Below are 1,153,433 nucleotides of genomic sequence, written 5' to 3'. Positions count from 1 at the left end.
TGTAGTGTATAAATAGTAGATTTTGGAATGGAACATCCCTATTTTAATCTGAGAAATGTTGGAGGGTTTGCTATATATCACTCGGCAGAGGCATTCAAAAAAGTCCTCCTCTAGTGATGATGATAATGATGATGAAATATGTAACTAAGCACCAAGATCAGATCACCATTATGTTCAGTGTGGCTTACTCCTGGGTAAGTGGGATTGTGCACTAAATGGGTGAATCCATGTGGGTTGAGTTGCATGTTGTGCGCATGGCAGAGTAACCACATGATTCCTTTGCCATAAGAAAGATGCACAGATGCTTGTTCTCTGCATGCCAATTTGATCCTGGGCATTGGGGGTTTATTCTGGCAGTTCTGCTTTTTGAGGTCATTTCTTGTTTCTCTGTCCTTTCTTCCTTCTCCTAGAGTTAAGAGCTGAGATATGAAAAGACAATCTCCCTCTCTCTCTCCCTCAAAAAAGCCTTTAATATCAGGTCCATGTAATTTCTTTAGAAACATAAAGGTCTATTCTCTCATTGATGAAACAGGAGAATTACACACATAACTTCCATTAACATTAATGGGTCTCACCTACATAAAACCAAAGGCACATCAAAGGGAGAATGGACTTTGTGTAACTATTGGTATGGAACCATTCTTTGTTTATTTAAAGGCACTATATGTCTTGGTATAGACTCTAAATTAGGACTGAGTGAGTGAGGGAAAGCTCTTCCTTACTCACTTCATTGTCATTTGCCTCTTTAAAAGCAATTTTCAAGAAATTATCAGGTAGTGGCATCTTAATATCATGCTCTCCTGCCGTCTACTTATTTTCTGACAAAGACAGAAGCTGATACGATGTGAAATATTTTTATGTTGGATTTTAAAAATATATATTATGGTGCTACTATTTCTTTGTAGCCAATAGCATCTCAGACACACAGAGAGAAATATACTTACAATGCTTGCAGTGCTAGCATCAATTACCTGCCAATAAGTCTGCAATTCTACACCTACTTTCCTGGGAGTAAGCCCCATTGAACTCAGTGGGGTTTTCCTCTGAATAGACATGCCTAGGATTGCCCTGAAAGACAGGTGCATAACTAAATCACAGTGCTGATACTATATTCTCTCAGACAATGCTGTCCTGTACATGTCTACTCAGAAGTAAGTCCCCTTGCAATTCCATGAGGCTAACTTACAAGGAAGTTGACATAAAATTATAGGCACTTTTTGTTATTTCCAATTTGTTCTTTGAAATAGAATTGTATGATAAAATGCAAAGAATAGTGATATCTCAGGGTGCTCTGTAGTTTTCAGGAGCTGGTTGCACTGAACAAAACCAAGCTCTGACAAAGACTCAGGCAGCAGGTTCTACCTAAAGTGTTTTGCTTCCTGAAGTAGGACGGCAAATGATCCCCATTTGTCCCAGTCACACACACCTAGTCAAAATGCATAATACCCAGAACCAGTTATTTTGGCACCTGGGACAGAAACCTTACAAGCACCTATTCTTCCTCCCTGCAATTACAATTTGTTGCCACCCAAAATTAGCTGCCTGAGGCAGCCACCTCACTCTATCTAATGGTAGGGTCAGACCTGTGGGGCAACTTTGTTCCTAGTGTCTGGGGGTGAAATGAGCAGGTGTCCAAACATAAGGGTGGGGAAATGCAATTTTTCCTTCCATTTGCAGCAACACTTGTTTCAATTTACAAAACAACAACTGACGGGATATGAATTTATGAATTTATCTCCCTACTGGATTTCTCTACAGATATTTTGGGGGGATGGCATAACTTTTCCCCTACCTTGTGCCCATCTCCACGTTCCACTACCATATCAATATTTTTTGGAATGAAAAATCTGCCCAGATTTTTTATGCTTGAAACTCGCAAAGACAAGGTAAAAACTGCCTTAACCAACACCTCTCAGTCAACTGAGTCTGTGCTGCCCGTTGCTAGTCTTAAATATAATTAGAGTACCATTTTCCCCCTTTTGAAGCACACAATTGCCTAATTCATTATAGACATGCTATATGTACTAACCTAATTTTAGCAGGATAATCTCATAATGGACATCAATGAATAGAGAATTAGTGGAAAAGCTATTAATAAAGCGATATAACAAAACCTCAGATCTTTTCATTTGCAGGGCACACAGTCAGCTTCATATTTTATTTCTGGTGCCCAGCCTGAGCAGCTGGAGATGAGTCTTAGGCATCTCCACAGGAGACAGAAAGAATTAGCTACCATCAAACTTTTCATTAGAAGAAAATGCACTTTGCCATTACGACTCTCACTTTATGGCAGCATTAGCTTAACAGCGAAGAAAAGGACATTCCAAGACATGAAAAGCAGGTAAATTCTAGGCTGAGAAATTGAGTTTCATCCAGTGCTGGTTATCCTTATAGCTTGTATTTTGTCTAGCACTTACATTGTACAACATGCTTTGAATTCTTATCCAATCCTTAGCAGTGGTATATGCAAGGATTTGGCCAAACGCTGCTGTTAAAGCTGCATCTAACCATTGGACCAGGTGCTGCTGCTCTGTTTGCCATTATAATACTAGATCACCCCATCATACACAAATGGAGGACCTGTGAGCATGCAGAAGCCGTTGGAATAAACCTCCCATCATCCCAGACCATTGACCACTCTGGCTGATGCTGATGGCATCGGAGTCCAATAACATCTGGAAGGGGATGCAGAGGTTCCCACCCCTGCTTACCTCTCTCTTCTCCTCTCTGCCCCTGTTCCTCTAGGATGATCTAAATAGTATGCTTGCAGGTCTCACATATGCCGCAAACCAGGGCAAAATGGAAATTAAGCTTTGCACGTGTTTTAAGTTAGACAAATATCCAGTGCTGAATTTTGAGCACTTTCAAATTTTGCTTCGAAATTAATTTTTGAAGAATTTTGTTCCTATTAAATTTTAAATCTTGCTATCAAAATGGGTGGTATAAATGGATATGCAACATAAGAAAGACCAAGTAGTGGGTGGATGGGGAAGTCTGGAGAAATGAGATGAATGAAGAGAATTTAAAGATGTATGTATTAAATTTTGGAAAATAATATTTTTTAAAAAAAAAGTCTTGGTGATGAATTTTATCAACAACACCAGCTTTCCAGATTTGATACTTTTGCATACCTTCTCAGCAGAACTGGTGCCAGAATGGGGGCGCAGATACATGGCCGAGCGGCAAGGGTGGGGAGAAGGCGCCTCCTACTCTGTGCTGCTGGCCAGTTGAAGGCTGCCTTCCCTCCTTCGCACAGGGAAGCTTCAAGCAACTTCCAGGCAGCAGCCCTGAGTGAGAGAAGGCCAATGTGTTTCACAGCGACCCGTGTAAACATGGTTGCGTGCAAATGGGATGCGTGTAAGGGTGCGTGTGCACGTATATCTCAATGCCATTTTTTTAAAAAAAGTTGGACTATCTGCTGTCCAAGAAAAGATGGCAGAACAATGACCATATAGGAGGACAATTACTGGATGACAGTGTCATGTGGATGCATCATAAAAGTGAGCGAATGAAGCATGGCAATTCCACACTAAACGCTAGTGAGGAATCTCTCTTAGCCCAGTGGGGGGAATGCTTCATGTACAAATGCCCAACAAGCAACAACTAACTTTTGACAGCGCCATCCTATACACGTCTACTCAGAGCTAAACTTCAGAGTAATCCTACCCTTCGAGCAAAACAACAAAGGTCCCAATGCATCTGGAAGCCCTACTGGGAGCTGGGCCAGGGCAGGATCTAGCCGCTATGCCCCTGGCCCTGAAACGTTTCATCTCAGGACGCCGTGTTAGCTACCCCTGTCAGGAGGACCACTTGTGATAGCCTCCCACATGTTCAGGCAGAGGTCAGTTCTCTGCTGTGGTGATGCCTGCCTCCTTTCAGCAGTGGAGAAGGGTCCATACTTCGCCATAGCTTTCTCCTGGGTAGGACCTTGGCCATACTCCTAGCTAAGTAGATAGGACTGCAGGCTAAGATGGTGGTTGCATGGTACTTGCGGGGGAACAATTAGGCTGCCAAAGCTTGTCACCAAAGGTTGCACTGAGACAAGCAATTGATATGGTCAAGTTATTGTACTACCACCAGCCATACAGCAAGGAAAGGGAGATGGAAAATGAGGGATACTATAAACTTAGAAGGTCATTCTAGACATACCTCCCCCCGCAATAACCACTTTCTGGGAACAGAATAAGACCGTGTGTATGTGTGTGTGTGTTATTTCTTTTGAGTTATGATTCGCTGCTTGGATGTGCTCAGAACTTAGGAAAAGAATGTACAAACAAAATTAATGTACAAAGATTTCCTGCAATCACAGGCAAAACATCAGCAGAGAATAAAACTCCTTCGTTTTCCAATTGAAGATGCTTCGTAACCACTATTACTGTCCAAACAATTTAATGTGCAATAGATAGAATAATTTACTGTTTGCACACCTCAAAATGAGCATTCACCTTTGAGCAAGACAGTTCTACCTTCAATATTAAAAGTGAAGTGGGGATTGATTTATTTTTAATGTCCGAGTTTTCAAATGAATAGCTACTCTTTTCTTCTTTATCTGGTGTGTAGAAAGTGGCGCAGTATCTGCTGCTCCAGGACAGATGTGCTCTGGATATTCCACAAAGTCAATTTCTATATGCTGTCTGCAGGGAAAGGGTCTGTGCCACCACGTCAAAGGTTCAATTCCTTTATTAGAATCACACCAGCCGCCCCTACGTACCAGGTACAGTTACTGTTCTCTGGTTTCTGTCCTTGGAAAATCCACTGGGTGGTATTCAACCCAGCCCTACTCAGAGTAGACGCACTGCTGTTGGACATGGCTAACTTAGGCTCATTGATTTCAGTGGATCTCCTCTGAGTAGGATTTAGTTGAATACAGCCCAATGTCTCTCATTTGCCGTGATTTTTGTGCTTTGGGGATACATTAATATTTTGCTATGGCGAGTTGCTAGTGTTTGCCTTCTTTGGGGCGCCATGTCCAACCCCAGGTATTTTGAGTGGGGAAAGGATGAGTCTTGTCTCTAAGGCATATGTAGGTAAATATATAAGCACTTGATCTAGACCTTGGTTTATGGTGTTGTGTGGTTTCAGGAGTGCTGGATTAGCTCCCCTGCTACTCACTGCCTATCCCAAGCTCCACCCCTTCCCCCTCTTTGTAAGTAGCAGCGACCCATGGTGTTGGGAAACTGGGAAAGCTATGAAGCCCCACCTGCCCCATCTCACCAACTGCTTCCAGGTTCACCTTGTAAAACACACTGAGCTTTAACAAAATATCTTCAGGCAGCTGAGATTCAACCTTTAGTTTTAAATTAGAAGCGTAAACCATCTTGCAAAGAAATGTTACCATTTAAACTGCTAGCATGAAGTAGGGACTCCCAATGAAGGAAAGAAGTATTCAGATTCAGCCCCCCCCCCCCGGATTATTTTATCCCTTCTCTGACTTACTCTAGGCCAATTGGCTCCAACAAACTTGAAAGCCTCATTATCACCAGGAGAAAAGTTCCAGCAGATGACATCATCACCCTGCTCCAAAAAGAAAAAAGGGAAAAATAAGCTGAAGTGCTGCACTTGCCCGTGTTCTACCTCCAGTACAGAGGTACCTCGGGTTACAGACACTTCAGGTTACAGATGCTTCAGGTTACAGACGCTTCAGGTTACAGATGCTTCAGGTTACAGACTCCGCTAACTCAGAAATAGTACCTCGGGTTAAGAACTTTGCTTCAGGATGAGAACAGAAATTGTGCTCTGGTGGCGGGGTGGCAGCAGGGGGCCCAATTAGCTAAAGTGGTGCTTCAGGTTAAGAACAGTTTCAGGTTAAGAACAGACCTCCGGAACGAATTAAGTACCGGTATGTAACCAGAGGTACCACTGTACCTGATCAGAGTCGGATGTGTGTGTGTCACCAGAGCCAAGGGTCAGTATTTTCACAGCTTAGTGGCTTGAACAGTGGGTCTGGGGAAAGATTTCTAGTCATCAAAACTGTACAGTTGTTTTAAATGGTTGGGAGTAGGGGAGAAAGGAAGGCTGTTTATTTCTGATTGGTTGGCAGCCCTACCTGCAAATAAACCACAGGTAGAAGTCTGCCAGCCTACAGTAAATCCCAGTGGGAGTGCACTATAAATTTCAAAACAAACCCAACAGTGCATTAGCAAGGAGATCATTATTAATAGTCATAAATATCAAGAGCTTTGGTAAGCCAACCTTCTTTGCAGAGGAAATAGAAGACTAGAGTTCTGGAGAATATTCTTGTTGAAATACAACAATCAATGGGATCCATAAAATAGTAGCATGCACTACGCACCATCATCCTCCTGAGACAAAACAATTTCACTCCAGCAACAGACTACAGTGTTCAAATATGTAGACAGACATCTCTCTATATATATATTTAAAAGAATAATGTGTAAAGATTCAGTAAGTTCTAAATTTCTGCAGATTATTACCCACTGCATTAAGTACATGACTAAGTGCAGTGATGCAAAGGAAAATATGCAGAAAGCATAGTTCATGACTCCGGAGGACAAAAAGGATTGATGAATTAAATCCTCAGCTCATCAGGAAGGCCTCTTAGGCAAGCCCTATTGGAATGAATGTGGGCTGCAAAGGAACACAGTGGTTTTGTGCAGCTTCCTATTTATTTTAACAGGATTTGAGCAAGAAGATTTCTATGAGGATTGGGCCTCTAAGGCATGTTCACTTGTGTTGCTGTAGACACAAAGTAATCATCTTTTCCATCGCTTTCAATATTTAGCTGATCATCCAGTCCTAAACCACCTTCTTTGTGTACCTGCTTGGATGGATGTCGCAGTGGTGCACCTCTGTCGGCACATCCCTTTTCTGAACATGTGTAATGGCACAAGACACAGGACTGAGCTCAAAGCCATTGCTAATGGAGAAAAAAGGGGGGAGGGGGAGTCCCACTGATGGGATTGCAAACTTTCATTTTCAAAAATCCCAAACTGAAATAGTTGGTGTTTGGTGTGTGCAATGGTTTAGCAACGCAACGAATTTATCTTGATTTGCTGCCATAACATCTAAGTGTTATTTTTTTATGTTCACCATGTTCAATCACTGTTTACATCCATGAAAGTCTGCTCCAGAGTGTTTTTCTCCTGGCTATGCTAGTGCTTAATGAAAAAATACAGTTTTTGCTATGATTAAATGCAGATATGAAAATATGCAAGAAACCCTCTTGCTGAGCACTTGAGTACAGTGATAACACACATACCTGTATCTTTTTGTTTACACCATGGGAGGCAAACTTCTTTGACCTATGAAGCTGATCTGTGAACTTGGTCAAAAAATTCAGAACCACACAGCTAAGGTTTGTGCATCCTATTAGCATAATTTGCCACCCAAGATGTAAATGCATGCTGCACAATGACACACCAAGAGAAAAAATGCACATTGGAACTTGTTAGAAGAGAGTACTTATATTAGATTGTCCTTGCTGGTTTTGATTATAAATTGCCCAAAGTTTATATTCTACTAGCTGCTCTGAGATAATCTAGGGACGACATTTATGCTGAACTTTGAGGAGCGGGGGAGGGAGGGAGGGGCAGCAGAAAAGGCACATCAAATAAACATCAAATCATTTGCTGGTTTTGCAGAACAGAAGGATTATGTATGAGATGCTTTTGTTTTTTGTGCCTCTTGGCAAACCTCTATGTTGCGGTAAGGGGAATGGTTTAATTGGATATACACGTTTGAAGATATTTGAGAATCAGATTCTAAAACTGCTATAACAGGAATATAATGCGGATCACACACACACATAACACACAACCCCCGTATTATTTTCTGTCCAGAGAATGTGTGTAGGACCTCACTGTTACTAGAGCTTGCGTTTTTTCTGAAATACAGTTTATTTAGAGAAGGAACGGTGATGTTTCGCTCTCTTTTTCCCTACCCCAGCCCTCCCCTTTTTAATTCTTGAAATTAAAATGTGTTGGAATGCTCAGTGCAGCTTTTCACTCTCTCCTGAATGGGCCCTTTAGTTTTTCACACCAAGGTGTCCTTCGGGGTGCCAGGTCAGGCTACCAAAACAGCTTCTTGGAGGGGATTAGGACCAATTAACATCTCTGTACACAAAAGCCACTGGCAGCTGAACAGGCGGCCTGGTGGCCTGTTCGGGAGCTGCATTTTAAATAAGGGCCTTCTGTACTTGAGCTCAAGTGGGAAGAGGCGGAGAAAGTTTTTATTTATAATTGAAAACGCTGCTCTTGGATAATGTGCAATGAAAGGCAAAGTGGTGTTCAAAAGTATCAAAGAAATATCATTTGAATATTGTCCTTTATTGTTTCAGTGCTCATCAAGGATACTGTAACAGTGTAGTGACTCCACACTACACATTGAGAATTATTATTCCCCCATCCTATTGGAGGAAAAACAAATTAATCCACAGATTACGCCATACTCTCTGCATTTTGTTTTAAAGTGATGGGGATCTGCATTTTGTGTTAGTGATGGGGAACTGCTATAGCAACGTGATTAAAAACAGGCACCTCCTTTTAAAAATAAAAAGTACCCATTATAAATTGCTGTCACAGGGATTACTGTTTTGCAGAATGCCTTTTAGTTTCTTTATGGCAAAGACATATTTTTAGGAGACAGCAATAGTATTGTTTAATAGACTGAATTTATCCATATTTTTACCCTTTGAGTGGAAAAAGCACGAGGTGGGGGCAGGGAGTGGAAAGACTGGTCAGGTGGTAAGGAAGCAGCACTTATTTTCTCCCATTTCTCCACTCAAACTTGCAGCTTCATACGGATGCTTTTAATTGAAAAAGGGGGTGGGGTGGAATTCTTACATGGATCTTCTGTGTAAGGTCTAGTCTAACCCTCCCCATCCCTGGAGTGAGTTTTTAAAAATATTCTATTGATTAGAATGTTTATTTCAGGGGGCGGGGGGAACTCAGACGGAATAAACTACCACTGATTGCTTTTTCACGGAAATGTGCTGATTTATACTCCAGTAATGAAATCTTTACAGCATTAATGGACTTTCTAAATTATGGCCCTCCAATATAACCCCTCTTCGTAATATAACAGGATGTTGAAACAAATGGTAAAGGTAACAAATAGATCTGTATGTTATTGCTTAAAAAGAACCCTGCTGATTTGCTGAGGTTTACAATTTGTACCATGTTATGCAGGCTATGATGAAAACTATATCTGCATATTTGCAGCGAGCATCCTTCAAATCTAGCAGATTTAAAGCATTTTCTTCCAGTTAGCAATAATGCTGAAGATACTAGAACAGCAGCATCAACAATAACAACAACTGCAATGCTGTTTCATAGATAGAAAAATTATTTCTATCCCACTATTAAACCAGGCTTTAAAAGAAGATATGAATGTGAATATATTATTATCATCAGAGGAACCAGATCCTATTGCCTATGTCTCTTTTTTAAAAAAAGAAAGAAAGAAAGGTAATGAAAAATGGTGCTAAGAGAAAGTTTTAAAGACACCAGGAATCAATGGAAGGGAAAAGGCATAAAAGAATGAAAATAGGCTGTGATTTCAATGGGTGACAATTAGCTTGGCTCCATTGATGCCATGGAACTTAGCCAGTTTATATCAGCTGAGGAGCTGGCCCAGTATAAGTGTGTGAGCCCGGATCAAAACATTCTTAGCGGTATTTAGTCATTTGTTTTAAGGATGTGAGAATTTCTAACTGCCGAGGCAAACGGGAAACCCCGTAATTATGATCGTTTCCAACCTCGGGATTTTTATAAATAACTACAAACTCCACTCCAGTGAGATATTTTAGAGCAAACACGAAATGTTCTCAATGCATGGCTTCCCACCACCACCAGCACCACACACAACTCCCTCGCTCGGTTGCCCCCCTCCCGTCCCTCACTTTAGTTTCAGATACTGTATTGTGTTCCTTCCGACATGTTGATTCTACCTCATGTTTAACGGTAATTGGCAGTGGTCTAGGTGGGGATAGAAACATTGTTATGTTTTGTTCATTTTTCACACTTCAGCGGTTCTCCCTTTCTTTCCATCAATGTATGCTTATTAGTGTATGAAATGCAGGTGTGTGGGAAATAGCAAGCACGCATTGACAGGTTACTTTGTTGGCCACTGCCTAATTAGTAGCATAGTGGATGCACCCTGCTAAGCTTTAGTGTGATGCTGGTCTGTTCTAATTTCCTCACAGCTTTGATATTCGCCAAGAGATTGACGGTTAGCACAAAAAGCCAAAGCGCGACAGCGGCCTGCAGAAACAATGGCCGCTCTTGCTTGTAGACACCACAGATGTGAGAGAAAGCTGACTAAAAACAATTGGCTGACACTGTCTAATTGTCTCCAATGTCAGCATCATTAATGTTTTCCCATGTAAAAAGTAAAAGGCCAAGGTTGTATCCTCCTTTTCTTCTGAGTCACATGATTATGTAACTTACTGAGTTCAGATTAAGTGTTAATTGTATTTGTGTATTTTTATTGTATTTGCAATAAAAGAAACCGAAGCTACCTTGAATTTAATGAATATGTACTTAATTAATTTGACAGCCTTTATCCTTATTACCTATTCAGATAATCACAATCAGAATTAATAACATTTATAAGCAATTAAAATTACAGCCTATTGAATGATAATATATGTTTACATTTCTTTCCCTCTTTTTATTGCTGATATGCAAATTATGAATACTTAGTAGCTGAGATGCTGTTTGCCTGCCAGGATGGTTCTTGCCTGGGTGTTAACAGCAACAAACAACAGCAATCACTTCAATGTGTAATAGTGCCTTTCACAATCAGACAATTTCCTAAAGCGCAACACAGGAGCGGGTCAAGACAGTGTTTGAGGAACGTATAGATAATTGCTAAATTGCAAGAATAACAGTTTACCTGGAAAAACAAAACACCCCATAAATCTTTCAAATCACATGTAACAGGAAACTAAAACAAACCACTCTAGGGTTTGGGGGGGGGGAGTTATAGCAGTTTTGCTATTTCCAAGCATTATTTCCATAGGATAAAAAACAAATACCTATTCCATTCCCTGACTGAACTCTCTCTGAATTTCAGACTGGACCCCTGAGAGGCATGTCATTCTGTTAGGTCCCCTCCGGTTCAAATCAGCTGAGGAGAGCAGACATTGACTACATACCATACTTCTCAGATGTATGAAGGCACTGAGTTATTGTTACACTTAGCACTTAAGTCGTTGAATAGTAAAACCGCTTACATCCAGGATTTACTCCTGGGTGGGGATACCGATCTGGCCTGAGTTACATCCAATCTAGGTTGGCCTAGGAGGATGGGGTGGCCTCTCCCAGCTTTGCCTGCTGGGTCTCCAGGTGCAGCATCAGTTCCAGCTTGCTTAAAATGGTTTCTTGACATTCCATCTTACTGACCAGGTGCCACCAGCTATTAGCATCTGCATGTAGAATAAGATTTCCAAGATTTTGCTAGTGTACTTGTCCACCCCACTGACTGGCACTTTCCTTTTCTGAACTGATGAAGGTAGTCTTATAATCTTGGTGGGGAGAGGATTAAAACATTCATGCTTAAGCTTCCCTGTTGGGAGAAGCTCTGGACTTCTTGGCCTCCATAAGAACCATGGGCCCATCTTAAATTATATAAGGCCAAACTCTTATCTGGGCATATACAGTGGTACCTCGGGTTACATACGCTTCAGGTTACAGACTCCGCTAAACCAGAAATAGTACCTCGGGTTAAGAACTTTGCTTCAGGATGAGAACAGAAATTGTGCTCCGGTGACGTGGCAGCAGCAGGAGGCCCCATTAGCTAAAGTGGTGCTTCAGGTTAAGAACAGTTTCAGGTTAAGAACGGACCTCCGGAACGAATTAAGTACTTAACCCGAGGTACCACTGTACTAGTTTGGACGTTCTACTCAGGTAAGAATGATGTTGAGCTGTAGGACCAGGAGCAGTGTTAGGGGGGTGGTCCAGAGAGTCCATGCCCCAGGTATTTGTCCCTCCCCCACATTTTTTAAACTTAGATTATTATCTCTCTATTAGCATATGCAAACTTTATGTAGATTGTGTCATGGGCCCCTCCCCTGACTTAATTGGCTAGTTAGTTGTCTCCAATGATCATGAACAGATTATTATCTGTTCTGATTTGAGTTCTTGGTGACATCTGATATCATCCATGCGGGTTGGGGACCCATTAATTCCGACTGTCCCTGGAAGCTTATGAATCCAAACATTTCCGCTGCCTCAAATATTTCTGATGTCACACAGTGTGATGGGGCCCCATCAGACCCTCCTGCGGCTGCGATGAGCCCTGCCAGGCCTCAGTGTGCCATGTGATGTCACGCCTGTGACACATTGGGTCACTCCCCCTGGTACCCCCAGTGAAAATTTTGTGGGTGCTTCGGCAACCAGCCCCCTCCCCCAGAGATGGCGCCTATGCATCAGATATAATCCATGTGGGTGGTGGACCCATTAATTCAATCTGTCCCTGAAAGCTTATGAATCCAAATATTTCTGCTGTCTCTTGATTTTCCTACTAATAAGTCTGGCAGCTCTGTCAGAGCCCTAGTTGACTTCTAGAGTAGGTAAATGACCTGGGCTAGTGACACAGTCTCTCATAAATATCCTTGCCCTATCCACAGACACCAGCTGCCTCCTTGGTTTTATAAGGAGCTAGAGAGAATGAAATGAAAGTGAAGATTCCTAGAGCAGCAACAGCTGAAGACTTGTGATGAATCTGACCAAACACAGACTAGAAACCATGTGAGGGCCTACTATGTGGTGGCAATGATGGCTAAAAAGTTTCTTCTTTACCACCATTGCAACTGCTTAGTGCAATCTAGCAGAGGCTTTCCAGGTGATGAAAGGCACTGTACAATCTGCCTAAGGCAATTGGTGGCCTGCTGTGACCATTTTGTATATCTTGCAGAAAACCAACTGCACCCATTCTTAATGGAGTTCCATTCTTGAAACAGAATCTGATCAGAGATGGATACCTTTCATATTGTCCCTCAAGGATGTGGGCAGATTTATTGCAGAAGTAACACCATCTACATGTATGCTTGATTCTTGCTCATCTTGGCTGCTCTCTAATTGGATCTCAGAGATAGTCAATGGCTCATTTAGAGAAGCAGCGATTCCCTCACAGGAGCCCTCTAAAGGAGCCTGCTTTGAGGGAAAATCTGTTCTTGAACCTGGTAACAATCATGTTACTCTGGTGGCTCATAGAGCCTCTTGAGATGGCACCCAACTGATTCTGACCCAGCTTAAGTATGCTGCTACATTAGATTTCTTAGGATAGAATTTGGTAGGCCAGCAAGCTGTTTTCTTTTATCACACATTTTCACTGGTTTCTTTTTATCATACCTTCTACATTTTCCTTTAACTTTCTATGTAGAGCTGAGAGCAAATGTAGCCTCACAATACTGGAGAAGGTGGGTGCATGGGTGAAATATACTCAGAGTCGAGAGTGGATTTCATGCTCTTTATTCAGATCATAGTGGTGAGGAGGAATGGAAGTTCCCCCATAATATCTGCTTTATATACATTATTTACACAATGGGCTGCATGTGATTGGCTAATTCTGGGATTCTCCTGTAGGCCAATCAGGTTGTGGATTCACTTCCACCTGGAGCTGGATTGGGTGGCTCCTGCGGACCAACAATACTGCTGCATTGTTCTAGGACCAATCAGACTGCTGCATTCTGAATCCTATTCATAGTATCATAAAATCATAGAGTTGGAATAGACCATAAGGGCCATCGAGTCCAACCCCCTGCCAAGCAGGAAACACCATCCTATTGTTCTAGGACCAATCAGACTGCTGTATTTTGGATCCTATTCAACTCAGTACCTAACACTGGGTAACAAAACTTTTATGTCAGTCATCTGCAACTCCAACATCCAGGTATTTCATAATGGTGTGTTAGGGCCTCACCTCCTAAATCTAGTGAAAATTTGATGTTTTAGGTACATATTTTTGGAATCAATTCTAGCACCATTGCAGTGGGGCTATTATTATAATATGATTATATCCTGCCTTTTCCCTGACACCTTAGGTGTCAGTAACCCTACAAAATGCCATTTAATTTATTCATTAGTCTTCATATCTACAGCTACTTAACCAAAATGTTGTTCTTTCAATTTCCTGCTACAAGTTGAGCACCAAAGATGAAAAAACAGTATTTTGTCAGTTTCTTAACATCACTACAAATGTAATAGTAGTGAAAAATACCCCACAGGTTTATAAAGCACTTTATGAACCTTAAACTTTTTTTTGTTTTTTTGTTAGAACCTTTCTTGTGATGCAGCAAAACTATTTTGTTTTTTCTGATGCTTATTTGCAAGGTTAACGTTAAGCAAAACTTACTGTTTCTGCTTTTGGGGTTGTTTTGGCTTCAATTGCAAAAAAATTGCAAGCAACCTGCAGCTTCACCTCAGCAGATGGTCAGTTGTAACAGAAACTATCAACTGATGACATTTAGATAATACTTTCCTCTGTTTACAGGAAGACCTTTGCAAATTCTGTTGTTGAGAATTGCCTCTGGCATCTTTGATAGCAGCCAGCCTCAACTCAAACCTATGCTGGACTGTGACTGAACAACTTAACAATACATTTACAGCATTCTGGATGAAACAAAAGAATTGTTCCACCAGTGTGCCCACTAGTCAGGGGATTAGGTAAGAAAAATCTGAAATTGATTTGCACATGGGGGGGGGGGGACACACACACACCCAGAACTTTCCCCAGAACCCCTTGCATAGAAATCTAGAAGTGCAAACAGCAGTATTTTTTAAAAGAAAATTCTTTATCATAACAAAATTGAAGGTGGCATGGACACCATGTTCACTTTCAAATGCTTTTAAAAATGTAGTAGACTTTTCTTTCTTAAGTTCATAGTTTCTTTGGAAACTGAATGAGCCACAGCAGAGTGAGCATCACAAAAGCAGTTCTCCCTGGAAGACATGGGTCTAAGGTTGATTCAAGCCCAACCTGAGTCTAAAAACACAGCCAACTTTCCTGAGATGTCAAGAGAGGAAGCCTTAGTACAGGGGTAGGCAACCTAAGGCCTGTGGGCCAGATGTGGCCCAATCGCCTTCTCAATCCGGCCTGTGGACAGTACAGGAATCAGTGTGTTTTTACATGAGTAGAATGTATCCTTTTATTTTAAATGCATCTCTGGGTTATTTGTGGGGTATAGAAATTTGTTCATTTTTTTCTTCAAAATATAGTCTGCCCCACCACATGGTCTGAGGGACGGTGGACCGGCCCACAGCTGAAAAAGGTTGCTGACCCCTGCCTTAGTACTTTCACCACTTTGGAACCAAAATACATTTTACTGTCTATGCAACTTTGCTGACTAATGTATGGAAAAGCACATAAACATGACATTTGGAGAGTTTGTAAGTAAACCATTTTATCTTCCAATGCTGGAGGAAGAAGGGACTATTTTGGAGCTCACTTGAAAGGATATGTTTTAAAGCTCTAATAGCCTATATTTCCATGCTTCACTTTACTGCATATATTGTGACTTTAAATTTCTATTGGGGTTCTTTCACCAAAGAGTACTTGCCCCAAACTTGATATTGGCACCCAATAATTATCCTTTTCATATACCTGTTTTTCCTTTAATCAACACTAATCATCCTCTTAGTGGCCTTTGCCAGGGCTTCCTGCCTTGCCTTGTAATGATCACCAACTTATTTACATCTGCTGCCTGTTCTTCCAAGAGTCCTTTTCCTCCTTCCTGCTGCTCCTGAACTGATCTGCAGGCCATTCTAACCTGTGGCTCAAACTCGATATATGCCCTTGTGCAAACCTTTATCCAGGATTTCACCTGCTGACCAAGAGGTAAATTCTGCAGTATTATCCAAGCCAGGCAACTCAGGTTGCCAACCACTGGTATAAAAGCCACCTTGGCAATGAAACAGGTAACAGCAGCAGCAGCAGCAGCAGCACTCATCCTCAGCCACTTTCTGATTGGATGTTCTGCAGCTGAATCAGCATTGACCCTTGTAGCTGCTGATCAAAAAGTTGGCCTCAAGTCCTTCCTTCAAGATTGCTTTAAGGACACTTCTAAGCTGTATTTGAGAAGTCTCAATGCTTGCTTTAACATTTTCTGTTTGCAGCTGGTATTATCAGCAGGTTTCTAGGAGATCTGCTATGTGCTCCATTCTGGCTCAGTCATTCCCACACATTTCTCCACGAGGAGAAAATGCCCCATCTCTGCCTTTAGGTAGAAGAGACTATATTGCTCAGTTGTAGAGCACATGCTTTGAGTAAAGAAGGCCCAAGGCTCCATCTCCATTATCTTCTGTTAGAATAAAGGTAAAGGTAAAGGTACCCCTGACCGTTAGGTCCTGTCGCAGATGATTCTGGGGTTGTGGCACTCATCTCGCTCTATAAGCCGAGGGAGCCGGTGTACAGCTTCCGGGTCATGTGGCCAGCATGACTAAGCCGCTTCTGGTGAACCAGAGCAGCACACGGAAACACCATTTACCTTCCCGCTGGAGCGGTACCTATTTATCTACTTGCACTTTGACGTGCTTTCGAACTGCTAGGTTGGCAGGAGCAGGGACCGAACAACAGGAGCTCACCCCATTGCAGGGATTCGAACCGCCGACCTTCTGATCGGCAAGCCCTAGGCTCTGTGGTTTAGACCACAGCGCCACTGTCAGGTGGCAAATGACCTTAAAGACTTCTACCTGAGACCCTGGAGAGCCTTTGAAGGTCAAAGTAGATAATACTGGACGGGATGGACAAGACAGTTTCCCCTCAGCTTCAGCAACAGGAGAATGTTGTTCAGGGTGTTTGATTCAATTTCTCCAACTGACCACATAGTGGATCACCAGTCAACTATATGTTTTGGCAATTTTATCCCTTTGCTATGCATTTGGGCACCGCTTAATGACAGTGTATCCAGATTTTGCATGATAGTTTCTGACTGGGTTTTCATCTGTTTTGATACAACTGGACACCATTTTGAATCAAGATTGTAGCCTAAATCTTTCAAAATTGCATAACCAATGATTTAAAAACTGCACTGATTCTATGGTTTCTTTGAGTCCCTGAGCAACACTGGATATTAGTGTAGTATTCCATATGCTGCTAGTATCCCATATTCCATTACAACTCCAGTTTCTTTCTAATTTGTTGTTTTTGGCACAATATATTTGCAAACTGGTATGCACCAAAATAAACCTACGCCCCTCTTAAGTTCCATTCAAATCAACAGGATTGAAATGCATTCAAACAAAATTGAGAGGATTGTGCCCAAATCTTATTTCTCCTCCCATGCAAAAGGCAAATAAAGCCAGTGGCACTGCTGTTTATCCTTCTGTTACATAGAGCTAGCACAGACAAATAAATTAAATAATGGAGCAAGCCTGGTTGAAAAAAGAGCATGCTAGAAAGTAAATGAGCTGAAGGCATAGAGTACTGTGGACTCTGATAATGGTAGTCTGCAGTAATGTAACTAAGAACAACAGTATTGACTTGCAGTCCATTATGAATCAAGGTGTTAGCCTTATTTCAAGATTTTACAGTAGCTTTTAGTCTTTTTAAAAAATCTTCATTAAGGATTTTGAACGCAAAGGTCTTTGCTTACATTTAAAATACTTTCCCTGAGCTCTGAAGCATCATAGCCCCTTGCTAATGGATTTCTGAATGCCATTTTCATCATTCTGTTTTTATAGGTCTTTTCACTTACTTCATTACTACTACTAATATTATTATTACTGTTATTAGTATACATTTTGCTTTTGTGCACACTGTAAATCCTTTAATATTTACCCCTTTTTTGTTTCCATTAATGGAGGGTGGAAGTGATTTACCTATATAAAAACAAATAAAAGCCTAACCCAGCTTATTAGACAACCAACTATATTGTACTGTGACTACACAGACTCTGTAAGCTGAATTGATAGCACAGAAGAGTGGTGCATTTATTACATTTGAGAACTACTATGAAAGGAATGATGCTTTGCTAGAACGATATTATATTGAAGCAAAACTAGATGATACATTAAATGTGTGTGCATTTAATGTATTTTTTCTCATTATCACTGTAGCAGCACCAGCTCTCTCTGTGTGTAGGAGGAAGGTCAGAATCAGGACCGTGGAGTGAGCCATTTTCCTTGTGCTCGGTGAAAATCACCGTAAATGCATTGAAATGCACTGAAGTAGTGTTCAAGAACAGTATCCCATCAGTGCAAAGATTTCCACTTGCAGTTTCCCCTTCCTTCCCCTGCAGGTGCCCCACACATTCCCTAAATCAGCTCCAGAGGGCTAGAACAGATTTAGAGAGTGCAAGTGAGCAGGCAAGAAGAGGGGAAGAGTATTCCATTGTTCATGCAGAAATCCTAGCAGTGAGGAAATGTTTATGTCACAGTACAAACTCATGTCTTTTAGTTGGCTTAGCAGGGGTGGACTTGAGTAATATGGTACCCTAATTATTTATTTGGCGCGCTTGCCCCTCTCACCTTCCTTTCTACGCATGCTCTCAAGTGCACTACGTCATAGTTGTGGCAACTCCATCGCCCATCTTACCTACCGTAACTGCACTGGGAACTCAAACTTTTTTTCTCGCTCTGTTCCTTTCAGCTGTTCTGGACACACTAGTTTTAGCTCCTCCTCTTTTCCCAGCAGGAAAATGTCACCAGCATTTATTTCAGGAACATCAATTGACCATCAAAGACCATTAAGTAAGTATGATGATCAAGGTGCACACAAATTTTTGTGTGTGTTCATTCCCTTAGCACAATAGAACAGCTGGTCCCATAGCTATAGTTTGAACTCTCTTTGTTTCATGTGCTGTAGGCAAGTCATGATGACTATACTGTTATGTTCAACCTTGGAATATGAATCACAAGGACACGGGGAGTGAAAGCTACTGACCTCACTTAACCCTGACCCTGAAGAAGATTGATCTCTATTTGGTCATTGCCTCTCTAATGAGCCTGTCATCAGGGTGCCATTCAGCGCCTAACGGAATGTAGACATTCCACCAAACACAACGGACTGTCATTACTAATATGGCATTTATTTAATAAATACTACTGTTGTTGTCTAGTCTCGATCTATCCCAATGCACTACTTTAAACCATATGCTAATTACATTCCACTGCCACTCATATCCATCGATAATTCATGCTTTGTAATTGTTGTATTTCAGTAACTATTGGTATAACAACCTTGCTCTTTACAGATACTGTACTGCAACTTTGCCTGTTGGAAGCTGAAATGTGCCAATGGACAAGCGTAAGCTATCACTTAACAATCCTTTTCTGATTAGTTTTTGCAATTCATTTGGTTGTGGAAGGTTATGAAAATTGCTCATGTAGCACCTGCATCCCTGTGCTGTCAACCACTTCTTTATTTAAATATTTGGAAAGATGGTGTGCAGCCGAAAACCATAAAACAACAATAACACCACTGGTTTTAAAAAAAACACACAAGACCAGTAACATGTCAATAAAGCTGGTTGGTAAAAAATTTCAAATTCTAAAGGTGTGCCTGAACAATACAATTTCAAAAATATGTCAAAAAGAAAGCTGGGGTGATTGCAGCTGAACTTCTGTTGGCAAGCAGTTCCACAGGGTAGCCTACCACACTAAAAGTCTGGTCTAAAGGCCTGAACTGAATCTCAGAGGCATGGAAACAACCCAAAGAGTTTCATCAAGTACTGAAATTACCAATGCATGGATCACTGTAGTCAGGCTATCCTCGTGCTGGAACAGCCAAAGATGAAACTGGAAGAAGGGACTCCTAGCCACAGGAGTCACTTGTGCCTCTAGTGTCAAAAACTGATCAAGGAGTACCCCAAATTGCAAAGCTGTTACTTCATGATGATGCACACATTTAATTTAATTGAAGATACCATTTGGGGGGACATGCTCATTACAAATGCCTACACAAGTCTAGGACCTCCTCCATACACAACAAATTAATCAAATCAGGCAGTAGTTCTGTCTCCACATATAGACTTGTCCTGTTTTGCAATTCTTGGCAACATTGCAGAGCAAATACCATTTCCCCCACAAAAGTACTTCTCCTTCAGGCACTTTGAGCCATCTCTGATTAAAATCATCAGAAAGTATATACAATATTACAATAAAACGCTGTGTGCACAATATCCATTTCAACAAACCACTGAGCAGACTATGGACTTGTCCACACTTTCCGTGCCTAGAAAACACGTGACTGAATGGTTTTTCCATTTGCCCTGCTACTTTCCCCATGGAAAAACTGATGGACGTTTGCTCTGATTCAGAGGTAAAGAGTGAGTTTTCCAGGGGGAAGGTGGCAGAACAAGCAGAAATGTGGATGAGCCCTAAAACGGATGACTAAGCGAGAGTGGAAGCATGATCTGCCTTCTTTATCAGAGGCAATAACAAACTGTTATTAAGGTCTATCTAAAAACAAGGAAGGACCAATTGTATTTCCTGGGGAAGAAATTACACAATTTTGGGACCATCACCTAAAAGGACCTGCCTTTCATGGCCACCAATCTAACCTTCCTTCCTGGAAGGCACATGAGCATCAACTCTGTAGTTGCCCATAATAGCCTGGCAGCTTTTTATGGGTGCCAGCACAAGGAGTCTGGACCCTTAAAAACCTGCCAAGGCTTTAAATTGCCAGCACTTTGAATTGGGCCTGGAAGTGAATAGGTGGGTGATATGGTATGGATGTTTAGACCCTATAAACACTGAGACTACTGAGACTTCAGCCCCAGCTGAAGCTTCCAAACCATTTTCAAAGGCAGCGCCACACAGAATGTGATGCAGTAGTTTGATCTGGATGAATGGACTCCTATTAACTACTGCCACTTGTATTACCACAGATAGCAAAGGATCCAGGAAGAACCCCCCCCCCAAGCTGTCTTAGTCTTTCAGAGGGAGTACAGCCGTATCTAGAAGCATTCTGGTGAAAGTATTGTTATGAGTTTTGGGGAGAGGAAGTAGGCTATATGTGAAATCCTTCTAACCCGTGGATCCAACAGGTATTAAAATAAGCCAAGCTAGCTTCCTGTGTTGAGATGATAGTCTGATGGGCAATTAAGGGAAACAAAGGAAAGGACGTCTGTCTGAGATGGCAAATGGGTGTGGCCTTCACAATTAGTTGAAAGGATGAAGCCAGAGTTTAGAGTTGAGCTGCAATGATGTGCATCAGAAGCAAAGTAGCAAGCTGGAGAGAGAGTTTGAGCAATATTTGATTTCTGTTTGAATCCAAAACTGCAGCTATGGAGAAACATGACCTTTTTCAGGTGTTAATGTTACAAACACCTCCATTGTAGGCTCATGTTATATATATGTGTAAATAAAACATAAAACATAAAGACACCATAGTCTCCTCTGTGCCTCATTCCTAAATTAAACACGAACCCTGGGTAAGCATATGGATCCCCTGGAATCTTGCTCAGAGATTGGGGTGGCATTCAACAGTATGCTAACTGAGCTAGTCAAACTCTGAAACTAGAGACACATTGGAAGCTTTCCCAAGTTATTGTCATAGACTGGCTGGATGCAGAGGAGTGTTGGGAAGCACCACCAGCTGGGGAACCTCCATGGGAAGAAGACTCAGAGCCATGGGATTGGTGGTGGGACAGTGAGTGGTCAGGGGGAGAAGAGGGAGCAGACTGGGTAGAAGAGGTGTTGGAAGCTGAAGAGGTAACAGGATTTAGTGAGCAGGAAGAAGCTGTAACTGAGAGCAGTCCAGAATCAGAGGCAGAAGCAGAGGCTGAAAAGGAGGCAAGAGACAAAGATGAGGTAAGCAACTGAAGAAGCCCTCCTGATGTGACCGGCTTCTCTCCTCTCTGGTCTCCCAGAACCCACAGAGCTATGAAGAGGGTGAAGCAGAAACAGATGTGTTGACAGAGTCTCAGATTGCTTGGGAAGGACTCAGGGACGGAGGACACTTAGAGAGTTGTGGGAAGGCAAGGACCTTCAGTTCTCACAACTGCCTCATTGGGGCAAGATCTACCAAGAAGAGTTGCTGTGCTCGGGGGGGCCACTAGGTGGCGCGTTGGAAGATGGCCGACAATAACATCTCTCTGACCCATACGAGGTATTAAGGGGCTGCTATGGGAAGTAGGCAGCCTTCCTAAACCCCCCCAAGGGTATGGGGGGGGCTGCCCTGCCAGCGGTGTTCATAATGCACCCCCTGATCCGAGAGACGGGGGTGTGGAACACTTGGCAAAAGCCCTCGATGGATTCAGATCTTCCCGACGCCGATTCCAATCAGCGCGTGCTGGTTGCTTCAGCCTGGAATTATAATTGGACTAATTGGCAATAACGGATCGGAAGAAAGGCTGAAGCACATATATCAAGTAAGGCTCGAGATAAGGACTGCTGACCAATGCATCTCTGTGATCGGGAGTGACGGATGGATAAGTAAATCTCTTGATGAATTACCACCATGAGAACGTAAGGCTGGAACGAAGGGGGGGGGGGTGGAGGAAAAAACCCTCTTAAATTCCTTTGCATGATATGACTACAATAATCCTCAACCCTAGAAAGAAATAAGATCGTCGCGTTTTAAAAAAACATAAACAGAATTTTAAAACTGTGTGGGGGAAATGACTACAATACGAGAAGATTGAAAGGCGAGAAGGAGGAAAATTCCTATGACGCAGTTAAAAAAACATGGCGTCTCGCAAAGACAGGCTGGCAGGAGAACAGACGAGGGGGAGGAGATTCAGGAATTTGAAAAAGAAAGAAGGCTGGAATGCAAGTTTGACCTGACAGAGCCCCTGATAATGTCTGATTTATGGCTAGCCTGAGGAAAAATAATGGACCGACCGAAGACTAACAGAGGTCGCTCCTGAATAATATGAGTTTGGCAGAGTATAAAACCCACACAGAGACGCCAAATCTTCAATCTGTTTGTGAAAACCATCAGAGATCGCAAAGAAAGGAATAAATGATAACAACAAGAAGAGAAAGAAGGTAATAAAGATCTATCCGAATCGAACTGGATGGAACTGTTTAATAAAAGCAGCAAATAAGTGATGTCTGGAGTCATCTGGAATTTTGGACTCGTGCTGAGCTTGATGTATGGGTACCCCCCAAAAATTTTAAAATTTGGCTGTATAATTTGGAATTAATGTGATTTGAACAATGTGATGTGATTGGCCTGTTAATAAAAATTATTTCAAAAAAAAAAAAGAAGAGTTGCTGTGCTCACAAGGCCTGTCCTCCTAAGCTGTTTGTTTCTTTGAATATAGAGTTAACTTCACTGACACTGTGTGAGTTATTACTGACCTGCTTCTGGCAACTGCCCCTGACATACATACATTCAGTCATTCATTCATTCATTTATTTTATTGTGTGTGAGGTCATGGTATTATATTTAGCAATTTTACAGGGTGAAGGTTGTGCAGCAGAAGTCATTCATTTTCAATATTATTACAAAATTTGTAATTCGAAAGAGTGGTGGTGGCAAGAAATGTGTGAAACTTGCATGTTTCATTCCAGGTGGCCTAATTCTATATTAAAAGCAGCCACACAAATAAATTTCCCATTGTCTCTGACACAAAGGGAGTAAGAGTAGTAAGCACTGCAAGGCAATATGCAAAGGTCATGAAAGTCATAAATATTCAAAAGAAAGCTGCCATTGTAGAGTATTTATTTTGAAGGCAGGCCAGTGGCTTTGCTTAGAATTTCTTTTTTAAAAAACAACAGCAAATTAATATAGTGGGATAATCTAGAATTCTTATGGAAACTACACAATGAGCAGGAACAAATGTTAACAAGCTGCATCATAAAGATCAAGACGAAGTACTGGCATAATGGATGGTATATGGCAAAACAGTAAAGAATACCAAACAGACCTTGACCAATGTGCAAATCTGTATCTGCCTCTGTGGAGTTGAATTTACTATATAGTTTTAATTAACTACAAAGACCCTGATGTTGGGAAAGATGGAGGGCACAAGGAGAAGGGGATGACAGAGGATGAGATGGTTGGACAGTGTTCTTGAAGCTACCAGCATGAGTTTGACCAAACTGCGGGAGGCAATGGAAGACAGGGGTGCCTGGCGTACGCTGGTCCATGGGATCACAAAGAGTCGGACACAACTAAAAGACTAAACAACAACAGCAGCTCATCACAACATAATAAGTGAATCCTTATTCTATCCATGTATGCTTTGAAGTAGGGATGCATTAGGCATTCAGTTTTCTTTGAATTCCAGTGGAAATGGACATTATTCACACTTCATCCTAATGTACAGATCAGAACATAATTAGTCTTCAGATTTCACACTCCTCTTAATTTTGTACTACCATTCTCAGCTCAAAAATGCACCAGAAGAGGTTAGAAATGTCCATTTTGGGACAAAATACATTTAAAAATACATACAATGAGATACAATATGTAAGAAAACATATATTTTATGATAAAATATATCATTAAATAGATCTTTAATGGTGCATTAAAATTACAAATTTTCATACAGTTAAAAAAATATATTAAGCAGATAAATGCAGAAATGGAATGGAACAAACTTACAAATGAACAATTGTGAAACTGACATGAGCCAGAAATGTACAGTACTGAGTCATCCAATGATTCACTCATTGAATTCCAGAAGACCTGCTGTGCAGCTGAATTCAATTAGGCCTACAACACAATCCCAGGTGGGGCCAGGGAGTATGAAAAGTGGTGGATCTACCCCACTTCCAATATCCTACCAGCTTTCCCCAGGCCAGGCAGGAAGTGGGGCAGACTTACTCAGACTTACTTTTCTTTCCTGCATCATTTCTCACTCCCAGATTTCCTGTTGTTGTTGTTTAGTCGTTCAGTCGTGTCCGACTCTTCGTGACCCCATGGACCAGAGCACGCCAGGCACTCCTGTCTTCCACTGCCACCCGCAGTTTGGTCAGATTCATGTTTGTAGCTTCGAGAACACTAACCATCTCGTCCTCTGTCGTCCCCTTCTCCTTGTGCCCTCCATCTTTCCCAACATCAGGGTCTTTTCCAGTGAGTCTTCTCTTCTCATGAGGTGGCCAAAGTATTGGAGCCTCAGCTTCACGATCTGTCCTAGGGAGCTATTATTCACACCAAGTCTGGGAGTGCACGCTTAAAATTGTGTTTATTTATTTGCGAACTTTTTATACCGTACCATCAGCAAAATAAAAGTACAATCCAATGAGAAGATATATATATTAAACAATGTACATACAATCAGCACGAAATCATAAGATATACTGTATCTTATAGGATGTCTTCCATAGTTCCTTATGATATATAAATGACATGCACACATACCTTGTATATATCTGATTCAGACAAACAGGAGCCACACTCTAGCTCAGCCTTTCTCAACGTTAGTTCCCCATATGTTGTTGGACTACAAGTTACATCATCCCTAGCTAGCATGACCAGTGGCTGGGGGATGATGGGAGTTCTAGTCCAACAACGTCTGGGGACCTAAGGTTGAGAAAGGCTGCTCTAATTGCTTTAATGCTTATCACGTGCCATAAGTAGACAGTCACCTATATTTTCTGGCTGTGTGTTTAGTACCACCCCTTTGTCTTCCCCTATATCCATGACTGTAATCCAATACACACTTGATGGGGAATAAGACTCAATTTAACTCTGTGTCATTCACAGGCCTATGCTCTAAGAGGAGGAGTGGTGATGCTGGACGTAATCACATGGATACCTTCTCAAGCAGCTACAGGTACCACCACATAGTATGCTTTTAAAGTTCCTGATTACAAACCCTAATTGCCGAACAGTGTAATTCAATGAATGTTTACTCAAAATCCCAAATGTCTTCAACTGGGCTTATTTCCTGGCAAAAGGGCACAAACTGAATACACTAAATCTATCTGGCATAACTGTAAAAAGGGGCAAATTTAGAATATGTTACATGCCCTACCTTTTCAACAATGAATTTCCCAGGAATGGAGAATTTGTCATTATTTCCCAGGGATGGAGGCTTTTGCTCAGACTTATAGTCTGCATCTTTGTATTTCTATTAATGACTATGACATCATCATAATCATCACCATCACCATCACCATCATTATTATTATTTTGCCAGTATAGCTTTAAGACTCCTATCACCATTCAACAATGTTCAACAGAGAGCATGAACACAAAGGGGTTCACAAATTATGGCACAGGTCGGCAGCTCAGTGAAGGAATGTAGTTGCCAGGATGGATACAAAAGAGACAGTGTAAGGAAGGCACCCAGCAAGTCACCATATTTAATAGGCTGGATAGCTTCCAAAGAACAAGAGAATTCCTGTTTTAGATTGAGATTCAAAGTGCATGCTCTTATGTCTTATGTTCTTAAACGGCTCAGGACCGCAAAACCTAAAGGACGGCCTCTTTCCATATGAACCTGAGATTATCTTCTGAGGCCCTCCTTCGTGTGCCTCCTCCTCAAGAGCTCCAGAGGGTGGCAACATGAGAACGGGGCTTCTCTGCAGTGGATCCCTGCCTGTGGAATGCTCTCCCCAGGGAAGTTCGCCTGGCGCCTTCATTATACACCTTTAGGCGCCATGCAAAAACGTTCCTTTTCAACCAGGTCTTTGGTTGACCTAATCAACATCCCATACCCTTTTAAAATGTGGCTCTTTTTGGGGGGGGGTGTATTATAGGGTTATTGCATTTATTCTTATTTTATATACTGTGATTTTTTTGTGAACTGCCCTGAGACCTCCAGGTATAGGGCGGAATATAAATTATAAATAAATAAATAAATAAATAAATAAAATAAAATAAAATAAAATAAAATAAAATAAAATAAAATAAAATAAACAAATAAAGTCATATAGTTGACTCAAAATTGCCTGGCAGAAGACTGACACTTCCAAAAGTAGAGGCTGTCATATGTCAATGTCTTCCCGCACATATCCAGGATTCATCTGCTGGAAATAGCGTCCGGGTGGAATTTCTGAAAATCATCACCCCCCAAAAGTCCAGGAAAACCCAGACATATGGCAACTCATGTAGGGTGTCTTGATTTTTTTGCAAATTTCCTTAAAAATAGTTCCCAGACTTCATAAACTTCATTTTTTTTGGAGATTTTGCAAAAAAGAAATGAATATACATTCACTGAATGAAGGGTACATTGATTCCTCCTTTACTGTATAAATGAAACATTTTTCCGTCATCCCCCCCCCCCGCCTGAAAGTTTCCGGGGGAAATTTCAGTTTACAGGCTGCAAATTTCTTTTAGCAAGATGGTGTTTAAATTTTTGTGCCTGCAAAAAACATCCTTGTTTAGGCAAGCCTACCCAGATGCCTAGAAGTGATGATGTGAATTTTAATGTTTTAGTGTTACAAATTTCTGTATGTTTTAAAGTATTGTAATTTTTCCTTGATTTTATTGGTTTATCTGTTTGTAAACCATTTTGAGGTGTTGTGGATTTTTTTTACAACCAAGTGGTATATAAATTTTATGGAATAAATAAATAAATTTAGGAAGATGGTCTTCTTTCCAGGATTTTGAGGCAGATTTTTTTCCCCAAGGGGCACATATGACCAGTGAGGTTTCTGAGAAGGATAGCCATGTTCGGCCTCCACAATTGGAGGCAGTAATAGCTGGACCATAAAGAAGGCTGATCGCCGAAGAATTGATGCTTTTGAATTATGGTGATGGAGGAGACTCTTGAGAGTCCCATGGATTGCAAGAAGATCAAACCTATCCATTCTGAAGGAAATCAGCCCTGAGTGCTCACTGGAAGGACAGATCGTGAAGCTGAGGCTCCAATACTTTGGCCACCTCATGAGAAGAGAAGACTCCCTGAAAAGACCCTGATGTTGGGAAAGATGGAGGGCACAAGGAGAAGGGGACGACAGAGGACGAAATGGTTGGACAGTGTTCTCGAAGCTACCTGCATGAGTTTGACCAAACTGCGGGAGGCAGTGGAAGACAGGAGTGCCTGGCGTGCTCTAGTCTATGGGCTCATGAAGAGTCTGTCACGACTAAACGACTAAACAGCAACAATGCTTTGGAATACCAGTTACTGAAAACCAGAGGAGGGGAGACTGTTCTTGTGCTCAGGTCCTGCTTGTGAGTATCCCACAGGTATCTGGCTGGCCATTGTGAAAGCAGGATGTTGAACTAGATGGGCTTTTGGCCTGATCTAGCAAGATTTTCTTACATTCTCATGATATCAGAATATCAGAACTAGCCTCATACTTCCTGTGTAATGCTAATGTGAAGAAGGAAATACTGTTTAGGTGAGAATTAGCAGGCAGCCTGCTCCAACACTGAAGCAGAAGAATTCAGTCTTGCTGGCAGCATATGGACATGTTTATTGTGTTTTATTGGTTTTGGCTTTGAAAAGGACTATATGTTACTGTATTTTTGTACCATTCTAGGAAAGAAAATCTGTAAAGCCACCGCAGTGCTTGAAAATGTGGAGTCCAACTTGCTAGCCTTTATCTTGGTACAAAGGCTGAACATGGGCACTGGCTCTTCTGTTGCAGAGATGTAGTGTTTAAAATGCTGTCATTCAGAAATAGATCAGCTTTGCCAAGGTTATTGTAATAAAAGGCTTCTTGTGCTGTTCTGTTATTTCCTTGGCACTTCCATCACCTAGTATTATAGAAATGCTGGTGACACACATAGATGAATTTATATTGCTGCATGCTCATGGTCCCACAAATCTTTAGAAGAAAGGTTGGGTACAAATCAATAAGCAAGCCACCACCTTCAAATTTCTTATGTAACTTCTAGGAGAAGCAGCTATTCTAGAAGTGTCTTGTGACACCCACCATTCATAGCTGTACATTTCACAGACGGTATCGTTAATTGCATCGGAACAATGTGTTTTAAAACATTACATTATGTGTTTATTCTGGGCTTTCCCCCCTAATTTATCTTCTCATCAAGGTTGTAATTTCTTTGCCTAGACAGGCAAAATCCGCCAGAGTGGGAGTGGCCGGCTTGCGAAAAATCATGTTAATGCTGCTAATCAAATAGTAAAGTTTAAAAGGGATTCATCGTCATTAGATTCTGCTACTTTAATCATAGAAGGTATTTGGTTATGAATGTGTTTTGATTAGTTAGTTTTCGCTGTGGATAGATATACAGCTGACACTTATTCTCATATATTATGCTAGAGCTATTATTTGGTCCTGGCTGATTTGATAGGAAATTTGCATCCGTTAGCAACTCTGTAATAATATATGAGAGCAAATATGGGCTGCATTTTAAAGTTATTCATGATGTTAATTATAGACTCAATGGTTTATTGCCATTAATTCTTTATGGCATTTTGCATGAAGGTTTGTTTGTCTCTGCAATTATATTTCCTTACACCTACATAGATGCCTATGGGATTGACCTGCTATACAAATGATAAATGCTCTGCACTCGTCCAGTTTGTTGTGCAATGTCTCAAGTCCTGCACTTGGACCACCCCATGGACTGAATTAATAAATGATACAGTTTGATCCTTTCCTGAACTTGAAGCCATTGGTTCAGGTCCCACCCTTCAAAGCAGGAGAAAACAAGCTTGCTCCCAGGGGCGGAGGAAGGGGGGTGCGGTGGGTGCAGGCTGCCCCGGGTGTCACCACTGAGGGGGGGGGGTGACAAAATGCCGGTCGGCACTCACTACGGGGCCTGCAGTGCACCTGAGCCACGTGTCTCTCCTGGGAGAGATACGGTGGCTTGGGAGCGCAGGCTGGCTCTGCGCTGCCCAAACGGTCCGCCTGCTGCCTCCCCCCCAGCTGTAAGGCGGCTGAATGTGAGGAGGCAGGCTGACTCCAGAGGCTCCACGGTAAGCCCCACCCCATGGGCAGATCGCCCTGCCCTCGCCCCACCCCTATGGGCAGCTTGCCCTGCCCTGGGCACCCGAGCTGCTTCCTCCACCGCTGCTTGCTCAATTTCCCATGTTTCAGTCCTTTAGATATTTGAAGATGACTATTGCATCTTCTCTCAGTCTCCTCTTTACCAGGCTAAACATAACCAGTTCTCTCAACTGTTCTTCATAAGGCTTGGTTTCCAGATCCTTGATCATCTTGTTGTTGTGTTATATATTTTGTGTTTTTATACTGTAAACTGCCCTGTGTTCTTCAGATGAAGGGCAGTATATAAAATTTAATAATAATAATAATAATAATTCAAACTACAGTGGTACCTCCGGTTATGTACTTAATTCGTTCCGGAGGTCCGTTCTTAACCTTAAACTGTTCTTAACCTGAAGCATCACTTTAGCTAATGGGGCCTCCTGCTGCTGCCGCGCCGCCGCTGTGAGATTTCTGTTCTCATCCTGAAGCAAAGTTCTTAACCTGAGGTAATATTTCTGGGTTAGCGGAGTCTTGTAACCTGAAGCATATGTAAACTGAAGCGTATGTAACCCGAAGTACCACTGTACTCACATGACACATACAGTGTCAGTCCAGGGCATTATTGGGAAATAAAAACAGGTGGACCCGGCTGCTCAGAGTGCTGCCCACCACTGCCACCACCAGAAGGGCTCCACCCTCAAAGGTGGAAACTGTGGAAAGAAAAGGCAGCCTGAACCTTGCTTGTTGTCTCTCTCTTTGGTAATTTGGCTATGAAAACAAGTCCACTCAGGAAATCTAATGATTCTTGTACAAGGGTGTGGGGGTGTGGGTGGGTGTTTGTGTAAGGGACACACAAATACCCATTTACATATAAATATATATTATGCTTCCTTCAACGGCCCGGAAGATATGTACATGTTATACTAATTCTGACATGGTAGAAACACAAGATCTGTGCTTATGCTGTGTAGAAGTATACATGAGCATCGCAAGTTGTGATTCATTTCAGAAATAATCTAGTTTTTTAACAAACAGGCAAGGGGGTGGCCTCTCTTCTGCATTTCTGAACCACAGTTCTCTCCACCACAGTAGTAAAATGAATATGTTAAAATGCAGATTATGCACTACTATTCAAAAATTACCAGTCATAGAATAAATATGTTTTTAGGTAAGAACATATTTTAAAGCTGCAATCCTATATGCAGTTATGTGGGAATAAGCTCCATTGGATTCAGTAGAACTTACTTCTGAGTAGACATGCATAAGCTTGTGCTTGGAAACACCTCATAGATTGAATCACAGCCCTGTAATGCCTCTGAATGAAAAGAGATAGATACCATGCTGCTACATATTGATTCTTCAACAGACAGTGTTGTTTAAACATCATCAATTCAGTTTGTCTCCAGTGCTGAAGATCAATACATCAGACAACTCAGTAAAATGTGCTGCAAATTACTTTAACTCCTGTATATGAAGCTTGCCTTTTCTTGCTGTTTGTTCCTCAATGTTTATTTTTTAAATGATTTTCTCCCTTAACTAGCGCAGTTTAGTGTATTCTCAGCTGCAGAATTACAGGCCTGAGAGGATTGTTTGTACAATCTTTTCCAGTCCCTATTTGTTCTATATATGTGATCCATAGTGCAATGAGCACGTTTACTCAGATGCCACTTTTTTTTAATAGGGCTTATTTCCCATGTAAGTGTGAAATATTGCAACATGATAGTGTAATTCTATGCATGATTACCAAGAAGTAATCCTACTATGTTCAGTGGGCCTTACTCCCAGGTCTGAAAGTAAGCCTAAGTGCCTTTATGGACACCTACCTGGGAATAAGCCTCACTGAACACGATGAGACTTACAGATGTGAAAATCAGTATATGCCCCATTAGGAAGAGAGCTGGATCACTGAATCCTTGGCATATGTCCCTTCATTTCCCTCTAAACCCCCTCCCGCTCTGTTAAATGGGGGTATTTCCCTAAATCAGAGGTTTGCAATGAATACAAGAAAGATAGTAAAACATTTTGCAAACTTGAAAAGATTGCTACACAAATGTGCAGCAGTGACAGCCTCTCCCCCAAGATGTTCTGCTCAATTAGTCACTGCTAAAATAATACTTAAATGGACAGACCTGAAAAAGTTCAGATGCCTTTGTGCCAGAACACGTAACAATTTGATGCTGTTGCCTAGTAGATTTTTTTAAAAAAAATCTTTATTAGTATTTGTAATGCTAGCTCTGTGGGTTGCTTTCATGTTGACTAATTGGTAGTCTGCCATTTCATCCTGAAGTTGTAAGATGTCATGCCACGAGCTGAATAGGTCATGACAAGTCATGATTTGACCTTCTGATGAGTCAGCCACTCAGTAATCTTGAATGGCTGTGCCTCTTATATGTGCCATATAGTATTTAACTTACTACCACCCCCTTCTTTTTAAAAAATGCTGTATCTCACTAGTACATCTTAGAGTCTATCGGTAAACATCATCCCACCTTTACAACCCCCACCTATGATCCCCCTGAAGCAAGCGCACACTGTTTGTCCCATTAAGGCTACTTAAATCCCACTGAAGTCCTGAACAGCCCCAGTCAACCCTGCCCACCCCCATTTTTATGTTTGAGTAAAAATGCTCTGGATCAGACTTGGGCCTAAAACTTGCCAAAGTCCCATATTAAATTCCCCCACAACTGGGAACATGGTGGCAGCTTCTTTTCCTGTGATAACGGGTGAGGAGGAAAAGATTTCTCTGAGCATATTGTCTGCATAGAGAAGGGCTGGTTAATATATATAGCCTTTAATCTATGTCTGGTAGACCTGTAGATGGTATTTAGTGAAAAAGGTTTGCAATGAAATATGTCAGTTCATTTGTGTAAATCTACCATTTAAAATTCTTTTTTGGGGGAGGGTTGTTGCATTCCATACCTACAATATACATTACCATGATCTTATTTATGTCCTGTAATCAGTGCTTTTTTTCTTTAAAAATGTTTAGGGGTACTCTCATTTTTACTCAAGAAAATCACCATTTTATGGTTCAAATCGAGAAAAATACAGTAAATGGGAAAAAAGTACAAAGATTCACAAAATGCTTAGGGGTATGCGACCGTACCCGTGTCCCCCTAGAAAAAAGCACTGCCTATAATACACTACAAATTTTCACATACAGCCAAGACGTTTGCAGTTTATTTCAGGGTTATTAATATTTAGTATTAAATGATGGATATAAAAACCGGCCCACTACATGCTCTTTTGACCCTCGCCCACCATGGCTTATTTGTGCCAGCTGGGAGTGGGGAGTTAACTGCGTGTGTCCAGGGAGTGGTAGTGCGATCATTTTCTGCTTGTTTGATATCTCAATGGCTTTTGATACTGTTGACCATGGTATCCTCCCTTTCATTTGTTTTCCAGTGGTTCCATTCCTATGTATGGGGCCAGGTTCAACACATTGGGTGGGGCTATGTGCACATCTCCTGTATGCTGGCCATCGTTTGAAGGGAGGTGGGATGAGGTATCATGTTTGTGACAACCAGGTCTGCTTCTCTGTTATATCTAAATGGGTAGAGGCCATGGCTCTTTTGATCTGATGCTTGGATGCAATGGTGTGCTGGATGGAACCCACAGGTGAGATGGAATCCTGATAAGATCAAGACTTTGTAGGTGAGTGGTTCCCAGGTTTGAGGAGTGCCTGTTATCAACTTAGATTGATACTCCAACTATATGCTTTCCTGATCAGGGATAGCTTGGCTACTGTGACTCGTGTTGATAACAATCTCATGAAAAACTTATGCACTTAATGTGGGGCTTCCCTTGAGGTTGCCTGGAAGCTGTAGCTAGTGCAGAACACACCTGCTGCTAGTTAGTTGAGTAGAGTACCTTGGCGTGCACATACAGTCATATCTCTTCTTGCGAACGCTTCATGTGGCATTTTTTCAGGTTAAAAACGCGGCAAACACACCACTCTGATTATGGACTTTTTTGTATGCGAACAGCACCCTGGAACGGATCCTGTCTTTTCCTTCAAAATGATAGTAAGATTTCACCGCACACTGTGTCCATGAACTCCCTGCCCTTCCTTTGTTTAACTGGGCCCATCCAATTTAATTCCACTGGGACCTTGCAACCACCACTGGGAACAGTGTGTGGCAAATATTTTGCAAGAGATGTAAAAGATGAAAGCTCACTCATTCCCAAAACAGGAGTAATGGCGAGAATAGAGCCATAACAGAAATGGTCTGGGCATGATCACTACATGTCCATGACATGTTTGTTGTTTTGGGGGAACCAAACTTTCTCTCTCGCTTCCTTAAAAAACAAACAAAAACAAAACCTGGCTTCCCTCCTGCCCTATACGAACAGGGCGAAAGCGGCCGCCAGAAGGCCGGGCATCTGCAAAAGCGGCAGCAGTGGCGCGGCGGCCGCTCGAGGGCTCTGCCCGAGCGCACGCGGCCAGCCTCTCCGCCCCTCTCGGCGCTCGCAGGTGAAAGCGGCGCCTGCCTGACGCGCTCGGGCGGCGTTTCCGGGTGCCGAGCCAGACGCTCTCGGGCGGCCCGGCAGCATGAGCGGCTCCGAGGCGGCGAGGCAGCTGGAGCTGCTCGGCGGCCTCAAAGACCAAGGTAAGCCGCGCAGGACGAGGGCGAGGACCGGGGGGCCCAATGCACCGACCGGCCGCTCCTCCTGCAGCGCCCGGGCGGGAAACCGCAAGAGGCTCGGGGAGCGGCTGGCGCGCCGCTGCCGAAACAAAAAGCACCCGGGCGACCTGAGCGGCGCTTGGCCGCCCGCCTAGCGAGGACCCCCTCTGTGGGCGGGAGGTCGTGCCGCGCTGCGCTGCCCTGGACCAGGGACGCCCCGCCGCCCAGTGTCAAAGGCAGCAGCCAGACGGCGAGACGCAGGGTGGCGGGGGCGAGGGGAGGGGACGCCGCGCGCGCGCGCTCCTCGCTCGTGAGCTCCGGCAACCGAATCTACCCCGCATTGGAGCTGGTAGGGAGATGGGTTCCCCTCCCCGGGGAAGCGCTTGCTAATAGGGCTGGCGTTTCTGAACCCCGAGGCCTGGAGGCAGCTCTTCCACCCGCTCCACACACCCAACCGGATTCGGAAGATTTCCCGTTTGCCTCCTTGTTTCTCCCTGCAGGAAAATGTTGGCAATCCCCTCTCCTCGGTTGCCGGGTAAATCGGGCTGGTTTGATTATTTAATCGGCTTGCGCCACCTCCTCCCATCGGCTGCAAAGGCTTATTGTTTTCTTATCCACCTGGCGCTGGAAGAGGAAAAGACGATTTGTGGGTTTGGGCGCAAGGGGTGATGAAATCCGTGGCACGTGCCTGGCTTTGTACGTCCCCTCCCCCTTACGAAAGAGCCTTATTCCCCAAAGTGAAACAATCCCTTTTTCCCAGTTGGAAGGGTTCCAAGAAAACAACGTTCGCCTGGTGTTTTTACCTTCCCCGCAGCAAAGCGCAAAATGATTCAGACTAGGGAGTCTCCCCACTAATTGAGCAGAGAGCTGATGCTCATATAGGGAGGCAACTTTTAAATACATGCCTGCTGCTGGTTAAAATTTAACTAAAGGAAGCATGGAGTAGTGGTTATAGTACTAGGCTAGGATTAGGGAATCCCAGATTTCTAAATCCCCATTCAGTGAGGAAACTCATGGGGTGGCTAACTGCCAGCTAATGCTCTTGCTGCAAGAGCTACCTCACAGGGTTGTTGTGAGGATAAAAGAAGGGAACTGTACATGGGTGTAGGCAGGATTTTTGTTGAGGGGGGCAGGCCTTTTTTTAGCGGGGCCAGAACCTCAGTTTGCTATGTATTTTTATTGATTTAGGGGAGCAGCTGCCCCTCCTTGCCCCCCTTGGCTATGCCCATGGAACTATATGAGGTCCTTGGAGAAAGGGGAAGCTTTAAAATATATATTATCTAGTAGAATTGGGTGGTGGTCAGCATGCATCCCTGCTTCTTCCATCTATTCTTCCATTGCCTATTCAGGCAGTGTCAGCTCTAGTTTTCAGCTTGTTTTAAAGTTCAAGCCATGTTACCAGCCTCCTGTCAGTTCTGTGCATGCTGATAGGACACCCTGGGCAGCTTGTGGCATCTGAAGGTTTTCGGTGTTGGCATTTGACCTCATAGGGAGTCAGACTGTTGGCCCATCTAGTTCAGTATTGACTACTGTGGTTGACAGCAGCTCTCCAAGGTTGCAGACATTCAAAATCACACAATTTTATATTTTGTGGAGAGCAGGATCTTACCTACGGTCACATTCCCTACTGCCCTCCTCCTTCTGCTGTCCATGCATTTGGGGAAAGTTTGAAAAGGGAAGCCATGCATGTCTACAGAATGGTCATTCAGAACATGGTTGGAAATCATGAGGTGAAAGAGCAGGCTTGCCTTTTCAGGCATTCCCCCAGTGTACGGATACACAAGGTAGGGCTCGCAGGGGATATTTGGGTGCCTGCTCTCCCACTCAATGCAGTGATCATAGAATGTCTGAACAGAGTTACTGTTCTAGGCCAAATTGACGTCATAGGTTTGAAATACAGTGGTACCTCTGGTTACAAACTTAATTCGTTCCGGAGGTCCGTTCTTAACCCGAAACCGTTCTTAACCTGAGGTACCACTTTAGCGAATGGGGCTTCCTGCTGCTGCTGTGCGGCCATGCAATTTCTGTTCTCATCCTGAGGTAAAGTTCTTAACCCCAGGTACTACTTCCGGGTTAGCGGAGTCTGTAACCCAAAGTGTTTGTAACCTGAGGTACCACTGTACTATGATGCCACTTTGAACAGTCATGATTTCCCGCAACGAGTTATGGGAGCTACAGTTTGTTAGGGAGAGCCCTCTTCCCGTCATGGAACAACCATTCTCAGAATTCCATGGGAATAAGGATTGTTAAACTACTCTGGAAGGTTCTGGGAGGGTTGTAGGAGCCTGCTAACAGCAGCTCTCAGAATTCTTTGAGGGAAGCCATGAATGTTTAAGGTGGTATCATAATGTGTCAAATGAATAGTGTGAATGTGGCCCTAAGGTACGGTGGTGCCTCTGGTTATGAACTTAATTCGTTCTGGAGGGCTATTCTTAACCTGAAACCATTCTTAATCTGAGGTACCACTTTAGCTAATGGGGCCTCCCGCCACCGCCGTGCTGCCACAGCACGATTTCTGTTCTTATCCTGGGGCAAAGTTCTTAACCCGAAGTACTACTTCCAGGTTAGCAGAGTCTGTAACCCGAAGTGTTTGTAACCCGAGGTACCACTGTATAGGGAGTGGCAGGAAAACAACATCAAACACTTGCTGTATTACAGTATTTTACACTTACCAGAGAATCTCAGTGGAGGAAATCATAACCAGGATAGAATGTTGAAAACCTACCCTCCCTTTAAACTTTGGAGTCATCCAATGTCCCCTCAGCTGCAGTCATTATCACATATTTCTACATGTTCACACATCAGCTGCCCACATTTACTGCTGACGTGCATCCCCTGAATGTTCGTTTTTCCATTTTTATTTTTTTTAAAAACAGTTGTGAATATAGAAGTAGCCAAGTATCTAGCCTTCTTTTGTGTGCTGGATACTTCTGACTGTTGACTGGATACTTCTGACTATTAGAGTTTAGTTCCCAGTTTTGATTTCAGGGAGATGGAGGATGCGATTCATAAATTCACAGAGAATAAATTAATGGTTCATAGAAGATAAACCACAGGCTATTTGTCTCAATGACTATTTGGAACGTTCATGTTCAGAGACAGTATGTCACTGGCATACCATGAATGAGCAGCACGCTGGTGGTAAATAAATCAGGAAACCTTGACTTTATATTGCGTATGAACCATGGTTTATTGCTTCCTATCTATACCCTAAACTGTGGTTTGCTGCAGGCTTATGGAAGTTTGTGTTTTAGGGAGCAACAAACCACAATCTGTGATTTTGACATAATTATGAACACAGAGCTTCCTGATTTGTGCACACTGCTTTTACTAGGAGGAGCAAAGTGAGAGCACTTGAGCAGTTAGTGTCAGCATGCTGCCTGTTCAGGCAAATCAAAGCCAGACTGCTGATTTGGGAATACCTAAATGGCATGGACACTAGTAGCTGCCTTTGCTAGCATTATAGGCCAGTGTAGGCCAAGCCTACCCAGATGCTTAGAAAGTTGATGCTGTTTTAGTATTATAACTTTTGTATGCTTTTAAGTGTGGTTATATTTTTGTTTTGCTTTATCTTTTTGTAAACCATTTGACTTTTTTGTTTTGTTTTTTACAATAAAGCAGTGTATACATGTATGTAAGTAAGTAAATAAATAAATAAGATTAGCCCTTGTTTCCCCCCGTAAAGAAATGTCTTGTTTCTGGTGGGCCTCCTAGTACTTATTTGGTTGCTGGGATTCTTACAAAGAATGTTGGACTAGTTAAACCTGAATCTAACTGTGCGTGGCAACTTATTGTGTAAATAGCAGTATATTCTTTGGATCAGTTAACCCAGATTACTTTGTGCGTGCCCCAGCAGATCCTGTGTAGGCACTTAATACTTTATAAATTTAAAACACAGATGAATGAGACCTTGTGGCTTCTAGGCCTCACAAGGCTGAAGCTACCTCATTCCTTTTTTAAAAAAACAAAGACCTAAGAGGCTATTTGTACTTAGCCACAGAGACTCCTAGGCATGTCTTCTCAGAAGTCAACCCCATTGAATTCAAGGGGATTTAACGCGGGTGGCGCTGTGGTCTAAACCACAGAGCCTTTTGTTCTTGTTTAGTTGTTTAGTACTGTCCGACTCGGGCTTGCCAATCAGAAAGTCGGCGGTTCAAATCCCTGTGACGGGGTGATCTCCCGTTGCTCGGTCCCTGCTCCTGCCAACCTAGCAGTTTGAAAGCATGTCAAAGTGCAAGTAGATAAATAGGTACCACTCCGGCGGGAAGGTAAACGCCGTTTCTGTGTGCTGCTCTGGTTCGCCAGAAGCGGCTTAGTCATGCTGGCCACATGACCCGGAAGCTGTACGCCGGCTCCTTCGGCCAATAAAGCGAGATGAGCGTCGCAACCCCAGAGTCATCTGTGACTGGACCTAATGGTCAGGGGTCCCTGTACCTTTTTAATTCTAAGAATCTGCATAGGCTTGCAGCCTGAGTCCGTGAAGTCTAGCACTTCTGTTAGCCTTTTATACTTCCAGAACTTCTGACTTTTCGCCTCACACTAAGGTTACCTTTATAAATACTTTAGAAAGTGCATCAATAATTAATAGATGTTCTGAATGTGTTGCAGACGAGACATTGTCAGAAGGAACAGTTTAAAGCTGGGCAGAAGACATGGTACAGGAATCATCTTGGGCTCCGTGACAACTGGTTAATCTTTCATGGAAAATGTCTCCACATAATTTGCTAAGCAGCAGGTTAAAGTCTGACTCACTTTTTTATATAAAAGCAGATCACAGAGTGATACCCAGTTGTGTGTCGTGATCGGAGTAGACCCACAGAAATCAATTGACAAGTCCAAGTCGGGCATCACTCATTGGGTTCATAGTGCCTCTATAGTGCTAGAATTACACATGCCTGGCAAAGACTTTTCTATTCTTTAAACATCTTTTTAAAACGTAATCTCAATATTATTTAATTTAGGCTCTTCTAAACTGATAGGGATTACCTGGTTTTAGGTTGTGTCTCGGTGTTTTTGCTCCTTTTGTATGATTAAATTGTTCAATATTTTCCCCTTGACTTGAATATTGGCTGAATTGTTTGTATTTTTTATGGTTTTACTTCTGGTTTTAGATATTAGCATTGTATGTTGCCCAGAGACCTCTTGTATGAGATAACAAATAAATATAATAACTAAATAAATAGATACCTGCAATTTCTATGCAAGATTGCTTTTAAATGCTGCTTTTATTTGTTATTAGTTTTAGTGTTTCTGTAATTTTGTTGTTGATGTAAAGCTCTCCTGGGATCATTTTAAAGGGCAGCTTATAAATGTTATAATAAATAAGCACATGACTTGCAGCTGGACGTGTGAACTGAACCTGCTAAAAAGCATTTTGTTTGTGGTAACAATATCAAAGTTATATGTATATTGTCATAACTGTGACTGTGTGTGTGGTTGTGTGAACCATCCTACAGTTATGCACCGCTATGCACACCTTGTGGGGAAAATTAGAAATCGGTAATTAAAATTAAGTTTAGGCTATAAAGTCAAAACACCATTAGTGTTGCAGTTACTGAAGATCTAACTTCACTCATGATGTGATTATACCAGCTAGTTTGATTGTGAGAGAACATGAGTTCAGTAATGCAAAATTTCTAAATAAAGGGTACATTCTGCACGAGTAACAAAATGACTGGATATATAGCATCCTAAATGTCTTTTAATTGCTCAGATAATGTCTGTGATGATTCTATGATACTACCTGAACACTCTTTTAAAGTCCTGTATAAATGCTATGTGTTATTTCAGTAAGCAAAGTGATCTTTATTATAGACTTGCAACATGATGTTTGCAGCTGTAAAATTTATGGATGTGTGAAAGTTAATGAGATTTCTATGAAGAGCACCACCGAGATAACTTTTTATGTATCTTGTTTTTGTAGCTATTGGTGAATATGAAGATCTAAGAGCAGAAAATAAGAAAACAAAAGAAGAGGTTTGTACTTGTTTTCATGTGATATAAAATATTGTCTAACTATTGATTTTGATGGACCTTGGCACAATTGGCATTTCCCCTTACAAATATTTTATCCATATGAGGAAGTATTTGCAGCAACTTCCATAACTTTGGTACCACTGTGATGGTAGAAATTACTGGTATGTATATCTGTGTATCACCAATTTGCTTAGTAATTTTGTCCTTTATTTACTTATTTGATTTATACCTGCTTTCCACAAAAGGAGGCCAGAGCAGCAGCACTAAAACAGTACTATTTAAAAAGTTCTAAAAACAGTTTAAAAATACTATTTTAAAGCATTCACATTCTCTCAGTCAATGATTTCCTTTTGCCAGATTCAGTGTTGTTCAGCCATCAAATACCTGGCTAAACAGGAATGCTTTTAAATTCCTCTTAAAAGTCAGTAATGAGGGAGACAGATGTACCTGTTCAGGGAGCCACCACTTAGAAGGCCCTATCATGAGCCAATGCCAACCAGCAGCTCCCAGCAGTGGCACAGTGTATAGTCATACTGTATATGTATGTCCCAATGGATAACAAGGCCATAAACGTCTACTTAGAAGTAAGCCCCATTAAGTTCAGTGGGACTTTCTCCCAGGTAAGTGTATCTTGGATTGCAGCCATAGAATGAGAACTGCCAAACTTGATATGTTGATATAAGAGAATTCTCGTTGTAGTTAGCTATAGTTGACATTGCCCGTATTTAGTTCAGATAAGAAAATTTCTCATGCAAGTTTTCAGCAGAAACCAGTAACAAAACTACTTCCTTATTTACACAGTAATTTCAGACTGTCACCATCACCACAATGTGCCTCTTAGATCATGATTCCTATCCTAATCCTGGCCTGAATGCAGTTTGCAAGCCAGAACACACACTGCAATCATTTTCTTCTCCTGCTTGTTGGAGGTGCAAAGCAAAAACAAATATCAGGTTTCTTGCAAACTCCTCCCTACCCTCACACACAAAGAAATGGGTAGAAACCTAGTGCTCATGGTGGTTACTACAGCAAGTGAAACAGTGAACTATGTGGAATGACTCCCATCACCATTCCTCCCCTCCATCTGAACCCAGTGCCCTGGTCTAATTTAGTGGGAAGGTCTGTAGCTCATTGGGAGAACATCTCCTTTGTATGCAGAAGATCCCCAGCATCTACAGGTAGGCTGGGAAAGACTCCAGTCTTGAAATGTTGCAGAACAACCTTCAGTCAATGTAGACAGTACTGAACTGGATGAGCCATTGGTCTGAATGAGTATAAGGCAGCCTCCAACATTCCATTCCTAAAAGACGGTCTAAAGTTGCTTGTGGATTGGATGACTGTGAATAAATAGAAGCTTAATTTGGACAGGATGAAGAAATAGCTCATGGTGAGTGGTCCCAACACTTGGGGAGTGATGGAAATGCCCGTCCTAAATAGGATCACACTCACCCAGAAGGGGCAGCTTGGGAGTGCTCCTAGTAGATGTCCATGCCAAGACGATGTCCACAATCACATTTTATCATATTCTCTTGATTCGTCAACCACATCCCTTCTTAGACGAGAGGGATTTGGCCACTTGTTGAGCATCCTTGGTTTGTAGTCTAAATGTGAGGTGCTGTTTCTTTTAAGCTGTGATCCTATACCCACTTTACTGGTAATGATCTTTGTTGAGCTTAATGGGACTTAAGTGAGTAGATATGTCAAGGATGGCACTGGTTTAGTTCTGGCACCCTTGAGGAAGCATCTTCTCCCATACGTACTCTATTGCCTTTCGAGATCCAGTACTTGATGGGCCATCAGAATATTAACACCCATAAAGCAAGTTTCCCCTGTGGTCTCCCAAAGTTCTGATAGCTGAGGACAGAATTTGAGAGCTCGTCTTATTTAGATCAGTTTAAATATTTTTCTTTCTTTTTAAACAGGCTTTAAGTTAATGTGACTTGATAGTATTGAGGCTTTTATTGCTTTTATTGCTGCTGTTGGGTTTTTCCATTTACTGTTTTTGTGATTGCCTTTATTGTGTTGTGAAACTTGTACTGAAAGGTGGGCAATTAATCTTCTAAATGAACAATTGTTTGACCAACAATGTCAGTAGGTGAATCTTGCTGTGCTCCCCCTTGCCTTTACTGATGCATTGTGGCTGGGGCTTTCCAGGGTTGTGGGTTTGTCATTGCAACTTCCTAATTCATAATAATTATGTGTCCTGTACTCTGTTTACATGCCATGATAAGCCATAAACCTTGGCTTACCACCAACAAGCACTTTGCTCAAGCACACTGTTGAATTGTTCCTGTGTCACTCCACCCTTCATGGAGCTGGGAGCAACAAACCACAAGCCTTGGTATACTGCAGGGTTTGAAGGGCTGTCAGGAGACATTCTTCTCTTTGAAGGGGGCCATCATCTGAAGGGTCATCCAGTCCTGGTCCAGTTTAAGATAAGCTCTACAAGAAGGGAGAGGGCCTTGAAGTTGTCCATTATCAGTTGGCACCTGGACAGAATGCACTATATTTCTGTTTGAATTACAAATTTGCACCTGTAAATATAAATTAGCATATGCAAAGGCCTTTTGTGTGATGAATTCTTTTGGCAGTAAGGGGCTACCCTAGACTAGTGTACTAATTCCATCAGTAATGTCGCAGATAAAACTATGAGAAGAGGCTACAGTGTTGTGTAGTCCTCTTCCCACTTTCCAGCTCGAAACAACTTCTTGTAGACTGCAGTACACCCCTACACCATCAAGACTTAATGATCGTCAACACTAACCAGAATTGCTATCTGAATCAGGTTTTGAAATTGATGCAGATTTGCACTCCCTAGCTGAGACGGAACCTGATACGAGTCATTGATGTAATGCTTTGCCATGGTTAAGGCTGACAAGGGAATGTTGGAGGAAATTCATGTTGCAGGCGTTGGGAAGTGAATGGACATGATTGTGACTAGCTCCTGATATTTTAACAACAGTTAAGAAAACAGTGGCGTTAACATCTGCACTGAGACAAATTTTAAGAGAGTCAGAATAATAAGTCATTGGTTATCTCTAATCCATATTTCTGAACTTTTTTTTTTTTTTTTTTTTTTTTTGCACATTGCATGTTTTTGTTCATGGAAATAACCAGTTTCTGTTGCTAGAAAGCTATACATTTGCACTGGTTCCTTTTCTTTATTTCCACTCACAGTCTTCTTCCCCTAAAGTAAATACAACATGCTATTGATTTACAACAAAACTATCCATATATTCAAGCCTCTGAGTCTGATCAATGTGAACCACTGACATGAATATTTCGTCTTCTCTTCCATACCCTAAGAGGGTTTGTCTTTTTGTGGATGTTTTCTTGTGTTAAGGTTAGAGAAAAGAATACTACTTTGGAGGCAGGGGCAGCTGGTACCTCCAGAATTGCTGTCCTTGACCATTCATTTGCATTCTAAGACGTAAAGGGCTTCTTTTTTAATATATTAAAAAACATGGTAGGCAACTCCATTGTTGTGGCAGGCATATCTGGTTTTTCAATGAGACATTTTAATTCTATCTTCTACCACAGTTGCTTATCATTTCGCTTTATTTCAATGAATGGATATGCAGGCTGCAGTCCTGAAATTTCAGTAGAATTTGGATTTTGCTAGGTTGAAATAACAGCTAACGTTTCCCAAACTCAAGTCTTTCTTTGACAGTTACCTTTGTATAACAATGCCTTGAAAAGCTGCAGAGCACAAATTAGATGTGATATGGGAGATCTGTGATTTTTCCAGGTTGTCTTTCCCTGGCCTGCCAGTAAGAACTATGAGGCTTCTGGGTGCTAGGGGCAGGGCCTTTTCAGTAGTGGCCCCACACTTTTGGAACCCCCACCCCCCACCCAGGGAAATTTGTATGGCTTCATCATTGCTTGTTATTATTCCCTAAAATGTGCATAGTTGATGGCATGTGTCAAAAAAATGGCTACTGATGTCTACTAACTGATTTTTAGTTGAATTAGTGTGTGTGTTTAAAATTGTAAGCTTCCCAGATAACCTGTTTAACAGAGAAGGGGAGGAACTTCAGAAAGTTGTTTGCCAAACTGCTCTCTGAAGTGCCTGCCCCTTCCATTAAAGACAGCTGCAGTGAGGTTTAATGGAAGGGGAGGAGGTGCTTCAAATAACAGTTTGACAAACTTCTCTCTGAAGCCCCTCCCTTTCCTTTGGAGGGGATAGGGAGGTTTGTGAGAGTGGTGAGGGGGTGAATGTTGTGTAAAGGGAGGAGGGGTTTGCCAGGTGATAGGAAAGGGCACTGGCAAAGGAGATGGTGAGTTGGCAGACTTGGTGAGCAGAGCAAGCAGGGTCAGGAATCATTTGTTAATAAACAAACAAATAAAGGTAAAAGGAGATATGAGCATGGTTCAATCAAATTTGGAAGTTGCATGGTGGAGAGAGGATAGACATTTCCCCACACTAGTATTCCAGTCAACTTCTCCCACCACCCACACCAAAAAAAGGCTGATGTTTTTCTGGTGCATCCCCCCCCCTCCCCCGGTAAGGCAAGTATCAATCAGTATAAGTGGTGTGATTTATATTGTGGAAACTTGCACATGGCAACATGTTTTGCCTGCAGAATGGCCTTGATCCAGTTCAGCCCCCTTCCCCTATAGCTGCTTATAACTTAAAAGAAATAAAAGAGGCTGGTCACAGATCTCCTGCATCACATCTTGCTTGATTTTTAACCCTTAGTGTCTCCTGTTTGTGCACATACCATATATGTGTAGGGGAAGCAGATCATGTTGCTGGTCCTGCCCCTGTCCTCTTTGCATTTGTCAGAAGGTGAGCATGGGACTTCTGACACATGTAGAAGTCAGGAGTAGGGCCTAGTAGGCTGGTCCCCTTCCTCTTTCACTTGATCAGTATATATGCACATAGAAGGTGAGGATAGGTCTCTACTGCCTGATTTGTTTACCCATTCAAGGGATTAGTTGAACTTTGGAAGAAAAGGGGAGATACCCTAGGACAATTAGTCATTCTTGAATAGCTTATAACTGACTGAATAGATGTCATTCAAATAAAGTACGGTCATGGCATGCTAAGGTGGGTGTAATACTTTGTGATTACAAGTAATGGGTGTAGAGGGAGGAGGACTGAATCACCCAAGAATTTGTCTCTGTGGGCAAGGAAGGCTTGTAACAGCAATTCTTAACCATCCAAGTTTGATGAGTCTGAGCACCTGTGATTGTATAAACAAGCCCTAGAGCAGTGGAAGAATATGCTTTTTAAGGGCTGTACAAGAATCTTATGAATCTTGTCATTTGAACCTTGAAGCTTTTTGTAAAAAGGTAAAGGTAAAGGTACCCCTGCCCGTACGGGCCAGTCGTGACCAACTCTGGGGTTGCGTGCTCATCTCGCTTAAGAGGCCGGAATCCAGCGCTGTCCGAAGACACTTCCGGGTCACGTGGCCAGCATGACGAAGCTGCTCTGGCGAGCCAGCGCAGCGCACAGAAACGCTGTTACCTTCCCGCTATAAAGCGGTACCTATTTATCTACTTGCACTTAGGGGTGCTTTCGAACTGCTAGGTGGGCAGGAGCTGGGACCGAACGACAGGAGCTCACCCCGCCGCGGGGATTCGAACCGCCGACCAGAAGATCGGCAAGTCCTACGCACTGAGGTTTTACCCACAGCGCCACCTGCGTCCCATAGCTTTTTGTACTGGAGTTTAAAAACCAAAAGCAGGAATTGACTCCAAATTACCATTTGCCTTTCTTTAAAATTTGGTTTACCGTATTCTTCGCACCATAGGACGCACTTTTTCCCCTTCAAAAATGAAGTGTGCGTCCTATGGAGCGAAGACAGCATAGCCCTGCGACCCTCTGCCGGCTGGAGAGGTGACGCGTGGCTATGGCAGGAGCCTCTATAGCCGCACGCCACCTTTCCAGCCGGGAGAGCGCGCTCGGGGCTAAAGAAGCCCCGCTTACCCTCTCCCAGCTGGAGAGGTGACACGCAGCAATTGCAGCAGCCTCTTTAGCCGTATGTCATCTCTCCAGCTGGGAGAGCGCGTGGGGCTAAAGAAGCCCCCCGCGACCCTCTCCCGGCTGGAGAGGTGACATGCGGCTATGGCAGGAGCCTCTATAGCCGCACGCCTTTGCGCTACTGCCCGACCTGCTCTTTGGGGCTGGTGGTGGGCTTCCCCCCGCCAGTCCCAAAGAGCAGGTCGAAAGGAACCTGAAGCCTGGAGAGTGAGAGGGGTCAGTTCGCACCGACCCCTCTCGCTCTCCAGGCTTCCAAGGTAGCCGCCTGAAGGCGTCTGAACGCACCTTAAACGGCACCTTGTTTTAGAGGGGGAAAACAAGAGGGGGGGAATTCTCCCCCTCTCTGCGCAGCGCCTCCTGCCGCTTCGCTGAAGGGGCGCTGGGCAGAGAGGGAGAGAATTTTTTTTCTTGTTCTCCCCCCTCTAAAACAAGGTGCGTCCTATTGTCCGGTGCGTCCTATGGTGCGAAAAATACGGTAAAGTTAAATCTGCTCTTTTAGCTTTACCCTAATTCCTGATCGTTGTTTTGCTTTCTGTTGATTATGTGGAAGTTGATTTAATTATTTAATTTCTGAAAATGCCATTTTATCTTCCGGCAGTGTGACAAAATCAAGCAGCAGAGAGATGAAGCAGTCAAGCAGTTGGAAGAGATTCAGAAAAGTAAGTAGTGTTTTCCAAAGGAATAAGGGTTCTTTGCTAACAGATCAAATGGGCAAACACCAGTTAGCTATTTCTGAGTACCTTTTGTGTTGTGACTCAGATCTAACTTTTGGAAATCTGTACAGTAATTCAGTTACTCTGGGGTTTTACCCTCACAGGTTTTTAAAAATTATTTTTTCATTTTCAGATTTAGCAAGGAAAGAAAAAAAAGAGAAAAAGAAAAAAAGATTAATTTATATTTAAAAAGAGAGAGAAGATTAATAATAATGTACAAAAATACTACTAATAACAGTAGTCCAATTAAACAGAGTAAAATACATTACACAGAGTGATTATTAAAATCAGACATTCTGTCAGATAAGAGTTTGCTCCCCTGAGGAATTCAACTTACCATCCCCGCAAACTTTTCTCCTTAACATTCTCCAAACTTGTCCCCTAATAAAAAGTTAATCAGGTACCCAATCGATCTCTCAACTGGGAGATTTAAATCTTTGAACAAGGCTGCTCTTAAGTCCTTGTGGATTGGACAAACCAGTAAGTAGTGTGGTACTGACTAGGTGCGATATGCTTGGCCCAGGAGTGCCAACTTAAAATACATTTTGGGAGGGGGGGGAGGTGGTAAGCCCTGCTGCACATAATTGATCACATGACACAATGCACACACACCATTTGAATGGCAATGCCCATCAAACAGAAGGGGGGGGGGACCCCTCAAATATTTTACTGAGCGGGCCGAAGTGACCTTGGCCCCTAGGAGTTGGCTCCTATGGCTTGGCCCCACAAAGAAACGGGTAACTTGGAGGAGGTGATCTTTGTTTTTGGTTTGCATTACCATCTCTGCTTCTTTAAGGTCATGCTCAGGAATGGGCAATGCTAATATTCTCATTGCCTTGGGCCGGGTTTTAGTGAGGGGTAGCAACAGTGGGATAGACTTGCCCACTTCTGCCTTCTCTGAAGCCTATTGTAAGACCCCTTTGTGTCCCACAATTCCTTTGGCACATACAGAAACCTCGAGAAAGAGGGTCACTTTTTCCCCACTTTGCATCATATTCTTTCCCTCCTCAAAATACAACATGAAGTAGTCCTAATAGTCCTCTTGTGGGATTTCCATTTCCCTGTTGTAGCTGGTAAAATCTTCCAGATGTTGAACTGCCATGAAAATGTGTAGGAATGAAAGCAAAAGTTGAGACAGGTTGAGAGGCAGTTTTATGGCAGTCCCTTGAAATTATCCTTTCTCTCTACCCACAAAAAATGCGGAAGATAAAGCTTGACAAGGATGACCTTTTCTGGCACATTAGGCACAAAGTTTTTCCTAGCAGGGATTCTGCCACCCCCTCTGCCACCCCTCCCCTGCTTAAATGCCTCATGAGAAGCATAAGTTGATGGAACTGCAGTTATGAGAAAGAATTTATCGTCTAAGTTTTAAAGGTAATTGTAGAGCTTTGAAAGCATCATTTACTTCTTTCTAAATAAATCGGAAGCAAGCTGCATATTGTTTTTTCAAAAAAGTTATTGTATTCCTCTTTCTTTCTTTCTTTCTTTCTTTCTTATCTGTATAGGGGAATGAAATATTCCTTTAAATACTTCCATTTGGATAGCATTACTTGGGTTGAAAAGTGGCAGGAGTATTTGTTCTCCAAAAGACTTATTCTTTTATAAGTAAAATTACTTGAAACGAATACACTAAATGCCAGCTTTTGCCTCCTTACTTTCAACATTTGTCAACTGCTGAAGTATTGTTATTTTTCAATTTTTGGAATACCCAGAATGCTAGCCCAGGGGCTGATAGACAGAGAACATCTTCTTTAGTTCAAAGAATTGCAAGGAAAGGAAATCTCTGCCCTTGCCTTCTTTTATTTACATTTTACGTTTATTCATGTGTGCTTTTGCTATTCTTGCCCACATATGGAGGGTTCTAATTGGAACTGGCTGTGACGGCTGTGTGGAACTCTTCCTTTGAATATCTCTGTGGTGGGAAATGGGGTGGGGACCCAAATTCAATATATTGGAGAAGGCTTGTTTGCTTTACTGTCTAAGGCTCAGGCTGCTAACTTCTTTATGAAGGATCAAGCACATCTATATAACCAAATTTAAAGTGGGTATGATGATGTCTCCCACTGGCGCAAGGAATAAATATGCTAACAACTCTCCCCACCCCCCACCCCCTCCACCAAATATCCAGTTTTCCCTCTTGTGTGATAATGGTTCTATTGATGCCATGTGGTGTCTGGAGGTAACAAAGCACAGCTAATGGGAGTGGAAAGCCCTCCCGTGAATAGCTTCTCAAGAGAGGAGATGACAACAGTATTGCAGCCTGTTATGTTAGGTCTCTGTCACCATAGTATGTTTTGTTGCAGTATTAGGCATTAGCAATAGAGGGTTAAAAGAAAGAACCTGCACCTCATACATAGATGACAAAGAAATTTACACGGCTGGGGTTTGCATTGGTTCATAAATGCAGTAGAAAAACCTCCAGTGAAATAGTCCTAAACTTTAAACTATTTTGAAATAATCTGGTGGAGTGGCTATATGTTGAAGGGGGGAAAAGGCCTAAGAAGTCAAATTCCTGTGAAAAGAAGTGGAAGGAATAGGGCAGGCACACACAGACACCTTGTGACTTGTTAATATGTGCTAGTGATACTGGGAATTCAAGAGCCTGGCAGAAAATGTCAAGGAGTGGAGTCTTAAAAATTGAAAGTAATATTTGCTCTTGTAAAATGCCGTGGGTTTTCCTTTATCTTCTTTTTCATGTGCTTCACCCCCTCCCTTTTTTAAAAAAAGAAAGGGGGGAAAAAGACATACCTTGTAAACATAGCGATAAAATGCCAGGAATATTAGGATTTTACAGCAATAATGGAGCCCATTATTTAAACGACAATATAAAAGGCAATTATATTGATGAAGAGCTACACGGGCTTTGTGTCTGTGAATAAACTTGGCCTGCGCTCAGCTTCTATTTGTTCTCCCGGCATAAACACATATTGTGCGTGATTCCTGTTTAATGGGGCCCAGTCTGTATGCCAAGCAGCTGCATTTTAGGCCCTATAGCGTGATTTCATAGCTCTCTGAAAATTGGTTCTATTCAGCAGAAGAGATAGGAGGTGGTGGTAGGGGGGGAAGCTTCAACACACAATCATTTCTTTTCAATTGGAGCCAGAAAGGTTGATGACAACATGACCATTGTGTGATAATGATAAGACCACTAAGGATCTGTACTTCTCATCAAGGCTTTCACACAACAGCAGATACAATTTAATTCACTGCTCTGTCAGCAGTGCTGATACCATTATGCCGTCTGTCTCCACAGTTATAATCACTGTCCTCCGAGAAATGCAGTTGAAATGATCTTGAGCAGTCAAAGAAACTCTCAATTAAGGCTGCCACTTCCAATGTGTCAGATTGTGTCTTATGCACTTGGTACAATTTTCACTTCCAATCCTGTTTATTTACAATGTCGGCCAGTAATTACGCTTAACGTGTCATTTAGTGAGGGTGCCCCTGCCAAGGAGATTGTTGGGTGCTGCAGTGCCATTGAGGGGGAGTTTCTTGCAGTCAATGCCATCAGCGGCTTTTAGTCCCTGATGGGATGCGGTAGTAATGTTGATAATGCAAGTATCACGCTCATCAAGTCATAATTAGATGCCACTCAAATGTGCCACTTGTAATAACAGTGTTGATTCATGTTTTCTCGGCGACTGCAACTACTAATTAGTTAAGTGGTTTTTGGTTGGCCTGCATTTGCTGCATATTATTATTACCCCTGAAAAAATGTTGAGGTTGGAGAGGTTTTTGGCCACTTAGTGTTGCTTTATGAATTTTAATATCAGCATAATAAGAACTTTGGACAGTCTTAGGAAGGGGGGTGTATGTATGTGTGTATATATATGTGTGTGTGTGTGTTCAGATACATTTTACCTTTGGAATTTAATCATAATTGCAGGTTAACTAATCTTTAAATGAACCATGAGGTCTTAAAAAAAGAACCCTTTATATTTTACATGAAAAATCTAGTTAATTTTCACCTCCTACCATTAATGTAAAGTGACTCTTTTTTTTAATGCACTACTCCTACCATTTAATGTAAAAGGAATCAGAACTTTCTTGGCTAACTTTATGAAACAACAAAGCTTTTTGGACAAATGCCATGTAATCACTTTTTCTTTTCTTTTGACAGTGGATTAGACAGATGTCACAACTCGGTGACACATTAGCAATAGCTTATTTTTTCTGTTTGTTGTGATTCTTCAGGTTGGAATGCATTCTACGCTACCATACATCCGGGTACCAAACCTGAACTACCTGGTCTGTGTATCTGCATAATACACGCTGGGTGAAATTCAGTGGCGTCTATGTATGGACAAAACGGACATCTGCTTGCACAATGGGACTTCCCTTTCCTCTTCTCCCCAGTGTAGCTCCCTGAAGCTGGGGGTGCAGAAGCCAGCTCACACAATGTTGAATTTTCCCCACATTTCCAAATGTACATTTTACGCATTGAATTATACATGTCAAACCTGTTTTGTGTACACTTAGAAAATTGTAATGTGCCAGGTTGATGTGGTAGAAGACTGCAAAATACCTTCTTTAGCAGGATCCAACCTATGTTCTTTGCTTTCTTGGCTCAACATCTTTAGATTTCTAGGACATTGAAGTTGGTTTTCCATGCAGCCTGATCCTATATGTGTTCTGAATAAACACATATAGGATCAGGCTGCGTGGAAAACCAACTTCAATGTCCTAGAAATCTAAAGATGTTGAGCCAAGAAAGTGATTTGCACTGAGCTCAGAGGAGCTTCCTCCCAAGTATGTAGGATTGTGGCCTAAGAGAGGTTGGCTGATGACCATTTGTTTTATTATTCTTGCCTTCCACTGCAGCATGGGGCAGAGATTATTTACGGCATTTCCCCACGCTTTGCTCAACTCATTCCATTTTCTGACAGTATGTCTGCAGCGCATGCAGTGCTTACTCCTGTTCTTGGCTTATGACATGCTGCCAAATAGGTAGCCTGGGTTGACCTAATAGAAGATAAACCTCTTAAAGTACAGGGCTTCTGTGTTCTTTTGATTATTGGTTCCCAGGGCTGAGTATTTCCCTTGGTGTCTCTGTGTTTCTACCTCATCTACATGGGAAACTACTGCCATGTGTTGGTTTTCTAGGCCCAGCTATAACAACACATCTAGGCTCTTGCGGTGTGTCTATGTATATCTCCTTCGGTTAAGGCTGTTTTCTTTCATCTCTCTGGTGGTACAGTGCCAGATGCTGACAGAACACGAAACATAAATAACAATTATAGCAAACAAGAGGGAGAAAGCCATTGGCTTCTTATTCATTTTCGAGCCATCGCTCACAGCACTGTTTCCCCACCACCACCAATAAAGCCCCAAAAGGCTTGGATTCATGTGTGAAAGAATCATAAAACTGCGCTTCTTAAATTATGGTGCCCAGAATTGGACACACTACTCCAGGTGTGGTCTGACCATGGCGGAATAGAGTGGGAAGAAAACACATCAACTCTAGTATCCCATAATGATAGACAGTACACATAAGAAGAGCACTGCAGGATCAGGCTGGTGACCCTGTGGGAAACCCGTAAGCAAGACATGAAAGCAGGACTTGTGATTCCCAGCAACAGATATTCACAACTTCATAACAATATCATTTATATGCAATTGGGTAACTGTCCTACAACTGGAGGCTGCTTTTATTCTGAAGTTTTCTCATTTGGTTTGGAAGATGAGACAGTGAGACTTCTGTATTCAAGGCGGAGATGTCGAGGTTATAGCTCTGCCCTTGGGCATATACAAGGGCAATCTAATGCATTCCTACTTGGGAATAGTTCCTACTAAATGCAGTGAGTTGCATTCAACCTAGTGCATGCCCCCTAAATCTGTTCTGCGGGGTTTCCACAACCTTCCCAAGCGGATTTGGGGATGCCGCAGGACAAGGAGAGGGTGAAAGCTCTAGTACATAAACTGTTCTGCTTGCACATTTTTAAAGTTAAATACCGTATTTTTCCATGTATAAGATGCACCCGTGTATAAGACAACCCCTATTTTTTAAACCCAAAATTAAGAAATTAACTTGTTTAGCTTTTTGGGGGGTTGAGGGAGGTCACTATCGCCAATCGCTCACCCGCCTTCCCGCCACTGCCAATCGCTTGCCACAGCCACTGCCTATCACACACCTCACCACAGCCACCAATTGTCCGCCCAGTTGCCACCACCAACAGCCCACCCACCCACTTTCCGCAACCGCCAATCGCCTGCCCAATCTCCTGCTTGCTGCTGCCATTAATGGCACATCCCCCCCCCCCTGCATTCATTATCTGTGTATAAGCCGACAGCCAATTTTTGTCAATTTTTATTTTTATTTTTTTAGCAAAAAGCATCGTGGAACTCCTTATTGCGATGTAAATTGGATGGCGGTGACGGCAGTTGTTTCTTTAAATATTTATACCCAACTTTCCATTTAAAAAATGCTCATGGCAGCTTGCAATAAATTTGGAAACAAAATTTCACCGAAGAGTTAAAGAATTCTTAAAGGCCCTTAGAAAGGTTATCTTTAATGCCTCAAAATAACTTAAGCAATTTTATCAAATATGTGTAAAATATCATAGATAGTAATGGGAAGTCAGGTTACAGATCCAGCAGTCTGGCCAGAAATATGGGTGCTTTTGAAGAATAGTCATGTGTGACCTTCTATGCCAAAGCTTCAATCTCCAAAGTAAGGCTGGAAGAGAACCAGAAGCAGCTGTCTTTCCATTGCTTTCCTGGCATCCCAACACTGTCGCTGCCACTTATGGACGGAGTGAGGGGTGGGGAGCTCAGTGTGGTGCAGTGCTTAGTGACAGGAGTTTTGGTTGGCTGCATAGCAGCCACACCTCACCCCCCCCCCAATCTCTCTTGGTAACACAGCCCACCCGCTCTGTGCCACTGGCCACTCCTAGAGAGAACCCTGCCTGAAACCTCAGCAGGCTCAATGTAAACATTACTGTGCTAGATGGGCCAATGGTTTGACTCAGTGTAAGGCAGCCTCCTATGTTATGTTCTTATGAAGGAAGAGAGTCCACTCTCACCAGTGTCACCTTGAAAATTCTGTTGCACCTTTCAGCCAGCTTGGGGGACTGGAATTAAGCCGTTTGGGACAGAGTTTAGGCTTTAGGAAATATTAAGCTTTGAAAAAATATATAGAAAGCTAAAAATGTATTTAAAAACCTTTATTTATCCTGTATACCTGAAGGAGCGTCTCCACCCCCATCGTTCAGCCTGGACACTGAGATCCAGCGCTGAGGGCCTTCTGCTGGTTCCCTCATTGCGAGAAGTGAGGCTACAGGGAACCAGACAGAGGGCCTTCTCGGTAGTGGCGCCCGCCCTGTGGAACGCCCTCCCATCAGATGTCAAAGAGATAAAAAACTACCTGACATTCAGAAGACATGTTAAGGCAGCCCTGTTCAGGGAAGTTTTTAATATGTAACGCTGTACTGCTTGGGCAAGTGAAACCGACTTGATTTTTAACACTTGATTGGGAGCCGCCCAGAGTGGCTGGGGAAACTCAGCCAGATGGGCAGGGTATAAATAATAAATTATTATTATAAATTATTATTATTATTATTTATAGAAAATAATTGTTTTTCCCGCCCTTCCAATTCCTACTGCGGTGTAGTGGTTCGACAGGGACCCGGGAGACACGGGTTCAAATCCCAACTCGGCCATGTAGCTTGGGCATCGTCACTGTCTCTCCGCCTAATCGACCTCGCAGGGTGGTTGTGATGATAAAATTGGGGTGGGGGAGAACCATGTGTGCCAGTTTTGAGTGCTTGGAGGAAAGTTGGGATATAAATGTAATCATAACAACAACAATTAGGATGATAAAAGTTAGTTTGAAATTATTTTTGTGTTTGCTGTAATATAAGCTATAGGAAGTGGGAAGAGGTAAGTAAGAAAATGTGATTGTTATAAGAATGGAAGGCATGAGTTTTGAAGGGGTGGTGATTTTGGGCAGGGAGGATGAAGGCAAGCATGCAGAAGTAGAGGTAAAGTAGAAGGACTAGAAATAATGCAGGATGCACTTTGGGGAGAGGTGAAGCGCTGGGAAAGAAGAGTTAATGTTTAGTAGGTTCTGTTAGGAATTTCAGACTGCAATCCAGTGCTCTCTCTTTTGGTAATAAGTCCCATTAAAACAGTGGGCCTTCCTTCCGAGCCAGTCTGATCAAACAGCCATAGGATGGGAATCCTGTTTCTCCTTGTATTCAAAACTTTGGAAATACTATGTATTATTTTTGACCTTAATGTTTAGTTCTTTTTTAAAAGCATTCATAAACATCTGGTCCTTTTATATATATGTTTTGCTTAATATGGATAAAGTGTTAGCTTTAAAGAAGTAGTTGATGTGGAAGTTGAATTGGATTTTCATAATCATAGGATGAATGATCTGAGTAAAATAAAAATTAGAGTGAGGGAAGGCTTGACTCATTAAACACTGTGTGAATCAAATATTTTCCCCTTATGCTTTAGTTTCTCACATGGTCATTGAGGAAGTGAGCTGCATACAGAGCCACCTTGAAATTGAGAAGACATGCCGTGAAAGTGCAGAAGCTCTGGCTACTAAGGTAAGAATATATATTTTATTTTTCCTCTGTGTGGAACACCTAATCTGAGGGTTTATGAAACAATGATTCATCTTGGCTGGTAAGCTTAGGTCGCATAACAATGATGCTGATCCTTTGTAGTCCACTTGGAAGGCCCGAGAAGCTGTAAGGTCAGCAGAGGAGACTGAAGCCACAATCCTTTACACACTTACTTAGGAACAGAATGATTCCTGACCCCCCCCCCCCCAGTAAATACGCAAAGGATTGCTCTCTAGTGTTGAGATCCTGTGTACTGCTTCTTGGCACTGAGGCTCATGAAGAGTGAGGTTTAATATCTGAGTTAATATGCATTGTGGGCATATTCAAATGTGTAAGTTATTGTGTTAGATCCCCTGACTAAAGTGCTACTGCTTCTGTCCATTTCCTTTCCTTTCCTTTCCCTTCCTTTTAAAAATATACTGTTAAAAATTATTATTTTTTGCATAGTACTTAGGAGAGGATGCAGTTATGAAAACAACCTAACAGTGTACATCAATTGCCCAAAGAGGTGTAAGAAGCCATTTCCAGACAAGCACATTCAGACATATGTTTTCCTTTCACACTGCAGTACCTATAGCATTATGGAACTGTGGCTTTTTAACCAAGACACCAGGATGTTGTGCTAAATTTCATTCTGTCTCACTACTCCCCAACCCTTTCTGCGCATGTATGTGTCTGTTCCTGCACAATTCCCCCATGAGACCAACAGGAAAGAACTGTATGCCAATATACCACCCCAAATTATGTCACCTGACTCCCTCAATTTTCTGGGTTTCTGGCTGCAAATGATTTGTGTTTTCCCCCCTGGAACCAAGTAACACAGAATCAAGCACTAAATAGGTGCCATTAGTTTTCCAGTAGTGGCTTTTACATTGTGTGAAGGCTCAATTGTAATATGGAAATTAACAGTTAGGGAAATGTCAGGGAAATGGAATAAACAGGTGTGTGGATGCAGCCAGTATGTCTTGCACCCAGGAAGGGTGTGCCCAGCCCCTCCCAACCTGACACCCCAGTATATATGTGCAATCAGTTCCATACTTGTCAGTGCTGAAGGATGTGCCCTCAGACAGATTCAGTGCATGACAAAATTCCTACATGGAAAGCACTCCAATGTAGAATGTGGCCCGCAACGTAATGAAAAATAGTCATATTATGATTATAGATGCTTCTGTTTTGTCGCATATACATATGCAGGGGAGTTGTCAGGGTCCAAATACGTGCATGCAGTCATGATATGTGACAATCTTGAGTTTTATGTTATTTCTGATAAAAAAGAGCTTTATGAAACAGCCCTGAATTTGTTTGCTTGAGCCAGGAAGCGGGGAGAGGATGGGAAGTTGTCTGTTTACTTTTGGACGTAATAAAGGATTTTTTGCTTTCTTTCTTTCAAGCAATGCAATATGTGTCTTAGTATTTTATTTGCTCAATATGTGCAGTCCGCTAAAGATAGATTTGCTTGACTGGGTTTTCAAGCTTTTAAAAAAACAAAGCAAAAAAAGGATAATCCATTGAATGTTTACTTTTTTATTCTGCCTCCCTTCACCACTACCTCCCACATACCATTTTATGCATCTGGGTTAACTGATAAACAAGTTTAGAAATGTCCTGAGTGTCTGCGACATGAAAGAATAATGAGCATTTCAGTGTGTGAATCAAATGGAAAAGTCAGCCAGAGTATTACATTTCAGGTGATTGTTTATGAAAGCAAACCGTGGAGCAAGCAAAAGGTGACCTGTACTGCTCTGTTGATTGCATCTAGGTTGATGAATTTACCAAGTATATAATTTTCTATATTCCATCTCATCAGAAGTGCATTATTATTATTACAGAATGTTTTTATCTCTTCATGGATACACACACACACACACACACACACACACACAGTTGTGAATAACACATCTGAGCCACTTCATAATCAGAAAATGGATTGTGGCAATTTTGAGCCAAATTTCATTAGCAATGCTGGCTAGTCTGTGTGCATTTGTGCAGCCCACCCACCCCCGTAAAATTTCAAAGTACTTCTTCAGATGTAGCAGAAATCCCACCAGTAGGAAATCTTTTTTAATTCAGATTCATTAGCAATGTACTTTCTGGATATATTAACTTAATTGTTTGCATAATGATACTACATTAGTATTCATAATATAGCCAATCAACATATAACTAAGAAAATGAATTTATGACTGTAACTATCCTTTCTTTCCATTCTTTGCATGGAGTGACACACTCTGACAGCTAAGAGACTAGCACCTTCCTCTTTGGTTTGCTATGTCAAAGCTGACTCACTCTTCGACCAACCCTGGAAGGGTTTCTCACATTTTCTGTCTAGATCTTTAGGAGTGAAACACACTTAGAGAAACTAGCAGTGCAGGGTGACTGGGAAGATCTCCCTCTTTCAAACATCTAGGTTGAGGATTTGTGATTGAGGACAAGAGTGGTCTTACTATGTGGCGTCCCTTACCAGGAAAAGAAGATCTTGTGTCTTAGGGCTCATTCATGCTTCCAATTTCCCCCGTGCCTAGAAAGAATGGGTCCAAGTGGTTTTCTGCTTGTCCTCTGCTTTCCTCTGCTCTTTAGTGCTGAATCAGAGCAAATGTCAATCTGCAGAAAACCAGATTGACATTTCAGCAGTAAAGACAGCTAGCTTCCTGAGGGGAAAGCAGCAGGACAAGTGGAGTCTGGATGACTTTTTGCTATTATAAATGTTGGACAGGGGAGGTTATGAGAAAGCACAAGTGCCTTGTGTCCCCTTGGTGATTCTTGATATAATTCAAAATAAAAGTTGGATATCTCCCATGGTCAGATCTACAAGCTGTCCTTGCATTGTGACCTTGTGCATCTCCCAATGGGGGTGGTTCCATTTTTTGACCATACAGACAGAACAAACACAAGGAATGGGGAATGCCACCTGTTATGGATCATGTGGTCCATAACTTTGTAAGATAGATTCATTTTCTTTTAGTTGATTGCCTGTATAGCTTTACATTGCTTGGCTGCCTTGCTTTGATGGGCTTAAAAGAGATTTAGACAAATCCATGAAGGATAAGGCTGTCAGTGGCTACTGACCCTGATGGCCATGTTCTAGACCAGAGCTTTCCAAACTCTGTGTTGGCTGGAGTGTGTAGGTGTTTTGTACTAACACTCCTTCACTCCTCCCAGGGCTGGAAATAGGTTGGCTTAACCCCTGGTTTGCTAGTAAAACTGAATTACTGTGTCACGAAATGATATGTGTATAAAAAGTGTGTCAACAACAGGAAAAGTTTGGAAAGCGCTGGAGTTTGCTTCTGAATACCATTTGCTTGTAGCAGCAGGAGGAAAAGTGCTGTTGTAATAATTTATTATTACGGTCAGAGACCAGTAAAGAGTGCTGTTGCACTCAGGTCCTGTTTGCAGGCTTTGCATTGGCAACTCGTTGCCCCCTAAGAACGGGATGTAGTATTAGATGGGGCACTGGCCTGTTCCAGAAGGACTCTTCTTATGCTTGAATAGAGGATATAATTGTTGGGAAAATGCTCCTCTGAGCGTCTCCCGGTAGGCACGTCTCTGGAATGGCATGTCCCTTCATCTCCAGAGTGCCTCTCTGTGACACTTTTCATATGAAAAGTGCACACAAGTCTTGTAGCATCATACAGCAAGAAGAAAGAAACATCCGTAGATCTAAACTACATTTTATTTACATTCTATACAGACAATCCATAATCACGTCTGTGTTCTCCAAGCTCTGGCAGAACAACTGTTGCATACTGCAAAAGTGAAACCACAGTTACAATAACACGCTCAGACGGAAGAGATAAGACAGTCTTCCATTCCCACACTCTTCTCAGACATCTCATGTGACTTATACTAATCACACTAGCAGCATCGGCTGCATAAAATATCCTAACAATAATTGCACTTCTTCAGCTATCTATTTTATATATCCTCTACACTATACTACAGAGACAGGCAAGCTTTTTTCCCTGCCAAGGGCTGCATTCCCTTGTGGGACAGCAGTAAGGGACCACATACAGCAATGAGCGAAACATGGGTAGGGATTGAGCAAAAGGTGGGCTAGGCCACTCATCTATGATGATGATGATGATGATGCCACGTGACTGGGTTGCCCCAGCCACTCTGGGCAGTTTCCAGCAAAATATAAAAACTCAATAAAACATCAAACATTACATGTCAAACCGAGAAGGCCCTCTGCCGGGAAGGCCCCTGTAACTTCACTACTCACAATAAGGGAACCACCACAAGGCCCTCAGAGCTGGACCTCAGTGTCTGGGCTTAACGATGGGGGGTGGAGGCGCTTCTTCAGGTATACAAGACTGAGGCTGTTTAGGGATTTAAAGGTCATCACCAACATTTTTGTTTTCTGTCATCTCTTTTTCTCTCTTTCTGCAGCTCCTTTCTCTTTTTGCTGCCACTCTTTCCCTTGTCTCCCCATCACCTTCCAACCTGAATGAAACTGATTCACCCAGCCCTAGCTGCAAAACCAGATCCAGCTATATACTGTGTTTGAAGAAACCGGAGGCTGCCAGTCTCTCCCCCACCCTAATCAATCACTATTATGTGAGGACCTGTCCAAGAAATCAAAACTAATGTAACCCCTGCCTGCTACAGACAGAGATCATGCAAGTTTGGGAGAGTTTACCAATCAATTGGGGCAAGGCCATGCTTGCTGCTATAACACTGTCCATGTGTGTGGCAGAAATTGTGCCTACATTTCACAATTCAAGGGTTTCCAGTATCACATGGGGTACAGCTCGGAGCAGGGTAGTTGCTATGTCTTCAGGAATGCATTGAAACTTTTCAGATTTTTCAGAAGTGGATGGGGAGGGACCTGTCCATCAGCCTATTCTCTGCACCTGCACTGATTTTTATTATGCATGCTTTCTGCATTATTAGGTCTATGGCAGCCTCTTATACATCTTGTAATACAGAATAATTTATGGGGGGGGGGAGCTATGCAAGCCACTGAGCCCCCTCCACACCAAGTTGCAGGATTATGATACTTGTCTCTATCTTGCATAGATCATGGAGACTGCCTGCTATGATTTTAGCAGGTGTTTTCAGGGTTGCCCTAAGTGAACAATGTCCTCATTTGTAAGGCTTGGCCATGCTAGTATGTAGTGTTTTAGTGCAGTGCATATTTCAGAATATGACAAGAGCTTGGCATATTATAAGGGCTCCCAATGTGCAAATGAGTAGGATAACCTTGTCAATTTCTGCTCTTTTGGTTTTATTAGACATTGGAACTTGACTCCATATTTATAAAACCTCTTCCATTGCTGATCTGGAATAATCATGGCTGCTGTGAACACTTTCCTTCTGTTAATGAAAATGTACATTCAGGGGCAAAAACAGTAGAAATGAAAGGAATGGAGAGTGCTAAAATAAGCATAGTGATTGTCTAGCATAGTCTTTCTGTTCTCTCTCTTGTTCTGCTGACCTCCTTTCAAAATTGATTTTTCAGACTCTATATGAAAACCTTTCTTTTTCTCCTAACCCCCACCCCACCTCCATTTCTGCAAAACTTTTCTTTGAAATTCAGAGAATCAGTGCAGCTTTCTGTGGTTTAAGTCAGGTAAGCCATTTAATCTTGAATCAAGATGCTTACTAGACAACCACACTTAAAAACAATGCAGAGGCAGGGCAGCCCTACCATTAGATATGATGGGGCAGTTGCCTCTGGTGCTGTGAGGTGGGGAGAGCAGCATTATGAATGTAGAGGTGTGTTCCATGTGGCCTGCCTCTGCCCCTCTGATCTTACCTGCTGGGTGGAGGACATTGTCCATTCCCCAAAATGGCCCACTCCAGAATTTAAGAAAAGCTAGGTAGCATCTAGAGCAGGGCTGGGCAACCTTTGGCCCTCCACACATTGCTGAACTACAAATTCCTGACCATGGCCACGGTAGGTGGGATTGATGGGAGTTGGAGTGCAGCAACATCTGGTGGGCACCAGGTTCCCCAGCCCTGACCTAGAGGTTCACTTCCTCTGGAGTAACTCTTTCTGTTGGACAAAGGGAACTGCTGGATACAACCCATTGCTCTGCTTCTGAAGTCTGAACATCCCACTCTACTCCAGCCACCAGAAGCTGTTTTTTTCTTTCTTTCTGAAACGCTTGCTTGACACAGTCCCATCTCAGCGAGTGTTTCAGATTCGTATCATTTATGCTTGGTGGCCTTGGAATGGCTGACATGTTCTGTTTCACTTAAGAAAGGAAAGAGAAAGGGCTTTTTTGTTTTAAGCAACAGTGTATGTGCTTGGAATTTTGTAGCTGAACAAAGAAAACAAGACTCTGAAAAGAATCAGCATGTTGTACATGGCAAAACTGGGGCCGGATATAATCACTGAAGAAATAAACATTGATGATGAAGAGTCGTCCACAGATACGGAAGGTAGTCCAGGGGCATGTGACTCAGTGCTTTGTCAGCAGATGATAAAAGGTGGGTGCTTCTGAATTAGGGCGGGGTGCCTTTTCAAAAAGCGAGCATGAATCAAGTTGAGTTGTACTGTAATGAGTAAATGTTTGTCAAGTTGTATAAGAGATTTTAGATGCAGCTAATGGGCTTCCAGTAGGATTTGAAACCAACCAATAGGGCCCAGACAGAGATGAAATTTTCATCATTCATGGGCTCTTATTTTGGACTGGGTCCAAAGCTGGCTTTTACTGAGTCAGCCAGTGATCCATTTATTATTATTATTATTATTATTATTATTATTATTATTATTATTATTTTCAAGTATTTTGTGTTTTTATACTGTAAACCACCCTGTGATCGTCAGATGAAGGACTGTATAATAATATATAATAATACTCTGGCAGCAGCTTTTTGAGTTTTCAGACAGGAATCTTTTGCAGCTATACCTGAACACGCCAGGGATTGAACCTATGACCTTTTGCCTTGAAAGCATGGGCTTTATCACTTTATCTAAGGGATGCCTGGTCTCTAAGGCAGGCTGAGAGATGCATTGTGCACTGCAGAACTGAACTCAAAACAGTTGCGAGCCTGCTGCATCAGGCCAATGGCCAATTAGTTTAGCATCCTCTTCTCTCAGAGGCCAGCCAGAAGCCTGTGGGAACCCTGCAAGCAGGATCCGGGCTCAACAGCACTCTCCCCTCCTGTGGTTCCCAGCAACTGGTATTCAGAAGCATTACAGCCTCTGAATTTCTGGCTTTTCAGGCTATGATGTCTCTGCAATGAAAATCAAACTAAGACAAAGGACCAGACAAGGCAAACTTGTAATGGTATCTGCATGTAAGGCACCTGCCTTCTTAATAATTTAAGAACCTATTGATGACCGATTCTTCAGCTTTTCCTGCCGGTGTCTGTCTTTGTGTGCTTATTGTGTGTGTTTTTGTCTCAAATGAAAAACGAACTCTTCCCACCACCGCTCTTGAAAATGTAGATCTGCGGGATCAAATTATATCTCTTCAGGAGGAAAAGAAGGCCTTAGCCATTGAGCTGGAAAACCTGAGGAGCAAATTAGCAGAAGAAATTGTGGATGTAAGTATTGTGTCAGGAAAGCAGAGAGTTGGTGAATGTGACGTTGACTTTTTGTGCCTAGTTTTTGGTTTATGACTGTCCACTGTGAAGTTAATTGGATAATACCTAATCCCACAGGTTCATCAGGATTGTTTTAAGGGTGGGAGACTTTCCGTTGTCTGCTTCCGCTATCAAATATCTATTTTCCTTTCGATGAATCATTATCTGTTGGATCCTAGAAAAAGGAATGTGGTAAATAATAATTTGTATCAGCATCTGAGTGTTTGTGCACTCAGGTGGATTGCCCCTGATATTACAAACTAACCAGACTCCACTGCAGTCCCATACGAGCGCTGAACACTGGGGCTTTTATGGTAGTTTGGGAGGGTTAACCTCTCCCAACCAGCTTTTTGTCAGGTCCAGTGTCAGGATTTTGGAGCTTTGTATCACAACCATCAGCTGGCCTCCAAAATCTGTGAGAGGAGATGAAGGCAGAAAGTATGACTCAGAAGCACTCTTAACTTCACCAAAGTGGAGATCAGCAACCCCCTCATTGCTGTTTGATGCTATTGTATTACCCTGTACAAATCTGCAGCCAGAGAGAGACTTAGTTGTGTGTCTATTAGCCTCCAGCCCCCTCCATCTCCCACAAGCGATCTTGCTAGCTAAGATTGTACATCCTTGTATACAAGGGCTTTAAAATCTCCTTGCTGTGTATGAAGTACTTATTGCTACTTCTCAGCTCTCGGTTATTATTCAGTAAAGCATTTTAAGGTATTCCAGCTGTTTCTGTGCAGCTTTGGTTGGTATGCTGAGCAAACATATTAAAAAGTAAATTCCTTTGAAACCAAGGCGTGTGTCAGAGTAACTTAAGATTTCTCGGTTAGCTAGAAAAATTATGAGCAAAAACTTCTTACAGGCACATCAGCAAGAGCAGATAAGAACATGGAAGAACTCTGTACAGGCCAATACCTAAATGAGATACCAGTGTTAGCATATTGGTTGAGTTACAGCCAAGTCTCATACCATGTAAATCATTGAGTGTTTTTGTTTTCCTGATGATCTCTGTTATGTTTCATGCTCAGTCAGTAGAGCATGAGACTCTTAATCTCAGGGTTGTGGGTTCAAGCTCCACGTTAGGCAAAAGATTTCCTGTAATGTAGGGGGTTGAGTTAGATGACCCCTGTGGTGCCTCTCAACATTTTAGTTCTATGATTCTATGTCTCCCCCTACTATGCAGGCAAATAAAGTCAAAGAAGAAAATGCAGTCTTGACAGCCGAAGTTCAGAAGCAGCAGAAAGTGTTTGAAAAATGTAACCGAAGTACGTACGTTTGCTTCATAGTCATCTTCTCCTCCAGTTTGCTTTCTCAGCACTGCCATTTGGAGAGCCTTGTTACTGCAGTTCTTCTCCTATATAGATGCAGCAAGGCCCAAGTCAGAAAACATATCATCTAGTTTTGTGTACTCTTTTTAAAAAATCTTCTTGGTTTTATTTGAATATTATTTATAATTGTTGTATATTCTTTTTATGTACACTACTTAGGATTTTTTTAAAAAGTAATTAGTTTATAAATTATTGTAAGTAAATAAAATAAAAGCCAGAATCAGGGGAGCAAGGCTGATCCAACAGACTCTTCTTACGTTCTTACCTATAGAACAGGTTTCTCCATTACTAAACATTATCAATACATAGCTCCAAGCCCCACAAGTTGATTGCAAAACACTGGTTCATGAAATTGGGGCCAAGCCTGCTGGCTAAAATTACCCAGAATGTGCACAGATATTGTGCTGGCTCTTTCGTATTGTTCTGCCCACACAGCTCAACCGGGACTTGAAAGTAGTAACAATCAACTCTTCAAAATCTCTTAATGACTGCTCACAAGCCCTGATTTTGCAGCATACTTCAGCTCTAAGAGTCAGTTTTCAGAATAATGGCATAGAATTTCAAAATCTATATACTCAGTAAATCCACTGTGTGCCTGGAAGCACTCCCTCGCCAGAGCCAAAACAGTCAAAGCACCATGAAAAGGCCCTTTGCAATATGAATTAGAAACTGCCAAGAGGCAACCAATTTTCAACTTGCATTTCATAAGGAAAGCTGCGACAGTGAGGAAGATTTAAAAGAGATTTGCTGGGCACCGCCAGAATTTTGTACCTGATCTGCACTGCCAGAATATTGCAAACCAAGAATCAGGCCTAGTTGCAAAACTCAGTCCTAATGACCTGCAGTGGGTCAAAGCTGGAACTGGTTAGGACACCCTCTCCTTATTCTCTCACTGCCTTTTTGCCCCTCCCCATCTACCTTCCAATAAGCAGCAGTGATGCTACCAATCAGGTGAGCGAGGCCAGCCCACAATGCTGTTTTAGATTTTGTTTAGATTGGGCTTAGATTGTGTATATCTGGCTTCGGTGAAAGGCAGATTATAAATACTTCTAATAAATAACAACAACAAATCTTTGTTCTGGGAAAAACGCAATACATGTTTCCTTCCCCCCAGCGAAGCTATTTGCACAGAAGCCAGTCTTCCACCCCACTGCACCACAGTTCTGGGATTATTTATCCACTAATGCAGTATTGCAGCTAAAGCTTTTATGGTGGCATGCAACCATAAATCTTGTGTAATCTTGTTTCATGGCATGATACAACATGTCATTTTGAAGTTTATATATTTGATGCGCTTTGTATGTGAATTGCAATGGCTTGCAGCTGATGGTCACTTTTATTTTGCTTCCTAATTTGTTGTTCATCTTTGTGTGTTGTTATGTGTTGTGGTGTGTTTGGATTTGTTTTGTCTTTTTTGTGCTTTAAATAGTGTCTGTACTGGCAGTAGAAGAATATGAAGAGCTGCAAGTAAACTTTGAATTGGAGAAAGATCTGCGACAGAGAGCAGAATCCTTTGCACAGGAGGTATGTAAGCCAACAGAATCTACAGATCAAATCAGGTTTTGAAACATGGATTTTAAAAAATTACCTAAGTAAGGAATGAAGGTTATATATGCCACAGACATTAAATATGTGCAGCACACAAACAGTCTAGAATAAGGTGGGGGAGGGATGTATTCATAAGTAAACAAAAGCCAAGACACAATGGTCATCAGTTGGGGGAATGTTTGTTGTTATTATTTGTCCTTTGCAATAATGGTCAATATTTTACAGAATAATTTTTTTTAATGTAAGAATACAACATTAAAATCAGTTAAGACCATTTGTATGTATGTGTCCAGTCAATCTGTCAAGGTTCATATATATGCCACAACTGTAATAAGACTCTAGTATTTGGTATGTCTACCCAGTTGTATATTTTAGCTTGATACAGGTTTTCTGAAGTAAAGGGCCATTTACTCCATAGCGGCTTCTGTTTATTTATAAATAAATACTGTCTTCTTTCCACTCTGCAGAAGTGTGTACATTCATCATGCTCGTTTTAAGAGTGTCTAGTCCCAGAATCGGACTAGAGTGCATCTGTGGCCTTGACCATATTTCTCTGACACTTTGGTGTCCTTTTGTGTAGTGCATGCTTTTAGGTATGCACAGGGGCTTGCAGGAAACAAATTATTGTGTTAAATTGGAGGCCAGTTATGAAGTTTGCCATGTGGCTTATCTATCAGCATTGAATGTGGCTTATCTGTAAAGCTGGGGCTTCATATGGTATATACTATATGCTCTCTGGGTTGTGGGTTGGGGTCCTAATCTGTAAAATGCACTCAGCTTTTGCTTCAGGGAGGGGCCATAACTCTGTGGTAGAGCACATGGCTTACATGCAGCAGGTCTCAGGTTTGATTCTGCATGTGGGGTTGGAAAAAACCCCGGGGAGGTTCTTAAACGAGCAATGCAAAGAAATAGAGGAAAGATCAGCTACTTGTTTTAAACAAGAAAAACTTGCAAAAGCACCACGGTTTCATTTTGAAAACATGAGTATCTTGGTTCAGTAGGCATAGCTTGATTTTCAGAAACACTGAACTTCCGCATCACAAAATAGATTTTGGTGAAATGTAATCATCATGTGCAAGAAATAGCTCAGGGCTTCAGAATACAGCCATATGCTTATGACATGTTGGATTTCACATTTCATTGCCTTGGGAAATTGGCGTTAGACAACAAGTTCAGGAAAATTTTTGTTTCATTTTGTTTCATTCAAGTTAGCGTCTTGCTAGTATTTGAAAGCTTGTCTCTTATAAATTTAATGCAGGCAAACAGATGCTACAAAATGTACCGAATTCTTTCATAAAAAGTATCTCTTGTCCATTGCAATGCTAACTTTAGAAACCCACCAGTCTCGCATTCAAATGAAGTTGAACTTCTTCAAGTCGGGATAGAGGTGCTCATCTTACCACACCTGTTGCAAAATCACTTGCTAATGTTGAATTGAATGACACTATCAGATTAGATTTAAAGCACAGATATTATCCCATAAAGGTATGGAGGTGCTCTTGAGAATATGTGGGTGATATCTGGCAGCAGCGGAGCTAGCCGATCGGGTGCCTGGGGCGGGGCCAGCTGCCCGTGGGGCCTCCAAGGCGTCTGCCTTCCTCCTCCCACTCAGCCGCCCTACAACTGAGGGGGAGGCAGCAGGCGGACCATTTGGGGCAGTGTGGAGCCTGCGGGCGCCCACGCCACCGCATCACTCCCAGGAGAGATGCGTGGCTTAAGCGTGCTGCAGGCTCCGTGGTGATTGCCACCTGGCATTTTGTCACCCCCCTCAATGATGACACCTGGGGCAGACCACCCCTCCTGCACCCCCTTCTCCTCTGCCCTTGATATCTGGTGCAGCCTGACACTGAGGGTGTATGTGGGTTGGGAGCTAGGAAAGTTCCATTGACCTGCCTATCATTTTGCTCAATTTGACTGCCTATGTGTAAGTAATAAAGGTTCCATACACAATTTAATATGTGCATAATACAGTTATTTTTAAAGTGCAATGCCTTTACTTATCTTGGTTACTTAGGATGCCCTTGTCATTGTGCAACACTTGGCAGACATTGTATTTAAAATCCAGTATTGAACATTTGCATACAAAAGGTCAAATGCTGTTATCTGCTTCCTCCACCCCCCTCAACAGTAGAGGAAAACGCTTATAATTTCCGACAGCCATGACCTCCTTGTATAAGAATGTTGCTCCTCTCATGAGATTGCATGCTATTGATTCAGAGATATCAATGGGCTTTTTTAGTGACGAGCTCCACAATAACTCTCATTTAGATGCATTAATGGCCTTTGGGTTATTTTGTAATAACTCTTCCATTAATATGTGACGTGTCTCTAAATGGATTGAAAAACCTGCACTTATGAAAAGATTCTTATGTATAGCCTAGTTCGCAAAGGGTGGGAGCAAGGGGCTTGCTATGTGACTATAATTAATGTAACACCCCATAGCTTCAGTTGTCATATACAGGAATTGGGTGAGGTCAGGGGACAAATACATTAGCCTTAGAATCTGAAACCTGTCACCTGCAGAGTATAATGGAAGATTCAGCTTATTGGAGGGAGAGTGCCAAGGAATTCCATTGTAAAGGAATCTAATATTTGTCATACTATGGGGCCAATCATATGGCAAGATCTGCTGGGTTGAGAAGCTTAGAGTACAGTTGATCTCCTGCTCAATCAGCTGATTTTAATCTCAGCTGTCATTAAGTCCCCAGTTGTGACTCAGCCGAAAATACATCGGTGTAACTTGCTCATTCTGGCTTAGCCAGGTAAGCCACAGCTGCCTGACTTGAAGCCATTGTAAGTTCCAAAAAAGGGGTGTTCTTGGGGGCGGGACCAGAAAAGAGGAACTTAGGCTGCATCCTAAGCCCGTTCAGCTTGGTCACATGACCTGGTGACCTGGCATACAACACTGTTCTTTCTGTGTTTATTTCTTTCACTACATTTTCCACATGAACTCGTTGCAGTGTAGGTCCTTGTCTATGGAACTGTGATCAGCACTATCCATCATGACAGTGTTGAAACACCTGTTAGGTTGAAGGGCGTAAGCCAATAAATGCCAAAATCTACCACTCGGTCATATTTTACCTCATTTGCAAACAGGTGATTGACCAAGTTAAGAGCAGAGAGCCCTGGTCATATTTCAGTAGATTTGGAAATATAGTCAGATCAAGTGGTGCATGGACTATTTATAAAAACGAGCAACTGTCCAGATATCTGATTTTGTTTCCGTTTTTGTTTAATGACGTGTTAATAAGTCATATAAGGGATAGTAAGAATCTATCAGCCACCATGCTGTGGTTATTTACTGTGCTGGTAAACAAACAGCATGGAATTTGGACAAGAAATAATGTGGCATTCTGTTTCTAATACAGCAATCCTAAAACACATTTCTGCTTTTGCTGCACTACAAATGAATTTCTTAGTCATTTTTAAATAATTACTTTACTTTTTCTTTCCATAAACAGAAGAGCCTACCTTGTGCACAAATAGGCAATATTGTCTTTCATATAGATTTTTTTTAAAAATCCCTCACCTTCTCATACCAGGCTTAGTCTTAACATCTGTTGTTCATTAAGAAGGAGTCTTAATGAAGTAGGAAAGCAACTTCAGCATAAGGAACAAAAGGAAATTGTTAAGGATTTTGTTATGAGTGCTCAAATAGAGAGACACCATCTTTTAAATGTAAAAGATTAATTTGAAATAATATTTCAGTACAGCACATGCCCCAACTACCGTAGATTCTGGTGTATTAGGCGACTGGGTTTATAAGACGACCCCCCAACTTTTGCTGTTAAATTATAGTGTTTGGCCGCCCGCCAAGTGCTGCCAGGGGCAGAGTGCGCATCACTCCGCTGCCTCTGCCGTCGCAGCAGCAGCCTGAGGTGAGGTGTTTGGTGGGTGGAACTCCCTCCCTCCCGGCTCCCTCCCTCCGGGAATCCGGCGGTCCCCATGGTGGCAGGGCGGGCGAGCCCCAGCCAAAGCTGCGCACCACCTCGCCGCGGGAAGGGGAGGCTGCCGCAGTTGCTGCTGCTTCGGGAGGCAGCCAGGGATGGAGGTGGGGGGCGGCTTCTACCACCCTTCTGCCCGTCGCCATTCCAAGCCAGCCGCCGCCAGATCTGAAATTAGACAGTTCCATAAAGATTCCTAAGAGGAATAGGAAGCTTCTTTTCCAGCTTTTCCACCATTGTAAAATAATGCCTTTTTCCTTTGGAGCGAATCTAATAGAAGACTAGGCAGACTTTAGGGTACAGTCCAGTCATTTGCTCTTAGCATTGACCTGCTGAGATCCTGAACGTTTCCTAGATAGAGGAGGTGACAAGATTCTGGTGTGTGCTTGTAGATTTTCCTGATGCTTGCTCCATCTGGATGCTAGATAACCAATTTCCCATATACCCAGGTTTGAATAAATGCTGGGCAAATGATCTAATTTGCAATTTGGTCATGTTTGGTAGATGTTTATTGAACAAAAAACACTGAAGCGGCAAAGTCAGCTTCTCCTGCAAAATGCTGGCCCCGACGAACAGCTTTTGAAAGCTCTGGATGAAAATGCCAAGCTGAATCAATTACTGGAGGAAGAGAGGCTGCAACACCAGCAAAAGGTAAGTACTGTACTTTTCAGAGACACTGGTGTGGCTTTGTTTCTGACACCTGTCTTCCCAAACTGAAGAATATATAGTAAGCAGAAGTAGCTCACTGAGTGGGAAGGAGCTTTGGGCCACTGTTGCTTAATGGGAGGGAGAAGGGGAGAGGTGAGGCAGTGGGGAGGTCAGTGCAGTGCAAACACACCAACTAAGCCAGGCATCCCCAAACTCAGCCCTCGAGATGTTTTGGGACTACAACTCCCATTATCCCTAGCTAACAGGACCAGTGGTCAGGGATGATGGGAACTGTAGTCCCAAATCATCTGGAGGGCCGAGTTTGGGGATGCCTGAACTAAGGCAATCCAGCACCCCTGCTAGTGTGTTTGCACCATGGTTCCCTTTCCCCAGTTTCTTCCTCCCAGTAAGCAACAGTTACCCACCCGCCAGAAAGCTAGGGTAGTGGCACTGACCCGCCTTGCTAGCCACTTCTGATTGTAAGTTATCAAGTTGGTTTAATTTAGTTTAGGTTATCCCATTGACATACCACTTCACACATCCAGAGGGGTCCTGAAGCAATTTACAATAATAAAATTTCAAATGCATTAAAAAGCCAATAAGAGATTACAAATATGAAACACTAAAAGTGGTCGTCCAACTAAAAAGTTGTCTAAACCAGTGTGAAATATCCATCCCCTTCTGCACCAAGACATTGTTAGTGAGATTCTGGACTGCACAATGAAGCTTTGACAGTGTAACAGCATCACAAATAATTGGAGGGAGGTTCTGACCATCCTCCCAAAGTGGGTGCTGAAGGGGCTAAGCCAGAGGGGCAACATAGCCAGCCGTTCTGGGGCCGGAAGATCAGGACTGTGATTCCTGTGATGCAGGGGGTTGGACTAGATGACATTTGGGTCCCTTCCAAATCTACAATTCTTTGGCTTAATGAGAATGCCTGGGTCTCCAGAGAGGAGCTTGTAATTGTTTTGTAAACTCCCTGGTCCCCCCCTTTTTTTTGCTGCTGCTGCTGCCGCAAACTAAGGACCCATCCACACTACCACTTGTACTGTAATTTCAAGTCATGGGTCCAAGTGCTTTTATTTGTCCCATTGCTTTCCCCAGGGAAATCCATTTTTTCCTGCTGATTCAGAACAATCCACAAAAAGCTCAGCTGACATTTGTTCCGATTTAGCAGTAAACAGCGGGTTCTCCCAAGGAAAGTGGCTGCTAAAAAGAGGAATGTATTGGACCTATGACTTGAAATCATGGGACAAGTATGGACGGACCATAAGTCAAATATTTTCCTTAGTATGTACTCCAAATCCAGAGTCATAGTTAAGCTCTCTCCAGACGAATCAGGTGTTGTAAGTAAGAACAAATTTTGATACAGGTTGGCACAGTGCAGTAGTAAAACGAACTGGGCCATGAGCTCTTCTCCAGAAGCCCCACATGCTCAGACAGTTGTCTAAGGCAGAGATTGGCTGAGCATAACAAGTAAAGCAGGCCACTGAGACACCACACTCTGGCCTTTAAAAGGAGGAGGGAGCTTCTGGGTATCTCTTCAAATAAACAGGAAGTGTGTTCCCTTGTCTTTTAAGTCCTGAAGAAAGAAAGCAGGCTAACAAGCTACATATGCAAAGTAGGTGATACACACATGAACAAATGGCACCGGAAGTATTTGGAATATTCTGGAGATGAATTATTTGCATTTCTATTGGTTTGAATTTGGTGGAGATTTTAGCAATCTACAGTACTGGAAGCAATTACTAAGTTGTTTGGACAATAGTTAAAATTGAAGCCATGTTATTTCCCCCAATTTTTAGGAATAGTAAAAAGAAAGCAGCGATTGCTTCAAAAGCATAATGCACACATGTTTGTGTATTTATACATTGGGAGTAATTCCCAGATTCTGGGAAAGGATTGTTTTCCAAATTTGTTCAAATTGTGTACAGGGGTAGAGAGGTCTTTATTTTACTGTGTCTCAGCCCTTCAACTTGACTATTCTATAATTCACCCATTGCAAACAGCAGGGGTTAAAGAAAGAGTGTTCAAATAATAACATTTAACAAAGGCAACCGTTTAATAACTTACATTAGTGTTTTATTGCTTGAGATAAAAAAAACATGTAAGAAGGTGTACTCTCCCCTCTTTTAAATCCTCTTTAAAACATTTAGGCACTCCAGAATTGAAGTGTTTTGTAAAATAATAATTGACAAAACAACATTCTAGTTGAATACAAACCAAATTATGAGATCTTCATGGCTCTCCAAGGGGGAGATTTTTGTCCTGTTCTTCATATATTTTGATTAACTGCTTGTGCCAACATTGGGCTAGATGAATGGATTTTCTGATTTTAAGCAACTGTCAGGCATCTCAGGAAATTAACCATGCTGCAGGTATAAAATCTGGCTTGTGAAATGTGTAGTCCATGGTTTTCAGTAGTAGTTAGAGTGGAGTGGAGTATACAATAGTTCAGACTGTAGCTTCAAAACAGAGTAATATCCAACTAAGTCATACTAAGAGCAGACCTGCTAAAATCAATGAACTTGAGTTTCTCAAGTCCAGGCATCCCCAAACTCAGCCCTCCAGATGTTTTGGGACTAGGGATGATGGGAGTTGTAGTTCCAAAACATCTGGAGGGCTGAGTTTGGGGGTACCTGCTTAAGTCTATTGAGTTCCATGTGTCTACTCCATGATTAATGATTACTCTAAGCCTGGAGCTGGTGTGAAATGGAAGAAAAGAATGTCAGTTCTCTTCCTCTGTTGATCTGCCCTCGGAAGACTTAGGATGCAGTCATGGATCCCACTCTCCCCTAACCACTCTGAGGATTGCATTATAAAATTGCATTATAAAACTTGGAAATTCTGGAGTAGAACAGATTTTTAAAAACAAACAAACAAACAAACAACCCAATACCTCCATAAATGCTACAAATGCTTCCTCATTTCGAGCATGTTTTTTAAACCTTGAACTATTAAGCACTGGGTTTGAATAACAACATTTAGAGTATGGTGGTACCTCAGAAGTCGAATGGAATCTGTTCCAGAAGTCTGTTCAACTTCCAGAACATTCAGAAAGCAAAGCACAGCTTCTGATTGGCTGCAGGAAGCTCCTGCAGCCAATCGGAAGCCTCGTCAGACGTGCATGTTCCAAAGAACGTTAGCAAAACGGAACATTCACTTCCAGGTTTGTGGCGTTCAGGAGCCAAAACGTCTGAATACCAAGGCATTTGGGTTCCAAGGTTCGGCTGTATTCCTGTTGAATATTGTCAGGATCCCAGTTTTTCTACTGCCAGATAATTTTTTGTGTTCTGGGGAATCATTAGCTTGACTTGGTTGGGTGTGCTTCTTTGTTAAGTTGGTGGGTGGGACAAAACAAAATGTTGATTTTCATTGCAATTTTATATTTGTCCATAACAGGTTGAAGAACTGGAGGAACAATTAGCTAACGAAGTCTTGAATAAGGAAATCAAATCCCTTAAACAGCAGCTAGAACTTTTAGAAGAAGATAAAAAGGAATTAGAGGAAAAATACCAGATTGCTGAAGAAAAAGTTAAAAACCTAAAGCTTTCAGGTAAAATATTGAATAAATTTGATACCATATTCAATCTTAGTATGATGGCTGTAAAACAGATAGAATTAAATGTGAACTCCAGTTAAGACATAACCATGTTGTTTCCTGATAATCAGTGCTCGGAATTTTCAGGGTTTATTCGTGACTAGAACTTCATAATGTTTTGTAATGTATGTTTACAAAAGAAAGCAATCCAACTGCCCCATACACCAGGCTGTCTCTCTGTGTGTGTTTTGGATTGAGTGGAAGCATCCCACTGCTCATTTCACCTGGCTGAGGGGCAGAGAGGCCTGTTGGTGGTATCCCCACCATTGGAAAGTCCCCAAACAGGGTGTTCTAAGGGCAGTGAGGAGCTGAGCCAGCCCAGGATTGACTGGATCTTGATCCAGTCCTCCAGTCCTTGTGGCCACACTGGACTTGATCTGCACCCTGTCAGTGCATCAGCCTGGAGCTTGTGCAGTGCTTGGTTGCCCTCCCACCACTGTCTCTGTGGCCACCGTGAATGACTGGCTTGTGGATGTAGTTGCTCCACAGGCAGGGGTGAGTGAGTTTGGATTGCAGCCTTAGCTAGGTGCACTTATTCTCCATTCAAACCAGCAGGACGCAAGTTGCATCACGACCACCTTGTCTAACCCTTTTGTATTCACTCAGTTGGTATTCTTTCTTCCAAATGCAAAAGTCACATAGAGATTAAAAAAAATATCCTCACAACATTCTAGTTGCAGAAGTTATTAGTATATTCCAAGAAATGATTTAGCGCTTTGCAGTGAGAGTTGGGAAGCAACAACACGTTATGTGCCCTTGTGCGACTGACATTTTAAAAAGTAAATGCTGTGTCAAAGGCTATGCAGAAGGAATTAGCTTTGCAACTCCCATGGGTGTTAATGGCTAAAATCCATGGGAGCTGTGTGGCTAATTCCCTGCACATCAGGCAAAACATTTACCCCTCACTATCTGACTGTAGAAACTGTCTGACTTGCTGGCTATTATTTGTCCAGTTTATAGGCTAAAGCAAGACATCAGGAGCACTGACAAAACCACTTAGAATGCATACAGTATGGATAAACTACTGTAATTTAGTTGTTACCAAAGACTTATTTGCCAGGATGGTGCCTGACCAGCTTACAGCATCGTACCTATTAAATGCTAAAAACTGTAATTTACTACTCTTTATCTAAGATTGCCATTTCTTAATAAATTCAAAATACAGTTACCAGCAGGGGAAGTACTGTTTAACTATCCTAAAGCAGCTGGATTACGTGGATGGAAAATGTCAAAAGAAAAACATACTAATGCCTTTGTGCAAGGTCCTAAAACTGTTTTACAGTGTTGTGTGTTAAATTAATCACAGCCTTGTAAAGTGACTAGAAAACCTATGGAAATTACCAAGGGAACCCACTCAGGGACCACTATAGGACACGAAATAAATTACCTGAGTATATGTATTGACTACATTTCAACTTGATGGCGTCCTTTAATGGCTGCCACATTCAGCTATTATCTGAACGATAAAAATAATGGTTGTTTACTATATCAAAAAGTGAGAAGGAAGAAGCCACTAATGATTCTTCAGGGATTTCAAAGTGGTAGCATGCCCACCAGAGCTACGTATTATGAAATGCGAGTAAAGAAAACCAGTTATCAGTACAAAAACATTTAGTTTTAAGAGCCAAAGCTGGTTGCTTTTCCCAGCATGCAATTGTGTGTCCTAGATTTATCTTCCAAGTTTAGCAACAGAGACCAGCTGAAAAGGACACTATTAAGTTGGACCCATGAACTCAGAAAAAAGAGAGAAATGATGCTTCTATGGAATCCATACAGTTTCATTTGACTTCAGTGATCCTTTATTTGCAAAGGGCCTGGATCTAGATCTTTTCATCCCTCCTAATTGTTACTCCAACACTCCATAAACATTGAACATGCAAAAAGGAAACCATAGACTATATATTTAGGGAGTGCTATGGTCAGAGAGGTGTTTTCTCCCCGAAAACTAAGCAGACAGCTTCTTTACTTTTAGGAGCAAAAGTCTGGCACATGACGGCGACAGCCATTACATTTCCTCTCATACTTGAATAAAAAGATTCTTGCTTCCTCATTAGGATAGCACTAGGAACTGCTGTCCCTGCTTGTGTTGCTCGCTAAGCCCACCTACAGGAGGAAGTGGGTGGCAGTGCAGGGCAAAGAAGGGAAAGACTTTGTCCTCCTCATTCCCCTCTCCAGTGCAAATGGCAGTGGGCTCTTAGATTTGGGGACAAGCTGTGAGGGGGCAGTTTGGGGTGAACTGTGGTGTGTGTGTGTGTGTGACAAGGACAGGCAGCGTGTGAAAGCCTGCCTGGACCCAGCCACTTGGCTGCAGGTGGCAGTGGTAAAACAGGGAATGTGGGAAGACTTGCCTGGGCCACCTGGCTGCCTGCTCACTCATCGACTTGCTCTGCCATCCTGCTCAGTCGAGTCGCCTGCTTGCTTTTCTTGCTATCGGTCCACTTGCTATCATGCTATATATAGTTTGCATGGTCGCCTGTTGACAACCGCACGAATGGCAGTGTGATGACATTTCCTCCTTACAAAAATACTAATATAAGAAAACAGACAGTGATAGAAGAGAGAGGCAGTGATATCTTCATCCTAGTTATTTTAATAAAATCTCCAAAATGCAGGTTTCTCAGGTTTTGATTTTTGTTCTTGTTTTTTTTTACAATGTGAAATTATTTCTGTATAGGGTACTAACTTACTGACTCTCAGTACCTAATTGATTCTGACAAGCTGTATCCGGGGTTTCACATAGTCCATTGGGCTGTTAATCCTTTTGCATTTTAAAGGATTTGCTTTTTATTTTGCCAACCCCCTGCTTGCATCATTTAAATACACACACGGGTAGAGGAGCATTTTAGCTGAGGACTTGATTCTGTCTCTGTGCAGTGGAAGAGCTTCAAAAAAGAATACACCAATCAGAAAATGTTATACCACCACCACCACCACCTCCTCCTCCTCCTCCTCTTCCTCCTCCACCTCCTCCACCTCCAAATCCAATAAGGTAAGTAAAATTATATACTTACTGATTCTTTACACTGTTTGCTTAGACAGAAGCATGAGTGGCCAGGATGAAGGGGCTGCATTACAGCCCTGGCCTCCTGATAGTGACATTGCAACCACTTACTCAGGTGGCAGGGAGGTCAGAGCTGTGCAGGTGAGTGGTGGGGGAACTGGATTGTCTCCACAGCTGTGCCCTCACAGTGCCATGCTCCTCACCACCTCTTTCCTCTCCCTTTCCCTTCTGCATTGCTGTGATCCTCTCTGCCCACTGCTGCTGGTCAGAAGTATATGATATTAGGACAGGAGTCGGCAACGTGTAGCTCATGGGCCGGAAGCAGCCCATGGAAGCTGTTTAACCAGCCCACAAGCCACCCCAGAACCGAGCCACCCACTCAGCGAGTCCTGGCGCACTGCGGTAACCCGGCACAAGTCTCTTCCACGGCTTCAGAAATCGCTTTTGTGTATGCGCAGATGCCAAAAATCGCTTCTTCAAAGGCATGATTTTTGGCATCTGGGCATGCGCAGAAGTGATTTCTGGCATCGCAGACATGCACAGACGCGATTTCCGGCGCTGCGCCAGTCTGACCCACGATCTCCACGGGAGTGATCCGGCCCAGGTAAGGTAAACCTTGCCGACCCCTGTTTTAGGAGTTAATCATAAGCATATTGAGGCTAAACATGCACTTTTGCCTCCTAGGAAGAAAAACAGGTTGGGTGACTGGATGAAACCAAATTCAAATACATATACTCAGTTCATATGTAATTTCTACAAATTTAACCTGTTGCATAACCCATTCTGCAGGACAATCAGGCTGTTAATACCTGCCTGCTTTGGGAGTTGGTGAGCTCTTTGCTGGAGGTGTTTGGTCAGAGGCTGGGCAACCATCTTTCAAGGATCCTGCATTATAACAGGAAGCTGGATTAAATGACCACCAAGGTCCCTTCTAACTCTAAAATTCTATAATTATATTAATTATCCCATCTACTAGCAGTATATCCCGCTGCCTATATGCAGGTGATCTCAGGAACCAGCCATGCACTGCCATTAAGAAGTTTGGAGATATTCTCTTTGTCTCAAAGCAAAATTATGGCAGATGGTTTACAGGAGTCCTGGGACATTGCCTGAATCCAAACCCATTAAAATATAGTAATTGTTAGCTGTGTGTGCTTAGCGTTCAGCAAGAACAGACATTATAACATAGGGGGGAAATTGAAAGGATGAATGCTTCATTGCAATTTATTGTTCCAAACTTTCTGAACAAGAGTGGTTTTCAATACATGTATCAATGTGTAACTTAAATATGTGCAGTTTTAATGGAAACCTAGCCTGCCATAAAGCATCCAATTCAGTCACATGAATTCCCAAATAGCCCTGTTTTGTAAGCCTCCTGTTTCCACCTTCCTTTTGCCTCATGTGATTTGCTTAATCTTTTTACTCAGCCCAACTGCTTTATTTACTTCCAGTGCAATTTAGGTCTATTTGAAGAGAACAGCTACTCCGTTGATTCTTTGCATGCCATGCTCCCAGTGTGCTCAGTACTGTATCTCTTAAAAGCCTTTCTGTGGTATTCCAAAACCAGGCAGGAGTATAATCCGTTTTAAATCTATGAAGTGCTTAATGCAGAATAATATTCACACATGATCTAAAGCCTGGATGAAGGCACACTGTAGGTTCGCGTTTTCAACAACTGAATGAATGATATCTTAAATCATTATAAAGCTATTTATTGTCTGTTTAAGATATTCTGTTTTTTAATGTTTGATGTTTTATTGTGGTTTTATATATGCTGTAAGGAAACCAAGCCAGACAGGTGGGATATAAATAATAAAATTGTTGTTGTTGTTGTTTATATGCTGCCCATCTGACTGGGTTGCCCCAGCCTCTCTGGGCGGCTTCCAGAAAAATATAAAACACAATAAAACATCAAACATTAAAATGTCCCTCCGCCTTCAGATGTCTTCTAAAAGTCATATAGTTGTTTATCTTTTGGACATATGATGGGAGGGTGTTTCAAAGGGTGGACGCCACCACCGAGAAGGCCCTCTGCCTGGTCCCCTGTAACTTCACTTTTCACAATGAGGGAACCGCCAGAAGGCGCTTGGTGCTGGACCTCAGTGTCCAGGCAGAATGATGGGGTTATTATTAGTTATTTTTATTATTTTTTGTGTAACCTAAAGTATTCCAGATCTAAAATTGATAACAGATTATGGAAGATTTTTTGCATGCTTTCTTACATTTGATGAGCACAGTTACTAATATCTCAGAATAGTAGCTATATTTCCATCAGATAGTCTGCTGGACACACTGATTAAACTATTAACGTAAAACTTAATTAACCCTTAACTCTTGTCTGGTTCCTGGTAGTGAGATTGAAGTTGGAAAGGGCTTTGATTCTAGCTTTATATACTTTGATTCTAGTATATATACTTTGATTCTAGTATTACATACTAATAAAGAAGATATTAAGTGTTTAATGGGAAAAATATTTTCTCTTTTACTCCCTCCCCACACCCTAGACTTAGTCTTGTGTTCCTCCAACCATCTACCTTATTTAGCAATTCTTTTATATGCATCTTCATGCTGGTCTTTTAAATCATTCTGAACTTTCATGTAGTTGATATACAAGCCATCTCATTTCTACACAAAACAATGTCCTTTAATTCTTTTGAGGTTAACACTGGCGTTTGTGTTTTCATTTTTAGTCTCTAATAAGTCTCTATTCACAGGTCAAGTGGCTGTCTTTATGGGGGTGGGGGTAAGCTGAAAGGAATTTTGTTTATTCTTTCTCCTTCCATAAAGTTTTGGGTCAGCTAAGTCTTATTAATAAGTCCAATATATTAAAAAAAAAAATCACACCAATTACACCATTTCAGGGTGTTAAGTTCACAAATTGTAAATTTGTTTTTGTAAAGGTGTTAAATTAGGAGATTGTAAAATTGTTTACTCACAATAAAGGAATTTTTTTAAAGTGATCCATTAAACAAATTGAGTTATGTCGTGTTGTCAATGCAACACCCCATCATTTGCTCTCACTTGCTATGATAACATGATTGGCCAAAGAAACAGGAGTTATCCAGTTAATTGCAGTTGTTTCTTTACATGATAGAAAGTTTTAGGTGGCGAAGCCCTCCTGCAGACCAAACAGCCTTTTGCTCATGTACCTCTTCTCTTCTGTTGCCTTGTCAATGTGTTAAAGTTTTGGTTAGGTTGCTTTTGTTTTTGTTTCTGTGGGATCAGTGGCGGAGCTTCATGCTCCTGCACCAGGGGGCGGAGAGCAGGCAGGGGCGGGGCTTGCGTGCAACCTGGGGGCGTGGTGTGCCGCCCGTAGGGTTGTGCTGCCCAGCGCGGGCAGGGGGCAGCCGCGATGGGACCCCACCAGGATCGCTCTGCCAGGGACGGGGCGCTCCCCCTGCACGCCTCTTCCTCCACCAGTGTGTGGGACAGGCTTACTTAAAAAGAATAAAAAGAGGCCATATGCATGTACGTATATGTTTGGAACCACGGTACTTGAAGAACCAACTTGTTTTGTACAATCCTGCCCAAGAATTGAGATCTTCCAACTGCCTCTTCAGTGATTCATACGCTGATAGTGTGTGAAAGGACTTTTTCTGTGGCGGCCCCACCACTTCATGTCCTCACTCTTTTCTCAATTTGTTCATATTTTATAGTGTGTGTGTGTTTGTTGTTATACCGTCAACTTCTCTGATCTCATGGAGGGAGAATGGAAAATAAATAAATTAAAATAGATAAATAAATGCATCTAGATTCCTTTTAAGAGAGACAGGGATAGGCATCCTTTCTGCCCATTATACTTGTAATAGACATTGCACTATTGTCACTGGCATACTTCACAAAGGATAAAATATGGTTGGGGCACACTTTGATCCTTTTTAACACAGAGAATGAAAATTGGTCAATTTCAATTTAATCAGCATGCAACCTGTCATGCAGGTTAGCCTTTATGCTTTGGAAGTGTTCTTGCCGTTCTCAAATGTGCTTATCCTCCAAACATGGCAGGCAATTGTGGTGGCTGTTTCAAAGATCACTGGATTGATTTATTCATTTGCCTGCCATTTAGCATTTTAAAAGGTGCTCAAGACATCCAGGTACAGACACATAATAATAATAACAACAGCTCCCCCTATTCCCCCCTTTAAGGCATGTTGAAAGCTTTTTGTATTAAAGTAAAAGGAAAGGAGGAAGGAATGACAGCAAACCTCTCATATTTGGTCAAATATTGACTTGGCAGTGCCTGTTTAAGATTAATATCATGCCTTGCAGATTGAACCAAAAGCATAGATAATGCGAGGGTTTTTATTTTCTGTTCTCATTTTGTTTGTTTACCAGTAGCCCTATTCCAGCAAATACATACTGTCGAAACGAGGGGACAATATAGAGGCTCCCTGCTGGGTGGCATTGTTCTCTGGAGTGTAATGCGTTATGTTAACGTTCCTAACCCTTCAATTTTTTATTGTGTGAGAAGGCTTTATTTTGTCACACATGTCACGGTGCCATGTTACCTTTTAATATTCAGATCTTGAGTGTTTTGCACTATGCCTTGTCAACAGCAATCGTATAACAAATAATACGTTCTGTGTATTTTTTAAATCTTTTTTTTAAAGGAGGTGTGGCATTTCTGCCTCTGCCTGGAAGTGTTTGAACACTCATGTCAATTAGAAAGCTTAGCTGTTTGTCGCTTAATGCCAGCTCTTTCCACAATGCATGTCATAGGAACAGGCCCCGATCCTACATGTGTTTGTTATGCCTTCTCGTCAAATGGGACTACGGGCAACGAAGCGTACTAAGTTGGTTCTGAAAGTGCAGGTGTCAGGTTCAAGAGAAAGCTTGAGTGACTCTCTTCCATCTTTACTTTGTGAAAGGTCGCTGATGTCAATGATTCGTAAGAAGTCTCATGCAAATAGCAGCATGGCGAAGAAAGAAAAGGCATCTCATCAAGGCTCAGGTACAGCACATTTTCTTCCCAGCAAAATGAACCTTGTTCCTAGTTCAATAAGGTGATATCTGAGCTTTTCATTTCACTTCACACAGTGCATCATCGGAACTATGGAACCTTTTTGCGTTAGAGGTAGTGATGGCCACCATCTTGGATGGGTATAAAACAGGACTGGGCAAATTCATGGAGGATAAGGTTATCAATGGCTGCTAGCCATGATGACTATGCTCTGTCTACATGATCCAAGGTAGTAATGCTTCTGCATACCAGTTGCTGCAAACCAACCTTTTAAGTCATTCAAGCAATGAGGAGGAGATCAGGGTTGTATACACTAGCTCCATCCATATCCCAGTGCCCATCTCCTGTGGCCTTTTGCGTGTTGGAGGGCAAATGTGTGCAGCAGGGAGCCAATTTAGGACTGTAGCTGTGTGTCTTCAGGTTCTGAACCACCATCTCCACAGTCTTCACTGTGGCAGCCCCTAATCTGTAGAACTCCCTCCCCACAGAGGTGTATCTGACACCTTCATTATACAGCTTACAGTAAATGCTGAAGATGGCACCTGTTCACCTTGGCATTTGACACTTGAGATGTATATTTTTTGGACCCACCTTATTTTTGTAAATCAAAAACTGCTAGTAGAATTCCAGGTTAACTTGGTAGCAAGTCAAAGCATTGAGTGAGTAGTAGCATGAGCACCTAATATGAGCTGGCAAAGTGGCAAAGTAATATGAAATATATTAAAATAATAATAAAAAAATAACCATTTCCCTTCCAAATCCCATCCTTAATTCTAGCCTTATAACTTCTGTAGTACGGTTTGCAAATCAATATTCTTAAGCAGGGTGAGTCAGGAAGGCTCTTTCTGGCTCTTTGTTTTCCTCAATTTACAATGAAAGGAAGGAACCTCCTGAAAGAAAGTAATTTGACTTTTTTTGTTGTTTTGCAACAGGAGAAGTATCGGATCTGAAGAGACAAGCTGTTGAAGAAATGATGGATAGAATTAAAAAGGGGGTTCACCTTAGACCTGTTAATCAGACCAACCGTTCTAAGACAAAGGTTTGTTAACAACTTGCGTGTAAAACATGCCGGGGGGAGAACTGTGTTATTATAAAACACATGCTCTGCTCCAGGAGAATAGAAGGGTCCTGAAGCTCCTCTAGTGCCGTGTGCTTCAACCTTAAGTCCCCAAATATTGTTGGACTACAACTCTCATCATCCCTGCCTATTGATAGATAAACTGTAGGTTGCTAAAAAGTAATCAGAGGGGGAAGCTCACTCTTCCAACTATCTCTTCAAACTGACCCCTAGCTAACGCCTGTGAAAGCAAGAGCTTGCCATAATCTGTCAGAAGGAATGGGGTTGATTATTATGTTGGGCAGGAGGAAAGGAGGGTAACAGCCGGTGAGGCACTCCAACCTGGATTGCAGAGTTAATGCAGCATTATATGACTAAGTTATAAGACCACACTCATTTATTTTCCCTTTCAATGGGAGATGACCCAGGCAGATAGCAAAATAATAACTTTTTTGAAAGTTTCCCAAACCATTTTCTACTCTTAAGGTTCATCTGATTTCTATTACTTCATTCAGAAGCAGTCACTGGGTGAGATCAAATTTCTGCGCTAGCTTCCTGCAAGGTAGGTCACTGCTGCTTACTGAGGTGGGGGGAGGTCAGTGTTGTGCAAACACACCAGCAGAGCCAGTTCAGTGCTCCTGGTCAGCATGTTTGCACCACACCGACCTCCCTTCCGCCCCCACCCCACTCCCTCCTAGTAGGCAACAGGAACCCACCTACGGGGAAGCTAGCATAGTCTAGCGTATTTCTTTGTGGTGAAAACCCTCTTCCAATAGCCTTGCCTCCAGTTTTGCTCTTTTGCATGCCTTGAGTGCTTTAGTCAGCGTCTGCAAAATCACATTACCTAGATGGGTGTTTTGTTTTCATTTACAGCCAGAAGTACCCAAACCCTCTGAGAGTGCAATGAAAGAGTTAAAGGGAATTCTGGTAAGAAAAAGAGAGAAAACAACAACTTTGCATTACACTTTGTGTCCTTGTGTCATTGCTGAAAAGTGCCCCAAGGGAAAGAAGATGGACGGATGTAGACAGATGTTCAGAATTATGTTTTCTTTTTCTTAATTATGCGAGCTCATTGCCATTCCAAAGATTTCACCTAGGGATGGGGAAGAAATTCGGCTCAGATCACATTTAATGGTGAACCTACCTAATTCTCCCTTCCTGAAACAATTCAGGAACTGAAACATGCCCGTCCTTCAAATTTTGTGCTTCTCCAAATTTTACAGTGCAGTTATCCAGCCAAGCTATGGGTATCAAAATTAATATACTAGGGTGAAATGTGTATATAATGCATACATGTGTGAAAATAGCATTAAAAATGCACTATATCAGGGGAAATTGTATGCAAAAATTTGTACATTAGGAGAAATCGGCACTTACATGCCGAGGAGACCTTTTTGAAAAATCACAAAGAAATATGGAAATGTGGAGAAACCTAATTTAAGATTGGGAAAATTAGAAACTGAAATTGACAGATTTACGCCTGCCTAATTTCAGCTGAATCTTAGTACCCGATCGAATAGATCTAACTGGTTCCATGCAAATCTCTTCACTATGAAAAGTAAAAGGAACACTCGATAGAACCAACTTCTAATGCATTTGCCAGGCTAGTCATTAGCACAGTGAGACAGGAAAAATAAGGTTGGGAGGTGTAAAGCTAAATCCTTATATGCATATTGTTACTGTGCTAATTATGCATTTTGTGTAGGTCTCCGTATAATTGTTGTAAACAAAGTGATATTAATTTGTTCCATTTCAAGCTTGATGTAAAACACCTTAGTTTATTTCATTTGCTACTAGATCTGTAGCATGAGCACAATACCAAGGACTTACGTGTTAATAATATGCCTCCTCTGTTAAATTCAGAATACTAACAAAATGCAGGATTTAAGTTAATTGAAGGAAACATTGGGAATTAAGTGCTGTTTTGCTGAAAACTTGAAAGATGTGCCAATTTTAAGAATTAATGTGCTGCATTTTCCATTTTCTTCCCAATAGTCAAGAGAAGCATGAGCACAATTGAGGTTTTACATGTGCAGGCTAGGAAATGCAGTTTAGTATTGGCCGCGCACCAGTTCCATGGGGAAGGAGACTAACTCTTCCCTTTGAAGAATTTGCAGTTGTGTGGCTTAATACATGCTCTCAACACATGCCCATTGGCTGGTTTGTGCCTGCCATGGAAGGTTAACTGGGTAGACCACACTTCATTGTGTGATAGGGTGGTCCCTACTTCCTTAAAGGAAGCAGTGATATGGCCATTCCTGAGAAAACCAACCCTGGACTCAGAGGTTTATTCCAGCTGCTGCCCAATTACCAATAGACCTTTGTTAGGCAAGGTGATTGAGATGGTGGTAGGGATTCAGTTACAGATGCTCATGGATGAAGCTGATTATCTTGACCCATTCCAACCCTGGGCTCAGACCAGAATTAGCCTTTGTATTCCTGATAGAGGACCTTCTTCAGGAGAGGAACAACGGTGTGTAACCCTGATGATTCTGCTGAATCTGTTGGTGGCTTCTGATGCCATTGATCATTGTAACATCTTGGACTGTCTCTATGAGTCAGCAGCTGAGGGCACTGTTTTATGGTGCTTTCAGTTCTGCTTACAGGGTCAGTTCCAGAAAGTAGCATTAAGTGAGTGTGCCTTAACAATCTGTTAGGTGATCTCTTGCCTCTAGTGTTATTTGATGTCTATATGAAGCTGCTGGCGGTGGTCATGAGGAGAATTGGGGCAAAGTGTCACCAGTATGCAACAGTATATCCTGGTGCCAAGCCATTCATAGGTTGAAAGCATCATCTTGAATTGTACATAGAAACAAACAGGGAGTCAGTGAATTTATTATTATTATTATTATTATTATTATTATTATTATTATTATTAATGCTGTTGAGATAAGTTCCAAGTGACCAGTTCCAGTCAATAATCAGGCTACTATATTCTGAGCCAACTGGACTTTTTATGTAGTCTTCAAGGGCAGCCCCATGTATGAAGAATTTTTGGTAATCAAGTCAGGATTACATGCTTTCCAGCAAATTTTGATGTATGGTTATGGCATCTTCTACTGACTGTCACATGGCTGACCATTTTACTGATTTATTTTAGGAAACGATGAATACATCTGCAAGTTCAAGAAGCCTAAAATCCCTTGAGGCAGATAGTAATGAAACAGAATTAGAAAGAATTTTGCGGCTCAGGAAGGTGACAACCGATCAAGATAATAGCAGTAAGTTACCAAGATATTTTCTGATCCTGCAGCTGACTTATGTTATCTCTTCAATGCTGTTCCAAAGGTCTAATTGCCTTCCTTTTGAAACCTTTAACATTTCAGTCCTCATTAATTGAGTGAGCTCTGATTGCTTTCCTGGCTGATCTATGGTCTCATAAGAGCTGCACTCTAACATCCCCAGCATTGTTCAGTAAAGCCATTCTAGGCAACCTTCTGCTCTGAAGTTCAGACACTGACACTAAAGCCATTGTGATCCTTTCCACCGATATGCTTTCTTTCCAATAGGTTCATAAATTAACACCTGTGTATCATAGGAACAATAACTGATAGTTATCATACAAGCTTGTACATCAGGAATATGATTTCAGACTCATAGGAAATAAGAAAACCTTATTCATTGTTCCAAGAGCAGTTGTACGTACAAATAAAATGCTAATTATTTTCCAAAGTGAGCACATCCAGATAATACATCAGGGAAGAAAACCTTGAAAAAGTGTGTGTGTGTGTGTGTGTGTGTGTGTGTGTGTGTGTGTGTGTCTTAAGTGGCACAGTCTTCAATAGAAAGTGGTGCATATAGTGATCAAAATTGATCTGGACTAATTAATGCTTTGGCACAATGCCACTCTATAAGTGTATAATAATGTAATTTAATAATGCAGATGCTGTATTCTTTGGGTTTTAGATCCAATTGGAATATTGGCTTCTTCTGAATCCAAATCTATGCCAGTGTTGGGTTCCATTGAAACACAGTCTGGATTGAACAAGAAAACTCTGGCAGCAGAACTTGGTCCCAGTTCTTTGGGGTCAGATGAAAAGTGTCACAAAATGGTTGAAAGCACAAGTTCCGACATTCAGTAAGTAGTTTATGTTTGTTGTTGATTCCCCTTGCAATGAGATCAAAAGTCATTAGGTCTTTCAAAACCCCTCCATTCAAAAAATAGGGGTTGACATTGCAAGAAGATCTAGCTGTGTATGACACAGCAGGTATAAAACTATGACTTCCTTTCCTGCTGGCACTTTGTTTTTAAATCCTTCTCAGTGGAAAACACCAAGCACAGTGCAGAAAATAACATTTGCATTTTTAAAAAAGATTGTGATTACTGCTCATATTCACTTGCATGATTTCTGTTCCTGACCTTGTACAAAGATGAGAAGTGCAGCAGTATTCTCTCTCTCTCTCTCTCTCTCTCTCTCTCTCTCTCTCTCCCCCCTCCCTTATCTCTTTTATACACCTTAACTAGGAGTGTCACTTCCAAACTCAGATCTCCTCCCCCCCCAAAAAAAATCTTCTAAAATATATATTCCATTGTTGAGACTATTAAACAGCAACCTGCCAACAAACAAATTGACAGATGGAAGCAGATAAAGACCATTGGGAGACACTTCCCTAATTTGGCCATTAGCCTTATGGACAAACAAGGTACCAAAGTAGACTGAAGCACTTTCATATCTCAGCTGTGGAAACTGGAAGCATGAAAAATTATTCCAGTGCTGGATCTTAGAGCCTTCTATTTAATGCCCTAAGTTTAATCTAGTTGAGGTAACAAAGGCTTTGGGCAATACTCTCTGTGAAGATAGAAAACTGAAATATCGCTCTTTATATCATTAAATGTCATAATATGCCGTCTCTTATTTATATTTCATTTTTCAGTGTTTGGGATGTATACATGTTCCCATTTAAATGTCAGCTGCAGTTCTTGGGTTGCCACAGTCCTGAATAACTGAATTATACTACTGCAAATTAGCCATTAACTAATTAGACAATATATCTCAGCAGCAGCAGCAGCAACGTATATTCAATTTTGCCAGGAATATGTGTATTTTCTTAGCCTAAGATGCAGCTGGCGATGCAACTTTTAATCAGCGGTAAACAGAATGCTGAGCTACCTGGAGGTGTTGTGATCAAGAGCTTTGAAGCTTCCATCTGTTTGGCTGAATAAATCCGCAGTTTGGTTTGCCCAAGGTATTACCTGACTGTACATTTTCTTTCAAAGTGCTGTTTAATCATCAAAGAGTTAATCCTGCTTCAGAAATGCACACTTCAGACAGATCCGGTCGAGGGTCAGTTTGTTTTATAACAATCCCCAGCTTTCTATAAACTTCTCTGATGCTTTCCGTTTGGTCCTCTTTCCAGGATGTTAGGCAGTTTATTACTTAAAGAGGAAAAAAGGAAATAGGTGAGACAAATCAGATCAGCAAAATGTTATAATCATGGTTAATTAAACCTCTGATTTCCTGTTCTATCAGTTGAAAAAGGAACACCTATTCTCAAACAACTGCATCTCATAGTTCAAAGGGGTAAATCTCAGCAAATGAAGTGGAAATTCAATTCACGCCTATTTTTGTGTGCTTCCTTTATCATTCGTAAAAACAGGCTAAAAACCTTATTTTTATTTCACTTGCTTTTATGGTTTTCATTTCATTCTGTTTTAAATGTGTGTTTTTTAAAGTATGTTTTGAAAGGAAATAGCTCTCTCCAGTTGTATTTTGTTTCTTCTCATTCACACATCCCTGATAAAAGATTACCGAGTTTCTATCTTTCTGATTAAATGTGTTTAATTTGACATCATTATTGTTGCATTTGTGAGCCACTAGTGAAACACAAAGGCAATTTAGTTCAGGGATGAGTTGTTGTTTTTCTGTGAACTACGGCTTTGTTCATCTGTGGATTTCCACTGCTTTGGATGGATAATGTTAATCAGAAGATTCTACTTACTCTTGCTACCTTTTTTGTCTACCTTTTATTCTAGTAAACTAAGTGGAAATTGCATTTGCAAGGAAGGAAATGAAATAATTGCGGGGCCCAAGGTCTCCCAGAATGCGTGATGAATTGACCATGAAAAGGATCTTGTATCGACTGTCATAGTTGTTAGGAGCTGTAAAAGCATACGTGAAACTCTGTGGATTATGCAGCTTGCCTATTCAGCAACAACCAAAAAGGACACCTTCTTATTTAAAATTATATGCTTAAAAAGTAAAACAAGTGTCACTGACTTTGTAGGGGAAATGTAGTCTTGGTGTGACCTAATCATGCAGCCAGTAGACAATGGCCATTTTATGAAACTGCTGAATTGTGGGTCCATTTGGCAGTGCTTACCTAGGGCAATCTGACGAGCCTTTCAGAATCTACTGCTAACTAGGGGAGTACCCCTCTGTGGGGGGTACAAAGAGCAACTGCTACAGGGGCCACTTAGGTGTTGCCAGAACAAGAGGACACTGATCAGTATTTTTAAGAATTGCATAGTCTAATTTATATTTATAGATACACATTAGAAATAGTCTGTTGCAGAGGCGCTAACGTTGCTGGACAGTTTCAAGACCGGATTGGCTTTCAGCTGAATGTCCTTAGACGGCCCCTTTAGGCTAAAGTAGCTGCCATACATGGGAATTTTGGGGTTAGGGCTTGCTTTCTTGTGGAACCTTTGCCAATTTAAACCCTCTTGGGTTTGCTCAAATGCCTTATAGTCACATTATCTTGTTTTGTGCTTGGCTGCCCTGTTTATATGAGCATTCCCAGCATCTGTGTTTGCATGAGTCACTGTTTACATATTGTAGGCGTGTATAATTGTACAAAACTCTGTGCCACTTTTTAAAGAGTGGCAAAGAGAGATTGTTGACATCCATCTACCTTGCAAGACGATGGATTATGCCTCTGGGGATGAAGTCAAACCGCTGCATTAGCAGCACCAAAGTTACTTCCTCAGGATGCAAGCCTGGGCAGTGTGTATGGAAGTGCTGGGCTGTCTAGTCGACAAGACCCCCGCTTGGCCTCACTGATGTGGTCCAAAGGAAAGCAGAGGAGTATGTTTGGCACCACCTTGGCTGCAGGAGTTGCTGGAAGGAAGTGTACAAGGCGTCATCCACTCAATCTGCAGAGCTTGTCATTGCAACCAGAAGTCCCTAACCCACCAAGGGTTTGAGACCCATCAGCTACTCTCACCTGGTTTAGCTGGGCAGTCGAAGCCTTTCCCAGGATGTGGCCACTTTCACATGCTGACAGCTTCTAGGAGCCACAGGTGAGAGCTGTGTACAGGGTGGGGACCAAAGGTGGAAAGACTTCCCCAAAAGGAGAACAACATGTCCCCCACCAGAGGTACTACCGCTCCCCTAAGACCCCCCCCATACATCCCAGGGAGAGAGAGAGATAGAGAGAGCGCACAATGATAATATATGAGTAGCAAATAAGCACTGTAGTAGGATGACAGATCCATGAGTCAAGCTTTGTGACGTGAGGACAAGGGACAGATTCCACATTACACTTGAACACATAGTTTGGTGTTCCATGATTCTTCAAATAGCAGTGGTGTGGGGGCAGTGGCGTAGCAACAGACCATTGTTGTTCAGGTTTTTTTTAGGGTAGCCGCTGGTTTCAGGGATTGGAAGTGGCTCTGCTGCCCTCAAGCTCCCTTGCTGCCCAGAATCCCAACCCCCAACGCACAGTAGCCACCGACCCAGTGGCACCCAGTGGGAAACCCCCCCCCCCCCCAGCTAGCTACACTACTGTGTGAGGGTGCTCAGACTGTAGTGAGATGGGACAGATTTTATTTTCACCCTTCCTCCTTGGACTGTGATCCTGATAAAAATTTGAACCAGTGGCTGTTTCCCTCCTGTACGTGTGTTTCCCTGTCTCCACAGTCCTGATTGTTATCAGATTGCACTGCAGCTGCTTTTTAAAAATAATTTTAAATTTTAAATTTAAAAAAACACACAACTATGGCCTGGTTTGAGAAAATAATTTCCTTGGTTTATGAAGCTGACCAGTTTAAACAGGCCAGGCCATAACATATAGTTTGGCTGTTAGATATAAACTTCAGAAGGCTTATTTCTAATTCATTGTGACTAAAATATACAAAGGAGAAGCAAAGGCTAAAGGAACTACCATGTTTAATGGCAAATTTGTGCCCACTTATGTATACTTAAGCCAAAGAAGAGCAGTTGGATTAATATGTTACAGCATGGAATTGCAGCATGGAGTTGATTAAAGAGCAGCATGCTGTAATTTCAGAAAGGCTGTTGTGAAGTCAAACAACTCCTTTTATTACTACTACTTCTGTGGGAAGGACAGTGGGTTAAAGTTGCACCAGAACAGTAAATTGCATATTTTGAGGGGAGAACAAAGTTGATTGATGGAGGATGCAAAAGGAGGAGGCATGACTTGAGGGAGTTGGCACTGGAACATGTACCTGTTTCATATCAAAGCGACATGCAAGTCAATAAAGGAAGAGATCTGTTCAACCACACATACTAGTTTGCAACAGGTTGGCACTATTTCAAAATAAATGAATTCAATTTTTAGAATTTAAAAGTAAAGTCAGTCTGCTAGTCTTATATGTTCAGATATCCAATATCATTTATTTGCAGTTCACTGTCCACTAACTCAAAGTCACAGAAAGTGAAATACTTTTAAAAAGAAAGAAAGAAAGAAATCAGAAAACAGTCACAGAACGTCTTAGAGAGAATTGTATTGGCTTGAATAGTTACTTAGCTATTTTTTCATTCATACACAAGATTGAATTTTGCAGCTTAAAATAAGCTTTGCATGAGGTTTGCTGTCAGTATTAAGAATTTATCATTAAAGTCTGCTGTACATTTGAACCCAGCTCCCATGCTCAACCCAAGTTGCAGAGGAAGTGGTTTAGGGATGAAAGACCAAGAGAAAATGGGGGCCACTAGGTGGCGCGTTGGAAGATGGCTGACAATAACATCTCTCTGACCCATACGAGGTATTAAGGGGCTGCTATGGGAAGTAGGCAGCCTTCCCCCCCCCCAAGGGTATGGGGGGGTCTGCCTCTGCCAGCGGTGTTTACAATGCACCCCCTGATTTGAGAGATGGGGGTGCGGAACACTTGGCACAAGCCCTCGGTGGAGTCAGATCTTCCCGACGCCGATTCCAATCAGCGCGTGCTGGTTGCTTCAGCTTGGAATTATAATTGGAACTAATTGGAGAATAATAGATTTGGAAAAAAGCTGAGGCACATATATCAAGTGAAACTCGAAGATAAGGACTGCTGACTAATGGATCTCTGTGACCGGGAGTGACGGATGGATAAGTAAATCTTTTGCTGAATTACTACCAAGAGAATGTATGGCTGGAACGAAGGGGGGGTGGAGGGAAAAACCTTTCCGATTTCCCTTACATGATGTGATAATAATACCCTCCACCCCAGGAAGAAATAAGATCGTCACGTTCTAACAACACATAAACAGAACTTTAAGATTTGTGTGGGAGGAAATACAATACAACAAGAGAAGATCAAACGGTGAGAAGGAGGAATTTCTATGACGCAGTTAAAAAGAAATGGCGTCTCGCCAAGACAGGCCGGCCGGAGAAAAAGATGAGGGGGAGGAGTATCAGGACGGTGTGAATGCTGGAATGCAAGTTTGACCTGACAGAGCCCCCTAATTAATTTATTTGATTTACCGGCCAGCCTGGGAATAATAATGGACAGACCGAAGATTAATTTTGTTTATGGAAGTATCTAACAGAGGCTGTTCCTGAATAATATGAGTTTGGAAGACTACAAAACCCACACAGTGACACCAAATCTTTCAATCTGTTTGTGAAAATTATCAGAGATCCTAAAGAAAGGAATAAATGATAACAACAAGAAGAGAAAGAAGGTAATAAACGTCTATCCGAATCGAACTGGATGGAACTGTCGAACAAAAGCAGCAAATAAGTGATGTCTGGAGTCATCTGGAATTTGGACTCGTGCGGAGCTTGATATATGGGTACCCCCCAAAAAAAATTTAAAATTTGGCTGTATAATCTGGAATTAATGTGATTTGAACAATGTGATATGATTGGCCTGTTAATAAAAATTATTTCAAAAAAAAAGAAAGACCAAGAGAAAATACCAGTGGATGGAGGCTAGGTTGTGTGTAATACGTGAGACCTAATCCAATTGTTCTCTGCAAAATTAACCACAGCAGGAGTTTCATTTAGGCAGTTTCTTCAGAGAAACTAGGTGCTAATTTTCTTCAGTGTGGAACAGTTCCTGACGTTCCTGGGGTGTACATACACGGACGGGAAAGTTGCTGTATCTTACTCTTCCAACCTTCCCCCTACCCCCTTCCTTTTACTTAGTACGTTCTCTGCACTTAGTAAACATTTCCATGTAGTAGAGGACTCGGTTAACAGAAGAAGCCACATATTGGGTAAGGTTTAATCTGATGATTTTATACAATTAAAGGATTTTCTCTTTCCCTCAGCTGTAATCTTAGCACCACTGAATTGTCTACTGGCACTGCAGGAAACAGCTCAGCCTTAGAGAGAGTCAACTACAAAGGTTTTCTGTGTGCAGTTTGTGCATGGGCAATTAAGCTTTAACAACAAATTGGAAAGAACAACAGGATGTGCTGGAAGTTGAGAATCTTCTTCCTTAAAAGATTGATGCCTTGTGGATGGCGAAAGAAGGGTGCATAGATACATCAGAAACATGCTTGAAAACTGAGCAGTTTCAGCAGCTTCTCGCTGCTCTTTATTGCATGCCATACAATGGCTAGAAGAAATCCTAAGAATATTTCCTAAAAATGAGATCTAGCACAAGGTCTCCAATGTCGTGTCCCAATTCATATCCACCTTTCTATGCTGCAGGAGCCCTTAGCATTTCTGCTCAGTATTTTCTTTATGTATCTAATGTGTTGTATAAGTACTGCTCAATGAGATTACTCCCGGGTAACCCAGGAGCCTGTTACTTCAAAAAGTAATACCCTGATGGTTTGTAATCAGTACTAAGCATAGAACTCTATGGGTCTGACCCAGGGGGTCTAGCTGGTGCAAAATGTTGTGGCTAGACTGCTGGTGGGGACAGACTATGACCAGCACATAGTTCCAGTACTCAAAAGTCTGCACTGGTTGCCAGTATGCTACCAGGCCAGGTTACAAGGCCATTAACAATTTGAGTCCAGGGTGCCTCAAGGACTTCCTGATCCTCAATGCCCCTGTCCAATCATGGAGGCCTTTTGGGGAGGTCTTTGGGGGAGTCACTGATAGTGGTTTTCCGTGGCTCAGATGCATGATTCATATTCACCAGGAGCTATGTGTTTTAATAATTCCAAGGTGACAAATTAGTTTCTAGTTCCCTTTGTAGAATTGGAATTAATGCAGTCTGGAGGCTTTACATTCAATGGAGATATCTCATAAACTTCAGATAGAGAACGTTGCTCTAGACTCTAGAGCAAGATATGACAGTGTTTCTATTACTTCTACAAATTATAAAGGCCATTTGTCAGACTGGCATGTATTTTGGAGAATCGTTTCATATTTTTTTAAGGTTTCAGTTTCAGATTGATGCAAATGCTGCATCAAAACCAAGAGGATTTGAGTATGATGGGATGCCACATGAAAGGCTGTATCAAAATACCTAAATAAATCAAGTTTCAATGGGAGATCAAAAAATCTAAGGCACACATATTCCTTAGCTTATGCTGTTGTGTTTGCTGTTTGGATTAATACTTTTTGTTTGCATGAAAATGGTGGACAGGTGACCTATAACCCTGATGCTCATGCGGAGTACTGTCTTATCACTTTTCCTTTCCACGTTTAATGAATGGTGTTATCTTTTGTGATGTATAAGTCCTTGCATTGTGAGTGGCAGCAGGTGTTTGAAATTCTTGACTGATAGCAGTTATTATTAGAATGTTTGTGTGAGCTTACACAATAAAACCCCAAGCTGCTACTGTTTATCTTGTTAATTATGTCTTTAGTTCTTAATTAAAAGGTTAATAGCATTTAGCTGATGTTTAAAATCTGGACTGAGTGCTGCTGCCATTACATAAACAGGAGACTATATCCAACCTTTCTTCAAAAAAAAATTGCTTTCTTCTTCCTGCACAACTATTAATTTGCATATTGACTTTCAGAACCGTGTTATCAATAGGGTATGCACAGAGCTAGAAGTTAAGACTCTCCGTCACTTCATATCTGCCTTTACAAGTACTAGTTAAGCACTATGCCATACAAACTGGTTTATAGGTCAAAAAACGCCTGAGTGATCCTTCATGGCAATACAGCGCAGACTTATTTTTTCTCCTCCCAACTGCCCTCCCCACAAAAATAGTCTGTACAGATAGCATTTTTAAAAATCTTACAGCTGAAACTTATTCCAGAGCAGAAGAGCAAAGTTTCACCAGTGCCGCTGAGATTTTTCTGGTCTGAAGTAAGGGCTGAGTGCAATCCCACTATGATCTGCTCCTGTACAAATTGTGTTCAGAACAATAAAGTACCACTGACAGTTACAATAAAGCTGAGCGGATTGTACTCTTTTATACAGAATTCAAAAATCTGTTTTGCACTGTGTCGTTAAGCTGTGCCAAATTTCAGCTCAGGATACAGTGTGGTAAGTCAGCAGTAAACACTTGAGAGAGATTTTATGGTTTTTAACAATAATATTGCACCGTAAATAACAGCAGTTGTGTAAAAAGGGGACTTGGGGGCGGAGATGCACCAAAGGAACCCTGAGCGGCAATTTCTTATTTTGTGCTAGTACATAATCACCGGGTTTTGCCATTAAACTGTGTTATAGTGACAGACTTTAATCTCCCATTTTTCTGTCCTCAAAGGTGATAAATATGATTGCTCTGTTATCCTTTTTTATTATTGTAAATGACACAGGCTTCACACTCTTTGGCAGTGCATCAGCCGTTGGATTGCTGCCATCCACTAATGCAGGCCCCCTGTGGAGATCCCAATGAAGAATTATACTCTGATTCACCAGATTGTGTTAAATAGTCCAGCTGTTGAGATTTTGAAAGATGGTTACCTCTAAAGTGATTTATTTTTTTTAAAGACCTTGGCATTTATGGCTTGGACCATTTTGATAGTGTTGGGGCAATCAGCTTTTCAGAGGTAGCATTTTCTAAAATAACTCTTCTTGTTGTTTATGTCACTTCCAAAGTTTCATTCACGGTGATGTTAAGGGGGGGGGGCCTGCTCCACTTTCAGCAAAAAACCAAAATAAGCACCAGTCAGAATCTGCATAAAATAAGACTTTGGGATTTGAATAATGACCAAATGGACTTGCCAAATGGATCGGCTAGAGCCAGGTTCTGAATTAGTTAGTCTCAAGTTCCAGTGTTTGGTGTGATTGTGGTGTATATAATTTGAACCATGAAGATCACAGAGGAAGAACAAGGTTTTGCTGTTCTAAAGTAGCAATTTATTGCTGAAGAAATCTGGCACCTGAACATAAAATTCTGCAAGGATGACAATTTGTTATTTCTGTGATCTGTCTTTCTTTCTTTAAAACTGTAGGGCTTTACGGCTTTCCCGTCAAATCAAATACAAAACAGTTGAAATGGCAGCATTTCTATTTCACCTTGCCCTTGCTGAGTTACCTTCCTTCCTGAACAATTGCCCAAACTGCTCCAATAATAATTGCACCAATCACATCAATTTCGTTCTCCCCAAAGGATTCTTCTTGTTCTTTCCAATACTTATAGCTTCTTGGCAGCTACCATATTCTGCCTTCAAAATAGCCAAATAATCTGTACTTAGTGCTTTTGAAGTTGGGATGCAAGCCAGTTAGTATGTTAATGATTTGTTCCTATATTTACATGTTGCTTTGTGCTTCCAGGTCATCAACCAACATGGGGCTTAAAAATAAGGCTGCTGGTACAGAAAAGGAAGCAGAATCCATGGTACTACTGAATCCTGAGAAAACCAAAGAGCACACGCCTGGACATCTGAATCAAGACAAGGGGACTGAAGAAAAAGGTCAACAGCTTCATAAAGATGCTAGCATTGGGAAAACAAAGGAGACAGACAGCTCTCATTGCTAATTGATCTGCTAAAAGGCATTAACTTCTGGAAGTTCCTTTCAGTGAGCGTCAGTTGTTTCATTTGTGTGTACTGGGAAGGGCTTAATTCTGTAGGGTTGTATCCAATTTAGTTGTACTCAGAGTAGATCCTTTGGGTTGGATTCAGCTAAGTTGCTGCAGTAGCAAAAACCAATGCAATAAGTCTTGCTAGCACAACAAGGACTTCTCCCGCTGTGTGCCCCCAGCTACCTCCCCAAATCTGCTCAGGTCAGGAAACCCCCCAGAACAGTACAAGGGGAGATCATTCCATCTGGCAAGCAAAAATGCTTGCACTGGAACAATTTCCATAGTGTAGCCTGGAATTCTACACATTGAAATTAATGGGTATAAGTAACTTACGTCTATTAATTTCAATGGGACTACTTTGAGTAGTGCTTAACTGAATGCAACTCCTCCTAGTTTCTAATCATGTAACCATAATTGAATGACCTTAAGTTATATACAATTTAAAGTCTCACATTGGACTTTCTCCTGTAGCAGCAGGGAAGTTTTTACTGAATTATTGTATTGGGTTTCTTTCTTAAATTATGCAGTACATCAAAATTTATTTTGATACTATTTTATATTGATGCCTTGTTTAGGACTGAAAGCTCACCAAAACTGATAGATTGAGCCTTATTTAGGTAATCACAGAAATGCACTTCTACTGATAGATGCAGCCACAAATCAGTTTTAGAAAAGGAAAGATGAACATAACTCACCTTAATAAGCCAAGATATAAGTGAGCCTTTTGGCCATCCATGTAGTCTCTTCACACAAGCAATCCAACCAACCAGGAAGTCTTTCCTTAATTAACAGATTTGGAACAAGCCAGGATGTTGAGCCACATTTTGTTGTTGTTCATTGAGGATGTATGTGCAGCCAAAAGGCTTGTCCCAGATGTACTGGGGACTTCTCTGCAAGACTTATGAAATTTTGAGGTACCACCTGATTAAAAGGGTCTTCAGCTACAGTCTTGTGCATTCACTAGGCTGTAAGTCCCATTAAAAATAGTAGAACTGAGCACAAATGTTTAGAACTCCACTGTTAGTCAGTTAATTGTATTGCTTCTAATAGATCACTGTTTGCATATATCTGCATATGGCGAAGAGGCACAATTTTTAAAAGAAAAGGTAGATTCTCTTGGTTATTAGGTTATATACAAATATGTTGTAGGAGATATCATCATAAAAGACACATTCCTCCTTCTGTTTCATGGGGAATGCCAATGGTGCTTTTTAAAAGTTCTGTACTAAAATTAGTTATTTTTTAAGCTGTTCCCTAATAAGGGCACCATTTTCAGTCATTCAACAATGCAATTCTGTGCATGTCTACTCATAAGTTTTTCCATTGATTCATTGGGCTTTACTCCTAGGTAGGTGGCTACAGAATAACAGCCTTAAAAAAATGCACAAGAGTTTATGCAATTTCCATTCGTTTCAAAGAGGCTTCTACAGGAAAAGTCCTCAATGGATTCATACCTACATAGCTATACCTCAGTAGCCCAAACGAATTTTATATAAGGACTATTTTATCCATCTTACCCATAACAGCTGTACTTAGATACTTTTGAAAAGCAAAAACTCAGTAGTTCTGCCTTATAACAGGATCTTATCAGCAGTGTCCCCTTGAGTATTGTTTTGCTGTTGGCAGGATCAGTCAGAGAAGTTGGCAATAGCAAGCTGATGCTTCCAAGGCATGGCTTTCAATGCGACTGAATTCCTTATGGAAAAAAAGTAAATGAGGCCTGTTTCCTTTAAAATAATCTACCTGTTCAGACATCATACAATCCAGCTAGGTTTTGCACTGCTATCTATATAAATGGCTTAATTTCTCACCTAATTTCCTTTCAACTGATATTTAATAAATAATAATAATTTTATTATTTATACCCTGCCGACCTGGCTGGGTTTCCCCAGCCACTCTTTCTTCATGCTTCTGCAAGCTTCATACTTAGCACCAAACCTGTCATTAATCCTGGTTCCATTTTCACTGCAGAGGGAACCTGGAATTCATTTTTATGCCTTAACATAAAATGGTCTGATTTTGCTTGGAAGCTGCTCCACGCAGAGGGCTCTTAATGTGTGGTGGTTCACCACGTGGACCGTAATTTCTACAAGAACCATCTGCCAGGGATGTTTTGTGCCATTTTAAGACAGGCAGCATAGTGAGCTGGCTCATGCAAAGAACTGACCATACGGATGCTGTTTCATATGGATGCAGTTTCATGCAACTTCTGCTTGGTTGCCATTTTGTTGCTTAATTCTGTCCCCACCTGGCTTCATCGGTCTTCCTGGATGAAATAAAATAAATACTTGCTCAGGGAGGCAGACTAAAGCAGCACCCCAGTTCTAAGACAAGGAAGGCAAATCTGACCTTCCACCATGGTTTCACCAGTGGTACTATACTACGTAAGGCACTTTTCGGCCATGAGCAGAAGCTGGCTAAAATCCTGAGTGTCATAGTTTTCACTTATGAATCAAAATCATGGTTAACAGATGGACATTGAACATTGTTAAGAAACCCAGATTCATTGCATTTTTCAGTTCTTAGAATCATAGAATCATAGAGTTGGAAGAGACCACAAGGGCCATCGAGTCCAACCCCCTGCCAAGCAGGAAACACTTATAGTTCCTATATCCATAATGTTCAAAATCTTACTCCTATTATAGGTTTGTAGTTTCCTGCATACAAATATTGTAGAATTAAGTGCATTGCATCTACCAGAAGTAGTTTGCCAGTTATCTTATACCTGGAAATGAGAGGCAAATTGTATTAAACAAAAGCATCTAAAATACATACAGTAGCTGCTAAACTGCTCTAAACCCCCAAGCAAATATTTTTGTCTGTACACTCAATAAAAACAAACCAGTCATCTCTCTGGATAAGACAGCTGTTGTTGTCCAACTAGGCCTTGTGGCACACCAGGCAAGGTGTTAATGGAGTTAGATAAACTTAGGAAACTAAAAACCTTTCTATAGTCAGAGTATCATTTCACCACCCAGAAAATTCATGGTCCTTCCTGAGAGTTTAGACCATGTTGTGTCTCCACACAACTTACGTTAACCAGTACTTAGCTCTCATTATGCAGCCATGGCCTCTTCCCTGGAAAGCTGTGGGCATCATAGTAAGTGTGCCAGTTTATGTGGCATTTTAAAGTAGCTGTGATCTTCACTAACACCTCTGTGCTGCATAGGAGAAAAGTGGTGGTCATGGTTTTGCTGCCTGTGGCAAGAGGATAGCCTACAGTTTCTTGCAGTCTTAGCCATGAGTGCTGCCTCAAACGTTCTGCTCTTTCAAATAAGGGCTCAGCATTTCTGTTATTTCTGTTGCCTGCATGCACTTCACTGAAATGTCTACTTCCGTGCATGTTTCTAATTTACTGTCAACCATGTGCAGCTGTGACACACTTCATCAACTTCTTTGTTTATCAATAACCGAGGAAGAATGTTGTGTGTAGGCACATCTAGAACATGCCTCCAGCTCTCGGTGGTGCTCCTTTAATGGGACTTTGGTTGCTAATTGCTAAGACTTCCATTATTGTTTTTATCAGCACTTTGCACATTTTGGGTTTCTACAGCGATCAGAAATTAGTATATTTGACCATTTTGAGGCATCTCTTGAGGAAAGAAACCTTTCCCCAACTGTTTTTTCAACTAAACATTCAGTCTACCAGTATGTCATTCTTGATTGTTCTGCCAGGCTGTGCAAACCCTGTGCGCATGTGACTCACGTTAGAGAATGCATGCATATGGACCAGAGCATTTTTTTAAAAGCCAGCTTTATTTTTAACAACCACACATAAAGTGTGGTTGTTGGTAAAAGAAGGCCAATGCCCAAGCACCTCCTCAGGTGTAGGGCCTCCATGCAGTTAGGACACCCAAACAGCCAAGTGTCCAAAATACACAAAGCCTTACAGACAAGGGGGTGTGTTGCTCTTCCTGTGCAGACTGTGGCTGGGGTGCTGTTTGGGGGGTTTTGTTGGGGAGAGTTGTTGTTGTGGTCCTATTTTAGATCCTGTGATTTATGTGAAAATTGTTTGTCCTGCTTGTACATTTTAATATTTTCTTTATTGTTTATTACTCCTTTTGTTACATTTTTTCATGTTGTAAGGCGCCTTGAGTATGGTCAGAACTGTGGAAAGGCAGCATACAAATAATATTATGTATGTTTGTACTGACAACCACACTCAATGCACAGTTCTTAAAAATGCTCTGGTCTGTACTAGAGTATGCCTTACGCATGAGTAACATGTACATGGAGCTGCAGGCAGCTGAATCATTTCACAAGACCAAGTCTATAGAAATCTTGTATTGAGCTGACCTTCTCTTGTGGCTCTATATTTAATAAATGTAGGTATAGTATCTAGGATCAAGTATAGGTAGCAGCTTCTGTCTGTTTTAAAAGGCTTAAGAGCAGAGTAATAGAATCTGGCTGTAGATCCCTGGCTGATCCTGGTAGATTGCGAGATCATCCCCAAAAGCTCAACAGCTCTGCAGTCCTCCCCCCCCCCCCCAAAAAAAAAGCTCAACAACTTTGGGCAACCCACCCACCCCACACACACTCCTCCTCCTTCCAATGACAATGGGTAGATCACTACCAGTTTTTTTTTCATACTAGGAGTATATCGCAGACTCTTGGGAGTTGGACGTGCCTGCTATATATGTTGCAGTTCTTCAGTGAATCAGCATCAGGCTTCTTTTATTCTACTGTAAAATGACACCTGAAAACAATAACCTGTCAAAACATCATGGGGTTGTTGTTGTTGGAGGTTTTTTTTTAACTAGGTGAAATAGCTTACATAGCACAATTATGGCATCACTCATTTCCCAGTGAAGACAGTGACAAATGCGTTTTTTACACAGTTTTCACGTTTCCAAAATCAACATACTTTTTACACTACAGTTAATGGGTGCAGTCAGGACTTTCTCCTTTAAAAAACAAAAAACACTTGAGCAATTTAATGTTAGTTTGAAATTGGGTAGTAATGTTCTTGAATGCACTGTGAGATTTTAACGATAGGAGACAATGATCAGTAATTAGGATTAAATGATGAATGTGTTTGGTTTGTTAGCTTGGCTTTATAGTAGTTGTTCAATGCTTATCTCCTGAAAAGCAAAATCATTAAAAGCTATAATCCTTACACACTTCCCTGGGAGAAAGCCCCACTGTCCGAGTCAGGGCCAGCCCTGCCATTAGGCACAGTGAAGCAGCAGTCTCTGGCAGATTTTGGAAGCCATGAGAGGACAGCAAATAATTATTTAATTTATTATTGTGTTTTTACTCCCAGGAAGAGGTGGTTGTGGGATTTTCTGCCTCAGATGTCAAAGTAACTTGACCAGCCTAAGGTACATATGCACCATGACCAAAGGTGCACAATTTGTTTGCACTGCCTCAGGCAGCAAAATGTATTGGTCGAGACCTGCCCTAAGTAGATACATTTAGGATTGCATTGTTAGTGTGGTAACAGTGTGCGTAATTTTTATTTTTATTTTGCATGTTTGTTAAGCAAATAATGGGATTGATCTAATCAGTTAACTGTTTCATAAATATGGGGAAACATGTCCATTTGCTTTCCATGAACTTGCCCTTCAGTAGGTTTTGTTTCCTACTAATTGCTTTTGCACTTAGATATCAGTTTGATTACAATGAATTTCATATGACAATTTCTAAATGTATTTTTCCTTGAATTCTTACAGGAGAATATGCAAAAAATTGAAAAATGTATTTCTTTCTAGTTAAATTATTTGTTATACTATGATATAAATTATTTATCTTTTTAATGCTGCTTATTAAAAAAGGTTTTTGACTTTTTTCCCAGATATTGTGGCCGTTTGTTGTTCTTTTCAGCTTTAAGACAGGGGTGGCCTGTTACATCAGTTTTTAGTCTGTCATGTAGCAAAACTGGTGACTGGCCGTAAGATACAGGAACCAAAGACGGGTCATTATGACAGACAGAGCCCCAGAAAAAGCACGGGGCTTGCAGACAGTAATGAAAGCCAGCCCAGTCAACGTCATATGTATGTATGTATGTATGAAACTCTATTGTATACAGGTTATATCATACCAATTAATATCCATGGAAGGAGTCAAATCAAAATATGCATTCTTTGTGTGCAAAGATAGAGGTCTTCTGTCGAATGCGAAGCATTTGCTGAGAAGGTTACTCATTGCATTTGGTTGCACAGCTGCATTTGAAAATGACCACTGTAGACTCCAGGGCTGGGACATGTTTTTCAGACAATGGGCAGTGGTGGTGGGTGGGGTTAGAGCCAAAAATGAGCAGAGTAATGGATGTGACTTTTGCCTTGTACAACAGGGTATATTCCTGCCACATCAGGCATGCAAAAGGCATTATAGTTCAAGCATATATAGTCAAGCCAGGCAAAAGCACTTGAGGGAGAGTACAGAGCAGGACTGGTGAGGAATGTGGCCTGGAAAGAGTCTCAAAGGCCAAATAAAGAGGCTTGAGTGGCCACATTCAGCTCTGAGTTAGTTTCCTCACCCCTGATCTATTCAAACTTTCAGAGAATTTTACTTCAGAGATATATAAACCTGAATTGTACTTTGACTGCTGACACTGTTAATGGAAAGGAAAATCAGCTTGGCAAAGTGATTTTTAAAATTGTGTGTGAAAATTAATGTCCTAAAACAAAATTATGGCAAACATTTTAAATTTTATTATTATTATTATTATTATGATGGTGATGATGATGATGCTGCTTTGGAAAAAAGGACTCAAAAGTGAACACTGCATTAAAAAAACACATTCATAAATGGATTAACAGACTAGTAAAGCATGCATTACTCATGGATTCTGTGGTCCTTCTGTCCTACACTGTTTCCCCAATTCAAACAGAGTGCTGTCATATCTTTATAGAACAAACAACTGTTATTCCATATGGTAAATTCCCATTAAGCTGTGTTAAAGGATGCATAGCAGAAATATAAACATTTTAAAGGAAAATAAAACCAAAGGACTGACTGTGTCATGCCAACTGTTGCCCCATTGTGGTAGTCCTGTAGGAACATGTTGTTGGCCTCAAAATGAAGAATTCAGGGGTCAGTTCTGGGCCAAAAAATGCCAAACCTGAAACATCACTTTCTATGTAGCAGAGCGCTCTGTCCTTGCAGTAATATCAGTAGACTCAAGTTCTTCCTCCTCCTCTTCTTCTTCCTCTTCAGTATAATCAACAAATTCATGATCCTCTCTGTCACCTGAAATGGAATATTTGTATCCTGAGTATTTTTTTTAAAAAAGCATATATTTACAAAAGTCTTTCAGCAAAAGCAATGTGATTTAAAAGTGCTTAACTTTAGCAGGCATGTACCTATGGAGATTCAACTGGTATGGCTGGGATCCTGGACATACTTAACTAGGAGTACAGATGTAGAATTGCGCTGTTAAGTCACGTGCAGTGTAATGCCAGGCCTTCTTGCCTCACAGCTCACACTCGTAGCAAATACACAGTGGTACCTCGCAAGACGAATGCCTCGGAAGACGAAAAACTCGCAAGACAAAACAGTTTTTCGTTTTCTGAGTTGCTTCGCAAGACGGATTTCCCTATGGGCTTGCTTCACAAGATGAAAACGTCTTGCGCCTTTTTTTAACAACCGCCAATGCATTCCTATGGGAAACCGTCAATACACAGTGGTGCTTCGCAAGACGAAAAAATTCACAAGACGAAAAAACTCGCAGAACGAATTAATTATGTCTTGCGAGGCACCACTGTAGAAGCATGGACTGTTATTCCATTCGTAAACTATTCTACTACATCTGTGAATCTGTGAATACAGCATAGTTCTTTGCATACGTGCATTTAAACAGGCGACATCCAAGTTGTTTCAGGTCAATCTAGGAGGTGGGAAGCATATGTACTCCTTGTTTATTCATCCAGCCCTCCTCACTCTGCTGAAGGAATGTGAACTTCAAACTCATGTTCCTTAGCTTATAAGAGAGGCTATGGAGTTATGCGCACATACACTCATTCCCTGTAATGGCTTGGCACAGTGCCTGTATCTGTGTGTATGCACGAAGAAAGAAAGCGGGAAAACCAGGCCTCGGCTATGCCATTTGGGGATTCCTGCATAGGGATTGTGCCCATAGATTTTGCACAGCCTAGGGAACAGCTGACAAGTATAAAATTTCAATGGCATGCCATGGGAAATATACAAGGAAATACTGTTTTCATTTGGGTTGATGCCACTGGCAGAATGAATGGAACATAGGAAGCTGTCGTACACCGTGCCCGATCACTTGTCCATGCAACTGCTCTTTCCAGGGTCTCAGGAAAAGACCTTTCCCATTACAGTGGTACCTCGGGATGCGAATGGGATCTGTTCCGGAGCCCCGTTCGCATCCTGAATGGAACGTAAGACACGATGGCGCATCTGCGAGTCAAATTTTGCCGCTTCTGTGCATGTGCGTGACGTCATTTTGAGCGTCTGCACATGCACAAGAGGCAAAACCCGGAAGTAACGTGCTCCGTTACTTCCGGGTTGCCGTGGAGCGCAACCCGAAAGCGCTCAACCTGAAGTACATTCAACCCGAGGTATGACTTAGTCAGACATGCCACACATTGAACCTGGAACCTCTGGGTGCAAAGCCTTTGGCGAATCTCCAAGCAGGTCCCTTACCAGGACTGCTACCACATCTGATATTCAATATGAAGTTGCCATGTAGCTTTTTCACACAGCTATATTTCTGCATCTTTATATGGAATGCTACAGAACAATTTTCAAAGCATCATCTGCAACATGCCTGCCTCCAGCTAAAATTCTGTTCTCCATTGGCCTTGAAGATTCCAACCAATTAATTCTGCTCATGAAAAGCTTGTTGTAGGCTGTGCCTAAAAGATGTCTTATTTTAACGTTCAGGTAAACAGACAACTCATTATAAGGACAATGTACTTTGTGGCAAATGTCATCCTGTTTTCTGCAAGTGCTTATTTATAGTCTTTTGATTCTCCTTCCCTCCTGCAGAGTGTTTTCAATCACTCCTTTTCCAATCTTTGTATTCTTATTCATTAAACACCGAAAACAATGTAAGAAAGGGTGTTTTTTTTTACCAAGTCTTCCATTCTTGCCGAGTTCTTCCTCTATTGCAAGAAGACGGTTGTATTTGGCGACCCTCTCGCCACGTGAAAGACCTCCCAACTTGATGAACCTAGTTCTCAGTCCAACAGCCTTAAACAAAAAAATTACCATTTTAAACCTCCAGTGTTGAGGGGGAAAATGAATCCCCTTTCCTGCTATTTACATAACTTGGGTGCCTTAGAAGCAGACTTCGATTATGTAACATTCATATTTCCCATCTCTATGTGGAGGCCTACAATTCAGCATTTATGCATGTGTTTGTAACACTGCCATATGCATGGCCGGAGCATTTATTCCACAGGACAGTGAGTGTGTACTGAAAATGTCCTTTGCTTTGTAATGCTGTGCTAAAATTTGGCTTCTGGTTAATTTTTTGCTTCCTACATGTAAACCCCATGACCTTCATGTAAACAGGTCATTGACTGGACTGCTGTAAGGTCATAGAGTAAGAGTCAGGCATGGCATTTTAACAAATACCTTGGCTACGATGAGTTAAAGGAAAAACTCTGCTAGGAGGGAATTTCATGCAAGCTCTAGCATTGATGGGATAGGTAGGGAGAAAGAGCTATCCAAGCCAGAGAAGAGGAAAGGGAAACCACATTGAGCTGAGAGGCAAGAAAACAGTATAGTGCTGAAAGGAAGGGAATTGGAAGCTCAGGAGACAGCAGGAGGCAGGGTAGGGTGACTGGAAGGGGGGTGGACTAAAATTCACACATTAATTTTAAATAAGTGGCCAATTTTTAGTGACATCCTCTATGCAATTATGCTTTAACACAAAGAGACTAGCCTGAGTCCATTAAGACCTGTTATTCAAGAAATACTGTCAGTGCTCTATGTTTTGAATAATTTGCTTAACTTTTCCTTAAAATGTCAGCAAGAGACAATACATATTTTCACTGTGCTACCATTGCCCACTGTTGTGCATCTCCCCCCCCCCCCCCATAGTTCAAAGATTAACTCTCTTTAAAAGGCGACTCTCTCAAAAAAGCCAATTTTCTAAAAGGTTACCTGTGTTTCAACTACAGACAACATTTCTACTGTGGGCCACGTCAAGATAAAAAGCAGTATTTGAGCAATTGAACAGCTTTCGCTACTTTACTTGCCAGGTCTACAAGACTGTCATCAGAAGTCTCTCCATCTGGACTGCCTAAAATGGAAATGCGCTTTCGACCTGTATAGGATGGAAATGAAAAGTGCTTTTTGTTTCTTCATTTCTCTATCTGGCCAAAAGACTATCTGTTTTCCATTGTTTGCCTTTGGCTATTACAATAGTTTTTTTCTTCTTTTTTTCTATGTCTTCTCTTGTTCTGTTAAATCCATGGTTCATAATCCATTTGAGTTTTGAGAATTTAAGCTCACTTATTTAAAAGGGCTTGAACTCATTTAACTCAGTGTTGGATTGTGGGCATTCTGTATAACAGCTGAAATACTTGCTCTGTCACTTTCTACAACTACTAATGACTGAACATATCATTTTGGTAGCATATTCAAGACAAAAGTGAGGCACTGAGGCATTTAATTTAATCTAAACCTATACAAAATATAGCTGCAGATTAAAGAAGAAAGGGGGGAAACCACTTCTCTAGCTAGTATAAATTAAATTCTGAAGCTTAGAGTTCATTTATTTCAGCAGCTTTGTTACATTTTGAAAACTTGTAAAATGTCCATAGAAATATACAACAGAAACGATTCATATGAGAGATACGCCCTGTTACCCTGGCTCTATACAGCACTTTGAGCGGAACTGTATTCCAAGAATTCATTTAATATATTTTGAACATGAGCCCACAACTCTATTGTTGTGCCATGATGAGAGCCAATTATGTCTAATAAGCATTTCTAACACTGTCAATTACTGTATTTAAGTATAACATGTTACATCCTTTTACAGATCGTATAGGCAAACCTATAGTGTATACTTCATTTTAATTCTGTTCTTTCCTCACCATCTAAAAGCTGAGTTATTTTACAGAGGTCAGAAATTTTAGCTTCATTGGTATATTTTAGGACAAGACCACTGCATTTTGGTGTGTTGTGATTCTCCATAAGTTTAGATACACTCTTGCACAATTCTTCTGCAAAAATATAGCATTTAGATCCCAACGTGTTGCGTAATGTGATCCACTGCTGGCAGTCCTATACAAATAGCAAAATAACGGATTAAGAATTTCAGAAGTTAATGCCAGAAACCAGATGGATACTCTGAATTTTCAGTATAAACTTCAGTTTGTGCTGTTTTAGAGAAGGCAAATGGGCCCCCACAACTAATACCTGCAACCCTACAGAAGTGCTTCTGCCCAAGGCTCTAACCTGCTTGGAATAGGAACCCAAAATATGCTTTTTTGGGTTCTCATTCTTCCCTCGCTACTTCATATAGCTGGGACAGCCAACAAGGGACCCTCCAGATGTTGCTGGAGTTCAATTCCCATCAGCACCAGCCAATTGGTGAACGGTCAACCCTTCTAATCAGATATTTATCCCAGTTGGTAGTGGGTTTGAATTGAGTATGTGCTGTTTTTGTTTTAAACTATAAATATATATACTTGGGGGGGGGGTATCTTAAACATGATTTTACACATGTAACTGTTTTCTCTATGTTTTTATTATATTGCAAATCACTTCGTGAATGAAATAATTATAACAACCGCCATATATTTGATTGCTATACAGGAAGGTGGGGTGAGAGGGTTCTCCAAAAGTCACACACCCTCTTTACAGGCCAGACCCTGCCCCCCACTGGCCCTACTCTGTGCCCTTGAGGGATCTTGTTTTGCTGAAATGTATTCTTTAACTCTGATGTTTCTTGCAGGTCTGAGGATGGAAAGTGTGTATATTTGTGCTGTGCATATAAACCGCTGAATTTTGTCAGACTGATACGGACCCAACCATACAAATGTTAAGTCATTGCTTCCCCCACTTTTGGCCCTGTTCACCCTTGGCACACAGTCCCTGGAAGGTTGCCCACGGGGACATGCAGCTCTCGGGCTGAAAAGCGGTCCCCATTTCTGCGTTGGACCTTTTCTTTTCCCTTTCCCACTTGGCTGGAAGGTGTATGGGAAGCTGCCTACAGACTTTAGCATAGCTATTACTGAGCAACAGCGTGTTCCCATCCAACAAAGCTAGCAGCAAAGGCAGTCTCTGGCATTCAATGTAAACTCTGAATTCCCTCTTCAGACAATAAGAAAGGTAGTTTATCTCTAAGCCATCAACATTCTTTGTGGTACTGGAAGCTCACAGGACTATATTGTGCTATTTATTTAGCTATTTATTTTCCTTTCCTTTTCAATACCCAGAGAGGCATCAAGTAAACAGATGAATGTGGTAAAGCCATAGTCATCTTTGTTCCTAATAGGAAAAAAAAACCCCTGCCAACTTCCCTATATTTAAATTTGTTCTTGTTACATTTTTTTATACACAAAAGAGAACAATTTATTTTACAACAATGCATTTTTATATGACAGTAAAGCAGAATTAATAGTTATATATTTAACCATATGTAATGTTTCCTGTTTCACATTTCCCCCCAATGTACTTCACAACACTTTATCCTTTTTTTTAAAAAAAGTAAATGTGTTTATATTTATGTGTAACAGTTTTATTCCTATTGCAGTTTGCAACAGAAGGCTGATTTTTTAAAAGAAATCAATAGAGTGAATTTTCCCGTCTCATTTAGGTCTAAAGGAAATCAATGTTATCCATTATGCTTTGTCTGCCAACATTTCCTTACCCATACCTCTACAACGGAAACTAGTATATTTTACCAATATTTTGCTAGTAATTCTAAAGCAGCAAGATATGTATTTCCATCCTCTCTCGTATGTCTCCACTATGATTTCTGAGAAAGACTGACAAAACATTTTCTCAGTATACAATCTGTATGCCATGGGCATGTACCGCTTCTTAATGGCTGCTCCACAATTACAGAATTCTCTCCTTTTGGAGACTTGCCAAAATCACAGCCTGATTGTCTTCCCAGAACTATTGTAAGACCTCTTAGTTTTGTCTGGATTTTAATGGCCTGCATTAAGAGGGGACTGGAGGCAGTTATATTGGGGAGTTCAGTCTTGCTCAGATATGAAAGCATTTATCCTATTTTATAGCAGTTAGCTGGCAACTAGACTGTCTGACAGTCCAATCGAGGATCAATATCACAAATTTAAAACTTTGAGGCTCTAAACTACTTGCCTATTCTTTGGCCATTTGGGCTCTGATGGCAATCTATGTTGTCATGTGACCTGGGATAGCTCAGCTGGTAGAGAATGTGACTTGTATCTATAAGCATATATCTATTAAATGTCTTAAGTCTACTGAGGTAGACTTAATTCAAGGTAATGGCATTGCCACTGATTTTTACTTTAATGTATTTATTTATTATAGTCACTTATAGCCCTCTTTTCAGGATACAAAACCTTCTAAGGTAGTTTACAACAAAACACAAGTCAACAATATATAGAGTTAAAATATCAAATAGTTGAACACAGAAATGTGGCAAATATTCTCGTCCTAGTTAATTGTGCTGCTGTATTTTGCAATCCTTCTCTGAAAATGAGACTAATATGATGCATGCATCTCATACATTTCATACAAACAGGCCCTCAGCCATCTAAAGTTTGATATCAATGGGAATTAAGCATTATAATGGAGCTTAAGTTACAACAAAATCCTATTCTTGTCTACTCAGACATATTCCGATACAGGATTGTCATCTTAGTCAAAATTCTGTCACACTGATTTCAGTAGGACTGAAGTGTGTCTAACTTTAATTGGATTGGGGCCACAATGCTGAGGAATGAAGCTCAGTGAAATTTTCTTTCCTCTATGACTTCCTCTTTTCTATAAAACGTACCCCTCCCAAAGTTTAAGCACATTTTATGTGTTTCTTTTATTGTTGGGTTCTCCTCAAGGACAGTGATAAAAATACCAAAACAAAGAGAGAAAAAGCTCCTACCTCTTTCCTCAGTGGATCTATTAATGTCATAATAGATGGGAATTTACGAATTAGGTCCACATACACATCCACCATTTCATCAGGGCTCTTGAACGTTCCAAGTATCACTTCATATTTTCCCTTAGACTAAAATTAAAAATACTGAAAGGTAAAAATCACTATCAGAGTTGAAGGTGCTCACTTTTCTTTTTAATAGATAATGATAGGAATAAAGTACGATAATTAGAAACATTGAGGTGCCGCAAAGGAGCCACCGGTCTTTTGCATGAATAAAATCTGTTGATAGACTTCCTTCCCTTTACAGAGCCCACCCCCTTGATAGATCCCTTCTGAGGAGAGAGGAAGAGGTACTGAAAAAGACAAAAGAACGTTGAAAATAAAGATACAAAAAAATTAATGCTTACACAGTCGATTAGTTCATGAGCAGCACAATTTATTCCCAAGTATACATCTATTCCTAGTTCCAAGGAAAGGTGTGTACAAGCAGACTGGATCAAAGCCAGAGGTTGTTCAAGACTTTCAAACCCTGTTACCAGGCAGCCTAAGTGAGACATCTTTTTAAGAACAGGAGACTGTAAATGAATTTAAAAACACTGGTATTAATTTCATATAGCCATGTACAAGAAGTGTTCTGCCAATCTCCGAATAAGACCCCCAAGCCCATCCCCTGCTGCATTATATAGGTACCATACTGTCCTACAACCTAACCAGATAGGATATTCTCTCCCTGTATAGCTATTTTATAATTCATTTTATGACTGGATTATTATTTTGTATGTGCATCAACTGTATATAAATTATCAGCATCTACATGAAGGCAACCAGTTTCTTGCAGATGGCCTGGCTACTGTTCCCAGTTTCTATGAACAGAGGACACACAGAGACAACAATACTATTTCCAAGCATGCTGTTTCATACATTCAGATTTGACATACTTCCACAAAGTTGAAAAGGGAGAAAATAGAAATATATTGTAGTCCTTAGGCAATTAAACAAAAGAAACAAGATGAAACAACTCTGTTGCTTCCAAATGATGCAATATTCCTATGAAGTTTAATAAAATATGAAACAAAAGTAATGGACATGATTCACTTAAAATGAAGCATAATTAATCTGATTCAGTTGGAGAGATTTAACCATGTGCCGAACTCTTCCACTGAAGTCAATTTAAAAGTGGGCAATTTGTGCCAATGACAATAGAAACAGAAGCCATCTTGGCCCTAGAATGCAAACAATGTAACACTGAAGGTGTTGGCAGAATCCAACACCAAGTGTTGTAAAATCCTACCCATATCAACCCAAAAGGCTGCAATTATATGCATGCTTATTTGTCTCATCCCCCAATCCTACTAAATCAGTTCTACGTGGGGCTGCCCTTGAAGCTGACCCAGAAACTCCAGCAGGTGCAGAATGCTGCAGCGAGACTCCTTACGGGGTCCTTGCCACAGGATCACATTCATCCAGTGGTTTACCAGCTGCATTGGCTCCCGGTGGAGTACAGGGTCAGGTTTAAGGTGCTCGTTTTTACCTTTAAAGCCCTATGTGGCCTAGGACCCTCGTACCCACGGGACCGCCTCTCCTGGTATGCCCCGCGGAGAACCTTAAGGTCCACAAATAACAACACTCTGGAGGTTCCGACCCGCAAGGTGGTTAGATTGGTCTCAACTAGGGCCAGGGCCTTTTCAGTACTGGCCCCGACTTGATGGAATGCTCTGTCACAAGAGACCAGGGCCCTGCGGGACTTGACACCTTTCCTCAGGGCCTGAAACGCAGAGCTGTTCCACCTGGCCTTTGGTTTGGACTCAGTCTGACCCTTATGTTTCCCTCCTCTTATGGTTTTGATTTATGGGCTACTACTAAAATGAGGCTGCATTTTAAATTGTATTTTAACCCGTATTTTAATTATTTTTGTTGTTGTTGTTGTTTTCTTTCCTATTACGTTTTATAGTCATTTTATTAGTGTTAGCTGCCCTGAGCCCGGTTCTGGCCAGGGAGGGCGGGGTATAAATTAAAATTTTATTGTTGTTGTTGTAAGAAAAGTCTATGTAATTATCAGTTATGTGCAAGTAAGTGCTACTTAGAGTAGACCCACTGGAATTACTAGTGCTAAGTTAGTCATGTTCATTCATTTCAGTGGGTCTAACTCAGAGCAGAACCAATGTTAAATATGATCCTGTATATTTTTATTTTTCACACTACATTTTTCACACAATATTTATTTAGTTTCCTCTCTTACCTTATAAAAATGGTTTTTAGCAACGGTTTAAATAAAAATACATCCATTTAATGTAATCATTTATTAAACATTAAATCTAAGAGTATTACAGAGGAAACATTTTTAAAATGCAATTGTACACGTAAAAATTTCCACTTAAATTTACCTGCTCTTCTCTCCCTATCCTGGAGAGCATCCGCTCCTCACCATCCAACCTACATAACCCATATTTGTTCATACATACATCCTCACAGGGGCATTGCTAACTCCCAGTCTAATTAATAAAATACAATAAACATGTTCTACATTTTATGCTTTTTATAATTTTATGATGTTTTAATTATTGTAGTGTGCATCACTATGATATTTTTATTGAATTGGTTGTTTTAGGAATGCTCTTATGAGAAATAATTTTTAAAAAATCATTCCTATCCAAATTGGGCTTCCAATTTGGCTATCAATAATAAGTAACTCTTACCGGTACTGGATGGTTTCATATTCTGCTTTTGAACACATGACTGAACCTAGCTCATAGGCAGTGGATGCACCACATTTTGAGTGACTAGAATACCTAGGAAATCGCAACCCGTGGACTGATACAGATCCAAGTAACAGGATCTAGAGACAAAACCAGCATGACTCATTTGAGCACTATGCTGCCATCATCACAGGAGTAACATTGGTTCCAGGTTTAAGAGGCAGTGTGTGCCTCCATTTCCTTCTTCAATCAGTGTGAAGTGCAGTAGGAATTCCTACAAACCTGAGCTTCTAATGGCTGATATAATTATGTCAGAAAGGCTGATTGATGGAAAGCAATCTTCTGTTCTATTCACAATGTAGTATAATATAAATCCCTCCCAACAAATAATGGTACACAAGTCTCAATACATCAAGGGCCATCACACTTGCTAATAAACCTATCACCTTATGATTCTAACAACTGTTTTCTGCAATAATCCACTCCTCAAGTTGAAAACTGTATTGTTATTTTTTCTTACCGGAGCTTTTTTTGCAGCATCCCGCGAAGTCTTTTTACCTTCTCCCACTGAACTAGGCTGTTACAAAGGTTACAAAGGTTTAGAAACACCAACATTATATATTCAGGAAAAATAGTAACCAAAAAATTAGTCATCTTTTAAATACTGTAATAGCTTCAAAGATACTATCCAAGATAAAGGTTGGGTATAGTACAGAACACAGAGTTTGAAACAGAATGTATTTATTGCAAACTGACAACAGATATCCAAAACATCACTATGAATAAACCTCCCTGGTTTTGAACAGATTATTTGCAGCAAACAAAATGAAGCACATTAATGACTTTTTTCAGAATTTAGGCACATGAAATATAAATGACATATAAAATAGTACACCACATCCTAAGGGCATCTGGAGAGGTTGTATTTGTCAAAGCAAGTAACAGATATGTGTCAATAAATAAACGTGAACCGTAAGCCAATGCAAAAGCAGCTAATCATTCATTCTATTGAAAAAAATTTGCACCTGCATAGAAATGTGAAAAACAGACACAATAGTAACTTGAGTCCCTAATTAAATGGGTCTCTCCATGAGTTTGAGGTGGCTTTCTTGTTTGGTCTTCCTGGTGCATAAATGAAATAAATGATTGCCATACTGTATAAGAAGATAATGGGTTTGATTTACTTCTGGTGGCTTTTACTTGAAAAGTTAACTTGTCAACCAGAGCAACAGACTGGACTTGTGTATACCTTCTGCAAAGCAAGGTATACATGCACACAAACATACACATAAACATATACATAAACACACACAAACTCCTGAAAATACAAAAATGATTAATTTATAACTTATCTTACCATGTTAGTAGTTTGACTCAGCAACTTCATTACTTCTCTCTGAATATCCACACATCTTTCTACACCCTGCAAAATAAAAATAAAAAATCCCACAGAACCACAATTTTTTCCCCTATTAAAAGTAATTGCCCTGGCTCCCATCCCAAACTCAGTGACAGTATGTGTGTAAGTAAGCTTTATTCAAGGCTTACAGCAATTTAGGCCACACTACAGCTGCAGATCACCAAAGACAGTCCTAAAAGTTCATGAGTGAATGAAAGCTAAGAAGTCTTTAAAAGACTCTACCAGTTTCTAAAAGTGAGACATGGTGACTTGCGACACAAGCCTGTCTCCCAATGAGACTGGTGGCACACACTTCTCCAAATGGGGCATGGGCCTGTTCCCAGTGGTGCAGGCAGCACTGAGTTCTCTGTGAGAGGTCAGAGGTCAGACCCTCTGACTCCTCCAGCTGGGGTTGCGGGGCCCCTCCTGACTGGTTGATGCCTTCCCCCATTGCTAGGGAATTCCTTCCCTGTTTGTACGGGCTTGACAGGGAGCCAGGGGCAATGGAGCTCGCGGCATCACGCCCCTTGGTCCACTCCATGCAGTTGACATGCTTGCACTCTCCTCTTCCTCTGACAGCAACTGCCACCCGTCCCAAAGTAGCCAGGCTCACAACAATTACATTCTGAAAACAAGTGACCTTTTCCAAAAGTTACTAGGTAAAGGTAAAGGGACCCCTGACTGTTAGGTTCAGTCGTGACCAACTCTGGGGTTGGGGGGCTCATCTCACTTCAATGGCCGAGGGAGCCGGCGTACAGCTTCCGGGTCACATGGCCAGCATGACTAAGCCGCTTCTGGTGAACCAGAGCAGCGCATGGAAATGCTGTTTACCTTCCCACCGGAGTAGTACCTATTTATCTACTTGCACTTTGACGTGCTTTCGAACTGCTAGGTTGGCAGGAACAGGGACCGAGCAACGGGAGCTCACTCCATCACAGGGATTCGAACTGCCGCCCTTCTGATCAGTTACTAGTATGCTCATTAAACTGCAGATATTCACTTTAATAGATATGTTCCAAGTTGAATGAGAAGTTTTGGAGAAACCGCAACACTAGTGGCAATGTTCTGAGTGGATTAAGAGTATCTTAAATCCTGCCAAGTAGGTAAATCCAGGTATTAGCAGGAGGGAAAGCAAGTATGAGCATAAAGAACACCTTGCATGGTAGGCAGGGTACCAGGACTACAACCAGCGAAAAGTACTAGCCAGGCACCTACTAACTTCTGAAATAATACTGCTTTATTCAGGTATTATCATTCAAGCTCCATGCCCTTGAAAAAATGGTATTGTCTTTCACTTTATTATTATTGTTGTTGTTGTTGTTGATGATGATTAGATTTATATACCACCCTTCATCAAAAGATCTCAGTGTGGTTCACAAGACATTGAGTTGTGCCTTGATTTTGAAGAGGATACAAGATTATCATCAGCTGTGCCAACATGCAATTATACCTGAGTTAATTTTGTTCACACACATGATGTGAAATGGAATGAAACATTTGCTTTAACCATTTTTTCCCCATTTAGGAACTGGTAATTGGGGATCTCTGCCAATTCCCACCTGATTCAAAAGAAGATTACCATCTCTAATTAAATCTCTTTCCCATCTCACCCACTTCATTGCTCTCAGTTGTTCTATCCATGAGTGTACCATTATACATCCTTAATCTGAGAGGAGTGAGGTGGGATTGAACAAAAGTTGCCTGGGAAGGTGATTTGACAAAAACATTAATATATGAAAGTGAAATTTTAAAACTTATCTTCAAGGTATTTGGAGTCATCATAATAATGACCTTTCAGGAGAATAACTCATTCGTTCTATATGAATGTGATATCTCATTTTGTGAAAATGAAATGCCTACTATAACACAGAACGCTGCTATATCTTTCCATTGTCAATATTACTCACAAGAGACACATCCACGGGCAACTTCTCAGATGTAAATGAATGGGTCTTATGCATTAAAAGCACAGCCATTTATTACACACTTCCATATGCATGTTTCCTCCATATACTTATAACCAACTCAGAAATGTTTAGATTCAGTGAGGTAGCCGTGTTGGTCTGATGCAGTCGAAATCAATAAAAAAGTATTTGTCCAGTAGCACCTTAGAGACCAACTACCGTATTTTTCGCCCTATAGGACGCACTTTTTCCCCTCCAAAAAGGAAGGGGAAATGTGTGTGCGTCCTATGGGGTGAATGCAGGCTTTCGCTGAAGCCTGGAGAGTGAGAGGCGTCGGTGCGCACCGACCCCTCTCACTCTCCAGGCTTCAGGAAGCTATCCGCAAGCCTTGCAAGCCTGGCGGGAGTTCCCGTGGGCTCGCAAAGCTTGCGGGCGGCAGCCTGCAGCCCGAAACACGGGGCACCCTCTGGAGGGCGCCCCGTGCTTCGCGCAGGTGTCCGCAAGCCTTGCAAGCCCGGCGGGAGTTGCCGCTGGGCTCGCAAGGCTTGCGGATAGCAGCCTGTTCTGGGGGCTGGGGTCGGGGGAAGCTCGGGCTTCCCCTGCCTCAGCCCCGCGGCTGGGGGGGGATTTTTTTTTTAATTCACCCCCCCCCCAAAAAAAAAAAACCAACCCCGAGGTGCGTCCCATGGGCCAGTGCGCCCTATAGAGCGAAAAATACGGTAAGTTTATTCTGGGCATAAGCTTTTGTGTACATGCACATGAGGTATCTGAAGAAGTGTGCACGCACACGAAAGCTTATACCCAGAACAAACTTAGTTGGTCTCTAAGGTGCTACTGCACAATTTTTATTTATTGATTCAGAAATGTTTTGTTATGTTTAAGGGCCTAATAACATGTTACATTAATGATGTGTTTAGCAATCATATAAATAATAATAATAATAATAATAATAATAATAATAATACCACCAAGCACAGAGACACCAATGAGACTTTTTCCTTGTGCTAATTGCCACATGGAGTGGATGATTTTCACCTTTATCACAACTGGAGAGAGTAGACTGAAACCACATACTTTATTCCTGAGGACAATGCCCTCTTCCCACCTAATGCCTGGTATTTAATATGTGTAACCCCACATCATCAGAAATTATGCCACGATTGTAACAAGTAGTGAGGCAGTAAGGCTTCAATCCTACACCCTGTTCACTCTTACTCCAATTGAAGACAGCAGGTACAAGCGTAGAGAACAGGAAGTTGGATTATGCCATAAAAAAGCAATTAACTTTTTACAGGTTGATTAAAATATGGCCAAGTGCTTATTAATATTGTGTTTTATTATAAACAAAAGGGAAAACAGTTGCACATGGTACCTGTTTAACTGGTAACCAGTGTGGAGGTATAACCATCACTTCTTTCAATAGATTCAGTTTTCCAGGTGATGATTTTCCACAACTCAAAACTGTTGCCATTGGAAGTGGCAAAGCCAGTTCTTTAGGCGATTCCTAAAGTGGAAAAAGTCATGTGGGAACTATTTTAGGCTTCACTTTGAAAATTATCCGGAACAGAAAAATGATTACATATGCCCCCAAATACTATGGACTGCTGGAACTGTAGATGCAGCTTGATTGCTCCATATTATTTATTTACTTAATTTCGGCATTTACATGCCATCCCATCCCATGCAGTTCCCTGGGGGGCTTACTTGCTGGTCAACAGCACCCCCCCCCCCCAATTAAGTAAGAGCACACTAAGCATGGGGCAGCATCGACTACCTGGACGCCTTTAGAATTAAAACAAAAGGAATTAATTGCTATGTCACAAAACATGACACTTGCATGTTAGTGACCAAGGGCACAAATTTGCACAGCAATACACCAGGTGATGACTAAGCCCTGGCTCTAGCACAGAGATATCTGCCAGATTCATTATGGCCATTACTATGGATTCTGGTGGAAGAAAGAGCACAGAGCTAAGCCATACTTGTATAATAAATGTACTAGAATATGGTTGCGATACAAACCACATCAACATTGAGCAAAAGGTTCCGCAGAACTTAGGCTGCACGTATGTCTGGATTACTTCTTATTCCTATCTTGAGTGAGAATTCTGGATGCTAAAATCCAGACAAGTACCTGATCGTGTTTCAGCAAAGCGATATGTAAGTACAAAGGCATGTCACGAAGAGTCGCAGCAGTCTTTGCAAAAGCAAGAGATGTACACCCAATAGCCATGCTACCCATAACTACAGGTTCCGTGGGTTCTGCAGGAGGGATTGGCTTCTCCAGCACAGACATCTTCTTTGCTGAGAAAACAAAAACATGTTTATAGTTTTCTATTGACAATATCAACATCATAGGGTTAAGTAAAATATGGCTATGAAGTCAATTAAAACAAAGAATCTGGACTTCTTATTCTAGATCAATTCTATTGGTGTCAAAGACACTGCTCCAGAGATAGGTGTTTTGAGGACTGCCATCTTAACCCCTTATATTAAGACACTTCTTCTAACGAACTTTCTAACACTAATCTCCTGTTGTGATGGAACAGGACTTTGAAGCATTTTGTTTGTAACTAGGCTGTAAAATGGTTGCCCTTTATGTTGAAAACTCGTGTATATAGGGTTCAAAAAATTGCAGGAAGGTGAAACGTGCAAGGGATACTAGTTCGGGAAGTTTTGCACAGAAACCTGGCAATTAAGGAGAAACAGAAACCTAACCAAGACTCTTGTCCTCAATGGGAGGGGGTAGTTAAAATATTCCATATAAAAGTTGAAGAGTTGCAAGAAAGAAAAGGGGCTTGAATTAAACTGTAAAATTAACTTTTTCTCTAAAATAATTTCCCCAAAAAGTGTTTAACTTGATACCTTTAATAAAAGCATAGCTTATTTGGGAGCAGGGAATTTGGTCTGAGACCTTGTTATTCAACTCACCCCTGCCAATTTGCTACCAAGCTAGATTCACGACTTTGCTACTGGTATAAGCCGCCCTATACAGGTGGCGACCATTTACGCATGTCCAATTAGCACTCAACTGCCGACGCACAGGTCTTTTGCACCCAGAAGAGGGAGGAATGGGGGCAGAACAGGGCAGGCTTATGTGTGCTCCGCAGACACATGCTTTGAACCAGAATACAACAGCTGTGGAAACGGTAATTGCCAGTGCAGTTCTGCATCTAAGAAACCATCTCTCCCCCCTACATCCCATGCTGGTCACTTAGATCTGGGAATTGAAATCTGTTGGTGTTTATAGCAAAGCATGTAAACCATGCTGTGACTTAGGCACATGCTCTGAGAACTGTGGCACCAGTTGTCTGGAATTCATCTTCCACAGATGGGAAACAAGCCTCCATGTTATCATGTCAAAAACCTTTCGCCCAGCCCATCCCAAATAAGTATATGTCTGCAGTTTTCAATAAATAAAAGTTATGTTTTTTTATCTGTTTTATATTTATTTCTCTACACCATTTCCACACTACTGAATATAGGAGCAGTTTATCAACCAATTAATTAAATATCACTCCTCCCAATATAGACAGGAGCTGGACCGCTTAAAGTGGCCCAACAGAAAGTTGAAGCTGTTGTTTAGTCAGGGAGTCAGAGAAGAATAAACGTCATCCACGGTGGCAATGGTGAGAGGAAGGTGGGGTTGGTTTGGCTGGTTGGCTTGCTTCCTTCCCCTCTCATGATGCAGCCTATAACCCATGCTGTCACACCTAACCTTTAGGCTTAAATCACATCTGTTCTTACGACACAATAATCTGATATTTTGATCTCTGCAATAAAGCCTTGTTTCAGTCTCGGATAGAACACTTCTCTTTTATTTCCTTTTCTCTTCCACTGCTTATTATTATGCCCTTCATCTTCCAAGCACCCTTAGATCCAGGCTTTCTAAAGAGCGTTTTATATGCACAAAACTTAAGAATCCAGAGTAGATTTTGAAAATTACTTGGCTCTCACTTGGACACCTTAATAATGGCTGGATTTTTGAAGCATAGAGCTTAGCAACCATAAACTCCCACTGTGACATTTATGTCCTCAAGTCCTCAAATTCTTATCATCCAATGGCTTGCTTTGACTCTAAAATAGGAGCTGGCATTTTTTGAAAATCCAGCACTAGTTGTGGGTGCTGAGTGCCTTTGAAAACCTGACCTTTTAATCCAAGCACTTAACAGAACTTTCGAACAGCAGAACAGGAAAGCTATCAACTGCAACTATGGAACTCTATGCAGACACCCAACTAAAGTGTTTGAAGCACATCATATATTTGAAGCACATCATATATTTGATCTTCCTTAGGTCTGGAATGCATTATGAGTGAGGTGTCAGGCATGAAGCAACAGGCTATTCTCCAAAGTTTCTCAAAAATCACCTTTATTCTCCATAAAATGACAAATTCTACTCTTCAGAAGTTCAACTTCTCTATAACGGCTTCTATTGAGACTGCTGAAATTCCAGTAATTAAATATTTTCCCCCAGAAAAGTAAAAATGATTTTGTTATATTTGCTAAGAAATCAAGAATGGTAATTAAAATGATCAGTGACGCAAATGCAGCAATACAAACTTCTGCTACAGTTGTACTTTTAAGCAAATTTAACTCTGAGCAGTGTTTTTAGTACAAAATGGGGTGCCAGTACTCATAATCTTCATAAAAATGCCATGGGTGCTGGCATAAAATGGCTGTCATGAGCTGCTACAAAAGGGGTGATGGTACTCCATACTGGTGAGTACTGTCAGACAAAAAAGCACTGTGACAATCATGAAAGATACGAAATGTTAAAGAGTATACGAATAAGAACACTTTCTTCTTATCATGAACAGGTCACTGCAATTATGTAAAAAGCCAATAAGAGGAGAAACATTCAACACATTTCCCTCAAGTTAAACAGTCAATGGGTGTTGCATCCTTAAGACTCTTGCTCTCAAGGGTCAATATGATCTGGATGTTGTTTCCATTAGTGAAACGTTACTGAATGTTACAGATAACAAGTGGCATGGCCCTGGCTGGCAACTAGATCAGCTAGCAGTTCAATTTAAAGCCAAAAGGTGTGGCTAGGGGACACCCTCAGCCCCCTTCCACTGTGCTGTTTTCCTGCCAGATCCCATCAAATAAACATAAACTACACAGCAGGTGTGCTGTTCTATGTCCCTCTATTAAACTGATTCCTAATAAAATGAACTAAATCAACATGAGACAACGGAGTGCATATTCACGCGTCAAGACAAAGAATGCAGTCTGGGGATCATATCTGATACTCAGATAAGGCATTGCCCAAGAAAAGAGAGCTAGGTATCCAGATCAAGTGTTTCCCAATCTTTTTCTTTTGTTTTGCCTGTGTGATTCCCATTTTGAAGCATTACATAGCAATAAAGGCAAGCAAGCCACCCACCCACACCTCATTCTACAACTGCCATGACTTTACTTGGGATCATTAAGTCCAGAAGGCAGAGTGATATGGGGACACAAAACATGTTGAAGGGTGGAGAATCCAGGAAAGCATAACGGGTTATGTGCAAAAGTTTCATTCATTCATTCATTTATTCATTTATTTATTTATTTATAACATTTTATACCCCTTCCTATAATAATAAGTGGCTTACTCAAAAACAATAAAAATGCAACATTGATAACATTTCAATAACATTTCATAAAAATGTGATAAAACAAAACAAAGCTAACAGAAGCATGCTTTGAACTACCCTTCCCTTCCACAAGCTTAGGTAAGAAGGTCAATGTGGGGATTGATCCCAGAAAGGACTCCTACTTGCAGAATAGAACTTCCCCATGCTCTCCTCCCCAGGTGGCCTCCCAAATCTGTTCTGGGAGTTCTGCCAACCCTCCAGAGAAAGATTTGGGTGGGTGGGTGGGTGTGCAAGGGGCATGAAGGAAAAGAAGACGAAGGGGAAGTTCCATTACACAACCAGAAGTTGTAAGATTGGGACAACTTCATTGGATACAAGCCTGAGAGCCATGATACCCATTTGCTAAATGGAACGGGATGCTATCTACTTTATAGATACAAGGTCTATTCTATAACCTGCTTTGTTTGGCTTTTTTTTCCCAGAAGGAGCTGGAGCAGCTGAAGCACCAGAAGCCTCTGCTTCCTGGATTTCTTTCTCTTTCTCCTTTTCAGCTTCCCTTCTTTCTTCATCTGCTTCTGCTTTCTTTGCAAAATATTCACTGTAATAAAAGAAAGCGCAGTAACTGCTGGTTGCTTTAGTACTTAAAGAAACTTCTTGACAAATGCAAGTCTACTTTAGGGTGACAGGTTACACTGAAATTTGTTACCTTCACTTCTATAAATAGTACTACATTTCTGATAAAACACATAACACAAAATCAGAGAGGTATTTTGTATTTGCCCGGGGTGGGGGCCGTTAACCTCCCCACTCGCACTTACTGTGTAGTTATATTTGCAGAAAATAACTTCTAGGGAGTACATGAACTCTGAGAAACCCACCACAGGGGAAATGTTTCCTGGTTGCTAGGTAAAAAGAAAGGGCAAACTATGGAGATTCTAAGGACTACTAGAAAATAAGGCAGAAGCAGATAAAGTACATAAAAGGGAAGCCAGCAACTCTTTAGGACCCAAGGGATTTCCATTGCCTGGTGTCCAAGCAACTCATCTATCACAGCTCTGATTTTAGGCCTATCTATCAGTGGTTTTAGCCCATGAGTGATCATTTCACTAAACTTGCATAGAAGGGTACCTGCACATTTTGCTTAACTTTCTAGGAGGGCTTAGAGACTTACTTTTTTATTTAAAATAAAATGGCAGCAGGCTCTGATGGCAACAGTAAAGTTTTCCATGGGTTCCAGGTTGGTATCCCCCAAGGTAGATGATAATTTTATTTACAGACTAAGCTTAAACTCAATCATAATCCGCCTCCAGACCACCAGACTGTTATGGTTGAAGCACAGCCATTTCAAATCCTCAAGTATGCCACATGCTGGTAAGCACAAGTACAATCCAATACAAGTCTGCTCAAAAGTAAGTCCCACTGAGTCCAAAAGGGCTTACTCTCAAGTATAGAATTGCAGCCTGAATTACAGTCTCGTAAGTGCAACATAATGGATTTTCAAAAGAAATGAATTGCTATATAACATGCAGAATAAATATGTGAAACTTACCCTAGAAGTTCATCAGCTTTATGCTGGTCAGTAGGTTGAAGGCCTATGAACATTTCATTCAGTGATTCATTTATCCATTCAATTGCTATCTTTATAGATTCCTCTCTTTCCCTTTCATCAGCATCAATTGCTTCTGGTGAAGCATTTTCAAGAATTTCAGCATGAGAAGAGATCATGCTGGAACAAATCCTCTGCAGAACAGTATTTAAAAATAGATTCACCATTGAAATTTCACATAATAAACACTACATTGAAATCATTTTGTGCTAAAGGTTTGTTTAAGCTTTATTTTTGATGTATGGAGAGGGTTATCACTTTCACTGTCGAATGTTATAAACTCCACATGTCAAATCTTTTGACAAGGTATTTAAAAGAATTTTATTGCTAGAGTAGAATTCTTCACAGCTCCTTTCATTTCAATTTTGTTTAGTCCATATGCTTCTTTGACCATGTAAACTACACTGTTTATATGAACTTCTGAATAATGCAAATGCCTCTAGGTTATATTATTAGAAAATCGTAGAGTTGGAAGGGACCCCAATGGTCATCTAGTCCAACCCCTGCAATACAGGAATCTCAACTAAAGCATCCATAGACATCCAACCTCTGCTTAGAAACCTCCAATGAAGGAGAGTTCACTACCTCCCAAGGGAGACTGCTCCACTGTCAAACAGCTCCTACTGTCAAACAGCTCTTCCTGATGTTAAGTTGGAATCTCCTTTATTGTAATTTGAAGCCATTGGTTCGAGTCCTACAATCCAGAGCATGAGAAAACAAGCTTGCTCAATCTTCCATGTGACAGCTCTTTAGATATTTGAAGATGGCTATCATATCTTCTCTCACTCTCCTCTTTTCCAGCTAAACATACCCAGCTCCTTCAACCATTCCTCATAAGGCTTGGTTTCCAGGCACTTGATCATATTAGTTACCTTCCTCTGCACATGTTCCAGCTTGTCAATATCCCTTGTGGTGCCCAGAATTCTAGGTGTGGTGTGACCAAGGCAGAAGAGAATAGTACTATTACTTCCCTTGATCTGGATACTATACTTCTATTGCTGCATCACATTATTGGTGGTGGTCCACTAAGACCCCAAGATCCTTTTCACATGTACTACTAGTAAGCCAAGTGTCCCCCATCTTATATTTGTGCATTGGTTCTTTCTGGCTAAGTGCAGACCCTTACATTTGTCCCTACTAAAATTCATTTTGTTAGTTTAGACCCAGTTCTCCAATCTGTTAAAGTCATTTTGAATCCTGATTCTGTCTTCTGTGGCATTAGCTACCCCTCCCGGTTTGGTGTCATCTGCAGACTTGATTAGCATCCCCCTCATGGGCGTAGCCACGTTTTTTGTTATGCGGGTCCCAAAAAGTTGTTGAGCTTTTTTGGTGAGATCACGGCTAAAATTCCCCCCTAAAAGAGGGCATTACAGGGGGCAAGCTTTTGTTAGGGGGCAGTTAATTGAGTATTTTTTAATGCTTTTCAATAATTTTTGAGGATTATAAGGGGCAGCTGCCCCCCTTGGCTATGGCTATGATTCTTCCCCCCACCCAATTTCTTCATCAGTTGTTTATAAGGACGCTGAACAACAGCGGGCCCAAGACAGAACCCTGCGGCACCCCACTTGTCACTTTTTTCCAGGGTGACGAGGAACCATTAATGAGTACTCTTTGGGTTCGGTCAATCAACCAGCTACAAATCCATCTAACAGTTATTTATCCTTTGATTCTCTATTGAATATACCTTAATATTGAATACACCTTAATATACATTTTTGAAGAGCAAATACACAGAAACACTGGGTGTCTTCTGTCCTTCCACTCATGCCATTTCTGTTACCCAAGTGAGGGATATGTACTCATGGAAGTGTAAACTTGGGGCTACCCCTCCCATGATCTCAAGTGGAACTCTGTGAGGGGTGGCAAATTTGCATCTAGGTACAGTCCACACCTCCCTGCTTCCTCCATGGAGCAATTTCTTCAGGAATGCAGAAACGTCCCCCACCCTACCCCCGCACTTTCATTCTCCAGATCATACTTGTTTTCTGGCTTCTTTACTTTCCCTCTCCTTCCCTGCGCTTTCCTTCTCTAGTTCACCCTCACTTGTTTCGGCATTCCTGTTTCTCTCTCCTCCCACCCCTGTTATCCATCTGCATTTAGTCCCCCTTGCTTCACCACAGCACTTCTGCTCCCCACATCGTCCTTTCCATAAATCTATCAAGCCTCTAACCCACAGAGTCCTGCTCAAGTGGCACGCTGCATGCGCAGCTGCCTCCTGATGGACAAGCTCCCAGCTTTGCAAGAGAGCAGCCACGGTTTCCAGTAAGCCATGGTTCAAAGGCAAGACAGAGGTCAGCCAGCAGAATGGAAAGAGGCAGTGGGTTTTGAGGGTACAGTACCTTCTCTCCATCCAAAAAGACATTTCAGTTAACAACAACAACAAAAAACCAAACCTCAAAGAGGATGCAAAGCAGGACTGAAGAGGACTGGCCTGGACCTCAACAGAAAGGCCTAGAGGGCTGCATTTGGTCTCTGAGCCTAATATTCCCTGCCCATGCCCTAACCCAGCACTCTTAACAAACCACAATTACCAGGGGGGGGTGTGCCATTTTCTGGTTCACCTCAGGCAGCAAAATGCCTTGGGCCAGCCCTATGTAGACTTCACTGTTGGGTGTCTCATCCTTATCCTTATTCCTCAACCCTATAAAAAGTCACAGCAGACAAGACCCTTCCAAATTTCAAAAGGGTGATAGTATGATGTCTAATTTGCCCCTAAACTTTTTTTACACTCAGGATCATGGTGCACAGGCAAAGGAAACATTACCACTTTCTACCATGCAGTGGTCCTGAAGAAACGCTCCACCAAAATTGCTACCAGCCCTAGGACACATTAATTAGATTCTGTTCACATTAATAGCATGAGGGGGGATTTTCATCAAGGGAAAAAAGAAGTATTGGAAACCCTTCTCCAAGCACCATGGTCCCAATCCTGACACACACATAACACACAGCAGCTAGTTAAGGGGGGGAAACACCTAGATATGTTAAATGCCTTGACACATTTTAACATCAAACCTACTTTGGGCCTTTTGGTTTCATCATATTGAGACAAAAATTGGCAGGGGTTGACCAGTGTCCATATAAGCTCACGGACAATGTTATTTGCAGGCAGCCCTCAGTCTGGCAGTCAGATATCTCTGGATCAAGTAGAGAATTAAGCACATAACAGTTCATACCTTGACACAGTTCCTAACTCGGCATGACACTTCCACTTCTAACGTTGGCCGACCAATCCCATCAAGCACCTTTTTCCCAACTAATTTGGTTATCACTGGAGGCTTTGATAATTCAGAGAAGTAGTTTGCCTGGAAGATAACAATTATAGCAATTATTTCCCATATATTTAAAATGAGATTTCTATTCTCCTACTACACAGTTGTCTGCAGTGAACCTTTTCCCTGACATTTATCAGACTGCTCATTTAGTAGTTCCTGCACCCATGGCTTGGGATCATACCTATTACCAACAATATTATCTCCTTTCTTTTTAAAATCCTAATGGTACCCTCTTTGCTTTCACTAAATCTTCTCAAGTATGGTAAACTGTAATGATACCAGTTCATCTGCGATGAAGTCAAGGATGGATCACAATAAATTCTTGGATTGTGCCACTGACATTGATTCTGCAGGATCCTAGCCTGCCCTTTGGACTAGCAGGAATTAATACAGGGACCAGCATTTTCCCTGACACACGCTAGTATAGGGCATGCTGCCTGGCAATCAGGAGAAATGATCGATCAGGAAGCACTCCAAAAGGCACTATGATGTTTTGTACTGATGGTTGAATTTCAGAGGTAGAGGTCCACAAATTTTGGCAGGTCTTGGTAGCCTGCCCAAATGTGAGCTTGCTATGACATATAATACTATTTCTGCTTCCGATGACATAAGGTATCATAAAAAGTATGTTCGCATTTTCTAATTCCCTCTTTTATTACCAATCATTTAAATCACAATTTCTAGTGGGCTTAGTGCATTATAACCCTTGTTTTATTAATATCCGAATTAACACTGAGATTATGTCATAAGATTACCATTTTACCAATGGGAAACAAAGGCAGATCATGACATTTACTGTATATGCTACAGTATATTGTTCAGAGGAAATTCATAAGATTATACACCATGTAAGTATACTCTGCCAACCTACAACATACAGTCATGTGGCATGAATCTCATGAACGTCCTCTTTACAATAGACTTGCAAATTGTACAGGATGAGAACCCTTCTACCTCCTAAGTGTGCCTTGCTCCTCATAATGCAGGTGACAGTACAAACTATACTGATATGTAGCAATGTTAGCATTGTAACCATTCCCTGCCCAATTTACTTCTATGTTGACCTGCACAGGATTGCTCTGCAAACAAATTTATTATGGCACGGGTTTTCATGTACCAGAGTGCACTCTTCACATATGATGCAGATTTCAACCCATAAAATAAATATTTTGGTGTTTAAGGTGCTGTCAAGGCTCTCGATTGTTGTTTACTTAAGCAGTAAATTTGCAGCCACTATATACCCACTTAGCTAGGAGTAACTCTCGTTGGATTGAATGGGGACACACAGGAGCTCAGTGGGACTTGCCTCGGAAATATCATGGAGAAGCTCGCCCTGTAAAGGGCCAAAATACTACTATGCAGATGCACACACCAGGAACACACGACCTGCATTAAGGTCACTGGGAGTTCTGCACTCCCACCCAGCTGGTCCCACACCTAAGGCGTCTCCCGCCGCCCCCCCTACTCCCGGTGCGCGTGCGCACCAGGCACACATCGCACCATCCTCCGGTTTGGACCAAAGGCGCATGCGCAAACGGGGGTGCCGTTACACAGGGGTCCGGCTTACCAGGTGCCCGTAGAAGTCCTCTGGGCGCTGGTAGAACATGGCGTTGAGCACCTCCTCCAGGCGCTGCGGCACTTCGTTGCTGCGGTAATACTCCGCAGCCTGGTGTTTGAGATCAGTAATGGTGAACCGCCGCGGCGGCTGCTGCTGCTGCTCGCCCGCAGCCCGGTTCCCGCAATACTCCATGTCTCCTCGGAGAAGCGCCGGGACTCCGTTGCTAGGAGACGGAGCACGCGCGCCTCCCGCCCCGAGATTACCGTGTTCTCGCGGGATCGCGTTCCTCCCGTTTCTCCTCCTCTCCTCAAGTTCTTTCCTTCGGGCTTCGGTCGAATAGTTGTGCCGAATAGTTTAGCAGAGCCCATTCGGAATCCGTCAGCCCCGACTTCTGAGGGAGGACCAAGACGAGGAGGTTCCTGCTGAGCCCTGTTAACGTCTCCGGCGCGGCGCCGGCTGATTATGTTCCTCCGGAGATTGAATAAACTTGGGACACGGCGGGTTGTAGCGCCACCTGGTGCCCAAAGGCAGTCGAGTCTTTGTCAGCTCAGCCGGTTCCCTGCCTTCACCTGGGACAGACGCCTCTGTGCGCATGTGTGTGTGTGTGAGAGAGAGAGAGAACGTATGAGAGAGAGAGAGAGAGAGACACCCTCCTGTCATTCAGCTCAGGCTTGTGATTGCATTTTGGTCCGTCCCCGCAACCAATTCTGTGACCTTTTGACCATTTTTTCAACTGCTGTTTTTTGCCTCCGATTCTGTTTTTGTATGTGCGTCGCTTTTCCATTTGCTTGCTCCCTGTGTTGTTTTTCCTAACTTTTAAAAACAAAAAACACTTATTTCCCTTATTTAGCCCTGTTTTCTCTCCCTTGTCTCGGTACTTATTTGTCTGGGACTCATGCCTTCTTTCATCAGTGCTTGCAGCCCAAGCCTTCCCCCTTTCATGTCAGGCAGGGAGCAGCCAGAATTTTTTTCTTTCAACTCCACACTACAGGGAAATCATCAGGAAGTGCCCCCAAACCGCACTGCCAGGCATTGCTGTACCAATGGAGCCCCACTTGGACTTGGGGGCGATGGGGGAGCAGCAGACAAAATGGCAGTTAAGAGCTCTGCACCCAGCTCTGGACATTCTTTGGCTTTTCTGCTACCACAGCACACAAGTGTGTCCTTGCCTGTTGAAATCTTTTCCAGCATTGCAGAGGGCACATTATATGGGAGAGCTTCCTGATATCCTTTCAAGGACAAGTAGGACTCCTTTCAGAGGAGGATACTGCATCCCAAGTGCAAGGGGCCTTGTAGACATGACATCATCTTCCACCCATGAATTTTCTAGTTTTACAGCATCCCCTCTAGCTATTACCTTGCTTGCTTCTGCTGCTGGCCAGCCTAACATACCTGGTATTGGGCAGCCTCGTTTATTACCAGCAGCTCAGACACTGCAGTTTTCAACCTGAATAAGGGAATCCTTAATGGGGGGAATTTCCCAGTACCTGCATGTGCTACCCATGCCAGCTGCTCAGCCAGTGATACAGCCACCTGCAGCTGCTGTCACACAAGCTGTTTTATCATTCCTCACCATTAGCCATGCAGCCTGAGGCTCATGGGAATTGGACTCCCCACTGATATCTGCAAGACCACAGGCTCCCTGTCACTCATTTAGAGACACTGAGCAAGCCAGACAGGTGCCAGCTGGTCCTGCAAGGCTTCTTACCTGCTCTGTTGCTTTGGGTGACACAGCCAGCCAGAGGAGGCTCAGTGAGCCCCATGGTCCTTGCTGCAGTTTCCACAAGGAAAGGTGGTCCAAGACAGGAGCAGCCTCAGCATGACCTCTCTTTGTCTCCTGTGCTTTCCCTTTGGGTGGTGAAACAGCCTTGATTAGGCCCAGTGGGCTTAATTCTCCATGCTGCTGAGACTAAAGTAAAAACCAGCATAGGCAGTGGCTTTTACTGCCATTAACTCAGCAGTGCCATTGTATCCAGCCTTGTAGCTAGCAGAGGCTCTCTCTCTTGTTTGTTCCTCTTGTCTTTGCACAGCACCACAAGCCACATGTTTCCCCACTAGGCCATCCAGAGGGTGAGAGAGAAGCAGAAGCAAACCCCTCCTGTTCCGGTTGAGTCACTCACATGTGCTAAGCAGCAGCCAACCATACCTGCCTTCATGAAACTCCATTCCATTTCACTTCTGCTGGTTTTCCATTCCCCTGCCCTCCGGTCAGCATCCCATAGCCACTGAATGTGTTCTGGTTTTTTTTTGGTATTTTGGAGGTTTCTCACCTTTGGCTTTTTCCTAAATATTTGTTGTCCTTCTGCAAAACCTTTGGGTTTCCTCAGACCTCCTAATATGCCATTTTATGCAGGGATGGTGTTTTGTCTAAAAAAAAAGTTTGAAAACAGAGGAAGTGGTTCACCTGTATCATGAAAGCCCTCCTGCAGCTCAGCTTCCAAAAATGATAAGCGGCCCATTCCAATTTTCCAAAGAAAGGATCAGATTAACAATAATAACAACAATATTTTTTTATTTATATCCCGTCCTCCCCAGCTCCGGGCGGCTAACACCAAATATAAATCACAATAAAACGTAATGGGGAAAAAGTTAATTAAAATACGGCTTAAAATACAGCCTCATTTTAGTAGTAGCCCCTAAATCAAGACCATAAAGGGAGAAAACACCAGGTATTCACCTGAGACAGCTATCTGTGCTGGACCTACATGGGCCACCAAAAAAGCCAAAGGAAAATTTATATACCAAATCCCATATAAGGTGTCAGAGTGAGTCTAAGCCGAAGGCCAGGCGGAACAGCTCCGTCTTGCAGGCCCTGCAGAAAGATGTCAAATCCCGCAGGGCCCTGGTCTCTTGTGACAGTGTTCCACCAAGTCGGGGCCAGTGCTGAAAAGGCCCTGGCGCTAGTTGAGACCAATCTAACCTCCTTGAGGCTCGGTACCTCCAAAGTGTTTTTTATGGACCTTAAGGTCCTCTGCGGGACATACCAGGAGAGGTATGATGGTCCTAGGCTGCATAGGGCTTTAAAGAAGAAGAAGAAGAGAAGAAGAGTTTGGATTTGATATCCTGCCTTTCACTCCCTTTAAGGACTCTCAAAGCGGCTAACATTCTCCTTTCCCTTCCTCCCCCACAACAAACACTCTGTGAGGTGAGTGGGGCTGAGAGACTTCAAGGAAGTGTGACTGGCCCAAGGTCACCCAGGAGCTGCATGTGGAGGAGCGGAGACGCGAACCCGGTTCCCCAGATTACAAGACTACCACTCTCAACCACTACACCACACTGGCTCTCAAAACCAGTGCCCTAAACCTGACCCTGTACTCCACCGGGAGCCAGTGCAGCTGGTAAAGTACTGGATGAATGTGATCCCATGGCAAGGACCCCATAAGGAGCCGCACTGCAGCATTCTGCACCCACTAGAGTTTCTGGGTCAGCTTCAAGGGCAGCCCCACATAGAGTGAGTTACAATAATCAAGCCTGGAGGTGCCTGTCGCATGGATCACTGTGGCCAGATCAGGGCGAGAGAAATAAGGGACCAACTGCTTAATACGGCAGAGATGGAAAAATGCCATCTTTGCCGTGGCTGCAACCTGTGCCTCCATAGAAAGGGAGGCATCAAAGGTTACACTCAAACTCTTGACAGAAGGTGCTGGCACTAATTGAGCCCCTGCAAGAGATGGGAGTTGGATTAGTTGGACAGATTAAGAAAGAAAGTTTCCCACATTGCTATAGGATCTGGCTTCATTCACACATCATGACAAACCATGGTTTATTATACAAACTGCTGTGAGTCTTGGACTCATTTGCTCTTCGCTCTCCTCTAGCAGAGCCACAAAAAGATCAGAAGCTTTCACTTCCAGTTTTGATTGACAAGCTCACTTCATAATTCATGGTTTGAATTTGGCCTATTTTAAACAAACCATAGTTAATAAGGGAAGTTGGGGGAGGTGGGGACACACTGTGCTCCTTCTGGAGTAGTTTGTCTACCTTTGATCTCCATCCTGCACTCAGCTCTCACCTGTGGCTCCTAGAAGCTGTCAGCATGCGACAGTGGCCACATCAGGAATAGCTTTGACTGGCTGGCTAAACAAGGTGAGAGTAGCCAATGGGTCTCAAACCTTCAATGAACTTCCCTTGAATGTGAAGACAAGCTCTGGCAGATTGGGTGGAAGAGACCAATAGTGGGTCCAACAGTCAAGAAGGCAGTTTCTGCAAGTGCTGTAGGAGCTAGTCAACCTGAGAAAGCAGCACATCTAGGAGAAGGAAAACTGTGATCCTAAACCTCCACTGCCTTGCAGTCTCTTTGGGAGAAGAAAAGGCCAAGAAGTAAACCCTACACAAATCTGAAGTGAAGTCCCTCAGAGGGTTGGGTAGTGCCTTGTACGTCTCCTTCTGGCAATTCCTGCAGCCAGTTTGCTCCAAACACACTGCACTGCTTTCCTTTGAGCCACATCAATGAGGCTGAGAGGGTGTTCTTGTCATCTGGGCAACCCAGGACCTCCATCACACTGCCCAAGCTTGTACCCTGGGGAGGTCACTTCAGTGCTGCAAGTTAAGAATAAACAGATTTATTTGTTTGTCAGGTTGAGATGAAATGATGAACTGCAGTTAATCAAAAACAGAACTATTTGCAGATACCCACAGAGGGATAAGGAAGGGAATACACTTAAACCCAAGGCTCTCTGTGGTTCATTCTCATCATGATAAGTCATGGTTTACTACAATGTTCAAACACAGCCATAACATGTCATTTGCTTTACTATGTCCCTTTCTACATTTGCTCTTTGGTTCAACTGTGCAAAGAGGTATGCTATAACTGCATTTCAACATTTGAAGCTGTTTATACACATCACAATAAATTAGGCACTGTAATGTTTTCATATGAAAATGATTAGTTCTTTCTTCTGTGTTGTCATTGAACCTTGATGCATTGCCTTCCTTAGACCATTTACTTGAACTTCTGCTATCTTAAGCATTTCCATCTATAAAATGGGAATAACTTCGTAAGGACTATTTATTGTTGCATACAAGAAGGGCTACAGAAAAATCCAGGGTTATGCTTAGTTATTTATGAAGCTTGACAATATTCATAAAGCAAGCTTTAAACTGCTCTTTTTTGTATAAACTGCTTATTGCAGAAAGCTTTAGGCATAGTTTGGTTAGAGATGTGTTCGGCCTTTTTTATTTTTGAACACAAAGTGTACTGTTTCTCAAGACTTCTCAAAGGTTGGTTATGATCTTTATTGCTATAAATTTTCTAGCAAGTACCTCTTAGGATCAAAAAAAGACTCTTTGAGCAACAAAATTGCTGAAGATTACCATCCTGAAAGGGACACAGATTACAGCTTGCAAAATGTCTAGGAAGGATAAAGCAAGCAAAAGCCCCACCTGACTTTACTTCTGTATTTAAAAACCCTTTACTTTTCATGAAAAGAAACATTTCACAATCTAAATGATCACTTTTAGCCTGCAATTTCCCATAAAAACTTTCACTTTGTTTCTTTTTTCATTCGTAATGTTGTTGAACTAACTGAAAATTGATACACTTAAAATGCTGTTAGCTGTATACTTCCTCAGATCTAAAATCAATGTTTGTGAACCTCCCTCATTGTGTGCTCACTTTGGTGGGCTGGGAAGTAATGAAGAAAAATCTTCACTGAATCATTTTCTTTTCCTTTCACATCCTTTCTGAAATATCACAGTATCTCTCCAGGGAGTTAATCTCTCCTCGTGTCTCTGTATTCACCAAAGAAGTTTCTAAATTGAAAAGACATTCCTTAAAGGAGGTGTGATTGTGATTGCAGTGTATTTCTACATCCCATGAGATCTGGCTAAATTGTGGAAAAGTCTCCTGCGACATCACTTTCAGTTCCATATGTGTCCAGATAAAGTGACTGTCTCAAACTTTGGTTAGTTTCATTTCCTCTAAATTGGGTTATCCTTAAATTCCTGCTAGATCCCCAATTCCAATTATGTGGAATTCACATTGAATTGCAGTTTGGAAGGAACTGTTATGCTTCCCATTGGAAATTTCATTTCAAAGTTACATTTTTGATAATGGGGGCAGCCAAGCAATCTGAGACTGCACATGTGTGACAATAATTTCTCCTCTGCCCTCTTCATGCCTTTCCTGGTTCTGGGAGACCAGGGTAGCTTGTCACTGCAGGAGAGGAAAACATCTGTGCCTCTTCACTCATCTCTGCCTCTTGACTTCCCTCATCCCACTCTCCTGCTTCTTCTTCTTCTTCTTCTAGACTTCTCTCTGCCACAGACTCTCCCTGCTCACTAATCCCTGTTACCTCTTCAGCTTCCAACACCTTCTATTTCCAGTCTTCTCCCTCGGACCACTCATTGTCATCCCACCACCATTCCCCGGGCTCTGAGCCTTCTTCCCTTTAGTATTCCCCAGCTGGTCCCATCCCCCCCCCCATCATTCTTCTGTGTCCAACCAGTCCCTGACACCATTTGATGTTCTCTAGTCAGTTCCGTTTCTTCCCTTCCAGCCAAACTGGTCTGCAAACTCCAATAATTTGCAGGCTGGGGGACTGCACTACTGCTGTCTTCTCCTTTGATGCCTGCATGTGTTTGAGGAAAAGGTGTAACTTCTTACTGTATGACTAGTACCTAGACAGCAGCATTTTGATTCGTTTTCTCAAGAAAATGAAGTTGCACTTAAACTGCACAGAAACAACTCAAGGCTCACCAGCTACAGAGTAGTCATACCTGTGCTGTTGCATTTACTGTTCTTTTTAAAAATGATGACTACATAAAATTTATAACATGGGGGTGGTTTTAACTTTGCATTAACATAGCATTTCTCCATAAAATGTTATCAGGAGTAAGGGGTATTTAAAGAATATTTTCCCCTGCCAGTTAGTATGAGATGGCCTTCCAGCTTGATTAATGCTCTGGGATACAAAAAAACAACTCAGACATAATTGCTTAGTGTTCAGTACAACTCCCATCACTAACTTCTTAGCTTATGGGAAACAAGCAGCAATTTCCCCCTAATCCATTTGGAGACTGTAGTGTGTACATTTGTATGTGCTGTACAATATAGGTTATTTACAAAGTAAGAGAATGATCTCAAGTCTCACTAGGATTCTATTGTACTGACATTATGAAGGAGCTGTTGTAAGCTATCATGTCAAGGCTTACTTAAAGACTTATTAGTTCAAGGATCATTGACACAATAGACTATAATGACTCTCTTGGCAATGTTGTCATTTGTTGCGTTAATGGGCTTGCAGACTATAAGCACAAAATTTACATTTTGTGCATGTGTGTAGGTTTCTATATCAACTATTGCTATGCCTATGCAAAACTCATAATTTAATCACAATTTCAAAATGGAAGATCAAGTTTAGCTTAATAGAATGACAAAACTTTTTGACAATGCTATGATGAAATATTAAGATACAAGCAGTAACAAATTTGGATGTTTGGCAAAATCCACGCTGGTTTTTTCAGGTGAACTCATGCTACGTTAAGTTAAAGACCATAAAATATTTTGCATCCTGAATTATTCGTACTGTGGTTTTTGAACCAGATGATGTTAATATATATTCTAAAGGTTTGAATAGCCATTTAAAATAATTGTAGGCTGCAATCAGTCATTCACTTACCTGGGACCAAGCCCCATAGAACTCAGCAGAGCTTGCTTCTGAGAAGACACACCTAGGATTACAGTTGTGCTTATTGTAACCTAACTATGATAATATTGAAATTGGTGACTGGAATGAGACTTGATACAAGTCTTAAGATCTCCAATAGACTATTACTTCTGCTGGGAGATGTGGGTTTTTGGGAACATTTTGAATCTAAAGATATTCTGATATCCTAACTCAGTTGAGATATGATTTAGCATATTTGACTCAGTGAACAAAACTTTTAAAAGAAGCATATAATGTTAATTTTGCATGGTGTTAATGTCTCAGTGTTTTCCTTATTCCCCAAATAACTGAAGTTTTTAATAAGGGGAAAAAAATAAATGTTTCATTTAAACAAATTGAGAAGTTTACTGGGAAGTTATCTGTATTGGCATCCTTATAGTAAATATTTTAAAATATGACAGTTAAATAATAATAATAATAATAATAATATGGTAATAATAATAATTTATTTATACCCCGCCCATCTGGAGTATAATATTCTCTTATTTTCTTTAACTTTTAAGGAAAATAAAGACTGTATTTTTTAATATAAAAAAGCTGAGATAGATATTGTGTTCTCCGATTACTACAACTATGACATGTGTTGTTTAATTCAATATTTATAGCTGAGGTACCAAAGGTATATTTAGCTTAAGTGACTATAACAATTGTATTAGTAACTAGCCTCGCTCTCTATAGCTGCAATCAAAACATGGCAGAACCAATTTGTTTTGAATGTGTTGTCCATTAGTAGTTTTGGTGTTGCAACTATCACTAACTGAAGAGGTACTTAAAAATGCACCTTGAATCTTCTGTAGTTGAAAATTCCAGAGAGGAAAGAAAACAGACGCACTGCTGATTTATTATATTGTATAATAATTGTATACTTTATATAGAGGAAATTTGGCAAAGGAACAATAACTTCACTATTGTAGGTCATTAGGTAACATGGGACAAAAAAATAGGTATCTACTTCAATTTTAGCAGTGTGATAGGAGTGAAAACGACTAGGGCTCTGGAGAGACATTTTACATGAAAGGTAGAAAGAACAAAAACAACCCCCAAACCTAACACATCTGAAGAGAAGGAGCTGGTGTCAATAAGCTGCCACTCCTGTCTATTTTTGGAACAAACTGGCCTTTGCTTGAACTCCCAATACACAGAGAGTTCATGTGAAAAGTTTAAGCAACATTTTATGCAATTCTAGGAAATGGTTACAGACAAGAAGGGGAGAAAAGAACATGACAAGTGAATATATTGCTATAGTAAAAAAAAACTAAAAAACAAACAAAAAACTCCCAACACTAAATATCAAAGGAATTTAACTTGTCTTTGCCCTTTATTCCCCCTCTTGGCATATGCCAAAATTGACACACAACAAAGAATGATGGAAAATGAGCAACTAGCAGGAGATGCTATCCATTGTTAGTCATCCTCAGAGTAGGCCCACTTAAGTCCTTAAACTAACAGGGCAACTTCATTGGATATAACCTTTAGTATAGTTCTTTCCTCATGCCAGATTCTTACCTGATTTGGTTTGAAATTACCAGTGTCTGCTGAGATAGTGGTCCCATTAAGATGGTCCATTCCAGAAGATTGATGAATCCAGATGGTTTCATGATGAATCTTGGGATTTTTTTCTGTCACTCAATTTACAACCCTGTTGAAGCCCTGGTTGACCTCTGGAATAAGGAAACAACTCAAGCAGTTGATAGAATCGCTCCTGAACATCCTTTCCCTGCTCATGCTATGCTAGCTCTTTGGTGGTCCAAGGGTGTGGCAGCAACAATATGGCAAGGATGACAACTAGACTGTGGCAGAAAGTCTAGTGATGAATTCAATCAAACACAGGCCGCTGAACATCTTAAAACATTATTCTGTGGTAACAGTGATGATGTTTTATTTTCTGCCACCATTGTACCTGCTCTGAGTTGTCCAACAGAGTTGTTCCAAGTGGTCAGAGAGGTTTTGTATCTTAATCCTTAGGTTCAAGAGGAGAACAGCAGTGAAGTGTCTTTATTGCGGGGGGGGGGGGAGTCTCCTTGTTGTAACAGTGGCTTTGTATCTTTTTGCATTCTGCTGCTTTTTAGTGCTTTTGTTTTTGTTTTAACGTATTGTTAGCCACTTTGAGCTTTTTAAAGGAAAGGATCAAGGAGACACAAATTCAAAATTCTCAGTCAACCAAAATGCTTACCTTAGGCCACTTTCTCTCTGCCTAACCTACATCACAGATAACATCACAGAACGTCCTGACAGTAAGAGCTGTTCGACAGTGGAATTTGCTGCCAAGGAGTGTGGTGGAGTCTCCTTCTTTGGAGGTCTTTAAGCAGAGGCTTGACAACCATATGTCAGGAGTGCTCTGATGGTGTTTCCTGCTTGGCAGGGGGTTGGACTCGATGGCCCTTGTGGTCTCTTCCAACTCTATGATTCTATGATTCTATTCTATGAAGTGGGGACAAGCATGTACACTGCCGTACATGAAATAATTTGCTTAGCCAATTCCATGGAGCCAACATGAACATTGCAATGAGGATGTTTATGCGACTTTTCTTTTCTAGAGCAGGTCACGCATCTCTGAGGTGAAGACTGCAAGAGCAGGAAGGCTTATAATTAATTATACATTGATTTAAAAAAAAAAAAATCCCAAGTTACCAAAAGTAAAAACCATAAAACCAAAATCCACGTGCATAAACGAGTTCATAATGCAAACTGGGGTGAAGGAGACTCCTCGCCCCCAGTTGCAATCTACATTCCCTCAGGAGGAATTGTTTGGGGTTGTATCTCTGTGGTGGGCAGAGTAAAAAGACACAGACAGAGCCAAAGATGAGTATAATTTTCAGCATTATGCAATTTCTTAGTGCTGGCATCTCTCTCTCTCTCCCTCCCCCTTTCTCTTCCCGACTCCCCACCTCTTTAAACATTTTAGCTCTCCCCCTTTTTGCCCCCTTCATTAACACAGATTGGAACTGATCGCTTGCAGTGAGTTCCCCTCCCCCTGCCACAATTTTCCTTATGTTTTGGTTCTGCCCGTTTCTGATTTTCCCCCTCCCACCACTCTATTTCTTCCTTGAACCCCTTCTCCTTTTTGGGGGACATTGGCAGCCGCATCTCTAACCATCTTTGAAACACAGTGCAGAAAAGGAAGCTATTCTCAGGGGGAAAGAGTGGGTGTCTGGACGTCTGGATGGAGTTGGTCTGCATAGGACTTCTGGGCCGCTGATTCTCCACTCGTGATCTAAACCTATTAGCAAGCCAGCTGCACACACAAAAATCAAGCTAATCCCAATGCCATTCATGTTTCCTCTGTTGCAAAGCTCTTGTGCCCTCCGAACCCAGCTGTCAAAAGTAAGAAGTCAGAGCTAAATATATGAAATATTAAAAATCCCAGCAGGGAATCAACCATTATTCTGAATGCTCAGACATTTCTGAGGATATTCTAGCATTTCCCCTCTGTTAAAAGAACAACCCCTCTTTGTAGAGTAAATGTTACTGCTATTGTATAATGTTTTTCATTTTTAAATAAACAAATATTGAGCTGGGAATCCTGTTTAAAATTGCAACAGCTAAGTTGGTGTTTTGTTTCAGTTTTTGGGTTGTTGTTTTTTTGCAAAATCTCTTCAGTCTGAAGAAAGGTTAGGCATGAAATGGTAGCTCTCGCCAATTCTGTTCTTTTTCACACCTGTGGTGTAATAATTAGCTATTAACAAGATGAAATTTGATTTGAATAACTTGTTGGCTCACATAATATTCCTCAGGAAATGGTGGTTGCCTATAGCTACTGAGCAAATCTCTGTAAAACTGGAGATTTGCTGTGGGATTTTGGCGTCTTGTGTGTCAGTGCTGCCACCAAGTGACGGGCAGGGAGGACTTCATAGGATCTTGATAGTGCAGAGCAGCAAGCAGTATCTGAAATTTCTGTTTGCTCTTTTCCAAGTTTTTCTCTGTTGTATCCCAGGGCTTGCTCAAGCTTTAAGGTGACCCTGAGCAAAGTGCCCTCTTATGCCTCTGCTCACACTAATGAGCACTATGTGGATAATGCCATCATACAGCTTAGTCACTAGGTGGTGCTGTGCGTAGGTGTATCTGAGTGAGATCAAGAGTTTCCTGTTGCTGTTCTGTCTTGCTTAAGAGAGTGAAGTCCCTGTCCAGATTACCCACTGGCGTGGCCTCTTAACCTACCATTAAAGGTCACTTCATTTTTACCTGACACTGGCAGAAGGGCGCCCAGGATGGCTGGGAGCGGCTATTTTCATTTCCCACAATGCTGCAGAGTGCTCAGTGTAACATAACTCCTGGGCACTGGAAAAATGAAAGTAGAACCTTGCAGACCCAAATGTTTGATATGGAGGCAGGGGATGGTGTTGACAGACTCTGGTTGTCTTTGGATGTCAGGTACAGGCACCAGACAGGATACTTCCTATATATGCATGATATTTCATATATATATATATCCAGTATTCCCCATCCCTAGGACAGAGGTCCATAAGCGAGGCCCCAATACCAAAACTCTCCTTGACTGTGTATGCATGTTAAATCTTGAAATTGAAGGGAATAGCTAATTCAGCGGCTAGGATTGCAGCCTAAATCACACAATCCTGGTTAGGATGCTTTGTTTATTTTTATATATATATTGCATTTGTATCCCTCTTTTTCTCCAAGGAGCTCAAGGCAACATACATACTTCTCCCCCTCCTCATTCAATCCCCACAACAACCCTGTAAGGTAGGTTAGGCTGAGAGTGAATGGCTGGCCCAAGGCAACCCAACAAGCTTCATATATGAATGGGGACTTGAACCCTGGTCTCCTGGTTCCTAGTCCAACACTTTAACTTTTCAACTACACTGGTTGCTTCCATTCCTGAATCTGGCAATGTAACTTCAATCCTACGTGTGTATACTCCAAAGTCCCACTGAGTGCAATGAGACTTACTCCCCAGTAAATATGCACAAGATTGCAGCCATGGTCTTCTTCCAGGATTCATGTACCCTGAATTAAGCGGCATTAATGTACATTAACAGTTTGATTCTACACGTTTTCTCATAAGCAAGTCCCACTGTGTTTAGTAGGACTTATTTCCAGGTAGCAGAATAATGATGATGATGATGATTTCCCCTTCCTTAAATTCTTTCCTTAAAATTCTTGTCTTTATATCCTATGGAAATTCCTGATTTGCGGAGGGAATGCTCAGGGAAAGCTGAAAACAACTTCACTGTTATTCCCGGCAAATGCACGAAGGAGACATATCATCCATATGCAGAAACATCTTTTTTTTAGCAACCTTGCTCTTGAACTGCCCTAAGAGCTTCCCAATCACTGCGACATTTCCAGGAACAGTTGTTGCACAGCAATGTTTCCCAGGGAATTGCTTTATCTGGTCATTGGAGCAGCCCTGTCTCCCTTCCCCTTTATCTGCAGCAGTGAAAGGAAGGAAAGCCGATCAGGCTAAATCATTACACAAAGACAAGATATGCCCACCGTGTGGGGAAGATGAGGGAGCTTCATCTTGTTAGCAGGTGCCTGAGCCACAGTGCTTAGGGTTGCGTTTAACAAGGCTGGCCCTTTAAGACAATGCTGCAGGCTTACCTCCTGCAGCTGTTGACAGGTTTGATTCATCTCTCCCAGAGCCCATTGTGGCCACAGTGGGAGGCTCTTGCGCAAATGTGCTAAAGCAAGGCAGGGAGCCAGAGCTTTTCAATGAGCTTCCCAGCTGGAGGGCTGCCCCCTAAATGGCTGGGTTGGGACGGGTCTGTGATGGGAAAGGGGTTAGGCACCTGAGCACCATTGACTTCCCAAGTACTCTGTGCTTAAGGTTACTGGCTTCCCTTCACTGTTTTTTCTTCTTTGCTTTAAATGCTTGAGGTATTTAGCTTTAAAGCACTAAATGCTCCTTTATGATGGGCTTCTTATATTCTCCATGGTTACCCCACCCCCCAATCATCACCCCTAAGTGTATCTTGCAGAATTTCTGTTGACAATTCCGCCCTGGGAAGGCCAATGAGAATGTTATCTCTGTCAGCCTGTCATTTGCATGCAGAGTCAAAATAAGGCATCCCTTTTATTTACCCAGTTTGCAAAGCACAGACACAACAAGCATCCTTTGGATTATCTTGAAAGCAGGGATTTGCAGGCATTATCTTTTTAAGACCCATCTATATATGCACGTGCTACTGAATACTTTGGTTAATGGCTGGAAAAATGAAGATTCTGGTGTGAGTGACATGCCAAGACATTTTTAAAAGTATTTTCCTTAGGACTGAAATATTTAGCAAGTTCATCAATTATATCAAAAAACATCCAATTTCTGTAAAAGAATGGCAGATGAAGATGATGGACTTTTTGGAGCTAGCCGCCCTGACCGGAAGAGTCTGCGATCAAAATGAGGAGGAGTATCAGCAAGAATGGAAGAAATTTAATGACTATTTAGCTAAATACATAAAGTTAAAATGATTGGAAAAAGCTTGCAATTACCAACTAGGCCTAGGATTTAAATAAGCAATGTGAGGAATTATTATGTTTAATGCTGAAATGGGAAGATTGACTGATGTTAAGGGATTAAGTTAAGATTTTAAGAACTTTGATTTGGAAAACCGTTAAAATGATTTGCATTGAAACGAAACTAGGGGGACACGAGGAAGTCAGTTAACAATGTTAAGAAGATTAGTTTTAATAAGGATATGATTTATGTTTGTTTGTTTATTTGTTTGTGTGTTTCTTAATTTTGTGAAAACCCAATAACAAATTTTGAAAAACAAAAAACACCCAATTTCCTAAGTGGTGGATATTATTTTTTTAGGACAAGTACTTACCAACTGTATTAAAAGCAGCTCCTCCCCTGAACTGATGAAGACATGGCTCTTATATGACAAAGTTTGCTGTAGCACAACATCATTTGAAAACAAAGAAACCACATTTTTCTCTAGAAGTGTTGAATTTATAGTCTTATTATGCAAACTTATGCAGATTTGATCAATTGGCTAATGAATTAATCAACTAATAGGTTGTGGACTCTCCTCCTTTGGGGGGTTTTAAGCAGAGGTTGGACGGCCATCTGTCATGGATGCTTTAGCTGAAGACTTCTGCATTGCAGGGGGTTGGACTAGATGACCCTTAGGGTCCCTTCAAACTCTGCAATTCTATGATTAATCAACTAAAATTTCTTGAATCAGCCAGTAACCCTATTTTTAGATCATTGCCCCATTAGGTTACAATTTTGTGTGGAGCATTACTGATAATCCCATGGGATGGGGACACAATCAACACTACATTCTGAATTTGCATGAGGAGAGGACACAATTCCCCCTTAGGCTAGTCAGGGGCTCTCTCACCCTCCATTACCTCAGCTCTGCTCCCAAGGCACAGCGAGGAAGACACTTCAGTTGTCTTTTGGTTCCTAGAAAACAAGTTGCACCTCTTCCCCTTCTTTACAAATTAGCATTGCCTGCAATGACAGTCTCTTTTGCCAGATCATCCCCAGGAATGTTCAGTGTCACACCTCCAGTCACACAGAGGATTCTAGCCCCCCACAGCCCCACTTCTTCCGTCCTGGAAGGCTGTAGCCCATTGTCATGGAGGGACCTTCTCATAAGTGGTCCAAAGGCTGTGGGAGATGTTCTGGTCCATCTCTGTTGGACACTTATGGAACTGCTGTTGTTTCCCAAAACACTTTCTGAGACACTTCAGTTTCTGGGTGATAGACCAGGTTTGTTAGGTTTCGTTGTTCAGTTAGTTATGATGGTGATGTTTTGTTTGAGAGGATTGTTTGTTGTTTTTAATACAACTGTTTCCCATATGTTAGTTGTTAGTTGCACTGGGGGTTTTTTGTAGTTGCACCGGGGATTTTTAATTGAAGATTAAATGCCTGTTTGAATGAATGATGTTCCCTTGAAGATCTGTCCAAACAATCCAAGGGACCTGGAGAGAAAATGAATATATTGGGTGCTCACTTTTTTGAAGGGAAGTGAATAGAGATGATCAAGAGAGCCCTCTTGGATCAGGCCAAAGGCCTATCCAGTCTATCATCCTGTTCTCACAGTGACCAACTAGATGCCCATGGAAAACCTGCAAGTGGGACCAGAGTACATGTGGTAATCTCCCTGCATGTGCTTCCCAGCAGCTGATATTCAGAGGTTACTACCTCCAAAAATGAAGACAGAATATAGCCATCATGACTAGCAGAATGCAGACTGCGCCAGCTGTTACTGGGATATATCATAGGCATAGCAAGCATGAGCGTAGTTGTTAGATGTGTAAGGACTAGAAATGGTGCAGGGTAATTTTCTGGTTGTACCTTGCAGGCTCATTTCTACACATTTCCACACTGCAAATATGTACACATCCTGACATGTCTTCTGCATGACTCATCAAAATACCTGCAGGGGAAAAGTAGAATTATAAGATTCTCCCCTTTGGATCCAAATGAGACAAGTTAAGAAACAGATACTGACATGAACCTGTGCATGAACTACATAAACAGTAGTTCAAGTGCAGCCTTGGCCATCTATTTTGGAGGCACATGTGCAGTGCTTTTTTCTGGGGGTACGCAGGGGTACACATACCCCTAAAAATTTTGTGAATCTTTGTACTTTTGTCCACTTACTGTATTTATTTTCCCTGATTTGAACTATAAAACGGTGATTTTCTTGAGTTAAAATGAGAGTAGCACAAAACATTTTTTTTAGAAAAAAAAAAGCACTGCATATGTATAACATGTTTACACAGCTGCAGAGTTCAATATGTTTACTTCATGGTCATCCTTCAAGTATTTACACATGCTACAGCAGATACTGACGTAAAAACTGCACTAACTCCTATTCTCCCTCCCTGTCCCTCCACATGTAATTCCGTGTGTGATGAACAGACTTAACTCTTGGGAAAACACTGGTGTTGACTTCGCAGAAGGAGTGGTGCTATCTTTTAAGTTACTGTTGATTCCCACCCCTCTCCTTTCATCTCCAAAGGGCAGGAAGGTTATCATGTCTGGCCTTGCTTTTGCTCTGCATGTGTCTGGATCGGCTGGTGGATCCCTCTCTGCCTCACACACATCCCGCTGTCCCTGCTCCCCCAACTTTTGTGAGTACAAGCAAACTATTCATGAAAAAAATATGCCTGTGTGAGGTGGTTTGGGGGACGATGCCACTGACATTCCCTATTGAAATACTCTGGCTGTTCATTTACATTCACACTTTTAAAAAAAGAAAAAAGAAAAAAAATGTTAACTAATGATGTTAAATGCTTTGCCAAAGGTCTTAGCAGGTCAGTTGCAGAAGGACTATTTCGGCCTAATTAGAGCTCTCGGGGTAGCCTGGGGGCCTCCAGATACAGCGGGTGACAAGCTGGGAGATGACAGCTTCAATTGGCTGCAAGGGGAAGGTTGGACCGGTCATGTTTTCTAACTGAGCCAGGTGTTAGCTGAATGGGGGGTGAGGGGATGTGGCCAGCCTCAAGCTCTTGTTTGATCTCCCTTTCTTTTATTTGCTCTATTTTGAGTCCTTCCCCTTGCCTGTCCCATCTTGTGTCAAGGTCAAGAATGGCCTTCGCTAAATCAGGAGTTTCCCTCCCCCCCCCCCCCCGGGAGGTCATTAGCAGCAATCCTCCTCCTTTGCCAATAAACCCAGAGGCGTTGGGGCAGAAACAATGCAGAGGCTCCAGAAAGCCACCCACTTCACATTGTGAATCTGAAGCCAGATGAGATGAATGAACATGGAAGGTGGCAGAGCCCAGCCACCCCATGAGCTGTGTTTAAGCCACATTAGAAACCAAAGCTAATATTGTTAGTCATGCCTGCACTTATCAAATACCCTCTACCAGACCAGCCCTCCATCTTTCAAAAGGAAACTGTATATAAAAATAAAGGCCCGGTTTGTCCTATAACTTTGCATTTCACAAGCACCTGGACAGAGTGACAATACTGACTGCCACACTGACTTTTAGGCCCCCATCCAGCAATGCCATCTGAGCAGCAAAAGTCCGTGGAGTGTTCAGAGTTTCCTTGGCTGCAAAGCCTGCCCCAGCCATGCTCACTAGTTGGCATATTCGGTGTGGAAGATTCTCACTGAGGCTCAGAGCAGCTATGCTGAAGAATAGCAGAGTCTAATCAAGTGTAACAGATGGCTCGATATAACTATAATGTTCAAATGGTTAATTTTGTCATGAGCCAGGTTCCGACACTGGAGGGGGAGGGAGAATTATGGGAAGGAACAGGGATCACCATTTTCCAACCTGACATCAGCAGCTTTGGAAGGGGGAGCAGGGGTGCTGCCTCCCTCCCTCCCTTCTTGCGGAGCAGAGATCCTCAGTGGAGGGCCATGGAGGTGGGAACAAGAGGCAGTAGTGACTGAACAGGAGCCTGAACAGGAGGGTGCAGTCTTGTTGCCTTGAATCAAGCAATGCCTTCACAGGTGAGCAATGACCCACCCATCCTGACTGAGTTTGCATCAGCAATCCTGACATTCCCACAAACCTCATGAGTCAGCAGGTCACTTCTCACCTTTAACAGCTTGGTGAGTGGGGCATGGAAACCTGTTGGGATATCTTCATTGCTTCCATCTGGTTCTGAACTTCTTGCCCTGCTCTTGAACTCCTGAACTAAGGCTCCTGAGCCCTGTGTTTTCTGCTGGGCCCATACTGTTACCTGTCTGAAGAAGGATCTCTTTCTTACTTACAAGTAAGAGCCTCTGCTAGCTCATTTTGGGGCGGGGGCCAGGACAGATTTCAATGAAACATTTTTTTACCTGACATGTACATTTTGCAAGATGATCCTATGAGAATGCAGCATACCTGTATTTGTTGTATACACACGGTGTTCACTTACAAAAACATACGAACAAGTGTAAGAAGAGTGGAAATACGTTGGGTCACAGCACAGCATTAACTAGACCATGTTCACCTCCCCCATCTCCATAGATTTTTATCCTCAGAAAGATTTACATCATTCTGCAGGAATGTATTTCTTTTCTATTCAATTATTCCCAGCTAAAGATGCACAATATTTCCAAACAGTTTCGAAAGATTGCAGAGAAAATAAAATGATTCAGCGCAAGGGGGAAAATCACTGAATGCTTTTAAAAAAAACAACCTCACAACCACCACATACTGTATGTATGTGAGAACTAAAGCTGCCTTTAAACTCCCTGCTGGTTTAATGAGAGCACCCATTAAATGTTCCGGGTTTAGAAGGATAATTTGCCAAGCAGAATCCTCACTGCAATGCATTGGCTGCTTTGTAGGGTCTCCCCCTCCCCTCTTTCTACAAAATCCAGCTTCAGTTTAAATGAACAATTGATCTGTATGGTCACGGGAAGGTAGGAAATTGTCTTATCTGTCACTTGTTCAACATTGGCTTCTTTAAAGGGAAAACAACAATCACAGTCAAAGATGCTTCACTGCCAGGAAGAAAATAGAGGCTGTAAGTGGGCAGATGAATTATGCTTTTCCAGTGGGTTTTTTTTCCTCTCTCCAAAAGGAAGCATTTACTGAGGGTGAAAATTGTGGTGGTTTTTTTTTTATCTTATAACAACTGAAGAGTAGAGCTTGTAAAAACATGGAACACCTACACAGACACTTAATTTTTGTTGCATAGGAACACACATCAAATAGCTTTCAGCAAAACTAGGTGGGCAATGGGCTTTTCTCATTGTTTACCTCTTACGTCAAGATCCTTAACAAATCCCTGTCAATCATCTGCGAGACCTAAATGCACCAGAGTTTAAGCCATTGCAGTCATAAGAAAAGAAAAGAAAAAAGCACAGTACTTGTAGAATACCCCGTAAAATAGGAATAACAAATCTAAACGGCAGGTGGATGGAGTTTAAATTTTGCTTCACTGCTCTTGAAAATGGTAGCCTAAAATCAGATTTCCGAGGCAACTGCCATTTACAATTCAATCAGGAGTGCTTTAGCTTTGTATACACAGCAGACTTCCCTTTGGGGGGCCAGAGATAGCTAGGAAACATAACCACATTTGTTGCCACTTATAGCTTCCGGCTGAAACCACTCCAATGTATTTTCTATGATCTACCACCCATGGGCGTAGCCAGGGGGGCAACTGCCCCCCCCGATCAAGTAAAGCAATAGAAATACTTAACTAACTGACCAATCACATTGCTTCTGCTCCCCCAACCAAGTCCCCCCCCTAACAAAAATACTGGCTACACACATGCTACCACCCATCTTGGTCATGGACAATGTGCCCTTCCCTCTTGGATGGTAGGCCGTACTGGATGAAAGCATCTGTGGTGGTGGTGCCTCTTCAATTAGATGCCACAAAAGCATTAAAAAAAATAATCATCCCACACTTTTAAATATAGATATACTGTATACCACATGTGCCACATTCAAGGCCCTTGAGCAGAGGCAGAGAACCTGTAGCCTTCCAGAAGTTGCTGCACTACAGTTCCCATCATCTCTTACCATTGTCCAAGCTGACTGGAACTCATGGGAGCTGGAGTCAAATAATGGCTGGGGGGCCACAGGCTCAAATCACTGCTCTAGAGGATTGTATTTGTGGCATATCCGCCCCGTCCCTTCATCCTCAGTGTGGCACACTTTCTCACACTATTGCTCCCTCCCTCCCTCTTAAATAGTTATGCAGTTTTAAATGGCTAAGAACAATTCAGTTCCCTCCTCCATCAATATGTGATAGGCTCATAAGGCTGACCCACCTACGTGCAAAAGAAAACGCAGAAGTGGAGAAATGAACACGCAGTTTCACCGAGGAGACACAATGAAAGAAAGATCAGCAGGCTAACAGAGGGAAAGTATGAAGTGATTAACAATGTTGTACTATGTGAAATGTGTCTCTTTCATCATAAAGTCATTTTATTATTTTCTCTTCTCTTTTTCCTGTTTTCTAAACCGCAATCCTTTATTAATTAATTTTTTTAGTACTTGGTGCAGATATAATATGGAATAAAAGCCATTTTCTAAATGAATTTAGATCTACAAAGATTGAGCTGAAAGGGCAATCACAAGCAGGGAAAAAACACACTGGTATCACAATATTCAGGACATTAAAGTCTAGGCTGAGCTACAGCTTGCAGATGAATCAGAATCCAGACCTTTGAATGCTATGCCTTGAGTGGAATGCCCCACAACTATCTAAATCCCACTGAAAAATGATGTTCTTGCACATAACATAATGCACATATCTCTGGCCATTTACTTTGGATTAGTGCAAGGCACAAAGAGCAACATATGCAAATTCAGTTACTACATCAGCCTAGGTAGGAAACAGCCTACAACTCATTTATTCTGCTTGAAGGAGGGTTGTTAAGTGCTCCGAGTTTGAGTCAATATAGAATATTCTCAAAAGCTTCATGTTTTGACAGCCCATCACCTCTGTGTGTGTATATAGAAATGTTCTTCGTGTGCCTGTAAAGCAGAGGTGCAAATTACACAGAGAAAATTATGGATCAGGAAGTGCTCTTCTTAAACGATACGACTGTGCACAGTCCACTGCAGGACGGCCTGAGCTGACACATGCACATTTCCATACAAATTACAGTATACTGCTGCCAAAAGATCAATTAGAATGTCTGAGACCACAGCCTGCCACTCAAGCAAAGGGTGGTGGGATGCATGCATTGGGGATAAAGAACCAGACTTTTCCCAGGCTCAGGGTAGAAACAGATGGGTGGTAGTGTTCCCTGCAGGGTGAGGCTTGCAGAATCACTGAGAGCAGCAGAGCAGAGGGCTTTTTTTGGAGGGTGGGGTCCAAGCAGTTAACACTTGGTTTCCAGCTGAGAGAAGAAATTACATCCTTTTAGCAGGGTCTTGTGCTGAGAGCCCAATTCCACCCCCACACCCCCACTCTGAGTCCAGGCACTAACCTTGATGAACACAAAGCTGCCTTCTGCTTCAGAATACACAGTAGCTTGGGCTGCAAGATCATTTTGTTTTGTCTCACCTTTACTTTTTTATATAGCAATGGCTTTTATAGCAGTGGCTTAGGAGAAATGGCCATGTTAAAACAATGTTACTGTGAGTAGGTGTAGAAAATATTTCTCTACGCCTCCCATTAGTTAGCATAAAAGAAAGGCTGTAGGAGCCAGATATTTCGTTTTGGTTTGATAAAACCAATCCTTGTAATGAAGAGCCTGTACCGTATTTTTCCGTGTATAAGACCAAAAATAATGTCCAAAATTTGGGGGCGTCTTGTACACGGGGGCCATATCCCCCCATTTTCTTAAATCAGAGTCCCCCCAAAATAGGGGGTGTCTTATACATGGGGGCGTCCTATAGACGAAATAATACGGTAATTAAAAACACAGCACTGATGTAAAGAGAAGATTCCTTTTTCGTAATTAATTATTCATAAAAAGATCCAACTAAAGGTCAGCTTAGAAAAATCTGTTTCATAATTTCTTCTTAAAACTTTTGGGAGGATGTGAACATTGAAGCGTTGGAGTTCTAAATGTTTCACCCTTTCCTGGATGCTAGCTGAAGAACTGATCTTAATTAAAGTATTGAGGCTGGAAGATATCTCTTCACCTGTTCTGATGAAGACAAGCTAATGGTTTTATCATTTCATTTGTCCCTTAAGCAGCGCTTTTTTCCCCAGCCAGAACTTGCCAGAAGTCAATTCCAGCATCTTTCAAGTGGGTACCATTGCCATTATGAGAGAGCAAGGAAGGCGTTCATGGTGAGTTCCAGCACCTCTGTTTCAAGAAAAATAGTACTGCCCTTAAGGAGGAGTCATTGCTCATGAACTGTGCTAAAATTTCATAACTCAGTCGTGATATGAAGTACAGTCCTAACAGTGCAATCCTGTACACTTTTACACAGAAGTTAGTTCCAGTGAGTTCAATAAAGGTGACACTTATGTTAGGTGGGTATTGGATTGCAGCCTATAACAACTGAAGGATATCTGTGGATTTATTTGAATTGGAGATGCAATTCATCTAAAAAGGTAAAGGATCCCTGGACAGTTAAGTCCAGTCAAACTTGACTATGGGGTGTGGTGCTCATCTCGCTTTTCAAGCTGAGGGAGCTGGTGTTTGTCCACAGACAGCTTTCTGGGTCATGTGGCCAGCATGACTAAACCACTTCTGGAGCATGGAACACTGTGAAGAGTGCCAGAGGGCACGGAAACACTTTTTACCTTCCTGCCACAGCAGTACCTATTTATCTACTTGCACTGCTATGCTTTCAAACTGCTAGGTTGGCAGGAGCTGAGACAAAGCAACTGGAGCTCACCCCATTTTGGGTATTCAAACCACCGACCTTCTGATTGGCAAGCCCAAGAGGCTCAGACAACAGCGCCACCGGCTCCCTAATTCATCTACGTGTATATGAGGGTGCTATGCACATAGTTCCTTTCTAAATTCAGACGCTAGGGATCAGCTGTTCAGGATGCAAAAGATGTGCGGGAATGTAGTGGGATGGCCCCTATTGTGCTCTGTGAGTGCAGTCATTCCTAAATTCAACCGCAAGATGGCAGTGCATTGTAGAATATATAACAGCTGGCTGCTTTCGTTATGTGTAAGAGGTTGAGACATCTCCATGTCTAATTTTAGGAAAGGGTGACTTTAATAATTCCTGGGATGAATGGAAGCCTGGGTTTTTGGATTTTGGCATTTGGCATTTGTGTAAGGTTAAACAAACTACAGACAAAAACAGAGAAAGAAAATTAATAGGCTAGCCAAGTAAGTCAGCACATAAAACCTCTTCAGAAGGATGTTTAGCTACTGGATGTTCAAGACTCCATTAGAAATATTTCTCAGGGGAGTTTTAGAAGATCTCTGACATAAAACTGAATGTCTGATTCTGTGCTTCCTGTTTCCTAGCCAATTCTCACCCCACACTTCGTTTTTGGATACCCAAATACAAACTCTATGAACCTCTCAAGTGTGAAGACCACACACATCAAATCCCTTTAACATACTTGGAACAGATGCTTGATCATTCCAGTACATTGCCTTTCAAGAAGAGTTGGGAATACACGACAAATTTCTCTCGTATGGACAACTGGCCTATTTTGCTTTGTTTTCCTTGGGTAACTATAGTTGCATACAACAAGCAGAGTGAGCATTATGTCCTCTAGCATTTATGTACTTTTGATACATTGATTTATTAGGCTCTAATAAATTCACTTATTTGCGGGAAGTGTCCCTGAGATAATAAAGTTATAAAGAAATTGTGCAGTGCAAACCCATGTATGTTTATTCAAAAGTATATTTAAAAAACCCCACTGTCTTCAACAGAGCTTACTCCTATGTAAGCCTTAGGATTGTAGCTGTACAAAGATGAGAATCCTTTCAAGGAAGTCTTTGGGTACCATTGATCATTAGATGTGCTTTTAACCTGTCTGGAGATGGGATTTCCAAATACAAATATTATGCCATATTTGGCATCCATTTGATGGAGTGCTATAGCAAGAAGAAAGCTCAGCTGTGAAAAATAAGTGTCACTTGTTACATGGTGCTATTACGAACTGGAAATTAAGTGATAGCTGCCTCCAAGATAAGGGGCATCTGGCAGGCAGTGGGGCATAAAGCTTTGCAAAAAGAGCTTAGCACTCAAGAAAAGATAAATTGCTGTTAGAAGCAGAAGAGGGTTAGAAAAGGAACCTATGAGCGCTCAGAACCTTAAAAGCATCAAGTAATAATATAACCATGGGGGAGATCATTTCCTGACAGTTAATGTCTAAACGATGACCTTTTGTCCTCTGCACCAGCTGCCAGGAAGTGCATTCCCTTCTGGTTACTAAACTTGGAAATGCAATGTAAATATTTTAAGGGGAAAAGTGAAGTAGACTAGTAAACATGAAAATAGGATGTCTTGCAAAGAGATGCTGATTTACACCTCTTTACTAATCCATTCCTTCCCATCCCAGATTTGAGTAAATGTTTATTGTATCGATCATTAAGCCTTCCCCTGAGCTTAGCTTATTGCTTCATTATGGAACGAGGTTCATCTTTCCTTTCAAGGGATTTTGCTGGGTGTTGTGGCTTCCCTCCAAAGGCCTGTGTTTTTCTCCATAGAACTTGATAATAGTGCTAAAAGCCACGGGAACTTAACTTCTCATTTTCCATTACAAAAGGATGAAACTGCTTTGGGTATCAATATGAGGGGAAACAACAACATCTGAAATTGTGCAGTATGAATGGCCACACATTTATAGATTAACCTCTTTGGAGAGCAACAAATTCATGCAACCTAAATGAGAGCTACATGTCTAAATGTCAGTTTCCTGACAAATAGAACCCAAGGAAGGACAGTGTAGATAGGCAGTGACTTGTTTCTTGATAAAAGGTAAAGGTAAAGGGACCAGTGACTGTTAGGTCCAGTCGTGGATGACTCTGGGGTTGCGGCGCTCATCTCGCTTTACTGGCCGAGGGAGCTGGCATACAGCTTCCAGGTCATGTGGCCAGCATGACTAAGCCGCTTCTGGCGAACCAGAGCAGCGCACGGAAATGCCGTTTACCTTCCCACCAGAGCGGTACCTATTTATCTTCTTGCACTTTGACGTGCTTTTGAACTGCTAAGTTGGCAGGAGCAGGGGCTGAGCAACGGGAGCTCACCCCGTCACAGGGATTGAAACTGCCGACCTTCCAATCAGCAAGCCCTAGGCTCTGTGGTTTAACCAACAGTGCCACCCGTGTCCTGATGTCATGGGACAATATAGTGCTTTACCCAAGGTACTGGCCTTATTGTTGGGACAAGGGCACTGGAATTTGACACACCATAAAATCATAGGATTGTAGAGTCTGAAGGGACCCTGAGGTTCATCTAGTCCAACCCCCTGCAAAGCATCCCTAGCAAATGGCCACCCAACCTCTGCTTGATAGACTTTCTCCCTCCCATAAAACATGATGGCATTCTAACTGGTACAAACATCATTCCAGACCTATTTGGGAAAGACTGGCAACTCACAAAAGGGACCAAGACAGGAAATCACCACCACCACCATCAACATGCTGACTCAGGTCCTGAGATATTTTATCTCTCATTCCTACCACTTCTAGATCAGTGTATTGGCTTCCGCTGGATGGTTCCTCACAACTAAGCAGCTCACATTGACAGCAGTATCCTCTGCTTCCTTTCCAGTAATTGCAGCTAGTTAAGCAAAAACTACCTCTAGACAGAAACAGTTCAGCTTACTCTTTCCTAAGTGCCTTGCATTGTACTTGTTTGCGCAAAGTATTGATCAGGCATCTTATTGCAGTTTGTGCTAGGCTGGTGTAAAGCTATCCCTCAGACAGCAGCAGTGCCTGCTACTTACGGTATGGTATATTTTAAGGAAATGCCAAGTAGAAGACAAAGAGGCAGACATGAACGGTTTCTCCTAGATGTCCTCTGCAAAGTTGTATGTACTTGTTGGCTTTCTGTCTTTCGTTGACAATTGTGATACAGCAACACCAAATGTTTAAACTAGTTTTAGTGGGAGGTAATTTTGATTTCAGTATTTTATATATACATTTGATGAGGTACACTTGTGGTTGAATTTCTTAAACAGGTGATCACTATGAAACTCAGGAAGGGGTAGAATGAAGATACACACAGACACAAGCCATCTTGTCTGTACTGCTAGATATTTCAGAATTTCTGTGTAAAATCACGGGTACATCTGCCAAGTATTCTTGTTCAGCCTTGGAGTAATCATACATTGTAAATTTGTCAGCTTATCTTTGCTTATATTTCCTGTGTCATTAATCACATCTGGTCACATTTATGTAGAACCATACAGGTGGAGGGGACCCTGAATGTCACCTAGTCCAACTTCCTGGAATATAGGAATCACAATTAAATAATCCCTGACAGATGGCTCTCCAACCTCTAGTTAAAAACCTCCAATGAAGGTGCAGACCTCCATGGCAGCTATACCCTGGAATAAAGAAGAGAGACTCAGTTAACTGGGTGTTAAAAAGCAACCTGTTTAAGGGCACCACCCTCAGATTTACTCATGATGACTCAGGGCAAGAGAGGAGGTGCTGCTTAAAGCTGGCACATTGCATAAAAGAAGCATCCACATCCCAAGTAAGAAATAGGAAGTTAGCGGGCAGCACCTTAAACAGAGGCAAGGGTTTGGAGAGGGACTAGAGAGGGATATTCCTGTCCTTCCCCATTAAGTATTTTCTGCTTCTACCTAGTCTCTTTATTATTATTACCTTGCCTTTTCCCCTGATGAGACTCAGAGCTTAGAGATAAATGTTGAGAATATAACTTGCTGCCCCCTCTGCACATGATGCTTCGCTCCTCAGTTGGCCATTTGCCTCTTCCCTTTCAGCGCTGGCTGCAAAAGCACCACCTCAGGGAAAGGGAACCTGCTCTTTTCCATCCTTTCTTTCCTGTTGTTTGTTTCTGCCTTGAGTCTTGATTGAAGCTTTCACACTGTTTTCTTCTCTCTCATCAAAAGCCATTCATCTCGATGCCGCTATAACCATATTTGACGGCGGTTTGTTTGAGATCATGAAAGCAGGCAAATTGGAAACAGACATTGTGGTGCTCTAAGCATTGGGATCCACATGAAAACACTCAAGACCAGGTGTATTAGAAACTGAAGAAACACCCAAACCACACAGCCAGAATGGAAACCCACGGTTCATTTCATCCATGCTGAAGTGTTCTTACATGACATCTGTCCCCAGATCCATCCCATAAATGTGTGGGGAGTCAGAGCATACTTTCCATTCTCACTGATCTGCTGTACATGCCCCACCTCCAGGGATCACATCCACACCATATATTTAAATTAGATTGCTTCCCTCAAATAACCCTGAGAACTGTTGTTTGTTATGGGTGCTGGGAATTGTAGTTCTGTGTGAGGTGAACTATAATTCCCACAATTCTTTGGGGGAAGTCATGTGGTTTAATTGTGTCTTGAATGTATAGTGTGGATGTTCATGTAGGGGGTATAGCATTAAATAAGCCCCATTTTTTTCCCCATCCAGGACCATTTTTTCAAATGGACAAAGGGGGGCAGTTGCTGAGCTTCCCACTTCTATCAGGGCTGACCCAGGCTAAGAGTCAAAGCTTGTGTGTGTGTGGGTGTGTGTACATACAGAGTATATATATAACAAGTCTCTAGTCCTTGTAAATTCAGAGATATCGATCAAAATACGCACACATTATCATCTAATTGTTTAGCAAGAAGAAACTAGGTGTTGATGTAGTTGATTTGAGAGAAGTCACAGCTAGGATTTACATGTAAGAAGAACAGTGGTGTTCATAGTGACAGGAAAGTCTAGAGTCACAATTCAATTCTCTGGAAATAAAATTGCTTGTTCATTTCTCTACTATTTGAGTTACCCCTCCCCAAGCAACAATAAGAGCTGTCCATTTAAAAAAAAAACCCATGGATTACCAAGCAGCAACATGTCGACCCAGAAATAAAAGATAGGGAAAACAGTTATTCATGCTCTGAGTCAGGTTTTATTTTGTGCAGGGAAAAGTTTTGAAGGTCATTTATGGGTGGGTGTGTTTTTAAAAAGTTTTTAAGCATTTAAGAACTTGGGAAGGGCCCTGCTGGGTCAGACCACAGACACATCTAGTCCAGCACAAGACTCACACAAAGGAGGTGGAGGAAGTAGCAGCAGCAGCAGCAGCAGCAGCAATGTCCTCTTGCACAAAAAGACTCACTCTAACTTTTCTGGATCTACAGTAAGTCTGTGTCTTTTTCCCTAGTAATAGTTATCATCTGAAAATCTCAGAAAACTCCATTTATGGTTGCTGATTTTCATCTCTCACACAAGCTAAGCCCCAAAGGTAATAATATTTCCCTTGATTTTCAGTCAGCTGAATGGACTCCATTAAATGCTTGAGCAAATTGCTCATTTTTATTTTTCTGTTTTAAACATTTGTCCCTCGTATTATCTTTACGAACCGTTCAAGGCCGCTATGAAAAAACACTTGCATGCCTGCTGTGAAATAACAATAAAACCACAGCATAAGCAAACGAACCAAATTACACAGCAGCAAAAGTGTACGCAAGGCAAACCATATAAAGAACCATCCAATAGCCACAGTGTAGGACTTTGATGCTACAGTATGCATTTGATGTGAACATGGCCATTAGCTGCTGGTGCTGCAGGTGTGGGGTGCAGAAAAGCCACAACAATGTGATGTTAGGATGTCAGCTGCACTTGATACAAAGAGAGGACAGACTAAGCAAGCAAACTGCTGTTTACAGTAGCCATTGGTTACAGGGCCGTCTTTAGCATATGCACCGCCGGGGTGCAAAGATCCGTCCAGCGCCCCCAAATTTAATTTAGCTGCCCCCAAATTAGCTTTTATTGAGCTTTTTTGGGGAGGGGGGAAGCCAAAGTTGTTGAACTTTTTTAGGGGGGAAATAGCTCATCTGTAATGATGCATCGGAAAAAACTGCTTTTGTTTCCTGACTCGTCGGGAATATTTGACACTATGGAATAACAGAGCAATGGGGGGGGGGGGGTTCGCTCCATTGCTTTTCACTGCCTCCAGTTGAGAGGAACCAATATACAGTAGGTATACATTTGTTGCCCCCCCCCCCAATTCAGCGCTCAGGTGCCCCACACCCCTTGCATCCCTGGGTAAAGACGGCCCTGATTGGTTATCTAGGATCCTTGAGACTGGATCACCAACCTAGACAAGAAAGACACACAGTTTCCTGAACAAACTGGGCTCTGACAGCTATCTAGAAGGAAAATGCTGTATTGGGATTCAGGAAGAAAACAAAACATAGCTAGGCCTTCAACATACTTTATTCCAAATATTTTCCTATTGTTAGGAGACCTCTGTTCCCTTCACAGAACTACAATTCCCTGGGAAGAGAGATTGACTGATAAACCACACTGGAAATTGTAGCTCTGTGAGGGGAATAGAGGTCTTTGAGCAACTCTTAACAACTTTTCCCAAGGTTCTTTTTGAGAAAGCCAGGACTGTAAAAGTGGTGTAATAAATAGTGCTTTTAAAAATCAATGGTGTGTGTTTCTCTAACTTCCATTGAACTCAATGGGGACTATTTCTGGGCAGACATACTCTGTACATTTTCCTCGGCAAATGTCTACTCAGAACTTGGTTAGCATTTTGAAAAGTCAAAGCAAGCACCCACCACCTTTCCCTCTGGTCCCATGTCTTTGTTTTTCCATCTATGATGAATCTGATAAGCTTTGACAGCAAAGCACCTTGGTGAGGCAGAAACTGACAGAGAAATTCTACTTTTGCCAGCTCAATCCTTTTGGCTCCATTGGATATGAAAGGATACAAACCTAGCCTGGAATCTGAAACCTTGCCTGCAGTGACCTTGTTTTAGCAAATTCTATTCTTATCTTCTAGTACTCCTTCTTGTCTGTGCTGCCATTCTTCGCTGTTTCTCAGCATGTATGATTTCTACTTTTAGAAAGGCCTTTTCTACTTCTCTTCACTAGATGTTTGCATTTGATTTCTAAGGAATGGGATATGGCCATTGTTCACTCGTCTTCCCCATTAGCATACATCATTACTACTCTTTTTATCCTACCTTCCTCATAGGAATTCTGGGTATTCCTGTCTTTTATCCTGATAGCAATTACAGTGGTACCTCAGGTTACATACGCTTCAGGTTACAGACTCTGCTAACCCAGAAATATGGTAGTACCTTGGGTGAAGAACTTTGCTTCAGGATGAGAACAGAAATCGCGCAGCAGCGGCGGGGCAGCGGCAGGAGGCCCCATTAGCTAAAGTGGTGCTTCAGGTTAAGAACAGTTTCAGGTTAAGAACAGACCTCCGGAACGAATTAAGTACGTAACCAGAGGTACCACTGTATAGGATGTAGGAAAGACTGGGAGAGACAGCGTACCTAGAGTGCAAGGTCACCCCAGTGCCGGATTTATGTATAGGCTAAGTAGGCTGAAGCCTTGGGCCTCTAAATCTAGGAGGCCTCACCAGCCTGCCCGCTCCCCAGTGCCGCAGCCTCCCCTCTCCCAAAATTGCAAACCCAAGACTTCATGCAAAGGCAGGGCAACTTGGGCATCTAAGTCTAGGGGGCCTCACCAGCCTGCCCGCTCTCCAGGGCTGCAGTCTCCCCTCTCCCAAAATTGTAAACCCAAGACTTCATGCAAGGGCAGGGCAACTCAGGCACAGCAACTATTAGACTCAGGGCTAGCCAGTGGGGCCCAATTTGAAGCAGTGGGGCACAACTTTATTTTATTTTAATTTTTTGTGGGGCTGCAGTTCACAGCCTAAGTCTGCAAAATCTTATAGATATAACTAAAATCCATCTAGATTGTCCTGGTGCAGGGGCCCCCTTAGGAGCAGCACGTGGGGCCCAATTTGGCCCAGTTGCCTTAAGGTCAGCCCTAATGAGACTGTGCAGGGGTTGGACTGACAAGCCCTGCAGCTTCTAGGTCCCTGGTGTCACCATTCAGAGTACAGACTCAAGGACTTGTTATGGAAATAAAGGGGGGCACTTATTGGAAATCAGTTTTGTCATCTCTTCTCCCCAAACCCTGAGACAATGAGCCCAGCCAGCTTTTATTCACAATCGCATAAGCACTACACTACAGCATGGCCATACACTTGTATGTTCAACCTCTGAAATATACACCCAATATATAGCAATGGAGATTTATGTTACTGCTTTATGAATGAACACTGTGTTTTATGAATGGACTCTGTATTTTGTGAATTACATAACAGCCACCAATAGGGAGCTCTAGAATCTGACAGCTAACCAATTGGGTACTACCAAACAGTGACCCCTGTTGTTGAAAGCAGGTAACCAGCAGGGAATGCTTCAGCTCAGCCTTTGCATTGTTGACTGAACACCCCCTGCTGTGCAGATAATGGAGAAAGCTCATAAATTGTATCCCTTCTGGCATCCTGGCCGACTCTATTACGCTGGTGTAAACCCTGGTGCACCAGAAGCCCAGAATAACAGCAAATAAAATCTGCAAAATCCACAAAAATAAAATCCACTCATACATCAGCGACTGATAAGACTTGTCAACCAGTTCTTCCAAAATCTTCCAAAATTATAAAGCTCCAAAATACAGGTCAAAAGAGAGCACGTCTAGGAACAGTGAGGCATACAATGGGCACCACCAGTGAAAAGGCCCTGCTCCATGTAACTCCTGCCCTGCCATTTGATAGAGTGCCCACTTGCCCTCCTTCTTGACATGGGATGCTCTCTATTAGAGTCTCCAGGTCCAGTACAAAGATCATAAGAAGGGAGAGCAGGGATCTTGAAGTTCCCAACAACTGTTAAGCAAGCAAGCAAGCAAGCAAGCAAGCACACAGATCACCTTTGTCACAGTCAGGATGCCTATGTCCTGGCCAGACCTGCACCCAAACTTGTTTTTGTACAATCTTGTGTGTCCTCTGTAACAAAAATTATATTAGCAACATATACAAGCAGAAAAGTTGTTTTCCTTCATTTGCAAGGAATCATATAAAACCAAGTGGCACTAATAAATAAATGTTCCAGGGTGGCAACAGAAAGCAAACTAAAAATGCTTTTGCAGTTCATCAAAACTATTCAGCAATATCAAGTTACAGTATAGGAAAACTTGTGCTATTAACAGTAATCCTTCTAGTTGGTTAATTGGTTCGGCAACTTCCATGCACATGACGTGTGATGCTAATTATTTCCCCCGAGAGTTAAATGATAACTATCAGAGGCAGCTACAGGAGAGCTATGAGATTCAGTTGAGGGTCAGATGCCTTGTCAATCCCACCAGGTATATAAGAGGCCTGCGGCCTGCCCAGGGACTTCTCTGTGGCAGCCCCCAAGTTGTTGGATTCCCTCCCCACAGAAGTGTGTCTGGGTTATTCATTATGCAGCAAATGCTGAAGGTGCACCTCTTTTCCCAGACCTTTGACACATGGGATGTAAGTTTCCAGGACCCACCCTGTTCCTATGATCTTGAATTTTAAATTGTTGCATGCTTGGGATCGCTTGGAATCATCCTCCAGAACATCTGTGGGCTGCCCCCTCACTCCTTATGTTCAAATCTCTCTGTGAAAATGTTCTTCTGAGGCCTTTGGGTCTGTTTAGCTACTCTTATTATACCCAATGCAATGGTTTGTGAATTTTAATTCTTTTAAAATAGCATTTTAAACTATTGGTTTTTATTGCATTGTTTATATTTGTTGTTTTAGACCGCATGGCTCTTTGGGGTAGAATTTCTTATTTTAAGTGTGTACAGAACCATGTACATTGATGATACTATATAAACAAACAAACAACAAACATAATAATTGTAACCCACTCTGGGACCTGTTGGTGATGGGCGGGTCATACATTTAACTACAACACTGACAGCAGACTCCAAGCTTCGCAAAGAAAGCAGGCAGACAGCGCATTGTGGTAGTCACCGATGTAGATACTGCTGAGGGGGTGTAAAGGCAGCTGTGCCATGTGTGGGTGTGGGTGTGTGGGTGTGTGGGAGAGAGAGTCCCCTGCCCACAACAGCAGAGGTGACATCAACCACTGGAAAAAACAAAATGTGTGCAGACTTCCTACTTCCAGCTGGCTTAGTAGTTCCTGAGGCTTAAACTCACAGCTTCCAGAGGCTGCTTTTAGGTTTAGGATTGAAGAAAAGTTACAAGAGGCTGTGGGCAACTTTGAATTGGTCTCCCAGTTTTCCAAACCAACTGCAATGGGTCTAAATGGTGGGCCATTAACCTCAATAAATATAGCAGTAATATTAAATTGGCTCTTCCTTCTTTTTAAAATGTTTCTCACCCACTGCTCTCCCCTCACTTTAAAACTGTGAAATATTATTACCAGTAGCAATCTATGTAGTAGCCAGAAACAAGTGACATCCCTACTGAGACAAGGAGCAAACTGAAATAATGCCTTATAATCAGTATGGTCAAGGGTAATGCATGGGATATAAATACTGGTTGCTAATAACTCTTTATTTCAGTTTACTTATGCTGTAGAAACAGGGATTTTTCTTGCCGGGAAGTACTGTAATCTGTTTTCTGTACATTCACCCTATCCAAATATTGATTCTCTCCCTCTCCTTTTGCATTCTGCAGACAATTTCAGGAAGCAAAGATTTATGCTCACATCAGAAAACATCTATTTTGAAAACTATGGGAACCTTGGATCAGCAACAGTAGTTTGAGAAGCTCTGAGATGAGGCGCTGTGCTTTCAGGTTGTTTGGGTTTCCAAGTGTCCTTGCTGAGATCAGCAGCCACTGCAGGGTTATGAAGTCAATCTTGTCTTCTTTTTCAGCTCACTTCCTCCCTTAAAAACAAAACTAAACTCTCTGAATGGAGTCCCATTTCACATCAAAGTGTATAGTGGAAAGTTGAGGGAAATCCACTCTTCTGCTCTTGCTTAAGCAATGCGCTTAATCCACATTAAATGAACCTGAGGATGCATGCGGAAAGTACTTGTTACCTTGTATGATACAGTTTGCCTACCCCTATAGCTGAAATCCACCACATTACATTTATACCCTTTCTCTGCTCTATGAACTTCTTGTCTGACTGGTGATTTGAGCCTTATTGGCTGTGAGTCCTGGAAGACCTACCTGCCTTGCAGACCTTTTCCACCTTGACTGAGTCTGGGGCTGATGAGCAGAATTTTGGGCTGGGGTATTGTTCAGGGGCTCTTGTTTAGGGGGGTGTTGTTGCTGCTGCTGTTGTTGCTGTTATTTTTTTGTATCTTTATCCTGAAGCTGAGGCTCCAATACTTTGGCCACCTCATGAGAAGAGAAGACTCCCTGGAAAAGACCCTGATGTTGGGAAAGATGGAGGGCACAAGGAGAAGGGGACGACAGAGGACGAGATGGTTGGACAGTGTTCTCGAAGCTACCAGCATGAGTTTGACCAAACTGCGGGAGGCAGTGGAAGACAGGAGTGCCTGGCGCGCTCTAGTCTATGGGCTCATGAAGAGTCTGTCATGACTAAACGACTAAACAGCAACAATACTTTGGAATACCAGTGCTGGAAACCATAGGAGGGGAGACTGTTCTGGCTGGCCATTGTGAAAGCAGGATGTTGAACTAAACAACAACATAGCTGAGTAAGATTGTCTTCCATAAACACGGTTTTAACCATGAGTCCGTAAGTGACTGCGGAGGCCAATTCTGGGTCCACACGTCCTTCCACAGTGGGGACATTGGTTTCCGGGCGGGAGTTGATCACAGTGTGGATTTGCCAAGCCTGCCTTCCTCTTAGCATGTTTCTCCCTTGCATCTTGAGTTCGAGTTCTTCAAAGCCCATGACACCTTTGGTAAAGGCCATTCAACAACTGGAGTGCTCACAGGCCAGTGTTTCCCACTTGTCAGTGGTTATACTACATTTTTTTAGATTTGCCTTGAGACAGTCTTTAAACCTCTTTCGTTGACTACCAGCATTACGCTTTCCATTTTTAAGTTCGGAATAGAGTAGTTGCTTTGGAAGATGATCATCAGGCATCCACACAATACAACCAGTCCAACGAACTTGATGTTGAAGAATCATTGCTTCAACAGTGGAGATCTTTACTTTTTCCAGTACACTGATATTAGTTCGCCTGTCTTCCCAAGTGATGTGTAAAATTTTTTGGAGACACTGTTGATGGAATCTTTCGAGGAGCTGGAGATTGCATTTATAAGTCGTCCATGTTTCACAAGCATACAGTAAGGTTGGTAGTACAATAGCTTTGTAAACAAGCATTTTATACCCCAATCTGGATCAGGACCAGAGTGAGAGCAAAGCTTAAAGCGCCGCTACCACCCACACTATGGTCCCAGTGCAGATCAGGCTTCCAGAAACTGCCATTTGCATTGCCAAATAAAGCTCCATTAAAGGATGAAATCTTTTTTTTTTTTTTTGGCAGCACGTAATATATTATGTCAAAAGCTCATCTAGATAGGAGGAGGGTGTGTGTCGAGTGTGTGTTTGTGTGTTAAGGGTGTATGATTTTGTGCATGTCCAGCTCTGTCCACTTTTGGGTCTAGCCCCACCCACTGCTGAAATATGCAGCAGAAAACTTCCCACTGAGGTAATGCAGCCAAAAAGGCTTTCAGAGCAGCTTACAAGAATCATTACTAAGGCTCATAATCTTTTAAATTCACCTCTCCTTAAGCCCTACTGAGTCCCACTGATAGCTCCTCCTTGTGCATGTCTGGTGCCATGTAGTCTACAGGAGAAGCCAGACTTGGAAAATTAGTATGCTGCTCATATAGTCTGGCGTGACCTGCAACAAAATGTTGCAGTCTGCATTGTTCCAGTTCAGGGTTCCAGCCAGCTATGCTCTTTTCCAGAATATTCCATTCAGTTTCATTCCCCCCCATTTTCAGTTTTCTGTACCCCCTTCCCAATAGTCAGCCAGCACTTTGTTGACATTAAGTATGCTTGATTCTTTTAAGACTTTTTTTTGGGGGGGGTTCCACCCCTAGGGTTCTCTCCCCGCCCTCGCCCCCACTTTTACCAGCCTTGGGATTTCCTCAAGACTGTGAAGATCTCCCTTTTGTGTGTTGTTGGTGCTATTTTGATTACATAAGGATGCACACTCTGAAAATGAGTTCACTTTTGTCATACAAGATGATGACGACATCCACACAAATCAGAAGACTTGAAATATGAGCTCTAACATTTCAACAAATCAGAAAGTGATAATAAGAAACTCTTTGATATGAAGTACCCCTTGTTGAAACAGAAACAAATCGAGTAGACATCTACTATCGATAATTTCTGCTACATGCAGGCACACATGTCTGTACAAAGCCTTTTTTAAAAAAGCCATTCTTATTTTTTATTTTTTTAAATTAAACTTGTTTGTCAGGCCTTCCTGGTGTGATACACCTTGCTTGTTCCTTTCTCCCCCTGCACACACAATAATTTTAACAAGGGCTTTTGATGCTTCACTTCTATTTAGAAGTGCCTATATATTTAGAGAAGGAATATCTCTCTACTTCATTTTAAATTGGACCCTGATGGCCAGTGTACATTAGCCCTCACTCCATCATGTGGAGGCTGCTTTAAACAGCTGTGTGTGGCAGCTGTCTCCCCCTAATGTATTGTTTCTGTGCCTGTCTTGACAAGCAGTTTGGTTGATTTTCCCCACTGAGCTGCATGATGAGCCAATGCCCACCAGCAGTCAGCACATGGGGGGAAATGACACAGGGAGCAATTTAATGCAGCCTGCATGTGGTGGTCACATCATCATCCCTTGCATCCTTTTAATTTGCACGCTGCCCTGAGTACTGCTGTGGAAGGGTGGCATTAAATGCTAGAAATCTGTGTAGTTTAAGAATGCTGAACTGAGGTGGTTTAGTTACTATATGCCCTGTTCTGACCACAAGCTATGGGGCCTGATGGATACCTGAGGGAGGCTTATCAGCCAGATAGCATCAGGCTAGAATTGCAGGACCTTGGATAGCTCCAGGCAGAGCACCTGTTCAGATAATGTTTAGAGCTCAACTAAGCTCTAAATGCAGGTGGGGCTGTGGTCTAAACCATAGAACCTAGGGCTTGCTGATCAGAAGGTTGGCGGTTCGAATCACTCCTGTTCGGTCCCAGCTCCTGACAACCTAGCAGTTCGAAAGCACGTCAAAGTGCAAGTAGATAAATAGGTACCGCTCCGGCAGGAAGGTAAACGGTGTGTCGTGTGCTGCTCTGGTTTGCCAGAAGCAGCTTAGTCATGCTGGCCACATGACCCGGAAGCTGTACGCCAGCTCCCTCGGCCAGTAAAGCGAGATGAGCGCCGCAAACCCGGAGTCGTTTGCCGGGTTTGTGACTGGACCTAACCGTCAGGGGTCCCTTTACCTTTACCTAAGCTCTTCTGGGCTTCTCATGGAACCTCTCCTAGGCTCAACTCCATCCCCAAGGCGTGGAGGACCTTAAAGTGGTAGGTCTCTGGCTTGGAGTCTATAATTCACACACTACTCCATTCATTCCCACATAGAGCTCTGGCTCTCAGATACTGTGACCAGCGATCCCAGGTCAGGGGTCTATGACTTGGGAGGCTCATCACTGGCAGACTCAGTCTCAGTGTCCTGGCCTATGATTGGTGTCTCTGTACCTTCCAGAGCAGCAAAGCTCCTCTTCCTCTCTGTCCCCTGAGTCCTGGCTGTCTCTTAAGGTGAGGGTCACGCCTCTACAAATATCATAACTACTTGACAGGTTAAAACATGATGGCACAGGTGATGCTGATAGATTTCTGGGGCTCTATCTTCTTGTTTCTGGACACACCAGGACAAAACTGGTAGTACTCCAAGAAAGATTGCTTACAGGGACTGTGCTCAAAACACAGAGGTAGGTACAATATTGCTATACTACAATATATCTATCAAGTCAGCATAATGTCTTGTCTGAGAGCTTCTCTCAGTCCCTGAAAGGCTATGTCATTAAGCGCTGATGCCAGAGGAGAAAATTTCTGGAGCCAACGACTTGTCTGTATTTTCTCCAAAATTTTCAACTTAACTTCCTGAGTTTTATTTGATTGCCCTTTCCCCATATTTGCAAACTCAACCAAATCCAATCAATGTTAGTTTCATAAATACCTTCTTTAAAAAAGTAAGTTGCTAAGCTTCCAAGAAAAACCTTTTATTTCTGTACCCACTTGCAACACACTTGCAACCATACTCCTTTTGCCTTATTCACAACACCTACAATCAGGCTTGTAACTTAGGAAACCTGATTGAAACAGATTAATGCTTTTGTGTGCTTGACATTCAGAAAGATGGCTCTATCCAACAAATTCCATTTTAATGTGGCTATTTGGGTTGTTTCAAGTGGGGGGAGGGGGGAAGGATGCCTGTCTCTGTGTTGTACTTCCTATTACATTTATTGTTGGTGTTCTCAAATATCTAATTTTAAAGCCAACAACGTAATACGTATCCAGGGGTCTGTTAATTTTTTTATTTTTGCTGTTAGGAAACTCTAACATGAAATGAAAGTTGTCTGGTTTCCTGTTTCCTATGAGTTTGCCATCAGATTCTAAATATATAACTGTGGCAGGCTAAAGGCCAGATGTTATTCCCTGCTGTGTGGTATCGAAGGGGGGGGAGAAGGGAACCCAGAGCTCCACAGCCTGCTGTCCTTATCTCCCTGGGAATTTCTCTCATAATGATGAATTGCAGGGTCTCCATTGCCAGAGCAGCTGATGCCTAATTTAAATGCTGAGGCTGAAATCCTTTATGACCACTGATGTTCAACACATAAATATTTCCAAAGCTTTTTTTATATATATAAACAATCTGTGCAGACATTTCACAATTCTGCCTCCTGTCCTATAAATTTGTCTCTTCAGCCTTTTGTGCTATGGTTGTTCCCAGGGCTTAACTTGACCCAAGGCCATGTTTTCAGCGGCAGGGTTCACTGAAGGAGAGGGGGAGGTAGATCTTTTCTGGACTCAAACTCCCATCAGCCTCTGCCAGCATAACCAATTGTGAGGGGTGATGGGAGCTGTAGTCTGAAGACACAACACTGGCTTCAATGGACTCCCCAAGGTGCTATGCAACTTTCAGTTTACACCTAGGGATGCTGTGATAATCTTCAGTTTTTGGAAATATAAAACCTAGCAGTTATATCTGAGGTTAACTCAGAGAGAATCTCTTTCTGAGCATTTGCAGATACCCCTCGCCAACAGTCGGCCCCCTTTCAAAATGCTGTTTTTTGTGGAGTTTTTGTGTGTTTTTTTTAAGGACAGAGCTTTCAGTTTTCCAACAATTTTGTCTGCTCCAAGCAAGCACTGTGAGCTTCTGTCCCACTGGTTGTCCCCTGATGCCGATTATGAAAAGGACAAGCAGATAAAACAAATGTATCTTTCTTTTGTTATGTAAAGATCATATGCTAGGTTCTAGTAAAGCATTTTATGGCCCTCTGAGAGATTTTTCATTGTCTAAAATAAAAATAAAAATGCCAGTTTGGCACAGTTGGGACTCATTTTCCCCAATGCTGTTTTCAGCAAACATACAGATCCCCCCCCCCCGAGATGTAACCTCCTATCCATGAAACCATCTTTTCTGAATGCAAACATTTATGACAAATGAACAGCTTTGCTCACCAAGCATGTACTGGATCCCAATATCTTTCCCCTCAGTGATTCCTTGTCTACTGTATTTGATCATACAGTATACCTCTGTGAAAAGCAGTATTCTTTATATAAAAACAACAACATGATCACAAGACATTGTAAGATGCACAAACCCTGTCATTTGCCCCTTAACTGTGGGGAGTTCTCCTTCTAAGAGTTGTGTTAAGCGGTTAGCAAGACACCTTTTTCCATTGCAAGGATGTGCTGTATTGGCTTTTAACACGAAGTATTTTTTTAGCCTAGGAAATGATACATGAGAGCACATCCACCGCTGTTCCACTATGCGGAATGCAAAGTCTTCAGGACATAACTCATAACCAGCAACGCTACACCCGAAACCAAGACGGTCACCACTCTGTATCCATTTATGTTTTATTTGTTCTTAATTCTCTCAACCCTGCACACCCCTTCAGTGCGTATAACTGCATAGGAGTGCACATCCAGCCAGTTTCCATTTAATGAATGGCAGCAAGCAGATTTTTTGCTGCTTCTCCATCCACATGACAAGCCTATATCTCATCCCTAGTGGGCCGATGGGACATCTCGCCATGGTCACTGCGTCCCCTCTTATGTTAATTTTCCGCAGTGGCTCCAAGACACTTTCTGATGCACCTTCCATGATCATGTGAGGAAGCCCGCAGACTGGAACCGGTTCACGTCTGGCAGACGCATGGAGATACCAATGTGTCTGAAAGATGCCTTAAGTGGTCAGATGCATTAGGTACAGGGATCCTAATTGTAGCTGCGATTTAAGTAAATAAAAGCCCAAGGGACAACCTTTGGAATTAAGAATTGTTACTTATTTTTTATTCTTTTAAGGCAACGACAGCATTCTGGTTTGGGCTCGTCCAAGCCTATTCCTTGGAGATCTCTTTTGTCACTTGCTGCCACGATTCCCTCCCGCGCCGGTGCGTGAGGTGGGGTGGCAAAGGGGAGGGGGGACAGGCCGCTCACTTCCAAGGGGAGGGGCTCTGCAGAAATCCGAGCAGCCAGAGCCTTGCAGCAGGGAAGAAAAGGCTGGTGAACACACACGCAGAGAAAGAGACATAGACACAGGGGTCAAACGCTAAGCCCGTCCCTTTGGCTGTCTACACAGCCAGCGGTGGGTGGAGAAGGAGGAGGAGGAGGAAGGCGAAGACGCGAGCAGAAAGAAGCCTCGCCTGCAGAACTGGGAAGGGAGCGACTGCAGCACAGCCACCTCGCCCGCGCTCCCAATGGCTCCGGCTGCCGAGTGAAGCGAGCGACGAGCTCGGTCCCTGGCGGCTGAACACGCCTGGCGAGGCTGAAGGACGGAGCCGAGGGCGCAGTGAACGCCTCCAGCCATGGCGGGGACGGAAGGCGTCACGGCAGGTAATGGGGCTTGCGGGGAGGGTGGGCAGGCGGGGGCAGCGCGCCTCGCGTGGAGGGGGCTTGCCTTCGGGAAAAGCGCACCTCTCCAAAATGCGCGTCGTAGGCGATGCGGGGGGGGGGGAGCCCCAGCTGGGAAGGCGCTGCGGGTCTGGGCTCGTGGGGTACGAGGGAGCGGGGCCGGAGGCGGGGGGGGGGGTGCTGAGGGCCGCGATCGACCCCCGGCTACATCGTGGGAGCCGGATGCCGGCGTCGCGGTTTCTCTCCGCCCCATCAAGGAAACTATCAATAGGGCTGGATCTTGGGTGGTTCTTGCAGGAGACCGTCTAGATTCAGAAATGAAGCCGAGTCTCTGGGTGATGGATGCGCAGTCCCTCCCAGAGGCAGGTATTGCTTGGACGCCGCTGTGTCAGCAGCCTGAGCTGCATATCTGGAGGGTATGTGCAGAAAACGCAATGCACCCACATGCATGCATGCATGAGTTTATGCACACGTGGGATGTGGCAACGTTTTGTGTACGAGTCATATGGCGGCAGGAAGGGGCATACTACAGGGGTCGACGTGTAAATGTTGCTTTAGGATTTGCTTTTGCGCAAAAGGCATCCTTAAGGCAGGACTTCCCTTCATTCGTGAACAGACCTTGCACAGTAATCAACACCTACCTATGAATTTACAACGCGGCGCACGTAGGGCAGAGGATGGTCGCAAGCAGCCTTTTATATTTGCGCGGCTGCTGCGCGGACGTCTGGAGACGCCTCGGTGTGCAAGTCCAGTTAACAGCCCATGACTTGACTCCACTATCCTGAGCCTCCGGGACCGTCTAGCCAGTAGGAAGTGGGCGGGGGCAAGATCCTTGAGGAGGTGATCTGGGGGGGGGGGATGCCCTGAGGCTAATAATGATTTTTTGGAGAGGTGCTTTTTCTCCCTACTCCCACGCTTAGTTCCCCCACCCAGCCCACTTCTCTTCCTTGCAAGTTGCGCTCCAGAAGACAGCAGGAGTTACCATACTTGCAAAGTGCCTCCGCCCCGTTTCTGCCAAAGCCGGCCTGCCGTCACGTGGGGCTTCGGGGGGAACCGACTGCGCCAGATGGGGAGGCGAAGCGGCCGGCTATAGTATCCAGGTGAAAAAACAATGCGGAGGAATCCGAGGCGGGCACGTCCCCCGCCTCCGCGGCGTTTCTCTCTCTCTCTCTCTCTCTCTCTCTCTCTCTCTCTCTCCGGCCAGGCTGCAGGGAGGGGGTGCGCCCCATCTCTCCGCATGTGCTCTGCGGCTGGGCGGGCACTGAGCCAGAGATCGCCCAGGCTGGCAGTGCAGCGAAAATTTCCCAGAAGCTGCGATGGCCAGCTCCCTTCCTTGCTCCTCTGCCTCTTGCGGATCTTTTCCAGGAAGAAAAAAAAAAAAAAGCGGGAGGGGCTTCTAATTCTCAGGATTCAGGAAGGATATGTGAGGGAGCAGACAGAAGCGACTGAGATCATGGCGAACAGGGATTGGAAGCGGATGGGTGGGAAACCTCATTCTTCCAGCGGTTCCTTTTGCAGGCTTTTTTTCCTCTTTGGGAATCGGACACTAGAGTCGCACCACCCAAATCGCCGACAGCCTCGCTTAGCTGCAGTGGCCGGTTCTTTCTCCTTCACTGCCGGGCCCTGCTTTCCCCCTATTCCTCACTTATTCCTTACTTATAAGAGGGCATGCCATTCAGCACAGTGACACTGCACTTTGCGCAGCCTCTGTGAGGTTGCAAAGAGCTGGTCCGCAAGGGGACTCTTAGGATGGCTTCATTGGGTGCTCTGCCTTGCATTTCCACAGTATGGGTGGCCGGAAGCTGTGACCCACCTGATGTTGTAGATAGCTCAGTGGGTAGAGCGTGAGACTCTTAATCTCAGGGTCATGTTGGGCAATAGTTTCCTGCATTGCAGGGGGTTGAACTAGATGACCACTGGGGTCCCTTCCAACTGTACAATTCCAAGATTGCAGCTCCCTTCAGCCCCAGCCTGCATGGCCAACGGCCTGCATCCCGAGGGCCACAGGTTTTCCCGATGTAAACCTAAACCAAGTAGAAAGTAGAGCATACACCCCCACTTAGTATTATTTCAGCTCCATTTTTTTCAACACTGGTCCAAACGGCAATTGGGCTAGTATAATTTCTGGGTGGAAATGTCACTGCCCCCACTTTGCAACTTGCATATGCTTGGGGGTGTGCATTCCTTTCTAAGGGGTTATCCGTATTGCGCCCCCTTTCCCTTGCTCTATCTGCCAACCTGGCCCCTCATGTCCCTGCCCCATCACTGAAGGAGGCTCTGTTAATGGTCCCCCATGGCTCAGATGCGCAGCTTGTAACTGCTTGGAAGCAGGGCATTCAGTGTCGTGGTCCCCAGTTTGTGGAGCTCCCTTCAAACCGAGATTAGACAGACCTCTTCGTTGTCAAATTTCAGGTGCATGACTAAGACTTTCTTGTTCCAGCAGGCATTTTACAATAAAGGTTTATTGTTTTAATTGTCCCATTTCCCATGGGCTGTACACCACTGAGAAGTGCAAATAATTAAGTAGTATATGCATGTATATTATTTAATAGATCAAGGAGAAGAGACTAAAATGGGGGTGGGCATAATGGGCAATTGGACAACCCTAGGCCTGGCCCTGTCTTCTCAAGATTCTGTGGTGTAGGTGTGGCTGGTGAAGAATTGTGGGCTGCTTGAGGGTATCTGATGTATCTGATGGGCTGGCTGGACTGATAAAACACAAGCAGGTAATAGTGACGCTTTAACCTGTGTAATTTGCTTCGTGGTTGTGAGTTTCATAGAAAATGGGAAATCCTTTGTCTTTGAGTCCTTAGATTTGTACCCGTTTACATTGTGGTGACAGTGTAAAGAGAGACTTAAATCTCAAAGCCGCTTCATCTGTATGCAGCCTGCAAGGAAGTGGTGCATAATCAAGTTATTTAAATGCAGGGCACCTGAAACAGGGAGGAAAGGACATCATTTACGGAAAGTGGAATTGTGAAAAGTGGGGGGGGGGGGACACAATCTTAAGATAGTTGGTTTTTATTTGCTGATAGTGAAGAGTGCTGGAAGCTAATAATATCTATTTATTTCCCGCAAATTAAAAAGAGTGTTGCTCTTTGAAATCTGTTTCCCAAATATCAATTTGGAAATTGCTCTTTTTTGGCTGAACATGTTCAAAGCATTAGAGAGAAATGGCACTGGAGAAATGAGAAAAGTGGAAAAGCTGGTTTACTCAGCTGTCATATGATGGATGTCACATATTTCTCCCCACATGATTGTTGAATCTGGTATAAACTGATGCTAAAAGAAAGCCAAGTAGGAAGGCTTCTATGGTATTCAAGAACTTGATTCAGTAGAGTACCCATTTGTCATATATGCAATGCTGACATCTGGTTTATTCACTGATATACGTAGTGAACAACAGTGTTGTTGTTTAAAAAAAATGTAAATAATGATGTTGCATTCTGAAACTGTTACATGGCAGAACTAATGGTGATGAAATTTGATTGTAGTAAAAACTTTGCTACGAAGACAAAACTGCCTAAATCAAACTCAAGCAGTAAAAGATTGCAGCAGGCATCTGCTATTAATTATTTTTATGGTTACAGGTCCTACAGCACTGCGGTCTTTTGAGCATAAGCCTCAGACAGACAGCAGAGTTGATCCCCTGAAGCTTTAGATACCACCAACCCAAAGAAGTGCAATGCATTTGGTTTGAATGGTGTCTGTTTAGCAGATCTTTTAGGTGAAACATAGCGCTTACAAACTCAGAGGTCCAGACTGTAAAAAAGAAAAAGACAAGCAAACCAAAGAAACCTAGGGAAAACCTGTTTGGTCTACCCTCTCCAGAAACACTGGAAAGTGTTGTGCGATGCTTATTGGGTGGTCTTCTGTGGGAGTGAGATTCAAGGACATCAGCTGCAGTGGATCTCTGAAGTCGCAGCACAGAAAAGGAGTTTGCCTTGTACAAGTGAAAAAAAGCAATTAGTAGCTTGCAGAAACTTTGAATTGTTTTTTTGTAAAGGCAGAGTTGGGGAACTTGTTGCCCAGCAGCTGTTGTTAGATTCAAGTGCCCATGTTCCCTGATCGTTGTGTCTACTGGCAGGGGCTGATGGGAGTTGGAGTCTAACAACATTTGGAGGGCCACAGTTTCCCCTTTCCTGCTTCCAAGCACAGGAGCCCTGCTGGGTGATGGGAGAAGATGCTCTCCTGCTGGAACAAAGTGGCAGAACTTCCTGTGAGAAGTAGCACCTCTGTTCCAATATAGTGTCAGTTCCATTGATATTAACTGTGGTGTCAAAGACTGAGGGGCAGGATCTCATCCACAGATAAAGCTCCCTTCCCATTATTTCCCCAGAGTCTAAATAGAAGCTTGAATTACTGCTTGTGGGCCACTCTGGGGGCACCCCTTTCCACTGGGAACTAGGATAGAAGGCTCTGGTGAGATCCTATCAGAACTCACAGTAGGCCAGCAGGACTAAGAGCAACCTTTGGCCCTCCTGACGTTGCTGAACTACAACTCCCATCAGCCCCAGCAACTACGGCCAATGGGCAGGGGTAATAGGAGCTGGAGTTCAGCAACAGATTAAGGGGTGGAAGTGGCATGATGAATTGGTATTATGAAACAGTAGTGGGTGGGTTGGTTGGTTGGTAGGATGCTGCTGTCACCTGACACCTGGTGGCATTGCTGTTGCTTACTGCCTGGGAGAGGGGAAAGGTTGGTGTCCTAACGCACCTGGGGATCCAATCAGGAGCTCCTGCCAGTGAATTTGCACTGTGTTCACTTTGCCCCCCCCCCCCATGGTAAACAGCAGCTGTGACGGACCAGGTGACGGTGATGGCCCAGTACAATGTCCACCACTGGAAGCAAGTGAGGCACCGCTGGAAGAGATGCTGTATTCTAGTATTCAAGCACAGACCTTGTATTTGCGCATCAAGTCTCATAATGCATATCTGTATGTTCCAAATATGAAATTGGCACTGTAGGAAGTGAATCATTGTTTATTACATTTAATTAAATGCTTTTACAAAGAAAGGTTTTAAAGGAACCGAAATCTTTTCATTTAAGACCCAGTAGAACTACAGTGCTTTATTAACAAAGCTTTATTTCTTATTTGGTCTGTGTACATCTAATCAATCCTATTCGAATCTCCAGTAGTTAAGTACTACATAATTTGGTGGGGCTTACTTTCAAGAGCAGGGACGCGGGTGGCGCTGTGGGTAAAACCTCAGTGCCTAGGGCTTGCTGATCACATGGTCGGCGGTTCGAATCCCCGTGGCGGGGTGAGCTCCCGTCTTTCGGTCCCAGCTCCTGCCCACCTAGCAGTTCGAAAGCACCCTTAAGTGCAAGTAGATAAATAGGTACCGCGTTATAGCGGGAAGGTAAACGGTGTTTCCATGTGCTGCACTGGTGCCGGCTCACCAGAGCAGCTTCGTCACGCTGGCCACGTGACCCGGAAGTGTCTCCGGACAGCGCTGGCCCCCGGCCTCTTATGTGAGATGGGCGCACAACCCTAGAGTCGGACACGACTGGCCCGTACGGGCAGGGGTACCTTTACGTTTACCTTACTTTCAAGAGCATGCTAGATAATAACAATTGATAATAACTGGTGCAATGGGCAGAAAGGAAATATGGGGCCACCACTGCTTAGGAGCATCTAAAGGGAGAAATGCCCATGTTCTTGCTGTGAGAGTGTTGCAAGGGAGGCCGAGGCAGCTGTGGCAGCATAGGTTGATGGCATCAATGCACCCCGTGCCTGCGATGGGTGCTTCTAGTGCAGGGGTGAGGAACTGGATCTGACTGGTGGGTTGGATCCAGACCCCTCCCAAGCCCAGCAGACCACTTTGACAGGGGGTTGAGGTCGCCCGCCTCTCAATTACTGAAGGGGAAAGACTCCCCGGACTAGGAACCTGATCCACCCACAGTACCTCCATCTCTTCAGGACATTATATGGCACTTGTAAAAGTGCAGGTCCTGCAGATTGAAGCGGTCAGGTTCTGAACTGGGGTAATCCAATTAAGAGAGTAGAGATGCCCATTCTTTATGCAAGGAATCTCCCGAATCACTATGAAGACAGTCCAAAAAAGGCTGATTCAAGTTGCATTGGTATGGAAAGCACATTTCACCCCAGGGGCATCTAAATCTAGGGCGGCGGTTACAGCAATTACCATTAGGAAGCATTGTAACACTTTTGCAGGCTGACCCTTTGCATGCTTACTCAGAAGGAACTCTCAGTGTGTTCCGTGGGGCTTATTCCCAGGGAACTATGCATAGCATTGCATCTTTAAAGCCGCCATCTCTTCTTTGAAGTTGTAATCCTGTATTGTATACACTTACTGGGAGAAAGCCTGATTGAACTCAGTGGGTCATATTTCTCAGTAGACATATGTATACAGTGGTACCTCAGGTTACAAACACCTCAGGTTACAAACAGTTCGGATTACAGACTCCACTAACCCGGAAATAGTACCTCGGGTTAAGAACTTTACCTCAGGATGAGAACAGAAATTGTGGCGGCGGCAGCAGGAGGCCCCATTAGCTAAAGTGGTACCTCAGGTTAAGAACGGTTTCAGGTTAAGAACAGACCTCCAGAACAAATTAAGTTCATAACCAGAGGTACCACTGTATAGGATTGTGCTGTAAAGTGTCTATATTGACCTCTGTTTTCAAGTGTGACTATTTTTCCGAAGCTTTCATCAAATTGGAGTTTGTGGTTTTGAGCTATTTCTCTGGGTAAGATCTGTTCATGCAGTTTTTCTGACAAAGATGGTCTGCTCATAACATTGACTATTCCCAACAGTATGTAGAAGCATTTCCTCCTCTCATTTTGGAATGACACAAGCAAATGGTTCTGCCATTGTTCATGATGCAGCAGTTCTGATGATACAGGTAGTGCTATAAAAATTAGGAGGAAAGAGGGATTAAAGACCAAGAACAAACCCAATGCAAGTTGCTTTAGCAGCAATTTGTGACTTTTAAATCCCTAAAATGAAAGAGCACTGCCGGTGCCAGCAGCTGCAGAGGAGCTCCAGCTTCTGAGCTTGCATCTGTAAGAGAGTAGGATGGATCATTCATGTCCTGGAGGGCAACATCAGCCTTCACTTCTTGCAGGATGATGGAATAGCCACAAAGAGTGGGCAGTTCTTATAGCAGGGATGGGGTGCCAGTGGTCTTTCAGATGTTTCTGGATTATAGCTCCCATCATCCCAGAGCAGTGGCCCATGGTGGCTGGGGCTAATGTGAGTTGGAGTTCAACAACACCAACATTCCCTGTTCTTGTCTTAGAAGATGGTGGAATATCTGAGGAGGCTTTCAGCCATGGGCTGAAGCGGTCCTTTCTGCTTTGTGTTCACATTACTGTGCGCCATCATCTTTGCACAGAAGGAGCAGGAGATTTAACCATGTGAACCTATACAGGGTGATTCTAACCCCCACATTTATTCAGTGGGACTTGCTTTTTTCCAACTGTACATTGGATCTCCAACCTGGATGACAACAATCCTGAGATTGCTTCTAGGAAGCAAGTTTCAAAGCTCTGCAAATGAAGAATGCCATAAAAATAAGATGAAGAAATAAGGTTTTGTTAAGATCAGCCTGACTGCATTGATGCACTGGAAGAAACTAAATGCTTTTTGACCATATATGAAAACTCCCAAATAAATAATGACCTTTAGATTTCACTGTCCAGGCTACTGAGGACTTGATGAGGCAAAAGCAGGGAAATGCTGTCCTGGCTGCTTGTTTCTTGGATGCAAAAGCCTCTTACGGCAGTGCAAGCTTTAAGCAGTACCCCCCACTGTTTTGATTACAGGATGTGTGCTCCACTGTGGTGTCCATGGAAACCCCAGAGAAAAAAGGTGCAATATTAGCTAAATTAAGCTACACTGGAATTCAAATCAACCTCTTCCTTCTTGAGAGGTGTTAAAAATATAGTAGTAACAGGCACATGGCAAACATCATGTTTTTCACACAGGTTTCAATATTTGTGAAATTGTCATAGTCAGAGCATCAATGCATCATAGTCCATGAACTGAGTCATGTTCAATCGCGTGTGGCTTTGCAATGTGTGATATGTGCCAAAAGAAATACAGGATTGCCACGTTGTTGCCTATCTGGGTGTTGTTGTTTTTCTTTTAGAAATAACAGCTGTGTCACTTCTCACAATCCAGATCAGGACCATGTCATGCAGGGAGAGGGGACTGATGCTTTCCTCTCAAGCCATTCCCCCCTGCCCCATTCCTTCCCAGAATTACTGTTTCCCTGGAGATGCCACTGCAGGAAATAACATCTTTTCAGGGCAATTAGCAGCATGGTCAGCAGGTAAATGGACGCTCCCTATGCACTGCTATTTCAGCCTGATTCTGATCTCTGCTGCCCCAGCTTGTATTTCTGAAAGTAAAAGAAACCTGGGATCTGTAACCATGTGGCAAACATATCCATCTAATCCCGTCATACGCTCCATGTTTAGATCCAAATATTAGGAGAGAGGTCTTGTAAGAAACCAATGCAGTTCTTTTCAAAAAGGTAATAATGCATTAGACCCATCTTTCTGCATCTCAAAGCAGAGTTAATTCCCGTCATTGTGTCCAGATCAAGCTTTCTGCCTTCAGTGTTCTTTGGTACCGTGCTAAGCATGGATGTGTCAGTTTCCCTGTTAGCTGTCATGATGGGATTCCAAGCTTCAAAATGGTTCCTCAGATCTCTTCCTTGCAAGTTGGGATCCCCAAGTCATAGCCAATATACTTCATTTAAAGTCAGGACTTTTTTTCAAGGTGAAACAGTGTTGATTTTTGCCATTTGTTTGTCAGGGTTTGGGGAGAGAAGAAATTGAACTGCCATCTTGGTTGCATGACATCACCATTCGCCAACCAGTACAGTTCTTAAATTACCTACAAAAATATTACAATATCCTGAAGACGGTTCTTCGCAGTTATAAAAGATCATTCAGATAACCTGTGATCCAACTCCACAATTTCTCCACTTAACTCCCTATGAGCTGGAAAAGAGGGATGAGGCATGCAAGGCATTCCAAAACAGACAAGTGTCAGGTCAAGGTAAAGTCCGAATCCGGGACTCTAACCACTACACCGCACTGGTGCAGCATGCAACATTTGCACTAAGAAGGTTCCAGAAAGAGCTTCCATCTCTGCTGCCATTTGCATTACACTCTGCGAATCATTGGGCATATGCTTAGCTGCCTTTGAAGACCAGTCAAAATGAATTAGTTTCAGCTCATTTGTTATTAGAAGAATGTAATTTAATTGTCAAATTTAAATAATTATGTCATTAATAACAGAGACAAGTAACATAGCACTGATGTCTTTATTTCTGTGACTGTTTTTGTCACATTTGACAAAGTTGGTGTCATGAACTAACATGCGTCTTTTCACTTGTTTATCTGCTCTGAAGAACATTCAGCTGACTAAAAGGCTCCTCATATTTTTTTCCAGATGTCGCTTCAACAGCTGCCTATGCATCTCCAGCTAGAAGTCTGGGAGACCCAGGGATAACACCTCTGTCCCCATCCCACATTGCGGTGAGAAATGTTGCCTGTATATTACTGGTATTATTTTCTCCCCATCCATGGCTAAGAGTTTATTTTATTTCTTTAAAAAAATAAATAAATCTATAAACCACACTTTCATATAAAAAAATCACAAGGTGGGTTACAGACTAAAATGATAGCATTATAGTAACTGGGTTACCTTGGGCCAGTCAATCTCTCAGTCTAGCCTCCCTTGCAGGGTTGTTGTAAGGGGAAAAATTGGGAGGGAAAGAATAGTGTAAATGTACAAAATGTATAAATAAACAAAGGTTGAGTTTGCTGCAGGCAGAGGATAACTTTTGGGATGGATCCTTTTTGCTACTGTCCTGAAGCTGAGGATGAAAATAGTTTGTGTCAGCAGCACTGAGCTTCAGTCTATCAAGGCCTGGAATAGCAGACCAATGTGGTAATGTACTAGACTGAGTGATTGCGTTGCATGACAAGGCCAAGAATGTTCTGAGCTTGCAAAATTTCACAAAGTCAGGCTTAATCTTCCACAGAGAGCCCTATTTTGACATTTTGTGTGGCTTAGTTAACGATCATTTGCAGTTTTTATTGTGATGGTGAGTGAGAAGTATGCTTCATGCTTTGTATATAACTTCACAATTATTTCAATGCCCTTTTTTCTCTATGAAAGTTCATTTCTCAAATGAAATTTCATTCCAGCTAGAGACTCCATAAGAACAGATGTTTCTTCAGCAGCAACCAACCCCAGACTGAGCCTTTAGTAGAAGTCTTATATGAGAGACTAAATTCATCTTGCCTAGGAGGAGCCCTTTGTATTTAAATGGACCCAGTCTGCTTTAGTAGTTGGTGGCTCTGACAGAACAGGGGCACCTCTAGGGCACCTGAGGTGGAGACAGAGAAAGGCATCACAGTCTCTGTAAGCCAGAGAAGTACAGGCACATCTGGGACTGGTCCTGAAGGCAATTCCTTCTCCCATTCAAAATCCCCTAAAGACTGATCCCAAGGTCCTTCTCTCTGAATAGTGTCTACAGGCTCTTAGGAGGAGGTAAAGAAGATAAACATTTCCCCCACTCATGGCAGGCTCTGATTTGAAGGGAGTTACCTTATTTGACATGCTACCATTTAGGCTTAGGTGACATATACGTTAAAAGTACATTGATTTAATAACTACATGCCATTGGAAAGCTGGAGCTTGCTGTTGTGTTTTTCTCACCCTTTTCTGAAATCAGTGACTGACCCATTTAGTTTGCAGAACGTACAAAGAATTTTGAATGCAGCCATCATTCTTCTGAGGCAGCATCACAGTCACAAAAATTAAGTATTGGCTTAGTGATGTGCTAAATTCCCGTTCCAGCTAGCATCTGGGGCCTGCTGGTATTTGGAGATTGCCAATTTCGGTCACTCCAGAGGAGATTATTAGTGTCGTGTTTGGCATTTAAATAGAGCTAGTAACGCTTGCAGCCCTTTCTTGAAATCACATAACAGCAAATACATTTCTGTTCTTTTGACAGAAGGACTCTGATGCAAATGAGGCAGAGGAGCAGTCCTATCCTGTTGTTGTGGCTATAGATTTCGGCACGACATCCAGCGGCTACGCCTACAGCTTCACCAAGGAACCAGAATGCATTCATGTAATGAGGTAAATGTCACCAGTGCAGCCTTATGTGCATAGTGAGTGCAGGGCCTGTGAGTATACACCAAGGGTGAGGAGCTCTTTTCTGTGCAAGGGCTGCGTTCCTCCCAGGGACCTCTTTCCAGTGTGGGGCAGGGCCAGAAGGAACGGTGTGCAGGGCAAGAGAGGCTACTCTTACCTTTTATGCAGGAGGCAGCATTCTAGCCAAAAGCAGAGGATTCTACACTGACACACACCTCTCCATCCTCCATTCAGATAAGCAAGAGGAGTTACCATAGTTTAAGGACACATTCTAGCCAGAAAACCACATTTGCCCAGGGCATAGGTGTGTGGTTTAGAAGGGTCCATGGCCTGTGGATCAGATAGAGAATCCTGTAGGGCAGCATTTGACCCTAGGGTCTGAGGTGCCTTGCCTGAGCAGCGTTTTCGCCACTTCAAAACATTAGCTTAAGAAAACCCTGTGGGAAGGTCATCAAATGGTTGGCAGTGGAACTGCTGGGAGGTTGGGGTGGTGAATGTAATATCCAGGCTAACTCAAGGATTGTGATGTGAGTGCCAGGCAAAGAAAGAATTCCATGACTGGGCCTTGGAAATATGAAATGTATTTCACTGAAGAAAGAGTTCAGAATAGCTGGGTAGTTTGGGGCAACGGGCATTTTATTGTCTTGCACTACCATAGTGCCTTGCCTTCCAAATGCTGTACTGCAAACTGATAGTTGCAGGCTCAGGAAGTTAGTAAAATGCAATCTGTCTGATCCAGTCAGCAGATCCAGCGGCTTCTTCTCTTTCAGCTTTGTAACAAGAACATTTGGGGGAGACAATCTCATGAGCGTGTTAAACCTTCACATCTTTATCAAATGTGAAGCTTCACATTTAAACTGTAACATACAAGCTGCGTGATGACTGGTAGTGTAGAGGGTATTTTAAAGACAATATTGACATTATTAGAATCATTAGCAATATAATATTTATGTACAGGAAATGACATTTCTATCTGCAGTGCTCTTGAGAAATCTCAAAGTTATAGCCCTGCTCTTTTCAGTTTAATAATGGGCTGCTTTTCCTCCTGGTGTATATCGATCCTTTTTCTGATATTTCCTTTCCAAATCTTTTTTTTGTAAATTAAAAAATGCTTCCTTGTCTTCAGTTGTTAATACAGCAACAGCATAAATCAATGAAGTGAGTCACGCAGACAGATAATCGAGTGTGAAGCTTACTGTGCACTGACAGTAGGCAAATGAGAAATCGCGAAGCCAACCAAAATCATGGAATCATAAAGCTGGAGGGAAATTCAAGGGTCAGTAATCCATTCCACTGCACTAGCCCGATTTGTTAGACCTAAATAATTCCTGACAGATGCACACTCACTCTCCCGTTCCAAAAAAAAAAGGGGGGGGGGGATATACCTTCAGGGAAGATTTTATGACTTTCCCAGACAACTTGTTTCATTGCCCAGACATTCTGCCATAGCACCAATTGGCAATGCAAGGGCGAAGATTGGACAGCAGGGTCGCACTCTGTTTCCACCAGGGTCAAAAAGTTTTCTCCTGTCCTCTGGATTCACCAGCTGCTGCTGGTCCTGCAGGGAGGGGTGGGGGTGGGGTAGGAGTGTGCTGCGTTGTCGTACCAGATGTGCTGCCGTTCATGCAACCAGCAATTGTGGGAATGACTTTTTAAAAGTAAATTGCAGGCATGGGACCTTGAGTCCAAATTAAGGCCCTGGCATGGGGAATTTTAACCCTTTGCCCTCCACCCCCGACTGCGACCACATTCTGGATTGGCGGGTCCACACCTGATATTTTGTGTGAGGGAAAGCCTCCCTTTAAGAAAGCTATGCACACAGTCCTCTCGTCCAGTTGAGCCTGACCTTGCAAAGAACCAGAAGAGAAAGCGGAATCCTTCTTCTGTTGCTTAACATTTCTTTATTACTAGCAGAATAGTCTGCAGAGAACAGAAGAAGTCCCTATCCAGAGTTCTCCTAGTCTACATTAAGGATGAGGCGGTGATGCTCAGGGTTGGTAAATGGGCAGTGGGGAAGAGAATCAGGAAAGTACAGAGGTGCAGAGATGGTGAGGGATAGCTGTAGCTCAGTAGTAGAGCACATGGTTTGCATGGAAAAGATTGCAGGTTCAATACTTGGTCTCTCTAGGTAGGGCTGGAAATGACTCCTGACTGAAACTGCAGAGTCACTGCCCATCAGCGTAGACCAGGGGGTTGTCAACCTGGTCCCTACTGCCCACTAGTGGGCTTTTCAGGATTCTAGGTTGGCGGTAGGGGGTTCTACAGCACAAGCTGAATCCTCCTTCCATCGAGCACTGGTGGGTGGTAAGGAAATTTTACCATCAAGAAAGATGCATTAGTGGGCGGTAGGTGTAAAAAGGTTGACTACTCTTGGTGTAGATCAGGCATAGGCAAACTTGGCCCTCCAGATGTTTTGGGACTACAACTCCCATTATCCCTAGCTGACAGGACCGGTGGTCAGGGATGATGGGAGTTGTAGTCCCAAAACATCTGGAGGGCTGAGTTTGCCTATGCCTGGTGTAGACAGCCCTGAGCTAGATGGACCACGTGGTCTGTCTTGGCATAAGGTCCCAGAAAGGTTTTACTGAAAAGGTGGGTACAGTGGTACCTCGTGTTACAAACACCTCAGGTTACAAACACTTTGGGTTACAGACTCCGCTAACCTGGAAATAGTACCTCGGGTTAAGAACTTTGCCCCAGGATGAGAACAGAAATCGTGAGCTGGCGACGCGGTGGCAGCAGGAGGCCCCATTTGCTAAAGTGGTACCTCAGGTTACGAATGGTTTCAGGTTACGAATGGACCTCCGGAACGAATTAAGTTCGTAACCAGAGGTACCACTGTATGTGACAAGCTAGCTTGATAAAGAGAGGAACAATTCTACTGTCGGAAGCACCGTGGCCTAAAACATGCCCTTTAGGTTCTCCTTCCTTGCTATAATTAAGTCCAAAAGTTCTGCTAACTAACGTAAACAGGCATTGCTATGCTATTAATTTTGACCAGTGGAATCCTTTCTGGAAGAATTTTCTTCGCTTTTAACCTTTGCACGTCATCATATAATGAGATCTGTATGGATGGCTCACTGCAGCTTTTGGTGAGCTCACAGATATGTATTCACTGGGGATCACAGACATTTAAAGCCCTATTTCCCAGGAGGGTTATCTTCGTCTACATAAACATCACTATGAGTTAGAGGCTAGGTCTACCAGAACATGGCTTGGAAGGAAATATTCCTGTAATAACAAAACAGTAGCATTAGATACATTTTTTTAAAAAATGAAACATGGCCCTAAAGGCACAAGACACCTTCAGTTGATAATCCTAGCCCAGGGCTTCTGTTCCATGCCAACAATAATATTCTGTAAGAAATGGGCATATTAAGAATATTTACGCACAATTTGTTCTTCTTTTCCTTATCATACTGTGGTGTAAAGGACTGAAGTCTAAACCCTGGTCTACCCCCAAATCCCCCTCAGCCCCTTCCCTCTCCTCTTTAAGATGTCATGGTAAAGGTAAAGGTACCCCTGCCCGTATGGGCCAGTCTTGCCAGACTCTAGGGTTGTGCGCTCATCTCACTCTAGAGGCCCGGATCCAGCACTGTCTGCAGACACTTCCGGGTCATGTGGCCAGCGTGACAAGCTGCATCTAGCGAGCCAGTGCAGCACACGGAACGCCGTTTACCTTCCCGCTAGTAAGCGGTCCCTATTTATCTACTTGCACCCGAAGGTGCTTTCGAACTGCTAGGTTGGCAGGCGCTGGGACCGAGCAACGGGAGCGCCCCCCGCCGCGGGGATTCGAACCGCCGACCTTTCAATCGGCAAGTCCTAGGCGCTGAGGCTTTAACCCACAGCGCCACCTGCGTCCCTTAAGATGTCATGAGGCATTGCATATTTTCACCCTCATCTATGTATCCTGCTATATTGTATAAAGGGGGGGGGGGAGAGATTATCTGGTAGCTGAATTGTATGTCTGTGTACTGGTTTGTATAGTGTCCAGTGCAATCACTGAATGCACACAGCCTTGCTGTAGCATCAGATTTTGGGCATCCAATGTATACTACAAATTAAAGGAATTGTGTTTTCCAAAGACTAAATCTTTGCAAATATTAGGCATGATACCAGTGAGATTACTGATGCTGATAGAACTAAAGTTCAAAGATGTTAATCCCAGAAAGGGGTCTAATGCAGTTTCTATTTAGGAAGGAATAGATGGCTGTCACAGTTATTCAACTCGTAAGTGCACTTTCTATTAACATAACACTCCATGAATGAGTCAAAATTACAGTCATTAAGGACTCTCAATCAAAACAGTATATTTCTTCTTGCGTTGAATGTGCAGCTGGTGCGTAGGATTTAACAAGCAGCAGTTTTGGTTCTGTCTCTGAACAATCCAGTTTAGAATAGATGCCCTCTTACCTGGGTTCTTCCCTTCTCTCTCTCCCCCCCCCCCCCCGAATATCAGAAGCTCATTAAAATCTAATTAAAGTTTGAAATCGGCCATCTTAAGGTAATGTCATTTACCTTTTGAGCAATAGGATTTTTGTACATTCTGGTGACTACAAACAAACTCACTCAATATACTTGTATCCCTAAAAAAGGAATTAAACATGGAATTGTCTCTAACATGGAATCAGCAGTTTATAGAAATGTCTATAACAATAACTTTATAGCATCAAAAAGAAGAAGAATGTAAGAGTTTTGAAAATCAGGAATTTTTGAAAATCAGATGGTACAAAGTGAATTCCTCATGTGAGTGGGATCTACAACAGTTAAATTTTATGTATTTATATTATTTTTGTTAACTGCCTTCACTATTTTTCAGAAAGATGAAATACAGATTGAATAAATGTCTAAATCACTGCAAGGCAGGTTTTTCATACATATAGCAAACAAGGGAGAAGTGAATACCGTATTTTTCGCACCATAGGGCGCACCGGACCATAGGGCGCACCCAGTTTTTAGGGGGGGAAATCAAGGAAAAAAATATTCCCCCCCCCCAGCCCCAAAGAGCAGCGTACAGGCTGCGCACAACCTCTCCCTGCCGGAGGGGTTGCGCGCGGCTATGGAGGAAGCCAAGGCAGAGAGCGGGATGGATCCCGCTCGGTGTTTTGGCTTCCTCTTTAGCCCAGCGCAACCTCTCCTTGCCAGGAGACGCTGCCCAGGGCTAAAGAATCCATAGCCCCGTGCAGCCTCTCCTTGCCGGAGGGGTTGCGCGCAGCTATGGAGGAAGCCAAGGCAGAGAGCGGGATGGATCCCGCTCGCTGTTTTGGCTTCCCCTTTAGCCCCGTGCAGCCTCTCCTTGCCGGGAGACGCTGCGCAGGGCTTTCCTGGCTTTACTGGGTGGTGGGGGGATTCCCTCACCTCTCCCAAAAGCCTGCAGAAGCCACGCAACCCCTTTAAAGAGATCACGGCTTCTCCTGGCTTTCCTGGGAAGTGGGGGAATTCCCCCACCTCCCGCAAAACCGGCAGAAGCTGCGCACACTTTAAAAGGGCTGCACGGCTTCCCTTGGCTTTCCTGGGAGGTGGGGGAATTCCCTCACCTCTCGCAAAAGCCCGCTTTAGCCCCGCGCGCGCTCTCCCGACTGGAGAGGTGACGCGCGGCTATAGAGGCTCCTGCCATAGGCGCACGTCACCTCTCCAGCCGGGAGAGGGTCGCGGGGGGGGGGGCTGCTTTAGCCCTGCAAGCGCTCTCCCGGCTGAAGAGGTGGCGCACGGCTAAAGAGGCTCCTGCCATAGGCGCGTGTCACCTCTCCAGCCGGGAGAGGGTCGCGGGGCTATAGCGTCTTCGCTCCATAGGACGCACACACATTTCCCCTTCATTTTTGAAGGGGGAAAAGTGCGTCCTATAGAGCGAAAAATACGGTAAGTTTTAGTAAAAAAACCACAGAAATAAATAAATAATAATGAAATAAATAAAAATAGAGATGACTTGGGCCACATTCTGTACTCATAGCATTCCATTTGTATAAGCAGATTGCCCAGACGCTGTAGCTTATGACTCCTAGTTAGAGCCATTTTGAGATGCTCCAAAATATAGCCAGTGGACCTGGTCTGAGATCTGTAGCCCCATATAATAGGAAGAGAAATCAGGAACTTGCCTTCATAGAGATAGTTCTCAAGAATTGGATGTAATCATTCAGCAAAGCTGATCTTTGCAAGCATGGAGACTTCATTCCTTTGCAAGACTGAATGCACATTTGTAAAAGGGGAATTCAGAGGCTGGGGACGGATGATACTGTATATACCTGGGGAACTTCTTGTACTTCTTGTGGTGCTGAGAGTGATGAAGCTCTGGTGTGTTAGAGTGCTTTTCCTATTAATGATTTCACTAACTAAACCAAATTTAAAGGCTGTGATATCTAGCTCTCTGGTGCTAGTACATTAATGATGAGTGAAAAGTGACAGTGAAAGCAGCTGGAAGACAATCTGTGCTGGATGTTGCAGAAGTGGCTCTGTGCACACTGCCAGGATTTTCTTCAGGCCCCTTAACATCTACCCATCTAAATCTCATTCACTTTCTCTCTGAAGCTCATTAACAGTGTCACTGCTTGGTGTATTCATATGCTTCCAGCCAGATTCATGAGTGCTGAGGAAAAGTCAGGCTTCTGCAGCCTGCTTCATCCCTTACATACTTCTCCAGCAAACCTGAATAGAAAAGCCCTGTCAGTCATGCCAAAGGTCTTCTGGTCCAGCATCCCTTTTCTCCCACTGTGTCTAGAAAAACCAGATGACGCTCCATTAAAAAGGGAGATGGAAAGCTCAAAGAGTGCACAAAAATAAAGACTTCAGTGTCCCAGTACATTTTAAAATGCATTTCTTCTTCCATGGCACCTCAAATAATAATAATTGTACACAAATACAAATTATATAATACAATACTATTAAAACAAAGAATCACTAGTTATATTATCTGTTGTAGAATTGTTTTAATAGTAATATATTGCATCAAATACTCAATTGATGATGATTCTCCAAATTAGAAATAAGCAACAATTTAACAGTGTTATAACGTTGATTTGTACTGAGTACAACATTCATTGTTCTTATTTGTCGTGCCCTTGAAGATTAATATTTTGAAATATGTTGGGCCAGTAACATATAGATTTTTGTGCACCCTTGAGATTTCCTCCCCCGCCCCCATTTTCTCTTCTCCAGGCTTGTTTGCATGGAATGCTAACCATGGTTTATGAACCACGGTTTAGTTAACCATACTAAACCATGGTTTAATTGATCATCTGAGCAGTTTAACCATGGTTAAACCACACATGTCCATGAAGGTTTGTTAGTTTATAAATCTTGGCTATCATTAAATATGGAAACCTGAATCATATCCTTAGCCATGGTTACGGAGCTGTCACCACCCTAAAGCTATGCTTTGAGTGATCATCTGCAACATGCATTTCATAATTTTTCTGAACTCCCCCTTTTTACCTGTACATACCTGATTTTATAAAGCTGTTTTACTAATTTGATGAGCCTGTTTTATTGTTTTTTTTGTATACAACTTAGGGATGTATCACTTAGGGATTTTTATAAAAACTATTAAGTGATTTAGAAATACTTTTAAATAAATGCATACACTCCAAACAGCTGTTGTACTCTCTGGGCTGCATGTTAAAATATCATAAAATTTCATTGATTTTAAGTCTTTTGTATTTTAGGCGATGGGAAGGAGGAGATCCTGGTGTGTCGAATCAGAAAACACCAACCACTATCCTTTTAACTCCAGAAAGAAAATTCCACAGTTTTGGTTACGCAGCCAGGGATTTCTATCATGACCTAGATCCTAATGAATCAAAGCACTGGTTGTATTTTGAGAAATTTAAGATGAAGCTTCACACAACTGGTGTAAGTAGCAAATGAATTCTATACTTTTCCCTAGGGATAGGGGAGATGTTTGATTCAGCTCACATTTAAAGGCAAACCTACGTAATTTGCACCTTCCAAAAGAATATGGCTGTTCTTCAAAGCTTTCATAAACATGGCTTATTGGGAGAATGTCACAATAAAATGCCAAGGAATTTTCAGGAGGACTGCTTTGTGGGGGCGGAATGCAAACTGGTATGGAAGTGTGGAGAAGTGAACTTAAGAGTAGGAAATTGAGAGAAACTGAAGCTGACAGATTTGCTCATTTCTGCTTCTGCATAAATATTTCTTTTTCCTGGTGCTAGGCAGATGTTATCATAATGCACGCAACATTCTAGCTAAGCTTTGTTTAATATGTGAAACTGGTAACTTAATACTTTTCTGCAGTATTTTTCTTTTCCCACTATCTGAAAGGTTATTTAGCCTTTTAAAATTAATACCATTCATGTCACCACCAGTTAAATTCTGTTTCGCTTCACAAGCCATCAACACATCATGTCATGCCTGGAGGTGGAATTTCCTTTAATACAGGCAGGTTGCAGGAATTCTCACTGATATATGTAGGGCTGGTTCAGACTTTCTGTGGCAGATGTGTCTCCCAGTGAACATCATCAAGTATGAAGGAGACATAATGTCTTGGCAGAAAAACAGGGGCAGGTAGGGGCCATGGATGGCAGTCAGCTAGGTTTTACTCAGAGTAGACCATTGAAATTAATGGACCTAACTTCATCATGTTCATTAATTTCAGTGGGTCTACTGTTACTAAAGTTTAGTTGAATTCCACTCCATATCCTCGTCTACTACCACATTTAGGCACATCTTATATCTTGCAGCATTCACTGTGTCAAACACTGGCATATGCAGAGCTAGTGTATCTGCTGTATGAATAATAATTTTGCATTTAGTGGGCATTTATATAGGACACTTCAATCATGTTTATCCTGTGAGAATGTTAAGGATAATAGGGAAGGATATATTGAATAAGTATTATCCTTCCCTCACACACGCTAGTGAGTGATGGAGCAGAGCAAATTCCCCTCAATATAGCTGGAAGCTATTTTGCAGATTTGTTTGAATCTCTTAGTTATTTCCTGGTGTCCCCTTTAATCCCTCTTAAAAGAATAAAGACACAAGAGTCTTTTTTGGTAAAGTAACAAAAAGTTTACTCACATTTCAGCTCACGATATGATCCCTGAAAGGAAGGCTTTACTTAGTGGTTACACAACAAAGTGTGAGTTCATTTCCTATGGAGACTGAACTCATGTGCTGCTGGCTGAGAGCCTGCAGACAGCAAACTTAAATTAATATAACAAAATGGCTGCAGGAGAACAGCATGGCAGCAAAAGTTAAGCAAGCAAGACAAGACATAAGAAGACTGAGAAAAATGGTTGCGTGACTTGGCTCTTTTGCCCATCTCCCTGGTCACATCCAGGGGGAGGAAGCCCCAGACCAGTGGAACAGGAAGTTACACTGACTGGATGTCCCCCTGCCTGTGCCAGCTCTAGGAAAAAGAAGGAATGTTGCATTTGACTGCACTAATGAATTATATCCCAGTAATCACTGTGTGGCTGCATGTATAGGGATCATCCTAGAGTTATTAAAAAATACAGATGTAATTTCACCCATAAGCAGAGTGAGAGTTAAGTTCACAAGTAGAAACTGACCATTCAGACACATAACATCTTTTAGCTTGGTTCACTGAGTTCCAGACACCAATTCTCTAATCTTTGGGGAGAAAGTGACAACTGTTTAGAGCAGAGTAATGCAGAGATAGCTGAAAAAATGGTAAAAGTAGACAAGGGGGGGGTGTTACAGGCAGACTTCACAGTAAGCTTTGAACAAATGAGTCTTGGCTTTCAAACCAAAGGAAGAAACATTGGGAGATGTTGGCAACTTCCTTTCCTGACAGTCATATTATTAGCTCTGAAGTTCTAATGTATAACAGAGCCTCTTTGACATGTTAATTCTACCCTCATCCAAAAGAACTCACACTGTGCTTTAAACAGATCCAGGCAGAGGAAAGCATTTTGATAAGGAAAGTAGCCAGAGTTGAGCCCTATGGCTTTTCTGACACTTCTCTTTCCAATACACTTTCCTGTGTTTTATAACTAAGGAAAGCCAAAAGATCTGTAGGTTCTGGTTTCATAATATTGTGCATTCTGATCCTAAGCCTTTGGCATACTTGTTGGTTCTTGTGCTCACATTTTCGCCAGTTGCATGTCATCTCAGACACTTACAAGAGCACCTCACCCTACATGTGCCCACTTGACCTCTTTGATTGGCGGAATTGGCACCACCACAGGTGCCATATAACACCTGTTCTGCCTTTGTAAGAACTTGATCATTTGGTGTGGCAGCGCCTTAACTTTGGAACTCTCTGCCTATTGAGTTCAAGCAGGTGCCTTCCCTGAGCTCATTTTGGTGCCTGCTAAAAACATGCCTACCTAGATGCTTAGAAAGTTGAAGTAATTCTACGCTGTTTTAGTACATTTGTATGTTTTAAAGTAGGGTTGTATTTCCCCACCTTAATTTTACTGGTTTATCTTTTGTAAAGTGCTTTGAGGGTTTTTTTTTGGGGGGGTGTTACAATCAACCAGTGTATCCATTTTAGGAATTAAAATAATATTTAATAGCTGCTGGGCACACAGAAAGCAGCATAGGGGGTTAAATCTGCCCTACTTTGAAACCACAACCAACAAGCAAAAAGCTTGATCCTTTATGAAAATGAAAAATGTCACAGCTAGACACTGCCAGCCTGGTGGCCTTCGGATGTTTTTTGATGAGAACTCCCATGATGCCTGGCCATTGACCATTGGGGCTGAATAGGGTTGTAGTTGAAAACATCTGGAGGGCACCAGGTTGGGAAAGGCTGAATGGTGAACTTCACTGTCAAAAGGAAAAGGTGCAATGCTTGGGAGTAACATTTTTACCTAAGTGATGGAGCTCAGCAATAGCAAATTCCATTCTCTCCACCTCAGAGGAATGGATTTTGACACTTACCACTTCCTTTTAAACATGTTCTAAACATTTCCTTCCCCCCTAGAATCTCAATCTGGAAACAGACCTGACAGCTGCAAATGGCAAGAAAGTCAAGGCACTTGAACTATTTTCTTACGCTCTGCAGTACTTCAAGGAACAAGCATTAAAGGTAAAGGAACACTTTCTGTCCCCAGCTCTTTGTATTTATAACTGCGACAAATGCTTGCCCAACAAATTTAACCTTGCCACACTTCAGCCTGCAGCAGTACTTGATGTAAACAAAGTGGAGCAGCTGCAGGAGATGCAGAAACGGTGATGGTGATGAGGTGTCCTAGATACTTAGATACAACCTTCTTGCTCACCAGCAAGACATTTCTGCAGAACTCCATAATTCATATGCTGTTGGTTGTACTCTAGCTCTGTAGGAATTAATGAAAGCCGTTTCCGATATAATTTTAAAGTACCATAACCAGAATATTTTGGCTACCCCTCAAAGGTCCTCCTACCTGCTCCACTCTGGCTGTATCCTAGGAGCTCCTTCTAATAGTCACAGTTACTCAGTGTTCGGAGCCAGTATACCACTGCGTACCAGCTGCTAGAGGTAAACTGTTGGTCTTGCTTGCAAGCTTTCTAGACGTATTTGACTGACTACTGCTGGAAAAACGCGAGTCCAGGACAGAGATGAGCTCACTGCTCAAAACCAGGGGGGGGGGGGGGAATGACCTCCCAAATTAAATCCCAACTTTTGTTGCTATGCTGTGGTATACTTTGTGCTATAATGTTCCTCTCTTCCTGCCCCCCAGACTTCCCAGTCTTTGCAAAAATGAGCAGACAAACAAATTCAGGCAGCCTCACAATGCAATACATTTGTTCTTCCAAACGTACATATAATTAAGCTATGGAACTCCCTGCCACAAGAAGTGGCAATGGGGTTGATAAAGATAGCCTTAATAGTTCTGTATTTAAATACCTCTGTTTTTTCGATTATTCTGGGGATAAAACAGGGTAAGGCCATCACCTTCGTGTCCTGTTTGTGAGCTTGCTGAAGGTGTATGAATGCCCCAAATTTCCCTTGTTCCTTCCTAGATTCTCTTCAATTAGCTGTTTCCTCTGCTGCCCCACCCACCACCCATTTTCCTCGTTCACCAGGCAGGTCTGGCCTCACCATTGGGCAGCACAGGCTGGCTATCTCAGGTGGCGGATGGTTCAGGGAGATGGTGCAGCGAGGTGTTGTCAGACAGAGCTGTCTGTGCCCTGTGGCATCTGCCTCCCAAGTTAGCCTGCTGTCCTCAGCTGGAGGATGCTGTCCCCTCCACAGTGCTGAAGTTAGGTTCTGCTGCCAGCTTGGCTGTCTTCTATTTGTGTTAGGAGGGCATCATCTTGTCTTTCACACTAGGCAGCACAGTGTCTTTGGCTGGCCCATGTCTGCCCAGCATATGATTACTTAGCCCACAAAGCCCAAACACCATTTTCCCCATTAGTTAGAGAATCAGGTGCCAGGAGAAGTGCTCCCCTTCAGCCTTTTCCTGCATAGGTAGTGAAATACCTGCTAGCTCTGTTCTCTCTGCTCTTTCTCCAGATGGGAGAGATAAGGTGTGCAGTTTTAAATGGGCCAGCCATGGTTCCAATTCTTTGTCACAGAGCAGGCGCTCATGTGGTGTTCAAGGCTAGTCTGCAGCAGAGCCAGCTCTACATTATAGAATCGTAGAGTTGGAAGGGATCCTGATGGTCATCTAGTCCAACCCCCTGCAATGCAGCAATCCTTTGCCCATTTTGGGGCTCCAACCCACAACCCTGATATTAAGAGTCTCATGTTTGCCAAGCTTAAATAAGCAGATTGCTAGAAAATTAACCTACTCTGCTTTTGTGTGTGCTTTGAGTAGGCTTAATTTATTCTGTTACATCTTTCCCCCACCCACAACTACAGCAAGAAAGATAGGAAAAAATATGCTACCCGAAGTCAGGAATACCAAACTCGGGATATGATTTGCTTGTACAACATCCCTGGTACTTTCTTTTCAAATAAAATAATTTTCTTATTTACACCAAAACAGCCAGCACACCATACAATTACAAATACATATACAAATAGTGACGAGTATCCCGAATAGCACATAACCCAAATGAAAGTCATGATGCAAGGATTTCTACAAAGGATTGCCATAGCAACGTATCACATTCATTTTGACAGCATTATGATTCATTGGAATGGTTGCCAGCATAAAGTGAGCCCACCCATGTTCGTTATTGGCTTGTGTTTCAGCAGAAACTGTGTTTTATAACAAGATAGCTCTATTGGCAAGTACTATCAGGATGAGAGAGAAACACGAGGGAGCTTGTATAAAACCAAGAACAAAATAATATGTAACTGAGGAGGTTCACCACTGCAACAGTTCCACAAATGCAGGGTCTTCCTAAGCATCATTGATACATGCAGGGTCTCTATCAACGCCATAGACATACCAAACTTCAATATGTATGACAACACATTTTATTATATAGCCGCAGACAAATAACCAAAACCGAAAACAAATAACCAAAACCATACAATTTCTAACATACATAGAATTAAAATGTATGGCACTTGCTTAAATAAAGGGCAGAAGCAAACCAAGATACAGTAAAATCGATGAAATCTCTTGACAGGTCTTGGCAGCAGATTGAAGAATCCGTTAACTGTTTCTGTTATTATTGGGACCATGGGGAGAGGGGAGGACTTTTCTCCCAGTACCCTTTCCTCACTTAAAAACACCATTTGGCGCCGCCTTTTGCTCTAGAAACATTTTTAAACATGCTGGACCTAAGGCCATTTTTAGTAGATTGGTTTGAAATGTGGCACATTCATAGACCTCATCAAGTAGATCATGGGTACCAAAGTACTAAGTTACAAAAGCTAAGCAGATGCCATTTTTAATAAACTATAGAGGCTTATAGTGGCAGAGCCTTTTTCGCGTGCATGTCTAAACTAAGGGAACACTCCCATGCCTCTTCAACACACCAAATATTTCTCAGCCTGATTAATGCTTAGGAGCATCAATTTAGAGGAACCTACCGCTTTCACTACAAAGGCATAAGGTACACCCTTGTATTTGCCTGATTTTGTTTGTGTAAGATGAAGAACTTGCCCTTCATCATGGTATGTTTTCCTATGGACCTCCTTGAAGGTGTAACTGAAACCCAGGTTTCGACATTCTATGCATTTTTGGCATGTCAGCCAGTTATTTAAACAGCCTGACATAGACATAGCAACAGAAACCATGAAAAGTGTCAAATTATTTTCACAGGAGCCACTGGGAAACAACATCACTTCTAGAAACAGCTGGTGTCAATTTTGCCTCTCACCACAAGTTTGCTTTCTTTTATTCCAGGAGCTGAGCGATCAGGACTCCGGGTTTGAAAACTCAGAAGTGCGCTGGGTCATCACAGTGCCAGCTATCTGGAAGCAGCCGGCAAAGCAGTTTATGAGGCAAGCTGCGTACAAGGTAAGTATTGAAGGTGACCATCAGCCAAAAGGGCAGGCAGAGGGAAGCTTTTATAGCCTCTGAACTGTGCATCCTCAGTCAGTTCCCTTGTTAAATGTTTCTTTCAAAAGTCATGAAAAGTAGGTTTATTGTTAGGGAGTTGTTTCATTTGGAATCCAAAATGCAGAAGGAAACAAGATGTTTCTAAACAGTTCCCTACTCTGATGGGCACAAACTTGCAGACTTTTGGGAATTAAAATCATGTTTCCAAGCCACACCCACAGACTTGGAAGCAGAAAACTTTAAAAGCAGTTGTTCTCTAGAATAAAACCAGACAGGAACATTTACAGCAGTCTGGACCCAGAAAAAAAAGGCCATCTGAATTTCATGACCATCAAAGTGCTGCCTGTATTCTACCTACCCCATTGGAACATGAACCAGTCACTGAAATATATGATTACAAGAGGTAGGGCTTATGAAAAGCCAATTGGGAGCTGGCTTAGAAAAATGACATCATGCATCATTGGCAGGACAACCTCTGCCTTCAAGCAAGGCGGATTAGCATTTAAATTGAGATTTAATGGTTCATGCAGACAAATGATACCCAAAACACTTCCGGGAAGGACCTGATTAGGGTGAAAGGTGTGTGACAGGCAGGAGAACACAAAGGGAATTAAACAACCATGCATTCTAGTTAGGACTGGTTAGTTTGCATTCTTTTCTGACTCCCCAAATTGGAGTGTTGTCCCTTTTAAAATGAAAGTTAGTTAAAGCAGGCTGATAAAAGCCTAGGTCATTATGAGTGTGATGGAGAGGGAAGAATACTTGGTCTTGTGTAGATTCCATTCATGTTAGTAGAGGGGAGTGTTCAAATGGTAGGAGCATTCATTTAAACCCCATAGAAAGTCTCAGATTCTTCATGATGCTTTTGATCAAGTAATCAAAGAAGAAGTGACATAGCTCAGTGGCAAAGTGTTTGCAAGCATGAGGTCTCAGGCTTAATCCATGGCATCTCCAGGTAGGTCTGGGAATATTCCCTGATTGAAACCCCATCTTATTGTTGATGTAGGGAATAGTTAGAAGGGGCAATACTTGGGTGCAAAGTCTGTGTTCCTAACCAGTGTCTAGTGAGCAGAAAAGGTCTAAATTTCTACTCCACCCAGAATTTCTAGCTGCCCAGAGTGGTTGGGCGGGGTATACCCCAGCCAGATGGGCGGGGTATAAATAATAAACTATTATTACTCAGAAATACCAAATTCTCAAACCAGAAAGAATAATTTTGTAGTCAAACCAAATTAGTCATGATTGCCTACATTGACTTTCCTCTTTATTCCAGCGGGGGGGGGGGGGGGGTTGTGCAAAATTTGGTGTTATTGATGGGGATTCAGATAATAGACATTATTGGGTGGGGGACTTTGAAGGTAACACAGTGGCTGAAACAAATTGTGGTGTCTGAGGGAGCTGTTTAATTTGCAAAATTCCTGCTCACTGATAGTTGGGAATGCAACACCACAGGGATTATATTTTGGTTTCTGAAACCAAAATACAGAAGAGAATAGGAAGCTGTATCTGCATGCACAAGCACCTGTTTCATGGTCATATTTCATATGGTCTCATTACCCACCTGAATTTATTTCAGGGCCTTAGCTCAGTAGTGTTCTGCTACTTTGCATGTCCAATCCCTGGCATCCCCAGATAGGAATAGAAGAGATGCCTGTCTGAAACCTTGGACATCTGCTGCCAGCCAGCACTGAAAATAAACTGAGGTGGCTGGAATAATATTTGACTCAGCATAAGGCAGCTTCCTATGCTGATAAGATGGCAGTAAATGGCAAAAGGTGTGATGTAGAATTGAGGGGAAAGAAAGGTGGTGCTCACTTTGTAGCTTAAAGAAGCACATGCCAACCCTCTCACCTTTTGATCACTTCCTTCTTCAATGTTTAGTAAATCCAGAGAGAGGAAATTGATGATCCTTTGTTGAGTCCAATCCTGTTTCAGTTAAGTGATTTTATTCAGACATAAATGTGCCCCGGTCCTTTATTTTAGACATGTTTGTCTTTGCCATATCTGCCTACCATTTTCCCACTTGGATTTCGCGTATTTGATTGTGTGCAGCTAGGAAGAATTACACAATCCACCGGCAGTAGGGTGGTCAGGTGTAAAAGAGGGCAGGATCCATGCATCCTTTGTGAAGGCAAAATTCCCTCCTCAGCACATGTATTGAAGAGGAAATTCCCTATTATATGGGGCAGAATCCGTGTCCTCTTTTTGCACTTGGCCACCCTAAGGGGCAGTACAACTATGCAATGCATGTTTTCTAAATGTTTGTTTGGGTATTTTGAGTAACCTCCTAAAATGCTGTTTAGACCCCCACAATCACTTTGAATATCTTGTACTTGTCTCTAATGTTGAGCAACATTTTTCTCAACAGTCTGTAGTGTGGGATTGCTAATGCTAGTGCCAGAAGCAAATCACTTAAAGGTTCTCATGGAAGGACACGGTTGTAGGTAAAGCTGAAACATTAGAGACTCGTGTATTATCTTTGTCTGTTGTCGCTTGCCTGTTGTTTGTGTGCATGTGTACCTGTGGAATGGTATCTCATAGCCGCAGGGAGAAAAATAGACTAATGTTCTTGCAGCATTTCCCATCTGTGGCGCAATGGAATGTTGTTGACTAATGTCCGCATCTGTGGTAATTTTTTTTGTCTGTGACTGTGTGTTTACCAAACAGATCAATAAATAGTGATGAAAGAGAGCTTAGGAAGAAATCACAGGGAGGTGACTCCACAAACGTCGTATCAGTTCATATCTACAATTGTGTTGTGTATTGTTGTAAGCTACTTTCTGTAACTTTTGAGGATGAAAAGTAGAATAGAAATGGATGGGAAGGAGGAACTAAAATAAGAAATTCTGATACTGGGCAGATAGGACTAAAAGAAGGAAGGAGATGCTGTGGACTAGCAGTCGGCAGTACAGTGATTTATGATCCCAAAGGACAGATATAGGTCACACTGAGCACTCTGAAACGTATTTTTAAACTACTCCAGACTAATAGTATTCTACATTCAAATAAGCACATTTAAGAAAAACAAGTCTTCTTATGTCTGAAAAATATATTTGGCAGAAGGTGCAGCTGGAAGAGAAGGGAGTATATTTTGCATGACGTCCATAGCAATGTATTAGTTATAGTGAGCCATAATGGCACTTGTCGGTTTGTGGAAGTTGTCCATGCACATACCCCACACTAAACAAAAAAGCCATCCTGTTTACTACTAATAAAATGGTGTTTTGCTACCCAGGATGTGTTTGCCTCTAGGCAAATAGTCTACAATATGACAAAGTCCTATAGAAGTGGGCTACACAAGCAATTACATCCCCCATGTCCTTAAAGATAATGGCATCTTCCACAGATACTTTCCAGAGCAGTAATGCTGTGTAGCATCATGTTGCCTTTCATACTTGTGACTGCTGGCATACAAAGATATATCTTAGTGCATCTTTAAGAAAGGATGGGCAATAAGAAGATTATTCATGTGAAAAGGCTAATGAAAGGGGTCATAATGGACACACATGCAAATTATATCTGAATATATTTGCTTGAGAAATTTTGGCAAGTTTACATTTTTTCATTAGGAGCTAGCCAGAATATTCTTGTATCCTGTTGTGATTGCTTGCTTCATCTTTTCTCCCTGAAGAAGGGATGCCAAAATGTAGTTCACCAAATATTGTTGGCCTATAACTCCCAGGAAGCATGGCCAACGGTCAGAGGTGATGGGAGTTTGATGGGATATTGTTGGCCTATAACTCCCATCATCCCTGACGGTTGGCCATGCTCCCTGGGGCTGATGGGAGCTGGAGTCTAGCAACAGCTGGAGGAACACAGGTTCCCCTTTCCTGCCCTACATTCAAAACCCTTCAGGAAACATTGTAATAAAAAACATTCAGCACCCCTAAGAAATGGTTGGCTTTTTGTTTATTTTGATCTCTTGCTATGAAAGTTTTTTAAAAGGCTCCAGACTTCTTGTCAAATATCCACTATAAAATGATGGATGGTCTTTGACTTCTCTGGTGTTGCCTCTTCCTTGAACTGAGCTTCAGGTGCTTAACCTTGATTGTAGAAAAAGGGAATGAATGCTCTTGGTCAGAAGGGTTTTCCTTCAGCTTGACAATTTTATTTTTTTATTTTTGGAAGGGAGACATTCTTTCAGCTCCCATTTCACTACAAATACTTCAACCACAGCATGTGCACTGCCTGGAATTTCTGTCACATGCCAGTAGAAATCACAATATTGCGGAAGGGGCTGTAATGTTTTTTTGAAGGGACGAAGTTCAACCCTGTTAATCAAGAAACAGCTAGAGGAGGTAAGAAATCTGATGAAAATTATCCTGTCCAGTAATTTCTGCAAGTCTCGTTTTGAGGAAATGCTCTTGACAGGTATTGAGGGATTACATATTTATCTGTTTTCCTGCCTTAACTGTATTATCTAGCTTTTACCATTCAGTCTATACAGTATGGGAGGGGGGGACAATGAAGAAAGCTTGAAGAATGCTGTTTACTACACACTTAAGTTATAATTAGTAGGAACCCCTCAGAACAAAACAAACACAGATGATCCGACCAAAAAGGTGTATGTATAGGTCATTAGCAAGTTAAAGACCAAATTGGATTTCAGTTTTTGAATTTACCCAGCAGTCTTGTTTGTGCAAGACTACAATCCCTTCAGACCAATCCTGTAATCCCATTCTCCTCAGATTACAAACCCAATCCTGAAAAGTAGTGCACTGTCCCTTGTTTTCAACATGTCCGGTGTGCCTGACCATATAGTTTCGACTAAGCGGCAACATTTTTCCTTTGCCTCATGACAGTTTCCTCTCTTACATCACAAATAAGAAGTTTTATATGCATGAGCAGAATGGCATCCTCAACTTGAGACGAAGGAAGGCATGGCGTTAAAGATAAACTTTTGGTTTGCGTTATTGCTGAAAGCAGATAGCTCAACACTCTGCCCATTAGAAAGTATCTCATTTCTTTTTAAATTTGTGCGTGTGTGTAATTTGAATGTTATTTAAAATTGGATATATTTAGCAACATACTAGCCACATACAGCATCAAACACCAGTGCTATCTGCACTAGATATTTAAAGCAGGACAATGCCACTTTAAACAGTTGTGGCTTCCCCCACATAATCCCAGGGACTAGTTCCTTAAGGATGTAGAGAGTTGTTAGGAGATCCCTATTCCCTTCAAAAGAGCTGCAGTTTCCAGAGTTCCCTGGCTAGATTGTTGAACTGCTCTGGGATTTGTAACTCTTTGAGGGGAATAGGAGTCTCCTAACAACTCTCAGCACCCTGAACAAACTACAGACCCCGACTCCCATTGGACCCAGCCAGCAGGGCCAGTGGTTAGGGATGATGAGAGCTGTGGTTGAACAACATCTGGAGGGCCACAGGTTCTGCACCCCTGCCCTGGTACCACTGCTCCAGGAATCCCCACCCCCATTTCATGGCAAGATATGATGGAATTCTGAAGCTGTAACTATGTTTGCATTTCCTTTAGCTTGTATACATAAACATTTTTGTGATTGGTCTTTGCAGATGCAGCTTTCCTTTTTGAAGGAACTGGAATGTTTCAATGCAGGATTCCTAGGGTGTCCCCCCCCCCCCGAATATCTGATTTAGTGTTTTCTATTAGTAGAAACTAAAGAAGTATTTTGGAGGGTAGCTAATGTATTTGATATTTGCAACAGGCATATTATAGTTGTTATCAGTTCATTGCTAATTCCTGCATCTGGTGTAGAAAGGCAAAAAGATATTAGGGAACAAAGGCAAGTGATGATTTAAAGCTGCAATCCCTCACTGCTGCCTTCATTTTCTGCCTGCAGAATATCAAAAGCAGTGCAAATTAGACACATTAGCAGTATTAGGGGAAATGGAGAAATCCACTTAATTGTCACTTGTTGGTAGAGACAGATTGTTGTCAGAGAATGGATTGGTGTTATTACTGCAAGTTCCTGTGGATGTGATTCTTCTGGTTGATACTTACAAATTATCTTTTCTGCATAAGCACTAATGTTTGTTATGAAGCTATAATATGCTATAAGATTGCAGCATTTTTGAAGCCATAATTAATTAAGGAAGCTTAATTGATCATGGTGTTAAAATGCATAGAGCAAGAAGCACGTGCTAACAAATTTCAATTTACATTTGCTAATTGCTGTGGTTAGGTTTGCACAAATATACGTTCCAGGCTAATGGAATACGCCCCCGGTCCTTCATTTTTACATGTAGCGCAGCAAACTGCTAATAGCTTAGGTACTCAAGCAGCAAAGGACCTGTAAATGACCAGAAACATTTTAGAGCATTCGTGCAAAAATATGACCTCTGAAACTGAAAGGCTTATACAGACTAAATGAGCTATCAAGTGTTAGGGCTATCTATAAAAGCTGTTTGACTGAGTCTCGACGCTTCATGGAATAAAATAAAATGCATCACTGATTACGCCCTTAGTACTATGACTTCATCCATTGCACCAATGCATCTTGTCTGCGTTTCTACAGCAGCTGTGGTTTGCAAGGAGTAAAAGCCACACTGCTGCAGTGGAACAGAATTCTTGCCGGGTAGAGCAATGGCTCTTTCCAGCTTTGGAGGGGGGGGGGGGACCTGACAGGATCAGAATCTACTGATCTGGTCATTAAGAGGTTTTCCTTAAAGGATTTGTATACCTGAGGTCAAAACAAAATAGGACAAAGTGTTGTAAACAGTGATTTCTACATCATCCCGGTACAGGAAAAGCACAGGCTGCCTCATTTTTGGGCTGGGGTGCTTGGTATATCAGCTTGTCACGTTCACAACAACCACCCCCAGAAGCATAATAAATCCCATAGGTGCAGTGGCAAAGCAATCTCAAGGCTTCTGTATTTGTGTAATAAGTGGTTGGCGTCCCACATTGGGCTAATAACACAGTGAACGTGATTTGTTGATACTCCAGGTCAATTTTCATGCCCGTTTTTTCCATGTACTGATTTCCTCAAAGCCATTTCCTGTGGAAGCTCCCAGCCTGCTCAGATTTCACTACATTCTTCAACAACTCCCAAAACCAAAGCTTTAAAGCAGTTTTTTTTTTGAGAAGAGTCTTATGTCCTAAGATACACCGGGGTTGGGGCAGGTATATGTTTTTATCGTCACTAGCAACATGGCATGGGGAGGAAGAGTTGTACACCTTAATGTAGTTTTTTTCCTATAGGCTTTGTCCCTTCACTCTGGTTCAGATATATGGGCTCCAGTCCTTTCCTACTGGGCCCCACCTGGAAGTGCATCCCCTTGTTGCAGTTTAGGGTTCCAGGTCTGAGCTCAGGACAAGACCTCCAATTTAAATGGATCCAGGAGACTAAGTTCAGGCATACTTCCCTCTCTTACACACATGAGCAGAAATAAGTGTCAGAGAAAAACTGGTTCAACTGCCTTCACTGGTTGAATTTATTTTCAGCTTAGCCCTGATGAGCTGTCAAATCAATATTCATGTTGACATGAAAATAATTGGTAGCAGAAGGGCTAAATGCCACTGCTGCCATATATTAGGCATAATTCAGTGAGCATTATTTGATTTTCTGTTGAAATAGTTCATTCCAAAAGTATGACTGCTGCAAAATACCACAAATCCCTGATCCCTCTGATCCTACAAAATTTAACATAAAAATATTATTCAACTTGGTGATCATTACAAAAGCACTCAAATAACTACAGAATTTTCAACAACAAGGCACCACCTCTCTTACTCTCTTGGATGCAATTTCGGTGAATCTCTCCTGATACAGAAGACAAGAGTGAGGACTGCATTTGCTTTTTGGCTTTCCAAAAATAAAAATTCTCCCTCTGAGGCATCAGGAAAGGCAGGAGCTAGAGATGAAACAAATTTAAGAGGGGATGTCACATGCATGTTTGGTATGTTCTGAGTGCATTTGCCACAGAAGCTTCAGTCAAGTGGTTAAGCTCAGCACATGCAGCAGTTAACTTTTACTTTGCATGCAAAAGCACATACTACGACATAAACACACTCTGTAAAGTTGTTACAAGTAGGAATCTCTGATCCCAGAGAGGGTACTTTGCTTCAACGTTCTTGCTGTTTCAAAGTCCCCAGCAAGTCTGGAGTTCAGCTGCTTCCAAAGTTCTTCACAAAGTATTCAATTTTCTTCCGTGTTTCCAATCAGTCTCCATTGCTCAGATCTCCCCAATACTTTAACACTATAACTTGAGCTGAGCTAATTTGACTGTCTTTCCTTTGCTGGTTATTGCTTCCTGTACTTCAGGACAGGAATGGGGAACCTGTGGCCCTTCACTTGTTGTAAGACTCCTCACATCAGCCTCAGTCAGTATTTCTAATTGTCAAGGATGATGGGAGTTGTAGTCCAGCAACATCTGCAGGGCTGCAGGTTCCCCATCCCTGCTTTAGGGGTTAGTGCTAAAATGCTGAGAGTTCCCATGTTAAATATGCAGACCTGTCTCTTTGCTGTTGCCGTAGATTCTCTCCATACACACACTTAATACTGTGGTATGTTACATAGCATACATACAGTACATAACACAACCTTCAAGCTGTTCCCCACAAAGACTGTGCGTGCGTGTTTACACGCACTCCGTCGTGATGCTTCTTTTTGTTTCTCTGTGCTTGTGACACATTGTGATGAAGGCTATTAGGTAGAGCCTCTGGTAAGTATTGCAACTGACAGCCATGACATGACAGTGCAATGCCCCCCAGCCTTGTGTGGGACTAGGAAGCAAGTGTAACTATGGCAGCAAGCAAATTTATACAACCATACACATCTTTTGATTTAAGCCATATTATGCCTCTTCTGCTGAAAGAGAAATACGGAATCTTTAATGCTGCTGTTTCAAAATGTTTGCAAATAGTGTTTTATAAGATTATTCCCAGCTCAAATACTATCTTATGTGCCGGGAAATAATGTGTACGGTTATGTGCACTGTACAGTGCTTACAGTACAACCTTACTGATGGATTAGAGGAGAACTAATACCCAAAGCACTCCTGGGGACATGGCCAGAGAGCGTTGTGGTTTTTTCCTACCTAGGGGATTCCTTTTCAGGTTCTATGATCACTCTCCATGGCTTCCAGTGGAAATGCATACATCAGCTCCAGGGCTTGTGTATGTTTCTTACTGTTTCAGGGTGGGGGTGGGGTCCAAACCTTCTCCAAGCCCACCTTGGCCTCTACCACTGGTGGTAGGTCAAGGGCTGCTGAGGGTTTCAGTGGTGGGAAGGGCCTTACGAGGTCAGACCATGGGTATCCATGGAAAGAGCATGGGGCAGTTGGGTCTCCAGCTCCCAGTGAACCATGATCTCCATATCCCCAGCTTTCTTTTAAAATTAAGTGTCAATTACCTGTAGAACCTGAGTTATGAAGCAAAATGTAGAGGCATGATTATTCTATGAATATTTTACGCTCTCTTGAAAAAAGAATAGCGATAGAAGTTGCAGTATTTCAGATGCCAAGTCTTCCTTCAGTTCCGTCCTGTATATCTGCACAGAAGTGAGCCTCATTGACTTCAGTAAGGCTTACTCCTGAGTAAGTGGGTATATGATTGCAACCCTAGATACATAGAATCTTCAGCATTCAGGGATTAGGTCTGTGAATTCAGTGTGCATAACTCTGGCAGGAAAGTGTCTAGCATTCACAAGTGCATGGTTATGTTTTTGAAAGTATTATTGGCTAGCACAAAATCTAGAAAATTAAGATATTCAGGAATATAGCAGGTATTTTAGACTGCAATCCTGTACCTGCTTATCTGGGAATAAGCCCTAATAAACTATATAATAAGACGCATATAGGATTGTTATGTTAGCAGCCCAGGTATTTCCATCGCACTAGGCAACCTGCAGAAAAGATTAGGTTACTTTACATGATTTGGCATTTTATATTCCTTACAATTAGGAAGAGTGTGAGAGCAATGTAATTGTGTTTTAATGCTGATGAGGCAGAGAAGCCAAAGCTAGTTGTCTGTTTCTTTTGGGGAAACTGTTTCATGAAATTGAACTAGATGCTTGAAAAGGAGATGAATTTACTCTTTTTAACATACCTTTTGTTTATCTTGCTATATCATATGCAGCTATGTCATTCTATTTAGTAGGGGAAGTGCATGCATCTCTCCTAGCTATGAATCCTTGAAATGAACTAGATGTTCTTCCCCCCCAACCATGATATTTAGCATATGAAAATATGAGAAGTGAAAAGAAAGAAGCATAGGTGAATGAATGAAAGCCTCAGGATTCACAAAGCTACTTCACTGTGAAGGCAGCTGATCATTTCCTCTCCCCTCCTTGTTTGATTCCTTTATTCACAGGCAGGAATGGCATCCCCAGAAAACCCTGAGCAGCTCATAATTGCCCTGGAGCCAGAGGCTGCATCCATCTACTGCAGGAAGCTCCGCCTTCATCAGATGATAGACTTAAGCAGCAAAGGGCCTGTTAATGGTTATAACCCAAGTGAGACCATTGCCACTGGCTTTACACCAGGTAGGGCTGATTTAATTGAGCTATGATTAGTGCTCAACCTAATTTTCTACTCACCCTTTCTTGCCAAAATCTTTCATAGCAAGATGTCTTCCAAATTTCCTGGCCAACTCTTGATTTTCACACTGGGAGAACCTGGATAGGTAATTGCCAGCCCTAATAATAGAAACTACCCGGTCAGGTTCATTAAAGTGTGAACGTTTCAGCTGTTCCACAGTTTTAAGTGTTTCGGAACAGTGTTATCATATGTGAGCCTGTGCCAAAGGTGGAATAAAAATTCTGAGAGCGTTTTCCAGACAGATAGGGGAATTCTATACCCGTGCTGATTTTATGAATGGAAGAGAATGGAAACATGCTTAGCTTAATTGATCTGTGTCAGGTTGGGTGGGGAGGAGCAGCCAACCCAACACCTGTATTGCTGTAGCTTACCTGGACAGGGGTGGGGCAGGTTGCATGCCAGGTCAAGGCTGCTTGGACATACCAGCAGGAGCACCATGACTCTACCTTTGTGCCTTGCCATCATCTCACCCCAGCCCTGTAAGCTGTAGTGACACCAGTCTTGAGTGGGTGGCTCTGTTCCAGCACACAGGCCACTTGCTTAAAAGGGATTCAAAGTGCAGCATAACATCTCTGTTGACGAGTGTGAGCATAAAATTAGAATACTATTTCTTCCAGATTACCTGTTCCAGGCACTGGGGAAACAAATGTTTTGAACATCCGTTGAGACATTCTCATGGGAAAATTCCATCAAAACAACCAGGAATTGTGCAAGACTGCAATTCTGGGGACAGCTGTACATTAAGCAAGGGACTAGAGTAGATGACCTTCCGATTCTGTGGTTATATGCTACTCCTAGCATGATATTTAAAAAGTAACTTCCAACCTGTTGTTTTCCTTGATCTAAAGAAAACTATGATGCCGCATTCATTCATAGTACAAAGAGTGCTTGCAATTAAAACAGTTATTCTTTCTTTTTTAGTGATAGTAACAAACAATGTGCATATCTTGAGTCCCCAATTCACAGTTGGTTTGTTTAACGTATGCAACTCTCTTATGGGCCACCAAAATAGAAGACGGGAGTTTGCCTTTATGCTACCATGACTCTTGAGTGTCTTAAAATCAGCAAGCAGTTTTGCAGAGAACACAGTGTCTATGGCGCTGTGCATATTTGAAAAATTGGTAACACACCTGATCCTCTCTAAATATATATATTTTCATATCACAAGTACTATCCCTTAATACAGATTTAATTTAGTCAGACTTCAAATTCTGTGTTGATGCGCCCTCTGCTGGCAGAATTGTGATTTATTCAGAACCAACAAAGATCCTAACAGAGATTGTGATTTGTTCAGTTAAAAGCCTTTAGCTGCTGCCACTCCTGTTTAGAACCAATTTGTTGTAGGAATTAAAGGAATGTCTGTGAATTGGGGTCATGGCTTTTATCCCCAAAACATTAGGACAAGTGCTTAACAATATGATGACTATCCAGCTTTCAGTGTTCTTCCATTTTGCGGTCTGCAGGGTACACATCCAACTTGTTCATGCTTTCTTACAATTAGTGTTTTGTCTCTGTCATCCTCTAGCTAAAGAACACATTCGGCGTAACCGTCAAAGCCGCACCTTTATGGTTGAAAATGTCATAGGAGAGATCTGGTCCGAGTTGGAAGAAGGTAGTGTCCTTTCCTGAGTCACCTTGGCCCTTGCTGCCTTTTGGTTAGACCTGTCAGCAGCAGCATCTGTGCAAAAATGTAGTTATATCATTTGACTCTAATACATGGCTTGTGATTCCTCTTGTATTAACAGGCGACCGTTACATAGTTGTTGATAGTGGAGGAGGGACAGTTGACGTTACAGTCCACCAGATAAGGTTACCTGAAGGACACTTAAAGGAACTCTACAAGGCAACAGGTGAAGCTGCTTTCTTCACTCCTACTCATTGTAGAACATCTGCATTTAACCAGTAGAGGGCAGCACAGCGGGGCAGTGCTGCTCACTTGTGCTCTGGTGGTCACATAGCTGCTGCTTATCAAACAGACCAACAGGAGTGCCAGATTGGCTCTGCTGGTGTGTTTGCACCGTGTTGAACTCGCCACTGCCTCGCCTCTCTACCTCCTGATAAGCAACCAACCGGAGGTTAGGTGAGTGGTGGTTCTGTATCATGCAGCCCACCACTGAATTTCATTGTTATTAAATGAAGCGATGGCAATGTTCACAGACATATGTATGCTCTGTGCCAAGGGAATTCTGATTCTGTACCAAGACAAGCAGATTACGTTGTTGTTGTTGTTGTTGTTGTTACCATCACCGCCACCCACCCTTTACCAGCAGATTATGAAGCAGGGTACAGTAATATAAAAATCAATATTAAAAATAGTTAAAACAAATCACAGTCACAGGAATAGGGTCGGTCCTGAAAACACACATCTCAGGTGTCCAAAGCTAGCTGAAAACTGCATAGGGAAGGTGTCTGAGGGGAGGGACGTTCATAACTTAGGGGCTGCCACAAAGAATGCCCTTTCCCAGACCGTACACATCAAACTACTGAGGTTGGAAGAATGACCAAGCGGGCTTCCGCTGCTGATCTTAATACCAGAGATGTCTTTTATGGAAGGAGCCAGTCTTTCAGGTGTTAAGTAAATTTACATTGGTTTCTTTTTATTTAACATGCTTCCACCATCAGTTTTTCAGGAAAGGCAAAGAGCATTGGCAATCAAAGAGAGGAGGGAGGTTTTGAAGTTTTAGGAGGAGTTGAAGCCAGAAGACAAGAAATGGGAACTTCAGGAAAGGGGGAAGAGATTATAAATAGTACGTTAAAATTGTGTGCCTGGACCAGACTACATAGTACATTAGTTACATATTTGTGTCTTTAAGTGCGTACTCCATAGGAAGCTTCTCCGCTTCGGAAGTACATGGATTCCAAACAAACGCATAGGGTGTTTGAAATGATTGAATATGGCTGAGTTAGGTCTATTAATTTCAGTAGGTCTCCTCTGAGCAACAGTTAGTTGAATTCCACCCATGTATCTGAATTCTGCTTATGACATGCTCCTCCTGCGGTTGCTTACTCAATAATCACCTCCCTGAATTCAGGAGTTAATCCCTACTAAGTGTATTTAAGATTGCAGCTCCAAGTTTGCCTCAACTGAGCACAGTATGTTTTTCTATGGCTTGATTTTCGAGTCCATATCACAATGCCCATGCAATATTTAAAATATGTTGGTTGCATCATTCCTTAAGTGATATGTTTGATTAATGGTTCTAATTGTCTCTGATGCAGGTGGGCCGCATGGTTCCTTAGGGGTAGACTATGAATTTGAAAGACTCCTGTGTAAAATATTTGGAGAAGATTTTATTGAACAATTTAAGATCAAGCGGCCTGCTGCCTGGGTTGATCTGATGATCGCGTTTGAATCACGCAAAAGGGCGGCAGCACCAGATCGGACTAATCCACTCAACATCACCCTGCCTTTCTCGTTCATTGACTACTACAAGAAATTTCGAGGACACAGTGTGGAACACGCCTTAAGGAAAAGCAAGTAAGTATTTTTAAGTTAACAGAATCCAAAGAGATTTTTGTGTTCATTGCCACACAAAAGGAATAATCAGTCCAAGTAAGACTGAAGAAAATTCCTGGCAATATGTGAAGGAGATGGCATTCTGTTGTATGAAATATACAAACTGCTTCATGGCCTGAGGCATCAAAGATAAAAATACAAAACAAACAAACAAACCCCCAAACAAATTCTAAAACAAATTCTACAATATCTCAGGGGTCAACTTTCTTAAAACAAAAGCATCTTTGGTTGGCACCTGAACATCATGGTAGAAATAAAAAAACTGACAGAAGGCAAACCAAAGCAGCTTTTTCTTCAGCATGGGTGCTCTCCCACTTACTCTCCCATTGCGTGAAGGTGTTCTATTTATCATGGCCTTAGCTAATGTAAAAAAAAATCTCATTGGTTACATAGTGAATCCTTTCATTTCCAGCTGTTTGAAACATCTTGAGTTAGTAACATGATTTTTGCTAATTGAGCAGCATTTCATGAAAAAGCATTTCTTTTAAAAGCAAACTTTCTTATCATGTCCTGTTTACAGTGTAGATTTTGTGAAGTGGTCATCACAAGGAATGCTGAGGATGAGTCCTGATGCAATGAATGCTCTCTTCAAGCCTACCATTGATGAAATCATACAACATCTCAGTAAGTATCAAGGGTGTGTTCGAATGTCTTAAGGACTTTTAAAAGACCCACCGACATGAACAGACCTAACTTAGTCAATGGGGTTACTCTGAGGAGAACTAACATTGGTGGGAAAGAATGGCAAGTGATTAGAACTTAGTTGGATACAACATTCTAGATCTGTAGAGCACCTAGCCTACTTTGATGCCTTCACAATGTCATTCTGTGAATCATATTGGATTCCTCTCATTCCATTTAGTGAGTTTTCCTGTCATTTGTCATTCTGTTCTCTTAACACCTGCAAAGGTATTACTGTTATTCTGACCATGTGGATTTCCCTCTCCACCAAGGTGATTTGTTTGAAAAGCCAGAAGTAACTAATGTGAAGTTCCTCTTCCTGGTGGGCGGATTTGCTGAAGCTCCGCTACTACAGCAAGCTATCCAGAATGCTTTCGGCTCCAAATGCCGAATCATTATTCCTCAGGATGTGGGGCTCACAATCCTCAAAGGAGCAGTCTTATTTGGTCTGGATCCTGCTGTCATTAAAGTGCGCCGCTCTCCCCTGACCTACGGGGTAGGAGTCCTGAATCGTTACGTGGAGGGCAAGCACCCTGCAGAAAAGCTGCTAGTGAAAGATGGCACCCGCTGGTGCACGGATGTCTTTGACAAATTTATTTCTGCTGACCAGTCGGTGGCTCTTGGGGAGACTGTGTCGCGCAGCTATACACCTGCCAAGCCTTCGCAGCTGGTCATCGTGATCAACATCTACAGCTCGGAACATGACCACGTCAGTTTCATTACTGAGCCAGGGGTGAAGAAGTGTGGCACTCTGCGCCTGGATCTCACAGGAACTGATACGTCCGCGCCAAGCAGGAGGGAGATCAAAACACTCATGCAATTTGGGGACACTGAGATCAAAGCCATGGCAATTGACGTTGCCACTTCTAAAAGTGTCAAAGCTGGTATTGATTTCCTAAACTACTAATGCTCCTCCCCTGCCCCCCCCCCCGTTAGTTCAACACTCTGTTCTCTCATTTTTCATGCGTCACCAAAACGGACTTGCATTTCAGCCAGACAGAAAAAGGAGAGAACCATTAGAAGGGAAACGTCAGGTATTTTTGTTGTCGTCGTTCTCAAAATTACCTGTTCAGGAATCCAAAATTTACATGGTTATCAGGTGCTAAACATGAAACGGAATAATCCAAAATGGCTAAATGCATTGTGAGAATTAGTCGTTGAAATATCACTGCCCTCTTGATTGGGAAAACAAATCGTTTTACTGGAAGTATTCCACATGTGCTGTATTTGGGGCCCAAAATGTCAAAGCTCATATTCATGGTCCTACATTGAAGACCCTAATACAGCAAATGGCAAGCTGTCTCACTGACACCAACAAGTGCTTCGGACAGCAGGAGGTCATCACTGCAGCCCTAAGTTAAAGTGGTCCTCTCAAGTGCTGCTGTTAATTGTCAGTGGAGACTTATAGGTCTTTAGCAGTTTTAAAACCAGACCTCTCTTATTTATATGCTTTAATACAAGTGCTAGAGGTGAAGTATCTAGCCTTTCTTTGTAAAATATGAAAAAACAGCACTTACCATCCAGGCACATTTACTTGTTGGGGATATATGATGACTGCTTCTGGTGGCTTTTGCTTTTGTTTTAGCAAACTTCCAAGCCACAAAGCAGATTTGTTAAGGCTGCAGCCCATTTAAAGGAATCAATTAAATTTGCAAAACATTCACTAAGTATTGCAAGGAGCATACATTTCAAATTAGCAGATATGATACACAATCTCATCTTAGGACAGGCACACCCTTTTTAGGTGAAGGGGAAAAGGATGATGTTTGCCACCTGCAGTTTGTATAAGTAGTTTGTATAAATACACATTGTATTTAAAACAATATGTTGGATCCAGACTTTGTGATATCTAGAGCAGACCCGCTGGAATCAATAGCACAGGCTAGTTGATCAAGTGAAATGATTCCAGTGGATCTACCCGAAGTGTTAATCTAACCTGATTAATCCAGGAATAGGGGAACCTGTAGCCCTCCAATTTCCACCAGTCCCAGTCAGATCACCAATGGTCAGAGATGATGAGAGTTACACACCAACAACATCTGAACGGCTCTCCCTGGATTAGCCATTAACATTGCAGCCCAAGTATTTGAGTATTTCTTCTTTTTTGTTCATTGGAAAGAGAGGTTTTTTAAAAGTCTCCCTTCTCAACAGTTTTTACAAATTGAAGAGCTCCCACCTCACATTTTACTTTGGGACTTTATGTGGTAAGTAGGGATTTTTTTTAATTTTTTTTTAAAAAAACATACTTCCAGCTAGCTGTTGGGCAGACCTCATGCAAAAGAAATGAAGGGGTATGGCGGCAGTAGCTGCCCAGAAAGCACCTCTATTCTGAGGTTGGAGAAAGCAAGGAGCCATTTTCATTACCTCTCTCATACTTGTTAAGAAACAGGAAATATATACTGTGTTGGTCCTAGAAAGTGAGATCCAGTAAAAGAAAAGGGATACCTTTATACAGGGCCAGCTTATTTCACCTGTTCATGAAAGAACTATATAAAATGCTTATTGTTATTTAGAATGATTCATCAGGAAAAAAGAAAACAGGTTGTTATATTCACAACTCTATAGAGAGTAGTTACTGTACCTGTCATTCATTTGCGTCCAAAATACTTGCTTTCCCATTCTCTTCCATTGATGTAACTGTGTATACCCAGCCCTGCATACATAAGTCATGAAGTGGGCAATTTCCAGCTTTCCTCCTCACCAGCTTCTGTGATGAAGTACATCCGGAAGAAGCTTAAAATCTATATCCAGGAGATACACTGTACATATAGGCAGGACAGGAAGTTCAGCTGTATTGCATTTGGCCTGCAGAGGGAGCATGAACACTTTCTCCAAGAAATGAGAGACTCGGCTGCCCCTGCTCCCACACCACATAAGAAAGGAACATGGCACATGTCTTGAGCACTGCCAGCTTCAAAACTCTCAAAAGCTTTAGGCAACAAACTAGATCCCTTCCCGGTGTGAATTAGAGCAGCTGAACATAAGAAATTCCCCCAACACAGAAGTTGCTTTAAACTGTGGTGTGATGTGGCTGCGTCCGCCTAACAATTTCCTGGATTCGCACATGGCCTGCAGTTCTGCATTACTACAGACCAAATGTGATTAGAGGTGGCTTGGGGAAAAGATGTTTCTCTGTGCTGCAGGTCCTTCAAGACTGCCAATTTGCAGCGTGGAGGCAGCTTCCATGCCATGCAGTCTAAAGCCACAATGCAGGGCTTTTGATATGTGGTCATTTCCAGATTGGATTTGCAGCCAGACACCCTCAACACCGATGGAGAAGGTCAGCCATGTTTCCCCGCCCACAACATTTTGAAAACGCATTGTGATCCACTGAATCCCAGTCATGCATCCAGCGCACCAGAACGTTACCGTAATCGTGTAGTTACACCCTTTTCCAGTTAGCTATGCATGAGTGAAAAGCCATAGACCCTTTTTACTTTTAAAAACGTAAGATTATTGATCAGGCACTTATATTTTAGGGGCCATTGTGCAAATGCTTAAAAATTCAGTGATGAATTTTAAAGGGGCCCCATTTGCATTATATCCATTATATAATTCCCTGATAGAATGTGAATAAGCTTTGCTGAATTAGCTATCACAGGGATGGGCTGGATAATTCTAGTCACAGTATCTAGCTTGCTGTTCCTTAAATAATTATTCTACTGAATAATTAGAAAGTGTGCATGCTGGCTTTCCTTTGTTTTCCTCCTGTCTGCTGTGTTTTAAAGGCAAACGGTTTGTTTTTCTGTATGTGTAAGTGTGTGTGGCCTTCCATGGTTTACAAATAAGCAACTCCTTTGGGTGAGCTATGAACAATATTACGTGATGTATATACAATATTTAAATATTGTACAGATGCTTTCTTTCTAAAGTGCTATTTTCTTGTACAGAGTGCTCTTTACCTCTGTTGATTTGCATTCAGTGGTTAATTTTAAATAACATAGTTTCACAGTCTGCTTCAGTAATTATAGGCTTTTAAAGATGGTGAGATATGAAATGCACAATGATGATCTTGTAATAACAGGAGGGGAGCATGAAGAGTGTCAGACAATCCCACACTCTTCTTGCTATGCAAAGAATAGCATACAGAAACACCTTTGGGTTTTGAATTCTTTTTAACAGCCCCAGTTCCATTTGAAGTACCGTAATGCATAGGAATGACAGTGGTTAAAGTCCTTTTGTACATCAGGTCTTCTTCTCCTACCTGAAAACTAGATGATCATTTGGGGCATTTATTACCCCAAATGATTTCCAGTTTCAAACCGTATGTTTTATTTCATGTTTTATGTTTTATTTCAATGATATCTCTTTATTACTAGAGTCAGGCTAAATACAGACCACCGGCTACATATGGAGAGTGCAGCTTGCTGCCTGCCAGGTACTCTAAAAAAATTAGAGGGATTCTCAAGTACCAGAATGGCCACAAAACATGGCCGGTTCATTGTGATTTGCCAGCCGTGCAGGCCCCTACTAGAGTAGAACGGAATGCATATGTCATCCTAAGCTAGAACACCAGGGGTGGCAAGCTAGAATGGCAAAAGATTGCTTGATATTAATTGTGTTGGACTCCTTTCGGTCTGCTACATCTTCTGATAGGCAATTGCTGCCTGGAAGATACAACACAAGATCATCTTGCATGACTGCTTCCTTGCTTTGTGACATGGCTCTTCCCAGAATCCCAGTTGTCTTGGAAAAGCATTGTTTCAAGTTGTTGCATCTTCATCATACATGCAGTCAAAGGAGCAGGGGCCTGGTATAACCGAGCGCCTGCCAGGGCCAAGGATCCCACCACCAGTCTTCCTAGCCCTGCTGCACTGCTTCCTTTTGCAGCTTGTCCCTGTTCACCTGCCTTCTCTGAGTGAGCAATAAGCAAAAGAGCAGTAACCCAACACCTTATTGTGTCCAGCTGGGAGGTGCTGCACTGGGAAGAGATTTCACTCCGCAGGGACTCCTGCAAAATCCTTACCAAACGCTATTAAGTCCCCACTGCTGGAAACTGCCAAGGTGGCAAGGAGGATCCAAAAAGGACATAGATAAATTGATCTCTGGTAGTGAGAATCTCCTAAGACACTATCCAGCCATTATTTCTGTAACTGTCAGTCATTTCTGATCCTTTACAGCAGCAGAATGCTATCTTTATATTCTTGCTCATTTTCTCCTTTCCATAACTGAGATAGTCTCATTTGCTTCTTTTCTCCCAGTCACAAAACATGATTAGATGGCCAGTCCTCAGATTACATTATATATTCAAGTTGACAAATCAGCTCTTAAAATGTTAAACTCCCTTTTCATCACACAGACAAATTTTAAATGTGGAATTCTTCAGTTTCCTAGCATACGTTCAAGAAAATGTTCTCACGAAATTGTCTTTAGCCATTGCATCTATATATTTTTAAATATGGGATGTTTCCCTAATACATTGTTATTAGAAGCATGATTCCACTTTCTGTATGGAAGAACACTACAAAGTGTACTATGAAACCTCTTACGCTTTCTCTTCTGTGAACAAAAGTATGTACAAAAATTATGTGTATTAGCATATCTGCATTAGTAGCACATTTGAATGTCTTATCAAAATAGCTGTTATTCCAGGTTAAAAGTGCTATAAACCTGCAATCCTGAGATTTCGGTCTATAAATTATCCACAAAATTATCATACCAAACTTTTTAAGTTTTCCATCCTGTTCCCTAAACTTCTACAGGGATATTATTTCACTTGGATAGTAAGATAATTATATTAATCTAGGTGAGCTAAATTTTGCATAGCAATACAGCGGTTTACAAGAAAGAACTTCTTTCGGATGGAGGTATGTGAGTTATCTGATTAATTCCCCTGATGTAATTTGCTCAGTGTGCTTGCAGCCAATGAAGGGAGGTAACTCGTGGATGGCAGCAGCTCCTTAGAAATACACCATGCAGCAAACCAACCTCTTAAGGCTATATTCTTGCCCATCTGAATCCCTCTGAAGTACATGAAACTAAGGCAACTGCAAATATGTTGGCTGAAGTACTGTTTGGGCTACTGAACTGGCTGTTATGTGTACTGAATATTTAAATATAATCAGACTTCAGTAACTAGTTTTTAAAACCCTGCTATAAGCACTGTTGCTATTATTGTGAGATTTATAATTTTTTAAAAAGCTTATTTCCCCCACCCCATCTTCATCAGCCCCCCAAAAGCAGTATAATTTTGCTGGGCATGCTCTCTGCCACTTAGAATCCACCCCTATTCTCCCAAATAATAGCAAATTAGGTTTGGTGTCTAAGGGAACCTTTTAGAAATAGAATGTGATGCTATACGTACAGGCTTTTGTATGAGCCCTATGCTAAATTTAAAGGAAGTGGCACATGAATTTTCACTTGTAAGTACCGTAGAAACTGGTAAAGTGATAGATGTTTGCCAGATGAGAGTAAGAAACACAATTTTCCATGTGTTTTCTGCTGCAGGGTTGGTTGATTGTTGTTTACAGATCTTGATCAATAGAAATTTAAGGGAAAGGTTCTGCTCTGTGCCATATTAGAGAGACCCAAACTTTTACCCTGACAGCAAAACTTGCTTTGCTTTCTGTGGAAGTTTCCATCTGAACCCAATCATGGAAAACCAAAGCAACTTATCATAAACCTGGAAATTAAAAATGATGGCAGAGTTTATAAAATACTGTGAGCTGGATGCGGATTAAGTTGAATTTAGTTCCCATTGAAATAAGCGACATGATTTAAGTCATGACAAATGTTTCATATTGATTTCAAAAGGAACTAAATTCAACTAAGTGCAATACTATACATGTTTACTCAGAAGTAGGCCCTGTTGAGTTGCCAGGTAAGTTGGTATAGGATTGTAGTCTTAAACTGGATCCATCCCAGTGCTATTAAAGAAACCTCAACCAATGCTCTAAGCACCTTGCAGTAATCCAAATAAACAAGCATTGAAATATATTATTAAAAGATGTAATTTTATTGCAGTGATGTAACTGCAGTAGCAAAACTGCATTATTTACACTCTTTAAAATCCACAGCACATTGTGTAAAGGTTGTTGGGCATAATGCTACAATATTCATCTCTGCTTTGATAATTCATCAAATATATTGTAAAAAAATAAATAAACATCTGATCATTGTAATCTCATTCAATTTCTTCCCTGTGCAAGACTACAAACCTCACTTAAAGTCCTGGAGCAGATCACAGCTTTTCACTGTTGCATCTCCTGAGTACTGTGCTCTTCAAAAAGTGTCAAATAAAACACAGTAAACTGTGAGGGAAGATGTCTTCTGCTGATTATTTATGGCTCCTGTGTTAAAAGTTATTTCTAACAAGATGCACCATCCAGCAGAAAGGAAGGCCTCTTGTACAGATGATTCTAGTCCTGTGCATCGCAGCTACGCTCCGGAAGCCTTTCTATTCCCTGTGCGTGTTGTAAAGGTCGTGTGGATGAGGTCACAATGCCATGGGAGGGATGGGGCACCTAGCTTGAGCTCTTGTAAAGGGCCGCAAGGAAGCAGCCAGCTTGGGGGATGGTATTGTTCGCAGAGCTTGTCATGGTAAAAGGCCCAGTCCCAGCTTCCTGAGCGAATTGTTCGTTTGGGGGATCTCCTGTACGGGTCAGCCTTTCCAGGACTGCTGCATTTTCTTCTCTTTCTTGTCAGTAGCTGACCACTGTTTGCTGCCTCTCTCTCTACACCCTTTGTCTTTAGCCCTCATGAGTCTGCATTTGTTATTGCCAATCTCAATACTGTTATTTTCGTTGTCGCCCCGTCCCCCCTATCTCTTTTGTGCTCTAAGGACATGAAACATTGCAGCAGCAGAAGCCAATGCTGCTAGTAAGGTAATGCAAGGCTGCTGGATCCTTTCCGCAGGATGTGTGCCTGTGGCAGCCAGGAACATAAATAGCTTTTTAAAGGATTACACAATTTCATTGCTGTCGCTATCAACTGCATAGGAACAGCCTATCAAATCCCCAAATGAAATCTTCATGTTCAGAGGCACTGTATCCCTGAGCACCAAATACTGGGGAGAAACCAGAAGGCAAGCTTGGGTCTAACTCGCAGCTTGTGAGCTTCCCAGAGGCTGGCTGCTGTTTGGAACAGAATAATAGGCCCTTGTTCTCATTTGGAGGGGTTTTGTTCCTCCATTAAATTTTCAGGCTTTCCTGACCGAGCAATGCAGCAATCTCAACAAGCCCCATTGAACTTCGTATTCTTACTGATTGGGCAAGTGCAGGATAACTAGAGTTGCACTGGAAATGAAGTCTAAAGAGTTTTGAGTCTGCTTGGATGACTTGCTGGCTATAGTTTGTTCGTATGCAGAGGCGATGGGTCTTTCCTAATGGGAAATGGATGACACAGGGAAATGGATGACTGCTCATAGCAGGGGTGGCTCCCTTGTGGTCCTCTAGCTGCTGCCAAGTTATAGTTTCCATCAGCCCCAGGCAGCATGTCTGATGGGTAGGTCTGGGAACTGTACTTCTGCAACCTCTGACTTAAAGGTTCTGACAGCCTGAAACACCAATATGTTTTGATTGGGATAATTCTTGAACAACAGGCTTAGTAATATTAGAGTCTAGATTCAGTTGAAAGTCTTAACTTTCTTTCATCAGAGTTTGAAAAAGCATGGAACCATTTCAGCGACAAGTAGATGAGTGCAACCCTTTGATACCAGGATATACAGGTAAAAAAACTGAGAGTCTTGGCCTGAGCTTTGTTCCCATTTCTCAGCTGATAAGTTGGCAGAGAGCAAAATAACATGCAAAAAGGGGCAGCCAAATAATCACAGCTTTTCACATCGGCTCCCACTTTGTACTCAATATAGCAGTAATAAACAGGATTATGATTCATAAGGCCTGTTAAAGCTATCTATTTGCTATTGTATGCTGTGAGGCAGGCAGAGGCAACCTTCGGCCCTCCAGATGTTTTGGACTACAATTCCCATCATGCCTGACCACTGGTCCTGTTAGCTAGGGATCATGGGAGTTGTAGGCCAAAACATCTGGAGGGCCAAACATTGCCTAATGCCTGCTGTGAGGATTGACCCAGCACCCTAGTCTTGTCTGATGAATGAGGGAAAACACCTTTCTCTCAGGCTCTCTCCCAAGGGGTGGGAAGCTTATGCGCCTCACGTCTACAAGTTGCTGGGCTACAACTCCCATCATCCCTGACCACTGACTGACATCACTAGCAGAGTGATAGGATGAGCCCCAAATGCAGAACAACAGTATTACTGGTGAAGAGTAATACTGTACAGTACACAATACTATCTAAATAGGTCCCTTCACAAGGCTGCTAAGTCTAGAGTCTACAACTACCTAACTGCACCACATATTTCATGCTCCACTCCTTACACTGTACTGAGACACCAAAACACAAGCACATACCTAGCTCTCTTTCTGAAGATCTGGGTAGCAATTTTATACTGGCAAATTAGGCTCTCTTCTGCACTCGGTATTTTTAGAGTGTGTTACCTGCAGGGTGGGTGGGTGGGTGGGTGGGTGTGTATATACCTTAAATACCTTAAATAAAAAAAAACAGAAAGCATAACTAAATAAAATAGGCAGCTGCAGTGGGCACACCTGCAAACTCTTGCTAATACATGCTCTATTCTAACATTTTTTATTAATTATCTACAAATGACACTGGCTGTTTCGGCAAAGTAAATGTTGAGACTCAGACATCTGCTAAATTTCTAGTTGCTTGGGTATAAATCTCAGTGGTTGGTAGTGTGACAGTAGGCTTTAAAATGCTAGGAAGGTGACGGAAAGCTGATGTTCACTTTCTTGTGAAGAATTCCAACACTCATACCTACCCTCTGACTAGAAGCCTGGGAATCAACAGCACCCAGTTTTGCAGGCATCAGACACTAAATCAGTACACACGGCAGCTGCAAAACTTTGTGTCCGGAAACACCAAATTTCATGTTGTGCAAATTAATCAAATGGCAACAAATGTCACAGTGACAAGTTGATGATGGGCAGGTAAATATGATCACTCTGAAAAGGGCTGGAGCTGAAAGCCCATGTATATGACCCGCCAGATCATCCTTTTGATGCATTTACTATGAATGCAACAGAATATTAAGTTGGCTCCCACCATGGACTGTACGAAGCCTGTATACACAAATAATGAGTAAACAGTGGGATTATCCTTATGATAGTCCTGGGGCTGCAGACACACACAAGACGTTTTGTTGAAGGAAAGCCTAGACTAGTCCTTCATGATGGTTGTGAACTTCTGTTGCCCTTTCCAGGCTACATCCCTTATAGATTCTACCGAATTGGAACTAGCTTTGGAAACGATTCTGTGTGGTGTGTGAATGCGTTTCGCGAGGCTACTCAGAGAAAATGTGACCAAATGGAAGAACTGAGGCTCACAGCGGCTACAGCACCCCAGCTGCCACCTCTTTGCTCGAATGAAGAAGTAATAAACGTACTTGATGACTATAATAGCAAACACCATCCAAATGTGCTGGGTATAGTATGCCTCATTTCTAATTAATTTGGGCTTAGGATTCCTAAAATACCTTCTCCCCCTTCATGTCCCCAGCTGATCTGTGTTCTCTGCAGGAGAGGGCATCCTGCAGGTATTATCTTACCAGGAGGCCTGTTCCACTATGATACAGTTATGGGAGATGCAGCTCTTGATCCCAAGTTTCTGCAGAGTAGCAGAGTCCATGTTGTTTTCACATCCACCCCATACCTTTAAAGAACATCAAGGCTTTCCCCCAAAGAATCCTCAAAACTGTAGTTGACCTGTTACAGCTACAATTCCCAGTGCCCTTAACAAACTACAGTTCCTAGGATTCTTTGAAGGGGAGCCATGTACTTTGAATGTGCTGTAAGCATATGGTGTGGAGAGGAGGTGGGTCAGAGACAAGCTACCACTCTAGAAAACTCATTGCACGTAGCATCCTTAGAGTCACCGTCATATGTGGCAGGCTTGAATATTTAAGGTCAGGCTCAGGGGGGCAGGGGGTGGTTGCTGCAAGCTTGGTGGCTGGTTTGCTAGACTGAGTTAAAGTGTATGGTTCCCATTCAAGAGGAAGCCTCCTTTCTTCATGATGCTTGCCCTCTGAGGAGATACAGGGTTACAAAGGGAGCAGATGTCATGTTAGCAGTGAGCTAGCTTAGGGCATGCAACTTAAAGGAAGAAAAAAAGGAAGAAAAAAGAAGCTTGGCTTGGCTTGGCATGTTATATACACTTTGCTGATCTACAGGTGAAATTTAGTTCCAAATGAAACCTTCCACCCACCCTGATAAGCATATTTATCCACCATGTTTGCCTGCTTCAACATTTTCATGAACAGGCTCTGTTCAAGGTGCTATACAAGGCGCTGTGCAGTTTGGGACCAGGACTCCTAAAATACCTTATCCCCCTTCATATTCCCAGCTGATCTGTGTTCTCTGCAGCAGAGGGCATCCTGCAGGTATTGTCTTGCCAGGAGGCCTATGCCATACAAAGTTGGTCTGTTCCACACCTGCCTTTTGGAAGTCTCACTGGCTACATATGAGACAGGCGCCATCTCTTCCATCTTCTTGTTGCCTGTTGAAGACTTTCACCTTTAACAAGCCTTCTAAGTTGAGATCTTTTTTATCCTAGTCTGTATCTGTATTGGATTTGAAATTGTATATATTTAACTTTAAAAACCCCCACAAATACACACATACACAGAGTCTTGTGAAATTGCTTCACAATGCTTCATAAGAAATGCTTCATGACTGAAATTAATTAATTAATAACAACAGACCCAGGGCATCATTTTAACCCTAAGCATGAGCACCACCTTTAATGCTTTAGCGATTCCATCTCTGTCTCTTAAAAGAAACCCGCAAATTGGTGGTTGTGCCACTGATGTAACCTGACCTTAGATCAGGGCATGTTCCACTTGTGGCTATACCACTATGCAGTGGTGCCCCGCGAGACGAATGCCTCGCAAGATGGAAAACCCGCTAGACGAAAGGGTTTTACGTTTTGGAGGTGCTTCGCAAAACGAATTTCCTATGGGCTTGCTTCGCAAGACGAAAATGTCTTGCGAGTTCCTGCTTTTTTCCCCCGCTCCCCACCCCCTTTTTCTAAGGCACTAAGCTGCTAATAGCCTTTTAGCAGCTAATCCGCTAATCCCTTAAGCCTTTAATAGCCGCTAATAGCCGCTAAACCGCTAATAGCGCTAATCCGCTAATAGGGTTGCTTTGCAAGACGAAAAAACTGCTAGACAAAGAGACTCGCAGAACGGATTCTTTTCGTCTTGTGAGGCACCACTGTACTTTTTTGTTCCTGTGCCTGACTAGCCCACATCCAGGTCTTGACACAAACTTTCCTTCTTGACTCTGTTTCCTAACTCTCTCCAACGTGGTGTAACAGAGATAATTCTGAGCTTTCAGCTTTCTGCCATCTTCATTCCTGTAACTTTGTAAGCAGTTTCAGTCGATTGAGCAGTGGAGTAAAAGTTCTGTTGGATGTGAGTCATTGCACACACAAAAAGCTATCTGTGAATGTTTTCTCTTTTATTCTTTTTAACAGAATGTGGAAACTTTTAGGCAGTTTTTCATTTTCTTTTAAAGCAAAACACTGACCTTTGTTCCTCTGCTGTCGTGCACAGATGACAAATTCTAGTAGCAAAAGCATTTTTGCTTTGCCATAGGGGGAGCTCCCGGCAGTGATCCACATGTGGCCTGAACGTTGCATCGGAAGGCAGAGGAGATCTTAAGTCTGTTTTGATGAATTGTGGTGGTTAAGGGGGTAATGATGGTTCCCTCTTTGAGAAAAGTACCAGTCACTTTCTCCAGGTCTTTCTCTATCTTTGCAACTAGCAGCACTAAACCATGACAAAGGGCTCTAATAGCTTTGTTATTACAGATGAAGAGCAACAGAAATTGCTTTCTGTCTTGAGTTTTTTATCTACAGCTACATGGACCTGCCCCATGACCTCTAAAGCTCAGCTGGAGAAATAGAAAGGAAGCAACGTGCATTTTGAGTTATTTCTTCCAAAAGGGAGGCTTCAGACTTGTAGAAACCTAATATGCAAGTACCATAAGACTTGCAACAAAATATTGCAGTGTGATTTACTCCCATTCAGGATGTTCCATTCCATTCATCTTCTCACCTGCTTTTCTGTCCCCCCACATCCACCACAGCAGTTGGTCAGCTGTCCATGGCCACTGAGCATGGTCAGTCTTGGGCGGTTTGGGGTCCCCCCCAAATTATGTTTGTACTTTTGCCAAATTTGGTCCTTCAAAGCCTCCTGATACCTTCCTGTTGTACATGGGTCATGGTATTTTGGCTGTGCTTGAATAATTTAGATTGCTATTAGTATATATGATTATCTAGCAAATTTGCCATAACACAGACTGATACCCATGGTTTTGCTTACTACCTAGCACAGTGGAATTTGCTTTAGGTTCTACTCTTGCTGGAGTGCAGCCAGTACTGGGTGCCTCTAAATACTGTAATTGGAGAACTAGCAGTGCTTCCAACCTCTAGCTCTGAACCTTCCTTAGGACTTCTTCAGTGGTCTTCTCTCAGGATATTCGGATTCTTGATCCAACCCATGAGCTATATAGAACTGTTATTTCTCTTTCTCACTGATGGGAATTGTATACAACTCTTTTCCACTTAGACCCTTTCTCTTGAAACTGGAATGTTTTAAAGAGCACCTGTCTTTCTTCCTGTAGTAAATTCTTTGCAATGGTTGGCTAATGGTGGAGTAATACAAGGTTTCACAGATTACAGGCTTGTCAGATCTACTTCATGTTTTCATAGAACCCCAAGATCTACCAACCAGATTCAGGCAGAAAATACATGGTGCAAGTTATTTGTGTCGTTCTCCTCACTCTATGTAGGGTTATTTTTAGCCTCAGTAAGCTTTCAAGTAATGCCCCATTTCATCGCTTTATATTTGGTCTTTGGTAATTTCTACATAATTGCATACAGAGTTGTGTGAGCTTGTGCTTCTTTATTTATCTGTATTCCTTTGTGTTGTGTTTTGCCCATTTCATCACTTTGCAGGGCCTGTGGAAACCAAAAGGAGTCTACTTGAGCCACCTATTCCAGGCTGGACTGGCTTTGTGCCCAGGTCTAAGGTTACAGAGTTTGGTCACGGAGCTCGCTACCATGTGATGGCAGAAAATTGCTATCGAGATTTTCAGAACTCCTTGGACAGAGCCAAACAGGATACTGCTACCAAGGAATCCATGTATGTTGGCACTGGGCTGTGCTGCAGCCGAGAAATCATGTGGATATAATGTTACATAATGTTACTCATTCATCTATTCTCAACCATTGTGTTATTTTTATATCTTTTCCTCCTGTGATTTTATATTATTATTAAACACCTTGATCATTTTGCATGAGCAGCTGTTAGCATGATAAGACAAGATCTTTGTCGCTGTGAATCCTACAAGACCTGTCTCTCAGGATGATGAGAAAATATCAGGGTGGAAATTGTTTAGGGGCTTTTGTTGGAGATGCTTAATTTGTGGTTATATTTTTGTAATTATGTATAACTTTTGATGCTGTGAGTCACAACCTAGGCCATGTGGTGAGTGGCAGGACTGGGGGCCCCAGGCGCTCAGCAGGGGAGTCCTCCTGGGTAGCAGCAGCAACAGCAGCAGCAGTTCTTATATGGCCCAAAGTGGGACATTCCAGGATCAAATCAGAAACCAGGATGGCTTCTCTAAATCAGGGATGCCCCTGGAAAATAGGGACACTTGGAGGGTCTGGACTTGTCTTAGCCATATGAAAACCAGAGACATTCTGCCTTGCCAGAAGCATTTGATAAGACTATCACATGCACTGTTTCAGTCATATGCAAAGCTGCACATAATATGTTGTTACAGTCAAGAAAGTTGGAGAATGGCAAGCACCAAAACATCATTTATTTTATTTATTTTGTAGGAAAGAGATCCCTGCAACCAAACTCAAAGAATCACGCCCATACCAGAGATTCTACAGGCCAGAAGGGATGATGCCGAAGTATACTGGGCATATTCCACGTAAGGCTTTAGGATTGCATTATTTGAAACTGGCCACTTGCTATTGGCCTGTTCACAAGACCACGTTCACCTGTCTCAACTCTTGGACTGGAGAAGAAGAGAGTCAGCTTGGTGATGAGAGGGGTATTGCTCGATTTGTTTTGGTCCTCAGACGAAAAGGGTCTTTATGTGCCTTGCTTGTGCATGTGAGTTAAAATAACTCAGTCAAAGGTTATCATGCTTTCTACTATATCTTCATTGAGTTGATTGAGCAGGTGTTCTGAAGCAGGGCACACAAGAGCCCCTTTGCCTCCAAAGAAGACCTTGTTAGTCTTGTAGAAGTCAGTTGGCCCATATCCTGTTATACTGGGCTCACCATCTGTTGCTGATACTACATCACACTTTGACCACTATGATCAGCAGGGTATGCACAGCTCCAGCAAAGCCATCTAGCAGAACATTGGTGTTTTCCTGTTTTCCTGGTTAAGAAAACTCCTTTCCCACACAGTTCAGTTCAAAGTATAAAGAGTTTATTGCCTCATGATCCCTGTGTGTGTGCACATGGGTTGTGCCCCCTCAAAATTGTGCACCCACGCTTATGGGCCCTGCTGCCTCCCACATTATCTCCCTGCAAGTACTCGCCCTATGGATGGGAGCCCACCAATCTGAGCCTCCCCATAAACTGCAATGAACATTTAGACCCCTTGACTGTACTTGTCACAAGGCTTTAAGCATTGAAATAGGCCTTTTTGTCTTGTAGATGAACGTTCTGGCATCGGAAAGACCTTTGGTAATGTGAGCAGAAGCTGTTCTGTCTGCAATCACCCGGAAGTGAGCTATGGCATTTATCTTGATAAGAAACGGAAGGCTGTAAAGTTTCAAGAACCGATCAAGGAAGAAAAGATCCCCTTAACTGCAGCAAACAATTAAAAATATACAGAAATACCTGAGATCATATGAGAATAATCCTATCATGTTGTTTGTTTAACCACTTGGTATGAAATAATATTATTTACATTTTAAAATATCAAGTTGTTAGACAGATGATTATGGTTTTGAAACTGACCCTAAAAAAATGTATTTCTGCCTAGAGCACATCTGGATCACAGCTGCAGCATCAGTTACTGCTCTAGCTGTTGACTTCACACCCTATATCTTATATATTTGAGCTGGCACAGAGATCTTGAGTCTGTGTGGAAGGTCATTCAGATGCTAAGATGCATAGTTTAAAAACTCTTTGAACTAAAGCATAGTAAGACGTTCAACTAGTTTCCTATCCTGGTATTGCCATGCAGCTGTCAGCTTTCCATAGTATGATAGCCTGTCCAGATGTGGGTATGACTCAAGCCATTAACTGCACATCTGGCTCAGTGCCACCATGGAGTTTGCCTGGTTTGACCTTTGCATCTGGAAGTGACATCAGTCACAGCTGTAGGTGGACTGCAGACTGAGCCAGAAAAGGAGCAGACAGTTTGCATTGAGTAGGGTTACTGCTTACTGCTGCCTACAAAAGCAACTGAAAGGATCATAAGGCAGAGGACTGAGTGAGTGACAGGATGCATCCTTCACAGGTTGACAGAAGTGGTGATTCAGGCCAGTTCAGTGGCCTGAACTTTACATACAAATATGTAAAGGGAGGGCTGTAGTTTATTTAGAGCATTTGTACCCCACTCTTCAGCCAAAAAGTCACCCAGAGTGGCTAACATACAATCAGTTAGAACAAAACAATCCATGCCTGCAGATTTATAATCTCTATATAAAGAAAAGTGACACACAAGGAGAAAAGAACAGGGAAGGAAGATGAAAAAATAAAACTCAGGCACCAATTCTTTTAATGACCAGCTGGCACAGTTCAGGCGTAGATGTGCCTGATACAGCTGGTGTGGTAGATCACTTGTTTTGAATGCAGGAGAGTTTCTGGTTCAGTCTCCAGTATCTCCAGCACCTTCAGATAAGGCTGACAAATGCTCCTGCCTGAAATTATGGAGAGCTGCTACCAGTCAGTGCTTGGGAAATGCTGCTTTCTAACAACAGAAGGGGCCGCTGGTGACATTTGGGTTCCCTGCAACAATGGTACAAAGAAACAGGCATCTGAAAGAGTTGTTTCTGAGGCACGTTTAGAATGTAGATTTGCTTTCAGTGAATTTTTCAAAATTACCTTGGGGGAGTTTTTCAGATTTCCTATCGCAACTGAGGTACATTTATTTTCACCTCCTTTTTCGCTAGAGTATTCCTTTGCTTGCATCTGTTTAGTTAATGTAGAAGCCCCCCATTTATTTTATCTAAAATCTGACGGAAACGTTTTGAGTTCAGCTCTCTTTAATCTGTCCCGTAATATCTGAAGGGTTTGTGTGTATCTGCAGTACTTGATTTTGTGGGAGGTGGGTTTTCTTTTTTTAAAGAAATGTGTTAATTTAATTACACTGATTGTTGGTGTAGCAGTGTGTGTGAGGGTGTTGTATAGTACCTTGTTGAGCATTTAAGTTCTAAATCTTTGACTTAATCTCCTAACCTTTAGACTTTGATTTTCTTCCTCAGCCTATAATTTGTACAGCCTGCCATCAGAAGAGGGAGGCAAATTAGACGGCATCTGCTATATTACAAATTATAATCATTAACATTACTTCCATTAGAAGCTACTTCTTAAAATTCCTTCTTGGTGGAATAGTGCTACTCCAGTAAAGCCATGTATGGGGAAATGGCATAGGCCACCAAAGGAGCTGAACTAATAGGTAGAAATTGTTCAGATACACAGAAATAGCAATGGAATACCCCATCCTGGACTTTACCTCTTGAGGCTAAAAGCTTGGGGTTTTCAACATACGAACCTGCCCATTTGGTGGGGGCACTTGAGAGGGCCTCCCCAGCAGTGGCGTAGCGTGGGGGGTGCAGGGGGGCGACCGCACCGGGCGCAACATCTGGGGGGGGCGCTCGCACTAACTAATCTAGTGGAAGAGACTCGAGTGCTAAAATCCACAGGTTAGGGGGTGCAAATTACTTGCCTTGCCCCGGGTGCTGACAACCCACGCTACGCCACTGCTCCCCAGTGGCTGCTCCCAAACTTTGGAACTCTCTAGTGCGGCTCAATTGGCTCCCTCTTTGTTTTCCTTCCACTGGCAGGAAGTTTTATTCTGGCAGGCCTTTGGGAACTGACTGCTTTTGAGGAAAGGGCTTTAAATGGTGCTGCTTTTAGTGCTTTTACTATCTGTAGTTTAATAGATTTGGTTGTTGTTGTTGTTTACATTGTTTTAATTCAATTATAGCTTAGTTACTTTTAAACAATTATCTTCTGTATTTTTTTTTAGCTTTCTGTGATTGTTTTAATTTTTGTAAGCTGCCTTGAGTCCTGGTTCTGGGGGAAAAGTGGAGTGTAAATAAATAAAATAATGATAATACTTCTGAATATTTTTTATTTTTTTAAGAGCGAGAGAGATTGAAAGATTACAGATTTAGGGTTGCCTAGCTATCAGAAGGTAGGAACATATCAGACATTGGCTTTTGTAGCTTTGGATAGAGAAGGGCTGTACCTCAGTGGTAGAGAAGAAAATAACCTTATACTGCAAACAGCCCATTCAGATTTAAGTCTTTTGTGTGTGCCTTCAGCAAAGTAGCTTCCACATTTTCCCATTCCCCTAGTCCTGATATTCATTGCTATTCCACCACTTCCCATCTGCACTGGTGGGCAGAGCCTGAGTGCAGGTATTTGAGCTGTGTTTGTCTCCCCAGTCACCCCTTTACTCGGCTCTCCACTATATTTTTTCATGCTGGGCATTTCTATACCCGTGCACCTACACCTTTGAAAAAAATGAAAACACCACCAGCCACCAAAATGTCTCCACAAATTGCCCACCCTCCCCGAAAAATACCTTACAATACAATGTAAATGAAATAAAGTTTAGTTGCATAGGAATACTTACAACATACCAGATTATCAATCTATACTAGGATGTTATCACACTGTTCCTTCTGTAACCACAGTGGCAATGTTTTCAGATGTTAATAGTGAAAGCTACATTTTGAAGTCTGAACTGTACTAATAAGCCTCGCCAGCTTTTGAAATCAAATGCCTCTTAATTGATACGATGCTGATCAAATCTTGGAACATGTTCCCTTTTAGCCTTCAGATCAAAAACTTTGCTGTGAATAACACAATATTAAAATGAAGAAAGACCAATCTGCCTGGTACATATTTTGAACATGTTTTGTTGCAAATAGCATTCTAACAGATAGGGCTGATTATATGGCAAAGAGCATAATTTATATATCACAAGCAGTGGGGGCTTTTGTCACTGACATAGCTAAGGAATTTGACACCTTTACAAGAGAACAATACATGTCAACCAAAATATATACCAATTAGTCCTCAATGAGACACTGAAATGAATGATGCAGGAACATGTTGTATTTACAAATAATATATGGTTAACAGCCACTTGCATTTTCAAACAACAAATCTTTTTGTGTTATTTGGGGGGTGGGTGGGAATAAGCATTTGGAAATGGTCACAAAAATATCTCCATTAGCACTGAAAGCTGCGGAAATGGACAGTAATTTGATGTTCATTTAACTTTGCATTTTATGTGATAGCTTTCCAAAGTGTTTGTTTAAACACTACTCAACAAAGTGAATGCTGTTGCACTTCATTATTAAAAGAGGACGTTTGGTAACCCATAGTTAACGGTGAATACATTGATGTTAGGAGCAATTGCACCAGAGGACTTAAATATGGGGCGGGAAGAGGAGGTTTTCTATGAAGGATCTGGAAATAGAGAGGAGAAGAGAACACACTTTTGACCCCACTCTGCTCCCAGTGCTACCCATGTCCAAGAAATGTTTGTAAAATTATACACTTTGCAAAAGTGGTTACACCAAAGGTGAGACTGACGCTTGAAATCCACATAATGTCACCAGGTGTGTTTTTCTTTTTCTCCCAGGTGCTCCTGTGTTATCAAGTTACAATATAACCCTATACAGTGGTACCTCGGGTTAAGAACTTACTTTGTTCTGGAGGTCTGTTCTTAACCTGAAACTGTTCTTAACCTGAGGTACCACTTTAGCTAATGGGGCCTCTTGCTGCTGCCGCACCCCACCGCGTGATTTCTGTTCTCATCCTGAAGCAAAGTTCTTAACCCGAGGTACTATTTCTGGGTTAGCGGAGTCTGTAACCTGAAGTGTCTGTAACCTGAAGCGTCTGTAACCCAGGGCACCACTGTACAGTACATGTCTACTCAGAAATCTGCAAGACTTATTTCCAGGCAAATCTGTGGGATTGCAGTCTTAATGAGAAGCACAAATTTAGCTTTTTCCAGGCATGAAAATGTTATAGTGGGGAAAGAAAGATCACCTATCAAATTTCTTCTTACTACAAAGGTAAAATAAAGGCATAGGAGCCAAATTCAGGAAAACTAGCAGCCCGAATAACGCTGAGTGTTTTCTAAAAATGAAATCCATTTCACTATTACAGTATAGGCAAATGTAATGCTTGCTTGAGTTTAAATGAATTAGCAAAGGCAAAAGATGTTTCAACTTCCTTAGGAGGAGTAAAAATGTATGCTAAGGGCACGTAATCAATCTAAAGTTTATGCACTGCAGCAAATATGCATTTGAAATCACAGGGAAAGGAGCACAAAACATGGCTCTTAGGGTTTTCTCTTAAATTATATTTCCTTGGTTACTTCCTATTGTGATGTGATATATGAGAACTTTGGTTCCCAATCCATCTTTCTCTAATAGAGTCAGCAATCTTTGTAGACCAGAATGTGATGCAGATTTCCCAGAGGTGGAAATGTGGGCTTAAATATTTTCTAAGGCTTGTTCACCCATTTCACTAACTGCCTCTACTACACATGTACATATATGTTTGTGTGTATATGTGTGTACACTTGATTTGTGCAGCTCAACTATTATTCCTACTGTACAGTGTGGTTTTTGTTTTCAAAGTGGATGTGCTCTACAAGAGCCCCATTTAGCTACCGCCTATGTATCACATTGCACGCACTTTCTTTGTTGTTCTTTGGGAGCATGTACTCTTAAGGCATAAAGGAAGTAATCTACACAAAGTGAGACAGCCTGGAAGTGCCTGGGGAACTCCCATAGGCAAATCTATAATTTGGCAGATCAGGTGGATTAACCTATTAAACCAGATAATCACATGAAGAAGAGCATTTGTCATCGCACTGGTATATTAATTGAACCAGAGTGTACTTGCCTGAAGCACCAAAACTCCTCTCTGATGTAACAGTGGAATCCTATGTATTACTGAGACTTTCAGATATACTGCTGAACTCAGCGGGAGCTATTCCCAGTTAAGTGTGTGTAGAATGGCAGCCTAAAATACATGCATTTGTAGCTTGCCTTGCTCTGCTTACAGGTGTGAATTAGCTACTTTTGCATTTTTTGACTGGTGTTATATTGTATATCTCAAAACCTTGTCTAAACCTATCATGAGTTCTTTGTTCTCACCAGACCCATTTTATACATCTTTGTTTCTATAAAACAACAATTGTCTGTATCAAACTCTGTGGGGAAGATGATTTTCTAAATTAAGTGGCTTTCTCCTGTGTGAATAATCGACTCTTCTTGGGGTATTAAAAGTCCATTTTCAAGGCATACACAGATAATTACATCCCAATCAAAGGAGCTCTTGCTAACACTTTATGCTTAGCTGAGATGTGTGTGTGAGAGAGAAAACAATGAACAGTTTAACAGAGTCTTTCATGGGGTCTTTTGCATATTCATAATTGAACCACTATATTCTGCAACTAAATTGTTAAACACAACGAAATAGCTTCCTCACATACTCATGAACAGCTATTCTATAGCTCTATAGGTACATAATGAGGACTGGCCTGGAAAGCTAAAAATGACAAGAACCTTGCATTGGATGAAAACAGTCACAAAATTCCCAAAAACATTTTTGAGGGGGACAGAAAATTTGTTTTTTTAAAAATAGCCCTGGGGTTCTCTTCCTCTCAATCAATTTTTGGCTTTGTGACTGAATATCCCTCTTGGCTGTCTTAAAAGCTTTGCAGTCCAATCCAGTCCTTCCCCAATCCTTAGCTTGGGTGGAGGGAGAGTCCTGTATGCGAAGGGGAGATGGACAGCAAGAGACTGTTTTATGCCATTGATTTGGTGCCATCTGCAGCTTTGATTAACATACTCTTTCATTCAAGCCATTTATAAAGATATTGAGCAATGCGGTACCCAAGACCAAACCCCAAGGCACCCTCCTTGCTACTTCTCTCCAGGTTGACAATTTGCTGTTGATGAACGCCCTTTAGGTACAGTCCATCAACCTGCTTGTCCATTTCCACTGCATTTCCTCCAATGGGATGTGTATTTGGATGCAAGTAGTTAAGCTTAACTGGTGCTTTTCTTCTGGGTGTACTCAAGGCTATGCAGTACTGGTACTTTGATTTTCTAGAAGAAAAGCACTGGTTAAAAGTGTGACGATTACTGTAACAACTTCATGGTGAGTACTGGAACCCTTTTTCCTTGAAGAAAAGCACTGAGCTGAACTATATACTGTAGCATGCTGGATTAAAGGCCGGTAACCAGTGCATATACAGTTCCTCAACCTGCAAAGGATGCTCAATTCATATTGATAGGGATAACACACATATATTTGCATTTTATGCAAAGGGATCTGTGCCATCCATTACAATTAATTTGGCAGTTCATATATTCAAGAGCGCATGAGGCTGGAATGTGCCTCCACTAGGCAAACATTCCCCTGCAGTTTTGCTGCTGTGGACTATTGCAGCTTAGTATGCCTATGTTTGGGTCTTTTAAATGGAAAAGGCAACATTTTCTTTTTTATAAATTAGTCATCTCTTTCACATTCTAGTACAGAAAAATTATCACATAAAATAATACAAAAGCAGTTAACAGCCAAAAGTCCTAGAAAGTGGACTGCGGAGCATTATGACTTTTTATTAAGATTTGCATAAAAGCTTTTTCTGTTTTTTCTTGTTATTCAGCACGGTGTAAGTGTTTGCAGAACATCTTCTCTCACTGTGTCACTACCACAGAAATTGTATCTGAGGATTAAAAAACACATATATATTCATTAGTTTAAAAGTGTTAATGTTTCATTTTTATTGCAAGTCCATTTTAGTAGGATGTTTTAATTTTGCATCATACGCTCCCAGAAAATGTAATAAATACAGAGTGTGCATTTATTTAATTTTGTATCAGCATTTTTTTATAATTGTGTTGATTTTATCTTCATCTATTGAATATCTCTAATGCTACAAAAATGCTGGTTATTTAAAGAACATTCTAAAAGAATCTTTTGGGGGGGTGGATTTAAGGCCCAGGGTTTTTGCAAAAGGAATATTATGCATCACCACATTGTATCCCATTCCAGGGCCTTCTTATGTCACTGGGACCAATACTAAAGTACTTATTTCCTGCAAGGAACTACCCATGTTCATTCATTCTTATACTTTGATCATATTTGCAACGTCCATGCAAACATCTTACAAAATTCCCAGCAGTGCACTAAGGCAGGTGTTAGGAACCATTAGCCCTCCAGAGGTTGCTGAACCACGATTCTCATCATCAATAGTCATTAGCTGCTGGGGCTGATGGGAACTGTAGCTCAGCAACATCTGGAGAACCAAAAATTTCCTACATTTGCACTAAGGGAAGGTTTTAGGGGCACACTCAGCAGAAATAATTGGAAGGTTCCCAAACACAGTAGGGCTGCTTGAAGGTGAAATTAGACACCTTACAATCTAACCAAGGGAGGCCCATAAGATCACAAAGTCCAGAGGGAAGGGCCATAAGGCAATTCACTTCAGCAGCTAACATTGCCTAACTGAATGAATAATGATAACTGAAAAACTTACATTTAAATGTCCATTCCTAAAGATACTTATCTGGGAACAACCTTTGCTAAACTTAATGGAGCTTATTTCTGAGTATACATGCGGGGGTGGTCCTAAAGATTCTTACTTGAGAATATATTTATGTGTCACATGGTTGCTATTCATATAATTTATTGTTATAAAATTAAATTAATTAATTTTAAATGACACATTGGACACACGAGAGTTTCTGTGTAAGAATGTATAAATCTGCCCTGCACAACTATCAGTTTTAAATGCAACACCCTAACAATAGCTAAATCAAAAGCACAAGAGTCAAATTATGTACAACATACACACTCTTTCCAATACTATTTTTAAACATGTACCCAAACAATGCCAAGGCTAAGAGAGATGTGAGACCATGACTGGCCCAAGGTCACCCAGTGAGCTTCATGGCCGAGTGGGGATTTGAACCCTGGTTTCTCAGGTAGGTCCTAATCCGATGCTAAGCACTACACCACTGGTTGTGTAGCATGAATGGCTAGCCTGTGGCCTTCCAGACATTGCTGGACTCCAAATCCCATCATCCTTGACCATTTACTACATGGGTCAGGATTGCTGGGAACTGCAGTCCAGCAACTATGGAAAGACCACAGGTTTAGTCACCCCTAAATTTGTCTTTAAAGTATTCAAAATATACTAAAAACAGGCTACTGATTAGCATCTTTCTCCCCAAAACTCTCCTGCAACAGTGTTGAGCCTCTGGTATGTTTTGAAGATAATTGTATATCTTTAATAAATATTTATGGGTTTGTGCTTTTTTTGTATAAAACAGCAAATGGATACATACACTGTCCCATCTTCTCCATCCTGTACTGTAATCTTTGCTGCTCCCAGTTTGGGCAAAGTTGGGTTTATGATATTGTTGTTCCACAGAAATTTAACCTTAGTAACTGATCCAACATTAAGTTGTACATCAATTAGGTGGGTATAAGTTTCATCAGGTTGGAGTTTCCCCCTTGGAGAGAAAAAAATATGATACATATACACAAATAGGTTCTTTTTTTAAAACACTTATACATACATATGTCCATCTTCTCCATCTTGCACCTGAATCTTTGAGGCTCCCAATTTGGGAAAGGTTGGGTTTATGATATCATTGTTCCAAAGGAATTTAACTTTAGCTACTGCTCCAATATTGACGTCTATGTCGGTGAAGTTGGTATGTATAGTGCCAGGCTTCAACATTCCCCTTGAAAAATAAAAACAGGTAAGTGATTTCCTTCATTATTGACTGATCATGCTGTGTCATGGTGAAGGCTAATTGACACAAGAGGATGTGTTGGCCATTGGTCCAGCCACTGTGGTTTCTAGGATGTTGTGTTCACAAGTGCATCATGTACTATTCAGTACCTACACTGTAAGAGGTAACACACACAATCAGATTTGAACATCTCATTGGTATTGTCACATCTGAAGATACCAACACATAGATCTAGCTTCTTTTCCATCAGCTCCTGAGAATTTCACTTGCAATGCAGACAACCACTAACTGAGAAGAAGGAATGCCATAGTTTACTGCAAGAGTGGTCTGCAGCTCTTGCCCACATGGTAAGCCTAGGGTTCCCATCCTCCGTCGACTGTTTTGAAAAATTGGGATTACTCAAGTAGGATGATGAAGCTGGGTTTAGTGATTATGGACAAGTACCTCTTAAGCTAGCACAGTAAGGTGAAAAATAGGGAACAAGGCACACAATAGGGTTCGAGCAAAAGATGCAAGGATTATTATTGCAATATGTACATAAGAATAGAATTCAACTTTAAACTTTCAAAAATATGGAGAAATGTAATAAGATAACAAGTAGCCAGCAAGAATCCCGAGAACCAAAAATCATGTGACCAGCAACAATACCAAGACCCAGATGCATTTCAATACACTAGTGGTCTTGCTCAGCAATTAGCTTTGTTGTTGTAATATATATATATATATGCCACCCTTCACCTGAAGATCACAGAGCAGTTTACCACAAAACACAAAAATTACCACAAAAACAAACAAAAACAATACCTCACCCACCCCAGTTTAAAAGGCCATAGACTTTGAAATGCCTCATAAATTGGAAACTGCTTTTTACAATGTCAGATAGTCCATTTGGGTCAGTATATACAAATCTCAATGTTGAATGTTACTTGAGGTGAATCATTTGACTGATCTTTATAGATATCGTGAGCTGACCTGTAAGGTATACAAGTCTGACTAGACCTGACTTTACCAGACTAAGGTAAAAACCCTAGTCTGATGAAAAATTATTGACAGGAAAGTATCTTATCCAAATATTTTTGTGTGCACATATGGTAACTCTGAAGATCTATAGGTTGATATGTGTTCCTCTGAGGTGCATTCCAATGCCCGCATTGATTCTAGGCAAGTTTATTTCAAGAGGAGGCAACCTACCACATCTCCACATGGTTAGAATCACCACAGCCAACTAGCACCTTTAAAGGGTGTAAATTATACAAGATGGGGAGAGGAGAAGGGGATCGGGGGGGGGGGCACCCCCTCCCCTGACCTGCTTTTGAAGATTGGAATGGAACAGTAAACACAAAGGCTCTTTGAAAAAAACAAAGATCCTAAAAACTATGACAGCTTTATCCATGTAGATCTCAAAAGGTCCCTCAACTCTATGCATCCATGGAAGACATGACATGGGCAGCATATATAGTTGGATAAGCATAGGCTCATTTAAGAAAGCCTACAGTCCTTCAAGTGATTTGGAGCAGATTATTATAGAGTATTGCCTGGGGAGGTGCGAAACCTGCCAAAGGAATGCTATAATCCCAGTAGATAATGTATTGCCTAGACCACAATGGAGAAGAATGAGGGCCAAATGCATGAAAGGGATACAAAAAATGTGCACTATATATATGTGGGTTTGTTTACTACTGTGTGCCAGAGTTTCTTTCCCCTCCACCATCCTTATATTGCATGACAGACAGGTGATATTTGGCTTAGATTAAAATGATTTATTGTAGAAATCATTTAAAATGTCCCTGCTATTAAATCTACTTTTCAGCACTAAAACACGTTGCTGCTGGCTAAACTAAAATAAATAGCAGGCTGAAAAGTGACATTTTTGAATAGCTATAATGTACCAGGGCTTTTAGCTCAGACAGTCACAGCAAACAAAAAGCGGAAGCTTAAAATCACATTTCGGAAAATACCAGAGGGGCGTTTTCTCCCTCTTAACGCAGATGACATTTGAAAATAGAGTGACTAATGTGGAAAAATGTGGGTGGTATGTGTTCTAAATAATTTATGAGACCAGGACAGTATTCGACAAACAAAATTCTACAGCATTGGAAACTTTGGGACTCCCTGCCTATTGACATCAATTAGGCACCGTTGTTTTATTTCTTTCAGCACCTGCTTAAAATATTTTCACTTGGATAAGCCTATCCAGACACATAAATGTTGGTGTGCTCTAATTTCTTTTTTAGTTTACTGCTGATTTTAATTGTTTTTAAAATGTTTCTAATTACTTGTCTTTAACTATTTATATAGATAATTGTAATATTTCTTGTAAATTGCTTAGAAACGAGATTCAATCAAGCAGTATATACATTTTGTTAACGAAACTAAAATGCCCAGAAAAATCCATGTCAATAAACTTGATATCACGAAATTAGATATCACTTTAAAGTAGAACCCTGACCCATTTCTAGTTTTGTTGCTAGGAATTTCTTTCTGTCTTTTCAGCCATTTATATATCACTTAGCACCATCATCTTTAAGAGCTGTGCAGTATGATTAACACGATGCAATAAAGATAAAATGACTTAAAACTAACCATGAAATGAGAAAGCTGACTTAAAATGCCCGCTGAAATAAAATTTTAAAAGGGCCTCATTAGTTTCTGGAATTTCAACTGGAAGGGGATCCTTCTGATATCAGTTGGGAGGGAGCTCCACAAAACTGAACCATGGTTCAGTTTTTGCATCCAAAATTGTTGGTGGGTTCTCAGGGCCGGCTCTATCATTAGGAGGAGTGAAGCAATGGCCTCAGGGTGGCAGAATCTGCTCTCCCCCCTTCCCCCTGTGTGTAGGGGGTAATATATTGCCTTCTCCTGGGCACCTTATAAAACGAGCTGTGAGAAAATAAAACAGGAGTCAATTAAGGAAGGGCTTTTGGTTAAGGAGGGGAAACAGAAGAGTTGTGCGAAAGTTGAAGGGAGAGCCCTAACAAAGAAGGGAATGAAGCTGGCAGTGAAGAAAACAGAAAGGCAAACTCTGATAAACAAATATCAAAGGGAGAAACTACCACCCACATGGCAATGGTTAACTGACATTATTGATCAGTTTCTGCTAGAAAGAGTGAGGCAAGTGCCTCAGGTGGCAGACACTGGAGGGCTGGCTGTTCCTCCTGAATCCCTGGGTCATTCTCCTCCGTTGGAAGACAGAACTGGGTCTGCCACATGGCCTCTCCCAAATCCATTAAACTAGGCCGCTGCCCTTGGATACTGTGGGGGATGGCTGTCCTATTGCCAGAGCTGAGGTAAATTTCAACTGCCACACCAGTTGGCTTATGGAGGGTTCTTGTCATTTGCATCAGGGGCAAAATGTATAGGGCTGGCCATATCACTGATGATCTTTTTCAAGAAATTTGTGTTGCCAGCTAACCAGCAGTGGTTTGAGGCTAGGCCACGGAGGGCCATTGTCAGGGATGGGTCACTGTTGGCTGTTGCCAAGCAACCAACTGTGGCAGGGAGCTGGGTCATTTATTCCGCCCTTTCCTCAGTCACCTGAAGAACTGTATTTAAGTTTTATAAAGCTATACTTAAGTTTTATACTGATTATAAATAATTCCAAGCCAGGGACTCACAGGGAAATGTGCAACTTTGCCCATGATGTTAAACTGGGGGGCAAAAAAGTGTAAAAGAGGGCAGGACACCTGCAACTTTACAGCTGAGCTGAAGTGGGAATTTCAGCAGGTGTACCCTGCATGACTTCTACACAACTATTAAAAAAAGGTGCATAAGCCCCGTGCTCTTTTGGACCCACCCATCTTAAATTATTTCATTTGAGTTGCTAAAACTGCAAATGTACTGTGAAAACCACCACAACAGGGTGACTGGGCAGCAAAATGTCCGAAAAGAGTTACTGTAATACTGTGGATTAGGAAAACAAACACCCTGGTTTCATATATATGATCCCTAAAGTGTCAGTAATTAGTAATTTTTGTAACCTTTAGTGTGCAATCCGAATTCCTGGCACAAAGGTTGGAGAGCTGGTTTAGGCTTATCAGCTACTATACCTTGACTGAGTTAGGATCTAGTGGATCCTTGGCTAACCCAGCTCTGTCCCTTTCTGCCCCCACAAATGTCTTCTTTCAGGGGCTTTTGCTTGCATCTGCCAGCCCACATTTTGGCAGGCATAAGCGGGCTTTTCATACTGGAGGGGTGCACCTCACACTGGTAGAGCCTGGCAGAGTAGAGCTGAGCAGAGCACACTTGAGAAGCAAACTGGGTTTTTGCTGCTCTGTTATTTGTGTTTATTTTTTCATTTGTATCTGCATTTTTGTTAACTACCTCAGAGGCTTTATTGCAGAAAGGTGGGTCATAAATTCATTAAACAAGTAGGATAACCAAAGAGAAAAGAGCCCTTGAGGTTAATGTAGAAAACTCCAGTTGCTAGAAAATTGTTAGAAGATGAAATAGAATGTATTGTAATGGAATATAAATCTGTTGTTTAGCTTTATTTGCATTTCTGTTCACCCCATATGAAAAGAAAAATATATCAAATCATCTTGGAGTGCCTTACAAGTAGAAAAAGAGAAACAGAAAAGCAGGTGTCAAGTAGGAACACATATTTTAAAATCTAATTTTCTACCCACTGTACTTACTTGAAAATCTGATATTGCTTTGTGTTCCCTCCACTTCCGTATAGGGCAATATTTATGTATCCACGGACACTGCTTCTTCCAGACAGAGTGACTGATATTTTGTACCTCCAACCTGAACAACACAAATAGCAAGATTTTGATTTTCATCAGGCAAGTTCCTATGATTCTTGACATTTAACTTTTCTTACTTTGTCTTAATTTTGTGTGTTGATATCAGATATTTCTTTTATGTGAAGGATTCAGACCAGAGGAACTTTAGACATCATTTGCAAAACCAAATGTATTATGCAATATCCTCTTTCACTTCAAGTTGTGGAATTAATTGAATATTTGTCTAGGCAAAGAGTATGGCTCCAGGCTATAGTTCCTGGCTAGGGCAACTGCTCTGCATGCGGAAGGTCCCAGTTTCAATCCCTGGAATCTCAGCTGGGAACAGCTGGAAAAAACTCTTGACTGAATCAAGAGTGCTGGATAGCTATCATTGCTGGATAGCTCAGTTGGTTAGAGCTTGGTGCTGATAATGGCAAGGTTGCAGGTTTGATCCCCGTATGGGACAACTGCATATTCCTGCATTGCAGGGGGTTGGACTAGATGATCCTCAGGGTCCCTTCCAACTCTACAGTTCTATGATTCTATGATTCTATGAATCCCTGGAGAGCTGCTGACTGTGTAGACAATACTGAGCTAGATAGACCACTGTGAATCAGAACACAGGTGCTCTGAATTATGGCACATTTGATGTACATCTGTTTCTGATCTCTGTGCACAAAAGCTTGCTTTGTGTGTGGCTCTTGCTTGCTGAAACACTACACCTGTCTAGGCACAATTTAGCAGCATCTGAAGTGTTGTCTTGGCTTTTGGGAAAGATGCTGCCAGTTATCTAGGATCTTTTTTGCTCCACATACAAGATGGAAATCCAGACCAATAGAGCAAACTGTAATCTTTGTAACAAACTATTGTTTCATACAGTTCTCTGAGCTGCCAATATAGGATGAAGGTCAGCCTTCAGAGTTTACTCCAAAAGTGAACTTACGGGCAAAATCCTTGGCATCTCCAGTGTTCAGATAAAGCTTTGTAAATGAAGAGGTGAATCTGCCTTTAGATTCAATTGCATAGTGACCCATTTTAGGGCATCCACCATTTGGACATGGGAAGCAGCCATCCTAATGAAAACAGGAAAACTCATTTTATTCATATTGCAACAATTATTTCTCTCACTTGTTGCACTGTTGGGAAGCCATACCTAATAACTGTTCAACACCTCTTTCATTGTCCTGCCCTGGACAATTGACTTCTTGTTGTGGCTCAAAGATCAACTTGGAGGTCACGTGCCGGGGTACTGCCGCCCAAGACACAGACCCATGACACAAAGTTGCATATGCTATTTTTTATGTACAGATTCCCTTTGGCAAATTAAGCTCTGCACTATGGAGTGTGCCAAGTTGTCCTGTAGGCGAAGTAGTGCTTTTTAAAAGGTTTTGCAAAGGCAGGACACCCAGGGCTGGTGCAAAAGTCCTCCTGGCCTACTCACTAATGCCACACCTGACCCATGCCATATTCTCAAGACATTTCAGAAGCAAATTAGTACATAGAAGAGAATTAAGGCAGCCTGCTGTCCTTAAACCTATTATAAAAGTCAAAACGCAGTATCATTATAGAGCCTTTGTTAACTAAGCCTTGATTCTACAGTGCGCCTAATCTGCAAGCACTAATTGTGTGTGTCCCTTGAAGTTGTTCTCAGTGGTCTACATTATAAGAATGTTTGCATGGTTGATAACCCTTTAAGTTTAAGATGACAGAAGTTACATTGTACATGTCTTTCCCTTTGCATGGGAAAATAGCACCCTAGAGTTTATTTTACCACTTTTACATTTGAAGAAGTTGACAGTTCCTATTCAGAAAACAATGACAATAGTAATATGAATCTAGATACAGGTAGGGAGCTGTGTTGGTCTGATGCAGTCGAAATAAATAAAAAAGAATTTAAAATTGTCCAGTAGCACCTTGGAGACCAACTAAGTACTTCTGGGTATAAGCTTTCGTGTGCATGCACACTGAAGAAGTGTGCATGCACACAAAAGCTTATACGCAGAACTACTACTATTTATTTCAATAGTAATATGAAATTAATGTTAATCAGTCTTCAATTCTCACTGTGACTGCCTTGCATCATTCTGCTACTAGTCCATTAACCTATTCCCAAGATTCCAATTATTCTTTTATGGACCTTGACCTGTTGTACTGGTACAACTGCCTCAGAGTGAGTTGGTTCCCATGGCTTGGCATTACATGGTTAAGTCTCCACTTCATGTGCTTCCTCCTCCTCTCATTCATTGTGTTTAATTGGTTACTTTCTGGTTTGTGACAAACTACAACTTACAGTTGCAACCCAGCTGGCAAACTATGGTTCGCACTTGCCCTCCAAACCAGGAATGAAACTCATGATTTGCAACTGGTTTGCGGTCCCAGCATGGAGGGTAGTTGAAAACCAGTTTTCTTATTTGGATATGCCGGTAATTGCAAACAATGATTTGAAGCAAATTAAATGGCATATGAGAGGGAAGAAGGAGGATGAGGAAGACTACGTGAGCACAGGTCTTGTTCCCGTTCTCCTAAGGCATGGTTTGGCATTACAAATGACCAGTCTTTTTCTTCACACATAACCTAGTGTCAAGGGATCTTAGCAAACTGGAAAACTGCATTCTACTGCATGTGCATGATGAAGCAATAACATGAGGTGTTGCTCCTGAGATACACAAATAACATACCGTTTCAAATAAGTTGTATGCTGCGCAGGGGTAACCCAAAAATCCATCTGGGAAGACAATGCTATCTGAATAATACTTGTAGCTTCGCAAGTGGTTACAGGCCACAAAGTCACGGGTTCCTGCGCAAAAGAAACTGCTGTTATGTGCTATAGTTTACTTTTTGATTCTTCTTTGTATCATGTGCTTTGACCAAGGCTATATGCACAGCTTCTGCTTTTATCCCCCTTTCTGGATTTAACTACATTCTCTCTAACTGTTCACAACCACATTTCAAGCAATGGTAGATTCCAAAATACCCCCTTAAGAATACATCAGCATTGGTGGGATAAGGGAAGGCAAAAGATTGGTTACACTGGGTTACTTTAGCTCATGTTTGTTTTGCTGCAAAACAGCAACAGTTAGTTGCCTCTAAGGTTTGTTCTCAGCTTGTTGCTTGTGGTTTGTTTGGGGAAGATAAACCATGAGCCTAAGTTCAGACATAATACTAAGCCCAACCATGGCTCAGGTTCCAGTAGCATGAAAACTACTGCAAAGCATCCATAGTTTTCAAAAACTGCACTAGCACACTTCTTCATTCATACTTAGCCATGGTTTGGCTTAGCATTATGTTTAAATCTCAAATCTGAGATTTGACTTCTAGTAGTATCCCAGGTTTCATATCCTGTATGTAAATAGTCAATACCTGTTGCTAATATAATCCTTGATTCTTTTTTAACTTTGATAGTCAGTGTTTGTAACAAAATTGGTATTGAACAGTTCTTCAGTCTGCAATTGGTCCCTGTATCTTTCTGAGTGGCCTGTGCTTCATTAATAGTAAACAAACAGCATTGGGTACTATGACCAAAATTAATGTTGAGGTGTGAAATCTCATTCTTAACATTCAAAATTCCCCTTGAGTGATGTGTGAAATCGGAAGCATGGAAAACTGATCTGCTTCATCCCTAGCTCATTGTATCTGTTAGTAGAATCCCTTGTTCCTTTTCAATTCCATTTTGAATAGAAAAAGACATGATAGAATTTGATTATTTTCACTGCCAAAAGCAATAATCACAAATGCAGCAGCATACCCAAATATCAAGGTCATTCCTCATATGCTAACACCATTGTCTAGCACTGCTGCCAAGAAACTAAGTAAGAGAGATTAATTATGTTCTGTCCTCAATCTTCAAATCATTGGAATAGTTTAAGCGGTATTTACTTCTTTCATAGGCAGCTTTTCTCAACTGAATTAATTCCTGTTTGTTTCTATTCTGTATGCTAATTAGGGAAAATATTGGATGCAACAGAACTGTAATTAAGTAGGTGTCTTTTTTATATCTGCCATCATATTGACAGATTTTATGCCTGTTGAATCAGTGTAATGGAACAAGTTTTTCATAAATGAATCAGACAGGAGGTTTGGGGACATATAAGGATGACAAGATTTGGGATATTTTACTAAGGAAGATTCATTAACACTTGCTATGCTTCTATAATGCAATCTTGATTTGTGGGGTTGACAAGAAAACACACTGTTTTTATTGCTGTATGTCATGATTTCTAGCCCTGGACTATATTTCATTTTCTTAAATTATCAAAGATTGAAAATTAATAGTAAATTCAAAAAATTCAGAAATAATCACACATGATTACACACTTATATACATATTTGCTAATTATCAAAATAGGTACACAAAATATGTACACAAATTATCTTCCTATCTACTATATATTTTGGAAAGTTGCTTATCTCTTCAGTACGGGTTGTATCCAATGCTAGTCAGAATTGATCAACTGAGATTAATAGACACGGCTAACGTAGGTTTATTCATTTTAATAGGTCTGCTCTGAGTAAAAATCAGGCTGTGTATACATTACCATTAATTCTGGCTTCAGTGCACTCCAATACAACATGTTTCCTGCATCAAGAGTACATTGAAAAGTCTCCTTTCCTCTCCTTCTGCCCACCCACCAAATTTGCTCCAAAGGGCCCCCTTAATCCTCAGGATCAGATTTCTAGGGGGCACAGTGGGCTGAGGGTTCCACCACACAAGTCAAAGTCTGATGCATGAACATAACAGCAGTGTTGGAAACAACCCATTCATCTACACAGATTTAAGCATACTAAATTCCTATTAATTTCAGCAGAAGAGATTTGAGTATGTATTTTATTCTCTCATGGAAGTCGGTGGGATTTAAAAGGCTAAATGAATCTACTGTTGTAGGTATTTTGGTGGCATAACATAAAAAACTAAAGAAGGTATTGAACTGTAACCTCGAGACAGTCTTTGGTGCCAAACCTTCTGTAGCACCAGTGCTCTGGAGCTTAGTCAGCCAATCAGATAGAGGGCACCCCTATAGGCTGCAGTGCTGGTCTTAGTGCTGTCAGCTGACCCTACAGCAGTGGTATCCAAACTTTTTCCAAAGAGGGCCAGATTTGATGAAATGAAGGGCGGTGAGGGCCGACCAAATGGCCAACCAAAGTTGTTGACCTTTTTTAGGATTGAAGCTGTTGAGCACCTTTAAGGGTTGGAGTTGTTGAGCTTTTAGGATTGAAGTTGTTGAGGTTTTTTTTAGGATTTTATGCCAGGAAATAAACTGCCACAGGGGCTAGATTAGGCCCCCGAAACAGACTTTGGACATGCCTGCCCTACAACAGCCTAAAGCTGGTCAACTCACCATGCAAAGCAATCATAAGATCATAAGAAGAGCCCTGTAGGATTAGGCCAAAGGCAGCATCCTATTCTCATGGAGGCCAACCAGATGTCAGTGGGAAGCCTGCAAGCAGCACCTGGGTGCAATAGTGCTCTCCCCACTTGTAATTCCCAGCCACTGGTATTCCTCTGACAGTGGATGTATAGCACAGCCACCATGGCTAATAACCATTGATAGCTTTCTCCTCCATGAATTCTCTTTTAAAGACATTCAAGTAGGTGACCATCACTGAATCTTGCAGTTGCAATCAAGAGGAAACAGACATTATAAAGCTCTTCCTTATAGGCTGGTCTAGCAGTCAGCAACTGATTGAAGTAACTGTGCAATCCCTCCCCCGTCTCTATCTTTAATTCAGCCTTTGGACTCCAGTCTATTCATGACCACACATCCCACCTCTGTCCCTCTGTCCCTGTTTCCCTGATCTGATACATACCTTCCCAGATTCCATCAATGTCAACTATTTGTGAAATAGGATTCTTCTTACATCCCGGCATATATTCTCCTCCATTTGGATAAAAATCAAGGTGTCCTATAGCTTGACTTATACCAAACCCTGGAAAGTTCATAGCAGATAAGTATATGTTAAATTGGAAAGATCGCATGCATATTATTGCACATGTTGTATACTGCAGTCAACTTACCCATGTATGGAATGGTTGGGGCTGAATCAGTATGAATAATGTCAACAAAATCAGCGTGACTTTTATCCAGTCTGACCTCAGTTGGTGTGCCTTGAAAATAGGGTTGAGCAGGATCCAGTCCTATAAATATTTAAATGTTTGTTTCAAGAGATGAAAATTTACAGAATATGTTGAACCACAGTTAACTGAAGTAACAACTAACAACATATTAATGGAAATGGGAGCGGAGCTGGGAAAATTCTGATTCCCATCAGAACAACTTTGCATTCAGTTATTTGCCAGGAAATCCCCTCAGACAAATTATCTGAACCTGTGCAGGATTGTAAAACACCTGTAGCTGCTCTGATCCTGAAATATGCCCTATCCTTGCATCTCCAAGGCAGTGTTATATTGCTGGGCTTTCAAATGCCATTCTACAGTAGACTAGGCTACACCCAACAGCAACACATGCCAAAGTATATTCACACTTTCCCATTCATTAAACACTTTCCCCCCAATATAATGAGCTACTATAATTACATAAGTACAACATGGCAGATAAGATTCAAAGTCCATATTGATTGTCTTGATACCAATTTGAATGCACCAACCTACCAGTTATTCTTCCAATTCCTGGTATTCTTCTTCCCATCTCACCACCTGCATGTGCCCCAAGGCTGTGGCCAATGAAATGAACCATGGATGGAGAGTATCCATACTTTGACTAAAGAAAGAGCAATTGTAAAGAAAACAGCTTACACACTGGTAGATGTGTGTTATGGTTCATTCAGTTTGTAACTCAATCTACACAAACCTTTATCCTTACAAGCTGAATTCAGCTTGGAGCCACTCCATGTGTGAGAAAGGGGGAGGGGGAGGGGGGGAGACTGACTTTACGGGTAGCTTAAAGGTGCTGAAGGACATTGCAAAATGACAGAGTTGAAGAAAGACATAGCATATTTTTGGATTTCATATCTTTTAAATAAGATGCCAGCTAGGTTAGATCAAATTTCCTCCATATGGTGCCCTCCAGCTGTTTTTGATCACAACTCTCATCAATCCTAGCCAGTACATTGACTGGGGATGATAGGAGTTGTAGTCCAAAACAGCAGGACACCACAACATTGGTGAAGGCAGCATCAGCTCTTAACTGGTGCTTGTTACTTAGCACAAATAATATATATTGAGATGGTCTGTAGCTCAGTGGATATAATACCTTTTGGATTTTGACACAGGAGTTCTGAATTTTGTTCTTAGCTGTGGACTTCTGCTTGGTGGCATTGGGAAAGTCACTATGGTTATTTTGTTTCATTTCTAAACCATTTGTATGTTATCTATGTATTTATTTTATATTAAGGGTTCTATTTTTGTCTGACTGCTTCACATATTGCTGCATTAAATTTGAATCAAGTGCATAATTAATATATGGCTTTGCAAATCTTGCCCTAGTGCTTGCGGTAGTCACGAATGCATATTTAAAACTGAATACTAGGATTATACTTCCTTGCTAAAATTTCAATATTGGCTTAGCTACAAGTGACAACCTTTTCCTCTCCCCAACAAAACATCTTCCCGGAATATGGTAACTGAATTTTGACACTAAACTCACTCTGTCCACCAGATGATATAATAAATTGTTTCTTGTATAAAATAATGCTTGGGAAAGTATTTGGGTGGGGTTTTTTGCCCAGGTTTTATCAAATGATTTAATCTTTCTTGTCATGGATGCCTTCCAGTAACTGCAGGATTCATAACTATGGCATAGTGAATAGAACTGCTCTTACCTGAAGGACCTTTACAAAGTAGGCCACTTCAGCTCCCACCACACGGATATTGTTCGATGCTTGGGTGTATGGACACCTGGAACCACTACTCCAGTCTATGCAGATGCAGTTCACATCTTCCACTTGAAACATCCTCTGATGCAAACAGAGTAAAAACAAACTTGAGGGACAGCGTTCTGGCTCCACAAATCCTGAATGTTCTCTTTGTGCTAAAGCACCACTTATCCTATTATTCACAGAATTGTGCTACTGTAGCCACCTTGGCTGGCAGCTGCCTTAGGCCATTTTACCTTTGTCATGTTTCATCGTTCATTTCCTTGTGTTATCTATTTTCACTATACTAGCAAAGTTTGGAGGCAAGTGCTACTCCTAAGTAGCCACAGTGGCACCACACACAAACACACACACTAGGGAGAGGTATTAACATACTTGTAGAAACCCCAAGGTTTCCAGCAATACAAAAAAGATGCAACATACAACCCTGATTTTCAAACCCTCCGAGTCCAATGATCACCGAATGATGAGTGTTGAGGAGGTGGAAACTGGAGAAGAGAGGGGAAATGAAACGGAGTATCCTAGAAAATGGCAGGGTTGGCTGGCTGGAACCCTGAACAAGAGCACTCCACACTGCAGCATTTCTAGGCCCCACATGGCCTAACTGTTTTGCAAGTGAGTCAAGTAAGAGGAAAATCACTTCATATTTTAAGTATCAAAGCCTCAGAAGCATCTGAGTACGACAGATCTGGCTTCATTTTAGGGTACTGGATGACATGATCTTTAAATCCCTCCAAGAAAATACTTTAGTTAATCCTGACAAATGAAAATCTGAACTCACAATTAAGTGCAAGCTCATAATTCTTATGGTTGTTGTTGTTGTTGTTGTTGTTGCATGTTCCCTATGGCAAATTGGTAACAGGCAAAGAGCTATGATAATTGTGAGGGCTATATGTCTGGATATGAATGTATTTCAGAGCTATTTCATGAACATTACATTGTACTGTACCTTGCACATGTCTGACAGCCAGTTTTCTTCACCTTGATCTACAAATCCATGGGTAATGAAGCGAGTTATCTTGCTGGCATTAAAGTTTGAATAATCAATCGTTTCTGGATTAATTGCAGTGATTTCCTGTGAAAGGTATGAAAGAATATAAACTTTAACTGCTTCTCCCAACCCACCTAAAACTGAGTGAAAGCACCAAACACCATCCATAATGATTGAGATGTGTTTTAATTCACCCACACTATCTGTGAATTTCTATATGTTTCACAGAGGTGTTTCTCTGAGGCCACCTCCAGATGACCTGCTTTTTGAGCACTCATCCTGATTTGTTTGCAGTGAGATTAGATGGTGTTGGCCATCTAACAGGCATTCATTAAGATCTGAATGTAGGGATGTTAGACAACATTGTTCAACACTTTCCAGTTCATTTTTCTGCCACTTTCCTTATTGCAAAAAAATCTGATACTTTGGGAGAAGTGGGTCTGCAGGGCAAGACCTCCCAGTCAACTATAATTGTGCCACCTGAATTTGCCCATATGTGATTGAATCCTACCTGAAAATAGCAAGCCTGGAAGTGCCCTCAGAGTATTATCCCCTTTTATTCTGTGTATGGGGAAATCTTGAAATTTTGCATGGTTGTGGGCCTTACTTGGAAGTTATTAGGGTTCTGCTTTGTGTAGAGAAGGAAGCGAGTGTTTATTCTTGTTGGGGACCAAGGTAACTTTGCGATTGGTCGTTGTACAGTTCCAGCCCATGGTATATCATCTGAAAAGCAGCCCAGTCGGTCATAGCAGACTTCTTTTCCTGTTATATGGGGAGCAAATAACCAAAGCGTGAGTGACCAAAGTACTAAAAGAATTCACAGTCTGTCCTTTTTTGATGTTCAGGCAAGCTCATGTGAAATAAGACAGTTATTTAAGACTGCTTCCAGCAATTGTCTCATGTTCAGAATAGTGGCACAATATAATGCAGAAGGACTTGTATGTGTTAACGGAGCAATTGGTTTGTGAATAAAATGTTTAGATAGGTTCATCTTTCCATTTTGGTTTCTTTCTGTTTTCATTTTTTCAATCTTAAATTTCAATCTTTAAAATTAAAATTCATCAGCATTTAGCATAAATTTCTCCAAAAATACACACTTTTATGTAATTTCGCCAATGCAAACATTTTTGTAAAGCCGTTTCCCTTAATATACTGCACTTTGATGTGTTAATTTCAATAACAAATGCCTTTTATACTTTACCCTAGTATATGCATTTTTGTACACATCACTTAGCTGAACAACTGCATTTCAAAATTTGGAGACGTGAATTTTGAAGGATGATTGTGTTACAGTTTAATAACAACAACAACAACAACAACAACAATTTTTATTTATACTCCGCCCTCCCCGGCGGCTAACATCAGGTATAAAAACAATTGATTAAAATGCAGCTTAAAAACAGGATTAAAATACAACTTAAAATGCAGCCTCATTTCAATGTTGAAAAGGCCCTGGCCCTGGTTGAGGCTAATCTGAATTCCTTAGGGCCCGGAACCTCTAGAGTGTTGCTATTTATGGATCTTAAGGTCCTCCGCGGCGCATACCAGGAGAGGCAGTCCCATAGGTATGAGGGTCCTAGGCCACAAGGGGCTTTAAAGGTCAAAACCAGCACCTTAAACCGGACCCTGTCCTGCACCGGGAGCCAGTGCAGCTGAAAAATCACTGGGTGAATGTGGTCCCGCGTCAAGGACCCTGTGAGGAGCCTCACCACGACATTCTGCACCCACTGGAGTTTCTGGGACAACTTCAAGGGCAGCCCCGTGTAGAGCGAGTTACAGTAATCAAGCCTGGAGGTAACCTTAATCAGAAATACACGTCAGTTTCTATCTTCGTACACTTTTTTGCTTTCAATAATAGCCCCCAAGGATATGACACTTTATAAAAAGACCATGTGTAGGTAGGGAGGCAAGTGGTGGAGCTTCCAGCTCGGAGGAATCTGTCCATATCAGCAGGGAGTATCCAGTCGAAATGGTCCAATACTGGACCCAAGGACAGTCGAGGGGCCTCCAGTTCTATTGCTGTATCCAAATTGGCAGAGAGGTCATGGCGGAGCAGCAGGACCTTCTCCACAAAAAAGCTCGCGAATGCCTCACAGCTATGGGTCAAATTCGTATTTAAATTTGGCTGTCCCACTGGGGGCGTTAAAGACCTAATTATTCTGAAAAGTTGTGCCGGGTGAGAGCTAGCAGATGAAATGGAAGCTGAGAAATAAGACTTCTTAACAGCATTCACAGCCATCTCATAGGCTCTCAGTTTGCGTATTGTTTCAGAAAATCCAGATTAGGGAGGTTCACCTTTAAATGTGAACTAAATCAAATTTCTCTCCCATTCCTAATAATACATAATTAGGCTCTAAATCCCAACACTAACTTGCACCTTAATTTCCCTCTCACCATCTCTCCATCTGCAGTAAGGAAGAACTCAGTCTCTCTTACTACAGTATTACTTCACTTTGGCATCCTTCAGCAGACTTACTGGGATGTGTATCACACTGCTCAGCTCCCTTTCCCTGACGCACCGTATCTCTGAGGCACATTGCTGCAAACCAACATTAGTTTGGGGATCATGCAATGCCACATTCAAAGTAACAATTGGATCTCACCTGCTGTTGCATCGAGCAGTAAAAGTGCCAAGCTCCAAAAGGCAAACATCTGAAATGGATTTTTAAAAGAGTAAAAAGGTAGGGCCAAAGAAGGAAAGAATCAGTATTAATTTTGTCAGAGTCTCAATGGCATATTGAAGACAAATACATGCATATATATATATTGAGAAGACTGATACCAGTGATAATTACATAAAGGAAAAGGGTTACAGTGACAATTAATAATGCATTGCACTTGACAATTAATAATGGTATTGCACTTGACAATTAATAATGGTATTGCACTTAGTCTTTAAGAACAGACCAACAGGCCCTTTGCCTGTTTTTGCTGCAGCAGACTAGCACAGCTACCCCTCTGGAAATTATTGATTTTGTTCTCACTGTTACAATAGCGTTAGTGCACAGTGAAAATGCATCAGTTGCAGCGCTGACTTGATGAGATAAGATGTGACTTACCGCACCGTCTTTGGATGACTCCTTCCAGCAAAGTCTTCACTACCTACACATGGTCTTTTTATAAAGTGTCATATCCTTGGGGGCTATTATTGAAAGCAAAAAAATGTACGAAGATAGAAACTGACGTGTATTTCTGATTAAGGTTATCATAAATACACAAAGCACGGCAAGCATATCACAGATAAAATGAACTGAGTGACCAGGCAACATTCCTGAATTACATATAAATGTAAGAGCAAAGATCCTGGTTTGCTAGGGAAAGTGATATTGTCCACTCACCTGGGGCTCTGGGGGGGGGGGGGTTTGCTGCACGGCGTGGCTGAAGGTGGTCCAGGGAGGCCAACATAATCCTGTGCAACCAGGAAGGGGATGGCCACCCGGTGCTGCCCAACTGGACCTTCCAGGTGGGTTGGCCTGACCCTCTAGGCCAATTGGGGCAGGGGCATGCTGGCTGCAATATGCCCACCCCTGGCATATTTAAGAGAGCAGCTTCTATTTTTGTATGTGATTTTCTTAAAAGGGAATTAAGTTCCTTTCATTGCACTCCCATAGTCAAAATATCAAGAATGTAAATGGCAATCAGCAGGACTGCCTTTGGGAAGGAGTATTCAAGGCGTCATATATTGTGGAAAAATATCAAGCCCTCACACTCCTGATTAAAGGCCTGATTAAAACTGTATATAAAGACAAGGCAATGGCATTGGAGAAGACCACAAGCAGTCAGAATCTCTTCTCAACTGATCAATGTGGTGTTCTGATTGTATAGTGAGCTAACAGCATTTTTATTGTGATCACAAATTTATCCCAACCCAGTTAATAAGAAAGCACAAGAAACTAGCTTTACAGGGAAAACATAGGAATAGCAGCATTACTGAAGTCAAAACTTCCATAATTCTTCATTCTTTCACGTTCTCTCTCACCTTCATGCCAACTCTATACATTCTGCTTCCACAATGTGTATGGAAGAAAGCAGAAAGTAACCTTTTAAAAACGTGGATTGCATGTTTTGCAGCAACTCCCTTAATAGGTGCTGAAATGTTCTACTGGAAAAAATACTTGACTGTTCTTCACAGCTTTCACTTCTGAAGCTTCTAAAACTTGGAGGGGTCAGTTTTAAGCCTGTGCTTGCAAACCATCAGTCTCACATCCTACCATAGTAATAGGGGACCTGCATTCATCTGGAAAAAAAACCTAACATGTACAGGATTTCTGAAGTATTTAAAGAGGATTTTCCCAGTTGCTTTATTTTAGAATTAAGGAAGAATAAAGTTTTTTTTAAAAAATAACTGAAGCTGCAATTCTCTATACACTTACCTGGGAGTAATAATAGAACTTACATCCTGAGTAGCCATGTGTAGGATTGTGCTGTAAGAATACACTCGTATTGCATGTTTATCTAGACATCAATCCTATTAAGTTCAACTGAGTAAACATGGATAAGATCAGGCCGTACAGATGACAGAATTGTGATTTGATGACAACGAATTAATATCCTGTACAGAGGCACTATGCAGTAAACATGTATTCTCACACCCCACTGATATGCTTGGGATTAGGTGCTACATACACCCTTTCTCTTTTTCAGGCAATTCCATTTCACCTGTGGTCTTATAGCCAGAAGCAGTATTCCTAGAACTGCATTTTATTGCAGGCTTTGGTAGCTCCAGTCACTAGATGTGTGAAGGAATAAAAGGACACCACCTGTGTACACAAATACGAAGCTGCCAAATTATATAAGAAAAGTTCCATTAAAACCAGCCGGCTGTTTTTGATTTGGATTCAGGGACTTATTCCACCTGTTGCTTAGCAAGTATGGAAGGACCTTCACCTTATTTTCTCAAAATAGACTTTTGTTGTTGCTAAGATTATTGCAAATATTTTAAGACTGCTTTTCTGGTCAAACGTCCATCAAAAGCAACTTATGGTTCAAAACAATGACACATAAAAAGAACACAAATCTGAAAACCACAACTCAGCAACATTTTGTTTGTTTGATTGTTTTTGTGTGTGTGTGTGTGTGTGTGTGTGTGTGTGTATAAAAACATAATTCAACCAAACTGCCACCTAATTAATAAACATAATACCTGGAAAGCCAACTGAAAAACATAAGTCTTCAGCATCTTCCAAAAATACTCCCACCTGGGTGGCTTTAAAAGAGGATTGGACAAATTCATGGAGGATAAGGCTATCAATGGCTCTGTCTTCAAGGAGCAGAAAGAACCGTATGTTCATAAATGTTGCTACAGCTTGTTTTGTTTTGTTTTTCCTGATGAGGAGCAAATCAAAATCTGTAAAGGTAATAGGGGACTTTGCATTTTGACAGACTGAGCTCACCCTCTGAAGCCCCCCATGATTTTTAGCATTGATTATTTGTAGCATATGCTCTGCCCACAGTGCTCTGCCCCATTACTTACACAATGATACAATGTGATGGGGGCTAAATGGTTTGGAACAACTGCAAGTCATTGATCTCTGGGCTTTTGTATGTGCTGAAGAGACAAAACTCACCTGCTGCAAAATATTTGAACTTATGTGCACAGGGTATCATTTAATATATATGAAATATATGTTCATTTGTCAGCTGTTGTCAGATGATGGAAGCAAGTAAACCATTAGCGTGTATTGGACTTCTGCTATGTACAGAAGCAGCTTATCTGTTGCTCTCTCTTTTAAAAAACCCTGAAACCCTCACCCACCCGCTTGATTTGTAGGAGTTTTAGTTCAACAGTTCATACTGTAACCTGCAGAGTGAGCAGATAACTCTGAAGATGTGGCATGTTTCCAAGTTGCTAAAGTACTAGAATAAAGAGGGTGAAATCAGTGAACATATTTTAAGCTACAGTGCCCTCCAAGTTACTTAATCTTGAGGTCCCACAGGACCTTCAGTTTATGGAACTAGTCTTCAAAGAACCATGTTGGAAGGAAGGTAATGGACTATTGAAACTCAGGAGTTGAAACTCAAATATGGCAGGACTGTAGTTATTGTGTTGTGTTGTGAAGATTTTGTTGTTGGCATCCATCTGTCTCGAGAGATAATGAAGTGCATCTCTGGGGGTGAAGTCAAACGCTGCATCTGCAGCACCAAAGTGTTCTCCCCTGGGCACACGTGTGGGTAGTGTGTATGGAAATAATCAGGCAAAAAATGATAAAAAGAATAACTGTCTCATGCGTTTTAGGCATGTGTAATCAGATATGTAGACCAATTTCTTTCTTTATGAGGAATTAGTTTATAAATTTACTGGATGGATAGATAGATAGATAGATAGATAGATAGATAGATGATAGATAGATAGATGGCATTCTCTCACCATTTATAGACTTTTGTAGAGAGAGTTTGGGATTCTATCACGGGTACTAAAATAAGAAAGCAAGCAACATTTTTACTCAGTTGTTGCAATTTCTTTATTGTGGGGTTTTTTTTGCAGCCACTCATTAATTAGTCTGACAAAAAATGCATACATACCCCTGCTCTTCAGCTAAAAGGCACACAGCTATTGTAACAGAAAATAATATACCATCTCTACGAAGCACTAAATACAATATTTTGTATGAGGGTTCAATATAGTCTGGAGCAGCTATTGTTAGGTACATATCATGCTTTGCTACTTGATGCTCAAAATGTGAGGTGGGATGTCTCTGTAGAAATGTGAGCAACAGATTCCTATTAAACATACACATATAAATACACACACGCACACACATTTCACCATTTGGACATATCAATTCAATCAATTCAGTTCTGGATCTGGAATGAACTCCCAGCATACATCAAAACATCCATTTTTTATGTCTACAGTACTTTCATGTATTTAGAAGCAGATAGAAATTATAATAATGACTTCTTGTTTTAAAAACAAACCATGATTTTGCACAGAGCAGACTAAGAAAGAAGCACAACTATGTTTCAAACCTTCAAGCTCTTTCAGTGGCCAAGTGAAAAAAGCAGTTCTATGTTCTTGTAGTTTGCATATACATAATCTGCTTCCTTTTAATGCTCAGCAAGGTGTAAGTATTTGAGGAACTCCATGTGTTGCTGTCCCACTGCCACAAAAGAAGGATCTGGGAGAGAAAAGGCAGAAACCACTATGTCAATAAATCTCTCACTTCCAATAAGTTTTTCTTGCCCCTCCTCAATATATTTTGCTGAATGTTGAAAAGAAGCAGAGATAGCCAAGTGTGAGCATAAGACTGGTAAGTTAAGGAATGTACATGATTTTATCAACTGGAAAGTTGTGGTTTGTTCCAACAGAATTGTTAATCATTCAAGTAGTCTTTAAAGCAGGAATGGGGAGCTCTGGCCTTGACTACTGAAGAATCTCAGTGGATGCTGTGACTGCAGGGACTGGTAACTTGTAATTTCTGCCTCCTGCATTGTTTTTGCTGCATTCACAGCACCAAAGTGACCTCTCTAGGGCACAAGCCAGGGCAGTTTGCATGGAGGTCCTGGGCTGCCCAGATTACAACACCTCCTGCCCCTGATGGTATAAATCATGAAATCAAAACATTCAGAATAACCATACTTACTCATGCCCATCCTTTCCACGGACTAGGCGCACTCTTTCAGCTCCCAGTTTAGCCCAGAATGCAGTGAAGATCTTCTTATGCCAAATAAATTCAACTCTTGAAGCTTTTACAGGATTAATTTCGACACTGATGAGCTTTGAGTAGGTTTGCCCTTGGTTAAGGCTGCCACTGAAAATGGGCAAGCAATGAAAGCCATTAGAGAGCATCAATATAACAGTTGTGCTTTGCAATTGTCAATTTAATAGTCAGGTAATCTGCGGAATTATTGTTGCTCATTCACATTTCGTGTCACTCACGTACATATATTTCAAGATGGATGAGCAGGTGAGGCTGAAAGCCTGACTTGTTAAAGATCACCCAATAAATCCATGACATTGTTGCACATTATTATTACATACCAACTTCTAAAAGAGGGCATCAAGGTGTTATAAAATCTGCTCTGAACTTTTACAGTGCTGTCCGTTCTCCATTGTAAGGACTGGTTGATCATTTAATTGTTTTAGTTTGTGTTATTTAGGCATCATATGATAAGTTTAAATTGAAACAGCTTCCTCTCTAATCTGACAACTTTCTGTTTTTGTTTAGGATTTCTTTTAAGAGAAGCAGGGGTGGCAAAAGACACATACAGAGAAAGAGAGAGGCACAGTCAAAAGAGTAAAAGTAGGTTCCATATTTAAGGTTAAAAATTGTTGGTGTCCATAGCAGCCCTATACATTCCTCAGAGCACCAGCAGGCTGTGGACTGTCATACCTGCAATTATTTAACTGTGTCAGGCAGGGCCGTCTTACCCATAGGCAGTAGGGGTGTGGGGCACCCGAGCGCTGAGCTCTCAGGGGTGCCAGGCCGAGAGTCTGGGGACCAAGAGTAGAATCTGGGGAAGAGCCCGCCCGTCGGTCAGAGCACCGCGGCGGACTCTTCTGCTGCAGGCGGCTCTGCACCACGAATTCAGGGGCAACTGAGCCAGTGAGATGCTGAGGCGGCCAGCCGGCTCTGCCCTCCTGCGCGCCTGGGACTGGGCAACCTGGGGAGGGGCACTGGGCGGATCTTTGCACCCCGGCGCCGCATATGCTTAAGACAGCCCTGGAGACAGGCAACCGAAACTATGTGTACATTAACATCACAGCATATAAACAGATCAGCTGACTTGTGAAATATCTGCACACAACTTATAAACATGTTTAACAATGATTAATTGAACCATGTATGAGCAAAACTGCAAAACCTGCTATTTCACTATATCATAAAACATACCTCCCAATTTGGTATTCTTTTGTCTTTCCATCTTTCATTTGGAAAGCTATGTCCATTTCTCCCTTCACGCCTGTCATTCCAGATAGCTTGACCGATATATTATATAGCCAGCCTACACAATAAATATATAATGAATCAAGATATGAAAGTAGGAAGAGCAAGAACTGCAAATAGAGAGGAAGAATTCTATGCATTTAGCATTCATGCCTGAGGCAAATGAAAAAGCAACCGTGGTTACTTTAATAGCTTTTAATTTAAGAAATTTGGGAAGAGGTGAGTTGCACAAGACTTTCATTACTTGAAATTTGGATCCAGGCCACTGTTGCTGTGTTGGTTCGAAGCTTAGATTATTAAAATAAATTTAAAGGTGTATGATTTTAAATCCACTGCAGTGTGGGAAGAGCTTGATTTCTTTAATTGTTAAGAAGCTGGTGCTATATTTGGCCCAGTTACCCCCCCCCCCTTGAATTATAAAACTAGCAAGAAGAAAGGGAAAAAAGAAAATTGTGCAGTGCCCAAATGTGTGAAGTATTTCATTGCCTTTCCCCATGTATTTTGCCCATGAAAAACAGCATTTATTTGTACCTCGATCATCAACATTGCCCAATTAGACGATCCTAATTAGGAATGGGAATTTTATGTTTAAGAAATGAATCTCAATGAGGTCAGAGAGATATGCTTCCTGGTTATGCATAATTAGGATTGCAGCATGAAGGTGTGTGAATATTATCCATGCATATGTGATTGCTTCCTGTGCTTGTTGATATGTGATCTTTAATCATATCACACATTGGGGATGGGCTGTAGCTCAGTGGAAGAACAAGTGCTTTGCATGCAGGAGGTCCTAGGTTCTATCCATGGCATCTCCAGGTAGGATTTCTGTCTGAAACCCCGAAGAGCAACAGCTAGTTAGTGAAGACTGTACTGAGTTAGATGGACCAATGGTCTAACTCAGCATAAAGCAGCTTTCTATGTTTCCTACTGAAGGCTTCACACTTGGAGAGAGAGAAAACTGACCAGGAACTTTGTAATCTGTTCCTTGCAACTTCAAACACATTCTTGGGGCTTGTACAAGGTCACCTGGGATAAGAAAATCCACAACAATCCTCCCTGCACTGTGTTGGCACTTGGAAATGATTCCAGTTGAAAACGTGTTCATTTCTCTGCATGGAAAACAATGGGGAAGTCACAGCTATGTGTCCTGTTTTGATTCCCAAAACTGTGATCACTGCATGGACTGCTGAAAAGAGTCTTGTATATCAACAGATTTCACGGCAATGACACCCATGTGTGTCTGTACTGAACTGACTTTAATTTGTGCACTTACTGGTAAATGGCTTCTTAGGCGCTGTATCTAAAAAGTACTTTGGGTTGTTATTCCTCAGTTTATTATGGAACCGATCAGCATAGTGGCCCATCATTGGACAGCCTTCTCTGGGGCATGGAAAGCAATTTCCCTAGGAGAAAATAATGCATTGGTCAAGAGAGCATTTGCTTTTTTCCATTCAAACATTTGTTATGGTGTCAGTTCAAGTATCCTTTGTTGCTGTTCCGCCTCATTGTCTCAAACTATGAGGGGTATGAATTATTATTTTTGTTCTGCAATTTTCCCCATACTAACCTGGAGTACTCAATACCTGCAATCCTAACCCTGAGTATTCAAAAGCAAGTCTGGTTGAAGTCAATGGAACTTAATCCCTGGTAAACAAGGTTTGGAGTGTAGCTGATTCATGGGATTGTAACCAACATACTTCTAACTTTCTTGTTCCATCAACACAAGGTTTCTGCTTACACAATGGATCATTCTCCCCTCGCGGCCACCTGCCGGGGGAGGGGGAAGTCCTGTTGTGCAATCTGTTCTAGTGGTTCCCCCAACTCTCCAGGAAAGATCTGGGGAGGGCTTGGGACATGCCTGAGGACGGGGGAGGGGGAAGTCCTGTTGTGCAAGCAGAAATCCTTGCACTGATGGGATGTGGTAGTTGAATTGCCCTTAATTTCTACAGTGAGAGGTCTTGGTATTCAAGGCTGCCTGGCACTCACATTCTGCTCTGAAAGTCTTTGTGCCTAACCCTTGATGTGTACGGAGTCTGTGCAAGTTTATGTTTAATATTACATAAAATGTTGGATATTTTAAATGCATTGTATTCAAGTTACTGTAAAGAATGTTTAAGCACATGGCCAGTATTTTTCCATGGAACTGGTGTTTTTTCCACTCAAGGTGAGGCAGCTTGAGGTTGTGACTGAATCACAAGGTTTGAATACTATTACAAATGTTTATATATGCTAATGAAATTGCTTGTGTGTGCAAAAACTATGTGTAGTCTCTCTCTCTGGGCGTTGGCTCAGCATGTAGCAGGAAGGAGAAAGAGAGACAGAGTGTTTTGTATTCCTAACTACATTTTAGTAAAATCTGTTCTCAAGTCTCACACTGGGCTCAGTCAGTCTGTGAGAAAGAAGTTTTGTAAGATTAACATTTGAAACTTGAGTTCTGCTAGTAAAGCTTTGAAAATGCAATTCTTTTATGGAATAAAATTTAGATGCAGAATATTTATTGATTTCATAGATCTGTAGTACATGCTAGGCCCTGCCCTAGTTGCAGAGTGGGGGTGGAAGGCCCCTCATTGGCACTGTGCCAAGTCCTGTGTCCCTTGCCAAGTCTGGTATTGGCCCTGCTATGCTGATATAATCTAATCAAACTAGACCACCATGCTTACCTCTTGGAAGGATTCATATGATTCACATGGGTAAGCAACAAATCCTCCAGGAAAGAGAATGCTGTACCTATAGTACTCATGGCTTCTTGAGTGGTGACAGTTTCCAACACCCTCCATTTCTGCCAAAAAGAAAAAAGAAAAGCTGCAAGCCTCAGTGAAGAGCTTTACAACCCCATCCAACATCACTTATGGTACAACAAACACCAACTTATGCAATTCAGGACAAATATGGATGCAACATTTAAGTGTGGTGGATGGTCTTTGTACTCTATCTATCAAATCTTGTCTACTAAATTCAAGGCTCTATGTAAGAATAGCACCTGCATATTTTGCATGCTACAGCACCATCCTAGAGCTCAGGTCCTATAAACCACAGAGTATGGCAGATAGCACAAGCAAAGTAAATTACAAATATACATTAGAAGCCACACGTGGAATGGAGCTAGTTGCTCCCTTTCTGGTTTAAGCTTGCTATATAAGCAGACTCTGCATGTATATGCTATAAACCAGGGCTCACCAGGGCACATGGTACCCACAAACACCTTCATTGGTTCCTTTGCCTTGGACTCTGACCTTTCTTTCTTTCTTTCAAATCTCTAGCCCTCCTAGAAAAAAGTTATGGTGCAAAATGTGCAAGTACTTTCTAAGCGATTTCTGTGAAATCAGAATGTGTGTGATGTGACCACCTTCCTGGTGTTGTTATTACCTCTGTGTGTAATCATTATTATGTGATCTCCACAGTTAGAACCAGTAGGACACAGCTGACTTCCCAAGGTAAACATAAAGTTGTCAGGATAGTTGTCTCTCTAATTTTATGATATGGCACTCTCCCCATAGCAGCCATACTTGTGACTGGTGTCCCCAGCACACTTTCAAAACTTGAACTATGCCCACTGGTCCAAAAAGTTTTACAACCCCTGCTATAAACAATGCAGACAGGCTTACCTCTATCAAAGTCAGTTTCAACTAGTGTTGTATTCTTATCATCACATCCTGGCATAACTCTTCCACCATTGGGGTAAAAGTCAAGATCACCAGTGGCATTGAACATACCAAATCCTGAAACAGATTCATAGGGCAATAAATGGTTTGGTCCATGCTTCAACTTTCAGCACAAAATTCATGTGTGTTTGGCAGTTACCTATTGTGGGAAACTTTCCAGCATTGGTATGTATGACATCCACAAATTGAGCATCGGAAGGATCCAGCCTGATCATATCAGGGAAACCTTCAAAACCTATCCCAGCTGGATCCAAGCCTAAAAAAACATAAAATAATCCCGTTAGGAATTAGCAAACCTGTTTTGTTGTTTTTTTTTGGGTCCAAGAATACAACCCATCAAATCCCTGACCATTAGCCTTGCTGCTTGGAGCTGATGGAGGTTGTAGTCCAACAACATTTGAGATCCCAAACTTGGGAGACACTTCTGCATCCTGATTAGGAATGGTAATGAAGGAGATTTTTCTGTCTCCCTTTATCTCTGTGTTAGGACTCTATTTGGTTTGTTAGAGCTCCATATTTGCTGTGTGCCAAGGCTCTGTGACCCACACTTCCCTAGTGGTTAATAAACACATGGACATAAGTATTTAGGTTTATGGGTTCAAATAGGCCACAACTTTATTGGTTACAGATGTGAGTGGTTTGGCTTAGGCATTGGGTATAGCCAGGCTATATCTCTACTCCTGCTGGGAGTCCATCTAAGGGTAAACCACCAATAGGGGGAGCCCTATGACTTACAAATATGGACACCCTGAGGGGTCCCCATTGGGGTCATGGCATGGCCCTAGCCCACATCCAGGCATCAGAAAGAATCCACACCCCTGGATACCCTTAATGAGGAGGGGCAGGTAGAGGCTACAACCTCCCCTCCATCCAAACAAAGGCTTACCGAATGCCTAAGCTCACAAAGTTGTGACGATTGCTACAAGGTAGGCGAAAACCAAATGGCTGGTGCCAATTTGCCAAGTGGAAAAAATTCCTACCCAATCCCAACAGTATTGCAGACAACATTTGTCCATAGCAGGGTTGTGTCATTGCAAAGCATAAAAAAGAGGGTGGGTAGGGAGATTCGGCAAAGGGCGAGAGAGGAGAGGCCCCTGGCTGCACTGTGGTTTATGTTTCCCACGGCCACACCCCTACCAGTGCTGATTGGACAGCAGGGCCACCCCTGGGTGTGGCCCCACCCAGTGCCCATGATGTGGTTGGGATGGCACAAAGGGGGTGTCAATCTCTGCCCCCCACCAGATCACTGCAGCAGCCTGGATGCCTGGCTGCAACCCCACCCACTAGAAAAGGTGAGCGGACATATTAGCAGTGCTCTTCAGCAATCCATATATGGACCCTCACCAACTCCTCCTAGTAGGAAAAAAAAAACCAGATTGTTTTAAGTGGAGATTAAGAAAATTCTGTATTCGAATATGAAAGGATAGAAATTGAGAATACATGAAAGGAGACTAGCTAGGTGGAACAGTATCATTTAATTTTAAGTTAACATAGAGAAAGGATATATTAATAATAAATTATTAATAACAGTTGTTTGTAGAAAGGTAAGGAATAGTTTAATTAATTGAAAATTAATTAAATTAGTTCTTGAAGGATGGCAGTGTTTAATGACATAATATTATAATGAGAAGGTTGGGGTAGGTTAGCTAAGGATCTCAGATTGATTTCAAATGATGACTATGGGTTGTAATTGCTATGGGAAAGTTGTTCTAATCCTTTGATTGGTTGTTTGTAATCACAGGCTAGCATAGAAGTGTATAAGAGTTCATGCTCCTGTATGTCACCTCATAGCCTCTTTATTTTTTGGGCTGTCCCTGTGAACATTTTTATTTCAATGAAGGCCTATAGTTTTACATGCAGCCTGCATCCTTTTCTTTGGGTTTCTGGAAGTGCTACCTCCGGTCTAGGAACCCCTTTTAAATTTCTTCAACAGTAACATCTACACCAGGCCTTTATGCTGACACAGTAAATAAGGCTCAAAATGGTGGTCTGCTATCACATGAAACTATAGAAACCTCCTTGCCCACCCAGTATCTTTTGTCCTAAAAATCAGGATAAAGCACATCTACTCCCTGTTGCTAGCTCCTTTCTTTTCACTCCCACCTTCTTTTGCCAATCTTCTGCATGGCTGGAATGTGGCGAGAAAGATGAAATGCAGAATGTATGACACCTTTTTCAGTCAGCTATACTGATATGATGTAAAGCTTTGCCTTGCAATTGTGTTACTGTGCATTTTTATCAATGGTCCTTATACTTCCAGCATTTCCTAGTGATGTTGCAGCTGAACGAGCTTGGTAAGCATCTGGTTTGCCTTTATCAATCAGATGAGATCCCACATTTTCCCACTGAATATCTTTCACCAATCGAGCTTTCTCATGTGGCATTCACACCATCCATTTAAAGCACATCTCTTGTCCCCCAAACAGAATCCTGGGATTTGGAGTTTGCTATGGGTGCTTGGAACTGTAGCTCTGTGGGATTAAAATACAGTTCCTAGGATTCTTTGGGGAAAATGTGCTTTAAATGTATGGTGTATACACAACACAGAATGCAGTTTCATAGGAATTCATACCAGTTATTCTGCCAATGCCTGAAAATTGTCTGCCAATGCCTCGAAGTCGTCTTCCTACTTCTCCAGCAGTGTGAGCACCAAGACTATGACCAATGAGGTGGATCTCAGATGGACAATAGTGATACACTTCCTAGTGATTCAAGAATGGGGGTGGGGAATATATAAGCTCAAATGATTAGTAAAGGAGACATCATTCTTACAATATGCAGCAGATAGTTTTGCAGAAGCGCTGTAATGCAATTGACATGGACTCAGGGCTTATATTCACACTGGCTGCATTGAGTGAACTGGATAAGTTAAGGATTCTTCAGCAGGGGCAGCAGAAGCAAGGTGGGGGGCACTTCCTGTTTTTCCTCAAGCAGTGAAACGAGACATACCGCCCTTGCTTCAAAAGATGAATAAAACTGTACAGTATGTGCAACTTGTTGGCAGTGCAATAAAAACAGAATGTGAAAAAATGAATGCAAAAATTACATAAAAGGGAATAAACTGGGAACAGAATGAAATCTAGGACGCTACATACAAAGTTGGTATCCATTTATAGCATGCAGTAATACCTCATCTCAAGTACATTTGACTTGCACAATTTCGGCTATACACAGCTGAAGGTGGACTGGTAGGGTTGTTCTCTTGAGACTCCATGGAACAATTCGACTTCCTGCAAGATCTAGCAAAAGTATCCCTAACACTTCTAGAGTCAGCACAGTGAGCAGGCCTTCCCCAAGAGACAAGGCCAAGAGCTTCAAAGCACTTTTCACAGTGGGTAACTCCAAGTGGTCCTTGTGTGAAAAGAGCTCTGAAGCTCTTAGCCTTGCTTGTGGGGCAATGCCCACTTAGCGCACTGGCTGTGGGAATGCTGAGGGTCCTCTCTTTCCCTCCCCCCTTATAGAAGGCAGGCTGACTAGTTGTGGGGTGGATCCAAGGGTTTGGCAAGATGCAATTTCCACATTTATGCATAATCCCTGGAGCTGAACTCTTACGTAAGATGAGGTGCACCTGCATTTGACCTGGCTGAATTCATATGGGGAAGTTGGTGCTACTATAACAAAATAGATTTGGGATTTTATTTGAATATACTTGGGTCTGCTATCTGCTTAGAATCTTCTTGCATGTATAATGTTTCTATTATATGCATTTTTATTTTCTATACCTATAGAGAAAAACATAAAATATTTTTTTAAAAAAGAGCTGATTTGGTAGGATATAGTATCTGGCTCTGAAACATAACATCATACTTACCGCTAAAGTGTCGATAAGATAAGCTGTTACAGCCCCTAAAACACGAATGTTGCTTGCGGCTGTGAAGTAGGTACATTTGGCACCATCTTCCCAATCTACAGCAATGCAGTTTATGTTCTCCACCTTCACCAGCAGCTGCATCACATGTATGTTTCAGAAAAAGTAATGTTAGTAAAAGTAATATGTTAGAGGTTGCTAATGCAATCAGATCTGACCAAACTGCGGGTGGCAGTGGAAGACAGGAGTGCCTGGCGTGCTCTGGTCCCTGGGGTCATGAAGAGTCGGACACGACTGAACGACTAAACAACAACAATGCAATCAGAAACACTGGAGGTTCTTTCAAATGTACTTGATCACCAGTTTCAAAGGATCCCAAAACTAGGTAGTCCAATCTCATCCCCAGAAGCAGAGCTAGCCTTCTGCCCACCTTCCACAGTTTAGCCTACACAATCCAGGTCACAGTGCACAACAAGTAGACAGCAACTGTACAGTAAGGTGTGATTTTAGAGCAAGACACCAAAGACTCTTGCAAACCAATGCATCCCCCGAGTTTGAAGAAGGCAAAATGACCTACTGATTCCCATTGTTATTATTGTGAGCCTGTGTGTTTGCATAATGTTCACCTGTTCCCCATGTCCTAGATTCTGTAACTGAAGAAGGAAACTAGTCAAGATAAATCTCATACCAAGCACATCTCCACAACCCAGCCATATTTTCCAGTACTGGTAAATCCATGGATAACAAAGCGAGTTTTCCTCAATGGAGAGAAATAAGAATTTTGAACAGTTGATTTTTCGGTGTATAACAGCTTCTGTTGGGATTTAAAAATATAAAATTAATTTATTTTAAGGATCTTCAAAGCAAAGAATGTTTTCTCACTTATTCTCAGGTACCAACATCCTCATAAAGTTCTACTGGCTAGAATTGTGCTTGATTTTTCAACTGTTGGCACTAATGTCTTGTGAAAAGATCCTAGAATCTGAGGTTTTCCAAATCCTCAAGTGACTCATATACTCCTTGGCAATACAGATTTCAATGCTAGCTCATCTCTAGCCTGCTTTACAAGCGTATATATCTCAATTCCTATACAGTGGTACCTCGGGTTACAGACGCTTCAGGTTACATACGCTTCAGGTTACAGACTCCACTAACCCAGAAATAGTACCTCGGGTTAAGAACTTTGCTTCAGGATGAGAACAGAAATCGTGCGGCGGTGGTGCAGCAGGAGTGGGAGGCCCCATTAGCTAAAGTGGTACCTCAGGTTAAGAACAGTTTCAGGTTAAAAATGGACCTCCAGAATGAATTAAGTTCTTAACCCAAGCTACCACTGTAATGAATATCCTGATGGAGTTATCCATCAGGATGAGTGAATATGTCTGTATCAGTTTCTCTCAGTTTCTCATTTTCCCAATCTTCAGCTCTCCATATTTCCACATTTGCAAGCTATTTTTTTAATATAAAAAAGTTATCATGAAACTTCTTCAGCATTTTACTGCCAATTTCTCCCAATAGGCACATTTTTGTATGCAATTTGCCCAAAGTACACATTTTTCCAAAGCATTTTCTTCTGTTATGATGCATTTTCTATGTTATTTTCAGTAATATATGCAATTATGTGCACACTTTACATGAGTAGATGCACTTCTGTGCACATTCTTGGCTGGAGAACTGCATTGCAAAATTCAGAGGAGTGTGAATTTCAAAGCATGGCTGCATTTCAGTTTGTGATTTGTTTTGGAAAGCGTGACAGGTGAGTTAGCTTTCAAATGAGAACTGAATTGACTTTCTCTCCCATCCCTCATTAGCAATTAGATACCACAGGCATAGGCAAACTCAGCCCTCCAGATGTTTTGGGACTACAACTCCCATAATCCCTAGCTAACAGGACCAGTGGTCAGTGATGATGGGAATTGTAGTCCCAAAACATCTGGAGGGCCGGGTTTGCCTATGCCTGAGATACCATTTTCAATGTGGAAAGAGCTTCATAGTTTCTGTCATTCACAGGCATGGCAACCCTGTCAGATGGTTGCTGTTATACAAATGGTGAGAAAAGGAGGCTGAGAACCTCTGTCTTAGCAAATGCCATTGTCTGATTAGACAGGATCAAGCCTAGCACATACAGGCATACACAGATATTGCCAACAGTTCTTAAATAAACAATTAAAAAAGGTTGTCTCACCTGTGAAAAATTCCCAGTCTCTCTAGTGAAAAGCAAAAAAGATATATTCATGCTTTCAGGAGATGCTGGTAAGCCAAACAACTTTCTCCCAGGTATTCCTGACCAAGGGGGCTTATCAGAAAAGCAACCTAGATCTTTATAGCAGACTTCATTGGCTAGAGAACATGCAAGGCAAATTGTTAAGTACATGGCATTCACCAGACATTGTATCACCTATTACAAATGTCTCATATTATTATAGTGAGTTTGATCTGCACTTACAGGTAAATGTGGTTAGGACTACTGTCTAACTTTTAGTGGTATAAATTAGCCTCATATATCCAACATGCTTAGCTCTAGTTAATGCATGAAGGGGTTAAGACCATAGTTCAAGCTATTCTGCTAGACTTAACTAGGTCACGTCCGCTTAACTTGGAAAGAAGGAAGTCAAGTTTCTCTATTCACTCCCTTCCACCATGTGAATCTGACCAGAGAAGATGTATGGGCTAATCACTCCAAGCCCAGACCACATGTTTAGAACCATTTTACCACCAATTTTGAAGCTAAGCTTTACTGCCTCTCTTCTCTTGCTGCCGTATGGAAAAGCACATGAATCTGACCTTTGAAAGTGTTTGTAAGTAAAAAACATTTTTAAACTTTCCAATCTGCATGGTCTTTTCTGTGCTAAAGGGGAATGCAGGGGGAACCTTGTAAGTAACTTAAAAAGGGATATTTTAAAAGTCTAGTTGCCTACATTCCCATGCTTTACTTTGCTGGAAGTTTTGTGATTTTAAATCTCTGCTGTAGCTCCCTTACCAGACAGGGATTCAGGAAATTATTCTTTTATTAACCAAAACCAATCATAATCAACAGTTTTATGCACCAAGTTTCTTGTGAGCCACTTAAAGACAATTGTAATTAAGCAATATAGAAACTGTTGAATTGAAATAAATTAAAAAGAAGTTAACCATATCTTAATTCCCATTAAAATCAATGGGATAGGCTAGACATTACTTAAGTAGCATAGTCTGCATTTGACCCATTGCTCTTGTAAGAATGCATATGTTTAAATGTGTGTCCACAGATCATTTTACGGATGTCTCTGGTTGGATGCTGTAAATGTGTACATGCATAGGTTCTATGCAGAAACCTAATAAATGTGTAGAGGTTGACAATAAAAGCCTATTCTTCCTCCATATGTTTACTATCCTGGAATAAAGGTTGTCCACACAGAACTGTAACAAAAGAGCCTGGTTGTCACTAAATTTCAGTCAAACATCTCGGAAGTATTGCCACTAGTCCATCTAGTTTACTACACTGACTGGCAGTGGCTCTCCAGGTTTTCAGGAAGGGACTCTTTTCCAGTCCTGCTTTAGCAATTTTGTGAATTGAATCTGGAAACTTCCACATGAAAAGCAGATGTTCTACCACTGAGCCGTGGCGCATCCCCTAAATGTCACATTGTCATGCCACAAATTGCAAAGCGAATTTCTAGAATGTTTCAGTCTTTGGTTCTCTGCCAGTCAAAAGGATGTTGATGCCATTTGGTGGCAAACTGGGAGAGGCTTTAGCTTAGTTTGTCTAGTCATGAAATTGTTCTCTTGAAATACATAATGTGTAAAGTATTGCCTCACCTTCTGCTGTGCCAAGGAGGAGGAAAGCACCAATCCAAACTATAGGAATCTGCAATAAATTTAAATATACATGTTATACAATGTTAAATATACATGTTATGCAATAGATGTTATACATCTATGCTGTGGCAGTTTTACTATTCCAGAACCACTCATTTGCTGAAACAAGTTACTTAAAAGTGCAGCCAATATCAGCACAGTACAATGTCCCCTTCCCCCATGACCTTATATCCTTTCCAGCTAGACATGAAATACTGTGGGTGCTGTTTATTCTCTTCTCTGTAGCAAACATAACTGGGATGCTTTGGGGCTTAGATATGTGACACACAAAAACAAAGCCTGTCTCGATGGGAGACTTGAGCTTTTAAGGCGGAGACTGTAAGCCCCTAAGGTGGCGAGTGAGTTGTTAATAATACCAAGAATACTTAGTACAACAAATGCACTGTTGGACTGTTTGCATCATGCGGCGATTACTGGACAAGATGGTGAATGAAAATGGACCAGAAAAGATGAGGTTAAAGAAGACACAGATCCTTTGGAGAATAATATTGATAAAGGACTGCCAGAACAGGAGAGTGGAACGCTAAAGCTAGAGGCAATAGATGGTGAAATGGAGAGGACCTTCACACAGGTGCCTAGAGGAGTGAACCAATCAAGGGGTGGAGTTACGATGTTAAAGGAGTGCAATGAAACCACGGATGGAGAGATTAAGAAATATTCTGAGCTGGTAGAGAAAGAGCTGAGAGAGAAAGCATTGTGTGCTCAATTTGGAGTGAATTTAGAGGGAAAAGCTACCAAGCCTCTGGCAACATTCCTGAAAAAAGAATGAAAGAAGCAGTAATGGAAGGAGTTAAAAAAACAAAAACAGTTCAGCTATGGATCACTGTTTTAATAAAAGACCACAGCAGAGAGACTTCTGCGTGACTAAAGATGAAGGATATATTACTTTTCAACATGGAGGAATGGTTCTTGAAGTTTTTGGAGGTATAGTTGTTATGCTGGACTGGGGAAGACTTTTTGACACTTATCAATAATAATAATTGGAAAAGCCCTTTAAGACTTTTTGTTTGAAAGGGGAAATGAATGAACTTGAGATGTCTGGATCTGGAGACTGGGAAAATATCACCTAGCAGAATGAGGAACAGCTGCATTTCATTCTGGAATGAATACTTTGAATAACCTTTATATGTATATAACTGACAGAGAATTGGAAGCCCTTTTTATTTCTCCCTTTTCCCCTTTTTCTTCTTTAAGAAGAATTGTGCTGCCCGGACACTGAGGCCCAGCGCCAAGGGCCTTCTGGCGGTTCCTTCGCTGTGAGAACCCAAGTTACAGGGAACCAGGCAGAGGGCCTTCTCAGTAGTGGCATCCGCCCTGTGGAACGTCCCCCCACCAGATGTCAAAGAGAGAAATAACTACCAAACTTTTAGAAGACATCTGAAAGCAGCCCTGTTAAGGGAAGCTTTTAATGTTTAATAGGTTATTGTATTTTAGTGTTTTGTTGGAAGCCAACCAGAGTGGCTGGGGAAACCCAGCCAGATGGGTGGGGTATAAATTATTATTATTATTATTATTATTATTATTATTATTATTATTATTATTTTATTAATTTCTTTTATTATTTTTATATTCCTGCTTCTTTTTCTTCTTTTTTCCTTGTTTTGGTGTCCTCTACTCTGGATCATTGAGGGGATTGTACACACACGAAGGTAAAGGACCATGTGTGAGAGGCAGGGAAGGGAAGATATCTCAGACTGGGAAGTTGGAAGAAGAAAGGGAAGCTCCCAGGTGTGAGCTGGGAGAGTTCTGAGTGGGATAAGAGTTAAGATTCACCTGTGAGAAGGGAGGACTTTTTATTTTCTTTGCTCTTTACTTTTTTATATTTAATTTATTTTTTATTGTATTGTATTGTATGATGGAAAGGAACCCTCCTCTTGTGTGGCAAAAGTCTTTGGGCTTGTAAAACCCATCAAAGCACTTGTAAACCAAGGCAGGCAGTAGTATCAAATGCAGTACATGAAATACCTAATCCTCATTCCGGGCCTCCTACACTATGGCAGTGCTTCTTGGAATTGAACCAAGATAGCAATTAAGAAGCATAGTATGGGGTGGGTGTGAGAATCATACTGCAAAATATTTGATATGAATCAGAAGGCACATGAATGTGGAGATGTCATTAGTTCACCACCACATAGCCTTAGTCTTCCACATAGTCTTCCACATAACCTTCAAATGCTAGGAATTCTGGTATTTCCTTTTGGATCAGTTTACAGCAGTAAACTGCTGTCATACCTCGTATTACGTTAGGTTCATGTTGCATCTTTTCCGCTTGTGAACGCGGCAAACCCAGAAGTGTATACTTCCGGGTTTCACCATGTGTGCTCATGCATAAACGTTCTGTGCGCTTTGCACATGTGCAGAAGTGTTCTATTGTGCCGCACACTTAGAAGCGCTGCTCTAGTTGCGGACTTTTCAGGGTGCAAATGGCACCCCGGAACAGATTGAGTCCGTAACTAGAGGTACCACTGTATTTATTAAAATATCATTAGTTGTCTTACCATATTAAGACTGGATAATAAAACCTAGTTTCCCAGTTGCATTTCCATTCTCTTTACAGAAAATAGTCTTTTCCACATCAAATAAATTACCCTGAACATCAGTATGTATAACCATTCACTTACCATTCTAAAGCCTGAAGTTCAAAAATGCTGCGAAATCCCCTTTCAGATGGTTCTCTCCTGCTGCTGTGCTACTCCATCCTCTCCCTCCTGTGCACATAAGAATCACAGAGAGAGGGAAGTGACAAAGAATATTCTTCTGGAAATGATATGTCTGGAGAAGATCCAAGTTGGTAGGAGTGTATTTTCCTTCTATGGATGCTAATCATGCAGTTTTATATGCATGAAACAGCCAGGCAGCTTGTAATATTTGGGCTTCTGCTATTCCTTCCTGCTTGCTTCATCCTCCTGCTTCTGTCATCTTTGACTCATTGTTTGTGGACCGACTCCCTCTGAAGTTTCACCATTTACTTCAACAATAGGAGGAGCTAATATTTTGTATGTTACTTCCTGAAGTCACATGTGTATTTAAATTGATGAATGAGACTGTGGGGACAAGAAATATGGAGTTACCTAATGCTTCTTCATCTATGAGTAAAGAGTTACTCATCCAGTTAGGACCCAGGGCCTGTGCTACTTTTGAAACTTTAAAGGGGAAGGGCTGTAGCTCAGTGGTATAAGCATCTGTTTTATAATAATATAATAATAATAATCTATTATTTATACCCCGCCCATCTGCCTGGGCTTCCCCAGCCACTCTGGGCGGCTTCCAACGAAATATTAAAATATTGCAATACATCAAACATTGAAAGCTTCCCTGAACAGGGCTGCCTTCAGATGTCTTCTAAAAGTCTGGTAGTTGTTGTTCTCTTTGACATCTGGTGGGAGGGCGTTCCACAGGGAGGGCGCCACTACCGAGAAGGCCCTCTGCCTGGTTCCCTGTAACTTGGCCTCTCGCAGTGAGGGAACCGCCAGAAGGCCCTCGGTGCTGGACCTCAGTGTCCGGGTTGCATGCAGAAGGCAACAGGTTCAATCCCCAGCCTCTCCAGGTAAGGCCTGTCTCAAATCCTGGACAGCCACTGCCACGCAGTGTAGACCATCCTGGGTTGGGTGGGCCAACAGTTTGACAGTATAAGACACTGTCCTGCTAGCACTCCAATTGGAGAACAGGCTTTACCAAATGTGTCATGGACTTTGAAGATGAACAAGCTCAGGGCGAAAAGGAGAAATAAGCTAATAGGAAGGCACATTTGGCAGACCCTCACAATGATCAACTCTGCCCAGAAACCTTTATCCTCACTGTGGAAAGACGTGTGGATCTGAAACTGGCCTCCACAGTCACTTGCAGACTCACTGTTAAGACTGTTTTCATGGAAGACAACCTTATTCAGCTACAAGCGATCACCAAAGAAGATAAGACAGCTTTCTATGTTTCTAGATGTGGTTGCATTATTTTCCTAGTCCTTTAAAAATAATTTCGTCTGTGAATAGCCCTTGCAGAGAAAATAACTCATGGTGTAGCAATACTGAAGGGGGGAAAGAAACCAGATGCTTTCTCTGTGAGTTGGTGGCCATTTATTACATACTGTATGTTAATATTTCAAAAATGGAGAATATTGTGCCTGCTGCATCAGTACAGCTCTGGACTTCCTGATTGCTTTCTGTTTCTAAAATTATGTTTGTTTGTTTGTGCCTTATCTCCTTTGGGTTATGAAGACTACTATGATATGGTTTGGGACGCGGGTGGCGCTGTGGATTAAACCACAGAGCCTAGGACTTGCCGATCAGAAGGTTGGCGGTTTGAATCCCCGTGACGGGGTGAGCTCCCATTGCTCAGTCCCTGCTCCTGCCAACCTAGCAGTTCGAAAGCATGTCAAAGTGCAAGTAGATAAATAGGTATCACTCTGGCGGGAAGGTAAATGGCGTTTCCGTGCACTGCTCTGGTTCGCCAGAAACGGCTTAGTTATGCTGGCCACATGACCCGGAAGCTGTACGCCGGCTCCCTTGGCCAATAAAGCGAGATTAGCGCCGCAACCCCAGAGCCGGTCACGTCTGGACCTAATGGTCAGGGGTCCCGTTACCTTTATGATATTGTTATGGGTTTGCAGAGATCACCACTAAAATTCCTGGGTGCCAAGTTCTCCCCATAATTTCTGAAATTGTAACCTGAGGTACCACTGTACTAGACGCTTCAGATTTCCCATTTTCAGGTTGCACACCACGCCGAACTTGGAAGTACTGGAATGGGTTACTTCCAGGTTTTGGTGCTCACGCATGCGCAGAAGCACTAAATCACACTTTGAGCATGCACAGAAGCACCAAATCGTGACCCACGCATGTGCAGATGCGGCGCTGTGGGTTGCGAACACTGCGGGTTGCGAACATGCCTCCCGCACGGATCACATTCGCAACCCGAGGTTCCATTGTAAATGCGGGGCTTGAAGTCAAGGCAGCTTCCTCAGGAGCTGGTTTAGAGAGGTGCTATCTAAGAAAGCCTCTCCTCCTACCAGAAGGGAGGAGTTGTGAGCGGGAGCATCAGTTTCCCGGCTGCCGCACCACACCCATCAGCCCGCCAATAGGGCTGGCTTGGGGGCGGGGTTTAGCCACATTCAAGCAGCCGCAGCAGCACCCTGCCCTCATGCTGCTGCCTGGAGTCGTCTGATCACCCGCCCACCCTCCCTTTAGGTCATATTTATGCTTTTGACCTTGCTATGGACTTTGGTTGGTTGCCCTGGTTGCCCAGGGGGCCTGGTAGCAATTTTTATCCATTTGGCAAACTGGCAAATTGGTTTTTCACCTACCTCGTAGCAAATCGTCACAACTTTTCGGATATTGGCAGTTAGGCATTGGAATATCTGTTGTGTGTTGAAGGGCAGGTTGTGGCCATCACCTACCCCTCCCTTTGTTGGGTATTCTGTTAAAGGAATCCAGCAGTCATGGATCCTGTCCGATGCCCTGCTAGTGGCTAAGGCCATGGCATGATCTCCGGAGACATCAGGGGTAGCTTCCAGTTGTATTTGCATCAACAAGCTCCTACCACTGGTTGTTAACCTTCGGATAACTCCCTGCTGAGTAGGGTGGAGTCATATATAGATTGTTTGATCCATTGCCTAAGCCAATACCACTCACATGCTGTAACCAATAAAGTTGTGGCCTCCTTTAGCCCATTAACCTAAAATACGTGTGTCCTTGTGTCTTATTTATCCCTATGCGGGTGGTGGGTCCTCGACTCACAACAAAGGCAAGTGATAGCAGAGCCATTACCCTGACAAAAGGTGAGACAAGAAAGGGGAGGCTACCAGGGGACATGATGTCTCCACAGGAAAAAGTGCCCTTTGTAGGAGTCTTTTGAAATGGAGGTCACAGAGAGATGGTGGGATGCTGGAAACAGAACAGGATGAGGGGTTTTTTCTGCAAAGACTTCTTAGAATAAGTAGGAGGAAGTAGGCAGAACTCCATGCAGTGCTGGCTGGAGATGGCTGCACTGAGAGACTGGGAGCCATGACTGCCTTGCACTTAAGTTTGCTGAAGCTATGAGAGGACCAATGAGACCAATACATTATACCTCTTGGGGTATAATGTATAATGAGCATCTGGAACCCCTGGAATCTCATACAGTTGCTCAGTGGAGATTGAGGTGCTGTGTAACAATATGATACAGAAGATCCCTGGTGAAGGAATGAGAAATTGGCTAAGTGGTCACTGCCCACCCTTACAAGGGGGCCCAACGCAGCTGGAGGTTGGCAGTGTCAGCTATCTCCTGCTGGAAGATGGCAGCCTTCCTGGACCCACTACGGCGGAACTATGCAGAAACAGCCATCCACACTGGAATCCCCAGTTAGCAGATAATAGTGAAGAAAGTTGAGTGAGGATCATACAATATAATATGAATAAGAATACTTACTTGACATCTGGCAAGTGGAAGGGGGAGATGATGTTCATATTTTTCTTTGTATGGAGGTTATTGTGTTTCATTTATGTGTAGTATTGTAATTTGAAATTACTGGTTTGCTTGGGGCATTATATGACATCCATCCAGTCTAGGAGAGTGTGGGTGGCGGAGGTTACATCTCCTGTCTCACAGCTGATAGATAGTAAACAACTGTATGAATGTCCTAAGTGCCATTTAAAATACCCAGGGCTGGCCTCACCATTAGACAAAGTGGAGTGTCTTCCTCAGGCAGCAGACACTGGGGAGCAGTGAGTGATACTAAGATGTTGTGGTACAGAGCTATGTGTACTACATGTGGGCTGTCCTAAGTTTACCTCACACTGCCCACAGATATGGTGGAGAATGCTTTCGTCAGTCTTGAAGGAAGACTCAGCTGCCAGTCTGACTGGCTTCTGTATGTGGAACTGGGAGGGGATGCCATCTTGCCTTTCACCTTGGGTCAGCCCTAAAACTTACAAACATCTGATGCATATGGTCTCCTAAGGTTTTGCAACTGTTCCCATGGTTAATGAGGCCTTTGCTTCTTTGCAGTACTTTGTAATCCTCAGGATGTCACTCACGCCCTTCTGATTGTCATGCAGATAGAAACCTAATAACCTCACCCATGCAACACTGATATGACAACAGTCACAGTATGGGGCTCCTTGTTAAACGCATCATCTGCCTTGCTAGGGATACCTGTTTCGACCAACAGATAATTAAGTCTTATCATTTTCATCAAGGGAGAAATGAACCTGGGGAATGAGAAATAAGTACAGTGCACAAAATAACTACAAACAAGCACAACTCATCTGCCCCCAAAAGGTAAGGCTCCATCCATCTAGAGAAGGGTCACAGAAGCCTACCATTTCTAAAATGGCAACAAACTCAAGACGAATGCATATTTCTCTCGAGTGTGTGGCTGCTGTTTTAATTCCTGTCCAGCCATTGTGCCTTTGATGGAATGCTCAAATGACCATTTCATAGTGTATATGAATGCCATTTCAACACGTAACCCCACCCCTCAGATCACTCAACTTGTCACAGAGAGTTCAGGTAGCCAGGCGTGTACAATGAGCTCAGACACAAAATGTCAGTCAGGGCTTATAAAACTTTATTTGCATTTTGAGTGTGGCAGCTCTTTCATAAATGGATGAGTTACCGCCTTCGGGTTCATTAGCCCCACAATTATCTTTCAGGCAGTTTCACCTGAAGTACTCTCTTCCTCAGTGTATTGTAGATTTTGCCTTGTAAAGAGCTGAATTCAAAACATGTAGAATGCTTACTGACTAAACAAACAAACAAACAAACAAACAAACAAACACTGTGGCTTTATTCTTCTGTGGCGTTCATTGCAATAAAACATGTGCCACACTGAGGGACAGGCAGTTGAATTAATTCCCTGTGATTTGGCTTATATTTAAAGTTTAACAAAAGTGTTGCTAAAGTAAAAGTAGGGCCCAGAACTGAAACAGGGGCATGTCGCAGACCCTGCTTTTGTTCCCTGGTCTCCCTGCTTGAGTGAACCGTTTCTGATGGCAAGGAGCTGTTTCAGTATGTAAGCAAGTACAGACTTTCCCCTATGTCTGCTCTGAAGAGCTGTCATTTCTCAGGATTATCTTTAAGGTACTTAGGGAAATGGAGACTTTATGCAGCTGTGCAATTTCAAATAGTACACATATCTGTAAACTCCTGGTGGATGTATGGTGGGGGAGACGCCAGGGATTTTTTTTTCAGCTGGAACTTGCCAGGCAGTTCTGGGAACTCAACTGGGTGACATTGCCATTACAGTGGTACCTCGGGTTAAGTACTTAATTCGTTCCGGAGGTCCGTACTTAACCTGAAACTGTTCTTAACCTGAAGCACCACTTTAGCTAATGGGGCCTCCCGCTGCTGCCGCGCCGCCAGAGCACAATTTCTATTCTCATCCTGAAGCAAAGTTCTTAACCTGAAGCACTATTTCAGGGTTAGCGGAGTCTGTAACCTGAAGCGTATGTAACCTGAAGCGTATGTAACCTGAGGTACCACTGTATAAGAGAACAACGGAGGGGTTCATGGTGAGTTCTGGCACCTTTTTTCTAGAAAAAATGCACTGGGGAGGGGGGAAACATGGCCCACTACAGCTCCATGATATCCTTTCTAGTATTTATAGTTATGCCTTTCCCTGTCAAACATTATGAAGCATTCCTTCATCTAGTATACAGAGATACACAATGGAGAAACAGAAAAACAGGTGTCTATTGCATACACATAGTCTAAGCCAAGCCTCAGATATCACAAATGCATTAGCTAAAAATGTGGGGTCTTTTGGAGCTGTTCTAATATTAATGGACATGCAATCCGTATGAGAAATGGGCATGCAATCTGTATGAGGAGACAGCCTGAAATGATTACTTGTTGAAATGAAAAACTTGCATTTTACTAGTTTATAAATGAAATACTTGGAGAAGGGCCCCTCTAGTGGTGAAAGTGATGCATTTAACTGACAAGAATATTTTTGTAAAAACCTACAATAGCAAAACAACAAAAATCCCAGCGGCGTAGCTATCCGCTTGGGTGTCCAGTGTGGCGCATCTGCTGCGCAAAAGGGGGGGTGAGACACCCATGCAAGGCAGGGCGTGCTGGAATCTCAGTGCCCCAGCTGCATTCTGCTTTAGCGCCCTGCAAGCCCGTGTTGCTTTTTCAAGCAGCACAGAGACTGAGGGAGTCCGCCCGCCCCCTCAGCTGTAGAGTGGCTGAGGGGGAGGCAGCAGGCAGACACAAGCCCCACACGGCTCGAAAAAGCTTTGCGCCCCACTCCCCCCCCCCATACCCAGTGCTTTTTCTGGGGGGACACAGGGGGATGCATACCCCATAACATTTTGTGAATCCAAGTTTGGCCTCATTGAGGGGCAGTATTTGAATATGAGTAGGAAAATTAGAGTACCCTTAAACATTTTTTTTAAAGAAAAAAAGGACTGACTGCTGCTACGCCTCTGAAAAAATCTAAACCAAAAACCCTTTAAAAACCCTGCATGATTAGTAAGAATATTATGGTGGCGTAAGGTTTTGTGGTTGTTAAGGCTGGACCTTTCTCGAGCAATGGGCCATCTAAGGCCCTCTTGTTCTGAAAGTTAGAACTCTAGTGATGATGATAACAAAACATTTAAGGGAACCCATTTTTTGAAGAACTGACCAATGACACTTATAAAGGAAAAATAGTTTATTCTGCATTCTCAGTTACAGCTGGCAAAATGTGTGTTTCATGCAAAGTGCAATTTTTTCCTAAATTTCAGCGTAGTCAAAACACAAAATTTCAGCCTGATCAAAATGCAAAATACAAGATCTAGAAATAAAAACAACAACTATTGAGTTAATATTTTTCAGGATAAATAAATGGTCCCCCCCTTTAAAAAAAAATTCGAAAGTATACTTCAATAAAATGGAAAACTTGTCTTCTCCCTTTCATCAACTCGTCTTAAGACCTTCAGGTTGCACTGGTAGTGCTATTAGAGAGAATGATAAACGCTGTACCCAAAATGCAAAATCATGCTTTTAGTCCTTGGGCTACAATCACAAAAGGCAATTCAACTTCAATCTTCACACAGATTAGTGGTTTAATGTTCTATTAAACCTAAAGAAGCTACACCATATGGAATTATCTCCATGTATTTAAATATAATTGCCTGTAGGCAGATGATGTTAATCTCATAAGCACAGCATATTCTTTTTAAAGACTCTATGCATTTATGCAAAGACATTTCATCCATTGTGATTCATGTGCAGTACAAAAAAACTTGCCCACATCAGAGGTTAGGAAGCCTGTAGAGTCAAGATTTGCTGGGGTGCATTAAGATAATCCTAAATAATACAATTAATGCCTTAATAAAGGTAAAGGTAAAGGTACCCCTGCCCGTACGGGCCAGTCTTGCCAGACTCTAGGGTTGTGCGCTCATCTCACTCTATAGGCCGGGAGCCAGCGCTGTCCGCAGACACTTCCGGGTCATGTGGCCAGCATGACTAAGCCGCTTCTGGCGAGCCAGCGCAGCACACGGAACGCCGTTTACCTTCCCGCTGGTAAGCGGGCCCTATTTATCTACTTGCACCCGAAGGTGCTTTCGAACTGCTAGGTTGGCAGGCACTGGGACCGAACGACGGGAGCGTACCCCGCCACGGGGATTCGAACCGCCGACCTTTCGATCAGCAAGTCCTAGACGCTGAGGCTTTAACCCACAGCGCCATCCGCGTCCCTTAATGCCTTAATACAGTATCACAAATCTGGTACCCCAAAGGTATTCCAAAATGTACACAGAGTCCCCAGCAGACTGCATTCATTTGAAGAGCTTTATATGCACAGAGCTGCCCTATCCACTGAAATGTATACAGCAGCTGCCTTGTACAGTGGTACCTCGGGTTAAGAACTTAATTCGTTCTGGAGGTCTGTTCTTAACCTGAAACTGTTCTTAACCTGAAGCACCACTTTAGCTAATGGGGCCTCCCGCTCCCGCTGCTGCACAATTTCTGTTCTCATCCTGAAGCAATGTTCTTAACCTGAGGTACTATTTCTGGGTTAGCAGAGTCTGTAACCTGAAGCTTATGTAACCTGAAGCGTATGTAACCCGAGGTACCACTGTATAAGGCCTCTTTATGTCTATACACAGTACTGGTAAAACAATGGTTAGATTCAAATGCACAAAGATGAGCCACAGTGAGTCTTGCCTTAAGTTCACAGACCCTACTCTCTCCTCCTACAACAAGGCCATGAAGACCATTATGTTACTTCTTCCATTTTAGATAAACCATAACTTCCTCACTGGGAGGAATTACCTAGGTGAGCTCTAAGAGGCAACGGGGTGGCAAGAGGTCTACATGACTATCAGACTTTGAAAAGCTAGAATCACTGGATGAAGTTCATCAGTTTTGTTGAGTTAATTAAACTAAATAGTTTTAATAGGATTTTGAAGGAATGTGCAATTAATTGTTAGTGTTTTGAATTTGAATTTCTTATCTTCCTTAGTGAGTTGTGCAAACCACTATTCTGAATAATGCTTTTTATTGTGTAGGGGGGACTGGGGGTGAGTGTATGGAACCATGCAGGCAGTTTGCCAAAAGTTTGTTGCTGAGTTATGTATGTTGATATCCTGCAGAGCTGCTGCCAATCAGTGTAGACAATATTGAGTGAGATGGATCAATGGTCTGACTCAATATAAGGCAGTTGCTATGTTCCTGTCTGTGAGAAGAAAAATCTGCTTGCTTATTAGCACCAAATAAACTCAAGTACTCCTAAATTCCAAAGAAAACTTAACATTCTGAAACACAACTATATTCACACTTGCCACAACAATGGGCAACTGTTTTAATTAATAATTAAGACTGCAACCCAAACACAGATACCCAGGAATAAGTCCTACTGAGCATAAGTACTTCTGAGTAAAAATGCAGAGGCTAGTGCTACAAACATATTTGTACCCTGCCTAATGAGCAATGCTCCAAAAACAAACAGGCCCAGTGCCATATACCTGTCACTGTTATCTATGCATAAGGCCTGCAGAGAGCAATCCCATGAAACAAAGGTTGTGCCAGTACCCACCATTCCCAAGCAGTCCGCCATTTTTAGTCTTGCCTTTAGTTATTAGGTTTGTCTCCGATCTCTCTCTCTCTCATGTGAGCACAAGGTTCCACACTTCCATCAAATCTCACTGATCTGTATTAATATATTTTAAAGGATACACTCAACAGGTCCAGACCAGCTTCCACAAGACTCAACCCACATAAATAACTACACTGTTAATCATAATTATGACATTCAAAGCACACAGGTGCGCAGGTTGTTTTCCTTATTAATTATAATGCACTCCTCAAAATATGAATTGAATTTGTTCATCACAGCCCAATCTTTTCCACAGATTTCTCCAGCAATCATTTCCCTGGAGGATGAGGACCTAGTTTCAGACGAGCTGACTTACTCTGCAGAACAGGGATGAGGAACCTATAGCCCTACAACTGCTGTTGGACTCCAGCTATCATCATGCCTGACCATTGGCCATGATAGCTAGGGCTGAGTGGAGTTGTAGTCCAACAACATCTGGAAAACCACACTTCCCAACCTCTGCTCCAAAACAGCCTTCCCCAACCTCCTGCTGTCCAGATGTTTTGTCCAGCTTTTCTCAATCTGCTACAGTTCCTATTGTCTCTTATCAGTCAGTGGCCATGTTAGCTGGGGTTGATGGAAACTGTAGTCCAAAACAGCTGGAAGTCACAAAGCTAGTTTTCAAACAGTTGGGGGGGGGGGGGAGCCCTCAGTGTAATCAACAAGATCTATCCCACCCACCTCCTCCCACTTTTGCCCTAATCTCTCTCCCTCTCCTCCGTCTTACCCCTTCTTTAAATATTTCTGAAGGGGAGAATTGTCTTAAAAAGTAACGTTTCCATTTCCCCCATTTGCCCTGGCTGCACATGAAGGTTTCAAGACCCTGCATACCACTCACCCCACTGTAGAGTAAATATTACAACTCTATAAGCATCTCAGTAAGAGAAAGCTCCTTGAACTCCATGAGGCTTATTTCTCCAAGTAGACATGTACGTGGACTGCACTGTAACTCAGGAAGCAGCACTACAAGGCACAGAAGGCAACTATACAAAAACAGAGGGAGTACTTGCCTATGGCGAGGGAGAGGCATATTTGACAACCAGCTGCCTGCCTGTAATCAAGTTCTGATTTGTATCTTCAAAGTCGTTGATAACGTGTTGTGTACACAAAGAGCAACAACATGGGCACAGGGAAACTATAGCAGGATCTCCTTGCCCACAGTGCACCAAATCATCTGAATAGTAGATGCTGGGAATCGTGGGGGTGGGTGGGTAGAGCACTGTTGCACTTACATCCATCTTGCAGACTTCCTGTGAGCACCTGAGTCACCAGGGTTGAAACTGGGCTTTATTTCACCCGGGTCAAAGACCCAGTTTGGCAGCCCTCCCCCAAATGCATTTGTGTACACACACAGAGAGCCGGGGCTGGAAGCCTCAATGGCACCCCTCTAGAGGCATCACCTGGGGCAAAAAACTTGACTAGCCCCCCCCCCCCCGCCACTATGATTCTGTGAGTAGCCACTCTGAGCACAGGATGCTGGACTCAATGGGCCATTAGCCCATCCAGCAAGATCACCTTATGCTCTTATCTAAAAGAGGAGAGAAACTTACTATAAAAACTCAATATGCATTGGTTTTATTCTATTGCCCTTAAGATGTCAGTTGCCAAAGCCTCTGGACCCATTGTTAGGGGACATTCGGCACAGAAACATGTGTGTATACCTTTAAGAAGTTTCTGGGATTAATTGGCTGCAGCTGGCCGTGACTATAAAAGGGGAAAAGCTGAGTTTTGTAGCCTGCCTGCAGGAATAACACCCACCAGAGGTTGTGTTTATTATTTAGTAATAAAGTCTTCGTTTCAGTTTTGGGTTTTTACACCTATGTCTCCTGGAGTCACTCTGTCCTCTGCCACCAGCTGGAAATCCCCCTCCAATACCCATTGCCCTACAGACGAGACTTTCATACTGCATGGGCACTTACACAAGAGTTGGGGAGAGATTTGGATCAATTCCTCTTTCAGTGGGGACATACCCTAATTTGCACCTCCTGAAAAAAGGGAAAACTTGAACACAGTTATCCTGCATTGCAGGGAGAGGACTAGATGACACTTGGGAATCCCTTCCAGCCCTACAATTCTATGAGCTTCCAAAAATTCATGATTCACATTTCTCTGAATTTTGTAGTGTAATCCACCAGGGAAATATGTGTACAAAAAGGGGGGAGTGTCCATAAAAATAAATGAAAACAACATACAAAAATGCAGGAATAGAGATGAGCTACGCAAACTGCAGAATACGGAGCGGAGCTGAATGTTCAGTGAGAACATTTTTGCTACCCCCAAAAAAACCCCACAAATATTTAGGTAAGATGAGAACCCCTCTCCCTCTCCTCCCGCCTCCAAAAGCCTACTGTTTACATGGTGGTTCTCTGCTGTTGGCTTCTCCAATTGCCTGTAGATGTGGTACTGCAACATCAGTGAAGGCCAATAAGGTTGTGAAGAGCTTATTCTGGAGATCCATCACTGCCTGAATGCCCTAGATTTGGGAAGTCATAGTGTAGGAGAACTAGGTTGGGCGAGGAGTGGTATGTGAATGTTCTTGATTGATTGAAGCACCCCCACCCTAAGCAACAAAAAGGAAATAATGTTTTGGGGAGTGTTCCCCAACATTTTTGTACCCCTTTGTGCCCATAAATTTTTTGAAATTGGGGGACCATTTTTAGGCAGCTGTACCAAAATCAGAGACACCAGTTCAGAAACTTTCTACCTATTAGGTCTTCTCAGAGTTGAGCAATCTTCCCGGTCAGAATTTGCAAAGCTCTTACATTTTGCTAATGCAGAAAATTCTCTCTAGATACATGTCTGTACTGCCACCTGGTGGGTCTTATGCCACACTGCAGTTTATAGTATCTTCAGTAAAGTGCTAACATTAAAAAATATTGGCAAATTATATCTGAAAAGTGGAGAATTGTGGGAAGTCCAATTTAGGGACACACATACACACAGGTGTTTCAGACAACATATGATGAGTCTTCAGAACTATTTGTTGTTGTTTAATCGTTTAGTCGTGTCCGACTCTTTGTGACCCCATGGACCAGAGCACGCCAGGCACCCCTGTCTTCCACTGCCTCCCGCAGTTTGGTCAAACTTCAGAACTATACATAGATTCAATTATAACATTAGGTCTTGCTTGTTTTTGTTTTTGAAATGGCATTCAATTATGTTATTGGTTTTAAAATGTCAAAGCTTTTGGGTCATCTCGAGTTATTGTTTGACACTTGATACGTCACTTAAAAACAGGACAAAAGAGGAAACAGATTTGTATAAAATGTACATATGCTAATACATGTGTATAGATACACATTTACTATAATTTAAATATTTACCTATTTATTACTTATAAGATTATTTCTAAACTGCCAACTCTTAAAAAAATCATTTCAGTGTACAATAAAAGCAATACAAATAGAAATACATCTCACCATCATGGGGGAAACTGTAACTTTGGTGACTTGTGTGCCTGCCTATTCAGTTTGCTTTCCAGGTGCTCACTGATGATGGGCAACCTCAGAGTCTCTCCCACTCTCCCTTTTTAGGGTTCTTCATCATTAAGTTGGACAGGGATTGGACAAATAGAAGACTCTGTAAAGTAGGACATATGGCCACCCATATCCCGTGAGTTTTGAAAAGGTCTTCACTGTGTGAGGAAACCTTGCCTAATACCAAGAAGCATCAGGAGTCTGAGCTTCAGTAGTTGTGTTTATCCATGAGCATCATAAGCAGCTCAGCACAGCAGCGAGGACTTGTTCCACAGGCAAGATTCCGGTTCTAACAAGTTCTTTGGAGGGAACCACATGTAGGGAAGGGAGTTTGTATTGAACAGTCTGTAAAATGAGACCGGTCTCACTCGCTACACTGCCCTCCACGACCTTTCACAGATCATAGATACTTTTGCATATATATATTTGAAGGGCATCATGTTGTGGCCTCTTTTCATCAGTGGAATACACATCAACAGAAATACAGTTGCCACCTGCATCAGTGTGCCTTCCTCTCCTCAACAACCATTATCTAGGGGTGGAAGAAGTTTGAGATACTGCAGCATAATTTTAGTCCTACTGGTATAGATATATAGACTATAGATTGTAGATAATATAGATATATAACCTGGAAAGGGCTTGGTCTTCCAGCCACGGTGCTTAGTCCCCTCTAGTTAGCTATTGATTTTCAACCATGCATGATCTTCCGGAGAACATGAGGGAAGTGGGACAAGTGAAGAGCAGGTGGGTGCTTTATGCTCTGGAGAAATCTTAGCAGTCTAACTGTGGGGGGAGGGGGGATTACAGCCTTAGCTCTGATCTCCACTAATGCTCAACATATTTTGCCACCCTTTCCATGCCTAGAGCCATCACCACCTGATTCCACTGCTGTGTTTCTTCTATTTCTTGGTACTGTACTAGGAGAGGATTCCAATGCCTGTGGATAGGAGCCGTAAAGCACCCTATGCTGTTGTGATCAATTGCTGGAAGGAACATGGCAGCAAGGTTGGATGGTACAGCTGGTTTGACAAGGCCAAGACAGCTGAGACTGAGATTTGCACACGCAAATATCCACATAATGCACACACTGAATTACATTTTGCATCTGACTTTATATTCTGCTTTTCCCCACTAGGTGGACTCATGTCAGCTCACAGTATCTTTTAAAAACGCATTAACAGTGTGCAAAGAAATATAAGTACTGTATTTTTCTGTGTGTAACATGCCCCCGTGTATAAGACGACCCCAATTTGGGACCCCAAATTTAGGAAATGGGGGAACATTGCCCAGAGTTGTTAAGCTTTTTTTGGGAGGGGGGATGCAGCCAACCACCAACAGGCCTTGACGCAGCCACCAATCACCTGCCCAACAATAAAGAAATAACAATAAGGTGGGGAATTCTAATAATAAGTAAGAACTAAGGTAAAAAGGTCCCATTCTAAGTTTCTATGTCTCTCAAGCCCTTTGCAGCTAGGTGTTACTTGGCAAAGAGTTCTAATTTAGGGGATAGAAGATTAAATAAAATAATCCTTCTCATATCCTATTGAAGGGGGGGAGTAATTAATTTACCTAAGGATAAAATGAATAAATCCTAAAAGCTTCTACTTTGTTATCCAAGGGTAAATTGCTGCAGAATAGTAAACAGTCCTATGTATTGAATGCATGTTGTAATGTATCAGAAAGGATTATCCACACACCACACCCCTTGCCAGTGAAGCATTCAGAAATGACACTCTTCACTCAACAAGTTTGTATGTCTGCCAGAGATAAGAAAATTGGCAGCCTCCTGTAGGCATGAGTCAGTACTATTATGTTTCCAATTAAATAGTGTCATTTAGACTTTGATTGCTAAGTATCACATTTAGTTTAGTGCGTAACTTGCAGGAGGTTGGTTTTCAGTTCTGTTTTCCTATCCCTGAGGGGTGGATTTATGTAGAAAGTCCTTTGACAAATTACATTTTTAGCCTGTTCTGTTTGCACTTCCATTCTGTCAAAGCTTTATCATTCACAAGCCCTGGGATAGTTTAGTGTGCAAAATCTCACTTGTAAGTGTAATGTATAAAGTTGTGTATGAGTCCTGCTCACATATATTTAACTTCAGATCACACTGTCTCCTGGGGTTTATAGTCCCTAAGCTGCAAAAACCCTTTCTTGTTCTCTTACATGCATATTTTCCCCAAGACAATGCAGATTTGATGACATTACAGCAGATGACTTGGCATTAAAATGGTGATAATATCAGGAGAATTGCATTTGGGACATGTAAAATGTGGTGATATGTAATAGCAGTGAATGTAAATGCAGCATTTACATTAATTCTGACCCTCTCATCCTTTTCTGTGTTGTTGGACATCAAGGTGTTGTTGGACAGTTACTGGAAGAAGCGGATGGTGGAGGGGGAATTCACCTGACTTCCAGTCACCTGCTTTGCTGCTGCTGCATACCCTGGCAGAGAGGGAGAGGGGCAAGGCAGTGGTGAGGTCAGCATGGCGGAAATGCATTGGCAGGGCTGATTTGGTGCTCCTGCTGGTGCATTTGCACCATGCTGGCTGTGCTAGTGCTCCCCCCCCCCCCACTTACCATCCTTGTATTGGAGGTTTGTTGGTGGCTGCCACCCTACTCTGCCACTCACTTTTGACAATTGTATCAGCTAATGGGTTAGGTTACCTCTAATCATGTAAGTCGGGTATTCAGAACCTCAGGCCTAGAGGCCAAATGCAGCTATCCCTCTCTATCTGGCCCCCAAAGCTCTCTTCAGAACATACCCACTTGACAGCTACACACCCTCTCCCCAGGTCACAACCCTCACTGGTTTTGTTCTCCAACCTCCTCAAGAGTTTTGCTGGGCTGGGCTATGGCCTTGAACTCTGATAATACTTGCCTGGATGTATTGCAGGCAAGGTCTATACCTTGCAGAGAGGTATAGGAGTGTGCAGAAACTATCCTACTGTAAGAAGGTGAGTGTTCCACCCAGTTTTGTCTCTGCCCCCACCCACTCCTGGCACACAGCCCCCAGAATGTTCCCCAGAATAGAATGCAGCCCTGAGGCTGAAGAAGGTTGCCTACTTCTGATGGTAAGCTTATGGACAAAGGGTTCAGCGATTTATGTTGTGGGTATAACCTCCCTTTTATATGAGAATTCTAGCCATGGCCCAGAAGGGTGGAAGCATCAGAGCAGTGTTTCCCAAACTTGGGTCTCCAGCTGTTTTTGGACTACAACTCCCATCAACCCTAGCTAGCAGGACTAGTGGTCAGGGATCATGGGAACTGTAGTCCAAAAACAGTTTGGGAAACACTGTATTAGACTTCCCTTAAAGGTAAAGGGACCCCTGACCATTAGGTCCAGTCGTGACTGACTCTGGGGTTGCGAAGCTCATCTCGCTTTATTTGCTGAGGGAGCCGGCGTACAGCTTCCGGGTCATGTGGCCAGCATTACTAAGCCACTTCTGGCAAACCAGAGCAGCGCATGGAAACGCCGTTTACCTTCCCGCCGGAGCAGTACCTATTTATCTACTTGCCCTTTGACGTGCTTTCGAACTGCTAGGTTGGCAGGAGCAGGAACCGAGCAACGGGAGCCCACCCGTTTCGAGGATTCAAACCGCCAACCTTCTGATCGGCTCTGTGGTTTAACCCACAGTGCCACCCGTGTCCCTTATATAGTGGCAAACATTCTGAAGCAGAGTGTTGCACATCTACAAGGAAATGCAAGTGGTTTCCACGTCATTGCTCCTAATATATACTTAAGGTGAAATTGGGTGCCCTAGCTTGACACAGTTGTTGCTCCCTTCATAAAAGTTTGCAATGTATTAGTAGGAACTGACTGACAGCTGCTGAATAGGTTTAGCTAATAACAAGAACAAGCAGGGACAGATGCAACAGTCATGCCTTCTGTCAAAGAGCATTAATTTCAGCCTTAGTAGCAAAGACAAGTTGCTTGTCAATTTCCATCAGAGACCCCAGACAGTACACCTACATATACTTATTCTAAGTGTTCTCTGTCATTAGGGAAAGTGAGGCATTTCATTTGGGATGCAGAGAGTGCTGGAGCTGAGGTTCACTCAATATCTTGAATGCTATGATAAATTTATATCCCTTTAGATGGAGATTACGCTAACAGCATTGTGCTGCTGCTTATCTTGAAGTATATGTCATCCATCTTGACTGATTACACGGACAGTACATTGCTGACACTTTAAGATGGTAACGTTCTGCAAGCTGACAGCAAAACGTTATCTCTCAACTTCTCCACAGTACTCCTACCTCAGTTAGAGAGAGAGAGAAAATCACACTGAATGCACTATGGGCAGAGTGATGCACCCTAAGGTCATTGATCTGGACAAACCTAAAGGGAGGACGGAATGCGACTGCAATAACTAGGGCTTCCCATTTCCTTTCCAAGCAATCTATCAGAAGCAGTGGCTAAGACCTTTTGAATCTATTGGGGTTTACTAGCTGCAGTCCTATGTATACTTAGCTGGGAATAACCCCCCCATTAATTCAGTGTGGTTTACTTTTGAGTGGACATATATAGGATTGCACTGTGAGCTGTGCATTATAACCAGTCTGGTTCAGATCTTGCCTCTGCTATGACTTGCTAGATGGCTTTAGGCCAGGCAGCCTCTCAGCCTCAGATCACAATTTGGGGGTGGTAATACCAATCAGCTTTACCAGGTGTTGTGACGATTACAAGAGCCATGCTGCAGCAGCAAAAACAACAAAGCTCTGGTTTGTGGCAACAAACAGACACAGCTACATCTTTATAAGATAATGTGTATGAGCCCTTTGGACATGTTTGGGGAACTTTTTAAGCTGATGAGAATTCCCCTCCCAAAGCAAGTAACCATTTTGGTGAATCTATTTTGGGTGGCAGTCAGGGGTACAATAGGGAGTGAAAGAGTGAAACTCCCCCTCTCCACCAGCTGCAAGCAGGGCTGTAGCTGGGGGGGGGGGGTGAGTTGGGCCCCCACCAGGGGCGCAGGCAGGAGGTTGCAAAACCCACTAAAAATATGTCCATAAATATGTCTATAAATAAAAATATTGATTATTTCCTCATAAGAAAAGGTTTTAAATAGAGGGTGAATTGAAGGGGGGCATTGGAAGGAGAGGTGGAAAGAACGGCTAATTTGTCAGTGGCTAGGGGGCTCAATCTGGACAGTTCTGCCATGGCTCTCACTGCAAGTCCAGTAATCATCATTCTCCCTCCAGTGGTTGTTCTTGCATTTTTGCAAATAAGCATTACAAATGCAAATCTACATTTGCCCTTAGCCAAACTTGCATTGATGCAGGGATTTGGGGTAGTGGCTTATGAGCTTCCCCGAGGTGATAGGATGATTCTGCTGAGAACTCCTACTTGCTGCTACATTGCCTTTTGAGATTCATCCCCAACTAATGTGTTTTCTTCTTTGTTCTGGAAACCTTCAGCACAATCCTATACATCTCTCCTTAGAAGTAAGTCCAACTGAGTTCAATGTGGTTTACTCCCAGATAAGTGGGTATAGGATTGCAGCCTTAGAAAACATAAAACATATCAACTATTAGACATAAACCACAGAGTCATTTTATTTCATCAGCAAGACCGTCTTCAGTAAATGGTTCAATTATTTTTACTGAGTAGTGTTGCTCAGCGCAATCTTGAATAAAGCACTTGAATACAATTGCAACTTTTTGTTGTTGTATAGAATATAACTTCTGGTTTCAAATTCATCCTTTGCTTCTGTCAGTTTCCTAGGAGCTTTGGATGCCTGCCTTCTGTTTTATTGTTTCTTTGCCTGTTGCCTTTTACTACCGTAATGAGCTTTCATGGATAAGTGGATTCTTGAAGGGAGGGGGTTAAACAATGAAGCTTTGAATTGCTTCCATCTCTTTCAGGATAGTTTGCACCACAATTTAGTCTCAAAACTGTTGTTGGCCTACTTTTAAGAAAGCTTTTTTATATCTTAAGCCAGAGGAAGCTGCAGCATCCTTTCATGAACTTTGTTTATTATCTTTCCTATAGCGCAAGAGATGGGTGACATGCAGCCCATGGCCTCATTTCATATGGGTGGCAAGAAGGGGTGAAGGGGGGTTGAGAGAAAAGGGGGTGGACCCACCCACTGCTTGTTTTTTGACTCCAACCCTACTCACTGCTGCTCTGCAGCCCTTGGCAGATTAGCCCTAAGGAGATAAAGCCCCCAACATAAAATGTTTGCCAGCTCTGCTGTAGAAGATCAAAATGGGGAAGATATTGGGGGGGGGGGTACTGTTTCACTCATGTCCTGGTTATGGGTTTCCCATGGTGCCACTGTGTATAAAGATTGCAAGATTAGATGGGCCTTTGGCCTGATCCAGCAGGCTCTTAGGTTCTTATGTGTAACTGAATTATGATATTTTTTGTTGTGTTTCTTCTCCTGCATAGAATACATGTAGCAGATTTAGGGAAGTGCGACTGGTTTGGTTGCAGTGGGCACGGAGCCTTGAGGGTGCCACAACTATGATTTACAATGGAGTGTGAGAGGCAGAGGGGCATCAAATCTTGGTGTTGCACAGGATGCTACTGAAATTTGAGACCGCAAGATCTGCTACTGCAAGATCCACTACAGCCAATGTGGTGCCCTCCTGATGCTGTTGGACCAAATGGCCCAGCATCCCTGGCCATTGGCTGCGCTGGCTGGGGCGGATTGTAGTTGGAGTCCGACAACCTCTGGGGTGCACCATGTTGACTGCCCCTGGAATACTGAGTTCTATGGCTCTCTGCCAAAGACCCATGGTGGGGTGTGTGTGTTTAATTTTGCTTGCCATTTTGGCCTTCTTTGAAAGGAAAGGTGGGATAAATATGGGCAAAGAAAGAAATTGTCCTTTGGGAAATTAGTTACTCGCAGTGGCCAGGAAGCAAATGTCTTCGTCCTAAAGAAAGAGTATGATGAACACCAAAGGCCCATCCATTGCCCTCTTCAGAATCTCTTCTCCATCAGATGGAAATTAGCAAAGCATGAATATACACCAGCCAACATCTAAGATGAAGCTGTGGTGTTATATCTCTCAGAAAGGGGAATGGCAGCTTGATTCTACCTTTCTCTTCCTTTTCTTGCAAAATCTTAAACAGCCTGTCTTAAAATAATTTTAAAATAAAACATCATATAAAAATGCAAACCTGCAAATATACTATTTTTTGTTGCCAACACATTATAGATCAGAGTTAGAATCATAGACTTGGAAGGGACCACGAGGGTCATCTAGTTCAACCCCCTGCAATGCAGGAATCTTTTGCTCAACATGGGGCTCAAACCCATGATCCTGAGATTAAGAGTCTCATGCTCTACCAACTGAGCTATCCCAGCTGCACCTCCTCCCATCCCTTAAAAAACAGGACATAGAACGGGGTAGTTTTAGACCCAGATGCCCAAGTATCATCAGTAGCCTGAAGCACCTTTTACCAGCAGAGACTAGTACATCAGCTACAGCCTTTCCTTAACAGAAATAACTTGGATATAATGATGATGGATATTCTAGTAACATCTAAAATTGACTGGTGTAACATAGAGCTGCCTTTGAAGATGGTTTGGAAATATCAGTTGGTTCAGAATATGGCTGGTTCAGAGTATCCTGGTCTTGTTTCTCGTACCAGATGGAGGATACTATATTGGGGATTTAGTGTTTACATAGCAGTTCAAGCCACTAGATGGTGTAGAAGGACTCCTTTCTCTTTGACAGAGAACCATGCTTATTGAAATATTTCTGATTTCAGATGTTGCATTTAGCTAACTAAATGCAGTTGTTATCCCTGTGTTGTGCACTGTCCATATACCAACCCTCAAGGTTGTGCTGCTGTTGTGGGCATACTGTATTTTCTCAGCATTGTTGTTGTTGTTTAGTCGTTTCGGACTCTTCATAACCCCATGGACCAGAGCATGCCAGGCAGTCCTGTCTTCCATTGCCTCCTGCAGTTTGGTCAAACTCACGTTGGTAGCTTTGAGAACACTGTCCAACCATCTCGTCCTCTGTTGTCCCCTTCTCCTTGTGCCCTCCATCTTTCCCAACATCAGGGTCTTTTCCAGGGAGTCTTCTCTTCTCATGAAGTGACCAAAGTATTGGAGCCTCAGCTTCAGGATCTGTCCTTCCAGTGAGCACTCAGGGCTGATTTCCTTAAGAATGGATAGGTTTGATCTTCTTGCAGTCCATGGGACTCTCAAGAATCTCCTCCAGCACCATAATTCAAAAGCATCAATTCTTCAGTGATCAGCTTTCTTTATGGTCCAGCTCTCACTTCCATACATCACTACTGGGAAAACCATAGTTTTAACTATATGGACCCCTGTCGGCAAGGTGATGTCTCTGCTTTTTAAGATGCTGTCTAAGTTTGTCATTGCTTTTCTCCCAAGAAGCAGGTGTCTTTTAATTTTGTGACTGCTGTCACCATCTGCAGTGATCATGGAACCCAAGAAAGTAAAACCTCTCACTGCCTCCATTTCTCAGCATTGTTGTTGTTTAGTCGTTCAGTCGTGTCCGACTCTTCGTGACCCCATGGACCAGAGCACGCCAGGCATTAGGCAAGCATTAGGCAAGCTATATTTTGTAGTTGTATTTTTAAGTGCGTCCACAGAGTCTGGTTGGTTTTTTTTTTTAGAAAACACTTACAGGATTGTCATTGGCACCTATAAGATATCACATGTGATGTCAAGGGTGACAAGTGAAATAATCCAATAATGAAAAAGTGAACTGCCAAAGTAGACAATGGCCCCCAATACATTCCCAGAAGCTTGAACCACCTGTGAGTTTAACTCATCATCACAATCAACATCATTTTTCAAGGCTGGGTACTCCTCCACTGTACCAGTCTTGCTGGGAAATAGTTAGCTTGTTGGGGTTATTTTTAAGTGAATACCAGTAAAGCAACCCCTGCAAACTCTCAGGTGTCCTGACCTTACCAAGAGGATCCTCTTGGTAGTTCCACCGCCCTCAGAAGTTCAGGGTGGTGGTGGACTGAAAGAGGGCATTCTCTGTGGCAGCTACTAGGTTGTGGAATTTCCTCCCCACAGAAGTGCATCTGGCAGCTTCATTATATAGTTTGCATCATATGCTGAAAACATACCTCTTGACCTTGGACATCTGACATTTACCGGTAAGTTAGTTTTAAACTGTTTTTAATACTGAATCTCCAAATTGTTCTGACCTGAGCCCTGATGGTGAAAGGCACACAATAAATTGAATAGCAATCATAATAATGCTGCTGCTGCTGTTGTTGTTCTTGTTGTTTTAGTGCTCTGAAAGACACGCACTTTCTTTTCAGGCACAATAATGAGCATATAACATCAAATAACATCATATAACACCCCACGCTTCCATTCTTTGAAATGGGATATTATGCATTTTTAAAATGAGGACTTGTTGTTAAAAGACTGTAACGGAATAGAGGAACACAATCATTGATGGCTTGGCTGATCCCTCACAAGTATCAGCCAAAATATGAAATACGGTACTAATCTATGATACTGTAGATGCATTTTGTTCATTGTCTAAGCCAGTCTTCCCAAACATGGGGCTCTCCCAGTATTTTGGACTACAACTCCCATAAGCTATGTTGAGTTGCAGCTGGGGGAAGGCTGATCTGAGCTGATACTGAACTGAAACAGTATTACTTATCTAAAGATGGATGCACACTCTGACTTGTCTTTGAATCCTGTGTTTATGGAAGGCAATCAAAGCAGCAACATAACATATCTAGGTGGAATATGTTTGCTTCAGCCACGTTTCCCCTCTTTGAAGCTGAAGAATTACACAAAACTAACACAGGGATGACAGATGTGCATGCTTAGGACCTGTGTCACATGTTAGGACACACAAGTGGGAGGTCAGGTCCCAATGCCTTACCAGTTAGGATTCGTGGTTATGAGTGTCTCTGTACTCCAACTCAGTTTAAGTCAAGGGATATTATTTAGACATTGACACAGAACAGGTCTGGAAGCATATGAGGACAATCATAACTTTTTTGCCTTTCTTTGCTAGCCAAAGTAAACTTTCCCGACATTTTCTTCATTTGCAAAGATTTGTTTAGATGATTGATGTTCTTAATCTTTTTTTGAAATCAAATCTACTGAGTTTCATTTATGAGCATTTTTCTTTACTCAGAATATCCGGTGTATTGCTAATAATCCCATGTATCCTTAGCAATTTGGAAATGTTCTGTTCCCTAGCATTCTAATTAAAAATGACATAAGATCCATCTTTTCTTTCCTCATTATTTCAAGAATTACTCATCTTTGATTTAAGAATCATAGACGTTCATACACACACTTTGTGCAAGAATAGATTAAATGAGCCCCAGACTGTTCTATGCGTAAGACAATGGTGACTAATTTGAACATTTTCATATACAATATGTCACCATAAACTAAACTCACCCTGCATAAATGTTTCTTTTAACCATAACTGTATTTTATTCCAGTGCTGCTGAGTGATTTGTTCAGACCGTACTGATTTATATTGATCACAATTTTATATGAGAAGGCTTTATTCCACTTTGTCGTTACACTGATTTTAAACCTCCTATTCATTTTTGTTGGTATAATGCCACTTGTTCTTTTAAACTGAAACACATGCAAAATGAACACACTGTAGGAGTGTGTTCTCCTACACAGAACTGTAGGAGCTGTGAAAACCACATTTGGTTGGATAGCGTTTACTAGTAGAAAATGGGTAGTCTACTGCAAAGTCACTATTGGAAGTCCATTGTTGAGAAAATGAACAATGAAATTCCCTAGCACACTTACTGCATGCCCAGGCCCAGTAAGTACATAGTGAGGTCTGCAGGTGCCAAGTAAATACTGGGACACATGGGTTGGATTCAAATTAGAAACAGCTCTATTGATTACAGACAAAAAGGTTCGGCTTAGACATTGGGCATGTATCCAGTGATCAACCAGCCCACCTTCTGGTTGATGAATATAGATATAGGAGTTCCCCTGCAGTATGAACTGCATCCAGTGAACCCAATTGGTCAGGGAGGGGGGCCTTTGGCCTACCAGCCCCTGAGTTGGTTGTCTGGACATGAAACACTGCCCTCCAAGATCCCATGTCCCTAAGGTTGTGATGATTGCTATGAGGAAGGCAAAACCTGCAGACCCAGCCTGAACATTTTGCAGGGAAAATTACTCTCTGGCCCTGAAAACAGCAACTTATCAATATCCATAGCAAGGTCTGAAAATCAGGCTGTCACCCTTATGACAGCCATGAAACCATAGCAAGGGTGGAACAGACAGCCACGTGGGAACTTCAGTGCCAAGTACAGCAGAGCCCACATTCTGTTCCCTTTGAGCTGACCTAGATGGGTGAAGTCTTCCCCCAGGTCTGCTCCAGTGGCCCTGCCCACTAGGAACCCAGGTTGGTGCTGATTGGCCCCCAATGTCTTGCAGGATCTCCCTGACCCCAATGTGGCCACACAGGGTGGGAAACCAGTCTGCCTGTCAGGCCAAAGCTAGGAGCTAGCTCACACACACACCCTGTTATAACACTGAGCCTACAATGCCGCTTCTGGTAAGAAGGCAGGTGGGCAGGACAAATCAGCCCGAGTCATGTGGCTATGCTTCACATTGATTGCAAATTGCATGGAGAGGTACCCACCCATCTGCAAAGTATACTGCTAGGGTATCATTGGAGGTCTTACCTTCTTATCACACTGTATGACACTCATATCTTTCAGTATAAAGTTACTGCCTTAGGAAGCAGGGGTGATTATAGAGCTTAGAAATGAAATGATTAATCTGACTTAGGAAGTATCTCAGAACTTGAAATTTCTAATTGTTACTGGGACTGGTATAATTTACTGTGGGTAGAACGGTGGACAGTGTTAATAGCTCTGGCCTGCTTTTTATACCCGGGGAGTGGACCTGAGTGGAGACTGTAACACTCAGGTCCTCTGCTTAAGCCCTGCCCCCCCCAGGCAGCCATGGATTGGCTGAATTTGAACTGAGGTCCTGGCAGTGCCCAGAATACTCTGCGGTGGCCGCGAAGGAGCGGCAATGATTGTGAAAACATGGCGAGGCTCAGTGGGCATGGGGTGGCACTGTGGCAGGCCACAACCACCACTCACCACTGAATTGGGTAAGCAGCCATTCCCTTTTTTATTTTAAACAGCACATGAAGTTCAATTCCGTGGATCCTGTGGTATCCCACTATCTGTAATCTGTTTATAAATGAATGTCCACAGGCTCATTATTCCATATACAGTATTGTAATATATATCTGGAATACAAAGCTTACTCTAAAATCAAGAGTTGTACTTGTATTCTTCCTATAATGAGGTGCTCTGCGAAAGAAGATTCAGATGTGCAGCTACAAAGGAAAATGTGTTCTGCATAACTTCCCATATTGACCTTTTTGGCTCCTCTCAACATTTTGCAGTAAAAAAAAACCCCATGTTGATACCAGAGTTGGATCACTGGTATGTTTTTATATACAACTTGTTCTTCCCACCCATTTGCTCATAAACAAACTCAGCTCCAGGCCAAGTCTGCATCTGCCAGTCCTATCTGTATGCTACTGTTGTATATTTCCTCATGCTCCTTCAAACACATCACACTAGTGCCTCTTTACACTGTAGAAAAATGAAATAATGTTCCTTAGTTGTCTCTTCTATTCCCAGTGTGATTTGTGGCTGGTGAAGAAGGCAGAGAAGGTAGAATATAGTACAATAAAAACTAAACTGAAACCTAAACTGTTAGATGCCAGACTTCCCATTGTGACCTGAGCACTCCATTACGTAGCCCACAATTACCAGGGCGAATTCCTCCCTCCCCACATTTTAAAAACCATAATCATATGTCAACTCATGAAAATATGTCTAGAGCGTGAAAATCTAAACCGGTGAGAAAAACTGAGGTACCAATCACATGCACAAGTGAAGAACTTGTGTGAAATAATTTTTATATCACAGAATAGTAGGCACTTAAGTGAAGCAATCAGTTTAAAAATAATGATTAAGTCAGATTAATAGACAATATTCATATATGACATGTTAGCTCTAAAATGACCTTTAGAGAAAGTTAGACTAAGTTCTACCTGAGCAAGACAATAAGAAATAGCAAGCATCCAAACCTCTGCTGAAACTTATTAAAAAGGGATCCTAGGCTGAAATAAATCTACATTAAACACTAAAAGAGAATGTGGCTAAATATTCATAGAAAATTTCCTTCTGGTAGCACTGACTCAGAGGGAGCACCATTGTTTCCTTTTCCTGGTTTAAAAGGGGTCGGGGAAGCACACAAGGAACCTAACAGCTCTGGGAAATTGCACAGACAAGCACAGAATTGAGATAATAGTGACAAGGCCCACGTTATGTTGAATTGTGTGCTTCTGCCAGAGCTGGTGAAGATAGAATGCAGGCAGGCTTTTAATGTTGAATATGGGAATGGGAACACTGCCAAAAAAAAAAAATCTCAGCAAAAAGAAAATGATTTGTTTACAGTTGCTAGACACCCTTGCTAATGAACAGACGAAAGAAAAGATACAATATGTGTTGCAAAAAGCAGGTTCCATGTTTTACTAGCAGGAAATGCAGAGGATGATAAATTTAACAACAAAGGCTTACAAAAGCAGCATTTACTCAAATGCTACAAAGACTTGTTTCTCTGACATTTGAATCAATCCACCATATGTTATTTATTTGACTGGAGATTTTTTTTTGTATAACAGTTTCTGCAACAATAAAAAAAGAGACAGTGGTAAATAGCTAATTGTTCCGAGCATTATCTGTTCTTTACTGTAAAAGGTAAAATAACTAAAGATTTTTAAAACATTCTTTGGTATTTGCTCACACAAGTCTATATCCATGCAAAATCTGTGGAGAGGCAACGTGAATTGTGAGACAGAGGAAGGCCCCCACTCCACAACTACAGCGTGATTATTTTGGGATGAAGGAGAGAACAAAAGAATAAGTTTTGGTTCTCTGTTTCTAGAAATGGGGAAGGATTAGGTTCACTCCACAATTTGGAAAGCTTCTCCCTAGTCTGCATCTGACGATCAGGCTCGGATCAGAACGTAGACATGTGGCTTAGATCACACATCTACAAACCTTTTGAACAGCATGGTTTGATTCAACATATATTTCTTTGTATGAGGTGATCTGAGGGGCTTCCTGGTTCATTCGTTCTTTTAAACGGCTCGCAGCTGCTTGCAGCTGCTAGAAAGCACAAGGATTGCTGCACTTGTTGAAAATGTTTTAAGTAAAAAGCCCCTGGAAGCAGCAGTACATTGTGATGTTCCAACTGTTCTTTGGTAATTGTATGGAGAAAAAGATCACTAACCCAAGGTACTTATAGGGACATTCTACATGGGGGCAGCCATCTTTTCCTCCATAAACAGGATTTGTATGCAGCTACAAACAGTTTAAAAGAAAGAACCAGGGGAACCCTTGCCCCACATCATAAGTACTGTACTTACAAAACAATTTCCATCAGTTGAAAGCATGGGATTATTTAAAAGGGTTTTCCCTAAAAACTTGCATGGATTTGGGACAAGTGGTCTATTCAAATGCATAGACTGGATTGTGACTTTTTCGTCTATCTCAATACAGACACTTCAGGTTACAGACTCCGCTAACCCAGAAATAGTACCTTGGCTTAAGAACTTTGCTTCAGGATGAGAACAGAAATCACATGGCGGCAGTGGGAGGCCCCATTAGCTAAAGTGGTACCTCAGCTTAAGAACAGTTCCAGGTTAAGAACGGACCTCCAGAACGAATTAAGTTCTTAACCCGAGGTACCACTGTACTGAAAGACCCAGATCCCTCCCATTTTATATAACTACGGCCTCCTATTGTCCCAACAGCAGCTGTTAGGTTTAGGTTCAGCAATAGCACATGAAGGCAAGTTAAGTTCTTTTTCTGTTTCAATTCCAGGGATCACCATGGATGAGAAGGCGGGACTCACCCAGAAGCAACTGTCACAGCAAAGAAGGGAAATATGCATGTGACAGAAATGGTTGGAGCTGTTTTGCAGAGGAGGCAGCATTTTATCTCAAATCCCTAATACTTTCCACTAAGGTAGGGAATCATTATCTACCAGTTCTCCCAAGCAGTGCCTCTCTTGAAACAAATAAAGTCATGGAAGTCATGGGAAATAAAGGGAGTGGCATGGTTATAATGGGAACTAAATTTCTTCTTACTAGTAAATCACTATCCGAAAGGCAAAGAACTTCCACCTGTCTGCTAGTATATTGTTTATTCAGAAGTGTTGTATGTGCAGAAAAATAGAATCTCCCCAACTAAAATGATCAAACATGATAAATGTTAAGTTTAAAGGGCATACCATCTGCAGAAATTCAATTTCCGTTTGAAGAGCCTCACAGGCATTTTCCATTTCATCTTCTCTGTAACTCTCCAATTTCTTTTTAAGCCTGTGCCAACATTTAAAAACAAAACACCTGATATGGTGAGGCTGTCAGCTGAATCTTTCTCTTCTTCACAGCAGTCCTAGTTCTTAATTCAACCTTGATCATCCTAGCTGTCTCCCATTAAAGGTCCTGTAAGCTCCCCAACAATGTGTGGATCACATGTCACTATCCAGTTATAAATCAGAGAGACTAAAGTTTGCTAGATTGCTTGATGTGATTTAAACTGCATTACCCAAGACTGTATAAATCACTGCACAGTACTGGCAATTGTTTAGTGATGTGAAGAAATTAGACAATCTCCAGGAAGAATATATATCTCCAGAATAAGTGCTGTAAGACAAGCTTAAGTTAAAAGACTGTATTTTTTTCCTCTGTGGGTTGTGTGCATATTATAACCTATGACGAAATTATATCCTATTCATTCAAAAACTTCATGATTTGAATCTTTGATCCTTGCCTTTTATAAGTTCTTATAAATCTTGTTCCCAGAGTTGGTGATGTTGTCTGCCTATTGCTTACCTTCTCCAAGGGTTTCAATAGTCTCTTTCCCACTGCCAAAAGATCAGGTCATTCTTTAACATTTCGTGGAGCATATTTTAAGTCAGGAGTAGCCAATATGGTGCCCTCCAGACACTGTTGTGTTACAAGTCCCATCAGCCTCAGCCAGCATAGCCAGTAGCAAGGAATGATGGAAGCTGTAGTCCAAAACATCTGAATACCATCATGTTGGTCACCATGTGTTAAATAATGGAATGCTGGTGGTGCACCTCTCCTCCAATTTACTTTAATGAAATCTATGACATGCATTCAAGGTTCTCAACTGCTGAAAAGGGAAAAAGACATCTAGTGTCTAATATTATAGTTACATGGATCTTCTGTACCGTCTGGATCATGAAACTATCAAATCTCATTGCTTCTCATAAATTACTATGCTTTTGTGTTATTTTACAGCATAAAATTTTAGAATCTCATGAAAAGATACTGTGTAGCAACATGCATTGCCTCATGACACAGAAAATGTATTCCAGATGCTCAAAGATTTCTTGCTGCAAATGTGTCAGCACCACAATGCACAAAGGTTATGTCCCACTGTTGTCCCGTTTTCCAGAAAAGGGAGAAAAATGCAGGCAAAATATGAGGAGCTGACCAATATCTTCCATACCAGGAGACAGACCAATGTCATTTTAATGTTGATTGCTGGAAGAAAATGCTTTTAAATTCACAAAAACACAAAACCCCCCAGAAATATAGAGGCATCCCTCCCACTTGCGCATCGCATGATCAACTTGCATGTGATCATGTATATGTGCAACATCAGGAAATGGTGAATTAAAGATCATTTAATTCATACCAGGAAATGGAGGGAAAGAGCTGGAGAGTCCCCGTGGCTTGCAAGGAGACCCTTCCTGGAGCCCAGAGGACTTCAGTGAGGGAGGAGAAGATACTGGAGCAGCAGCAGGGCTTTTTTAAGGCTGCTCAGCCTCCCCACTGAACAGCTGGTGTGTAGGGTACTGCAACAGCAGCCACTTTCCTGAGCATCCTTCTGCCAGCCCTAGCTTCAATTTCAGTTGTGGATATGTTTGGTACAGTGTTTTTGATTTTTGGAGAGAAGATGGCAGAGAGGGCATTTAAAGAGTGTTCCCTGGTTATGCAATGTTCAGTTATGCGTGCAGGGCCCTGAAACGTAACCCCCACATATGTGGGAAGTCGTCTGTAATGTGAACGGGAGAATAGGATATAAGAGACAATCTCCTTTTCCAAAGGTTACCATGTGTTTACCCCAATCCCTCTGCCAAGAAACCCCTCTACGTTGTAGAGAATGTATAGGCATTTTCTAAGGTGCACACTCTCAGTTCATGTGGCACACACAAATTGTTTTACCTAGAACAGTGTTCTCCTACAACTGCATTTTAAAGTTGATTATTAGTAGTGACAGGCAAGCGGACTTCACCAATCATCACCTTGAGAAGCCTTCCTCAATGTGGTGCCCTCCAGATGTTTGCGACTCCCATCATCATTGTTTGTCATCAGGAGGGCATGAAGTTGAGGGAAGTTGTTCTTCAGGAATACCTGGTAAACTTCTGAAAACCTTAGGTTCCCTGGAACATAGCTTCCACATAATGTAGGAAATTCTGCCCTTTGAGACTACATTGGATTCTTACAGAAACATTAGTAAGAGCTTTCCTTGAAGAGAGGAATTATAGTTACAGAGAGCAGCAAAAGATTCACTTTCCTGTTGGACACCAAAAATGTTTTGCAGAGCAATAATCAATACTGCATGTTAGTCAGTTTTAGACTGAGGCTTCTTTAAAATGGAAATAAGTTTGAATTTAACAGTATGTTCCACATGGGAATGTTGTGAGCATGGTATGAAGTATATGAAGTGTTCCACTAGCACAGAAAGAAGTTCCTATTTTAACACCTGCATAACATTTCATCAATGGCAAAGAAAGAAATTAACACAGAAACTTCCAATAAATAGGCTATATTTTGGTGGCAGAAGACTAAAGAAATCTACTGATGTTTGGGGATTACAGCCTTTTTATTCTGGCTTGTTCAATGCAGCATCTGGATTGAAGAACAGGCAGGCAGCTCACTGAGTGTCAGCAGCAATAACAAAAGCAGAGCAGAAATGGTGACTAATATGGGAATGGAAGCTTCTTTATATGGGATGTCTTCTACTTGGGAATGGAAAAGCTCTGAAACCAAGGAGTCCATATACTGAGTACTACCCATTATATTTGCTTAAGTGGATACTTGCTGGACCAAGAAAAAGCTATTTCAGCTCTTTTAATGGTCCACAGTATATGCAGCAATAAACTTATACTGCAGTCCTTGTCATACCTGCCAGAAGATAGTAAAATGGAAGATAAGTATAAAGTTGTGTTAAACCCATTCATGATAATAGAGGAGCAATTTCTGGGGTCACCGTGGTTATTTTGGGATTGTGAAATGAGCCCATATAGGGAAAGGATTATATTCTGGTGGTAGTAAATATATCACAGTGTGGGACCTCGACTGAGATTTTATATATATTGAATGCTAAGAAGATTCAGAAGCTTACCTTGTATTTAAACATTTCATTGCTTAAATATTACTTGGTAATATCTCTTCCACACAAAAGGGTTATGCTGAACATAATGGCAACATGTAACCTTGAATTAAAAGGAGTAGAAGGAGTACTAATCCAAAACCCAGCTCCATAGTTCCACTTTTTGTCTGCTTTTATTTGTATATGGTGGTCCCTATCACTTGTAAAATTGTCTTTTTCTTTCTTTCTTTCTTTCTTTCTTTCTTTCTTTCTTTCTTACAATTACATTTCTTTGTTAACTAGAACAGGTGTATTTTCTAAATGAGCATGTACAATACCCTTGATCTTCAATCACATCATGCATTTTTGCTTTTAAAAAAAGGCACAGGCACAAAGCCCTTGAGCCTGGTGTTGTTTCTGCTATGCACTGCAAACAATAAGATCTGCCAACAAATTCATTTACCTTATGGAAATATAGTTTCAAGGATGGCAATACTGTGTTTGTGTCCTGATTTAGCTTAAGCATTTGAGATGGCCACAATACAATTAATGTATCATACACGTCTATGATTTGGTGTACTTTTGCACCTGATCTATTGAGCCAGATAGCGCACAGCAGTATAGCATAAGGCAGTCCAACAGCTGTGTAGGACTTGTTCTTTGCTATGGCCAGGCCCAAGGGCCCACACACATCCTTACTAAGAACACAGGACCCCTCCTGGGTCAGAACCTGTTTACTAACAGCCATTCCCTCTTGTCTGTCCCTTGTGTCTGGTGCTCACAGGAATGCCGCAATTTTGCAGAGTCTGTTCCAGTTGTAGTGTAGCTCAGACGCACATGCAGGAACATGATTGATGTTGAAGAGGCCAGGAACCACCTTGGCTGTGAATCCTGGAACACCTGCTCCCTGCCTTGCAGGCCTTTTTCCACCCAAGTGGAGCCCTGACTGGCCCTGACTACAAAAGCTGAGGCTGCTGAACAGACTCTTCGGTGTTGTTGTTGTTGCTGCTGCTGCTGTTGTAGTAGTAGTAAGGTGTTGCTGCAGATTTTTTGCATCTTTGTTTTAGATCTTCTTGTGATTTATGTGGAATGTCTTCTGTTAGGTTGTGTATTTTTTTAATGTTTTACTGATTGTTTAGGACTGCTTTTGTTGTAGTTAAGTATTTTTTTAATGTTGCAAGTCACCTTGAGCATGGTTTGAACAGTGGAAAGGCGGCAAACAAATAAAAATATGGATGTATGTATGTTGCTTTTGCTTGAGCTGCTAAGAGAAATGTCTAATTGCTACTTGCAAAGTGCTCTGAAGCTGTAAGGCACTAGATAAACAATTATGCATTTGGTAGAAACATTTGCTTTTCTCGCTGAGTTTTGCGAAAGGCAGTAAAAGATGTTTTTGTTGCTTCATGCTCCCATTCGGCTGCTTGATTTATATGGTTAATTCTTTATTTTGTTTTGTTTTGTTTTAAATAAAAAGCTAGGTAATTTCAATATACCCCAGACCTATCCCTTCAAGAAACAGGGAATGTATCTGAAGTTACAGGCTGCACAATCAATGTTGTGGAGACACTTAAGTAATGAATAAATAATGGAAATTTATCATTAAGTCTGGAGTGAATGAAAATATTTAAAGTTATACTTAACCAGAAATTTGTGAAAGTGTAACACTAAAGTAATAACAAGAATATTAACTATATATAAGGTTCACTATTTGATGCACTTTAAATGCAAATTTTAAATGGGATGAAAACATACTATGAATATTTAGCTACTTGTCTGAACAGGACAAAATACATCTCTGAGGAAAGTTATTAAATGCCAAAGACCTTACTGAGCTAATGTGTGCATACTGTGTTTCAACAGTTTGATCAATTAGCAACATTATATTATGTATATTTGTTTAATAGTTCCGTGGGTTTTAGGTCTGTTTTACCTAAATTTTTATTAAGTACACAACTTAGAGAGCTCTTTGACTCAGTGGTTTATAATTATTTCTAAATAAATTAAATAAATAAACAAATCAGCATGAAATAGCTGGACTTGAAACTAAGGATATTCAATCCAAATACCAGTTAAATGAATGTAGCCTGATACAATCGAAAGAGTATTGTATAACAATGTGAGAGAAAGTGACTTTCAGAGCAGCCCTTAACTCCTGGCAACATGGATGTTTCTGTACTGTTCTTTCTATCCTTTTAAAGGAAGAAGTAAGGATTCATTTTAGATTCTTAAAGGGTATAGTTACATTTTAACTGCCTTTCTCCCACCTTGCTTTTCTCTCGGCCTGTTAGTCTCAGCAATCAGCCTAAACATTCAGTAAGACTGGTTTTATTTTTGCTCTGAAAATCTATGCTTCAATAATTACTGTGAGATTTTGGAAGCTTGAAATGAGTTGATCCAATAAAAGATTATTTCCCATACTATATGCATCTCAACCAGCAGAACCATCACTTTTCTGAAAAGTCTCCACAGCAGGAGTGGAAGATATACATCTAGAGGAGGACTGTTCTGGCCTAACACATTTAAAAAAGGGTTACAAGCTAATTCTCAGAAACCATTTGCCTTTTTAAAAGACCTGAAGCTTGTGCCTGCTGATCAAAGGGCTTGAAGGGCTGCAGGGGAGAACTCATGAGCAATTGGTATTCTATCTCCAAAGCCATGGGTAGGCAAACTAAGGCCTGGGGGCCGGATCCGGCCCAATCGCCTTCTAAATCCGGCCCGCGGATGGTCCAGGTCTTTTTACATGAGTAGAATGTGTGCTTTTATTTAAAATGCATCTCTGAGTTATTTGTGGGGCATAGGAATTTGTTCATTATTATTTTCAAAATATAGTCCGGCCCCCCACAAGGTCTGAGAGACAGTGGACCGGCCCCCTGCTGAAAACGTTTGCTGACCCCTATGGACCAAAGCTAACTACATATCTGGTAGTTGTAACAAAGGTCATGAATTGGAAGTGCTCTTCCAGGCACCTTCATCAGTAGTATGAGGGAATTGTGCACTAATACATAAATATCAACACAACCCACTATAAATTAATATTCCTTAATCCAGCATATAGGCAGCAGGAAGAATTTCCAAAATATTCTATTTGTGAGACATAAAAACTGGAGACAGAGGACGAGATGGTTGGACAGTGTTCCCGAAGCTACAAACATGAGTCTGATCAAACTGCGGGAGGCAGTGGAAGACAGTAGTGCCTGGCGTGCTCTGGTCCATGGGGTCACGAAGAATCGGACACGACTAAACGACTAAACAACAACAACAAAATCTGGAGTAATGTTTATAGATAACATTACCAAACTGGCAATACAAGGGCATTCTCATGAAGTCAGAAGTTTGGGAACCTGAACCCTGTTGGTTCAGCCTCTTGTCAGAAGTACACTTTTTTGTAAGTAAGTAGTACTCTACCTAACAAGCCTGATATCACTCGTAGACAGAATGCTTTCTAAATGAAGATTTTTTTGTAAGGTAAAAAACATTAACCAAGTGACTAAAGATGCAAGCATCAAACTTCAAAGCTGGAGACAATTAACACTTGTGTTCATACCTACTAAAACTTACATAAATTGACAGATGAACCGCTCTCCCAAACAAAGTTTCCTGTATATGCATTTGTGTAAGGAAAATTACTCCCAAGCAAATTTCCAATGACAGACTTTACCCCAGAGCACGTTTTTATTGTTGGATTATAAACCTTGAAATTGGGGTTCATAATAGAAACCCTGACACAATTCTAACTATAATAACCCCACTGGGCATTGGTATGAAAAGTTTTAAGAAATCAGTTAGCACATTGTCATTACAGAAACTCATTCTGCACCCCAGAGATTACTCCAGAGATGGGCATTTCTTGCTTATAAAATTTAACATAAAATTAAATTGAACATATTTGTTCAAAACCAACAGAATCATGGCCCTCGGCAATGCACTGTTAATATGAAGGATTTGTTCAGCTCTAGTGGACATATTTCCTGGATGATTTATGTGAATGCAGTGTCATTTGTTCTTTCATGGTTTCAATAATGAGCTTTCTTAGGCTATAATAAGAAATGTAAGAAGCAATCCTAGTTCTTTCAGATTAGTCAAGTAAACAAACGCCTTAACTATTAAATAACACAAAGCAACTTCAAACTATTTCAATATTTCCAGGCTTCTGAAAAGAGTGCAGAAGTTCACACTCTAAAAAAAGAAAACCCTTCTCTAAAATTTCCCTCTGAAATGGACTAACAGAAGAAAAAATGGGGAAAAGAAGAATGCCATTCAAACTTCTAACTGTAAATGAATCCAGTCGCCTCATTTTATCTATGAATGAAAATATGGCTTTAACCTGTTCCTACTGGGGGACAGGACATGAAAGGCAAATATAAACCGAGGTTCTGCTTTTTTAGTATTCGTGCTTTCCCACTAATCTACAATAAATTAATTTTGCATATTTTGATTCGCTCCTCTTTTCACTCTGTTTTTTGTGACTTGCAGTTAATAATAATTACATTTTGGTTCTCCTTAAATAGGTGGTATACACTGATAAGATAAAATACATTTCCTCTTCTAGGCAATATACTCAAATGCTTTTAAGGATTGTATGTTAGTAGCTGCAACACTGATATACAGAAGTTGAACACAGTATGATCTACTACACAATAAGCTTTTAAGGAATGGGAAACTCCAGGTGTTGTTGAACCCTAAATCACATCAACTGTAGCCATGATTAGGGATTATGCAGGGCAGCTGTAGTGAAGCAACATCTGGAGGATCACAGATTCCCCAATACTATGTTAAGCATTAACTCTCCCCACATGCAGTTAGCATCAATGTGAGTAGAGGGTTTCCTGCAGGGTGTCTAAATTGGCCCTGATTCCAATATGTAAGAAGTAATCCTAGTTCTTTGAGATTTGTCAAGTAAACAAACCCCGCAAGTGACATATAGGTTTATGCATGTGAAGGACCTCCAGTACTAGGGCCATGTGTAGGAAATAATTTATGAACCAGAGAGTCCATGCCAACACCCAGCAAAGAGGTCCCACAAATACAAATCAGAATTCTCTCCATTCTTTTTCAAGGAGGGAAACTGTGTGAGGTTTGGATGTCAGTGTGGATGCCTGGCCCATATGTTACTTCTGCATATGGCTGTGAAAATGGGGCTGCTTTGCATGGGATAGTTATAAACATATTGTGGTGTTGTCTTCACAAATCATATGCCCACTGTAGGACAGACAAAGCAAATCAGATCATATTATAGGTGTCTCAAACTGACACCATACGTCATATGGCTGGAAAGTTAGGCCTGAGTGGTGCATTCTGAAATACCAATTTGCCCCAGAAAATAAATGTATCACAATAGTACTAAAAGCTTTAGGCAGTAGGTAACTCAAACGGATGATCAAAATAATCATCTTTATGCTAAACCTTTTACCGTCCCACAAATAAGCTTTCTTCTAAAGAATGCACTGCTTTATGACACGATTTCATTTGGCTTTTACACTTAACATCTTAAAGCTCTGTATGTTGTTAAAGCTGTTTTGAAGTTGGTGGCTAGCATGCTGAGAATACAGTGAGATTCTGCAATTGATTTTCATGGAAGGAAATGGCAGTATTTTGTCCTGACACATGATCATATAATCCAGTAGGATAATGGGCCTTCTTCAAAGCATGCTACATTCTAGTTTGATGGCTTGGTGGATCTTTGCTGTCAGTGGAGTGCATTTTGTTACTGTAATATTTCTTTCAAACTAGCAGGACACTTCAAAGCATCTGAATCCTCTGCTGTGACACCTAACCTGCCACAACTGGTGTGAAAATGAAAGCATCTTTGTGAAAATGTCTGCTAATATTGAAACCCTTTTACTACTGTAGGCACTTTTCTGAACAAGGCTTTTTTTTTAAAGGACCAATTCTTCTTACATCATTAATAAAAAAGATGTCCGTCATGAATATAAATGAGGAAAGGGGAAAACAAAACGCAGGTTTGGCTCCAGAAAATTTGTGAAGAGCAAATTCAAGTTGGTGTGAGCTTGCTTCCGGTTATACCCTGGTAACAATGATTTTAATGGAACTGTGGCACAGGATTGTAGCTTAACAGTCCACATGAAAAATGGCGAGCATTTTTCAGGCAGTCATTCTGCTTCTAATGACTATGCCTGTCTCAAGGTCTAGCTTGCATCTTAGTTCTATAATACAGGAAAAGTAGCTGGAGTGCAAAGACCTCAGTCTGCACAGTCAGATCCTGGAAAGACTCTTGACAGCAAAGATGGCTGAGTCACTGTTAATTCAAAGGCTCCTCAAGCTGCCAGCTCTTCAATAAACATCATTCTCTCTCTTCAAGATGATACAACATTTTTGCTTTCTTTATTTAGTTACAGAATTAGTAAAAGAAGGGGTTTCAGCTCAGACGTAGATCACATGTACTGCATATGTTCAAGTCCTATTATTATCTTTGTCCTAGACCACTCTTACCTCACTTGACAACCTTTTATTGAATGCTTTGCAGACTAGACGGCTAGGAATAAGCATGGTACCTGACCTGCTTGTTTCTTATCTTTGTTACAGCTACCACCTACAGACTATGTATGCTGGTGAGCACTGGCTCTGATGCGCCAGAGAGGTTTGTCAGTAGAGGTGTCACAGCCTTCTCCTACTGGGACAGCTGCAGGAAAGTTTCTTCCCATCACCTAACATCGTATGATGCCATGCATGAGACAGGTAAACCCACATGTTAAACTGAAAAAGAACAACTGGGAGTACAATCTTAAGTCCAGCTGATGGTAGAATTTGGTGCTTTTTTCTGTCGCCTTCTCCCAGGATGGAGAAGGCTAAAACATCTCTACTGGTGACAAACATCACTGGTCTTGAGGCAACAGAAAAAACTGCCTAATTGAAAAAAAGGGGTGAATTATAGATGAAAAGAATCAAGAGCGTACTTAAGACAGCTATCCTAATTTTTTTGTTGCAGCCACAGCCTGAATTGGTATGATGTCCAAGAAACCTGTGAGAGGTGGGGGACTTCTGAATCTGGCCCACTGGCCAGATCAAGTTCCACAGCCCTTCTTGAGACAAAGCTAAGTTGTGGGCGCTGCTCTAAACAGTGGCTTGGCTGTGTTCAGCAGCCTGGCTGGCCCTCATTTTCCAAGGGCTTAGCAGACTGCCCAATGGAACAACACAAAATGGTAACATAATTCCCAGAGGAATTTCTATAGTTAAAAAAAGAAAAAAACTACATTAAATTGGAAGTACTCCCACCTGAAAGGTGTGGTATTTGACCAGCCTCAAAGACTGTACAATCCTGTGAAATTACTAAATAATAATAATAATAATAATAGGGATGCGGGTGGCGCTGTGGGTAAAACCTCAGCGCCTAGGGCTTGCCGATCGCATGGTCGGTGGTTCGAATCCCCGCGGCGGGGTGAGCTCCCGTCTTTCGGTCCCAGCTCCTGCCCAGCTAGCAGTTCGAAAGCACCCTTAAGTGAAAGTAGATAAATAGGTATCGCTTTATAGTGGGAAGGTAAACGGCATTTCCGTGTGCTGTGCTGGTGCTGGCTCGCCAGAGCAGCTTCGTCACACTGGCCACGTGACCTGGAAGTGTCTCCGGACAGCGCTGGCCCCCGGCCTCTTAAGTGAGATGAGCGCACAACCCTAGAGTCGGACACGACTGGCCCGTACGGGCAGGGGTACCTTTACCTTTAAATAATAATAATAATAATAATAATTCATCTGGTCTTGGCTGCACAGCAGTCATGTTAGTGAGGCAGTTTCATTAGCCACACTTTGAAACTAAACTAAGCTGTTCTATATTTAATTAGTTCTGTCTCCAACAAGATTCCAAAGTCTGTATTGTCCTCAAAAAAGAAACAATTAAAAAAAATCGAACAATTTAATCAGTCAACCAACTCCTATGGAAGTGTGTTATTTTCCTGCTGAATTGTCTTCTTGTCAGGTCTATTGATGTTATGCCTCTTTCATTCAATGTTAAGAGATACATAATGCAAAACAGCTTATCATTTTGAAAGACCAACCGAAATCCTTTTCCTTCTGGAAACTACCTCTATGCATCAAAAAGTAATCAAAGCTAACTAAAGTAATAGCAACTCTTGGTGCATGTTAGGAGGTATTATCTGTAAGATTACTTTCTTAATCTAGAGATGTTGCATGAAACACACCAGGCTCAGTTCTTCAACTAGTTGTTATACTTGCCTCCTGAATTAAAATTCAAGCCACAGAAGAATTACCAGCATAGCCCACTCCACAAGTGCCAACAGGCCAACATCCATCCAAACTTCATCTTAGGTAAAGGTAAAGGGACCCCTGACCATTAGGTCCAGTCACAGGGTTGTGGCGCTCATCTCGCTTTACTGGCTGCAGGAGCCGGCATTTGTCTGTAGACAGCTTCTCAGTCATGTGGCCAGCATGACTAAGCCGTTTCTGGCAAACCAGAGCAGCACATGGAAACGCTGTTTACCTTCCCGCCAGAGCGGTACCTATTTATCTACTTGCACTTTGATGTGCTTTCGAACTGCTAGGTTGGCAGGAGCAGGGACCAAGCAACGGGAGCTCACCCCGTCACGGGGATTCGAACTGCTGGCCTTCTGATCGGTAAGCCCTAGGCTCTGTGGTTTAGACCACAGCGCCACACGTGCTTTTCCTTTAACCTCAATTTATCCAGTCAGGTCACTGGTAGCAAGAGTAGCATACCAGTCCCACAGCTACTGGAAAAAGAAAGGTTTCTCCTCCACCACCTTGCATGCCATACCTTGGCATGCAGTGTACAGGATAAAAGGCCTTCCTAGTATGTTTATTTTAGGAGGGATTTCAAGACAACCCCCTTCCTAATTCAGAAAGGGGTCTGCATTAAACTGTGGCCAAAACAAAGTCATCGTCCCCCACCCAACCCCCTGTTTCAGCTGGCAATTGGGGATTAAATCCTGCTGTATGGGCCAGTGCACAAATAAACCCTACCTCCTGTCCATTAATGGATGTCACCAACTGATGTCAGCTGATTTGACAAGTGGGTGTGGTTTTGGGGAAATCATCTTGTGAACCACATTGGAACCTCTGGTGGGTCTACACTGGCTTGTGGGGTGGAGGTAGCCTACCCCTGCACTAGTCTATGCCCCTTGCAGATGCTTGAATGCTCTTCTTTCTCAAACTGAGTTTACAAGAAACCCGATGCTTTGCACAGCAGCTAGAGGATCAGAGCAGAACACAACACTCACTGGCTGATCCTTATGTCAATCATGCAGTCACACACACCTCCTTCTCTAAGTAGATTTTCAAGTGCCAAAAAATGTCTGGGTTTTAAAATGCTTAACAATTCACTTTAAATCCAGGTAAGTATGTAAGGGACTTTGTAAAAGACCCAAAGTGGACAGTTTTCCTGAAGCTCAGGGGAAGGTGCAAAGAGGAAGAGGTAATCATTATTTGATTTCTAGTCTGCATGTGCAGTTTGAAAAGGCAGGAAGAAGCACAGTTCACTCCTGTATACAGCTCTTGCATGCAGGTCAGGAACACCACAATTGCCCAGAAAATAAGGTTTAATCCCTAAGCCCTTAATGGCGATGAAAAGCGAATGTCAAAACATTCTTATTAATAACAGGCTATCCCACAGTTACATGGATATCTTCCCACTGCTCTATGAACTGTTGAGTAAGCATCTATCTTTTTGAGTTAAGGGTACTTCCTGTTTGAATACAGAAAGAGGCCTTTGCAGGTGCATGGGAAGAGGTGGAACGGCTAAGGGAGCTGGGCATGTTTAGCCTGGAGAAGAGGAGGTTAAGGGGTGATATGATAGCCATGTTCAAATATATAAAAGGATGTCACATAGAGGAGGGAGAAAGGTTGTTTTCTGCTGCTCCAGAGAAGCGGACACGGAGCAATGGATCCAAACTACAAGAAAGAAGATTCCACCTAAACATTAGGAAGAACTTCCTGACAGTAAGAGCTGTTCGACAGTGGAATTTGCTGCCAAGGAGTGTGGTGGAGTCTCCTTCTTTGGAGGTCTTTAAGCAGAGGCTTGACAACCATATGTCAGGAGTGCTCTGATGGTGTTTCCTGCTTGGCAGGGGGTTGGACTCGATGGCCCTTGTGGTCTCTTCCAACTCTATGATTCTATGATTCTAGGTATCAAGATTTAAGTAATACTGCCATAGGGGACCAAGTTCAGTGGGGAATATGGGGAACCCAGAAATAATAAACTGGTATGGTGTTTATCTTTGTTGTGATATGTTATCTACAATTATTAATGCTGTTCCTTTATTCAATCCCTACAAAATAAAATGTGAGCAGTCATAGTCTAACTGAATTTTGTTGAGTTGGACAATCATTGCCGACTTGCCTTTATGCTATTCAGTAGCAGGGCAGGAGCATTTTAATTGAAATCAATAGGGCTTAAATTAAACACCTTCACAGACCTTTGAAGGGCTTGGGTAAGGAGGCGCATACTGATGCTTCAATCTTAGATTAAGGAAATACAATATACATGTGTAAAATCTTGAATAATGGTGCACTCATCCAGTTCTGCCTCTGAAGTAAGCCCAAGGTGTAAAATGGCAGATTTCCCAAAAGTGCAATCTTTGACGTGGTAGTAGCACTTTGTCTTCTGGTGTTCATCATATGATTTGCAAAATAAGTAACTATATTTATCGATAAATCTTGACAATTCTTTATAATTGCTTTGCATCATATTCAGCAAATTGCAGAACTGCATTGCATTACTTTTCATATAAACATCAACACTTTTTTCAATTATTAAAAAACAAACATACCTTGCACTATTTAAATATCTTACTGATTCAAATAAGATTATAACTCTGCACCCACTTACCTTAGGAATACAGGAAGGTGTCTTAAGCTGAGTCAGTCCATTGGTTCATCTAGCTGATTGGCTGAGGCTCTCCAGGATTTCAGTCAAGAGTTTCCCCCAGCTCTACCTGGATATGCTGGAACTGAACATGGGATCTCTTGCATGCAAGGCTCATGCTCTACCATTGAGTTATTGCCCTTCCCTAAAGGGAACTTACTTCGAGTAGACATGCAAAGGATTGTGCTGTAAGTCATTTGCAAGCCCATGGACATTAACTAACCTTGATCTTCAGCACGTTTATATTCATAGTAAACACCCCTTTCCTAATCATGCTGTATTGAATGTTAAATGACACTGCAATAGCAAGATACTCCAGGAGAAGTGTATTATTCAGAAGGAAGATGACAACCTCATACATCAGAAAAGCTAATGTACCATAATAGAATAAATAATGCAAAAGCAAGCTGTAGTGTGCTGTACCACATCAGCTTATGGATCTGCACCTAGTATTATCATTTAAAGTCCCCTTTTGATGTATGTTCCATACATACGGTTTTGCTCCTACACACAAATTCTGAAGCAAAACATTTCATTTAGAAGATTTTGTTCATGCTTCAACTCCACTTGAAGAGAAGGAAAGGGGCTTGGCAGATCTCCTTTGCTTTACCCCTTTAAAATTCTTCATTCCCTATGGAAAAGGTGTCAGGTTTAGGGAATGACTGAGCCTCCTTTTGCTCTCCATGATGCTTCCTCCCATACAGTCACTTACATAAACACACATGGCATATCAACCAGATTCATGTTGTTATTTTGCTTCATTATGAATGCATGTTAGCTAAAAGAAAATTCATCTCAGATCTATGCATTTTGGCAGGATACCTTTACCTTGCACATTCTGGATCGGTCTGCGGTTTTTCAGAAATTTTATTTTTTTCTGTTTCTAAACACTTTGTGGTGTTTTTAGCTTCTCTTATTTCTTCTTCAAGATCTGAAAAAGAAACAATACCTTTCTATTATGATTTTATAATACAGTACTTTATTATATAATGGAAACTGTAAGGAAAGGCTGTAGTTGAGTGTGTATGTAGCTGAGCACATACTGAAGGTCCTGCTTTCAGTCCTTGGTATCTCCAGCTAAGGATGGGAGAGAACCCTGTCCAAAACCCTGAGGAGGAACTGCCAGTCAACTCAGTCAATACTGAGCCAGATGGACCAATGGTCTGCCTTAGTCTAAGGCAACTTTCTATGTTTCTCAGTTGTTTTGCTGCACATTAAAAGAACCTATTATTAGAATGAAAAATTTGGTTTATAGTTTTATGACATAAAAAACCTTCAGCTGTATTTAAGTCATTCCCATTCTTACAAGAATATGAGATCATATATCGAAAGCACGTGAATACTAAAGGTTGGAATATAAAAAATGATATGCAGGTGCATGGGAGAAATGCATGAAAGCCAAAGCTTCAATAGTGGGACTTGGTGTAGCAGGTCCTATTGCACAAGATACAGTATAGGATGTGGAATGATTCCTGCATTACAGGCAGTTGGACTAGATGACCCTTGGGGGTCCTTCCAATGCTACAATTCTATGACTGTATTATTTTTAAACAAAGCCTTGGATCCAATGCAGTCTGAATTGCTAAAGCTGCAAAGAAGGGCAGAAAATGTTTTAAATCCATATTCTTTAAATTATTTGTTCATTAATGCCTTGATTAATATTAACTTAAAAACTATTAAGTCCATGATATAGATATAAACATTCATCTGTTGTTGAATGTTTTTTGATCAGAATCATTTATCAAATGTACTCACACTATGTCTGAACATCAAATCAGGTGGTGATCAAGTGAACAATATACCTTTGAGTTTTCTCTGAAAAGTACACAAATCCTTCTTCAGTTCATTCTTCTGCAGCTGAAACATTTTTAACTGAGAATTTTCATGTTTCATTGACTCTATTTCTAAGAAAGTGATAATTTTAAAATTAGGTTAAAGATTTAAGTTTCACCACATAACCAAAAAACTCTGTTGCAACTCTTCTCTAGATGTTTTGAAAAAATAATTACATATGTAACCATATATATATAGGCTATGTGCATTTGATAATCCCTTATGTAATAATACCTCTTATGTAGTGACTGACATATGTAAGTTTTACCTATTGCACTTTTGGTAATTCTGGATGACATCCAATGTCATGCAAATTTCTGGATGAAATTTTGGTAATTCTGGATGACATCCAATGTCATGCAAGTGGAATTCTCCTCCTCCCTACTGTAGCCCTCTGCCCAGCAACAAAAAATTCTTCTCCAGAGAGCCCCCTAACTCTCTGGAGATTTTGGAAATATACTGGGTGGGGCATGGTAGCTTCAGGGGGAAAAAGGGGAAATCATTCTGCCAATGGTGTTCATTCCAGTGGTGGACAGATACCATTAGACTTCTGTTGGTGTTGGTGTTGCCAGCTGGCTTGGGCTCTATTTGTGTGGAAAGGCAGAATATAATGTATAAATTTAATTTGGTCCTAAGTGTGAACATGTCTTTTTTAGTTTATTAGAAACTTGGGTATTTATTATCATCAACAACAAAATTACTCAACATACTGTTTGTCAAAAGTAAGAGCTGCAAATGCAAGCAAAGCTAACAAAATTTATTTGTATGATGGCAACAGCTGTGCAGTATACAATCACTGTAGTTTATGTGTTTTGTTGGAGAGCTAACAGCTTTCTATTTGTTCAGGAGCTAATAGCACAGTTTGAACTCTGTTCAATGTTGTATTAACTACTGCTGGTTCTCATTCTTTCCTTCTAAAGCTTCTTGAATTCTTGAGTACCTTGTACTAAGAAGGCAAGATAAAATCATCAGGTGAACTGTGTTACCATAATCCAATAAACTGTCCATGAGAGCCTGGCAAATTGTGATACATTGTTCTACATTGGCACAATCCAACAGGGGGGAAATGTTTTACTGTTGGAGAACAATGGCGAGTGATTCAACAATTTTTTTGTATAATAGCACAATGATCCTGTGAGTGTCTAAGCATCTTAAATAAAGATTATGACTCTGAATGGGTGAGAATTACAGTGTTTGTATTGTACCTAGTACTGCTGGGAAAGGGTAGTTCTTTAGGAGCATCTATGCAATGCATTAATGGGCTGAACCAACTGCTACTTGCATTTTTTGTTAAATCATTACATTAAAAATACATTTAAAAAAAAGGCAAAGTTGATAGCAGTGTCAAAACAGAACCATAATAATTATTGTAATGTAGATTCTTTCCAATAATACGTATGGTTGAATATTTTCTTGAGTTCTGTTACACCAATACATAACAACGCTGCTCCAATTCTCAGTAAATAATTTATCAAGTTGTCTGCCTGCCCTCACTCTTACAACATTAGCTAATTTTATCAGATGAGTCAGTTCCCAAACTCTTACTAGCTAGTCTTCTAACACAGAGATAAGTGTCCTCCCTCCCACCCATTATAACATATCTATATGAGCAACGGTTAACAAATGTGTTACCAATTCTGTATCCACGGGAAAAATTCATAGCCTTAACATATCCAGACAATACAACCAATGGGTCTACCATCAAACCATACCCTGCTATGAGTTTAATTTCATCTATTATAGTCTTCCTGAATATCACATTTCAGTTCTCGAATATCATTATGAAGCATAACAGTGTTTGATGCTCCACACCTTCAACATATATTAACTGCCCCACTGCATATACTGCTAAGTGCTGCAGGTGTTAAAAACAGGGAAATGCTAATTTATATTTTTTTAACCCATATCTTATAAATTTGTTCACATTTTTGTGAAATGTGTTGTCAAATCCTTTCCCATACTTCTGGAGTGTTTTGTCTTTGCTCTTAGCCTCAGTTAATTTTATATGTGTTTCTAATTATATCCAGTTATGTATGACGTTGCAGCTTGTTAGTGTAGGGGGGAAACATGTTGTGTTTGTCAGCTGAAATACAACTTTACTTGGTTTACAACAAGTAAGTGGGGCTGGCATAGCAGTAGAATGTGGCGTATTTTCCATCAGTCTTTGTTGTTGGAATGCTGGTTGCCATCAGTCAGTTGTGAAGCAACTAATATATGTTGGCCATCATTAGACCTTGATGTGGTGCAAACCAGGTATCTGGGGGCCCCTGGGCAAATGAGGGGCGGGACTGATGCAAGGCCTGGCCCCTGCAAGCTAGGGATCTAATTGGGCCATAATGCAGTGTGTGCATGTTCCATATTTCATTGCCTTGAGCAATGTGACATGTAATATAATTTCCAAAGTAGTATCTTACTGGCTGCATACTGTCACATACTCTTGCTTAAGGAAGCAATGGTCAGCTACAGGGGGCTAAGCAGTTACAGTGGCTTTTGAATTGCAGGAATAGATTTGGCAGCAGATCCCAAAGCAACAACAGTGGCAGATTCTACAACTGTATTTTTGTGATTGTTTGCTGCCTTGGACTCGTATGTGAGGACAGACAGAGTATTATAATGTAGAAGGAGAAGACGTAGTCTTGGGGGGGACACAGTATTTTGTGCATTTGTTAGAAAAGATAAACTATAGAAGTTAAGCTTTTGATTTGCTAGCAACACATGTAATTACAGTTCATGGATGAATAATGCAAAGGCATTTTTAATTCAGTGTTATCTATGCTAGCTAAAGCTCAAACTGGCTTGCAATAAATATTTGCAACGTCTGATGTTTATTAGTGAAAAACAGATAACTGTATACAGCAACTATTCTCTTCAATCTTTAGCAGTGACTCATGGATGGGATTGCGACTGGGGCAAGGGCAGGTAAGAGTCTTATCTCTGACCTCCTGTCGTGTTCAGCAATCTTAATATGTTAGAGTACCATGCAGTTAATGTTCCCTGCAACAAGGAACATGCTTGGTGCTCCAAGTATAGCATGCTGTTCTTCACTCTAGGAAAATCATTACCTTACAATTTAATAGGACTTTTCAGCTTGGAAGAAAATTGTGAAATTGTAGTGTCATGGAATTGCAACATAGCCATTTATATTCTTAGATAGTCCAAGATAAAATAATTAAATTCAAGACATACCATTTCTCAAAACATTTTCTTTTTCCTCTAATTCACATATTTCAGCCTTGACTCTTTTTTTAATTAAAAGCTCCCTTTTGGATGTTAACCCATATTCACTGTTGAACTCTGTAATTTCCTTCAAAAATCTCTCATCTTCTATGGCAATTTTTTTCTTTGTACCCATCTAATGATAACATAAAATAAAGTAACACAAAAAAGAAAGAAATAAAAAGAAAGAAAGAAGACTTTGTTAAAATACAATAGAAAACTATATATGAAAACTATATATGAAAATTATATATGAATATATGTTTAGAGTCATGTAAAAGACTACCTGTTATTTATTCTAAGTATTTAGAATCAACCCAGGGTGCAAATATGCAAAATGTAAACCACATTAAACAATAAAATCAAAACAATATAAAATAAAGCACAGATTTCAATTACAAACAAAACCACCAATAGCAACAAAAATTCAAATGCCCAATGTATGTTTGATTAAAGACATATGTTTGATGTTCGATTTGACTACAGGAAATACAGGAACTTCTTCATTCACAAAGATTTTTTTGTGAACACAGACGTTGTATATATTCACTCTGAACGCGCTATGGAAATGAATGAAACATGCATTTTCCTAATATCTACTATAACGTGTTCGCTTACGCAGGGCTTGAAGACTCTGAAGTCTCCCTCCAATAATGCCTTTATCTGAATATTTCAGTGTCATGTTCCTGTCTGTGAACTTTTTCTATAATTAAGCATACTTAATGTAAGGTATTTGTCTTGCCTTCCACCAACATGGTCTGAAAAGCTCATTCTGTTATGATCTCAGCTGCTCCTGCCAATCAGGTGGTGTTATGAGGTGTTCTGTAGACTCTTGCAAGAAGCACATGACTAATCAAAACATGAATTTGTGGATTCCCTTCTTATTTTTTTTTGTAACATATATGGCATGAAGACAGTGCATTGATTTCTGTGCAGTGCTTGGGTGTTCTTTTTGACACAGCCATACTGGCCCTGAAAGTTGCCAGAGAGCAAAGAGCTGCTAGAAGCTTCATTTTACAGACTGCAAATGGAGGTTTTGGCCTCTTGTGATGAAGAAGGGCCGAAAAGGTGTAAAGCAAGGTGCTTTCTGATTGAAAAGAAATAGATGTTTAATGTTAAGAAGATATTTGAAATTTAACAGTGGAAACTTATACATATCTACTCACTGAGTAAGTCTCATTGGGCTGCATTGGGCTTAGTCCTGCTTGGACCAAATCCTTAGTTAGTAAATATTAATAACTCTTGACAAATCTTAAGAAATTGAAAAAGGTGAGTTCTTTGGGGTCATCTGCGTTCCTAGTATCACTTTGTGTGCATGGATCTCCTCATTCTGCCCACCGAAAAGGCTGTCAGGCAGGACTCCTACTAACAGTAGCCGTTTGGAAAGCCACCATTCCAGAGGTATGGTGGAGCTGAGCCAGCCTGGGGTCTGCTAGATCTTGATCCAGCACCAGTGCTGTCAGTTGGCAGCACCAGTGTGGGCCCAATCAGTACACCAGCTGCAGGCTGACTCAGCTCAGAGAACATTTTTGCCTGCTGTTTGCCTTCTGCCCCAGAGGGCCTAAGGAATGAGGCTGTGAATGTATATGGTTGGGCCACTACAGAGATTTGGATTGTTCAGCTAGTTATCGCCAAAACCCACTGAAAGCTATGGGAGAACTTTGTTACAATGAACTTGTTCCGCTGCTTTCAACAGGTCATATTCAAAACAAACAAACCCTCAGCTGGACTGGGGACAAAGATCCTGGGCCTTTTGTGTTCAAATATCAGCTCATGTACAATTTAGCTAATGCTGGGTATCAAAAGGTTGAAGATTTCTGATCTAGAACAGTCTCACTGAGAACATACAAATGTTTCAAGCAAAATACTCTTCTGATTAAGAAGTTCAGCTTTCTGGCTTTCTAAGCCCTCTTCTCTTTTCTTCAAAAGCTCCAAGTCTAATAGCTTTCCAGATAGCAACTGAGCCTGTAAAAAAAAACAAATTTTAAAAAGAGTCGTTAAAAACACCCTGAGTGCATTTGTAGTTATACAAAGTTATTTTACATATGCAAGGCCTTTTGCATCAGAACTCTAGCAATATGAGGTCTTCAGAAACTGTATTCCTTATACTGTTCTGCGATTTAATTAACCATACATAAGCAGTAGTGGCTGGTTTCAAGGAGCAGCACCATGGAGTCACTCTCACCAAAGACAGCACTGGGATAGGGCAGGGTGGCAAAGAGGTTAGGGTTGTGCAGACACCCTTGTAGGCTCACCAGGTTCTGTCTGGACAGCTATGACCTAACCACTACATAGGTTTTGTTTCTAAAATTGTTTCTAAATTTAGAATTTGTTTCTAAATCAGGTTGTGGGTGCTCAGTTTTACTTGACCAAAGGGTTCCCTCACTACTGATACAAACTTGGCATTATTGCTGCCACCATCAGAAGCCAAAGCAATGGAGAACAACAGGGAATCTAAATTAAAAGTTTCCAATATTTTAACCTCTAGAAGAATACAGTGCCCCCAAATGTCCCTTAGGATATCCTCCTCATGTGACTGTAACCAAGGACTAAACTCTCAGAAGCACCTCCATCCTAAAAGAATTGCAACACAGGAGAGTTTTCTTCTCCCTTTCCTTCATTTATTCTTTACAGCAGCATAGTAATTAGGCTTGTTCAAATAGCAGAAAACAAAAACCCAAGCTGGGTCTTTTAAAAAAGGATTAAAGTTTGCTGAGTACATGTTTATATAACTACAAATTAACAAATGGAAAGTTCACAAGTTAATGGCAAGCTCTCCTCTTTCCTGCATTTGACATTCCCCCTCCCCTTCCCACCAACCTCTCCATTCTTACAAAGAGTCTGCTTATTTACCTTAGTAACTGAGAATTTACTTCCCCAGGCCACACTGAAGGATTTGGGGGTTGGGCACCTTAGTTATTCCCAATATCTGAGTCCTCAGGAGGGTAACCCAGATCAGCGATGTCGTGAGTATGACTAGGCAAACACTCCTGTTTGCATCTTATAGTTGCAAGTACAACCAATGCAGGCATGCACGCATGAGCCTTGAATAGGCTTGTCCTTACTTGCACCTCTCTCTTCTTCTACTAAGCACAGAATGGAGTATGTCACTCCTCCATATTGTGCAAAAGATAAAATTAACACCACTGCCTGAGGAGTACCCTGGATAATGTAGTTGCTCTTTTGCTGCTTTGCATGGGCATCCTCCATTCTCTGCTGAGCAGCAGAAGTGAGCCCACTTAAAACAATACAGGAGACCCTCTGCACCCAAGAAGAGTCATTGAAGACACATATCTACACAGTGATCTGTGCCTTCTAAGGCTCCTGCAATCAACTGTTCATGAAGTGGCTACCCCTTTCTGCAGGAATATTGGAAATAAAGAGTAAGCTGGTAGAGAAGAGATAGTGATCTCTCCTTCAGCCATCACATCCCACTGCAATACTGGCTGCTGAGAAAGGAGTTTTCTGGCTGGCCAGCCAGACCATTCAGTGGATCTTCAGTATGGGACTGCTCCCTAAACTACCTATTCAATATAGTCTTTAGAACAGCATTTTTGAAAAGGAAGCATTGAACCTTGAAAGGCAAAATGCTATAATTCAAGTTCTAATTACATGCTACCTAGTTTTTCAGAACACACCAAAAATTTATATTTCCTGGGAGCATTTCCTTGACCACAAGCAGTCTCTGTGAAATAGATGTCAAAACATCTTTGAACTCTGAGGTTCAGCTACATGAGGTTTTTTTGTTTTTTTGCTGTGCCCCTATATTTACAGATATGAGACTGTGCAAATTCCTAGACATATAAAAATGTGGAATAAAACTTATAGGAATTTGGAAAAGGAACTTATGTGAGTATCATTGCTCAGTGCTTAATATATATTACACTAGAAATCTCCAGAGAGACTGGCATAAGGTTACGTTTCTGTACTGGGGGGGAGATAAGTCATGCCAATTTTAATAGCGTTCAGTATTTATTTCATCCAGTGAAGGCAATGCATATTGGCTTTTCCTACACTTATAAGGTGTAGTCTTAAAAAAAACCTGATACTAACTAAACATGCAAGTTAATAGGCATTGACCTTCATGTAATTAATTCTATGGGTTTAAAGCTTTAATTGCTTTAGGAACGCTTTTCCAGTTTTCCTCATTAGTAATTCACAGTAATTGTTCCCTCACTTTCACAACCCTCTGTATCTACCATGGAAACCATAACTGTAAATTAGAATGAGTCAATAGCAAATTAGTGACATGAAAATAGAATTATGATTGTCATAAATTAGTTTTACAAGCAGCAACACAATGACTGTCATTGTGTAATCTGGCAGAAAGGACAATGGGGCTCCTGTTTTGTGACCTGGGTTTACTGCTGAGGCAGAGGTCACATAAAATACTCTATGTGATGTCAACCTAATACATACTTCTGCACAGCTCTGTAAATTCTGTCTTTCCATATTATATCTATTTGGCTTTTCCTACAAATTTGTGGTGTTCAGCAAAAAAGGCCTACTGGACAAGGTAGAAACATTGTGGGCTTTTTTCAAGTGGGAACTCCAGACAGTCCTAGAAACCAGGCAGCTGCTAGATTTGGTTTGAATTGCCCTCAAAATGTTATTCACTAAAATGACATAGTATTATTAAATAAATAAATTTCAATACCACCTTTCATCCGGGGATCACAGGACTGTTTACAATATAAACAAAACAAACAAAAGCAATACCCCCGAAAGTTTAAAAAGCAATAGATGGCCAATTTTCTTTAATCTATCATTCTAATTGCTATCCTCTGTACCTCTGATTCCAACTTTCTTTTTTCTCCATCCAGTTGTTCTGTGAGTTGTTTAGCTCTTTCATTAGCTAGGGTTATTTCCTGTTTAACTGCAACACAAAATGAACTTTTAGACACAAAGAAGATGTTTGTGCAAGCAGTATTATAAAATTTGCTGCAAAAGTAAAAAATAGGGCTGCAAAAGTTTCATTAGTGAGGGGCATTTTACAGTGGGAAATTCACTATTAAGTTGGAAGGTTGCATGTTTCTTTTATGTATTATGTATACCGCCTGAGAGTTAATTTTATTGTGTACTATTGTATATTCTAATTGATTACTAAATATTTGATTATTTGATTCAAGTTGTTTATTTTAAAGTCATATTTTATTATGACTTATTTGTATGGGATCAGACTGTTATAAGGTGAGCGATGTTTGCTGTATATTTTGTTGTTTTGTCAGCTTTTAATTGCCTTGTGCATATACAGAAAGGTGGTATACAAAGTAAAAGTGGAATGAAATAAGTCTGAAGTCAATGCCAAGAAGCCTCATATGAACTCAGTAAGCTGTTCTAGTTAGAAGTTATTTGTCGCTAGCCATAAAAAAGCTCATTTCCCAGAGTTTTGCTTCACTCAACTTCACTCAGTAAGAGTCTCACACAACTTTTCTAAAATCAAAAGAAGATAATCAGAGAAGGGGACACAATCCAAAGTTGTTTATACTTACTCAGAAGTGAGCCCCATAGTGTTTTGCACACCATTTAAATTGCCTATTTTGCATTTTTACTGTAACTCATGAATGCCCCAGGATGGGGTGAGAGGACAGCCCCTCCCCCCAAAAAACCCCATAATTCACTGGTTCTCAGTTTTCATTTAAAAAGCTCAAGTCTAGGATTCATAGAACTGGAGCTGTGAGAGAAAATGTCCAGGCGCTATTCCCGTTTTCGGGTGCTGTGAACACTTACTACGCAGAGTAACCCAGGATTGAGGTAGGCATTTAAAACAAAACAAAAAAACACAAGCACATTAGGTGGGTCGAGGGGATTAATTTGGTCCATTTAACGTGTGCCCAGATGGCAAGCGCTTGCTTCAAATTCCACAAGGATGGTGTGGCCACCAACCTTGGTGCATGAGACGTTGCATGCCCTCTACTTTTTGCTCCGTCAGGAAGATATACTGGAACAAGGAGCCTAGGTTCATTTTAGCTGTGTCTGCTGGAAAGGGAAAACGAGAGGTGCCCTTTTCAGCCAGAGCGCTGAGCTCAAATGTGAGGGAGCTTGCTTGAACGTGGCGCCTTGGCAACTACTATTTTGTTCCTTTGCTCCTCGCCCACACAGAACCACCCAGCTGCCTCCTCTTTCTTCCTGTGAGGCGGCTCTTTCCATAACAAGGGCTAAGCTGCTAGAAGTCTGGACAGAGCCACTTCACACTTCTGGCGGGGGTTACCTTTTATATTCCCTTCACCAAACCCCTCCCCCCAACAAATGCCCTGCATGAACTGAACTAGCACACGATGGAGAAAGTTTTATCATAGTTTCACACCTTGGTGTGTTAATTTATTTACATCCAGGAATTATTTTTTATGACGGGGGAGTATTCAAAAACATGGCCTTACATCTGCTGCTTTGAAGTGGTACAGTCAGCAATTCTCCCTGCTCTATTTACATTCTTATTTGCGAGGTTAGGTCTGTAGTGTATTTACAAAGTGTCGTAACCTTTTTTCTTTCTGAGGCTTCCGCTCATCTCAAGGTGGCTTACTTAAATTTAAGTCACAATAAAGATACAACAAAATACCAGGTTGTAGTTAAAAAAAGAAGTACTTTTTAAATAATTACTGATAGAAACGGTAGATGGCAAGCACTATCGAGGAATAGGCGTCCTATCTTATGTACAGCATATATTATCTCAAGAAGTACGGTTTTAATTTATTCTTTGCTTCCAATTGTCTGTTTTGCTCATATACAAATTAAACTGAGTAGTCAGCTGATAGGACTGCAGCCCTACATCCACTTACCTGGAAACAGGCATACTGTATATGGGATTGTAACTAAGGATGGGAGTGGCCCTATGCCCACTTGCTCAGAAGTTAGCACCATTGAGATCAATGGGATTTGCTTTTCAGTGCACTTGTATAGAGTTGCCCTGTAAGGCAGGAATTCTTTACACATTTAATTCAGAGTGAATGGCATAGAACAAAATGGAACTTATTTGTGAATAGACATAGGTTTGTGCTGCATAAATTATATGATCAATTTTAATTGAGTGAAAACACTAGTTAGAATAGTGCTTCAATTTAAAGAAAAGTGTGAGAAAAGGAATATGAACATGGGATTAATTCATGGTGGAGAGCACTTTTGTCTTTTTTTTTTTTCACCTGCTACCTACCTGCCTATCTTACTTGGAAGCAAAGCTTTCTCTTCTTTTTCTTTTTAAAATGTAGAACAAGCAAGGTAAGGGAAGGGTTTTGAAGGTGAACTTGTAGGATTTGTAGGAAACTATATATATATTTTAAAAAAACAGCAGTGAAGCTTTTCACCCTTAAAGGTCAAATGAAGAATATAGGCAAAAATGGAGCTTTAGGATGTCTTGATATACTTGAAAAAGATTGGCGTAAAATTAGGAGAGAGCATAATGGTACGCCTGGCTCAAGATGGAGGAGACATTTTCCAACATTTTCAAGATGATATTGCTAAGGGATCAACTGGTGCCTTGATCAAGCTGTGAAAAAGTTGCTCCTGCTGGGCTTGGTAGACACAGGAACAGCTTGTCAGTAAAATAAGATAGTTAAATATCTTTGGACTGCTTTAGACATTATTTTCACAGCACGATTGCTGTCAGAATGAAGCACCACATGGATCCCTTGTGTGTTGGAAGCAATGGTTTGTATTCAATGTACATCCTACTCAGAGTAGACCCATTCAAGTTAATAAACATAACTAAATGACATTCTTTTCAGTTGGAATAATAATAATAATACGCCGCTCATCTGACTGGGCCACTCTGGGCGACTTTCAAAAAATTAAAACATCAAACACAGTAAAACATCAGAAACTTCCCTGTACTGTACAGGGCTGCCATCAGATGTCTAATGAACCAGTCAGCAGAAGTCCTGTACAAAGATTACCTCTTGTACTTTCCCTCTGCTCACCCCAAAAATGGCTCTGGGGGGTGGGTGGTCCAGAGAACCCCTAGAATAGCATGCAGCAGGAGGAGAGGGAGGATTGTTTCATCTGACAAACTGAAATGCTTGTGCTTTGCGTAGTGCATCATTGAATTCCTCCCTCTACTTAGACCTTAGCTGAATAGAACCCCATATGTCCCCAGTACTGTGGTTCACACAGTTTCAACTACAGCAGCTAGTCACTCTATTTTCAGAGGAGGTAACTTTCTGGCATGCAAGAAACTGTTTAAGCCATGTGGGGAGTCACTTCACACAATAAACTGCCTGTGTTGAGCAGCATCTGTCTCATGGATGGGGAACCTATGCACTTCCAAATATTGTTTGACTCCAATCCTCATCAACCCCAGACAGCATAGTCCAGTGTGATGGGACCTATAGTATAACAACATTTGAAAGTCCTGTGTACTTCACTTCTTCAGTGGCTACCCAAACCACAAAATGAACTTTTAGACACAAAGAGGAAATATGTGCAAGCAGTGTTATAAAATGTGCTGCTTGTAGAAAGGTAGACTACATTTGAATCAGGGATCTCCTGATTCATGATTCCATATATATCTACAGTTTTAAGTTATGCATATCTTTGTTTTTAGTTCAGCAGGAATAATTATATATATATATAATGAAAAATATACGTAAAGGGTTGCAAATTGGTGGCCAAATAGTTTGGAAAACAGCATAGCTCAGGCTGTTAATGACAATTTTATTGTACAACTCAAAAATAAACAGCAAGATTTTTGTAAACATTTGCCTTGCCCAAAGAATGATTCAGTTTTATCTTGTAGGTTGCAAAAGTACCTCCATGCTACCATCTACATCTGAATCTGAATCAAAGAGCTGTAATCAGGTCATGTTTTTTCCTAATGTACTTTAGAACTCATAATTTACTTTTGCAGTCAGCCAATGTAAGCTTATGTTGTGTAACATCCTGTTTTCAGATAAACAATTAAAGCAGGTCAATGTGTAGATTATTACTAGGATAGTAATGGATTATTTCAAGGGCAATGTTTGATACTCATAGCGCCAAGTTCTAATGCAAACAAGCCCTTAAATCTTAATGTTTGAGAAGATAATGCATATCTCTCAGAAATGCTAAGTATAGTAATATTATTACAGTAACATTTGCTTCCTTTCATATTCTTTCACATCACCTAGTTTTGTTATATAATTCTTGCAAATGTTATTACTTAAAACTTACGCATTAGGCCTTTTTACCAATCCAGTCCAATAAATAAATGCCATTTCCCCCTTTGTTCATTGGAGCAAATGCCTCTCTTCCCATATTTCTGTTTCGTGGAACTCCTACTCAGATCCAGTGTACCTGCCAAAACAGATTTCTAAACTGAAATGGATTCATAAATATTTGCAGAGTGTGTATATTGCTTTAGGACTAGGCTTATGTACTCAGCACAATTGTATGAGTGATCCCTGTAGACGATTGAGAATTATTACATGCCCAGTGTCTGATAGTTCCAGCATTTATTATATTTCATCTATGAGTTTGGCCTCATCATCAGCCTAACAAAGACCAACATCCTGGGTCAGTATGTTGTTGGCACTCCACACACCAGCATTGGTGACCATGTGCTTGAGTTGGTAGATGATTTTGTCAACCTGGATTCCATCATAATCAGCAACCTCTCCATTGACATTGAGCTGGACAAACGTATTCGCAAGGTGGCTACGAAAATGGCTCACTTCACCAAAATGCTAATGTCTAATATAAAGATGAAGGTTTACCAGGCTTGTATCTTGAGCATGCTGCTTTATGGAAGTGAGTCATGGGCAACTTACACATGACAGGAGCAATGCATCAATGCCTTCCATATGTGCTGTGTCAGGAAGATTTTGGGCATCACATGGCAGGACAGAGTCTCAAACAAAGATGCGCTCTCCCAAGCCCATATTCCCAGCATGTTTGCACTTCTATCTTAGAGATGTCCATGCTGGCTTGGAAGATGGCAGGATCCCCAAGGACATGCTTTATGGAGGCCTGGTCTCAGGTGCTAGGTCTGTTGGCAGACCAGCTCTGTGTTACAAAGATGTCTGCAAACGTAACATGAAGGCTGGCAACATTAACCCTGCCATATGGGAATCCCTTGCAGACGATTGCAGTACCTGGATACAGACAGTCAGGTTGTGTATCCACAGCAGTGACCAGAGGAGGAATGACTGCTGGGAGGAGCACAGAGAGAAGAGATGCCATGGTGCACTTGTAGTAGTAGCAAAACTGGACGCTGTCATCTGCCCCACCTGCAATAAAGCCTATCTGTCCCATATCAGTCTCTACAGCCACAACAGGTGTTGTAACTTTCCAGTGGTTTGGCTTTACCCCCAAAGGGGCATTGTTCCATTGTCTCCCGAGACAGGCATGTGCCAAGAACAACAACAAGGGGGTCAGAGCTTCCATTCAGCCATTGTCAGCCATGCTTGAAAACTGCTCAGCCAACTATGGGTAACTGCTCTAGAAATCTGCAGCTTGCCAATACGTAAGAACAGTAGCATCTGAACAACTGCCCACTGCTGCATAGTGTTATCTTTAGAAGGCCCATGTGTGTCAAAGATATCCTAAACACTTGGCACATTTGAAAAGTACACAGCCAAACACAGAAAGGACCAAAATATGGATAAATTTAAAAAAGGAAGGGAGTGGCTTTATCTACACATAATGCTAAATAAATCTATGGCTTTAGCCTTAGAGTGTATGAGAAAGTGAGAAATGAGTGGTGCACACAGAGAAAAATCAAAGGTGCTTTGTTCCTCTCCCATTTTTGTCCTGCTACCGCAGATATGCAGATGACACAACCTTGATGGCAGAAAGTGAGGAGGAATTAAAGAACGTTTTAATGAGGGTGAAAGAGGAGAGTGCAAAATATGGTTTGAAGCTCAACATCAAAAAAAGATGATCATGGCCACTGGTCCCATCACCTCCTGGCAAATAGAAGGGGAGGAAATGGAGGCAGTGAGAGATTTTACTTTCTTGGGCTCCATGATCAATGCAGATGGTGACAGCAGCCACGAAATTAAAAGATGCCTGCTTCTTGGGAGAAAAGCAATGACAAAACTAGACAGCATCTTAAAAAGTAGAAACATCACCTTGCCGACAAAAGTTCGTATAGTTAAAGCTATGGTTTTCTCAGTAGTGATGTATGGAAGTGAGAGCTGGACCATAAAGAAGGCTGATCACCGAAGAATTGATGCTTTTGAATTATGGTGCTGGAGGAGACGAAGAGTCGGACACGACTAAACAACAACAACTGGAACTTAACTGTGGTTAGGCTTCAAGTTACTTTTGAACCTTTGCTTGTGGTTTGTCTTCCCCAAAGAACAAAACTTGAATGCTGGTCATGGTTTCTTTGGATTAAGGCAAACACTGAAGCCAGCTTCAGTGTTCATTGTTCAGTGTTCAGGTTAAACACTAAACCAAACCATGACTTAGCTCCTAGTAGCATGGCAGCAGGAATGGGGGAAAAGCAAAGTGGCTGTGCTTTGCTCACTGTGCACTAGCATGCATTCTCATCCACACTAAGCCATATTTTGGTTTAGCATTACATGTGAACCAGGTCCCTGTCATCAATGATGTCTGGATTAGATTGGACAGTTCTAAACTTGGTTTATTGGGAGTTTGTTATGGGCAATTTCAGAAACAGATTAATTCGATGTACTGCAATATCCTACTACTCCCAGAATCAATGGTGCATTGCCAATGAATTTGATTGGCTGAAACCACAACTTAGTCCTTTGTTAGTAAATTTGTTTGTACTACAACATGCCACTGAATCAACTTGTTCCTTTGGACTGGAAATGAATTACTTTAAATTGCATTTTTTAGCTTCCCAGAAACTGCTGAACTCAGACAATTACAGCTGAGCTATATCCACTTTACTATAAGCTAGTGGGTTCCAAGTCCTTTAAATCTAAGGGTGCTTCCCACAAGAAGTAAATCTTTTTTTAAAGTCACTAGTCTCTGTGTTAATAACATCCTCACTGATATTGCAAGTGTCCAAAAATTAAGTCTTTTTTCATTTCTTAGTACAGAAGAGTCTCATTTCTTTATGACATGAACAAGGTAGTGATTGGCAACCAATAATTTTCGTCTTTAATTTAAATTATTGCTTTCTATTACTCTTCATTTCTGGAAAACTATCATTTGGATTTTTAAAAAAGCTTCCTATATTTCATGCTGTATTAACCATTTTTCATAAGGTTTTTTTAAAAGTTATTAGCAATAAAAAGGCATGCTTACATCCCTATTTTTACTTTATTTACTTAAAAGTAAAGCAGAATAATTTCAATAGAAGGAAGATCTAGGTCAGGGTTAGCTTACATGGTGTCCTCCAGATGTTTTGACTACTATCAGGTCCAGCCAGAATGGCCAATGGTAAGAGATTATGGAAGTCCAAATTATTTGGAAGACACCATCTTTGCTACCCCTGGTCTAGGTGAATGTGCTGAGTCTCACAACTTCATGACAGAACAACATGCTCTGTCTCTACCTTATATCTTCTCTTTGCAAATGAGGACAAGAAAGTGAATTTGTGAGGAAATTTGTGGGTGAGGGGAGAGCTTTTGGTCCTTCCTTTTGGCCATCACTTCTTCCTTCAACTCCCCTGGCAGAAAAGTCCTCCACCCACACATGGAAGGGTTTTAGATCCATGCTTCATTTACTTGCCACAGCACTCTCAGGTGTATTTAGGATCACTGCCTTTTTGGAATTAATCAGCATGGAAATTAATGGTACTTATTTCTAAGCAAATTGAAGGGCTCACAGGTAATATTAAACCATGCTTAACATTATGAGGATGAGTCACAGTACTTGTGTACTTCCCCATTCCCTTACCTCCTCCGCTGTGGCCATGAAGAGAGATCAGAAACTTGCAATACCATTTTAGATTAACAACAGTTTAGCATTATGGCTGAGCTCTAAACTGTGGTAAAGCTTGTTTCAGAAAACCATAGTTATAAATAAGCACAGTTTGTCCAAATTCAGATGATATATGGAACTGTGTTTGATTTAAACAGAGACGAAAGCTTCTAAACTAGCGTCCATGCTTGGACGGCAGGCAGTGGAGTGTGTGATCTTAGGGCCCCTTCGCTTCATTCTTGTAGAATTAAATTATGCTTTGTCTAAACTATGGCTTAGCATTACATCTGAACCAGCCTAGTGTATTTACTATCAGAACACCAGATTGTTTAAAATAGCACAACCAAACAAGGTACAAAATAATGTATTGTTGCAAGTGAATATTTTATTCAGCTTGGCTAAAATGGAAAATTGTATTTATACTTCTAGAAGCTGTGATATGGCTTTGTAATAATTGTGTCAGATTATATGGAAATTTATGTCTGTTGCAATTCGAGTGATTGATGTGAAATGTCAGTGAATAACTTGTCTCATTGTGCTTTTCCATATTAAGAGGCTGTTCAGTGTTTCAAGATTAAGGGAAATGGAATGACTTTGTTAAGTAGTAAACTGATATTTTTTGACATTTAAAAAAATCTATATGGTTTCAAAACATTTAACACTTGAATAACTTGATGAATGTCTCTGAAAATCACTGGGAAGTGCACCTACCATTTTAGTTTTGCTTCAGAATGAATTAGACTCCTTAGCATTTCTCTAGGAGGTAAACAACTTTTCAGCAGATGTTTTTTGTTAAGGGAAGCAGCTCTTTGTATTTTGATATCTCAATTTCTGTCTTGCATCCAGGATTTTATATAATTCCATCTGTGGGAAAATACGTTGGCTCTCTTCCTCTGTAGGTTATTATAAAAGTGAGGATTTTTGAAAACCCTTGAGTTTTCTGTCTATTGTGTTTGTTCGTAATCACACTAACACCTGTTTTATTACTGTTTGGCAACTGTGCTAAAAATGAATAGACACCCACGAATATAACTACAGTATGTTCACAATAAGCCCCTTGATATTTGACTCATTTTCCCCTGTTGATGCGTTGAATAGCTGGGCTGTGCCATAATTGGCCAGGTTAAAAGGTGGCAACCCTATTGTGTATGCGTGTGTGAGAAATGAGCACTGTGTGTGTCTGAAATATTTTGCAGCTTCTCCTCTGTTTAAATTAACAATGTACCTTTCTAATACGTTGCCCTATTTTGTTTACCACCTACTACCTCGGGTATCAGCCCTTTTCACACAGCTTGAAGTGAGTGCATGGAAAGGAGGGTGTTGGGATTGCACCCGCCAGCCCCACCCTTAAGTACCATGTATTTTGTCTGTACAAGGGCTTGTGCACCTGAAATCAGTAAGTTTTGTATGTGAGAGATCTCTACTTGTCATTTTTGCAGGGTGCAGTTTTTACCTTGCAGTCTACACTCATTAAGATGAATATGCACAGTAGTGTTGGATTGGTGGGGAAGTGGTTGCAGGGGAGACAAAAGGGGGCACATGCCCTAGGTGGCAGGTTTGGGTGGAGCAGCAAAATCAGAGGCTATTATTTGGATCTGTCCAATAGCCTTCCCTTTTGGGTGTGCCTTTGCGCCGAATTAACAACACTGCTAAGGAGTCCCATTAAATGGGGTTTTGACTATGTACAAGACCACTCCAAGGGTGAGGAAAGAAAAGCAAGATGCCCAGTGGGTGACCTGTTCTGAAATATGTTCCCCACTTTAAAACAATAAGGCTGGCCCTTAAAGCCTCCAGGTGGTACATTTGTTGTCCTGCTGTCTGTGAGGTGTGGTGGTTCCCCCAGACTGCCAGATCTGCTGGGGACTTGTGGATAAAGTCTCTGCAATCCCAAGGAGAGATAAGAAACCATTGTAGTCACCAGTGCTGTCTAGATGTCTGATCTCACAGAACCCAACCAAGGGCTATTTGAATTAGCCTTGGCAATATTTAGAACCAGATCCACCAACTGCTCATTTGCTCCTGCCTCTGAAGGCCTGTGTGGGTCCTGGATGGAGACAGAGAGATGATTGCACAGTGTCTGGAATATCACAGTTCTTCCTCCCCTGTCTCTCCCACCCCCTTGTGTCCACCCAAATGAGCAGTGGTGCTGTCAAGGCAGGATTTTGGGGCAGATGTCCAGGGTTCCATTGAACAGGATGAACAGGACGCCCCCCAACACAGCAGGACTGCCTTACCAATGTTTTAAAGTAAACAAAGGAATATACTGTAGTTAAGAGCAGTAGACTCGTAATCTGGTGAACTGGGTTCGCGTCTCCACTCCTCCACATGCAGCTGCTGGGTGACCTTGGGCTAGTCACACTTCTCTGAAGTCTCTCAGCCCCACTCACCTCACAGAGTGTTTGTTGGGGGGGGGGGAGGAAAGGAGAATGTTAGCCACTTTGAGACTCCTTCAGGTAGTGATAAAGCGGGATATCAAATCCAAACTCTTCTTCTTCAAACTCTTCTAAAAGGTGTCAAGGGTGAAGGAGTAGGCAGATGTATAAGGTGACATGACTGGGGGTCTCCCGAGAGCAGGAGGCCTGCCTTGCCACATTCTGAAGTGAAATAATACACATTACTTTCCAAAGAACTCCCACACACCTCACAAAGCTATGAAGTCCAAGTCACCTAAATGCACATTTTTAGGAACGAGGGGAAAAATTCAAAATCCCCATCTAGCATTACATTTAAAATGACACACTGCCAGCTGCTGCTAGTAAACCAAGGTACCATAAGCACAAATTCTGTTTGTGACCTATTTTTGGAAGGGCCCCCTTAGAAATTCCTTGGACAGCACACCACTTATCTTTTGGAATGAATGAGAAGGTCACCAGTGGTGAAATCATACAAATTCAAAACCCCACCTGGGTGAGGATGGCCCAGGAGTGTAAGGCTGCCAACCAAAAATAGATCTTACACTCTCTTGCCCTTGTATTTTCTTCTTCCTTCATGTGAATCAACCTCATAGAAAGCAGGAACAAGGCCATAACTTTTAAGCAGCTTTAAAAAACCCCACATATAATCCTGCTCCGATTTCAGATGAAAATGAGGGCACCACTAGCAAGCAGAGGAATTTTCAGTGAGACCACAGTGCACAGGAGCAGAGGTTTAATTATTCCCTCCCCAGCTACAATTCCAACAAAAATCACAGCTCTTTTCTAGGGCTGATGACAGAGGAAGGGGGATCATCACTGGGAAATGGTCAAATTTCCCCAGCACACTGCAGACCAGATGAAATCAGCGCATTCTGTACCTGGAATCTAACAAAAGAAAAGAAAACACCTTGCTGTGCTTCCTGGTGATGCTTTTAGCATTTCATCTTGGTGGTTTCTGGACTAGCCATCAAACCGATTCAATTCATGTTTAGAATCTGGGATATAGTTATCATAAGGCTTTGGTATGTACATATGGCGTCGACATGGCTTCGGCATTCTGTTGGTGGGACTGCCCCGAACATAACTCAAGAACAACGTTTTAATGCCTTTTGGTTTCAATACTAATTTCTGCTTTATTTTGAACAAGAAACAAATATTCTGAGATAGCAATGAATGCAATGTGACACTTCTTTGGGGGTTTTTTTTTTGCTGAATATCCTGAAATATGTGTCTGACTATTGTAATTTCCTTTTGCTGAATTGAACTATTGATACTGGAAGCATGACCTCTTTTGTGACAGTAGATCTTGACTGAAGAATGCTCCATTACCTCATTTGCACAGCATGGAAAGAAGAAAAATTGGACTATTCATTGGCAGTCATGGTGAATGAGAACAGGAACTAAATACATCTGGGCATTGAATGAAGCTGAAATGTATGGTTTATGGGTTCAGACCAGGTCAACTCCCAAAAAGAGCAATATTTTCTCTGGAGAAGACAGGCATCCCAATCCACAAATGGTGTAAGCTTTCAATGCAAGGGGACTGTAGGGCAGGGAGCCAAGAGGAAAGTGAAGCCATTGAAGAGGACTGGGTGAGGAGCCATGGATGACAAAAGATGATTTAGTGCTACTGGATTCTGGCCTAACCAGTTTGTGAGTTGCAATCTAATAGAGAGGTTTCCCTGAGCCAGGCTACAAAAAATATATATTGGGGGTTCATTAAAACCTGACTCAAAGGAGAGCTGATCTTTATAAGTCCCAGCTGGATCAAAACTTGAGCCAGAGAAGAATGGTTGACTTTCTCAACCCATCAGTTTACCCCTGTGGTACGTAATGGAGCAGTACTGCTTTCCAGCTCTTTAGCTACATGCAGGTAGAATGGGCCTCTTGCTACCTCTGAGAAGGTCATTTTTTCAAGCCCTCAGTTTGACAAGGAAAAATCACCAGAGCTCTTCCATATCTTTTTCAGAAGAATTTGTGTAAATTCTGAATCAATGTAAGGAGAGCTTTGGAAAGCACACCATCTTTAAAGTCTTCTTCTTGTGCTTTAATTCAATTTGACATTTGAATCCCTCCTAGAAATGTGTCCAGAAGGCAAGCCTTTCAAAAATCTGTTCAGCTCAAGGGTCTTTAAAAAATAATTTGTAAGTTCATACATTAGTATAGCTCTTTTCAAACAGTAAAAAAAGAAGACTCATCACCATATCACATGTTTAATATCATGTTAGTTAGAATTGTTATAAAATTAGATATTCAATTATAACATAGAGAAAAAAGCATAAGGTTTGATATGACCATGGCATTTTTTTTAATCCAAAAATGAATGAACAGGATTATTTCTTTATGCATTTATCACTTTGTGGGCTTTAATGACCTCCAGGTCCAGCTATTAGTGACTACCAGTGGCAGGGTAGTGGTGCTTTCCTGGCCTCCCATTGTTGACATTACTGCGGCTAATAACAGGACCTCAATCTTTGATTCTTACATACAAGCGTGGGTGACTGTGTCTTCATGGCTGAATTTCAGTAGTTTCTTTCAAATACAGGTCTCTGTTGGCACACATCATCACGCTCTATGCATAGGTGAAGCATCAGTTATGAGAAAAACATCACAGATAAAAACAAACAAGTATTATTTATCAGAATAAGCACTCTCACTATGGCCATTTGAGTCCATTTGATTGTCTGTTCTGCTTACTTATGTGAGACACATAGAAATAAATCTTGTTTTATCTCACTGGAAATACTTTATTTTGGTAGGGAGGAGGAATAGGAAAAGGAAACAAAATTGTAATGAACAACAAATGCTGTTTTCTTGTCCAATCATAGCACATCCTCATTCAGATTTCTGTACATAAAAATTACCTGTGTGTGACCTTCTCTTTAAATACAGTAATGTAGAAGATGGCACTATGCGATTAAAGTTTAAAATGTATATGTATTTATATTGGCTTTTGCCATACATCTGTATGAATGATTTTCTTTATCTGATAATAGCTACATTACCCATCTAATTACATCTCCCTCTCCCTCTTGTTTTTGATAAAAGAAGGCAGTTCTTAGACATTTCCATAACTGGATATTTAAAATTGAGGTTAGTGTTGTTTTTCATTGATATTGTCAAGTCGTTCAGGGTATTACAAAGAATAAAAGGAATGGTGTCCTTTTATTAAAGAACAAAGGCACCTTCACGTAACACCCACAAACCTGATCTCCACTATTATTCCACAGTGGCATACGTGAGCTGGCATTCTGTGGAAATTACTTCACCCTATAAAAGGAAAGCCATCTTGGATTTTGGGATGGTGAAGAGACAAATAGTATGTTTGACAGTCAGTTCTTATGTAGTGGGAAATCTTGGTACAGAGGTCCTCCAGGCCACCAGCAGCACGTACGCGTTGGAAGCTGCGTAAGCAATGCCATCCAGCCTGCACTCTTCTGCTGGCTGCTACTAATTTACCGTAATCCATAGGAAGTGCAGTGAGGGAAGAAGGGATTCCCAGGACCACTGCTTGAGTAGCACATTTAATGGCTGCAGCTCAATGGAGATAACAAATTGGGTGCACTTGTCCATCATTACAATTTCTTCTTCACAGAACTCCTTAGACTACTTTGCAGAACAGGGGGACTGTGACGAAAATGGACTCTGTTTATTTGGATTCTGCTTTGATAGGAACTGTTGTTTATTATAAGGGAATGCATCTCCTACTTGGCTGTAGGGGAATTATAGGTTTAATGTGCTATACCTGACCTACCCTGAGGCTCAGTTCAGAAGGCAGTAGAACTTCATGGTGGATGTGAGAGATGGCACCTCTCTTGTCTGAGGGTGGTAAAATTAAAAGGCTCCTAGGCTTCTCGTCATCTGTAACCGCCAATTCTTTTCCTAGAATACTCTTTGAGAAATGCTGCTTTAGTTACTGATCCATAATGGAACCTTTCCTCTTATCTGATAACTGCAAAGTTTATCCAGGAGTCTGTGGCGAGGGATTTTATCGAAAGCTTTTTGAAAGTCTAAGTACACAATGTAGACTGGATTAGAGCTATCATATGCTTGTTGATGCTCTGCAAAGAATTCTAAAAGGTTATTGAGGTAGGACTTACCCTTGTAGAAGCCAAGCTGGTTCTGTTTTAGCAAGACTACTTTTTTCAAAAAAAGAAAATACGACAGATATAAAGCTGTAAAGTAAATCAACGAATACTCCTCCTAAACAATTCAGTCACAACTGGAAAAGTAAACAAACAGAAACATAGGTAAAGTAGAATCCGAACATGCACTGAACTAACACATGAATGAATAAATGAAAGATCCATCTCATTTAAAGCACTTCCAATGAACATTTAAAGCACATGACATATCCCAAAGAATCCTGGGTATCAGACGTGCTGCCTTGCCCCCATGACAGTGAGTGCCCGGGGCTTGCTGACATCACCATGGTGTGTGCATATGCTGACATGACGTTGGCACACCCTGCAGCGTGCTGACATCACACATGTGGCGGGAATGTGCGCACGCCGCCAAATCGAACCTTTGAGGTCCTGGCCCCTTCATAAAAAAATTGTGGGTGCCCAGACACCCAGGGCCCTGCATAGTTGGCGCCTTTGCTGGGAATTGTAGTTTTCTCCTGACAGAGCTGCAGTCTCCAGCATCCTTCACAAACTACAGTCCCCAGGGTTCTTTGGGGGACGTCATGTGCTTTAAATGTGATTTGGACATGCGTTAAATGTGTGGTGTAGACCTGCCGTTAATCATAATTAAAAATTGGATTAACCATAAATCTTGCAGTAAAGCAGGCATGGGGAATCCCTGGCCCACAGACCCAATTAGGCCTTGTCGGGGCCCAGTTGTGGCCTGCAAGGCCATTTCCACAAGGCTACACCCACCTTCTCCACACCTCGCAGCATATAGTCTCTTGAATCCTTCATCCTGCCATTTCTTCCTATCTTTCAGAGTAATCAGGGCTTGTTCTTCATTATGCCTGACAATTCCATCTTTAACAATGCTTTCCACAAGTTTCCCAAGAACAGATGTTAACCTAACAGCCATGTAATTTCCCAGATCCTCCCAGGGTCCCTTTTTGAGAAAAATTGTGTTGCATTGGCCACATTCCTGTCCTCAGGAATGGTTGATTGAGTAGTTATTAGCAGCTCCACAGGACTTGAAATACTGGATAATATTGCGTGTGTGATCCCATTTCCTCAAACACATATGCAGCAGAAAGGAAACAGATGTCATCCGTTTACAAATGCCAAATTGTGCAACACCACATGTATCCATAATGCAAGAGGTTTTGAAATAGCATGAATACACTGCTAAAGCAAGCTGATCATATGAAAACTCAAGTTTTAAACTCTATAATGAGATTGGCCAACCTTTTTCCCTGACAGGGGGAATATATATTGGTGCCTATATTGCCCGGAGCCAGAGCTTAAGTCAAAAGTGTTCTGGATTGCTCCTTTTGTGGTGGAATTACACTGAAAGGAGAGAGGGACAAAACTCTTGGACATAAAAAGCCCTGGAAAATGCTATAATACAAGAAAGCTTCCCCCTCCTCATGGACCATCTAGGCCTTATGGATCACTGCAACTCATGAGGCTGTCTCCATGTAAGGCATCTTCACAAAGATTAAAGCAGCTCTCTGAGTCACTTGAGAATGCAAACGTTAAACTTACATTGTCCAGAAATGCTCATGTAAATTTAAAAATGTCCCTCACATTCTGTCAAACGATAACAATCAGATGATAACATAAATAACAAAAGAAAAGCTTCATGTATGAAACCATGTACAGTCCCACATCACCAGTGGTGTCTGTGGGATATTCCCTTCTACATAATGAGGACTTCCTCACTCAAGTAGGTAGATAAGTTGATTTTTTGTAGAAATGTAAGACTGTTTTTTAAAAATAGTTTTTGTTTTTTATTCTTTTGGGTGGGCATATTTCAGTCAACCAGATGTCAATGCAAAAGAGGTTCTCTTCGAATTTAAAGAATCTGAGCCCAGGAATTTCTGTTTTAAGTACCAGAATGGAACATCTGCATAACAATCGACTCCGGGTCGTCATCGCCCCCCCCCCCCGGACTACTTTCTTCATTTCAGCAGTATAATTTTGGGGTAGGGTGGGAGTGGGGTAGTTGTTGGGATTGTTTAAAAAAACTGAGAGTCGGAAATCCTTGTTGATCTACTTCAAATCACCCCAAGATCTACCAGTAGATACTGAGCTACCTTCTGGCCACCCTTGCATCAAGAGGGCAAAGTATAACAATACTGAACACATTTCATTAGTAATATATCTGACCTCTAGCAGTCTCTGAAGCTGAGCTCCTTCCTGAAGTGCAGATTTATTGCTATGCGCTTCTTCAGGGCCTGGCCCAAGGAGTATTTTCCCACACACTTTACATAGCAAAATAAATTATGAAAAACATATACCGTTTATCATTTCTTGAAATTTCATTCTGAATATAAGCCACATTTTTTCCTCCCCCCAAATTTGGGCCGTGAAAAGTTAAAGTGTGGCTTATATTCGCAACCTTACCATGCCCTCCCCCCCAAGGAAGCAGCCCGGGAGCACATGGCCATAGTGTGCAGCCTGCCCAGCACTCCCAAGCCTCCCCCGGCGCTGGCTTGGTGAGGTAGTGCCAGGAGTGCCATAATGCTGGGAGGTGGGCTGCACCCACAAATAAGCCTTGAATTTTAAAGACGTGGCTTATTTGCAGGTGTGTCTTATATTTGGGGCAATACGGTAGATTCAGAAATTGTGTCAGATCTCATCTGTGGCGGATTTCTTTAGCACTGTCTTTATGCAGCAATATAAAGGTTACATGAAGAGAACACAATCATTCGTGCAGGATATGTCATCTGTCTCCAAACTTGGCAACCCTCAAATAAAAAATATGGAGTGTTATGGTGAGATTAACAATGATGATGATACAAATATTGTTCTTGCCCTATTATATGTCACTAGAGTTGTGCAGTTTTCAAAAGGCAGTTGTTGACAGTTGGTTTGCATATATAAATACAATTGTATGGAAGCCTTGACTCTTATATAAATAGCACTGGTAATTGCACTGCTCGGTGAAGAGACTAAAAGAAGGGGAACTGGGATACTTTGTTAGCAAATTTGATTATTTACTCTGGTGTTATATCTACAGTTCACCCTGGAAGGTCCAAAACTTCAACCAGTATAAACATTGTACAAAGCACTTGCATGAATTTTAAGAGCTAGGTTTGGTTGCTTTACCCCTCCAGCCTCACTTTGTTCAAACCTCTGTCGTTGTTTAATACTGCCACTTTCCTGTGCCCTCCATCCCCTCCCCCACCCTGACTTCATGCAAATCCAGGATTGTGATGCAGCAGCACAAATCCTCCAACAGCAGCTGTGCAAAGACAGCCTTACAAGTTTATGTATATAGGTATGTGTGTGTGTGTGTGTATCCTAGATCCCTAGGTTACTTAGCACCAAACACAGCAATTATATCAGTAATGAATTTGTCCATCCATGTCAAATAATAAATACGTTTTAGTGATATAGGTATGTATGTATCAGGCTCAGAGTACCTATTTAGCATTCAACAGACTGACTTGCCTTCCAAGGTTTTGGCACGCTTTTCCCTTTCAAATTAATTTGTGTGTTAATCCCTTGCAAGAAATCAATTTGAGTCCAAAAGCTCATTAGTTTGAATATATATTTTTAATTAAAGTATGGTTAGCTTTGCTTTTTTAACTCCACCAATTTTCCCCCCCAAAGTGAGCAAGCATCTGGGCAGTAGAATAACAATGGGTTTGGGTTTGTTGTTCTTTGCTGCCACTCCCTTTTCTTCCAGTTGCCCCTCTGGTTTCTTAGTGGCAGTCGGAGATTGGAAGTGTTATCTCTAAGTGGGTGTGCTTGAATAATCCACATTCGGCTCCAGAATATGGCATGGATCCTAAGATGACTGTATAGAAGGAAATCACAGAAGGAAAGTGTCCCATCCCTCCATCCCACTGCAATCACTGGCACTCCCTGAAAAGCCTCTCCAGAGGGCGATGGGGACCACCCTGAAAAATATGGAGTGGGAGAAAGGAGCTAATAGGGGAGGGGGAATCAACCAAAATCAAGCAGAGATTCTCCAAATTTTGGCTGATTCTCCTCTCCCACTGTACTCCCGCCCCATTATTATTCAGAAGGGCCACAATCCTCTGGAGAGGCTTTTCGGGGACTCAGGCAGGTGCCTTTTGTTCACTTATCTTAGAATCGGAGCCTATGAGAGCAATCTTGTGCACACTTACGTAAATTTCACTGGACCCAGTGGGACATAAAAAGGTAAAGGACCCCTGACAGTTAAGTCCAGTCACGAATGACTCTGGGGTTACAGCGCTCATTTTGCTTTACTGCTGAGGTAGCCGACGTTTGTCTGCAGACAGTTTTTCCAGGTCAAGTGGCCAGCATGACTAAGCCGCCTCTGGCGAAACCAGAGCAGTGCACGGAAATGCCGTTTACCTTCCCACTGGAGCGGTACCTATTTATCTACTTGCACTTTGATGTGCTTTCGAATTGCTAGGTTGGCAGGAGCGGGGACCGAGCAACAGGAGCTCACCCTATCGCGGGGATTCGAACCGCTGACCTTCCGATCGGCAAACCCAAGGCTCAGTGGTTTACACCACAGCACCACCCGCGTCCCTATATAGTGGGACATACTTCTGAGTAAATATGCATTGGATGCTGCTGCATAGCAACCAGTTGTGCTTCAATGGAACCTGAACAATTCACATTTTTGGAAGAACCCAGTGAACTGCGGTTGGTGGAAACTTAGTTGAACAAACCTTGCAAGAGGATAGAAGTGGAGTAGGTTTCTTTGAAGACAAGCGACTCAAAGAGCAAATTGATGAGTGAAGCAACCCAGGATGTTTTAGTAAAACTGAGGAGACTTGCTTGCAAGCAGTAGCTTGGGAGGAACAGAAGGGAAGAACTGAATTCCTCCTATTAAGTTATTTCCAGTTATCCTTTCAAGTGTCTCTTGCTGTGAGTCATCCTCGATTTTGCAAAAGTCCTGGCTTCTTTTCTTGTGTTAAGAATGAGATTGTCAAGGAGGTAAGAGGAGGACATGAGGCTTTGTAAAGAGAAACAGCTTTTTAAAAAACAAAAACAGTTCGAGATTTCTTGTAAAAGGATATTGAAAATGTGTGTGGCCAGCCCAAATGGTCTTTTTTTGCTATTCCTTCCCACTACATATAATGCCACATTGCCCAAAAAGCTTTTCTTTTAAAACAGAAGCAGATTTGGGAAATGGAGGAGCATCTGGCAAGTAGCATTTAACTATAAGAAAATAAAAAAGTTCAGCTGGATCCAAAGGCCGCCTGGTCCAACATTCTGTTCTCACAGTAGCCAACCAGATACCTATAGGAAGTCTAACAAACGACCTTAGTTACCACAGCATTGTTCCCAGTTATGATTCTGAGAAACTGGAATTCAGAGGTATACAGTGGTACCTCTGGTTAAGAACTTAATTCGTTCCGGAGGTCCGTTCTTAACCTGAAACTGTTCTTAACCTGAGGTATCACTTTAGCTAATGGGGCCTCCCGCTGTCGCCACGCGATTTCTGTTCTCATCCTGAAGCAAAGTTCTTAACCTGAGGTACTGTTTCTGGGTTAGCGGAGTCTGTAACCTGAAGCGTCTGTAACCTGAAGCGTCTGTAACCCGAGGTACCACTGTACTGCCTCCTGCAGTAGAACATAGCCGTTGTAGCTGCTATTCACTGATAGCCTTCTCCTCCATGAATTTGTCTAATCCCTTTTTAAAGCCATCCAAACTGATGGCCCTCACTGCATCTTGTGGGAGCAAATTATATAGTTTAACTATGTGCTCTGTGAAGAAGCACTTTCTTTTCTCTGTCTTGAACCTTCCAACATTCCGCGTCAGTTGATGGCCCCAGGTTCCAGTATTATGAGAGAGGGAGAAAAAGCTGTTTCTATCCTCTTTCTGCACACATGCATTTTGGACCTCTTGCAGGAGAAAAGCAGCTAATTTGGAGTAGAAAAAATGACCAGTAGAGAGAGATAAGCGCTGTGCTTTCCTTTGAAAGAGGTTCCTGTTTTTCTGCCTCATTCACTGGGTGTTTCTTTACAATTTTGGTGGGTGCAGGGTTGCGCTTACCATATAATTTCAAAGTAGACAACATGTGTGAGTGTGTTGCTCTCTGTGTCTGTTTCTTTCCATTCAACAGTCCTCCAGTGCTCTGCAGCTTCTCTGGCTATCTGTGTTTCCTGGGCTTGTTTGTTCATACAACTCCAACTACCTGCATGACACTTCCAAAAGTATTAGAGGAGAAGTCCCTGCACTGAGGAACATCCAATTGATAATTCATCACGGGGGAAACAACAGAGAAATCAGGAAAATGGAAGCAGGTAATGTGGCCTACGTTTTATAGAGTCTGCAGACTTCTGAAAATGGCAAACATATGTTTTTCCTTGTGTCAGCTTGAGATTTGGAGTCCATTTATTCTGAGTGCTTCCAAATGGGACCTTAATGTTCAAACAAATCAGAGGTATCATAAAATAGTCATTGACAATAAGGTTTTGTTTTGTACTAATAATATTTTAAGATGTATTGGATTGCTCCCCAATAGGGTAAATTCTGATTAAATGCAGGGGAAGGATACTAGGTGACATTTAAATGCCAACAATGTTGTTTTGGCCATGCAAGAAACTTGCATGCATGAGGCACACCGATCCCACATTAAGCACCAGTTTGGAAGTACCTTCAGTCTCTGTTCTGTTTTCTTTCTGTCATATTCTCTATTTCTTTGAGTATTAGATTATTTTCTGAAAAACGAGAGTTGTTATTCGCTTGGATCAATAAGAAAAAAGAAATTAAAGGAAGCCTGTATTTGTTGAAGCTGAATTCAAATACTGAGAGTTGTATTTTATAGAAAACAAATCTTTTGTGTTCAATTTGAAATTTCCTTTCTCTTTTTTAAAAAAAGTCATTGCTCTAGAACAATATTTTGTCAGTAATCAAGTCAGAATAATATATCCATTATTTTAATACTTTGATCACAAGCCACAAAGCAGAGATTTGGAGTTATTGACTGTTTTGCTTACTTTGGTGTTTCAAAAACTATCTCTAAAGGAGGAGCAGGATTTAATTCTCTGCCAATTGGATCATCAGCATCTGCATTCAGATGGCTAACAGGTTTGTTTGGGCCTTTCATAGTATAAAAATGGATGTGCTGCATGCTGAATTTTGATTATGAAAACATTTTGACAGATGTTTCCAGACAGACATGAAAGAATTAGACCCTTTTATCACCGCAAAAAAATAACAACAAAACCCTGAGGTGGTTTCAGTTCACATGCTCAAGATTCTTTTATCAAATCTATTACCCATTTTCTTGCCTGGGTGTGCAAAATTTGCTTATGATGATCACCAGCTGAAATGAATTCTTAAGTATTAGTGTGTATAGTTGAGAATTTAAGTTCTGTATTGTCCAGTGGTTAGAGTTCTGAGAATAAAATGGGGTGAGAGCTTGCTTCCTAAAAAGGCTTTTACAGTATATTATTACACTGTAAGGAAAGTATGGTATTTTCAGTCACAAACCTACAGTTCCAAGTGCTGCACACACTGTTTAAATCACATGGGAGCCAATGGGATTTAAGCCTCATAACTATGTTCAAGATTACTCCCTAACATAATATATGCCTCATAAATTAGTCTACCAGTACATACTCTTTCTTGAAAGTAAGTGCCACAGAGCTCAATGGGGCTTGCTCCCAGGTAGATAGCACAGAATTGCTGTCTTAATTAGCTTTCCTTTTTGACCCATAAAAAATCAGAATAAGGGTGATTTAAAAAGGACATTGACTTGTCAGGAGTCACCACATTTTCAACTTTTATTTAATAGATCTTGTCTACATTGAAGTGAGCTATTACAGCTGCCCGAAAAGAAAGCACTGTTTGATGTCTGTAAGCATAGTCAGCAATCAATAATTTGAAATTTGTGCCATTTGTACCTTTAAAAACTGGCACGTCGTTTTTTATTCCATTTAATCTGCTTACTGTAGATGAAAGTGGGGGTTGAACTGATGCCACAAAGAACATTTACTCATGAAATGGTGCTCGTTTATCCAGCAGTAAGTATATCATTTTGACATTTATTTGCAATATTAATTGTACTTATTGATTAAATTTTTGCACATATTGTAAATTGATTCAAAATACCGCAGAAGGTGACATTATTCTGGTAGCTGTGTGCTGCTATGGTAAATAATCACAATAAAAAGCATATTGTCCGTTAAATAATATTTTTTAAAAGAAACTGTAAAACATAGAGCTAATAAATTAAAATCTTCTACATATTTCATTCCTGGCAAATTGGAAATGGAATGATGAAACATTAAATTAAGACCTCTAGAGGGGATCACATTGCAAAGCATGCTTATATTGACCCCATCTGCACTACACTTTTAAAGCAGTATCATACCATTTTAAGCAGTCAGAGCTCCCCCCCCCCAATTATGTGGAAGGTAGTTTGTTAAGGGTGCTGAGAGTTGTTAGGAGATCCCTATTCCCCTTCACAGAGCTACAGTTCCTAAAATTCCCCGAGAAGAGGGATTGACTGTTAAACCACTGTGGAAATTGTAGCTCTGTGTGGGGAGTAGGAGGTCTCCTAAAACCTCTCAGCACCTTTAAAGAACTACAGTCCCCAGGATTCTTTGGAGGAAGTCATGACTGTTAACAGTAGTATGATGCTGCTTTAGATACATAGTACAGATCTCTATCCTGCCCCACCACCGTGATTGCTTTGATAACAGACTTTGAGCCCTGAACCCAGAGATCAGCCCATATAGCGGTGGGACACATGCTTGGTGCTCCTTGTGTGACTCTGGTTTCCCACTCCAATCCAGCAGTCAGATGATGGGCTCTGTTGCTGGATCAAGGAGGCTGTCTGAAGACCACAACAAATCTTAGGTTAGCAGAAGCGGGTGATAGAATCCCATGAGGTACACTCACCATAGCAGTATCAATTCTCAGTAGTTTTATGGCTTATGCATCCAAACATGGCATCACCTGAATAAAATAAGGAGGTATTGGCTGACTCAGAGGAATTTCCAAGTTTGCTTGCAGAAATACTATGTTAAAATTTTTAGTAAAAAACCTAAAGCTCTGAGGGCTCTACCCCATTTCCTTCTCAATGTAAGCCAGTTGAGACTGAGCATTCTTTGTGGCCAAGGAATGCTAGCTGACTGTTGGGGAGGCAGGGGAAACTCAAAGTCAAGTGGGACAGGGAATATAATGGAGTGGAGTATCTAGAATCCTGAATGGGAAGCACTTCATGCTGCAGTATATTGTGGCAGGTCCAACCTTGTTTATTTACCCTAATGAGTCTTAGGACTTTAAACCCTTAAGGATCTAAGCCACAAGAATAATTAGTGTAGCTACAGGACAGCATTTAGTAACCATGCAGAGATTTGGGTGATTGCTGCTAATCATTAGCAGGCAGATGTCCCCCAATTCTCCCTTGACCTGCTTTCCTGCTGACTGACTCTCCTGCTCTGTGCCACATTCACGAATACTCCAGGCCCAGTGCTGCTAGCTTCAGCTGGTTGTATTTTTTACTGCTAGCCTTTGTATCCTTATTCTGCCACTAGAGAAGAAGAATCTCCAAAGCAATGGAAAGTATGTGTCATGTGATATGAGTTATAACATCTAACTATTACATTCCGCCACAGTCTGCCTGGAAATAAGAAATGGGCAGTCCACAGGTTAACTTAAACAATAAAACGTCTGGGAGAGGAATGGCATGAACTCGTCTTTGGGGCTACTCAGACATAACACGGAATTAAACCAAGGTTTATCTGCTAAATGTTAGCATTACGACCATAATCAGGCTTGAGCCTTGGGTTCACACATTCCTTCCTAGTTCCCCTTTCTCCTTCCTTGGCACGGAGATTAGAAACTTCCAGTCACAAGCAAGTAGCAAACTACGGTTTGCTATTTGGCCATACCCAATTAACTGTGGTTGACACAAACCATTACTTGCTTGCAAATCAGGATTTCAAACCATAGTTTAATCCTAGTGCTGAGGCAAATCATAGTTCCTCAGGTTTGGTTGGAATAGCAAATTATGGTTTCCTTTGCTAAACCAGTAATGGAAGGTAAGATGGAAGGGGAAAGGAAAGAGTTTACAAGCTTTGGCTCATTTGTTTGTTCTCATACCATTAAATCATAATTTAGCCTTATGTCTGAATACAATTCTTATGCCTCAGATACAATATATGTATGCCCACATAAATATACACATACATATATATTACCTGACATGTGAAAAGCCCACCTTCTGTAGACTAGTGAGAGCCACTGTGTGCTGCCTGGGAGCTCTATGCCTTGGAAATGAAATGTGACATTTTCCACTGAGTTATTATAGCCACTAAAATAAATGACACTAGATAGAGAAAGCCATGTCAAAAATAAAATTAAACATACAGGAAATTAATCCGTGCAGAACCAAAAGCAAAAATTATGGTTCTCTTTCAAAGATGGTGTGGTCTGCTACACTCACTCACAATTATGGCTATGATTGGCTTTGCAAAGCTTCCTCTCCTCCCCCCCCCCCATGCCAATTCTCTCCCTCCAAGTGCAATTCTGGCTCAACCACTTAAACTGTGAATAAACAGCATTTTCTCCAGACACATCATCTTTCCTGCTGACTCCTCCTTTTCGTTTCGATTTTAATACAATGAAGAGTTGCTGGAACTCTCATCTTATGCCTTATGTAAGATTTTCTTCAGTGTAATTTCACTGAATGTCCAGATGGAGAATAAAAATAGTACTTTATTAAAAGGGCAGGGGGCTTTGATGGATAGGCATTGCCCACTCATCAGACTGCTCTGGTAGTTGTGGAAATTAAAAATGGTTCTCCCACTTGTACCCAGACCTGCGCTGAAAATTGTATTACAAAAGATCTACTTGCTAGGCTGTTTTAGTCCATGCTACAAAAACTTCAGATATTGATAACATTGGGGATTACATAGGATATGCTTTTAAGAGCATTCACAAAATAAAGCCGATCACAGTCATTAGCTGAAAACTACATATTATGCAGCTAATAATTCCCGCTCCCCAAAAATGTGCATTTGAAACAAAATGCTGATTTTATAAAAAGATACCTGCAGATGACAAGCACCTAAAGAGACACCCTCTCTCCTTTCACACCCAGGTCTTCTATGATAGACGTGTGCATTGTCTAAAAAGAAATTGCATTGCCTAAAAACAAAGAAAACGTGTGTCTTGGTTCAGAACCATTGTTTCCAGCCCTGTGCAAATATTATTCAATAGACTGATAAAAAAAACCTAATATGAATAATTAGGTAAACGTGTCTTTAATCAGAGTCCTAACCGTTGTGGATTAGTGGTTTTCAATCTTCCTACACCCAGGGGTCCCCTTGACTTTGTGTTGAAGATGCTGCTGGAGTCTCCTCTAGAATGCATGCTCTGTTCATACAGAGTGCTCCCCATGCTACTGAGACTTCACTGATGCCTCTTTGGTACTGAGAGAGCACCCTAAGCATACTCTGCATGATGCAGGGGAAGATGGCCAGTGATGGGGGTCTTTCAGGGAAGCTTGTCCACCATGACTGATCTTCTTATTGGGGAATCTTGCTATCCCTATAAGGAACCACAGGATTCCCTGCAACACTGCAGACAGCAAAGATCCTCTCAAAATATCACTTGCATTATCCACTTGCATGTTTCCCCTCTTTATGCAAGCCATAGATTCTTTAAGCTACAGCTAGGGGGCTCTGCTTGTCCATCTTTCAGCTAACAAGGCCCTACTGGGCAAAAGGGATACGAACAGGTCACCTGAAAAGTAACTTCTTTCTCTAGGTCTTAAAGAAAGTCCTAAAGTCTTAAATAACAACCCGATCTCATTAATTACACCATTTTAATAAATGACTTGGTATTTCTCTATATATTTAATTCATGTATGTGTTTTTATTTAATGAAAGATTTAGGAGTTCCTTCGTTATTAAGGTTATTCTGTATTAGAATCTTTAATGGAATTTAGAAACTAGCACTGTAATTCTATGCATATTTCATCAGAAGTAAGTTCTAGGTGAATTTCCTCCCAAGTACACTGTAGGTATATATAGAATTGCAGTCCAAACCATATTTGGAAACAAATGTGTCAAGTGTAAGAGAATCTGTTTTTAAAGAACATATTACCATATTTTTCCGTCTATAAGACGTCCCCATTTATAGGATGCCCACTATTTTGGGGGACTTCAAGAAAATGGGGAAGATGTATCCGTGTATAAGACGCCCCCTAATTTTTTACATTATTTTTTAGGGGAAAAAACCCTAGTCTTATACATGGAAAAATACGGTATTTAATTAATTGTGTATAAAGCTTGGAAGTTTAGAGAAACAATTATTTTTGCAAGTTATATAACTGCATAGGTCTAACTACAATCCACTGGTGGAACATTACAAATGCAAACATTTGCTAGATAGTGGGATCAGCACATCACATAGAACAATGTCTGAACCATGCTACCATGCCTGCAAACAAACACACAACTTCTCATCTGTCTCCAGGCTTGCTAAAAAAGAAGCCTCCCAAACCTCTTTCCAAAGGCATATAAGTGTATGACACTATTTATATCCTGTCATATTTGAACCAGTGAGTCTGAAAGGCAGGTAACAGACTTGAATAGAACAAGAACAAAATACCCATTAAAACAATAATTTTAAAAAAAACCCCAAAACCCCCACCGAAAACCAGCCAGCAACTAATTAGGCAGCAGTAAACAAACATCAAAATCCCAGATGAAGAAAACAAAACAAAGCAGTAGAGTATCCAGAGAAAGCAGGATGTTTAAAACAATACAGTCTAAACCTCTTGATGCTAAAAAGCTAACAGAAGAGAACAAGCTTCACAAGGAAGAGATCTCCAAATCATCTGTTGTACTGCAACAACCCTGTGTCTTTCTCTAGTTGACCAATGGTAGAGGGATCTAGAGTAAGGCCTCTGTGGAAGAACTTAAAAATGTTAGTGGGTGTGTATGGGAGAAGGTGGTCCTTTCAGTATCCTGGAGCCAGATCATTTAGGATTGTGACTGGATGGTCTTTCAGACGTTGTTGGACTCCAGCTTCCACCAGCTCCATTCAACAAGGCAATGGTCAGGGATAATAGGAGTTGCAGTCTAATAAAAGCTGGAAAGTCAGGGGTTCTCTGTCCCTAATTTAGAACTTTAAAAGTCAAAACCAGCACTTTAAGTTAGGCTTGAAATCTATCTGGGAGCTAATTAAGCTTTTTCAAGACTGGCCATCTGTGTTCCCTGTGGCCTGCCCACCTAACCATCTAGTGACTGTGTACACCATCTTTTATGGCATGGCTAGGTCACTTTTGCCTAGGAAAGGGTGCTACAATTGTGGTATCAGCCTAACCTGGTAAAAAGCACCCTTGCCGCCACTACCACATGGGCATCCAGGAGCAACGCTGGATCCAACCCCCCACCCCCCCAATGCAAACCTGAGTATACATGGAGACTGCAACACCATCTAAAGTGAATTCCATACCTACTCCAGAATCAACAATGTACTCCATACTTTTGTCTTGTCTGGATTAAATCTCAGTTTGTTCACTCTATCCAGTCCATCACTAATCCAACAAATGTATTACAACTTACACTGCCTCCTCCCTGGGGTCAGCTGGCAAAGAGGAGTAGAGCTGGGTGTCATCTACCTGCTAATGATTAGCAGCAATCACCCAAATCTCTGCATGTCACATGGCTTCATGTTGATGTGAAATAGCATGGGAGACAAGATAGGCCCTCTTGGTGTTCTGCAAGTCAACAGCTATAGGGTAGATTATCAGCCTCCTAGCATCACCACCCAGCCTAAAGCAAGGACTTTAAACACAGAAAACCAGTCTTCACCATCCCAGCAAGGAGACCCAAAGTGATACCATGATCAATGGTGTCAAAATCTGTTAAGAGAGCCACAAGATTCATCAGGCCATGGGAGCATCCAGCCGGTTTATCTTCCAGCAAAGTTCAATGACTACAGCAACCAAGGCATTTCTGTCCCAAACCCAGCTTGAAATGGATCTCAATAATGAGATTATCATAAACTCCAGACACCAAAGTTGAGGCAAAAGCTAATGTCAGGGACTGGTTGGACACAGAGGAATGGAGGGAGGAACCAGCTGGAGAACCCCCAAGGGGAGAAGGATTAGAGCCAGGGGCTTGGTGGTGGGATAACGATGAGTGGTCAGAGGGAGAAGACTGGAAGGAGGAGGTATCAGAAGCTGAAGAGGTAACAGGGTTTAGTGAGCAAGAAGACTCTGTGGCAGAGAGAAGTCCAGAATCAGAAGCAGGAGATGAGGGAGACCAAGAAGCAGAGAGGATACAGGCTGGTGAAGAGGCACGGGTGTCTCCCCCTTCTGCTGCGAGGCATGAAGCAGGAGAAGCAAAGACACAGGTGCAGTCTCTGATTGCTTGGGGAAAGCCCTGGGGAGGAGGAGACTTTGACAGCTGTGGGAAGACAGGGATCTTCAGTCGCTACAACTGCTTCATAGGGGCAAACCCTACCAAAGAAGAGTTGCTATGCTCATTAGACCTGACACTCCTGTGCAGATCCTGATTCTTCTAATCAAGAGTTAACTCTGCTTACTTTGTGTGATTTACTGCTGGCTCGCCTCCGACAGCTGTTGAGCATCTTATTGGTGAAAGAAGGAAAAAGCTGTCTTCTAACCTACTTCCTCATAGCTGCATTAATATGAAGTGCCTAAAACTTTTAATTGGAATTCTTTTGGGAGGAAGCAAGTGAAATGAGAGATGCTGTCAGCAAATGCAGTTGCATGGGCTGTGATATTTAGAGCAAGCAAAGCAAACAGGCATCAGTCTCTGGTGATTTTGATATCTTGGCTCTCTGTCACTAATGAAAGGAAAGCTTTCAACGGTGTCATTTTACATAGGCCTTGGACTGCCTGATATGATATTACATCAGTAATTTAGCCTCGGCTTTAATTTGTGCTTAGGCTGAGCCCCAGAACATAAGGGAGTAAGACAACAATAATGCATTTATTAGCAAACTCAGGCGGTGAGCGGTGACAGGATGGTAGCCCAAACAGGGCCACTGAATTACAAGAGAAGGTTAACAGCATGTTCTTGGGATCCTGGGGTTTGTAGAAGTAACAAAAATAACAACAACAAAATGTAAGCACCCATGGAAGGCAGCCCCTGCCCAACAACAACAACAAAGGTCCAATGAAAATTGAGCATGTACCATGGAGTGTAGAGTCCCAATTGGAAAAGAAAAATGAAATGGGGATGGGTAATGGATTGTCCAACTTGGAGATACTGGCTGACTGCAGCCCTGAACAGGAACACTCTTTTTAGGAAGTGGGATACACTGAAACATTTTACTTCAGGTCCCACTTGTCTCCTGCTAAAGGGCAGTCTTCAAGGCATTGCCAGCATCGGTCAAAGGGCAGGCCTTTCTCCAAGTGACTTGGCAACTTCAAGGCAGTCTTTTGCCCTCAATCTCGCTTCACTCACCCCTCTGCCCTCTCCTCAATATGTTCCTGCAGTTTCTGGCTTCTCTCGCTAAAAGGAAAATATTATCTGTGCCTTTTCGTTTATTTCACTGAGACTGAGTCTATGCAAAGAGTCCCAACAAGGTCTGGCAAATATGTATCATGTTCTCTGGATGTGGTCCAGCCACTGTAATAATTTAGCCTACCTGTCAATTTAACCTTACGTTGACTTTCACGGTGTCCAGCAGGAAAAGACTTAATAAGAAAAGAATCTACACATGGAGAAGCTTGCAAAGCAAACCCTAACTGTGGATGAATATACTAATTATTGTGCATTGCCATTTTTTGTTTGTTTGTTTATGTATTATGTTTGTTTGTTTATCTGTTTTATAAGCTTGTTACCTGGAAGTAGAGATCCCCAGAAAGAAAGAAAATCCAAATTGTTCCATCTTAATTGTAGCTCCTTTAAGAAAAAACTAAATGAGACTTGCATAGTTGGACATAGAACAAGCTTCACTTTTCTATTTTAGGGTAAATAGCAAGGGTTCAAATGAAAATGATTGCACATTTTCTGTTTCCATTTCAGTCTCTCCCTTTCCTCTTCCATCATTCCACTCTCAAGTGTTGGCAGCAATTAATAAATTCATTTTTCAGGGTAAAAGGTATTGCTTGGCATTAAAAGTCTTATACAACAGATTTGGTGGAGGGGGACTGTTGAATGTTGCTTTATACTACAAGGCATTTCAGATCTGCCAAATGCCACTTATGCTATTGAAGTTAGATATCGTAGAACTGACAGGATCTCATTTATCCTATGTGTTCCCTACTGCCCCTGTTACATTATCATCATTCTGTTCTGGATTCAACTATAAGGAACATTCTCTCAGAATGGGAAATGAAAGGCTACTTTAGGAAGCATGATTTATTTATTTTTAAAATAAATTATAGACCTATTATTCAGAAACAGCTTCCTCTGCCCCTTGGTGACTTGTACGAAGGACGGTTGCTTCTCCTTCAGCTAAATAATCTTTGGTCAGATTCACACATCCACACCCAGGACACCAGGCCTCTTTACAAAGTCATACTTGCAGAACTGTGTAAAGAACTGGTATCTATTCTATGGGATAATTTGATGGACTAAAGTCTGCACAGGAAGGTGACAGTGGGAGTATTCTGGAACCTAAATAGTGGGATAAAATATGGACAGAGAAATCAGTGTAATCTACGGTATCTCAGCCCATATGAGGGAGACCACATTATATCAGCAAGAATATCTGACTCCAAATTGTTTAACAATAGAAACAACAACATCCTCTAAATTAAACTACTAAAATGAAGAAAGCTTGGGGGTAATTGGTGTGTGTTGAAGAACTATGCTGTATACTTGATGGCCTCCAATGGTCTTGAGAATGGTCTTGAGAATCAGAAATAATTCTGTGCAGCTCCCAATTCCTTTGCAAAGTCACAGTTTATTAATATGCTGCATTTTTTTTTGCTCAAAGCAATTTACAAAAATTAAACATACAATGGTAGCACTACAGCTGTAACCATAATGCATAATAAGAATCACAATGTGGCTACAATGTAACAGTGGCAATTCAACAATTAACAATTCATTTAAAATATATCAAAATTAAGTAATCATACAGATTACAGTATCTCAAGGTAGTTCAAAAGGTGATAGTGTTGGTACCTTGCAACCCCACCAGTGTTTATAAAGGTAAAGGGACCCCTGACCATTAGGTCCAGTCGTGGCTGACTCTGGGGTTGTGGCGCTCATCTCGCTTTATTGGCTGAGGGAGCTGGCGTACAGCTTCCGGGTCATGTGGCCAGCATGACTAAGCCGCTTCTGGCGTACCAGAGCAGTGCACGGAAACGCCGTTTACCTACCACCGGAGCGGTACCTATTGATCTACTTGCACTTTGACGTGCTTTCGAGCTGCTAGGTTGGCAGGAGCAGGGACTGAGCAATGGGAGTTCATCCCGTCGCGGGGATTCGAACCGCCGACCTTCTGATCGGCAAGTCCTAGGCTCTGTGGTTATACCTAGACTCAAAAAGTCAGAAGAGTTCTTCTGTCAGCAGCTCCTTCGTGAAGAAGACTCTCAGGTCAGGAGTGAGGAGCATCAGAGATGGAAGAAACTACCTTGATGTCCAGCATAATAGCCCCCACCTCTCTCTCTCCCACGTCTACTTCTATATGCACAGAGTGCTTCTCCCTTTCTCCTACTCCTATTTTACTCTGTCCATATTCAAGATATTCCTTCCCCAGTTCTAAAGCAAACGTGAAATCATTTCCAAATTCTATCAATATTAGCAAGCAGAATGCTAGTTAAGCACATTGACCATTAAGTGAATCTATGTAAGTATGTCCAGTTTACATAATTGATCTCACTTTTAAAATTGGAGTTTTCCTTCCGGTTATTGGCCCTACTCCACCCTTCTACTAGTGTTTATGATTGCACTTGATAATTGCTTACCGGTGATGTGGTCCTCTTAGGAATCAAAGCAAAAATGTTTGAATGAAACTAGGCAATCTTCTGAGCATAGTGGTATTTTGAAGGCATCTCTTTGACAGCTATCACTGCAAAGACTTTTCTTTTTCTTTTAACAAACAATTGACCTGCCAGTGTGCTGAGTTTTAAGCTCTCTGGTATATTATTCTGAACCATGCTCATATGATTTTTTTTTGCATTTTAAAATAATTTTATATGTTTATATGTTTGTTTAATTTGTGATCTTGTCTTTTTATGTTGTAAATTGCCTTGAACAATTTTAATGGAGACAAGTTAACAACATTTTTAAAAAATAAATGAATACCAAAATGGTACTGGTATAAATTATTTCATTTCATTTTAATGTCTTAAGAATTGTCCAAAATGTAGCTCATGGATTCAGCGGCCTTTCCCAGTGTTTGTTCCATAGCTGTGTATTGGCAAATTGTCAGTAGCCAGATATGTGGTATAGACTTTTATTTCCCTCTGCTTATTTTAAACCTGTTCTATATAGTACAAAAAGGGACAATATAAGTTTGTAGGGAGTATATTTAAGGAATGACGGCACTGTATTAAAGGAAGTCTGCATACCTTGAGTGCACTTTGTGGCATGAATCCAAAGTGAAAAAGGCTGTAAAAAAATATAATCGTCTTCTATAAATATACTATTGCACCTGTATTGTATCAAAAAATGGGCATGCTGATCCTATAGTCCTTCTACATCAGCAGCTGCTATGTCAGGGCTAATGATGGTGTAAGTAGTCATTATGCTATATGCACACTCAGCAGCAGAGTCAGAAGGAAACTGGAAAGCAGTCATAAACGTTTCCTGGAGAAAGCAGATCTGGCCACATGCCTGGTTGTACACACACATACCTCTGAAAAGACGCAAAACTGCAGTTAATGCAAAATGCTGCAGCCAGAGTGCTGCCAACAGCCATTGTTCAGAAAATGAGGCTTCCTTATTGTTTGATCTGCACTGGCTCTTTGTAGTTTCAGAGCACAAATGTTGGTCATTCAATACCTTTAATGTCCTAAATGGTCTGGGACCAGGATATTTAAAGAATTATCTTCTTTCTTATGAATTTGCCTGCATGTGGAAGGAATCAACGCAGGTCCTGCTCTGGTTACCACCACCCACAGAGGTGTGGTGGGTAAAGACATAACAGGGCCTTTTCAGTTGCTGCTCAAATACTCTGGAACTCCCTCCCCTATGAGACCTATCTGGCTCCCTCTTTGTTGGCATTTGCACAATCATGTCTGTCATATTATGCTTTGGAATAGCTTTGTTTTTCTTTTTTGCTTTGATATTTTGTTATTTTGTGCAGCTGGAGGTTTTTATTGCTGCTGAGGTTTATGGCTTGTTACTATTTCTGTTAATGTTATTAAAAATTGGGGGGGGGGCAGAAAAGTGGTGGGTCAATATCAGCAAACAGAGAGAGAGAGCTACAGAAACAAGTGCCAGAATAACAATGCTCACAGGCACTTATAACTTGTAAATTGCATGGTTAATTGGTGAAGACAACAAGGACACCAGACAAGGCATGGTGGTGGCCAAATGACCCAATGATACCATCTATCCCAGTATGCACCCCAATGCACTACCAGGTAATCAGAAAGAAGACACAGCATCTTTCTTCTACAGAACAAGCCACCATAGGACAAGAATAAACACATAGTGCTCTAATCTCCAGGACTCTCTACATGCAGGAATATAGTCCCTTGTCAGCACTGATTCAGACAGCCTTCAAACTGCTACACTTTTACCAGAAAAAACAACTAGATGCAAACAGGGAAGGGCTGTTCCAGTTGCATGCATAGTAGGTAGTGTTTGGTCCAAGTCTGGTTTGAAGATAAAGAACCATAAGGGAACATAACAGGGGCATTGAAGTTGTCCATCAATAGTTAGCGCATAAACAGCAGACTTAGCAAGAACAAAGGTCGCCTGGTCATTGTCTTCTCCACTATGGTGAGATGTACTGTGTGTCTGCTTTAAAATGGCAGTAATTATAGCTAAATTTGCATCTACACACAAATTAGCCTATGCAAATTTTAGGTATATCTGTGTCCTCTTTCTTGCAATAAGTGGCCACCTTAATGCACAGAGAATCCTAGGGCACAGCGGAAGGAATCAATTCCTGCTGTCAGAATAATGGTCCCACATCGGCAATTATCAGTACACTGCCAACATCACCACCATATATATTGTGTTTTTGTGAGGGGGCAAAGCACTTATATGTGAGAGAGGGCCACATGCACAAGGAAGAAGAGCAGAAATAGGAAGCACCAGGAGTTGCCTGCTAGCTCAGAGAGAAACAGCAGTATATGGAAAACAGGAGGCGGGGATTTTAGCCATGCCAGGAGGAGATGGTGGAGTGACCACTGCCAGGTAAAGTGTACCTCCTGGGTGTCCTGCTGCCAGCAACAAAGATTTTGGGTGTAAGGAGGGGTGAGCAGTACAGCTAACACTCAACCAGCCACACTATAGACAGATTCCCAAGTCACACAGCTACAGAAGCAGATAGAAGGTAGACTCGTCACTGGTTTTTCTAGTCTCCAGCTCATGGCATGCCCCTTTCTTTCTCCTCATCCCATTCATGGCACCCAGGCAGAGCACCTGTATAGACTAGAACAAAAGAGGGGCAGTATGGGTCTGTAAACTAGTGGAAACAGTGCAGACATGTGGTCCCGTCTTAATCCTTGATCATGTTCTCACAGAGAAATGGGAAAAGCCATCCAGATACACTGAAGGGACTGCTATAATATAGGGGGGGAAGGAGGATGGTACAAGGATCAATTCAGGTACATATTTGGACTCTAGCAATGTCTTTCTTTTTTCAGTCACACCTCCCCATGATCTCTCTGTTGATTTCCAGTGCTCTGGCTATTTATCCCAGCTAACCTTACTGCCAATTCCCACATCACTTACATGCAGACCTCTGCACAGCTTAGCACACCAGCAATAGTAATCAAGGTGGGTGCATTGCTCTGGCCAGTATGCAGATTGCGGCTTCTGATGGAGTACCATGGCAGAGAACCCACTGTTAAGTTATAAGTTCAATATACATAAAATGCTTTGCTTGGATGCATTGTATTTTAAATGCTGTAATGGGAAGTTTACCTTAGGCAAAAAGGTTCCACTTTGGTAGAAGTGTCAGAGAAGGTTGGTCTTTTTACATTAGAGTGAGATAAGCTACCTGATGATTCGCCTCCGAAAACAAGAGCTGCAGAGCTCTCACAGCAGGAAGCTGAAACTTGAGAAGCTTGTGTGTGTGTTTGTTGGAGATGGCCAATAGCAGCAGCAGCAGCAATGGTTGTGCATAAGTTCTGCAGTGATGAACAAGCTTCATATCTCCCTCTGGGACCAGAGAGAGGAATGTTTACTGAACTACATAAAGAACTGAACCTCATTGCTTGTTTGCAATGTGTTACTTTTTTATTTTGTATCATTTACCTTATAATCACTAGTATTTAAGACTGTTCTGCAGTAAAGCTTTGGAGAGCATTCTTGTGGTAGAGAGATTTGTTTCTATACAAGATTCAGATCAGCGATTCCGCTGAACAACTCGTAACACCCACTGCTTCCAACCCCAGTGTGTGCCCCATTAAAGGACAGACGAGGTGAGTAACAAGTGAGGGTATCCTTTCTGCTCACCATCACAAAGAGCAGAGGCACAGCTGAAACCAGGTTTATTGAACAAGATCAGTGGTAGAATGCAAGCAATGCACAGACACTTTCTCAGTGGGGTGGTTGAGAAGCAGTACATACAATAGGCCAGTTCTGCTAATTTATTGATATGGTTTACATAGATTTCATATTATAGCTAGTGAGTCATAATTCAGATGTGTTTTATCGAGGATAAACACACACACGTTATCAAAAGCAACGGTCAACAAAGCAGAAATAAGGATGAGGTGATCCCAGTTCTGGCACTGGTTTCTCGGTGAGTGTTCAGGTTTATGCTGTTCTCACTACAATTACTAGAGCTGTAAAGAGGGATTGATTCTTAAAATGACTACTACAGAAATTGTAGCTCTCTGAGGGGGACCCTTAACAAACTACAGTTCCCAAGATCCTTTGCAGAAAGCCACAACTGTTATAGTGCTTCAAATGTATAGTGTGGATGTGACCGAAGTCTTGGACATGGAGGATAAGGCTATCGATGGCGACCGTATATTCTGCTTCCATTGTCAGAGGCAATACACCTCTGAATACCAATTACTGGGCACTGGAGGTTGGGAGAGTGGTATTGCAATCAGTTACTGCTAGTGGGCTCCCCTTGGGCATATGGTTGACCACTGTGAGAATAGTATGATGGACTAGATGAGCCTTTAGCCTGATCCAGGTGAATCTTGTGTTCTTATGATTCCCTTCCACTGTATCTTAGCTCTGTTCACTTTTTGCCCTTTCTGCTGGATCTGCTCCTCCAGCAGACTGGAGGAGTCAGACTGATGTATGTCTTTGAGCAGTGGTATCCTCCTGCCAGTGCAGCAGTATATATGCAGTGTATATATATACACACGTGTATATGATTCCTGCTCAAGTTATTGTGTTCCTCTGGTGTTGAGGTGTTCATGTTAAGAATGATCCTATATAACTTGAGGACTGGATTGTTCTACAAAGTTGATTGAAACATGAGGTGGAAAATATGTAGTTATATACAAAAACATATTGAGACTTGAGTCAACAGACAAAATTCAAGTTATACAAATCAACCAATATACTAAGGATAACGCAAATTTCTTGATCTTTGCAGGAAACTGTTTAGATTTAATGTTCTGCTCATCTGTGAGTGTAGATTATATTAATTATATATGTAACGAAGCTTCTAATTCTTAGCCTGCGTCCTGACTTGGGTTTAGTCCAAATAAAAATAAAAAAACACTGTTGGCTTGTTAGGTCTGTTTGGATATTAGTTGTTTATTTTGCCATTAATATGGAGCTGAGTATCAGTTTTCAGGCCTTCTTAGCATATGCTTTATATTGTTATGTTATTTAACATTTCTGTTGATGTTTTTGCAAATGGTAATTCCTCATACACAGCTGCCATACCTCAGAGGAGTTATTGCTGATTTATAGTAGTGATAGAAATGGCTATTTATACCGTGTCTATGAAACCTATTATATTATATTTTCAAAAAATAAGATAGCCAGATCACATCATCCAGATTGTACTTGAAGACATCTGCAAGGTCAATTTGTGGCTATATTTAATTAGCATTTCAGAAGACATGATCACACTTATCTGCTTGGAAAACTACTTAAAATAGCTCAAGTTATGCAGCATTTAACACCCCTGTATTGATATTACAAGGAATTAAGTTCTATTTACATAAGATATTTAAAATTGAAGTGCAAGTCCCACTCTAGGTTGTGGGCTTAACCACAAATGTTCCAAAGTCATTTAGTTTAATGGCAAAATAATTACTAGATGCCGCCTATGGTCACAATCCAGAGAAATGAAGGAATCCTATACAACCTTGCCTGGGATAACATTTCATTGAACTCAGTGGGTCTTACATCAGAGTAGACATGCATGGGATGGCTGTTAAGATCCCATTGCACCCTAAGGCAGTGTAATATAATAGGCCGAGTGCTGGATTTGGAACAGGGAGTACAGCAATCTCTGATTAGCCATGAATCTCAGAAGCAGCTTTGATCAGATCACAAACCCTCACCTGATGTAATGTCATGGGCTTTGTTGTGAGAACGATGAAATGGGATATCTCTATGATGGAAGAATGGGATGCAGTATGATCAGTAAATTGTTCTGCACACTTCCGGCTTCCCACAACACAGTGCTCTTCAGATGATGTTGGACTCCATCTCCCATCAGCCGTAGCGAGTACAGCCCATGGTCAAATGTGATGGAAGCTATAATCTAAAATATCCGAAGGATCCAGGCTTGGGGAGGCTCATCAGTTCTAAGGGCTCTGGAAGTATAATTAACTACTATAACAATTTGGCATTTGTATTAGCTCATCAGCTATTTTGAGCCACCAGCGTATGTACTGTGTAACATCTCCTTGGTTTGGTTCTTTCGCTTATGGGACTGTTTGGCTATCCATAGGTTTCAATGTTCCAAAGTCATTTAGTTGAATAGGATTTTCTATATGGATCCTCATATAAACAGTGCCGTGGTTCATGATCTTTTTTCCTAGGGCAGATTCGTCATGAGCTGACCAGTCATTTAGCATGTGGCAAAGCAGACCAGCAATCATTTCAGTTCACCTTCAAAGCCCTCCATAACACCTAATTACATTCCCTGCAGTGTGTGAATAGCATTGCATGCATTCTTCCTCTGAACATGATGTGTTTCCCACACTTAACATATTAACAACTTGTAAGAATGCTGGGTATGATCCATAAACCTGCTGTGCCGCTAAGCGCAAACATAAGAAAGTGGCTTACAGTATACCATCCCATCTAGTGATTTCTACACTGGCAGGCAGTTTCAACTGGGTGTCTTTTTCAGCCTAACTTGGAGATGCCAGGGATCAAATGTTCTACAATCAAAGCATGTGTTCTAACACTGAGCATTGCCGTTCCCCCTGTGCTGTGCTGTGTCCTAAGCTACATTGAAACCCCCCAGGCCTTCCAGCCTGAGAAACTACACAGAAATCTGGGGTCTTGATACCACATGACTTTACCACTTGCGCAATAATCTCTAAGGCTATTAGGAACAGTCATAACAGCTGCTACCCCAAAGTTGCCCTTTTGAGACCTGTTGCAATAGCAAAGACCAGTCACAAGCTGCATCATAATCTGTGTATGGGCCATCTAGTACCCTCACAGCATATATGGGGTGGGGTGGCATTCAACTATCCGCACCGCTGCTGGAAGAGGTTGCACCACTACAGGCCAGCAATACTGTGATCCTATCCTTAGGCTGTAGGACAAAGTAAGGTTACTTTTTAAAGTTAAGCTCCACTGAAGTCACTGTTAAGACTTCAGTTGACAACATGTGGCTAATGATATGGTCATCTTGTTCCATTCAAAAGTCTATTAAGAAATAATTTGTGGCCTGCATTTGTGAGTTTTTAAAAATAATGTCAAAGGTTCTCTCCTTTGCCATTTAGTCATAATTTACCTTTCCCACTGATCAGTTTAGGCTGCAGTTCCAGGCACAGTTTCCTGGGATTAAGCCCCATTGGATTGACTTAACTGATGAGTAAACCTATACAGTAGTAACTCAGGTTACATACGCTTCAGGTTACAGACTCTGCTAACCCAGAAATAGTACCTCAGGTTAAGAACTTTGCTTCAGGACGAGAACAAAAATTGTGCAGCAGCTGCATGGCAGCAGCGGGAGGATCCATTAGCTAAAGTGGTGCTTCAGGTTAAGAATGGACCTCCGGAACGAATTAAGTATGTACCTATAGGTACCACTGTACAGTTAGGATTGTGCTGTTACCTTTATGCATATGAATAGACACTATTCACCATGATATGAACTCCGTTCTTTAAGTAAATGAGAGACAGTTTTTGTTCTACTGCCCAGGATCTTTGTGAAACTTTTGACTCTTCATTCCTGCTTCTTTGCAAACGCCACATCTGTAAATATTAAGCTGACTTGAGTTTTGCTATAAGTGCAAAGGGGAAAAAATCTGGAATTTTAGCCTAATTTGCATTTTTGTTAGACTTTTTGGGGATCTCTATATAAGTAGCAATTGTGTGAAAACAACGAACAGCTCTCTGCTTGAACCATCTGTCATGAAGTTGTGACATATGTTAGCTTTGTCTATTCAGCAGCCAAGTGAAAATTGATACACCGAACTAGTATTTGGCTCAAATTATTGCATATCTGAATATATATCATAACTGCATGCTTGCGCATACATCTCTAAGCCTCATGAAATTTGCAAGAGATCTGTCATTCATGGAAAATTCAGCATATTTTATGTGTAGTTCTGCATATAAGCCAAATGCACACAATAGCTTGCAGTACTATTCTCTGGGCTCCTTGTACTCTTCAGGCCAGGCTGGCTATTGTGCAGCCCTTGATAGGTTGTGGACCACAACTTCTATCAGCCCCAACCAGCATGACCAATAGTCTAGGATGATGGGAGCTGTAGTGCAGCAACATCTGGAGTACACCATGTTGGCTGACTTTGTCTTGATTTGACTGTCAAATCTTATGCATGTTCACTCAAAAAGAAGTTTCACTGTATTCAGTGAGGCTCAGTCCCTAGGAATGGTGATTAGCAAGGGTGCCAACTTGAATAAAATATTGGGGGGGGGGGTAGGAAAGCCCTGCCCCACATAATCAATCACAAGACATGGAGCATGCACAACTTTTGAATAGCAGTGCCCATCAACTGGGGTGGGGCACCTTACAGTGAATGTCTAGTAAGAGGTCCCATTGAATTCAGCGGGCCTACTCTCAGATAAGTGGATACAGAATTGCTGCCTTTGTAGGTAATAACAAAGCTCTTCTGAATAGTCACTTTTCCTCTAAAAGGGGTATGTGTGTTGTCTAACACGCCCAGGGCCGGATTTAGAACTAGAAGAAAATGGAAGAGTGTTATAAACAAAATTGAGTGAAGCCAAGGATGATGCCGGGTATTTAAAATTCTGCAATTCACAATTTCTCCTCTAAAGAACATAAGCTATTATTGTTAAATACCATGGTGATTTTTAAAAATGCATAAAATTAACACTGAAAAACTTTTGCAATAACTGAACTTTGGGTAGGCCGGGTCTTCCTATTATATACCTGCTGGGATTGACAAGACATCTGACCCTCACCTGAATCTCATAGCTCTCCTGACGAGTGCTTTGGTCTGCAGCCACAGTGTGGAAATAAAGGATGAGATTGCCCACCAGATACCAGGCACTCTACTATTCAAATTAGGCCCCAGTGTTTTTGTTACAATCCCCTTCTCAATTAAGTAATCAATTTAAACTAGAATTTAAATTCTCAAAACTTTCTTATTGTTAATTCGAGCAAGTAAACTACTGCTCTCAGTTCATTACAAACAGTATTTCTACATGTAACACACTTGCAATTAACCAACTAGAAGGATTACTGTTAATAGCAACAGTTTTCCTATAACTTGATATTATTGCTGGATAGGTTTGATGAACTACAAAAGCATTTTTAGTTTGCTTTCTGTTGCCACCCTGGAATTTTTCTTTATTAGTGCCACTTTGTTTTGTATGGTTCCTTGCAAATGAAGGAAAACAACTTTTCTGCTTGTATATATTGATAATATAATCTTGGTTACTGAGGACAAACAAGATTGTACAAAAACAAGATTGGGTGCAGGCCTGGCCAGGACATAGGCGTCCTGACTGTGACAAAGGTAACCTGTGTGCTTGCTTGCTTAACAGCTGTTGGGAACTTCAAGGTCCCTGCTCTCCCTTTTTATGGTCTTTGTACTGGACCTGGAGACTCCAATAGTGAGCATTCCATGTCAAGAAGGAGGGCAAGTGGCACTCTATCAAATGACAGGGTGCAGCTACATGGAGCAGGGCCTTTTCACTTGTGCTGCCCATTGTATGCCTTGCTCTTCCAAGACCTGCCGTCTTTTGGCCTGTATTTTGGAGCTTTATAATTTAGGAATACTTTGGAAGAACTGGTTGACAAGTCATCAGTTGCTGATGTATGAGCGGATTTTATTTGCTGCTATTCTGGGCTTCTGGTGCACCAGGGTTTACACCAGTGTAATATAGTTGGCCAGGATGCCAGAAGGGATACAATTTAGAGCTTTCTCCATTATCTGCACAGCATGGGGTGTTTAGTCCACAGTGCAAAGGCTGAGCTGAAGCATTCCTTGCTGGTTAACCTGCTTTCAGCAATAGGGGTCTCTGTTTGGTAGTACCCAATTGGTTAGCTGTTAGATTCTAGAGCTCCTTATTGGTGGCTCTTAGGTAATTCACAAAATACAGAGTCCATTCATAAAACACAGTGTTCATTCATAAAGCAGTAACATAAATCTCCATTGCTACATATTGGGTGTTTATTTCAGCGGTTAAACGTACAGGTTTATGGCCATGCTGTAGTGTAGTGCTTGTGTGACTGTGAATAAAAGCTGGCTGGGCTCATTGTCTCAGGGCTTGCGGGGGCGGGGGGAGAGGTGACAAAACTGATTTCCAATAAGTGCCCTCCCTTTATTTCCATAACAAGTCTTTTAGTCTGTACTCTAAATAGTAACACCAGGGGCCTAGAAGGTGCAGGGCTTGTCAGTCCAACCCCTGCACAGTCTCATCAGGGCTGATCTTAAGGCAATTGGAGCAATTTGGCCAAATTGGGCCCCGCGTGCTGCTCCTAAGGGGGCCCCTGCACCAGGGCAATCTAGATGGATTTTATTTATAAGATTTTGCAGACTTTGGCTGTGAACTGGGGCCCTACAAAAAAATAATAATGAAGTTGCTCCTCACTGCTTCAAATGGGCCCCACTGGCTAGCCCTGAGTCTCATAGTTGCTGGGCCTGAGTTGTCCTGCCCTTGCATGAAGTTTTGGGTTTACAATTTTGGAAGAGGGAAGACTGCGACATTGGGGAGCAGGCAGGCTGGTGAGGCCCCCTAGACTTAGAGGCCCGAGTTGTCCTGCCTTTGCATGAAGTTTTGGGTTTGCAATTTTGGGTGAGGGGAGACTGCCCACTGGGGAGGGGGTGGGTGGGTGGGTTTGTGAGGCCCCCTAGATTTAGAGGCCCTAGGCTTCAGCCTACTTAGCCTATGCATAAATATGACACTGATCATGCCTTTATAAATGACATTTGCTTGCTTTCTCTAATCGCTTGCACTGGGTGCTATAACTAGATTTTAAAAACCCCTAGTGCTTTTAATATGATAAAATCTTCGATAATAAAAAACGTGTTAGTGCTTTGCTGTTTAACGGGTAGCTTTAACTGTGTGGCATTAACCAAACATTTGGTATCAGCAGCCGCAGTAAATTGAAGCTAGTGGGAGTTTTATCCTTGAAAAGAGGGAAAGGTAATGTTGCAAAACCTTCACTAGAGCATTTCTTTTTGGCGAATCCCCTGCGTGATTTCCTCATAGCCCAGGGCTGAGAGCAATTGCCACTTCTTTGAAGTCTTCCTATCAGTAACAATGATCGAGGCTTCTGAGGCGCGCGAGGAGTTGAGAGACGCCCCTCCCTCATGCGGCGTCGATCCAGACCACTGCTCCTTCCCCGGCGCGAAGCCGAAAGGCGGCGTGTTTCTGTGCGCCTGAGCGCGTCCCCCCAAGCACGAGGACCCTCGAAAGGCGAGGCGACCTAAAAGTTTCTATCCGAGGCAAGTTGAGGAAGAGAAGCGAAGAGGCAGGAGCTGCTGCTGGGCAGTACTTTGAAAACTGCAGGCGGCCCGGCGAAACTTAAGTCACCTTTCCAAAATGGACACCCACCATCTTGGTTTGTTACGAAAGGGCACATAGATTCCTTCAGGTTTTGCTTGCGGAAGAGTTCCCGCATATTCCGAGACGACATTGCTAAAGAGCTACCCTAGTTGGGTCGTTTTTTTCAAAAAAAATCCCTCCCACTTCCACGTGCGAAGGAAAGCCTGCATTTTGGCGCTTTCCTTTGGCCATAAAGAGCGCCAAATGCGTCGTTGAACCCAGATTTGGGAGCTTGCTGTGAGGGCGAGAGAGGGGGGAAAAACTTTGGGGAAGGCAGGTTGGGTGAAGTTGCCCGCCGCGTTTGCGTTGGAAAGAGTGCGACCCTATGGACATATATACGTCTCCAGAGAAGCAAGTCCCATTGAGCTCATTGGGTTTACACGCAGGTGAGCGACGCCAGGACTGCAGCGCTGCCTTAAGCTGGGCGAACGGCGACACCCGGGCGCGCGGCTGCACCTGCTGGAAGAGCCTCCTCCGCCGTCCCCTTCCGCGGGATCAATAGCTCCGTCTGCTCGCTGCGTGCGCCTCGTTCTCCAACAGAGGGGGCAACGTGAGCTCAGAAGAAAACCCCGGCAGCGATACAAAAGGCGTCTCGGAGGGTTTACCAGGCGCAGGCTCTCCCGCTCTTCTGTGTCTCCCCCCTCCATGCCGCCGCTCAACGAGGTGATGGGCAAAGCTAACTAGAAACATTTCTAAAAGCGCCTGCGGACTCGAGGAGGTGTAAACTCCGTCAGGAAGGAGACGGGAAGGGGTGGTGGTGGAGGAGGAGAGGAGGAGGCGCAATCGGGCCAGCCCGGAGCCGCACAGACACCATGATGAGTTGGAGTCGTCTGTAAAGGAGAAGGAAAAGCGGATTTGGCGGAGTGATCGTGTGTGGCCGCGGGACTGGGGACAAGCGGCTGGATATTGATTCCTTTCTACCCCCTCTCTTCTGGTTTTTTTGTGTGTGCCTCTTTCTTGGAGTCGCTCCCCGGGGGCGAAAAAGTGCCTCCCCTCCCTAAGAGGCAGGCGAAAGCTGCTCTTGTGTGTCGCACTCGCGCGCTCCCCCGGCGTGAGTCCCCCTTTCTCCCCCTCCCTCCCTCCCTCTTGCTCTTTCCCCTCATTGAGAAAAACACACTCCTGTTTTCCAAGATGCTGGGATGTAAGATCTGAGAGGAGAGCCTTCGTCTTTTTCTTCTCCCTTTCCTCTTTTTCTTCTTGCAGAGCAGCCGCTCTTGCTGGTACTGGTGCTGTTGGACGGAGAGGACAGAGGCGGGCGGGGTGGGGGATTTTTCTCGGGAATTCCGTGGATATGAACTTGGGGGCTTTGGAACCGCGCTGGTTTGGAATATCGACGTGCTGATCGCCTCTTGGAGTGGCAGAAACCGAGCGCACTTGGGGAGGACGACCGGCAAAAGAGCAAGATGTCTCTGGCCACCTTATACTTCGTTTTGCCCTTAATGGGTAAGTGTCTGGTGTTTTCATGCTCGGGCGGGGAGAAGGGGCTCTGTAAAGTCCAAGGCTTTGCTTTTGTAGGGATCTGAGATGTGTGTGGACCGTCGTCTGCCAGGCTGCTCTTTAAAGAGGGATCCCTGAAGTTTTCTGTAGTTTTTTAATCACCGCTTTGGCAAACATCCTTTGACAGGGACAGAGTGCTCATCAAAAGATCAGAGGAGATCTCAACTATCTGTTAGCAAGTTGGAAGGGAAACTTTCAAACCATCTCAACCTTGGCAACTTGCTGAGAAGGGAAGTGGGGACGTTTATGCATAAGATGGATGGTTGCATCTTCTGTTGGGGAAAATGGTTTATGCCACAAATCTGCTCTGTTTTGACAATAGGCATGATGTACAAATGTGTGTGTGCATGCCTGTGTTTCCATAAGGGAGAAAAGAAATGCGGTAAGGAAGGAACTGGGGTGGCTACGATCTGCTTTGACTGCTTCAGTGAAAAGTCCTGGATGGAGAGCAATACCAGAACAAAACCCTTGTCAATTTGTACCTTTCCTGTAGAAAGTATAGTAATCACAGCCTTTTAAAGAGATCTCTCTCGCCTAGCTGTTCACGACTGTCATTAAAATCACAGCAAACCCTTTGTGAAAACTGAGAGCAAGCACTTAACCCACTGTTGCTGCTCTCAGCAGCGCATGAAGGAGAAGAGTGTTGAATTGAGAGAGGGAGTAGATCTTTTACTCCACAAGTGAACCCCTGTGGTTTGTCTTGTAAATTGAAGTAAACTGAGAATTCCTGGTCTGGCTGTAGTTAATCCAATAAAATTAAACAAACACTTTTCTGGGAATAACATAAAGTCCAGGATCCAGGTGTAGCTAAAATTCAGTTGTGTTCCCAAACTCTTTTGATGCTGGAGAAACTGGCTGTGTAATAGGGAGGGAGAACCTCTCTGTATGTTCTATTGGGGCATTCATTTTGTAGGGATGCAGTTTTAAGTACTTGATTTGTTGGGGGGGGGCGGGTAGGGAAGGAAGCTGGATTTTCTGTTGGGAAGCTCTGTTTCCCTCCTCCTCTACTATGCTTGATGGGGGAGGAAAGGGAGCTCGAGTAAAGCATTCACTCCCTTGCTTTCCCCAGTACAATTATTTATGTCCTTTTAGAGTCCCTCCTAAGTTGGCATCTCTGTCTACACACAGCCTCAAATGTGTTTTCTTCTCCTCCTTCTCTTTGAATGTAGAAGTCCTCTTGTCCGCAGAAGTGAGCGGGCTGCTTGGAGGGGAACGCCTGGATTGTGTGAAAGCCAGCGACCAGTGCCTCAGGGAGCAGAGCTGCAGCACGAAATACAGGACACTGAGGCAGTGCGTGGCAGGCAAAGAGAGCAACTTCAGTCGGGCGACAGGCCTGGAGGCAAAGGACGAGTGCAAGAGCGCCATGGAGGCTCTCAAGCAGAAATCTCTCTACAATTGCCGCTGCAAGAGAGGCATGAAGAAGGAGAAAAATTGCCTACGTATTTACTGGAGCATGTACCAAAGCTTACAGGGTACGTTACAAAACACTGAACCATTCCACACTCCCCCCCCCCCCCACTTTCTGATTAGCATGGGGTTCCCCACCTCTGCCCCTCTGATCTACCATGAACCGACCTTGTAATTCTTGTTGTGTTCTAAGGACCTTTTCCAGCCACCCAGGCAGAGCAGCTGTTGCTGCTGCAGTCGCCTGTTGTTGGGAAATGCAGGATAAAAGATTTCCTCCAGGGGGACTCAGCTGACCTTTGTAAACTGAAGTCAAAAGATTAGGGCATTAGGTACTTTACTTCTCTACCCCAAAGGTTCCTCAGCACTTGTTAATGAGATCAAACTTCACAGGGTTGAGGGGTCACTCCTCACCCACTGTGTCAAACTGTAATTAATTGTTTCCTAACTGACCCGAAAAGTTACACAGGGTCTTCATTTTAAAAGCGGCCTCCTTTCCGCTTGTATACTTACGTAAGCATATGGCTTGTAGGATTGTAGATACTTTAGGGAAAAGGGTGCAGATGAAGAGAACCTACTAATTGTTCACTGTTTAGAGTATTGAACTTGACAAAATGTTCATTGATTCCTGATGCAGCAAGACAATACAGTATTGGAATCTGACTCTGTTGATTTGGGAATTTAAAACCCAGTTCTGTTGTCCTTGATATTTTATAATATCTCTTCTAAAGCTTCCACACCTGTGGCACCTAATTGAAATCAATATTTTTAGTCAATGACAACACTGAATAATTTAATGACTTTGGATTTATTGGTTTTAGCTTTCACACTAAATTATACCTATTACTGGCTAGTCTCTACTGGATATTACATCCTCTCACTTTTAAAAGAGAGTGGCTGCTTTTACTGGGCACATCTGTACTGATGTAAGTCCCAGTGAGTTCAGTGGGGCTTACTCCCAGGTAATTATGTGTCAGATTGTAGCATTTGATTCAGTTCCCCTTGTCCCAAGTAAGGGAAGATAATCTCTAAATGCAAAATAAGTCACAACTCTGGATATATGGGAATTTACTTAATAGTCTTATACCCACACCACACCACAAACTTCCCTCCTCTTGTATCTCTTGAAATCAGGATTATTTCAGGTAACCACCTGTTCCATAATCATTCCATGTCATGGTGGAAGAGGAAGAGGAGCTATTGGCAAAATACTTCTCTCCTGAAGCTTCTGTAATGTAAAAAACCCCCCAGATTTTAACACTAGCTTCTTAAGAATAAGTGATATAGGATGGGAATGAAAAAAGACCTTCCCTCATTATTTTAGACTATATGCTGGAGTGATGCAGCATGATGCTATTTAGCATTTGTCTTCACTACAGCCACAGGAGGGAGGAGATAGTTCTGCAGAAGCTGTCTTTCTATGGTAGAATCACTAACCCTACATCAAAAGGTACAAGAAGATGGGGCAGGCCTAGGTTTTGGAGAAAGGGCCTGGGGAAGAAGTGGTGACCCAGTTGGGGCAAATAAGTAGTGGCTGGTTGGATTTGTATGTTGAGATTTATAGGCTGGAACTCCTGGTTGTATTGAGGTTTCAGAAGGCAATAAACATGGGAGAAAAACCAAGCATTTTTTTTCATTGTCCTTAGGGAATGACTTGCTTGAAGAGTCGCCTTATGAACCAGTTAACAGCAGATTATCAGACATATTCAGGCTAGCACCAATTGTATCAGGTAAATGGATTTATGTTTCTTTTTCTGAACTGTGGGCTACTAGCTAACTTTCAAAATTGCTTGTGAGGTTGTTTAATAATGTATTTCCTTCCATTTCAAAATGAGCGCAACTGGTTCCGTAGTAAATGTAAGTTATAGTCTGGGTACCTATGGAAAAACCATATGGGCCTACTGTACCACGAATTCTACTTTCATGCATGGTACAGTCCTACACAGGTTTCATTGGATGTTCAACTCGATTGTGTATAATGAGGGTTGATTGCTAGTAAGTGTGTTTAGGATTATAGCCCAAGATTGCAATCCTAAATGCATTTAGTTGTGTGTGAGCCCCACTGAAAGCATTGGGACTTATGTCCAAGTAGAAATGTATAGGATTGCAAATATATTGATGGGAGCTCAATCACTGTTTGTCCATTATAAATGCCTGACTCTTTAATAGACAGACTGGGTGAGATTGCATATGCCTATATCATCTCTGGATGACTGCAGCATCAAGTGATCACATCAGTTTGTGAAACAGTCATCCCAGACAAAATACCACATACAGAGCATTCAGATCAGCTGACATCAACTCAAATACAGTCCATACATTAATTTGTGAATCACCAAGTAGTGATGAACACGTATTGTGTATGAATAAGATATGTGTCACTGGTATTTATTGGAAATTATGTTTTACGTTTTGTTCAGCATAAGTAGCTATTGTTAGACTGCTGCATGCAGTGTATAAATGATCAATACTTCGTGTAACATTGCATTTTTTACTTCTTATATTGTGTTATTGGGGAAAAGAAGTAGGGGGGGGGAGGCTAAGTACACCTGCAGGTGGCAATCTAATTCTCTGCCTCCAGAATTTACAGTGCAACACCTGGTGGTTAACGTGGCCTGTGTAGATTACCTCGTTTGACACTTAAGCACTTAAGGCAAATGAAATAATTCCCTATCACTTCTGGGAGAGGAAGAAATGAGTGTCTCCTTTATAATGATTTTTTAAAACAGCTTGCATAAATGATTCGTTTTCTCATTGTTCTTTCAGCAGTTTTGCTTTCAAAAGTCTCTCCTTGTATGATAATCCTTAGCAAGTCTAGTACTTTCTCCTTTATGGAATGGGACTTGATGCATTTGTGCTTCCAAATTTAAATTACATTTCTTGTGGATAAGAAATATTTACTGACACCATATATTTTAAGCATTGCCACAATCTTCCAGTCTGTTACATTCAACTGTAGAATTCACTTTATCCACAATATAGGACATTTCTGTTGAAAACTGGTAATACAGTACCTGAAATACCAGCCAATATAACATTTGCATGTTTGCACTTAAACTCACTGCTCAGTTCCTTGGTGAAGACAGGAACTGTGTTGGCTAGACTGTGAAATGGTGGGGAGGGAGGAGAGACCTAAAATATTAGAGTAGCAGAGTGCCAGGATAAATGGTGTAGAGAGGAAATGGTTTCTTGAAGGCTTTCCAAATAAGTAATATATGACAATTTCATCTGAATAGGCCAATGCAAACTTTGCAAAGTGAGCTCTTAATGTTCCTTTAAATCAATTTAAGATCAATGTTTATCTGCCTTTTAAAATTAATTTGATCAGAACATAAGCTTCTTTTCTGCCTCAGTTCTGATTTCTTTTTCTTTTTTAGCAAAATGGGAAGGAGTGGGTTGGAGGTGTTTTATTTAGGTGTTAGATTCCTGGAACTTGGTGCAACAGTGATTATAACTGATAAGTATGATCTACTTAGGCAAATTGGATCTGTTCAGTATTCCTCAGTCTGGTATTTCCACACATTCAGTAGAAGTTAGAGATGTGCAGGATTAGTTTTGGAAAGAATCACGAAGAAGTTTCATTAGCTTAAGCTTTTTGACGAATGTGGACAATTGTATATGTATATGTGTGTGTCGTGTTTTGTTTGTGTGTGTGTGTGTGTGTGTGTGTGAGAGAGAGAGAGAGAGAGAGAGAGAGAGAGAGGTGTGTTCATTTTCTCAAAATCGAAGGCATAAATAATATTACTTGAAGAATGTGGTTGATTTTTCCAGTAATAAATATGTATTTATCAGTTTGGAATAAAATTATTGTAAGTCTGCTTCCTTTCTTGTGCACATATATGATTAGTTCATGCAGTGTATTTTCTACTTCACATAATTTAGTTATTGTTGACAACTTCCAGTATCTGGTGCACCATATCTTTGCTCTAGCCATGATATTTCATATTAACTCTTGGTTTGCCAAAGGCACAGTTTTTGTTGAAGGTCAATAAAAGCACCAAAGGAGCTAAATGAAGTTTAATATCTGTTATTTTTTCACTTTTTATAACAATAATTTTCCAAAATTTCTGTGTTAATTCACTTGACCACAACATATGAAGATAAGTGTCTTTTTATACTTCCAACTATAACCTGGTTATAAAGCTATTCTAACAGATTGGTAGCATTGAACAGCAGTAGATACCTCTTAATTATACTTTACTGTGCAGCTAAGGTTAAATTATCAAACCCTTGCATGTACTGTACTCTTTCCACTTCACTGCCTACTTAACCAGGGTACCAGAATTTTTTGCTGTATTCTCTGATTTTGATTTTTGCTGATCTGATTAGCAAACTTGCTTAAGGCAGGGCTTATATCTGCTCTTCTGCCAAACCTGGTCAGTGTTTACATATTAAGCATACTTCAGACAATGCTTTCTCTTGTTTGGTTTATATATAAGTATAACTGAGGTCGGATGTTGGCCCTTTTATAAGACAACAATTTTGTGTGCCTTCTGTGTAGCTTTTCTTTACTGTGCTCAGAACAAGCTTCTTAATAATTTATTTGATGCAATTTGGGAACTATCCATAACTGTCTTTTGCAACAATTGTGGAGTGAACAGTAGACTGATGAAAATGAATTGTTCACTCTTCTTACTTAGTGCATGCTTCTTTAATAAATGCAAGTTATGATTTTCCGGTGTCAGATATATGATGAGCTTAGCAATTCTCATACTTGTGTGTGTGTATATTGTTTTTTACTGACTGCGTGGTTGCTTTAGCTGTAGTCGTAAGTGTATGCTGCTGCAGTTGAAAGGCACATTGTGCTAAGCAAATAGGGCACAGTGAAGGAGGCTGGGCTGTGCAGACTTCTCTTATATCAATGTGGAAGGGGACATCAGCATTTACACCAGTCCTCCCCAACCTAGTTCCCTCCAGATGTTTGGAACTACAACTCCCATAATCCCTGACCATTGATCCAAATCATCTAGGCTGTGGAAACATCTAGAATGGGGAAGGTTGTGTAAAGCAGGGGTGTTGAGGTATTTGTGGACTACAGCTTCTGTCATCCTTGACCATTTGTTGTGCTGGCTAGGGCTGATGGGAATTGTAGCAAACAACATCTGGAGGAACTTTGAATTAGTTCTGAGACTTTAGAGTCAAGTCCTAAAATCTGTGGTAAAGTTGTTGTTTTTAAACCTGAACAGTCTTTCAAATAATAGAATTCTAGAATTTTGTGTTTGAATAGACATGTTGTGGAAGGAAGTGGGGTAAATGTCCTCATGTAATATGTCCCCTCATAACTTTTATTCTGCATCTGCCTGAAATACAAGGCCAATGCTTGAAACAAGACTTGCCTGGCATCCTTTCCATCATCCTGTCTCCGAACCACATGTCCTCTGAATTGAGGATTTTCAAGCTTTGCAGAACTAGACCTCAGCTTACTTAATTCTTGTCTTCACAATTTGGATATGCAGCAGTAAAGTACCAGGAGCTATCTTCCAAGTATACTTCAAATTAGATAGAATATTTCTCCTTTCTACCAGGAAAACCACACACTGACTGTCCTCCTTTATTATTACTTATTATTTATTGAATTTATATGCCGCCCTATACCCAGAGGTCTCAGGGCAGTTCTCAGTAGCTGCAGTAGGTCTGTTTCCTTTGGTGTGATCATGATACTTCTGTGAATGGAGAAGGCACATGAGTCTTGCAAATAATTATTATGATTATTTATTAAATTTCTATACCACTCTATACCTGCAGGTGTCATGTGTTGGTCTTTCCCACCTGATCACCACTGGGCCAGAAGGGATAGCTGTGTGGGAAAAAGCCGTGTGATCTGTCCTATTCTTTCTACACATACAATCCCCAGTGGCAAAAAATAGCGCCAAGTGGCTTCATGCTGCTGTGGATGTGAGAGGAGAGGGATTTTAAATTCACCCCATTTTATTATGATGCATTAATTTCAATACCTACTGCCAACAATCTGGCAGTCCTGCTGAAGACTTCTAGTAATGAAAACAAACCAATAAGTAATGTCAGCAAGGGATATCCAGGTAGACTTCCACTTAGGTATGGGTATCTTAGATAGCTCGATCAGCTCAAACTGTAAAGGTAAAGGTAAAGGTAAAGGTACCCCTGCCCGTACGGGCCAGTCGTGTCCGACTCTAGGGTTGTGCGCCCATCTCACTTAAGAGGCCGGGAGCCAGCGCTGTCCGCAGACACCTCTGGGTCACGTGGCCAGCGTGACGAAGCTGCTCTGGCGAGCCAGCACCAGCACAGCACACGGAAACGCCGTTTACCTTCCCGCTATAAAGCGGTACCTATTTATCTACTTGCACTTAGGGGTGCTTTCGAACTGCTAGGTGGGCAGGAGCTGGGACCGAAAGACGGGAGCTCACCCCGCCGCGGGGATTCGAACCGCCGACCATGCGATCGGCAAGCCCTAGCGATCGGCGTCCCCTAGCTCAAACTGTACTTGCATGTAAATTTGGCAATGGCTGCTTGGTATCCTAACCAGTTTTGCTTGGACCCAGTTGACAGGCATGGCAAAAACATAGGCAGAAATGCACATGACGTGCCCGCTTTTGCTGCATGAATGAACTGTCAGTCTGAATCTTTATAGCAGGATGTTGTAGGACTGCAACTACCATCATCTGTTACCATTGGTCAAATTTGGGCATCAAACTTCACCTCGAAGGCGACAGATTAGCGCCTGCAAGGCAGCAACCCTGCTTTATTGGCACTAATTGCTTACTGTGGTGGTCCTTGACTATTTAACTCTAGTGATGAAAATAATGGCAATTAGGTATAAGTTTGGGTTTTTCTGTCCTACTGAATGTTGGATGGCAGCTGCAAGACTCATTTGGGAAGGATTTTTTTATGCATGGTGACCAGAGTCTTTTGAGTATCGTTTGCAGTGGCTGATGCAGCATGAAATTGAACAGGCCCACTGAGTGGGTGCACACACCTGTACACATTTCTAGATCAGAGGCAGCGTCTAGTGGATAAACTTCTGATGCAAGTGTGAAATGAAATAATTAGAAATACAGAGGTGGGTTGTAGATTGTGCTGTGAATTAAAAATGAAGATATATTCATCTACTTTCGTATTGCTTTTATACAATTGAGCTGGGATATTGTGTGATAACAGTTGGGGGTGGGTGGTTTAGAATGCAGGAGTCAGAGCTGGAAGGGGGCTGTGCATATGTATTTTCATTGTCAAAAATTTATTCTGGAAACTTGATATGGTGGGGAGCTTGCTCTTTCAATGCTACTGCATTGGCACACAGGCAAAACATAGCTTTTAATAGTAGCATTATTGTGCCATTATATGCCTTTCTAAAAATAAATACAACTCAAGATGTACAGAACATAAGAATTCTTACCGAAGTCTTTTCAGTAGCAAAGCATATAAAGTTTACATTTTTGATTGCCATTACGAATGAGAAACCGGTTACTCGCTGGTGATGGCAGACCTTGATACCTAACGTACAGTGGTACCTCGGGTTAAGTTCCGGAGGTCTGTACTTAACCTGAAACTGTTCTTAACCTGAAGCACCACTTTAGCTAATGGGGCCTCCCCCTGCTTCCACGCCGCCGGAGCACAATTTCTGTTCTCATCCTGAAGCAAAGTTCTTAACCTGAAACACTATTTCTGGGTTAGCGGAGTCTGTAACCTGAAGCGTATGTAACCCGAGGTACCACTGTATTAGGAAGCAACAGATAATTAAAGATGTGTGAAATTCAAATACGTTAGAAATGCGTACTAGAGAGTAAATTGATGTATAAATTTCACTTGCCTGAATATGCAAGGGTTAAAAGTCGGGAGAGTGGTGGAGCCATGCACACAAGCCCCACCCCAGTGTCCCCTTCACACACTGGCTCCTCTCATAATTTCATGTGTTGAGTGTGAAGGTGCTTAGAAGCCACTGTGCTGTCATGAATCGTGTTGAAGCAGGTTTCCCTATCCCTTGAGGGCTCTGAAACACATTCAGCCAAACAAACAAACATAGAAGCCTCCTGCAGACCTCCACTCCCAGTGTGCAAAAATCTGAAAGAGAGTCTACTTTTTGAGAATATTAGCATGTGTTCAATATGTTACTACTTTGCTGTAAAGTGTATCTGTGCTAACCGTTAATTTTTTATGTTTATACCTTTTCAGAAGCATTTTCATATTGTGTTGGTACTTTTCAGCCAAAGCATTTGTATTTTTGACTTACCTTGAAGGATGAGAGTGGATATGAGCTATGTTGTGGCATTGAGGATGGGCAAACCTAGTAAGGAGAGACTTGGGGGCGCTGGCCTCTTTTGGACCATCCTTCAGCCACCAATATTTGGGTTATCATTTCAACCAGCCTTCCATCCTGTCCAGTGCTACCATTGCCAGATACCAAACAAGCTCATCATAAAATAACTCCCATCCGTAATTTGATGCTGAACACCTTACTATACCTTTCACCTTCATCTGGCTCTTGTCATATTTGTTTACCCTCCAGTTCTCCATCTCCAGTGGTAAGTGTTGTGCTACGGCTCTATGGCTGTTGGAGAAATGGGAGATTTGCAGGGGATTGATATTTAAGAAGGGAATTCTCATGGGATGACACAATTAGAACTCCTTATGCCTGATGATTTCTCACAGTTGCTTCAATCTCACTTGTCACATACTTCAAATCTAAGGTAGGCAGAGCGAGTGGGGGAATCCTTTACCTGCAGATCTTCCCTGGGAATTCTTCATGATGGGAAAGTGGAAGGGGCTAATATAAGTAGAGGACAAAACTAGAAGGTGTCTGTGATGAATCAGCTCAGTGGTGCGATTTTGAGAAAGGCGAAATCTTCGATAATAAATATGTTGTGGGCAATGACTGAGAAGGGGAACAGCATAGGACATTTCTCTGTCTGGATCAGAAAAGGGGAAGTTTTATACTGCTTTCACTTTTTATATATTTATGAGTTGTTATAAAACTCATAACACTGAAAAAACAACAACTCCAAAGCAGTGCACAAGAATTTAAAAAATACAATGTAAACACCCAACAGGAATAGGATAAAATACAGTTTTACAGTGCCATAATAAGTAAAATACAGGGCACGTGTCCTTACTCTAGGAAGGCTTTTGTAAACAAAAAGGCATTGGTTCATGTCTTGTGTCAGCAGAGAAAATATTCCAGAGTGCGTGCCACTATGTGAAAGGTCCTGCTCTGTGTAACTACAGAATCGGGATGATGTGGGAAATGATTATTCCCCTTTCCCAGCTTATGGACTTCCACTTCTTTTTACCAGAATATTGGACAAAATGTTGGGGCATTAAGTAGACTAGGACCTGGAAGATCGGGGTTAAAATCAGCAATGAAACTCACTGTTTGACCTTGGGCAAGTACTGTTTCTCAGCTTAACCTACCTCAAAAGGTTGTTGTGAGGATAACGTGGGGAAAAGGAGACCCATTAACGTGGGGAAAAGGAGACCCACTTTGAGCTCCTTAGAGGAAAGGGGTCATGTAATACTCATAAATAAGATTTGGAATCCAGAAAAAAGCTCAGCCTAAAAAAGAATCTTGGATACAACTAGGATATTCAGACTGTCAGGCTGATGGTGAAACAGGCTACAATGAACATGGTCAGGGACTGGAATAGCCCAGCCTGGCTCACCACAAACCCTGTGACTTTCTCTGCTCCCCTATGTGGGAGGGGGAACCTTCACAATGGGGGCTGGAAAGCGGTAAGTCCTAATACTGAAATGTCAGTCACATTGTTTTTCTGCTCAGTGACACATGGGAGGAGCATTTTTGCAATAGGTGTGTGTTTGGATTAGGATTGACAGAATGGTGCAGACACCTGATTGACTAGAGAGCAGGAGATTGACAGAAATGTCTCTGTAAATTCCCTGAGGTAAATAATATGTGTGGGACAGGCAGGTGTGTGTGGCTTTGAGATTTGGGTGGGGTGTTGTTTTTTATCTTGGCATTCTTATGGGAGAGCTGTGCTCTGGTAACCCTAATACAGAGCTGTCAAAACTGTGTTGCGACATGTTATTGGGTCAGCTGTGGTGTGTAGGTGTGTTGCGTGAACGCTCCCTGTGCTCTTCCTGGGGCTGGAAATGGGCTATTTTAACCACTGGTTTGTTAGTAAAACTGAATTACTGTGTCGCAAAATGATGCATGTCTAAAAAGTGTGTAACTAACATGGAAAGTTTGGAAAGCTCTGCCCTAATAGAAGAGCTTCCAATGCTTCCCACACACAGTGTTGATGGTGGGGCTGCTCAGTGTGACTGATCCCTTTTTATGTGTTTATCTTGCTTGTGCGTAGCATGTATGAATAGGACTCTTGTGTCACTATTAATAGCAGAAGTTCTGCTGGTCTGAATGCAGCTATAATGTTGGAAATGGTGTTGGTATCGTAGCTGCATTGTTTAGAACAGTCCTGTCTGTCTTGTAGTAACAACAACCAGAATATGCTTTTGACCTTGATGGCACCTTTTTGTCATACAAGTCAGGCGTCCATTTTCAAGTAGTTTTACATAAGAAGCTGATATGAATATGTGGAAGTGTTTTGTGCCCACTGACATTTCTGACTGTAGATTCTGGTAGCAGAGGCAGCCAACTTTGCTTCCAGGCAGACAGCAATTATCAGCGTTGTGCATGGATGCTAGTAGCTGATGCCTTTTTGTGTGTGTGTATTTTGTGTGTGTGTGTGTGTAATCAGATTGATCCTTGCAGAGAAGGAAATCTTGTTGCTTGACCGCTCCAGCAACTTGCTGTTTGCATACTTTGGGTTTACATAAGTTTCTTGGTTCTTATCTGAATATTTTATGTAATGTTGTGAGTTTCTTGGCCTTTTTTTAAAAATGCAGTTACTCATGGAACATTTCCAGTGTCCAGTCTTCCTTTTCTGCTAACGCAGTTGCCTCTCCCCATGAGGAAAGGGATGCTGTTGTGTTAATGACATGTCAAGCCTAAATTCCCCAGCTGAATGACCTCCAGATTATGAGGTGTGGGAGACTTTTGGATGGGTTACCCCTGGCTGCTTGGTTGTGTATTCATTGAATTTTGCAGAACAGAATATTGCTTCGGAAAGAGAGTGGGTGAAGGAAGACAATAAGACAATCCAGAAAAAAGGTCATTTCACTGTTGTTAAAACTTTGTAAATCGTGACTTGTAGATTGCGATGTGTTTACACTTTATAGAGTTTGGCTTTTCCTGATACTCAAATATCTGGTTTTCCCCTGTCTTTTTTATTATACTATTTACAATTTACTGCCTTGAATTACTCTGGCATCAGTTAAAGAGTTTGCAGCATACATCAACTGTTGATGGTTTGTTAGGAACACAAACACAAAGTGTGTGTGTTTTAATAAAAACAAATAAGATTTCTTGTATTTTAAGAGGCAGTGTAAACAGGCTATTCTGGGATTAATCTTGCTTAAGCTTTGGGAAAGAATATTGTTCTAGTATATAAATTTTAGAAGCATGATTTCATGAACAGTTTTTGCTTTGCTGCAGAGCAGTTTTTCCACAGTAAACTTGACAATTGTTTGTGCGTGTGTGTGTGTTTTCATATTAGCATTTTGCTAACATTGTAAAATGAGCAACATGGCAGTTTTCTGTAGCTAAAACTCATGCAGTTACTTGGAATCATTGCTATTGAAATAAGTCATTAACACAATTTCAGTTATTTACTTGCTCAGAAGCACTTAAATGGCAGAGTCGAGTGAATGAAAGGCAATTTTTGCAAATGTCAAGTTATTGTCCTATGTAGACTGCTCTCCTGCTACAAATGCAATGTAAGAGATATGCAGCACAGCACAAAAAAACTAATGGCAGAAAAATAGCCCATTTTGGCTTTAGAAATGTGTAGAAGTGACAGGTTTTTTAAAAGAGCTGATGATATCAGACAATTTGAGCAGCAGAGATGCATCCTTGCCCTCAAAATCTACATGAATCCTATTACTCTCTAGTATCCAAAAATTACATTTTTCCATTAAAGTTTTGACACCAGCAACTGAGGTGCAGAAGATGTTTCTGATTACTTTTTTTTTAAAAACACACCTTGTCTGTAATGCCTAGTGCTCAGGCTTGGGTATGTCAGCATAGAATTCTCCATGCTTTCTTAATCAAGTGTCCATCTTCATTGCCCTAATGGATAATTCCATTGATTTCACTTGACATTATTTTTCCCCTTCTGCTGTTCATTCCTTTCTCTTTTAAATCCAGGCTTAGTGAACTCCCATCAGTTCTTTGGGAAATATCTCTATCTAATTACTCCAGATCCATAGTTCCTTATGCCTTTGGTTATGTATTGTCATTGATTGTAGCTGCCACAGATAGAGCTCTCCGTTTTGGCCTTCTTCCATTTTGAGTTCGTCTGCTATCATCTCTTGGGCTTCCATTTCGCCTGCAGAGGTTAACTGGCAAAGTCTAAGAAATTAGGCTAGAATGCCTTTGCAGTACTGACACTCTCTGTTGCAGCCTTTCCCTTCAGAGTTGGACTCGCAGCTCTCCATCAGTTCCGGCCAGCAGGGCCAGTAGGCAAGGATGATGAGAGATGTAGTCCAAAACATCTAGAAGGTACTAGTTGGGGAAGGCTGTTTGACTGAAATAGAAAAGAGAGTGCCCTAGCCAATATACTGCCCTGGGAACTCTTTGAGGATACATAAGTCAAATCTCTTCCATTTCCTATTCCAGTTAATGTAACACTCCGCCACTCATTAATTATATGAGCTATGGAACTCCTGGGCACAAGAGAAATGCTACGGCAAAGAATTTAGGAATTTCCAAAGATGGATTAAGATAGTTATAGAAACAGTATTTGCAGCTGATTGTGCCAAGCTCTACCTCCATCTGCCCACCATTTTATGACTAGTTTAGCCTTCACCACAATTTTGTGACTGGTGGGCCTCAGTAAAGAGTTTAAACTTGGGTAGTCTCTTGCTTGCTGTCTCTTGTATCAATGCTCAGAGCAAGATGATTTGCAGATCTGCATGGTTTACTTCGTGTTTAGATAAACATATTCCAACTAAAATTTCTGTTGTGCCCTAACAACATTAAAGCTATTCACATATCAATAATTTAAGTATGGATATTTTATGATAAAATACTGACCCTTTTTTTAGATCAGTAGGGAACTGATCTAATTTTGGGGATGAGAGAAGACATTTGGAGTGTTGTTATGGGAGAAGTAATGCTTTTCAACGACAAAGTCACAAAAGGTGCTACCTGCCCATTGGCTATCAAAGTTAAAAATATTATTGCATAGATATATAGAGTTTAACAGAGATGAACACTTAGCAGATTTACACTAGTGATACCTAAAGTGGCAGATTAAAATTATCTCAAGCGTTCTGCAGAAATGCTAATCAAGCCCATTGATAATTATTAATAATTATGGATTCTGCTTGAATGAGCAGAAGAAAAGCTATTCAATTTCTCACCTTTTAAAGCTTTCGGAATGAAGTTCTGATCAGGAAAGCAATCCTACATGCTTATTTACATTGAATTGGTGTTCATGTGCATAACTGCACATGTGCATAACTGGATGTGGACCCATTTGGGTCTGTGGAATCCTTGTTAAGTGTCATTGATTGGTGCACAAAAGATGGCGAGTTTGCAAACTCTCCATGAATGTACCACAGATGCTGTGCAAAATTGTGTGAAAGGGTGTGTTGGAGTAAAGAGAGAACCCTGAGGGCAGAATAGTTGTAGCTCAGTGGCAGAACCCATGCTTTGCATGCAGAAATCACACAGTTCTATCTTCTAGCAGGGCTGTTACAGATCCTGAAGGGCCACTGCCAGTCAGGGTAAACCTGACTGGGAATTTCCCCCCCCCCTATAAAGGACTGTGTACCCACAGGAAAAATGAGCTGCCAGAGTCAAAATTTGGGTGCAGCCAGGAATGGGATCTAAGAAGCAGCTACGTAGAAGACAGATATAAAATGGTCTTCTGTTTTTGTGATTTATAACAACATTCCGATAGGAGTCCTAGATGTGCTCCTGCTTATGACAAGCTTCATTTAGAAAAAAGGACCTTTTTGCCTCTTTCCCTCTTACTGCAGCCTTTCTCTCTTCCCCCATCTCTCGTGTTTGTGTGTGTGTGTGTGTGTGTGTGTGTGCGCGCACACACACACACACAATTCTAAGCTTAGGTATGCAACCAGGGTGCACAGTGCAGAAGGTTTCTTGGGCATGCTAATGGGTGCAGTACTGCACACAATGGAATCCATCGATCCCCTGGCCCAACCAAGAAGATATTGATACAGATGCTGATGCTATACTTATGCCCATCTCATTCTCCAGCAGGCTAGGCAAGGGAGACAGGCACTTTGAAAAGCCCAAGCACATTACCAATCTGAGAGCTCTGTCGCATGCACTTCTCCCTGGACATCTGCTGATTGCTCTCCCTTGTTTCCCCTCAATCAGAAAAATAAGAGAGAGTAGTGCAGATGCAGCCAAGAGGTACAGAAGAATCACTGCAGGAGCTAGATTTTGGAGGGGTGGGGCTGGCCTATCAAGTCTCTTGTGAAACCTCTTCATGATGGGGATGAGGGACAGCAAGCACTGCAGCCACCTCATGGTGGAAGGAGGAAAACCTTCCGCCTTCTCCAGTGGAAGGAGGAGAACCACCAGAACAGGCTTTCTTGGGGTACTAGATGTCATTTAGCTGTGGGCCAGATTTGGCACAGGAGCCGGGTGCTTCCCACCCCAGGCATAGATACCAATGGATCTGTGGTCTGACTTGGTATAAAGCCGTTTCCTGTATCCCCAGCTTATAATAAACCTTTCAATAAAGACTTACATCCCAACATTCTGTCACGTAGTCAAAGTGAGGGGTCAAAGCTGACATCTTTCCCCCTGCAAATTAATAAAAAGATTTTAAGGGACAGCAAAGGTATTTCCTCTTATAGAAAGTCATGAAAATGATGTGTGCTCTTATATTAATTGAAGGAGACAGAGAAAATGTGGCATTATTTTATTTGGCTGACAGCCATCTCACTTAATTTTAGTTTTCTTAAACGTGAAATGGAGACTGCAAAACATGAAATGTTCAGATAGCTGATGAAGTAAATGGCTTTGATGCTTGGAGAGGTCAAATTGTATGTGTTTCTAAGCAAGCATTCCCCAAGGCAGACGATGTGCAAGATGTCTCTTCCTGTTGTTAATGCCCCACCTTCACAGAAGAAAATTAAAGAGGATACTATGAGGAAGATGACTATGGCTTTAATCTTATCTGTAATTTTGGTGTTGAAATCGTTGGCAGTTTGGAGAAGTGGGGTTTATTTGACAGCTTTGTAGTGCCTACTGTCAGAGGGGCAGGGGGAAGACTTGAGTTGATCTATAGTTGTGCTCTAGGGGAGATGTGGGAAAGAAAGCAATGATTTCATAATGTTTGCTGTGACTAAGTGGAAAGTTTATTGTTTTTATTTTAGTTCATGCAGTTTTAGGTTCCCTTTCAAGCAAAAATCGTAACGTTTCCATTCCAACAGCTGCAAACCTGAGTAAAATTATTTTTAAAAAGAGAGATATTAAATAGAATAATTCATTACATTGGTTCTTCATTTAAGAAAAAGCCATTGAGCAACCTGGCTGCTGAATTCCACACCAGCTGAAATTTCTGAACTGTCTTCAGAGGCAGCCCCACATATAACATGTTGCAGTAATCTAACTTAGATGATACCTTGATTGCAGACTGAGTTCTTCATGGTATATGGCACATCCTTCCAAGAAGAGGAAACTCTTATACTGGTGGCACTGGTATTTCATTATGTTTCCCTTCTGTCTTCTTGTATGGATATAGACCAGACACGGTCCAGTTTAAGATGTTTATTCCAAATGATCTTGATATCCCTTGAGCTTTCCTCAAGGGCAATAGTGACTTGGTAAGTTTTGCACAGACTATATATGGTCCATTTTAAAGTGCTGTTTCTCATCCTTTTTATTGATACATTTCATACAATTTATATATACCCCTTGAATGTAAAAAACCTCGGGCCTACAAGGAAGGTGGAAGACTACCAGGCAGAGGAGATGCAGCTGGGTGGGAATAGATTCAGTCGTCTCAAACAAATTCATTTACTGTGAATTTGTTTTCATTGTGCCCCGATAAACTTATGTTAGTTTTGTATAATTATCAGTGAAATGCACATTTAAAGAGCCTGAACATCTTCTCCAATATGTACAGTACATCCACACAGTGTTGTTGGCACAATAAGACTGTGACAGAAACATTTACTCTGGAGCACACTGATGAAAATTGGAAGGTACTACATTGACTTTTGGGAGCTTTGGTGTTTCTGGACCACAGACAAAACCCTGCACAGCAGGGTTTTTTATTTGTTATTAGCCTTTTTAATAACACTATAATTATGCTTTCCAGAGTTAACTGGTGCATAATTTAAATATGCTTACATTTCTGCAAAATGTCAGGTTTCTTCTTTCGTTTTTTAAAAAAATGATCAGTTAAGTTACACTGGTAATTGTGTGTGTTCCCTTTAAAGAGTTTTAATTAGGCATTTCAGAGTTAATTTATAGCAGGCCAGGAATGGTCACAGTTGGCTGGCTAACTTTGGTTTATGTCCTTCAGTGCCTCTGTCACAGCTTCACAGTATGTAGGTAACTTTCATTAATGCTAATGGAGCTTAAGCTTGTAAATTCTTCATGGTATCAATAGGAGAGTAGATTGCTTTTTATTTCATTTATAGAAAACTCTAAAAGTAATGGGCTGTGGAACTACTTTTATAAATCAATCCCTTTTCAAAGCCTACAAAACAGTAATACACTATTGTTCCATTTTGCCTTATTCCAAAATTAAGACTGCAGTCCCAAGCATATTTACTGACTTCCAAGTCCCACTGGCATCAAAGAGCCTTCCAATTAATATGCTTGGGATCAGGGTGCAAATCTGCAGAACCCCAGCACAAACAAGAGATTACTATTCATTGCTTTAAATGAGCAGGAGATTTAAATATGTGCATGTAATCCCATAGATGAAAGAAAACTAAACAAAAGGCATATCAAGAAGCTAATCAATAAGTAACTATACCCAGGACAGTGACTTGAGGCAAAAGAAATTGATTTGGTAAATAGCAATTTTTCCTCTCAAGCTAAACTCAGTGGGATTTTTAGAAAACAATTGCAAAAGACTGTAATGCAGGCTATAATCAGTGTCTTGGCCAAAGTACTGTAAACAGAAGGAAATTAAGATGCTGTCATTTAAAAGAAGGCTTTGATTTACAAGTTGCTGAAATTATTTTCCACAGGCCAAAGAGGACAAATGTTTTCCCCCACTCCTTCAAACAGTAAAGTGCACTAATTTAATAGCTTGGGATTTTGTTGTGGGAATTAATATTGAAGTAAAGTGTTTCTGGGCACTTGATTTACTCTGAAATCAGAGTGACAACAGAATCCGGAAGATAACTGCAGGACGGTTTGGTGCTATGTGAATTCATGGTGGCCAGAGAGGCCACAGCTCTGCTCCAGTAAGCCACATTTCCATCTTACTGCGGACCTGGGCACAGTGTTTCTCCCATGGATAAAAGATGGATGTATTGACAGGATAACAAACTGACACTACAACTTTATGGGATTAAAAATTGGCCAAAACTTTATTGATTACAGATGTCAGTAGGCTTTGAGTATGAATTTGCCTTAAGATTGAGAGCAGAGATTTTGGTCAAGGTCATGTCTGGGTTAAGGACCATCTCGAGTTGCAGGTCGACACTCCCCAAGCTGCAGTTGGAATTTCTAAGATTCATTTGCCCTCTGATTGGCTTCAGGGCAGAAACTTCTGTCCTTTACTTATAGACCCTTTTTACCGAGCTACACTGTGGCATCTGCATAGGGTTGGGGTGATGCACCAAATCAGCCCCACATCCAGTATTAGACTCCATCTAATGCCTTATCCACTGAAAGTTGTGATGATTGCTATGAGGAAGGCAAAACCCTCAAGTGGGCCCAGTTTGAGTGGAGGCAAATTCCTTCCCAGCCCTGAATATGGTGACCATTTAGAACAACAGGTAGGTCTTGGAACCATAGAACCAAAAGAGCAGTATATAGGGTGGGCGGGAGGGTTGCCATTCTGCCAGCTGCACTGGTTCAAATGTTTCCACAGTGGACTGGAGTGAAGACTTCACTCTGATCTGCTGCTCAAGCTCCACCCCCCCCCCTCAGGCCATGATTGGCCAATTCAAATGAAGATTTTGGTGGGCAATCCCACAAGCCCTCAGAGCCAGCCAAGGAGAATTCCAATGGCCAGCTGCAAGGGGAGAATGTTTTCTTTGTGCCCTGGGAAAGCTGCGCCAGGCCCCAACTGTTGTCCACCCAGAATTGGGGTAAGACTGAGGAAGGAGCAAAAGAGAAACATGCCTGTAGTTCATACTTCACCATAGTTTGGCTTAGTGTTACATGCAAACTGGCCCCTAAAGAACATGAGCCATGCTGGATTAGACCAAAGGCCCATGTACTTCAGCATTTTGCTCTCCAAATAGCCATGGGATACCTATGGGAAGCCCACAACCAGGATATGTTTGAAATAGCTCTTTCCTGCTCACAATCCCCAGAGACTGGTATTCAGTGACATGCTGCCTCTGATACTGGAGGTAATATATCACCATCATGAGTAGGAGCCATTGATTAGTCCATGATGACCGTCCATGAATTTTACAGCTGCCGAAGTTGGCTATTATTGTCTTGTGACAGTGAATTCCAAGTTAAACTATGTGTTGCTTTTATCTCTTAAATCTCCCACTTGGTTGATCTCAGGTTTTAGTATTATAAGAGTGGGGGCAGGGGGAGGGAAGGACACCCTCTCCTTATCCACTTTCTGCACACCATGCATAATTTTATATACCTTTATCCTCTCCTCTCCCCAGCTCACCTTTTTTCTTTTCTAAACTAAAAATCCCCAAATCTTTTAATCTTTTATCGTTGGGGAGTTCTTCCAAATCGTTGATCACCTTTTTGCCCTTTTTCCAGTTCTATAATACCCTTTTTGATAGGTGGTGATCAGAACTGCACATGTATTCCAGTTATGATTGCACCATAAATTTGTATGAAGGCATTATGACATTGACAGTATTATTTTCAATACCTTGCCTAATTACCCTTAGCATAGAAATCATTTCCCCCCACAGCTGCCACACACTGATATTTTTATCAAGTTTTTGATCATGACTCCAATATCATTTTTTTCTGGCTAATCACCAGTTCAGACCCCATTACTAGATTTAGGGTTTGTTTGTTTGTTTGTTTGTTTGTTTTTGTTCCAGTGTGTATCACTTTATGCTTGCTTACATTGAATTGCATTTGATATTTTAATGGCTGTTCACATAATTTGGAGGGACCCTTTTGAAGCTGCTTACAGTCCCTGTTCATTTTACCACCATGAACAAACTTTGCTGCTCATCCCTAACTATTTATGAACAAGTTAAAAAAAAGCACATAGTCTTGGAGAGCCCAACTTCTTATATATCTATATTTTGAGAACTATGTTTATTCCTATTTTCTGCTCCCTAATCTGTAACCAATAACTGATTCATAAGAGGACATGTTCTGACTCAAGAGTCTCTGGTAAGGAAGCTTTTTGAAAGCTCACCATGAAATGGCTACTGGAGTGTCTATTCACCTGCTTGGGTTCAGACAATACTGTCTGTGGTTAGGATGCAGGCTTTTCAGGGCAATGCAAGCCTGAGTACAACCGATGAAGCATGCCTACTTCTAGAATATTTAAGACAGAAAGGCCAGGGGCTTATTTTCAAAATGTAAACTTTGTAAACATATGCAGAGATGCAGAACAGGTGGTAAGCAAATCATTTTTTTGCACGCAGTTGTGCCATCTGCCTACAACCTGATCGTAATCACTTTTTTAAAAAAATGTGTATGTGACAAAATTGGGCATGGGCCCATGTTTGATTTTTAAAATGCAATTGTTAAATCCCATTTAAGTTGTTCTAGGAACAAAGACCAAATAGAAACTTAGAACAAATAAAGATTTGAGCTGTCAGCTTTGTATTGACGAATTATTGCTTGACCACATGGGGATGTAAGAGGCTTGACTGCAATCATTTATAGTGCAGTCCCATGCATGTCTCCTCAGAAGCCAGTCTCCTTGAACTTAATGAGATTTACTCTCAGACAAGTGCGTAAAGGGCTACAGCCTCAATTTGAAAATTTGGAGGGTTTAGACATTTGACTGTAACAAAGTTGTCTGCATATACAGGATAATAAAATAGTATATGGAAATAGTAGTGTACGTGTTGACAAACAAGACTTCTGTGCACTGCTCCTGCATGAACTCGTTCCACCCCACTCATTCCCATGGAAAAGGAAGCCGCACCCCAACATCATTTAGGAAGAAAAAGTCATGCTTGTAGTTTCTAGCAAGAAACATTCAGCCATTCTTCATTTTTTGATTGTGTGCAACCTCTGCTTCCTAGCAGAAGCCTTGCTTGTCAAGTAGCAAGGGGCTGAAAAATTCAGCTGGAACAAGTTACTAGACAAGCTGTCAGGTAACAACTGTTGCGTGTTGAAGTCAAGTCAAAAGAGGTAGCTTCTAGTTCACCAGCATTCAGTGAAAGCTGCCAAGGTAGCTCTGTCAATTGCATTTTTGACTTTATTGTTTGGAGCTATGATATTAGTGCTTTTAGATGTAATACTGTTGGCTGATGGTCAAGGCAAGCAAGATGGGACCATTTCACGGGCGGGGAGAAGGTTGTAAATTCATTTGTAACCTGACTTTTTCTTAAGGGCATAGATTTCTCCTTATTTCAGAAAACACTTCTAGCAGTTTTTACCCAAATTTCTAATAGTGGAAGAAAAGTTGTTCCTTCTGACCTATTCTGTTCTTTTCTACTGCTCGGTGTCTTTTGTCATCGTGGAGAAACTCATTGGGGCTAAATGTTTTATCTCCTCATTTCCAAAATAAATGTTGAAAGGGTAGAGGAAGGCCACCTCTATAAATAAAATATCCCGTCTATCAACAACATATAGAAGGATTTGATTTGGAGGTGGTGGTGGTAAGGGTTTTGCTTTTCAAAAAAAGTGCCTGTGATTTAAGCATTCAATGGGCTGCCTTCTAGCTGTGACTCCCAGGTGCGTGCTTATAAAACCGTAGCAGCATGTTAGAGGTGTCACTTCTTGTGCTTTTATGTTAGGCATGTTTTAGTTATAAAGCAATATTAGCTTGCGTTCAGCAAAGAGAGTATTCTGTTATGAGAATGTTCACACTGGTGGACTGCACATACTCTCTTGCTTTCACTTTGAAACCATTCTCCAAACAGGAAAGATGTGTGCCTTGGGGAAACCTTGCACTGACAGTATTCATGCACTGATGAGAACTCTGCTCCCTGCACTGATACAATCATGTATAATTTGTATTTAATGCATTTTTATCAAGAGACGTAATGTAGTGCCACTGCTAAGACAATAAGGACCCAGCTGCACTCAACATTAAAAGCAGTACCAAAGGGGGGGGGGGAAGCAGTACCGAATCAATTTAAATAGTTATGACTTCCCCTAAAGAACCCTGGGAACCATAGCTAGTTAGAGGTGCTAAGCATTGTTATGAGACTTCCAGGCCAGGCATGGGTGGGGTGTCATTGCTCACTTGGCTTCCTAAAGCTGTACATCACCATCAGTTACAAAGTGGAGGAGGGGCAAGGTGGCAGGGAGCTGCATGGGGGGGAGGGGAGCACACAGCTGGTTGGCTTTGCTGTTGCATTCACACTCCCCCTTTTGGTAACTTGAAATGACTCACTGTATTGAAAAGCCAGGTGATCAAGACCATTCTACCCTCGCTGTCCTGAGTGCTACTGATCCAGGCACAGAAATGTGAGGACTCTATGAAGCTAGCTCAGTTAACTATTTTGTGTTACATATTTCTGGATGGCTGCTTGCAGTTTGGGAAAAGTTAAATGCTTTTGAACTTGAATGTTGGTAGTCAACACTTGGCTCCTCCATCAGAAGGTTAAGAAATTTCCCATGTAAGAGGAGCCCTGTTAGCCAGAGGTCCATCTGGGCAAGGATTCTTTTCTCACAGTGGCCAACCAGATGCCTATGGAAAGGCCACAAGCAGAATATGTGTGCAGCAGCATTCTCCCCACTTGTTATTGCCAGCGACTGATATATGGAGGCACATTGCCTCCAACAGCAACGGTAGAATATAGCCATAGTCATCTTTTTGCTGTTTCATTGTACATTATATCTCAAAAAGATACGTGAGCCTGTTGGTGCTTTGTTCCATTGTCCTTTGGTGATGTCATATCTTTTGAAATGCTTATGGGAAGTAGATAGGATTCCTAGGCCAGGAGTGCTCTGTTTCATTCTTTTGGTGGCTGTTGATCAGGAAGCCCCAAGTATTCTAGAAAGTGTTACAAAGTCAGTTCAAGTCATCACTGAAATACTGGCATCATCATCACAGTCCACAGCAAACCACTCCTAATTATCAATTGCTCCAAAGAACATGGCTCAGCAGAATTCTGCCATTCAATGAACCAAAGTTATCTCCGTCAGCAACCTTTACTTAAATCTTCCAAGAGACATTTTATTCAAAGAGTACTATCTCTCATTGCAGTTCTGAAATGTATCCTAGGATGTCTGTCATGCTTCATTACATTTTATACTATAGTTAAAATTTAAACAAGCATATTTTCAGCATTTTTTCCTTGACTGGAGATTAGAAAATGTGGAGATCAATCCAAGTAAATATGAAAGGTGTCATTTTTATGTTTTGGATGGGTGGGTGACAGAATAGAAGAAGGTGACATTTTATAGTTTACATAAATAACTTTTTTTGATGCTGGGAAAGAAGAAGCTTTGCCCTGGTTGTTATTCCCTGCATCATATAAAAAAAACCCCACAGCATTTAATACCGTGCTATACAGTTTGGCAAGATTTCTTTTCTATGAGAAGAAGGTGCAGCATTTGAGTCTTACTCTAAAGCAAGTGGGACATAGCTTTTCTCATAAATGTATTTTATTGTGGCTAAACTATTAATCAGTGATATATAACTTAAGTTTGTATAACTTCGCATTGAACTATTAATTATGTTTTCCAAATGACGAAAAAACAGAATTGATTCAGAGCTAAGTAAATGATTTAAATCTATTGATACATAGAGAATATGGAAGCTATTTCAGAGACAACGTACATGGGATTTGTGTGTTTCTTTTATATCTTGTATGTACAGTATTGCCGGAACTTAAGCATGTTGTAAACCAAAATCCCCTTTGTGCAAGTAAAATTAACAACCGGCATTTTTTTTTTTAATGTGTCCTGCTCATCCATGTATGTTCATTACCTAAGCACTGCAGTATCCAGTGATATCTTGCATATGTTTCATGAGCAAACAGCACAGGTAGAATTTTATTATTTCATCAAGCACAATGCTTTTTAGTGTAGGCATTTCACACGTTTAGTCACAAGCTATAGATTCTTTGTTCCCTTCATGAGGTTGAGGCTGCTACTCTCTCTGGCTTGCTCTGCACATCATGTTATCCAAACCAAAGCTTAGCGCAAAAACACAGACTCCGGGACGGGAGATTGCCGCCACTTATTTTATTTTGCCATGTTCATTTTGCTGCTGCATGGCACTGAGTGAAGTGATAGTTTGCCTTAGATTGTGGCAGTACCTGAACTTGTGATTTAAGTCTCCCAGACAGACAGCAAATAGGCACCCCTTAGAGCTGGTGCCTATGCTATCTCTCCTCTGAGGCTGAGCCTGCAGACTGACCAGTAAGAGAGCATAGACTCAAAACAAATGTCTCTCAAGCCACACCCATCAACCTCAGTCCTCTTGACACAGAAACAGACAGTGCTTGTACACCTGCTACACAATGAAAATACTGAGGATCTGTTTTGAATATTTCACGTAAGTCAGGTTTCCCCCCCTCCAGTACAAGAATAACAAGGATGCTGTGTTGGCAGCATGCCCCAAAAAGGGGAAAAAACAACAACTCTACTACTATAAATAGTAAGCACAGAAAGGCCCAAGGTAGCATTACTTTGCTAGCAGACATATCTCTTAGGTTTAAACAATGCCCTAAACTATTAAAGGTTTGAATAGGACAATTTAGTGTTCTAGATTTTATACGTTTAATCATTTTTTAAAGATAATTGTAGTAAAAATTGTTCATTTTCCAAATATTCGTTTTAAATTATGTAATTCCGTATTCTTTCTGAACCAAGCTGATCTGGAAAAATGTGTGCCTTCTAAATACCCCGTGCAAGGCCATGTGTCATTTGGGAAAATTTGTGCAGAGAATTGGCATCCCTAACCACAGGAATTAATAAACGTAATACTGGAAACAAGGGACCTTTTGAACCTCTTTATTCAGAGCAGCATGAATTTTATAACTGCTGAGTGTACTTCTAAGATAATTAACATTTTAAGTCTATACAAGATAATTCTCCCTAGTAAAGAGGGAAATGAAAGAGATTCTAGTGGTTGACAGCCTTCTCTTTTGTTATTTATCAACATAGAACTGAAATAATACTTGGTAGCCATCTTTGACTCATAGGTAGAAAAGTTTATTCCAAATGATGTAGAATAAGCATTGTATGACAGCGAGGGTAACTTGCCTGTGCCACATCTTTAAGACATTTTGCCCATCGTAGCGACATTAGAATTGATGCCATCTTTTGCACCTTGCAATTTAGTTAAGATTGCAATTCACAGGAATCGGAGAGTAGATATCTCGTACTTGGCACTTAGGGAATGGCTTCGTAGCTCTGCTGTCAACCATTCTTTGTGCTATCATAGCTACACATAGCTTCAGGATTGTGGTTATATTTCCCCCCCGAGAATGATGATTATGATTTATTGAGGCTGATAGCAGCTAAGTTATCTAACAGAAAATTGCTTCAATTCAGACATCAATGTAAACCATGGTTTGTACAAATACAGCATAGCAAATCACGGTTTAGAACTGCTTTCTTGTTTTTATTTGCATCTACTCAGCTCTCACTCAAAAGTTTGTTTCTACCTATGGAGCTTCAGCACCTGGAGGCATTGTGATGGCCGTAACTATGGTGTGTTAGTTCAGCCCTCGTGCCAAGCTAAATACTTAGCACAAATCATGGTTTGCAAAGCCACTTCCTACTATGTTTTCTGATTTTGGCCTGTCAGTTGATCATGAACCTTGATTTGTCAATTTGGGCATCACAACAAAGCCTAGGGCAGGCTGGTGGTTAAATTGAGACTGTGTGGATGTACCAGCGGGAGTGCCAGATTGGATCCAGCAATGCACCTGTCCAGCCTTCATCTTACCACTGCTCTGCATCAGCACCATCCAGGTAAGCTGCTGTGCCACAGTGTTGGGATCGTAGCTCCATCATACCAGCTTCTATTTTGCATATGGAGTTGCCCCTCCATGGAAGTCAGTAGGAAATACTTTGTGGAGGTGCTTTGTTCACATCAGAATGTATACAAAGAATTGCTGGTTTGGTGCAAATGCCTTGGTCTAGCTCTATAGAAGATTATACACCCCCATATTCAGAGATTGTAGTGTACAATACCTTCAGCACCTTTGCTGACAAAACACTGCGCTCGGTTAGTTTCTGATATGTTGTTGCATTTTATTCTATTTTATTGACTTGTATGTTTGTATACTACTCAAAGGATTTGGTTGATGTGCGGTATAGAAATGCCACTGACAAACAGTCATTGGACTAACAAAGGATGGCTGTGTTTCTATTACTGTAGGATAAAACCCAAATTCCTGGAGGATGCTCTGTGTCTTATTTTGTATTCATGTACATGGAGTGCCTTCTGATTTGAGTCAGATTTTCAGTTTTCTCATTTAGTTCCCCCTTTTCTTTTATGTTCCCAAATATATGTTAGAGAAATGAAAATATTGACCCAGTTAGGAAATGATGAGCTGCTTTCTGTCTTTTTTCCTGGTTTTTGTGTGTGTGTATGAACTTCAAAAGTATTTTGTTTCTTTCATGGGAGTGGGGTTGTTCTTAGAGCTTTTACTTGGGAAAGACCACACTTCCTCACCCCATTTTCAAATGGTTGACATAATTTTTAGGTCAACCAATACATCATGTTTCTTACCCTTTGAAGTCATAAAATTAGATTAAAGGTAGTGTTCAGAGCATTTTTAAAACCGTAGCTCCTTAAAAGGTAAAGGTACCCCTGCTCGTACGGGCCAGTCTTGACAGACTCTAGGGTTGTGCGCCCATCTCACTCAAGAGACTGGGGGCCAGCACTGTCCGGAGACTCTTCCAGGTCACGTGGCCAGCGTGACGAAGCTGCTCTGGCAAGCCAGAGCCGCACACGGAAACACCGTTTACCTTCCCGCTAGTAAGCAGTCCCTATTTATCTACTTGCACCCGGGAGTGCTTTCGAACTGCTAGGTTGGCTCCTTAACAGGTGACAATTGACTATATAACGTTCTCAAGAAAAATGAATATTCAGTTGTGTAAATTGCAATGCTTGCATCAGGAAATTTTTTCTTCTGTCTGGAGAATAGGTATCAGTTTCCTAAAATTAATTATAGAGGTGTGTATAATTGTGTGTATGTTAACTGTGTATATGTTGAGCTTAAATATCATTTGACAGAAGGAAATTGCCCTCACAGAGTTTCTTGGGTAGAGTGATTGTCTGTTAAGCATGTCTGCGAGGGGAATAGCATTCTCCTAACAACTCTTAGAGCCTATAACAAACTACGGTTTCCAGAATCCTTTAGGGGAAGCCATAACTGTTTAAAGTAGTGTGATACTGCTTTAAGTCAGGCATAGGCAAACTGGGCCCTCCAGATGTTTTGGGACTACAACTCCCATCATCCCTAACAGGACCAGTGGCATTTCTTATCCTGATTTTATCTATTCTTCTGTGCAAGTCAGATCACACTCTGCCACTTTCCCAAGCCCTCTCTGCTTTCTGACAGGCTTGAACGAGAGGCAGAGTTGTCTCATAAGTTACACAGGTGAGGGTGTTTTAAAAAACAAAAACAAAAAAACCAGAATAAATTGCTTCTTTTTCTTAGCTTCTCTGCACCACAACACAAATTAGAGAATTGGCTGTTCCAGAAGCCTTCTGCACATCCCAGAGGTGGGGATGGATTTGGTAGTGAGGATGGATAGAGTCTAGCCTTGTAAGCCAAACAGATAACTGTAGACTTACGGATGTTAATAGTTGTTACACATTAGGGGAGATGAGTCCTCTCACAATGTCTTCATGCAGCCCATCTTTAATTTTTCTGATAGTGACACTAGGTTGGCAGTTTTCCTATGAACCTGCCCACTTGCTGCATTCACCATCAGAAGCCTTCATCCAAGTGTTGCTACTGGAAAAACTGCATTTGACTGGGTGGCACAACAGGGCCTTTTTTGTTGTGGTACCCTGTCTCAGGAATTCTCTCCCTAGAGAATTCTTGATTGGCTCACTCAGTGATTTTTTTTTGGGGGGGGCTCTCAATTTCCCCCCCAAAAATAAATAAATTGGTCTTTTAACCTGCCAAATGGATATTTATTTCTTTTCTCTGTATAAATGTTATCTGTTCTGAGTAGCATGCTTTTAATGTTGCAAACTGCCTCAGGGCCCTTTTGAGGTCTGAGAGGCAGGATACATATAATTTTTATACATAAATAAGTAAGTGCTTGCATTGATTCAGAGTTCCCTTTAAAAAAAGAAACAAAGGGGGAAAGTGGCAACAGAAAGAAACAGCAGACGTTTCTCTCACTTTCTATGTCCTTCCTGCCAGTCAGGCAAGGCATTCACTAACATTATTACGGCATCTTTCTCCAGGCAGCTAATCTTGATGCTCTGGCAAAAATCCAATTTTGTTTATTTACTCCTGTGCTTCAAAGGTTTTCTTTTTAATTTTAATAGCTTTGGGTATCCTTCGCTTCCTTTCCTAAACTTGTAATGTAACATCACTGCTTCATTCCTCCCACCTGAGTTGCTGTGGTTCACAGCAACAGACTTGCACTTGAGTGAAGTGTAATTGTAAAATGGCAATAATAGATTGTTTTTGCTAAAGGATTTTGGGTGGAAGAAGTCACCTTGTATAAAGTGTATGTGTGTATACTTGAAACCATAAATTGCGGTTCATCTTTTTTTTTTTTTTTTTAAATACAAGTTTTTAAGACACTTAGGAATGCTCAAAAGAATTTGTTAGGAATCAGTCCAGTCAGCAATATGGACCCAAAAAACCCTGTCTCAGAGCATAAGCTTTAATTACTGCAGACACGCAGAGGCTCTCTGGCTAGACAATGCTTTGGAACCAAGCTCTCTGTGTAATGGCTATTGACATCCCTTTATATATTATTTTAAAATTTGCAAGTTGAAATAAAAGCCTTACCAGAGAGTTATGTCTTATACAGTCAGGTTCAGCAGATGTTTGCATTTGAGTTTACTAGCTGTTAGCATTCAATAAGACCTGTCATATACCCTATGAGCTCTCCATGGGGAGTATGTATGTTTATGATTAAATTAGCCAGTGGACTCATAAATACAACTCAAAGAGCATTTATCTAGAGAAGTCTGAAAATATTGATTTGCAAAGTAGGAGACATGACTTTAAAAGCAGTTTGAGACACATCTGCTTATACAAAGGAGAGGAGGGAATGCTTCTATAAACTTAGGATAAAAATATATAGACTCGTTAATTATAACCTTAAAAAATGATAAAAAGAAAAGAAATTAACTGAGTGTGGCTTTGCTCCCATAACGTTGAAATAGGTCTTTGTTTTGATAGCAGTGCTCATGTACTTAAGGGATGCCCAGGATGCCAGTCCTGTGATCTCCCTAATGACTCAGTAGCTCGCTAGAACTTGCTGTCTTGTGCCAAGGACCATGTGTGTTAATAATAATATGAATAAATAAATAAATAAATAACTTTTATTTATATCCCGCCCTCCCCGGCCAAACTCGGGCTCAGGGCGGCTAACATCAAATATGTAACATTAGTATAAAATCAAAGAATAATTAAATTACCTCCTAAAAACTCTTTCTGGTACTCGTGGATGGTCTGGTACTGTGACTGGGATGGGGAAAGGAATAGGACAACCTCTTATGGGCCCATAGAATATGCAGAGCCAAGCACAGAGCTGGGTTAACTATAACTTGAGCCCAGTACTGGCTTGTGTTTTGGGGAAGAGCTGTGGCATTGCCTTCGCATTGCAGGCGGTACTGCAGCTTTCCATGATGTAGCTGGGGCAGAGCAGCAATGAGGTTGGGGCTGAAGGCTGCAACAGCAATAACCCTGGATTGGCTCTGCCATCCTGCTTCAGCCCCACCTAGGTAAGTTGCAGCAACGATGCTTCTGCTTGAGCCCAGTTAAGGTTAACTTTTGTGATGTGGTTGCTGGCTGTGTTAGGCTCCAACATTGCAGACCTCAGTTTCACGTGATTTGTTTGATTTGAATTCCTCCGCACTCCTCCCCATCTAACATAAAAGGTATCTATCTATGCCAGGATACCATGATGATGGGCACTTTGGGGCGTTACCCATCATATGGGGGAGCCAGCTATGCGGGAGTAGAAGCCTGGCTGCATAGCTAGTGTTGGAGTAAGGCAGTTGGGGGGCTTGGGGAAGTTAGAGGTATTGTAGGAAGATGAGTAGAGCCCGATAAAGTATTGTGTTGTTCTTGCAGCAGTTCCATTAATACTATAGGTGCAGGTGATCACAGGATTAGAGTGTTGGGCTACAATTTAGAACTGATCTCTTCCAGGTAACTGTGATAAGTGGCATTATTTAAGGATGTGCACTTTAAATACACATGGATGTAGTGGAGTGCACTGTCTGCCTGATCAGCATACCACTGAGCTAGAGTACTTGGGTTTAAGCCAGTTGAGTCCCATAAATCCAAGTTTATGGATTGGACTCTTTAATAGTTAATAACTAATTGGTCAAGTTGCATAAGTTTCTCCTAATCTGACCTGGTGAAGGCCGGGGGGGGGGGGGACATCTAGACTTATCCCTTCCATACAGATTTGCATCATTCATTTTGCATTTTTCTGTTGTGTTCATTTGTTGTTTTTCCAACATTTCTTTAAACTTAGCTGTTATGGGAACATTGCACTTCAGAAAGCACTTGAAGGAGAAAATCACTGATATTTAGTAAACTGGCTGCCCATTTTGCATCATTCCAAAAATGATGATTAAGGCTGACTATTTGAAATGGATAGATATGATGTGAAGAGAGCTGTAAAATCACTCGGAACAATAGTATCAGATTTGGGTGCAGAAAACATCTGCAATTTCATATCCTTCTCAAAGGCAGAAATAAATACTGGGGGAGAATGGCAAGTCAAGACTTGCCTAATACTAATAAGGGAAAGGAGGCCAACAACTAAAGAAATAGCAAAACAGTTCAAAACACGTTTCACAAAGGGATTTTGAGCAGCAAAAGTGGAACAATACTGTCATAATTGATCTATAAGACTTGCAAAGAATAGACATGAGGATCTAAAAAAGCTGTTCTTTTCTGTCCACAGTCTTCAGTGTCACCAAGTTTCGGGAGGTTGTCTTCAGGAAAAAAATTACCTTGGAAAACATGGAACATTGGCATTGAGAAAAATGCTATAAAACAATTTGACTGGTTCACACATTTAGAAGTCAATTCTCATTCTTCTCTGTGTCTCTTTGTCCTTGTAGTTTCTTTCTCTCCTAGTGCAAGCCTGTATCTTCACTTCCTTAGCTCTTGTCTCTGTTCTTCCCCAGCTCCTGACTGAAAGCTGAGGCAAAAGTTTCCAAATTTTGTTTTAAAAAGTTGTCAATTCTGCAACAAACCAAGGTTGTAAGTGAATTAAAATGTATAGCACTTACACAGTTTATAGCACTTACACAATTTATTCTAGGCAGTTTTAGAAAAAAATCTCACAGGATTCTAACAGTTTTCTTTTTTTACGTCTGTACCAATTGAGTTTGGATAGCATGCATGCATGACAATTAATTGTCCATTGTTCTTATTCAAAGTCATTTCCCTCCCAATTAGCTTCAGGAACTCTCATTTAAGCAGGCTAGCTCCCATTTCTGTTTGCAACAGAAATTAGTTTCCTTTGTTTCATATGTTTTCAGGTTTTTATTTATGTATTCTTTATTAAATGTATTTCCCAGTTTTCAGTAGTTTTGGAAGTTACTGTCTACTGCAGTCTAGACCACTTTTGTTAAAATGTAGCTCCTAGTAGCCGTTGGCAGGGCAGGATCGCTCTGTTTACCTGAATCCCATCACCGCTAATGCTGTGGCGTAACTGGAAGGGTGAGAAGGAGGCTTGAGGTGGCAGCAAGGTCAGTGCAGTGCAAACACACTTGCGGGAGGGATAGCTAGGCTTTCCCAGTGCACAGTTATTTGGAAACAATCAGTTTTTATTTATGGCTGCTCCTGTCAGACATAGTAAAAACTGACCATTAATAAAACAGTAAATGTTTCAGAGAACATTCAGAACAATCAGATTCTGTAAACTTGCTGTTTGCAAGAATTCCATCCATTGATAGCTTTTTCCTTCTTGTAGTGCCAGAACTCTTAAAACTTTTTAAGAATATGCACAGGTTGGTGGTATACAAGACCTGCCAACAAGTAAAAAGCCACCATGAATCCACAGGTCCAGAGTGTAAACATTAGAGGGTTCGCCTGTGTTTCAAAGGCCATAGAAATCACTTTAGCACTTGGGGACCCCTTTTGTGACAAGTTATATGAGATTGACAATATTGTGACCAAGGTGGTGGTACCAGGAAATATTAAAACTGGCAGTCTTAATTGGGCCAAAGCTACGTGAATCATATATATATATATATATATATATATATATATATATATATATGAGTCTTCAAAGTACGTCAGTCAGTCCTCAATGAAGAAGTTCCTTTGAAACAATTTAAAGGATCCTCCGACTGCCACAGAAGCAATGTCAGCTTTAAGGAGAGAGTAATTGTCTGGTGGATTCATCACTGTAATGAGAAGTTGGCTACACGTTGACCTCAGACACACTTGTAAAGTGCAAGTCTAAAGCTATGCATCCCCTAGCCTAGAAGTAGCATGTGAAATCTACACATCAGAAGTTCAACATCTGACCACCTACCTCACAACTATATTAGTGGGTGTAAAAAAAAAACACCTTAAAAAAATGCCAAACCTATTTATTCTCTGCAAAATAACCTACCATTCAACAAGAAATCAATAGTTTAATTTTAGCATCTCATGTGCGCAGGATTGCCTCTCAGCAACCATACAGGTTAACAAATGTTTACTTCATTTGATTACTAGGTCAGAATGGGGGGAAATAGAAATCAACCCCATACACTTTCCTCTAAAGAATGAATGCAGCACATTCCTGCAGTAAAAGCAATTTCAACATTCTGTGCACATGGGGCCAACGAATATGGACGAAACAGCCCCCACTACTGCAGTTATTCAGTAATCTAAAGTTTGCATACAGGCGAGTAACTGATCCAAGAATTTTCTGCTGACAGTTTGTTTTATAATCCATGTGTGATTAAAGAAGAGCACTGCACAAGATGTAGGGTTGATTTCTAAACTAAAATAACTCATCTAGATCAATTATTTGAAAATTAACTGACTGAATTAAGCATAGCAGAATTATGTTTTCTGTTGTGGATTATAAAGTAAATTTTAAATATGAATTGAACTATATTAATAAAGTGCTTATTTCATTTATTTTGCTTTTGGACGAGTTAGTAATTTCATTCCACATTTCCCACATCTTAGTTTTGCATTATGTTCAGAATCATTTAGAAAAAGGGTGTAGAAAGGTGAGCAATGTCTTGAAATAATAATAATAATAATAATAATAATTAATAATAATAATAAATTTTATTTATATCCCGCCCTCCCCAGCCGAAGCCGGGCTCAGGGCGGCTAACAACAATTAAATAATCAAACAATCAAATAATCAAACATTCTAAAAACATTCCATTATAAAAATTAATTAAAGTCAAATTAATGGCAACCGTTAAGCAAAATTCTGTGCAGGTTGCCAGAGGAGGGAATCAGGCTGGGCCCTGACCAAAGGCCTGGTGGAACAACTCTGTCTTGCAGGCTCTGCGGAAAGATGTCAGGTCCCGCAGGGCCCTAGTCTCTTGTGACAGAGCGTTCCACCAGATTGGAGCCGCAGCCGAGAAAGCCCTGGCTCTAGTTGAGGCCAGCCTAACCTCTCTGAGGCCTGGGACCTTCAGGATGTTTTTATTTGACGAGCGTAGGTTTCTCTGTGGGGCATACCAGGAGAGGCGGTCCCGTAGGTACGAGGGTCCTAGGCCGTATAGGGCTTTAAAGGTTAAAACCAGCACCTTAAACCTGATCCTGTACTCCACCGGGAGCCAGTGCAGCTGGTATAGCACCGGATGAATGTGATCTCGCAGTGAAGACCCTGTAAGGAGTCTCACTGCGGCATTCTGCACCCTCTGGAGTTTCTGGGTCAGTCTCAAGGGCAGCCCCACGTAGAGCGAGTTACAATAATCCAGTCTGGAGGTGACCGTCGCATGGATCACAGTGGCTAGGTCAGGGCGAGAGAGGTAAGGAGCCAACTGCTTAGCTTGGCGGAGATGAAAAAATGCCGCCTTTGTTATAGCTGCAATCTGCGCCTCCATGGAGAGGGAGGTGTCGAAGATTACACCCAAACTCTTAACGGACGGTGCTGGCACTAATTGCACCCCCGCTAGAGATGGGAGTTGCCCCCTCAATCCCATATCGTCCCGTCCCAGCCAGAGGACCTCTGTCTTCGAAGGATTTAACTTCAACCGGCTCCCACGTAACCATCCAGCCACAGCTTCCAAGCATCTGATCAGTGTGTCTGGGGCCGAGTCAGGATGGCCATCCATCAACAGATAGAGTTGGGTGTCATCAGCATACTGATGGCAGCCCAGCCCAAAACTCCGGACAAGCTGGGCGAGGGGGCGCATAAAGATGTTAAAAAGCATCGGGGAGAGTATCGCACCCTGGGGCACTCCACACACCAAGGAGTGGCGGGATGACAATTCCCCCCCAAGCGCCACCCTCTGTCCCCGACTGGAGAGAAACGAGCGCAGCCATTGAAGGACTGTGCCCTGGATCCCCACGTCGGCAAGGCGGTGGTCCAGGAGTTCGTGATCGACCATGTCGAAGGCTGCTGACAGGTCTAGAAGAATCAGCAGCCCCGACCCGCCTTGATCCAGCTGCCTGCGGAGATCATCTGTTAGGGCGACCAGAGCCGTCTCGGTCCCATGACCAGCGCGGAAGCCGGACTGGAATGGATCCAGAGCCGATGTTTCATCCAGAAACCTACCAAGCTGTTCAGCAACCGCTCTCTCAATCACCTTACCCAGGAATGGAAGATTCGAAACCGGGCGGTAATTGGATAGATCTAAGGGATCTAATGATGTTTTCTTTAAGAGCGGGCGCACCACTGCCTCCTTCAGTTCCCCTGGGAATGTCCCGGTGCCAAGGGACAAATTGATGATATCCCCCAGGGGGGCCCGCACCTCGTCTGGACACGCTCTAATCAGCCAGGATGGGCACGGGTCGAGAGGACAAGTGGTGGGCTTTCCAGCTCGGAGGAGTCTGTCCACATCGGCTGGGGATATCCGGTCAAAGTGGTCCAATACTGGACCCGAGGACAGTCGAGGGGCCTCCAGTTCCTTTATTGTATCCAAATTGGCAGGGAGGTCATGGCGGAGCAACAGGACCTTCTCCGCAAAGAAGCTCGCAAATGCCTCACAGCTGTGTGTCAAATTGTTATTTAAATTTGGCTGTCCTTCAAGGGATATTAAAGACCGAATTATACTAAATAATTGCGCCGGGCGAGAGCTAGTGGATGCAATGGAGGCCGAGAAGTAGGACTTCTTAGCGGCCTTCACTGCCATCTCATAGGTTTTCATAAAAACCCTATAAGATGTTCTTGAAGCTCCGTCACGGGCACCCCGCCATACTCGCTCTAGCCGTCTGAGGTCCCGCTTCATTTTCCGGAGCTAAATCAACGTTTAAATATTTTTGGATCAAATTTGGAGTGAGATATAGTACCAAAGAGAGGATCATTGGCAGTAACAGTGAAGTGAGCATTATTTGATCAAACTGCTCCAGAAGTGGATATGCTTTTGCAACTGCCTGTGCTTGTCCTAGAAATCACTCTTGAGATGGCAAGAAGTTGACAGGGGGAAAATATACTAGCAGTTGTTGCTCACATCTAAAAAACAGCATCTCCCCTTTTCCTTATTTCCTCTGAGAGCTTCCAGATCACTAGATGGAAATTGGTGGTTTTCTTACTAGCAAGTGTTTCGAAGATTTGGAGTAGATGCCTAGCACATGGTTTTCTATTAGTTTTGAATGTTGGGTGGCAAGGCAAGTAAGCAGAAGGGGCTATGTTGTTGACATTGCAGTTGAGACCATACATAGTACTATTTATGAGAGTATCAGACACGAGGAATGTCTCTGTGTTGGTGTATTACTTAGAAGGCCTATATCCACCTTTCATTCTGCTTAATGTTCTCTTTGAGGTTGCAAGTCTGTCGTGGGTGCTAACCTTTTGAACTTTCCTCAAACATGATGCGTAGAAACTTGTGAGCTCACAGGAGAAAAAAAAGAATAGAAATTCTAAGGTCACAGGAAGGAGAACAAAAGGGAAGACCCGTCCATAGAGGAGGGTATAGTACTAGCTAGCATCAGTGAATGGTTGGTCTTCATATGCCCTGAGATACCTTTATTTTGTTTTATTACATAAACCGTATACTGCTTGGTTGTAAAACAAAACGAAACGAAACCCTCAAAGCATTGTACAAAAGTGGTGCTGACTAGGGGTGAGTGAATATTTCGGTTTAGATTTCTCTCATTTTCTCATTTTTCCAATTTTCAGTTCTTCACATTTCCACATTAGTTTGCAATTCTTAAATTCTCTTGAACATTTGTCAGTATTTAATGTGAATTTCATCTAATATATTCATTCTGCAGAGCATTTTTGTATGTTATTGCATCTATACACATCATTTACCCTTATGTATGGATTTTGGTGCACATTACTTGGCTGAACAACTGCTTTGCAAAATTTGGAGAAGTGTGAATTTGCAAGGATGGCTGTTTTGGTTTCTGGGATGCCCCACCTATCAAAAAGAAAAAGAAAAAGTGAATTAAGTAGGTTTGCCTTTAAATGCAAACAATCACATTTCTTTCCCATCCATAGTACTGCCTGTTAAAGAAAAAGAAAGCTGTCAGATTAAAAGCAACAACAACCTTGACTGGTGAGTGCGTTTGATTGCATTATCATTCCAAAGACTGGATGCATTAAAAAAAAAAAAAGTACAGCACATATGATAAATGGGAACATATCTTATGTTGCCATTTTTAGACAATATCTCAGTCCTTCACCACATGGTAACTTTATTTTCCGAGATGCTGTGGAAGAGTCAAAAGTAGTTTAGACCTGTCATCAACCTCAACGCCACTTTCTCTAATGGTGCTGAATCTCTGCAAGTTATTTCCAAGAAGAGTTGATGGTGCCTAAGGGGCGCCTCAGTGATTGACAGCCATTGTCAGCAAAATGTCATTTGCCCGTGTCAATAGGATTGGGTTCCTGTTCTTTCTCATGGGGAACCAGTTAGAAATACCCCCACTACACAGTGCTTGCTGAAATCATATAAAACACAGAATCCTGATTAATTTCTACCCCACTTGAGCAAAAGTGGAAACTCATTTTGATCTCAAAAACAAAATTGTTCCATTTGCAATAATCCTGGCCATGGCTGATGTAAGTAATCTTAACTTACTACTTAAAAAGTCTTCATATGTTTTTGTGCTATTCAGCAGGCAGTTCATTTTACAGCTGTGACTTCATAGTGACATGTAAAGCTTGTGTGTGTGTGTCTTGTGTGTTAACATCGTGGCTTAACCTTTGCTAAATGACAAATGTGCACCCCACTGTCCCCATATCCAGTAAATATTTCTGGCAGCCTGTGGATGAACATGAAATCTAATCATACGCCTAGTAAAACTGACAAAATGTTAATATGGTAAATGAAAATGTGCCTCTTATGTGTGCAAAACTCTCTTTTTCATGTAGCATCATCTGCATCTTGTGTATTACATGGGTTCTGTTTGCATCCTAACTGGAGACAAGATGTCACTTGAAAAAATTGCTTACTACTTCATGGGAGACCAGTATGAATACAAGAAATGTTATGCTGAACTAGAGTAATTTCCCTAAAATGTTCCTTAAACTGAAAATACAGGGCACAATCCAGTTGACAACCTTTAGTGGGAGTTTTAAGTATGTCTTTATGTTGCTCCCTTAAAATTCATAGGACTTTCAAGTGCTTAGCTTTGGCTGGATGATGTCCATAAGTTCTGCTCCCCTTTAAAACGTTAAGCTAGACAGGCATGTGTTATTCTTTGATTGTTGTAATTTCTCTCTCTCCCCCTTTCCTCCCTTCCAATGCAAGAGGGAAAATGTTGGTGTTCTATAACCATCAGCAGAAAATGGCATTTGCCAAGGTTTAAATCACCTGGCGAGGCTCCGCTCTCAACTGACAGACTTACACAAAGACTTTCTGTTTGTGTGAGATCCATCAATGAGAAGATAATATGGTCAGCCAGCAGAGAAGACATCAGAGCTTGAAGAAACTTTAAATGCAGAAAGAAAAGTAAACCAATATTTTTTAAAGCCTTCCTCCACATACTTCCATCATAGCACCACATCTTTTTGTTCAGCCTCAGTCTGTTCTTCCAGTGACCATTTTGGATTTGACATGGTGTTCAGTGCAGAAAATGCACTGTGTACATCATTACTGTGTAATGAAGAACACCCACTCTAGCACACTCCCCGGTATCTGACATTGACATGCTCTCCTGTGCTTAAATTGGCTTTGACTATTTCAGCCACAGTATTGCAATGTGTTACTCTATATTCCATCACAGAATTACCCCCTACCACTTTATAGGACTATACCTGTATCTACCCTTTCACTTCCAAGCCTCTAGTTGCTGCTTTATATTGCTGAAGGAATCAGCAATACTGAGAGCCAAATATGACCACCTACTCTAGATAAACCTACTGTTGACCCCAATAAGCTTCTGCTTATAAGGGAAAGCTGTGTCATAGCAACTGGAATTGCATTCACAAGATCAGGAGGAATGCCGTGTTTTATCACAAATAGATAACTCAGGTGTGTGTAATGAGTTAACCTGGAAAACAAAAGCAGCACCAAGACAGAACAGAGATGATTGATTCAACCTCAGTACTGTGATTCAAAGAGCAATCTGCTTTGAAAACACTTGCCTCCAGATATATGTGATTATGAAGCATGCATCTCATGTGTGCAAATTTTGCACATCATGTGTGGAAACATCCCATGGAGACCAGTATGAATACAATAAATTTTGGAGGGGTGGTTCTCTTGCAGCAAAAATGGCCAAAAGTCATGTGGCAACTTGAAGGCAAACAGATTTAATCAGTTCTTTAAATCATTTTTATACAAGAAATGCCATTCTAATTCAGAATTTACCTAATATATGATGAATAATGTTTGAACCCATGTCTCCAATAAGCCACACAATAAAATTAGAAAACACAGTAAAGGGGCGAAGCAAAACAAATGTTGAGATGCATTGCTTAAGCTTCATGATCACTAAGAATTGACTGCAAGGGATTTGGAGGGGAGAATTAAATCTATTGTATGTGCCAAGTTTATGCCGGGTGAAGAACATGTCATTGAGAAGGCTGCTTGGAACCAACATGGCCACTAACATTTCAAAATGGTGCATAAATTATGGCTTTGCGACTGCATGCCTCAACATTTTCTAATTGCCCTTGTCTCTGCGAGTCTAAATAACTATTTTGTGTGTTGGTGTTTTGTCACTGGTGGTTAAATACTTTTTCCACACTAGCTTTGCTGTAGCTAGATTATTGGCTTCTGGGAACAAGATGCAATACTCCAGGAAACATTCAGTGCTGTTTTTGATGGATTATTCTGCAGTGATTATTCTTGACGTTATGTAAGTGTGAGTGTGTTTATCTGTTTTGGCTGGGGAAAGCCTTCCTATGTGCTTTTTATTTCCTACACACCACCCCTTTCCCAGCTGCTGCTGCCAGCACAGTTTTCACCTCCTGGCCAGTGTGCGTAATGTTCAGCTTCTGTAGCTGCTAGCAGTATCTGTCAGTTACTCAGCCAAGAGATAGGGCACACATACAGAGATGTTTGGCATATTCCCTTCTGTTCCCTGGTTACCAGGCACATGCCACCTGCTACCCATTGGCCCAAATTCTTCTATCTGATCTTTGGTGTGTGGCAGTGGGCTCAAGAAATTCCACTGGGCTGGATTTTATGGTGGCACAGCGGTATTGGCTTGAGTACTATTGGGTATCAGTTCGTTTAGAAAAGCACAACACCGTGCAATATTGTTTTGCCACTTCATGTAAAACTCCAAGTAGATTTTTGTGCTTATGTGCAAAGCCTGTGGTTTGATGGATTTTAAGCCCCCCCCCCCCCGATGACAGGAGCAGCATTCATGCAGGGAGGTAGCACCACAGATTTCTTTGCTCTGTCCCCTTTCCAGAGAGTTGCACACATCCTCTAGAATGTATGGGCTGTACTCCCAGCTCAGAAAAGGAAGCAGATGTATATCAAAGAGCCACCAACTTCTTGGAGCTTCTTTTGTAATTGAGAGACTGCCCAATTTGGTACAGGGGATGAGGGAGCATGTGCTTCTGAAGTGTAGTCATGCTTTTAAAAGAAGAGTGGATTTTGCATGGGACATCCTTTTCCACCAGATAGTACCAGTCAGATCGTTTAATGTCTCCACCTCTCTATCCACTCAGATACAGTTAGTTAATAATGGAAATTTGATGTGAATTTGAATTTGATTACTTTCTAGATTAGGGCTATAGAGTTTGAAGAAAACCTATATGTCATCTGGTCCAGAACTAGGTGCCCTTCTATAAGACATGGTACCATCAATCTGGATGCATCCCCAACAGTTGGTCTTTCAGACTTCCTTTGAAGAATAATAGTAATAATAATTTATTATTTATACCCCGCCCATCTGGCTGAGTTTCCCCAGCCACTCTAGGCGGCTTCCAACAAATTATTAAAATACAATAGTCTGTCAGAAGTTAAAAGCTTCCCTAAACAGGGCTGCCTTCAGATGTCTTCTAATAGTTTGGTAGTTGTTTTTCTCTTTGACATCTGGTGAGAGGGCATTCCACAGGGTGGGTGCCACTGCCGAGAAGGCCCTCTGCCTGGTTCTCTGTAATTTGGCTTCTCTCAGTGAGGGAACCACCAGAAGGCCCTCGGCACTGGACCTCAGTGTCCAGGCAGAATGATGGGGGTGGAGACGCTCCTACAGGTATACTGGACCGAGGCCGTTAGGGCTTTAAAGGTCAGCACCAACACTTTGAATTGTGCTCGGAATCGTACTGGGAGCCAATGTAGGTCTTTCAAGATGGGTGTTATGTGGTCTCGGCTGCCACTCCCAGTCACCAGTCTAACTGCTGCATTCTGGATTAGTTGTAGTTTCTGGGTCACCTCCAAAGGTAGCCCCACGTAGAGCGCATTTCAGTAGTCCAAGCGAGAGATAACTTTGAAAACTCTCAAGAAAGGAAATGCTGCCATCTCTATAGGATGACTGTTCCAGTACTGAATAGTCAGGGAGTCCTTCCTAATATTTAATTTCAGCCCTTAAAATAAACCAAAAAAACTCCAGTGTATACAGTTAAACATGGGTTTTCCTCTTCATTTTCTTCTATTATGCTATTACAGTGAGAGCTCACAATCAGCATTTCCAGATATAAATACTTCAATCTGAGTTCTAAATTTGCTCTCTGTTATATGTAAGCTTAAATCCTTTAATTGTACAAGCCGCAACAGTCAACAACATATAAAATGTATGTCACTCAAGAGATTGATTTTTCTGAGTCTATTTAATGTTCCCTCCAAACCAATAAAAGGGGGGTGCATCTAGAGGTTTTATTGACAAGTATACTTTGTTTGACAGGGAATGTAAGCACTATTTCAGCTTTTGTACCATCACTGCTACAACTCGCATGCTGCCTTCCGCAGGGCTATGGATGTTTCTTTATCATGTGAGGGAATTACTGTGTGGTCCATAGGACCTCCCAGGAACTTTTACGTGCAATTACAATGCTTCTTGTCATCATGGCCTGTGATCCCACCCCTCCTGCAGCCACTAGTGCCACCACAGTCTGCTCTGGAGGACTAGAGGGCTCTCCTAAGTGTGTGAGGTGACATGGAAGGCTAAAGGGGATGGAGGAATGCCTCCCCAGGACCACAGCTCCTTCATTGAGAGAACAGGAGGCTGGACTAGATGGATCATTGGCCTGATCCAGCAGGCTCTTCTTATCTTCTCAAGGGCCCCTCTGGATCTAGCCCTGAGCATTTAGAGCAGGAGTTGGCAACTTAAGGGCCATGGGCCACAAGCAGCCCATGGGGGGTTGTTTAACCAGCCCATGGACCCCCCCACCCGCTCGGGGATCCCCGCCACCCGCTCGATCGGTTCCCGTGCGCTGCGGAGCAGAGCAGGGACCACCTTCCGTGATGCTGGCTGGCTTCCCAGTGGCTGCAGGAGCTTCCTGCAGCCAAAGGGACACTGCACACACCTCCGTGCCCAAAGGAGCACCGGAAATGGCGTTTGTGCATGAGCTCGCACAATGCGCACTCCAGCCACCGCGGCGTCTGCGGGACCATGAACCGGCCCAAGCCACAAAAACTTTGCCGACCCATGATTTAGAGCAAAGCACAAAGGTAGCTAAGTGGGTGATGGATAATTTCACCATTTGAACAGTTTCATTTGAGTTGGGCCTCCATCCCGTTGTGGAAAGAAAAAATAAAATTGCTAGAATTTGAGGTGCTATTATTACCACAGTTCCATTATTGACTTCATATAGAATTCAACCATGACCTGGTTTATCCTGCCATTCTTTGAAAACTAGGAAGACCCTGGGGGAGGGTGGTGAATATGAATAGATAGAAAGGTTAATTCTGCAAGATTTAAAATCTAGAAGTGCTGTTAAAACTAAACTAAATCCTGTTTCCTTTATATTTTGTATTACTTAATAGAACTCACCTGGATGGACCCTCTTAAATGGGCATTTGAGTTTTAAAAGACTTTTAAGATCAGATGATAAATAGGAGGATCACAAGGAGAGTGCAGAGTAGCACCATAGTGCTGTGTAATAAAGACAATACTATAACTTTTCCTGTATCAGGTCATGATCCTTACGTTTTGTGGATATATTCACATGTAGCAATAATGAAATATATGTTTGGAATAATGAGACATCCATTGGGCCTGCTTATTATAATACAGCGAATCAATTGGTGTTGTTACACATCCCAAAACCAGTTATCAGGTATTGAACAAGTGACCTTCAGGACTTTGAACGGATGTCACAAGGAAACATCCACAAAGGCTGGATCTAGACACATCAAAGAAGCGTTCAGTTTAAAGTGTTGTGAATTAAAACAGGGAAAACAGGTAGAGAAAAACGGGACTCCACATCGCCATCTGGTAGCACAATGTTATACTGCATATACAACACATATAAATCGCTTTTTCTTTACCAGTCTAGGTGAGTCCAAAGACAGCATTGAAAAATGAATGGTGGGTCCTTACCAATTGCTTCAAAATGTTTCCATTAATTTAAGGGACAGGTGTATGTATAATGCAGTTAAAATGCTGCAATTTAGCACTTGTAATGCATGTTGCCATTTCCTACAGAGTTAAAGGGCATAGTTAGAACTGTGCCAGTTTAGTTGATGCTGCTGGATATATGAGGCCTCTCCTCATTCACATTGTAATGGCTGAAAACTTTATTACCTGTTGTCAACAAATGTCATTTAAATTTAATTTTTGAAACCAGAATTTAAATCTTAGGCGTGTACTTCCGTTATAATTATATGTACTCATTTGAGCAACATATGGTGAAAATGTATAAAGCTTATCAGAGTTAAGAATAAGAACAAGAAAATGAGGCTTTTATGATGATTGCACCTGTATGGGGGCTTTAGAAGCTTGTGATCTGAATCATTTATAGATGCACACTCAACACGGCTCGAACATAACTAGTACTGTGTGCTTTTATGCTGACTAAATGATAGGCAAAGCAGTTTTCAACAAATGTCTCCCAGTAGGCTGTCATCACAGAAGCCTTGTAATATTGCTTTTTAACCTTCGCGCTGGCAGCTATCCAGAAATTATTACATTGATACCAAAGCGCTTTGCACCAGCCTTGTGCCCTTTGGGCTGTATGGGAACAAATGAATTTTTAAGTTTATCTCTCCCTGCACCTCTTGTGTTTTATGTGATAAGAACATCTTTCAACCTCTTTTTTTGCTCCATGCTTGCTAGAACGTAGGGAGCCAACATAATGCTCGTTCTAAGGGTGGCTCATATGAATTTAATTTCTTTGATAGAGTTAGGGTTTTGCTAACAAAGGATAAGCTCTGCTTGATAATATTCAGCTTGAATGTTGTTCGTTGTAATTGATTTAATTGGTTTAAAAGCCTTGGCTTAAATTGTAGTGTGGGTAATTCAAATAGCGCTGCAGTGACTTCTGTACTTGTAAACCTTTTTATTTGTTACTATATGTTTATGAATATATTCAGTTAATATTCATTAAAGCATTATATCACTGGAGGGTATGGAACTTCTGAAGCTATTTAGTTGAAATGATACAAGGAGACAAGCTTTGGATCCGGTTTATGTATCTAAGCTATGTTTTAGGGTCAAGCTATCAGGAAGTGTGTACGGTCTATTTCTTAGGAAGCAGAAGTGTCCACTAGACAGCTTTCTAAATTGGGATTAAGACATTTTTAGGTTCTGTTCCAGCTCTGACACTCTCCTGTGTAGTGACCTTGGGTAAAACAGTAGTGGACTTTCAAAGCCCATTTCGCCCCCAGCACCCTTTGCATTTTCTGGATGATTGATTCTAAAACAGCCTCTTTGAAAATCTAGTCTTCAAAGATTTGTTGGCTGTTTTCTCACTGTATAAGAGAGCAGTGAAAGCGACCAGTGTGCCAAGTGGTCAGAATTTATGTCACAAGTTTGCTTGGTCATATGCATGATTGCAAATGGGGTGAGATTTTTGTTTCCTTGCAATGTATTCCAGCACAGCAGTGGCTAATATGGTGCCCTCAATATTTTTGTTGAACTCCAGTTTCCCTAACCAGTGTTGCTAATAGCTAGGGATGATGGGAGTTGGAGTCCAAGAGTTGTCCTAATCTGGTTCTAAATGGTGGTAAAAGTTGGGGACCTTATCAGGTGATAAACTTCCTTATATATTAACCACTTGGCAATCTGTAGTCTGTATATTTAATCTGTGGCAGAGGCTATTGAGTGGGGAAGGTATACCCCAAAAGACCTGCTGCTCTCCAGACTCCAAACTTCCATCATCCTGTGCTAGCATGACCAGTGATCAGGGTTGATGGGAGTTATAGTTCAATTTCTCTGGAGAGCACCATTTTGGGGAAGGTTGCAAGCTATAATGGCTAAAGTTGTATTTTAAAGAACAGCATGCCTTCTCTATTTTTTCTCTGTAGTTTTCATATCTTAAGATTGCTTTTCCAGCTGTCGGTTATGTACGTTGAAAGACTGAAAGATTTGCAGTATTTGCGAGGAATTGAAAATACTAACTTCTCATGTGTTTTGACAGAAACACCTTTTAATATATAAATAAAACACGTTATTGCAGCCTAAGAAAATTGTTTATTGTTGGAATACACGAGGCAGAAACTGAAAGAAACTTCACTTTCTTTCTGAAAGAAGCTTGAGTGCTACAGGTGGGATCTTGCTCTAGCCCAGAAAAGTAAAAGATCCTGAATGTAAATTTAAATTTTCAAATTACTGTAATGTGTTTAAGGGTGTTTCTTTCTTTTAAAAAAACTGTCTGAAATGTGCTTCAATGAGTGCTGTGTGATGAGTGGACTGGGGTGTGTTGGGGTGTGTATGTGTGATTAATGTTATTTTGATGTTTTCACAGTTTTAATAGAAGCACAATATTCAGTTAGAAAGCCGGGGGGGGGGGGAATCCTAAGAGAAAATTGTTGAAAGGGAGAGGAACATGTTTTATTGATTTCTGTTGTGGGGGGGTGGTGGTTTGCACCAGTTTGACTAAGCTTAGCCTGAACAATAAGCGTAAAAGAGTAACCAGCATAAGGGAAAGAACAACATAAAAGCTACTGCAGCAATGCATGGAGGGATAGGTCTTCATTCCATAGCACAGTGATGGGAAACCAGGAATCTTCCAGATACATTTTTGGATGACAGATCCCATCATCAAAAATGTCTGGCAGAGAGGACACTGACATCGCTGCAGCATTCTGGGGCAGAGCAGGGCAGATGTGAGGACGGGGCGCAGGAGTCCTGCTCAAGCACAGTCACAGGAAATAGCAGTGATGTTGGTGCTGGGAGGCCAGGTCTGTAATTATGAACCCTTCCCACTGCCTACTCCTGTCCATCATCCTTGGTTATTTGCCATTCCTGCTGTGGTTGATGTGATGTCTGGAGCAGTGGTTCCCAAACTTGGGTCTGCAGCTATTTTTGGACTACAATTCACATCACCCCAGACCTCAGAGTTCTGCTAGCTAGGGGTGATGGGAGTTGTAGTCCATAAACAGCTGTAGACCCATATCTGGGAAACCCTGGTCTGTAGGATAACAGGCTCTCCATCCTTGCCATAGCAACAGAAGAAGTCAGCAATGTAGGGTGGAGCAGTAACAGCTGCAGAATGCTACAAAGCCAGCCGTGGTACTCTGCATTGCTGTACTTTGCCATTCTTTTGCCAGTTTTGGGCTTATTGTTCTTCACAGGAAAACCTCAGTGCCTTCAACTTTCACTCTATGATGTTTATCTCAGGAAACACATAACCTTCTCCCGATTGGTCCCAGTTGGTATTGTATTTCCTTCTGTAAACAGGCTGCATAGGCTTGGATGTTCTCCTTGGAAATATCCTCTTTCTCTCTATGGCTCAGCAGACAGCCATCTCTTCTCTTCACTGCCTCCTCTCAGTGCAGCTGTTCCCAGCTGGCTTCTCTCCTAAACTCCCTGGGAGCTTGGCTTGCAGAGTTCTTCAGTAAGGTTTCCTCACATGATAGTACTGACGTGCTTTCAGGCAAACTTGAGAAGCATTGCATAAGAGTGTAGCACTTATCTCCTGCAATAAGTAATAGTGAGTGCTTCCCCACCCACCAGCCCTTTCCATTAGTCAGTTACTGTGGTGGGGAGGGGCAGTCCTATGGTCACACTGAGTCCTCTATGGAGTCATCTGAGTCTGAAAATGGCAGTGTCATGTCCTCTGGCTGGGGGGGAGGGTGTGCCCGCTGGTCCTCCAGGATCATCAGGTGTCAGTGCTTTTGGAGAATGGCCTGCATGCCTTTCCTCTTCTGTTTTGGAGTCCTCTGCTTCATCTTCTGAAGAGGACTCAGACTGTTGGTCCCTGACATTAGCTACCAAGTGAAGTTCTTTTCATTGATTTGTAAAGCCCCAAACGATTGTGTACCCATGAGGGTGGTAGATAGTTGGTGGAGGTCCCTGGGTGGGAGATGGGGTAATGTCTGTTTTCCAGGGTGAGAGGCTGGGAGGAAAAAGGAAGGATCCAGGTGAGAGATGGGAGGGGCTGCTACTTTCTGTGGGTGGTGGGGACTGAGAATTGCCATCAGGAGAGGGCTGCACATTTTACTGTTTCTGTTGTGTTTTTGTAGCCATTATCTTATTGTATTGTGAAAAACTTTAATTAAAAAAAATCTTACTTAAAATAATAATAATAATAATAATAAATAAATAAAGCACCCAAACAACTTTGGGACCAGGATAGCTAGTGGACTGCTTCCCTTGGTACTGACCAAGCCAATCTTTAAGATCTCTCAAGGAGACTCTGTTGGTCATTCTGTGACTGGTGAATTGCCATTTGGCAACAACACAGAACTGGGCCTTCTCAGTGATTGTCCTCCACCCTCTGAAATAGCTTGTGAGGTGGAGACAGCAGTGGCCTATGCCTTTGATATGTTTGCCCAAGTTTTCCTTGTATCTGACTCGATGATAGCACCAGCCCTTTGGTAATTTGTGAGGCAAAGGCACTAATGACCTTCAAGTACTGTTTAAGATCTAAATGCTTACTGAAGTTTTGACTCTTAATTTATTTTTGTTTTTCTGCATGGCTCAGTTTTGATTGTGATACGCGGCTGTGTTCTGTTTTTATCTTGTTGATTTTTGTTGCGTTTGTTTTCATGTAAACAGCTTACCGTAGCTTTTTTATTTATTGAGCAGTATAAAATGTTTATAATAAATAAATAAATATTGGTAATAATGGTACTTGCAAGATTCTAACCTATGAACGTGGGTGTGGGTGTCCCTGCTTTTCTTTCATGCTGTGGGATTCTTGTCCACCAGCCAGACATAATCCACAGTATAAAGATGTCAGCCAGATTCCATTAATATATTTATTGGAGTCTCACGAAGCCAAATGCTCCCAACCCTCTTTCACTTGCGGGAAGAACAATTGAGCTCATGAATAAGTAGACTGTCAGACCTGGAGGTTTATAGCCAATCTCCATTAAAAAAAAAAGAAGAAGCTACTTGAGCTGTTGCTGGGCTTTTACAGGTCATGAATACCTGTGCCATTTCAAGTCACTGAAGACGGGCCAAAACGCACCCTTTAATATAACAGATTTCAATCTTTCTGTCAGGTGCTGTGTCTCTGGGCCTTGACAGGAGCAGACTTCAGCAATTATAGAAGACTAAGGTAGATGGGGGCAAGCTGTTATGAAGGCTATGGTCAGGGGAGATATCAAAATGGTCCTATTAGAATGCAAGGCAAGGTAGGTCAAGGCAGAATAAGCCAGGCAGGTACACAGGCATAGATGCCAGCCAAGTGAGGGTGGGTGAAGATTGTCTGACAGGTGTAGAGGAGCTATGAAGTGCTTTCTGGGGGTGTGCAAACTATATTCATTTAGTTGCATGCAGTTTTCTGCGTTGCCTCCCCTTGGTCCCTGAGACTTCCAGAAAATTAACAGAACATTTCAGATATGCTTGTTTTTCCTGTGGATCTCTGTATTATGAAGGAGGTCCCCCCTGAAAATAGCACTTACACAAGTGGTTAGGTACATGTTTAGATTTAGCATTCACAAAAGCATGCAAAATCTTGCTGACTGTGCCACAGTTTCCATTACACCTTGCTACTTTGTGCATGTGCGTGTGCACCAAGACAATCTGAGAAGAGCAAAGGAGTATGTGCAGGCATGTGCATTCAGACCATACTAGAAAGTGCCACCTGCAGGGTCAAAAATGTTTTCTCCTGTTTATGTTGTGCATTGGGTTTTGCCCATATTTCTCTAGCTGTCATCACATATGCTGAACTTAAATATGGAAATGCACATTTGGATGCACATCCCAATGCATATTGAAATGTGTGCTCAGCTTCTCTCACTTGATATCCTGCCTCCCAGCCTTCCATGGCAGAAAGTAAATTGGATAGATTTGGCCATCAAGAAACTTCAGGATATTTGTCCATACTGATGGGGGGGGGGATATCTATGTCAGATTTTGAACCGGCAGGTTGCCATGACATTCTTGTGCTTTCCCTTGACCCCAGGTTACTCAGGTAAGCATAACAGACAGTCCTGGAGGTTATATACAGTCATACCTTGGTTCTCGTACATTTTGGCTCCCGAACACCACAAACCCAGAAGTAAGTGTTTCAGTTTGTGAACGTTTTTTGGAAGCCAGACGTCTGATGTGTCTTCCGATTGAGTGCAGGAAGCTCCTGCAGCCAATCGGAAGCCATGCCTTGGTTTTCGAACATTTTTGGACTCCCCACCCCAAAAAACTTGCTTGAGAGGCCTTTCTGTCTGCACCATCTTTCAGTCAGATAGAAGAGCAGTGGGCCTTTCCAGGTAATAGGAGTCATCTGCATGCCATCCATATTCCCATGCAGGTGTCCTCTCAAGCAGATTTGTCAAACTCAAAAAACTTGGCCAGTTAGAAGAGGGAAGACATAATGGGGATTTCTCATTCTCCATAATGGGTCTATTATGCTGCCTGTTCTTTTGCAAAGAGAGTTCAGGCATAATGCTCACACATGGTTTGTTTTAATGTCTGAACAAGTCTGAAACTGGTTTGTAGATCAGAGTAATTGCTAACAGTGGTTTGCAGTTATGTCGCATTTCATACCAGCCAGGCTTTTGCCAACCCATGGTTAGGGCCTTATTTTGCCTCAAGAAGGCGTTGAACCACAGACATGGGAGTTGATGTGCCTCAACAGCCTGCTTGCTGTATCATGGGGATGGGAGTAAACCTATGAAGCTGAGCCCTGAGCAGATGGGAGACAAAAGAAAACAAGTAGCACAATACCAAAATTTCCTTTTTTTACACCTGGAAGTCTAAACCATGGTGTGGGTCAGCCCAGACTATGGCTTCATGCCACATGTGCACGCAGCTTTTGTGTGTGTGTTTGGGGGGGGTGTTATGTTGTTTTTATATGGTTTTTATTGAGTAGGTTATTTCATTCTCTTGTATTTAAACTTTATTGTTACTTGTGTTTTAATGCTGTACTGTGTTCTGAATCCTTTAGTTAATAACTGTATTTAATAAGTGCTAATAATAAATAAAGGCACAGCTTGAGGAACATCAGCTTAGAACTCAGTAATATAAGCAGAACCAAATTGTCTGAAGCTCTGTTGCTGCTGGTTGCAGGTGCTTATGGTACTGTGCTTATTTGATTTAGTTTGCAAGAAAACGTGTTTCTTATAGGGCTCTTCCTTTGTTAAAAACATGTTACTTCCTGTATGGTTTGTGTGGCACTGAAGTGCTACGGGAGCTGTTCTTACAATTAATGATGATCATGATAGATAGCACCTTAATATGAGCATTCAGCATCTTTTCATTTGCATGGAGAATTCAAAAGATAATTGGAAGGGAAACAGTATGGCTTTTAATGCCACTATTTTTTTTTCTAAAGTGGCACATGCCCCCTCCCAGAGATAAAGAGACATCAGTCTCCTAGAATTATATAATATCATAACATACAAGTAAAGCTAATCAGATATGCCACATGCCCTCATTTTGTAAGTGCAATAACTCATTTGGCTGTTAGCAAAGCTTTGCTTAGTGATGCATCAATAATTAGAAACTGTCACAGTCTATATATGAAATAACACTTTTTCTCCCTTTGCTGTTTTGTCCCTTATTAATAAAACGTGTATATCACATTTTATCTATACAAACATATTTTCACATATTAATATAACTCTGGACTACTTTTAATTCTGTGGCATTTTTAGAAATGTAATTAAAAAAGTCAAGCTAATAAAATTTGTTATGAAGCAGGCAAAGAGGACAGGTTGTTTTCCTAATTTCCTGTGTGCATGCATGTGAGTATGTGTGTAGCTTAATAGTTTGCAGTTTGTGGTGTGTAAGTAAAGCAGATATAAATGGACATTTAAGAAGCCTCTTAAATATAGTATATTATAAGCAGCTATACGCCTATACAGTCATACCTCCGTTTACGTAACCCTCTGGTTACATAAATTTTGGGATGCGCATGTGGCAAACCAGGTTTTGCCGTATGCGCATGCACAGAAGCGGTCCTCAGGTTGTGGAAACCTTGGGATCCAACCGGACCTCTGGAATGGATCCCGTCTGCAACCGGAGGTACCACTGTACTGTTTGCCACTGTTTTTAGCAAGCCTTGCCTGATGGACAGACTTTTTCTGCTGTTGATCTAGCAAAAGAAGACCCAGATAACTGTGATTGTGGTGCAGGTCTCTATGCCAGTACCCTTTAGTGAGGATCTAGAAAGCCTTAATGTGGTCAAGTGATGGCACACCTGTGATGAGTATAACATGCAAATCAATCCCCACATCTGGTTCATATGCACATGCTTGTCACATGAGCACTGCAGCATTAATTGGCGAATTACCGGTACATGTGCAAATAATCCATGACAGATTTAACTTTCACATTAGCTCACATTGTTCTGTATTTCAAGATTAAATTAATTGTTTGGCAGAAAATCCAGGTCTGATCAACCTAGTTACTGTCAAACTGCTGAAAAAATGGCATGGCAAGGGTGCAGTTTGGTGTATGGAAGGAACAGAAAGGGGGCAAGGTGCTTCACCTTCATGCTGCCCCTCCACTGTGGCAGTCTGGGCACTGATTGAGCACCTTCTCCTCTCCTACAGTCACTGTTCTCCAAACCTTACTGTCTTTTGGTATTTTTCAACTATTTAATGATGGTTCATTTTAAACTCTAGTGTGCCATTAAACATCTAGTTTGGTTCTCAACAGAAAAAGTTCACACTGACCCAGCTGAAGCAAAATGAAAAACAAAAACATGCATAAGTGGCCTATGGTGAGCCTTGATCTCAGGTATCCCCTCCCCTCACTTCTGTTTTTTAAACAAACATAGTGTACCCTGTGTACGCTGAAGAATTGTTGCTTTTGAATTATGGTGCTGGAGGAGACTCTTGAGAGTCCCATGGACTGAAAGAAGATCAAACCTATCCATTCTTAAGGAAATCAGCCCTGAGTGCTCACTGGAAGGACAGATTGTGAAGCTGAGGCTCCAATACTTTGGCCACCTCATGAGAAGAGAAGACTCCCTGGAAAAGACCCTGATGTTGGGAAAGATGGAGGGCACAAGGAGAAGGGGACAACAGAGGACGAGATGGCTGGATAGCGTTCTCGAAGCTACCAGCATGGGTTTGACCAAACTGCGGGAGGCAGTGGAAGACAGGAGTGCCTGGTGTGCTCTGGTCCATGGGGTCACGAAGAGTCGGACACGACTAAACAACAACAACAGTGTACCCTGAGACACCTGAACTCATGGAACTGTGGTTTGTTTAAATTACAGCTAGTAAGAACAAGGAGTGCATGCCCAGGAGGCACAACCTAGCTCAGTTGCATACTGGAAAAACATTGTTTCCTGTTACATCTGTGTCATCACATGATGAGACAAAATCACGTGAAGCTCTAATTCTGTGGAGTGCAGGGTGTTTGACCGTATATTGTTTTGTTGGTATTGTTTAGATGGTTGTGTAATAGATTTAAGAAATAAGCCCTATTCAGCCACTTACTGGCACCTGCCTGTCTTGGGAGACAATGGAAGAGTGTACCTTTGGGGGTAAAGTCTCACTGTTGGGGATTTACAGTCCTTGCTGTGACTGTAGACTGTAGACACTGATATGGGAAAGACAATGTTATACTTCAGGTGGGGCAGATGAAGACGTCTGGCTGTGCTGCTACCGGTGCACCATGGCGTTTCTTCTCTTTGTGTTCCTCCCAGACACTATCTGGGTTAAAATCAACTCACGTAGAGGACACAAGGACACCCACATTGTCCCCACTCCAATGTCCCTGTCTGTTCCATTTCCAATCTTATGAAAGCCCAAAGGGGGCTTTTGAAACCTTCCCCACAATTGGGGACTCTGTTAATCCAAAGGTGGGAAGTGAAGGTGAGTGACAGGGATGTTTGGGGGCAGGTGACATGTGTACTGCCACATCACCCCTACTAAGGTTTACAGATAACCCCAGGCCTGAATAGGTGTATATGATATCCCAAAATACAACTATACAAAGTATTTATTTATTTTTGCTGTTTCATATCATTGAAAAGTCTCCTTTTTACAAAAAAATTGTAGAGATTCTGCTCTATCAGCTATGCTACCGGTATAAATTAACCTGCATTTCACTACAATGATCTGAATAATCTGTGGAATTCAGAAAAGCCACATTAATTAGTTTAATACCATGTTGAGACTACAAATTTATTCCATTGTTATTTTTTTAACAACAAAAAATCAAAGCATTGGGTGACGTTCTCACTGTAACCTTAAAAAATATTGTACCAACCATTCTTTGCTATTGTTTGGAGGTGCTGTTCCTGAAATAACCCGTTTTGTCGGAACCAAAAGTGAGCAGCTTTAAGTGACACCATCAACGGGGGGGGGGGGAGGATCACACTTCTGCCTGAAAATGTGTTACTAATGCTACTTCTAACACCTAAGATAACTATAATTGAAAGTGATCTAAGGCAAAACAATTTCTCTGCTTTATCCAGTTTGTTTGCTTTGTATGTGTTGAAGGCACTCAGTACACAGCCATTTCCACCATTTCCTGAGCCATTCAACCTTCCACCAGGCAATAAGTGGAAAACACATATTATTGCGGGAAAGGTAACATGATCGTAAAACAACAACCAAATTTTATCCAGGGACAAGAGTGATACCTGTAAGTGTTGGTAGCCATATAAACTATCTTACAAGTGACTGGCTTTTTGACCAGGTTTTGGTCAGATAAGACTTTAGACTGCCATCTAATCGTAACACTCTCAATTATACAAGCTAGGCATGTGGGAAAGCAAAATGGGAGAGTTTTACACACTGCCTTTGGTGGCTTTCTATGGCTGGGTGCAGATCTAAAGTTTTTTTATCTCTTAAACCCCACAAGTGTCTCTCTTGCTCCTTGGCAGTAAAAATGCAAGAATAATAAATGCTGTTACTAATCTTTCATGATACCAAACCAGCTCCCTGAGGCAAATGCTGCATTTTGACTAATGGTAAAGCCAGCTTGGTGTTTGTTTGTTTTTTTGCACTGATGCCAGTTCTAACTGTGGTTAACTTTAAACCAGAGTCTGAAATCAGGGTTTCAATTTGGTTGCAAACTTAAGATGAAAGGAGAACTGAAAGGGGAAGGGTAGGGAAAATTTACACAAGGAGGAGGAAACTGTTAAGAGATCAGGAAGAGTCAACAGTTTGCACTGGACATCTGTGCATAGAAACAAAGAAGGAGCTAAGGGCACTCTTTGAGGATGTATGCCCTCCAGGTGAGCCATTCTCCCTCCCTCCCTCTTCTTCCTCCTCATGAAAATAACCATTTTATTACCATCTCATGTGTATGGGGTATTAAGGGAGGGGTAGTACCTCTGGTGGGGGACATGTCATGCTCTTTCTGGGGTAGTTTGTCCACTTTGGTCCCCACCCTGTATTCATCAGCTGTGGCTCCTAGAAGCTGTTAGCATGCAACAGTGGCCACAGCATGGAAAATGACTTTGGCTGGCTGGCTAAGCCAGGTGAGGGTAGCCAATGAGCCTCAAACCCTCAGTGAGTTAGGAACTTCCCCTGCATGCAAAGGCAGGCTCTGGTGAATTGAGCTGACAAGATCAAAAGTGGTTCCAACAGTCAAGAAGACGATTTCTGCACATGCTGTAGAGAGAAGCAAGGGGCAGATGGGGCTCTTCAAGATGGGAATGCAGCCCATCTAGAAGAGGGGAAGCTCTGGTCTTGAATCTCTGCAGAAAAGGCTAAGGAGTAAACTCTACACAAATCCAGAGTGGAGTCCCTAAGGCAGTTGGATGGCACCTTGTACGCCTCCTTCCAGCAACTCCTGCAGCCAAGCTGGTGCCAAACGTATTGCTTCACTTTCCTTTGGACCTCATCAGCAAGGTCTGTTCAGCTCAGGACCTTCATATACAATTCCCAGCCTTGTGCCTCAGGAAGGTCACTTCGGTGCTGCTAACACAGCAGTTTGACTTCACCCTTGGAGGCGAACTCCACTGTCTCTCGAGACAGACAAGTACCAACAGCCATTTCATGTGACATGTGACATTCGGTTAATTTTTTATTTTCAGGTGACATAGTGCTCTAGTAGACATCATCAAAATCAAATATGTTCTCTTGCTTGTCTGGACAACATCAGAGCATGAGTGCTAAATACGTTATTGGTATAGTTGGCAGAGGGGATTGCTGCTTACTGGAGAGATGTTACAGAGTCTATACAAATGCATCAAAATTCTTCATGGTGATTGAAAGACATGCAGGTAATTGAAAGAGGATTTTAAGAATCATGATTGTGTGTGGTCTTAATAGGCAACAGTTGTCCAAAGCTTCCAATTGTTTCCTTTCTTGTAACATTGTGGCTGGAACTCTTTTGATGTGAATTGTTCTTACCAGTGTGACTGTATTTGTGGCAGTCCATTTTTACATAGGGTGATCCTTAAATGGCAATTTGAAGCTACATGTAGTAGGAAAAGGTAGTGTAGCTGCCAGCTTGTTCAGGAAGTATATTATACCATTTCTCCAAGGAATTCATGGTTTGTCTGGCTCATTTGTTGTGCCGTTCAAGATGTTGCCATCATCCCACTATGGAAGTTTGCTTTCCACCTGGAGCATTACTGCTTGTCACATCTAGAATGAGATGTCTGGAGACTGTACAATTTGCAGACAGTTAGACACGAACACTAAAATATTTATTATATGTGTGCTTTATGTAAATTAACTTGCATATGAACTACTCACAATGCTGCTGCAGTAATATGGTGTCACAGACTAGAACAACCAGTTCAGCACAGTGGGAAACGTTGAAATGTTTAAAGCATGAATGGCTAGCCCCCAAGGGCCTGATCTGACCCTCAAGGGGGAAAAACTCAGGCAGGCAGGCAGTTGGGTTCCAAAAGCCAGCAATAAAGGAAAACATAAGCATAGAAACCCATAGATGGGCAGGGTACAAATAATAAATTGCAATTACAATTACATAGATTCCTCATGGGTGGCACCTTCTCCAGTAGAATGAATAGTTCAGACTAAGGAGTAGGTTCTGAGGCTGGGACTTTAATAGAAGTTAGTGGACAGGGGTTGGCAATTGCAGGTAAGCTCAGTGAGTTCTCAACCAGGTGACAGGGTTGGTATTGCAGTTTGAAGCACCAAGCTTGGTCTACCAGCATTGTGAATGATGCAGAGCACCAGGTTGGTTCATGCAGGCCCTATGTTGAACCCCCACAGCATCTTATTCACGGTCAATCCGAAACATACTTTGTTGGGTCAGACAGGCAAGTGGTCTGACTCAGTTTAAAGCAATTCCGTCGGAGGTTTTTTAAAATAAAAATCCACCTTAGTGCAGGAATTGACTTTCCTATGAAATACAGCATCACAAAGAGCCTTCTATCTAGCCATTTCTCATCAGCTGCTTCTAACAGTATAAATCCTTTTCACTACTGCAAACCCTACATATAAAAATCTAAAACTCTGGATTCTGGCCATTATGTGTTTCTAAATATGCATTGATGTGGCCTAATAATTCAGAATGCACAGAGAGAATCTGCTGGCTCCATGGAACTAAGGGAACAATGATACTAAAGGTCATGGTGCATAACTAGCACAATCTATTCGTTGTGCGGTTTCTTTTTTCTTTTTTTAAAGGCTATTATTCTACTTCAGTGCTTAAAAGGAAGGGCTGTTGACTTGTAACAAAGTCTTTGGACCAAAACACTTAATACTGGAACATCTGAGGTTGTACCTAGGAATACATGAATATCTTTTGGAGGTGGGGGGGTGAATGCATACTATAGAAGGTCAGTAGAAATGTATGAGCGGTATTTATTTCCTTGCCTTTTGTTTCACAAATTGCTTTCTTGTCATATGCACCAAATTTATGGTGAAATGTGTCTGATTACAAAAGAAGTAACATGAATGGTAAGCCTTTCCTTTAGTAAATGCTGTGGCCTTTCCTGAATTCTCACACCCCTCTCTCAGCTGGAAAGGCTTTGGGTCAGGATGCTGTTGTCTGACTAGATTAGATGTTTGATTAGAAAGAATTACCGAGTAGACAAAATGGATTACAATAAATGAGCATGCATTGCCTCCCATCCAACACAAGGAAGCTCTGAATGCACCATCATAACAACTAATAGTTTATAAGAGATGAAGTGGTCACCTTCTGCCCCATTTTCCCCTTAGGCATTTGGTGTCAGCAGTTGTGGAAATGCGATGGGGGAGAAAAAGTAAATTGTGGCTGGAGGATAACATTGGGACTAAATTTCTTCGTATTCAGTCATGGATGTGACATGTCCATCAGGAACACGAACTGGAAAACCTGCTATCATTAGCAGGAATCCAGAAACCCACTTGCTGAGCACAACTGTCCCTGAAAGGCACCCAGTAGCTCCCCACAGGCTCTCATTTGTGCTTTGGTCCAAAGAAAATGAGAAGCAGCAATTATGTCTCTTCCTGTTCCTTATTGTATCAAACTTCAGTGCAGGTGAAATGAAATCCTGTCTTTCTCCTGGTCTTCTTGTTGTCTGGCAGAGGGATATTTTCAGTTGTGATGAAAATTGGAGGAGTGTTAAAAATGAAGAAGACAGGAGCTGATGATTGATTCTAAGATTTTCAAAACTGAAGCAAAAACGAGAGAAATGCTGCTACTTGTTTAAACCTTTAGCACATCCTAAAGGACTTTGTCAGTGGAAGCAGTTGGTGGCAAGGAGTTGGAAAACAGGAGTTTCCTCTCAGTTGTGCTGAGGTGTGGGGAAGATACAAAACAACAGGAGTCTTTCCCACTCTTTCCTTCTTCCTCCATACTCCAGTGCAAAAATGAGAAATCCCTGCATTTCCCCAGCCCAACTGCATGTGTTAAGAAGACTGGCTGGGGCAGTGAGAGTTAGTGGCCAAGCCATGGTTTGTGGATCCCTGATCCTCAGTCTTAGTTTAGAAATAGAAGCAGAATGAGAGAAAAGGATACAGCCATATAGGGAGATGTCTTATTAGTCGATCACACGTTGAATTAAATTAAAAGCAACCATCAAATGCATTAAAATAATAAGTTTAGTGATATACATCAAAGTAGTTGACTGAGTGAACTACATCCTACACTGGTCATGTGTGACCTTCTGAATTACAAAGGGGGAAATATATAGGCTGTCCAATAAATTTTACGTATTCATTGAGTATGCAAGAATGATGGCTGATATTACATCTATAGTAATGATGCCGATACATTCATATATGCATTATTTTTGTTTGATTGACAGAATAATTAAATCTTAAGTCAATATGCCAATGATTAGTTTTTTTCTGAATTCTAAAATCAACCTGCCTGGAGATTTTCAAAAAGTGAGATAAACCCACAACTCTTCCAATTCTTAACATTATTTTTAGTTTTAAATATTTGCAGATAAATCATTTTTTAAAGCTTATTAAAATGTAACATGAATATTTTTCAACTATAATTTATGTTATCACTGGTGCATAACCTTTCAAATGAATAATTTACAGCTCTGAGTAGTCAGTTTTGATAATCTATCATAGTATATTATGTTGGCATTCTACTGAAAGATCATTGGTCAAGTAATAGAAGTTGGGGTGGGGAATTGAATCCATTTGTTTGCCTATCCTCAGCCACAGACATTCCTTTCAATTAAAACCTATTAGTTTGATTTCTGAATGCTAAAACTAAATCTGTTTTGACTCATTTTGGAGTCTTTTAAAAGAAGAAAATGGAGCATAATATATTGCAGACCCAAGAGTGAGACACTGAAAAATGTTTCTCAAAAAATTAAAATGCATAGTATATTAAGCTGAAGAATGTTTTGAAAAGGTTGGTTGGATGATGCAAGGAATTAATTTGCTCTTGCCTTTTAGTAAATTGGATGTTGCATTTAGAAAAGCTGTGGAATTAACAGTGGTTCTGTTGAAAGGAACCGGGTTTAGCTTATTAAATGTGGGGGAAATCAAGAGTGTCCTATTTATTTGTTTGTTTTTATTTATTTTAAAATATTATGTGTCTGTTTTTTGGGAGGGTGAAGTCCATTCGAAGCTGCTTACAACAATAAAAAAGAGAAGTTATTACCAAAACCAAGAATAAAACAGATTCAAAAGAATAAAACACACTCAGAAGTACAGCAGCATAATAATACTCCAGCCTCCATCCAGCAATTTAGACACAAAAATTAGCCTTCTAAAAAACCTGAATGGAAGTCACACACTGCAGTTCTGCTGGGAGGGAGGTCTAAAAGTGTGGAGCCACCATAGAAAAAACCCTCTGTTGTGGTCGCCTACATCCATAGAAGCCAAGGTCCCTTCAGGCCCTCCAATAAAATATTTGAGGGGACTGCTCCCCCCCCCCAGTTGATGGGCATTGCCATTGAAGTGGTGTGTGTGTGTGTGCCGTGTCTTGTGATTGTTTGTGCAGGGCGGGGCTTACCAGGGCCCCCAAATATTTTATTCAAATTGGCACTCCTGCCTACATCACAGACCCAGGAGGTGGAGACACCAGAGGACCTCCAATTGAGTTTTCAGTGTGCAGGCAGGATGGTATGAGAGTAGCTCTAGCCAAAACAGTTCAAGGCTTTAATTGTTAAAACCGGCACTTTAAATTGGGGCTGGAAATGTTTTGGCAACTGGTTTGGCTGGTATAATACAGATATTGTTGAAGCTGACTGCTGCACACCACATGGAGTGCTTTACAGTAGTCTAGTTTTGTAAAGATCACTGTGGCTGGGTCTGCCCCTCTCAAGAGGGGTGTGGTTGGTGTAGCAGCCAAAGTGGATAAAACCCTTGACTACCAATGTTATCTAGGCTTCTTAGTCGCTTCCAAACTTCAGGTTAGGTCTTTTAGGGGAGGTACTGCCCTATCGTATGCCAGTTGTAGTCCTCGTTCAAGAACTGGCACTCTTCCTACCCACAGCACCTCCATCTCCCCTTGATTTAACCTCGCTGTTTGTCCTTGTCCAGTTCAGTGCCTCCAGCACTCTTTCCCAGATTCAGTAGCCTATTTGATATCTGAAGATGGAAAAGAAAGGTAGAGCTGCATGCTATCAACTTGCTGCTGGTGTTTTAGCCCAAGCATCCACATGGCTTCATACAGAGGTTTCCTGTAGCATGGGGGCAGAAGTGACAGTCATAGCTGTCAATGTTTCCCTTTTTTAAAATGGAAATTCCCTTATTCCAAATAGGATTCCTCGCAAGAAAAGGGAAAAGTTGACAGCTATGGTGACAGTACAACAAACTCCCTGCTAGTAATTGATCAATGCCAGCGCCCCCTTAAAGTTCTCAGGAACCACTCTTTTGTACAGGAGACATAATACATCAAAATTTAGAGTCCAGCTAGACTTACCAGTTATTCACTAGATCCTGGCAATAATCTTTTTTACATCAATTTATGTGTCAATTACATGTTAGGTCGAATTTTGATATTATTCCCTTACTGTTATTGTCCACTTTCCATTCGGACTATGATGGCAGTAATAATCTTTCCCAAACTCTGTAGTCCAAATTGATAAAGCAAATCTTTATTATAAATCTTTATTATAAATCTTTCTTCAAAAATCATTTACTCCTCTCATTTCATTGATGTAAGCTGCTTTAGGATCCTATCCAATCTTTGTAAACTATTAAAAACCAGTGGTTTGATGTTGAAGCACTATACTTCTATTCATTTCCTCCAGTATGCAGTACCCTTGATGTACAAGACTCTTTATAGAGCGAAGAGCCAGTCTTGCTCTAAAAGAGCGTACAGTCTAAATATCTGGTTTTATGGTTTGTTGAGCAAGCACACAGGTGGTTGTTGCTGGAAAATTACTTCCATACCATTGTAACATTGCAGCCTATGGTGCTGTCCTGATGAAACAAGCAGATTCAGAAAATTGTATCGGCACTTCCAATTACATTGCTGGAAGCAGTACTGTAGCCATGTTCAAAGCTGTTGCACAGAGCAAAGATAGGGTAGAGCAGGAGCACAGCTATACACATGATGCATAATAGGGCTAACCTATCCTCCTTTTCTCGCACAGAACTAACAGCTTTAGGTCCTCATCTCTTTTGGATTTATATTTAACAAAATTTATATACCACTTCATTGTAGTAAAATGGCTAAGCCATTTACAAGTAATATTAAAATTATCACTACAAAACAGTTAATCTTAATTGTTTTTAATTGTTTTAAACAGTAGGATAGGTTAAAATGCATTAGGCATCCATGTGTCTGGATGGGCTTGCCTAAACAAAAATATTTTAAGCAGGTGCTGAGAAGGGTATGGAGAAGGCAAGTGCCTGATGCCAATAGGCAGGGAGTTTCAGAATGCAGGTCCAACCACACTAAAATATTGATTTCTTAAAACTGTGAAATGGGTATTATGTGGCACTTGTATCAGTGGCTGAGTGCGCATATATGACAATCCTGCAAGTAAACTGGTCCCAAACAATTAAATGCTTCATAAACCAATAGCAACGTCTTGAACTTGGTCTAGTAACGAATGGGCAACTAGTACAGCTCTCTGGGACATCATATGCTGTCGCAACTGTGCTACAACTTTCTGCGCTAACAGCAGTTTCCGGGACAAGTGCAAGGGGTCTGAGATTTTTTGTGTTTAAAATTCAACCTTACTTGTGAGCTTAATTGCCTGTCCATGTAAGTGCAGAAATGAACATAATAGGATGTAAATATGTACTTCATAGATATACGCTATGTTCACAGAATACCTTTCCACTAAAGTCAGGACACCCACCCTGTTCTGTGGTACAGAGTGGTAGCCTCAATTAGGTTCTGCCCCAGTTGTCAGGATAAGATGCTGCTTTTGTTGCCTTGCTTTGGCAGTAGAAATGGTTTAGGGTCAGGCCATTAGACTATGCCGAGTGCCTCACTTTGCAATAAATGTTCAATAATGGTTTTTGCAAAACAAAACAACAATGCAAAACAATTCATGATACTCAATAAAATTACAACCATTTGTCATCAGCTAATTTTTGCAAATCATTCAAAGCGTGAGCTGTGTGCCATTTCCCTTTAAGACAGCTAGATCTTTTAATTTAATTTCTGTAACATATTTAAGAAGAGAACAATGTTTTATTGTGCAAGTTATTACTTTAATAATAAGGAACCAAAGAAAAGCCAATATCTTGGATCAGGCTTGGCAGCTGCACAAATATTGAAACTATTGTTTGAGAAAGTGGAAGAAAAATAGTTACTTCAAGGTTTATAGTAAAAAGAGAAAAAGCAGGGGGGGAGAAGAAGCAAAAGATGTTTAAATTGTACCGTAAGTTAAGTTAAATTAAGATAATCATTGTTACTTCTCATTATGCAGTCTCTTTCCCCCAAGAGCTGTTATTTCTTAGTAAATATTGTTTGATCGAATGCTTAAGGTGCAACCTTTAACATATTCTTTGAAGAAATAAATTCAGCTGGGTGTTCCCCCCACAAAAAAGTAGGCTAATATGGCTGAATCAGAAATAAATGTATAATTAACCCCTTTTCATGAGAAATTAACATTCATTTTCTTGGGATTAGCAGGAAAGAGCATAATACAGGGCAGGTTTAGCATTCTCAGTAACCGTCTCAGGGGACCTTTAACACTCTTACAGGATTAGTGCCGCCAGTGATTCATCTGGTTACCATGCATACAGAAATAGTGCACAGCTTCTGACCATCAAAGAGGCTTTCCTAATTATCAGCTTTTACAAGTGAACATAGAAAGATTAGAATATAAATATTGTAGAAAGATGGCTTTAGGGTTCTTGAGGGAACAAGATAAAATGTGCTCTTCCCTCCAGGGAATAGTAAGATTGTTGAATGAAACTTTGCTGTATTGTTTGTGACATACCAGCATTTGGAAGATAAATCAGAAAGTGTGTGTCCCTTTCTACAAGGGCATTGCATACACATCTCCTCTAACTTGGATTCATATTTTCTCTAAGGAGGTGGCGCAGAAGAGGGCATTCTCTGGGGCAGCCCTAAAGCTGTGAATTTCCCTACTCGCAGTGGTGTGTATTTTATATACAGCTTTCAGCAAATGCTGACGATGTACAGTGGTACCTCAGGTTAAGTACTTAATTCGTTTCGGAGGTCCGTTCTTAACCTGAAACTGTTCTTAACCTGAAGCACCACTTTAGCTAATGGGGCCTCCCGCTGCTGCCGCGCCGCCATAACACGATTTCTGTTCTTATCCTGAAGCAAAGTTCTTAACCTGAAGCACTATTTCTGGGTTAGCAGAGTCTGTAACCTGAAGCGTATGTAACCCGAGGGACCACTGTACTTCTTAACCCTGGCCTCTGACACCTAAAATGTGTGTTTTCAGGGCCCACCCTATTCTTGCACCTGCACTCTGTTTTAACTGTTTTTCATTCTGAATTCGAAATAGTTTTAACCCTGGTGAAAGGCGGATAGTTTAATGATGATGGTGGCGGCAGCAGTGATGGCTGTATAACACAATGATGAGTTAATGGACACTCTAGGACTTCTAACTTTGGAAATTAAACATGGCAGGTGACTGACCTGGATTTTAACTCAGCAGGCATTTACATACTGAAAAGTGAGCCAGTCATTATCAAATTTCTTCAAACATTGTGGTGTCAGTTGCAACCCATTTGATCATTACAAGGAATTTGAGAGAATATGAGTGATGCATGAACATGGTGATAAATTGGTTAATGGCTTAAAATTGCCCCCCTCCTACCTCTTACTGAAATCATTTAATGCAGTGCTGCGGCCTGCTGTTTTTCATTTCTCTACTCATGTTTCATCAATTAACTTCAGTGACTATATTTTGGTACAGTTACTCTAAAAGCTGCCTCATATGCTACCTCTCCCTGCTCGTATTTCAAAATCAATGAACTGGACTGGCAAAATGGATCAAGATGCACATCCTTGAAATGTGGGTCTAGTAAGAAAACAAAGTTTGCTAAATACTCCTTACAGAGAAGGTACACTAAAGTCCCACTGGGCAAAGTGAGTGAAATGGGGATTCCGTGCTAGGTTACATTTTAAGAATGAAGAGTAGGAACAAGTATGAATGGAAGCAGCTACAAATAGCCAAAGCACAACTGTGTCCCCAACGCAGATATTTATAGGAATGTAATGTTCTTTTTGGCAAAAAGATGTTCAGACTGAAGCTTTCTCCATCATTGCACCTGCAGTCTCTCAAGTTGCTAGTTGCATCCTGGAGATGCTGTGTTTATCTTGGCAGTTCTTCTTCACGAGTTCCGTGCAGTCCCCCATATGGGGTCCTGTGTAAAATAAGTAAAATCAAGGGGTACAGATTCATCACTGAAGACTGTAGTAGGCTTAAGATCATGCAAATGCATCTTCCTAGTAAATTCAATATTAGCCTTATGTTGTGAAAGGTTGGGCAATGGTGACCTAAAAAGGTTGTAGACTGTAGTGAAGTGGGACGCTCCAAATCCTGCTGTTAAAGAGATTCATCAGCTGTATGCTGTGAGAGGACAGTATCTGTGAAGTAGCATCATGCTTCAACTTTGGTCAGTTAGTCAGGCAACCAGGGGAGGGTTGGAATTCTGGGATTTAGAAGATTCCAACACCATCAAGTCACAAGCCAAGAACTTATATATAGCAGACAGGGATCTGGATTTTGAGGAATTTGAATTGGCTGATTTAGACATCACAAGTAACTAACACAATCTCCTCATATTATTCCAGGAAGAACGAATCAAGTTGGTTCACTTAAAAATACAGGTGGGACAAAGTCCTTGAGCATTGCTAGACAAGACTCATGGATTTATGACTTGGGGCTCTTATTTCCACAGTGACAACAGGGCTTTTTGCTGTAATGTGAACAAGAATGTAGGTAGCAAATACGAAGGATCTTTAAAAGAAGGGAAAATACTGAGAGAAAATAAAGTGAGACAACACATGACTCTCTAGGGGGAAAGGTCTGTTCACCTGGTGCTTTCTGTGTGGTCAGAAAGGAACTCTTTGGGAAGGCATTGGCTATCATGCCATGCGTGGAATGTTGCTGAACATGAGTAAGCATGAATAAACTTCCACAGCTTTTTAGAGGGTCCCATTTGTGGTCCGCATATGTGCTTTCCTACAACAGTTATAGGAAAGGAACTCAGTTTTCAGCTGTAATGAAAAAGGATGCACCATGACTTTTCCTTCCTGTAACCCTTCAGCCACCATCTGCTCCCACCTCTGAAGAAAGAAGCACTTCTATTTGATCCAGAGAACTGGGGGAAGAAGAGGGGGTGGGAGGTGAGGGAATAATGGATTCCCTTTGGTACCATTTAACGGTTTAGGTGTCTTTCAAGAAAAAGTTGGTAGCTGTACAGCACGGCTCTGTGCATGTTTACTCAGAAGCATGGATGGAGGAGAATTTTGATTCAGTTATGGGTGAACTTACTAAATTTGTTCTTTCTGGAATGATATATGAGTTGAAACACAACCTTCTTTTGAAATTCTCACATTTCCAAATTTTGCAGTGCAGTTATTTGGTCAAGTAATGCACATAAAAATGCATGTACTAGGTTAAGCAGGCATGGAAATGACTATATTAGTTAAATAATACACAAAATGCATTATATTAGGGAGTATTGCTTTGCAAAAATATGTACAAGGCAAAACTGCATACAAAAATGTATATATTTGGAAGAATTCATAATAAAATCCTGAACATTTTCATGAGAACTTTTTAACAACAATTCACAAAGTGATGTGAAAATGTGGAGAACTGAACTTAAGAATGAAAAAATGAGAAGCTGAGGGTGACTAAAATGGACATATTCAGGGCCCCATCTCTACTCAGGAGTAAATCCTACTGTGTTCGATGGCTCTTACTTCTTATGTTTAGTTTTCAGCCAAACTGTTTTTATGAATATCAAGCTTCCATTTGTAAATACCGTGATTTTCCTGAATGCATTTTGGTGATATACCGGTACATGACATATCCTTAAACTTCCTTTTCTCACTATTGCAAAATGCAATATACACAACAGTGTAGGAAGCAGAGTAGCTCCAGTGAACAGTTTGTGAGCGAAAGACAAAGATGCATATAGTACTGTGATTCTAAAGATACTCAGTGGCTCTACCTTTGTCTTCAGTGAGTCTCTTTCCACTAATCTTTAAGATTGCAGCTCTGCAATAGAAGGGGTCATTCAAATAGCTCTAAGGATCCCCCCATGGTTTTTTTTATATATTTCTAATTATTAAGTAATAACAATTTTATGTTGCATGGGAAAATATTAACTTCTGATAAGTAATAGTAGTCCACCACTCTATTGTGGCTTTGCATATGGGATGTGATCGTGGTTCCCCAGCAGAACAAAATGCAAAGGAACAAAATGCTTGATGCACACAAAACAGGATTTGGGGAATTGAAGTGAGAGATTAAGTAGCTCAATTTAATCACTGAGCGTGAAGAAATTAAATATTAAGCAATATGATGATTAGAAAAAGTTAAATTAGCTAATCTTACTATTTTCCTGAAGTGGTTCAGCTTTTGCTTTCCTGTGCTTTTAATACATTATGGCATATGCTCCCTCAGTGCCATTCTTCTATGTTAATATCCTCCAGTAGTGATTACATATTCTGATGCACTGGAGACAAGCATACATTTACCCAGCTGTGGCCCAAATGAGTCCTACAGAACCTATAAAATGTTTTAGTAGGCTGGTTATAACTTATTGGACTTGGATGATGATGATTATATTTTAGTAACTGTATGTGGAGTTGTACAGATCATCCAAGTGGGGAGTCAAATGGATGCCCCTGGTATCTCAACCTTACGACATCTCTAGTCTCTGGAGCCACTAGGAGTACACCAAAATAAATATAATTCAGTAATAATTGACTTCTCCATTTATCTGTGCTCTTTTACATTAAAACAAAAAACAAAAAGAAACTCAGCCCTATATTCACTAGGCCTGATAGATGTTCATGACTGAGTTTTATGAGATTATATAAATGCATTTTATCATGTTTGTATGGCATTCAGAATTCTTTTAAAAACCAGATTATGCTTTAAAAAGAGACACTGGACCTGGCTCTAGATTTAGTAATGCTTAGAGTAGATCAATTGAAATTAATGTGAATTAAGTTAGTTATTAGCAGCTTAACACTATTAATAGGTCTTACTCTAAACACGACTAAGCGTGGATCTTTGTATAATGAATATTTTTAAATGCATATATATTATTTTATCCATCTTTTTAGTGATGCTCATCTGGTGTCTACAGCCATGTTTGATTCTTCACAGTTCTTGGCTCTTTTTGGGTTAGGGTCAAAGGGTCTATGTGGCAATATGAGGAAATCAATCTTAGTGACATATGAGAGAAATCTTCTGCTTTAGAAGGTCTCCTTTGTGCACATTTCGGTTATATATGACATAACTAGCCAAGAAACAACTTCTTTTACCCTTCATGTCTGTTTTTCACTTCCTCTTACATCCCTCTCCTTTCTCTTTACACCTGAACTTCTGTAATTACCCAGATCAAACTCTAACATAAAGAAATATGTAGTTACTTGGAAGTAACAGCCAAAGCATAAGTCCATCTGTTCTATAGTGTTATAGCACAGGGACCATGTTCAGATATTAGCTTATGCATGGAATCTGTTGAAACATGCTGTGATAAGCCGTAGCACAAATGATTTTAAAGGTTGTGACAGGAACCATGCCACCTGTGGCCTAAGTTACTCAGTTGGAAATAAACCTACGGGAACTTTAAGCCCTTGCGTGCCCACCCAAGGGAGAAGCATGTGAGTTACACTGCTGCCACCTCCCTAGGTCTCTCGGGTAGCCAAAGATCCATCTGAGAGGAAAATGGAATCTCGGAAGCAGTCTTATAAACATCTCCAAGATTGGAGAGGATAAATAAATACCGATGACGGAATAAATCCCCTCTGCAGTATTGCACTCCTGGGAAAGATTGCTTGAGAGTTTGTGCCAGACTGTCTGTGCTCTAGGGACAGCGTGTCACAACTGAAAAGGCCCTGTTTCCAGTCACAACACTCCTTCCTTCAGATGGCAGCTTGAATTGTGCCTGGAAATGGACCATCCAGAAATAGACAATCCATCCTATGTAGAGTAACCCTTGAACATACAGTTTGGAAACTAGCTAGTGCAGAATGCTGTAGCTAGGTAGTACTTCTCTGTGCAGTTATACAGGCGGAGACCGTTTTGCGTGCGTCCAGTTGACCTGTAACCTCTGATGCACGCATACTTTTGGACCTGGAAGAGGGCAGAAGGGGAGGTGGAAGGGGAACAGGGTGGAATGGGAATATGCACACTCTGCTGGAATTTGCAGGGGCCAGGAACAGAACCCCTGCACAAAATGGTCTCTGCCTGTAGAACACCTACCTGATGAGATCTGCACTTGCTGCCTGTATGTTACAGGGCCCAATTTAAGGTGTTGCTGTTTACTATACAGAGCCCAGAATGACTGGGGACCTAGGTATTCCACCTGTCTCCACTCACACTAGCCATCCCAGGTGCCAAGATCCTTGGAGGGGGCCTTTCTCATGGTTCCACTGGTGAGTGTTGCTTGCTGCTTAGGGATGCAAGAGGTTCTTGTTTATAGCTGCACCCTGACAATGGAGCTCCCTTTCCCTAGAAACATGGATGGTTAGTTCTTGGATGAGTTTTTGTCGCCTTCTTAAAACAAATTTGTTCCTCCAGGCTTATGGTGGATCTGGTTAAGCTTGCTCTGGATCACAGAGGATTCTTGCTATTGTCAAATCTTTGATACTTTACTTACATTGCAGTGTTTTAAATTTGTTACTTTAATTATTGTGTTGGAAATGGATTTGTCACCACACAGTCTGCCAATACTGGAAATTAATAAATAGCTGTCCAGGTGTGCAAGGGTTGAGCTTAGTAACGAAAACTTATCCATCGACCACCTGTTTGCTTCATGGATATGTTCCAGTTTTACAAGTCCATATAAAATATTTTCCCACTCTCCCCAGTCACTCAGAAGTTCTATATATGAAATTAACTAGGGAAAAAGATAGATACCAGTAAGCTGAAATCTGCATAAATGCATATATTTTTCTGATTGCAGAAACTGGGGTTTTGGAGTACAAATTTTACAATATTTGGCATAACTGTAAGACAGGTGTTCAGAAAACTAGAATGTACTACTGGACAGATATAAACTAACATCAATAGCACTGAATATGATCAGAGAAGCGTGGGTCTGTTTGCGCATGAAAATTCAGTCTTGTGAAATTGTATTTTCCCTTTGAGTAGAAACTGTTCATGTTTACCACACGGATGGATCATTAGTGTTGTGCTAGATTGGCATCTCATTTTGGACATGATGTACCTGATTGTTTGAGTAAACCGCAGCAACGTGTATCAATGACTGTAATTATCGTATTTGTCACTGTTTTCTGCAACAAGTAACGATACATAATTCAAGCTGACAAGTACAAAGATTTTATTGGAATGACCCTCGAAACCCTAACTCCTCATTAATATACAGACGAATGCACAATATCAATTAAGTGTAAGATATAGCCTCAGGGCTTCTTGCCATTAGAAGCAGTTAACAATTAATAGTGTGACTGCAAGTTGTTTTTGTTGCATGTTTCCCATCACGACATTGATTAAAAAAAAGAAAAACTTTTACATTTTAAAACTCCGTTTAAAAATTAGCATGTGTGTGTGTTCCATGTTTTGAATTATTATTTCCCTTTGTGGTTTTTTGACTCTACCTCGGAATGGAGTAAAAGTGAATAGCCTTTAAAATGAAGCTATTGTTTATTCACAAATCAAATAAGCTAGCGACAGCTGCCCTAGTGGCTTCCTCATTCAGTTAAATTAATGCCTTAGGCCTCAGGGTGAATAGTCTTCTGGGGAGAATGTGGGCATTTATTTTCGATTCCCATTCAGTGTAGGGTCTTTTAATGCCAAATCCTATTTAATGTGCTCATGTTGTGTTGAACTGTGTGCAAATGTATACTGTGGGCCACTTGATAGAATTCATACTGTTAAAGTCACATACAATTTATGCTTGAAAAGTAAGGCCTTCTGTGTGGAACAAGCAGCACACATGCTTTTGTTTTTACTTTAAGGCTCCAGAGAAGCTGGTGAACATTTTATGTGACAGATTACTATGCTCTTTTTTTAAAAAAAGTTTATAAAACTTAGCTAATTAACCAGGACTTCATGGGCAATTTACATATTTAGTTGTTACATTTCTGCCTCCAAGGAGCTCAGGCAGCATACATTGTTCCCCTCTTCCCCTCAGTCTTATCCTGACCGCAACCCAGTGAGGTAGGCTAGGCTTAGGAGAGAGCAACTGCCGATAAAGTTCATTAAAATTCTGGCAAATATTCATGAGGATTCTTTTTTAAAAATTGCTGCAGAAATATGGAGAGCTCAAGTTTTAAGACTGGAAAAACGAGAAACTTAGGAGACTTGAAGTGGACAGATTTGGCCATCCCTAGTGTGAAAGGTGCAAGTATGGCGGGGGGAGGCAGCAGCAGGGCTGTGTATTTAGACCAACCCTCAAAGTTGTATGGCTCGTCCAGCTTCCTAATAAGCCGGAACTATAATGTCTGAAGAAGGGAGACTGCTCTGCACAGTGTCTCTCTGTCTGATTTAGAACAGGGTTCAAAATTGCATGGAGAAGCTCCATGCAGCCAATGGCAGGAGGAGCTGCACAACTTTGGGGGATGCAGCTGGATACATGGGCTTTCCGCCACAATTGGCCTCTTCCACGTGGTAATTTGCATTGGTTGTCAGATTCTCAAAACAGATAAAATGGGATAGACTGCAGAAGCATTGTCCCGGCCCATATAAATCAAGCTGCTCTCCCGTTATAGTGAAGGAGCGTGCATGCCCTCTTCCCCAGCATATTATGTACCTTTTGGTGCTCCATACCAATGCCTAAGGGACGCGGGTGGCGCTGTGGGTAAAACCTCAGCGCCTAGGACTTGCCGATCGTATGGTCGGCGGTTCGAATCCCTGCGGCGGGTGCGCTCCCGCTGCTCGGTCCCAGCAGCTGCCAACCTAGCAGTTTGAAAGCACCCTCGGGTGCAAGTAGATAAATAGGGACCGCTTACTAGCAGGAAGGTAAACGGCGTTTCCGTGTGCGGCTCTGGCTCGCCAGAGTAACTTCCTCACACTGGCCACGTGACCCGGAAGTGTCTGCGGACAGCGCTGGCTCATGGCCTCTAGGGTGAGATGAGCGCACAACCCTAGAGTCTGTCAGGACTGGCCCGTACGGGCAGGGGTACCTTTACCTTTACCTTTTTGCCAATGCCTGATCGCTTGGAGGATCTTCTTCCTGTTTTGTTTTGTTTCTTGAGTGACAGAAATAATACTAGCATAAACTGAGCTCAGTATACCTTGCCAGGGTCTATTCATGCTAAGCTGTCACGCTCTGATCAAAATATGCACTGTGAAGTTAATTCCCCCCTTCCCACCAGGCCTATATCCTCCATTGTAGCCCCATTGATTTCCTTGAGCTGGCTGCACTTTTTGCAGATAGCAGAAACCGTGCAAAAGCCCCATGTGAAATGGAATGAAACCCAGACTGTTCTCCTCTTGGTGGCGACCACAAATGCTAGTGAGAACTTTTATCCTATGTGTAGAGAATCATTTGCCCATTTTGGCAAAACCTGCTTAAATATACAAAAGCTTGAGTATGATGCCTGCTATCTTTTTCTTTTTACATTGCTATTTACTTACCTATTTCTTTGCTTTGTCTTTCTTACCCACCTGTTCAAATATGACACTAGGAACTGCTTTCCTTTCACACACAAGTAAAAAAACCCAAAACCCTTTCATATTTTTAATTAACCCCCTCTAGCAGGCTAGAACAGAACTCTTCTTGCATATATTTTCACTAACTAGCTTTTTTGTCATTGTCAAAGATCTAAGCAATGCTATGCTTGGGCATAAATTCAATTAGCATTTCAATCTTTGCTTCACTTGAATAGTTCAGCCGTGTGCTTAAAGAAGGACAATTCTGCGACTATAGATAAATAGAGAATTTAATTTTTCTTTCTTTAAAAGAAATATGGCCTAACCATGTCAAGTGAAATTGAAATGGGAAGAGATTAGCCATAGCAGTTACATTTACATTTGTTTTTCCTGCAAGCCTTCGAGATCTCCTTCCGCTTCTTACAGGCTGGAAATTAGTAGCTTATATAAACTTGCTGTATACGCTGCCTAGGAATGGGCTAAATCCCATTTGCGTGTATTGTATTAAAAACATGCCATTCTGCATGCACATACAGAAGTATAATTTTTGCTGCCAGTTGAGGCAAATCACCTAAATGCTTGGATAGTTTCAGTCTTTCTGGGGGCGTGGGGGGGGGAGCGCTAAGTCTTGGAGTTCAATGTTACAGTAAATAATTTACACATAAAGGCGGCCTTTTGCTGGCTAAATGTTTTTCACTCATCATATTATTTCTTTCTATTCACTCCCCTTTGGAGATGCATTCCAGGGGCAAGATTCACCACTCGCCACTACAGTAGGGCATGGTTAGCCAGAGAAGGAGACTGTGAAAGGAATACTTTGAAATGTTAACAAGCAACTCTTTGGCAATTGTTTTACTGACAGCTCTGGAACTGGGTACTGAATCTTTCATGTGCACTGCCTGATGTAAGGCGGCTTTGTTCTTGTGAACATCCCTTCTGTCTGAGGCAAGGGATCCTCCAAGCCATCCAATATGCAGTTTATCTGCATACCAGATTTTCTTTCAAAGCTTAAAAAAAAAACCCACTCTTCTACCTCTCTACTGTGTAAACAATCTTCTTGTGATTTCAGAGTACTTCAGTTTATATCCTCTCTTTGAAAACAAACCCCCTTAATGATATTTGAACATGAGTTCCAGATGTGACAGTTTCGAAGACTCTTCCCATGGGACTTTGCTAGTAGTTTCATTTGCCCAGGACGCTTTATTAGAACAGCCTTTTGCCTTCCCCATTAATTTATTTCTCTTTTCCCCTCTGTACATTGCTCATTCCTAGCAACCATTACCAGATCATATTCGTAGCCTAATGAAGTAATGGGAAGAGCAACATTATACAGGCGACAAGCCCTTAAAGTGCCTCTCTCTATATATGTGTGTGCGTGTGCACACACACAAACGTGTCACAGTTTTGTCTTTCTGTAGAAATATATTTTTAAAGGATCTGAGGATATACACTAGCCCAAATCATAAAACTTTTCTCAAGTGAGAGAAATCAGGTTGGCATTGAGTACCAGCCAATATGATGTCTCCAAAAGTTAAATACAACACAGCACAAAAAGATAGAATTGTTACAGAGTACATCACACCAAAGAACCCTGGGAACTTTAGTTTGTATGGGGTGCTGAGAGTTATTAGGAGATCCCATTCTCCTCACAAAGCTACGATTGCCAGCGGGATTGGTTGTATAACAACTCTTAGTGCCCTTAACAAACTACAGTTCCCAGGATTCTTTGGAGGGAAACCATGACTGTCTAAAGTGCTATGATACTGCTTTAAAAGTGCAGTGCAGATGGGACCAAAGAATTTGAGTGTGCTTAATAAAATGACACACACATATCACTGATCAGGAAATGCTACTCAACTATAGCATCCTGCACAGTGTTCGCTTTGTGGTAAACCTTGATTTTCTGTTGTGCAATGTGCAAAATAACCTTAGCAAACAAGTTTGAGCACACAAAAGGAAATGTTCTATAAGTGAGGTAATGGGCAACAAATAACTTGGTTAAAAAAGAATCCACTGAATGTTCTTGGAAGAAAAGGCTCTTCCATTAATTAAAATGGTCAGAGTTGTGTACCCTTTCTGACAGTTTGTTCAATATGAAATTGCTAATAGCCATTGATAGAATGAGATTTAGTGCTCTGGGCATTTGCATACATGCACTACTACTTAGCATTTATAGATAACATTCCTAAGTATTCGCAGCACTTCACATATATAATATAAATAATCTTTTAAAAATATGCCTGAATAGGCTAGTATTAGTATTCCTATATTGCCGCTGGGGAGCTGAAGCTGAGAAAATACATCTGGATATCTTTGAGGTAAGATTTGAACCAACTGTCAGCTCACCAGAGGTGGGTAACTCCAAAAATTCAGGCCCCTAAGCACTTTTTCTGTCCTGCAAGACACCACCACTACTTTTAAACCTCTCTGCCAAACCCTGGGCCCTATTTTAATCTGTGGCTTCCCCCAAAGACTCTTGGGAGCTGTTGTTTGTTAAGGGTGCTGATAATTGTTAGGAAGCCCCTAGGCCCCTCACTGAACTACTATTCCAAGAATTCCATGGGAAGAGGCTGATACAGGAGAGGCCTGTTTTGTTGTAGCTGAGCCAGACGAAGGGGTCCGGTTGTGCTGATGCAGGTGGACCATGGTGTTTCTTCTCTATGCTCCTCCTAGCTCCTCCTCTGGTCGCCGCTCTGGATACACAATCTGTCCATCTTCAGGCACTGCATTGGTCTGTAAGGGATTCCCAAACGGGGTTGGTGTTGCCAGCCTTCATGTCACATTTGCAGACATCTTTGTAATGCAGAGTTGGTCTGTCAATGGGCCTTGTGCCTGAAGCCAGCTCCCCATAGAGCATAGTTTGATTAATATACCAATCAATCTGGGTTTGAAGATAATAATGTTCCACCTTATAGGTCTGTTTCACAGAGAATGTATGTAATGTGGTTGAATTCCCTGAAGTGCCGTTTGGCCAGTATTGTAGGAAAGCAGCCACAAGTAGGGCTGCATGTATCTCCTGTTCCAAGTGCAGGTGTCAGTTGGAAAGAAGCTTTCACAGGTTACACCAAAAATGACTTTGTTTTCAAGTTGTGTTTGCGGTTGATAGGCTGCATAACGTAGTCAGTTTAAAACTGGAACAGAAATCCACCCCAGTGTGGCTGTTTAGTATGAATGATCTAACCAATCTGGTGCTCTCCAGATGCTACAACTCCCACCAGCCCCAGACAGTATAGCCAATTGTAAGGGATGGTGGGATTCCAGAGTTTTGGTGAGTACCAGATTGGAGAATGCTTCAGTAGGCCATACTTGTGGTAATAGTGGCTGATAATAGTTGTGTGGAGCAGCTGCAATCCTATAGATGCTCAGCTTAACATTTGGACTCTCTTCTTATGGATGTGCTTCTTCTAATGCTAGGGGGCAGTGTTTCTTACAAGTTTGGTATATTGGCATTTGAACATACAGACCTGTGTGAAAGAAAAACATTTTTAAGTTTCGGTATTAAGAGTGGCTTTTGACATGCATCTGGCAAATCTTGGAAAGGCTTAATTGCTACTCACACCAGTGAAATTTGCACTTGACCTTTGACATATGGGCCCTGTATAAACATGGAATTGCTCATATTTTAGAATATCTAGCTGAAACATCCAGTGCACTGACTGGTCAGATTCTTTGGTGTCAGCTTTTGAGGCTTGATAATGTGGACAAGATGCTTGGAATGGTAAGGCCAACTGCATGCCTTCTTGATCCCTGTTTGTCACGACACAAAAATCTAGCCAGATGGGACAGACTGGGTGGGTCCAAGGACTAGTCAGTTCACCGCTGCATGAGGGGTGGCTTCCCACTCCCTTGAAGGAGACAGCTGTGTGCCTGCCTCTAAAAGGCCCTCCCTGGATCTGGATGATCTTAATCGCCCAGCTGCGAAAGTTCCGTTTTGGGATGGGGATTGAGCCCCATGTAGATTGGATTGTAGTAATCCAATCTGAAAGTTAACAGAGCATGGAGTATAGTGGCCAAGCCATCTCTGTTCAAAGGGGTCATAACTGGTGAACCAGATCCTAGTCACTGAGGCCACCTGAGCCTCCAGTGACAGTGTTGAACCCAGCAGCTCCCCCAAATTGTGAACATGTTCCTTCCAGGGGAGTGCAGCCTCCTTGGTTAGCATAGTTAATGTGATGGTAATTTCATGGCTGGATCATTGCAGTTCGCTCTGTGTAGGCCTGCCCTTGAACCTGTTTGGAAATACATAGTTAGTGCAAACTGCTGTAGCGAGACTGCGTCTGGCATCACCTTACCATCATTATATAACATTGGTGTTGAAATCTCTGCATTGACTACCGATACATTACTAAGCCAGATTTAAAGTGTTTGTTTAGAGCCCTAGAATGCTCAGGACTGAGATAGCAGAAAGACTGCCTGCTCCCTTATACACCTGCCTGGACTTTGAGGGCATCAGAGGATGCCCTTCTCATACCACCACAGTGCTTTGAGATATGCTATGTGATGGCTCTTCAGAAGGTTTTCTCATTGGTGCCGCTCTGACTCTGGAATGTCTTCCCCTCTCAGGTGTGGGCAGCAGCAATGCTAATGAATTCTTTAACACAAGGTAAAGAATTTGACTCTACATGTAAACATTTTACTGAAGTGGTGGCTTTCATTGTTAGTACAGGGGTAGCCAATGTGGTAACCTCTGGTATTGTCGGACTACAACTCCCATCATCCCCTCCATTGTTCATGCTGGCTTGGGCTGATGAGAGCTAGAGTCCAGCAACATCCAAAGGGCACTATGGGTGGCATTCAGTGTCAGTTCTGCTCAGAATAGACCCATCGAAATAAATGGGCATGGCTAACTCAGGATTTCAGTGGGTCTGTCCTGAGTAGGACTTCTACAATCCCATGTCAGACATCACTACCACCCCATATTGGTATATTGTATGTTTTAAGTTGCATTTAAATGAAATATTGCTTTATTGTCATTCATTTATTTCAAGTATTTATATACCTTTTTTTTTTTTAAAAAAAGCACAAAGTGGTTCACAAAGCACTTTACAAAACTTAATGTTTCTCACTCTCATATTGTATGAACAATGAAGAGCAGGCTATAAATGGTTTAAACAAACAAACAAACAAACAAACAAACAAACAAGGGTGCCCTTATCTGTCTCCTTCCATCCTTTCCTTTTCAACACATGTGGAGAAAAGAATGCAGTGGAAATGGTCCTCATTCACATTCATTCTGCAGCACCTTCCATAAATGTGCCCAACTATTTATCTGTGCCATTTTGTGTTTTCTTTGTTCTTCCCAACCATTTTGTTCTGTTGCTTATTTTGTTTCATTCTGCTAGTCTTCCTGTTTGTCTTTTTCCGTGTCTGGAATAGCTGCCTTGGCTTCAGCCAGATGTCCTCTTTTCTTCCGGCTTTTCCTTAAAACCCAATTCCCCTACCCCCCCCAGCAAACCTTCCTTCCTTTGTCTTTGAATAATCCGTTCGGCTTTTCTAGTCTGAATTTGTAGTGACATGCCATGCATTTGTTTTTGTGTAACGATTTATTTGATGCATGGATTGCATATTCCTAATGTTGAGAAAACTTGAAGAGCTAAACAATTCCTTCTGAATGATTATTATTATTATTATTATTATTATTATTAAAATGATGAAAGCAATAGCAATTACAGTTGCCTTTATACAAGTTCACATTTTCTTTCTTATCAGAGGTTTAAAGACTGACGGAACATGCTTTGTTTATGTCAGCTAAAACATTATTCAACTCTGAAGCAAGAAGAATGCTTTGAATTGTAAAGTGAAAGATTTAGGAAAAAAATATGAAACAAAATAACTAATCCTTTAGAAAAGGAAGGAAATCATTCAAACCCATAACACAATTTGAATTTACTGTTAATGACTTGTAATTTACTTTTTTTTCTCCCTGAAATGTGCTTCTGTTGCATTAATCAATTTGGCATAGTTGTGATATATTACATTTATGTTACATTTAGCATTTTCATATCCAGACAATCCTTACCAGTGATGATGCCTTATAGCTAACGCAGTTTAGTTAGGACAAGCCAAGAATAAGGCTTTAAATAGAATTTGCATCAACAACCAAACAGAATGTACACAAGAAAAAGATAAGCTGTAACCTAATATGTCTTTTTTTATTGAACAGGAACTAGTTGAATCCATTTGCTTTTTTCCCCTCATGATGGTTTTACAGCTGTAAAACTGGAAGGAGATGTGGGTGGAAATGGTGGATTTGTTTGTGTGGGCCAAATCATAACCGAAAGCCGATCTTTATGACCAATTGTTTTTACCAAGTCGATAAAGCTCGATAGATCTGGCCCAGAACACAACTGAACTGTGTTTCCAGATGATGATTATGTTGTTGCATGTTAGCAGTGCCATTTTATCAGGCAGCTAAGCTTTAAATATTTTACAAGGCATTAGAAGGAGTGCTGTTGTATCCAAAGATTTAAATCACATATAGTCTGTGGAGTTTGTTGTCTAAAAATGGTCCTGCATTTTTCATTTATGACCAAAGCAACATTCTTGTAGAAATCATTAGGGCACTATATCTGGGAGACTAACCAAAGATTAGTCAGTCTCCTTGGGGTCGGGCTTAATGTTCATATAGTTTTTCGTTTTGATTCATGAAACATGAATCCTATAGCTCACAGGATTACTATTGTTAAATTATGGAAGTTCTTTTAACCTATTACAATGCTTCCATAGTATTTGTTTCAGCATTGTTACCACACTTGCTGTGGGCAGTGGATGACTGGGGAATTTCGTCTGGTTCTAGGGGAACATCTTGCCTCCGCAGTGCCTGGCTCTATGCTATCACATCAGTAGAACTGGCCCACTCACTGGCACAATTTGCAACATTAATATGAGCACAGTGTGGCTCTCATCAGTGGTTCTCCTTCTTTCTCAACTCAAAAAACATTGACTTCCACTGAGAAAGGAAAGCAAAGGCTACCTGTCTTGGATCTTCTTGTGCTCAAGGTTTAGGGGGGATATCGGTGCTTCTCTCATTCCTGCTAATATTTCCTCCAGTTGCAGCCATTCTCCTTTGATCATATGGTTCCTTTTTGCTCCTTTTCTTTCCACCTCTCTCTTCCACATCTGCATCTGTGCCTTGGTGACCATTTTGGAACATCTGTGATCTTTCTGTAACTTTTGCTTGCTTGGTCCCAATCATTCTTGTCATGAACAACTTAGTGAAACATCTTTCATGTGCTGACTTTTCAAGAGACTTTTAGCCAAGCTTTGTGACCAGTGCAGATGAGCTGTGTTTGCATGTGACAGAAAAAAATTCTAAGGAAAAGCAGTTTAAGGAGAGGGTAAATGGTCTGGGGAGGTGATATTAGTTCCTTTCCTATCATTTCTATCATTCAGGAGTAAGGAACCTGTGCCACTCCAGATGCTGCTGGACTACAACTCCAACCATCCCTGGTCATTTGCCATGCTGGCCAACCCCCTCCAGCTGCTTTCCCTATATATGGATTCAGCTGTGCATGTTTTCAACCAAATAAGTATTTTGAAACTCATGGGCGGTGGTGGGGGGTGGGAGCCATTTGGAAGGATCAATTTGGAGCAAGAAATAACAGGTGGGGAAACAAGCACCCCTTTCCTTTGTCATTTCTTCCCTCAAAATCGACTTTTCCAAAACTGATTTCCTTTAGGAAAACTGAACGTTAGGTTACATCCTTATATAAACAACATATAGTACTGTCAGCTGAGTAGATCTGTACTATGTTGTACAGTACGCCATAGAACAGTAGCACACTGGAATAGGCAACTGGCTGGAGGCGAATCAGTTTGGAAGAGAGAATATCTGTGGTGAAAGAGAAGTCCAGTTAGGCTCTTTTCCTTCAGTCAAGTGACTCTGACATTGCCTTGTGCCTCGAGGAACCAGGGGATGGAACTACAAATTCCATGATCCCTGGTGGTAAAAGATGCAGCTCACATCACTTATCTGAAGGAGATTCCTCATCTTTAGTACTCTTTGCTGACTGCTATCCTGGTTTCCTTCTCTGTGGTGAATTTGTTTCCTTTTGGACAGGGGGACAGGACTGTAGCCAGTGGAGATTTTTTGGGGGGGGGTGTTATTAAAATGGAGGGTGGGAGGTTACTTGAGGTGGGCTAAACTCAGCTGAATTATGCTTGCAGTAATTTGAGCAAAACTGATGAAAGTTGCCGTATCTCAGATTACACCACTGGGCCATCTAACTTACTATTGGCTACACTGACTGGCAGCCGCTCTTAAGGATTTCGGTGAGGAATCTTTTCCATCCCTACATGAAGGTGTTGAGCCTGGGGCCCCTGGCGTACAAGGTGTGTGCTGCAGCACTGAACTATGGCCCCTCTCCCAAAGTTAAGTCTCCTTTTTCTCACCCTGTAGAATGTTCTTTCTAGGTTCTGTGTTCAGTTTTTGGCATCCCAGGTTAAGGGATCTCTGGTTGCACAAAGTTGAGATTCAGTCCATGTTGCTTTCATATGTTCAGTTCAAAGTCTGTGCCTTCCAGATGTGTCTGAACTCTAGCTCTCATCAACATCATCTAGTATAGTTGATGGCCAGGGATGATGGGAGTTGTATCCAGCAGCATCTGGAGGGTTCTGGATTGGGAAAGACTAGGCTAGCTGCTTCAAGTGGCTATTATCTGTTCATGAAAACTTTTTTTAAAAGCAGCCATCAGACCAATTCATGGAACTATACTCCAGGCAGTCTACACATTGGTCCAGGAGGTGCAGATCAGGTGAGCCCACTTGAAACCATCAAATTAATCAGGCACCTCTAGAAGCCTAGGGAAGACTTCATAGTAAAACTCAGGAGAGCTGCTGTTAGTAAGAGACTTCGGCACTAAGTATTTGGTATCTCTGTACAAGTCTTGAGAACATATTTCCATCATTAATGTTGTTATATACAGTGGCATTTCTCATAATACTAAATTAAACATTATTTTCTACTGCTGTTCTGCCGAGAGAGAAGAGATTGAAATAGTTCTCACGTTATTGGAAAGTTTACTGTAGTTGTTAAATAGAAAAGCAAATATGTTTAATCAAGAAAAATGTGTGTGGGATGAGAAGACGAGCATAGCTGATGTTGATAGATATCTTATTTGGGAAAATCATTCTTGAACAGCTCATCCGTGTGAAAATAAGATCCTTGTAAGACTGCCAAGGTCAGTGAGGCCTGCAGTGATCTGATGAGTAAGTGCTGGTTATGCCTGGAGGTAGAATTAGCTTCTGAACCCAATTCCTCACGATATTTTTAAAATATTTGTACAGAGAGAAATACTTGTCATTCTTACTCATTTGACTGCCTCCGCCTGCTCTAGTTTTCAGACTGTGAGGTGCTCCTGCAATATATAAGACTTATTACTGCTATTTTACCTGGTCTTTAATGCCAACAATGTGGTGGCTGATGGAGAGAGTGCAGAAGTGACATGGTGCCTGCCCAAGGAAATGGTAATCTAATTTAGATGGGAGGAATGAGGTGTGTGATGATGAAACATAGCTAGTGTAACTTGTAACAGAAAGTGTAGTGGCCTTCCATAAAGAAAAAAAAAAAAAAACAAATAAACAAGAGGAGACCTTGTAGGACTTTGCAGAATTTCTCTCTTTGTGAATTGCCCGGGATGTATCTGTATGAAGTGTGGTATACAAATACCTTAAAATATCTTTCTTTCTTTCTTTTTTTCTTTTTGGAAAATAAAAATTGTCAGATGTGATGATGTGCAGTCACCCAAGGTTAACGTCTGTTACTTCCTTGCCAGGAACAAGCAGAGGCACTCAAGAATAGCTCCACAACACTTGCCATGTCCCAGTGTGAAGCCATCAACAAACACCTCATGGGCACTATTACAGAAGTTTATTAAAAGGTGCAGTATGACCTATAGGACATAATTCGCTTGTCAATCCACAGGCATAGTCCATCAAACATAGCCAGAACTGCAGTTTTAATAACATATGTAGGCGAGACTTTAAGCTGTCCAGGGTAAAAGCTGTAAAGGCTAGGCAACTACTGTATTCAACAGCCTTCACTGTAAAGTGAAGGTTGGGTAGAGGACAGTAGCAGGCAAATTGAAAACATTGGCTTCTGAAGCAGAAGATGGGCAACCACAGAATTAAGGACACTCTGTTTTATTTTACTTATTGTTACATTTCCCCACTACCTTTCCTCTAAGAAGCTCAAGGTGGCATGTTTTCTCCCCTTCCCATCTCATATGGTGCAATGTATAGGTTCTGATCGTATAAACACGAAACTGGAAACTTACCCTTGTCTCGTGGTTTTAGTGTATTTATCTTCCCTCTTGGTTTTAATGCATCTCTGTGGGGATTATTGTATGTGTGTGTTGTTATTGTTGTAAGTTGCTTTGAGTTGCCCTGGCCAAGATAAAACAACTGACAAATTTAATTAATTAATAAAAATAATATTAATGTACCAATTTTCCAGGCCAACAAATGGTACTAACACCACGCAGTAAAGGAGTACAGTGGTACCTCGGGTTACATACACTTCAGGTTACAAACGCTTCAAGTTACAGACTCCGCTAACCCAGAAATAGTACGTCAGGTTAAGAACTTTGCTTCAGGATGAGAACAGAAATTGTGCTCCGGTGGTGCGGCGGCAGCGGGAGGCCTCATTAGCTAAAATGGTGCTTCAGGTTAAGAATAGTTTCAGGTTAAGAACGGACCTCCGGAACGAATTAAGTACTTAACCTGAGGTACCACTGTACATTGGAGTCTGTAATATTTTGCAGCCTGTGTTTCATAGGGTGGGTGGAACTACCAAAAAGGCCTTCTGCCTGTTTCCCTGTAATTTCACTTCTTGCAGTGAGGGAACTACCAGAAGGCCCTCAGTGTCCTGGCTGAATAATGGGATTGGAGACGCTCCTTCAGGTATACTGGGCCAAAGCTGTTTAGGGCTTTAAAGATCAACACCAACACTTTGAATTGTGCTCAGAAAAGTATTGGGAGCCAATGTAGATATTCTAGGACTGGTGTGATGTGGTCCCAGCAGCTGCTCCCAGTCCCCAGTCTAGCAACTGCATTCTGGATGAATTTTAGTTTCCAAGTCACCTTCAAAGATAGCCCCACGTAGTGCCATTGCAGTAGTCCGATCAGAAGATAACCAGAGCATGTATCACTCTGGCAAGATGTGACTAGGAAGGTAGGATCTCAACTGGTGTACCAGATGGAGTAGGGAAACAGTTGCCCTGGGAACAAAGTTGACCTGTGTCTCCATGGACAGCTGTGAGTACAAAATCACCCCCAGACTGCACATCTGGTCATTTAGGGACAGAGTTATTCCATTCAAGACCAGGGAGTCCTCCACACCCACCTGCCTTCTGTCCCCCAGAAATGTTACTTCTGTCTTGTTGGGATTCAATTTCAATCCATCAACCAACATGCACCACCATCACTGGTTCTGATTTAAACGAGAGAGAGAGAGAGAGAGAGCGCTGAGTACATGCTTATGAACACTCAGTCCAGACCCCCTGATGATCTCTCCCAACAGTTTCATATAGATGTTAAAAAGCATCACCTCTTCGACCCAAGTCAGTGTGAAAGTTTAGTTTGCAGCAAGCGTGGACAGCAGTTACTATACTAGCAGTTCCAAATTAATCTTCAAAAGAAGATTAATATGTGTAACCCTTGAGCTGCTTCCCAGCCATTCTCCGCATCTTTTGAGAGGGTTGTCCTTAATCACAGAGAACATGGGTGAAACTGTAAGTGCATATAAATTATGTCAATTCCTGTGCCAAATATACTGTTTGGAATAATTCAGCGTGTTATTGTCTTGCTTGTCTGCACAAATTACAGATGCAAACTAAAAGGGGTCAGGCAGCAGGGCTATTGCTGCTATATATATTTAATGTCAGGAATACATGTTAAATAGTACTGAGCATGAAAGTGGTATAGCTCCTGTCTAGAGAGTTTACACTCCATGGTGGATGTACAAATCAGAGATGGAGAAAGAGGTTTGGGACTGGTCATGAAAATCCCTTACTAAACGAACCTCTATCTCTTCCTAAACCAACAGCTGCTCCTTACTAAACAAACTAATACACACACACACAAATAAGGTACATGTTTAACAAATGTTATCTTCAGGGAGAATTCAGCATTCTTTTAACCCTCCCGCAAGTGACCATTCTCACCAACAAATCTGATGCAACAGAGAGACTGGCTTTCCTGTTTCCTTGAGCTACACTTCCCTTACCCCATGTCAGACAGGTTGAAACAACTACCACCATCAGGAGAACTGTGAGTTAAAGTTCAGATTGACCCCACTTGCCTGTTCTAAACTTAGGCTAGCTAAGTTTGGCACTAGCCCAGGCTATGCACACAAGGTCAGGACCATGGTCAGCTCAGCATGAAGTTGGCAGGAAAGGACATCCAAGACCAAGACCAACAAGAATAGGAATGCATCTCCAGACAGCTTGGAGTCAACTGGGAGTTTTTGTGGAACGCCCTCCCATCAGATGTCAAGGAAATAAACATTTATCGGACTTTTAGAAGACATCTGAAGGCAGCCTTGTATAGGGAAGTTTTTAATCTTCGTTGTTTTACTGTGCTTTTATAAATTGTTGGAAGCCTCTCAGAGTGGCTGGGGCGGCATATAAATTATGATGATGATTACTAGTTATTTACTTATTATACCCCGCCCATCTGGCTAGGTTTCCCCAGCCACTCTGGGTGAATTACAGCAAATATAAAAAATATAGTATTGGTGTCTGGAGATCCCTCCATTCTTAGAAAGGCTTTTGGGACTTGAAGGGGTGGTATCCTGTTCCTTGACTGTTGGCTTCAGCATTCCTGGGGAGCAGTTTTCAGCAAGGCATTCCCCACTGTACTTCCAAGAGTTCTGATGAGGAACCCTCAGAATTAGAGAAGGGGTTCAGAATGACGTCCCCATGCAGCCCTGACTCTTGGGACTCTCCTACCATGGGAATCTCTGGCAAACATTTGAGGCACTCTCAGGGGGCTGTTCCTGCCCCCTTGTCTTTCTCATCATCTGTGTCATCCAACTCCTCTAATAGCAGGGAGCCTGTGTCCTGGGCCAGGACTCCAATTTAGGGAGATGGTGGGAGGAAAAGAATTGGGGGGGGGGAGGTTGCTAAACTTTCTCCCTCCTTGTACCTCATCTCCTTGCCCACCATCTCCTGATGTTGTGATCCCCTCAGTTGGATTCTTAAACTGGAATTGAGCATGACTGAGAGAAAAAAGTGCCTGGGGGGAAAAGGCTGGTAGGAGGTTCATGGTGGGGCGGGGGGTGGGGGAGAGGTCCACGCTTCTCAACCACATACATACATACTTTCTGTGAGATTGGAGTGTGCTAATTTGAGCCTCGGTATCAACACATAAATAGCAAGCTCTCCAATAATGCCAGTCTTGTTATAGTACAATTGCATGTCTCAATCCTTACTATGCCATGAAGTCTGAATTTGCAGCGCAGTGTTGCACCCCTTCAGCGTTCCAGTTCTTTGATCCCCTTGCTTATTAAAAAATGCAAATCTAAATTGTATCTTATTAATGTGTTTCTTTGTGTTAAAGCTATGGGGGGTTAAAATCCCAGCTCTCCCAGTGCATTTGGATTTTTAATGTGCAAAGTGCAACGAGAGCTAGACTTTCTGCAGGCTGTATTTACTAATCAAGTGTTATGAAAAGTTTTTATTATGCTTCTACTTCTTGCTTTCACAGAACACATGGATATTAAAAGAGAAATGAACCTCATTGTTATACAAAAGCTGCATCTTGCCATAAGTAAGATGGAGTAGTTTTCTGAAATGTGATTAATAAATTGATAATGGGACAAGTAGAACACACACTTCTCTCCACCATGTTAATATGGTTTTTTTTAAAGGTGATGGTTTGTGTGTGCTTTCCCATAAACTTAAGCTATGAGGAATATAAGTGCTGTGCAACAGCTTCGTCTTTGTCCAGCTCATATATAGCAGCTTTTAGTTGGAGTCGACTCCCTTTCTCTGTCTGGGGGAATCAGTGGGAGATTGAGCTTTTTAAATATACTGATGCAGTTAAGGCCATTAAGCTGCTCTTGACATTCTTGTATTACTCACCATGACTGCTGTAACTCTACCTACCTCTCTGGTCAGTAAAAGCTTTCTCTGCATGCTTAATGTTTCTTCCCTTATCTTTACAGATTATTTTCCAATCTTTTTTTGTTTTTGATAAAAACTGTGCATTCACTTAAGCCATTGAGACTTGATGTGGATCATCCTGACTTAGGGTTTTATGGAAAAGAATCACAGAGCTTGTAGAACAGTGTGGTAAGCCTAAGGTCTCTTGCGTTTAGTATTGATGCTTTTTTAGGGTGTACTCTGCGCACACACGTTTATTGCACCCCAAAGTGAGGTTTGGCTTTGAAGGAAACCTCCTTTCGACCTTTAATGAGTGCTGGGGTGTTGACAAATGCTTTACACAAGAACTATACCTTGAATGATTAATTGTCAGGGCTTTTCTGCAAAAACGGGGAAGGATATATTCACATATGGTATCATTGCTGCCTTGATCCCAGAGAATAAGAGAAAAGTAGGGTAACAGGAAACCTTCTGAACAGAGTGTGATCCAATAACACACATCCTTATGCTTGCTTCATCTCTCATGGAATGACTAAAACCAAAATCTGTTATTGCATTGGTATTTATATTTGGACTACAGTGGTACCTCGCAAGATGAAAGAGTTTTTCATTTTTTGAGTTGCTTCGCAAGACAAATTTCCCTATGGGCTTGCTTCCTATGGGAAACCATCACTGCACAGTGGTGCTTCGCAAGATGAAAAAATTCACAAGATGAAAAAACTCGCAGAACGAATTAATTTCGTCTTGCGAGGCACCACTGTATTACAATGGGTCTTGACTGGCTTCAGTTCTGGGATGTACAGGCTTCTGCTTCTGTAGTGAACAGCAGCTTACTTTCCAGAGCAAACATACATAAAGTAAATCTTGGTCCAATCTACTTTGAAGCCCCTTTGATTTCTGAAGGCATTGCTGTACTTGTTGTTGTTGTTTGGCAAACACACCTCTTGTGATTATAATGTGCGGGATACAATGCTGTATCTCCCTTGTTTATAACACCATTCCATGTTACATTCTCCCACAAAGTGCACTAAAAAGTGGGGAGGTCTTAAGTTGCATGTACTATATCATCTTCCTTTGTCAGTAAACCCTGCAGCTAACATCTCTGAAATCAACTTTACTTGAATGAGCAGTGAGTGGTGCTTAGAGGGGGCCCTGGTAGGGGATGGGCTTCCCCTCCCCCCCATCCGACAATGGCCACTTTCAACAATCCATCCTTGGTTGCTTAATGAGGAACAGGGTTCCCAGGGACAGGAAACGTGGCATGGGGAGGAGGATGTGCAGTTTTGATTAGAATTGCATTAGGGGTGCAGTGTCTGACCCTGTCCCCTCTGCTGCATAACTAGGTCCGTTCCTACCACCCTCCTCATGTGGTGACTTCTTAAGTGGGGAGCTTGTGATTCAGAAACCTGGTCAGTCAGGGCTCTAAATTGTGCGAGGAGTCAATGTGACTTCTGCATATGGAGGGCAGTGGGGATGGGCACAACAATGTGATGGAGGGGCTGAGACCAACCAGCATGTTTCCACTTGTCGTAATAATATAGGAATATAGGAAACTGCCTTATCCTGAATCAGACCATTGATCAGCCTAGCTGAATATTGTCTACACTGACTGGCTGTGGCTTTCCAGAGTCTGGGGCAGGAGTCTCTCCCATTCCAACCTGGAGATGCCAGGGATTGAACTTGGGTCCTTCTGCACGCAAGGCAGATGCTCTAACACTGAGCTACAGCCCTTGAGGAAAACCTCTTGTTCCTTTCACTGCTTTTGCTCTTTTTCCTACTCGCCCTCCCTCTGATATCAGTTGTTAGCCATCTCTTCCTCTTGACATTTTTTTCTGCTGCTTCTACATTTATACTCAAATGTCTTGTTACCCTTCACCTCAGATTTTCTTCTCATTTCATTTTCTTCTGTTGATAAATCTCTTTTTAACTCTCCATTTCTTCCATTCCCTCTCTTTACCTATCTTGCATTTTTGTATTTTAGAGCAAGCCACAGTTTTGTTTTCCCCATCAATTGTAATGTGCCTTGGTTGTGGATGTCATATATGTACATGGCCTTAGGATGAAGCGTGGGATGTAAACATTAAACAAACATACATACAGTTACTTAAGCATCTCTGCTCCATTGATGGAAGGAAGCTCTCTCAGCTATTGTGGCTGGTCTCTATCCAGTTTACCACCTTTGTTTTTGTTTTTTTTTTTTTTAAATAATATTTTATTGAGTTTTACAACAGAAACTTGAAACAACATTAAACCAACAACCTCAGAAAAACAACATAAAGAAAAAGAAAAGGAAAAAACAGAAAAGATAAGTATTACAACACACAAACACAAAACAGCAAAATACAACATAGAAAATAAAACATATTAAAAACAATTTTTGTCTCCTTGTATTCTTTACATTAACTTATTTCTCCGACTTCCCCAGGCCTTCCTTCTCTGTATTCCAAATCATATATTCTGTCTGCAAATTCTTGTCCTCTATCGTACTTTGATTTTCTAATACTCTTAAAGACTAATAGATAATTGCATTTCCTTAGTCTGACAAAATATTAAATCTTTCTCTGATCACTTTTTCCCAAGTACCCATTCATCCAGTTTACCACCTTTGTCCAGAGATGCATGGTGGACCACAGGTTACAGCCTTTCCTGACATCCCTTAGGTCATTAGTTCAAGACCAGCTGCTGATAACCTTTTGTGAGCTTTGTAAGTAATCATCTTCATTTGCACAACACTTAAATGAAAATGGCTGAAGTCCTGTCTTTGCATCTGCTGGAATGAGAACTGCTGCACTGTGATCCTTATATGTTCCAATTCAGTATTCTGCTCAATAAAACCAGGAGCTGCATAGTTAGCCTGAGATGTGGAAATGTATTGCACTTCAATTTTAACTGATTCTTCCAAGCTGACTGCTCCCATGCTTTGAAGGTTATCTTCACACCTACAAAGTCTTGAAACATCTTTCTCACACTTTTCCTTCTTACTAAAGGCAGATACTTTCAGAATCATGACAGGAAACCAAAAATGCCTCCAGGCCCATGTGCAGCCTTTGGGCTGCATGTGGCTTGTTCCAGAGGCATTCGAGTAGGAGAAGTGTGGCAACGCAGAGTGTCAGTACCATGACAATTCCCTGAATACTTCAGGAGAAATAGAGAAGGCTGCTTATTTACAGGCAGACCTCACTGTGTGGCAACAATAGTATTATTGTACTTCTGTACAGCATAGCAGTTTTGTCAAAGGTGATGATTTGTGACCACTAAAAATGTCCATGTTTTAAAAGGCCACCCTGTTACCTTGATCTGAGTTCATGTCAAGAACATGAGGGTGCAATGGGTCACCGGAGATAAGAATAAGACGTAGAAACCTGTGGTGCCCATTAAAGACCGATCTAGATTAATCACATGGCTCCAGCTGCCACGCAAATTAACATTACAAAATAATACCCAGTTTAACAGCCTAATTAATCTGGTCATTTTGGTAGCTATTCTTCACCAGGACAGCACTGAATGGCCATTCCCTCCAAACAAATAGTTCTCTCTGTGCCCTTTTGTAATGCCCTTTTATTTGAAAGCACCCAAAGGTTTGAGTATGGGCCTCCTAATATGGAAATAATGTTCTTTGCCACCACCTTCCCTGAGAGAAAAAGAAAATGGTCATTCTTCATTTGCATGTGCCATGTGTGTATACAGATTTAAAATTGCCCTGGTCAATGGGCAATTTTCAATGAACTACTTCTGCTAGTACAAAGATCTGTGCCGTAGCATGTGAAGCAAACCCTCTGAGGATCCAGCTCCAGCCCCCCAGAAGTGATTTCTCTCATCTCCTAAAAATATACTGCCACAATTTAAGAGCCACCACTGAGAAAGTTACTTGTATAGTTTTGGAGGGCTTAGCCCACATGTTGCCCTTTTCCATGTGAATGTGTCATTAGGGACAGCCAGGGTGCATCATATGGAACATTTTCCCAAGTGTCTATAGAAAAATGCAGCTATGCAGTGCTTTAGTGCACTTTTTTCACCTATGTAATAGATAGGAGACATAAAATCATTATATGTCACCTATTAAAGACAGAATGTCTGGAAGGTCAATGTGACCCAATCATAGCATTTCTGCGAGATCTGTGTGATGTTTCATGAGTTAGGGGGCAGAGAAATGTGACATGGAATTGCCCTTGGTTGCCCAGGTGACCTCCAGAGTTCATGACCTCACTACAGCCTATACATTCTTCCTCAGTAGGCAGTAATGTACAAACTGGTTCCCCATGTGAAGCTTGCAGAGAGATACAGCGGGGAGAATGGAGGATTGTGTGAGGCCAGATCTGTCCTTATTTCATCATAATTCAACTCTGGTGTTCCCACGTTTAGGTCAGACATGGGCCTGTTCTGAACTTTTATTTGGTTTGCCTTCAGATCTGGTATGAAGGAAAGAGCAAATTGTTTGCATTGGCAGTACTAGGGTCTAAAATTACTAAATCATTTCTTTTCTTTGGATAGAGAACTTTCCCAAAAAAAATTAATAATAATACCATTCTCTAAAGCAAAGTGGAATGGTTCAGGTTTTGCTCCCTATCCAGATGGTGGTGCACAGGGTACAGGAATGGGGAACATGTGGTCCTCCACATGCTGTTGGACTACAACTCCTGACTGGGGTAATAGGAGTTAGAATCTCACAGCACCTGAAGGTCTACAGGTTTCCCATTCCTGATACAGATAATTCACTATTCTTATTGTGAAATATGTTTCAGAAATTCCCAGCAAGAGATCTTCTACCTTGTTTTTGCAAGCTACTTTGTGCCTTGGACTCTCTACTGCAGTTGTGCAGGAAAGGCTTACACAATCAGACCTTTAATGTTCATTTCATTACAACTAAGCTGTGAAAATGTGTGTTTATCATGGAGGAGATTGGTGGCAATGCTCTGGCTTCCAGTATTCATTAATTCTTGCACATCCAACACTTCTTTCCCATATTTAAGAGCAATTTTATTTCATTTTCATCAGCTTCTGCAGCCACTATGGCTCTAAAAAGATATGAAATGCTGTCATCAGGTAAAGCATTACAGTTATTAGCATGTCAAAAGTATAAGCAAGTCGGAGTGTATGTTTTATGTCATTTGTTCTTCGGCTCCACTAGGCAAGAAGACATGAATTGCAGCCAGTCATTTTATGCAATTGACAAATAAGTCCAAGTTTTGCTTTCATCTGCTTTACTATTAGTTGTCGTTCTCTTGTAAAGGGATGAATGGATGCACCCCATTTGGCTTAAAGCAGCAGATCTATATACAGTTAATTTGTGGATAAATATGGGTTTCTACTATTGATGTTTCTCAGTTCCCCACAAAGTGGTTATATTAATACGGAAACGTTATTAATCAATAAGTAGCTCTTTAAAAATACATCAGTAAGACTAGCCAATTGCCTTTAAGTACATATCAAAGGCCACAGAGCAATTTGATGTACACTCATGGTCCATTAGAGAATATCAGGCATTTTAATTATAATTTTTTTAAAAGCTGCAATGAGCCTAACAAAGCAATTTAAAATTCCTTCTTTGGGCATGAAGAATTTGCAAGCCTGGTTGCCTCTCAAACCAAGACCCGGTTCTGAAAACCATTTAGCCACATGATCACCCCTGTCTCATTTTCCTGAATAAAGGATATACACATTTAGATTATAGAGATAAAGGGCCAGACCCAAGCAATAAAGCTAGAATAGCTCCGCTGAAGCTTACAGAGATGCTTTGCTTTCATGGCCCTATAATTGACTCCCAATAGTTTCAGAAGAGTTATTCTATATTCACACCACTATAGCAAGACAGAATGTGGTCTATCTTGTATGTACAAAGGCTGCCTTAATTTTGACAGGTATTTGGCTGCAATCGACAAACCACTTATTTTGAAGCAATCTCGGTTACTTTAATAGCTTACTCTGGAGTAAGTGGTGTGTGGATTGCAGCTTTTAAGTTACAGAAGTTAAGAGTACATTTGGTTGTTATTTGGCAGGCCTCTATTCATATATGGTATTGATGGAAATGATATTGTGATTGTCCAGAAAGAGCAGGTGTTAGGAAGAAGCAGTGATTACTGGGCACAAAAGGGGAGAGTAATAGGTGGGCCTCTATATATAGAATGTTGTACGAGCAGAGCAGGTGACAAAACTACGGTTACTAGACATGTATTTTACAACCCAATCTTATATCCTATATCCCAGTTTTGTCTTTATACACCATTTACCCAGCCTTCCCCAAAATAGCAATGCGGTAGAAATGCAATGCACAGGGTTGGCACAATACATTTTGCTGCCCGAGGGAAAAGACAAGATGCCATTTCCTCCCATTCCATATTCAGATGCTGATTGGACTGGTAGTTGAATATTTTTTCAACAATTGGCAGTGGGGTAGCATTCCCCACTTCAACTGAGGGCAACAGGCTAAGTGGTTACACCTACAGCTCTGATCCCCAACTTAGAGGATTGGCTTGGAGGAATAACTGAGGGTGCTGCCATTCCCGCCCCCCCGCCCCCCGGCCTGTATATGAGATAATTCGGCATACTCTGCCTAATAATATGGTTGACCCTGGCAGTGCATTTAAATGGCAATGGCTTCTTTCTTATATTTGAAGGGCAGAAGAGCAACACACATCAGATTTTAAACCTTGGTCAAATTCATCCCTTAGAGGTCACCGGCAGGCAATTGTCCCTCTCTGTTTTGAACACTTGAGGTGTGCTAGTTTAAGACAAGATCCTCTTTTAAGAGCGAATAAAGCTAAAATACCACCAGCAGTGCAGTCCAGCATTTGGACATGTGTCGGGAAGCCAGTACCAAACAGCTGGAGAGTAAGCTTCAGAGTAAGCTGAAACATCATCTTCAGGAGCAGAAAAGGCTCCAGAGTTGCTCCAACAATTGCCAAAGTCAAAGTGAGCTTTTCTATCCTAGTACAAATCCGGCTGTCTTCATAGGCTCATCTGATTTATAATCTGGTTTTGGCTTCCCAGATACGGAATTATAGGGTGTTAATTTTATTAGAGCCTCAGGAAGGATCTACAAATGCAGTCACCATCCTGCTATGGGGTACACAATTCTCTTTGATGAAATTTCAACGTAACGTTTGAGACACAGGTCTCATACTCTTGCCCTGGCCACTGTTTGAATCTTCAACACCAGGGATGGGAAAGCTTTTTGCAGCCCAAAGGCTGCATTCCATTATGCACAATCATCCGGTGTGTGTGTGTTACATGCCAGTGAAGGGCATGGCCAGGAGGCAAAAGTGGGCAAAGAAAAGAATTCAACTTTGCCCTTGCAACAGTAAGCTATATTTACACACATTCACACATCCTTCTCTCACTTCCATCAAGGCAAGCAAGAAGCAAGATCAGAATTCAAGGTACAAACACACAAGGGTGTGAAGCAAGTCTGATGAGGGGCATGTCCTGGGAAGAAGGGTATGACTGGGGACGGCATATGGCTGGGGCAAATCCTAAGGGTCAAGACGATGAGGTCTGGAGGGCCATATTTGGCCCCCAAGCAAGACATTTCCCATTCCTGCTGTAAAGTCTCTAATGGAGCAGTGGTAATTGTGTATATACATGTACGTATGTATGGACAAAGCCCTGGCTTGCACCCTGCAGAGGTCACTTTGGTGCTGCTAATGCAGCAGTTTGACTTGACTCTTGGAGAAGCTTTCCATTGTCTCTCGAGACAGGGAGATCCCAATCACAAAAATACACCACAGCCACACCCCACACACTTCTTCCCCTTCCTCTTTATCAGTGCCTTTGAATCTGTCAGCCTCATTGTTATTGGTAGCCATTTATTCTTACAAAGGCTGATGTTTAGGTTTGGTCCTGCACTTCTAATTTTCACTGCTCGTGTTGTTAATAAAATGTGGCCCTAGTAAAACCCATTTCATTTCATGTGTCTTGTGCCTTTATTCCTGTGTTCAGTCAGAAAAATAAATTTGGGCTGTTCTCTCTTTTGACTACGCTCTTAAGCTTTTTACAAAGCTCTTAAAGGTTGATGTAATCATACTTAGGATCTCCATGGTATGATACCTCATTTTTTTGTTATAATTTACAGTCAGGCTACACGCTTTCTCTTTCTCTCCCCCTCTCCCACCCCCCATCCAATACATTCTCGAGTTCTATACTGTGCTCCGCTTGAGCTTCCGTGTCTAAATAGATTTTCCGCCCTCTGTCTTCTGTCCACACAGTCCATTATCATATACAAGCAATCTGCTGAGAATAGTGCGAGGTGTAACTGATCGTTGTCCACTGCAAGTGAAATATTTAGGTGAACATTAGTCACTGTTTTAGACATGCTAGCTTGAAGTGGAAGCAGTCAATTATAGACTAGAGGCTTTATGGCTACATTATTACTATCATACTATTAGGTTTCAGTAGCAGTATTCTGTTTGATCGATCAGTTCCTGGGACGTTGATGGATCACTTTGTTCTCCAAATGTCAAATATGTGGGACTTCTATGCTCTATATATTTACTGACCCACTAATCTACTCTGGATACCTTTTCTCTTCACTGTGTTTTGCTTTAGTAGGTGATCATTATTCATATTGTTTAAAGTCTCTGCTTCATTTAATAGTATTCTTAATCATGCCATGTCTTTTGAGGGCCTTTGTACAAATGGACTACAGGCAGCTGCATCTTTGATACTGTATTTCTTTTGCACAAGATGGGTTTGCATAGACGTTTGCACGGGCTTCAGATGCACATCCAACCCCAACTAGTCTTGCCCAGTGGGTCTTCAGCATGCAGTTGAGAGCCTCACCAGCATACAATACAGGCAGGAGTAACTCGGCAGGGGTGGTGGTGGTCCTATGCAGGTGGTGTGGTGTGTGACAACCTTGAGCATTTCTGGCTATTTCAGGGACATTTCGCATACATCTGGTTTAGCACTGCAGTGTCAAAGTGGGAAGAGGGGAATATTTTTTGAGCAACGTAGATTGCAGTATAATTGTAGTCCCCCTGTGGAAAAGTGGTTTTTGTACTCTTTCCTTCCAAGCTGCAAATGTGAACAGAACATATGTTGCCAAAACCCTGTCCACTGTTGCATTCTGAGCAAACAAATACAAAGGCAGCCGAGTTTCAAAAGGCAATGTGTAGAGACTCTGACATGATGCATTTGAAAAACATCATTTTAACGATGGCCCTTTACTGTCAAAAGCATTCTGTTAATAGGAAAACGTACATCTCATGTGCTATTAATCTTACTGCTAAAAAAAACCAGGAAGAAATCTTTGGAGGGGAGAAATAACTGCTCCTCTTTTCCTCATATCCTGCTGGCCCTAGGTCAATGACATGTCAGTCTTCTATAGTATTAATATTGCTTATTAAAATGCTCCTGATATATTGTGTGAATGGAGAGGAGGAAAGGCAAATGCAGGCCTGCTGTTCTAGCAGACATGGTAGTTTCTGGTTATCTTTTCAAATCTGAGGGGTTGAATCCAGGCTCAGGGTGCAGTCCAAACCCCTGATCTGCTGTACTATGAGGTGAGGGTAGATGGGATGGAGGTCTCTCTCTGCCCAGAACAACTCCAACAGCTTCCTACTCTGGCCATTAGTGGGCTTCCTGCCAGTGGTAACCCATGGAAGACTCCCAGACTAGACGTTGCAGGGATAGGGAACTGTTCAGTTAGCCTGAGATCAACTGGATCCTAAGACAGCCCCCTTGTTGTCACTTGACATTATCAGGCCTGATCTGGGCCCAATCACTTGGGTATATCCTGGACAGAATTTTGCCTGTTCCCTGCCCCAGCTGGCATGAGCAAGGGGCTGCAGAAGTAGCAGTGGCTATACTGCATAGGAACATAGGAAGCTGCCGTTTTCCCAAGTCAGACCATTGTTCCATCTAGCTCAGTCTTGTCTACACTGATTGGCAGCAGTTCACCAGAGTGTTGGCAGGGAGTCTCACTCAGCCCTAGCAGGAGATGTCAGGGATTTAACATAGTGCCTTCTGCATGCAAAGCAGATGTTCTCCCTTAGAGCTACACCCCTCATACTTCACTATTGCTCAGCCTGTCATGCTCAGAATAGACAAATTTCAGCATCTCTGGTCTAAGCACAAACACTCCAGTCTTCTCAATCTATGACATGTTGTGCTGCAGTTTTATTGGTTCCCACAAACTGAGCACCTGTTGATAATTTAAGTGGCCTATCAAAAAAGCTTGTACATTTAAGGAAAGAACGATGGGAATGCTCATCATGTGCCAACTGTGCTTCTTGAATCAGTAAAGAAAAAAATGTCACAACATGAAAGTAGCACACACTTGTTTTGGCTATATAGTTTAGACAGGAATGCAACAAAAGAAAATGACTTCTGGCACTTCAATAACATATATTCTACCTGAATGAAATATTACTATGGGGCAGAGTCTTAAGTTGAAAAATTGCCCTGTGGTAACAATGATGGCTTGGGTTATAAGAGCTTTACTCACAGAAGTACACAGAAGAAAAACATTATCATTTCTTCATCTTTTCTGCCGCTCGTGGGATGGTTGTGGCCCCTCAGCAATGTGGAATGGGGATTGGAAGGTTACCAGCAAAGGGCACCCAAAATCTTGAATCTTATGACAAGGATGTTCACAGAAGGAAGCTTCTCATCTCTACGGCCCCCAGCAGTCCCATGTGACACATCCTATGTTTATTTACAGAACAATAGAAAATAAAACCATAAAATAAGAACCATATACAAATTTGATACCAGACATTAAGTGGAAATATGTGTTCGTAATTGAAATGTTGTTCAGGAGCAGACTTGAAAAAGCTTTTTGAGGCTGCAGGAGGGAGAGTGGGTGAGAAACTTTACTTGCATGAACTTACCTTAGGATTCAAACTTCTTCTTTTTTAAAAGAATGTCTCCAGTGATATTGTTGATGAACTTGTTTCTGTTTTTCATTATTTTTAAGATTGTGTTTCATTGGTACATGACTCAAGTGACTCATTTACAGAGCTGTGGTTAGCTTCTTTTTAAATGATAATAGGTTTGCACCTATCCATGCCTCACTATTATTACTTTTTTTTAAAAGGTGAGAAGTAATTAATTTATGGAGTTAATGATTTTGATGGGGGAGAAAGTTGGTGTTGGATTGATTTTAGTTTATTTATATGCTGACTTCCCAAAATGAGCTGTGCCCAAAGCAGCTTATAGCAAATGTCCACCTTTTAACAAAATACAAAGCATTGGGTGGGGAACAGGGAGCTGAAGAGAAACCAATTTACAAAACACATTAATACATTCAAATAGGGCAAAAATAAGCATCTGCTGAGGAAGCTGAGGAAGCTGAGGAAGGGAAATGCATGGGAGGGCAATTCCGGCTGCTGATGCTGGTCTGAGTGGAGTGATCACACTACTTTACCTACTTATTTTCCCAGGCACTGAGTGCAGGGCTGGCAATTCTGTTTTCTGCAGGGATCAGCTGTGCAATTGAGATCTCCACAGGGAACATGGCTGTGCAGCTGATCCAGGAAGCATGACTTCCTACTTCTGCAAGTATTGCCTGTGCAACCAAGTTTCCTGTGGGGAACTCAGTCCCACAGTCACAGCTCTACCTGCCTCACACCTGGCGTCACACATGACTTTAAGTGTGGGGCATGTGGGTGTGGTTTGGGGGAAATGGTCTCACAGGCCAGATTGGAGCCCATGCTGCGCCAGATTTTGGCCACAGGCTAGAGGCTTTCCACCCCTGATTTATACTTCCTTTCCAGTGGAAATGCTTGAAGTGGCTAAAGACATGCCACAAGCAACATCAAAAGTAAATTCCGTTGTTAACACAATCAGATAAAATGGAATGTATTACTATGATTCTTACAACAAAAATATATATAACACACATATTTGTATATGTTGCTTTAATAAGATGTAGTGGATTTGCAGTAGCTCACACCAGCTTGAGTACAGAACAGCCAGTTGCTGTTTGCAACTTATATTGCAGGAAATAAACTTCTCTCTGCCTACTCCCAACCCCCAAAAACAGTTTCTTTCAGTTATCAGGAGAAAAATGAAGGATCTGGTTCCTTCAACAGCTGCTGGTAGTAACTTCTGCTATTTCTGTCCCGTGCTTGTTTCATTTTGACAGCTCTAGTCATGTCAGACATCACCCTACCCCTGTGCCTGTTGCCATCAGTGCAGCATCTGCCCCATCTATCTTGATGATGCTTGGGACAGATCATTTTTAAATCTTATACAGACTTTGTGTCACTGTGTTGACTAGGAGTGGCTCAGTCTCCTTGTGCAGACACAGCAAGCAGGTAATTATTTGCTCAGGGCTTGACCCTCCTATGTAATATGCAGGAGTTGCTAGTCACACTGTAGACACCTTGGGGGATATGCTCAGGGGCTGCCAATGTGCTTCTTGGGGTCACTGTCAGGGATCAGCATTGCTGGGCATCTGCCAAGTCCCACATCCCACTACATTGGAAAGGCCACTGCCAATTCCCCAACCCCCTTGAGTCTGCTTCTGCTCCTCCTTGCTCTGGATGCCAGCTCACTTTGACAAGCCAGGGAACAAGTAGGGTGAATTTCTATGAGATTCTCCCATCCCTGTGTCCAGGGTAGAAAAATAAAAACAACACTGCCCTTGAGGCAAAAATGAAAAAGTTTCCCTAGTGCCACTGCTAATGGTGAGGCCCACCTCTGAGGAACTGTTTGAAGAATTTCTCCTCCCTCTTGAGAATTTGCTGAAATGGTCCCCTCAGCTTCTATTCCTTGATTAGGCTGAAGAATTCCAAGAGGCCATTTGTACATAGCTCTCTTGTCAACCTTTTCCTGTAGTGTTCTCTGTTTTTAGATTATCTTTGAAATGAATGCTTTTCTGAGTATGTCAAAGATTGCAGGAAAATCTATATCAAATACCTAGATGCTGGTTCGCTTCTTCATACAACCCCTTTTCGGAATAACCCAAGTCAACTTTTTCTTGTAGTACTGCAGAGTATTACTGAATAATCACAGGTCATGAAAGCAGAATCAAAATGCTTTACCTACTAAGCACATTATGTGAATGATGAAATGTTGTGGACCGTGTTCAGTTTTTATGGAGTCATTTCAGTTTTTCCTGTCCTTATTCAGGTCAAGCTTGGCCCTCAGTATTTTCATCCTTGGCACTACTACCGTGTCCATGAAGCACTTGCAAGCTGAGAAGCTTTGGAATTTCCTGTCCTGCTGGGTAGATTCAAATGCTAGGTTAAATAATGCATGAACCTCAGATTTGTATAATTGATCATTGTATGATTTATATGGTGTAATTATAATTAGGTTGAGAGAGAAATTTTTGAAAAGCCAGCTTCCTGGTAGCCAGAGCCATTAACTAGCAGTAAGCTGCCAAAACAAAAATTAGGTGGGAACAAAGCCACAGAGTTCAAAATATGTGTCCTAGATCTGATTTATAACAGTACTTTCTTCAGAAACATGTACAATACCTTCTAATTTGTAAGTAGCAAGGGTTATTTTACAAATTGGAGGGATAATTTTTCATTTGATTGTTTTAACCTAATCAAATGCAAACAACTGCAAAACTGCAAAGAGCTAATGTATAACTAAAGTAGAAGGTGAAGGAGGTTGAAGAGGTTAATTAAAAATGTAATGATTGCATTTGCTGAGACAGCACTATTAATCACTTTACATCAGTGATCATATGACTTGCAAACCATTGATTATGTTCAAGCATTTCGTTTCTAATGGTGGAACATTTTGTATACTCAGGAACACTTGTTTACTTCAAGTATTAAAGGAAACAACCTGGACACATGTCCCATCTGAGTTTTGCAACAAAGAAGTCCAGTTTCTGCCAGTTTGGCATAGGAAGAATAAATTGCAACAGTCCCACAAATCATGCCACAGATGTTGCTGATGAACGAGCCATTGATCTACAGATCACTTGCAGCCTTTTGCACCATCAGATAGATCAGGCTTCCTCAACCTCGGCCCTCCAGATGTTTTGAGACTACAAGTCCCATCATCCCTGACCACTGGTCCTGCTAGCTAGGGATCATGGGAGTTGTAGGCCAAAAACATCTGGAGGGCTGAAGCTGAGGAAGCCTAAGATACATTTTGTTGGAATGATGCATCCCTTTCCCTTCTGCCTCTCAGGACCTTAAGCTAAAGTGAACTATAAAAAGCCAGGAGCTGAATACACAACAGAGATTGTTTCTTACTGCTCCGGCTTTGCCAGTTTCTTTGGAGTATATTTTAAAACTCCCGGTGAATTCTGTGTGGGATGTGGGCATTGCTGCAAGAACAGTTGTTGTGTTAAATACAGCTCCACTATCCTCCTGCAGGGATGGCCTAGCTCCAGAGGCAAACTAGATGTGGCTGGCAGAGGGAAGGGTCCTGATAGGGGCTATCCGCTTTAAAACTCTGAGGGCACACCAAGCGCAGAGTCTTGGCAGCCACCCAAAATGCGTTCGCTGAATGTGCACTCTGAGAAGGCGCAAAGAGAAAGTGCTTGTGAAGAGCTGGCCGTGAATAACTTAGTGAGGACGAATGTGAAATTAGAGGGCAGAGAAGTAGTGATATGTTCATCAGATTCATCAGTTTCTACCACAGACTCATTCAGTTGTAGAACAGTGTACTATTGAGGATTGATGCATGCTCCAAAACCAGGACGTGCAAAAGAAAACAACAAGATCTGGTATTTTCTAAACTTCTACTGGTTTTACTATCATAAGCTTAAGCAACTAACCTTTTTCACCTTACGAAATCACTCTGTCTGACTTCAGCTTACTAAGAATAACTATCTACTTCATCTAATTAACTGACCCAAGAATTAGTCTTGAAAATAACATATCCAATATCACAGGAAAAAGAGTCTTAGAAGACTCATTGTAGTAAAGGTGTGGTGACTAACACCTCCATTACTAACCTACTCAATCAGATGGGGGGGTGGAGGAAATTTTGAAGCTGAAACACCTTCTCCTTTATTTTTTATTTTTTTCATGGGGCTAAAAAGGAAAACTAACATTAGCTAACTGTTTTGGTTTATATCACCCAGGGACTAATTGGGAAGTAACTAAGTAACTGTCTCCCAAGTTATTCTGTAGTGACCAACATAGCATTTGTAAACTTCTTTACATAATATTTTGTGTTTTAGCTAATATTTTATTAGCTTGTGTGGCAACTGGCTTGATCTTCCCTACAAAAGTAGCCATGCCACATGTATTTTAAATGCATTATCTTTATTGTGCTTGAAAAGATATGGAAATAGTAACTGCTTTGCAACCTGAAAATTTACCTGTAACTTGGATTATTACTTTCTCTAAAAGTATGAATTTTAAAACTCATCTGTGACAATATACATAACTAACTATTATTATGGTAATGTTTATTGGATACTGAGGGTGTTCTGGCAAATGACCTGTGACCAATGTAACATGAGCAATGTAGTATGTGAAAATTAATTGGTAGAAACCCACAACTACATGCCCCCAAAGCAAACCCTTATGCACTTGACACTTTGCTATGCATTCACAGCCTTGTAATAAACTCTGAGGCAGCTGAATATACACAAAAGTAACTTGAGTTATTAAACACATACAAAAACATACCAAACAGAGTTCTCTGTTTTTGAAACAGAGAACATTTGAATGAGGGATTAAAGCAAAGAAACTATTGGTGTACTAAATAAGGCAGAATCAGCAAAACAGTCACGTCTTCCCAATAAAAAGAAACGTCGACAGGCCATGACAAATGAGGAAATTGTAGTGGAATTCTTAGAAAATTATTCCAACTTAAACAAACAAGACCCAGGAAAAGGGGACATAGAACAGTATTTAGCAGATAAAATAGTGCCATGTTTAACAGAGGGGGAGAGCAATAGAACCTAGATAAACCAGTAACAGAAAGAGAGATATTGGAAGTGATTGAAGAATTGGATTTTCAGCATTGTATTATAAAATATTTGCACCACAAATAGAAATGTTCCCATAGGAGATAATGGAAATCATCAGCTCGTTATGCAAACATTCGCCTAACAAATGATTTCCTGAGAACACATTGTGTTGGTAAGTGGGACCTGCACATACTACAGTATTTACTTCCTTCTGAAAGTCTGGTATAGGTTTTTAGCCAATGAAGTCATCCTGTGAGTGCAAGGACTTCTGCTTGTGCAATGGATCGCTCTTCCTTCTCCTCCCTCCACATGCCCCCTCCCCATCCTGCCATGGTTTCTTCCTAAAATAGCTGCAGCCCACTAGCTAAAAAGAGGCAAGGGGAAAACTGTTTTGTCCAATCTCTCCTGCCCTCTTATTTGTCCAGTTTCTCTCCCTTATCAACTTTTCCATGGTTTGTGCCTGAAAATGGCTGCTGTCCACCAGCAAAACACAAACAAGTAAGGAAGTAGAAAAACTCCAGTTGTTAGGGTATCTCAATAAGCCGTGTATGTAGCGAGGTTTGGGTATAATTCTTTGTGTTTGGATAAATGAATTTTCACAAAGGAAGCAGTTGGATAGTGTGACCTGCATGTAATCCCAAAAGAAAGACAAGTGGTGTCAAACGTATCTTCTTATCTTTCCTAAATATAGGCAGGAATTCAATGTCTGCTTGGCCTCCCCTCTCCTTCCTTCACTTTGCTGTTTTGGGGTTTCCTTACATTCACCGCTAGCAGATTAACTCAAGCAATCTAGGCAATGGTGTGTCAGAATCACATACTAGAAAGTCAGACAGCCCTAATGGGGGAAGAAAAAGAAGGCGGGGAGAAGAAATGTCTCAGAGTTACTCATAAATATGACATGAGGGGAGAACTCTTGGCCACTCCCAAACAGACAGCTCCTTATTCCTAAGCATAAAGTGGAAACTTCTGCCTCTGTTCTCTTCAAAATAGAATGCTAATGTATTATAAATGTTACACTGGCTTCTGATCTGTTATTGAGCACAATTCCAAGTGGCACTGACCTAGAAAGTCCTAAATAGCTTGAGACTAGTGAGATTACATTTTCTACCATGAATCTGCCAGGCATTTAGATCATTTGCTGTGGCCCTTCTTACTTCTGAAGCAAGATTGATAGTGACAGTCATGGTGCCCTGCCTCTTGGTTTCAACTTTGTTTTCTTTTCAGAAGCAGGTGAAACCCTTCTTATTTGTCCAGACCTTTCAGATGCTTTGTTGTTGTTTGTTGTATGTTGTATGTTGTATGTTGTTGTTGTTGTATTAATTATTTTTCTATGCCCCAAAGATCACAGGGAAGTTTACAAATAAAAACACAAAATACGCAACATAATAAATAATAATAATACACCAGCCTAGCACATTTAAAAGGTCATAGATTGTCTAACAGCCAAAGGACTAGTTGAAGGTGAATGTTTTTGCCTGGCACCTAAAAATATATAACAAAGGCACCAGTTGAGTCTCTCTGGAAGGGGGCACACAAAGAAGGTCCACAGATGGTGATTGCAGGGTTTGGGTCGGTCCATGTGAGAAGCAGTGGTCCTTGAGGTATTGAGGTCCTGAGCCATTTAAACTTTATAGGTCAAAAGCAGCACTTTGAATTGGAGCCCAAAACTAATTGGCAACCAGCAGGCCAGGATTGGCATTATGTGCTCAAACTGCCTTGTCCTGGTTAGTTAGCCAGGCCACTGGTGCTTTGATCTGTAGGTGTTGTTTAATACTGGTATTTTATTCTGCTCTGCTATGATACCCTTCTTTCTATGATTCTTTAAATTATACATTGTTGATTTGATTTTGTAAGCTGCTCTGAGAGCTTTTGCTGAAGAGTGGCTAAAAACAGCTTTAAATAAATCCACTCCACCCACCATTCTGATTCTCTAAAGTGAAGCAATGTTTCTCACCCACAGTAGGCTTCAGCAGAAGTAGCAGAATAGACCTGGAAAAAGAGCCTTCCTAAACTCCACTTACATGGGAGTAAGCCTCCTTGAGTTCAGTGGGGCTTATGTCTGACCAGACATGGTTAAGATTGCAGCTGAAAAATATCATTACCACCCTGCCTTGAAAAGGACTTCTTGTAAATGCTGTGCAGAAGGTCATTCCTGAATTTTGACCCTCTGGTAGTCAAAGACTTACTTTGGATTTCCACCCTAAATTTATTCATGGCCAATTCATAGCTAAATCATCCTTGCGCTCACAAAGTCACAGTCCAGGGGTCATGTCTCTGTGCTTAAGCACATCTTCTGCATGCAAAATATCTCAAGTTCAGTCCTGGCATCTCCAGTTAAAGTTCTCAAATAGGCTGAGCTGGAAAGAAACCTCAGCCTGAGATGTAAATTACATATTGCTTTGATCATATTGTGTGCCCTTGAGCGTAACAGTTTACTTTCACAAAGAGCCACACAGGGAACCTAATAAGAGTCCCCCACTCCCTGCTCCAATGCAGGCAGCAGTTGCAAGGGCCCAGTCTGGATTAGGACCACAGCAAGGGGCAAAAAAATATATTGCAGTCAAGGGTAAATTGACTCGAGCTTATCAAGGGAGGAAGTCAATGTAGTGCTATGACAGTAGTTCCTCCAACACAAGCTTACCAGAAGGAACAAACCTCTTTCACTCCCTGCATGGTGTTTCAGGGATTTTCCCAATGCCCAAGAGCCAGTTTTGGAGTTAATGGGTGAAAATGGAGGAAAGCCCCATTTCAACAGCGGAAGTCCTTGTTCTGGCCTCTACTAGAGGAATGAGTTAGCTGAATCCTGCCTCATGTAATTGACTAATGTGCAGGCTAGTTCTGAGACCACAGCTTGTTGTTGTACAACAGCCTTCTCCAACTGGGTGCCATCCAGATTATTTGAACTACAACTCCCATAATTTCTGACCATTTGCACTGATGTTTGTCCATATTTGTCCATACAGGATTCTTTCCTCTGTGTCTATATTGCACTTTCTAAAGTACTTCCATAACTGAGTGAGCATTTATAAATCTTATTTATCCTATTTATTTTGCTTTAGCGATTTATTTATTGTGTGTATTAAAAAAAGAAGTAAGCAAGAATTTAGCCTAGGATCCAGAAGTGCCCACTTTGCCTTCAGCTGAAGTCTCCATGAAATGAATGGCAGCTTTGAGTATAGAGAATGGTTTTCACCGCTTAGTTATTATAAACTTAAAATGTTGCTCAAGGGGAGGCTTCCTTTCAGATTAATGCTTAATGTGGTTTTGGACACGGGGTGGGGGAACATCCAGGGAGTAGAAATTAATCAGTAAGTAATGCAATCTCTTTGAAACAGTCTACATGACACTTGAGAACTCAATTTGTTGATCAACAAGTGCATTTAAATGTAACATTTGCCAAGTGGCAGAGGGAGAGCAGCAACAGCAGGACCTCGAAGGATCAGTTACAAGAAGCACCCCCTTTATATTATCTGATTTTCTATAATATTCATGCAAGTTTTATTGGAAAAGAACATAAATTTGAAAAATAAGGATAATTAAGTGGGGCTGCAGTACTAAAGCAAGGAACTAGAAGCTTTTTCCTGCTTTATTTTGCAGTGGCAGCACTTTAGAGAGAGGCCATTTATAAGAAAGAGAACAGTAGTTATGTTAACATGGTAATTAATCAAGTTGGAAGGAAAGAGGAAACAAGTTGCGAATTGACTTCTGCAATAATAAAAAGGAATACTGAATGATACTCTGTAAATTGGCAAGGGGCTGGTAAACAGTCCCTCACTGTGTTTTGGGGATTTTGCATGCACTAAATCAGCTCTCACTTTGACACCCTAATCCAGCAAGAGAGTTCTGCAGGCAAAAGCCTGCTCTTGCATATGGATTCCCTTACCACACCGGGGACCACACAAACAGGTCGGATACACAGATGTGTCTTTGCATCTCCTGGTATACATCCTCATGTACATCGTCAACTGAAATCACCAGCATCATGGGGGTGCTTGTTGCCATCTGTCTTGCTATACCAATAGGAACTTGCTTCCTCAACTGCTGTGTTAGGCCATGGAACAGCCTGTTCACCAAAATCTGTGTATTAGGATCTGAATGTGTAGAAATCTCTCTCTCTCTCTCTCTCTCTGTGTGTGTGTGTGTGTGTGTGGACATTCCTTTGTCCTATCTTAACTCTGTTCACATCAGCCCTCATCCCCCCCCGCCCCCGTTTTACTTGGAAGTAGGGATGTCAGCAAACTCTGACAAAAATGAAAATGGAAGTGGAAATTGCTGGTGCTTGCTTATTTGTCTCATATCAAGAACGAATATACCGGTAAATCCAGTGATTATGATTGGTATTTGCTGTTGTGGTTGCTTTCAGTCTGGAAACGATGTGTAGTTGTGCCCCTCCCACACCATTTGCATGGTGCTTCCTTTACATGGAAGTGAATTGGAAGGAATAACATAATGACAATGTAATTTATGTAATTATGTAGTATACGTAAGTTACACAATTGTGCCACAGTGGGCAGCAAGAGGAATAACATAGGTTTGGGTGGAAGAAAAACTGCAGTGGAATAGAAACACTTCTGGATGTGACTAATACACAGTGGTACAGAAGGCAATGTCTTTTTACAACCCTGCTTTGAAGCAAGATGTGACTTAAACAGCACACAGCTAAAGCGCTTACTGTTCTGTGCTTTCCCCTTTGTGTTTAAATGCACTTATTTGTATAGTCCCATTTGAGTGTTTTAGTCACCCATGGGATTATCACTGTGTGAGGGACAGTAGGGACAATGGCATTAGCTCCATCCCCTCCATTGCTCTCCCAATTGCTTTCCATATGTTATAAGCAAATGTCTGCAGTCTGGAACCTTGCTCTACTTGGCCAGGTTCCTTGTATGATGTAGAACCTTGGAGAGCCCCCTCCTCACTTCAGAAGTTAATCTTTCAGGTAGCTGAAGGTGACAGTGATAAAGGAGAGAGCTGCCATGCTCATACCTGCTCTCCCTTATAGCCTGGGGGAATGGATTGCCTAAATTGTGCTCATGTAATATTAGCATGCTCACAATCAATAGCCTTGAGTACTTGAGTACTCTGCACGTGTGCTAATGCAACCTTTGCCAACCAGGTGCCCTCTGGATGTTTTGGACACATCAGCCTTCAGCAAGCATGTGCTGGTTGTGGCTGATGGCGGTTGTAGTCCAAAATGGCTGGAGGGCACTAGGTTGGTGAGGGCTGCACCAATGAATATCGCATGCTGATGATCCAGTGGCTGTAGTAAATGTAGTTATAAATGATGGGATGTGCATCATGTATGTAAAACAGAAACAGCCACAAGTTGCTCCCCTGCTTACCCCTCCCCTCCCACTGTCATTTCCTCTGTGTGTCAGATTTTAGATAGTAAGCTAATTCAGGTCAAGGACCTGTCGTTTTAGTACCCTGTAAAGCACCATGTACTCTGGGTGTGATATATAAATAAATAATAATGTTTTGAACACAGATGAGGTGTTTGCTTATACACTGCATCCTCTGCAAATCAGGCCCCGAAGTCCCTGTGGCGACAGTGGCAATTATTCCTTCATAAATGTGCTTGGGAGAGAGACTTTAAGCATAGTCGTTGGCTTGGTTATGTGCTAAGTCAATGGTAGAACTGGGAGACATTTGCCAGAACATGTGGCCACACTGTATTTTCTAAATTAAATTAATTAATGAGGTTTAGTCAAAGTCTTGTTTTTCTTGTTTTTCTTGCTAAATCACCCATAAATCCTCACCACTGCCTGGTTCCACATAGCTTGTGGATTGAGAGTGGATTTCTCTGCCGGATGCATGAAGAAAGTTATTCTGATACATAATTCCCTCTGGTTTAGTGTTGAAATTATATAGTGTAGTAACATAAGAGATAGCTGCCCAAGCCTGTATCAGTTGTCTTTGTGTGGTTTTGCTAAGCAGTTTTGCTATTACAGCTTTGCAACACCGCCTCTCCCATGAGTTTCTTACACTTCCTTTCTGAGAAATGGAAAGGGAGTTCTCTAGTACATTTCCACAAGCAGAAGCATCACACCCTGTGGCTACATAGCAGGGAAAACAACAACTCATCAGCTCCTTTGTACTAGCTTGGACACTGGAGATAACTCCTCCCAGTGGGGCTGGAAAGGTGGACTTGTGTGCTCATCTTTCCTTCTGTGCGATCAGGATGTAGAATATGGGACGTGGGGGAGAAAGGAGTTTCATTTTTAAAAATGAAACTTGGATACAAGCCATAGTTGCAATCTCTGAAATATTCATAATGGTTTATTTTGGAGATAGAATCTGAAAGGCTGCTTCAGGCTGCTTCACTTATTGGGATACCAGTATTATTAGGATACTTCCATATGATCTAGAAGGGCCTTCCCCAACAAGGTACCCTCTACAAGTTTCTACAAGCTCCCATCAACCTCAGCCAGCATGGCCAGTGGTTACGTATGATGGGAGTTGTAGTTGTAGCCTTTGGGGAAGGAAGGCTGATCTACAACAACAAGCAGTGATCTCTAGGATGTCAGAGTCAAACTACACATTACGTCATTTACATGGTTTGCCCCTATGTGCGTTTGTTCAAATGTACAATTTGTTCATGTGTACAAATGCAAGAAATCCTAATCCTAGCTATAAAAGAAATCTAAACATATAAATAGTTGGATATCCATAGTTAGGCTTTGTACTCCATCTTAATTCTGTGTTAAACATATCATTGTGATTTATAAAACAAGCCGATACATATTTCTGGGAAACAACTCCCACTGTGTTCAGAAGGATGATCCCATCCCCTAGTAAGTGTGTTTAGGATTGCAGACTTAACATTTATGAGCCAAAATTACACAAACCACAATCCAGCAAGGGCGAAGTACTTTGAAGTCCCATTGATTTTTAGGGGAAGGTGAAATAAATTTCTTCACATTCCCTTTGAAATTGATGAGATTTCAAAGTGCTTGACTTTGCCTGGATTGTACCCACTTAATTAGATATAAGATGTTCTTGTCCTACCAATATTAAGATCAGCCAGATTCGAAGGAAATAGTTTTGTGCTGATCATAAATGTGCTAACTCTTTAACAAATTAACAGCCCTCTCTGTGAATCCTCATAAGGTTGTATCTGAAGTCAGAATAACAGGTGTAACTGGGGAAGATGCATAGATTTTCATAAACATTGAGCCTGAACATCTGCTTCTGTGAAAAATTCATCTCATTTATGAAGAAAATAGGATATAAATCACCTAATAACCGTCAAGAATGTCCTCAAAGTATTCTGCAGGCATGTTCCAAGTTGAAGTTAATGCGACTTGCATCTGCAAACTGCTTTGAAAATTAAGGGGTGTGACTGTTCTGAACGTTAAATACTTTCATGTTTTATATAATTCCAGTTGCTGCTAATCATAAATTTGCATGTCGCAAAACATAGGCAATCTAAAGGGATCTCAATACGTGCAGTAATGCTTTTCTAATCTGTGGTTTGTGGGTAGAATAAGGAGATATTTATATATTGTGGGTTGTATCCAGTATCCCATTCACACAACAAACTTCCCATTCCTCTGCTTGTGTGCTCCATGTCTCCCCTTAAATCTGCTCTGGAGGGTTGGGGGAACCCCAGAACTGATTTGCCAGCATGTTGGGGGGGGGGGGGAGATGTAATCGTTGGTTACAACTCATGTTTTTCAAAATACAATGTTATTTTTGCCTTGACAGAGGTTCTGAAGTTATAATCTGTTGCCCAGCAAGAGCTGGAGGGTCACAGGTTGGCTTCCCTTGCTTTAGGATTTTTTTTAAAGCCCATGAAAAGTGTGAGATATTATTTGCACCCAGTAATCTCTCATTTTGTTTGTTGTTGTTATTTTTGAACTTTGCAGCTTTACGTAAATATATATTAAAAAGAAAGGGCAACATAAAACTTGACTCTGGGTTACACTAGCCAGGCTGTCTTTGTGGGACACTAGAAACTGGTGTGATGGGTAATAACAATGTTATGTCTTTGTCTCCTCTACTCCTTTGGAGACGCTCAGGTCTCAGTGCCGTTGAGGAAGACTAGCAAGGTGATGAGTAACAGAGACCCAGTCTGGGCGTCACCTCCCCTCTCTATTTCATTCTTTTCTGCAGTCTACTATGGTGGGCCCTGGGCTGATGGTAGTTTAAGAATGTAATCTCTGTTTTGATATGTGACAGCTCAGAACCCATTATCCAGTAGATTCTTGCTAACTGCTTATTGAAGGCAGCCTAGTTTAAGGCATCCTGCATAGCATTTGCCTTCCAGAAACAAATAGGCATGTAATTACTCTGTAATCACATAGTAATTAGTGTCTACTATGCCTATATTGCATAATTATATGCCCTGCAAATTACATGGAAATTATACTTGGATTTAGTATGCATTTCTGCATACTGTGTTGTAGACAAAATAAACTTGAGGTTTAATATATAATTATAACTGCAGTAATGTTGAAATTCTGTAGAATGTTGTAGCTATATTTTGCCAGTTACAGGTTTTTACTATGGCATGGGGACTGCCATCCTCAAAGTCCCGTGGTCACACTGCCAGCGACTAGAAGTAGCAGCACATGGCCTAGTGGTGGAGATGATCATGCATCTAGAACCTCAAATGTGAACCAGGACATATATGAGTAACCTACCCACATGGTCCATGTTCACAAAATCATCCCTCTCTCTCTTTTTTGGGGGGTGGAGCTGGAAGCATCATTCAAGAGGATACACCTAAGTAGGGATTTATGTAGATCCTAGTTTTCATTGAAGTACATTGGGCAGCTGCATGTGAGCTTAGGGCTGCACATTGCTGCATATATAACCTACCCTCATCTCCATCTGTTAGCTCACCTTGGTGGCTTGAGGATCACAGCTATGAACTTGCATGTAACTCTGAAATCCTACCACCTATCTTTTATTTTATTTGTTTATGATCAGCTCTGGTGCCAGAAGTTTCTTGAGCTGACAAATGTCCTTGATATCTCAATAATACAAATGTTGAAGCAACTCTATAATCCTGTTTCTCTCCCCCCCTCCCTTCTTTTTATATATGTATAGTGGAGCCTGCCATATCAAAGGGGAACAACTGTTTGGATGCAGCAAAAGCTTGTAACCTCAACGATACCTGCAAGAAATACCGATCAGCTTATATAACCCCCTGTACCAGCAGTGTGTCTAATGAAATCTGCAATAAGCGGAAGTGTCATAAGGCCCTGAGGCAATTTTTCGACAAAGTCCCCCCGAAGCACAGTTATGGGATGCTCTTCTGCTCCTGCCGAGACGTTGCATGTACAGAGAGGAGACGGCAGACTATTGTCCCTGCGTGTTCATATGAGGACAGGGAGAAACCGAACTGCCTGAATTTACAAGATACTTGCAAGACGAATTACATCTGCAGGTAAGATAGCACATGGCAGTGGAGTGATTAATGAGGTAGCAGAAGGAACCTTTGGTGATGCTGAAATTGCGAAGGCTGGCAAGTAGTATTTTCGCCAGGGAACAGGACAATCAGGAAGGAAAACCTGCCATCTTTAACAGAATAATAACATCTTGTTAAGTCTACACATTTTAAAAATACCTGGTTTCCCTTGGAGAAACCTAGGAAATGTATGAACTTTTTCCAGACAGAGTTCTGCAGGTAATATTTTCTTGGCAAATAATCATGAGTGAACACTTAATTAAAACATATTTGAAAGTATGAAAGAATAATTTGGTAAAATTGTGGATAGTTTCTGGAACAATTTGCAGTTTCTTGTGGATTAACCCCTCAGTTTGGACTCTGACTTGCTCACAGCACTGATAATAGGGCCAAGGAGGAAAGGTATTTAGCAGGCTGAAAGGGGAAAGAGATTCCTTTCAATGACATTATGGAAATGACTTACTAAGCATCAGTTTGAGCTATTTTACAACAGAAGTGGGAAATCTGTGTTGCTGAACTAAACCTCCCATCATCTGTGATGGGAGGCCATGCAGGCTGGGGCAAATGGGAGATGAAATCTGCCTAGGACATTGGTTTTCTACCAGTGTGTTGTCGCACCCTAAGGTGCCTTGAATGATGGTCAGGGGTGCGGGCAACACTGACCTCTGTCACTCTTCCCTCCCTCCTCTGATATACTCTCGTGTGTCTGCCTCCCAAAGGCTTGCACAGCTGTTTATTGCAGCAGCGCTGGCTATAAGCTCCATAGGTGAATGGTGCCTCTGGGAGACACCTCTCTTTCGGGCGGCGGCGGCGGGGGGCAGCTCAGAGACCAGGGACAGCAGCTACCTGGAGAGAGGAGTCTGAGGGAACACTCCACAAGGGAGGGTGTTCGAAAAAGGGTAAGAGGCTGCCAGCTCTGCAGGCAAATAGAAACATAACTGGGCTCCTGAGCCCCACAGGGCTGCCGCACAAAAAATGTAGTTGGTTAAGGGAGCCGTGGACTCAAAATAGTTGAAAACTTCTGGTCTAGGAAATCGTGTTGTTGCAGTAGATGAGCTCATGAGAAACCCCTAAGCTCCAAGATTCCGATTTCTATTACTACCAGCCTTTTCTTTCTGCAGTCTCTCTGCTATGCAACACCTCTCCACCCCTATGTTAAAGTATCTATACTCAAGTTGCAGTAGAGCCCTCATCTGTCTCATGCATTTATTACCAGCTCTGCTGGCAGGACTCATTAGTTGAATCTGCCCGGAGAGAACAGGCTAGTTTATGTTTGAAGTACAATGTTTTGCGAATTGCCTCCTGTGACCTTCCCAACAACTTTTTCCATAATCCGTCCTTAGCACTAGATAGCATTCCCTTGATATGTAGATCACATGAAAGGCCTGCACTTCCCTATGTATATTTCTGCTAAATTGCACAGTCCTGGAATAAAATACAGCTTCAACTTATAGGCCTTCTGTTCCTTCTCTTTTGCTCCTTTTTCCTATCTGAATGGTAGCATTTTCACTCAGATATCTGTTGCATTGTTCCATGCTTGTGGAAAATTGGAAAGGGAATGGTTAACGAAAATTGTCCTCATGTTTGAATGTGCAGCATGAATATTTCCTTTAAGTGCCATCATTACTTCTTGCGCTGTCTTCATTCATTTCAGCGTCCAAGTTGCTTAATGCTATTTCATTTTCTCACTTTTCACTCATCTTTCCTGACTTTACGCCTTTCGTTCTCCATCATTGCACAACCCAGCTTCCTGGTCAGAAAAATGTTATTACTATTTTTGAAAGCGACAGGAGTATGAAAATGGATTTCTTCACAGATTACCGAATGCAGTTCTCTTTCCATTCAAAAATGCTGTTCAGTGGGTTTTGCCTCTGAGAGCCTATCTATTTGGGGTAATTGTCTGAGAGCTAGTTCACACTGGCAAGTTACCCACTTGATTGCTGTAGTGCTAAGTGGTGACTTGCGTGTGTGAATGAGCCATCTCAGGTTTAATACCACCAATGTAATTTTTGTATTGTCCAATAGCGCCACATTTTTCTATGAGGCTAATTTAAGAATGGGCAGGAAGACTCACTCATAATGGCATGGGGGTTTCTGAACTAAGAGAGCTTGTCTTCCATTTCCAGTGTTCTCCATCCCTAGTGCTGATTTTGACATTCTGCCTATCTTTTTAAAACAGAGGTGAGGCCCTAGGCATAATTTAAAGTTACCCTTAATATCATTTCATGGAAAGGACGGAGAAAATTAAGCAGGGGGCAGCAGAGAGAAGATAACAGGGAGAGAAGCTACATCCACACCATACCTTTAAAACACTATTATACCACTAACATTTATGGCTTCCACCAAAGAATCCTGGAAACTGTGGTTTGTTAAGAGTGCAGAGAGTTCTTAGGGAACCTCTCACAGAGCTACAATTTCTGGAGTGGTTTAATGAGCCCATTCCCCAGGGAATTCTGGGAATTGTAGATCTGTGAGGTGAAGAAGTGTTTCCTAATGGCCCTCAGCACTCTTTAGTTCCCATAATTCCTTTGGGGGAGAAGCCATGACTGTTAAAGTGGTATAATATGAATGGTGCTGATATGATCAGATAGAGAAAAGGTAGCTAAACCTACTTTTGACTCTAGTCCTACCCATTTCTGGCTCTGATCTGCCCACTGCTAGTATGTGGCTCCTGCCAGTATATGGACCTCTGAGAGACAAAAGGATGCAGCGCCCACCTTTAGGGGCTTGACACATGCTCCCACTGCTCCAACAGAACCATTTCTCATCTTTCTTTTCTGTTTTCTGCAACAGCCTAGAAATACTTGCAACTTACAGCACATGGGTAAATGTGCCACAGGAGCACATGGGAGTCAAAAGTGCATAACTGTATACTCTATATTTTTTCTGGCCCTGTCAGGGAAAGTTTCTTTTGGACAGCTGGAAAATCCTAGTTGCATAGCATGGAAAGGGAGAAGATCCGCAGCACTAGAGGCCTTTTATGTAATGGCCTAGCCTAGGCCTTAACCTGCCAACCTAGCAGTTCGAAAGCACATCAAAGTGCAAGTAGATAAATAGGTACCGCTCCGGCGGGAAGGTAAACGGCATTTCCGTGCGCTGCTCTGGTTCGCCAGAAGCGGCTTACTCATGCTGGCCACATGACCCGGAAGCTGTACGCCGGCTCCCTCGGCCAATAAAGCGAGATGAGCGCCAGAACCCCAGAGTCGTTCGCGACTGGACCTAACGGTCAGGGGTCCCTTTACCTTTACCTTTTTACCACTAGTGTTCTTTCGGAGAAGTTGGGATCCAACTGTTAGGACCCAACAGGGCCCAGTCCTGTGAATGGCTTGTGGGATCCAGACTATTAGTGGATTGAAAATCATATTAAGGTACATAATCCAGCAAGTGTAGCTTCTGCATGGATGCTCTTCATATCAATGCAACTTGCATGGAAGTGCATTTGATTTATTTACACCAAAGAAGTCAGCATGCCTGAGGGTGAAACTAGATGTTGTACCCAACATGGAGCTGCTGTTACAAATGACATTCTCTCTTAAATTTTAGGCACATTCACTTTACTTCCCCTGCCAGGAGTAAACAGTGATTTGGGAGAAAGGGTATATATATTCTCTCTGAACTTTCAGTATTGTGATTTGCAATAACCTCCAAAACTCCTAAAGAGACCTGATGTTCTTGGCCAGCCTTTGCCAGCCTGGTGCCTTCCAGACATTTTGAACTGCACCTCCCATCACTCCCAGCCAATGTAACTGATGATGAGACTCATAGTCCAAAACCTCTGGAGGGCACCAGGTTGGTAAAAACTGCTCATAACTCTCCCTTACAACCTTCTTTTAACCAACCCCTAATCAATTGCAATGAGGACAGAGAAATGCCCAGTAAGTTTGCCTAAATGTTACAAGAAGATCGGAGTGGCCATGAACAAAAGGCTGGTGTTTTTGGAACATAATTCCCACCCTCATCAGTAGGAATGTGTTTTGATGAAAGAAGCCATTGGTTCTCTGAACATTCTTCTTTATTCCTTTTCATTGTGGTTCTCATAGCCATATCAGGTTTCATCAGATACATTTGCTAATGTTTCCCACTCTCTGCAAGAAAGCTGAAGTGAACCTTTCCATGTCCCCATGTCCCAGTATTGTCATACTGTTTGTTTAGCAGTTGCAGGCTAAACAAGCACAATTATATGCAGTGCCCTCTAGACACTTCTTTTGAACAGTGAGAGTTTTGTTTAATTTTGTTTTCAAATTGGAAGGAATAAATCAACTGAACAACACTTAAAAACATGTCTGGTAGCTACCAGGATCCCTGGTCTTTTGGGAAGATCATTATCCATTTACATCACACATATTAAAACAATAAACAGAGCAGTTTGCACCTGGGATATATAGAAGTCCATTTCTAAGGTCTTGGAGTACTTACTGAGGCTTTCCATGTACTCTCAGTGTCTATTAAGGCAAAATGGACTTGCAAATGCTGACATGCAGACTGTCTACTATCTTTCTTTTCTTTAGCTGTCGACTGACTGACCTTCCTTAGGTGTGTTTGTATATAGATAGATAGACGTTCCTAATGTATTTTACAAAGAGTGGTTATAAAGTGTAGTATTACTCAGAGTAGACTCATTTAAATGAATGAACATGACTAAGTTAGGTCCATTGAATTCAGTAGGTTTAACCATGAGTAACACATAGTTAAATACCACCCAGTGGAAGTACTTTCAGTACTACAAGTACTATGGAATCACAACTGGCTGTGTAGGGCATCTCACTTTCATTCATAAGTGTACTTTTATTATCTAAAAAAAAAGATATGTGGCTGAATCAGCTGCAATCCCGAGTTCCTTATGGGGAACCCAATCTTGCAGCTCATCTCTACAGGAAGCAGGCTTGAACTCACCACCCATCACCAGTTGTTGGATTGAAAGTGTTGTGCAAGAGACTCTGACATGTGGACAACACAGTGCACCTGTCAAGCATCTGACTGCCATAATGATGCTAGTGATTGACAGGTGGGTTGTCCCACCCACCTGTCAAAGTTGGCCTGTTGAGGTGGGGAAAGATAGTGATCTGGCCGGCTGGGCCAAAAGGGTTCTCTACCCCTGTTTTACTTGGAGCACAATGTCTGTAGTCTCTAAGCCAGGCAAGTACTCATGATGTCTGATCCAAACCCATCTCTCAATAAGCATAATGACCAACTCTCTCACTACCAAAACCCTTTCAAATATATATTGGATGCAAGAGTATATGGGTTTCTTCTAATAAACCATTGGCTCTTCATCAACACACAAAAATCTTCCTTCTCCAGGACAGCATGGAGAGCAGACAGCATAGGAGTGGAACTCCTCTACGATGTACATTTTGTGTACATACCTCTCTTAGCTTTTCAGGTCACCTACCTTGGACTCAATGGGAAATACATGTTCCCTATGAGCCAGGAATTCATTATACTGCTAACAGACAAACACACACACCTGCCTAGAACAGGCACATAGTGATACGTTCCTCTTCCTTCCACATTCCTGTTTCCTTTCATATCCTGTAGGTTGTGAGTCTTCGGACAGGTACAGTCTTATATTTTAATCTCTATGCAGTGCTTAGGAAATGTTAGGTATTTTATAAGTGTTTAGTAACAATAGTAATAATAATTCAAAGCGCATATTCACTGACCCTGGTGGTTTCCTAGCCTCATTACCACTTTGTCTTTAATCCAAAAGCTGCATTCATTCTTTTAAAAAGTTATGAGATCAAGTGTAGTTTGTTTTTAAGTTTACTGTATTGGGAGACAGGAGGAATGGTCTCCTTGCCTGCCCTCTTGCTGTTGCTTAATCTGCCCTGCTGGGTCTCCTTTGTTCTCACATATCTCTGGCACCCTAGCAAAGTACCCTTAAACCTAGCCTTAGGGTTTCTAGGAATGAGTTATTGTACAGAATTCCAGCCAGCAAGCCTAGCATGAATTGGTTCTATCGTATATCTTTATATTTTGATGAAGATGGAAATAAATGTGCCAAACTTATCTTCCAGTTGCAGCCCTTGGTGTCTTGAGTTTGGATTCAGTGGAAAAAAGTTTTGCTACTTGCTTGCTTAGTTTCTATATATTAGTCTTACCTTATACACCCTCCTAAATTATTGATGTGTTTAAATAAAATTACAAATGGAATGTATACCTAATTGTTTTTAAAGAAGCCAGGCAAGGCTAGGGGGTTCAGTATTAACCCATTCATACAATGTAATAAAGATTTGGGGAGAATAGGGAATACAGCAGAGCAGAACAACTCAATATCTCTTAAAATAAAAATGTAATTAAAGCATTTTCACATCTTGTCCTTTGCAGCTGCTGTATAGATAATGGTCAAAGGAAACAGCTTGGCTGCTGTTGGGGTAGAAGTAGCCAAAAAAAGATATTTCTTTCTTGGCTTGCTTCAGAATCCAGATGTGTTTTTGTACTTAAATAAATAAAACATAGTTCTTAAATAGGAGTCTCTGCAGGTAGCACCATTAAGGACGTTTTATGTCACATATGCCAGCTCCACACACCCCTACTGAATACCCACCAAAATTTAATACAACGAAGCAACTTTCAGAGCACAGAATTTAAATAGCATTTTAAAATATATATATATGCACTGTGTTTTGTGGAGCTATTTCAAGGATCTTATGCAAATTCTCTTTGTATATTCATTGGCGTGGGTCTCCTTTAGACACAAAGAGCAAACAGGTGCACAATCTGCATGTGAAAATCTTCTCTGAAAAGCACAAAGGAGAGCTATATCCGAAGTGAACAGGAGACAGTTTGCTCCCATATGTATGCGATATGAAATAGTAAACATTGATTTTAATACCAGTTCCTTCATGTTTTGAAAATGCACAAGCATTTCCAGTAGACAGTGGTCTGCAAAATATATCACGTAGCATCCTCTGTAACTATAGGATTGGCTAGCTATGCAAAGCGTATTATGTGTCCCAGTCAGGAGCCCTATGGATGTGATCTGTTCCCAGAGCTTCCATGCAAGGGAGTTTTTGCAGTGCTGTAGAGAACTCTGTACACAAAGAGATTCCTATCCATTATGCAAATGCATAAGCTTGTTTGTGCACCGTGGTTCATATGCTTACAAGGCATTATCTAGCAAACCGCACAGTATTGTCTCATAGTTGAAGGAAGACGAAACAAAAAACACCCCCCTCCCCCATGACTGAGATTCATTTCACGGCCAGTAACATTTAAAGTTCTGGTGTACTTGCAGTGGCCACCACGCATTTGTGGGGCTACCCCCTAATATTTTTCCAGAAGCAGCAATTAGAGTGGAATATAGCAGCTAGGTTTTTGAGATAGACCTATAACACTGTCATTAAAGGCATTGCACTAACTGCTGATATGACACCTGAGCAAGTTGAAGGGTTTAGCATAAGTCTCTAAACAACTTTGAACCAGGCTACCTTCTCCCTGCCTGGTCACCAAGATCACCAAGAAAGGCCCTCCTGGTTGTTCCACAGCCTTCATTCATCCATATGGAGATATCTAGGGAAAGGGCCTTCTCTGGGGCGCACACTCTTAGCTGAAATAAGGTAATACACCAATATTGGTGAAGCTTCAGTGCATACTGAAAACATTTCTGTTCTTTCCATGCATAAAAGCATAACCTGCACTGTGCTTCTACAAGCAAAGGAACCTATTGGGAATCACATAGGAATCACATATTGAGTCAGTCTGGCTGGTAGATCGAATGCTTGTTTGAAGTTGGGTTCACATCCAAGCTCCAAAAGTCTCTCATTGATCTGATTTTAAGCTCCGTTCCTGATAACCAAAATGGGAATTATAGTGACCTACCACATAACATGCAAGGACAAGCAGTATAAAGACTTTAAAGCACTTTGAACATTATAACTGCTATATAAATGATTAATAGTATATATCAAAGAAGAGATTATTGAAGCATGATATGACTTACGCCAACTATAATGTTCATGTATATTTTGAAACATTTTAAAAACATACATTATTTATTCAGTACAGAGCCTATTACATTTTATGCCACAATTTATGAATAAATCTACAAATGTGTACTGCAGGTTCCTTATTGAAAGTGTGAGCTTTCATGTGTGAAACTCTTTCATTACCTATATTTCAGTTCCTCACATTTTCAAGTTATTGGAGCATTTACAGTGTGCAAAGAATTCAAGGCCAGGCCAAGAGGTTTTCCTGTAGAACATTCTCTTTTATGTTACCTGCATTTGATCTTAGTGATTTGTTATGTACACTGGTTTTTAATGCATAGGGTACAGGGGCAGACATTTAGTGACTGCTTATTTTATTCAACTGCTGAACAAACAGTAGAACTAAGGCTTGCAAGAGGAAATAGTCCTAGAGGAGGTTTTTAGTGAGCATTGGTTATATGGACAATGACAAGTTTTGGGAGGTGCCAAAAGAAAGTGATTTGACTGAAGCCACAAGGTTGTTCATGTGAGTAGTCAATCAAGGCTGCTCTCACACAGCCATTCAATGAGATTTGCATAGAAGTATCTCGTGAGTACAGTTCTAATTTAGGGGATAAAGTTAAAACAGCCAGAGGTCATTGGGTTATTGGTACAATTCATTTAATCCTTGTTGCTATATTTCCAGAAAAGCAGCCTCCTTGTTTTAGCTGCAACATTTCAGTGACCTGATATTATAGCAAAATATGAAAATGAACAAACAAAAAGTTTGCCAACCTTGATAAATAACAAGCAAAGAATAAATACTTTGTGTACAGCATGTTCAATTTCACAACTTTACTGTCTGAACTACCAGCTCTGAGCCTAGCCTACCTCACAGGGCAGTTGTGAAAAAAGGGGGAAGGGAAAGACAATGTACACAGTCTTGAGCTCCTGGAGGAAAGCAAGAAAGAGAAATATATAACAAGCAACAAATATGTGCAGTTTCACAACTCCCAGCAAAATACATACAGAAAACATTTTGGCAACCTTGATTAAAAAATGTCCTTGTGTGTAAAATACAGCCTATAGGAATTTTAATATGTTGTAGTTTTAAGGCAAATGATTATCTTATGGTTGTATTTGCTTGGTGTGTACAAACACATCCCCTACTCCTACTCCTACTTTTATTGCCCAGCCTTCACCAGCAGGTCTTGGGGAGTTGCAACAATTCAAAATTTGGTGTTAAAAACAGTTAAAACAAATCACAGTTACAGGACTAGGATGTCAAAGTCCAAGGTAAAGACGTTTACTGCACATTAATAAATACCAGGCCAGTGATGACAAATAGACTGGTAGTGGTCACATGGGAGACATTTTATTTATTTATTTATAACTTGCCCATCTGACTTAGTTTCCCCAGCCACTCTGGGCAGCTCCCAATCAAGTGTTAAAAACAATACAGCATTAAATATTAAAAACTTCCCTGAACAGGGCTGCCTTCAGATGTTTTTTAAAAATAGGATAGCTGCTTATTTCCTTGGCGTCTGATGGGAGGGCATTCCACAGGGCAGGTGCCACTACCGAGAAGGCCCTCTGTCTGGTTCCGTGTAACCTCACTTCTCACAATGAGGGAACATCCAGAAGGCCCTCGGCGCTGGATCTCAGTGTCCGGGGTGAACGATGGGAGTGGAGATGCTCCTGCAGGTATACAGGACCGGGGCTGTTTAGGGCTTTAAAGGTCAGCACCAGGACCTTGAATTGTGCTCGGAAACATACTGGGAGCCAAGCAGATCTCTCACGACAGGTGTTATATGGTCCCGACGGCCACTCCCAGTCACCAGTCTAGCTGCCGCATTCTGGATTAATTACAGTTTCTGGGTCACCTTTAAAGGTAGCCCCACGTAGAGCGCATTGCAGTAGTCCAAGCGGGAGATAACTAGAGCATGCGCCACTCTGGCGAGACAGTCCGCGGGCAGATAGAGTCTCAGCCTGCGTACCAGATGGAGCTGGTAGACAGCTGCCCTGGACACAGAATTAACCTGCACCTCTATGGACAGCTGTGAGTCCAAAATGACTCCCAGGCTGCGCACCTGGTCTTTCAGGGGCACAGTTACCCCATTCAGGACCAGGGAATCCCCCACACCCGCCTGCCCCCTGCCCCCCCCAAAACAGTACTTCTGTCTTGTCAGGATTCAGCCTCAATCTTTTAGCCATCATCCATTCTGCAGCCACCTCCAGGCACTCACACAGGACATTCACCACCTTCACTGGTTCTGATTTAAAAGAGAGGTATCATCCGCATACTGATGAACACCCAACCCAAACCCCCTGATGATCTCTCCCAGCGGCTTCATATGCATATTAAAAAGTATGGGGAAGAGGACAGAGCCCTGAGGCACCCCACAAGTGAGAGAACTCACCCAACACTCATCCCCCCCCCCCACTTTCTGAACATGGCCCAGGAGGAAGGAGCGGAACCACTGTATAACAGTGCCCCCAGCTCCCAGCCCCTCTAGACGGTCCAGAAGGATGTTATGGTCAATGGTGTCAAAGGCTGCTGAGAGATTGAAGATTAGAGGGTGGGACTCCAATATCATATATATTGTCTCAGTAGGAATGAAATCTCATTTATTTCAAGGGCATTACTTCTGAGTAAAACATACCCAAACCACCCAGTTGTGTTTCATCCTGTAATGGCAGAACACTTGGGGAGTTTCCAGACCCTTGACCATCTTGGTCACCCTCCTCTGCAGTGCCGGTAGGTATTTTGAAGTGTGGCCAATCCAAACTAACAGTTATTGTAATCATGCACAGTTATCTTCACTTTGCATTGTTTTTAAAGGATGACCATTTATTAACAGACTCCACAGCTTTCATGAAAATTGGTTGTAAGAAAAAGCTTGCTGCTTTCATTCCCAGTGCCCACCCTTTAAAATGAACCAAGTTCCCAGAAGTTCCTTACTTTTTGTTTATAATGACCCAAGCAGCAACGATTCATATGAGAGCTGGGTCTAAGAAGGAAAAGAGAGATGCTTTGGAGTTTAAATGGAAAACAACATTTCACACTTCCTCCTTCACAGTTTGTGCAGTTGCTTAACTTTGCTAACGTTCTGCTGGGGAAGGTCATGAAGATGAAAAGCCTGGCAAGATGGGGGTGATGGAGCCTTTTCAAAAGAAAGGGAAATGGCAAGCAAGGGGGCCAAAAAATGTAATCACCAATAGTTGCACATTGCTCTTTTCCTTTTAATAGTTCCTCACACAGCTCAGCTTCAAGCTTTAGGAATCAGACAATAGGTCTTTTGTGAAGCAGTTCTGAAAATTGCACAGCAGTATTTTGCTCAGAAATATAGAAGCTTCTCAAAACCAAAATTATCCAAAATGAATGAATGCTGCTTTGTAAGCAAATGACTAAAAATGCAGTGTTCACATTAATATTTGGCCTTGTTAAGTTAGGCTCTGGCTTTTATTATATAACTCCTTGATTTGCTATCCTGAACCAGTCAAGTCATCTTTGACACCATCTGCACTATAAATTTAAAATACTATGATACCAGTTGAAACATTCATGGCTTCCCCCTCCCCACCCCCCCAAAAAAATCTGTATAAGTGTAATTTGCTAAGAGTGCTGAGAGTTGTTAGGAGATCCCTGTTCTCTTCATAGAGCTACAATTTGCAGAGTGCCCTAGGAAAATGAATTGATATTCAAATCACTCTGGAAATTTTAACTCTGTGGGAAGAATATGGGTCTCCTAATCACAGCCTTAACAAATTACACTTCCCAGAATTCTTTGGGGGAAGCCAAGACTGTTTAAAGCGGTATAAAAGTATTTTAAGTTTATGGTGCAGGTGAGTGAGGCCTATTAAGCCCTGTTGAAACCACTATGTGGGCAGTGGCAATTTTGCTTTGGTTAAGTCAAATGGCTACTGAAATATTTTGCAGGAGAAACATTTGTACAAAAGCATTTGTTTAGTGGCATTCTTGGCTCACTGCTGTTTCCCCTTTTCTGAGAATTGTGAGGATCTAGAGAGCAATATCCTTCATGCCAGCGGTCACCATCAGAGGTTTTATCTTGAGATCAACAGTTTAGCTAATTTCAGACCTTAATTTGTTTACATGATCAAGTGATTAAACCAAGGCCACAGAAGCAAGCTGAAAGCAAGATAAAGAGACCCTGGTTAATTAGACGCTTCTCTTCCATTGTAGAGTAAGTGTCCATATGAATAGTACTTTGATCATTATCACTAACAGAGCTGAGTGGAGTTCAGAATTTACTGCCAGCACAAAGTGACCTAGAGTTTTCTGAGATAGTAACTCAAGAGCAGCCTGTGATATCGAGAGTAAAGGTGTCTGGCTTTATCTTACTGGGATTTCCATACCCATGTAAAGGAGGATAAAACTGGATGAACTTGTCCCTGCCCCCTTCCAGCACTGAAATTACTCTTGAAAGAAGCATCACCTGCAGCCAGTTGAATAGTTGCACTGTGACATGGTGGACTGTGCCCACAACAATTTCTCCAGTTTGCAAATGTGCCCATGACCCCCCAAAACATTTTGCTATCCCTGCTCTAGCATCTTAGGCAGAGGTTTTGCGCATTATCTCCTTTCTTAAACAAGCGATACCATTAATTGAACCTGGAATGCTCTGCAGGCAAACTTACTCTTCCACAGAAATATGTATGATCTCTTCCACTATTCAACTGCCTCTTAATGCCAAATGACTTTTAAAAAAACAGTGATTGCACAGTGATGATCTAATCCTGTCTTTGTTGTAGTTGGATAGGATAGCGACTCTGAATCATCTTCAGAAAGCAACTGCATAAATCCGTATTCAGGCAAACATGTTGTTGTTTACCACAGGAGGTGACCTGGAAAATAGTTATTGACTTGGAAGGCTGGTGCTCATTTCCATGCCCTTTCTATGCATAATCTGCGAGCAATTTGCATGAAATTAGATACAAAACTCTGTCTGGTAGACATGTTGCACACAAGATCTGTGGATCTTTAACTCTTTGATGTGTGTTGCTTTTCAACATTTACAAAACGGTTAATTAATATTGCAAAGCACATCAGGCCCAATCTCAGCAGTTCCTCCTTGTCATTAGATAAGGTAACTCAATAGTTCTTCTGATTGTTAAACTCAGAAGGACAAAACCTTGAAATTGCTCCCCTAAAGTATGAAATAAAGGTTGGAGCACTAAGATGTAAACCTATAATGCATCCCAAGACAGTTTAGCTTTAATTTCTTAGCTATTCAGACTTTGCTTCTGCAAGTTTTTCTGTGTGCCCAAGTGCATGGTGGGCTACTGTTGTTGTTTTTTTAAGATGGAAATTAAGATTCATTGGCTTTGATTCCTTGGTATTTTTAATTGGCAGCTCCTCAACTAAAATAATAAATATTGGATGCTTCCTTAAATGTTGAGTAAGTCATGTGTTGATCACTCTGTTTTGCCTGGCCTAACATTCATTTTAATAGAACATCTACTGCTACAACTGATAGTACTATTGCTACTGCTGCTTGCTGCTTCAAGTATGGGTGGCTGTGAAAGAGTAAGCTGGTAAATTATTTGAATGGGGCATGGTGATGAGCAAATAATCCGGCACCATGTAAGGAGATCAGGAGCAAGTCAGCTACTGAGCATAAACTAACAGATAAGGAACCTCTGGGCCTCCAGATGTTATTGAACTTCATTCATTCTTGACTGCTGGCCATAAAGGTTGGGACTCATGTGAGTTGAAGTGCAACAACATCTGGAGAGTGCCCCATTGCTGAAACAGGATCCAAAATAACATGTGAACTAGCCATTAGGAAATTTCTCCCCTTATGAAGAATTGCATACCCATTTGGTTGACTAAAGTGTTCCAAACGTTCAATGCCACTGTACAGTAGGGCTAAAATTTTCAAGGAGTTAACTGCAGAAGGTTTATACAACTCTAGGAAGACCTTGTTCCCCATTTCTGTAAGTTAACGGGGATACAAGTGTGCTATCAAATGAGCCTCTGGTGCAGCTCACCCTGCGAACTTCCATAAATTGACATCAGGATAGATTTGGCTTCTTGTGTATTGTATTGCCCATCTGCAGGCAGTGTTAAGGAAAAAAATGTCAGCTGATTCCACCATTACACTGTGCTGGATTTTCTAAAGGTTATGTATATCAGTGTGCATTAGAACATAGAATGAGAATATTTCTTTTGGCAGTTTATATATCATAACAGCTCAGTGAAAATCTAAGTGAAACTAAAAATAGAGTATGATGTTATGCTTCTCAGCAGTTTATGTGCTTGCATAAACAGGAATGTTAAATATCCTAATATTCATTTTGCATTCAGTTTTAAATGCTACCATATTTCTGTGCCAACTAAAAAAGGCAAGTTCACTCTCCCAGATTTGAAACAGAAGGTCAGTAATATGCATTGCAAAGCTAAGCTTTGAGTTCCCAAGACTTGGAAGTGAGTGACATAAAAAAGTTTCATGGTGCATATTTAGTCTAGATTTCCTAAATTGGCTGGCTCTGACCATTAAGAGATGATCTTATGTTCAAATATATCTGTGTAGGCCACATTTATTCAAGTGCAGACTGTAAACCCTTCAGATTCACACATTCTTATAAATCACAAGAATTGCATCTCTACTCAGTGATATCAGCCAGACATTATTCAATGTTTCTTCATGTTCAAGAGCTGTCTAGGATTCAACCTATCCCATTCATCATCCTACCATTTTTAATCACTCATAATGAAATGTCAGTCTCCATTTCAAAGTACAGATGACTAGAAACACTATGGCTATGACAGCTACAGTTCTGTGGTTGCCAGGCCCATTCACTGTATTGCCAAGTTGCCCTAAAAAGTCCGAAACTGGCACAGATTTTTTTCAGAGTTGGTCATTTGAAAATGTAGACAACTCAAAAGTATATATATTTATAATAGACTAGAAAACAGATGGTCTTCCATATTATGAGAATTTGTCAAGCCTTCCATAGCTATACATCAACACTCCCCCTTAAAAGTCTTCCTAAAATATTTCAAGGGTCTGGTGACACTGATGATGTTATGCATTAATGCAGTAAAAGCCGCCTTCAAGCTCTAAACTGAAATCTTATCCTGATGACTAAAGTAAAATAGAATTTTTTCATTTATTTTAATGGAGCTAGGATTTCATACACAGACTAAAGCTAAGGCTGGATTTACCAGTGAATGAGCTGAGATTCATGAATAGATTCATAGGGTTCTGACTGTGTGTTCTGGAAACCCTGTACACAGTATGGCAAAAGGCTAACATCAAGTTTCAGATATCAAAGCACCTGCATCCAGCTTGGATACGCAGGTACCCCAACTCTTCTCATTGATGCACTGCTGCTATAAAGTGCAAACAGGAATTTGCACAGGAAAGCTTTTCAAGCTTTCACATTCAAGTTCACCTTGGGACAGGAGCAGCAGGAGCACACTTATTTTCAAAGGAAGCTTAAGATACAAATGGCAGTGGATGCTGCGATGTCTGACGCCACTGGCTGAACAGGAAGGGGATGGACCCAAAAATAAGAATCCTAAGATATTCTGTGGTTGGTCCCCTAAGCACACTATTGTAGTGCTGTTATTATTGTGGAGATAGGCTAGGAATGTTAAAGCCACAACCATTACATGGAATTAGAATGTAGGAGAACTTAATGAGGCCAGGTAAAACCAAAGCTTAGTTTGAGCAGAGATCTCCAGAGAATAGCCTAGAGGGTTTTTTTTGTTTGGAAAAAAGGGGGAGATTGGGGGCGGGGACATGATAGAGGCATTTAAAATTATGCATTGTTTGGAGAAAGGGGAAGGAGGGAAGTTTTTCTCCCTCTAACAGAACCCTGGCTTGTCCAGTGAAACTGAGCATTGGGTGATTCAGGACAGACAAAAGGAAGTACTTATTGAGACAGCACATGAACTGTGGAATTCACTGCCACAGGATATAGTGATGGAGATTAACTTGGGTTTAGACAAATGCATGGAGGGTGAGGTGGCTGATGGCTACTCCTCACAGTGGCATGATACCTTCAGTATCAAGTGGCATGCCTCTCAACACCATGTGGAAACACAAGTGTGAAGAGTGTTTGGTGTCCTTGTCCTTCATTTGGATTTCCCATAGTCATTTGGTTGACCACTGTGAGAACAAGATGCTGGGCCAGATGGGACCTTTGTTTGATTCAGCAGGGCTTTTACAAGGAATATTCTTATGTTAACTCATTTTTATAAACCAAAGCTCAACCTGAGGACCATATGCAAAATAATAATAAAGTGTCCTTTTGATTCTGACCAACAAGCATGACATAAAAAAACCTTCAGTTTAAGGTGTGGGATTATGACACAGAGACCATGACTTCTAGGCATCCTTAACTCTGGCTCCTTTTGATTTTAAATAAGTGTTCCAAGCAGGGGGGGGGGGGATCAGTGTGGCACTAAATGGAGTGTGCACACAGGGAACAATAGGACTCACTCCCCCACCATATTTTTCTTCAACACGCACCCAAATCTATTTCAGGAAGTTCCCCCAACCCTCCAGAGCAGATTTAGGGGGCATGTGGGGAGGGGAGAGGGGTGGAAAGTCCTGTTTAATGAATGGACATTGTTCTGCACATGTAACAACTTAGTTGAATCCCACCCAGGAACTATGTCTCAGAGGTTAAATGCATGTTTGGAACTTACAAGGCTCCATGTTCAATCCCTGGCCTCTTGATTTAAATGGCTCAGGTAGCAGGTGATGGGAAAGACCTCAGCTGGAGACCCTAGAGAGTTCCCTCTAGAAAGCTAGCCTGGCACAAGTTGAGTAAATATTCACAACTCTAGCAGTGTATTTTTATTCCGATAGATACCCCAAAAATCATCTCATCTCTTAAATACCCAATCAATCACTACACTCTGCAGGTGAGGGCCTCCTGCAGATACTATCAGGAGGTCTGTTCCTTTCAATACAATGTAGGAATCACAACTTCAGTGATGTCACCTATTTCCTTCAGTTGAATATTAGTAGGAGCTTTCTCTCAAATTAGGGTATTTTGGCTATGCGTCTCTCTGTCTCTCTCTCTCTCTCCTACTTCCATTTTTCAACAAGTCTTTTAAATTAACATCTTTTCCAGTCTGCATCTGTATTGGAATTGTTTTTAGGATGTTTTATCACCTGTTGTTTGCTGTCCATGGCTCCTTTAGGAGAAAGGGTGGGATAATTTAATAATAAATAATAACATAGAAAGCTGAGAAAGAGAGAGAGATTTTGTTAAATATCTGGCTACTCTATAGCTGTGCTTTCAGAGTAGAGCACATTACAAGATTAAAAATAAGACACCAATAAGAACAGAGGCTTCTTAGCCCATTGTTTTCATCTGGGAAGGCAGAATCATATTATAAATGTTTAAAGTCAATGAAAGGAAGCAAAACCTCACGAAACATGTTTAATATATGATTATTTCCTGTGGAATGCCTTCCAGATGTTTTCTCACACCACCTTCTAGAAAATATAGTCTGAGGTCATTTTTTTTAAAGGCAATAAATAAAGTCCTGTTTTTTGTCACAGTGTCAGAAAATTGTCATTCTCGCACTTTATTAAATTACCCTGGGTTCATGATTTGCACCATATTTTTCAAATTGTTTGTTTCACATTAAGGCCAATGTTATAAGAATATTTTTCTGTTGACTATAAATAATTTTCATTTGGACTTACTTCCGAGGCCGACAATTTCCCCTTTGATCTCATTGCAGATCTCATTGCAGACTCGATCTTGTAGTACTAAGGATTTTAATGCTCAACCGTCATTGGATTACATCTTTGGCAGATTCTTTTGTCTAAATATGTCAGACAAATAACCATGTTATATGCAGAAAGTGGTGAAGAGAAAATATTCTTTGGCTGTTTTAACTTCTACACAACACTTTCTATCCGAGGGCAGCATCAACAGAGCAGCAGAGAAATGGGAGGGTACAGTTATTTACTTAGCATTTCTATCATGCCTTTCAATTCACAGTGGATTACATAACAAGATAAACAAGATAAAACACAATCAACTATATATTGCATCTGAGTTGCACGCAAGCTCTGGAGTATATATATATATGCCACATTAGATTGGAACACATTGCTTCCTTCAGCTGAAAGGTGGCCCTTTATACAATTTATGCTCACTTGTCATTTGAGCACCTCTTTTTCCTTTGAGCATACAACCATGTGGTTGATATGGTTGTTTCTAGTAAGCATATTAAGGTAGGGGGAACCCTCTCTTCGTACTGTTAGTTTAAAGTAGATTGGCCTTCACCAACTTGGTCTTGTCTCATTGTTTTGGAACACAGTTCCCATGAGACCCAGCCAGGATGGCTGATGGGAGTTGTAGTCCAAAACATCTGAGGGACAGCAAGTTGGAGAAGGCGGTTTAACTAAAGGGTGCCTCTTGTCCTTTGGTCTGATCTAGTAGGGCTTTTCTTGAAAGCTTCTGTGCCATGGTTCTGTGCTTCCTCATATTTTCATGCTTCTTTTCAGATTGATTTTTCTGATTAAATGGCTTTTATGGATGCTCCTGTCTGAAATTGTCCTTCCTGAAAACTTCAGCGGTGCTTTATTGTAAATTTTGATGTAACATTCCCCTTACGTAAAGGGGGTATGCCTGCCAAATGGTGTCTAGACACTTGAGCAGAGTTGGCTAATTATTAGTCACCCCATGCCTTTGTCCTCGGGAATGGGAGAGAATAGCAAGTGCATCTCATAAATCCAAAATGGAAGCTTTAAGATATTTTGTTTTGCTTTTTCTTACTTAGCTATCACAATCTGCCTTTTCTACTGGAAGATGTGGAAGTTAATCCATTAGGGTGAATGGGACACTGTCCCATCAACCACAGTATTCTCTCAGGCAGCCCCAACCTACGTGCCTTCTAAGCAGTGCAGGGGTAGCACTGCCTGTCAGTTTCATCATTCTTAGTCCATGTGTTGTCCTTGTAGAATTCAACAGGTAGGAGGATGGGGACAAAACTAGAATTAGCTAACTCTACTTTTCATTGGTTCTAGCTCAATCTACTGTTTGGGCTCCTTGTCTTCTGCCCTTTCAGTCCCAACAGGCACCAGGCACTACTGTGTGCTAGACAAACAGGATCCATAGTCACCAGTCTTTCTGAAATCAACCTTGGATCCAATCCTGGCTTAGTGGGTAGGATCTGCAGATCCTGTCTTCTGCCTTCTTCAAAAGAGTACCAGATTCTGACTGGATTCCAAGAGCCTTTTCTTCTTCTTCATTGTACCATGTGCAAGCCATACACAGAGTCAGATCCATCCACTCACTCAGACTGCAGTTTTGGTTAATGAGGTTCTTGATGTTGTTAAGTGAATTTTACCTCACTACACAAACTGTGTTGCAAGTGAGTTCAAAATCACTTCTGTTACTAATCACCAGTAGATCAGCCAAGGTCTAGGTCAATAAATAAGTATCAAAAGGAAAATACATTTGTAGAAATTTGGCACAGTTTTCCGAACACAGAGGCCTCAGTTCTTTTCAAATGGATAATACACACTTTACAAATAGCATACACAGGGTTTGCCACAGTTCAGTTGAGCAACCATAAAAGGCCAAAGTGATAATTGCTTCAGATAATTTCCAAACATCAATGAGCTTTTCAATAATTTGGAATAAAGAAAGGTTTAAGGGTCTCAACTATGTTGATTACAATGTCATCACATTTCAATACATACTGAAATGTGTACGGAAATGTAATAAGTATAATTTTCTTTTGTGAATTCGTGGATTTCCCCCGGCCTTTCCGTTGTTATTCTGCTCCACATACTGCTTTGCATTCCTTCCAGTCTAACATGGAGAAGTACTAAAATTAATCCCGGTATTGTTAGTAGTGGATGCTGTGGTTGGGCTCTATGACTCACCTGACCTCCCTCTGCCTGGGTCACTGCTGCATGCAGGGACAGAGAAGACAAGGGGCAAGGTTGTCACAGGGCAAACACGCCAGCAGAACCAATCTGGTGGCCCTGCTGGTGCATTTACATTGGGCCAACCTTGCCACCACCTCACCCTCTCCATCCCACTCAGTCAGATGGAGGACTTGTGAGCAGCACAGTCCCACCATGGTGCCCCCTACAGATAGGTGTATGTGCAATTTGACACAGTTTTCCATTTCTTCTACTTAACTGCATATTTCTTTTCTTTTTCCATTCAAGTTACTGATATGCACAAATGCGTCTGCACATTTATTCAGCACAGCACAAAACAGAAATATTGATGCAGTCACGGGCACCATCACATTAAGATTTGTTTGTGCACTGTGCACTGGTGCACATTACAGATATGGTTGAGGAAGAATATGAACAAAAGGGAGTGGCAGTTTCAGCTTACTGCACCTAAATAATATCCAAAGCAGAGGAGTTATAGAACCCTCACAGTCAGTGATAATCTGCAAACAAGGCCAGGGAATTTGACTTCTGGGGGTTATTTGCATGGGGACAATATTGTATGCATCCCTTCCTGACTCCAGTGATTCACATAAAAGCCATCAGAATAAAGTTCAAAAGTTATCCAAACAGTTTTATTATTCATCTCTGAATTAATCCTAGCCTGCTTCCTTCCTTGATGTTTTGCATCCTACAGTCCCAAGGTCAACACTAAATTATAAAAATTAATCAAGTATATATTGTTCTGTCTAGTTGGCCTGCTCTGCCCTGATATGAACTGTGAACACTGGAGATTTCTGGTTGAATAGGTTCCTACTCCTAGAATAGTAGTATAACTCTATGTGCATTTAAGATTAGAAAAGTCTTTGAACTTTTGCAAGCTTACCCATCCATCTCTACTTTCAATCCACTCAATAAAGCACATTAGCTCTCTTTACAAGAATAGATCAAATGATAATAAGAAGCAAAATTAATTAGTCTCCAGGGACTTTTCCTTTTAAAAAGTTGCAAGAATTTACAGATTTGTTGTTGGTTTTTTGCTTTCCAATGGTAAAATGTATACAAAGGATAACTGCATAAAGTGACAGCTGACAACTGAAATATTCAGGTTCTCAGGAACCTTTACTTCTTTACAATCACTTGTGCAGGTTTTTAAAATTTATTTTTTGTGGACAAGAAGTAGCAATAACCACAGGCTTGCCCTTGCGTAGGAAATCTAAATAATTAAGGTAATAATAACAATAAAGGGCCAAGGTGGAAACAGAATGGTTCACAGTAGAGTAGCAAGTTCATGATTTTCCTACATCTTCAGAGAGTGTCAATATGAAAGAGATCATACTGTGTTTGAGGCTGATGTGGAGTTATTGATCAAATGGGCGTGGGGGAGTATAGCTGACTGGTAGAACACATGCTATGTCTGTCTATAGTCCCTATAATCTCCTGTTAAATACTTTCTCCACTGAGAAAGTTCTCTCTGTGTGTCTGCCTGAGACGCAGGAGAGCTGATGCCAGTCAAGGGAGTATTCAGGCATCTCTTGCTCAGAGACTGTGTAATAAGAAAACAGAATCACATCCACTGGCCCCATCCCTTTCATGCTTCCTCTGGCCACAACCCTTTGGGGTTGTATCGGTTCTGGGCGGTGCTTTTTTCCTAGAAAAATAGGTGCCGGTACTAACCATAAAGTTGTTACAGTAAGTGTCGTACTTTTTATCAACAACAAAAAGAGGTGTCAATACTACGTACCCTTGAGTACTCCTTGAAAAGAAAAGCACTGGTTCTAGGTAAGAAAATAATGAGTTTATGCTATCACTTCATGGTGTTGGGTGATGGCTGGATGGCCATCTGTCATGGATGCTTTACTTGACATTCCTGCATTGCAGGGGGTTGGACTAGATGACCCTTGGGTCCCTTCCAATTCTACGATTCTGAAATTATTCTTTGCTAAGTCCTCTAAGCACACACAGCAATTGTTTGGTTTTTGTTTTACTTACTCATCTTAAAATACTATGCAAAGTTCAGCAGGAATGGGTTTCTTATAAGGTGCAACTATAATCATTAAGCAGTGATGACAGTCATGTGCCTTCACTGAGAGAGCTGCTTGTAGGATTTTGGTTTCTTAGTTTTACATATAGATAGGCTATCTCTGAGATGTACCTGTAGCTGGACTGCGGGTGGGGAAGCTCCTCTTTTCCTGCAAAACATTAAGCTTCTACAGTTCTGCCTAGCACAGCATTCATCTTTAGTTTATTACACTGTCAGCCATTTATTTCATTAATGGGCCTAATCATGTGAGCGCAGCATGTCATAGGATTGCGGGTAAGCACAGCTGTATTTGCTCTGCCAACAACAAAACTAAATTCTGTGCTGAGGGGAACTGAATTCTCTGCCAAGAAAGTTTTGTTCTTTAATCTGCATGCTTTGTGCCAATCAAGCATCTTTGCCCCATTTTCTTTCTTTTAATTCTGTTTGCGCCAACCACAGGGAGGGAAGGAGTGAGTGATAAAAGGTTCAGAAGCTTAGCCCACCCATCACTGGAACTCTTAGGTCACATCCGCACCATACATTAAAAGCACTCGTGTACTACTTTAATGGTTGCGGCCTAGTCCAAAGAATCCTAAGGACTGTAGTTTGTCACAGAGCTATACTTCCCAGCACCCTTAATAAACTACAGTTCACAGGATTCTTGGAAGGAAGCAACAACTGTTTCAAGTGTTCTTTAAATGTATAGTGCGGACGTGACCTTAGTCAGCAAACCTCTTGATATTTCACTAGGTACTACTCACACACCTTTAAACTTATATTTGTGACCATAGAAAGGGTGGAACTATATTTATAAATTAAAATTAAATGTCATATCCCTGCAGCCTAGTTCTGCCTGCAGTGTGTCCCCCACCAGCTGGAGTGTGTGAATGGGCAGGGCCTTTTCATTAATGGCACCAACTTCATTGAACTCCTTCTGCAGGGATTCCCTCCTGGCTCCAGCATTGTGTCATTGTATGCCTGGTTTAAAAAAATGGCTTTAAAAAAAGGAAAGGCCTTTGGAACTGGCTGGTTTTCTTAGTCCCTGTTTTCCTGCTACTGTGTTGGGGATTGTTTTCCATTTAAATTGATTAATCCTACTGTGTTAATTTGCTGGGGGTTATGCCTCTGATTATTTCTGTTACCAGGTATTGTTGTTCTTTTTGTTAATTGCTTTTTGTCTATTGTTTTAACTTTTTTGCTGTTAGCTGCTCTGAGGTCATTTGAAAGACAGAGTGGGCTATTCATTTTAAAAATAAATAAACTGATACTAACCAATCCAATAATGTGAATGTCAATTTTTCAGCAGTCCCATAGTCACTTTCATGTACTACACCCACAATTGCTGGATTAGAACCCTAAATTCAGAACCCACTGTGCATGGACACAACAAGCACGTCATCACAGTTTATACATTGCACAGTTTTAAGGATCCCTTCCTCTGCCTCAGGCAATGGTAGTTGTTAGTGCTGAAGCTTTTCTCATGCACTTAAATTATGAGCTGAGAGAGGTCTAAGGGGGGCTTGGGAATGCAACAGCCATTTTATGTGGCATTGAGCAAGCCATCCAGCACCCACCTTAAAACTATTCTGCACCTTTCTTCTTTTTGTAAGCGAAAGTACTTTGGGTTTCAAATGACAAGCAAAGAAGTGATGTGTGGCAATTTGAAGGATGCCACTGTAGGTATTTTTCCAGTGTAAACCACTTGACGATGAGGCTCCCAGGCATTTGCTACATGATCAATTAGCCCACCTGCCTGGATAGATCTATAGGTGGAAGAATTCAACATAATATTCCTCCAGTCATTCCATCAATCCAAGCATTTCAGCTTGCCAGGCATAACATTCTTCCCTCCTGCCTCCCAAAAAACACGTGCTTTTGGAATTTTTCCAACACCCCCCCCCCCCGGCCACTTGCAGGGGGCACGCAGGGAGAGTAGTGGGGAAAGCCCCACTGCACAAGCGGAAATCCTTGCACAGGGCTTCTGCTGACGGGGCTTGTTAGGTGAATCCCTGCCATGGTCTCCTTACATATTTCAAATGCTGATGAAAGAATCTCACCAAGCGAACACTTCATTGATGGATTTAGCTGTTGTCTCTACTTAGCAGGAGTGTTCTGAGTGCTCTGTCATGTATAAAATGTGCATTTTCCAGAGCACTGGCTGTAGGATTTTATCTTATTTTTGCCCGTTTATACCTTAACACTTCTTTGCTATGCACCATTGAGATAAATGCTGTGTTTAAAGATGGTACTCTTAACAGTTTGAATGTGTACAGTGTATGTGTGTAAAGGAGAATTAAATATTGACAAAAAGAGAGAAGAGTGCAAAAGGTAAGACAGCCTGGAGGTTTGGTTTTTAAAGATATGTATTTTTTCTTCTTCTTACCACATTGCAGATCTCGCCTTGCAGATTTTTTCACAAACTGCCAGCCTGAGTCACGATCTATTAGTAGCTGTCTGAAGGAAAACTATGCTGACTGCCTCCTTGCTTACTCCGGGCTTATTGGTAAGGCTTTCCCCCCTCCCTTGGGTTTGCTTTTTTAGGGGGTGGGGGTGGATAGGTGGGTGAGAAGTGGGGCTTTTTTTTGGTGTGTGGTATGAAAATGAAACAAAAGGCAAGGGGAACTCCAAGAAGTTGTTGTTGTCGGCATCCATCTCTCTTGGGAGAACATGAAAGAGTGTGCCTTTGGGGGTGAAGATAAACTGTTGGAAACTGCTGTAGCGCTAGAGACATGTTTTGTTGCAACTGGGGCAGATGAGCGCATCTGGTTTCGCTGGTGCAGATGCACCATGGCATTTCTTTTCCCTGCGTTCCTCCCAGTCGTCATTTCTGCTCTGGTCACTGCTATCAATACACAATCTGACTGTCTGTTTCCAGACTGTGGTCATCTGCAAGGGATTCCCACATGGCAGGGTTGCTGTTGCCAGCCTTCATGTCATGGTTGCAGACACTTTTGTAACACAGAGTTGGTCTGCCAACAGTCCTTGTGCCTGAAGCCAGCTCCCCATAGAACATGTTCTTGGAGATCCTGCCCTCTTCCATTCTGTGGACATGACCAAATCAGAGTAGATGGTGCTGAGACAGGAGTGCAAGCATTCTGGGAGTGTGGGCTTGGAAGAGCACATCTTTCTTTGAAACTCTGCCATGCCAAACCCCAACAACATCTCAGGCATCTTGAAGATTTTGTTGAAAAGCAGAGATAAAAGAAATGCTCATGGCCCAAATGCCATCAGCCATGTATAAGAACAATACCAGGACACAATCCATGCATAGCTCAGCTCTTAAAGTTCTTTTCTATTTACCTTTGAGTTAAAATTAATGAAATTTCCAAGGCAGTAAGCCTAAGCCTAAAGTTCATAGAAATGAAAGCAAATGGGCAAAAGGTTTGTGTACCAGGGAAGAATATTTTGAATGAAAGAGCCCACATGTGAAGTACTCTTAAAGAATAGATTCTGAATTACCTCTAGTTGGGGACTACTACTCACATACTAGTAACTGGTAGCTTTGTTAGGGAATGTCCCTCAAACATCATATCCAGCCACTCAATGCAGCCATACCAGGTATATGCATGGAAAACTGTTTCCACAAATGGATCTTCTTTGCTGTATTAGATCACCTGACTGGTAAGATTTAGGACCCCCAGAATAATCAAGTATGCAGCTAATCACTATATTATTTGTCAGTCTCTGTGCCCCCACTCTGCATTCCTGGTATCTACTCGTGGGTGTGGAATAATGTAATAAGATAATTACCGTGGTGTGGACATGCAGGTGTTACTACTGAGACAGAGACTGTTTACCATAGGGAAGCTATAACATGTTCTGACTTTCTGTTGGCAGTTCACTTTCTTTTCCCCCATATAGATTGGGGGGGGGGGGTCATTGCATGCACAGTTAGTCTTTATGTTTATCTGAACTATTGTTTAGAGCAAGCTTTTGAATATCCCACAAGTAACTTGGGTGAAATTTACTTTGCTATGAAAACGACTTCTCCTTTCTAGGGAAAGGATAGTTTCCTTGATGAATGAAACCAATTATCTTCTAATTTGTTTCCAAGAAGTCTGTTTGTGAATGACCCCCTGTGTCCTTATTAAATGGTTTCTGAGGTACCTGTCATTCCCAGTGAAGGCAAAACTATCCCTTCAGATCGTTATCGTAATTAACATTTGGATTTATCATTGCTACTTCTGCTTGAGTGACTGTCAAGTACCACTGGCTTCACTTCAGAGCAAGACATTTGCCCACAGTGGACATCCCTGCATTATAAGAATGAACCGCAATGAGCTTTTGGCTCACATTATCCCACAGCAGCCTCAAGGAGGAGTTTGGAAGTTTTCACTTCTGGTTTAGATTAACAAGAGCTAGTGGTGTCAGCTGAACCCAACGAAGTGTTGACTGTTTGAAAGACAGTAAGTAAGCATTAAATGATGGATCAGAAAGCTAGCTTAACAGACTGATGACAGAGATATCTCTTGATTTGGAAAGATGGGTATTACTCAGATGTAGTATTTGGGGTGGAATAATACACATAAGATGAATATCTTGCCATGGATAATTTTTGATGCTTTGTAGTATTCCTTTGTTTTTCCTGAAGTCATTTTCAAAAACCTAATATGGCAATTCGGAAGTTTCTTTGTGGGACATTGCCTCCCTTTTTACTTTAAAAACTGCAGCTGTCAATACTGGAAGAAAGATTTAATTTTCCAGATCTTAGACTGTACCATAAGGCATATATATCTTTTAGCTCAAACAAATGATTGGCAAGCTTCCCCCGCCCCCCTGCAAACAGCCCTGGACAGGTAATCATAAATATGATATACTTGGCACCCCTTTATGGATGGATGGAAATAGGGTCTATGTGTATAAAAAGGAAAGGACTATTTCCACCTGCAATTTCAGCAGCTAGAGTGGTGTGGCATATAATGTATCATCAATTACATTTTGACCCGTATGCTCATGCTAAATTAACTCTGTGGGGAAGGATTTGGACATAATGCTTAAGTATGCTTAAGTGAAATGAGAAGCAATTGTTCCATTCTCAACCTCACCCCAGAGGGACACCCTGGATGGACTGTTGGGCCCGTGGCTTGCTGTGATTTGTACTCACCATGTTAAACTGTTCTTTAGGAACATAAGAAAAGCCTACTGTATTAGGCCAATGGCCCATCTAGTTTAGCAGTCGGTTCATACAGTGGCTAATCCGATGCCTGTGGGAAACCCGCAAGCAGGACCTGTGTACACGCCCCACTCCTGCACGTTCCAGCACCTGGGATTGTCGAACATAATGACTCTGACAGTGGATGCACACTCCATTTTGGTATTATGCTGGTTTCTTAGTGAAAGCGCTCATATTAAGGCAGTGAACGTCCAGAATGTAATAGTCAGATGGCAGACTAGATAAGGCTATGTACACCTTAGCAGCTTAGAATGCAGTGAGGGAATTTCCCCACCCCACTGCATTTCAAGTTGTATTTGCATGTTGCTGTACACACCACAGAGGGGTGTGGATATGTACACCTGATGAGCATTACATATTTGATTTCCCTGCACGTGCAACCCCCCCTCCCCCGTAAACTCCTTTTCATGAAGCTGCCATCTGTGTGTGTTTTGAGACACACCTCAGCTTATCTGTAAAGTGAATGTGGCATACCTTTTCAAATCAAATGGAAATTGGTTGGAGGGGAAAGGCATCAAACAGCAATACTTCTCAAGAAACTACAGAATAGGTATGGATTGTGGCTAACATCATGTGTATAAGAGCTGAAACAACAACAATGGGAGTATGATTGAGCTAGAGTGAATGGTAATATGTACACAGCCTAAGTATTTATGTGTGAGTGAAACATGAGAAGGAAATGGCATGAGATTTGTTTCAAGCTCAGAGTCTACAGCTGTCATGAAACTTTTCTAGCTGTTTATGGTAGGTGTGAAAACCACAGCTCAACTCCTATAGCTGTTAAAAACATCTTTTCTGATGAGATACCACCTGGGGGAAGCATGAGCAAAACAGAATGCTCTCGCTCAGAAAGACTATGTGTTAAGATATATTACTAGGTTAGCTGTGTGTGTGTGAAATACTCAGTGCTCCAAACAGCTGTACACCATGAAATTTCAGGGATCTCTCTCTTTGTATGTAGATATGTACAAGTTAATTAGTAGCTTTCTGTTTTTCTGACAAACAGTTCTATGTTATTCAAATAACTGCATACATTTTCACTGACAAATAGTGATCAAGGAAATACAACTACCCTGTTTTATTTTCTTGGGCCAAAATGGCAACACTTCTCGATAGTTATTGGCCAAGTTTGCTAATCATAAATAAGTATGATGACTGGGGAAGTATGGTAGCTTTCAAAAATCTTGGGAATTGCTTTTTTATTGAAGCAAAGGCAAAAGGATGACTTAACTAGCTGCAGACAAAAGAAGCTGACTCCTGGACAAAGAACTCATGTATCTTAGACATCAGATCCAATCAAGTGATGTATGGATGCTAGCTGCTGGCAAGAAATAACTTTGGTACTAATGGATAACTCAGAATAACAGCTGCTGGCAAGTAGTTCCCAGACACAGGGACTTTTGCTGAGGATTTTATTGGAGCCATTATGCAATTTAACCTTAAGGATAACCCAGTTCCAGCAGAGAGGTACTTTTCTGTTTCCATGGGCAAAGATACTGCACAAATGCTTGAAGAAAGACTGCAAAAACACTCTCTGGCATCAAGATCAAGGGAATGGGTCTCTAAGGAAGCGAAATCAAGTGGAGATCTGACTTTGGAGGGGAAATGCACATTCTTCTTCCTTGCTAGCAGCCCCAAGACACAGTCAAGAGGATGGAAACTGACTAGTGTAACAAGAGTTCATGCCTTGCTTACTGCTGTTACTCTGAAAAACTCACAGGCTTCCAAAACCAGCCTTTCATTTTCTTTGGGATACCAAGAGCTCTTGTCAGCCTAGTATTAATCTAGACTCCAAGGGCATATATGTGCATTCTGTGGTTGTATGGCTACCTGTCCACGATTCCTTTCTCAACTCTCTTACCATGTTTTTTCCTACCCATATTGAGAGCTAATTATATCCATTATGTGTTGGCCGTCCACACTACGTGCTATGTTCCCTAGCCCAGCTGCATTGAGATTCTGCATGCTGGCAGCATCTACCTCCACAAATTAGCACTGCTTATATGGATACTCTCCATGTAAATGTGCTAGTGTGCATAGCAAGTGGCTTTCACATGTTCTGGTCAAGATACAGTATGTGGGGTCCTGCCAGTTATCTCCATGTGGGAGCCATAATATTAAAGTCAAGTTTGAGAATATAGACTGCAAATGTATAGAGAGCCTGAGAAGTGGTTTTTAAGTGATAGAAAACATTTACCTCTCACTTTTTAGATGATAAGGTGATTGCCACAGAATGGTGACTTGAGGTATCTATCAAATAGGAGTCCACTGCAAAAATGCCTTATGACATGGAAATGATGGATAGCAATCATTCCAGCACACATTTGCCACATTAAAGTGGTCATGGAAATTAATATGATACTCTCTGATGCACAGGGAACAAATGCTATGTCCTAATTGGATGTGTTAATGGTGACCAGATAGATCAGTCATAATATATTACTTTTTTCTGTTGAAGAAAAATAGTGGTTTGGTTTTGTATTATACTTTTGGGAACACTCTAATTTGCATTAATACAAATTGTAAACACTTAGTGGTATGTGATTGAAAACGCCAGAGGGACAGAATGCTGCGTGGAGTGCTCCTGTTCAGGGAGCCAGCCAACCATGCCATCTTATAGGATACACCATTTCATTCCTCCTCATCAATAGGTAGGTAGGTAGGTAGGTAGGTAGGTAGGTAGAGATATGAACGAACCTTGGGGTTTCTGTAAGCATGCGAATTCCTCCCTGTTGCTCCTCAGTAGTTCCATTTTGGCTATATAGCCATCATCACTGTGTTATCTGAGATTAGCATTAGTACACATGACCAGAGAGCATCTTCAAATAGGTTCACGTTGTCTACCACTTCTGAAAATCATGTAATTATCCACGCAAGAGAGACCGAAAGACAATGGGGGAGGGGGCAGGGACTCAAGTCCAAGATGTTGGCTAGAAGAACAAGTCAAAGGCAGGAGAAATAATCTATGTGCTTAATTTTACATCTGTCCTCAGGTTCATATTCCATATTTATGTTATTTTTTCCAATGTCTTTCTAATAGGGAGCACTAAATAAACATATACTTGCCTTTCCCATCCTTGGTGATACTAGCCATGCCTTGGCAGCATTTCCATAATTGCATTTTATCATTTCAGAACCTAAATGGTTTGATGCATTTATTTCCTGTTCTGTTCTGGCCATCTTTGGTGCCATTCAGAAAGTACCCAGGGCTCTTAACCTGTTTTCATGTAGTTAGTTTCCCATTGCTACACTGAGGAGGATCTTTCTCGTTTGCCCCCTGCACTCAGCACCCCCCAAAGCATATCATCATCATCATCATTATCATCATATACACTCTACCACTCCACTTTAAATACTCAACATTACAGTTATTAAACACGTATGGTGGAGTATCTGTGGCAACACTACCATAGATTTTAATGAGACAAAATTACACCAACAATGTTTAACCCTATTACGTGCAAACAACTTTAATTTGAATTGTGTCTGATATTGATGGATTTATTATTGCAGACATAAATTCAGAGACAAATACTATAAAGGAGACCAGAATACAAATACAATCCATTTGTAAGCAACCACAGAAACCCATTTAAAAAAACCCCACAAGGATCCCTGCAACAGCAAAATCAGACCCTAATATTTAATGAGAAGCAAATAATGAAAAACAAATTTTAACTTTGAATAGTGCTGGAGATCTACCATGTTTCATTCCTGTTGTGTTCTAATAAAACAGGTGTGAGGAACCTCTGGCCTGCTGGTCTTATTAGACCCAGCACGGGTCACAGTTTTGCCCTCAAGGCCGTTTCCCCCAAGTCACACCCACCAGCCCCACACCTGACAGATACAAGTCAGAGCTGGCTGATGATTATTTTCTGAAAATGTTAATACCTTCTCTGTATATTACCTTGTACAAAATACCCCCAGTTCTAAATCAATAAATAGATTTCTTGTATTGGATCAGCTGTCGGCATATTTAAGGATTTCAGGCATGTAAAAATAGTCATAATCCTCCAAATTCATTTGGTGCTTTCTATAGCATTGTCATTCCTACTTCAGATTATCCAAACATAATGGTTGTTCCTTGGTATCACAAAATAAGTGTAGTTGCAATGTTATTCAAAATAAGGGATGATCATTTAATTTAAATTGTTGTCCTTAAAATGTTAATCTGACCTTTGGTTAATATTTGAGGAACCACCTGTTTGCAGGCTCAGGACAACATCAGTGACAGTTTATGTGTTCTGCCTTCATACTCTTCCTCAGAATTCATCAGGCCATGTTTACCCCTCCCACCCCCCAAAAAATCTTCTCATATCTACTCCAAGCTTACTTGTGTATTTTAGCATTTCAATCCTGTTCTCCTTCCTTCATCTACAAGATGATATTCATTTCTTGATTGGGTTTCTGGGAGGATGGTGGGTTATTGAAAAATAAATAATCACATGTTTTGTTTTGTTGTTTCTTTTTGTTAATAGGCACAGTTATGACTCCAAATTATTTAAATTACAACAGTCTCAGTGTCGCTCCGTGGTGTGATTGCAGCAATAGCGGGAATGACCTAGAAGAATGTCTGAAATTTCTGAATTTCTTCCAGGACAACACTTGTCTTAGTGAGTACCATATTTATATTCTATAAAATATATTCAGTGATGTGTTTATAGAATAATATATGCAGCAACCTACAATGTAGGGGCTCGTTTACATTATCAAGAATTAACCGGGGGGGGGGGGGAGTCCTGTATAAATGAGCACAAATTCTGGAGTGTTTCTTCCACAACATGCCCTCACTATCTATGCTGAGTGATTCATCAGTTGCTGTATTTCTCAATGGATGCTCTCAACTCTACCCATCAGCATGAACTACCCTGGTACAGCTTAGATCTTTGTTTATGCTACCTCTGTACAGAAGGTTGCATTCTGGCCATGCAAAATCCAGAGGCTTTTACAGCCATACTCACACGTACATTTCTCTATCCTCCATCCAGGCAAACAACAGGCATTATCACAGCTTGAGGACACATTCCAAACAGAGAAAAACATAGAGCAGGGTAGTGAAGGGTGTGGCCTAGGGAGGAGGCATGGTCTGGTGAAAGGCCAGATAGAGAGGCCTGGGAGGCCATATAGGGTGCCTGTGCCTGAGTTTACCCATCTCGGGTTTAGGGAACAAGTAACTTAAAACCATGGTTTTGATCCTGGCTGTTTCCCTAAACCGTAGTTAAGACTAACCCCAGTACCAGGTTTGCACATAATGGCAAACTACAGAGAACTGAAAACAGAAGGGAAAGCGTCTGATCTCCTTGCAGTCACGCTAGAGGAGGAATTGGGAGGGGAGAGTGCTGAGCCTGAGGCTCGTACCTGTAGTGCTAAACCATAATTTAGTGTTCCATCTGAATCTAGCCATTATCTCCACATAGGAAAAATGTCGTATGGGAACTGGGAAATGGCCTTGTGTTGTGCAGCTTTAGATCTTGGTTAAATGTGAAGTGCTTAACTAGGCTGTCAGACCTGTTTTCCAAATTAGAAACGTGCTTCAGGAACAGTCCACATAAATTGAGTTTAAACTCAAGTTTCTTAAAAAGAAGTAACAATGTAGACGTCTGGATGCCTAGCTAGTTAAGCATCAACAGGTCACACTCAGCACTTATGTATAAACATACTTAATTGTTTGAATAATTTGCCAATTTGGAAATGGAAGCATTGCTCACCAATACATGCTCTGTTTTAAAAGAAACACCCCAGTTCCATTGTCCTCTCTCTTGCTGTCGGAATAAAAATGTTAATGAAGATAAAGCAATGACATTAGAGGACACTGTGAGGAAAAATTATACTCACCCTGGCAGAGAGACCTTTTCTTCATGAAGAAATTAAAGGTGTCCCTGTTTTAATAGCATTTCACAGAAGGGGGATAAATGTTCCATTATCCTTTTTTTTTGTTAATGGGCTGACTTTTGTAAACCTTTATTTTAAATAAAAAAATACTAACGATGCACAGTGTATTATTATGTGTCAGGCTGTTAATCTGCATGTGTTTTAAATATCTGTACAACAGACTGTCACATTCTGTTGGGGCAGTAGCCCTTGCCTCTAATCTTTCACCCTTCTTGGCTACCACAGTGGCTCAAAGGATAGGGCTGTGCGTCATTGTTTTATCACAATCATTAAAAGTTTCTCAGCCGGCTTAAATGCAAATTACTGGTGCAGGAAAATCATGTGGTACAATCTTCCCATCAATATAGCACTTCAAAATGTAGTTGAGGGGACATCATGATTGAATGAAGAAAATACCCTGCCTGTCAAAAGCTACTGCCAAGAATGATTGTAGGTTAACGCTCTCATTGACATGCACGCTAGCTTTCTATGTGCACATATACATGGTACTTTTCTGTGTGTAGGTAGTCTCATTTTATTCAGGGGTTCATTAAAACCTGCATTTCCCCCTGTCTTTATTCAGAAGAGTTTCAGCCCCAAGAGGACTGTACCACTGGATCTTCTAAATGTGCACTAAACGGTTTGCACATAATAGTATTTAGCTCCATGAATGTGGGTGATGGTGTTTTTAACAATGATATGTCGGTTTATTTCATTCAGGGTAACTATCTGTCAGTTCTCTGGGATCATTTTTTAGTTTTCTATAATGTGCTGCAAGGCATGAAAATCCATACAGATTTTCCTCACTTCTCGTCACATCAGCCTGCGCATTTCTGAAGTCTATAAATCATTTCCCACATTTATTGGAAGTTTTTTTTTTAAAGTTAGAATTAAATGCATCTTTCTAAGATAAGAAGTAAAAGTGAAATAATTTATAGTAAGTTGTGGATGCTATTGAAGGAATGTATTAATAACTTCTTGCTCACGTCCCCAGTGAAATGGTTTATTTCTTATACAATGTGTTTGAAATAAGAAATCCCTAAATCCATGCTGAGTCCCCAAAGACCTGATTAAAAGCTGTTTTTCTATTCATTTGTATGTTTGTTTGTTTTTTAAAAAACCCAGCCAATTTACTCTTACCATAAACAGAGTATTTAATCCCATGAAAACCTACAATAAGCCTTTCAGCTTTTCCATTTTCAACTTCTAGTGTGAGTGTGCTTCTTCCACCTATTTATGTATATTTTGTTTGAAGACTAGAAAGGGGGAAAGAAAAGAGAAATCTTTAAAATACCTCGTATTTTTTGTTGTATAAAAAAACCATTATTATAAATAAACCAGTCAGTTCCTTGCTACAGTATTACCATTTGGCTTATCAAACATATTACATTGATAGTATATCCTGGAATGGTGAGCTCAATTATTTATAGACTACCTAAATGTGGGTTCTCTAGATTTTCCTTAGGCCTCATCTACCCTGTATATTTAAAGCAGCATCTTACCACTTTAAGCAGTCATGGCTTCCACCACAGAATTCTGGGAGCTGTATTTTGTTAAGAGTGCTGAGCCTTATATTTCCCTCACAGAACTACAATTCCTATAGTGGTTTAACAACCAGTGTTTCCTGGGAACTCTGAGGGTTGTAGCATAAATTGGGTTTTCAACTGTCTACAGATGTACAAATATTTTGTGTAAATTCCACACTCGGTGCCTTTGTGCCCTGAGCAATCCCACTGCTGATGTGGCTCTATGCTGGCATGTTAAAAAGACAGCCTGAGTCTGAGTTTAAACCATTCTATTATTAGTAAAAGCATTGCATTCCTTTGTCAGATGAAAATAAATCTGTTACCCACAAACTTAACATTGTAGGAGTGTTTCCCTTCAGGAAGTTGTTGAGGTAGTTTTGTCCATTTTAAACTATTTGTTCATAAACAGAATTGGCTCTGCAATTTTTTTCTGCAGAAAATGCAATTCAGGCCTTTGGCAATGGTACAGACGTGAATGTGTGGCAGCCCTTACTACCTGTCCAGACAACCACAGCTTTAACTACAACATCTTACAGATCTAAGATAATGGGACCCGAGAACACCAACAATGAAATACCCACCAACAATGACTTACCAGCATGTGCCAATCTTAAGGTAAGGAACTCCTCAGGCAAAGAAGTATTTGGGTGAAGTGCAAAGAAGGAAGAACGAATTGTGTGTCAAAGGAAGGATGCTTTGATGCACATGCAGAGTAATCAGACAGTCTTATCCGTCCCCTGCTACCTCCAAAATACTGTTGGTGTGATATCGGCACATATTGTATTAAACCAGTCACTCATAATTTCAAAAACCCTTGAATCAATCATAGGCTGAACTGATATAAAAACGGAGGATCAGAATGTGGTACTCTTCCTTGAACTGCAACAGGTTTGGATGGGTTTTTTTTTTTTTTATCAGTGCACCCTGCCTGTATAAAAACCAGGTATGGGAAGAAAGTAGGTTGTCTTAATGGGTCATTGGTAAATGGCTGGTGACTTCTGGTTGACCAGATTCTTGCTAAGAGAGGTGGGCCTTGACTCGGTCCAACTAGACGTTTTGTGTTTTTAAGCAAGTGTGCATGCTCAAGATTACTTGAAACAAATTAATTATTGGGGAGGGCCATAGCTCAAGTGGAAGTGCCACAGTTCAGTGGATGGGCATCTGCTTGACATACAGAAGGTCCGTAGTTCAATCACCAGGTAGAGCTGGGAAAAATAAGGTATATATTTGTACATTATGGTGCAGATGGTATATAGGGTGCAAGAGGATAGGTCTTTGCCCCCAAGGAGCTTACAATCTAAAATATGGCACAAGTAGGTTTTAAAGAGGCAGCTGCAAGGTAAGTGTCAGCCTGTTGACCGCATTATGTCAGATAATGCTGGAAATTCAGGAGATAAGTGTAAATCTTCTCTAGTAATAAGCATTTAGCCAATTTTCTAAATGTTTTAAATATAATTTAGTATAAAAGGGCAATCTCCGTTCTGCATTCATGGTGCATCTTTTCCTGCAAAGAGACAAATCCTTTCAGAATGGTAGCAACATCAGGAGGAGCAGCAGCAGCTTGCCTGTTCTAGCAGAGCCACAATAATAGCCTCCCAGTAGCAGCATCGCTAGGAAGTTGTGGGAGGAGCAACTTTGGGGCTGTGCAGATGCACTGGCAGTCAATCTGCAGACCCACAGATATGTCTGTGCAATCCCAATGTCACCACCTTGCCCTTCCCCCTTTGGGGAAGGGCCAAAGCTCAGTTGGTAGAGCATCTTTGCATTCAGAATGTCCTGAGTTCAATCCCTGCCATATTCAGGTAGGGATGGAAATGTCCCCTGTCTGAAAACCCTGGAGAGCTGAGCTGGATGGACCAATTGTCTGGCCCAGTATAAGGCTGTGTCTCTTGCTCCCTCATAGCATATGATAGGGACACTGTTTTCAGAGCCACTCTTGGTCAGGAATAAGCCATGAAAACAAAGGATTTTCCTGAGGAACTGGAAAACTTTGTTCCTCTTACAGGGCAGGAGTACAGGGTACCAAAGTCCCCTTTAAACACCACCCTTGCTGTTCCAAAGCTACTTACTTGTGAGCATCTAGAGAACAAAAGCTCAAAAATAAATTATCAGTGATGTGGGTAGGGGCCTAAGGTTGCTCCTTTCCACAGAACCATCCTTTCCCTTTATGGCTGGATCATTTAAACATTACCCCAGCTTATCAGGGCGTGCCAATGAAAAAACAGCTTTCATGCAGGTAGGGTATTGTTTAAAAAGGCCTCAGTGTGGTGTAGTAGTTAAGAGTGGTAGATTCGTAATCTGGGGAACTGGGTTCGAGTCTCCGCTCCTCCACATGCAGCTGCTGGATTACCTTGGGCTAGTCACACTTCTCTGAGGTCTGTCTGCCCCACTAACCTCACAGAGTGTTTGTTGTGGGGGAGGAAGGGAAAGGAGAATGTTAGCCGCTTTGAGACTCCTTCGGGTAGTGATAAAGCGGGATATCAAATCCAAACTCCTCCCCTTCTTCTTCTTCTTCTTCTTCTTCTGTTAGAAGGCTAAATGAAAAGAATACTGGTACACCATGAAGCAAGGGGAAACAGGGAAATAACCTTGATAGGGCCAGTCAATGATATTTGCCTGCCCTCAGAGGCCAAGACAGTACAGTGGTACCTCAGGTTAAGTACTTAATTCATTCCGGAGGTCCATTCTTAACCTGAAACTGTTCTTAACTTGAAGCACCACTTTAGCTAATGGGGCCTCCTGCTGCCGCCGCGCCACCAGAGCACGATTTCTGTTCTCATCCTGAAGCAAAGTTCTTAACCCGAGGTAATATTTCTGGGTTAGCGGAGTCTGTAACCTGAAGCGTATGTAACCCGAGGCACCACTGTATAGACATGGGGAGCCTGTGACTTGCACTCCAACTCCCCTCAGCCCCAGCCAGAATGGTTAGGAATGATGGGAGTCCACAGGTTATTCACCTGTGCTCTAGGGGCTTTTAAGTGATTGTAATCCCTTACCTCTCCTCCCTATTTCCGGCCCACACACTATCAGCATTGAAGCCCACACAGACAGTGACAGGGACCAGTTACAGGCAACTCTTTTGAGCTACTCTGTTCTCCCTTGATCTTAGCAAGTACAGCACCGCCAATGGATACAAATCACGCTGCTTTTTCTTGCAGCCTTTAGAAGATTTGTCCCCGTATTCTCTCTTCAACAAAACACCTACGTCCCTTGCTGCGTTTCCTATTTATGTTCACCCACTAACCAATTACAAATCCATGAAGCTTCCATGCCTGCTGTGGCCTGAACCTCTGAGTGCCGCATTGAAGCTTTTAAGCCCAACTTCTGACTAAATCCTGCATGCCGCTTGCTAATAACAATACTAATAAACACTCAGCTTTAATATAGCTGCTTATGATCTCCAAACACTAGGCATGGTGCTGAACACCTGCAATTTTCACTGAGGCTCATGAAGGGAACCCAGAGCTAAGTGCTTCCCTGCGTGCTGTGAATGGTGCTTAAGCCCTTGTCTTGAAGACTAATCCTTCCCCTGCACTCCCCTTTTAGAGCCTGTTCTTCCAAGGAAGTAAAAGATGATCCACACTTATTTGCACTCTGCACTGAACAGCCGTGCCAGGTCCTCAAGCCTGAGAGCACATAGGTATTGTGCATACATTCGTTAATTGCAATATACAATTAATGCATTGTATGTTTCCCAGTAGCGTTCTGCAGTATCATAGAACCGCAGTTAGAATACTCTCAGGCAAAGGTTTTATCCGTTCAGATTTGTACCATATATGCTGTGGTAGAGAAAAGGGGTCTATAGGAAGAATTCAGCTGCTGCATCTCACACGGATTGTGACTGCAAAAAACCATGAATGCAACCTCAGCTCAACTTTTCCCTGCATTTCTCCTGCATGTTGTGGCTGCCAGAACACTTTCCAGGCAGACAAGGCCACTGAGCCTGAGGGCTCATCTAGACTTCTGCTTGTCCTATTGCATTCCCTCAGGAAAACTTGTTCTTTAGCGCTGGATCAGAGCAAACGTCAATTGGGTTTCCTCAGATGGATATTTGCTCTGATTCGGTGCTAAACAGATTTTCCTGGGTAAAGATGTGGAGCAAACAGAAAACATCCCAAATCCATTCCTAGAAAGCATGAGACAAGCAGAAAACTGATTGGTCCCAGGACCGTGGGTGCCTGGGGCTGTGCACACTGTGGGCACTCGTGCGCCTGATGTCAGCATGCCCCACGGCGTGCTGACATCACACACACATGTCAACATGCATGCTGACATCACAGGCGCACACCCCCACGGCATGCATGGCCCCAGCACAAAAAAATGTGGGTGCCCGGCCCCTTCATGGGGAATGTTGTGTTTACACCCTCAAATCGATGGATGCAAGTCTGCTGGTTCCCTCAACCTTGGCAGCAGCAAGGTCTTATAATGGGAACTCTTGCAAGAGGCTTCCCTTTGATCCTGCAGCAGCATCATAGGCATATGGATCAATGTGAAATGGATAGCAGAATCCATGAGAACTACATTTCCCATGGATTGTTGCAGCTTGGACAGTGCCAATGCAGCACTGAGGCGCTAATAGAGGCCCTACTGGAAGGTCTCTCTGTTGCTGACAGAGCCACAGCCTAAATAAGTTTATAAAGCTTCCAGTTCAATTCAACATTTCATTATTTCAAATTGCAAAGAGATTTTAAAAACATTACGAGAAGAGTAGAGTATTCCACTATGTAACAGAATACTACTATTAAATGAAATCTCATTTGGAAATGATATTAGTGAAGCAACAATTGATTTCAAGGCCTAACATTTCTAACAAGCATCTGAATAATGACTTCAAAGATACTGAATGTGCCATGTAAGCCCTATGAAGACCATGAGTTGTATCCAGAGAGTTAGTTGAATTGAGTTCCCATTGAAATCAGTGGTATTTAAATTAAGTAATGACTACCTTGTCCCATTGATTTCAGTGGTACCTAAGTGCAGCTAACTTACCCTGGATCCAGCCCACAACACTTAACAATGGTTTCTTAAGTATTACATCCAAACACCTTGGTTTGGCTACAAAGCAAAGTTTGATTCCATGGTTTGAAGCAAATTTTCAAGTTTTGGTTAGTTAAGTATTCAATCTGCCCTGATAAAACCATAATGGGTGCAAGGTGATAAGCATTCCTTGCTGATGTCTCCTAGGTTAAACCATGGTTTTACTGTAGACTTGCTTGGGAGAGGGGGATGGTTCTTAACCAGGGTTAAGTAACAAACCTGTTAATCACTAACCATAGTTAAATATCCTGTCTGCACAAGGCCACATTATGTTTAACTATCTGTAGCTTTTCCACATACAAGAGCAGGGATCATGGAAATTAGTGAAATCTTTTATTGCTCTGGGGCATTTTTAAGACCACTTACAATAAGCCTGAAAAAGAATGCATCAACAGTGGCTTAGCCTGTATCATTCTTGCTGATAATATGATGTGCAATTAATTCTGACATGGCAGTTTGGCAGGCTACCTAATGCTCTGTACTTTACTACCTCAGGAGGTTAGTACTTGGCAATTTCTATGACATTTTATACAAATCAATCAAATACTTACCATCATTTTATTATAGAAGAATAATATATCTTCCAAGCACTTTTCTAAGGAATGATTTGTATGTGAAATGCATGCACACCAGAACACCTGCACACACATTGGATGGGTGCTGTGTTGTCTGGTCTTGTAATCCACTACAGTCATACCTCAGGTTGAATGCGCTTCAGGTTGAGCGCGTTCGAGTTGCGCTCTGCGGCAACCTGGAAGTAACGGAGCACGTTACTTCCGGGTTTCGGCGCTTGCGCATGTGCTCAAAATGACGTCACGCGCATGCACAGAAGTGGCAAAAAGTGATGTGTGCGTGCGCAGACATGCCGTCGCTAGTTACATTTGCTTCTGGATGCGAACGGGGCTCTGGAACAGATCCCATTTGTATCCAGAGGTACTACTGTACTCTGCTCTAGAGCATTTTAAGAAAGGAGCTTAAATGCACACTACTCTGGCACTGCTGATCTGACACAATTCTGACTGGCAGCAGGACACCAGAGAAGAGAATAGTGTCATTGTCTTGGTGAGAGATAAGCAGGGTGTATTCAGAGATTTTGCCAGGGAGTCACAAAGAATGGTCAATATTTTCTACTATCCTGCAATCTCACTTTCAGACACGAATGGAAGTATTACCAGTACCACCCCACCCCGGTTTATTGTGGCACTATTTCTGGGAGTAGAAAATGGGTCTCATGATATATTGTAAATATGCATTTTTTATATTTCTGTTATATGCAGATATTTGGCAAAAAGTTCTGTATGAATTTACTCTCTGTAAGCAGGTTACATTCTACAGTTTTCTGGATCCTAGCAGTGGTCTGTCTCTTGGTGAATGGGGCAAGTATCAAATGCAGGGGGAAAGAGTATATATATAGACACAGAGCGACAACAGAGGTTTCCATTCCCTGCTAAATAACACAGTTAAGTTTTTTTGCCTGAGTCCATATGCCTAAACTATCTTGCTTAACAGTTTCCACTTCGGCTGGAGCTGTCTGCTCCCCCTTTTCTGATTTTGGTTCCTCCTTCCCCCTCTTTTCCCCAGTAGGCTTCCAAGGGGCAGAAAGCTCATTTATAATGAGTAACACTTATTGCACACTCTCAGGTACCTCCATTTTCTCCTTCTGTACAGCAGGCTCCCAGGAAGTGGGGGAACCAAACTGAAGCAGCTTTGCCAGCCAGCCCTTCTCCTCCTACACCTTTCTTCCCATGACAGGTTCCCCGGGAATAGAAAAATCAATCAGCAGCCCCTCAGCTCTTTGACTGCTCTCCCCATCTGGATGCCTGGCAGCTAGGCTTCTAGGTTACTTCCACATGGACTCTCACTTTGTTTTCCAAAGAGGCTTCTTACTGCTTACCCACTCTGATTTTGGTTGGTTTGTCTATTGAACAGCTGTCTCAGCGATTGGTGTGATTGCAGAAGCTGCTCCAGTCTTTGGTTGCTTCTCTGCCTGCTCCATTTGCTGCTTGTGGCGCTCCTCCATCAACTCTGCAGCATCTCTTGGAGTACATGGTGGGTTGTCACCCGGTGATCAAATGGAAGCAGTTCAGGTTCATTAAATTCAGAACCTAAACCTCTTTGTTTCAAACTATCCAGGAGATCCCAATTTCAGTCCCCGGAATCTCCATTTAAAGGGACCAGGGGGAGGGTGGTGAAATGACCTCTGCCTAAGGAAGCCAATGCAGTCAAAGTAGGCAGTAATGAATTAGATTGACAAATAATCTGGACTGGTAAAAGGCACTGACCTATGTTCCATATGTCAGAGATAGGGACTGAAATCACTGGTCTAGCCTGGAGGTTTTCAAATACACAACTGGAGGAAACAGTTTTGAGTCTGTACTGGTTGGGGAAATGAGAACGGAACTGATATACTGGGACTAGAATTTCTGTGTGCATGCATTATACTTTGTCAACCTATCCTATCCTATCCTATTCCAGAGAAGCCAAAAGTCCCTATAGTTCTCTTCTCTTTGACTCTGCAAAACATCCCTTAATTTAACCCTATTCAGCCAAAACCATATAGCCATTCCTTATTCCTTAGTCTAGTGCTTTTGAAACCTAGTTATATTAATTGTTACAACAGCTTTTTTGTGACACAGAGATCCCCAAACAATATGCCAGAGGGCAATTCTGTGAAAATCTAAACCAAGGCAACACATGGAATTTAATGGAACCTTCATCCCAAAGCGTAAATTGTCTTTGGGTCATTCTTTTGAGCTACTTTTAGAAAAACCCATTATCATATGGACATCAGGGACAAATCTGGCTTTGTGAGGCCAACAAATTCATTACTAGTTTTTTAAAAATATATACCTTATTTTATATATTGCTATTATTTCATTGGGTCTAAACCAAATGCACAATGGTAGTACACTCTTATCAGCAGTTTAGAATGCCTTATGGAGACATTTTCTATATTTTACTTTTACTATAAACCCAAGGAAACAATTATAATCTCAATGAATTGTAACTTAGCACTTCAGTCATAACATAAATCCAGTTCCCCTCTTTTGCATATATCAAGTATATATCTACATTTTGGATCTTTTATGAGTGTCCTGTTCATTTGTCCAAATACAGTGTGTATATGTGTATTATTGGATTACAAAACAGTAGAATTATTTCATCAATAATAAAGATTTTACCATTCTTTAAAAAAGAAAGATTCTAGTAGCCTGAGCATCTTTCTTGTATTATAATACACCATTTTATAGTTAACTGTAAAACCTGAGATTACGCCTTTAAGAATCATGCCGTTTTGTTTTATAGTTTAATAATTGTTCATTTGAAAACGAATGTGAACTTCCTAGAAACTAATGTAATGACTTATAAAAATAGCATTTTGCCAAAAGCTACTGAGCACTTCTAAAGAGCATGGATATTTTACTGTTATAGTTGCTATTCTCAGGGAGTACTTTGCATATCATTCCTACACAAAGGAGAAGCAGGATTTGCTATTAAACCTCAGTTTGCCTTCACTATTTTACTACAAGATCTCCTCCTGTGGGAATAATGAAGAATAGCTAAGCATGGGAATAATATTATATGGCAACATTAGGTCATATTAGTTCATACCAGGTTCTACACAGAGACAAGTGCCACAGCTTTATAAGGCCTTTTGTCAAGTTAAGAGTACTCTTAATGGCACCCTCCTTTACTTCTTGCTTCTGGGTCCTACTACTACACATAAAACAGCTGCCACACGGGAAGAGGAATGAATTTGTAGCTATGTGGCTGTTCCTTTCTGCAGAGCGGCAGCTATGCACATTATGTCACCATGCAGATTGGCCGCTGCCACACCTCCCCCTCCCCCCCCAGACACAAACCAATGGCAGGAATGTCATTCTGCAAGCACTGGAATGCATATCTGTCTCCCCTGGTAGCGGAGAAGCCTCTGCTCAGGTGCAGTTTTCATCACAGTGAGACACTGCATGTGAGAAAGGCTTGACCTGGATACCATTACCACACTAAACTTAGGCCATTCTTAAAACTAAGCATGCAGTAAGCTTACGAAAAGCAGCCACAAGGTGGGACTACAGTGGGTCTGGAAGAAGGGTACCATAGGATTACCATCCAGTCCAATGTCAGAATTTAATTTTACGATATAACTGGGAGAAATAAAATTACTGCTCCTTATCATCTAAGATACTGTTAAGTCTTTCAAAAGACATGCAGTGAAGTTTCGAAAGTTATCTCCTCCCCCTCTTTAATCTTCCATTAGCGTACATCAGGAGCGAGTCCATTGGAATAAGGAAATATGACACATTAATTCAGATGGGAACATGCTTGTCTATATTTTAATGGGGACAAAACTGGATTCTTTCCTCTCTCTTCTTAATTGCAAGCCCTCTAGCATACTTTGAGCAATGTAAATAATGAGTATAATTTGCTACAGGAAACTGAGTTCATAAGAGTTCCTCACAAACATAAAGTACTTTTTTTAAAAGAAAAAAAAACCAAGCGAAGGAAATGGCTCCAGGGAAATAAGTGCATGAAAAACATTCACATTTATAACAGTCCTGTTCAGACCAAATTTAATTTTACTAGAACCTTTTGGATTTTTGCAAATGAGATTTCTAGAGGATTTTAATAACCCATTTTCAAAGTCAAAAAAGGAAAAATATCCCGATATCTGTTGAAACTTAAATTCTGCCAAGAATGTAGGGTCTAAGAAATTCCTCAACTGCCTCGCCAACAATTTCATTTCCCAGAAGGTAGAAAAAGTAACAAGGGGGTCATCTTTCTTGGAGCTGGACCTCATCAACAGGAAGGAACTGATAGTGGAATGACTGGGTACCTTGGGAGGAAGTTATCATGACCTCTTGGGTTTCCTTATACACAGGCAAGGGAAAGCTTAATGTAGTCGGACATCAGCTCTGGTCTTTAAAAAGACTGATTTTGAAAAGCTGAAGGAATTAACTGAGTGAAATCCCATACTCAGAGAGAAGGGAATCCAAGATGGATGGGAGTTTCTTAAAGGTGAAATATGCAGACAATTCCAACAAGAAAGAAAAGTGGGAGGCATCTAAAGACACCAGTGTGGCTGCACAAAGAGCTTGCAGATGAATAAATAAATGCCTCTGCTGTAACATCATGTTTTGTGACATTGTGCTGATGCAAGGGTCACTACTCCCCAGTCTAGGCATTTCTTAGTTTGTCACCACATCAGGTCTGATAATCATAGAATGGTTGAACTTGTCCAGATGAAAAAGAAAAAGACTGAGCTGGCCAGGCTAATGTGCAAGGACATTGTTGACCATACTTCCCAAAGAGGCTTGATATGGCCTCTTGCCTCTTGCTTACACAGACCTAAATGTACAGCTTCTCTGACATGTAACTCACAGTACTTCTACTTTTCGTAACTCTTTAATTCTATTCAATATATTTCCCCCTTCATTTCAATTAGGGCTGTTTCCAAAATTCTCTTCAGCCATATTTTTCCATGGAGTTTGAAGTTCTGAAATACATGGCTTTGTTTCTAGGTAGTGAACCTTTTTTTTTTTAACATGATTTACAAGGCAGAGTGAGCCCAGGGAACACTGAAAGGAAAAGAATAGGTGAAATCCACTCATCCTTAATTTCAGTAGCACTGACCTTCATACAATGTATTCAATATAGAGGTACAAGACATGGGCTATATGTAACCAACTGAGCAGATATTTGCATTGTTTTCTTCTCTGGATGAAATAGACCTAATGATTCTTTAAAACTGGTATTGAGAATATTATCAGGTTGAAATGTCTATCTTTGAGATATATGATGATAATCAAATCCTCATCCTCTGGTTTTCCTCTGTCATCCTGTTTCAATTAGGTCTTAAGTGTCCAAGTCTCATGCAACATTGGATATATGCCTTTACCTACCTAGATCTTGGTTCACTAAAATTGGCTTCCAGGAACTGGAGGTCATGCAGATTGCATAGAGCTGAGTTTGCAATAATTCAAGGAAGGCCATAGTATAATGTACACAAAGGCGCAGAGTTAGAAAGTCCACAGTATGTTCGCTTCCAATACCACTATTCCACTTTCAAAGTGCCTGTTATCCAATTAGCTAAATTTATTGGCAGTACAGCCACACTGTATTGCCACACTTTATGCAATTTCCCTGCAATGGGTTCTAACTCTTTGTTTAAATAATCATTACCTCATTGCTGCATTCTTTTCAATGAGGGGTAAATTTGGAGGAATGTATCATGCCAGTACATGTGGAGGTCATTCACAAATAACTTGCTGCACTTCATTATTATTATTATTTATTAAATTTGTTTACCGCTCTTTATCCATAGATCTCAGGGTTGTTCTTTAATCCAGTCCTTGCAGTTGCTTCATTCTTTTCCTCTTAATTTTCTCTGTCCTCTTCCTTAGTGCTTACAAGCACCCTTAGATTTCACCATTCTTAAAAGAAAAATTTTCCCTCATCTTTTTTACAGCTACGGTCCCATCTTCTTAGATTCCATTCATTCTGTGGACTTCTGTGAGAATGCTTTCTTTGATTTCTCATTTGCGTGTCGAGGTCCCCAAGCCACCCCAATAAAACACAATTCACACAGAATTTTTGTTTAAGGTTTTTGGCATAATTTTGGCCACAACTTTATTAAAATACAAAAAATGTGAGTGATTGCTTAGGCATTGGTTGCAACTATCTGACCCCGCACGGGGACAGACTGACATTCACACGCCCGTGAAAGTCAGAAAGAGAAAACGTTTTGGGGAGAAAGATGGAGCTCCCAGGGGCTTTTGCGTGGTTCTAGCCCCTTGACAGGGCTTCGGACAAAAGCATGGTGAGCCCCTGGATTCCTTTAACAGAATACCCTTGCAGCAGCAGCATTGGAGGGGCAGACACAGCCAATTCAGGCCCCTGCACCAACCAATTCATAAAACCAATGCCTAACTGCCACCTTACAAGTTGTGATGATTTGCTATGCAGTAGGCAAAAACCAAATGGCACCAGTCAATCAGCCAAATGGACAAAATTGCTACCGGGCCCCTGCCCCCAAAGCAGACGACCCCATGACAGGCATAGCAAGGTCAAGCGAACAACCCTAAATATAGGGAGGGTAGGCGGGTGATCCAATGCGCGCAGCGAAAAGAGGAAGCTCAATGCTGCGCGCAGGGAAATTATACCTTATGGCTGTCAATCACAAAATAGCAACATCAAATTCTCCACAATGACAAGAGGAGCCCAATCGCAATGGTGGCCAACTATCTTTACCCGCCCAGCAACAGTGGGATGTCTTGTTAGACCCCACCGCAACATGTGCTCTCCATGAAGGAGAACACGCTTTGCCCAGAATTACTGAGGCTGAAATCCATAAGATATTTGTTATGCCAGAATGGAGATTTGGAATCCCACTGGTACCCTTGTGCTCACAGAAGGACTTTTGATCCTGAGACCGCCTCTGCCAATGGAAGAAGATGGGAGGGGATTTTTACCAGTTCCTTCTCCTGCCTGCTGTAGCTGTTCCCCCCAGGCCACATCCCCACCCCGCTGTTTCTGGACTGCAGGGGAAGAGCAAGTTTACAAAAATGTCCTGTCTTCCTCTTCTATTAGAGGAAGTGTCTGCTTGCTGGATTAAAAGCTCTTCCATGAGCACAAGCATGCCAGTAGGATTCCACCCCCAGTCTCAAATGTGTGAAGTAAAACGTCACTGGAACCCTTACATAATGTTTTCCTCTAATACTAAACCACTCACATTGGATGACACAGCTTGTAAGACTGGTGCCATTTGCATATTTGTATTCAATGCAGCATCTGACTCATTACTGCTGCTAAGTAAACATCCGGCCATTGTGGTTGTCTACAGATGCTCCACCCTCATGGAGTGATTTGTTGCCAGGTAAAGTGTGGCAGCATGGGATACTTTACAGGTTTAAGTTTGCCATGTTCAAATATTTTCTGAGAGCAGGAATGAGTGATACAAGACATCATCACATCAATGTTGCGGTAAAAATGTAGTAAACGGATAAGAAATACTTCTGGGTTTCAGTATGTATAGACAGAACTACTGAGAGATTTGAGAGACACTTTGGATGTTTCAAGGAACTAGCAGTAAAGAATGCACAAGTATCCCCTTTCTAGGTGCAGGTGTTCCCCCTTTTGTGTAATACCCAGCAGTGCTGTTTCCTCATATCATGTGAAATGGCCCTGATTTCCGCATGACACTTGGGAGCGTTATGTAAAAGACAGGAATGTCTCCTCTTAACTGCAGAGTCCCTATCCCTGAGAATGCACAATTCAGTCCAGAGAGAACATGCTCCACTAGCAAGACATCTGGTTCTCCAGCTCTTAAAACTTTCTTACATTCTGGGAAAAGGCTTCCTTACTGAAGATTTTGCCTGCTTTCATTTTCTTCAACACTTGTCATGGGGAAAATTATACACAATAACTTGTGTGAATTTTGCTCTCCTCTCTACGAGAGATCATTTCTTAGCCCATTAATCTCTCCTTCTAGGGATACCTAAATCATGCCTCATTCAGACAGGCTGCACTTCTGCTTAACCACAGTTGCTGTTCTAATCTCTTCACCATTTTCCATATACATTTTTCTATTCCCTCCCCCCCTTATTTTTAACACTTCCCTTGGGAACTTGGTGTTGTTTTAATAAAAGGTGTGGTGCTTTACCTGCATGCAGCAATGAACAAAGTATACAGCGGTACCTCGGGTTATATACGCTTCAGGTTACATACGCTTCAGGTTACACACACCACTAACCCAGAAATAGTGCTTCAGGTTAAGAACTTTGATTCAGGATAAGAACAGAAATCGGGCTCCGGCGGCACGGCGGCAGCAGGAGGCCCCATTAGCTTAAGTGGTGCTTCAGGTTAAGAACAGTTTCGGGTTAAGTATGGACCTCCAGAACAAATTAAGTACTTAACCCGAGGTACCACTGTATTTGTTTTTCTGTGTTTTTAACATAGGGGTTGTGTGTTCATCAGCCTTCTTAAATGCTGGGAACAAAGGCTCCACTGCAATCCTGTGTACACTTCCTTGGGAGTAAGCACTTTTGAACTCAGTGGGACTTGCTTCCAAGTCTGCCTAGGATTTAGCTACATGATCTGAACAGATTTCTCCCCAAAAGTAAGATCAGGGGCTTGGTTAATGAGGCAGAGCCAGGTAATAATCACATAAGCTAATAGTGAACTCAAGTTATCCATGTAGCAATCTTTATGTAGCCAGAATGATATCATATATGCCCAAGAGGAAGATAGGAGACTTGAGGAAGTAATAAGAAGGCTTAAGGGTGGGGCAGCTTCAAAGCAGCCCAATGAGGCCTGAGCATTGGCCACAGAACACTGGCTGACTGTTAGAGGAGAATGGAATAGAAAGGCTAGAATCCTGAATGGCAGCACATCACACTGCAACGTTTTGCTGCTGGCCCCACTTGTGTATACCAATTAATGGGAAATTCTGTTCTCCAAAGGCCATTACTAATGCAGCCAAAATGACACCACCTACAAACAAGCATGCTTGGGATAAGCCCAAGATTTACAAAATTCCCAAAAAGCCTTGTGGGGGGGAACCTAAATGGGCAAAACCTCCAAAGCAAGACAATAAGAACTGAGCATGTTCAGTGGGCTTGGACTGCTGACTGTTGGGAATGAGAGGTGAAATGGAAGAAGGCCTGGCTGATGGGATGGAATACTCAAGAAAGACTCCAGACTGCCAACATTTTTGGTGCAGGTCCCACTGGTTATGGACTACTTGCCAGACATGGAAAGCTTCTGTAATTCACAAAACTATCCTGCAAAGTCCTCAGATCATCCTGGACTACAGAAGAGAGCCTCAAGAATAGTGATGATTGTATGGACAAAGTGCATTTATGGTAGCATATGGGTTATCAATGCTGCCCCAGTATTACGTCTAATCCTCACACAATGTAACATCTAAAATAGAACACATGCACCTCCCTCTGTACCTCTGAGTCCCCCGTTGCAAGCAAGTAGAAATGAAGGAGACACTTTCCCAGCAAATATGAGAGTCTGAAGCCATACTCAGCCTGACACTGCCAGTAGAGAACTATACATGCAGAACTTCATCACCTTGGATGAATGACTGCTTTCCGTTATACCGGGGCAGGGATAAGGAACAACTGGCGAGAATTGCTTGCATTTGTCTGCGCAATAAAGAAGCTTCTGTGAGGAAATTAAAAATTAAAAACCCACCCATATTCTTCCTGAATTTTTCTCCTTCGTTCTCTGGGAGTAGCACAATAGTGTTCCATACAACTGCTTTAAAATGAATGGTTTCTTCTTGCCTAGTTATCTCATGCTCCAGGCCATGTGCATAAAAATAAAATTTTCCTTAGAATAATACATTTGATATGTTTTGGGTTTTTTTTTAAAAAAAGTCAAAAGCCTTAAGTACTAGGTATGAAATTAAACGTTTTTCATTAAAAAAAGAAAAGAGGGGGAAGAAGAGTAACATGGGCATAGTTTTATTTCCACAATAATAAATGATAAAGATGTGGAGGAGCCTGTGAGTGTTTCAAACATAATAATGAAAAACTCAGAAGCATTCATTTCACACCATATGTTGGAATTACTTCATCACAACCTGCAAGGACAGCACATATAGAGGAGCTGTATCTTGCCACTTCCTCAACAATATGCCTGAACCTTTACAGCAGTCAAATCTTGTTCGTAAGAAAATAAGTCAAACACAGCCATTTAACTGAAGTGTTTAACATATGCTCTTAATAAAAGGCATTAGCAGTGCTAAAGTTCTGAACATAAATATATTTTTATTCTGCTTTTAACCTGTCTTCTCACTTTGCCTATAATATTCAGCGTGCATTTATAATCAAAGACTAGAAATAAATCACATTTATTTCATTCCCCACTGACTTTTTATTCCTAGGTGTTCTAATCAGTTGCCTCACCTGAATAATAGATCTCTGCATTACCTTTAGACTGTTCTCCACACATTCCCTCCCCTCCCCTGCTTACCAATCTATTATTTGGTTTCTGGAACACAATGAACTGTCACCCATTTTAGTATCTTGACTTTAAAATCAATGAGAACTTGGAATGCTGTTTATTCCTTCTTTACACAATGAGATTCTGTATATTTCAGCTGGTGCAGTAATAGCTGAATTGGCTCAAACCATCCCAGCCTCCTGGGGCTTTAGTGAGGACTGCAAATAGATTGGCCTTCACTCCTATCTTCACCAGTGCCTATTATTACACCATTTTGTACCAGGTTCTTAAATTGGGGTGTCTGAACGCAGTGTTGTGTTTCGGAGGACGTCGTAATGTATAAATGATTAATACGATATTCCTATTGTAGTTTTATTCCTTGCAGGTAATTTTCTTAGAGTGGTTGTGTGGTATCTAAAAGTGAGAGTTGAGTGGTAGAGTACATGCTTTGATCTTCCTTGGAGACCTGGCACTGGGTCTCCTTGTTATTTAAATTACAGTGGTGGGGGATGTTACCTGTGTAAAGGCCATCCCTTCAATGGCAGTGAAGCTCTGGGACTTCTCGTGGGGAGATACATTCCAACCCTTTATAGTTGTCTTCAGCATTGTGCAAAGGCTGTGTTCCTCAACATGGCATTTGGGGTCATCTGTGTTTGAGGCAACTTCTCCCCAAACTGATTTGTTGGGCTGTAATTGCCATACTAGATATCAGGCTTGGAATGAAATTCTGAACATGCACAACCTTCATTCAGTTTAACCCTTCCTTCCTTGCCCATAATCCTGGCAAGAGAATCCTCCCATGATGCAGTGAGCCTTAGGAAAATAGAGCCACTGACACCAATGGGACACAAAGGGTAACTGTAGTATGACAACATCATAAGATCTCTGGTAGATTAAGCCAGCTGGTCGTTTAATACAACGTTCTGTTCTCACAGTGAAGCCCACAAACAGATGAGTCCTACAGTGCTCTCCACACATGTGATTCCCAAGAACAGGCATTCAGTGGTATACTGCTTCTGATTGCGGTCATGGCTAGTAGCCATTGATAGCCCTATCATTCATGAATTTGTCTAATCCTTTCAAAAGCCATCCAAGTTGGTGGCTAGCACTACATATTGTGGGAACATATCCCATAGTATAACAGGGGACCATGTTTGTTGGGATAGTGGCTGGCAAGCAAAGGCATAAATATTCCCTCCCTGCACTGTGCACTCTCAGTGAAGATCACCTCCCCCAACATCTAGGATTTTTATCAAGGTATCCTTGCTGCTGCAAGATATGCAAGTAATGTAATGTATAGTTAGTCCCTTAGTATAAAAGTATTTGTATATAGTGATCTTTGTTGAATGTTACTCAGTTCTCTGGAATTTTGATTGGGACTGATGGGAGCTGGTGAAAACTGTACTAGAAATACACTGAGGGTTTCTTTCAAATACACACATAAGATTGCATTGTTAATGCTGTTCCACAAAAACACAGCAAATGAAGCACAATATAGTTTTCCCCCTACACATTTTAGCAGTTAAATCTTGTCTCATGAAATTATGACTGGACATACGTGGTTTATGCTGAATATTCTCTTCTTGGCGGCTTTCTATAATTTCACTCATTTATGTAGCCAAAACATAACACATTTATTTCCTGTGAACATAATTTTGCATAATCTGATAATTAGAATATAATCTGATAACTGGGGCTTCATACTTTTGTGAAATGTACTGCATAATTATCAGAGAGATGTTATAATTGGGTTTTTGTTAAGTGAGATTTCAATTGGGGGGGGGGGAATACGTTGCATTATAGTTTTTAATTCACCGGAAGATATTAGGAAGTTATACAAGGGAAATGGCAATACTTAGAGCCTAGTAATCAGATCTTCAGACCCACTGACATTACTGGTGCTAATTTCTGAATAATTATGATCTCTTCGTAGAATTGCTTTTACACCCTGTTCTGCAACAATTCTCTCAATGTCCCAGCCACCTTGTCTATAGAAGGAGAAATAAGTAAATTCAGCATTGCATACAGTGCTATCTCACATTAGCGCGGTACTGGCTCAGTTATAAAAACTACTCTGTTCAGATGTGCGCACCCTGTTACAACCATTCTGCAGAATAATGGACTGAGAGTAACCTGTTTCTCAAACTGTAGCTAGATTGGGATCAACACACCCCTGGATTGGAGACCTCCCTGCACTGTTTAAATCAATGCGGGACAGCAGCAAAGCCAAGGTTTGGATGAGCATGTAATCTGAACACAGGATCATGGTTAAGGTCTCTCCACCTTAACCATATAAGAAAAACCTTGGCTACAGGTTGCAGTTAAGGAGGACAGACCTGCTCCTTAACCACAGATGATACTGTAAGTAGCTTAGATGTTGTGCTGACCTAAAAAGCATATGGAAGAGCAAAGCAGATGCAACCTCTTCCTTAGGAGCCAGGATGTTTGCACAAAACCATGTCTGGCTTAGCATTGTGTGTGAACGCAACCATAGTAAGAAGTCAGTGGTAGGAGCTCTCTTAGGAAGCTACCTTATACCATGTTAGAGCATTGGTCCATATAGCTCAGTATTGTCTCCACTGATTGGCAGTGGGTCTCTAGGGGTCTCTTCCAGTCCTACCTGAATATGCCAAGGATTCAGCCCGAGACTTTCTGCATGCAAAAGTTCTACCACAGAGCTATGGCTATTCCCTTCACTTCATCTCTGACTTCTTTGTAATTCCTTCACTGCCCTGTAAATTCCTTGAGATAACTGAGACTTGAAACCAGAAGTGAAGCAAACATAAGAGCTAGTGACTGACACACCTAGTTGTATGTCTTAATGTGAGACTAGGCTTAACACAATTTAAGCATGTTGCTTAGAAGTATGGCTCTCAGCACCAACATATGTTCTGTGAAACCACCAGCTTTCTTCCAGACTCATGTCTTGGCTGTGAAACAGAACACATCTAATTATTCTCCAGTTGACATGCAATAAATTGGATAAACGCCAACAGCAATGGACCCATCAAGTTGTATTGTACCATGCTGTTGTACCAAAAGGACAATTACTTCAGTGCTTTGATTTACAGAACACTTTTCATATTTTTTTTTAAAAGGTTTGAATATATATCATTGATACCATTTCAATGGTTGATATTCAGATTCATTAAATTAAAATTATAGAGCTCACTAAACATTACTTTATAGCTGTCCAAATTATGACACTGGGGGTGATAGCTTGACTGAATACTGGCAAGTTTTAAGAATGTTATTATGGGTAGATTATAATTAGGGCTGTGTATAGTCAGTGCAAGAAAAGAATTCATGCTCGTCAGTAGGAAACCCACATTCTATATGCACATTGCAAGGAAAATTAAGTAAATTTATTCCAAGTACAAACTTGGGTTTTTCTGATTATAGAGCAGACCTTGACTTTTTGACAAGAACTGATGTGATAAGATTGAAAAGAGGCATAAGAAAATGGAGATTAGTGGACAACAAGAACTAATGAAAAACAAGTGAAAATGGGAAGGTGCTGTGAAGTTGGGAAAAGGCAGAAAAGTAGTGAGGGAATATAATTTTTAGAACTCTGAGGGCCAGGCTTGGAGCAACAGGAAAAGTGTATTTGCATTTAATGTACCCTTTTTTAAAAAAGCAACTGATGGGGGCTGATAATTAGCAGCAGGGAGGGAGTGGGAATTTGATAGGTTTTTAAGTGTGATTTTCAGCAGGACCCAGTGCAGAGGAGAATTTGTATAATTATCATCCCACCACCACCAGTGGTTGCTATCTGCAAATTTGAAAATGTATCTGTGTTGCATTTAACATCCCATGTAGTTTGGCCTTAAGAACAGAGGTGGCAGGGGAATTACCTTAGATGGGAAGTACTACAAATTCTGGAAGGTATGCAGGAAGAATCTACTTTGGGGCATTGGTGGTAGTGCAGAGGGCTGTACTCATCCCTAGTTTGCACCTACATATCCAAAACTTTTGGTCCACAGACAAATATAGCTCTGCAGAAATGCCCTACTCACAAACAACTCCAAGCCTGAAGGTGTTTCTAGTCATCATCACGCCTTGATGGTGGAAGGAGCCACAATACTAAAATCCAAAGCAACTGGAATTATTGCAAAGTGACTGTTCAGTTTTATATATGAAATAATAAAAAAACCAGTCAGCCTAAGCTGCTGAGTTATTAAGCTAGCAAAAAGGGATTCCACAAATGCTTTTACTGTTCTGTTTTCTTCTTTGCCCTTCTTTATGCAGAAAAAAGTGTTAGCTGGAGGCAAATCAATTTTTTTAAGGTCACATTATGAGAATGGCATAATATCCACTAAAAATAGGAGGCGTTAAGCTCTAAGAGTTTATTTGAATCAAACAAATGAGTGACTGAAAAAGGCAGCTCATCCTTAGCTGGTGAGTACATCACACTGAAAGGCTGTTACCAGGACACATATTTTAAATTGATAAATCAATATCTGATGAGTTCTGCTCTCCAATGTTAAGCTGCTGCCAGAGACAGGAGAGCAGGTGGCATCTTAGCACTGGCCACAAGATGTTGTAGATAGAACCATGAATGACGTGGAATTCACACTTTGAATCAGTCTGCTGTCTTTGGAAACATTCACAGCTACGCAAAGAGGAGAGAGGAATCAGCTTTGGCTGATTTGGCACACATACCCTATCCAAGGCTCCCTGACCCAAATATCTGCACCTTAGCAAAGGTTTAAGCATTGGAATTGATCAAAAGAATGGGTTTGTGTGTCTAGCTTGTCAGTTTTGAACTATGCCCTACTTTCGAAGGTGCTTTTAGAAAAGCAGAACTTGCCAGATAGAACAGAAGTTTGCAAAAGACAGCAGAAAAGATTAATTACAATATGGAAGTCCATCAAATGAAAAAAAGGACAACAGTAGTGTTTTGGGGTGAGAAGCAAATGGCAACCAAGACTAGAAGATTACAGAGCAGGAATTTGTTAGCCAGAGAAGTAGCACAGAAAATTTATGTGACATGGGGGGAAAGATGGTAGTTGTGGGAAAAGGCATGCCACGGTTAGAAAGTAATTTGCTGACCCTGCACAGAGGGGGAGAGTCAAGGTTGATTAGCAGGAATAGTATAAAAACCCCTATCTGCCTCACAGAGCTACAATTCCCAGAGTGGTCCCTCTTTCCAAGGGACTCTGGGAATTGTCATTCAGTGAAAGGCATAAGGGTGTCCTGACAACTCTCAGCACCCTGACAACTCTCAGTTCCCAGGATTCTTTAGGGGAATCCATGGCTGTTGAAAGTGGTATGGTGCTGCTTTGAATGTATAGTGCAGATGGGGCCCAAATCTCTCTTGACAGCTGCTTCCACCTCATTTACCTCCTTGGCAGCTGTAGTACCAGACCAGGCCCTCTCATGTCATTCTCCATTTCTGTTTCCCTGACCTCCCCCGAGCATCTAATAGAGAGCTTTGGCCAGCACACAATGTAAGGGTGGGAGGAGGCTGTGTCTGGATGCTGTTGAAAGGCAGAATAGAAGATGACACTTCTGACATCACTGAGCTTCCACCATGGGCTCTTTTGTACTCTGTTCTTCCTTTGCCTCTGCTTCAACAATAACTTCTACACAAGGAAAGGAAGGGTGAAATAGGTTTGAATTCAGTAGGGTCAAGCATGTGTGTGGTGTGAGCATGTGTGTGCCAAAGCCTAGAGGGGGTGAGGCCTCCCCAGGAGTGCCCTTGCACAACAACTAGCAATGTTAGGGAAGGGAGTGGCATTTTGGAGTGGTAGCCAGAAGGATGGGTGTGATCACTGGGGTCAGCCCCTGCCTGGATGGTGTCCCCTTTTGCTAGGCTGAGAGGGGGCCCTTGCTTTGATCTCACCTTGATCCTGAAGCCACCAACACTGCCTGCCCCCAGCTTCTTCCCTGGCAGTTGCAGATCTCACCAGCTGCCCTACAAAGCACTTCCAGCCAGTAGGAATGATCGGCAGGGAAAGGCAGCAACTTGCTCTTTTATCTGGCAGTTTCCAGGTCTGATCAGAATGGATTCCCCACCCCCATCACTGTTTCCCTTTGAATCCTAGAAACAGATCTCTCAGACCTTTTCCTTCCTGCCCAATCCAGGATCATGCCTGCTCATCTCAGCCCAGATGTCACAGGTGGTGTACGGTGTATATGGCTGATGGTGATACAAATGCCACCTCCCCAAATTTGCCACACACACCCCAGCAACTGCCCAGTTTGCCATTTAACAAATATATCACAGAGTGGCAGAAAAGGAGAGGGAGACTTGGGGGATTTTCCTACTATTGGCTCTGTCTCCAGTTGAATTTTCCTGTGAGCTAGCCCTTCATAGAAAAAAGATTCACCATTCCTGCTGTCAAACCAGAAATTTAAGAATTGTTATTTTAAGATATAAATTTTTAAAGGAAGTGTATTGCCTAATAATGTTGGTTTGAAACATTTCCCCTTCATATTGCAGTTTTTTATTTACTTTCCTGCCCGTGAGTCATAGGGCACTTCTTTTACAGCCTCACTCTCAGGCTTATCACTGCAACCATAAGGACCCCAAATCCTCCCTCTCTTAAATAGAAACCTGAAGGTCTTACTATTTCAACATGAGTTAATGGATAAAAAAATAGTCGTATGGGCCATATGTTCTGTATCTCTTGGTTGGATACTCAGGGATTCTTGAAAATGTAGCTTTGAATGTATATCAGAAACTGCACCCATATTTTAATGGACTGGGGGGGAAAGTTAGAGGATTTCTTTATACAGCTGTACTAAGGTGCACGTCTAGCTAAAAGCAACAGCTCTACAATATCCAGGGTTTGTATGGAGGAGATTTTGTTATTTGTTTTATCTGTTTGTAGTAGCTTTTCCTTTTTTCGGCTGCTTTTAATACAGAGAGAATATTCAGGGCATTTTGTGTTTAAAAGCACACTCTTATAGGTAAAAATGTAAAGGTAAAACAGTCATTTTATTTTTCACTTTATTGTTAACAAGCAAACAAAAAACAGCTCCGTTTTCCAGTATTTTGTCATACATCCTTTAAAAATGTAGTCTGCTTTTCTTTGATGTCCTGGAAACAAAAAGGAGGTGCATCAAAGCCCCAACAGGTTGACTGTTAAGCAAGTCTGGCGCCATGATGCTGCCAATTGAAATAATTTCATTAAGATAACTGAGAAAATATGATCTGAATTGGGCAGAATATTTTTCAGACTAGTATGTAATTATGAAGCAATCATATTGCCCAATCCTTACTTGAAAGCAACTGCCACCTACCTAGTGCAAACAGGACTTACTCCCAAGTAAACTTGTAGATTATTACATTCTTAAGCAATTTGACCACAGATAATATTCATGCTCTAACCGTGGATTTTCCTTACAGCTGATTCAGCACCCAAGTAAAGGTCAGGCTTCTTTGTAGTGCAAGAGTGCAAGGCTGATTGCCTCCACAGCTTAAATAGCACAGCACCTCAGCTTTGTGGACTAGAATTGTTTTATGCTGAATTGAATCCTGATTTTAGCAGGCTCTGCTTCTGATATGCACTTTGCTTGTTTTCCCAGTTGAAAGTAATTTATATTGCAGCATATTGTTGGATCGCTGGGCTAATAAGAAAACACTATTGACAAGTCTGATAGATGCAGCTTGTGTTTAGGAAGAGCAAAAGAGTTAAACTGATTGCATTTTTACAGTCAAGTGCATTTTGCGCTTTATAGTTTGTGTCCTACTGTTAAGAAAACAGGTTGGATGAATAGTAAATCTCTGTAATCAAGAGAACAAAGGATTATGCAGTGGTGTTTGTTATGAATATTTCAAGGAGATGGTTGGCTGGAGAATAGTTGGGGAAAGGAAGAGACTTTCCTCCAGCCTTTTGTTGCAAGGCTTCCTAACAGGGTTGTCAACTTACTACTCAGCCACTGTAGCTGTGACTTTTAAGCACAGCTTGAGGTTTTTATCCCCATACTGCAAACATCTGCTGATTTCTATACAGAAGGACACTGTTAAAGGCACAAAAGCCTACCATGCTGGACACACACACCCCGCCCGAGTCAACTGGAAGTCCTACTATCTAGGGACACTACCAGGAAGAATTTACCCCCTCCAAATAAAAATGGGGGGTACAGTTTGATGACCATTGGCTAAAACAGAATTGGACATCCTTCTGGAGGCCCCGTTCCAGTGGTGGACCAAGTAAAGAGGCAAAGTCGGCGGAGCAAGGGATGTAATTCTAACCCTTGCATGGGGGGCTGCATTTCATCCACACAAAAGTCAGAGGATTCTATGCACGCCCATTTCTCTCCACCCACCATAAGACAAGCAAGAGGCATCTTCACAGTTCTTGAGGTACTCGTGGAGAGTGTGTCCTGGGGAAAGGAAGCATGACTTGGGGGGGGGGACTGTGGATTCCGCTCACAAAGTTACTATTTTGTTTCGAATGTATAAGAAGTAGGGTTTTAATCAAATTTAGTTTCAGTTGTTTGATGTTGTTTGATCATACTTGACAAATTATCAAAAAATTCAAAAGTCAGGTTTTGCTTTTTAATGTAACCACCCCCACAAAAAGACTTGGGGGGGGGTGTAACTGAATTCCACACTAGGAGATTCAATCAAAGCAATGGAGTCATTAGTTTTGTTGGAATCTGCATGCCGCACTGTTAAGGATTGTGGTGAAAAGTTCAGAAAGACAACTGGATATATAAAAAAAGTAATTACACATTCTCTCTCTGAATTCTGTAGTAATGTATGGCTTCGAGACAAAGTAGTGGCGCACTGGAAATCCCTATCAGTTTCACCAGTGCTTATTCAATAATTACATTTATGAATCTTTCATATTAACCATATTAATGTTATCATTGACATCTGTATTCCAATTGGAAGATACTTTGCAAAACGTTGCCCAAATTACATTCAATTTTGCTAAATTTCAAACTTGAACATCAAAATTAGAAATCAAAATATAAATGTAGAAGTTAAAAGTTCTGTTTTTAACTGGGAAGACATAGTAATTCACCCTATATACAGTTCCTTGCTCTTGAAATCCTGCTTTGAATTAATGCAACATTATCTCTTGATTTTCTCATCACCACAGTACACTAGCTTAGTGTGCAAGCCATTATTAGAGACATTAATTTTTCTTGCACTAGAATTACACCAGTTTCTCTTTGTCCTGTAAGATTGGGGCAAAAAAAGAAAGGATTTGTCCCTCAGGATATAATTACTAGGTATCATGCGCTCTGCACAGAATTTTATATATATTCTTTCCATTGCCTGTGATTTAGTGATACACTGCTACTTTATAGTACAACAGTCTATGCCAGCTTTTCCATTATAACCCCCTTTTACAGGTTTATAACTCAGCAGTAAAATGTACTCTTCCAATTTGAAACTTGGCATGTTACATCTCAGTCTGGAAGCTAACTCCCCACCCCCCACCCCACCCTGGATTTTTTTGCTTTACAGAAGTAAAACAAGTGGGCATGTATCTTTATTTCCTCTAACTACAGAAGCTATACTTTACAGGAAAAAACAGTTTACAATTTTTTGCTGATGTTGTTATTATGATCCATTTTATCTCCTAAGCTGAAAAGTAACTGAAGACGGTTTTCCTGTGTAGCTTTGTTCCTGATGAAATTATCTGTTTTTGCTGTATACAGGTTGCACCTAATGTGCTTAGTTAAACGAAGGATGGCTGGTTTAATGACACCTTGATAGCTTTGCTAGAGTCTTTCCCCTTTTCATGGAGACCTAGGAAGGTACCAGGGAAATGGTCCCATGTGCCAGGGTTGCAACACATCTGATAGAAAGTTTGTTTGTGATTTGAAATAGTGTTGTAATTAGCAGTGTTCTTTGGAGCAAACTGGGACGTGGGTGGCGCTGTGGGTTAAACCACAGAGCCTAGGGCTTGCTGATCAGAAGGTCGGCGGTTCGAATCCCCGTAACAAGGTGAGCTCCCATTACTCGGTCCCTGCTCCTGCCAACCTAGCAGTTCGAAAGCATGAAGTGCAAGCAGATAAATAGGTACCGCTCTGGCGGTAAGGTAAACGGCATTTCCCTGCACTGCTCTGGTTCGCCAGAAGCTGCTTAGTCATGGTGGCCGCATGACCCGGAAGCTGTATGCAGGCTCCCTCGGCCAATAAAGCCAGATGAGCGCCGCAACCCCGGAGTCATCCACGACTGGACCTAATGGTCAGGGGTCCCTTTACCTTTACCTTTGGAGCAAACTACTATGCATTGCCGTTTGAACATACACAGCATGTACAGTCTTAAGAATCCTATGCTGCTACTAATGGTAGGTTACTGGTGTTAAAAGGTATTTATTGTAATGCCTTTAAATTGTAATGCATTTGCATTTATTTGGTTGGACCAGGGAAGATCTTGTTCTTAGACCAAAGACTTGCACAAAATTGCTTGTAAGCTATAGGATTGGATAGATTGAAAAGGCTGAAAACATCATGAGTACCATCTTCCTTTCCCAATGAAGCATCTAGCACGCCCTTGGACCTCTAATTGCATACCAGCATGACCCACTACAAGCATCAAACAATATAAAATATTACTTGGAATAGTTAGGTGCTTAGTGGTTCAGGTATGTTTTAGTACCTGCTTTGAAATCTATGGCAAAAAAAAACTCTTAAAGTTATATTCAGACATGAGCTACATTGTTCCCCCATATTGTAAGCCTGCAATTTATGCACATTTTATTTATGCACTTTCAGCTTTATGTGCTGGAAAAAAATGGAAAAAAGAAAAATGGAAAGAGAGTGGGTGTCCAAGAAAAAAAACTTTGGCAACCCCACCCACCATTGAACTCAATGTGTTTTGACTCTACACAATGTTTGGTTTTAGGCACACTTTCCAGAATGTAACCCCATTGTAAACTGCAGACTTAAAATTACAAGCAAATGCCAGTCATAGTATGAGAACTAATTAGAGCTGCAGCCTCAGTCAACTTTGGTCAACGACAAAACTATCCACCATTTGATTTGATACATTCACACCCAATAGACAACTGGGTGACCATTTGGGCTATGTGAATAGACCATTTGCTCTTGAGTAATCCAGTTTTTATTATGAGAATAACTATTCCATTCAGGTTAGTGATTTGGGGGTACACTGCTTTTTCATTCTCTTAGAATAATCAGCAATGCCACCTCCAATATTATTGACCATGTATACTTATATAGTCACCTCTTTGTCTTTCTACAGGTACCAAAGCAGAGTTTCAATGAATCTGTAGCCACGGAACTGTGTGTGACTGGGGTAAGATTTTTCACCTTGTTGTGGCAATTGCTACTAGCAAAAATATTCCTTTGAATAAAGTTTTTGAAGCCTTTCTTCTAAGAACGCTAGAGGTTACACCCTACAGAGATTGAGGAGGCAAATCCTGCCCCATCCCATATTGTTGTAGTTAGTTCTGATAGCAATGACAGCCTGGAGTTCAGTCCCTCTTACTGATTAATCTGCAAGTCCTGCCAAAATAGACAATGCTGGGAAGCAGATGCAGCAGCAAAGTATAGCCTATAAGACCCCCCAAGTCCTCCTGACCTTAGTCGTCCAAAACAATTATTGCCTTTAATGAATTCATCAGAATTTTCAGTAATTGTATATTATTATACAATAGCATAGTATGCCCAGTTGGTGTTAACCCATGACATGGCCTGCTCAGTGGTGGTTCTCCCTTTGACAAATACCCTTCTTGGTGAGGTGTGTCTGTCTCCCTCATTACTGACATTTCAGAGGAATGTTTAAACATTCCTGTTTACCTAGGCATTTGATAGCTGAAAGCTACTAATCCTGGCAACACTGAAATCACTGGCTGTGAGAATGTGATTTCTTTTAGAATGTTTTGATGATGTTGATGTGTTTGCCTCCCTGGGCTCCTTTTGGAGGAAGGGTGGAATGTAGATGGAAATGGCAACAACAAACAACAACATTATTATCTTCAACAACAACAACATTATTATTATTATTAGTAGTAGTAGTAGTAGTATTGGTTTGGAGGCTCAGATCCATGTCCAGAATTGCCATTCACCTTCAGCCATGTAGCAGAAAGGTAATTGCATTTTTAATTCTTAGGAAGTATGTAATTTTCAGGTCACATGATAATTACCCTTTATCTATGAAACGTAATGAACTGATAATCTGCAGGAACATGGCTCTTAGCAAGACCCTTAAGCATAGTCGATCAGATTTTATGGCTGACAGAATACTGATCTTGAATAAATGAAATGACAGTTGCTTAAACCATGCCAGGAACAGGATTGGCCATTGCCTACCACTAATGCTCTCTCCTGTAACTTTTGGCCTTCACCCTTAGGTTATTCTACCACCGGACACTAGCTGAATGTACATACCCGTCAAAACATGTGTCCCCATTTGGTGGGGGGAATTGATCTTTTAAGAGTTAGATCAATTCACTAATTCTTTGGAAACCACAATATAGCTATGAATGGGTCAGAGCTTTGCAGTATTAAAAGATATAGATATAACCCTAGGTGGTGAAGCCACTTCAAGGCCATTTCAGTTTTGACAGGAGCTAGTTTACTTGAAAGTGCCAGCTCACATACAGAAAACCAACAAACAACTGGGCTTTCCTTTATTGAAGCATAGCCTTTCCTGAATAAAAGCAGGAATGGGTAAGAGTCTAGCACCTCTATTTTATGGACATTAATACTGTGGGCATCACTGGGACATGAATTCCAGTCTCTGGCTCCCTTACGACTATGCGCTAAATCAGGGGTGGTGAAACTCAGGCCCAGCCAGCTGTGCCTTTCGATATGCCCCACAGGAGTTTCCCCAGGCTACAATTGTCACTGGCTCCGCTTTTTGCCTGGCTGAACTGTTTACTTAAGAACTGATAATACCTCTTGCTTGTCTGAATGGTGACTATAGAGAGGTGTGTGAGTGTGTGTAGACAATTAGCCTACTGTACAAAGGTAAAGCTTACATTAGCTGCTCCACTCCTCACTGACATGAGCCCCCAAGGTTGTCCAGAAGGGAATCAGCACCTGGGCTGAAAAAGGTTCCTCTCCTCTATCCTGTATGGGTTATGTCATTCTCCTGCAAGGCGAGGTCTACCTTGACATTGAGTCTTTCTCGGTGGCCTTACCAATGTGGCCTCAGTATCCTACATCAGTACCTGCACAGCAAACTAATGAGTCTCTTTAAAATACAATCTTTTAAAAAAATTGTTTTTATGAAAAAGCTTTGCTTACCATCTCAAATCACACTTGGAAGTCTCAACCTCCTTTGTATAGAATAAGGGTTAAGATACAACCTTGATAGAAGGCTTTGTGTTATTATTTTCTTCCTCCTCCTCTCCCTCTCCCCTTTGTTCTCTTTTTTATTTATTTTATTTTATTTTTATTTAGATTAGTTTAGCTTTTATTGTATTCTGTGTTGAAAACTTGCAATAAAAAAAGTTGATTATCGGATCACACTGAAGGTAACAAGAGTATTACTAGAAGTTTCCACCCCACGCCAAGACTTTCTGGATCACTTCATTCTAGTGAAGCTGCCTAAGTAGCTTGCAGGCGCAGCAAAGTAGGGATTCATTGAAGAGCATTGAAAAGATGCAAAGATATGCAGGTGAACATTTGGTGACCAAAGGAAATGATTCTGTTTTGCAGAATGCTCTTGGGAAAGGAAGCGTGGCAGGCGGCTCCACTAGTCACATGTCCTCTGACAATTCATCTCCTCTTCGTATAAACATCCAGCCAAGCACACTTCTCATGCTGGTGGCAATTGCACTCTCATCTTGCTTGTGCCCACGTTCATCAGAAACCTCATATCTGCTTTAACAAAAGGACTTGTACAAAGAAAAGGAAATAAAATGAAGCTGATTTGTTCCCTGTCCTCCTCTGTTAATTGTTCTGATATAAAAGTTCTAGGAGCTAAGTTGAAGCACTTTGCTAAAAAAAATAAAAAAAATAGTTCTGGATTGTCATCCCCGTCTTCATTATATTATATCATATTATATTATAATTTCCTAATTTTTAAAGGACGCTTCTTGTGTTACTTAGGAGCCTTGTGAAATACTTGATGCAGTATTACATTCCAAACCCAGAAGGCTTTGGGACATGCAATGTTTTAAAAGAGATGGAATGTCAATTTGCATGTAAATCATCCAGATTTCATCCTTTCCTTTCTTTCTTGTTTTCCTTGTCCTCGCCTTTAAAAAAAAATAAAAATTGCCCAATAAAAAAGAGGCCATGTAGCTTAGAATCCTGCTTCTCTCATTTGCAGCACAATTAGCCAGGAAGTTCTCCTGTGCAAGACCCATTGTAATAAAGGGGATCTCAGCCAGAGCATTTGAGTGCTTTTGTGCAGTTTCCAATTATTTCAGTGTAAGATGAGAGCAAAGACACACCTTAGCTGAAATCGGTTCCAAAGCCAAAGTCATGGCTTCCAATTGGAGTGGAGCTGCTTTCAAAGGGCATCCAGGATACCCTTGATTTTTCTGACAGGTTTTGGGCCCTTTCCATAAATATTTGCTATGTGGACCTCACAAAGACGTGGCTGCCTGGGAAGTCTCCTGCATACTGAGGAGGCAGCAGTCTTGTCACCGGCTCCCTTGGCAGACCAGAGACCTCTAAGAAGACAAGGGAGGCCTTGCATAAAGAATTTCCTGGTGGATTTTGGCCTTGACTGTTTTTAATTGTTATTATTATTGTCAAATTAAACATATTTTGAAGTATATATATTAAAAAGGGATCAGGCTGTTGACATATGATGAATGTCTTCCTGGAGTGTGAATTTTATGAAACTTCTTCGTGTTTATAGATGGCTACCAATGTTTTAATGTTTTAGCATTCTCTTCCATGTTTATATATGTAAGTGGTTTTGCAGTCCTCGCTGTGAAACCATTGTAAGTCATATACCAATGTAATACACGTTTTCTTCAAAATTTCTGAAGAAATAGAGAGCGATATTAAACTTTCTAACACTGCTTTTATTTTTCTGATTATGATCATTTAGCCATGACAAAAAGTAAAAAAGAAAAGAAAAACATATCCTATATTAACAAGAAACAACCATTGTGAATATTTCAGTAACCTAAAATTCTTTTATCTTTCTGAGGATATATTTTAAAAAAGACAGAAAAGTTCAGCTATACAACTGTTGGTCTTCTTTATTGTAATTATACAGTTTAGTTATTTTACTGTTGATTGAATAAAAATGACATGAATCTTAATTATTCTAAAGAAACACCATTATCTGCCTATATTTGCTTCTGGGGAAAGAGGTACAATATAAAACTTGGGCCATTTTCAGTTCCTTGCCCAAATACAGGAAACAACAAGCACAGCAGATGGCTAGAAGGTATTGCTCCATTTTCTTCCACGCAAACAGAGGTGTGGGTGTTGCTTGACCTTCTACATGCCGTGCTGGATTGCAGAATATGGAGCTTCCAAATAGCTGATTATTTCACATGCTCAGTATATCTGATGTAGTAACTAGTACAATCTTTGAGCTGAGGTATTCCTGCAGTGTGTTAATTTGGCACCCAGTGGTAATGTTCCATATGGACTGTGTTAGGACATCTGAACTAGATCTAGTGTAGCTATGGGGAACCTGTGTCTCACCTGATATTGCTGGACTACAATTCCCCTCAACCCTGATCATTGACCATGATGGCTGGGACTGATGGGAGGGAGTGCAACATCTGAGGAGCAATCCATCTCTGTTCTACTGCAACGAGGGTAAATTGGTGTTAGTGGGGAGGCAGCATCCATTTTCTTCAAATGTGTAGTGGAAAAACTATAACATGATCCAGAAATCAGTAGAAAGGGGCCACAGTGAGTATGAATTAGTGACAGAACTGAGATGACTCATCTTACTACCATGTGGAGGACTCCCTGGTCCTGAATGGGGTAACTGTGCCCCTGAAGAACCAGGTGCGCAGCCTGGGAGTCATTCTGGACTCACAGCTGTCCATGGAGGCAGTCAATTCTGTGTCCAGGGCAGCTGTTTACCAGCTCCACCTGGTACGCAGGCTGAGACCCTACCTGCCCGCGGACTGTCTCGCCAAAGTAGTGCATGCTCTAGTTATTTCTCACTTTGACTACTGCAATGCGCTCTATGTTGGGCTACCTTTGAAGGTGACCCAGAAACTACAACCAATCCAGAATGCGGCAGCTAGACTGGTGACTGGCAGCGGCCGCCGAGACCATATAACACTGGTCTTGAAAGACCTAAACTGGCTCCCAGTACGTTTCCGAGCACAATTCAAAGTGTTGGTGCTGACCTTTAAAGCCCTAAACAGCCTCAGTTCAGTATACCTGAAGGAGCATCTCCACCTCCATCGTTCTGCGATAAGGTCCAGCGCCGAGGGCCTTCTGGCAGTTCCCTCACTGCGAGAAGCCAAGTTACAGGGAACCAGGCAGAGGGCCTTCTCGGTAGTGGCACCCACCCTGTGGAACGCCCTCCCATCAGATGTCAAAGAGAAAAATAACTACCAAACTTTTAGAAGACATCTGAAGGCTGTCGTCTAAGCTTTTAATGTTTAATAGGTTATTGTATTTTAGTGTTATGTTGGAAGCCGCCCAGGGTGGCTGGGTAAACCCAGCCAGATGAGCGGGGTATAAATAATTATTATTATTATTATTATTATTATTATTATTATTATTAGTGGGATTCTGCTATGACAGAGACAGCTATTTTAGTGCAACCCAGTGAGGAAGATAAATGTTAGCTATTTACAATGACCAATAATTGTCATGCGTAACTGATTGGTGGAGAGTTCTGCTTCTATTTGCCTTGCACAAAGTGACTAAGGCAGCAATCCTATATCTACTTACATAGGATTAATCCCCACTGAACACAATGGGATTTACTTCTGCATAGATATGTATAGGATTACACTGTTAATCTGTGACAACAGAAGCCAATATGTGACATTGTCACATTAACACATTTAGGATTAAGATAATTTCAGTAGACCCAAGAGAGTTTACTGCAAAATGATACCATAGTTTGAATTGTAAAGCACTAAGAGTAGCAGGCAAAGTATCAAGTTTCTTTTCAAAAACAAAAACAAAAACCCAACAGTAGTCATTTGCTTCCAGCTCATGGGACTGCTGCCATGAAAGGTTTGAAAGATCAGAGCCTTGCATGGTTTAAAGGATTTTATTTGCTATATTGCCCTTGTGCATGATTCAAGTCATTTTGATTTTCATTCATTGAGACTGACTCTCTATGAAAGATCAGGAGGATGTTGTTTAGCGTCTAAAAGGGATTCCTGAAGCCTTCAGATATCATCAGATAGGCAGCACTTGTCCTAAGGACTGTCTTTATTCTGAATCTGGTGGCTTGGTGGCACTTAAAGTAAAGGAGTAGTGGCTACATTATCAACAATGATTAGCTTTTGATGTTATTAAAAGTGGGAGACAGCTACACAAAGCAAATGAATTCATTATTTTCCATTTAGTTTGTCATGTTTCCAAGAACTGCATGGCATATCAAGCTGTGCTTGAATTTCCAGATGTATTAAATATTTTTAAAAGACAATTCTGTATCAGATGGGTGGGGAATAATAATAATAATAATAATAATAATAATCCTGTAAGTATTCTGGAATAATTTCAGGCCCACTAAACATCATAGAATATACAACCTTACTTCTTTTAAAGTGATGAGATACTACAAATGGCTTTTCAATAATGTTTAAAACTTATTTGTACACATTGACATTACTTGTTTTCAGGGGCAGAAAATGTTAGTTCCAAGTGCATCAACAACAGTTTGAAGATAAATGTATCACATGGGTACAATTATTTGAAAGCCAGGATTGGCTGTGGCACCCTGTCAAGAGTATATTTGAAAAACCTGGCTTTGTGCTGTGTAATGTGTGAAATAACCCACGGAGGATACTATTACCAGTCAACTTTAGTGTATTTTTCCATGTAGAAACTAATCAAAAAATTGCCTGGGGAGGAGGTAGTGACAACATCAGATTGTTTAATATCCACAACTGTAATTCCTTGTAATGGTTTTAATGAGTTATTTATACACGCGACTTTTTTTACTTTAAGTAGCAGAAACTTGGCATTTCCCCTCCATGCATGCAGCGATACTGATCTACATGTGGAGCAAGACTTGGACACAGAGAAGATTCAGGAGAATAGTCTACAGATACACAAGACTGCTGTGTCGGAAGCAACCACCACAAGTGGATAGGGGTATATGCTGACGGATGCTATTGTGTTCAGCAAAGTCTACCATTTGTGTGTGAATTCAGGCAGCCACTAGCCCCTCTTTCCATGAGACATGTTGTTGGTTTTATAAAAGATGACAGTGCTGATCATACTTTTGGCAAGGAAGATCCTTGAATAAAGGTAGGATATGTGTATCCTGTTCCTAAACTCTCCTGAATTCTGGATCAGGGCCAATATCCACACCAATTATTGTTAACTCCAATATAGTGAATTATTTATTCTAAATAAATGGCCTGAACATTGACTGAAATTTATTTCCCCACAACATCTCTGGATAAATGCAGAGATTTTTTATTTTTATTATTATTATTAGTTGACTACAGCATGGACAATGTCAATATAGCAAGGTGACCTTGTCAACATAGTCATTATCTACAGCACTGAAGTAAGCAAATTGGTCCTTTTTTCTTTTTTGCCTGCTTCCATCTACTCTAATTGCACGTATTGAGTGCCCAGCAAACAAAATAACATTTGATTTTGTGTTCTCACTGTGCATGTCTGTTAGCTACAGAAAATGCATGCTGCACAAAGACAGTTAAGAATGCAAGCACCTTTGCATGGTGATGACGACCTGTATTGGTCTAAGCTGATATTAAGGACAGGAAAGCCAAAACCATTTTTAATGCTTTCTTTTAACTTTCATTGTAAGAAAGTACTGTCATTTCAAACTGCATACACACTGTACATTTAAAGCACATTTCCTCTTCTCCCAATGAATGATAGGAAGTGTAGTTTGTTAAGGGTCCTGGGAATTGTAGCTCTGTGAGGGGTAAATTACAGTTCCCGGCACTGGGGCTTTAAATGTATGGTATGTATGCAGCCTCAGTATCCCCATCAGCATTTCTGCATGATAGTTTCTCAGATTTGCAAATGCACCGCTTGCTCCAATAAGGCTAGGGACCCCTACCCACATCATTGAACTCAATGGGACTTACTTCTGAGTAGACAAAAGCAGGCAGGATTGCACCATAATTCATATATTTAGCTGCAAGAGGTGCTTCAGACATTCTATACAAGTAAGGGAAATAAGAAGTACAGGTGCATAATTGGATAAAAACCACACACTTTGTGATACTTTCTGGAGCTCCAAGCAGATATTTATAATTGCATAAGTTCTGTAAAACATTAAGGTTTATGAGGGCCATCGTTTTGGGAAACAAATTAACAATTTAAGGCATGCTCCATGAACCTGCTCCAAGATCATGAAGTACAGTGGAACCTTGGATTACAGACGCTTCAGGTTACGCGATTTCGGGTTGCGCACCTCGCCGAACCCAGAAGTACCAGAACGAGTTACTTCCAGGTTTCAGTGCATGCGCAGAAGCGCTAAATCGCACTTTGCACATGCGCTGAATCGCGACCCACACGTGCACAGACCCGGTGCTGCGAGTTGCGAACGTGCCTCCCGCACAGATCATGTTTGCAACACAAGGTTCCACTGTATTAGAGAAATGTATAGAAAACTACTCAAGCTGTGGGAAGAAAAGGAGAACCAGCATCCTTTTTACAAATGCATTCCATCTTGTGCCTTGCAAATTGTGATTTTCTTTCCCCTAATTAATGTTTCTCAAATGAGGCCAGGAGGATGCTTGGGAACAATTTGAATCCTGTGAGAAGCTATTTTCCCAAACTGTTGAATATTGAATTCAACAACAACAATTCAGGGTAAGGATTTGAGAAAGGAAAGATGAATGGAACATAATAAAGAAAATTGATTTTGTAAGAAGATTTGTTGGTGGGTGTGTGAAAAGTCAGAATAGCATCAGTGTCCATCCTCAACTAGTGTGTGGTGAGAGGTTTTGTGAGGGAAATAAGAGTCATAATGGAGGAGTATGAATAGCTTGCTTGGTTAGCTAGTTAGAAGATGAGCAGGTGGGTCTGTACCCACCCCCACCCTGCACCCCAAAAAACATTGCTAACAAACCTGATACTCTGGGATGCATTTCCTCTTAAAATTAATAGTAAAGAGTGAGTCAGTAAAACTGTCCCTCTTTGCACCAGTTTAGAGTACCAGGCATGCTTGCACATACGTAGAGGGAGATCGCCAGTTATGTCAAAGGAGGCAATTGATCCATCTGTGCAAAGCGATGCACATGGGGATTGGCTCCCTCTGCTATAATGGATGTTGGAGCTCCAGCATCAGATAGCTGGATCAGAGCACCTTACTAATTCCTACTTAAATGGCTCCAATATTATGGCTTGGCATTTCCCTCTAATTGCTGACTGAATGCAAACAGTTCAGGTTTGCTGGAAAATTCAACATGCTCATTTTTCTCCTAAAAATTGCTCTGTCTTTCCAGCTCTTACTTATTTACTTCTAAATGCTCTGAATAAAATATTATGGCAAACAACCTTTAACTAGCCAGCTCTTCATATACCTGGGGGCAAAGAGATCCCAGCAGTCATTATCTGCCCTCCTGCATTATGCATTCCTCAGATTCCAGACAATGTATGCTAACCCACCACTTTCCACAACATCACCTCAAATAGATTTGCTTGTGATGAACTTGGCAGAAAATTAATCCAGTTGACTGTGAAGGATTTCTCATCTTTTAAATATTTGCTTTCGCTTACCAGCTCACTTCCTCCTATGACATTTCAATTAGCGGCCATTCAGAGTCTCTCTGACTTTGGAAGGTCATTTTACTTTTGTTCCTTCTTGTTGCATTTTCCCTCTCAAAAGTTAGCTTGGCATTCCCTCCCCCTTTCTCCACATTTTATTCTTTTTATGGAACGGAAATTTGATCAAGTCCATCAACATCTTAATTTAAAGGCTCTCTGATCAATAGCCTGTGAAAACATGGCTGCAAAGAGGGGGAGGCAGCTGGGGACACTTGCCAGGGGCCTTGGATGGCTAAGCTGGCCAGGGGGCCCTGCCAAGGGCCTACCAAACTTAAGGTGTCATGCCAAGAATGCCCTGTGTCTCCCAGCCGACCGGGAGCTTAATGGGCAAAATAGCCATGGGCAAGATTATCATGCCTGTCTGTATGCACTGCAAGGCTTCAACATTAAATCTGGACCTGAATTACTGTGTACTGGCATGTAGCATCAGATCAGATTAGGTGCCACATGATGGCGCATCTTATGGACAAGACTCCTGCCCTAGGCCTCAGACAAGCTCTGTATGGGCTTGTGTAGTGATTTGCTTTGTTTTCCTCAAAATAAGACAGCTAGGCATTTCCAGCTTTCCTTTATCACTTACAATAGACTTTCATTTATATTTTATAGTAATGGTCTTCAAACAATCTGAACTGGAATCTGCCCTTTCTGCCACTTTAGTAATTAGTAATGAGGGGTGGCCAACGTAGTGCCCTTCTGGCATTTTGGACTACAACTGCCATTATCCCCAGCTAGCCTGGCCAGTGGTAAGGGATGGTGGTAATTGTCCACAACATCTGGAGGGCACCACATTGACTATCTGTGAATTATATTCACCTCTGTTCATTAAACATTTAACCTGTACTTCTGAAGTTGTTTGTATAGTATACTCTGTTCCTTTCCATTTTCCTCTCCACCACCAACACCAAAACCCTGTACTCATAGGTCTCCTATATATTTTCATTCATTGACCTATAATAGTATTTTGGGGGGGGGGGGGTGTTGGCTTTTGATAGGAATCACACAAGGATTACCTTGTCCTATACTTTGCTTCTAAGTAATTTAGATATGGGATGAGTAGCATGTGCATTGTTAACATATAAAAATAAGATAATGGGGTAAAGGCAGTAAATGTGGTAGGTCAAATGAGATCAAAATGGATGCTGGGTGGAGAGAGTGATCTTATAGCTTTCAAATATATTTTCTAAATCATATTAAGTCACATTAAGACATCATCTGCACAATCCACTCTCAGATATTTTCAGTGGTTGTCACAATTGGTTGAACAGAAGAGTCATCCGTTTGTGGGTCTTCACTGTGAATGAGTAATTTTAGGTAGAAAGGAACCTGATGCAGTAACTTAGAATTTTATGAGTTGTATCAAATGCTACACCTATTCAGTGTAAACCTACCAAAGCTAATGGACATGATTAACTTAAGCCTATTATATTCAATGGGTCTACTCTAAGCAGGACTCAGATACAATCCTATACTTTTACAACTCACTTTTTTACTCTTTGGCTAGTTCATACTTTGGGACTTACAAGCAAAGGTGGCTATTAGGCAATCAGATATTTAATTCATGCCCCTGCTTTATTAGTTAGGAATCTTGAGGCTTAGCAATAAATTCAATCCGCATTTCTCCACTTTGTTTCATTTGTTTCTCTTGGGATAGGGCCTTGAGCATCTGGACTTTATTAAAAGCCGCCTCTTTTATCCTTCTTACTCAGTTCTGCCTGTTCTAAGCACTGCTCCTGTTCCACCAAGGTTTTCTTCCCTAAAGGTTTCTCTGACCATTTGACTACAGCAGCTGCAACTTCTGTCTCTTTTCCTCCATCAGGTGCCAACAGCAGAATTTTGTCATGCAGCCACTAGGAGTTAATTACTGACTAGATATAGCAGCCAAGTTTGAGGCCAGTCAGAATGAGATTTTATTTTTTTTACCCCGTCTTGCCTTTCTTTAATACTTTCACATTCCTGCATATTCGCTCCCTCTGTTGATGTGTCCTAATCTCATAGTTGGGATTTTCCATGACTTGGTGAGAATTGGTATTGTGTATTTAAGTATGATTGGATTTCTTATAGTCACCAGAGTACCAGTCTAATCAACCTTCTTTATGATGGGCAAGATCTCCCTTATAATCATAATATCCTGAGTGTCTTCAGCACCTACAAATACTGGTAGAAAAGCAGAGGAAACAAAACAGCCCGCATAGCCACACTTTTATTTCGCCTTGAGGGGGGATGGATTTCCAGAACAGACAGCAGAGCTGATCTAGTAGATTCTGTTTGTTAGAGAAGCCATTTCCTTTATAAGGTTGCATTTCCTTCCAAGCGTGAGAGCTACAATTTCCAGAGTGGTTTAACCACCAATCCCCCCAGGGAATTCTGGAATTGTAGCTCTGTGAAGGGAATAGTGGTCTCCTAACAACTCTCAGTACCCTCAACAAACTACAGTTCCCAGGATTCTTTTGGCAAAGCCATGACTGTTTAAAGCATTATGATAGTCCAGTTTACTCCAGATCACCCCATTCTGTGGTCATGAAGCTGCAGGTTGTTACACCAATGGATTGTTTGAAATAGTGTTTTTCCCTACACCGCATCCCTAATTCATCCATGTGAACTACTGCAATATTTAAAAGCAGATTTATTCCCACCAATGAAGTAAAACTTCCACGTATGAAAATAAAAGAAAAATCATTGAGTTTCTATGGTTTTAATATTACCCTCATATCAAAGCTAATTGCAAAAATGTTGTACTTCTTCTAGAGTCATATACAGGCTAATAAAAGATAATGATGCCCCATTTCTCAGTCAACTAACTTTGTTGCTTTCCATTGAAGTCACTATTTTTTTTGGTGTTTGAGGACTGGACAGAAGCTAGTAAACTACTTATTGTGATAAGAATTTATAGGAATGTTACCATTTTTCTAAATGGCATGAAGCTCTAATCTGTCCCCTAAATTCCCTAAATCATTTCACACTGATGGGCAGAATTTCTGTGAAGCAAGGAACTTGAATGGGTTTCGGGAACTGGTCTGGTACTTTAGTGACCTTTGTCCTATAAGGTCTTCTCTTTACCACACATACTGCATTGCTTTTAGGTAAGAAGAAAGCCTGTAAATCCAGTCACAAGGCCTACAGAAATTCACTTGAAGACTTGAGGGTGCCCTGGTTTTGCTTAAAGTGATTTCTATGAAGCTGTATCTCTCATTGTGCAGTATTGAAAATGATTAACTGTGATTAATCCTGCTCATGCTGGGAAAAGCTGTCTGAATGCCCCTGTCACCCATGAATTTGTTGGAGTTTGTGTTATTTTTGTATAACGTAAGTAGTTAAGAACTGCAGCAGACAGAAAATAGAATGCAAAGTTTGGATTAAATAATTTTATAGTCTATTAGAATATTACAGGGATTATATGGGGGTAGGGAGAGATCAAATAAATTATAGCATTTGATAGCCAGAATATTAATATACACTGTGAGTGGGCTCTATAAAAAAAGATCTTCCACTCAACTCTGATTTGAATGACAAATTGCCCACCTTAGTTTCTATTTGAAGGCTATCCTCGTAGCAAATATTCATTTTGCTAGCTTTTATAAATGATAAGTACACTGTCCTAGAGATTTCTGTATCCTCCTCCTCTACCCTTCCTGAAGTGTACAGTGGGTCAGGCCTCCTCAATCATTCTGTCAGGTACATTGCTGTTAAGGAACAAACACTACTATCCACTGTTTCCCCTTGACGCTGATTTAGACTTGGAGTCCATTCTTTGAACTCGTGACTTTGGAAACAATATTGTTTTTCTTTATCTGTTGGTATAATGCTCTCACACTATGCGCAAAAATATACATAGCTGAAAAGGAGAGTGGGGTGGAATACCAAATAAACTTTAGTTCTTTTTAAATTAAAAAGAAATAAGTAAATGTCATCTTTTTGTGGGGGGGGTCAACAATTCTATTACAGGATAATTACAAATGCTCTGACTGTCTGGAAAGAGGCTGGAAAGAGGCAGTTAAGGAACATTGCATCCAATTTCTGATTGTGGCCTGGCAGACCAAGCAATAGACGGGTGGCCCTTTAAAGCAGCACACACGGCAACTGGCACTGCGCAACTGGATAGGGCGTCCCTCATATAGAGAATGAGCAATGGCTGTCAGATGGAAATGGTTATGTGAACAGAATGGCACACTAGCCATCTGCTCATAGTTTCTTTCTTGCTATCAAAATCCACAGGACAGAAACAAGAGGTGATGCAATTTTTCAACACAAAGCTACAGAAACAGTGGGATATAGAGGGAGATGGCCCTTCAAGACTCAAAACTTTTAAGAAGTTCCAGCCTTTTATGCTGAAATAAACAATGGGCACTCTAACACTGCTTTAAGGAGCTATCCAATGAAAGTTGGGACTAGCACAGCAATCCTATACACACTTTTACCTGGGAGTGAATCTCAATAGGATGCACTTTTGAGTAGACACAAGTAGGATTTTGCTGTATGCTTACTGGGGAGTAAGCCCCACTGAATGCAGTAAAAATGCATTAGAATTTTGCTAAACATCTCACTGGTTTCATTGGAGTTGCTTCACAACAATAAGGATTTTGCTTAATTTTTAATGAAGCTGCCTGCCCGCACCATTAAATTATAGCATCCTACAGTGAACTGCATGACCCAGGAGCTCAGCAAAAACAGGAGCCACAATTTCTGTGAAATTGAAACTTGAATCAGCCTGATACTATGCACACTTACTTTAGAGCAAGCCCTGTGGAACTCAGTGAACTGAACATGTGCTATGTATGGCAAAAGCCAAAGTTCTGTGAAATTTGGTCAATGAATTATTTACAACTGGATTCTTGGCCCTGATTGAGGAATAGGTAAATAAAATAATAGTGTGCACGCTTTTGTTGGAAAGCAGATCATAAACATCCATGATGCTTTTGAAGAGCACCTTTCTGAGAAAACATGGAGAAGGAGGAGGATGGTTCCAAGCTCACTATTAAGATGTAAGTTACTCTGCCCTTGACAGCACATGAGACATTGGTTCAGAGAGTAAAGGACATTTGTTTGGTTATCATATCAAAGTCGTGTGATAGCCTACTTAATACCTCCATCAGTACTACTAAGGGTCTTTAAAGTGTCTGGGAGAAAGATGTGGGTGTAGAGAATGACAATGCAGTGTAGAATAGAATCTACAATTGGAAACCTTTCAGGTCTGCTTCTGCACAAATCAGAGAAAATTTCCTTAACTTATTGCAACAGTGCACATGGTGGGCAAGGGTCTCATTGATGCTGAAGAGGGTGTCCAGCTAAAGGTACTACGTACATCTTGGGTGGGAACGTGTGAAAGTGAAGACTTTTGGGAAGAGAGTACTTTGAGAAATGGAGATCATCAAGAGAGAGAAAGAGAGAGAGGCCATGGGCTGTGCCTGTTATCTATAGTCATGGATGAGAATGAGAGAACTTTACGTAAGATACTGGTTTTGCTCATGATTGTGAAAACTAGGCCTGTTGCAACACAGTGCTGGAAATATGAATGCTGCATGTCTATTGACAAATGGCATGACAAACTGCTCTGCCTCCGATGGAAAATCTTACACAGCACCAGCATGTTATTTGAGGTCAATCACTTTGAAACAAGGCAAAGCTCTATTTCCTTCATGAACAGGACTAATACAAGAAGACATATCCCATCACAGTATGATCATATCTTAAAAACTTGAACTGAACATTTGGACTCCTCTGACATGCAGCATAACCCATAAAAACAGAGAGCAGAAACTGTCTGGTACTGGTTGACAGACGATGTTTAAATTATCAGTTTCTAAGTTTTCAAAATAATAATTAACTGATAAAAGTTTAAATAAAAGAACAGATACTCTAACAATGCTGTGAGATTCTTTGCTGTTTTCCTACAATAGTCTAACAAAGCACAACCACCTGAATTTGAACATTAAAATGAACTTTTTATAGATTCAAATTTCACTTGATTTATTTATTTATTTAGTGAGATTAGACATCATTACACTTTTGACTTAAAAAGGAGGGAAAGCATATCCTATTCACAGTCTAGACTCTTAATATGATACTTTAATAGTTTGTATAGAATAAAGCTAGCAAAGGGATAAGTGGAATGTTGAAGCTGACACGAGCTAGCAATAAAGCCTAAATTCCTTATATCCTCCTTTACCAATTATGGTAACTCTTATGCTGCAGGATTCTTACATTCAGGGTCAGGGAAAGCACATACTACAGGTGAGGATTCCAATGTTGAATGCTTATTTCTAAAGGGCGGGAGGGGGAGCAACAACAGCTCTGTGACATAACACCTGCTTTGCCTCCAGAAGATCCTATGTTCAAGCCCTGGTGTCTCTAGTTTAAAACGATTAGAGATAAGGTCACAGGAAAGATCTCTGCTTGAGACCCTGGACAGCAGCTGCTAGTTAGAGTAAACCTAAGGTGGGGAACATTTTCCAGGCAAGGGCCACATTCCATTCTAGGCAACTTTCTTAGGGCCACATGCCCATGGGGGGGGGGGGGGACAGAAGCAAAAGTGGGCAGAGCAACAAATGCAAATGCTACCTTTATTCAGCAGGGTATTTTCTGCACACACACACACACACACCTCTATCTTCTGCCCAGGCAAGCAAAAGGCATTATCAGAGTTCAAGGACACAGTTCAGTCAGGCAAAATAACCTCATGTTGTAAAGCAGAACTGATGAAATGGAGAAGCCTGGGCTATATTTGAACCCTGGCCCTGAGGTTCCTCCTCTCTGAAGCAAATAATATGGAGTTGGATGACCTTGTAGTATGGCCTGAAATAAAGCCATTTCCTGCATTTACAAAAAGTTCTTGTCCAAACAATGGAAAGAGAGTTCTGGCCCAGTGCCACATGATATACCAGGTTTTATGTGTAAGCTCTTTTCTTTAAATGCAGGGTTAAATCTTCTGCCTTTATCTTTGTCCTGAGTTTTAAATACCACCAGTTGGTACAGCCCCAATGCATTAGCCATATCCAGATGTTAAACTGTAAGTGATGCCCTTTGAGGTATGCACACAGCATCTGAAACAGTTGTCCTGTCAGTTCATGGAGCTGCTACTGTATGTGACATGGGACCAGGCTATGGAAAGGTTGCCTGCTCACTTGAATGCTAGGACTATCCTCTATCAAAGGCAACTATCTCATCCCATAATGATCCACACACAGTGTTCCTCTCTAACAGTGCAGGGTGCACCAAGGTAGGAGAGTCAACAGTGGATATCATGCAAGGCCTGTGTTCCACACTTGACCACTATCCAATTGCTTGCGAGGGGCACAGCAGCAGTGAGGTCAGTATGGTACAAACACGCCGGTAGAGGCAGCCAGCACATTAACATTGCGCTGACTTTGGCATGCCCCTCCCTCCTTCTGTCCCAGTATGCTGCAGTGACTCAGCCAGACTCAGCCCCACTTTCCCATCCGCTGCTGGCCAGAGCACACGCTTTATGTGCAAAAGGTCCCAGGTTCAATCCCTGACATCTCCAAGCAAGGCGGAGAAAGGCTTCTTCCTGGAACCCTGGAGAGCTTCTGCCTGTCAGTGTAGTGTATTGAGCTGGATGGCTCAGTAGTCTGATTTAGTAGAAAACAGCTTCTTTATGTCCCTAATACGCCTCGCTCTGAAAATATTTCAAGAGTTTGAAGGTTTGCATACTGATATTGTAGCATTTTAATTATGTATTCCCCTGCCCCTCCCCTCTGATGAGCTATTATGCTTGCACAAAACCTTCCAACTTGGTTTAGAAAAATGCTGGTAGTAAAAGATGCTGCCTAGTACACATGAAAAAAATCTGTCTGTGCAACCCAGTCCTTGTCTGTGTTTCTCAGTTGCCTCCACTCAGAGGCATTCTGCATGAGACATTAACCTTACATTCGCTATCCAGAGCTATTAATTTCACTTGACTTCGTGTCTTAAGGTTAAAATCATTAATCAGAGTTTCTATCATTAGCTCACTTTCCTCTTCTATTAAGTGATTGTGATCACTTACTATTAATGAGTCATGAAGTTTTAATAAATTTTTCTTAGTGCGAGATTGCTAAACAGTAATTATGACACACAAGGTATGGATGGTTTCCTCCTCAATGTAATTTTTTGCCTTATGTTGATTAAAGAAAACCAGAAAGCAGCTTGTGGTTTTGAGGTGTCCATCTCTACCATTTTTATAGGCAATTAAAAAAAAATCTAACACATATCTATTCTTTCATTATTGGTAGATCTGTTGTATATATGAATCTTTATGAATAAATGTTCTGGTTGTGTGTGGTTTACATAAAATGATTCCAAGCCAAAGAGGCTGATTACAAAGCCCACAATTAAAATATGTAATAGCAAAATCTCATGCATACGTACTTAGAAGTATGTCCCATTGTTTTCACTGGGGTTTATTCCCAGATGTGTATAGAATCTGGTGTTTTATACATTTAGGACATTTATATACTGCTTAATCATTAGGATTTCTAAATGATGGACATAATAATAAACCACACAGAGAATAAAACACTAAAAAGTCATCATAAAGCCAAACACTACCTTAAAATGCCTGCTGGAATAAGAAAATCTTTGACCTATTCCCGAAGTTTTGCAAGAAGGCTGCCTGCCTAATTACAGCCTAACTCTTCTTGGACTTTTATTTCTTTTGCAACTGTAGGTGGGCAACAAGATTAATCTTCACCTTTCCGTTCTAATACCAAAACAGCATAGCAGCAGTCATGCCATAAAAGTCATGTTTGAATATGGCTTAGATCCACCCCCCACTCCCCGCCCAAAAGAAAAATATCATGAGGCAACCAACGCCACATGCATTGCTCTGTCTTGGCTGGTTCTTCTGTGTTTAATTGACTGTTTAACACACAACTGCCACCCTTGCACCCATTTAACCACAGGATATATAAATGTGATATAAAAAGAAGCTAACCTGGACCATGAAACAATGTGAAAGGTGCATTAGAAAAACCTAATTTGTGCTGTTTGTAGCTTTACTCCAGATTATATTTATACCAATATTGGTACTGTGTCTCATTAGCAGTCCACATTTTATTAGGACCATTACGCAGGCATTTATTGATGCATAGGAGCCAAATGATCTGGACGGAACAAATGGTAGAAAGGGCTATAATTGTGTCCAGATGGATTCACTAGTATCTTTGAAGACATTATGAGTACTGTGACTGCTGGAGAATTTGCATTTTGACAGTCTGCTAGAACAGTCTGATAGAAGATGTATTTCTAATGTCTGACCTCAAATTGTGTCTTTTGATTAACCCAAACTTAGCTTTTCTTATCTCTGGAAAGGTCTCACATCCACAGAATCACTACTTTGAAAACTTCTCTTTCAGAGTTAAATGTATAACTTGTCTCATATGATATTGGCCATTGGCAAGAATTATTTATACTATCAGTTGTCATAATCTCTTTCAGAGGACCAGTGAATATGTGGAGGGATTGAGGTTCTTGGGATCATGACCCACTCCTGGCTTTCATGCATTCATCTGCTCTTTAAGATGTGGAACATGTATGCATGAAGGCTCTTCTCCCCATGCAACTTGGTGCCCTGAAAATGAAGAATACACACACACAGACACACACACACACAGAGAGAGAGAGAGAGAGAGAGAGAGAGAGAATGAACCTACATGTGCACAAGTTGTAAATACATGGGCTCTGTTCAGAGAACCAGGTGGGAAGCAGGAACCACTGACGTGAACCTGACCGCTGCCCTACACATTCACTGGTCCTCTGAAAAGCACCTATGCTGTCTGGAATCTCAACTCAGCTTGTTTTCAAAGGTCTGAGAAACTGCTGACTGTGATCTAAGCAAAGTAAAGCAAGTCACACTGAAGAAGGGGTTGCTGGTGATGTCTAATTAGTTGTAGAAGGGAAAATCATCTTTTGACCCAATTCATGTGACCGCAACCATGGGTTAAAATGCAATGTGGATGGAGCCCACTCCATATTTCATCAGGCAAAATGGATTGGGTAATTTGGCCCTGGAAGTCAGATGGTATTCACCTACTACACCGTTGGCAGGTCCTTAAAACTTATTCCTATATATAGTTCTGATACAGAGAGATGCTGCATAGAACTGAGAATCTGTATGCTGCCTGCATTCCTTCCTTTAAAGGATGCCAAGTGTCATAGTTCAGAGATTTTGGATGTGTTTCCTTTGTGCCTGGGATAGCAAAAGCCAAATACTGCTAGTCTCATTATCCCAGCTATATAGGCGATTCAGAAGCTCTTGGAAGAAGTAGGAAAAATCTATAAAGTTTATTATCATTCTACAGACTGTCTCATGTTGGCAGAGTTCAGTATGAAACAATATTAACACTTTCAGTCAAAAACTTCTTTGGCAACTAAGGAAGGGCATACATTTAGCACATCCAATGCACATTTAAAGCAGATGTCATCCCCCAAAGAATCCTGGGAATTTTAGTTTCCCCCTCAAAGAGCTCCAATTTCCCAGCATCCTTAACAAAACTTAGTACCCAGGATTCTTTGAGCAAGGTTCTTTGCTCTAAGTATGTTTTGCGGATTTTCTCAAAGATTCAACATAACTGATTTCTGAGAGGGGATCAAAGGAGGTGAGGGGTCTGGAGGCCAATTCAGAAGAGGAAAGAATTAAGGAGTTTGGGTATGTTTAGCCAGGAGGCGAGAAGAGATGATACTGTCACATAGTTGATGGAGCAAATTTGTTCCCTGTGCTTCCAGAGATTAAGATCTGAACTAACAGGTGCAAATGGAGGATTTATAAGGAAGAACTTCCTGATGACACAAGCTGCTCAATAGTAGATCGGGCTGCTTTAAGAGATGATGGATGCTTCTTAACTTGCCACCTATCTGATTGCCACCTATCTGGGATGCTATAGCAGTAGATTGCCTGCATCAACAGGGGTTGCTGACCTCTGGGATCCTTTCCATCTCTGTGATTAGAATACAGGCAGCATGCTTGCACATTGTCCCATGTCAAACTCCCTACCAATAGAAAGGAAGAAAGGTTCTAATGTAGTATTTTCTCTATGCTAGTTTAGTTTTCTGTATGCACCAAGCAAGATGGCACCAGGGCACAAGTAAGATAGGATTGGATCCAAGAACACCTGGCAGAAGGCAGCAAATAGGTAAGCTATATTACAGTATAGTACATCCCTCCACTTGGATGCACCAGTTATCATAAATGTCACTTCCATCCGAGTGTTGCCCACTGACATCCCCACATCTTCCAAAGTGATTACATGGGGATTTCCAAAAGTATGAACCCGACTACATTTAAGCCTTTCAGTTTAATAGTACACAGTTATTTAAGCAATAGCTGAACATTAACAGTGGATAGGCAGGATGCCATTCTATCCAAAGTAATCTTTATGCCAAAAAAAGCATTAATAACGGTCAGTTTATCACTTTGGGGAGGGATGATTAACTGATTAGGCCAATATTGTCCTGTGACTATTGATTGTTTCTAATTATCCTTTCCAGAAAAGCCTAGGTCCCAGCTTCCACTACTTTGCTGTAAGCAATATTGTGAAACCATAAATTCATAATTCTTATCTTTACTGTGCTGAACAAGTGTCTTTGTGTGCTTTTTACAAGGCCCTGCAAGGCTGCACGTTTTGCGTTTCATCACTCTCTAGGTACACCTTGGCTTTTTAAAAAATAATGTGAGGTTTTAAGCAAAGAGAAACACCATTTTAATTTGAAACAATAATGCAATACCAAGGGAGTTATGGCTGAAAGTTCATAACCATGTGTCTATCAGAGGTAATTTCAGTTTAATTGCATCTAAAATTGATGACCAGCTAACAAATAGAGAATACTCATAATGGCTTTATTTAAATATCCAAGGTCAGTTTATGTTTATGAGCAGCTTCCAAAAAGTGAGAAATGTGGCCTGGTGGATTCACCCCAGCTTGAATACTAGCAGCAGCTTTCCATTCCAGGGATCCCCGTCTACCTCTACCAGTGAATGCCAAATTACAATGGGCTTTTCCAGACAAGATAGCACCCTTTATAAAATACTTCACAAGAAAAATCTCTTATAGTTTGTTTTCTGGGCCAGTTTAAGTTGCATCTATGCTTGCAAGCTATTCAGTGCTTAAGTGGCCCTCAAAGCTTATAATGTCCATATAAGTTATAAGACATGATATGGTAACCTAGGACACAACAGGGCTTCCTGAATTAACCCCCTGTGTTAATGGCTGGCCAAGCAAGAAAAGTGACCCTACAACACCATTGCAATAGCTACAACAGCTTCCCTTTTTATTTTATGAAGTGTTTTTCCTATGTTAGTGCCATTCACCAGCGGGAAAGGGCATGTGAAGATTCCAACATCTTCATAAACCACTTGGATTAAGGAATTGAGGGGATGTCAATCAAATTTGCAGATTACACCAAACTGGGAGGGCTAGCTAATGCTGTAGAAGCCAGAATCAGGTTTCTGGAACTTTGATCCTTAGATACCAAATGGATTTCAGTTTTGGTAAGCTTCTGTCCTGTTCATTATTGAACCACCAGATTTTCAACACTGTCCTAGTAAAGCCTGCTCCTGATGTTTTCCATTTCCACCACATTCACTAAAGTTGGCTTTTTGACTTCCCCATAATGGAGAAGGGCTGTTGTTACTCTGACTACTAGTGACAATCTAAGCTTGACAACCAGCTGATATGGAGCCTTGATGGGCCATGCCTGAGTGACCAGCTGTAATTATGTACATGTTGAAAACACCATCTGACAACATGCTGAAGTACACTAATGCATTGAAAACAATTGCCCTTAAGCAGAGCACTCTTCAAAATGAGGGACAAAATGAGGTATATAAAATCCCCTGGGAGGACCTTAGCTGTGAATATGAATTTAAGTGCACCTGAAGAGAAAAAACAGAAACAGGCTTGAGAATGAAAAGTGACATGAGTCTCTCCTTGTGTTTATTTAAATCTCCCACTTATAAAACTAGTGACTATTTTACAATCTGCAAAGCCTCTTCACAAAATATCTCCGCCACCTTCTGTCAAACCTCTAGGAGAGGACAGAAACCTTTTGCACAAAGCCCTGTCCCTACAGAACGCCAGGCATTGCTGGGGTTTTTATAAGTGACAGAGGGTGTTTATTACATGGGAAATCACCGTCTTTTCATAGGAAATTGGTCCCCTCGTGATTTATGTGTGGATTATCTCCATGCCAAAGTAACAGAAGGCTGAATGCTCTGATGATTTAAACTGTGTATATGTTGAACATTTGTAAGCTCAATGTTTGTGGTCAAAATGCCCTAGGATGGTGATGTTACAAGAAACCAGAGGAACAGATCCATTTAAAAATATTTATTATGAGGCAAATATCACCTTTTTGCAGGAAACTAGGGAGGAAAACATTTAAGGAAACCTTTTGATGTTCATTCCAACTATAGCAATCAAAGCTTCATTTGAACAGGCACAGTGAAATATGCCATAAATCAATAATCTGCATCATATGCTGACTGGAGGAGGGGATGTTATGTAAATATGGCCTGGACACTGGCCATTTGGCAGAAGCAAGGAGTTTGTTTGGGTGAAGGGGGTCCATCAAATTAGCAGATTAGAGAGTATAATTTATGGAGAGAGACTGAGGTAAAATACAGTTCTGCCTTTGTTATCAATCCCCTATTCACTAGTCTTGTAAAATACAGCTCTTCACAGAATCATATTCTCCAGGATGATAATGTAGCCATGAATTGATAATAAATAATCAAGTGGGAAAGGGGGAAAAAAAGAAGATGTACAGTATAATATATGAGGAGCTAATACAGGCTAAGTTCATACCATACATTTAAAGCATACAGTATTTAAATAACAGTTCCCAAGAGTATTGGGGGGGTTTTCAATGTGTGGTGTAGATGCAGCCCTAGGTCCTGCTCCTCAATATCTTTAGCAGCAAGCAGTCTAAATCACCTTCTTAAAGGTAAAAAATTAAATTCCAGTGCTTGTGTGGGGATTAGGGAGTGTAGAAGGAGAAAAAAAAACCCATAGGATTTCATTTAGTTTAAGTATGAACAATTAGAGAGGATAAATTCTTGTTATTTCATTCCAAAATGCTCTATTTTCTGTTGATACTTCCCTAAATGAAAGAATGATCACACCAAACTATAAGCATACAAATGTAAAAGGGTTTTGGAAAGGAATAAAGGAGCAAAAAAACAAAACAAAACAAAACAGGCATCAGAGCGACAGTCAAACAATGCTTCCTTGCAAAAGAAAAGTTCTCCAATTGTCCATGTAGGGCAGTTCATGTAGGGCAGTTCAAAGGTGTGCTTATTCATCTCCCTCTGAAATAAATTTCTAAAATTTCTATTAAAATGTAATGTAGCCATGAACTGATAATAAATAATCAAGTGAGAGAGGGCAACATACATCACAGTGCTGTGTTTGAATGGGATAATTCTAGAAGATCTGTGTGTGTGTTCTCCTTGCCTTACCCCATTTCACAAAGGATTGAGGCCTAGGGTTGGGAGGTCAGGAGATCAAAGACCCTGAAATTTCAAGGCCCAAATCTGATATTTAGGAGTAACCCTAGTGATGTCACAAGGAGGGCCCTGGTGGTATCATTAAGCATGAAACATTAACCCTGAAACTTAAGTTTGTGAATGGCTCTTATGAACAGCAGATGTAATAATGCAATTGCCAGTTAGTACTTTAAGCATTTAATTTCCTTCTCACCTCACTATTTACCCACACACACCCTTCACCAATACTTATATCATTATACAATTGACTACTCTTTAAGGTGCCCCACTACATTCTTGCTTGTTCAGAATAAAATAAAGAATATACATTGGAACATGTAACTTTAATAACAGCGCATGAGATCACCTGCAGTGCAGGTCTACCTTTCTGGCATATAAATCAATCTGGCAGAAGTGGGGAGTGATCAGGGGGGCGTGGTGTCGCTATCACAAAGGAAATTAACATTCTGAACCTCTTTCTGAAATCACAATTTATTTCCCAAGCCCTGTGTTTAAGGCACAGTATGTGATGGGTGTTCCAGTCCACTTAAGTAAAGATGTCAAAGATACTCTTCACCTTTCAAAACTTCTATTTCATGCACAGACACAATTTATTCCCCAAGTTCTGTGTTTAAGACACAGTTGGAGGGGCCAAAAATACCACTGGGCTAGCAGAAGGCCCCCTTCTATCTAGATTTTATTTGAAACAGTCCTGGTGCTGGAAGGGAAAAAACCTTGCTGGACTGGGACTGGGAACTTCCCAATTCAGCCTTTTATTTTGTTCTGCCTCAAAGGCAACTCCCACATCACCCATTTACCCCTGAAATGATTTTCTAGTCTCTACTTCACTCTAAATGAAGATAAATAAATAAAATACCTTTTCCAGGCTCTCCAGTCTCCAAGCACTCCTGTCTCCTTGGGTCAACGTTTATTCTTGCCTCCTTAGAGCTGGATCCAGAAGAAGAAGTTGTCATCCAGTAGTTGCGGCAGGGAGAAGAGACAACAGGTTTGATTCCTGCTGCTGCTCTTCTTCATATGCTTTGTTATCTTTTGTGGCCCCCCCCCCCTTCATGCCAGGCTCATATGTGCACTCATAATTGATTGAACTCCCCTTAATCTGCCTCTGCTCATAACCCTTCTCCTATTTAGCCCAGTCCATTTTTTTCTCTTCTTGTACCATCCCTCTCACCTCTGAACCCTGGAGGCAAGAGGTTAAATGGGAGGAGGAAGGCACCTGCCCTAAGAGGTTATGCAATTATTTGCAATCAGATCCTGCTGTGCTGAAGCTTGCAAACTGCATGCACAGTCTTGATCTTAATAGTTATGAAAATTTAAAGGCGCTCTTCCCCACCTGGAGATCCAAGCCCTCCCCCTGCTACTTGGGGGGGCTATGGTCACAGGCAAACCTGAAGAATTCAGATTTTCCCTGGGGGTCTGACAACCCTAGGAAAGAGACCAGGGGCTGCTTCCTCAAGTGTAGACTTTGAATACTGAAATGTGGTGTGGAGGGAAGCTGGGGAGCTTGTCTCTTTGGCAGGAAATGGTGGGCACCATGGCACCTGCAGGCACCATGTTGGTAAGGCCAGATGTAGGTAATATTAAACTAGGTAGCCTAACTGCCTGATGGGGAGTCCTGCATTCCTGGCACAAGGCCGCAGGTTTAATCCTCAGCATAGTACTGGCAACTGAAAAGATTTGTAAATATGTGGGGCAGGGAGAAAGGAGGGATACTGAAGACATAACTCCCCCTCCTCCAAAGCATTATCTTGAGTTTGGGGGCAGAAGTGAAATTCAAACCCAGGTCTTTGTGACTTATCATGGCTCACAAGTCGAGTGCCAGCATTGCACCAGGAGACTTCTTGTAAAGACTTCTTGCCCAGGCTCTCCCTGATCTATAAGATAAAACTGTTTATGGCAAACACTTTTCTATTTTCTAAATTTCTATTTTAAATCTTTTTTCTTTTACTCCTTTTTTCTTTCTTCGTTTATTCTTTTCCCCCTCCCCCTTTCTTTCTGAATATTGCTTTATAGATGTATAAATAATTATGTTTATATGTATGAAATTTGTTCTGTATTATTTGATATTTTTTTGTAGTCAATAAAATTTATTAAAAATAAAGTAAAAAAAGAAAGATAGGGCCTTGTTTTTGTCTGAATTCCCTGAAATCCTGTTTTCATTGGTTTTCAACATGCATTTATACTACTGTTTTACCAATTTTGTGCTGTATTCTTGTTTAAGTTGTATTGCTTTTACAATGTGTGCTGTGTGGTTTTTTTTAAAAAAAATAATTAAGCAGTTTATAAATGATTTTAAATAAAATACATGATCACATTGATTGATCCTGAGGCAAGCACCTTACTAGGCCCGGCAGACATATTTCAACTAAAAGAGAACTACTCAAACCGTAGGGGATCCTAAGTTTATTTGGGATGGGGACTACACAGTGACAAAAGCAGTGTGTACATTTGTTTTACAGGTATGACGGGTTCAAGAGCCCTCAGAGCACAAAAAGTTGGCAACTCAAGCTGAAAGGAAGGATCCAAGCCTCCGCTGCCACAGCTTCCCCTCAGCCTGCTTCTCCTGCTGCTGGTCCCTCCCTCCTCCCCTCCTCCCCCTAGTAACTGCCATTTTCCCCTCAGCCGTCATGTCGTTTTTGTGACATCATAGGCCACCTGTAGCTAACGACAACAGCTGAGGAGGCATCAGCACAACCTCCCTAGCTAGCTAGGCCTGACAATTGTGGTGGCACCTCAGCAAAGATTTTATCATTATTAAAAAATATTTATAGCCCATACTAAACTCAGGCTTTTGACCATAGGTTATCTGTCTTTGAAGAAAAAAGATGGAATGGACATTTGTGAGGGACAGGGATATTTATTTAGAAAGATAAGGCCCTGCAGCGCTCTTCATTGCTTTCACGAGAGAATGGGGGGGGGGGGCGTCTTAACAAAGCCTCACCAGCTTATGGCCCTGTGGTCCTCTGCATTGCTTTCATGTGTGGTTTTAAGAAAGCTTCTCACTGGACTGGCTTCACACATCCACAGGAGAAAAGAGCACAGAGAAAATAAGCTCTTACCCAGATTGCTCCACCAGCTTCTGCTTGGCAACTTTGTCCGCTATCTACAGCCTGCCACCTTGCATGGGTTCATCTATTCATGAATATCCACCGGTTTCCTTTCACAGATCATCATCACACACATACATAGGCATATTCAAAACCTCCCACCAGCCAGCTTTCAACTGCCTTCAAGCCATAATCCCTTTCAGGAAATGAACTTTCCTTATTATCCTGCCACAGTATCCCACAGCCAGATGATCACCTCCAGCAAACTACCAATTTGCCTCCAAACAACTGAGGGAAAAGACTACTGAATGTCTCAGCTGTGTTCTGCTGGGGAAGAGGAAATGGTTCACCTTTATATCCACTCAGCTGCCATAAACTTTGTTGTCCATAGTCAATGGCAACAGCTGGAGATGCATCAGCACAGTCTCCTCAGGCTTCAGAATGGTAAGTGCACCTCAGCAGTGATTCATTTGTATGTTTGTTTGTTATTAAAAATGTTTATAGACCAACCTTAATCTGTACTGATACCAGGGAGGGGCATGCCATAAAACAGTTGTAGGGGACCTTTTTCTGCACAACGGCTGCATTCCTCTGTAGGGAGCCCCACCACCCCGGGGTTGCATGCTAGTGGTGAATGGGGGTCAGAGGCAGAGGGGAGTGCCCCAGCCAATGTAACACTTACAGTTGCACGGTAGGCTATATCCCAGCTATGAAAAACCCAGAGGTTTCTGTGCCCCCCGTCCCCACCTTTCAATCCACTTAAAGCAAGAAGCATTAACTAAGTTCAAGGGAACATTTCAACCAGGCAAAATCACTTCAGGGCGTGGCATACAGTTGGTGAGGAGTATGGGCTGCATTTGACTTGTGGGCAAGACTTTCCCCCCCACTATCATAAAGCCCAAGGGTTATATCTAACATGAGCTGCATTCAAAGTAGACCTGTTGAATCAATAGACTTAGTAACATAAATCCATTGATTTTGATGGGTCTCCTCTGAGTATTTGGATATCGCTTCAATTATTGAAAACACCAGCCCACAAAGACACTTTAAAAAGCTAAACAGAGCAAATGGCTAAAATATTAGTTTACCATTAAAAAAAAACCATAAAAACTTGAGAGCACTTAGCCTAGTGACCAAAATTGTTTGTAATTGATTCCTTATTGTGAGAGTTAAGTCTACAAAGGTGCTTGAATTTTCAGCTCCGCCAACGACTGCCAGAAAATGTATTAGGCTCTTCCTGTGCCTGTACATTAGGCTCTGGTCTTTTTCCCCCTCCCCCATTTAGCAACACTTCTATTGCATGAGACATCTAAGGATCCAAGCCATTCTAGAGGCGGAAATATTTTGGGCCAGGAAGAATACGAAGTAAATATACTCCAGAGTTCCATATCTTAAAACTGTGAAAATAGCAAGTCAGATTATCTATTTTCAGTGGTACAAGGTATCAAGCTTTATTTATTTATTCGTATATTGTCCTTCACCACAAAAGGCTGCTGGGTGGTGGAAAAAAATAAGAGAATATAAAACAGAAACAATAAAATAATCAACCTATAAAATAAGGATCCTTGGGGTGAGCTACTGTTTCGTAGGGAGGTCATTCCGCAGACATGGAGCTACCAACAAAAAGCTCTTCAAAGGAGTAGGGGAAGAAGACATTGCTATGTACACTAGCAACTAGAAGAGGGAAAGTGTTGGGATGTTTTCACTGTCCCCACCAATCACCTTGCACAAATGTAAAGTATTTCAGGACACTAGGTCTGAATACAGGTCCTCATCATGGAGGTTTAATTCCACCCCCCACCCCCAAAAGATGGCTCCATGTGATTCTGAGCAGCTAGGAGCTTGGCGCCTGCCCCAGATGACCATATGAATCCAACATATGAGCTAGGACTGAACCAAATCCTATGCAGTAGTCTGGTTTTTATGAACATTGCTTCAATGGGATTCCAACCAGACCACATGCTTGTTGGCTGCAGAGGTGCTTTTATAAGTGATCTGGTAGACTCACCAAACATGTGAAGCAGGTCAGTTATGGCATTCACATAATGCATAAGCACTTCCATCACTATTACAACTCAGACTGCTTTACAACATATATCAATAAGATCCGAACAAGTAATTTTTGAATAGCTACATCAAAATCAGTGGGACCACTTCAAAACCCTGGAGTAACTTACTTGAAGACAGCCATGGTGTCAATGTGGAGTGATGGAGCATATGGAGTGATGACCAACTGCACTGACATAGTCTAGCTATTTATTTACTTTTTCATACACTTTCACATCCCTAAGTAGCCCCAAAGCTGATTGTGTTGATACCTAGCAACATCCCCAACTCTGCTTTTATACCAAGACTCAGAGGTTCAGAACCTCCCTCAGAATTCTTTTGTCAGTAGGCCCCTTAGAAGGCCCCTAAGGCAAGAGGATGGGGCATTACGGGTGGAAGAAGCCATTACTCAATAGCAAATGCAGTGTCCCCACACAATCCATAAATCAAAAATTGTATAGTAAATACAACACAGAAGTTGATTGTCCACAGTAATGAAGCTGTTTGATGAAGCAGCATTCATATTACCAAAGAGCTTTTCTGCAAAAAAACAGAGGTGGAGTGGAGGTGGGAGAGAGATTAGGTTACCAAAACCTATTACTGGTCATTCTGGCCTGACTCAACGACACATTGAGATAGCTTGTATTAAGATTTCTTCCTAGCTTTTATCTTTCAGGATCTTAAACAGTCATTTTTCTCTAAGCATAACAGTTTTGTCTATTGACTAGTCATCTGAAACTTCTCCATGCAGCTTCTATGAGATCATGCCTTGATGGATGATTCCTTGGAATATTTTCTTGAATTTTATAAATGCTTGGTAGCAGTGAAGAGTGCCTTCTCTCTCTCTCTACTGCACTGATTCAATAGCTACTAGCTAGCTGTCTGCTACAACAAATGAATTATTTTTTCCTATACAGTCATACTCATGTTATGGATGCTTCAGGTTACATGTTTTCAGGTTGCAGACTGTAGAAAACCCGGAAGTACCGGAACAGGTTACTTCCGGGTTTTGCCACTCGCGCCTGCTCAGAAGTGCCAAGTCACGCCTGCGCAGAGGATGCAAACGCTGGGTTGCAGACGTGCTTCCATCGCGGATTATGTCCGCAACCCGAGGTTCTACTGTATACATAAAAATTTAATATTGTTGCCACACTGCAGTTCACATGGCTTCAGCATGTAAATTTACACTGATTGCTTTCTTAGGCAGAGAAATAGTAGGGAGCATAGCATCAATAAAAGTTGTCTATACTACTACTACTACTACATATTATTATTATATAGCTGGCCATAAATATTAGCTGAACAGTTTACAACAAGAAAATATTAAAAATACTATAATTTTTCTATAATTTTCTATAATTTTAATAAACAAATAAACAAAAGATGTAAAGGCAATCAAACCTGCCCCGCCCCACCCCACCCCACCCCAATCTCTAAACCTTCGTTACATAAAACAATTTACCGCCAAGATTTAGAGAACAATTAATAACAGGTCCATTAATAAGGTGAATCATCAAAGGCTGTTTAAAGCACTACACTAAGCATGGAACTATGTATGCCTGAAAAGCAAATTCCCTAACCCTAGATCTGCAACTGATCAAAAGATAGGCGATAGGAAGCTGTCACAATTTTTAAATGAAGAGAAATGAGAAGTGGGATGGGGTGGTAGTGGCACTTTTCAGTATCCCTTAATGGCCTTTTATGTGGTAGAAATAATGGAAGTACAGCAACCTGATGCATAATATCCCAGTCATCAGTTAGTTCCTGCTGCTGGAGGTCATGTGGTTAATTATAAGTGTTCCCATGCTAGGACACTGCAGTACCAGGGCTTGTGCTGCTGCTGTGAAATGAAAACTCCAATGCTGGTGTTGCTGAAATAGCAACTTCCCTTCCGTTGAACCAATATAATGAGGGCCCATTCTAACTATTCCCTCAGTGTGTGTTGGCTGTGGAAATAAGTAAGCCTATGTTATGTGTCAAGCAAGTAAACCCAGGGTGAGCGAGCAGTGCTGGTGTTGTACACTGAATGCAGGCTTGATCAACTTTAGACATTTCACCTCAAAATGTAGACACTAGGTAGGCACTCGCTGCAACTTAGGCTGAATGTAGCATGTAAATTTTGCAGGTCAACCACCTTGCCACAGGCTGATGCAATTAGAACTCCACACTGCTTGTTCCTGAGGTGGAAATGATACCTCAGAATATCTGCAAATATATTAACGGGCATCAAGTGTTACAAACATTTTGTCTTATCCTTTTCACTGGTACCCAGTCCTTCTCCAGACCTAATTCGAAGTGCTAGTTTTGACCTTTAAAGCCCTTTGCAGTTTGTGACTTCAGTTATGGTGGGAGGGTTGCAGAGGAATATAGCTCCAAGACCTTTTTTCAGAGCAGTAGCAATGACAAGTGATTTGCCTGAGAACCATGGTAACTGACAGACCCTCTTTGCTCCAGCAAGTGAATGAGTGAATTCAAATTTGGATGTGACCAATTAACATAGAAGAAGTCAGAGGCTGGATGCTTCTTTCCTTTTCTTTTATTGGGCTCCTACTTCAGGTTTGCATTTTAACTGCAACACCTATTTGCGTGTTTTGCATTTCTGACTGAAAGCTTAAGGTTGCATTTCAGCTGGTTGAAGATCTTTTGTTAAAGCTCAGTGGGTTTCTCAAGCTGAACCTATGCAGTCAGTAGAAAGGATATTGATTTCAATGATGTTTACTTCAAGCTGGGAAACAATTTTTAGGACTGCAGTCATGCAGATTCTAATAAATTGGATCTTGTATTATGTAATGCTACTCTTTGATGTGTATGTGTTTGAGTATAATAATGAATCAACATATTTGCCTTTAGTTTTGGACTCTTGTTAGGGTATAGCTATGGAGGCTGTCATGATGAGTTCCTATACTTCAAAGTTTACCACAACACCATTGTACTTCACTATCAGAAGAATACCCTGTTCTCACATTGCCTACTGTTCCTTGATATCTTTGTCTGACACTTCCTTCCAAGTACCCAAATGAAATATGGTGAATGATAGAGAAAGGTCCTGTTCAATAGTGGTCCCTGAGTTGTGGAATGCTGCCCCCAGAAGGGCCCACTTGTTGCTTACTTTAAAACTTATATATCAGGCCAATATATGGTCTCAGGCCTTTTCAATCTTTATTATGCTGCGCCTTGCATTGTTTTAGCTTTGTGAAAATTTTCAGCTTTGCACCAGTTTTAAATATTTAGCGTCGCCATGTTTTCTTCTCCTGTTCTCTGCTAAGTGGGTTGTCCTGATTTTAAACATGTAGTTCTGCTGTTTTAATTAATTATAATTAATTATAAGGTGAATATTCTATCCCCTCCTCTCTCTGCGCACCTGCTAAATCTGATTCTTCATAGGAACATTTTTACTGCACTGCTGATGTTGATGGGAGGGCCCAGAGTCAGGGCTTACTTTTAACTCACATGGCTTACTTTTAACTCCTCAGTGTTGCAGCTGTCCATGCAACTCTGCATGCAGTAGTCCAAGTCCTCTGGTGGCTTTAAGGTTATGAAAAGGAGTGGGTTTTTTGTTTCTTTCTTTCTCCAAGGAATTGATGCAAAGCTAATATTAGAGTGATCAGAAAAGATTGCAGCCAGATGAACTAAAACCATATGCTAAATGAACTGAATCAGATGAGCAGGGTGACTTTAACTGATCAGTAGATCAGGGTCATTCAAAGCTTGTAAGTCGAAAGCAGGCTGCAAAGTGCTATATAAAGATAATTGAAATGAAGGGAGCAACTTAACAAAACCGTGAATGAAATTCAATGTGGATAAGTGCAAAGTGAGACACATTGGAGAACTAATCCCATGTAACGATAATGTTGGCTCCAAAAAGACAGTTGCCAAAGCCAACCTGGTGCCGTTGTTGTCTTTTCTATATTTAACAGCCCTGGAATGCCAACTTTTGAGGCTGTGCTTTTTCAGACACAGCAAATTAGGCCTTAATTCCAATAGAGAAATGCATGCCATTATCTGAACATTAGAGATCATTGTCAATGTGTGCTAAGCACAAAAAATTAAGAGATAGGGAGCCATCCATTATCCCTATGTTGTGTCTCCCTTATCTGTTCCAAATGCCCCCTTTCCTTTGTCACTCTAAAGTGACATATGTCATCAAGGAAAATATGATTTATTGGAGGATGCACATCATTTTTCAGAATGTATGATGACTGCTCCCATAAAAAATAGTGAGCAAGATGATAGTACCTTCCATGCGTTGTATAGAACACTATCTGTGAAGGTTAGGTCAGGTTTTATGTCAGCAAAGTACATTGCCAGCCCATGATAATAAACAGTTTTTAAACACCAAGACAATCTAATACCCTAATTATAGGTCAATTATAGGTCTTGTCCAGTAAAACAGTTCCTGTCAATTCCGTTATCAGTTTCACACCACAAATGGTCCTTGCTAATGAAGTTCCCTGCTCGTGAATATGAACGGTTAGTGTTTTTTCTCAATATGCCATCTCATAGCTGCCATCTGGAGACACATTTTTCTTGTGATAGTGGTTCGATACAGAATGTCTAATATTTGAGAGCAGTTTGCCGCAGACATCATACCAACTCTGAGGAGAGTCTCCACACTAGCACAGCTCTGAAGTACTAGGAATCTGTGGCAATATTTCCATAAAGCAGATGTGAGGAACTTTTGCCCTCGCCCCCGATATTGTTGGACTACATCTCCCATCAATACTGACCCATTGGCAATTGGCAATTCTGACTGGTCCTGCTGAGAACTGGAGTCAAACAATATTTGGAGGGCAACATTCCTGCCTAGAGCTTTCAGTTATTATGCCTCCTCTATGGAAGAAAAGCAATGACAAACCTAGACAACATCTTAAAAAGCAGAGATATCACCTTGCCAACAAAGGCCCGTATAGTTAAAGCCATGGTTTTCCCAGTAGTGATGTACGGAAGTGAGAGCTGGACCATACAGAAGGCTGATCACCGAAGAACTGATGCTTTTGAATTATGGTGCTGGAGGAGACTCTTGAGAGTCCCATGGACTGCAAGAAGATCAAACCTCTCCATTCTTAAGGAAATCAGCCCTGAGTGCTCACTGGAAGGACAGATCCTGAAGCTGAGACTCCAATACTTTGGCCACCTCATGAGAAGAGAAGACTCCCTGGAAAAGACCCTGATGTTGGGAAAGATGGAGGGCACAAGGAGAAGGGGACGACAGAGGATGAGATGGTTGGATAGTGTTCTCGAAGCTACCAGCATGAGTTTGACTAAACTGCGGGAGGCAGTGGAAGACAGAAGTGCCTGGCGTGCTCTGGTCCATGGGGTCCCGAAGAGTCGGACACGACTAAACAACAACAAATGGAGCCACTGCCATTCAGGAATACTTCTAGAGACTTTCACATGGTGGATATTACATAGGATCTAAATTTGAGGGTTCCTGTTCCTTAGATGAAACAACTGAAACTTTTTTGGGGGGTGGCTAAAAGGAGTTCTCTATGAGTAGCAAAACGTTCTCATATTTATTTATTTAACATTTTTAATTACACCTTTCAGAAAACATTTCTCATCATATGGCAAATATGTGAGTTAAGCTTGCAACAGTGTTTAAATACCACATAATTTAAAACTTGGAAAAACTGCCAAAGACATTATAAAATAGTCCTCACCCTTAAAACAATACAGTCCTGAACACAGTGTAATAAAAATAAAAATAACTTTACAGAAGTAGCCCTTTTAAAACCATTTTTTTTAAAGCTGCAGAGAATAAATATTGCAGGGATGGGACATGCCTAATCTCCCTTGGAATATCAAAATCTGGAGAGAGGATGCTGCAATAAGAGAGGAAGAGTTCCTCCTCCTGCCCATTTGTATGAGTTCTGCACTATGCCAAGCTGTAACAAGAAGGTCTGAAGGTAAGGGAAATAGATTCTTTGTGGAAGTAACTATGGCAGGTGGCAGGGGTTGACTGAATATCCTACAGCTGTAAAGACTGACTGATAAAGAACGAGCTCTGTTAAAAAGGAAATGGGGGGGAAATACATGACACCATACAGTTCCTGCCACCGAGGGACTAATTCATGTATGCTCCCTTAAAGGGAACATGATAGCTTGAGTGGAAAGGTTCCATTTATTCAAAGGCCAAAAGGGAAAGATTGTTTTTAAAAAAACAAAAAATTCTTAATGGATTTGTGACAAAGGACACCAGTGAAACAAAGTGAGACCTGTTCTCTTGATCCAATCATTGGGGGAAATGCTCATCTAATCAGGAATGTTTTCCAGACAGAAATCATAATGCCATTTGGGGAAAAAATGGAAGTATCCAAACAGCGTTGATGCTACCAATGGGGGGTAAGTTGGGCTGGTAGGGATGTGGGGGAAATTTGATTAAGTTCAAATTTAAATGCAAACCTACCTAAGGCTTCCCACAGGCATCTGGCTGACCACTGTGAGAACAGGATGGTGGAAACCCAGCTATAGTTCGTACTCTTCTGAAGTGTGCAATGCAGTTCTCCAGCTAAGTAATATGTATAACAATGCCTATACTGGGCCAAATTGTGCATAAAAATGCATATACTCATGAAAAAAACATAAAAATGCATTATATTATAGGAAATTGCTTTGCAAACATTTGTATATTAAGAGAAATTCACATTAAGATGCTGATGAATTTTCATTAGGACCTTTTTTTAAAGTGGAAACTGATGTGAAAATGTTATAAATTGGCTGGAGAAATGAGAAATAGAGGGGAGCCAAAATGGACAGATTTAACCATCCATGGGGACTGGTAAAAGGAAGTAAATAGGGAGTAGGAGCTAGTGATCAGGGATGGAAGAGAGGAAAGACAGTAATGCCAAATAATGAGGAGTTTGGAATTGCAATGGTGCTGTCATCTACATAAGAACTTTTTCTGTTAGAAGATTGGATATGCATAACACAGGAGTAATCACACTGAGAGACTCTACAAACACAAGGCATTTAGGAAACATGACCACACAGGATAGCTACTCCATGGAAGCCATGACAAGGAGGTATTCAGGTGATCATTACATTCCCCTGTGAAGATCTTTCCCGCTGAAAGTGGCCATCTGTGACCACCAGCAGTGTCTATTCAAATGCTGAATCCCACAAGGATATAATGCGCAAATCACAGGAGCCCTGTGTCCCTTGCCATAGACGGAGGGAAACAATAGGGTGACAGGCCCAAGTGGAAACACAAGCACTCTGGTTTATCCAGACATTCTCTGTCCCCCTCCTGCCTTTTTCCCACCTCCCCTTGTGCCCTCTCAAACCCAGGATAGAAAAATCATCCCACTTTTTGGGAAGGAAAGTGCCAACCTGTCACTGAAAAAGATGTAAGCAGAAGAAACATTTAATACCAAGAAAATATCTCTGGGTGCTCTCACATAAAAAAAAAGCAATGGGAAGGTGAGGCTGTATATGTGTATGCGAGAGAGAAGACAGTACTCACTGTACTGATAAACTTTAAAATGTGATTTACTCTGTGAAGGCAGCAGCCTCAGACATCAAAGCTTCAGATTCAATGCAGTGTCAAAAAACCATGAAGCTTTAAGACTCAACCAAGCATCGACACCAAGCTGAAGAAGAAGCTTTTACTCTCGACACCGCTGACTGAACGGATTAGGCTTTAAAACACACACATACACACACACACAGAGAGAAAACCCTTCATAACCTTCTCTCTCTAAAAGCTGCTAGTGGGGAAAATAAATGACTGAATTTTGAGTGTTTGCCCAAGTGCCTCCTTATTTATCCACTGACTTCCTCCTAGTTCTCTGCAGATTTGTTAGGAGGCCAGTGCGAATGCACTAATGAATTAATTATAACCAAGATATCCAGTGCCCCTTGCAAGGAGCAAAGCAAATGGTTTGGAAAGGATGCCCTTCGTTCTGTCCTGAACTTTTAAATGGAGCAGTTATGCTGGAAGGGTGAGGCTTCAGGTTGCAGCCCCATTTATTTATGAGCTGAGTTCCTTTGCAAACAAAAGCAGGCAATATTTAGCTTGGGGTTTGAAAGTGTATCTAATATTCAAAACCCACCTTGGAATTCCCTACCCTCTCTCCCCAGCAAGATTTCCCAGTGACTTCGTACAGCATATGACCTTCACATTTCAGCACTAAAGCCATTAGTCAAATGGCAGGTGCTTTCTGAGCGGTCAACCAAAAAGACTGGCATTGACTTTAATGAGCACTTTTTAAAAAACCACCTATTACTCTCAACCAAGATTGTGGTTCTACACAGGGAGTAAAAATGCTAATGCACAAATTAGTAAAATAAGATTAAAACTACCAATTTCCGACCACCTTTACTTTAGAAATCTACAATTTCTTCCATGGGCAATTTCTGCTGCAATATACAGCAGCGTAAATCAGAAATAATAACATTGATTCTTCTTTTTCTTCTTCATCATCATGCATTGATCTCTCTTCTCAAGCCTGATGCAGAAAGGACAATTTAGCAGAGAAGAAAAACAATGGCATGAAACATCCCTAGTAAAAAAAACCCTGGTTACCTCTAAAAGGCATCCCTCCTGGCTCTTATTAATGCTGAGATCAGTTATGAAGCACTGCATTTTTATTTCTGGAGTCAGGGCAGCCAACCAAGTTTAGTGACATGGAACAAGTTGTCAATAGCTTTACAGACCTGCAGAGGATTTTAATTGGATAGGAGCATTTGGAACTGTGTGTGTGTGTGTGTGTATACGCTTAGGGAGAGGGAGAGGGCATGAGCTCTTCTTAGGAGCAAAGGATGTGTCCATGCACTTCAATGCAAAAAGAAACTAATTCATTTTGTATCTTTCATGGCAAAAATTCACCAAATCACAAATACTTTGCCTCTAGCTCAACAAAGGAAGAAGAGATCTAAAAGTATTCTATGGCAGGCAGTTTCATACTCTGGTATTGCCTTTTTGAAAGATAGATCATTTCAGACATTATCATTAGCTTGGAAACATTTTTTGAAATAAATTTGTCTTTGTTGCTATCCTTTCTTCATTTATCCCCCTAACGTGCCAAACCTATTTTAACCATCCTAGCTGTTCAAACACAGTCCAGATTGGAATGTTAATTCCACAGTAGATCCAAGCCACAGTGATATGAACTTCACATATCCAGACGCCTCTGTCCCAGTGGTTTTCAATCATTGGCCTGTGTGGATAAGTGCCAAACCACAGACTTTCCCCTGCCAGTCCACAGCAAGGCAGTCTACTGCTATGGGTTGAGACCCCTTCATTTGCTTCTTTCTTTGTCAGCAAATCACCATCTATCCCCATTCGCAACACTGAAATGCTTAGTTGCTTACTTGATATCTCGCAGGAAGCTGTGTTTGTACAATGAGGCCATTAGTCTAGCCAACCCACTACTGTGCACACTGGCTAGCAGCAGCTCTCCAGGTGTAAGACAAGAGATACTCCCAGCCCTTACTGGAGATGCTGGGAGTTGAACCTGGGACCTTCTACATGCAAGACGGATGCTCTTCCACTGTGTTTCTTGTATAAGGCAGAAAGTTGAGCTCAGCTTTTTACAGCTATGTGCATGAAAGCAGTCACCATAGTCTCCTGCCGACAATTTGTTGGCAGGCTAAGAGCAGGATAAGCAAACTCTCCACAGAAGCCCTCTCAGCTCATTAGACTAGATTACACTACAGCACCACCCGCAGTGTGAATAAAATCTCAGTATACAGCATGCATAAGTATATAGTAGCAATATCCTTGGTCAATTTCATATGTGAAGAATAATGGGTAGGGGAAACAAACACTAATTTTTAACAAAACAAACAAGAAGATTCAAAATGGAAACATTAACCCTGTTAAAAGGTTTAACATGAATGCCCAGGGGAATCACTGACACTCACATCATTCACCATGTACTCAGAAAGGAGCCTTTTAAATTGTTCTGATACACGTGTTTATGTGTTGCTCATTACCAGTAATGTCACAGGAACAATCTACTAGATGCCTGGGACATGTAATGGAGACACATATATTGCTTACAGCAGTGCTGGTGGTACTGCAAGGAGCTGCTTTTGGCTCTTTCCCTGGAGTGCATGAAATACGATGAAAATATCCAAGCAGGTTACATCAGAGATTCCATGGTAGATCAGAGGGGGAAACTGTTTATGCTAGGAGTAGTTTAAGTTGAGTGCATAACAAGCAGCCATTGTGCACATTCACCATGCCTCATGGAGTATGTACATAATGGCTGGTTGTTATGCACTCAGTTCAAACTACTCCTAGCATAAATGCAGGGAACAGTTGAGTAGTGAGCGGGAGGAGCCTGTGGCCACTAGAGTGAAAGGGGAATTTTAATCAATATTGCAGGGAGAGGGATGGGTTGCCCACCTCTGAACTAGTGATATTAACAAAGGGTATGCTACTTGGAGAGTGGGCATATTGTCCAGAGAATGTGTAAAATTTAGCTGAGATAGGCCTATTCCCTCAAACATGTTGGAAATTATGCATGATGTCTGGAGAGCGTACAAAATGTCAAGTTATGTGCATTCTTCATGGCCTGTGGGAGAGTCTGTTTATTGAGAGTCTGTTTATTGACTGGGAAATGTACACAATTTCCTCATGGACAATGCATGTGTACGTTCTTCATTAGGATGAATGTGCACGGGGGCAGTTGCTCTGCACATTAGCACCTCAGTTCACATTATCCATATTTTATATCTATATGTATACCTATATGTGTATGCACATGCCATAGGAAATATCAGCTCTACAATACTGCCATCAATTATCCAGCTGTGTTTCCGTTGACTTCACAAAATGCCAAATCATCTCCTACATATTGGGTAATATGTTATCGTCTATTTTTTAAATAAAGTGACCTGGACATGCAACAGCGGAGTTAAAATTGCATGCAACTGATCAGTGTTCATGGTTAAATGTAATCCAATGAGACATTTCTCCTCTGATTAATTTCAAGTGCATTGTCAAAGATGGTGCAGACAACATCAAATTTGTAGCATGAGGCGGCCCTGATGTCTCTCAACTTCCCTACGATCTGTTATGATTAGTGGGTAACAATCATTGCGCCCCCCCCCCCCAAGTTTTCAAGAGGGAGACGGATCAAATACCAAAATACAGAGGGATTCTTCATGCTTCGCCAACAGAGGACGGTCTTTTGTGTATTTGTCAGATTAACATATTCTCGGATGGCATTTCCCAGAGGGAAATATCTGTCTCAAGCTGTTTCTTTCAGGCTCTTGCACACTGTCTGAATGGATCGTTATGAAATTGCATCACTAATGCTTACAGCAGAGAAGCTGCTTGGTGCACAACCACAGCAAAATCATTCACATCCTAGCCACCCATGTGTACTTAACTAGTGTTCACACAGCCACACAACTTCTTCCTCAGTCACGAAGGGAGACCCACCACTAATAAAAGCAGCAGAGAGCTTTTAAATTTTTTGTAAGTCAAAGTCAATGAGAAAACACCAGAGGCATTAACGTTACCAGCCATATGTGACAGAAAGCTCCCTATCCACAGCAGCTATTTATCTTGTCCAAGCATTTTACAAACTCCTATACCTCAATATTTTTGTTCTCAGACAGAACCAGAACGTTGAACCAAATGGTGAGTAGAGTATAGCCCTGCTTGAGTATTCCTCCCCTGAACTGTATGAGCGGCAGGGCAGAGGTGCACCCAGTGACCCCAGCCCAGCTCTTGCTGCCATGCTGGCCCGATCCCCTACCATCTATGCATAGGACAGAGTTCCTTTCCCAGCTAAGGGGCTGCATTCACTTATTGGTAATCTCCTGGGAACTGTGTGTCAGTGGTGGGCAGGATCAAAGGGGAAAGTGGGTGAGACCAGAGACAAAAAGTAAGTGAAGCAATGGATTTGTCTCTTACCCTTGAACAGTAGGCCACATTTCAGTCAGGCTTTGGCTGGGGAGGGCGGGATATAAATAACATCATCATCATCATCATTAAATGTCAAAGGCATCTACACTCCACCATCCACCATTGACGCAAGTAGGAAACCTTATCACAGTTCAAGGACACATTCCAGACAGAAGCACTCAAGGAGTGCACAGAGCACGATGGTTGAGGGGTGGGGCTTGGGGACGGGCATGGGCATGGGCAGTGGAGAGCCCTATGGGTCAGATAGAGAGACCCAGAGGACCACACTTGGCTCCTGGGTCTGTGGTTCTGCACATTGGTTTATGCATTGGAGGGCATATCTGTAGAAAGAAGCCGGCTCTACACTAGTGATATAAGAAGGCAGCTATCTCTGTTACAACCTGCAATCAGTGCTATTTTTGTTCTACGGTAGTTTGGTTTCTGACGAATATTGCATTATTCCTCTTGCTGTCTGCTCTTTAACATGATTTACGTAATTTACACAAGTTATATAACTAGTTTATTAACCTGCGTACCTTACACACATTTCAATATAACGGAAATGTCAAAACAATGTTTAACATACAGCTCCTGCTTTCTGCCCGCTCATTAAATGAAAACTCACTTATCCAAATGTAAAGACTTATGTCCAAACTTCACTATGCACTCTGCAGATTCAGATATTCAAAGAGCTGGAATTTACACACCTTCTTTTTCCCCTTGTCTCTCTTTTGCTGATTGGCTACAGCCATTTCAGGAAGAAAATAATAATAATAATAATAATAATAATAATAATAATAATAATACTTAAACCCCATCCATCTGACTGGGTTGCCCCAGTCATTGAAAAAGGGGGTGTGAAAAATCATAAAAATCCCAGATTAGAAATGTTCCCACAGGAATCAGTGGCACTTGTGGACTTGTTATGAAGTTGACATAATTAATAATGGAATTTCTGTTGCTCCTCACCTTTGCCTTAGATTTCTACACCATTCATCATCAACTTCATTCTTCCAAAACACTTGACCAAGACCACAAAGAAGTAAGCTAAATTATGTAATCAGAACAATATAACTATAGTGGTACCTCGGGTTAAGAACTTAATTCGTTCTGGAGGTCTGTTCTTAACCTGAAACTGTTCTTAACCTGAAGCACCACTTCAGCTAATGGGGCCTGCTGCTGCGCCGCCACCACACAATTTCTGTTCTCATCCTGAAGCAAAGTTCTTAATCCAAGGTAATATTTCTGGGTTAGCGGAGTCTGTAACCTGAAGCATATGTAACCTGAAACATATGTAACCCAAGGTACCACTGTAATTGACATGATTTTCTTCATTTATGCACAGAGCTGTAGAGTTCACATGGCCCTACTGATGGCTTTGGAAAGCTGAGCAAAGTAAAAGGAATATATTTTTCTCACACTCCCCAAAAATGTGTTGAGAGATGAACATGTGACATCTCCTGAATGCATCTCTAAGCTGACAATATCATGTGTGCTGTTATTGGGCCAGATGGAAATAACTGAGCGCCATTTACAAACTCAAAAGCCAGAGAGGTCCTAATTTATATTGTTTACCAGGTCCAGCTGCTCAAAGCAAATGCTTCTCTTCTACTCCCACTCCCCCTTCTTTCTCCCCTAAGGTAAGTTTGGGCTTAACATTCCCATCAATCAGAGACAATTCTTTTATGCCAAGATGTTGACGTACAAAGTTACACTTCCCTTTGGAAAGCAGCTTGGCTCTTTTATTAAACTCATCTGTTTCAGTTGCCAAGGTTGAGAGTTCCTAAGTTGTCAGAAGTTGCTTCAATGCCTGATGGGAATGTGAAGGGGGTGGTAGTTGTGCCTATGATTTCTGGGAAGACATGTGTCCAGGAAGAACACTTGTCATGACTGATGTGCCAGCCTTCTGAGAGCAGTGATTAAAAATGAATATTATGAGTTCTTAGGTCAATCTAATTTGCACTTTCTCCATCCTGCAGACATCAGCCAGGGTGAGTTTATAATGCAGAAGTGGTTGTTGTGCAGATCCAGACTGTGTTCTGGGCAGTCTGTCTCTTGTTAGATACACTACCCAACAGCGGTACAGGCAAGGGCAAGATTCTGATGGGCACACCCATGTGTTGGAGTTGTCACTTGTACAGACAATTAGATTTACTAACCAGCTGTACGAGTGAAAGTATTCAAACACATAACTGTCTGGCTTTTTCTGAGAGAAATGCTTAAAACATGTACATGGACAGGTTTATTTGATTGGTTAGATGAACTATAATTTACTCTTAGCTTCTGTAGAGTAGAGCATTCAAAATAGTAGCATGCACTACTGTTCATTTTGTTTACAGTTTTAAGAAATGAAAAAGAACAGAGCAAGAGCAACAGAGATGCACGCAGAAGGCCCTATATTCAATTCTGTGCACCTTTGTCTGAATGTGGAGCCCTCCAAACATTTTGGACTCTAACACCCATCATTCCTAGCCAGCATTGGTCAGGGATGATGGGAGCTGATGTCCACAACATCTGAGGGTGCCAAGATGGCTATCCCTAGTTTAAGACAGTACAGTGGTACCTTGGGTTAAGTACTTAATTCGTTCCAGAGGTCCGTTCTTAACCTGAAACTGTTCTTAACCTGAAGCACCACTTTAGCTAATGGGGCCTCCTGCTGCCGCTGCGCTGCCGGAGCACGATTTCTGTTTTCATCTTGAAGCAAAGTTCTTAACTCGAGGTACTATTTCTGGGTTAGCGGAGTCTGTAACCTGAAGCGTATGTAACCCGAGGTACCACTGTATTGAGTCTGATGGACCAGTGGCCTGACTTTGGTATACTGCAGTTCTGACAATCATTGGAATAAATAAACATAAAAGTGAAAGTGGTGTATTTTAAATAGTATAAGTGGACTGTATTTTGGTTAGGTCTCAAAGTCCACCTTTTACATCAGCTTCATTTGATAATAATAGTTCTGACACTGGTCATTCTTTTTCTCTTTTAGTACAACTTTTCTAAGATGAGAGCCTTGTTCCAGACTAGAGGCTTATGACCATGACTCAGGGAGACAACACATTGGTTGTATCCAACCAGAGCTGAAGCATGTTAACACCAAAGCAGTTTTGTCAACGGGTGGGGGGTGGGGAGAGAGCCTTGGCTATAGCTACTGTTCATCTGATGGTGTTTTACACACACACACACACTCTCTCACACACACACAAACACACTCACACACACACCTCGCCTACATTTATTCATTATTGTGTACATCTCCTTCACAATTTGCATTACATTTTGCCTAATTATGCTATGGTTGAAAACCTGCCAGTGGTTTTAGTTAACTAATTAAGGATTTACAGTTATATGAACTCAGTATGCATGCTAGCCAAGCTGCTGCCTATTTATTGCAGCACATACAGAGATACGTTTTAGATGAATTCCTTTTCAAGTTCCTTTACACATCTGTGATAAAAGGCTTTGGATGTGAGCCTAATCCATTCAGTCACTGGAAGTTTTGCCTTTGATTTCAATGGGATATAGATTGAATATTCCATTGCACAGAACATCCCATCATGTTGTCCCAAGGGAATGTAGAAGTCAAGCAAAGGTGCAGAGATGCCATATGTTTCTATTGCCATTTGCATTTCCTTTGGCACACTAGATTGAGAACTAGTTTTAGCACAGGTTAAATACAGAGACACACACATAACTAATTCTTTTTCTGGACCTCTCTGCCTTTGTGATCCAACCCTTTTCACATTTACAGGTTGTTAGTAATGGAGTCTCATCCCTTCCATATGCTATATGGATTCTATCACTTTTCCCATTTCTGTAAAGGACAGGTGTCTACCCTGCCTGACAGGTCTGAAAAATGAATGATTTTCATTGCGCCATGATAGATACACTCCCTAGACAAATCTGATCATGATCTACAGACAACTTCTTTAGAAGATTGACTCAAAGCTTGAAAAATGGTGTGCATATCCCCTTGAGAAGTACAGCTTCTCTCTGAAATAGGAAATAAATTATCAGTGCTCCGTGGCTATTCCATCATTTTATCCTCTGATGGAAAAGAAAAGCTATTTGCCTGTTTATCACAATGATCATCGAAACGAGGAAACCTTCCTGAGTTAGAATTGGAAGCATGAAGATCATCAGTTTTTATTTTTTAAAAAACCTCTTTCGGGGTATATCTCAAGTACCTTGTTATTAGGACATTTTTTGTAATGTTCCAGAAATCCTCTGATACAATCTTGGTAGAACTTTGATCTTGCCTCCCTAAAATCTATTTAGATCTGCTTGTAAAGTTCATTCATTTTTATTAAATGCTTGATGGCAGAATCTCGTGGCCATTTTGTAATGCCATGGAGCTGATCTAGGTTGTATTTTTCACTGCGTATTGGTAATTTTGAACCAGTGTTATGAACACCCAGATATACAAATGATGAGTCGTCAAAGTATCTTACCACAAGTCCACTGAGATATTTTTGGGGCTATGGAGATCAGATCTGGAGCTGCGTCCCCAGCCCTTAGCCCTTCCAGCTCACTTATTCATACAGCCACCTGTTTTGTCAAACACATTACTTGTTCCCTCACAAAGCATTTCTTGAGGAATATAGAAAAGTACAATTCTAGTTTAATTCTTGTAAACTATTCTAATGAAAGAATTGTTCTGCTTTTAAACACTCCAGAGGTGGTCTTTAGCAGCATAATCTGCTTGAAAGCGCAATTGCAAACTGCCCTGTGCTGCACTTTGAGGTCCCATTAGTTGGGATTTCAAAGCACAATATCACCTGATGTCACTATGATGTCAGGTGATTGACAGGTGGGCAGTTCATCCATCTGTCTAACTGAGCCTATCAGGGGTGAGGAGATAAGGTACTAGCCTCCTGGGTCAGAAAAAGTTTCCAACCCCTTATCTGCAGCCAAGCCCCTCTACCCCTCTATAAATTACTTCTTGAGTCTCTCAGGTTAAGGCATCCTGTACACACCTACCTGGAAGTTAGCCTATAGAACTCAATGGTGGGGCTAATTTTGAGTGGACATGTATAGGATGATATTGAAGGAGTCCAAGCCAATTTTTTAACTACTTGGTCCTGAAAGAAATATACTTTCCTTTACAGAGATGTGAAGTTCTTTCTTCTTACGGTACGGTAATTCCTTCTCAGCTATACCCTGTTATTGTCCATGAAAAAAAGGATGCTTTCATCTAGTGGGGGAAATCCCCCCACCATCTTCTAAAAAGTTCAATTAATTTCTTATCTTTATTAAACTGGTCCTAATTTAATTCTTATGGCTTTCTACAAAACGGAGCACAGTTGACAGACTGTATAGCATTTTTAAATACTTTAATTGTTTCTCTGCCACTTGGAACAGAGATAACATATTTCTCTTCAGCTTTAAGATTCTCCTGCAGCCATAAACTTTGAATATAAATATGATACATGGAAACTGGGGCCTGTTCTTGCACCTGCACAAAAGTGGATAAGATGACGCTGTCTTTTTGTGTCCGTCAGATTCTGTATGTATGTTCATTTGAAAAATGACTGGGAAAGAGCATGAAGCAATTATAGTAAGGGATTTAAGCACAAAGCCTGGCATTGCTGATTGCAGGCAGACTTCTAATCCAATTGAATCAGTGGCTGTTGCCCTGAAGTACTTAATATCAGCCTTCATGATGTCTGAAGCCTTCCTTCTTTTCTGTTTTTCTTTTTGCTGTTATTCATCAGCATGTAAGTTAAAAAGGTAAAGGACCCCTGGACTGACCTTGGGGTTAGGCACTCATCTCACTTAAGGCTAAAGGAGCCGGTGTTTGTCCTCAGACAGCTTTCCGGGTCATGTGGCCAGCATGATTAAACTGCTTCTGGTGCACGGAACACAATGACAAGTGCCAGAGCGCACGGAAATGCCGTTTACCTTTCCACCACAGCGGTACCTATTTATCTACTTGCACTGGTATGCTTTCAAACTGCTAGGCTGGCAGAAGCTGGGACAGAGCAACAGAAGCTCATCCCATCACACAGATTTGAACCACCAACTTACTTATTTATTTATTTACTTACTTACTTACTTGCTTGCTTGCTTGCTTGCTTTCTTGCTTTGTGTGTATGTGTTTATTTATTTACATAGTTCCTTTTGTCTATATAATTCTAAGCACCATATCATGGGTTCCCTGGTGGTCTCCCATCTGGCCACCTCAGCAGACCCACCAAGTGTCCCAGTTTTCAAGGGACAGTCCCAGATTTACAGAAGCTATCCCAGTTTCTGATTTGACCCCAGAATGACCTGCTTTTCCTTGTTGTTGTTTAGTCGTGTCCGACTCTTCGTGACCCCATGGACCAGAGCACGCTAGGCACTTCTGTCTTCCACTGCCTCCCGCAGTTTGGTCAGACTCATGTTTGTAGCTTCGAGAACACCGTCCAACCATCTCGTCCTCTGTCGTCTCATTCTCCTTGTGCCCTCAATCTTTCCCAACATCAGGGTCTTTTTTGTGAGGTGGCCAAAGTATTGGAGCCTCAGCTTCACGATCTGTCCTTCCAGTGAGCCTCAGGGCTAATTTCCTTAAGAATGGATGCGTTTGATTTTCTTGCAATCCATGGGACTCTCAAGAGTCTCCTCCAGCACCATAATTCAAATGCATCAATTCTTCGGCGATCAGCCTTCTTTATGGTCCAGCTCTCACTTCCATACATCACTACTGGGAAAACCATGGCTTTAACTATACGGACCTTTGTTGACAAGGTGACGTCTCTGCTTTTTAAGATGCCGTCAAGGTTTGCCATCACCTTTCTCCCAAGGAGCAGGCGTCTTTTAATTTCGTGACTGCTATCACCATCTGCAGTGATCATGGAGCCCAAGAAAGTAAAATCTCTCACTGCCTCCATTTCTTCCCCTTCTAGTTGCCAGGAGGTGATGGGCCCAGTGGCCATGATCTTCGTTTTTTTTGATGTTGAGCTTCAGACCGTATTTTGCGCTCTCCTCTTTCACCCTCATTAAAAGGTTCTTTAATTCCTCTTCACTTTCTGCCATCAAGGTTGTGTCATCTGCATATCTGAGGTTGTTGATATTTCTTCCGGCGATCTTAATTCCTGCTTGGGATTCATCCAGCCCAGCCTTTCGCATGATGAATTCTGCATATAAGTTAAATAACAGGGAGACAATATACAGCCTTGCCGTACTCCTTTCCCAATTTTGAACCAATCAGTTGTTCCATATCCAGTTCTAACTGTAGCTTCTTGTCCCACATAGAGATTTCTCAGGAGACAGATGAGGTGATCAGGCACTCCCATTTCTTTAAGAACTTGCCATAGTTTGCTGTGGTCGACACAGTCAAAGGCTTTTGCATAGTCAATGAAGCAGAAGTAGATGTCTTTCTGGAACTCTCTAGCTTTCTCCATAATCCAGCGCATGTTTGCAATTTGGTCTCTGGTTCCTCTGCCTCTTCTAAATCCAGCTTGCACTTCTGGGAGTTCTCGGTCCACATACTGCTTGAGCCTTCCTTGTAGAATTTTAAGCATAACCTTGCTAGCATGTGAAATGAGTGCAATTGTGCGGTAGTTGGAGCATTCTTTGGCACTGCCCTTCTTTAGGATTGGGATGTAGACTGATCTTCTCCAATCCTCTGGCCACTGCTGAGTTTTCCAAACTTGCTGGCATATTGAGTGTAGCACCTTAACAGCATCATCTTTTAAAATTTTAAATAGTTCAGCTGGAATACCATCACTTCCACTGGCCTTGTTATTTGCAGTGCTTTCTAAGGCCCATTTGACTTCACTCTCCAGGATGTCTGGCTCAAGGTCAGCAACCACACTACCTGGGGTGTACGAGACATCCATGTCTTTCTGGTATAATTCCTCTGTGTATTCTTGCCACCTCTTCTTGATGTCTTCTGCTTCTGTTAGGTCCTTACCACTTTTGTCCTTTATTATGGTAATCTTTGTACGAAATGTTCCTTTCATATCTCCAATTTTCTTGAACAGATCTCTGGTTCTTCCCATTCTGTTGTTTTCCTCTATTTCTTTGCATTGCTCGTTTAAGAAGGCCTTCTTGTCTCGCCTTGCTATTTTTTGGAAATCTGCATTCAATTTCCTGTATCTTTCTCTATCTCCCTCGCATTTTGCTTGCCTTCTCTTCCTCGCTATTTGTAAGGCCTCGTTGGACAGCCACTTTGCTTTCTTGCATTTCCTTTTCACTGGGATGGTTTTAGTTGCTGCCTCCTGTATAATGTTACGAGCCTCCATCCATAGTTCTTCAGGCACTCTTTCCACCAAATCTAAATCCTTAAACCTGTTCCTCACTTCCACTGTGTATTCATAAGGGATTTGACTTAGATTGTATCTTACCGGCCCAGTCGTTTTTCCTACTTTCTTCAGTTTAAGCTTGAATTTTGCTGATGATCTGAGCCACAGTCAGCTCCAGGTCTTGTTTTTGCTGACTGTATAGAGCTTCTCCATCTTTGGCTGCAGAGAATATAATCAATCTGATTTCGATGCTGTCCATCTGGTGATGTCCATATGTAGAGTCGTTGGAAAAGAGTGTTTGTGATGCCCAGCTTGTTCCCTTGGCAGAACTCTATTAGCCTTTGCCCTGCTTCGTTTTGAACTCCAAGGTCAAACTGGCCAGTTGTTCCTTTTATCTCTTGATTCCCTACTTTAGCATTCCAATCCCCTATAATGAGAAGAACATCCTTCTTTGGTGTCAGTTCTATAAGGTGTTGTAAGTCTTCATAGAACTGGCCAATTTCAGCTTCTTCAGCACCAGTGGTTGGTGCATAAACTTGGATTACTGTGACGTTAAAAGGTCTGCCTTGGATTCGTATCGAGATCATTCTATCATTTTTGAGATTGCATCCCAATACAGCTTTTGCCACTCTTTTGTTGACTATGAGGGCCACTCCATTTCTTTTACGGGATTCTTGCCCACAATAGTAGATATGATGGTCATCCAAACTGAATTCGCCCATTCCCGTCCATTTTAGTTCACTGATGCCCAGGATGTCAATATTTATTCTTGCCATCTCATTTTTGACCGCATCCAACTTACCAAGGTTCATGGTTCTTACATTCCAAGTTCCTATGCAATATTTTTCTATACAGCATTGGACTTTCCTTTCGCTTCCAGGCATATCCACAACTGGGCGTCCTTTTGGCTTTAGCCCAGCCGCTTCATCAGCTCTGAATCTACTTGTACTTGTCCTCCACTCTTCCTCAGTAGCATGTTGGACGCCTTCCGACCTGAGGTGCTCATCTTCCAGCGTCATAACTTTTATATGCCTTTTGTCTTTGTCCATGGAGTTTTTTTGGCAGGGATACTGGAGTGGCTTGCCGGTTCCTGCTCCAGGTGGATCACGTTTGGTCAAAACTCTCCACTATGACCTGTCCATCTTGGGTGGCCCTGCACAGCATAGCTCATAGCTTCTCTGAGTTATTCAAGCCCCTTCACCACGGCAAGGCAGTGATCCATGAAGGGGTGCTTTTCCTTAGGACATTCCTTTTTTCATTGGGAAGGGGGGGGGTTGGTAATGTTTAATGATGTTTTTTTGTATAAGTTGGAAATGGCCCAAAATCATCATCATCATCATAATGGAATAGGAAATTCCTATTTTCATGGGAGAAATGTTGGAGGGTATTAGACAGGTATAGGACATAGCTAGTGCTCGGTAGATGAAGGAACAACTGCAGCTGGAATCCAAAGGAATAGGAAAAATTTCGCATATTTATAAAAAGTGGAACATGGAAGAAAAGCCGTATGAGAAAACTTAGTAGCATCACTTAAGAGGAGCAGTGCTTGTGGCTTCTCATTTTCTCAGGGCCCAGGGTTCTGGGTCGTCGGGTTCAATGTGACACCTCCTCCTGCTGGCTCATTGGTTACCAGAGTGCTAAAAGGCCTAGTGATCTCCTATGGTGGGATCATTTCGTCTGTATGAAAGAAAGGAGATAAACATGTAAGTAGGATTTTCTCAGCATATGAATTCTGCGATGATAGAGAATTCATATTGAGCATAGAGGAGTTAGGGAATACTAACTGTGAGCCCCATTTCTCTTTCTTTTCTAGGCTTTCCTGACTGAGAAAAGTCTTTTCCCATCTGGGGAGAAAAACTAAGATTTCTCCTCTCCCTGAGACCTCCCCCTCGCCCACAACCTCCCCCTCCGCACCCCTCTTTGAGAGGACACAAAAGGTAAGCCCCTCCAGCATATAGATGTTGCTTTCAGAATAATATTAATCCCTAAGGATTCTTGGGAAAGGTCTCTCTGTAACTGTCTGAGGCCTATTTGAAGGTTCAGAAAATAAACATATCCCATGTGGTTCTTTGTTTCCCTGTAAGCTCTGCAGACCTCCTGCCGTCCTGATCTGGAGGAAGATGGCAGGAGGGAGAAACACCAAGTAAAACATGAAGGTAATGTTGATTTCCAAGGATATGTTCAGGGTAAATAGGAAAGTCCCTATAAAACAGTTATGCTTGCTAGCCTTCTCTTCTTTTCCATTCAGATGATATAATAGTTGAAGACCTGGGGGGAGAGCAGGGGCCTTAAAGTTGTCCATCATCTGTGCAGCAGACCGAGAAGACAAACAGGTCACCTAGTCAAAGTCATCCCTGCTAAGATGAGAAGCATCTCTGCTATCTCTTCCAATAAAAAATTCAGAAACAATCAACCAGAGCCAAAGAATGGCAGTAGGGATGATAATTTAGGTAAACCCAAGAAGTTGGGTTTAGACAACAGTGCAACCTGCTCCCTTGCAGCAGCATGCTCATCAGCATGTATTGGTAACATAACGGAACATCTACATTAATTAATTAATTAATTAATTAATTAACTGCCCTATACCCAGGGTTCTCAGGGTGGTTCACATTACAGATATAACCCTCCTTTGAGAGCTGTTTATAGATTCACTGGTGTGACTTCCCCAGTGAATCTATAAAACAGATACTTGGGAAAGATGCTAAGAACTCATTTCATCACTGGCCCATGTGAGTTTTGTTTTGTTTTGCACCAATGATTCCAATATACTTGCCCAGTGAAAACTCTTCTGCTGTGCACCTGCTCGCTGCTCATAGTGCCTTGTCACCTGGATGGCACAGAAAGCTCTGTGGAGGACTGGTGGGTGGGTGCTTCACCGTCATGCATTTCCTCCAGTGCTACTGATTTATAGCTTTTGTGTTAACTGTACAAAGCAAATCCATTCCTAGTAATTCCACCAGTTTGAATAACCAGGCAACCAGGACACACATGCAGGGCATTATGTAAGCCCCAAGACTCCATCTCTGTTTAAGTTCAGTGGGATGCTTTGCTAGCTCAGTGAATGTTGTGTTTTTCTACAAGTGTTACAATTTTATGACGTGACTCTAAGAAATCTGTTTATGCTGATACACTCATAGGGCTTATATAATTGGTTGCATGCATATCAAATCCTAATGGAAACTATTGCCATCACTTCCCAATTTGGGTAATTAGAAATAATACAATGGAGGGACTTGTTTTTCTGTGGCCTGTATATGACCTTTGAAAGCCATCTCCACCGTATGATGTGATTACAAACAACACAAATCTCTTTCTGCTTCACATTAGCATTTATTAATACCTGTGGCTTCTTTCCCTTCAGTTTATTATCTTAAAACTGCAGCTATTGATATGGGATGGAGAACACTGATTTAGCACCTATGGTGTAAAGCTTATCTTGATCTTAACATTTAATCTCCACTCTTAATTTGCCAAGTTTTCTTTCTCACCATTGCTTTTTAGATCTTGCCTTTCACCATACACAGGCCTATAACTATAGGGAACCAATTATTGGGAAAGTTAGCAGCTATTCAAAGTGGAACAGAGTAAAGACACCACATTGGATGATGACATGTTGGATGATGGATTCTGGTGCAATCTAAAGGATGCAACAGCTGTCCAAAACTTCTCCTGTGTGTGCGTGTTCAGCTGAGAAGTGTCACCAGCTGTGGTGTCTTTGGGGGCAGGGGAAAAGATGGTCTACAAGGTGGTGCTATATTAGAGAACTGGCCCAGGATGCATGGCCACATGAAGTATTGATGTCAGAGAATGAAGCTCTCTCTCTCTCTCTCTGTGTGTGTGTGTGCGTGTGTAGAAAAGCATCAACTCCCAATCTACTTGGGTAGCTTAAAGCTAAAGCTAGCTCTCTTTCTCAGAATTAGAATGGCTGCTAGTTTCTTACCAGATTTCATTATCTATAACAATAACAATAAATAACAGAAATTGAAGCAGAAGAATTGTCATTAAATTTTGCACTAAATCTCATAGTTCAGAAAAACAGATATCCTTGAGGATATAAAAGTATCACGGAGAAAGGAGGCTTCTAATAATGTAATTATGTCCTCGTTGCTATGGTCTTCGGCCTCTGCAGATTTATTAAAAATCCAGTCTTCTGTTTTCAGTCAGATAAGGAGGAGGGTAGCTGAAGAAAAAGGGGAGCAAGTAATGGGAAGAAGTGGAATGGGAGGTAAATTTCTGTGTGTCAACTGAGCAACAGGTCAGAGTAGCACAGCCTTTGCCAAGCTGGTGCTCTCCAGATGTTTTGAACTCCAACTTCCATCAGCCCCAGCCTGCATGGCCATTGTGGTCAGGGATGATGGGATTCGTAGTTTAAAAATACCAGCACCAGATTAAGGAGCACCAGATTAAGGAGAGCTGGAGTAGCAAGCAAAAGATAACGAAGATGACAACAACTGTTTGTACACAGGGAAGGAAAAATGGGGGATAAGTTTTTATTAAGTTCTTCTTTCTGCTGCCAATAAATAATCAAAGGAGAATGATTCACAGCAACTGAGAGGATGCATGTAGAGTTTTTAATTGTCTTCTGCATCATTGCGACAAACCATCTAAGTACAAAACTTTCTCCAGAATACAGCCATATTCCCCTGTGAACACATAAGCATAACCATCTCTTGTTTTATCTGTTATTCAGAAACTGATATAGACTCATCTTCCTTTATCATTAATGACATACCAAAATCCATAATAATTATACTTAATCTTTTAATACATAACTAGTTATTTCTCATTTTATAGCCCTTTTGTTATTTTTAGTATGTTTCTAGGTATTACATGTAATTGTGCCTTTTCCACATTATGGGGCATTTTGTTTTGTGCAATTTTTGTGTAAAACAACTGCACTGTTAAACAAATTTAAAGTTAAAATACTGATTCTGAAACAGGGATGTTCCATTCTTAGTTATTGTTACAGAGTTTGGGGGTACAAGGGCACCCATAACTGCTAGAGTCAGTGAATGTTAGAAATTAATAAATGGTAGAATTTATATAATATTTGTAGTGTTGAAGGAAAGATGCCAGACATTAAATTAAAAATGCAGGCTAAACCAGGAAATCGCTTGGGCAGAAGGGCCACGAAGGTGTAATTACAAGACAATGGACAGTCATTGACTCTCTTGTTTGAGCTCTGAGTAATTAACAGAGTTGGGAGGTTACAGGAGGCAGAGGCAGATATAGGATAGCATGACTAGTTCTCCCACACAGGGCACAGGAGCCAAGGGTGTGCTGTCCTGCCTGCTTCCCAAAGCCTAGTAAGTGCTTGCCCAGCTTTGGGAAGGAGTCAGGAGGGCTCTGGGATCCTGCCAGAGCCTCATACCAAAGCCTAGCACCTCCCTTACCCGACTTTGAGCTGGGGAGAAGTAATCAAATTTTGGCCTCACACAGGGCGTCATATTGCCAAGATCTGCCACTGCAGGAGGCATGATGTCACACAGGAAAAATGTATTCGTTTGAAAATCAGAGGTCTGGGTTAAGCGGGGAGCAAGCAGACAAATGGGGAGGAGTTGCTGGGAGCAGGGGTTCTTGGGGAAAAGAAAGGAAGTTGGCAGGACTCCATGAGATGCTGTGACGGCCAAAACCACATTGGCAGGCTGGGGCGCAGAAGCCCAGAGATGACAGTCAGATGCCTTGGTAATCCAGTGCTGCACTGCTGAGGGAAGAAGCTCCTCTTGAGATATACTGCTGTGAACTCTCTCCAAAGTAGACCCAGATGTAAATATGTGTACAATGGACCATATTTCTTAAAGACAGTAGTCTCCACTGTGCCTTGATTTCCCAATGGAAACATAACCCTTGGTGATCTTCTAGAACCCCCTGGAATCTTGCTATCTCTCAGCAGAGACTGGGGGTAGCGTGCAACCTCTGTAACATTATGATAGCTGAAATCATTGATAGATTTATCCACTACAATTATGTCTAAATCTATTTAAAAACAAACTTACTCTAGTCACTAGTTTAAAGTATGTCTGGCATTTATTCTCTGATTCCTTGCTGAGTACAATGGATTTTCATCTCTAGGGTCCCTGTAATGGGAGTGCTTCTTCTATCATAACTACTAGAATCCACTAAGCTTGGAGCAGTAATGAAAATCATCCTGAAAATTATGTTTCTGGTGGAGATTTGCCTCCATAGGTGTCATCATATGAGGCAAGCACTTTGGAAATCCTGGTTGCAGCTTGCAGTGGCTCATTTGGCCTTGTATAGGAGACTGTAAAAAATGATACAGCGAGGCTTTGGTATAATTAAACAGACTGAACTGAGAGCTAAAAGAGGGCAATATGTTGTCCTTGCTATTGGACCAAGATGGAAAGTCTGTGTATATGTTCTTTCAATATTGCAATAGTGAAAAGTCTGAATTTGAGCTAGGAAGAACACAGGCAAACCTGCCTGGGGAGAAAATTCACCTTTCATTAAAGCTGAGCAAACTTGCCAAGACTGCCAGGCTCAACATAAGCTTGATTAAGGCCAATGGGGAACTTAAAAATCAGAGAAAGAGCATAGTACAGAGAAAATTTAAAAAAATGCTAGATCAGTTATAACTAGCTAAAGGGAAATCTGGCAGATAAGGCAAGGTAGGAGTGGGGAGAGCTGAGGCTCGGTAGTATTGATTAAAGGATGGGCAATTGCCAAGAAAGACAATATAGCTTTATTTCAGCATCCTTGCAATGTGTAGGGCATCTGTACTTGTGCAACTGATGCCTTGCACTTGTGTTTCCCACCAAGGATGAACGACCACCTAGCCCACTGGTGCAAAAACACTAAGATACAAGGCATCTCAGTTTGCAGGGTGAGGGGGAAGCTATTTGATGAGCTTACTGGGTTCAAATGGCAAAGGACTTTCAGGCAGTAGCTACACACGTATGATGGGTACAATCCTAAGGGGCAGCATGAGGCATTTTGGCACCTGAGGCGAAATGCCCTGCTGCCACCCCTGTGAGGGCAGCACAAACTCTCCCCACCAGTGGGCCAATTCAAAGCCCTGCTACAGTGCCAGGTGGCAGGGGGAAATGTCCCGTCCCCCCCGTCCAGCAGCAAAGCTGGGTGGCAAAATGGGTGTGCTGCCCTTTGGGTGTGCTGACTGAGGCAGCCACCTCACCCGGCCTCATGGGCTGGCCAGCTCTGCCCTTACTTTTCAGACTCAAATGCTCCACTTGCTACAGGTAGGGAGGAAAAACTTCTGAAAGAAAAGTTTTAGGTGAGCTTTCTTCTTGCTCTGCTTGTTTTCTGCTTGCATGAATTATTTTTAAACAGAGAAGCTGTGATTCCCTCACCTGCTGTCTGAAGTGGTACAGTCCATTCTACCACAGGTTCTGCTGCATGTGGATATCCAGCCTGTTTGACCCTCATATTTTCCACATCCATTAAAGCTGATATTTTGGATAGACTGAACAGATTGCATTGCCAGGCCTGTCATTAAGCTTGTTGTTTCTGTAAATCAGGAGTGGGGAAGCTGTGGCCTTTCAGATGTTGCTGGACTCCAGTGCCCATCAGCTCCAACCAACACGGCCAGTGGTCAGGGACAATGGAAGTTGTAATCTAGCAAAATCTGGAGGGCCTTAGGTTCCTCATCCCTGTGTTAGGTCTTCCACAACATAGACTGATGTCTCTACTCTTGCTTATGTATTAAACTTTTTCTCCAGCACCATCTGTATTTCCCACCTAAAGTCCAAAAAAAGTCTTTGGCCACCCCAGACAGGTATCTCAGAACAAGGGTCAGCACAACATGGAAAAAATAGAAAAGACTCTGAAGTTTCCTGCACCTAGAGGTTGACTTTTTTCGCAGATCAAAAGCTTCATGATGGAGCTTCCTTGACTGAGCAAGACAACTTGTGTAGCTGCTGTTTTCCTTTCAAGGTCACAGAAGCTTTCAAGAGGGGAGGTTTAAATATGCAAATCTCAGTGGTCCTGGCATCTACCTCTACACTTACTGTTATGAGACTGAAAAGGCAGCCCAAGTAGTTGAAATGGAGCCTCTTGGAGCCTTCATCCATTTAGGAAATTGGAATCAGCATGATGGCCAAGAGCAAGGTTCACTGGAGCATACTGGATGAATGTGACATGGCTTTGTGCCATTGCAGTACCCCTGGCACTATGGGCTATTGCAGATTGGTGAATACATCTTGTTTGCTTATACTATGAAGAATTCCCTTTGGCAATAATGCTTAATAAGACAACTCCTGCTGGCTTGTCTCTCTTGTCCTTCTGAGGGAGGCACTAAGAACATGGCTATTAAATGAAGAGGTCTCCCTGGTGATTTGGGATATGATCTACTGGGAATTTTTCCTGCACAAATCTCATTGAACTGAATGAGAATGGCATGCAGATGGGACCTGGCACCTTTTGTATTAATTTCAAAGAGAATTGCACAGAATACCTTCTCCAACTGACTCAGTGCTTTATGCAGTATGAACAGGAGTATTGATATGTAGGGTAGTGGTGAGAAAAACTATTCAGCGCTCATGATATATTGCTCTGCAAACTACAGAAGCCTGTGAATGTGCTCTACTATGCAGATCCAGAAAAGAACTGAAGACGTCTACTTACTAAGAAAGATATCAAGGCCTTGGAAAGATGGCATGACCAACACAAATGATGTAGTTTACAGTCTAGTGTTAAACTACATCATTTGTGTCATGACTAGCAAAGTTTTTTAGGAGGCCACTGCCTGATACTTACGTCTTGTGGAAGCAAACCTGAAGCACATTGAGGCATTCTGAGGAAAACAAAATGGCAGTTACCAAAATAAGCTCTACAGGCTCTCTCTGTGGTTCAAAATGATGAAACTCTTGGCCCAATATGTTTGACCAGTATCATTATTGTGTGCCAAACAAAGTCCACTCAGTTCTCATGTTGAATTGTACTAAACATCCTTGTACAAGCCTTTTTGCCTTATGATTTTCTATTTTGGTTTTCTATTCTGTTTTTGCTGAAGCATTTGTCTTATAAGAGGTGTTCCGACACACTTCAATAAGCACACACAAATAGTTGAGCTGTGAACATGTGCAGTTTTTCACATGTAACATTCAATAGGTATACAAACTTTTGTACCTGTATTCAAGAGCTGGGCTGTACCAATCAGTAAGTGTACATTCTTTTATACACATTTGTAGATGTGTAGAGTCAGTGTTCAGTGTAACATGTGAGAAGAAATGCTAAATAAATTCATTTGATGTGACCCTCAGAACATTCAGATCACAACATTGTTGGCATCCATCTGTCTTGGGAAACAATGGAGGAGTGAACCTTTGGGGGTGAAATCAAACCATTGGAGAGTTACAGCTTCTGTGGCTTTAGAGAGCAATACAGGAGAGACGTATTTTGTTGCATGAGGGGCAGATGAAGGCATCCAGTTGTGCTGATGCAGGTGTTCTATGGTGTTTCTTCTTTCTGTGCTCATCCCAGTGATCATTCCTCCTCTGGTCACTGCTGACTGATTTCCTCCAGATGCTGTGGTTGTCTGCAAGGGATTTCCACGTTTCCAGCTTTCGTAATCACATTTGCTGACCTCTTTGTAATACAGAGTTGGTTTGCCAAATGGCTTGATGACTGCAGCCAGAGAGCACTTCCTTGGTGATCCTTCTATCTTCCATTCTGTGTACATGACCAAGTCAGTGTAGATGTTGCTGAGAGAGAAGTACAAGCATGCTGGGAATGTGGACTTGCGAGAGCACATCTTTGTTTGAGACTTTGTCCTGCCATGTGATGCCCAAAATCTTCCTGATGCAATACATATGGAAAGCATTGAGATGTTGCTCCTGCCAGGTATTAGTTATCCATGACTCGCTTCCATAAAACAGCGTGCTCAACATGCAAGCCTGGTAGACCTTCATCTTGGTATTGGTCATTAGCACCACATTCTCCTATATCTTTTTGAAGAGGTGAGCTATTGATGTAGCTGCCTTGACAATACACTTGTCCACATTGATGGAAAGGTTGTTGGTTATGGTGCAGCCCAAGCAGAATAAAATTATCTACCACCTCAAGCATGTGATCACTAATGCTGGTGTGTGGAGTGCTGATGACATTCTAACCCCGGATGTTGGTTTTTGTCAAGCTGATGGTAAGGCTGAACTCCCTGCAGGCTTGTGCAAAATGGTCTCTGTAGAGCTTCCTCAGACGACAGAGTCAAGGCTGTGTCATCTGCAAACAACATATCTCAATGTGATGTTTTGCTAACACTGTCTCCAAAAGGTCTGTTTCTGAAAGATACAGGTACAGTGACACATAGTATTGGGGAAAGGAAGGAATGAAATCATGTCATCTCATTATTTGTAGGTTCAGCTAACACAGTAAAGATAGTTTCAAGCAGACGCAGTTTGTGATGCTATCAGGCTACCCATTTTCCATCTGTCTTTTTCTGATGTCTGGGTTGGTTGACCAATTTTTCTAGACACACTTTGGATTCCAATGGCTCAATTAAATGTGCTAATATGATCAGAAGAAAATGCCAAATGATTCATTTCCTTCCACTTCACCCACAGGGCACCTGTTCATCACTGTGCTTCTTTGCTCACCCACCCACCCATACCCCAGCTTGTTGCAGAGCAAAGGAAATAGCAAAGAATAAACCCGCCAAGCCCTGGTGTTTTGAGAGGCAAAAACAACAGGAGAACAGCTAGTGCTGACCCTTGTTAAGGGGGCTGCTCCTTTTCTTTGGAACTTGCAGGACTGGCAAAGCAGCTTTTTAATTTGCTCATGTTTTCTGCCAGCTGTCATCTTCGGATTTAGCACTTTGTGCTGGCTGCAGTATGTATTGACAGTATGCAGGATGGGTGATCCCTGACCCAGGAACCTTGCAATTAATACTGACAAGCCATACAAAACATCAGACAGAATGCAGCAGGTGACTAGATGGTACATTTAACACAGGCCAGCGTTGGATATATAGACTTTAATATAATGGCAGTGCTACTGACTTTGGCTGACTGCCACTCATAAGCTTCACAGGGAAAATATGCACTTTCAAAATCTTCCTTCAAACACAGCAAATGCCATCAGCATTGGCTTTTAATCCTTCCCTGGCTTTTAATTCAAAGACATTTTGAGTGTCAGGTCATCTGTGTTTGTAAAGGCACCCCATCATTGCAATTTGACAGCCTAGTCAATGTATGCCGCCCCCAGTGCTTCCAAGACCACAAAACAAGCAAATGTGCATTAGCAGAGTAGATTGAAAGCAATGCTGGGCTATTGTTGCCCTGTCCTGTCCAGATTTACCATGGTGTCTGAAGCAGAATTGTGGATCCTCTGAAAACAGCATGTAGGATACGTACCAGGAAGATGAATGGTAGCTCAGATCTTTCTAGAATGCCACTTTGCACCGCCATCTTTGTAAAATGGAAAGATGAGATTAGGAACACTCCATGTACTTAGGCAGGATGGAGAGAGAGAGAGAGAACTTTGGCTGATTATCATCCCATAGAGGTGAGGAACCTTTTTCAACCTAAGTGCTACATTTTCTTGTAGGCAATATTTGGGGTGGTGGGTGGAGTATGTGCCAGTGGTAGGTGAGCCCAGACGCAAAAGTGAGTGGAGCAATGAATGAGAATTTAAGCCTTCGTACAGCAGACTAGTACACACACACACACCCCTACCTCTATGCTGAAAACCAGTTGCTGGAAGTCACAAGTGGGGAGCACTGTTGCACCCATGTCCTTCTCATGGGCTTTCCATAGGCATCTGGTTGGCCATTGGACAACAGGAAGCTGGACTGGATGGGTCTTTGGTGTGAACCAGCTGGGTTCTTCTTATGTTTTTATACCAGACATGATGGGTGTCCAACAACACCTGAAGTGCCACAGGTCCCCCTTCCTTGTATTAGATAACTGTTTTCCCCGTTGCAGTGGTGTTGCTTAATAGTTTCTGTCAGTCTCCAAATTATTCCCTTTCCCTTTTTCTTTTTTTGTTACTGAAAAGAATCCATTTCTGAAGGAGAGATGAAGTCATCCTAAGAAGTTCAACCTGGCCAAGCAACTGGCTCTTCTTGCCAGCACTTAGAGTTACTAGTCTGTCATTTGTCATTTTTATTTCCATTGAAATTTGCAGAGTGCTTTTAATCTTTATGGTTAATCTTCACATCTGGCTCATGAGGAGGCTACTTTTATGTTTTTTTACACAGGTGGGGAACTGAACCTAAGAAATAGTGACTTTCCCAAAGCCACAAGGGGAAATGGGGGAGGGCAGAACCTACCCACCACCTTCTCAGATAGGAGGAGCCTTTTCAACAGGTGTAAGGAAACAGTTATTGAAATTAGCCAAGTGCATATCAGGTATAAACCCTCTTTTCTCAGGGACAACTAGTTTTATCAGGCACCACTTCTGAGAGAGTGGAATTGTGTAAGGCTAACCCTAAGAAATGTGTGATGAGGCAAAACAGCGCTTGATACAAAATATTTGCAGAATCACAAAGGCCTAGGGATACTGATCAAGGCTCACATGCATCTACCTCTTCTCTCCACAACTCTAGTCAGGAAATTGCTAGTTTTCTCAAGGTTCATCCACCTGTGGTGCATGGAAGCTAAAATCTATCATAATTGCCTTCAGAAATCTTCTTTTCCCATTAGCAATTCCCTGATGGCAACATAAAGAAAATCGAAAGTCTTCCATTGCATCTTTAGCTATAACCTACTTATACATATTTAATAAGAGAACAAACTTACTGTACTACAAAAATATGGGAAACTGCAGGCCTTAGCATTTTCCACCTCAAAATTAATTTTATTTTTAAATTTAGTTCTCTATTCTCTTCATTCTCAATCGCGGATTGGTTGCTGCATGTTAAGTTATTTGTCAAAGGCTGGAAGGATCTGCCCTAAATACATACATTCTTGTCTCCCATGATGCCTTTGGGAAATGTAGCAATGCAAATTCCCAATATCTCAGCCAACGTGCATCCCACAGACCCCCCAAAGTGTCCCTATTTTCCAGGGACATCCCTGATTTTAGTGAAGCTGTCCCAGTTTCTGATTTGATTCTGGAATGTCCCACCTTTCCTTAGAATGTCCCTATTTTCCTTGGAGAAATGCTAGAGGGTTTGGAGTTACCTGATCCCCAATCCTGTGTAGAGATTTTTTTAAAAAATGTTATATTATGATTTTTTATATGTTGGAAGCTGCCCAGAATGGCTGGGGCAACCCAGTAAGATGTGTGGGGTATAAATAGTAAAATTATCATTATGGAATGGGATGTCCCTATTTTCCCTTTGCTGAAGATGATGATCCCAGGATTATCTCAACTATCGCTAGTTTAATGAGAGCATGACAACTTATGGCCACGAGAATATGAGTAATAAACACAAATAGAACCCTGATCCATATATTCAGCAAAGTGTTTGTTGAAGGATCTCAACCATAACCTGTTGAATATTGCAGAGCATACGCAGACTGTCCAGAAGCAGTCAGTTGCAAGTTGGCAGGATGAAGCAGGACAAGACGCTGCTACTAGTAACTTGGTTACTTATAGGTTTATTATTTACAGCACATTCACAAGTTACTATATACAGGATACAGACATGGATCTTAACTCTCTCTGAACAAACTCCAACTAATTCTCAGAACAACTACTGACCAACCAACCAGCCAACCAACCGCAGGAAGGTCATGAGTCATCATGCCTATGTGGGTGACCTCGACCAATAGCAGAGTTGTATCCAAGGTCCCATATCTCTTCGGCTAACTCCTTAATTGCTTCTGTGGGAAGCTGCATCAGATAGCACATAGGCAAAAATCCCAACAGTGTTATATTAAAATATCATGGGGGAGGAGTGACACAAGTCGTCTTCCATGCATAGCCTCCAGTATGAACTGAATCCTCTAACCCACAAATTAGAAAAGTCCACACAAACCAGGCCTTCATGTGATTCATGCAAAAGGTTCATACAGAAGCAATCCACATGGAGGAGGAGCTTGGGTCCTCAAAAGACTTTTTTTTTTACTATATGGAATCTCTTTGCAATCTATGATAAAAACATGCTCCGGTAATCTAGTCTACTCTGAACCAAAATAATCTGAATGTAATCACAGCCATGTTTTCCATTTGGAGTTCACTGCAAATTAATTTAATGTGCCAGCTCAGTAAGAATTGTACTGTCAAAGTTATGCAAAAATGTAAGAAATAAGCAGAGCTTTTTCTGGGGGGATGAAGGGGAATGCATACCCCTTAACATTTTTGTGAATTTTTGTACTTTTGTCCATTTACTGTATTTATTTTTCCCAATTTGAACTATAAATTTGAACTACAAAATGGTGGTTTTCTTGAGTCAAAATGAGAGTACTCCTAAACATTTTTTAAGAAAAAAGCACTGAAAATAAGAAAAAAAAAGAAAAAATAAACAATGTTGCAAGAAATAAAAAATAAAAAACTTTGGGAGAAAATGCATATGAATGCAATTTGCCAAGGAATGCAATGGGTCTTCTCGGCCAAGGCTTGGGTTGATGGGACTATGCCAAAATTGGGAAATGGATATTCTGGTAAACTCTTGAGTTGGGGTATTGCCCTCTCTACTTTGACCCAATATGTTTGCTAATCAAGAATTATATACTGTTCCAACCATTAAAAATGTCAGTTATCCTGCAGTTTAGCTATTTGATGTCTCCATGTGACCATGCCTTTGTTACAGTTGAGGGATTGTTTAATTAAAAGTACTATAACTTCTTTTTCTGTCTCAAAGCAGCTGGTGTGAATATTGTGAGAGGTTTTCTTCGGGGATCTCATTAGAGGGTGCTCTTAATTACCATTTAGCAATGCTATCTTGACATATACCAGGTAGTGTTCAGTCTAAAATTCTTAACAGGTGCCTTAAATTTCATTTCTCAAAGCACTTATGCCATAGGTGTCCTACTAATGCCATTACGTTAACTATAGAGCAAGAGGATTATAGTTCAAGGAAATGTCAGCTTTTGCCTGGCATTTTAAAACACAGAAGCAGCAGGAAACATGATCAAAAAGCCATACATAGCATGAGCTATTGCATCACTGATGTGGAAGATGCCACCAGTGGTAGAAGAAAATTCAGCAAAACACTGAACAGATGACTCTGCTACTCTAATGGTTCTTACACTGCACTGCTGCACCAAAGCATTTTCCCATATCATTGTGGTTTTGTGAGAAACATTTGGGCATGAAAGCAGCTCATGTTTTTCCCCCTCTTTGTCACACCATAACCCCCGTTTCCAGATCTGACAATGACCTAGGGAGGGACTGCAGTGTGGATCTCTCACACATGCAGAGGTTTAGCAGTCCAGGGTTGCAGGACAGCAGGGTTGAAGACTTGCTACTATTTTTGCATCAGGGTCCAAGTCTCCAGAATCTTAGAACTGCTCAATCAGCCCCAAAGGGGGCTTTTAAGCCACTGAGGAGTTTCCTCACCCTTTGTGCTGATTAGACCCAATCAGAGTGAAAGAAGGTTAGCCTCTGAGGATAGGCTCCTGGGTCAACCTGGAGCACAAGAGGTCAATAGGACTTTCTCCCACACAAGCAGGCAGAGGATTGCAGCCTTTGTTACTTTTGCTTTCCTCTAGGGTTCTCTGTAAATAAATCATACAGCACAGAGAACCAAAGAAGGCTCTTATCTTCCTTCATTACACCCCAGTTACTAAATTGTAGTGGCACAATAGCAAACAGTATTTTTTAAGAACTTGAGTAGGCCCAGCTCCTGATTTGGCAGGAGGTGGGACAGCTGTCTCATGTGGGTCTCAACACTGACCAGGGTCCCAGGGTCCCTGCAACCATTAGCCTCTTGTGTTGGTCACATTCAGTTATGGGATTACCTGACAACTATGGTTCTATAATGTTCTAGCCTTTCTTCTTGTGTTCAATCATTTACTGGCTCCCCCAGTGGTGGTGACAGAGCTGTTATAGGCCAGGAGCTTAGGAGTTCCTCAGCTCATAGTACATTATAGCACTGCAGCCACCAGCCCACAAAAGGAAGAAGGGGGAGACTGACAGCTCCAGCAGCACTGCTGAGGGCCCTAAGGAAAGCATCAGCTCTGACATTAATCCTGGTGGGACTTACCAGTGTAGGCCCCAGGAAATGCCTTGGTATGCTGGGTGCTAACATTCGGCTGGTATTCCAGCATAGGTTTGCCACCTGTCCTAGAAAAATGGGATTGTCCCTTTTTTTGGACAAAAGTGTCCCCTGTTCCATTTGGATTTCAAAAGGGACACCTTTTCCCCCATGTTCAAACTCATCTTTGTTCTCCTCCTCAAAACTGTGCAGGCAGAGGATATGTCCAGTGGGGAGGGAGGGGGGAGAGAGAGAGAGAGAGTTTGCATGGGCAGGGCAGAGTGTGGGTGCAGTTCATTGGTTGGCATCACCCACCCACCTCCCTTCCCTTACTCCCTGTCACTGTTGTTGCCACTACTGTATTATACACCCCAACCCCAGGAGCAGCGCCTCCCTTCCTTGACACCGTTGGCTGTGAGAAGGAGGCAGCCAGCCCAAATGGTGGCTGTGTCACTGTTTGTGCAGCTGACAAGGAGCCTGGCCCAGTATGAGTGACAACAGAGAGAAGAGAGAAGGTGTGACCTTCTCTCCCTCCCTTGCACCCTCCTTCCTTTCCTCTTGCTAGCGCTCCTCCTCAGCTGCCGCTGCCAGTCTACCATGGTGCAGGTCTGCCACCACTTGGCCCCCTCTGCCGCCCCAACCTGCCCTCTCCTCCTCCTTCCTCCTATGCGCTTGAGCCTCTTCTGCCACCAGCATTGGCAAGAAGCTGGAGCTGTGACTGTGGGAGCTGGCCATCTATTCCTGGCCCCTGCCCACCTGTGTGATTCGAGGGAAAGAGCAGGGCCAGGGTGGTGAGGGAGGCAAGAGGCAGAATGCGATGAACTCCCCTCCACAAAGTGGGCGAGGATTTGTTGTTATGAGAGAGTGTGCGCCCCAACCTCCTCCCCCGACCTGTCCTGTATTTTGCCTGACCAAAGGTAGTAATCCTACTCCAGCATCATAACACCCCCACCCCCATCTGTCGGTTCTCTGCATCAGTAATAAGCGACCGGGTTTCTTAGCTGTGCTTTTCTCATAATTGCAGAGTTGGTAGCTGTAGTTTATTAGCAGCTTCTATGGCAGGCATAGGGGACGTGGGTGGTGCTGAGGGTTAAACCACAGAGCCTAGGACTTGCCAATCAGAAGGTTGGCAGTTCGAATCCCCGCGACAGCGTAAGCTCCGGTTGCTTGGTCCCTGCTCCTGCCAACCTAGCAGTTCGAAAGCATGTCAAAGTACAAGTAGATAAATAGGTACCGCTCTGGCGGGAAGGTAAACGGTGTTTCCATGTGTTGCTCTGATTTGCCAGAAGCAGCTTAGTCATGCTGGCCACATGACCCTGAAGCTGTACGCCGGCTCCCTTGGCCAGTAAAGCGAGATGCGTGCCGCAACCCCAGAGTCGGCCACGACTGGACCTAATGGTCAGGGGTCCCTTTACCTTTACCTTTAACATATTTTGGAGGGAGTACCTTTATGGCAGGCATAGGCAAACTCGGCCCTCCAGATGTTTTTGGGACTACAACTCCCATCATCCCTAGCTAACAAGACCATTGGTCAGGGATGATGGGAGTTGTAGTCCCAAAACATCTGGAGGGCCGAGTTTGCCTATGCCTGTTCTACGGGCAAAACCTGATCTATGAATTGAAGCTCCCCCCCCCCCCTTCTAGCTGCTCTGTTCCTCAAGGCTTGGAAATATATTTTTTGTGGAGTTTCTCTATTTAACCACACTCTCATCTACACACAGATAAGAGATTTTCCTTCCATCATAAATCCCTCCCCTTTCTCTTTTCCCGTTGTTTGCTTGGAAGCAGGGTTTTCACATGACCACGTGAGGGAAGCAGCATCTCTAAACAAACAAACAAACAAACAAACAAACAGCTGTCTCTACCAGACAAAGTATTCTGTCTTTGAACTCGTATCTTTCCTCTCCTATATCTCTGCAAGCTTTTACTGTGGCAGGGAGTAAGGTGTTGCCTTGTAAAAAAGAATAACCACTGCCTACAGACAGAAAATATTTCTTTTCTACTTCTTCCTCTTCTCTGCAGCTCCATTCCCCCTGCTGTCTTTGTGCTTGTACCACTGCCTTCTGTAAAACAGCTACCGCCTAGATCACTAAATCTTATGTGAAGTTACCTTTTGTCTCCTGAACTGCTATTAATGACCATCTCTTATTCACCCACATGACATGTCTGCTCTCATCACTTTTACCCCTTTGACCCACCCCACCCCCTCCTCTTAGCGTCGTTACCATTTTACTATCGTCTTTGTGTTCCTTGAACAGGCAAAGCCATTAGTTTGCATGGCTTACTTAAGAGAGCATCTCTGGACAGAATCAAGCATTTTAATGCCTTACTAATTTTCCCCTTCAATTCTTCAACCTGACAGGCCTCACCATTACAGAGCAGGTTGCTCTGCTCTTTAGCAAAATGTCACTGTGTGACCACCCCCTTCCTTTTCACCATCTCTTGTTCTGAAGGCTGAACACTTTTCGCAAGCCAGAATTTGAGGAGCAGGAAAGAGTAACCAAGATGCAGAGGGCATGAGGCAAACCATACTGTAAATAAGCATTCTTCTTCCCTGTCTTACCACTTACCTTTCTTATTCTCTCCCACCCCCCTTGATTAAAACAGAAAAAGCAACACTTCCTTCTGTTCATATGTTCTGTTTGACACTTCATGCCAGTACAGCTTGTGAGGGCTTTTAAAAGTTCACTAATCCCACTCTTTCTAATATTCTGCTGCTGGGGGTGATGGGAATTGAGAGGACAGAGAAAGGTGGAATAAGCGGGTGGGGTGGACACTCCATTGCAGGGGTGCTATCTTGAATAAAATATTGAGGGGCCCAGGTAAGCCCCACCCTGCATAGTCAGTCACATAACACAGTGCGCACAAACACCATTTGAATGGCAATGCCCATCAAGTGGCGGGGGGGGGGCTCCTCAAATATTTTATTGAGAGGGCAAGACCCCATGGCCTCTAGGAGTTGGCTCCTATGCTCCTTTGGCATCAATGGAAATTTCCATTCCCCAACAAATAGCAGGTTGTCAGGACCACGGTGGAAGCCCAGAGAGGTAACTCAGAACAAAATAAACAACAAAGAAATGGGTCCCTCTATTCGTCAGTAGAGAAACAGCACTGAAATGGATGCATTTAGCTTTGCTTCTAGTTTGGTCACAAGCATGCTGGAAACATTCTCTTTTGGCCAGATAAGTGTAGAGGGAGATTATAATGCCACCCTCTTGCTCCTTTTCTTTTATACTGTCAGTTGAGACTATACAATAACCGTCAACAAAGAAAAGTCACAACATGGAGACTTTCCACAGCATTTACTTTCAATGTTTTAGATGAAAAAATGACTCAAGATTGATATGATTATACAAATATGTTTTCTAAGGCTCACCTTGTGGCAACATTTTTGTCAAAGGTCTGAGCACTGGACCAGGGGTAAGCCAACGTGGTGCCCTCCAGATGTGTGGCAATAAAATTCCCATCATTTCTGACTATTGGCACGCTGGCTGAAGTAGATGGGGGTTGGAATCCTCCACCTTCTGGAATGCACCTCATTGGCTACCTGTGCACTAAGTTGATGGTGGGCCAAGGGCTCAGGTCTAAAACAAGAGAGATGCTGGTGGTCTTGTAGGAATGCAGCTCTAGAGAACAGACTAGAGAAATGAAACCTTGTCAGGGGCATAGGCAATACTCTGTAAGGTACCTTGAAGTACCATCTGCTGGCTTTTACATGCCATCAGGCCTCCCCTTTGGTCTGCTTGCCTTCTGGAGAGACTGAGAAGGTAATTTTGAGCACGGTAGTGGAGTAGTGCCTTCTTCTGCAGAACATTGTCATAACCACTCTCCCTACACACCATCCATTGCATGGATGATTCCTTTATAGCTTCCAATAGTCAGAAGCTGCTCTGCAGTAGCAGTCAGGAGCCGTCTCCTCTGAGGTGAACATTTGAGTTAGATATTGGTATCATCCTGACAGTTTCCCCGTCCAAAATGGTTAAGTAACTTCACCATAAAACTCCAACATCCATTGCCTATCAGAAATTTGAATGTAGGTCTCCAGAAGGAAACTTCATTTTTAATGCTTGCCACATGGCATCAAGTTAGGAAAGCATCTTAAAGGACCACGGATTCTCAAACTATTTTTTTGGCTGAGGGGTAGATAAATCTATATTAACATAGATCCGTACCTGGAGGGTTGATTGATAGTAGCATTGGCCTTTCCATCCTATGATCTGTGGGAGGACTTCCCAAGGCCCAAAGGAAGCAACAGATCTCCCCCTTCAAGGGCAGAGAAAGAAGTCCAGCCTCAGAGAGGGATATCCCATGTTGGATTCCACCTCTCCAATGCTGTGGAAAGTTCTGAACCCTTTGTCCTACTGATGATGGACCTTTGATGTCAGTAGGGATAAAAATGGACTTCGGGGTGAACCAGAGGAAGCCATGGATCTGAAGGACCCAGCACCTTCTCAGCCTTCCACTACCTAGCCCTCCAAAACCAGGGAATAAACAATACCATTTCTAGCCCCAGAACTTATTCTCTCCCCCCCCCACTTTAAAAATGAAAGTAATATACACAGTGAAAATGAAGGGGGAGCACAACCATGTTCCTCCAACTTCACTTTGGTCCAAGATGAGGAAGATGAACTGCTGGTTCTCACCTCCTCGCTCACCTTAGAATTGCCTCCTCTAGGAACAAGGAAGGCATGTCAGGATGAGAACTGTGTTGTCAACAACTGAGTATATATAACCCTTTGAAAAACCACCAGCTTTAAAATGTTATTCCAAGAGCTGATTCATCCAAGATGCAGACTGTAATCATGTACATGTCTAGTCAGTACAGGAGTAAGCCCCACTGTGTATAGGACTGCAGGCTTAATAGCTTTAAATATCCAAGACAAATAATAAAAGGGAGCCCATCTGTTCATGGACAAGCCATACTTAACCGCTTTCAGCAGAAGTGGCTCTTTTCATATTCTCAGAAGCACCACTTCAAGCAGTAGGAGGTTCTGGTGGCATGAAAGGTGTGCTTGTCTTAGTTCCACATGGTTCTTTTACATGCACATTTATATGGCTGCAGCACAGTAACCCAATTCTGTCTTTTCTTTTTCTTAGTCAGCACAGTATACAATAATCTCTCATGAGCCTGAATCTTGCAAGTTCTGTAGAGGTTTGGCAGACCTGTCACTTTCCTTACAATACAATGCATTCTCAGCTTGCATTCATTATTAGAGAAATATTATTTGTCCGAAGATTAGTCAGTCCCAGTGCTAAGCTTTAAAGTTAATTTGTAGTGATTTATCTAGGACAGATATCAGGAGGTTACAAACAGCAAAAGTATACACCCCCCTGCCTCTTGCAATTTGAGGCTTCCGGGAGAGAGTGGCAACATGCATAAGAAAATGAGCAATGCTTCTTCTCCAAAACCAGCCTTGCTTCTCCTAAGAGAAGCCTAAGTGGCTATCAATGGAAAGAAAACCAGATCCTGTCTCACCATGAAATGACAGGAAGTAATTGTTCTGGGCATTATTATTATTATTATTATTCATTAGATTTGTATACAGCCCTACATCAGAAGATCACAGGGAGGTTCACAACATAAATAGAAAATGAGAATACAAAATACATAATAAAACAAAAACAAACCAATAAAACTTCTCACAAGCACATTTCAAAGGCCATAGAATGTTAATCAGCCCAAGCCCTGGTTACAGAAAAATGTTTTCATCTGCTGCCTAAATATACTCAACAGATGTGCCAGGTGAGCCTCTCTTGGGGTAGCATTCCACAAACGGGGAGCCACCACAGAAAAGGCCCATTCTTGTGGGAAAGTCCAGCAAGGCAGGGAGCAGGTCTTCCAGGAATCACAACCAATATGGCCTCCAACTTCTTCAGCAGCCTCAGCTTTTGTAGCTGAAGTCAGTCAGCCCACCTCACCCACCCTGGCCAAGCAGAAAAGGCCTGCACGGCAAGGAGCAGATCTTCCAGGACTCACTGCCAATATGGGCATCCATTTTCTTTTTTAAATATATTTTTAATTAAAATTTTTCGCATTACAATAAATAACAGCTGCAAGGACTACAAACAAAACAAGTAGAATACAGAGTCCTCTCCCAGAGGCAATTCTTAGCCCCCACCATCTATAGGGTATCAATCCATCCCCGCTCTCACCTGGGATCCCTCATTTTTCCTCCCAGTCTCTCAACCTGGGAGAACAACATTTCCCTGCCTCCCATCTCTAAGAACTATCTATCACCTCCATTAATACTTAACCTCTGGAGCTTAACAAAGCCCCCAAACATAGGACTCCAAAGAAGGAAGGAACAAGAAGAAAAAAGGAAAGAGAAAGAGAACAAATAAGAAAAAACAAAAAAGGACAAAGGGGGGAAAACATTAGGGATAGAGAAAAGGGGCTTCTGATTTTCTGTCTGCCAGTTACATTAAAAAAAGATTATTTAAGACATTCAGTGCATGTTAATATCCATCTTCTCCATTTTCTATTACACAATATTTCTTTTAAGTCAAAGTGTCTCAGAATCATTCATTTCTTTTTCCCATGAAAAGTCCAAGAGGGATTCCCAAGTTGTTATTATTATTGGTGCTTAATTTTACCTCCATTAATTCCCACCACCATTCCTCCGTATTGGGTAATAATAAATTCTGTCCATATTATGGGCATCCACTTATAATGTTCCTGCTCCAATGCTATGTCAGAATGAGCGATCATCAGCTGGATTTCTTGCTTGGAAAAAGTCCAAGATCAGCACAGAAAGAAGACAATAACAAAGAGAAGGGGACATGGAAAAAAATAGGTTCTGAAGGGGCAAGCAGGTACTGTCAATACAGATGCCTTGAGTACATGTTAACACAAGTGTGTGAATTGCTAACTTGTACAGGGGGAGCTGGATCACACCATTCAGCCTCATTCCCGGCATTTCACAGCTGCCAGCCCTGCCCTCAATATACATGCATTGAGCATGGACATCTGCAAAGGGGAAATCTGTGCACATAAGGGTGTATGAGCATATATGTCCACTTGATGGGAAAGCCATGCTATCGGAGTTACCAATTGTATAGAGACCTACATGTGTAGGTTTGCCCTTTGCAGACACCCAGTCTCAATAAATAGACAGTGGGACTGGCAAGACATGCAGCTTTGGGGGCAAGTTGTGCAAGAGGTTCAATCCCACTCCTTCTTCAGGCATAGGGTTAACACATGCATAGGACAAGTGCCATACATGCACCCTAGCCCCATATGGGCCTGAAAGATGCCATGAAGTGCCAGATAAGAGTGTGGAGGGAGCCCAGTCTTTTGCCCCAATATTTGGTATGATGTCTAATACCAGTGTTCCCAAATTACATGGGATGGAATCCAATGTCGTGCTCAGGTCAACATTCTGTCAATGCAAGGATTTCTCCTTGTAAAATGGAAAGTTCTTCTCTTCTCCTTCTGCCCCTCAAATCTGTTCTAGGGGTTCCCAAACCCCACTAGAGCAGATTTGTGGATGGCACATATGGGGAAGAGGAGGTCAGTCCCGTTGTGTGAGTGTAAATTATTTAAATTTAATACCACCCAAAACAACCAGCTTTCTTGTCCAGAAGAGTTACCATTTCCATTCTTCTAGGTCACACAAAGGCTTATTCTCTGTGAAGTAAACATCATCCACAATCCTGTCCATCTAAGACTTCTCCTTTGTAAGTAAGCAGTTTGGAAGGATTTATAAGTGCACATGTGAACTCCTGAATATCCTTTTCCATGCTGGAAAAGGGCAGAGGAGCTCATCCTAAAGAGTTGGTGAGGTTTAGATCATTATTTTAATAAGTGACAGCGATGAGAGTATGCTACTGTATTTCTAGCACTAGCTCTATTGTCTGTTGCAAGGAAGTACCAGTCAAGGAGGAAATTTTATTTAGTGCTGCATTTGGTAGAACACTAATACCATACGGAAAACAGGTATTAAAATATGCTTATTCAAGAGTCCTTTTTATGCACCTTATAAATATTGCTGACATGAAGATAATTAAATGGAGAACAGAAATTCATGACTGGTTCTAGAAGAAAAAACAATGGATTTAATCGAGACCTTGGCTTCATGAATTAATAGGAACTTGTCACTGGTTGATGTGCAGGTAAGACAGTAGTTGCAAAAAAACCAACAACCCGAAAATATGTAAAGTGGTTATATATTTTATTAGAACAACTTTCACTGGTGAAAGCTTTGCAGTCACCAAGAAGTCTTCCTCGGGCAGAACTGAAAGCTAATTCTCGGCACTATAAAGATTTGTTACTTTTATTTTGAGAGGGCTTTTTAGAGCCAGTGTTGTGCAGTGGTTAGAGTGTTGGGTTGGGATCTGGGAGACAAGGGTCACCCTCACTCAGCCTAGGGTTGTTGCGAGGATAAAATGGGGAGGGAAGGGGGAGAACCATGTATGCCACCCTGAGCTCCTTGGAATAAAGGTGAGATATAAATGTAATAAACAAAGGAAAAATAATAACAACATGCTCTTATTATTTAAACCAAACAGTGTGATTGTCTCTGCTATATCATTTTCTGATTCCTGCTTTCCAGGGTTGTTTGTACATGCAGTATGTCTGCAGCTCTTAAATGTGCTATTTGTCAAAGCGGGCTCTCTTCAGATGTTACGTGTTTTGCTGTGTGGGACCCCTTCTTCATCTGATATGTTCTCCTAGGAGAACAGAATAGTGGTGCAGTTGTTTGAAAGCCGGTGCTCAGAGATCAGGAAAAGATCTCTTTCTGAAGCACTACTATGTGTATAGGTTATCACTCTGAACTCTTTTGACTTCATGCCTTTAGCTATAAAACTGATGGTTGAAATATCCAATTTAAAGGATTCTGCAAGAATTGGCTTTTTTTGTAGTGATTGTCACTACAGCATAGTGCAGTTAGACAGCTCTGAAGAAGGGAGGCAGCATACTGTTCTACTTAAATAAGCAAGCTGCCTACTGGAGTATTGAACTCATGAGAATAAGTTCAATTTTACATTCCCCAGTTTTCGGAGTCAGGTGGCAAAAGAAGCACCTGTCCTATTTTTCAAGTGTTGGATCCTACTTTTACCATTAAGCACAAACTGTTGTTTGGGATTCCATGACTAAAGCTAAATATTAAGATTTCTGTAAAGTTTTGGCAAATCTAAAATGTGCAACAAATGTCCCACTCCTCCATTTGGAGAATTGTCTGTACAAAGCTCCATCTCGTCACAGTTTCATGCAGAATTATAGACAGACCGCAGTTATTTAATTAATTTGCTGCCAACCTATTTTGAAAATTGATGGCACCAGTTCAAATGCTATAATTTAAATCCAGACTTGTTGCTTAACAACATCTACGCATATTTTCCCCCAAGATGTTTTCTCATTTGCTCAACATGTACTTTTCATCTACATGCAAATTTTTAATGACAGTTTTATGACAGCTGTAAATCAAGCCTAGTTTCAGCTTTAAGCTCAGGATCAGTTCTGACCTGAAGAAGAGTTGATGCAAGCTCATATAAGAGAGCTCTGAAAGGCTGGTGTATCTTTAACTGTGATGTGACAAGCAAAATACATTTTGCAGGTGACCCGTGTCCCCATTGCCTGCATCTCTTTGTCAAACAACAGTTAAAAGCATAAATGCCCTGTAAAAAAAAAGTTGGCGGACTGGAAGCAGAACTCAGATGCCCTGCAGCTGTATATAATATAGCTGTTTTGTATGCATAAATTAATAGGTGAGGTGTTTCACAGCATGAAGCTAAACATGATACTTTGCTAATTAACAGCCCATGGAGAGCCCTGCTGGGTCAGAAAAAGGGCCCATCTTGTTTCCAATAGTGTCTACCCAGACACCTCTAGAAATCCCATACACAAGAAATGATGACTAACACTCTCTCTCTTTCCCCCACACCTTATATGTCTCCAGGAACTGGTATTCAGAGGTATCTGGCCTATGAAAGTGGAGGGTATCTTTCATAGCTTAATACACTGAAAGACATATCCACCATGAATCTGTCTAATCCCCTTTTAAGTCACCACACATTTTTTGTCTATGAAGTTCATAGATTAAATATGCTTTGTGTGAAGACATACTTTTTGATGTGGCATGTGTTGAATCCACTGCTTATTTTATGAGCAACTCAAATTTCCTGTATTATGAGAGAGGATGAAACATTTTTCTCTATCTATTTTCTCCACACTGCGCATACTGTTATAAACCTCAGCCATGTCTTCCTTTAAGTCATCTAAACTAAAAAGCCCCCACTGTAGTCTTTCATTGTATGGAAAGAGACCAAACCTCTTGATCATTCTGGTTCCCCCACCCACCCGCTTTTTTACACCTCTTTTCCAGGTCTTTGATGTCCTTTTTTGAGATGTGGAAACCAGAACTGTGCACAAGATTCCAAATTGCTGTAAATCAAGCTGGTGTTAAAGGCACAGCTGCTAAGGGCTGGCTGAAAAGTTGTCAGCTCCTAGTCAAGTCTCCAGATCTGCAGGAACTGACATTTTCCCTGGTGGAAATAGCTGAGGATACATGTCAGCTCATATTGCCCTCTGGAGTTCTAACATGTTAAAATATTGATTAAGGGAATGTGAGAAACTGTTTACAAATATTTACAGGAGGTAAAAGAACATAAACTTCTTTTTTGACAAAAAAATAAAAATAAAAGAACAACAACTTTGGCAACAGAAGGGTGCAAACAAATGAAATTTATGAAAAGCAACCTACAATGCTGGTACTTATTCTGAGATGACAGAGCAATAGGTCACACATCTAATTACACTAAGAGGCCAGGAGGTCATGCAACACGATTAATAACTGGCAGGTATTAGCGCCTGTCAGAATTGTAAGATTTGAGGAGATGAGGCAGAACAGGTATAAAAGTGAAGTACAAAAAGGAAACTGAAACCTTTCATTAGCCTTGCTTCTGTCACAAAGCATTGCCATGCATTTTGTGCCAGAGTAGCACAAAACAGCATTCAGGAAAATGCAACAGCACATCAGAAAAATCACGATTAAAGGAAGTGTCTGGTCCTAATACTAGCTGTGATGTTCTCCTTTCTCTGAGACTGCAGCAAATAAAAACGTGCTGTTTTGTGCAATAACAAGACAGACAAAGAACAGAGTGGTTGGAATGTGTCGTCCCCCGTCCGTCCCTCCCCCCCCCCGATTCTTAAATTGCTCTGAGCTGGATGGATAAGTGCCCTGTAAGATCAGAGCATATATTCCCCAAGGACAGAAAATGATGACCCTTGAATAAATGCCAAGTCATGTACTGGGACAATTTTTCCCAACAAACAAAAAAATATTGCAGCATTTTAAAAATACAGATCTTTATAGAGAACCCTATGATGTTCTGGTGTTTGTATATAATATTATATATACACATATACTAAAGTAGTTAAGGTATACTATTATTATGGCAAGTATAATAGCAGAATTATGGTAATGTGAAATGGGGAGAGCATGAGAGGTAGGTGATGAATGGCTGAGAGTTTAAAAGGGGGTTTGAAGGTGTCAAGTGTCCCTTATTTGAAGGGAAAGTCCCTTATTCCAGCACCATGTGCTGTCCCTTATTGATGGATGTCCCTTAAATGTCCCTTAAATGGTGTCCCTTAAATTTCAAAGGAAGCAGCTCCTCTCCCTCCCTCCCTGCCGGCCAGGGAGGAGGGAGGCTCCAACTGTGTTGCTTGGCTGTGTTGCTTACCCAATAAGAAGTCTAAGAACGACTGGGGGGTGGAGCTTGCATGCCTTGTGTGTGGCTAGTTAATGCAAGCTGAGGGGGTTTTTGAATGCTGGACGCCATTTTGTTGCACGTGCTGCTGCAAACTTTGCAGTGCAAAGCCAGGCCGGGGAGCCATCTTAAGTTGAGGCTGCATAGGCCTTGTGGTGCATGTGATTCAGATTCTATTCAGTTGAACCTCTGGTTACAAAGTTGGTTGGACAGTGTTCCCGAAGCTACCAGCATGAGTTTGACCAGATTGCAGGACAGGAAGACTGGAGTGCCTGGAACAGGTGAGGCTGCAGGTCCCTTATTTTGGCTGCTGCTCCCTTATTTTCAAGGCTGCTGGTCCCTTATTTTCAAATCTGTAAGTTGATAGCTATGCTCCAGATATTACTGAACTACAACTCCCATCAACCCTAGCCAGCATGTCCAATTATTAAAGATGGGAATTGTAGTTGAACAGTATCTGGAAGGCCAAAGACTCCCCTGACCTTGTTCTATAGCTAACATAACACTAAAAAGATAATAATGGTGGTGTCATGCAACTGCTACTGAGGAGTGTGTTCTGTAAATTGGGTACCATGACAGAAAGACTCTCCTCCCAGAAGGGAGGGGAGTGGTTGTGGACGGGAGCCCCAACCCCGCCCACGCAGGGGCGGGAGCCCCTGCTTCTTCCGGCTCACCTGGCCAGTGCCTCACGCCCAGGAGGCGGCTCCCACCTGGAGCCGCCTGTAGAGGGGGAGGGCTTGACCTTAGTATATATGCTGGGGCCGGCCCCCTCCTCAGCCTCTTTCTACGTCGCTGCTTCGAGAGTCACCCACCCTCCACTCCCTCTAGCTCAGGGCTCAAGTTTTCTTCTGGCCTTGCTATGGACCTTAGGTTGGTCGCCCGGTTGTCTGGGGGCCTGGTAGGAGTTTTTCCTGTTGGCATTAGGCCTATAGGTTTTTTCGCCTACCTCGTAGCAATCGTCACAACTTTTGTGGTATTGGTGGGTAGGTTAGGCATTGGATTTGGGTGTTATGCTGTGTGGGAAGGCTAGGTGTGGCCATCGCCTACGCCTTCGATTTGGGTATTCCGTTAAAGGAATCCGGCGGTCGTGTATTCTGTCCGATGCCTGCTTGGCTGGAGGCCATGGCACGACCCCGGTGACATCAGGGGTGAGCCTGTAGTTGGATAGGCATCAACTGGCTCCGCCTACCCTACTGATGATTCAACCCCTCTGCTGTGGTCATCCAATGCCTAAGCCAATACCTTTGCATTGCAGTAACCAATAAAGTTGTGGCCTTTTCCATGCCCATAAACCTTATACCACGCGTCCTTGTGTGTTTATTTCCACCTCACGGGGGTTGGGGGTCCTCGAGCCACAAAAGGCTCAGTCTCTGATCTGCACTTGCCAAACACATGTAGTGTGTTGAACCTTAACAGTACCTCACCTTTCTCTTATTTACATCCTACAGTGGAACAAAAGGATGAAACTGCTAAGAAATCAAACATGTAAACTTTAAGGATTGGGTTCTCCATTCTCTACACAGAATAGCATTCAGAGATGGCTCATAGGACTGAACTGGGATACACTGAAAAAGGAGGTTTCAAGAATGTGTATCATTTATTGGACTCCACTTCTGGTTTTTTATCATTCACACCTTCCACAAACTTTACCTCCAGTTGATAAAATGGCCTTTGAAGATTATTATCATGCTGTTTTATGGGATCTGAATAAAGAAACAAACAGGAAGCTTAATTTATGATGGATGTGTCCCTCAAACCTTTTAGAGCTTTTCTGCTTGATTAAAAATTCCTTGTTCCTCTTCACTGAATTGTTTAGAGGATTCCACCCCCCGTTTCACAGTCTCTACCCTGATTAAAACAAATTATTATCAAAGATCCCCCCATTGAATGAGGAATCATTAATTGAGGAACATGCAATGCTCCTTAATTACCTTTTGAACAGTTGGAGAACAAATAATCTTGGGTTTCTAAGGGACAGGCGTGCATCATGCATTGTGGCCTCATTCTCAGTGTTTGCTGGAAGGAAACTCTATTTTCAAATACTTTGGGGGAATATCTCTACAAGCCTCAGTAAACACATTGTAAATTGTTGTTTTTTCTAAAGTGTGTGTGTATAGGGGGGATAACATGCTATTAGGTAAGTAGCTGTAATAGATGTCTCAGATAATTAATAGGGTTGCCATATGTCCTTTTTTTCCAGGACACGTCCTCTTTTTCATAATGAGAGTCATCATAGAGATCCATAGTTAAAAGCAGAAGTCAGCAAATGTGTCCTCTTTTTTTGCTCTTCAAAATATAGCAACCCTAAATTAGATGTTCATTTGTTTTACAAGGGCCAACATTAGTTAAGAAATCAAGTGTGTATTAGTGATCTTATTCTGGAAATAATATAGAAATGTCAGACATATGGCAAATGTTAGCATTTACTGGTGAGATGTTAAGAGATACTAAGTCAGGACAGTATGACTAATCAGAAGGCAGAATTGAACAACAACCAAGAATACAGAACCTTGCCAGAGCTTGGGAAGACCTTGTTGCTAGAGCAAGCCTCAGCTGGAACATACATCTTCCTGCCTAGAAGGACCTAATAGTCAGCCTGGGTGAGCAGAGTCAATCCAAAAGGTTAATATGTGAAAAGGCTGTTGGCTGAAGTACTATGAATCACCCCAAGGGACAGCCACATACAAATCCAGCAGTTTCTTATAGGCCCTTATGGAAATGTACACACCCCACTTCCTGACTGCACCCAACTTTATGGCCACTTCAGTCTTCCAGAAACAGCAGGGTCTGGCAAACAATAGAATAGGATGCACCATTCTCTGTAATTTGAGCACTACATCAGTCTCTTTTTCTACATGGCCAGCATGTTGTGATCCACATGTGCCAAGCTGGGTGAGGACAGAGAAAGCTAGCTGATTTAACTTTTAGAAGAGAGAAAGCTCACTGAACTCTTTCATTAGATATAGGAGTGCCCATGAAAGAATGTGTCACAACCCAGTTTTCTGATATTTGTCATACTATATTGGCAAGATACATGCTACTACTGTAATTTTAAAACTTTAATAAAATCTAATATAATGTTCTATTTACATTAAGTTTAGCTATAGAAGGAAGAAGATGACAAAATGTTAGGGAGAGATCTGTGGAGAATAGGGTGATCAGATGCAAAATATAAGTCTTCTTAAATATGAATGCAACCATCTGAATTTGTGTTTGTCCACTTGGTACAAGAAGGTAACTGCGCTTAACCCTTTATCATTTCACATTTCAGTAATTGCAGCTTCCAGATTCTGGTTAGCTTTGCAGAATGTGGCAGATCTTGCTCTTCCTGGTATGAGAACTTCACATTATCACAGCACAATATGTTACAATCTTTACATTATGTGTCCTTCTTGAATGAAAAATATAAATGACACTCTTCTCATAAACGCAAAATTTCTAGGTATGGGATGGCAAAGCAATTTCCTTCTGTTCATTTTGGAGTTGTAAGTTTAATACCTTGATGTGCTCACATTGCCTTTACAGTAAAGCTGTTTGTTTCTGCTGAAATATAAATATTTTAAAGATAATGGGTGCCCGACTTCAACTTAAATAGCTGTTGATGGTAAATCGCTCAAGCAGGTCTCCCTAGAGGGTGAGAATTGCTGATGTTTGCCTGTACCGTATACTCATGCAAACACATGCAAAATAAACATAATGAATGGGTGGAATTCAATGCCACTCTATTATGAACTTGTTGTCTGTGCAAGCATTTCAGCTTGCCAGAAGGAACAATCCCCCCTCTTTCCCCACCATGTGCTGTTTTGGGAGTTCTTCAGACCTGCCCAGAGCCAAATTCAGGGGTTGCAGAGGTGGGGGTGGGGAAAGCAAAAGCAGAAGTCCTTGTTCAAGGCTTCCGCTGAAGGGGATCCTTGGTGACTCCTGTCCAATATTCTCCCCACAGCTCTAGTGGTGCTAACCAATCTTGAGCAAAATGCTTTGCCTGCATAAACCAGTAAGACCTCTGTATAACATGTTCACATTTCAAACAAACCCAAGATTACCTAAGATGAAAGAATGTTCAGTTGCCTTTTTTATTAGATGCAGAAAACACTGTTATGAAAATGGATTTGTACTTGTGTTGTTGATTCCTGTCCATTTACAGTATTGTGATTCATGTGATAATTGCCAAATGGAAAAGTAACCATAAGGTAATTTTGCAGTAACTTTGAGCCACAATTTTTGGACAACAGCAGCTTTTTAGTGAGCTGCACACTTGATGAGACAAGCACTCAACCATGCCCAGGAAAATGATTTCCACTGTGTGTGAAAGCGCTCTTACCATGTGCGTATAAATTGTGCTTTACGTCTTTTAGATTTCACAAACAAGGTGACCCAAAACTGCAGTGCCAAAAATGAGAGGCCCTTCTAAAAACACTCTGCTGAGTGACTAAAAAAAGAGTTTAAAAGTAACATTCAATTGCCTAATAAAATAGCGACATTATCAGAAGAGTATTTCCAGGGGATTTGCACAAAGAATTAATTTTGCCCATTTTCCTGAATGTGTGTGCTCCTTTGATAGGTCTGGCTAAGCTATAGTGAAAGGTCAATGGGTAGTCTAATAAATGAGGTCAAGACGGCTGCATGGCAGTCAGGATGCAGTAGTTTATTATTTCCCAGGAGAGGGGGGGACACCCTCATCTTCAATACAGTTGTCAGAATGGAGTATTTATTAGCCATTGTAGCTGAGGGAGACATGAACATTTATGTAAGTAGATTGATTGCTGGACCTGTAGCCAAGGCTCAGTGTGTAGATGACAATTATTTTCTTCTCACTTATTCTACAACAGCCCAGCAAGGTAGATTGCTAACATTTCACTGTTGCACACAGAGAGCTCATGGACAGGGATATCAATAAGCATCAACTAAGACAGAATGGCAAATCTTGACCTCGGACTTCTAGCTCCCTCCCATCCCTTGAATTCTCACACACAACACATACCCTTTCTCAAGAGAAGTTTGATAAGATGGAGGCAGGTGGGAAGTATGGCCAATTCCATTTGGATTCCTCCTGCCATGCCTGAGGAGCAGCTGGATGGTACGTGTGCAGTCAGATGTGAAGAACAATCAAACAAGTGTCTCTTTTTTTGGAGAAAGAAATAGGGAGGGAGACAGAATGCAGCTGCTCTGTATTGACTAACTGGGCACAACAAAAAGAGCCAGACAAAAATGCAACAATCCAAGGATATTGCTGATTATAATTTCTTCTTTTTTCAAAGTATTCATAGCTACAGTTCCCCAACAAAATTTGGGTAACAACTCTTCCTCAAATAGCTTATATACCTCATTTGTGTGCCCACAGACACTCACACCTAGAAAAGTGGGTATATTTCCTGTATTTCTCACTATTTTGGACATAGCCCCTTGTGTGGCCACAGAACATGGAGAGCAGCAGTAAAGTGCCAGTGCCGTGTGGTGGTTGGTGGCCATGGGAACTAGTGAGGCAGAAGACCAGTGAGCCCAAAAAGTAGGTGAAGCCAGAGTCAATAAAGGCAGAGCCAACACATTCTAGGTTTGCCTCCATCCTCTTCCTTGCTAAGTTCTACAAGGGCAACACTCGGACTAAGGATGAAGCTGACAGCCAGTGCCACCCTTGGGAATGCTTGTAAGTAGGTAGGTAGGCAGGTGGCGGCTGGCTGAAGGCAGATTGAGGTTGGGGGGTAACACCCCATTTGCCCTAATGGACCAGCCTGAACAGGATTACACAAACTGTAAAGTATGCAACACCCTGACTGTCAGGAGCTCTACACACACACACACACACACACACCAGTATCCCTGATTTTTTGGCTCTGGACCTGTTTCTAAGTGAATCTTCCAGGTTTGTATGCCATTTTTAGGGTGTTCAATCACAAATAGGAGGAAGGAATGAGCAGGCCTATAGACTACAATAACAGAAAATGCTTAGAACACTACCTTCACAAATGCTGCCTATTGTAACGCAACGTGTTTCATTAAATGAAACAACAAACACATTCTTAGTTGCAAATGGAAAATCCATCAGACAATAACTTGAATTCTGGCCAGTAACTTACAGGCATAATACTTCCTCTTGTTCTGTTTGCAGCTGAATGGACAATAGCAATTGCCTGGCGATTTCAATTAGCTGAGCTGCTCAGCAGTTTTTATTAAAGATCACCTGAATGGCTCAGTGTACTCCGCTGTGCCATGGCCTTGCATGATATAACGTATGTGGTGGGTCTGCAGGCTGATGGATGCTCTGGATAAAACCAGAAGGAGAATGACATAAATCCCAGGCCCACCGGAGTCTAGCTTAATTGGACAGACTCAAGAATACTGAATAAAATATATCTGGTAATTTGAGAGTCGCTGGATTTAAAACACAACATTGCCATATTATGGGATAGAGAAGAAACCAATGCAACCTACACATCATCATATAATTTTACTTCACTGTAATGAATCTGGATAAAATTCCTACATCCTCATTAGTTACAATTACTAGAATGAATTAGAATCCCAAGAGCATGCACTGGAAGGATAGGAATCAATCCTCCCTTTTACCTTGTTCAACCACCCCAATCTTGTAAAGCAGGATGATGAAATTGTTAACTAATCCACATTAAAAGATCCTGAATGTATGTCCCTATCCTGTGTAATTGGAGGGTTTTGCATACTTTTTTGTAGAGCAGTGTACAGCTTGCTGCTTGTATTCTCTCAAAGGAGAATTCAGGGATGCTGCATTTTCCTGGCATTCAAATCACAGTATATCACACTGATAAAATAAGCCTCAGTTGTGTTTGTTGTTAAGTGTTGGAAGCTATAGGCTTTTGTTTGCGATTGTGGTTGTGCCTTTGACATTACAGTTAATAAGTCACAGATAGTGCAACTCAGCAGTAAATGCCACTGAGTCCAATGGGACATATGCTCAGGTATCTGTGCGTAGGATTGCAGAACTTGCCCCATGCTCTTGCAATTTTGTGCACTTTTATAAAGTTTTTAGTTAATTTTGCATTATTTAATTTATATTATGTCTACTGTACAGAAGAACTCTAATGCTCTTCATTCATAGGAACACGGGAAGCTGCCTTATATCAAGTCAGACCATTGGTCCATTTAGCTCAGTATTGTCTCTACACCAGGAATGAGGGACCCGTAACCCTCTGGATATTGTTGGTTTTCAACTCCCATTAGCCTGATGAGAGTTATAGTCCAACAACATCTGGAAGGTCACAGATCACACTCTTTAGCTGCACTGACTGGCAGAGATTTTCCACTCCCCCTGCCTGAGTCTTCCCCCGTATCTCCATGGAAATGGTAGAGACTGTGCCCCTTTCTGTACATGATGTACGGTATTCATTCATTCACTCATTCACTTATTTTATAAAATTTGTACACTGCAGTACTCTACGCAGCAGTACCTTACACAGTCCTTCCCCACTGCTGTCTTTCGAAGTAGAAAAGTGGCAAACACCATCTCATCTCTTTCTACAACAATTGAATTTAGTCCTCCCAAAAATCCTGGAACTCCAAAATCTTAAAAGCCAGAAGAACGGGCCTTTTCTGCGGTGGCTCCCCATTTGTGGAATGCCCTTCTCAGGGAGGCTCACCTGGTGCTTTCATTACAACAAAGCTGCCTTACCTGCCAGCTCCCAGCCAATATATGCTATCTCTGTCCCCCTTCATCAAATCACTCAGTGTCTCTTGGGAATCATAGAATTGTAGTGTTGGAAGGGACCCCAAGGGTCATCTAGTCTAACCCCCTGCAATGCAGGAATCTCAGCTAAAGCATCCATGACAGATGGCCATCCAATCTCTGCTTAATAACCTCCAGTGATGGGGAGTCCACGACCACTGTTCCACTGTTGAACTGCTCTTACTATCAGAAAGTTTTTTCTGATGTTTAGTTGGAATCTCCTTTCTTGTAGCCTGAAGCCATTGGTTTGAGTCCTGCCCTTCATAGCAGGAGATACCCAGTCCATTTTCAGTCTCTTGGATGGCTTAGCTGGAAGTGGGCACCCTCATATGCATCCAATGAACAATCACTGTCTTGCTAGGTCCTGCCCCTGTGTCAGGAGGAGAATAATCACAGCCACATTTCAACAATTCCTTACCTCCCTAGTTTAAAAACTTTTTTGCAGTAGCAGAACCCTGCACTTTAAAAAAAGCTTTGCTGGAATCCTTGCAGCAAATTATTTTTAAACATTTTTTTTAAAGGGAGAGAGATTGATTATTGGTAGAGGAAGCTAGGGAGAGCCAGCCAGAGCAGCAACTTTTAAAAGCAGCAACTTTGAGACTTTGAAAAACTTTGCTGCTGATCTCCTGATCTCCTCTGACGGGAGAAGCCTTTGTTTGTCATCCTTAAGGCTTTGGCTCTTATCAGAAAGAGTTCTTATCTCTCCATCAGCATTAAAGGAGCGGCATATTTAACTCTTGCTGACAGGCTGCAGCTCAAAGGAAGGTGCTAAGGGGCAGAAGAGGGATTCCCATGACAAGTACTTAGCCCACTAGCAGTGCCGCGCGGGCAGGGTGCTTCACACGACTCACATCTCTACTAGTGAACGAGAAGGGGGATGGGCGAGGCAGAGAGGAGCTGCTGTGCCTGCATTGCACTAAGCTGCCCACTCCTGTGCCCTTTCCCGTCTTGGTAACCTGTAGCAACACGCGGTGTTTGGAAGCTAGGAAAGCAAAGTAGCGGGAGGGAAGCCCAGGACCGCTGCTTGAATACTGCGTTTAATTCCCATGGGCGCAGCTCAATGGAAATCATACATTGTGCATGCTTGCCTACCATATACCATTACATTTCTTTCTTTCTTTGGGGAATGTCCCTTAGCAGAACTTAGCAGAACTCTGAACAAAATTTGAGAAAAGCTACGTTTCGTCATAGAGAAATTCTACCTACTGTACCGTTTGGAATGAACATGTATCTAGATCTAGATAGTATCACTGCACTCCCTTAGCGTGTCAGGAGGTCTTCAGAACACAGCCGTGTAGCAGACAGATCATCAGTGCCTCCAGCCAATTGAATTGCAGTAGTTTTTAACAGGGCAGTCCTAATTAACTCCCCCAACCAACCCAGCTGCAGTACTTTTCTTCGACTTTGTTAAGGGTTAGAGCGGCCATTTTCTAGAGAGGGGGTTGCGTGTCTCTGGGTAGGTAGCTGACTGCAAATATATGTATGTTGTGGCCTTGCTGGCAGAATATTTGTTTGCATATATGTGAGGAAAATAGAAGGGACCTGGAGAAGCTGGAGTGAAGTGGAGCCCAGCATCAGGGGAGAAAATCATCTCAGTGGGTGAGTTTTTTATTTAATTTTTTTCCCTCAAACAAAGCTACAAAAGGGGAAAGGGAGCTAACTATGGGGTGTGTGTGCTTAGCATGACTAGTATGTCCAGGCATTTATTTATTTTTTAAAACTTGCTTTCCCCTTGATAAGCCTTTATTGGCTGGTTACACAACAGCACCAAGAGGCATTATTTGAGTTCAAGGACACATTTCAGCCAGGCAGAAACACTCAGGGGGCAAAGGAGGGCCAGTAGGAAGAGTGGCCTGAGGAGAGCAGGTGGCCTGGGGAAAGTTCTGAGTGCCAGATTAGAGAGGCCTTGGGGGCCATATCCCCCCCCCAACTGAGGCTCCCACCCCTGCACTTGACCAGCTGCCCCTCAGCATAATATTCTGAGCATACCCTTTGTCACTATTCACTAGTAACTTCTAGGAAGGCAGCTGAGCTCTGTGCTGGTCTCAGTACGCTGATCAGAACATTGTAAAAGGAATCCCATAGAACTAGCTGCAGAATTTCCTAAATTTCTCTACAACTTTCCAGGGAGGAAATAAAGTAGAACCTTTTTCATTTCCAGCGTGCTTCTGTTTGTAGACAAACTAACAGGAATCTCAGGATCACTTCTCAAGAGCCAATTTTGTACTTGGGTATAAAACATTTGTGTATAGGATTGGTAAGTTACAGTTAGGTAGCTGTATTGGTCTGCTGTAGTTGAAACAAAATAAAAAAAAAATCCTTCTAGTAGTAGCACCTTAGAGATCAACTAAGTTTGTTATTGGAATGAGCTTTCATGTGCATGCACACTTCTTCAGATACACTGAAACAGAAGTCACCGGACCTATATATATATAGTGAGAGGGTAGGGAGGGGTATTACTCAGAAGGGTGGTGGGAATGGGTGATTGGCTGATAGGTGTGGTAAACCTGTTGATGACTCTTAGACTGCAATCGGTCTTACAGGAAAAAGCAAGGGGCGAGATGGCTAAAAATAGCTTTATCATGTATGAGATAATAATCCAATGTCTCTATTCAGACCAGGTCTCTCCGTGGTTTTAAGTTTGGTAATAAGTTGCAATTCAGCAACTTCTCTTTCTTCTCTATTTTTGAAATTCTTTTGTAATATGACAGCTACTTTGAGATCTTGTATAGAATGTCCTGGGAGACTGAAGTGTTCTCCTACTGGTTTCTCTGTCTTGTGATTCCTGATGTTAGATTTATGTCCATTTATCCTTTGGCGTAGGGTTTGGCCTGTTTGTCCAATATAGAGAGCTGAAGGGCACTGCTGGCACTTGTTGGCATGCACAATGTTACAAGATGAGCAGTTAAATAGTCCTGAGATGGTATGTTTGATGTTGTTGGGGCCAGTAATGGTGTTGTCCAGATGTATGTGGCAGCAAAGTTGGCATCTAGGTTTATTGCTGGCTCTGGTAGCAGTGTCTATGTTAAGTCTGGTTGTTGTATTATTGTGGGTGAGGAGTTGTTTAAGATTGGGTGCCTGTCTGTAGGCAATGAAAGGTCTTCCTCCCAGAGCTTGAGAAAGAGAACTGTCATTGTGTAGGAGAGGTTGTAGATCTCTGATGATGCGTTGAACTGCTTTAACTTGGGAGCTGTATGTTACTACTAGTGGTGTTCTGGTTTTTTTTCTTTTTTGGGTCTGTCTTGCAGCAAGTTCTCTCGGGGTATCAGTCTGGCTCTGTTGATCTGTTGTTTAACTTCATCAGGCGGATATTTTAGTTCTAAAAAGGTTTGCTGTAGATCTCTTAGGTGAGAGTCTCTGTCTGTAGAATTGGAACAGATGAGGCTGTAACGTAGGGCCTGGCTATATACAATGGATTGTTTGGTATGTTTGGGATGGTAGCTAGAAGCATGTAGATATGTTTGTCGGTCAGTTGGTTTACGGTATAAGGTGGTGTCTATACACCCATCCTGTATTTTTATAGTAGTGTCCATGGATGCTATGGGCCTGATATGCAAAAAAAAGAGCTAATGAGCGCTGCAGTGTTATGCTATAAGGAATAAAGCCCCTTTATCACAATCTCCTCTCCCCCCCCCCCCCGCCTTGATATAGTTACGCCATGAATAGTTTTGCGGGCATAATTTCTGCATTTCAAACTGCTGTTAAAGGCACGGGGTGGGATCAGTAGAAAAAAGTGGCTCCACCTACTTTCACACTGCCCTTCCTGCTGTCCCACTATGCCCAGGAGGGGCGGCGGCAGACCAGCTGCTATTGAGTAATTCCCTGCTGTTTTGTGAACTTCCAGATTTTAAAGTTTTACTTTATATGTCCACCCTTCTATGAAAACAAAAACAAAAACAGCAGTGATATGTAGCAAATCAACAAAGCCATTCTCCATCATCCCTTTTGTGGGACATCCTACTGCTGTTGCTGGGGTTTAGCACTAATGGGAGAAATAATGGTGGTTTAAGGTGCCATTTATAGTAATAATATTGTAGATCGCACAAAAATGTTAAAGAAAAATATTGAATAAAGATAAAATCAGAGCTAAAGTAAAGAATAAATATTAACCTTATGAGGCACTAAATAACAATGGGGTAAATGGAAATGCTGCTTTGCAGATTATCTGTAAATCTGTAAATATTTAACTATAAATGTTTTTTATAACAACATAAATATCACAAACATTTAAGATTGCAAATGCTTTCCCCTTTAAAGAAGCTTTGTTGAGGCAAGTGCAACAACATGTGCTCATGACTCTCACATAAATCCCACAATAGCTGCATAAAAATAAATTATACAATCAATAATAAATTATACAGTGGTGCCTCTACTTATGTTCACCTCTGGTTACATATCCTTCGGGATATATATGCGGCAAACCCGGAAGTATTTTTCCGGGTTTCGTCACGTGCACATGCGCAGTAGTGCTCTACTTCCATGCACTCATGCGCAGAAGCAGTCCCTCCAGTTGCGGAAACCTCAGGATCTGACCGGAGCTCCGGAACAGATCCAGTCCACAACCGGAGGTACCACTGTATAATTCTTAGTATTTGTAAATGTGAAAGAAATATATCCAGAGTAAATACCATATTTACTCTCCTGAAAAATGTCAAAAAATTTCCCCCTGAAAAATAATTTCAAAAATTAGGGGCGTCTTATACACGGATACATCTCCCCCCATTTTCTTAAATCGGAGTCCCCAAAAATAGAGGGTGCCTTATACACGGGGTTGTCCTATAGACGGACAAATACGGTATATTCACTCTGCAGCGGAGAGAGGGAAAGTGAAAGTTCCTCTGCCTTTGCCGCATTAATCTGGCAACAGTGATCCATGTGATGGTCACCTCCAGGCTTGACTACTCTAAGCAGGGCTGCCCTTGAAACTGTCCCAGAAACTCCAGCGGGTGCAGAATGCTGCTGTGGTCCCTGCCATGGGAGCATATTCACACAGTGCTTTACCAGTTGCACTGGTTCCCAGTGGAGTGTAGGGTCAGGTTTAAGGTGCTGGTTTTGACTTTTAAAGCCCTTTGTGGCTTAGGGCCCTCGTATTTATGGGACCGCCTCTCCTGGTATGCCCCGCAGAGGACCTTAAAATCCATGAATAATCATAGTTTAGAGGTCCCGGGCCCTAAGGATGTCAGATTATCCTCCATCAGGGCCAGGGCCTTCTCAGTGATGGCTCCGACCTGGTGAAATGCTCTGTCCCATGAGACTAGGGCCCTGCAGGATTTAACCTCCTTCTGCAGGGCCTGTAAGACAGAGCTATTCCGCCTGGCTTTCAATTTGAATTTAGCCTGATCTTTTATTCCCCTTCCTTCCCTCCCCCTCCCCTTTTTATGAAGATTACCCGCTCTGGGATCCCACAGCTAATTCTCCCCTGGCCTCCTTGCTGGCCCTGGTGATCATCTAATGTTTATTGGATGGATTTTGATTTTTGAATTTTGAATTTATTGTTATTCATGCTTTTATACTGTATTTTATGTTGTTTTTTGTTCTATCACAAGTAAGTGTGTTAAATTTGTTGTTGGCCACCCTGAGCCCGGTTTTCTGAACCAGAAAGGGTGGGGTATAAATTTTTTAAAAAATTATTTATTTATTCCTTTGGCCTGCATTGATGCTTTGGAACCTTACATTTAAAAAAAAAAGCCATTTCATATGTGATTTTCTGGTGAAAACAAAAGGTAGAATATAAACGCAAGTCAAATACTATGGGAATTCTTTTTAAAAAATCTGTTATATGTTTCATGCTAATGTAATTTCATGAAAGTATAAATTTCAATATAGGAGGAGCTAGTGTATAGGAGTATTCATGTATCTTATCATTTTATTTCAGATTTAAAAATAGATTGACAGTTGTTTCCTTAGTTTTTTACTAATGATGAAATTCTCTTCATCAAGTTTTTACCCTGTTCAGGCAAGTACATGACACTAATTCAATATGTCCTGATAATAAATTATTGTAGTGATCTGCCTGTAAAGGCAGCTGGTGAGGTGGTTCTCTCACAGGGTTCACCCTGTATGTCAGTGGTCATGTGTGTATGATCTTAACAGTGCTTAGTTTATATTTCCATTGCTATTTTCTTAACGTTGTTAATATGCTTTTATAGAATAAATGCTGTATTGATTTGTTAATCATATAATATGACTTGTTTTAAATTTGTTCTTTGGTTTATTTTTTTAGTTGTTGCTTTGTTAACAGTGTTTTATAGATTGTAACTCACTGATGATTTGTTATTCTGTATGATTTTTTTTTTATTTGTGATGTTCTGTTATGTTCTATCATATCATTGTTATTTATTGTTTGTAAGCTTCTTTGGGATTCATTTGAATAACAAGTGGCATAGAAATATAATAAATCAAATTACTCGTAAGGAGACTATAATTGAGTTAGGGTTAAACAAAATTGGGGGGGGGGGTTTCCTATTCCAATCTCATGATTTGTATTGCTGTTAGTTGGGCTTCTCTAGAAAAGAGGACTGCTAAAGCGATCAAGCCTTGGAGCAGCCACACTGGGCTGGCCAGTCTACCCTGAGATGTGCTTCTCCCACTCCCACTCCCACTCCCTCACCTCACCTCCATTGCAGGGCCAGACAGTCCTGAGGGAGGAGCCAGGAAGCTGGTTCTGAGGTGCCCTGCTTCATCTGCCAGCCAGCCAGCCAGTGCTGTTTCCCTTTTTCTCTGGGGTGCGCTTAGAGCATCTGACTGCCATTGCCCCCACCCACTTCTTCACCCAGCTTGGCTCCCAATGGCTGGCCGTAGTGGGTTTCCTCCCCCTCCCCCGGCTCCCCTCTTGCTGCCTTGGCAGCACTGTTGGTCCTTCCTCCCCTGGCTCTAGGGCTCTTGCAGGGACCCGACCCAGCTGTGGCCACCCAGTCTGTGTTCCCTTGGGACACCTCTGTTCTAGGTAAAGTTGGGTGGGGGCTTTTAAAGCTGGCAATTATTAAGAGTGCCATGGAGATACAAAACACAGAAGGAGTGTGAGGAAGAGCATTGAAGAGTATCAACATGTGGAGCCGGCAGGGTTTCAAGACATGTGAAGGGATCGTGTCAAGCCTTGCCTTGGTGTGTGTGTGTGTGTGTGTGTGTGTGAGCATGGTGGGGATACATGTGAAGTAACTCCCTGGGATATATTGACATTTCAGGAGTCAGGGTTTAAGGGTGGGTTGGGGAGGATAATGGGACCTGTGTATGGGTGGGCCTGATGGATGTTGGGAGTGCTACTGGGGTGGTGAGCAGGTAAGAGTTTACCTTAAAGGCCTTTTGGCAGAAGCAAAAGTTAGGAATGGACTAGGGGTTAGGTGGCCTGTGATCTGTGCATGCCTCTACAAGGAGAGGCAGACTGTATTTGGCAGTAACATCCCAGAGTTAGGATGACTGATGAGTAGAGAAGTTGAAGCAATATCAGATAGTGCCTCCTGAGAAGGAAAGCTACTTGGGGATTGTGGGAGGGAAGCAACTGTGAAACCTGCTTCTATGAGGAGTGGCCAAAATCTGGACTTATGCATTCCAAACCCTATCCCCTTCTAAACCCAACATGTTTTGGTTAAGTTCTAATTATCACAGTGGTGCTTAAAATCTAAACAAATTTTGGAGTGGGGTCATTGAGGGACACTGAAGTCTTGGGGACACTGTGACTCTTAAAGTGGTTTTCTCTGAATGGAGGTGGGAAGAGTTTGTGGTGCAAACTGAGGGTTTCTCAATGAAATCCTATGTATATCTTTGTTGGGTGAGATTTAGAATTTCAGCCTGTGAAAGTTTTGTAATTGTTCTGTGCTGCTGGGCGCTTGGATTGTGGAGATGTGGAAAGCCTACAATCCAAATGCTGGTTTTTGTTCTCTAAGCACCAGATAACACAAGTAGCTATGAAGGCAGTGCTTGCATCTGTTGATTAAATCTATCAGAACTTTATGTAAAGAGCCACATGGGCTAAATAAGTGCCCCTCCAGCTTTTTTAAGCAGCTAAGCAGAAGAGCCTATTTATTGCATTTATATTCACCTTTTTCTCCAAGGAGTAGCTGGTTCACCCCTTCCTCAATTAATCCTATAATGACTCTGTGAGGTAAGTTAAGAGGCTTTGAGTGGCTCAAAGTCACACAGTGAAATTCATGACTGATTGGCAATTTGAACCCTGATCTCATAGGTACTAGTCAAACGCTCTAACCACTATACCACACTGGTTTCCTAGAGTACTTCTGCTATGGGGAAGCTATATAAATTGAGTAGGTAAATAAATATGGGGAAACATGTTATAATAATAATAATAATTTTAATAATTATTTTAATATTTATACCCCACTCATCTGGCTGGGTTTCCCCAGCTACTCTGAGCAGCTCCCAACAGAATATTAAAAACATGATAAAATGTCAAACATTAAAAACTTCCCTAAACAGGACTGCCTTCAGGTGTCTTCTAAAAGTCAGATAGTTTTTAATTTCCTTGACATCTGATGGGAGGGCGTTCCACAGCGTGGGTGCCACTACCAAGAAGGCCCTCTGCCTGGTTCCCTATAGCCTCACTTCTTGTGAGGGAACTACCAAAAAGCCCTTGGAGCTGGACCTTGGTGTCTGGGCTGAACGATGGGGGTGGAGACGCTTTTTCCGGAATACTGTCACTTAAAGAAGGATCTGAAATACATTCCTTGAAGCTTGAATTTGCTTTATTCTGGATTGTTTTATTTGATGTTTTAATGTGTTGTAAACTGCTTTGAGATTTTTTATTTAAAATATAAAGCAGTATAGAAATGAAATAAAAAAATAAAAAATAAAATAATAATAATAATAATAATAGTAGTAGTAGTAGTAGTAGTAATTAAAAACAACAACTCGGGGGGGGGGTACCTAGACATTCTGTTGTGACGACTGCAACCTAGGTTTAAGATGCCATTGGTGATTAGCTTATATATCTGAGTTTCTAACACTGCACCCCAATCTCTGTCCAGTGATGTAAGATTCCAGGGGTATCAGACAAGCTTACAAGGTTCTGTGTTCCCTTTTGGGACAGTGAGGCACAGCAGAGACTGTGGTGTTTTTGTGATACATGGTGTATTTACACATATATACAACCTGAACCTAGATGAAGGGTATTCACAGCCCGAACGGGTCTGGCCTTCTCCTTAGGCGCAGCATTGGATTCAAAGAACAGCAAAAAGCTGTGTTTCCTTTTTTCCAGCCTGCACAGCCAGCCCACTTTGTATTCTGCCCCCACTTTCTCTACCACCTTTGGTCTCTGCCCACCAACACACAGCTGGAGGAGGCCTCCCCCTCCTGATCTTCGCTCTCTTGCTGGTTTCCTTGATGAGCTTTGTTCTGCTTTGTTCCTAAATGACTTACTCTCAGCTAGCCCTGTCAGATATGTCTGGCTTGTTAGCATAAGCTAAACCCAATAATTTCTGTGTTTGACACAGTTTAATCAAATCAAACCTTGATTAATTCTAACTTTTACTAATTCTTGGATTTATGGATGCCTTGCACCCACAAAGCTCTGGCACCCCAGCACATAGCATTATGTTCAGCCTGTGTAAATAAACCTTATGTCATAGAAGCTTCATCATTCTCTGGTGACCGTAATTTCAAGGAAGTCAATTCCAAGGGATAGACAGCGACCCACTCCAAGATTGAGTTTGTGCATAACAATTTGCTTTTCCTTCCCCAGCACTGTGGCAGTTGAACAGTGGTGGGTGGAAAATGCTGGCATTCAATTGCCTTACTGGCCTTCACTGCATATCTGGCTGTTCAGTATTGCCAGGACAGTGTTAATATGTTGCGAAGATGTACTGGAATGTCTGCTGATAAATCACAACACAAGCTGGTATCAACCAGTACAAGAAGTCTTAAGATGGGGCTGTAACTCAAACTCAAATGAGTGGCACTAATGTTTCAAATATATGTTTAACGGGTTTGAGTCCTTTGTAGGAATAAAGTGCAGTATGTATTTTGAGATCAAACTAATGTCAAGGGCAGTGGTCAGTACATTGATGCTGCTATGTCGGAGCCATTCCTCTCTCATAAATCCTAGCCAAAACCTTCATCAGATCTGATGCTGTGGCATATTTCTTGTTGACTTCAGTGGGTGAGATATGCATCATATAAACACAAAGGGATGGTTCATTTGATACAGAAAGCTAGCAAAGTTAGAACAGACTAAAATAGTCTCCCCCCCCCCGCCCCCAATTCAAAGAGCAGCTACTGTAAATAGGTGCTAGCATTTTACAGAAGGATAGTGTAGAATATAGGCCAGAAACTGACTGACTGATTAGCTGAGATGGATTAGAAGGCCATTCAGCATACTAATGAAAATAAACTAAATTTGGAGATTGCTGTAACACATTTGGATGGCGTCCTAAAACAAAGCAGTTTCTGTCAGCTATTAGAGAAGATGGGCTGATGCAGCAAGAAAGCCATTATATCAAAACTTTGATTTGCCATCAGCTATTTTTAATTAGCTGTGTAAAGTGGAGACTGTCTGTCAATGAGAAACAAGTAAAGTTTGAAGTCCAACCCACATTTACTCATGCTTTGTAGCAAACACTTCACTGTCAGCATAAGAACATAAGAAAACCTGAGGTATCAGGCCAGTGGCTCATCTAGGAAGGCATTTTGTTCTCATAATGGCCAAACAGATGCCTAAAGTATCCATGACAGGGGCCTATTCAACCTCTGCTTAAAAACCTTCAATGATGGAGAGACCACCACCTCCTGAGGGAGTCTGTTCCGGTATCAAACAGCTCTTGCTGTCAGAAAGTTCTTCCTGATATTTAGTCAGACTCTCTTTTCTTATAACCTGAATTGATAGTTTCAAGTCCTACCCTCCAGAGCAGGAGAAAACAACCTTTCTCCATCTTCCATGTGACAGCCCTTCAGATATTTGAAGATGGCTATCATATCTCCTCTCAGTCTCCTCTTTTCCAGACCCCCTCAACTGTTCCTAATAAGGCTTGGTTTCCAGACTCTTGATCACCTTGGTTGTCCTCCTGGGCATATGTTCCAGCTTGTCAATATCCTTCTTAGACTGTGGCACCCAGAACTGGACACAGTACTCCAGGTGGGATCTGACTAAGGCAGAATAGAGCAGTACAATGTCTTCCCTTGATCTGGACACTATACTTCTGTTGATGCAGCCTAGAATGGCATTAGCTGCTTTTGCTGCTGCATCACACTGTTGACTCAAGTTAAACTTGTGGTATACTAAGACCCCTAGATTCTTTTCACATGTACTACTGGCAATCCAGGTGTCTCCCCATCTTAATATTTGTGCATTTGCTTCTTCCTGCCTAAGTGTAGAACCTTACATTTGTCCCTATTCATTCATTCGTTAATTTTGTCTCAGTTGTCCGATCTGCTAAGGTCATTTTGAATTCTGATTCTGTCTTCTTCGGCACTAGCTACCCCACTAAGTTTGCTGTCATCTGCAAATTTTATGAACAATCCCTTCAATTCTTTCGTCCACATCATTTATAAAGACATTGAACAACAAAGGACCCAGGACACAACCCTGTGGCTGCTCACTTGTCACTTTTCCCCAGGATGACGAGGACCATTAATGAGTACTCTTTGGGTTGGGTCAGTCGACCAACACCAAATCCACGTAACGGTTACCCAATCCAGACTACAATTTACCAGCTTCTCCACAAGAATATCATGGGGGACTTTATAAAAAGCCTTACTGAATGAGTGAAGATCATATAATATAATGTGAATAAGAATACTGATGTGAAAATGTGGAGAGCTTAAGGGTGGGAAAATGAGAAACTACAAGAAACCAAAGTTGACAGATATGCCCATCCTTAAACCAAGGGTGGAGTACTTCTGGCCCTTGAGCTGGAAATAGTTCACAGCTGAATTTCACCTGGACTTTTCAGTTCCCTTCCTGCTCAGCAGGCAGCAGCTGAGAGGAGAAAGTTATTTGGTGTTATGCAGTCTGTGTAGCTGCAATTCTTTTCTTTGCAAGATAATCCGCTTCAGGAAGATCAAAGTAGAGGGGGAAATAGCCTGGATGAAATCCTTGCAAACATGGTTAGTGTGTTGGACTGGAGAAAACAGGTTAAAATCCTCACGTAACCCAAACCCCATTGGCTTAACCTAATTTACAGGTTGCATGTCAAACCAATTATGAGACCAACACAGGAAGTCCCACCATTTATTGCTGATTTTAATTGTCAACCATATAAAAATTGCTCACTTTCTTGAAGTGTCGCTATCAACACTATCATTCTTTTAAAATTAAACACGAGGCCCTGCTATCGTCTTTTATATTCTGCATTCATTGATGGGGCATTATACCTGATCCCACTTCCAATAGTGTTTTCACCTGCAACAGTTTTGGCATACATACTGTTTTATTTTGTTTTTTGGACAGTGTGTGTCCAATAGCTGCTTGCTATCCAAACCTTTTCATTCCACAAATATTTTGGGTATGTTTTTTGTTCTGCTTTTTTGGTACTGTAGTACAGTAGTGCCCCTAATACTGTGGTATTGTTTGGGAAGCACTGCAGAACTAATAAAGCTGAATGATGTGTGGATGGTCCAGTATAAATCCAGTGTGTCATGCACAATTACTGCTTCACTGCTATGTTGCAGAATATACTTTCAAAAAACCCTAGTTTGGCAGGGTTCATTCTTCGCCAGGGTAACTTTCATAGAATACCTGTCCAATAAATGTAGGTAGACTCACAAAATACACAAACTTTTGGTAACTAAATCATGTTAGGGAAAATTAGGAAATTTATAGCCAAGTCTTTTATTTCTCTTTTGTCTTTCTTCAAATAATCATCTTACTCATCAAACATGCCAATTCTAATGATTTGTTTTCTTTAAGCAAATCAACATTACAATGATAGAAGGGTTTTCTTTTTTAAGAAAAAAACAGACTCTTATTGGAGTTACAATATTTCTTTTTTTGATAATTTCTGACAGAAGTCAATTTTGCCCTAATTCTGGAAAAAATTATATGTAAATAGGATCATATGAATAGAACATATTGGCATATAAGTGCTTGCAGAACTGGGTCCTTTGTTCAGAATAACAACAAAGTGAGGTAAGAACAGTCAACAAAAATCATCACACTGTGACAACGTAACTTCAGCATAAGAATCAGGTCTCCTTTTGAAATGTGAAACTATTTCAACAATCATGCCAGCATAATTTATCAATGTGCAACTAATTAAAACAGCATAGCAGTCATGATAAAATGTAACCTAATGACCTCGGATGAGAGGGAACTACATACTGTACAACAGTTCCTTTTGATGTATTTAAATTCTTTTCTTTTTTTATACATTCAGTCCTCATCCAAATTAAGTAGTCAAATGATAAAACGAAAGAAAAACACCTACCAACTCACAGGGCGTTATTACTGCTACTGCACCATCTTGGCATGCAAGTAACTATGTAGTCAAAGTGTAAACAGTGAAATGTCTCCCCCTTCCGGAAATGAAATGATTTTTTAATTAAAAAATGCAGGTATAATTATAAACATCAGTTATATTTGTATAGCTTTCATAATTAGCACAACTCCACTTTAAGTAAGAGTTTATACCTCTGCTGATAGATAACTCCCATACAGGCAGCTGTCAAACTAAGGACTGCTACTTTGCCCTTATGAGGAAGTTCTTGCAAGACGACTGGGTGGGGAACCTGCCGTGACCAGTTCAGAGTGCAGCTCAGCTCCAAAGAAAATTGCAGATTTAGTCTTCTTCATTTCAGTGATGCTTAAGTTGAAGAATTAAATACGTAAATTTAATTGATCTTGAATGCATTTAACGTTCCCTGAATTTGAGACACTAAGCCTAAATATAAACGTGCTTCATCTGCCGCCACCTTCCGCAAGCAGCTTTTACATTAAATATTATGGTTGGACTCCAACATTAGTTATAACTGGAATAAACCTACTGAAACAAATGGATTTGATAATAATAATAATTTGTAACAATACTTTATTATTTATACCCCGCCCATTGATTTTCAGTGGGTCTACTCTGACTTAGTTGGGTACCACCTTAATCATTCACCTATTGAGTGACATTCCACTTATGATCAGAGAGTTGGGGGAAATTCCACAACAACAAGGGAGGTGGTGTGGCAGCTGAAGGGAAAATGGCCAAAAATTGGTCCCCCTCCTCTGTGAGTAGTTACCTCTGCTGGATCATTGTTCCTTTTGTGAATGGAAGGGCTGAACTACATAATGAAAATAAAACAAGGACGCTGCTTGATATTTTCTTTAAAATAGCCAAAAAAATCCCTTTAGCTTTTGTTGATAAGGTGATCTCACATACAGAAAAGTCATTCCAAGAGTTCCAAGTGACAAAACTTCCTACAAGCCATTGGGGACTTTATTTTAGGGTACAGTGGAATTACTTAAATGCAATGAATACGAAGAGCTTGGATCTGTTGCTCTGAGAGGGAGGACTGTGATAAAGGGGTAAGTGTGGCCAGGGGAGCATTATTCTGCAAATAAGCGGATATGGCATTAATTTTAACACTGGACATTGAGGCTACCATTTGCCACAAACTTGTGTATGCTTGAGACTATTGTAACCAATAGACGTCAGCATGCTTAAAGCTACATTTGACTTCAGCCTTCACAATTATGTTAGTTAAAAAAGCATCAGATATTCTTCTGCAGAGAGTCTTGCAATTTTTGATCTCCTGGGGTCTTGCAATTTTGGAGATGGCTGTTGGGGGAAAAGGGATCTTGGCTGCTGGACATGCTTTCCCAAACTCAGTCAGATCTGATAATGAGTTAGTTGGTTGGCATGGAAGACAAGCATGTACTCTTTGCTGTATTCACCATTCTGAATTCTTACATAGTAGAAAAGTCCAGTCTTTATCCTGCTTCAGACCTTAGACTGTGGCAGGGTCCTTTGGAAGGCAGAAATCTTTTGATATGCATAAATCCTTTCAGAGGTTTTTTTTTTTTTTTGTTACATCTGGCTCATTGAAATACATGGTTTTTGCTATATCTGCCTATCACAAAGTTCAAATTATGCCTTCATATCAGGGTAATGATAATATTATTTATATCCCTAATAATGTCAGTTTCTGCTTTCTTAGATGTGTGTATCTCAGCACTAATCAAGCTGAGAAACTGAATAACTCAACACTTCTAGCTATATAACAAGTCCTTTAGACTTACTTTAATTTTCCATGATATATTTCCTTCCACATTATAAAACAATGTACTATCTTTTCCCAGACATTTTTCTTTATTTCCTGATATGAATAACAAGAAGTGTGGAGAAGTATTTTCATATCATTACTGATGTCAGAATCTTTTCATAAGGTCCTCCAGCATATTCACCTTTGTCATTCCAGTTGCCCTGCTTTGGGGCACAGCGGAAAGAAGGTGCTAATCTATCTGAGTCTGGAGGTTCTTACCACCATTCTTACCACCATCCAGAGGTTGCCTCCATAAAACCTGAGGCTGTATTTTAGCTTACAATGGAAGCTCTTTAAAAAAGAGAAAAAGAAAGAAAACATTACAGAATATACAAATGTGTTATTTTAATCTCAGACACAAGTTCCTTGACGTGTTGAAAGGTGGTGTTTTCGATTTCTGACTGCCGAACTCTTATCTTTACACTCTGAGGGCTTCTGTTGTGAAATGTCTATCAGTGCACTTGCAATTGCCAGTCCTGGAAGGAAAAGGAAAAGAGGAATTAACATTCTGCTATGAGAATACTTTTTTCCTGCTTTCTCTTTCTACTTTCACTGAGAGGAGCTTCTAATTCCACTAGAAACTAGCTCACAAGCAATGGAATCAGACTTGCCATATGATTGCTTGAGCAATTCCTCCTGGTCTAGTACAAAAGTTATGAGAGAAAACATACAAAACTGCAGTATTTTAAGCACAGAAATCGTTGTATTTATGAATTGCCTTTAGGAAAGCGTGAGGGAAAAAGAAAATCCCAAACTAATAATACCACTAACTAGCAGCGATACTGATATAGTAGAATACCCCTATTTTCATCTAAGGAATGTTGAAGGGTATGACAAAAGTAAATAAGACACTTGTCACACACTGTAGTTGGGTTTTCATATAAACAACAACAACAAAGCAATACCAGAAGCCAGTGAAAGCAAAGAGTTATAGTCCTCTGTCCCTGTGCCACAGTACCAATCCCACTCCTTCCCTGCTGGCTCTTTATTTTTAAAAACAGATAGACGTCCAACTTGTTGCCTAGGGTGTATTAATGAAGGCTTGGGAGACACAGATTTGAGCTATTTTATCTAAATACTGCTTCCCATCAAGTGAATTGCAGTGGGTGGGTTAGGATTAGGATTTAGTTAGGATTTATGAGACAAGCAGCACAAAAACCCAAACAACAAAACCAGTACTATAAAATACTATCTACAAAAAGCACTGGGTTTTTTGGGTAAAAAAAGAAGAAGAGAGGTGCCAGATCATATCTTGATAAAAGTGCTGTGGGTACCAGCACAAAATGGCTGCCGTGGGCTGCAAAAAAAAGACGTTATAGTTCTTTGTACCATTGAGCAGAATCACGAAAAGCACTTTAAAATCCCCAACCATGTTACATACTTAAAACCAGATCTTAAAAGGCCTGGAAGAACATAAAAGACTTAAGCTGGCACTGAGGAAATCAGCATGTGCGCAAGGCCAGGGCATCAGGGGAAAGGAGGCATCTGTGAATTGCCTTACTAACTACAACTCTGCACGTTTTGTCAGTTAAGAACAGCCATGAGAATACAATATTTGAAGATTCTTGACTTTGATTTCTAATTGTGCCACCATACACTGCTCTTCAGTTCATTGAGTGGATGTCAGTATGCAAAAATTAGATGTATCTGTAAAATATTCCCTCTCATACTTTTTACTGAATCAAAATCATTTCCATGTTGCAAAAGCACAGATACAGAGGGCAAAATCCAACATGTGCAAAGAATGTTTCATGGCTTGTCAGAAGACCCAACGGGGTTCAAAAGGGACAGTTATTTCTCAGGGGGCAAAGTTAAAATGTAGAAGTAGCCTTTTGGATTCACTATATGCTTTTCCAGGTTCCACAAGAGCAGATCAACTTGTTGAAAAACTCTTCCCTGCTGTTCACAGAGAAGGCGGCGAGTTTATCTCTCCCCACATCATTCTGGATGCTGTCAGATGCTTCCCCATGATACTAATTATGGCAGCATCTCAGGGCAGGGCCATCTTTCTCCTCATGAGTCAGAGTATTTTTTTCACTGGCTTTGTTGTCCCACAGCCTGACTCTTGTTAAGCGCAGCTGTGAAACTCCTACATAGATGCTTCCTTTAATCTTCCTCCCTGCTCAGGATCACATTGCACTAAACACATAGTTTGGTGATGCTTGTTTATTATGCTTCAGGTAGCATGGAGGGGGGATCAGAACTATGGTGCATGTGATAAATACCTTTTGTAGTGGTCCCAAAGAAAACCCTCCTTGCCTGGAATGTCTGTTTACCACAGAAAGGAAGCTAACACTACCACCATTGGGAACTTCTTTCCTATGACAAATAGCAGTGTGTGTGTGTGTGTGTGTGTGTCATCTGTATCTGTATATATGTGTATATGTATAGATGTTTATTGGAACTGCAGCATGAGAAACTGCACCACACTCCTTATTCCTTTTGCACATGTGAATGCTATTTAAATTACATAATCAAGCATGGCTTGCCACATTGTGTGATGTAGTTTGGCCCTAATTCATATCCTTCAATGGATCCATACAAATTAACATACACAAGCATGGGCCATGAAATCATTTCCCACATCATATTTGCCATTCTCTGATTCTGCATCATTCAGTAGCACTATGGCATTGGTGGCTGGAATAGCAGTGTTCAGCATGAAATTGTCCTTCGTAAGAAGTGCTAGGGGTTGTAGCCAACGGTAGTTGAAGTAGACCCATTGAAGTTAATAGAAATGACTACCTTACGTTCATTAATTTCAGTGGGCCCTTTCTGAAGAAAGCTTAGTTGGACAGAAAACCAGGACTTGCTTTGAGCCATCGGGATGAAAGAAAGATCCAAATTAATTGGTGCCCACCAGTCTTAAAAATATAACCTAGGTTGCAGTCCAAACACATTTACCTGAGAGTATGGTTAGAAAGAAACATGCACAGGATTGCATCATTAATGTGGTTTCAAGGTGCAGAAAGACATCAGACATCCACAGGACTCTAAATCCAATGTTCAGGCTACTGAAGAACTCTTGAATTTGTGAGTAAGTCAGGAAGAAATGTGTATCCTGGAGGTTGGTAGAGAGCCCAAGTCAGCTTACCATAGCTGTCCAAGGACCTTTTACATCTTTATTTCTCCTTTTAGGTCATGCTCTGATAAATACCAAATACGGTATGTTTTCATATGTTGTGTGTGTGTGTTTCTGTACTGCCCACTCCTGCTTGTAGTTGAGAAAACCTCTTGTTTCTGTCTTTCTCTTTGCTCTGAGAACAATTAAAAAATTTCCATTTGCATGGCTCTTGTCTTAGACTGGTTCCAGTTGATATTAGCCTCAAGTTTTCACTTTCATTGATGCCTTTCTAGCACATACGACTAGTGCTCTGGCTCCAGTGCAAGGCCAAGTCTGATGCCCTTGCACCAGACTATGACCTGTCCTCATTTCCAGTGCCAGTGCATCCACTTCTCTGGCACACTGAGGCATTGTTGTGCAGCATTTTTAAGTGTCATTCAGTCTCCACAGACCAGGTCATACTAGTGAATTGATTTAGTAGTAAGCAAACAAGCAAGCAAGCACCAGATTGATACTTGCTTGTCAGCAACTGTCTTTAGTTAAATCTTCAAATGTTACCGCTTTCCTGTTACAGTTAGTGAACTGATCTAGGATCAGGCTAGGGATAGAATGTGCTCCCCAATAAAACACATCAAGGCACTTTTTACCGGACACCCTGAACTCACAAAAGAGCTGAACCTAACATGCTTTTCCCGAGTTTTCATTTTCTTGAAATATGCTTTATTGGATGCTGTTCCTCTTACTCCACTATTCAGAAGGAACTGCTTCTTTTCAATCTAAAACTGCATACTGGGACATGCTTGCATGCTGTTAGAGTTCCATTAATATCAAGTCACTCCAGAAGATCATTTTTCAAAACGTCACACAAATCATCCAATGGAATTCACTTACCGTGTTCTCTAGGCCCAACACAGTTCCTTGTTATCAAAGCAGTACAATTAACTAGAGGAACAATTCATTACTTCAGACTGGCGGTCTAAAAGAATTTCATTTACCAAGTCAAAATGATGCACAGACGCTGCTGGCAAGTAGAATTTACATCAAAATGCAACCAAAGAGTCAATAAAAATGCTGGGGCTTAAATATTTATTATATGCTTTACCTTTATTTAATAGGGTTGTGTTTCCAAACAGTTAGAGTTAATATTATTGGCTGGAAATGTAAATCCTATGATATCTCCCATTTGTCACCCCTAGTTTCATGGCTTGTTATAATTTACTTCATGCATTCCCCCTTTAAAAATACTCCCTCCTGAGCTGAGAGCCTCTGTTTCTTCAGTTCTGTAGCAGTAGTACTGTAGAATCAGCATGGTTCAGTATCAAATCACAGAAGCAGAATTAATGAGTCACATGTACAGGTCAGAAGCTTCTCTGTGATCTTGAGGTCAGGAAATTCCAAGTCCATCTTGGAATAGGATTTATCAAATCAGTTTTAGCTTTACAGAAATGGGGATGACTATTTTCATAACCTTTGGTTAGGAAACAATCTATAGTTTCCTTTAGTGAATGCTAGAGACACCATTAAAAGAAGCGGCCAATCCAATATGCCAGAGAAAATGACATTATTATTTTTAAAAGACAACACCAGAAACAAGAAAAAACAATATTATCTTGGTTGTACATAGAACAACTATAGTCTTCCCTAATGGCAATTTAGTGGTAATAGTTGATCCTCAAGCACTAAATGCCTAACTATAAAATTACTGGTGTGCGGGTTTTTTATTTTTAACAATTATGCAGAACAATTAATAAGTACAGAAATAAAATGTACCACAATAAAGCAGATTGCCTTGCAAACTGTGGTGTGCAATTTAAGATGTAAGTGCAACACTTGATTTTACATTTGAACAATAGGCTTTGAAAATGGATTCATTCTGAGATAGCTTTCCCCGCTCCCCACAACTTTTGCAAGAGCAGGCAGTACTATACATTTTAATTTTCCAGCAAAACAGCTTCATTAGGCGTGAAAGGTTAATTGCAGGCTTAAGTGCAATTCAGGGAACCACACGTGAGGCTTTGGTGAATAGAGCCGCCTGCTACAGAAGGCAGTGAGCTATAAACTGTTTGCCCTGCTGAAATGTTTTACTACCTCATTTACTAACTGTCTTCTTTTACTGCTTGTATTTGTAGTTCTTTTAAACCTTTAATAGCTACAGTTTTATTTCACTGTAATCAGATTTAAATAGAAATACCCAGGCTGGGATGTTTGAATCTCCCCCCCCCTTTTTTGTTGTATACAGCTACATACTAACTGATGGAAGACCATATTACCTTCCAGAATAAGAAACCAACATTTTATACTTTAGTTTTATTTGCTGGCTGAGAAATGTAAGTTTCCCCATTCCTCTATTGTTCATTTTAATTAAAAATTTATCATGCTAACGCTTTCTCCTTTGTTAAAGTGAAGGGTGTTAAAGATGACCTGCTAGTTTTGGTTAGGCGGATAATTGGAATACATCCCCCTTTTAAATACATATTATTGTAAGATACCATTCTGGATAGATAACTTTATTAGATTAAATTACTGGCATTTCCACATTGTTATGCAGAATCTGAACGTTCACAATACGGAACACACTATGATAATTACAGTAAAGACCCATCAGTGTAGAATCTTTAATACTCTAAATGAAAATTAAAGAAGTTAACCATTATGTCACAAAGAAATTTAGAACAACAACCAGATTAGGCAAGAGTTGTCATGCAGGCAAGTTAAAAACAGAAAAGATGGTGCTCTAATGCCGTTTGAAACCAAAAGCTTCGCTTTTCAGCATTGCTGCAATTTCCTTGGTTAGTTCCCCCCCCCCCCAAATGCTCCTGTAAAAGCCCAGTAACTGAGGACTAAATGCAGCTGCATTAGTGCAATGAACTCATTACTTAGTATATTAATAATATCAGAGATCCCTGTACCTATGAAAGTTAATGCAAATGGCTCTAGTGAAATTTCAACCCTACTGAGAAAATAATGGGAATTAGAATGGCTAATCAGTGGTTAACATAGATCACCATGGAGCTCAACAAGTACATCTTCATTTTTATTTCATCAATACTATTTATAATTACACACTGGGCATTTTTACTAGGTTCTGTCATTTATTATGATCGTTTCAGTGCACTAAAGCACTCTGCAAGCACATATGAAAATATCCTGGTTCATCAACTCTCATTTATAATGGTGTGAGCACTATCTTAATGTTATGCCAGGGTTTCTACTCTTGCTAGCCTTATTTATAAACATTAACTTCACTTGCACCCATTATTCAGAGAGAGTACATTTACTGAATGCATCGTAAACCGAAGAAGAGCTGAAAGGTACAAATCAGGTGCCCTTAGCCATCCTTTCCTCATCTCCCACCTCTGTGTTCAAAGATGCTGTGCTGGACTCAGCTCACAAAGCAAGACTGCATTTCAGCCCCCATTCATTTCAACTGGGTTTATCTGTAGCCAAACCGTATTAAAATGAATCAAGGTGCTCTCATTCCCCATCTTCTTTTGTTTTGTTCCATCATGGAATGAAAGATGGCATACATGTAGTTCTCAGGCAGTCACCTTTCTTCCCCTATTCCTCTTTCTTCAGTCCCCAGTTTACCGTCTCGGTTCCCTTCCTCCAGGCTCCCCCTTTCTAAGACCTTGGTGTCCTTCATGTCACCTTTAGACTTCTGCTTCCCCTCTCGCTCATTTTTGGCTCACTTCTACCTCCTTACCTAAAGTACCCTCTTGTTTTTCACTGTCAGTTTTTGGTTAGGATGTGGAAAAGTATGTCCATTTAAGTAATGATATGAACTACAACTCCATTAAATCAAATATTTGTATTGTAGGCAGATCAGTGCTATTTTCTTTTATGGAACAAAATCCCATTCAGTAGTACTTTGTCTTGGACTCACCACATGGAAGCAGCTGTCACCACAACTGTCATCCCTAAATATGTAGCAAAATAAACATTCTCTGAGAGGCAATTATGTTGGCAGATTTATAAACTAAAGTGCCTTGAAATAACCTTTGGAAGCAAATTTTGGAAGCTAAAAAGATCTGTGTTCAGCAGCTCCCTAACACTGCACCTAACTTCTTAAAAATCCAATTACACAGACTTCTTACTTAGCATAGATATTTGATGCATGATAGATCCTTTCCACCCAAATAATCAGTTTCTACTTTTAAAGTGTGTCTGCTCATTAATAGTGAATCAGTTAATCATAAGAAGACGCACCTCTGCTCTCACAATGCTGTTTGTTCTTCTAATTTGATTTCAAGGAAATCCTTATTCACTGATTTGTGACTTCACAAGAATATAGTGTAGTATGTTAACCACACCTGAATCGTGTGTGATCTCCAAGGTAGAAGAGAAAACTCCACCTTACCTTATTGTAAACAGTGAAGACTCTGCAACATTAGTGACTTACACTTTGTAGTTTGCATTTTTCAGCTGATTCTGTTTTCTGCTATTAAATCAGTGTCAAAGCAGATCAGCAAGAGCTAGGTGATTGGAACTTAAAGGATGGAAAGCTGTAACTAGGAAGTTAAAAAATTTTCCCACTCAAATTCTACAGTCAGTAACCTCAAATCTTATGACTGGAATAAATTATGCAAAATGATCAGTGCACATACATATGCATATGCATGTTCTAATTCATAATTCAAGCAGAACTGCTTGTTTCCATGTTTTGCTTCATTTTAGGGAAGTAAACTTTTTTAAAAGGGGGTAAATGCAAATAGGAGACCCTGTAGTGTGATAAGGACCATCTAATTTTATACATCCCTTATGACCATGCTTTGGAACAGACTTTTTTCCTCCCAGAAATACAGAAAACTAAAGCATTTATCATCCATTTACAGTTACTAGTATAATCTCCTTTAATCCATGTATTTACCCTGGAAATCTCATTCTGCTGTTATCCCACATGCCAATCAGAATGAGCTGTTGACAGAGAAATGTCACACATATCAAAGAAATGATAGTCCTTGAAACACAAAATGTATGTCTTCATTTTACCCAGACTTTTTCGCTTATGTTTTCTATTTTACCTGTTCCAGTGAAAGCCCAAAGCCTTGCTAAAAATATAATCTGTTAAATAAGAGTATTGGGTTTTGGAAATCCTGGTTTAAAATCTGTGGGGGAGAAATCTTTCTTAGCCTCAGTTCACCATCTGAAAAGTGGGTGTTGTGAGGATCTGTGAGATAAGGAAAAGCACACTATAAAGCACATTGCATACTTAAAGTAATATGGAAATGATCAATAATACTAAATTGGGAAAGCAACAGAATCTTCAGTTTTATCGGAAATGTCAGTGGCTTGTAACAATTTCTTTCTTTTCATTCTTTTCTTCTTTTGTACTGAACTTAATGATAATATTCTACAAAACTGATATTTGATGCTATCCCATACAAAATCCTGCCATTTCCAAAGAGATTCACGGTGCTTCATTTTCACTTCAAATAGATGCCATATAATAGGGAAAACCTGCTCGATCTGAGTAATGATCAAAGCATCACTATCTTTGCTGTTGATATTATGGTTAGGTTTGACAGTCTCCTGATAGGAGCTTAGCAAAGGAGAAAGAAAAACATTAGAAGCATAAAGTGTCCCATTTGCTTTTGTCTCAGATACTCATTTCTTCTTGGTTCCTTGTTAAAATCTATCCTTGTCAGACTACTTCAAAGCTTCCCCATACTCCACATTTTGCCACCTCCTCCATGGCAAATCCAACTCCTTAGTGGACATTAGCTGTGGCCCATGTGGAAAGCATGCTATTCTTCCAAGTCCCTATCACCAAGCAGTAGCAGAAGGAGAGAAAGCTATGTGCTTTAAAGTTTAATCAGTTTCGGATTTGTTTTATCTTCCCTATAAAACAAATGTACTGGTTGCCACTATCCAGTGATAAAGAAGGGTGAACAGGAAGAGGTGATTTTCATAGTGCAAGCCATAGTTGTCATTTCAGATGTTTACTGCAACAATAGTTTTCCACTCCAAGACAACAAAATTTGGGTACCTAGTCGGGCAAGGTCTGGGCTGGAGCCCAGTGCAAAAGGAAAGGAGTCCATAGGAAACTACCAGAGACATAAGTCTGTTATTACATTACATGTACATAGGAAGCTTCCATGCCGCAAGTCAAATCCATCTAGCTTAGTATTGTGAGCACTGACTAGGAGCAACTCTCCAGGGTTTCATACAGGGAGTCTCTCCCAGTGTTGCCTGGAGACGCTGGGGATTGAATTTGGGACTATCTACATGCAAAACTGATGCTCTGCCACTGAGCTATAGTCCTCTTCCAAGTCTTCTACTGCCAAGCAACCCTTCTATAAATGATGCAGGCCAACACAGTTGATATGACATAGGCTACAAATGTCTCACATAGAAAGAACGAAAAGTGCAAAACTAATTTAAGACCATGTCTGTCACTCACGTAAATAGTATTAAGAAATTAAACACCTGGAAAATATTCTAAAAATGTGTATCCATTTTACAGATGGGAAACACTGAGAGTATCTAGTTTGTAGACAGCTTATTCTATGAATCCATAGCAGAGAACCCAAAGTATATAGCTCAGACAAGTGGACCAAACTACAAGCTTCAAATCAAGCAAGCCCATAGAAAGAACTCAATCCGCACAAGGCAGATTAACCAGTCTTAGGGCTTTTTGAGGGTTCCAGTCAATCAGTCTTAAGAGGCTCCTCAGTGTCCCCTTCTGATGCCTTCTCCATACTTCTAGGCAAGAAACTCTTACCTAGGGGAAAGAGAAGGGGGAGGCAGTGATAGGCCCTCTCAAAGATGGGTGGCTAATCTTTCCCAATGGAGATTAGAATTCAGCTAAAATTCTTAGGTTTCCTACTGGCAAAAAGATGTTCAGTGTTTCATTTCCCACTTATGGTATGGTTCTTGAATGAAGTCCTCAGTCTCAATTCTGGGTAGAAATAGAGAGTCTACATCTGTGGGACTCACCTGCCCCAGTATGCATACTTGCACAAAGCATATATGTGCAAAATAAAAATAAAAATACACAACTTTAAAATAATAATGGGAAATCAACATTTGCATCCTTTGACTGGCAATACGGGGCCCAGAAAGCCCCTAATTGGCCGAGTTGGTACCTTTCTATCAGTTTTGCAGCCCTAACATCAGCCCACTCTCATAGACAGACTTGGGAAATAGGATGTAATATACGGAAAGACGCCTGAAGGATAAATAAAGGTAAAATGCAGGAACAGAAAGACAGTGTGAGGCTGAGGGAAATGAATTTGGAGGGAGAATGGTCAGGGTTACAGTTATGAATCATTTATATTTGCCTTGCTTGTTTTCTGCCTTACAAGGAGAAATCCCTTGGCCTTTTGAAGAATGACTCTTTTGCATCTAAAAAGCCTGTGTTATCCAAGACCTCTGAGCAGGGGTAATTGTAATCTAATTGGGACAGTCAGTTCCAGCTTTTATGCAAAAGAGCAGCAGACAGAGCCTAGTTACCAATTGCCTGGGCATGTAACAGCATCTATTTTAGTTTTAGTTTTGTCCTCAACAGCAATGTCTGAAGAACAAGTTGCTTTTCTAAAATTTCCTTTCAAAACTGGAACAGCTAGTTGACCCACTTCTATCTTGCTACACATACTCTCAATATGTTCATTTCTGGGGTGCCTCTAAACTCTGAATTAGATTTGTGTACCTAGATAACTTCAGATGGACTGAACTTAGTGCTGCAGTTGGCAAAGATGTTACACGACAACAGAGGTTGAAGGTCTTGTACTGTATTTTGTATTGTAGAACTATATTTTCCTTCACAACTCACAAACTTTACTTGGTGATGAATATCTTCTTAGACAAATTATTATGGTGAACAAAAATTCTGGTACACCACTTTAATCAAAAGTAGATACTATCTTCACCTATAATGTCTTCTATTCTATCTGCACCCATAATGTGTTCTCTCTTATACATTACATTCGGTAAGGCTGAGTAACTACCAGGATCAGAAGCGTTTTGGGGGGAGGCAGTTGCTAACATTCTGCTTTAATATATTGTCGACTTTTTCCTTTAAGCTTGGGGGGGGTTTTATGAAAAAAATGTTTGTTAAGCAAAATTAAAATTTTCCAGTTATTCAGTATCCAGATGAATTCTGCCATTAAATATTCAGTGCATCTCAGATTCCTTTGCTAGCAGTCATAATGACAAATAAATAATCTTTGGAATTTAATTCAGGATTAAGTCAACCAGTTCTTAGAATTTGGAAAGCAGATTACTGTGTGAGACCTCCAGGCCTTCAAACATTTGTGATGCATGGCTAGTCAGATTATCTGCAGTACACCCATAAACATCAGACACATCAGGGGGAAAAAGAAAGCGAGAAAAGCAAAATAGTGAATATCCTCCTCTCAATTTTGGCTAGCTCCATTACCAAAGCTGGCCCAATCTCATTCAGCATATTGATTTACTCAGTCCAGCAGAAATGACTAGGACTTTGCTCATAGGTTTGAGTCACAGGAATGTTTTCCATTGAGCAAGCTAATGTGGTGAAGGAACTGTTACAAAAAATGTTGCAGACTCATAAATAATGGAAAAAGTTGGAACCATACATCAACAAATTATGAAGGCTGCTTTCCTTTTGACAAATGATGTGCATTTTTTTCAAAACTGAATTTTTCTTCTACATATATATATAACTGGTGTCTAGTTTTATTTGTAACTTCAAGTTATAAAATACCTCTGGCCCATTTACATCAACCATACCTTCATGTCCAATTCCCCCCCAAAAGTTCTCTCCCTGCTCCCCATTAGTTGCATTACTATCTTGTTTGTATAAAGTTGTAAGTCTGAGCACAGATTAGTGGTTCTTTCGCACAGGAGAACTTTCCCCTCTTATTCACCACTATGACATCTGCTTTGATCCAGCACGGATAATGCTATAACCCTTGTCAGGAAGCAAAAGGAATATTTTGTTGATTGGTGGAAATACCTGTTTGCTCCATTTCCCTTTTTACAATAACTTCCCATAGCCCGACCACACATAGTGTTGACTACACTAGATCACTAGCAGGAAGGTGAAGGAGGGAGAGAATGACCTGATTCTGATCTGCGTACTGAGCTCAGGGCAAAAAGGGGATGGGGCAGTCATTTGTGCTGGCTTGCACATAATACAAAAGTACAGTTTAGCACAACATCAGGGGTGGCTATTTTTTAATTACTGTTTTTGCTGTTGGCTAACCCTCTGAAGACTACATGCCAGCAGTGGGCATCAGCAAATCAAGAGTGGTATGGTCAGTGCATGCATACATATAGAGGCAGGTATGCACATACAGTGACTACATGGACAAGCTTCAGTGAGCCTGAGGAAACCTGGCTTGTGCATCTCCTTCCTCTCTTCCTCCTGCAAGGCTAAGAGGAGGAGGACTGCTGATGAATTAGTTGAATTTCAAGGGTTTGCAACTTAACACCATGTGAGAACCAGGAATCCTCGTTTAGAACAACAATTAAACAATCTGGTTTCAGTATCCATAGTTTGAAGATGCCCTGTTTAGCGACTAACCACTATTTGTTGTAAACAAGGATCCCTGATTCATACCTAGCCCTAAGCTAAGGTATCTTTGAAACTTAAAGTAATCATGGTAGAAGTCTTCCTCCCAGCAACGTGGTAAGGGGCGTGTGCAGTCCTGATGCTTTGCTCAGGCTTACTGAGGCTTATGTGTGAACCAGCCCACTGTGTGTGTAGCCACTTGCCTGTGGAGCATTCTTCATCATTGCTCAGAGCTTTTTGTGTCCCTTGGTGAATGCATGTGCACCACATTTCAAAGGCTGGGATAGGTTTATTGTTTTCTTAGTAAGAAGCAGCCCAAGTTTTAATTCTATCTCATTCCAGTTTGATTTTTAAAAAGATGAAACCAGCAAAAAAATAAATAAAAAAATGGATGCATTTGTCTGAGTAAATTGGTCCTCTTCTCTTTCCCCTCCCCTTCGTTTTTTCAGCTTGCCTTTCCCCTATGCATTATTTCAGCACAAAGATCTCAAGGCCACTTGTCTACAGAGATGCTAACACAGAGAGTTTTATTACTATAGCCATGCTCTAGTCCAAAGGGAGACCATGACAACTGCTTGCTAATACTTCTCATTCCTGGCCTCATTCTTTATTTTGAAATTCAGTATTATTACAAGCAGATTTTAGGGCAACCTTGAATACCTGAAAAGGTTTAAATATTTATGTTATTTGTCAATTTTTCAATTTAATCACTGAGTAAGCTTTCCCCTTTAAGAAAAGAAAAGAAAAAACAAAACCGCTTTCCTTGCTTGCAATGAAAGGTATGTAAACAACTTCTCACATTTGGGAGGGTTTCTCTGTTTTCTCCTTCATTTTCCTTCTTTCATTAATCTTAATCCAAACAAGCTTTTATTTAACACCTGGAGATGAACAACATTTCAAATTTGCAATCTGAAAAGTTTGCAGTTAATGATTGCATACTGTAGCTTCCCTGTCACCCTTTTCCTTGACTTCACCATTCAGATTTCCTGCCACTGGCTGTGTCAGAGGGAGAAGAGGAAGCAGACTGGGAGGAGCAGGTGTTGGAAGCTGAAGAGGTAACAGGATTTAGCAAGAAAGAAGAGGCTGTGGCAGAGAGCAGTCCAAAATCAGAGGAGGAAGCAAAGGCTGACGAGAGGGGCCAAGAGGCACAGATGAGGCAGGCTGCTGAAGAAGCCAGCGCTAGGAAATCTGTAGCCCTCCAAATGTTGCCCTACTAACGGATCTATGGTGAGTGAAATGTTGAATCATTTGCAGGCGACAGATTCAGGGAGATGATTCTTATAACAGGTTGGATGTGGACTAAGTTTAATTGAAGTAACCTTCCTCTGAAATCAATGGGACAACTTAAATTATGTCATGACTAAGTCCCACCAATTTCTGTTGCTACTAAGTTCAACTCTGGATCCAACTCAGTGATTGTTAAAATAGCTAATGAAACCTCTAACCTGCAAAGACCATTTCATTAATAAGGGACTTCCTGTTGCACAGCCTGGTTTTTTGTTACCATTACTTGGTAGTCCGATATCTAATGGATGATCTGTAGTACCTTTATATTGACCAGGAAGACACTTATATAATCACTAGCAGTGTGATTTAGGATAATATTTTTGGTCTTTCTAGCTCATGGGTTGGCAAACTAAGGTCCGGGGGCCGAATCCGGCCCAATTGCCTTCTAAATCTGGCCCGCAAATGGTCCGGGAATCAGCATGTTTTTACATGAGTAGAATGTGTCCTTTTATTTAAAATGCATCTCTGGGTTATTTGTGGGGCATAGGAATTCGTTCTTTTTTAATTCAAAATATAGTCCGTCCCCCCCACGTCTGAGGGACAGTGGACTGGCCCCCAGCTGAAAAAGTTTGCTGACCCCCGTTCTAGCTGCTTTCCTCACATGTAAGAGTGACTTGCAAACGTGATGAACTAACAACTTCTGAGCCAATAGTTCATGGCTCCTCTCTGCTACAGCAGTTTTCACAATCTTAAAGATTCATTTGCTAGGAGTATTTGATCTTAGCTAATGAATTGATCTCTGGCAGTAGTAAGGAAAAAGATAGAAAGCATTTTATGAACTGGTCTATTGCTTGAGATTGCAACACCTTTTTTTTTTCAAATGGTCCTCTATTCATACCCCTCACATTGTCCATTCTAGTCCATATGCTTTTCTAGGCAGCAATAAAGCATACAAATCTGAAAATAATTGGGTGTGAACAATTCAGTGTTTAAGAGCAGTTTGCATTGGTGATGGAATGTTTGCTTTAAGAATTATTTTCAGGAGATATTGATTTGACAATATATTACACAACCACATCTCTGTGCTCTTGGGAAGGCGAAAAATCATTCTCTGCTTAGCATTTCAAATAGTGTCCTAATTTAAATGAGATTTCAACTTTAATGCTTCTTTTTTTAGACTTCTCATTTGCACTACTGCAGTCTTTCAATCCCTTATTAGTCCAAGTATACAAAGGAGAGAAGATGTGCTTGATGGTGATGATAATAAATACAGTAGGTTAGCATATAACCTCACATATTCAAATGTTGAATGAAAATAAAACTGATTTATTTTCTCTTGTCCCAGCTCAAATATAATGGTACTTGCTGGTCATTATGGTTAAAAAAAAATGCTTAATTCACATGTTGTACCTGCATAAAATTTTATGAATCCTCAAGTGTAATCAAGTGATGCTCATCCATTATGTGTATGATTAGTAAATAATACTTATTTCCCAATAATTTTAGGCTGAAGCCCTCTGCAAACATATAATGCTATGTATGGATAGATGAATGTATGGTGGTGGCCAGGAGTATGTTTGCTGGCCTAGCCCTGATGTCTGCATGTTCAATGGCCCATCACCACAGACATCTACACTTATACATCCAAATGTACATATGCTTTGAATATGCAAACTGTATCTTGACAAAATGGGGCTGTACGCATTGAATTCAGAGAGTTTACATGAGTTGACAGTTTAGGGGAAGAGACCAGCAGGCACAAACATAATCCCTTCCACACGTTTATCTGAACACAGATTGAAAATCAGGACAAATGTATTCATTTTAAATGTATGTACCTTTCATGCAGTACTTGTCATGAAGAGTTTGTGTCCAAATACAAAATCTTAAGTGAAGATCAGCCCTTAAACAATTAGGTAAATAGGCCTAAAAACCACTCAGAGGCTATGTACATATGACATTTTTTTCTAGAATCAATGGAGACTACAAGTAGTCTCTACATGTTGCCAAGGGCTGCCAAAAAAAGGGCCGCATACACTCCCTTGGGCCAGGTGTTTGACCACCCTGTCCTAGGAGCTGCCCATGTGACCTAGGTCACATGACCTAAGTGCCCCACTAGGTCTAAGTTTTCCCAGCCTCCATTGGAGTGTATCCACTCCTGCCCAATGATATTGTGGGTGGGTGTATGCTAAGATTGCAGTCAGCACTTCCTTCCTTCACCTGAGGCATATGCAGGAAGGAAAAGGCATGGATAACCTAATGAAGGGGAGGGTTTTCAAATTTATATCAAGTAACCATACCCACTCTTGTGGATGGTAGGATCTAGAATCAATCTAGATTGAAAGTAGCAAGTTGAATATGAGCATGAATGATTCCATAATGAGAAAAACTACATGTTTGGGCTACAGATGGGTTATTGTGTACGCAGACTGAGTATAATGAATGAGCTTTTTATTCTAACTATGAAAGTGTCTTGGAACTTGACATGAAAAGCTGAAATATTTATCATACTTGAATCACAGGGGACAAACCAAGGAAACTAAAGCAAGAAGTTTTTATTTGTGAATTGGTATTATGTTCTTGTCCCAGAATGATAAATGTATTTCTTTATTAGGGAGAGAAATGCTTTCAAGCTAACAGTTCCTTCTGTATATTCATGGCATGTTCTCTTACCAGTGATGTTTCTTTAAATCTTTGTCATACACTGGGTCCATATATCAAATGCTTTTGATTCAAATTCTTTAAAAATGTGATTGTTCGAGTATCTTAGTTCTAATTCTTAGTGGTTCTGGGGTTGAGAGGGTTGGGTATGCAAGAATGTCCCCGAGGAGCCTATTTTAGTGCTGCAGAAGTTGCTGGGATCAAAAGCCTCTGGATCCTGTATCATTACTATTATTATAACATTTCTTGTACTGCAACCTCTCTCACCATCAGAACCCATGGCAGCTAGCAACATCCATAAAATACAACATTAAAAACAAAGTTAAAACCAGAATCTACAGCAGTGGTTCCCAAACATCCCCCCATCCCAACTGGCCCACTTGAAAATTGCTGAGGGTCTTGGCAGACCACTTAATAATTTTTTTGCCTACTACGTAGCAATTGTAATACAGCTGTATGGTTTTTAATGGTATTTTACAGACATGCTGCAGACTGCCTGAATGAAGCATGCAGAACACCGTTTGTGAACCTCAGCAGTACAGTAATCAATAGCATACAGCAATCAGTGGTGCTGATTTGTGGGGTCACTCCATCTACGATTCAAAGGCCTGCATAACAAATAGATCTGAAGCTATCACCTGAGTGTGTAAAACTGCAAAATCTGTACAGGGATGTCACTGCTGGGAGAGCCAAGGGTGCTATAATAGCAAGGCCTCCTCTACAGATCTCTGAACCCAGGTTGCCTGGTTATGAGAAATACAAATACACACATATGATCCAAGATAGGCATCTTCTGTGACACTGAAAGAATCCTGCAGTTCAGTTATCGAACTGCACATGGATTTGCTGGCGTACCAACTATATTGGTGCTTCAAGCAACTGTGTGAGTTGCCTGTACACTTGAGTGAGCCCTTAGAAGAGTGGTTTCATTGAGGAATTTGGTGCAAAAAAATGTAGGTAAATGGTACCAGTCCCAGTACTGAAATAAGTCAGTACACATGTAAAATCAGTCAGTTTTATACAGATTTTAGTAGAGATGCCCACAATATTTTAAAAATAACATGCTCTTGTGACAAAATCCATTTGTTCCCTTTCACTATGTGTTAATTCTCCATTTCTTATCACCCTCTTAATTTCTGCTGAATGAATTCACAATTCCCAGCACCAATGGTTGATACTTAAGTTGCCTGTTTTCACAAGTTAACAAGAAGCATTCTGGTGTAAACGTAACAGTTAACATATTCTCTATTGTGACTGTTATATAAGGAACAGAAGAGCTTTTGATTCATCACAACTCGGAGTAACTGGTTGAGTGTTGTGTGTCATAGTTTATTAACTATTTAGAATTATAACTAACCCTTCAAATATATAATCAGAGCAGCTTTATAAGGAAATCTGAAAAACACCACAAAATAGCTAGTGCATTAATAATCTTAAAAGTAAGAACAATTATAAATACAGCATCAAAATAAAAACTTTTTTTTTTTTTTTAGAAAGCTAAAAAAGGACCAGCCCTGGGAAGAGTGGATTCCAAGTAAGCTCCTTCTGAAGCCAGGGCACCCCACTAAAAGCTGTCTCTCCAGTAATCACCTGCTGCACCTTGGATGCTGTGGAGGCAGATAGAGAAAGGCTCTGTTGAGACAGGATGGATGGAACAGCACGTGTGGAGGCACAATTGTGCAGAACGGGATTCAGTTCTGACAGCTTTATTAAGCTAATATGCAGAATTGCATGGTTGTTTTTAGCAACTGTTCTCTGCTGCTTTATCTATTTGTTGGTAATATGTTTCTTGCTTTTATTACATTGTTATCAGCCACTTTAGAAGTTTTAAAATAAATGTGTTGCTGGAAGATTCCAGGTGAGGAAATAGTGTCATCTAGCTGGGATGGTTGGGTATTATCCTGGTAAGCTGCACTAAAAAGCCAGCTGTTGAGAAAAGCCATTCCTGTTGGATGCTAACCATCTGGCACTGTTGCCAAGCAATCGGCTACTGCCTCTGATTTTATCCTAAAGCTCCCACACTAAACCCCAACTGCTGGCATGCAATCATTTGGAGGGGATACCCCAATGCTGAAGACGACGAGGGTTACAACAACAAGTAGTAGTAAGTACTTTCACTAAGTATACAAAGTGTTCTTCTAGGTAATTAGAAAATACTGTGAAATATCAGGAAGAGGTTTTTTTATTTGGTTAGACTTCGGCCTACAGGTGTCTTAAGTTTACCCTGACACTGACAGTCAGCCTCCTTGAGAATGTAGATCCTATATCCAGAGATCTTGGGTAAACCAATTTCTTCTTTCACCTCTGCCTCCAAAGGCTGGTCTCATAGGACTCCGTTTCAAGAACAGACCTGTCAAATCTCCCAATTGCCTTTCATTACTGAATAACTCCTGTATGTCCCAGAGGACAGCTGTGTTAAAATAACAACTTCTCATCTGATCATTTCTAAAAGCAAGAAAGCTACTTCAAGTTATTTCCCTTTTTAATCTATAACTCTTTATCAAATGGGGAAGAATTTCATTTCTGGCTCAGGTTCTGATTCTCTGCTATTTTTCAAAAGAGTGATAATGTGTTCTTAGGATGTGTAATATTGAGGAGTTTTTAAAAATGGGATCGGATCTGCTGAACATACACTTCCGCAGTTAGTATTGATGGGCATTACTCAATGCACATCAAGAGAACAGTGAATGGCTCAAAGTTTTTAATTAGTGCTCAAAATCAGTAAGAATATATTTTACGCTGTGAGGCACTAAGAAGGCCAGAAAGTAGCTGAAATTTCTCCTTTCTTTTAGATGTGAATCTGTGTAGATTCCTGGCTCAGCCCCAGATATTAAGGAGTGGGAAAACATAAAAGAATGTCATTGGATTTAGGATAGAATAATTTTAAGTTGATAGTAAATATATATATGTATGTATATCATGAGATATACATTCTCTGAACTGGAACAGGGGGGATGAGAATCCTTTGCTTGGATAAGGCAAACAGTATATTGGAGGACAAGAAAGCAATTAACAATGAAATTCACTGATGCAAAGAAGAATAAGAAAGGAAGTTCTAGAGATTAAAAGCTTCCTGAAAAAGTCTCTGCCTTCTATTGTAGTTGTCACAGTTGAAAACTCTGCACAATCCATATAACTATGTGTGTTATAAAAAAAAGAAGCCATTTACTTTTAAGTTATAGCACATTGCTTTGACTTTAAAACCTCACTATAGAGCAGTTGGACTGTTGCGAATTTGAAGGTTTCATTTGAAAACTTAACTCGTTTCAGAGAAGACATGGATAAGGTTATGCTGTAAATGAAATATTAGTGGAATTAAAATACTGGAACTTATTTTTAATACAATAATGGCAATCGCCACACCACCACCAACCAACTTTCTACACCTACATGAGACGGAGAACAAAGAAGCAAACAAGACAGAATAAATAATATGGCCAGAGGAAGCAGGAGGAGTGACATTAACTCTTCAAGAGTGCACTGTGAGAACAAGTTCTTGGAAGAGAGGAAAAGGGACCAAAAATAAAATAAGAGTGGCCAGAAAAATGAGCCATAGATACTTTTTCAGAGAATATTGCATTTTCTAGTCAGCCCTGAAAAGGTAGGATAAAGTTCTCCTGTGAAGGTCCAAAGCATCAACTGATGTGAGACGTTGATGGAAGAGGGGATAAACTTTAATTAACTGCATGGCTGAAGCAGACTGAAAAAAGGGAAGTTGAAATGAGCCAAAGCATGAGCTGACCAATCTGGAGGTAAATGAAGGTTGGAGCACTGAGCTTCAGAGAAGCAAAACTTAGGGCTCTTCAGACCTCAGTGGCAGCATTGGAAACGGGCTGTCCCATTCCATCCTATAGTAATAGCCATATATTTCTCAAGTTTCAGGCTTCAGTCCTGCTTTCCTGCACTAAAATGGTGGCATCAGGGGGAAAAAATGGGCACAGAAGTCTATTTCTAGGTGGAGTTATGTCCCACATGCTAAGATCTCATAAAGAAAATACCAGTACATTTTAATGACAGGTATCCAGCAATGGGGGTGTGCATGTGTGCAAGTGAGGGACAAGCTCCTTGTTTAGGAGGAGGCATCTGCCCCCCTCCAGCACTGCTCCCCCTCTAATGCTGCCCATGCTGCACTGTGTTAGTGTTTGGGACATACCTGTCTTGATGGGGGGTGGAGGGAGAAGTTAAGAGGGGCTGAATGTGAAAATGAAAGGAAGATTTTCCATCATTCTCTGTACTGGTTGGAGCAGTTCAAAGGCTTGAGGATGTGAACAAGGTGCTTGGGATTGGTCAGGGCGACCACTCTGCACCCTTGCTCTTCTTTGCTGATTAAATCTAGCAGGGAGATGATAGCTGGCAGGGCCCAGGTGGTGATTAATGGTGGTCCCTCATAGAATTGTAGAGTAGGAAAGGGACCCATGGGTCATCTAGTCCAACCTCCTGCAATGCAGGAATCACAGCTAAAGAATCCCTGACAGGTGGCCGGCCAACCAACCTCTGTTGAAAAGCCTCCAGTGATGGAAAGCCCACTACCTTCCGAGAGAGTCCATTCCCGTCAAACCTCAAATAAAGCAAATTGGTTTATCGCTCTTAGTTTTGCTCTGTTGTATCTTCAGCCCAAGGCACTTTGATTGTCTAAACCAGAAAGTGCCATATAAATCAGCCTAGTGATGTCCGAGGATACATGAGATCTTACAACATGTGTGCAAAGTCCTCCACTGATCTTTAGATAAAAAAGCATCTGTGCAGGAAGAAAGTGGAATGCTAAACAGAGAGAGAGAGAAAGAGAGAGAGAGAGAGCACTGTAGACACCACACAACTACATCACATAAATATCAATATGTACTAATCTAAGCACACAATTCCAAATACCCTGATCCCAAAAATATTTCCTCAGAACTGTTCCACTTCCAGGTAAAGCTGAATAAATCTTAAAAAAACCCTAATTTGTCTTAATTAAAACTAAAGCCAAATATAATTAAAGGCTTCTGTCTACCCTAGATGAGTACACTGTGCCCTCCCCAAGCATTCATTCATAATTAATGCTACTTTAAAGGTACATTGAATTGAGGATAAATTGTTACGCAGTTGTCTGACTATTCCAATTCTGTATTCAGTCGCTTGGGGTCTGAATGCAAAATAAGACATTTCAGCTAATGCATACTGTAGTTATAAATGTATTGGTTAGACATCTGTATAAATTCCCACCGTTCAGTCAGCTAAAATAATATTTTTGTACTATCTATTACTCTTTCAGTAACTGAATCTTTGAAACATCAATTGTATGTGTACTCTTGGCAAAGTGAAAGCTTAATATTCTTCAGTGTTTGAAATTTATGGCTGTGGAGGATTCCAAATATAATTGGTTTATTAGAATTAAGATTTTAGCACTCTTATATGGGGATCTCCTTACTGCATTTCAGTTTACGATATTTTCCATGTTCATACATTTGCTTTTGTATTTTATGCAGCTTTTCACTTGTGTGAAGTGAATGGATGATTTCTGTCTTGGGAGTAATGAACTTGAAGGCCATACCTAATCTGCATATGCCAATTTGATATATTTAGCATCATTTTAATTAATAGATTGGACACTAGACAACAACTGGAAGTGTTAACCCCAAGTGCATGAAATCCATGTATCTGACTATGAAAAATACATGGAAATGAACTTTCATCGTTCTTCTAACTGATGAAAAGAATCAATTGAGAAATCTAACATTTTCTTAGTTTATATCATTTGGGTATGGAAAGCCATAGTTTATTTTTAAGTTACTGATTAAGAAATGATATATAAATATTGTTACTGGGCCCTCTTTTTTTCCTACAGGAGGACTAGAGAGATACTACAGTCAGTTGACTAGTCACTAGATGATACTCTTTCCTGGATTGCTTCCTCATGTGTGCAAGAGTACACCTTTCTCCCACCCACTTGACACACCTGTCACAACTCTAATACTGCTGGGAGGGCACCGCTACCGAGAAGGCCCTCTGCATTCTTTGGCTGGGAAGTGCTCTTGACACCATGTGCATTTATCTTTTTCACACAATGAGTGGCATTCAGCTAAGTTTTACTCCTAGTAGACCCATTGAAATTAATGGACCTCATTGTGTATTTTATGTACTTTAAAACTTAGTTGAATCCCATTCTGTCTCCATATGTGGATATCGAATGAGGGCAAGGAGAAAAGGTTTCATCTCGCTCCCCAGAACACACACCTGGATCAAAGCATCAGGCAGTCTAGCCTGTAAAACATTTTGGCATCCATTTTAAAGTCCTGCGAGAAGCATAGTGCTGTTTGCTCAAAATTATTTTGTAATTTCTCTGGAGATATTTGATTGTATAACAGTATTGAAGCTGGGAGGGGGGTGGATTATCTGTTTACCTAGTTCATTCCCCTGCCACTTCAGAACTGCTTATTCCTGTATATTCTCTAGTGCTTTGCTTACAGTCTGCTATTGTTTACTAAGGACATTTAATCCTATCATGCAAAGCTCTAATTGTTTAAAGCATAATTATAGATGTTAAATTGTTTTGCTTTTTATGATAAAATGTCCTTTGGAGAGAATCAAAACAGAAATTAAATGAATGTAAAATGGAATTATTTAAAAAGTCACTAATTGAATACTAGGCAATTAAAATTAGAGGCTTTTTGATGAAATAATTATTTTAATTATACAGCGCACTTAGGTTCACCATTTGTAAACACTTCAGCGTTTATCATTAAGATGGATTTTCATGTACACTTGTTCTGCTTGTTTTATTTTAGAAAAACAGGCACTCCAGAATGCCCACAAGGACCATCCACAAACTGGTTCAATCAAAATATGTTGACTCAAACTGATTTAAGTTCAATTGAAGCAAATAGAATTTAAGCTCAATTTACATGGTGCACTACACCAGCAACATGGCTGTTCCCACGACACCAAATTTCATAGATACCTATATATTTGTACAGCTGCCTGCTTTATGACCAGTTGCATCATTTTCAGGGGGGTTGCATGTGTCAGGTCAGGAACTTTTCTAAATGTTAAGTTGAAAGAGCAGTATTTACATAACACTATTCAATCAGAAAAAGTCTACAAGAGCTATTGTAGGGGATAGTCTGTAAGAATGCCAGTAAGGTTCACTTCCTACATTACAGCCTTATGTTACAGAACTAGATAAATTAGCAAAGGTACTTCCTCTTGATTGCCACAAACTCCTGTGGGTCCTTGTAATGTTCCTAAGCATATTCATCCAGCCCAGGTTACCTTTTCAAATACAAGATTAACTTGCAGGGATACTCCTATGCAGTTAAAATATAATGGCCACAATCCAAAACCCCACAAAGTTTTCCGTGTACAGAGAGAGTTGCACATCAACAGGGGCTGCCCTATGTTCACAATGTACTTCCCATCATAGAAGCTGGTAAGGCAAATCCAGCAGACATATATCTGTCTGCATCAGTGCCACTGCACTGGGGTCAATGTAAAGGACAGTTTTGCATGATAAGCAAACTACCACAATAATCCTCTAGTATGTGGCCTTGAAATTAATTAACATTTTATAATTGTATCATTTATAATATATATCTTCCTTTTAATATGCTGCAGTTCTTATTTCACTGACCATCTCAAATTCACAAAGGAGGTCATTAATATTCCTACTTGACTGATGAATAAATGTTTATAAGTAAATGTTGAATGTTTATATATTGCATGGTTTATTTGTATTGACTATATCCTAGGACATCACAGTGAATGGCAGGCTATAAATAAATAAATTTGGACCTGATCAGATTATATTACCCCCTGGCCCAGCCCATCACATAGAAGGGAGCATAAGTGTTCTTGTCTTCCCTGCCTACCAAGTGCTTGCAATCCCTGTTTTTGAAGCTTTTGAAAATGGCCTATGCACAGAAAACACAATGTGCGTTGGCCAACACTATGCAGCCATCCTCTGGGGAAAAAATATAAAAATCAACCAAACTATTTCAGCCTGTGTATAATAGATTTTCTGATTGTATTTGCTGCTAGGGAAATGCCCCATAGTCTACAGAGATACTTTATGTAGACCTATGGGAAGCTTACCAGAGGAATCCTATACACATCTACTGAAAAGCAATTCTCACTGAATTTAATGAGACTTGCCCCCAGGTAAGTGTATATAGAGAGGATTGCAACCTAGAAGTGCTTCATTCTGTCCTTATGGGTGGCCTTCAACTAAGTTTTACAGTAGACCCAATGAAATTTGTGAACATGAATAAATTAGGTTTATTCATTTAAATAGGCTTACTTTAAGTGTAACTGTGACTATAACTTAGTTGAATTCCACACAATATCTATAAAAGTGTATGAATGCCATTAGAATCAAAACAAGGATGTTGTTGGCAAATAAAAAGCTTTTTGAGTGAGAGGTCGAGAGAACTTCAACCATAACAGATTAATTCAAACAGATTACCTTAAAAAGAACAAGGAGTAAAGTCCCATTCCATTCCTGTTTCACATTAGTAGAAAGCTTGTTTTGGTCAACTCATTATTTGATTAAGGATAAGGATCATGAAAATTGACTATTTTTGTATACGCCTGGTTATCATTACAGCATAAATTTGGCATTTTGTGTCTCATATTTTAAGCTTGTATTTTTAAAGTTTAGTTGTTAATTAAAAAATAAGTTTAGTTAAGTTTTATTCCTTTAGTTATTTGTGAATAAAAATAATATCCTTTATGAGTATGTGTATGTATTCAAGTGTTCACCTTTAAAAAATATTCCCTGGGTGCACATCTTGATGAAATGTGCTGTGCATGCCTTTGGAGATAAAGCCAGGGTGCTAAGAAGGCTGGATATGCTTGCCCTCATCCCCTCATAATGGTCCAGATCTACAGGTATTTTCTGATCTAGCCCAGCAAAGCTAACGTGGTGCAAAATGAACTTTCCCTCCCAGGAATTAACATCATGGTTCCCAGGGCCAAGACTAACTGGTTATTTGTCTAATATATGTTTTACATCAATGATAGCAACTAACTTTGACTGGAGACCAAAAGGACAAATAATGAACAAAACAGTGAAGCAAGCCAAAGCTCACTGCTAGCCCCAAGTGATTCTTAAAGACAAAACACTTTGTTACAACACTGTTCCACACAGCACATTTAGCAGAGATATCCAGGGGCCACGACAGCTGAGGAGGGTGTGCTAGACAACCTTCCCTCATTCTTGTATAACTAATGCAATGAAAAATGTTTTAAACCTCAACCTCTCAGGAATGTAAAACGCAGCAGTGTAAAGAGATTGGTATAATTGTGCTATACAGGCTGTGCTAGCCCTGCTTATCATTTAAAAAATCCCAAAAACGATCTAGTAAGGGGTGAGGTTCTTTCTAACCTACCCCTTGCTCAATCCAAGAGTCTTCGGTTGCTCTGTATTCCAGGAGTTTCTAATCCAGCAAGCATGTTAATGAATAACCCCCTGCAAATAGTTGTTTTCTTTTCTATAAAGAGTTATGATTGATTACTTTGTCTATTATGTTTTTCTATTAGCTATTATTTATTAAGATTTTTACTAATCTCAGTTGATTACTGGTGTGCAATATCTGGCATTGCTACTAATTCCGGAAGACTCAGCACTTTTTTTATCTACCATGTTGTCCTCCACATAGATTAGTTACATGGACACCTGGTCCAATAGTACAGCTATTATGTATTTAATTTTTCTCAAGACAGCAGTGACTTATCTCTGATTTGCTTATCTGTTTGCTTCAAAATCCCCTGAACATGTGCAAGTGAAACTTTAAATAAGATGCCCTTGCATGGATTTAAATGTCTAGCTTTAGGCATCCAAAATTGAAAATTCTGACCTCATTCACCCAATTTCCCACACTATAAAATGGGACAAAGACTACTTAACTCAGCTCACCGGGTTGCTGAAAGGCCTAATTTAGGAATATGTTAGTGTAGTATGCAATTCTAGTGCTATAGAAATTTAAAGCATTTCATAACCGTCCATTCTTTATCTACAGTTCCTACCCCCCCTTTTAAATAGTTATCAAATCTTTTGACTAGATAAGTGAAGCTGGTTCTTTCACATGCCACTCAGTAAAAAAGAAAAGGGGAAAAGCGTTAACTCAGTTGAGCACAAGATACCACAAAATAGTCCCCAGTGGAGCCAGCTGATGAGAGGGTCCACTGTCCCTTGTGCCACTGCCAGTTCAAGCCTTCCTTGAGGGAGGGGAAAAGAGAGCTATATCCATAATGGCTGTAACTCGGTGTTACAGCACATACTTTGCACAGAAAAGCACCCAGGTTCAATCCCTGACATCTCCAGGTTGTGCTGAGCAAGATGTCTTGACTGAAATCCCGGAGGGTTGCTGCCAGTCAGTGTAAACCATACTGAACCAAATCGAACTAGACTGACCAATGGTCAGACTCTGTATAAGGCACCTTCCTACATTCACAACTGCCTTCCTTAGTTGTGATTCTATGATGGCATATCAAGTATGGCGAAAGCCCTATCAACAACACTCTGCAACCTAATTCCTGAAGTACAAGCCTGTGTTAGGAGGATCACTCAAACAAAGGGCTAGTTTACATGCTATCACAAGTGGTAAGTTTTTTGCTGTCACCATGGCAGTCTACCATTTTGTGGGCAGATGATGTACACACATTCTAAGGAGCAATATGGAAGCAGCCAATGAAGCCATTTGCTACCACATTGCTAAGCATAATTTAACTATGTGATTAGATGGTTGCAATCCTTCCACATACAGCCAAACATATCATTATATAACAATTCCCCCTCCAACTGAAGTTTTATGGGCTACATTTCAGAAACTGACAGTATCATTTGGGGAGGGGCCGATGCATTATTGAGCAAACTATCAAAAATGAATAAAATATAAAGAGCTTACCTCTTAGACAGATCATTTCCAAGCATATAAACTTTTATCATACTTTCGAAAAAGTGTCAAACCACTCAAAGGAGCACTTAAAAAATATGACTTATGAAAAACTGCTTTTACAGGTAATAGGAGCTCTGTAAAAGTCCTTCAGAAAATGGAGTTGCCTCCACTTTCAACAAAGAAAAAGGTATAAAATTTGTGACAAATGGGAGTAGCTAGGACAGAATCCTGGCCTTGACATTCAATCAAAGGCTTCTGAGATTGGTAAATAGTTCTGACAACAGATTGCATGTTTATGTGATAATAATTGTTCCCATGTTCACCTGCTATGAATGATATAGTGCCTAGCAGAGTGATATGGGTGTGATAATAAATAAATAAAAATTCAGAGGCAAAATAAAAACAGACAAGACAGTTTCTATATAGTGTTGTTTTCCAACCAAGATTGCCCTTAATGTTTTTTTAAAACTGTTCCATTGTGAGACAAATCTTGGATTGTTTTGCTGTTTGAATACACAATTCTGTTATTGTTCACTCTCTGTGCCTCCTCTAAGGCTCCCTCCGTACACAGTGAGCCACATGGGAATTGCTTCCTATGAGATTATCCCAGGCATAGACAACATGCTGCCTCCAAATATTATTGGACTGCTTTTCCTATGGCCAATGGTCCAGCCATGCCTGGAGGGCACTATATTGGCTACCCTGTCTATCACATGTGTCTGAGGTATGTGTATTGGTGGGCAGGGCCAGCCACAATTGTAGAATGCTGGTCTCATAAGACCAACCGAGGTTTGCAGACTACCCGAATGCAAGGGCCAGAGCTCAGCGGTAAAGTATCTGCCTTGCATGCAGAAGGTCCCAAGTTCAATCCCTGGCATATCCAGGTAGGGCACAGAATGCCCCCTGCCTGAAACCCTGGAAAGCTGCTGCCAGTCAGTGTAGACAAAACTCAGGTGGATGGACCAATAGTTTGTATCCATATAAGGTAGCTTCATATGTTTCTATCTTGTAGCAAAAGCAGCAGAGTCATGTGCAACCATATAGAATTATTAAGTTGTAAGCTTTTGCTAGCTAGAATCCACTTCATTGGTGGCTCTCTAAGCCTATGCCACATTAAATGTATTATTTTTGGTTAGATTTGTTGCAGCAGACCAACACATCTACCCTTCTGGAAATTAGTACCCGGTCTAGTACAGGCTTCCTTAACCTCTGCCCTCCAGATGTTTTTGGCCTACAACTCCCATGATCTCTAGCTAGCAGGACCAGTGGTCAGAGATGATGGGAACTGTAGTTTCAAAGCATCTGGAGGGTTGAGGTTGAGGAAGCCTGGTCTAGTATCTGCAGAGTTACATAAGAACCTATCTAATCTATCATCCTGTTCTTGCAATGGCTACCAGATGTCTGTAGGAAGCTCATTTGCAGGACCTGAGTAAAACAGCTTGTGTTTCCTAGTAACTGGTATTCAGAGGCATACTGCCTTTGACAATGGAGGTTAACATAGCCATCATGGCTCGTGGTCATGTGATAACTCTGTGAGCAAGTGGCTCCCACCGTGCTTCGTATTTGTGTGAAAGAGGATTAAAATTCCACTCTACGACTGCCATATATTAAAGGGCACCTGCTTGTAGCAATGTGGGCACATTCCCAGCAACAATTGTGTTACAGTTTGCTGGCAACACCAAAACAAGCAGCCAACACCACCAAACTCCCAATTAGCCAGGAGTAAGTCCCATGAATTGGATTATCATCTGTGTATACAATATATATAATATTTCAGTCCAGTAGGACAGCATCTCATGCAGTTTTACATATTTAATATTCACAGCTTTGACAGCCATTTGAGCAACATTTAAGGTGATATTATATTAACATAATCAGAAAAAAAATTCCTGTGTGAATGACAAGAGGAGATGCCTCTCCCCTTCAGGGGCTACTTGAGGACCTTATATGTGTGTCCACAGTACTACAAAAGCTTGTACAAGTTCTTGCATTATCAAACAGGTTTGATAGCAGTTACCGTGTTTCTGGTTCCTCAAGAAGTTGCACAAGCGGAAGAACATCTTCAGACTTAGATTCACTTTTCTCATGCTACTAGGTGTGTCTATTGGAAGGTTTTAAACAGAATTTCCATGCGTTGCAAGACAGGTTATGCATGCAGAAGGGGACTTTTAGATTCCACCCAATTCCACCAACAGCTTCACTGTTCCAGATAATTTTGCTTCTCTATATAGTATTGTGCATGGGTGTCAAATAAATTGTATTCACTGTGTCACATCGGAAACCTTGGAAACTGCTACAGGATGAGTGGAGTGTACTCAACTCCTTTATCTCAGGAAAGTTGAAGACTGCAATAATTCCATGGAATTTTAATGTGAATATATAAACAAAAGTATTAATAGGGTAAATACCTAGTAATTTCGCCTTTCTAAATCTTTAAGCCTCTTAAATGTAATTATCAAGTAATCTACAGAAGCATGTAATTAATGTGTGGATGCATGTTACTGTACTGTGTAAGAAAATCCTATGTATTTACTATATGATTGTATTCAAATTTCAGCACGTACCAGGAAAACAAAAGTTTCTTCAAAGAAAAAAAGAGTATCAGCCTACACTAAGAATATATTCTATTACTTTGCTTTTAAAGAAATATCTCTGAAGAATGTCAAGCACAATAAAGACATATTCCCCTAACATGAAAGCTCACAGAATGCTTACAGTACAATCCTATATATGTCAACTAAAAATTAAGTCCACTGAGTTCACTGGAACTTAAGTCTCAGGTAAGTATGTACAGGAATAGACCCTTACAAGACCAAATGATGGCATTGTGGCCTCTTAGGAATGTTCATGTAACATGCAGTTATGCCCTTACAAGCAGAGCTGGCAACCCTTGGTGGATTGCACACACAGAGGAAACTGCAAGTCAGCATGCTCTTGCTGCTCTAGGTTGACATTTAACAGAAAATACCAATAAACATACACACACACACACTAAAATCAGAAATACTATGCTTTGGGTTTGGAATATTTAAGAGCCCAAATTAATCCCAACACACAAAATTCAAGAGAAAGTTCTCATTTGAATGAAAGAAGGGGCATTTCCTCCTCTTGCAACGTTTTCCCTCTGGATTGCACACAGTCCATCTGGAGTTTTAAGACAGTTTTAAGGAACCTATTTATTAAGTGTTAAACCAATTTTCTCCATGCAGTCATTGCCTGTCCCTCCAAGTTTGAGAAATCTGATATTTCAGACAACACAAGAATCAAAAACTTGGTAATGGCAGTAGGGTGAGGGAGGCAGATCAGAAATAGAATATAGATTAAGAAGCAACATCAGGGAATTTCCCCCCATGGTGCATATTTCTCATGCAGCTGAATGTATATGATATCTGAGGAACAATTTCCTTAACAATATTTTTACTGCTTCCCTCTACTATTTCTGCTCTTGCTCCTGTAGTACCTGTCATCAAAAACATATCTCCAACTTCACAACTTTTTGTCTCATAGATTTTTTTTTTACTCTGTCACTCACCAACTACCTGCATAAAAACACACCTCAAGCTCCTGAAAATGCATTACTCTCACCAGCTTATTTCCATAGATTTAAGCTAAGGAGGATGCTTGATTAGCAAACATCTTTCACCAAAAGAATAATCATTGCTATGACATTGCCGCTCTGCTTTCACCAAGTGCCTCAGATTATACATCTGCCTTCCTAGGAAGTATCATTTGTCCCTGTAGCATGACTCTGAGGCTCTTGACAAGTGACTGTTCACCAAAAACAAAAATCTTTTGTGAAATATTTATATTTTTATCCACCTATCCCCAGTACACATTCCAGAATAAGAAAAACCTGCTGTTTAACAGGATTATTGTGGCTGCAAATTCACTTACGAACATATATTCACCTATAACTTAGCTTCCACGTACACACACAGTTTTCCATGGTTACTCAGTTGTGGCTTACTTCATCTACAGATTGTAAGCCATAGTGAAGCTCAGGACATTGTGGTGACACTGCCCATCTACTGCAAACACACTCCCTGCTTTACATATATGCTTTAATTTAATAGAGAGAGTGGCACATATTAAAAGTGATAAGACTGTACTGGTGTGGGGAGGATGGCTGGAGAGGGGCATGTATAAGGAAGACATCCATTTTGGGCATGTGTCTATATCATTCTGAGACAACATGTAACAGCTCAATCCTAACCATGCCTACTAAGAAATAAATCCTGTGGAATTCAATAGATATGTGGAGCTAGGACTGCAGCCTAATGACAAACTTAGAAGAAAGTCTCACATTTATATGTAAACATGCCTAGGGGTTGGCGCCTTTGTTAAAATAAATTTAATCATTAGATTTTACAGCCAGAGCAACACTAACACATCAGTGTCACTCCAGAAACCAGATGAGATCATTTGGAACCCCAGAATCATGGGGGAACTTTGGGTAGGGATAATTTCATTAATATTGCTTTAGAAGCATGTGAATGACATCCAGTTATACAGTGTGAGTCTTTTAAAAGAGGCCCCGTGGAACATGTGCACTCTGTATCCATGGGGCCTCTTTTAAAGGACTCACCCTGTATATCCCCTCCTCCCGAGGACTTTAAATAATTTCATAAAGTTCCCAATAGATGAGCCAGAATCCCCCCATTTTGTAGGCTGTGTAACTGGGGCAGCCTTTGGTACTTTTGAGAGATAAGGATATGCAAATTTTAGGGAGTGTATTACTGGACCACTGAAGTTTGATTATCTAGATGAACTGTTTCCCAAACTTGGGTCTCCAAATGTTTTTGGACAACAGTTCCCATCATCCCTAACCACTGGTCCTGCTAGATAGGGATGATGGGACTTGTAGTCTAACAACAGCTAGGGACCCAGGTTTGGGAAACCCTGGTCTATAAGCTGCTATGTTCCTCCCCAGAATGTTCCATTCTGAAGGGATGGGGGGCAGAAGTGAACAGGAGCTGCCATTTTGTTCTCAGAATACCCTTTGGAATGAAGCATTTGGAGAAAGCATAGTGGCCTTCAGCAAATTGGAGCTTAGCTCCAGTAAGTCTCACCCTTCCAGATTCCTCCTGAAAATAAAAAAGAAGGGAATCAGTTTTGCCCCTTCTTTCACCCTTACCCACCAAATTCAGGCTGAAGTTTGGAACTGCCAGAAGTTTGGCCCTATAGTATAGCAAAGATACTTCGCTGTAACTGAATTGTCTAAAAAATTCCACCAGCTACTGGGAGACGTGAGGCATTCCAATATACATTCAGCATGGATGCAAAATAATTATACTTCATGCAAACACAATCTATTTTTAATGATAATATTATGTTATACAAAAAAATGGCTTGAGACATATGCTACTAGCAGTTGTGAAAGCATTATTTGCCTAATTCATTTTTTATTTGGAACATAAACCTCCCAATAAATCTACACTATATAGCCCTATACATAAGCAAGAAAATATATGCATTAAGAAAAAAATGCATATGGTAGTTTTACTCAAAGTATATTATCCTTAACAGTGAATTACATCTGCAGATTCCTCTGAAAAGGGATAAAAAGTACATAAAGCTTTATAAAATATTAATTTTCTTATAGTAATGGAAATTTCTTGAGGCCTGGCTATTCCCAGAAAAACTAGCAATTTTCTGTTATTTCCCCCAGGAAATAGGCCATAATTTGCTGCATTTCTTGAATACAATTATTTAATATGTTGGAAGATAGAATTTGTTAATGATGTGAGTACTTTGCATTCCGGCACCGAATAATTATAGAAATTGTGTCACATGACTGCTATTGTGAAGTCTGAATTTCTTAAATGCTCTTTTTCTTCAAAGATAAATATTATTTGAGTCCTTTTCACAAGTTCTAAGTCTTAGCTAAGCATTTCAGCTGATACAATAAGATACTGAGGTGGCATTGTAAAGAATCCCACATACTTTTCTCAGAGACACATGCAGGAAAATAACGTTTGCAGTATTTTTCTTCATGGAGGCTACTTTAAGAATAAATGACCTTTCTGTTCAAAACTAATAGCAAACAAAATTGGTCCCAATTGTGTGCCGAACAAAAGAAACGAGAAGTAGTACAGTAGCTTCAATCAGATGCATTTTTCTCCATTTCAGCCTCACTGGTCTGTGAGCAGCAGGGAAGCATTAAAACATAATCAGGGTTTATAACAAAGGCACACAACTGTGGAGAAAATCACAAACCCACTCTTTAATTTGTAACAGGTCAGGTCAAGAATAAAGTGTGGCGTTCATATTTTGGATCACCAAAGCTAATGTGCTTTAAACTGGGATCCAGATACATGATCGGATGCTTTCTTTCTTTCTTTCTTTCTTTTTTAACAGTACAGAGATTCTGGCAGTATACCTAACAGGAAAATGTCTCTCTCCCCCCTTCCCCCTCTCAACATCTGACAGATCAGCTCTACAGTTAAAGCACAACAGGTGTATGCATTTGAAGTACCATCCAGATAGATTAGGATGCACTGTTAGCAAAGTCTATTGTAAAAGAAAATCTTCTAAGACTTTTTTTATTGGGGGTCTGATTACTTGATGATTCATTTGGCAACCCATGATTTTCTGGTTCTCAGGAATGGTTAGAAAAACCAGGTGGAATCGATGAGTCCCCTTTTCATTCCTGATCTTTAGAATGGGAAGTTTGATTGCAACTTGAAAATGGTACCTTCTTCAGGTATGGTAGGTAAAAGCAAAGTAAATGACTTTCTCATCATAGCTCCCCAGCTATAAAATGCCTTTCCAGTGGAGATTTGCCCAGCAAAATGTTTTTGCTCATCTAGGCATTTTAACTTGTGCACATTTTAATTACCGTATTTTTCGCTCTATAAGACACACTTTCCCCCTCCTAAAAAGTAAGGGGAAATGTGTGTGCGTCTTATGGAGCGAATGCAGGCTCCATGGCTTCAGCGAAAGCAACGCAAAGCCTCCGGAGCGCAGCGAGAGCGCTCCCGTTGCACACTGGAGGTTTTGGGCGGCTATCCCTGAAGCCAGGAGAGCAAGAGGGGTCAGTGCGCACCGACCCCTCTTCATCTCCTGGCTTCGCTTCGCTGGAGAGGCACTGCACAGTTTTCCCTCTCTGTGCAGCACCCCTTCAGCGAAGTGGGAGGAGAAATGGAAGGGGCTCTGTTTCTCCTGGCGCTTCGCTGAAGGGCGCTGCGCAGAGAGGGAGAGAATATTTCTTTTCTTGTTCTCCTCCTCTAAAACTAGGTGCATCTTATGGTGGGGTGCGTCTTCTAGAGCAAAAAATATGGTACTAATGTTTTATCTGTAGTTTGTGTTTATGTTGTGATGTAATGAACTGTGCAGTGACCTGAAATTCTAAACAGAATAAAGGATGGTATAAAAAGCTTATAAATGAACAAATAATACCCCACCCCTATAAGAGAAAGTAAATTGAATAAAATGGGACTGTAATAATTGTATCATCCGTGAAAGTACAATACAGTGGACATTACTATGGCATCTCTAGAAGATTTGGGTTTCCAAATCTTCCTTTGATTTTCTATAATTGGTTGAAAGCAGATGTTAAAATAGGGGTGCCAGATGATACCTAATATAGTGCTATATTATCCAGCAATGCCTGTCCCATGGCCAAGATAGTTCTATATTTACTCAGAAGTCCAAATGATCAAAGAACCCCTACAGTTTTAATTATATTATTTTTATTGTTCCTTCGTTAGTACAGCAGTGCATCACTGATGAACTGTGGTTTAATTTTAACTAGTCATTTCCTGATCTTTAATTAGATTTCTATCATGATTTATTAATCTTTTTATTACAGAGTACGGCTGTTTCACCCTAAAAGAATGAAAGGAAGCCATTAATTAAATTAATTCTTGAGGGAGCAGGAATTGATCTATTATGGGGCAATTAATGGACAGTTCATTAGTTGTGCTGGATAGAAAACCAGGGTCAGAAGATACAAGTAAGAAACTTCTAATTAAAGGCACTGTAGCCCAGAAAAGACTTAACAACACTTTGCCATTTTAACAAACACATTGTGTGATAAAAGAGAATTGGACAGCAGAGGAAAAACTGGTATGCAATAGGTCAGAAATTGGTAAATTTTCTCTAAAAATAAATAGATGGACAACAGATGGAATTACCAAACTAAACTCAGTACAAAAGCAACCCTGATCTCTTTCTATTGTTGTATATGATCCACTTCAAAATGGAACTCCTGCCTGACTCTAACCATCAGTATGAGAAGGAGCGGCTGTAGGGTGGTTATCCCACACTCTGCTGGAAAGACCATTCAGATCCAACAGCATTGGCTAAAGGGAACTGCACGCTGCCTCCATCCATCAACCGGAGGAGTAAGAGCTGTCTAATTGTCAACTGCGTTGTTTTCTATTATTGCAATGTGTTAGAACAGTGACTTCAAAATGTGAAACAACAAATAAAATGGCTGCTTTGTTATGCATGCAAACTTTCTCTGATATAATTATGGAGTTTTGGAATATCTGTATTTTGAAAATCATCCACTACACAGTCTTGCAGTTGCCACAAGTACATGTAGAAGCTGATGAGCCGGGATGTCCAAGTCAATGACTAAGCTTATGAAAGACCTGCCCCCACCATTTTTCTCCCTCAAAAAGTACAACTGAGATTGGGATGTTGCAGGCCAGACATTACTTCCTTTATGACGGAGATGATCCACTGGCGGAGATTTAAATATATGAAGCAGAGCTAATATTCAGTAAATTTCTAGTAGAATATCCAGTAGGAATTTCTAATAGAACGCCAGTATGATCAAAATTCCACCCTGCACAGAAACTAAAGTGCTAAAAGTATTGAACCATCTAAATATCCAGATCTGTTAATCCAAATACAAAAATGCAGAGCCTAACAATGTGCATGCTTATGCTTGACAAGGTTTGCAGATTGTTCACTTGAACTGACAGAGCAGGGGGGATTTATGATTTAATGCAAGCTTTTATATAAAATTTGAAAATAGGAAAACTTAATGAGAATTTTCATTATTAGGAAACCATCCACCATCATGAAAAATTAATTATTTATGGTAAGAAGATGCATGATACTGTGTCTTTTATTGCAATTTCTTCACATATCACTAGGCCTTTCTCTCTTTTTCTTTTTTCTTGATCAGTGGAAAAATCAGAGATAACCAAATACTTCACTGAAGCATAACGTCAAGGAGATAGTATTTGAATAAAACTCCAGATTTTTAATAAATGCAGGGGGTGGGAAATTACAGAATTTCTTAGCTCAGTATTGATGGACCTAAGTTATCTGATTATATAGCTGTATCCTAGTTTTAAAGAACAGCATTTATCCCACAGGTACAGATTATCTGAATAATTTACAAACTCCCTTTAGCGAATGCATTCTACCATTTAATCCTCAAAAGCAAAATACCTGTTGTATATCCCAGGGTGTTATGCACTGCTTACTCTCTTTGCTAACTTATAATGGTAAAAGTTCTTTCCTCTGTATGACATTTTTTGAACAATTGATTTATTTTGCAATTTGATAGTGCCCTTGCATAGAACCAACTTATTAAAGAGGATCAGAGACACTGATGGACCATGTCCAACTCAATGCAATAGGCTAGAATCTGTTGACCCCCTCCTGCTCATCAGCAGCTTTCATGATCAATGGGACTAAATACAAAGACCTGTGTAGAATGTTATACTAGGAAGTGATATAACAAAAGTCTTTTGCCTTACATATAATTGCTACAAAAAGAAGCGTTTACATCTCTGTTGTCATCAAAAAGTTTCTCTGGGGGTGGCCCTGCCCTAATTGTTTTAAATTCTTTAAATGGCTTTTTAACGTGTGTTTTATAGTTTGGGTTTTTGTTTTAATTATTAGAGGTAAGATATGTCTGGGAAGAGAGGAGCAGGGGGGACCCCAATCACAGTGGTTCTGCATAAAGCTGGGTGTGGTGTGGGGGTGAGGCAGGCTGGGAAGGGGGCACATAGCACAGTTAGTGCACCAGCCCCTGCTCCAACTCTGGGTATTGTGGTTATCCTGTCAGCCAGCCCTTGGGTCTGTTGAATGCCAGATTGGCTTTGAATACCACCTCCCACAACCATGGTCTGACTGTGAATGAGGAGATCCCTCTGGTCTGTATTTCTCTGAAATGTAGATGAAGTGAGCAAGGCAGAGTTGGTCTCACCCAGCTATGTCCACTGGGGACTCGGTCAGTACAGCATTAGAGCAGACTTGAGGCTGTAGAGATTCCATCTTTTGGGGCTCTCTGTCGAGTTGAATGGGGGTCAGGAATGTTTGCTTCTGGCACTGGGTAATCAGGACAGATTATGGATTCTGCTGGTTTACTGCCCACCTCACTGCCTAGCAGTCTTCCTGCTTTGATAAAGGGCAGTGATTCTCTTGGATTCTGAGTAGCATTCACAACCATTGGCAATTGTATCCTATGAGGGCTGATTATTGGAAGCAATGTGCCATAAGAGTTCAGCTCGTTTTTAAAATATGTAAAAGTATTCAATCACTGAGTTTGAGCAGGTTTTAAAAGACTGTGGTCGATTTGTTTTTGAGTGGTTTTTAAAATGTTTTATGACTGCTGATTTCCCACCTCCACCCCTCTAAATGATTACCTTTTAATTTTCTTCTTCCATTCATAAGCTGCTGCTAAAACCTAGGCTGATATAGTATTGGGCATCAGTAATAAATGAATAAAAGTTTGAAAATAGATTTTAGTAACCTTTATTGTGGGCAAAAACTTGAGGATATTTGTCTAAATGTAGGATAAAGGATATGGCAAAAACAACCAACCTCTAAGAAGGAAGCAAATCCTGACAGGGTTTTGCCAAAGGCATATTTCAAATGGCTTCCATATATATATATATATATATATATATATATATATGAAAAAGAGCTCAATAACTAAACTTTATGCTGCTATTTCAAGGTGGCTTTAGCAATAGCACTTCAGTCACTGCCCCTCCATTAACATATCTAGGTGTCTCAAACTATATGCACCAGCTGTGGTTCAAATTATACATGCCACAAACAGCTAGCACTCTTTGCATCCCCATCTCAAGGTTGCTTTTACAGAACAGCCCTTTTTGTGTTGCTCTTTTGCAATCAGCTGGAAGTGGAATTAAATTCAAGGCTGAAATGAAGCACTCCCTCCAAAATATGGTAAAGGTAAAGGGACCCCTGACCATTAAGTCCAGTCGTGGCCGACTCTGGGGTTGCGGCGCTCATCTCGCTTTATTGGCCGAGGGAGCCAGCATACAGCTTCTGGGCCATGTGGCCAGCATGACTAAGCTGTTTCTGGCAAACCAGAGGAGAGCATGGAAACGCCGTTTACCTTCCCGCCGGAGCAGTACCTATTTATCTACGTGCACTTTGACGTGCTTTCAAACTTCTAGGTTGGCAGGAGCAGGGACCGAGCAACGGGAGCTCACCCCATCGCGGGGATTCGAACTGCCGACCTTCTGATTGGTAAGTCCTAGGCTCTGTGGTTTAACCCACAGCGCCACCCGCGTCCCATCCAAAATATGTTACCCTACCTGCAAGCTCCCTCCTTGCACTTCCTGCTGCTTCCAGCTTCTACTTTCCCTGTAGGAAACTAAGTAACTTGAAGCATAGTAAGCAAAATACCCTGCAACAGGGCACTTAGAAAAAGAACCTAGCAGCATGAAGGCTAATTTCTGCCAGCGAGAGGAGGTGGCAATGTGAACCTCATATAGACAATGGTTAGTGCAGAAGTAAAGGGTGTTCACAGCATGTAAAGAGCAGAGCAAACTTTGTTTCCTTTGTTGGTCTTCTACCTTGGACTTGGAAGATCAGAAGGTTTGTCAACACACAGAATATTACTATGTGAACTGGCATTTCATAACAAGATGTATCATCAGCTGAAGTGCCCATTAACGCCTTGTAGAGAGAAAGGTGTAGGAGAACATATGGGCAAAAACTGAGCATTGCAAATAGGAATGTATAAAAACCGACGAGAAAGCATTTTTACCTCAGTTCATACTAGTCTAGCTTTCCAGTTTAACAGAAAAATGTCAAAGGGCAATTGGGAGTGAGACGATGTACAGCCAGAATTTATTTAAAAATCTGATTGTATTCATGTGAGGTCACTATCCTAACAAAAATGATAAATTGTGAGGCATGTATATTGCATCCATGATATGCCTGAGCTCTCTCCCCCTCCCAAACAGCTCTATAATATCCTTTGAAGGTGTGGCATTTCTTGCAGCACCTGCCCCATCACCATGAGAAACACCAAATGCATCAATTACAACATGCCTCTCCAAGGGCCACTCAGATGAAAATCACGCAGCCGCTACCGAGTCATCCCCAGGCATTCAATAACTGTGATCTCTCTTCTCACATGACACATTTACTTGCCTGAGTGCACACCTGGGAACAGCTGGGAACACTCACACAAATATAAAACTATTGTCTCAGCCAGCCTCCTTTTGTCGTCTTCTGGATATTGCAGTTCTAACAAACTGCATTAGGATTCTCTTCAAAGTCCCAGACACAATCTGTTATTCACACTTCTTTTTCATCATTTTCTCATATGACGACTAATCTGCACTTTCTTCATTGTAGGCAAAAAGATGAGGATATTTGATGGGAATCATTTGTCTAGAGAAAGGATAATGGATTTGCCTGCAGTTCTTTTAACAAAAACCAATCAGAGTATCTTGGACTTTGTGATATTGATCCAAAAATTCATCAACAATAAACAATAAAAAAGAATTATTTTCTTTTCCCCTCAACTCACACCTTTGTACCTAGGCTAGGCAGGCACCTGTATATGTAACAAATAACATGGTGCACAAAGCTGTGTTACAGATGATTTTATCCTCTTTTTTATTCCCACACAGCTTTAATATAATATTCCTAAATTATAAATGACTTGAGGTTTGCTTCACAGCCATTCCTATATGGATACTTTATTTCCATGTCCTCAATATCTGAATGAAGCACAAAGAAATTTAAGTGAAAATTACACAAAATATGTGGCAGAATCGTAATGAGAGCCAAAATAAATGTTCTCAGGTGGACATTATTGGTGCAAGAAAGGGGTTTGTGGGATGGGGACATCTCAAAAACATTCCTTTTCCATCCCCGAATGTCTGCTACTCTGCTGTTAACTTGCTGCTCCAGGCAGCTCCATTAATGCCTTCTCCACCACCACCAGGGGGGCTTTTCCCATGCAGACTTATTACAGCCAGTTGTGTGAGATCTGGCATTGTGAATGTGATGATTTCACAATGTCAAATAGCAATTCAGAAGTGGCACTGTGACAATGTCACTGAGGGCAAATGTTGCCAGGTTAGAGGGAGGACAATATTTTCACATCACCTTACCATCACTCTGCAAGTAAGGATGGCGGGGAGAAAGAATGAGACCATGCTTGCCCTGGATGCATATCAAGTGTGCAAGAAAGGAGAATATGACTGCTGTAGTGACAGCCACTCCCTGGAAAAGATCCTGATGTTGGGAAAGATGGAGGGCACAAGGAGAAGGGGACGACAGAGGACGAGATGGTTGGATGGTGTTCTTGAAGCTACTAGCATGAGTTTGACCAAACTGCGGGAGGCAGTGGAGGACAGAAGTGCCTGGCGTGCTCTGGTCCATGGGGTCACAAAGAGTCGGACACGACAAAACGACTAAACAACAACAACAGTGGGAGCCACTGTCACTAGGGTGGTTACCCACCTCCCCAGACAAAGCTGTAGGAAGACAAATGTAGCTGCTATTGTGACTACTTTGCTACATCCTCCTAGGCGGCTGCCAACACACACACACACCGCAAACAATGGAGACACTCCCCCAGCATCCTGCACTTGAATTACTATGGGTAAGATGGGAAATACTTCTCTGTTCACAGCCCTCCCCAAACATTGAAAGCAAGCCCTCTTTTTTTTTTTTCATTGACTGCCAAGAGACCTACAAAGTTAATCTGTTTCAGCTCAGCTTTGCTTAAAACACTGAAGAAGATCAATTATAGTACATTACACAAGGAGATGGCTCTTCCTCTAACTGTAAGGCGAGCATGCTGGAACAGAGACTGCGCTTTAGTCCTGAGTGAGAGCTAAGTCATTTAGCATCCCATAAAAGTGCTCAAGAGGTTTTAGAAGCAAATATATGCACTTCATGGCTTCAGTCTTGAAACTGCTCTGCCAGTACAAGTCTTGTTTACTTCAGTTAGAGAGCTGTAAGAATCCATTTGTCTTGAGTGAATTACTACAGTCAAGGCATAAATAACATTCTAGATTCTCTGTAATTATGACAGTGTGTGTCTGTGTGCATGTGGGACTTTAACCATAGCATTCCCCAGCTTAGTTTCCTACAAATACATCATATCTCCATGAATCATTTTCAGTATTTCAGACAAATTTATTATAAATGACAGATTTAAGGTGCTGACAAGATTGCTAGCTTATTTCTCACAATTTTGATTTAGGGGGCAAAAATAGTCAAGTTTCACTTTAAATTCATCCAAGTTTGGATAATCAGGGTCTTTATCGCTTTGTGAATGAACTGCGAGCATTATGGAGGAAAAATATGATTTGTTACTGAAATGCTTCAGAATTGGCTATGGCTTTCAACTGCTTTTCTTATAATCAAGGTCTATTTAGGGTGAAGTCTTCTGTCTCCTCCATGTCTTATCTTCTCACCACTTCAAACTCTCTGGGCTTATCATCTGCTTTTGTAAAAAAAAGAACACAATGTCTTCATTCTCCTATAACCTAAATATCAGCCAATCTAGCCAGTGTTGCAGAAACTGTGGCTGTTATTAGCTTGTTTTTCAGACAGTGATTTTCTCAATTACATCCTTAAAACTAGCTCTGGCATTTTGTTTTTATTTTCCTGTAATAGCTTGCATTCTCTTTGGAGGCTTGCTGGCTTCATGTATTCAGCAATTAACTCCTGGCTTCTTGCTGTTATGACAGTACTTTGTCTTTAACATGTTTTGCGAATACATCCTTAGGAAAACTATCTTAATTGGATGCTATTAAACTCATTTTGTCTGGAATACAGAGGGCTTCTATTAAGATATCTCTGTGCAATCATTGATTTGGTTTTAATAACTATAGTGTGAAGGTTGAGGGAGGTTAAATAAGAATGCCTTCCATGTCCCAGAAAAGTCCTAAAATTGCCATTTGTCTTGACCTTTCTCTCCCCCCTACCTTAATACACCACACATATTAAGACTCCCATCATTTATGAGATTATGAAAATTTATAACTTATTTCTCAGAATGCATTGTGGGTCCAATACCATTAGTATGTTATTGGTAGAAGGTATTCTTAACTTGCTCATCAAACACTCACCTACTACTGGTTTGGTGAGTATCCAGATTGCCAATTCAATGAATACATATGCCCCTGTAGTATGTCAATTTAGTTCCTGTATGCATTTGAAGGGCACTGAATTCCAGCAAGGAATGGTGCCCAAGTACTAAATCATTTAATAGCAGAGATAACAAACTGTATATGCTAAGAGTTTTTCCATGATTACCAGTGATAAGGGAATACCAAAACCAACAGGACTTAATTAACAGTAATAATAGTAGAGCTAATGGTGATATTAGCTCCATAAGAAAGCTGCTGGATTCAAAGACATCAAGCTGTTTTCAAAACTCTGTCGACTCTGTAGTTTTTCTGAAGCAACTACTGAGGTGCAAGTATTGCCTAAGAATTTTTCCATCCTACAGAAATAGTTTGCATATAAATATCAAAATAGCTTGTTTGCTTTTAAATATCAGAATGGTTTGCTTACAAATATCAAAATGCTAATTAAAGCACAAGACAGTGCTGGGGAATAATTGCCTACATGAAAGTCAACAGCAAAGAATGTCAAAATACAACATTTTAGCTATTTGGAACTAATGTGTGTGGAATTTATAGAATGGGAATGGTAGATGGGACCCTTCTTGTGTGCAGTGACCTTCAGGCCTGTTCTAAAGCTATACTTTGCTCAACTATTCTGTTGTTATGAATGGCGTTATTTATCTGGTTAGGTCTATTCTTTCACATTTTCATTTTTAGTTCAACTACATTGTCTTATTATTTTAATATTAGTATTTCAGGAATTTATAAGACTTTCCTTGATAAATTGCAATCAGAATTTATGCAATAAAACAGAAAGCCAAACATTCATAGCACATTGCTCCCAAAATTAGTATAATGGCTATTTATGGGTTTCTGGGTGCCAAAATTGGCCTAGGGAGGGTTGAGCCAATGTGCTGCCCTCCAGATGTTGTTGGACTACAATTCCCATCAAATCCAGTCAGGACATCAATGGCTGGAGTGGTGGGATCTGTAGTTCAGTAGCTTGAAGGCACCATGTTGACTACTCCTAATTTAGAGAAATAACAGAGTGGGGACAAAAGACTCCTTGAAACTTACAACAAAGAAAGGAAAAGTTGTTAGGATGCACACACATACACCATTGGAGGATTTGGAATGCAAGCAATTGCAACTTAGGGGTTTACGCTGGAAAAGTGACAGTTGCTTTGACAAGTGTATAAATTTGAAAAACTGCAGCTAATCATTCATAACTTTGTGAGAGAAAGGACAGCTACAGATTGAACCACAGCAATTTTTGAGACGGGTGGAGGCAGATTGATATAAGATAGACAAATAGTCCTTGAGACAGGATGAAAGACCATGCAAGCCAAGAAAGGGTATAGAAGGAAAATAAGAAAAAGGATAAAGAGTGGGAAATGTGTATCTCAGCAAAATAAAAAGGAAGAAAATAAGGCAATGGAAGTTATCACGAGCAAATTAGCATAGCCCATTAGTAACAGTTTGAAATAGGAAGAACTTAAGCAAGGAGAAGTGAAAGATATGAATGTAAATGATAAAGAAGAAATCCCTGTGAGAGAGAAAATATCTCTTGACAGCAGTGCTTAAGTTGAAGAAATGGAACTGGAAGGAATTTATAAAGTTAATAGAATTTACTATTTACTCTCAAAAAATGTAAGAGCATGCTCACATTACCTTTAACTAAAAGGCAGGAATATACAACGCAAAAGTAGTGAAAAGGGAGGAAAAAATTTCAATTTAATTTAACTCAAAAGACAAGAATAATAGTCCAAAACAGGTTCACATAACGTTATGTGGAAAAAGAAATAATGAATGTTTCTAAACAAGACAACTGTAATATTGAAAACTATATTGTCAAACAAAGAAAAAATATCAATAAAATTACAGAAGAGTCGTAAAATGCAGTGAAAGAAACATAAGGAAACAATGTATAAATGTAACACACATACCCAAAAAGAGGGGAAATCTATATCCAGTCATCAAAGCTTGTTATTAACATACCTGTCCAAAAGGAGAAAGCATAGAGCAAGGCATGGTTTTTGAATCACATAATAGTACACCAATGCTACTGGACCCAGACAATTTAACGCTGGAATTCTGAATGGATCATTTGGTTGTTTGAAAAATTATAAAGAGCTATTTTAAAAAATGCAAAGAGAAAGGTAAGTCTTTTGGCATAATATATTGAATGGAAAAACTATGGAAACAGCAGTATATTGATGCCTTTCCAATCTAGGCAGATGTTTGCATACATCTGTGCATTTGAGTATTGTTTGTGTGTTGGGGGTGGGAACAAAAAATGATATATATGAAGCTTTCATCCACTCACCCAGAAGTGTCTTGCATGACAGTTAAGATTCCAGATTTTTTAAAAAGTGACACCTTGGAAAATCATGGCTTAGCAAATGAGCCTGCAGCCAGCCCACAAAATCCGATTCAACTACCAGAAGCACAAATAGCACAAGAGGTAGAAATATACTTTTGGCTTTCTGTGCAAAGGCAGACTGTTTGAAATGGCTGAAGAAATCCTTTATACAGTTGATTGCAAGAATGGTAGTACATAAACACATTTCTTGGATGCTCTAGGAAGTTGTGAGGAAACTATCAAACTTTGTTGCACGTAATGCATGACGAAGGATGAACTGCATATCTGTGAGTTTGACTGGGATAGCTGAACTGGTTTTAGTTGGACTGAGTTAACAGCTACTTAAAAGGAAAGTGAGGGCCAAGGCATGTGAAAGTTGCTGCCCTTTGCAATCCTACCCCCAGCTGAGATTACCTGAGTTGCCCTATCAACTTGCCATGAAACCTTGTGGTTCTGCTGTTAATGCCAAGTTGATCCATAATGAAACACCTACGTATCCAGGACTCAATCCTGGATAAGGAGGTTTACCTGTCCTGAATCACCAAGTGCTGGCTGAGTAAATTGGAGAAGCAGATTTCACTCAGCTTTGTCCACCCAGTTTCTTGGGGCATCATCAGTGTGTGTTCGAAGGCTAGGCAGAGGTAGGATCATTGTGATCTGTAGAGATTTAATTCATCCAGCCTCGCTCGGTCAACCACATGATCTGCACATGCAACCAGGAAGTCTTGGGCAGATTGGGCGACTAGTCTTGTTAATGCACTCCAGCTCCCACAGGGTGTGTTCATAGTATGTGTGACTGACATGTTCTATAGCCTTTTTCACTAATAGCAACTTTTTTATCTGTCAAGCTTTTACTATAAATGTTATCCTTTCCAGCATGTCTGTGAACCATTTTCTGGAGTTTGGATATGCCAAAGTGGTGTCTGAACTGGACAAGGAAAGTATAAAACTTGCAAAGCCAACCTGCTTACTTGAATCACAATAAATCTATTGTTTAGGCACTGCAGTTGTGCTTGAATCTGACATATTTATATTGTTCTTAGTACAAGGCTTCTGGGGCTTTGAGAAGTGGTTAGCTTGGCAAGATAACTGGATTCCCATCAATCAAGCTTGATATATTCCATTAGAGATACAAAATCTCAGTGGTCAATTTTATAGCCCTGATAATTATATTCTATGCAAAACTGAGTTACCAAGGATGCATTTATCAATCATAAAAATTAATTATTTCGTGATATATATCAGTTAGATATGTGAAGGATATATGTTGATGTGGACTAGCCAAAAGCACAATCTATGTTTAACTAACAGAGATGTTTTGAACTTTCTCATACTTGCCTCCAAATTAATTGCTGCTTTATATATGTAGCATAATAAATAATGACAATGCTTAGAACTTGCACAATGACTGGTCATATTTCTGAAAATCCCACAAAGTACATACGGGAGGTGGGGAAAAAGGGAACAAAAGTTGCTGGCATAACTCCAATGAAGTTACTAGAGCACTTTCATTTCATGAAACACAGATCACTCACTATGCCCACATTAAGATTTTTGGTGTTTGAGGGAAAGGGAATGAACTGAGTGAAAAGATGTTGGTAGGAACTGGGTGGAAACAGTGGAGACTTTGGGCTCTCAGATTTCAGTGGTGCCCTGTGTGATGCTAAAATTCACACACACACCCGCCTCTCACACTCTGTTCTACAGCATTGTTGTGGCACTCCCTGCAGTATGGCACACTGGCCATTCCACCCTAAAACTGCCTCTGGTGAGGTGTTGGCTGCCATCTATAGTATACAAGTTAATTGTGGTGAATATTTCACTTTGAAGAACTGAAGGTTGCTGTGCTTTTCTTTTTTACGCTGTATACTACTATTACTCTAACTGTGAGAGTTCATCTCTTTCTTGTTTAGAGTGATGTTTTTTTAAAATCTGAAGACTTATGAGATAGTGTGAGAGACAAATTAGGATGAAAAGGACAGAAAAATGTGAAATAAGCATACTGTAAATCAGAGAACGACATATCAGCCCTGTGGAGTATACTCTGTCTTTTGCTTTTTATTGGCATCCTGTGGTCCATCAACGAGAGTTAGGGGCAAAACTGTGGCTCAAGCAGGCAGACATATGCTAAGATTTAAGGAAGGGTGTGCCTCTGAGCGCATGTGCAGCCAAGGAATTTGTGAGCAGTACCAGAACCAAGTTCACAAGTCCTTTCACTCCTTTCACCCCACTCCTGTTTTTTCTCCTGATTCCTCCCTCCCCCCCCCCCCCGGTAGTGGGGGTAGTGGTAGTGGAAGGGTCTATCAGAAAATTTCTATCCATCTTCTTCCCACCCCTGCTATAAATCAACAGGACATAATTTGATGGAGCCCTATAGCAGAGTCCCACTAACTGTTCCTGCTAGACCCTGACATATTCCTGCTTTCTTAGTTCTAGTCTAGACCCCTCTCTCTGTGCCTGCTACATTGATGCATTATTCTATCCACCCCATCTGGCCTATTTGCATTGTTTCTTCTCCATATATTTGCAACAAACTTGTCCATCCCTCTATGGCACTGGCGAGCCTTGTGTCATTGCTCTGCCTGTAGCTTAATGGGCTGGGATGGCAAGCTATACTTCACACTTCCTAGTTAGAGACAAAGGGAAACAACAGAACCAAGGAATACTGAGCCCCTCCTCTCTTTGTAGTAGAGAACCCCCTTTGTCCAATTATTATATTACAACCCAGCCAATTAATCCAAGTATACTGGGGTGTGGGAGGGGGATAATTTTAAATAGACTGTTTGAACCTTGGGCTGTAAATAGATGGTGTTAAACACAAAGGCATTCATCAGCACTGAGCACCCTTTTATAAAGGATTTCATTGCTTATAAGGTGATTTTTAAAATCCACATATTCATTCACTAATGATGAACTAATTAATACTTTCCAGTCTGGTAATTAATTATCTTAAGTTAGTGCATTTCAACAATCTTCAGCAGGAAGTCCCAGAGAAGTTATCATTCTTATAGTATCATGAAGACACTTCTATATTAAAGTGATACCTCAATTGTATTGAATACCAGACACAATGATGCAATGAAACATCCTGACTAGCCATTTTTCTAGCTCCCCCCAACTATCTGGCCAGATAAATGAAATGTTCAACATCCCTGAGAACTGTGATTTTTTGTTTGAATATATGAACTCTAGATTTACATATCATTTATGAGGTGCCTAAGTTTAAAACATCTGGTCTCTATAGCTGATGTCTTTATAACATACAACGATGAGGGAGGTTAGCTTCCTGTTCTGTTTCCATTTTAATTTCTGACTTGACAACTACAGCACATATTATAGTAATAATATCTCTGCAGTCACATATGAAACCATTTCTTCTTCCAGCACTGAAAGGTGTGAGATGAAAAGATTCTTGAAATTGGACAGCTGCAAAGTTTTAAGTGCTACTTTTAAGCCAGAACTGTCCCCATCATGCTTTCAGAAACACTAATAATATATAAAGCCTTGACATCCTTCTGACAACATTTTCCTGAATCTCAAATTGCTCATGCATTAGAAATTTTCTTAAAAGGCTCTGAAGTATATGGGGAGGGTCATTTCTCAATAGTAGATTACAATCTTTGAGCTGCACACAGTAGTTCCTGGTTCAGCACCAATTCTCCAGTTTAAAAGGAACTCAGGCTGGGGAAGATTTCTCCCTGGAACCTTAGAAACCTGCTAGCACCCCTTTCACCCACATTTTGAAACTGCTAGAACCCCAGGGACACATTTTGAATTTTGAGAGAGTGCTGTGGGTGAAAGTCACAAAAATGGCTTGTGGTGGGCATGGCATAACACAAATTGCAGGGAGTGCAGTCATTTCTGCTCCCCCCGCACAACCTAATGTTTACCATGGAAAGTCAGCTATATTCTGCTGGTCCCGATTGTAGAGCTACAGCTGTTTGCTCCAATTCCAATCTTAAATCAAAGCCTAAATTGCCATTAGGTACCCGCTTACTGGGAGTAAGCCCCGTCAAACACAAATACTTAATTCTGAATCAGATATGTATACCATTGTACTGTAAGTGATATTACATCAATCCATCTGTTCCACAGAACAGAATAGTTGTACAGCTAGGTCAAGAGAGTCCTTTTAATCATAATGTGTACTTTCTGCATATAACAACTCATATAGCGTTGTTACAGAACAAGACAAAACAAGTAGCTGATGTTAAGAGATGTAAATAAGTTTTTCTATTATACAAGGGATTTCGAAACAGCGACCCTCAACAACAGTAGTTGTTGGACTACAAATCACCTCTGACCATAGGCTCCACTGGAAGATGGAAATTGGTGTCTAACAACACTTGGAGAGACCCAGGTTGCATATCCATGCATTACACAACAGGTAAAAGTATTTAAAAAATCAAGAGCTGAGGTCAAATTCTTCTCTTGGGACAAGAAAAAGGTTTTGTTTGCTACTCTGCTCTCGTCTCTCTCAAGAAACAGATGTGGTTAATAATAACCACAGTTGGTTTAACCAGCCAGCTTCAGAAACTATTGTTTTGAATACACCATATTTAATGTAGTACCTCTGGGGGAGAGCACTTCTTGCTCCTTTTGGGGTAATTTGTCTTCCTTTGATCCCCACCATGCACTCAGCTTTCACCTGTGACTCCTAGAAGCTGTCAGTATGCGATAGGGCACACCCCAGGGACAGCTTCAACTAGCTGACTAAATCAGGTGACAGTAGCAGATGGGTCTCAAACCCTCGGTGAGTTAGGGATTTACCTTACATTTGAAGACAAGCTCTGGTGGATTGAGTGGATCAGATTAATAGTGGGTCCAATGGTCAATGTGGTGGTTCCTGCATGTTCTGTAGAGGGAAGTGGGGCAGATGGAGCTCATCAACCTGGGAAGGTAGCTCATCTAGCAGAAGGAAACTTTGATTCTATACCTCTGCTGCCTTGTGGAATACCTTTGGGAGAAGAAAAGGCTAAGGAGTAAACTACACAAATCTGGAGTGAAGCCCCTAAGAAGGCTGGATGGTGCCTTGTACTCCTTCTTTTGGCAACTCCTGCAGCCAAGCTGGTGCCAGAACTATTGCTCTGCTTTCCTTTGGATCACATCAGTAAAGTCAAGAGGGACATCTTGTTGTCTTGGCAGTTCACAACTTCCAAACTCACTTCCCAGACTTGTGCCCTGGGAGGTTACTTCAGTGCTGCCAATGCAGCAGTTTGACTTCACCCCCTGGAGTGCACTCCATTGTCTCTTGAGACCGACAGATGCCACCACCACCAACAGTTTATCAATCTAGATTTCATTTGAAGCTTTAATAATGGAAATAAAAGTTTCTGAACTCCTTCTCCCAGCTATGCAGAAGAAAGGGAGGGAAGAGCTCAGGGGTTGTTCATATCTTGCTAAACCATATGTGACATCTGAATGTGGCCATTTTTTAGGTTATATGACATGAAAAACATCAGAACATGTCAACAATTAATAGTCTTCACTGGCTGCAGTTTTAGCATCTATTTGGTAGCTGCATAAAATACTTTCTGGGTCTTTCAGTTAACAATCAAGCACACAGTATCTGTAAAATATAGGGGACTCCTGTGTATCATCACTATTCTGCATAGCCTGAAGCTGCACATCCTGGAAGCATACAATATATCAGCATTTTGACTTATGTGATGTAAATTGCTCATTACCAAAATCAGAAGCCACCTTTTCACCCTGCACCGCAAACAGTTTACTTCAAAAGTTTGCACAAAAATGACATGGTTCTGGAGTTCAGCCAGTTTTTCAAAGAAGTCCCTAAATGGTAACTTCATGTGTTTGTTATCTATCTTGAAAACTTTTTGCATTTCCTTTGATGGCACTGGGATGTTCATATCAAAAGAAGGAAAAGCAAACCAAGAATTCATGGAACTAAAGAAAGCTTATCCCTGTAAATTGCTTAAGGGCCTGCCTGAGGAAACTGGTTCTACTTGAAACAACATTTTCCCCCATTCATGAATTGGTTTTCTTTACAATTTTGTATCAATTTCGTTTAAGATAGTGTTCTACCTCAGACCGGTGTAGACTAGACAAATATGTCACCTTGGTAGTTCGGGAAAAGTGTAGAGATATATAAATATTTTAAAGTACCCCCAAAAAAGTTTGATGTGTTTTGTATAATGCAAAAATCTTTTCTGAGGAACAGCAAGGTCCCAGTAAAAAAACCAAAAACACCCACATTTGGATGCATAAATAAATCTATATGTGCATCGAAATGGTCTCAAGTTTGTTTTAAAAAAAGGGGGGGGGGAATATATCAGACTTTGACTCATTTACTTATGGGTACAGTGACATGAGGTTATATAGACAAACAGACACACATCTTATACAGATGATGTAGCATGTGATCACATGGAGGCTGGTATGGGGACTCCATCTGAAGACCCAAACCCTGAGCGCCACACATTCATTGGAACTTATGAATGGTGCCCTTGGGCATAAAGGTTGTATGGTCACGGGCTCCATTTCATAAAACTCATGGCTTGCATTTTTGCACAGTATTAATTATGTAGACAGAGTTTGAGGGGGCCCTTACATAAAGCGTGCTGTTTGAAATACTGCCAAGTGGGGTCTGCTTCACATAGCAAGTAGTTTGGGTAATGCCTCTTCTTATAGTAGCATTTACAACTACTGTTTTTTAAGTGAAAACTTAGACTCTTCTTGGCACAGACTTAAAGAATAAAGCCACATGGATAAAAAGGCACATGCCAAAAGATTGGCACTTTAATGGATGCTGCAAAAACACATCTAATCTTAGAAAAATCTATGAAATGTTTCTTTTATTTATCTAACATGTTTGAAAAGACAAGAAAAGGGAAACAGTTCAGATGATAATGTGCCTCACTGTCTCTCCTATACATACAAAGTGGGGAGGGGAAGCAATATCTCACCTTCCAGGTCTTACAGACCTGTCCCACTAGACACTTACTAGTGAACATAATGTTTGACTAGGCCTTATGCACATTGCATTATAGCTGAGCTGAAAACACCAAGAGATGTTTTTCAGCTCAAAACAGCTGAAAAATAGGCAAATTGGGAGAGATTAAAAGAAATTTAGGGGGACTTATCGTTGGTGGGTGGCAGTAGGTGATTTTAAATTAATTAATTAATTTAATTAATTATTTTTCTTCTGCCAAGGTTGTGAGAAGCAAAACTGCAGTTGGAGGCTGTTATTTTCTTTCCCCTATAGTCTTGTTCCTGGGCATTGTGGTGGTGGTGGTGGGGGGGGGGGGAATGGCTATTGCCAAAATAATTATGGTGCTTCCCCACTAGAGACCTCCAATAGCCAATTGCTAGACTGTTTTGTAATGGTACTAAATACATATGTATTTAAACAGTACTATTGCATGCCAAAGGTAACACTCTTCCCAAATATCTAAACAAATGTTGCCCTCTAGTAGCCCCCAAACTTCAGCACTCACAAATTTAGGTGCAAGCCTTTCATAACTGCCATATGCAGAGTAGCTTTTATGTGGGTAGGCCTGAACAGAGTGATGAATATACCAGGCAAAATTCAGGCACATAAATGGGCAATATTGCCTTACACACCATCGATTGTACATATATGCACCCTAGTCAATCATTTTGTCCTAGCATAAATCACTGATTGCCCCGGAGGAGGCACTGGTCCACCAGAAGTGCAGGGACAGAAGCCACAGTTTTAGCTCTGCTAAATGTTTCCTAAATCTGTATGATATAGACCATTGCACTTGGATATGATCACCAAGGGTTATATCCAATGTGCAATAGACTTCTGCTTGTGCAATGGCTTTAGTCTCAAACACATTTAACTTAATCCAACTCTAACTAAAGTTAAGGAAGAGGGAGAATCAGCCTTCATTATTTGAAAGATCAGTAGACCATACCTCTAGTATTATTAAAACCGTAATAACAACAGTCAGTCAATTGTGCTTTAACTATTAACATACAGTAACAGCCGCCCTTTGCCAGTTTTTGTTACCTCTACATAGCTTTGCAGGAAGCTAATCTACATTTCCTAGTTAAGTTCCTCCCTTCACATGAAAGTGCTTACACTTTGAGGCAAATGTATCAGGGGGAAAAAGAATGTAAAAGGAGAGAAGACATTTTGAAAAGGATTTATGTGATTGCCCCAAATCCACCTCAATAATAGGAAACAAAATCAATATATTTAAAGCTATTTTAACAATTATAAGGTGTGCAATCTATTCAAAGATTTTATAACTTAGGTTGTGACATATTGGCATATCTTATAAAGCAACCGTCTCCTACATCTGCCATTTACAAATGTGTGTCTTTTTTCAATATTGATTCCATAAACAAAGCCTCTTCTTCCTTTGTAGCTGAAAGGGAAAGCAAAATGATGCGGGCATAACAGGAATGGGAACAAACAGCGACATCTGGACCCAATGTTGCTTTTTATTTATTTTTGACTGATTGATTTTCTTAATTAATCCAAAGTAGTTTGCATTACAACATCAAGGAGTGGGAAAACAAAAAATATCACTAGGGTCTTTTGTCAGACATAACATTTATGTGCAGTGTTAAATCTCTATGGCAGCTTTCATTTTATATGCAGGTCAAAAGCAAGCAATAATTCCTGGTGCTTGCAGCTGTGTTGATTCATCCATTGGGTTCCATTGCTCTAATCTTCCTTTCATAAATGTACTGAATGGTGATTTTTGTTGACTGCTTTCATTGTGTGTGGCTATGCCTTGCATAAGCAAAAACTGCTGCAGGTCCTTCTTGGCATACCTGCACTCCTGCTAATTCACTTATTTCCTGTCTCACAGCACTGCCTGCTGTTTCATCCCTAGGCTTCCTGTGGCCAGACTCCCAACTACTGTGCCAACTTCTCTGAAATTATGCAGGATCTTTGTGCTGCCAATATACATATGCTATGTGGCAATCTCCCTTTCTTACCTGTCTCAGGCTAAAATACCAAGTCTTTGCTTGCAAGATCCTGTATTCAGAACAACTGCAATAAATAATAAAAAGTACTGTTTGGGAGTTTAAGGGAGTATTTTTCATGAAGAAAACAGTGGCATAATTTTGGTTATTGCTGCACCAATATGCATGGTATTAAGTCAGCCAACCCCCTAAGTGTGATTTCAGATGCATTTAGATTGGCAGTATCCCACTTAAGGCATTGTGTCTGAAGAGGGAACTGCATGGGAAGGGGGTGCAGGAGTGCCCTCCTAGTGTCCCTCTTATTGCCCACTCCATCCCTGACTATAGTGTGTTAAGCACAAAGGGCTGAAGTATATTCAGTTGACAGGCAGGGGGAAGATGACAGGAGCAGAGCAGTGTCTGGTTTGGAACAAGTCGTCTCTCAAAGATGAAGTGGTACCTCAGTTCCTGAACGCCTCCGTTGTCAAATGTTTCAGTTCTCAAACGCTGAAAACCCAGAAGTAAATGCTTCCATTTCTGAACGTTTTTCAGAACTCGAACATGCGACACAGCTTCCGCTGAGCGCACGAAGCTCTTGCAACCAATGGGAATCTGCGCCTCGGTTTTTGAATGTTTTGGAAGCTGAATGGTCTTCCAGAACAGATTACGTTCGACAACCAAGGTACCACTATATGGCCATTCAAGAGAGGGAGGGGTAGAGCTAGGCATTGAGAATGTAGGGGCACATGCCAGCGATTCAGAGAGGCTAAAGTACCGTTGGCTAAAATGCAAGTATCAAAGACATCTGAAAAGAAGTGTTTATATGCTTAACCTTCAAGCCAAGATGGGTAAGCTAGAGTCTTAGATGGCAGCACAGACATAGTGGGCATAACAGAAACCTGGTGTAATGGCCCCATTTTTACTGCACTGATTCACCTCACCCAGGGAGAAAAGTAGTGGTAGTAAAAAAAAAAAAAAAGGTTGCCATAGGGATGATAGGAGGTAGGAGAGAGTGAAGGAGAAGAGGAAACTCAAGCGCATGAGTTGTTGTTGGCATCTGTCTGACTTGGGAGGAAAAGGGTGTGTGTGCCAGCAGAGCAAATAGAGGTGGAAGAGAAGAGGATGGGAGCCGAGATAGTTGTAGGTGTGTGATATCAGCCAAATTTGGGAGGCAAAAAGGGCAATGAATGAGGGCAAATGGGAGGAAGGCCTAGAAGTGTCCTATACTAATAGCATGACACCTGTGAAATTTTGTGGGCAGTTCCCTAGTAATTTCTAGAAACAAGCTGATAGCTTCCAAGGTATCCAATCTAGTTAATGGATTGTTCCATATGCTAGCCTGCAAAATATGGGCAAGTAAAAGTAGCATTTAATCTTCATTAAGATTTCCTTTAGAAACTTCAGATTTTTCTGTAAAATAACTATTGCTAGACTTTTCCACTGTGTCCTAAACGTGCCAAAATGTAGCGATGTGGTAAGAAATGCCATATGTATGTGTTGCAGTGACCAGCATCACAGAGATATGAAATTCTTATAGCAGAACAGTCCTCTGCCTTGAAAGCTCTGACTCTGCATTTTTAGTAGCTTAAGCTCCTCATTGCACAACAAGTTTGCTGGGAGATTGAGTGGTAGACCAGCTTCTGTCTAAGAGCAGCTGTATCCAAGGTTCTAGGAAGGACTAAATTATAGCTCTCCAAGACTTTGGGCAGTAAACAAAATAAACCAGACAACAGGAATATAAAGGGCAATAAGGTAATGAATAAATTATCTGGAAAGAGCCAAGTGCCAATGGTGCGGCAGCAAGTGAAGGAAATAACGAACTCAAGGTCTGGCTATGTAGTTTGGATGAAATATTGAACCACATGGAGAGAACAATCTAGGAGCAAAATAAATTCTCAAGAATGAAGAGCTGAGAACGTGTCATTGCAAACAATAAAAAAAAACCTGGAAACCAAACTTTAGAGATAGGGGTAGATGCAAAGATTATAAATCTTGGTTTCAAATCTTTGTGGGCTAGTTCAGAGTAAGGAAAAATATGAAGAAAAATAAGAATCTTACAAAATATTTCACCCAAACATATAATTTAATGTATACTAAACAAAGATAGCAGTGAAGTAGACAAATTTATATCTGCTTCAGCCAAGTAAGCAATAACTAAATTTACACTTACTTGGAAATAAATCACACTGATATCAGTGAGGCTCACTTTGAGTAAACATGCTTAGGATAGATTTGTAGAACTGTAGGGTTCAATGGAATTAAAAAGTCAGTTAGTCCAAGTTGGTACAGAGACTTCACATTCAGGCATCAGTCCCTGTTATATTAATTATGGTTTATCACAAATAGTGATCCTGAGGAGCAAAACATATCATGCTAGGGGTGTTTAGTAGGTCATGAAAGAGGTTTACTAAAGCAAATCCAAAAAGGCAAAAGGTAACAAGACATGGAACATTCCACAGGACAAGGTGAAAACCTGATTCTGATCAGTCATTGCTTTCAAAGTGTGTTCTTCTTGTTTAATTTTCTTGTTGCATTTGCCTCAGAAAATGAATCTATTTATTTATTTATTTATTTATTTATTTATTTATTTATTTATTTATTTAATGTATTTACATCCCACCTGCCCCCAAGTTGGGATTCAAGGCAGCTTACAACATTTTAAAAATGTTATTATAAAATCTAAAGTAATGAAAACAAATTAGTTAAAAACAATAAGTACAATAAAGAACATTGAGAACCAGCATCAAAATATCAATTGCCCTGACAGCAGCCCAATATCGTCTGTATCTAGTTTTCAAAGGCATCTCTGAATAGGAAGGTCTTAGATTGCCAAGGAAAGATAACAAGAAGGGAGCCAATCTAATCTCTCTTGGGGGGGGGGGATTCCGCAATATAGAGCAGCCACAATAAAGGTTCTCTTGTTTGCCAACACAAGAGCAGTAGCAGACTATGAACAGCGTGTGTTAAGCTAAGACCTGGTCCACAAAACCCAGAAGATTGTGTGATAAAAATATTCCTGGACTTCACTACTTCACTCATTTATTTATTTTTAGGCGGGTAGAATTGCAAGATTCAATGCCCAACTGAGTACAACAACAATCCCCTCCACATTAAACACACACACACACACATATCAGAGAGAAGAATGAGTATGAGATTTTGTGTAAGAAGGTTTTTCTTTGAGAGGGAGAGGTTCATAGGCAAAAAATATCAGTCACGAGATCCACGTGTGAAATATGGAATGGTATGGTACAGCAATAGTTTTACTGCTTGATCTAGTAAGTTGTGGAGTTCAAGGCAAAGGAAATACCCAGAGCTGCAAACCAATCTCAGTATTAAAAGCCCGATAGCAATATTGTAGAAGATCCAACAATATCAGATTGAGTAGTAGAAGAAGAAGACAACACATTATGAGGTGCTGTTTCCAAGATAAGAGAAGAGAAACCAGCCACATCCTCTAGGCTTGTGCCAGTCCTGTGAGAGAACAAATGCCAGACCTTCTGACTGATTCAGCAAAGATCAGCACGAATGGTGCTATAGAGAGGCAGGATTGAGATGGTTTACTATTTACAGTAAAGCACTGTAGGTTAGTTTCTATATTTTCAGCTTGCATATGGGAAATCTATTGACTTGTCCTGCTATTTGCAATTAAGCCCTAGCTATTAGCACTAAGGAACAGATAACTCATTGCTACTTTTAGTTAAGGCCTGAACGCAAGATATGTTAGTGAATTCACTTAAGAAATTTCAGATCTAATTAGAAATTGATTTTTCTCTCTTTTTATTGTATTGTTTAAAGAGGGAAACAATACATTTGCATTAAAACTTTCAAACCCAAGCCATAAAAACAGGTATTGGAAAAAAAGTTGTAACAATTTAAGTGGGTACACATTATTGTGTATCTTGTCATCTCAAAGCATTAGGAATATTACTCTTTTTCTAACAAAAAAATACTGTCCATCTACCTACCTTCTCTGACCCTGTCCTAATGCCTTGTGTAGGGTTTCCAAACTCTCGCCAGCCAGCTGTCAAGAGGGTGCTTGGGAACTGCAGCGCAAAGGGCGCTGCCAGTCCTATGCTCAGCACTTGGGGAAGGATTCATCAGAGGGCTGGCAAAGCACATATTTCTCCTCCTTCCTTTCTCCCCCTCCTACATTTCACAGGCTTTCTTTGGCTGTGTACACATGTTCCCTAGATGGGGTAATTGATTTTATTTTTTAAAAACTTTGTACACAAAGTTAATTTTTATCCAAGGTACCATCACAAGGTCCAAGTCTCATTCAACATAATAGTACCTAAGTTGCTTTCCCAATCCCCTTAGCAGAGAGTAGGTCTTATTTCTAATTTTATCATCATTTTATACAAGACCTTTTGAATTACTACTACAGATTAATACTTCAAATCTGTCTTATTCCTCAATAGACATTACCAGTATACATAAAAAAAGGTAAAGGACCCCTGACAGTTAAGTCCAGTTGCAAACGACTCTGGGGTTGCTGCGCCCATCTCGCTTTACTGGCCGAGGGAGCCAGCGTTTATCCAGAGACAGCTTTCCCGGGTCATTTGGCCAGCATGGCTAAGCCGCTCCTGTCAAAACCAGAGTAGTGCACGGAAATGCCATTTACCTTCCCGCTGGAGCGGTTCCTATTTATCTACTTGCACTTTGACGTGCTTTCGAACTGCTAGGTAGGCAGGAGCTGGGACTGAGCAATGGGAGCTCATCCCATCGCAGGGATTCGAACCACCGACCTTCCGATCGGCAAGCCCTAGGCTCAGTGGTTTAGACTACAGCGCCACCCGTGTCCCTACTGGTATACATATTTTATGACAAATCTGGAAATACTGATACAAAAGTACTCTCCAACTTCCCATAAATTCCATATGTATAATGTCTAAAACTATTGTTCTGTACTAGGTTTCCTATCCAGACATATATTCCTCTCAAGCCTCAATATTTCCTAAGGTATGATTACCCTTGATTTCTTTATTTTCTTATACCGCTGTTAAATAAAATAAACTGAGGAAATTTACAGATTTTAAAAACTTGGCCCATACAGAGGACACTACCTTGCAGGACAACCTGAAGTGACAATAGGGGTGTGCATGAAGTGTGTGTGGGGGGGGGGGTGTCCATGTGCACTGAAAAGTCCTACTGGCTTGTGCTGGCCAGGGAGGAAAAGGGAGGGCAGATGTTCTGAATTTTCCCCACATGGATCTTTGCTTTTTTTAAGTATTTCCTTATTGGCTCCAATGGAGGGAAATTAGTTACATCATATTGAGACTGGCAAAGGAAGGCTGATTCTGGGGCTTCTTCCATGAACGAAGGGCCCTTGGAACCACCAGATCCTAGGCCATCTCCATACTATCCCTGTTCCATACAGAGCTTTCAGTGGGTATAATTGTGGCCTTTGGGGCATATGCATCTTCACCTCAGATGACTCCATTAGTTGATATTACAAATATAAATACATATAATTCAGTACTGGGTATATCAGGACTATAGGCATAGACACACCTCCATTAATGGGTAAATAGTAATGGATGAGGATTTGATCCCCCCCCCCCCACTTTGAGGGAGATGAACCAACACTCCATTTTCTATCCATATAAATAGAAAAGTCTTAGTTTGAGATCTTAGGGGTTAGAAGGCAGGACATAACTACTTGGTACCCAAAGTTTGCTGTACTGTGCTTTCACTTTGGTTTTAATGGTGTACTTCTCATGAGAAGAAGCACATGATGAAATAACAGCAACAATCTCTAGCCTATGTCCTATATTAAATTGGGAATATTTATTCCAGTTTCAGAGTTTCCTTTCTGGCTATTTGAATTGCAGAATTTCCAGAGCATCTATATTTATATTGTGTGGCTACATAGTATTCCCCAGGCTGTTTATAGAAATGTTCCAAACTGCATTTCCATCACATATAATTATCCACTATAATTAGCCCCACTGTGGCATACTAGTCAATAATATAGGGGCTGGGAAGTGGCAGCTCTCGAACAAATCTGACCCTCTGAAGGGCAAGGCTTCAGCTGCCAACAGCAAATTTAGGTTTGTGTCGCTTGCCTTCTTACCTGACACAAACATTTTAGGCACTGGGGAGAGGAAGGAGCAAAAGTTGAGGGCAAAATAGGGAAGAAATAACAGCTGTACATTCGGTGATGAAGCAGAGCAAACACCCTCAGGAAACTCTCCAAGAAACATAGTAGTCAACAAGGAACATAGGAAGTTGCCTTTGTCCATGTAGTTCAGTATTGTCTACACTGGCTGACAGGAGCTCTTCAGGGTTTCAAATAACAGACATTCCCAGACTTGCCTAGAGGCGCTGAGGATTGAACCCAGGACCATCTACATGCAAAGTTGTTGCCTAATAATTTTTCTATGGACCTTTCCGTCTGCTAGAGTAAATATGATGTACTAAATCTTTTCAACTAAATCGCTAATGCCAAGCCAAAAGATCTCCTTCCAATTTTGCTACCCCTTTGTGGGTTGTAAATCAGAGAGGGGAGATTTTAGCAATAGGGAGGAGGTAAGCCTTTGCTGAATAGTCAGTGCCAGCACTTCTTTGGGTGGCCATCCTGAAGTCCCTTCAGGATGATGCTATGTAACATCATTTAGAGAAATGGTTTAGAAGCAAAATGGGGTTATTTCCCCACGTCCCACTTTGAGTAGAACGTTCACTGGAGCAGACTTCCATCTCAGAGAGACTCTAACAATTACAGTTGGCGTGCTGGTTTAAAACACATACTGCTATGTTTTAATCCTAATGCCCATCCTTTTTCTAAGCCCATCCTGGCAAACCTAAAAGAATCCCTTTTTTATATTTTACTGGAGGCAGTCTTGAGTTCCCATATTAGGTGGAAAGGCAGGCAAAAACAAACTAGACAGGATCATCTGGGCACAGTACTTTGCAAACACTTTCAAATGTGGCGTCTTTATAATGAATAGTTCCTTATAAAAATGTACATATGTATACACAGGTGTGGTACTAGTCTTTATTTGACTGGTCTTCTGAGAAGTGTGAAGAAGCTGGAAAGGGGTTAACAGTTTGAACGGTAAACATAAAAGAAGCGCAACAAACCATGCCTTGTCAGCTTTGTTCTAATTTTCCTGGCACAAAGCAACAACTCAAAGGAAGCCAGCTTTTTCAGTGGCGGAGCAAAAAATGCTTATTAGCTCACTAGGCAAGGCAAAAAAGAAAGAAAGAAAGAAAGAAAGAAAGAAAGAAAGAAAGAACTAGACTTCAAAAGAAAACTGAAGTGATTGAATAATATACCATGTCGTTTTGTTTATTTATTAAATGTATATACTGCCAACAAATCATAGCTCTCTGGATAGTTCACAAGCCCATTAAAAGTACAACAAACTAAATTCAAGCCATAAAAACAGCAAAACCATTTATAAATAATGTAGACATAGGGGGGACCCAACACATCTAAAACCCAACAAAGGCATAGCATCTAGGAACAATTTTATATCAGAAAACAAACAAACAACCAGAAGCAGAATAACATGGTACAGCTATCTAAAAGCACCAGATAACTATACCCATTAAAAGGCCTTGGAGAACAAAATAAAGGTTTTAATTTGTCTATAAAAGACCATAGCGTGGGTGCCAGGCTATCCTCTTTGGGGAAAGCATTCCCATGAGCATGGCGCCACCACCAAAAAAGCCCTCTCCCTAGTAACAACCCAATTGACTAGGTAGGGGGACCCGGTGAAGGGCCTCCAATGAGGAGCTCAATGAATGAATGGGCAGGTATATATGGGAGAAGGTAAGTTATAACAAGTTGACAAATTGCAACTGGTCCTTATTCTGAAAAGCAACTTGTATGGTTGGACAACTATAATGGAGGCTGATTCTTCTATAATTCTTTTTTTAAAGTAAATATCCAATCAGTATACACTTAGAATAACAACAAATGAATCAGAGCCATAGCTGCTATTTAGGAGAATTCTTACCTGACTGACCAGGTGGTGGGACTCCTGATGAACCTCTTGGCAGGCATAAAAACACCGTAAGTACTGCTGCTTTGTTTCCTGAGCAAGGCTCAATGGCAATTGGCTTTGGAGAACCCTGAAAATGGAGAAGAAATTGTATTACGTGATCTAGGTTATTTTATACTGCTACATATTGGATTCTTCACACAAAACATTTACAACTATCCACAATAAAACAGGAGCCTCAATGTTTCCCTGTGAATAATCCTCGTTGATTGTTGTTTTAAATGAACCTTTCATTTCATTGACTTAAATACAGGTTTTCATTAATAACTTGCATTATTCAATTAAAGTGGCAAAAAAGAAAGAAAGAAATGACCTAAAAGATACTGTTTTTCATTTCAGCAAATTTAGTAACATATGTTAATTACTGAAACATTCAGATCAGCAACATGTTTTAGCACTACAGTTTCTCATAGGATTAGTATCACTCAACAACTTATACAGAAAACACAGTGGGAAGAATACTGTGTTACATTTTCAAAAATAATGTGTTACGTTTTCAAAAACAGATGTGCTTGCAGTAGTTCCCCCACTCCCACCACACACAGAGAGAGAAGGAAAAAGGAAATATATTGCTAAAGATAAAAGATGAAGATTTCTCCCCTCGCATTTTAAATTAAGTCAAATATACATGAAGAACATATTTCTGTTAAAATCAAAATGATAACAAATTGGACTGATCTAATGTGGTATATGGGACGCGGGTGGCGCTGTGGGTTAAACCACAGAACCTAGGACTTGCCGATCAGAAGGTCGGCGGTTCAAATCCCCGCGACGGGGTGAGCTCCCATTGTTCAGTCCCTGCTCCTACCAACCTAGCAGTTCGAAAGCACGTCAAAGTGCAAGTAGATAAATAGGTACCACTCCGGTGGGAAGGTAAACGGCGTTTCCGTGCACTGCTCTGGTTCGCCAGAAGCGGCTTAGTCATGCTGGCCACATGACCCGGAAGCTGTATGCCGGCTCCCTTGGCCAATAAAGTGAGATGAGCGCCGCAACCCCAGAGTTGGCTATGACTGGACCTAATGGTCAGGGGTCCCTTTACCTTTAATGTGGCATACAATATATATTATCCTCCAGTAGGTAACCAGAAACATGCTGCTGCATTGTCAAAGAACACAGAAAGGGAGGGTGTTCTGAACCCAGATGGCCTGTGCGAGTGGTTTGATGCAGGGATACCAAAGAAACACCAGAATGGCCAGTTCTAGTGCTTTCTTACAGGGAGATGTAAACTTGCAACACAGCCTCTGAAGGTCCACTGCCATTGCAGATATGGTTCAGACATTGCGGCAGTGAGAGGCCATGATGACCTGTCTGCAAAACACTAATATGTTAAGCATAACTTATACAAAAGACAGCATACGTCCATAGGGCCAGAATCTCTCATCAACCCACCTGACCTATGAGGGCATAGGTGGCAACTATCAATTCCAAGACTCCTTTCTAGGCCAAGAGGCCACCATCCCAGGGCCCACAAGTAAACACAGCATCAAAGCAAGGCAGTTAGCATATCTCAAAGCAAGGGCATTTATAAGCAGCCATGAGCTCATCCTTGCAACAACTGCCAACTAGTCCCAAGGTTATCTTGACTACCAATATAGTGTTTGCAGGCCTTCTGGAACAGTCTCGCCTTTGGTTCAACACAGAGAGGGAAAGCAAAGCTTTGCAACAGGGGACAGGTAGCAACCTGTCTTTGAAGCAAAGCTAAAAGAGGCAATGCAGAACATAGGGAAGAATAAGATCTAATAATTAAGAACAAAGGAAGCTGTCTTATTCTCAGCCAGACCATTGGTCTATCTATAGCTGTGTCCACTCTAGAGGTGTAATATGTGCTTGGGTCACTGTTTGTGTGTGGGTTTGTGCTGCTTTATCCCTATTTCTCCCTCAGCAACCTGTACAACTGTCTACCCCATTCAGAAGCATTCCCCAAACTTCAAAAAAGGGTTTTAAAGGAGATTTGAAAGCAGATTGGGGCAGGAAAGTCACTGTTAGTCAGACCTCTTTAATTGTTTGTCTGGACTGGGGAAAAGTGGAAAGCGAGGAAAAGTAGAAGTGTTCTCTGCTCTTTACCACCTGGTAGGCATACAGAGACCAACCTGCACATTGGCAATGCTCAGAAACAGCATCTCAAACTCAGATCCAAGCTATCACCCCAATAGTTCTTCCCTCGCTGGAGATCACAGGAGGTTGGGTAAAGGGATTCCAATTCTGTTCCATTTCTAATGTCATCAAAAGTATGATTAGGTCCAAACTAGGCTCAGAATTAACCAAGCTATTCTGCAATTTTATTTTGAAGAGACTTCAATTCTCAACTGAACATGTCCAAGTGTGTCTCCCCCTGCCCTCCACTCTGAACTGCAGTTGCTACTCTGGCAGACAGAACTCACCTTGGCATAGTTTACTGCCTTTTTATCTTAAAATAATATCTGCATGTGGAATTTCAGTTCTGGCTACACTTGTGTGACCATTCTTTGGGGTGAAATCCAGTTCTGTTTGCATCAGAGGAAAGGGGCACAAAGAGCTATTCTCCACAAAAGACTTATTCCTATTCATTTTATTGAAGCAAATATATATGCACATTTCCTTGTGCACACAGATCTATTCCCTTTCTTGGACTTTATGGGGCATCTCATGGATCTTTCACTTGGACTGAATACAGATGGATAACTATTTTCTTTTTAAGAGGACTCCCTGGCATTCATATGTGAGCACGTCAATATAAGTCACAGCAACACAAAAATTATTGAGTGTCTAAGAATCAAGAAGTAGCAAATACACACAGTACAGAATGCAAATCCACAAAATTCTTAGCACTTGAAAATGATTTATAATTAGTCATGTTTCCATATTTTGCATTTGATAAATCATATGAATTTCTCATTTCAGAGCTTACATGTTTAATTATGTATTGAAGATATTTCTAAAACCTTTGCGGTCAAAAACAGTCATTTTACCCTCTTATGTGTAAATATTTAGAAAGCAATGCTGTCATGTTCTTAAGACAAAAAAGAAAAATATCCGAGGGGAAGCTCTGTCAATGGGTTTTGATTTGCAGTTCAAAGCCATTAAACTTTTCCATTTACATGCAAAATACAAAACTACATGTAAATGTCAACTGATTTAAGGATATAAAAACAAGTGACAGTTTAGCAATGTTAAATATGCTGACATGCAATTCTGCAGTATGAGAAGAAAATAGTATTATTTTCCACTGCATAAACAATTAACAATTTCTATTTAATTAACAGAAAGTAACCTTTATTACTCTAGAACCGGGATACATTTAGTGAGCAAACATGCAGAAAAACTGAGATGAGATATATTATACTTGTCAACATTTCCCTGCACAAGTCTGCTTGTGAGTAAACTCCTCAGAATTTATTTTAATGTAGAGGTCAGAACTTAAAGGTGTTTTTAGCAATTTGTGCTAGAATTTCTTGTGATAAAGTTAAGGAGCAGAAAAAGGAGCAGCAAACGAGAAATTGTGGCAAACATATATACTGGCCATCAGAAATCATACCGTTGCTAAAACTGCATGCATTGGAACTTCCAGCCTGGCCAACCTACCTGGTCAGCTGATTTAAAGATTCTATAGCCAGTGGTATAGAACCCTCACAACATGAAAGTAAATTTGGGCACTGCAGACATTTGTATGAATCAGTCATGGCTTGTTTAGTAATCAAATTTTACCATTCAGCTATCCTAATATTTCCCCTACCTCAGCTTGGAGCAGCTTTGGGGAGGGGTATTATTTAAATCAGCGCTGCGTGGTTTATTTGTTGCCTTAATCCATTTAGTCTCTGTTGATTCCCGGATACAATTTACCCACTAAAAAGGTAAAGGTACCCCTGCCCGTACAGGCCAGTCTTGCCAGACTCTAGGGTTGTGCGCTCATCTCACTCTATAGGCCGGGAGCCAGCGCTGTCCGCAGACACTTCCGGGTCATGTGGCCAGCGTGACAAGCTGCATCTGGCGAGCCAGAGCTGCACACGGAACGCCGTTTACCTTCCCGCTGGTAAGCGGTCCCTATTTATCTACTTGCACCCGGGGGTGCTTTCGAACTGCTAGGTTGGCAGGCGCTGGGACCGAACGACGGGAGCTCACCCCGCCGCGGGGATTCGAACCGCCGACCTTTCGAACGGCAAGTCCTAGGTGCTGAGGCTTTAACCCACAGCGCCACCCGCATCCCTAATTTACCCACTACCACCTGCTTACTGGCTGCGGAGGAAACTTACAAGTCCCTGTTTTGTAAAATACCAAAATTAAAAGACTTTATGAGATCTGATTATAGCTCTCATATGCCTGGGTAGTTTGGCCCTTATGATTATGGATCAGGAGCCACTGGTTTCCATTTTTTGCATATCCCCCGCCCGTAAGACAAAAGTGGATTGGTGTGATGCTGTTGTGTCAGTGTTCCGTTGCGCCAGAAGCAGCTTAGTCATGCTGGCCACACGACCTGGAAAAACTGCCTGCAGAGCAGACAAACGCCGGCTCCCTCGGCCTGTAAAGCAAGATGAGCACCGCAACCCCAGAGTCGTTCGCGACTGGACTTCACTGTCAGGGGTCATTTAAAAATGGCTATATAGATATGTGAGAGACAGCTCTTGATTTTTGAAATTCACATCAATAAAATATTTTCAACTGCTAAAACTTACAGAATCTTAAGAGACTTTTGCTATTTTAATTTTGTGTCAATAAAATTCAGATAACATATCCTGAATCAAATGGTATTACCATTAACAATTTTCAACTGAACTTCATCAGAATCAAGTACATCTAGCATTTTCTGGTTTTGCCTGAGAAAATGTTTTATAGCACGTTAAGGCTGGGAAAGCAGAAGTGCAATCTTAGTGTATATCATTTCAAGTTTGTAGGAAGAGACCCAGGCAGCATAGAGCAAATGATAATAATTCAGATACCCTTAGGTTTGTCAGTTGTTTAAAGATAAATACATAACCATAAATCAAAGTTATTTCAGTGGGACAAGACACATTCTTTGAAATGTACAGTTTATCATACACTTTCCACAGCTTTTGGAGGGAGAGATAAGGCACATGCTTGTTTACCCAAAGCACTTAAGAACTGTGATTTATTTGCTGGAATTGTCACATTTTGGATAGTAAGAAGAAGTAGCTGTTAATGGTGTGCCAAAAAAGAAAGGGGGGGGGAGCCAAAGACAGTGAGACAGTTAATAAACCATTTGGAGTGGATAATATATGGAGGAAACAGATGTCTTCTTAAAAATAAACTGGGTGTGGGTGGGTGTCCTCCCTGTTTTCCTTTGTTGGCCTGAATGAATAAAGCTTATAAAAAGTTGGGGGTGGGGGGAGATAAATACATAAGATACAGTCCAGTAAAGGTTAAGCACACCTGAGTGCCACTGATTTCAGTAAGTGACAGTTAAGCATATATCTAATTTTCTTGCACTGTCAATTATTTCTTAAATCATGGTGTCTGTGGCATTATGAAGATGAAAACATTTTCCATCCTTTAAAACTCATATAAGCCACAACAAACAATTTATGAACCCAACAGTTATCGTAATTTGTATTTTATTTGAGTTTTTGTTGTTGGTTTTAATATTGTATTTAATCTTATTTAATTTTTGTGTATTAGGGGTATCTGCAGTTTGCCAAATATTTATATGCTGTATTTAAATCAAAATAACAACAGTCCCTAACCACTGGCCATGCCAGCTGGGGCTGGAATGAGTTTTAGCCCAGAAACATCTGGAGGATCACAGTTTCCCCACTTTTGCCCTGGGGTTTGCAACCAGTCAGATTCCTAGGCGGGGGAAAGTGATACATGTTTTCTGCATGGTAATGCCTGGCAGAGACTTACTCTGCTTGCAATCACCTTCTTGGAACTTAGTCCACGAGCAAAACCTTCTGGCTACAATATCAAACCAATTTTTTTTCTACTTTTGTTTGTTTGTGTCCCCCCACAATTCACCCCACACACCTGATGATGAGTGCGGGAAAACTCAAAAGCTTGTCACATTTTTCTTGACTTTTTCATTGGTCCTAAGATATTTCTAGAATGTGGACTTTAATAATATAAGATCATTTTTATTGAGCTCAAAAAAATTGTCCTGATCCAGCTAGGGGCAACGTGCATGGCTCTCTAGGAGGAAAAGGAAACATATGCTGAGATGGATGCTGTACTGTTCCTAGCAGTGTAGAAACATAGGTTGTGCTTGCATAGCTCTGCTCAAAAAATCAGTGCTAGTGATCAGTTCTTTTGGGTAAGGCTAGGTTTCATTTAGACAAATGAATTTCTGTTCCTTTTTTTGCAGCAGTATGCAACTAGATTCCGGTAAAGATGAAAAAGGATTAATAAAATCCTTTAAAAATATTCACTATCATCACAAAGTGAAATGAGCTAAATGTGTGAAATGTTCTCTACTCATTTATATTCCAAGAAAAAGAACACCCATTTTATTTAAGTACTTGGTCATCTATTTTCTGGGCAGTCATTTGAAAGCTAGGTGCATCTAATTTTTAAAAGTGCATTATTATGCCATAAAGACAAATAGATCACGAAAGACTAAATGGCTGCCATCTCTTGCCAAAAAAGCAATTAGAAAATTGGATAAAGGAATTAATGTGGGTATGTTACACCTGTCAGCAGTAATAAGTATTTTGACATGAGCAGAATAAAATTTGACACAGTGCACAAATACTGATCTGATCCACAAAGTACTTAGAATGCAAACAACTACGCATTAATCACTTCCGTGTCGCCAGACAAAAACATCAGAAAGCTATTCTTATCACAATTTGTCTATAAATAAAAGTGAGTCCCTGAGCAGCCTGAATAAATTACCGCTTTGCAGATAATGATAATTTACACTAATGTAAAAATTAATTCTTAATCACATTATTAACACTGTATTTATCTGGTGAACACCAACTAGAGTAAACATGATTGCTTTGTACGTAAGCAATCAAGTGAGTTGATTTGATGCAATTAACATGGGCAAACTCAAATCCTCACAGCTACGTTCTATGGTTTGTGGCAACTCTAAGAGGTCTGTTCCCCACCCCCGCCACCGCTGCCACCGCCAAAAGAATCAAACTTCACAGGAAAAGAGTAAACAGGAAAATAAGTGGTCCTAATACCTGCAATGCAAGAAATATTAACTGTGCAATTCTATTTTTCTTCTGCTGGTTTACCTGGCTTTTGCTCCCACTATAACATGGGTGCAATGATGACATTGCCCTGGATTGCTGTTGGAATGTTTCATTGAATAAATTTAAAGCTCTTTTGGGAAATTCAGCATCCTTCCAAGAGTTCGCCAAACTTGGGCTTGGAATCCTACCATACTCTGCTGTGTTTTCAAATTTCCAAGCAAGGATAAACAAAAGACTATTGATTTGTCATTGTTACTGTCTGTTAAGCAGTTTGGGGGAGCCGCAAGATAGCTAGACAACTCCAGCCCCCCCCCCACCAGTGTCCACCTTTCAGGGCTCTTTACAATTGGAATTCCTGCCCAAAATTATTAGCTTTACAGTAAGTGTTAACTATTCAATACCATTTTTGTTGGCTCAATTCTTTTACTGAAAGAAAAAATACTCAATGAATAATTTAAGCATTAATGAAATTATTACACAAATGCTTTGACTGGAGGAAAATCTATGGTTCAGGGGGAATATTCTTCAGAAAATATTGCAATTGCACATTTGTTCATAAAATGGATAAGGGATTTCTGTTGGCTATCAGATTTATTTATTTTCACTTTGCTTTCTCACTAAATGTTCTTGCCTTTAAAGCCATTCCTAGTACAATAGAACATTTTATTTTCAGCTTACTCTCAAGAATGAACTTGAACATTGTCGATGTTTTTGCATTTCTTTACTGCAATGTTTACCAGCTGAGACTCTCTCAGTGATTTACAACTTTAATTAATTAAACTCCAACTCCCCTATGTGGTAGGTTAGCATTATTATCTATTCAGAAACAGTGATCTACTGAGAGGCCTCTCTCCCTTGGCTTCTTAAAATTCTGCCACCAAAGTGAAGGGAGAATTGAGCTAATTTGCCTTTCTCTGGCCAATTTCCCTTTTGCCACAGCTAACTCACTCTTGTCAAAGGCATATTTATCCTCAGGGTTCATACAATTATATCAAATAAGTACATTATGTTCTATTTCCAAAATTCACTGAAACATTAGGGAAAAGAACAACACAGAACAGTGATAAAGGTAGTCTGGACATTTCCCTCTACAAACTACACTGCAGATACTAACCATAGAACAATGACTTCTAATTGCTTACACAGGTCTCACTCCAGCAAGGTTATAAAAGTCATACTCTAGCACAAATAGATGGAATTTCCAGCTATCCAATTTATGACAAAGAAAATAAATATGATCGTTCAGCAGGCAACACAGATCTTGATCCCAAAGCTGTTGATCAAGAACAGCAGCTTTTTAAATCACTTTACTGTGAGGCCATAGTTCCAGATATTAATTTGTTCCCAGTGCATTAGGAGATCTGGTCCTAAGAAATAGGGAAGAGGAGACTGCCGGAAGGGAGAGCTGGGGATTTAGGTTGTGGAAAGAAAGAGTGGAAATGGAGACTACATGAATAATGGGAATGGGCAAAGGAGAGAGGAATCTGAATGGATGATTGCAATCAAATGTACCTGATGCTGAGGTGCATGCCTGGCAAGTACTAAGATCAACAAATACAGTACACACCTATACCTATTAAAAAATGGAGAACAAAGTGAATCACTCTCCTTAAAAAAAATCAGTAAAGGACTATAAAATGCAAACTTGGCAATATGTTTTGGCAAGAGAAAAATTCAGCAGTGTAACAAATTACTCTGTGCTATAAATACTATACTCTTTGCAGGCAACTGAATGTTGGAAAAACATGTGCAAAAGTGATGAAGGCATAAATGAGATTTCATTTCTCCTGCTCTTCAACCATCCACAGGCAGACCCAAGGTTGATGTCTTATCCTTTATAACATTTTGTTCCTAAGAGTATCATTAGTATTGAGAAACTTTACTCTTTATCCATAGTGGATTATAAGAAAAATACATTTGGGTATTATAGAAAAGCTATTACTATTCAACCGTAGTTGAGAGAAAGGAAATCAATGAGTCATTTCTCTCATACAGAGGAGCAAAAGGTTGCCAATGTTATAGTAAAATTCCCATTATCTCTGAAGCCTAACTGCACAATGGTACCTCCTTGAAGAGAACCATGCAACTTCATCCTATCACATTACGTATGGGTAGCGCTCATCTTATGCTGACTTTACATACACAATCACAGCTTTATGAAGATTGCAGATTTGTTTGTTTTTTAAGGGGCAGGATTGCAGGAGCTGCCCCCCTCCCGAAGTGCTTTCTGAGATCTCATGGAAGCTCTTGCATGACCTACCGAGAGTCCAGTAAGCAAGGTAGGGTACTTAAAAAGCTCTCTGCATTGGATTGGGCAGGAGAAAGGCCCTCTCAGCACCAGCTTTGGACAGGTAGGGATGGTCACATGGGAACTTCAGAGAAACCATGCCCATACAAAATGACCTGCATTTCAGTCTCTGCCTATGGCTTTATGCCTGCCACACTGAAAATATGGCAACAGGAAATATTGTACTAATTTGTTAAATAATGTGGCTTTATTTCCTATCTGATCCCTGTTCTCTTTTCACTTCACTTTTTGAGACCTGTGCTGCACATTGTATGCTGTTGTTACGTAAATCAGCCGAGTCCTATGCTCAAGCTAAGATGGCTGCCATTAGACCAAGAAGGTGGTTGGTATCAGGGTTATCAAATAAATCAGTGTAATAACTACAAATATTCTGCTTTCTGACACAATCTAAGCTTGGACAATTACCCAATTATATCTTCCCCCATCCTCCAAACCACCCAACCACTTACCTAACCACTGTTCATTGCAAGTAGAGGATAAATAGCAGGATCATGGCAGGCAAAGTTATTCTTTCATAGGAGTTCCACCTTACTTCAGTAGCAACCTACCTTCTAATTTTCTCTCTCTCTCTCTCTCTCTCTCTCTCTCTCTCTCTCTATCTCTGGACTTTGGATAAAGCCTAGATCTGTGTTCCCTCATTGTTTGATGGAACATACAGGACAGAATCTGCTTGGCTATAGCATTGTATCCCGAATTCACACATCCAGGAAGCCTCTTTGGTCTTGTCGCAATCTGAATACTTTCTTGTTCCAGAAGACATTTTGGTTGGGTGTTCTCAGAACTAACCTGAAACTTGATGCTATCATTTGACCCTTTTAAACTCTTTCAACTGAGTGTCTAGCTGAAATTCTGTCACTATTTTAGTTATTTCTTGAACTTGTTTCTAATGTGGTAAAAGTGTTGTAGTGTGGAACAGGGGTGCCATCTCGCCCTCAGGATTGTGGGTGCCCGCTGCCGCAACATGGACGTGCGATGTCACACACAATGCCTACACGTAGTGTGTGTGACATCACATGTACTACATGTAGGCGTGTGTGTGTGATGTTGCATGTCCTCGTTGCAACTGCCACCACCAGGCTCCTCTTCCTCCTCTCTGCAGGCAGCGAGGCGCCCTTTTCCACGGGGAGGTGTTCAGACTCAGAGGCAGAGAGACGACTGCGGAGGGCAGAGATGAACTGTTTCTCTTTCAGAGGCAGCACTGCTGCTGCCTGCCAGCTTTTCTCATTGACTTTGTGGGTGCCCATGCACCCATGGCCCCCTGGAATTGGCTCCTATGGTCTGGAATGCTCCTGTTTGGGCTTCCAGCAAACCAGGTATGCCCCTTTTCCAGATATATCCAATTAGCCTTCCCTGCTGTTTTTCCATTCCTTACTGTTCCACAGACATTCAGCATTTTTGGACCACTGAACACAGTCCATATTTTGCGCCTTTTTTGTGACAAGGTGTGGGGTGAAGTGCCCCATTAGATTTCCTCACCTAAATATCCTGCAAACCTTGGGGTTCTGTAGAGCATGCTGATACCCCCTCTTGTTTCTCAGTGACTGTTTTGCTTACATTCTCACCAGTTGAGTTTGCTTTTAAAGGGGGTGATTTTTTACAATCTGTATTTTACTTTTACCTTTGCTACCTGTCTTAATTTCCTGGCAAATCAGAAAAGCTTTTAAACAAATAAAGATAAGGACAAGATAAGAAATGGCTTTTGGTATAAGAATAATGTTTACATTCTTTTTTATAAATTCAATCCTTTGAGGGTTCCTTAATCTGCTGTACCTCGTCCAATGAAGTGCTGAACAAGCATGAGATGTTAATAGTTATATATCACATTACGAAATTGTTTTGCAATTCATCTTATTAATGAATACTCCTGTAGATACTATAGGTGATAGCCAATTTGCACCTATCTTTTTCCCTTTAAAAATAAGATTCAGCTAGTTCTCTAATTAAGCAGCTGTAAACAGAATGGTTGCATAATATGGTTTCACCAGTGGCTTACTAATGGCAATATGTTGTTGTACTGTACTTCTGGGGATATACCACTTTCACTGCAATGCAGAAATTAATCTGAGAATGAAAGAATCCCACAGTCAAAATAGGAATTAATATCCTTTTTAATTAATTCAAAGGCATTTTTGTTAAGGGAGAACATCATGGTTCTAAAACATTTTGGCACTTCCTGATTCTAAGCACTTAACACAGACTGTGATGCATTCCATAACTATTATAAGTGATGATAGTAATGCATTTCAATAATGGAAAGTAATAAAATATGCTAGAAATGTTCCCTTTTCAAGGGAAACATACCTTAATTTTATTATGGTTTGTTGTAGGCAGTCATTTTAGAACTTGGTCAAAGGAGTCTCAGATAAAAGAATGCCTTTTTTATTAGATAAAAGAGCCCTGTTGTATGTTGTATTTCTTCAAGAACAGTGGAACAATACAGGTACAGTCCATGGCTTTCTATAAGTACTGCCCATATTCCATGGATGATCTAAAATTGTAGAATGTATATAAGAGACTTGTACCACTACTGCAGATGTATGGCCAGAAAATGGGGTCTGCTCTCTAAGAAATCTCGTTCTCCCCTCCCTTTTTAAACTTTGGCCAAGTTCTTCCACTCTCTACCTTACCCCTGACTTCAATCTCTCTACCAGTCTTGTACCCAGCAACTCTCTCAGCCAAATCCTGAAAGTGAAGCAGCACTACTGAAGGGAACTCTTACCCGCGGTTCCCAATTAGGGGTCTGCAGAACACACCCAAGGGGCCTGCAGCCCCATCCCTTGCCTCCCCCCAACTAAACTTCTGTTGTTTTTGCAAGGCAATACTGTATCACAATTTTTACGGCCTGTTTTAGCGCTATGCGATTTTTCAATATATTGGTCAAAATCGGTTTTGAAACCACACCACAATAACGATTTTGACCTGGCAATACCCAGTGATTTATCACTCCTCGTGCAAGGGTGAGCAGGGCGGCCAATTTCAAGACACTGCCGATACCACATGATTATCTCAGCCGATAACGCTGCTGATCTGAGCTGTGCTCACACTGAGGGAAAACAGCACAGCCAGCTGCGAGGTGCTGCTTTCCCCTCATGCTGACATAGAACAGGACAGCTGATTGCCCTCACTTCAAGGCACCGTGGCACTACCTTCCTCTGGCACTAAGGCGGAGCAGATATTCTCAGTCAGCAGGAAAGCTGCAGCAGCCACAGTAGTTGTGCATCTTTACTGGCTGCCACCACTGGCTGCCCCACTGATGGAAGCATGATGCACCCCATCCCCTCCCATTCAAACCATGCAGTGGAGGTGAATCCACTCCCCCCCCCATTCTATCTCTGCAGCTGCTCCTTCCCTCATCCCCACGCCTGATCTGCCCGCCCCCCAACCGCGTAATCTCTGTGAGTGCTATTATTTTCAAAAATTAAGATTTGCTCCAACTCCAAAATGGAGTCCTTGAGGATGACTTGCTTTTACTATGATTAGTACAACCATTCATACTTTTAAATTTCTTTTCTGGGGGGTTGAAATGGGTTACTTATTGTGCTAATATAAAGAAATTAATGGTGACTGTTAGCAACTTGCAACAAATACAAGATATATATTATAGGGTCGCAATGTTGGTAAGAATACCAACTTTGGTAAGCCTTCATACAAGCTAGTAAAACCCCTCCACCCCACTCAGTCTTGTTATACATCTGCCTATATAGGCATTTTTGTTTGCAGCTACTCCCTTCAGATGTACCCAGTTTCAAAACAAGGATTATTTCTCAATAGCAGGTTCCCTTTGCCAGTAGTGACATCAGCTATTAAAATGTTACAGGATACTAAAGTCCAGCTGCCCTTTGTGAAAGAAGGGTGAGAGTATGCAAGTATCTCATATTTGTGGAATATGCTTTGTGTCCATGAAGAAAGAAGACCTGTGTAAACTTGGCAGGTATCACTGTATGTAACGATATTAAAAGCTTAAATGGATGCACTACAGTGATTATAATGATGTAATTGCTACGCCAATTCCTGGCTAGCACCGTATTACACCTAATTAGTCCCACATCATACCATAATTAAGGAGTAAGGTGCAAAGAATGCAGTCTTAGTCAACAAAGTCAGAAAGACAGCTATGAAAGGAAAACAAAGAACATTCTAAACCAAGCTAAAAGAGGAACAAATAAAATGCCTGCCACAATCTTGACAGATGTCTGTCTATTCAGCACAACCTGCTCATGATCATAGATTGAACAGTACAAGTCTGTTTTTGTTTCCTGACTTCTGTTAAAAAAACACAACACAATTGTAACCCAGCTGAAATTACTATAAAAATACCTGTATTTCTCATTTATCTAAGTAATAGAAGATTCACAGGTGTGAAATATTATATTTAGACAGAAACTGCAACGGCCCACTTCTTGTTCCTGATGGAAACCTTTCTACCAAGACACAACAGACAGGTTGTAGACATTCCCTGTTAATTAAATCTAATTATCTTCTCTATGCCTTTCTCTGTCTATCTGATTTGAAGACCACTTTACTGAGATCTAAACTTGTAATGTGTATGGATCCTTTACCCAGAAGTCAATAGGTAATCTTAGGAAAATTCCTAGGGTTCCTTCCTTTGAGTAGACAGCCAAAAGCCTCTAAGGAAAGAGGAGTCAGGTACACAAGGTAGGCTCAATAGAGATTTATTAATCATTAAGGCACCTCTGTATGATCAGCCACGAGGCTATTGCCACAAGCATGGTCTGAGAACAGTACGTGCCCTCAGGCTCTTCTTACACACTCTTCTTCTATCAGGTAAATACATGCAATCCTTGTGCCCGTATCATTTATGCAATATTATTAGCTAAAGCTATGCGTGAACAGCTTGTGGACACTCCACCTGGCCTTCCAATTGGACACACCATATTTAGAGTAGTTGGAAGCTAGAGCTCTCAAGTCAGAAAACTACACCCCTCCTTGTCCATCTGCCCTCCAGTTAGTTTCCTTATATGGAGAGCTTACAGGGGAAATGTAATCTTTTTAAATAGTCTGACATTGCCTGGGTCTTCCAAATGAGACTTCAGGAGCAGCACTTTAAGCTACTTTCTTGAAACCCTGCTTCACCTCCAACAAAGCCTGAATCACTCTGAAGCAGTCTGCTGTGGTTCGGGATTCAGGTTTCATCCAAGGTGGGTACACACTCCTACCTATCAAAGTAGTACAACTTACAAATAAGCATAGGATTGCTTTGCATAAACAGGTTGCTATAATAAAACAGCCAAGCCAGTCTGAGGCAGGCACCCGATGCAAGCAACAATTTGCAACCAAGTGCCACTCAAAGATTGCCAGAACTGGCTCTAAGGCTATTGCTCCTCTTGCTAACCAACCCATGCAATCTAGGATCAGAACTCTTAGGGAGCGTCTTCAGATTTTTCTGTATGCCTTTTTTCTGTGAAAGATATCCAACGTATAAAATTGATTTATTCATTCAGACAGGTTATTTGTCACATTACTCAACTCTGCTAATATATTGTCTGTTATTATAAAATCCTATAAGCTGCCTCTAGCAAAGGTTTCTTCAAACGATTTGCATTGAACAGCTTTTATGGGATTATTTCTAAAGATTTAAAAGCAATCTTAAAATCAAAAAGCTTGTGAGAAATTCAGCTGGTTCACATCTGACCAAATAATCAGATACCAAAGCCCGAGAAAAGAAAAATGGCTAATTTTAACTTTAAAAGATGCTTACTGTGTCTACTACAATGAACTTGAGATCACTCAGCTATTTCATATTGCTCTGTGATATCCTAGCACATTATGAATTGACTTCATCTTTTCACCAACTTGTTATTTTGCTCCCCCCCCCCCCATGAAGTAAAGAATTTCTTAACTTTCTGTTCTTGATTATACCATAATCAGGTCCCTATTTTCTGCTTTTTAAAAAGTTTGCTAAAAGAAAAAGAGAATGAACATGAATGGGAATAACAAAATAAATGGAAGGGAAATAAATAAGGAAACAAGTAGAATTTTTATGAATAGCAACAAATTAGTATGGAAATCAATGGTGGGTGAACAAGGTGAGGAAACTGTAGCCATCCAGAAGTTGTCAGATTCCAACTCCCATTAGCTCAAGCCAGCACGGCCAATGGTTAGGGGTGATGTAAGTTGCAGTTCAGCAACATCTGGAGGGACACAGCTTGCCTTAGAATGACTTTTAAAAATGTCTAAGTTGCAAAACTTATTTAAAATATGAACTAAAGATAAGCATTTTATCCCATTTACAAATGCAATTTGTCACTATAACACTGCATGTTTCACTTATACATCACTACAACCCAAATGCAAAGCAAATAGTTCAACACGTCTATTGACAGCTGTGATAAATTACAAGAAACTGAATGAATAAAAAGGTACAATGTCTACCATCACAGAAACTAGGAGATTGTAAAACAACAAAAACCTTTAATTAACTCAGGAAATTAAAACGTGACTTTAATAAAGCAACCATAATAACCAGACACACTCAGATGAACTCACTACCACATATTAATCAAGAACAAGAAGTAATTTCAGGTACATAAACAATTAGGTGCTTACATACTGCTAAAATTAAGCAAAACACAAATACATTTTACATGGCTGCTCAGATAAATGATAAAACCCTGATATTAAGGTGCACATACACACAACCATAAATTACAAGATTCTAATTATCTTTTTTAAGGCGGTGTTGATTTAATCATGACCATTTATTATATAACAAGCAAGCTTAACTGAGACCCATGCAATTTTGGGGATGTGGGTTTAGTAAGCTTAGCTGAAAAGTTTCCTGTTTCCAAGTCCTGCTGATTTTTATTGCTTCCTGTTGATGATGCCTTTATCATTAATTATGAGAAGCCTCTGAATTGCCCCTTGAATTACCCCGATATCTGTTTCTATGCAGTGCAGCTTTAATTATCACTTTCCTTGCATATTTTCCCTTTTCATCTGAATTAGCAAAGTAACTATATTTTGATATGAAAGACAAAAAATAAATAACAATGAGAATAAATCAGAATGATTCATTCCCACTTATCAAAACAAAGACAGGCAGACATTAGGTAAATTAACAGAGCTATTCAATACTACAGTGGTACCTCGGGTTAAGAACTTAATTCGTCCCAGAGGTCCGTTCTTAACCTGAAACTGTTCTGAACCTGAAGACCACTTTAGCTAATGGGACCTCCCACTGCCACCGCATGATTTCTGTTTACATCCTGAAGCAAAGTTCTTAACCCGAGGTACTATTTCTGGGTTAGCGGAGTCTGTAACCTGAAGCGTCTGTAACCTGAGGTACCACTGTATTCATAAGTTGTGATTAACAGAAGCAATGGACAGACCCCAGGCTTTTTTAAAAAGGCCCAGAATCTCTGAAAATCCACAGTAGTGGAGATCTGGCTGACAAAAAAATGCTTTTCCTTCAGTCTTTCAGACTTTTCTTCTTCTTTTTTTAACCTAGTAGTTTGGCCCATAAAATGGGGTAGAACAGAGTAGTTTTTGGTTTTAAATCTTTTCACTTTTTAAAATGTACTTTATTGTTGTGACCTGCTCTGAGATTGTTGAATTATGAAGAGCAAATATAAGTTTCACATACAGTTTTCACTAGAAAAATGTCTGTGTGTGTGTGTGTGTGTGTGTGTGTGTGTGTGTGTTGGCATGTTATGTCCCCAACCTTCCATAGTTACTAACACAGTATTAATATAGTTTGGCTCCTGTGTTAAATAGTTTGGCACAACAACTGGCTGACACAAAACAACAACTTACACAGATACACCTTTAATACAGCAAGTCACTACAACGTTATCACACATTTAAATATAGTTTGGAATTTACACCACTGTTTGTCTTTGGTCTCTTATTCCCCGAACTTTCATATTTGGATCGTGTGTGTGTGTGTGTGTGTGTGAGAGAGAGAGAGAGAGAGAGAGAGAGATGCTATGAAGTCCTGTAACCACTGTAACATCATAATGTGTGGTGTTGAGCTGGAACTGGTGTTTGTGTTGCTTATCTTTAGCACTTACATTTTGGAGCAACAAGAATCAGAGCAGCTAAACAGTAAATTCTTCATACTCTCCCACTCCTCTACCATCATTTTAAAGAACATCTTAGACAAGTGAGGATATCAGAGCTTAGACTCTATTTAGCCATGTTTCTCAGTTTATTTAATGCATTTTGGCAATTTACAGTTGTACTGCATTTATTTGCAGCAACCATTCCTCTCAGTTTACTCATTTCCTAAAGGAAATTGCAAGTTAATAGAAAAAGCAGCACTGGAACTGCCTCACATCCTATAGTTATTAATTAAGCAAAGTCTGGTTCAGTAACTCTGGATACTAAAAAAAAAATAGAGTTAAACAAAGTGCAGTGCTTCTTGAAATGAAGTTTCAACTTCAATAGACATTTTATTTTTTGTAAAAAAATATGTATTAGAATGTATATCTTTTTTTAAAAAAAAGGAAAGGAGCTTTTTAGAATAAAGATGGAAAATGTCCATTTCTAGATAAAGCGGGCACAATATACCAGAAACCTACAGGGATCAACTTGATGATAAAAAAAATATCTCTAGAAATATATTATTCTGTTCAGCAAGGAATGTTGTTTTGTAATCAACAAAGCAAAAAATGAACTGTTCCATTAATCACATATAATAAGCTTAGAAAACTAATGGACAAAACTTTTGAATGTATCTGATAGCCATAAACTGTATAGGCTAATTGCACTTGTAGCTGGCATAAAATGTTAAGGAAGTGGACAACATGCTGAGAAATTGTATATAATCCCAGGTTCTGGCAGTTCTGTTCCTTTCTGCCTCACTCCCTCTCCCCTTCCCCCACCCTAAACCATTTCCCTGAAATGTAACAGGTTATCATTACACAGACTATTTGAATCAGCTTCAACAAAAGATACAGACAAATCGGTCAAATGTATCTGTACATTCTGAAGAACAGTGAAAAATGCAATTGTTAAAGCTTTGGGTCCTGAGAAGACAGAAGATGTTATGCATGTTAAGGAAATATCAACAGAGGTTGGCATCTTTAGATGCTGCTGATACAAGCTGCAGACAAATAGAACAACAAAAGCATTTGTCAGATGAGTGCTCTGGAACAACACACATCTAGTTTAGATAAATTAAGAGATAGGAACAGCTGCCTGAAATGTGCTTCACTTTAAAAGCAAAACAGATGGGCTCTACATTTCACTAGGTTTCAAGAAAGGCAGAGAGAAAGCCACTTTTCACTAGCTGATCACCATTCATTCAGGTTTGCTTTAAGTAAGCCATTATTTCTATTAAGCTTTCTTTTGCAGTTCCAAACAGAATACATCTGTCACAGTAGGAACAGGGGGAGATAGATGCTGAAGGTCAGCTGGTTGGTAAATGAAACTTGCTATGGTGTGCTATCACAGGCTGACTTCATCTGACTATGTGGATTCTGCTTCAAGCAGTGTGGCCAATTAAACACTTACACACACGCGCAGCAAAAGAAATGCACCTCCAAAAAAGATACAAAAGAAGTTTGTATCAAATTTGCAAATGTTCATTCATATATAGAGATGCAAATTTAATAAATAATTGATATTATTTAAATAGAAATATAATGTGTCTCATCTCATCGTTGTGGGCAAAACTGTGGCAAGGGTACCTGTGTGCCTGTTCAGTATGCAACAGGGAGCCAACTGTTGAGAGGCAACTTCAGGACCTCTCCTGCTTTCCCTTCTTAGGCTTCTTTATCTTTAAACTGGAGATGGGCCAGGCGGCACTGTAATGTAAGACTCATGGCCACCAGGGAGCTTGCAAGAGGAGGAGGGGTGAATTAATGCAATGCTACCTAGAGCTGAGTTAACACTATTTACTTTTGAGTTTGCCTTCATTGAAAATCGCCACCCATATTTTGGGTATTACTTTGAATCAAGCCTATTCATTTCATCATAAACACAGGAACGAACAGCTCAAAAGTTGCCAGAAGCTTTCTTGAAACTGTGATCCCCCTAAGCTAGCCCATTTCAGGAAAGAGCACTCTTCTTGGGCTCACAGAAGCACAGTTAGTTGATCTGAATCAGCTCAGGGAACATGCCATCCCTCACAACACACCTTGTGTGTTGGCAAACTTTAACAGTCACAACAGACTTCTCCACTTCCCCTGGTGCATATGAAGGCACATCTTATACTCCCCCCAAACAGAAAAAAGATCACACTTTAATGTCAAATGTATGTCCAAGAATGACTACAACTGAAATCCTATACTCACTTTCAAGCAAATACATATAGGATTGTATTGCTAAATCCTTAAATAAGTTTTATGTAATAGGGGCCACATATAACCCCTTCTTTTATAATGTAATAGTTGTGTTTCTAAGCTGCAAAGGTTTACACAACTGTTACTTCAACCTGCTAAAATGAAACCCTCTCCTATTAAAGCTAGGGTTGCCATATCTTGACCAAAAAGGGGGGGGGGGGGAGAGGACAGTCCAAGCCACTGCCATCCCGAGTCAAGAAAAGAGGGGCATGGGTGCACAGGGTATAGAGCAGCCCAAGCCTCTGCCAGCCTCCTCCAAACCCGGACATTTCTTTTAAAGTGTGAAAGTCTGCCTAGATGGGCATGTTGGCCCACCCAGAAAAGGGAATGTCTGGGTTTCCCCCGGATGTATGGCAACCCTAATTAAAGCTGATAAATTAGAGTAAATTAATACAGTTCATGTATCATCATGACAGAAAGTCTATTGTATCTTTGCTGACCCTATTTATTTTTAGTTTTGAAAAAGGAAAAGACAATTGTTGTATTCTTGTACTTGTGAAAGTGAAAATGATAGCTGATAGAAGTTGTTGTTCTTTTCTTAAAGGCCAGTCACTACCAAAATACTGATTTATTTAATTACAGTATCTGGATGCTACCTCTTATTAATATAACCAATAAGCAGGTTTTGGTGTGTTTTTACAATAATAAAAAAAATTAATCATTTAGGATTTATCCATAGCAGTTTATGGCAGCAGGTTATAGCTCAGAACTATAGGTGATTCTATCCTATAAATATCCTATATTTTACTTGGTTATTGGGCTATACTGGAGAGACTGGGATACAGTAGACATTTCCTCCTACTTAGCTGGGCTCTGTCAGCAGGGAATGTTCTCACTGCATTCACCAAAGTACAATCAGGCCACAATGTACCAGCAGATGCATTTGTACTACCAACTAGGACATTTTGAGGGCAGAGCTGAGCCAACCAAGGATCTGTTGGATCCCAAGTCAGTCCTACTACTGGCGATGCGCACATCAGTCCCTAACAAGCATGGTCAATGGCCAGGGATGGCAGAAGCTGTAGTTCAGCAATGCCTAGAGAGCCAAAGGCTCTCCCCCCCCCACCTGCCCTAATGCCAACCCTAAAATAAAGCCTAGGCTGCAATTCTTACCTGGGAGTTAGCCCCATTAAACACAAAGAGGCTTGCTTCTGAGCAGATATGTATATCATATTTTAAGTTAACTATATGGAGAATTCTTAATGAGTGCCTGGACTTTATCTCTTGCACAGCAGGAAACATGCATACGCCTCTTTGCAAAGGTTTTACGCTTTGCATTTGTGTGTGTGTGTGTGTGTGTGTGTGTGTGTATTTAGAAAATAATTTGTTTGGACAGATGACCCCACCACAGGGAAGACGCATCCTAGTTGCTTGGAAAAAAAGGAAGAGCAAACTGTGTAGATTCGAAGGACTAGAAAATTAGACAAAAGCAGGGGAAGTACATGAAGGGGAGTGGAAAACAAATGCTCTTTAGGACCCATGGGATTTCTAGTGCCTGGTGTCCAAACAACTTACTCATCAAATCACAGCTCTGACTTCACACAGCTAAAACAATGAAAGGCGGGAGGAGCCAGTCTCATTTTGCAGACTTTGCTTAGAAAGTACCTGCATATTTTGCCTCATAAATTTCTTTCTAGGGGGCTATTTTCATTTTAAACAATACTTAATTGTTTTAAGCAAAAGGTCAGAGTCTGGAGGCCCTGCTGGCTGTGGGCCCAGTCCATCAGTATCCTCTGTACTCACTTCTCAGCAGCCTTAAGCATAAACTGTGAGCTATGCTACTGGGGGTTATGCTAGATGACTACAGTCCTTTAATGTTTTAATACTTTGATTATTTTGTTCATTTATACTACAGGCTTCAAACTAATGACTCTGCAATCTGTCCAAATAAAATCATACAAATTTAAAATTATTAACAGTCATTTCATAGTAAGAGGATTAAAACCAAAGCAGTACTATCTACATTTATTTAACTAAGCATACTAGATAAATCAAATATTTTACTTCTGGAAAGCAATTCAAATAATTTCAAGGAGTTCCAAAGCATTCATTTTGCAATACAATGATTTACCATATATACTGGAATATAAACTGATTTTCCAGCATATATTTTATGCTGAAAAAGCCTTCCTTGGCTTATACTCGAGTGAGGCGAGCGGCTGAGCCCTTTCTCGCTGCTTGTCCCTCCGCCACCGCCCGCCTTTCACAAGGGCAGGTACAGGAGCCACGGCTGGGAGAGGTGCTGCACTGCACTGTGCCTCCCTCAACCGGGCTCCTATGCCTGCTCTTACCAGCGGCAGAGGTGATAGCGGAGAGATGAGCGGCCCGAAAGGAGCCCTGCTGCTCCTTCCTCCGCCGCCACCTTTGCCACTGTCGGTGGCGGCAGAGGAGGAGCGAGCAGCCCAAAAGCAGCCCTTTTGGGCTGCTTGTTCTTCCTCCTCCACTGCCGCCACCACCACCAGGTTTGTGGTGTGGTGAACCGGCTTATACTCGAGTCAACAAGTTTTCCCAGTTTTTTGTCCTAAAATTAGGTGCCTCGGCTTATATTTAGGTCGGCTTATACTCAAGTATATACGCTAATACGAAGGCAACTAAATATAAAAGTGTTTGTTGTCGGCCACATGAACAATGAGTGCGATCAGACTTCTTTCCCAGTGAAGCTCTGCTCTGACCCTCTTTGCTCAGCCTCTAGATTTCTTTGGTTTATCTGCTCCGATGTCACAGGACCCGTGCTAGTGGTGGAATCAAACCCCTCAGCCTGGCATTGGACAGGTGTTCTGATATGAACTGTCTTGCATCTGCTTATATTGCAGATATTAATATTACACAGTGACTGAAGTTAGAAATGGAGTGAAAACTGACTCCATTTGAAATGAAACATTGTCAAGCCCCAGTCATTTAAAACTTTACTTGCAGAACTTTCTTTAAAACAAAACAAAAACATCCAAATAGTTCCATAATACATATGCCAGTCCAAGGCATAAACACAGCACCTTACAAAATATGAAATAATTCCAGCAGACCTAGAAGCAGATGTCTATGTCTTCCCACAACCTGCATTCCAGCCTGCATTCTGCCTGAGCCTGTTTACATGAAGAGCTTCATTTACATCCTTATTCTCACAAAGCCTGGGAACAAAGAGCTCCAGCCAACCCTTCCAAGATTTAAAATTCAATATCTCTCTTGTGATCTAAGGTTAAGCACATTAGCTAGCAGAAAACAACAATAGTTGATTATCAACTCAGTTAAAGCTCAGGCTCCCTTAGACTATTGATGTGGAATTTTCCAGTTTTAAACTATTTCACCATTACTTATAGCCAGCGTGAATTAAACCAATTATACTTAACAGCTTAGGGAGCTGGATTGTTTGACATAATTTTAGAACTACAACATTAAACTTACATCTAAGTGTAAAATGGCTGAGTAGCCTTAAATATATTTTTACTGATTTTGTCTCTGTTTTGGCTTATGTGGACTATAAATGATTTATTTTGTTTTGCCAGATTTTAGACTATCCTTACATAAAATTAATATAGGCAAATGGGGGAATTCATCTAACCATACAAATCATTTTAAGTTTTCCCCTAGATCTTTGTCTCTCTCTTTGTTAATAAGTTTCCAAAAAAGTTATGTTGGTTGGTCCAGAGCTGTCCGTTAAATATGCTGGATGTTAGACCAGTAGGACACTATGAAATCCACAGAGTTCTTTGTGGGATTTCAAGACAGCTGTAAGATGCTTTGCAGAACCTGCAGTGCAAATTTCTCTCCCACATGTTTCTCTTTTCTTTTCCAGCTGACAGTCCTGACCATGAATTAATCAGTCAGCTTCCAGAAACACAGTTCATAACAATAAGAAGGAAACCAGGGAAGGAGAGAATGGGTTTACACCAGTAAGTCCACAGAACTGCTCTCCAAGCCTGTTGTGAATAATGATACAGCATTTGTCCTCTGTTTGCTTGATCTGAACTTTTTTAACAATAGGAGCTCTTTAGCCAGATTTGAAAGTCAAATAAAATAATAACAAATGATTAAATCATTATACCTTCATTTAACAGGGATAGGATGGAATAAGTCTTATTTGCACACATCTATCCCTTTCCTATGATAGGTGTGGAAAGCAGATACTTCTCCAGTCTAAAAAGAATCAATGAGTATGCTTTCCTTCTAATACTTAGAGCAAATATTAAATACCACCAGATCTTTGGTGTTGAGGATTGGTCTAATGCCTGACAAGGATCCTGAGGGGAAAAGAACACTGAAACTGTCTTTTACTGTTTTAGGCCTTAACACATTCAAAATCCTTATTTTCTACTGCCACTACATCTAGAACAAGGGGGAGAATTAAACATAGTGCTGAGTGAAGAACCACCAATAATAGTGTTTCATCCCAACTGTAACATTTAAGTGACACACTTCGGCAGTTGTGTCACATTGATACAAATGGAAGGCCATTAACAGTTCTGCAACATCCTAGTAGCCCTCTGTTCTTTTTGACTAAGAAGAGTTGGCAAAATCCTATGCCTAGTCAGACCTAAGGCACAGGCAGCTGAATCAGAAGCTAGGAACTAGGAGTCATGCAAGGAGTCAGTAGTAAGGGTCATTAGGAGTCACAACTGACCAGATCAAGACATTTGCCACCCAAAGCCTTATCCTAAACAGGAAGTCATGTATAGCCCTTGTTAAAGAACATCAGTACCTGGGAATCCTTTAATGTCAAGAAGATATTCTGAACTGTAGTCCTGTTGGCTGACGTGAAGAGCAGCTGAACCAAAATAGAGGCCTCCTGGTGTTGGGGCGTGTGCAGAGTGCCCATTCAGCACACCATCAGAATGTGCCAATGGAACATATTAATACCAGGCAGTTTGGGTAGGGTCAGTACAATGCAGTTCCCCAACTCAGCATAAAGTTGTAGCAGAGTCTTTCCCACAGCATACAGTCTCCTTATAGTATTCCAACACAGACTAGGCACTGGGCTAAGGCAGGGGGCCAAGAGCAAGCTTGCTTCAAACACAAGTGTATTTATACTTTAGATTGTGCTGAGTCACTATCACATGCTTGCTCAATCATGCTTAACTAGTTGCAGGTGCAGGACAAGCGCACCCAAAATTAACCAGCACACCTAACTTAACCCTTTCTTATCCTTTTTCTCTGCATGAATAAACCCCTATACATTAACACCTGGTTCTAGCCCTGGTGGATCCCAATATGACATGCACGGCTTCTCTTAAGAGGAACCTAGCCATCTAGCTCTGTTTGCCAATGCTAAGAAAAATGCTATAGTAACTAAGGATGTGCACCTTATGCTTTGCCATTCCAACCAGATTAGGTCACTTGTCTCCTGGATCACTTCTATGAATGTTCTTGTTGATATATCCACTAAATAGACCATTTACACAATATTTAGGAAACTGCCTTAAATTTGATGGATAGAGAACAGTAATTAGGGATGGCATAACTGAGAAAATGTCAGTGGAAAAGGACAATTTTAGAAAAACACATGTTTCCACCTCTAGGGTTTTTTATTTTCTTTCTTTGCAGAGCCATGGGAAAGCAGATTAGTTTTCAATGATGAAAGATTTGGCGCTGTCAGTTAACAAACTAATGTGCCAAGTGCTGTGCTTTTTTGGCTGGTATTGGCTGACTTTTAAAGAGTTTTCATGTGAGAAGCCCTCTCCAGTTTTTGATGTAGCTCCATTACAAATGAATATAAACCCTTTTAGACACAAGACTTATTTTTCAACCCACTTCTAGTTAACCTGGCTATTATTTAGACATGTGCAATCTACTAAAGCGTGATGAAGAGAAATTTTCTGAAGTCCTCCTGAGGGCTCTCCTGGGCACAAAGCCAAGACACAATGTCCTGCCTGGATACTGAAGATGTCAAAGCCAAAGCAACAGCAGAAGCCCAGTATCACATTTTAAGCTCTTTCCAATCTATTTCATTCAGCTAATGAGGTGAGTTAATGAGGCTTTCACCTGAACACACAAGGACTTAAAATGGAGAAGGCACGTATGCAAACCTCATTCCCGACATCTCCACAATACGCAGGCACTTCTTCATGTGATCAGCACAAAGGTCTGACAGGGCCTTATAGATGCATTCAGTTAAAAAAACACAGAAGCCCTCCTACTATCAAGAACCCAAACACAGGGAAGCTTCTAAGTGAATCCAACTAAATGTGCTTAGAAACTGTATTCAGATATTCATTCTGAAGTTTGTGTGAAGGACTGAAGAGGAGCCTCTCCGTGGGAATGTTAGGGGCGAGATTTGCAAGCTACACTTGCAGTCTCTGGTATTAATCACCATTGAAAATTTTAGCCCCTAAACATTTATACGTGTTACATATATTTCCAGGACATCAATTAAAAAAGCAACCAGCCTTTTGTGCTGACTATACCTAAGCTGCTTGCCGTTAAGAGGTTTCTGATATTTCTCCACACAGCCACCTTACAGGTTTTCATTGAATGCTCATATATTACTATGCCACTGAAAAACGTTTCTGATAGCTGCTTTGGGTATTGTGGGCATAGGCTGAAATAATTGCATCTGAGTGTACTGAATAACAAGCAAACAACCATTGACTTTTGTGTGCAAATCAGCTAGAATACAAATTCTGCATGTTGGCATAAGCCCAGAGTTGTTTGAATTGGTCTTTTGAGGATTTTTTTTTAAAAAGAGACTTTCATTGTGTAGAAATATCCAAAATTATTTTCATTATAAGTTTTCATTTGACAGCCTTATGATTTCTTGTCTAATTAGTGAAGGCATTTTGTTTTAAATAAGTTGCTCATTGCCAGCATCCTTCCCAATTTTCATCAGAAATGCTAAGTTTGTGACAGCATAATTTTCATTTAGTTATTATAATTGCAACATTAAAATGAAATACAGGAATTAAAACTTGAGGGGGTGCAACTGAAATAAAATATAACAAAGAACTTTTACTCATACACATTTTGATGGCATTTACTCATTTATAGAGTTCTGCAACCTCTGGTAGGTGTTTGAGAATTTAAGAAGCCATCTAGGCGAGGCTACCAGAACTGTGAAAGCATCATCAGTTGATGGATGAGCAGCAGCAGGAGGACAATGGGAGAAAAATGGTAGTGAGCACATTCTTGATTTGATTCTGAAGAATGGGCTGGATCCAGACTTGTCTTCAGCAGAACTCCACTAACAGGTTGCTCCCACATACAGCATGAGGAAGAAGTGACATAGATGAAAGTTTAAGATATGTACACACCATGAATAGCTAGTGTGTGTGTGTGTTTTCACTTACTATAGTAGAGACTGTAGTATGTGTTCTGATTCTAAAGCCAATGATGGCAGAATCTTAATTGGAGAGGCAAAGGCAAAGGCGCAAACAATTTGTATGAAGAGTGCGGGTGACATCCAAAGTGATGCTAGTCTTGGCACCACAACTCCTGATAGTCTAATTTTGACTTTCTGCTTTAGGGGCTTCCTCAGCTAGTGACAATAGTTTGAAATCAGCTAGTGATGATTATTGCCAGACAACTAATTTGGTCCTATGTTTGAGTCTAGAATTATTCTTCAACACATCAAACGTGGTGCCTACTACACTTCCTGAAAGCTGGTTACACTACTTGGCCCTAGTATAAGACTGATATCTGACCACAGCATGAAGGGGGGGGAGGGGACATTGGGCAAAAAGTATCATGGATTTAAAAAGGCAACAACTCCTAGGTTGCAGTCATCAGACTAGACAAGGGATGGGAACCTCCAGATGCTATTGGACTCCAATTTCCATGTCCCAGCCAGCCTACCAATGGTTATGGATGATGGAAACTGTAGTTCAACAACTACTGGAAGGTTACAGGTTTCCCATTCATGAACAAAACTTGTCCCATTAAATGCTGCCATCTCACATCCAATTACACATGCTTAAGCCTGTTAACATCTATTGTGCTATATGAACATAATGAATCAAAGGATTCAGCTCAACAAAAGCAATACCTTGTAATATGTAGTAATATATAGAATTTGCTTTTGATTTTCAAAGTATATTTTGAAGTAAAAAAATTACAGGTTTTTCATCTTCCTAGTCTAAGTAAAGAACTGCCTTCTATTGTACATGTATGAATATTCTGTATTGTCCTCATTTCAAACGGCTAGAATTTTCTTAGGAGTAAATTGCATAGCCTGTCAGACTTTGCCCTGATAATTAGCATCTGGTTTTCCTTTGTTTAATTGTATTATGCTTAGGGTCAGACTTCTTAGTATTGGCAAAGAGAAGAAGTAATGACTCCAGTTTTTTGGCACTACCATAGCTTTTTAATGACTTCTCAAAAATAAGTGCCCGTGGTAAATGAAGTTTGCTAACATCAAGTGTGTTCTCTGCTCTGTAACAAAGTCTCCTTAAATTGCCTTTAAAAAAAAATAATCAGAAGCTATTTATTTACAAGTTGTAAAACATATAAATCTGCAAATGTAAAGGTGATAGCTAACTATAGATCCCATTAACATGTAAAATATGAAAAACAATGTAAAAATTATTATTATTATTAATATATATATATATATATATATGTGTGTGTGTGTGTGTGTGTTGTTGTTGTTTAATCGTTTAGTCGTGTCCCACTCTTCGTGACCCCATGGACCAGAGCATGCAAGGCACTCCTGTCTTCCACTGCCTCCTGCAGTTTGGTCAAATATATATATATATATATATATATATATATATATATCACACAAGCATAATGCACACTTCTATGAAATCTTGAAATTATTTCATGTGACGTGATCCACCAATGTGAGTTGTCCAAAACTGATTTTAAACTAAAATCTTATACATAGTGGAGCAGCCATAAGCCTGCACTGTCTTCCATTTTCCTTTTAATTTCTATTCTGCAAAAGGAGTCACTACATCCCAGACATCAAGTCTGAATATTAATTAAATTGCAGCCTCTTTTCCGCCTGGTATCACCCCTCTTCCTTTGTTCGTGTTCTACAGACACAAACTATTTAGAAAACATCCACACACAAATATGGTGAGCTGGAGATCACAATGACTAGTACAAATGCTGTTAGAATTATTTTGCAGCTAGAGAAATCCAAGACCTCATGATATAAATCATCTACACAATCCTACTACTTCATTTAACTTTTCCCACACAATGTTAATGGGTGTAATGTTTCTAAGAGTCTAAACAGTGTCTTTTCATGATGCAGGAAGCAGATGCTACACAGCTAATATGTATTGATGCTTTCCTGATTACTGGAACTTGGTTATCATTCAGAGACTGAAAAGTGATTATTGTAGACTTCTGAGTAAAAGATAACTTCACATAATTAATATCCTCAAAAGCTATGCATAACTTAATCTTTATTAATTCCTAAAACACCTAGGTTGGGTAAAAAAAAGCACAGCTTGAAGACAGATGCCTTCAGAAAATGGAATCATTTATTATGCAACAGCCCTTCCAAATATAATTACATACTACTCTACTATTTAGCTTAAGACCTGTCAAATAACCCAGAAGTTTTTATTGGTTTTTAAGAAATATTTCCCAAATAAAATAGAAGTTATGCTATAATCAAATAAGTTATGCTACAATCTCTATGGTTTCTGGAAAATACAACTTTGTGGCTCACTTTCACATTCTGATCTAGAGCAATTTTGGCGAGGGTTGTTTGTTTTGTGGGGGACTGTCAGCCTTTTCCCCCCTTTATGATTTGTTTAGGAGGGCTCTGAGTGTTTTGGCTGGGTTTTTTTGTGGGGGAGGGATTTCTAAGCACCACCACTTTTTCTTCTGTGAAATGTGTGTTTTGTGGTGCCCATGACAATTTCTTACATTTCTACTTGTGCCCCCAGGCCCAAAAAGTTTAGGGACCCCTGCTATTCAACATGATAGATTACACACACATACAAAGGGTTACTTTAAAAAAAAATCATAAATGTAGCTTTCTTTCTTTGACTAAATCTTTCATTATCCTTTGTTATACCTATTTTTATTTTATTTTATTAACAGACATGATCTTATAGAACTTTTAGGTTTTTGAGCACATTTGTATCCTATAAAGACAAAACAATTGAACCCCTTTAGTTGTAACTCTGGATGCTGAGAGAGGAACTCTCAAGTGCTATTATCTCTGGAGCAATCAAATACACTATAATTTGTGCTGTGTGTGGCGGTTTTGAAATATGTCAAGATATGAAGTGATTCATGCTTTTTACTTTTATTGACAATGGATTTTAATACTTTCTGGTATTTATAGTGTCAACTTTTTGACAGTGTACATTGCATTTTATTTTCCCGTTATACGAAAGCAAAATTATTTGACTTAGAACAAAATTAAGCCTCTCACTTGACTACGACTTCTGCGCCTTCTTTTCTTCTCATGGATGCTTCTGCAGAGACAATACTACTTGTGATAAGGGAAAGAAAGAAAATGAAAGAGAAGAGTGAGAAGAACAGCTTGCAAAGGAGAAGATGCAAATGGGTCTTCTCAAAGGAGTATCCTCAACATACAAGATAGTGAAAACATATCCCCTCTGTAAAAGCACTTGTATTTGTCCTTAATAGTAGTGCCAAACCTAGAAAGCACACCGGTTTCGTGGAAAGCCCTTCTTGCTTGTGTGAGTGCACCCTTCATTATTCAATCAAGTGCAAATCTCCCCTGAGCTTTCCTGCACTCACAGAGTTCCCAGAAAAGCAAGGGGTTCCTTATCTATTTCAGTAAGACCTGGGAGAGTCTTTCTCAAGTCAAGGAAGTGTAATACAGTGGTACCTCAGGTTACATACGCTTCAGGTTACAGACTCTGCTAACCCAGAAATTGTGCTTCAGGTTAAGAACTTTGCTTCAGGATGAGAACAGAAATCGTGCTCCGGCGGCGCGGCAGCAGCAGGAGGCCCCATTAGCTAAAGTGGTGCTTCAGGTTAGGAACAGTTTCAGGATAAGAACGGACCTCCGGAACGAATTAAGTACTTAACCCGAGGTACCACTGTATTTTTATTCTACTTTACACTCGGTTTATGGGTGATACCCAACTAAGTTATATGGCGTGCAGACCCACTGGAAAAAAGCAGTGTTTAATGTTTTATTGTGTCTTTATATATGTTGGCAGCTGCCCAGAGTGGCTGGGGTATAGTCAGATGGGTGGGGTATAAATAGCAAAATTATTTTTATTATTGAATAGGGTGTCCCTATTTTCATCAAGGAAATGTTGGAGGGTGTGAAAAAGGAGGGGGTGGAGGAAAATGCCCTGTGTGATCCCCTTACAGAAGGATCAGGAACTGCAGGTCCACAACCAGGAATGACTCAACAGGCAGCTTGCTCTTCGACCCATGCAGCTATTAAACTTGGTGCAGGGGGAACCTCTTATTGATGCCAATGAGAGCTTTTTTCTAAATGCTGCATGGGAGTGTTTTTCTTGGTGACGGGTGGAGAGTGACAGCCGAGGAAGAAAGAGAGAGTAATGAAGTGGTGGAAAGAGGAGTGGACTGCCAGAAATAGAGCAAATGGAGGTGGACCCACCCCACTGCTGGCTCTAACCCTACTCAGTTTTGACTTGAGCCTAGCCTGCTGCCAACTGTGGCCCAGCACACCCCTGAGGGACTGTCTGCAGCCCTTGACATAACAAAGGTTTTCCCCTCCCCAACACTATCATTTTACAATAACTTGGAAGACAGGATTAGGATTGGGAGGATTAGTTCCATGCGCTTAAAAATCTTTCTCCTCCATGCTCTATAGGAAGGTTTCAAGAAGAAGGAAACGAAACAGGACATATTCAGTTGAGCCCCAACCCAAGCTTTTTCATGATATATAGCACAAAGGGAGAAAGCTTTAGGAGGGATGGGAAAGAGAAGAAAGGTGTTCTTTTCCCCCTACTCCCACTCCTGAAATCCCTTCCTGCTGCCGCACAGTTAGCCTACAAATCTCCTGAAAACGTGGTTTTATATTTTTCAGGTGAGCAAGTTTTAACAATTGAAGTTGAGATATAAATAATGCTAGAGTTTAAGAATGGCAGTGCAATTAGATATATCTTAAGAAGTGAGATATAATTTTATACACAAGAACCAAGCAAGTTAAATGAGAAACACGGTTATAGAAAACTGGTTAGAGGGTTAATATTGACTGAGCAGTCATTCAGTATATTAAAGCAACAAATCTATGTGAACACCCAAATATTCATATTGGCTGACCATAACTTTAATATCAATTCACTGAGTCTGTTAATGAATTCTTGGCATTTTAAAGTTGGCTAAGTCATTAAATATGACCCCAAAAGCCCAGCTTGGAACTACTTGTTCTGCTAAAGGAAATGGTATGGCATTAAGCCAGTGAACCAGAAGCAATGCAGATTGTTTTGCATTTACCTGAGCAAAATTCTTATCTTTATCTAAAATATACAAAAGTAAATCCTAGATGTGGGAATGTCAATGCATAACCTTTCCACCGCTCCAAATTGAAAATATTTTCTAATACTGCCATTTCAAATTTTTACAATAGTGAAGGAAGAAATTCAAGATAATAAAAAGTCTGTATGACTTGGGCTGAAAGGAAAGAAAAAGAGCCCTGAACAGTGAAAAAGTATTCAGGCTGAGTTTTAGACATTCTGGTTCTGCACCCTTTAAAAGTTTGGCTGTGAACCTCCAGGTTTTTTTAATCCGTTTCAGATTTGCAATTCAGAGGATGGGTAAAAGGGTTTTTTATGTGCATTATTCATTGTTCAAGGATAAACGACTGCCAATTTCTAAAAAGGCCTCAGGAGGTCTATTGCTTGGTTGTCATAGGCTAAATTTATTCTTTCTGGAGCACTGTTCCATCTTTTCTGCTGGACATTAAAGAGGAAGGCTGCCTTTACTGTAAGAAATGAACATCTGAACAGCTCAATTCTAGAAACAACATACTGTATTTGAAAACCGTAGAGTATCAAAGGTAAGAAACCATTCAAAAAGGTTTTCCCCACTCTATGAACATACCTTGTTCTCAGGTGCCGACATAGGTTCTACTTTAAATAATAATCAAATGCTGGCCTGGCATGAATCATAGTTACTCGTTGTCACTGAAGAAATCTTGCAGGTGAGTTAGCAGACTAATACAACCCTAAAAACCCCTTTTCAAAAGTAAAGTTCAGAGTTCAATGCAGCTTGCTTCCAAGTAAGTGGGTACAAGATTGCAGCCAAAGGTGCTCTGTGAAAATTGCTTACCTGAAACTTTCCCATAGTACTACAGGTTGTAGGGCCAGCCCAAAACAGTGGGTGATATTCAACTGAGGTTTACTCAGAGTAGAGGCATTAATGGACTTAGGTTAGTCATGTTCATTAATTCCAATGGGTCTACTCTAAGTAAAACTTAATTGAACACAATTCACTGTGCTGCCTGAGGCAGAGAAGCAAATGGCTCCCACTCAAGTGAAGGTGGACATACAAACAACTGGACTTTAAAGGATTTATTATTATCATTTCACATCAGTAAGTAAAGGTGAATATGGACCTGCAAACCCTGAAGAACTGAGGTGGGGCCCAATATAAATATTTGTTATAAGGTAGAGTATATCTTACTGGTTTGTGAACAGGCTGGTGTGCGTGCACCACATCATGTGATCAATTATGCAGGGTGGGGCTTACCTGGCCCCCCTAATATTTTATTCAAGTTGGTACCCCTGGCTGCAGCCACCACTAACACTTCTCAGCATCAACTGCCTGAGGCAGCATCTTCATTTTGCCTAATAGAAGGACCAGCCCTGGAGGGTTATAGCTTGAGCTAAGCTGCAAACAGTGTATGAGAAAATCACACAAGAATCCACTACAATTTGAACCATATCCCTATCAGCCATGTGTAAGGGGAAAAAAGACATATTATATTAGATAGGTATTCTGGTAATCTGTTTCTCTACGTGGACATCCCAGAAACTTTATGTTTTTCCTTTTATTATTCTGTTCATCTGACTTATAGCCCTTCTTTTTTTGGAAAAGAAAGAAAGGAATTTATATTTCAGAATCTATTGAAATGATAACACCTAATTTAAATTTAATGTTTAATTCTCTTCCCTCCCTTATACATTTAATAAAAGAGACTAACCATTTAGCACTATACAGGATTGCTGAAAAACCACACAAGATCAAAGCAAAGTTCAATTGTACTAGAACCATTTGAGCAAAATTCCAGCTATTTTCACAACCGACACTTGAAATAGTTCTCATTTTTCCTGCTCTTGTAAATTAGAAGGTAATACCAAATGACCCAGAATAAACATTTGATTTATCAAGTGTTCTATTTTGCATTCTATCACATACTAACAATACTCACAAATAGCATATTTGAGAGAAGACATATTTAGCTTCTTTGGCAAAATTTACAAAATGGAAAAATGAATGTGAAGTGGTAGTTTTGTATTTGGGCACAATGCCTCCAGGATAAAACATAATCTCCAGATGCTGAGATTTCTTTTTTAAAAGTTTCTAGCATTTTTAGAACCTGAGATATGAGGGAACATGTACAGGCACAATTCTTCTCCAAGTATTTTCCATACCCCCATTATTTCACCCTGGTTTTAGTCACAGTATATTAGGATCCTGTACATATATAATGCATGGTTTAAATCTATGCCCCCATCTTTGCCACCCCTTTGCTCTCTCAAACTCATTTTTCTGGAACTGTCCATACTAACTAGCTCCTGACACATGTCTTCCACTTCCACTAGCTTTGAAAGGAAAAAATAAGGATTAATAAAGCTATTAAGGTGTTTATGTGAGAGAAAGAGAAAATTTTCCTTAAATATCTTATGACACTGCTATACAAATTTCATCCAGATTTTGTGGAGTATCTGAACATTTAAATTGTAGGTTTTGGTTTTAATATTTTTAATGGTGTTATTTGTACTGTATTTATGAACTTCAATAAAAATAAAGAAGAACATGAATATGAACAAATACTACAGTTTAGCTACAAGATATATGTACACGGACAGCATTATGTGAGTACAAGGTATTGCAAGTAGTTGCAACCTGCAAGGAAGCAAACTAACGGCAGGGTTCTGTAGTTCCTGTTTATCTGCAATACTTTTGAGTCCCGACGTGCCCCTTGCACATTCTTCTGTGTAACTGTCTGTACTTTCTTAGTAATCAGTCCTTGTCTAAACAAAGATCACAAACCCCACCTCCAAGCAACAGTAATATGCACTACAGTTACTGTGAGATTCAGGAAGCTGCTCCCTATGTAGTAGTTGAGAATGCATTGTGAAATGCCACAGTTCAAATGACTTGAAATACTACCAAAAGCTGTTCTCCTGCTACGCTGTTCTCATTGCTAAAAGGTGACTGTGGGTCAAAATCAGTGCTTGGATAAACCAAAGCATTACAGCTGTTGAAATACTTAAGCCCTGTGAGATTTTAAAATGATGTCATAGCGATGCAGTTATTACTCGTCTGCCATCAGATCCGCTGATGGCAGTTGTGGTTTGTATTCAAGGGGCCCGAATAATTGAAACAATCCATCTGCTCTATGTTCTTCTCTGCCTCTCGTTCTCTCACTCTCTCCAGCTCGAGTGTGATTACTTGCTGCCTTGTGATATTTGCCAGTGATGCCATACTTAATCAAACAGCCGCTTACCCTCTGGATCTCTGGAGAGATGTGTTGTAGTTTTAACAACGAAGTGTAGATAACTGAAGCTATCCACCTGTTCTGGGCATTTTTATTACCGCCAATATCTGATGAGACCCGATATTTGTCAGGGATTATCAGTCCTGCACAAGCAATTGACAGCCTTGTGCATATTTCATGAAAGCTGATGGTGTTCTAATTCACCATGGACCCCAAATCATTGAAGTAATTGACCCATTCCAGGGCTACTGCTTTAGTTTCTGTTAGAAAAGGACATTTGCCTATTGTCATGTTCACTTTAAAGGCTGCAGTGGGTATAAGACTTAATTACTTTTTTCCACAAGACAGAGTAGACCGTAGAGGGAAAATCATATTATTTGCATAGCTCATTTTAGTGAACTCCCAGGCACTAATCTGCTCTCCCTGTTCATGCCTTTCAGTTTGGTTGCCATCTCAGCATAAATACTAGTAAATGAATACAAAGAAAGGAAAAATGAAAAAGAAATATGGTTTCCAATATCAAGCTACTTTCAGGAGCACTGCTAGGGGAGAAAAAGCCATGAAGATTACAGAGCCAAGCAATTTAACAGTGTCAGAGCTTGATTTTTCAAGTGCAGCTAAAGAATGGTGGTTCCTTCAAAGGAGCTGTCAAATATTTTACAGTTGGACCCTTACATTAAAATTACATGCACTATCTTGCCAAGGGCAAGAATGTTGACCAATATAAAGATTGTACATTAATCAAAACAGCAGGCTACCCATTAACAATTTTTATTATTTTCATTGCTATTGTGGCAATAGCAGCACAGTTTATTATTTATTCATTTATACTCTGCCTTTCAAGATAAAGCGTTTCCAAGACTGCTTTTTAAAACATTATTCACCATACTGAAAGCTAAGACAATTAAACAAAATCAAATCACCAATACAAACATTTTAAACCAGAATCTAAAAGTCAGGTGAGAAAAAAATAAAATGTGCTCAAATAAGTCTTGTGAAACAAAAAGGTATTGTCGAATTTGCCTGGTGAGGGATTTCCACAGTTGTGGTGCTACCAATGAAAAGGCCCTGTCTCAAGTATCCATCAAGCTGACCTTAAGCCAGAGAGCAGGGCAACTGAAGCTCATCTGGGGGTTTGGGTTGAGTTATATGGGCATAAAGGGACCTTCAAATAACTTGGTGCTAGACTGCTTAGGCTTCAAAAGTCAATACAAGATATTTATACAGAGTTCAGAAACAGACCGGTAACCTGTTTAACTGATGTAAAGCTCTTGTAACATGAGACATACGCCTAGTTCCTCTCAATATCCTGGCAGATGAATTCCAGATCTATTGTAGATTCCACACCGTAGGGACATAGGAAGCTGCCTTATACTGAGTAAGGCCATTGGTCCATCTAGCTTGGCATTATATACAATGTTTAGCAGCAGCTCTAAAGGGTTTCAGACACACACTTTCCTAGTCCTACCTGGAGATGCTGGGGATTGAGCATGAAACCAACCACTGTACTATGTCCCATTTTAAAAATAGTTCTGTGTAGAGAATATTGCAGTAGCCCGACCTGGATTTAACCTGTGCATGAGTAACCAAAGCTAGGTCCACCTTTTCCAGCTAAGGTCATTGTTGGCAAGCTACTTGAAATTGGAAAAGGCACTCCTGACCAATAATGGCAACCTGTGCCTCCAAATATAGCAATAGGTGCAGGAAAGTTCCTGAACTGAGAACTTGGGTCCTTGGGGTGGGAAGGGGACTGCAACATCATTCAAAACACACAAACTACCTTTCAGTTATAAGCATTCCCATCTTGTCTGAACTCAGTTTAAGCTTGTTCACCCTCACCCAGTAAAAAAGCCTCTTGACAGCAGTTCTTGATGCAGTCAAATTTCATTGCTTTGTTTGATTTGAAATACATATAAAGGTCTGTTCTTAACCTGAAACTGTTCTTAACCTGAAGCACCGCTTTAGCTAATGGGGCCTCCTGCTGCTGCCGCGCCACCGGAGCACGATTTCTGTTCTCATCCTGAAGCAAAGTTCTTAACCTGAGGTACTATTTCTGGGTTAGCAGAGTCTGTAACCTGAAGCATATGTAACCTGAAGAGTATGTAACCCGAGGTACCACTGTATTCACTATATTATGTCATCCAATTCCAGAACTGACTGTCTTCATCTTTAAGGTAGGAATTTGGTTGTGTTCAAACTTATATCCTGGTAGGTGACAAACTGATTTCCAAGAAACCTGTAATGTGTAGATGATTGAATTTTAGCATACCTGCAATACTTACACCATGTAATATTTGCACCAATACCATCTAATGTTTCTGCAGTTGAGTTTTCACTATTATCTATGGAGTTCAAACAGCTCTGAACAAATAACAAAATGTACTACTGCACATCTTCCCCTACTTTGAAGAACTTCTTGTAACATCTGCTGTGTTTCTTAAGCTCTTCCACTAAACTTGTCTCACCTTTCTTTCCAGCTCTGTAACTTTGCACATATGAACAATTTAAGAGAGAAATGATGTCGAAAGAGTAAAGGAGACATTTAACAAAACTGCTCATCTAGGAAGGCTAATCTAACAACACCAAATGAGGCAGTTAGGCATTCCTTGTACTCAAGGTTTCTTTACAGATATAGGGCATACTGTTTCAAAAAGTCAAGACAATCTTATTGAAAAGGACACATTTTGCAACTAAATTATACCATGAAAATGAACACAATTTTGGTCAGATATTGTCTTCTGTTAAAATTACTTTGGAAAAAAGTACCGAGTTTTCTTTTTTTAAAAAAGGTCCACAAACTGCCTTCCAGACATAGGATTGTTCAAAATCAACTTGCAAAACTATTTTAATTTTTACTAGTGCACTATATACATTTTCTAATTTTAAAAGTGATCCTAATATACAGACCTGGTAGAAAAACGATTTGCAAAATAAAATTTGACATATTAAAACAATAAAAAAGAACTCATTTTCTTGTATCTGGCATTCAATGGAATGATTTATGGTCTTCTCTGATGACTGACCAATATACAATGAGGGGTGGGGTAAAGAAATTACTGTTGCATCTTTGCAGGCTGTGATGTGTAGCAATGAGAGAAGGGCACCAGACAGACAAAACAATGACTTTATTTATGTGTTGTACTGTGTACATGAAAATGAGTCGAAGAATTATAAAGTCAGAAGAGTGACTTTATTTTAGGATAATTGGTGCTGAATAATAACAGAACAATACACTGTCACATTTTGTCAGCAGTGGGATTTAATTACCCTCCATTAATTATATCTATGTGTCAACAAAAGGGCAGAAAACAGACCTTTAAAAGAAGACAAAGAAAGTCATTCTACAGACTGATGGGATTACGATGAATAAGAAAGGGAAGGGAATAATACAGTTTTGTGGCTCACAGAAAGGTATTTTTATATCCTAGACAAAGTAGGTGAAAATGTGAGACTGAATCATAAGTGAAAGGAAAGGGTGGACCTATGATGCAACACCCACCAACGATTATTCCAAAGCACAGACTCAGGGCTGTTTTCTTTGGTATAACAAAGCAAGATTAGAGTTCTAGGATCTCTTCAAAATGTTAGGTCAGGACTCACCAAATAGACTGAAGGATGCTTGTTAATCAGTAACAAAGACACCAGCCAATGTGGGTGTTGAGGCATGATGGCAAAACAAGTGCCCTCTGGGAGGATTTTAAAAAAATAAGTCCAAAGGAGAATAATGTTGATAATCACAAGTGTTTGTGTACCACACGAAGAGAAACACTTTCCTGTTTCCCCTCTGCTTAAGCCTAGGTTTTATTTAAATATTAGCAAAATGACCATCATGAATTGTCTAAGATTGGGGGAATGCTTATGTATTTCACAAATAGTAGATCCAGATTCATGAAGTATGTGAAGGAAGGCTTTCTAAAATGTACTGAGACTGCCCGTAGTATGTGATGAGGACAACTTTTCACTGAGGTGGTAAACCTGTGCCTCAGCTTTCCCAGCTGCAACCCTATCCAGAGAAAGCAGAGTTGGCCTTAATTATAAAAGCACTGGTTGTATTCAGACTAGAATTGAGACCAGGACACACCATCTAGGCTCTGAGTCCTAGAAAACCTGCTCCCTGCCTTGCAGGCCTTTTCCCACCTGGCCTGGGAGAGTAGGGCCCTGACTGACCAGCTACAAAAGTTGAAGCTGCTGAACAGATTCTTGGGCTGGGGTTGGTTTGGGTTGGGAGGGGCAGGGTTGTTGCTGTTGGCTCTTTATTTTAGATTTTGTTGTGATTTATGTGGAAATTGTTAAGTTTGGTTTTGTATCTTTGTTTCAAATGTAGACACCTCCTCCTAAATGCATAGTGACTGCAGCTTATGTTTTCAAATCAGATGGAAACTTGTTTGAGGGAAAATGCATCAAGCAGCAGTATTTCTCAAGAAAGTACACTATGGATATGGATTGTGGCTAACATCTTGTATGCATGGCTTCAGACACAAGCTGTGGGAACACACTGGAGCCAGACAGGTTACTTAACTGTCACTGAATGCTGAGTAGAATATTGGCTCCATTTGTGTTGAAGGGATTCACAAGAAAACAAAGCACACTAAGCTGGGTAGTGTCCCACAAGAGTCATTTTATACATATTACAAGCTGCAACAGAAGCCCAAGCTGTACCTAATGACTAAAATAGCTTCCCATGTGTAAAATTGACACTTAAGACACATTCAGTTGCTCATTGTGTAAGCCTGAACCAGACTTCTGCTTAGTCATCTAGGACCACTCTTTCAGACAATGGCTAGCTAGCTTGTGCCATGGGTGGAGGATTATTAAGCTGCCCAAATCACTGTATTTATATAAAAAAATGCACTTGTTATGAACAATCTTGCAACAGAAGAAAAAGACAGGGTGAATAGACATTTCAGATAAAGCTTTTAGGTCACACTATTATAGTAAAATTGAGCATTCCAATAAAATATTGCAACGCGCTGATTTGTAGCATTCATGGCTTCGTGGGGAGGTTTCATATTCAGGAGAAGTTGGGAGAACTGTGCAGCAAGTGCTGTTTTTATTATCTTGTTGCAGGCTCACTCCTTCTGATAGGCTGAGAAAGGTTTGAAGGAAATACTGAAGACAGGGCCCCCTATGAAGTCCTACAGTCCTGGAGCAGAATTTCTTTGTGTCACCTGAATTCTTTATCCTTAGCTGCTAGCACAGAGGTATTAAAATAAAGTAGGTGCCTGAGCATTTTGACACGTACAGATTATGCCACTATAACACATAGGGTTGGTAGAGCCAACAATAAACCCTTTCACAGTACCATTTTCACAGCAGAGGCAGCTCCTGAAAAAATAACAACAGTATTAACAGTAGTAACAAGACAAAGAAGGGGCAAGGTAGATCATGGCAGGAGAAGCTCTGTCTCCTATACTGAAATCTTTTTAAACATAAACAACTATTTAATTCTAATTATGAGCAGATGAGGAGGCATTTGCTTTGCTTTGTGCTCTCCCAGAGCCATCTATGTCTAAAGGGCATTAGGCAGCAGTCCACACCAAGATTCATTATGCAAGCCTGTGTTTTGTATGTGACTAATAAGGGATTTGCCAAGCAAACAAAAGTAGAGCATGCACCATTTTCCATGCTTACGACACTGAATTGCGCTTTAGTTGCAAAAGCACAAGTCACGGTTTGCATTGTTGCAGCTAAACAGAATCTACATGAATGGGCAGCTGGCCTAAAAAAACACCACACCTCTGCTGTTTGCAGATCTCTAATGATGAAAATGAAACTTTAATAAAAAAATATATTTCAAAATAGCTTATTCATTATCATGCTTTCCATTTCGCAGAGGCAACAAGCAGCAATATCCCAAGCATTCTAAATAATTCAGCACACAGATAAGGCCAGCAGCAATGATGAGTGCATAATAGTGATAATAGGGACTACCTTCCTTTAAAAAATGCATTATACACCCATTATCATTTCAGGATACTCTCATTCAGCTCTAGGCTGGTTTGAGAGTGAAGGTTTGGGAGAGGTTGTTTGGTTCTCCTCTACTGCTAGCAAACTTGGGGGAGTTATTATTGATACTCAGATGAATACATGAGCAAGAAATTCTAGGTAATGTAGTTTTCCCAATGCCACTTACTGATGTCTGTAGTGCTTGGAAAACTACATAACACAATGTAATATTTGCATCTGGCACACAGCCACAGTCATGTGCCAGCTTTCAGACTAGCAAAGATGGGAGGGAGGTCCTTGCTTTGCCATTGTTGTCAGTGTTTTGAAGCAAAAACAAGTATAAAGTGAAGGGGACAAATGGGAGATGGGTAAGGGGCTGCCAGTTACTGGTGAAGGATGAAGAGAATCAGATCCAGTCACACTCCCAATGACAAGGTCCAAATCAGGCTTCAGACTGGACTCAAAATATCTCAGCATTGTAACATTTTTAAGACATGAAGCCAAGTTAAGACTGACATGATGTTTGTTTAGTTGGCATATACCTAGAGTTTCATCCATGTAGTCCCAACTTTATTCAACACAGATCTTTGTGATGGTTGTGGTAATACAGCACGAGAGTGCCGATTGGAAGGGAAGTGGAATCAAGGAGGCGAAAGCAAACTATTTTGGTGCATTTTTACCTGTCAGCATGTACCCCAAAGAGATGTAAACTTGCTAATTCCAGGAACTATAGTTTAAAACAAGTTTATGCTCTTCCTAAATCCTCCTCAAAATTATCTGCTGCAAATTCTGAGAATGAATATCCATTAAATACTTAATTTCTACATCTGTTTCAAAACAGATGTTTCATAGATTATGAGCATCTTACAACTGTCACTGCTGGATATTTGACTTCTAATTATTGATAGACACTGACATTTTAATAATAATTAAATAATTGACATTATTTTACTTATTTATCTGACAGCAATTATATTTAGCATGCAGTATTCAACAGGTTGCATTTGATAATGAGTGATCTTGTTTAATTTTCTCTGTGACTCTACCACTATCAGAAATTCTGTTAATATTTTATCATAGATTGCCTTTCCTATCACCACAGTCAGTGGGTGGAACAGGTATATTTCTAAGTAAGCATTCTGACCTACTGTTTGACCCTTATTATGCATTTTATCTGTAAGTGTTCACATCTTTTCTGCATGTATGCTGCTGCTCATAACATTTTTTGCAACAGAGGGACAAAAGAAAGACCATGGCAGACGATAAAAATTAATGATAGGGCCAATAGTTCATACATTCTTTAGCACGGTGTTGAGACATAGTGATTAAATATATCCACACTCACTCTAAAGCTGCACTGTTGACATTGCCTACTACAACTATTGTGTGCTGGCCTCGTTTAGATATCAGATGAAACAGAGGCGGCAGTACCCTAGCACTCATTCACAGTAAGATATAGTTAAGCAGTTTTGATGCAACTGTATTGGTTCTTAAGCTGACATTTTTCTGAAGTATTCCACACAACCCACCTTTTCTACTACGTTTTAAGTAGTTTTATACCGCCTGTGGCAATCCATCTCAAGATGATGGTCTAGTTAAAATGAAGAATAATAAAATGCAAATGATAACCCATACCCTGGTTGCCATGGAAAATTGGGGGGGGGTCCTCTGGGACGCACTCCTGCGTGAGTCACAATCCCATGCAATATCACACCCTGCATCTTTCGGGGCTGTGCCTGCCAAAAAACCTGTGCCGCCATGCTCTTGAGAGCACATCCCCCCCACAATGGGATGTCCTGATTTAATCGGTTGCAGTTGAGGGGTATGCTGATCACCCAAGGGCACCATTAAGTATTCCTGACATGATGGATACCACCACCAACAAACACCAGAAAATGCTTGAGTGCACAGGTATAGCGTGCAGGTTTAACAAGAGCTGAAATACCACCAATGTTGGCTGATGATAAAGAGTTGTATCCAAAGGCGTCCTTCTGTGGGTGGACGGCATATCCTAGTCACTGAAGGGTTATTTCATACCTCACACTAGAGTGTTGTTAAACTAAATTCCAAAAATATGTTCTGCATACGCAAAAGCTCACACAACCCCAAAGAGAATTGCTATAGAACCTACTTATTAAAGCACTGTATGAACTCTTGTGGGTGCTTGTGTGCAAGCATTTATGGAAAAGCACTAGTGGTTAGTTTCTTCTCATTCAGTTATTTGGATCTAACACATAATCCATTAGGGAAAATGGCATTTTTACATGAGCCAAGTTTGAAAGGTATACAAAGCTATTTCAGGAAGGGAACACACAGTGTTTCATTTTTCTGAGCCACAGTAAGATGGGAATAGCAAGCCCATCCATTACCAGGCAGACAGGTTATAAAAGTAAGACTGAAAAACAATAATAGCTTAAAAAAAGTTATCATGCCTTATTGCTATTACTGAAGGTACTGAATAACAAGCTGGTTTGTTTAAAAATAATCAGCTGCAAACTGCTAGTTGTCCCTGATATTTTGCAAAGTTTGGATTTCTCCAGGGTTTGTGGAATTTGTTAGCCTTAGGACTGCATCAAAACCCATCAACTGATCTAAAGAGAAGTTGAGTTAATTACTAAGAGCTCCTCAAAATAGTTAAAAGTTTAATTACTTAGAATAAACTTGGTTTAACAAACAGCAGCCAGCATCACAGTAATATGTATTGGATCACTACACACTCTATGATCCAGTTTCAACTCTCTAGTGTTATAATAAATTTATTTGCTTATACACAGTCTTTCCCCCTGACAGGGACTCAAGGTGGCTTACGGATAAAAATAAGAACAGCTAAAATCATAGGGGGAAATCATTAAAAAATGACTAAACACACACAGAGAGATAACTACAATAAAAGAGCATAGCACCAGCCCTTTTGTTAACAGCAATATTGTCTACACTGACTGGCAGCAACTCTTCATTTTCACAGGGGTCTTTTCCAGCCATACCTGGAGATGCTAGGGGCCAACCTGGGACTCTGCATGCGAAGCAGATGCTCTACCACTTATCTGCAGCTGCTACCTGAACTCATTTACCCGAGTTCTGCTTCCCCCTTTGGTTGCAAATCTGCTCTGCTGAATGGGAAAAGGGGAAACATGATGCAACAGAGAATCATGGATATGATAGTAACAGTAAATGTTTAAGAAAGAATAACAGGAATGGAGAATTCCCCTCATAATTTTAACTTGCGCCTTTAGGCAACTACTGCTTGCCCCCACCTCAGACGAATATGGATCTCTGAGTATTTTAAACATGTAGCCCGGCTATATCCATGCTCATGTTGTGGGTGAAGTAGTTTTTATATTTTTGCATAAGCAAATATATATTTCCATTCGAGCCGCCCTTTTCTCATGAATGAAAGCATGGGATTTGTTGTAAATTCCATAATTTAGCACAATTTAACATTCAGTTTTGCATATAATTCAGAAACCCTTAGAATTTATTTAATTAAACCATACACGATAATTCAGTAATTCATCAAATGAAAACAAAAGTGGAAACAATATTAATAGTTAATTTTCTGCACAATATTGGAATGCAAAAATAAAAGTATAATTATATTGTGATTACTGGTCTCTATTGAGAAATTATGTGCAATGAAGGCATGTCAACAGAAATTGTTATCAAACAGCCACCTTAAAAGGCATCAAATATAGAGGTTTCTGGTGCAAAGAGAATCTAAGTCGTGAATAAGGATTTTTAGGGAAGGACTAATGTAAATGGGTTTTTAGCTAAATTGGAGCTGCTTCACACCATAGCAGGATAATCCCTTTGTTTCAGCAGATGGGGATATAGCCAGCCAAGGGGCAGAATAAGTTAGGGTTGCCATATTTCAAGATATAAAAATCCGGACACAAAGGGTTGTTGAGCTTTTCTGGGGAATCGCCCAATAGCCCCTCCACCATTGCCAAGCCCAAGCTGTTCACCCCAGAGTCTGAACCAGAGCTGCCTGCACACATAATTATTATTGTTATTACTTTTTTTAAAAAAAAAAGGCTTTAAAATGAAAAATTCCCCTTGTATGGGCATGTAGGACCCCCAAAAGAGGACATGTCTGGGAATTCCTGGACGTATGACAACCCTAGAATGTGCTAAGTTAACATCTAGGCTCAGTTCATGTGTTTCCCTGAACATCATTATTGACATATTACAGTAAAGTTTGAAATAAGTGTGTGTGTGTGTGTGTGTGTGTGTGTGTGTGTGTGTGATAGAGAGAGAGAGAGAGAGAGAGAGAGAGAGAGACAGACAGACAGACAGACAGACAGACGGATGGACAGACACAGAGAGAATGGCAGGTGTAATTATTGGAATGTCATTACATGAGGGCTTCTGGGACCAAAGGTGGTAAAGAACTAGCATGTTGACATTTCACATGGCCTGTCCCTTTCATTTCTCTACTTTATATTTTACTAGACATCCCAAGCCATATGTGGCTATCCTTGTCAATACAAAAGGGTGTCAATATGAAGTCCAATGCTTTTAAATTAATAAACTAAATAACATATCCTTTGTACAGCACAGGTTTTCCTTGACCCATAAGATTACTAAATTTCTGTTTTTATAATATTCTGTTATTGGTTTATGTTTCATCTCTGAACAATGTTTTTATAATACTATTTATCATTTTTAATTTGTATTTCTGTACATTACTTTGAGATTTTAAAATATTAAGTGGTTTCTAAATTCTTATGATTAAATAAATAAAGTGTCTTGCATAAGTGGTAGGACTCTCTTTAGCTTCCAAGAGCAAAGACCTGTAAACTCCCAAGCTCAAAAAATCAGCATACTAAGTCCCATCCTGACAGATATCCCTCCACTTATTAATTTGAAACCCCCTGACTTCTGAGCACACATTTTTTGAGGCTCATACTGTTGATTACCTACTTTGTTTCTTTGATATACGTTGTTAGCCTCTTTCATGAATTGGAGGCAATTTCATCACATGCCATGCTGTACACAGATACATTTACCAAAATTATCAATGTGACATTTCATTTCTGAAAACTTGGCCCTAAGATACAAGTAAAATCTACTCCAGTTCATCACGGAACCATGGTTAAATTCCTTACAGAGACATCGTGTCTACTAGTATTGGTGTTTAAGGAACGGCTTTGCAGGGTTTGAAATAGATTGATTTTCAAAAAGCTTGAACTGCAAAGTCTTTGAAATACCACCTCAGAAATAGGTCAGCCTCTAACTGCTTAGGTACTGCTACAGAGCATGAAAGTCTGGATGTGTTTTCTCATGCCTTCTCTCCTTTTGGGAGTTCCCATGGATCATTTCTCTTTGCAAAAAAGAAAGAAAGCATTGACTAAAAGTCTCCTCATCCACACAAACCGAGCTATCAGTGGGGAAGCATCAGCAAAGTTAGTTCAGATATTGAACAACAGTCCTAACAAACAGCAATGTAAAATTATGTGGGTGGAATGTCATGGCTATTATTTAATTGTTGTATTCTTTTTATGAAAATTTCACTTACAATACAATCCTATACTATGTCTGCAAAAAAGTCCCATTCAGTTGAATAGGACTTACTCATATATTCAGTAAATGGGTGTAGGGTTCCAGTCTCAATCTACTTTTAAAATGGACAATTTTATTGTAGACCTCAAAAGGATTTTATTTCATTCCTTTCCTTTCACCTTCCTGGAGTATAACCTGTCTGCTTTAAGCATATTTTGATCCAATTTAAAATAATTACTACTCAATATCTTCTTGATCCTTATACTTACATTTAACAATCAAGCTAAACTGAGTACAAATTGCTGATCTTCATTTACTTGTTAATAGAATTCCACAGGATGTGTTGCTTAGATTTGTTGCAAAGCAATACAAGATGCACATTAATTGGAAAGCATGCAACAGCATTGTTTATCCACACAGTCTGACAAAGAAATGGATAATTAGAATTTAGAGCTCTGTTTTCTGAGCAATAGCATATATGAATCAAACATATATTAGGAAAATAATTATCACTAACTATATATTAATAGACCTTTAGTATAATGTCAATAAATAATGCAAGATAAATGCAGACTCAGTTATAAATTATTGTAAGTTGTGAGTCAAATGAACTGTAACTTGGATAATTTACCGTAACTGCTGAAGCTACATGAAGAGTACAGTGGTACCTCAGGTTACATACGCTTCAGGTTACATACGCTTCAGATTACAGACTCTGCTAACTCAGAAATAGTACCTTGGGTTAAGAACTTTGCTTCAGGATGAGAACAGAAATCGTGCTCCGGCGGCGCAGCAGTGGGAGGCCCCATTAGCTAAAGTGGTGCTTCAGGTTAAGAAACAGTTTCAGGTTAAGAACGGACCGCCGGAATGAATTAAGTTCTTAACCTGAGGTACCACTGTATACTGTATTAAGATAGTGCAATTTATAGTGCAAAGCAATGAAAGGTTATTCACAGGAAAGAACAAAATACTTTAATGGTGCCTGTTCTGGATGAGGTTCCCTCCCTCCGAAAGAACAGGTTTGTAGCTTTGGGATATAGGATCTTTGGGATACTTGAAAATGGAGGCTCAAGTGCCTTCAGTGTTTGTTCCTGGATAGGGATAGCTTGGGGACCGTGGTCCACCTCTTGGTAATCTCTAGACTTGATTACAGATATGCACCTTAGGTAGGGCTCTCCCTGAATTTGGTGCAGAAGTTGCAGCTAGCACAAAATGCTGCTGAACTGCAGTTGCTGGGAAAACCTATAGGCAACATGAGTGGCTCATGGGTTGAAAGTGTTGCATTGGCTGTCAATATGCAAGCCAGCTTGACACAATGTTTTACTACAGGTGAAGAAGCCCTATACAGTTCTTGGCCAGGGTATCTAAGAAGCTGCCTATCCCTCATACATCCCAAACAATCACTTAGATCTAAGGATGAATGCAACTTTCTCGCTCTCTCATCCTGCACAACCCCTAAATCTGTTTCTGGGTTCCCTCAATCCTCTGGAGTGAGTTTACAGGGCACGTGGGAAGAGGATAGGGTGGGGAAATTGCATTGCATGGCTTAAAGTCCTTGCACCAGTGGAACTCTCTAGTTGAAAACAGCCCCATGTTTTAATACCCTTTTGTGATCTGAATTACATTTTATATTCTGTTTCTGTAAACTGCTCAGGTATTCTCTGAATGCATTCACAAATAAATTATTATTTATTCAGAAATAAATAACTATTATTAGAACCATTCAATTGATTCTGTTCACATCTGTGTTTTAATCAGTGACCTAACATTTTATTTGGATTTTCTTTTTGTACTGCTATCAAATACCATTCTGCAGTGCATTCCAGTACCTAGAGACTGTGCTTCAACCAACCTGTATCTTTCCTTCAGATACTTTTAACAGCATTGTACCAGTATACTAAATCAAAAGCACAATAAGAATTTCACATGCTGCTTTGTACAAGGTTGGACTAATTCGGGGGGGGGGGGAGTGTATATACTATCTTTATGTAAATACAGATTGGGGGGGAATCAATTTCCCCCTTGCATAGTTACTCTATTACTTGTTTTTGTATCATTAACAAAGTCATATCTTCAATGTGAGCTGACGAATCTCAGGAGGGGGAAAAAACCCCAAATGATTTTATTATTTCTTTGCTTATTTAGGAAGCTTTAGTTTTATCACTGAATTTTTAAGTTTAAAATTATTTCTGAAGACAGCGTAGAATAAAGATAATAGTGTAGAAATTGCTTTCTGTACACATGAAAGATACTTAATATCAGATTACGCCTGTAGGGCAAATGTGACTTTGTCATGTCAACCATAGAGGCCCAGCTGTATTCTATGGACAATAGAGGAAGAAAATGTAAATAGTTGCTCTTTTAAAGAAAATAAATTGTTCTCTTGAGCTATCCAGAAGCTGTGTACAGTATTATGCAACAGATATAGAAAGTAACCTCAATTTCTGTACTCTCAATATCATGAAGACAGCATCTTAATTTAGCAAATATAATTACAGGAAAGATCAGACCCCTAAATCATTACTACTTTTTCCCTTGCCTCAGGGCAATTTGTAGCCTGAAAGACAGAAAATAATGCACATAGGGAGCATATTTTTCACCCTCAAATTCTGCTGTATTTTATCTTGACTCTAGATACCGTTTAAATCTTTGCTTTTTTTTTTTTTACTCTAATTCAAGCTTATTTCTTTCTTTCGTTGACATTTTCCAGTATACCATTGCTCACACATCTTCACGTCAAGAGGTCAATTGATTTCATTTGTTCTATCTATATGGAATATATTTTAAGGCTACAATTCTACATGCAGTTCTACTTACTGGGAGTAAGCCCCAGTGACTTCAGTATTACTTCTTCTAAGTAGATATCTGTAGAATTGACTGTAGACAGCTTAAACTAATGTAGGCTTTTGAAATAATGCCTGCGTTACAGGGGGGTTGGACTAAATAATCATTGTGTTCCCTTCCATCTCTACAATACTATTATTCTATGTAACACAACGCACCATAGGCATCATGAATGTTCCAAAAAAGAAATCCAGCACATTATAGTTACAGCAATGTAACTATAAGTAATTCTGGATATTAAGTGGCATATAAATGTCAGAAATAAATAAATAATAGGTGGAATTTGAAATGATGACTAGTCTGAGGAAATAAATTTGAAAGTTTATTCCTTCTGCTGTTGCCAACTTGACACAATGGGAAATCAGCTCATATTACTCTTTTTGGTGTGTCTTCGTATCCATGTTAAATCTGATCTTTATCAAAGTACATGCTAACTCCTACTGCTCATTAAAGCTGTCAATTTTCCCCCCTCAGCTTCATCTGACTCATAATTGAAATTCTTATTTTAAGAGTGTCATTTTAACGTTATTGCTAGCTATAGAATGTCTTGTGAAGATTGCAACATTAGAGTTAATTTGGCTCCACATCTCTGTTAATGGATACTGTCTGAAATATAATAAACTGTGGGTACTCAGACCTCAGCCAAAATATGTCAAGGTTACTTTCCCAATTACTGCAGTTTGTTAGACAGCAGCGAACAATTGGGTATCATTCTTCATGTCTCTCAGGTTTCAAATTGCTTATAAGGTCTTTGTTATGTTAGCAAAAGTGAGTTTTCTAACAGCATATGTCATGATCTCTCCTTGTGACTATTAATTAACAATGTTTATGTACTTCACTGGTATGTATTTACTCTTGAGAAAAGTTGCATTAAACCTGCACTTCTAACAATACACTAAATGACTCTATTTTTAAAATGTGCATTAGATATGATTTCACCAATATTAACATTTTTTTTCCTTCCCCCCCCCCCTTTTTTCTTTTACTGTTTGTGCAGTGTAGCTTATTTCAGAAAGTTGCATCTTCATGCTTCCAGTCGTAAACCAGACCAATCTTGATTTGGATAGGAATATGATGATTAATTAAATTAAACATGTTTATTTGGATGTAGTTTCAATGCATTTTTTTCTTACTTTACTAAGCAGCCTCTAAGGAGTGTTATGCACATAGCAGATACTCCAACAGAAAAGATATGTACAGTTGCAATAGCACAGAGGATGTCTTACATGGTCATACCTGCAACAGCAATGCTCTACCCCAATGGATCAACTATCCTGTTGTGCGGAATTTTCTATCAGTTTGTAGTGGTGGGGGAAATGGCTTTTGAACTGTTACTGGTACTCACTCCATTCATATGCCACACATTTTTCTGTTATGGTAGTATGCTACATTGGACAATGGTGGCTGCAGCTGGCACATTTGCACCAACTCACACTCTTCCGTTGGAACAGCACTGGGGTAGTGTTGGATAGCATACCAATACTATAGCCACTTTTCTCCATCCAGCAAAGCTTTTTGCAAGCGTTGGCATTCATAGAATGAGGATATCAGTGTGTGTGCGCACTGTGCACTATAGGTATCATGTGTGCATGGTGATGCCATTTTCATAGTTATTTGGTGTGATTCTAAATGCTTTCCCTTTCCCCTCTTGTATGGCAAGAAGAGTGAGAAAGCGCTTTCTGTGTCTAATTCATAGCAGAATAAATTATAGTAAAAGAATATGCATATAAGTAGCTGAAGATCCAAAATTATACTCTCACTGTCAAGCATGTTTTATGCCAGAAATACATCAACACATTGTGACATTATTTTTCTGTTAAAGGCATTCCTTTTTCTGTTGCAGCAATTCACAGGAGAATTGTAATTCCTGATCTGATGGTCCTGTCTTCCTAGCTTAAGGAAAGCCACAAGGGAAAAAGAGGATTCAAGTTGGTTGTCTCTGGTATAAACAGTCTCTGCAGCAAGTGTGGAATAAATCACGGAAGATAAACATTGCTCTGGGGCAGAACAATTTCTTTCACACATCAGAGACACTGTAGATTTTCTGTAAATCAGTACCTTACACATTAACATTCAAAAATGCTATTTGTGAAGACTCTTGAAGTAAGATAATTTTGATGGTTGACAAAGAAAACACAACAAAGGTAGTACAGGTACAGGAAAATGAAAGATACGCTTGCCTTTATAAGGGGCATAAGACAAAAATAAGCCACACAACCATATTATGTGTTATTATCTAGGCTGCTTTCATGTATTCATGTTTAACAAAAACTGGCATTGTGCTATAATTATCTCAGCAATGGATGTATGCCTGTACCTTAGTTGAAATATGTCAAGGTTATTCACCTAATTACCCCCATAATTTTTAGTTATTCAAAGATTCTCTAGACTAATTTTTTTTAAATTGCTTAAATGTTGTTCTTTGGGAACTAATATTTAAAATGAAGTTACACTTCTGTTTGACCTTATTTTAACCTCACTTGGCATGTGAGCAAGTGCATAGTATTAAAGCAAGTTAAAAGGTTATTGGCCCTAGTCACTAGATCTAGGGAATGCAAACCAATAATGTAAAGAGAAAATCCTAAAAAATAGATTTGAGCCTTGACAGAAGCACAGATATATGAAGACAAGGGGCTTTCTGCTAGATTTCTGAAGTTCATTTCTCAGTTTTAGCAACACATTAGAGCTAGGGTTTTGCATATGGTTTCTAATTAAAGGCAAGGAAAGTTATGAGGGATGGGGGTGGGGAAGATCACATTTTTTTACTATCAATTTTTCTAAACCAACCCCAAATATTATGATATTCAATACAATTCACAAAATACAATTAAGCCAAGGATGAAGAACTTTTGGTGCTACGGGTGTTGCTGGACAAAAACTTCCATCATCCTTGACCGTTGACCATGCTGATCAGGAATGATGGTGGTTGGGGTCCTTCCCTAATATCTCAATAGAAGTTTACAGGCATGGTTCCACAGGAACCAAAAAAAAATTTAAGATGCCATGCAGATACTCCCCTTCCCCAACCTATTTCCAGTCCAAGGTGGCAGCTCCCAGGACATCATTGTCAACCCTAACTACTTCAGTATCACAATTGCCTAAGCCAACTGTGTTAAGCCTTGCCTTGGGTAATAATGATATGTTGATCTTTCCATTTGCGGAGTCCCTAAAATGGCTGGATGGCATCTTGTGCACCTCCTTCCGGCAATTCCTGCAGCCAAGCTGGTGACAAATGTATTATTTTGCTTTGCTTTGCATTACATCAGCAAGGCTGAGAGGTGGGTCTTGTCATCTGAGCAGCCCACGGCTTCCATATACACCGCCCAAACTTGCACCACAGAGAGGTCACTTTGGTGCTACTAATGCAGCAAAAACAATGCAGGAGGTAGAAGTTGCAAGCTGTAAGCTCAACCTGATTGGTGTAATGTGCGAGCCCTAAAGGTTCCCTTTGTCAGTGGGAGAGATCATTGTGTCTTACTGGTCAACTACTGCCCGCCTTAAGCTGGGCAGACCCCAGTTAATCAGGTGCTGACCTGCCACTGTCCATCTGCTTCAATGAGCGCTTGGAGCTCTGAGTACATATGTGCTGCATTAGGAATATTTTGGGCATCACATGGCATGACAGAGTCTCAAAGCACTTCTGTCTCAGTGATGTCTATGCTGGCTTGGTCATATCCATAGAATGGAAGATGGCAGGATTCCCAAGGATGTGCTTTAAGGGGAGCTGGCCTCAGGCCTCAGGCTTGTTGGAAGACCAACTCTGTGTTATAAGGATGTCTGCAAATGTGACATGAAAACTAGCAATATTAACCCTGCCATGAGGGAATCCTTTGCAGAGGACCATAATGCCTGGTGACAGACAGACAGGTCAGGCATCTACAGCAGTGGCCAGAGGAGAAATGACTGCTGGGAGGAGTGCAGAAAGAAGAAATGTCATGGTGTATTTGCGCCAGTGAAACTGGAGGCCTTCATCTGCTCCAGCTGTAATAAAGCATGTCTCCCCTATACTGGTCTCTACAGCCACAGTAGATGTTACAACTCTCCAACGGTTTGACTTTACCCTCAATAGCACACTCTTCCGTTGTTTCTCAAGACAGAGGGATGGCAACAACATGATCTTTTCATTTAGTCATTGTGCCCATTCCTAGACATTTATTTGACACTGTTGCTCACAGATTGGAAGCCATTAAGGAGGCTTAAAATGGCAATTTTATTACTTCATGGATCAAAATCATAACGTAACAAGGAGAAATATGAGAGTTGCTTCTTTTCATTGTAATCTCAGCATGCACACCTGCTGACAGGAAGAAGAGAAGCACAACAGTGGCCTGGGATTGGTGATGGACTCTGAAATAACAGCAGTAATTATACTACGCAATCATCAAACAACAACAGCAGCAGCAGATGCCATCAAAAGTGATGGAGAAATGGACAATATATCATGATCCAAATCATTTGTTCTTTGCAGTTGGTAAAAAAATATAGTCCACTGTGACTCTTAATTGCTAATCAGTTGACATACTGAACACAAGAAAGCAGTTCATCTAATATATAATGGTATAAACCAGGCAACAATTTATTCATTTGGTCCCAAGATTAAAACTATCAATAGAATTTGGTGTTTTGCTTGCTTCATGCCCTAAAAGCTTTGGCCTTATCTCATCTGTCCCACATTTTCTATTCTTCACCACTCAGCAATCCATCATAACCCCAAATTTAATGCAGATAACTGAATAGCCAGCAATTTCCCCCCCATTTGGTTATTTATTTATTGGGAATATCTCTGTATATGCGTTTTGTTGTGCACAAATAGTTATTCATTCCTACAACTTAATTTGCTAAATTTTAAAAGATTCTCAGCAAGTCTTCCAATAAACATGGTTTACAGTACCATTTTTGAAGCAATGGCCCTGAGAAAAAGGTAAAATATTTTGTTTTGCACTGACTAAAAATTTAGAACACAATAAAGTAGGGAATAAGCAACAATCCGTGTGTTCATTCCAGTGAATCGAGTCATCTACAGTGTCATTTTCTTGTAAACTTTGAATACACAGTACAGAAATTGTATTATGCTTGAAAACATCACACTTCTGTATTTTGATATTGTTAATCTCAGAAACGGCACACTTAAATATATTAATTAATAAATTATGCTATTACTATGTCAACATATGACAAAACACCTACACTTAATCAGTTAAACTTTATATTTTGTTCATGCTACTGGAGCATGAAATATTGTGCAGCTAGAAATCTTGTATTTCCATTCCAGTAACTTTTATAGCAATTGGATTAAGCAGAGTGTGCTTAAGGCATCATTTCTTAAATATAAAAAATATTAAATCAGATTTTTTAATACCTTAAACTGAAAACATGGGCTGATATCTTGCTTTTTTGTTTTTTAAAATGCTACCTCTACTGGTTTACTGACTTAGCGGTTTCCCCCATTAAATTTTCCCATTCAGATTCCCCACAGGGAGAAATATGATGTGCATATTCACTGTGTGCCTCATCACGCAGAGTGCAACCTCCTAGGTTCAGGTCCTGTGTTTATATATTCAGAGGGGCTTCCTACCTTTACCTTCAAGGATAACATGGAAGGGCACAAATAAATCAGGATAAGCTCAAGGCCAACTCTCAGTCTCTTCCTAGAGAGAATCTGGGGTGGGAATGTGTGAGGGATTAATGTGTGAATATGCTCTCAGCAAACTCTTTTAAAATTGCTTCTAAGTAAAAGGTTTCCAAAATGCTGGACAAGCCATGTTTAAAAGATAAATATAGTTCTTAAGTCTTTTTTTAATTTACTCTGGATTTGGCTTTAAACCCCAATTATTTTGTCTTTGCTCTACAGTGGTACCTCGGGTTACAAACGCTTCAGGTTACATACGCTTCAGGTTACAGACTCTGCTAACCCAAAAATATTACCTTGGATTAAGAACTTTGCTTCAGGATAAGAACAGAAATCATGCTCCGGCGGCGCGGCAGCAGCAGGAGGCCCCATTAGCTAAAGTGGTGCTTCAGGTTAAGAACAGTTTCAGGTTAAGAACGGACCTCTGGAATGAATTAAATACTTAACCCGAGATACCACTGTATTTTATTTCATTCTTAGGGTGATACACAGTACAATGTTAATAGGAATTAAATAGACTTGAGTCAATGGGTCTGCTCTGAGTATGATTAGTGTTGTATACCTAGTTAATACTGTGGAAAGAAAAATATCGATTTGAGCATTTTGAAAGTAAAACCATAGGCTTAGCATAATAGAAAAAAATGAAAAGCTAAGAGACATATATGCCCAAGCCACAAGAATACATGAAAAACTACTCAACCTGGGTGAAAACAAAACAAAACAGCACTATCCTACATGAGAAAGAGTTGTGGGTAGTCAAAGGTACTGTATTTTTTGCTCTGTAAGACGCACCCAACCATAAGATGCACCTAGTTTTAGAGGAGGAGAACAAGGGAAAAAAATATTCTCTCCCTCTCTGTGCAGTGGCTCTCCAGCAAAGCGGAAGGAGAAACGGAAGGGGCTCCGTTTCTCCTCCCAATTTGCTGAAGGGGCGGTGTGCAGCTTTCCCTCTCAAGAGGCTTTGCGTGGCTATCCCTGAAGCCAGGAGAGCAAGAGGGATCGGTGCACACTGATCCCTCTTGCTCTCCTGGCTTCAGCGATAGCTGCGCAGCCTGCATTCGCTCCATGAGATGCACACACATTTCCCCTTACTTTTTAGGAGGGGAAAAGTGAGTGCGTCTTATAGAGCGAAAAATACGGTATGTATAAAGTCAACTCTTCCTAGACATGACAATTATTATTATTGTTGTTGTTGTTGTTGAATTTGTTGCTCAAGCAAACAAAAGCAAGTTATAACCAATAAACCAACCAACCCATTACATTAAAACCAATGCAAAAAATATATACAATGAAAACATTCCACCCACTTTTATAAGGCCACAGACAATTAGGGGCTAAAGGCCTAGTTATAAAAGAAAGCATTTGCCTGGTGCATAAAAATATACAATGCTGGCATCAGGCGAGCTTCCCTGGGCAAAGATATGCTGTATGCTGAAGAAGCAAAAGCATGGTTGAGCTGAAATATTTCTGCCTTAACTCAATGCAGAAGTGAGTGCGTCTTTTATTCTATTTACCTGTTTGATAAAGAACAGAAAAGCTTTTAAAATATATATATACATATATGACAAATGTGTACTGTATCTAGACCATGTCCACGTTCAGCCTGTATGTGTGTATGTTTAGTTATATAATTGGGGGATTCGAGTCAAAATATAGATTTGTGTTTAATAGTTGCAGAATTAGAAATATTACAAGACCAATGAATCTGAAAATAAACATGCAGCAAGATTTATAGGATTTTCTTTCCTACAGAAGGAAGCACTATTGAGAGTAAACCAAAATTCTGTTTTCCTTTGAGGCAGGTATTGTGCCTTGATATAAAAACGACAGAATATCTTTTTCTGAAAATAACATCCTTCATCGAGGTATCACAAAATGTTTTTTCAGAAAGAACCTGCCATTAGCTAAGGAAAAAAGAAAGGTCTTGAGGCAATATCTCAAATGAAGAGATTCAATAGCCTGAGAGACAAAACGTTTTCCAGATAAATGAGGCAGCCTGAGTGGAAGGGCAATTTCTAGCTACACAGAGTTCTGACAAGTTAGAGAAAAACATACTGGATGAAGAGATGGGGTGGGGTGGGGTGAGTAAGAGGTTGATATTGTATGTTTTGAGGTCAAAGTGTGGAGCAAATCAGTGGAGATGCAGAAAGGTAGAAAAGCAATTTGGAATTGGATTTGGAGAAAGAAGAAAGCTAGAAAAATGAAAGAAAATGGGCTGATACAATCTTCCATTTCCTGGGGCAAGAATGGCATGAGGCTACACATTTATGTTCACTCTAGTATAGACTGAGGAAGGAATAAATAGAACTCCAAGAAATAATCCAAGAATAGAAAGAATAGCATTCACTGGATAGACAATGAAGAGTAGATATAATGCTAGTATGGACGTTAGAAACTATGGTAGAGATCATGAAAGGAAGAGAGGATAAGGACAGGGAAAACTTAGTTGTGGGATGGAATCACCAAAATATTAGTTTCACCACAAAATTGGTGTCACACCTATTGATGTCACACCACAGTGGAGAGACTAATGGATGGTGGTCGCATGAATGATCAAAGGATGGGCTTTGTTGGGGAAGCATTGTAAATCAGCAACAAAACTGACACTTCACTAGAAGGTGACATTTTAAAAGCTGATCACACAAGTGGAGCCATGAGAATTCTGGGGAAAAAACCACCCTGTAAGGGGGCAGTGTGGAAAAAGAGAGAGAGAGAAAGAATCAGAAATGGAGTAATCAGAGCTCTTAGTCTTCCTGTCCCCCCCAAAATGAGAGTGAAGATCAGTTGCTAGCAAAAGCTCCCAGTTTTTAGAACAATATAAGAACTGCTACGTGAAGTACCTCCCTTTGTTTGTCCAGAATCTCTCAGCTTTTAGCTTCTCTGATGACACTTAGTTCTAGTGTTAGAAATCCTTTCTATCCGCTTTCTCCACACCACTTATAATTTTCTGCAGTTCTGTCACGACCACTTTACTCACTCCAAATTAAAAAGCCCTAAATGGTGTAAATTGTCATTGTAGGGGAGTTGCTCCAACTATTAATTTGGTCCCTTTTTTCTGTACCTTTGTCAGCTCTTTTGTCAGTACCCTTTTGAGGTACAAAAACTTGGAAGCATGCACAGAAATGTGCATGCTTCCAAGTTTATGTGGCATTATAATATTAAGATCATGTGACATGACTGTATCTTCACAGGAAAATATGCTATGCTTTTCTGTGAAGTCAATTTGGCAACAAATGTAGCCTTCTACACAGGAGAGAAATGGAAGTAAAAAGGGTCTGTGAAACAGATCAATGAGATGACCTGTGAGGAAGAGGTTGAAATAATGCACTTCCAGTTTCTGCAGAACTTTTGCTATCAGAGAGGGGTAAAAGAAGTGTACTGCTGATGAAGCACACATACCAGTTTCATTTTGTATAAAATAATCAAGTATGCTTGGGTTGCAGATTTTAAAATTGCTCATTAAATTATTTAAATTAAGCAGGAATATGAGCCCAGCAAAAAAATGATGTTGGTTTGCAAAGCAAGTTAAAAAGTCCTCCCACTTTATTGGCAAGGGAAAACAGAAAACTCGCTTGTTAGTATAAACTTCAATTACCTGAACGCACAAAGCTCGAGCACTGGATTGTACTGTACTTTCAATAAATCACCCTGAATTCTTAGCAGCCACCAATGGCACAATGGCTGCCAACAGAACTGAAGCTTGGGCTCAAGCTTCCTGACAATACAGACTTCTAAAAATTGTTATAACTGCTTTTATTAACGGGGGGTGGGGGGTGGTGGATTTATTTATACAGCTTTGCAGAATAACCTCAAATCTCACTGGGACCAAGATCATTCAAATAAGTGTATTTTAAATATATACAAGGAAATATACCACACAAGTAAGGTCTTGGAATGTGCTGAGTAGGAATGCACAGCTACTGAAAGTGGGGAAAATATAAATACTTCTATAGAACAACAAAAGCAGGCAAATCTAATAGTACCAGCACCAGTTGGAGACATATCCTCGAATTGAGGGGCACACAGCCATTTTAACCCCCAAGCTGTCTGCACTGATGGAGGAAGAGGAGTGCAAGGGGAGTGCACTGCCCCCGGCAGCGTGATCCCGGTGTGGTGCCATCGTGGCTGCCCCCCACCCGCGCTGGGCACCACGCTCCCACAGGCGGCGCACCCCGCTCCAGGACATGCACCCCGCCCCTGTGGGTGGTGCACCCTGCCCTGGGATGCATGCCAGCCCCGCCCCACCTGTTCCCCGCCCCCCGGTGCTAGAGCATGAAGCGCTGCCACTGGCTGTCTGAGGTCTGAGTTTCTGAAGGCTATTTAAGCCCACAGATTTCTGAACCGATCACAACTACATATATGCAAGGCTTCCCTGAAAAAAACCCATATAGAATTGTAGAGTTGGAAGGGACCACAAGTGTCATCAAGTCCAACGCCCTGCAATGCAGGAATCTTTAGCCCAATGTAGGGCTCAAACCCATGACTAAGAGTCTCATACTCAACCAACTGAGCTTTGACCTCATAATTAGCAAATGAAACGAGAGGCAGGAGAGGCCAGTGATCATGTGTCCTGCTTTACAGAAGATGCTTCTCTGTTTGAAGCACTGTCCAGTGAAACCATCCTGTGTTAGAAGGGCTGTCTGGACCAATTCTAGTTTAGATATAAAGAATCATGTGACTGTGGCAGTGCTGTCACTTGCTGGGACCAGGATGGTGGCAGTTGCAGACCTGCATCTGCTGCCCCTGACAGTTTGATGATGCCACTGCCCCGTCCTGGACCCAGCAAGCATCCGTTCCTCAACTCCATCTTATACATGGTGGCTGATTGTTGATAAATATGCACCTATACATGTGTATTAGCAGGAATAGTACAAACGTTAAGCAAATATTTGACCTCTTTTTCAATGATGCATTTCTTCTTTTAGTTGGTGGGTTAAGTGGTCATGGTAAAATATACTGTTCTAAAATCAATCATTCAGTCAATCAGCTAGTCATCTGGTTGCCTCCCCAACCATGGCTCAGCCAGAGATATGCCAGTGGAAGTCCCTCATTCCACCTGAAGCTGGTTCAGATGAGGCCAGCATAAGTCATGTTGAAAATGCTAAATCCTCACTCTGCTAAATCTTATGCAAAATCCTCACTCTGTTCAGCTCAGTCATGAGTCCATGTAAACCAACAAGAACTTAAACTGGCAAAAAGAGTGGTGCAAGTCTAACTCTATTTAAAGGCTTCTTTTCTCACTGCCAGACTTGGGCAGAATCAGTTGGCAGTGGCCTTGCTCCTGAACACGGTTTGTGTCTTGAGTACTTTATGCTGGTTTAACGTCAGGCCGTGTAAATTATGCCGGCTTCCTACTCTAAGGTAATATCCAAAAAGCGAACACTGAATGTATATCATCACACCAGAAATAAAGGAACAGTACCTGACAATCAGCATTCAATGAAAATAAAACATCCATCAGTGTGGAAACTCACAACATTATATATGTCAGAAGCAATATTAATGTGCAACATTTTCACTAACAAACCAAGTAGAAGACCTGTGTAATACTGTGGGTAATGACTACTCTGACATTTTGTTTTGTCTAAACAACCCACAGTCAATATAACATTACTGGAAGCGACAGAGTTATTACAATGTCAAAAAAGTGACACGACTTTATACCTGATCCAAATTATCCTTGAATCAAATTTGACAAAATAAGGTTGGAGAAAGAGGTTGAAGTGAACTTAACTTGCAACTGTACTAATGCTGTAAGTGGGAGGTTTTATTTCAACAATGCAAGTCCTACATGCAAATACTTCTACAGTCTCTTGGGAAAGATAATCATATGAAAGTTCCATGTTGATTCAAAATATAGTCAACATTCGGAATGCTATGTCAACTGATGCTACCTAACAAATACAAAACACATGCAAGATTGCAGTGGTTGTTAAAACAAACACAATTAGGATAATGCTATGACCTCCTCTTCCTTGCAAATCTCATTAAAGGGATGGAGTTAGATAGTTTCCAATAAATCACACTGTAACTGTAGTAAATTAAAAAATGCGATAGCATGGAAATAGCCTACCTTCATCGTACCCTCTTCAGTAAAATAACTAGAATGCAACTATAGGGCTAAGGAGAACTGTGACTATTAAATGTAATTTTTATTACAGTGGTACCTCGGGTTACATACACTTCAGGTTACATACGCTTCAGGTTACAGACTCTGCTAACCCAGAAATAGTACCTCAGGTTAAGAACTTTGCTTCAGGATGAGAACAGAAATTGTGCTCTGGCGGCATGGCAGCAGCGGGAGGCCCCATTAGCTAAAGTGGTGCTTCAGGTTAAGAACAGTTTCAGGTTAAGAACGGACCTCCGGAATGAATTAAGTACTTAACCCAAGGTACCACTGTACTTTCCTTTTGTAAGTTCAAAACAGACCTGTAATTTAATTTTATAAGACAAGGCTCATCCTTTGTATTGAACTCTATGCAGTAGATACCACACGCCAATCAATACATTGCACCATATTACTTTAATATTCAGGGCAATGCACCCTTTTGCTGCAGATTGCAATCCTCTAGTGGGGAAAAACTGAACAGTATCCAGACTGTGTATATGTTAATAAGGCTAGGCTGAATATATCCAAGGAGTGAGTACTAACATCAGAGTACAGTTATAGTAGAAATAAAGGAGAAAGAAATCCTAATAAGAACTCAAAAACATAATTAAAATATTTCAGCTTCCACAGTTGTTTCTAAATAAAACATGTCATAGAAAATGGCAGCAATTAACTTTTGATGTTTACTTCTAAAGTTTAATTATATAAGCTGTAAGTAAACAATCCACAAGCCTGTGCTCCCACCACCCACCCTGTCCCTTCCCACCCAAATAGAGCATAACAATATTGCTTTCCAGATTAATTACATAAACTTTAGTTTTGTATGCAGCTGTTGAGTCATCATCCTGAATAGCTCGGAGCCTCCCTTTGTTTCTCTCCAAAAGGGAAATTCACCAGACAGCTGAAGATGGGGGTGTTGATGTTGACAGCTGCATTCCCTGGTCACAATCTAGCACAGCTTATTTGGCAAGACTGATTGTTTTAATGCACTCTGCTTTGAAAGTACTCAAATTATGGCAGCAATAAATATTGTCATCAGTTTCTGTTTATTAGAAGGACTGAAAACTCAGCAAGAGCTAGTCTTTGGGATTACAATGAGCCTGGTATACAGTAGCAGCATCTCAGCTAAGTACTTATAAAGGCATTTCTATTAAATCCTGTTATATTGCAATGAATATGCTGTTGGAAATAACTGGTTGCAGGAAATCTAAGTTTCTTTACAGAGGTATCACTCTATGTTGGACTGCACAGTTCTTCAGTACTGAAACAAAAAACATTTGCAACCCCACTCCATTGCTAACACATCAGTTGCAATTGTACAGTTGTAATGGGTAATAATAATCCTATATTAGGGTCAATTGGTACATTCAATGCAGGGTTAAATGGTACATTCAATGCATAAAAGTTAAAGGGACCCCTGACCTTAGGTCCAGTCATGGACGACTCTGGGGTTGCGGTGCTCATCTCGCTTTATTGGCTGAGGGAGCCGGTGTACAGCTTCCAGGTCATGTCGCCAACATGACCAAGCCGCTTCTGGTGAACCAGAGCAGCGCACAGAATTGCAGTTTATCTTCCTGCCGGAGCGGTACCTATTTATCTACTTGCACTTTGGTGTGCTTTTGAACTGCTAGGTGGGCAGGAGCTGGGACCACACAATGGGAGCTCACCCCGTACCGGGGATTCAAACTGCTGACCTTCTGATCAGCAAGCCCTAGGCTCAGTGGTTTAGACCACAGAGCCACCCGCGTCCCTACGTTCAATGCATAGTATGCAGTTAAATCTGTTTTTTCTTAATTGCAGTCACAACATGCAACTGTTATTGGCAACACAGCACGTGGAAGGGGATATATATATATTGCTTCCTTCTCCAGCTGAGATCCCCTCCCCAAAGAAAAACAAATCCCCAAACAGCTATGAGGATTATTATTATTATTATTATTAAGCATTATAATTGTGCAGAGACCAATATTGAGGACTTCAAGGGAGGGAAGGATAAACCTCCTCTCCCCATAAACTGCAGTCCTGGTAACAAACACCTCCACAACCCATGCCTGCATCACTTTGTGACATTTATTTGTTTGAAAATAGAGACTGAACTAAGCTATTTTTAATGAAAAAGAAAAGGGATATGAACAAATTTATCAGCACTCCTTTATAGCTTATTGAGCTCTATGGCCATTTATCTGGGCATGGGATGGTACCCTGAGGTTTTTATAATTAACTGGGAGTGGGGACTTAGGTTCCTTTTTTCCCTCCTGGAAAGAGGTTACTGAGACAATCAAGACAAAACTTAGATTTAAGAAAAACTGGAAATAGTGAAAGCTAATTGATAATTTGGGAGAATTCTAAAGCTGTTTTTGTTCTAGAAAAGATACAGTTCATAAACAAAATACTGTAAATAAAGGTATAGAAATATATGAATATGGCTGAATAAAAAGAGAGTCCTAATTAGATTAGTCATTATCATCCTCTATTTGTAGTTCTTTTTTATTTTTAGGTGACTCTTCCAGAATCTATTTCATGCATTATTACACTATTCCAATACAGCATCCCACTGCTTAGCATATTATAATTTCTCTTTCAGAAGTACTGCCTTTACAATAAAAATGCCGTAATGTAGCCATTAGTCACAAACGACAACATACTCTGTAGACAGTACTCTCCAAGCCTCTCAAATAAAAGTAGAATAATGAAATGTAACACAAAGCTCATTTTAAAGAGCAATCTCAGTTAATTAAGATAGATGTGAACCATTAACTAGGGGGCACTATGTACTCAGAGGACTACATTTGAGGCTTGTTTAATATGTGCATCTTAAACTCTTTCAGCTCTTATCCACCAAGAAAGGGCTGCCAGGTGAGCAGATTGTCACTCCAACCTCAGCTAATAGATTCTCCAGTGGCTTTTGTTACTGCTCATGTCATGCTACTGAAACGATGAGCCTCAAAAACGGCACAACATATGTAGCTACGACTTGTCAGCTCCGGGTAATCACACTCTTCTTGGTTTCAGAAGCAGATGCAGATGAGACTAGTATTATCAGTATGCAAATTGAAATGGTCCCCTATCCGCACCACAGTTCTTACCTCTAATGGCCCTCGTAGAAAGTCTGTTTGCTCAGCTCCTACTTCAAGTGCTACGTCCACAGAAGCAAAGGGACGGCTGGCCATCTGCTGCCGCTCCCGCATAAGTTGCTGATGGAAGGAAAAAGAGGTTTCAATGAAATAACTTCAAAATATGATGCTCAGTAGCTGAATTCACTTAACATTTATCCAGTAATGACAACTGACATTTCCGAACAATATATACCAGGGTTCTCTTAAGTGGAGTTTTGTGGTCTCCAGACATGCGAAAAGGTCCCAGAGGCCCAGGGAAGTATGTTCTTACATGGTCACATGACTTGACATGCAACATACCACAGCTTTTCCAGGGTTTAACTGGATTATGGTGCAAACAATACCATTCCTACTAATTCCTTTACTTTGCAAAACTAAGGAATTTCCATGGCAATCCAAACCAGGTTTTAGTGAGTACTGTGAATGGTTGCTTGAATTCAGTTCATCCTCAGCCTTGATAAAGGATGCCACTTTCTTTCACCCTTCCAGCTCTCTTTTGCTAAAACTGTATTATCAGCGTCTGCCTGTACTGCAAATCTTGAATGCTGGTACAAGAAGGTTGGCTGACTTCAAAATTACTACCTCCTTGTTAATGTTTCAGAGTGAACCCCTATACCACACATGTACCTTGTGATGACTATTTGTATATTTTCACGAAGGTTGGAACAAGGGTACATAAATTATGCTTTCCCTTAGTACTCCAAGTAACTGTCAAGCCCAGTCCAGCCCCCCCTCTTTGTTACACACACAGAGGATTTCTTTAAGGAACATGAAGAAATGGTGGCAAGAAATTTTCATCTGAAGTCTGATCAAGAGACAAGCTCAATGAACCTGTGCCAAGAACAAACATTGTCAGCCTTTAGATTCCCCATGCACTTGTACTGAAACCAGATGGAGTTATTAGTGACAGTGTCTGCAGTTTATATCCTGTCCCTTCCCTTATTACTTAAACATGAAGAATAATGTCTGAGCATTAGAGACCTGGTGCCAATGTAACTGAGGAACCTGAAGACCTAGATTATGCTCAGGTTGCTTAGAAAGCCCACTGACGTCATGCCAATGTTCAGTGAGCCACAGTCACATTCTCATAAGCTAATTTATATTTTCCCCCTCAGTCTCTAACAATAATACTAATTAAACCTGAACAAATAAAAATGGTGAGCAGCACTAAATAATACAAATCTTTCTTCCCTGGATGTATGAAATGAATAAAAGCAACATTAAATATTTAAATCAAATTAATTATCAAGTAAGTTTCATTGCTTGCTTGCTTGCTTGCTTCTTTACATGAAAAAAAATCTCATGGTACCTAGAAGGAACAGAAGTCAAGAGCTGTCAGGATTAGAACCAGGAACCTCTGGGTAACCCAGTGTATTGAGCCACTGAGGCATAAACTTATATAGCTGCATGGACAGCAACAGGTTCCAAGCACTGGAATGACTGTTCACTGGCTCTCTTCAACAAGAAGAGCTATAAAGATTTGCTGGTTAGGCTGTTTCTGGGCAACAGTAGCCCTTCCCAGCTCTGACTCTTGCCTTGACCTCTCATTCCTGGTTCCCTGCTCCAACACAATAGCTACTTACAACTCAGCTCTTAACAGAAAATCATGTAATACAATTTCTTTTAATATTGTTTTCACAGTAAGTTCCTTAGAATTTTTCATCAATGCTTCAGAAGGCCCCTTCAATGTAAATTCAGCTAGTACTCTAACATTCTCTACATAAAATTCCCTTTGAGATAATAAAGGGTATGCGAGCAAATTCCTCATGACACCTTATTACTTAAGGCTTTTGATTTAAGGGCTACGACAATGCAGCAAGTACATCTGGTAACGTTTTTCAATCATCTTACTTTCACATTTGTATTTCAAATGTGGGGTTTCCTTTGTGAATAAAAGAACACGGCTCCAAAATGAAAATATAAAAAACCATGCAATCATGATATAAGGGGAATGATACTCAAAACAAAACCCGATTTCTATAATCATAGATCACGTCGGCTAGTGCAATGTTTATTCACAGGCTTTGCCCATACATACAAGATATGCAGAGGTAGAATACCATTTGCTAGTTGCATTGGCAAAACAATGCTTTTATCCAAAAGTAAATCAGAAATTGGGCACATTAGACACTTAGATGCTCTGTGAGAAGCATATGCGCTATACTCTGTTCAATACTCTGGTAGCTTCTTAGGAGTAATTTAAGGGCTGAAAGCAGGGTAGCAAAACTCTGCCTGCCCCTTCAGAGAAAATGCTACTACATGAAAATAACAATACAATACAAAAATTAATAATAAATCAGGAGTATGCTGGTGAAGAAGATATTATTTGACTGTTCTTTTCAGCATGTATCCAACAACACATGCTTTGAATATAAGAGGAAGTAGGAGACTTGGCATTAAGGAAGGCACTGTTGGGAAGTTGTTGATTGCATGACATCTCAGAAGGGTCCATTGTCTACCCTGCTGCTGACCCCAAATACCAGCTACTGACACCCAGGCCTGGCCCTCCTTTCCCTGCTGAAATTCAGGTACCTGTGGCTGGCACCTGCCCTTTGAATTCCCTCACAATCCCTCCAGAGCCCTGATATAGCATTGACTCTACAGAAGTTCCTCAAAGGATTTTGCTGGGATTGTAAAGCTTTTGTACTGAGCTCAACACCTTTGTTAGGAAAAAAAATCAGAACTGCCCAGAGCAACCAGCTGCTCAGATTGTATGGGATCAGTTTCAATTGTTTGGGCCTGATGATTTGGACAAGATGCTTGAGGGTATCTGGGCAACCAAATGTCTTCTTGATCCTTGCCCATCATGGCTGATAAAATCTGACCAGACAGGACGGATTGTGTGGGTTCACTGCAGGAGAGAGTTGTTCTGGCTGCCCTGAAGAAGGTGAGAGTGCACCCCCTGCTTAAGAGGCTCTTCTTGGATCCTGAGATCCCTGAGAACTACAATTCAATTGTGAGTATCTCGTTTCTGGGCAAGATGCTCAAGAGCATTGTGTGGTTATGCACCTGCCTGCCATGATTCAGAGCAGGCCCCTTTCTTCCCCATGGGTGATTCCCACTTCAACCATCAGGTAAGGCTGATTTGATTCACACACCCTACTGTTCCCAACATATTTATTCCCTCCTTGTTCCTGTAGTAAATCTTCAGTCACCCCTTCTTCCATGACATGGGGAGAAACACACTTCATTTTGTTGCGCTAGCCCTGAGACAACCATACCATTCCCTTTGTTCTCTGTTTAAAACATGGGTAGGCAAACTAAGGCCCAGGGGCTGGATCCGGCTTAATCATCTGCTAAATCCAGCCCATGGACGGCTCAGGAATCAGTGTGTTTTTACATTAGAATGTGTCCTTTTATTTAAAATGCATCTCTGGATTATTTGTGGGGCCTGGTGTTTTTACATGAGTAGAATGTGTGCTTCTATTTAAAATGCATGTATGGGTTATATAGTCTGTCCCCCCAAGGTCTGAGGGACAGTGGACCAGCCCCCTGCTGAAAAAGTTTGCTGACCCCTGGTTTAAACCAATAAAGAATGCTAGATGTGTCAATCAAACGTAACTGCCATCTGGTTACAAGAGCTAGATATATGCGGGCCACAATTCTACAAAAGCAACAGAGACTCCATGGTAAACTCTAAAAGCAAATTAGATTAGACAGCCTTTGTTAACCCAAGAAGAGGCTGACACTACCATTAAGCAGTGAGACAATTGCATCAGATGGTAGGTGCTGGGAGCAGCAGCCCTCACCCTCAGCCATTCCTTCTGAGACCACCCTGACCATTACCTTCTGTTGGATATTAGAAATGTGTGCACCACTGGTATCTCACATACTCCCTAAACTAGCCCACTTCCTTCAAATGCACTGAATGATGCTATCCATCCTCAGTGGAGAAACAAGATTCAGTGGCCAGTCCTATACATGGAATGAGGAAGGACAGAAGCATTGTGTCTTTTTCCACAGGTGACATGATATATTGGGCTAGCCCTGGCCTGAGACTTTAAACTGATGATACTTTGGACATGTTGCAGGAGCCCTGTGAGAGCAATAATTGCACAGGATCAGTTGTATGCAATATTTTACACCTAAAGAAGCTTTAAAGTACATTTCCTCTAGAACAAGTAGCTAGCAAATGGTAGCTAGATAATCTGGATGGAAAGCTTTGATGGTTCAAGTTTGGCCCCTAGAATTTTGTTACTTAGCTCTAGACCAGCTAAAAAAATCCTGAGGTATTTTTTTTCCTGTGCTTCATAGCCCCATCATATATAGCTCATTGATTTTGAATGTTCAGCTTCACTAATTTCACACACACAAAACTTAAATATGCTAGGAGATAAGTTCCAGGACTCTTCTGAAGGTTTGTTTGGATTAAGAGTATAAATGATCAAGAAGGATACTGCCAATATATATATTTTTAAGCCCACCCATTTCCAGGAAATTCTTAGGCCCTCTACCAAGAATTTTATTTTATTTTTAACTTTGGTGAGGTAGAAAGCACAACATTATTGTCTTCAAGGTTAGTGAATCAGGTACATAGTTTAATTTTTATTTCTTATCCTCAGTGGCCCACATTTACTTTCAGAGAAGTGAAGAATAAGAAAGCAAGTTATGAATTTACCATAATAAGGTAAGTTCTTGTCATACAACAATGACCCACTGCATTGCCAGAGGCACTCAAAGCAGTTGCATGAGCTCATTCAAAATGTTACTGAAATCAGAGATCACTCAAACTAAAGTTTTACTGGACATGTTTTACATTTATTCCCAAATATGATGCACTCACAATGATTCAAATTAAATGGCATGGTTTCCTGAGAAATAGTCAGACTCTGCCTTCTCTGAATTATTAGCTCAAATAACCCACATTTAGAGATGGGTGCACAATTATACAGCTACATCTGATTATGTAATTCTTGCATACTTATACCCTGCCCAAGTATTCCTAGTGATTTGAGTAATTTGAAGACCGTGGCCTGTCACCCCAGAATTCAAAGCAATTATTCAATAAAATATTATTATTAGATGATTGAAACTTATTTCACTTCTTTCTTTAGCCTTACCTGAGTGTGTTTCCCCCCATGGAGTGGGGTAAGCTCTGAGCACTCTCAGATGACTTTGATTATCTAGATTTGATTTCTGCAGTTTTTTTACTTAGAACAGAGAACGTTTTGGACAACCTTGGTCAGGTGAATGATAAGGAAAGTAAAAGTGCTGTAGTTTACTGGGGAACTTGCTTTTCATGAGAAAAGTAACAGGTCCAATCCCATGCATCTCCAGCTAGAGCTGGGGAAGACTCCTGTCTGAAAGATGAAATTCCTCCTGGAGAGGCATTACCAGTCAGTGTAGAGTGTAGACAGTACTGAGATAGATGGACCAATGGTTTGACGTATAACAAGGCAGCTTCCAGGACCAGTAGCTGTAGCATCATATCTTTCAGGAATTGTTCTTGCTCTCCTCTTTGAGGAGTTGCTTTTGATGATGACTACTTAAAAATTTAAATTTGTGAAAAACACGGCATCTAGACTATTGACCAGCACTAGCCGTGTGGAAAATTTTGGGCTCCTATAAAAACATATTCACTGGCTTTCTCTGTGATTCCGGCCATAATTCAAAGTGCTCCTTTCTGAACATTACATCTATTTATGGCTTGGGATTTCGGAATTTGAAGAACTACCTACTCCTTGAACCAGCTCAGTCATAAAGTTCCTCTGCAGATACTCTTCACTGGGTACATCTGCCTTCAGGGGTTAGTTTGATTGAAATCAGGGTGTGTGTGTGTGTGTGTGTGTGTGTAAATTACTAGGTAATTTAAGAATGTGAATGATCAGTCCAGATTTTTGAACATTACAGAAGAAAGATACCATGATATTCAATGTGTATAGCAAATAACCGCTAAGCTAAAATCTGTTAGCTTACAGTTACTTACTTATTATTATTATTGCTTATTATTTATAAACATATTTATATACTGCTATATCATAAAAACATCACAGCAGTTAACAATAATACAGCTATATATTAAAATGCATAAAAAATTAAATAAGAGAATATCAACTATCATAATTTTCAAATTATGACTATTACAAATGACTATTACTGTTTGGATTACTAGTACATGAGAAATATAGTAGAAACAATGATTGGTCTCTCTCTCAAGTGCTTTTGTATGTGCAAGCTTAAGGTATTTTAGCTACTTCTGTGTGGCCACTTTTAAATTCTAACAAGGTTTCCAAAGGGCTCATTATTATAAATTCCAATGGATGACATGCATTAAGTCTTACTTAAGAAGAAGTATTGCACACACTGAAATTCTGATCAGCTGTTTAGCAAATTCTATCACATTAAGTCTCTCATTTACACAGTTCTTTTGTACCTTGGATTCTCCATTACATTTAATAACTTTGTGCACTGACACAATGCACTACTTATAGCAGGTTTACAAAACTGAAACTCGATAAAAAAAAAAGATTCAACCACCAGCAAACTCTCCACTGACCACACACTCAGAAGAAAAGCACTTGGTTCTTTTTGTCTGTTATTCAGAATTGTGCCTGGGGAGAAAGGAAGGGGATTTAGAGCATAGAAAGAGAAAAAGAGACTTCAGTGTTTTGTAATAAGCTTTGTATGAGAGGAAATGCTTACTAATTGAATGTAACGGTTTGTGGGATAAGGTATTTCAAAAGAAAACTCCAGTTGCACAGGGTGTTTTAATGAATGGGCTTACAGTAAAGTAATAAACAAAATAATAATTCAGGAATTTAGGAAAGGGCAAAGTTGAAAGTGAAAAACCAAGTTCAAACATTTTCTCATGGCACCCTATATATGTGTCTATAAATCAATGAACCATAGAATGAGTGGGAGAACAAGCAGGAGAGACAAAATATTGAAGACACAAAATCAGCCCAAAATTAAAACTCACGGATTCAACTGAAATGTAGCGAGAGCAGGTACTCCTGGAAAATATGGGGCTATTGTGTGGATGGGGTGTAGTTTATTACTTGAGAAAAGTTTGGAGGAAACACTTTCACAATCTGTCCCACTTTTCCATGATAGAAACAGTACCACTTGTCACAAAACCATCTCTAGGAACCCCGAAATAAATGTGAAAAGAGAGTGAAAGATGACCATCCAGAAATGCAAAGATGTCTCACACATCTTATCAGAATGTGGAATACCACCACAAAAACAGCTGAAAACAGTTGCATTTCCTTCCCATCTCTTAGCTTCATTCTCCTATGCCAGTCCTGAATCTTTTCTTTAAAAGAAAGGGAAAGTACAGAAATGCACTCCTTTTTGTGTGTACACACACAACAAGAAATGATAATATACAATACATCTTACTACAGGGGGTAAGACTCTCACCAGGTGACCTAGGTGCTAACTGTTGACAATTTCAAGGCAGCTACTCTCCCTTCCTCTGGTTCTTTATCTTTAAATAGTACTTAGACCAGACAGCCCTTCCCACAGGAGACTGTAACACAAGTACATGGCTATCCCAGCTGAAAGTTCTGCCTCAACCAACTATGATGATCCGTTAAGCTGGGATCTTTGGTCAATTCTTTCAGACTATGTGATACAAGCTGCTTGGGAAGCAAAATGTATTGGGCCAACCCTGACTGTGCTTGTGAAAAATTATTCATACAACTAATCTGTCGCAGCACAGGATTGCCTAAATCCATGCATGGGGGAAATCATCCAACCACAAGTGGAACAGTTATTTAGTTCAGTTCATATACCCAGAAACTTAACGTAGTCTTAAATGCTACCTTAAAAATACAGATGAGCTCTGATCTGGGTAAATAATGATGGGCTGTTATTTGCCTTTATAACAACTAATGACTAACACTGACACCAAACCTTCACAGTAAATCCCAGTAAATCCCAGTGTAGTGGTAAGAATACTTAATTACAGATTTTCATTGTTTTGCAGAAACTACACCCTGTCTCTGCTGGATAGTAATTAACACACATAACTACAGTTATAGCACATCTCTGAAATTGTATAATTAAATATTGTCTGCTGTAAGGCATTTATGACAGCATCAGAAAAGTACTGTCAAGTTCTTATTAGTTCAGAAATTATGATATGTGATTTTTAGAACACTTTCAAAAAACCATTTCTGAAATGATGAACACCTTATTCAATTACACACCAGTTTTATTTCCTATTTTACAGGTAGAAAGAGGTTATCTTAAACAATTGGTCTCCATTTTATGACTAAAAAACACAAAATAACAGTTTCACAAACATCTTTGAAATAGGTTCCAACCTCTTATCACTGAAAAAGGCAACTTGGAGAGCTTCTTATCTTAAGCTCTAGCGGGGTACTATTTATAATTCAGCCTGATAACTTGCCTTGGTTGAACATCAACTGGTATTATACAGAGATGGCAACATTATGGGCTGCTGTGAAATATTTAGTAGTATATGAAGAGACTAAGTTGCAATTTTGTGGACCTCTGAGCAACTTAGTAAGGGTTATAGTCAAAACCATCCTATTATTTATTTTGTTCAACATGGAATTTTGGAAATATTATTTCCATTAAATAACTATAATTTCAAAGTTTTTAATGTCATAATTCAAATTTATTTTAGTTAATGAAACTCCATGACTCATTAATGAATTCAAATGGAGGTTACGCCCAAACCTTAGGTAAATGTCATTCTACTTTGTCCCACAGGACACTTAAATCAAGTTTTTATTCCCTCCACCCCAAAATAATGTTTCCTCCTTGAGAAAGGAATATCAAAGAAGAAGGTATTCGGAATGGGAAGTTGGAGCTATTTCCAAAGTTGGCTTATTTCAACTAGTTCAAGAGTGAAAATGGTTTGTTTGGGTTTGGACGACACAGAAAGCTGCAGTTAATCCAAACTGAAGTGAAAGTTCCTGAACTCCTCCTCACGTCTGCACCAATGGATGAGGAAGTATATTAGCTGAGGGCTTGCTGCAGCTTATTCTCATTACCACTATAGCCAAATGAAGTCTGAAGGTGAAGCTTCCAGAAGAATGACTTGAAAAAAATCCCAGCACATAGACAAAAATTATTTATCTCTGGTGAAAGTTTTAAAGCAAGGTAATTCTTTTACCAGTTTACTTGGAAAAGTACCATATAGTTGTTCAAAGTTTATATGAGACTATACCGACTGCAGAATGACCATTTCTCTATGCCTTTAAAAAATATCTGAGCAAGGAGGTGGAGTGAAGCAAGCATTATCTGAGGAGTCTGCTACTGTTTGCCACAGGGGAGACACGTGAAGAGCTTCATGTACTTTGTGTCCTGACTTTAGACAAAAAGATATAAAGGATTATTTAAACAAGGCATAATCCAACAGGCAGCAGCTAAGATACACTTAAAATAAAGAGTAAACTTGTCCTTCACTCCCTTTTGTATTTCCACCCCAGCCCACTCCAAATGGTACCAAAAGGTCAATTCGACGTGTATCCTTTTTGGAAGCCAAATACCAGGTGCTTGTAATTTCCCCAGAACAAATCAAAAAGAGAAAAAGGATGATCACTGAAAAGGTCAATTTGTAGCTGGATCCAAGGAACATTTAGTGTACTGTATGTTGTTGCTCAAAGAACAAAATGTGAATCCGCCACTTGCTTAGTGCTAACAGAAGGCTCCAGAATAAAATCGTGGTTCTCCCTCCATTGCAAAAAGCCATAATTCCATTCATGGTGGAAACTATAGCTATATAGTTTCTTTCCCCAAATACGGAAGTGTGTTCTATGTGATTATAATGCAAAGCAAAAGTATGCTGAAGACAGATACACGAGTGATCCAGAATTATAAAGTAAAACTAGAGATTACAGTATCTGAATGTACAAATTTGAAATTCTGCATCAGATATCATACATCTGGTCTTCTTTTGTCTCTCTCTCAGCCTACATCATGTACTCTCAGGGAGGAAAGCATGACCACTACCATCTTACATACCCTCCAACCTTTTTCTGATGAAAATAGAACGTCCCATTCCATAATGATAATTTTACTATTTATACCCCACACATCTTACTGGGTTACCCCAGCCACTCTGGGCAGCTTCCAACATATATAAAAACATAATAAAACATTAAACATTTTAAAAACTGCCCTATAAAGGATTGCTTTCAGAGGGCTCAGGGGGTCCATACCCTCAAACATTTCTCCAATGAAAATAGAGGCTCCCTAAGGAAAAGTGGGACATTCCGGGATCAAATCAGAAACCGGGACAGCTTCTCTAAATCAGGGACATCCCTGAAAAATAGGGACACTTGGAGGGTCTGCATCTTGGAATTCAGTATTATCATGGAGGCCACCATCTGGCATATATTGCCATATCTAAAATAGGCAGGCCAGTTTTGTATTAAATTCATGGGAGTCACAACGAGTGGAGGTGGCTCCCTTGTTGTAGAGAGTCATTCTTCAATATGTTGTGGGCAATGGGGGGCAGGGGCAGGGCTAGAATGCTATCCCTTCCCATATGTTGGTTAAGCCCTATTCAGAATGTCTGAATTGGATTTCCTGGTATTAAACCCCAAACAAAACTCGGTACCTTAAAAACAGCTGCAAGGGCCCTGAAGTGGATCGCAGAAGCAGAGCAGGGAAAGTGGATTAACGTTTCTTTGCAGTATTTTCTTATCTATAATCTAGACCACCACACCACACACTGCTGCTAGTCCTGTTGGATGAATGGGGTAGTACCTATATCAGGTATAGACAAACTCGGCCCTCCAGCTGTTTTGGGACTACAACTCCCATCATCCCTAGCTAACAGGACCAGTGGTCAGGGATGATGGGAATTGTAGTCTCAAAACAGCTGGAGGGCCGAGTTTGCCTATGCCTGACCTATATTGTGTGTGTATTTTAAACCTACAAGGTTAGCAGAAGCTTTGGACAGCAGGTGGGAGGAGAAAGAAATTTCTGATGGAGAAATGGTGCTGCCCTGATCCAGGGTCTCCCACTCCCAAAGCAGCTGTATATGACGAGATTGATGTGGCTCTCCTGAGGGACATGGTTAGCTTTTAAATGTGAAAGGTTATTCAGAAAGAAATGGCAGATATTTAGAACAAAAATAACATATCAACTCCTACTCGTGATATTATTTCACCTTAAGAATTCATCTCCTAAAGAAAGAAACAGGGATCAATATAAAGCTCGGGATTCAGTATGGTGCCATAGTGTTCTGGCTTCTTCTCACTTAAGTGTAGTGCTAAATGAGACCTAATCTGGTTATCTTTTTCACTTTAGCAGACTAGGAGTTCATGTTGAGCATTTATGTAGCCTTATGATAATCATGTTACAGGTTTCTCAAGAGGTACTTAAATCTTCCAGTAGCCCCACCTGACTCCTGCACTTATCTTTTCTTCTTAATCAAGGGCATTTAAAAAAAAAATCTATTCAGCAAAATTTGATTATTTTGCTATTAGCTAGTGAAGCTATTTTCTGTATGGGATAGAAGGGCCGTAAAAAACACTTACACTGCAAAATTCTTATATATGTAGCGAAAAAGTGAGGCAGGGGGAAGGGAACACAACTCTAAATTATCCAGCCTAAACATATTGGCTGCACTGCATGTTCTAGTATTATGCCCAGGTTCAATAATATACACAGGAAAATATTTAAATATTTGTTTGTATAATTTCAGAATGCAGCAGACTAATCTGAACTACTAACATCATATACAAAAATGCTTTTTAACAGTCCAAGTCTGGTGTCATGCTCACCAGCAGACCCTCTTAGGAGCTGCCCATGCCCTGCACACAGCAGACCAGTTTGTACAGGATGAATGCATGCTGGGGGGGGGGGGGTCAGGATAATGTGTGCAAGGTCCAACCTCAATGGTGCATAGCCTCTGACCATGTGAACCATACTCCACAAAAAAATTACATGGCACGTATAAGCTATGTCACAGAGCTCAGGGACAGGATCACCAGGCACAATCCTATTCCCACCACCATAATCATGCCATGTGCTTCCAAAGGTGTCCTGCAGTATGAAATTCAATCCAGGGAAGTAGGGCTGGGTATGGAAAGGAACCCTCTATCACTTCAGTGGCTAAGGTTTAAAAATTGCCCTTGCTTGTTCAAATATTGCCTCAATTGAGTTTAATGAGTTGGAAACAAAGAGCTATTCTTCTGGCTGCCACAGTATTTAATCTGCAAACACAGGCCACAGATGATAAAACACTTTTTTTAAAAAAATACAAATGCCTGTCTTCTCTTGGATGGCCACTATCATTGCGGCAGTGTAAATCAAACTGGCTTTTTGAGCTTCAGTCAGACTGTTTTAAGAGGGAAAAGTGGAACAATTTAGAGTTCATCAATTATATCACATCAAATTAGCCTCCATCATAGACTCAGCTTGACGGCTTTCATCTATTCTAATTTACAACAGAAAGGACAGCCAAGTACAAAATAGTAGCAATGACAGAGTCAAAGGGAAGCTCTTTGGCTTTACTTAGCAAGAGTGATGGTCCTTTTCAAGAGCAGCTTCCTTTTGGATCAAAATCTCCAGCCATAATTAGTTCCTTAAGTCCAGCTTCATCAGATAGCTTCTATCCTCATTTAAGGTACTGGAACGATAAACATCTTTTTATCAATCCTGTAGTTTCTGTCCTCCTACAAGTCATGTTTTATATGTAGTTTATATCAGACAGGGAACCTGTTGTTGCAGCCGAAGACCTTAAAATGAAGCCCTTATCAGGCACAGCAGTTGTATGCCACAAGTGATCTATTCTGCTAGAAACCATCTCTTACGTTTACTTATCAATATATAATGAAATGCTATCAGTGTAACTCAATTGACTTTTATAATTTGGTATTCACTGTGAGCATTTCAATACACTGCAACAGCAACTATTTAAATCATTGTGAAAGGGTACATCACATATTGAACCATGTGCAGATTTCATCATTATTCAATTGTCTAAATTGGCAAAATCCACTCCCTTGTGAAAGGTTATTTCAACAACCTCTACACAAAGTCCTGTAACTGAAACACAGCAAAAACCAAATTAATACTGAATCTTTGTACAAATGGGGTGCTTAAAAAAACACCCTAAAATTTCTTTGTTATGCTTGCTGGATTTAGAGGCTTTCACCATACTACCTTGTATTTAAAACTAAGGCCCCATCTGCACTATACATTTAAAGCAATACTTAACCACTTAAAACCATCATGGGTTTTGCCCAAAGAATCCTAGAAACTGTGATGTATTAAGGGTGCCAAGAGCTGTTAGGAGAACTCTATTCCTCTTACAGAGCTACAATTCCCAGAATTCACTGGGAAGAGGGATTCACTGTTAAACCACTCTGGAACTGTAGCTCTGTGAGGGGAATGGGGATCTCCTAACAACTCTCAGCACCCTAAACGAACTACAGCTCCCAGGAAAACTGCTTAAAGTGGTATGATACTGCTTTAAATGTATACACAGATGGGGCCAAAGCAAGTTAGCAGATCTATTGACTTGACAAAGCATTTATGTTTGTTTGTTTGTTTGTTTGTTTGTTAAGTATTTTTATTAACTTTTGTCAGTGCAACAAAATAGCACTTCATGAGACAAAAGCAAAAACTAAGCCAAACCAAACTAAACCAAGGCTGGCATGGGATGTTACATGTTTTTGATTACATAATTTAAAAATTATTTCCATCAAGTCAAGAACATTAAATGACTGGCTCCATGGTTTGCCTAGGAGTGTCAGCGACCTTTTTTCTTGTTGCTAAATAGTTGGTTTTTTTCTGTGCAACTTTATAAACTACCTTGGATAACGTTAAAGGTAAAGGGTAAAGGGACCCCTGAACGTTGGGTCCAGTCGTGGACGATTCTGGGGTTGCAGCGCTCATCTTGCTTTATTGGCCGAGGGAGCCAGCGTACAGCTTCCGGGTCATGTGGCCAGCATGACTAAGCTGCTTCTGGTGAACCAGAGCAGTGCATGGAAACACCATTTACCTTCCCGCCGGAGCAGTACCTACTTATCTACTTGTACTTTGACATGCTTTCGAACTGCTAGGTTGGCAGGAGCAGGGACCGAGCAACGGGAGCTCACCCCGTCGCGGGGATTCAGTCGACCTTCTGATCGGCAAGCCCTAGGCTCTGTGGTTTACACCACAGCAAAACACAATTAGATTAAACAAAGAGTTCCCACGATTCCCAGTAATCCAGGAAACATATCTCGAATGTCCAGGAGATGAATTATAGTTCTCATTCTTCTACCATGTAGAAAATTGCTGCCTCTTTAGACTCAGAGGGAGAAAAGAATTTAATTTGTTTCCTTGTAATGGCACAGAATCTGCTATGTGTTGATTTTATATGACTCTGTAAAACACTTTCACAGCTGGTAACTATTTTATTAATTAACATGTATTTATCAAGAAAAAAGACAGTGTTCTGTAAGGAAGTGGAGAAGGAAAATAGTGAAATATGATCCAGGATACATAGGAGCTATATGCTCAAATAGATTTCTTCCAGGAAAATTGCATTTATGAAAACAGTGGGAGACCCAAGGATAAATCTGTGATGCCCAATTGTTTGGTTAATGATTGCTTCCTACCTCTGAGGTTTCAAGTATCTTCAATGTCTCATATTAAGGGATGAGCACATATTGAACATGGCACACATGTAGGGCTCAGTGTGAGTAACAGCAATAGTCTCTGTCACTCTTACCCACAAGGGCTCAATCTTATCATGCAGAATACGCCACTCAAGCACTTTACAGCTTAGGTAGATGAAATGGCAGTAGTGCGTTGTTATGGGGTGAGGGAGAGAGAGAGAGAGAGAGAGAGAGAGAGAGAGAGAGAGAGAGAGAGAGAGAAAAGAAAGAGAGGGGGTGGGGAGAGAGATTCCAGCTCAAGGAAAATATCCAGGCAGCATTAATTAAGGAGAGACCTGAATGAAGAAAATGAGAGTATTGAAAAAAATCATGCTGTGGAATCAAGGTCAATAGATACAATCCAGGGGGAAAAGAGCTTGCTAGAAACCAGGCACTTCTCCAATAGCTGAGTATGCCAATATTCTGATAAAATACAGTGAGCACAATGCTATTTGATGAAACGTACGGGTGACAGCTCCAACATTTAGCATATTTATATTCAAACTTCTTTTGAGTAAATTGTTCTTGGTAACAGCTAAATTGGAACTGGGCTGTAAATTAGTTGGAAGAAGAGGCACCAAACATATATCAGCTAGAAAGATACCGGACAAAGGGCTTGGATTGTCCTAAAGTAAAGGTAAAAGGACCCCTGACCATTAGGTCCAGTCGCGGACGACTCTGGGGTTGCAGCATTCATCTCGCTTTATTGGCTGAGGGAGCTTCCAGGTCATGTGGCCAGCATGACTAAGCCGCTTCTGGCAAACCAGAGCAGCACATGGAAACACTGTTTACCTTCCCGCCAGAGTGGTACCTATTTATCTACTTGCACTTTGATGTACTTTCAATTTTCAAATGCCCGTCGTGGGGATTCAAACCGCCGACCTTCTGATCGGCAAGCCCATGTGAGTGTAGTATAATAGCAGAAGGAGAAGTTGGCCCAACTCTGTTATCCCTTACGTGAGAAGTGATTGGATTTGTCCCATGGCAAGTCATTGCCCTCTGAAGTGTCAGAACAGAAAGTTGACCTTTAGACTTTTAGGGACTGATCCATGTCACTACAAAACCTTGTTAAAGAAAACTGATCATGGTAGATTACCTCTTTTAGAAACACCTTAGTACATAATTTCATTCTGTATCAGTAACTTCTTATAGAAATGTTTAGAATTTAAATTTTCACTCCAAAGTCAAGAATGCAGGTTTATTCCTACTGAGAGGTGGTCAGGCTAGTCTGTTGCAGGTAAACCAATGAAGTGCATTGTGACATATTCAGGGGTGCCAACTTGGACAAAATATTGGGGAGGCAGGTAAGCCCCACCTAACTGATCACATGATGCAGTGCATGCACAACATTTGAATGGCAATGGCCATCTACTTGGTGAAGCTCAGCCCCCTCAAATATTTTATTGTGAGGCTGAAGCCCCCATGGCCCCTAGAGGTTAGCTCCTATGGGCAGATTAATGATTATTATTTTTTAAACTTATTATGGCATAAAGTCTCTTAAGACTAGATTCCACTTCCTCTGATACATAAGGTTGTGTGTATATATAAACACATGGGTCTGGTGTAAACAATGCAGCCAGAAGGAAATTAATTAAATGCAGAAAGGACTGGCCTAACTATAATAATTTAACTACCACCATCTGAACTCTATATATTTTATTTCTCTCTGATCACATGGTGTCCTGACCTGAACTATATGTGTAACTCAGAATAATATGGCTAATTATGTAGATTCTAGTCCATGAGGGTGATGCTGTAATGACTATATTATTCGTCTTTAAGACAGCAGTGGGTAACCTTTGGCCATCCAGATGTTTGGCCATGCTCAATTCTGCAAGTATTATCTGTACAGATTACAAAAACTCATTCCTGGGTTACCGCATTTCTGAATTTATGATTATAAATTCAAAATGTATCACCACAAATATTCTGAAATGCTGTTTGGGCAAATGCTCCTGTGGGGAAATTCATATTGCTGGAAATATGAAAGCTGCAGACACAGCTGCTTGGAATTTGTGCAAAGACTCACACGTGCATCAGCATACAATCAGCCACATGGTTGGTACCTGGTATTAAAACAGTGCAATAAAACCAAGGGAAAAAAAGAAGCTAATTATTCCATAAACCGTGTTCTTCAAGCCACACAATTTATTATAATTTTGAGTCATTCCCATTTCAGTTCTTGTGATTTAGTCAGCACAACTGTAATAGTTAGTTGCTGTTACGAAGCATATTTAAGTGATTTGTAAAAAAAATAACATGCAATCATCCTTATGTTGTGGACAACAACAATTTCTGATATTTTCCTTGGTTTAAAGGAACACCAGTTACATCTCAAAGTAACTTTTAAGAAACTGACATATGAGGGGAGTTTATCCCAGCAAAAAGAACCAGTTCTGAGTTACGGTACCCGCCCTCCATTGCAACATTCTATAGCACCCAGTGCCAGGTTAAAATATAATATTCTGTCATAATTGTTCCTCCCAGGACTTGAGAGTACAAAACTGAATAATATATTCTAAACATTCTGGAAGATGTATACATACATTTGCACACAGCAGTGCTTTATTTATCAGGGTACAATACATGGTTACAAAAGATGGGAAAATAATAGGGAATCTCTGTGCATACTTTCCCTTTGCTCTGCCGTGTTTCCAGACCTTGTGTCCCAACAGGCCAAAGCAGATTGAAGGAAGAGTATTTTGTTGTGGTTGTTTTTTTCTACTCCTATAGACATGCTTAGTTGTAATGGCACATGGAAAAACTTGAACTAAAGTAGCTGCAACAGGCTTGTGTGCAAAACAAATGTTTTGTCTTGTGTGCAAGACAACAAGTGTCTGTTGTTTTCAATTGCTGTGCTAACTTTTTGGATGCTGTTGGTGGCCCGGAGTGATATAGTTTTGACTTATCCTTCAATTTTATTTCCCCCTCAAAAAATGTTTACATTCCTTGCATGTCACCTTGAAAAGGTATTCATATTTTAAAAAGTGGCATAGAAATCAATTGAATAAAAACCTCTATAGCTCAGACAGTAGAGCATGAGACTCTTGATGTCATGCTTCTGGCTTCAAGCCCCACCCCATGTTTGGCAAAAGATTCCTGCATTGGCCTAGATGATCCTCGTGGTATCTTCCAACTCTATAATTCTATGATTCTCTTTTTTTTTCTACCAGCTGCATCTGCCACTCATATCCAGATATATGGTTCTGCTGCTGCAGGTAACAGACCTGCCAGACAGTGCATATATAACCCCCAATACCCCACTGTATGTCATGTGAAACACTGGGAACACGGAAAGGTGTTTTATACTGAATCAGTCTACTTTTCCATCCAACTGGTATCATACCAGCAGAATCTTAGGCAGAAGACTTTCACATCACTGCCTCTACCACTGGGCTATGGACCCTTCCTAATGCCACCAGTGTTGCCCCCTCCATCTATTTCTGTGGCACATTATGGCTTTTGTGTCATATAAAGACTGGTACCCAGTAGAAGGAATCCAATAACTGCTATAAGGGCAAGACAAATGCATGATGGATAGGTCTATCAACCACTAAGAACTACCGGTAAATCATATGCAGCCCTCATGATCCGAGCCAGCACAGGTCAGAGTACCAGAATGCTGGACTGCTATATTCTCAAGTTCCAAATTATTTCTTCACACATTCATTGCTGCCAGTGTTGATAGATTAGTTGCTAATTGAAAACCAGGAACTTTACCGTGTGTATGTTAAGTTGGATGGGAGATAATTTATTGCGAAAAGACCTTAGATTAAAAAATAAGTTCAGTTCATCACTTTTTTCATTCCTCTGTAGCTTCAAATTTGCCTCTCAATGATGTAAGTATATCCAAGACTGGAATTAAAGTGTTATCTCAGGATAAGTGATTGTATAATTCCATAACTTGCACTCCGCTGTATTCCAAAATATGAATGAATGGTACAGAGAAGGAGTGGGTACTGTGGAAGTAGCAGCAAGTAAGCATGCTCATTGATCTACCTTGTAGAATCTATGTAGCTTTATCATTCTGATATAATATTTTTCATGCAAATTTCTCCTTATGTCAGAAAAGAACCATGGTTTCTGCAAACAGGGAAGCAAGCAGGGAGAAAAAGTCCTGAATATCTCTCAAAACTTATCTGTGAAGGATACAGCATAAATTACATAAAGCTTCATTTACTTATTTGAATTATTTCAATAATTAATGTCCAGCAACAGATGTAATTAAAGATAATGATTTAAAAAACTTTTTTAAAAAGGAAAAAATCACTCCCCTGTATTAAATCTTAACACAACTTGTGAGGTTACAGATATGATTTTATAATATTAGACAGCTTCTCCTGCAGCACAATGTAGTAAATATTCATGCAGTCCAGGGTTCCCCTGAAAAAATAATATTTATATTCAAGGGGAAAGGGAGGAGGGCAAGGGCCGAAAACAAGGCATGGGCATTGCTTGCACATATTTGCTTCTGTTTAAATCTTTTTTTTAAATGCACCTTTTGCTACTTCTCATGACTACCATGTGGGCTAAGGCATTTTTAAAGTACAACTCAGGACCTGGAAGAATCCACAAAACTCTCAATGGAACCTAAATTGTCTCAGCTCATGGATATCTCACCTGAGCCCCTGATAACCCATCAAACCACAGTCTGATCCCAGATTCCACCCCTCCCCATCACCACCTAGGCCTCAAGAGCAAAGGCAGCAGCAGACCAGTGGGCATAGGAAGTTGGCATAGAAATGCTTTTTTGACTGTCAGAAGACTCTATTGCCCCGGGGTCTCCTTGGGAGCAAGGGTCCAAAGAGGAGGAGGAGGGAGAAGACTCAGCTGTGACCAATGATTCAGAAGACAACCCAAAATAGGAAGAGTTGGCAGTGTCAATATAAGTCTCTCAGTCTCTTTTGGACCCTTTCTCAGTTAGCACCTCCCTACTGAGCTCATTGTCCAGCAAATAGAGCCTCAGAACTCTCTGGCTCAGCTCCTGCTCTGACTCCAACTTCCACTCTAGGTGCTTGTCAAAGACATGTATATTCTGCCATCTCTTATCATCTTGGGAGTGGCTTACATTTCCTGCACTAGAGTGTATAATTAAGGGGATGGAGGTGGCCTGAAAAATGATGAGCATGTATTTCAAAACTGGAACTTGGGTGCAGATAGAAGTGCACACACTTATCCCATATACTGGAATGGGAAACCTTTTTCAACTGGAGGGCCACATTCCCCATAGGTAACTTTCAAGTGCCTCTGAAGCTTCTCCTGAGGGCTTGAGATGCTTGAAGGTGCAGTACCACATATAGAGCTGTGCAAATTACACAGGGCAGTGCAGACCCATGTCAATCACCACGGGGCGGGGGGGGGGGGAGTTGGCAAAGCAGGAAGATGTGGGGCAGGACTTCTGGATTCTGGTGGCTGCACAAAGAGGCTACAGGGGCCAGATTAGGCCCACAGACTGACAGTTCTGTTTTATCCTGCCTAAAAAGACAAGATGAACCCTCCTGGATAAGCCCCAAAAGTCCATCTAGCACCATTTCTAACACTGGCCACATTGATGTCTCTGTGAAGCCCTGCAGCCATGATTGAAAGGAACAATCTGCTGATATTTGTTCTTTTTTAAAAAAAATATTAAATATTTTCTTGGGCTACAGAAGTACATACATTGCCTCTATTTTCAGATCATAAAGTTCTTTTTATAGATCAGTTATATTCGATGTGAGACTTCAATGTTGTATACAGTATAAGATTGGGGGAGAAGAGAGGTGGGGAGAGAGTGGGAAGGGGAGAGAAGGGGGGGGGTAAACTGCCTTTGAACCTCAGGTTCCATTTAACCATTGTAAATAATAGTCAGTTCTTGTTCTATTCTCTCTGAAATGGTTTAGTCCCTTTTAAAAGCAAGTGCTGTTGACAGACCTATCCCCTTGGCCTTTGTGTCTATTAATCTAATCCCCTTCTGAGACCATCTAAGCCAGTGGCCATTGTATCACACATTTCCTAGAAGTGAATCTCATGAAACATGCATTTTTTGTGAAGATGTATTATGTTGAAGACCTGTGCTGAATTACTATTAACCAGTTTCACCAGAAGAGCCTGACTTCTAGAAATGTGAGAATAAAGGAATATATATAAATTTCCTCAGATGATACACAATTTTATAAACCTTTCTTGGTTCTCTTTTTCCCCAAATTAAAATGTCTCAAACACTGCTTTCTTTCTTCAAAGGGAAGATGCTACATCCCCTTGAAAGTTTTGGCTGCCCATCTCTATATCTTTTTCTAGTTTTACAATATCCTTTTTGACAGGTATCAAACAACACTGATGTATAATTTGCCTTTTTCTTTGTCACCGTATACTGAGCTAAGATTTCAACTGAGCTTTTTACCATGACCTCAGTGTATTTTTTTCTGATTAGGCACTATGACTTTAGTGTATGCATAAATGCAGGATATTTTGCCCCAATATACATGACTAGCACTTATTTACTGACGCTGAGCTTCATTTGTCATTCTGCACCTCACTTACCCAGGTTTAAGAAATTCCCATAGAACTCTTTTTCTGTGAATCTTGCAGTCTTGGGAACCTTGTACATGCATATGTGCACATCTGTATGACACTATACACATACTGCAGAATGGAAGCATGGAACATGGTGTGATCCCATCAATTTATGGGTCTTTCCCACAGAATCAGGAATCTGGCCCCTAATATTTTGAATTTGGCACAATTTTGCCAGCGATTCTAGGTCATAGGCCGAAGAAACATCTTGAAGCCTTTCCATAAATTAAACGCAATGATTGATAGATATCTTAATTTTAATGAATAAAATAAATATATGCAAACACTATATTTACTCTGTTACTCACATCACTTACACTCACAATTCACATTCTCTTTGTTTGATGAAAGCTACAATAACTATATGAATGTTCAAGGAGATGCATTAAAATATATCTGAAAATTCACAAAAGCCTCCATTGAATGCAAAGTGCTCTCAACCATTTATCAATGCTCATCTTTTAATGTTACAAGCAGACAATTCAAGCAACTGGAAATGATGACACCTGCAGCACCTAGCAATGGAAACTAAACATACTGGTACCATATCCCTTACAGCCTACACAAGTCAAATTTTAGTATTTAACCAGTCAAAGAAATGTAAAGATACCCTTTTGTTGTAGGGGAAATGAAAGCAAACAGTGTAATTGATATAATTTGTCACCTGCTGTTTAGAAATGTGCTTTTGTCATTGACAGTATTGACATGATGGCTTGGATTTTATAGTTACCATACTTCCCTAACACAAACATATTCATTCATTCATACAGAGAAAACAAAAACTTGAGATATGTTTGTCCTGTGCTTACTTAGATGAAGCTAAAAGTGTGAGGTTTAGTAAAAAAATATTGAGGAAGAGTTGTTAAACATCCTCTCTTTAAACAGAAAGGTTGGATAAACTGAAAGGCTGGATACAATCACATCAGCTCATTCAAGGTAAAACCAAAGGTGACAGAGGAAAGAGAAACTGGGGCCAATTTTGAAGCATTGAGTCATCAAGAGATGCAATTCTACAGTTAATGACATGAAACATATGGCTGCTTCCTACAAAATATATACCAATCAAGCAGAATGTATTTTCCCTGGGGTTTCCCAGTAACAGACACAAGTATAATGGCAATGCATTACAAAAAAATCTGCCAGATATATCTATATTGACACATCATAAACAAAGTCATGCAACATGTTTATAATCTAGTTTTGATAGTACAATGGAACTTATTGGGCAAAATATTTGAAACATTAAAACACTTTGATTTTTGACTCCAATTGAAGCTTGTTAAAATTTTACTCTATTTTTTTAGGTTCATGGCACCTGAGGCAAGTTAGCACAACACAGATGGAACTGGCTCAATTTTGTCAGAAAGTGACTATTCCATTGCTTGATTATGTCTATGTTCCTCGTTGATAATTCTGTATTCTCTTATCCCATGAGATCCTTAATAGGAAGAAATCCCATTGGATGAATCTACCTTTCCATAATAACCCACATTATTAACAAGGCTATGACTCCCACAAAAGTGGAAATCATCTTCTGAGGATTGTAAAAAGATAAAAAAAGAAAAGAAAACCAAAGTACAAAGAAGAAACTGTTTCCTCCCCCACCAAAAATTATATGGTCACAGTAATAGTTAATACTATTACACACATGCCTCAAAACCATTCTTACTAGGAGCTCCCTCAAACAAAATGGATGCAGCTTCATTCAGTATTTTAGAGGATTGATACACTGATAATTTCCAAAGAGATTCCTATTGTCCTAATATTTGTTAAGCAGTGCTTTTATGGGAACTGAGGAAGGATCTGGATGTAGGTTATGGCTAAGCTAGAAAACAACAGTAAGGGGAGGAACCATTCAATGCAGTATTTCTCAACTTGTTGGGCTTCAACACCCATCATCCTTGACCACTACTCCTGTTAGCTAGGGATAATGGGAGTTGTAGTCCAATAACCGCTGGAGATCCAAGTTTGAGAAACACCGATGTGAGAACATGATGTATTAGAAGTGTTGTAATCAGTGCTTTTTTCCTTAAAAAATGCTTAGGGGTACTCTCATTTTCCTACTCATATTGAAATACTGTCTCTCAATGAGGCCAAACTTAGATTCACAAAATGTTTAGGGGTATGCATCCCCCCAGAAAAAACCACTGGTTGTAATAGAAATACACAATGTGTTGTAACAGAAACACATGGAAGAGATGGCTGTGAACCTAGAGCCTCTTTGCCATGATCTTGACAACTGCTCATCCACCTGTCTGGGCAGATGGGTTAGAAAGTGGTGTGTAAAGGCAAGGAGATACCAGTAGCCATGTTACTGACTGCCTTCAGGGGGAACAGCTGCCAGTGAAAAGAGCAGCAGATCCTGGGACTGGACTCAGCAAGCCCAATCCCTATTGGCACCCAAAGAGAGAAGACAGGCAGACAAGAAGATGACAACTGCTATTCCTTGCTGCTGCTGCTGCCCACCAACTCAGCAGAACAGTGACAGTAAGGACCAGTGACTGTCATTAGGTGACTGTGAGAATGCTCTTTTTTGCTACTTACTGCTGCTTCTGCTTCGGTGGGTGACAAAACTGAGATAAACAGCAGCAGCAGCAGCCACCTGTCCTCTCCCTCTGGGACATTGCATGGCACTTGTAGAAGTACAAGTTCTGAAGACTGAAGTTACTGAACTGGCATATGTGGGGTAAGGTGATCCCTTAATGTGCTATGCTTACAGAATCTCACTCATCAAGTTGTCACATTTTTCATTAACTGTAGTTTCCGAACCATGCACACGTAGAGTCCATTGCAGTAGTCTAGACTTGGTTACTAATGACTGAACCACTATGGCCAAGCTATCTGGTACAAGAACAGCTGCCTTACTGAAGTCTGTGTAAGGTGCCCCTAGCCAATGAGGCTGCTTAGACCTCCAGTGACAAAGGTGAATCCAGGAGAACCACAAGGCTGCATACCTGTTCCTTCATAGGAAGTGCAACTCATCCAGAGCAAAGAATTGAAAAATATATCAGACATGAGAACCACTCACCCATACAGCCTCTGTTCTGCTAGGATCCAAGCTCAGCTTGTTTACCCTCATCCAGTCTACTACTGCATCCAGGCACTGGTCCTGAACCTGCACCACCTTATCCAATTCGGATGTTATGAAGAAATAGAGCAGAGTGTCATCAGCATATTGATGGCACCTTGCTCCAAATCCCCCAGGACCACTCTGAACAGTTTCATGCAGGTGTTAAACAGCATTGAGCACAGAATACAGCCCTGCGGCACCCCACAGCACAATTGTCAGGGGTCAGAAAAGTAATCATATTTCTCCAGACTCTGCCACTTAGGTGGGATCAAAATCATTGTAACACAGTGCTCCCATGGAGCCAATCTTGGAGGATGCCATGATCAATGGTATCAAAAGTCACAAAAAGTTCGAGAAGAAAGAGCAGTTGCACTCCCTTTGTCCTGCACTCAATACAGTGGTACCTCAGGTTAAGAACTTAATTCATTCTGGAGGTCTGTTCTTAACCTGAAACTGTTCTTAACCTGAGGTACCACTTTAGCTAATGGGGCCTCCGCTGCTACCGCACCACCACCACACAATTTCTGTTCTCATCCTGAAGCAAAGTTCTTAACCTGAGGTACTATTTCTGGGTTAGCGGAGTCTGTAACCTGAAGCGTTTGTAACCTGAAGCGTCTGTAACCCAAGGTACCACTGTAAAGGTAATATTTCAAGACAATTAAAACCATTAATTCAACACACCTCATGTAGGCAGTGCTGGTTTTGGCATAGACGCAATGAAACAATCAATTAAAGGATTTCATTAAAATTTAGTAATTATAATAATTATTTCTTCTCATTAGCAACGGAACCACAGAACTTCTTAGGTGACATCAACAAGTCAATATCGGAAATAATACCATGACCTTTAGAAACATTTATTCACCATTACATTATTATCTGTTTTCTGTAAATTGCATCTCCATATTAAAGACATTTAGAATACACCGGCATATCAATAATTTCCTGATTTCCTGGGAACATACTCTGCTAAAGTCATGAAGCTCTATGTCATGACGTTTCAACACTATTTTATCATCCAGAAATGTTGACAACATAAGAGAGGCATTTGTTAAGTTTAAAACTTTAGGAACCAATATTGGTCACAGATCAATTATGTTTATTGCAATGGAATGTCTAAGTTATGTGCTTGGGGGTGGGGACAAAAACAAGAGTGTGCTTGAATTCACAAACACAGACTGAAAGCATTGAGAAGTAGTACTACAAGGTATTTAATAACAGCAGTTCGTCATTGCTGATAAAGAAAGTTACATCTTGTTAAAAGGTGTGGGTAACCTTTTTCAGCATGAGGGCTGCATTTCCTTATAGGCAGTGCTTTTTTTCTGGGGGGAGGCAGGGGTACGCATGCCCTAAACATTTTGTGAATCTAAGTTGGGCCTCACTGAGGAGCAGTATTTCAATGTGAGTAGGAAAATGAGAGTACCCCTAAACATCTTTTTAAGAAAAAAAGCACCACATAGGCAACCTTCCAGGTGCCACATACTGGTAATGAATGGGGCAAAAGACAACTAGATAGGGCATAAACATGTGACTGTTGCATTGTAAGAGAAGGTATACAAAAAATAAGAGGTTTCTGTATGTGCACACAGATGCACACAATATCTATGCATGCCTCATCCTGGCATTGTGGTTCGAGGACCCGACCCCCGCGCCGTGGAAATGAATAGACAAGGACACGTGATATATGGTTTATGGGCATGGAAAAGGCCACAACTTTATTGGTTACAGCAGTGAAAAGGTATTGGCTTAGGCATTGGATGTCCACCACAGGGGTTGAATCACCAGTGGGCGGAGCCTGTTGATGATAATACAACTAAAGCTCTCCCCTGACGTCACCGGGGGTCGTGCCATGGCCTCCCGCCAAGCAGGCATCGGACAGAATACACGACCCCCGAATTCCTTTAACGGAATACCCAAAAATTGAAGGCTTAGGCAATGGCCACACCTAGCCTTCCAACACACCATCACGCAATAATCCAATGCCTAACCTACCCACCAATACCACAAAAGTTGTGACGATTGCTACGAGGTAGGCGAAAAAACCTCATGGCCTACTGCCATGCGGAAAAACTCCTACCAGGCCCCCCGACTAACCAGGGCGACCAACCTAAGGTCCATAGCAAGGCCGAGACCCTAAGCTAAAGGGAGTGGCGGGTGGGTGACTCTCGGCGAGACGAGGAGGAAAGAGGCCGGGAGGAGGGCTGGCGCTCTGATTTAAAGCTTGCTGGACACGCCCCCCAGCGGCACCCGCGACGAGGAGGAAAGAGGCCGGGAGGAGGGCTGGCGCTCTGATTTAAAGCTCGCTGGACACACCCCCCAGCGGCACCCGATTGGGTGCTGGCTGGTGGGCGGGGGCGCCAGCCAGGTGAGCTAGGTAAGCAGGGGGCAGTTGCCCCCTGCTAGGGGCGGAGCTCGGGCTCCCGCCCACAACCACTCCCCTCTCTTTCAGGGAGGAGAGTCTTTATCAAAGTTCAAGGGCAAATTCTAACCAGGCAAAAATCCTTGAGGAGGCTGGAGAGGGGCAAGTCCTGGGGACTCCCCAAAGGCCAGAATAAGAAATTTGGAGGGCCTTTTGGTCCTCGGCCTTGAGGTTCCCCACCCCGGCTCTACCCATTTCCTTCACTTTAACACAAGGAATTGGAACATGTGACCCTCCAAATGTTGTTGGATTCCAGCACCCATCAACTCCAATGACCAATGGAGCTTTAATCTATCAACATGTGATGGGCCCTTCCTAGGTTATGGCAAAAAACCCGCACATTTGTATACTATTTGTATATATTTGGGATGCAGCCATAGTAAAGTGCCTAATCAGGATGCAGACACAGTAAAGTGCCTTTTTTGCACTAAATACAGCTCACTAAATGAAGAGAGCATGCATTTTTTTGGGCAAAATTTATCCATTTGTGAAACCACGCAAACTTTTTAGAACATCTTATACTTAAATTAGGTTACTAGTGTGGTGCCCTCTAAATGTTGGACGATGGCTCCCATAAGGCAGGATGGGAGCTGAAGTGTGACAATATCTGGAGGGTATCCAATTGACCACCCTCTGTGTAAATGAAGCAAAGCATTAAAAAAATACATATGAAGTTGTTTCCTTTTGAAGAATGAAGGAGAAGGTACATTCTGCCAGCACTAATGATTTACATTGGCAGGAAAACATGACAAAACAATTGAAGATGGCATCAAATTAGCATTTGGTGTTAACCACTGGGGGGGAAAGAGCAGTGCTTATTAGTCTCCAATTGAAAAACTCATCTTGGGGCCTGGATTGCATGATTTATTTGCTTAAGCCAAACAGGCCCTTCATCAGCTTCTGTCTTTCCTTATGTTCTCATTTCCCTGCAAATATATGGTAATCAAGGTCCTTTTAACAGATGTTCCTCCAGACTCATTAACTTCTGAGCTTCATTGTTTATGTTATCCAGCAAAAGCTAGTTTATAATAGAAGAAAAGGAAAAAAATAATTAAAAGCACAAAGGGCTACTACTAACACAGAATTCTGCTGATATAAATTACACGGTGATGCAGGCAATCAGATTTCAATATGTTTGCATGCTCTCTTAGGTGAAAGGAGAAATTTCTAATATCTCCAACAAGAAAGATGGTTTGTACCTATGTGAGACTACAGGCAAAAGAGTGTGAATTAGAGCACTGCAAGTGATCTAAATATTAAGTCCTCTGATTATTTGCAATGACTCAAAAATGCACAAAGCACATTTGAATCACGGCTGCCAGGGGAAGAGCTCCTCAAATTAGGTAGGGTGTTTTTTTTTTGGGGGGGGGAATACTGTACATGCAGCCATCTTGGGAAACAAACTCCTCAGAAAGACAAAGGAGAGAGCAATTTCACAAATAGTTCCCAGCAACCGAAAACATTTTTTTCTGTCCTAATTCTAAAGATTATAAAAATACCAAGAATCCATCTAGCCAGACTCCACAAACCACCCCCTTGTTTATCCCCCAGCAACTGGCATTCAGAAATTCAGTGATTCTGTATATGGATGTGGGCTAACAATGGCTAGCCCTGACTCATGGTACTACATTTGAGAGAAAGTTATCTTTTCAAGTTCTCCATGCCATACATCATTTTATAAATTTCCATTACGTCCTTCTCCACTTACTCCTTAATCTCTTTATTTCTAAGCTAAAAAACACAAAATGCTTTAGCCTCTCCTTATAGATGTAATTCACCCACTTGGTCATTTTGTGCACGTTTTTCTGTACCTTTTAGCAAAAACATAAATCAAAAGTAAGGCACATGTTTGGCATGTAGAAGGTCCCAGGTTCATAGGGATATGAGAATATGTCAATTTCAGTTTCTCTGTATTTCTCATTTCCTCCCCAATATGAAATTTAGTTTGCAGATTAAAAAGGTCCTCATGAAAATGCATCACTGTTTCAGCGCAAATTTGTCCTTATACCATTTTTTGTATACAAATTTGCCTAATACACATATTTGCAAAGCAAATTCCCCTATTATAATGCATTTTTTCTCTGTTGTTTTCAAGAAATATAAGCCTTTATTTATTCACTTTACACTAGTATATACATCTTTGTAAACATTAGGTGATTGGAGAACAGCGTTGCAAAATTCAAATAATTACAAAGAAATTATCTGTTTCAATTTATGTATTGCTCCAGAATTACGTAGATCCACCTGTAAATGTGACCTGAATCAAATTTCTCCCCCATCCCCATCCCTGAATCAAATTTCTCCCCCATCCCTAAGTAGAGTGGAGCCGAGTATCTGCACTGACCCTAGCACTCAGTGCTTTTTTTCTAGAAAAATATGTGCCGGTACTCACCATGAGGTTGTTACAGTAAGTCAGTCTCTCTCTCTCTCTCTCTCTCTCTCTCTCTCTCTCTCTCACACACACACACACACACACACACACACCTGGTACTGCATACCTTTGAGTACCTCCTAATAAAAAACACTGCTAACACCACAGGTGATGCAAATCTTAAATAAATATATTGGACACAGTTTAGTCACTTGGGCTGGGATCAGTTTCATTTACTACAGTCTTCTCTTGAGATTTCCCCATCTTAGCTTATAAAAGCAGGTCTGAGAGGACAGACTGAGTGAATTGAGGGGGTTGTGAAGACTTCATTGAGGGGGGTGCAATGCCCACTGCCTTGAAAAAAATGGAGGTCCATCTATTCCTTAAGAAGATATGGATAGTAAGGATGCTTACAAAATTCTCTCCATACTCATTTTCCCTAGATTCTAGAGCTCAAAATTACCGGATCTTGTTTGGCAACATACTGATCTCATAACCAAATCACTCATTCTTCCATTTCTGATTTCCAGTCTTTGTTTGAGCATAGGAAACTGCCTTATACGGAATCAAACCATTGGTCCCTTTAGCTCATTATTGTCTACACTGATTGGCAGTGGCTTTCAAGGGTTTCAGACAGGATTCTCTCCCAGCCCTACCTGCGAGATGTTGGGGAATGAATATGGGACCTTCTGCAAATAATAATAATAATAATAATAATAATAATAATAATAATAATGTTTCTTCCCTGCCCACCTGGCTGGGTTTCCCCAGCCACTCTGGGCAGCTTCCAACAAAAGATTAAAAATACATTAAAACATCAGTCATTAAAAACTTCCCTAAACAGGGCTGCCTTCAGACATCTTCTAAACATACTCTACCACTGTGCTACGGCCCTTCCTGTTACATACACAGTTACACATGTTCCAATTGATAACAAACTGGCAAACAGCATATGTACCTCTCATTCTGAATTCAACTCTGTAGGTTTTCCAAGTGAAACAAAAAGGTGAAGCAGAAAGCGGGTTAGAGGAAGACCGTGTAATGATAATAATAATGGAGGGGCGTGTGCATAGAATCCACTTATCCCTATATAACATACACACACACACACACACCAAGAAATAACTGTGAACAAAAAGAGTTCTCCATTCATCAATTAATCTGTACTTAAACGCAAATACATGTTACTCCAAGGAATACAAATGAGTTTATTAGAACTAAAATACTATTTTTAGTAGCTGTATCAGAGTAAAGGTTACTAAGAGCTATTATGTTAGCAACCCTATCCTTCACATTCCCAAATTAAATCATCATGCCTTGATATATATCCTGCTGACTAATAAATATCACCCACTATGGATTAAGAAATAAAGATATCATATTTTCATAAAAATTGATTATGAAGTAAAGGCTACAGCTTTTGTGAGTTCCAAGAGACTATTCAATTCATCATTCTTAAACTGAGATAAGCACTCAAATAAAAGAAATAATTCCACATGGAGTTTGATTTCATTGTTTTTTCTGTTAAGAATCAAATTCAGCAGCAGGAAGTTGTCTGACTTTGATGATAAAAGAAAGAAACGTATGATCAAATGATGTGTGGAGCATGCGTCCAACCCCTTTAGGGAAAAGTGTCTTGCAACATAAGAAGATGTAGGATGGTAAGGTTCAGTTTTTAGGGGTATTCTCTTGCCCCCAGTACCATATCAGTTCTTATCATGGATACAATGGTTTGGCAGTAATGCTTCTGATCTTGTAAGAGATCAGATGTAGGCCATGGAATTAGGTGGCCCCTTCCCCAATACAGTAGTACCTTGGGTTAAGAACTTAATTAGTTCTGGAGGTCCGTTCTTAACCTGAAACTGTTCTTAACATGAGGTACCACTTTAGCAAATGGGGCCTTCTGCTGCCACTGCGCGATTTCTGTTCTCACCCTGAAGCAAAGTTCTTAACCCGAGGTACTATTTCTGGGTTAGCGGAGTCTGTAACCTGAAACGTCTGTAACCTGAAGCGTCTGTAACCCGAGGTACCACTGTACAATTCTTTCCCAGACACTGTGTCAGCAATTGGTCAGATTGGGCACAGGTTGAGGGCCACAGCTACTGAGAAGGAACCTCAACCAATCCAATCCAGCTGTGCTGCCACTCACAGACCCCACCTATATTTCATAGATCTGTAATATATCAATATACATTACATTTTGGGTAAATTAAGATGACAAGCAACCACTGAAGATGGGGGTCAAACTGGGCTCCCATTCAAAAGTGGCACTGCCATCACCCACTACTAAAATGCCCCCCAGAGATCTGGTGGGGGTGACAGTGAGTTGTAATGTGAAGGGAGGAACTGCTGGACACTTTTGAGGGACTGGGGTATGTGAGTTTGGGAACTCAGACTTACAAGGAAAGTTAAAAATAATAAGAATGTTTCTTTGGCTACATCTGAAGCAAGAGGAAGAACAAGCAACCAGTGGATCCCTTGCATGGAGAAGATAGAGAAATGCTATTGGGTGACAGAGAAGGTGGAACTGCTCAACACCTACTTTGCCTCTGTGTTCATCCAGAATGAAAGCAGTGCCTAACCTGGGGATAACAGAAGAAACAATGCAAGGAGGGAGCTACAGCCCAAGATAGGAAAAGAGGTGGTAAGGGAACACCTAGCTACTTTAAATAAATACAAATATCCAGGGCCTGATGAGAAGCTGGTAATATGTGGACTGGACGAGGTAACTGTGAGGTGGATTTGTAGTTGGTTTACTGACAGAACCCAAACAGTTTTCACTAAATGTTCCTTGTCATCCTGGAAAAAAAGTGGCAAGTGGGGTGCACCAGGGGTCTGTCCTGGGCTTGTTGTTGCTTAACATCTTTATAAATGACTTGGATGAAGGTATTGAGGGGATGCTCATCAAGCCAAATGTATTGTTTCACTTCCCTTTGGACCACATCAGCGAGGCCAAGAGGGAGGTTTTATCGTCTGGGTAGTCCAGAACCTCCCTATACACTGCCCAGGCTTGCGTCATGGAGAGGTCACTTTGGTGCTGCAAATGCAGCAAAAATAACACGTGGGTGGGGACACTGGGGATAATGCACTTACAGTGGAGCAACTAGTTAATAAAGATGCTTGCAAAAGTCCTCCTTGATTAATTTCTTCCTTGAGTTTAGGTTGTGAAATTATCAGAACCTTTTACCAGACTAGTACTGATAATGTTGAATTCTGTAGTTCTTCCAAAATTGTATTTCAAAAACCATACTTCTACAATTTGTGCTGTACATAATGATGAATGGAGTCTGGGAGGAAGGAAGACATTCTATTAAACTAAGTTAAGGGGTCATGCAGAAATGAAAAAGGGAAAAAGAAGTTTTAAAATCCTTATTTTAGAAATGCCACAGTCTCTCCCCCGTCCACATACTTTACACTCTACAGGAATGCTACTGCAAAATAAAATACAAATACAAGAAGCACATTTATTGTCTTCACTAGAAGCAGTAGCTTAATTTTTAATTTTTAACTGGTGTACTCTTGAAGAAAATAGGAGTAAGTTGTGTGTGTGTGTGTGTGTGTGTGTGTTTCTTGGGAAGAAAGTAAATATATTTTTAAAAAGAAAAAATGTGTGACATGCAAAACATCCCCAAATGACTTTTTCATACCATGAAAACAAATGGCACAAAACTAAAGATTTAAGAATAAATGAGAAAATAATGAATGGTATGAATCTTCTCATCCCTTTTATTTAGCTTTTCTGTGACTTTCCCAATTCATTTGCTGGAAGTACCTGGATGTTTTAAAAATCCTAAACCTATTATTTCCATAATAGGTGCTTTCTTCTGAAAAAAGCACCTTCTTCAAAGCCTGCATTTTATTTCATGGGCTATGTATTAAAGATCAGCTTCTGACATCTTGTTATATCCAATATGTCCTCTAAAAAGCAGAAGCATTTTCAGATACTGGTTGATTACAAATGTCAATTGGAAAAGTTTGTTTAGTAAAGAAATAGAGGTGAAAGAATGCATACCCATAAGTCCTATTCTGCTTGTTGTTACTGCAGATAATCAACATTTCTCTTGTGTACCTTCTGTAATTCACCTATTTATGAACCCTTTCAAAGAACAAAATGTGATTGGCATACAAAAGAGCCCAAAGTGGGTGGTTGTTGGTTTTTTTGTAAAGTCAATTCATTAAGCCAAAGCACCAGAACATTATTTTTCTTTCCCAGCAGGTATGTTTTAAAATGTACTGATCTGAATGCTAGGAATTGCTTTGTTTAATAAAGTAACTTGGATTTTGAGTTATTCTTGCTGTTTGCATAACTACCAAGAAGCCTGTAATCAGGTTTGCTACAGAAAGAGATAAATGATTTTGGGCTACAGCTATTTTATATATGCTAATATATTTATCTGTATCTCTTGAAGATCAAAAATCTTCCATCATGCCTTTATTTGTTGCTTTGTAGCCTTCCAGACTCCTTTGGTCAATTGATAATTTAAAAATCTGTTGCTACTGAAAGTTCCTTCAGGCTGTTTATGGGGCTTAAATTGAGCCACACCAAGGGCAAAGAGCAGTGAGTTTATGAGTGGGGAGACCAGTGCATTTTTACATCATAGAGTGGGAAGCAACCACAAAAATGATCTAATCCAGCCCATTACTGATGCAAGAAATCTACAGCATCAATGGTTGGTGGTAATCCAACGTCTGCTTTAAAGGTACCTTCCGCTGCCTTCCAAGCTGATCCATTCTAGAACCATTCAAACCATCAGGTTCTTCCTAATGTTCAGTCTAAATCTTATTTTTCAAAATTTATTTTTATTAGTTTTCAAATTATTGCAGAAACATAAAGACAAATGAGCAATAGGAAAAATTCATAATATATCCAATGAAGGGCAGGGCATACAAAACCTAAACAAATTAAATAACACTCTATTTTTAAAAAGCATAACATCCATGTTCCTCTAGATAGCATTGGGGAAAGTTACCTGTAAATCTGAAACTAAAGTACAGTGTATAAAATAGAAGCCCACCATACTGAGCAGAAATGACCATAATCTTCCTGTCCCTTAGAAACCCATAACTTATGTCTTATTTTTCTTCTGCAATAACTGACCTCCAGAGATTTTTGATATCAAAGGATATAGCCATTTTTTAAAAAACAAACAAACAACAATTTACATTTGTTGTGCTACAGAAATCCTGACTGCTACCAGCACCCATGTCTTCATAGTACCTGTCTGCATATTCAGTAGGGTTAAGTGAGGAGAAATTTGAATGATTTTTAATAGTTTGGATATCTCCTAATAAATTTCTTTCCAGAATAAGGCAATCTTCTTTTCTTGTAATTTAAACCCACCAGTTTGGGTCCTATACTATGGAGCAACAGAAAACAAATTTGCTAAACCATATATGAAGCACGATGATGACGGCTATCATGAAAGCCTCTTAATCATCTTACCTCTGGTCTAAACATGCCCAACTCTTTGCCCTTTCCTTAATTAACTTACTGTCCAATCCCCTGCCTCTGTTGCTCTTTTACAGTTGTTTGTTAGGAACACAAGAAGCTGCTTTATACAGAGTCAGACCACTGGGCCATGTAGCTCAGCATTGTCTACACTGATTGGCAGTCACTCTCCAGGGTTCCAGACAGGAGTCTTTCCAAACCCTATGTGGAGATGCAAAGGACTGAAGCTGGAACTTTCAGCATACAGAGCATGTGCTCCAGCACCAAGTTCCCAGCCTTTCCCAACGCTCTCCTCTTCCACTGTTGCCAACTGAGTTTGCCAACAAATCCTTGAAGCATGTTGCCAGAGTGGGCTGGTGGGAGGCAGGAGACAGGAAGTCACAACACAAACAGCTTCATTTTTCCCCTCCACCACAGCTATGTCTTGTGCAGGGTGGTAGGGTAAATTTGCCATTAGACTATATTGTCCAATGTTGTAAAATCTTCACCAGTCTGTTTCCATGTGCAATTCAAAGTGCTAACTAATTCAGTCACATAACTCACACTTTAAAAAGCTCCAAATGTGGGCAGTCAGGGTAACTGAAGGACTGTCTTCCCCTTTGTGAACCTACTCATATAATGCGATATTCAGTAGAGACCCATCAAAGGTGTTCCTACCTTCAGAGACAGGACCAGGAAGACCTGGGTTAGGGCTTTTTCTGTGGTGGTTATGCAATACCATTACTGGATATGTCTAGCTTGCACCATCTCTTCTCTCCCTTGGATAACAGCTGAGTACTTTTTTATTCTCTTGAGATTTTGATGATGTATTAGAAAATTGTTTGGCTGCTCTTTTAAAATTTCCTATAGTTTGGTTTATTGTTCTTTTATTAGTAGTATTTGTTTGTTTGTTTTTATCTTGTAAAGCCGTCTTAGGGCATTTGAAATTGAAAAGTGGGGTATACCTTTTTCAAAAAATAATCAAGAAGCATGGCATTAATCTCTAGTTAACCCTAAACTCTGTTAGATTTGGAAACAAGGACTACGGCTCAGTGGCAGAGCACATTCTTAATATGCTGAGGGGCCCAGTTTGATTTTGAATATCTACAGGCAGGATTGTAAAAGACTCCTGTCTGAAACCCTAGAAAGCCACCAGGAGTCAATGTAGATGAAACTGAGTTAGGTGAATCAGTGGTCTGACTTGATAATAGATGGGTTCCTACATTCCCATGTAATATTGTCCGTAGTATTTTATGCATTCTAAAACTTTGTTTGCATTTTGAGAAGTTATACACTTCTCAAGATGTTGCATGTAAAAGATGTTTTCACTGCACTTTCAGAAACAAATGAAATGGCCATCAAATCATTCTATCTAAAACATTTAATAGGATCTGTCCTGTTCCAAACTCCATCTAAATGAAGTGGAGTTTGTGTATTATAATAGAAAGAGTAGCTCATATTTCAAGATTTAGATCTTGAAGGAACTTTAGACACCAGGGAACAGACTCACACCAGAAGAGCCATATGTAAAACCTCCCTATTTTCTCTGCTTGCTGACAGGATGTGAAGACCAGAGAGGAAAAGTTTAAATCTCTCTACACTCAAAGCATATGGAACTTGTCAAGCCAGGGGCAATCAAGCCTAGCTACTTTATGCAGGAGAAAGGAAGAGGAAATCTGGGATTATAAAATCCAATGCACAGAGTGAGAAATCAGTCTGTCCGTGAACCATGGAAAGGAACTCTTTAATTCTTTTCATTCAGTAAGAAAGCTGTGGCATGCTGAACTTCTGCATTCAGTTCATGCATGAATGCATGTCTTAAAATGTAACATAAAAGTAATATTTAAAATTTAATGCAACTGCAGTATAGCATTGGCTCAATCTAAGGCGTAGGACTGATCTATAGCACAAAAAAACAAACTGAATAGCTTTCTGGTTCAGCACAGCAGGCAAGAACAGTGATGGCCCTTTAATAAAATGGAGTTGCTGCTTTTAAAAAAATGCTGAAATGTTATGGGCTTTTAAATAAACAATGCTTGGTGTGTTTATATTGCTTTGTGTCTCCCTGATTGTATCCCATTCTGCTAACCACCTGTCCAACTTAAGTTTGATTGGCTATGTATTGTCTGCAAATAATTCAATAGGAAACAAACAGGTTACTGTTGTATTAAAAACAGAAGCGTTGTGGGACCTAATATTATTGGTCAGTGTAGGAATTTTCCAGGCATCTGGTTTTCAGTCCACATTGAATGCAGTGGATTATATCTCTGTAATTGAAGATGATGAATGATCTGACCCTTTGAAAATGCATAATGAGACCCAGCACAGAAAAAACACACACCCTAAAATTAGGATAAATATAATTTGTGTGTATGCACGCACACGCACATGTGCATGAAAGAAGGAAAGAAAGAAAGACAACTTGACAGCATTTAAAATCCCAGTAGATGCTACTGGTTGGCCAGTAAGATGCAGAATGTGAGTAATATACAGTATCTTCCAATGTGAGTATTAACAACCTACCAACACTGATTTTGTAAGCCATGGAAGAGACGTATAATGTCAAAATAAGTTACAGGATTTGAAGAGTATGATTTTAAAAGCAACAACACTTAACCTTTTGCTTGGAGATTCCCTGACTTCTATGACCAAAATTTCTAGAATTACTATAAAATGTTAGACTGGCTTTCTAGTTGAATCACGGAAGGAAACTAAATTACTCTGACATATATTAATGTCACCTTAGCAAGGGTAATATCCATGTTTGTACACAGCGACTCATTACCACAGTGACTTTACCAATATATCAGCTTGGAGGGCACGCTTATGCCTAACTTAATCAGCCTGATAAATTAGCACTTCCACACTGGCATTTCACACTTGGATGCCATGCTGTGGCAAGAGCCTGTCTCCAGACCAATCTGCCACTCTTATAGGATATTCAAGTCAGAGGTCAGTTAATTTTCCTTATTGCCTTTCTCCTGTTTGCAGCTGGTCATCTGCTCTCTGCAATACATTGAAAGGGAGCAAATGCCAGATGGAGATTCTCTTGACAGATACTGCAAAAGGAATGAGGCTGTGATGGGCATGGCAGTGAGGGAGGGGTGAAAAGGAACAAGAGGGATTCTATGAGTCAACAACAGACATAGATGAGAGATTGAACAAAAGAGAATAATTGGTTGCCATGTTATTCTCTCTTTGCATCAGAAAAGCATGCTCACAATGCAGTAGGGTGAGGGGAAGCAGGGATCCTTCAAAAGTATGCAGCCCCTGCTCCTAGCAATGTGCTTTAAAAAAAATTAACACAATAAGGAAAGGGGAATGGGATCATGCAATGAGATGCATAACAAGTGAAAAGGCATCAAATTTGAAGCCTATCTCTTTTTGTTCAGTGCCCCTAGCTGCTCTCATTCCCCATATAGCATTCAAGTCAGTGGCTCAATGATGCAAACAAGATGGAAATTTGGGATCAACATGGCCTATTGCCTGAATTGTTCTTTCACCATAAGGATTTAAATATGAATGGAGAAATCTAGCAGCTGGTGTGAAGAACCAATTGTATAGGACCCCACTTCTATTGTGTGCCCATTTTGCCAAAAGAAATTTAGATAATGGATCTTGATTGTATTTTAATACAGAGTGATATAAAGACACACACACATACACTGAATCACAACAGATTGAATTAATCAAGATCAAGTATTAAGTGAAAAGTTCTCACTTGGCTCTAACTATAAAGATTATCACACAAGAGACACCATGAAATGTGATATATGCACCATTTTATGGCATCATGCACATTTGTGGGGAAAATCTCCTATTAATGGCAAGTTCAAGTGGCCAAAACATACACAAATTCTTGTTGCAATTGTGCACTGCACACTGTGTGGAAAGAAGTGTCATCCCTGGAGGACATTTTCTGCACTGTAAAGTAAACAAACCTGGATAGAATCTCTTCTGACAGTTTGCTTTAGAGGGAATATTTTTTAGCATCCTTCTTTTTTCACACACACACACACACACACACACACACACGTACGCATATATTTCTTGATGGAAACCAAACTCATCTAAGTAAAACAAATTTAAATTTGACAATCAAACCAGATTTAGTAAGAGAGTACATCAGCTAGAGTTTCACAATTTAAAAACAAAACAAAAACAAAATTGCTGAAGAGAAATTGCATGTTGCCAACATCTTAGGATCCCACTATTAGATCCGTGATGGTCATGGGAAAGTCTATGCTGTAAAGCTGGTTTTCAAAAACTGTATAACTACCAAGGGAAAACATTTTCAGAACGTAGCAAAGGTTGCTATTATAGACTCTCCAAGTGTCCCTATTTTCCAGGGATGTCCCTGATTTAGAGAAGCCGTCCTGGTTTCTGATTTGATCCTGGAATGTCCTACTTTTCCTTAGGAAGTCTCTATTTTCATTGGAGAAATGGGTATGATATTAGAGCAATATATACTATTGGACAATGATGTTCATTTACTTAATGGCTCAATAAGTAAGACTGTTGAATTTGCTAAAACACTGGAGGCATGTTATTAACAGATGCCAGCAGGTCCTGTGAAAAAATATCTAGGGGCCTTAGTAGACCAAAAGCTTAACATGAGCAAAAAAAGCTGATGCTATTCTAGGCTGCATCTACAGAAGTACAGTGTCCCATAATATTCTGCCTGATTGAGTGCTGGGTCTAGTTCTGTGCTTCGCAATTTAAGGGTATTGACAAACTGGAACATTTGGAGAGGAGGGCAACTGGGATGATCAATGGTTTGGAAACCAAGCTTTATGTGGAATGGCATGTTTAGCCTGGTAAAGAGGAAATGAGAGGAGAGAAAAGATATGATAGCCGTAAACTATTAACCCTTTCAGATGACATAATTGGGTAGAACAAACATGTAGGATGGCAGGCCCTCCCCCAAACTAGAAACATTCAGGAATCTTTCTGAACATATTTATGTACAGAGTTGCTGTGCAGTGCTGTATGCACCCATTATTAAGTATACCTGGTTAGTCTGTGTCCGACCTTCTGCTTTCATTATCCAATTGTGTAATTTCTAGGAGTGACAAATAATATATTTTTTATGCTAAATGGGGCAAATTAAATCATATAAAGAAGTGTTATGGAGTTTATTTTGTTTTATTTTTTTACTGTCCCACTATAAAGAAATTCCTTCTCTGTTGCGATTTGCCACACTTTGGTGCAAAGCATCCTTCAGTAAATAAAAGGATAAAGGCAGGCAGAGGTAATCTGGATTCGGGTTCCCCACCCCAACACTATTTGTGTATACTAACAACACTGAGCATGCTGACCATTTCTTAGGATAGGCACACACCAACCTCATCCAGTAAGAATTATGGTTTTAAAATTTTGTGTACTTGTGTAAACTCTGATCGTGGAGTAACAACCAATGGACTATGACTTATGGGTATCTTTTCTTAGTGAGCCTGACAAGTGATATACCTTTATTTGTCTAGGGTTGCTATTAATAATATGTTTCTGAAAATCATGATCTGATTGGTGATTGTTGTTATAGTTAATTTGGTAAAGAAATGGGGGGAGGGGAACCCTCAATAACATTTTCAGGCATTTAGTTTCAATTAAGTTTTAGGCGTCATGGCGTCTTTTGGTAGCAGGGGGTAACATTTACACACAGAATGTGAAGTCCAGTTAAATCTGTTTCCACATTATGATTAAATACTAAAAATATATATGCAATAGTTTTCTTTTTTCTTTTTTTAAAAAAGGTTTTACTTATTACGCTTCTCAGATTTTTGTTTCTTGAAGACATGATAAGCATCTAGCTTATCTGCTTTCTTACTGTGAATTTCTCCTGCATGTTTCTGTGTATCACTGCAAATGTTGGATGAGGTGCCAAAGCACTTTGTTAACAAACTTATTTCCCAGATGTGGCTAAAGCAGGGACAGAAGGCTCAAATGTTCTAACATACCTAACAATTCAATTACAGTTATCTTATGGTGCCATCATGTATTTTTCTTCAACAATCAAACAGCCTCGGCTGGAAACTCTAAGCAATAACATAAATAAAGCACCATCTGGCAAGAATAATTAAGGAAGGCTGGAAATAAAACATTAATTAGCACAGTATTTCAAACGACCTTCAAAGGCCTGATTATGAAATTATCTCCAAAACAGGTAATCACTTATTTCATGTTGCAGTTAAATTTAACTAAGCATGAATAAATAATTTCACACTCTGAACCTACTACTGCATGTTATTGACACAAACCAATGATCAAATTGTTTTATTTTGGTATAACAACAGCCGTGAAATAGACAACAAATAAATTATATGTCAGAACCAGCTGCACTGTAGTGTTGTCTCAGGTAGTAGAGACAGCAAGTACATGATAGTTGTTGACCTTACAAGCTTCTATTTACAAAGGACTTCTAACATTTCATGCTGATTTCACTGTACTCCTTACTGAAGTAAAATATTAACTTTTCCTTTTAAAAGGTGTCTCATTATTAATGATACTATTTCTTAACCTCCCCTCTCCACACAAGATGCAGAAGCATGTGAGCCTTTGGTTTTCACACTCATTCAAGTTGCATTCAGACAGCGCTTTATTCCTTTTTTCTCAGTGTTTCCTTAACTTGATTTTTGTGTGTGTTTCATGTGATCTTTCACACAACATAAAAGCCACTTCTAGAAACTTAGAAGCATTTAGTGGAGGTTCAGTTTCTGTGTTCATTGCTTCCAGAAAAAAATCCGATTTCAGCCTTCCTAACCTGGAAAACCCAGAAAATAAAGGGATCAATTTTGGGGTGGTATCCCAGCATACAGTTGTTTCCCACAATTTTCATGGGGAAACAGAAGTGCTCACAATCGTAAAGGGTGTGGTGTGGTGACATGTCTGATGATTTCTGTTGTTGTGTCACACCACATCCACTAGTGTGAATGAAATTTAGTGCAACATGGTGGCATATCAATCAAAACGCCACAGTTCCACAATGCAACAGGTAAAGCATTGTAAAAGGAACATTAGAAACTGGGACAGATGTGATAGCACTATAACCAGAATAGCTAGTACAATAATGGCCACATCTGAATGTCCCCTTACTTTCCCAAGATTATGCAAGTAAAACATCCTTTGTCCTGTAGGTAGAGGCCTCATCCAACTGTCCTTAGGAAAAGGGGGTCATTTCCCAGGTCTGAGTCTACTCAGCTTTTAAGATGCATGTTTTTCTAGATTCCAGGAAGCCAGCACTGATTGACTCCTGTACTTTTCAGGTTCTCAGCCTTTAGAAAACCTATACTGACTTTTTTTTAAGCCACCACTAGATGTAGATTGCTGAGCTGAATCAATACCATAACAATTTCTGACATTCTTGCCATTCCAGTTGAGGTAAAACAGAATTGAGGTGATTCTACTGTCACTAGGCAGTTGGAAGTTCAGGAACGCCTCACTAGATTTTAAAGGCCCTGGACTAGAGCCAGGAACAATAGATTAGGAATTCAGTTGTCATAGGTTACTCATCTTGAGTTTGTGAATGAAATGGGGTAGGAAACAATGAGGGCAGACTCATTGTGTGCCTCAAGCAAGTCAGCAGCCATCAACTCCAATTCAGTATCTGGAAAATGGGAATGCTCATGGCCTCCTTTGAAGGGTTGTTAAGGTAAAGGTAAAGGTAAAGGTACCCCTGTTCGTTCGGGCCAGTCTTGACAGACTATAGGGTTGTGCACTCATCTCACTCTAGAGGCCGGGAGCCAGCACTGTCCGCAGACACTTCCGGGTCACGTGGCCAGCGTGACGAAGCTGCTCCGGCGAACTGGCACCAGAGCAGCACACAGAACGCCGTTTACCTTCCCGCTATAAAGCGGTACCTATTTATCTACTTGCACTTAAGGGTGCTTTCGAACTGCTAGGTGGGCAGAAGCTGGGACCGAACGACAGGAGCTCACCCCGCCGCGGGGATTCGAACCGCCGACCATGCGATCGGCAAGTCCTAGGCGCTGAGGTTTTACCCACAGCGCCACCCGCGTCCCAAGGGGAGGAGGAGGAAGCTATAAATAATGTATTTGTTAGATTAAAGGTGCCATGTAGATTATTAAGAGTAGCAGGCAGAGGAATAACCACTGGATGCAGTCCTGCTTCCCTTAGGCTTTGGGGACTTGAGATCAATACCACTAGTCTTCAATTATTCAATATCTCAAAGCACGAGAAACAGACATGTAATTTGAAATACCTAACTCATTAACAAGTGCCTCCCACTTTAAAAGGCAAACAAATCCACTGGCTCTTTGTTTAATTAGTGCAGATTTTAATGTCAGTGTCACCAAGGAATGCTGTAAATGTAAAGCCAACAGAGAAATTTGGATAATCAGTTTTACAGCCTTAACGTAACATGAGGTATGAAGAAAAATGGAACAGACTAAACTATTAGATGGGATATCTGGCTAACATCCACTTGTGTTACACTTAAGTACATGTGGGCATGTCCCTGTAAGCTCCCAGAAATATAGATATGCACAGGTAGACATGTCTAAGGATTGACATGTCTTTTATACTTTTATACCCCTTGTTTACACTTTACACCACAAATCTTATACGTTAGTCAGCCTAACATAGGTCCAATTAAAACTTATATTGTAGTGTAGGAGCTACTGTGTGACATGATCCAGTCTTACACTGTCTTGCTAATGTTTGTAGAGTACCACTACAGGGGCAAGAGGGATGATGACATGGCTGCTTCCCAAACTTATGCCACTACTTTACTTTTGTTGGGGTAATAGCATGGAAAGCAACTACACAGCTTCTGCACTGCAGAATTGTGTTTCAAAGATTACATTTCCCAGGTACTTAGTGCACAGTCAAAAGACACAGATGTATACAGAGTCATGTTTGTTATTTTTGACAATACAACTGCCCCAACAATCAATGAGACAATCAACTTAAAAATGAGCACTGCTGTCTCTGCTTGGTAAGAGGAACTACTGCAGCACAAAACTTTAGCTGACTACAATATTCTCCAGTCCAAATGCTCTGGCTTTGCATAGCCCATCTCTGGAAAAGGCCTTAGGTTGTAATTGTACACCTACTAATCTAGGATTAAATCCCATTTAACTCAATGGGACTTACTTCTGCTAAGACGTGCTTATGCTTGTGCTGTTGAATTTAGGTTGAGGAATGCTGAACTAAGCGGAGAACTAAAGTAAAGTTTGTTACTGTTCTGGTCAATGACTAAGATGAAACAAGCATGCAGGGGTGGGTGGAAGAGATGAAGTACTCTTAATACCTATGCCTGTTATATAACTTTCAATGGATATTTCCCAACCCCACAACAAAAATTATTGTGCAAAGTATATTCTAGGATCCATAGAAGTATTTCCTACATATTGCATTTTAAATTACCTAAAATAAAATATATATTATATTAATACATTATCAGTGGTTCTTGGCCACTTTCTGTTCTAGAAAGGTACGTATTTCACAAACTGGAGGAGCCTTCAATTCTCCTCTTCTGCCAAATTTTCCATCCTTTTCATATTCACACTATTGTGTTTTTATAAAGGAGGACAATCTTCCACTAGAAAATAAGGTGGGCTAGGGAAGAAGATCATAAGAATTACCCCATAACTAATTATCTTCCTCATGTTTTTATTTTGTGTAAACTGAATGTTTTATTACACACACACACACACACACACACACACACACACAATTCCTTTTACAGCACTAAGAATATAATATTTCAAGGTGAACTTCCATCCAAGGGCTAATTAACAAACTTTAATTACTGTGTCTTGTTGTAATATTCAATACCATGTAGACAATGAGCCATGGGTCTTCATTAAGTGACTGTCACCTTATCCTTATCCCTAGGCTGTGGGATTTCAAATGACCTGGGCAAACTTCTTTTGGAATGAAGCCAAGAAAACATCCTTTATTCAATATCCAGATCATGATCAAACTCCTGAACATCCCAGACACCATCTGGAAAACCAGACACATGGGTCAAAAAGCTTCCTTGGGGAATCTGAAAGCCAGCCGCTCTGTATACAGATTCCCTTCTATCTGTAGAGATCTTCCAATTAGGGATAAAGGAGATGGTTGTGTTGAAGGCAGAAGGAAATTCAGCAGCTTTGGAGAATTTGGGCTGATGCAGCTGTGTCTCAACCCAGCAAGGTTTTTACAGGTATTACATGAAGAATCCTAAACATGTCTTCTTCAAAGTACGTCCCCCTGAGTTCAATGGGTCTTGCTCAAAAGCAAATATGCACAGGATTGCAGTTATAATTGCAAACTTAGAACCTGGGAGCTCAGAGATTTTTGCATTTACACCAGTTACTAACGACTTTCAAAATCCACCTACACGTGACAGGTGATATGTATGAACAGTCCCACTAAATACTGCTTGATTCCTACCAGGTTTGGCTTTGTAATTATGGCTGTTGTTGTTATTTATTTTTGTGGTTGAAGGCAATCTAGTACTAAAGCTCTCAAAAAAATGGGTGAATAAGAGTTTTGTCTTTGTAACAATCAGAGGTAACCCTGACATAAGAGGGTGAAGGAAACTTTCATCTAATCTGTGGCCCTCCATATGTTGTTAGACACCAACTCAGGTCAGCCCCAGCCAGCATGGTCAATGTTCAGGGAAGGTGGGAGTTGCAGTGCAGCAACACCTGGAGGGCTACAGGTTAGCCTCCCATGCTCTACATGCTCAAAAGCATTTCATCTACAATATTGCAACAATCTTTATGAAAACCCTGTACAGAAGACCTCTCTTAAAGATGCTGATGGAAAATTTTGTTACTACTTATTGAATTCATGATTAGCCTGCACAAAAGGCTCTAGATAACATACAAGTTAAAACAAATAAACACACATACACAAACACAACTAGCGTCTATTACTATTATTTTTGCAATAGCAAAAGAAATTCATTTTAGCAAAGTGCTAGCATAAGCATTTTATATTAGATATTCACTCCAATCTGAATATGAGGTGAATATGAGTTACTAAAGCACTGGATGATAGCTAGATTTAAAATATGTTATGGCTAACGATTCCTGAGTATGTGGAAAGTGGCTCCATTAGGCTTAATAGACTCCTAAGTATATGGATTTTCTGCATATTATTTGCTTACTAACCAGTGCCCAATTAAACTCATTGTTCCAGTTTAATTTTAGCTGCCATAAAACTGAGTGTAGATTTCAGAATGGCACAAGTCCATCTCAGCCCAAACATAGGTATCGCAAATCTTCTGAACCATACTGTAAATAGGTCACTACTTAATATGGTTGATCAAATTCAAGTGTCATTAGAAGCACTAATGAATTGCTTTTTTGTGTAGCATGAAATGGAAAATCTGTCTAGCTGAAGTCAGTCAGAGAACAGCAAGCATAAATTGGCAAAGATAATAAAAGTGCATGATAATTATGATATACTGCATATCAGAAATATGGATTTATTTGATACGGCTTAATACATTAAATAATACAGAAGAAAAGAAGGTTGAGGTTTTATCAAAATATTTTTCTTTATACCTCCCCTCTTACATTTTTTTAAAAGGGCATGCTTCAATGACATTATTATAGTTTCATTTATTTCAATAGAACTGCCATAGTGTAATGTCTCTTAATGACACCCACTCCACCATTCCTTTGATAGTGCCCTACTGATCAAAGGTTATCATGCACAGATGGTATTAAGACAGGCAGAGATTAGAGGAAGTAATCAATTTGCAGGAGAAAATAAATCTACTCAATTCCGAATTTATCTAGTGGTGCGCAGCACATTCTTGGTAAATCAATTCATGTGCCTGTGGCTGCCAAAGTGTGGTCTATGGGCTAGGAACATGCTACCTTTCAGGACCGATGCAACTGTATAAACAGAAATGTTAACGCCTTTGTCTTTAATTTAAATACAGGCAGAATTTGGCTGGGAGAGAGTTGCTACAATTCTTTGCCTCAATTGCAGCTGGTGAGGAGTTTTGGCTGCTTTCTCTCTCCACATGTCATGGAAGACAACAGACTTTAAAAACAGAAGCCCACACTGAAACTTCATTGTGCTATGGCTGGGGGGGGACGGACTCAGTGACTCTCTCCCAGGTAGAACTGCCTCAAATGCAGTCCATGGAAGCTTAGGAAGAAAAAAGAGCCACCCAAATAGCAATTAGAAAGAACAGTCTAGCTCTAATGGGGCTATCCTTCCTGGTCCAGCTCCCACCTTCTGGGAGAAATAGGAAGGGCGCAAGGGGAAAAAACTGTGGAGGGAGACCAGTGACCAACCTCAAATATCAACCTCTTATCTCAGCACCTTCCTCCATCTTCTGGGAGAAAGTGGGAAGAATGTGAGAAGGGGAAGAAGACTGAGGAAGTTCAGGTGGAACTAGGTAGATTGGACGGTGGGACACCATACCATTTTTTTAAAAAAAATTTGATTTATGGGGAGAGGAGGAAGCAGACTTCTGACAATTTTCCTGAAAATGTAACCCTAAACTCAGCAAAGTTAGCCAGCGAAAAGCAAGTGCTGCTATAAATGCTTTACACAAGTGAGTTGAATTTGCCAATATCAGGGTTGGCCCGCCCAATATGTGGCATTGTTATGGGTGACCTGTCTGCTCCACCACAAGCAGAGAAGCAGCACTGGCAGCAGCTGGCACCAGTGGGGCGGGATGTCAGGTTCCATTTTGCCAGTCACAATCCCCCTGGACAATATCAATAACCTGATATTATTGTGCTACATTATTGGTATTTCCTTAGATTCCTCCATTGTTTCCTCAGTTCTGGAAAGGTTTGCAGGTGCATTGGTGGCTGGCCATAGGAGCCATAAGGCAGATGCTGCTACAGCATTTGTTTGGCTCAGACTGAGAGATTATATAGGAGCAAGAGACTCTGTCCCTTCTTGGCTCTCAGATAAGTCCCAGTCTAGGCAGATGTTTTTACATGATTTCCTCTCCTCCTGGGTAGTCTTCCATGATGCAGTCATCTTTCCCATGAGGCCCAAAAGTTCCTACCTGTTGCACTTTCTCGTCTGCTTCTGCTGCCCTGTGTGTGACAAGGGGAAGGGCTGGGCAAGACTGAACATTGACATCATCATGGAATATTCTCATGCTGAATTTGGCAAACAATATCAAGGAAAGGAAAAGAAGTTGCTCAATGCAATGTGATTATGACAGAAAAAAGCAAAGAAAGAAATGCCCTTGTAGTTTTAATAATAGAAGAAATCAATTTAAAATCTTCCATCGTTGTATAACAACTCTTAGGATCATTGACTGTAATTAAAAGGGTGTTGTTTCCAATATTATTATTAAAGTTGTATGGACAAAAAAAATCAACAGACACAAGAGATTCTTAATGCTTCATGGGAGTCAGAAACAAAATGAGTTAATGGCAAACTGTAAAATCCTCTTGAATAGAAAATATCTGTATACAGTTTCAACCCTGGTGCAAAAATATAATAAAAAATAAATCTAATTTTTGAGTCAAAGGTAAAAAATATTATAGCATAGCACTGATTTTTATTTCTAAGTGGACTGGAAACATATTATGCCAAACACAAGACAGAACATATTGTACAACTAAGGAATTTAATTCAAGGACAGATGCCTAAATCATATACGGTCCAAATACAAAACTGTTTAGTCCAGAACCCTGTTAGCTGTAAGCATCCTAATTACTCAGACAGCTGATGTTTCAAATGAACTTAAGCCATCTTGGCTGGAGTCCAAGTTAGACATGCTGCATTGTGCTGTTTTGTCCTTAGACTTCAAAATCATACCATGATGAAAAGGGATATATCAATTATCTACAAAGAAATGTTTCTGTAGAACAGCCTGCTGTATTCTGATGTTGAGTGCCTATTTTGCACGTGACTGGTGAAATACGCAATAGAAAAGATTTAAATGCTACCTGTTCCATAAAATGTCACATAGGAAAGGCTTTTGTAGCAACAGAAACATCCAAATCAGCCCTGAAATGTTAATCAATACCTACTAGGATACAAATTAAATGGACACTTGAAATCTCTCCTTTTCTTCTTCAAAAATGAAAGGCCAAACAGATACAAAATGGAAAACTTCAACTAGATATAAAAATTGCAAAATTTAAAGAAGGAAATGAAAAGCGGCAAGCAAGCAAGAATTAAATAAAGAAATATGTAGTGTTAAAAACATATGCATTGACTTCTGCATAATAAACAAATTAATCTATAACCTTGCTAACATGGCATGAGGAAAATGCCTCTTCCAATATTTAGATCATGGGATGGCTTGAGAAGAGGGTTCACCAGGTTCACTGGTTGAATGAACAATTCTAGTCTGATTAATTGGAGCAGGACCTGTGCCCATCTTCTCTCTCTTCTTTTTCCTTCACCTGGTACACCTGGCATTTTAAATCATAGCTGCCCATTATGTCCAAAACAGGAAAGTGATTTCAGAACTTCTTACTATCCAAGATATCAAAACAGTGTCAGATAAATTTGGTTGAATTAGCAGGAACAAAACTTTAGCCTCTGGCTCCACAAAGCAACATACTTGGAGAAAGAAACTTTGTTGGCTGTGCTTTTCTGATACTCTTATGGGATATGCAAAAGGACCAAGTTTCAGGTCCCAGGATATTTAGTTATAAGAGATTTCACACTTGGATGCAGAGGCGTACTTAGGGGTTAGAGTGTATGATGTATATGTGTGTGGTGATGCGCCACTGCTCTTGTGGAGACAGCAAACACAGTTTCCCTTCCTTCTTGCATCATGGCACAAAGGTGCGCTGTAAAGTGATGTTTTCAAGGGGAAGGGTGGAAGCTGGATGGACCAATGGTCTGAGCATATATAAGGCAGATGCAAATATTCACCTTCCTAAACATCACAGGACCAGAGAGTGCAGGCCCCCAGCTATGATATGTCCCCCTTTTCTTCAGAGATTCCAACCATATAGCCTTGTATGGAATGGGCCCTGCACGGAGCAGTAGCACAGTGGAAAACCACGAATCTACTATATAAGTGGTATAAGGTTCAGGAAAAAGAGTAGAAACATACACAGTTTAATATTAAGTCACAGTGATTCATGCATGGACCACGGGTCTCTCTCAGGTAAATATGCAGCTTATCCATGTCATGAGATGCCTCATCATTTGTCCAGACACCTTCAACCTATCAATTCTATCTCCCCCATTTTCATCCGGTTGACTGTCAGTATTGGCTAGTTATTTATCCAGCAGAGCTCATTATCCACCACTTGATGGTAGCAACAATGCTGAGTTTTTGGCACTTCCTGAAAGAGCCCAGCTGATGCCTCAGTAGCAGAAATCCAGCTGTCACTGACACTGGTTGTTTTCCAGTGCCAGCTAAAAACCTGTCCCTTTCGCCAGGCCTTTTGATGATCGGAGGTTTTTATGTATTAGGCCACTGAGGTTTGTAGAAAGTTGTTGTTATACTGATTGATTTTATATTGTTTTAATGTTTCATTGAAATTATATCTAAGTGCGTGTGTATATATTTAGCTTATGAAAGGAATATTATCTTGTATATTTTACTTAGCAGTTTTTTGTTCTTGATATCTGCTAGCTGCCAGGTATTCGGCTCCTAATTCACCAGGATTGTTGCCATCCTTTATGTGACAGACAACATAACCCATGAAATGTCAGATGTCAAACTTCCATTATTACTTTAAATGTATGTCTTACATATTTGCCACAAAACAGTTTAGCATCAAAAATCTAATCAACACAGTTATGTAGAAACTTGTAGTCTTTTAAATTTATTTGACAGAGACCCTGGGGGCATGCCTTTTATTCTCATGCTTTACCTCGTCGCAAGATAATTATTTTTTATGCCAGCCTCAATTCACAATTCAGTGAAGGACTAAAAATGATATAAATATTTTATACAGCATTTCTGTGTCAGTTATTGCCTGCCCTCCCCCTGCAACAATATGACCGTGAGCTCCTACTGCAGTTCAAATGAGATGAAGCTAATCACAATTTAAATTATATCATACGGTTACTGTTCACGAAAGCGTTTGCATAAAGAGGGGGTGAGTTGAGGGAGGAAGTGTACTATATTTAATGAAATTGGCTTTGGTATCTGTTGCCTCAAAAACTAATGGCAATTTTCTCTCAGGAATTTCACACTTTTAAAATATGTACTAATTTAGGGATCAGCAAAAGAGACCTGCAGGATAAATATGATCCCCCTGACTTGATACCATTTCTCACTCCCCCTAGTAAGAAAGATGCAGAACTGAGCATATGAAAGAGAGGAGCCGCCTCTCTTCTCATATTAACTAATTCATTTTCCTTCCTGCATTCTCTACCAAGAAGTAAGACCAAGTCCCAGGGTGTGTGTGTGTGCTTTAGGAAGTGCACCAAGTGGTACAGTTTTGTTAATTGGTGAGAAGGGGGCATTCTGATAATTACTTCCATTGTAAAGATTGGGGGGGGGGAATGTAAAAATAAGAATATGCAAGGTGATTGAGCCCTGGGCTTAAGCCTGCTAAGGTGTCATGCTCTCTCTGTGCATTAGAAGTCTATAGGGACTAGCTGTGAGGTGGTTACTAATTAGTGAGGGAAAAGCTTTTCTGCACATGGTCTAAGACAGTGGTTTTCAACAGTGTGCCATGACACCCTGGGGTGCCTTGAATGATGGTCAGGGGTGCTGCGAGCAACACTGGCCTCTGCCTCTCTTTCCTTCTCTCCCTCCTCTGATGCCCTCCTGTGTCTCTGTCTTCCAAAGGCTTGCACAGCTGTTTGTTGCAGCAGCCCTGGCTACAAGCTCCCCAGGCAAATGGTGCCTCTGGGGCTGGCCAGAGGTTGCTTTCCAGGCCCTGTGGGGCAATGGGAGGACGCACCTCTCTTTGGGGTGGGATGGGGACAGCTCAGTGACTGCCCAGAGGACTCCCAAGGAGAAGGCAGAAGAGAGGAGGCTGAGGGAACACTCCACAAGGGAGCATGTTCAAAAAAGGGGACCAAAGGTTGAAGAACACTGGGTTACACCACTTCAAGACTGCAGGTGAAAGACAGTATAGCTTAATATTTTATCATGTTCAGTAACTTATTGCCCTTGTAAAATGATAATGTCAAGGAGAAGGATATAGCCTAGTCTTCTTCCTGATGTTAGTGCTTCTTTTTTAACTGAATGAAGCATTCAAACATCTTACAGCCTGAAGTGGTAAAGTCTCGGAACAGATGCATAAAATGGGGCTGCTGAGTGTGTGCTTGTAAGAAACAGTAGGCACAATCTGCATGGGCTATAATACAGAAATACCTCCGTGAACGTCCACCCCGGCGACTGTCCATTTCGGCGAATGTCTGTAGCAAACCCTGAAGTACCGGAACAGGTTACTTCTGGGTTTGCTGCTTGCCCATGCGCAGAAGTGCTAAATCACGCTTCACTCATGCACAGAAGCGCAAACCGCTCTGCATGCAGTGTGGCGCTTTGTTGAGCGTCCCTTCCGTTGAGTGTCCTGGGCTCCAGAACAGATCACGGACTCAAAACAAGGTACTACTGTATATAGTAACTATGTATTTGTTTATAGAGGTCTGTTCCATCTCACTTAAAACAGCATGGAAATACCATAGATTGTTCATGTCATTTCAAGCATCCTGCTAAATTTCTCTCTTGTTTACTGTCTCAGTGATGATAATTGTTATCTACTGACAAACCAAATTCAACTGACTCAACAGCCTGGTTGTACAGGAGTTGCAGTGCAAGGCATTCACTCACTTGTGAATCAGTCAAGAAAGATTAAAGCTGAAAAGGCTGCAAGTAAAAAGGCTAAGGTAAAGGTTCATCAGGCTGAACAGTTCATAAGAGACAAAGGCAGAGAAATTTCAGAAGAAAAGCCATGTCAGTAGGCCATATCATAGAGAGTTCTGTGGCAAGAGAGTTAAGAGGACAGATAGAACATGGGTCTGCTGAACTGGAGACAACTGACTTGTAGCTCTCAGTCTGAACATTGGCTCAGACATTATGAATATTTGTTTTAATTGTTCACAAACCGTAGCTGTGTGATTTTAAGATCTCTCTGAGAGGCCCTTTTTTGGTTCCCTCCACTCGCTGAAGCAATGTGGGCAGCATCCTCTGACAGGGCCTTTTCAGTCATGGTGCCACAACTCTGAAATACTTTTGCCAGGGAAACTCACCTGGTGCTGAGCATGCTGAATTTTTGGTGCAAGGCGAAAGCCATTTTTTAAAAAAAATTCCCAGTTTTAAAGAGGGAAGAGGGAGATATATGTGGTTTTATCTGGCCCTGGTTGTGTGCTGCTTCTGTTTTGTTATGTTTTATGTTGTTTTAGGCAATTCTTACGTTTGAGTGTATTGTTCCTATTGTAACTGTGCTCAACTCCAGACTGCACATGTGCTGAATGTATGAGATATTAAATGATGTAGTAGAATAAACAAACAAACACTATACAAGTCAATTACCAGTTGGCTTGATTGGATAATTTTATCTACATCATGGGCTTATTAGCTCCAAGTGATGGAATTTTGTTGACTTTAGTCTGTTTTTTTCATGTATGATATTATTTATACTACTTCTTGATTATCTGATATTTGTTGGCATCTGTCTGTCTCGGGAGACAATGGAGGAGTACGCCTTTGGCAGTGAAGTCAAACTTTTAGAGAGTTACAGTGCCTGCTGTAGAGACCGATACAGGAGAGATGTGTTTTGTTGCTGTTGGGGCAGAAGAATTATCTTCTTCTAAAACATTCCCTTCCTCTAGAGTGTTCCTTGTGTGTTTATCTATCCAAGGCTCCTTATTATATGAATCTTATGAACAGACCTGCTTCCTGTCAAACTTAATGTACAATAATACATTAGCTTTTAAGGTATTCACTGGTTTCATCATTGTTCTAATCAAAGATTACACTAGAAGATTTTCCATAAACTTCTGATTGGATTCAAACAGCTCCAGCAAAGAAGCTCAGTGGGGCTTGAAGACACCACAGATCATCCGATAAATAATGATTTCAATTTCTACTGGATTGGTATGAATCAGATGCACTCTGGCACCAAATTTAAAATGTGGCAATGAAAGCCCTGCTTCCAAAGAAAAATCAGGAATGCATTTTGATGATCCTGATTGCTCCTTTACAACCATGTGTTCATCTGCCCCATACCTGATGTCAGGTGTGGGGCAGGTGGGCACGGCTTAGGGAAAATGGGCTTGCAGGCTATGTTAGGACCCCTACCAAGCTTAATTAGGTTTGTGGATATCATAAAGTAAGTCATCATTATAATCACCCACAGTGCAGATTAGGGTGAGAGAGATTGAGGGAGAGATAGTGTCTGAAGCTGAGGCTGAAGGAGTGAGTTGGTGGGTGGGAGGGGCTGAGGCTGAGAGAGTGTGGCTAGCCTACTTCATGAATTTATGGCAGAAGCAAGATTTGACCTGGGAACTCTCAGAGTCATAGCTCAGTCTCCTAGTCACACTGCTAGTTCATAATGAAAACAGAATGAATTTCTAGCAACGCAAGCCAGTGATTCTGAGTATCTTCGCTAAGCAATATACACCAATTCCACAGTGACCTTATTGCTGGAAGAATTGGATGCAGCATTCCTGGATGAGAAAGCCAAGAGAAATCTAATTAGACAAATTCATGATGGTTCCAGGGTGGTGTGTGGGGAGTGCATGAAGACTTAACTTTATGAAAATAAGACATGCAAATTGTGCCTGAGAATCGCTAAAGATTAAATGAAGGAAGCCAGCTTTCAAGATTTGCTGCACATTCACAGCCACAAAGATTTTCAGACTCACAGCTTATTATTAGCAGACAGTTATAAAATGAAACACAAAGTATCCATTGATAAAAGGCTCTAACTATGCTATACTGACTTAACCCCCAGAGCTGTGTTAAATCTACACACCAGTAGAAATCTATTCCAGGCTTTACGTAAGTTGCTTAACCACCACCAAAGGGATCTAGTCTTCTAGTCCTGCACGTTGTGAGATGACTGTTACCTCTTGAATAGCATTTAATGAGAAGAACCTTTCTTTAATCACATACTGGATATAGTATTGTATATCTCTTCTCTTCAACATCATAATCTAAGTGTTCCATTAAGGTGAGATTATGAGGGGACAAGAGGAGTGTGTGGTCACAGACATGGCCAGTGCTACTCCAACAAGGTAAAATAGTCTCCAAGTCATGATAGGAAATGGCTCTACTGAGACAATATTGGTCACATATTTATTTGATTGTCTGTTTTTGTTTAATTTGTTGTTGCTTTGTTTTTTTGTGTAAATCGTTTGGGCACCTCCCTGGTCAAGGCAGAAAAGCAAGATATATACATTTTTTGTATGAACAAACTTGTTTGCAGGGCACATACATAATTTAAAAATCCTGACTGGCCAAATACACCCTGACTCATTGAGTGTTTTATTTAGATATTGCACAATTTATACATTTTATTCTTTTGAAACTGACTATGAATTAAATGTACCAGGGAGAACCCTGAAATGCTGGTGTTGGTAAACAAGACTTACTGGGCTTTCTGCAAAATATAAATGAAATGGAAGCTTCCAAGCACATGGTAATTAAGAGCCAAACACTGGAAACTATTCTTTTCTCTCTTTTTTTGCAGTCTCTTAGTACTTTGCTTTTTATGTTGCTCAGTTCATATCAGTCTGCTTTTTTAACAACTCAATCTCATGGACAATTAAACAATACCCACAGAGGTATACAAATGTCCGACCCAATCAGTTCCACTTTATTAAACCTCTTTCATTGTTTTGTTGCATCCGGTACAATACAATAGTAAAACAGTCCTGTGGTTTGTAGCTGCCTTTCTGAATATATCTGATGAAGTGAAACTACCAGAGTAGTAGGTTCCATTAAAAGCTGCAGTAAATAAATATGCAAGGTTATGACACTTATTTATTTATATTTAAATTCCAGCTCCATTATAGCTCAGGGCTAAAAAGAACTTACAAGCATGACAGAGTAGTTGTTTGTGCTGTTACTGTGAATGGTTTCAGGATTTATGAAGATATCAGAAAGGAAAATTGAAGCCACTTCCACAGGCATTTACAGTGGGAGGAAATTACTGTTCTTTAGTGAAGATTCTAACTGGAGGTTTTGTCCCTCTCTCTGAATGCAGGCTAGCATGATTGTTGGGCATGAGTTTTGTCTTAAAATGTCACTAGAGTTTCTGTTGTAAACAAACAGCAGGTTTTGTCAAGCACAAAGTAAAGTCAGTTTTACAACGGACTGGGATGAAACATCTTTAATCCCAAAGATGGCTACAACTAGAGTATACCTTATCTTTTGTTTTTGTCTACATACATTTTTAATGTTATGTATTTTGCCCACATAGAATAAAATAAATTACTTAGTGCATATCTATACTTTAGGCTCACAGTGTTTTCATAAAAAATCATGCCTTTCCTGGTAATAACTATCACAAGAGCTCCCATCTTTACCATTTATTGTGACCCTGAGCTATTACATTTCTTAAATCTCAACTGCCATCAACTTTCTGTAAGTCCTGAATTTCTCCTTCAGGCCATTTTGAGACTTTATAGTTTTTAGTATATATTTACAAATGTAATAACTTCTGCATACCCAAGGTATACCCCAAGCATGCCGGAATCACTACTTCATTTTTATGTAGAGATATTTCACTTCCAAACTAATAGGCAGTCACCCACCTGAGTATGCTATTAGAGGGAATGATAAACAAATACGTTAGGTATGGTTATGAAAACTAGCCAAGAAATAGAATTAAATCATTTGATGCTAGGAAAAACAGTCGAGTTTAAAAACAGTACCAAAATAAGTAGTAATAGAAGCTCCTTCTCTGGATTTATTTAAAAGAAAATAGATGAGCTTCTATCACATATTATTTAATTTCAGAAAATCCGGCTGCTGTTGCAGAAAGTTGACTCAGATGAGCCAAACAGTCCTTTCCATCTCTCTTTCCCCCTTAATGATAGCAATTGTTAACTTGAATGTCACCTTCAGTGTTCACTATAACCTCAAAACATACTTTCAAGTTTGATCAAATTTATTATGATACAAATACCAGGAGCACTAAGGATTGTGCAATAACTGCTAGGAGAGAAGATGGATGGGATCCTTTAGTAGCAATATTTCCCTCCCTCCAGCCTTACAACACTGCACCCAGAAGCACCAATTTGCACTGAAGACTGAGGGGGCCGCTGTCACACATGTGACACCACACAATAAAACCCTGTGTGTGTGTGTGTGTGTGTGTAACCAGCATTCACATGCTGTGTTAAAGTATTTGTGGAAGAGAAAATCTTATTAAGGGCTTGGAGAGAAGGGCGCACATCCACAGATCATTTCAAGAGCAGTGACTGCAAGTGAGAGCCAGCTGGCGCACACAGCTCCCGTCCCTCCTTGGCTCACTCCCAGTCTCCGCTCCCAAGCCTCAACAAAGTTGATGGGTCACAGAGGGACCTGAATAGCAAGAGCCAGTGCCGGGCAGCAACCGTGTTCCTGGGGCTTTCTCACAGGGGCAATGCCTATCAACTGCTCCTCCCCTCAAATGTTTTTTTGGGGAGGGGCAAAGACATCTCAGTCCCTATGAGTTGGTGCCCATGACTGCATCTGGGAGCACCCTGAGGGCACCCAATGACCTTTATCAACCTTGGCTGTCCTCCATACCCCTCTTTGTCTTGCTTTTTGTGCTCACCCAGTCTATTTTCTGTTACAGTGCAGGAATTACAGTTGGTTGGGGCTGAATAGGATTTTTATGCCTACCTGCAAATTAGCTGGCCTGGGCAAGTATTTTTGGCTACTCTGTCTGGATGCTGGGGTGTGGCAGGAATATGGGGATGGTTGCAATTATATAGGTTAGTTTGACTGCATGATGAAGTTGGTCACATGGTTTGGCAGGAAGCTGCAGGAAAGGTTAATGTTTGATAAGGTAATAGGTGAGCACTCTAGGTATCTTTGAAGATGAAGGGCATTTACGGAGGCCAGCTTCTATGGGTTGTAGGGTCCTGGAAGTGGGTGGGGCAGGAAAGCCTCTTTACCCACCATGAGTTGGGGCCCAGGCTTTGAGGCTATGCCTTGTTGAAATTAAGGCTACCTTCCTGCACTTCTCATTTCCCCAAAGATGTTATTAATAAAACGTGACTGTAGCTCAACCCATCACTTGATACCTGGTTCTGGTCACAACTGGCACACAAAGGTTTTGCACAAAAGGTTGGTGACCCGCAAAAGTCTCCAGGATAATTCCAGTGTTTTCAAATAGAACACATAGCTTTGACAGTGCAGTACAGACCTTTAAGTAATAGTAGATGAAACTATTATATACAAATCATTTCTTAAAGTGACTGCCAACATTAATGCATTGTTTCAGTAATAACCATGAATCGCCTATGACATATTGGGGCTATCTAAATGTACAGTAATAATAAACTTTTGTTCAATAACATTATAGTTTTTGCAGTCTTTGTTCTCTGACTAGCAAAATTTTGACTTGGGAGTTCAGTCTCTTCTTAAACTTTCCCTAGAGACTGCAGTGTCAGTATATGTACTGGCTTCAAGCTTTATCTGACAGTAACATTTAGATCTCCTGACTATTAATCTTTTCAGCAGGGAGGGCAGCTTTAAGGAAGGTCATTTTAATTGATGTCTATGAAACAATAATGCTTTAAAGGATTAGCAAGTGTTGATTATCTTTAAGAGATCTATTACAATTTGAGCTGCAATCTGAAAGTACTCAAAGGTCTAAGCTGCTACTAATGCTAAAAATAGGAAGCATATTTTAGTGAAACATATCTCCCTTTAATTTTCACTGCATGGCAGGCTTTTATGGCAGACCACCAGCGAAACTGAAATAGTTAGACTCATATCCTAACAGCCACTGGTACAGTAAATGTATACAACCTGTCACTAATTTTTATATAACTTCTTCATTATCTGCAGATTATACAAATTTCCTACATCTAAAATCTGAGTAGTTTTCAAAGGACGTAATAAGGGAGACTAAAGTGAATTAATGGCTACAATTGTGTCAAAAGTCATTAAAGCAAAAGCTCCTTTCATTAAACGGCAGCATGAAAAATAAATTGTTCCTAAGTAGTTGAAGTTGCAAGTTATTTCTAGATTATTAAGAAAAATCTATGATATAGTTTTACTTACTCAATGGGGGAAAGGGGGAAATTTCTCAAAGTCAACTTCAGTTTGGAGAAATTAATGCCAGCTTCAAGAAATACTAGAGAGCTAGTAAAACATGTGTATCATGACATTTCTTTATCTGCAAAGCTCAAGGACAACATACCAATGTACAGTACAGCACAATACAAGACAGGGATGATACACCTGTTTCTGAACTTTATCATTCAGATGGGAGCTCAGATGATATAATAATCTCTCTCTCTCTCTCTCTCTCTCACACACACACACAGAGAGAGAGAGAGAGAGAGAGAGAGAGAGAGAGAGAGAGACTCTTGTACATGGAGAACTAGTCTTTAGACAGGGAAGACTACAATCCTTCTTCCCAATGTTTGGTTTTCCATATAGGGTAACATTCAATCATGTGAGCTCCCCATCCAGTCTGTCAAATACATAGGGTTCTATCCAGTGCTGCAACAGACTTCATCTGTATAACAGAACTTCTCCCTCCTCCCCTGCAGTCCCCTGTGTACTCTCAAAACCTGTTCCAGAGGATTGGATGAGTGTCTGTAGCAGATTTGGGAGATACTTGGAGAGAAAGGGGAAGTGCTACTGTGTGAGCGGAGTGCTGGATATACCGTATTGGCCCAAATATAAGCTGCACTTTCCCCCCAAATTCTGACTGTGAAAAGTTAAAGTGTGGCTTATATTTGCAATCTTAAGGTACCGGTATGCAGCCAGGAGCGTGGTTCCCAGTCCTCTCCCCCAAGGCTGAGAAGGCAGAGAACAAGGAAGGGGAAAGGCTGCCGGCAACGCAGCCCCCCCCCCCCAGTATGCAGCCAGGAGCAGCGAGGAAGGGAGCGGCTTATATTTGGGTATTTTTTCTTTTTCCCCCTCCAATTTCAAAGGCGCTGCTTATATTTGGGCTAATACGGTAACCTATAGAAAACTACTGAAGTTGGACTTTTAAGGAGCATTTTATTCGTGTATTTCTGAGGAAACCAGTATACAGACTGACACAATATCCGTAAGCTTTGTTAGATATCTTATGACATTTTCATGACATGTGAATTTCATTGCAAAGTCCAATTTCAACATGTCCACAATGATTTCAGCATGTTAGCAGTTTCAAAAGAACAAGCTATAATGAACACCCAGAAGCATTATATGCCAATACCTGCATTTCAGCTCTTACTGGTATTGCCCTAAAAACAAACAATATCCCTGGGCGCTAAGATATCATTCGCTCTCCAGAAATTTGCTGGTGGTATGTGCCATTTGACAAACTCTAAGCATTGAAGAACATTCACCCAATTGTTATGTGGGTCAATGGAGGTGAGAAGTGTGAGGTGGATGTTTGACAACTAAAATGTAGCTATTGCTAATGTCATTCACTAAAGCAGACCCAGTTATAGCTATTGGAATAAGAAACCTTACAGAACAAAAACAAAGCAAAACAAAACAATATAGCCAGGAATGAGTTACAGTGCCAAAGTACACCTGCCAGATCCAAATTCAAGATAGAAAGGTACCAGTTTGTACCTTCAGCTTCCAGCACATTTCCTTTGGCCTCTAAGTTTGTTATTGCAATGGAAGAAGAAATTTGTCATAAATAATTTCCAACTCTCCCCGCTACATAATTTGTTTGTTTGCTTGCAATGTGCGGCTAGACCTGAGGTATCCTAAGCAGTTTGCTGTGTTAGGACCTTCATGAAGGGCTGCTGCTCTCAGACTTTTCCACCACACTGAAGTCTAGACTGAACCAGGTGATCTCAAGTGGGTTTGCTATTGTGTTTTTTAATTATGCACTGCTTTTATAGTTTCAGGTCATGTAGAAGCCATTTTGGCATATTGTTGTTGTTGTTTAGTTGTTTAATCGTGTCTGACTCTTCGTGACCCCATGGACCAGAACACGCCAGGCACTCCTGTCTTCCACTGCCTCCCGCAGTTTGGTCAAACTCATGCTGGTAGCTTCGAGAACGCTATCCAACCATTAGCAGTATATAAATTTAATAATAACAATAATACTCTCTTCCCTGCCACTGGTTTCAAAGCAAGGTGCTATACTAATTGACCCTTTGGTTCCTCCAGATGTATGATGTCTGAATATTCATTCATTCATTCACCCAATACCCGGCGGTCTCAGGACAGTACACAGAATAAAATCAAAATATAAAACCACAAAGTACATTATAACAACAACCCAATAACCCCTCCCCCAAAATACCCCCAGGCCTAAACCCCAATTGAAACAGATCCAGAAAATCAGTTTATTTCAAAAGTGCATGGATCTGGTCTGCAAGTACTCACTCCAAAAGCTTGCTCAGCAAAGGGAGACGAACAACTGGCTACTAGTTAGTTAGGTTTTCCAAATCCAGAGGAGGTCTCTTAAGGAGTTGTTTTACTACTGCCTCCTTCAAACAGGCACTGATCACCTCCCTGGCCCAGCCAGCTGTTCCCTCCCTGCTGGATTTTATCAGCCAATAGGGACAAGGGTCCAGATCGCAAGTGGTCGCCCTGACTGATCCAAGCACCTTGTCCACATCTTTGAGCATTACCAACTGAAACTCATCCAACACAACAGGACTAGACTGTGCTCTGGACACCCCATGGAATTCATCTGCTATAACAGCAGAGTCAAGGTCTTGGTGGATGCAAGCAATTTTATCCTCAAAATGCTTTGCAAACAAGTCAAAGTGAGCTACCATTGGTTCTACCACCTCCTTTGGGTCAGCCTATAAAAGGCCCCGTAAAAGCTCTGCTGGACAACATAATGAGGTTGCAATGGAGGCAGCAAAGTATGCCTTCTTTACTGCCTTCAATGCCACTAGGCACTCCAATTGCATTCAAGCCTTCTCCCACCTTTTTAAAATTTCAGTTGCTAAAAAAACTAAAGCATATATTGATCTTACCAGTTTAGATCAGAGCTTATTTGTTTCAAGTAAACACCAAAGACATGGTGTTATGGTAAATCAGAGCATACATCCCTCCTTTCCCCCATTTTAGAAGTTGAAATCAAAGTTTGGGAATGTCAATTAGCCAGTGAACTGGTAAGTACCACAGACCAAGTCTTTTATGCTGACCTTGAACAAGAAGCAATTGTGGAGTATCATTACTGCATTTATACTGTTAGTTGTATAAGAAGTCTGCGTGTCCATCACACATCACCGTGCATCAGTGAACTGTAACAGATTCTGACAGGTATACTGTACATCTCCACACATTGTGACACTTTTCTTCTGACAGCTGGAAAGGAAAAGCTAGACACTATCACAATTCTCACATTTACTTGGAGAAGATGTTTTGCCCATGCCCCACATGTTGCTGAGAAAAGTGTAGTAGGACAATGGCATATATTTAAAACAACCAGTTAAACATCTCAGTTCTTCATAATGTCACATCAGAAGAAACAGGTATTTGCTGCTCTTCAGAACTTGGACAATATATCTGAAGGTTCTGTGTGTAACACTGCCATAGAAACCTGTGTGTTTCTATATAGTGTTGCCCTCCTATATCTAGTAGCCTTGTTCTATTTAAAAAAAAAATCACGACAAAGGCTATTTGTTGTAGCAATAATATTTGCATAGTAATTGCATGTGAGGACTGAAGCTTGGAACATCACAACAGCTCTCCAAGAGATTCTCACAAATCACATTTTCCCTCACTAAATGTCCATAGAAAATCTGAACATTATTATTTAAAAGAACTAAATGCTCTTTTAGAACATTTTAGAACTGTGCCATGGAAATGAGAAAGGGATAAGAGAATTAGTTAATGAACACTTTTGACAAAAGATTCAGGATATGGGTAAATTTTCTGAGACATGCTAATTAAAGTCACCGCCTCCTATTACTAGTTTTGGCAGCTATGCAATTAATTTAATGGAAATGGCAGCGCCTACTTACCCATTTGATTCTAATATGCAGATTCTGTTTCACACACTTGATCTGCATTCCACCCCCCCCCCTTAAAAAACATCTTAAACTGGCACAGCATCAGTCTACTACTGCTGGAACACTGTATAATAGTGTGTGTGTGTGTGTGTGTGTGTGTGTGTGTTTCACCATGATTTCCAACAGCAAACCACAATACTAATAGAAAGACTAATGAGAGACACCACCACGCTGACAGGGGTTGGAAAGAAAAGAACAAAGAGATAAACAAGGTGTAAGGACAAGGAAAAGAGAACCACAATATGGGCATTTCCTGGGCAAGCTGCTCAAATCACTAGCCAATTGATGCTTAGTGACGCCTCTGGGGGAGACCTGAGGCCTTGGGCTTTTAGATTTCCATAGTGAGCTCTCCCCGCCCCCCTGTGAGGCTGACATTCAAGGTGATTGCAAAAAGGAGAGCCCCTTTGCAGATTGGATCACTTTGTCTACCATCTCAAGGCCTGGTGGAGGTGGTGGTGGAATTTGACACGCTTGTGTCTGCTTGACATGATGTTTTTCTGGTACAGCAGTAGAGTCCATTGGAGAGGGTGGGTCCCTCGGCCTGAAAGTGAGATGAGCACCACAACCCCATAGTTGCCTTTGACTGGACTTAACCGTCCAGGGGTCCTTTACCTTTATTTTACTGGACCTAGAAAATTCTGTCAGCACCCCTGCTATTCAGGAATATGTTGCTTGTACTTTGCGTTCTATCTTTGCTGATTTTGAACAGAGCATTGGGAGAAGTAAAGAATGAGTGATTAGTAGTTTAGTCAATAAGGTTGGTAGGATGACAAGAGAAGCTGCTTTCTAAGCTAAAATGGGGGAGGGGGTTTCAACTGGTCATCAGAAGCTTCTAATAAAAAGCCACTATAAAAACTATTAAAGCAACATTATACACATTGAGGTTAATAAGCAAATAATAATAACCAGATCTGAATACATGTATTTATTATTGGAGAAATGTTTTACAATCATTGACCTGAACTGAGCGGTAAGTGAATTGAAGCAGACACAGGCTACAGAATGTATAGATTTGGTGAATACTGCAAAAGGGCTTTAAGTATATGTTTTGATATTTTCCGAGCTTTTCACATGACAGAAACAAAACTCAAGGACCAATATCAATGAAGTGCAGCAGCAACAATTGTGCCCCTGGGGATTGGGCTGAAGAATGTTATTATGATAGCCCAGTCAGTTTTTCTTTCACTGAATAAGCTTATTAATTCTATACACTTCACGGGTCTTATTGTGAATCAAGAACTCGTCCAGGGCAGACAAGTGTCACCCTCTCCAATCTACAAAGAGGGTAATTTAAGTTCAACAGGGACACTTATAGAGTGCTGGAAATAGTAGCCAGGTGTGCTTTTATCAAAGAAAAAATGTGTGCAGCTGTGCTACTAGAAACATCTAACTTGCACTACCGCTTATTTTTGTATTCCTGAAACTAAAGGGCTATGGATTTGTATTGTTCCTTTGTGATGCTGCAAACATTTGTATCAATTGTAAGGAAACCACTACTTTTCTGAGTAGAAAGTATAAGAATGTGTGCCATCAGAAGTGGATTTAAGCAAACGCAACCAGTTTGGTCGCACTGGGCATGGCACCTCAGGGGTATCACAGGGAACGTCACAACTATGATTCAGAATGGAGCGCAAGAGGCGGAGGGGTGCTACATTTTGGCATTGCTTAGGGCACCACTGAAATCTGAGAGCCCAAGATCTGCCACTGGTGCCAGAGCAGATAACATTAGGAATTCTATCCATTTTGGTCAGATCCAAGCAGGTTTCCGATAAAAGGCATCAAATAGTTGCATTAGTGTGTAGCTAAACATTATTCAGTCATCAAATTACTTGTATATCACCCTTCTGAGAAGAACCCATAATCTAAATTCTATTCATTTTTATGAGATTTAGACCCCATGTTTCTCTACATTATGACCCAGGATCTAAATTAAGAAGGCCCAGTTTCACCTCCTAAAATGAAACGCCCTATTGTGCTACTTTCACTAAAGTCTTTACTGAGCTTTCAATTTCTGTGTTTAGTATCCAAGGCAATTCTTCGTTTATTCAGACAGCTCTAAGCAAACCAATGAGCTTTCTTATCTATGTTCAACGCACATTATATCAATTAGAAGATTACCACTAGATTGTTTGATTAATATTTCTAAAAATGAGTAAGTGCATTAAATAGGTAAATCATAAACAATACATTTCGGGGGGGGGGCACTGAATCATGTTTTGATGGTTGTCTGGAAAGTTCCTGCTTAGCATTGGAATTTCATGACTCATTTTGCAGAAAGGAAAAAGATAACTTTGTTCTTTCAAGAACCTGACATATTTGGAAAAATCTTAAATGCATCACTAAGTTGCTTTACAGCACAAAGAAATAAATATACATTCCAAAGTCACAAAGCTAGAAGTCATGATAAGTCATTGTCTCATTTTTCAATGAGCCTGTCCTTGCAATAGCAAGAGAACAAAATAGACACCAAAAGCTTAATAAGGCATAACAGGGCATAATAGCCTCAAACAAAGGGGAAAAAAAGATTGTTGTCCTGAGCCATTAGTCATATTACTACTCATAGGAGAAGAGTAAATCAGGGATGGGGAGCCATCTATCTGTCCTCAGAAAGTTCCCATCTGGAACCAGGGGAATCTTCTGTTTTGCCCTGTTCCTCCTCCTTTGAGCTCCATGTTGGCTGCATGAGGAATGGGGAGGGCAGCAAAATGCAGGCACTGGACACTACAGTGGGTGGGGGATAGTTCCTCTACCTCTCATCCAATGCTAGGATCCAAATGCAGATTGAGGCCCCAGTGTCCACAACAGAAAAAAATCTATTTAAACAAATTGATTCTTCTTTGGTAATGCATATCAAATGGTAATCTGGTTTTATGCATGTATGTGCATATGTGTTTAGGATATGTCAAGGGTGTGTGAGTATGGGTGGGTGTTAAGGCTGTGATATGGGTTTATTAAGGGTGCCTATGGCAAGAGCATGTCTTGTATATGCATGTGTGTGTGTGTTAAGAGTGTATGTGAATGAGTTTGTGTTTCAAGGGTCTGTAATTGTGTTCATGTCTGGCCCTACCCACTGCTGGAATGGGTTTACACCAAGGTAATTCAGCCCTTGGGATGATTCCCCCCCCCCCAAACTTGGTGCAAAGGAACCAAAATTTTTTATCTGAATTATTCAATCTAATGCAGCTCCAACTCTATGCAAGTAGTACTTTTTATATATGATGATCATCGAATATCTCCTTTCCCTATCATTTCAATACCTGAGTACAAAGTGTCATCCTTAAAGAGACACAGAACTTAGAAGTGCCCCAGGAGAAACCCCAATAAGATATATAAAAGTTATATCATCATAATGCTTGGGAAACTGCACCTCACAATCAAGAAATATTTTTTTGTACATGGAGGAGTTTCATAAATATCTTCAATGCAGCAATGTAGAAAGAGACAAGGAAAAAGCAGAATATACTAATGAGATCATTCCTGGTGTAAGGGGGGGGGAGGAACAATGGGGGAGGGAAAGGTGCTCTCCACATGTTTAGAGGAGTCTCTTTTGCATGCAGAGAGCTTGCAAGGTGTCTTGGGTGGGGTGTGAGTTGGTGAACTACATGAGGTAATCCCACCTGGGTCCAGGATGACAGCTTGGAATAGACTATTGTTTCATAGTCAGTCTCTCATTTGTTTATGTAAGGGGTAGCCCATGTGCTCACTCCAGGATATTGTTGGACAACAACTCCCAACATTGGTCATGATGGCTGGGGCTGATGGAGTCCAACAGCATCTGGAGGGCAACTATCGTGGTTACCTCTGCCTTATATACTGTTGCGGTATTAACATTTGACTACTGCCTAACGGACAAGGTCAGGCGCTACATTTGAAATACTGAGAACCAAATCCCTACACAGTCAGAAATCTCTCTGCCTAACCTACCTCACAGAGTAGTTAAGAGTTTAAAATGGTGGTATTAGTAGATGATTTATAGATGCCTCTCGGACCTCAGTGTAAGAAGGGTATGATATAAATAAATAAATTTCCAGATACTGTGCTACTCAGAAAAAGGAAACCACTGAAGTAATTTCTGGAATTTATATTGGATCCTATTATTATTATTATTATTATTATTATTATTATTATTATTATTAGTGACTGGGGAAACCCAGCCAGATGGGTGGGGTATAAATATTATTATTAGATCCAACATAAATTCCAGAAATAAATAACAACAACAACAACAATTAAAAGGATGGTCTTGTATTCCCAAATCCCTGCTACCTAGGGAAAAATAAAATCTGATAAACACAATACTAATTTACCTAAAATGCTGGCATGTTTTCTTTCCCCATTTCCACCCCTGAACAATGCCTTTGTCCAGCTTCTGGATGAAATGCTACAGTATATTAAAATGAGTCCCCATCACCCAGACAATTTAATGGCTTCACATTATGTAGGACACTTTATAACATAAATAACAGACAAGAACATTTTAAAAATAAACCTTTCGAACTCTGTTGGTAATAACATCATAATTATAATTTATGCACACCCTGGGCTTTTCCACTTCTTTCCACAACTCCTTTGTCATTTTTGTAGTTACTTATTGTGTCATGACATTATTCAGACTGAAAAAAATCTTCCGGCTAAGCATCATGCTGCAGAAAAGACTTTGTACTTTGACACTACAAAAGTAGCACAACTAAAATCACTGTTTTTCATTAAAACCCCTCCACTGTCCCTACATGATGGTACGGTGTGAAGCCTGGAGAATATGTGTGTGCAGTAAGGAGTTTTATGACATCCGAATCTCAAAAGGGAAACAGGAATGCAGCAGATAATGTCCCTTGGTTGCTTCTGACTTCTAGACTCAGCAACCTGATGTCTCATTCAATCCCTAGGGCTTTGTGTCTGACAGCCATTGGGGACAAGCAGTATGATGCCAAAAACACAGTAAAAACAGAATGTGCCACAATAAATAGTGTCAGCTATGCATTTGACTATAAACAATATTTGTATTTTTAGTTCCCCATTTGACTTTTTTCCCTTATGTTGCACAATTCTCTCTCTGCTATTTTCAAACTACTTTGCTCTCACCCATGAGCGAAAAGATCAGAGGACATTCAGGTTAGCCATCTTTGCTTTCATCTCACCCTTATTATTATTGCTCATCTGAGTAACAGGGTGGGGGACGGACCCTGAACTTAATACAAAGAAGGAATAATGTAAGGAGACATGATAACAAATGATTTAAATATTGGAGAAGGTGAGTTTCATCTATAATATATAGCATTTCTGAAAAATACAACCAGTTGTAATCAGGTAAGATTACCGGTAAGTAACTCCACATTATAATTAAGCTGTTGTGTGTGTGATATGGTGTTACTCTTCAAGTGAAATAACGTGCTTTGGACAGCTTTTCAATAAAGTTCTTGGTAGTTTTGGAAAATATTTCCTCCACTTTTGTGACATTCATTATCTTTTTACTTCATAGCCATTGTCTTCTACTGAATGTGAGATGGGAATGCTGGGATTCAAATTAGTGAACAGCCATATGCTGGCCATATTAGCACAGCCACCAGACTTGTTCAGATGAACCCTCAAAGTGTGGATATAAGTCCTGACCCTAATATCTTCTTGAGCATTATGTTCCTCCCATCCCTTGACCTTCCTTGACCTCTCAGCCCTTCCCTGTGTTGTGCAGTCTAAATGGGGTTTCTGTTCACTAGGGCACCCTTGAACACTAGTGGACTGCTGTGCTCAACTGATGACCCTGTTTTAACAGGATTCCCAACCGGCAAAGGGTTCTATTCACACTTTTGTTGTGATGGTACTCACTTGTACAAATTACCAGCACCTCTGTTTTACTCTCCATGGCAGCCATTTTGTGCTGGCAGTCACATCATTTAGGGCCTACATCTTGGTGACTACAGTATGCAGGATTGCAATAAACACATATTATGCCCCCCAAAATCCTTATCCCCATCTTTGAAATGGAATTTAAGATGAAAATACCAAGTACATCTAAATTTAATGGCCCTTGCTTCATTATTTTAAAAAGAAAAATCAACTAATAAGCTCCCATTCCACCAGCTCTAGCATTTAACCTGTAACAAGTGAGACCCATAAAAAAGTTGCAGTGTGGAATGCAAGTCGGCAAAACTTCAGTGTGGAATAAAGGGGCTAGATTTATTGCCCCACTCCTCACTCTCCTTCCTGGTGAATAGCTGATTGAGTGGGATCATCCAGTGTCTTGGAGTACATTGTCAGCTCTACTTCTTTTAATGCAGGTATGGCAGTGGATGTGCAGGACCAATGTCTTGCCTTAGTAATGGACTGGATGAGGACTGATAATCTGATGCTCAATCCAGACAAGACTGAGACAATAGTAGGTGGTTTCCTAGACCAGATGGGTGGGGGGGTGGCTTGTTTTTGATGTGGTTATACTCCCTCTGAAGGAGCAGGTATGTAGCTCAGGGATATTCTGGATTGATCACTGTCACTTGAGGCTCAACTGGCTCAGTGGTGCAGAGTACCTATCATTAGCTTTGGCTAGTGACCCAGCCCCACCCCCTCCAATAATCTGGACAGGGATAGCCTAATTTATTCTGTCTATGTTCTGGTAACCTCTAGGTTTGGCATTTGTCTTGGGATAAAATTATTGCAATGCATTATACATGGGGATGCCTCTGAAGCCGATTCATGGAAACTGCAGCTCATTCTGAATTCAGTGGCCAGGCACCTCACCAGGGCAAAACAGTCTGAGCACAGTCTGGGCCCAATTTGCTTACCAATTAGTTTCCAGGCCCAATTCAAAGTGCTGGTTTTGACTTATAAAACATTATGGCTCACAAACCCATTACCTTAAGGATTGTATCTCCCCATATGAACCAACCAAGACCCTGCAATTATCATCTGCGGTCCTTCTGCATGGGAGTTCTGGAAAGTGGCAACATGAAAATGGGCCTTTTCTGTGCTGACTCCTTGCTTGTAGAATGCTCTCCACAGGGATGCTCGTCTGGTGACATCATTGCATAGCTTTAGGCACTAGGCAAAAATATTTCTCTTTTGCCGGACCTTTCACTTTTAATTATCAGTGTGTGCCTTTTAATCCTGTCTTTTAAGAATAAGAATCTGTTCTTCTGTTTTGTTTTATATGCGTTTTAATATATGTGTTATTTATTCATTGTTGCAAGTTGTTTTGAGTAACCTTTGTAAAAAGTAATGATAATGATGATGGTTATTATGAAGACTGCATATTTTCTGACAGGGCTATCTGCGTGCACAGTTGGATCAGGGGCAGTAACTGCAACTAAGAAATGGCTCTTAAACCACAAACAGGGTGTTTCTGCTGCAGGCTATATAAACAGAGATAATCAATGGGCAGTGTGTGCCATAGCCAAAGAGAGCTTTACATTCACACATTCATTTGTATCATAGCCACTGCCTAGATTTATGAACATTTCTGAAGACTCTGCTAATCCTCCCAAAGCTTCTCTTGGTGCAACATCTATTAAAGTATTTGCCACTATCTAGTATGACAAAGGCCTTAGTTCTTATAATTCCTTTGCCACATTTGTTTATCAAAACAAACAAAAATACTATGATCTCAGAACAAAAGAAACTGCCAGAATGATTTATTATTGTACCTATGGAACAATCTAGTCATTTTCTGGTGTTCACTGTCAATAGAGTAGCTATTATAGGAGCCTTGATCTTTAATTTCAAGATTGATAAAGAATTCTTTGTTGAAAATTCTGAAGAGAAATTCTTCTAAAGATTACACTAAATTGGTTGATATGCAGCATATAGTGGTCAAATAGGAATGTAGTGTAAAAAGGTCTCATTGAAATGTTGTAATATCAAAACATCCATTTTTTGTGTAATGAAAGGTAACTGTTGTGACGGTGGTATTAGCTGAAAAATAAAATGCTACATAAAATGACTTTGAACTTGACTTTAGTGGCTTACACATATATGGTGAGGGGGTAAGACCAAACAAGGAAAAACCTAGATAGGAAGTATACAACACCAGAAAACCAAAATCAACCAATGGACAAAGTTAAGAGGTTTCTTTCTTTCTATTTTTGAAGTGACCCAGAAAGAGAACAAACTGTATCCATGAGAACCAGATTGAGATCATGATAATCATACAGTGATTCTGAGGATACAAGCTTGTTCAACAGGAAGAACAAAAGTGCAATTCACATGCCTGAATAAGCCAGCTAATCTTGTTAGGATATGCATTTATGTAAAATTAGTCTGTACATCTCTGTCAGAAAGCAGCACTTAGACCCTTTTAATTTTTATGGCCTATGGCAATAAACGATTGTAATCATTTAACAATCAGACTCTTTACCATTCAGATTGGTTTTCTAAGAGCTGCCACAGCCAATAGCTCTCCAATTTAACAATGGTGAAACTGAACTCATTTCTTTTGACTCGCCACATTCTGCTTTGTGCATTTTGCATTATTGAAATAAGTTTCTGGGCTAAAGCTTCCTGACCGAGTGCTAATACACCCACTGTGTCATCTAGAATTCCATCCATCTCATACCACCGGCTGATGAACAATGGCAACACAGAGGGCAGACTGCCTCGAGTCTCAGCATGATTGTGCTGTTATTGACCACGTTTCCCTGACCTTTCTTATTGGTGGTTCAAGGCCCTGTCTTTCATCAGGGATCATTTCAAATGAATCTGTTACAAGAGGCTTCCGTACAAATTACACATGTTAAATAAACACACTTTTTCAAAAGCAGGGCATGTCAAAAGAGCTTAAAATACAACCATCTGTGGATTGTATATGTTAGCTATAGCAGCTCAGCTGCTGTGCTTTTGTAAATGCTTTGGCCCAAGAGATTCAAGGGAGGAAACTGTAAAAAAAGAAGGAGAGGGAGAAGAAGCTGAGTAAGCAAACATCATTTGAAGAATTCAGGAAAGCTTAAAATAGCCACTGAGGAGCATAAGTATATTAATCTAGGTCACATTTGTAATCACTGCTAAGCAGATAGAATTATTACATGACTATTCATTAAAACAGAAAACTTATTGAAGACAAATACTAAATTTGGATTTCTGTTAAAAGCCTATGTGCCTCAAGTAACACCAGTGAAAACAATTCCACCAGCCCATCAGTGCTGGCCTCAAGTATTTACACACCTGAAATGAAAACACTAAATGACACCTCTAAACCATTCATTTTTCAAATGAGGAGAGAACAAAAGTTTATGCAAAGTTAATTACTATTGCCTTTAGCTATCCTTGGGGAGGGGGACTGTTAGCCTCACCCAAATTACAAGAATGTTTGGGTACCCAATTCCTCCAAAACCACTTAAAGAATTCCTCTCGGAAATGTATAGGTGACCTAACCTTCCTTGTGCCTTTATGCTCAATCTAATGTCACAGGTACCAGAAAGTTCAGGGAACTTGCTTAGTTTAATGCTACTGGAATGTCTGTATCTTCAGCAGACCCACCCCCATGATTTCCTGCCACTTCTCTCTTAATATAACTGAGATTTCCAAATGTAGTTTGTGGATGATTACTTAGTAGCTCATTAACACCTTGCCTATTGTAGCCATGAAGGCCTTGATCATCTTGTTCACTGTACTATTTCTGGTGCATTTTCCCAAGCGCAACTTTCAAGAAGCTCAAGATCAATTGGTAGTATATTCATAAATGCTCCGGTGGGAAGGTAAACGACATTTCCGAGTGCTGCTCTGGTTTGCCAGAAGCGGCTTAGTCATGCTGGCCACATGACCCGGAAGCTGCACGCCGGCTCCCTTGGCCAATAAAGCGAGATGAGCGCCGCAACCCCAGAGTCAGTCTTGACTGGACCTAATGGTCAGGGGTCCCTTTACCTTTTTATGGTGCAACCACATTTAGAATACTGTTGGCATAAACTCAATTTATATAAGCAGGACAGGGGGTGACTTCAGGTTCAACAACAAAAGCAGTGCAATACTCTGAGACTTTTTAAAAAAAAACTTATTCACAGTTGAAACTAATTTTACCATTACATACAGCCTGCCTAGAAACAAGAGGGAAATCTTGCAGTTACTAAATATAATATTGCAGGTATTTTAAAAATAAACAAGCCCCTGCCCCATTTTAATGGAAACCAGAGGAGCTTAGTAAGCTGCTTGGTTTAAGCACCAGTGTTCCAAGGTGGAAACTATTCTGCAATAACCAAAATGAATTATAATTTTCTCTGGTTTGCAGTTGATTCAACTTCAGTCCAGTGAAACCTCCATTCATCTTGCTGATTTTCAGTTACTAGCATTCCAGGTTGTTGTCAGTTTCTGTAATTTTACAGTCATTCATCTGTAGAATGTGAATACTAATGTTGCCTAAAATATATGAGCATGAGCTTGTAGTTTACATTATGCATAGGACTGGTTCACACATGTATGGACATCACTATGTTGGTCACCACCGGAACCCTCTTGAGAAGTACATTCTGGTACATTGAACATATATGGATGGGAAGTGGACTTGTGCCATCAGCCGCCCATCACAACCTATAGAAATTCATTATAATGGGTGATAGCTAACAAAGTAATACTCAAAACAGACCCATGGAAACAAATGGACTGAAGTCCATTATGTGGATATCATCAAATATGTATACATACATAGTCAGTGACCGATAAACATACAGGTATGAACTGGCCTTAATTTGAAAGAGGACAAATGTGATATCGCTGGTCTACTGCTGAACAGCATGTACTTGCATACATTTAATCTTTGCCAAAATTTTGTACTTGGATGACATACCCACCCCAACCACCTCTAACGGTTTAACGAAAAGCATTAAGACACAAGTGTCTGCAAGATCAGCCCTAGGCATATAACAGAGGAATAATAATTAGCAAAGCAGAGGGAGCTGGATAAGAGCCAGCAGACAAAAGGAGATTGGCAGAGTTACTCAAAAGCAAATGCAATTTTAAAATACTTCAGAAAGCTTGGATGAAACCAGGATCTAGCATCATATGAAGAGGATATCTTAATTGCTCCCTTGTCTTTAATATCCCCAACAACTTGTTTCTGGTCATATCTGGCCAATTACAAAAAATAAAAATAAAAAATCTCAGAGTAAAACTGCAGCCTATACCACCCCTTTCACTGAATCATTAAATCAAGTGTTTCTGCTGCAGAATTTTATCCTGTACTGTGCGGTAAATAGTTGTTGCTGAATGGGGATAATTTTCAAATTTGCTTGCAATCAATGATGCCCCTCCCTTAGATGTTCTGTGAAGCTGAAGATTTCAGACTGTACAATCAGAACCCTATTTATTACCCGGGTGTCGACCAGAGGTATCAACTACATCTGCCTATTTGACCCAACCATCTCTGAATTGCTCAAAACCTGTCCCCTTCCTTACGCCCAGCACAAAGATGTGCCCCCTCCAGAAGGCAGAGAACAGAGATTTTAAATGGAAGTATTTAAACAAAAGTGCAATTTTCATTATTCTGTAAAAATTACAATCCACTTTATAACAACTAGCTATATCGGCTGTAGTAATGCACATTTTCGTTTTAATTGTCAAAATACTGACTGATTTCAGATAATGTATGAATACTGGCAAGCAGTTTATCACGTAGGAAATGTGGGGAAGTGTAATGGTTCTAGGGGTTGCTCGTGCATCAGCCGGTGCAAACACCTGGCTGGGTTGCCTGAGTGAACCTTTCCTGTCCGGACAGCCACTCACCCGTGGCTGTCTCAATCGCTGGCAGAATCCGTCAGTGGGCGTTTCTTAAACTTCTTCCAGCAAAGAAGCTCTTTGACGCCTAGTCTTCTCCTACTCTCTCTGCGCGAAAGCCTTCTGCGCAAGGAGGGCGTAGGCAGCGGAGGACCTCTACTCTCCCCGCTGGTCCCCAGCAAGGAGTCATGGGACCGCCTCGCCGCTTCCCCCATCTGCCCCCCTTCTCCACTGGTGAAACGCTGATTCTCCTCCCCAGAAGATGGGCTGCCTCTCCCACTCCCGGGACGCTCTCCAGAATCCCTCTGGATTTTGCTCTCTCCCTCCGGCAGTTCCCTGACAGGAAGTTTGTTCATTTCTTATACATATAATAAAGCAGTGCAATACAGATGTGTCACTAGTTTTGAAGTACTACATGGTTCCCAGCCTCCAGATACTGGCTTGTATGTTTTCTGTTGAATGAAATTATTTCTACCTATCTTTCCATATGTTAGTACAGTGGTACCTCGGGTTACATACACTTCAGGTTACATACGCTTCAGGTTACACACTCCGCTAACCCAGAAATAGTGCTTCAGGTTAAGAACTTTGCTTCAGGCTAAGAACAGAAATTGGGCTCTGGCGGCACGGCAGCAGCAGGAGGCCCCATTAGCTAAAGTGGTGCTTCAGTTTAAGAACAGTTTCAGGTTAAGAATGGACCTCCGGAACGAATTAAGTACTTAACCCGTGGTACCACTGTACAGCCTTTTGTCAACATTTCCTGTTTCTTTGTTTATTGAAATACTGTTTTGTGCTCACAGAATAGTTAATATGCACTGAGATATGTATGCAATATGATAAGCTGGTCATCTGTATTAGGTCCACCTCCTTATACAAGACTCAATTTTGCTTCTGTATTAAAAACAGCAATACTGTATTACTAGTAACTTTAGAATCTTTAGAACTCTGGAAGATTAATTAATTAATTAATTAATTAAACACACACACACACCACTTCATGTGGATGAAATATGAGTAATTGGGGGAGAACTGGGTCCAAACTAACAAAATGAATTTCAATAGGGACAAATGTAAGGTTCTACACTCAGGCAGGAAGAACCAGTTGCACAAATATAAGATGGAGGACATTGTACCCAGTTTTGGACACCACAATTTAAGGAGACAAGATGGAACATGTGTAGAAGGGGGTAACCAACGCTCCCTTTGTTCTATGCGCACTTTGTGATAGGGAATTTCATTAGCGCGAGCAGTTTCTGAGTTCTGGGCATAGTACTGCATCTAAGATTTTAGATTAGATCTGCAGAGTGGAAGGAAAGGACAACCTCTTTCTGCCTCCCCACTTCCAGCTATTCTCTGAAGACTGGAGAAGTGACCCTCTTAAGAATATTAGGGGGGTGGACAGGGGAAGGACTGGACTATGTGAAAAATGAACATAATGTTTAGCTGCAGTTATTTCATTTTCACCTTTGTATTCTTGTTATAAAAAAGTATGCCTAGACATTCCGCTGTTGCGCCCATAACCTAGGTTTAAGGTGTCATTTAGCTCCTAGCTTTCATATCTCAGTTTTTTGCACTGGCAATCAAGATGATACAAGGGTCTGGAAACCCAAGCTTTATGAGGAACAGCTGAAGGATATGGGTATGTTTACACTGAATAAGAGGCGACTGAGAGGAAATATGATAGCCATCTTCACATATCTAAAGGGCTGTCACATTGAAGCTAGAGCAAGCTTGTTCTTTCCTGCTCCAGAGAGTAGGACCTGAACCAATGGCTTCAAGTTAGAATGATGGAGATTCCGACTAAACATCAGGAATAGCTTTCTGATGGTAAGAGCTGTTTGACCATTCAAAGTGTTGGTGCTGCCCTATACGACCTCGGCCCAGTATACCTGAAGGAGCATCTCCATCGCCATCGTTCAGCCCCAACACTGAGGTCTAGTGCCAAGGGCCTTCTGCCGGTTCCCTCACTGTGAGAAGTGAGGTTAGGGGACCAGGCAGAGGGCCTTCTTGATAGTGGCACCCACCCTGTGGAATGCTGTCCCATCGGATGTCAAGGAAATAAATAACTATCTGACTTTTAGAAGACATTTGAAGGCAGCCCTGTTTAGGGAAGTTTTTAATGTTTGAAGTTTTATTCTCTTTTTAATGTTCTCTTGAAAGCCGCTCATAGTGGCTGGTGAAACCTAGCCAGATGGGTGGGGTAGAAATAAATTATTATTATTATTATTATTATTATTAACAGTGGAACGGACTCCCTCGAAAGGTGGTGATGAACTGTCCATTGGAGTTTTTAAAGCAGAGATTGGATGGCCATCTGTCATGGAGGCTTTAGTTGAGATCCCTGCATTACAGGGGGTTGGACTAGATGATCCTCGTGATGATTCTATGACAAATTTGATTTGTATGCATGTGTCAAATAGAAGAAAGAAAGAAAGAAAGAAAGAAAGAAAGAAAGAAGTGTGCTAGAATTGCACCAGTATCTTAAGTCATTGGAATTTACACTGTGAACTCATTTTGGTTCATCTTTTGAGGCAGTTTTATTTTGGCATGCAAGACTTTTTTTACTGCTCAAAAATACTGTGACAATATGCCATGCTAAGTCTGCCTGTCTCATAAACATCCACTTGAAGTGCACAACAAACAAATAAAACACTTTATTTTTATTGCAGCATTAATTAAAACATTTAAATGAGAACAGTGTTTATGCTCTTATGAAATCAAGGTTATATAGTGATGAAGTTTATGGGATTACATGCAACAACCATGAAAGATTCAATGCTGGCCAAACAATCAGACAACACTTTGCCAATGTGGTGAAAAGAAGGAGTGTTAATATCCGTAAGAGATCTTCACTGCCAGTTCCTACAATCTGGTTAATGGAAAAATAAAACCACTTAAAACTTGGCTCATACAGTATTGGCATGGGGGGGGGTAGGTTTAATGGGCAAAGGCTCTTAACCATGCAAAAATTTGCATTGCAAATAGTTGCTTCCATGCTCAAGCTCTCTATTTTTCCACTGTTTGTGAGGAATTGAACAAAAGCACATTTAGTGAGGTAAAAACACGCTTGAGCAGAAATTCCAGCTCAACTAGCGCCAAGCAAGGTGTTTTTGTATAATGGAATAAACATGCATATCAAGTCTAAAAAGAGTCAAAGCAACATCCTTCCCAGATAATAACAGCCATTTTAGCCGAACAGATGGCCAGGTGGTGATATAATGCTTTGTTAACTTTGTAGCAAGGGCATAAAATGGATCCCCCCCCCCCACTTTATCATCATCGAAAATAAAAGGGGAAGTTGAAGAGAAAAGCATACCCTTAGAGCTGTTTATAATTCTTCTGCTGGGTAAGATTGTTCCTTTTGCACAAATCTCTCATAAACTTAAAAAACTGAGAATCTACTTATAAGACTTCTTTTTCCATTAACCTCTTGTTGGAGGCATTAACAATTCTATATAACAGAAAATGGCAAGGCTGAAGTACAAATAAACATTTAGATAATATTTCTAGTGTCATTCCCCCAAAATGGCATACAACACATTGTTTTATTGCAGTGCTTTCTTGCTGAGTTAAGGGTTTTGTGTCAATATAATGGAGAGAATGGTGTTGGTCCAGTTAGAGAGTCTGAGTAACGTCTTCCTTTCAGGCGTTACAGGAGTTTTCAATAGAGTTTTGATGAGAAACTATTTTTTTCTGAGGGAAAGGGCCTCTTCAATGGTGGTCCCCTTTTCCTCTACAGTACGTGTCTAGTGCCAACACTGTTTACCTTTTCATTTCAATTAAAAACACATTGCTTTGCCAAGGTTTAAGGAGGGAATGAGGCCACTCCACTAACTAAAAATGCCTCATGGTGACTCAGCAAGCTTTTAAATAAAATTAAGCTTATTAATTTTGGGAAACCACGGAGAGCACCTCTCTATATCATGTGAATGTTGCATAGATGAAAGAACTACTTGGCAGCACTTGGTCCATCACAGGTATTGTGATGAGATATGGAGTTCCCCTAGGTATGCAAGTTTAAAGTAATTTAGTGCTTTATAGGTCAAATGCAGTACCTTGTATCATTCCCAGAAGCCTTGGCATTATGTGTGCATTGGCATTTAAGCACTGGCATAATGTGGTCTGACAAGCTGCCACTAACAAAACTCTCCAAAGAATCTTCAGATGCATCTATACTCTGATAGACCAACCTGGAGGGCCTATCATCAGATATGTTCCAGTGTTTTCTCTTGAGAAGTTCTCTACTCTACAAATAAACAAAAAATTATACTATCTACCAAGTAGCTTTCAAGTTTAAAATGAGATAAGACCCAAATTGCTTTCCGGCACGGGCTAATCCTGTGTTTCTTGTCATCAAATGAAAAGGGAAATGTCATTAACAACTGAAGGTACAGTGTTTTGTGTCACAAAATGTTTCAAACTAGTATATACATAAATATCAAATGCACATAAATCCTACAGTTTATAAAAATCACCCTAATTCACTGTGAAATTCCTACAACATAAGATATAGGACATAACATACAAATGGAGGATTGGGAAAGACTCTGGAAAGATGGTTTAAGATTCACTGCATGTACTGCTTTAAAAGAGAATGTTATGAAAATGATGTATCGATGGTATATAACCCCCGTAAAGTTAGCAAAAATGTACAAGACAAGTAACAAATGTTGGAAATGTAAAGAAAAGGAAGGTACTTTCTTTCATATGTGGTGGGAGTGTAAGAAGGTAAAATGCTTCTGGAAAATGATTTATAATGAATTGAAGAAAATGTTGAAATATACATTTACTAAGAAACCAGAAGCATTTTTACTAGGCATTACAGGGAATGAGATAAATAAGAAAGAGAAGAAGTTGTTTTTATATGCAGTGACAGCAGCAAGAATATTGATGGCTCAGAAATGGAAGCAAGAGGAGCTGCCTACAATAGAAGAATGGAGAACTAAAATGATGGACTATGCGGAATTGGACAGAATGACAGGAAGGATCCGGAATCGATGAGATCAAAGATTTACAGAAGATTGGGAGAAGTTTATTCAATATTTGCAAAAACTAAGTGATAACCAGACTACGTTTGTAAGTTTTAAAGAAGCTCTGTGATGTGAAAATGTAACAATAAGTAAAAATAATGAATTGAATCTAATAGTTTTAGAAGAAGAAGAGTTTGGATTTGATATCCCGCTTTATCACTACTCGAAGGAGTCTCAAAGCGGCTAACATTCTCCTTTCCCTTCCTCCCCCACAACAAACACTCTGTGAGGTGAGTGGGGCTGAGAGACTTCAGAGAAGTGTGACTGGCCCAAGGTCACCCAGCAGCTGCATGTGGAGGAGCGGAAACACGAACCCGGTTCACCAGATTACAAGACTACCACTCTTAACCACTACACCACACTGGCTTTAATAACAAGGGGTAGGAATGTGTTAAAAGTGATAAAATGAAGGAAGCTCAAACAAATTGAGGGAAGTCAAAAATGGAATTAAGATGTAATTAAGAAGCTGAAATGTACAATTTTGGTTTTTGTATTTATAAATTATATTTTTTTTTTAAAAAAAGAAATCCCTACAACATAGGTAACTTTTAATTTGTCCTCTTTCAAATTGCTGTGTAATGAGTTAAGATACAAAAGGTCTCTAGGGTTCACTAGACAACATATTTTAGAATATTTGCATCATACTGCATACTGTCAATCAGAAATAACATGGCACTAAATTAAGGAAGAGTACTGGGAATTCTTTGCCTTTTTTAAAAAAGGCAGTTTTGCATGCTTTTTAAAAACTTAACAAAAAATTCTATGCTCCCCAGAACAGAATTTGATATGAGCAGTATGCTGCTTCAATTCATTACAATAAAAAAATGACAACAGACCTATGGTATTAACTATGCAATGGGTCTTGCAGATATTGCTTGTGATTTTGAGTTTATATTGTAAGCAATAGTATTATAGTTTTTAAAATGATTGCATTACCATGTTTTACACTGTATTTAGGAAACTACATACGGGATATCTAAGAATATGCTACAGGACTGCATAATAAATGCTCACAATTCCATCTTATTTCTCCAGCTTCTCTTCCACCACAATGCATTTCTATCCTTATTTCCCTCACCACTGTGTTTGACAGAAAGAAAGAAAGAAAGAAAGAAAGAAAGAAAGAATCTACAAGAAGTAGCAGCAGAAAGCAATGCAAATGTAGAATTGAACAGAGCTTGAAACAAGAACTCTGTGAGTTATCAAAAGTCTTGTCCCTTGAATTATTGTATTCAATTAAACATGAACTAGGCAATCCAATACAAAAGATCTCACACTTCGTTAACATTTTAAGCATTTTAAAATAGTGGCCATTGAGAGAATAATTTGAATTGAGACCAGGAAGCTAGGGTAGGGGCAGGATCAACGTTTTCCTCTCAAACCTTTTGAAAGAGTCAATGTTTCAGAGGAAAGAATTTAGACAAACTGTAATATGTTCCACATGAGCAACATGACCAGATAAGGGCAAATAGCACTGGGAGTCAATTTTAATTGGAATAGCTGTGCATAAAAAAGACCACCCCACTCCCCGTGTAGTCATAAAGTCATAGCCAAACTAAGTCCCCCAACCTCTTGCCAGCTGCTTTTAACATTTCTGTTTGCATGCAAGATATGCTGTCATGTCCACTTTGGTCCTTGTATCATCCACATTTGTTCAGCCCACATCAAAAATAATGCAATAAAGCTGGAAAAGGTACAGAAAAGGCCTCAAATGGTCAAGCAGTTTGAACAGCTTTTCCCTGTGAGATGCTAAAGAAAAAAGATGATTGAAGAGAGGTGTGATAAAGGTTTATAAGTTGAGCATTGTGTGGAGAATCTGAAGAGAAAACTTTTCTCTTCCATAATTCTCGAACTTCTGGCTGTCCAATAAAATTGCCGGGATATGGGTTCAGGATAGCCAAACCAAAAGGAAGTGTGTTTTTTTCAGTCAACACATGATTCATTTATAAAATTCCCTGCCACAAGATGTGATGATGACTTTAAAGAGGGAATTGAACAAATCTGACCAGGATAGGTCCACACCCTCCAACATTTCTCCAATGAAAATAGGGACATCCTAAGGAAAAGTGGGACATTCCAGGATCAAACCCGAAACCAGTACGGCTCCTCTAAATCAGGGACATCCCTGGAAAACAGGGACACTTTGAGGTCTGTAGGTCAATCCGTGGCTATTGTCTAGGAAAGCTAAATAAATAAATTTCAGGTTCAAAGTCTGTAAGGTTGGAATTGATAAATATGGGGCTTGAAAGGGAAAATGTGGGTGCTGGGCTGGGCAGAAGGGATAACATTTGCTTGCCTCGTTCACCATTTAGTCTGACCTGATTCCAATCTTCCACTTTCAAAACAGGCTTGTTTTATATAAAATCACTGGCTATACCCTTTAATAAATCAACAATTTCCCCCTTTTGGTTGTGAAAGTAATATCTGATTCACATTCACAATAATACTGTGAGGTTTCCCCCCCAAAGGATGGCTCAATGAATATAGTAGTAATCTTCACAGCTTAGATTTTTGAAGTCAAAGTCCAGCACTTGCTGATTTGATACATATGATGACTTACTTCACATCATCAAGGGACAATTTTTCTGTTGTTTCTCATCTGTTATTTAGTCCTTTATTCCACCTAGGGAAATCTAGAAGTAGTAAAAACTAATGCACTGTATCCAGACTCAAACATGCTTAGAATGGACCCATTGAAATTAATAGGACTTGCATTAGTGACTAACTTAAATCCGATTCATTCCAATGAGTCTACTTTAAGCATGACTATGTCTGGAAATAATACAGTATTTTTAATATGCAAAGTGTTTCTATTTCAGGTATAAGAAACGGTTGAAAAAAAATAATGAGTTTACATCATCTGAGGCCCTTCTTCGTGTGCCTCCTCCTCGAGATTTCCGGAGGATGGCAACATGAGAACGGGCCTTCTCTGCAGTGGCACCCCTTCTGTGGAATGCTCTCCCCAGGGAAGTTTGCCTGGCACCTTCATTATACACCTTTAGGCACCAGGAAAAAGTGTTCCTTTTTAACCAGGCCTTTGGTTGACCTGGTTTGCATCCTATGTCCGTTTAAAATGTGGGGTTTTTTTGGGGTGGGGGGGGTATTGGCTTGCTGTTTTTATTTTGATTATGTACTTTGTAGTTTGATTTTATTCTGTGAACCGCCCTGAAACCTCTGGGTACAGGGCGGTATATAAATTCAATAATGATAATAATTTGTATTTAGTCCTAAGGCTGAGTTAGCTAGTTTATTTCTTACTCCCCACAAAATGTCTCAGCTTGAAGGAAGAATACTTCAGCTTGCTGGCTTTACTTGAAATTCTTATTAATCCATTACATTTGTTTTCTTTATTTAAGTCATATATTACAGAATGCCTTTTCTATTTCTGCACTGCTTCACCATTATGGCAACTATACCAATAATGACAGAAACAGCTTCTTAAATTAAAAACATTAATAAAAGCATGGCTTGTAGAAATTGTAAAATTAATGCTGTACATAAATAACAAACCCAAGATCTGATTAGCTATGCTTTTTTTTGCTGTCCCTTAGTTCAGAATACTACTGCAGCAAACTAAATTGTCACAGAGAATTTTTAAAAAGTGTGAGTGTGCAGACAAATGATAATGTTTCATGGTACTATCTGTCCTTCAGTTATGGATTTCTAGGTATAAATTGTAAAATGAAAGCATGAGTCTATGAATATGTCAGATTTCTCACTAACCACATTCTGTGGAATTGCCATGCTTTGTTCACTCTCACACATATTGTCAGGGAACTGCCATCAGTGCCGGAGGGAGAGAGCAAAAGCCAGAGGGATTCCAGAGAGCGTCCAGGGATCGGGAGAAGCAGCCCTTCTTCTGGGGAAGAGAATCAGCGTAGCACCAGTGGAGAAGGGGGGCAGAAGGGGGAAGCAGTGAGGCGGTCCCATGACTCCTTGCCTGGGACCAGCGGGGAGAGTAGAGGTCCTCTGCTGCCTACGCCCTCCTTGCGCAGAAGGCTTTCGCGCAGAGAGAGTAGGAGAAGACTAGGCATCAAAGAGCTTCTTTGCTGGAAGAAGTTTAAGAAACGCCCACTGACGGATTCTGCCAGCGATTGAGACAGCCACGGGTGAGTGGCTGTCCGGACAGGAAAGGTTCACTCAGGCAACCCAGCCAGGTGTTTGCACCCAGCCGGGGAGATAGCCACCGGCTTACGCACGAGCAACCCCTAGAACCATTACACATATGATGCTGTTAATCCATTGCATTCCAATAAGCCTATGTTTTTTCAAGCCTGATTTCTAGGAATTTGGTTTACGTGTGATAAAACACAATTGCAACATCATGCTGTTGAGTGAGGACAGGCAAAGCACTCTTAAGGCTCCCTACTGTTGTCATCAGAGGAGCTTTGCATTGTGCCTACCATGAGAGTTGCAGTTGGCAGTGACATGGGACAGCACCCTTTCAGTAACAATCACCAGCTATTTTTAAGACTAGTTTCTTTTTTTCAGGCTTTTTGTTTTGATTACAGTATTGTAGCTGCATTGGATTTTTAGCTTTTACCTGTCGCTTTTAATTGCTTTTCTTGATTTTATTTGTTTTTATTCTGGGGCATAAGCCTCAGCAGTGTAATATGGAGGTCCAAGGCTGCCCCAAAAATGTCTTGCAAGGCAACAGATAGATTATTCATAGAGTTTATTCGCAAAGCCTTTCTCATGAATGAGTGTAACTGCAAGGCAGTGGAGGTTTCAGATCAGAGTTTTCTTTCTCCTAGATGGGCTACCTTCCCCTGCCCCTCATTTCAGCATATGCAGAAACCACCTTCTTGACCATTGGATCCACTATTGGTCTTGTCCTCTCAATCCACTGGAGCCTGCCTTCCCTTGCAGGGGACAGACAAGTCCCTAACTCTCTGATAATTTAAGACCCATAATTTTGGTCCTCTTCTAATGGTCTCTTCCAGAAAGAATAGGCACCCTGAAACACAGCTAACCTTTGAAATTCACACTTCTTTGAATTCTGCAATGCTGTTCTATTGCCATATAAATGTGTACAAAAATGCTGATAATGAGTGTGTGAAGATAACGTACAAAAATACATATGGGGGAAATTGCTTGCAAAAAATGTGCTTATTATAATAAATGTGAAATGATGACAAATGTTTGTGAGCACTCTTTACAGTGTGGGGTGTTAAGGGAGGAGAAGTGCTCTTTCTGGGGTACTTTGTGTATTCCAAAGAGCTTACTATGTACTATTTAATATTAAATCTTTATAGGAAATAGAAAGACAAAGTCAGTGACACTCCTAACAGCATATTTACAGCCTTCTTTCACAGAAGAACTAAGCATTAACCTTGCCAAAGAAATCCTGAAGCATTTTTCTCATTTAAATTGTGATTTTCCCTAGCTTGCAATTGAGTATTACTGCAAATCTCTAAGTTGTATGAAAAACAACCAATTTCCTTATCTTACCATTAGTCCCACATAACTACAATCATATTATCTTCTCAGAAACTTGTATTAAATATGCAGGACACACACTACATATAACAATAAATTGCTGCCAGCCATGATTATGTGTACCCGCATTTATACAAGTTATTTTATTGTTATCATAAATGCCAGCCATTCAACTTCAAAGGCACCTTCAGTTGAGATTTAACAAACATCTATCTTAGAAAAGAAAACTGCAATTGCAATAATGGAGCATATTAAATATGTTCAGCAGAGCAAATGGAAATGAGACTAAATGGAAAACCTTGGGAAGTGACCAGTGGTATCAAAAGAACAAATGGAAATGAGACTAAATGGAAAACCTTGGGCAGTGACCAGTGGTATCAAAAGAGCAAAAGCATGTATGGGAACTGCAATCTAAAATATCATAATGTCACACTCCCCCACCCCCTTGCATGTGGAGAAAACTGCTTTGCTACCCTTTGCCAGCTGGCTGAAGATATTGGGAGAATGCAGCTTCCAACCATGCAAATTGTATTGGCAATTACCTTGTTTAATAAATAAACACAATATATAATATGGTTCATTGTTTTGTTGATAAACTATTGAATACCTCTGTTCCAGCAAGTTAAGTTATTTATTAAATTCATGAGCCACCTATGCCAAAGCCTTTAGGTAACTTACAATAAAATAATTAAAGATATTCAATATAAACAAATACAACCTTTCAAATTAATATGGCATAACCGGCCTTAACAAACGAACAAAAAAAATGCCTCCTCAAGGACAGACCAAAGAAACTCCATAAATGATGTTAAAGAATACCAATAAAAATGTAAAAATTGTTTAAGAATCTGAAAGAAAGAGGTGTTCCTTCAGGTACTGGTATCCCAAGCCATGCAAGGGTTAATTCAGCAACCTGAATTGTTGCCTTCCCAGGCACCAACAGGGTTCAAGCAGAAGACACTAAGAAATGCATCAGCAAATGCCCCATACCATTTCCTCATAAATGCACAATGTGAGTGAGAGAAACAGAGTGAAATTGGATGTGTTTAAGACAACAAGGTAACAGAATATGCAACTGAGATTCCAAGAGCACTGTCCTCAAGATTCCCTTCACTAACTTCAGCTTACTGCTTCAGCCACCTATCTTCTGGTTTACAATGTGTTAAAACAAACTCTTCAGGAGAATTCAGGGTTTCCAAAGATCTGAACTAGGGATGTAGCTGAGCAGTTCCAATTTGGAAATGTTTGGAATTATGCATTGAACCCAAACCATAACACAGTTTGTATTACTCACAATTGTAGCTTCCCAGAGAACATAGGCCCTCCTTAGTAGCTACCTCCTTGTGAAAATCAAATCCCCATGAATTCTCCTGCCTGAAAAGCTGTTCCTCCATCAAGGGCACAATCAAGGCCACAGCAAGCATCTTTCTCCCTATTGTTGCTGTCTTAAAGACTGAGCCAATTATGAAGCTGGAAAGCCAGAAGGGTTTGAAAACTATGCAGTGCATCAATCAGAGTGTCACATGTAAAAGTATCAGCCTGTAGGGCAGGCTTCATTGGCCTGTGCTTTCTACAAGTCTGTTCTTTTTTGGCTCACACAGCTGAACTGGAGAAGCTATGTAGATGAGACCTTCAGGGACATGGTGCCCTGACCCCAGCCTGACAGATACTCCCTTCCTAGGAACAGGGATTCATCACTCCAAGAAAGTGTAAAGTGGTCTTTTAGAAGGATCCCATTCCCTTCTAAAATGGATATTCATTTATATTCTGAGTACACTCTTCTAGGGGTTAGGAATAGAGATAGAGAAGGGATTGTGAGGGTGTCATGTCCCCAGGGAAACAGACTCAAAACTTTCCTTGAGTCCAAGTCCAAGTTACAGCATTGTAAGGTCTCCTAACCATACTCGGTCTAGGCTTAGGGCCAGGAGAAATTCTAGGGAAGGCTGATCTTGAGGGCTCCTTGGTAGGAAGGAGCCTGCAGATCCTGGAAGAGTCTTGCAGAACTTATTGGTAGCTGTCACTCTTAGAGCACTTTTAGATGGCCTGGTTCATTCTAATTTGTTCCCCATAACTTTCGTTATCACAAGAAGCCTGATCTTTTAGGGAAGTGGGTTTGTCACACAAGAGATCAAAATCAGCTTTAATAGTACAACCTGAATTTGCTGGTATGTGAATGAATCCCACATGAAAACCAGGAACATCTGGAAGTGCCCTTACTCTTTTGAGAGAGATTCACCAGCCTTCTGGGAATGAGTTCTGTGGCTGGGATTTATGGGACTTCCTGCTCACCCCTGACAGTTTAGTATATTCGAATATCGTTCCTTTATGAGCTTCTGCTTTGCATTTCTTCGCTAGCTGGCTGTACCCAAACCAATCTCAACTCTTTCCTTCCTTACCTGTGTCCTCACAGAACTGCTGCAGTTGTAAGTCAAGGTACTGAGTTAAGTCTGCTGGCAGCAACTTGCATACATCCTATAGAGAACTACAGCAGTGCCCACCTTGTTCTTCCTTAGTTATTCTCCCCTTATGAGAGGAAGCAGCAGTTCCCTTCTCTCTTTCAGGTGCTGTGTGGAATCCATCAGCCTTGCTACCCACAGCTGCCACCAATCAAGCTTTGAAGGCCTCTTTGACCATAGTAGGAAGAAAACTTGTGCTAGCCATAACCCAGTGGGAAAGGGAGTAGAGCCTGCCAGCTCTATCTCATGTATAGGATGGAATTCATCACCAACAACTGCAAATGAAGCATCTATATGACTTCCCATGTAATGTCAGATCAAATTAACATTTATTCTAAGTATACATCCCCAAATAAAAGTATAGAAATGGTTTCATTGTGTTGATTACTTGTGTTTCAGCTGATTTACCTCTCTTGCTCACTATACTCAAACCAAAAGAACCAGCTCATTTTTCACAATTGACTGGTGCATAAATTGAATAGCACAGATAAAAAAATAATGGTCTGTTCAAATATTCATGATATTCCCTATAGTATCGTTCAACAGTCCTAAAATAACACTGCATCCATTTTAATTAGATTTTGCATTTCAAAGCATTCTTTCCACACACAGGCTGATTTTATATGTCTTATATCAATACTTGAAGATAAAAGAAAAGCCAAAGGTTATATGTAAATTATTAATTATAAATAGGAAAAAAGTATGGTTAATTTATCTTGGCATCCATGTTAAGCAAATAAGTAGCTGCTCAGAATAATGACATTATAATAAATTATGGTCTACAGTGAAGATTTTAGTTCATGACAAAGATAAATAGCATTCTATAGGATGCTGTGGGCTCATCAACATTTGGGCATCATTTAGCTGTTAAGCCAGTCCCCCCGCCATTCAAATTGTTCCCCCCCTTCCCTCCCCTTTTAAAAACTCCTTTCTCAAGTATTGTGCAAAAGCACACAGGCAAATCTGAGTGATCAAAAGAAAAATGTATATAAAAGGCTAAGCTCCTGACATGCCCATACTATCCCACTGCAAAAGAAATTAAAGCAACTGTAAATCCTCAGCACACACTTTTCAGATTGCTGTCCAATATATCTGGTGTAGATTTTTTTTTTTAATGTAGTTTGGTTGTACAGTTTTCTGGTTTTGTGCAAATCTGAGAGAATCAATAGAAAAATGTATTCCTCTGTTCAGGAGCACACCAGAAATCATTACAGTGGTACCTCTGGTTACAGATGCTTCAGGTTACAGACACTTCAGGTTACAGACTCCGCTAACCCAGAAATAGTACCTCAGGTTAAGAACTTTGCTTCAGGATGAGAACAGAAATTGTGCAGCGGTGGTGCAGCGGTAGCGGGAGGCCCCATTAGCTAAAGTGGTACCTCAGGTTAAGAACAGTTTCAGCTTAAGAACGGACCTCCAGAACAAATTAAGTTCTTAACCCGAGGTACCACTGTAAAAGTACAGCTGAAAATGAAATGAAAGCAGTGAGGAAGTAGGGCGGATGGAAAGGAAAGTAGTAGAAAATGACAACTGATCCACCCACTGAAAAACACTGAAACAAATTGTATGTGAAGGCCAATTTGAGTGGTTTGGAAATTTCCTCTAATTTACCGGATTATCCCTGTATCAGGTGAATCCAAATTTACACGTGAAAAGCATTGAGATTGGATTGTCATGTGGACTACACAAATTAAATGGGGCGGCTGCAAGCACACAGTTAAACATGGTGTTGGCAAACCCTATGTTTGTAATATTTACCAGACTTATAAGTCATTCTCTATACACTCAAATGTGTTTATTTCACAGATGGCTTGCATCAGCATTTCATGAGATCAGTGGGCTCAGTTTGCATCTCTTGCTGGATCACAGCACAGCTTGCCAGGCAAGAATCATCATACAGTAGGGGCAGCTCAGTGCTAAGTGGGTCCCTAGAGTCAATCGGCAGGGTAGCCAGGCCAGGACTTGGGGTCTCAGGGATGGCTCTGGCTGATTGCATATAGGCTGGGGAGGGGCACAGCTTGCTGTTGTGATGCTACTTCCTACCAATGTATATTCAGTATGTTAGCTATGATTATTTAATTAGACCTAATAAAATTACTCACAATTTGAATTCAAATAATGATTTTAAATTATTTGGAAACAACTTTGTGCTGCTCAAAGAATTAAAATACAAGAGAGTGGTTTTTGTATATAAAGAAGAGTGGCTATTTAAACAAAAAAAAAGTGGTTATTTAAAAGGGCAAAGAAGATCCAAAGAGTTAGTCTAGATAGGACTTGGGTGAACCCAGTGTTTGCTTTCCCCTCTGCCTGTCTTTGATAAGTAAATGCTCACTAAGCCACCTCATAAAAAGGTCTCGGTGTAAAAATCAGTTCCTATGGAGCCACAAGCCCAAAGCCATCCTGCGTATAGAGAAGAGTCAGCAGTTATTTCGATCCCAGCTCCTGTCAGTGGAAATGTAAAAAGCTACTGAATGTGAAACCTGAATCTCCATTTTGACCTGTATTTGCTTCTTACTAATAACCACATGACTAAAAAAAGAACTCCAACTATAATATTCAACGTCAATAACATCAAAGCCTACACTTTTGCATAAGAGACCTATAAAGAAGAAAGTATTCACTTATAATACCACCACTTAAAAGTCTCTTCACTAAAAAGCTGCTGAACCTCTGGCTAATTACTTGCCTCAACTTTTGCAATGGATGTATAAATGCCCAATTCCAACAGAATGTAAAATTGTCATTAATGAGGAAGCACAGGGCCATTGCATTTCAAAGCAGTTCTGTTTCAAGTACTGATGAGGAGGATTAGTTAATGCAGACCCTTAACAAAAATAATTCATAAACTAGAGATTATTCACCTTTGAAGGCAGACATAATTTTGGTGACCAACTCCCAACGTTACCTCTGGAGAGCAGAACACCAGGAACAATGCTGGTATTAATTCCACAGACACTTCCCACATACAAAATATTTTGTTCATAAAAATGGAAATAACATTTACTTGCGAAAAATATTTAATTATGTGAACAGGGTGAGGAACTTTAGGCTCACTATACAGCCCTCAAGACTCTTTCAAGACCACAGCTCTCACCAGTTGTGCTCCATTCCCTCCTCAAGTGATTTACAATGCCTTCTACACCATTCAGCCTAAGAGCCTGCCCAGCACTGTAGAAAGACATGAAGGAAATGGGCTTGGGAGCATATAGCAACCAGAAGTAGGATGCAGCAGCAATTACAGTGGTTTTGGGGCATTGTGCTTTAACATGGAATGCAAATGAGGGTCCCTGATTATGAGAAGGCTTTCAAGCATGTCCATTTGTGAACACCCTGCTATTGACAGGCATCAATGATAAGCTTAATATATCTTCTAGTTTGGCTCATGAGACCTTACATCTGCACACAGTGCCTGAGACAGGCATAGCCCATCCTTCAAATGAAGTTGAAAGAAAATAGACTGCCCTCTGGTCCACTCCTTGGGCATTAAAGGTGGGTCTTGCATGCCCAGCCTACCTCAGTACTGGCAGACTTTCACTCCCACTCACCCACTATTGTAAACCTCTGACTCTGATCTCTGCAGAAATGAGTCTGTTAACCAATGACGTTGCTAAGGACTGTTGCTCATTTTAGGGCTGGGAGGAATTTTGCCTACATGCAAACTGGCTTTAATTATGGGGAGTTTCCACCTACCTCATAACAATCATCACAACTTTGGAAGGTGGGAGAGGCACTGGCTGGGTCCTTAGGAGGAAGAGGCACTCTACCCATCTCATATGTATGGGAATTCCCTTAAGTGACCCTGGAGGGTAGCATTCTCTGTCCAGAAGCCCAGCTTGGGGGCTGAAGGGCTGAAGGGCCAGAGCATCAGCCAGTGGCTGAATAGGGCCTACCAGAAATGGTTCGTGCCATGAGGAATCCCAACACCAGCCAACCCCCAACTTTTAGTGAACAATGTATCAGTAAGTGGGCTGATCTACGCCAAATCTATTCTGCTGTAATCAATAAAGTTGTGGCCTAATTTCAATCCAACATCTGGCTATATGTTGTTATTTGCCACATGCTCCCCCACCTACAGCTTCACTGGACTTGGCCTACAAAGATTGTAAGCACCTCTGAACATAATGGAACTAACTTCCATGAACACATGCATAGAAAAACATGACATAAATTTGTTGAACTTAAGTCCATTTTAAAATCAGTGAAACTTAGTCTCTTTGAATAGAATAGGAACTGAATCCAACCATTCAGGATTAGTAAACACTTGAACACAATCATTATTCAAATCTCTGACATGTATTTAACCATAAATAGCAAGACAACACGATATTAACAATGTTTACAGGTACTTTAAAAAAAATATCCAATCTCTCTATTGACAGAAAAACTGTTTAGATTGGAATAATTGACAGAGGCTGTGTTTTAGTTCTCTGTCATATTAATTCTAACCAAATATATTAAGTCATGCTTCATAAGTGATTTGTGTATAAGCATGGATAAAAATAATGGTTTGTTCAAATAATCAGAATATTCGCTCTGGTATTTTTTGCTGTGCCTTAATTTAAGATTAGATTAGTTGTAATTAGCTTCTGCATTTCAAACCATTCTCCTCACACATAGTATAGTATTATGTGACTTATGTTGTATGCAGTTACATACAAAGAAAGTCCAGAGCAGGAGCACTTGATTATGAAGAGCCTCTACTCATGAGTAGGAGCTCCCATGTTGGACTTTCTCTGCATACAACTGTGTGCAATGCATAGATGTTGGAAGAAGGCAATGTGATGCCAAGGGAGGAGCAAAAGACACAGTCCAGCTCTACACTCTTTCATGTGTTCCTCATGTGTAGAGCATATAGGCTACAATCTTCAGTTTGCCCTTTTTACGCAAAAGGTTGACACATGCAAGTCTGTATCATTCTGCTCTGCATTTAAGCACAAAAGGAATGTGTACATGAAAGAGTTTTCAAAACATGTTTCATACCTAATCTTTTCAGAGTGCATGTATGCTATGTTTTGTGGAAAGTGTAACAAACAACATGGAAGTCTCAACAGCTACATCATAGTTAAATCAATTTCTTTGCAATTAAATATTTTTTCTATGACTCTGGAATAGTATTCATTTTCCCACCAACCAATTAAAATAATATTAAAAATTGACATAATTAAAGTAATTAAGATAATGGTCAGATGACATCATTATCATTCTACAGTCAATAATGAGCTATTGGAGGTTTTCAGGAAGGTTACAAAATATATCAAGCTATTTTAAGAAGCTAGCTAGCTAAGCAATAAATTGAAGTAACTATTTAGTCTCCGATAAGTAACTATTTGCGCAATTTTATCCTAATGTTATATAATATTCAAAAGATATATCAATATTTAATTTGCATTGACTCCCCTGCTTATGAATTACATGAATTACTTTGCATATTGGTGTGACACTATGCACCAGTGGAAAAGCACTTCTCTTCACACAATGAATCCTCCTGAAGCCCACCCCCATGAAGCTCCCCGTGCCCCACCCCACGGCATTCCTCTGGAGAGGAACTCAGGAATGGCTTTTGGAAGGACAAAGTGGCTGCAGTGGATGAGATGAGTCAAGAAAGCATAATTTCATGAGTGGAGTTGTGCTCACAATTCCAACCCAATATCTCTTACTAATAAATGGATACACTTGCACAAGTATTTCTTTGCGTCCAAGTCATTATGTCTGAAAGTTTGACATGGAAGCTTTGACGGCTACAGGGGTGACGTATTTCTAATATCAGCTTAGCCGGTAAAACATTTATTCTTATCACAGTGATTTTGAAGTTACTCAGAGCAACAGTTTTAAATCACCATCTAATTTATTCAGTACTATTATACCGTCGTGCAAATGCTCATTGAGTCTTAAAAGATCCGACCCAATTTAAGCTGTGGATGCAAATGATGTTTTTTTTTTGTTTTTTTATTTTAATCAAGCTGTGACCACAAAGTGTCCTCTTTTGCAGCAGCAGCTTGAACTGAAGCTATGGCTGTAAGTGCAAAGAAAGAATCAAGAGTGCCATCTAAATGTACTTCAGATTCTTATTTTCAAGCTTAATACAGCAGGCACCATAACAGAACTGAGCATCACTTCATGTATACAAAACCAGGAAGAGGGAGAGATGGGGCAAATCCAAAGCTATGTTTGCTTTTTAAAGTTAGGTGCTCCTACCTGCCCTCCAAACAAGCCAAGAAAGAGGGGCAAAATATCCAGGTGCACATGTAGAAAGAGCAGTTGTGGACAGAGTACACCAAATATATGAAAACAGAGCAAATATCGAACTAATCTGACCTTGACCAACTTTGAAAAATTGCAGCTAACCCTTAACAGATATTTTTGATTTATTGTTTACAAAGGGGATGTAAAAAAGTAGCAGCACAGTTTTTTCACAGGTCAAACTTGTAGTAAACTAACCACGTTTATCCAAGCAAAGAAAGTAGATTATCCTGTACTGCCTGAATATGGCAAGAAAAAAATGTTATGTGTGAAAAGATTTCGCTTAATTTCCCAAGTGTGACAAGCAGGTTGCATGTTCACCTGCAGCTCTGAGACAAAAAACCATCATAGTAATTCTAGTGTTACTGATACCTCTCTTCGTCGAGAAGCCCAGCAGGTTTGTTTGATTTTCCAGACCACGGCAGCGACCAACAACAACGACAAGAAACAGCTGCAAAAGTAAAACATGAAAAATGAATGAGAGACTAGAGTGTTTTTGCACAAGCCTTTCTTAAAAGCATTGACATTTGATGGCATGAAGGCAGTAAGACTGGAGAGCATATTCTAACAAAGGCGAACTAGCAACGAAACAAAAACATAGTTCACCAATCCCTAGTTCTCTTGGTGTCTGATAACAAATGCCACTTATCCAATATGCATATCCAGAAGCTGTAATTTGGTTAAATATTTGGTCAACAGCACAGCAAAAACTTGCATTTATTTACTGGCAGATTTTCTGCATTGCTTTCCATCACTACAAATGACCAAGGAAGTTTACAACACTAATAAATCACAATCATTTGGTACTGAAACCAAAGTTGAGGGAAAGTGCCTTCTTACCATGCACTCCTGACAACTAATTTTTATCCCCACTGAAACTTTTGGGGAAATATTCAAGGACATTTTGTATTTATTTATGGCATTTCATATGCCACCACCCTTTATAACTAAAAATCCTAAGGCAGTTTGCAACATAAATAAAACAAAACCAGTTTTTCAGAGAAAGCTAAATAAAGGGAAACTGCAGTGGGGCAATTCAAGAGGAGGGACCTTTCCCACCAGCAGCAATTCAAGCCTGATTCTTAGAAAACTGCTGTTACAGAGAATCACAAAGTTCTCACAGAGAGAAAAGAGTCAGATGTTCATATGCCATAGACTTTTAGCCTATTACTGTCTCACTTGGGGTTGATTATTGGATTCCCCAACACCAAAATACTTTTAAAAGTACAGTAGATAAATATCAACAGTGAAATTAAGTTTGCATTAATATAAAAAGTGGGTTTTGTTCTTAGGCTCCCAATGCTTTCATGCTTTTGAGTTCCTGTAGTTTCACAGTATTCAGGGGTTTTAGATGGTCAAGATATTAATTTCTTAGATTGCTTGGGTTGGTAAATCAAGCAATACTAGTTTTATTCAGTGCACTGTGTGAAATGCTGTGAACAGCATTTAAAATAAAATTGTTCTGTTACACTTCTGTAGAGAACAGCACTTCAGCAAAACCAGTTTTCATAGAACTGCAATTACTGATAGGAGGAAAGAAAGTGTACAAGTTGAGATGCCTCAAAATTATTGGGGAGTTTCCCCCTTTTTTCAGTTATCTGTAATTTATATCCTGGCAAATGGGAGAAATTGGAGAAAGGTGTATGTTCATGGTACTTAGTGTCTTTCCTCTTATGTCTTCCCTTGTGGATTTCAGTTTGTGATAATAAGCATTCTCTGATGAAAACAGGGATGTCCTAATGAAAAGTGGGACATTCTGGGATCAAATCAGAAACTGGGACTGTCCCTGGAAAATAGGGACACTTGGAGGGCTCTGAATTACATTCACAAGTAATGTAATTTCCTTAAAATATGGATGGCAAAATTTTGCTAGAAAATATAAATCCCATGGCTCACATTTTGGAATTGCACACCAGCTTGCAATTAAAGCAGTTTCCCTAATACTATTGTATGTGACTTCTGGTCATGCATAGAGGTTCCAACACACCACAGGAATTTATTACTTAACTATAGGGTGTTTGATGGGACTGGAAAAAAACAACTTTTCTTATTGTTGTTAAAATCATTCATTATAAAGCCAGCCTATAGGTGGTAGTCCACTAGGCTTTACTCAGAGTAGACGCATTGAATTAACAACTGTTTTGAGTTAATGAATGCTTTTGTTTGTTACTATGTTATGCATTTTTGCATTTTTATATTGCAAACCACCCTGTGATCCTTGGATGAAGGGCAGAATATAAATTTAATAAATAAAAGTAATAAATATGTCCATGATCCATTAATTTCAACAGGCAAACTCAGAGTACAACTTATTTGAATGAGCCTTTTATCTGTATCTGCATGCTGTTCACCATCTTAATACTAATGCCATAGACTGTTGTGTTTCCCTTGCACCTTCTGAGATTGACAGACTCTCTCCCTGCTGAAGTTCCAGCACTAGATGAAGACTTTCCTATTTCAGCAAAAATTTTGAAACCATCTTCTGTTTTATGATAAATTTTAACTGTTCATATTATCTGTATTTTTAAAATATTTTATGTACACAGCTTAGAAATCTTGGACATTAAGCAGTATACAAATGCCTTAAACAAATAAAATAAAGAAGTGATAGGATGCTTTAGTTGCAAGCAATAGAAGTGATGAAGATAGTTTCAACCTATCATCCATTGAAACAAATGCTGAAACTCGCATTGATTATATTTTATGTTTCTCATTAGAATACATTCAGAATAGCACATGTATCATTCAATGCACAAAACTGCAGCAAACCATCAGAATACTTAATAATAAGCACATTAGTTAAAAATTTGGTGCTGCCATTTCCTGATCAAAAGCAAAAGTGTTCAATCATTGGTTTCCCTTTTTAGTTTACTATATGTGCTTTCAAAGCATTTCATAACTATCATGACAGCATATTCTGCTCTGGTATGCTAATGAGGGGTAAAAAAACAAGATATATGGTAGAACTCTATTCATTATCACTATATTTCCTCAGCAGACAACATACAGTATTGTTACTCAAGGCTGTAATGAATTCCAGCTGTTATAGATCATTTGCCCATTGTAACTGAATTAGTATTCATGTTTAATTATGCCAATTTAAAATATTTATGTGCCTGTACAGATACAGACACACTTCACAACAATTATTTGTATAAGTATACTTGAGTAATGAACATTACAAATTCAAGAAAGGTCAGATAAAATACTAACAGAAAATCAAATCCTAACATTAACCTATAAGCCTTTTTATTTGGAAAATATTTTTTATTCATAAATGGCTCCATATCTTTCCATGCATAAAATATTTCACATGCTTCCAAGGCTTTTTGTATTAGTTTGATCAATGTATAACTTTATTTTCAAAGAAATTTTTTATACATTCCATTCTATTTGATTTATATAGAAATATCAAAACAACTGCAACTTAGAAGACATTATGTTGAAGGCTTGGTGCTAGTATAAACTTCAGTAAAACTGAGTGACAGAGATACTACTTTCTCAATATATCTGTACACAAGCATTGCTATAAAATGTATTAGAGATAATAAAGTTGTTAGATGATCTTGGATTTGTTACTCGTTCAGCCTCATTTTGACTTTGTTGTGAATGCTAACCTGGATCAGTATTATAAAAATACTTAATATATGAAAAGCACTTTAACATGATTAAATAATTATCATAAACTAGCTTATCCTTGCTGTGAAAACAACAGCAGCAGCTGCAATCTGAACTTCCTAAACTGTTTGTAACTTGTATGCATGCAAAGGGATTCTATGTGAAAGGATAAGAAAGGATATTTCACCTCACAAACAATCTTAATTGATTCTCATTTATTTTATGCTTGAATTTTCCGGAGCTGGGAATGTGAAGAATCTTGGAGGGGCTGGTTGATGACAGAAGCAGGGTGAGTGAATCACGGCTACTGGTAGTAGTTTGGAAGCAGATTATATCATGACTGATGTGTAAAGTACTGGAAGTCAAAATCCCAGGAACGTAACATCGTTATCTCACTGCTGGCTGAGAAAAGATGCTTCTGCTACAATAGCCAAGGGAATGAACTAATTCTTAAACAATTTTCAGCTGCTTAAAAGGTCTCCTCCTCTTATTGGTGGATCAGATTCCATGCACCTGCTTTCCAAAACTCAACATCTCATTCAAGTCTTAATGTTGAACCAGCATACAAACAGCTGGTCAATACCTCTCCTTTCAACATAGCTGAGCTGTTAAGGTACAGAAACACCTACTTCATAAAAATGAAATGCTGTGTGGGCCATGCAGCTTAATTAAATTATAGGACCAACTCAAATCAGAATTATCAGCAACAAGGTCTAATAGAATCTGCAACCACAGTATAGATTACCTGAGCATGATTTCACATTTCACAACTGAATGAGTAGGACTGTCATGAATTGGCAGGGCAACAGGGAGAAGAAAGAGAAGGAAGATGATCCTGGCGAAGGGTGTAGCTGGGACTGGGAAGGAGAGGTTGGTATAGGAAGTACTCACGAGGTGATGGAGGATGGCAAGGGGATGGGGGCTAGTGCACAGGAAACAGAACAGCAGGACCCATGGTGGGCTCTGAGGCATAGAGAGGAGATGGAGGGATGTTCTAGGAGGCAGAGGCTGAGGCAGGCAGGAGCCCACAGCCCAGCTCACTAGCTGACCGGGGGGTGGGGGTATTGCTAGCTATGGAAGGTGGCGTGTGATTTATCAGGTGGAGTAGGCTCAGAAGAGGTGTGGGTTGCATGCTTCAGCTAGCCCAGATGTTGCAGTCAGCATGCAAAGTATAAAGTGGAAGCAGAACTAATGTCTGCTCAACTTCCCAGGTTGGTTGGACCATGGCTTGGATGTTCTAGGGAGCTCTTTGAGACTATGCATGTGTGGGACTGACCTCCAGGTGCCCTGACCCCTGGATCAGCTGCAGAGATGGGAACCAGGCTTGATTGGACCATGGACTTTGCCCTGCCGGACTGTGCACTAGTATCTACTGTGGGATTGTGCACTCCAGAGGGACTTGCCTCCAGGTGGCTTAGGACAAGAACAAACAGAATGGTGATGTGTAGCACATATGTAGTTACTGTGCCTTTGTTGCTGTGTTAATCATGGAGACTACACCATCTCCCTTCCTTGAAGTCAGCAGGAGGAGGCCTTGCAATTTCTGAGACTGTTTCTTTTGGCATCCAAATAAATCTGGCCATATGTGTAGATTCAACTCAGACCTAGGTCTACCAGGATTACGTCATTGTGGTTGTTCAGTTTCCAAACAATAGAGGCTTTTAAATCTGGCAAAGCCAACATATTGGCAGTGGTGTCACACACAAAAATCACTGCTTGTCATTTAATAATATATATGAAAGTGTAGTTGAGACCATGATTTGCCAAAAATAACATAAAGGTACAGCTCAGCAAGATTGAAATGGAGGAGTCTGACATCATGGATATGTTGCTCTTCCTTGATGGATGTTGGAATTTCTCAAATTTGCTTTTCTGTTTAAAGAAAACAACACTTAATTTAATTCTGATTGAGGAATTGAATCATTTTTTAACATCTCATTCAATCTTGTGAATAAATTCTACAGAGATTTCAACAGTATGCATCTTGCGCAGCACAAGAACAGGAAACAGGCCTGTCAATATTTTCAACTAGAAAATATGTAAGCTCTGTGCAAATCAACAAATCAACCTGCAAAGATTTTTTTCTGTGATGGAATGAAAAAGGTAAACTGACAAACATTAACTATATCTTACAGTAGCAAATTCCAAAGTTTATGTATTGTGTGAAGAACTACTTCTTATAGTCTGTCCTGAATTTTCCAACAGACAATGGCATTGGGAATAGTGAAAGGCAAATTCTCCATTCTTCAATTTAGAATTGGCTTTTTATATATGAAAATTTCAGATGACTCTTGGGGTGAAAAATTAATGTTTGCTGAGAGTTCTCTCTAGCTTATGATGTTTGCACATGCATGTTGAGAGACATTATTATTTTGCCTCTCAGGAATAGTAGTTTGATTTCATCTCCCTGGCACCCATTTTACAGCACAAGCCATGATGGAAAGTTACTTAGAAAGAGATGAATTAAAGACAACAGCCCACTTTTACAAAGTTTACAAGAAATAATCAAAATAATTGATCAACCTAAATAAAGAAGATACTTGCCAAACAAAATATTGCTTAACTAGTTTCTATGGTCACATATACTTCAAAACAGTAAACAAAGTTTAGATTAAGAGGTTAATATTTTAAGTTTTTTTCATGCACCTACCAAGCGGTTTGTTCAGCTTTAATGTTAATTATACATGTGCAGAATTTCATTTACTATTCCGGGTTGGAGATTATCTCCTTGAGGAAATGGCACTCAACTCATAATATATGTGAGCATTGTAGGCAGGCAAATTCATATTCAAATCAAGTAATTACAGACTTCAGCAACATATTTAATTGGGGAAGCAAATCAGATATACATGTGAACAGGATCCCTGCACTTTGTGGAGCCAACTAGAATAATAAGGTGTGATTGATATTTTGCTCATCAAGAATTATTTTAGTGGTTGATTTCCTATGAACTATGACACATTCTTTCACCTATTTTGAAAATATGATTTGCAAGGCATGAGTATCACAGACCAGGATGTCAGTTGAAGCTGAGCAATCACCTCTTCACAACTTGTACGATTCAACAGTGTGAAGAAAAGAAGGTACAGTGACATGGCATCTGAAATTGTTCATCTAAGCAGAGCTCAAGAGATGTCAGTAGATATCTATCTATAAACCTTCATGCCGAAGAAAGTCAAGAACTAACTGAAAAAAATGAATATGGCTAGACAATTTGGCTGTTTTGGGCCATGACAGCACAATGTTATGTGGCTCCAGTTCTTCCTGGAGGACTGATTTCAGAAGGGGATATAGGAGGAGTGGTTTGTAAGGCAGCTCAGTGCTCTATGCTATTTAGTATCTTCAAGAAACTGCTACTATCTCAGCATATTATTACCATGCTAATATAACCATACTCAGGTGGACTATCTATAAAGAATTAGCTCACTTGCAACTCCTTCCTCTTTACTGGCATTAAAACGCCACTTTTTAGCCAGAAATGTAAGCAAAGTTCAAACGTGGGTTATATAAAATAAAATAAACTATTAAAATGCAAGTGCAATCAAAAGCCATTTAAATGATAATGTGTGGTTTTGCTTCTGAAGTGGAATTCTCAAATTAAGTAGCAGAACCCAAATTCATTTCAAACACGCCATACAGAGAACAGTGCTGTTTTGCATAGAAGATATAAGTCTATTTATATCCATTGCTTATACTTCTGTGAACAGTGCCACTCACTTAGCCACTTTACTCCCTATAAATTGTGCCTAGCAATTATACTTGTTTGTATTCATTCCACCGTAACACAATAAGAGCTGACAATGGACGGATGTCCACAGTTGACAAGATTAGTAATATCATTCAAAACCAGTTATTACAGGTAACTTCATCCTATAAACCAACTTGTTTCAACCCAACTAAATGTCACCCAAAACTCGGCAAGGTGGACAAATCTACCATTCTACCATAGAAAGGCCACTGGTCCTTAGTTTGAGGGCACGGATTGTGCTCCATATATTCAAACCTGGAACCATTTTGGTACTTGGATGACCCATGAGACTACCTAAAGCACATTCCCTCTACAGAGAATAACTGGTAGCCATGACCTTCTTGGTGAGTAGTTGTACACAGAGAAAGATTACTGGAAGGACTAATCAGTGGATTTTACTCTTTAGAAATTCAACTGGATTTGACATATTTATGTTACCAAATTCTCTATCATGTCAAACACATGAAAATCATGCATAATCTGAATAGATTTTGGTACTTAATCCCATGTGAGATAAAGGATGCATCATATGCCAGAAAAAGCTTAATTGACAGCATGTGCTTAACATACAGTGACAAAGCTCTCACAATTTAACAACATGCTGTCAAATGAAAGCAAATACTCTGTAAACATCTTATAGTATATGGCCTAATAAAGTTCTAGATTTGAACTCTAGTAACTCTGCAGTACCTCCTTTCATCTATTTCAAAGAAGAAATAAAAAAAGATTTATAGTCAGGGTGGTTTAATTTTTTAAAAAACGGAAATAGATCTTTATAGGATAAATAAAACTTCTGACCCGTTAAGTGTGATTCTGTTTCTGTTACTCCTGGAAAAGACTTTCACATTTTACATTCTGCGCCTATGCTGAAGGATAAATATTTTATATTTCTTCAAAGAAATGAAGTTGATTTAAAACATAATGTGTGACTGGATGCATGAATGTCTATTTTATTCCACATAAATGCTTCAGGAAGCTAGTGCATGCAATGTGTTCCTTCCCCAAAGGACAAGATGTTAAACAGAAATGCACCCCTGTCCTTCACATGATACATTTAGTATGCCTTCCACAATACATATGGCTATTAATTTCCATATCAGAAGAAGTACATGCAATAATTTACGCTTGGATAACCTACAAGAAGCTTAAAAGGGAGGGAAAGCTGTTCATCTTCTATTTTGACACCTGGCTATGCTAGTGCCCAAGCCTATGCCCCATACCCTGCTCATGGAGTCCACAGAATTGAGCTCCCAGGTTTCAACCATTCCACAGCTGGTTTCACTACCTTGGCTCTGGTGAGTATTTAAGGGTATCACCTCTAGATATCTCTGCTTCCAGGAACAGGATGCAATAGTAGGCGCAACTGTCCAGTGTTATTCTGTATCAGCTATCATATTTTATATCAGCTACCAATTAAATCAGACTATTTGGTCACAGCTCACAGCCTACTTTATGCAGCAAATTTCCACTGTATTTCCACTGAAATCTATGAGGCTACATTATGAATGCACATGAGTAGACAGTATGTGGACTGCAGCCTTAGATTTCTTTCTGCATTTTGTTACCTGTTGTTCTTTCCAAACTGTCCTTTAGAGTCTGATTGTAGGTTGTTTTCACTTAAATTGATTTATGAATATAAAATGTAATCAGAAAGCTATGCAGTCGTGCCATTGTAAACTAGACCTCTATATGGACATTAAAGTCATGCCTGAGCTGCAGTATGAACATTAGAAGGCTGATCCTAAATTCAATCAAGAAACTCAAAAGCTACATACTAGCTCATGAAAAAAGACGAAGAAATTCCAAGATCCTGTAGCCTTTTCATTTCAGAAAATGCCCTGACACATTTTGAGCTTTACTGCTTTTCCTCTCTATGCTACTACAATTCATACATATTAACCAGCTCGTATTGCCATTTTATGCAAACCCTTTTATTATAAAATCAACATGTTCACACTGTGTAATGTATTTTTATTGGATGACATGAACAAATTGATTTTATAATAAAAGCACTTCAAAATAAAGGTATTCTTCAAACTTCCCCCATTGTCTATTTTATAGTGAATGTACAAGCCCAGTTCCCATGATACTCATGGCTCAAATCTGCCACTTGCAGGCCTGCCTGTTCACAGCTTCTCTGTCTGTGATCCAAGCCATCTGATTTCCAGTAACTGCAGAGGAGTTGGAATTCAGGCTCCTCCCGTCACCAGTCAAACACCTAACCTGCTACTACCTAAGGAGGAAATCATAATAGGTTGGGCAGTAATGGCAACAGGCAGAAACTCAGCAGGTCTTCAAGGTACTATGGCCCTTTGTCAAGTATCTTACTCTTCTCCTTTCTTTGTAACTTCTCCTTTTCCCCCTGTCTGCAGCATGTCCACTTTCTCTGTGCATGTCTGAAGTAACCTCCTTCTCTCTTAACACCATCCCTCTATCTGCACCAAAAGCTCTCTCTCTCTCTCTCTCTCTCTGTGTGTGTGTGTGTGTGTGTGTGTGTGAGAGAGAGAGAGAGAGAGAGAGAGAGAGAGAGAGATTGCTCCTTGCTGCCATGTCTGGCACTTTAAAGTGGACAATCATATGGATCATTATTCAAAGGATTAGTGCCAGATGTTATTCTTAATCCAGGATATGGAAACTGGTTGTAACTTGTCAGTGGTGAAAGCTACACTACACATGGTAAAAGGTTATTATTTCATATTTCCAGGACTAAGCCACAGTACGGAAATATGCTCTGATGGCCTGCTGTCAAATCATTCTTTTAGTTTTACAGAAATAATACTTTCGTTATTGGAAGTCTGAACTGTTAAAAAACAAACTGCATGCAACCATGAGTAACTGTTCCTCAACACATTAAATGCTTTAATGTATTTGTTTATTTGGTTGGTGCTGGTGATCACTATGTAGTAATTGTTTGTGCATGTCACAGCTTTGCAATTTTATAGCCATTTGGCCTTGAACCTTTTCCTAAAGATGGGGTGGGCTGATATGGATTCTCACTTCATGTGTACTTCTTACGCCACCAAAGCACTCCTTGAGCTAGGTAGTACAGAAATGTCTGCTGGGTGATTTATTCTAGCACTGACATGACCTTGCACAGCAATGTCATGTCGTGCTGCTGTTGGAATAGCCAGTGCAATGAGCAATCCTTTGCATCAGACTCTTTGCTCCATTCATCCTCGTTATCACTCATAGTCTGGGTGTGGTCTGTTGCCCCAGAAGAGGTATTGTCTGTCTCCTATAAGATTTGTACCATTGTTGGGTTGATGCACCTTCTGGTCTCTGCCCTAGAAACCATTTGCGCTTCAGCAGATGGATGGTTCTATTGCAGCTGTGGCTGTTGAGGAGGTGCAGACTGCAGGGCTGGAACTACAGATGAAATCAAAGCTTGAATCTCCTTGGAGCATAGCTGTCAACTTTTCCCTTTTTTAAAAGGGAAATTTCCTTATTCCGAATAGGTTTCCTCGCAAGAAAAGGGAAAAGTTGACAGCGATGCCTTGGAGGTGTCCACCTGCAAAGCTTCTTTAAGGGTTAACAGTAGTTCTCTGGGCAGCTGCAATCACCATGGCAAAGTTTGTGTCAGGGGCTGAACTCTCTGCTATGATTAAATGTTATGATTATGGGTTCTGCAACAATATTATTTTATTTGTTCTAATTTATTTATTTTGTTTCATTTTAATTTTTTTGAATAAAATTCAATTTATTTAATTAATCCTCTCTTTTAGAAATGGCAACTAGAAGTAAACAATACACTCAAAATGACAACTAGGTGTTGTATGTTTTAGGCTGCCACACTCAAATGGCTACCAGATGTTGTCCCCTGTGTCTAATAATAGAGTCTGGAGTGGCATGATTCACGGGAACCTAATTTGGCAGTTGGAGAATTGGCAGGGGGAAAGGAGCCATTAAAATATCTTGCCACTGCCTCTACTCTAATCTGGACTATAGCCTGTGGTTGCAGTTTCTTAGGGGCTAACCACTGACATTAATGGAGGCAAGGAAAGGTCATTTAAATGCTGCATCTGATTGTGGAGATAAGAAATAAAGGCTGGGGTCAACTGATTGTTGCGCGGCAGGGGGAGTTAATCTATTAGCAAACCCAGGTTAATCAGGTAGGCAATCTAGGATTAAGTATTTATCATTCTACAATTAATTTTGTAATCCATCTACAATTAATTAATTAGAAATCTACAATTAATTATTTAGCTAATTAGAAAATGCACACACCATGAAATAAAATAAAATGACAAAAGTAATAACACAGGAAGGGGAAAAGTGGTAAATTTAGCCATGTGGCAAATTCAGCCAGTGTTTTAAAGCATCTGACTCAGACCAGGACCCCTAGATGTTTCCACCTCCATGGGGAAAGGGAACAGTAGTGAAGCCAATATAAGGCTACAGGCAGCACACTAGCCAAGCAAGCACTTGGACCAATATAATTCAAAGCATTTCTATAAAGAAAGTAAAGTTCCTGTCTTGGATCCCTAGACAGTGCTAATGCCACCCAGGTCCAAGAAGATCAGTATGGGAGATAGGTGCATTACATTAAAAGCAACAAATAACTACAGTGAAGAGTCTGTACAGGGCTGGCCCAACCATTAGGCAGAGTGAGGTGGTTGCCTCAGGCAATAGTTGCTGGGATGTGAGGAGCAGGAGAGGTGTTGAAAGACAGAGCTGTGTGCGCACACCATGGCCTGCCCCATGTCCCCTAAGCAGTGTATTAGCAGAGTTGAAGTAACATTCAACTGCTAGTCTAGTTTGATTCTGTACATGGAATAAAGCGGGGTGGGCACAATCTCATAATTCACACTGGGCAGCCTTGGGCCTGTCCTAAGCAAAAGGAAGAAGCAGCTTCAAATTCTATAACTTATTTAAACATTATTTCCTCAAAGCTGTAAGGAAGAACAAAGAAAATATACACAAGCCAATAAAAGATCCCTGTTGCAAGTCATAAAAGAACACAGTATACAAAAGATGCTGGTAGGGAACCATTCCTACACAGCTGCAGAGAAAATGCACCTCTAAAGGAGCTCCAGGGGATACCTGAGGGAGGCAAGCTATTTTGGCATTCCAAGCAAAGAAATGTTAATTGCTCATTCCCAAGTAAGACTGCTATGAGAAAATGGACGACAAACAACAGGATTTCAGGCTCTGTGTATCAAGCCCCCACTCTCAAAAAAATGTATGAGAAAGCTAATATATACAAGTGTTTCTGTTTTGTTTTAAGGAAACAGCTTTATTAGTTACATTAAGCCAACTTATTAACTGTCAAAACACTTATTTCCATCATACTCACAGATGCATTAATAATAAATATCTGTCCCAGAGACTCACAAACGGTAGAATGTAAATCTGTTAAGCCATTGCCAAGAATCAAGCTAAAAAGAATTACAGAACCCCCTTTTTTGCTCCACCATTTCATTGATTGGGATAGGAGAGCTGTGAGTCAAAGGGGGATGGAGTGTTTAATGAAAGGGCTTTCCATGTGGAATAAAATGTCAAGGACATTTGCACAACTGAGGCTATAAATTCCACTTACTCTGGACAAGTGACATGTGTAATTGTTCATAATGTAAACTCTAAAACATAAATGAACCTTTAAACCAAATTGAAATGCATTTTGGAGTTATTGTAGTATTTTCACTCTATTTGAAAATACATGATATGCAAAATAAAAAGTTATTAGTGAAAACTTAATAGCCAAGGGTTTATACTTGTCATACAGTCTTTGACGCTAAATGGTGACATTCAGTATTGCTCATACTTCAGAATGGACCCATTTAAATCAATAGACAAGTAGTTTAAGTGTGTCTTAGTTGATTATTATCCATTATCTGCAATCCCTTCTTTGTTCCCAAAATGAACTGTGAAATAAGATTTACTCACACATATATTGGATGTAGGTATATATATATATATATATATATATATAAAGGGACGCGGGTGGCGCTGTGGGTTAAAGCCTCAGCGCCTAGGGCTTGCCGATCGAAAGGTCGGCGGTTCGAATCCCCGTGGCGGGGTGCGCTCCCGTTGTTCGGTCCCAGCGCCTGCCAACCTAGCAGTTCGAAAGCACTCCCGGGTGCAAGTAGATAAATAGGGACAGCTTACTAGCGGGAAGGTAAATGGCGTTTCCGTGTGCAGCTCTGGCTCGCCAGAGCAGCGATGTCACGCTGGCCACGTGACCCGGAAGTGTCTCCGGACAGTGCTGGCCCCCGGCCTCTTGAGTGAGATGGGCGCACAACCCTAGAGTCTGTCAAGACTGGCCCGTACGGGCAGGGGTACCTTTACCTTTACCTATATATATATATGTGTGTGTGTGTGTGTGTGTGTGTGTGTATAAAACAAAACAGAACCAAAGCAGATTAAAAGGGCTCATTGGACTGGTGCAGATCACAATCTATGGTTAAGAGGTCTAGAGTAGGCTGCTGCACTAGGTGCTTACCTGCTCTCTCATACTAATTCCCCCCACATGACTTCATCATGGTTAAAATATGTTAGCACCAATCATAGTAATGGTTTATCATTACTCATTGGTTCATCAAAACAGAAAAAAAGGAGAAATGATTTGGGGCAGTGGAAGGAGGTTACAATTGCAGAGGGGGGAGAGGAAGAATGGGAGTAGCAGCAGTTCAAGTCCTCTTGCTGCTCTGCTGCAAAAGCTGCCAGCAAAGTCGGGGCTTTAATAGCTATTAAGAGAAGAAGAGAAAGACAAACCAAGCAGCTCTCAGCCACAACTGTAAGCTCCCTCCCTCAAGTGGTTTGGCTCCCCAAAATGAAACTGGAAATAGCCAAAATTTACTATCTGCAAATAAAAGGCTCACCATTCAGGGGGAAAAAGCTTGCAATCAAACCCAAATAAGAGCATCACAAGCAAAGAAAAGTCTGAGATAATCAAGAAGTGAGCCATGTAATACATACTTGTTATGATTCCAGTTTCACATGTTAGAAAAAAATACTTAACCTTAAATATGGGAAGACAGCCGTCAGAATGCGAGTGTGACTATTCACAAGTCAAATCACCAAAAAGCGGGGGGGGGGGGGGGAGCTGTGGTACTTCAGTACCTGCATAATGCAGACTGTGTGGTCTATGATGTTTTTAAGAATTATACAAAAGGGGTAAAATATCCAAGTTTGAACATCACATAACTTTGCATATATCAATTGCAGAATTGTTGAGTGGAAAATTTACCTGAAGAAGGTAACAAAAAACTGTACCAGGTCCATGATGGTATTGTGTTGTGAAAATGCGATCTGAAAAGAGAAAGAAAGTGGGGGGGGAAACATGGTCATTTTTTACTGAGGCTGCTTTAGACAAAGGTGTTCTGTCTAGTTGGTTAAATGAAAGCAGAATGGCTGAAGTCAACCTGTTGTTGATAATACACATCATTTTCTAAGGCCTACATTATGTAAGCAAATTCTATTACCAATCCATCAAGTCTAACCATTTTGAGAGGTGTTTGGTTTTTTTTTTGTTTTTTTTTACAATCAAGTGGTATATACATTTTATCAAACAAACAAACTTGTCCTGCCTAATATCTTAACTCCAGATTAAGAGCTGGATAGACTGGAAACATGAATGTATTATATACGAACCTAAGCCCAATTCAATATATAGTATTTCACTTGGGTAAGAACATAATTTTAATAGCTATATGTTATAATATTAAGGCTACAATCCTTTGCACACTTACTTAGGAATACTATGAGGGCTAGTCTTTTGTTTTTGCCTGAATTTGGAGGGATATTTTGGGAAATAATTCAGGGGTAGGGGCTTATAATTATGGCAGGGAAAGAGGGAATATTGGTGACAAAACACAAAACGTATTTTATGCTGGTTAATTAAGATTGTTAAATTAGTATAAAGCAAATAAAATAATTCAGAAAAAACAAATACATTGTTACACGCCACCCTAATTCTGCCAAGCAATAGCAAAATGCCAGGGGTCTTGGCACTTAACCAGGGTTTTTGTTCCTTTGGAATGAGACACACTGGAGACTAGTGTCTTTAAGAAATATGGTTTATTTTACACATATTTACAACCTGGGTTTTGATGCAGGGAGTTCAGAACATTACATTCCAAGAGTGTTTCTTGTTGCTCATCTCATAACTTCAGCAAGCTTGGTTACCAAGCAGCAGCCAGTCATGTTCCCCAGTTTCTCAGTGTAGTCTCTCCCACCCAGCACCACATGAAGCCCCCACTTCCTCAAAACCTCTGATTTTGTGAAAGGACACATTTTTTCTTCTGTGATAGCACACACCCCATTACCCTGGCCATCTCCTCCCGTCCCAGTTTACATCATTGAACACTGAAATCTTGAACCTGACATTTGTCTTTGATCACTACATTTTAAAAAATGGGATACAAGAAGCTTGTAAGATATTTCAATCCAACACATGAAAAGAGGCTTCTACATATAGCTTTCTTGCTAGATGAGGAACAATAGGAATGAATGCAAATGGCAATACAGGCAAGTTCTGCTCCCAGGTTCATCTGAATGCACAGAGCCATTTTCAAAAAATAGTGCTCTACTCTTCTTGCTGCAGACTGGATTTAACAGACAGTTGGCAATTACAGATTTCCAAACCATGGTTGAATGTAGGTCTCTTGGAAGGTTCAAAATAGCTTACACTAGTCTTCTCTTTGCAACACACCCTTAGTTGTTGGTGTTTTTTTTAAAAAAAACAACTACTGTACTTTCAATACATATTTAACATTTAAAAAACAAAAATAAAACTGCACCAGCTAATGATATCCCTAGAGTCAACCTGGTTCAGTGTTTTGTAGTATATATGCAGAACTTTCAGTAATTCTGTATTCAATTACTTTGCAAAAAAGTACTGCACAAGTTGCTTACATGAGCATATTTCCACTTAAAGGTGATAGTCATGGAATAATTTACTACCTTGTTGCACCACAACCAAATATTCTAATCCTAATCTGTTTCTTTTCCTGCATTGCCACCATATTTCCTTGCGTACCTTCTTAGCATCACATTTTGTGCACAGCAATTTTGGAGGGATTATTAAATACTGCATCGGCTTCTGCACCTCAACTTTTTTCCTAATGAGAGTGGCTTGATTATTTATTTAATTGAAGCATTATTTCCCACTCTTCAGTCAAAAAAAGGCTCCCAGTTTATTTTTTACACAGAGTGACAATAAATTAATACCTGTTCTCAGTTTTGCAGTCTGAATGACACAACAGAAAAGAAGAATGGATGGGGGCGGGAGGGAGGGAGAGGGAAAGTGAGTGGATGGGGCTTTAAGTCTTTTCTCCTGTCTCCCAACTCATGTGCCCTATAGAAAAAAACTCTGGAAATTATTGTTAATTCAAGTACGGAATACATTTAATTCTTCATAATTTCACCTTCCACAGATAATAGTATCACAGGATGTTAGATGTTGCAACAGTGTCAGGCAGAGACTAATTTATCATGAATGAAATCATTAAGCCCAGGGGCTTACCTGGGACCAAGGGTGCCAGCTCCATGCCCAAAAAACATGGAGGCAAAGCACGGAGCTGAGTGCAGCTCAGCTCCAGTGGCGGCTCCTTCTCTTCCTTCTCTTCCTCTTGCAGTGAATGAAAAGTGAGTGATTTGCTTGTGCGTGGTAAGCTATGGTTTATGGCTTACAGCAGAGCTTTCCAAACTTTTAATATCGGTGACACACTTTTTAGACATGCATCATTTCGTGACACAGTAATTTAGTTTTACTAGCAAACTAGAGATTAAGCTAACTCCTTTCAAGCCCTGGGAGGAGTGTGGGGAACATTCCCGCAACACACCTACACACTGCAGCTGACACACTAACGAGTCACGACACACAGTTTGGAAAGCTCTGGCTTACAGCTTCATGAAAACAGCCAAAGATACGCACGTGAATTGAAGAAATAATTTTTCCCAGTTAAAAACCAGTATCAGGCAGCAGAACTAGAAAAGACCTCTGCCTAAGGCTTTGGCGATCTGTCATTAGACAGGAGGGACCATTTGGGGCTATATAAACCAATGATGTAAGACATATATTTCAGTCTGTAGGGTTTCTTCAGAATACTAGTTTTTAATGGGAAGATAAAATACAGATAAAATATAAACAATTTCCAACAGAGTTCTATCATATTTATATTATTAAAAAGCCATTTGTTGAAGGAGGTTTTACATTCTGCATGATGACAATAATTTTCACTTATGGTATCAGCATTCATTTGAACTGTTCATTACACACATACACAATTATATTATCAAGGAAAACTACTGCAATCAATAATCACATTCCAGTTGATTATACCACGGTAGTCATATGAAAATATTTTAACCTCAGTTATTTCATAAGCAGGTAAGTATGTGAATTATCATCATATCAAAAGGCAACCAAATACACCATTAATGAATAAATGCTATATAGATTACTAAAGAAGCTTGTGGATGTAATCTCAGAGCCTCGGTCAATACCAAATCCCTCTTTTTTAATGTTTCGTAATCTCCTCTAGCAAGGCATCACCCAAATTTTCAGTCTGGCTTGGAAGTCTATAGCAGAAACACACAGTAAGGTCACTGTTGTTTCCCTCCCCTACAATTTTTACTCATGTACTCTGAATCAGCCTTCCATGCCCCGGGCCATGGACCTCTTCACAAGTATAAATTTCCTTTACATATAGTGCTATAGATAGTCTCCTCAGTGTATATGTTCATCTCAAATCAGAACCATTTCTCCCTCAGTCAAATCCTATCCTAATCCCTACCTCGCATTTCAAATCAAGTCCTATCTCTGTCCCTGTCAAACTCCAGCTTCTTCCTTCTCTATCCCTAATTTAAGAAACTGCTTATTTTATTCTCTCCCCTGTCCCCCGCTCTGGCTAGCTGTCTTGGTAGCTTAATCAGGAAGAGGCTCCAGCACTCTGGTGGAATTTCTGAGGGACTGCATCACCAGACACTAGTCTGGCTCTGCTGTCTACCACACCATCTCTTACCAGAAGTCTTTCCTCAAGGAAGTGGAGACCTTGTCAGTAAGGCATGCGACACTTAATCTCAAGGTTGTGGGTTCAAGCCCCACATTGAGCAAAAGGGTGCGTGCATTTCAGGGGTGGACTAAATGACCCTCATGGTCCCTTTCAACTCTACAATTCTATGATGCCAAACCTTTCATGACAACAACACCTGTGCGGCCAATGATTTACTTCCAGTATTCTCCTCTCTCTTCCTGGTCCACAACCTTCAGCAGGAAGGAGTAATGAAGAAACCCACTTGTGCCCCAAAACCCTTCAGCTTCCTGCCCACAATCTCATAGTCCTATACTATGGTAGTTGAGGCCATCATACATGTGAAGGACATGCTCACAGGCATGATCACAAATCAAGTTTAGGGAAGTTAAGCATGATAAAACAGATTTCAAACTTCAGATTTACAATAAATGACTCCAATCCACAAAAAGTCTAAACCAGGCTTCCTCAACCTCGGCCCTCCAGATATTTTGAGACTACAATTCCCAGCATCCCTGTCCACTGGTCCTGCTAGCTAGGGATCATGGGAGTTGTAGGCCAAAAACATCTGGAGGGCTGAGGTTGAGGAAGCCTGCTCTAAACCTTCCAATACTTCTCGATGACTAGGTTTTTATTTTATTTCCTCCACACTAAAATACATGTTTCTGCCAGCACCAGTTATGACAGCAAACAAAAAAAATCTTTTCACATTCATTAATTACATTCTTTCATTTTTCATTGTTAATAAATTAAGAAATTATAAATAGGAAAAACAAAAAAAAGACAGTAAAACTTTAGCAGAGGGGTTACTAATCACTGAGCCCTGATGACATATTTAATATGATACGGTCAGGCACAATGCAAAGTAAACTGCCTGGAGAGTGCTGATATGGATACTTAAACTCTATAAAATTATTACTTCTTACAGTATCATCAAAAATTGTAATTGAATTTCTTCCTGGATAAAATTATTATGCACTCCCACAGAGCCAAAATGCATGTTCTGTCGTAGAAGGAGTTGGTATTGACAAACTCTTAAGATTAACGCATTTTAGTGTCAATTGTCTGCTATATTTTCCCAAGGAAAACAAGTAACACCCCTTCTGACTAAGACAAACTTTCAACTTTAGAAGTACAAGAGACAACAATTAGAAACAAGAGGCAAATGAAAAATGTTATGTGGCATTTTCATTTGGAGGAACAGGAAAAGAACAAATTACAATTTCTTGCCTCATTTTACCTAAAATAAAATGTACTATATGTGAAATATCCAATTAATAAGAACTCATTTAAGAACACATGACACTAATATGGGCTAGTATTAAAAATGCCTTGCCATGTTGCAGGTTGTGGAGCTTCTTCTTCCTCAATGTTTGATTTCCAGCTGAAATATGTGTACGTGTATAGACACATCCACCAGCTCTGTATTAAATCTGAGACACATGGTAAATGGGAGGGTGATCTCTGTGGTATCTGTTCTCAACAGAGTAAAGCAGAGTTCCCACCAGGTGCAACAGGGTGGATGGGGGACCATACAAAATACCTTGTGGTGCTCCATGAGCCAGTCATAAAAAAAAGTACTGCTTTAAGCTGTGCTTCTGCCCTTGCGTCCCATTTTTTGAGGCTGAAATAAACCCTTTTCAGGCAAATGCCCTCCACAGGTACGGAGAATGTGTGGGAGGGAAAGTGAAACAGCATCTGCTGACCCACCTCACCATGTTTGGAGCAACATCTGAAAAAGGGACAAATGCTCTCTACATTATCACAAATGCTGACTATTCAAAGATTCCCATCTGGGTGAAGAACCTATGGCAGGTTCTGTTTTCACATATCACATCCATCAGATAGATATTGGGGAACTCATGGATGACAGTCAATGTGGGATTAAAGGTAGAGGTAAAGGTATATCGACCTTGCCGATCAGAAGATCGGCAGTTCAAATCTGCGTGAAGGAGTGAGTTCCCATTGCTCTGTCCCAACTTTTGCTAACCTAGCAGTTTGAAAGCATGCCAGTGCATGCAGATAAATAGGTACTGCTGTGGCAGGAAGGTAAACAACGTTTTCGTGTCCTCTGGCACTTGTTATGGTGTTCCATGTGCCAGAAGCAGTTTAAGTCATGCTGGCCACATGACCAGGAAAACTGTCTGCGGACAAACGCTGGCTCCCTCAGCCTCAGTGAGATGAGTGCTGCCTTTGACTGCACTTAACCATACAGAGGTCCTTTACCTTTAAAGGTAGAGTCCCCTTCAATGTGTTTGCTGCACAAGAGGAGACAGTTAATTTGAAAGGGGCTCTAGTGACCAACTGAGTGGTCCCTTAATGAGCATAACTATTATGCAAGGGTTTGAACCCTTGTTTTCCCCATCTTAGTAGGACACTCTACATACCACATCAGATTTCTCAGTAGGACCAAAAGTAAGGTGCAAAGTGTGTCCCCCGCCTCCAAGGCCTCTCTTTCATGATGCCAGAAGTGCTTAGGCCCTGGTGCTCTGAAGCTGACAGGAACATTAGCACACCAGGGCCTGATTGCAATCCCAGACTGGTGTCTGCATGCTTACAAACTGAAATCATTCTTCTTCATAGAAACAATTTAGTTATAAAACAGAACCCACAGACACAGTCCTCCATTATTATAGCCTACTACTGCATTTAAAGTTTAAAGTAACTGATGAGTTTTATATTTGTTTAAAAATATTCCATAACATACAGTGCTGGAAGACCCATACAAAGTTCAAAATGTTTACCCTTGCAGGCACTATATAAAAATATGTGTGTTTGTGTGCACATGTATATATAATTTCTAGCTATCCTAGAGCAGCACGCTTATTAAACAAATGGTTTGCTGCAGTGACCTAATAAAAGTGGTAACAATCACATGTGGGGTTTTTAATACACATATAACTCTCTCTTTTAAAAATCAAATTGTCAAAGCGTTCTTGCAGTTTGGAAAAGGTTGGTTGGGAAATGTAGAAAGTTAAAATGAGTTTTTTACCTGAATATTGAAATCATTCATAATTCTACACTAAGCCTGCAAATTACGGAGGTTACATTCCACAGATCACATCTAAAGTCAAAATTGTGTAAAGTCAAAACCTATTGGATTAAATGGGAGATGGGATTGCCAGTGTCTTTCATTCCAGAACCCTGCCTGTTTTATTTTATTTTTAAAAAATGCTATGCACATAAGACTGAATGCACACAAGTTAAATATTCGTAACTTGCAGGCTTAATGCATTTGGAAAATCTGCATGACATTGGTGAGATGCCAAGGAAAGGGTAAAGCAGTTTCCAAAATATAAAGACAGCAATTTTTCAAATGTTATTTTTATGAATGAAGCTAGTGCTATAAAACTATGGAAGCTATGGAATAATAAAAACTGTGTTTTTGCAATAGTGCTTGTGCTTTACTTGATTTCACCAGATTAGCATATTTATGAGGTTACTTGCAGAGCCTCAAGGTTTAACCCACAAATCAAAAGGTTTTTATCAGCGGGAGTAATAGATTACATGGAAGTCTGTGGCCTATCATATCCCAAAGGTATCTGCCTTTCGTAACATTTATGTTTCTAGTGCTACTCTGTAAAAATCCCATTTTGCGATCTTTGCGTGGCACCAATTTCATCTGTACTTCGTTGAACATCCAAACCAGGTTTCCCTCAGCAGATCATACAGGCTCATTCTTGTAGCACCTGCCTTTGTCTTGATCAGCCATTGATAATACCATCATAAACAGAGATGCTCACAGATATTTCAATCAAATGAGAACCAAAAGTCTATTTTTATATGAACATTATGACCACCATACTCATCTTGTAAATCCAGTGAAACTATTTTGATAAGGAAACCTTCATGCTGGACAGACAAGTTTCCATTAGTACAGCTCAGTGCTGGCCTTACTATTAAGAAGAGTGAGGCAACTGTGCCAGGCAGTTAATTTAAGGTGCCATGAAAGGGAAGCTTTTTATTATTATTAAAAATAATATTTGTAAATGAAACAACAAAGTAAAATACACCATGAAAAAAGTTATAAAGGCAAGGAGAATAAAAGTACATGCTTTTTTAAAGTTAAAAAATGAATAACATAAAATATATTCTATAGTGGGATACAAGTTTCATATTTAAACAAAATTTATCAAGTATTCATAAACCTCACCAGATAATATAATATTTAGTAGCAATGTGACAACCATGAAATTGCTTGGTCATATAAATCGCAAGCAGCCCCCAAAGAGATCCAATGTCTGAGGGGTCCATGCTGCCCCTGGCGACATGTATCTCATGGGTCAGTTATTCAGAGATAGCAATAAACACAACTTTTTAAAACCCTAAGTCCAAAGAGTAACAAGTTGCATCCTTCAATTCTTGAGAAATCATCAAATGAGCAGCGACCAGAAGATATAAAATTCCTGACAAATAAGATTGACATTAGCACCATCAAAAATGAATAAAAGACGTAATTTTGGATCCAAAGTGACCGGTTTGCCAATAACAATACGAATTTCTGTTACAACATGGCAGGAGTTAAGAGTTCAACAACATCTGGAGGGCCATAGCTTCCTCATACCTGTCATACAGGATCTTGCACAGACCATTGCACCCAGCTGTCATCAACAGCACCATACATTTGATAAACAATGAGTGTGGGGAAGCAGGTTATATTATCATGTCACCTGGAATTTTGTAAAGCAAGTCTTAATCTATGTGAGAGATTGGGTCATATCTTACAGAAGAAGGTGTGGCATACAGCTAGAGAACACGAGAGAAGACTCAAGAGAACAAAGGTAACCTTCTATTCCTCTGGCTGAAGTGAGGAATAGTAAAAAAAGCAATGTCCACAGGGGCATTTCCTTATGAGATGGGAAATGATAGGTCACTCAAAAGTTTGGGATGGCTACATGGGTTGCTAGCATCCTAGAGGAAAAGCCTGGGAGATGGTGAACAGCAATGGTTGCCGACTGTTCCTAAAATTCTATCTTCTTCTACTCCTTTCTCTCACTACTTTGAAATAGGCTTGGGGGGGGGGGGGGACAGCCTGATAGCAGGATAGTGATCTGGCTGTGTACTCCACACTAGTTCTTCCTTTAAAGGATCGCTGTGTGGATAGTTGAGAGCATTCTCCTCAGCTTGTTATCATACTCAAGAAAAGTCATTCACAATTTAATTCTAGTTTACTTGCCTGCATCTTTTCTTGCGAAGCATGGCAACCTGCTCCCTCTGCTAGTTTTATAATCCCATGGTAAACAAACACTGTACTTAAATAAGGGTGAACGCTAGAACAAGTACTTTAAATTTATTTACATGTATGCCTGAATGTTACTGCCTTTAATTTGAGAACCCTGGCATTTTCTTATGTTCCTTAATTCATAAAGAGGTGGGAATATTTTATGTAGTCCCTTAGGGGAAATGTCAAATACATTAACTTGAGAGTCTGGTAACCTGAGATGCTCTTCTTAACATAACCTCTGATTGAAAGATGCCAGAACATCACCACAGCAATTCAAGGAATTGTAATATAGCACTTCATTGCGCTTCACACATATTCATAACAGTCCCATTGAAATTCCAGAAGTGTATTTTCAGTACTTCTACAAGATATGGAGTTCTCTCTTTGTAACTAAGGGGGATTTATATTCATGCTTAATAGTCCCTTCATGATATGATTTTTTCCCCACACATGGATTTATTCTGTTTGCAAGCTGCTGTTTTAATTAAGGAAACCATTTGCTATTTTCACAGCAAAATCCTTGGCCTGAATGATGGGATCTTGTTGAGGGGAAAGGATGTACTTCCAGTGTCCAAGAACTGCAGGCTTTCAAGTTGCAAAACCTCTCAGTCAGAAATGGGGAAACACGCTTTATTGATCTGTGACTGTGCAGACACTTGCTCCCAAGTATACCTGTGGTTTATTTAGGGTCAACTGCCTGTACTATAGGAATATGGGGTGACAGTGAAACACAAAATGGGAGAGGTCATGACTTCCATTCCAAGAGCTATGAGGTCTGCTTCACAGCTGTAAGGAAGGATGCAGCATGGATCATGATGTTTCATTATAGCACAAAGCCAAATGACTACTCATGCATTTAAGCCCAATTTGTGACATACATAATCAGAAAATATAGGGACAGGGTCGTTTCAATTTTTGCATTTTCCCATAAACGTGATAAAATGCATTTTTCTTTCAATTCAAAAGTTTAACAGTTGTATGCAGTGAAATCACCCCATTAGCACAAGGTCTTCTGCCTGCACAATGCGGCTTCCTTTTCCTCTCTTCTTCCTGTGCACCCTTTCAAACAAACACTCAAATCTGTTTTGTGGGCACCCTCAACCTTCTGGAGTAGTTCGAGGGGGCATGTAAGAAGAGCAGAGGAAGAGGAAGTCCCATTGCAAAGACAGATGTTCTTGTGGTAACAGGACAAATTTGTTGGCTACAATTCTACATTTTAAATACAGGCAACCCCCCATTTACATGGGGGTTTTGTTCTGAGGCAACGTGAGCATCAGTGAAATCACATATATTTGAAACACCATTGAAAAAGACTGAGGACACGCTGCACCACCCCCACCATTTTGTGATGTTTTGTGACATTTTTGGGTCTCTTGCTGTTTGGAGTGATGTGTGTATGTGTGGCCACACACATACTGAATGCATATAAATGGGGGGGTTAGCCTTATATTCTTTATTGGTTGTACAGTCTGTTGAAAACCATTAGCATTAGCTTTTCAGTTCTTAATGTTTGTACTCTCAGAAGAAAGACCTACATTTTGCCAAAGCATCTTGTTCATTACAAGTATTCTCCCTGTGAGACATATGTAATTTGAACCTTCCAGAACCCTATGATATATAAACAGTAGTAACTTTCCTTCCTTGCCATATTAAAACCCCACAAACCAAAACACTTCTCTACAAGCCATGCACTTCCTTGAAAATCAATTATTTCTACCTACAGCCTTAATGGAAAATGCATCCTATGAAAAGCAAACTATTTACATATCACAGTGCTACAAATCAACACACCAATTATTTCTGCACATTTGTTGACATTTCCCAAAGCATCAGAATCTTCTAAAGGAAAAACTATTTATTTTCACTTCTGCTTACGTTCAATAATTATTGATCATTTTTCTCATTTCTCATTTTGTGTTTTGGGGGGCAGGGGAGCAAATACGCAAATGTCAAAAAAGAAAATGGAACGTTGGCTATGAATCATATTCATATATATTCAATTAAAAAAAACCTTAGATGCCCTTTCTTTTTATGACCTAAAAGACCCAGAGAAAGACTTCAGTGTTTTTTCCCCTACAGTGTATTTCATATTCTTGCATCACTCCTCCCCTATACATGGTTAGACAACCCAGAAAAGACTTTGAGCATTTTTTACTTTGAGCATTTTTTACACCCCAACATGAATCAAAGACATCAGAACTCAGGTACATTTGCAGGTCAATCATTTGATTACAATATTATCAAATGCAGATTTTGCAAAATGAATGACTATTATATAGTGGACTTAGAGAAGATATTGCATATCTAGTAAGATTAGAATACAGTGGTACCTCGGTTTATGAACTTAATCCGTTCCGGAAGTCTGTTTTTAAACCGAAACTGTTCTTAAACTGAGGCGCGCTTTCCCTAATGAGGCCTCCTACCGCCGGTGCTCTTCCACCATTTGGATTCCGTTCTTAGACCAAGGTAAAGTCTGCAAACCAGGACATTACTTCTGGTTTTGTGGAGTTTGTAAACCGAATCCTTCGTAAACAGGGCTGTTCTTAAACTGAGGTACCACTGTATGTTGATGCATGTACTAGTTATCATATGAAATACATTAGTATCCATTAGTATTTAGCAATACTTTCTTTCCAAAACAAGGTATATACTAATTCTAGTTGTAACATACTGTATTATGGATAAAGAAAGAGTTGCCACCAAAATAATGTGCTCTGGACCCTTATATTGCACATCCTTACTTACACTCAAACATCTGGTAAAATGATTAGGTATTGTTTGGGAAGAGGGAGGGGAGTGAATTCACTTCCCCTCTCTCCCTTCTGAATAGCCAAACATTGGAAGTGAAGCATTGTTCAAGGGCTAGATGTGTGTAGCCCTAATGGTGCATTTGATTCTCACAGTGAGAAAAATGCCCACAAAGTTTATTGGTATATGCATACAGCCTCTATCGGGATTGGGGCAAAGCTATTTAAAGGACCAAGACATTGGGTTTTTTATGTAGTGACATTTGACGTAATAGGAAAAGTTCTATACCCTAGCCCTAAAAATGAGTTCCTAGTGATATGAACTATATTTTACAGGTGAACCTATAGTACTAATATTATTCAGACCAATTAAGATTTGAGAGCCCCAATTTCATTGGGTTGCATCAGGAGTGTGCTCAGCAGACTTTTATTCATACTTGAAGAAGGGGACAGGGAAACAATCCTCACCTGAGCAGTACAAGAGGTGTGGTGAGGACTGCAAATGGAAGGAGGAATCCAAAAATAGAGCCCGGCTCCTTCCTTCAGAGGGGAGCGAGCCTTCAGATGATCTCAGTGCTTTTGATGAGCAAATTGAGCCTTTCTGATCATGGAATAGTCAAATTGGCTCCAACCATTGTTTCCTACATTCTGATGCCATAAAACAACACCTTGCATGAAAAGATTCACAAATAATTCTCACAGAAAAGTGCTGCTGTCATCTGAATTAACGTCTGCTGGCACATTGGTGTGGTTCACACATCATGCTAATCCAATAGGGAGGGGGTTAAAAGTCATGGCTTGTTTAACTGGGTCTGGTCTGATCAAACGAACCATGGTGAAGGAAGCATGCTGGGTTCACATACAACATCAGTCACAATTAAAAACAAATCAAGGTTCATAAGCAAACAACTAACCATAGCTTCAAATCATGGTTTAAGGACAGTAAGCAAACCACAGTTGAGTGGCTGAGCATTTATATGTTCACACAGACTGCTAAGCTATATTTTAATAAACTAGTTTAATGAACCATGGTTGAGTATTATGACTGAACCAGGCCATCAGCTGCTTACCCGGTCACTCTTACTCAATATTTTTAATTAATATTTTTAATTAATGTCTTACCAATTCAAGACCTGCCAAGTAATACACACATTCACACTTATTAATTTTTAGAGCTTATCTGGGGGGGGGGGGGGATGATTAGCTTTAAGCCTGATCATCTTACTAAACACATCTCTCCTTTTCTAAGCCCAGAAATTAAATTTGTAAAGTGAATGATTCTGAGTATGATTCACATATATAAAGTAAATTTAAATTATGACATCAGTTGCCAATCAACTTAACAGTGAATTACCAAATCCAATTTACTTAGAACCATGTAATTTAGATTAAATTAAACTTAATTCAATTTAAACTGTGATGTATAAATGTTGATGAGTTCTGCTGCTGAAGAATGCAAAGCACTGTACCTCGGCATGGTCTTTCAATTGTTGAAGTTAATAGTGCTTCAACTACTCAGAGTTAATGTGCTTTCTTTTGACATCCCACAATACGTACTAGTGTTCATATTACAACAAAGGGTATATGAACACCAGTAGGAAAATCAAACTGCAGTTCAGTTCCTTGGCAGCTGCAGTTCAATTCCTAGCTGGCATAAGGTTGGGGAAGGCTAATCTATAGATCTGATCTGTATTTCATGTCTTGCACACTGCTTTCCATATCTAAGGAGGGGGCATATTTGCCCCCTCCTTTCTTAATAAAATGATAGAGGAGTTAGTTGCTCCCGAAGAGAGGGGTGGAGGCTAGTCATGTGAGGCCCTCCAGCAGATAGGGAGGAGCTTGGTTTTATAAGCCTGCTCGTCCCCCAACTGTTCTTCTTTGAAAATTTGAAGTGTCTTCCCTCCCATATAACAACAACAACAACTTACCATAATATTTATACCCCGCCCATCTGGCTGGGTTTCCCCAGCCACTCTGGGTGGCTTCCAGCAGAATATTAAAATACAATGATTCATCAAATATTAAAAAGCTTCCCTAAACAGGGCTGCCTTCAGATGTCTTCTAAAAGTCCAATAGTTGTTTATTTCTTTGACATCTGACATATGTCGGGCTTGGCCAACTGTCTGTTGAAAGGGCTGAGCAGGGATTTGGGGGGGGGATTCCTTGATTGGTCTTAGGGTCTCCCTGCTTTTTGCCTACTCAACACTGCTAGGACTAATTTGATTGGCACTCTGGGAGTGGTGTGGTTTGGAAGCCCTTGGTAGGCATTGAGTATGGCAAGAAGGAATTGTGTGAGGAAACAGTTGGGAAACTGAAGCATAGCTGGGTAAAACATATCCTTCAGTGATCTGCCAGTGCTGATTGCCTAGGGGGACTTGGAGGGGGTGCCTGCATCCACATTTTAGGTGAACACTCAACAGTGGGGCCTAGGTGAGCATGCTGACTACATACTCAAGGTTTTCCTAGCAAGGTGGCAGTTATTTCCTCCCCATCCTTAGCTGGGGAGCCACAGCCTGTGGCTGCATCACATATCCAGAGTCCCGAGTGGATGTGTCCCTACCAGAATAAATTCAATCCTCACTTCTTTTAATTTGCTTAATGGGGTCAATGTTGGTTTGCAGCTCCTCCATCTTGTCATATTTTAATAAATAAAACATTATTCCAATGCTGCCTCGGGAGTTTTGTTTTGGGCATTTTGGGCTCTGCTGACAGAGCTACGAAGAAAGCTTCCAAAGGCTGTTTTTAAAAGTCTCCTGGGCTATATGTAGTTTCTAAGCTACTAGTATCAAGCACAGTTCAAAGAAGCTCCTGAGCTTTGGTTGCAAAGGAGAAGTGCAATACAGTGGTACCTCAGTTTTCGAGCATCTCAGAAGACGAACATTTCGGTTTTCAAATGCTGAAAACCCAGAAGGAAATGCTTCTATTTTCAAACACGCCTCGGAAGTCGAACGGCTTCTGCTGAGTCCCCCCCCCCCCCCAATTTTCTCAATTGAAATTGCAGACTGCCCTTTGTGCCTTAGTTTTTGAACGTTTCAGAAGCCAAACAGTCTTCTGAAATGGATTACGTTAGAAAACCGTGGTACCATTGTATTTGACCTTATCTGACTATGCTTGGCAAAGCTCCCTGACCTTAAAGCTTAGCTAGAACCCTGTTATAGCCACACCTTACTACAATCACACTGGCTAAAAGAAGGGCCTGTGGAGGAAATAGATTAGCTGAACTAGTAGCTTCATACTCAGTAACAACTAGAAATCTCAAAAACTTCCATCCTATATACCACACAACTCTCCTCAATCCTTTTACACCAATAACTCCAAGAATGGCTGGTTAGGACCTTATTTGTCCTGCCCAGAAATGGAGTTCTCTACGCAAAGGGATCCAAGTGAGTGGAGTGGTAGTGATGGAAGCACCTAATATTAGAATATATCTGTCTGGCTAAGGCAGAACTCTCACAGGAAGCTAACAATTTATCAAAGATACGCTGAACTTAGAAACATCTATTAAATTATGTATCTAACAGTACAAATATGCATTCATAGGATGCAAAGAAATACAAGAGCTTCAAAAATTCTTAAGTGGGAATATAGTAACTCCAGAAGCTTCAAAATTAGCTTCTATGATGAATGATCCTTGCACCTAACGTAAAACATTTGTATCTAATTTCATCTGACAAATGTTGCAGAGCATGCACAAGGAGCCAGAGCTGAGGCAGGGAGTTAAGACACCTATACCAATTAAATGTATGAGCGCTTGACAAGAAGGCTGCTTCCATTCTCTCAGGAAGCAATTTTTATCACTTCTTTGAACAACCAATCAGTCAACAGCCCTGGCCTGAAAAGCCAGCACTAAAACTCCCACCAGCTGAACTCAAACAAAGCAAGATCCAAGTTTAAGATAAGCTGAATTACCTATTCAGGCATGCTGAAGTTCAAGGCTGTGTTTACTTAGAACAGCATTTCCCAACTTGGTGTCTTCCAGGTGTTTTGGACTACAACTCCCCTTGGGCTCAACCAGCATGGCTAATGGTTAGGGATGTTGGACTTTGTCATCCAAAACATCTGGAGTGCACCAGATTGGAGAAGACTGCAGCGGAAACTGCACCGGTAAGGAACATTGTTTTCCCCTTCCTCTGTGGCATCAGTCACCACTCCAACCACCCCTCCCAAATTCAAATTTATTTGTATGCCTAGCAACTACCACAGCTAAGGAAAGCGACAGGCAAAGATTCCTAAGCTTGGGTAAACCAGTGTTATGAGAGTGGAATGGACAAGAGAGCAGTTCCATCCATTATTAAGCTCCAGTGGGACCCTCTGAGATAGTAAATGCCCAACCTTCCTGCAGTTTTCATCTAATCAAAGTCTTACTGTCCCTTAGAAGCACTGTAACTCTCACTGTAACATAGACAGCTTCTCTACCACTCCCCCCGTTAAACAGCAGCTCCTTGGGAAGACATACATGGACTTACCTGGGGGGGGGGGGGGACAGAGGTGGGGTTACACTGGTGAGTGCTTCCCCAGCACAGGCATGGGAATCTGTAGCTTTTCAGATGTTACTGGACTACAACTCCCATAATCCCTATTCATTAGTGATGCTGATTTAGGTTGATGGCTGTTAGGAGTCCAACAACATCTGGAGGATTGCAGGTCATCCACCCTAGCACATTTGGACTAAATCTACCCCTTCCCACGCCCTCCACACACCAAAAATAAAAGGAAAGAATAACTCATATTATAGAAAAGTTTGTGCCCTGGACATGGAGAAGTAGTTTGCAAATGTGTTCAGAGAAGTGTGACCTTAGCAAGCATGGTAAGACTGTTGCCCCGACACTCAGTATGGACAGGCCCTTTGGGGGCCCTTCACAGTTTGTTCTGGCTTTACTCATTCTGACAAATTTGCTATCTTCAGCAAGCCCTGTCTGCTTTACTGTACATGACTTTAGTTGATTTAGAAATAAGTTGAACAGCATTGCTTCTAAAACAAAATTATTCTTAAATATATATTTGATTTTCATCCGGTACAGTAGAAACATTCGAATCATATAAAAAATGATACAATATATATTTTAAAATTAATTCTTTCATAGGTGAAATAAAGGAACAGTGTTTCCCTACTTAATGTTTTCTGTAGGTGGTATAGAAGTGCACTTAAAGCAATTTCTCCCAGGAGATTGGCAGTAACAAGACATTCTGGAGTCAAGAACAGTATTAGTAAACAAACATGGAAATATTTTTATGCTAGCAGGCTACCCACTGCTTTCATTCCAATACTGTTGAAATTAAAACTAAATACTAAGCTATGAATTTTAACATATGCCACTGTGTTTTCCATACAGAAAATTATGGAAGCAATGTCTATATGCACGATGCTGATGCACAGTGCATGTTAAAGCTTTCCATGAGTGATTTTAAAAGGATTTTTAAAAAAATTTTACAGTATTCATTAAATGTGAACAATTGCCTCAGAAAGCGTTAGATTACATTATGGGAAATGCTGCCTTTAGGTAACTCAAAGAACGTATAATACCTATAACCACAGAGTTTTATAATTTGCTATTTTTCTCAAATTTTACATTGTTTCTAAATATAAGTACAAATGCTTCTTGCTTAAGGGATTCAATTTATTTAGATATTTTGTTCACTTTCTGGCAAAATGTTCTGTTTTGGGGTAATAAGACATTTGCTTTTGCTGTATTTGTTGTACTTTGCAATAATTACATATTTGTTTTAAAAGGGGGTTGAGGGAAAGAGCTGCAGAACAAACATAACTACAAAACAATTTTTCTCTCTAGAATGAGGAACCTTTTAAGTGTGCATCCAAAATACGTTAACAAATATAAGGGAAAGGCAGCAGAATTTGGTTCCTATTCATTAATCCATGGTTCAACAATAATTCCTTGTCTCTGTACCAAGCAAGCAAGGAGCTCAGACCTTGGTAATGGGCACCTAGGCACTATAAATAGGATTTATGCAAAGATGCACATAGGTTTAGAAGATTTTGTGCCAAAGGATAAGATAAGAACATTAGAAAAGGGAAAATGAAGCATATGTGGAAGGAAACCATTTGAAACACAAGTGTTTCATCCACCATAAATGTGGCAAAGTACATTCCATTTAAGATAACTGCACTTGCTTGCAATAGCAATTAATTTTGCCCTCTGGTATTTGAGTTGTGATTTTATTTTATTGACAGGAAACTATATAAAGGTAAAGCTTATCAGATTAATAACTGTATTTACCAAACACTATCCCAGGTTCTTGAAACCTTTGTTGGAGAGACATAAAATAGATGGATGGAAAAAGTTGATTTGCCCCACTTATCTGTGGTCAGGGGTTAATAAAATATTATCTCTAGTAGCAGGGAAAGTTTTGCAGTTAACCCTCCAAAATAGCCTACAATCTGATAAAAATGGAAGCAAGGTCAGTCCAGCAATTCTAAAAGGCTAAAAATAAAAATAAAAATGGAATGCTCTAGCTAATATATAATGTATAGTGAATCTTGCTAAAAGGTCACAAAAGTACTATACCACATTCCAATAAGAACTCACAAAATATCATAATTATATGCACTTTTGAGGTCCACTATGAAATAGTAACGTATGAATTATGTACGATTTAAATTGTTGCAATTTATGCCCACACATTTCATGAGCATGACTTTGACATGCTTTTGATTGTCAATATGATTGAATACTTAATAATAACTTGGGCTCAAGCATTAAAAGCATCTCTCTTTTAAACAAATGTATATTTCATTTTAGCATTTATATAAAGCATGTTTTAATTAAAAAGAACACTGTTTCTTCTTTTTCTTTTTCGTTCATATAAAATAGTAAGAGGTAGAGCCAGAGAGAAATTACGAGAAACCCATTGTCTTCAGCGGGCCAAGAAAACAAGCATTTAAGACAAAGGATAATTAATACAAAACAAAATTAATAGTTAGCCAGTTATTCTGGAATTCAAATCAGTGGAAGACAAGTGCAAGGTATTATTTAATACAATTGTTGTGTGAATTTCTGATGTTCAAGTGCTAAAATTCCAGATTCCACATTAACTGAATGTGGTTGAGGTCATGGCCTAATGCACAATTTCATGCAGTTATTTATTCTCATTATTTATTAAATTTATATACCTCCTTCATATAAAGATCACAAGGTGGTTTACAGTATAAAAACACAAAATACAAAACACCCTCCCCCAACACATTTAAAAGACCATAGATTGTTTAAGAAGCCAAATCCCTGGGTAAAATGGAATGTTTGTTACCTGACACCTAAAGATATGTAGTGAAGGCACCAGAAGAGCCTCTCTGGGGAAGCTACTGCAGTAAAGGTCCATTTTTGTGTTGCCACCCTCCAGACTTCTCATGGAGGACCCTGATCGCAGGGTCTGGATCAGTTCATATGGGGAGCGGTGGTCCTTGTGGTATTATGGTTGCATAGTGCATCACACAGGCCCCTTATATTTATAAGTTTGGTTCATTTACAGCTATCAAGGCAGAAGGCAACTTGAGTCTTTTACCTAGCATGTGTGTGTATTCCAGACTTAGCCATACTTGGTAGCTATGACTAACTTAAGTCCCATTAATTTTAATGAGCCTACTGTAAGCATGAGAAAGTCTATATGCAATCTATCCATCTATCTATCTTGATATAGATATATTTGTGGAACTGCTTACTACCAATTTGTATGTTGGGAGGTGAATGAATGCATATGATTCTGTTTCCAAGTAGAAGATTGATATCTTTTGATACTTGCTTTAAGAGCCCAACAGGGTGCCAGCACCGGAGCATGCCATTTTACAAATCACAACAATTTCTCCAAACTAACACAACTCTTTCACATCCCTTTTACATTATATGTATGTGGTATGTGGCAAATCAGCCACAAGACTTTAAACTTTCCCGTCATCTGCAGATGGTCATTCAATCACTTTCTTTAGTCAGCCTCCCTTTTTGGAAGAGCTAGGAGCTGCCAGAGGTCCTATGTTCTGTTTACTATGGCCGCAATTATTATTTCTTTTTTTAAAAAAATAATTTACTACTCTCTTGGCCATGCAGACAGACTTCCATCATTTCAAAACAAAAACCTCTGTTCACTCTGAACACATTATGATCATATTAAATAGGGCTGAGATTTCCAATGTCACCTAAGGAAATTTGAAGCACTGTTCCTATTAAAGTTAATGGACAGAGAATATCCAAATCCCTTTGAAAACTGCAGCCAATAGATATGTTACCAACTGCAAAACTTGACAGCTGATTAAGAGAAATCTATCTTTCATAATGATGCAGAAGATATAGTACAAGTGGAGCCTTATTAGAAACTTAACCAAATTATTCCAGAAATTCACGTTCTTCTCTGATATAATAGGAGGGGAAACAAGCAAGAGCTATTTGATTTACTTCATGATATACTGATTTTGAAGCTTTAGCTCACTTCAGTGTGATAATAAATTGCATTAAGCCCCTGTGTGCTGTTCAATAGCTTGCTACAACAGTATTAATATGTACATAATGAAATTAGAAGGTCGTTCAATCTAATTATGTTTGTTTTCAGTTCAAATTAGAAAGATGTCCGTTAAATATTCAATTTACACAATATCTGTGCAATTTTATATCATTATGATTAAATCAGAATGAGAAAGTGAGACTCAAAATTGGTTTAACCACTGAAACATTTTACAGGCAATCAACATACACAATAGGAGAGGTACATAAGGCCTTAAGGAAATGGGGAATGCATACAAAATCCCCCACTCACATAAACTTGCCCATTCACTTAGCATACAGAACTTCTTTTTGCACTGGAGTAGAGAGGGAAAGTCAAGAACTTTTGGTGCACAACATAAGGACACACAGGGCTTTAAGATAATGCACCTACCTAGCGCTGCCCTGTATCTTCACCCATAATGGATGCTCTGTTCAGGGTTTCAACTATGCCCCCTTCATTAAACTATAAATTAAAATGTAAAGGGGGCTCAAACAGGCAAATAATTTTGCTCCTTCCTCTCCTTTTATTTTCCAACTGATACTTAGCATATTCAGTTCCCTTTAGAATGTTTTTGGAAGGGATTCTGAGCTTTTAAAACATTTTGTAATTTTATATAGCTGGAGATTAATCCAAGCATGTAGATAGCTCCCTCCTAATTCTCAATGGCCCTGTTTTGACTCCAATCCTGTTGACACTCAGCACTTGCCATTGTTATTAGATGGCGATGATAATCATAACAATTGCAGCAGCCATAGAAAGATTGTTTCAGATCACATTTAGATTTAACTGATTAAGGGGGGGGGTTGAAATAAAGCCAGAAAAAGGCCAGACAGTATTAAAAAATAAATTCCCTAACCTGACAATTCCACTACTGCTAATCATGCTCAGTCCTCTTTGGGATAGTCCCCCCAGTTCTGTTCTACCTTTTGGGGTAATTTAGCTCATTGGCTTCCTCAACACTTGCTTACCAACCTGAATGAGAAGTGTTCTAGCATTCTTTCCCTAGGATCAATACCAACTTAAAACAGTAAAAATTGGAGTAGTTTCTTAAATAGTGCAATTCTATAGATGCCTGCTTCTAAGGTCGTCCCACTGAGACCATTAGCTATGCTGGGACTGACAGTAGTTGCTGGCTGTGTACACTCATCAGTTTAAGGTGGATTCAAAGAATTTCATCTGTGCTTGTTTTTCACACTGTATACATAACACTGTCCTCATCCAAGTGGCAGCCCACACTCCCCATCCCCCACATTTTATTTGGATTTTTCTGCTTTGCTAATAAGGTAGTAAGGAAATATATCCAACATAAAATTATATGTTACTTAACAGTGTATGTACTGAAGCACATTGTAATGGGTGGCAGGGTGAGTTTACATGTGGGCTGACGTTTTGCTAGGTGCCCTTAATCACCACACTCCCTACTTCCATTGGTGAGGTTCTTCTTGCTGGTTGGTTTGGTGCAACACACAAACATGATATTCTAAAGCTGTTTTGTGGAAGCCTCATATGTCAGAAAACTTGTATCTCATGAAATTTTGCATGTATCTCATGCAAGAGTGCATGCCCAAAATGGACCTCAGGTTTCCAAACCTAAGTGTGTCACACATTTTTAATTTATTTTATTATTTTATTTAACCCACTGTTTTGTGTACGTATTGTTTGAACTACATCGGAAAAATTGTTATCTTAAAAAAAAAAAAAAGCATCTGGTAAACAGATATATACACTCATTCCCAGAATGGCCCTCAATTTCTGAAACCCAGGAAGGGTGGGAAAGTACTAACTGAGGGGAGGGGACAACACACAGTGTGAATACATCCCATCAAGCACTGCCCACTAGTGTAGATGGAAACATGACAGCTGAAAGTGCTTTTGTGTGGATGAAGAAAAAGCACACAAAATTGCACATGAAAAATTCTATCTGTGTTACCCATGTGCACATTAATACTTTGGTGTGTGTATAGCCATAGTCAAGCACCATCCTTTGCTATTCCTGGTGAACAGTATTGCAGCCTTAGTTACTATTTTTAAACTCCTTAGTTTCTTACTGCCTGATTTGTATTTAGCAACATATGTATTATACAGGAGTATAATACAGGAGTGACAAATGCCCTTTAAACACTGTTCTCTGATTGTGGTCTCTAGTGTCAGTTCTTCTATGCACTCTGGTGATCAAAGACCCAATCAATTTGCCAACATGTGTTCTGAGCCTTTTAACACGTCAGCAGCACAGCCTCTCGTTGTCCCTGATTATTATGGTTTTCCCCTCCTGCTTCCAGTCCAGGGACATACCCTTCTATTTGTATAAACAAGGACTAAGATTCTGTGATTTATCCTTGAGAGATAATATCATGGAGGAACAGATCTCTCTGTCTCTTTCAAAGAATGGGCCCCAGAGCTGTTAAACCTCTTTCTCTTTCTTACATAACTTCAGAAATTTATGATTTCATCTATTTCATGGATAACATCTGAACTTCAGACTTGATTGGACTCAGTCTAGTCGAAGTATCTTCAAACTTTTCACACCCAGGGCCCTCTTTTAACCCAAACATGTATTTGGGAACCCATTTATTAATATTTTACTATATATTTGCATGGTGGCAGTGCTCTTGCTGCGACCCACTAGCAGGCCCTGACCCACCAGTTGTTACAGCAGTTGTATATAGAAGGATCACCATAAGGTTTAATAAACCTCTGCTTTCTCTTTCCTGTGCATGGTCTGTGCATGCATGCCCCAAATCGTATCATTATGGGGAATGGGAAGCCTGTGCACCCATCTTCCATATTTCCATATAGTTGTTCCCCTCCACAATTCTCTCAAGTAATGTGGGTTTGTAGCTAAGTGCAAATGCTCTCTACTATGTCCTACAACCACACATGGTGGGAGGACTCTTAGTGGACTGGATTAAAAGGTAAAGGTACCCCTGCCCGTACGGGCCAGTCTTGACAGACTCTAGGGTTGTGCGCCCATCTCACTCAAAGAGGCCAAGGGCCAGCGCTGTCCGAAGACACTTCCGGGTCACGTGGCCAGCGTGACATCGCTGCTCTGGCGAGCCAGAGCCGCACACGGAAACGCCGTTTACCTTCCCGCTAGAAGCAGTCCCTATTTATCTACTTGCCCCCAGGGGTGCTTTCGAACTGCTAGGTTGGCAGACGCTGGGACTGAACAACGGGAGCGCACCCCACCGCGGGGATTCGAACCGCCGACCTTTCGATCGGCAAGCCCTAGGCACTGAGGCTTTAGCCCACAGCGCCACCCACGCCCAGTCTAATTTAGTACTATATGGTACCATCCATATAATGTGATTCTTACCCTTTGGAAATATATAGCAAAGTTAAATGAAAGTCACTTGAAGACTCAATGGAATTAACATTTGTGAAGCATTGCTTACAACCTTTTTATACTGCACTAGTTTCTAATTGCCTGATTTCTTCCCTTGTCTTGTAATCAATGTTAACTAGAAAAGTTAATACGTTTTGCAAAAGAAAATTCATTAGCATTTAATTTAGATCTCTTCTTCTGTCCCCTATATAGCAATCTTTACAAAGCTTTAAAAGTCTACAAGGTTAAAACAACAAAAAGTTTTGCCAAAGGTTAGGCAGTGTTATAAAACATCCTCTCACAAACTCTTTCACCAACATTCTATAGTTCAATGCCCCCACCCCTGGACCAAGAGCTTTCTAGACTAGCATAAAAAACCCAAAGTGGCTATGCATTTAAAGGATATATAGCTATATTTTATACTTTCATTTACAGATTTCTCCAAATAGTGTTGTTCATATGTTCCACTGAAATAAACAGGATACTTTTCAATGAGACTTCAGTAAAACTAACTTTCTCTGGGTTTGAGCATCTGTTTTATGTTACATAGTAAGCATTCATAATCTAGGCATTCTCATATCTATAAAGCTGCTCAACAGACAATATTATATAGAGACAATTACCTGAATTTTTCAGGGTTATCACTTTAGTTCTCCAACATACCTCTCCTTAAAAAATTAAGACCAATTGCAGTAACAGAGAGGGCCCACTCCCGACCTCAGCTTATGTATCTCGCCCAAGTGAGCTGCGCACAAGCAGGTGGAGACTATGCTTGTGTGTAACCTGTTTCTGCTCCTACTGCTTCAATCCTCTGCTGCTTCTGGGAGACAATGGAGCAGGAGAGGTGGGGGCAGGAGGTGGTGGTGTGTAAGCTCTTGACTCTACATCAGCCTGACCTATCTCTCCCTCCTCCTGCACCTGTTCTTCACTTGCCATTCCTGCAGCTTTTCCTGCCTCTGACTCTTGTCTCCTTGCTGTTACAGGCTCTCCCAGATCACTGATCCTTTCTTCCAAGTCAGATGCCAACCCCCTTCTCCCAGTGCCCATTCATCCGTATCTAGTCACCACTCCTCAGCATCCAGTCAGTCACTGATACTACAGAATGCCTTTTATCTGCCTTGGCTGGTGTCACAGCTGCACCCCTATCTGGACAGGGATTGTTACAATATAGAAGCAATGCTGCTGCGAGCTGATTGCTTGGAAAAGTCACATGATGTTGGGAGTGTCTGTGGGAAACAGACAGCACCGGAATTAGCTCAGAGTGTAATATGAGCTGCACAGGAAGTGTTTGTCAGTCGTCTGCTGGAGTTTGAAGAGAGCAGACATGTTTTTTGTAACACTGCAAAGACAGAAATAAAAGCATGTAAATACGTTTCTGTCTATCTCTTTCCCCTGCCGGGGGGGGGGGGGCAGGAAAGAGGGGTGTGTTCTTCTCACACTGAGAAGGATCGCCTATCGCGACCTCTACCTGGATCCTGCCGGGAAAGCAGACCGGGAGCTCAACAGGAGATCAAGCCGGGTGCCTGGGAGAGTTGCCAGTTTCTCCTGATAAAGGCTTGAAATCCAACAGGGATAACCTAACTTCTAACATCTATTTTCTGGTAACCTCTAGGTTAGATTACTGCAAAACGTTATATGTGGGGCTGCCTCTGAAGACGGTTCAGAAACTGGCAATTAGTTTCCAGGTCCAATTCAAAGTGCTGGTTTTAACCTACAGAGCCTTCAACGGCTCAGGGCTGCAATACCTCAAGGATCACCCTCCCCATATGAATTGACCTGGACTCTATGATCATCATCTGATACTCTTCTTTGTGTGCCCCCTCCATAAGATGTCCTGAACGTGGAAACACAAGTGCACCTTTTCTGTGGTGGCTCCCCACTTGTGGAATGCTCTTCCCAGGGAGGCTCACCTGGCACTTTTATTACATATCTTTAGGCACAAGGCAAAAACATTCCTCTTCTCCATGTTCTTCCTCTATGAGCCTTTGGCTTGTTAAAAAATCTATGGCTTTAAAAAATGTGTGGGAAGGAGTTACTGTTTGTGTTCATTATTATGATATGTATTTTTGTGTTTTTATATTACAAACCACCCTGTGATCTTTGGATGAAGTGTGACATAGAACTTAAATTAATTGATTGATTAATAATTGTTGGGGGAAAGATGGGTGGCCCACTAACAAGTGAATTATAGTGAATAAAGTATTATAATGAGGCATTGTGGAAAACATGATGTTATGCTGATAGCAAGGCTACTGTTACTTGCAGCATTAAGCAAACAACTTTATAAAAGGGAGGAGGCACTGTGTGACGCAGTAACTCCCCACTTGTAAATTTTCTCCCATCATCTCCTCTGGGGAAAAAAATCAATGTAATCTTTCCTTCCACATGCACTACATAGCTTATGTATGGAGTTGCACTACAATTTGAATTTACTTGAACAGAATTGTTGGTGCAACCCAAGAAACAGTAGATAGAAAAGCCACTACTTCCTTATAATAAAATATATGCACTTAAGGTCTACCTGTGAAACCCAAGTGAGCTTAGTTTTGAAAATAAAACGTTGCTGTCAGTTCTTAGAACCAGTGGTACAACAGGAAACAATGTCTTTTCAACTTATTCTCTGCAAAATTTCTGAACATTAAAGCTGACAATGAAAGCAGCGAGTCTTCCCATGGCATCATACACTTATACTGCAATCCTACACATTTCTACTCAAAGTAAGCTACATTGGGCTCAACAGAGCAGACTCCCTGGTTAATGGGTTTATGTCTGCACCCCTGGTGAAGATACTAAGCTGGCAGCTGAACTGTTTACTGAGAGACTTGTCAGAGGAGCAGTTCAAAACAGGGGATAAGCCAAATTTATACAAACATTTAAATACTGTTCTTGTAAACTTTATATATACCCTGAACAATAATCAGAAGAAGAAAATGTGGCTCATTCACTTACGGAAAGAAAAGAGCAGTAATCATGGATCTCTCTTTCAACCCTTCAGGATACGCCTTCCACTTACAATAGAAGCAAATTGATTGCTTTGCAAGTAATACCACTGCAATTGATTTTTTTTCCCCATACCACCTCACTGGCACAGACAAATACAATTTTTAAGAAGTATTTTCTAAACAAATGCAGGGTTTTTTATAGTGAATATACATGAATTTAAATTAACTTTATTAGGTTAGAAAAATCAGTGTAATCATTTTACAAAAAGTGCTTAATCAGCTTAGGGAGGTTATTACAGGCACAGTATGCATTAAGAAGCATTTCCCCCTTTTGTAATAGCTATGGGAAAAGTAAGAGCTGAGGGGGGAAAAATCTATTTCCATTGATGCACAAGAGATTAACCACTTGAATACTTCCTAATATATGGGTTGTATAAGGTCAGGCGGAGAAACAACCATCTAGAGCTATTCATGACTATTTTCACTCAAGAACCGCAGCTAACCATTCTTAGGGTGTTATTGAACATCACTAGCTTTGCAGAATGACTGCTGTGTTTTGAATAGCAGTCAAAAATAATAATGTCACATTAACATCAATAGAAACTTTAGAGGAACCACTGGGAGAACAAGCCCAAAATTTCATTCAAATCACTAGTACACTATAACAAATTCTCCCATTTCTTATATGTCATCAATATGTACAATTTTGCTATTGTGGATCCTCTAGTAATATCCTAGAGGAATATACTTTATCCTTATTCCTTCCTCTCCATCACTTTGAAATGAATGCTTATAAATATTTAGGATTGTGATATGAAAACAAACATTTCCTCGAGGAAATGCTTAATATCCTGTCTTATTCTCTCAACCAATGTAAGCATTGTTTTAAAACAGCCAGGAGGATTTTAATGAACTGACACTGCCTTGAAGCAGATCCCTGGTGTCCTCTTCTGATAGCTAGAGTGACCATCCCCTGAAGTACTTGACAAGGCCAAGGGCTGAGAAGGGATGATCACTGGACAGCCCAAACCATATATATATATTTGCAAAAAGAAGTCTGAGCAAAAATTATCAACCATGACCTTCCTAGCTTTCCATGGCCCAGTACATCATGAGTATGAATTATTAATGCTTTAAGGTACAGCCAAGATCTCACAGCACACCCCTATGGCCTGAGTTACCAGCCACATCCTTTGTTTTAGAATGAAAGTAAAATCTATAATTGATTAGATTTGCTATTAAACATTAAATGTGATAGCTACATTTTACTTAATTGCATAAATGAAATAAACACTGCAGAAGCAAATCTCAGTATACGCTTGTAAAATATCACAGCTATATCTTTCATATGAAATACAGTACACACACACACACACACACACACACACACACATATATATATATATATATATATATCCATTATGTTCTAGAAATCAGCAGTGGATCATGTCTTGGTCTGGGTGAGGGAGAACCCAAAGCAATCAGTACATTAGTTTGTAGAGATCTTATCTCAGGCATTCAAATGATATACAAATTAAAACAGTGTGTGATTGGAGACTAATTATTTCCCAATTAGGTGTTTTGTTTTTAAAACATCAACTGAACTATGAACAGTATTCCCACTCCCTGACAAACTGTTGTTTTAAATGTTAATTTTTGTACAGTCACCCAAGAGATAGAGAATGATGCAGCTAGAAGCAGTGTTGAATGCCACCTAGTTAAACGATTGGACTGTGAAAGAAAACTATAATGTCCCCCAAGCAAATTTATTCAGATGTATCAAACCTTTTAAGACCTCACAGTTTCCCAACCAAATTGCTCTATTTCCAAAGAACCACCACCAGAATTTTCTCTTTATATCCAACTGCACTTATTTCCTGTTTTCCAACTAACATTAGTTACAATTTATGTTGTAGCAACATTTTGTACTATGTAATGGTGAATAATATCTTGAAAATATTTTAAGTTAAATTTTACTTTAAACTTTTTTTGTTTACAACTATCCTAAGCTAAAATGAAAGCAAAGTTAAATGCAGTGAAATATCCAGAACTTAAATTTAAAAAACCCCCAAAGTTCTCAATTTGATGCTTAAAGAATATAAAATTTTGGTACTTTACAAAGCTATTTAAAAATAATATTCCATAAAATAATGTAAAAGTATCCTAAATCCATTTGAGTTTATTTAAAATGACAGGATTTGAAGACTTCTGAACAGAGTTAACAACTATTGGCTTCAAAGTTGTCCCATACATCAAAGGGATATTCAAGTCTTATGTGAAGTATCAAGCCCAAAGAACCATTCTGATGGCTCTGTCTTTATTAGAATTCATTTTCTACCCTTATTTCACAACAGATTTTACGTTTACTAAAATGATATATTCAGAATAGTTTTTTTAAAAAATTAATGTGCCATGCCACAATGTTGTCAATTCCCAATCAATATTTTAAGATTTATAATATTCGCATACAGCCATATTACTAACAGTCACCCTGGAAGCCATTAAGGTGTTTAGAAAATTGAACCTTGAATAGTAAATCACTGTTATTACATTACTTACATTCTGTGAATGGCTCTATTTGCAGCCTCTTGAGCATGTATGTGTGTGTGCATGTATTCCTTCTATGTGAAAATAAGAAACAGCCTTAAGCCTTAGCATATGAAATGGCTCGTGTTCTTCTTGAGCAATTGACCTAATATCTGCTTCCTGTTACATGAATGAATGAAAAAAGTTCAGTTCTTCAGAAGTTTTTTGGTTAGGGGTTTCCAAATCTACTGAAAATCTGCCTTAATGGACAGTGAAATCAGTGTTGTAAGTATATTTGTTGTTAACCATTTAAAATATATATTTGCAGAAATCAAGCCAATAGATCTGTAAGACAGTTTATCACAGAGTCATAGGGCTGGCACAGACCACAGGTGATCAAGTTCAAGTTTCCATTCAGAGAGGGGATTTTTGGAGAAAATACAAGTTGCAAAAAGGTTTATAAGTTAAACTGTCTGCTACAGGTTTTGGAAATAAAAGCTTAGCAAAAGCAGCTGGGTGGGCATTGGGTCTCACCCAAAGCAAGTATTCCAAAGTCATCAGCATCAGCCTTCCACCACAAGGTTAGACCCTTCCATATACTAAGCCCCTTCCTTCAGCTCCTCAGATTAACATTCATAATCCAGTTTTAGGTATATCATAAGTAGTTAGCCAATAAATACACTTTCATTCACAGCTGTGCAAATAGATATTGATGAATCAAGCAACTGAACAAAGCCACATTGACAGAGGTCTCAAAACATCACAAAAGAACAGTTACCGATTCCAAATGCAGCACACATTCATACCCAGAGCACAAATCATGAAGGCCCAATTTAAACAATACTTATTCCACACACACACACACTTCTATATGTGCCAAGCCTGGTAGCAGGTTTTGGCCTCACATACCACTGTTGTGCCTCCCTCTCTCCCAGCAAGTTATAAATGGTAACACCCAAATAAATGTGGCATATCAACTTTGCTTGTTTCATATCCTACCTCAGTTCCTGGATAGTGATAGTGACCACAGTAGTTCAAGCTCTCATAAGCTCCTAATTCAATTACTATGAAATGCTTTGTGTGGAGGTGCCCTTAAACATGCCTTGGAAACTGCAACTGGTATGAAACATGGCTGTTAGACTGTTATATGGTGCACTGAGTTAGAGTCATACAACAATGTTTCTGTTCTGAACTGAAGCTGCTATGAAGTCCTTAACAACTTGGAAAATTGATAACTGAAGAAACATCTCTCTCAATACTGTCCTACCCAAGCAATGGTCTTTTCGGGGGCAACCCATATTTGGATGTTACATATGATATGGTTACAGAGGAAAGGGCTTTTTCTGTACTGGCACCCCACTTGTAGAATTTCCTCCCCACTGAGAGCCACCTGGCAGCAATCTTGCCTTCATTTTGCACCATGTTAAAGCTCCCAATTTTACTTCTTAGATGTGTGGTTTCCATGGTCTACTTTGAAGACAGCAGATGAAAAACCTTTCACTGTAAAAGTTCTAAATGAAAATCCATTGCTATCTGGGCTTTGTATTTTAAACCTGTTACTTAATCATACTGTTTAAAGGTGGAGAAAAATAATGATGTCCTATTGTACTATTTTCAACAAAAAAGTCACATATCATTATGACATAATTTCTGCATGATTTCTGCAGATGTTACACACTGTAAAATATTATATTGAAACCTCAGGGTAAGCAAGAGAGGACACTACTAAACTGAAGAAGAAAAAACTTCATTGGAAAGTTCTTTTTGCTGAAGAAAGCATTCTGAAATAGCTCTGAACCACTAATGTTCGAAACAATCATTTTTATGTTGTGTGTTCAACAGTGCAGAAAGAATTAAGACCAATACATGTTGAATTTTATTGCAGTGTTGTATATTGTTACACATCTGAAGTACATTGCCTTTGAAACTGTGGGGGAGAAAACATATTTAACTTTTCTCTCCCATTTTAGTACATTTTTATTTTTAAAGTTTATACCAATGTCAAATTTTAACCTCAGTATTCATATAAAGAGCTTTTGAGGAAGGCAGTATGTTTTCTGCATGTATTCATTCACCTAGATACATGTACCGTATTTTTCGCCCTATAGGACGCACTTTTTCCCCTCCAAAAATGAAGGGGAAATCTGGGTGCGTCCTATGGGGCAAATGCAGGCTTTTGCTGAAGCTTGGAGAGCGAGAGGGGTCGGTGCGCACCGACCCCTCTCGCTCTCCAGGCTTCGGGAACACACCGCAGCCTAGGCAGCCCTGCGGGAGGTCCCGCAGGGATGTCTAGGCTGCGGATAGCAGCCTGCTTCCCGGAGCGTCGGGCGCCCTGAAAGCAGAGCACCAGGCGCTTCGGGAACACATCCGCAGCCTAGGCAGCCCTGTGGGAGGTCCCGCAGGGATGTCTAGGCTGTGGATAGCAGCCTGCCGCCTGGCGGGTGGGGCGCCCTGAAGCAGAGCACCCCGCGCGCCGGGCATACATCCGCAGCATGGGGAACCCTGCAGGAGTTCCCCGCAGCGCTCCCCACGCTGCGGATAGCAGCCTGCCGCCCGGCGGGTGGGGCGCCCTGAAGCAGAGCGCCCCGCGCGCCGGACAGACATCGGCCAGCCCCACAAGCTCGGGGGACAGCAGGGAGGCGCAGTGCCGCCATCCCGCTGTTCCTCGACCTGGTTGGGTTTCCCCGACCTGCTTTTGGGGGGGAAATAAAGGAAAAAATTTTTTCCTTTATTTCCCCCCCAAAAAACTAGGTGCGTCCTATGGGACGGAGCGTCCTATGGGACGAAAAATACGGTAATTATATAGGACATATTCTAAATATATATAATATATAAGCAAGAAATACCTTCCATGCATGATTCTGCCATTTAATGAACACAAATTCCAGCTGCTAACTGATTAAATGATTCATTGAGTAGATGACCTAACAAAAATCAGTTACTCTTTAGTGATCTTTTACCATCCTTGCACACATATATTTCCTGCAATCAAGTTCTTAGCCTTTGGATTGTTTGTTTTGAATTAACATAGCAATCACTCTCTGTCGCTGTCTTTCAGTCCATAGCAAGCTAATGGTATATGAAGACAGGTGATACAAAGATGATTCAAAAATAGCCTAACCTAGTAGCAATATTTATAAACCAGCTCATTATCTTATTCCTTGTGAATAACTTATTTTTCCCACTGGAATGCCCCACTGTAGACATATCCCATATGACTGAAGGTGTTAAAAGTATCAAAAAGTGAAGGCCAGTATAAGGGTATTTTATTCCAGTACTGTTTTTCATGTTCATAACATTCACATATCCATGGATACTCAAGAATGAGAGCAGAGATCTCATGGAGATAAAGTTAAACAAATATTTTCAACAGAAGTTACGAAGAAGGAGAAAGTAGCAAGATTATTAGGTCAAAACAGAAAAGGGAGTGAAAGGTTTAATTACTTGGATAAAATGCTACCTTTCTAAATGGGACAATATTTATACCATGCAGATAAGATATTAAGGTAACATAAGCAGATCAGAAAGAATTAAAAGTACAGCTGACTTCATTTGGATTTTGGAAGTTAGACCATAGGAGACAGTGTGGTGCTAATGATGATGGCATTTGTAGTAACAAAATACCATATCTTTCATTAGTTTTGCATACTTTTTGAATGCCCCATGTACACTGGAGGTCCAAATGTCCCAAGAGTTGGCAAAGCTATGCTATCAAATGGCCTACATTGGATGTAACACTGAAATATGCTTTATGTGACCATGCAGAAGCAAGCCTTTGGGTTGGCCATTTCCCCTTTGCATTGATTTGAAGGATGCTGGAAACATCCACTTCCCAATTTAAACTATTGTTGTGCTCAAACCTGCAGGAAAATGTAATTAGTTTAAGACACCCTTCCCTAAGCTGGTGCCCCAGGTAGCATGTCAAATGCTCAGAGATTATGGGAGCTGTAGTCCAAAACATATCAAGGGCACCAGGTTGGGGAGGTCAAACAAGTCAAAATTAAACTGTGGTTTATGGTCATGGCTTGTTAACAAGATATGATTTTGCATTATATCTGAAACAGGGTTACTACCTGATGTCTCTGCCCATGGTCTCCACAAACGAATTAGCTGTGCACACACAATGGGAACAGTGTTTTTTAAAGATAATAAAATTAAGAATTTTAATTTTGGATGCAGTCATAAATGCCTGACACATCAGTCTCATGGAGTCTGTTGTACATTTCTAAGTATCCCTGAGCCCAAGAACAAAGCAATATTGACTTAAATACATATTTTAAGGATTGAACTTTTGGGCTTCAATCCTATACCACCTTACGTAGAAGTGGTAAGCCCCATCACACTTACCTCTGCGTAGGCATGTATATGTTTACACTGTCAGATGGCAAAAGAAGCATTAGAGAAGAGACACTGAAGCTAAATTTAAACATTGTGTTCATCTTAAATCAAATACTTCCAACTTTGTTTTATTGTTATGGAATACTTGGGTCCATGTACTAAATAATTGTATATTTTCATAATCTTTGTATATATCCCAGCATGTATAAATAGGTAGGTGAAAGGTAAGGAGTTTTGTATCACAGCAGCAGCCAGGAACAACATGACTAAGCAGTTGAGTTTAAGTTTCCATTCTGTAGAAGTATAAACTTTTTTCTTTCAGCAATCAGGTCTCATTAATTCACAAGGTTTTCAGAGAACTACTTGTTTTTTAAAATGATCAAAAAAATAAACCATGCATTAAAAAAATATGAACCACACAGATTTAACACTAAAGGAAACACCACAAGGCATTCACAATGACAGGGCCTTCCTCCATAGACAATACAGCCAGTTTTGCATTTCTGGTGGTCAGATCAGAGGAAAATGTTAATTTAATATAACAGAAGTATCGTAGTTGTTATTTATACTAACCTGTATTTTGATTGGCCATGAAAAGTTGCTGACATATACATAGAAAGTGATGTTTGGGTTGCTCCGAAAGTTGAATTTTTCACAGGAAAAACTATCTCTGTATTCCTTTATATTAGCCCTTGAAACTACAGGAATCTCTTCTCCTGATATCGTTCCAGCTATGAGAGTACATAAAAATAATGAAAAGCAAGCCCATTAAAAAAAATAATTAGCTTGTAGTCCATTCCATCTCAAGGACACACATGGTGGGGCACAACAATAAAACTAACAGGTATCTAGATATCCATTACTATAACAAAACTGTAGACGGAAACAAATTTAAATTCCTCAAAGCTGCTTAATTCCACCCAGTCCAAGGAAGGAGAAACAGTTTCAGAAAATGCACATTCAGCCTTGGATGAATATTCAGGAGAAAAGAACACTGAATTGTGCTGGACAAAGTTCCTTTCTGCATACTTTGCTGCTTGAATCAAGCACACAGTTCATATGATCAAGACAGCACACTGGATTCATCTTTAAAATTATGATGGAATATTATGGGGAAAGATCTCTAAAGTATAACATCTCTATAAGTGACTTCTATACATTTTCAAAAATGGCATGAGGAATATAAAACAAACATTTATACATATATCCTTTATATACTAGCAAAGATTATGAATAGCTGTTCAAATATTATGAATGATTAATGAAACATATAATGGATTTGAAAGTTATATCAACTTTATCCCATTTCACCACACAACTAATACAGTTTCCTCAAGTAAGTTACACTAAAATTGAATAAGTTATTCAAGTGTGTAAAAAATGTATTTGTCTTGATTGTGAAATATTGCTTTAGTATCTCAACTATTCTTAGGACATCTCATATTCAACTAGATAAACCTATTCCATTTGTAAGACATGAGACTCTTCAGCAATTCTGTTTGATCTGTAAATTGCTGAGGTGGCAAAAAGAAACAAAAGATTCCCCCCCCCCCCCCCGCCAGCAGGGGATTTCAAGCAACAATGAAGTAAAAGAAACTACACCTCAGAGAAAGTATTATTAATTGGGAAACACACATTTGATAGCAAACAAGAGACTGCCTCTGATATGCAGAGTACAGTGTGGGGTGGAGGCTGCAGGAAGAACAGCAGGGGGGGCATTTGTCATTTTGCTTCTGTAAAGTATTCTCCGGACTCGTGGAGGGGAAAGTACTGGGGAGAAAGCAGCTGGAACAAAGGATTTCAGTGGGAAATGGGTGAATGAATGTATTAAGCTCTCCTTCCCATGCTGCTTATCCCTTCAAGTGACCACCCGCATACACTTTCATTGCTGGAAGTAATCATGAGAATGAAAATTCCATATTTACCATGCATCTAGTTCCACACTAAACAGAACTAAGATTCAACAATGTACACTTTTAAAATCTGGACAGGGAGTCCCACATTCTGCTTCACCAGTAAATGTTTGCATAGTAAATCATCCCTCAATTTACTTAACAAGTGTGTAGAGGGATGGGAATATGTGCTGCAGCACAACTCCCAATGTCTCTGTGTGTACTGCAACCCCAAAACTGCACTTATTTAGTGCAAACGTCTGAAAGGGTCTTGTAAGCATATTTGCAAGCCTCCTTATAGTTAGGAACAATGCCTGATTATGAGGAGACTTAAGTACATAAGGTAAAAGTAATTGAAAGCTGCTCTCGGACCTTCATGCTAAACATGCAAAAGTCAGGCTTGAGGAGGTATAACTAGTAACAGAGGTGGAACCAACAGCTGTGCCACAGCCTGCTGCAAATTTTCACCCTTGCATTTGCAGGATGAATACCTGAAGAGGATCTGTGTCACTGTATTTATTTTTTACATGTTTAAACACAGGCACACACAAACGGACAAGGATGCATAGCACAGGTCTCTTAGTGCTAGTTTTATGCAGTAATGAAACTTTGTCTCATTTTACTGAAAATCATAAAAATTTCTTTAGGGAACAGGTACAGTTTGACTGCCCATGGCACCATCCCTTGCCTCCCTATTAGCCCCCTGAACTATTAACATCAAGCTCTTCCTATTCAGCATTTTGTGGTAGTACACCTAGGTATGACACACAATCTGTAATGCTAGCACAGATCTCAGAAGAATAGGGAGTGCAGGTCTGCAAAATACAGAGATATACAGTGGATACACAATGTGGAGCTACACCTGGCTGCAATTCATCAGTGTGTGTACACCATATGTTCACAAATGCACATCTCCCTTTCAAATGTTGCAGTGTTCCACAGGTAAAACCATAATTGACACCTGGAGAAACAGATCTGTCACATAAAGTGTGAAGCGCCTCCTGTTCTTAACCATTCTGCATAATTAATTAAAAATGCAATCAATGGTGCTCTCCTTGGATATATTTTCAGAAAGTCAACAGAACCAATTCAAAGAAACTTTCTAAACAAAGCTTTTTATTAAAGCCAATGGAGAAATTGGGTTCAAAAGTTTGAAAAAAAAGATAAGCAGGTTCTTTTATCAGCACACACAGAAGGATTTTATTGTTTGATATCAACGTTAAGGTTAATAATTAAATTCCAGGCTTGAACACTGAAACAAAGAAATTAAAATCTCAGTCTCTGCAGTAGTTAAGAAAGTAATTTATCTTAATTAAAATCACTGCGTTCATAACACTGCCATTCTAAAAATTTAAAGAGCATACAAGGTTTTGCTACCCAAGTAATTTTAATTGAATAGGGAAGAAAGTTAACATGTTAATGAACCTTTATTCAGATTGCAAATTATCTGAGTTTTAAGTAATATCATTAATAATGGCATAATGAGAATGGAAAAAGAATACAATTTATTAAGCTTTACTAATAAGAAACAAAAAGGCAATCATGTAAATATAGTTAGATGATAAGTACTTGAGGGAATATGGAAGTAGAAATACATTATGGGCTTTCTTACCTGTAGAGCCAATTGACCAAGTGATATTCAGGTTGAAGTTGTTTGATGCATTAATTGATATGTCCAAATTTTTGTTTGACTAAAAAGATTAAAAAGAAAATATGAAAATTACGTAAGACTATTGCTTAAACAAACAATGACCTTATTTCAACTACAGGTGTTCAAACATATGCCCTGATCTTAAACACGCTGGGCATGCTCCACTGACGTAGTTTTTCACATACTACAAGGCCTTCGTCCTCTACAGCTGATGACAGTGAAGGCCTCCATGAACTTGCAAAACTGACATAGCTAATAACGGAAGCTCTTTGTGCATGTTACCGTATTTACTAGAGTCTAATGCACCATCGAATCTAATGCACACCTCAATTTTCGGAACCTTGAAACCAAAAAAAAGTATTTGCTGGTGAATGTAAATGTTCTATGAAATCTAATGCACAAAAAAATTATTTGGCCAAAAAAACAGAGCATTAGATTTGAGTAAATACGGTAGTTTCTGGAGTGCAATCACTACTGATTTCAAGGGGCTTCCCATTGATTTGCTAATGGACAACTCCCCACAGCCACCAAAAAAGCTGTTCTTCTAGAGCAGGCTTCCTCAAGCTCGGCCTTCCAGATGTTTTGAGACTACAATTCCCAGCATCCCTGACCACTGGTCCTGCTAGCTAGGGATCATGGGAGTTGTAGGCCAAAAACATATGGAGAGCGGAGTTTGAGGAAGCCTGTTCTAGAGCAAGTAGGCTGCTTATCATCAATAACAGAAGAAAGGAGTAGTAGTACCTTCCCTGCCCTTGCTAGTGAAGCTGTAGGGTTCTAGGAAATGGCTGATCACATCAGGATATTAGCTAATAAACTCAGGAATGTTTAACTGAAAAGGAATTTATCCAAGAGAATATAAGACTAACAATCTAACCATTTCACAGGACAATATAAAATCCAACTTGAAATTTTTATTTATAAGAAAGATTCAATGAAATTAACATAGACCCAAATGTTTTCCTATATTTTTTAGCTATAGTAAAGTCCAAATTAGTTGTTTTCTCAAGCAAGACTTCAGATTCACACTGTAGAAGAAGGTTGCAATCCTATACACACTTACCTGGGAGTAAGTCCAACTGAAGTCAATGAGCTTACTTCTAAGCAGATATGCATAGGATTGCACGGTAATTTGGTTAATTCAGAATTAAGGTGTGGAGCACCTCTTCAAATTGCATGCTCCTGAGAAATAAAAGCTCAGCCATCAATGTCAATAGCTCTACAAAAAGGCATCTAAATTGCTACTATATTTGTAAAGTATGTGATATTATTAAAAAAAATACTACGAACTGCAGCGTTCCCATCTCACAGCCACACAAGATATGTTTCAAGTTAATGTGTTGCTGATGAGTGTTTTCAGAGCAGAATTATTGCACTTCTCAGATCTGCTAAAGCATGAGGAATAATTTTACATTAACTCTGCATAGAGTTAGTGTCATTGCATAGTTAAAGGTTTTTAAATTTAGTGTGTAGTTATTAACAATATTTTTATACTGCCAATTAACAAACATTTATCTGCAGTATACAGAAAATAGTCAAAATAAGAATACAGCCTGAACATAAAAATGAGTATCAGAATATAAGCAGGATAAAACCAACAACAGTGAAAACAGTAGTTTCCAAGGTCTAAAAAGCACAAAATCTTGTTTCTAAAACTGAAAAATCTGGGACATATAGTCTACACCAGCTCCCAAAAAGTCTACAGTGTAAGCACCAGGTTAGCATGTCCATCAGTGAGAAGCCCTCTCCCTAATGGCTACCACCTCACTTCACTGGTACAGATACCTTGAGAAGGACCTCTGAAAATGAACTTCAGGTCTTGAGATATATGGGTATATGGGTATCCTGGCTTTTAAAACAGCAACACTTTAGATATGAAATGAAAACACACACACCTTATTTAACTTCTGTAAACATCTCCACTATCCACTGCCTTGTCCAAGGAAAAATAAATATATTTTACACCTTACAGTACTATCCTAACCACGTCTACTAAGACATTAGTCCTACTGAATTCAATAGGGCTTACTCCCAAGAAGGTGGGGCAAGGACTGCAGCCTTAACAAGGGATTAATTGCAGTGACAAGCAGCTATTCATCCGCATACAAGTGAGGAGGCACTGTGACATGCTCCACTGCAGAAAGACTGAAGCTAGCCAGCAACCAGTATGAGAGCATTAAGAAACATTTGGACATCTGCAGGAGTGAGACAACTTAATTTACATATGTGTGGAATGGAAATTGATTTGAGTCCTAATGGATGAAGATATATATCTCACTTCAAAATCTGAGTTCAGTTATTATTCAAAACCTGAAGAAACCACTTGTTTTCCCTGAAAGTTGTTTGTATCATCCCTTCTTACTACTTTTTAGTTCCTACAAACAGATTTAGAAAAACACCAGATGTAATGGATACCTAGTCTATGATCACTAAATAATCATATTAGAGGCAGTTACTTATATTAGCTCACCTGTTCAGGATTTGCAATGAAGTTTATGGCAGTGTGATGGCGATCATCTTCTTGTAATAAGCTGAAGGTAAACTGATAGTCAATCAGTAAGCTGTCTGTGGACAAAACATTTAGAAATTAGCAGATGAGATTGTCTTATATTCAGATATATCTGAAGAAGTGTGAATGCACACAAAAGCTTATACGCAGAACAAACTTAGTTGTTTTCCAAGGTGCTACTGGACAATTTGTTTGTTTGTTTGTTTGTTTAGTCATGAATATTGTACATGGTTCTTCACTTGATTTGTGTGTGCTTTTATAATGGAAATAATCCATTTTGACCAGAGACAGATGTTCCAACAGACTAACAAGTCCCTCGACTACAGCCCATGATTTTCATAATATGGCACTGAACCAGTCTGCTAATTTCCCCCTAAAAGTTTATCAGTTAAAAGAGTCCTTTCCAGTGGTATTTGTAATGTTGCTGGAGGTTTTTTATGATGATGAGAGTGCTGGGGGGGGGGGGTTGTTAAGTGGTCCACTGAGACCTGTCCCCCTGCAATTTTTAAGTGGTTCAAGAAACCACAAAATTTGAGCAGCTCTTCTCAATTAATACTGTATGATTGGGAAATAATGGAATTGACCTAGAAATCTTTTCACCTTTCTGTGGTATTGCATTGGTCTGCTCAGTCCGTCTATCTCAAGCCACAGCATGGAAAGAAGGCGGTGGAGTGCAACAGTACTCTGAGTCAGAGTAAAATATTGCCAGACTCTTACCATGAATTCTATTTTAAAAATTTAAATATTCCTGTAAAGCTGTACTATGCAATATATCTGAGTCTCACAGCACAAAAATCCATGAATTCTAATCATGGTCATATCTTTTCAAATATAGTTTTGCATTTCAACTGTTATCATTCTTGGATAACAGTCCTGGCAGGAGTCCTAATTTGCCTTTTACGTCATTATCCCCAAAACATGTTCTTGAACTTCTAGGACAGTGACAATTATCAGGAGAAAAAGACTTGCCACAAACCACTTGAGTAGCTATCATCCCATGTTGACAAAATGTTCTTTAGAGCAAACCACTATAACTGTGAGAGGAAAGCAGTCATTCCCCCATTACCCATGCATAGGAAGTACCAATCCAAAGCAGCAGCAGAAATATCAAGATGATAACACAGAACCTATCCCACATAAAATGCTAGAGCACATGTTGTTTGTTGTTTAGTCGTGTCCGACTCTTCGTGACCCCATGGACCAGAGCACGCCGGGCACTCCTGTCTTCCACTGCCTCCCGCAGTTTGGTCAGACTCATGTTTGTAGCTTCGAGAACACTGTCCAACCATCTCATCCTCTGCCGTCCCCTTCTCCTTGTGCCCTCAATCTTTCCCAACATCAGGGTCTTTTCCAGGGAGTCTTCTATTCTCATGAGGTGGCCAAAGTATTGGAGCCTCAGCTTCACGATCTGTCCTTCCAGTGAGCACTCAGGGCTAATTTCCTTAAGAATGGATGCATCTGATCTTCTTGCAGTCCATGAGTCTCCTCCAGCGCCATAATTCAAAAGCATCACTTCTTCGGCGATCAGCCTTCTTTACAGTCCAGCTCTCACTTCCATACATCACTATCGGGAAAACCATGGCTTTAACTATACGGACCTTTGTTGGCAAGGTGATGTCTCTGCTTTTTAAGACGCTGTCTAGGTTTGCCATCGCCTTTCTCCCAAGGAAAAGGTGTCTTTTAATTTTGTGTCTCCCCAACCACAATTCCACAGCTCACTAGTCAGGAGGCATACATGTAGAAACCCTTGAAGTTTTCTCAACAGAAAGGTTAAAGTACCATCTGAATGCCAATGATTTTACAGAGAACACCCACAAATCACATTTCTATTGGTGCTTTAAACACACACCACTCTTCACCCCCTCATAACTAATATTATGCTGATCTTGAGCATGGAATTGAGCCCTCAGTGAGCATATACTTCTGACTAAACTGCACTCCTGTCATGCCCCAATTCCACTTAACACTGGCTTAACATTATGCCATCAATGTCATTGCTACACCATTATACCATCAAAATACCTTTACTTCAATGGTGTAATTTGGAGATCCACTGGTGTAAGAAATTTAGTAGCAATCCTAACTTCTTTCACCAGCATCAGTCAGGGTATGTGTCACCACTATTAGCAAAATTGATGCCTTAATTTAAGAAGAATGGGTGCCATTTTCTTTGTTAGATTTCCTTCAGCTATATCCAATTACTAATGTAAGCCACAGGAGTGCTACATTAATTTAACATAAATACCAAAGGAAAAGAGAGCAGCTCAGCTGGGAGTAAAATTTTAGATTTCTGTCAGGACTGGTCGTTGTCCTCTTCAGATCACCACACAAACGCTTCTTGTTCTTTTATAACTTTTTATTGCGAATTAACAAAATAATCTTATAAACGGTTCTTAAATATTATTCCTCAGAGTCACTTATTTCAGATACCTTCTGAGCTCTGCTTCTCCATGACCAGCCACCCTCAAAATGGCGAAGGCGCCTTTCCCTTCGCTTTCCCGCTCTTTTTTCTAACCTCCTGGCTAGAGCTGGCTTGTATCTCCCCTCCTCCGAATCTGAGCTAGAACTTAACCCTTGCCTTTCCTGGGAACAGCCGGTCCCTCCCTGTTGTTCCTCTTGCTCCCTTCTATTAGATTCACTGCTCTCCCTCTGTGAAACTGGAAACTTCTAACTCTTCCCTGACAATTTCCATACCCAGCCACAACATTTATGAGGTTATCTGCAGTTTTATCATTTTTGCTCCTAAGTTTCAGTATGGGATAGCTTCCCCAAGAGGTTATGTTTCAATGATATTCCATATTACAGGTGTCTGTGATGTTTTTAAAAATTAAGATGTGGTAAAATATTGAACCTAAACAAGCAGCATATCACACTGCTATTTTTTTAATGCAAAGAAGCAAGATCCATGTAACAACACATGTTTACCTTGGTATATTAACAGAAGGTTCAGTTTATTACCAAAATTCTTCTGTTAGCAAACATGCCTGCACAAAGACTTTTAATTCTATCACAAACATTTAATCAAAGGTACAGATTATATAACCATAACCTTTGCATTCAAAACACAGACTATTCAAGAGCTTGTTTGAGTTTACATAAGACGGATTCACAAAAACAAATTACTTTAATTAGGAAAGAAGTCTGTATTGATTGTGACCAAATTAAAGTGAGATGCTTAGCATTAGGAGAGCAGAAAGGCTGACGACTTTAAAGCAGCCAGACATTATGTTCCTATCATCTCAGTGGCATCCATGTTAAAACAGCTTAAGCAACAGTATCAAGGGTCCATCACTGGAGTAGGTAAAAGGGCCACAACACAGGGCAACTAATATAGGATTTATTATCAGGAACCACTCAGTCTTTGTTAGTACAGTGGTACCTCTGGTTACGTACTTAATTCGTTCTGGAGGTCCGTTCTTAACCTGAAACTGTTGTTAACCTGAGGTACCACTTTAGCTAATAGGGCCTCCCGCTGCGCCGCCACCACGTGATTTCTGTTCTCATCCTGAAGCAAAGTTCTTAACCCAAGGTACTATTTCTGGGTTAGTGGAGTCTGTAACCTGAAGCGTATGTAACCAGAGGTACCACTGTATGCACAAGTGGAATTGTGGATGAGCCCTGAGCCACATTACCTGTGGTCATGACAACAGAATTCCAGCAAAGAACAACATACAGCTAATTTTCTAGCATGCTTTGTGCCTTAATTTATTTGTTCCCCAAGTGGTCAACCTAATTACATAAAGGGAATAAAAAAGAAAGCACAACCATGGCAACAGATAAAATACATCAGCACTTTATTCCAATAAATATAAAAGGGGTTCTTGTGAATAGAACAGCACATTACTGGTGGAATGACATCTTGACTCAGGGAGGGAGGGGAGATAGGGAGGGTAAGTACCAATGGCTTTATTGACAGGCAGATCTTGGGGTATTCAAGTGCTGGAAATGCAAACATTTCAGAGGTCCTCCCATATTTGAACAGCATATGGTTTATACAATGTAATCATATGTAAACAATTCCATCCTAGAACACAAAAAAATTCACAATGCCAATGTGCCAATGTGCATGGTGAAGAAACTGTAGATAGACACTTCTGTTTTGGCTACAGCTCTGTAAGTATTATATTGTTCTGCAGCTTGAAATATATACTTAATGTAGTAAGGACCCCTGACCATTAGGTCCAGTCGTGACCAACTCTGGGGTTGTGGCACTCATCTCGTTTTATTGGCCGAGGGAGCCGGCATACAGCTTCCAGGTCATGTGGCCAGCATGACTAAGCCGCTTCTGGTGAACCAGAGCAGCGCACAGAAACGCCGTTTACCTTCCCGCCGGTTGGCAGGAGCAGGAACCAAGCAACGGGAGCTCACCCTGTTGCGGGGATTCGAACCACCAACTTTCTGATTAGCAAGTCCTAGGCTCTGTGGTTTAACCCACAGCGCCACCCGCATCCCTGACTTAATGTAGTACTTGAGTCAAATTATCCAGATTCATCTTTAGTTTCAAATCTTTTCGTTCTTATACATGTGTAATTCACAGTATGTTTTTCAATAGTAGTAATTAAAAAAACAAAAAACAAAACCCCACAGTGTTAATTATAATGGATTTTCTTAAAGAGCTAGCTGTTAAATGTCTCACATTCAATACAGATTTCCTTCTTAAGTATGAGACAAAGTTAATGAGGAGCAGAAGTTGAAGTATACATTGACTTTTATTGTATTAAAATATTTTAATTTCTAGTGAAATTTTAAATAATTGCTAACTTATGAATTTTTAAATACTGTATAAAAAGTAAATACTTTTTCTAATTATTATGTTTATGTTTGCCCCTTATTCTTCCTCTGACCACTCATTGTCATCCCACCATCAATCCCCTGACTCTGAGCCTTCTTCCCATGGGAGCTCCCCAGTTAGTGCCTCCCACCACCCCACTGCATCCAGCCAGTCTACAACACCATTTGCTAAACATGTGTGTGTATGCATATTTTCTTTTCTATCACACCTTGTATAGTCAATGACATGACTTCAAACTCAGTATAAATACTGCACTAAGTCAGAGCAGAAATTTTTTTTACACCCACTATGGACTCATTAAGGTCTACAAAAGGTCAGGACCATTCTCAAGAAAGCGGTGCATATAAATAATTTGAACATTTTGCTACAGATAGAAGAGACATTAGTGGTTATTTCTCTGAAGAAAAGTTAACACAGACATAGAAGTACTTCAAAACTGGAGCATTCATCTAGATAAGCAAGAGTTATCCGAATCAGCTCCACATGTCTGCAATGAGCATTGCAAAACTGTATCTCAAGAACTAAAGGAAAGCCACTATTTAAGTAAGGAAATAAAAGTCTAAGAAAAACATGTAAGCAACCATTTAATTTCAGTAAAGCTGCTCAATTAAGGAGCAATTCACTTTCTAGTGAGCATAAATGACTCTAGAGCAGGTTAACGGGTATTTTGTTTTCGTATCCTGTAGGGAATACGGACATTGTTCTAGTCAAATCCATATAAGATATGCCTTAACATTTGGCCTTTTAAAATGTTTGGCTGTAGCCCATAAGTGCTCAGGAAAACAACATACTGAGGGAAAACCTAAACCTCCAGAGAGGCAATGTTAATGCAGTAAACTATTAATCCAACTACTGCCAACACACAAAAGTCACTTTTTCCATTCAACAAGTGGAATTTGGTATATATGGCTCTTCTAATCAACTACAAAAGCCTGATTGGAGCAGTATACTTGATGTGGGAGGCATTCAACTAGCGCATTTTTTTAACCCCTTCAATGTCCTGCCTCTCAATCTGGATGAAGGACTCGGACTATATTTTCTGCCAAGAACTTTAATGCTCAAATCTGTATAGTACAGAAGCGAGGCAAGGATCAGTGACACAGCAAGTGCAAGGCATGACTACGCATGCTATGGTACTGATCCCACAAGTGACATGTCTCCTGGGCAACTATTCTAAAGAAGAGAGAAAGGAATGACTTCAGCATGGCAAGTAAGATGTTTCTTTAGAATGGGCAAGCAAATGGGAACTCCTTTGGGTGAGCTGGGCTGAGCCTGAGCTGTCCATTTGCACCAGAGCTAGTATCTCCAAGTCCTGGGGAGTATGTTAGTTTATGCTTGCTTGCAAAGAAAAAGCAGGTCATGGCCAGTTCCTTTTTTCTAGAAAAAAAAAGTTGCCAGTACTCATTGGCGGCTTCTATGACCACTCTACCCCAACCATCACGAGCGCTGTCAGCGTGGTGACCAGGGTGCCCTGAGCCAGCAGCAGAGCACAGTGCATGGTGAGGTAAGCGCATCACAAACTGCGCTTCCCACTCTCATGATCCTCGGGGAGCAGAACTCGTGTGCTTCAGCCAGTCCCAGTAGGTGGTGGCCAGACTCTGGTGGGACTTTGTTCATGCAGCGACTCCCCATGCAGATGAGCATCCCCGGGCAGGGAGATGCCAGTACTGTGAACCAGTGAGTATCGCAAGCCCTGATCATGACTAATTAAGGGTTATTGTCTGCACCTAGATGAGCTCATGTGAGGTATCAGTCAGAAGGAGCTGCCAGTGACTAAGCACAAATTAGAGTATAAGTAGCCCTGTATTTGTAACACAGTTGGGGTGGTGTGGCTGGCTGGCAGGCACGGATCTATGCTGAATTTCTGCAGGGAGACTATTTGCTGAGAAGACCTATTTCTATGCTGTCTGCCTAGAACTAAAGGCAGTCCGAGGTAGGAACTGCATTGTACTTTTTACTGAACTACCTGTCAGCGCTAAGGAGACTCAGCGGGACAAGGCAAAGCAAGGGCAAGGCAGTGGAACTCTCTGTTGGTAGCAGCTTTCCAGGTGCCACTCACTCACTATTACCAAGCCAGAGCTCCTCTGATATTGCTGCCACCTCACCCCATCCCTGTTCCAAGAAGCAGCAGATCACCAGTGAGAGGACACCACTGCCTCCAGCCTCCACCTGCTTAGTGAGCCACTACAGCAGTTGCTTAAATTGCAAGTGACTGTTTTTCAAAAGTGTGGTTAGCAGTACTCAACTTTGCAAAGAACCGAGTACCCCACTGAATGAGCAATTTCAGCATAAGGGTGCAGGTTGTTTAAATGGCACGTAAAGTCTTGATGCACAATATGGAGAGAAGGTCAACACATCCACACATTTAATAACTGTTTCGTGAAGAGCTTCCCTTTCCTTAACAAATTGCATTGTCATTAAAAAATTTTATGCACAGTAACATACAGAATTAAGACTCAGAGCAGGGATAGGGAACCTGCGGCCCTCTCACATGCTCCTGGACGTCAACCTCCATCAGCCCCAAGGTCACAGAAGACAGGAGTGGTAATACAATTTTGAATTGTATAGATTGCATTCATCATCCAAAAGAAAGCTTCTAAAGGATCAGTATTACAAAATATATTTGTACTATTTTTGCTCACTTGTTTAATAAGAACAACATTGTAACATGTGTTTCATCCATTTTTAAAATTCTTTTTAGGAGACTTTCTAGTTTTAAACAATGCACATCATTATCAAACTAGTGTGTGTGTGTGTATATATATATATATATATATATATATATATATATATGCTTTCGTAGATTTTCACGGGTACAGGAATGCAGGTTTTGGTGTCCTCGGGTGTCTTCCCGTGTAAAAGTTGGGGTGTCTAGGCGACGTTTCGACGAGGTCTCACTCGTCATCTTCAGGCTGGTGCTTTCGGCTTCTTGTTACTGGAACAGAGCAGGATCTCAGTGTTTGAGTTCCTATAAATACTGTTGAGGAGGTGTGGTGTATAGCCTCCAATGTTCTGGGCAGAGAGGAGGTTCCCAGGCTAGTGTGCCTTTTCTTCTTTTGTTCCTTAATTACTTGAGGGATATCTTGAGTGATTTCTTGAGTGATTTCCTGAATCCCACTTAGGTGGGTCATTAGGTGTGGATTAGTTGCTAAAGCCTTCGTGTCTTGAACTCTTGAACTTTGTGAAGAGTTTTTCTGAGAAGATGGCTGTACTGCACTTGGTTGTGCTCTGGCTTGGCTTCGTGTATAGGGGCGAGCTGTGGTTTTGTGGCCTGTGCCAGCCAGATCTGTGTAGGGATTGCAGGGGGGTGCAGCATCCGGAGGTGCCACCCTGGTTTGGCTACTGGATGGTGTCTGTAATTTATCTGTGGAGAGGGTCTGGGTTTGGGTCTGGTGTGGTTGATTGGTGATGGCGTTCTGTGTGCCTCTGGATCTGGTGTCAGATTTTGTGGGGAGGGCTAATTTCCAGATGTCTGGCAAGCGGGATGTGTCGTCACGCTTGTTCATGTTGTGAGGGTGTTTCTCTATCTCGATGGCTTCCATGATTATTCTCTTGTGGTGATGTTCCATGTTAAAGAGCAATTTGGAATCTGCAAAATTAATTTCGTGTCCTGTTTCTTTCATGTGTTGGACAAGAGAGGAAGTTTTTTCTTCTTTTTTGACGGCATTCTTGTGTTCTGCGATCCGTGCATTTATTCGTCTGTTTGTTTGTCCAATGTACGTGGCTGGGCAGACTTTGCAGGGTATTTCATAGACCCCTTGGTTTTCCAACTGAATTTTATCCTTGGGGTTTCTGAGGATATTGGCTATTTTTTGGTTGGTGCAAAAGGCTGTTTTGATATTGTGTTTATGGAGGATTTTGCTAATTTTATCTGTAGTGCCCTTGATATAAGGAAGGAGGGCTATGCCATTGTTTTCTTCTGTGTCTTGGTTTTTGGGGGGTGTTTCTTTTTGGATTAGCTTCGTAACCCAACACATTTGTCCAACACATGAAAGAAACAGGACACGAAATTAATTTTGCAGATTCCAAATTGCTCTTTAACATGGAACATCACCACAAGAGAATAATCATGGAAGCCATCGAGATAGAGAAACACCCTCACAACATGAACAAGCGTGACGACACATCCCGCTTGCCAGACATCTGGAAATTAGCCCTCCCCACAAAATCTGACACCAGATCCAGAGGCACACAGAACGCCATCACCAATCAACCACACCAGACCCAAACCCAGACCCTCTCCACAGATAAATTACAGACACCATCCAGTAGCCAAACCAGGGTGGCACCTCCGGATGCTGCACCCCCCTGCAATCCCTACACAGATCTGGCTGGCACAGGCCACAAAACCACAGCTCGCCCCTATACACGAAGCCAAGCCAGAGCACAACCAAGTGCAGTACAGCCATCTTCTCAGAAAAACTCTTCACAAAGTTCAAGAGTTCAAGACACGAAGGCTTTAGCAACTAATCCACACCTAATGACCCACCTAAGTGGGATTCAGGAAATCACTCAAGAAATCACTCAAGATATCCCTCAAGTAATTAAGGAACAAAAGAAGAAAAGGCACACTAGCCTGGGAACCTCCTCTCTGCCCAGAACATTGGAGGCTATACACCACACCTCCTCAACAGTATTTATAGGAACTCAAACACTGAGATCCTGCTCTGTTCCAGTAACAAGAAGCCGAAAGCACCAGCCTGAAGATGACGAGTGAGACCTCGTCGAAACGTCGCCTAGACACCCCAACTTTTACACGGGAAGACACCCGAGGACACCAAAACCTGCATTCCTGTACCCGTGAAAATCTACGAAAGCAAATATCTCACCTCTACGGGGAGGAAACCTTCCAGCTGACAAGAACCTACGAGAAACTAGAAATCCGAAGAGCCACCATCTTATGTGATCTCTTGTTCCTACGCAACTGCCGAGACAACAACTTAATTCCCACATGCTTCCAACTTAAATTCCACTCTAAAACCCCAGCTACCGAAAGGATCCTGAAACGAACTGAACTATCTCTAATCAGAAACGAACTACACAAGAAAAGATACCTACTAAACCAAACCAACAAAGATCTACTCACTCTTCACCTCAAACTCTGTAACAAAATCCACCCTGCACTCTGGGACAAATGCAAACAACTAGCCGTCTGGAGAGCTGAAACGGAGACCTCACACAAGACAGACACACACACCAACAAACTCCACAAACTAGAGAAACGCCAGAAGCCCAGCCACCCTCCACAACAACCCATGAAACAAACAGTACATAACATATCAGACAGGATCCTCACCTCAACTGAAACCAAAGTACTCTCCAAAGGTTTCAACTTTGCAGTCGCCCCGAGACGCATCCCCACGGAAAACATCATATGTGGAGTCGAAGCTAGCCTAACCAAAATCAATCCAGATGAAGCCAATAAAATCAGACTTGAAGTCACCAACATCCTCTGCTCCAGCAAACCACCCAGAAGCAATTTACACAAAGAAGAACAGAAAGCACTCACCAACCTGAGGAAAGACAACAACATAATCATTCTCCCAGCAGACAAAGGTAATGCCACTGTTGTGATGAACACATCGGACTACCAAGCAAAACTATCAAATCTACTCCAAGACCCTACCTACCAACCTATAAAAACAGATCCCACCACCTATCTGGAAAAAACCACCAAATCCAAAATAAAAGCCTCTCCTATCAGTGAAGAAATCCAGCTAAGAATCATCCCCAGAGAAAAATCATCCAGATGCCCCAAACTCTACGGCCTCCCCAAGATACACAAAGAAGGAACACCACTCAGACCAATAGTCAGCTCCATAGGCTCACCTCTACAAAATCTCGCTAAATTTCTCGCCAAGCAACTTCAGCCCTATGCAGAATCCATCTCTTCACACGTTCCAAACTCCTTCCAGTTCATAGAAACAATAAAGAAGCAAAACCTACAACCCAATGACCTACTTGTGAGCTTCGATGTTGTATCTCTCTTCACACAAGTGCCCATTAATGAAGCCTTGACAGCCATTCAAAACAAATACAATCCCCCCGAATACATCTTGGACCTGACCAACCACTGCCTAACCAACACGTACTTCATCCACAATGGACAAAGATACAAACAGATAGAAGGAGCACCTATGGGATCACCCCTCTCACCGGTCATCGCTAACCTGTACATGGAACACTTTGAAACCAATGCTTTAGACAAGTCAGAACACAAACCCAAACTTTGGCTCAGATATGTTGACGACACCTTTGTAATTTGGCCACACGGGAAGGAAAAACTGGATAGCTTCCTCACACATCTCAACAGCCTACACCCCAAAATACAATTCACTATGGAAATAGAAGCCAACAACCAACTTCCCTTCCTTGACGTCCTAATCTACAAAAAACCTGATGGCTCCCTAGGACACACTATCTACCGGAAAAAAACACACACCAACCGCTACTTACATGCACAATCACACCACCACCCTGCACAAATAAACTCCGTAGCCAAGACTCTCATCTCCAGAACCAAACGCCTGGCTGACGAAGACCACTTGACAACTGAGTTACAGAATCTCTCAAATGTGTTAATTGCCAATGGATACCAGCAAAACAGGGTTACGAAGCTAATCCAAAAAGAAACACCCCCCAAAAACCAAGACACAGAAGAAAACAATGGCATAGCCCTCCTTCCTTATATCAAGGGCACTACAGATAAAATTAGCAAAATCCTCCATAAACACAATATCAAAACAGCCTTTTGCACCAACCAAAAAATAGCCAATATCCTCAGAAACCCCAAGGATAAAATTCAGTTGGAAAACCAAGGGGTCTATGAAATACCCTGCAAAGTCTGCCCAGCCACGTACATTGGACAAACAAACAGACGAATAAATGCACGGATCGCAGAACACAAGAATGCCGTCAAAAAAGAAGAAAAAACTTCCTCTCTTGTCCAACACATGAAAGAAACAGGACACGAAATTAATTTTGCAGATTCCAAATTGCTCTTTAACATGGAACATCACCACAAGAGAATAATCATGGAAGCCATCGAGATAGAGAAACACCCTCACAACATGAACAAGCGTGACGACACATCCCGCTTGCCAGACATCTGGAAATTAGCCCTCCCCACAAAATCTGACACCAGATCCAGAGGCACACAGAACGCCATCACCAATCAACCACACCAGACCCAAACCCAGACCCTCTCCACAGATAAATTACAGACACCATCCAGTAGCCAAACCAGGGTGGCACCTCCGGATGCTGCACCCCCCTGCAATCCCTACACAGATCTGGCTGGCACAGGCCACAAAACCACAGCTCGCCCCTATACACGAAGCCAAGCCAGAGCACAACCAAGTGCAGTACAGCCATCTTCTCAGAAAAACTCTTCACAAAGTTCAAGAGTTCAAGACACGAAGGCTTTAGCAACTAATCCACACCTAATGACCCACCTAAGTGGGATTCAGGAAATCACTCAAGAAATCACTCAAGATATCCCTCAAGTAATTAAGGAACAAAAGAAGAAAAGGCACACTAGCCTGGGAACCTCCTCTCTGCCCAGAACATTGGAGGCTATACACCACACCTCCTCAACAGTATTTATAGGAACTCAAACACTGAGATCCTGCTCTGTTCCAGTAACAAGAAGCCGAAAGCACCAGCCTGAAGATGACGAGTGAGACCTCGTCGAAACGTCGCCTAGACACCCCAACTTTTACACGGGAAGACACCCGAGGACACCAAAACCTGCATATATATATATATATATATCTTTTGCAAGCTGTACACTGTACAGATGTTGTCTTTTATTTTTGCTAAGTTATTTGAATACAAACTAGTCAGATCCATTTATGTTTCCAGAAGTGTGATTTTCATGATAGTGCTGTTAGCAACCATACAGAATATATCTGCCGACAAAACATACCAGAATTGTTTATTATAATACCGCTGCCAAAGATATTTCAAATTGGCATAACTTATTTTTCTTAAGTGCTTAAGTCTATAACAGGCTAGGCTAAAAGTGAAGTTGTTTTGAACAACTGGTATAAACTATTTTAATGTCATCCATGGTATATGGGATTCTCATAGTTAGCCTGCTTGATTTTGTATCCAGATGTTATTGGACTCCAACTCCCATCATCCCTGCCCACTGACTACGCTATATAGGACTAAGAAGCTGCAGTCCCAGAGTCCACACCTGTTCCATTGGAGAAATAATCCCCATTCATCACACACAAGCATTCCACACCCAATGATATGAGTAGGTTCCAAATGCTTCACCTCTGATTTAGTTGGGATCATCTTCAGTCCAATGATCTCATCTATCTGACCCCCACTTTCAGACACTGATTTACAGCAGACACTGAAATATATAAAGCTGGTTATCAGAATACTGATAGTAACTCACTCGAAAAGCTATGGTGTTAACCAGCCGTTTCATATAGATATTCATCAGAGGAATTCATTCACATGAATTCTATTTAAAACTATAATCTAAACTCAAAGAAGCCATAGTGTCATCTCCAATGATACCCTATTAAAATAAATTGAGAGCCAGCAAACCTAAACTTCAACTGGTAAATGGAGATAACAATACCAAGAGAGGGTCATATACTCTCTGAATAACAAGATAAATTGGGGTGATGAAGATCATGATCTCACATTCCTCAACTGGATCAAGTCTCAAGGTAGATCAGGGATCCCCCTTAGCTTCCAAGTTGTTTGTAGTCTTGGGTGTTTTTTGGTTTTTTTAAAGAAACATAAAATTCATGACACACCCCTCTTTTCTTTCCTATGAAACAAAACCAATTCAACTGTGGATATGCCCAGAGCTTGAGACAGAAGAGGAAGGAGAGGTGGGAGGACCTTGTGTTTTGACTGAAAGGTTTAGCTTTTAATCACGCTGAATTATATTCCAAAACCACCCCAATCATCAAATTTTGGGGGAGGCATATTAAAGTAAATGTACTGAGTTGTTCTTCATGTGGAGTCTTCTCCTCCAAGCTTTGGCTGTGAGAGTAATGTGTAAAGGGTAAAATTATACTACAGTGGTACCTCAGGTTAAGAACTTAATTTGTTCTGGAGGTCCGTTCTTAACCTGAAACTGTTCTTAACCTGATGTACCACTTTAGCTAATGGGGCCTCCCGCTGCCGCCGTGCCACCGCTGTGCGATTTCTGTTCTCATCCTGAAGCAAAGTTCTTAACCCGAGGTACTATTTCTGGGTTAGCGGAGTCTGTAACCTGAAGTGTCTGTAACCCGAGGTACCACTGTATTAGGGTGACTTGCTTCCTGGTTTAATTCTAGCTTTAGAGTTGCCTGAAAATGAAACCACTGGTATGACTAAGAGGATTTCACTTATGTTTTTGCAGTCCTCTCCCTTTCTGCTATTCTGCCTGGCAACAATCCACATTTCCCACCCACTGACAAACTCACTCTCTCAAACTCAGTTCCTTGTATGGGTAAGAGGGATTCTTTTATCCTTATACAAAAGGCTTGTATTTTAAAAGCATGTTTGCCCTTAGCAAGTTATACCAACAGTTCAACAGATGCAATTACACAGTTTAACCCCAAATACTCCAGTAGTTGCCACTACTCCCTCACTTCCCATTAATCTTTGCTTCTGCAACAATTTATCGACTTCCTTTTATAACCTAAGTTAATACTAACACCTGTTCTTTGCTTGCTCAAGTCTTAGCACTGAAAAAAAATGTCTTTATTGAAAGAACAGCCACAGTAGGAAGGGATTGAAACAGATGCATTAACGGAGAGGTCTAGGAAGCCTTCTTGGGGTCAGTCTAGGAAGGGAGATATGCTTTAGGGTTGTTTGAATCTTCAAGGAGGAGAGCATTTGTGTTTCTTGCCCCATTACTGCAGCTACCTAATAGTAAGAGAACTGTTGATTCATTGATGCCTTGTCACTTCTTGGGCAATGCAAAGAGATACAGTTTGTTTGAACATCAGTGAGCCAAATCTTGGCTTATTTAACAAGTCATAGTCAAAAACAACCATGGCTTATTGTTATGTTCAAACCAGGACGATATCCGATATAATGCTTGCCGGATCAGCCAAGGATAGCACACCAGCAAGATTCCCAATCTGTACCTAGAACCATACACAATGTTCACAAAATCAGGGTCAAATACTTTTTACAACGGATATCTGCAACAGGAAAATATCTGGGGTAAAATAAAAGCTACTCTACCCACTGACTTCCATGCTGGGCTTGATGCTGGACAGAACTTGATACCTGTTTTTAACCTTTTTTACCTGTTACGAGTATTTGTACAATGTAGATGCAGTACATCACAGAGCATTGCCGAAGTTCATTGCCATATCTTTGGTGTACTTGTCCTTTCAACTATTACATTTTTCATATGGATTTCCTGCTGAAGGGCCCTCTTATTGCTATTGCCCCACATCAGGCTCATAACTATTTCATCTTAAGAAAGCATATTTTTTCTTCTTCCCCACAGTTCTTTGCATTAAAAAAAATACCTTGTTTTATTTTACAATGGGGCAGTTGTACAAAAAATACTGCTGGACAAGCTTCCAGCAATTAATTTATTACAATACATCTGTCCTCTGTTCACAACAGACTAAAGTCTGTTTCTACCTTGCAGAAAAAAAGGGAAGTAATTTTGAATTTTATGTTTTTAATATACACCACTCTGGGATCTATCTGCAGATGAAGGGCGATATATAAAACAAATTAATAATGACGACATCATCAACAACAACAACAGAGCCATGAGGAATAGCCTCGGTAGAAAATGATTTGTAGCTTCCCATGATTGCTGAAGGTACACCTCTTTGCCCTGGCTTTTGACACAGATGTATATTCTTAGGATCCTCCTTATTCCTGTAATTGTAAGTTGTTTTAAATATTGTGTTTTAATGTTGTCAACCACCTGGGACCTTAGGATGAAGGACAGGTAATAAATTTAACAACAAAAAGAACCCTAATTTAGCTCTACTATTTGAAATTCCTTAAACAGTAATAGGTCTTGAATTATATTCATGTATGCAAAAGTGTGAAACAAAGCAACATGAACAGAGCATGAAAACTGGGTTTGAAAGAAATATGGTAGAAATGAATATTTATGGGAAAATTGCTTTGGTTTGTGGTGGGGAATGGAAGGATAAATTGATAATCAGAATGTGGGAAATTACACTGGGAAGATCTTGGAAATACATTAATATAAATTCTGAAGGGTACCTTGGAGGGAAATAAATCAGTAGTAGTCTTAGTAGTAGTAGTAGTAGTTGTTGTTGTTGTTGTTTGTTAGAGTCAGTACAACAGGGATGTAGAAATTATAAATGGGTTTGGCTGTTGCTGAAGAATTTAAGAGGCATTCTTTGGGGTCAGATCAAAGTGCTTCTCGTAAAGCCTTTGTGAGAGTTCAAACCGAATATTCACAAAATACCTGTCTCTGTTATGATCTCCCTTGCCTCAAGGCCCAAAAGCTGCAGCAGAGCCTCGGAGAAGTATCTTTTCCCAGCAGGGAATGGGACTATGTATCAGAATCTCCAGTGAGAAACTGATACTATACACATCATTCCTGGCAAGATGACAGCCTAAGGACACCCCGAAGTAAAAAACTGCAAACTAGAAAAAACTGCAGAACAAAAATTTCTAAATAAGGCTATGCTTATTTTTGTCTAACACCATCATTATGTTATATCACATTTTGTGGATAAACCATCTGCTAAATCTATTATTTCCTACATATTATATTGCTACTCTAATTCAAGATGCAATTTGTTCCACTAGCCATCCTTAAATACTATGGAGATTTTTAGACAGCTTTTATTCCTAGATTACCAAATATTGAAAGTACAATGACAGTTTGTGGTGATCATCACTACTACATTTAACAGTAATAAAAATAGCCTCAATCTGCAAAGTCAATTAGTGTCAGATATAATTGCTGAAACTCATTACTCCAAGTCAAGCATGACAGCTTTACAATTACAGTAGGTATTTAGTTTAAACAAATGGTGTCCCAAAAGAAAACTAGCAATAAAAAGCCAGTAGCAGAAAATCAAATTGCTAGGCCGTATCTTACACTTCACCCAAATTATTTGTGGTAGGGTTTTTTTGCCTTTGAAATCTGCCAATTTTTTTAGATCTTGATTGGAAATTTCAACTTCATTGATTATAATCAATTTCTGCTAATGCATACTAACATTATTTTAGAATATAAACTAATGTCCACAAAACATTCTGAATATAACAAGCTATTTAAGTATAGTAAGGCTGCCACCTAGTGCTGGATAACACTTTCTACTATTCTTTACTAACTAATGTGTAAAGAAAAAATTAAATACTTTTTTACATTCAAAAATGTGGCATTAAATACACATGATTACTTAGAAATTATATGTGTGTAAATGTATATTTGAAAGGAGCAGAATGCATTCTCTTAAGTATAAAAAGTATCTTTGTACAACAAGGTTTACTCATTTTAATACCTTTCACAGTGGAGGAAAACGAATTTAATTACTATATAGATATATACATACAAATAATCTAGTAATATAATTAGGAGTGTTGTTCTCCACAGCTTGGTTTGGGGGTGCCTATGAATATTTCCACACTTGAATCAGAGTTCTCATTTGTTAATCCCAATCACTCTCCTCCACTGCCCTTTCATATAAGGCAGCTACTGCAGTCACTATGTGATGCCTTGTTGTTCATCTGGTGACTAGGAAAGAGATCCAAGACATAACCAGCCTTCTAAAGCCACTAGAGTTCTACGGTGGTGGCATATCATTGAACACAGAATTACTTGCCAAAAAACAAAAAGAAAAGAAAACCCAGTACAGTCTCAGGTTACAGACGCTTCAGGTTGCATTTTTTCAGGTTGCGGACCGCCGAAACCTGGAAGTACCGGAACAGGTTACTTTCGGGTTTCGGCAGTCGCGCATGCACAGAAGTGCTAAATCGTGCTTTGCGAATGCACAGACGCGCCAACCTGCATGTGCGCAGACGCGCCGCTGTGTGTTGCCAACATGCATCCCGCACAGATCACGTTCGCAACCCGAGCTTCCACTGTACTATTTTGGAGAGCTGCTACATGAAGATGACTCTGTGACAAGATTCCTGTTAGCCATTGCTCCCAAGATGAAGAAGTAAACACTTGACATTGTGGGAAAATAGAATAAAACAATTTCTTAATGGACAGGAGTGATTAATTTTAAAGAAACCAAATACCAGCAGCTCCTCCAAAAGTGGTAAAACAAAGCAATGACAAGAGAATGAAAAGCAGTCATGAGGCCACACATACAGTTCAAGGCCTTCTCCCCACAAGAATAAGCCATACACACACTCAGAAATATCAGGAGGAGTATTGTCACTCACAGTATTGGTAATTTTCCAACTTGACCAGATTTGGAATTACTGTCATAGTTTCAAGCACAGATACAGAAGGGGAGGAGCTCCAAAACTCTAGGGTTTGGTGGCACTGACTTCAGGAACGGTTCTGACACCACCACGGGGTCTAGAAATGCAGAGCCCCTGAATGGAGCTCTTCCTCCAATCCAGTTCACGTTCGGTGGTACCTCCTAGACCAGAATCGCCTGTGAAGCCACTACCCTCATCTGCAAGGCCCTTCCAATCTTCACCTCCAACCTGGCACAAACAACACACCCAGCTAGTCAAGCTGAGCAGTTACTGAGTGCAAGATTTCAGGCATCAATACAAGCCTTTTATAAACATTTTTATCCATCCCAGATGGGCAGAGTCAGGGGCAGTTCGTCAGTCCAGACCACATCAGGATATTGAGGGTTATCTGGGTTATAGGCTTTGTTAGGAACAAGGTATCACATCAAAGCCATCTAAGGTCCTGCCACCTCTTTGCCCTTGTGCCATTATCAGTGAAACTAAGATACTGTCTGATAACAGCTATTCCTGAGAAATATTTAAATTTGTTCAGGGTCTATTAAAATATATGAAAGAATAGGAGGGGGTTTAATGGTATATATAAAGGGGTCACAATCTGAACTGCACGCAGGTCAGTGTTTGAACGAGGACTATATCTTCAAATCTAAAATGTCAGTTCCTGTGATAAAGCATCGTTCTTTGTAGCTCAACAGCTCTCACATTCAGGGAAGGCAAGAAATATATCTGAAGAGAATGTTATCGACACTGCTTGGAAATTGCCGTCTGTTCATTAGGTTATATGTTCCATAGTTATAGAGAAAGGTGTTCAGCCTCTACACGAGTCAAGTTCACAAAATATTAGCCCATCTTTTCTGTTTCCCAGACACTAGTGGTCCAGTTTTTACTTGGCTCACTAAACAACTGTTAACTCAAACATCTTCTTTTCCTGAAAAATATAATTATCAATGATGTTGTGCTCTCACCATTTAGCTTAAATATGATTTGTTAAAACCACAATGGTGGCACCAGAGCCAACCAATTTTGCCTATCAGTTAAAAACCATCTGTTTCTACAACTTATTCACTCATACCCAGGAGCACAGATTCTGAAACCACATGCATTGCAGATGCTGATATATGAAGTACTAATCCAAAAATTTGGATGCTTCTTTTATGATCTAGGATCCATCAACATCTATAATTTTGGCAGTTACTAAAACAAAAGAGGAATAAATACACTGTGACAAAATACTGCATTTGCAGCCTGTCTTGGCTCATAAAACTATCATTTGCATCCAGTCAGAATTCACACATATGTGCCAAATCAATTTGTTCACTAGTCACTAAATATAATGTTGGCCTACATAAAAATGGCTTGGGATATGTAATATGAATGTATAAAGAACCTTTTAATGAGGGTGAAAGAGGAGAGCACAAAATATGGTCTGAAGCGCAACATCAAAAAAACCAAGATCATGGCCACTGGACCCATCACCTCCTGGCAAATAGAAGGGGAAGAAATGGAGGCAGTGAGAGATTTTACTTTCTTGGGTTCCATGATCACTGCAGATGGTGACAGAAGTCACAAAATTAAAAGACGCCTGCTTCTTGGGAGGAAAGCAATGACATCTTAAAAAGCAGAGACATCACCTTGCCAACAAAGGTCCGTATAGTTAAAGCCATGGTTTTCCCAGTAGTGATGTATGGAAGTGAGAGCTGGACCATAAAGAAGGCTGATCGCCGAAGAATTGATGCTTTTGGTGCTGGAAGAAACTCTTGAGAGTCCCATGGATTGCAAGAAGATCAAACCTATCCATTCTTAAGGAAATCAACCCTGAGTGCTCACTGGAAGGACAGATCCTGAAGCTGAGGCTCCAATACTTTGGCCACCTCATGAGAAGAGAAGACTCCCTGGAAAAGACCCTGGTGTTGGGAAAAATTGAGGGCACAAGGAGAAGGGGACGACAGAGGATGAGATGGTTGGATAGTGTTCTCAAAGCTACCAGCATGAGTTTGACCAAACTGCGCGAGGCAGTGGAAGACAGGAGTGTCTGGCGTGCTCTGGTCCATGGGGTCACGAAGAATCGGACACGACTAAATGACTAAACAACAACAACAATTACTTACAGTTTTCTTCAATGCTGAATAATTTACTGCTTCTAATGTCTGCAGTATCTAACGTTTTCACGTAATAATTACTTGTCCACCTATTCTATCTACACATTTGTGCATGTACAAATTTCTCTCTCTCCCTTTCATGTGTCATTAGGAGCAATCCAATCTCTTTACTTAGAAAAAAAGACACTCAAGATCTTGTGAGATCGGTACAATAGAAAACTCCCCCAGTTGTATAGCTTTGCTATGGTATCAGTATTTACTAAATCCAAACAAACAAAAAATATTCCACAAACCATGAGTATTATGTGAAGTTGTTAGAACAGCTGAGAATCAACTCTCAATAAATGCATTCCTATCCTTTCTTCCTTTAAATTATGTAAGCACCTCAAACTGCATCCATTCCCATGAGGATTTGTAACCTGAATAATCTGGTACCTGTGCAAAACACCACAAAATAAACTCCTACTTTATTTTATCGTTGATCTGCTTTATTTTCTATAAAATTTATAACCCACATTTTGAAGAAGTTCCTCCAAAGAAAAGCTTCTGCATGTTCACACATATAGAAGATCATGAAACTGTTGTCCTAGAAGCTACTGAGGTATTTGGCAAAAGTTAAGCAAAATTGCTGCACATGATGTATACCACAAATTTCCATTGCTTTCTAAAACTGCTTTATGCATTCAAGCAGGATGAACCTAAGATTTCACTTGAGTGTTCACGCCTAAACACCTGATTGGTATTTGTAATTTGAATTAGAAGATTATTTAAGGGATGAGGATGTTTTTGTTTTTTCAAGGACCAACAGTTACTCATCAGTAAATCAAAATTCTATTTTCATGAGTTTAAGACAGAACTGTAGCATGTGATCAGCATAAATCTTTGTGACATAGCAAAATATAATTTAAAGGAAACATTGAGTGACTTTTTTGAGAAAGGGTTGTTTCAATGTCTGGGCAGTTCAGCTGAAGGAAACAGATGGAGGGGGACACAGTGTCTCCAACAGCATGCTATTATTGCTTTGTGCAGTTATAAATTTTTGCAAATATCTGGATCCAGTCATGGCTAGTCAGTGATGCTGGCAAGGATGGATCATTGGTTCGACTTGTTCTGATTGCTTTTCCAGAAAGTACAGAACATTTGGCTGTACAAAGAAGCAATCCACGTGAACGTGAACAGGCAGAGACCATCCAATGAAATGCAATTGACCTCCATGAAATTCATTGTAAAACTGCGGTTTTAAAACCTTTCACCGAAGCTCTGTTTCTTTCAACTTTTTAAAATCAATGTGAAAGTGAAAGGTGATTAAATTTAGGAATTTTACTAATCACATTTTAAAGCTGTCTGCATTTGCAGTTATCACCATTACTTGTGGCTGCAAAGAAATACTTCCTTTTGTTTCTCTAGAATATCTCACAAGAAGTTTTAGATATGTATGGAATGCTTGACGGGGGTAAAACCTTCTCCCTTAACTCAAACCCTCATACGAATGCTTTTAGGGTTTCATTTGGTTTCATGGGGTTTATAATACATGTTACTATTTCCCATTTTGTGTTAAATTGCAACATGAGTCACATGGGTGTGGGTGTCTTACTTCCAGCATGATGCTACTATAATTTCAATGAGCAGGCTAACATCATGTTCACTTTGCATTAAAGTGGATGTTAATAGCACACTTTTCTTGATGCTAAGGAACTTTTATTGATTGCCATGCACCATGGAACTTACACCAGTATCTACATGGATTAGGCACCAATTTTCAATTCCCTGCACCACCCATCAGAGCCACTGATCAGTAAAAGAGTTGAAGGCAATTCAAGATGAGTTAATAACACCAGAGACTAAAATCCCCCTGGTCCTAGAAACCAGCTGATTCTAGAGAGTCATTTCTGAATCACGGCATATTATATAGAAAGGTATCCTGCATTTCCTCACTCTGGGCAACTGGTGGTTGACAAACTAGACTCCTCGGTGACTTCAGTTGGTCAGCGTGCTCAACCCCTGCTCTAGGTACTTGCTCTGTCTCCAGCAATTGCCCCCTGAACTGTGGGTTTCTGTGCTCATTGAATGTACTGCAAAGACACATTAATGACCTCAGTACTAATCCATTAAGATCAAAGGGAGTGTGTCCTTTTATTTCTATAGGACGGGGACTGCATCTCTACAAATGTGAACAGCTTCCCACAAAGTCTAGCATTAGGGAGCAACATGGAACAATTGGATAGAATATGTTTCCTCATGTAATAAAAATTGTGTGCACACGCATATATGACCATATGCACTTGATAAACTTCATTATAATTATATATAAATTCATGGTTCCTCTTTTTTAAATGCTCCACTGCAGAAACTCTGGACCATTAAGTGAAAATTTTGGACCATTAAATTATCTGTGAATTGAAAAGTCACTCTTGATATAGAAACAAACAAACCAATTAGCCTGTCATCCTTAGGCACTTTAAAAAGAGCGAAGAGCCCCCATTAAATCAATGAGGTCCATCCTAAGGGTTCCACCATTAAGGTATCCCCCGCCCCCCAGTGAAACTCAACATGCCTTTTCTTGCTGCCAGAGTACTAACACCAAGAGAACAAAGATCTGGTTAATGAAGCATCAAGAGGGCATATAAATGAATGCAAGAATTCAGAATTTATTCACACTATTGGGTTAAGGTTAACAACTGGCATACGGTATCAGTGCAACACTAGCAAATCTTTACATTATTTAAAAACCTGATAGAAGAAAAATAGCTCTGGTTATTTAGAGGTGAAAGACTATCTGGATATGGCACAATTTTTCTCAGGCAAAGAAGATTTATGAAACAGAGCTACTAGAAAATAATAATGAATAAGACCTTCCTTGTAGGTGTCCAGAACCCACAGTTCTATTGGTGTCACATCTTGTTCATCACATAAATTTGTCTACATTTATTTTTAGAGGGCAAAATAAATCTGCAGAAAACCAGAATATCTACAGAAAGAAAACAGATTCTGTGGCTATCACTGTTTAGACCTTATTGACATTCTCTAAACTATTTAACGCTGCTTAATTTGCATACTTTACACAATATCTGGCTGATGCTTTGGTTTTCTTTTTAAAACTTTGTGCAAGTTTTGAATTTTATCTAACAAGCTTAAATAAAATTAACAAAAGCTACATACATCTAGCACTACTGTCATTTAATATAGCAAGATACAGAAAGCTATCTCTTACTACCTTTATAAATTCCAGGTCAGCATTAACCTCATTGGTAGAGGTGAGCCAGGTATTATTTCCCACTTTTATTCTATTTACACTGAGAACTATACTAATTTCACACACAGGGCAATCGCAATAACAAATAAGGGCTTATCCATACTTACCTTTTGCCTTGCTCTTTCCAGGCACAGGTCCACACTTAAAAGCTCCACATTTGAGTGTGTCTGGTTTTTTGTTTTGCTTCTGCCCCAGAGTTTCCCTGTGAAAACCTACTCTTTTGTGCTCAATCAGAGCAATCATCAATTTGGGTTTTCTACAGATTGCCATTTGCTCCAATTGAACTTTAAAGAGTGTGTTTTCATGGGGAAAGCTCCAGACCCCCCCCCCCCCGCAAATGTGTTCAGACATGGAGCTTTAAAGCACAGACAGTGCCTGGAAAGAGTGGAGTAAGAGTAAGTATGGAAAAGCCCTAAGATAAAGATTTTGCTTTTCACAAGTGTCTCTTGCCCTTCCCTAGGAATTCAGAATAGTGTACATGGGATTATCCCTCAAAATCATCTTGCAGTATGATTAGGCTGAGGGAAACTCGCTTGTCTAAGGTTCAGCTATACCCGAGACAGAATTAAACCCAGGTCTACTAAATTTCCAGATCCATTACTCCACGATGCAGTTGACTAATATATTACTAGATGAAATACACATCACAAATGAAATGATAACTAATGGTCCTCAGTCAGGAGTTAACATGCATATTATTTAATGTGCAACATCAAAGGGCAATGAATTATACGAATACTTACAGTAGCATGTTCCCCTGAGTGGATTACCAAGGTATCTGTTTTCAGAGTCACAACTGCAGAAGAGAAAAGAAATAATCTGAGCATTATCAAATAACATAGCTAATTAAACATTTTTTGTATGAATGCAATATTTTGGCAATTAAAGTTACATAATAATTTATTTAATTCCCCCAGAAAATAAAGTGTGTTTTTTGTTATTATTTATTCCATCTATAGCGGCAGATGGGGCTCATCAACCTGGCATGGTAGTCCATCTAGCAGAAGAAAAACTCTGATCCTAAACCTCTGCTGCCTTGTGAGATACGTTCAGAAGAAGAAAAGGCCATATAGAGTAAACCCTATACAAATCTGGAGTGGAATCCTTAAGATTGTTGGATGGTGCCTTGTCTGCCTCTTTCCAGCAACTCCTGCAGACAAGGTGATGCCAAAAGTAGTGCTCTGCTTTCCTTTGGACCACATCAATAAGGCTGAAAGGGGGTCTTGTTTTGTCATCTGGGCAGCTCCAGGACCTCCATACACACTGCCCAGGCTTGTGCTCTGGGCACTTTGGTGCTGCTAATGCAGTAGTTTGACTTCACCCCTGTAGGTGCACTCCATTGTCTCTCGAGACAGATGGATGTTAACAATTCGTTTATATTCTGTCTTTCCTCCAAGGAATGGAGCTTAAGTAGACATCCTTGCTTCTCACCCCTCTCCCCTTGAGGACTCACTAACGGCAACCCCTCCCCAGTGAACAGGGCCCAAACAGAAACACTGGCCAGTGGGAAAGTCTGCCCAGCAAAGTGGCCAGCTTGGGGAATCCCCCAACTGTTGGCCAACTGCCCAATGTTGCTCCCTGTGCCACGCTGCAACCACTCCCCACCCCGTTACTGTATGGGGATTTGAACATGAGGACTCCTACCACTAACTATTGCAGCACACTGGCTCTCGCAACATTCATCTAATAATGATGATTTAAAAGCTATATAAGCAAATACAATAAAGAACTACAATAGTCATCCAGGCAGTATATAACAAAACCAGAGGCTAAAAGATCCCTCTCATGTAAAAAAGAATCTAATATCTTGTACAGTGGTACCTCAGGTTACATACGCTTCAGGTTACAGACTCCGCTAACCCAGAAATATTACCTCGGGTTAATAACTTTGCTTCAAGATGAGAACAGAAATCGTGCAGCAGCGGCGCAGCGACAGCAGAAGGCCCCATTAGCTAAAATGGTGCTTCAGGTTAAGAACAGTTTCAGGTTAAGAACAGACCTCCATAACGAATTAAGTTATTAACCCGAGGTACCACTGTATTTCCTAATACAAAGCTGACTTTCCAGTTTAATTCACCTTCAGTACTCAAATACTGTCTTTTGACAAGAGGAGGTAAAAATGAAGAAAACATTTCATCTTAGCATCTGTCCTTGGAAAACTGATGGAAAGTATTGTTAAAGATAAAATAACTAAGCATACAGAAGAACAAGCCATGCTGAAGCAGAGTCACTGTAGATTTTGCAAGAGCCAGTCCTGTCTCACTATCCTATTAGAGTTCTTTGAAGCATATAGATACAGGTGATCCAGCTGACATAGCATACATGGACTTTAAAAAAGGCACCTCACTAAAGACTCCTGAGTCAGCTTAGCAGTCATGGAATGAGAGGAAAGGTCCTCTTGTGGATCAGGAATTGACAGCACAAAACAGAGAGTAAGAATATGGAAAGCAGCTGAAAAAGTGTGGACGAGCCTTTAGGTACCACTGAAGCAGAAGCCCATCTGTTTGTGTCTTTGGGCAGGAAAGAGCTAAGCAAAAACATGCTTGCCTTGCATATGCACAACCTCATGGCCGATGCAGGTATGGGTGCCTTGGCTTATCCCAAAGCTTTAGAAGCATCCCACAATTAGGTCTCCAAGGATATGGAAATTCATAGAGGTGGGAAGGTGAATTTATCTCTATTTTCATTATGTACCTCTGTGTTGTTCATCTTAATACTGTACATCCCCATCAAATAAAAAGGTAAAGGTACCCCTGCCCGTACGGGCCAGTCGTGTCCGACTCTAGGCTTGTGCGCCCATCTCGCTTAAGAGGCCGGGAGCCAGCGCTGTCTGCAGACACTTCCGGGTCACGTGGCCAGCGTGACAAAGCTGCTCTGGCGAGCCGGCACCAGCGCAGCACACGGAAATGCCGTTTACCTTCCCGCTATAAAGCGGTACCTATTTATCTACTTGCACTTAGGGGTGCTTTCGAACTGCTAGGTGGGCAGGAGCTGGGACTGAAAGACGGGACCTCACCCTGCCGCGGGGATTCGAACCGCCGACCATACGATCGGCAAGTCCTAGGCACTGAGGTTTTACCCACAGCGCCACCCGCGTCCCTTTTTCCCCATCAAATACATAGTAGTTATTACACTCATTTTATTCTAAAAGTATGTGAAAGATTAGAATAGAATGATTTTATGTAACAGCACAAAATATATCATCAGCGACATTTTTAAAATACAATCTGAATCTTTATTCAGGGTTTCTGTTATATGTTTAACTATTTTGTCTTCTATATGTCTCAAACAGCTCATTTGTTTATCTTCAAGGTTTGAAAAGGCAGCATAATAGTAAGTGAAGACTTCTATAGAATCAAGAAACCTCTAAATGAGCCCATTAGTGGGGCTATACTAGACTAAGAACTTTAAAGCCATTATACACCCTCCTTTACATTTCTTTACTTTGTAATGCCATCACTTATGATTAGAGTATACATATTTTATACAGCAAAATCAATTTGCTGGTAATAGCTCACTTTTCACTGCAACAATAAACTTCAGTTGCACCAATTTTTTATTTTGCTATCTTCAGCTGCAATACTTTAGTAACTGCAAATAATACATGATGTATTCCTTACATTTTGTTTGCAAAAATGAATGACAGATATTTGTTTTCATAGTTGTTTTGATAGTAGAATCTACCACCATCTTTCAAACCTTTTTTTTTGGCAGAGATAACCCTCCCTCACCTCTGTTAAAAGATGAATACAAGCACAAACTAGTAGTCTCTCTACTTTGCTTGCTTATATTGTAGAACTTCCATGATAGACAAGAATTGGTTTTGAAAATTTGTAGCTAGCAATAATATAGTGCACAGAATATATTCTCAATATCACATTCATTCATTCATTCCCAAGTGAGCAGGAATACAACTCTTTCATTGTGTACATATGCTAGACATATTCACCTGGTATCATCATTATCCTTTAAATGTCAAGTTGGTCCTGTTTTTTTGAGTTTTCAAAAGCAATTAACTTATCTATTTGTTTATTTCTGCTCTTTTACACATTGTCTAGTTTATTTAGGAAATTTGTAAAAGTCCTCAAAGAGGCTAACAAAATGCATATAAAATACAGTAAAATACTCTTGTCAAAATACCGTCAATAAAAAGCTGCAAATACAAGACAAAACCTTGGAACTAAAGGTGTTGTTGCATGAACAGAAGTCATTTCCATTTGTGCAAAGAGGGTTCCCAATTTTCAGCAATTCCCCCTTTCTGTTGCAAAACTCTTGCCACATGCTATGCTGTTCTAGAGGGTACACCAGCCTCAAAGAGCAGATTTTCAGGTTGCGCAGGTGACAGAAGAAAGTTGTGTGTGTGTGTGTGTAGCTAGCTCTTGAACAACACTTCATAGAACTCTACCACTGCCAGAATTTCTTCCAAAGTCACATTTCTGGAGCCAATTCAACATAACTTTTTAGCAGTAGCAGAATTAAAACTAAAAAAATACCTCTGAAGATAGGAAGGCCCCCTTTCTAATGAAGGCCCCTTCTGTTCAAATGGGTAGGAAATTGGCTCCAGAGCAAAATAATTAAACTCTGCCAGACTTGCTGTATTGTTGAAGTTGGGGACTGGCTATGCAGCTTTACTCACCTCCTAGACCTTGGCCACTAACTTACATTGCTACAGCACTTAGATTTTGATCTCACTGTCCAGACCACAGAGCACCTAGCCCTGACACTCTGTTACAGAGTTAGAAGAAAAGCTCTAAAAAATCCCAGCTGTGAAAGTGTACAGGTTCAGGGCTGCGGATAAGCATGTGGATAGGAAATTTAAAGACCAATTTCCCACACTATGCTGTTGACCTGCAGCACTTCCTCTGCATCACCACTTCCCTGTCCAGTTAGCACTTGAAGGCATTATGGGGGCTGCCAGTTTTCTCGAGCTCACAACTTGAATGTGACTAGTTATAGGTAGAAAATTAAACATATAGATCAGTGATCATTTGTCCTAAATGGCACTAATGAAATACCACTACTGCTTTGGCATTATACCAAAAAGTACATTTCCAAGGACAAATGCAACAGCATTTTTAAAATATTAACAAAATCTCTAGTCTGTTCCCATAATACCCAGTCTGTCAAACTCATTACCCTTCTGTTGACTGGCTATTAATAGTTATTTCTTAATATCTCTCTGAGTCCTTCTTGGGAGGTCAATATATAGGCCAAAAGAAAACAAATCGATGCATGTTTCATGCATACAAGGTGGTCACTATACCAACACCCTGTTTTATTTTCAACATATTTTCCATTTGGTTGGTTAAAGGACTGAGGCTTTTAACTACTCACTTGCATTTAGCATTGTAACATTATTTACTTGTAGTAACTTGTAGTAACTAAGGTAAAACAAGTAGTGAGATACTGTGAATTTAAACAGCGTAAATTGGTGGGATTTGTCAAATAACAATGTTGTCATTTGACAAATAGGCAGAATGTATGTCTTCTGTTGATGGGTGTCAACAGAATTTAGAATGGAAATCTTTATATCTATGTTGCAGAGATTATTTTTATTATTTTAAACATTCACACCCCACCTTTACAGAATGAATCCAAGAAGGTTAACATCATAACTTACCAATTTTAAAAACAATTTGATAACAGTCGCCAGAAATGTAACATGTAACCATGAAAATAAGCTGGCTTTCAGAGGGACAATGTCAGTTTAAATGTTATGCTTGAAAGTCTTATTTAAACATCCAGTATATATATAGTATTGAATATTTTATGAGTTCCTGAGAAAAAGGTATTGCTTTGTCCCTTAAGTGATTATTGAGAACCCCATGATTCCATATGCTCCCAACATACAGGGGATCCAAATCAGGATGCTTGTTTTTTTGGTCCCGAGCTCTCACGACAGCCAGCTGACTCACACCAGAGCATAGGACCAAAAACCAGGCGATTCTTGGGTCCAACCATAAGCCAAGAATGGCTTCTGTAATTCCGGGATGTCCTGCTTAAATCAGGACAGTTGAGCAGTATATGATCAGTTCAGGGGTTATTCAAATCAACTGCCATAAACACCAGCTGAATGAAACAGGCAAAGAATCAACCACAGCATCTGTATTTCTCAGGCACAAGTTGCAGGAATTTTAATATTATGCTCACTTATTTGTGATCCTGTAGTATCTATTCTCTTATCTATAACAGTTCATAGATCTATATAAAAAGAAATGTGCCCTAATGTGAAACCTGGATAGATTCCAAGCTACTTTGTCACACTAATATCATCTACTCTAAATAATCAAGGTGCCCCTTGGCCTTTCAATTCCCTTAAGCATACAGTACTTAAAAAGTGTAAGGTATAAAGTTTAACAGTTTTAGCTGGGAATTTCTAATAAAGGAAGAAGGAAGGGCTATGAATTCTTTTCATATGGTATATGCAGCAGACAACAGCATCACACATCATTTTAATCAACAGTATGCAGATGTAATTTCAGAGCCTTTGTCTATAATCTTTGAGATTTCTTGGAGAACAGGTGAGGTCCCTGCAAACTGGAGGTGTGCAAATGTTGTCCCCATCTTCTAAAAGGTGAAAAAAGTGAGCTTGATATGATACCAGGAAAGATCCTTAAACAGATAATTCAGCAGTCGATCTCTGAACACTTAGAAAAGGATGCTGCGATTACTAAGACATACCATAGGTTTCTCAATAACAAGTTATGCGAGATGATTCTGCGAGATTATCCTTTGGGTCCCTTCCAACCCTACAATTCTTTGATTCTATGAATGAATGCATCAGATGTGAGGAACATGCTGTCCTACAGATGTTACTGGACCACAACTCTCATCATGCATGATCAGTGGCCAAGCTGGTTAGGGCTGACAGGAAACAGAGATCATCCAGAGGACCACAGGTTTTCCATCCCTTGCATAAACCACCAGCAAAACCTTCCTTGGTTTTCCACACATGTAGACATGTAAGAAAAGGTGATACTCTCTAGATAAGAGAGTATAGAATTCAACACTTCACTTAGCACAGTCATTAGCTTTTCCCCAAGTCTATGTCTATCCTCACTGCTTCCTTCCTTCCTTTACCTTCCCCTTCTGTTTCTTACCCCAAGGAAGTGAATAAAAGATACGAATCAATGTCAAAAATCAAATTCAACCATTATGTTAAAGTATACAGCTGTCCAGTAGCAAAATCTGTATTTCTGGCTGAACAATCCATGTTCTCTAGTAAATAATTCAGTATTACAAAATTCCTGGATTTTCACATCCCTCTGTTGTAGTAGTTCATACAAGATACCACAAGTCCAACAAATATTTGCTAATTTTGCCCCACAGATACACACAGAGATTGTTAAAATAAGAATTATTGTATGTTAATGTATTTCTAGAGGACAAAGGATCAATCATTGGACAAATCATTATGAAGAAAATGTTTTCAACCAAGTTTCTAAATGATATGATTAAAAATGTAACACAAAATGAGTCAGAGTATCTTTTCCCAGACACACTAAACCAAACAGCAAGCAAGACACAAAACACAGATTTGGAATGAAATATTTATAAGTGGTTTCAAAGAAGTAAACATAATAAATATGTTTAAAATGACATCCAACTATTATCCCAATTTATGTAAATTCTGACAATGCATTTTAAATAAGCATTTCAAAAACAAATCACCAGGAAACTTTCAAGTATTGCTCTAGAGCTAGTATCTTTTAGCGTATTATTGTTCAAGATGGTATTTCATTTGATTCTGTGCATCTTCCTCTCTGCCTACTTCTTAATAGCTATGGCTCATGATGAGGCACTTTGGCATCACTATTATATAATGTTTCTCCGTGATGTTGAAATTTCCTCTTCACAGCAAATGAAAATTAGAGTATCTAAGTGCTGCAATATAAAGATTCCTAAACTGGTTGCTGGGGAAGCTAATTTGCAAGTGCTAAAAATCAATCTTTCAGATATTGATACATAAAGTAAGCAGTAGCCTACAGAAAACAGTAGGCTCCATTTTGTGTTGTCTCACTGGCTTACCTCATTAGCAAGAAATATGAACATGGCTTATATTTAACAAGGATTCCCCAGAATTCCTCTAAGCTCAGTTTTGATAGTTCCCCTTTTCACTGATACAATATAGTCCTAGAAGATGCACAAGTTGCAGTGGATATTGTGGGGAGAGGGCCTTCTCAGTATTGGTGCCCGTGAGTAGAACCTCATTTGTGGAGTGGCTGGGAAGACTCCCCTTGGTGCCTACCTTAATAGCATTTCAATACAGGCCAAAGATCATTTCATTTTCCTAAGCCTTTTAAATGTGAAAAATTAATTCTGTTTTCAAGATGCTTTTTAAAAATCTGCTACTTTTAGATTTTTTTGTAATACTACATTCTTTTTACTTTTATTTACGTATGGGTTATGCAGGAATAAACTAACTAGGTCTCCAGGTTAGCAGGTACACCTCTCAATAGGTACGAATGTTGTCATCCATTGTTTTCATCCTCTGTTATTGTTGTTATAATCCTCTATGTCATATTATATTTACTTTCAACTAGACGGAAGAATAAAGAAGATGTGATGCCACAGGATATTGCTTGGATCTCCCAACTTTTGGATGGAGAAGCACAGGGAAGGTCCAATTTTGATTGGGAGAAGTGGAGTTTGATCTGTTCCTCCTTGAAAGTGAAATATATCTACACATACTATAAAGGGCAGCATTCTTCTTTTTTGGCAAGTGATAGAAACGGTGTGAGGAGGAAGAGCTTAATTACCCATCTCCCACACTGCCAACGTTCTAATAAAGAGTGGAGCCTATTGCAGTTGTTATAAACTAAAAAGAAGGCAATTGTGGTACTCCAGCATCACAACTGTTTGATCCCAGACAATCAATGGCAACACCGAGCTAAATCTTATCCATCAACAAAGACAATATTTCCAATGGATCATACAGCTGCAAGTATCTGGTGTAGGACAACTCACTCACAGGCTTGTCACTGTGGGCAAAGTTTGTCTAAGGAAAAGGCCCTAGTAATACAGAAACATTTTGCAGACTTTGTTGCATTGGGCAGTAAACTGCACACAAATCCAGAGTGGAGTCCTTAAGGCAGGTGGATAGTGTCTTGTATTGCCTCCTTCTGGCAACTCCTGCAGTCAAGGTGGTGCTAAATGTATTTCTTTCTTTTCCTTTGGACCACATCAATAAGGCCAAGCCGGGGGGGGGGGGTGTCATCTGGGTGGCCCAAGACCTCCATACATACTGCCCTGGTGAGGTCACTTTGGTGCTGCAAACATAGCAAAATCAATGCAGGAGGCAGCAGTTATGAGTTATAAGCTCAAATTGAATGGAATACGGTACAAGTCCTATGTTGTCTTTGTTGGTGGGAGAAATCATTGTGTCTCACTGGTCAGGTTAATAAAAATAACAATAATAATAGTAATTTATTTATACCCTGCCCATCTGGCTGGGTTTCCCCAGCCACTCTGGGTGGCTTCCAAAAGAATATTAAAATACAATGATTCATCCAGTATTAAAAGCTTCCTTAAACAGGGCTGCCTTCAGATGTCTTTTAAAAGTCTGATAGTTGTTTATTTCTGTGACATCTGATGGGATGGCGTTCCACAAGGCAGGCGCGACTACTGAGAAGGCCCTCTGCCTGGTTTCCTGCAACTTCTCTTCTCGCAGTGAGGAAACCACCAGAAGGCCCTCGGCGCTGGACCTCAGTGTCTGAGCAGAACGATGGGGGTGGAGACGCTCCTACAGGTATACTGGCAGAGGCCTTTTAGGGCTTTAAAGTTCAGCACCAACACTTTGAATTGTGCCCAGAAACGTACTGGGCACAATCCGCCTTAAGCCTGGCAGCCGCCAGTCAATAAAGTGTTGACCCACCACTGTCCACCTGCTTCAGTGGGTGCTTGGAGCTCAGGACTGAACAACTGCACAAGCAAAACAGAAAAGAAACCAATTCTCTTCCACCTAGCAAGCTGGAACATCAGGACCATGTGTCCTGGCTTGTCCACTAATCTGTGGCAGGTCAACAACTTTTCTGAACCGTAGGCCCAACAGAGGGCTTGTGGGAGTGGTTAGGTGCAGGTATACAGAAGAATGATGCCTTAAACACCAGAGTGATCAATTCTATTGCTTTATTAAAGAAGGGTATAGACTTACAGCCTGCTAGGTCTCCTAAGCATTACATATGTAGAAGATGGCCATCACTGGCCATGAGCTGAAAACGCTTAACATTGACATTGCCACTGTACAGAGGACCAGAGTCACTTTGACTGGCAGCCTCTGAGAGAAGAACTACCCCTTTTTCTGGCACAGAGGACATCCAGAAGAACCATGTATCTACGGCGTAGATTTCACAGTGAAGAACTCTCTTCTGTCTGCAATAGAAGCAACTGAGGGCTCAAAACATTTGCTTTTCCTCTGCCTCTCAACCACCTCCAGTCCAGTTAACATCTCAAGCTTCTACACACAACTCTGAACTGAGCTTGTGTCTGCCTCAATCAGTCTACCTAGTCCCTTTCTTTTTGCCTTCACTGTGATTGTTGAAACACCTGAAACTTCTAAACACATCATAAATAACAGGCTCTAAGGACACTTAAAGACTTTTATCTTTATTTGAATTAAATTAGTTCTGCATGCCAAAATCAAAACCAGTGCCATGTCATAATAATACAAGCTCTTCCTAAGCCAAACATATTAACATCTATTTTTAGTAGTTGTATTTAGACAATTTACTTTTTCTTTACCCCTTTTTAAATAAAAAAAGTATAAAACTGTTAGCTCTGAAGTCACACAAGTACAGCAATGCTGTAAAACAGCTTTACTTGTTTTCAGCTCAGTTGCATTGCACTGGCCTTTTAAAAAGGACTTGCTTTATTCACAAGCACTTTTCTTTGCAAATGCAGCCCTTCACGTTCCACTCAATCCTGCTGTGGAAGCCCCCCCCCCCCCAACTTTCAGGAGCAGATAAATGGGCAGTGAAAGAACCCCCACTTCACCCCCATAAAAGCCTTCTTGCATCTAAAAGCTTCCCGGTCCAGGATTTTAGCTTCAAAAACCATCTTCAAAACAAAGATATGCAATAATAATAATAATATTTGGAATGTAACAAAGTGCACTCTGAGTTAATGCCACCTCAAGCACTGTCTCCAGTGATGGATGAGGACTACTATATAGGAAAACAAATATTTTGTATAAAATCAGTATTGAAATAGCTGAAGGGGAAATTGCTTCTGGGAAAGGAAAAGCTCTCTTGGCAAGTTCTGCATGAAAACATTCCAGAGAATCCACTCTATCATTATTTAATGTTTGCAGAATATTCTACAACCACACAACAAACTCTTCTTTTGTCTGGTTTACATAGCAAGTGTTTGAGCTTTTGTTTTAAGAGCTGTCAGATTAATGTGTTCATGTATATATTCTCAATATCATTCAGGGGCAAAATCATTTTCTTTCATCCTGCTAAAGGATGTAGCAGCTTTGAACACAAGTTAATTTTTAATGTAAGGACATGTTCTTCATGCTTACAATTTAATATTACTTGTTTCCAGGGGCAGTATGTTCCATTTTGCTGCCTGAGGCAAAATGTGAAGGTGTCACAATTCTACCACCCCCATGAAGCCTGCTTTATCTAGGTTACGCAGCAGAAACCAGAAATCTCACAGGAAACTGCCACCACTGCTGATGCCACTTCTCCACAACTGCAGAGGCAGCGGGTTGGGTGGGACACCTACAAGCGCCACTAACTTGTAGGCTTCTGCCACTTGAGGCGGTTGCCTCAGTCTGCCTCATGGGCTAACAGGCTCTGCTAGATAGCATGCCAGAATATGCACAGTTCTCCATGTTAAAGAGTTTAAAGAAGAATATAAATACAAAACTATGCTACAAAAAAAAAGAAGGTTTATGCACAGTTCCCTTCTCCAACTTTTTTCTCACTCCCCCCCCCCAAAAAAAGAAAAGACAACAGGGGAAGACAACGGGAGTTGGGGGGACGGGGACTAATCTAATGGCTACACCAAATAATGTACATAGGAACCTAGGTACCATTAGTCCATCTACTTCAGTATTGTCTGCACTGACTGATAGTGACCCCAGAGTTTCAAGTGAGGGTCTCTCTCAGTTCTACCTGAAGATGCCAGGATAAGAAAAGAGGATGAAAACAGAGTCCTTGGTTGAATTTTACTCTAATTTGCATTCTCACAGTAAGCCCAACCCCTGCTTGAAATGACAGAACAGACAAAATCATAAACTGAAGGCATAATTGAATATTTTGTGTTTGATCTACACATCATCCATTTTTAACATTTGTACTGCAGAGACTCTTTGAAAAAGGCATTTTAAAATGCATCAAAATTGGTGATGGAAAAACTTTCCTCTGGTCAGCTTGAAACTGGCTCTTTAAATTACAGTGTTATTCAGAGACCTCAGCGTGGGTGGTACGCATATTTTCCCCCCAAGAGTTCTCTCCAGGCTCAAATGGTTGCCATTAGATATTACTGCTTGCCCAAATAAAGGGAATTAAGCCCTTTAAGAGCTCCACTTGAATGCTCTAAGATCTCAGTTCCCATGACTGTCTGCTATTGCATCCTATCCCATGGAGTGGGAAGTTGACCTTCCTGTTCAGTACAAGGTAGCAAGTGGTGGCCCCTTGGAGCTCGAATTCTTTCCCTGCAGTTCTTAAGAATTTGAATAGGCTGTCAGCTCCCCTGCCTGAACTTTTATGAAATCCTAGCTCCTACATCTTATAATACTGCCTTACTGGTTTCAATTATCCTTCAAAACGCCATCTGCTTTTGCCAAAATCCCTGCATAATTATCACAGATTTGGTAGCCATCACAGGGTGGGCTTTAAAATCTCTAGTGAGCAAAGCCAGTGAAATTGCTGGCCCTGGAAATGTGCATTATCTCGTGTTGTCTGACCAAGCAAGATGAAGCTTAGCCATTTGACTATGCTGAATCTTAGGCAGAACATCTTTTCCTGCTCTCTTTTCCTGCCCATCCCAAATCCCTAATTCCTTGACTTTTTTAGATTATGGTGGTGAGGTCAAACACGTGGTTCCACAAAGGCTGTGTAAATTAAATTATTTAACTAAGATGAGTCAAGAGTCTTCCCTGTGGTTGGTTCCAGATAAGCTCTAGGGATTGCAGAACTCTCATGTTGCAAGCGTTAGAAGCTTTCTTATGCTTGGCTATAGATCCCTGGAATCTTAAAAATAAACGTTTAGAAGCATGTATGATCAGCTCTGTACTAGCAATGATTAGTGTCCTTGACTTGGACAATAATTAAATTAAAATCATGTTCTGAGCATGTGCAAAAGCTCATTCTACATCCCAACCCATTGAAGTATTTATGAGGATAACAATGCACAAATGGGATGCTTCTGATTATTACAAGATGGCTAACTTGCAATTAGAAACTTAGGGGTGTGTAATTTATTATTTGTACCCCGCCCATCTGGCTGGGTTTTCCCAGCCACTCTGGGAAACCAAAAATACACTAAAATATCACAGATTAAAAACTTCCCTGAACAGGGCTGCCTTAAGATGTCTTCTGAATGTCAGGTAGTTACTTATCGCTTTGACATCTGGTGGGAGGGCGTTCCACAGGGCGGGCGCCACTATCAAGAAGGCCTTCTGCCTGGTTCCCTGTAGCTTTGCTTCTTGCAATGAGGGAACTGCCAGAAGGCCCTTGGCGCCGGACCTCAGCGTCCGAGCAGAACAATGGGGGTGGAGACGCTTTAAAGCCGTTTAGGGCTTTAAAGGTCAACACCAGCACCTTGAATTGTGCTCGGAAACGTACTGGGAGCCAATGTAGGTCTTTCAAGACCGGTGTTATGTGGTCTCGGCGGCCGCCCCCAGTCACCAGTCTAGCTGCCGTGTTCTGGATTAGTTGTAGTTTTCGAGTCACCTTCAAAGGTAGCCCCACGTAGAGCGCATTGCAGTAGTCCAAGCGGGAGATAACTAGAGCATGCACCACTCTGGTGAGACAGTCCGCGGGCAGGTAGGGTCTCAGCCTGCCCACAGCCGATGGTCCGAGCATATATAAAATGAACTTAATCTGATTTATGCAAAAGTTTTAACGCCTATTTCCATTCTATAAATACTGATAGTCAATTAGTTTCACTGAACACACATTGGAAAGGTTGAAGGGATCGTCTTATTATATCTACACAGGGGACTACAGATAGTCTTCTAAGCAGCAAATAGTCCATTCATTGTTGTTCATATGACACAGGTGTAAGAGCTAAAGCTCTGAAGGCAGCATTCTGTTAATAGGGTCTTTCATCAGTAGGTTCACATACCCCTGAGATCTTTCCAAAGTGTCTCCTTGAAGACATGATGGTTTCTAAGAAAATATTCCCCATTGCATGCATGGAAATACTTTCAACATATGTACTGTGGGAAATATTGGCCAAAAAAAGTCAGAATTTGTTCCAATATTTAGTCCTACTTTCTCTAAAAATGCAAATCTAAGGGCCAAGCTAGATGTGACATCAGGAAACTTGTGATAAGATTTCCTGTGTTTCCCCCACCCACAAAGGTCAGCGTAACCACAAGCTGCTCAAATTGTTTCCCTGATTCCTTAATTGCTGCTCAATCTGTTATTTTCCCCAAGGAAAAAAATGTAGGTATAAAGCAGAATGAATAGCTATAAGGGCAGGTAATCCAGATCAGGAAGCTGGGGAAAGGGCTAACTACTCGTTCCTGAACATTCCAACCCCAGTCTGACTTGTGGTGCTGGGCAGCTGCTTTCACCTTGTAGGGGAAAAGTAAATCTCCTAACCATAATAGCGCCATTAGCTATTTCCCCCTTTTAAAACATATGAAATAATATATATTAAAGAGGAAAGTTCTACTGTGATTAAACCAATTTCTTATTTGAAGGACTAATTACCATGTGCTATAGGGGGGCAATGGCGAAGTTCAAATGATTGGATCCCTGTGGATAAAGATTTCACTCAGACTGTTATGATTGTGATTAGACTTAAGTCTTGGAGAAGCATTAGTCATGGGCTATATCAACAAGGTCATTAGGTCCCCTAGGGTATCATCTACATAATTCTGACAAGAAAATTAGTTTTATTAAGCATTCAGATTGCCTTATGGATCAATTTTCAAACTACATAAGCATGGAAATATAAATAAAACCAGAAACTGACCATTAAAGTATCCAAACTTTCAGTTTCCAGGTATTTTCTAGGTTATCTAGTTAAATAAAGTTATAGTTAGACATTTTAGACATATACAGATTTTTTTAAAAAAATAAAAATACACACACCCCACAACCTTTCCTTTTTCAGACACTCGCATAAATCATTCAACCTTCAACCTTCAATAAGGAAGATACAATCACCACAAAATCTACCTCTGCATAAAAACAAATAGCTAACACCCAAGATAATGTGGGCAATGAGTGTAGCCAAGAACACCATTTCATCGATAAAGCAAAACAAAACATACTGGCAGCAGTACAATCAACCTCATCTCCTGCACACCCACACCAAACAGGATACTGCTGTTTATGTTTTCCCATTCTGAGAGCTGAAGAGCTTGGGAGAGTTTCTATCACATTCCCTGAGTTCTGGGGGGGGGGGGGGGACGGGACCCAAATACACCATACTTTATACTGTGTATTTTATTGAATGTAGTCTCAGACACTGCTTCCTAGAAACAGAAGAACTAACACCAATTAATCTGTTTATTTCTATAGAATTGCTTTTGACATTGACATATTAATAATAATAATAATAATAATAATAATAATAATAATAATAATAATAATAATATTAAACTTGTGGAAAACATCCTACTCGCATGGTATTAATAGGAAGCTACCTTATACTTGAGTCATACTACCAACTCTAGCTAGCTCAGTATTGTCTTCAATAACTGGAAGTGGGTATCCATGATTTTATACAGCAATCTTTCCCTGCCCCATCTAGGCTTGAACATAGAACAGCATGAAGACAAAGCATATGTGCTATCATTGCCTGAGTCCACCCTCTCAATGAACAGCTACAAGCATTTGTAGCTGTTTTCTCCACATGTAAATGGTGTCATGATCTTGTCTGAGTTGGTAACACTGATGCTATGCTGCTCACACAAGTAGACCAGTCACACAATGTTCCTAATGACAATTCCCTCTTTCTACTTCAAGTCTTTGCTTGCTCTTAAACATGTAGCCAAAACCACACAACCCTTACACATAAGGGAGTTATCGGCACACTTGGGGTAGCCCTGAGGTTTGCAGGGGTTGAACACCCGCCCTCCAAGGTAATTCGTTTCAGGCTAAGAGGCTACTGCAACACAAAAAGTTGAATGCTAAGCAACTGGTGATAGGACAATGAATATTTCCCACAAGAAGTGCCAATCAGGGCAACACGTCTGGAGTCCATTCCACACCTGAGTATCCCACATGCAGTATAGAAGTGGAACAACTTAATGTTAAAACATGTGTATGAATGTTGATAAGGTTACAGGTAGGACAATGCCAGGCAGAAGAAAGTTTTTGATTGTGGTTAGATGCTTGTGTTGGCAAAAAAGAAAATCAATCAGATTCATGCACCCAGAGTTCTTGTACCTCTCAGTCGCAGGATATATTTTCTCTTTTCAGTGAGAAAACCCAGTGGAAATCCAAGTTTTTGTGCTTGCAAGTGACAATTCCTCCTCCCACCTATATGCAAAGGAAATGGTGTCTGGGACAATGCCTGAACATGGAGGCTTGTAAGTGAGAAGAGTTTCATTCCAATGGTATTTTATATATTTTTATATCAAACCTTGAGAATAACAACCATCAGAGCATAGTACTTAAAATGAAGTCATTTTATACCATTATTTTTTATTGTGTAGAGTTGAATTCTATTCTCATATCTCTATAACCTTGCTTAATGATCCTAGGGGTTAAAGTTCTGTCTTTTCTTTTTCTCTCATCTGAATAGTGGCAGTCCAATTTACACTATGCTAAGTTTATTAATGTCAGCCTAATCATTTTGAGATATATGGAAGGAGTAGGCTGCAACTGGCATCTTTGTAGGCAATTAAAAAAAGGCAGTAAGGTCAAAACAAATATTATCTATGCCAGAATGAATGGATTTTAGTACCAATTAAGAATTTCTCAAATAAATATCAGCACACAAGTGCAAAACTAAAGGAAATCAGAAAAACATAACAAAGAAAGGTTTGCTTTTGCCCATTTTGTATTTGTCAAAAAGTGAAACCCGTTCCTTATCACTGCCTAATTACTACAGGCCCGTTATGTAATGGCTTTCTTATACATTTGAAGAGCACCAGAGCAAGTGGCATTAATGATAGCTGGCAACAAGATGGAAATGTAACTTGAAAGGCTACTCTCTGTCTTCAAGCAGAGAGATGAACACTATAGCTAAAACATTCTTTATTCACACTTCACACTACTGCCTAAAAGAGAGAGAAAAAGGGTAATGAAAATAGCAGTAGGTTGATGCACACTGCATCCATTAGAGGCCATAAAAAGAAAGCATTTCTTTGCTACTCCAAGAGCTTGCTAATAAACACATCCTTTCACCAATACCAATCCAACTTAGTGTTTCTTTATTAGCTCCTTTTGTTCCACTTTCCAAATACGAATGTCAGGGACTAGAAGGACTCTGACCAGTGTCTAACAGAGGCAAGAGGCCAGGGGATTGACCTAGGAGAGAAAGCCAATGATTTATATGGTTTGGTGCCACCCATAAGGCAGAAGCGGGTGTGTGTGTGTAATGGTCAGAGCCATCTGAGTCAGAGGTGAGTCAGGAAGTGTCAGAGATGTCAGTGTCAGGAAGTGTCATCTGAGTCAGAGATGAGTGCAGGAAGTGTCAAGAGGAAAAGGCTGTACAGGTGAGGGACACACCAGTTGACTCCCTTCCCTTCCCTACCCCACTGAATCCTAGAACCAGGAGGGGCGATGGCTTCCATGTAGGAGAAGCCTCAGGCTGCACATGCGCACCCTGTCAAATGACGGTACATAAGCTGGTTAGGAGAACTGCTCCTCAGGGCACAGACCTGAGGACAGCTGCCTAGAGGCTAGAAGTGTGTGTACATGTGTATTTGGGGCACCATGGGAGTTTACGTGTTTGTCAATACAGAATTAACCCCTTGGCTAGGGGTGCCTAGGAAAAATGATAGAACAGACTTGAGAGAAGGAATGCTTCCTCGCCCCTTCCCAGCTGTCCTTCTGTTTGTGTGTGTGCGCATGTGTCAGAACATACAAGCAATTATTAAAATCACAGTTTTCCAAGCAATTTTAAAATCACAAGCAGGACAAGTTACCTGCTTCTCAATAATTAGAGAGCAACATAAAAGACATTCATCTAGTTTTGTATTTTTTAAATATCTGACTTAATAAAGCTGCATTTTAAAATAAAAAGGATGGTATTCAACTAAACTTTACTCAGAGTAAACCCACAGAAATTAATGGACCAAACTTAGTTATGTTCCAAAGAAAGGAAGGAAGGAAGGAAGGAAGGAAGGAAGCAAGCTCAGAGTCTAGGGCATCTGCCCAGGGCACCACTCCAGACTTCCTTGTTCATGCATATGGGTTCAAGGCCCTGTACTCTTGACCTGCTATTCCTGCCTTATACCAAGTTAGACCACTGGGTCCATCTTGCCTGATACTGTCTCTCCACAGCTTCAGGTATAGATTTACATCAGACCCTTTACATTGCCTAAAGGTAAATATAAAGGACCCCTGACAGTTAAGTCCAGCACTCATCTCTCTTTACTGGTCAAGGGAGCCAACGTTTTTCTGGGTCATGTGGCCAGCATGACTAAGCCGATTCTGGTGAAACCTGAGCAGTGCACGGAAACGCTGTTTACCTTCCTGCCGGAGCGGTACCTATTTATCTACTTGCACTTTGATGTGCTTTCAAACTGCTAGGTTGGCAGGAGCTGGGATCGAGCCATGGGAGCTCACCCTGTCACAGGGATTTGAACTGCTGACCTTCCGATCGGCAAGCCCTAGGCTCAGTGGTTTAGACCACAGCACTACTCGCATCCCCAGGTACATTGCATATTCATACCCAAACAAGCGGAAGCTTTGCTCTAGAATTTTATAATTTCCTTCTGGGACTATTAACCTAGGAGGTATATTTGCAGTTTATATAGGCCCTTGGCAGAGGTCTAACTTTTCATATCACCACTATAGATTACTTCAATCATGTTTTCAGTAATATTTCATTTTTTCTAACTACTTCCAATTGTTAGAAAAATAGTTTTCTAAGAAGACTTTCCTCCCTTAATTTAGAACAATCTGCCAGCTCAACAAATGGCTTTACTGAAAACCAATTTATACAACATATTGATTAACTATGAAATAACAGAGTAACTATAATGTCAGAAAAGTTTTAAATACAGTCCACAGTTCACTGAATCACATTTTTACACAGGAACAGATAAAAACAACAAAACCAAGCCAAATGGCAGACTCTTTTTTAAAAAATAAGAGAGTATGTTTTCTGTCTTTATTTAAAGAGAAACAGCTATTAGGAAATTTGTTGTTGAGCCAGTATTTCATTGGGAATCAAAAAAATAATAAATAAATTACATACCACTATGCACTGGAGCACACAAGCAGTGAAAACATTATAACAGGCTTCATTTACTTCTGATCCCATCGATCTACATCATCCACATTCAGCATAAATGCCCATAGAAAAAGAAACCTACAGTTTTCCATGGCTAAGCCATGTCAGCACTTATACAAAATAGTCTGTGTTTTAAAGTATTTCTGATTGTTTGTGGATTTTATAATACAATTTGCATGGAAGTCCTAATACTGTTGTTTTTGATGTTAGTTGAAAACTTTCCCTTTTTTCTAATTCATGAATTAGTTCATTTTATTTTGTAGTTTTTAATTCTTGTTGGTTTCATGTTTTAGCATTGTTTTCTTATTTTTATTGCATTTTATGTTCTATTTTTGCACACTATTTTGGTATTGTTTTAATGTAGAACAGTTTATAAATTCTGAAATAAATAAAGTGCATATTGTTTTCTTCTTTTTTGTTGTAGTTATATTGAGCATCCTACAATGTATTTGATTCATAGACCAGTACAAACAAAACATAAACCTTCAACTGGCGTTCAGTCTGAAAATGGGGGAAGGAGGCAGTGGAGAGAAGAATTCCAAAGTTAAGAATTACATTATTCATACTGAAGCATATTCAATTAAGTGCTTAAGGTAAAGGTACCCCTGCCCGTACGGGCCAGTCGTGTCCGACTCTAGGGTTGTGCGCCCATCTCACTTAAGAGGCCGGGGGCCAGTGCTGTCCGGAGACACTTCTGGGTCACGTGGCCAGCGTGACGAAGCTGCTCTGGCGAGCCAGCACCAGCACAGCACACGGAAACGCTGTTTACCTTCCCGCTATAAAGTGGTACCTATTTATCTACTTGCACTTAAGTGTGCTTTCGAACTGCTAGGTGGGCAGGAGCTGGGACCGAAAGACGGGAGCTCACCCCGCCGCGGGGATTCGAACCGCCGACCATACGATCGGCAAGTCCTAGGCACTGAGGTTTTACCCACAGCGCCACCCGCGTCCCATAATTAAGTGCTTAACTGTTTCCTAATTTTTCTGGTTGTGATTTTAACAAAACTTTGCTAATCTTATGTTCTTATTCAAAGCTTATTGAAAGTTGGAGCAGGAAAATACTGTGGCTCTTCCCCAGCAATGACTCCCAGTATGAGCTTACAAGCCGTAGCACTACAATAACTGAAAACATTGTAATAGAAACTGTTAATACATTCAAAATGAACAAGAGCTGAAAGTCAAGTGAAGTACATGGACATATGAATCATCCCTTAATGACTGACCTAAACAATAATCTGACAACTCTCTTGTGGAAAGACACAAACACCATGCTGCCCTAGCACTTCATGAATAGCACTCAAAAGAATTACGGCCCATTTAAGCAGCGAACAGCAAGGGTAGTCCACATGTTGCCCTCCAGATGTTGCTTGATGCCAACATCTATCAGCACCCACCAGCATGGCCAATCATCAGGGATGATTAGATCTGTAGTCCCATAAATTTCTGGAGATTACGACGCCAGCTACCCACAGGGACATAACTGTTACTGTTTTTCTGTTGCATTTTCCACTGACTAGGAAAGCACCATATCCCCCAATAATTACAAACTGGTTATGACACTAAACAAGCTTGATACAGATTGTTAGAATGCCAGTTAAAGCACACAAATACCACAATTTCTAGCCATTCCTTCAGAAACTTATTTCTCCATATTCTGAAGTTGCCACATGAGCTTTTTGCAAGAGATGAATGTTTACAATAAGTGGCATGGGGGACCCATGTTCATCAAGCAAAAGGGGCACTTTAAAGAAGCCTGGGACCTTTGCTCAGCTGAAAACATCTTAGAATTTGGAATTGTTAACAACATTTTTATAGGCTTGGTGACCTGTAATGACCCCTGTTTCTCTTCCAGTTTCATTCACTGTTCAGCAGCTTGGCTGGATGAATTCATTCATTCATTCATTTATACTTTTATACATTTGTATCATGCACTTTCAACTCCCATGTGTCTTTATGGCACAACTTTTAGTGTCCTACATTTATGACAAATACCCAGGGAGCAGAGATTATATACAGAATGCAGATAAGAAAAATGCAAACAATCACATTGATTATTCAAAATTCCTTTGAAATAAACCCGAAAGTATTTCTTGCTTGATAAATTGCCAAGTAAAGGGGATATGAAAGGGCCTTGGCTGTTCATTTTAATTGTTTGAGATTTAACAGTGCCATTAACAAGAAAGACACACATTTTTCAAGAAAGAAAAACTACTCCAGTTGAATTAAGTATCTCCTTATTGCCGCTGGACTTGACATGGCTTGGCTTAATTTCTAGAGGAACTTCCATGGCATTAAATGGGTGTGCAAAGGGAGGCATGGGCAGCGTATAAACTAATTTGGTATTTCTGTATAATGAGAAACAGATTTATTTATTTTTGCAATTGATATGCAGATATACAGATGATACAACCTTGATGGCAGAGGGTGAGGAGGAATTAAAGAACTTTTTAATGAGGGTGAAAGAAAGAACGCAAAATATGGTTTGAAGCTCAACATAAAAAAAAAAAAAAAGATCATGGCCACTGGGCCCATCACCTCCTGGCAAATAGAAGAGGAAGAAATGGAGGCAGTGAGAGATTTTACTTTCTTGGGCTCCATGATCACTGCAGATGGTGACAGCAGTCACGAAATTAAAAGACGCCTGCTTCTTGGGAGAAAAGCAATGACAAACCTAGACAGCATCTTAAAAAGCAGAGACATCACCTTGCTGACAAAGGTCCATATAGTTAAAGCTATGGTTTTACCTGTAGTGATGTATGGAAGTGAGAGCTGGACCATAAAGAAGGCTGATCGCCGAAGAATTGATGCTTTTGAATTATGGTGCTGGAGGAGACTCTCAAGAGTCCCATGGACTGCAAGAAGATCAAACGCATCCATTCTTAAGGAAATCAGCCCTGAGTGCTCACTGGAAGGACAGATCGTGAAGCTGAGACTCCAATACTTTGGCCACCTCATGAGAAGAGAAGACTTCCTGGAAAAGACCCTGATGTTGGGAAAGATGGAGGGCACAAGGAGAAGGGGACGACAGAGGACGAGATGGTTGGATAGTGTTCTCGAAGCTACCAGCATGAGTTTGACCAAACTGCGGGAGGCAGTGGAAGACAGGAGTGCCTGGCACGCTCTGGTCCATGGGGTCACGAAGAGTCGGACACGACTAAACGACTAAACAACAACAACAGGAATGTTAGAATCATTGTGCATTATCCTTCCTGGCAGTTAAGCAATAGCTGGCTTAACACTGGCTATCCTTTGCTCTGTCATGCCAAATCTGGTTAATCAATGATAAACATTGGTTTTTGCCAGTCATCATCACAAAATGCACACATGCTCTTTCTAATATGAAAATTCAACTGAATGAGAAGTAAATCAGATTTTGTTATTGCTAAATATAGCATTTTGTTATCCACTGTTCAAACTCTACAATAGAGACTGAAGGGAGCATCAATTAGGTGCTGTTTAGCCACATATTCTGGGACAAGAAGGTGTGCACCCAAATATACAGTGCAGGCTTGGAGAGAAGAGAAACTTTCTCTTTTTTTCTTTTATAAGAAATTAATTAGAATTCAGGTTTCATTAGAAAATCCATCTATTCTATTTTTTCTATTATATTAATTCATGGTGAGACTCTGCACTTTAACGAACATGTTAATTGATACAAAAGATAAAGGAAACTAATTACAAAATGTATTTTTTGTTTAAAAAACACCTCTTCTGTTTTAGATTAACTGCTGTTCATTGTTTGTCTCAATCTGACAAAATGTGTTAAGTTTAGCTATGGCTCTTTTGAAACAAGCAAACGTGATGGCCTTCCTTTGCTGGGGCATCACTTCAACTGGTATTTTAAAAAGGGCCAGGTTCTTTTATTATGCATTTAGATATGATGTTTGCAGTCTGTGTAGAATCTGAAGATCATCCAAAGCAGCACACAAGAGGATTCAGGGGGATGGATGGATGTGCCAGCCCAAGCCTCACTGTATCTTGCTCCTGTCATGATAAACCATAGTCTATCATGATGTCCTGACCAGCTCATTATAACAAGCTTATGAGCATTTCCTAGTATTGTTGACATTAAGAAAAAAGAAATTTTAAGGACAAATGTTTGACTATGAAATAATAAAGGTAATTGAAATGCACAAAATAGCTGAAAGGAAAATATGCACAAACATCAGCTATGTTAATGTAACTTGCACTGGGAGAGAGAGGGAAAGATTGACTTAAGGTCACTGACTAGATGAGGAGAAAAGGCAGAACATGAAATGCAGTTTTACAATGTCAAACACAAGGCAAGTCTAATCACAGATTTCAGAAGAAAAATTCAGAGAATTGTTTTACCATGTTTGGCAAAGCAGTTTACAAAAGAAAAAAGAAAAACAGATTTCTTGAAATGATCTTTAATATCTATTAACACAATGGAGATAGGAAAAAAAGCACATCTTTGTTCTCAAAACTGTTGTTGTGCACGATGGTGAACAAATTATTATCCATGGTTTACTATATTATTTATCCAGTTTCTGCATCACTTCACTCCTTAAAGAATGGATTCACAACATGGCCTCTTTACTTTTGACTGAATGACAGTAGAAAGCAGTAAATTCAAAGAGGTGAGGCTGCACGTCTCTACATCATGCATTGCTCTCTCTTTTCCTCATCTAACTGGAGTAAAAAATTTCCTAGTGTGCATATAGACCACATTTTTTGTCAGTTTCGGTTTTATCTTAGCCCATCTCTACAATCAAGCAATAGGAGAAGAACAAGAAGTAAATTGTTAAGTAAATTGAGAACAGGAAATGGTTTTGTCCATTAACTCTGAGTCTTTAATAAAGCACCAACCCTCAAATAGCAGCTCACATTGTTTTGTGAGTGTCTTTTCAAAATGTCTGACAGTATTGTCAGTATTGCATTTGGATAGGGCAGGCTTCCTCAACCTTGGCCCGCCAGATGTTCTGAGACTATAATTCCCATCATCCCTGACCACTGGTCCTGCTAGCTAGGCATTATGGGAGTTGTAGGCCAAAAACATCTGGAGGGCCAAGGTTGAGGAAGCCTGGGATAGGATGAACGTTTTGATGTGATGAAGCAATGTATTATAGACACCCAGAAGCTTAAATCACAGAGCTTGCAATAACTATATGGCAGGCCGAGCTATAGGATTCATGGGGTCAGACTGGGGGAGTGTGCAGTCCATGCAATGGATGGACTCAGGAAATACTATACAGTACAGTCTAACCTCTTTTTGCCACTTCCTGTACTTTTGAGATTTGTGCTGAGCCATATAACTGTGAAGATGTACCATGAGAATGCATAAAAAACAATTTGATAAGGAAGTCACAGGACAATGTAGAATCAACATAAGAAATTCAACATAGCACTTTCTGGCACCTTAAGCTCTGAGTGCTCTGTTGAGAAATGTGGAATATAGATAAATATAAATAAATAAATATCCAATCTCTTCCTTCTGCATAAAATGCACTTCACATCTTCCCAGTTTCCTACTTACTTTCTAACTCATCCAAATCCCCCTCTTTCCCACTGAACCTGCCATCTCTTGCACATCCATTGGGACTCAGCCAAAACATGGGACCACTCTGACTGAGCATGGTTTGCAAACACTCCCAAACCAAACCATTTTCAGAAATTTATTTGCAAAAATGTTTGTGCTTTCTACAGAGTGTGTGCACAGGAACATTCCCCCTTTCTTAAAGCAGCTGGGGATACCGTACTATAGTAAGCCACAATGAAATTGTAACAATCCTGGCTGACAGATGCTCTATAGCAAACGGCAATAACAAATGGGGCATAGGAGCAGAGAAAGACACTCAGAACCACCTTAAACAAAAATGATGTAAGCTTCTGGAGACATTTTGTGCCTCAGATGTGCTACTTTTTGCACCAAATATTCACAGTAAAACATTTAGCATGGTCCTACACCTCACTTGCTCTAATTGGCCTGCCTTTACCATTCTTCAATCCCTCTATATGCCACTTTCTTTTATTTCAAATCACTTTCCCATTTCTATCTCCCTTGCCTTTTTTTGCAGAATAACACTTACCCTACTATCAGGTCAAGTGAGGTGATAACTTCAGGCAGCAAATGCGTAAGAGCTGTGCTGGCAGCTCCTTTGCTGCTCCTTCTAGGTCTCCAGTAATCCGACATGTTTTGTTCATGTGTAAGCTGTACAAGTGAGCAGCATGCTTGAATAGGGCTAGGGACTTCACATGACCAACCCGAATCGTGTTAAAATGTTCAGAAATGTTTTAACTCCCACATGGAGGCTGCGTTTTGCTTAAACATGATTTGTTTTAATGTCTAAACCTGAGCCTGTCCAAAGAAGATAATTGTTTCCGACAATGAGAACCAGGATCTGAAACCACAGTTCGACAGATCATTGACAGCCCACACACTGAGTGCTGTGGGGATAGGCATGAACTCATGAATGCTGAGCAGATGGGAAACAAAAGTAGACAAGACCTATAAATCAAGGTTTTCTTGTTGTATATCTCAGAGCTCAAACCACAGCACGGCTTCTTAGCTACGGTTAGCATAAGACACAGTTGGAGTGTCACAAGGCAGAAGCAGTGTTCAGCATCATTCATAGGGCGTTTGTCATGTTCAGGCAATTGTGTCATTGGTGTCAAAGGATACTGTGCACTAGCAGTTGAGCTCAGAAATCCAATAGGATTAAGCAATATGCCTTGTTAATTTAGAAAGTCCTTATATGACAAATCACAGTACAGTAATTAAAAACATTATTTAACATTATTACTCTTAACTCTTAATTTTATTTCTTTTTTTAAAACTAGAAATGAAAAACCAGTCACTTCTGAAAGGAATGCATTCATGTCTTGAAAGGGATAAGCATATTTTTCTCCCTCTAGACTTCTGCAGCCTCTTCCAGTTTAAAATAATTTGCTTTATACAGCCTCTCTGATTTTTAAAAAGTCTCTCTTCATAGGGCACAGTATTCACTGCACACTGTGAACAGTTATAGAGGGAGGGGTGGGAGGAGCAATGTTCTGCCCTGCAGCTATGACTCTGTAATCAATACAATTCTTGACAGGAATATAAATCTAACTTACACAGTGAACAGCTAAAGTTTGAAATTTTCATGGAAATCCTTACTTTAGTAATCACAGATTTATAGGCTTGCTGCTGAGATTGCACAATGTCCTGCCCAACAACTGGGAAACAATTTATATTCCTAGCTACAGTTTACCAGTATTTGAGCATGTATTGTATATAGTTCATGGTCCAAACAGCAGTAGTGCAGAACATAACAAATATAACATTAACTAATATTGAAAATGACTGTTAGTGCCTTCATAATTTTGAACATCATTTTGTATGTGATGTGCCTTTAGGGGGGAAAACACACACACACACACACACACACACACACACACATATTAATATTCTCATTTGAATTATCAACACATTACATACGTAGTTTAATCTATTGATTGCCCTGCTTTAAACAAATTAAAGTTGCAATCATATGTGCCCTTGCTTGTGTGCACAGCATTCTTGACTGTGATAGAACAGATGGATATTGGGGCAGTATGGGGGGAAGAGAGAGGAAGAGAGGAACAGCACAAAGAAAGGATAAAGCTCTGTAACAAACACTAAACCTTACCACCGTATTTCCTAAGTAGTGTTAATTAAAATTCTAATTTAAAAAAATGGTTTTTTTAATAGCAGCCGGAGACTACAACTAAGTCAATTTTTCTGAACAGAGAACAATAATGCAGTTCTCCTGATTCATTTTATACAAGTGTGTCTTGCACAGATGAAAAGTTTGCTTCTAACAGCTGTATGGGACAAATTAAGTAGGCTGAGCTCTTCCAACTTGGACACAATGGCTGTAGCTGCAGAACAGGACGGTTGGGACTTTAGCACTCAAGTTCAGAAGGGCTAAGCCCATTACAAGGTGAGCCAAACTCCCCTCTCTATTGGGCTTGACATGCAACCAGCTGTCCTCTGCCAAGCAGCTTCTTACTGATATGTCCACATTAGATATTTGGCACTTCCCTTGTAACATTCCTGGCACAAAAGCCTACAGGAGATGTGTTTTGCATCAATCCTGATGACGTTACTAATATGATAGGATTCACAAAACTACTTTGTCTCTTGACACTAAGGAACACCTTGACCCAAGAGTAATTTAGTACTGGAAGTGTTCTATTATCCAGCTGCATTCATGTGTAACCCCAAAATTTTTGATCCCCTCCAAAATGATGCCAAAGTTTGGTGCTCATTTTGTGCTGTGAACCCTGCATTTTGTACCACCACCCCAAACGGAGTAATTAACACAGCAAGCCAGGGTTACAACTACCCTCATGTGGACTGGCTACATATGCATTCCGGTCATGACAAAGAGGTAACATTTCTAGATACCCCCAAAACATTTAATATTCTAATGAAGCCATTGCATTATGAGACATCACCACCACCAGACAATGAGCAGCAGGGGAGTTCAGCTGGGTTGCTCTGTGCACATTTCCCCCCACACATCATGTCCTAGCTGTTGCAAGCAGTCTTAAGCATGTATAGGCTGCAAAACAATATTGATGAAGAAAGGGGGCTGAGAAAACCATAGGGTTCCCAATTGCAAATCCCAATTGTAGCAATAGTTAGCTTCTCATAAATTGTTAATAAATAGCAGATAGAACTTTTTTCTATTGATAAGGAACACAGGAATTATGTATTTAAATAAGTCTTTGAAGAAGTCCTAATGTAATATGGAAGTTTCAAAGATCATTAGTTACATCTCTCTTGCTTAATGAAGTAACAAAATTATGAGATGCAGTGCAAAATGTTGTGCATTATTGGATTTATTTGAGCTTTTACAGTATGGCATTAAGAATTAAAGCACTTCAGATATAAGCACCTGGTAACAATGATTTCATTTACTGATTTCATTTACTGGCAAAAGACCAGCAAACTCATTTCAGTATCTTATTACGGGGGGGAGGGGTCCTGAAGAATTACCAACCTGTTCCGAAAATAAAATATCTGAATGTTTTATAGAGAGTAATTTATACAATGGAACAATTGATTTGGATTCCACATACAAATAAAATGCAGTCTACAGCCAACTTTTCCTAGTGGATTATTTTACATATATCTAATACTTGAAATAGCTCATTACTATTTGCAATGTTCTTTTTAAAAAGGGAACATTATTTCTCTAAAAGAAAAACAGTTATTGGAAGGGCTGGAAAAAATAATGAAATCTGTTTATGGATCAACATCCCACCCAAAAATTGATGACAAGTGGAGTTTAAATATACATTTAAATGGCTGAGAGCTTGATTACTTGTACTCACAGTTGACATTGATCTCCTTTGATCCCTTTAGTTGTGCAGAAACATTTTCCTGTTTGCATGTGACAAATATTTGCATGTCCACTGCATGTGCAAGCTATAAAAAACAAAGAGGAAACTGCTAAAGTCTCTCATTCCAGTGTAACTTTGTATACAGATTAACATACTTTGATAATTATTTATTAGCTAGAGGTAATGGTAAGTCTAATTTTCTGACTGGTAATACATTTGATAAAATTAGAATAAATTCAGTAGCGGAAACTTAGCAAGGAATTCAGAGAGATTTGGAACTGCTGTATTTGTCATCTTGCACTGTGCTTTGTGTCATGCTGTTTTAATATTTTCTTGTTGTCGGTGCTTATTGACCAATGGAATGAACTGTACAGAGAATTATAGGCATTTAAAAAAACAAAAATTGATATCGGCTATTGTGGATTGTATCTGAGCCCCAGATATGGAAATATCCCCACAGTGTGGCACTCTGAGTAACCCTCTAGCATTCTCCCCAAACATATAACATTATAAATCTTGTTAACAATCACCAAATTGAAAGAGGGAGCCAATGAAAACAGGTGTACTGTAGGCAGATAGTACTCATACATTTCCCTCTTAAGATGCTCCAGAATGCAGCTCCATTCTTTCTTTTTGTATGTGTACATAGTGGAGAGAGAATCTGTGCGATTTGGTAATTTCATAAAAAGTAAGCCACCAAATACTATCCTAGAACACATGTGGAATTTGAAGAAAACAATACATATCAAAGGTTCCCAAACAAATAATTTCTTTTCAACACTTGCATCATTCCAAATATTTATCACTAGAAACAAAGCCAAATCACGAAGAACCAATGGAGTCAAAGCACTAACCAAAGGATTGGTGTGGCACATATGCCAATGAGGAGGAAGGAAATGTCCTCAATTGATGTTGAGGACTAGTTTTTATCACTGTGAGCAATTATGGTTTCAGAACTTATCTAAATTTTGACTTCAATTAACTGTGTAACACCAATTATGAGGTACTTTCCACCGTGCAAATTTATTAAGGAACTTAGGGCAATGATATTTGTGACCTATGTCAATGTTCAGTATGTTGCTAAATCACTGGCAGAGCCTGCTTGTATGGAAGTGTGCAAGATTTGACAAGAACAGGTAATGACAGAGAATATATCAGATGAAAAGAACCATCTCCTTGTAATGCAATATTAGTATTATTACTAGATACTAGTGCATTATGCATGATCTGAAAATCCATCTCTAATAAGGTATGCTTCCTCATATCTGTATATTGAGTTCAAATATCAATCATAAACTAAAAGAGATTTTTGATGAATGATGATGAGGCCATCTTTCAAAGCATGCACCGAATTTCTATATTAGAGCAGAAACACATACTAAGCAAGAATGACCAAATAGAATTTTTTTTCATTAGCCATGCATACCCTTTCAGAGTAGTATATCATATTACTCCTCGTACATTTATGACTGCTGAGGCAGACCCTGCACCTTCCCCCCTGATTTGAGGTCAATACTGGGAAACCAAGCCTAAGAACTACGCACGCTTGTGGTAGCATGTGTAGTTCTTAGGCTTGGCTTAAAATATTGTCCCACCTTCCCAGAAATATTGCCTCTTGGCTATATAACTCAGCCCCAGAACAGATGCAGTGAGCCTTTATTTAATACATTGGTACCTCCGGTTAAGAACTTAATTCGTTCTGGAGACCCGTTCTTAACCCGAAACTGTTCTTAACCTGAAGTCCCACTTTAGCTAATGGGGCCCCCTGCTGCTGCCGTGCAGCCAGAGCACGATTTCTGTTCTCATCCTGAGGTAAAGTTCTTAACCCGAGGTACTATTTCTGGGTTAGCGGAGTCTGTAACCTGAAGCGTATGTAACCCAAGGTACCACTGTACAGCCAACCCCCTTTTTTAAAAAACTGGCACTTTGAAATAAATAAAATAAATAAAAAATCTTGAAGGTCCCAGGCCACAGAGAGGTTAGGCTGGCCTCAACTAGAGCCAGGGCTGTTTCGGCTGTGGCTCCGATCCGGCTGTGGCTCTGTCACAAGAGACTAGGGCCCTGCGGGACTTGACATCTTTCCACAGGGCCTGCAAGACAGAGTTGTTCCACTATGCCTTTGGCCAGGGCGCAGCCTGACTCCCTCCTTCGGCAATCTTCGCAGAGCTCTGGCCCAATGGTTGCCATTGGTTTGATTTGAATTAATTTTATAATGAATGATTTTAGAGTGTTGTGTAGTGTTGTACTGTTGTACTGTTTTATTGTTGTTAGCCGCCCTGAGCCCGGCTTCGGGGCTGGGGAGGACAGGATATAAAAATTTATTATTATTATTATTATTATTATTATTATTTCACAACTAGAATTGTAAAAAGTGGTCTGTCAGGAGTTGAGTCTTTAAAGAATCAGTAAACGATATATACAATATATATTGAGGCTGGATAGCTCAGTCGGTAGAGCATGAAACTCTTAATCTCAGGGCCATAGGTTTGAGCCCCATGTTGGGTGAAAGGTTCCTGCATTGCAAGAGGTGGACTAGATTACCCTTGTGGTCCCCTCCAACTCTACCATTCTATGATTCTATTTTTCTATGGATTCAGTAAAAGTCACAGGCTTTTCAGTAAGATGGTAAAATGGTAAGTGTACAGCTTAGATTTACTTCAGCCATTTAAGAAGAAGAGGAAAAAGAGTTTGGATTTGATATCCCGCTTTATCACTACCCTAAGGAGCCTCAGAGCGGCTAACATTCTCCTTTCCCTTCCTCCCCCACAACAAACACTCTGTGAGGTGAGTGGGGCTGAGAGACTTCAAAGAAGTGTGACTAGCCCAAGGTCACGCAGCAGCTGCATGTGGAGGAGCGGAGACGCGAACCCGGTTCACCAGATTACGAGACTACCGCTCCTAACCACTACACCACACTGGGTTATCAGAGGTGTCACAATTTAGGTTTCAACAACTTGCGGGTTCTGAAACAGGCCAGTACTTTCTGCCAGGCTACACTAGTACTAAACTGCCTACTGTTCTTGAGATTCCCAACCTTGAGGCTCCTCTATTAGACTTACTTAGTAAACCAGACCAGGGGACAAGCGCACACTCCCTTTCTAACTGGTTTGGGATTATTCTCTCACTAGAAGATATTTTCCCTTCCTTCTGAATTGAGATTTAAGTAGAGTGTTCCCTCACAACTCCACTTCTCCTCTCCCAAAATTCAGCTTCCCAGTTATTGCATGTCTGTATACTCTTTAAAGACAATAACCCTGTCCTTTAAGCTAACCCCCCACTCAGAGACTGCCTTCTCTGGCTAAAATTTTTCCCTCAGGGCAGATTTTACACAGCTCAGAGGTTATGTTGTTATTGAGCTGAATTCCAGGAACTGATTTTTTCCTTTCCCTCTCAAAGCGCTGTCTCCACCCACTTCTGGCTACCTGTACCTACAGCCAATCAGAGTGAAGCTCTAACTCAGCATACTGAGAGCTATATCTCTCTGGTTGTCAGGCAGCAGAGGAACCATCCCCCATGGCTGGCAAGTTGCCAGGAATGGATAAGACAAGGAAAAGTCCTTACCATCTGCTTTTTATTCAATATTTGCAGAGAGAGGCTTGGGAATGCAGCCTCTTGGAATAATGGTGCTGTCCTAAGTAAATCTCCACTCCCCTTCTCTCCCACTTCCTCATTTGTCAACAGCACCACCCCCTCTACGGTTGCCGCTTAGGGCCATCTGCCTTCAAGCTCTTTGCTCTCCTACTTTTAAAGCTCACCTGGTTCTTGGAGATGGTGGGTCTGGAATGCTTTCTAGTGATAACGTGTCAGCCAGCGGCTCCAACTCTGCCTCCTCCTCCTCCTCTCCCATTATTTCCCAACTATTCCCCTCATCTTCCTCTGAGCTGTGACCTCCTTCAAACCCCTGTTGTAATTCCAAACTACTTCTCTGGAATTGTCAGGCTGGGGAGGTGGTCACCACCATTCCTCCTCTGCCCAGTCCCTGACACTGGTGAAATTTTGCCTATATTGCACCATCAAACTCTGCTTCCCTCACAACTGTGCACACAATATTTGCTACTTAAATGTACTAGCCATGGACATACAAAATTCTTACAAGGTCCAGGAAGTTAACTTATTAAAAAACCAAAAACCAAATAACTGTTGTCTCTTTATTCAGGGTACCTTTTAAGCTATAAGAAAACCTTTAATCAGATAACTTAGAAATAAAATGATGCCTGCTGGATCAGACCAAAGGTCTATCTAGACAAGTATCCTGTTTCTTGCAGTAGCCAACCAAATGCCTTCTAGTAGCCCACATACAAGACATGATGGCAATAGCCCTCTAGTCCTGTCATTCCATTGTGACTGGTATTTACTGGTATAGCGCCTCAGAATCAGCTCTATCATGACACAAAATTAGGAATGGCAGCAGGAGGCAGAAAATTTGCACCCCTGGACTCTGCTCACTTATCTCTCTGTCCTCCACTCAGCTCTCCAGAACCAACCCCTACCCTCCTCTCCTGATGGTCGTTAATTTATCTAATGATTTGTACTTCCAGCTAAATGAATCTAAAAAGGCCAATGAACAAAATGTTTCTTCAGCTGCAGCACACAAGCTGGCACTAAGGAGGGAGAGGCAGATGGTGAGGGAGGAGGAAAAGGGACATTTGCAGGGCTTGTGAAAACTGAGGAAATAATGACTGAAGTGAAAGAAGAGATACAGGCTTAATTCCAACGATCACAAATGAGTTGTAGCAAACCTGAGGCTTCCAGGGTCCCTCCTCCTCCTCCAAGAGATAAGAAGCAGCTGGTTTTCAATTTGTGACAAAACCATAATTTGCCTTTTTGTCCCATAATTTGCAACTGAAACAGCACCTAGCTGTGATTCTGGTTGACACAATTTATACCTAGCTGCATTAGGATGAAGCTGCTAACTATGACTTGTCACAACTTAGAAGTTCAGTATTGACTATACTGACTGGCAACAACTCTCTAGGGTTTCAAATGGGGTACCATCCTAGTCCTACCTGGAGATGCCAAGGATTGAATCTGGGATCTTCTGCATACAAAGCAGATGTTTTACCAATGGGCTATGGTCTTTTTCAAGGAGAGGGGTGAAAGTCCCATTGCGGAAATGGAAACCCTTGCACTGATGGGACACGGTAGTTAAATGCCGCCCTCTACATTGCAAAATAAATATTTGTTACAGCTGCAGCTGGCAGCTATATTGCTTCCAGTTATATAAACAAACAGATTCCAGAATAGTTTAAATTGCTAATAAAATGACACATATTTACAGGGTAAGTCTAACACTAAATAGTGTAAAATCCTCTTCAGACTCCATCAATATAAATATTCCTGTTAACGTAAAAATGCAGGAGCAGTAATGGCATGTTTTTATAGCACTTTTAGTAAGAAACATACACTACACTTCATTATGTTTGCAAGTATTTTTCCACTTGTCTGCCCTTGACAAATGCAGAAGAAATTACAAGCTTTTAATATAAGCAATGTGTACTGCAGAAGAAATTACAAGCTTTTAATATAAGCAATGTGTACTGTTTAATTTACCACAACCTAAAGCTTAAATGCTTGATTTTATAGTAAATGATTAAAAGACAGTCAGACAGTTAAAGAACCTCAAATTGTAGAATAGCTATTTGCAATTACACTGAACTAGTAAACATACTGAATGATTTTCATTGTAAGGGTAGTGATTATTGTCTTCTATTCCTGCAGTGAAAGCTGGGCAAAATGGACTACCTACTTTCATACAATTAAGTTTTGGGGGCACTATCATGGATTATAGCTGTCAGTCAGGCACCACAAAGCTTCAGTACTCATCTTCTAACCTGGACTTTGCTGAGTCACATAACATTTGGCCAAGAATTTGGGAAGAAAGACCACCCAGCTTTAAGATTACGATAATCAATAACTGATGTGACAGATATGGCAGGTGGATCTTAGGTCTGCCATTACCAATTTCATAAAGCATACCAAGATGATCGTTTCAAAATTATAATGTTCCATGTAAGGCTCAAAACAGAGTGTCGTGTTAGATGAAAGGTTTCCATCAAAATTGCTCTTGAAAGTAAATCAAAGGATTGGAAGAAGATGTTGTACTTGAAAACCTTTATGAAATCTATGAAACACTGAAATAATTTATATATATGTTCAATCAACTATGTGTTATTAAGATGACAGTTATATCTGAACTGGCTCTGCATCACATTTGACCTCTCTATTCCTCCTTCTGAACATGCATCTGCTTAATATGCTATTACTAGCCCACTATAAAAGTAACATTTGTGTATACACACAAATTTTCATCACAACAATAAAAAAATTCAGACAAATATTGGTCACTGCACAAAATAATCCTTTAAAAGCAGCAACTTAGGTACCAGCACATTCATTCATTCATGAAAACAGTACAGAAACGTCTTTGAGGCAGACGTTTTAATACTATTTTAATACTATTTAGGGCAAATAAATATGTGCATACTGTTGTATGCAATATGGAGATTGTAAGAAGAAAATAAAGGTTCTTTGAAGACAATATAATTTACTAAAGAAAATCCATGCAGTAAAATTACCACCCATATAAAACTTATTTAATAATAAGGCTGTGGTGTGATTGTTTCTTGCTTGCTGGCTCAGCATAAAAAAATGTAGTTACTTATGCTGACAACAGAATAACCACAAACATTTTCATGAAGTACACATTTTAAGCAATTTAATTTAAAATGCAGTGGTTGCTTTCGCCATTATTTCAAGTACTGCTGAAAAGGAATTTCCGTTTCAAAATGAGTTCACTACACAGGTTATTTGTTTACCTTGGATTATTACACAAAAAAGGGTGTACATGAATAATTTTTAAATGCATACTTTCAATGTGTCTCTCTCAAGAAACATTAATAAAATGTATGCTATTTATATTAACTCAGCATATTACACTGATTTATTAACATTCAGGGCAATACTGAACTAAACTAATGCAGACTGGAACATTCTAATGTTCATGGGCACTACTGAAACATGATAAAAGGATGTCTGGAAAGATTAAAGGTATAACAAGCTATTGCACATTGTAGATAGTCTTGTAATAAAGTGCAACCATTTACCTCCAAAGTCAACAAATAGCACTTTATACGTAAAGTATATTGCAATCCTGATAATCACCCATTGTCATTAAGAAAATGACAAACTAAATCATCAAACTCTGTAAAGTGAGATTCTAGTGGAATTTGAACAATCCCAGCTGAAATGAAACATCTATAGGAATTCTAATGAAAGTGTTAAAAATGCAGAGATCGCTTACATTACTCACAAGATCTTGCACATTACTCTGTTGATGTTCAATTTTGACTGAAGTGAAATTGGAGGTGGATTTATAGGGTTTTGCACAGGTAAACGTTTCTGTAACATTTATGAAAAAAGTTAGAAGTGTTTATGCTAGAATTAGCACAATTTTTGAGGTGTTACACCTCTAATAAAACACTCACGAGGGAGTTCACGATTACTTCCATTTTTTACAAATGGAAAACACTGAGTATTATTATGCCTAGGAAGTTTATTGGCCCCCCAGGAAGTTTATTGTTATTTGTGCATATTCACGCAGACAGCCCTAGGGCCATGCTAATGTTGCATGCACATTTGTCAGCTTTCAAGATCAGAAAACGGTATTAAAAACAGAGAAATAGAGAAGATTATTATCTTAAACAAACAGGGAATGTAACATTGAAAATTAATCTAAAAGCATATCAAAAGATAAATCTTTCTTAGGATAAACTGAACTAAATGTCATTCAATGAAGAGATATACTGCTATGCATGACTGATCATACCATCTGAAAATTAATGAACTCTTGACACTATAAGTTCACAATTTTCATGGCTTATGCTTCATGCGTCAAAAATTACTGTACTCTCCCAGTACCATATGGTGAATATTAACACAGAGAAAATCAAATTAAACTTTTGGAAGAAGCTTAGTTCTTTCTGAAATCACATTCTTTGTTCAATCTATATTATTCAGTATGAAAAATGTGTTGTACACATAGAAAAATGGAATTTGAAGCTGAGGGGTGAGAAAACATTGTTCCAGGACATTTAATGCACAATTAATATGGGACACAGTCTTGGCTTATGAAAACCCCTAGTCAATACAATTTAATGAGTCTTCTTCACAGCATTCTATGAAAAGGAGTTTGATATTGCACACTGCTAAACCCAATGAGAACTGGCAGTACAGAGCATATATTTGGCAGAAACTCCTTTGCTCAAATACTCATGCACTCCTTCTCCCTCTGTGAGCAAGTGTTCTGAATATTTATTGTGCCTAGTGAAGAGTTATTTTAATTCAAACACTAGCAGCCTCTTTAAGACCACTGGTTAGTCTAATAAGAGATCACATTTTTATATCTAAGTTACCAATAAAGCTACCAGCAAGTAGATACCCTTCGTTGGAGTTTTGTTAGAATAGTGACTCCTCCAAACATCCCTAGAGCATTAGCTAAAGCAGGGCTCTGAGAGGGGAGAATATGGGGGGTGTTGCTGAACTCTGAACCATCATTTAAAAATAAAAATAAAACTTCCTACTATTGTAAAGGATTGGTTGTAGAAATAAGGTGAATAACATCTGTTTTGCTTCTTGTCCTCTCTCTTGCATGTCAATAAGACCTTGTGCTTACCTATGGATTCAACCAGAACATCCTTAAGGAATTTCCTTCTGAAGAGCTTACCACTTGTAAAGAGCAATGGAGAGGTTGGCATGAGATGGGGAGTCTGCATACCAGTGTCTAAGTCATTGTGTGTGTCAAGATGCAGATTGAGTCGTATCCATTATAGATCTGTGATGTAGGCAGCTGGGTGATGTAGCTTAAGTAGTATCTGACAGGTATGCCTGATCAAGTTTTCAAGCATAGTGTAATATATAATTTTTCTGTGCATTCTCAAAGGGATGGTAGGATCCTTGATAAATGTTATGCCTTTGGCATCCCATCAGAATTACTGTGGAAGAATTTTAAAGCCATGTAATCAGAAGGTGAAATTGCATCATTGTAATCATTATAATTCTTGAGCTGAGTGCTCATGCAAACAGAATTCCCACTCACTCCCCTACTGCAGGCAGCTATATCCCCCCCCCCAAAAAAAAACTCTTCCCTTGAGTAACAGCTTCCTTGAATATGGGACGAAGGGCGGCAGTGGGAGAGAATTGGGGGAAATTGGTTAGAGGGAGTTTGCAGGAGTGAAATGTTTACTTGAAAAGCTGGATACAAAATGCTAAACAATCAATAACAAAAATTTATAATGTAAATATAAATAATAAGGAATATAAAGTCTAGTTGGATCTAGAGATACAGCAGTGAAATAAATTCTGCAGTGGTGCTGTTCCATTAATTAACCACTAGTGGAAACCACAGTGCATGACCTTGGCAAGAGACTGTGTATATCTTTGAATTTCATTTCTCTTTGGTCATGCAATAATTTTGTGCTGTCAGCAAAATCCCTGCATGCAAAAAAGACTTCCACTCATAGAAGCATGCCTCTGACTGCAAAAGAACAAGTCAAGAAACCAACTCTAAAAAAAAGTCCGCTATGCCAAGAAATTTTGTACCAGAGAGAAAAATAGATAAAGATAAACAGAAAATTCCAAGCAAACATATTTCATTGCCACAACAAAGAATACCCAGTAGTTTGTAGGAAGGCTTGATCACTAACATCAAATGCAACCTGTTATAAGATTACCATTAATCCTTTGGAAACTATCAAATGAGCATGAAAAAGATAAAAGGATGATACATAAATCAAGCTGCTGGATCTCTTCTGTACCAATCGAAGTAATAAGTAGTCATCAATTACAGGGCCTCTGAGTTCACCGTGTTCTTGGGGTAAGTTGCTGAGTTAGCACAAAATGCACACCACTTAAAGGAAGTTGAGCCAGAACTGTTTCAGATAGTGCAATATAAGTGTTAACAAGTCTTATTTTTCCCACGGAAGGAAGTCTTTGTTACAGAGAACCTCAAATAAACTTCTTTTCAGAAATTGTTAACAAGGCATGCATCCACATTAGATGCTACAATTCTCTTAAAAATCAAAGTTGTTAGCAAGACGCTTTAGTCACAAGTTGCTAGTCAGAATTGTAATTAAGAAACAAAAGGGTTTAATTGGTTTTCATCGTACATCACTGCAAGTGGGAACACCAGAATTAAAGAAGATGAAACTGATGGTGAATAAAATATTGGTGAAAACAGAGACCTTTCATTCTTGAGATTCTCTCATTTTGAAATTATTTCATTTAGATGGGTGTACAAAATACAGTATTCCCTAAAGAAGACGTCAAGAGAATAATGTTAAGTAAACCAATCAAACTCTCCCACATGTTGCTTTTCTTTCCATCCCACATCTCTTACTACGCTTTACGAGCTATGCATTGTCATGCTACTCTTTCATTTCCCTGTGCATGAAAATTCACACATTTAGCTCAAAAATAGTGTACATTCACATACATCTTAACCAAAATAAGAGCAGGAACTTCCTTGAAAATGGGGAAATATGAGAGAAGAATGAATAAAATGTCTTTTGAATGTGTTACCTGAGTGTTGAAAACTTTTATTTGGATGGTGGGTTAAAGGCAAGGAATAGTCTTATTATAACAGCAACTATATTTCTTCTCAGTCTTGCCATAAATAAACTTCTGCATAATATCCAAACATACTGAGTCTCTTTTTAGACATTAAAACTGGGTACAATGAGTAAGTAAGGTAAGGTAAAAAGGTAAAGTACCCCTGGTCCAGTCAAAGGCAACTATAGGGTGTGGCACTTATCTTACTTCAGGCCGAGGGAGCCAGCATTTGTCCACAGACAGCTTTCTGGGTCATGTGGACAACATGACTAAACCGCTTCTTGCACAATGGGACACCATGAAGCCAGAGCACACAGAAATGTTGTTTACCAATGAACAAGTAGAGTGGGTGTGGCACCATGAAAGCAGGCTCTATTTCAACCTACACATTATTTTTAACCTCATATTGATTCATTTACTTACTATGAGAGGGATACCAATATTCAAACCTATATGCAGACATTATATTGAAACCCTGAAATTACTGTACAGGTGATAGATTAAGCTGTTATGAGAAAATTGGTGGGCAATATTAATAAATTATTCTTTTCCCATTTTAATTTTGTACTCTGGCCTATGTGTCTTAAATGGTTTTATGAATTTGGATTTTAAAATATTTTAAACTGCTTTGTGAAATATTAATAAATCCCTGAAATAATATTGTATGTATTCTAGAAATATAAAATATGCAAGTGTCCAAAGCTATGTAAATTTTTTAAATAATGTAACTATCATTTCTATTTCCAACCGTAATTTCTATATTAAGTAGCCAGCTCAGAATTCATGTGTCCTGGGAACTCTCAGCATGTAGCTAGAACTCCAGAAAGTAGTAGTAAAATTTATAATTTCATAGGGCTCATAAATTGATTTTAGTCATTTTTACATTAATCATTCACTAAAGGTGACAGTATGCTTATTTAGTTAGATAGCTAATGCTTCCCTGAAGAATAAAAGCTGCTTTAATATATCACTTTGCCATTCAGCAACCAGTGAGAGCAAAAGAACATTTTGTCAACTTCAGGAAATAAGAAAACTATTAAGAATTATTTAAAGCTTCATAAAACACCAAGAAAATGTGCAACTGTCAATAAGGGTAGCCATAAATCTTTCACTTGAATATTCTCACAATGTATTTAGCTTTAGCTTATCAAATGTGCACGTCCACATAACCAGTGTTACATTTTAAATTGCCAAAAGGCCAGGAAAGCCCATTAACAAATTAACACCTTCAGTGATTAAAGAGTCCTGTAAATTAACAGATCGACTTAACTGTCACATACGAAATATGTCAGTTAAAATTCTGTGCCTTTTCAATGGATTCAAGATCTATCCTTGCATGAGTATTTTGAACTTTCCATTATAAATGCAGAAGTGGGTGTGATTCTGCACATCCTCTTACAATGGTCAGATGAGAAGACTGCATTCGTTTTCAAGGTTACACAAGAATGTTTCACTGTAATCTGAAACTGAGCAAGTGAAGAAGGAACACCCCTTGATAAGATCTAGTAACTGGCTCATCCCACTGAAAAGGACATCAGAACGGTACCTGGAATATACCTGAAGCTTGTGTATACCTTTACACCGTAATTCAGAGTTGACCATTAAACAAGCCAGTCTCATAACCCATAACTTGAAGTTGGTTTGTTTAGAAACTAACCTAGTTGCTAGGTCCTAGCCGCTAGGATTCCTGGTTCAGGCATAACATTAAGCTAAGATTCTTTGCTTTACTGAAGCTAAGATTCTTTACTTTACTGAAAGTAAAATTAACAGAAGTCTTGCTCTCAGCCACAAAAGAAGAGAAGGGGAGCAAGTAGCATGGGAGTTGAGCACTTTCCTCTGGCTTATAGAGGCTCATCCACACTGTGCTAAACATGTGCCCACTGCCTCTGGAGCTTGTGATTCTATTTATCATCAAATCTAAATATGCCTAAGAAATGTTCTCCATATTTTCATGCTAACTCACTCAGCCAACCTGTCGACACAATAGTGCAATAGCTCCATCCCAAATAGTTCAGCAAACTGTAGCTCAGAGAGGGGAGGGAACTGGGGACATCTTTGCAATTCAAAAAAAGCTTACACAGCAACAATCCAAAGGTTCTTTGTGAGAGAACATGACAGCTGATCAGAAGTAGAACCTCTGTCCCATCAAATGTCCTAGCCAATTAGCAGAGTTTTGTTTTCACTTTGTACTAACTTCTGCAGTGCAGCAAAATGGAAAATTCAGTACGAAAGTGGAGATATTTTATAATCTGGTATAAATGGAATTCATTAGTATAGCCGCTAAAGTAATACATTTATGAATTACTCCCTAAACGTCAAATTTAATGTTTAGTATTTTTTTAAAAAAGTAATCCATCAAACTATGAAATATTTTTCCTGATATTCAATTATGAAACAGTTTTAAAGGCACTTACCTGTACACTGCCCACCGTTTGTTGGATCTCCATAATATCCTGGCATACATGTTTCGCACTGTTTTCCTGTAGTTAGGTTTTTGCACTGATCACAAACATTACCATTAACACAGGTGCTATGTCCATTGCACTGGCAAGCTGCAATTAAAAAAAGACAGAACTAGTTTTTTAGCAGAGAATGAAAAAGAAGAGCAAAATACTAATTCTATCAGGAGAGGGAATAAATGTGTCTCTGTTAATTCTCCTTGACCTCTCAATGGCTTTCGCTACCATCAACTATGGTATCCTTCTGGAGCGGCTGTCCAAGTTAGGGGTGGGTGGCACTGCTCTGTGGTAGTTCCGGTCCTACTTGGATGAATGTTTCCAGACGGTGTTGCTTGGGGAATGTTCTTCAGCCCCATGCAGCCTTCAATATTGAGTTTCTCAGGGTTTGATTTTATATCCCATATTGTTTAGCATCTACATGAAACTGCTAGTGCTGTTATCCAGCGGTTTGCAGTATGTTGTTGGCATTATGCTGATGACGCACAGATCTGCTCCTTTACATCTACAGGTGAGGCAGTGGATGTGCTGGGCCATTGTCTTGCCTAGGTAATGGACTTGATGAGAGCCAACAAACTGAAGCTCAATCTAGATAAGACTGAGGCACTGTTAGTGGATGGCTCCCTGGATGGATGGGAAGTTGCTTGCTCTTGATAGAGTTACACTTCCTCCGAAAAAGTGGGTACACAGATTGGGGGTACTTCTGGATCCCTTGCTGTCACTTGAGGCTCAGGTGGTCTCAGTAGTGTGGAGTACCTTCCATCTGCTTTAGCCGGTGGCCCAGCTACATGGCTATCTGGACAGGGACAGAAAACTACTATGCTCTGGTAACCTCTAGGTTAGATCATTGCCTCTGAAGACAGACAGAAACTTCAACTAGTGCAGAATTCATTGGCCAAGTTGCTCACCAGGGCAAGACGGTTTGAGCCCGACTGCACTGGCTGCCCATTGGTTTATGGGGCCATTACAAAGTGCTGATTTTGACCTATAAAGCTTTAAATGGCTCAGGACCGCAATACCTTAAGGACTGTCTCTCTCCATTTGAACTTACCCAGACCCTGAGATCATCCTCTGAGGCCCTTCTTCATGTGCCTCCTCAACCAGAGATCTGGAAGGTAGCAACATGAGAACGGGCCTTTTCTGCAGTGGCTTCCCATTTGTGGAATGCTCTCCCCAGGGATGCTTGGCTGGCACCTGCATTATACACCTTTAGTCACCAGGTGAAAACATTCCTCTTCAACAAGGCCTTTGGCCAATGCCCTTTTAAATGTGTTGGGGGGGGGATTATTGATTTTTGTTCTTGCTTTTATTTTGTATTTTTTGTTTTTAATATTGAAATTTTATGTTGCAAACTGCTCTGAGATCTACAGATCAAGGACAGTATAAAATTAAACAAAATAATAATAATTCCTCACAAAAATGATAACAGAATATTGTGCTTAGTACTTTAGAAGTAATGGAAGGTTTTAGTGAAATTAACAATTTGAAACTAGCTAACAGAGGACTATAAAGAAAATGATGTCATAAAGCAAGTGATGTCATTGCTTGCAGTTCATTTATTGAATAAAATTACCAGTTAATGAATAAAAGAAGAAAGCAGTTTTTCCTGCACCCCTCTGAAGAATGAAGCACAAGACTCCAGGAGTTGGTCCAGTCTGATGTCAGAAAGCAAGGATAGAGTGTAGGCTTGGCTATTTATAATGTTATTAACACACTCCGCTGTATAGTTTTCAGTGCTACTGCTACCACCCCAAGTGACCACTGTTTCAGTTTTAGTCTTAGTTTAACCCCTTTATCATGTCTAGGATCTTTATTCCATTTTACCATATACTGTAAAGCATTCTCTACTGCACCATTAATCAAGTGTCCAACTTCATACTGCTTAATCCAAGAGTGTCATGCTAGGAGAGAAAGCACGGCTCTGATCCTAGAACCTTCAATAATACACTTGAATATTATATACTTCATTTTTCCATTCAGTTACAGAAACCATATACTGAAGTACTAATGTACTCAGCTGCACAACTGTGATGAAAACAGTTTCTCCCTGCTGTTTTTACATTGGCCACACTAGACAGCAGCTATGTGTTAAATGAGTGAACAGAAAAAGTTTTCTTCCCACAATCCAATGCCTTAAGTGCCTTTTTCACTACACTGCATGTTTCACCTATTAAACAGATTATGCTTCAGTGCTTGTACAATAATCAGAGGTTAATAAGGGATTAGTCTCATTCGTTTTTTATGAGCAGATGTTACATTCTTTTCTTCACGGAGCACTGCTAAATTGTTTTGATTCGGCATCCATTGTTTCTCTGTTATTGAATTATTTCTTGTAACACTGATTAACTAAAGATTATTGTGTAATTTAATAAACCTGATGTTGGTCTCAAATTTAGGAATAGTTAACGTCACTTATTAGCTTTGATATTTATCTGGTCTGTTACAAATGTCACAGTGCTAAATTAAACCAACTGATCAGCAATCAATTCATTATTTGGAATAGTATTACTAGGACTGTGCTGAATGTTCATGAGAGTGTACCTGGGCTAAAGAGAAAAAAGAAAAAGAGAGTCTTCACCAGGATGCCCAAGATCCTCCCTAGACACCAACCACACAAGCATGCCTTTGTGTCTCTTTGCTGCTCCACTTGGCATTGGTGCTTTAGTGTCTTTCTCCCTATTCTTTTTTTTAAAAACCCTACTTGCTGCCTATATCATGCCCAATAGCCAAGATTATACGATGACCATGCAACACCATTGAGTCTATTAGGTCTGGATAATTGAATTGTCTTGTGATGTCAACATAATAGCAAGAAACATTGCATTGCCACTGTGTTCTGAATGGGTGTCAGGGAAGAGCATGACTGTTATTCTATGAGCACTATGGTTTGCAGATGGTTCCCTTAAAGTTACCTAACACTGGGGACATTTTTCACAAAAGACAAAAATGTTCATGAAAAGTGCCTCCCCCATCTCAGCTCTGCCCTAATTGTCCCAACAGTTACTAATATAGTCTTTCTGCTTTGATAACTTAGTAAGAGAGCATGCAGAGAAGGGCAAACATGCAGCTTGAGTTTCAGACAGTTGTGACCTGTAACTGTGTTCAAGGGAAATTCTTAAACCCAACTTGTTCATATAAGCCTTTGAAAATTGATTATAAAAGTATAGTGGTTTTGATTCATTTTTATTGTGAGTTTTTGTGTTCTGCATATCTCACTGGATGCTTGAATAAGGAGTCAGATTTATAAAATTCTAAAAATAATAAAAAAATACAATTAAAGATGGGATAAAAGCCTATATTGAGTCCTCATTTCTTCCTTGCTGCAGAACAGCAAATCTCTTCAGGATTTTAACTGCACTGAAATTTGGTTTTTAAAACTTACTGGTGAAATGAGAAGAAATTGCAAACCCATGATGCTTAATCACTTGAGTCAGGAGTGGTGTTGACTGCAAATGCATCAAGATGTGAAGTTCCAGAACCTCTATTTATTCTGTAATGAAAAACTGCCTTTGTATCTAGCTGAGGTATCTGTGATCTATTAATCATGGATTAGAACCAAATTAGAATAGCTGAATAAGTTCAAGGGTTCCACATAAATCTGCTCTAGAGTTCAACTACTTTTCCCTTCTGCCCTTGACTTTACTTCTTCCACCTACTTGCTTCTTTCCTCTGCTTCCATTTATTTTAATATTCAGAAACTGGCAGAAGGAGTGTGCATATATATCTCCTACCCAGCACAACAGTTCTTTAATTTAATTGCATCTAGGTAACAATAATAATTAGGAGATCCTACCTGGGCACTGGATAAAAGACCAATCATAATTTTTCTCTTTGGGACAAAGATTGTTGTCAAGAACCATCTCAGTAGAATGTATCCCATTCAACTTCATTGGCCCCCTTGAAGACCCTTCCACACAATGGCCTTTGCCTGTGTTGCTGGGATCGTTGCACCATCCACATCCTGGGTGTTCCAAACATTGTCCACACGTTCTCAATCCAGAGCAGTTTTGAGCTATAATACACAGGTTATAATCAACAGTCTTTAAAAGCAGAGTATCTGTGAGAGGTCTCTAGTACACTTAATGTTCTGAAAACGGCTGAAAGTAATTCAACTTTTCTGCCAGCCTTTTATACTGCTTTCATGCCAATTATTCTGAAGAAAAGCATACATCACTATTGCTATAAAGGTGATAAAATACTGAAGATATAATATCACAAGCAAAAGTTGTTTCATCCCTCTGAAGCAGATGTCCACAACAAGGTATGCAATGTCCTGTTTAAGAGGTATATACCCCCACCTTTCTGCACATATATAATTAAGGCATTTAACAAACTAATGCCACATCTAAATTTACCTAAACTTCAAGTGCAGATCAACAGTTTTATAAGCAATAAAAACCAGCACATCCAAATTCAATAGTATTAAAAACATGGAAATATATAGTGGTTCCTAAGGATACAATCCTACAACCCATGGGGGTGATTGGGAAGACACAAGATAGTGTGAACTTGACTTGACTTTCTATAGCCTGTAGAGAGGAAGTCTTCTACCAAAGGTCCTCCTTGGACAGTGGTGCAGCTCTCCATTACCATGACTGTCCTACATGACTCAAAATGGGGTTGTTTGGGAACATACCAGAGTATGACAGGGTGTCCAAGAATCTTCAGGAACCTGGGCTCCCACACTCCTTTCTCCAGCCAACATATTTCCTGCCCCACAAGCAGAGCCAAAAGCTACTCAAATCAGTAGCTGTTGTGGTTCATCCCTTCCCCTTAAGAGTTTCGAAGAGTTTTGTTTCTTCTAAAGAATTTGTTTGGCTGATTATATATTTCCCCTAGTAGTTTGAGAGTGATTCCCAATTTAGTTCCAAATGGTGAGATATATCAGAGATAACACAATGTCTTTTTACTGAACCAAGTCCTCTCTCTCAAAGCACTTATGTGTGCCCTTTGGGATCTTGTTAGAATCTTGAACTCTCATTTTACAAAACAATACCAGAAACAACTGTGTGCTCAAAAGTTTCTACTTTCCAGAGTTCAAGTAATAAAAATAAGGTGGGTAATCTGTCAAGTCCCTTGTTTTTCAAACACACTTCACCATTTCAGGCTGCAACTCTAAACTCAACAGGATTTAATTCTGAGCAAACTTGCATAGGCTTGTTCTGTAAAGGAGTGACATCATTTTAAAGCTTGTACAGCAGAATCATAAACAAGTTTACTCCAAGTTCAGTCTCGCTGTGTTCACAGAATTACAGTCTTCAAGAGATGAATTTTGAGAGAATATCCTGGATTGCACATATTGTTCAGTAAAATCTTTTTGCTATTGGTCTTTATGGGTTAAAGGTACAGTGGTACCTTGGTTTTCGACCATCTTGGAAGTCGAATGTTTTGGTTTTCGAACACCAAAAACCCGGAGGTAAATGCTTCCGTTTTTGAACGTGCCTTGGACGTCAAATGGCTTCCACTGAGTTTTTTTTCAATTTTCTCTATTGAATTTGCAGACCACCCTTTGCGCCTCAGTTTTGGAATGTTTCAGAAGTTGAACAGTCTTCCGGAATGGACTTCCGGAACAGATTACTTTCAAAAACTAAGGTACCACTGTAATGTGTTCACAATCCTTTTCATTGTGGGAAGCTTCACACATATGTGAGTATCTTTGTTTCATATATTGTTTCAAACTATGCCCAACATTTTAAGTCATGCATTTATCATTTAAATAACCACAGACAATCTTCTGTTATAAACTTATGGATGACAACTCCTTTCTCCCTACTATACATAGGAAAAGGCTCAGGCAAGCTTTATTGTCTCCAGCTAGAATTCCTGACAAACAGAAAGCCAGCAATAACAGACCACACACAAATCTAATGAGCCATATCTGGAAACAGAGGATGCTCTTGATAAGCAGGGAATCACCTAAAATGGTGTGCCATGACATAACCAGGGGCTAGGGCAACAGTTTGGTCAGTGTATATGGGCTATTTGGCTTTGCAAGGCTTCTCTGACCTGCACAATGGGCAGCAGACCTGATACTTAGTTGATAACATACATCCCATTTACATCCCATACCTTCAGCATAAATTCATGTGCCTAGGGCAGCTAATAAAGTAATAAGATATAAAAAGTACAACACAAACACATTTTTTTAAACAAAATAAAACAGAAATATGTTTTGCCTAGTGCCTAAATGAAATGGAGAAGAAAGTCCAAGCAGGCTTCCTTGAGGATAGCATTCCAAAGAGGCAGGGAGCGAGCACTCCACTAGTCACCAACAAGATGTTAAACTTAAACTGATTTTTTAAAAACAAAAAAATTGAGTAAGTTTGAATAGTAGCTGTTTTTGTGCACAGGGGACACTTTCTAGATCAATGTGCATGTTTCAGAGCCCCTCGGCATCTGCCACAGAACACCAGTATGCTGCAAAGGATTCAGAAACATATTTTAGGACCCCTGGGGACTGGCCAAGCCTGTTGGCACTAGCCATCGTACCACATTAGGACCCAATCACGTTTGGTACACTCATCAGGGAAAAAACCAGTATACAATTTTTGCCAAAAAGCATTCTATCAATGGGAAGGAAATAAATTACATCCTAAAGAGGGGAAATGTTCTCAGAACAAATTGGCATGTAAAAAATCAATCATCACTGCAACATGGAGCATGAATTAATAGCAGCTGACAATACAGTGAAACAACACCCCCCAAAAAAAGAATCAAAGTGCAATTAAAGCTTCTATGTTGTGGGTAATGTGCACCACACTAAAGGCTGATTAGGATGTTTATTTTCAGTACCAATTCTAAAAGATGCAAAGAAGGAAGAAAGAGAAGGAACCTGACCTATGCTTTTAGCGTCATTTGAAGGGTCACATAGATTTGAGCAAAAATATCCCACTGACCACTAGAAAATACTCAGCAGGATACATGTGTGTCTGTGGACACTCCCCACACTTCAACTTTAACTGAACTAGGAGAAATATACCCATTAAGTTACACATATTTGTCTGTTGCAACATGATGATTTTCTTCTTTATTAATGTAAATCATTTTAAGAATCAAGGGAAGCCTATCCTTCCATGTCTAGCATGGGTTCCGTTAGTTGACACAAGTATGAATTTCAGTATTGTGCTTCACACTTGCCAAGAACATTTAGGTTCTCTGACGATCACTGTTAATGCTCTAAGTCAGTGGTGCCCAAACTTTTTTCAAAGGGCCAGATTTGATGAAGTGAACATGTTGAGCTTTTTTAAGGATTTTACCCCAAATTTGTTGCGCTTTCTTAAGGATTGAAGTCATCGTTGACAAACTTATTCCTTTGGGGGGGGGGGAATGTCCCCCTGAAAGTTGTTGCTCACTGAGGGTTAAATAAGCAGGCAAGAAACCTGCAAGCAGGAGGGTGGGAGAGCGAGCCGCATGGGAGAGCGAGCTGCACACCGGGCACGTAGCGGCCACGATAGAGAGCCGCACGCAGGGCGCCTACACGAGCCGGGCAGTGGCCACAAAATAGAACAGGGCGCATGTGCGAGCCAGCTGGTGGGAGGTTCCAAGGGTCGATGCTGGTGAGCTGCAGCTCTCCATTGATGCATTGGCTCCTGGGCAGAACAAGCCAACCAGCAGGCGCTCAGGGGCGGCAACAGATTCATTTCTCAGAATTGCTTGCGGGGCCGGATTAAATCAACCAGGGGGGCGGATTTGGCCCCCAGGCCGGACTTTGGACATGCCTGCTCTAAATCAATACTAGTAAGAAAGCAGGCTCAGACAGAATTTGCCTACAAAACAATCACCTGTGGAACATTAATTTCCAATTTATTAAAAGGCCGTATGAGCTTCCACATATCAGACTTTAGTTATAACTTCGATGAAGGGGGATACATAGAATTAAAACAAAAATGAGTTAAAGAATCTTCTACTAATGGCAATGTAAAGGAGAAGAGCAACTGGAAGGCCTTCGTCACGAAGAACCTTTTGGAACTTAATGCAGACTGTTACCATTAATAATCCTGGCTGGTGCAGTTTATGCCAAAGCATAACCTGTTCAGAAATATGATAGCATTATGTATTTTATCTCTAACACCATCATAAACCTCACGGTCTTGGAACTTTAGAGGATCATACACCCTTCAGAGCAGATAAGAGGATGTGGGGGTCTGAAAAAGGAAGAAAGGGAAGATGGCAGTCCCATTTGTGCAAATGGACATCCACTGTGCAAGCGGAATGCCCCAACTAGATAACACCCTGTTTTATACTTTTCATAAAATTGACCTGTTTGAAATAAATCTGGGCTATAGCCATCATGCCCTGTTGAGCTTCCCATGGGCATTTTACAAGAAGAGTTTCAAGACTAGATAGGTCTTCTGTCTCATCCAGCGGAGCTCCTTTAACGATCTTATGAATTCTTAATGAACTCAGTATTTTATATATTACCATTTTTAGATTATGTAAATGGTTTTTCAATGCATATTTTATACTATGAATAACATATGTAATTTTATATTAGGTAACATGGCTAGTATAACTGATATTATGGTTAATACAATTTGTATTACATATAATACATGCTATTCTTGTATTTAGACTGTTGTAACATAGTTTTTGATGCACTATGGGCACAATGGTTTTATGGAAAATGCAATACAATGTATATAAACAAACCAACTATTCTACATGTGGGCCAAAATGGTGGCATTTATATAAACCTCTGCTTCTACTTAAGTTTCTTACATTTATGATTAAAGGTTCTCTCTGGACTGCCTTCTATCAGTCTGTTATTTTTCAGATCAGAAATCATTTCATAATAATAGTACTAGCATATGAGCCATTTGCAGATACAGATTTAAGAAAGTTTCTTCGTTCTTATTATAGCACATTTTTAATAGAAAATATTTCTATTAAAACACATCATTCTTGTTGACCCTGGATTTATATTACCATTATTGACATTAAGAGAACACAATGCCCTCCAGAACAGCAGGGATGCTAAACCATAGCACAGAAACAATAAACAGTAGAATGGTAACATCCTGCCCTGCTATTAAAGGAAAGCATTAACAAAAATTACTGATGCTGTAGCAGCATTCACTCCTTTAGAAGGAAAACCTAAGGAGCTAACTACATATTTCTTGGCAGTCATCCACTGTTTTCCCCATAATACCACAGTGCTCTTTGGAATGCTAATATATCTGATGAAGTAGAAAATTCTTGTATTGAAGTCCTTGCATAATAAACTAGTGAGTCTAGTCTGTGGCAAACCTTTTTTTTTGTTTTTTTGTTCTTAGACAAAATTATACATTTGTGGGGAAAAGCCTATAACTACCCCACTTTTTTAAACATGAAATCAAAATGCAGAATGTGACAGATACACAGCCCCTTTGGGATTTGAAGAATGAGCAATTGAGGGCAGGGATCTGCATGTGAAAAATATAAAGGAGAAATGGGATTGAAAGCTGGCTCTTTAAAATCCTCTTCTCTCTTCTCCCAATCCAAAGAACAGCAGAGGGTGACTTTAGCTTGCTGAACATACTACTTAATCACCACTCTAGTAAATGGTGCCATGCTACTATTGCACTTCTATACAGAACAAAAGAGCAAACACAAGCCTTTCATACTTTGTATATCAATGCTTTCCCACAGCATTCATGTGATATTGTAGAAGTAGGATGAAATAAGAAGCAGATATAATATAAACTACATAGGCACCAAGCGAAAACATTTCTCTTTAACCAGACCTTTGGCTGATTATCATTCCATGTCCTTTCAAAGGGAGGTTATTGATTTGTTTTTGTTCTTGCTTTTATTATGTATTTTGTGTTCTCGTTTTGTATTTTGATGTTGTGAACTGTTCTGTGACAATAAACAATAATAATACAAAGCGCAAAGAAATGGTATGTGTTAAGTTGCTCAACTTTGGCTTACCATTACATGCATGAACCTCAGGCTCCTATATTCCCTCCACAGACACACCTTCCTCTGGCACAGCTGTATGGAGATTGAAAGCCTCACTTCTTTCTTTAGTTCTAAACCAAAGTTTAGGGTTATACCCCAAACCTAAATTAATCTTCACTATAGTTTACTGCAATAAAACATGACTTGGAGACAGTTTGTTCCAGTAAACTACCGTTAAGAATAAACAGTTATATGTGATGCAATATCTGTTAAGAAGCTACATTATACTAACTCAGACCATTGGTCCATCTAGCTCAATAGTGACAAAACTGACCAACAGTGGCTCTCCAGGATTTCAGGTTGAAGCCTCTCTGAGTCCTACCTGTAGGTTTCGGATATTGAACCTGCAAAGCAGGTACTCCACCAGCTATGGCCCTTCCCTAGTACGTATGTGCTTATAAATTTGTGGAAAACAATACTGGAAGCAATGGAATTAACTGTCTCCCATGATGCATTTTGTTTTGGTTGTGCTTTTATATTAATCTATTTTATTTTCTTCTTAAAACAAAAGCAAAAGGAAACAACTGAACAACACCAAGCATTCCAAAAGTAAAAACAAAAAACACCATGCATGGCAAAGTGTATCATACACATGTCAGGTAGTTTGCTCTGTGGTCTAATAAAACTGTTTAACTGAAAGGAATATCACTAAAATTTTACCTGTGAAGCAGTCAGAATGAATGGACTGCTGCACCCTGTGGCAGATGCAACAAACATGCATCAAGTTTCCACTAATAAATCCTGCTTGATTAAACCTTTGTGTATCATGTTTTGATTTGTGATTTGCTGCCAGGGCTATATTCCATATTCTATTAAGCCCAGTTGATATGGAAATACCTGAAGCTCACTTCCAGTTTTTAGCATGTTCCTGTTCTGCAAGTGCTAATTAAAACACAATTACAGTGGTGCCCTGCAAGACGAATGCCTCGCAAGACGGAAAACCCGCAAGACGAAAGGGTTTTCCGTCTGCAGAGGCGCTTCGCAAGACGAATTTCCCTATGGGCTTGCTTCGCAAGACGAAAATTGATGAAAAATTTTGAGGGTTTTTTTTGCTCCAAAACCCCTTATTTTGAATCGCTAAGCTGCTAAAAGCATTTTAGCAGCAAAACCGCTAATCCCCCAAGGCTTAAAAAGCCGTTTTTAGCCCTTAAAGTGCCAATAGCACTAATAGCGCTAATCCGTCAATGGGCTTGCTTCTGAAGACGAAAAAACCGCAAGACGAAAAGACTTGCGGAACGGATTCTTTTCGTTTCGCGAGGCACCACTGTAGTTGTTGTTTTTTAATTCTCTGTGTTTTATAAAACAGTTAAGGCCAGGCAAGGCTGTACAACTTTTTTTGGCAATGTTAGATAATATAATAACTTAAGGGACAATGCCACCATATGTGGAAAAAGTGTGCCTCTCATTGCACCTCCTCCATCATAGGGACTTCATAATACTATTTATATAATGTATCCTAACTGGCATCATATGTAATCAATATATTACACACTGTGCCCCAAGATACCATTAACAATAGCATATCTACTTCTTGGGTGCAAAGGAGTGGCCTGAACAACAAAGAATAATAATTTTTAGCTATGGTTATAGCCCACATATCTAGCTTTGAAAGAGCCTACCGCCAGTATTTGAGTTCCAAAACAAAAATGGTTAAGGACTTTACTGGTGGAATTAGTAGTATTACCATTATTTTATTTATTACATTTGTATACCACCCTTCATCTGAAGATCCCAGGGTAGTTTCACAACTGAAAAATACAAAATGAGAAAACAAAACACACAATGAAGTAGAAACAAACGAATAACCCCTATACACACACACACACACACGAGCCATAGAATGTTTATCAGCTAAACACCTGGTTGGAGAAAAAACATTTTCACCTGGTGCCTAAAGAAATGTAATGAAGGACCCCGGCAAGCCTCCCTGGGGAGAGAGTTCCACAAACAGCAGAAACACTTGTTCTTGTGTTGCCACCCTCCAGACTGCTCATGGAAGATGCACATGAAGAAGGGCCTCAGATGATGATTGTCGGATCTGAGTCAATTCATATGGAAGACTTGTGGTGGTTTTCTTGCAGTAGTATACCATCTGGGATTTCCTGCTTTATTAGTCTCCACCCTTGCATGTTTCATAATACTGAGGAACCCTTTCCTGCATTTATAAGGCGGCCATAAGTATATTCCCCAGGAATAGATGTTCTCAAACTTCACATTTTTATTGTGACTTAATTGCCTTCAATAAGTAAATGTTTTATTTTTCTTCTTAGCTGTGAAAATGAATATGAAAATGTATTCACAGCTATGAAAATATATAAATAGTCTCATTCACACAGTTTATGTGGAAAATTTGCTCTTACACACTGACATTTATGGTGTTATCAAATACCTACTGCAGTCTTTAATCAAATATACTGCTATGAAAAATGACACAAAGTTCTCCCCACTCTTACTAGATAGACAGACATTTTCTGTGCAAATGAGCAAGACTTAAAAAAATCATTTATGAAATGTTTGTTTCAGATGCAAGTCATAGGAAAAATGTGTTTTACAGTTTTGTTTTTGTTTTCTTTGCTCTCAAACTTTAAATAGCTAGGTTCTGATAAAATGTCTTATGGAAATTTAATTTTTTGTATTGGCTGGATAGAAAATACAATTTCAGAGAGAGCTTCTTCCATATGATATTGAACTGACATGCAAGAAATCCCATTAGGTTTATTTAATATAAAATTTTATAGACCTGCCTCAAATGACAACTAAATTAAACATAGTTTTTTGCTGTTCTTCTTGCATGCAAGAAAGCTGGACGGCCTTCAACTAAATACACAGAAAGGTCTTTTAAATATAGAGCTTAACACAGCATACACACATCCCAGAAAACTCCAAGACACAAAAACAAGGCTTATATGCCATGTGCAACTTGATTTCTACAAAGATACAAGTTTGTCAGGTAGCTCTGCAGAGTTTTGACAAACTTAGAAGCTGAGGTGGAATCTTCCTTACTCAGCTTGATAACAGTGAACTTGTGTAAGGTATAAGTCAGGCATGTGACCAATCATACCAGAATACAGACCAAGAGAGAAGGGGGTCTTCTCCAGCTCAGGACTCCTAACTTTAATGGTTGAAGCTGAAAATTGGGTTGGTAGTCAGCAGTAAAGGAAGCAAAATGGTATCTTGTGAACCACGTAAGATAGGTCCAATGGCATCTAGGCCATATGACATTATTCATGTAACAAGCAGATGCCTCTGTATTTCCATTTAGGTCAAGCAAAACCAACCCACTTCTCCCACTCAGAAACCAGATGTATGATTAGTTAAGGGTTGACCAGGCAAGGACAAAACTCCAGTTTCTTTGTAATTCTATTAAGCCTATCCAATCCATGAGCTCTGTACAGTCTGCCCATTGCCAAAGGCCAATGTTTTGCAGCTCTGTTTCCTTCCACAACTGATGTGAGGTATGACGCCTGAACACTTATACAGTCCACAGTAGCTCCCTAGCTTATACCATAGCTTATACCGTAGTCTCAGAACACAGTTCAGGCCACAGAATCGCCAACACATTTACTGAAGAATGTCAGATTGACGTGATTGGCCCCAGGAGTGGTCTAACTTTGCTTTGCTACAAAAGCTATCCCTGATTTACAGGTAGTTGGGATGGAGAAAAAAGGACAAGATTACTGGAGCATAGACAGAGTACAACTATGCATTTGCTTTACTAGAACACTAACTAAAAATGATTGATGAAACATTCCAGAGTGGCTAGTGGTTAGAAAATAAAGTTCCTATTGACCATTGGTCTGCCTAGACCAGACTTTCTCAACCTTAGGTCCTCAGATGTTCTTCAACAACAGCTCCCATAATCCCTGACAACTGGCCATGCTGGCTAGGAATGATGGGAATTGTAGTCCAACAACATCTAGGGACCCAAGGTTGAGAAAGGTTGACCTAGACAGTATCGCCATCCTGACTGCTAGTGGTTCCCTAAGATCTCAAGCAGAGGTCATTCTAAGCCTGTTACCCTACTAAACAGAAATGTGGGGAATGAATTTTGGAGCTCCTACATACAAACCTATAAGTTTTCACCTAGGAGTATGGCTAAAAGAATGATCAGCTCAAATTCCAGCATAGTTACAGACTCAGTAAGTAGCCAAAGTAAACTGCAAACTCCATTGTTCTATGGGCAAAAGGGCATCACCCACAAACAAGAGGGCGATATCAGCAGACATGACAGAATTCCAAAGTTTGCAACTTTAGAGTGTGCACACTCTATGCGGATTGAACATGCTCAGTCGCAACAGAATGCTTGCTAACCTGGGTGCGGGGGGGGGGGGGCAACATGAACATTGGTAAAGAGAATGAAAAGACTTAGCTAGAACCTGAAACAGGAGCAATCCACAATGCAACGTTTTCTAGCAGTCCTGCTTGTTACATAAGTTTTGTTCTTCAACTCATTACCATAATTATCAATCTTCATTTCACAAAAATACTTACGAGAACAGGTGGTAGTCTGCCACTCTAGACACTGCCCATATGGAAAGGAGATTATGTAGGCATTTGAATCAACACATCTCTTTGTGCTGCTACACCACATGCACTCCATGCCACTGCTTGTGCAGTTTGAACACGTCGTCCTTAAGGAACACGGCTTTTTGCAGGGCCTTGCATTTTGATTTGGACTAACTGAAGGAGAAAGAAAGTGAAAGTAGAATTTCAGTATTTTTCCCAATATGAGTATATATGATACTACAGAAATATTTTTCCTTTGCTTTATTCAGGAATGCTTTCACTTTGCTACATGTAGGGTCTTGCTCTTTGTGTTTTGTTTAGGGTTTTTTAGCTGCATTTATAATAATTCACACTGTTCCTTCTACAATCTGGGCTGCATTTTTTTCAAGGAAAAATATAATATACAAGCCATTATACTTTTCTTCAGTTATTAGTATATGTGACATAGTAAGCCATACACATATTGTAAACCTTGACTGTGTATACTTGAATAGGTACAGTGAGGCATGACCTTTTGGTTCTACTGCATTTGTTAAATAGTGCATAAGCAATAGCTATTTACTTCTCTGGTGATACATTCTCCCTTAAACAGTGTGCATTTTGTCTAAAAGTATGATTTGTCAAGTGAACATCTGCCCCCTGCTGTATACATTTGCAGTCGCTAAAAATTCAAAAACAAGAGAAAAAAAATTTTAAACATAAAAGAGAATATTTTTCAGCACAGGATGCATTCTGTCTCGCTTGGAATCATGCATTGCTCAGGAAACTGAATCAACTAGTTATATAAAACAGAGAGGTAGAAATGTACTATATATATATATATATATGTTTTGCTGTCAAACAACTGAAGTATGAGAACAGAGTAATTCCCAATTACATACTGCCCACAGAAGCATACCTTTTATTATCAATGCACAGCAGTCTATATCCTTAACCACCTGATGAATTACCTAATGTTTTATACATGACAAACATTATTCCAGTTTTCTGGAAGGCAACATTCCAAAATAAAAAGAGAAAGGATCTTGCAAATTGTTCCACTGTTTTGAAATTTGAGTTTATTAGCAATTGCTTTATAATAAAACTAAGAAAGGCAGCAAAGATTCTCAAAAGAGCATAAAATTTGCAACAGAAGAAAAATTGGCAACTGCAAAGAGTTCTATGCTTCAAAAACCATCTAACATCCACACTTAAATTGTAGTTCCTGTCTTTTTATAGGAAAAAAAACAAGATCACAGCATCTATGCATCTATTGTTCCAAAATGCAGACAGTTATATCCAGAGAATCAATATCATGAAACAAAAAATGCAGTAACTTTGATAGCTTCATCATTTTCGGTAGTACAAATGTGTGCATAAGTAAGCAAACAATTTGTAGAATTCATGTTTTATTTATGATATTTAGTAGTTTCCATGACAAGCTCCTTCTTTATATGTGAGAGCATTGGAAAGAAAATTATGTAAATCATCCAATTGTGTTGCTTTAAACTTCAATTTTTTTATAGTACTAATTTAACAACAAACTATTCCTAATGGACTCACACAATCACCTGTAACCATGCTGAATTTAGGGTTTGATAGCATAAAATACATATGGCTGTTTACCATCATGGTTTTACATGTCAATCACATTCAAACATTTATAGAGAACATGTTCCTATGATGTTTCCCTTTATAGGATATATTTATGCCAAACAACTGTGGCTCCTCATTCCCAAAACAGAAGAGTTGATCTATTTCTGTTTGATCTTCTCTATTCTACAGCATCATACCTCCATCTAATGACAGTAGAGAGGCTCAGTCCTTTCTACCAAGCTTCAAAAAAAAATCTTTACAATAGATTTATCCAAAAGCCACTTTCAATATTGAAAAAGAAATCTAAATATAGCAACCCTAGTTATATGAAACTCTGTTCATATACTCATGGAGCTGGTGTAACAGCTGCAGTAAAATTATCTGTTCTAAAAGTGTTCAAGAGATGAATTTTATCCCTCAAGAGAAAGAACGTTCAATGTTTGCAGGTAGTGTAAGTGAAGTGATATGGAAAACTGCCTTATTTCTGCCATATCTATCCATTAAAATCATTTTTAGAGTTAACTAACAACTTACACTATAAGACTTTCCACTGCATTTTTTACATTATTTATTTATTTATTTATTGGTTAAAAGATGAAACATAATTCACTTAAACTTATTTGTGGTAAGGTTAATAAACTTAAAATGAATATTCTGCTATGTATAATATATGTGTTACAAGACATCTTTTATGTATTCCCCAACTATTTTCAAAAGATTAGTAGGTATTTTGGAAATTATTTGGGATAATCCTCCTCCTTACTTCTCACTTAATAAAATTCAGCTGCCAGTATTGGAAGGAGGATTAAATTTTCCAGACATTAATTTATTCCATAAAGCATACATTTTAGCGTGCACTAAAACTAAACTCATGACTGCTGTTTTTAAATGCTTATTGGAACTTTGAAAAGCACATGTTCAGAAACTCAGAAAGTATGGATTAGGGAATTAGAATGTGCTATGCAAACTGAACAATGGAAAAGTGCTTTCAGATCTATATGAAACGTTTCTCTGGATTGAGAGACTCCCCATTCTCAGAGGAAGAAGCTATGGATTCAAAGACTATCTCAGACTAGGAGGAGACTGTTCTCTCTGAACCAACCTTTCTTCCAACATTCCTTATGCACATACTGTACTAAAGAAAATATGCTGGAGCAAATTGTTCGAAAAAGAATTTTTGCAATATGGTATGCTCTCTTACCAACAGGTTTCTCACATACGAGGCCATCGGCCATAGCCGTACATGGATTTGCTTTCAGACCAGCAACCTCTGCCCTTTCAAGATAGGCACAGAATCCAGAGTCATTTGGTTCTCCAGGAAGCCACTGCAATGTTGTGTTCGTAAAGGGAGACATATCATCCCATCCCCAATAGGAGATGTTGATCTTCCGTAGCCCAACCCAGGGTGATATTTTCTGTGAAGGATGAAAAGGGGAATCACATGAATCAGTAGCATTGCTTTCTCTCCTCAGCCCTCTCATCAATTCTTTTGTATTGTTTCAAATACATTTGTGGTGGTTTCTTCAACTTTTGTGCATATGTGGAACATATTTTATCCTGTGTATTAGGTCTTCCTAAAAAATGCTGCAGTGTATAAAGCTTCTATTCTCTTAAAGTGAACTCTGCTCTAAACCCAAGATTAAACTCTTCATTCCACTTTCACAAAGTCTCAGATATACAGTATATGTGCCTTCCATTTGTAAGATTACATAGAACGAGTACAAGCACAAAGCATTCCACTTAGATAAGCAAGGGAGGTTCCACTAGGCAAGATGGAAGGTCAATGCCTAAACCTCACAGTCCCATGACTTCTAGTTGCTAAAACAAATATGGCTACACAGAACACCAGGACATTAGCGGTCCAGATTGTACACACAAGAACATGGGGAACAAGTACTGCCTCCACATTGGTAAGAATGTTCCGAAGAGAAAGGAGAGCACAGGCCACCAGGCCCTGGATGTTGAACCATTTGTTCATTGGTGTTGTGTTGGCTAAATTATCTGCTCTGCTGTATCCTTCTTTGAAGGGGCATAATTGGAGGATAAGAATAAGATTAAAGAAGCTGAACAAATATTGCAATGCAACACGATCCACTGTAAATAAGTGTCTCTTGATAAAATCCTATCTTCCAGTATACACTCTCTAGTAAAGAATGTAGGGTGACATGAATCATATATTCAGAATGTGTACGAGAGGAGCTAGGTTGAGCCTTGTGAACTGTTCGGTCATGATCCTTGTCTTTAGGCTGAACTAGGTGTAGGAAACCCTTCGCCCTCCAGATGTTGCGGAACTAGAACTCATTATCATTCCTGTCCACTGGCCATGCCTGATAGCACTCACATAAGTTGTAGTTCAGCAACATCAGGAGGGCTGAAAGGTTCTCCACTTCTTGTTTAGGCAGCCCCTGAAAGTCTTTTCATCCCACAAGGCTTTTCATAACTTTTATATTGGCTTTTAATTCAACACTTTGTTGTAAAGGTAAAGGGCCCCCTGACCATTAGGTCCAGTCGTGACCGACTCTAGGGTTGGGGTGCTCATCTCGCTTTATTGGCTGAGGGAGCCGGTGTACAGCTTCCGGGTCATGTGGCCAGCATGACTAAGCTGCTTGTGGCGAACCAGAGCAGCACACAGAAACACCGTTTACTTTCCCGACGTAGCGGTACCTTTTTATCTACTTGCACTTTGACATGCTTTCGAACTGCTAGGTTGGCAGGAGCAGGGACCAAGCAACGGGAGCTCACCCCGTCGCGGGGATTCGAACCGCTGACCTTCTGACTGGCAAGTCCTAGGCTCTGTGGTTTAACCCACAGTGCTACTCGCATCCCAACACTTTGTTGTATATACTATCTATTTAGCTGAAACTCATTCTGGAGATGAGATAATTACCTTGCTTCTCTACAGGTAGACATGCAGAACTCACAAAGGCAAGGCCAGTCCCTCAACTGGTATTTGCCATACAAACACTAGCACTCAATGGATAAGCAGCTGTAATGCACTGATGTTGCTTCAACCTATTCTGCCCCTAACAGTCTTCAGTCAAATCCTGGCATGGATCAGTTTCTCGGTCTTTATTGTTGTTTTGAATCTAGGGAGTCTCTCTCCTTTAAATACACATACAAAATTCATCCTTAAGGTAAAGGGACCCCTGACTATTAGGTCCCGTCGTGGCCAACTCGGGTTGCGGCGCTCATCTTGCTTTATTGGCCGAGGGAGCTGATGTACAGCTTCCGGGTCATGTGGCCAGCATGACTAAGCCGCTTCTGGCAAATCAGAGCAGCGAACCTAGGCTCTGTGGTTTAACCCACAGCGCCACCTGCGTCCCTAGATCACAACTTTGGAAGAATGGAGAAAATGAGGGGTAGTCTGGAGTATGAGCATGATAACCTGAGTATGGTAACCTCCAAGGTTATCACATGCAGAAGAGGGAGGAAATGAAGTAAGTGGTGTCAGCCCTGTAGATCTGACATTACTACTTTGCTGAGAGGTGGATTCCAATTCTATGGATGAGAGGCTGCTTGTGTGAATGACATTAGGGGTATGCAGAAGACACAGTGCAGTTACATAAATTTTATAAATAATAATAATCCAAGCATTTATTCTTTCCTAAATAAAAACATCATTCAGTCAGACATACATTTATATTCTTATTTTCAAATAGTTTATATTAATCAAAAAACTTTTATTTTACAAAAATCATTGCTTTAAATATGAAAAGGTTTTAAGACTCAAACAAGCACAAATATTTCAGATTAGCAGACATTTCTCAGCTGTTCTGCCTACATTTGTGAACCTTACTAAACTATCTGTAACAAAGAAGTCATCTGAAATGAAATCGTATGTCCTAAATCATTATGATTCGAGCCTGAAAGAGCAGGCATATGAAGGGAAATCAAGGGAAATCTCAGCAAGCTTCTCTGGCAACTGATAGCACATTCAAAATGACTTACACACAATAAATGGAATGGGACGGATAGAGAGATAGGAATGAAAGAGAAATTACTTTTTGGGAGGGGGGGGAACAGAAGCGAGATAAAGCATAAATCACTGTAACATTTCATTAGAAGTTTTTGATAAGTAAATAATCATTTGACCCCAAATACCTCCTTAAAGTGCATGGATTTGTCTACCTGTAGTGTATACTGCAAGTGACTTATCTCAAATTTATATAGCTTAGGTGTCTCAACACATAATTCATTTGAATAAAGGTATGTTTGGTACGGTGTCACCTTCAGAAATTTCAGAAAATGAAAACAACCATTTCTCCAGTTACCAAACTTGTCAAAATGACAGGCTGTCATCAGCGGTATTCTCAGATTCATGAGGCTTCTTTTACCATTTCATCTAGAGATGTGTGTCTATATATGTGTGTGTGAGCATATGTGTGTGCAAACCTACATTAAGGCAGGTCAAAACAAAACTGTCCACAAATCTTGCCACTGCATTCTTAGGTGTTGAACTTCGGGAACTAGTCTGCTGGTTTTCAGAAGAAGATACAATGGATCAGAAGGAGAGTGCTAGGAGCTGCCAGATCTGTGTGAACCTCCCCCATGTGTTAAAACACTGGATCCTTCTGAGAAAAGGAAAGGTGCTTGTTTCCAATTCTAGCTAAGCCTTGCTCAAGCAACATGATCTGAGCTCTGGTGTCTTCCTAGAGAGCCAGTGTGGTGTAGTGGTTAAGAGCGGTAGTCTCGCAGTCTGGGGAACCGGGTTCGCGTCTCCGCTCCTCCACATGCAGCTGCTGGGTGACCTTGGGCTAGTCACACTTCTTTGAAGTCTCTCAGCCCCACTCACCTCACAGAGTGTTTGTTGTGGGGGAGGAAGGGAAAGGAGAATGTTAGCCGCTTTGAGACTCCTTAAAGGGAGTGAAAGGCGGGATATCAAATCCAAACTCTTCTTCCTAAATCATTGGTTATTCCATGGTCCCCACTTCTGAACTGCTTTGCAAACCTGTGTGCAGGTTAGCCCTTTGATCTGGTGTTTTCTTTGTTCCAGCTTTTTAACTGGTCCCATCAACAGGCTTTTCCTTAGAGTGGGCACTTGTGCATTGCCAATAAAGAGGGAATGCGTAACACAAAAAGCTCAAAACGAAAGCAAAATATTGGCATAAAATTTGGATATGCTCATTTATATGAAGAGATATACATTTAGAAATAATTACTATCCCAAGAGATCCTGTAGGCAGAATTACCACCATGTGCACTACAGCAAATGCTTCTAAAATGTACTGTATTTTTCCGTGTATAAGACGAGGGGTTTTTTTACTTTAAAATTATGTAAAAAAAACTGGGGTCGTCTTATACATGGATAGTGCATAGGGTGGACTTGGGGGCGTGTTATACATGGAAAAATACAGTATATGGATTTCATCAATTTAATTTATAAAACCAATCATTAACCTACTTCTATTTATTCATTCATTCATTCATTTCATTTATAGCCGCTTGATTGTAAAAAATAAATAAATTCTTAGAGCAGTTTACAAAAACATTTGCATATATGCACTTATGAATTAGACACTCGGGTTACCTGGAGGGTATATTTCTGTATTTCATCCAAAACGAACTCCACTTCTTTTGAGGTTGTTAATGAAGCAAGGATGCCATGTAAGCCATAGCAGTAAAGTCTCGCATTGTCATAGTTTTCACGACTAGAGTTTATGCGAAGGCAGGCATCTCCAACATGATTCCATCCTTCTCCACACAGATGAGCTAGTAAAGAGTTACACAAGCTTAAAGTAGTTGTGAAAGAAAAAAACATCACATTTAGAACTAGGCTTTAGAATTATCTTTTCAGAACACAGTTCACCTAAAAGGCACATCACCTACATATTCAGCTAGAACCGTGGTTCCCAATGTGGGGCACAAGCCCCACAGGGGGGGCAATTTGATTTTTAGGAGGGGCAATTCGAGAATGAGTTATTAACAGTTAATGGCCTTTTAGGCTTCCTCCATGTGAACAGGAGTTAACTTTTTGAATAATAATAACAATAATAATATGTCACAAGGGGGAGGGAATCAGGATTTTAGAGATGCTTGGTGGGGCATGACCAAAAAAAAGGTTGGGAACCACTGAGCTAGAACCAAGGTATGACTTCCATGGATGGAAGGGCTCCTTCTGTTCACAGAAGCAACCAAGATCCAGCAGAGGCTCCCTGCTCAAGGAGGAAGGTAGGGGATTTTTTACCATTCTCCCTTCCTGCATCACTCCTCACGCTCCCCCAGGTGATCCCCCCAAAAAACTTTCTTGAGCACAGGGATCTGCGGGAGGAAGATTCAACAAAAAGTACCTCCTCCCCTATACACTTCCTCCAGAGTAAAACAGGAAGTCATGGCAACAAATGCTTTACATTAGAATAGCCAACAGAACTAGCATTTTCAATTGGTGAAGTAAAAGTACAATAATAGGAGCACAGTGTGATATACAATGGGTTACTGCCAAATCTCAGGAAAAAAAGGTTTGTGATTTGTGCAAGATTATTTGCAATACTACGCTTTGCATCAACATGAAGGTGGCATGTGGATACCATAGAAAACTATACAGAAATAACATATTATCTAGAAGAACACAGCTAAACTTGTGCCTATTCCTTGTCATTTTGGATGGATTACACCCAGTAGTCAAGGCTATAATTCTGTGTTGAATTTTGAAAAGTCTGCATTCCTAACACGGATCTGAAATTTCTTCCCCTTTTACCCAATAGTGCTTTAAAAATTATTTTCAAACACCCCTTTACCTGGTAATGCTTGGCATTCTTGCTGTCGTTGGTCCCACTGGCAGTTGAGGTTTAGTGAACAACTTTTACAGCTTGTCAGCTTATTACAGATCTGTTCATTCCTTACATGACATTTGGTGTAGTTTTTCACAGACTAGAATATAAGCACACATACATACCATGTCAATTCTCAGAATGGAGAAAGCTTAAAAATTCTGAAGGAACTGACTGACCTAAATATACGAGTAATAGGAAGGTAAATGTTAATAGAGTTAAAGTCATGGCACTTACCCATTTTTTAAAAAAGAAAAGAAGGTAAATAATACATTGCAACCATTTTCTAAATTTTAAAATTCATCATTTAAAAATAATCCTGAAAAAAATAATTAAACAATAAAGTCTAATATTAATGAAAACAAGCTTTTAAAAGACTGCTTTTAAGAATCTGGCAACTGTCATTCAGTTGTTTAGAAACAGCACAGACTAATAATTACTTCATAAATAAATGTTAGATGCCTGTTTCTTGGGCTAGTGAACTTGTTTTTTTCCGACGGTTAGGGTCATGTGGACAGAGTGCTCAATTAGCATTGGGAATGCCTGAGTTGAAGGACGTACATAGTCACAATTCATTTGGTGGTCTAAAGTATTACCATCAAACCAGCATAACTATGAACCATCCACTTCTGTTTTGGCTAATTAATGATCTGATTTCTACTGAAACTGCTTGGAAACACTTCAGAGGCATTGTCACCTGATGTCATTATGACATCAGGTGACTGACAGGTGGACAGCCCCAAAGTTGGCTCATGCAGCTTGTGGAGATAAAGATAATGATATTGGTCCTGCTTTAGCACATAACACAACTGCTATTTTCTTTCAATTTCTGTATAAAAAATGTCAAGATCTACATGTGCATTTTCAGAAGAAGTAAACCCTATACAAAACTGGAGTGGAGTCACTAAGGCGGTCTGATGATGTCTTGTACGTCTCCTTCCAGGAACTCCTGCAGCCCAGCTGGTGCCAAATGTATTGCTTTGCTTTCCTTTGGACCACCTCAGCAAGGGTGGGGGTGGGGCTTGCCATCTGGGCAGGCCCAGATGTAGGTGGCCGCAGTTACAAGTTAGAAGATCAGTCTGATTGATGTAAGGTCCAAGTGCTACAGGTTGCCTTCGGCAGTGGGAGAGATCATCGTGTCTCACTGGTCAGCTACTGACCATCTTAAGCCAGGCTGCATCCATAGCAGTGACCAGAGGAGGAATGACCTTTGGGAAGGATGCAGAGAGAAGAAATGGCATAGTGCATCTGCACAACCAGACAACTTCATCTACCCAGCTGCAACAAAACATACCTCTCCCATATCGGTCTCTACTGCCACAGCAGGCATTGTAACCTTCCAACTATTTGACTTCACCCTGAAAGGCACATTCCTCCATTTTTTCTGAGACAGATGGATGACAACAACAACAACAATGGAAGCATATGGGGATTGTTGCTACATGTATTTTCAGAAAATGAAAAATAAAGTTATGGAATAGAAGGACAAAAGAAAGCATAGGCCTCCAGTTCCAAGTAATGTAATGGACACACATCAAATTTTACCTGGGTGCTCCCTTCACACTTAATTAGAGCTTAGTTTATTCTGTGCTCAGGCATCCATGCTAGAACATAAAATGTAAAGTGAGAGTTAGCCTTAAGAAGAAAGCAACAAAAAATGAGGAGAGTTTAGAATGCATGACATCTGGGGAAAAGCTGAAAGGAATGAAGCATGCTGTGTACAGAGAAAAACAGATTAAGGGGGGAACATGATAGGGGTTTTTGAAGGAAAAAACCCAGCTGCCGTAACATATGTACAACGGAAACAGTGATGTTTCCTTCTGTGGGGGAGAACAGATAAGTGTTTGTGGAGGGAGGAAGGAAGTGTAGGAAATCTTGTCGTTGCAGTATTTTGAATTAAGTGACCTGTGCCATCTTTTTCTTTGGCCAATTAAAAGCACATAGATTATTAAATAAAATTATTTAATGGACAAAGCAATTGCCTGTATAGCAGTAGTACAGTGTTGGTACTAATATTGAGAATTAGGAACACTGTCCTTTTTAAATACTACATTCATTTTTAAAAATACCAGTTGTAGACAAGATCATATTGAACCATGTGGAATACACTATGAAACACAAATTATTTTGAAGGTATTGAAGAAAGGTATTACAAGGTGTTTAGATATAAACACAGAAACACAACCATGTTCTGTTATAAGAACTCTACAGAGCTATGTGCATAACCGATTAGCTAGAGTAAAATATGCAAAGCGACAGAAGGTAAGCCTGTAAAAAATGCACAGATGAATTTCAGAAGACCTTTTTATACCTATTTGCATTTAGTTTGGCTCAGCCATTATACATTATTGACAATGCTGCCTGTGAGGTACATTACAATGAATTTTAAATTGCAAGTAAGCACCATCTGCTCACTTAACACTGTCCTCACCTAATATTCCTTGTTAACATGTCATTATCGCAATGTCAAAATCCTGAAAAGTTCAGGCTGCTTTCGAAAATGAACCCATATGGTAGTAAGTAGCATTGAGGGTAAAAAAGAAAAGCTGGGGGGGGGGGGAGTATTCTTACTGGTTTCACAGTATGGTTTTCTGACTATAGATAACCAAAGGCTATTTAACAATGTTTGACTTTAAAAAGAACTACTAATAACTACTGTCTGTATTCTCCGTAGTCACCTGCTTCCAAGCTTTATTTCCTTTAAATCCAATTTACACATTCCTTTCTGGACAAATCTCAGTAACCTAGTGTAAATGCAAATCCAATAGGTGGTTCTTGTTAACACTAAGGTCTTAGTCAGAGCTAACATCTGTTGCACCAGTTTTATTATAGGTGTAAGTGTAAAAATACATAAATAGAAGGGTATGAATAAACAGACTAATTTCCAACTGTCATATGGGAGAATATATTCCAGGAAGCCCCACTATCTTCCTGAGTGGGATGTTGTTTTATGAATGGTAAATTTGCATGTGCACAAAGCAGAATCTACATAAGCATCTATGATACAGACCCACTACACCAGAGCTTTCCAAACTTTTCATGTTGGTAACACACTTTTTAGACATGCATCATTTTGCAACACAGTAATTCAATTTTTCTAGCAAACCAGAGGTTAAACTAACCCCTTTCCAGCCCTGAGAGGTGTGCGGGGAACATTTGTGCAACAAACCTACAAACTGCAGCTGACACACTAACGTGTCGCGACACACAGTTTGGAAAGTTCTGCACTATACTTTTTGGCATCTATTCCCAGGACTTTCTCTCCACACCTGAATAATTGGGGGTTAGCACCACAGTTCAAATCAGTCGTAAAGAAAGCTGCTGCCTGGACCCAATGTCACTTCAAAACCCAGATAGACTCACATGACAGTAGTTGCTCTTATATTTTCATCCTGATAAAACTGAAACTGTTTGTTCCACCTCCTCCCACAAAAAAATCTTCTGATGCCTTCAATGTTTTACATGACTTATCAAAAATAATTGCTAGCAGCTCAGTATGTTCATTAGTTTATCCCCTTAAGATCTGAAGAAGCATCTACAGTTGCCCAACTTATTGAAATAGTTCAAGGTTTTGTTTGTTTATGCCAGTTTCTGGCTATTTTAAATACTCCCTTGTTCCTTATCAACACTACAAATGACAGTTCATTTTCTGCCTAAGTTTTTGTGAATGCTTGTGTTTTCTTATTAAAAGTTGCACAATGATTCTAAGATATCTAAACAGCAACATTTACCTACAGAAGGTCTAGAAAGACTTTCCCCTCATATTTGTTTTTCCATTCCATCCTTGAGTCCTGATTTTCTAGATCTCAAAACAAGAGTTATCTTTTATACAGCTATAGACTTTTTGTTTGCCTGATCATAAGACACAAACAGCCCGTTGCTTCCTTCCTTTTCAGAGTGACATAATTATTAATGTTTATGTTTATATTTATATTTATATTTATTTAAAGGCATTTATAACCTACCCTTTAGCCAAAAAGTTTGGAAGAACCTTAGACCAACTTCAAAACCACTGTTTAAGGTACTGGCTTGTTCTAACCCAGGTAATCATAGTTTCCCAATCTGAATGAAATAGAAACAGGAATATATGTTTAATTGAAGACTTGTGGGTTTAATCACAGTGGGCTGAGAGAAGGGGTTGTTTGGATGGACACAAAGCTTATTTGTGTCTCAGCTTTCAAAGCTAAGAAATGATTATCTAAACAAGTATGTGAATAAAGTTTAGTTCTGAGAGGAATTAAGCAAGCTTAGAGTACAACACCCAAAGTATGTACTTTTGTGTTAAGGTAGAAGGGTGTGCTGGGAATCATGGAATGGGATTCACCTAACTAGTCACATCAGTGGAAGCCCTGCACAATGACTTCTACTAATGCAATAGCACTTTCCCCCCTTCTCTCCTACCCCACATGCCCCCCCCAAAAAAAAATTGGCTTGGGGGCTGGGATAACTTGAACAGAATGCGGGTGAGGATAGGGGGAATCATTACATCTGGCAAGCTGAAATGCTTGCACAGACAGAATCATTCGAAGAACACAACGCTGAATTTCACTCATGGAGCCAGACTTCTCATATTACAGGTGAAGAAAGGAATAGCATCTCAACTAAAGGTCCTTTCTTCATTAAGAAATTATGTGGCACTCAGGTAAATATTTCTGAGTCGTCCCTATAAGCTTGCCTATGTTCATGTGAACACAAAAGGAAGTGTCATTGTTCAATGCAGGGAAAATCAAACCACGCCATTAGTTTGCCCAATTTATATGAATTGATTTGTATTTGGCCTCTCATTCATACCAAGTTACAATGTTACAGTCTTTGCCTAGAAAGGGTTTTCCATAGAGTGAACATGTATAATAAGCCTACTCAGCTAAAGTTCCTGAAACATTGCACTCAAAATTTGCAGTTAAAAACTGGGTGTAGGAGTAAGTTGCAGGAGACGTATTAAATGTCTGTATCTTAAAATTTAGTATAGATTTAGCAATATGTGCCTAGTATATTAATATAATATTGCCTTTTTATGCCTTAATAAATCCAAATAGTTTAGATTGCTCTGGCCTGCTAGAAACTATTTGCTAAATAGCAACAATTTCAATCACAATGTCAAGAATTATACTGAAGATATATGAGCTTTGTATATCCCAGAAGCAACCAGAATTTCCCTTTTTGGATATAAAGATATGGTTTAACGTTACCCCCCAAAAAACCTAGCAAATTATCTGACGTTACAATAGCCAAGAAATCATTCACATTATTCACAAGCTTGGGAGGTAATCTTGTTTTATACCACATTTCTGTATATTGAACATAGCTACAAGCGGAAAGGAATCCCCTGTCACACACCCAGATTGGGAACACATATACCCCCCATCGTGTGCACACAGAGAGCTACACTGGCACTGTGTACCTACTGCCATGTGTAGGGTATAAAATGGACCAAGTCTGTTTTTTGAAGGTAAAACAGTGGGCTGCAGGCAACAGCAAATGATTAAGCAAGATGAGCTTTAACACACTTTACATTTCAACTATGTTTTCTGCGGTTTAGCATTCCCGACCTGTTTGGAATTTCAGCTTCATTGCTTTCTCAATAAAGATAATATATGATGTGGGGAAAGTCTAAAGTATAATTTCTGTTCATTATCCAGCTGTCCTTGCCTAACAGGCCTTAAATGATATATACTTGTAATGTAATATTCTTGCTTTAGTCCTTCTCTTTTTTTCATTTCCTATCTAGATTTTTTTACCTTTGCATTTCTAAGCACCATGTATGAAATATCACATAACCAGAGATTTGGAACTTTCTTTTCAAAAATCATTACATGCTGTTTTTTCTAATATTTGTTTGCTTTTAAAAGAGAAATATTTATCATTGCTATAAATGTTTTTATCAACTCATGAAAAATACCCACAGCATTTGATGTGCTTCAGAGGGTTTGCCTTATCGCAAGTAATTTTACTCTGCTGTCAAAAGCACTACTGTATGCCACCGATAACACATAAGTAAAGTCAATCACTTTTGATAATAATCTTCATGTTTCTTCTCAAGGGAACATGTATCAGGGTGGTTAGGGGCAGGTGCAAAGGTGGAATCTTTTTTTAAAATGCAAAAAAGTAAAGTAGTGGTAGATGTTTCCCCCTTCATTTTCTTACTAACAGTTTTATATGCTATAGAAAACACGTGAAGCCAGGAAAACATTTTTTAAAAACACAACTTAATAGTAATAAGAGGAAACATTAATGTATTCACATTGTTGTGTTAAAGTTAACTGTGTGGAGATATATATATATGTGTGTGTGTGTGTGTGTGTGTATCAGTTTATAAACGTGGAGAATTGCAAATCCCTAAATGTGTCACTATTGCTGTATCTCACAAATTAAATGATTAAATTAATATTCTCATTTACCATATATTGCCACGTGCATTCAAGGTAGCAGACCAAAAACAAAAACACAGGACAATGTCCCTAAATTCACTAGGTGATCTGTGCTTAAATCCTAAAAACATTTACTGGGAGTTAAGCTCCCATTGAACTCAATGGGAATTACAGCTGAGTAAGCAAGTATAGCATTAAACTGGAGGCCATGTATCTGTTTTAATCCCAGCTCAGGGTGGGCAACACTGAACTATCCCAGAGAGCTATTTTAACTGCAAGGACAGTGAAGATTGGCACACTTTAAAAACTGATATTAGTTCTTATTTAAGAACAATATTTTAGTTCAAGATACATAAACTTAATATAATATGTATATCTTCAGTGGCTCTATCTTAAACTCATCCTGTAAATGTTATTTATTTATTCTGATCTCTTTATACCCTGGACTTCCTCCAATCCAGAGCACTCCAATCCAGAGCTTCATATAAGAAATCATTAAACTACCGTCTAAAATTTTAAAAAGCCACAAAATCATTACATTACATAAAAGTACATAGAACATCAGTGTAAAACCTAAAAGGACCACACACACACACCAACAGAAAACCAATTATGAACCAAAAGCCTGGAAAAACAAAAATATTTTCAATTGATGTATAAATATAACCACCAGTTCAATAAATGGGAGACCACCACCAAGAACGCCCTGTCTTGCATCACAACCCTCTTATCTTTCATTAAGGAGGCATCCAAGAACAGTCATGCTGGAAGTGCACTTGCACTTTAGGCCATACTTGTTTAACTTTTTGGATATATCCATAGTGAACAAAGTTTTAAGATTAGCTACAATAGTTAAGGATTTTTATTATATTCTTCTTTTGAGAAAGATTGAACAACTACTTAATATTCATAAACTTTGCTATGTCTGGAAATCCAGTAGTTTAGACAAGGCTTTTAAGATGAAGATGATGATGAATAAGAGGTAGCTCAGGTGTACTTTTTCCTAGATGATAACCCCGCAATTCCCAAATGGCCATGTAAGAATATTTCAGAGAACTCTAGATGATGTGGATTGTCAGCTAAGGCTTAAACTATGTGCTTGATTGGCCACCCAATTTGTAAAGCAGGTAGTTCTTTTACTTTCATTATTTCTCTTTCCAATTATATTATACGTCTTCGCAATTAATTTATGATGAAGTTTATTTCGTATGTATTTCAAGCATCTGATTATAATGTGACATTTACATTTTGAAGGCACCAAAAGAGCAAATAAATGGTTACAAAGCAGTGTCATTAATGAAACTGCCACATATAAATACTCACCACACTGCAGTTACTGTTTGCAGAAATGCACTTCTTGTCATCACACCATTGACAGCCATTTGTATTGGCAGTACAGCTGGCACAGTCTGCATATCTGTAACATCTGTCATCTGCCGCAGCTATAATACAAACAAAAGACATGGTGAAGCATCAAGATGAGAGACAAAGGATGTTGCACTTTTTAATTCACACATTTTTAACAGCTGCTGGAAACAATATCCAGCATTTATTCATTGTAAGTATGACCTTCAGTCTGAGAATAAAGTTTCTTAACATGAAACTGAACATGTTAACTATATGTTATTTATACCCCATTATCTGTCTGCAACTCTTTTCTTGAAGGATTTCTGCCAATAAAAAAAAAAATCCTTCTTGAAACAAAATCCAAAGCATGAGATGTGCCCAAATACTGTATACAAATGTGCTAGAAACTATTTTTTGTGCTGTCTTCTTCATTTATTTAGCAAAATGATGATGGCTATTTAATTTTACTTTATTGCACAATTCAAAACAAGCATTTACCTGGACTGAGAAACTAACCAAAATGGATGCTTTCTGTGGCTGACTTGTGTATCACCAGAACCGAGCTAGCCCCTGAGATAGTGGTCGGCCACATCTTCTACTTATTTTGTAACCCTATGGTGAGCCAAAGACATATATCCAAATATGGAAAAAAGCTCAGAGTTGTGAACTTTGTGCCCCTTTGCCTCATTTTACCCTCACAGCAACTCTATGAAAATGTTAAGCTGTGAAATCACAGCTGGGCCAAGGACACCAACTGTGCTTCATGGCCAAAAGGGGATTTGAACCCAGATCTCCCCAGAAAAAAGCTAAATGTTTATTTATTTACAATATATATCACGTTTCAGGTGGACATCATGAAGCATATAACTGGCATGCAGACTATAGCCATTTAATTTGTAACACCTATGCTGGGCTTCAGTTATAGCTGCCATTGACATACATTTTATTTATCTATTATGATTTATTAAATTTGTATACTGCCCTATACTCACAGGTCTCAGGGTGGTTCACAACATAAAAAAAAATTTACTACTACTACTACTGATGATGATGATGATGATGATGATGATGTATAATGCTAAAATAGGGAGAAAGGGAGAGGTAAAGAGATAAAAGTTTGCTGACAAACAATATATTTGGAGGGTGGGTTTTCTTCAGGAAATAAAGTCCTAGATAAACACAGAAGTCTTGGAAGAAATGGAGTAGCTACAAGTTAATTGACTCCAAATGTAAGGTGGGTGTGGTCTGGGAATGTTGTGAATACTGGGAATGCAACTTGAATGCTGAACTGCAGTTTAGTGTGCTCTCAGAAGGTCGTTTTCTACCAGTACCTTGGCAGGTGAAATGCTATTAAGTAAACTTGTGGATCACTGGTTTTCAGCTACACTACAGGAATGGGCTTAACCAAACAAAAGGCTAATAAAAAGAGATTCTGTTAGAAAAGGACCTATTGAGAGATCAACGTGTAAGATTTAAATCAGTGTTCAAAAAGAGGCCTGCTTGACTCAAAATAAAATGAAATCTGTCTTAAAGTATTCATAGAAAAGTTTAATTTATCACAAGCGTTGTACAAGCTCAAAGAGGAGCAATCATTTTAATCATTTCACCAAGGAAAACCATGAGAAGCAGACCATGAAATACTATCAAGAGGTTACTTCAGGAAAAAAGCCACCTGCCTGAACCAAATTTACGTCAAAATTCAACTGCAGCCTCCTGCTTCAATCATGTCATCACACTCTCTCCTATATTTGAAATCCTTTATTACATTCTGATCCTTGACACATTCATTTCTAACTCTTCTCCTTATCACAAAGCCCATGATGGCCTTTCTTTATGCTTTTGAAGCATCTCATCCTTACACTTACACTTTTCAAAGACCTTTCATTTTACCTCACCTTTCAGTCCAGTATTCACGTCTCATCTCTTTACCTTTTATTTATGAGGTTCTCAATAACTAAAGAACTGTTTTGTCCTTATTCAAGAAGTATCTTCTTGTGCCCGGAAAAAGCCCTTACAATATATCATCCCCAATTCATACCACTTCTCAAATATTTTCCGGTTTTACATGCTTTGAGCTGTTTCCCTTGCAATATATATATTTTTTTACCTTTTCTAACTGTTTTTTAAAAGAAATGAACTGTATCTTTATAATATTAATGTGCTACAGTAGAATTAATCCTTATTGATTCTAAACCCCCCTCTCCCCAACTTTTACTAATTAGTCCTTCCTGCTGCATCTCCACTACCCCCTCTCTCCTAGAGCAGCTCCCTCAAGAACAGTTGGTGGGGCAAGGCTACAGGAGCTATACAGTGGCAGAATGGGCCAGAAAGTCCTGCGCACAGGCCTTCGCTTGCATATTTATGGATAAAAGACTGTGAGGTTGTTATTTTTTCTTTCAATACTGGTATATTTCCTAAAGAACTACTAAAATAATACTGAAGGAAATTGATGATAATCTACAAACTTCAAGTACAGTAATACCTCGGATTACGAACTTAATCCGTTCCAGAAGTCCGTTTTTAAACCCTAATGAGGCCTCCCACCGTCAGTGCCCTTCCATTGTTAAACTTTCATTCTTAGAGTGAGGTAAAGGTCACAAACCGGGACACTACTTCCGGTTTTATGGAGTTTGTAAACCAAATAGTTCGTAAACAGGGCTGTTCTTAAACTGAGGTACCATTGTACTAATTTAATATGGACATTATTCAATTTGGTTGTGTATTTTTTGATGTGTTTTATTTATTGTTTGACTATTTCTTTTTGTTATGTACTAAAGTTCTCACCCTGGGCCAGCAGGGGGATAGTGTAGATAGTTTTCACTCAGGTCCACATATGCAAATAGGGGATTGAAAGTGACGTTCAGTGATTGGATAGTTACAGAAAATGGTTACAGTTGTGTTGTAGTGGAGCTCTATATAAGCAGGCTGGCTGAACCCTTCAGTTCAGTTCTGTTCTGGCCTGTGAATAAACAAGAGCTGTTTGAAGAATCGCTGTGTCGTCTGATATGCTCACCCACAACTTAACACTTTTTATATTTGTAATTATGCAATTTCTTTCATGTTGTAAGTCTCATTGAGCATGGTTTTAACAATATAAAGGTGGCATACAAATAAAAGGATGGATGGATGGATGGATGGATGGATGGATATCTTTATATGGCACTCAGCAGAGGTAAATCATATTCAGTTTCCGAAAGGAATTATATATTTAGCTGTGCTTATTTTTATCTGTAAGATGCCCTGAATCCCTGTCAGAGAAAAAGGCAGGGTATAAATAAATATATTATTAAAATAATATATCTACATTGATTCTTTTTTTATCTGGGACTAAACACCTTTATAGATGCTAATAAACATTTCTAGGAATACCTTTCAAATTTATACAGAACCTGCATAGAAAGGGGGAAGTGGGATTATGGCTGCTGGCCCTGTCCCATACGTGCATTCATCAGAAATGCAAGAGAGGCCATGCATACCAATGCTACATGTACAGATTCTGCCTGCGCAATCATGGATCTTACCTATACAGTTGGTACACATGTACACATGTAGGAACTTTGACACCTCCTGATGAATATATTTACAGAGTTATGCAACAACAAAAATCCCCTGTGTTGCAAAACAGAACAATCTGATAAACATAAAGCAACACATAGGCTAATAATATACTAAGAATATTTAAATAACACTATCAAGCTGTTTCCAAATTCACAATCGGAATATATTTACAGAGCAGCACCAGCACATGCCGTCCCAATCCATCTATACTTGCATTTTGTTAAACTTGTAGAAAGTGCTATGATATCATAGCACTGCTATCATTGCTATGATTAAAATAATAATTACCAAGGGACAATTCACTTACCTGTTTTTCTGGGACACTTTGCCCTAAGAATGTTGTTAGCATGGCCAGATTCCCACGACACACAGCGGTTTTTGTTCCATAAGCATCTTAACCCTGGCCCAGCAGTTTTACAAAGCTCTTCATCTCTGAATGCTTCACAGTTGGGAGGTTTGTACACAAGAATGTCATTTAACAGAACGCTTGAAAAACCACCAAATATATACATGGACCTATAAAGTAATAGAAAGTAATACTGTGGTTTTAGGACATGAATCATCCAAGGCCACGACTCTTGCCTCATTTGCCATCTCCATTTTATGTGAGATAGTATTCACACTTACTAGTCCTAAGAAGTGTGTAGCTAACCTCCTTTTGGAAGATCCCACTGTTTTGGTTAGCATCAAAAAGAAATAAAATAAAATATATAGGGTGATGGAGGGGGCAGAGAAGCCTAGCCTGACACTCTGTAGCTCACATTCTCTGGTGAACCTAAAACAATCTCACACTTTTTCAATGAATGTAATCCCAGAATGCTATATGGAATACGCTTACACAAAAATTTCAAAAAAATCATTTGATCCAGGTGAGGCAGGCACTTTCAAAAGCAGCTCTCTGAGTCTTGAAGAAAGTTGAAGCTGTCTGTTTGAGTGCCTGTCTGCCTCTGCCGTGCACCAAGTTACAAGAATATCTATATCTGAAAACTCTTTTGAAAGTATGTTCACATTTATTAGGAGTTTTGACATCATTTATAGCAGGCTGTATCCACTTGTGGGAGTGGTAGCTGCACACCAATCTTTTTCTTTCCCTCCTCCCCCAAGAGTCCCCTGTAGCACCCAATAAACTCTTCCAGAGCTTTGATAGCACTCTTGAACAGTAAGATCTGTATCATGTGGAACTGTAGGGTAGAGCTGTCTAAAAATTGGCCAGCAGGATCATGGTAGTGATAAACAACTACAATTATTTTATTGCATGGATACCAATCCATGCTTGTTATCCAATAGATTATACAGTTCTTATAAAGGTGCTAAATGATGCATAGAACAAATTGTACTCTGGCATACTTTGAAATGAAACTCTTCCACTTCCTCTCACCTCTCCTGCCCCTCAAGCACTGATGAATATAGTATATCAATGGTATCGATTTCAAACAGCTTCCAATATTCTTGTGTATGCTAACTATATACCGGTACATTATCACTGCTTTAATCCCACCCCAGTGTAATAACAAGGTCAGGAAGCTAATTATAACTGAACATACTTTTGTTCCAAGGTATACCAAGAAATATCAAACTCCAAATTTAATCATTATACTTTTAAACTTGATGTAGCATAAAGTTATTTTTGAAATTATTTTTTATTTATATTTTGTATTACTGTTATATTTTGGAAATTTGTATCATGTAAATCACAGTGAGAGAGCTTTACATAGAAAGACTGCCCGTAACTATTTAAATGAAATAAATAACATAGCATAAGATTTGTAGATCCTATCCAAACAATTTCAGCTCTCTTTTCTCTATCTTCTCAATCAGGTGAACAAAATTGGCAGCCCCCCCCCCTCAAACCAAGGGAGTCAGTTCAATGAAACAGAGGTCCCCATGACCCTTTTGTCTTCACAGTGGTGTTGCGAGGCCATATTAGGCCAAAATAAAAGTAAATGGCTGAAAATACCCAGCAAACTTCATAGCTAAATGAGGATTTTATTTCAGGTCTTCCCAGTTCAAGTAGAGTACACAACTCTGGCTTTCATAAGCTCATCATTAATAAGATAACAAAGAACATCAGTTGTTCATTAAAAATGTATATTTAAGATAATGTGTTAGAATATGTTTATTTTCTTTTGACTCATTTTTAGAAATGTATATTTACCCATTGCTGACAACTGCAGAGTGACCAAATCTGTTCACATCACGATGAAGATTAGGTTTTGGAAGAATTTTCCATTCATCACAAGCTAGTAAGACAAGGTAAGATAACATGATTTCCTCTTACTAAGGTTCAAGAAGATATAGCTCAGTATTAGAAATAACTGACATTTTGAATTCAACAACCACTAGCATTTACTTTCACTTGTCCCAAGTACTTCATATGCACCCTCCCCAAAATAAGGACATAAGGCACATACATGTATGATAGGTTAAAGGAAGCTTCCCATAGAAGCTTCTGTGTAACCAGAAAGGCCTCCAACATTTTTTCACTTTTAGTACTGAAAGGATACCCAGCCAAGATGTGGGGATTCAGCAGTGACATAATGGCCAGGGCTGTCCAGACCCCAGCTACTTGGTTGGGGAGGATCCAGCTGAAGAAGGTGCTCATTCCTGTTCTAAATAAATTCATAAATAAAACCAAACTGGAAGTGTGAAGGAATAGCACTGTTCAATCATCCAATGTTGTGTGTCATATTCCTTGTTGTAAAAGGATTGGACTTGCTCTAAGGGATCTGAGTATAGTGGCATGTTTGAAGATGCCATTGATTTTTCAAATAGACACAAAGTGATGCCTTATTAAATACTGATAATCAAATAACCATACTGATGTGCTGCTAAGATGAAGGAGGCTTTCATTTTGAAGGGGTTTTTTTAGTTTACACACCACTATAACAGCAGCGTATTTTGCAATGTGATAAAATCCTCATTAAATGTGGTTTTGTTTTTTAAATCCTTAACATGAAATAGCATTAAAATCTCAGAAGTATACTACCAGAGGTCCTAAACCAAAACTGGAGGACCATCATACATAATCATTGGTCAGGTTGTCTGGGGCTGAGAGGAGCTGGAGTACCAACAACATATGAAGGACCACAAGTTCCCCATCCCCATCCTAAACCAAAGCCTGGTTGCTGTTGTGCTATCTCAGATGCATTGGTTCAATTCTCACTTCCTGAGAACACTTATCCTAAGCAAACCAGATCAATATTTACACTACAACATAACTCTGCAACCAATCTACATTATCTCCATTTTTGTCCAAGATTCTCACTTTTGTGGTCTCATGCCCTTGCTAGTCCATTCATTCATTCATTCATTCAATGATTCCATATTAAATCAGGCAGTTATGGCCTCTGACCAGAAGCTATGCTATCCTTCAACATCAACACACACCCTTTCAGACCCTTTCTTGCTCGCAGAAAGCAAGTTATCGGTCTGCCTTATGGCTCAACACCTGTGCAAATAAAAAACTAGAATGTGTCAATTAAAAACCTTCACCTAGACTCCTCAGTAGACCATGAACCTGCCAAGATTACTGTGGTTCATAATGTCACTATCTTCCTATTAGTGGGACAGGCAGTAATAAGTAGCATCAGGAATGTCTGAGCATTAAAAGAATGTCACCACCAATAATAGCGCCACAATGAATGGGTGCAGGACAAGGCTTGGGTGGTATTAAGAACGGGTTGTGTATTTCCCATATTCCAATGCATGAAACCCCTAGATGCACTTATACTATTTAGATTGCATGAGCCTTAGATAGTTATATTATTTATAGGAAAATAAAAGTGATGAACAATTATGAATTCTATTTCAGGAACATTTTTTCATGAGAACTATACAAGGCAGACATATTTTATCACAACAGCTTCCCAGCAAGATCCTTCAATTATGCTATAAATTCAAGTGTCTTCCAGTTCCTATATTTCAGTGGATGTTTCAGACAGCTTACTGGAGCACATAAGAAGATCTATGTGTATAGTGACCGGGGAGGGGGAGAAGCCTGCAAATAAAAGCCACACACACAATACATTTTCATTTGATCAGGCGGTGGGCCAGCTCAAGGGCTTTCCTTGCATTCTTTTTCTTAGGGGGTAAAAAGGTGGGATTTAGCATTGACCAAAAAAACCACACAAATATAATTATTAAAAGCCAAGTTTAAGATAAGGAAACCTTGCAGCCTCCAGATATAATAATTCCTTGCTTGCTCGTGTTATTTGTCAAACTGGCAGGTCTTTTCAATAGAGTATAGAAAGAAAAAGAAACATGATATAAATAGCCTTTCTTCTTATCTTCCCTAGCCTTCTCAATAACTGCTGAACATTGAACAGAGCTCTATGCTAGAAAAATAGTTTTGCTTAGCTTTAAAAATCCCGAGTATAGCTTTTCTATGAAGCACATATTCATTCACATCAAGTGCATTCATTTCAAAGCAGATATACACTTAACACAGGCTACAATATTATTTGTCTTCTGTGCAACCGGTTTCAACCAGTCCTTGCCTAAGGCAAACCATGTGAACGTTTAGACAGTGTAAAATGTATACAAGTCTGTTCGCTTTAGACATATATTCCAAATACATATATTTCCAAGGTAAATTTATTAGTATGTGTACACCTTCTTTGATCAAAGTGACCTCAGGGACCTCAGAAATTCAACTAATTATAAATGGTATTTTATAAAGCATTGCACTAGAATGGAATTATAGGAGGTGCACACATTACATTCAGATAATTGAGTTTCACTGAAAATAAAAAATTACTTCCAGCTTGTCTGTGCCGGGGACTACCAGGTAACATCAGTCATTGTGGACTTAAAATATCTGTTTGTTTGGCTTAGTGCTTCAGGACTCTGGATGGCAAGACAACAAATAAAATATCGTTGAAGTTTGGCACAAGTATAGGAAACTTCTTTTCCAGTTTACTTCATGTCAAATAAATCCCTGTCTTTATTCGTGTCATAAAAAAGGGCCCTTTCTCAGCAAAACACAAAGCCAGGCCTGTTTGAAATAGCATACAATAAATTTTAACTACAGGTATAACAGTCTACACTACAGCCTACATATAACAAAAGATTCTCCCCCAAACACCCTTAAAAAACAAAGAAGCTTGGTTTTCTCAACTAAATGAAGCAATTAGTGTCCTATATGGGTATGATGTTGCTTTTCTAATGCTGGAGCACTAAAGCCAATTTGCTGCTGCAGATTGAACCAGAGCTAAATTTATGACTTCTAAGTACTCACAAATACATAAAATGTAATTAATTGCAACTGCTACTTTACATTTTGGGAGAAAACAGGTCAACAATTCACTCAATTACAATCTTTTTGTACAAAGGTAGGTCGTCCCCCATTCCATTTTTTCTTATCAACATGAGTAAGGGTTTGTGGCAATATTGATATTAATTGTTGCTTTAAAAAGATATGGAGCACCTCTATTTCAGCTGTGAAAAATCTATTTTAATACCAAGAAAGGAAACAGTTAAACACAAACAAAAATAAAGTAATTCACAAAACACCAGTTTCAGTACAGAAACTTCCTTCCATATAGGAAAAACTATATTAGATTCATTTCAGTAAACCTAATGTAAGTTTATAAACCCATGGTTTATACATACACAAAAACCCCAACACCTTGCCACTTTATCATGCTCTTATGAACTAGCATCAAATTCTTTGGCATCTACCGGGATATAGTCTACCTGGAAACCCTTATGTATGCCACCCTGAGTTCCATCATGAGAGTGTAATAGAGAAATATTTTGGAGGGGCTCCAGGTTTCTGAGAAAAGCTTTTAGAATTTAGAAGGGCAGGCACGGTAGCTGCGGTTGGGAGAGGCACTGCGCTGCGCTGTGCCTCTCCCAACTGTGGCTCCTATGCCTGCTCTTGCGAGCAGCAGAGGCTGCGGCAGAGGAATGAGCGGCCCAAAAGGAGCCCTTTCCGGCTGCTCCTGCCTCCTCCTTTGCCACTGTCAGTGGCAGTTGCGGAAGAACGAGCAGCCCAAAAGCAGCCCTTTCGGGCTGCTTGTTCTTCCTCTACTGTGGTGAACAGGCTTATACTCGAGTCAATAAGTTTTCCCAGTTTTTTGTGCTAAAATTAGGAGCCTCAGCTTATATTTGGGTCAGCTTATACTCGAGTATATACGGTACTTAATAAAGCAAAATATGAAATTCTAAAAGCTTTTCTCAGAAACCTGGACCCCCTCCAAAATATTTCTCCAATATTTCAGGTAGAATACCGTATTTTTCGCTCCATAGGGCGCACCGGACCATAGGGCACACCTAGTTTTAGGAGGAGGAAAACAAGAAAAAATTATTCTGAATCCCAGAACAGAAAGAGGGATCTGGCTTCTGGGATACCCTGTGGCTGTTCTGGCTTCTGGGATAAGAGGAGAAGAAGAAGAGTTTGGATTTGATATCCCGCCTTTCACTCCCCTTAAGGAGTCTCAAAGCGGCTAACATTCTCCTTTCCCTTCCTCCCCCACAACAAACACTCTGTGAGGTGAGTGGGGCTGAGAGACTTCAAAGAAGTGTGACTGGCCCAAGGTCACCCAGCAGCTGCATGTGGAGGAGCGGAGACGCGAACCCGGTTCCCCAGATTACAAGACTACCGCTCTCAATCACTACACCACACTAAACTGTGCCAAGCCTCTTCAGGGCAGTGGGATGAAGGCTCCCCCTGCCCGAAGAGGCTGCGCAGGGCTAAGGCAGAAAGCAGGACAGGCGCGTCGCTCAAGGGGCGCTGCGCCTTCTCTCTCTCTGCACAATGCCTCTCCTTCACAAGAGAGGCGCTGCGCAGAGAGGGAGAAGGCGCAGCGCCCTTCAGCGAAGCTGGAGAAGGAACAGAAGAAGACCCTTCTGTTCCTCCTCCGGCTTCCAGGTCAGGCACGTCGCGGCGAAGCCAAGGAGCCTGCATTCGCTCCATAGGACGCACACACATTTCCCCATCATTTTGGGAGGGGGAGAAGTGCATCCTATAGAGCAAAAAATACGGTATATCCCGGTAGATGCCTGCCTTTGCGAGAGGCGGGCGGTGGTGGCGGGACCAGCGGCAAGAAAGGGCTCCCTTTTGGGCCACTCGTCCCTCCGCCACTTCCACCCGCCTCACTCAAGTATAAGCCATGGGGGGCTTTTTCAGCATAAAAAATGTGCTGAAAAAGTCTGCCTATACTCGAGTATGTATGGTAAGTTTCTAGTATTTAGAGTCATAAAGCAACATGTTTGCAGCTTGGGTTTATTTTAAAACATTCTTACCATATCTCTCCAAATGTCAAAGCAACTTTCAGAAAATAAGCATTGCAAAAAAAAAAAAAAATCATCCATAGAAGCAACACTGTTTACTCACCAGCCAAAGGCTTACTAGAGGAGAAAGTCATAGAAGCAGAATAGCTCTGAACCTCATTGGGCAGGTCATTTCACAAATGCAACCAAATGTGGTAAAGGCCATGTTCTGTGTCACATATTTCCTTAAGTCATACACTGTGAACACATGGAAAAGGACAGTTCCTTCGGTGTGTGGGCCCCAGGCTGAGTCAAGGTCACTCTGATGTTGAGCAACTTTGTCACCAAAATGTGAGGCCAGTCAGTCACAGCATGTCCTTCAAAGGTTCCAGGGGTCCTTTCCCTGTCATTGCAAGGATGCAATGCAGGCTGCGGAGTAAGCCCTCTTTGTTGCCCACACTGCCAGGTAGGCAGGATTATGAGCACTGACCTATGATTGATAGATTTTGTAGTGAGACTTGCACCATTTGTCTAGTCTTCATGCAGCTTGCTCCCAAGGAAACATTCAACTTTCGCAACCCAAACTTCACCAAACAATGGTCCAGTCATAACAAGGGAGAGCAATGCATGCTATACCTTCAGTCCATCTTTCTCATTATTTGGGTGAAAGACTACATCAAGGGCATGCCCTGCCTGATATGTTGGAGAGAAGACTCTTTGAGGAAGCCTCATGGTTGCCACTGAAGCCATTAAGTCTCAAGCTAGCCCAATAGAAGTCTATGTGTGGATTATCACCCTTGAGTCATCCAACACCACACTGAAAACTGTTTCAACCAGCTCAATCAGGGAAGCCACCCCCTCAACCTTTCAGTCTGATCTCACACTATACCAAGTACCCAGGTGGCACAGCTGAGTTAGATCAGGGCCACCCAGGTCATCCATCCAAGTCCAAGTCAGCCCTTTCATCCACAATCAAATCATGGATGAGCATAGTCTTGATCTGGGCCAACCTGGCATTAAGTAATAGCACCACCTGACTCAATGGAAGGATGCCATGAACTGCTGAATGAGTGTAGGGGCTGAGAAGGGGAACAAAGACAAAACATCTAGGCCTCCACCCAAAATGGAAATCAGCCCTCCACCCAAACTATAGCTCTCCCTGCCCACAACCACTGAAACTGAGGTATCACTGTAATTCTCTGACACATACAGATCCAGACACATCTTAGCACCACCATACAATAACACTTTGTACAGGACAGGTGTTAGGGCCAAAGATGATAAGCTAAGGACTAATAATAACAAGCACATCCTACAGTACGAGGCAGAAGACTGTAATTAGCTTAACTAAACTTGTCTGCCTGGCTCCTGCTCAAGGAAACTGCACCAGAATCAGACACCTGCTGCCTCTGGCTATGTAGCCTCTCATGCTGGGCCAGGGATAACAGCCCTGCTTGTCCTACAGGACCTGGCCTTGAATCCCTGTGGGGATGCTCCTGTTAATCCCTGAAGTGAGGTTCCAAAGAAGAAAATCCCTTTGGCATTGCCTCTTTGGCATTGACCTCACTGTACACAGCTAGGTCTGCTTTATAGTTCAGTAAAGGTTTTGGCCCACACACATATTAGCTGCACTTAGTAATCAGATAACAATCCTCAGCAATCAGCAAACACCTCACTCTAACCTTCAAGCACACAAAGCAAACAGGCAAACAGGCAAAAAATTATACTGATGTGGTCAAAAAACATCCAGACCAGGCAGGGGCAGGATGGTGCCAAGCAGCCCCTCTGTAACAGTGAGTATCTCTGAGGAATAAAGCAGTAGCTACATTAAATTAGTGTATTTAAACTACAATTGTCATGAATTTGAAGTAGAAACTAACATTTAAGCGGAGAAGTATGTGATCAATAGTTTCCAACCACTGTTGAGTCTTATATTCATGTACTGGTGCTGAATTCTACACTAGGTTGGTCTAGACTCCATTTAGGATTCTAGAGTGACTTCCCACCCCCAGAAGACTCAGTTGATTGTCCCAGGTACAACCTCTGGCTTCTCCAGGCAGGCCTGGGAAAGGCTTCTTTCCCAGAGAGCTGCTGCCAGTCAGTGTAGACAATGCTAAGCTAAGTGGACCAATGGCTGGGCTTACTATAAAGACAACTTCCTATGTTTAAAATCTATACTAACCTGTGAGACCCTGGGCAAAGGAAAGGGACTACAGGGCAATTACCAGCTTTAAAAATGCAATTTGGGTATCATCTGAATTAATACGGTTGTTTTTAATCAAACACATAATGGACTTGGGTGAAACTGCTTATCTCTGATGTACACATATTGCTATTTTTAGAAGTGAGAATTTTCACTAACAAACATAGGAGTATGTTTTTAATCTGGCCAAGGGAATGGCGTGGAAGATTAAACTTGCATCTAATTAATCTTTACATGAATTTTAAAATAAGAAAGAAATTATATCTGTTCCATTTGTATTCTATCAGATTAATAATGCATGGAAAATGAGACTGGTAAAAATTATATATAATATATGTTAAGTGCTTTAATTATCTAGGAGCAGAAATAATGTAACATTACAGTCTTCAAAATAAAGCAGATTGTTAATTTTTATGTAAAAAAAATTAAGATAAATTATGCAAAGTGTCTAGCATTACATTCATGACTGTCCCAGTACACACATAGTTGATTTCCATTTCTATATTATGTGACAAGAAAATATAACCATTAGAGGTAATCAATTGAAGTGACTCACGGGGCCTACACATTTTAATTCAGTGTTACAAAGAAGAAACACAGCCTTTAAACAATTCAATACTTCTTCCCATAATAAATTAATACAGAACTCTCTGTATTAAAGTTGTAATCAAATTCAAACATATTTGAAATATCTATAATGCAGGCAGTTGAAAGAAACAAAATAGGATGTCATGAGTAAAGATGTCTGCTTAAGCAAAATTGGCTCAGGGGAACTGGTCTGCATTGGTGTTCTTTTCACTTCAGAAACCAAGCCCTAGGCCAACCGCAGCCTCTCTCACCACCAAAGGAACACAAGTGAACAGCAAAGAACCCGCACAAGCAACGCTGACACCAAACTCTACATATAGTAAGTAAAATAGAAACACCCATCTCCCCCCCCCACCTCTTTCCCCCTTTTCTTCCTAATGTCTCAACAAATGAAACGGATTTGTAAAAATGTTACTGGGGGGGGGGAATACGAGAGAGAGACATTGCACACACTTTTGTAAATCAACAAAATCAGAAAGAAAGAAAGAAAGAAAGAAAGAAAGAAAGAAACCAAGTCTACAAACTAACACTGAAGTACATAGCAGGAAACTTTTAAGCAAACAGCAATTTAAGGAAAGGCTTTCTTCCTGTCATATTTCTTCAGCTCAGCCTAATAAAGTCCTGCTAACGAGGCTGTGACAAATGTAATAAACCTATTATATATATTTTTGTAAGTCACTGTGAGTTGCCTGTGGCAAAAAAGTACTAATAAGTTTAATAATATAATCTGAAACTTCATATCAGGACCCACTTTATGTGTTTTCAAAAACATCTGGGTATATGCTGATTTCAAATATCAAAGAACTATTAGAAAAGACTGGGTCACTAACAGTAGGCACATTTTCCTACTCCCCAATATAAACAATAACTTTTGCTAAGAAAATTCAATAGGATTGTGAGAATGCCAAATGTGGAGATTTTCCAGATCCTGCAGTGCTCTTTGTAAGAACATACAAAGAGCACTGCAGGATTAGGCCATAGGTCCGTCTAGTCCAGATGCCTATGGGAAGCTTGCAAACAGAACCTGAGGCTAACAGTGCTCTCCCAATAGTGGAGGTAGCATATAAATATTGTGGCTACTAGCATCATAAATTTAAAGCCATCCAAGTTGGTAGCCATCACTACATCTTGTGGGAGTAAATTCTACACTTTAACTATGTGCTCTGTGTGATGAATTACATTATTTAGTCTACTGTGAATCTTCCAGCATTCACGTTATTGGAAGACCCCAACTTCCAGTATTATTAGGGGGGGAATTTCTCTCTATCCACTTCTTTGACCCTTTGACTCTATCCACCCTTTCCACTTTACAACATGCATTCTGGGGACAATCAGAACTGCTTGTGGAGACTAGTGATCTGATATAGGTCTAGCAGCACTTAATGTGTTTAGGCACAATATTTTTTCCCAGAATATTGATAGCAATGTATATCTCACTGAAAGCAATGCATATCTGATAAGATGGCATTCACACTCAGATGCTCATTCCAGCATGAATTTTGAGGTGCATATCCAATTTGCACCTGTTGCCCCTGATCCAGCTGTTAACAGAAACACAGAAGCTTGCTTATATAGATGGATCGCTTTAGATTGGAGCACACATTTGCTATATTGTTCCTATTCCTTTCAACTTCTCAGCTGGTATTTTCTATAGCCTATATCGTTTCAGAAACCTCCCTTTCCTCCCATTTGTTACTAATCTCATCCATGTGGTTACATTCCCATATTCCTGAAATCCACCTCAATGGGGGGGGAGGCCTCAAAAATCTACTTTTAGCTATTTGTCTTTAAGATTACCACATATTATGACATCTTTCTTTGTGCCCAAGAAAAAACTACATAGCATGTAAAGTACTATATTACTGAGAATTACTATATTACTGAGAAAACTCTAATGCTTTCATATAATTAAACTGTATATTTTCAACATCATTATGATATTAAATTTTTATTTATTTATTTTCATACATTTATATTCCACATGTCTTCTGTCATAGAACCTCAAGTGGCATTCATGTGGTTTCTAGGCAGTCACCAGAACTAGACCTGCTTAGCTTCAGCAAGGTAGTATGAGTTATAAGTCAGACCATACCTGGGACATGCATTCTAACATGCAGGTCAGTTACATCTGGGAATAACAGTAGTTAACGAGTATTTCATTCAGACTTCAGGAACTATTTCTGGGAGAACCAATTACACAGAAAACTCTTTGCCTAATCAACTTCAGACACATTAGAATGATGCAGCATGCAAGAAAGACACACCCACTGGTCAATGCTGACAGAAATACCTTTATTTATGGAACTGGTAAGTGATAAAGAAGGGATATATTTAAGGAAAAGACCTGCCAGGACTGGAACCCAAAGTGGAAATAACAGAATTTGGAGAAGGTGTGGACTTTATAATGTATTGAATTTTTGGTGTTATCCACAGGTTTTTGTGGATGGTGTTATTTCCACTTTAACAGCACAATAGCAATAGTTCAAATAGCAGACATTACTAAACAGTTGTAAACAGTTGCATCCTATTTATATAACTGAATAAAGGAGAGACTTGAATTCCTGTTGTTATAAGCCTGAAGCAACAACAAATCGGTTTTGCTTCCACAAACATTCCATATTTGTATCTATCTCAATGCTGTTGTGATAAAAATGTGGCCTGTCCTATTGTAGCAAAAATGTCTTAAAACTAATTTTAACATAGCGTAGCACATTTTTAAAATGAGATAATGTAAAATAATATTAACAATGCTTTACACATTAAGCCTAGAATTCTTAAATTTCAAACACTAACTCTTACACACAATACTTACCTATGTCATAGGCGAGGAAATCAGCAGAAAAGCACTTTGCTCCATTACTTAATGAAGTATCATTATGGGTGTTTCCACCAAAAATTAACATAGCTCCACTGATCAAGACAGCTGAATGGAGATATCTTGCAAAACCACTCTCTTTCAGAATTGTCCTATTGTGCGGGTGGAGGAGAGAACATATATGTAAGGACGTATATATGGATTTAAGAAAAAAATTACAATGGTTTCATTTAGTCCATTTCCAGAGAAGGAACATGGCAGACTGAACCTCTTTTGTTGGCAGGCTGCCAACAGAGATAATTATGTGGTTATTAATGATAGCCAGGCATAAATCTTGGCTAGCAAATTCACTCTGGAGATAAGAGTGAACAGAGGATTAACCTCTGATGCTCTGAAAAAGCTGTTTTCTACGTTGGGAGACTGAGAAGCTCTCAATTCCTAGGGGGTGAGCACAGGGCTTTTTTTTCCTAGGAAAATAGGTGCCAGTAAGGGAAATTCTTACAATAAGTGCCACAATTTTAAACAATAACAATAAAGAGGTAGTGGTACTGCGTACCCTTGAGTACCTCCTGAAGAAGAAAAAGCACTGGGTGAGCAACCTATGAGCAGAGGAATCAACACCTTGCACAAAAGCCATGTAAGAGCCCTGAGGGGCATGGTGTCCCTTTCTCAATTTGGTTATTACAGGAATTATCCTTTGCTATTTCCTAACATGAAAAATCAAATAATGTTACATTCATTTTCAACTTGAAAAAAAGAATCATACCACGTCCTGCTGTTTACTTCGTATCTGTAAAGATCGTCAACCAATCCATATTTATTACCAGGCAAAGCTTTGTATCCACCATGAACATAAACTGACTTTGTTGTCTCATCATAGACACTGGTATGGCCATATCCACCTTGTACAATTGCTCCTTTTGTTTCAGGAACAAGCCAAGAATTTGACCCTTGGAAAGAAAAATAATATAGCAAAAGAAAAAGGGAAAGAAATCAAATACAATGTTACTCTCACACGATAGAGTTCTTTCATCAAGTAATTAATTTAGAATAATTATGAAACTTGATGCCAAACCCTGTCTACATTACTTTATCCAAGTACTTCAGATATATAAAAATTCATCTTAATGCATTTAAAACATTAATTCATATTAACTATCAAATTTATTTAGCAATTAAAGCAGCATGTGCCCTCCTCAACATCTACCTTTACCAGGTACTGTCTTCACCAGGAACTATGTGTAAGAAGAAAGTTCTCTACATATGAAAGATGGACAAAACTTATTAGGTCCTTGGCATTAGTACTGTTTAGAATAAATAGCTAGAATGCAGAGGATTCTCAGTTAGGCTGCAATAACAGAAGAGGAATCACTAAATTGTAGAATTGAATTGTCCTTTGTAATTGTCCTTTGTAAACATGCGTTGGCTTATATGGGCTTTGTACAGGTGAGTACTTACAGTGATATACAGTGGTACCTCAGGTTACAGACGCTTCAGGTTACAGACTCCACTAACCCAGAAATAGTACCTCAGGTTAAGAACTTTGCTTTAGGATAAGAACAGAAATCGTGCTCTGGCGGCGCAGTGGCAGCAGGAGGCCCCATTAGCTAATGTGGTGCTTCAGGTTAAGAACAGTTTCAGGTTAAGAACAGACCTCCGGAACGAATTAGGTTCTTAACCTGAGGTACCACTATATCTTAAATTCTTTTTCTATATGATATATTATATTAACTTAAACATTGACCAAATTGTCCTGTTATATAAAAGTAAAGAATTGGTCATTCTCTGCACTATTTTAAAGCAAATGTAAGTATATTCACAATTTTGTACTGATTTCCAGAAGCAGTGTTTTTGGTGGCCCCATTATTTCCTTGGCCTTCCCAGCTTTACTGGAACAAGAGTTGCATTTAAAGAAAACAATGGTTCCATTTCAGTGTTAATATTTGCATCCCCACATTTTCCTCCAAAAGAAAGCTCGAAGTCATCTAGCAAAAACATACAAAACCTATACAGTAATATAAAAAGAGCAATTCAACACATTTCACAATCCAACTAATACTGTGTCGCGAGAGCTGCAAAATTGATTATATGCCCTCACCTCGGACACCGATTCTGGGCAAGAGGAACAAGGACAGCAGTTGCAGATCTCAGAATACACTGAGGTGGCTGTTGAAGGTACAGTGTACAGAACAATTCCTGCCACTCCCCAGAAGAGGAAGAGAAGTGTGGTGGCAGCAGGTGACTCTCTACTGAGGGGGCAGAGGCAATAGTATACAGAGGTAACAGATTGTCCTGGGAGGTGTGCTACCTTCCAGGTGCAACGAGGCTGGTTATGTTTTCCTTTTCTTTGATAGGGTTCCTTCTTCACACTAGCATTAGCATATCTTTGCATATTGTTTGCGTTTCTAATCAAAAGCTAAAATGTGCATATCAGCGGGCTGATAATCTTTTAATAGGGAGTTTTATAAGCTGCAGTGATGCTGTCAGAAGTAAACACTACTTATTCCAAGGTAACTATCAATACAGTTACAGTCATGAGATCCTAATAAAGTGAGCGTGATGGTGGGTGGGTGGGTGTAATAATAGATCAATACAGCTGCCTACATATTTGGACTCTCCTTGCAACATGGATAAGGATTTTCCTTGGGAGATGGCTATTGCAGCTGTCATCATGAGCTCCAGCACTTCAATTTTTATCAATACACCAGTGGGAACACAGTATCATGAGTACGCATACAGCAACAATGCAAGTTGGAAGATAACACTCAGGAAAGAGAGCATTTGTTTTCTGAACACATGCCAAAAAAGCTCATAATTACCAAGCTGAGTCTGAATCAAGCCAAACGGAGTTTGCCTAGTTTGGATCTCTAGAGTAGAGACAAATATTTTCATATGACCAAGATGAATAAGCCTATATGCATATGAAGCATTGTACTGTTTTCCATTTTGCATTCTTTCACTTCAGCAACATGTAATATAGCTAGATTTATAAGGTTTATGTGTCTTTTTGCTAGTGAATTCTTCTTAAGTATAGCAGCAGGAGAAAAGATTATGGGTAAAATGAACTACATAGAGAAAAGAGCTATAAAAGAAAGTTCTTAAGAAGTCTCTGTGTTTGTTGCCATTCCCATCAATATTGCTGAGCTATGTGAACTCTGGCACTGGAAATCATAGCTAAAAGCTAGCCTGGAAATGTGTTGTTGTGTTGTCTCTCATACTGTGAAGTAGCACCTTGAATATTAATTTACTCAGCAAAATTGTAAGATGTAAACGCGTATTTTCATTAAAATCTGAAAGCTGATTTAGCAACTTTACAGAATGACTTAAAAAAAGTATTCATAGATTATTTACATTTTATGCTGCAAGGCTTCAAAGTCTGTAGATTCTCAGTCTACTAGAAACAGGTGGATAGCTTGAGAGGCAGTGACTGTCTCAACAACTTCCAAATTTGTCTCCTTCACCATCTATAAAGCAGCCTCATGTAATTAATTAATTGCATTTATAGCTAAACCTCTAGTCAAAAAAAGGCTAGCAGTACACAAAAACTAGACAGTTCTTGCTGTCAGGTTCATAGTCTAAAGCAGTGATGGCCAAACTTGTCCCTCCAGCTGTTTGGGGACTATAGTTCCCATCATCCCTGACCACTGGTCCTGTTAGCTAGGAATGATGGGAGTTGTAGTCCCAAAACAGCTGGAGGGCCAAGTTTGGCCATCACTGGTCTAAAGAGATATAAGTGGTATTAGAAACACTTACATTAACTACTTCTTAGGAAGAGGCCTAGAAATAATTCCCGATTGTTATTCTATGAACATGCTTGTTTTCTCTTTCAAAAAGGTACTTATAAGTGTTAAATACAGCTCGGATAAGAATGCACAAGAATCTAGTCTACACACTTCAGATTTCTTAACTACGGACTTGACATCGCCTCATATCCTAAGTGCTTTCCCGTTTCTTTTAGACAAAACTCATATCCCTGCTATTTATACCACAGTGAGATAGCTTATCTCTCTCAGTAATTTTCATTTTGAGACATCACATATTTTACTTGATCACATTAGTCACTGATGTCTCCACAGATAAACAAGCCAGAACACCTAACCAGCCCAAGAACCAGCTCAGCATAGCTCTAACTCGGTCTCCTGTCTAAACCCGGAATACACACAATGAGATACATAGAAACAGACCAGTATTTTTAAAATGTTTTAAATTGTGTAGCCTTCAATGTGGGGTTTCTCAGGGCTCAATTTTATCCCCTGTGCTGTTTAACATCATGAAACCACTAAGTAGCGTCATCCAGAGTTTTGGAGTACGTTGTCAGCAATATGCTGATGACATGCAGCTCTACTCCTCCTTTACATCTACAGGTTTGGCAGTGGATGAGCCAGACTATGATCTTGCCTCAGTAATGGACTGGATGAGAGCCAATAAACTGAGGCTCATTCCCGATAAGACTGAGGCATTGTTAGTGGGCAGTTCCCTAGACTGGATGGATGGGAGGTTGCCTCCTCTTGATGTGGTTACACTTCCTCTGAAGGAGCAGGTACACAGCTTAGAGGTACTTCTCGATCCCTTGATGTCACTTTTGGCTCAGGTGGCATCGCTGGTGTGGAGTGCCTTCCATGAGCTTCAACTGGTGACCCAGCTACATCCCTATCTGGACCAGGAAAGCTTTACTTCTGTTGTCTATGCTTTGGTAATTACTGCAATGTAATTATATATGTGGCTGCTTCTGAAGATGGTTTGGAAACTTTATTTTATGGAAAAATTTCAGTGGACGAACAAAAACAAAGTGTCTCCGTCACTTCGCACTATATGGAATGAAAACATACACCATCATGTGATAAAACAATCCCATGACTGCAAGCACGGGGCAAGAATCCTAACAATATCACCACATTTCTCTACGTACATCCTATTGATTGGTTTTAAAGGAAAGCAGGTAGATTCTAGACCTAAATAAATGGTTTAGAACAGGCATCCCCAACCTGCGGCCCTCCAGAAGTTTTGGCCTACGACTCCCATGATCCCTAGCTAACAGGACCAGCGGTCAGGGATGATGGGAATTGTAGTCCAAAACATCTGGAGGGCCAAAGGTTGGAGATACCTGGTTTAGAATTTACTGACTGCAACGAGGATTTTGTTTGCTAGAAGTAGGAGGTACAATGTTGCACCCTTTCTGAAGGAATGGCTACATAAAGATAAGAGATAATGAAATAAACTGAATATGTATGCTTAAGAGAAGAAAACTATCTATGTATGTATGTATCTTCAAATGTATGGGGCCCTTTACTAACCCTGAAGAGGGATGTAATTTGGACACTGATAGAAATAAGAGCTTTTCCTTGTTACTCACTCTTTTCCAGATTTAAGTTTATGATCAAAGTAGGTGGGCAAAACTATATATCTATTCCATTAGAAGCTCTCATATTCTTTATTTAAGAACACTATATTGCATGACTATAATGTTCTTTGGAGAAGAAATCTAATGATGTAGTGATTTATGTTTCTTATATCGGGGGGGGGGGGGAATATCCACTTGAATTTTATCTATACCATGATATGGTGCCTTTCAGTATGTACTTCATTTCTTAAAATATTTTAAAAGAAATTATACTGCACATTTAAAGGTTTGGATAGTTTTCCAAAAGTTATACAAAACTGCAGGACTTTGTCGGGAAGTGCTTAACTAAAGCATTATTGTTAAGATAATTGGGTTTGTCAAGTGCAAAAGAAAAGGTCATGTGCTGCCCCATTCCTAATCATATCTGTCAAACAACATCAGGCATTACATATCCAACATTTCCCCTGCCATTTCCATGAGACTAAAACTGGTCTCAACTGTGGTTAAATGTTTACATTTATTAAAACTAACTCATAACCATTGTTTGGCTCATTTTGAGTTTTAGTCTAGTGTGACAAGAAAAGGAGCAAATGTTTCAGAAGTATAGTTCAGCAACATCAAAACTCTTGATAGAAAGTTTAGCCTGCTTAGAAAGTAGACCAGTTTAGGTCAAAGCCAAGTAATACCAATGTCATATGCACATATAACCTATGGATAGCCAAGAAGAACTCCCAAAAGCCACCATAAGAACAGAAGCAACTAAACAGGCATGATCAGTAGACAAGCACCAATGTAAGCATTAGTACTTATCAATCTGGATTCAGTCACCTGTTTATTTTTCCTTCCTGTCAGTTTCTCCCCCTTCCCAAGTCCTTATTTAAAAATATAATTTAAAAAGAGAATCATCAGAGTAAGGTTTCAGCTTTGTACCTAAATATTAGCAACAATGTGGCCTGACAGGTCTCACAAGTGAAGTGTTCCCAAAGTTGCAACACAACCACAGAGAAGCCCCTGATCTGGGAATGCCCTTCGTAACAGGAAAGAACTGATGCTAAGGCATTCCGAGTAGATCAATAAGCAGGGATAGGGAACTTGTGACCCTTCAGATGCCACTCATCTGCTCTATCCAGCATGGTCAGTGGTTAGAGATAATGTGGCTTTCGATTCACCATCCCCATCATAAAGGAGTATCATTCACAGCTATATGTGTGCTTTAAACATTGTCTCATTATTTCTTCCTTATTGTGTGGATCCTCTTCTCTATTGATATACTTAAACTAACAAATAGCTATTGGAAGCATCTCAATTTCCTCCAAGTTGCATCTGCCCTCACCAGGTAAAAGCTAAAAAGCTATTATATTTGAAACAGAAATTAAAAATTGAGAAGAGGTTGATAAACGTTTCAGCAGGAGTTTCTGCTACTTGGAAGTCTAGAATTGTGTTTATGTTTTTGAGGTGTTATCATCACCTCTGGGTCTGATACTAGAGCAAAGGAGCTTCCATTTGCCCTTTCATTCTGTTATGAGAATTATGGCTTTGGTGGGGAATCTATAAATCTCAGGAGGGGAATTGTGTGGATGGTTTTACTAACTTGAACCATAAAGCTTTTCTGGGCTAGTCCACAGGGAAATTTATTTTGCTTTAGGTTAGCAATACCTCATAAACTCTCTAAGAATCTCAATGTGAGTCTCAAGGAGAATATAATATTATTGCTTTGCTTTAGCTAAAGCAAGACAGTGCTTTTGTATCTTGGAAAATTTCTGAATAAAGCCTCTACTGGACTGACTTGTTTGAATTTGTAGCAGACTGGCGTCTGCATTCAGAGCCAATTGAAGCGTCTTTTAAAAAAACTATCCAAAAAAACCTAAGAGCATTTTTGGCTCTAAGCAGATACTCCTCACCACCCACCTCTTGCAGGAGAGTAATGTATGCTGCTTCTGCCCTCCCACTGAGATTTTGCCAAAATGCTCTAGGGGAAAATATCTAAGGGAAATGTAATGATAATTAGACTTTGAAGTTCATTTTGGCAACATTCTCCTTCCGAACACTCAACCCCAATGTATTTTACACAGTAGAGGAAAGAACAAGTCAAGGTGAAAATTCTATTATAAAACCCTCTTTTTGGATAGGCAATTTCAAAATGAAGGATCACCAGTATGTTTTTTAAGCTGTGAAGAACCATTGTGCAATCCTCACTACTGGAATCCATTTTCACATATGTGAGGTATGAGTAGATAGTAGCTACACACAGAATCAAGTCTAGCAATTATCAACAAATGGAGGTATAGTTTAAGAAGTGTAAAATGTCTCAGGTAACAGTTCATGTAAGAACTCTCTCAAGTGAACAAGATATAGTATGTATATGGACCAGGAAATGTGCACAATTCCCTCTTAATGGAATAATTATGTGCATGTTCTCCAGGAGTCTGCGAATATGCACAGTAGCTGGTTGTTAGGCACATTAACTGCTTTGTGATGATACTCATTGGCACAGAGTGGCACCCACTTTTTCTTGCTGCCTTTGGGAGCCACTTTGTGCTGACATCATGGCATCAATGGCACTTTTATCAAGCTATAAGTATCAGAACTTTTTTTTTTAACCCACTTCCTATGGACCTCAGCAGACATGTTCAGTGAACCTTTGCATTCTGCCTCTGTAGGATTTCTATCTGTGGGGAAGAACAGGTTTTGACCTCACCACATGTGTGCGCTGCGTCTATCTTTGCCATAGGAACACAGGAAACCACCTTATTCAGAGTCAGACCAATGGTTCACCTAGCTCACTATAGTCTACACTGACTGGTAGGAGTTCTTAAGGATTTCAGGCTGAAAGGCTTTCCCAGGTCTGCCTGAAGATGCCAGGGACTGAACTTGCTCTACAACTGAGCAACCATTCACTCCTACAGAAGAAGTAAAGAGGTACATCCAGTAATACCAAGGGATATGGGGCAGGATTGTCCCTGTCAGCTGTGCCCCAGATTCAATTTCCTGGACATAGGAATGTAACACAAATAAAGTAGGAGCAGAGATAAAAATGAACATATTTCCTTTCAAGGATTTATTTTTCTAAACAGGACCAAACTGTGCTTTTACAGTAACTATATCTATCAGAATTCAGATTTTCCTGATCTGTTTTCTGTGTTGCCGAGTTCCAAAAAAAGCAGGTTGTATTGAGTTAAGAGTCACCATCTGGAATTTTATAGTTTAAAAATGATCCTACAGCTGCAGCCCTGTAGATAAATGCTGCCTGGGAATTCACAAAAGTTTACTACAAAATGTATTCAGCTTTAGTGGAAATAAGGTTTGGAGGTGAAATGAAACAGGAGGATTATCAACTTCAGAAAATGAACTACATAGTATAGACCAGATCCTACAAACTAAAGCTTTATAAAATGAATCCATGCTTACATAAATACCCAGTGGCATTTGTAATAAAATAATTCCTGGCTACAATGCTTGTAACAGCAAAATGTGCCCTCCATTATAAATTTCTCATTAATATTTGATGTAGACAATCTATTATCATTATATAGAAACACAGAATGTTGAGATTAATCCTGAATCATAACAATAGCTAACAGTACAAAATGCATTTTGCCACCACACAAAGCTTAAAGCCATGAACTAAAGTTTATTAAAATCTGCTCTGGAGTAGAATCTGTTTTACTAATCCTCTACTAATATATTTTTAACATTTTAAAGGAAGTCATAAAATGGAAACAAGTCCTAAACACCTTCCCCAGCAATAAAATATTCAATGAACAGTGAAATTTTCATTTTAGTTTCTAAGTGAAGCAGAAGCCCTCTCTGTAATCTAGCTAACCATATATCTTACATACATTGTAGTCTGGAATTCCTCCAAGTACTTAGTACTCAGAAATATAAATTTCCACAATGCTGACTATTAATGAGCAATGCAGTGTCACAATAAGAAGTTATTATGACATGTTTCTCATTTTGCTTCATCATGTGTATTACAATGTCTACATAGTAAACTATACAAAGTATATTTTTGTTTCTGACTTTGTATAAGAGCTCAACTCCTGTCTGGCTTGTAGAGACCGTAGGGAATTGATGGCTCCAGTATTAGTTGTCAAGTCTTTCTTCAGGTGCAGAATTTCAGTAGAGATTAAAAGAAGCTAATGTTAGCTCTATGCTCATGAAAACAATATTTGATGTTAACAGCATGAGAAACTCTACAGCTATGTTCCAGTTCCATTTTAAACAAAGCCAGTGTAGCAGAGCTAGGAGGCTAGTATAAATCCATATACTATTGGAGTGGTATTCAACTAACTTAATCAGAGTAGAACTATTGAAATTAATAAACCTAACTTAGTCATGTTCAGTAATTTCAATGGGTCTACTCTGAGAATATGAATATGAATATGAGTGTGTGTGTTATTTCTATATCTATATCACTTCTGAACCCTTCCATCTACTCTGTCTCTTTGGACTCCCTAGTCCTAGCTTAGGTAGACATAAATTTATTCTCCCCCCCCCCCCCCATAACTCTGTAGCAAAAAGTCACCCAATGACATTAATGGTAAAATAGATTCAGGACAGAGAAACTAAAGCTCTTCTTCACAAAATGAATAACTAAATATTGTAATTCACTGCTGCAATGGCTGCATCCACACAATCAAATCCTAGCTGAATAAGCCAGGATATGCAAAAGTTGCATATACCTGTAGAAAATATTTGCTGCCACTTTATTTTTAACCTTTTACGTGAGCAGAAAAACAGGCCACCCACGGCTTACCACGGCTTCCTCTTATATGTGTACCAGAAACTACAGTTTGTGGCTTCCACACAAGTCAGGATTTTGAAATCAATTTCTGAACTCTGGATTGTTTGGAAATCATTAACCATAGTACCCAGGTCACATAAAATGGGAAGCTATAGTTAACTGCACATTTCTAGTTTATCATACCACTTCACAGAAGCAAAGCAGCAGCTAAGGGGTTGCATGCACATGCACTGTAATATCTGCTTCTGAGGACCTACTTGCTGGTGAAAGCTATTAGCTAGCTGGCGGGCACAAGGGAGAGAGGGCTTTTTTGGCAGTTGGGATCTGACAACCTCCTGCAAGCTTTTAACTGGACATTAAAAGCCTACTATTTACTGATGCCTTCCCATCATGTTAATCGAACTGCTGTTATTGCATTATTCTATTTTGTTATTTTATGGGATGGGCTGTGTTGTTTTAATACTTATTGCTGGCAGTTTTTATTGAGTTACCATATTATGGTTGAGGTTTTAACTTTTTTGTTTTATATATTGTTATAAATTTGTTTTTCAAGCACCTTATAAGTTATCCTTAAAAGGTAGGGTACACATTCATTAAATAAATAAAACACTGTATTTTTCGCTCCATAAGACGCACCTGACCATAAGACACACCTAGTTTTTAGAGGAGGAAAGCAAGAAAAAAAATATTCTGCGCAGAGCATGTAAGCGGCTCTCGCTTTTCTTCCTTTAAACCCTTCCATCCCTCCTCCTGCTTCGATGAGAAGCCAGCAGAGCAAGCTGCGTAGCTCTCGCTGAAGCCAGCAGAGCAAGAGCGATAGCTGTGCAGCGCCTCTTCTTCTGCTGGCTTCCTAGCAAAGCGCAATGAGGGATGAAAGGGAGCCCTTACAAGGGAGCACTGAGCAGAGCCTGGCAGCAGCTCTTGCTGGCTTTTCTGGGAGGTGGGGGAAGGGACAGAGAGCAGCCCACCAGTCCCTTCTCCCTCCTCGGGAAAAAGCCAGCAAGAGCAGCAGAGCCTCCCGCCTGCATTCACATCTGGGTTGCATACAGGCTCTGCTCAACCCTCCCTTTAAAGAGCCATGCAGAGCACTCTTGCTGACTTTTCCCCAGGAGGGAGAAGAGCAGCCTGTCAGTCCCTTCTCCCTCCTCGGGGAAAAGCCAGCAAGAGCCGCACACACGCTCTGCGCAGCTCTTTAAATTGAGCGGTGAGCAGAGCCTCCCGCCTACATTCGCTCCATAAGACGCACACACATTTCCCCTTACTTTTTAAGAGGGAAAAAGTGCGTCTTATGGAGCGAAAAATGCGGTAAATGTCCTGGTTTATTAAGCCAGAATTTGATTGTGTGATCTGGGCCACTATGTCATGATGGACCCATCATGGACCCAAGTTTAGGCAGCTTTAAAGTAGGATTGGGCAAATTAATTGATTGCTAAATTGAGCCAATATTACTTTGAAACATCACATAAATCAAATTACAATTGAAAATTTGATACTTCACAGTACAGTAATCTTGTATACTTAATGGACTAGAAAGTTTGTGATTGCCTGTTTCTGAGCCCAATTCCTTCTCCCTACCCATAGTCAAATGCCTGAGATGCTACAATGTTTATGAATGTTAGAAATACTAAATAGTTACTTTTAAATATTACTACAGTCCTGACTTAGTTTAATGAACCACTTATGGCTCACTAGCATAAAGAATGCAACCAGCAATTAAAGATCTTTAAGAGCATAGTGTTTTTTTAAAAAAAAAAGATTAATATATCTGAACGTTAACAAGTATACTTCTTCACATCCTAGTTACTGTTTAGTGAATGTGACATCATTAATTAATTGCTATTTTTTCATGTTGCAACTACAAAACAATGCCCTTTAACACATTCAAAGTAGGAGAAAAAATGTGCAAAAGGATACTTTCAGCTGTTGAACATTACTTTTCTTTATACGGTACTCAATAGTGAAAAGGGTGGTGCAGGAGTGCATCCTGCTGGACTTTAGTAAAACTGCAGTTAAAAATTACAGATAAATTTGTATTTCTTTAAAGTAGTGCAGATAATAACCCCAAAGTCTAATATGCAAGAGCATTAAAATCAAACATGGTAAATACTGAACTAAATTGTTTTCAGAAGACAAGTGAGGCAGGAACCAAGTCTTACCCTCTTATCAAACCTGATGTTTTCTGCAATGGATCTGGAAACTTCAATAACAGCACCTGACCCTTTAGTCAGCTGCCAAAATCCAATTTTAAGGTCTTTTAATGTTTAAGAGCAGGAGAAGTAAATGTCAGATGTGCTGGGCACATGACTCAGAGAGAAGGTGTAAATTTGGGGTTATTAATGGTTGCTTTAATGGAATGAACTTTTAAGATAGGTGAGCTAATATTAGAAACTAGATCCCATTGGCCAGATACAATGGAGGGTAGTGTTCAAGCGGGGCTATTTCCTTCTAATGCTCCTTCTTTGGACATTTCCCAAGAAATGTAACTTTTTCCAGCTTTCACTATCTTTCCCCATTTCTTGGTGATCCACAAAACCTCTGTATGAGAATCTTCCTCACTTCAAATAAAAAATTACATCCTCTTCACAGTTTTTTTTAAAAAAGATTTGTATCTCTATGAGCACATCAGATAAAACATACTTCTGATAAAGGGTCAGCTCATGCATATCTCAATAAGGATTCATGTAATTTTAAAATCTATCTCTCTTTGTTGTCCCCTATTTGCATCAGAAAGTCTTGGATCTATTAATATGAACACATTGAAAAGGAAAAAAACTTACTGATATAGTACTCTTGCACGCTGCTCGTGTAACCATATATGACAGAGTAACCAAAAATCACGACCATGACAACATCCCTGCTATCCAGCTCCACTATGTGTGCAGAATGACCCTCGACTGCATATTGCTGGCCATGAACAAGTACTGCTGGAATTCTGGTACTCCACGTCTGACTGGGTATGTTGAAAATCCATAATTCATCAGTGACATTACCAGTATTTGTTTCAATTTTGCCTCCATACATGTAAATGTCATCCTGTTTGGAAGGTGGGGGGGGGAGAGAGAAAACAAAATGAAATTAATACAAATGTCAAAAAGTACAAAGCAAAAACCAGCAAAACACTAAAATTGTGATAATGTTATGCTATGGAAATGACACTGGCTTCTAAATTACACTTGATTTATAATACATGTAATAATTTAATTTATAATACATGTAAATCAGCTCTTACACGCAATGGACATAGTCCAGTGTTTACCCTTCAGAACCCCTGGGTATCTACTGGTTTCTAGTTTCATTATTCATTTTATTATTATTCCAAGTTTAGAATAAACTGCACTCATCTTATCCCTCCCTATTCTCTCTCAGTACATCAACAGATACACAGTGAGAAAACAGCCCCCCTAAAATAACATGATGCCTCAGAATAAAGCTTCAGCTGCAAACCCCACCATGAGGTAGGCCTTCATCTCTATCCACATTGGCATTCCTCTGTTACCTTCTTGCCCTTTGAACTATTGTCTTTTCCCATACATTTTGTTGTTTGTTGGGAACAGTTCACAATACCCATGCCACAATCTATTCCCTATTCCCATATGCTCCCGTCCTTTATGAAATATTGTTCCTAAACAATTCCCTCAAAATATATCTAAGTTAAAATGCTTCAAAGCTGAGATTAATCTTGTGGTTAAGTAATCTCCCAGTTAATAGCAACTGAATGTTGGAATGAGTTTTGCTTGCAGCAGTAGGTGAATCTGAGAAGCAGATTGTCCCCAACCAGTGTTGCCTGCATCAGCTGCTAGGGGAACTTGATTACATATCTCCTCATTAAGAGCAAAACATGTAGAATTCATTTATACTGCATTCCAATATAACACACATTTAAGTTGCAATCGTATAGCCATTTACTTGGGAATATGTCACACTGAACTCACTTCTTCCAAATTAGAAGTATTTACTATCTAATGGTATAATAATGTAATAATGTACACTTATGATATAACAGTTTAGGTAGAAAAGCAGTCTTCAAAACAAAGGAATATAGCTCTGCTACAATCCTATGCCTGCTTACCTGGGAGTACACTCCACTGAACTCAGTGAAACTATTTCTGAGTAGACGTTTGAAAAAATATATAAAGGAATGTGAGGACACCTTGCTCTTTTAACTTAACTTCATAGAACTGTAGAGTTGGAAGGGACCCCAAGTGCCACCTAATCAAAACCCAACTTGCCCTACATCTTTGACAATACTGTTTGTTTATTTAGACCATTCTATACTGCTTAAAGGTGAGGCTCCAATACTTTGGCCACCTCATGAGAAGAGAAGACTCCCTGGAAAAGACCCTGATGCTGGAAAGATTGAGGGCACAAGGAGAAGGGAACGACAGAGGACGAGATGGTTGGACAGTGTTCTCGAAGCTACCAGCATGAGTTTGACAAAACTGTGGGAGGCAGTGGAAGACAGAAGTGCCTAGCGTGCTCTTGTCCATGGGGTCATGAAGAGTCGGACATAACTAAACGACTAAACAACAACATACAGTGGTACCTCGGGTTACAGACGCTTCAGGTTACAGACGCTTCAGGTTACAGACTCCGCTAACGCAGAAATGGTACCTCGGGTTAAGAACTTTGTTTCAGGATGAGAGCAGAAATCGTGCTCCAGTGGCGTGGCGGCAGCTGGAGGCCCCATTAGCTAAAGTGGTGCTTCAGGTTAAGAACAGTTTCAGGTTAAGAACGGACCTCCGGAACGAATTAAGTACTTAACCCGAGGTATCACTGTACTGCTTAAAACATGAAAGTATCTCTAGGGGGTGTACAGAAAACTAAAACAATAATAAGTAACTTAAACAACAAATTATTAAAAATGTACACTGTTACATATATGAGATATGAGCCATATATGTGGGTATATGGCTGTATATAAATTCAATAAAAATTTAAAAAAGAATATTACATTGATACAAATTGCTAACAAATATAGACCAAGATCAAGTCCTACTTATTCTGACACAGCTCCCCCTCTCAGCCTCCCAGTTCACCCAGAGCCCAAACAAACTCATAATTCCCCCACAATATCTCACAACCAGGTTCCTAGAAGCTCCTGACAGCATCCCAGACTCTCACTGTAGGCTTGTTTATATGAGCAGGCAGCAAGGTGGATGGAGTTTCCTTAGGCTGCTGCAAACTATGTCTCATTCGACAGTTAGCTATGCTACACACCTCAGTTCTAGACTACAGCAAGTTTGGTTTGGCAAGTTTCCTGGAGGGTCCTAAGGATGGCAGATAGGACATCCCTCCACTCACAGATCTTCATCTGGCCTCTGCATATCACTCCTCCTCCAGCTGCTTACTAAGGAAAGATGAGTGAGTGTTACATTATTATCTGATTGTAGGGGGTGGGGGTGGGAGAAGTTGCTCAATATACTGAGAAGCCTTTCTACATGGCAAGCTAATGACTATGCTTGAAACAAAATGTATACAGCTGTACTGTCTCTGAAAGACTTGATTCATTCTCCTATCTTCATTGCTCTTTGATTCTTGTCAATCAGCAGGTGGGCAGGAGAGACTGAGCAGTGGGTGAGATGGGAAAGGACCTGGAGAAAGGCCAGTGTGCTTGGATGAGGAGGCCCTGTGGGCTGTATCTAACCTGTAACTGGAGATTTCCCACCCCACCTCTTCCCTAGAAGTTTGCAGCTGGTGTGTAAATGCAAAACTATCAAAGTTTGCCTAGAAAAGCACTGTGCAGAGGAGATCCAATCTTGTATGGTGCTTGTGGCAGTGAAGCTTTGCCACAAACAGTTCGTGCAGGGAACATACACTCAAGCAGGAAGAGAAAGTAGAAAGGAAAAAGATTGAGAGGATGGATAAGAAAGCCAGAGAGTAAGTTTGTGTTAATGGTTAATACAGATTGTGTTAATGGTGATTGGGGAGGGGATGAACATGGGGGAAGGGGATTTTCACACAGTCCATTGGAGGGGAGAGTTACTGTGCATGTACGTGAGCTACTTATCAGTCCAAAACCATTTTTATTTGTAAGTCTCCAGAAAAAATGCAGTGCCTTTTAAATGCTTGAAGTTGGCCTAATTTTGTTCAGTGTTTAATCAAAAATGTCCCAAACTTTCCATAGCACAGACATAGGTATCTAATTAAATTGAAAGTTAACCAAGCCCAATCAGATGAATTGGTACAAAGTTGAGAAGCGGGACTCTCCTGATTTTCATTGTGTAATACAAATGGTCACTTTTGAATTTGCTTGAGTCACTGTCTTATAAAATTCAATTCCATTTAATGTAACTGAATTACATTTTTTTTTAATTGGAGGTGACATTGGCTAAATCCAAGTCTTCACTTCCTCACAGTTCTCATCCTTACGACCTCTAGAAAAAGGCTTGGAAACACTCCATGTTTCTGAGTGCTACAAGAACCCATTGTGCAAACTCAAAAAAGACAAGCCAATTTCGAGATGAACTTGCCCATTATTGATGGGCAGTGATGAATTAACCACATCATCTTGGGCCATTGCAGCAATTGTTATTAACTTTTAATTACTGCTATTCATATATCCAAATCTCAGCATGGCTTAATTGTTCCTTTAATTACCAAGAGAGGTCATAAGTGATTATCAATTGCTCTTTTACATTTCCTCCCAAAGCTGCAAACTGTAGAATGGTACTGTACTACAGAACAACAATGTCACATTTATGAGCTACGGATCTGAAAGAGCGAGGAAGAGACCTGCATGAAGTGACTCAGCCTAGGCTCTTCCTGTCAGTGTCTGAAATTAAACTTTTCTATCTCCAGACAGTCATTCATGTCTACCAACCCTGAATGTATTTCCAGGGCCAGATCCATCAAAAATCTGTCTCTTCCTAATAGATGGATAGAAATGATAATTTAACCAGCTATGTTTCCCTTGTCGAAATGCTGGATTACAGTAAAAAGGCATGCCTTGAAGAATTTGCCTTTCACTGCAAATCAAAGATGTAGGCGATTTCAGTGATGAAGACTGTACAAACCTATGAGCTTCCTGACTTACTGCCTACAGTATTTCATCATTCCTTGCCTGACCACTTCCTTCCTATAATCCATGTATACAGCCTCTACTGGCCACAGGCCCATATTCTGCTTTGCCACTCTCTTCTTTTAATTCATGGTGCCTGCACCACCTGCTGTTTTCTCAGCTACCCTGTTTCTCAGCCTTCCTATTACTCTTGTCACATTGTTTAGCAATTCTGACTCTAAGCAGGCCTGAGTCTACTCCTGCCTCTCACTGAAGCCAAGCCCATTCAACTTCTTCTGTCCTGTAAAGTTTTCCATGACCATCCTGGCACCGTTTCATTAACCACTTCTTTTCTCACCTACGTTTCCATCAGGAGCCTGGCTTTTAAGTATGCTGCCTGCTTTGAGTGAAGGGCAGTACTCAGAGCAGAACATATCCACTTCAGTTATAGACACAATAATCAGGTACAGATTTAAATAGTGTCCTTAAATAGACACAACTGCCACATGAATATCATGTCTGGATTACAAGCACTTCAGAATACACACACACACACACACACAGAGAGAGAGAGAGAGAGAGAGAGAGAGAGAGAGAGAGAGAGAGAGAGATAAGTGACTGGCCTAAAACTCCAAAAATGATATTAAACCAGGAGCCATCCAATAAATATTCCTACCTCTGCATCTCTTGGTTTCCTTAAACAAAATGAAAGACAGGGAGTGGGGGTGGGGATGGGAAGATGAGTTTCGCAGAATGTCAGCGACTCTCAGAATCATTGTGTGGAAACTGCACAGAGACACCAAATTAATACAGGGAGACAAACTTATCAATTAGATAATTTTCTCTTCCTTCCACTGTGCTCAGCAGACCTTGTACTGATGAATAGCAAAGGAATGAAATTAATACCCTGAGTCTCAAAGCACCATACAGGCAAGTTTTATTGAAATAAATGTTGTTTTTGCTGTGACAGTAGTTTTAGGATCACAGTCTAAAACGTTTTTAAACGAACTGTCACTTAAGATGATCAGTTATTCCTGCATAACATTACAACCTAAACTACAGCAATCAAATTAAATATCTGCAGGATGGAACAATAATTTGAAAAGTGCTTTATAAATAATCATCTAATTTATCCTTCCACAGCCTTGTGATCATTCTTCCTATTTTCTGGAAGCTTTTGTTTGATATTCAAAAACAGGATCAAGTTCAGATCTGTACCTACCAAATAGATGCCCACTTTACAACCTTAACTACTACACAGCCAAGAAGAAAGCAGAAATGTTAGAAACTAGCTCTTCGGCTCAACCAGTGTAAATCACAAATGCAAAACATACAACTTTGAAGTCATAGTCCAAGTGGAGCTTCAAAACCAAATTGTTCTGTATTTCCATGCATGGCTAGTCACTGTTGGGAATGATCCCCTTACCCCAACTGATGTGCTGGAAACAGTACAATTGCAGCTATCTGAAATACAGTTTTATGTTCTCAATTAAAGGTCAGCAGACTGGGTTTGGGCTCAGCTCACAAGTTGAAGGCAGGCAGCAACAGTTTGGGACATAAAAGCTTAATTCATAACCTAAGGTTCGTTTTCGTCTGGTTTTTACAATATGGTGATTTACTGCAAAATAGGATAAAATAATTCTTTACTCAGAATTCTGAAGTGTGTAGGAAACTACCAAAATGAATAGGACATTCAAAGAATGAACTGACAAGACCACATAGACCAAAAAAGATTAATTGTCCGTAAAGAATGGAGTTTAAAGCATGGTTATGAAATAACTTCAATACAGGTGTTCAAAAGCTCAGAAATTTATAAAGTTAAATATTACCCTAGATGAGCCAAACCTGATATAAAGCAATAGTGTGTCCATATCTCTGAAGAGGTCCTTTCAATACCGGTACTACATTCCAGATGCTGCTTTCCAAATTATAACTAAAAAGGGTAAAAATAAATATAAATAAATAAATGTGTCAACCAAGGGAATTCTAAGTATATAAATTTTGGAAACAAAATTATTATTTTCAGTTTAGTCATCATAACTATATAATTTGGGAATTAATTGTTATAGTTGGGCTATTATTGGGGTTATAGTTGAAAACTAATTTTAAAATATTAAAAATACAGATGTATTCTAAGCATAAGATGGTATTTTGAATTCTATGAGCCACTTGATCGGCTATATTTCACTTCATTTAACTCTAAGAATATTACTAAGGTGAAATAATGAACTATAATTCAAGAGGACAATAACCAGAGGCTGGGGTTAATGGAACTTAATTCCCTTTGTATAAAACAGATAATACAAGTAGCAAAAATGTTCTCACAGCAGTTTTCTTTTCAACAGACAATGTCTTCATCTCGATTCCTAGTCTATTTGAAAGTTATCAGTGTGAAAACCATAATATGTATGCTAGAACATACTCCCTCATTTTCCTGAGCAGCAAAATGTCCAGGAGTAATGCTACAAAGTTTAGAATCCTTCGGACAAGACAACCCTAAAGTTTAGGATGATTTACGCTGGTGTGGGTGGTGTATAGGGTAAATGCTATTTATTAAGTAACAATAAATTCACACAAAACAGTAATGAAAGGCCAAGGAAATTACTTACTTTAATATCATTTGGAATGTGCTGTAGTTAAATGCATATCCACCAATCACCCACATAAACTTTCCATGTAGAACTGCTTTATGCGAAGCCCGGCTTACAGATGGACTAAATGGCTTCACATTAGGTAGAATCCAGTATGACTCCGTTGAAGGAACATTCAAAGAACAATCAGGACCTGTGTATTTAAAAAAATAATAATAATGGGGAGAAATAGTTACACCTGAGCTGTACAGCCTCCTAGGCAAAAGTGTTAAAATTATGTGAAGGTTAGATGGAAAAACTATGCTGACAAAACCAATGTCCATTGTAGAAACTACTCTAGATTCACTGAAGAACCATCCATACAAAAGTAAAATATTGAAAAATAGTTTTAGTAGTTGGGTAGAGAGGGAAGAGAGATAAATAATGTAAAGAGATAAAGATAAGTGGACAGTCATTGCAGAAAGCCGTATGATTTTTAAACAAAGGTTTACATAGGACCAGACTTTTAGGAATATAGTAGTGTGAAGTTTATATGCTTTCTTTAAAAAAAGGTTAGGTATGATGACAAGCAAAAATGAAACAGTCCCATTTATTTAGGGGGGGGGGGTTTCCCCCAGCAAAATACTTCTTTTTCAATGTCTTTGGGCATATTAGTCTTTGTTCTAAAAGAAAATCTGAACAAACTTTAAAAGATTTGGCTATAAACTAAAATTCATTAGCTTGCTGAGAATTGAACAGAAACTTCGGTATAACTTGTGGGGACACATTTGAAATTACTTCAAATACACTTGCTACTCATTTAGGTTAATAATAATAGATAATAATAATAATATTTATAGATGAAATCTGACATCACACTATTAAAACGGTTCTGCCACCCAAACACTATCCTAAGACCATTACAAGTTAATGGATCTGCCTTTGACATAGATATGAAATCAATTCAGTTCATAATCTTAGATCATACCTATATTTCTACTTTAATAAAGGATAGTGAATAGATCAAATCTTCATCTCATCAGAACCCTAAACACAATCTAAGTTCTTCAATCAGATTTAAGACTACTATTAGTTATAGCTGTCACATTTCAGCAACAACAAGCATTTTATTTATTTAAAGAAGTTATTGAGCTATACACACAACCAACAGTTACATGAATCAACATGTAAGCAATTATTCTTAACAGACCAATTACATTCTTTTGTTTACAAATTATATCCTGGTTTTTAAAATTGCAAGTTGTCCCCTTACTTTTTTAAAATATGTTTAAAACCAAATGTGTATTAGTTTTAACTTATGGAAGGGGTATTTTTGGAAAAACAGTGACACCAAGTGGTAAAATATATACAAAGCACTGAAACATACCAATTTTAAATAAACACGTTTTTACTTTTTTGTGTAACAAATTTTTAATAAGCAAGTCATAAAAATATTCAAGACACACATAATGCCAGTATCTGATACTTTGACATGGCATACAACATTTAGAGTAATTGTGAAAAATATTGAACTTTACCATTTATCTGAAAAAAATAAAATCATGTTTTGTTTGGGGAAAATTCACTGAAATATATGTGAATTAAAATATATCAAGTAGAGTAAAAGGTTGTGTACACAACAGGGTGTTGATATGTTTATGGGTTACATAGATCCAGTTTTTCCATGTGTGTTTTTGTTCACTTTTATTCACACATGAGCTCTTTCAATTAAAATCTATCTCAGTATTTCCCATCCACAGATCCAAGCAGGCAGTGCTTAATGAGATGCATTTACACTGTGTGATGTAGTCCCATCTCTCAATTACTATTTCCATGACCTCTGGAAGTTCAGGAAACCTGAAGTCTGTTGTGGGTATGCAAACAGGATTTTGTTTACCTATGCATGCAAACATTTTTCTTTCTTTTTTTAAGGCCCATGGAATAGCACAATTATGAACAATCACCACAGTTAAATTTTCAATTATGTTTCATAGTAGACAAAAGGGCCGATTTAAAAATAAAAACAAAAACTGAAATACATGAAATTTACACACAGAGAGAAACATACACACACCATGCCTGACCACACCAGGTAGAGAGCCAGCAGCTCATTGAGAAATGCCTTGCTGAGGACAAAGAATGGTGAGGGAGGTAGAGGAACAACAGATCTCCTGACTCTTCCCCCGCCCAACGTAAAAAGTCATTGTGTTGGTTGGAGAAAAACCGCAAGTGGGATTATAGAAAGTGTTTTTTATTTTTCTTGCCCCTTTTCCTTTCCTGCCTACTATTAGCTGTGAGGACTAATCCTATTTTTATTTTAATGCAGCCATTTTCGACAAGAGCAGGTCTGCACAGCTGTTTTAAGCTGTTTTAAGCTGTTTTAAGAATGTGAAATTGTTTTTAAAAATTTAAAAACAATGGTGAAAAATTGCCTCCAGCAACAACCAGTGGCACTGGACACACTATGTTCTTTCATTTGAGCGGAAGAAAACAGAATAGCTAGGCTGTGCTCAGGCACTGAGCAAGCAGAACTGGGAGTTGTGGTAACAGCACCCACCAAAACATTGCCATATATGTAACAAAACAAAACAAAACACAGTGTGATTTAATGCATCCACACTCCACCAATCAAGAAAAACAAATTTAAAGGGGGGAAAGTGTAGGCTACTAGAGGGCCTTCTAGGTGGTGGTGCCTGCCCTGTGGAACGCCCTCCCATCAGATGTCAAGGAAACAGGCAGCTCTGTTTAGGGACGTTTTTAATGTTTGATGTATAAATAATAAATTATTATAATATTATTATTATTATTATTACTTGAATGGAGATGACACAAAAAAGGAAAGCCCATGAACCCATGGGGTGCAATGAATCCACTTTAAACTGCTCCTGTGTGTGCATCCCAAGACTTAAATGGAAATAGATATTGTAACTGGTTAGAATGAGAGGCATTTTCTGTAAAAGAGTTGTTCATGGTGCACTAGGAATCTATTCACCACCAGTGCTGCAATATCTCTAATCCCTGTAGTGTCTGCAGCCTCACATAGTGGACAGCATAAAGGCGAAATGAGCAGAGTTAAGTTGTGCAGACTGCCCAGATGCAAACTGTGCATCTGGTTGGCTCCATCATGTTTTTTACTAACACCAATGCATAGTTTGGCCCCAGATAATCAACTAACTCTTTAGCAATTGTTGTCCATTTCTAAAAATCATTTATGTGTTGTAGTTTTAAGAACAATATATTTGGTACTGCCAGAAAACCCACTGGCTGTACAAGAGTAACAGTATTATTAAATAACATATGTGCCAGGCATTTATGAACAGCTTGGCTTTTCATTTCCTGGAGCCTGTACATCTGTGTGATGCAGCTGATTGCACCTTTACCTGCAATAGTTTTAATCTACATGTGCTTGCTGCTCTCTCTTGAGTTTTAGGGCATGCCCTCTACGTACCGGAGGGTGATTAAGCAGCAGGTATTTCTTGGTGGCTGGCATCATTAGGATAAAACACCAGAGATTTCTGCTGTGTGTCATGTGTTAGAAGGATAAACTCCTTAAAGGCTCTACCTTGCTGCTGATTGTTCTCATGCTGGAAAACACCTAGCTGGGATCAAAACAATCATACAGCTAGTTCTGTGTGCCCAAGAAAGTGCCTGGGTGCACCTAAATAATTTGCTTGGATCCTTGGTTTCTCTACATGTGTAGCTGGTGGTCCAAACTACAGAAATGAGCAGGCTTTTGTATTAAGTGAATTGTTACATTAGTTGGACACCTCATGGGAAATGCCTAGAAGCCATTCAAAAACCTACATCAACAAAAATGCCTAAAAGAGGCTACTAAAATTTATTTCAGGATTATTTTACCTGATGTTTTCCTAGGACATGTATAACTTCTGTTCTTGATGAAGCAATTTTGAGTGCTGCAAGCATAACTCTTGTTCAAATACAGGACAACAAATATAGTTTAGAGAGAACAATAGGGCAAATAAGAACTAAAGGATGAAAGGGAAAAGAGAAAAGATGATTTCCTTCCATTCTCCCACTAAATGTCACTTACCTTCAGAATGTGAGCACTTTGAACTGAATATGTCACCATGCCCACTTATAGCTGAAGGTGAAACAAACAACAGATCTGCTTTCTTTGAAATTCACCTACAGGTAAAGACTGACAAGTGGGAGCTGTAGGCAATCTGACTTTTACAAGCTGGCTTTTTGTTACTTCACACTTTCCTGTAGATGCTAGAAATGTGGTGTCTTATGAAGTTTTCCAGAAACGGATTTAGCCATTTGACCCCTAGTTCTACACTTCTTTGGGAGGAAAGTCTATGTGTTTGAGAAATCTTTCATTTGATATCTCAGCCTTGCCTCTGCAGAAACAGAAAGCTATCCACATAAAATCTAAGCTCACTACTTTTATATATACTTTTGTAGCATATTTCAACAAACGGTGTATCATTAAACTGCTATAGCTTTTACAGTTTTTTCTTCCATAGCAGGGAAAAAACCAGAGGAGTCGGTACTGATGTAGTGTGTTACAGCAGTGGTTCCCAATTATCTAAGTAATATAAACCCCCCGTTTTTCAAACGCTACGCCATGGACCCTCCAATTTTGAAAATTTTAATATCTCTTATGATAGATTTAGTTATGTGAATGGTGCCACGGACCTCCTGGGTGCATTATGTGGACTCCTCAGGTCCCCAGGTCCCCGGTTGGGAACCACTATGTTATCAAGCGTCAGACTAGGACATGTCATGCCAGGGTTTAAATCCCGACACAGCCCCACAAATCCCCACACAGCCATGAAACTCACTGTGTGACATTTGGCCAGTCACCATCTCTTAGTCTAACATACTACTTAACAGGGTTGTTGTGAGGCTAAAATGAGGATGAGAACCATGTATACCATCTTGGCTCCTTGAAATAAAGGTGGGTAGTGAGGAGAAGGATGTCAACGTCGTGATACTGGCAAAAATATATTTGAGATTTATACTACAGAATTGCTTTACACCAGAGATATCTATATAAGCAATGCATACATCTTGTAATAGATTTTCAAACACAAACTGAAACCATAGTAGTATTTTGCTAATACAAAGTTTGTAAATTAACTTCATTATACCAAATAAGAAAATATCAAAACCAGGAATAAATAATACTTTATTTTTATTGTAAACCTTGTCAACTACCAAAATAGCCACTGATCTATTTAGTTCCAATGGCAAAATTATGAGAGCATGTTCACTACATGCTCTAATCCAGTCATGTCAACGGGGGGGGGGGGGTGATGCTCTTGAGAATAACACTGCAGTAGGGCAAAACAGCCATAATGAACCTGACCCATATGCTAAACTGAACCTATCATCTTTGACAATTTTTACTGTCTTGACTTTGTGGGGGGGGGGGGTTTCTGCTGTTCTGGTGTTGTTTAATAATTTTATTTTATTGATTCCATTGTTTTGTTTTGTTTTCTGTAAACTGCTGTGATAAATTATATCCTGCTTGTCCTCCTGATGTGTCATCTAAAATAAATAATTCCTAGAGACTTCAGCCTGACTCCTAAGTTACTCTTTCTATTCACATAGTAGGAAGTGTTTTCTGCCAACTTCCTTCTCCTTTGGGGACATAAGAAACTGCCTTATACCAAACTAAAACACTGGTTCAACTACAGCATCAACTTTACTAACTCTTCCCATACAAGTCATAGCTCCTGCCTCCCCCTCCCTCTCTACTTTCTAAAATTACTTTTTGAATCTGAGCACAGAGTACTACATTTAAAACAACCAGTGTCTGAAGTTAAAAATTAGTTACCCCGGTTTCATACTTAACTTCAGAGACCATTAGAGCTAAGAATGCATATAGCTATATAGGTGTGTGTCTGTGTTAAAAGTAATTTTCACGTTCCAGTACTTTGGACAGCTCCTTATCTTCACAGGCCAACTAAAGAATGGTGAGATGAATGTAAAAGGAGATCCCCTCAGCTGTGTCACGATTTCATGCCAGGGATGGGAAATATTTTTCCTTCCAAGAACCAGAAAGAATGGCTCCATGGGCCACTTCAAAGCAGCATACTGTCAGCGCAAATTAGTTGATAAATACAGATAGCAAACCTGGCTTTTGCTATTTGTACGTGAGATTTGAATTCAAACTACACCTGCAAATGGACATTTTTCCTCTGCTGAATAGCAAAACTGTTTGCAAAGGAAAAGTGTCCAATTGCAGAAGCAGTCAGAATCCCAACTATGCCTGAAAACAGACTGATTTAATGGAGGTAGTTAGTGCTGTGAGCAAGCCCTGCTTACCAAGGAAAAACCAGAAGAGTACTTTAAGGACCCCTGTGTTTACCAGCCCTAAAACTGCAATTATGTATGATATCAGCTGTAAGGCAGGTAGTTGTGCTTTGGTGAAAATGGCCTACTTTGGTCTGTGAGGCCAGAGGTTTCTGACCACTATTTTATTTTATGATAACACAGGGCCTGAAAAAGCAGAATTCTTAATACATGCAGATTTCTAGTCAATCACAACATCATTTCCTATACAATCACAATCCAATAAAATTTAAATATTCCAATGAAACATTAGCACTTGACCCTACAGCAGTTTTTGAACCTAGAGCCTAGGGAATAGCAGATGGAGTCTGTACACCCATCACAAAATTCAGTACAAAAGAAGGGAACTACAGATGACACACCTAATAGCTTGTAGTCTTTGTAAATTGCCTAGCTCCAAAGTTGACATTATGGTTACTATGGGTGTAGTGGTGCTCTTAAGGACATTCCTGCTCAGACTTCCCATAGGCATCCAGTGGACCACAGGAAGAAAAGGATTCTAGACTAGAATGGCCTAGACCAGCAAGCTTTTATAATGTCGCTCTGGTATCTGCAAAGCCTCTGAGCTCCACTTCCCACCCCCACCATCCACTACTCCCTTTGTCTTGAGGATGGTTACTTTTTTTCCCCTTGGAAAATATATAGATCAGAAGGGAGGAGTTGGAAGAATACCACTCTTGCCCACATCCTTTTTCAGCTCTGTGTGCTTTTCAAGGTTTAGATCAGCAGTTCAGATCTGAAATGTACATAAAAATTGACATGGGAGAAGCTGGAAGGAAGAGGGAGAAATCTGAGAGAGGGAGGGAGTATAGATAGTATTGTCCCATTGCATACTCCCAGAATACCAAATGTACCCAAGGGTCAAAAAAAGAAAAGAAAAGGAGAAAAGATTGACAATATGTGGTATTAATTATGGTCAATCTACTATATGAAGTGAATATAATTTTATGGTCTGAGTTGCTCCTATGGAATTCAGAGACAGTAGTAGGGAAAGCACTACAAATACTTGAGTGCAAGTATTTGGATTTCTTATCCGCAAGCTTTTTGCTGTTTTTTTGAGTACAGATAGGGGAGGACATGCAGAGGATGGCTGAAAAGCAAAAAGCTACATTTCTTTCTATTCTTTCTGTATATCCCATCTTTAGTATTGCTATTCTAATGCATGTTAGATATAGTAAGCTAGGGATTACTAACTACCTATACAAAAACCTTGAATGGACAATATTACAGTGAATACTGAGCTACCATATCAGAAATATTTTTTGCTTTTAAACGAACTTTTTAGAAGGTGCCTGAATACTAATTTTATTTTCTTTCATAATTCTGTTTCCTATACTAGATGCTCATTCCAAAGTATCCACCAGATGTCACAATTGCTCAGAAAAACACAGTATAGTACTAAATATTCTCTTTATACCCTGTACTAAAAGGTTTATTACCAAGCCCAGATAGCAGTTCAGCACCTTCACAGCTTCACCTGATACAGCTGACAAGGAGACTAATAACACCCATTTCCAAATGCCCCAATAACCTCACCCAGCAACTTCATCTTGATGTTAAAGAACCTGAAGGATAAGATGGAACTCTGCAGGAACTCAAAAACTCAAGTCTACTGGCTGAAGCAGAAATCCCCCAACACTGCTTTTTGAAACCATCCCTACAGGTAACAAGCGCAACCACTGTATCACCATGGCTTCCAACCCAGACCTGCAAGGCAGGCCTAACAAGGTATCATGCTTGATAACATCCAAAGTTATACATCAAGGTTTCCAAACGCCAACCTAAACCCAGAATGAATTCAGTCTAGATAATCTATTTCATCCAAGCACACCTAGCTAGATAGCTGCCACTCTCTTGAGCACCGCACACAGAAGGAAATATTTGTGATTGTAACAACTAACATTCAATCTTCGAGATCAAGTGAAAGTGTCTTAAGAGATGGTTTCCCAACCACTACCTTCATATCATTTCAACATCAAAATATTAGCTCCTAACATTGGAGTTAAGTAGGTTCAGCTGTCAAATGCAGCTACTGCTCCACAGCCTGGGAGCTTCTGCTTACCATGACATTTCCTGACTGTTCATAGTTACACATAAACTCAGGCTTCAAACAGTATCAAAGAGTCCAAGAGATAATGGCTAAGGCATTATCCCTGTAAATAAAATATGGCTGAAGGACACCTGTCAATTAAGTGATACTCTATGGTAGGGAATTTGCATAAACATGCTCAATGAGTAAATGACCCTAATTATGTGGGAAGAGAGTGCATGTTAAAAGCCACTGGTGTGTTTATTAGTTGGAAGAAAAAACAGAAAACTGGTGTACTTAATATATTCCAAAGGTGCCATTAAAATAGTTGCATATAAAATAGGTGGTGTCCCAGGTTAAAGTAAGTTGGATTGCTCAAGCAACAAGCCGTAGGAAATCTATTTAAATGTTTAACCTGATCCATCTTGAGGCTAAGGGACAAGTCCTTAATCCAGAGGCTCTTGCTTTATTTGAATGACAGAGGATGAATAAGATGTCATTCTGAGTTCTCGCCTAAGTGCAGGTAGCAATAATTTGAAAAAGAAATAAATAACAGACGCTCTGGACATTTCAAGTAGGGCAGCAGCTTTCAGGAAAGATTTTTCCAACTCACCTTGCCAGCTGTCATTGCACACACAGAGTTTCTCTCCAGTCAAATCACAGTAGCCATGATCCGGACTTCCACAATTAGCTTTACAGTAAGGAATATCACAGGATTCTCCCTTCCAGTATTTGTCACATTCGCAATACACCTGGCTTGGAATGGAGCTACTAGTTGTACACTTTCCATGCCCTGAGCAATTATTAGGACATGAATTTATTCTGTAATAAAGAAGATCAGAAGAAAGGAAGGAAATGGAGAAATGACACGCTGATTTTCAGGCCTTTATTTATACTTTAATATAATTGGGGAGGAAATCATTTCATGAAAGCGATAAGAAAATGGTTTCTAGCTGTAACCTTCAAACTTCTTACATCAGTGTTATCTCACGGAAGTCAAATGGAGCTATCTGATGAGCCATTCAAACGGCAAAATCAGAATTAGAAACAAATTATACTATGATAAGCAAAATATCAAGAGGTCATTCAAGAGGTTATGTTTTTATATTTCCAGTCTAGTATCTTATTATACTGCTATAAAGTTAGACCTAGAGGGGCAAATCTGAATAAGCAAGTGTCAAGCCAAGAAAATAGTGGACGCAAAATACACTTTTCTTTCAGCTGAAAACGAACATGACATGGGTTTCAGCTTCACTGCATGTGAAACAATTATTTGCAGTATTTTTCTTTTGATGGTTTCCATGCAGGAAATTTATAATATTCAATGAGTTCTTAATGTCATAACATTTTAATGCTAGCCTTACACTGTCCCTCAAAATATTATGATTATATTTATTGATCAAAGAATGAAAGGAATAAAATAATGTATGTGTTATGTGCAAAGAGCCAGAGTATTAATATCTTACTAATATGAGTAATCTTACTCCTCAGTTTGGTAAAAAGAACAAATCTATTCCAACACCAGGGCTGCATATAGACTTCAGGGACACTATCAAGCCTGAGCCTATATTAATAGACCTCAAAGGCCAATCCCAGCACAATGTACCCTGTAAAGACCAGAGCTTGCTCCTCAGTCCCTCCAACCTGTCTCTAGGATGCAGGAATTTAGCTAGGTTTTACTTCTGTTTGTCTTTAATTATCTATCTGCTTCTTATTTATTTTATTTACTGAATTGGTACACTGCCCTTCATGTATAGATCTCAGGGTAGTTCACAAGATAAAAAATACATGAACAAAACAATAACTCTGCTCCCTTCATCCCCTCAGCAACGCATTTAGAAGGGTATAGGATATTAATCAGCCAAAGGCATGGTTAAAGATAAATGTTTTTGCCTGGTGCCTAAAGGCGCCTGATGAACTTCCCTGGCCAGAGCATTCCACAAACGGGAGGCCGCTGCAGAAAGGGTCTGTCCTCGTGTTGCTACCCTCCAGACCTCTCATGGAGGAGCCATATATACAAGGGCCTCAGATGATGATTGCAGGGTCCAGGTAGGTTCATATGGAGAGAGGCGGTCCTTAAGGTATTCTGATCCTGAGCCGTTTAAGGCTTTATAATTTAAAACCAGCACTTTGGCTGCCAATTATTTTCTGGGCCAAATTCAATGCAGTAGGTATATCCTCCAACTGTCTTACCCTGGTGAGCAACCTGGCATCAAATTTTGCATCAGCTGAAATTTCCAAACCATCTTCAGATGCAGCCCTACGTTGCTTCTGACCCTTCAGAACTTTGTTTGCCTTCTCTGAAATCCAATTTCTGGCTGTTTGGGATCATGCTTTTGTCTCTGGACCACTTGGGATGACAGCCAACTCCCCTGGGTCCTAAAACTCCACTTATTAGAGCCTGGCCTCACTGATGTATTTTTACCAGGTGGTAACACTTGCTGACTGCAAGCACTAAATATTTTTACCACAGATGGATAAAATTATCCTAAGAACCTGACAGGATGGTGCAGATAACTGGTTTACCAAGAATTTACCCACACACTATACTATAGTATAGTAGAATTTACCCCAGGCATAGGCAAACTCAGCCCTCCAGCTGTTTTGGGACTACAACTCGCATCATCCCTAGCTAACAAGACTAGTGGTCAGGGATGATGGGAATTGTAGTCTCAAAACATCTGGAGGGCCGAGTTTGCCTATGCCTGATTTAACCCCTTGGTAAATAGCATCATCTAAGGTCAGTGTAATAGTTCTAACCTGTGTTCCTATGAGATGCTTAGGGAGACTGGCATGGATAGGATGATACACCTGGCAATGTATTTCCCTTGCAGACAGATGTAAAGAGGTCACTCACATTAACTTCCTAGCACTGGGTGTAGCATACCTTCACAACCCTAGGCCAAGGGACCCACTCCAAGAGCCATTCCAGCCAAGCTGTCTTATCTACTCAAGGTCTACAAACATTACTAATATACAATGTCTTGACCTGATTTGTTCATATCATATTAAAATCCTTTTGTTCTACCTGATTTAATTTGTTCCACAATAAATTATCACACAGCCTCATAAATCAACAACTCAGTCATGGAAGAACACAATATTTATACTAATTGTTGTTCCTGAAAGAACCTTTCTGATTGCATTTCTTCTCATGAGCATCTTTGTATGAATTTGTATGAATTCTAACCCATTCTTTGCCAAACTCCCAATTTCCATAAGACGTCTTTAAATATCGTAAGCCCCAAAACTTATCTACTAAGAGAAATATATCTCTGCTGATTAATAAACAACAAAATGATACTTACGAGTAAAAAATATTAAATCCTGTTAGATTATAAGCAGCATCACTAAAAAAGTGTAGCAATGCATATCCTGATGTAGTAACAACTTCAGGTACAGTTTCATTTCCACGTACTTCAGGAACTATAAGACCACTGCAAAAGATTAAACATGAAAAGGTTAACGTAACAAGTAACATCGCAAATAAAAAAATAAGAATTTGAATAATTCAGTGGGTGCTCAGTACAATTTGGAAACATTCCAGAATTTCATTCCATTGCCCTGATTGAAGCAGAGTGTAAAAAATACAGAAATCCATGCATTCTTAATGGGACTGTGTCTTTTTTCTTAATTAAAAGAGCCTGTCTCAGATTTCTATGCACTGCAATTTAAATACTATATTAGGAAAATTCATATGAAAATAGCTATTGGTGTGAAAAGATTGCATGATAAATTAAAGTATGTGGAAAGCAATATTTATTCTTTCCTACATTAAGTGTGAAATGCTTGGAACCAAGTTCATGTTGAAAGAATAGAAAAACAGTGAAGGAACTTTTAGTTTCAATCTGTTTGTTTCAAAATGTACTGAGCTGACTTGAAACCAATAAAAATAACCATGTTCATAATTATATTTAGGGTTGGAAGAACTGTGCAGGATGGGATGAATAGACAACTCAAATGTGGTAAACTTTTAAGAACATGGGTTCATTCAAGGACTGATTAAAAACTGAACATGCCAAACCGTGGTGGAGAACCACTAGCCCCTGGGCTAATTGGGCCCAGTGGTGTTCCTCGTTTGGCCTGCAAGGCCATTTTGGCCAAGCCACACCCACCTGTCCTACAGCAAATTTAAACTGTAATGCTAAATTTCCATTCACAAAAAGATTTTCATAAAATTGTAATACAAGCTATTAATCTAAAGTACTTACCTAAATACTGCTATTAAAGGTGCATATATTGAATCTCCATCGTAAACATACATATGGTCCCAACTACATTCTGTGGCAAAATGATTAAATCTTAGTCTTAAAACTGAATTAGGACTAGAAGAGAAGAAAAAAACAGCAAGAACGTTAGCAATAGCCTGTTCAGAAATAGCGTAGCTTATAATACAATGTAAATAAATATAAGGATGCAATAAAGTAGTATGAAAAAGGCAAGTATAATTTTCAAATGCAACTGTAAGCCTTCTTACTTATAATTGTGCGTGAAAGCAACAGTTTTGTATGTACAGTGTTACTGTTATTATTATTTTTTATTAAATTTGTATACTGTCCGTCATCCGTAAATCTTAGGATGACTCAGAACATAAAAATAAAAGATACATAAAACAAATCAATAAACCTCAAATTATATTTACATACTGATTAACAGTAAACACCTATCTTACTTGTAAGTATGTAGGAAAATGTTGTTAGTTCACTATCTTAAGTAAATCAGAGTTTATCAACCTGAGAACAAGCTATGCAGCTGTATGTCGTCCTCCCACAGGGGCACCATTGGGGGGGGGCCATGGGACCAGCCCCCATATTATCAAGGAGGAGCCCACCCACCGCCCAATTCCATGGCACTACTCAAAAGAATGTGCCAGGGCAAAGCATCTTTGCACTGGCGCATCCCTTTGACAAGCCAGGGTGCCTCCCAGGAAAGTGCTCTGTCAATCTCCGCCAGGGACATACCAGCGTGAAATGTCTTCGCGCTGGCGTGTCCCTTTCAGGATTTCCAGGGCGCCTACCAGGAAAGTGTCTTTGTACTAGCACGTCCCTTTCATGACTGCCTGGGAGAAGGGGCTTGGTGATCTTGACGGGCCTCAAGGAGGAGGAGGAGGGCTTGCTGAGGTGGCCTTGACCTTGCGGCAGCGAACCAAAAAAAAGGTGGCTGGTGATGGAGGGGGTGGGGAACTGTTCGGCCAAGCTGGCCTGGCCAGGTTGGGGGCAGCATGTATGTGACATCATGCATGTGCAACAGCCCAGCCCCATGTTGGGGGCAACTCAGCACGTCCGTCTTCCCATTTCTCTTTTTGTCAACTTTCTGCACCTAGCTTCAGAAAAGTTATTTTAGTTTTTTAAACCACAGTTTTCCATGAACTGGTTAGCTGTGGTTCAAAGACCCCCTCCAAATGTGGATATGAATCCATAGCTGAGGGAGAAACCTAAAACCATAGCTTCCCCGTTATGGGAAACTATTATTTAAGAAACTAATAATAAAATTGTATTCATGACGATTCAAATGTCAGTCTCACAGATATCAGTGGGGCTTACTCTCAGGTAACCAGGTTCAAATTTCAAGCAGAGAATGTATGGGGAGAGAAGAGGAAGTGTAGGGGTAAAAGGCTTGTTCCCATAAAACCATGGCATACTAAACCAGGTCTAGGATTGCTGGAACAAGCTAGAGAAATGCATGTGCAAAACAGAAATCAAAAGTATTAGAAATGAGTAATCAGTTATTGCAATTTTCATCTTTAAGTATATTAATTTCAGTGCATGGTATATTTCAAGTGCAACACATCCATTAACTGTGGTTCAGAAGCAGCTAAATCAATAAAAGCCATTTGCAGATTAAGGATATGCATGGAGCTGGCACCAGTACCTGGCATCCTTGGCCTGGCACACTGGTACTGACACCTGTTTTGCTCTGTCAACCACCTGTTCTCTAGCTGCAGGATTGCATGCTGGCAGCAGCCTGGTCTAGGAAACTGTCCACTGTGTTGAAATTGCCCACAACACCCAACACAGCATCTATTTCAGAAACTGTGGGGAACTGAAATAAATTTAACATGACAGGTGACTACCCAGCCTCTGCTGCAAGGTAAGCCTGAGGCGGGCATGGCATCCATACTTCAAGCTGGACCCAGACATGCAACAAACATTAGTGTTAAGTCCTCCTGGTCCATGATGCATTTCTGATTCAACGTTCAATGCAAAGCTTCCCTATTCCCGTTTCCAAAATTAAGCTGTGTCCTGATTTAGAAATTCACCAGGAGATAGTGAAACCTTAGAGCAAACATTAGTAACTGTTTATCAAGGGGAAATGTTACACAGAACAATACTCTTTGCATAACACTATGCTCTGAAGTTAAAAGCCTAGTTTATTACAGTGTTGGAGAACCAGTCCTCCAGATGTTGTTCAATTACAAATCCCATCATCCTTTACAACTGGCCAGGCAGGCTGGTACTTATGGGAGTCCAACAACATTTGGAGGGCCACCAAATCCCCAGCCTTGGTTTGCAAGAAGACATTAATGCAAAATATATACTTACTATCCTTCAATTAACCATGTACATTTAGTTTTGTATTTATAATTAATTGGTCCATCTGTTAAATATCCAGAAGGTTCAGTTAACCTACAAAAGAATAAACCAGGAATAATTAGCCTCATAAGCCCATGTATTTTCCTCTCCTTAAGAACATACCTATATATAAATATATATTTAACTTCAGTAAAAATGTGTTTCAAAAACACAAACTTAATTGACATAAAAATATTTCCTACATTCCTCTTGTTAATATTTCTCAGCTGCTTGCCCTAAAGTGACTTGTAATGCAACAATAAAAATATAATAAAATAATATTAAAAGGTGAAAAATATCTGAACAGGTCTACTATGAATCGAGTCCCCTTAAAAAGTGTGTATTGTGGAATAAACTAAGGTGGGTGGTCTTAGTATTGACCTATCTTCAATGGCCATTATCATGTGTCCTGCTAAAATATGGTTTAGTGTGATGTACATGAACAGGAACAACCACGGTATGCCTTAGGCTCTGTTACAGAAACCCTCCTATATGGCTGGGAGACATTCAAAATCTCTCACTTCTGCTTTTGGTTAACCCCTACTTGCCATGTTGTCCAGACTCAGAATTATGGTTTAGACTCAGAATTAATATTATCAATGGTTAGTTAAACAAGCCATTAGAAACCAAAGTTTGAAGACAGCTTGGTTTAAACTAACCACAGTTAATTATAACTGTTGGTCCATGCAACAACAAAAACCATGAGTAACCAAACACAGAGACTTCCAAACCCTTGTCTCAGTCACATGCAAGGAGAAAGAGAAAGGGAAGCATGCCACTTATTCCCGCTTGTGCAAGTCATGTTAAAACCATCTTTAGTGTGGCATATAAATACAACCAATGGTCATTTAGTGCACATCCCTTTCAAACAAATTGATCCATAATTATATGGCCAAAGTGCATTTGGAATTCCATTAGGAACACTATGAGGAAGATGAGCATGGATAAGAAGAGACGGAAGGAAGACAGATGTAGTGGCAGCAGTGGCTGACAACTGATGAAGAATGAAGTAAGTAAACACATTATAAATCGTATTTAATACATTATTTGTCTTGAACTTTTAAGTATGAATCCTTAATCTCTTTGTTTCGTGCCAATACCTAGATATGCTATGTGTAAAATGAATAAAGCTGTGAAATAAATGGTAGCAGAGGAACAATAAAGCTGTAAAGAATGATGGTGTTAAGATTCAAGATTTAGTCTGGTGGCAGCTGGTATAATTAAAAAACCCCAACATTTTCTGATTAAGTGGAGGAGCTGAAGTGATAGGAAGCCCAAATATGCATTGGACCTAAACAATTTATAAATCAAAATCAACACTTTGCATAATATCTGAAATATGACAAGATACCATTGTAAAGCATTAAAGAAAGCTGAAGTTCCTCTCCTGAGGCAGGTAGCAGTATTTTGAGGCATGTGAAGCTTCTGTATAATTTTCAAGAGCAATAGAGCATGTGGAAGTAATCAATCCAAAATAATTACCAATGCAAAAATTAAAATACACCGCCAGTGTATCATTTGTGACCCTATTTGAAACCTTAGTTATAGTAAATAAACTCATATATTGTCTGCATGCTGTCTCATTTCCCCACCACTCCCATATAAAAGTAATTGCTCCTATGGGTGAAATCAACAAGGCAGCACCCTTAGAAGAGACTCACCATGTATAGCATTAGCATAGAATACTTTGAGAAGTGCATAGTATTGAATTTTTTACTATACTATACTGACAACGGCCTGCAAATGGTAAATATTTGTTTTTGTGTGAGGAAAAAAAATCTTCAAAATATTTACTTTACAAGCTGGAAAAAATGGTCTGGTTGGTCAAGCATAAATATTTCCATAGAATAGTATTTTACTTTTTATTTGCCTGAGGATACTTTACTGGCCAAGGTAAATTTAAACAATTACATATAGGCAATAGAAAGATACTGTTCTCATGAAGCTGGTGCAAAGAAAAAAGATAAGTTGACTGTCAAATCAGTGCTGCATTGAGACAGCTGCAGTCGCAAAGGATGAATAAAGACAGATAAGCAATTATTTTTGACAGAAGTTTAGTACTGCCGGTGAACGACTAATGAAATAAAAAAAGTCACTTAAACAGAAGACTATTGCAAAGTATCAAAACAGAATTACTCCTTTAAGAAAACTTGTAATGAATTTCCAACCTGCCTCTGAGGGTTCATTGTGGGTACCAACACACCAAAGCAGCTCAGCAAGCAAAACATAAAAATGGTTCTGGAAAATATGGAATACTATAGAAATTCATTACAGTGTCCGTGGTTCAATAGACAGGAATATATTAAAAACCAGCTAGATCATTGGACGGGACAGGTGGGCAGGACCTTTCTTTTTAGCAAGCCCTTCATTTGTTTGAAAGCACATCACTTAATCAAGATTTCAGTGCAAACCTCATCATGAAAAAGGAATGAGTTTGCATCAGAATTTCCTGCTAAAAGGAACAAATATTTGTTTTAGCAGGCATCTGCATAGAATTCTGCCAAACTGAGCAGTTTAACCCCTGCTTATTGGCTGATGCCGGGTGTGTGTGTGTGTGTTAAAACCTGTTGCCTTGGCTGTACAACCAATGCAGGATTTAGCACTGTCCTACCACCCACCAGCTGGGGGAAATGGCCTTGGTTGTCAAACTGGGGAGCTTGGCAGGGTTAACCTGCTTTAAAGAGTTAGAAGTTGTAACTCCACTGGACACTACTAAAGTTGTGGCATTCAGTCAGTTTTGACCATGGCAAAGGTTGGAACTCAGCAATATCTGGAGGGACACAGGTTCCCCATCCCTGATTTAATAGGTAAGGTTAATTATGGCTGCCATACGTCTGGACTTTCCGAGACATTACTGGTATTTCAAAGGCGAAATGTAGATCTTAAGCAAGTCAATCGAAAAATCGCTCAACAACTATAGCAACCCTTTAACTTAAAACGTATTTTCTTTTTACTTCTCTTAAATAAAACAGCACTGTGTTTTTTATATTTAAACTTCTGGACAGTACAATTTTACAGGTGGTGGGAACAGTTATTAATATAGTAGTGCTAGTTCTCTATTGGGACAAATGCAATAGAAAGTTCTAATCAATAGCTATTGCCCTCAAGATTTTGGACCCCAACACACACACACACACACACACACACACACACAGAGAGAGAGAGAGAGAGAGAGAGAGAGAGAGAGAGAGAGAACGAGAACACAATCATGTTTTTCTTTACTTGCTACTCTGCCTCACTGGTTTAAAGCGCTTGGCTTAGTTCTTTCTGAAATATGCATGCCAATCTTCAAAGCCATCCCTATACAAGCTGCAAATAATTACCATTGATAAAATTACACATACTCTATTGGATGTGATAAAAAGGCTAGTTATTTGAAATAACCAAATACTTTTTCTATTTTTTTTTTATCTCGCCATTATATACAAGGTTACTTTAAATTTTATGCAACAATAATTCTATCATCATGTGTAAATCAAATATTCTTCTTACAAGGCCATTATTATAATGGGAGGCCTGTAAGAGATTGACAAAAACATTTAACCCATTCCTGTATTATGTTAATATACAGAATGTGCATTTCCTTACATAAAATAGAAACATGGCTACAAGTTTATATAATCAATGAAACTTAGAACCACTTCACACAGTAAGTATCTTCTGCATGCAAGCATTCCAGGCTCCTCCTTGGTCACACATGTGCCTTCGTGGAATATAAACTGGGCTGTAGGTTTTTCAGTGAATATGGCAGCTGAAAACACTGTAGCTATAATAACATGCTTCAGCATGTTGCTGCTGCTGTGCCACCAGGACACGATTTCCGTTCTCATCCTGAGGCAAAGTTCTCAACTCGAGGTAACCCTTCCAGGTTAGCAGAGTTTGTAACCTGAAGCATTTGTAACCTGAGGGGTTTGTAGCTCGAGATACCACCGTATAGGAGAATTTGACTGTATGAACTGATCTATATGGTTTTAGCTGAGGTTAGATATAGGTATAAATATATATAGGTATAGATAGACATACACACATATAAAACAATTAATTTCAAAAAGCATAATGTGTATTATTAGATTCATATACAAATTACTTGCAGTAGAAACATCTCCTCGAAGCAGTAGCAAGGTAGCAGGTGCACTACAACATGAGCTTTCAAAAACATGGAAAGGACAAAAATTCCAGTGTTCTCAGAATATAACCACTATAAACATTACCAAAAAAGCCCAGCACTGCACAAGTGAAGGTTCATATAACAAAATAGGTCAAGTTTCAGCACCTGATATATGGACTAAATGAAGTGCTGACAGTATCCAAGCACACTTCTCCATTCCTTAAATAATTTATCTCCAGCAGAAATCAATGAAAATCTAATAGTATTCTGCTGTATCTCAAACAAGCCAGTAGAAACTCAGCTCAAACTACAGTACTCCCAGCTTTGTATGTGTTGTAAGCGAACAATGTCTTATAAATGACAAATATTAAGGTATCTGATAGGATTCTCTCCTAAGACAACTTAAATTGATAAGCATGTTTCAAATATTCTTGGAACCAAGGAAACAATGGTTAATATAAAACTCTATTAGACAGCTATAGAAACATTACAATTAGGGGGAATTAGATAAGCAACTATCTCAGCCATCACTCTCAATTAAATAGAATTCTGGCCTTGCATAAAGTCTATGGAAATTGAGGACATACCAGCACATGAGCAAGTTTGCAAAAAAAAAAAACACCACCACAAAAAAATCCTTAACATTCGGTAAGACAATGATCCTATATAGCTTGTGGGAAAGGCCATATGGGTGGTAACATACATGTGGAGGAAGTAACATTTGAACCATCCTTCGGCATATGTATGGGACGCGGGTGGCACTGTGGTCTAAACTACTGAGCCTTGGGCTTGCCAATCAAAAGGTCTGTGGTTTGAATCCCCGCGATGGGGTGAGCTCCCGTTGCTCGGTCCCAGCTCCTGCCAACCTAGCAGTTCGAAAGCACCGCAAAAAGTAGATTAATAGGTACCGCTCCATCGGGAAGGTAAACGGCGTTTCCATGCGCTGCTCTGGTGTCGGTGTTCCATTGTGCCAGAAGTGGCTTAGTTATGCTGGCCACATGACCCAGAAAAACTGTCTGCAGAGCGGACAAACGCCAGCTCTCTTGGCCTGTAAAGCAAGATGAGCGCAGCAACACCAGAGTCATTTGCAACTGGACTTAACTGTCAGGGGTCCGTTTACCTTTACCTTTGGCATATATAAAAAGCTCCCCAAGTGCTGATGATGCAGAGGCCACAACAGTCTTCTAAATCACTCAAGGTGTGTGTTCTGTAACTAAAATGCCCATGCATGCCACGCACCTTGAGTACACTGAAACATATTGTTTCTTTATATACTGACATTCACCCAATGATCTGCAAGGTATCATCCTTTTAACTCCCAAATTCTTCTCTACCGGCTTGAATCTCAAGATCTGAGCCTCAAAAGAATAGGTGATGCTGGGCACATAAAAGCTGCAGAGTACTTGCTATGAGGTCAACCTCTCTTTGTGAAGCAGCAGTTGCTGTAACACACACTCTCACCTAAATAGGCCTAATCAGACTCAGTGAGCGTATCATGAAGTTCAAGGCCTGACTGACTTGTACTAACAGCAAACGCAAAAGCACATAATTTTCATTTTCAGCTATTTATTTTCATAATGAAAGTCTATCTATCTGAACAGAGTGAAATTAGAGTGAGGTGATGTCATATTGTATTGCGAAGGATGCATGAACAGAGATGAGCAGAATCCCTGACTGCTGCAGATTCAGTTACCTCTGATTATCGTGATCTTTCCCTGCATCAAGGGGATGCCAAGGAGACGCTGTGATTCTGGGGATGAAGGTACTAAAAGTGGAGGAAGCAGCTTTCCTGGGGGGCGGGGTATAGAAGCAGCGGACAGTACAGTGAGAACAAGAACTGGAAGAAATGCCCTAACAGGTCTCTAGCCTGGGGAAGGATGGATAGATGGATGGAAGAACAGAAATCTAATAGTGCAGAAAGATTTGATGATTTGATAAAACTTGAGAAATGGCAATCTAGCTCAAAATATATGAAGCATAACAAGGCACTTATTGTATTATCAAAGTAGCGGTTTTATTAATAATAGTGTGATTCTATTTAATAATTACATTTTTAAAAACTCAGAAGCTACTATGAAAAAAGGGAAATATCAATCTTCTAAATAAAGTAATAACTCCAGCCCCATTATGAAGCCATATTGTCAGGGAACTGCCATCGGAAGGACAGGAGGTGCAAAGGCTCACTGAGGTTGAGAGAGACACAGCAGCTGAAGAGGGAACCAGCAGGGGGAGAGCAGGAACTTCAAGGGAAGGTGAGTCGGAGGGATGGCTCAGAGACGCTTCCAGCGAAAACAGCGGGGAGGTCTCAGGACCTCCTATAGGGACACCCATTCCTCGCCGGAAACTGTCACGCCGAGAGTCCAGAAGACGTGTTTCCGTTAAGGAGCTTTTATGTTGGAAACGATTCCGAAAGCAACCACTTTCGGATTCTGCTAGCGATTGACGCAGCCATGCTGGAGGGGCTCCGTCACAGGCAGAGGTTTGAAAACTTGATCAAACTCTGAGGGACTTGCAGTTTACGCACAAGCAGCTCATCATCCCATCACACATATTGATTCTCTTTCTGGGAGATGGGAATTGAGAAGAAACAGCGAAAGCTAACATAAGCTGGTTGTCTTTCTAGGAATTTGGAAAATGCATCTTCCTACATTGATCAAGTAATCATTGTTATTGCTCTTTAAAGCAACTGCACTTTTCTAGCTAAAAGCAAGCAGAAAAGATTTGGCTGACATGAGGTTCAAAGGCAAATACAAACATTTTCCTGATTTCATAACTGAAAATAAGCCTGCACAGAGAAAATTTTGCATATTTTATATCACCCATACTACTTGGAAAGTGAGGCAGCATTCTTACACATCCAACTGGTGCTCTGAAGCAAGGCAAACTTATATTATATTCAGGCTAATCAACAATCACAGTAAGAAAAGACACAATAAAAATAGGACTTATGCCACAAATACAGATGCTCAAAAGAAAGTCTTTATCTGTACACTGTACAGTACTGTACGAAGCACCATGTAAGCCTTATTCATTTAATAGACTCTGTCTATTAAACAGCCACATGTTCATTTGAAACTCTATATGAAGCCTACACAGACAGCCTGCTTCTGTGTGTTCAGGACCCTGCATTCGGCAGAAGTACCTGATCACATATCAACAGAGCCTGTCCATGCAGGGTGCTTGGTTAACAATTTCAAATAAACATGGCAAACGGGGCTTCTTCCTCCCATATTCATGAATGTGTTGAACAAACAGAGCTAGCCTATCATAATCTGTAAACAGAATAAAGAAGAGAAACTCACTGGCAATTTATGATCAGGTAGAACCACTTTAAAATAGTGCATCAGTCTTTAAAGTCATTGTTACCTGCAACCTAGTTCAGGGTTTTAACTTAAGCCTTCTGAGGTAGCCAGCTAAAGCTTTCTAATGCTGCAAGTGTCTTCTAACTTCTCACTTTCTCATATATATATTTATGACAAGCTTCTAATCAACAAATACCCCCAAGAGGACAAAGGATTTCTACCTATATTCTGAGCCACAAGATAGCTGATTATCAAGCAATGTGCTTTCTGGAGCACTGGTCTGCTTAGCAAAAATAATTGCATCCTGCTAAAAATAATTTAAGCTGCAACCTCTGACAGAAGAAGCAGAGGCAGTTTACTTGGCATTCTCACCCTTTTAGCAAACATTGTATCAGGGCAAGTCATTAGCTGCATACTACTTTAAAGATTCTTTGGGGAAAGGAAAGCATACTGCTGAAAGTTTAAAAGTCATCCTCATGACAACTATGGAGGTAGACATCTGCACACCAGGGCTTCGTTTCAGCCTGGTCGCACCAAGTCTCAGTATCAGAATTTGTTAAGAAATGCCAAGGCTCAATCTTTAAACACAATACCATGTATTATTTATATGCTTTACGGTAATTATTTATTTTGAAAATACAGTGGTACCTCGGGTTACATACGCTTCAGGTTACAGACTCCACTAACCCAGAAATATTACCTCGGGTTAAGAACTTTGCTTCAGGATGAGAACAGAAATCGTGCTCCAGCGGCACAGCAGCGGCAGGAGGCCCCATTAGCTAAAGTGGTGCTTCAGGTTAAGAACGGACCTCCGGAACGAATTAAGTACTTAACCCGAGGTACCACTGTAGTTATCATCCCTTCTTGGAAGTCTGTAAAGGGGATTTAAATATATTGCATTTGTACAAGTTTTATAGCTAGTCCAGCTATGCAGTCTATGGATTACAAATGTTTGGCAACTGAAGACGACAGACAGGGTTTGGCCAATTCATCTAAGGAGCACTTGCTTTTAATTGGCATTTGGCCTATAAGTAAATATAGGAGTGCATTCCTAATATTTGTCTGTAGTGTACATTTTATCTTATGGGATATATAAATGCTTTCATGTTTGTGAACTCATAATTTAGTATTTCACCTTAACTCTTGATCTTTAGCAGAGTATGGAACTTTTTTCTACTTCTATTTTAGCAAACAACATTAAGCATATCACCAACAGAGTCCATCAGTGGAAGAAGGCCCCCACCCTAGCTTGATTAGAAATATGGCTCAATCAAAAGAGCTAAGAAGACAGAAAAGACTTTTTTTGCAACACAAAAAGTTTACAAGCAATTTTTTTTACTCCCATTGTACTTTTAATAACCACAGAACAAAAACACAGAACTGTAGCGTTCAAAGGGAACCAAAGGGTCATACAGTCCAACCTCCAACAATATAAGAATCACAGTTAAAGAATCCATGACCCATGTCCATCCAACTTCTGTTTAGAAACATCCATAGAAAAAGAATCCTCAAAACACAGTATTGTCTGAATACCAACTGCTGCATGAGCCCCCACTACTCCATGATCTGGCCTAGATTCTGAGGTAGCCCCACTACCATCACAGAGGTGGGGAAAGCGTGATGCCATAAAGTTTGGCACTATTTTCCCCATGTTTTAATACCAAGCTGACTGTTTAAAAATGAATGATCATATCCTCAAGCAGGTCATAGATCAAAGAAATGTAGACTTGAAAGGAACCACAAGGGTCATCTGGTCCATCTCTCTGCAATGAAGGAATCTTTTGTGCAGCGTCCACAACCCTGAGATTATTTTGCCCGACATGGGGCTCAAACCCAGAACTGAGGTTAAGAGTCTCATGGTCTTCTGACTTAACTGTAAATTCTCCCCCGCTGCCATCCCATTTTCTGGGAATAATCTCCTTCCTTTGAGGGCTCCTCTCATCTCTTCACTTGACCCTGTTTCTGTAACTTAAAATTTCTGGACAATTTCTTTAGTTCGAGCCAAGGTTGTAGTGATTAGAGATGTTATAATTTATACATCCTAGTGTTTTAACTTAAATTATTCATGTGTGCTGTCAGCTTTAATTGCACTTCACCATAGCTTTTGACTTAGCATAGAAAGTGTCTGAACCACTCCTATTTATGGATTTCATAAGATAAAAGGAAACTGTATTTCCCTTCCCCATGTTTTACCTTGCAAGTGGGAGAGAAGAGAAAAGAGGAACATAAAACATTAAAATTACTGGATATCTGGTCAACAAGCAAGTAGGAACAAACATAAAATGCATTTTTCTGTGGCCAAACTATAGGTTGCAATGCACACAACTATCATCTAACAGCCCATTTTAAATTTGCATTTTAATACCTGTGGAGGCAATACTGTAAATATTGAGCATAGGTGAAGTCTTGTGCCCCCTTCTCTAACTGTTGCCACTGGAAGCTATTTTCCCTTATCTAAATGAACCATCACATTACAGACCTTTGCATTAACAAGTAACTTGTGTCTTGTTCAGCCTTCTTAATTTTAAAAACAAATACGAACAAGAGATGATCAGACTGCCATTTTCTTCAGCCTGATTTATTCATCATGGTCAATCCTGTTATTATTATTTATTAAATTTATAAAGGTAAAGGTACCCCTGCCCGTACGGGCCAGTCGTGTCCGACTCTAGGGTTGTGCGCCCATCTCACTTAAGAGGCCTGGGGCCAACGCTGTCCAGAGACACTTCCGGGTCACGTGGCCAGCGTGGCGAAGCTGCTCTGGCGAGCCAGCACCAGCGCAGCACACGGAAACACCGTTTACCTTCCCGCTAGAAAGTGGTACCTATTTATCTACTTGCACTTAAGGGTGCTTTTGAACTGCTAGGTGGGCAGGAGCTGGGACCAAAAGACGGGAGCTCACCCCGCCGCAGGGATTTGAACCGCCAACCATGCGATCGGCAAGCCCTAGGCACTGAGGTTTTACCCACAGCGCCACCAACGTCCCTTATTAAACTTATATAACACCCTATACCTACAGGTCTCATGGCAGTTCACAATATAAAATCACAATATAAAAACATGAAATACACCATAAAAATAAAAACAAAAGCAACCCAATATGGAGCAATGGATCCAAACTACAAGAAAGAAGATTCCACCTAAACATTAGGAAGAACCTCCTGACAGTAAGAGCTGTTCGACAGTGGAATTTGCTGCCAAGGAGTGTGGTGGAGTCTCCTTCTTTGGAGGTCTTTAAGCAGAGGCTTGACAACCATATGTCAGGAGTGCTCTGATGGTGTTTCTTGCTTGGCAGGGGGTTGGACTCGATGGCCCTTGTGGTCTCTTCCAACTCTATGATTCTATGATTCAATAACCTCCCCTCAAACACATTTCAAAAGGGCATTAGATGTTAATCAGCCAAAGGCCTGGTTAGAGGAATGCCTTTGCCTGGGGCCTAAAGGTGTATAATGAATGCACCAAGTGAACCTCGCTCGAGAGAGCATTCCACAAACGGGGAGCCACTGCAGAAAAGGTCCGTTTTCATATTGCCACCCTCCAGACCTCTCATGGAGGGGACAAACAAAGAAGGGCCTCAGAAGATGATCTCATGGTCTGGGTAGGTTCATATGGAAAGATGTGGTCCTTGAAGCATTGCAGTCCTGAGCCATTTAAGGCTTTATAGGTCTAAACTATGGTTACCAAATTTTTTTCAAGGAATCCGGGGACACTTTTTATTTTTATTTTAAATTTCATGCTTTATTATTTTAGGAAAGGGTTGCCCAGAGTTCTTGACCTGTTTTCAAGAGGGGACCCCAAAGTTGTCGGGTGCGCACCTCAACACAAGGTAGGCGAAGCCCATCTACAAACACACAAACGCCCCCAAAAAGGAGAGGTTGGGGGGAGGAAGAGATTGAGTAAAGGCGCTCACTGGTCTTGGGAAAACACGCATTAAAACACACACACACACAAGGTACTGGCTCCCCATAACAGGGAGACTGCTGGAGGGCGAGTGTAGTCTTTATGGAGATTTAACTGGAGGTGGTGGTGTCTTGTTACCAGAGATGGACAACCAGCGGACTCGCACACAGCCCTCCTCTCATGAGAGGCTGCTGGTGCTGGAGGAGGCGAGGAGGGAGGCTCCGTCTCCTGAGAACGTTTCAACCCCCAACCCCCACTCCTGGCAGGAAGGCAGTGTGGCACCGCCAGGGACAAGGGGCGTCGCAGTGCCTTCCTTGCTCCTCCCGTTAAACTCACCATCTCTGCAGTGGCCGTTGGAGAGAGAGGAGGGAGAGAAAGCAAAGCAGCCTGCCCGCCCACCCGCCTGCCTTCCTCCCCCCGTTTCCCCCTCAGCCTTCACTTTTGCGCCTCTTTGTCCCTGTGAGAAGCCACCACCGCGCTCCATCTCTCTCTCGCAATGCGGCACAGCTCTTTTCTATGCTTCACCTCTTCTTCACCATCTCAGTGCCTCACTCACCCCAACTTGGGCTCTTCTGCTGTGGACGGCTCCGCGCGAGTTCAGGGTGAGCACTGATCAAGGAAGTGAGCCAGAAGGAAGCTCTCTGGCTCGCGCCTCGGTTTAAATAGCCACACACACACCCCTCCGCCAGCGGATTGGCTGGCTGTTGCCTTGCTGGAAGTCCCCAGGCATAAATCCGGGGACATTAATTAAAATCTGGGGACATTCCTGGGGCAGATTTTGTCCAGGGACAGATTGGTGAATCCGGGGACTGTCCCCGTGAATCCAGGAACTGTCCCCAGGAACCAGGGATGTCTGGTAACCCTAGTCTAAACCAGCACTTTGAATTGGGCCTGGAAACTAATTGGTAGCCAGTGCAGTTGGGCCTAGATAAGTGTAATATGCTCAAACTGTCTTGCCCCGGCGAGCAACCTGGCTGCTGAATTCTGTACTAGATGAAGTTTCCGAACCGTCTTCAGAGGCAGCCCTGCGTATAATGCATTGCAGTAATCTAACCTTGAAGTTACCAGAGCATAGGCTAGTTGGGCTATCCTTGTCCAGATAAGGGCACAGCTAGGCCACCAGCTGAAGCTGATGGAAAAGAGAGGACCCAAATAATTACCGCCCAGTCAGTCTGACATCAATACCAGGGAAGATTCTGGAGCAGATCATCAAGCAAACAATCTGTGAGCACCTAGAAAGGAATGCTGTGATCACCAATAGTCAGCATGGATTTCTGAAAAATAAGTCATGTCAGACTAACCTGATCTCATTTTTTGACAGAATTACAAGCCTGGTAGATGAAGGGAACGCAGTGGATGTAGCCTACCTTGATTTCAGCAAGGCATTTGACAAGGTGCCCCATGATATTCTTGTAAAGAAGCTGGTAAAATGCGGTCTTGACTATGCTACCACTCAGTGGATTTGTAACTGGCTGACTGACCGGACCCAAAGGGTGCTCATCAATGGTTCCTCTTCATCCTGGAGAAGAGTGACTAGTGGGGTGCCACAGGGTTCTGTCTTGGGCCCGGTCTTATTCAACATCTTTATCAACGACTTGGATGATGGACTCAAGGGCATCCTGATCAAATTTGCAGATGACACCAAACTGGGAGGGGTGGCTAACACCCCAGAGGACAGGATCACACTTCAAAACGACCTTGACAGATTAGAGAACTGGGCCAAAACAAACAAGATGAATTTTAACAGGGAGAAATGTAAAGTATTGCACTTGGGCAAAAAAAATGAGAGGCACAAATACAAGATGGGTGACACCTGGCTTGAGAGCAGTACATGTGAAAAGGATCTAGGAGTCTTGGTTGACCACAAACTTGACATGAGCCAACAGTGTGACGCGGCAGCTAAAAAAGCCAATGCAATTCTGGGCTGCATCAATAGGAGTATAGCATCTAGATCAAGGGAAGTTATAGTGCCACTGTATTCTGCTCTGGTCAGACCTCACCTGGAGTACTGTGTCCAGTTCTGGGCACCACAGTTCAAGAAGGACACTGACAAACTGGAACGTGTCCAGAGGAGGGCAACCAAAATGGTCAAAGGCCTGGAAACGATGCCTTATGAGGAACGGCTAAGGGAGCTGGGCATGTTTAGCCTGGAGAAGAGGAGGTTAAGGGGGGATATGATAGCCATGTTCAAATATATAAAAGGATGTCACATAGAGGAGGGAGAAAGGTTGTTTTCTGCTGCTCCAGAGAAGCGGACACGGAGCAATGGATGCAAACTACAAGAAAGAAGATTCCACCTAAACATTAGGAAGAACTTCCTGACAGTAAGAGCTGTTCGACAGTGGAATTTGCTGCCAGGGAGTGTGGTGGAGTCTCCTTCTTTGGAGGTCTTTAAGCAGAGGCTTGACAACCATATGTCAGGAGTGCTCTGATGGTGTTTCCTGCTTGGCAGGGGGTTGGACTCGATGGCCCTTGTGGTCTCTTCCAACTCTATGATTCTATGATTCTATGAATGCACTCTGTGCCACTGAGGCCACTTGAGCCGTGGCAGCAAAGGATCCAGGAGTACCCCCAAACTATGAACCTGCTCCTTCAGAGGAAATGTAACCCCATCTAGAACAGGCAACCTCCCAGTCATCTGGTCAAAGAAACCACCCACTAACAGTTTCTCAGTCTTATCTGGATTGAGTTTCAGTTTGTTTGCTCTCATTCAGTCCACTATCGAGACAAGATACCGTTCCTACAACTAGTAAACATGGAAATCCCTTAAAATAAGGGATTGTTATTCAGCCTCCGCAGTGGGCACATGTCTTAGATACATACCTTCTAAGAGTCTCATGTAGGTAGATCTTTAGACACTGGCAATAGTACATCTTGGCAAATTCATCCAGTAACTTATAGCAATAGACTCACAGAAATATAGCGTTGGAAGGGACCATGAGGGTCAACTAGTTCAACTCCCTGCAATGCAGGGGTTTTTTTGCCCAATGCGTTAGTGTACTATAATTGTCTATAGGCTTTCTTAACACATCCTTTACTGTAGCTGCTATTGCCTGACTTTTCACTGGTATTCCAATTTAACAATCTATTGCCTTGCCACATATTGATATAGATTTAGTAAACAACTGATAAACTGATAAACAACAATAAGACCATGGGTTACACTTCTAAAACAAACACTATAGCTTGAGCAGCAAGCTCAAATTTATGGACAACAATGGTCTAAAGTGCTTTCACAAGGCTTTTATATATATATAAATGCAGAGACATCCTAAGACTGCAAGATAATTTGTGGAAGCACCATAACTTGCAACCGGAGAAGAAGCTGTAGACTACAAAGTACAGGTGATAAAATGAATACTGCATATATAATTAAATACTGTTGTCACAACAAGCAATGAAAAGTTACTCTGAGTAAAGGTTTTCATTAAATTCATTTTATTTTTTAAAATATGGCTATCATCCATATTGGTAATGGTATATCAAAGTTTGGCCTGTGGATCTCTATATTTGAATTCTTGTTTCTAGCTTGTTCAAATTTTACAGTAATATACTTCAGTGCTCCACTCATTTGAAATAATCATATATTTCTTTCTTCCCCAGCCACTAATAGGAACACAGATGGCCAGTGGAGAAATTGGTACATGCTTTTCCATGTGAAAAATTTAATTTCTGCAGAGAATTCAGAATGGGAGGCCCAAGGCAAACAGAAGAGACTGAACATTAAATAGAAGTAACCGTTTGGCTGATCTTCTAAGTTGCAGAGGAAATATAAAGTGGCAGTCAAATGGGAAAATAAAAGAAAAACTGTTATGGCATTAAAAAGAGCATGAAAGCATTTGTGGGCCATATACATATTCTGGAAACCACAATGTAAAAAAAAGAGCATAAGCCTATGCATGTTTACTTAGACATAAGCTCCAATGAACTCGATGGGACTTACTTCCAAGGAAACATGTGTAAGATTCCACTGCATATTTATTGATTTTACCTTTTTCTAGCATGTAAGAGCTTAATTTATCAGTTTTTTTGTAGAAAGATAAATGCAGGAGCATCAGTCACAGACCAATTCCTTGAAATAATTTATTCAATCCTGTGAAAACCAGTAAAGGTCTATTAAAGACCAGGGACTTCCCATCAATGCAAGAAGCAGTTTTCCTTTACTCTTGGGACAAACTGATGCTGGACGTTAAACATCTGGTGCACAGAAGCAACCCTCAAAAACTCAAAACTCTTGGAATAATCAGACACGTTTATTGTATGATATTTTTTTTTAGTTTTCAAAAAGTTTGCTATATAAATGCTTTTAATCTATTACTAAGGAGAATTTCAAATCTTAAATTTCTCTCTTTCATATGTCCTCAATGACCTCTGTGCTGCATAATTTTATATGTTTCTTTTCCCCTTTCAGCCAGACCTGCTACATTACACTAACAAGGCTGTTTTCAAACACAGTCATGTCTCGTCAACAAGAACCTTTCATCTCACTTAGGTAGGACAAGCAATATGAACTGACCTACTGCAAAACCTAGTTTACTTGCAAGGCAGTGAGGGAATATAATCCTCGTACCATATCAGAAGCAGACTCAGACTAACTTCCAAGCTCATTTTCTTATACAGCAGTGAACACTATCAGTCCTCTGCTTTCCATTACAGTGGTACCTTGGGTTAAGAACTTAATTCGTTCTGGAGGTCCGTTCTTAACCTGAAACTGTTCTTAAGCTGAGGTCCCACTTTAGCTAATGGGGCCTCCCGCTGCCAATGCGCTGCCGCCCGATTTCTGTTCTCATCCTGAAGCAAAGTTCTTAACCTGAGGTACTATTTCTGGGTTAGCGGAGTCTGTAACCTGAAGCATTTGTAACCTGAGATACCACTACATAAAGTTCAGAACCAGCTTTGATTCTCCTGGACCTACTTCTAGGAAAAGTTACTTTTTTTGCAGCATAGATTGACTCATACTAATTCATACTATTTTTTTATAATTGCACACTGAGTATGTTTATTGATCCTGGTACTTATTTTTGAATGCATTTTCTCACACTTGCCTCATAATCGGCTTCTGCTCCGTATGATCAATTTGTCTCAAATCAGTCACTGAAAAATATTTGTTATTCATTAACATTATTCTTTTCAAATCACTTTTAACCTCATGAGTTAGATCACAGTAAAATCAAATGATTTTAGTAGGTCACGAAAAAAAATGCAGATTCAATAAATATCAATCTAATCCCATCCAGATAATCACTGTATTTTAAATTAAATGGGAACATTATACAAAGAAGCTGTTCTATGATTCCCTGAATTAGTGGTGAGACAAAGTCTCTGGTTTGTATTTTTTCTATCTTTGCTGATGCAAACAGTTATTTTTTTCGCCTCTGCACCACATCTACAATATTTTATATTGACATTTTTAAATGTCACCAATCAGCTAAAAAATAATAAAAATCCCAAGGCAGTGCACAACGAGCAACAATAAATACAGGGCTCTTTTTCAGCTGGAACTTACCAGAGTTCCAGCATGTCTCAGGTGGGTGATATTGCTATTATAAGAGAACAAGGGAGGTGTTCATGGTGAGTTCCAGCACCACTTTTTCTAGAAAAATAGCACTGAATAAATATATAAAATAATTCCACCGCCCAGTGGCACCAACTTGGCCCCCAGACCGTGGGCGCCCAGTGCATGCGTGTCGCACCGCAACATCATGACGCCACATCAATGCGGGGTGCACACACATTCTGGAGACTGGGCCAGCAACTGCGCCTCTGCCATGGGGCCTCTTTTGGGGCCCACTGCAGCTGCGGAAGCACCCTAGACACATGTCCACAACCACAGCAGGCCTGAACACAGGCCCTGCAGTGGAGGCGCAGACCCCGGCCCAGTTGTCACCAGAGCACCAGAGGTACGGCAGTGGTGGGCAGAGGGTGCCAGAGGCCAGGCACCCGCAGCAGAACTTTTGTGGGTGCCCAAGGCATAGTCACTCCATCCTCCCACCAATAATGCTACAAGAGGAAACTAGCTCCAGTTAATGTATTCCCACTGAAGCCAAGAGAGAGTCCAAAAGGACCCCCTTACCATCATGTTCACTTCTTTTTTTTCCAACACATCAGAGACGATGACTTATAAGAGCCCTGCAGCCCATCAGAGCACATCACCAGAAGCATACAAGATTTCATAGAATCATAGAACAATAGCGTTGGAAGGGTTCTCAGGGGTCATCGAGTCCAATTTCCCACCTTTTTTCCAACCATGGCCCCCTTCTGACCTTGTTTCCTTCCTGTGGACCCCTCATGGGCATAGCCGGGGGGGGGGGCAGGGGGGCAACTGCCCACCCTAATAAGTAAAAATCAAATACAAATCAATACAAATCTGAGGTTCTGTCCCCCCTAACGAAGACCTACCCCCCCCAACAAAAATCCTGGCTATACCCTTAACACCCCTCTCCTACCAGTAGAAAGATAGCTATTTAAATGTTTTGTTTACAAATTGAATATGTTTTATTTATATTTTTTATAATCTATACAAAATATAATTATACAAAATGATAGGAACATAATGAAATATTGTTGAAGCATAAAAGCATATAATCATGGAGCTGGAAGGGACCCCAAGGGTCATCGTTCTAGCGCAACCACCTACAACATAGGAAACTCAGCTAAAACATCTATGACAGATGGCCATCCAACCTCTAATTAGAAACCTCCAAGGAAGAAGAGTCCAGAACCTCTCGAAGGAGATCCATCTTCCATGTACAGTGGTACCTCAGGTTACATATGTTTCAGGTTACAAACGCTTCAGGTTACAGACTCCGCTACCCAGAAATAGTACCTCGGGTTAAGAACTTTGCTTCAGGATGAGAACAGAAATCGTGCTCTGGCGGCACGGCGGCAGCAGGAGGCCCCATTAGCTAAAGTGGTGCTTCAGGTTAAGAACAGTTTCCTATTAAGAACGGACCTCCGGAACGAATTATCGCTAAGTTCTTAACCCAAGGTACCATTGTATTATAAAAAGTAAACAACACTTATTTGACCCGAGTTATTTGACACAGAGGGGGAAACATACAGATGCAATCCAAAAGGCGCTCAGGGAGTTCTGTATACATGGGTGAATTTTTAAAAGCAAGTGATCCTCACTGACCTGGTGCAAAAAGATTTTGTCATCAGGTGGAGCCCTGGCTGCCCCTAGATAAAACACTATAGCCCTACACACCCTTACCTGGGAGTAAGGCCTACTGAACTCAGTGTGGCTTTCTTCTCAGTAGACACTTAGTTATTTACTAGATGCTAGTCAGCAGCACCAGGCGACCCCGCTCGGCTAGGCGCCAGGGTGGATTTCCCCCGTGCCATGCAGAGCTGGGCCAATGCTGCCGACGGGCCCTGTGCCCTTCAACTGGGAAACACTGATCTAGTCTAACCCCCTGAAATGCAGCTCATGATAAAATGCATGGCATGGGGCAATATCACTTAGCTCCGAGGTTTAAGGAACTAGAAACACACAAGCCTGGACCTTTAGTAACGGTTAAGATTGGTGAAAGAGTACTTGGCGCATGTATCAAACACAGGATTCTTACTGTGTTTTGTGCTTACCTTGACTGTGTGCATCTATTCCTAGCATTGAGAAATGGGATGTTATCAAATGCAGCTAAGCAGAGAAAACTATAGCTGAGATGGCAACTTTAATTTTATTAACCTAGAAATGAACCTTTGAAGCCAGGCTGTGGAACAGTTGTAAAGCCTTTATCCTCTTTGAAAGTGTCAACAATAAGTGATTTTGCTACTTTTCAGCGCAAGACAGCAGATTATAAAAAGCAAAACCAATTACAAGCAAAGATTTGGAAGCAGAATTAATGCAGTAATATGCTGACGGCAGACTCCCTTATTTAAATACGAGGTGGTAGATTCCTCATCATGACAACTCCAGTTGTTGAAGGAATTGGGTAAGGAGACCAAGAAGATATATGATAGCCATATTCAAATATCAAATATCACATGGAGGATGGAGCAAGCTTTCTTTCTTCTGAGCTTGAGATTAGGACCCAAACCAATTGATCAAGTTACAGGAAAGAAGATTCCAACTAAATATCAGCAAGAACATTCTGACAGTAAGTGCTGTTCAACAGTGGAACCAGACCCCCATGAGAATGGGTCTACTCTGATCAGCATAGAAGCCAATTCTTAGGAGCTGTGGAGGCTTTGGCCCCCACAATAAAATATTTGAGGGGCTGGTGCCCCTTAAAGTTGATGGGCATTCCAATTCAAATGATGTGTGTGCACTGCATCATGTGATCAATATTTTATTCAAGGTGGCACCCCTACTGAACAGTGAGCAGAATTTAGTTGGATTTTTTTGAAAGGGATGTTCAATCACATATACAGAATGGGTTGATCAAGCACATGAAGATAGAGCCAGAATAGAGATGAAAATATATATCTTCTTTTGAAGTGAAGTACATAGGGCTGGTTTTTGGCTTGATCATTATTGTATTATCTCAGAGTATGCCAGCTTGCCAGCTGCCATTACAGAATACCATGCAGGAACAGACCACATGTATCTTAACCGATGCTTGGCATTGGTAATTGACTAGATGAGAGCAAACAAATTGAAGCTTAATACTAGCACTGTGTCAAATAATTCGCTGTCTGTTTTTCAGCAGGTGGGGTGAAATGGCCTCTGAAAAGCAAAAGAACTTCAACAAAAAAATTTTTGGACGGGGTCTTAGTTTTATTCTACAGCATCTTCAAAATGGCCTCCACTCACAAAAGTACAGGGCTCTTCATGCATAGGCTCTCCTGCCTGCAGCATTTCCTAGAATGCCTGTATGACCTCACAACATCAATGTGCATTCTATATAGTGCTGCAGGCAAGAAGACCTGTATGTCAGGAGTCCCATATTGCTGTGTGTGTGCGGGGCCCTTTTGAGTATGTAGCAGAACAAAAATAAAGACCCACACCTCTTGACAACTTCATACCATTAGAAAGGTAAGTGCAACCTCCTGCTCCCTCATTTCTCCACAATATACATTTCTTCTAAGCTGTACCTCTACCCTGGCAAAATAAGCATGTGGTAGAGAGCTTTCCTAGTGGCTCTGCGCAAGCGTGAGAACTTCTTTCCTAGGGAGGAACATCAAGTTGTTTTTCTTATAGCCTTTGTCCAAGAGGAAAACACTTTGTTCGTTAGACAAGGTTTAGACCTGCTGTTGGCTTGTAGTTTTAGTTTGGCAATTTTTTTACCTGCTCTTTTAGCATATTCTGTGTGTGCACTTTATTGCATTCTTATATTTTATCGTTGTTGGGTGCACAGTTCAAAAAGAGTAAATATACACTCTCCTGCAGAAGTCAGTGTACAACAGGTTTTTAAGAAATGCCAGAACCAGAAACCATCAAACGTCATAATATGAACCACTGTAACTGACTGTATACTAAAAGCTATCCAGAAACATCCACCAATACTACCTGCATCCACTTATTTTGTCTGGAAAAGAAATTCTTTGTGCTTTATTTTTGAACTGCATTGGTAAGAATTTGCTTTCGCCTACAAGAATAGTCTAGTTGAAAATTCACATAATTATACAGATTACTAAGTGAAGTATTAAAATGACTACATTTTACAACATTTTTTTCTATAGACATTTTGGTTGAAGGCTGCATGGCACTTAGCTATGACATTAAGTTTATATTGTGCTATAAATGAACCATTAACATTCAAAGATTTAAAAATGGTGAATGTACTAATATACCACAGCTGCTAAAATATTCTGTTACACACACAGCAAGGTATGTTTTGTTTCTATGGTGCTAGAGTTTAGTACAGAAGTGGCAACTCCTGGAAACATTTATTAAATAGAGGCTGAGAATGAAAGGATTTCTGCTACTGCCCTGAAGTACAAAATTCTACAGTACTGAATAACCTTAATGATATGCCAAACAGCAATTGCAAGTAATTTATTCACAAGGTTTTTATGAAAGTCATTACAGTTGCAGTATCATATCAGGTTATAATATTATTCATGGCTGTTGAGTAATCCATACGCTACTTTGTGACACATTTATTAACATAATTTTTTCTTGCACTGGAACTAACATTTTGTTCTTCTTAAAGCATGAGTGTAAAAGATGGTATTCTCTGTATTTAAAGCAATATATTCAGGAACACCTTCATAAGCAGAATGAAGAGCATCATTGTTCCTTGCCACTACATGGGCCTAGCAATGATTCTGGGATGTATCCAACTAAGTCATACTCATACTCACTAAAATCAGTGGGCTTAAGTTATTCATGACTAACTTGTCCATCAATTTCAATGGGTCTGCTTCCAGTATAACTCTGGCCAGATGCAATGCATGAATATTAAGGCTGTAATTTACAAAGACAATAGCACTAAAAACCTGAGTTTTAAGTGTTCATTTTGCTATAACAATCATCTCCATACATAAATGATGGTTATCTTCAAAGCCCCCAAAAGAGCAATAGCATTTGCATTCAGCAAAGATCCTATCAGGGTAAGTGTTTGGGAGATAAAGTTATAATGTTGTTCATATGGAGTCCATTAAGATCTTAGGATAAACAATAGGCACAACTCAGGTTTTTTTCTGGAGTGTCATACTAGGATCCAAAGAATCATACAAATATTTTGCATACTTAAATAAATTTGGGCATAGGTTGCTCAAAATAGCCTCCCCAGCCTGCACTGCATGGCAAACGTCTTTTGAAATAGGAAGTTTAAAAGCAATTTGTGATATGGCATGAAGTCTGGTGTTTGAACAAGTCCCATGGGGCACAAACAACACTTGGGGCCTATTTAAAGTAGCTCTTTCAGTCATGTGTGTAGGAAACAGGAAAGGAAGAGGAACCTTTATTGCACACATGGAAGTCCATCCCTTGCACCAGTGGAACTGCAGTGCTGGATATGACTCAGTGTATTAAAAAAGGTAATACAGACCTTTAAGATTATGCTGTCTGACCAAGGTAACATGCAGCACAGTTAAAACAGATTCATTCATGTCTGTTACACAAAGCTGAACACATTTTGTTCCCACCCTTTTGCTCAAAGGGCAAAAATTAGTTTTGATGTAGTTTAGAACTGAAAATTTTCAGCAGTCAAAATGCTATCATGTATTCTTACTGTTCTCCTGTTTACAATTATTACTTTGATTGTCCTCCTTCTCACCCATTTGTCCCAAACTAACTTCCTTCTGTCTGTAATAAAATAGCAGCACAAAAAAAGTCCTAGGGAAATTCTAAGTCAGATAACTTTCTGTCATTCATAGGAATGACCGGAGACAGCATCAGGGCAATCTTAAATTGTAATGGAAAGACAGGTGCTTCTGCACGCATAGTTGTTGGGCGAGGGGCATTTTTTCTGTAAAGGTATGAGGAACAGCATGCCAAAGCAATACAAAATAAGATGCACAACTCTTCATGTCTCCTTCAGGATACACTGATCTGTGGCCAAGGAAAACTCTCTCGCAACTTACTAGAATAGGCTGAGGTTACATAAGACATGGAAGATACCAAGAACATCAGAAATCACTTGAAGGCAACCAAGATGCGATTATGTCAAACAAAAGCAGAGAGTAAAAAATTTAATCTTTCCCAAGAAATATTGTGACTTTGAAAAACTGGGCTGTGCCCTTTCCTCTAGCAAACAGAGAGCGTACTTCCTAATTAGATCAAAATGTTCCAAACTAGCCATGGGCCCCTGAGATTTCAAACGTGAAGTTCTTTAGTGAGATATTTAAGATGACCAAACAAACCACAAAAACTTGACTGCCATGGTTGTTAAAGCAAACTCTCTTCCACCAACTACATTGTTTCAGGAACAATGGGTTGTAGTCAACTAATTTTTACTCACTGAAACTGATGGACCAAAGTTAGTCATGACCATTGAAGTAAATTATAGTTGAATACAACCCAGTGTTAGCAGAATTTATGTATTTTGCTGATTTTTAGAATACTTTGTATCAAACCTCACTGTTCTGCTTCATCACAGACAATGCTTTGAACGGTGCTGATCTAACTAACAACAGAAGGTAACAAAAATTGAGAACCATCAAATGAAAAAATTAAAATATTGGGCTTATTATAAAAGACAACTGAGAGCTATGCTGTCTGACTCAAAATACACTCACCAGGTTCAGTGAGTCTAAGGCAGGCATAGGCAAACCTGGCCCTCCAGATGTTTTCGGACTACAACTCTCATCATCCCTGACCACTGGTCCTGTTAGCTAGGGATTATGGGAGTTGTAGTCCCAAAACATCTGGAGGGCAGAGTTTGCCTATCCCAGCCTTCCTCAACCTGGTGTTATCTTAATATTGTTGGACTGTAACTCCTTTTACCATTGGCTAGGTTGCCTGGGGCTGATGGAAGTTGCAACATCTGGACAGAGCCATGTTGAGAAAGGCTTTCATAGAACCATTATAATGTAAAGGACCACACCATCTTTAAGACAATACAAAGCAATTAATGCCAAACGTGCTAGAATCTAGTCTAGCAAAGTACTTTTTGATGAGAATTTGCCTCTTCCCCATAACCGTCAGTCACTCTTAACACAATTTAGGTGACTGAGTGCCTTTCACTTTGTAAGCAAAACTGTGAGATCTGTCAAATGGGCCAAGTAAGACATGATTGTTAAAAAGAGATCAAATAGGATCAAACAAGGAGTCAACAGAAGAAGGCCACTGCACCAGCTATTCACATTGGGAGGACAGTGCCTCAGTAGAATGCAGGAGGCGGTGGATGTAGGGGAGGTTCAGTTCAGAAATGTGGTGGGGCAAAGGATTAAAGCACTCTCCTCCCACAACACTTCTAACTCCCCCGCTAACAGCTACCAGCAGCAGCATACAAGGATACATTATGTAAGTAACACTTTATTTAGTTTGGCCCTGAGAAAAATGCCTGACAGCATTTGGCATACATGATATAAAGGTGTCATTAAAGGGGGGGGATATTGGAGTAGGCTCGGAAATCCCCTAACAGTATATATAGGAAGCATTTTGAAACTGGAAACAAAATAGGTTGGGCAATATGCATTGAGTGATTTTTTAAAAACACACACAAACCTCTTCTCCCTGCACTTTAAGAGAAATATAAGACACAGTAAGAAAAGAGACCTCTTCCCTTTCTCACTCTTCAGATCCACCAGTCCCCCCTGGGTAGCAATAAAATTATACAGTATAGAGCTCACAAGCAGCCACAAGCACTATATGGTACAGCATGGGAAGGCTAGGGAGCGAGGAAAGACGTTTCTTTCTCTCCCCTCCTCCTTAACTCCCCTCCTCCCAAGGTCTGAACTCCCCAGGCTGCTGTTGCAGGCTGAATGGAGACCAGAATAGGAGCACTCATCTTAGAGAATGATGTTAACAGCAGCATTTTGCTGCTGATGCCACTTGTAAACTTTCTAGAAGCAAACAATGATTTCTGTGCAAGGATTAAAAACTCAAATTCTCTCAAAGATTCCATCCGCATAATATAACAATATATAACTCTGAGCTATAAGTTTAAAATAAAGAAGTGTGGCACGGCTGCTTCAGCATCTCTTGCAGAATGATATCACAGATTATAAAGGCTTATTGTTAATTCTGCTTCAGTGTTATAGAGAATGGTATGAAGCAACTATTTACAGAGGAATCTGAGGTGAATGCCAATGGCTTCTAGCTGTAAGCAAACTTCATGTTTTAGGAATTTATATACAGCATAATCTACTCAATTGATCCCAGGGCAGTTTGCAAGATGTTAAAACACTAAGAAACAATAACATAAAAACAAAAAAAAGCAATAATATGAACTCTAGGAAATGCAACTGCTACCTCATAGTAGAACTCACAGTACTTCCAATAATTGACTTTTAAAAATCAATTTTAAAATGTGCATCAGAAATTACTCAACAGTATTATCAGGATGCTCCTTAACTTGACATTTATTACAAAAGGAAAATGTCAAAGATTTAAAAAGATTAGTGGTTCTGTGGCATCTCTGAAAAACTACAGAATACTATACTAATATAATCATAATGCAACAGAACACTAGGCACATTTTCAGGTGTAACGAGGTTTGTTCCTGAATGGTGATGGGCTTTTAGGACAAGCTGCTGCAGTAGATATGGTAGGTTACATTGTGATACACCTGCTGAAGCATCACTTCAAGCTACCTGTTCAATGATATAATGAATATGTACATCACCTCCTAGATAAAAGTGTTAGAAATCGCTTTGCTTGCAGATTTTTCTTTAAAAGAAACATCTTTGTAACCACAGTTTTTACCTCTCTTTATTCCACCTTGCACAGTGCAGTACTACTACAACTCATTGCCAGATCATAATGGCTCAATTGGAGGAACTGAACCAGTGCCATACCTGCAAAGGGCCCTTTTGCCCAGCTGGCAGAAGCAACACATGACTAGGTTGGTTGGGAACCAGCACTGACAACATCATCAATGACAACAATGAGGTCAGCGCGCACACACACACACCCCACAGCTTCTTCTCATAATCATTAAGGACAAGGCAGCAGGCATGGTGCACACACACACATGCACACCACACAGTCGGAAAGATGTTGCAGAGTGGGCAGAAGCAAATACAGGAGGAAGTGCTCAAAAAGCATAGCGCACCAATGCTATGCTTTCGCTCTCACACTTGCCTCAGTCTTGTGTGTTGTTGTAGCTGCCTGTCATTGTGGACTTCACTGCCATGCTGGTAACCAGCTGGCCACCTCCACCTGGCACGTGAAAGTGGACCTCCCAGAGCAGCAGCAAAAAGAGGACAACTTGCTGCTGCTAGCATAGAGCTGCCACTGAAGGCAGAGGAAAGGGTGTGGAAGACGCTGGTCCATGCACTGTATGTACAGTAGGATACGTTTGCTTAAATACTGCTAAGTGTGTGCATCTTTCCTCTGTGTCCACATTATTTCATTCACTCTGCAAGACTGCTGCCTCTAAAGTGCGCTGCTTTTGGTATGTTTTACTTGGAGTTAAACATTATTCATGAAATAAATTAGGCTTCCTGCTGGTGCTCACAAGGATAATATTTATTATTTCATGGTAAACCATAAAACAAAACTATAGAATTCAAAATACAAAACCAACCAGCAAATACAAGCCATAAAATCATCAAACATCATACAGCAGCAGCATTAAAATTCCCACTGCTTGTACTTTAACTTGTTTTCTGCTGAGCTTGTTTGTGGAGCTGCACACGCTCTGAGTATTTCTTTGTAATCCACAAAAGCTTATTCCATAATAAATTTAATTCGTTTCTAAGATACCACAATACTTATTTTGTGGTCTTATTTCATGCCTTTCTTGGGGGCATGGAGTCGCTTTTGGGGAACTACACTAGGGCTCCCAGCTGACTTAATACCCTAAACAACTATACTACAGAACACTTTTGCTGAAGAAATGGCATGAACACCCTATCCACAGTAAGTGCAAATGATCTTTCTCCCAATGTGGTAACAAGCATAAAATCCCCACAATTATAAAGTTCAATTGTAAATACCAGTAGACATTTATCAGTTAAAATCCAGGTGTTAGAAGCATAAGACCTAGGGCCACATTATGGAATACATCTTGAAGTGCCAAGCTTTGTACAATATATGCTAGTCTGAATGAATATATGCTAGGCTACCACTCTGCTGAAGCTAAGCAGATCTGGGCCTGGTCAGTGCCAGGATGGGTGACCACCATGTATGCAGCCTTGGCTTTCATGATGGAAGGAAGAGGGGATAGAAATGTAATAAAATAAAGAATGTGGGGAAACTGCATCAAAGCATAGCTTAATTGGCATGGTTCCCATTGCCATTTTAATACCTTGTGTGGATAATGTAACATTATTCTCCATTGAGGTGTGCTGTCTTGAATGATATAAGATAAATGAGTCACAATTTATGATTTCTCTTTTCTACATCCAATATTGGGCTTGTCAATAATTTGGTTCCTATGTAAAGAATATATGGTATTTACTTCTTGAGTAACACTGGTAGCTTATCAACAAGATGGAAGATAAAACATAAGCCTGCAAGTTGCTCCTTGTTCCTATAAATGCCGGTACAGTCTGTATAAGAATAATCTATTTCTTTAACAAAAATACAAAAGAAACCTGAGAAAGTATCTGGACTTAATTTTCAAATACTTTGGAATTATCAGAGATTGGAATGCAACAAACTAATGGCCTCCAGATTCTTTTTTGGTAGTTCATAGACAAAAGATTGAGGGTGGAGATATGGAATGCTGTTAGGAGAAGGATAGGAAGGAACTAAGGAAGGGAAATGTGTGAGAGAGATAATTTTAAATTTTTACATTTATGAAGTATTTCTGTAAACCATAACATTGCTTCAGTTTCTCTCTCTCTCTCTCTCTCTCTCTCTCTCTCTCTCTCACACACACACACACACACACACACACACACACACACTGCTAGCACCAGCACAGGCAGCCACATCCCTGCAGATATACCCAACAAGTTGGTTACTGCATACCCAAATAATATATCTTACATGACCAGGCAAATGTTGTACAGTAGTTCCAGTCTCCAGGGGACCACAATACTGCAAAGCTTAGGACTGCTGCCCAGAAGTATTTGATAGTGCATGATTCACAAGAATGCTATGTGTTAGGATGCCTAAGGTAAAGGTAAAGGTACCCCTGCCCGTACGGGCCAGTCTTGACAGACTCTAGGGTTGTGCGCCCATCTCACTCTAGAGGCCGGGGGCCAGCGCTGTCCGGAGACACTTCCGGGTCACATGGCCAGCGTGACAAAGCCGCATCTGGTGAGCCAGAGCCGCACACGGAAACGCCGTTTACCTTCCCGCCAGTAAGCGGTCCCTATTTATCTACTTGCACCCGGGGGTGCTTTCGAACTGCTAGGTTGGCAGGCGATGGGACCGAGCAACGGCGCCACCCGTGTCCCGTTAGGATGCCTAATTCTCACCAATTCCCATCCTTGAATGCAGCTCCATGTGACACATGCCATGACATTCTGGAGGGTCCCTCGGCATTCTTGAGAGGATTTACAGGGAACTACAGTGTGGAAGGGGTGCTAAGAAAGCCCCACTGCTTTAGAAAAATTACCTTCATAGAACTCTGTATCCAAACTTATATTTGAATGCAAATTCAACTGACAGTTTAAAATAAATTAGCCCTGCACATGCATACACTCACCAAATAAGTTAAGTGGTGCAATAACCTTTGAAAACACTACTTACCTAGGTGGCCAGAGCTGTCAAAACTGAAAAAGTCAGTATCTTTAATTTTTTATTATTAAGCATTATTATTATTATTAGAATACCCACAGGTCTCAGGGCGGTTTACAGAATAATCAGGGCAATTTACAGAATAGCCCCTTCTTAAGTGTGTGTTGATCCAATCCAACATAGATCACAGCCTAGGAACTGAATGAAGGCGTAGGGGCTGTTTTTGTTTTACTGAGTTCTTGGATTCGAATAATATAGTTCACCCTGAAAGTCAAAAACTATTCATTTGAACTAACTGCAAATTTAATCTTGCTATTTTAGCAAGAGGTACTTGCTCCATAAAAGTCAGGTTTTGATTTATTTTGCTTAAGTAGGAAGTCAAGAATCTTGCAGAATCAAACGCTTTCATTGAGATACCACAAAATTATAGAACTATGTAAATTACAGCTATAAATTACCATACAAATAGGAGAGCAACGTTTAGACTTATTTCATGCAGATTCAATGTTAAATCGTTATTTGTAACTTCTACTGCTAAATCTCATAATGGGGTAGCAAAACATCAAATGATTCGCAAAAATGAATACATTTTCTTACTCGTTCTTTATAGAAATGGAAGCAGACCCATACAATTTCTAGGTGACATGTTAGAAACCAGTAATAGATAACACTGGCATTAGCCATGAACTCACTTTAGTTAGAATGGGCACAGTTTCAAAGTAATTTGTCAAATTCTTGCAGATTGCAACAGAAAGTACCATTTTGTCAATAAAAGAAAGTTGGAAGCGAACAACTGGAGCTCAGATTACAAGATGGAGACCAGAGGAGCCCCAGGCCTCTTACTTTTTGTGATGGCCCCCTTAGCAGTTGTTGTTGTTGTTGTTTTTTACAGAAGGTACCAGGAGTGGGGCATGATTCAATTAAAGGCAGAAGTCATAGGGCAAGATTCACAAATGACTCCCTACCTTTCTCCCCATAATTTGAATATTTCAGACCACTGAACAAAGACTTGGAAGCATATCTGATCAACAACATGCACCTTCATCACTAAGCCACACATCATTCCAGCAATAGTGACAGCTACCTAAATAGGCTGTTACATGCCAAGGCAATGTTAACAACATACATATGTAATATGTGTAAACGCAAAAGAGCAAATATCAAAAGAATTCCACACCCTAGGCTCCAAAGCCCACAGTCCAACCTAAAACACAGTGTGGGGCCTAACCAGCATTTTTTCTACATGAGTGGTGAAAACTGGGCAAAATAGGTAACATGAAAATGCTAAAACCAATAAATTATCTGATCAATAAATTATCTGATCTGTACAGAAGGAGAGAGATATTATATATTGATTGAACAACAGATCAGCTGTTAAAAGCTGAAAGTGAACAGAATTCTTTTTTTCTATTGTTCTTTTCATTTTGGGTATTAGCTAACCAGAAAAGCTATTTAATTTTTGCTACTTCAGAATGTAATAGGAAGAGGAGCTAGATTTGTGAGAATCAGTGTTCTACTTGTAAAATAATGATTGGTTTCATAGCAACCGACACATGCAAAACCTAGGTTCATAACTTCATTATATATTCAAGCAACAAAGCTCTGTCAGAAAAAAAACCCCTATTGTAGCATCATAAAAAAGCCGAAACAGCAATTCTTTATTTCCAAGATCTCAGATATTTTAAGGAAGCTTTCTAAAATAAAGTGTCTATGGCACGGGTGTCAAACACAAGGCCCTCGGGCCAAATCCGGCCCGCCAGACCTCGTCATGTGGCCCGTGTACCCACCGCCGGCCGCCAGCCTTCACCTTTTATTCTCGCTTTTTTTTTTACACCTTCAGCACATGCGCGGCAGCCTACAAGCCAGAGAACGCCTGCCCTCTAGCAGCGCCGCGGCCCCCGATGAATTTGAGTTTGACACCCCTGGTCTATGGGATGAAACAGATGTGTCAACTAGTGAATGGTGACTACATTAAACTTCACTGAGAGGTGGCTCCCAGCTGCAGGGCAAATCCATTCATGTGGTATGGCTAGCTCAAGCAAAATTATACTCACTTTGCATGGCATTTTGATTCTAGTTTTAGATGGATTCCAATCTCAATAACCCACTTAGGGACATAAAGAGAACTGTGCATGTCTTAAGGCACATCAGATTATCCTGCCATAACATCAAAAGGAAGGAAGGAAGGAAGGAAGGAAGGAAGGAAGGAAGGAAGGAAGGAAGGAAGGAAGGAAGGGCTAGCCACAGAACTCTAATGCATGGGTAGGCAAACTAAGGCCCGGGGGCTGGATCTGGCCCAATCGCCTTCTAAGTCCGGCCTGCGGACAGTCCAGGAATCAGCGTGTTTTTACATGAGTAGAATGTGTCCTTTCATTTAAAATGCATCTCTGGATTATCTGTGGGGCCTGCGTGCCTGGTGTTTTTACATGAGTAGAATGTGTGCTTCTATTTAAAGTGCATCTCTGGGTTATTTGTGGGGCATAGAAATTCGTTCATTTTTTTTTCTTTTCAAAATATAGTACGGCCTCCCACAAGGTCTGAGGGACAGTGAACTGGTCCCCTGCTGAAAAAATTTGCTCCTGCTCTAATGGCTTTCGAGAACACAGATTAGTCTCTCTTTTCTATTTGACCCGCATTCTTCATATGTTGCAAAAATATCAGTTGGAAATTAAGAACACCTGGGGCAAAGGCAATAAAAAATCTATTTTCAAATAAACTCTTGAATACATATTACAATTTTGCATGTGAACATATGCTTATATCAACAGCACACAGAAGCGAGCCTTTCAGGAAAGCTTCATTTATTTATAAAAATATCTGTATACTGCAATTCATTTAAAAAAATCAAAGCAGATTTCAACCATTATAATGCAATAAAAGCCGCACAAAAATTAAAACAGATTACAAGATGACTATTATGGAAAATGTTTTTCTTAATAACAAAAACCTTGTGCTTACAATGTTCAATGCTACTGTAAAAGGTGCTAGCTTCCAGCATTCCAAATAAATCATATTTGAGATATGTTTTGTTACGGTAAAACCCTTAGCTAGATCTTTTGGACATGGTCTGCTAATTGGGATAAGCAATGCTGCACAGATTTGCCCTAGTAAGAGGTTTAGGAACTGGTAAACATCTGCTTGTTTTCTTAACATTAGCATCTGCATGAACTGTACACAAGTATTTCTTACTCCCTGTGAGACATTCATAATGCTACTTCTATCATGGTCCTCCAGCATACAACTTATTTTGGGACACACACACACAGTATCTCAAACAGTAGAAAAGGAAACTGCAAATATGTTTAAAAACAATATAAAACACACACCTAAGGTAGAGACCTTTTCAACCAGCTGGAAACGTTTGTCACTTATGTTAATACATGTCATTTTATCTTGCCTCTGGTTATGCTGTAAATGCAAGTCAGGAAGACAGAAACGGAAGGAGCTGAAAAGAGGATCTAATGTACCTAAGGTAAATTCATCTTTTTTAAAAAACACACACACAGGGACCTTCATGGGGAGGGGAGAGGGGCACTATTACAAATTTATTATACTGGACTCTGATAAAGCCTGTCCTCAAGCCTTATTGGCTCCTGTATTTGCTCTCTTCTCTGTGGCTAGTCACTGTATTACCTTTTCCTGGTTCCATTTCTATTTCCTGCCAGCATACTTTGGGCTAATCTATACATGTACCTGGATAAGGAGGTACAATGTACTGTGCCATTTTAAAGGAGGTACAGTGTACTGTGCCTTTTTGCTCTTGCTGGCACTTTAAAAAACACTTCACCGCAAACAGGAATCTAGCAGAGCAGGCTGCTTTGGAACTCTCCCATCTGGTTCAACCCCCTGCAATGCAGGAATCTTTTGCCCAATATGGGGCTTAACCCATGATCTTGAGATGAAGAGTCTCATGTGGGATATTATGCATGGGATATGCTATGATTATAATGCTTATGCTACAAATGTAGCATAAGTAGACACACACACACACACACACATATAGTACACAACCAAACTGAACAATTTCCATGTAAACCACAGTAACTAAAAATAAAGATATAATAAGAATATTAACAACAACAACAACCCAACCCAACAATAACAGCCCAAGAGTCTGTTGACCAGCCTCAGCCCTGTCCCTTGGTCAGATGCCTCTATACCATCAGCTTATTGGATAAAACACACAATCATATAGGTACACATAAAGCCTCCTCAAAGATGGAGACCTTAAAGTGATACAAAGCAGAACACTCTCAGTGTCTGACAGCTACCTTTCTCATACACAAGTGATGGTTTTCCTGTAGCAATTTCTATTTTACTACATATATCCAGCAAGTTCCAAGAGTTTATTTTTATTTGACATGTTACCCTACTGCCTATCACAGCAGATTTATTCGGTTTTTATAGAAGTTGTCTAGTACAGTGAATATAAACCTATCACAAAAAATATAAATTATGAAGAAATACTGGAATAAAATGTATATTTGAATTAAGGTTAAGAACTGTCTAAACAGCAACATTAGGAGCATTCATGTAGGTAAGTTATGACAGCTATCACTCCCTTTCAAAGAAGAATCAAGGGGAAATAGGCAGACAAATATGGAATTGGGATTATAAGCAGAAGTACATGAACTCTTAGAGGTTTCCCACGCGTGCTGTGGTGGGACTTGACACACCAGTACATACAGTTTGTTCATACAGCCCAGAGATCAGAGAAGTTCCCCCACTTCCCTTGAGATTCTAGCCTTCAATATTTCTGTTCCTAGGACAGTGATTCCTGCCATCATCTATCTACCGTATTTTTCGCTCCATACCATAAGACACCTGACCATAAGACACACCTAGTTTTTAGAGGGGGAATGCAAGGGGGGGGATTCTTTAAAGGGAGCGCTGAGCAGAGCCTGTATGCATCCCAGGCTCTGCTCAGCGCTCCCTTTCACAAGCTGCGAGGAGCGCGTGTGCGGCGCTTGCAGGCTTCTCCTTCCTCAGGGAAAAGCCCCCAAGAGCCGCACACACGCTCCGCGCAGCTCTTTAAAGGGAGTGCGGCTCTTGCGGGCTTTTCCAGGAGGTGGGGGAAGGAACAGAGGGCAGCCCCTGTCCCTTCCCCCACCTCCCGCAAAAGCCAGGGATAGCCGCGTGAAGCCTCCTCAGGGCAATGGGATGAAGGCTCCCCGTGCCCTGAAGCTAGAACAGCAGGAGGGAGTGCTGTGCAGCGATCCCTCTCGCTGTCCTGGCTTCTGGCTTAGCCGCACAGCCTGCATGCACTCCATAAGACGCACACACATTTCCCCTTACTTTTTAGGAGGGAAAAAGTGCGTCTTATATAGCGAAAAATACGGTATTGTTTTAAACCAAGAAGGGAGACAATGGCTATGTACACACAATACATTTAAAGCACATTACTTTATGTGAAGAATCCTGGAAACTGTACTTAATGGATTGTTTAATTTTAATTGTAAAGTGTGCTGGGAATATAATAATTGCAGCTTGGGAGTACAGTTCCCAGGATTCTTTCTGGAAGCCATGTGCTTTGATTGTATAGTGTATAAATACCAACAACCTGATATTTCAACAGGATCAGTTCTCAGTCTGAATTGTCATTCTTAGGACTAGCCAATTGGATAGTTATCCTTCTCCTTAGCTGTACACTACTATTCTCCTACAGCAGCGCATAGCTACATCTTACAGTCTTCTTTTTAAAAACCACATAGGAGGAGCATGGGTGTCTCTCTGCAGTACATCTCCTGTCTTTATTTCAACAATTTTTCCACATTTCATCTATGTGAGCAAGATAACAAAGTAGATAGTAGGCAACTGCAGACTTGAAACAATACTATGAATAAAATCTGGTGGCAGCGTGCATTGGTCTCCACCCCCATCGTTCTACCCAGACACTGAAGTCCAGCACTGAGGGCCTTCTGGTGGTTCCCGCACTGCGAGAAGCCAAGTTACAGGGAACCAGGCAGAGGGCCTTCTCGCCCTCCCACCAGATGTCAAAGAGAGCAACTACCATCTGAAGGCAGCTTTTGATGTTTGATGTATTACAGTATTTTAAGATTTTTTTGGAAGCCTCTCAGAGTGGCTGGGGAAGCCCAGCCAGATGGGTGGGGTATAAATAAATTATTAATTATTATTATTATTATTATTATTATTATTATTATTATTATTATCTAGAAAACTGCATCCCACCACCACGCCCAAATATTTGCTGTTTCAGACTAGCTTGCAAAACTACCTTCCAAAAAAAAGAAAAAGGGAATTTCTTCTGAATCAGATGTGTATACTACTTTGAATGCCCCTATGGAGAGAATGAAACACAATATTATTTGCTAATCACTTCTAACACACACACACACACACAATATATTTCACAACCGCTGTTTCTTACCTCACAAACTATACATTTGCAACAAAATTTGTCCAAGACAGATGTTTGCTTCCCAAATGGCCAATTCAGAGTGAGGGTCCATGATCAGCAACCAATTCTGACATTTGTTCATGTGAAAGCTGTTTTCCAGATCTAAACACATGTCACGACCACTCCCTTCGGCAACTAACTAACTCTGTAATCACTTCGGAGGCTTCCATTGCAGCACACAAATATTTTCAAGTATTATATCCCAGCGATTTGAAGAAGAGTGTGTGTGCGTGTGTGTATCATGCTTTCAATGGACACAAAAGTTGCAGCAAACAGCCTGGCAACTGATGGTAAACAAAAACAAAAAATTTCTCGCTGCCTTCTATCCATACTATAATTGCAGTTAAATTATGAACAATCATTGTAAGAACTGCATACAATTGTCCATAAGAATACTTAGAAGCAGCCTTAGAAGCAGATAGTAATGTTACCCTTAAGGAATTGGTTTGTGTGTGTGTTTTAAGAATCAGGGTGGGGGAATTATAAAAGTTACTTTTTAGTATTGACACATATTAACTGAAACAGCATCATTAAATGCATTCTCCAGATGCTGAGACAAATATATACCGTATTTTTCTGTGTATAAGACACCCCCTATTTTGGGGGACTCAAAATTAAGAAAATGCACTATGCACTATCTGCATATAAGACGACCCCTTATTTTAAACTTCAAAAATTTAGGGAAAAATAGTCTTATACACAGAAAAATACAGTAATTTCTTGCAGCATTTTGGGGGCTAAATGTTAAGCAGTCCCAGATTCTGTACATAGTTATAACAATATTTTAAATTAGAAATTAAGGCATTGATAAGATTAAAATACTATGCATATCAATTTTATATACTCATTCTTAAAGTGATCAGACTAGTAAAATAAAGGATACTAAGATTAACTATTATGCATGTAATATTTCAAGACAGAATGAAGGAAGTCTTATGTCTGTCGGCTTTGGTCTGCATAAACAAGCCTAACAAATGTGTTTTATAAAACATAGTGGGATTGGTCAATACACACACACACTTTAACAAGTAAAGTACTATAATAATAAACAAGTCTTTACTTTTTAATGAAAGCAGCCAATATTGCCAAATTGGCTTTGACCAATTTGATAATATTGATAATATTTTATAAGTTGCTAAAAACAGACAACTTATCCCAAATAAAAAACACTGTCATTCAAACTGTTCTCCAGACTGTGTTTCAGGATAAAATGACATCAAATAAAATTTTCAATACTTTTTTTTTTAGTTATGCACCCTATGGCTGTGTCTGTAGCCTGTAACCTAAGGTTTAGTAGTGTTTTGCAGAAGCTGTCAGTCAGAAACAGCAAGCAGAAAGTAAGAATGCTCAGGAGCAGCACTCCGGACTGCAACATTTTGTTGCAGCTCCTTGTTATATATGCATGTCTTCTTCGTTTTATATAAAACTCCAGAGATACAAACCAACCAGTAAAAGCAGGTTCAGCATAAGGCTGTCCAAGAGCTTAATCCTTTTATTTATTTATGGGCAGCCATAAAAATCAAACAACAACAAACTTGTACAGCTGTCCTCCATTTAGACCTTGAAACTCCTGGAACAGGAGGAAGTAAAATTGAGATGTAGTCCCAATGCTCCTGGCTTGTAGGAAGAAGTGCCTCATTGACCAGCATTAAATTGTGCTCTTATATATTACATCTCACCACATCACTACACAGCTGTGTATTAGTTCCTGATGAATCATCCATGAAAATTGAACCGTACACCCCTCAAGATCTTAAGGGAGAGGTGGACTAGCTTCAGACAGCAAAGTTCCATCCTCAGTGGGCTTATCATTGTAGAAAAATAGGCTAGGCTACGGTCTAAAGATTGGTTATATAAGGAAAATAATATGCTAAATGTGTAATGTGTCTGTAAACTTTGTTTCTGCCCTCTGTAAATCCTGCACTTGAAGCAATATGCTTATAGTCATACAAGCCACACAGGAGGAGACACAAAATAAGTGAAAACGAGAACCACCTAGTTGGGAAGGGCCAGAAGGGAATATCCCACCCAGTCCCACACCTTGAACCACTCAGTTTGCCTCTCCATCATCACAGATCCACCTCATACCCAGAATAAAATAAAGGGCTCCTGCAAGCCAATTACTGCTTAATACTGCATGCCTTCAAGTCATTGATTTTTCATCCGTCATTGGTATTTAGGACAAAAAAAGAAATTATACTACCATGAATGAAATATCACCTGATTTCTCCATTGGAAGAAACATGGCTAGAAACAAAGCATGACTGGAAATGTTACTTGAGGAATGTTAACTGACCTATTTTCCTCCCCTCAACTATTTCAGTTTGGCATCATAGGCTAGGAATGCTGTATGCAGTTTTAGTTGAGTGTAAATAAGACACAAAGGAGCTCCAGAAGCTCCGGGCAAGCATCCAGTATGTATTTTCTTATCACTGCTGAGGGCATAAGTCTCAACAAGAAAAGTGATGTTTGGGCTAATGACACCATAATGTTCAGTTCAGGATACAGTTCAATCTGTGAGCCTCAAATGATCCTTCATATTCTGCCTTTCTGGAACATATACATTCTGCAAAGGATGAGACAAATGCTTAGAATTTGAGTACTCAGTAAATCATTCACTCTACCCATACACACAGATCCAAAAAACAGGTGTGTGTGTGTGTGTGTGTCCCCACCGCAACAGGTGGAGGTTCTTCGTATACTTCCAATATGCTGGGTGAATGCCAAGCGGTGTCTTTTCTTTTTATTCAAACTAAGGTTTTTTGGTTCTGTTTCTTTCAATATTCCATTGAACTAAGTAATCCAGGTCCTGTTTCTTGCCATTAGGAATGAGTGAGTCTTTAAATTTCAGATGTCCCAATTTCTTATTTTTCCATTCTAAAATTCAGTTCTCCACACTTCTGTAGCAATTTGCCTTGGGGAAAAAAATCCTTAAAATTTGTCAGCATTTCAGTGCTAACTTCTAATAAGCACATGTTTCTATGCAATTCTGACTAATGAACACATTTCTACAAGCCATTTCCTCTAAGGTAATGATTTTTTGTATGTTATTTAAATAAATACATTCATTTTTATGCACATTCCTCACACACACACACACACACACACAAATATTGGTTAGAAAACTGCATCACAAAATTTGGGTATGTATTTCAAAGTATAACTGAGTTTTGGCTCTCAAATTGTTTCAGAAAGTGTGAATTAGTTAAGTTCATCCTGAAATGAGTACTGAATTTAATTCTGCCCCCCCCCAACTACTTGCCATAGAATTGTAGAGTTGGAAGGAACCATGAGGGTCATCTAGTCCAATGCCCTGCAATGCAGGAATCTTTTGTCCAATGTGTTGATGGTGTATTATAATTGTTTATAGGCTTTATTAATACATTGTGAACTATAACTGCTGTGGCCTGACTCTCACTGGTATTCTAATTTAATAATCCATTGCATTGCCACAGATTGATATAGATTTAATAAACAATTGATGAATTGATAAACAGCAATAAGGCCACGGGCTACACTGCTAAAACAAACTAAAAGCTTCAGGAAAGCAATGGTCTAAAAAACTTCCATTATTTATAAATTTATAAATGCAGGAGCATCCTATTAAGGCTGGGCAATATATCAATATATAATCCAAATCCAGTTTGAAGACCATATCATGATACTGGGTTTATAATTTGTGTTTTCTGTTATGAAGTCTATATGTTCCTGACTCATGGAGAATTTATTTTTAAAATAGTGTAACTTTTAAAATGTTAATGTTTCCTAAATTGCTTTTAGGTTTGTTTATCATGTCACAAAGAATCAGCATATTGCAGAAGTACACTAGATATATTCTTTACTGGTGTTTTCAGTAAGAGAAGAAGTAGGCCAGTGCATGCTCCCTCAGAATTAGGTCAAAATTTAAACAAGTCATTCACAAGCGATGCAGGTTTTAACATTCTGCCTGGTCTCCTCAGTATTCTATATTTTACTTGTAAAATTAGAATTTATTGTATAACTCCCAAATAAATCTGCATTTAGAAATTTAACAGGCTATTAGCAAGTTAAACTGAAAGCTAAATAAATACTGCACACTGAGATAAAATTATTGAACAACTTAGCAAATAGTAAATACTATCATCCTTCATAAGCAGTACCAATCTTATTAAACCATTAAAATATACATATCTCTGCAGTCCTTTCTGCAGGCAGGCAGGGATTTGGAGGAGAATGCAGAAATATTAATTTTCCACACTTTCCAAAAGAAAAAAACACTAACCAGATAGCAGTATAAAGTGCAGTTAGTCTCATCTGCAAGGTGGGCTATTTCCTTTGCAGATATTTAACATAGTATGCATTTCTATTAAAACCACTTGCAACCAGAGCACACTGTAGATAGAAGGCATTGGATTGGTCAACTAAAATACTTGTACCATACATGTATGAGCAATTGTGGAATAACCAGGAGTGAGCCTGGTCAGCATAAGAAACCCGTGCTCAGAGATTGTGGTCTCTTCCAACTCTTGTGGTCTCTTCCAACTCTCTTGTGGTCTCTTCCAACTCTATGATTCTATGATTCTATATGGTGTTTCCTGCTTGGCAGGGGGTTGGACTCGATGGCCCTTGTGGTCTCTTCCAACTCTATGATTCTATGATTCTATGAGATCTAAGAGATCGCCTTACCCCACATGTGCCCACTCACCCACTTCGATCCAGCAGAATTGGCACTCCTACAGCTCCCGCACAATACCCATTCTGCATTTTAAGGGCCCAATTGTTTAGTGTAGTAACACCTACAGTTTGGAACTCCCTGCCTATTGATATCAAGCAGACACCTTCACTGTTCTCTTTTTGGCACCTGCTAAGAACATTTTTGTTTAGACAAGCCTACCCAGATGCTTAGAAAGTTGAGGTAATTTTAATTTGCTTTAATGTTGCTTTTATTGTTTTACCTTTTTCAAAAGTGCTTTGAGATTGATTTGTTTTTTACAAGAAATGAATAAGTGAATGAATGAATCTTCATTGTGCATCGTATTAAGGACCAAGAAACTACAGAGCAGCACCTGAGGACAGCAAAAAGAGAAAATGGAAACTGTAGCTTCCAGTGGGTTGGGAAGGGTAATCACCATGTAATCACCATGTGAGGACAACTTGCAATGTTGTTGCTTAGTCGTTTAGTCGTGTCCGACTCTTCGTGACCCCCATGGACCAGAGCACGCCAGGCACTTCTGTCCTCCACTGCCTCCCACAGCTTGATCAAATTCATGCTGGTAGCTTCAGCATGAACACTATCCAACCATCTCATCCTCTGTCGTCCCCTTCTCCTTGTTCCCTCCATCTTTCCCAACATCAGGGTCGAAGGCTTTTGCATAGTCAATGAAGCAGAAGTAGATGTCTTTCTGGAACTCTCTAGCTTTCTCCATAATCCAGTGCATGTTTGCAATTTGGTCTCTGGTTCTTCTGCCTCTTCTAAATCCAGCTTGCACTTCTGGGAGTTCTCGATCCACATACTGCTTGAGCCTTCCTTGTAGAATTTTAAGCATAACCTTGCTAGCGTGTGAAATGAGTGCAACTGTGCGGTAGTTGGAGCATTCTGTGGCACTGCCCTTCTTTGGGATTGGGATGTAGACTGATCTTCTCCAATCCTCTGGCCACTGCTGAGTTTTCCAAACTTGCTGGCATATTGAGTGTAGCACCTTAACAGCATCATCTTTTAAAATTTTAAATAGTTCAGCTGGAATACCATCACTTCCACTGGCCTTGTTATTTGCAGTGCTTTCTAAGGCCCATTTAACTTCACTCTCCAGGATGTCTGGCTCAAGGTCAGCAACCACACTACCTGGAGTGTATGAGCCATCCATATCCTTCTGGTATAATTCCTCTATGTATTCTTGCCACCTCTTCTTGATGTCTTCTGCTTCTGTTAGGTCCTTACCACTTTTGTCCTTTATTATGGTAATCTTTGTACGAAATGTTCCTTTCACATCTCCAATTTTCTTGAACAGATCTCTGGTTCTTCCCATTCTGTTGTTTTCCTCTATTTCTTTGCATTGCTCGTTTAAGAAGGCCTTCCTGTCTCTCCTTGCTATTTTTTTCCTTGCTATTTTTTGGAAATCTGCATTCAATTTCCTGTATCTTTCACTATCTCCCTCGCATTTTGCTTGCCTTCTCTCCCCCGCTATTTGTAAGGCCTCGTTGGACAGCCACTTTGCTTTCTTGCATTTCCTTTTCATTGCTGCCTCCTGTATAATGTTGCGAGCCTCATCCATAGTTCTTCAGGCACTCTGTCCAGCAAATCTAAATCCTTAAACCTGTTCCTCACTTCCACTGTGTATTCATAAGGGATTTGGTTTAGATTGTATCTTACCGGCCCAGTGGTTTTTCCTACTTTCTTCAGTTTAAGCTTGAATTTTGCTGTAAGAAGCTGATGATCTGAGCCACAGTCAGCTCCAAGTCTTGTTTTTGCTGACTGTATAGAGCTTCTCCATCTTTGGCTGCAGAGAATATAATCAATCTGATTTCGATGCTGCCCATCTGGTGATGTCCATGTGTAGGGTCGTCTCTTGTGTTGTTGGAAAAGAGTGTTTGTGATGACCAGCTTGTTCTCTTGACAGAACTCTATTAGCCTTTGCCCTGCTTCGTTTTGCTCTCCAAGGCCAAACTTGCCAATTGTTCCTTTTATCTCTTGATTCCCTACTTTAGCATTCCAATCCCCTATAACGAGAAGAACATCCTTCTTTGGTGTCACTTCTATAAGGTCTTGTAAGTCTTCATAGAATTGGTCAATTTCAGTTTCTTCAGCACCAGTAGTTGGTGCATAAACTTGGATTACTGTGATGTTAAAAGGTCTGCCTTGGATTCGTATTGAGATCATTCTATCATTTTTGAGATTGTATCCCAGTACAGCTTTCGCCACTCTTTTGTTGACTATGAGGGCCACTCCATTTATTTTACAGGTTTCTTGCCCACGGTAGTAGATATGATAGTCATCCGAACTGAATTCGCCCATTCCCGTCCATTTTAGTTCACTGATGCCCAGAATGTAAATATTTATTCTTGCCATCTTATTTTTGACCACATCCAACTTACCCAGGTTCATGGTTCTTACATTCCAGGTTCCTATGCAATATTTTTCTTTACAGCATTGGACTTTCCTTTCGCTTCCATGCATATCCGCAACTGAGCGTCCTTTCGGCTTTGGCCCAGCCGCTTCATCAGCTCTGGATCTACTTGTACTTGTCCTCAGCTCTTCCCCAGTAGCATGTTGGACATCTTCCGACCTGAGGGGCTCATCTTCCAGCGTCATAACTTTTATATGCCTGTTGTCTTTGTCCATGGAGTTTTCTTGGCAGGGATACTGGAGTGGCTTGCCGGTTCCTGCTCCAGGTGGATCACGTTTGGTCAAAACTCTCCACTATGACCTGTTCATCTTGGGTGCCCTGATCGGCATAGTTCATAGCTTCTCTGAGTTATTCAAGCCCCTTCGCCACGGCAAGGCAGTGATCCATGAAGGGGCAACTTGCAATATGTCTGCACGAATACTAGGAAGCAACAGGAGTCAGGGAAACTTCAATAGATGTATTTATTTGTAAACAGCAGATCAACAACTCAACATGGCAGTTAGAACTTGCTATTTGGATAAAACTAAAGTTTCAACTAGTCCCCACTAAACTTTGGATGGAATCACACCCAGAGAGACGTGGGGAGTTTCTATCACAGACACATATTGTAAAGAGACATGACAGACAGACACACACACACACACACACACACACACTATAGAAAGTTTCTAATAGTCCTCAAACTATTTGAGAGAATTACTTTAGCAAAACCACCCCACTTCCCAGGGCGGCGGAGTTGCAGGCTGGCCACGAGCTCTCCCCGTGTACAGCAGGGGGGCGTGGCGATGCTTCCCACATCATTGGGAGCCCCGGCCTCGTCACGCCCCACAGCCAACCAATCGGGTGACTTGGGGCGTGGCATACCTGATTTAAACCCTGTGCAGCCAGGGCTCTGCCTCCTTTCTCCTCCTGCACTGGATCTCCCACCCTCCCGCTCTATTTTCATGTGCTCACCATCTTGGCCTTGCTATGGACTATGGTTGGTCTCCTGTTGAGGGGGCCAGGTAGGAATTTTCCCACTTGGCAAACTGGCACCAGTCATGTGGTTTTCGCCTGCCTTGTAGCAATCGTCACAACTTTGTAAGGTTTGGCGGTTAGGCATTGGTAAACCTGTTTTATGGGAGGGGAGGTTGTGGCCTTCCGTTAAGGGTATTCCGTTAAAGGGATCCTGGGATGTGGATCCTGTCCAAAGCCAGGATATGGGCTAGGGCCATGCCATGACCTCATTGGGGACCCTGGGGGAGCTCACAGTTGATGTACATCAACAGGGCTACCCCTACTGGTGATTGACCCTTGTGAGACTACCTGCATGACGGGCAGGAGTCAGATATAGTTGGTTCACTTCCGATGCCTAAGCCAGGGGTGGCCAACTCCAGAGGAACTGAGATTTACTTTCAGAATTAAAATCTGGCAGTGATCTACTCCCTTTTGGGGGGTTCAGGTCAAAGTTGTTGAGCTTTTTTAGGGGTGGGAACTACCCCGTTTTATGTCCATTTTGTGGGGGTACTTTTAAGGGGGAGGGGGTTAGTTGCCAAAAAACAACAACAGTGCTGTGGGAGCATTTTGCCACACAGCAAAAACTCTGTCTTCCGTTACAGAGATCAGGAGAAAATCCAGGCAGGAGAGAGGGGGCCAGGCCAGGTACTCTTAGGCAAAAGCAAAGGAAAATGAGTCCGCGATCAACAGCGATCGACTGCAACCTCCCAGGGATCGACCAGTCGATCCCGATCGACCTGTTGAACATCCCTGGCCTAAGCCAATACCACTCACATCTGTAACCAATAAAGTTGTAGCCTTATTTATCCCATTAACCCAAAATATTGATGTCCATGTGTTTCATTATCTAAGAAAGGTGGTGTGGCTCAGGACCTTGCCATGAAATTCAAATTTGAGAGCCAATTTGTCAATTCAGGAGATAATGGATCTTACTCAGAACTGCAAGCATGGCTCTGTCAAATGCTAATAAATATTTGAAAATACTAATCACCACCTCTGTTTCATATTATACATCCAATTCAGCTGAATTCAATCCTAATAGCCACATGTGGAAATGGGCTTCTGCTTACTTGTTGAAGCTGGAAGTGAAGGTGTAAATCAAGATGCCTATACACATGCAGCTGATGGTTGCCCATGCATGCTGCATTACATTCAATCACATGTGCATTGAGATGCACATCTGAATGTGCATTCCCATCATTGTGCAACTAGTCATGCATAATCACATGTGACTAGAACTGCACCTGGGCATTAATATTTTATCAATGTTAAGCTCACTTGAGCGTTATAGCCGTTATAACACATGACAAGAATCTTCATATAAGCATGACAGATCAGTTGACTACTGTATTAGCTTCAGGGGGAAGGGCAGTCATTTTAAAGTAAAAGCACACTAAGATCTGGAAGATAATAGTATCTTCCTTAAAACCATCAGTAAAGCTTCTTCTACAAATATTTGGACATAGCTAAAAGAATATTTCTACATGGTTTCAGTGAGGCATATGCCAGTTTCTAGTTTCAACTTCTTAAAAAGGTTTTTAAAGGCCAATAATTTTCAGTGTTCTAATATGACCCCATAAATTATAGAGGAAATCACCATGTAATCAAATAAAAGTCAAGGATAGATAACTATATAGGTTTTCAACTTCCTATGGCTCTGTGCTGGAGATGTACATTTGACATCAAGCTGATTTCAGATGTATCTGGTGAAACTCAGGGATACTGGCAATACTGGGGAAATGTAGTAAACAGAATAAATCAAATTACTGGGATAAAGTACCAACAGAGTCTTCTGTTCTTAGGTAAGCTTGACAGTGTGCACTCAGTTTAATGTTGCTAAACAGTATTATAACACATTTGCTGGCAGCTCAAAACTGGAGGAAGAGGGAAATAGGAATGGAAAAGTAATAAAGCTGGTGATGCCTTTTGATACAGGAGTTTGCTATCTGCCTGCTGAATTGGGAGTGCCAATGGCAGAAGAAAAGACAGAGGTCCCTGCTGGGTGATTACCTTACTGGGAATAGAATTGGATTCCCTTCACCAGTACTGCCACCTGTCTTCCTGGTGGCAAAGCTTAGGCTTGGGGCCATTTCTGTGGGAAGGATACATCAGTTAATGCTTAAGAACCTGCAGAAATCAGTGGCTACCTTAACTCTGCCTGTCAAGCGATAGCTCTTGGTCAAGCCCTCTTGCATAGATTTTGTGATGCAATGGAGTACCTCAGTTAACCTCACAAGATAATCTACGGTTCCAGGGACATGAGGCTGGAATTGGCTGTCTGATAAAATAAAATAAAAAGGTATGAGCACAATAGTATTTCCTTTTGGAGACAAGATTTGTTGCTGGAAAAGGAACTCGGTTGCAGTTGGGTCAGCTGGCTTTGAGGTTATTTCCCAGGACAAATGGTGTTCTGCTATATTGTCCTAGAACTGGGTTAATAAAGGCTTAAGCAGGGGTTTAACTTTTTGGAGTTTTCCCTTTTGTAGTGGCAATTTGGCAGTGGCCTCCTGATTTGGTTAACTCAGTTGCCCACTTTTGATGTGACAACCGGGCCACAATCCATCAATAAGTCTCTTACATCTAAGCACTCTAGAGTCATGTCCATGGTTGGGACCTTTGTGCTCTGTTGTCTCCTTTTCAGTTTGATCTTTCTTGCTCACCATGTTTTAGAACTCAGCATTGCACTGCCAATGTGTTGTCACAGAACCAGATGACACATTTTCAGGAGTGTACCCTAATGACCTGGAAAGAACTGGAGTTTATGCCAGTAGAGCTATGAAATCTTGGAAGACTGAGGCAGACAGGGTCATAAAGTTGCCACTTGAACAAACTATTGCAGAACAGGCATGGAGTTCAGTGTTTTTTCAGATCCTCAAAGGGTTCTTGCAGGAGTGGCCAGTTCCAGTGGAGCAGCTAATGGAGTTCTGTGTGGCTCTCAAACCATGAAAGGTAAGTTGGGCACCTTAGAGTTTGGTGCCAAGGTGCAAGGCACAGACATGGACGTAGCCAAAGGGGGATGGGGGGCAGCTGCCCCCATAAATCAATAAAAATATTTCACTAACTAAAGTTCTCTCTCCCCCTACAAAAGCCTGCCCTCCCCCAACAAAAATCTTGGCTATGCCCATGGGCGCAGGCATGCTTTTTAACTCTAAGGAGGTGTTGCATCCTTCACAGTTATCCAACTTGGGTGATAAAAATTGTGCTTGATTAATGACAAGGCACTTATTTACAGGCCTGTATTGACTCTGGTATCATGGGGCGACAGTGGCCAGGGGTTCTCAGCTTGCTTTAGTTTCCATTATACCTATGTGCATCCATGTTTCTATCACCTTCTCACTTGATGCTTTTAATACCGGTAAGTAGGCTGTTATCATTTTATTTATCAATTTATTGTATTGGTTTTCATGTTGCTATAATGAGTATTCTTCAAGAATTTGTAATTTTAACTTATCTCCCATTATTCTTGTATATTTCCTAGTACTTGGAACTGCAGTGGCCTCAGGGCAAGCTGATAATAGCAGGCAGAATGAGGTCCTTAGGCATGTTAGAGAAAACATGAACTAAAAATTGCTGCTGCCTGACACCAGATTTCAACATACCAGATAGAAAATAGCTGATACTAAACCGATGGGAAAGGGATCCTTTTGCTTTCCATTTCTAAGCAAGTTTCACATGGAGAGATCATGGAAGAGATTCCACCCACCCTAAACACAGCTTATATTGTTCTGCTTTTCTTTGCTTCACACACGGAGAACCACTGATCTAAGCAACAGCAGCAAAAGTACGGAACAACAATATTATTTAGTTAATATCAGAAAATCTTGATAGTTCACCAGACGCAGTAAAGACACCTGCATATAATATATATAGTATGTTTGCTATGTCTATGTTCTTCAAAATCCCTTTAAAGCCTTTCTTTTATCATGCAAACACACACACACTTAGCTGTGTCAGTCCATAAGAGTAAACTTCATAATCCACGGATGGGCAATATCTTTATTGTAACCAGTCAAAATGCCACAAACTCCTTTTTTATGTCACACTTTGCCTAAGAAAGAGTTATTGGGAATTCAAAAACTTGTACGTAATACTTTTGTGACATCTTGGTTTGTGCCAATAAAGGTACTGCCCAATGGAGGGTTCTCTCCCTGCAATTTGTGTGCTATGCTAATACTAATTCTGTTTTGGAAAGGTTAATTTCATTTGACCTTTGGCTGTGAAAAAAACAAGAGACTGGAAGCCTAATAGTTTAATAGAGATATGCTTATTTTTATGGTAAAAAATCAAGTTGACCCCTAGTTGTTTCTTCCTCATCCTTTATCCATCCCTGAACAGCATTTAAAGAATAATCTTACAATCTTAACGAATTCCCTATAGAGGAAATGCTATGTTACCATGGAATCAGTCAATTAACTTTGACACATGCTTACCAAGATTGATCAATCATTTCTGATGTCTGCCTGCTAAGTTATTGTTTTTCAGGAATGGAGAGGAAATCTCACATGAGATTAACACCCAAATTGCCTAAACTGATACTGCCCTGGTGTCAATACCAGCAGCATTTGCTAATGCCAATCACTCATTACACAATGAGTTAAGCTTGCTGCATATCCTCTTGGTTCGCGTCATATAAGATAGGAATCAAGAAAGAACAAGAGTCTTATTTTACTGAATTCTTTTACAGATCATACAAGAAACACAAACCTTTACAAATTAAATTTATATATTTTTAACATCATTGAAAATTAACACATTAACACTTCAAAACAATGTATTTAAGTTAGGGCTCTTTTATATAAATTATACAATTAAGCCTTTTAAACACACACAAACAAAGGCTGTTTTAGAAAGAAAACTGAATGCAATGCTAATATATTAAAAGCAAAACCCTTAATTTAGAACAACTTATATCAAGCCATATGATGCAATCTGGGAAATACCTGAAGTACAAAAATTAAACCATGTTTCAAATTTGGCTTTTTCTCTGTCATATTTTAAATTAACCAACCCCGGCAATGGGAGCTGGGTTTAGAGCAGGGGTAAGCAAACTTTTTCAGCAGAGGGCCAGTCCACTGTCCCTCAGACCTTGTGGGGAGCCGGACTATATTTGGGGGTGGGGGGAAATGATGCAAGAGCACCACGAGCCCTGGTGGCTGCTTACCTGTGTCTTGCAAGCGGCAGGGGCTGGTGGCGGTGGTGGTGGCGGAGGGACGATGAGCAGTGCGTGAAAGGGATCCGGAGAGGGGCTGCTTAAAATGGCAGCCGCTTGAGCACTGCTGCTGCTGGCACCAACAAAGCCCAGCCCCCTTCCTCCTCTAGGCAGGGCAGGGAGAAGCCAGGAGGGAGGAGGCGCCGCCACCACTGTGTGAGGGAGGGAGGGAAAGAACGCATGCACTGGCGAGCCACATGGCAATTCCCGGACCGTCCACGGGCCGGATCCAGAACGCAATTGGGCCTGACCTGGCCCGCGGGCCTTAGTTTGCCTACCCATGGTTTAGAGTGTAAGAACTGTGCCTTATATAGTTTATAATATATCTGTTTGGGATTCTTGTGTGCTACTGCGCCTGGTTTATACAGCCCTCAATGGATCAGGACCCAAATATATAGTATGTAAGAGTGCCTTCTCCATTACCAGCCAACTAAGTTGAAGATTGGCAAGGGAGAGCTCTATCCACAGTCCCAGTAGTGGACCTACATTTTTGGGAGCCTGAAGCTTGAACTGTCATGGAGGCCTCTTCAAAACCAGCAACGAGGTCTGTTATCTTCTTCACCGGGGTTGTTCCATGACAGATCACACACTTTTACAAACTACTGAGCTACTGACTCACAAACCTGGAATTGTTGAAATATATACATTTTTAAAAATCAGTCAGTCATGTGATTTAAACTGGGTCTAACAGACACAACATTTTTAAGCAATGCAGACTAAAGTCGCTTCTGGGGTCCGCCTGGGATTAGGGGCCCTGAAGCTTAAGATTCATTAGTTTCATAGTAGATTCCCCCCCGCCCGCCCCTACACGGTCCCAATCAGATTTTGAGGAGACAATTTGCATCGAAGGGCCTTCTCTGTGGTGGAACTCTAACTCTGGAATTGTCACTCTCACTCTGCAGACATCAACTGAAACATTTTTATTTTTGTAGAATAACCATGGAGTATTTAATCCTCAGCAACTACATTTGAAACAGTGCTTTAAGGTGTTGTAAATATCTATTTTTAAGATTATGGTTTTACTGTTTATGCAGTTATGCTTCTATGTTTGTTGTACATTGCCCTGAGCCCCTTTAGAGGAAAGTCAATTGATAAATATTTTAAATAAATTGAACTTCAAGTCTTGTGAGATACTTCATCGGGTATGTGGTTTGTTCTGCTATGCTTCAGATACAGAAACAGTTGTATCTTATATCAAAATACTTCAATACTACAATAAAGGTGCATTATAACCCTTCTTTTTCATATTAACTTTACAGCATTTACAGAATCCCAAACCTATTTTTCATTAATAGAACAATAATGACATCAATAACACTTTCAAAGTCATTCAACACAGAGATAAAACAAAAACTTGCAAGTTTATTTTTATACTTTACCATAAGTCCTCAAGTTTTCCTCATTAAAACACTCTTCTGCTAATGGAGAATTATACCTTGAACATTCAGCTAAATATGCCCAACGCTAACTTGGAAAAAGCATTACAATATTCTACAAGCAAGCTTTAGGTAATGTTCCCTCTGTCAGTTTCACTTTCTTCATGCAAATATTGTGTGTGACAAAGAATAAATCCTTTAATACTAAACAACCAAGAAAATCCCCCTATTATAGTATCATTACTGGAGGTACTGATTATTGTAGACATTAGCTAAGGGATACATTATCATCTGGAAATTTTACTTGTCTTAAATTATCAGAGACTTAGACTAAGGTATAAAATAGAATGCAGTTGACACTCAGATAAAATTAACTGTTTTGAAGGAATCACATTCTAATCCCTAAATGCAGACTTTCTGAGTGGAACTACATAGTAAGAAAAACTTATTTTGTGGATTGTTACAAGACAAACAAGAGCTTGGTCATCAAAATATGAACTCTGCAGAATGTTTCTTTCTCAAGCAAGCAAGTAGCTCACCACATACATCAATAAAAATGAGAATGAGCAAAAAACTGTACTCCTGTAAAATATGGATTCTAGCCAGCTCTCTTATCAGATGAGCTGTTTTAATGTCTGGTTTTCCCAGCTGCCCAGAAATTGTGTGTGTAAATACACACATGTTGCCTTATTTTAACACCTAGCTGTTAAAATTATCTTAGATTATAAATCTCAATTAAGTGCACAAAGGTAAATATTGATTCCCACTTTTACACACTGCACAAAAAGAAAGCATGCAGAAGCAAATGAATCTGCACAAGGTAACTGCTCAGATCAGTAGCAGAAGTGGGATGAAATCCTTGCATTACTAACCTTTACTCCATAACTCTAGCCACAAAACTGCACAGGTTCCTCTTTTTAAGCATGTTTCATATAAATAAACAAGCTACTACAACTTATATCCACAGCACACAGTCCTTAGTGTGCACCACACATCCAAACCACTATTTTCAATCCTCTTTTGCTGTCTATGACTCACTCATTCTGCTTTAACAGATGAGGTTTCTTGAATTACTGGGGATTACTATAACCTTCAGAGAAAGCTGGCTAGTTTGATAATGAGTGAAACGCATTTAAACAGGGTTAGGTGTAGATTAATATATTACACCTTTGTGAGAGAACTTGGATGAACAGTATTGGGGGAGAGGAACATTAAATGGAATAAAAACCTTTGCTTTGAAGGAAAGACCTTAAGAATTAACTTTTTCTCTCTTTTTTCAGGGAGATAGAATTATCGCTCTCATGATCATATCAAAGGGAAAGTCCCTATCAGATTCCTCCTTGTCTTCTTATTAAAAGCAAGCACACGATGATCTAGGGATTCTTGGCAGACGGCTTTAGTTTTTGTACTTCTGCAAAGACACTTTGGGTATAAAACATAAAGGCAGGAAAAGGAAAAAGGGGGTGGGGGGAAAGAGTATGATCAGATGATAGTGACACTTACTTGAACCTGCCTTGGCAGTGCTGGCACTGGTCTCCTACCCAGCCTTGGTCACAGATGCAGGTAGAATTCATACATCGGCCCGAGAAGCAGGAGGTCCTCTCGCAAGGCTTCGACTGGGAGACTTGGGCATACAGCACCAGGTACAGTAATCCATAGAAAAGCAGCCAATTGTGCATATCCAGAAGGGTGGCGAAGCAGTAGGAGGAGCAAGAAAAAGGTCTCCAGGCTCCAGAGATCACAGGAGGGCCTCCTATCCTGCGCAGGACTTTCCCCAAAGGATCCAGCATCTTTGCCACAGAGCACATCCGCAAGAGCCGGGACCCGGTGCGCGGAGGGGGGCGGGCGGGCCGGGAAGCGAGATTAACCCAGTTCCTTGTGCAGGTCTGACGAGGAGGAAAACAAGCCCCGCCGCTCCAGGAACATCACCCAGGTCAGGGAGAGAGCGAGTTGAACGCAGAGATGAGGAGGAGCAGAGACTGCGCGCCCCCTCCTCAAAAAAAGAGAAGCAGCACAAAACAAGAGACCGATGGGGAAAATGTGTCCTGAAGAGAACTGGTTAATTCGGTCTATAGTGCGAAATAAGGGAGACCGCCAAGCCCTGCTTCCCCCTCCGTCTGTCCACAGGCTCCTCACAACACCTCCCGTTTATCCCTCAGGTGAAACGACGCCACCACCAGCAGCAGCAGCAGCCTTCCCGCCTCTTCTTCCTCGTCGTCCTCAGGGCTCATTGCCTCCGTCTTCCATGGACTCCTTCCTGACCTTGTCGCTTCCCCTCACGACATGCCCCCGTTCAACCCACCCAGGGTAACGCTGCTGCTGCTGCTCCTCAACCGCCCCCCCCCCAATATATATATATATATCTCCCTCTCTCCGCAACCCCCTTTCTCAGTCTCCTTTGTAGCTCGCCCCCTTTAAGCAGCAACAGCCGGGCAAGGACGGCGGTGGAAGGGATGCTTCTTCCTCCCACAGGCGGGCGGGCTGCTGAGAGAGGCGCCCTCAGGATCCCCTCAGAGCCTCCCGCCCCAAGTGGGCCCCGAGTTCCTCGCCCGCCCGTCCGTCCCCGCCGAGATGGGGCAAGGGGCGCGCGCTTGCTTACTTAAAAGCCCTCTCCTCCTGTCCCAGCTGACAGTTTGGAAGCAGCCATTTTTAAAAGGCTAATTGGTAATCTGCTTTTTTCCGAGGCGGGCGGCTCGCTGGGGCTGAATCCCTCCTCTTCCTCCCCCCCCCCCTTCCCGCTCCGCCGGGTCTGTGCAGAGCCCGTCCCTCTCTCTCTGGACTGCCAGGCCCCTCCTCAGCCAGCGCGGGAGAAAGCAGGAATTCCCCGCGGCTCCGTCCCCGTCGCTTCAGGCCACTCGTTGCTGAAGCAACTGCGCCGAGAAAGGGTTTGGGGGGCTCCGAGCCCCGCTCCCAGCTGGAAGTGAAGGGGAAGAGGAGGCGCAGAGGCTTCTGCTAGCGCCGGATTCCCTCCCTCTCTCCCCCTCCCCGCCCTCTCCGAAAGTTCCTGTCCCAGCCGCCCCAGAAGGAAGCCTCAGGAAGGGCACGAGCGTCGCCCCGCCGCCTTTTTGGAGGCAGCAGAAAGGATTGCAACGCCGTGTGTATCTGTTTCCCCTCCTGCTGCTGCTGCTGCTTCAGCCTCCCCTACAGCTTTGCAGGGGAGTCGTGCCGAGAAACTACCACACAAAGAAGAGCTGAGCATGTGCAGCAGCGAAGCCCCCTTAAAGGCGCAGCGCATTGCTCCATTGCATCACTTTGGAGCGTGACACGAGAGAGAGGGAGAGAAACCGCTACTTGGTCGGGAGGGGGGCGGGAGCCGCCGCCGTCGCTTTTCCACATGGAAGATCGGAAGAGCGTGTCATCTTTTCCAACAAGGGAGAAAACAAGTTCCTGAACTTCTCATACGCAGGCACACAAAGCGGGTGGGGGTGGGGAGAGGCAAGCCTGGGAGCTTTCTCAGAAATATTTTGCCGGCGCAGTGACTCAGGGTAATAAAATTAAAACAAAAACAGGATGAGAAACAGCAGCACAAGAATGATTATTATTAGTCTGGTTGACTTGAGTGTACTTTGCATTTACTCCCCCCCCCTCCTCCGCGGTACTGCTCCCAATGGGAGCCTTCAACAGCTGCATTCAATGGGTGGAGTTTGCACACGTCATTGCTATATCTTCATGTCAGGGTAGGCTTCAACTTTTGAATGTCTACCTGCTGTGAAGATGCTACGTGAAGGCACAGTGGGCGCTCCACAAAAGGACAGTTCTAGGATCTCTTGCAATTCTTTTTCTGAAGAAAACCACCAGAGTACGGTACTTTCAAGAGCTACACACACTTTTAAAACTACACTCTCTGAAGTTACAAACATTTACTCTAAACAAAGGATGTAAGCATTTATATATACAGTTCAAGCATTTTGATATTTGTTGACTGAGCACTTTTTAAATACTGTTCTAAAATGTGTTACTTTCTACTGACTTCTTTTAACACTTCAACAATCTGCATATCAGCAGGCAGATGTTTGTAGGGATTTCCTGGTCAAATGTAATCCATATTAAATCTTGTGTACGCTTACCTGAGAATGAGACCTCAATCAGATAATGAATTAATTATTTGTTGTTGTTTAGTCGTTTAGTCGTGTCCGACTCTTCGTGACCCCATGGACCAGAGCGCGCCAGGCACTCCTGTCTTCCACTGCCTCCCGCAGTTTGGTCAGACTCATGTTTGTAGCTTTGAGAACACTATCCAACCATCTCGTCCTCTGTCGTCCCCTTCTCCTTGTGCCCTCCATCTTTCCCAGCATCAGGGTCTTTTCCAGGGAGTCTTCTCTTCTCATGAGGTGGCCAAAGTATTGGAGTCTCAGCTTCACGATCTGTCCTTCCAGTGAGCACTCAGGGCTGATTTCCTTAAGAATGGATACCTTTGATCTTCTTGCAGTCCATGGGACTCTCAAGAGTCTCCTCCAGCACCATAATTCAAAAGCATCAATTCTTTGGCGACCAGCCTTCTTTATGGTCCAGCTCTCACTTCCATACATCATTACTGGAAAAACCATGGCTTTAACTATACAGACCTTTGTTGGCAAGGTGATGTCTCTGCTTTTTAAGACGCTGTCTAGATTTGCCATCGCCTTTCTCCCAAGGAGCAGGCGTCTTTTAATTTCGTGACTGCTGTCACCATCTGCAGTGATCATGGAGCCCAAGAAAGTAAAATCTCTCACTGCCTCCATTTCTTCCCCTTCTATTTGCCAGGAGGTGATGGGACCAGTGGCCATAATCTTCGTTTTTTTGATGTTGAGCTTCAGAATTAATTATAGGTGATTTTAAATTGCTAAAGAGTGACAAGTTTATAAGTTAATACTGGCTTGCGTTTCCCTGGGCCGTGATCATCTTTCATGAAATAACTGACAACTGTCCTCTTGGATTAAAAAAATCCCCAAGAATGCACCTTCTTAGCGCTGTAGGGTGCCTGCCCACCCTACACTGAGTAAGGAGAAGACCTTTATGCAAACTCTGCTTCTCTTTCCAAGAGTGAACTGTCTTGATGTGAGAAGGGCAAATATCAATTTTAAAAGTGGTATTTCTGGTCAGGAGTAATCAGCCACTTGCACCAGAGTAGCCTTGCCTTCAGATTGTTGGTTTGAGGGGGAAATGGTTCAGATGGATGGGAGGGAGTGTGTATCTTTCTCATGCTATTAATCAGGAATCGTTGTAATGGCTGCAGAATGCCAATTCATTTCGAGTCAAAATGGGGCCACCAACATACAAGAAGTTTGGGCAAACTGGGGAAACCCCAAAGTATGCAGAAGTATGTTACCTCAAAAATGACCTCGGAAAGAGACAAGCCCCTGCCCATCAAATCCAGTTAGACTTACCTCAGAGTGGACTTGTATAGGACTGGAAATGTTAATCTGAGGTAGCCATGGTGAAAATGAAGCAGAAGTGTATTCTATATTAGTTAATTGAGAACACTTGCGTCTGGCTCCACCAGCAACTTTCGGCCCTCAGCAGAATTCTCTCTGAGAGAATGCAGCCCTCAAAAGAAAAAAAATTGTCCTGTATGCTATACACCCTTACCTGGCGGTAGATCTCATTGATCTCAGATTTACTTTTGAGTTGACGTGCGTAAGACTGCACTGCAAGATTGCAATCCTAAAAACATTTACTAGAGTCAACCCAAGCTAATGCATGCAGACTTACTTCTTGGTTAACTAGTGCAAGATTGAGCTTTAAACCTTGGGTCTAATAGATTGACAGTGCAATCCTAAGCACCAGTGAGACTTAACTTCCATGTAATTGTGCCTCAGGCTGCAGTGGAATCTCCACTTACATGGGAGTAAGTTCCATTAACTCAGTGGGACGTCTCAGAAGATATGCTTTGGGTTGCACTGTAAATATTCCATTTTCATACAGTATACCTAAAAATGTCTCAGCACATAGCCATGGAGATTCAGTTGACCTAGTAATAATTTTACACCTTTGAAAAATACTGTTATCATTTGACTTATGCTTTGGGGGCTGAGGAAAATTATTCAGTCCTGTACTGCTGTGCAGTTTGTTAATTGTTCTAAATAAAACTTGATTGAGTCCACTGAATAACTATCTGCTGTTAAAAAGTGATGTGAAACATGTGACTCTGTTAATTTAAGATTATATATTGAACTACAAATGAGCTCGACAAATGAGCTTTTCATTTCATACCACATTAAGCAATCTGTGCTCACGCCTACAAGCAAGTTTCAAACCACTTCTTAAAAATCTATTTTATGGAGAGGGTTAAAATCCATCTTTTTGTGGCTTCTTCTTCTTTTTTCTAGTTAGAAAAAGGCAGCCAAACTTTTTAAACTACCAATCAAAGTAAAGGTAATTTGGAAAGATAAGTCCTCTATCAGTGGAGAGCTCTATTTAACATTGCAAAGGGCCAGTGCTGCAATGCTGTAGCAATCAATGTGTCTGTGCATCAGGTTCTTTGATGAAGGACCAAATTATAGGACGGGGAAGGGGAGCCAGTGAAATGAGAAAAACAGAGGATTCAGAAGTGCTAAATAAGTGGGTGAGGAAAAAGGATCACACCCGCTTACTTTTCAGAATCCTTAAAGGTAAAGGTAAAGGTACCCCTGACCAACAGGTCCAGTCGTGACCGACTCTAGGGTTGCGTGCTCATCTCGCTCAAGAGGCCGGGAGCCGGCGCTTGTCCGCAGACAGCTTCCGGGTCACGTGGCCAGCGTGACTAAGCCGCTTCTGGCGAACCAGCGCAGCACATGGAAACGCTGTTTACCTTCCCGCTGGAGAGCGGTCCCTATTTATCTACTTGCACTTTGGGGTGCTTTCGAACTGCTAGGTTGGCAGGAGCTGGGACCCAGAACAGGAGCTCACCCCATTGCGGGGATTCGAACCGCTGACCTTTCGATCAGCAAGTCCTGGGCTCTGTGGGTTAACCCACAGCGCCACCCACGTCCCTTTCAGAATCCTTATATACATATAAAAATCAAGCAAATGTATCCACCCCTTTTAATAAACTTCAGGGTCAATAAAGTTTTATTATTACATTTGTATCCCACCTTTCTTCCAAAGAGCTCAAGATGGCATACATGGTTCTTTGTTTATTCAGTCCAACAGTAACAGCTATCATAATAAATTTTAATAATTTTTACATTAATGTAGCAATGCAAAAGTATGTATAGAGCTAAGAAATAGTAATGAAAGAACCAAAATATCCAAGGAAGGAAAAGTGAAGGAAGAAAATGGTATTTTAAATCTATTCTGAAACAGATTATATGCCGTCCTGTGCATTTTTCCTTCAGTATTGAAAGGCTCTCAATAAATACACTGTTTTGCTGTTTCCCTTCTCTAATTCTCATATTAGGGTGCAATCCACCCCATTGATGGAACTTTATGGACCAGTGGAGCAACCACGGCATTCACAGCTGCTCACAAGTAGAAGATGGGGGGCCAGTAAGACGCTGCAGCAGCCTGAAGCCAAAGTAGTTTTCAGACATGGATCTTGTCAGTGCACAACAGCAGTGAAACCAGCTTGGGATCCAGTGGCTCTCAACTGGCTCAACCCAAGCCCCTCCACAATGCCCTGCTTTAAGGCTTTCTGCTGGCTGCCTCTGAGGAGGATCCTGATAGTGACCTGGCTGCCTGTACATTTAACTCTTGGCAGGAAGCTAGCTTAGTCAGGACAGCTGAGCATCTCCACTCCACTCTTACCCAAATTTTAAGACACCAGTCATTTATGGAGAGCAGCATTACCGTTTTCCAGTTCTGAGTGATAGTCAGTTGGGCTGCTATTAAGAAATAAGTTACCATTTCCACATCTTCAGCTAGCACTGAGCCCAGGTCATTACCTAGATATTTTTTGTTTTTAATTTCCATCATAACAGATACCCAAAGCTGTTTAAGTTAGGGAAGTCCAAAAATACTATATAAATTTGCTCTGGCACAACAACCATTTTGTGTTATGTCACGCACATATAGCAGCCAATTTTTAAAAATTCAAAATGTGCCTCCTAGCTCCAAAAAATTGGTGGCAACTAACCCAAGCAATCAGCCAGCTAAATTTCTACTCTAGTACACAATGCAGTGGTACCTCAGGTTAAGTACTTAATTCATTCCGGAGGTCTGTTCTTAACCTGAAACTGTTCTTAACCTGAAGCACCACTTTAGCTAATGGGGCCTCCCGCTGCTGCCACGCCGCTGCTGCACGATTTCTGTTCTCATCCTGAGGCAAAGTTCTTAACCTGAGGTACTACCTGGGTTAGCGGAGTCTGTAACCTGAAGCGTATGTAACCTGAAGCATATGTAACCTGAGGTACCACTGTACTTCTTTACAGGTAACTCTAGGAATTGTAGCTCTGTGAGGGGTGTCCTAACAACTCTCAGAACACTTAAACTATAGTTCTTTGCAGGAAGCCACATAATCTTTGCTAGTGCTTTAAATGTATAACTTAGATGTGGCCTTAGTCTGTGGGAATTTCACCCTAGCATCAAACTGGGGAAGAGGATTTGTAGTGACACCTATTTAGAGAGAGATCAAATGCAGTAGAAGCATAAGCAGTAGGAGAACAAGAATATAAATCCTTCTAAATTTTTATTTTATCTTCCATATATTTTTCTTTCAGATCTCCTGCTTCTATATGAGCAACTGTACCAGTTTAAGTAGGTTTTTAATCATGATAAGGAGTTTCAATGAAAGCCGAATGAACTTCTATATAAACAGAGGATTTGTTGTTGTACAATCATGGAATGCTAATGCAAATGAAGGAACAGTAACTTCTGCTATTTATTCAATTTGCATCTTTGCATATATATTGCATAACCACCATGCAATAAATGAAAAGAGCTGTAATTGTAATTATATTGAAATAACTAGTCTATTTTATTGAAATTCTTATTATCCTTATTAAATATCATTTTTCATGCATATTGTTATGAGTTGGGGTGTTAAACTGTATGTCACACCCTTCTAATCCCTGGACCCAGCAAGTGTTAAAATCTAATCAAGGTTTCTAATTTTTGAAACAACCAGACTAGCCTCCTGGTGAGGTTGAAGGAAAACAAAGAAAGGGGCCCTGTGGGAGATGGCAAATAGGTGGGGCCCCTCCCTTAACTCAGTGAGAAAGACAAAAGCCAGAGTTTAGAGTTGAAAGGAGCAGGGGATCTGACCTAGGAAGGAAAGCAGCAAACTAAAGAGAGAGCAGTGTTTGATTTCTGCTTCACTCCAGTTCTGCAACTATGTGGGAAGTAGGTCGGCGGTTCGAATCCCCACGATGGGGCGAGCTTCCATTGCTTGGTCCCTGCTGCTGCCAACCTAGCAGTTTGAAAGCACATCAAAGTGCAAGTAGATAAATAGGTACCGCTCCAATGGGAAGGTAAATGGCGTTTCCGTGCGCTGCTCTGGTTCGCCAGAAGCTGCTTAGTCATGCTGGCCACATGACCTGGAAGCTGTACGCTGGCTCCCTCAGCCAATAAAGTGAGATGAGTGCCGCAACCCCAGAGTCGGTCACGACTGGACCTAATGGTCAGGGGTCCCTTTATCTTTACCTGAAGGCTCTTTTGGGGGCACCGTGAACCCCTCCGTTGTAGGCCCAGGTTGTATGTGTAAATAAACCATATGTGTAAACAAACCATTTATCATAAAGACACCACAGTCTCCGCTGTGCCTCATTCCTACAAGGAAACATGAACTCTGAGTAAAGTGCCTGGAAACCCTGGAATCTCACATCACGTGAAGATTGGGGTCATGTGCAACAATATGTGCACAGCAAGACTGAAATCCATGCAGTGCACACTGATGAATGCAAATGAAGCAACATGAAACTTTTTACTATTCTGTGTCACATAAAATCATTAGGGATGTCAGAATCCTAGGTTGTGTGGGATTTGTAAATGCCAATGTGGTTCAAGTATGCTAATTTAATGATGAACTTTACTGTCAGCTGAAGTTGTATGCCATGTCTGAATGAAGGCAAATCTGTCAGTCTGTTATCTTCACTTGTCGAACTCTTAAGTGATCCCCCTTCTCCTTGAATGTGGTATTTCACATCCTGAATGCTTTCTTTCTCAAGATATCAACACAACAACCTTTTGCCTTTCTCAAAATGGCTTACATGCTAATAGAATTCTCTACAGAAGCCAAACTAAGCATGAATGGCTTTATTCAGAGAGAAATGTTTTTAGGGATCCAGGACTGAGAAGAGAGACGTTTTTCAAATTAGATAACATTAATATGTATTTGGGGGGGGGGGGTATTAGAAAACAAAATTATAAAAACCCTTTCAAGGCTGTGCTTCCAGTATAAGACGATATAGCTGCAGATCAGCTTTCAGAAGCACAAAGGTATAAAATATTCACTCAAGAAGAGCACATGCATTCCTTATTTGAAGATGAAAAAAGGTACGGATAGACCCAATTTAGGCTGCAAACATATAGACAAATAAGCTGCTATCCCAACCCCTATTACCTGGGGGTAAGCACAACAGAATTCAACAGGACTTCAATATGGTTAGGATTGTGTTGTGACTTGGGAGTAAAACACATTAAACTCAATGGAACCTCACTATTGAGTAGATGTGACTAGGATTAAGCTGTTGTATAGCAATCCTAACTCCCCCCGGGGCGGTGTTAATGGCTGGGGGTGGCAGTTTAGGTTTCTCCCCCAAATCCTCCATCAGTGGGCAGGATCACTGCTACTGGAGTAGGGCATCCTGTTGCTTTGGGAAGCAAGCTAGGTAAAGTTGTCCAGGTCTTCCCTCGTCTTGCTCAGAAGGTTGTAGAGCAGCAGTTCCCAATCATTTCGGTGGACCACTTCTTTCTGCCTGTTGTAGCAATTGTAGTGCACTGTGCTGGGTGCTGGGTGATTTTTAATTGTATTTTTACTGCTTCTTATATTTCTTATGTTTTACTTTAATGTACTGCAATTTGCAGTTCACTGAATTTCAGATTTTAATACAATATAGAACTAACAGAAGCAATAAAAATACAATTAAAAACCAATATGAATATTTAATGTGGGGATGCTGCAGACCCCCTGAATGAAGCTTGCAGACCGCTGGTGGTCCATGGATCACTGTTTGGGAATGCCTGTTGTGGTGTAAGCCGCTGTACAACAGCTGGAAGCAGCCAAATAATTAGGCTGCTAGCAGTAAAGAATGGACTGTCACCAAAGTTATCCAGAAAAATGAATATAAGATTTCCATGCAATCCGTGTCATGGGTGGGCTTTGTTGCTTGTGGGTCTGAAGAACAGCAACATGAAATTCAACTCCTGCTACTGTTGTTATTATATTCTTATTATGTGGTGTAAACAGGAAAGCAAAGGTGATAAAATGGGTCTGAAGCAAGATTGGCAGTACTGTGTCTAGCCACCTGGAAAGATAGGTTAAAATCGAAAAATATCCTGTCTCAGCAGAGAAATGCCATGACATTAATTTTACCACATATTCACAGAAAACTCTGACATGCTTGAAGGTTTGCCTCAGAAACTGGAATGTTTCCAAGTGCAGGGTTTTGACTTGAGAGGAAAAGGGACATTTATAAAGTTCCCTCATCAATTTCCCCACACAAAATTGCAATGTGTTTGCTTTCACATAGAACTCTAAAGTATTGTGTTCTATCTATGTATATATTTCAACCCTCATCACAAGGGATCCCCAAGGCAAATCAAAACAATATTTTAAAAACCAATAAAATGCAAGTGAAACATATCAACAACACCTCCGTCTATCATATCCATTCCCAAAGATTCAAAAAGCCTGTAAAAAAAGAAGTGGAGGAAAAGGGGTCCGACTTCAGCTGGCTGACACTGGAAAACAGACCGGAGGCGCCAGCTGGGGAGAATGCTATTGTAGAGAAGGTCCTCTGATGGGTCCCAAATCACTTGATCTCAGCTCCTGTTGGAGAAGGGCTTCCCAAATGACCTCCAAATCCAGGTAGGGCAATATGAGGAGAAGTGCTCTTTCAGAGATCTATGCTATTGAGGGCTTTATATGTCAAAACTAACACCTCAGTTTGGACCTGGCAGCCACCGCAGATCTTTCAACACTGGTGTTATATGGTCCCATGCAGACATGCCAGTTAGCACTTTGGCTGTTGCTTTTTGCACCAGCTGCAGTCCCCAGATCAATGGCTTCAAGTTACAAGAAAGGAGATTCCAATTAAACATCAGGAAGAACTTTCTGACAGTTCAACAGTGGAACAGAGTCCCTTGGAAGGTGGTGAGCCCGGTCTTGGCTGGGGAGGGCGGGGTATAAATAAAAAAAATATTATTATTATTATTATTATTATTATTATTATTTCTTGGATGTTTTTAAGCAGAGGTTGGATGGCCATCTGTAATGAATATTATTCTTTCTTTTCTGCCAAACTGGCTGCAGGTATGTATTAGTTCGACTTTGAAAACGTCGATTCTAATATGCCAGCATAAGGATGCACAACATGTAAAGTTGTAATGTTTAAAATGGATGGGTGGTATTTACCTGAGTATTTATAGCTAGCTGATTGCATTAATCAGATTTGTATCATGCTCTTCTTCCCTGCATTGCAGAATGGCATATATAGGGCTTGGATAATCCTCACAACAGCCATGTGAGGTAGATTAAGCTAAGAGATTGACTGGCCCAAGATCACCCAGTAACTTTATTGCTGAACAGGGATTCAGAGACAGATCTTCATGACCACCGAATATCAACTATGAGTTTAGAGACAGGTTGTCTACCGGTAGTCATTTTCCTAGCAAAAAGATGTAAATGTGGTAATCTTCTGCCTATCGCTATTATGTGTGTTCTTGCATGTATTTGTGAGCTTTAGGAACTCTTATCTACCAAGCTAAAGATGGGTATTTAAAATACATTAACACTTGATTGAGCATTGGATGGGAGCCAAACAAATCCTGGATTTGAAAGAATGTGCTGTCTCAGCTTCTTGAAGAGCATAATGGATAGGCAACCTCTCCAAGCACTCATTAAGAGGGCTTCTGGTAAGTGATGTCTAGGAAAATTAGATGAGAAATAAATCACTAAATATGAGGCATATATTTGATAACATGGAATACTCTACTTTGTAGATCCCAGAGTTGAAGTGAAATGTATACATACCTCAAGGGTGTTGGGATGTTAGCTGCAGTAATTAGAGTGTCAATTTAGAATTGCATGTGTATATCCCTGAGTGATATGTATATTATTGGGGGGATGTTCTAAAGCTACTAAGTGAAAATGCTTATGGAATAAATACACAGTAATGACTCTGGTGGGTCTTGGGCAGATTGAATAACTTTATGGCATTTTACAAAGTTAATGAGTATTATCATTTTTTGATTAATTTTATCACATATATAATTTTTCTTCCTATCAGATTTCCAGTAAATCCTAAATGGAATCTGCCAAAGGTAAACAAAAATCCACATGGAAGGGACCCCGAGGGGTTATCTAGTCCAACCCCCTGCAATGCAGGAATTTCAACTAAAACTTCAATTACAGATGGCCATCCAACCTCTGCTTAAAAACATCTAAGAAAGGAGAGTCCACCACCTTCCAAGGGACTCTGTTCCACTGTTGAACAGTTCTTACTGTCAGAAAGTTCTTCCCGATGTTTAGTTGGAATCTCCTTTCTTGTAGCTATTATTTTTACACAGTGACTGCAAGTGAAATTCATTGCAAAGTTTCTGGAGAGCATACAAAAGAAAAATACCCAGTTGATCATTGTTTTCTAACATCAAACCCAAGTCTTTAATAAGAGAAATTGGCTACATTTGGCCATGGTGATAAACTATGGATTACCATAGGGGAGCCTCAGACAGGATAGTATTCTATCTGAAGGACTGTCTTGTTCAAATTTAACATAAAAATAAAGACCCATAAGAAGGAAAATTATCCATCAATAGCACCTGGCCAGCCAACTAAACAGACACTTAAGCCACTTGGTCATAGTATGCTGAAATGTATTGTATTTCTATTAAGATTATTATAATTATTTCAAAATGTGCATTTGTATATATAAGTCAGCATGTATATATCAAAGACATGTCCTTGTTTGACCTTCTTTTTGGTTGTGACTGTTTTCCTCTTTGTGGACAATGCCTAGGATGTTTTGAACACAGAACGTAAGAATTATCACACCAAATTGATGAGTATTAATATATCTCCAAATATGTAAAATGTAAAAAATCTGTACTCTTTCAAAACGTTGCAACAACTTAAAAATGCATTAGAAGTTCTTGTTCAGTATGACCAGATTGCTTCTGTGCATAGATTGCTTAAAGGCATGTGGTACAAATCATTTTGTTCTGTGTCTCTGATTCAGTCAATTCATTGTGCAATTGTCTGGTGCCAACAAATACTGGCAAAGTCTATGTGATCAGACATTTCATAAGAATATTCATAGAACTATTCTAATTTAGCTAATTTCTTGACTGGCAATATCCCCTCTGCTGTTTTATTCCTGGTCTACTTTCTGAATAGAATCTCAGCATTGTGCCAAACAAGTGCAAGAGGCCTTTCTTTTCTTTAAAGGTAAATTTGCTTCCTTTGAAGAATAATTCATTTGAAAGGAAAACAAGTGGAGGGGGAGGTATTTTAAAGCCTTCATGCAGTATCCAATTCAGACTGAAATAAAAGACTCACTTTTCCAGTAATCGTCTTTTTTTGTTTGTTTGATAAAGCCAGCAGGCTTCTTGCAGACTCGCCTACTAATACTAATAATACTAATAATACTAATACCAATACCATATCATACAGTTCTGAAGCAGTAAATGCCTTGAATAGCAGAAAGGAATGGGGAAGTGGGTGTCCTCTTTCATTTTATTTGAGAATGTAAGAATTGCCTTGAAGGCTTACAATGCTCTCCTGATACAGTTCATTTTTTACATACAGGCTGACACTTGTGAACAAGGTGTTTACCTTGCAATAAGTGAGAAGTATGTCCATGCAGTATTTTTGTCTTAATACTCACACTGGTATGTTGATCTATATGCTCTATAAACACAGCTGTATTGGGCTGAAAACAAACACTGCAGCTGGCATGGCAAACCCAACGTTTAAAAAGCACGTGTTCATCCTTACGCACACACATGGACCTGCCAGTTTGAGTCTAAACCCTGACCCAGAAAGAACTCTCCCCAACAGTCACACAACCGTACTTTCCCCAAACCCAGCACAAATATCCTAGCAATCAATTTTTAATATTGTTTACAGCCATTAATGAGTATTTCAGGCAGATCTCAAAGTTCACAACGTGGGATTTATAAAACTGGTTTGAAACACCTCAATAATCCTTTGCCCGAATGGTGCTCTCCAAATGTTTGGGAATGAAATTCCCATCAGCCCCAGCCAGCATGATTTGTGACTGTGGATGATAAGAGCTTTAGTCTAAATCATCTTAATGGCATCAGGTTAATGAAGGTTGTATTATTGCAATAAAACAATAAGAACTTTGAAATGAAAACATTGTGCCCCATCATTCGGATTATAGTGTCATTCGGGTGGTTCTGAGTGTGATACAACAAGGAAGGGTTAAGTTTTAGGTGTATCATTTAAAATCTCTCACTTGTATAGTTTCCCACACATTCACATATCAGCAAGTGGCAGCATCCCTGATTCATAGGTACATCAGTACACAAATGTACTATAGATATACTGCCAGATCCCCAAGCAATTTCTGAGTTCACTAATTCAACAGCATATCCGCCAACACTGAGAGCAGCATCACTTTACACAGTGCTGTCAGAACTACCCATCCTTATGCATTTCAATGATACCATTGTGGCCAAGCATTATCTGAACTGCTTGCAAAATAAAACTACCACCCTGAACTTCCATTGCCAACACTTTGACTAAGCCATTCAGCTACTGTTAACCTTACTTCACCCTCATTAATTTCAAATTGAAAGTAATGGGCTTTGCACTGACCTAGAAATACATGCTTCAGTAATTGGGGGTGTAAAAACCAAAACAACCCACACCATTACATTAGCTTCTCAAGACAGAAGAACTCTGCCTGTTGGTCTACTAAGATTGGGCCACCATTCTAATTCCTGAGCAATCTGGGAAAGTTCCCACTGGCCTTGATGGACGCTGCAGCCATTTCCCCATTACCCGATATGTGTAGCAGGGAATGAAATTGTAACAGCAGCAAGCAGCAGCCCCCTGTGATATGCCTGCTCATTTGCCTGTCTGGAATGTGGCTACACACACACAATCATAGATTTATACACAAGGTCAAGGACTGGGCAAAAGGCACAGTACAAAAAGGCCTATGAACACATCAATGCCAGGGGACAGGATATATTGCCCAGTCCCCTCCTATACATGCAGGAATGTGAAAAGAGGGTTGATATGCTAACAACTTGTGGGCTGTTCACTCTGCCTTGAGGGGGAAGGTCTGCTTGTGACTGATGGAACAGCAATTCATTCACTAGAACAGAGTCTAGATTTTGATCCAGCCCAGCTTTTTAATAAGCATGCATGGTGGTAGCTAAGAACCACATTCTTCACTGCAGAACAAATCAGGATTTTCTTTGTCCAGATATGAGGCTTTCTTCTGCCTACTGTGATGACTTTTCTGTAGTTTTGGGACAAAGTTACAGCTTCCTACATTAGAAGAAGAGGCACGGTTTGATCTATCAGGTGTTCTGGTCTTCTCCCATTTTAACACTCTGGCTTCAATCTATCTCACTTGTTGATGGAGAGGCTGTGCTTGGCGGGCAACCACTTGTGAGCTGGACCTATGCCCATCCTGGCTAGTGAAAGGCAGCTGAGAAAATCCGAGCCTTTTGCTGGCTGAGGTTATTAATGCATCGTTAAGGAAGGCAGGAGGCCAGATGGCCCAAAAGATACAATTGTTTGGACTTTGTTCAAAGAAACAAACCTGGATACAGATTCCTCAGCCAGACATACCGCTTTCAACGTTTCATTTAGTGAGCAGCCAATACCCAGCTTCAGAGGCGCATGGATACTATCAGCTTTCTAAACTTGACTTTGGCATTTAGTGTACTGAGACTGCATTTGTAGCTTTGGCCAACAATCTTCATCTCAGTATTGATGGGACAGAGGTACCGTCTACCGATCATGTGAGAGCAGGGCAAGGGAAGTTGTGGTCCTCCAGACATTATTTATTTAACTACAATGCAATATAAAAACCCATTGAAATACCAATTTCATAATGATGCTTAAAAACCAGCACAGAGACAGACAACAAAACTCAACCAGATCCAAGCACAGCAGCCACAATTTATATTAGCAATTAAAACCCACAAAGAAAAATGGGCACTAAAGGCTCATTTAAGCGACATAAGGGATGGAGTCTGCCTTATTTGAGAAGGTACTGAGTTCCATAATTCCAGCACCACCACTGAGAAAACCCTGTCATAAGTGTTTGTCAGCCTGATTGTCTTTCCTGCTGAGCGTTCAAGCAGGCTCTCTGACTTGTATTTCAAGGTATAGTCAGGGTGGTATGTGTACTTAAGCTATTGCCAACTTCCCAGTCAACTCTCAAACATTATTATAATACATGGTGTCATTTCCCCTCAATGTAAGGCAGCTGTCTGCAACCTAGTACTATCCAAATGGCTTGTACCACAACTCTCATCAGCCCAGATCATTTGCCATTCTAGCCAGGGTGGTGGAATCTGTAGCCCAGAATATCCGAAGAACACCAGGTTGGAGAAGCCTGATGTAAGGTATTGCTATGAGGCTGCATGCCACCCACAATCTCTGCTGAGTGGTAGCAAGATTCCCTGGGCCCTCTGGACTCTTGCACCACCAGCAAAAATATACCACCGGTTTACATGATGCTGACACAAAAGCTTTGCTCATATACTATGTAAAAGAATGACATTTTACGATCTCCCACTTTCCACCCTTCTCTCTTCCCACTCCTTTTACCTCAACCCCCTATTGCCTATAACAGTCATGTCTCACTCGGACTATGATTGATTTGTTTGAATGATTCTATAACTTGAAAATGGGAACACTGTATGTTCTATTTTTACCCAGGAAAATCTTTAATATAAAACATAAAAATCCTAGCCCAGGCAGGCTAGTTTGTGTAGGCTAAACCCAGGAATCTTTGTGTTTGACACAGTTCAGGAGAACTTCTGCAGCCTGTATTTTCCCTTCAATATCCCAAATGTTATCTAAATTCTACCATTTTACTAATTTTTTAACATTCTACCATTTCACCAATTTCTAACATTCATTATTCTAGCAGTAACTCTTGCACCCTGAAACTCTGTTACTCCAAATCTGTAACAGTATACTGGCAGGACATCAATATGGAAAGGGGGTGGCGAAATCTGTTGTCATCCAGATGTTGCTGGACTACGATTTCAATCATCCCTGACAGGGGCTATTGCCCAGGGCAGCTGGGAGTTGAAGTCAAACCAGACCAAAAGAACAACAACTAAGGAGAGCTTCCTCTTCTCATAGTGGCTAGCCGGATGCCTATGTGAGGCTCACAAGAAGGACCTGAGTGCTAGAGTTTCATGAATTATCCACCACTGTTTTAGATTAATACTAAACTTGGAAAACCAAGAAGATTTATAGGGAAAAGAGAAGTGTGTATGTGTGCATGTGTGTGAGAGAGAGGACACACACATACGTACGTCTGTGTGTTTGATATTGTCAGACCAGAGAATACACAGGTTCAAATCTCCACTCAGCCATGAAGCTCTGGACGATTTTGGACTAATCATTCTCTCTCAACCCTAACCCCTCCTTCAGGATTTTTGTGAGAATAGGATGGGTGGAGGAAGAACCATGCACTTTACTAGCTTCTTCAAAGAAGGACAAAAATAAAAATACAAGGAACAAATAAAATACAAGGAACAAACATTAAATATGACATAGTGACTTAATTAAATTCTGGCTTAGAAGTTCATAGGCAGATAATGACTTTTATTTCCATCGTTCCAAGGGAAGATCTTACTACAGTTAGAACAAAAAAAAATATCTCTCCAGTCAATGTTTTGTTTTGTTCCTGTAATGGCTGCAGGCGTTAAGATGGCTTGAATCGTAATAAATGTTACTCATTATAAGAGACTAAACAACAGTCCCATTTTCCCTAGGTGAACGTAGTCTCATATTAAGTATCTATGTATGCTGTTACACAACTGACCTTTGATGAGCTAATTTATTCATCCGGATCTCATCAGATATGTAGCCATGGTAATGGGAAGATGTGTGGTGGCTCCATGAACCTTTCAAAATGTCTTCAAGCTGCGGCACAGATTTAATATGCAAAATCAAGGATGCAAGGAGATTTATGTAAATGTACAACTGGTTTATATTTCTCCATGATTCTTAATTTAAATAGTTTCCACGTATGCTATAATCTTGACTACTGCCGCTTCTCATGTTTTCCCAGGGGCATCAATGACAGCGATTCCACATAAAAGGACCTGAGAGGTATGAAAAAAAGGGTTCATTCCTCAGTCTTAGTTAAACATCTGTCCTGCTTGGTCTCCATCCAACTCCTAATAGGAAAGCGCATGTCATACTGTCATGCCATCTATGAAGCAAAGATTTAGCTAGTTCATTGTCTCTTCAGGCTTTGTGTAACACTCGTTTCATATTCTCTTGTACTATTTTTGTTTCTTCCTAACACTTCTTTTATCAAGGGTTGAAAAGGTCAAGGCATTTTGAAACTACAGGTAAGAGACAGGCTTTTCCATTAGATAGTACACCAAGAATAAGGTGGTCCAAAGGCCACCTTCACAGATGGCCAACACTTCAAGGGCCCATGCCAAAGGGAAAGCAGGTATCACCCAGGCTGCCCCTGTCTCTCACACCTGCCCACAGGTGCAGGCATGCCTCATACATGCATCTACACAGTGAAACCACACATGCAGAAAGGAAAAAGGTAACGTCCTAGATGAAGACTCTCCGTTAAGACATAGCTAGAAATAACTTTCTCGTGTCAATAGGATTGTATCTGGACAAGGAAAAAAGGAGCTCCTTTGAGGGAAATGAAGTTTTTGGCTCCTGAGCTTTGTAGCTCCTTTGCAGAGAAGATAATTTTGCTGTTATTTGAGGGCTCCAGTGGGTGGTGGTGTTTTTTTTACATCATGGTATTGTTTGCATATCATAGGATGTGCTGATAAAAGAAATATCAAATTCCTTAAGCATCCCTAGCCCAGAGAGAGGGAGGGGAAGTGAAGTGTGCCAGCCTCCCTCAGTGAGTTGGAATGTATAGTGAGAAACGATTTTAATGGTGAACGGATCTTGTCTACACAGTATCAAACACATCACTAGAAATTCAGGATCTTTGTTTCCAAAATTCACAGAGAACTCACCAATGGGCCTCCCATTGTTTCATCTGTTTTATCAGATACATAAGAACATAAGAGCTACTGGATGGCCCTTTGAGTTCAGCATCCTGTTCTCACAGTGGCCACCCAGATGCCTGTGGGACACCCGCAAACAGAACCTGAGCACAAGAGCCCTCTTCCTTTCGATGGCTTCCAGCAACTGATAAGCAGAAACATGGAGGCAGAGCACAGCCATCATGGCTAGGAGCATAGCCATAATACATCATTTCACATTTTGATGGTTGGCTTAATAGAAAACTTAGCAACAGCTAATTAATTTGTATTTTATATTTATCATTAGTTACTAGTTATTTATAATTCAATATTGTTTATAATTATATACTTATTTATAATTCATTGTTACAGATAATTAATAGTCTGCTATTTATAAAACATGCCACTGCAATTTACAAGAGAACAGAGAAGGAGAAGATGCCTTGACTGCTGACCTTCTAACATTTTAAATTAATTCAAAACGCTTGCCGTTATGGCAAAACAGGCAAAATTCACCTTCATTTCTGCATTTAGGTGAGCTGTGCAGGTTTCTAAGAATACACAGACAACCCCCCCCCCAAACTAACAATTTCTTTGAGCAGACAGATACATTACTAAAGCTGACAAATCCATTTCATCAGCTGAGAAGGCTGCAAATAATGTACAACCAATTATTAGGTTATAAAAGCATGATCCAGGCTTTGGGGGGGGGGGAATAACTCTGTGCATCAGGCATTCACAGGATTATACTATCATTAAATATGAATATAGTCAATGTGTATGAAGTGGTGGGCAAGATCATACCCCTGGTCTCATCCCTTGGCTTTCAGAATATGTTGAGAACAAGGCTACTAGGGAAGACTCTGTACAAATGATCAGCTACTCAGCTTGTTGTTGTTGTGTGACCATAACCAATAAAGGTAAAGTTTTGTTTTCATGCAGGCTCTTTCTTAACTATGCTGAATTTACACAGGTATTGGAAAGGGGCAAATAGAGGTGATCTCACCTTCCCCAAAACATGCACTGATACATGTAACACGGGTAAAGTCCTACAATGTTGTGCTGCCAAATTGATGACCAGCAGTCCAGCATTGTCAGTTCTGGCAGGCCTAACAATCTATTTAGAGGTAAGAACCAGCCTCATTTTACTTGGGCTATATTCGTCCCAGCCTTTCCCAATCCTGGCCTTTTAGATGTTGTTGGATTACAACTCCCATCATCCCTGATGGCAGTTGCAGTCTGGAAACACCTGGGGACCCAAGGTAGGCAAAGGCTTGTTCATATTGTTTGCAGCCTGGGTTGTTGTTATAAGACGTCCTCAGCAATGCTTGTTTGGAAAGGCAGTGTGAATGCACTGAAAAAGAACAGTGGTTATATCTTTGTGGCTCTTTGTGGCTTGCTTGTCGACCATATCAGCAGCACCAAGCCTTCCTTTTCCACTGAATATAAGAATTAGTTAATATATGTGTATATTTTAACAGTTAAAAGGCCCAGTGAAGGTGAAGTAGCACTGCTATTTAAGAGCTGAGCCATTAAAGGAAAAGAAGAAGAAAAGCATAGTTTTCTCTTGCTGTCGCCTGAATGTAGGATGCAAACTTCACTCGTACCCGGGTGATTTCCATTTCTCAGTAGGCTTGGCCAGGCCCCCTTTAGACAGGAAGGTTGATGATCCCTTTTTTCCAGCAGGTCTGTCACTATTAAAAGAGAAGTGTTTACTGTACAGCCAGCACTTCCTTAAAATAATTGGATATGTGCTCCTTCTAGAGGCACTAGAGACAGATTATCATCTGCAACACTTTCCACCTGTGACAGCCTGGGTCCCACTTTCAAAGAAAAGCTCCAGGCAATGCCTGCTTCACTGTATAGGTGGAAATCACCTTGAATTTTCTCCACCAGAAATATAAAGCCATGGAACAGCACTCATTATAGAAAACAATGAATGTTGTATAACAATGCAGCTTAATTGTTACGCTGCTCAATGAAAAGCTTTTATTTTACTTTAGCTGCTCCTGCAATTCTGCCCCCCCCCCACGCTCGCTTTGACTGCATGTGGGCTTACATTTAGCTTCTCAAAGAAGTGCCTTACATTTAACTCTGAAAATTAATTGCTCTATGAACAGATTATGCACATTAACGTTTTCAGCAAAATGATTTTTGCAGCTTTAGTGAAATGAATTGTCTTTAACATAAAGCATATTACACATAGTCTTAAAGTATCTGAATAGATTCTAAAGAGTGTTTCTTGGAAACAAGTGCCATTTTCAATAAGTATTGGGTGAAAATCACATCCCTTAATGTCAGTGGCAACCCTCTTAACTTTAGTGTATCAGAATCACGTTCCTAAATGGTGAAATCACCATTATGTATACAATTACATAACTACACTGTGTGGGGTCCCCCCCTTTTATTCCAAAAACTATTCATAATTTTTTTAAAGATTAAATCACAATATGGAGGCCTCTGACCTTTCGTCCACATGAGTCAGTTTGCTTCTGTGGGGCCAAGTGTGTTTTCCTGTGTTCATTAGCTTTCTGTAGAATACAGAAAAGCTTCACAGTCTAGGCCAGGAATCTTAAAGCTGAGGTGGAAATATTGCAGACTGTCTATTGTACTTGTAGGAGACAAGTAAAAGCCTCTTCGTTACGAACACATGTCAGAAAGATGACATGTTTTCATCACTCCCGGAATTAGTTATAGGTCTCTGAATGCATTAGCTGACTGAAGGAAAGCTATCAAGCAGGCTTTGAATCACAGTGGCAATCATCGAGTGCAAGTGGCAATGTAATTTTAACAAGCACTCAACATAGAGCTCAACGTTTCATCATTAAAAACGCATATGACACTTTCTATGCCAGGAAGGAAAACCACCTAAAGAGCAGGGTCTGTAAATAGACTGACTGTGGCACCGAATAGCATATATAGGCTAGAATATATAGTACTATAGATCTCCATCAAAGTCATGGGATCTCATCTTGCAAAATGTCATAGGTGCCATTTAGGAGGGCTGTGGGAAAGAAGCGAGCAAAGGTGTAAAAGTGGGGTTCTTATCCATTATGATATGGATACCAATGAGCTGGGAAGGAATCCCTAGAGCCCAAGCCCATAACAATATACTGTGTGTAGCATCAAATTTCATTGTTACATGCACTGATTTGAAACTCTAGTGCCTCACCACCACTACCTGTTCCCAGCATCCCCTGTTTAAGGCAGCAGTTCACATACAGTGAATGAGACTTCTATCTATTGCAGTGTTTCAAAACAATGTGTTTGATAACCAACAAGGCATAGCTAATCCAAGTTGTTGTTGTTCTGGAATAAGGTTCATTGTGATTAGGAAGTAGCTTGGCAATACCATGAGTTATGATTGCTTTACTGAATTGTATTAATTGTTTTGATAATTTTGTTGTTGTTTTGCCTCATTTATATGCTATTGAATTTAATATTATAATATTGCAATGTATGTTTGTTTTAATGCTATTGTGATTATTGTGAGTCACTTTGAGCTCAACATCTGTTGAAAAATCAGTATACAAATATTATATCAGATAAAATATCAAAATCAAGCCACACTTTTCCTACCAATAGGTCTGATCCTAAATGGCTGGATTCCCAATGGAAATGCTGCTCCTGGGTTACTGGGTTGTGCTCTTAAACTTTAGCCGTAAATTTGCTCCACATCATATTAATTCAGTGCTGTATACATTTGGCAACACATGGTAACCATGACTGGGTATCACCTGGATGGTTAAACACATTCAAAAACAAGGTGCTCTCACATTTTCTGCATTTCCCTATTAGACATGTTTTGTCCCAGACAGTTATGGTAGGGTTGGCATTAGCCATGAGGCAGTATGCAAACAATCAAAGCCTATTTTGCAAACTTGCATCTGTGAATAATCAAGCCTTTCAGACGCAGAACTCTGGAGAATTCCTCTCAGTTTCTTCTTTTGAATCCATGCTCAACCCACGTTCTGTTTTAGTTTTTCATAGGCCACCCCTCTAAGCCTAGGGCTCTTTAATCCTCCAATAGCAAGCATAAGTATGTTTGTGTTCCTAGAATTGACAATGCTGACTAGGTTATGAACATATGAATAAGGGAATGTAGGACAGCACTGGGCTAGTTTCAGACAGATGAAGGGCAAAGAGTGAAGAGCAAGGCTCCACCCACTAATACAGAGCCAAAGAGTGAAGAGCAAGGCTCCACCCACTAATACAGAGCCGCCCACTAATACAGAGCCAATACAGAGACAAAATGCCTGAGACCTGACCTAGAAACTTTATGTTGAGAAAGGGTCGCCAGCAATCAGCCTGTCAGAAGGAAACCCAAGACTTTTTGCTCCTTGAGGTGAAAAGCAAGGCAGAGGCAGCCTCACCTTGCTGTAAATTCCACATGCAGAAGCCAACTGGTCAGGCAACCTACTTCAATACACAGGTTCCTCGATAGCAACTGAGACCAACAGACTAGTGTGTCCTAGTATTAGTATGTTCAGGGCAGGCTGTGTGGTACAAACAGTTCTTTCCTCCAGGATGCAACCACCTCTCTCCAGTCCTTTGGTATCTGCCAGTCGAGATGGCCTGCTTATTATGCAGGTCTGGCCCTGAGGAAACTGATCACATAACCTTCCACCACTCATAAAAAGGTAGAAAACAACCCCCCTACTCCTGCTTTATTTCCTTTGCTAAACAGCATTTACAGGAACAAATCAGGTCAGACATGGCATTTCCTACTCTGATTGACAGCACCTCTCTCTTCCTTGAGGTCTCAGAGAGAGGTCTTTCACATCACCTGATAAGTGGAGTTGCTAGAGATGGAATATGGCATCTTTTGCAAACAAAACATGTGCTTTACTTCTAAGCTATGGTCCTTCTTTTCAGCATCCATACACTTGATGTTCCACCCCCCTTCTTTTTCCTATTGCAGAAAATTTACAAATACTTGTGGAAAATATTACTTTATCCAATATTTTCTAAATATTTATTTCATCATTTTCTTATTTTTCTTTGGAAGTGATTCCATAGATTCCTTTTTTGGGCTTGTTCCTTAAAATGGATCCAATGGTAAAAACGGGACCAAAATGGTTGAAAATAGGTAAGGCTGCTGCTCCAAGGATGCTCAATTGTCATGCTTTAGGATAGCATTTCGTTATAGTGCCAGACATTGAGCTGCAGTCTTTTTTCAGATGCAGACTAGATTCTGGGCTCTTGACCAAGAAGATTTTGAAAGTCACTGGAGAAATCTGGTGATTATTACTGCAGCGCCATCAGTGTCTACTGCAGTTAACAACCAAAGAGACATGAAGGCAGTCCCAAAGAGCACTTAACCCTTTCCTGACTAACTCTAAATCCTGCAATGGTTAAGACGTTGCCATCCATGGGATCTAGATTGTAGATCTGTGTGATTCTACCACCATAAAGGCTGAGAATCTCCCTGCAATAGTACAGTAGGTGTCAAATGGATGGACATGGGCTGAGAATGAAAGTATGTATCTCAAGAATCCAGGGCTGAACTCTGGCTTAGAAATTAATTTATGGGGCTTAGTTGAAGATGTATGTAACCTACAGATGGATTTGATCAGTTTAAGTGATAGTGAGAAGGCAAACGTTCAGTTACAGTGGTGTCAGAGTCACTTCCCTTTGTGTGATCACATGCTATCCCATTCAACTAAATTGAAATTCTAAAGGCATGGATGCAATCACAGATTATGGCAACCGATTATCCCACTTTATAGGCCACTTTTCAACTTTGTACTTTGTAAAGCAGTGTTTGATCCAAACTGTAATTAAAGAATACCGCCAACTGAAAATATATCAACAACAGAGAGCATAAAATAAGTACAATTAAAAAACAACAACCCACCAGCAACACAATGGTGTTAAAGCTCAGGCGGAATAAAAAATGTTTTAGTGCTCGTCTGTGTGGATCTGGTGTATTTTTGTTGAAAGTTCCATGAAATAGAAGCCACACCAAGAACGCACTGTTCCCAAGTGGAACAGTGCCTCCAGAATGAAATGAAACAAGAAAATCCACTTAATCCAGTACAGCCTGAAGCTCCCTTGCTTCTCCAGAAAAGGTAGGCTTGATACTGGCCTATAATTTTTTAAAATCTAAAGAGCCAAGAGAATTTTTTAACACCAACACCCTCTTTCAACGTCAACAGGCACTTTCTCCTTCATGGTCACCACTCTGACATGGAAAGTTGTCAAAAGCCAGGATGAATAACCAGCTAGGCAAGAAGGCACAGCACAGAGCATTTGACTGAATCTGATCAAATCCGACACAAGAAACAATCACAGGTTATAGAATGTCACTAGCAAGAATAGGGCACAAATCAAGGCCCTAAAAAACAACGACAACAATTTGGGCTGATACTCTCCCTGATGCTTTTCAACATCTTTATGCGCCCCCTCACCCAGCTTGTCCGGAGTTTTGGGCTGGGTTGCCACCAGTATGCCGATGACACCCAACTCTATCTGTTGATGGATGGCCATCCTGACTCAGCCCCAGACACACTGACCAGATGTTTGGAAGCCGTGGCTGGATGGTTACGTGGGAGCCGGTTGAAGTTAAATCCTTCGAAGACAGATCCTGTGGCTGGGATAGGACGATATGGGATTGGAGGGGGGCAACTCCCATCTCTTGCGGGGGCGCAATTAGAGCCAGCACCATCCGTTAAGAGTTTGGGTGTAATCTTTCCATGGAGGCACAGATTGCAGCTATAACAAAGGCGGCATTTTTCCATCTCCGCCAAGCTAAGCAGTTGGCTCCTTACCTCTCTCGCCCTGACCTAGCCACTGTGATCCACACGACGGTCACCTCCAGACTGGATTATTGTAACTTGCCCTTGAGAGTTGAGACTGACCCAGAAACTCCAGCGGGTGCAGAATGCTGCAGCGAGACTCCTTACGGGGTCTTCGCTGCAAGATCACATTCACCCGGTGCTATACCAGCTGCACTGGCTCCCGGTGGAGTACAGGATCAGGTTTAAGGTGCTGGTTTTAACCTTTAAAGCCCTATACGCCCTAGGACCCTTGTACCTACGGGACCGCCTCTCCTGGTATGCTCCACAGAGAAACTTACGGTCCTCAAATAAAAACATCTTGAAGGTCCCAGGCCACAGAGAAGTTAGGCTGGCCTCAACTAGAGCCAGGGCTTTTTCGGCCGTGGCTCCGATCTGGTGGAACACTCTGTCACAAGAGACAAGGGCCCTGCGGGACTTGATATCTTTCCGCAGGGCCTGCAAGACAGAGCTGTTCCACCAGGCCTTTGGCCAGGGCACAGCCTGACTCCCTCCCTCGGCAATCTTCGCGGAGCTCTGGCCCAATGGTTGCCAGTGGCTTGAATTAATTAATTTTATATTGAATGATTTTAGAGTCTTGTTTGTCTTGTACTTTTGTACTGTTTTATTGTTGTTAGCCGCCCTGAGCCCGGCTTCGGCTGGGGAGGGCGGGATATAAATAAAAGTTATTATTATTATTACCTCTGGTTAAGAACTTTGCTTCAGGATGAGAACAGAAATTGGGCGGCGGCGGCGTGGCAGCAGCGGGAGGCATCATTAGCTAAGTTCTTAACCGGAGGTACCACTGTATCTGGATTTTGCCCATCGCCAACAGCCCTCACCTGTAATACTTTTGATTATCATAGCAAACACACACATGTATATGTAATTCATCCTTTAAATCCAACTGTTATTTCCATCTCTGTCCTTCATTGCCAGTAATGACCCATAGATAACACAATAAACTTTGGGAGATGAATAAATCCAATTGAGAGTTTACTTTTTAATTATGAATTACAACCTTCTCACTTTCATTGTATCTCTCTGCATGTGTTACTGTCAGAAGCAATGCAGTATTTCGACAACCCCCCTGAACTATGCTCTGACTTTATAATAAAATGTGAATGGTGGTGACTCAGAATTGCAAACCACTGTAAATTAAAACTAGAGTGAAAATGCACTTGTCATCAAATATGAATGGAATCCGGGGGCATATTAGCAAGTCATTCCATTTTGGGCACTCACAATTAATTTTTGTGTAAGTACAGCCCTGCAAATGCTCCGTTGTCCTTTATATTTATTTAGTAGCGCCTATGAAGAGCCTAACTTGGTGGAAGTAGGAGTGCTGAGTTTTTAGAAATCTTGGTACTTCTTTCGTTAATTGCAGAGTGGAAATTTCATTTAGCCAAACGGTTTGGGTTATAGGCACCGCATACAGAAACAGAAAACATTTAGACAGCAGTGAGAAAAATCTGTTTCTATAGAGCTAACATGGAGTTCTACACATCACGAAGAGAGGATGTCAAGATAATGAGAACGCACTGCAGAGCATATAGGTTCAGCTGTGCTATTGTATTGCAAAGTCTAAGAAGAAAAATGTGTATGCCAGCAAATGTCCAAGCATCATGATGCATAGAGTGTCTGCAGGGTTATTATTAAGTAATTTCTTGCTCTCAATTTATTCATCTGCATGTATAACCTTGTTAGTGATAATTGCAATCAAAGCAGTCATTGGTGCCATGTTAGCGCGCTGGCCTTCTTTCAATCCCTCTTTCTAGAGACAAAAGGCTGCCACAACAGTAGTTGACAGCTTGCTGAGATATTCAGATATATGTCTAGTGGATAGATTTTAATCATTTGTTTGCTCTTCCTTTTCTTCCATCTCAGGGATAAATGCACAAACCAATTTTTCTGGGAACTGGACAAAACAAACTGTGCAGCCTATTTTCTCCTATGACTCCAGTCTAAACCATTAGACCAGTATCTCCATGACTAACACAGAAGAAGGCAAGACCAGTAGAAGCAGGACAGTTTACATGGCAGACTTCATTGCAGTATAGTACTTTTCCCAGACTTTCCTGCACTTAAATGTTTTGTACCTGTTTCTTTGTGAAGCAGAGTGCAAAGCACCTTTTACGCACAGGCAGAGATCTGAAGACCTATTTCAGCTTCAACCTCTGGGGTAGGGAGGGAAAATCTTTCCAGTCCAGATGCTGCATTCCCTTAGGGCAATTTTCTCAGGGGCAGGGAGTACTTTCCAATGGTGAGGGTGGCAAAAATGGGGGTAGTAGTCAGACATCCACAAATATCCATCTTCCATACAGGCAAACAAGACATTTTATCACAGTTCAAGGGCATGTCTCGGGCAGGTAAAATCACTAGAGAGAGGGACACAATTTAGGAGCAGTGAGAAGTATGGCCAGGGGGGAGGGCCACTGGGCAGAGTCCCGGGGGCAGATAGGATTTCAAACCCCCCCCCATTACAAAGTAATTGTGAAACTCCCATGGATTTCTACACCTGACAGTCACAATTAATTCAAGAAACATTATGAAAGATTCACTGGGCATGCAGAACTACTTCAGATCCTGGCTGCAGCTATTAGGACAATATACACCCAGCACAGTACTATTATTAATGTCATTTGTCCGTCATGCGCAAATAGCAGGAAGGATAGGGATGCCTGTGTTGCTTTCCTTCAGTTGACTTTGCTTCCCACTCCTGTTTTTTAGTCATCCCCACAGAATTCCGCTTCTTCCTACTACAGCACTGAATAATGGGCTCTTTGTCCTCTGAAGGGTAAGAAAGCTGCATTGTTACAGAATACAGCGTCTGCATTGTGCAACTGCACAAGCAGCAGAAGGACACATGATTATGAAGAAGCAAATACAATAAAATGTACCATGGATAGTGGAAGAAAAATTAGCCGCTGCATGACCTAGAAAGGGAACTGGGTCAAACTGGTTATTTTAGGACATAATGGGCACGTGCACAATGTGGACTGACTCCAGTTCTAATACTTACACAGCATCTACCTAAAATCCTCCTGAAGAGATATGCTGCTTCTATTCTGGGTTCTGGGTTCCTCTGTTAAGTAATGGCTACCATAGCGTTTGTATTTAACTAGAACAGGCACTAGCAAGTGGGGGTAGATTTACTCCCACTTGCACAGCATCTTCCACTAAGACAAGGGTAGCTAACCTCTTTGGCCTGAAGGCTGCATTCCCAGATGGCAGGGGTGGGGGGGAATAGCTCTCTCTGCTCTTCAGCAAAAAGCCCAGTTTTTCTCCTCATTACTGCAGTGAGAAGAAAAGCACTCTACAGGAGGTGTGAAACTATATGAGGCGTTAAGGACAATGGTGAGGGAGGCAAATTTTATTCCACCTGCAAGCTGTGTTACACACCCTATGTTTCACCAAGGGGGCTGCTGGTGTTGTCAGCTGTCATTGTAAAGGACCCCTGACAGTTAAGTCCAGTCACGAATGACTCTGGGGTTGCGGTGCTCATCTCTCTTTACTGGCCGAGGGAGCCAACGTTTGTCCACAGACAGTTTTTCCAGGTCATGTGGCCAGCATGACTAAGCCGCTTCTGGCAAAACCAGAGCTGCACACTGAGATGCCATTTACCTTCCCGCCGGAGCGGTACCTATTTATCTACTTGCACTTTGATGTGCTTTCGAACTGCTAGGTTGGCAGGAGCAGGGACCGAGCAACGGGAGCTCACCCCGTTGCGGGGATTCGAACCGCCGACCTTCTGATTGGCAAGCCCTAGGCTCAGTGGTTTAGACCAAAGCGCCACCCGCTGTCACTGTACTATCCACTTATTGGGGAAAAGGTAATGCCCAGATAAGGTGACATCCCACCTTATCTGAGCTAACAGTCCCAATCAATCACAGCATAGTGAGAGATATGCGTGCAAGCACACTACATTTGGCACCACCTTGGCTGTAGGAGTTGCTGGAAGGAGGCAGACAAGGCACAATCCCAAAGCTGGGCAAGCATGAGCTAGGCTTTGGGAAGGATGTGGGAAGGCGCCCCCTTGGCCCCTGCGCCCTGTTGCAGGGGAAGCAGTTGTGCTGAAATAAATCAACCTCTGTTCCCTGGCATATGTCCCCAAATGTTTTGACACCCTGCATCTACCACTCACATTTTCCATATTTCTGGGGAAAGAATTGTATATTCAGTGCTACATATTACAGATTCTGTTTTCTTTCTTCAGTAGGATCTTTAAGCCCCACTTTCATGGGTCCTTGTTTTTAAAATCCCATTTGGCCCCCTTTTCAGAAAATCATTCCAACATCTTTCTGGTTCCATGGTAGAAGCAGCTACAATGAAATGCAAGACAACAAAGGACATTTTCTCTACTGATCCCATTTCCTTCTAGATGTTTTTAAAGAGATTGTTCAAAGAAAACATCTGAGAAAGAAGCACATGTAATTCTATTTTATCTCACTGTCTTCTAATCTTCCTCCATTATTGATGGGTTTTTGTCAGAAGCCTTTTTGTGATGGGAATTTCCTCTTTATTCACTTAAAGGAAATCAATACTGTTTTAGGAAGTCCAATTTTTAATTCTCTATCTATAGTGGGAGGGGAAGTGGGCTTTTTCTCTTCTGTGTCAATGCAGATCACCATGTCATGGGTTTAAAATGTATTCCGTAGACACGATATTGATATTTCATTTGCATGGCTTTGACAGGTTGAAGCCAGAACTTTCACATTCTGTTAAAAAAGTGGATTTCTCAGAATAAAAAAAAGGCAAATTGCAAACTAGAATAATCAAATAGTGCATTAACCTTATTTAACCTTCCTGCTGTTGCACCATTTACATGAGCATAGCTTTTAGATGTTGGTGTCAGATGTATATTAAATTCTCATCTTTTCAAGGCGCTACTTCTGCAGCAATACCAAATCAAAACACCTATCTAGCCCCAGGAAACAACAACAAATGTCTATATTAAACTCCATCAACATTTTCCTGCTTCAGAGTCATGCCCCAGGATTCTCACAGCAACAGCAGCATCATTCATGCTCTTAATGCAAGCTACCACCATCTCCCAGCTCACATATGCACTTTGTCAATATGACCAACATCAGCTGTGCAAATCATCTCTTTTGCATATAATAGGCATCTCACAATGCAGGTGTTTAATCCTCACCCCCTGCCCCACTGACAAAAAGAGATGGATCACAAGTAATTCTGGAGAACAGTGGAATTATAGCTGTGATTGTGTTTAAAGGCAGACCACTGTTTAGCTTGTATGATCTGTCCATGGACCACCTTAGCATTGTTATAAGTTTGGGGTGAGAGGAGACCCCTCCCCTTTGAGATCCAAGAAATTTAATGACTTTCAGAATGTAGCTAATATTTGAGATAGGAAGCGAAAATGCAAGCTACAGAACTGGGCCAGACAAGGAATTCCTGGGCTGGTTTATACAAATCGGCCTGGCCAGACTGGCTGAATGCAAGCCATTAATATGAAACAATGGCCAGGCATTTACACATCAAAGAAGGTTCTCAGGTCTGTGCAAAACTGGGATTGCCAAGATGATCCCAGTCACTCTTCAGTATGAGGTTCTGCACTCTCTCCATTGCAGACTTCCAAGTTGTTAATAAACCATATTTCTCAAAGAAACTAGTCTCCACTGTGCCAGCAGAAACACAACCCTGAGTAAGGCCCCTAGAATCTCATCCAGCCAAGATTGGGATGGTGTGTAACAGTATATGTATGTGTTCCATGTGCACAAATGACTGGTGCATGGGGAGAAAATTCAGCATCTATTGTTGCTGTCAGGTGGGGCAAGGGATAATCAGTACAAAACATTTTATAAACAACGGATTGAAGTCTTGGCATTGTGCTGCCCTATAATGGAACTCACAACATCAGCTGCCTGAGTGGGTGTCTCCTTGCCCCACCCAGTGATACAGATAAGTGAGTGGATATATGGGGGTGCCAACTCTAAAGAGCACAGTCCAAACAGATGGTTTGCATGCTCAGCAGCAACCATTACCTGCTGAAGGTAGGCAAGAAGTAGATCTAGCCCTGCTTCCTTTATCTGGCCCTATAGACCACCAAGCAGATGGAGATTCCTGCACTGTAGGGTCATATGTGCACCTGGGCATGCTGTTGTGCCCAACGACCCATGGGTTGAAATGTTTACGCCTCTTACACGCATAACAATTAATGCCTCCCCCTGCAAATAAAACCCCAACAACAGCAGCTAATTGAAACTTTGTTCAGGATACCGTTTCTTTCTTCTATCATGTGGAGCATTTCTGCTGACTAAGGTAGGAACAAACAGATGGCACATTATGGCTACATTTTACAATGGGGGGGGGGGAACGCTTGGTCTTACCACTATTGAGAGTGCACGTGCCATTTAAGATTTTCCTGCAGATCCCAGTGAATTATGCTGAGCCTGTTTACAGCCTTGAAGCAAATGAAGCATGTCCAACTCAGGAGTTTGCACCTGTTAAACTAAATAAATCTCAAAAGGGAATATCCTTTTTCTGACCCAAATATCAACATTGATGCCAGGAAAATGTGCAAAACAATGAGAGAATCACACGTGCGCCAGAAACATGCCAGATAGGGGTGTGTTTGCATTTGGAGAGGTTGAATAGTCAGGTATCTCGGTTGTGCAGACCAAATCCCATTTTTAATAAGTCACTTTTGCTAATGTACTAATCCTGAGAATGCTTCAAAGGGGAAATTGTGCCATTCTTCAGTGTGCAGCTGTCCTGCAAACAATAAAACAAATCCATCCAATTAAATGCAGAAAGTGAGTTCTACTGGTTGTCCCTAGCATTTTTTGTTTGTTTTATGTTTCTTTAGCTGCTGGGTGTGGAAATCAGATGTATATGAGCTAATGCATAGCTTAGAAATTAGAATATATATTTGGCCTTCTGAAAATGTCTTAGCTCAAAGGAACATCACTCCAGAGTAATCCAGTCGCTCAAAAAGTGAAGTTATAGTAGGACTGCTTCTTATGTTTCAGTGCCAATTTATATTGGACATTATTATTCATGCACAATTGCAAGGACACACTCAATAAGCTGCACATCTGAATGAGAGGTTGCATATGGTTCTCATCTCTTTGTTCCATACACTTGTCTTCTGATATCTCAAAGGACAACTTAACAGGCACTATCCTTAAATACTGGTATGAAAGGAAATGAGATTTAGATTGTCATCAGGGCTATTAGTGGCTTTTACAAAAATTGGACCTACGGCCCTATGACAGGAGCCTGATGCCTAGTGAAGAGACAGAGCAGCTGACTATATTGCTTAACCCATAGTCCAGAGTAAAGATCACTTAGGAAGGTTTGTCCTGGGGACAAATGCCAATATCATGGAAACTCAGATGTTAACACCATTCAGGCTTGACCTGCAACCAACACTGGATTTTTGAGTAACACCCATCCCTTCCAACTGAAAAGCTAGTATGTAAAATAGCTCTAAGCCTCAATGTATAACACAGGACGGGGTAACCTGTGGCCCTCCAGATGTTGTTGGACTTCAGCTCCCATCAGTGAGTCCCTGCCAGCATGGCCAATGATCAGGGATGATGGGAGTGGTAGTCCAACGACATATGGATCACCACAGGTTCCCCAGCCCTGATTTAACAAGTGGTGGTATGTCTCATGCTGTAGATCTGAAATCTGGAGAGGAGATGGCTAACAGAACTATTAAGGCAGCCTCCAGCTCCTGCATAATTTCCAAATAACTCATTTTTGTTAGGTAGATTGGTTGAGGGCTCTTAATGGTTGGGCCTTCTCAGTCACTGAGAAATACCTTAATCGGGGAATATCTCTTGCCTCCCTCCCTGCCCTCAATTCAGGAAGTAACTGAACAGTGAGAATGATAAAAATAAGATTGCTCAGCAGATTGCAGAGTTTGGTCTCTGTACAGTATCTTAGGGTGCTGCCTCCCTCCCCAGAGATCTGATGTGGGAGCAGTAGACTTTGGCTGTCTGTTGCAGTGTTTAAGCCAAGTATTGGGAATTTTTTATTAGGCTCCAGTTGCCACCATCCCCATCCAGTATGGCCCACGGTTGGGGACAAAGGAAGCATCTGGAGGTCCCCCACCCCAGTTATAGGAGTCCTGTGGCCTCCAGATGCTGAAGAACTACAACTTCCATGATTCCTGGCCACTGGCCATGCTGGTTGAGGCTGATGGGAGTTTAGGTCCAGCAGTAACTGGGGAGCCACAGGTTCCCTTCCCCTGGTTTGAGAAATACTACTACCTGCATATTTGCAAAGGAACACAAATATTACAGAATTCCAATATGCTTCCTGTGGTTTCCTTCCAAAGGAAATCAAACCTGGGTCAATGCTACATCCCCTGGAACTTCTCACTGCTTGGAAAAGTGGTGTGATCGTCACAATGCAAACAAATCTGGGCACAAGGGAGAGAATTTTTTCAAATCACTTAAAAAGGGATACCGGGGGGGGGGGGGTGAGACACCTAAACATTTTGTTGTTAATTTCAGTCCTTTCCTTGTGCAAGCTTTCAGTGTGATTGTATGAAAGTTAAATATTTTGTAGAGATAAATGTGGCAACGGACACCATTGGAACTCTTCATTCTTCCTGAAAAAAGAAGCCATTATCATATTCATTTCTCCAGGGCTAGGAAGTCATGAATACATCTGCAGCAATTTGACCTTTGAAATTTCTCCTTCAAGTTCCTTTAATGAAGGGGTGTGCCACATCATCAGCAGTCCTTACATTCCCACCTCCCACCTTTGGGACATCTACATGTTAGCCTACAGGCTCTGGTTAGAATCCCCCAAGGCTCTTGATCTTTAATTATTATTTTTTAGTTTTATGAAAGGAGTACATTTCAACTCTCATTGTGCTGCATATACTACAAACGTAATGGCAGTGGGTTCACCATTCTAAAAAAACGAGATAGCAGATAAGGAGAACTCCACAGGGACCATTTCCAGGTTCCACATCTCATATAGGTTTATGAGGCCAACTCATCATTTTGAATATCTAAGCTCTGTGCCCACTGGGGGGGGGGGGGGAGAGGCCAATAAAATCAAGCCTGTTGTCTGTCCCTGTCACACATTGCTTAAGGTGCTTTATGTACGATATTAAAAATCTGTTTAAAGCATTTTTTTAGTGAGGGAAGTGAAAGGAGAAAGGGGGGATACGTTAAGGCTGGGATAGGGAACATTTTTCACCCAAGGATACTCAGTCTTGGAACATATGTAAGTGTGGCATAGTTTAGTTGGAACTAAACTGCTTTGGTTGCCCTGAAGAGAGGGTGTGTATGACCCTGGTGATTCCCTTGCGGGGAATGTTCTGAGGGCTGCTTGCCAGCGATGGGTGAGGCAAGAGGCAAAAGTAAGTGAGACTCTGGGTGCGACGGGTAGCTTTGAACAATAACCTGCATTCCAACCATGCAAAAACCATGCACACCTCTATCATACATCTAGGCAAGCAAGATACAGGATTACAGTTCCAGAACACATTCCAGTGAGGAAAAAGGGCTAAGGGAGAGCACAGAGCAGGGTCCATGAGAGCGTTGCATGGAGAGCTCTGGAGGAACGCACTTGGTCCCTAGGCCTGAGGGTCCCCACTCCTTCATTTTGATCTCTGTCAGTGAGACTTTTTTTGAAAAGCAGATGGAACAATAAGCACTTCTTATAAGTGAAGAGCTTGCACTGTTTATAAGCTACTGGGGCCAGTTCAAGGCTTTAGTGCTTATGTGTGAAGGGCTGAATGACTCAAGACCCAGTCATCTGAAGGAGGGCCTCTCCCGTCTTGCCTGGGCTTTAAGATCTGCCACAAACGAAGAGAGAGAGATGGGCAAAGATAACATGGCACAAAGCTCAGAGAAAGTAATTGGAAGCAAACATAAGGTAGTTGGTGTCCTGCTTTTAGAAGGAGGCCACAGGTAAGGCTGCTGCAGCACCAAGAAGAACCTTTAGTGGGCTGGAGGTAAGTTAATACATACTGAGCCTCTGCCCCCAGCCTAGCTCTCAAATGCTCCACCCCTTTTGTTAGAAAACACCTCTGGCCTGAAGATGGTTCTCCCCTTCCTTTCTCTAGCATTCTGCCTGGTGATCTTCCTGCGCCATTGGACTGGTGTGCAGAGTGCACTCACTTTCTTGGGCCCAGGGGAATGTTCTACAGACCCTGATGCTATGGCATTCATTTCAATAGGCTCCCGCCTACCAGGTTCAGGAAGGAGTCATAACTCAGTGGTAAAGCACTTGTTTTACAAGCAGAAGGTCCTAATTTCAATCTCCATAATCAAACCCCCGACACCCTACAGAGTCACTGTCCATCAATGTAAACAATATTGAGCTAGATGGACCAAGAGTATAAGGCCACTTCCTTATGTTCCCTGATTATCAGCTACAGGCTCAGCACTAGGAACCTGGTCCATCTCTTCAGCCGGTGGTACTGTGCCAGTGTGGTGTAGTGGTTAAGAGCGGTAGTCTCGTAATCTGGGGAACCGGGTTCGCGTCTCCGCTCCTCCACATGCAGCTGCTGGGTGACCTTGGGCTAGTCACACTTCTCTGAAGTCTCTCAGCCCCACTCACCTCACAGAGTGTTTGTTGTGGGGGAGGGAGGGAAAGGAGAATGTTAGCCGCTTTGAGACTCCTTAAAGGGAGTGAAAGGCGGGATATCAAATCCAAACACTGTAGCCTGGTTGCTGCTGGACTCTAATGTGAAGGCAGTTGGTGGCAAGTGAGTTTGCATTGACTGGGAAGAAGGAAGATCCAGTACCACACCACAGTGTTTGGCGGACATTAAATATACAATTTCTGTATGCCCCGTTACTGTTGTTACTGTTTAAGGTGGCCATGTTACCCATTTGCAGCCCTTTAAGTAGCTTGGAAAAATATAAAGAGAAGTGGGTCATCTACAAAGATTCAGCAGACCATTACAGCTCCTGGAATTTATAACCCAAAGGAAGAACACCTTTTGAAAGCCTTCATCTCATGGAAGAAAGATGCTGCGTTAATGGGGCTAAGAGGAAAGCTGGTATCCTTTTAAAACTGCAACATCATATAAATTTTTCAAGCAGCAATTAAAAGATGCCAAATGCAATCTGGTACATTTCAAAACTCAAAAGTTAGCTCTGCTAGCGTATGCAATGGCAATTTATCAATGTTTTGGTCCCAGCTGGAGAATCCCTGGCTCCAGGAACACAAACAATAAAAGCCTTAATGAGACAACAAATAGAGCTGCAGTTTCAGATTTACCCTGAATGTCCACACTTACCCAATTAGCTGTTGGCAGAGGCCTAAGCAGCTTTGCCGACTCTGCTCATCAGAAGAAAACGAAACGTTTAGCACAGAGGGGGGAAAACCACACATACAGTCTAGCATTCATTATCCTAAATCCTATCTGAACAATATACGTTATAATACATATCCCTCCCCCATGCATACACCAATACATTGGCAGTCTCCTTTTCCCTTTTCAGGATTAAGCAGCAGATGTTCAAGCAACAGCTCATCTTAAGGCTCCTACCACATGCACACAATACATCACGGCACTCTTTTGTGTGCTTGCTGTACAGAACTGCAGATAACCTGACCCAGGCTTCAACTAATCAATGAGTGGAGCCAAGTGCATTTTGAAATCCATGATCTTTGAATTCTTGCCTGACATGGCTCACCTAGAAAGTTGCCTGTTTATACCATATGGTGCATGGCATGGATCTGAATCGATTCTCTCTTGTCAACCAAAAGCAAACAGCCATGTATTGTACATGACCAAAAGAGACAAGCAGGTAAGCAATATCTGCACTTGGCTGACTACGTACTTTCCAACCCAAAGCACACAGAATCACTTTAGAAGCCAAAGTTTTTACCTTTTGTTACATCCATTCCTGAACATACACACAGAATTGTGCCCGCTGGCCTGTGCCTGGCCCCAACCTACCTACATTCATCAGACTAGACAGCTCAATTGGGTTAGAATGTAGTGCTGGTAACAACAAGGCTGCAGGTTCAATCCCTGTATGGGACAAATGCATATTACATGATCCAGGACCCTTCTTCCAACTCTACATTTCTATGATTCTATGATCCAAAAGGCACTGTGATAATGCAACAGTAATGGTGCTTTTGGGGCGCAATAGTGCTCACTAGTACTGAGTACAGTCACCTCTTTTTTTGCTGCTCAAGGCAGCCATTTTGTGCTGGCATCCACAGCACTTTTATCAAGGTGAGTATGGGCACCTTATTATTATTATTAATTAATTAAATTTGTACTGTGCCCTATACCCACGTAATAAAAATTTCCCCCCATACTTCATTTGTCACTCTCCGAAAGACTGACCTGTATGGCCTACCCCAACAATTGAGAAGACCACTTACACCAGGGCTTCTGATTGCACATGGAGCCCCATTCTCAGCTTCTGGTCAATGAGAGGGCAAAGGGAGGACATCCTCCACACATTCAATAAATGTATGAAAGAGAAGGTGAGACAACGACTATTGACTGAATTTATGAATTGTTTCACATGACTAGTAAAATGTTGGCTGTTGTAACAGGTAGGGGTGTGTATGAGTGGGAAGGCTTTGCTTATATAATGTAGGGATCCTGGAAATGGGGTGAAATAAAATGACCTGTTGTCCCTGTATGAACCCATAACTATGTAGTACAGATTTGGTCCCATATTGCAGTGTTCTTTATCCCCCCCCCCCAACAATATACTGTATATACTGCTTAACATGGTCATTTTTAAGTGGTGCAGCTGCTATTTTTCACATGAGCAGCTGGAGGCCACTTACTCACCTCCAAGGTCCACTCTTTTTTAAAAAAATATGATTCTAAGTTTATTTAATTAGCAAATAATACAGCTTTTCTTGGCCAGTAACATTTCACATGATGGGAGGAAGAGAATTGCATGTTAGAATAACACGCACACACACAAAAATATCCACGTACTTCAAATTATGCTGTCCTATAGTTCTATATTGCTGGAGCATTTCATGAAAAATGTGATATAGTGCAAGATAACCGTGGTTACTAGTGTAATTTTAGAATTCAATTTCCTTGGCAACAGATGCTGACATCTCTAACTCAAACAAAGTGCTGAGAAACACTGCACTCTCTCTAGAGTGGCCTAAAAAGGCAGAAAGAGAGGGAGAGAGATCCATTTCTGCTACAACACAGGAAGAGTGAGCCTTTCAGAATGCATCATTTATGGTTCTGTAGAACAGAAATGTTAATCCCAAACAGATTGACAGCCACGGGGCAGAATCCTGCCATAGCAAGGCAATGGTGGGAAGGAAGATAAGGAAGATGGGTTGAGGCTCTGCCTGCGTTGTAGGATAGCTGGGATGTTTTGTACTATGGCAGCCTAGAGAAACTTGATTATTTAACCAGAGTGGTACTTCAAAATTGAAATCAACCACTGAAAGAGCTTATGCAACCTTTTCCCAGGGAATTTTTTCATGAAAGAGAGTGGCCCTGTGTCCATAAAATATGCTGTGGATCAAGAAATGGGGAGGGTTGTGACCAAGGAAGAATTAGGCATTGGTCAAAAAGGGACAAATTGTGAAGCTGGCATAGGTGATTTTAAAAGCATTTGAATTTGTGACAAGATTTATGGATGCAAACCTTGCTGATCAGAAGAAACCAAGTGCCATCAATTAGGTTTAGGAACAGGTTTTACTCATTTTCCTTTG

General features: G+C 40.7%; 10 protein-coding genes and 4 long non-coding RNA genes across 36 annotated transcripts; 7 read left to right on the top strand and 7 right to left on the bottom strand.

Moving 5' to 3' along the window:
- The first annotated feature begins 34,175 nt into the window (after positions 1-34,175).
- Positions 34,176-103,035, top strand: SHTN1 (shootin 1). 5 transcript variants are annotated; one of them, XR_014511522.1, is made up of 18 exons: positions 34,176-34,309; positions 40,248-40,300; positions 46,885-46,945; positions 55,460-55,554; positions 61,836-62,004; positions 62,969-63,066; positions 64,286-64,367; positions 65,860-65,954; positions 70,427-70,573; positions 73,973-74,126; positions 77,046-77,160; positions 82,041-82,123; positions 83,065-83,171; positions 84,063-84,116; positions 86,290-86,410; positions 87,096-87,267; positions 96,991-99,758; positions 99,832-103,035. XR_014511522.1 is itself a non-coding variant. In XM_083441150.1 (17 exons), exons 1-17 carry the CDS (start codon positions 34,252-34,254, stop codon positions 97,193-97,195), a joined length of 1,869 nt encoding a protein of 622 aa, XP_083297276.1. In that variant the 5' UTR covers positions 34,204-34,251; the 3' UTR covers positions 97,196-99,759. The 5 variants fall into 5 exon arrangements, 4 of the variants coding, with proteins under 4 accessions (XP_083297276.1, XP_083297279.1, XP_083297277.1 ...); XM_083441150.1 differs by lacking the exon at positions 99,832-103,035 and having other exon boundaries at positions 34,204-34,309; positions 96,991-99,759; XM_083441153.1 differs by lacking the exons at positions 34,176-34,309; positions 99,832-103,035 and adding an exon at positions 34,583-34,673 and having other exon boundaries at positions 96,991-99,759.
- An 835-nt stretch (positions 103,036-103,870) lies between these two features.
- ENO4 (enolase 4) lies at positions 103,871-129,839 on the bottom strand. 7 transcript variants are annotated; one of them, XM_083441154.1, is made up of 14 exons: positions 129,283-129,839; positions 127,617-127,745; positions 124,384-124,574; positions 123,290-123,432; positions 119,388-119,557; positions 118,626-118,757; positions 115,308-115,373; positions 114,471-114,527; positions 111,662-111,829; positions 111,258-111,383; positions 108,256-108,445; positions 107,413-107,480; positions 106,282-106,399; positions 103,871-104,431 (listed from the first exon to the last, which is right to left on the bottom strand). In XM_083441154.1, the coding sequence occupies exons 1-14, from the start codon at positions 129,463-129,465 to the stop codon at positions 104,319-104,321; spliced, it is 1,854 nt and encodes a 617-aa protein (XP_083297280.1). In that variant the 5' UTR covers positions 129,466-129,839; the 3' UTR covers positions 103,871-104,318. The 7 variants fall into 7 exon arrangements, 6 of the variants coding, with proteins under 6 accessions (XP_083297280.1, XP_083297283.1, XP_083297284.1 ...); XM_083441157.1 differs by lacking the exon at positions 129,283-129,839 and adding an exon at positions 129,022-129,170; XM_083441158.1 differs by lacking the exon at positions 129,283-129,839 and adding an exon at positions 128,961-129,168.
- Positions 129,840-169,776: 39,937 nt separating this feature from the next.
- HSPA12A (heat shock protein family A (Hsp70) member 12A) lies at positions 169,777-217,706 on the top strand. 5 transcript variants are annotated; one of them, XR_014511328.1, is made up of 14 exons: positions 169,778-170,203; positions 179,654-179,739; positions 181,227-181,354; positions 189,028-189,214; positions 192,276-192,380; positions 195,580-195,693; positions 206,026-206,197; positions 207,778-207,864; positions 207,998-208,102; positions 209,472-209,730; positions 210,290-210,393; positions 210,723-211,668; positions 213,016-213,485; positions 213,526-217,706. XR_014511328.1 is itself a non-coding variant. In XM_083440688.1 (12 exons), exons 1-12 carry the CDS (start codon positions 170,176-170,178, stop codon positions 211,355-211,357), a joined length of 2,007 nt encoding a protein of 668 aa, XP_083296814.1. In that variant the 5' UTR covers positions 169,777-170,175; the 3' UTR covers positions 211,358-217,706. The 5 variants fall into 5 exon arrangements, 2 of the variants coding, with proteins under 2 accessions (XP_083296814.1, XP_083296813.1); XR_014511327.1 differs by having other exon boundaries at positions 169,777-170,203; positions 181,230-181,354; positions 210,723-213,485; XR_014511329.1 differs by having other exon boundaries at positions 210,723-213,485.
- LOC310677613 lies at positions 199,630-219,131 on the bottom strand. 2 transcript variants are annotated; one of them, XR_014511330.1, is made up of 5 exons: positions 219,032-219,131; positions 217,608-218,038; positions 207,815-207,930; positions 203,447-203,567; positions 199,630-199,778 (listed from the first exon to the last, which is right to left on the bottom strand). It is a non-coding gene; the product is annotated as an uncharacterized lncRNA (long non-coding RNA). The 2 variants fall into 2 exon arrangements; XR_014511331.1 differs by lacking the exon at positions 207,815-207,930.
- Positions 219,024-226,357, top strand: SPMIP5 (sperm microtubule inner protein 5). The gene is made up of 5 exons (XM_083440689.1): positions 219,024-219,115; positions 220,688-220,909; positions 224,443-224,629; positions 225,331-225,428; positions 226,168-226,357. The coding sequence occupies exons 1-5, from the start codon at positions 219,058-219,060 to the stop codon at positions 226,335-226,337; spliced, it is 735 nt and encodes a 244-aa protein (XP_083296815.1). The 5' UTR covers positions 219,024-219,057; the 3' UTR covers positions 226,338-226,357.
- Positions 226,358-233,290: 6,933 nt separating this feature from the next.
- LOC310677862 (inactive pancreatic lipase-related protein 1-like) lies at positions 233,291-251,566 on the bottom strand (the record flags this gene model as incomplete). Its single annotated transcript, XM_083441044.1, has 12 exons — positions 233,291-233,446; positions 235,071-235,238; positions 240,119-240,230; positions 241,152-241,281; positions 242,887-243,005; positions 246,014-246,133; positions 246,222-246,341; positions 246,816-246,924; positions 247,985-248,119; positions 248,988-249,113; positions 249,637-249,791; positions 251,506-251,566. 12 exons carry the CDS (start codon positions 251,564-251,566, stop codon positions 233,383-233,385), a joined length of 1,419 nt encoding a protein of 472 aa, XP_083297170.1. The 3' UTR covers positions 233,291-233,382.
- Positions 240,161-356,621, top strand: LOC310677915 (uncharacterized protein). Its single transcript, XM_083441141.1, has 11 exons — positions 240,161-240,268; positions 257,198-257,272; positions 276,415-276,496; positions 299,646-299,789; positions 309,714-309,866; positions 344,484-344,664; positions 346,161-346,222; positions 346,321-346,389; positions 347,908-352,558; positions 352,632-355,506; positions 355,829-356,621. Exons 5-9 carry the CDS (start codon positions 309,846-309,848, stop codon positions 347,953-347,955), a joined length of 381 nt encoding a protein of 126 aa, XP_083297267.1. The 5' UTR covers positions 240,161-240,268; positions 257,198-257,272; positions 276,415-276,496; positions 299,646-299,789; positions 309,714-309,845; the 3' UTR covers positions 347,956-352,558; positions 352,632-355,506; positions 355,829-356,621.
- LOC310677913 (pancreatic lipase-related protein 2-like) lies at positions 255,466-271,950 on the bottom strand. Its single transcript, XM_083441136.1, has 13 exons — positions 271,864-271,950; positions 269,183-269,231; positions 267,570-267,724; positions 266,076-266,201; positions 265,391-265,525; positions 264,152-264,281; positions 261,719-261,835; positions 261,523-261,636; positions 260,578-260,696; positions 259,191-259,320; positions 257,864-257,975; positions 256,613-256,780; positions 255,466-256,147 (listed from the first exon to the last, which is right to left on the bottom strand). Exons 1-13 carry the CDS (start codon positions 271,864-271,866, stop codon positions 256,084-256,086), a joined length of 1,422 nt encoding a protein of 473 aa, XP_083297262.1. The 5' UTR covers positions 271,867-271,950; the 3' UTR covers positions 255,466-256,083.
- On the bottom strand, positions 271,891-325,245 carry CCDC172 (coiled-coil domain containing 172). Of its 4 annotated transcripts, none has more exons than XM_083441139.1 (8): positions 324,952-325,245; positions 323,856-323,941; positions 320,914-321,030; positions 319,036-319,201; positions 315,819-315,920; positions 314,845-314,947; positions 300,055-300,142; positions 271,891-272,286 (listed from the first exon to the last, which is right to left on the bottom strand). In XM_083441139.1, exons 1-8 carry the CDS (start codon positions 325,028-325,030, stop codon positions 272,269-272,271), a joined length of 759 nt encoding a protein of 252 aa, XP_083297265.1. In that variant the 5' UTR covers positions 325,031-325,245; the 3' UTR covers positions 271,891-272,268. The 4 variants fall into 4 exon arrangements, with proteins under 4 accessions (XP_083297265.1, XP_083297263.1, XP_083297264.1 ...); XM_083441137.1 differs by lacking the exon at positions 271,891-272,286 and adding an exon at positions 297,657-298,444; XM_083441138.1 differs by lacking the exon at positions 271,891-272,286 and adding an exon at positions 297,657-298,166.
- On the top strand, positions 324,697-341,308 carry LOC310677916. Its single transcript, XR_014511514.1, has 3 exons — positions 324,697-324,819; positions 327,794-327,855; positions 340,228-341,308. It is a non-coding gene; the product is annotated as an uncharacterized lncRNA (long non-coding RNA).
- A 10,697-nt stretch (positions 356,622-367,318) lies between the features above and the next one.
- On the top strand, positions 367,319-546,549 carry GFRA1 (GDNF family receptor alpha 1). Of its 2 annotated transcripts, XM_083441126.1 has the most exons (10): positions 367,461-367,532; positions 368,019-369,075; positions 370,299-370,601; positions 372,180-372,263; positions 480,626-480,965; positions 505,219-505,328; positions 512,477-512,611; positions 515,832-516,010; positions 542,562-542,615; positions 544,985-546,549. In XM_083441126.1, the coding sequence occupies exons 2-10, from the start codon at positions 369,036-369,038 to the stop codon at positions 545,153-545,155; spliced, it is 1,416 nt and encodes a 471-aa protein (XP_083297252.1). In that variant the 5' UTR covers positions 367,461-367,532; positions 368,019-369,035; the 3' UTR covers positions 545,156-546,549. The 2 variants fall into 2 exon arrangements, with proteins under 2 accessions (XP_083297251.1, XP_083297252.1); XM_083441125.1 differs by having other exon boundaries at positions 367,319-369,075.
- LOC310677911 lies at positions 546,193-567,574 on the bottom strand. The gene is made up of 2 exons (XR_014511512.1): positions 567,544-567,574; positions 546,193-546,839 (listed from the first exon to the last, which is right to left on the bottom strand). It is a non-coding gene; the product is annotated as an uncharacterized lncRNA (long non-coding RNA).
- Positions 567,575-568,902: 1,328 nt separating this feature from the next.
- LOC310677908 lies at positions 568,903-678,302 on the top strand. 3 transcript variants are annotated; one of them, XR_014511507.1, is made up of 8 exons: positions 568,903-570,175; positions 593,670-593,793; positions 604,026-604,176; positions 656,049-656,294; positions 660,969-661,059; positions 672,387-672,609; positions 676,432-676,537; positions 678,060-678,302. It is a non-coding gene; the product is annotated as an uncharacterized lncRNA (long non-coding RNA). The 3 variants fall into 3 exon arrangements; XR_014511508.1 differs by lacking the exons at positions 568,903-570,175; positions 593,670-593,793; positions 604,026-604,176 and adding an exon at positions 628,485-628,914; XR_014511509.1 differs by lacking the exons at positions 568,903-570,175; positions 593,670-593,793; positions 604,026-604,176; positions 676,432-676,537; positions 678,060-678,302 and adding exons at positions 628,305-628,914; positions 664,783-670,016 and having other exon boundaries at positions 672,387-672,439.
- ATRNL1 (attractin like 1) lies at positions 640,078-1,115,999 on the bottom strand. 2 transcript variants are annotated; one of them, XM_083441068.1, is made up of 30 exons: positions 1,114,216-1,115,999; positions 1,063,086-1,063,169; positions 1,060,755-1,060,868; positions 1,059,852-1,059,980; positions 1,057,157-1,057,365; positions 1,048,233-1,048,407; positions 1,047,469-1,047,556; positions 1,041,404-1,041,659; positions 1,029,305-1,029,488; positions 1,028,536-1,028,690; positions 1,017,876-1,017,960; positions 1,016,028-1,016,236; positions 1,012,139-1,012,257; positions 1,004,415-1,004,547; positions 1,003,208-1,003,389; positions 998,882-999,095; positions 996,091-996,279; positions 985,454-985,672; positions 981,619-981,756; positions 968,591-968,684; positions 940,417-940,469; positions 916,087-916,181; positions 913,581-913,659; positions 910,650-910,807; positions 876,701-876,762; positions 862,521-862,599; positions 768,839-768,946; positions 704,377-704,491; positions 646,466-646,516; positions 640,078-642,986 (listed from the first exon to the last, which is right to left on the bottom strand). In XM_083441068.1, the coding sequence occupies exons 1-30, from the start codon at positions 1,114,518-1,114,520 to the stop codon at positions 642,862-642,864; spliced, it is 4,206 nt and encodes a 1,401-aa protein (XP_083297194.1). In that variant the 5' UTR covers positions 1,114,521-1,115,999; the 3' UTR covers positions 640,078-642,861. The 2 variants fall into 2 exon arrangements, with proteins under 2 accessions (XP_083297194.1, XP_083297195.1); XM_083441069.1 differs by lacking the exon at positions 646,466-646,516 and having other exon boundaries at positions 1,114,216-1,115,997.
- Between the last annotated feature and the right edge of the window lie 37,434 nt (positions 1,116,000-1,153,433).

This window comes from Podarcis tiliguerta, assembly GCF_965153285.1.
Source record: "Podarcis tiliguerta genome assembly, chromosome: 5".
NCBI lineage: Eukaryota > Metazoa > Chordata > Lepidosauria > Squamata > Lacertidae > Podarcis > Podarcis tiliguerta.
The sequence above is the reverse complement of the archived record's forward strand: the minus strand, read 5'-3'. Positions and strand labels throughout refer to the sequence as shown.

Bases quoted from the DNA above. Each gene is read 5' to 3' on its own strand.
- LOC310677913 (XM_083441136.1), bottom strand. The intron at 260,697-261,522 runs GTAAGCCTGTCT...TCTTTTTGGCAG, and splicing joins TGAAACTGACTTTGATAGAG to AAATGGAGGGTGTTGGAAAC. The intron at 256,781-257,863 runs GTATGTTTTATG...GCCCATTTTCAG, and splicing joins AAAGAATACCAAATTGGGAG to TGGCAGCCTTAACCAAGGGC.
- CCDC172 (XM_083441137.1), bottom strand. From the start codon at position 325,030: ATGAACCTAGGCTCCTTGTTCCAGTATATCTTCCTGACGGAGCAAAAA. The intron at 315,921-319,035 runs GTATGTCTTGAA...TCACTTTCTTAG, and splicing joins AGAAAATGTTTTGAGAAATG to AAATAGAGTCAATGAAACAT. The intron at 298,445-300,054 runs GTATGCCCTTTA...TTATTGTTGCAG, and splicing joins AAATTGAATTTCTGCAGATG to AAACTGTTATACAAAAAAAA.
- SPMIP5 (XM_083440689.1), top strand. From the start codon at position 219,058: ATGGAACCATTTCAGCGACAAGTAGATGAGTGCAACCCTTTGATACCA. The intron at 220,910-224,442 runs GTATAGTATGCC...ATCACTTTGCAG, and splicing joins ACACCATCCAAATGTGCTGG to GGCCTGTGGAAACCAAAAGG. The intron at 225,429-226,167 runs GTAAGGCTTTAG...TTTGTCTTGTAG, and splicing joins GTATACTGGGCATATTCCAC to ATGAACGTTCTGGCATCGGA.
- GFRA1 (XM_083441125.1), top strand. From the start codon at position 369,036: ATGTCTCTGGCCACCTTATACTTCGTTTTGCCCTTAATGG. The intron at 505,329-512,476 runs GTAAGGCTTTCC...TTTTGTTAATAG, and splicing joins TGCTTACTCCGGGCTTATTG to GCACAGTTATGACTCCAAAT. The intron at 512,612-515,831 runs GTGAGTACCATA...TTTTTTCTGCAG, and splicing joins CCAGGACAACACTTGTCTTA to AAAATGCAATTCAGGCCTTT.
- HSPA12A (XM_083440687.1), top strand. From the start codon at position 170,176: ATGGCGGGGACGGAAGGCGTCACGGCAG. The intron at 208,103-209,471 runs GTGAAGCTGCTT...TCTCTGATGCAG, and splicing joins GGAACTCTACAAGGCAACAG to GTGGGCCGCATGGTTCCTTA. The intron at 209,731-210,289 runs GTAAGTATTTTT...TCCTGTTTACAG, and splicing joins CACGCCTTAAGGAAAAGCAA to TGTAGATTTTGTGAAGTGGT.
- ATRNL1 (XM_083441068.1), bottom strand. From the start codon at position 1,114,520: ATGTGCTCTGTGGCAAAGATGCTGGATCCTTTGGGGAAAGTCCTGCGC. The intron at 1,012,258-1,016,027 runs GTAAGTGAATTG...TTTGTATTATAG, and splicing joins AAAGTGTCCCAGAAAAACAG to CTGCGGCAGATGACAGATGT. The intron at 1,004,548-1,012,138 runs GTGAGTATTTAT...CTTATATTCTAG, and splicing joins CAAACAGTAACTGCAGTGTG to TCTGTGAAAAACTACACCAA.
- SHTN1 (XM_083441150.1), top strand. From the start codon at position 34,252: ATGAGCGGCTCCGAGGCGGCGAGGCAGCTGGAGCTGCTCGGCGGCCTC. The intron at 63,067-64,285 runs GTAAGTATTGTG...CCTACTATGCAG, and splicing joins TAGCAGAAGAAATTGTGGAT to GCAAATAAAGTCAAAGAAGA. The intron at 65,955-70,426 runs GTATGTAAGCCA...CATGTTTGGTAG, and splicing joins CAGAATCCTTTGCACAGGAG to ATGTTTATTGAACAAAAAAC.
- LOC310677915 (XM_083441141.1), top strand. From the start codon at position 309,846: ATGATGCCATGCATGAGACAG. The intron at 344,665-346,160 runs GTAATGTGGCCT...TTTATTTAATAG, and splicing joins AATCAGGAAAATGGAAGCAG to ATCTTGTCTACATTGAAGTG. The intron at 346,223-346,320 runs GTAAGCATAGTC...TGCTTACTGTAG, and splicing joins GAAAGCACTGTTTGATGTCT to ATGAAAGTGGGGGTTGAACT.
- ENO4 (XM_083441154.1), bottom strand. From the start codon at position 129,465: ATGGAGTATTGCGGGAACCGGGCTGCGGGCGAGCAGCAGCAGCAGCCG. The intron at 119,558-123,289 runs GTTATAGAATAG...TTGTTTTCTCAG, and splicing joins AAAAAAGCCAAACAAAGCAG to CAAAGAAGATGTCTGTGCTG. The intron at 107,481-108,255 runs GTGAGGAAAGAA...CATCCTATACAG, and splicing joins AATAACTCAGCTTTTAGATG to GTCGAAAGCGCATTTCCATT.